The following is a 1,153,433-nucleotide window of genomic DNA, read 5'->3' on the forward strand; positions in this document are numbered from 1 at the left end:
AGATTTTGACGCCTCTGAACCATTTATCAGAGTGCCTGGCAGAGAGGAATGATTGATTCTATTATTGTTATTATATCATTTAAAAAGAAAATAACATTGAGACAGAATCCTAGGTTGTAGATTAGTATTTGGCAAAGGCTAAACTCAATATTAAGAGCTCTGAGGCAAAAAGTGGGTGTCCCAGTATGAACAGGCTACAGTGGGCAGTGACAGCCTATGACTGTGGAATGTAAGCCAGCCAGGGCCAGAACTGTACACCAGTCAAGGTCAGCACTGGGTCCTTACAGAACTTAAACGAAAACTTCATCCAGCAGAGTGTCTCCAGTACATTACATGCACTCAACAAATACCTGCTGAATAAGTGAACTACCCTGAAATCTACTGAGTATTCATAATTCATTTTGTGTGTTGTACACATATTAATCCTTATTCGGGGTATGTGTTTTAAAATGTCCTGTGGATTTATTTTAATCAGAAACAGTAGGACATGACACAAAAATGACTGTCGTGAAGGAAGCAATTTTTATGTCACAGATACCTAGACACAGGAGTCACACCACACCATGCAGGGCCACATGGCAAAGGAGTGGGGTCAGTCAGTGGCAGAAAGATTGAAGGGAAAGCATGAGTGACAATCTTTATTATGGGTGCCAAAAAAAAATAGAATGAATAAGACACACTAGTTGGTCACACAACAGAGTGACTATAGTCAATAAGAACTTCATTAAACATTTTAAAATAACAAACTGTGGCTGGGTGCGGTTGGTCATACCTGTAATTCCAGCACTTTGGGAGGCCGAAGTAGGTGGATCACTTGAGCCCAGGGATTCAAGACCAGCCTGGGCAACATGGCAAAATCCTATCTCTACAAAAAATACAAAATGTAGCCAGGTGTGGTGGTGAGCACCTGTAGTCCCAGCTACTCGGGAGTCCGAGGTGGGAGGATAACTTGAGCCCAGGAGGCCGAGGCTGCAGTGAGCCATGATCACACCACTGCATTACAGATTGGGTGACAGAGCAACACCCTTTCTCAAAAATAAAGTAAAATAAAAAATAAAATATAATAAAACAACTAAGAGTGTGACTGGATTGTTTGTAACACAAAGGACGAATGCTTGAGGGCTTGGATACCCTATTCTCCTGATGTGATTATTTCACATTTCACACCTGTATCAAAACCTCTCACGTACCCACAGACATATACAGCTTCTATGCAACCACAACATTTTTTAAAAGTAAGAATGAATAAACAATAAGATTTTTTAAAACAGCCTTTATTGTGGTTATTGCAGAAAGAAAAGGGGCAAGAAAGGGTAAGCATGCTTAAGATTGGCTGTTTCGAGTAATTTCAGCAGGCTCTGAGGTGTAAGGGCTGTTCTGAGTTGTCTCCTGTCTCTAGGAATTAGCTGACCTTGGGAGGGACAATCTCTGCCCAATCGGTAAGACCCCAGATGCCAGAGCATTACAAATACAGAAAATTTAAAAATATAGTTAATACAGTGTGGGTTCAGGTATTCTCATACTTCTTTTACTTCTTTTCCCTCTCCTCTTCTTTCTTCAGCTAGGGTGGACCTTACCAATCAAGATTCAGAAGTCGGCCGGGAGCAGTGGCTCATACATGCCATACCAGCACTTTGGGAGGCCGAAGTGGGCAGATAGCTTGCACCCAGGAGTTGAGACCAGCCTGGCAATATGGCAAAACCCCGTCCCTACAAAAAATACAAAAATTAGCTGGGTGTGGTGGTGCATGCCTGCAGTCCTAGCTACTCAGGAGGCTGAGCGAGGGGATTGCAGCGAGAGGATTGCCTGAGACCAGGAGATCGAGGCCTGCAGTGAGGTGAGATCGTGCCACTGCACTCCAGCCTGAGTGACAGAGTGGGGCCCTGTTTCAAAAAAAAAAAAAAAGAGCATTCAGAAGCCCAAAGAGGCAACACTTAAGTAGTTTTTGAGTCATTGAGTCATTTCTATCTGGGTAGGCTAGACAGTACACTTGTGCAATTCAAGTTCTAAGTTTATCTTTGGGTTTAGGTTTTATTTTCAGCCATTTTATTCATTGCCATAGCATGGTAAGGTTGGTAGTTACTGAATAAGGTAACTTTTTTAAGTTTGCATGGATAAGATGGATTATTAAAAAGAGTGTTGAATATTTGCCTGAATTCCACAATTTAATTTATATATAAACACAGAACTGTGTGTGTTTGTGAAATACACAGCATAGATCCTATAAGGCAAAACAAGAACTATGATTAGAAGTCTGCCAGTTCAATTTTTAATCCTAGCTACAACCCTTGGTAGCTGTGTGACTTTGGACTGGCTATTCGGTTTCTCCAAGTCCTTGTGTTCTCGCCTATGAGATGGAGTTGACAATAATAGTACTCATCAAACAATTCATTGTAAGAGATAAATGTAATGTTGAAAAAATGCTTAGAAAGTGCCTGGCATATAAAATGATCAATAGATGAAGCTATTGTTATACTTTAGTGATTCTTATAAAGCGTATATATGGATTGACTGTGAGATCAGTTTTGCTGTAAAGGCAAAAGTTGCTCATGGAATTGATTCTGTTGGATGTATATTGTGTGTGTAAACTAAAAATAAAATTCTAAGTCCCTACCTACTAAACAGACCTGCTCTTAACCAAGGGGACCCCAGAGTAACCTTGAAAACTGAGTTGTCACTCATTGTGGGGTGAGAGGTCAGACATGCCTCCTCATATCCTCTTCCTCACTTACCAGGATCAGGCTTTCTTCCCTAAGGCCTAAACAGAAACCAGCCTTTTCAAAAGACTCCACCACTGACATCAACCAACGGCCTGACCCTGCCCCTCCTTTTTTGCCTAATAAGAGACCACCAAGCATGGAGTGGTTCTGGTCAGTCTGTGGAGGAGGTACAGTAAAAGTTTTTGTGTACTCTGCTTTACCTTTTTTTTTCCCCCCTGAGACAAAGAGTTTCACTCTGTTGCCCAGGCTAGAGTGCAGTGGCATGGTCATAGCTCATTGCAACCTCAAGCTCCTGGGCTCAAGCAATCCTCCCACCTCATCCTCCAGAGTAGCTGGGATGACAGGCTCAGGCTGCCATGCCCAACTAACTTTTTCTTATTTTTCATAGAGACAGAGTCTCACTATGTTGCCCAGGCTGGTCTCAAAATCTTGGCCCAAGTGATCCTCCTGCTTTGACCTCCCAATGTGTGCTGGAATTACAGGCATGAGCCACCACATCTGGCCTCTGCTTCATTTTTTGCCATCAGAGGGCTGAAAACTGCATTCTGGGATCATGCTAATACCGCCATTTTTTGTACCTGGGACCCATGAAGGGGCATGAAGCTCAAATGATCATGCACATGTTTCTCCTTTCATAAGTGTGCATGAGTCCTCCTCTGGCTTATTAAATATGTACTCTATATTTGCCATCCTGCCCAGCATAAATTCCTATTCCCTTTGCCCCTTCCTCGAAATGTCTGTTTCTGGCTTGTGGCCTGAGGCTATATTTCCCAGCCTGTCATAATGGCCATCCTGCAGGCTGGAACTCTTTATGAGAAATAAAGCTCTCTTTTCCAAATTTAAGAACCTTGTCATTCTTCAGTTGACAATTGTATTTGCCACAGCAATTGCAGGGGAGTATGAGATCATCAGCAAAATATATAATTTTTAAAAGAGAAAATTGAGAGGGGGACATGGATTGCATTCTTCTGACTTATTAAACTTTTTTTTCATTTAAAAGTTTTGAAATGTCTGATTTTTCATCATCAGCAACCTCTTCTTAAAGAAAAGTCTGGGTAATTCCATGAATAATTTCTGAAATAGCAGAGTTCTAACCTCTAACTTTTCAAATGTACAATAAGAGAGCTTATTGTTTCTCTCTGTGTATCACACCCACTGGGTTAGTCACAAATAGCTATATTAAGGATGTTTTTCACATTTTTTAAACACTAGCAATTTGGACCCACCCAGTTCAGCTTTTTAAATGCAACCTGACTTTAAAAAAATTTTTTTAATCCCACATAAGAAAAATAAGAAACCCGTATCACTTGGAAGATGTGCAAAATAATATATTTTATCCTGCTTTTAAGAGCAGCAAAGTGCACAGAGAGTATAAAGTGGAATTGAAGTCTATTATTATATAGGCAAGCTCTTTTACTGTGATTCAGTGTAATGCCTAATTCCATTAGTGCTCTACAAAGAACAACATGCACAAATCTTCTCTTTTAGCTGCAGATAACAAATGAAGTTTTAAAGTGGCCTAATGAGTTAAAGTGACCTCAATATTATACTAATTGAGTCAATTAGTCAATTTCTTTAGTCTCCTGTGAGTGGCCCTCAGAGTAAAGTAAGATGAGGATGAACTTGTGTAAGTCTGGGTGGAGAAGCCAACTTGGGTGGATTTGGAGTAAAAAGTGTTTCCCCCACTGGATTTCTCTGTTCTGCTTCTATATCTCAGCACTGTGAGCCAGCCTAAAGGCTCCTTCCAGAACACACAACTTTATTGCTGCCATTTACCCATTTTTTTTCAAAATGTCTGGGAAAGTCTTGTAGAGAGATACAAGCACTGAAAGCTGGCAACCTCTAGTTCCAACTAGGCAATTCATTAACTCAATAAGTATTTCAAAAGTGGCCAGAATGGGCATGTCCACCTTTGCTGGGAGCTGGGATATAGCAATGAATAAGAAGACAAGGTTCTGCCTTCATGGTGTTAAACAACTAAAATCATACAATTGATTATTTCATAGTTATTTCATGGATCTCTCCTTGAACTGTGGGGTACAGTTCAGAGCAGTAGAGAAGAAGTGGAGGCTGTTCACAGAAGTGATAGAATGTGAATGAGGGACACCCATTACTGGGAGACAGTCTGCATTCAGCCAAGGGAGAGGGAGAAGGAGGAGGAGGCAGAGAGAAGGAAGAGGGAGAGGGGGAGAAGAGAGAGGGAAAGAGGAAAAGAAAGAAAGAAGATAAAAAGAGCCGGGTGCAGTGGCTCATACCTATAATCCCAACACTTTGGGAGGCTGAGGCAGGCAGATCACGAGGTCAAGAGATAGAGACCATCCTGGCCAACATGGTGAAATCCTGTCTCTATTAAAAATACAAAAATTAGCTGGGTGTGGTGGTATGCACCTGTAGTCCCAGCTACTTGGGAGGCTAAGGCAGGAGAATTGCCTGAACCTGGGAGGCAGAGGTTGCAGTGAGCCGAGATCACGCCATTGCACTACAGCCTGGTGACAGAGTGAGACTCTGTTTAAAAAAAAAAAGAAAGAAAGAAAGAAGGAAGGAAGGAAGGAGAAAGGGAACATAAAAGAGAAGAAAAAAGAAGGTAGAAAGAAGGGGAAGAGGAAGGAAGTAGGGAGGGCACCTCCCAAACCTCCCTTGAATTTCTGATCTGTAAAATCAACCCCATCCTTGCATTTCCAATTTAAGACAGTAAATTCCTCTCATGTATAGATAGATAGTAGTTGGTACTGGTTTCTGTTACTTGCAGCTGAAAGAGTCCTGGCTAACTAATATAGCTTTTAAAGTATTGATATATATTTGAATATCTTCATCAAAAGATTAAAAAAAATTGCAATGTTTCAGAAGGGGAACAGGTAATGGCTAAATGAGATTTAATCATGGGCTTGTTGAACGTAAGAGTTGGAAGGGATTTACTTGAACAAATCTTCCAATAAAACAGAAATAACCCACTGATCACTTCCAACAGTGGTAAAGTAGTCTCTAAATCAGTGGTTCTTAATAGCAGTGGCGCTGGCCCCGGGAGACATTTTCGTAAGTATGGGAGCACTTTCGGCTTGTCTTGGCTTGTGGGGGCTTCTGCCATGAGGGAGAGCCATGGCTGCTGGGCATGCTGCAATATCTGGGAGTCTCACACAATAACTAATCATCCTTCATCCTGCAAGACTTTGGAATGTTCAACAGGATGGGTTAAAAGGCTGTTTATCTGGACCCACAGACTAAGTCTATGTTTCATGTTAAGCACGAAATATTTTTGCAAGCTTTCTTTATACAGTTAGTTTCGCAAGTACTACAGCTACCATGTACATTAAGGGAAAGTTGTACTTTGTTTTACTCAGAATTTCATCAAGAGTTAGTTCCTGGCTGAGCGCAGTGGCTTGTGCCTATAACCCCAGCACTCTGGGAGGCCCAGGTGGGCAGATCACATGAGGTTGGGAGTTCAAGACCAACCTGGCCAACATGCTGAAAGTTGGTCTCTACTAAAACAAAAATTAGCCTAGTGTGGTGGTGCACACCTGTAGTCCCAGGTATGCAGGAGGTTGAGGCAGGAGAATCACTTGAACAGGGGAGGCAGAAGTTGCAGTGAGCCGAGCTCACGCCACTGCACTCCAGTCCGGGCGACAAAGTGAGACTCTGTCTCAAAAAGAAAAAATGTTTCCACATAGGAAAGTCACATCACTCACAGTAAAAGCAGCCATGGTATTTGAGTCCCTGGTTCAACACATCCATATCAGTGTGCATTTGCAGCTGCTATATTCCTGTGACTTGATGGGCTCTGTCTTTTATAATCATGCTCTAGCATTTACATACTGACTTTCATGACCTTTACCCTTTGGAAGGTGCAGATCAGTTCTTTTGGTTGAATGTTCTTCAATTTATGTTTGTCTCACACATTGTCATAACTAGATCCAGCAATACCACAAACGTGATGCCATGTTCTTTTTAGTATATCGTAGCAGGTGGCACATGATGTCAATTTGTCCCATTTCTGGTGATGTTGATTTTTACAACTTAGATAAAATGATACTGGACAGGTTTCTCCACTGTAAACTTATTTACCACGTTTTTGTACTTCCTCCCATTAGTACGAGCATCCATTCATGATTTTTGTCTGAAACAATTATTCTTATCTACCTTACAATTTTTCTTAAACTGTGATTCTTACCAAATGATGATTTCTATGTCCATTATTCCTTCTACATTTACTAGTTGACATTACTTATTTGTTTATATCAATATTGGCTCGTGGATTCCTATTTTATTCAGTTAGTTTTAATCCATTATAATCATTACTAAAATTTAGTTGTTCAAATTTCCACATTTGGCCAATAGGAGCTCCTTCAGGCTGGTTCTTGTATTCATTCAATAGTTTTCATTGAACACTTCTTGCTTTCTGATGCAAGTGTTCTAGGCTCATCTAGAATGTTTCCCTCCGGTGGCCTTGAATCATTCCGATTTCCAAGGAGATGATTTCTTTAGAGGAAAATGGTATTTAGAACCAAAATCTGGGTACCAAATATGTTCATAGATACTGGGATATCGTTGCTTCTAGTCCCTTTCAGCAGATAGGGCATTGAAATATATATATATATATATGTATATCTACATACACCTCCAATTCCAGTACAACTGCACAGGGTTAATTCTAACTTTCTCCACTTCAATATTTGTACCTACTTTCTACAACAGTGAGAAATCTGCCTTCCATTGTCCCCACCATATTCACATAATCTCCCAATATGTAACCAATTTCCAGTCACATGGATCATCTCTTCTTCCTGGCTCACTCCACACCTGCTGGTCAAGTAGGTCTAGTCGGCTTGCTCCGGTCATACTGACGCAACACCATCCTTAACCCTGGGTCATGCCCAGATCCCAGGTAGCTATGATGCTGAACTTGATAGATCTCTTTTAATAGTCTTTATTTTAGCTATTTTAAGTAATTATTTTGAATTTTGATTATGTTATCCACTGCATTCACTGCCCCTTCTAGCTCTGGGCTATCAGAACATTTAATATATTTTTATTCAAGTTGTTGATCAAATCTTGAACACAACTGGAATTAATTCCTGATGGAATTAATACATTAATACACACTTTTTGTATGTCATTGTTCGACTGGCTCCAAACTTATATTTAATGATTACTTGATCTGGCATTTATTCATTGTGACCATAAGAATATCTGGAGATGTGCTTTCTAATACTGTGCCAAAATTCAATTACATTCTGGCTATGCATAGTAACCTTATAAAAAAATATGATGTCGATTTGGCCTACGATGTTATGAATGAATCTATGCTGGCTTCTACTACTCATTGCTTTCTTATGAGAGGGATTAAGTAACTTGTTCATAGTGCAGTTAGTAAGTGAAATCTGAACCTAGGCTGATATATTGCTAAAACCTTGCCCTTTCCACAATGCCTCCATCCGTTTTCATTGGGATAGGAAAAGGTCCTCCTTTTTCTGTTTTTATTTCTTGCCAATTTAATGAGATATTGTCAGAGTGCAGTTCTTGGCCCGTAGGCATGCTCAAGGGCACTGCTTCAGTTCCCTGGGGGTATACAGGCAGCCATTGTTTTTCTGTTCTTTTTCTATTTATTTATTTATTTTTTTAATTTAATGAGACAGTGTCTTGCTTTGTCACCCAGGCTGGAGTGCAGTGGTGCAATCATGGCTCATTGTAATCTAGAACTCCTGGGCGCAAATGACCCTCCCCAAGCAACTATTCTTAACAGCTTCTTGAACTCTGTACCAAGATGTTCTGCTGCTGAATTACCCATTTGATGTACAGATTGAAACCTAAACTAGAAAGGCAGCTGTGAAGTCTCTTTATGAGCAAAGCATTTCTAAAAGACGATTAGGACAGTAAATTATCTGTCCATGTGAAATATTTACTTAACATTCTTTTACCTCTCACAATATCAATATTTCAAATATTAAGGAGTTCAGCACAATTTTTTAGTTTGAAGGAGAGTTCAACATTTGTCTTTGTTTTCTCCTTTTTAAACACCTTTAATCTAAGGCATATTAAAGCTTAGAAATGCCAAAAAGTCACTTAAGACACACCCATGTACTTGATAAAGGTGTCTATGCTAGATTTAAACAAGAGAAGAGAAAAACAACAATCTCCTTAAGTAGAAGTGTTGTCTACTGAGGCTGTTTTGCTGGATTTCATAGAACGTTGTAAGTGCAAAATCACATTCTTGAGGTTGTGGTCGTGTTGAAGGGCTAAGTCCAGAGGAAGAGGAAAGATTCTGAACAAAGGAAGACTGAAGCTGACAAGCAGGGAGAAAAATCCCCACAGAGGAGTCTGTACATTCAAGAGAAGTGGTGGGTGTCCTCACTGGAATACTTAGAGACGCACTGCACAAAATAACAGAGGCGCTTCTGTGGGGACCATCACAAACTGGCAGCCACTCAGAAAAGTTCGCCCACCAGACTCAGCTGCTTAGGGCTGTCTGGCTCTCTGAGCTCCCGGGGTCAGGGCTAGCTGGCTGCTGTCTCTCAGGAAAATGGCCGGTGGGTCCCTAAGTCCTCGTGGTGCACAGGATCCTACCGATGTGATGCATCTGAGGCTGAGCACGCATGAGAGCCCTTGAAAAGAACCCTGCCAGGCCATTCATTTCATTTCATTCATACAAATAAATTGTTTCTCCACTAAATCTTCATGCGAAACTAACAGTCCCATCCCGGTGTCCTCCAATCAATCTAGGTATTTTCTACTGGTTTTATTTAGTGTTCAGAAAACAATGTTGCCAAGATTGCTGGTTGCTCCCTCCCCCGATCTATTCTCCATTCCTTCTGTAGAAATTGCAGCGCGATGCTGAACTGGACACAAAGCTGCCTGGAATAAAGCCTGCATTGTCCAGCTTTTCTCTCCGCTGTGAACAGCAATGGCAATAAGTTCTGGCCAGTGACTTATAAGTAGAAGTGTTATTGGACAGCTTCCAGGAAAACATCCTCAGGACACCATGTGAGTGCCCATTGCCTGTTCCTGGGAACATGGATATGATGGCTGATGCTTCAACCATCACATTGCACCATGAGGATGGAGGCCACAGGCTGGGGCGGTTGGAAGACAAGAGAGCTAGAAAGAACTTCTTCCTGAGGCCTTGTTAAAGCAAAACAACCATCCCAACCCTGGATTATCAACCTTCAGACGCCCTTGAAGGCAGAAGTGAACTGTAATTTGGTGAAGGCTTCTTTTACCTGCAGCCAATGTTAATCCTACCTGATATTAATACAAATCAATATAAATATTAGTATGAGTATTAAAAATATAAGAAAGAAGTCACTAACCATCCTCTGCATACTATTGCTTTAGCATTTTCTATGTATTACACATCCTATCAATTCTGCTACGAAATGATGGCCTACAGTTTCGGGAAATTGTCGGATTCCTAACCTGTCTACCTGAATATCAATTATTAGTCTGTTCCTGCACTGCTATAAAGAATTACCTGAGACTGGGTAATTTATAAAGAAAAGAGGTTTCATTGGCTTACGGTTCCACAGGCTGTACAGGAAGCATGACTGGGGAGGCCTCGGGAAACTTTCAATTGTGGTGGAAGGCCAAGGGAAGCAGGCACATCTGACATGGCTGGGGCAGGAGAGAAGAGCGAGGTGGGGAGGTGCTACAAACTTTTAAACAACCAGATCACGTGATAATGCACTCATTATCATGAGAACAGCGCCAAAATGGACGCACGCCCCCATGATCCATTCACTTCCCACCAGGCCCAACCTCCAACATTGGGGATTACTAGACATGAGATTTGGGTGAGGACACAGACCTAAACCATATCAATTGACTTAGAAGAAAATGTGTCTAATTGAAAATACAGCCAATAATATGAACATTACGATGCCAAGCAGAGCAGACAACAGCTTGTATGTATATTTATTTTAAAGTTTCTTTAGAATGTTGAAGGAGCAAAAAAGTTTCTAAAACTGAAGGCTCTGGATCCCTCATTCTCTGCTTCTCCAAAGATCCTCAAATGTATGAGATTAAAACTCAAGAGAGTGATAAGATGGGAGTCATCAATATATAGGTGGCAATGGAAGCAAAGGCCTGAATACAGTTATGCAAGAAGAGGGGATGGTGAGAAGAGGAACTTGAGAGTACTGCAGAAAGTGCACTTTTTTTTTTTTTTTTTTTTTTTTTTTGAGATGGAGTCTCACTCTGTTGCTCAGACTGGAGTGCAGTGGTGTGATCTCAGCTCACTGCAACCTCCACCTCCCAGGTTCAAGTGATTCTTGTGCCTCAGCCTCCCAAGTAGCTGGGATTACAGGCATGTGCCACTATGCCCTGCTAATTTTTATATTTTTAGTAGAGACAGGGTTTCACCATGTTGGACAGGCTGGTCTTGAACTCCTGATCTCAAGTGATCCGCCCACCTCTGCCTCCCAAAGTGCTGGGATTACAGGCATAAGCCACCATGCCAAGCCAAAAAAGTTCACATTTAGGTGATATTAGATATATCATTGGATATATCTCTGCACGCAAACTAATTTGGCTGGTTTTTGTTTGCATTCTGTGGCAAAGTCAGTTGTAAAGTCAGTTTTTGATTAGACTTTCCAAGTCCTTTGAAGTAAATTAATACTTGTGTGCAAGCCCAATCTATGTTAGAGAAAAGCAAAACCAGGAAAGCAGCATTTTTTGGAAGGGAAAACCTTCTTTATATCAGGCACTACAGTCCTGCCAAAGTCTTTCTTTAGAGGCATCTGGGAAAAGGAAGGGAATCACTAACTCCAATCTTAACCCTGACTTGAATCTTCACATTGGGCTTGACCCGGGAAGGTATTATCATCTAAGCCATGTTTTTCATTTTATCTAGAATTGGTCACTTACACATGAAGACAGGCTGGAAAATGGGAGGGAATAAAGTTCCTGAGAAACTGACCTGCCTTTTTGGAGTTGGAATCAGAATGGAAATTTGGAACTTGGAAGACTTCCTGTTTTTTTTTTTTTTTTTTTTCATCTGTTTATATTTTCTGTAATTATTTCCTTTTTGTGAATACATGGTATTTTGTAAAGTTCTCTATTCGTGTAAAGACAGTTTTTGCTTTTTATTTCTGTTCCTCAATGCCTTGCATTATTGCTTGCTAAATATATTTCACCATTTTATTTACTCCAGGCTGAAGCATTGACAGCATTATGTGGCTTCCCCACATCCAACTCCAAGCTGCACATTTCACAGATAAATCACTGTAATTATTCACGCTCTTGAAAACGAACAGGAGGTGTAAGACCAAACTAATGTGCACCTTTAGCCCACACCAATGACACTTTGGAAACTGACTGCTGGAACCCTTAACTTTGGCTCTGTATTTCCAGACCCTCCAGCAGTATGAGATAATTGAGGTTGTGGAATGAGCTGGGAAATTTTATTTTTCAAAAGCAACCAACCATACCTGTATATTTGTAAGGATTTTTATTGAGTCCTGCAGTGTCAATCTTCAGGGTTGGCTAGTTCATCAACAAACTCAGAAACAAACAGAAAACGAGAGGTTGGAATTCAGGGAGAACTTTCAAAGCTAGGGCTAGACATGTTTGCATTAGGTTGCTTTGTTTTATTTTTAGAAGGCAAATGTTTTCTCATGAGCAATTTTCTTAGGTAGCTTAAAATGCAATTATAGCCACAAATTTGAATCTTCTTTCCTTGCAAAAATGCGGAAAAAAGAAAAGGAAGATTGCTAAAAATGATTTCCTATTCTAGTATGAGGTAGAAAGAGCTTTCTAATATTTTTTTCCTCAGGTAAATGAACAAAAAATGACCCACATAAGTACCTTGAATTGACTTTGTAAGGATAAAGGTAATCACTGTTTATGCTTAGGAAATGTATCACATTGGGACTTTAATGTTGAGTACAACCTCTTACCCCACCATAGTTGCCAAGTTTTACTAAATTTTTTTTTCTGCTGGAAAAGTTTATTGTTTCATTGCCGGGGAGCACCTCCCAGTCCCTTGGGAAAAGGCCTTGGTTCTCACAAGTGGTTCATATTTTAATCCTCTTTATTCCTGCCCTTTCTATTTTAAATGTTTTCAAAATGAAATCTCCAAATTGCATTCTATTTGGAAAATACTAGGGTATAACTCATTCTCACAAAAGCAATTGTTTTAGATAATTTTAAAAAATCTTTCTTTCTCACAAGAAGAAGCTGAGAAAATAATTTCAAGAATTCCCACTCACTGAAAGCCGGTTTTCTGAAAGCTAATTTATCAAATAATCTGACATGTCAAATTTACATGAATTTACAAAGTTTACTAATAGTGAATTTAATAAGAATGTTAAATTCACTATGGGCTTTCACAAAATGTTCAACTTTTCAAAATTTCAGCATCTACTATGGGAGTCCTTCAGTCCATACTTTCTTCTTAATATACAAAGTCATTTTAGCTAAATTCTGATTTACTTTTAGATGGTTTTAAACTTAAAATTTAAAACTGATAGAACTATGAAAATATTCCTGATAGGGCTAATAAACATGTAAGTAAAATTGATAAACCTGATAAGTTGGTCATTTGGCAAATTTGCTTGGTGTAAATTTGATGGGTGGTGACTGAACAAGACTTTGCCCCATTATACAGTGTAATGTGTACACTGCATAAATCCGGGGGTGCCATTTATACAGAGTATAATATGAATTGGGCTCCCTGGAGTTGTGCAACACAGAGGCCCTAGACTTAACTTGGATCATAAGATGTCTGGCCCGAGCCAAGTGGCATGTTTTGAGCTCTGTTAACTAAACTAACAAGTCCAGTCTAATTTGGAGGAGCACACAGATCCTAGGAGTTCATAGTAAGAGGATGAAGGAGGGTCAGCAGCACAGCTTATAGGGTATGTGCTGCAGACTGAATGTGTATGTACCCACCCTAATTCATATGTTAAATCCTAATACTCAATGTAATATTTGGAGATGAGGCCTTTGGGAGGTGATTAGGTCATGAGGGTATAGTCCTCATAAATGGGATTAATACCTTTATAAAAGAAGTCCCAGAGAGCTTCCTTGCCTTTTCTACCATTTAAAGACCCAGCAAGAAGACAGCTATCTATGGATTAAGAAGTAGGTCCTCACCAGACACAAAATCTGCTGGTGACTGTATCTTGAGTTTCCCAGCCTCCGGAACTGTGAGAAATAAATTTCTGCTGTTTATAAGTCACACAATTTACAGTATTTTTAAATAGCAGCCTGAATGGAACTAAACAGTATGTTAGAATCATCTGGGGGTTTTAAAGATCTTCATATTCAGGTTGTTCCCCAGACCAATTAAATGAGACTCTTTTGGTGGGGTCCGGGCATGAACATTTTTAAAAACCTTCTTAAGTGACTGCAACATGCAACTGTTCTGTAAGAAAGGATTTGGCTGGCATTGTCTACAGTTCCAGAGAGGGAGATTTCAAATTCTTAGAATTCCCTTCAGTGATGGTAGTGTCTTTGTTATTCATGGTGGGCCCTTGGATCACACCTGAATTTACACTAAGGCAATGACTCAGAATGGGAACTAGGCATGCTGGGAAGACCAGCCATGTGATTAGAAGGTTGCGTCTTTGAACAACAGTGATATTAGTCCAACTTCCAGTGTGGGGAAAGTGGCTGGAGACTCAGTTCAATCATGTGGCCAATGATTCAATCAATCATGTCTATGTAATGAGACCTCAATTAAAACTCTGGGCACTAAGGCTTGGGGGAGCTTCCTGTGCAGGGATACTGACGTATCCTGACTCCTTGGGGAGATGGCATGGAAGTTCTGCATCTGGGACCCTCCTAGATCCCACCCTATGTGTATTGTCATTTGGCTGGTCCCAGTTTGTGTCGCTTGAAATAAAACTGTAATCATAACAATAGTACTTTCTTGAATTCTCTAAGTCATTCTGGCAAATCATTGAACCTGAAAAGATAGTAGGAACTCCCAAATTTGTAGCCAGCTGGTCAGAAGTGCAGGTGACCTGGGGACTCCTGAACTTGCAGCTGGCATCGGAAATGAGGGCAGTCTTATTGAGGACTTCCTGTAAACCTATGGATTCTGATGCTAACTCTGGGTGATCAGCATTAGAACTGAATTGCTGCATCACAGAAACCGAGTGTGAGAACCACTATTCTACGAAAAGGTGGTTCAGAGCATCCAACAAGCGCTGCAATCAAAAGATTCATCCAGGATCAGAGCAGGGATTTCACTGGGGTACAGCTAGAATGGGGGTTTATGAAAGGAGGTAGAGGGCAGACAGAATGAGGCACAGTGTCTTGGCCTCAAAGTCTCATATGGGAATAAGAATAGAAATTATGAACCAGAACAAAAGGTCAGTGCCTATATATTGCAGGACACTATAGCTCACACTCAGATATGCTCCATTGTCCCCAGAAGCAGAGGACTTAGGTACAGAGCCAAAGGCTCTTTCTAGCATCTACGCCACCAACAGTCATTAGAAGGAAGCTCTCTATTTAACCAGGATGGGTCTTATGACTAGAGTGAAACTGAACCAGCTAGTGCTAGAATTTTCATTCATATAGCTGGATGGTCTGGGGCCAATTAGTACAAGATTTAAAGAATTTAAATTCTTCCAGTGAGTGAGTTCTTAAATAAAATATGCTGAACATATAATACTTTTAATATGTTTTGGTGTCTTGGATGTCTTTATAATGAAGATTGAATGAAACGTTCTTTTCAAAATTGGATTGTCACCAAGAAAGGTAAGCTGACCCAAGGCCCAAGAGATCCCTCACCCCTTCCATTGCGAGAAGACAGAGAGAAATTGTCCATGACCTAGAAAGCAGATGTATGGCCTTGATCTTGGACTTCCCAACCTCCGGACCTGTGGGAATTTCTCTTGTTTATAAGGCACTCAGTTTATGGTGTTTTTGTTACAGCAGAAGAAATAGACTAAGACACACAGTTAGAATGCCTAATGTTCTAAAGTTCTGTGAGATGTATGGTGTCCATCTCCACCATGGGGTTATACATGCCGGCTCTGTGACCAGCCCTCACCTTGCTGCATGGGATTGGTTAAGCCCTGCAATGCTTGCCTCTGCAACTGTCTGTTTTCTTTGCTTTCTTTATTGATGAATGTTCTCTGCTGATTGATTCTTCTTTCTTTCTCCCTTTCTTTCTCTCTCTCTTTATCGCTTCCTTCCTTTCTTTCTCTCCCTTTTCTCTTTTGAGGCAGGGTCTCACTCTTGTCACTCAGGCTGGAGTGCAGTGGCACAATCACAGCTCACTGTAGCCTCAACTTCCAGGACTCAGGTGATACTCTCACCTCAGCCTCGTAAGTAGCTGGAACTACAGGCATGTGCCACCATGCCAGGCTAATTTTTTGTATTTTTAATAGAGATGGGGTTTTGCTATATTGCCCAAGCTGGTCTGAAACTCCTGAGTTCAAGCGATTCTTCTACTTTGGCTTCCTTAAGTGCTGGGATTACAGGTGTAAACTACGGCAACCAGCCTGATTCTTCATTCTTTACACGTCATTAACTTTAATCAGGTTACTGCCACATAAGGCCTGAGAGTAATTCTGTCTCTTTATCAAGGTGACTTTACACAGCTCTCCTCTGGTTTGTTATTAGTGAGTTTATGTTTGCCTCTCAGAGGATAATTTTTTAAATTATCATTGTTGTTTCTTCAGGTATGAAAAATATTTTTACTTGTAAAATACAGAAAAACATAAAGTATAAAAATCATTCATAATTTCACCACCTAGTTGGAACTTAATTATGTTTTCTTGGGCCAGGTGTGGTAGATCATGCCTGTAATCCCAGCATTTTGGGAAGCCAAGAAGAAGAATCACTGGAGGCCAGGAATTCAAGACCAGCCTGAGAAATATAGCAAGATCTCATCTATACAAAAAATTTAAAAGTTAGCTGGGCGTAGTGGCTTGCACCTGTAGATCTAGCTACTCAGGAGGCTGAGGCAGGAGGATTGCTTGAGCCCAGGAGTCTGAGGCTGCACTGAGCTATGATCATGACACTGCACTCTAGCCTGGGCAACAGGGAGAGACTCTGCCTCAAAAAAAAAAAAAAAATTATTTTCTTTACTTACAACGTTTGTTTCTAGGTGGCTATGAGTATTCTGCTTTTAAAAACAACTTTAATGAGATACTATTTACATAGCATACAATTTACCTAGTTTAAGTATACAATTCAGGCCAGGTGCAGTGGCTGATGCCTGTAATCCCAGCACTCTGGGAGGCCGAGGCAGTCGGGTCACTTGAGGCCAGGAGTTTGAGACCACCCCGGTCAACATGGTGAAACCCCATCTGTACTAAAAATACAAAAATTAGCTAGGTGTAGTGCTGCATGCCTGTAATCCCAGCTATTTGGGAGATTGAGGCAGGAGAATTGCTTGAATCCAGGAGGCAGAGGTTGCAGTGAGCTGAGATCACGTCACTGCACTCCAGCCTAGGCAACAGAGTGAGATTCTACCTCAAAAAAAAAAAAAAAAAACCAAAAACAAAAAACACAAAAAACACTCACTAAATTGTGTGTGTGTGTGTGTGTGTGTGTGTGTGTATATATATATATATTTTTTTTGAGACTGCAGTCTCACTCTGTCAGCCACTGGATTGCAGTGGCACGATCTTGGCTCACTGCAACCTCCACCTCCCGAGTTGAAGCAATTTTCCTGGCTCAGCCTCCTGAGTAGTTGGGATTACAGTTGTGCACTATCACACCTGGCTAATTTTTATATTTTTTTATTTTTTTGTTGTCAGGTTTTTGTTTTTTTTTTTTTTGAGATGGAATTTGACTCTTGTTGCCCAGGCTGGAGTGCAATGCAGTGATCTCGACTCACTGCAACCTCCACCTTCACTATTATAAATAATGTTGCTGTGAACATTTATGTGCAAGTCTTTGTGTGGGTCTATATCATCATTTCTCTGGGTCAATATCCAGAAGTGGAATTGCTGTATTGTATGGTAAAATTATGTTATTGTTTTTCGAGATAGGGTCTCACTCTGTTGCCCAGGCTGGGGTGCAATGGCAAGATCATAGCCTACTGTAGTCTTGAACTCTTGGGCTCAAGCAATCCTCCCTCCTCATTCTCCCGAAGTGCTGGGATTACAAGCATGAGCTACGATACCAGGCAGTTAAATTGATGTTTAATTTTTAAAGAAAACTGCCAGACTCTTTTGAAAAGTAGCCCTATCATTTAAAATTCCCATTAGCAGTGTAGAGTATTCCATTTTCTTCACATTATTGCCCACACTTGGTATTGTCTGACTTTTTGATTATAGTCATTCTAGTGGGTAGCTCATTGTGGTTTTAATTTCCATTTTCCTAATAATTAATGATGTTGATCATCTTTTCATGTGCATGTTAGTTACTTGCATATTTTCTTTGCTGGTATGTCCATCCATTCTTTTGTCTTAAAAATTGAGTTTTTAAAATTGTTGATTTGAAGAAGTTCTTTATATATTCTAGATACTAGTCATTTGTTAAATATATGACTTGAAAATATTTTCCCCCATTCTGTGGCTTATCTTTTCATTTTCTTTTAAAAAAATTTAAAAATTTATTTTATTTTTTAGAGGTGAGGTGTCACTCTGTTGCTCAGGCTGGAGTACAGTGGCATCTTTTTAGCTTGCTGTATCCTTGAAGTCCTGGGCTAAAGTGATCCTCCTGCCTCAGCCTCCCAAGCAGTTGAGACTACAGGCACATGCCACTATGGCTGGTTAATTTTAAATTTTTTGTAGAGATATGTCCTCTCCATCTTGCCTAGGATGATCTTGAACTGCTGGCCTTAAGCATTCTCTCTCCTAGGCCTCCAAAAGTGCTGAGATTACAGGCATGAGCCAAGACAGCCTGGCCCTTTTCATTTCCTTAATGGTGTCTTTTGAAGTGCAAAAAGTTCTTCCTTTCTTCCTTTCTTCCTTTCTTTCTTTCGAGATGGAATCTCCGTCTGTTGCCCAGGTTGGAGTGCAGTGGCGCAATCTCGGCTCACTGCAACCTCTGCCTCCCAGGTTCAAGCGATTCTTCTGCTTCAGCCTCCCTAGTAGCTGGGACTACAGGCATGTGCCACCACACCTGGCTAGTTTTTGTATACCTAGTAGAGACGGGGTTTCACTGTATTGGCCAGGCTGGTCTCAAACTCCTGACCTTGTGATCCACCCGCCTTGGCCTCCCAAAGTGCTGGAATTACAGGCGTGAGCCACCGCACCTGGCCAAAATAATTTTTTACTTTTAATTTTTGTGGGTACATAGTAGGTATATATATTTATGGAGTACATGAGGGATTTTAATACAGGCATGTAATGCATAATAATCACATCAGGGTAAATGGGATATCCATCACCTCAAGCATTTATTCTTTGTGTTACAAACAAACCAGTTATACCCTTTGAGTTATTTTTAAATATACTATAAAGTTATTATTGATTATAATCACCCTGTTGCACTACCAAATACAAGACTTTATTCATTTTTTCTAAGTATTTTTTGTACCCATTAACAATCCCCATTTTCCCCCCATCCCTCCACTATCCTTCCCAGCCTCTGGTAACCATCCTTCCACCCTCTATATCCATGAGTTCAATTCTTTTTATTTTTAGCTCCCACGAATAAGTGAGAACATGCGAAGTTTGTCTTTCTGTGCCTGGCTTATTTTACTTAGTGACTTTCAGTTCCATCCATGTTGCTGCAAATGACAGGATCTGAATCATACTTCATTGTGTATATGTACCACATTTTCTTTATCCATTCATCTATTAATGAAAACTTGGGTTGCTTCCTGATACAGTTTGGCTCCATGTCCCCACCCAGGTCTTACTTTGAATTGTAATAATCCCCATGTGTCAAGGGCAGGACCAGGTGGAGATAATTGGATCATGGGGGCAGTTTCCCCCATGCCATTCTAGTGATAATGAGTGAGTCTCACGTGTTCCAATGGTTTTATAAGCATCTGACATTTCCCCTGGTTGCACTCACTCCATCCTGCCACCCTGTGAAGAAGGCGCCTGCTTCTCCTTTGCCTTGTGCCATGATTGTAAGTTTCCTGAGGCCTCCCCAGCCATGTGGAACTGTAAGTCAATTAAACCTCTTTCCTTTATAAATTACCCAGTCTCTGGTATTTCTTCATAGCAGTGTGAGGATGGACTAATACTCTTCCAAATCTTGGGTACTGTGAATAGTGCTGCAATAAATATGAAAGTGCAGATATATCTTTGATATACTGATTTCCTTTCTTTGGGGTATATGCTTAGCCGCAGGATTGCTGGATTGTGTGGTACCTATATTTTAAGTTTTTTGAGGAGTTTCGAAATTGTTCCCCATAGTGGTTTTACTAATTTACATTCCTACCAACAGTGTACAAGGTTTCCCTTTTCTCCACATCTTCAACAGCATTTTTTATTGCCCGTCTTTTGAATAAAAACCATTTTAACTGTGGTGAGATAATATTTCCTTGTAGTATTGATTTGCATTTCTCTGATGATCAATGATGTTGAGCACCTTTTCATAAACCTGTTTGCTATTTGTATGTCTTCTTTTAGTAATATCTATTCAGATCTTTTGCCCATTTTTGATTGAATTATTAGATTGTTTCCTGTAAAGTTGTTTGAGCTCATTATATATTCTTGTTATTAATTCCTTATCAGATGGGTAGTTTGCAAATGTTTTCTCTCATTCTGTGGGTTGCCTCTTCACTTTGTTGTTGTTTGTGTCTTTTGCTGTGCAGAAGTTCTTAACTTGATGTGATCCCATTTGTCCATTTTTGCTTTGGTTGCCTGTGCTTGTGGGGTATTACTCAAGAAATATTTGCCCACTGCCCAGTGTTTTCTTTTAGTAGTTTCATCATTTGAGGTCCTAGATTTAGGTCTAGATTTAAGAGTTTTCTCAATGTTTTCTTTTAGTAGTTTCATGGTTTGAGGTCCTAGATTTAGGTCTTTAATCCATCTTGATTTTTGTATATGGCTAGAGATACGGGTCTATTTTCATTCTTCCACATATGGATATTCCATTTTCCCAGCTCTATTTATTGAATATTGTCTTTTCATCAATGTTCTTGGCATCTTTGTTGAAAATGAGTTCACTGGAGATGTATGAATTTGTTTCTGGGCTCTCCATCTTGTTCCATTGGTCTATGTGTCTGTTTTCATTCCAGTATTAACACTGTTTTGGTTACTATAGCTCTGTGGTATAATTTGAAGTCAGGTAATGTGATTCTTCCAGTTTTCTTCTTTTTGCTCAGGATAGCTTTGGCTAATCTAGGTCTTTTGTGTTCCATATAAATTTTAGGATTCATTTTTCCATTTCTGTGAAGAATGTAATTGGTGTTTTTATAGGGATGGCATTGAATCAGTAGATTGCTTTGGGTAGTACGGACATTTTAACAATATTGATTCTTCCAATCCATGAACATGGAATATCTTTCTATTATTTTGTGTCCTCTTTAGTTTCTTTCATCAGTGTTTCATAGTTTTCATTGAGAGATCTTTCATTTCTTTGGTTAAATTAATTCCTAGATAATTAATTTTATGTGCATCTATTGTAAATGGGATTACTTTCTTGATTTCTTTTTCAGATTGTTCACTGTTGGCAAATAGAAATGCTACTGATTTCTGTATGTTGATTTGGTATCCTGCAACTTTACTGAATTTGTTTGTCAATTCTAATAATTTTCTGGAGGAGTCCTTAGGCTTTTTCAAATATAAGATCATATCATCTGCAAGCAAGGATAATTCGATTTCTTCCTTTCCAATTTGGATGCCCTTTATTTCTTTTTCTTGTCCGACTGCTCTAGCTAGGACTTTCAGTATTATGCTGAATAACAGTGGTGACAGCGGGCATCCTTGTCATGTTCCAGATATTAGAGGAAAGTTTTTCAGTTTTTCCTCATTCAGTGTGATACTAGTCATGGGTCTGTCATAGACGTCCTTTATTATGTTGAGATATGTTCCTTCTATCCCCAGTTTTTTAAAGATTTTTGTCATGAACAGATATTGAACTTTATCATATGCTTTTTCAGCATCAATTGAAACGTTCATATGATTTTTGTCCTTTATTCTGTTGATATGATATATCACATTGGTTGATTTGTGTGTGTTAAACCATCCTTGAATCTCTGGGATAAATCCTATCTATCATGATGAATGATCTTTTTAATGTGTTGTTGAATTCGGTTTGCTAGTATTTTGTTGAGGATTTTTGCATCAATATTCTTCAGGGATGTTGGCCTGTGGTTTTCTTTCTTTACTTTTCTGTCTTTTTGTTTTGTTTTGTTTTGATGTTTCTTTGTCTGGTTTTGGCATCAGGGTCATACTGGCACCATAGAATGAATTAGAAAGTATTCCCTCCTCTGTTTTTCAGAATAGTTTGAGTAGGATTGGTATTAGTTCCTCTTTAAATGTTTGGTAGAATTCAGCAGGGAAGCGAAGCCATTGAATCCTAGACTTTTGCTTGCTAACAGACTTTGTATTATGGTTTCAATCTCATTACCTGTTATTGTTCTATTCAGGTTTTGGATTGAAGAACTTCCTTTAGCATTTCTTGAAGGACAAGTCTGGTGTTGATGAAATCCCTCAGCTTTTGTTTGTTTGGAAAAGTCTTTTTTTTTTTTTTTTTTTTTTTGAGATGGAGTCTCGCTCTGTTGCCCAGGTTGGAGTGCAGTGGCACGATCTTGGCTCCCTGCAACCTCTACCTCCCAGGTTGAAGCGATTCTCCTTCCTCAGCCTCCCAAGTAGCAGGGATTACGGGCGCCCACCACCATGCCCAGCTAATTTTTGTATTTTTAGTAGAGACAGGGTTCTGCCATGTTGGCCAGGCTGGTCTTGAACTCCTGACCTCAGGTGATCCACCCACCTCAGCCTCCCAAAGTGCTGGGATTACAAGCGTGAGCCACTGCACCTGGCCAGAAAAGTCTTTATTTGTCCTTCATGTTCGAAGGATATTTTTTGCTAGATATACTACTCTAGGGTAAAAGTTTTCTTCTCTCAGCCACTCTTTCCTGGCCTGTAAAGTTTCCACTAAGAAGTCTGCTGCCAGACGTATAGGAGCTCCCTTATATGTTATTTCCTTTATCTTGCTGCTTTTGGGATGCTTTTTTTATCCTTGACCTTTGGGAGTTGAGTATTAAATGCCTTGAGATAGTCTTCTTTGGGTTAAATCTGCTTGGTGTTCTATAATCTTCTTTTACTTGAATGTTGATATCTTTCCATAGGTTTGGGGAGTTCTCTGTTATCATCCCTTTGAATAAACTTTCTACCCTTATATCTTTATCTCTTCCTCTACCTTCTCTTTAAGACCAATAACTCTTAGATTTGCCCTTCTGAAACTGTTTTCTACATCTTGTAGGTGTGGTTCATTCTTTTTCTTTTTCTTTTTTTTTTTTTTTGTCTCCTCTGACTGTATATTTTCAAATAACCTGTCTTCAAACTCATCAATTCTTTCTTCTGCTTGATCAAGTTTGCTATTAAGAGATTTAGATGCATTCTTCAGTATGTTAATTGCATTTTTTCAACTCTAGGATTTCTGCTTGATTCTTTTAAATTATTTCAATCTGTTAAATTTATGATAGAATCCCAAATTTCCTCTCTGTGTTATCTTGAATTTCTTTGAGTTTTCTCAAAACAGCTATTTTGAATTCTCTGTCTGAAAGGTCACATACCTGTTTCTCCAGGATTTGTCTTGGTGCTTGTGGATGTTCATTGGAGTCTGGGCATTGAAAAGTTCAGTACTTATTGTAGTCTTTGTAGTCTGGACTTGTTTGTGTCCACAAACAAGCCACTTGTTTGTGGCTTCCCAGGTATTTGAAGGGACTTGGTCCCCAAGCCAAATAATCCTGTGGTTCTTGCAGACTCATAGAGGTACTAACTTGGTGGTGTTGGATAAGATCAAGTATTCTCTGGATTACCAGGCAAGAAACTCTTGTTCTCTTCCCTTACTTTCTCTCCGACAGAGTCTGTCCCTCTCTCTTTCTCTTGCTCTCTCTCTCTGTCTCTGCTGAACTGCCTGGGTTGAGAGTGGGGAGACACAAGCACCCCTGTGGCCACCACCACTGGGACTGTGCTTGGTCAGATCTGAAGCCAGCACAGCACTGGGTCTCACCCAAGGCCAGGTTTAACCCCTACCTGGCTACTGCCTGTGTCTGTTCAAGGCCCTGGGGCTCTATGATCAGCAGTTGGTGAAACCAGCCAGGCTTGGGTCCTACTCTTCAGGGTGGCAAATTCTCTCAGGCCCCAGGCAGGTCCAGAGATGGCATCCAGCAGCCAGGAACTGGAGTCATTAGAAATCTACCTGGTACTCTATTCTATTGAGGCTAAGCTGGCACAAAAAACCATGAAACAAGGTCCTTCTCACTATTGCCTCCCCTTTCCACAGGCAGGTGGCACTCTCCCTGTGGCCACCACCACCACAGTCCCACCGGGTACTGCCAAGTTACCACCAATGTTCACTTAACGCCCAAGGCATTCAATCAGCTTTTGATGAATGCTGCCAGGCCTAGGACTCACCCTTCAGGGCAGTGGGTTTCCCTCTGGTCTGGGGCAGGTCCAGAAATGCTGCCCAAGAGCCAAGTCTTGGAATTGGGGACCCCAAGAGCCCGCCTGGTGCTCTAGTCCACTGTAGTTGAGCTGATACCTGAAGACTCTTCGAGACTCACCCAAGGCTCATGGCTTACTAGCTGGGTATTGCTGCTGGTTTTTGATAGCCCAAGGGCTCCTTAGTCAGCAAATGATAAATCTTGCCAGGACTGGGTCCTTCCCTTCAAGGCAGCAGGTTCCCTTCTGGCCCAGGGTGTGACTAGACACATTGTCTGGGAGCTAGGACCTGGAATGGTGGCCTTATGACTCTCCCTGCTGCCCTATCCTTTAATGGCTGAGCTACTATCCAAGATACAAGACAAAGTCCTCTTTTCTCTTTGCTCTCTTCTGCTTAAGCAGAAAAAAAGAGTCACTTTTGTTGCTGCAAGCTGTGCTGTCTGGGGTTACGGGAGGGGTGGAACAAGCACTTCCTTAGCCACTCTGACTGGTGTTCTAGGTCCACTGGCTCTGTGTCCAGCACAGCACTAGTGCTTGCTTAGGAATTGTAGCTCTTGTGGCCTAGATGCATTTCAAGTTTATTTAGGACCTCAGAGCATTTTAGCCCTTGATGCTTGCCAAGGTCAAGTTCTGACTCCTCGGATGGGCGATTTCCCTCTGGCTAGGGCTGGTCTAGACTCTCCCTTCATAGGCAGGCATCAACAGAGTTTAACCTGGTTTTGCTTTGACAGGGCAGCACTAAGTTCACAGCAGGGTCCCACAATCGCTGTGCTCTCCTCCTTCAAGCACACAGATTCTCTCTCCATGCTACGCAGCCCTGCCAGGGGACAGGGGAGGGGTGGTGTCAGCAATTCAAGACTGTGCTTCCTCCCCTCTTCAGTGCCTCTTTCAGCAATTTAAAGTTGAAACCAGGTTCTGTGGTTTCCACCTGATTTTTGCGTGGAGAGAGTTGTTAAATGGGTGCTTTTTGTGTGTAGGTAGTTGTTAAATTGGTGTTCCTGTTGGGTGGACAAAAGCTTCTATTTGGCCATGTGGTTCAGTCCTCTTCCTTGATTACTGCAGTTATATGAAGTTATATGAAGTTTTGAAGTCGGAAACTTTGTCTTTTTGCTTTTTAAATTATAACCACCACATGGTATGGCTTTTCTATTTCCTTTCTTGCTGTGAGCTCCCATACCTGGTTGCTATCAGTGTAAGCAATTATATAACTATCTCTTCTTTTAAAACCAGCTCATCTTCATTATATGCTTTGGTCTGGAAACCAAGAAACAATGTTTTACGTTGATGTAATGTCCCCACCATGCACAGGCTACCAGCACAGAGAGAAGATAGAAATAACAGCTCCTGATAGTTTTCAAATGGAGAATACTCTATCTCACTTACTCCCATGTTGACATATAAAGTTCATAACAAAGGAAGCGATTGTCTTGCTTTATTCTCTGGTCATACCTCACCCAGTATACTGAGTTTTTATCTGGACATCATTATATGAATTTTTCTAGTAAACACAACTTGCTTTTCCTCTGGGACATGAATTCTATCCCCATGTAAAGCCCTGTACTGCTGATAAAGTTGTCTTTACTCCTTGCTTCTGACCAATCAGGATATTGCACTCCTTTGCTGAGAGTAATTGGTCCAGGAGAAAGCATCTGACACGTTCAGAGCTCCTGAGATGCAGTGAGACTTTTTCTGGGATTTCTGAGAGATTCCCATCCTTCTGTACTAGACTTGAGGTTGTAAGAAGGTAAGTCTGGACCTCTTTAACCATCTTGCTATGCTGAATGAAATGCCTGCCTAGATGTAGGCCCTTCTTAGGAGAAAACAGAGCTAGGAGAGAAGAGAGACAGTGAATATTGATTCTTGGGTCTTCTGTGAGCCCCTGTATCAAATCATGCCTTCAGTGAATCTTACTCTGGAGATTTAAACTATGCAAGCTAGCTTAAACTAGGTTTTCTGCCACATGCAACCAAAATAGTTTTAATTGATTCACACGGTTTAAGAGAGACACTGATAAATTAGAACAAGCCCAGAAAAGAATGGCCAGGGGGTGAGTATGATCAGAATTGTGTCAGAGGGGGAAAATTGAAGGCTGTTTGGCTTGATGAAAGGAGGTCTAGTGTGTATGTGTCCCAAGAGACAAAGAATGATAATGGTGTGGGGGTGGATACTAAACATAGAGTCATTTTCCAATATGTAAGAGGGTTTCAGTGTAGAGAGTGATTAGATTTGTTCCACTGGGCTCCAGGGAGATAAATTGGAATTAATAATAGGAAGATCCTGAAAACAGATTTCAACTAAAAGTGTTAAAATTTTAACAGTTTAACCTTTCCTAAAATGGAATAAATTGCACTAATAATATGTCTGCTGTGTCTAGAAGGGTTTTAAGTGACTTATCAGAGATATTGCAGAGTGGATTCAAGCAACTTAATGGATGATGCTTTTGGAACTTCAGTTATTTGAATATGAGCTTCACAATTTTTGCCATATGGTAAAGACATAAGTTGTACCACTTTTTGTGGAATATTTTCTTTGCATCAGCCCCCTTTTATGTCTAAATAAGTTTATTTTAAGATGAAACTTTAAATCACTACTATAAATGAAAAACAAGTACCAATGACCAAAAATAAATAAAATAAAACAATGGGCCAAGCGCGGTGGCTCACGCCTCTAATCCCAGCACTTTGAGAGGCTGAGGCAGGCAGATCACAAGATCAGGAGATCAAGACCATCCTGGCTAACGCAGGGAAACCCTGTCTCTACTAACAATACAAAAATTAGCTGGACATGGTAGCATGTGCCTATAGTCCCAGCTACTCAGGAGGCTGAGGCAGGAGAATTGCTTGAACCCGGGAGGTGGAGGTTGCAGTGAGCCGAGATTGTGCCACTGCACTCCAGCCTGGGCCCAGAGCGAGACTCGGCCTCAAAAAAAAAAAAAAAGTTATTCAGATCTAAATAGCAAAAATATACCTGTGATCTAGTTTCTCTTTGTTAAATGAGACATTAATACTTGAAGCTATGATAACACGCTGATCATTTCTCTTTCTGTGTTCCAATGAATTGAAAGACAATTGAATGGGAAATCATCTCACTAAGCAATTTTACATTTATAATATGCCTATGTGCCACCTAAAATCATCAATCTATTTACACATTCTCAAAGCCCACAGTATGGATGTGATTCACACTAGTGCTTCCTAATCTTTTCACAACTTGTCACACACACAGAACTATATTTGTTGGCACACTGGGGTAAACTAAGGCAGCTGCTCATCATGTGAGTTAACTGGCCTAAGGGAGCTAACTCCAGCCCAGGCAGCACCCCCACCCCACCTGCAGCAGATAAGATGGATATATTGTCACACTGGTAAATGTCCCAATTAATGTTCCATTGAGAGTTCTTTCTATGAGTCTATAGTTCTATACTATTAACTCTTTTAAGTATCTGCTTCAAACACTCCTTGAAGTAATTTCTTTTTTAGCATATGTCTGAGAGCTCACAGGCTGACTAAAGACCATCTCTACACCTTCTGGAAAATTCTCTCGTGAGATATTTTGTATCTCCCTTTACACATATAACAGAGGAGTGGCACTGAAATCAAGTTGCTACGCTACAACAGGAAAGCAAATCCCCCTTGCTCCCTGACCACCAAATGAAACCAAAGACAGCTTCTTGGATTTATGCTACCCTTTTCTCTAAATGATACACTGGAAAATTTGACTCAGTAAATAAGTGTGTGTGTGTTTAAAGAAGCCTTCTTCATGATCTTCTAATCTTATATGTAGAAATGCACTTTAATTCTGAAAACAATTGGTTCATTCCAAACCAAACAGACAATCAGGTAGAGCACAATTGTGTTTAAGAGCAGTAGCTGGGGCTGCCTTATTTGGAAGAATTTGGAGTGTTGTTTGGGCTCTCTGCAGCGCTTTGACTGGAGAACATCTGATACCAATTTACAGATTCCATGATTCATTAAAGGATTTTGGTTTGTTCCTATTCCTTTAGTCCTCTGTAGTTATCCTAAAGATTTCCCCACAAACAGATTTCAGTATTTTCCTGAATGGAGATATTATTTCTCTGAGTTTATTTGTGTGCGTATGTGTTCTGTGTAGTCTTTTTTTTTTTTTTCCTAGTTGTGGTGATTTATGTTACTGGTATGAGTCTTTCAAGTTCCTTTCTTGGGTGGGAGATCATTTTTGGCTTCAAACTAGAATGTCCCAGAATAACTGCTGGTTAAAAGACTTTTTGTGTATTGCAGTTTTAAGGAAGTCTCATGGTTGAAGTTGAGATCTATCTATAGACACCAAATAGAGTAGGAATATTTATATCCCTGATTTCTACTCAAGGATTCCCATTATTTCAAAAACACATTTAGCCCAATTCTCCACTCAAGCCTGGAAGAAGCAAAGCGGTGGGTGGCATCTAACGACATTATAGTAAGAGGCAGGATCATAATTCTCAGTACATTTCAATCACGTTTCAATCTCCTGGGGACCTTGTTAAAATGCAGATCCTGATTCAGAAGGTTGAGAATTGGGCCTGAGAAGTTTTTTTTTCAAATGAATTCCCGGCTGATGCTGGTACTGCTGGGTCTATATAGTATTTCCCAAATTTGCCTGAATCTGACTCACCTGGGGTGGTTGTTGTACATGCAGACTACCAAATCATTCCCTTAGGAATTCTGATTCAGAAGCCTGAGCTGAGATTTTTAATAACCCTGCCTTCCAAGAGCCCCTCCATCCTCTGGTTCCAAGCTAGTACTTCAACGGATTTGATGGCACTCCTCTACTACTCCGGGCAGTTTCCTCCTTTCTCCCCCTACCTCCCACTCCTCTCCTTTTCTTCCTTCCTTTTTTCCTTGCTCAATATTTGTTGGGCATCTCCTGTGTTAAATGCTGGGACAGTTCTGAATAAAAGTGCTAGTCCCTGCCCTTGTCTAGTAGGGGAAACAGACAATAGTTAAGTAAACAGGCAGATAAACAGGAGAATTACAGTTTGTGACATCACTGGTAATTAGCGACTATTTGGGGCTGGAGGTATGGCAGTACGAAGAATTTACCAAGACAGTTGTAGGTAAAGAAAAGCAGATTTATTAGAGAAAGCATGAAAATATGTTGCAAGGGTGCAATGGGCAGGTCAGCAAAAAGGAACTGACTGCAAAGAGACAAAAGCTTGCCGGGGATTTTATAGAATGGTGTTTGTGCTGTGTGCTGAAGAGGGCTTTGTGTAGTATTGATAATGCCAAGGTTGCAGTGAGCTAACTTGACTTTTTCTATCAGCCAAGGGTCGCTAGGTGTAAGAAGATCATGAGTTATTTGCACAGGAGGGCTATGTGTCCTGCGCCATGAAGAAAGGCAGGCTTATACATTACCTGCCTTCTTTTGCCTTCCCTAGGTCCTGCCAGCCCAACTCCCCCTCCCTAATTAGGACTCCACATGTGATATATATTAAGAAGGAAATAAATACAGCAATGTGCTGGAGATGGATGGGGAGGAGGTGTGCAACTAAACCAGCGTCATCAAGAGAGCTCTTCGAGGAAGATAGTTAAGCTGAAATTTATATCCAATACTCCAGCCTAAGCCACACTACTTGTTGAATGTGCTCTGTATTTGGGAGACCTACTGCCTTCATTCATGCTGTTTCTTTCACCATGAGTGCCTTCTCACTGACTCAATTTGCAATTATTTAAAGACCAACCTAAATGCCATCACTTTCACCCAGGTTTCCAGGCATATGTGAAATCTCTCCCCACTGAGATCCCAAAGCACCTGCTATACTTCCGTTCCTGTCTAGATCATTCTGCCTTAAACTGCAGTTGCCTTGTGATATGGGTGCATTTTGTGAGCACACACTATTTACCCACATTATCTCAAACTATTCAATAACACTGGTAAGTGATATTATTATCTCCATATTATAGATAAACAAGCTGAAATTTGGGAAAGCTAAGTAACTTGCCTAGAACTACAGAATAAAGTGACAGAGCCTAGATTTAAGCCATGACCTCCCAGTTGATCTGTTTTATCTCTCATAGTAGGCCTTAAGCAACATGGGGGAAGTATTACATCTTTGTATCCTTAAGTTAAAAAAAAAAAGTCGAGTTACAGAAGAGCGCTTGCATTTGTGTATCATAATGGAGAAAAGAACAAAAGAAGAAAACAGAATTCGCCTCCCATCTTGCGTAAGTTCCCCAGGACTGCTGTAACAAAGTACTCCCAACTGAGTGGCTTAAACACCAGAAGTGTATTGTCTTGCAGTTCTGGAGGCTTCAAGTGTGAAATCAAGATGCCAGCTGCTCCGTACTCCCTCTGAGGACACGGGAGAGGTCTCTGTTCCAGGTGTCTCTCCTGGTTTCTTGTAGTTCCTTGGTTTGTGGCGGTATAACTCGTCTTCATGTGGCAATTTCTATGTGTGAATCTCTGTGTTCATATTTTCCCTTTTTATAAATACATCAGCCATATTGGGTTAGGGGCCCACCCTACTGACTTTATCTTAACTAATCACATATACAACAACCCCACTTCCAAATAAGGTCACATTCTGAGGAGCTGGGCGTTAGGACTTCCGCATATGGATTTTGAGAAAATACAATTCAATCTCTAACACTCTACTGTGTAGCTTCTATCACAATGCTGATCCCTAAACCAGGGAATCTGATGTAGTTTTCCTATTTGCCTTTTCCTAAAGGCAACACTGCAGAGGGGTGAAATGATCAATTTAGACAAGTTCAGGAGCTCAGTTCAAAATAATGGCCTCCAAAATTTCTGTTTAACAAAAGTGAATAAACTAATTGTGTACATCCATACAAGGAAATATTACAAAGTGAGTATACTTTTACATATAATTTATTGAGGTTTTATTACGTACCAAGAATTGTGCCAAATGCTTTAAATATGTAATCACAACAACTCAGTGAGATAGGAATAACTAGCCTTATGATACAGGTTTTGGAGTTCAGTAACACACACAGGGTTACCAAAATTGAAGCTGGTTTTGCTTCTGTCTTCAGTAGATTCAGTCAATCATGAAAACAAAAGAGGTCACTTGCACAACATGAAAAGCTTGGTTTGCTTTAAGCTGTCACAACCTGTAATTCTGTCTGTCCCTCACTAAAGAGTCAGGCCATTACTGTGTATAACATTACAATACCTACATATTAATTTGATAATACTTAAAAGACTTTACAAAAATTATTTCAAAATGGGATAAGCTTGGAAAGTTTCAGTAAGTTTTTACAGTAAAAAAAATGAAATATTATTATCAACAAATATTGCTCTCAAGGAGGAAAGGCTGATAATTTAAGAAGGCCTAAATGATAATAGGCCCAGACACAATATTTCATAATGCAAAATACGTTAGAATGTTGCAAAGTCAAAAATTTAAATATAAAGTTCAACCAACCACAAGGCACAGGTCACATGAATGTTAAGAGTATTGAATTAACTGAGCATGGCTTTTGCTTAATAGATTGCAAAATTCCTGGAGACAGGGATTCTCCCATCTGAGATTCTCCTATCTGACTCATCTTTGTATCCCCAACAATGTCCAGGACATTGCATATAACAGGCTTTAACACATTAAATTAAATACATTTTTTAAAGAGTGGCTTATCTTTCTTGACAGAGACAAGAAGCATTTAAAGTTAAATGCAAGAAGTTAGAAAGATGGGTAAAGTTTTATCATGTGCCAGAAACTGTTAGAAGTTCAATCAGAGAATGAGACAGATTCTATTATCTCCATTTTAGAGATAACAGAACAGAAAGATTAAATAGCTCACACAACTGGAAAGTGGTAGCAGTGGGAATCCACACCTGGGCTGTTGACGTTTACAGTTCACATTCTAAACCATTGCACTATAGTGGCAGATAACACGACCAGCGAACAGCCAGAGCTTTGTTTGCTGAGAAATTCATCAACAGAGATGTTTACTATCATCAACCTATCATCAAGAGTGTATAGGATGTTTACTATCATCAGGAGCATATAGCTCCTGTTTGAATTCAAGAAATACAGTGTAGGGATTGAACACTCTTATTTTTGCCATTACTCTAGACCTAAGTTTAAACTCTGATTTTGACACAGCTTGGCTGTGTAACCTTGTATATGTTACTAAACTTCTACAAAACTCAGCCTCACCACCTGCGTAATAAGGCTAGTTATTCCTACCTCACTGAGTTGTTGTGATTACATGTTTAAAGCATTTGGCAGAGTGCTTGGTACATAATAAAAACTCAATAAATTATATGTAAAAAGTGTACTTACTTTGTGAGTAATATTCCATTGTATGGATATACACAATTTCTTTATTCACTTTTGTTAAACGAAAATTGCGGAGGCCATTAATTTGTACTGAGCTCCTGAACAAGACTCCAACAGATCAGATCAAACCAAAATGGAGTCACTCATGCTAAATGCTACATAATCAAGTTGAAACTTTAAGGAAGCAGATAGATCCCAAAACAAATCAGTTTTCCTGAAAACAGGAGATTCCAGTCTAGCTGAACCAGCATAATAAGGAAGTCCCCTCTGCTTTAATCCTTACCAAAAAAACGATTAGTTTACTTATTTTTTCTTTTCTGTTTTCTTGCTCTCACCTTGCAACCCCCACTGTTGCTCAGTGGAGCTCTCATTCTATTTTGTAGAATGAAGTTTACCCTGATAATTTATTCAAGTCATGAATAAAAGTCATGAATAAAAGCCAATTATAACTAAATGTGTATAATGTTGTCTTTAGACACTGTTGATGTATGCTTGGATTGTTTCTAGATTTGACTATTACTCATAAAGCGACAATGAACATCCTTGTTCAAGTCTGTACAGACGTATGCCTTACTTTTTCTTGGATAAATACCTAGTGTGGTGTGGGAGATATATGTTTAGTCTTTAAGAAACTGCCAAAGTGTTTTCCCAAAGTGGATGGACATTCCCACTGGCAATGTATGAGGTTGCAGTTCTTCTATATCCATGTCAACACTTGGTGTGGTCAGTTTTATTTATTTATTTATTTATTTACTCATTTACAGAAATTTTTATTGTGAATTAAAACATTCCTAAAATTTATTATCTTAACCATTTCTAAGGGTACTGTCAGATAGTGTTAAATATATTCATGTTGTTGTGAAACCTATCTCTAGAACTTCCTCATCTTGCAAATCTGAACCTCTCTATATATTAAATAACAGCTTCCACTTTGTTCTGTCTCCCCAGCCCCTGGCAACCATCATTCTTTCTGTCTGTAAGAATTTGAATACTTTATTTATTTATTTTTGAGAAGGAGTCTTGCTCTGTCACCCAGGCTGGAGTGCGCTGGTATGATCTTGGCTCACTGCAACCTCTGCCTCCCAGGTGCAAGCTATTGTCCCGCCTCACCCTCCTGAGTAGCTGGGATTACAGGTGTCTGCCACCATGCCCGACTAATTTTTGTATCTTTAGCGGAGAGGGATTTTGCCATGTTGGCCAGGCTGGTCTCAAACTCCTGACCTCAGGTGATTCACCTGCCTCAGCCTCCCAAAATGCTGAGATTACAGGTGTGAGCCACCGACCTGGCCTGAATTTGAATACTTCAGATACCTCATGTAAGTGGAATCATGCAGTATCTGTTCTTTTGTGACTGGCTTATTTCACTTAGCATATATCCTCAAGGTTCATCTATGTTGCAGCATCTATCAGAATTTCCTTATTTATTAAGGTGGCATTGTATTCCATTGTATGTGTATTCCACATTTTGTTTATTCATTCAAGTGTCAATGGACATTTGGGTCCTTTAACCTTTTGGCTTGAAGAATCTGATGTAATGGTCATACTCATTATTGAGTATGATGAATAAGGATGCTATGAACCTGGGTGTGTAAATGTCTTTGAGATTCTGCTTTCAATTCTTTTGGATATATACACAGAAGTGGGTTTGCTGCATCATACAATGGTTCTAATTTTACTTGTTTTAGTAACAACTAAAACTGTTTTCCAAAGCACCATTTTACAACCATACTAACAATGCACAAGGGTTTCACCTCAACATCCCTGCCAACACCTGTTATTTTCTGTTTTTTTTATAGTAGCCGTCCTAAAGAGTATGAGGTGATATCGCATTGTGTTTTAATTTGCATTTCTCTGACAATTATTGATACTAACCATCTTTTCATAAGCTTTTGGCCCCATTTGTATATGATCTTTGAAGAAATGTTACCCATTTGTTAATTGGGTTATTTGATTTTTTATCATCGTTAAATTGTATATTATATATTCTGGATATTAACACCTTATCAGACATACACGTTTTGCAAATATTTTCTCACATTCCGTAGGTTGCCTTTTCCTTCTGTTAATTGTATGTTTCTTTTTTTGTTTTGTTCTGTTTTGTTTGTTTTTTTACCAGGTTCTCACTCTGTTTCCCAGACTGAAGTGCAGTGGCATAATCATGGCTCACTGCAACCTCAAACTTCTGGGCTCATGAGTTCCTCTTGCCTCTCAGCACACCAAAATTCTGAGATTACAGGAATGAGCCACTGTATCCAGCCTTGATTGTGTCTTTTAATGAACAAAAATCTTTAAGTCTGATGTATCGCTATTTGTTTTCCTTTTGTTGCTTGTGCTTTGGGTGTCAAAACGATTTCATATCAAAGAAATCATTACCAACTCCAATGTCATAAAACATTTTCCTTGTGTTTTCTCCTAGGAGCTTTATAGGTTTAGGTATTAATTTAGGTCTTTAATCCATTTTGAGTTAATTTTTATATATGGTATAAGGTAAGTCTGACTTTTTTTTTTTTTTTTGAGACAGGGTCTTACTCTGTTGCCCAGGCTGGAGTGTAGTGGCATGATCATACCTCACTGGGGCCTTGAACTCCTGAGCTCAAGGAATCCTCCCATCTCAGTCTCCCAAGTAGCTGGGACTATGGGTATGAGCCACCAAGCCCCGTCTCTTATTACTTATTTATTTTATTTTATTTTTCTTCCCTAATGACTGGCTAAAACTTCCAATACTACATTGAATGGAAGCAGCAGGAATAAGTATCCTTGTCTTGTTCCTGATCTTAGAGGAAAACTTTTCAGTCTTTCACCTTGAGTAGGATATTAATGATGAAATTTTCATATCTGGTCTTTGTTATATTGAGGTAGTTTCCTTTATTCCTAGTTTGATGAGTGTTTTTATCATGAAAGGGTGTCGATCTTGCCAAATAGGTTTTTTTGGTTTTGCATCAATTGAGATAGTCATGTGCTTTTATCCTTTATTCCGTTAATGAGTTGTATTACATTTATTGGTTATCATATATTGAACTATAGTGTATTCTAGAAATAAATACATCCTTTGGTCATGGTACATTATCCTTTTAAAATTCTATTGAATTAAGTTTGCTAGTTTTTTTTTAAGGATTATTGCATTAATATTCATCAGGGATGTTGGTCTTTAGTTTTCTTTTCGTATGGTGTCTTTATCTGTCTTTGGAATCAGGTTAATTATATTGGCCTCACAAAATGAGCTGGGATGTGTTCCTTTTCTTTAAATTTTTAAAGAAAAATTTGGAGGAGGATTGTTGTTGACTATTTTTCAAATGTTTGATAGAATTATTCAGTGAAGTCATCTGATCCTGGGCTTTTCCTTATTGGGAGTAGTGTGGGTTTTTTGGTTTTCGTTTTTGTTTCTGAGAGAGTCTCACTGTGTCACCCAGGCTGGAGTGCAGTGGCACAATCTCAACTCACTGCAACCTCTGCCTCCTGGGTTCAAGTGATTCTCAAGCCTCAGCCTCCCAAGTAGCTGGGATTACAGGTGCTCACCACCATGATCAGCTAATTTTTGCATTTTTAGTAGAGATGGGGTTTCACCATGTCAGCCAGGTTGGTCTCAAACTCCTAGACTCAAGTGATCTGCCCACCTTGGCCTCCCAAAATACTGGGATTACAGGCATGAACCACTGTGCCCAACCCTGGTTTTTTTTTTTTTTTTTTTTTTTTTCAAAATAAGAACATTTTAAGTCTTGTCCTTAGAAACTATAAAGATTGTACATGATTTGGAATTGAGACTGTACCAAACAATGGTCAAAGAAGAATTACCCACTCTATGCCTTCTCTTTTGTCTGGTCCCTCAGAAATATAATGTTATCAGCTGTGATTGTTGCCTCATGTTATTTGTATCCAAGTATTCATCATAGTTTACCTCCCTTCCGCATAACTTCTAGACCTCTTTTTCATATACTGATATGCCACATCTCTCAGTCTGGGTAGGAATACTGATGCTCTGTGCCGTGTTGACTTTTGACTGGCATATCCATTTCAGCTAGGATTTCAAGACACTACGTCACCTATTATAGAAAAACTCATTTCCTTTCATGATCATACCCTAATAATCATCTTCCTAATTAGCTCTTTAGTACTGTACATTATTTCTCTAATATTAACAACTAAATTAACCCATCTAAGCACCCATTTGCTATACCTCATTTTCCCTTGATTGCTATATCTCATTTGTGGGTAAATAAAATATTGTGACTAGATTTTTTTCCCCCCAACTATTAAATCACAGGGTCTTGGCCCACTTGCCCAAGTAACTGCACATGATTCAGAGATCTTTCAAAAACCAAACTGCTAGATATTTTGGACTCATGTCTTACAAACTGATGAAGCATCTGCAATACAGGTCTTCAAAACATGGCTTCCGCTTTCTTTTCTTACAATCCAATCTTTTGTCTTTTTCTGATGCTCTAGCCTGGACAGCCTCAAGCCAGAGGATCTGTTGGGAGGTTTTTAATTACTGATTCAACCTCCTCACTAGTTATTGGTCTGTTCAGATTTTCTTTTTCTTCATGATTCAGTCTTGGCAGCTTGTGTGTTTCTAGCAATATTTCCATTTCTTCTAGGTTATCCAATGTATTGGCATACAGTTGTTCATAGTATTCATTTTGTCTTAGTCTGTCTTTGTGGCTATAATAGAACACTTAAGGCTGGGTCATTTATAAAGAAAAAAAGTTTCTTTGGCTTATGGCTTTGGAAGCAGGGAAGTCCAAGATGGTGGCCACATCTGGTGAGGGCCTTGAGCTGCAACATAGCATAGCAGGTAAGGGGAAGGGGAAGAAAGCCATGTGAACAGAGACAAGTACAAAGGCCTGGGCTGGCTTTATATCTACTTGCTTTTGAGGTAACTAACCAAGTTCCTAGAGAACAGCATTAGTCCATTCGTGAGGGCTCCACACCTGCAACCCAAAAACCTCTTACTAGGCCTCACCTCCTAACACTACTGTGCATTAAGGAATTAAGGTCTCAACACATGAACTGCTGGGGGACATAGTCAAACCACAGCACTCTTACAACCCTTTTCATTTCTGTGGCATCAGTTGTAATATCTCCTATTTCACTTCTGATTTTAGTTATTTGAATCTTCTGTCTTTTTTTCCTTAGTTAATCTAGGTAAGGGTTTCTCAATTTTATTAATCTTTTCAGCTCTTAGCTTTGTTGATCTTAGCTTCATTGATTTTTAAAATAATTTTTCTCTTCTCAATTTTACTTATCTCTGCTCTAGTCTTCATTGTTATTTCCCTAAGATGGTAAATTTTATGCTATATTCCTTTTTTTTTTTTTTCCTGCCACAGTATCTTACTCTGTCACCCAGGCTGGAGTGTAGTGGTGTGTGGTGTGATCATGGCTCACTGCAGCCTCAATCTCCCTGTCTCAAGTGATCCTCCCGCCTCAGCCTCCTAAGTGGCTGAGACTATAGGTGCACACCATCATGTCTGGAGAATTTTTAAAAATATATTGTAGAGACAGGGTTTCTCTGTGTTGCCCAGGCTGGCCTCAAATTTCTAGGCCCAAGTGATCCTCCTGCTGCGACCTCCCAAAGTGCTTGGATTACAGGCTTGAGCCACAATGTCTGGTCCTCAATGATCTTTTAATTCTAAGGTAGTCTTTCAAAATTCTTTAAGAATTCACTTTGGGTACATTTGTCTCCTTTACTTTACATGTTCATAGCTCTCAAATGTTGGCACTGATCTGCTGTTGGAATTCTGAGTCAATTATTCTCACTTTTCTCTAGGAGAAGCAGCACTATCAAGGGACTGAAGTTTGATGAAGAGATATGCTCTCAACTATTTTTCAACTTGACTTTTTCATCATCACATTTTCAGATATTCATCCCACCAAAAAAAGGTGGTTGTATGAAATGATATTGTTCTCTTAATTTTTAAAAAAGTGGCATTTATAACATTATCGTAGATACTCATATGTTTAACTTTGGAGATTTATTTTTCAAGAGCTTTATTTATCAACAATAAAACCAGCAATGATGTACACTACCTCAGATGGCTTTAGGATGCTGATTGTGTTGTTGAAATTATACAGTCTAAACCACGGATGTGACTACTTTTACACTAGTACTTTAAAAAAGCTAAAACCCCTCTTTGTTAAAACAAATGAAACCTAAAACACCACTATGTACTGTATAATAGATAGCAAAAATGTTTCAAGACAATTAGACTTAGGTGCAATTTGAAATACGTTTTTCTCTTTGATTCTTAATGATTACCAGTGTCAGGTTCTTCTCTGTTTTTGCCTTCAAAACCAGAAATTCCCTTTCTTTCATCTAATTATTCGCATTATAAACTATATCACTTTGAACACATCCAGTAACTCCAACTCCACACAGTGGCTTCATCTGCAATTTAAATCTCCATATCTCCCATTATTCCTGTTGAAGGCATTGCTTCAATGTAATTTATTCAACGTTTTTATTCAAAAGATATTATTAATTGCACATCAAACTATGTGCCAAGGCTCTGTACCAGAGACAGAATAGTGAATGGGAAAAATGTAGTCACTCTCGTGGAATTTATAGTCTAACTGGGAAGATAGATAATTGAAAAAGCAATTGTAAGGTTGATGAGTATTATAATAAAAGGGATTCAGAATGTTTGTTATGGGAACATTTCTTTTCCCTCTGGGCTTCAGGAGAATAAACCACTGGGTTAAAAACTATGACGATATTTCCTCTCTAATTTCCTACTCCTGGCAACCCCAAAAGAAAGATTTCACATAGGGAGTATCTGTATTAAGAAATAGAAACAAGTCCCTATGAATATTTTTTTCTTCCTTTTTAAGAAAATAGAAACATCCCTTTTAGCATTAGGCATATTTCTAGCTTACAGCTGCTCACTACTAAGATTAGGTATTTGTAACAATTCTGTTAGTTTTCTCTTGGTGGCTATAGCTGTTCTTCACATTTTATAAACTATTACTGTTTGGGAGATACTTAGAAACAAACTCAAAAAATGATTGCATTCTTAGTTTTTAAACAATAGTTAAGGCAGTTGTTAGGTCATATCTACAAATGGGTTTCATGGGATACATGAAGAGATTTTGTTGGTCTTAGATTTCTTGAAATGCCTGGGAGGTCTTAGAGAAAAGACCCTGTTGACTCTAAGGCCACGTTTACAAGTCAACAGTACAGAAGCATTTTTGCTATGAAAGTCATTTGGCGGATCTACAAGCACAGTTCAGCCTGACAGGGAATAAGTAAATGAATGGCTTGATATCTTCCAAAGAATCAATGGGCCAACCTCAACCCCAGTGTTAACAGCAGCCTGAAAAACAAAAAAGTGGGTCACATCTGGTTAAAAACACCAAAGGGAGATACTACTATTCAAAAGGGTATACTACTTTTCAAAAGGATAACCTAGCATTATCTTTTAACCAGGACTAGGCCAAAAATAAGATAAGTTACAGGTTTTCATGGAGAATCCTAATAGTAATTATGACAGGCTCGGAGATCAGCTCATTTATGTGAGTTCCTTTTTTTCTGTCACCCTCATTCACAGAAGAGGGGAGAGGGTTTTGGCACTCAAGTCTTCTCCCAAACGCAGCCTCCTAACATCCCTGCTGTAAAGGGAAGAATCTGTGAGACGAAGTTAGCATTTCTATTGACTTCATATATTTTTTGACTGACAAGGAAAAAAGACAATAGACCTGGAGTAATCAGGCTGTACATTTGAGTGGATGTCAACTCCTTACGGTAGAAAGAGCCCCGAACTGGCCAGGCATGGTTAGCTCATGCCTGTAATCCCAGCACTTTGGGAAGCCAAAACTGGCAGATTGCATGAGTCCAGGAATTCCAGACTAGCATGGGCAACATGGCAAAACTCCTTTTCTACAAAAATATTTAAAAATTATCCAGGTTTTGTGGCACGTGCCTGTGTCTCAGCTATTCAGGAGGCTGCGGCAGGAGGATCACCTGAACCTGAGAAGGTAGAGGCTATGAGCCATGATCACACCACTGCACTCCAGCCTAAGTGACAGAGTGAGACCCTGTCTCAAAATTAAAAAAAAAAAAAAAAATAGAAACAACAACAAAAAAAGCCCGGAACCCTGGGAAATGAGAAAATCTCTTAATTTCTCTCTCTCTTCTTGTTTTTTGTTTGTTTGTTTGTTTTTTGGTTTTTTTAGTGGACTGAATTAGAAGGCATGGTAGTTCATACCTGTAATCGCAGTACTTTGGGAGGCTGAGGCTAGGAGTTTGAGACCAACCTGGGCAACACAGCAAGACCCTGTCTCTACAAAAAATGTAAAAATCAACCAGGCATTGGCCAACATGGTGAAACCCCATCTCTACTGAAAATGCAAAAATTGGTCAAGCATGGTGGCATGCAACTTTAGTCTCAGCTACTTGGGAGGCTGAGGCAGAATAATTGCTTGAACCTAGGAGGCAGAGGTTTCAGTGAGCCAAGATTGCATCACTGCACTCCAGGCTAGGCAACAGAGCAACTGTCTCAAAAAAAAAAAAAAAAAAAAAAAACAACTTAGCCAGGCATGGTGGCTTGTGCCTGTAGTCCCAAAAACTTGGGAGGCTGAGGAGGGAGGATCCATTGAGCCAGAAAGGTTGAAGTACAGGGACCCATGATCGTGCCACTGCACTTTAGCCTGGGTGAGACAGCATGACCCTCTCTCAAAAAAAGAAAAAAAAAAAAAAGATTTAACATCTGACATTTGAATAATTTGAGATACTTTAAAAATTCAGCTTCTGATTAGTGGTCTGGGAGGGGAATGGGGTGGAGGTAGGTGGTCCTGGGGTTAGGGATAGGAGTGTGGGTTGAGATGTGTTTTCTAAAAGCTCCACTCATGATTCTGCTGGGGGACGAGTCATGTTCTACTCTAAAGTGCTCAGGGATGATTTTAGGAAACACAGTTAATAGCCACAAGTAATACATTTGTACTACCTGTACAAGTATTGCACTACATGAAGTTTTACAAACTGTGCTGAAAATATAATATTTGTTGCTCTTTCCTCCTATCTCCTGAAAGCTAATCTGGTTTGACCCCAGGGTTATATATAGTAATCACAATGATAAAGTTAATAATACTATAATTTACCATATGCCAAACACTGATTTCAAAATTTCATGTCTTCATGTAAGACTGTTTACAGTTCTGTGGGATATAGTATGACTATTAGCCCCATTTTACAGATGAAGAAATCAAGGCAAAGAGAAGCCAAGTAACTTACGTATGACAACAGTATCACGCATAGCAGAATGTACCAGGTAGATTCAGGCTGTCTGGAGAAACCCAACTTGCTTCCCTCTAACATTGGGTGGCAGCGTGGTTTTATGCAAAAAGGCTAGGCATTGGCATGAGACACTTACTCAAGATCTGGCGCAATCACTCAGTAGCTATGTCATCTCAGGTGACCTTCCTTCACCTTGCTAGGTGTCTTTGTCAGCTCAGACTGCCATAGCAAAATACCATAGGCTGGGTGATTTAACATCAGAAATTTATTTCTCATAGATCTGGAGGTTAGGAAGTTCAAGACCAAAGTGCCGGCCAATTTGGTACCTGTGAAGGGCTTCTTTCTGGTTTAAAGACAAACGCCTTCTTGCTATATCCTCACATATCGGGGAGAGAAAGGGCTCTGGTCTCTGGTCTCTCCCTCTTTAATAAGGGCACTAATTCCATCATGAGGCCTCCATCCATATTGAGGCAGGAAAATAGGGTCTGGAGGCAGGGAACATAAGGCCGATTCACACTTCAGCTATGACAGGAAACATCCTCTCCATAGGGCGTTCGCTGAGCAAACGACTTTGTAACTTTATTTCATCCTGTCCATTTACATAATGTGTACACCAAGTAACCAATGGAATCCTCTAGAGGGTATTTAAACTCCCACAAATTCTGTAATGGTGCCCTAGAGCCCCTATACTCGGGCCTGCTCCTACACTGTGGAGTGCAGTTTAATTTTCCATAAATTTCTTCATTCTTTCCTTGCTTTGGTGATGCGTTTTGTCCAATTCTTTGTGCAAGGTGCCAAGAACCTGGGCACCCTTCTCCAGTAACATTATGACTTCATTTAAACCTGACACTTCCCAAAGGGTCCCATCTCCAAATACCATCCCGTTGAGGATTAGGGCCTCAATATTGAATTTGGAGAGACACAAACATTCAATCCATTGCACTAAGATTCAGTTTCTTTATCTGCAAAATATGTATCACACCTATTTACAAGGTTTGAGAATGAAATAAGATGTTCATAGGCGTTAGCCCAGTCTCGTAATAAAACCAAAGGAAAACATTCAAAATAGGTATTGACTATGTATCAGGTACTTTTGAATAAAATGTAAAGAATGAAAATCGCTTATTGAATACTATGTCTTCAGAGTTATGCTAAATGGGTTTATGTATTATATTCATTTAATCTTCCATCACCCTTATGAAGTAGGTATGATGAAAACTGAGGGGTTGAATATTTTCCTGACGTCACAACTGCCAAATGGGAGTGGAGCCTACAGCCAGGGCATGCGCTCTGAGGTGGTCTGTTGTCTCTTTTTAGACAGAAATATGCAAACAATTATTTAAATGTTCACAAAATAAATTTAAATGGATTTTTACTTAAAATAGTAGGAGAGAAATCCGTTTTTCACCTTTATGGTCACCTTCTCTGCTGAGTAAAAATTGGGATACGTGCTCTTACAATGGGACAAGGTGGCCCAAAAAGAACCCAGAAGTGGAATTCTCTTTCTTGCCTCTCTCTTCCTTCCACCCTCCCTCTTTGATGTCAACCTTCCACTATTGATGCCTGTTCCTCCATGTTTACCCAAGGCCAACTTTGAGGGAAGAAATGTAGCTGTGAAAACACTGGCCCTAGGGCAACATTCTTTTCCAGTGCTAGAATTCTTTAGTGTATGAGCTGTCGCCCAGTCCCTGGTTTTCCATCTCTGATTAGTCATAGGGTGTAGAAACATTTATACTCTCTCCTCCAGAAGAATTCTTCGGCAAGTTTTCCCACCTACATCCCAGCTTACACGCTGAAGGAACATCATGCTTAAACAGAGAAAAGCTTAGTTTTAGGGGAAACTGATAAACAAGCTGGGATTGAGTTCCCTTTTTAGGAATATTTTCTAGATTGAAGAAAATCAGTTCTACTCTTAATGTGTTAAAAATGTGTCATGTGTTGGTTATGGAATTTGTGCGAAAAACATAAGATGGTATTGAAGTGTTCTAAAAAAACTGCAGCATCATCAGGAAACTATGCAAGTGATATTAGAAACAAAAGCTCTGACAGAAAAACCTCATTTCCACAGAACCAGAAAAATGAATGCAACCCCTGGATCTCTGGCAGGATCCAAACAGTTGGCTTCTCAAGGTACCACTGAGAGGCTGGAGGTCAAGTTCAGGAAGGTAGCACGTAGAAACCACACTATTCATACAGCCAAGTGGAGACAGTTAATTGATCACAAAGAAAAATGAAAATTGCAACTTCTAGAATTTAAAGGGGTTAGTCCCTGGAATCTTGGCTCTGTTAATGGCATCGAACTCTCAGGTTAATATTAAACAAACCACACTCTGGTATTCACTACCTTATCATGAGCCAAAGGAAGATAAGCAAAATATGCAGGGCTTTGACACAGCTGGAGTGGGCCACGTAACAGAATAGCTCTTGAAGAGCCTTTTACTACTAGTACCATCCTGGTAACAAATAATGTTTAGTGATGATTAAGTGAATATTCTCACCAAAGAAATATGCAAAAATGTCCTCATATATTTTCGTGTCTTAATCTCTTTTCTTTCCAATCTATAATTTTTCTTTACCACAGGTTTCCTCATTCACTTAGTTTCAATGTTATTTAATCTTTATATAAATAGCCTTAAATCCCATAGAGAAATCAGCAGGTCACTAAATACTTAAATACTTATTAAGAAAACGACAGAAGAAATTTTTTCTATCTCCCTCTTTCTCTTCTCTTTTTAAACGAAGGTTGGTTGACAGTGGGTGATCTCAGGCCTAAAGTATTTGGCTTTCCCCATTGTTCAGGACTCTGGGTAAGCCTTGGTAGGCGAGTGATCTACAATGAAGATGACGATCCCCACCCCCCTTCTTTGCATTTAGAAGTTGGGCCTGTGGGATTTTACAATGTGCTAGCACTGTTAAAGACTATTCATATTACTGCCTTTTTGGTTGATAAATTAGTATATCAGGGTAGTTATTATAACTACCCTGAGCTAAAAAATGAACTAGAGATTTTTGCAAATACGCAAAAACTGCTCTTCAGAAAAAAGCAAAAAAAAAAAAAAAAAAAAAATCCCCCCAACAATCTCAGCTTTCGTAATTAATTTCAAAGGACAACCATCAGAATAGTATTCTTTCCCCAAAGTGGGAAAATTGAAAAAAATATATACTTTAAAAGATTTTGGAACTGCAAAACAGACAAATGTCCCAACTTTTAAAATATGAAGTTAATAAACAGTTTAAAAATCTTGCTGAGCTAATTAATGAGACCTGTTCCCCAAACACTCGCTGTTGTCTTGAAGTTGAAGGAAGAAAAGGCTCTTTTTCCCACCCCTCCCCCATCCAGCAGGAGGAGCTGGAAATAGAGACTTGGTAAGTGGGCCCCGAAAGAGTTATCCCTTTCCAGTAAGCCTGGGTACAGTTAGTGCTACTAGGACAGGATGCTGGCTGAGTACAAGCCCGGCCGGAATTCCCAAAACAGAGGCACAGCTGGGGTGGGGCAGAAGCAGAGTCCTCCAAATTCACAGCTGCTACCAGTTTCAAAACTGTTTTTAGAAGCCGCAGGGCTGGGAGGGGAACAGGTTCTCTTCACTTAGTGTGGCTCAGTTTGCAATTCTGGGACAGGAGCCAGATAGAGGATATTCTCCCATAATTCTTAAAGACGATGTGTGCTCTCCGGAGAGATATAATGTTACAGACTATTAGAACTCGGTGGGCCTTGGGAGGTCATCTAGTGGATCCATCCACTCATCCTACAAGCCAGGCAGTGGAGGCTCACACCTGTAATCCCGGCTCATTTGGGAAGCCGAGACAGGCAGCTCACGATGTCAGGAGTTCAAGACCAGCCTGGCCAACATGGTGAAACTCCATTTCTACTAAAAATGCAAAAATTAGCTGGGCTTGGTAGCGGGTGCCTGTAATCCCAGCTACTCGGGAGGCTGAGGCAAGATAATCTTTTGAACCTGGGAGGCGCAGGTTGCAGTGAGCCGAGATCATGCCATTGCACTCCATCCTGGGTGACATGAGCAAAACTCCATCTCAAAAAAAAAAAAAAAAAGTCTTTCCCCTTATCAGTCAGTTATTTAATGGACACATACCATGTGACCCTACATGGTGGGATCAGACAGCCTCTGGGCCCTCAAAGCTTATCATTTTTTCAGGAGACTTATATATAAACAGAATATAACTATACAAGGCAGTATCTGATATGTTTTAAATGATGGTGTTCACAGTAAGTGTGAAGAATCCAAAGGACACAATCATTATGAGATGAGTACTCAGAAAAAGCTTCAACAAGAAGGTAGACTTGAGCTACATTAATATGAGTAGGCACTCCAGATGAAAGAACAGAGTGACCATGGGGGTGAGCTGTAAAAGACATTCAGCAAAAAGTGACTAGAAAAGTCTCAGAGTATCCAGCATGGGTTGGTATTATACTACAGATAAATGGCCATTACACATTGATATTATCAGATATTAGACAAATGGCCAGTTTTATCTTGTAAGCAATTGGGAGCCATTGAAGACTTTCGGATAACACGATTACCATGTTAACAAGTTGATTTGATGGCAAAGTGTAGGATGAATTGAAGGAGGAAGAGTTGTTTGAATGAGGCTAGTTAAGACGCCAGTACAAAAGTTCAAGTACAAAGGCAAGTTCAAGTTTGGTGGTAGGATTGGACCACCAATCTTGATAATGTAGATATGTTAAAAAAAATATAATGAACAACCAATGGAAATTTTTTTTTTTTTTTTTGAGACAGAGTCTCGCTCTGTCGCCCAGGCTGGAGTGCCTAATAGAACTTTTTAATTGCCGGGTGCGGTGGCTCACGCCTGTAATCCCAGCACTTTGGGAGGCCGAGGTGGGCAGATCACGAGGTAAGGAGATGGAGACCATCCTGGCTAACACGGTGAAACCCCGTCTCTACTGAAAAAATAGAAAAAATTAGCCGGGCGTGGTGGCGTGCGCCTGTAGTCCCAGCTACTCGGGGGGCTGAGACAGGAGAATCGCTTGGACCCGGGAGGCGGAGGTTGCAGTGAACCGAGATTGCACCACTGCACTCCAGTCTGGGCAACAAAGTGATACTCCGTCTCAAAAAAAAAAAAAAGGAAAAAGAAGTTTTTAATCAATTAGATTTTGAGTGTGAGGAAGAGAGGCAGGAATACTAGGTTCAAGCTGGAGTGACCAGAAATATGGTTCCAGTTGAATGGATTGGGTAAGTGAAGAGATGGAAATGATATTGAAGGGAATTTCAGTTTTAGATATGCCAATATGGAAAAAATAGACATCCAAGCAGAAAAGAGAAAGTCCTTTAAAAAATATAGAGAGCTGTACAACTGCAAGGCATTAATATTCAAAACATTTTTCAACAAATGCTTTTGGTTTCTATCTGCATCTTTGGGCATAGTTTCAACAGTATTGGTCTCACCAACTTAACCAGCTGAGATGGGAAGGATTAAGTTGATCACAATGTATGACATACTCTTCATACAGAAGTTGAAGGCTTGTAACTCAAAGGTTACAAAATGTCACTTTTACTTTATAATAATGGAGAAATAATTGGAGACATAAAAGCTTTGAGTAATCTATTCAATTGAGAATATTCCTGTGGAAAATGAAAAACGCAGTCAATGAATTTATGATTGTTTTTTGTTAAGCTACTGGGTTTAAACATTTCAACCTGATGTTTTTCTTATGAAATAAAATTTAAAAATATTGTGTAAGATGGTTGTGTACTAATAGGGTTGGGATCAGATCAAATGAAGCTTCATTGTTTATAAAGTCACTTAATTTGCCACTATTGTGACCTAGAAATGTTGAGCCACAAAGCAAAGGGAGCTTTGTTAACTACGAAGTAAACAGGATTCTGTAGTTTTCCTCCTTTCTTTCTCTAACCAGGAAGGACTTATCCACTGGCACAGAAGGCATAATGCCTAGGGATCATGAAACTTTTAAGAGGCCTATGAAATTCTACTAAATTTTACCTGAGAAGGAAAAAAATTGAAATACTTAAAGTTATATAAAAAATAATTTTAATACTGATATTATAGTGTGAGGGGCCCACATAGTCAAAGTGCCTAGGCCTCATGACAGTCATAATGCAGCCCTGCCTCCTGTATTTAAATCTTAGTCATCAATTCTAACCATAAAACCATGGCTTTTTGCATTGTTCTGCATATATTTATACACTTTGTGATCCTGTTTTTTCAATTTTTATTAAAATATATATAAACCTTTTTTTTTTTTTTTTTTTTTTTGAGACGGAGTTTCACTCTTGTTGCCCAGGCTAGAGTGCAATGGTGTTAGCTTGGCTCACCGCAACCTCCACCACCCAGGTTCAAGTGATTCTCTTGCCTCAGCCTCCCAAGTAGCTGGGATTACAGGGATGCACCACCATACCTGGCTAATTTTGTAATTTTAGTAGAGATGGGGTTTCTTCATTTTGGTCAGGCTGGTCTTGAACTCCCGCCCTCAGGTGATCCTCCCGCCCCCTGCCCCGCCTCGCATCCCAAAGTGCTGGGATTACAGGCGTGAGCCACCGTGCCAGGCCCATAAACATAATTTTAATTATCACCAAGTTCCACAAAGTTTGCAAAGACAAATAGTCTCCCAACCCCTTATTTTCCATATCCCTTTTCCCAGAGGTATCTATTTTTAACTTTTAAAGATGCTTCATCCGTTATGTAACTCCATTTCTCTAAGTAATGTACTTGTAATGTTACTTCTGTTTTTTGTTTGTTTGTTTTTTTGTTTTAGACATTATTGACTTCCCTTCATGAACATGAGGATTTACGTATCTTTTGTCCTTCACCCTTACCAAATAAAGTGATAGATACTTCTAAGCTACTCATTCTCCTTATTTAGATTTATCTTATTTCTGAATAACTCAATGTTCAGGGTTAACATTGCTGTGACTCTGTAGGCTATTCAGTGTCGAGCCATATGGGCAACGATGATGACTTTTTCTTGACTGTACAACTTGTAGTTTTTCCTCAGTTAAGAATTGTCATCTTTCCTCACTTGCCCAATTTCCTTGTACACATTTATCCCTAATCCATATTCCCCACCAGATGGTTAAATCTTTTCTTTTCTTTTCTTTTTGAGACAGAGTCTCCCTCCGTCGCCCAGGCTGGAGTGCAGTGGCGCAATCTCGGCTCGCTGCAAACTCCGCCTCCCAGGTTCACGCCATTCTCCTTCTTCAGCCTCCCCAGTAGCTGGGACTACAGAGGCCCACCACCGTGCCCAGCTAAGTTTTTGTATTTTTTAGTAGAGACAGGGTTTCACCATGTTAGCCAGGATAGTCTCGATTTCCTGACCTCCTTATCCGCCTGCCTGGGCCTCCCAAAGTGCTGGGATTACAGGCGTGAGCCACCGCGCCTGGCCAAATCTTTTCTTGATACATTCATTCATGTTGAGTATTACCTCAGTTTTATTGTCTTAAGTTTCTTATGGAGCACTTGGGCCTAATAGTGTCCAGATGAGTTGCCCCCATGCTTGGTACATCATCCTGAGTAAGTGTGGGAATTCCTTTTGCATTTCTCCTATGTTATATCTCTTTTACCCTGTAACTCTTGTGTTTATTTTTCAAGACTTACTCCATTATTTTGGTGGTGCACATCCTGCAGTAACTCCTTCAGAAAAATATGTGTATAGGAGAGAGGTAAAGCTTTTGAGTAAAAGATATGCACCCTCACACTTAGTTCGGAAATTGGCTAGATATTTAAGACAATCCTAAGCAAAAAAAACAAAGCTGGAAGCATCCTACTACCTGACTTCAAACTATACTGCAAGGCTACAGTAACCAAAACAGCATGGTACTGGTACAAGAATAGATATTTAGACCTGTGGAACTGAACAGAGAACTCAGAAATAAGACCACACACCTACAACCACCAGATCTTTGACAAATCTGACAAAAACAAGCAATGGGGAAAGGATTCCCTATTTAATAAATGGTGTTGGGAGAACTGGCTAGCCATATGCAGAAAATTGACACTGGACCCCTTCCTTACACTTTATACAAAAGTTAACTCAAGATGGATTAAAGACTTAAATGTAGGCTGGGCGCGGTGGGTCATGCCTGTAATCCCAGCAGTTTGGGAGGCTGAGGTGGGCAGATAACCTGAAGTCAGGAGTTGGAGACCAGCCTGACCAAAATGGCAAAACTCCATTTCTACTAAAAATACAAAATTAGCCAGGTGTAGTGGTGCGCGCCTATAATCCCAGCTACTCAAGAGGCTGAGGCAGGAGAATCGCCTAAACCTGGGAGGTGACCCAAATACCCATCGATGATAGACTGGATAAAGAAAATGTGGTATATACATACCCATGGAATACTATGCAGCCATAAATAACAATGAGATCATGTCCTTTGCAGGGACATGGATGGAGTTGAAAGCCATTATCCTCAACAAACCAACACCAGAACAGAACACCAAACACTGCATGTTTTCACTTATAAGTGGGAGCTGAATGATGAGAACATATGGATGCATGGCAGGGAAACAACACATACTGGGGCCTGTCAGGGTGGGGTGGGTGTGGGTAGAGGAAAGGCATCAGGAAGAATAGCTAATGGATGCTGGGCTTAGTACCTAGGTGATGGGATGATTTGTGCAGCAAACCACCATGGCACATCTTTACCTGTGTAACAAACCTGCACATCCTGCACATGTACCCCTGAACTTAAAATAAAAGTTAAAGGAAAAAAAAAAAAAGAAATTGACTAGATAGTTAATACTATCTGGAAATTGGCCCGGCGCGGTGACTCACGCCTGTAATCCCAGCACTTTGGGAGGCCAAGGCAGGTGGATCACCTGAGGTCAGGAGTTCAAGACCAGCCTGACCAACATGGAGAAACCCTGTCTCTACTGAAACAAACAAACAAACAAACAAACAAAAAACAAAAAAACTATTTGGAAACTATTTCCCTTCGGAATTTTGAATGCCTTACCCCATTTTCTTGTAAATTCCTGTGTTGCTGCTGAGAAGTTCAGAGCCCTTTTGATTTCTGATACTTTGTACGCAATCTTCCTTCTCCCATCCCACTGGAAACTTTAAAATCTTCTCATTGACCCCATTGTCTTAGTCAGTTTGGGTTGCTGGAACAAAGTACCATAGACTGGCGTATATACAACACAAATTCTTATCTCACAGCTCTGGAGGCTGGAAGTCCAAGATCAGAGAGCCAGCATAGTCAGGTTCTGGTGAGGGCCTTCTTCTAGATTGCAGATGGCCTTCTTCTGGTTGTATCCTGACTCGGCAGAAAGGTGGAAAAGCGAGCTCTGTGGGGTCTCCTTTTATAAGGACACTTATCCCACTCAAGAAGTTCCACCCTTAAGACCTAATTACTTCTCGAAGGACCCACCTCCTAATACTATCACATTGGGGGTTAAGATTTCAACATATAAACTGGGGGCAGGGGAGACATAAACATTCTGTCCCTAAGTCCTGTGTTCTGAAATAGCTCTGTGATGTGTCTTGGTGTGGATATATTTTCATTGCTGGATACTCAGCGAACTGTTTCACACTGCAGACATGTATCCTTCAATTTTCAGAAATCTTAAATTATTTCATTGATGAAATAATTGCTTTTTCTAATCTATCTTTGAGGAATTTCTTCAGGACTGGCCTTTTACTTTGCCTATGTTTTACCTGTTATTTTATATGCTGTTTTCTTTCTTTCTGGGAGACGTCTTCAACCTTCTCTTCCAATCCATCTATTGAGTTTTCATTTTTACAACGTTTAAATTTATTTTTTGTTCTCTTTAAGTTTATTTTGTTTCATTAATTTTTGTTTCATTAATTTTTGTTTCATTAATTAAAAATCTTCGAATACCTCTCTCTATATATTATTATTATTATTGAAAGACGGGTGGGAACAGCCAGGCACAGTGGCTCTTGCCTGTAATCCCAGCACTTTGGGAGGCTGAGGTGAGTGGATTGTTTGAGCTCAGGAGTTCAAGACCAGTCCGGGCTACATGACGAAACCATGTCTCTACAAAAAAAAAAATGCAAAAAAATGCTAGTCATGGTGATACACACCTGTAGTTTCAGCTACTTGGGAGGCCGAAGTGGGAGGATTGCTTGAGCCCAGGAGGTGGAGTTGCAGTGAGCTGAGATTGCACCACTGCATTCCAGCCTGGGCAACACAGCAAGATCCTGTCTCAAAAAAAAAAAAAAAAAAAGTGGAGGTCGGGCACAGTGGCTCATGCCTGTAATCCCAGCACTTTGGGAGGCCGAGGTGGTCAGATCACCTGAGGTGAGGAGTTGGAGACCGGCCTGGCCAACAAACATGGTGAAACTCCATCGTTACTAAAAATACAAACAAATTAGCCAGGCATGGTGGTGGGCACCTGAGATCCCAGTTACTAGGGAGGCTGAGGCAGGATAATTGCTTGAACCAGGAGGTGGAGGTTGCAATGAACCAAGATCGCACCACTGCACTTCAGCCTGGGTGACTCAGTGAGACTCCGTCTCACAAAAAATAAATAAATAAATAAATAAATAAATAAATAAATAAATAAAAAGATGAGAGGTTGTATTCATTCATTTTCGCACTGCTAATAAAGACATACCCAAAACTGGGAACGAAAAGAGGTTCAATTTGACTTAGAATTCCACATGGCTGGGGAGGCCTCTGAATGATGGCGGAAGGTGAAAGGTACTTCTTACATGGCAGCAACAAGAGAAAATGAGAGAAACAGTAAAAGCGTAAACTCCTGATAAACCCATTAGATCTCGTGAGACCTATCTACTATCACGAGAATAGCACAGGAACATCCCTCCCACAACATGTGGGAATTCTGGGGATAACAATTCAAGTTGAGATCTGAATTGGGACACAGCCAAACCATATTGGGGTCTTGCTATGGTGTCCAGGCTGGCCTTTGACTCCTGGGCTCAAGTGATCCTTCTGCATAGCTGGGAATATAGGCATGTACTACCTTGCTGGACTCCTCTCTATAGATATTAATACTAATTTAAAAAGAAGTTTTACATTTTTTTTTCCTGAAAGCCTAGTCTTTGTTTCCTTCAAGTTGCCTTTTGCTGTTTATGTATTTTATTTCAACATTTGTGCAGGAGGCTATCCTCAGATGTCTGATAATTCTTAATTGTCTGCTAATGATTAAGGGTATCACAATAAAAAGCCAAGCAGAAGCTCTCCGTACATGGGTGGCTTTCATTTCTTCACTGACATGGGTCAGCTATTTTGGTTTGGAACCTCCACTGTCTATTACGGTGTTTCCTCTTGGGCTGTTTGGATTCCCCACAGAAGGCACCTTCAGTCTCCTGTATGAATGGGGAAGGCCTGGCTCCCTGTATTCTGGTTGTCGTACTGGGAGAGGAGGGAGGTGGTGTCAATCCCCCTTGTGTTTGATACACTTCCCCTACCTTGACTTGGTTCCCTGGTTTAGAGATCCTCTGATTTCTCTGTTCGAAGAACACAGTTCTAATCTTCTTCTGGGGTTGCAGCTGCCTAGTTGTGTAGGGTGGGCCAAGGAATTGAGGAATCTAACTATTTCTTTCAACCAATCCTTTTGATCCTGTCCTCACCACCCTCCACTTCCAGGGTACTTGGTGCCTTCAATTCCTGGGCTTTTGCCTGACATTTCAGTGGATATTATATATGTATTTTTCTTAGCTGCCCTTGCTGCTAACTTAGGGTTAGGCTTTTTCAGACCTGCAAAGTCAATTTCCATTTGGCCATGTTCTTTCCTCCTTCAAAGGTGTTGTTGTCATTATCTCCCTCTCCTTGGTGTTTTATGCCTTAAAATAAGTCCTTTTGGTGTAGTTTCAGTAGGGTTTGGGAAGAAGCAAAGAGAGTTCAATCTCTATCTTTACCGGAAGTCACTGCAATTGAGTTTTTGATTATTAAAAGTTTGAACAGCCTCTTATTGCCAGGGTAACATGGCGAAACCCAGCCTCTACAAAAAAATAAAAAAATTAGCCAGGCGTGGTGGGGGGTAGTCCCAGCTACTCCAGAGGCTGAAACATTAGGATCACTCGAACCCAGGAGGTGGAGGTTGCAGTGAGGTGACATCATGCCACTGCACATCAACCTGGGTGACAGAGGGAAACCCTGTCTCAAAGAAAAAAAAAGATTTGAAGGCCGGGAGAGGTGGCTCATGCCCGTAATCCCAGAACTTTGGGTGAACAAAGTGAACAAAGTGAAACCCCGTCTCTACAAACAATACAAAAATTAGCCAGGTGTGGTGACCCACGCCTCTAGTCCCAGCTACTTGGGAGACTGAGGTGGGAGGATCACTTGAGCCTAGGAGGTGGAGGCTGCAGTGAGCAGTGATCGCGACACTGCACTCCAGCCTGGGCTCCAGAGACCCTGTCTCAAAAAAAAAAAAAAAAAGTATTTAGTATTTACTTTTTTGTATAAATACAATAATTTATGGGGCTTTTGAAATTTTGGATAACATTTTATAAGCATCTATGATCATCTGGCCAGTCTTAACACAGTGTTTTTTGTCCTCTTGTGTTGCTATAAAGGAGTCCCAAAGCTGGGTAATTCGTAAAGAAAAAAGTCTATTTGGCTTGCAGTTCTGCAGGCTGTACAGGAAGCACCAGCATCTGCTTCTGCTGAGGGACTCTGGCTGCTTCCACTCATGATAGAAGGGGAAAGGCAGCCAGAGCAGGCAGATTACCCGGCCAAAGAGGAGAAGAGAGAAGGGGAGGGAGATACCAGGCTCTTTTTTTTTTGAGATGGAGTTTTGCTCTTGTTGCCCAGGCTGGAGTGCAATGGCACAATCTTGGCTCACTGCAATCTCCACATCCCAGGTTCAAGCGATTCTCCTGCCTCTGCCTCCTGAGCAGCTGGGATTACAGGTGTGCGCCTCCATGACTGGCTAATGTTGTATTTTCAGTTGAGATGGGGTTTCTCCATGTTGGTCAGGGTGGTCTTGAACTCTCGACCTCAGGTGATCTGCCTGCCTCGGCCTCCCAAAATGCTGGGATTACAGGCTCTTTTTAACAAGCAGTTTTTAAGGGAACTAATTGAGTGAAAACTCGCTTATTACCTCAAGGACTGTACCAAGTGCGTCATGAGGGATCCTCCCCCATGAACTCAAACACCTCCCATTAGACCCCACCTCCAACATTGGGGATCAAATTTTAACATGATATTCGGAGGGAACAAATATCCAAACTATATCACACAGCTATTGCATTAACCTAGTGTTTTGCAAACTTGAGTAATGTTCTAACCCTACTTAAGGAAAAATGAAATCTATAGATTCCTGGTGCCGAATTACATTATTTTAATTACAACATTATTTATATGTGTACAAACAAGCATCCACTATTTATACTTACAGCTCTTGTCTAGTTATATAAGCAAAAACAAAAAAACCAATTCAACAAAAGCATGTATTTAATTCAAATTAACAACATAAATTTAATGTGATAGATTATTTTAATGGAGCAGCCTTGCTGCTCTAAATATGAATATGGTGCTTATTGCTGTGTCCTGGGTTCTTTCAAGTTCTTCATCCATCTGCTACAATGTGTTGCATGAGAGACAAATTCATCCATCTCTCCCTGAATTTGAAACACAGACAAATCATTTTTCAGATAGCAAGATTTGTTGCCATACAAGCATGACTTAGCAAGAATGCATCTTTTACCTTCTGAGCCTGCATCTGTTCTTATTATATTAGTCTCTAACAAATATGACACAACTTCATGATGCCAAGGGGATCATAAATGTGAAAAAGCATTTTGCTCTTCTTTTAATTTAAATGTATTTTCTGAGGAATGTTTGTGCTGCCCACATGAGTTGACTGGTGACACTAGTTGGTCCTTAGCTCTCTGGGAAGCTTTCCTGGAGAAGGTGACCTTTTTATCAAAGCAGGAAAATAGTATGTACTTATGTAGAATTACAGAAATGAAAAGCACCTTTTCCTGGATTTTCTTCACAAAGTAAGAGCAAATACTAGGCGAATAGAGCTGCCTATTGGGAGAAGGGCACATTTGATGTGGCAATACCATTTCATTCTCGGGCAGACGGCCACCAGTTTGAGGTCTGTGGTAATTTGAACTATACTAAAAAGCAATGGGATCTGATTTTGTAAATCAAAATAGTTGACTTTGTTAAAATAATCAATATCTTAAAATTGTCTGCATAACTCCAATATTTTCCTCTTTTCCTGAAATGGACTCCTTGGGATTTCCCCTACACTCACATAGCTAGAAATGCCCAGCAATCACTGGGAGGTATTACTTATCAGTGCATCAGATCCCCCTGCTAGTTCCCTGGAGAAGAAATCCACATAGTGTCTGGTCCTGCCCTCCAGGCCCTCAGTGTAAGATGGGAAACTCATGTAGCAGTATTTATTTATTTGAGACAGGGTCTCACCCTGTCACCGAGGCCAGAGTGCAGTGGCACCGTCACTGCTCACTGCAATCTCGAACTCCCAGTCTCAAACGATCTTCCCATCTCAGCCTCCCAAGTAGCTGGGTCTACAGGTGTGTGCCACCGCACCTGGCTAATTTGTATTGTTTTATTTTTTATTTTTTGGTAGAGACAGAGTCTCAATATGTTGCCCAGGCTGGTCTCTAACTACTGGGCTCAAGTGATCCTCCCTGCCTCAGCCTCCCAAAGTGCTGGGATTAGAGGCATGAGTCCCTGCACCTGGCCACGTCTTTGAAAAGCAGAGTAAGAACACAGAAGAATTTGGCTTCCATCTAAAAACTATGAGAGTTTTCTAGAAGGAAATAATGCTTGCTAAGGCAGGGCCAGTTGATTAATACCATAACTTGATCAAGCGCAGGTGTAAGTCTTGTTGGCCATCTCTCCTCAATACAGAGAGGCGGTGCCCAGAGGGAGGAGTCCTGGAAGCAGGGAGGGAGGTGGGGCGACGGGCCCTGGAGACACCAGATTCATTACAAATCAGCTGACAGTTTAGAGTCGGCTTTCCAGAGGGGCATCAAAAACATTGAACTGACCTCATCCAGCCTTCCTGTCTGATGAGTTGCACTGGAGCAGGAGGAGGTACAATCCAGGCTAGAGCGGTGTATCTTCTTGCAAGTGAATTGCAAGGGTGTGTCCAGGAACCTGAAACTTGCCTCTGGGAAAGGAAGCTGCAGAGCTACACTGAAGGTTAGGGCTCTTGCCAAATAGACTGATTTAGGGCACATTCTAGTTCCAATAGCCAGCTGGAGTCTGGCAGGAGAACCAGTGCAAAACCAGACATAGAAGATGTCTGACCATGGCCTGGAAATCTAGATGGTGATCCCCCACCCCCTGCTTACCAGGCTAAGGCTGCAAATGTGTTTGGGTTAGCATGTGTTAGGGAGCTAGGGAGACCATGCAGGACTCCAACAAAAGGAAATGTTCCTCCTGCCTCTTGCCACTGTTCATACATATTCCATGTCTTCCTTTGCCTGAAGCCCTCTCATAGGACTGCTCTTTTCCTGGTCAATTTTTATATTGAACTGGGCTCATTCAGTTGCAAGTGACAGAATTCCAATACACATGAACATTCAGGATAAAGGGAGTGATAGGGCACTACCGATGGGCATGGAAGCCAGCGACTCTTGCATCTTCAACTTTCTCTGTATATTTTTAGCTCCCAGTGCAATAGTTTATTTTTCTCCTTCTATAGAAGTGGAACTCCAGCCAGTAGTAGGAGCAGGAGAGGGGAATGGAGGGATTATGTCTCAATTTTATGTCACTCCAGTTTACTAATTCCAAAGGAAAAAAGAAAAGGTATCTTTCCCTTTCAGTGTTACCATGAAAAAGCCTAGCAAGGACTATGATGGGCTTAACTTGAATCTCTGGTCCCTTCTTAGACTAATTACTGTGGTTGGGGAAGGGGCCCCATGATTGGAGCCCACCCTCAGGCTAAGTGATTGACAGTCCCACAAAATGATTGACAGCCACATAAAATCTAATTGGAGCAGAAAAGGAAATCTCCAAAGGAAGGGATAATATTCCTTCAATAAGAGAAGAAAGATGCTGGGCACAGGCAAGACAACAGGTACCTTTTAGAATTCCTACTCAACCGCTAAGGCTCAGTTCAGGTGTCACTTCTTGGTACTGCCCATTCCTGTCCTTTCTATTGGGTTATGTGTCTCTCTTTTGGCTCATGTTACATTTTGGCTGTGCTGGTGTACCCTATTAATTTATAATTGTCTATCTATGTATTGGTCTTTCTGTGAGACAGTGAGCTCTTTGAGGATAAGCACTGTGGGCTATACCATTTGCATATCCTGCTTTGCAGCAGATAATGGAAGTTCCAGGAATGTTTTCAATAAAGAATGAATGAAGACAATCACAAAATGGCAGCCAGTCCTCTTGAGTTAAGAGAAAGGGGAAAGGAACATAATAAAAGTAAAAAGTACCAGATTTGGTGTAAATGCTTTATATTAACTAACTCATTTGATTCTCACAACACTTGCAGGAGGTATTATTCTTTCTACTTTACAGGTAGGAAGCTAAAGGTTAAGTTCCACAAACTTACATGGCTGATAGCCTTCAATATCATAATGAGCACTTAGGTAACTTAAATCTAGACCAGTTCTCTTTCAGCTACGCTTGCTTTCTTCCCCCGCCTCCTCCCCTCTTCTTCTGGTTAACAATGAACTCATGTAACATAGGGATCTTCTTTTCACTTCTTAATAATTCCGACATTTTCCCCCAATAGATGGTTTTATTTTACCTAAAGGTATTCCCTGATCTGCTTTGTGTCTTTCATTTGCTTCTTTGTAAAATCAGAGGGTTGATGGAAAGACTCTGTAAAATCTTTTTCAGCAACAACATTATAAAATTATACAAATTAAATTAAGCCAAGAAAAATTTACAAGTAGGATAAACTCAGTGTAGACCGTGCTTTGTTCAAGTTTACCCCAAAGGTGGTGCTCTGGGTTTCTCACCCTCCACTTTCTCCGCATCTCTTGGGTTTCCCACCCTCCACCCTCTCTGCATCTCTTCCTTCTCTTTTTGGGGCTTCCTTTATTCTCCCATTTAGATCAATCAGTTGCTCTTCTCTGCCCAACAACTTAGTGCTTTTATTTTGCCCTTCTTTGGATTTCACATTTCAGCTCCCGTATTCTCAATATTTCTGTCCTCTTTGTCCTCTCGTCATTAGACTTTCTCTTCAGAGCCTTATTTCCTCAGAACTGGGCCATGCTTCCTACCACCTGTGCAGGTTAAATTGCCAGGAATAGTCCTAGGGTGTTAACAATTGTAGGTAACCTCCAGGGTGGTCTGAATAGAATGAAACACTTGAATTCAAAGAGATAAAGATAATCATGGGTATTTCACAATTATGATTGATCCAGTATGGATTTCTTTTTTTTGGCAGGGTAATTTCTCGACCCCTCCAATCATCCAAAGTGACCTATTTGAGGCGAGTCCCCCAGAGCACAGGGGCTCAAAGTGTGGCTCCTCGGCTATCCTGATCTAAACCTAAGCAGTTGCCTGTCAAACCTGCAACTTCCTGGTCCCCACCAGACCTACTCAATCAGAATTTTTCTGGGGAATGGCGGTCAATCTGAATTTAAAATATATTCTCTGGGTAATTCATGAGTGCACTAAGTTGTAAGGAACTCAGCCTTTGTGCTACTTATTTTCTAAAAGTTTCATGTGCTATTATTTTTTGTTTCTTTAATTCTATTACAAAAATTTATTTATATGATAAAATTTTATCAACTTGCGCAAATACTAGATGTTTGACTGAAGAATTTACCAACAAAACTCAGCAAAAATCCACTATCTATTACACACAAGCTCCAGATTTATACTTTTTTCACCTGAAAAATATAAGAAAGGCTAAATTCTCTAACCTTTCCTCCTCTCTTAAATGCTTATATGTGGGGCTTTAATCATAGTCAATACTAAAGGTAAAGCTAAGGAAGTGTCTTGATTTTTTTATACATTGTGTATTTTCCCATGTCTACTGTTTAAAGAGAAACTGCATTTATACAGTCTTGCACAAAGTTTAGTGGCAAATGTTTTCTTTTTGGTTCTTATATTAGGATGCAGGTCCCTGTATATGAACAATATTTATGTGAATCATGTCTATATACACTATACACACATATACATATATCTTTATATATGAATCTATATATACACTACTCATATCATAATTTTCTCCTTTGTCACAGGCTTTCTCTCCTCCAGTGAACTAACTCTGTTTTCCTTAATTTTCACCATTCTATGGTGACTGCAGGGCAATTCTGACTTTGGGTTAACAGTAGACCCAGGGTCACATTCCTATCATTCTTTCCAGATGTTCTACAGTGAGCTGATCTTTGGGATGAGCAGACAAAACCCCACTGGGCATCCTCCTTGCAGGCCCATTACTTCAGAGGCCTGTCTCCACCGCGCCTCACCTAGATTCTCTGGATATAAAGGAAGATCCCACTGTGCTGTATGGAAATAAAGCCCTCTGTGGTCAAGATCGCCCACCAAATGTGGTTTCCCTACCAAATAAAGAAAGTGTTGGAGGACAGGACCAGCACAGGACCAGCTTGAGATCTCTTGATCGTTCCATCAATAAGAATTCCTCCCTCTCACCCTCCCTCCCTCCCTCCCTCCCTCCTTCCCTTCCTCTTCCTTCCCTCCCTCCCTCCTTTTATTTCTCTCTTTCTCTCTTTCTTTCTTTCTGACAGAGTCTTGCTCTGTCACCCAGGCTGGAGTGTAGTGGTGCCATCTTGGCTCACTGCAACCTCCACCCCGGGGTTTAAGCAATTCTCATGCCTCAGCCTCCTGAGTAGCTGGGATTACAGGCAGGCACCACCATGCCCAGCTAATTTTTGTATTTTTAGAGAGACAGAGTTTCTCCATGTTGGCCAGGCTGATCTTGAACTCCCGACCTCAGATGATCCACCTGCCTCGACCTCCCAAAGTGCTGGGATCACAGGCGTGAGCCACTGCACCCAGTCAACAAGAATTTCTTTAGCCTCTTTTGCTCATTATCTACAAAGAGCATCAGTCTCTGCCTGGAGAGAAGGAAGGGCTAGAAACAGGGCACAGGTCCCCAGGTAAAACTGGCTGTAAGCCACCATGGCTGATATGCCGGGCGGGTCACTCCTGCACAGAAGGTGGCTGTTGGCCTCATGTTCCATCTCTTACAGGAGTTGAGGAAGCTCGACTAAACATCTCCTCAGAGCTTACAATACCAGAAATCATAGGACCCTAAACGTGTTTCTCAAAATTTTTGAGCTAAAATGATGTATTAAAGTACTTTGTAAATTGTGAAGTGCGTCACAAATTTTAAGTGACAACACCCTCAAACACTTCAATGTGCCCTTATTATCTATTTTGAAGGAGAAAGTCTGAGTTTCATCAACTCAACCAGGATACAGTGAGTGAGAAGCAACTTTTGGTGTCTGCAAAATGATCAGTTAAAAAAACCTGGGGGCCTGGCGGTGGCTCACGCCTGTAATCCCAGCACTTTGGGAGGCCGAGGCGGGCGGATCACGAGGTCTGGAGATTGAGACCATCCTGGCTAACATGGCGAAATCCCGTCTCTACTAAAAATACAAAAAATTAGACGGGCGTGGTGGTGGGCGCCTGTAGTCCCAGCTACTAGAGAGGCTGAGGCAGGAGAATGGCGTGAACCCGGGAGGCGGAGCTTGCAGTGGGCGAGATCGCGCTACTGCACTGCAGCTTGGTCAACAGAGAGAGACTGTCAAAAAATTAAAAACAAACAAACAAACAAAAAACAAATCCTGGCGTCCCTCTATGTGACCATACTCAGCTAGCACTTGATCTGTTCTTTTCTTATGCCATTTATCTCCCGGATCTTGTATATATTTACTTCTTTACATGCCTTATCTCACCTACTACATTCCAAGTTCTTTAAGGGTAAGATCACTATCAGATTTATCTTTGCATTATCCATAGAACCAGCAGACCTGACAGCCATAAACTGATGCTTGTTAAATGAATGAATGAAGTGAATGAGTAAAATCATACCCATTTCAAGTTAATCCTTTGGATTTCATTTGGCTTATACGTAGAAAGTCATCAAAAGGAAGGAAGCTGTCCTAGAAACCTTATAAGGAAGAGTCTCTTTTGGGAATCTCCTACCTGCCCCCTCCCTGGAGCACTTAGGGATGGATGGGGGAACCTTTCACTAAAACAAAAGACGAGTAAACTCTGAAAATTCCTTTAAGGCCCCTAGTGGTTTAATCTTTACTGCCGTGTAAATTAACTCAAATATTAAGCCAGCAATAAGCCGACGCTCGAGTATCAACCATGCTTTTCTCTGTTAATACGAACTAGGAACTCAAGTTGTTGTTTTCTTTCCCCTCCCACGTGTGCTGATCGTGTAAAACAATCACAGGAACACACGAGCAATGAAATGTGTAAATAAGAAAAATGCACACACATCACGAGCTCATTTCTTCCCAGATAGTTTTTGGTCAATCTCTCAAGCTTCCCCATGTGCGTTTGTGTGTGCATATTGGAAAACAGAAAAATAAGGTCAGCACAAACACTACTTGTAATACAAACTAATGTAAGAGAAAACTTCTTTTTTAATATTAAAAACGACACTAGAGAAATAATGTAAAATAAATGTACGGTTGGAACTAGGGTTAAAAAAATCAGCAACGTCAGCAAACTGAGATGGGGTGAGTTGGAAGGCAGACTGGAATTTATCTCTTAAAAAAAAAATCGCCCTAACTAGAGACCTGTTTTGCCTAGGGGGACGTGACTCACATTTTCAGATAATCTGAATAAGGGGAATTGTGTCTGCTCGAGGCATCCATTCGGGCTTAGGTCTCCGGACTCCCGGCTCCCGGCACGCACGGTTCACACTGGAGCGCGCGCCCCAGGCCAGCCAAGCGCCGAGCCCGGCTGCTGCGGGCTGGGAGGGTGCGCAGGGCCTGCGCTGATTGACGGGGCGCGCGGTCAGGTGACTTGGGGCGCCAAGTTCCCGACACGGTGACCGCGGTCACTGCCGAGGCCCGGCGGACGCTGACCCTGGAGCGTAGTGGGGCTGATCTCCTGGAACAAAGTTGCTGGGCCGGCGGCGGCCGGGCGAGAGAGCCAAAGGGGAGCCGGAGCGCTGCAAAGGCGCGGGCCGGAGGGCTGGCGCTGATCTGCTCCCTTCTCCTGGGGAGAGCGGACCCCCGGCTGCCCGGAGGCGAGCCTGTTCCCGGGGAGTTGGGGCGGCAACGAGCGATCCAGCGGTCCTGCGCCCCACCCTCCCTCCTCCTCCGCCTGCGCTGGGCTGCAACAAAGGGGCAGGCCCGCAGCGGGGAGGAGGAGGAGGAGGAGCCGGAGGAGCGAGGCGCTCTCGCGCACAAAGTTGTGGAGTCGTTTTTCCTCGGAGGAGGGAAGCGGGCAGCAGCAGCCGGCCGCGGGCTTTCTCCCGCCGAGGGGCGAGGAGGAGCCTCTGGCTCCAGAAGCCGATTGGGGGATCACGGGGAGCGGCGCCCCCCTTCTTTTGGGTCATTTCTGCAGACGGAAAACTCTGTGGCGTTTGGCAAACTTGGTGCCTGCGCGCCCGTTCCAGGTTTGCGCTTTGACTGTTTTGTTTTTGGCGGAACTACCAGGCAGGAAGATTGCACAAGTAAGGGGCGTTTTCAGTCGGGTGTCAATTTCTTTTTCTTTCTTTCTTTCTTTTTTTTTTTCTTTAATTTCGGATCTTGTCTGCTTCTCCAAGTTTTATTTTTTAAAAAAATACATCGCACCACTAAACTCACACTCGCACACACCCCCGCGATTACTCCGTCTCAAACTCCTAGAGGAGCCCTTGGCCAGCTCGGGGTGCGGCGGTGGCGGCCGGCAGGCGAGGCGGCCCGCGGGCACCAGGTAAGCCCATGCATTATTGAAGCCTAGGGCTGGTAATGTGACTACAGCCCCCGAGGGAATGGGGCGGGGACCGGGAGGAGGATGGCTTTCTGCGGTTCTTCCGCGTGGGATCGGCGTCCCGAGCTCCTTCCCAAGTCCCAGAGTCGAAGATGGGAGTAACTTTTGCGTGCCCTTTCCTCGGGGCCTCAGTTTAGCTTCCCGCGGTGCGAGAGAGAATGCCGGAGGCGTGGAGAGCTGGGGATCCGTACTAGTTGTGAACGATTCAAACTTCTCTGACCGGCTCTGTACTGCCTCCCTGCTCCCCAATCCTCCTCCCCGCCGGGGTGACAGGGTCGCCCTCCGTGCATCGCGTGGTGCAGGGCGCTGGGCCAGTCATTTGCAAGAGGGGACGTGGCCTCCTAGGAGAGTCTGTCACAGACACCCGGGCCCGGGGAAGGCGGGGCCCCGGCGGTGTCCACAGGAGAGGGTGGGCAGAGGGTGACTGTGTGGTCGGCGGCCAGCAAAGCGCTTCCCAGCTAGCCGCCCGGCGGGGAGCATGCTTGACCTCTGGGTGGTTGCTGCTCCCAAGGGTGGGACTCCGGAGAGTGTGGCGCGATCGCCAAGCTCCCTGCCAGCGGCCGTGGAGAGGCTGAGGGGACAGGAGGAGGGGGGCGCCCCATTGGTGTGTAGTCCGGCGCAGTCGCCGGCTGTCCTTTTCCGGACTCTGGGGATCTCTTGCTGCAACTGACAAGGTAATCCATGCCCCTCTTCGGCCCGGGGTCCGAGGTTCTGGTTGCTCAAGGCCACTTAAAAACCAACAAAGCACCAGCTGAAGGCTGTGCAACTTTTAGATCGCAGGTTGTTCAAGGGGATTTTTTTTCTCCAAGCCTCAGATTACGAAAGGGACTCATTCCAGTGCGTTTTTCAAGGAGGAGGGAGAAAACGTTGCCCGACCTCCCAGAGAGCCGTGGGACCAGCACTTTGTTTTACAATGAACTGCAGAGCCCGGGTTCTAACTCCACGACCCCGCTCTCTGAGGTGTCCAGGACAGGGCCTCCTCTTTCCCAGCCTTCAGATCACCTGGATCACCAGGGCCTTGCGGGCCAGTTCCCCATGCCGCGGTTGGGAGGGTCAGTGCAGCGGTCGCGGCGGCCAGAGCGCACGGAGCGCTGGGGAGGCCGGATTCCCTAGGTCTGATCCGGAGCTCCCGGCCTCCCTCCCGGGCGGCAGCGGCAGCATCCATTCCTTTGTAAATTGCACCGGCCTCAGGAAGTCGATCTGGGTCCTCCCGGTTCGTTGGCTGTGGGCATGGGAAGACGCAGCCTGCAGATAGCTCAGGGTCAGGGGAGAGCTGGAGGAATGCAAAGCTTGTGGGTACTTCTGCGGTGACGGCCAGGGTTAACGTGGAACCATTCCCCGCCCCTTTTATCAGCCTTTATGGGACCGATGAGACAACACTTTAACTCTCCTTTGGGTGTTTACCTAAAATTTATTGGCCCTGTAAACAGTATTAATCACAGTAGTATTAACCTTCCCTGGAGCACCTTTTTTTTTTTTTTTGTAAATGGTAGTTCTTGGCACTCACGGTTTTCTTTTACTGTGTTTCAAGCAGAGCAGGAAACTCTTGTGCGCTTGGCTTCCTATTCTACTGTCTTGAGCATTCCTAGGTTTTGGTTCCTAGAGTACATTAATGAATAGTGTTTCAATTTACACAGCATTTCCATCAAAATGCACACTGTTGGATATATATGTGCTATATACGTAAAATATAGTACAAAATAAAAATTATATACATATATTCACGTGTAATTCCTAAATCTTAAAAAATTAAAACATTAGTTTTGTCTTTAAGGCCATCACCTTATGTTTATTTTTTAAACACCTTATGTTTATTTCATACATTCTTGCCTTGTGGTCTATATGACAGCCGGAAGCATTCTGAAGGGAGAGTTAGTGAATATCGATTTGACTGGATCGGTTTCAGTAAGAACATCTGGCTAAATTTTACAGAATATCATTTTGAGGGAAGGGAAATCTAGGGCAGAGGTAACAATAAATTGCATTTATATAGGGCTTAAAGCTTCTAAAGCAACATCTCATTCATTGATTCTCAGTTTCTCACCTAGCCTTCTGTGAAGATGGTGTTCCCTCCGTTTTATAGGTGTGGAAGAGGGAGAGTCACACTGGGATACATTGTTCGTGGTGAAACTTTGATTCTGTCTCCTGAAAACCAAAGATGCTGCATTTGGCAATTAGAAGGAGTCATCGTCTGCCTTAAGTTTACTCAAATTCCTCTGGCCATTAATGGCAACAAGTAACCTCAGTGGCTATCAGTACTTAAATAGCCTTCTGTTATTCTTCTTTCTCCCCATTTTCCCCTGTACTCTGATCACCTTTTCTGCTGTATCTTTGGCAACTTGTAAGGGCTTTTCATTATCAAGAAGAGAAAATTTGAAAAATCACCTTGAGGAGAGTGTCAAGTGAAACATTATAGTGAAGAAATATTACTGATAGTGTGCAAATGGAATATAGTAGTGTGTAAAAAGTTTACTTTTCTCTTTTATGGGTGAATAAAGGCTTTGGGAAGCATAGAAGTGGAGATCTTGGCTAAGACCAATTGTGAAGAAAAGCATTAGACTTACCACTCCAAAGTGATACACTGTAGATCTTTCCAGGAAAGAGAATTTTTCCTTGGGCAAACTTAATTTTCCATAATAAACTTTTATAGACATTCTTCTGAACAAAGTTTTTGGTTCTTGAATATAATAAAATACACTTAAGAATTTAGCAAATCCTTTATAGTTATGTAGTTGAATGAAAGAACGTAATCACATAATAATCCATAAATTTTTAGCAGTAGTAGAGCGTATAAAAAATGAAAAAAGTTTCTTAGACTGTCATAAAATCTGTCAAATTGATGATCCAATTCTTTATATCCAATTCTCTCTCTCTTTTTTTTTGAGATGAAGTCTTACCCACTCGTTCGTCAAGACTGGAGTGCAGTGGCAGCGATCTCGACTCACTGCAACCTCCACCTCCTGAATTCAACCAATTTCCCTGCCTCAGCCTCCTGAGTAGCTGGGATTGCAGATGTTTGCCACCATGCCTGGCTAATTTTTATATTTTTAGTAGAGACAGGGTTTCGCCATGTTAGCCAGACTGGTCTCAAACTCCTGATCTCAAGTGTTAGCTGGGTTGGTCTTGAACTCTGGACCTCAAGTGATCTGCCTGCCTCAGTCTTCCAAAGAGCTGGGATTACAGGCATGAGCCACCATGCTGAGCCCAACTATCTTTTTGTCATCTCTGCTTATATAACTCAGAGGCACCTCAAGCTCTGTGAGTCCAAACCACATTGATGATTCCTTTCTCCCAGCCCACTATCCTCAGTGTTCCCCAGCTCAATGACTCACACTTCACCTAACTGCTGAAGCCAAAACTGGGGAGTTGTTTTGTACATTTTGCACATTGGATATGAATCCCTCATATCCAATCAGTTCCCAAATCCTATTGACTTTCTTTGATATCTAAATATCCCACATATTCACCCATTTCTTTCCATCTATTCTTGTTTAGACCACAATTGTTTCCTGCCTATAATATTACAATAGAAAGACTAGCACAATAAACACCCAGATGTCCTTTTTATTTTATTCTTTTAAATTTTTATTTACGTGGAGTAGAGACAAGGTCTCACCATGTTGCCTAGGCTGGTCTCAAACTTCTGGGCTCAAGTAATCCTCTTGCTTCAGCTTCCCAAATTAGTGTGATTACAGGTGTGAGCTACCTCGCCTAGCCCCAGATGCCCTTAAACTAGTTTTCCCACTTACTTTTTTTTTTTTTTTTTGAGATGGAGTTTCGCTCTTGTCACCCAGGCTGGAGTGTAATAGCGCAATTTTGGCTCACTATAGCCTCTGCCTCCTGGATTCAAGTGATTCTCCTGCCTCAGTCTCCCAAGTAGCTGGGATTACAGGCACCCACCACCACACCCAGCTAATTTTTGTATTTTTTTTTAGTGGAGACGGGGTTTCACCATGTTGGCCAGGCTGGTCTCGAACTCCTGAAGTCAGGTGATCCACCTGCCTTGGCCTCCCTAAGTGCTGGGATTAGAGGCATGAGCCACCATGCCCGGCCTAGTTTTCCCACTTATTTTACAATATTTGCTGCATCTTTCTGCTTGTCTGTGTGTATATGCATATATACATCTACATACATATATCAAACTAAATATGTATGTATCAATATAGACAGATATATGCTATTCTGTTTGAACTTAAGTTAAAGATGCCATCACACTTCATTGCTAAATATTTCACCATATGTCTTACAAAGACATTCTCCTGCTACAATACCATTAACTAATGTTAAAGAAATTTAACATTGATACAATAATATTGTCTATTACATAGTCCAAATTCAGATTTTTCAAATGATCCTCAAAATGTTTTATTTTAAAATTCTGAATTCAATCAAAGATTACATTTAGTTGTTATGTTTGTTTAGTCTCCTTTAATTCACAAAGTTCCCCCTCTCCCAGGTAATTTTGGTTTTCAAGACACTGACAGTTTTGAAGAGACCAGGTCATTTGTTTTGAAAACTAGCCACAGTCTAGATTTGTCTGCTTATGAGAAGATTCATGTTCAACATCTTGGCAAGGATATTGTGTAGATGATGTGGTAATTTTCCATTGAATTGCATGATGCCCCATGATTGGTTATGTTAATTTTGATCACTTGGTTAAGGTTAGGAATTTTTCCCCAACATATTACTATGAAAACATTCTCAGACATACAGAAGAGTTGCAAGAAATTTTCATTCAACATTCATATACCCATGGCCTAGGTTCCTTAATTAGCATTTTGCTATATTCTGCCATAGTCTTCACTGGTTCCCCACATATTACCATGGTCTGCCTACAAGCCATGATTTTTCTTTTCTTTTCTTTTCTTTTCTTTTTTTTTTGAGACAGAGTCTCACTCTTGTTGCCCAGGGCGGAGTGCAGTGGCATGATCTCAGCTCACTGCAACTTCCACCTCTCAGGTTCAAGCAGTTCTCCTGCATTAGCCTCCTGAGTAGCTGGGATTACAGGTGCACACCACCATGCCTGGCTAAGTTTTTTTGGTATTTTTAGTAGAGACGGAGTTTCACCATGCTGGCCAGGCTGGTCTCGAACTCCTGACCTCGTGATCCACCCGCCTCGGTCTCCCAAAGTGCTGGGATTACAAGCGTGAGCCACCGCGCCCGGCCCTTGATGATCTTTTAAAAAGGCCAATTTGACAATGTTGGTTCCCTCTTTCAAACCATCTACTGGCTCCCCATTGCTCTTCAGATAAAGACACAAACCCTTGACCTGTTCTCCATGGTCCTGTCCCTGGTCCTGCCCAGCTTCCTCACCTGGTTCAACAGGTACACTTGTCTCTTGGCTGTCTTCCTTCCAGAAACACTGGCTTGTGCTCCACTCTTTGACTGCTCCATGATTCCTTCTGCCACTTTGCATGGGAAGCTCTTACCTTTTCTCTTTGTGTTTCCCTTTTTGGCTAATTAAATTCTTATCATATTTAAAGGCTTGGCTCAAATGTCTCTTTAAGAAAGCCTTCTCTAATTGCCCAGGACAGGTCAGATTCCTCTGCTGTATGCTCTTTGTACTTAGTAGAATATGCTTCTCCTTTGCTTCTTCTATACTTCTCCTTTGTATGATTTGTAGTCTATCAGTATTGTAATGAAATAATTCATTGTATAATTAATTGCTTAGTGTGTGTAAGCTCCATAATGGCAGAGGTTATGTCTCTTGTTGATAGTCATAACCCCATTCCCTGGCTCAGTGCTTTACACATGATAGGCACTCAATATTTGGTGAATGAATAGTTACTATGCATAATTGTATATAAAAGATATAAATATGTTTTTTCAAGTCAGTACTTTCCCTTTTCCTTTTAGGTATTGATGTCAAGCTGAACCATCGTAGGAAGTTGAAAGTCTTAGAAAGAGGACTGGGTAAAGTTTTTGGATTATCTTGAAACTCAGGCAAGATGGCCAAGTATGGAGAACATGAAGCCAGTCCTGACAATGGGCAGAACGAATTCAGTGATATCATTAAGTCCAGATCTGGTAGGTAAAGGAAGCTCAAGACAGTTATGGATTTTTATGTATTTAGAAAACCTATATTTCTTATATTGATTTGCATTGTTCTTGCAAGCACTTCTTGGAGGTGAAGTTCTTTTGAGAAACTGAATTCTGACAAATGACTATAATTTTGTAAAAGGTATATGTAAAAGGTATAATGTCTCTGAGTGTCCTATCCTTTCTTAACAGAATTTTGTCTCACTGTATGTTGACTGGCATTGCTTAGTGAAACTGCTGCTTATAGCTAAAGGTTGTTCATTTGGAAGACTACTCCATTAAAACAAAATATAACTGAGCATTTTTCTTTCTATTTTTTGGAAAATGAAGGGATTATATGCTTAATGTAGGAAGTGCCACAGTTTCTGGCAGGAAGGATCCTTTCACAGTTTGATTTCATTACCATATATCCTCACCCCCATCCCTGTTGGTAGCCATTGATAGGCCAACAGGTGTCCTACCTTGAAACATCTTATGAACCTTCTCAAGGTAAAATTTTCACCTAGGTAATCTAATAAACCAGACTCAGATTCATGGTTTTCATGTGAACAGTTAAATCGGGGTCCTCAGGATACCACCCCCTCCTCCAATCTTTTTATATAACTGAGTGCTTTTTGACTCTGGCTGTACAGATGAATCAACTGGGGAGTTTTAAAAAACGCAGATGCATTGGCTCCATTCCAGACCCATTGAAGAAAAATTTCTGTATTTTTAAAAAGCTTCAAATATGATTCTGAGACAAACTCAAAGGGGAGATATTTTTGAACAGGCAGAACACTTCTCAGCTTTGAAAATTACACAGAACTCCACCCTGAGTGTGAACACTATACTTAAGTAACTTTGAAAAGTTACTTTGAGGTATAAAATTACATCCAGTGTCACTTTAAAGACAAAAAAGGAACCCAAAGCCTGTATTTGCTGTGTGAACCATCTTTATGTTATGTTAGGAGCTTACTTCTTATTATGTGAAACTGTAGAAATACATAGTGAAAAGAAGATCTAAATTAACTATCTTAGAATACACATTTTCCTCCATGATACCTGTGTTGATTGATTGATAAAGATTTTAGTTATTATAGATTTGGCTGTAAATATGTAGCAACTATTGAGTAGCTTGATGGGTCTTTTGAAGGTATAGCTTAATATCTTGTTTTAAAATATGCTTTGAGGATGTTCTCTTCCTGTAAAGTTCTTTTTGTTTTAAATGTTTTAGTGGTATAAAAATGTAAGGGATTATTAATATCTTCTTAGGAGTATGGAATACATATTCAGACATATGTAAATATAACAGAGGAAAATGGAAGAGAGACGATTTAATGTCTCCATACTTGCCATTTTCCTTAATTTGTGAGGAAGTATATTCCTAAATAGTTTTCTGAGTCAACCTTCATTCTAGTAAGACCTTTGATATTTATAACTTGTACTTTAACCATGTCCTTAAAAGAGTAATTATCTAATTTCAGAATTACTGTGTATATATATTGGACATATAAATTCCCAAACTATTTAAATTTAAAATTATCTTTTAAAAAGGCTGACAAACCTCAAATATTGCTGGAGAACAGTTTGGCAAAAATGATAACATATTTTTAACACATGCATACTAATTAACTGAGTAATTCTATTTCTAGAGTTTTTCCCTAGGCAATACATAAAAAGGTATACTTAAGAAATTGATCACAGTATCATTTATAATAGAAAACATTGTAAACACCGTGAAAATCTAATATTAGGAATTGGTTAGATCGTTATTTCCCAAAGTATTTTGAAAAGATCAAAAGTTCTAGGATTGTAAATGTGTAATTCACAAAAGGATGTTATAGTCAAATAGCTTTGGGAAATAGTTGTTTAAACCTATTCTGTTTCTTTACTCTAGCACATCTGAACAGATCATACATGATCCCAGTAGAGCTCACTAAATTAGGTTATATCCATAAAGTGGAAGATTAAGCATTCATAAAAAGTGATACAGTTGTGTGTGTGTGTTTGTGCGTGTGTGTGTGTAGGAACATAGAAATGTGTTCTTGATATAGTAAGTAAAGTATGTATTATATGAAGTCGTTTTTGTGAAAAATATTTTTTAAAAAATTAGTGAAGTATACAATAAATGTTAATAGTGGTCATCTTGGTGTTTGAGATTATTACTATTTTTTTGATGATTTATATTTTCTAAAGTTCTTCAATGAACCCACATTACTAAGTTCTTATATTTTTAAAGATTATCAAATTGCTTAGGATGTTTAGATGCCAAGGTTATGACTATTACTTTTTTTGTGGTGGCGTCTACTTCAAAACACATTGAAAATGTGTTGTTACATAGCTCAGATATGAATCACATTCTTTTGGCTGAATTATGTTGCAAAAGCCAGTAGATAAATTTGGATTTGAATGAGCCCATTAGCCCCAATCTGGCTTCCTCTCAGGGACTTTTTTTGACTCTTTTAATGCAGATGCTTAGTATACAGAGGTAGTATTTCATGGTACTCCAAAATTTACATATTTTAAGGGATTTTTAGTTTAGATTAAGTCATAGGAATTGTCTACATATAATATATGTATTTTAAAGATCCTCTGTCTACATACTCTATGCCAAATTTGTTGTTTTTCCATTTTTTAAAAGGGAACACTTTCCTATAGGAAAATTTTGATCCTCATCTGCTCTTCCAGGTTTCTTTTTTGGGGGGAAAGTGGATGAGAGTGGGGAGATGGAGAGTGTGATTTCCGCTGTCCAGATCCTTGAGTTTGGACAATCCAAAAGCCTGGCATAATAAAATTGCCATAATAAAAATATATATGCATTTTATGTTAAATTATTGTGATTTTTTTATTGCCCTCACTTAGTATTACTTTGTTTCATGCCATTTGTGAATATTATAATTTTTTTAATTTTATAATTTTAAAGCCATTCCCACCATCTAAACAAATAGGAAGTTATCAAGGGTAGGTAATGAAGTAGTTTCAAAATACAAAGCCATGTATTTATTTATGGTTGTAGTATACTTGCCTTGGGTTTGGGTGAGTTTTAGAAAGGAACTGGAAAGAATTCGATCTATAATGATCAAGGATTTGGTGTTGGGTAAAAGTAGACTTGCCTTTCTCTAACTTAAAGGCCCATATGCCAAGTTCATCATCAAGGACTGTATTATTAACAGCCTTAATTAGTAGGCTTCAGAAAGCTCAACAAGTTAGTAAATATTTTGAAACAATAGGCCAAGGGTAAGAATTTTTAAAAAGTGAAATTTATTACCTGTAGAGTATGTGATGCAGAAAGTTGTGCTTGGAACATATTAAACATGAAATAATAAAATGGTTTGGGATACATATGCAATCGAAGAATATCCTCACTGCTATTTCATTCAATAATTGCATACATTAAACCTAGTAACATAGAATAAGTCATCCTTTTCTGTTGCTGTCAGTGTTGTTGTGGTTTTAGTCCAGAGCGCCATAGAAAGAGTAGACCTCAGGGCTAAGGACAGTGTGTCAGCTGGCTCCATGTGGAGTTCTTGACAGTTGATTATAGACCCTCAGTTGGGAAAGAACTATTTGATGAATGAAATAGTTGGGCAAGCTTCACATTTTTGGATAATTCAATGTGTTCTTTAAGTGACCTTGGGCTGGAAACCTGCGTGTAATAATTTTATCATTTCTTCCTTTGCATTTTCTCTTATCTAATCCTAGGGTCTAATTGTTGAGGGAACCTTAGAGGCCCTATAACCCAGCCATGCCTGTGATGTGCTCACCCAGTCTCTGTTTGCACACCTCCAGTGATGGCGTCTCACTGGTGATGATGATGATGACGATTCTAGCAACTTATACTTATTGAACACATTCTGTGTGCAGATGTGGTGCTAACAGTTTAATCCTCACAACCACCATTTTGCAGTTGATAAATGTGAGCCATACTGAAGTGATTTGTGGCACTGGCCTTCTTTCCATTTCTCCAAAGGCCCAGTGTGTCTGCCTCAGGGCCTTCGCACATCTCTCTTCTTCCATCTTTGCCTGGCTGGTTCCTTCTTGTCATTTAGATGTAGGCCTAATGTCACCTCTTCTGAGATCTTCCTTGCTGACTTTAGAAAGTAGCTCTCACAGTCACTCTTGACTGCATCACTGTATTTACGTTCCCTGTGTTGTTCTTACCACTCTCCGGCACCTTTTCTTGTACTGTGTGTTCTTTAATAGACTTCCCACTAGAACAGGGGTCCCCAACCCCCAGGGCCTGGACTGGTACCAGTCCGTTGCCTGTTAGGAACCAGGTGGCACAGCAGGAGGTGAGTGGTGGCTGAGCAAGCACTACCACCTGAGCTCTGCCTCCTATCAGGTCAGCGGCAGCATTAGATTCTCATAGGAGCGAGACCCTGTGGTGAACTGCACATGGGATCTAGGTTGCACACTCCTTATGAGAATCTAATGCCTGATGATCTGAGGTGGAATAGTTTCATCCCAAAACCATTCCCCTCATCCCTTGGAAAAATTGTCTTCCATGAAACTGGTTCCTGGTGCCAAAAAGGTTGGGGACTGCTGCACTATAATTAACTCCCCGAGAGCAGGGACCAATACTTCCCTGGTACTGAGCCGAATGCCTGGCTCATAATAGGTGAGCAATAAATGTTTCTTCAATGATAAAGGCTATGGAGTCTGGAAGTGCCAGAGCTGGCATTTGAACTCAGATGATCTGACTCTAGAAACCCTGCATTTGACCTCTATGGAGTGCCCAATCTCCTAATTAACAAGGCATTTTATTCCATTGCTGCTGGGTGATTCTTTTTCATTTTGTGCCTAATTCTGTCCCTTACACATTTTGCACTGTATTAATTGTATTCATACAGCTCTTCTATCTCTTTTTTTGTAGTTTTCAGGGGTGGGACCCTGGGCTGTGAGGTAGAGCTCCTCTGGACCCCAGGTTAGCATCTCAGAGCCCTGTCAAGGGAAGGCTAATTGTAAGAGACACAGCCTACTGCTTCTGGCCAGTCGCAGCCTTTCTTGATTTTTGGCTCTAGTCTCTGTCATTCTCTGTGGAGTTAGCAAAGGGGAAAATACCAGAGGACAAATAGTCCTTTGGGTGGAAGATAGAGAAATGGATAATGTGTTTCTGACGTGAATTCCTTTTTCTCTTTTCTTCTGACTACTGCTCAAGGCTTTTAACTGGCTGAAGTTAAAAAAAAAAAAAAAGGTAGTGAATTTCAGAAGGACTGACATTTGGCACAGTGGAGGTCTTGGTCCGATGCCCAGATAGGTATCTGTGGTAATGAAAGGGTTGATTGAGGAGTGTGGGGGAAGGAAGCAAAGACACACCAGTGAAATAAAAATGAAACAAATTATTAAATATGAAATATTATACCTGGTTACATTTATAGCAAGCCTCCTGAAAATCTGCTATGTTTGGAAAGTAAAATTGATAACAAGATTCAGTTTTATGAAAATTCTGAGGAGGATTACCTTATTTGTTTATCTTTCTGAGACCTTTCTTGAGGAAAGACAGTGGTTAAGTTGTATTTAGGCAGTCATCCATCTATTTCTTTCTTTTCCATTTAAAGCAGTATCTGTGAGGGGATTTTTCTAAGCAGCTCAAGGGACTATGAAAAAATAGTTCATTTTTTGTTTCTCCTGAAGCTTTCCTTGGCTGGAATACTTGTGCTTTGAAGGGAGGTCTTTGAGCAGGTTTGTTTTTTTCCGTGAGCCCTGGGGATTTGTAGTGATAGACAGTAACCCTGATGGAAATTCAACTCTGGCAGAGGAGGGCAGCTATTCTTGTCCTGCTTGTAAAAATATTCTCCATGTTGTTACCTCATTATGCTGAAGTAGTGCAATCATGAGAAAGTTTTTTGTATTAATGTGATTCTCATGACCTGTTACTATGGTTGTGAAACTTTTAGAAGAGATCCATTCACGACTGGAAAATGTGAATTGCTGAGGATGATTCTAAGCAAAGGAAGTACATTAATTATATAGACAGAACAGAGAACTCAATTTTATTGAACCTTATTTGAACCCAGAAGTTTGAACTAGATGCTGATATGATGATTTTATGGGAACAAGTCAACATGCAAGACCATTTGAGCAGTTGTAAATATTAGTTAAAATTTAATCTAAAGCAATGGAGAAAGGCTACTCTGCTCAAGTGGTTTCAGATGCATTGGCTAGATTTTTTTTCTTCCCTTAAATTGTGTGGAGGCATAGACATTTACTATGTTATATTTTTATCTTTTTATATGCCTTAACTGTTTAATAATAAATAAACTTAATTCAATATTTGAAATATGAGGCAGTATGAGTTCTTAATATATATTTACTCTCGAGATGATGGCTTGTGGACTGAGAAATTGAAACCAGGTCCCAGTCCTTTCACTTTTACTTCCTGTAAAACTGACTAGATTTGCACATGTCAATTCCAGGAAGCAGGTGAAGTTTCCAGTATCCATGTGGTTCTCCAATCTTTGCGTTTGTGCCTTTAGACAACCAAATACCTGAGGTTTATTTATATCCCGTGGAACTCTTCTATCAGAAGCACATTCTCTTGGCCTGGCTAATCAGGGAAATGTCTGTATATGCGCATCTGGCAGCTAAGATTAAGGTTTATGGTGGTATAACCTCACCGTCACTTTTAAGAAATTAAGTGTAAAAAAAAATGCAGATCTGTCTTTCATAGCAGTGGAATTCAACAACACATAGAGCATGAGAGTCACATTTTTTGTGTGAACATTTTCATAAGAGCCTTTTTTGGTAGGTGGATGGGTGGCTACTTACATTCAGTTCAATCCTTTTAACATTTAATTGTGGAACAAAATCTTTTTTCAAAGTGTAGAAAAAAGCATATAAGGGCATTTCTGATGTAGCAGAGGAATCCAATAAAAAATATGACTTTGTGTCTCTAAAGTGATACTGCTTTGAAATTAACACATCTGTATAATTTCAAAAGTATGATCTCTTTAGATCTTTTTCTTTAATTTCATAGTCTTGATATTTGCAAATTTCTTCAACTCCATTCTCTAATTAAGATTTTGGTATACAACATTTATATTCAAAAGACTTTCGGTGCAGGAAATAGCATTTTTGATGTTGATACTAATTGATTTGTTCACTTGCCCCTCAAAGGCTATGTGTGAGTCATGTTATTTAACATTGATCCAGTCAATATGTAGATTTATGCACATGCTTTTATTTTGAAAACTAGGTTTTGAGCTTCTCACATATGGTGTTCCTAATTCAAGCTTTATGTCAGAACCACCCTTCTGGATCCAGACTCAGTTATATGGGGTGGGGTCCCAGCATCTGGAGTTTTAACGAGTTCTGTGGGCTATTCTCTTTAGTGCTCTTAATTTATAAACAAGGAAGGCAGGTTTACAAGTCATAGAACCAAAGTGAAAGTGATCTGCATTTTAGAGGAGCAAGGGAAGCTACAATGTTTATTATTTCTACTTATAAACACTTTCCTTTAAATAATTTGAAAAGATAATAGATTTCATGATGTTGGGCATTTTTTCTTTTACACTGTATTTTGAAGAGTTTGGGTTGTGTTGGGTGAAGTTAAAACTGAGGAAAGTGGGTCAGGAGAGTGATGAAACCTTGTGTTTCTTATTTTGGCCCATTGAACCAGAAGATGATACCAATATATCTAGTGCCGACATATTTCTCCACTGAAGTCCTTAGTCATTGCTGCAATGTGTATTTAAGATCTTCTTGCTGTGAGCCTAACATCACATCTTAAACTCTTTTCCTGGGTAATGCATCACCTTCAAGTCTGCTGATGCATTCACTATAAAAATGTATTGTGTATATTTTCTAATACATTATTTCAAAGATAGGTGTGTTTTTGAATCATGGTGGGAAAAAAATATCCTCACATTCATCCTCTATGCTAGTTTTCTTATCTTCTTTAGGATTAGAGAAATGTATTACACATGTATTAATATTTGTCTCCCTGTTTTTTAATTCTAAATCGGTGACATAGTTAATATAACTATGCTTGCTTTTGAAATAATTTGCCTACCATTCTTTAAAATGAGTGAATTTTAAAAGATGAATAGTGATTTTTATGTGAAGATGAATTAAAGAGTTAAGTGACTTATAGACCACCATAGCATTTTCCCTATGGATTTGTAAAAACAGCCCAGAAGTCTTGTGATTTTTTTTTTTTTTTTTTTTTTTTTTGAGCCGTAATCTTCCTCTTGCTCTGTTGCCCAGGCTGGAGTGCGGTGGCGCCATCTCAGCTCACTGCAACCTCCGCCTCCTAGGATCAAGTGAGTCTCCCACCTCAGTCTCACGAGTAGCTGGGACTACAGGCATGTGTCACCATGCCCGGCTCATTTTTGTTTTTTTAGTAGAGATGGGTTTCACCATGTTGGCCAGGCGGGTCTCGAACTTCTGACCTCAAGTGATCCACCCACCTCAACCTCTCGAAGTGTTGAATTACAGGCATGAACCATGGTTCCTGGCCTCTTGTGATATCCTTATATTCAGTTAACCAAACCAAATCAAGGCAAATAACAAACCCCACCCCTTTCATAGACCTTGGGTTATTTGTAGATCTTTGGGGTTATTTACCTGTCTTTTGAGCTTTAATTTTTTACCTCTTTGAAGATACAGGAAGGGATCTTTATTTCTTCATTGATAAAATAACCTTCAGAGTGACTTGAGATACATAATTGCTTCTTCATATATCATTGTGTGGTATTTGAGATCACGTCTCAAAATTCAATGAGACCTGCTCCTCAGGCAGTTTTAAGATTAAGGATCAAAAAGGGAGCCACTGGAAAGGTGTGAATGGGCTGGTAATCTATATTAGAACAGAGACTTTGGTGCAGAGGTTGGCCATGTTCAAGTGTGGAGTAGGTTTTCATGAAACAGGAGGAAGCCTTTTCAGATTTATTTGAAACTAAGAAACTGCAAAATAAAAGTAATAAAATCTACCCCCAAGCAAATAGACTTTAAAACAACATTTGGTCCTAAGTTGTATATGACCAGTTTCTTAAAGTGATTGTTATATTGCCAGTTTTGAAATTGTATTATCTTTTAAAATTTGAAATGTAAATATTATCTCAGAGGTGGGAGGATGAATCTCCATCTTATTTAGCGTTAAAGACTCCTGGCCTTACCCCAAAGCCCAGCTTTTGCGGGGGTTCATAAATAAAACTGTGTGTGCTCTAGTTTACTCTGTTACCTCATCTAGTTCCTTTAGGTGATTAGAAAATGACATACTACTGCATATAAAAAATGTTTATTTTTGTGTTTTTACATGTGATATCAATGGCCAGTTCTATAATGTTAACATATCAGACCCTTAATTATATATTAACTCCCATTTTGATAGTTTGTATAGAAAAATCAGAGTTGACTTGAATTATTTCAACTTGCATGTGCTTTTTCAAGATATGTAAGCTGTTGTAAATTAGAAGAGTGTTGGTGTTTTCGGAACACACACATAGGCTTGCTGTCTCAGGGCAGCCTTGTTGGGCATTTGGTGTCAGACATATCTTATTGTGAGGGCCTTGGCATCATGGCAGATTGCTCGAAGAGGGGGATTCTCTGCATATATGTCTAAGGGAGACATTTAGGGAAGTCTAATGCTATCCTATCTTTCTTTCTTCATTTTTTTTTTTTTTTTTTTTGAGACAGGGTCTTGCTCCATTGCCCAGGCTAGAGTGCAGTGGCTCAATTTCAGCCCACTGCGGCCTCCGCCTCTCGGGTTCAAATGATTCTCCTGCCTCAGCCTCCGAAGTAGCTGGAATTACAGGTGCCTGCCACCACACCTGGCTACTTTTTGTATTTTTAGTAGAAACGGGGTTTCACCATGTTGCTGAGGCTGGTCCTGAGCTCCTAACCTCAAGTGATCTGCCTGCCTCGGCCTTCCAAAATGTTGGATTACAGTCATGAGCCACTGCTCGCAGCCGCCATCCAACTTTCTAACAGCACTGCCCTCCCCTCCCCCTCGCCCCTAAAACCACCATGAAGGAGGCAGCGGGCACCAGGTGAAGACTGCCCATGGTCCTTTTCTTACCTCTGTGACTTTGCTTGTTTTGTGTTCTGGGCTTGATTGTTCTCCTTCTCCCTGCGCCCCTAGTTTTTCAACCTCCATCTTTAAAACATCAGCATCAGTGCCACTAAGTGTTCTACTCTCTCTGCTCCCTCCATGCCAGAATCAATCTTTCCCACGTGTTCACTCTTCATTTCTGTTTGTGGCCCTACTGGCTTGTGTATGTCTATATGTCTTTTTTCATCTGACTTTCTGATGCTAGCCTTTAGCTTAGTCCCCACACACACAGTAAGTGCTTAATAAAGACTTGTGGCCACGTGCAGTGACTCACGCCTGTAATCCTAGCACTTTGGGAGGCCAAAGTGGACGGATCATCTGAGGTCAGGAGTTCGAGACCAGCCTGGCCAACATGCTGAAACCTCGTCTCTACTAAAAATACAAAAATTAGCCAGGCATGGTGGCACTCGCCTGTAATCCCAGCTACTTGGGAGGCTGAGGCAGGAGAATCACTTGAACCGGGAGGCAGAGGTTGCAGTGAGACGAGATTGTGCCACTGCACTCTAGCCTGGGCAACAGAGACTCTGTCAAAAAAAAAAAAAAAAAAAAAAAAAGACTTGCTATACCTTTTAATGGTTTTTAAAAAAGTACACTTGCTTACATACATACCTCATTCATTCAGCAAGTGGTTATTTGTTATTCATTGTTAGATGCTGAGCTCAGAGATAAACAAAACCCACCTCTGTTCTTAAGATGCTCTCAGGCTAGCTGGGAAGAAAGACGTTAATAAACATCCCCACACAAACCAGGGAAACACGGAGGGAGGAAGGATAGGTTCTTGCTTTGGTTGGAATGAGGGTAGGTTTGAGTAAGAGAGCGTGAAAGAGGCAAGGAATTTGAGGTGTGTCTTGAAGGATGTGTAAGAGGCAGCCCTGTGGACAATGTGGGAAGAACAGTGCAGATTGATGGGAAAAGAGCAAGGCGTTTGAAGTCTGTCCCTGGTAACTGAGTGTAGCTGGGGTAATGCGGATGATGGGAGAAGCTGGGGTGAGATTTCAAAAGCCCTTTTGAAGCAGGGTTTATTTGATCTTTCCCTGTAAGAAGCCACTACAGGATTTTAGGTGAGTTAATGAATGGCTCAGAACTGTTTTTCAGAAAGATAATTTGGCTGGCAGTAGGAAAGATAAATTTGGAAGGTAGCAGAGTTAGGGGAAGGCAGGGAATAGGTAAGAGTTGTGAAAAAAATTGAGGTTAAGGAGTATAAGGACTTGGACACGGAGTAGGGGAAAGGATGTGAAAAGCGGTTAGCAGTTAGTAACGGTGTGTGCAAAGCCTCAATGTAAACTTTGCCTTTGTGGGATCTGTTAGTTAGTAACAGTATGTATAAAGCCTCTAGGTACATTTCACCTTTGTGGGACTTGTTAGTAGCAGTATCTGTAAAGCCTCAATGTAAACTTCACCTTGGGGGGATTTGCTTTATGTTTTCAATCAGGTACATAGTTTTTCCAATCCTACTGTAATTCAAATTTTCAACACTTTCAGTTATTAGCTTTACCTTTAGAATTACTTTTCTTAACTTGATCAATTTCTTAACCATTTACAGTTACTTCTACTTCTTACTGAAGTTGACTACTGTTGTTTTTCTCATAGTACCTCTTGGTCAGTTTATATAGGGAACTTCAAATTCAGTTCAGTTGCAGTAGGATCTGTATTTTTTTTTCTATATATATTCTGAAAGAAGGGTCACGCTTTAGGAAAAAGTTGATGAAAAGGAGAAAAGAGATGGTTTATTCATGTCTATGCAGTATACTATAATAGTTCTTTGAAAAAGTAGCAAAGAAATATAATATTAATCTCATCTTAAAGTGAAGGTAAAACTCTTACACAGCTAAGAGAAAATCTGTATACTAAAAGCGTTTGGAAAACTACTTCAGAGGAACTTTAATTGAAGGGTAGTCTAATGTGATGCTGTGAAGATAATGTCATCCTTTATTACTAATTTCAGCTTCAACAAATAGGATAGAATAAATGCAAATTAAAAATAAATTAGGAGCAGATGTTGAGAAATGTCTTACATTTAGGGAATAATTAAGTGGTAGAAAGGCCCTGGAGTTCAGTTAATAAAGCTGGGATGCTCAGAAATTATAATAATTCAGGTAACAGGTGCTTTTCTTAATGTGATGCTCTGCTGTGGAGGTTTTGGGAATAGAAGAAAGAAGAGGCTGTTATTGTCATTTGTTTGTAAGTTCATCTTTCTTTATAGTCAGTGGATAACTAAAATCTAGTATATGTGCTGGTATTTCAGAAATGGTGGTTCCTTTAACCCTCAAGAAAAAGCAAAAGTTCTCATTTGTGAACTCTTGCAAACATTCTTGGGTTGTCTCTTGGTGGTACCCAAGTTTTTGCTTTGGCCAGTAAGAGACTTTTGCATAGTACTTTGTTGCCTTGCTTCTACAACGTGTTAGGCTTATGGATTGGCACATGGTGACTAAGACACAGTTCCAGTTGTCAAGTGTCTGTCACCTAGAGAGGGCAGGTATACAGGAATTTAAGAAAACAGATTAAACAGGCAGTTACACAGTTGTAAAAGTAAAAACAGCACAGATTGCTGTGTGAGCTCTCAGGAGGGGTACCTGACATCCCAGGGCTTCAGGGAGGGCATTTTGGAAGAGTGAATATCTAAGCTGAGATCTGAAAGAATGAGTGGGGATGTGGGGAGGCTGTTAAGGCAGAGAGAGTTGATGGCAAGAGGTTTGGAGGTGAGACTTGCGAGTTTTTCAATATGGCTAAAGCAGGATGCTGGGGAATGAAGCTGAGACCAGTTAATGAAGAGTGTTATAAACCATCTTTAGGAGTTTGGATTGTATCCTAAGCATAATGATGAATCTTTGAAAGGGCTTTAAAATGTAAAAAAAAAATTATTTATACGTTTATCATTTTTAAAATCCTGAAGTATTCAATCTAAAAAAATGTACAATAAATGATATATCAGATATGCTGGTGCCCTCATTTGAAATTTGTCAGCTGTTAATATTTTGACTTTTTTTTTTTGGAACAGAGTTTTGCTCTTGTTGCCCAGGCTGGAGTGCAATGGCATGATCTTGGCTCACTACAACCTCTATCTTCTGGGTTCAAACGATTCTCGTGCCTCAGCCACCCGAGTAGCTGGGATTACAGGCATATACCATCATGCCCAGCTAATTTTTTTGTGTTTTTCATAGAGATATGGTTTCACCATGTTGGTCAGGCTGGTAATATTTTTACATACTTGATTTAGGTTGTATTTTAAAGAGCTAATTATGTCAGCATAGATAAATCTTAAAAACAATTTGACTACAAACGAAAATCAGACTGCACAAAGTATTGAATGGTATTGTATATAAAGCTCATATACCTGTGGAAATTATTCTGCAGTGTTTATGTGTTCATATTATAAATATATAGCAAAATATAAAAATTTTTATGGAAATTATAAACACTAGATTTCTTTAGAGATAGTGAGAGAGGAGGTTCTTCAGTTTTATCTATAATATTTAATTCCTCAATGAAAATAGAAATAGAATCTTAAACTAATATGAAATAATGCTGACTTGTGAACTAGGTGATGATTGTCTTAAGCCCAGTTCCTTGGAAGTAGAATTTGAGACAGAGATTTGTGTACACTTGAGAACAATTCCTGTTAATGAAAGAAATGAGGGAAGAAGGATTAGGCCAGGGAAGGGAAGAAGGATGGCCCTTCAGAGATTTCCCAACTTGAGGCAATGTTGTTGAGGCTTGGGACCTTTGCCTTGACGGGTAGGCTTTAGGCTGACCCTGGGAAGGAGGTGAGGTGAAAATTTGGGCAAGGCAACTTGGCCAAGGGCAGTTCCTGGAGGGATGCTCAGCTATGAGCCCTCAGCTGCTGGGGGAATGAATTTGTGCATTGCCCTGCCTGAAAGGCAGATCTGGATCAGGGATTCACTACAGTCATGGACCTTGTACCATTTTATTTTGCCTATTATTGTCTATTTGTATGTCTGAAAAACATGACATATTAAATTTAAAAAGCTTCCAATTTCTAGGAGCAATACTCACCAAACTACCCCCCCCCCCCCCCCGACACACACATACCCCACACCCTGCACACACTACATACCACAAACTGTAGCTGTAATATCAGGTTACATACTTTCTGTTTTATTTTCCCTTTTATCTGTGTTTTTGGTTACTTGAGATGGCCTCCTCTGTCTCACTCCTGGTTTAGGAAGGCCTTGCTGCCTCTGAAAGGTTGTGACACAGGGCTGATCTGATCAGATTTGCTTTTTTGAGTGGTGCTCTAGAAGCCACGTGGAGCATGGATAGTGTGGGGTGGGTGCTGGATGAGACAAGGCTGGGGTTCTGGAGGACCTTTGGGTGGCTGTCACAGTCAGAGGGTAAGAGGCATTGAAGCCAAAACTGATTGTGAGGTAGCTGGGAAGGAGGAGGGGGAAAGTTTGGAAGCTTTAGGTAGGAGGCAGAGCTGATAGGACATGGTGGTGGTCTTCCAATGATGGGTAGTAGATGGGATGGAGAGAGAAGCCTAGGTTTTGACTTTAACACTCGCAAACAAAGTCTTTCTTTCTAGGTTTTGTGGAGAGGGCAGTGCATAAGGGGTTAGTAAGTGAAGTCCTAGATTGAGTTTTGAGGTGCTTAGAGATATCTGGGAAAAATATGTAATATATATATTTCTCTTACATTTATGAGAGTGGCTTGGGCTGGGATCTGCCCTTGAAAACTGGCGGCTGGAGTCTTGAGTACTTTCCTCAGTCATTTTTTGAGCTCTTTGCAAGATAATGTTAAAAATTCAAGAGGCTGGATGTGGTGGCTCATGCCTGGAATCCCAGCACTTTGAAAGGTGGACACGGGTGGATCACCTGAGGTCAGGAGTTCAAGACCAGCCTGGCCAACATGGTGAAACCCTGTCTCTACTAAAAATACAAAAAAAAAATAATAATAAAAATTAGCTGGGCATGGGGTTGTGCACCTGTAGTCCCAGCTGCTCGGGAGACTGAGGCATGGGAATCATTTGAACCTGGGACGTGGAGGCTATGGTGAACCAATATCATGCCACTGTACTCCAGCCTGGGTAACAGAGCGTGACTCTGTTGCAAAAAGAAAAGAAAAGAAAAAAAATCAACAGCGGTTGCATATTTTATTTCTCTTTGTATTTTCTGAGATATTTGACCCTAGAATGAGCATCTGGATGGTAGATGATGGCAGTGGAAGATGAAGAATTAAGAACTGGTTTTTGATTTGTAATATTTTTTGGTAGATATTATTAGTTGATTCCACAGTTGTTGACTGTATTTATCTCCCACGGGCATAGGAAGCCCCCTTGCAGATATCACTCTAGCTAGCCTGATTGGATGTTTGGGGAGGGAGAGAAGAGGTTAACAATAAATCCTGCAATGCGTGCAGAAGTTTTTACACTTGTGCTTCTGCATATTTTCTTGGAAAAAGGGTCCACAGTTTTCATTATATTCTCAAAGGAGACCTATGACGTAATGAAAAGTTAAGTCTTGTTAGAGGAAGAGTGACATATTATTAGGGTTATGTCTTCATAATGTTTCTGTTTTTCTGAAATTAAATTGGCAGTCCAATACCCTGGCATGAGTTGAGGGTCTCACAGTTTTGCTGTAACTCAAATTCTGGTCCTTACTTTATTTCTACTGCCTCAAAGCCACCCAAACAAAAGACCGGATTGCTAGAATTAGAGTGAGAAGACACAAAGTTTGAAGGGCAAAATTTCTGATAATGTTTGATCCAGTTTTGCATATAATGAATTTTTATTTGTTGATGAATCTTTCTCTTTTGTTGCTAAAAGTGGCAAATAATCAGACATAGATTACTAATTAACAGTCTGCCTCAAGCTTTTTTTTTTTTTTAATTAATGAAACTTGGGCTTCATCAAGCTCAGGTGGAATGGGTATCACAGTGCTTTATTTTTTCTGACATGAAAAGAAATTTCTTTGTCAAAGTGTAGATATGTTTGTTGTGACTGCCTTTTGTGTGCGTTCTTTTCTCCCAGCCCTCTCCTACTACAGGAGAGAGAGATAGTGGCCCTTTGCTCCTCATTCCACATTCAGACCAGATTCCCTAGCTGCAATCTCTTGCCATTGGATTGCATCACCAACTCAACCTCATTGGTGAGATGTCACTCCCTCCCTCCACCACTCTCTCATTTCTCAGTGAGTTTAGCTCTGTCACTGTCTCTAAAAGTTACTCTTGTTTTAGTGATTTGGGCGTAAACATTGATGATCCTTCTAATACTCTGTCCTCTTAATTTCTCCAAGTTCTCTTTCTAGTGATCTTGTCTCCCACTATAGTGGGTATATTCTGGCTGGACCACGTCATTGTTTATGGTGGCAGCCCCTCTGTCATCCGACTTTAAGTGTCCCATTTTCTTGGTACTGCAACCTCTGCTTCCTGGGCTCAAGCAGTCCCCCCCACCCCAGAGTAGCTGGGACTAAAGGCATGTGCCACCATGCCCAGCTAATTTTTGTATTTTTTTGTAGATAAGGGGTTTCACCATGTTGCGCAAGCTGGTCTCAAACTCCTGGGCTCAAGCAGTCCACCTACCTCAGCCTCCCAAAGTGTTGGGATTACAGGTGTGAGCCACCATGTCGGGCTGACTTTGCCTACTCTTGTCCTAAGAAAATGGAAGCAAACCAAAGAGGAATCCAGAAACTCCAATACCACATTATCCTCAACCAGAACCCGCCTAAGGCCACCCTAACCGTGGACATGGTACCCATCCTCCTTTACTTACTCAAGGGCACCTCCCTTTTCTCTTCTGCATCCCTACGATTTCCCCTCTAGTGGATCTGCTTACAGACACGCTATGGTTTTTCTTCTAGCAAATCTTCACTTTGATGCCACCTGTATCTGTAGCTACCACCCCATTCCTCTGCTCTCCTTTATGAAAGAGCTCCTCAAAGATTGTATATACCAACAGTTGCTGTTCCTTTCCTTTCATTTCCTCTTAAGACCACTCAAATCAGACAGACCCCCTACCAGTCCAGTAAAACTGTTCTTGTCAAAGTTGCTAGGGACCTCTTTGTTGCTAAATCCAGCAGTCAGTCCTCAGTCCTTACCTTACTCCACCTCTCAATAGCATTAACACCATTGATCACTCCCTCCTCCATGACGCTTTCTTCACTTGGCTTCTAGGACACCCCACACACCCCTGGTTTCCCAACCATTCTCTTTCGCTGATTCTTCCTCTTAACATTGGAGGGCCTAGGACGCAGTCCTTGGACCTCCTTTCTGTCCCCACTGATACTCTTTGTCATCTCACCAGTCTCCTGGTTTAAATACTATCTGAATGCTGTCTCAAATTTCTATCTCTAGCCCAGACCTCTTCCTCTGAACTGCACACTTGCATTTCCAGTTGTTTACTTCATATCTTCTATGTTGAAATCTGAAAATCTGAACTCCTGATCTCCCCTAAACCCCAAAGCTGATCCCACAGCCTTGCTTGTCTCAGATAAAGGCAATGTGATTCTTCCAATTGCCCACACCCCCCGTTTTGGAGTCATCTTTGTAGTCCTTTCTTTCTCTTATACCCACATCCAATGCAGCAGATCCTGCTGGTTCTATTTTCCTAATACTGAATTTATAAGAATCTGGTCATATTTTAGTATCTCCACCACTACTACCCTGGTCTAGGGGACCATTGCTTTTTCCAGAATTGTCTCCTTACTCATCTCTCTGTGTCCTCCCTTGGCCCATGGAGGCTGGTCTGAACCCCGCAGTAGAGGGATCCTTTTCAAATCAGAAGTGGATATGTAGCTTTATCTTTCCAAGTTTGCAGTGACTCCCCATTCCAGTTGTAATAAATGTGAAAGACCTTACAGTGATCTATAGGACCCTGGTTATCCTACTTGGCTTCATCTCCCCTTACTTGTTTGTGCTCACTATATGAGGCAGGCATCAGCCCTCTTCTAGTAGATAACCTTGTGGCTAACTCCCTCCTCTCAGAGAGCTACTGTGCCAATTAAAATAGCAAATCCTTCCCGCATTAGCACTCTCCACCCACTTTATCCTGTTTTATTTTTTCTCATAGCATTTATTGGATTATATTGATTGTCTCTTTCCACGAGAATGCAGGTGTTTTGTCTGAGTTGAATCACTAGTCTCTAGAACAGTGCCTGGCACGTAGTATGTGCTCGATAAATACATGTCGCGTGCAGAAGCAAATCACGTTTTTCATTGCTTTCCACAAGTGTGAGCCTGGGTAACATGGTGAAACCCCATCTCTACAAAAGATATAAAAATTGGCTGGGCCTGCTGGTGCATGCCTGTGGTCCCAGCTACCTGGGAGGCTGAGGTGGACGGTGGGGATCACTGGGTGTGGTGGGCGCCTGTAATCCCAGCTACTGGGGAGGCTGAGGCACGAGAATCGCTTGAACCCAGGGGGCAGAGGTTGCACTGAGTTGAGATCGTGCTACTGCACTCCAGCCTGGATGACAGAGCAAGATGCTTTCTCAAACACAAACAAACAAACACACAAAAAACAGACAAGTATGCAATCCCTGAGCAAAATATCAGCTCAATCTTTGTTGTATCTTCACTGTCCTGATTGACTAGCTGCATGTTAGCGTTTAACTGTGTTTCCCAGATGCTCACGACAGATCACTTGATGTTGTTTTCAACAGGCAATCATGAAATGAGCAGACCGAGGTCAGTGTAGTATAGATATTTGTCAGAGTGGTTGCCAACTGCCTTTCCTCTTCTAAGATTGCCCTTTATTGTGTGATTATATTACATTTTTATTTGGCATGAAAATGCCCATTTAGTGAAATGATGGGAGTCGTCTTCCTATGAGATGAATTCTGGCGTAAGAAGCTTTTTTCAGATGACTAAGTGCTCCAAAAGGCCCCAGGTTATGGGGCTCTGGAAAGTAATGATGCGAATACTTCACTTTGTTATGTGATTTTTATTTTTGCCTTAGAAGTCTTTCCGCAAACAAGTCTTTGGTGGAGGCTCATTTTAGTAATGTGATGATGCATTGCTGATAGGTAGGACGTGGCTTTCTATACAGCAGGGTTTGGGGGGTGGGAATGGCAGGTGAGTAGCTCACTCCAGGCTTCTGAGGGTCCTTCATGTCTTTTGGAACACAATTTAAAAGTCACTGCTTCAATTGCTAAATTCTAGCAAACCTGGATGCCCTATTTAAAAAAAAGAGCTTACCTTAGTGTCAAAGAGGAACTAGGTTCTAGTTTTAGCTCTGCAGATCACCAGCTGTGTGACCTTGAATATGTCACTCAATCTGTCTGCACAATTAATTGATTTGTTTGTAAGGTAAGGACTGTGGACTAGATGACCTCACACTGATCACTTTCTAAGCTCCAGAGAACCTAATTGTTAATGCTTAATTGTGAGAGCTGTGCTTGGAAAGGGCTGTGTTCTAGTACCTTTTTCCTCATCACTGTCATTTCAATATTATCTACACTGATCTTCACAAATATTCTGCACATTTGGATTCTTACCTGAAATATTGCTGTTGGGGTTATAGAAATATAGATTATGTGATGGTATTTAGGATAAGCATTTTTATCTCTAAAATGAATTAGATAACAGGGACGGCACAGTATTAGTTTACACAATATTTGAAAAGAGTAATAAGAAAAATCCTGCAGGATTTAAAAATCTTATTAGTACTCTTCTGTAGAAATACTTTAGGGAGTGGTTCAGGCAGTATCAGGTGCTGTGGGTGTAAGCGTGGCCACTTGCTAGCTCTGTGAACCTGGACAAATGGCTTAGCTGCTCTGTGCCTGAATAAAGTAGGGATAGGAATAGCACCAACCTCCTTGTGTTGTAAAACGTAAGTGAATTAACATAGATAAAGCAATTTGGAACATAGAAACACTCAATAAATGTAAGCCTTACCTCCATACGAATAATTATTGTAATGTGAGTTTATTTCTTTCCAGTCTTTTAAAATAAGCATTTAAAAATAGTTTTAATCATATTGCTCTAGGATAATTTGTTTTTATTCTTAAATATACAGAATTTCCCCTTTTCCGCTTCTTTATATTTAATAACAAGACATTCTAGGATAGACTAAGTCTTTTCATGGCTAATTGTCCTGTGGAATTCTTTTAGTTTTTCTCCTCCATGTTTATATATTTGAATGATTTTCTGGTAGAATTCTTAAAAAAATAACTGTATCACACAGTAGCTCTCCTCTTCCATTTTATTTTATTTTACTTGCTGAGGCTGGATACTATATTCTTTTGGCTGAAATCACCATAGTGGGTTCACACAACTAATTTCCAGCCAATTTATGTAGATCATTTGCAAATGTATTAGTTACAGAGAGGCTCCATGGGCGTACCAAAGAAACCTCAAAATACAGAGGCTCAAATAAAATCAAACTTTATTTCTTTCTCTCCTTACAGTTCAGAGTTGGGGGCTGATGGAGGGTAGGAAGGTGGCTCTGCTTCATATTGTCTCTTGGGGATCCTGGTTCCTTCTCTCTTGTTCTGCCTTTCCAAAGTGTTGTTTCATCTTCTTGGTGAGGCTTGCCCCTCAACACGACGTCCAAGTTCTAGTCCGAGGAAAGAAAAAAGAGAAGTCAAAAATAAGCAATTTTTTAAAAAGTGCATGGCCCTCAGGTTGCATTCCTGATTTCTTTTACATCCCACTGGCTGCTGCTTAGCCATGTGGACTCATCTTGCTGCAAGGGAGGTTGAGAAATGGGGCTTCCACTGAGCTAGAATTGTGGGGATGGAGGAGAAGAGCAGGTTTCTGATATTGAAAAAAAAAAAACAAAAGAAAAGAAAATAGAAAGGAAGAATGGATAATAATAAATATACATATACGTTTACAACAATTTCATGGGCCAGGTTTGAATTTGGAATTCTCCAGGTCCTCATATTCTGTAACAGAACATGGTGGTGGAGAGAGCTGACCTCTGGCTCCAGTTTGCAGACTTTCCCCTTTGTCTGCCCATGCCAGCTCCATTTGGCACTGGGAAGGGCTTTGCATTCAAGTTTGTGGTCAGTTGGCCAAGCACCCATGGTCTCCCACTCTCCGCTACTTGCAAGCAGTAGTGTAGTCTACCCTTGGAAAATGAGCCCAGTGCTCATTTGAGCAGGGAGTACCGGGATCCTGTGCCTCTAGACCGTTCTGTAGGACTTGCATATCCCCTTGGTCCTCTGATTTCTCTATTTCTGGGGGAGAGATGGGGATAGAAGAGACTAGAGTAAGGCCCTCTAAAAGGCAGGATTTAAGGCAAGGTCCTCGCTTGTCTAGGTCTACAGGTGATGCTACAAAGAGAACGTTACATTGATTCAATTCTTAAAATTTTCCCTTTTCCTCATGCTTTTGCTTCATTAATATTCACATTTACGTTTTATAATATACATGTTATATCTTTAATGCACTAGGAGTAGAATATTTGGAAGGAAATGGAATGCTGTTTTAATGGATGAGAAAAGTAGGGAGGGACTCAGGGAGGTAGGCTGGAGAATATTCACTTATTTAGCTTAATGTTTTCAACAGCTTAAAAAAAAGAAAAAACAACCTTTGAGTGGCCCTTGTGATTAAATGGCAGCTTGCCCAGACTAGAGGGAGCCAGTGTTGGGAATAAAAACTAAGATTCACTTTGAAAATCTAGGAAAAAAAATGACTACACAAGTCGTAAGAATGTGCTTGATGGCTTGGGTTGTCTGAGAGCAAGTGAAGTACGGCGCGGGCCTGATTTCCGCATTCCCTCTCTGCTCAGCCTTTTAGCTCCTAACCCTGTCCCCTCCCTAGAGCTGGCCAGCCCAGACCCAGGACCTGGATGCTGACCTCTTCAGGGCTGAGCTGTTGCTGTGCTCAGACGTCATGACAACTTGCTGCTGGGAAATGGAGCTGAGAGTCTAGCACAAAAAGCTGCTCTTGGTTGGCCAGCAAACTTCTTTCATGGCAAAACTCTCCATCCCTTATCCAAATCCTTGGGACCAGATAAGCTTCAGAATTTATGATTTTTCTTTTTCCCATTTCAGAAACGCTATGGCCCGTATGCCCATGTTACATAAAGCCTCCAGAGGAGTTTGGGATAGCACCCTATCATCCAATATCTTAATAATTCTGCAGCAAAATAGATGAATATTTACACTAAGTAGAACACAAACAGGGTTATAAATAGCCTCAGGTCAGTTCAGGTCACATTTTGCTGCCAAATGGGTTATGAAAAAGCCTTTGGTTTCCAGAGCTTTTCAGATCCCGGCATTGTGGATAAGGGATTGTGTACCTGGTATGGTGACTGCTTTCTCAGTGTCTATTTGGTGCCACTTTACGTGTATTGCATTTTAAGTCTTCACAACAAATATACCTAGGAAGAAAATACACATATATATATTTTTCCTTTTTTTTTTTTAACAGCTAAGGAAACAGGTTTCGTGAGCTTGAATGGCTTACACAAGATCAAGAGGAGATGATGTTCTTTGCATACAGAGGCCAGGACCCAGGGCCTGGGCACTTAGTGGGCTGTAAGAGTTTCTAATTTGCTTGTTTGAAACGTTGAAACATAAGCCAGCCTGCAGAATCCTGTTTCACATTTAATGGTAGCTGAAAGACAATACCTCAGTAAAAGTGCCATAGGTTGTAATTATCCTAACATTGTTTCTTAAGAAAAGGCATCTTAAGTTCAACCAGCGGGGTCAGGAAGTGGAGTCCTTGGCCTGACCAGTGGCTTATCTTCCTTCCTGGAGGGCTGACAGGGGCAATAGGTCAGTCAGGGCACTGTTCCAGGAGCCAGTGGCAGTGTGGGCAGCACTGTGGTGAGATGGGAAGAGAGGAAGGAAGGTTCGGGTGCTTGATGTGCATCGAAGAGGTCAGGGAAGGGGGACTTAGCTACTGGCTGAGGTTCTGACACTAGTTGGACAGGGCCCGATGCCAAACTCTTGTTCCTATTCTCACCTAGAAATTGCCATTAGCTAGTGCTGCTGCTGGGCATTATTTTAACTGAGACCAAGGCAGCTCTTTTGGGTGGGCAATTAGACAAAGGCCGCCACTCTGGAGAGACAGTCTGAAGGACACAGTACTTCGTGGGCTGTGCCTTTGTGCAAAGCAAAAGGTATTCTTTCCTCCGTGCTGCTGTACTGGCTGGATTTCGGCCTCTTTTGCCACCTTGGCCTCATGCCTTTATGCAGTGGACAGATTTCAGGCAGCTTGGCATTAGTAGGAATCTACCTGAAAAGCACTTTATATGTGTTTGAATCTTTGGCATGATTTGGTGATGATCTGGCAGAATAGGTATTACCATGATTTGACAGATGAGAATGTCATGGTGCTATGAGCTGCTGACAGTTGCCTCAGGGCTCCATTGCTATCTGGACAGGACTGTTCCCTGTGCACTCCCTCCTTTGAAATGGAAGAGGCAGCCAGGGGATTTCAGGATATATTTCTCTCAATTATTTCATTCTGCACTGCCTTCTCATCTTTCATGGTTGTATTAAAAAGTGGGGCCTGGCACAGTGGCTCACGTCTGTAACCTCACACTCTGGGAGACCGAGGCAGGAGGATTACTTGAGGCCAGGAGTTTGAGACTAGCCTGGGAAACATAGTGAAACCCTGTCTCTGCAAGAAAACAAAAAAGTCTCTAAAAAACAAAACAATGGATGGACCGATATTGGTTCCTATTTGAATATATGTGGCAATTGGTGGCTCTTACTGACCCCATAGCTCTCATTCTGGTGGTTTGTGCGATAGTGGGCACAATGTTGGTGCCATTTGAGTTGAGAAACGCTGTCATGTTGAAAGAAAGCATCGGAAATGAGAGGGTCTGGGGAAATACATTAGTAGTATAGCAGTTGCTTTGTTTGCAGTCTCTTCGCTTACATTGCTTTCATTTAAAATTAACCATAATCTGTTAAACTTTTACTTCCAATAATGTATGGGTTCAGGAGTCTTAGCCAAGTCAATGTTTTTCACAGGAAGTATCTGGATATACATTAACTTTTAAAATTGTATCCAGTTAGTTTCACTATAAAAGTTAGCAAAGTGTGAATGAATTGATCGCTTGCTAATCTGGAGCACATAAGGGCAATTAATTTTAGATGGAGAAAATATTTCCTAAAATAACAGAGGGAGGCAGAGAGCTGGGTGTATGTGTTGGGCCTTTCAAATATATTATTTAATTTACTCCCTACAATAATTTTATGGGGAAGATATAATTGTCAGTGTTTCATAGATGAGGATATGCTTGTTAGGAGTTAGAGTACGTTTTTTGTCATATTTAAAAAAATGCCCCATCTAATTCTGAATTCTTACAGAGCGCCGCATAGGAAGTAGGATTTTGAAAAAACAAAAATCAACAACAATGCAGAGAGGAAGAAATGAGTGGATTGGTAAGATAAGGCCATGGGTAATTCACAGAAACTGCTTGCTTTCTCTAACGTGCTCGCACGCCTTGTTAAACTTTGGATGTAAATTTGTCTCAAAGTGTCATATTAGACAAAGCAATAAGAAAATGGTTAGTTTTAAGATTGACATAATTCATAAATTCTCATAAATACATTTGATAAAATGAGGCAGTTTTTGTTTCTCTTGGTTCTGAGGCCCCCCAAAACTCAGAACCTCATAAATAGGACAGTGAATGATATGGAGGAAGCTATTTTTTCAGCTACATGTGATAATCTAGATTAATACAACTCTCATTTGTGGCATCCCATACCGTAAACCAGTTACAATACAGAAAATCATTTTAAGAAAAGAGAGATTTCAGGAAGTTTGCCAACGATTTGCCTTAATCCTGGAGCCAATTTAAGCATTGCAATCTGATATCTTTTTTTTTTTTTTGAGATGGAGTCTTGCTCTTATCGGAGTGCGGTGGGGCCATCTTGGCTCACTGCAACCTCTGTCTCTCGGGTTCAAGCACTTCTCCTGCCTCCACCTCGTAAGTAGCTGGGATTACAGGCACCCACCACCATGCCTAGCTTATTTCTATATTTTTAGTAGAGTTGGGGTTTCACTGTGTTGGCCAGGTTGGTCTCCAACTCCTGACCTCAAGTGATCCACCCACCTCGGCCTCCCAAAGTTCTAGGATTACAGTCATAAGTTACTGTGCCCAGCCCCAATCTGGTGTCTTGATAAATTATCAAATTGTTATAATAGAGATTAGTACCTTCTCTTACCTTTCTTTTTATAAATTAATTTTTAAAAATAGTCCTCACACTTTCCTGTTAAGGAACCCTTTGATAGTTGATCATATTGCATGGTACTGTTTCCATTGCTTTATATAAATTTCTGCTCTCACAGTCAGTAAATCTGAACATAAGCATTTCTTTCTGGGCTTTGTTCTGTCCTTTCCTTTCCTGCAATAGCTTCCAGATGGGATTGTTTTCTTTTGACAAACCTCACAACTGTATGTTTCACCATTTTTTGACCTATTATCTCCTTTTGAATTTCATTTTTTGGCTTAGGTACTCTGCTTGTACCTGATTTTGTTTTAACACCCTGTGATATATACTGAAAATATTTCTCACTGTTAAGAGCCTGTACAATAATACTGTTAATGATGAAGTGCTGTGGACTTCTCTGTAACTCCCAATTCTCAGGGGAAAATTTTCCTTCAGTGTATTCCGTCTTTCTTACTTCTTCGAGTTTATTTAGGGAATACCAAGAAATAAAGTCTTGCTTAGTTTAATTCCTTTATAATGTCTTTATTTTTATTTATTTATTCATTTCTTTTCTGAGATGGAGTCTCATTCTATTGCCCAGGCTGGAGTGCAGTGGTGGGATCTCAGCTCACTGCAACCTCTACCTCCTGGGCTGAAGTGATTCTTGTGCCTCAGTCTCCTGAGTAGCTGGGATTACAGGTACCTACCACTACACCTAGCTAATTTTATTTTATTTTGTTATTTTTTTTTTGGGAACGAGTTTCGCTCTATCTCCCAGGCTGGAGTGCAATGGTGTGATCTCGGCTTACTGGACCCTCTGCCTCCCAGGTTCAGGTGATCCTCATGCCTCAGCCTCCTGAGTAGCTGGGATTATAGGCACCTGCCACCACGCCTGGCTAGTTTTTGTATTTTTAATAGAGACGGGGTTTCATCATGTTGGCCAGGATGGTCTCGAACTCCTGACCTCAAGTGATCTGCCTGCCTCGGGCTCCCAGAGTGCTGGGATTACAGGCGTGAGCCACTGTGCCTGGCCTATGATGTTTATTGAAAATAAATCTAGCTGGGCATGGTGGCTCATACCTGTAATCCCAGCACTTTGGCAGGTGTAGGTAGGCAGATTGTTTGAGCCTTAGCAACATGGTGAAACCCTGTCTCTACAAAAAATACAAAAATTAGCTGGATGTGATGCCCGCACCTGTGGTCCCAGCTACTTGTGAGGCTGAGGTGGAAGGATCACTTGAGCCTTGGAGGTCGAGGCTGCAGTGAGCTATGGTGTTGCCACTGCACTCCAGCCTGGGTGACAGAGTGAGACACTGTCTCAAAACAAAACAAACAAAAATAAATTTGCTTAACTTTTTTTTTGAATTAGAGGTAATTTTTATAATATTTAGTTAGGTTTTTTTTTCCCCCTCATTATTATTTCACATTTTCCAAGTTAAGGTACTTGAATTTTACTCTTTTCATGTTGTGGCCCAGGGTAGTCTGTCTGCCAATCAGGCTGTTAAGTTGTGGGTCTGACATTTTCCTTGGAAATGCTGTTTTTGGGTATGTTAGACTTTCTGTACTTGTGTGTTGTCTTTTGGCAGAGACCTCGACACTTAAGGATTTGTTGGTAAAATGGCAAATTGTTTCATGAGGCATTTGCTTGGTAGTAGACATTTAGATGATTGTTTCTCAGAATAACTTGGTTGACTAACATCTTTCTGCTTCCTGTCGTCATGATCACTTCTGCAAAGGAGGAAGCCTAGTACATTTTCTGGTAGAATTTTATATACTATAAGATTTAGTTGAAACATTATATGTTTCTACCTTCAGTTTTTGGTCCCAAGTTATTTTAAGTAATTTTTTTTTTCTTTTGAGACAGGGTCTCACTCTGTTGCCCAGGCTGGAGTGAGTGGCGCCATCTCGGCTCACTGCAACCTTGGTCTCCTGGGCTCAAATGATCTTCCCATCTCAGCCTTCAGAGTAGCTGGGACCACAGGCACATGCCACCATGTCCAGCTAATTTTTGTACTCTTCGTAGAGACAGGCTGGTCTCAAACTCCTGAGCTCCAGTGATTCGCCTGCCTCACCCTCCCAAAGAGCTGGGATTTTTTTTTTTTTTTTTTTTTTGAGACGGAGTCTCGCTCTGTCACCCAGGCTGGAGTGCAGTGGCCGGATCTCAGCTCACTGCAAGCTCCGCCTCCCGGGTTTATGCCATTCTCCTGCCTCAGCCTCCCAAGTAGCTGGAACTACAGGCGCCTGCCACCTCGCCCGGCTAAGTTTTTGTACTTTTAGTAGAGACGGGGTTTCACTGTGTTAGCCAGAATGGTCTCGATCTCCTGACCTCGTGATCTGCCCGTCTCGGCCTCCCAAAGTGCTGGGATTACAGGCTTGAGCCACCGCGCCCGGCCAAGAGCTGGGATTATAGGCATGGGTCACTGTGCCCAGCCTTAAGTCATTTTTTTTTTTTTTTTTTTGAGACAGAGTCTTGCTGTGTCACCCAAGCTGGAGTGCAATGGTGCAATCATGGCTCACTACAATCTCCACCTCCCAGGTTCAAGTAATTCTCCTGCCTCAGCCTCCTGAGTAGTTGGGAATACAGGCACGCACCACCATGCCTCACTAATTTTTGTATTTTTGGTAGAGACGGGCTTTCACCATGTTGGCCAGGCTGGTCTCGAACTCCTGACCTCGTGATCCGCTTGCCTCCGCCTCTCAAAGTGCTGGGATTACAGGTGTGAGCCACCATGCCTGGCCTTTAAGTAAATTTTTAAAGGTGTAAATTCTGTGGACTCAGATAAAAATAATTATTCTATTATGTTTTAACAGATCGTTAGAATTGTGAAGATTAAATGAGTTCAAAGTATTTGGCTAATATTGTTAGAGGCTGTTGCTTTTGTTGTTGTTATTATTACTATTACTATTACGTCCTGGCTTCATTCCTGTCCCTCTTTCCCTCTTTGTATCGTTGCCTCTGACTGTCTCCAGGCTGCTGATAGTGAGAGGGGATGTCTCCCAATCCAGGTTGCCAGGTCTGAATGAACGGACTCTGACCCACGTTTCTGGCCACTGGAATTTTGCCTTTGTGAATGTTATAAATAGTAATACATATACAAAGAATGATTATGAAATAATAAATTATAAATTGGTTGGAATGTGTCTGATGCTCAGACGTATACACACAATTTGACATTCTGGTTAGATTTCTCTGTGCAGGAAGCAAGGGAACAACAGAGCAGTGAGAAATCAAAGGAGAGAAGGGTATTCTGGGGCAAAGGACAGTTTCCATAGGTAGAATTACAGAGGTAGAACCATTAATCAAAAAAAACTAGTGCACCACTCACTCGATTTTCCACCCCTTCCTTTCAGGCATGGTCTGAGCTTTCGCATTCAGGCTGATGATGAACTACCATGTGCCTCATTTAATACTGGGAACTTTTATTTACCCGAGTCTGCTTTTTGAAGTCTGTTAACTGTTGAGATTCTATTTGCACCTTATTCACCAGATTCACTTATTGTCTTTCGCTGCCAATGGGGAGGGAGTGGGGAGAGGTGCTTGTGGCAGGCACTCAGACAAGCTCGCTGTGCAGCAGTGGCTGTGAGGGCACAGCTGTTTGGAATCAGCTGATAATTTTCAAGCATCTCTAGCTCATCGTATTAAACACAGTTTCACACGTTTAGTGGTTGCTTAATTTTAACCTGAAACACTGTATGAAATAATTTGATGTATAAGAAGTATTGTAGTAATAAGAAGAGTAGCTTAATGGTTTTTCACGTTTTCTATGCCAGCCACTATTTAACAGTTTTACTATTATTTACACACACGCACCCCCCCACACCCATATACACCCATATCTGGGTATATGTGTTTGTCTATATACACACAGACATGTGCATGTACACACACATATGAATTCATTTGATCCTCACAATAACCTTATAAAAGAGGCACTTCTATTATTGCCTTTTTACAGCCAGGAAGCCAAGTCAGAGAGTGGGTAAGTAGCTTGCCCAACACAGGTAATGAGGAACAGAGGTGGAATTTAAACCCAAGTGGCTGTGCCATACCTTTTTTTTTTTTTTGAGACGGAGTCTCGCTTTGTCAACCATGCTGGAGTGCAGTGGCATGATCTCGGTTCACTGAAACCTCTCCCTCCCGGGTTCAAGCGATTCTCCTGCCTCAGCCTCCTGAGTAGCTGAGATTACAGGTGTGCACCACCATGCCTGGCTAATTTTTGTGTTTTTAGTAGAGACGAGGGTTTCATCTGCCCACCTCGGCCTCCCAAAGTGCTATGATTACGGGCATGAGCCACTGCGCCCAGCCTTTTTTTTTTTTTTTTTTTGAGATGGAGTTTTGCTCTGTTGCCCAGGCTGGAGTGTAGTGGCGTGATCTCCGCTTACTGCAACCTCCACCTCAGGGGTTGAAGTGATTCTCCTGCCTCGGCCTCCCGGGTAGCTGAGATTATAGGTGCCTACCATCACGCCTGGCTAATTTTTGCATTTTTAGTAGAGATGGGGGTTTCCCCATGTTGGTCAGCCTGGTCTCGAATTCCTGACTTCAAGTGATCCACCTGCCTCAGCCTCCCACAGTGCTGGGATTACAGGCATGAGCACCCGGCTGCCTATACTCTTAATCACTACCCTGGAGTACTTCTCAGTGCTGAGTCTGTAACTCCAAGCAAATGATAATTAAATAATTACCACAATATGCCGAAAGTTATTTTATTAAAAACAAATTTATGAAATGATACAGTTTTTTCACATGGAAACTGGTTTCTTTTGTTTACCTTGGATGGATGTTTGTTTGGGAGCTGACTGTTTTCATTTGTTAAATAAATATTTTAGTTGGGTGTTTATGTAGCAAGTGATCTTGGTGGCTCTCTGCAGTGTGTCCTGCGCTAGTGAGCACCTAGTGAGCATTCGTTGAGTGTGTCCGATGGATTTACTACACTCATCTGTGAACTTATAGCTCAGCTAATCCCCCTAAATCTGTGAGTGGCCCTTCCCAGCTTCCCTGCAGGGGACTTTGTGGAGCAGGAATTTATTTTGACCACCAAACTACCCTTGTGACTCATCACCAAGAGCTTTTATCATTCTCTAGTAGGATTTGGAAATTCAAGACACTTTAACTCAGAAATATGCTCCACACAGGGACTCATTAAATGAAATTAACATCCTGGTGGGCAAAATGTAGGAGAAGAAAAGTGGATTTCATGGGCCATTGTAAGTCACTGTCTTGAGCAGTGCTTTGTACATGGGGACTCTTCTGTGTATAAAGGATTAGCGAGCAGGATACACACAGGGAAATGTGTATGGAGTGTGTGATTCTGATCTTTTTAGAGGCAAATCCAGTTTAAATGTGGAGAGTGGCACTATTTTGGCTTCCTAGCAATTCAAGGTCTAATGCTTACGTTTAAGTAACAAAGATGTTTGCATTGATGAAGCATAACCTTGGCAATTCTTAGATTTGGGGATTGGATTGACTATATGTCCTTCAGTAAGCTATTAAATCATCATGACCACTAGGTAAATGGTGGATTAACTACTATAAAGATTATTTATGAGTATTCCAACATCATTCACCTCCATCCCCTTATCAAGACTAATAGACAAATTATTATCATTTGAATGAGAGCCAGAAGAGCCCGCCCTCCCTCCAATTAATGATGGGCTGGAAAAGAGCAAGGAGATCACTTTTTGTGATAATCTGTTTTGAATGTTAGGGAATTTTAAATATTCTTGTATCAGAATCCATGAAGCACATCATTAATATTTATTTTGCTTAAAAGTTTGCAGTCATTTAGTAGCAATTACTTTTATCTTTTTCTTAAGCTTTCTCAGAAACATTAAGGTTTAATGAAAATAAAAGAAAGAACACTTTATTAAAATTTCTCTCTCCATTGCTTGTTTTTTTTTTTTGGTCATATATTAAACATATATCACAATGTGGGCAAAATATTTTTTACAAGCTTCCTTGATTGCCAGGGGATTAATCAAACTGGCTGTATGTGCCCTTTTAAACCAAGTACTTTGGGCGAAAGCTTGCAATTTTATGAATTCGTTGGAAAATCTTACTTATTAGCTTGGGAAGTTTTCCCCATCCTTAGGTAGCCAAAGACAATTTTACTGGGTTTTGTGGGGAACATTGGTATCAGATGTTAAGTTCTTTCTGGTCTACAAGGTGGTCTTGAGAAATTATTTCTGTATTTCACCATATTACTATCAACAACATTTGTGTTCCTTTCAGCCAGGATGAGAATTGCTATCTGTTTTCAGAACTTAGAGGCAGACTTTTATGGGTCGGAGAAAGCTGAGCATTTGGGTTCTAGAAACCTTTACGCTGGGTGTATTTTTCTTTCATTGTTAATATCTTGATACAGTTATAGATTTGCTTTAATACACATAGGTGAACTTTGAGTTTCTGTATTTATTTTAGCACACATTTTTAGCGATAAAATTTATTTAAATTTTTAATAAAACATTAATGCAATTTAGGATTTTCAGCACATAAAGTAAAAGTAAGTCTGCATCGAGGTCCCAAAATAGCAGCTGCAATTTGGCTCTATTGATTTACCAAGTCTAAAGTAAAATTTCACATTTGAAAATAAAGGAAAGGAAAAGTAATTTTATGCTATGACTATAAAATTTCTCTCTCTGGGAAATCATTGCATATTTCAAATTGGACTTAATCATAAAGAGAATAATTAACTGACAGTTACAGCTGATGTTATTAATATTACTGCACAAAGTCTGGGTTTGACCATAAAATATTTAGCAAGACTATCTTTTGGAATTCAAGACTATGAGACCCATATCTTGCTTGCACACTGCTGCCATTTGAAACTCAGTGCCAGTCTCATGGAAATGGGACCATTTTAGGAGTCTTCCTGTGTATAAATTAAAGAGAGCAGAACTTACAGTTAAAAGTGGTAGAGCAATTTGTGTTTATCATTGCTTGCTGTCATGTTGCTCCTATAATTACAATAAAAGAACAAAAAGGAATAAACTCCTGTGGTCAAAGGGAAGTGGAAATGAAATAGTCATTGCTGGGGAAGAAAGATGATGGTGGAGTGGCTTTCTCATGCATCTCACAGATTTTGCAAGCCCTCTGATTGAAAGTTGCCAGTACTGTTTGAGGTTGGGTCAGGGGAAAGTGGGAGAAGTTTGAAACTGAAAACTGAGAGTTTGGTTGAGAATCTGTAAACGGCGCACTTTGACTCTCAGAGCTTTCCCCTTCTTCCTCACCTGCACAGGAGAACAGAGATTTGTGTATTTTTCTGGAAAAACTGAACTCTGACTTGGGACCCTTAGCCCAGAGAGCATGGTAAGGCTCTGAATAGACATCAGGAAGATTAACTGACACCAGGAGCTCCCCTAGTTCCTGTCTGCCATGGCTTGAAGTGTCCCCCAAAGCTCATGTGTTGGAAAGTTAATCCCCAGTGCAACAGTGTTTGGAGGTGGGGCCTAAAAGAGGTGATTAGGTCATGAGAGCTCTGCTCTCGTTCTTGAATGGATTAATGTTGTTATTGCAGGAGTGGGTTAGTTATCTTGAGAATGTCATTGTTATAAAAGTGAGTTTGACTCTCTCTTGCTTACTTGCTGTCAGTACATTCTGCCCTTTCACCTTTCTCCATGGGATGATATAGCAAGAAAGCCCTCAGTAGATGCCAGTGCCATGCTTTTGGACTTCCCAGCCTCCAGATCCTTGAGCCAAATAAATTTCTGTTCATTATAAATTACCCAGTCTGTGGCATTCTGTTATAGTAGCATCGAATGGACTAAGACAGCCTCCCATCGCCGATGAGCCCCCAATTAAAGAGTGCTTTTACTGGGAGTGCAGTATAGTTACAGCACGTAAATTGATTACCTTACTTTGAGCCTGCCAGTTGGTAGATGACACCCAAGCCTATGCACTGTTGAGCCTCATTTTGAAATGGGAAGGGCTGCTAGGAGTCAGCAGATGTTTGAAAGCCTCCACCAACAGAACCTACATTAACACAAACAAAAGGAAGGAGCCACTTAGGGGAAACAGGAATTTGGCGTGTATCCTCAGAGAAGTAGGAAAATAATTGTCTTTGAAACAAGAACAGAATGTGATTAAAAAAAAATCAGAGAATAAGAAAGAGATATTGTAGATTAAAAGTGTGATGTCAGAAACAAGATCTCAAGTAGAGATTGGAAGAGTGGATATAAAAGTGGTAAGTAAAAAATATCTTATAAATAATGTCTGACTTGCAATCAGGAAGGAGCTTTAGAAGCATAGTATTTAGAAATGCATAAACCGTTGTCAGAAGAAACAGATAACAGAGGAAAGGGGATTCCCCAAGCCTGCTGCATTGTGTTATCATCTTATTTTATTGAAAACAAACTTATGTGCATTTATTACTTGGATAAAAATTGAGAAATATATAATGAGATTGACTGTACAAGTCATTTTATTAAAACATTTTATTGATAGTACAGAAAACGCTGCACTGTTACTTATTTTGGCAGTTTCATAAACCTCTGTGAATAACATGGTCCCTTAGTTTTTTTTTTAGTAGCTCTCTTTTGTCAGCACCAAATTCTTGCTGTTGTCAGGCACAGTGATCCTAATATTTTTTATACTTTCTGCCAGGCCTGAGAAGCTTCATGGCTTTAGAAATCATCTAAATCATCACATTGTGTGTGTGGTTGTAAATATCCAAATTATTTCGAGGCAAGTTTCTCCTCCGATGTGACGGCCACGTATTTTCCATATTGCTGGTGATGGTGGGAGTGTTTTCTGTGAGACATTTTATACTCGTGGTATATTTAACTCGCTAGTAGTGAAATACAAATGCAAGGAACTTGGAATCCTGAATGAGAACTAAGAGCGAGCCGACTTTCAAGCTGAAATGGTCTCTTTCCAACATTTTCTGGCCGATACACCACTTTTAATAGTAAGTGGCTTCCTTCTGCTCTTCCCCTTCACTCGTAACCTTGCATGGCTGTTGTAACACAGACCCTCACAGAATCTTAGATCTGGAAGATGCTTTAAGGGGCCAACCAGTCCAGTTTTTTTCCCCTATGCCTGAGGAATCCCACTCAAGGAGGGAGAAAATGATTTTCTCAAGATGAAACTGTTCCTATGAGATGACTAGGGGTCCGAACTTGGCATTCTTTCTGCTTTTCTAGGCCACCTGGACCTGAAGGAGAGTTCTGACTTTCCTTCAAATCTCATGCCATTGTTGATGCTCGTCTGGTGGATTTGTACCTGAGAAGGGATGTTTCGGGAGGGATTTTAGGCTTCTGTTTGCTGTGTGAAGTCGAGGGGATTTTGTGAGTATTCTCTAAGAGATGTGACGCCTGTGGATGAAAGCAGACAGATCAGGTCTACCTTGGGCTTGGAGTCTAAGTTTTAGAGACAGAAAACAGGGAGGGGGTGAAGGAGAGGGGAAGTGGGAGGAGGAGAAGGAGGAGGGGTGCCAAGATCCTTTCTTTTCCTGTTACGCATTTTCCTTTTGGCGGGAGAGAGTGAGAAAGCTCCTGAATGTAACTGGAGCTGCTGAACTGAACTGGTCAGAACCTGTCTTAATTTGTGTAAAAGAAATGCTGTGGTATTTATTCTTCCAGAGAAGCCCGCATAATGCAACCAGGGCCCTCTGGCTGCCCTTGAGGTTCTGTAGAGCTTGGTTTTGGTGTCTTCTCTGAGCCCGTTTTCTGCTGAGGCAGCCTCCGGGTGTTGCCCACTGGCCTAACTCCCTTCAGGTTCGGCCTTTCCCCTCTCATCAAAGCTCTTTTTTCCCTGGATTTTAATGGTTGGCTGATGAAAGCAGTTCATAGTAAGGTGTTAATTATAACTCTTTCGGGTGGTTATGTGTGTATATTCACAGAGTTGTTACAGAAGTAAGATGGGGCCGCGCTGTGTGTGGTGGCTCATGCCTGTAATCCCAGCACTTTGGGAGGCCGAGCGGGTGGATCTCCTGAGGTCAGGAGTTCGAGACCAGCAAGCAAAACCCTGTCTCTACTAAAAATAACAAAATTTAGCTGGGCGTGGTGGCAGGTGCCTGTAATTCCAGTGACTCGGGAGTCTGAGGCAAGAAAATCACTTGAACCTGGGAGGAAGAGGTTGCAGTGAGCCAAGATCACACCATTACACTCCAGCCTGGGCAACAAGGGCAAAAGTCTGTCTCAAAACACAAAACAAAACAAAAAAACAACAGAAGTTAGATGGGGCGGAATCCCCAACTGCTAGGCGAGAACTAGAACAACACTGTGGTGGAAATCGGAGTGTAATACATTCCGCAACCCCACCTGTCTGCTAGCCTCCCTTTGCAAGCTCAGGGCCTTAATGGTTCAAGGATGAGTCTTTCTGGAAAAAAGGGGGAGAAGTTTCTTTCCTTTTTTTTTTTTAAAACAAAAGAAAAACAAATATGTTTATTAAGATATGCGTAGTGCATACACATGGGAGTACCCAGACATGTGGAGTACTCCCATACACATGGGAGTACCCAAATATGATTATTAAGATATGCGTAGTGCATACACATGGGAGTACCCAGACATGAGTATTCAAAGGGTTGGTGAGAACTGGGCTTATCTAGCATCTTAACAAAGGAATAATAAATTTTTAGAGAGGTGATGGAACAAAGGAAAAGCTTCCAGGTGTTACCACAAGTTTCATCAAATCAAGAATATTCTTAGGAGTGCCAGGGGTGTCTCATAGTTGAACTGTTAAGTAACCCTTAAACTTGTTAATGTCTCTTGGGAATTTCTTCTTTTATAGTTGTTTTGTATTAAAACCAAGGAAATAAATATCTTTTTGTTTTAAAAATAGTATCTTAATTAATTTTATTTTGCACTGTCTTTTTAAGGAAATATTATTTCCTTTTACAATGAGTAAAAATACATCCATTCAGAACAAAATATAATTATTTCTTGGTGCATCAGATGTTTATGTCTCAAGATAGTGATCTATTAATAGATTAGGGTTTTTATTCTTTATCTTCATCCCCCCTTCATCGCCCCCATAGACTCCTTTGGCAGTTTAGTGAAGCCAGACAAATTTTTTTTTGAGACAAAGTTTCGCTCTGTTGCCCAGCCTGGAGTACAGTGGCGCTATCTCGGCTCCTTGCAACCTCCACCTCCCAGGTTCAAGCAATTTTCCTGCTTCAGTCTCCCGAGTAGCTGGGATTACAGGTGCGAGCCACTGTACCCGGCTATTTTTTTGTATTTTTAGTAGAGACGGAGTTACACCATGTTGGCCCGGATGGTCTTGAAGTCCTGACCTCAGGTAATCCATCCGCCTCAGCTCCAAAAGTGCTAGGATTACAGGCGTGAGCCACCGCACCCAGCCTTTTTTTTTTTTTTTTTTTTTTTTCTGAGATGGAGTCTCACTCTGTCACCAGGCTGGAGTGTAGGGGGCTGATCTTGGCTCACTGCAACTTACACCCCCGGGTTCAAGTGATTCTCTTGCCTCAGCCTCTCGAGTAGCTGGGACTACAGGTGTGTGTCAGCATGCCCAGCTAATTTTTGTATTTTTAGGAAAGACAAGATTTCACCATGTTGGCCAGGATGGTCTTGATCTCTTGACCTTGTGATCCGCCTGCCTTGGCCTCCCAAAGTGCTGGGATTACAGGTGTGAGGCACCGCGCCTGTCCTGACAAATATTTTTAAATGCATAAAATAGAGTACGTGGCATTCCATGCATACAGTTACCAAAATACTGAAAAAGTCTGTGAGAGAGTAATATTTACTGTTTGATTAGTGTGTTCAGTAAGAAATTCTAGCATATCTAAGCTCTGTACCCTTCTGAAATAACAATGAGCCAAATGGTATTTTCAAGGTACCTGCTAGAGTTATAAAGTGATATGAAAATGGTTGTGATTTTTGTTGGTGACGCTGTCAAAGCTACCACTAATAATGTGTTTTGTGATCTGCCATCACAATGGAAGGAAATGCAAATTTCTGTTAGAGGTCAGTGAAAATATCTAATTGCTTTACCTGTCCCAAGTTCATGGACCCCCTGCCTAGTAATAACTCCTGATAAAGATGATGGCTTAAAAAGAGTATTTGTTTCCTTAGACCTCAGCAATGGCAGCAGTGTGCCACAGAGTGTTTTAAAAGAGAAAACAATTTTAAATGGAAAGTAGTCTTGGGTGAGTGCCCCATATGCCAGGCACTGCCCTGGGTGTGGTTGACAAAATCGATGAGCTCTATTATGGCATCTGGCCTCTTGAGTGTATAGACTAGTACAAGAACCAGACATCAAACTGCAGAGCATACAGATAGTTATTTAACTGCTTCGGGGGTAGACATTCTGCAATGCTGTGATGGCAAATCACTTGGGAACTTCACAGGGACCTGGAATGAGTGGTAGTCTGAGTGGTCAGGGAAGGCCTTCTTGAGAAAGCTATTCAAATCCATAGTTCAAGGTGGTGGAGGGCGCTGGCTGAAGGCAGAGCTGTGTGCAGGCTCTAAGTTGGCAGAACTTGGCCCAGAGAACGCCTGAGTGAGGACAGTGATTGGGAATGAAGTGAGCAGAAGGCTGTGCATTGAGATTGGCAGAAAGATGCAGTTTGCGTTTCACTCAGTAGTATTTCTTATCCTGATTGAAGGGGCATGGTTTACCTCTTAGTTTGAGGGCATGTATTATTTAGTGCATTAATGGATGGATCCCTAAAAGGATTAGGAATTAGTTTGGAGTATGTAGGTTGAAAAATAGGTTATAAAATTGATGAGAACAAACTCTTGCAAGAGTTAGAAACATAAAAAAGAAATTTTTCTAATGCTAAATTTCTTAACATTTTTCCTCACTCAGATTTCTATTTGGCTTGAATCTAAGAAAAACCTGAGGAGAAGAGAGGAAGGGCTTGGCTTCTCTGTATACCGAGCAATTTCAGCAGTTGTGTTTGTAGAAATGCATACCTTGCTGTTCCTAGGCAGATAAGTGTTGTCACACGTCTTCAGATTTTAAGGCGACAGGCTTCACACCTGGCAGAGGCTCAGACAGAGCAGACCAGGATTGGGCTCTTCACAGAGGCAGGAATGTGGCCATTCTGGTCCGGGCAGTTGGGGAAGGAGAACACATCTATCCACGGTTCCCATACTGTTTGACCCTGTTTTTCAATTTGACTCCATCAAAGCACATTCTCCAGCCGAGGGGTACACATCCCTTTGTGACTTCAGAAATCATGGACTGTTGGTTTGGGAGTCTTAGCTACATTTGGAGGACATGCTGAGCCGACGAGAAATGGAAGTGAGATCTGAATCCACGAACGGAGACGGCAGACAGTCACAGGCAGGTAAAGAAGACTCATTGAGAATGTGGTTACTTAAATTTTGTCCACCTGTTCATTGAAAGGAAGCCTGGGCATGACTTTCTGACAAGAATTAGTGTGAAAATTACTGAGTTAACAGATTCTAAATTATTTTGTTCTCTGGGTGACCTAGGAAGTTTTTAAAAAACGTTTTTTTCTTAATAATGTTATGAAATAAGATAGTTACATGTAAAGAATCTAACAAGGTCAGTCATTAAAAACATTTTCTGAATATGATTTATTCTGCTTACTGGCCTCATAAATCATCTAGGATAGGACCACTGTCAGCCTCAGAGCCTAGCACAGAACCTGGCACTTAATGCGTGTTTGTTGAATATGAATGGATTGGGTCCAGTGTCTAATGATACACTGTGAAAGTTATTCCATCACTTCTCTGTGATGGAAAAAGATTTGCCCAAAAGTGTGTGTGATATGAAAGTCGTATGGGGTAGAAATTAAACTGTAAATGAGTTAAGGAGCTGTAACCTTGACACTATTCCAAATCTCCAACAATTGAGTAGTTATTTAGTGCCCCTGCATCCATTTAATTTGTCCATGTATCTCTTGGTTCGTTCACTGTCATTTATTTCTCTCAGCTGGTGCCAAGTTACGTGATAGGCTGCTGGGAGGCAGACAAGCAAGATCGCTGCTTGCAGGCTTTCAAACACAGCGAGTCAGCAGCGTGGTAAGACGTGTGCTCATGATACATACTATGTGCTGTGGGACCACAGGTTAGGAAGGATAAACTCCTGGAGTTTTTACTCTTCCTCGGAGGATCAAGGAATGTTTCCCAGAGAAGTGACTTGCAAGTTGGCAGAGAGGAATGTGGAAGGGAGAAATTCTAGACCGAGGAGAAAGTGTTTGGAAAGGCAAATATTCAGTGAGTCATATGGTGAGATGCCATTTTCAAATGTGTAATGCACCTCCTTGCTCACTGTCCATCATTGCTCCATCCAGCCGCACTGGTCAGCCTTCAGCTCTGGGAACAACCTCTGTTTACAGGGTCTTTCCTCTACCTGGAATACCGGTCCCCAGCTCTTGGCTATCTCCTTCTCCTCCTTCTGGAATTGGGCATTGGATGAAATTGCACCTGCTCAGAGAAGCCTGTCCTGACACTCACCTGAAGTAGACTTTCTACTATTGTTCCCATGATCCACACTTGTCACCATTGTTCATTGCTTTTGTTCACTTGTTCATTTACTTTAGTGTTGATAGGTCCCCAAGACTGTGCTCTCCATGTGGGCAAGGACCAAGGTTGTCTTGTTCATGATTGTGTCCATAGTGCCTTGTACAGTGTTTGTTCTGTAGGGGTGATAGATCCTTGTGAATGAATGAATTAATGAATGAGTGAATGAATGAATGAAAAGGCGGAGTCACTTAAAAGAACAAAAGCACTTGTAATGCACTTCCTATTCCTGTTTATCCTTTGAAATTTGGAGTAATTCTTAACTAGCCACTTAGGATCTTCATTAAGAACCGTAGTCAAGACCTTTGGGTATTACCTCAAAGTAAAACAAAGTGGGAGTATTTTGGATCTTTGGAAGTTAACTTGAAAAAAATATAAGGACTCTTTAAATTGAATATATAGGGAAGAGATAACTCCTACTCAGAATACTTAAGTTACAAACACAAGAAAAATTCATAGATTAAAATAATTGAACAAAGAGTATCATTAAGTCAAACCGTTTTTAATAGTAATTTTGTAAAGTTATTTATGACACTGCTTTTTATGTGTATTCGCAATTCTCTAAAATCTTGATAATTTTGGTGATTTATTCTTATCTGTGCTCTGAATACTTTATTCTTATAATTAATATCATTATTTTTAACTTAGTGAAACCTTTCAACTTATGTAATCAGTAATGTTCTGACGCTGATATTAAACTTTTATTTATTTATTTATTTATTTATTTATTTGAGATGGAGTCTCATTCTGTCACTCAGACTGGAGTGCAGTGGTGTGATCTTGGCTCACTGCAACCTCCACTTCTGGGTTCCAGCGAGTCTCCTGCCCTAGTCTCCCAAGTAGCTGGGATTACAGGCTCCCGCCATCACACCTGGCTAATTTTCGTATTTGTATGTTTAGTAGAGATGGGGTTTGTCATGTTGGCCAGGCTGGTCTCGAACTCCTGACCTCAGGTGATCCACCCACCTCTGCCTCCCAAAGTGCTGGGATTACAGGTGTGAGCCACTGAGCTCAGCCTGGTATTAACCTTTTAATTCAATACAGTATTCCTGTAACAGACCTTCTCCCATTGATGGGCTCATTTTTATTGCTCTTTGTTCTCTCCTGCTTCTGCCAGTTTTGAGAGCCTATAAAATGGCTTCCTTTCTACAACATCTTATCCCACATTCAGATTTTTCATATAGCATGTCACACACAGCTTAAGACATTTTCCATAACATATTATGAGTTGATGATTTCTATCACTTTGAGGAAGATTTATCTTGTAAATTCTCTTATAATGGCGGGTAAAAAAATGTTATGTGAAATGGCACATTGAAAGAAAGGAAAGTCTAAAGGTGGATTGCTTAAAGGATCGTGATTTTTTTTTCCCATTGGATCTTCTGCAGTTGAGGATTCCCTGCATAAATCCCTCAAGGGGTAGCAGATCAGGCTTCTCAGTTTCAGCCAGGGATGGATGGTTTGCACCTCCTGATGTGTTCATCAGCAACATGATGAAGCCAGTGTCCTTGGCTACTGATTCCAACCTTTTGTTCTCTTCTTGGAGAAATGGAGAAAAAGATACACTTATATACTACAAGTGTAGATTTTGGTTATCTTTATTTGTGAAGAAATTTTTTGTTTACCTCTCATTTTATTCATTCATTCAGTAAATATTCATCTACCTACCTACTATGTGCTAGGCACTGTGATAGTCACTAGGCATTAAAAAAGTATATTGATGATCAGTGCTAAAATTATTTTCAAACTGTTTTTTTTTTTTTTTTTTTTTTTGTTGAGACAGAGTCTCGCTTTGTCGCCCAGACTGGAGTGCAGTGGCCGGATCTCAGCTCACTGCAAGCTCCGCCTCCCGGGTTCACGCCATTCTCCTGCCTCAGCCTCCCGAGTAGCTGGGACTACAGACGCCCGCCACCTCGCCTGGCTAGGTTTTTGTATTTTTTAGTAGAGACGGGGTTTCACTGTGTTAGCCAGGATGGTCTCGATCTCCTGACCTTGTGATCCGCCCGTCTCGGCCTCCCAAAGTGCTGGGATTACAGGCTTGAGCCACCGCGCCCGGCCTCAAACTGTTTTAAGAGAGCACTCCTAAATTAAAAGAAATTATGTATCAACAGAGAAATGTCCTCCCCCCACCCCAACTTTTTTTTCCTACGAAATTGCTACTGGCTAGAGAATGATGATGATTTGCACTTCTGACATCATTACCTAATGTTGGGTTTCTGTGCCTGCGCTCTTTATGCTGTGGAGGCAAATGGTGTTTTGAGTGTCTTAATTTCACTGGAACGCTGCACCTGTTGCTGGCTATTCTTGCATATGAAATCCAGGCCCTAGAGTCACTTGCTTTCATTTCCTTTTCCTGCTCCCTCTTTCCGGTCTGTGTGTGTGTTGGGGTGGGGGTGGGGGGTTGGGGGGGCGGCAGATTAGTAGCTCCTGTGAAGAGTCACCACCTTCCTGTTCCTTCAAGGCTATGATTTTAGCGCCCCCAGGAGTCGTAGTGTTGCGTCACTCTGTCATCTGTCGCCGAAAGACTCATAATCCGGCAGCCTCAAGAGTTTGAGACATGGGTTTATACCTGAGTTTGGGGTTCTGGGGGAGGGGTGAAGTGGAACAGGCTTTCAGCAGCTGCTGCTGCCACCCGATACCTGGAACCTTACTGCTGTTGAGGAACATGTATTTCCTCTTGGCTTCATCTGCTGTTTGGCTATGACTGAGGAAGACAGGAGGTATTGCATAGTATCATTTACTTTCATAGAAACAACTCTGACACCTCTAGGCTTCATGTTGGTTCAGGCGAGGCTCTCGAAAGCCAGGGAGTTGCTTTGCCAGATGCGTGCTATGGCTGAAGGAACGGCTCAAGAGCTGGGACCTGGCCCTGAGGTTAAATCCACTCACAGCACGAATTTGATGTTTTACTTTGTGTCCTGAAACCTCAGTAACCTTATTTTTCAAGTGAGAGTTGAAATATTGACACAGCTTAACTTGTAAGAATTTTGCAGGCATCAGTGAAAATAAATTGAATGCACTTTGAAGTTCAGAGATTTCCAAAAGTTAATACAGACCAAATTATATCCTGATGATCAAGTAGGAACATCCATAGTTCCAGTACTGTAGTGCATTGACAACCTCCAGGAAGTTACGGTAGCCTGATATTCCTAATTTTAAACCAACTTTGTCATGTTTAATTTATTCAGACTTTTATAGATAGACAGATTTACTACTGGACATTCTCTGGTGGAGAAAAATTTCATGGAAAAAGTTTAATGTGAAATGGCACATAAGTGGTGCCGACTTGCAAGTTCAGGAACGGCTTGTTCACCACTGAAGACTGCCCTGGAATAAGAGAGACCAGCTTTGTTCTTGTCTTATTTCTGGATCACCCTTTCTCCTTTGTACCTTCTGACATTGTTTCTGTGTTCCCTCCTCCCATCTGCCACCTGCTCCTTTGCAACTCTGTAGAGTATTTTAATAATAGGTTGTTTGTGCCTGTCTTGCCTCTGCAGTGCTCACTTTCACCTGTTTCCTCAGCCTCTGCCTTCTCCTTTCCCCCTTTTGTCATGCTCTGGCCTGCCTCCATAGTTGAACCTGATCCCTGAGGCAATGATATGGCAGATGCCTCAACTCTCCATCTATAGCACTTGTCTTGCCTGGCCTGGGAACCGGCTCTTTTACTGCTGTACTACATGGAACACAGTAGGCGCTTCTTAGACCTATCAGGGGCCTGGCTCTCCCAAATGCTCTTTCCAGGAACTCTGGCCCTGTGAACCCACTGCTGAATGTCATAGCTCATAAATAAACTCTCAAGTGATAACTGTCATTTGAGTTCTCTAGTTCTCACCTGACTCCCTCTTAATATCATCCTGGAACTGTCTTGGAAACCCTGGAACTGATTTGAAATACCTCTGGTCAGTTCCTCAGCATCAGTTCTGTCTAATGAACACCTAGATTCTTCATTGTCTCTTCACTTTCGGCTCTACGTTGTCACAAGTAGATGATTATGTCTCATTCCCAAGTAGAGATAGGACACATGAGAGTGGGTGGGTGTGCCCATGGTTAGACAGGACTATCTTTGTGTAGTACCGGCTGCGGCAGGATCTACAGTGACTCACACATCTTCTGAGTGGCCAACATCCTCAGATTTGCATGTGGGCATTTGCAAGAGGAAGCACACAGATCCTGTGATCAGGGCTGAGATGCATACAGGTGTGTCTGCTGGACTGGGGCAGGTGGCGCTCGGTGGAAGAAAGGTTGTAGGCAGGGAAAGTGTTGCCTCATGGAGGGTGATCCTGATATGGTGGGAACTTCAGTCCAGACTCCGACATCATCATGGGCAAGCCAAACGCCAGTAAACAACCTTCAGGGCTTGGGGACATCGGCACACTCACCTGCAGAGAGCCAGACGGAAGACAGGCAGTAGCACAAGTTTTCTGAGGTAGAGATTGTGACTGTAGGTGACCAAGGAACAAAATATTATGAAGACCACATTGGGGTTCATAGGCTGGTGGCCCTGTAGGACACTTGGTCACTTTTCCCACTGTGTGTGTGTTTTTTTTTTTTTCTCCTGCCAACACCAAAGAGTAATCTCTAGGTGTCTCTTCTTCACTCCTCCCCATGAAGCTTGAAAGTTCTAAAGCTCACCAGAAACTAGAAAAATTTTCCTCACTGTGACAGCAAGTGTGCTTCCAGAAAACTCACTTGCTGACCTTTGTTCCACAGTCCAGCAGGTTGCCACCTGATTTATAAAAACAGATTATGAAGAGAGTCCAGAAAAATTACTCCCTCTTTCTTTTTTTTTTCAAGTAGCATTTTAAAATTCCTTTCTTTTTAAAGTAGTTGGGTTGTTTTATTAATTTCGTTCACTGTTGCCTTAAATGACAATTCTTGTCTCCCTGAAGAACTCTTGGCCTTCTTTCCTGCCACTAGAGTGAGAAGTTCTAAGCTAGAAGGGCCATCCCAGGGATGACTGCTTTAAGCAGCCAGTCATGTAGGGTTGCGCCTGTGGCCCTGGCAGATTGAATCCACTTTCTACCAAGTTGGTGGCATCACTTGGCTTCCATGTAGTGTTTTTCTGTTCTCCTGAAGATCACTGTTGGCCACTGGAGGCCTCACTCACTGAGTTCCAGACAGCTGCCACTTCGTTTAGAAGCAACACTGCCAGTGAGAAACCCTGCCACACACAACACACACACAGACACACATACAGAGACATACACACAGAGACACACACACACAGAGACACACACACACACCACACACACACACACACACACACACGTGAGAGGAGGGCCACCCTGGGATGAAACCCTGAGTTCCCCCGTCTCAGCCCACTCCTTCTATCTCCTGGTGGAGGAAGAAGCTGCGTGCCCCTATTACTACCTCTCTTTACCTCCTCATTAAGGGCTTCGGTGCGATTATTGTCTCCCTTTTAATCTCACTACTTGCAGGCAGCTTTCTTGAGAAAGGTTATAATTTAATCCTGAAATACAACTTCTAGGAGTTTTCTTTTAAATTCATCATTCCAAGTAGGCGTCTTTGTCTGTTTGCACATTAGAAAATGAAACTAATACCTAAATGTGATTTTCCTGCTTTTATTGGTGTGCTATTTAAGGTCTGCATCTGACATCTGACTCCGTGTGGTTTGGAATACTTTATTATTATTATTATTATTTTGAGATGGAGTCTTGCTCTGTCTCCCAGGCTATACTGCAGTGGTGCGATCTCGGCTCACTGCAACCTCTGCCTCCTTGGTTCAAGTGATTCCCATGCCTCACCCTCCCAAATAGCTGGGATTACAGGCGCACACCTCCACACCTGGCTAATTTTTGTATTTTTAGTAGAGATGGAGTCTTACCATGTTGGCCAGGCTGGTCTCAAACTCCTGACCTCAGGTGATCCGCCAGCCTCAGCTTCCTAAAGTGCTGAGATTATAGGTATGAGCCACTGAGCCCAGCCTGGAATATTTTCTAAGCTCTTTGATGATGGCGGCTTAGATTTAACTCTCTCTGACTTAATTTTGTTGATTATATTGTCATTCAATTCCATTTGTATACTCACATGGAAACAAAGGCATGATTTCAGATTTCATTTATATCTTCATGCTTTGGAAAAACAAAGCATGATTTGGAGAAATCACTCAGCCCATTAAATACCATCCTTGACATTACTTTTTTGGGTTTGCTTGTTTTTAAAACAGTTTTTATTGGCTTTTGCTTTTTATAATTTTTTGAACCGTATCAATAGTAGCATAATGAGTATCTTTAGATGTGCTGTTAAAATCATGTGAAAATTCTTTTTGTGTCAACACGAAGAGTTTTGTTTACAATCATTACTATGATCAAGAACTAGGGTGGAATTTCCTAGCTAGACACAAATGAGTTTAAAAAAAAACCTGACATACTCTTCCATTATTGGTTAAGTTGTATTCTAAACAGTATGAGTCTGATGAAGATATTAAGGGGAGTTAATTAGACTGTAAGACTCTTGAGGACAGTTGATGCCTTTTTCATTTTTGCATTCTTCTTGGGCACCGTGTAGTTGATCAGTATAGTCATGGGATTTAGTTTTGATTGTAGGGAGCTGTGTGAACTGCATGAAGCAGATGAGACTCCATCCTCGCATGGGAAACCTTTAAGGATTTTGAAGTTGGGCAGGTACAGGTTATTAGAAAGATCACTCTAGGCTCTGTGGGAGAGTGATTCAGAGGGAAGAGCCCCTAGAGGCCCATGGAGCATTGCAGGTGGCTCTGCCAGGAGACCAGGTAGAAGATGTGGTGAGGGTGGGTGGGAGATGGATGAAGCTGTGGATTTCATAGGTAAAGATTCATCATCCTTCATCTGCAGCTACACTATTGAAGAAGACCTCTGAAAACCAGAAGGCGTTTTATTTGTAGTTCATTTGGCAGGAAAACTTGAGTTTGACCTGAACTCATTCGGTGTTGAAGCCTGACTTGAACAGCTGGGACACTTTTAAAGTCCTTACGTATGTCAGGCATCCTTCATAAAACATATGTATTTGCTGCAGGGCTATTCATGTGTTTGATTAGGGGAAATTGCCCTGGATCTTGCTGTTTTTTGTTTTCACTGTAATATATGACTTGTGCTATATAACTTTTCTCAAATGGGAAGAGTTCTGGTTCAGCAGCACCCCTGGCCCTAGGGTTTTGGAAAAGAGGTTGTGAAACTATTTGACGTGTGTTTACAGGATAAGGTTGATGAAACTGACTGATAAGAAATGAAGGCAAGATCTATGGAAGAAAAGAACATTTCTGGGAAGACTCAAAAGTTAATGATGACACCGCCTCATTAACATTGAAGGGAAGTAGAACTTTAGAAGGGGTCAGAAATATTCATTATATAGGCATGATTTATTGAAAAGGATGCATCTTGAATTTTTGAAGTGTTGCTTGTATGTGATCTTGGACTGAATCGTAGGCCAGAAAAAGGGGGCAATTGCAGAAATTTGAAAAAGACCTATAGATTAGTTCACAGTTTTGCTTCTATGTGAATTCTCTGGTTTTCATCATTGTACTCTGGTTATGTAAGATGGTAATATTTGGGGAAGTTGGACGAAGGGAATATGAGAACTCTGTGTACTCTTTTCTTTTTTTTCTTTACCACTTCTTTTATAAGTCTAAAATTATTTCAAGATAAACATTTGAAAAATGACAAAAAAAAAGAGCTGTTTGTCATATCAGGGAATGGCATCATCCATGATGCTTTTAAGTAGAGAGTATCTATGAGCAGAAGTCTAGTTTTCTTGGAGAATTCGAAGTCTAAAAGTGCAAATCGGGTAAAATTTCAGTCAGGTCTTCACCCCCTCCCAATTTTTGCTTTTTAAAAAAGCTGACCTGGTTTCTATTGTAAGATTAACTTTTTATATTCTGATCTGAGAAAAATGCTTGACTGTAGTTTAAGTGTACAAAGAAGAGTACTAGGCCAGGCGTGGTGGCTCATGTCTATAATCCCAGCACTTGGGGAGACCAAGGTGGGCAGATTGCTTGAGGTCAGGAGTTTGAGACCAGGCTGACCAACATGGTGAAACCCATCTTTACTAGAAATATAAAAATTAGCTGGGCGTGGTGGCATGCGCCTGTAATCCCAGCTACTCGGGAGGCTGAGGCAGGTGAATTTCTGGAACCTGGGAGGCGGAGGTTGCAGTGAGCTGACATCACGTCACTGTACTCCAGCCTGAGCGACACAAGACTGCGTCTCAAGAAAAAAAAAAAGAAGAGTTATAAAATGGAGAGCTCATGGGAAGTGCCATAACTTGTCCCTTGCATTTAGTCTCTCTGGTGTTGGAGGGTGTGGTTTGGCTCTAGTTCTTGTTTGTAGCTCTGCAAGGTGAGGTGTAGGTTTATTAGTTAGGACTGACAGTTATAATATGATGTTCAAAGCCAAGAGGGTTTACAGATAACAGGGAAGAATGAAGAAGATGTGTACCTTTCATGGCCAAGGTCAGCTCGCCTGGATTTTGTGGTGCTGATGCTGCTGGGTGTATATTTTCTCCATGGAGAGAGGATTGGTTTCTGAATTCTTTTGCTTCCCTCTCTCACTTCGACACTACCTCCTGTAGTTTCAGCTAATTTGTTCTGTAATTCTCTCTCCACTCCAATTCTTTCTTTCTTTTTTGATGAGAGTAGACCTAGGCTGGCAGCCAGTTGCTATTGAGCTATAATAGAGCTAGTGGTATGAACAAAATTTGATTACTGCTGTCAACACCAGATTGAATAAGAAAGTGCATACCCTAGACAGATACTTGCAACATAAATGGTCTATTGATTTCACAAGAACTAGAAAATGAGGCCACTGTGTAATCTAGCAGAACAACAGATCTGTGAATAGAGTGGGCCCTGACATTGCACAACGGTTTTCAAAAGTGCCCTCCTATCGATCTTTTTAGAAGAACCTTCAGATAAACTGATTTTAGCTTCTGATTTTCCTCACCATCAAGTATTTACAGAAACTCCAAGGAAGCCTTTGCACTTGTGTGTGTGCAATGGTTTGCTTTTCCTCCATAGCATCTAGTTTGGAAGTTATATTGGCTATTACAGACCTTATTTGCTCCTGAGTTATCATGGCATTTCTACTTAGCTTAATACGAATGTTTTAGGAGTTTCCCACCATGGAAAGTTCTGTTTGACATATGAAAGTTCAATGGTCAGTTTCATAGTCAGCTCTAGGGCAAGAAATAAATAAAACAATGGATTACAGAGTATAGCCTTGCGACACGGGAAATTTTTTAGTAGATGGATGAGTCATATTATTAATATATGCTGCAAGGCCCGAGGTCTTACATCAAAAAATAAGGAAAAAAGTTTTTAATTTTTTAAAGTTAATAGCCTTCTGATATTTTCTTTGTTATATTTTGTATAGTTTTTGTTCTGTTTAGTTTTGGGGGGATCAAAAAAATAAATACTAAAATAGAATGTTTTAGGAAAAAGGTAATTAACATCATTGTACATGAATTTGCTCTAACACAGTAAGGTCTGAAAAAAAAAAAAAGATTTTCCCTTTGATGTAGACTTGTTTCAATAATTACTATTCTCCCAGTACTGCACTTTTGAGAGGGAAGGAGAAATTGTTGCTAGTGTCTAGATCTTGACTTGTCTTCCTTGGCTACCTTCAAAATTTGAGATCCTGAATCTTAAATCACATCTGGTCTAAAAATTCTTCCTATAAACAGTTATGACTATTTACTGACAAAAGGCTGCTTTTATTGTGCCTGTTTCTATTTCAGAGGAAGACACATAGAGACAGGTGGAAAGAACTGATTTGTAAAGATTGAAATGTCATATTTACATTCAGAATTTCATTTCCTTACCAGTTTTCAGAAGAACCCTTTGGTAGAGGAAACAGGGCCAACTTCTTTCACAGCCTCTTACTGTAGATAGAAATATGAAGTCCAGCAATATTTAGCTGGTGTGAACCCAGACAGCTGTACCAGGAACAATGTTGAAAATCTTTGATTCCTATTGGAAAATAGCCACTGTTAAAGATGCACACCTTCAGGACCTCACTTCAGGATTGTAGCCAGTATCCGTTCTGACTAGGTGGTGCCCACGCCTCCCTGGCTGTTTTGTGTTTTGAATATTTAGTCCTGATTCTAGAAATGAAGACATTTTTGGCCTATGGATAAAAGACGGGTTTCGATAGCCATTAAGGAAATGCAAATCAAACCACAATGAAATGTCACTTCATACCCAGTAGGATGGCGATAATAAAAAAGACAAATAATAACAAATATTGGTGAGGATGTGGAGAAATGGGTATCCACATACACTGCTAGTGGGAATGTGAAAGGATGGAGCCACTTTGGAAAGCTGTCTGGCAGTTCTTCCAAAGGTTAAGCATAGGGTTGCCATATGACTCAGCAGTTCTACTTCTGGGTACACACACACACACACACACACACTCACCTCACACCCAAGAGACATGAAAATATATGCCCACATCAAAAACTTGTACACAAATGCTCATAGCAGAATTAACTGGTATTAGCTAAAAGATAAAAACAACCCAAATGTTCATGAACTGATAAACACATAATAAAATGTGGTCTATCGATACAATGGAATATTTTAAAAAGAAATGAAATACCCATACATCCTACAACACGCATGGACTTCAAAAACATTATGCTAAGTGAAATAAGCTAGTCACAAAAAACCATATACTGTACGATTTCTTTTATATGAAATGTACAGAATAGGTAACTCTACAGACTGGAAGTAGATTTCAGTGGTTGCATTGGGCTAAGGGATGGGGATCGATTGTGGTGATGGTTGTAGAATTCTTTGAAAATACTAAAAATCATTAAGTTATACAGTGTAAATGAGCTAATTGTATAATATATAAATTATATATCAATAAAGTTTGATGCAAAAAGAGATTATTGGGTATTGACTATGTGACATCATCTGTATCATTGCGCTTTTCCTGGTCTCTCTGCCTGTGACAGTCCTAGAAGACAGGTGAAGTCAGCTTGTCCATTTTACAGATTTGGAGACTGAGGCTGAGAGAGAGAGAGACAGAGAAAGAGAGAGAGAGAGAGAGAGTATTTTGCCAGAGTTATACAGCTGCTAGTCTAAGGAAAATGTAGAGATGAAGAGGAGGAGCGAAGGGGAAGTACTGTCAGTTTCTCTTTTCTGTACCACAGTACAGTAGCAGGATGAGAGATGCCTTTGAATTCAAACCTGTGTGTATCCTGACAAAGATACATATTCTATGAAAAGTCTTTGATAATAAGTAGAAAATTTCTATTTCACAACAAGCAAGAAAAAGAATGAGAAAAGGACTAGAAAGTAGATAATGATCATATGAATAATGATTTTCCTTGCTTTTTGCATGTATGTGGAGGACACATGCAGAAGTGACAGCAGGAGTTCGAGACCAGCCTGACCAACATGGTGAGACAATGTCTCTACTAAAAATACAAAAAAAAAAAAAAAAAAAAAAAAAAAGCGCCAGGGGTAGTGATAGATGCCTGTAATCCCAGCTACTTGGGAGGCTGAGGCAGGAGAATCACCTGAACCCAGGAGACGGAGGTTGCAGTGAGCCGAGATCATGCCATTGCACTCCAGCCTGGGTGACAAGAGTGGAAAAAAAAACTATGATAATAAAGAGAGCAAAGCGACCATAAAAGAGAATAGGCTGGAAAAAATAGTCTAAATGGTGGTCTCTTATCTTATAGCTGCATGTGGTTAGGTTTATTTTTTCCATAATAGCAATTTCTAAGGGATGAAGAAGAAATCCTTTTGAGTTTTACTTCCCCAAGGTATATATAGCTACTACAGTGAAATAATAAGCCCAATTTATTCTTTGAAGTATAGTTAATATGTAACAAAACTCCTAAGGCCAGTTGTATACCCAGGGCAATCACCTTCTAACACCTTTATTTATGTACACAGTGGGTAGGAAGGTGGGTGGAGTGCCCCTTCCCAGCTGACACTGTCAAAACAGGAAGCAAAGTTATAATCTCTGTCATAGGAACATGAATAGAGGCCCTTAGTTGTGACTATTAAAAAAACAAAAAACCTACCTAAGGAGTTTTCACTGACTGCAAAGTGTAACTTCCTGTCTGGTGTTTAGAGGAGGTGGGGTTAGTTAGGTTTAGTCAGATCCTCTCATGAGAAAAATAAAAGCCACAAAAAAAAAAAAAAAAAAAGACATCCCAGTGTGCAGTTCGAAGGCTGCTTTTGTTGTCCACTTCCTCCACATCTTTTTCCTTGTCATCTAAGCAGATGTAGGTGATGAGCAGCCCAGCAGCCACCACGTTTCACTGGAAAAAGTGCAGATTGGATTTGCCAGGGCATGTAGCTGTCCAGGCTTGCAAGAGATTACCAGGTAAGTTTGTCAACTTGTGCTACTCCCAGCCAGTGAGGTTTTCATAGGAAGCGCCTCTGGAGACAGGGCTCTCTCGTTCACTTTTGTTAAGTACCAAAGCTTAGGACCAGGCTGGTGACGGGAACAGACAGCCTGTCCTTCCTGCTGCCACATCTGTTGTGGACCCTGAAGAGTAGAGACTAACGCTGTCTGCTTTGCACTTCTCTTCAGGAGGTGATAATTCACTAGAGTTATTAGCTTCTTTGAAAGAAGATTTCCAGGATCCCTACATTTGTGGTAGCAAATGTGCTTCACTTTACCTCCCTGTAGATTTTCAAAATAGCTTACTCTGTGCTGACCGTTTACTGCCGTATAGAGAAGAAGCCTCCTGTGTGGTGTTGAGTATTGGTCGACCTCATCCCATATTGTATTTGATTTACTCTGTTGGCTAAAAAGGCATTTTACTTCTTGAAATATTTAGTTTCAACCTGAGAAAGGGGAGAATAAAACGTTTGTACTTTGGGGGATTGTATAAGCGCTGGGGTTTCTGTTTCAGTGCAGGCTTCTCTATGAGACGTGTATATGCCTAACTTTGTGTAGGGAAAGTGTCATGCACTTTTCTCTCACTGAAGTTTACTTCCGGGGTGACTTAGTTTTTCTGATCAGTTTAGATGTTCATATCTTGTTTAATGTATACATGTGTGTACTGGTTGTATGAACTTTTGGAGAGAAAAATAACCCCAAGTGATGTGTTTTATTTGATTATACACATCATGCATGAATGTTGTCACTATGAAAAACTTTGAGGCTGGTTGGTTTTCTTTTTTAATGTTTTTCTTTTTTGTGGAATTACTCTTTCCCTCTTAATGTTTTCCTTCTTAGCTTCAGCGAATGAGGTGGTAAGGGGTTGTAAGTGTTGTCTCTGTGGAGCAAATTCAAACCAAAATGATTGGAGCAGCTCATATTTTCTTAGTGAATTGGGTGTCTTGAACAAGTGGCATAGAAGATTGGTGTACTACAATTCTCATCATTAGCTGTTACTTCTTTCTTAAATAACCATGTGATCCCAACACAAAATCAAAATACCTCTCAGGGACCTAAATTAAAACTCCATGCGGGCCGGGCATGATGGCTTATACCTGTAATCCAAGCACTTTGGGAGGCTGAGACAGGGGGATCACTTGAGGCCTGGAGTTTGAGACCACCCTGGGCAACATAGGGAGATTCCATCTCTACAAAAAATTAAAAAATCAGTCAGTCATGGTGGCATGTGCCTGTGGTCCCAGCTATTTAGGAGACTGAGGTGGGAGGATAGCTTGAACATAGGAGTTTGAGACTGTGGTGAGCCATGATCATGCCACTGCATTCCAGTCTGGACAACAGGGGGATATCTTGTCTCAAAAGCCTGCATAGGAGCATCTATTGCAGACTTGTGACCTTTCGAAGATTTCCTTTGATTGTGACTAAATCCTCTCTCTTTCCCTGACATTGAGAGTCTCTGTAGTCAGCTAGTCTTCATCAAAGGGTCTTGCTACAAAGGGTCTGGGGTAACCATAGTGTTTGAAATCAGAAGACAACTAGAAGAAAAGTACAAACAAACCTTTAAATAATAAGCAGGCTTTGGCTGGGGGTGGTGGCTCATGCCTGTAATCCCAGCACTTTGGGAGGCCAAGGCGGGCGGATCACCTGAGGTCAGGAGTTTTATACCAGCCTGGCCAACATGGTGAAACCTGGTCTCTACTAAAAATACAAAAATTAGTCGGGCGTGGTGGCGGGTGCCTGTAATCCCAGCTACTTGGGAGGCTGAGATGGGAGAATCACTTGAACCTGGGAGGCAGAAGTCGCAGTGAGCAGCGATCGCACCATTGCACTCCAGCCTGGGGTGACAGAGTGAAACTCTGTCAAAAAAAAAAAAAAAAAAAAAAAAAAAAAAAAAAAAAAAAAAGCAGGCTTTTAAATGAGTAGCTACAGTGTTAAATATATTTAATTGCTGTGCTGGTTGAGTTCTGGTTCATTTAGATAACATTCTTTCCTGCTCTAAGACCAATCAAAAGGCTTTTTAGGAAAATACCATTTTAAAAAATAAAATGTATTTCAGTGCATGTTATTTTAATAAAAATAGAAAACCAACGTGTACATGATTTCGAATTTCACAAGGGCCTAGATTGTCATCAGTTATTACTGAACTGAATTTTTTTTGTGTGTCCATAGTATAGACTCTTTAGTGATCTTCTTAGAAATAAGGACATTAAATTTAATGTTAAAAATAGTATTTTCAGCCAGGCACAATGGCTCATGCTTGTAATCCCAGCACTTTGGGAGGCTGAGGAGGGCAGATCACCTGAGGTCAGGAGTTCAGGCCAGGAGCCTGACCAATGTAGTGAAACATCGTCTCAACTAAAAATACAAAAATTAACTGGGCGTGGTGCTGGGTGCCTGAAATCCCAGCTACTTGGGAGGCTGAGGCAGGAGAATCGCCGGGACCTGGGAGGCAGAGGTTGCAGTGAGCTGAGATTGAGCCACTGCACTTCAGCCCGGGCAACAGGATGAGACTCTGTTTAAAGAAAAAAAAAGATCTCTATCTCTATCACTATCTCTATCACTCTCTCTAGCTTATCTGTCTGTCTGTCTATCTATCTATCTATCTATCTATCTATCTATCTATCTATCTATCTATCATCTATCTATCTCATCTCTATCTCTATCTCTATCATCTAGCTCTATCATTATTTTCACTACATGTTAACAATAATATCACTGAGATAAACCAAAGTTTTAAGAAAAGCTTGAAAATGTGAAATGAATAATTTGGAGGCATGATTGGACATTTAGGCATCTATGAAGGCCCAGATGACTCATGTCTGGAAATTGCTGCTGCTCAGGAAGCCACTCCTGGGAGCCCTGCTCGTCTTGCCATCCTTCCTGCTTTCTTGCCGGCCGACAGGACTCTGTGTCAGCTGTTTCCTTTTTAGATGGAAGGGTTAAAAGATTTACTACTTGGGTTCCCCATTAGAATGATCAACATGCTGGTGCCCCACAGTCAGAGACCGAGGCCCTGCTCTGCAGCTTGTCAAAAGCCAGCCAAGGGTGTCCAGTGTGGAGGGTACAGGGTAATGTATTCGTTCCCCACTAGACTGAAAGCTCCATGGGAGGGACTAGAGGCAGCTTCGTTACTGCTGCCCCCTAGCACCTGAATGTATGCCTGATGTGCAGGAGAGGCTCAGTAGCTGCTTGTGGAATGAATGAATGAATGAGTTCCTTTGAGTAACAGGAAGTTGGAAGAAGATTGGACAGAGGCTTAGTTATGGTCTTTGCTGATGTAAGAGAGTGTGCTATGTTATGCTGAACAGTGGTTGTCATCTTGGAAGACACTCTAGGAAATAGTCACAGGGGAACAGGTGGCTGATCTGGGGGAGTGCTGAACAGACCTCTCAGAAGAGACAAGGCTGCAGAGCAGCGGTGTCCTTATGAGGCAAGGCAGGTTGAGAACTTTGGGAAAGAGAATTTCATCAGGGGCTGGGGATGTGTGTGTGTGAATGTGGATGTGAGGCCAGGTGGGGACACTCCTGGGAGAATCTCCTGAACTGTGGCTCATTCTTTTTTTTGAGACAAAGTCTCTCTCTGTTGCGCAGCCTGCAGTGCAGTGACACAGTCTTAGCTCATTGCAGCCTTGACCTCGCAGGCTCAAGCGATCCTTCCGCCTCAGTCTCCCAAGTAACTGGGACTACAGGTATGTGCTCCCATACCTGGCTAATTTTTAGTATTTTTTTTTTTTGTAGAGATGGGATCTCGCCATGTTGCCCAGGCTGGTCTTGAACTCCTGAGCTCAAGCGATCCTCCCCGCTCGGCCTCCCAAAATGCTGGAATTACAGGCCTGAGCCACCATGCCCAGCTGTGACTCACTCTTAAAGGAACTCCAGTCTTTTGTGTTGGAACTCCAGGAAGTTGACGACCACACTCATCTATTCAGTCAGCATTTGCTAGGTGCCTGGCATATGCCCAGCTCTGTGGAGGTATGGGGATATAAAAATGAAGGTGATTTGGTTCTTCCTCTGTGAAGGTTAGAACCTGGAAGGGATGGTGTGTGAAAGTGAATGCTAGGTTTGCTGGGGGCTGAAAGGAAGGAATGTGGTCATCTTTGTCATATGTTAGGGATTGCCTGACCCACCAGTTGACTGTATCCAAATAAAGGAACATAGAATTTGTAGTGATCACAGGGCAGTGATATTTGTCTGGGAAGATATCTTAGGACTTGTAAATTTTTTGCAGATCTTAATAATTACAGAGAAAATGAGTAGGTGGTTAGGAAGGCCAGGTAACTATAACGTACAGAGGTGAGAGAATGAGAATTGTTAAGTTGGGAGAAAAAGAGTAGAAAGAGTGACATGGTACTGAGCAGTTTTTTGTTTGTTTGTTTGTTTGTTTTTGAGACAGTCTCACTCTGTTGCCCAGGCTGGAGTGCAGTGGTGCGATCTCTGCTCACTGGAACTTCCACCTCCTGGGTTCATGCCATTCTCCTGCCTCAGCCTCCCGAGTAGCTGGGACTACAGGCACCTGTCATCACCTTCGGCCAATTTTTGGTATTTTTTCATAGAGATGGAGTTTCACCATGTTAGCCAGGATGGTCTCGATCTCCTGATCTCGTGATCCGCCCGCCTTGGCCTCCCAAAGTGCTGGGATTACAGGCGTGAGCCATCTTGCCCAGCCCTGAGCAGTTCTTTAAGGGATGGGACTTGGCCCTCAAGATCTGGGTTTCCTTTACCACTGCCATCGGCAGGGTAAGTCACTGAACCCCTGAGAAGGGGACTCCCAACCAGGAGGATCACAGGATCTCCCAACCAGGGAGGATGCCCCAGGAGGATGTGGTCAGGGTTCATGATGTTACACATGTTAAAGTTCTTTGCAAGCTATAGTAATAGTTCCAGGTAAATAAATGGAGTAATAAATTATGTAAAAATTATAAAAACCTAGTCTGTTGATAATGGGCTCTTTTAGGTAGATTCTAGGGTAGGAAATCAAACATTATATTCATCATGGTACTTGAAATATATTTAAGCTGAAGCTGTATACTCTATCATGTTTTTGGTATATTTTTCCTTGACATTACTTGAAAGGCATGCTTATGAAACTGGATTTGGATCTGTTTCATATTTTCACTTGGGTTCTCTGACCCCTACTTAGAGGGCACCAGGTGCTTCCTATTCTAATTGTTTGCAAATTCAAGACTTGGTTGGAGGGCCATTGAGGGGACTGGTGTGGGATTAGATAGGATCTGGACACAGCGACTCCCTTGCTCCTGCTCCAGTATTTTGACCTTCATTTGAACAGTTCAATGAACTGGCAACTCAAGTCGTTTTTTCCCACTGAACTAGAACGTTCATTGTTTTGCAGAGGAAGATGACTCATAGCCGAGTTCCACCATTGTGCTAAAGTGAAATTTTAGTCTAGGACCAAAGGAACACAGGCCAAACTTTCTGTCTGAGATGCAGAGTACTGAAACTTGGATTGTGAGCTGGGCAGGAATTCCTGTGGCCCTCTGTGTGGAGTTGCTCTCAAGGAAAAGGAGCGTTTAAATACATTTTTGACTTCAAATTTAATTTTTAGTAATATAGTTCAAATATCTTTTAAAATATCTTAAGTAATGAGACAGTTTTCTAAAAAAAAAGTAACGCAAAATGAAAATTCTACAAAGTAGAAAATTGTCATTTCCTTCCTCGCTCCAAAACCATTGTTAATAGTTTTGTTTCTTCTGCTACACTTGTTTTCTATGAATGCAAAAATATATGCCTCTATGGGTAAGCATGGCTTTTCTTTTTTGAACTAAAATTGAAACCATCCTGATTTGGTGGCATCCCACTTAAAAAATTATTAAAACCGCCTGTGTACATGGTATCTTAGCTTACTTGGGCAATCGCTGGGGCAAATATGCTTTTACTGTCAAATCATCATCTACAACAGATGACATGTAGAGAGATGAGATGTAGTCTATAGTCGTTTGAACTTGCATTTCTTTTTTGTGGAATTGAACTTCTTTGCATATGTTTATTGGCTCTTTGTATGAATTCTTCAGTGATTTGACTTTTCATACATATATTGCTCATTTTCTTCTGTTGCTTGGATCTCTGACTTTTATACTCTTAATGATTCCAAAGGAAATTCCTACAAAATGGCAGATTTGGGATGACTTATTTGAATTTCTTTTGAATTCTAAAATGGTTAACTGCAACCTTAAAAGATAGATATTATTTTTAGATCTCTAGGACAGAGGTTTGAGTCTTTGGACTTAGATTCTGTCGTATTTTCTCTTTCTTTTTTTGGCTAATATGGGAGACGTCATCATCCCAAACTGTACTGAGACTAGTAATTATTTAGATACACTATTTTATTACATTTTCATATACTGATAAATTATTTCCATATGGATGGTAAGTCCTAGATTTATTTATGAAAAAAAAACATTTTTTTGTATATTTTATGGAACATGGAGTTAGCAGAAAGATGCTGTTGAGTTAGGCTTAAAATTAAGTCCTAACGATTCTACCTCCTGTTGTGGAGCTGTTGTCAGTCTTTAAAGGTGCATCTTTCTAAAATTTTTTGCACATAACTTGACAGATTGCAAGGAGGATTATAATAATTGGTGGCTGTTTGTGTCAGAGCCTTTCAAGTCAATACAGGAAAAAATACATTTAGATGCTAAGTGAAGATAAGACATTAGTTTAAATGAGCCCCGTATGTACCATCATATTGAAAATTTACCAGTTTGTCCTCGTCCTTCAATTAAGATTTGTTAGTGATTTTTCACATCAAAGCATTGAGGCTGTAATTCTATGCTGGGTTCATTTAACCACAGATCCAGGAAATGGCAGGAAATAGAGAGCTATACAGGACAGCAAATGGCCTGCAGTTGCATGGAGGATATCTTTGTGGCAAGGTGCCCAAAATGTTTTGCTGGTTTCAAAGTTTGTATCATTTGTTCAGAAGGGTTTTTATTGCTTGCAAGCAAGCAGGAAAGCAAAGGAAAAGGGCACGCAGCCGCCTCCCCTATGATTCTGTGCTGTATGACCTATTTGCCTTTGGTTCCTTATATAAAAAGCTTTATTTAGTCTGCAGAGAGGTTATTTCTCCAAATAGAGGTGAACTGTCATAGTAGTCTGGAAACGTGATAGATTTCAGTTGAATGCCGCTGATCCAAATACTTGGAGAGGCTGGGCTGTGTGACACTTGTAAGATAGGCACCTTGCACAGATTCTTCCAGGTCACTTGCACTTAATCATCAGTAGAAATACCTCATCAGATAGCGATCCACTTGGCGCTCTGAGAAGCAACTCCTCCTATCACACCGACACTGCTACTTTTGTTCTGGCTCAGCCAGTCTCTTGCTGGGAACCTGCTGCCAGAGTTAGTCTCTTGGCTTCTGCCCTGGCCTATTTTCTTGTTGACTTCTGGATTCTGTGCCTTTAGCTTCTCCTTGGACTCATTGGCCATGACTCTCTTTCTGGTATTAGTAGCTCCTGTATTGTGTTTGAGAGAAGAAATTTATTCCCCTAGCAGATTCACTTTCTACTGAGCTAACTCTAACCCACCCATGCAATCTAGCATCTGCCAATACTCTGAGACCTGCTGATTGTTAATCAGTACTTATTATCTAACTCTGAGTAATGAGTGTTATAGCAGGAAAAGTAGAATCTTTTTGTGTGTGTATGAATGTGGTTTAAGGCACTTTTGGGGACAGAGGAGAAATAAACATCTTGAAATGAATTATTGTATTTTATCTTTGCCCATGTGAATTCTTTAAAATAATTATTAAATTCTCACTTTGCTTATATGCATTAAAAATTTCATAGTGATGGTATTTAAAAGAGGGAGTTAACGGATATTTTGCAAGTGGGTTGAGGAAATGGTTCTTATTTTCCTTTTCACGTCCCATGGGACCCTTTGTATCTGTCTGCCTCCCTCCTATGCATTTCTCCTACTGTTGCAAGGAGGATCTTATGTTTTATGATGAGAATTTATTTGGTGACTAAGTGAAGTGTGCACTAGTTTTTTAAAAAGTCCTTGAGATTGCATTCTGTATATTTGCTGAATTTGTTACTAGGCCTTATGCTGCAAAATTTCTGAGGTTGTTCAAGGTAAATCTATGTCTTGATTACTGAAATAAAGTATTGACATTTATTTCCCATAATTTGGAAGTCATTCAGTAAATAAAATTTGCCTGGTGTTTTATAATGAATCATTTTTATCATATTGGGTTTGTGTTAGGAAGACTGTCAGCATTGATTTTCCAGTAGTTTTCTAAATTTTCTCATTTATTTATGTTTCTTCTTCTTCTTCTTTTTTTCTTTGAGACAGGGTCTTGCTCTGTCACCCAAGCTAGAGTGTAATGGCATGATCTAGGCTCACTGCAGCCTCGACCTCCGGGGGTCAAGCAATCCTCCCACCTCAGCCTCCTGAGTAGCTGGAATTACAGGCATGTGCCACCACACCCAGCTAATTTCTCTGATTTTTTTTTTTTTTTTAAACTGAGATGGTGTCTCGCTCTGTCACCGAGGCTGGAGTGCAGTGGTGTGATCTCAGCTTACTGCAACCTCCCCCTCCCAGGTTCAAGTGATTCCCTTGCCTCAGCCTCCTGAGTAGCTGCAGGTGCATGCTACCACGCCTGGTTAACTTTTTGTATTTTTAGTAGAGATGGGGTTTCACCATGTTAGCCAGGAAGGTCTTGATCTCCTGAGTTTGTGATCCACCCACCTCTGCCTCCCAAACTGCTGGGATTACAGGCGTGAGTCACCGCACCCAGCCCTTCTGAATTTTTTTTGTTTTTTTTTTAATAGAAACAAGGTCTCACTATTGCCAGGTTAGGGTCTTGAACTTCTGGGCCCAAGTGATCCTTCTACCTTGGGCTCCCAAAGTGCTGAGATAACAGGCGTGAGCCACTGTGCCTGGCTATATATGTTTCCTAATTACTGCAGCACTCATTTTTCTGTCAACTTCAGCTATGCCACACATGACTAGGAATTAGAAATAAGAAAACAGTAACCAGCCTGGCCAACATGGCGAAACCCTGTCTCTATTAAAAATACAAAAATTAACTGGGTGTGGTGGCGAGCGCCTGTAATCTCAGCTACTTGGGAGGCTGAGGGACGAGAATCACTTGAACCTGGGAGGTGGAGGTTGCAGTGAGCTGAGATATTGCCTTTAAACTCCAGCCTGGGCAACAGAGCGAGACTAAAACAAACAAACAAAAACAAAAACAAAAACACCCCAAGGAGCCAAAAATAAATGACTCAGTGAACATTTATTGAGCACCTGTGGTTTACTGGGTGCTGTGGTAGTTGTTGAAGGTGCTGGGATGTTTTAAAGTTGGTTTTAAACTTAAGGAGTCTACTTACTGGCAGCCTAGAACCACTGCATATGCCTTGCAGAGATGATGGACACTTGTCTCCTGACCTGTGCAGTGCAGGCACATCGGTGAAGTGCCTTAGATTCTAATTTTGCAACTGTTTTCACACTTTGGTATCAGTTTCTAGATCTAAAGCAGTAAATGAGAAAGGTAGTGGGTGTGAGTACTGCTATAAACTGACACCCTGACAATAATGATATGCTTGTTGACAGGCTGATTGCAGAGGAGATGAAAAAATAAAGGGCAGGACAAAAATGTCTCAAAGCTCTGCCCCCTGGGTCAATAGGAAGCTATATTTTGCTACTCAAGTAGGCTAACATTGGAGAAATAATTAGCATGTGAAAAAGTTCTTCCACCGAAAGGACCATGCAAGTTAAGGCAGGTAGTTTGGTTTTCTGTGCTGCAGCATCCCACCAGGCTCTAGAATCCTGTTTTCATATTTTGTTGGACCCAACTAGATTCAAACAAAGCGCCTTTCTCTGGCTGGGTAGTAGCCTGAGTTAGGTGGTTTCCAGTGCTCTGATTGGTACTTTGGAGCAGGTGTCCAGTGAATTTCAGAAGCAGGGTAAATGTTCTTGGTATTGAGCAGTTCTCTGTTGGATGCCGGGCCTGTCCTCATGGTTCATGCTGCCCTTAGGTCATCAGCCATTCACTCCTATGGCCGGTTAAGGACACCTTCTCTATGAATTCTCTGCTGACCTCCAAGTGTGGGTTGGGTGCCCCTCTTCTCTGCTTTCTCCCTCCCTGCTTGGATTAAATTCAGAGATTCTAAGATGTCTTCGTCTGTCACAGCGTTCATGACGGATGTTACCGATGAGTGTTTTTGAAAATGAGGTCTATCTCTGCACGGTGCTGTGAGATAGGTGGAAACCTATCTTTTAATAATATCTTCAGGTGGCCATTGTGGATGTTTGAGAACCTCTCCTTTAGACCATGAGCTTGAAGAAGGTCCTGTTCTTGTCTTTGAATCTTTAAACTTTCCCTAGCTCCTGGCACATTTTTCAGTTGCTCAAATTTTTTTTGTTGTAGCTCAGTGAATGACACAGAATTCCTGTAATTTTTTTGTTGTTGTTCAGTGAATGAGATAGAATTCCTGTTACTGCCTGTGGAATCCAAATCCAGCAATGTGATCAAATGTCGCTTGAAGGATTTTCGACCATTTTTCATTTCTCTCTCTTTTTTTTTGAGACAGAGTTTCTGTCACCTAGGCTGGAGTGCAGTGGTCTAATCTCGGCTCGCTGCAACCTGGGCTCAAGGGATCCTCCTACCTCAGCCTCTAGAGTAGCCAGGACTAAAGGCATACACCACCATGTCCCACTAGTTTTTGTATTTTTGGTAGAGATGGGGACTCCCTATGTTTCTCAGGCTGGTCTTAAACTCTTGGGCTCAAGTGATACACCTGCCTCTGCTTCCCAAAGTGCTGGGACTATAGGCATGAGTCACATGCCCGGCCCATTTTTCCATGTTGTTTTGTAAATCAACATTATGTGAAACCTAAAATTTAATGTGGATATACAAAAATAGCTTTTCTTATTTTCTGGCCCAAGAAAATAATACTGTATCTTTATGATTAATATTTTCACCTGTTTTGAAATAAACTTTTAATTTTAGAATAGTTTTACATTTATGGAAAAGTTGCAAAGATGGTATGTAAAGTTCCCCAGTTACCAGTTTTCCCCACTGTTACCCAGTTTTCCCCACTGTTAACATCTTACATTACTATGTTACATTGATCACAATTAATGAACTGATATCAATAGTATTATTATTAAGGGCTTTAAGAGTTATTGTTGAAGATTTTTAAGTTTATAGATGAAATAATATTTAGAACACACCAGCTTTGAATTAGAAATATTTTAAAATTTAAATTCTTTGATTTTAAGGATTAAAACTTTTGAATTCTCATATGTAGTCATAGTTGGGACTATATCCACAAAGCAAATAGACCAATTCTTGTGAGAATGATTCTAAAACAGGTTTTTCAGGTGTCATTCACCTTCTGGAACCTTGAAAGGGGGGAGGTTACTTTCAAAGGCCAACATTCATTTAATCTATCTGTAGTACTCCATATGAATGGCAATCACTACTTATCGACGTCTCAGATTTTGTTAGATATGATATTTGTTTTAATTATTTATAGTATATTCAGGCAGAGGTGCTATTCAAAATATTTAACAGGTTGGCATAGGCCTCAACCAATCAGATTGCTGTTCACATAATCAGAAGGGATGTGGCTGGTGAATGTGTTGGTCCTATTAATGTCTAAAGTGTCCTAAAAATGTCTCCAGACATTGCCAGATGTCTCGTAGGTGGCAAAATCACTTCTGGTTCAGAACTCCTGATACAAAGTAGTTAGAACAATCTGGCACTGCTCTAGTAACTGCTTTCTAAATATTCACTATTATTATTGTTGTTGGTATCTTTCATTTGTTATTTCTGATAACTTTTAAACATATACTACTTAGCCCCAGCACTTTGGGACGTTGAGGAGGGTGGATCACTTGAAGTCAGGAGTTCGAGACTAGCCTGGCCAACATGGTGAAACCCCGTTTGTACTAAAATTACAAAAATTAGTTGAGTGTGGTGGTGAATGCCCGTAATCCCAGCTACTTGGGAGGCTGAGGCAAGAGAATCACTTGAATCTGGGAGGTGGAGGCAGAGGCGGAGGCTGCAATGAGCCGAGATCGCACCACTGCATTCCCTCCTGGGCGACAGAGCAAGACTCCATCTAAAATATAAATATAAATATATATATATATGTGCGTGTGTGTGTGTATATATATGTGTGTGTGTATATGTGTGTATATGTGTGTATATATAGATATGTGTGTATATATACACACATACATATACTGCTTAGCAAGACATATTAGGATTTCTTTACATAGTTAAATCACCACATGCATAAAAAATAAAGTCACATTTTTTGTAAGATTTATTCAGAATTTGTCAGAAACCCATAGGCTGTTGTAGGAAGAAATGTAAGTTCTATTCTTTAGGGAGATTTTCAACTTTTTTTACTCGTCCTCACCTGCCATGTTCCTGACACTGCAGCCTCGAGAAAGGTTTGAGGCTGTTGGAGCACATGAGTGTGGAATTTGTAGACCACTTGTTCTTCCAGACTTCCTCACATCTACCCATAACCTGCTTTTAGTTGATAGTGGCTCAGCAAAGATAGGAGCCTGTACTTCGGCTTATACCAAATTCCCCTCATTTCCGCACGGTGATATGTTATTAGTATCCTGATCCCTGTTATTTGTTAAGTTAAGCTGTGCTTCAGGAATCTCGGAAGATCATAGCATTTTGTTTACAGTGGCTTCATTTCATAATATATGCTCTGAGCAGGTGAGACTAGACTTAGAGACATTGAAGCCCAACAATTTAATATCCACAAAGAGTGTTTTATTTGTAGTCCTCCTATTCTTTCCTCTTCAGTGTTCTAGAAACAGATGCTTACATTGTGTAAACACTCCTTCTATTACTGATTCTACAGTATCCAATTTCCTATTAACAGGATGAAGATTTTGTTTTTTAATCCTCAAGTCTACGAGAACGGAGTAGTCAGTGGGATATGAGGATCAGATAAAAATCTCCCCATGTTAGAATCATTGATCTCAGTACTTTCTACAGAAACTGACAGCCTTATTTTTTTTCCTCCTTTGAATCCACTTAGGTATTTTTGGGAAACATTCATTTGCTGACATTGGTTGATAATAATAATTATTATTTCAAATGAGATGCTGCTGGTAAAATTATTGTTAAGTCTACTCAACTTAGTAAACTTGTATCAAAACCCAGGTTTTACATTTGGTAGAACAGAGACAGTCAGTTCCTTGCTGTAGGGAGAGGAAGGGTAGGAGCCTATGGCTGCCTCACCACCATCTTGTCCCCAACCATTCTTATACACTCTTTTGATTCAAGCACTTGGGCTTTGGAGCCAGACTGCCTGAATTTGGATTCAGCTACTTTTAACTGGGCAAATTGCTTAACTTTAAATGTCTGTGCTCTTTGCTGAAAAATGTGGACAACAAAAGCATCTATCTTATATGGATATTGTGAGTATTAGACTATATGGTAGTCCACTTAAGAAACATTCAGTAAATGTTGTTCATAGTAACATCAGTAATGTTACTACTACTAATATGGCTGCTACTTTTGATAAATTTAGAATAACAGTTTAAATTACCATATATATTAAAACTATGTAACAGTATAAATTATCTTAGTTGAAATACCATAACAGTGTGTGTACACACACACACACACACACACACACACACACACACACTTTTTATAATGGAGCTGCTAAAATGAATCAGGTTTAGCTGAATAGAAATTTGATTATTTTTGCCTCTTTACTGTAGGTGATAGTGAGCCATGAAATAAGTAAAATACAGAAGGATGTAGATATAACATGTAGATTTTTTAGCCTTACATGAAAGAGTTATGGCTTCAAATTTAAAGCACCAATATTTGGTGGGGTCCTATGGAAATTCTTATTCATAATTTCTTAATATTAACCATCTTCTTCTTATTCTATTAACTCTTGTGTTGTTTAAAAATATTCCAGTTTTCTTTCTTTCTTTCTTTCTTTCTTTCTTTCTTTCTTTCTTTCTTTCTTTCTTTCTTTCTTTCTTTCTTTCTTTCTTTCTTTTCTTTCCTTTTCTTTCTTTCTTTCTTTCTTTCTTTCTTTCTTTCTTTCTTTCTTTCTTTCTTTCTTTCTTTCTTTCTTTCTTTCTTTCTTTCTTTCTTTCTTTCTTTCTTTCTTTCTTTCTTTCTTTCTTTCTTTCTTTCTTTCTTTCTTTCTTTCTTTCTTTCTTTCTTTCTTTCTTTCTTTCTTTCTTTCTTTCTTTCTTTCTTTCTTTCTTTCTTTCTTTCTTTCTTTCTTTCTTTCTTTCTTCAGTTTTTTGAGATGGGGAGTCTCACTATGTTGCCCAGGAAGGCCTTGAACTCCTGGGCTCAAGTAATCCTCCGACTTCAGCCTCCTTAGTAGAATATTCCAGTATTCATATCTTCATTGTTGAGTGCTTTTTCTTTTAAAAATTGTAATAACATTTTAAAAATTAGAAAAGAAAGAAGCATCCATTTCTATTTCTACCATGTTAATACAATAGTAACTTTCATTTGTTATTATCCCATCTAGTCTTTATACTCATAAAAATAATTGGAATTATGTAATATTTCTAATTTTTAGTTCTGGTGGTTTAGTTTGACATTACTTTATAAACATTTTCCATTTTTTTCTGTTAGGTAGTTATACCATCATTTATTTAACGATTTTCCTGTTTTCGTTTTTAGTTTACTTCTAGTTTCAACATTATGGATAATAGTACAGTGAAAATTATCTTTATTGATCTGTCGAATGGAGATAATACTAGTACCCTGGGGTTGTTGTAAGGATTGTATGAGGGGATAGATATGAGGCAGGTTGGTCCACCGTGATACAGTTCCATTTTGCTGTGGGAGCTGTCCTGTGCTTTGGGGATGCTGGACAGCATCCCTGGCCTCCACTCCCCAGTGGTGACAAACAGAAATATCTCCAGACATCGCCAGGTGTCTCGCAGGGGCAAAACCTTCCCGGTTGAGAACCGCTGCTATAAAGTCAGCGGAACAGCCTGGCACTGCCCTGATGAGTGCAGTGTAGATATTTGCTACTATTATTGTTGTTGTTGGTACCATCCTTCATTTCAGGTATTCATTTAGGTAAATTCCTAGAAACAGAATTTATGGGATGAGAGGTTAGTTTTAGGGTTTCTGATATGCCCTTCAGAGGACTGTAACACGTTTAACATCATCAGTTTATATAAATATGTCAGTATCTCTGAGGCCCAGCCAGTATTGAATTGTGAGTACCCAAAATACTGTTTTGTCTTCAATTTCTGTAGTTACTAGTCATCATGAGCATTTATGATATTTTTTTATTTGCATTGCCACATTTGAAGATTCTGGTGACAACCTTTGTCTACTCACCTTTTTTTTTTTTTTCCCCTTCTGTTTTTTTTTTTTTTTTTGGTTGCTCTGCCATTCAACAGTTAAAGTTGAATGAAATTCATCCCTCAGTAGCCAAGCCTGTATTACATTTCATTGCTTGATGTTTAACAGCCTCTGAGTAGAACATTGATTCAGATCCTTTTGGATTATTGTGTTTTTCCCAGTGATGCTGCATAATATGAAACCTTCCAAAATTTAAATATAAGGATAATTTTGTGGAAAAGAATTCAACTCTGTATTCAGTGATATGTATCCTATAACAGAAATGATTGCCTCTGGTTTCAGTACACTTTTATTTCCCTCTCCTCTCCTCTCCTCTCCTCTCCTCTCCTCTCCTCTCCTCTCCTCTCCTCTCCTCTCCTCTCTTCTCCTCTCCTCTCCTCTCCCTCCCTCCCTTCCTTCCCTCCTTCCTCCCTTCCTCCTTTCCTCTCTTTTCTCTTTCTTCTCTCTTTCCCTCTTTCTTTTCTTTCCTTCTTCCTTTCTTCTTTTCTTCATGTCTCACTTGGTCACCCAGGCTGGAGTGCAGTGGCATGATCTTGTCTCACTGCAGCCTCCACCTCACGGGTTCAAGGGATTCTCCTGCCTCAGCCTTCCGAGTAGCTGGGACTATAGGTACCTGCCACCATGCCTGCCTAATTTTTGTATTTTTAGTAGAAACGGGGTTTCACCATGTTGTCAGACAGGTCTCGAACTCCTCACCTCAAGTGATCCATCCACCTTAGCCTCTCAAGGTGCTGGGATTACAGGCATGAGCCACTGTACCAGACCTTGTTTAAGTACCGTTTTAGAGATAACCCCAATCCTAGCTGTAGCAGAGGCTGCTGGTGACCCCACTGTCTGCCATCAGTACTTCTGGTGGACTGGGACTTCCAGCTGCCCACACCTGCATGACTTTGCCTGAGGGCATTCTCTGGGTGGAAAGTTCACACTCAGGGCTGGCAGGAAGTGTCAGTGGCCAGCAACCCATAGCCAGTGACTGCTGCTATAGTATAAATTCTCCAGCTCTCTTGCATCTCAGGTCAGCTGCTTTTGAGATGAACGTTTTATACTGCATCTCCAAGTTCCCAGTTGGGCTGTGATCCAATGGTAACTTGCTGGATAATGACCCTTTTCTTATTGGCCGCCTTTCCTTCTTTGTCTCCTTTCTTTACTCCCTACCAGTGTTTCCTGGGATCACTTCTGAAATAAACTACTTAAACTTGAATCCTTGTCTTAGGGTCTGCTTCTGGGGGAAGAACCAAACTAAGATATTAGCCAACTTTTCTTTTGACCTTGATTGATGAAAGAAGAGGAAAGATCAGACCAGGAGAATAGTTGTAAATGGTTGGTTTGTTATTAAAAATATCAACTCATTGGAGCTGATTTATATAAAGTTAAATCTTGCTAGAATTGCTGGATTCCTTCATACATGGGTAGAGTGGGAATGCTGAGATCTTGGTGTGAGCATTCCATGCCAGGGTAGAAATTTCCTGCTTAGGCACTTAGTGAAGGAGCCAACTGAGGGAGGGTAGGTGATGTGACCGCCCATCTGGGGGCACCCAGCGACCTGTGCACACCACCATGTATCTGCCCAGGACCCAGCCGTGTTGTTCGTTGTACCCTTTTCAGACTGCTGACTTCCAGGAGCACTTGTCTTAAAGTCACATAGCTGTATTTTTCCTCTCCAGGAAAATGTTGAATGTATTTTCTAAATAGCTGAGGTCATTGCATGGTCTTTAGTGAACTTAGCACCAAGTGAGTGTGACCTGGAGTGACCCAGAGTCAGTGCTGGCCAGCATAGGTTTCACATTTTCCGTGTGAAAGTTCTTCTTTTGTTGTTTGTGATTAATAACTGGATAGGATATAAAGCCAAATGATTTCATTGTTGAACACAGACTTGAAGGTCATGAGAAACTGCCTGTTCAAATTACACTTTGCCAAGATGTGGAAAAAGGTCTGTATCAACACCTGAATAGTTTTAGAAATACAGCAGAGAAGGGAAAAAAAGGACATGCCATTTTTTATGTGATGTGAAAGTTGATTTCCACTCGATGCACTATCTTGGGTCCTTACAACATCTGACCTGTGAGGCTAAGGAGTTTGCACTGAGTCAGGACTTTAAAACAAAGGTGTAATGAGGACTTACTGTGTGCCAGGTCATTTAGAATGAGTTTTCTATGCCAAGTAATGTGTTCTATTTATGCTTATTTTGTTAAGTTCTCAGTTTTTCTTAGGTTTTGTATTATATGGGTTTGCTATTTTTAAAAAATATATTTTTAATTTTTTGGGTATTGTTTGTTATTTGAAATATGATTTTTGAATAAGTTTTTCAGTACTTAGCACTTTTAATTTTATGTTTTCAAAAGATTTTTTAATGATTGTACATAATAACTGATAGACACACAGTTATTTTTTCTCTAAAAATAGAGAAACCATGGCACGCAAAACACAGTATCTTACAGAACTTTTTTTACAGTATTTTTATATAATATATATTACAGTATATGCAAAATATATATATATAAAATAAATATATATATATATTACAGTATATACAAAAAATATCTTACAGTATTTTTTGCTTGTTTTCTATGTGTTTTCTAGGCCTTTGAGTCAGATGTTAGGAAAGAGTCTATCCATCTTTAATTTTCCCACTTGGAGAAGCACTGAAATATTTCTATACAGATGTCCATTTGTATAGTGACCTGGTAGCTACAACTTTAAAATCATTTTGAAATTGACACACAGAGAGCTTGGTTTTCCAGAACTGGTGAGGTGTAAAATGGTTGAGGACCGACTTGGCCTGGTCGGTCCTGTTTCTTTGTAGCATTATTACTATTGGTTTATTTTCTACATGGGTCTTACATCTCAAGATAGTGTCTAGGTCCCAACTCAGTTGGTAGGAATTTGTGTAGTAGCAAAAACTGCAGATGGGCAGGGATACAGACTCCTCAGTCAGCTCCCATTACAGTCATTCCGTGTCTAAAACAAATAAAAGAAAACAAAACAAAAAAGGGAGAGGAGATCATATGGGCGTGTATATATACAATATTTTGTTATATATAAGGAATAAAGTACCATATGAATTCAAAAGGTGAGGGTGGGATGGGTTTAGAGCTGGGAGAGAAACCATCTAAAGGCTTCATGAAAGGGGGTACCATTTGCTGCAGATGCTGATGGCAGCATTAGGACTGAAGCAAAATGTTCCAGGTAGAGGGCACAGAATTAATAGGGGGTGGCTATAGAAAGCATGCTGAATGCCATGCTAGGTAGGCATTTAGCCCTGTAGCATATAGATATATCTGAATTTAAAGGCAGCAGGTGATATTCGGAGGTTTGGAGTGTAAGATATTTTGTGATCAGAAGAAGGTGAATCTGTCAGAGGTGTTTAAGATGCGAAAAAGGATAGAGAGTATGGGAGGTTATTGTGGTACCTTGAGAGAATGCTACTGAGGGCCTGGATGTTGAGGTTGGTAGCCTGGGAATATCTGGGCTCTGTTGATGAATTAAATTGAGTTATGACAAAGCTCTCCTCATGGATTTTAATATTTGAGATTCCACTTCTGAAAGCTGAGCTCACTCTTCTTTTCAGTGTAACTGTAATGGAAGGAACTTGGCGTGTGAGAGTCTCCCTCCTGTTAGGTCTGTGCTATTATTGGTTTGTTGATTAGGAACTCAATTGGTAGCTGCAGAAATTGCTTCTGATTGGGACCTCCTTCTCCCCACTGTTTCCCTTATGTTTCCGTTGAAAGGTAAAAGGAGTGATTTGGGTCAAATGTCTTTGTTTTGGGTCGGTTTGTGTGGGATGACTCCTGGTATAGATTTTGTGTGTGGGTGCTAATGTACTTATAGCTAGCTGGGGCTACAAGCTCAGGCACCTATGGCTTTGCTGTCCTTGCTTCATGTTTTTACTTCTGATCTTCTGTTTTCCAGTTTGTGATTCACAAGCAGGGATGAATGACTGAGAAGTGTTGCAGAAGAGTGGGTGTATTTGTTTCATTTTGTGGTTGTTTCGAATTAGCACAAATTTGGTGGCTTAAAAAAACACAACCTAGCATCTTACATTTCTGGAGGTTAGAAGTCTGACATGGTTCTTACTGAGCTAAAATGAAGGTGTTGACAGGGTCATGTTCCTTCTGGAAGCTCCAGAGGAGACTCTTTTCCCTGGTCTTTCCAGCCTCCACAGGCTGCCCATGTTTCATTGGCTCATGACGCTCTTTAGTCTTCAAAACCAGCAATGGTGGGTTGACTCCTTCTCATGTGGCTCGTTGCTCGCTCTGCTATTCACCTGTCTCTTCCTTTTCCACTTAGAAGACCCCTTGTGATTGCAGTGGGCTCACCAGGCTAACCCAAGATAACCTTCTATCCTAAAGTCAGTTGATCAGCAAACAAAAACTTTCATCTGCAACCTCAATTTACCCCTTGCTGTGTAACCTAAGGTACTCACAGGACATGGGCCTCTTTTGCAAGTGGAGAGGAAGAGGATGTATTATTCTGCTTGCCACATTGCATAGCTCTTGATTTTCACTTCTTTTAAAAAAGAGCATCTGCAGAAAGAATTGAGAGTGGTGGATAATTCTCCAGTCATTCCTGTTTTCTCCTGAAATAAATTTCATCACTTTCTTTTGGCAGTTGACTTAATCATTATTTAAAAAATAATGTTAGAAGAAGCTTTTCCTGTTCATGTGTGTGTCATGATGCATATGTCTGATGGTGGGAAAAAAGGGAAGGAATGACTCAAGTACTTTCAACTTTAGGGACAGCCTAGGATTGGAATTCTGGAGTAGATCATGAGGAGTAGATAGTCAACTTTCTTGTGACAAAAGCATGTACCTAAACCACTTAGGATTCTCCACTTTTCACACTTTATTCTGAAACTGCATGCTTCAGTTAATGTGATTTAATGGTTTTTTCTCAGTGTCATTGGCAGGATTGTTACCAAGCGACACACATTCACCACAGTGTTCAAATGTACTTGGAAAGAAAATGAGTAGCCAAACTGAAAGTGGGATTTAAATGACTCCTATTTTTTGAAAAGTGAAGAAGTTCAGAGATTACTTAAGGTATTTTTTGTGTGTGTGTGATCTGTGGATTCAATGATCATTTCATTCATGGAAGGAATTTTTTTTTTTTTTTTTTTTTTTTTTGGAGACAGAGTCTCGCTCTGTCACCCAGGCTGGAGTGCAGTGGCCGGATCTCAGCTCACTGCAAGCTCTGCCTCCTGGGTTCCCGCCATTCTCCTGTCTCAGCCTCCCGAGTAGCTGGGACTACAGGCGCCCGCCACCTCGCCCGGCTAGTTTTTTGTATTTTTAGTAGAGACGGGGTTTCGCCATGTTGGCCAGGCTAGTCTTGAACTCCTCACCTCAGGTGATCCACCCATCTCAGCCTCCCAAAGTGTTGGGATTACAGGCATGAGCCACTGCACCCAGTCTGGGAATTTATTTTCACTAACTTAAAATATTATGGCAGCTGATAGAGATTTATGTGCATCACATTCTATTTCTGACACAATAAACAGCATAATCACATGAAAATAAAAGTTGATGTGTTAAATCAGTACAGCTCATGTTTATTTACTTGAAAGCCTGGAGAGTATACTCATGGGAGATGTTGCTTTCAATAAATGTTTACCTCTATATATTTTAACTTTGATTTTAAGTTCTGGGGTACATGTGCAGGTTTGTTATAGAGGTAAACTTGTGTAATAGGGGTTTGTCGTACTGATTATTTCATCACCCGGGTACTAGGCCTAATAGCCATTGGTTATTTTTCCTGATCCTCTCCCTCCTCCCATCTTCCAGCCTCTGGTAGGTCCCGGTGTCTGTTGTTCCACTCTATGTGTCCATGTGTTTTCATCACGTAGCTACCACTTAGAAGTGAGATCATGCGGTATTTGGTTTTTCGTTCCTGCGTTAGCTTGCTAAGGATAATGGCCATCAGTTTCATCCATGTTTCTGCAAATAACATGATCTTGTTCTTTTTTATGGCTACACATATTCTGTGGTGTATGTGTAACAGATTTTCTTTATCCAGTCTACCACTGGTGGGCATTTAGGTTGACTCCATGTCTTTGCTGTTGTGAATAGTGCTGTAGTGAACATATACATGTATGTATCATCATGATGGAATGATTTATATTCCTTTGGGTTTACACCCAGTAATGGGATTTCCGGGTTGAGTGGAAGTTCTTGTTAGGTCTTTGAGGAATCGCCACACTGCTTTTCACAATGGTTGAACTGATTTACACTCCTACCAACAGTGTGTACGTGTTGCTTTTTCTCTGCAACTTCGCCAGTGCCTATTACTTTTTGACTTTTTGATAACAGCCATTCTGAGTGATGTGAGATGGTATCTCTACTTGCATTTTTTGTTTGTTTGTTTGTTTGTTTTTTGTTTAGATAGAGTCTCGCTCTGTCATCCAGGCTGGAGTACAGTGGCGCAATCTTGTCTCGCTGCACTCCAGTGAGTGTCTGCCTCCTGGGTTCAAGCTTTTTGCCTACCTTAGTGTCCGGAGTAGCTGGGACTACAGGCGTGTGCCATCGTGCCCAGCTAATTTTTTGTGTTTTTAGTAGAGACAGGGTTTCACCATGTTTCCCGGGATGGTCTTGAACTCCTGACCTCAAGCGATCTGCCTGCCTCGGCCTCCCAAAGTGCTGGGATTACAGGTGTGAGCCTCTGTGCCTGGCCCCTCTACCTGCGTTTTTAATAAAGGATTATACATGAGTCAGGATTTATTTAAAAAAAAAAAATCCTTCCAAGATAATTATAGATACGTTACTCAGACCTGTCACTTTTTTTGGTTAATTTTACAGATGTGAATTTTATTTTATAGATATGTTGTTTTTATGACTTTCCTCAATTCTTATATAGACAATGCAACTGTTGTTAAATAATATCTAAATTATTTAGAATAATATAATATTTTCTATTATGCATTTCTGAAAAATTCAAGTTACTGTTAGAATTAAGTAAGGATTTTGTAATAGACAAATAGATGTAGCGATAGCGTAGTAACCTACTAGGTTAGATACTGCCTGAATCTTTTGTTTTTATATGGATAAATTCTACTAGCTTTTATTTTTCAAGGAGAAATTTATCTTCAAGAAGACAGTTATTTGTTGGGTTGGGGCCAGGAGAAAAATCCTAAGAATGTGAAAACCCCTATATAAGGAGAAGTTTCTGTTTCTTTCTCTTTTTTTGAGATGGCGTTTTATTCTTTTGCCCAGGCTGGAGTGCAGTGGTGCGATCTCGGCTCACTCCAACCTCTGTGCTCTGGTTTCAGGCGATTCTGCTGCCTCAGCCTTCCCAGTAGCTGGGATTACAGGCACCCGACACCAAGCCTGGCTAATTTTTGTATTTTTAGCATAGATGGGGTTTCACCATGTTGGCCAGGCTGGTATCGAACTCCTGACCTCGTGATCCACCTGCCTTGGCCTTCCAAAGTGCTGGGATTACAGGCGTGAGCCACCGTGCCCCGCCTTCTGTTTCTTTCATTACTGATAATCCTTAGTGATCTAAAGACTGAGATCCTATAAGCTTGTTGCTACTTTCCCTTTTCATGTCCCATAAAAAGCCATGGTACAGGCTGTTGGGAATTATCACATGGACATTGAAGATAATCTAATTCTGGCCATTGATTTCTTCAGTTTCTTTATCCTGCAGTGTGTAGAAGAAAGAAAACTGTGACATATATCAAACCAGAAAGACATATGACATTAAAAGAACAGTGAGCCTGGCACAGAGTAGATGCTCAATAAATGTTTTTTAAAGCAATGAACCAAATAATTTGTCTGTATATGTTAGTTTGTTAATTTTTATATGCTGGATTACTTGTTTTTTGGCCTTAGGAAAGGAGTTCATGTTATATCTCAAGGAAAGAGAAACATATCTTTGCCATTAAGGAATATACATGATAAGCTTGGCTGGGTGGCTCATGCCTGTAATCCCAGCACTTTGGGAGGCCGAGGCGGGCAGATTGCCTGAGATTAGGAGTTTTGAATCAGCCTGACCAACATGGTGAAACCCCATCTCTACTAAAAATGCAAAAATTAGTTGGGTGTGGTGGTACACGCCTGCAGTCCCACTCAGGAGGCTGAGGCAGGAGAATCGCTTGAACTCGGACAGGGAGGTTGCAGTGAGCCAAAATTATGCCATTGCACTCCAGCCTGGGCAACTCTGTCTTAAAAAAAAAGGATTATAAGTGATAAGGTTTTTTAAAATTAGGGTCAGTTTAGTGGCAATTTGGAAATTACAGATCAGGATCTAAGAGAACCTAATGACAGTTCTTTTGTGACTTACAAGGTGTCTTTTTACTGTGTTTGACTTAAGGGATTTTGTTTTGTTTGTTTTGTCTTTTAATTTCTGTTTTGACCTTTCATAAAATGAGATCTTATAGAAGTCTCTAAAGATAGTGTTCATAAACTTTTTTTTGGATTGAGAGCTCTTTAAAAAAATTGGTGTGGAGGATATAGAATTTCTGAATGTGCTCAAATTCACATATGTGAGGACATGCATTATTTTTCTTATAACTTTAAGAAGTTTGGAAAGTCACTAATACTTACCCAGATCTGTTCATTTGTTCATTTTATTCATATTTGTTTATTCATTTCCATGGCTTGTAAGGTTTGTAGGACCATCTGACAGAGTGCTACCCTTAGTTGTTTTCTTTCTTTTTAAATACAATATTGTATAGTTGTATTTTAAAAGTCAAACATTTCATTGCATAAAAATTATACCTTGGACTGGGCGTGATGGCTCACGCCTGTAATCCCAGCACTTTGGGAGGCCGAAGCAGGCAGATCACGAGGTCAAGAGATCGAGACCATCCTGGCCAACATCTTTACTAAAAATACAAAAATTAGCTGGTCGTGGCGGCGCACACCTGTAGTCCCAGCTACTTGGAAGATTGAGGCAGGAGAATCGCTTGAACCTGGGAGGTGGAGGTTGCAGTGAGCCGAGATCACGCCACTGCACTCCAGCTTGGCGACAGAGTGAGACTCCATCTCAAAACAAAAAACAAAAAACAAAAAAAATTACACCGACAGGCGGAGCAAGATGGCCGAATAGGAGCAGCTCCAGTCTCCAACTCCCAGCGCGAGCGACACAGAAGACCGGTGATTTCTGCATTTTCAACTGAGGTACTGGGTTCATCTCACTGGGGAGTGCCGGACGATTGGTGCTGGTCAGCTGCTGCAGCCCGACCAGCGAGAGCTGAAGCAGGGCGAGGCATTGCCTCACCTGGGAAGCGCAAGGGGGAAGGGAATCCCTTTTCCTAGCCAGGGGAACTGAGACACACAACACCTGGAAAATCGGGTAACTCCCACCCCAATACTGCGCTTTAAGCAAACAGGCACACCAGGAGATCATATCCCACGCCTGGCCGGGAGGGTCCCACACCCACGGAGCCTCCCTCATTGCTAGCACAGCAGTCTGTGATCTACCGGCAAGGCAGCAGCGAAGCTGGGGGAGGGGCGCCCGCCATTGCCGAGGCTTAAGTAGGTAAACAAAGCTGCTGGGAAGCTCGAACTGGGTGGAGCTCACAGCAGCTCAAGGAAACCTGCCTGTCTCTGTAGACTCCACCTCTGGGGACAGGGCACAACTATACAACAACAAAAGCAGCAGAAAACTCTGCAGACGCAAACGACTCTGTCTGACAGCTTTGAAGAGAGCAGTGGATCTCCCAACACGGAGGTTGAGATCTGAGAAGGGACAGACTCCCTGCTCAAGTGGGTCCCTGACCCCTGAGCAGCCTAACTAGGAGACATCCCCCACTAGGGGCAGTCTGATACCCCACACCTCACAGGGTGGAGTACACCCCTGAGAGGAAGCTTCCAAAGCAAGAATCAGACAGGTACACTCGCTGTTCAGAAATATTCTATCTTCTGCAGCCTCTGCTGCTGATACCCAGGCAAACAGGGTCTGGAGTGGACCTCAAGCAATCTCCAACAGACCTACAGCTGAGGGTCCTGACTGTTAGAAGGAAAACTATCAAACAGGAAGGACACCTACACCAAAACCCCATCAGTACATCACCATCATCAAAGACCAGAGGCAGATAAAACCACAAAGATGGGGAAAAAGCAGGGCAGAAAAGCTGGAAATTCAAAAAATAAGAGCGCATCTCCCCCGGCAAAGGAGCGCAGCTCATCGCCAGCAACGGATCAAAGCTGGACGGAGAATGACTTTGACGAGATGAGAGAAGAAGGCTTCAGTCCATCAAACTTCTCAGAGCTAAAGGAGGAATTACGTACCCAGCGTAAAGAAACTAAAAATCTTGAAAAAAAAGTGGAAGAATTGATGGCTAGAGTAATTAATGCAGAGAAGGTCCTAAACGAAATGAAAGAGATGAAAACCATGACACGAGAAATACGTGACAAATGCACAAGCTTCAGTAACCGACTCGATCAACTGGAAGAAAGAGTATCAGCGATTGAGGATCAAATGAATGAAATGAAGCGAGAAGAGAAACCAAAAGAAAAAAGAAGAAAAAGAAATGAACAAAGCCTGCAAGAAGTATGGGATTATGTAAAAAGACCAAATCTACGTCTGATTGGGGTGCCTGAAAGTGAGGGGGAAAATGGAACCAAGTTGGAAAACACTCTTCAGGATATCATCCAGGAGAACTTCCCCAACCTAGTAGGGCAGGCCAACATTCAAATCCAGGAAATACAGAGAACGCCACAAAGATACTCCTCGAGAAGAGCAACTCCAAGACACATAATTGCCAGATTCACCAAAGTTGAAATGAAGGAAAAAATCTTAAGAGCAGCCAGAGAGAAAGGTCGGGTTACCCACAAAGGGAAGCCCATCAGACTAACAGCAGATCTCTCGGCAGAAACTCTCCAAGCCAGAAGAGAGTGGGGGCCAATATTCAACATTCTTAAAGAAAAGAATTTTCAACCCAGAATTTCATATCCAGCCAAACTAAGTTTCATAAGTGAAGGAGAAATACAATCCTTTACAGATAAGCAAATGCTTAGAGATTTTGTCACCACTAGGCCTGCCTTACAAGAGATCCTGAAGGAAGCACTCAACATGCATAGGAACAACCGGTACCAGCCATTGCAAAAACACGCCAAAATGTAAAGACCATCGAGGCTAGGAAGAAACTGCATCAACTAACGACCAAAATAACCAGTTAATATCATAATGGCAGGATCAAGTTCACACATAACAATCTTAACCTTAAATGTAAATGGACTAAATGCTCCAATTAAAAGACACAGACTGGCAAACTGGATAAAGAGTCAAGACCCATCAGTCTGCTGTATTCAGGAGACCCATCTCACACGCAGAGACATACATAGGCTCAAAATAAAGGGATGGAGGAAGATTTACCAAGCAAATGGAGAACAAAAAAAAGCGGGGGTTGCTATACTAGTCTCTGATAAAACAGACTTTAAACCATCAAAGATCAAAAGAGACAAAGAAGGCCATTACATAATGGTAAAGGGATCAATTCAACAGGAAGAGCTAACTATCCTAAATATATACGCACCCAATACAGGAGCACCCAGATTCATAAAGCAAGTCCTTAGAGACTTACAAAGAGACTTAGACTCCCATACAATAATAATGGGAGACTTCAACACTCCACTGTCAACATTAGACAGATCAACGAGACAGAAAGTTAACAAGGATATCCAGGAATTGAACTCATCTCTGCAGCAAGCAGACCTAATAGACATCTACAGAACTCTCCACCCCAAATCAACAGAATATACATTCTTCTCAGCACCACATCGTACTTACTCCAAAATTGACCACATAATTGGAAGTAAAGCACTCCTCAGCAAATGTACAAGAACAGAAATTATAACAAACTGTCTCTCAGACCACAGTGCAATCAAACTAGAACTCAGGACTAAGAAACTCAATCAAAACCGCTCAACTACATGGAAACTGAACAACCTGCTCCTGAATGACTACTGGGTACATAACGAAATGAAGGCAGAAATAAAGATGTTCTCTGAAACCAATGAGAACAAATATACAACATACCAGAATCTCTGGGACACATTTAAAGCAGTGTGTAGAGGGAAATTTATAGCACTAAATGCCCACAAGAGAAAGCAGGAAAGATCTAAAATTGACACTCTAACATCACAATTAAAAGAGCTAGAGAAGCAAGAGCAAACACATTCGAAAGCTAGCAGAAGGCAAGAAATAACTAAGATCAGAGCAGAACTGAAGGAGATAGAGACACAAAAAACTCTCCAAAAAATCAATGAATCTAGGAGTTGGTTTTTTGAAAAGATCAACAAAATTGACAGACCACTAGCCAGACTAATAAAGAAGAAAAGAGAGAAGAATCAAATCTACGCAATTAAAAATGATAAAGGGGATATCACCACCGACCCCACAGAAATACAAACTACCATCAGAGAATACTATAAACACCTCTACGCAAATAAACTGGAAAATCTAGAAGAAATGGATAATTTCCTGGACACTTACACTCTTCCAAGACTAAACCAGGAAGAAGTTGAATCCCTGAATAGACCAATAGTAGGCTCTGAAATTGAGGCAATAATTAATAGCCTACCAACCAAAAAAAGTCCAGGACCAGATGGATTCACAGCTGAATTCTACCAGAGGTACAAGGAGGAGTTGGTACCATTCCTTCTGAAACTATTCCAATCAATAGAAAAAGAGGGAATCCTCCCTAACTCATTTTATGAGGCCAACATCATTCTGATACCAAAGCCTGGCAGAGACACAACAAAAAAAGAGAATTTTAGACCAATATCCCTGATGAACATCGATGCAAAAATCCTCAATAAAATACTGGCAAACCGGGTTCAGCAACACATCAAAAAGCTTATCCACCATGATCAAGTGGGCTTCATCCCTGGGATGCAAGGCTGGTTCAACATTCGCAAATCAATAAACATAATCCAGCATATAAACAGAACCAAAGTCAAGAACCACATGATTATCTCAATAGATGCAGAAAAGGCTTTTGACAAAATTCAACAGCCCTTCATGCTAAAAACGCTCAATAAATTCGGTATTGATGGAACGTACCTCAAAATAATAAGAGCTATCTATGACAAACCCACAGCCAATATCATACTGAATGGGCAAAAACTGGAAGCATTCCCTTTGAAAACTGGCACAAGACAGGGATGCCCTCTCTCACCACTCCTATTCAACATAGTGTTGGAAGTTCTGGCTAGGGCAATTAGGCAAGAGAAAGAAATCAAGGGTATTCAGTTAGGAAAAGAAGAAGTCAAATTGTCCCTGTTTGCAGATGACATGATTGTATATTTAGAAAACCCCATTGTCTCAGCCCAAAATCTCCTTAAGCTGATAAGCAATTTCAGCAAAGTCTCAGGATACAAAATTAATGTGCAAAAATCACAAGCATTCTTATACACCAGTAACAGACAAACAGAGAGCCAAATCAGGAATGAACTTCCATTCACAATTGCTTCAAAGAGAATAAAATACCTAGGAATCCAACTTACAAGGGATGTAAAGGACCTCTTCAAGGAGAACTACAAACCACTGCTCAGTGAAATCAAAGAGGACACAAACAAATGGAAGAACATACCATGCTCATGGATAGGAAGAATCAATATCGTGAAAATGGCCATACTGCCCAAGGTAATTTATAGATTCAATGCCATCCCCATCAAGCTACCAACGAGTTTCTTCACAGAATTGGAAAAAACTGCTTTAAAGTTCATATGGAACCAAAAAAGAGCCCGCATCTCCAAGACAATCCTAAGTCAAAAGAACAAAGCTGGAGGCATCACGCTACCTGACTTCAAACTATACTACAAAGCTACAGTAACCAAAACAGCATGGTACTGGTACCAAAACAGAGATATAGACCAATGGAACAGAACAGAGTCCTCAGAAATAATACCACACATCTACAGCCATCTGATCTTTGACAAACCTGAGAGAAACAAGAAATGGGGAAAGGATTCCCTATTTAATAAATGGTGCTGGGAAAATTGGCTAGCTGTAAGTAGAAAGCTGAAACTGGATCCTTTCCTTACTCCTTATACGAAAATTAATTCAAGATGGATTAGAGACTTAAATGTTAGACCTAATACCATAAAAATCCTAGAGGAAAACCTAGGTAGTACCATTCAGGACATAGGCATGGGCAAAGACTTCATGTCTAAAACACCAAAAGCAACGGCAGCAAAAGCCAAAATTGACAAATGGGATCTCATTAAACTAAAGAGCTTCTGCACAGCAAAAGAAACTACCATCAGAGTGAACAGGCAACCTACAGAATGGGAGAAAATTTTTGCAATCTACTCATCTGACAAAGGGCTAATATCCAGAACCTACAAAGAACTCAAACAAATTTACAAGAAAAAAACAAACAACCCCATCAAAAAGTGGGCAAAGGATATGAACAGACATTTCTCAAAAGAAGACATTCATACAGCCAACAGACACATGAAAAAATGCTCATCATCACTGGCCATCAGAGAAATGCAAATCAAAACCACAATGAGATACCATCTCACACCAGTTAGAATGGCGATCATTAAAAAGTCAGGAAACAACAGGTGCTGGAGAGGATGTGGAGAAATAGGAACACTTTTACACTGTTGGTGGGATTGTAAACTAGTTCAACCATTATGGAAAACAGTATGGCGATTCCTCAAGGATCTAGAACTAGATGTACCATATGACCCAGCCATCCCATTACTGGGTATATACCCAAAAGATTATAAATTATGCTGCTATAAAGACACATGCACACGTATGTTTATTGCGGCACTATTCACAATAGCAAAGACTTGGAATCAACCCAAATGTCCATCAGTGACAGACTGGATTAAGAAAATGTGGCACATATACACCATGGAATACTATGCAGCCATCAAAAAGGATGAGTTTGTGTCCTTTGTAGGGACATGGATGCAGCTGGAAACCATCATTCTTAGCAAACTATCACAAGAACAGAAAACCAAACACCGCATGTTCTCACTCATAGGTGGGAACTGAACAATGAGACCACTCGGACTCAGGAAGGGGAACATCACACACCGGGGCCTATCATGGGGAGGGGGGAGGGGGGAAGGGGGAGAGGGGAGGGGGGAGGGATTGCATTGGGAGTTATACCTGATGTAAATGACGAGTTGATGGGTGCAGCACAGCAACAAGGCACAAGTATACATATGTAACAAACCTGCACGTTATGCACATGTACCCTACAACTTAAAGTATAATAATAATAAATAAATTTAAAAAAAAAAAAAAATTACACCCTACTCCTAGTGGGGAACCCTCTGATATGGTTTGGTTGTGTCCCCACACAAATCTCATCCTGAATTTTATCTCCCATAATTCCCGTGTGTTGTGGGAGGTACCTGGTGGGAGGTAATTGAATCATGAGGGCACGTTTTTCCCATGCTATTCTTGTGATATTCAATAAGTCTCATGAGATCTAATGGTTTTATAAAGGGCAGTTCCCCTGCACATGATCTCTTGCCTGCCGCCATGTAAGACATACCTTTGCCTTTCCTTCGCCTTCTGCCATGATTGCAAGGCCTCCCCAGCCATGTGGAACTATGAGTCCATTAAACCTCTTTTTCTTTATAAATTACCCAGTCTTGGGTATTTCTTCACAGCAGCATGCAAAGGGACTAATGCAAGAAATTTGTACTGGTAGAGTTGGGTTCTACTAATTAAGATACCTGAAAATGTGGAAGCGACTTTGTTTTTTTTTTTTTTCTGCCTCAGCCTCTCAAGTAGCTGGGACTACAAGCGCTGCCACCATGCCCGGCTAATTGTTTTATATTTTTAGTAGAGATGTGGTTTCACTGTGTTAGCCAGGATGGTCTCGATCTCCTGACCTTGTGCGTGATCTGCCTGCCTTGGCCTCCCAAACTGCTGGGATTACAGGCGTGAGGAAGCGACTTTGGAACTGGGTAACAGGCAGAGCTTTGAACAATTTGGAGGGCTTCCCGGAAAGATGTTAATCCCCAAGACAGTGGGGAAAATAGTTCCAGGGCATGTCAAAGGTTTTCATGGCAGCCCCTCCCATCCCAAGTCAGGAGGTCTAGGAGGGAAAAATGGTTTAGTGGGCCAGGCCCAGGACTCTGCTGCTTTATGCAGTCCTGGGACTTGGTGCTCTGTGTCCCAGCCATGGCTAAAAGGGGCCAACGTATAGCTTAGGCCGTTGATTCAAAGGGTGCAAGACCCAAGCCTGGGAGGCTTGTACATGGTGTTGGACCTGCAGGTGCACAGAAGTCAATAATTGAGGTTTGGGAACCTCCACTTAGATTTCAGAGGGGGTATGGAAATGCCTGGATGTCCAGGCAGAGGTGTGTTGCAGGGGCGGAGCGCTAATGGAATACCTCTGCTAGGGCAGCGTGGAAGGGACATGTGAGGTGGGAGCCCCCACACAAAGTCCCCTTTGGGGAACTGCCTAATGGAGCTGTGAGAAGAGGGCCACCATCCTCCAGATCCCAGAATGGTAGATCCACTGACAGTCGTGCACCTGGAAAAGCCACAGACAATGCCAGCCCGTGAAAGCAGCCAGGAGAGTCTGTACCCTGCAAAGCCATGGGAGTGGAACTGCCCAAGACCATGGGAACCCACCTCTTGCATCTGCATTTCCTGGATTTGAGACATGGAGTCAGAGGAGATCATTTTGGAGCTTTATGATTCGACTGCCCCTGCTCGATTTCAGACTTGTATCTATTCAGACTGTATTCATACTGAAAATTAAGATCAAGTAAGTTTTGCCCTTCTGCTCCATGGGATGTTTCTGTCCTCCCTTAGCTCACTTTAGGACACCTGCATTACTGTTTGACAGAGGTACTGCCCCAGTCAAACTCCCCACCTAGCACTGTCCTGACTCATCCCTGCAAGGGGGTCTCCTGACTCATCCCTGCAAGGGGGCCTCCCACTTATTCTACACCTCTCATGTCTCTTCACTGTGCCAGAATAGAGTCAAGTTCAATAGGGTCTTCTCTCCCCACTGATTTTTTTTTTGTTGTTTGTGTGCATCTACTAACGTGAGTATTAAAATATGAATTTATATTGCCTATTTTTAATAAATACAAGATGATATTATTCATATTGTTTATAGCTTTTGTTTTTCTTTAGCTAAATATACTGAATTCGTTTCCATGCCAGTATTAGTAGATCTAGCATGCTCTTTTAAATCCCCGTATTACCCGTTATTTACCATGAACATAATTCTACAGACATACTAAAGTTCTTTGCAGATTAACTTTTATATTTCACATAGCTGATGGCAGAAATAAGGGTAGAAGAAGGAGTGACAGATTGGAGTGATATCTTAGTTGCTAAAACTCTGCTTTGTTCATCGTCTCAGAGAGTGGGTGCATAGGGCTAGGGGAGGCATACATTTTGAAAAGAGGGGGTTGTTGACTAAGAAATAGGCCTCCACCTAACAGAACACCCACTGTGACTATTTACAATGTTTGCATCTCAGCAAAAATACCATTTGTATTCTGAATTCCTTTGTTTCAACTACATAACTCAATAAGAAAAAAAGCTTCCTACAATTGAAAAGAATAGACAGTGTTTAAAGGCCAAGTTTTGCCTTCCTTTTAAGGCTGAATGTGCTTTATTTTAAGCCACTCTTCCTTCTCAAGTTAAGAAGGGCCTTCTGGTATTTCTGTGCAAAGCATCAGTAATACTGTTTCTTTTTAAGTTTATCATTTTTAATCCTGCTTATTTTATTTAGTGCCTATTGCTATAGCATCTAACGACCTCAATGCTTCTGACAGTATATCCTACGGATGCTTGGGGGCAGATTGCCTGGGTTGGACTCTGCTCCAGTTCTTATTAGTTGTGTATGTCAGCTCTGTTTTCCCATCTGTTAAATGGGACAGTAAGAGCCACAATAATACCTCATGGCTCTTATGAGGATTAAAATAAGATAATGCAAGTAAAAGGCATTCCAGAGGATGGGAGGAAATATTTACAAATTAAGTATCTGATAAAGGTCTAGTATCCGCAATAGATAAAGAAGTCTTTTTTATTTTTGAGATGGAGTCTTGCTTTGTTGCCCAGACTGGAATGCAGTGGTGCGATCTCGGCTCACTGCAACCTCTGCCTCCCGTGTTTAAGCAATTCTCCTGCCTCAGTCTCCTAAGTAGCTGGTGCTATGGGCATGCACCACCATGCATGGCTAATTTTGGCTAATTTTTGTAAAGGCATGGTTTCACCATGTTGGCCCGGCTGGTCTTGAACTCCGGACCTCAGGTGATATGCTCACCTTAGCCTCCCAAAGTGCTGGGATTATAGGCGTGAGTCACCATGTCCATCCAAGAATTCTTATAACTCAACAATGTAAAGACAAGTAACCCAATTGAAAAATGAGCAAAGGAATAGATACTTCTCCAGAAAAGATAAACAAATGGCTAATAATTATTGCCCATGAAAAGATGGTCAACATCATTAGTCACTTAGGGAAATGCAAATCAATACCATAGCCAGATTTTTCTACTTTGCACCCACTGGTATGGATGTAATAAAAATGGAAAGAAATACGTGTTGGCAAGGATGTGGGAAAATTAGAACCTTATATTGCTTGTGAAAATGTAAAATAGTGTAGCAGTTTTGGAAAATATTTTGGCAGTTCTACAAAAAGTTAAGCATTGAGTTATCATATATCTCAGTAATTTCTCTCTAAGTTTTATGCCCAAGAAAACTGAAAACATATGTTCACACAAAAACTTGTACATGGATATTCATAACAGCATTATTCATAATAGGCAAAAAGTGGAAACAACCAAAATGCCCATCAGCCGACGAATGGATCAACAAAATATGGTCATTTCATATAATGGAGTATTATCCAGCCATACAGGAAATGCAGGACTGTTACAAGCTGCAACATGCATGGGCCTTGAAAACATAATGCTCAGTGAAAGATGTCTGGCACAAAAGGTGACATATCATATGATTCCATTTATATGAAATGTCTGCCATTGGAAAATCCATAAAGAGAGAAAGTAGACTAGTGGTTTATTAGGGCTGGGAGGCTGGCAGGGAATGAGGGAGTGACTGCTAATGGGTTTCTTTTTGGGGTGATGAAAGTGTCTGAAATTAAGATTGGATGATTGTTGCACAACTTTGTGCATTCACTAAAAAAACACAGAATCGTACATCCATTAAATCCGGATGGATTTTATAGCATGTGAATTATATCCCCGATGACAAAAAATAGGATAATAGTTGGGAGGTGGTACCATGCCGCTAGCATGGTAAGCACTCTAGGTTTTAGTTATTTTTGCTGCTGCTGTCATCATCTTTATTGTTACTACAAAATTAATTTCATTCATGATTCCTAAAAATATCAATTTCTTATGGTTATATTATTTCTAGTTCTTTTCTTCAAATTACACAAATATTAGGCACTCAGTGCTTGCAGAATATTTTCAAAGGTCTGCATTTGTGAACAGGTCCTGGGATGGAAAGCCTTTGAATTACTGTGGGTGTATGTGTTATCCATTTGCTTACACCGCATCTTCTTACTATAAAATAAAGTACTTCTTGGCAGAACATATGGCATTTATAGATTTTTCTTCTTACTTTCTTTTATTTGATTTATATAATTGGGTACTCTCAACTCACATGATGGAGTGAAAGCAAAGAAACCAAGAATAGGATAACGCTAAGGAAAGCCTCAATCTTCTTTTTGTTTTTTATTATTGGTTGAATAATTTGAGTTTATTTCATGGAATAAGGTAAATATTTTACATTTGTTAAAAGCTCTATACTTTGTTCCAGGTTCAGTGGATTACAAAAAGTACATATAACAAAACAACAAAATTTAAAAATTAATCAGTGGAGACAGAACAAAAAAGAGCATGGATATTAAAATATAACTAAAAGATGCTGGGCACTGTGGCTCACTCCTGTAATCCCAGCACTTTGGGAGGCCAAGGTGGGCAGATCACTTGAGGTCATGAGTTCAAGACCAGCCTGACCAATATGGGGAAACCCTGTCTCTACTAAAAACACAATTTTTTTTTTTTTTTTTTTTTTTAGATGGAGTCTCACTCTGTCACCAGGCTGGAGTGCAGTGGTGTGATCTTGGCTCACTGCAACCTCTGCCTCCCGATCTCAAGTGATTCTCCTGCCTCAGCCTCCCGAGTAGCTGGGACTACAGGCACGCACCACCACACCCAGCTAATTTTTGTATTTTTAGTAGAGATGGGGTTTCACCATGTTGGTCAGGATGGTCTCAATCTCCTGACTTTGGGATCTGCCTGCCTCGGCCTCCCAAAGTGTTGGGATTACAGGCGTGAGCCACCGCACCCAGCCTTAAAAATACAAAAATTAACTGGGTGTGGTGGCCCGCGCCTGTAATCCCAGGTACTTGGGTGACTGAGGCAGGAGAATCACTTGAACCTGGGAGGCGGAGGCTGCAGTGAGCTGAGATTGTGCCTTGCACTTCAGCCTGGGTGACAGAGTGAGACTCCGTCTCAAAAATAAAAGGTAACTAAAAGTAAATACTTAAAAAAAATTGGAATTCCTCAATCTTGATGAAATATCCTTTTCATGTTTTCTCCCATAGTTAAACAAGGAGTGTTTCCTTCTTTGGGGCAGTAGCTACATAGTATGAGACTTCTAGTAGTGCACTATGCTAATGTAATCACACTTGAATGTTTTTTGAAAACATTTTACATAAAATACACGTCCCAGATGGACTCTATTCTTTAGTTGGTTATCTAGACTTAACGTTTGGATTATGTTTGCTAAATGCGTCAGCCATATCCTAAGTGCTGTGATCCTTGATAACTATTAACCGATGCGACTGGGGGGCATTTTGTGGTTATAAGAGCTAAATGATATTTATGCAAGTGTGTAAACATTAATAACTCAGGGTTTATAGGCATGTTAGAATATTTGGTTATGGCTAGGGAAATGCACATTAGCTATCTAGCACAGATCTAAAAGTGATCTGGGCTACACCTTTCATTTCTGGATTTCTTTCCTCAAGCTTAAAGGGTGTTCTAATTTCATTGTTATCAATCTCAAGATCATTTCACAGTTTCCTGGTAGTTGGGCTTCATGGTGACTTTTTTTTTCCAGGCTCTTTGTTTGGATATGTGGCCTTGTTTGACTTGTCTTTGATTGCTATATATCTGTACCCCTGTTTGCTTTTGCCTGGCTACTGATTCTCAGTGTTTCACTTTGACCTTTGATAAAGCTGTGACTCTGATTCATTTTTAGGGGGATTCACCTGGTTGGAAGAATCTAGCCTTGCCCTGCCAGGCGGCTGCCTTGGTGTTGCTTGCTGGTTGGAATGTATCCATTGAAGGCCTTAGATGTTGGAGCCCTTGCTTCCTAGCTCCTCCTCTTTGTTTGAGGGTACCTCTCTTCTGGTCTAGTGCACAGCCTGGTCTATGTCAATTAGCACGTTCTGCCTGGCTTTTGATGGCATGTTTTTTCCCTCCCACATAGGGTAGCAGGCTTTTTGTATGTTGTAGTGGGTTTTTGATACCCACTGTCATTTTTCTTTTCTTTTTTTGAAACAAGGCTTCACTCTGTCACCCAGGTTGAATGCAGTGGCACGATCACAGCTCCCTGCAGTCTTGAACTCTGGGACTCAGGCAGTTCTCCCACCTCATCCTCCCGAGTAGCTGGGACTACAGGTGTGCACCACCATTCTCAGTTACCTTTTTAAAAAAGTTTTTTGGGTCGGGCCCGGTGGCTCACACCTGTAATCCCAGCACTTTGAGAGGCTGAGGTGGGTAGATCACAAGGTCAGGAGTTCGATACCAGCCTGGCCAACATGGTAAAACCTGCTCTCTATTAAAAATAAAAAAATTAGCTGGGCATGGTGGCGTGCGCCTGTAATCCCAGCTACTCAGGAGGCTGAGGCAGGAGAATCGCTTGAACTCGGGAGGTGTAGGTTGCAGTAAGCTGAGATCGTGCCACTGCACTCCAGCCTGGTGACAGAGCAAGACTCTGTCTCAAAATAAGAAAAAAAAAAAAGTTTTTTGTAGAGTCAGAGGCCTCACTATGTTGCCCAGGCTGATCTCGAACTCCCGGACTCAAGCACTCTGCCATCCTCGGCCTCCCAAAGTGCTGGGATTATTATAGGTGTGAGCTCCCATGCCCAGGCTTCCCAGTGTCATTCTAATTTGAATTTTTCTAGAATGATTTCTAGAATTTTTCTAGAATGATTATTGTATCCTAAATATTTATAGCATTATGTTCTTTACTTTTTATTGCTTAGAAAAAAATAGTTTAGTGACTACTGGTAATTTGCAAATTAAAGAATTATGTATAAAATTGCTATAGGTGCCTATGATTAAATTCTTTTACCAAGATTTCACTTCTAGAGAACTGAAGAATTTACCAAAGTAAAAATGGTCTAGCTTTATTACTTGGTTTACAGAAATAAATAAATCATAGTTAATAGTACAGTATGTTAACAATACTGTATACTCTAAACTACAGATTAGAAAAATATGCACCCTATTTGTCACAATAAATGAAGTGACCAAAGCTATAGTATTTCAAATCTATGACTATTATATATTTTTCTATACCGAATCACTTCTTTTTTTGTTTGTTTGTTTTTGGGAAAGAGTCTGGCTTTGTCGCCCAGGCTGGAGTGCAATGGTGTGATCTCAGCTCACTGCAACCTCCACCTCCTGGGTTCAAGTGATTCTCGTGCCTCAGCCTCCCCAGTAGCTGAGATTACAGGCATGCACCACCACACCCAGCTAATTTTTGTATTTCAGTAAAGAGTTTCATCATGTTGGCCAGGCTGGTCTTGACCTCCTGGCCTCAAGTGATCTACCTGCCTCAGCCTCCCAAAGTGCTGGGATTACAGGTGTGAGCCATGGTGCCCGGCCTGTACCAAGTAACATTTATTTCTGTGTGCAAGAATATACATGTGCTTGTTACAGAGTTGAGTTTATCATATTCTGTCACCATGTATTTCCCATAAATCTATTCAGTTAAAATCTGTGCCACTTATCAAAGTTTGGTGTGATTACATATATATATATAAAACCTATATGATCTTTGAATTCAGAGCCTTGGTGCTAGCCTGAGAGTCTGTGTGTATGAATGCGGATGGCAAAAGTGAGGCATGGATGATTGCTATTTTTTTTCTACCGGAGTGCCATTATTAACAGTTTCTTTTCTGGATAGTTGCTGTGAACACTGTTGTGGGGCTGCTCCCTGTGTATGGCTCTGCCTCAGGACCCACAGAGTCGGCTGGCTCCCAGACCTACTCTGTCTCTGGTTACAAGTCAGTGTCTTATTTACTGGAAGTTAAGAGACAGGGCACTGTTGATTTACGCTGTGCTTCAGCATGCCCTTATTAGTATTTCTTGGTTCTTCCATCAGTGAGTCTCTGATTTCTTCACCAAAAAATAATCTTGCACAGAGTCATGATCCTCCCTGTTTTTACAAAACACTGAGCTTTGGAAAGGGAAATGATTACTCATCACAACTCTAAACACTAGGATAAAATGTTCCTATTTAGATCAATCAGGGGCCAACTTAATTTTCTAATGAACTTTTAGAATTGCTTTTCTGGTCCGCCTTTAGGGACTATGATTATACCAGCTTTTCTTCTTTTTAATGTTTCTAGAAGTCACAATTTCATCTATGCCAAGAATTAAAGGATCCTTAAACATGTGAAAAAGATGAGAAAGACAGTGGATCATCTTGATGATGATGGTCCTGCAATTTTGCAGAAGGTTGAAAAGGCAATAGATATAACAGATGCATGTTCTTTTTATTGAAATGGACAAGTAAGAGGTCTACATTGAATACACACTGTGTTTAGACTTAATGAACACTTTAAATAAACTTATTCAAAAATTTTTTAATTGACAACCTGTATTGGGAGCTGCATATATTATAGAGATCAAAATTGACATTTCTTGCCCTCTTGGGCTTACACAAAACAATATGTAATCAAATTAAGATAAGTACTGGGTGCACAAGGAAGGAAGACAGGTTGTCTTTAGAGACTGGAGAGGTCGTCCAGAAGTCTGCTCTGAAGAGAAGATGTTGAAAATTAAACCTGCAGTGTTCATCTGAATTAAGCAGGTTGAGAACAGGGTGAAGGAGGCAGGCACAGCAGCATGAACCAATATCCTGAGGCAGGAAAGGGCTGGGTTTGTCAGAGTAACACAAAGGTCGGTGTGCTGGAGCAGACTGAGGAGGCTGAGTGTCTCAAGACAAGGCTTGGCATAGGAGTGGTCAGATGATTCAGGGCCTTATAAACCATGTTAATTTAGTTATTCCAAAGTTCAGAGAGTCGATTAGAAGGAATAAGAAGAGAATTTAGGAGACAGTGTCAGAAGCTTATTGGCTTTAGGTTGGAGGCAAGAGATAACAGTAGCTTGGACTGGGGGTTGACAGTGGAACTGAAGAGATGTGGATGGACTCAAGCTGTATTTAGGAATTAGAACCAACAAAAGTTGATAGAGGGGTTAGATTGTGGTATTAGAAGAAAGGATTCATTTCAGCATCCTGGCATGAACAAGTGAATGGATGAAAGTGCTTTCCCATAGTTGGGAAAGACTAGAGGCAGAATAGATTTGAGAGAGGAACAACAGTTCAGTTTTCTGATATGTTAAGGTTGAAATGAGTCTATGAGCTATCTCAGTGGAGATGTTAAGTAGGTGGTTAGATACATAGTATTTGTTTATCTCTTGCTGCATAGTAAATTATTATGAAACTTAGCAGGAAATCTATATTAGTTATCTATTGCTCTGTAACAAGTCACCCCAACATTTGGTGCTTTAAAACAACAAATATTTATTATCTCATGCAGTTTCCTTGGCCAGGAATTGGGGAGTGGCTTAGCTAGGTGATTCCAGTCCAAGGTCTGTCATGAGATTGCACTCAAGATGTTGGCCAGGGTTGCCATCATCTGAAGCTTGACCCAGGCTAGAGGATCTGATTCCAAGATGGCTTATGTACATGACTTTTGGCAGAAGGTCTCAGTTGCCTGCTGGCTCTTGGTGGAAGGCCACAGTTTCTCGCCACATGAACCTCTCTCTAGGGCTGCTTGAGTGTCTTCATGACATGGCAGTGAGCTTCTCCTAGAGTGAGAGATATGAAAGAATGCAAGGGGGAAGCTGTAATACCTTTAGTCTCAGAAGTTCCACATCATCACTTCTGCCATATTCTATTCCATAGAATTCCGTAGAAGTGAGTCACCAATTTCAGCCCATACTCAGTGGGTGGGGAATTAAGCCCCTCACTTAAATGGACAGCCACCAAACTGATTTGTGAATGTATTTTACCACCGCACATGATTTTGTAATTCAGAAGAAAGGTTTGGGCTGGAAATAAGACATCAGGAGTTTTGCGCATAGATGCTGTGGAGTGAGTAGATGAGTGACCACTTAGTAAAAGAGAGAAGAGGTCCAAGACTGATCCTTTAGGAAATCTGACTTATAGAGGATCTGCTGTGTAGGAGTGGAGGAGAAAGAAGAAATGGAATCTGGGAAGATGAGAAGAATTTTTCAGGCAGGGAGTGTTCTACTCAGTGGAAGCCTACTGGAATGTGTATTTGATTTTCATTTTTAAGAATTTATTCTCTAAATGAATGAAGAACGAATAAATAAATGTCATGTATATGTTCAAAATTTTAATTCTAAGTATGGTTATTATTGAAATGCTTATAAAATTAAGAGCAGAAATCAGCATTAGGAATGCATAATACCAGGCTGGGAGGTATTGTTAAAATTATTTAATGTCCAGACAATAAAATACCTATGAAGCTTTAAAATGACATTATTAAAGAATGTGCACTTAATAAAAACAGATTTATAATGTATTTTAAATAAATATAAAATACTATATAAGGAAGAAGCAGACAAAAATGTCTAGGAGGATATATATAAACCTGTTAATACTGGTTATCTCTGGGCAGAGGGAAAATGGGTGATTTAAATTTCTTTCATTTGGTTTGTCTAAATCTTCCCTAATAAATGGGAATTGCTTTTGTAATAAAATGTTTGAAAATATCCCCTCCCAAAATAAAGAAAAATAATGAAAATAATTATACTCGAAACTCAACTGAGCAGCCCAGCATGGTGGCTCACGCTTGCAACCCCAGTACCTTGAGAGTCTGAGGTGGGATGGTTGCTTGAGGTCAGGAGTTTGAGATCAGCCTGGGCAATATAGCAAGACTCCATCTCTAAAATAATTTTTTAAAAAATTATCTGGGCTTGGTGGCTTATGTCTGTAGTCTGAGCTACTCAGGAGGCTGAGGTGGGAGGATTGCTTGCGCCCAAGTCAAAGCTACAGTGAGCTATGATTGGGCCATTGCACTCTAGCCTGGAACCTCAAAAAAGAAAAAAAAAAAACTTGATTGAGAAAAATTAAAGTAGAAAATTTGGCTCTGAACTTCCTGGCAGCCAAGACAAAGTGATACAAAGAAGATCTCTGATCTTTGTCAAGACAGCCTTCATTATGCCTGGTCCCCAAAGTGAGCAGAAGTGAGGCAGGCACCTTGCCCTCTAAAGCAATTTCTTTCTTTCTTTTTTTTTTTTTCTGTGGAAGGATTTCTTTTTTAAACTTTTAAGTTGAGGGGTACATGTGCAGGTTTGTTACATAGGTCAATATATATCACAGGATGGGGGTTTCTTTACAGATTATTTCATCATCCGGGTATTAAGCCTAGTATCCATTAGTTATTTTTCCTGATTGTTTCCCTCCTCCCAACCTCCACACTCCAATAGACACCAGTGTATATTGTTCCCTGCTATATGTCCATGTGTTTTCATCATTTAGCTGCCACTTAAAAGTGAGAAATGTGGTATTTGGCTTTCTGTTCCTGTGTTAGTTTGCTAAGTATAATGGCCTCCAGCTCTATCCATGTCCCTATCCATGTCCCTGCAAACAACATGATCTCATTCCTTTTTATGGCTGCATAGTATTCCATAGTGTATATGTGCCACATTTTCTTTATCCAGTCTATCACTAATGGGCATTTAGGTTGATTCCAAGTCTTTGTAACTGTGAATAGTGCTGCAGTGTCTTTGTAACAGAACAATTTATATTCCTTTGGGTATATAGCTTGATATGGCTTGTCTGTGTCTCCACCCAAATCTCGTCTTGAATTCCCAGATGTTATAGGAGGGACCCAGTGGGAGTAATTGAATCATGGGGGCAAGTCTTTCCTGTGTGGTTCTTGTGATAGTGAGTAAGTCTCATGAGATCTGATGGTTTTATAAAGAGGCATTTCCCTGCACAAGCTCTCTCTTTGCCTACTGCCATTCATGTAAGATGTGATTTGCTCCTCCTTGCCTTCCACCATGATTACGAGGCTTCCCCAGCCACATGGAACTGTAAGTCCATTAAACCTCTTTCTTTTGTAAATTGCCCAGTCTTGGGGTATATCTTTATCAGCAGTGTGAAAACAGACTAATACATACCCAGTAATGGGATTGCTGAGTCAAATAGTATTTCTGTCTTTAGGTCTTTGAGGAATTGCTATGTTGTCTTCCACAATACTTGAACTAATTTACACTCCCACCAACAGTGTGTAAGCATTCCTTTTTTTCTTCAACTTTGTTAGCATCTGTTATTTTTTGCCTTTTTAATACTAGCCATTCTGACTGGTGTGAAATGGTATATCATTGTGTTTTTGGTTGGCATTTCTCTAATAATCAGTGATGTTGAGCTTTTTAAAATATGCTTGTTGGCCACATGTATGTCTTCTTTTATTTAAAGCAATTTCACATAAACTACAGAGACATTCTTAAATCTTGGGAAAAACAGAGGGCATACTTTTAAATGTAGGTTCTGTGAAGGCAGTTGTGTGGGCACAGGGTGGATTCCTATATGTGGCTTAGGTAAGCTTTGTGATGATGTGGTGTGACAAAGTGGTAAAGTTTTTAGTATCTTGAGAATACAGCAGTTGGTATTCCCTTAGACCAGATTCCTTCACATCTCTGGATGACTGGGCCCCATCTGATTCCTTAAGCCTGGCTGGAGTCAAGGAGTCTGTATTCTAAGACAGTTGTCCAGGGGATTCTGATGTTTTGCTTTATTGGGGAATTTGTGCAGTCTGCTATTCTTTTTGACCATGATGACAGTTGGGTTTTATTGAGAATTAACCATGTGGCTCTTGCCGCATGCTGATTATTATCTTTAATTCTCATAACAATTGTTTAAGGGTTGTAATTTTACCCCCTTTGTATATAGGAGAAAAATAAATTGTTCAAGACATAAAGCAGTCAAAAAGCAGTTCAATAAAGTAGTTGGGAGCTGGGTTTTACCTTATAAGGCTGTTGGGATTAAATGAGATAATGTGTACAAAGTAGTTAGCCCTGTGTCTGGCACATAGAAAGCATTTAATAAATGTCAGTTTTATTATGAGAAAACATGATTTATGGATGGATGCTCTGATAGCATCCTTAGTGCATGCATCTCACTATTCCAGTCATCTGTCCTTCAGTGTTACATCTTAGATCGGAGTTATAGGACATGTGACTGGGGACTGTTGCATTTCAGGCTTATTTTATCTTATTTTCTTTCATGACACAGGGTCTCACTCTGTCACCCAGGCTGAAGTGCAGTGATATGATCATGACTCACTGCAGCCTCGAACTCTTGGGTTTGAGCGATCCTCCCACCCCACCCTCCCAAGTAGCTGGGACCACAAGCATATGCCACAATGCCCAGCTAATTTTTGTACTTTTTGTAGAGACAGGGTTTCACTATTTTGCCCAGGCTGGTCTCGAACTTCTGGGCTCAAGCGATCCATTTGCCTCGGCCTCCCAAAATGTTGGGATTGCAGACATGAATCATTGCGCCCAGCCCATTTCAGCCTTATTAACATTCCTTTTACAGATCTGGAACATCCAACTCCAACTTGTAGACCAGAAATATTCCTGAATTTCTTTCCTCAGACTCATCTCAGTGGTGCCAGATTGAGTGAGGATTGAGTTTAGCTGCAAGTAAGAGAAACCCTTTTACTAAAGATTAATTAAGAAAGAACTCATTTTTCTCAAGTAAGCTTCAGTCTGTAGGTAGGCAACCCAGGGCTAGTTACCTGCTCAGGGAAACTGGAAGCTTCTGTCTTCCTGGAGGAAGCGGAAAGGCCCAGGGCAAGATGTTCATGCCAGCCAAGTCTGTTAATTTTTATCAGGGAACTAATAGTTCTCCTGGGTCTTCCACCCAATATACTTCTCCCCTCCTCTGGGCAGAATTGGGCCAAATGGTTATCTCTAGTTGCAAGGTGAGGCAAATATTTTAACTGGCCGCCTTGCTACAGGGGAAAAAAATGGGATTAATCTCGTAAGTGAGAAGGAGAGAAAGGACGCTTGAGTAGGCAACTAGGATTGTCTACCATAGTGAGTTTCAGCAAATAGTTCTCTCTTAAATACCACGTCTAGAGGCATGGTCATAGTGAAAACAATCTGATTCTAGAATTCAGGTTACCTGTAATTATATTCTGAAAGAATGATAGGTTGAAAATATGAGTTTTAAAAGACAAAATTGGAACCAAGTACAGTTTCTCCATTTGTCTTATTGGGGAATATATGAAAAGTTGAGATAAATTCATCTCTTTTCTTGAAAAAAAATCACACGTTAAATGGACATGAAAAATGTTTATTGCATATGTTTTTTTCTCTATGTTTTATTTCAGTAAAATATAGATAACATAAAATTTATTATTTTAGCCATTTTAAGTGTATGTACATCTTGTTATGTAACCATCACTACCATCCTTCTCCCAAATTCTTTTCTTATTGAACAACTGAAAATGTATACCCATTAAACCAGGGGTCCCCAAGCCCTGAGCCACAGATCGCTACCAGTCTGTGGCCTGTTAGGAGCCAAGCCACATAGCAGGAGGTGAGTGGTGGGTGATCGAGCATTACCTCCTGAGCTCTGCCTCCTATCAGATCAACAGCGGCATTAGATTCTCATAGGAACACGAACCCTATTGTGAACTGGGCATGTGAGGGATGTAGATTGTACATTCCTTATTAGAATCTAACTAATGCCCGATGATCTGTGGTAAAACAGTTTCATCCCGAAACCACTCCCCCACTGCCTCCCACACTGTCCGCTCGTGGAAAAATTGTCTTTCACAAAACTGGTCTCTTTTTGGTGCCAAAAAGGTTAGGGACTACTGCATTGAACAACAACTCCTCACTCCCCTCTCCTCCTAGCCCTTGGCAGCCACCATTTTACTTTCGCTATTCTAGGTACCTCATGTGAGTGGACTCATACTGTAGTTTTCTTTATGTGACTGGCTGTGTCACTTAGCATACTGTCCTCCATGTTCATCTATGTTGTAGCATGTGTCAGAATTTCCTTTCCTTCAAGGCTGGTTATTATTCCATTTTATGTAAATACCACATTTTGCTAATTAATTGATCTCTTGGTGGACACTGGGTTGCTTCCATCTTTTAGCTTTTGTGAATCGCGTTCCTATTAACATGATGTACAAATATCTCTGAGATTCTGCTTTCAGTGCTTTTGGTTATATCATTGCATATGCTTTCTCCTCAGATCCTGTTTCTCCTTGACAGAACCCTAGATAATGGTGGTTAGCTTATTCTTGTCTTGAGGGAAATGCTAAAGTTTTGAGGAAAGATCATTCATCCAAATTTTTGTTTGATTCATTCTTGCTAACCTCCAAGAAAAATTTGTGATCATTGGTTATATTCTATACAATCCATAGGCTCAGGGAAGGGAAGTAATTCTAGTGTTCCTAAAAGATGCCATTGTGGTGCTGCAATGCAGAAAAATGCTAGGTTTTGGGGTGTCATTAGGAAAGAAACAAGAAAGAAAACAGAGAACATTATCCTTCTTTTACAAAGCCATGTTGACTGTGCACATGGATTACGATCTGAGATTCTGGTCTCCTACTTAACTGATTTACCAGTGGAAGGTATTCCGGTGAAGGCAACCCAAGTCCAGAAGCGAATGCATTTGTTCCTTTTGTAAAACTGACTCAAGTGATCAGCACTCTTCACTCTAAAAAGATGAAAGTGGAAAGAAGACATACTTACCAGCTCTAAGCTTAATTATTTCAGAAAAGCAAACATAAACTTATTCTTCCAGCCTTCAACTGTTATCTGGACTTTCTCATGCTTAAAAGACCAGCACATGTTCAAGACAAATGAGAGGAAGAGCTATTTTACACTGAAGATATAATTAGCAAGTTTGCAGTACCCAGTGATAGTATAGACTAAATTTACAAATTTTTTCTTTTAAAGGCAAATAAATGTCAGACTCACAGTAGACTGTTAAATAAAGATAGTGCTGATTTGGGGCAAAATGCATTTTTTTTTTTTTGAGACAGTCTTGCTCTTTCAGCTCAGGCTTGAGTGCAGAGGTGTGATCTCGGCTCAGTGCAACCTCTGCCTCCTATGTTCAAGTGATTCTCCTGCCTCAGCCTCCTAAGTAGCTGGGATTACAAGCGCACACCATGACGCCCGGCTAATTTTTGTATTTTCAGTAGAAACAAGGTTTAACCATGTTGACCAGGCTGGTCTCGAACTTTTGACTTCAGGTGATCTGTCTGCCTCAGCCTCCCAAAGTGCTAGGATTACAGGCATGAGCCACTGCGCCCAGCCCAGAACCCTAATTTTTAACAGTTACAGGAAGTTAACATGATCATCAGGAAGGGGAGTGGCCTGTAAATGAAGTTTCTTGCACTTTTGCTCGGTAATGGATTTTATCTGACCCCCTTGTCCAACCCTACCTGAATAAGCTTTTTAATTAAAAAATGCATTAGTAAGGCTGGGAGCAGTGGCTCATGCTTGTAATCCCAGCACTTTGTGTGGTGTAGGCGGGCGGATTGCTCGAGCCCCGGAGTTTGAGACCAGCCAGGGCAAGATAACAAAACCTCGTGTCTACAGAAAAATACAAAAATTAGCCAGGCATGTTGGCGTATGCCCTCCAGGTACCTGGGAGGCAAAGGTAGGAAAATCACTTGAGCCTGGGAAGTGAAGGCTGCAGTGAGCCATGATCATACTACTGCACTCAAGCCTAAGTGACAGAGTGAGACTTTGTCTCAAACAAAAAGTATTAGTAGTTTATGTGAACTTTTTCATAGTTATGAAAATTAAAAATAAGAATATGCATTTTTCAATATGAGACTAACCTTTCAATTCTTGTATTTATTAACTTTCAATTTATACCCTTTGAGGCAAAGAGTTCTGTGCTTTATGGGCCAATTTTTAAACTGTGAAGTCCATGGGAACAAATTTTTAGCCCTGAGTTTTGAAGGGGAATGCAGTGTTCCTTTCTGACTTGTTTTTCCTGCTTATTATAAATATTTTTCTTGGACAAAGGATTGTATTTTAGCGGACATGCAATTTTACAAATTTAATTATTAAAATGACTCTTCTTCCTTTTTTTATGAATTCACATTTTGTTTTTAACTTGTCATGGTGGATATTAAAACCAAATAAAGACAAAATTTTGTCCAAATAAAGACAAAAAAACTCAATATAAAAAAACCCAAAAACCACTTCTGAAATACTCCATTTTTTCTTGTTTAAAAGAATGCTATTTATAGTAGCAGTTGGCATTTCATCAAAGTACATAAGCAAAGGACAGATACTCCTCATTTTTTCCCAAGTTTCTATTCTTTTTCTGAAAGTGAATAAAATATTAGACTTTGGAGAAAGTCTAGGTAGTTTGGTGTGATCTGTTGGTAGCATTTTGCTTTGCCTTAATCTTCTATTTTTTTCTTCCCATTTTATTTATTTATTTTTTCGAGATGGAGTCTCACTCACTTTGTCACCCAGGCTAGAGTGCAGTGGCGCGATCTCGGCTCACTGCAACCTCCGCCTCTTGGGTTCAAGCGATTCTCATGTCTCAGCCTCCTGCATAGTGGAAATTACAGGTACATGCCACCACGCCTGGCTAATTTTTGTATTTTTAGTAGAGATGGTGTTTCACCATATTGTCCAGGTCTTGAACTCCTGACCTTAAGTGATCACCCTGCCTTGGCCTCCCAAAGTGCTGAGATTACAGGCGTGAGCCACCGCGCCCGGGCTTCTTACCATGTTAATAACTAATTATTTTGTCTTAAAATACTTGAATTTATTGCAAAAAGGGTATTTTAAATGATTCAGTTCCCTCTTCCATGGTGTTTCTGTAGTGAATAGACTGGAAGCTGGGAAGAAAGTGACCTCCATAAACACAGTTATTTACATTAATTCTCTCTCTGAAGAGAGAATTAGTTCCAAGTGGAAAACCCACTGGACAGGCAGGTGCAAATAAAGCAGTGTAACCTGGCAAGTTTCAGTTTTAGAAATATGTGGGCTTTATCCAGTTTAGGAGATTAGCTCATGGTACATTTCTCTCTCCCATCCTTTGGGATTTGGGAGCTCTTTTTGTTTTTGGTTGAGTGTTGGCATCTGCAGTATCTTCCTTCCTCCTAGATCCTTCCTGTCTGCATGTAACTACAGATATGCAGAAGTGTCCCTTATTCTCACCATCCTCCACCAAAGCAGACAGACTCGCAGACAGACAGATCTTGTGTCAGCCCAGTTTATTTTTTAGCTGACAAATTCTCTTCCTTTCCTACTCGTCTTCATTAAAGTGGAGAAAAATACACCTTTTACAAGATGAGTGCATTAAAGAAAAAATGTTATAGAAGGTATTACGTATTTATTACAAACTTAGAAAATATGGCTAACAAATAATAGAATATAAGAGTCAGAATCTTCTAATTTACAGATAGAGTGTTAACATTTTGGCTCTTGGCTTTCTGTCATACGTACACATATGTATAAATGAAGCACTGTGTATATTCTTTAATGACCTGCTTTATTACCCCTTAATACATGGTGAAAATCCTTCCATGTCTTTACATATTCATTATATGTACCTTAATATCATTTTTTTAACCTTTTGTTTTTTCTTTTTAGAAACAGGGTCTTGCTCTCTTGCCCCACTGGAGTACAGTGGCACAACCATAGCTCACTCCAGCCTCAAACTCCTGGGTTCAAGCAATTGTCCCACCCTAGCCTCCAGAGTAGCTGAGACTACAGGTGTGGACCATCATGCCTGGCTAATATCATTTATTTATTTATTTATTTATTTATTTATTTATTTATTTATGACAGGATGTCACTTGCCCAAGCTGGAGTGCAGTGGTGCGATCACGGTTCACTGTAGCCTCCACCTCCCCAGATTCAGATGATCTTCCCACGTCAGCCACTTGAGTAGCTGGGACCATAGCGTGCGCTACCATGCCTGGCTACGTTTTGTATTATTTTGTAGAGATGAGGTTTTGCCATGTTGCCCAGGCTGGTGGCTCAAGCAATCCACCCACCTGGGCCTCCCAAAGTGCTAGGATTACATGCATGAGCCACCTTGCCCTGCCTGCTAGTATCCTTTTTAATGGTTGTCTTTATGCATGAAAATATACTTTTAAACAGTTCTCATGGATGGACACTGGGAAAGCTAGCCCGCTGTGAGAGTTTGAGCTCCTTAGTGTGAAGACGCTCTCTTGTCAGTTCTAACGTTGCATTTTCCTGGTATGAATCCTGAATATCTGACAGAGGTCTCAGTTAACTTAGAAAGTTTATTTTGCCAAGGTTGAGGGCGTGCACTTGTGACACAGCCTCAGGAGGTCCTGACAACGTGTTCCCAAGGTGGTCAGAGCACAGTGTGGTTTTATACATTTTGGGGAGACATGAGATATCAGTCAGCATATGTAAGATGAACATTGGCTTGGTCCGGAAAGGCGGGACAACTCAAAGTGAGGAGGGGGCTTCCAGGTCATAGGTTAATAAGAGACAAATGGTTGCATGCTTTTGAATATCTGATTAGCCTCTCCGAAGGAGGCAATCAGATATGCATTTATCTCAGTGAGCAGAGGGGTGACTGAATAGAATGGGAGGCAAGTTTGCCCTAAGCATTTCCCAGCTTGACTTTTCTCTTTAGCTTAGTGATTTTTGGGGCCCCAAGATTTATTTTCCTTTCACACTGGGCTTCCTTGATAAGTTCACCTGAGTATCCTGCTAATCTCTCACATTTTTTGGTGCAAAGAGGAATTTCTTTCCTTAATCAATTTCTTTCTGTGCTTAAAAGTTTTTTTCACACTTTTTATTTTTTAATGGAGAGACACCATCTTTTAAGTTACCAAAGTTTTAGAAGTTTTTGCACTTCCGTTTCCCCTTCATTACTCTTTTTTTTCTCCTGAGATGAGATCTGGCTCTGTCGCCCAGGCTGGAGTGCAGTGGCATGATCTCGGCTCGCTGCAACCTCTGTCTCCCAAGTTCAAGCGATTCTCCTGCCTCAGCCTCCTGAGTAGCTGGGATTGCAGGTGCTCGCCACTACGCTCAGGTAATTTTTGTATTTTTGGTAGAGACAGGGTTTTGCCATGTTGGCCAGGCTGGTCTTGAACTCCTGACCTCAGATGATCCACCCATCTCGGCCTCCCCAAGTGCTGGGACTACAGGCGTAAGCCACTGTGCCTGTTCTGTCCTTCATTACTCTTATAATAATTCAGTAGTCCAGTCCCAGCATGAGGGTGGGGGACTTGGAGTAATATTGGTCAAAGAATATAGTTTGACACGAGCAATAACTTCAAGAGATCTATGGTACAAGGTGATGATTATAGTTAATAACAATTTAGTGTATATTTGAAAATAGCATAGAGAGCAGATTTTAAGTGTTCTTATCACAAATAAATGGTAAATATGTGAGGCAAAAGCACTAATAAATAAAATTTTGCCTCTTAAGAGCCATAGAGTCTAATTGAGAATAGAATGGGAGGCAGGTTGTATAATAATGATCATGCCCACCCACCTCACCAAGTCCCAGCAGCAACCTTCTCTCTTCAGTTCAATACCCATTGTGTCCATCTCCCCCTTTCTTGTCTCATTACTCCTCTACTCTTTCAGGCTCTCTGATGTCTAGCACGGGCAATTCTAATAAGCCTCAAACTGGCTTACTTTCTTCCGGCCTCCCTCCCCACAAGTCCATTTTTCATGTTAATCTCACTAAAGCACCCTTCTGATCATGTCACGCTCTTGCTCAGGAAAAGCCAGTGGCCCACACTGCCTGCTCATTTAACCCCTTGCTGTGGCCTTCAAAGTCCTCTTCAATTTAAATGCAGCCTGTTTGAAAATTCAGTGGCATCACAGCTCTGATCAAAAACCATCTAGCCAAAGGAACCTCTTCACAGTTGTGTCTGCATCATGTTGTTAGGACTTTGCTGTAGCTGTTCTCTCTTCTACAAATGGCTTTCTAACAATTTTTACATGCCTCAAACATAGTAATTCAAGGCCTAGCTCAAATGCAACCTGTTTGTCAAATCTTTCCCTGATCCATTTCTCATCCCCATCAAGACATATTTTTCTATGAATTTATGAATGTATCTGTACCTGATATATTAGTTATAATTTTCTGTTGTCTTAGTCCCTTCCCCAACCACCCCAGGCCGCCGGACCACAGCTTCCTTGAAAGCAACATCTGGATCTCTTTTGGGACTGACACATATTAGATGCTCTGTAAATGTTATTATTTCTTTGTACAATGTTTTTCACAAAATGGTTGTACAACTAATTTTTATTAAATGACTAGAAAATATAAAACCTAAGACAACGAACATAACAAAGAGTTTGAAATAGTCCCAGTTCTTTTTTTTTTTTTTTTTTTTTTGACACAAGGTCTTACTCAGTCACCTAGGCTGGAATGCAGTGGTGCATTCACGATTCCCTGCAGCCTCAAACTCCTGGGCTCGAGCAATCCTTCCACCTCAGCCTCCTGAATAAGTGGTACTACAGGCATGTACCAACACACCTGGATACTTTTTTGATTTTTTGTAGAGACGGAGTCTCCCTGTGTTACCCAGGCTGATCTTGAACTCCTGAGCTCAAGGGATCCTCCCTGGATGGCCTCCCAAAGGGCTGAGATTACAGGCGTGAGTCACTTGCCTGGCCCCCAGTTCTTATTATGTCCGTTGATTTGACTAGAAGTATTACAAAATGACATCAGACAATTTGAAAAACAGTTCATACAGCCTGCATTATAAAGTTGGTAAGGTAAGCTGCAGCTCTGTGTCTTTTTTTTTTTTTTTTTTTTTTTTTTTTGAGATGGAGTCTTGCTCTGCCACCCAGGCTGGAGTACAGTGGCTCCATCTCGGCTCACTGCAAGCTCCGCCTCCCAGGTTCACACCATTCTCCTGCCTCAGCCTCCCGAGTAGCTGGGACTACAGGCATGCACCACCACATCCATCTAATTTTTGTATTTTTAGTAGAGACAGGGTTTCACCATGTTAGCCGGGATGGTCTCGATCTCCTGACCTTGTGATCCGCCCGCCTCGGCCTACCAAAGTGCTGGGATTACAGGCGTGAGCCCCTGCGCCCGGCAGCTCTGTGTCCTTTTGAAGGTCAGTTAAAGTAAATGCAGCAATATTCTAGAGCTGTATAATTTGGTGCATTGTGTGCTGAGTTCCTGAACTGTAGATCGTCTGAATTGAGATGATGCTGTAATTGTAATATACACCCAGGATTTCAAAGGCTTAGTAAGGAATAAAGACTATAAAATGTATTTTCAAGATGTTTTAAAATATTGAATATATGTTGAAATGATAATGTTTTGGAGATATTGGGTTAAATAGCGCATATTACTAAGAATTCATTTTACCTGTTTTTTAATGCAGCTTTTAAATTTATGTATGTGATTGCATTATATTTTTATTAGACAATATTGTCTTAGGGAGAAGATTTAGTCTTATAATCAGCAGCAGATAACTAAAATCCTCCAGCCAATGGCTGAACATAGGACCTTTAGGGATCTAGCCTCCCAGACTCACTAGATTTTCATATTCTGTTTAATCAATGGTGGGGCATGTCTAGAAAATATTTTGACCAATCCTTGTTCATTGAATAACACTAAAGTCACCAGTAGGAGGATACTTCTAACATTCTAATTATGCCAATTATTAAGCCACAGTAAAAGCACATTTCTCACATTCATTAGATTATTTAACAAAGTCTCTGGTGTTGATGAAAATAAAGATAACTGACGCCATTTCAGTGGCCCATTCTGGAGTTTAGCCTTTCTAATTAAATTATAGCTGAACTTCTCTGGAATGTTATACTGGGTTGGGACAAATGTGAGCCTCTAGTGTGGTTTGCACACTAGAATATGTGTGTCTTACTGTGACTGTGGCAAGCTTTTCTAGTGGTTAAGGCACTCAAGATAGCAACCTAGCTGTCTCCTTTCTTAGCTTTTCTTTCATAATTCTTCTTTTCCACTTTATAAAAGAAAGTCATACCTCTCACTCTCCCCAAACTTTACTGTGCTGCATTGCTGTGAGATATCATACAAGAGGACAATTTAAGAATGCAAAACAAGGAACACTCCTTAAAAATTTTTTTAAATGACTGGTGCCTTGTTGTATCCAGGGCAAGGCTTTGTGTCCAGCTGCCTGCCATCCATCCATCCATCCATCCATCCATCCATCCATCCATCCATTCCTCTATCTTAGAATGAGAATTCTGAAGTGAGATGTTATTTGGAAACACCTGTAACATGGTTTTTAAATCCAAAACCAAGTCAGACTCCTCTTGTCAGAAAATAAATCTGCTTTGGCTGATTAGTTTGACAGTGAGGACGACTTTTGCTAATTAGGTACCAGAGGAGGCATTTTCTATTAATTGAATGAGCTAAATTTGCAACTCCTTAACAACATGCTAGAAATTACATCTTTTTTGACGATTTAAATTTATGATAAATATCAATTGTCAACTTTAAAATGTGCACAGAAATTCTTTTAGAGGTTCATGAACAAGAGTGTTTGAAGCTTCTGACTTAAACTAGTTTAACACAAGCATATTACACTTTGTATGTTGAAAGCTTTTAAAGTATATTATAGACATTATATAGGAAGTTTTAAGAAGAGAAACAAAAGATGGAAAAAGACAATCCAGAAGAGAAATGGTAGAAAGAGACTGACCCATATGGTGCAAGGGGCCCAGACTGGTACAGTAGGCAGACTCTGTGGCTGAGAATTCCAAGATGGCGGCCTGTGTCACGACAGGTCCAGAGAAGGGTGTTGAAAAAGAATATTCAACGATGCATGACGGAGGGAGGTTTCAATGTTCGAAAAAGTAGAGCAGGCAGAAGGAGGTGGGTTCTGAAAATGAAGAGGAGAGAAAGAGGGGGAGAGTCTTTGCTTCAGTGATTCTCCAAATGATGGGGTGTAGTAAAGAAGGCTTGGCAGCTTTGTTTGAGGGGATGTTCATTGTGGCCCTTGAGGTTATCTAAAGTTTTGTAGATGTCTAATCCTGATGAACTGGAGACACTTTTCTTTGACCCATGAGTTTTTCCAGGTTGCGTTGTTCTTTGTTGCCACCTGGGGACTCTCCTGTCTGGCAGAATGGAAAGACCAGTGCCTTAACGTATGTGGATTGTTGTTGTCTGGGTCTTGCCTTTCTCAAGGTGTCATATGGGCTCTGACACACAGAGGACTAAATTGAAGTAAGGAAGCAAGCCAAACTATATTGCTGGTCCTTTTGATTCACTGGAGTTGTTGGCTTCAGAATGTTATCATTGGCTTTTACAGTGCTCATTCACTGCTTGATGCTTTTCCATTTATTATTGAATTATCATATATATTAATATATATGTGTATCAGTCTGTTTTTATGCTGCTAATAAAGACATGGTGGAGACTAGGTAATTTATAAGGAAAAAGAGTAGTGGACTCACAGTTCCACGTGGCTGGGGAGGCCTCACAATTACGGCAGAAGATGAAGGAAGAGCAAAACGGTCTTTATCATGGCAGCAGGCAAGAGAGAATGAGAGGCAAAGGAAAGGGGAAACCCTTTGTAAAACCATCAGATCTCATGAGACTTATTCACTACCACAAGAACAGTATGAGGGAAACCACTCCCATAATTCAGTTACCTCCTACCAGGTTCCTCCCATAACACATGGGAATTATGGGAGCTACAATTCAATGAGATTTGAGTGAGGACACAGACAAACCATATCAATATGTATTCTCTCACAATATAGTTTTTATTTGACTGTGATGACCCAGTGTCATGATCTTAGAAGACACATGGCATACAGTGAAAGATTTCCTACATTAGCTCTATAGAAAATCATAGCATTCCTACATATGCATACGGGCAGATATTTAGATATTTAAAGTGTTGTTCTCTTTTTCTTCGGATATTTTATACATTTCTTTTTGTTTGAAAATTGCTGTTTTTTGGATATTGTTTTATTCTATGAATATATGAGGAAGATCCCTCATAACATGAGGAAAATAATAAAGTAATTAAAGTGAGAAAAATATTATTTGAATAATTAGCAGTCTTGCAAGGACATATTTTTGCTGCTATTTTGACAAGTAGAACTTGTCATGAGAAAGTCTGAAGGTCAAATCACTGGAATGGTTTTTACATTCAAAATGTTTTCCTCATTTTTTTCGAGGCTCATACATCTAGAATTACATGTTCATGAAATAATTGCTTTTTCTTGAGATTTCTGTAGACAGTTTGTAGAACATAATAGATGTTTATTTGATAATAATGAAGAGACGAATTTGATTTCATAGAAATTTTCTATCGTAAGGTTAGCCTTTTGTCAATCAATAAAAAAATAGTTTCTGTTGGCTTTTCATGACGGTGACTCATATGACTAATTCACTGTCTCCTAAATAATCCCTCCTTGCTCTATGACATTGGTAGCAATTTTAATGAAAATCTTCACTCCAGGAAAAAAATTCAAAGTGAAGTATTTGTATGTAAGGTTTACAGTCTCTACCCCCATAAATGGAGTCTGTTTTTCCACATTTGCAACACATATAATATGGTTGATAGAAAAGGTTTTTTTTTTTTTTTTGGCAAAATATATTTCTAGAGGAAAGGTTTCAAACAGTAGCAGATGCCTGTAAATCTTAGAAACATTCTTTCAGTTTAAGTTTAGCAGCTCTAGAAAGCGAAAGTAGAAGAACATTATCTCCTATATTCCTATACATTGTTTAAAAAAACTTGTTTGTTGAAAAGAAAATAGGTTAAGAAGTAAATAAACTAAAATTAAAGATGGAATTAATGGTTACATTTAATTCTGAAAATAATTATTTTGAGAGTAAATCAATCATTTGGCAATATGGTATGGATTAAATGTGAAAAAGCAATTTCTGAACCCCAGCTTCTTCAGGTTAGCATGCTGTTAAACTTGAACTCATTCAGAAAGTCTTCAGGAGGTCTCTAAGTTTGGGGGTTTCGTTTGGTAGTTTCTGTTTTCAAAGCCAGTCTTACACTAGGATGGCTATACATTTTTTTTTTTTTTAAAGAAAATAACAAATGTTAGCAAGGATAGGAGAAATTGGAACTCTCATGCATTATAGTGAAAGTGTAAAACGATGCAGCCGCTATGGGAAATAGTTTGCTGGTTCTTCAAAAATCTAAACATAGAATTACCATATATTAACCTAGCAATTTCAACTCCTGCATCTATACCCAAATGAACTGAAATCAGGAACTCAGATACTTGTACACCAGTGTTCATTGTGGCATTGTTCAGAATAGCCAAAAAGTGGTCAACTAGTGCTCCTCTTTAGACGAACGGATAAAGAAACTGTAGTTTATACATACAATGCAACATTTTCCACCCTTAAAAAAGAATGAAGTTCTGATACAAGCTACAACATGGATGAAACCTTGAAAACATTATACTAAATGAAATAAGCCAGACCCAAAATGACAAATATTGTATGATTCCACTTACATGACATATCTTAAATAGGCAAATGCATAGAGATGGAAAGTAGATTAGCTATTACCAGGGGCTGGCAGGAGTGGGGACTTACTGCTTAATGACTGCAGAGTTTCTGTTCAGTGTGATGAAAAAGTTTTGGGAATAGATAGTGGTTATGGTTGTATAACATTGTAGTGTAACTAATGCCACTGAATTGTATGATTTAAAATGGCTGAAATCACAAATATTGTTATGTATCTTTTACCACAATTAAAAAATCTATTAATGGGCCCAAAACGATTGAATTGTAAACTTTAATTGGGTGAATTATATGGAAGGTGAATTTAAATGGGTAAACTGCATGGTTGGTGAGTTGTATGGTAGGTATGTGGGTGAATTGTATGGTAGGTGAATTTTATACCTTCATAAAACAGTTTTTTAAAAAGAGGCAGTCTTGTGAGTAGGAGGAGAGCTAGGTAAGGAGACATGGATCCTGATTTGATTTATGGCACCATTCAACTGTGTGTCATGAGGGGTAAGCCCCTGACCTCTCTGGTCACAGGACGGGATCCCATCAGGCACCCTCTTCCATACTTCCTACTTCTATCCTCTGTGGCTCCGTGATAGTAAGGCGGATAGTTTTGGTGGGTTAGGTTGGTTCTCAGCTGGAACAAACATGATCCTCTGGCCAGGTGCAGTGGCTCACGCCTGTACTCCCAGCACTTTGAGAGGCTGAGGCAGGTGGATCATGAGGTCAGGAGTTCGAGACCAGCCTGGCCAAGATGGTGAAACCCTGTCCCTACTAAAAATACAAAAATTAGCCAGGCGTGGTAGCATGCACCTGTAATCCCAGCTACTCGGGAGGCTGAGGCAGGAGAATCGCATCAACCTGGGAGGCGGAGATTGCAGTGAGCTGAGATCACGCCATTGCACTCGATCCTGGGCAACAAGAGCGAAATTCCATCTTAAAAAAAAAATTCCTCTGACCTCTGATGCTGAAAATGATGTAAATTCTAAATGCAGTCCAGATGTGGCTTGTAGACATTCTAGAACCCCAAGGCTCCATAATTGCCTTCAGTTTTAGGCAGAGTGGATGGGTCACTGGGTCATGCCAGCAGAGCATGTGCTTGCTTAAGGAGGTTGATTTTTTTTCCAAATAATCTCTATTTTATTACAAGAACATTTTTAAAGCATATATTTTAACTCCATACCCTTCTTCTTTTTTTTATAGGCATAAACAGTTTTCAGGATTGAAAACTTCCTGAAATTTGGATTATCTTAGCCTTATTTTGACATCATTATATGCTATAGCCCTCTGTGTTTTCTTGTAGATACCACGATTATATTAAACATGTTCTTTTTTGTGAGGTATTGAATCTGAGGCTGAAATGAAGAGGTATTGATAAGGTTTGTTTTGTCTAGAATGCCCTTCCCATGTTTGCATGAACTATACTTCGTCTATTATTCAAGATATGTTTTAAAGCTTTCTTTTTTTCATTAAACCCTCTTTAACCTCCTCCTACATGGAAGTGCATTGAACACAGACTCCACAGTCAGTTAGACCTAGTTCTGTTTGTGGTCCAGCATTTGCTGGGTGGGTGATGCTGGACAATTCACTTACTTCTGCCTCAGCCTTCTTCTTTGACAAGTGGAGTTGTTTTCTTTTTCCTTCTCACTTCCACCATTTCCACCTCTCCTTGCCTTAGGGCGGAGAGGAGTTACTAGCAAAAAGACTGGCAGGCAGCATTGCCTGCTCTTTCCTGCTCACCATTGCTGATGATTGGCATTTGTATTTTAATACGATGTCCACACTCTGGAAAGGAATAATCTGGAAAGAAGACTGGGAAGTAGATGGTTTGCCTGTGTCATCACCACATTTTCCCTGTTCCCTGGGGTGGTGTACCTGCTCTTGTAATCTTCTTTAATTTCTGGAAGAACCTGGCTTCGGAAGGTATTGTGCTGTAGGTTTTCCCAGGAGTTTTGTTTGCTTTAGAGGTTCTTAACAACCATCATTGCCTTGGAGCCTTTGTCAACATTTTAGGCTTCCTTGTACTAAACAGATTTGCTTGTCGGGCCACACTTGTGCTTTTTCACTTATTCTCACCAGGGACTTCCTTCACTGGGCATCTGGCTGGGATTCTTGTTGCATTAGTGCACACTCAAGGGCCTCTGAAGAGTATCATGGAAGCATGTGCAGGCATTTTTTTTCCCCTCCAATTATTGGTTATCCAGGACAATGATACTACTTCAATTGTTCAGGCCAGTCTGGATATCAGGATCATTATCTGTATGGCAGGTCAGGTTATTATGAAGAAGCACCCAGGAGCTATGATGTATACATAGCAGGACTGAGAGAAGAGGAACAGCTGGCTAGAGCATGAAGAGCCAGCCTCTGGGATCGAGGAAATACCAGGAATAGCTCACTGTCTTGCGGGCTTCTTCTCTCAGAAGAAATGAGACTATAACGGCTTCACAGGTTTGATAGCCAGTGAGGTGGCACAGCATCTTGGGAAGACATGGTCCACTTGTGTTATTATTACCCATCAGATTCATTCCCCACGCAACTAGTCCATTGTAAACTAAAGCAAAGTATGTTGTTAAAAAAAATCAACTTGTATTTAGCTTTTTAGAGTGAAGTGAAAGTCTGTTTTAAATGTGGGTTTTAGCTTTAATAACTTCAATGTTTAAATGTGGCAAACTCACAAAAATATCATTTGAAATGTTAATTATCTAAACTTCTTGTACACTTAGGTAGTTTTGACAATTCTGAAAACTACATTTTTAATTTTAGCTTTTTTTAGGTCCTCTGAGGATGTCAGATTTTGAAAGAAACTCAGGGAGGTTAAACATTCTGTTTGAGAGCAGTCTGTCTCCTGTTGGCTTTGTTTCTTTGTCTACATATTTATAATATTTTATAGATTATTATATAATATTTATTATTTTCATTTGATATTTTAATACATATTGTTTGAATAAATGAATTAGTGTTTGGATATGATTGGGTATGATGAAACAAGAGAGCATAATGGCATAACTAAGTGTGAGCAGCAGATTTATATTGGGGGTGATTCACATGTAGGGCCCACAAAAGGAAGAAATGAGAGTATGATCTGAAATACTTTTGTTGCTCCCAAAATAATCTTCTTTGCTAATGAGAAATTGGCTTTCTAGGGTGTGTTAAATTTTGTGTGTGTGAAAGAGGCCTTGATAAAATCAATCCAAGTTTAAAATCATCCAATAAGAGATTTCTTTCTTGGCTAAAGGTCTAGGTGCTTCTTTTTTAAATAGCTGCACTTTAGGGAACTCATGTTACGTTAGTGCCAGCCAACTGGACACTCTTAAATTGCTTCAAATGGTGTACTACAGGATAATGCTTTCTCTCTAATAACAGTGGAGTTTTAGAGGTGATTTGTGTGCTTTCATAGGGGAAACAACTCCTAATTTCTCTGCCACATTTCCAGTTTAGGATTTAAATTGAGATATGTTGCTACATTCTGCTAAAACAATTTTCAATACGCATTTGAGCTGGTGAAGTGAAAACATTTTCAAACCAGTTTCCTTGAAGATTTATCAAGCAGTTTTGTTGATGCATCTTGCTTTACTTCTTTTACCTATCACAGAAATAAAATTCCAGGCTAGGCAGCAGTGAAGGCCTTTGGATCTGTGTGAGCATGTCAAAAGCATTTTAAGAAGAGCAAAATATTTAGAGGAAGAATTTGGAAAAGCAGCCTTAAGGGATTTAACACATTTTTCTTCTTCTAATTCAGTCTCGTGTTCATCCCTCTAATGGAGAAAGGTCATTAATGGATAAGATTTGCTAAGCCAGCAAAGGCTTTCAGAAACAAAATGGTTTTCAAAAATCCAAGCCTAAGGAAAACACTGGTTTGAATTTGGAAGCTTGAAAATACATTTGGAGAAGGTTTATGTGCAGTAGAAATTATACTCATTCGCTTAATATTATACATATCTATTTATAATCAAATTATATGTAAGTTTGTTGTATTCTTACACATTTTTGTTTTGGAGAAGTTAAAATAACGAATTGGCTTGATAATGAGGATTGAAATAATTTGAGACTGTGGAAGTTCCATATAACTTTCTAGGCAGACAAAATGGCTGATCAGAATAGCATGACAGAAGTTTAGTTATCCCGTTACCCGTCTGCTATTTTTACGCCCCCCAGATCTAGGCCAAGATTGTTTACCTTAATTGTTGTGATGTGGAGGTTAGTAAGTGTGGCAAGTTTGTTATATTTAAATCTCATAATTGAAAAGCCACAGGCAAATTCTTGTTTTTTTACCGAATTCCTGTCTAGTAGAAAATAATAAGTATGTCTGTTTGTATGTGTGTGTGTCTGAAAAAAGGAAAATGCAAACTAGTCTTTGAAATATGTACACCCTTTCCCCCATTTTTAACTGTATCAAGAGAATGAATGCAGAAGTGTATTTATAAACTTTGAAGTATTTTTGAAACATTTGGATGTTAGAAAATGTATTGTTTACAGACGAATAATTTATTTGTTACTTGGACTTATATTCTGACATTGACTTGACCCATAAAATAAAGACTATTGTTGAAACATTATCTTATTCATTTTTACAAACATAAGAATGGGAATCCATAAATTTTATTTCATTGTATATGTGATAAAATGGAAAGATTATTGTCATTTGATAAGGTAAAAGTGCTCATTTCTTTGTCCACTTTATATCTGGGGAGAAACCTACATAGTATGAGATATTTTAATATGTTTTTGAAATAAGAAAGTTAAATGCTCTGGAAATAGGTTAAGAAAATGTAAAATGTAGTGAGATTTCTTATAATTTTTTCCTTTTTTATGGCTTCAAATTCTTAAGTTGTGTGAATGTTATCAAATTAAGATAATTTAATACTTATTTATGACCTTTCTATATTTTTTATTCATAGTATTAAATAAAACTGCATATAACCAGATTTATAAAAATACATCTTTTTAAGGTAGTGGGACAAATAATTGGATTTTTCAAATGCCCTAAACACTGATATTTAATATTAAATTCATTTTGGTGAGGCTGGTATAGCGCCTTCTTCAGGTTGATGTGTGGTGGTAGCCTTGTATTCTGAGTATAATCTCTGCTGTGTCCCTCTTTGATATGAAGATGGCAAAGGGTCATTCAGTGTGTAAGCACTTTCTCTTGGTTAATAAATGGCTTATATGGCCTTGATCGGATAATATAAAGCTTGAAATAGGGATTGTTGCTGTCTTTGCTGTCCTTTCTTGAAGGAAGGTCACCTCTGAGCACCATTAACATCAAGGAGTTTCTTAAACAGCAGTTTTGTTTTCTATACCACTTGCTCCCTTAGTGTCTTGGAGAAGGTCTCCAATTACCTTTATGGAGTTGTAAATGCGTTTTTTTTTTTTTTTTTTTTTTTTTTCTGAAGCTGCTGCTATATTTATTCTGGGAATGACCTTTTAATTACAAACTCTCCTTCCACAAAGGGGTGAGGATCAAAGACCACAGACTGGGTGAAGTGGTAGATGAACGTCTAATGATCCTAGTAGAGGTTTGTGAGCAGGTCTGTATTTAATGTGGAATCGATGCTGGAGGGCCAAGCACACCTGGGCCGCCTCCATTATTATTTTGCTGTTCCGATGTGGGAGGCAGCCCAGCAGTATAAAAGGTGGCAGAGGAGGCAGGACACACATATGGATGGAGCCTCACCTTTCTGCACTGTTGTAGATACTCCTTGGACAGCTTTCTGAACAACTGATAGAGATTGTCAAAATGCTGTTTTGTAGGCTTTAAGACAACAATGACTCTTTTACTGGCTTTAACAGAAAATCGAGTGGTGATGGAAGAGAGTATGATCTGAAGAGGTCCAATGGATATTTATCTGCCTTGCTTACACTTTTACTATAATCATTATAACAAGCTGGACACCAGCTCTTCGTCAAGTGATTGTCATTTATATTCACTAACCTTTACAGTGCTCTTGCAAACTAGATATTATTTATCCCTATTGTACAGATGAGAACCGTGAGGCTAGGCGATGTTATAATGACCCAAGGTCACACAATAAATGGATTGGGACACTGTCTACTTGGTTCTAGAGAAAATCCTTTTCTCTTTTTGTTAGCCACACGGCCTTCTTATATGTAACCAAATCCTTCTACCCATCTTTAAAAAGTTCAGGGTGGTCAGTCTTTTAAAGTAACTTTTCATTTTTTATGGCTTATAAAATTAATTTGTAATCAAAACCAAAATTGATAATGGTTTTAAATTCTTCTGATTTTTCTACCGGTAAAAGTTTGTATAGATCAAGATCATTAAAACCTCATGTCAATCTTACTACAGGAAAATGGGTTACAAGATTGACCATAAACCTTATGCTGTCATTCTAGAGGGTGTAGGACCAGTATGAAGAGGGAGGAAGTCACGAATTCCTGAGTTTTTATTGGATAACTTTAATTTTTGTTTTGAACATGAAGACATTTTGATTATGCTGAAATTTTACTTCAACAAAATGTAGCAGAAAGTGCTGTGGGTACTAGCTGGAAAGTAGGTCCCTGATTCGATCCCATAAACCTGGATTTGGTCTCTGATGGCAGGACTCCGGGGCTTAGGGTGAGACAGCCTGGTCCCTTGGGAAAGGTGCCCGAGCCTCCCTCTGTTGTAGGCAGTGTTGGGCTCCATAGGTGAACCGGGCAGTCATCACATTCTGCATCAGCTGCGCATCATTGTGCTCCAGGAGCTTGACTAATAGGACTATTTTAAACTCTTCGAGGATAGAGATAACCTTATTTGGTGCTTTACTAAAGGTACAGACTCTCATACTTTTTCCTTCTCTTTCTTTTTCCATTCCACAGATGAACACAATGATGTACAGAAGAAAACCTTTACCAAATGGATAAATGCTCGATTTTCAAAGGTAACCGACACTTTCAAAAACTTTGATGGTTCGGATGCGTCATTCTGATTGAAGGAGTTTGGTTGGAAGTGCAGTAAATTTTCCCCAGGAAATGTCACCTAGCAGAAGTCTTCTAAGTATGCAGATACATTTATTCTTCTTTTATTCTCTTCCAAAATATGTTTAAATGGAAATTCTCACATACATAGTTTATGGGACGCTATTGACTTTTACCTGGCCTTCTCCAGATATTTAAGGCAACAATTAGCTGCTTTCGATTCTGCAAATCCTGGGTACATCTGGGAAAGGATATATCATTGGGAAAATTTTTGTGTTCCCTTGGTTAAGAGGATTATGATTTCATTTTGCCTGGTTAAAACCAAATGTTATCATTCAGGAAGTCTTTCTACCCTGTCAAAAATATTTATGGATTTTTATTCTTGTAGATGTGGCTAATAATATTTATCTGCCTTGTGGTTTTTTTTTTCTCGTGTACTTCCTTAATTCCATCCCCCCTCCCCTGCAAAGATCTGCTCTTAGCATTTCTGACTATTTAGAATATAATCAATGCTTTGAGCAATAATTTTTCTTAGGGGCAGACCATGCTGAAGAGAGGAATTGTCAGTGCTATTTTCAAATCTGTTCTAATATGATTATCTCTTAGTTATTGGTGTTGGAATTTTGTGCCCTAAGCCTCAGGTGGGAAGAGAGTTTTCAGGGTAACAGATTGTGTTACTCTTCTATAGCAAGATGAAAAATAGAAGTTTCTCAGAGAAACACTGTTATGGTCTTTTAAACAGTATAAAAGCTATTTTAATGAAGACTTGCTTTTCAAAATTTTTGGTTGCTTTTCGAAAGTTGTAAAGGTCAGGGAGACAAACACTGGTATTTCCTGAGGAAAAAATGAGGATATCTTAAGGTTAGTTTGAGTAGCAGCATAGTTTAAAAAATGCCCCACATCCCAATATTTATAGTTGGTTATTTGATTTCACTGCTTCTTAGGCTTTACAAGTTTATCTTGAGGGATATTTTATCTTGCCTGTGAGTATGTAAGGAATGTGAAAATTAACTTTGACAGAGGTTTAAAAATATAGAGAATTAGAACATAAAGGTGCTTGCATAATTGGCAGTTATATGTGTAGGATTATTCCAAAGCACATGTAGGCATATTTTGGTAAATTTTAATCTGTTTTATTCCAGAGACACAGGTAACATATGTGCATCTCGGGCTTAACATGAATAAAACCTTTTGAAGTATTCATCTGCATGTGACCATTTTCCAGAGAATGTAGTTTTAGTAACTGGGAGTCTGATATGAGGGGCTTTATTCCAGTGGTTTCATGATTGCTCGTGTAAGTAAGATTATTCATCCTGGTTATTCAAGAGGATAACACGGGAATTGTTTAGATAGAACAAGTGAAGCAGTTTTTAGCAGCTTAATTTAGTCTTTGGGGAAGAATTGCCTTAGAACTAATTTTGAAGATTGTTTTGAAAGCATTAAACTTGGTAGAGCTAAGTTTAGAAAGCATTTGAAACTGGGTAAATTACTTTTTACCTATGTATGACAATGGAGAGCAATAGGTAGTACTATAGGACATGAAAAGGGTTTGCAGAGGAAGAGAGACGAGAACTGAGAAAGAATAATTGAAAAGAAAGTTCTCAATGTTTATGGCGGATCATTGACACCTTTAAAAAGACCTCACGTAAAACAAACTCTGGTAGTACCAGACTAGTTTATTAAACGAAACGAACTTGATATTTAAATTTGTACATTTATAATGTCTATTATTTTGCAATATAAATGGGGGCTTTAAGTCCCATTTAAATTGTTTGCCCTGGGATATTTGTATTTCTTACCAAACTACTAGAAAAGACTTGGTAATTTTTATCATTTTTAGTAAAAGTTATAGTTATGGAACACAGAACTTTTAGCTAAAAGCTTTTAGCTAAAAGTGTCTGTGTTAGTGTTTGGAGATGGTAGTTTCTGAGCTCAGTTTCTGTGTTAGTGTTTGGAGATGGTGTTTGGAGAAAAACTACCAAAAGTGGGATGACTCTGAAAACTTTTATTTTCATCTAGCAAGAAATCAAAACCTAGAAGGAATTTGTCTGAGAAATTATGAATATTTGGAGATGGGAGGCTCATGGCAGTGACACTAAACATTCACATTATTTTTTCTTTCCTCTGGCTGTCTTAAGACCATAAGCTGAACTGCTTCCAATTGGGGATAGTGAAAGAGAGAGTAACACATTTCTAGACCGGGAGATTTCCATAGACTCCCATGTGGCTTAACCCTTGCTGAGCTGGGGAAAGACTGTATTTGTGCCTGGTATTACTAGGTAATGCAGAGGCTAGAACAAGAAAAAAAAATCCCATTGAAGGGAATGAATTTTTTAAAATCCGTGTCCTTTGGCACATTGTGGTGAGCTTTACAATATAATTTTTCAGTGGGTCCACTACTCCCCTACAGTGTGGGTTCCTAAACAGAGCAACAGGGCCCCTGTGCTGATGGCACCTTCTGCCATTTAGGAATTCGTTTTAAAACAGGCATTTGTTTGGATATTTCCTTTGTGGCCTCCTTCCCATCAAAAGTCTCAATCAAACATCAAGTCTTGTTAATTCCAATATGTACATATATTCAAAATTGTCCACTTACTCTATGTAGAGTGACATGTCTCTTTTCTAAGTCATTGTTATTGGTGTTGGAAAAAATGGTGAGAGACTTTACAATGGGCAAGAAAGACTAGTGGGTGTCCTGTTAGGTCAGGCATCTGAATTATCTCTGCCTTTAATTATTTTTGAGCTACATTACAACTAGGTAAGTTGTGGAAAATAGGTATGCAAGTGATTCTTATCCATAAAAATGAAAATTATTTGGAAAGCAGTTAATTATTGCTCCTTGGATAGACCAGTTTTTGCATCTATTGCAAATCTACTTCAGTTTTCATCTTTCTTATATAAAACATGTGTTTTTAAAAATTTTCCCCTGAACTGGTTGTAACACCTTATTGGGTCCCTCATTAATTAATGAGTTAAATAAAGTCTTTAACACACATTATTATCACATTGGTTTGAGAGTGATAACCTTACCTTGTTTGAAAATTATCGTTGAATACATGGACCACTGTGAGAATCTGCTAATTGGTTCTTCATTCCATGCCCCACCTTCTCCATCTCCCTATCCTTTTTTTTTTCTTTTTTTCTTTTTTTTTTTTTTTTGAGACAGAGTCTTGCTCTGTCGCCCAGTCTGGAGTGCAGTGGTCCAATCTTGGCTCACTGCAGCCTCTGCCTCCCAGGTTGCAGCGATTCTCCTGCCTCAGCCTCCCTAGTAGCTGGGAGTATGGGCGCATGTCACCACGCTCAGCTAATTTTTGTATTTTTAGTAGAGATGGGGTTTCACCATGTTCGCTAGGCTGGTCTCGAACTCCTGACCTCAAGTGATCTGCCTGCCTCAACCTCCCAAAGTGCTGGGATTATAGGCGTGAATCACCGCACCCGGCCTCCCCTTCCATTTTCAAGAGAGTATCTATAGTGTTTCTAAAGGGTAAACCTGAATACGTTTTTCTCTTCTGTAAGCTCTTTCATTGGGTGCCCATTGTCCTTTTTAAAAAAAACAAAATTAGAAATTGAAATTGTACATATTTTTGATATATAGTGTGATGTTTTGGTCTTACTTGGTTCTTAACACTCTAAATAGCTACCTCCCAATTTACTCCTAATTTTATTGTACTTTCCTTTCGCTCCCTCTTTATGCTCCAGCCACGCTGTCTCTGCTTACCATCCCGGTGGCCTTCCTGGCCTTTGCACACAGTCCTTTCTCTATCTCTTCCTGGGCAGCTCCTACCCTTCCTTCTTGCCTGAACTTAAATGTTGCTTCCTCAAGGATCTCTTTTCTGAGCTTCCAGACTAGGGTAGAAAAGCTGTATACTATCAAAGTGTTATGATTTGAAGCACTTACCATACTGTAATTTAAATAGTTGCCAGTCTTTTTTCCTAGGTTAGGCATAAGCTCTGTGGGTGCAGGGACTGTCTATTTGCTCATTGGCATATCTTTTGGCATTTAGTAGGTATCCAGTAAAGTATTTGTAGGCTTAATAAATAAATGAATGACAATGACATAGACATACATTGAATATGCCTAATTCTATATGTTCACAAGCCACTTGGGGATGGTTGCATTGGAAAGAGACAAGAGTAGAGTTTAGGACTGAGTGCAACATGGCATGAATTGTGCTATGTCCTGGATATGAATATAATGCATCAGGGCTTTTGCTGCATTTTTCACAAAAATAAGCAAATCCAGCTATCCAAACTTTCCCTGTTTACCTGATTTCTTGGAGTTGTGCTGCAGTGATTGTTAAATGACCACTTGGACTTAATGTATATTATTGTTTTATTTACCCAGTACAGTTCTTCACATAGGATCTAACTACTACATTCACTGTGAAGAAAAATAAGACTAAAAACTTAAGGCTAGCACAATTCTTTTCTTGATAAGGGATTTGGTAAAGAACTTGACAATAACATTGGTCTAAAACCATCTTTTAATTTGTAACTGCATATGAATATACAGTAGCCAAGACAGCACTCACTCAAAATATGTATTCTTTTTGCCGCAAATCCTTGTTAACATATCATAGAGTATACGGTGCTTTGGAATTCAAGGATCCTGAGAAGTCATAGTGTACAGTAAATTATGGCTCTTGGATTTTTAAAACTTATGAAGAGCTAAAAAAAGTGATTATCTAAAAAAGAAAGCAAAAAGTTAGGAAATTAAACACTTATTTCTGGATATCCTGCTCATTTATTTATGACCTCAGGCAAATTATTAGTCAAATTTTTCAGGTCACCTGGTCTACATTTCTATAGCCATAAGACACAATTGGTCATTATTACCTGCCTTATATCATGAAGAAATATTGAGGCATTGCTGTGAAGTGTATAGGAGATGATAATTACTTAGGAATGCAAAATAAAAAACCTATCAGGTACCTTGAATTTGTGATATTCCTGATCTGTGGATATGTGCGACACATATAAACAGAAAAGAGAAAAAGCATTGGCTCATTAAGCTCACGTTCTTCCCTTGTATGGTGTATATGACTTTAGTTTTTTGCCCCTTCTAAATTTCAGAGCCTCTGGTTTGTTAGCCGGCCGGTCTCCCAAGGGAGGCAGCAAAGGCCTCATTGCTTTGCTGTTGGGAAATTTGCTCTGACTTTGAGCCTGCATTTTCTTTGGCTGACTTTCAGAGCTGCTCATCTGGCAGAGCTGAAAACATACAAATTGCATAAGTTATTTTATCAATTTGGTGAGACAGTTCTCTAAAGAGGCTTCACAAATAAAGGTTAGGTAGAAAATATGCAAACTTAGAAATGCTGAACTTAAGTTTGTGCAAATTTCTGCTTTTCTCTTTTCTAAGACACAGATGAGCCAAGTTTTCATGTAAGTTACAATTCCAAATTTGAAATTTAAATTGACAGAACCTAAGAGAGAAAAGCTATGAAGCATTTTTTTTTTATGGATTCCAATATGGAGAGCTATTAAGATGCTTTCCTTTAGGAGACAATGAGACATTGCTTTTAGATACTGTTTTTCTACTTTTTTCATGTTGGAAGTTAATGATCACTAAAATAGGGGTGGGAAAAGATGAGGAGAGAGATTTGTACAGGAGGTGCAATAAAAGGAGCCCAAACCCTTTTCCACCTCTAGGTGTTCAATCTTCTCTTTAGTACTATAAACAGGCTGACAGGCTTCCTATGTGATGATAAATACCATCTGTAGTAGAGGCTTGAGCTTGAAGAGCTACACACTGGGTCTGCCATTGGTTTATTTCATGAGTATGCATATGGCAACTCAACTGATTGTTTTAGGAGCCATTCACATTCAAGTGGTTCCTTAAAAAGAAGTGTGAATTAGTGTCTATTCACTAATACCTCTAAAAAGAAAACAATAAAATATACTCCATATTCTTAAACACCAGCTTCCAGATATACTTTGGCTGTACTTATGCAAGCTTTGTTGTTGTTGCTGTTTGTTTTGTTTTCATTCAGTTTGAATTTTTAAAATTTGATTTTTATCTCAAAATTGTTTATAAAATGAACTTCACCTTGGTTAAAACTAAAAACAAATGATTAAAATTAAAACTGTTAAGTATTATTTAATATGCTATGCTTTGATGAGTACTTAATAAAGGGTTTTGATTCGGCCTATTGGTATTCATAATTGTGAAGCAAATTTGGTAGTCTTTATAATTGATGATCAGTTTAGAAATTGATCAACTGGGAGGAAATGACTATTCACCCTTCACCTAGGAAGGAGTGAGCAGGACCACCTTCCTTGTGCTTTTCCATTCAGCCTTTTGTGGCCCCACCATCTCTACCTTCAGAGATGGGCTCTGGTGGTGCAGGGAAGGGTGGGCTTATGCCGGGGTGGGAAGTAAGGTATCAAGAGGGGATTGCTGAGAGGTAGTGGTTGAGGGGAGAGAAGCTCTACCTATTACACAGAGTAAGGAGACACTGGACCCATTACCAGCCGTATCTGGCCTGGGAAACTTTTAGCTGCAATTGCCACAGGTAACAATTCAGCAGCCATAAGGGGAGTCACACTTGGGGGGAAGCTGACATTTATTTTTGTTATTATTTGTTGGAGAAATAAAAAATCCTACCAACACTGGTACCTCTTGGTACCAACATAGAATACAGAGAAAATACAATTTACAATTAAGTGTGCATGTGTGGTTAAGTGCATGCAGGCAGTTGGTTAAAGACGACAAAGTCTAGACAGAATTTCACACAAATATTCAGTAAAGTAGGAGAAAGAACAACGAACACTTGTCTCTGTGAGAGACAACTAGATGTGCCATGTTGTGATGGTTTCTGTCCAACTTCTCAACAACTCCTGTGTTTAACTTAACTTGGAAAACGAGACTGGGTTTATCTATTTCCTGATCACAAAAATTGGGTCTATTTTGTTTTAAGGAGACACCCTAAGGGAAGGGAAGGAGCAGTGTAGCTGCCTCTCCTTTATATATATTGAACAAAGGAACTTTCATTTTATTTACCTTTACACTGTCAGAATCAGTGCATTACCAGTGCCTCACCCTAGTCCCATGGAAGCCTATCTTTTGAAGGACTGCGTTCTTCAAACATTTCTACTGTATTGCCAGTTGTGTATACATGGAATAAGCTGTATTGTTTCCTGAGTTTGCCTACAGACCTTGCCTGGTATGCATGTGCAGTCAGAGCTATTTATTTATTTATTTCATTTCCGTAGGTTTTTGGGGGAACAGATGGTGTTTGGTTACATGAGTAAGTTCTTTAGTGGTGATTCGGTGAGATTTTGCTGCACCCATCACCCGAGCAGTATACACTGTACCCAATTTGTAGAATTTTATCCCTCACCCCCACTTCCACCCACCCCCTCCCACCCCCAGTCCCCAAAGTCCATTGTGTCATTCTTATACCTTTGGATCCTCACAGCTTAACTCCCACTTATGAGTCAGAACATGCAATATTTGGTTGTCCATTCCTGAGTTACTTCACTTAGAATAATGGTCTCTAGTTTCATCCAGGTTGCTGTAAATACCATTATTTCATTTCTTGTTAATGGCTGAATAGTATTATTCATATACTATATATATACTATACTATTAGTATATATATAATATATATCTATATTATATATAAAAAAGATGCTTGCACACGCATGTTTATAGCAGCACAATTCACAATTGCAAAAATATGGAACAGCCCAAATGCCCATCAGAGGTGGGCATTTGGAAAAGGAGCCATTACACAAAAAAGATGCTTGCACACACATGTTTATAGCAGCACAATTTGCAACTGCAAAAATATTATATATTAATATATATTAATATATAATATATATAATAGTATATATACTATTTGTATAGTATTAATAGTATATACACACACACATATATATACACACATACTGCAATTTCTTTATTCACTCATTGTTCGATGGGCATTTGGACTGATTCCATATTTTTGCATTTGCGAATTGTGCTGCTATAAACATATGTGTGCAAGCATCTTTTTTGTATAATGGCTTCTTTTCCTCTGGGTAGATACCCAGTAATGGGATTGCTCGATCAAATGGTAGTTCTACTTTTAGTTCTTTAAGGAATCTCCACACTGTATTCCATAGTGGCTGTACTAGTTTACATTTCCAGCAGTATTCCCTTTTCACTGCATCTTTGCCAACCTCTATTGTTTTTTGATTTTTTCATTACGGCCATTCATGCAGGAGTGAAGTGGTATCGCATTGTGGTTTTGATTTGCATTTCCCTGATCGTTAGTGATGTTGAGCATTTTTTCATATTCTTGTTGGCCATTTGTATATCTTCTTTTGATAATTGTCTATTCATGTCCTTAGCCCATTTTTTTTTTTCTTGCTAATTTGGAGTCAGAGCTTATTCAGCCCCCAGACCTCACCTGATTGTCCATGGAGTATGCTAGCGGCCCCTGCCTCTGGCCACCAGGTATCTGAGCCCCACATTGGTTCCTTATCATTCCAGATTTTATCATCACTATACCAATAACTTACCAAAATCAAGGTAAACATTCTGTTACATGTCTGTGTGACTTGTGATTCCCTGAAAGATATTACTTGGTTTGGCATGTGTTTTACAGTATTTTGTAGTTCTGAAGGTAGGTGCACATTTACTGATTTGGACTGTTCTCTGCACATTTACAGTAAACACTGTAAATCATTGCTCTGTAGTTAATGTGGCATACTCTGTGATGATCTGCAACCGTCTGTTTCTCTTGTCTCTGTCTCTCTCTTCCTCTTCTCTCCCTCCCTCCTTCCAAGCAAGCTTCTAAAAGGAATCTTTTTCAATTCTTAACAACTTGTGCTGACCACCCAGAATTCTTAAAGAGGACGGCTGAGAGATCTGCACTCACTAATTGTTTAAGTGACTGGAGCACATTTTGCTGGTTTTCTGTTGTTGAGGTGTGGAAGGAACTCATTAGGCATTATTTCAGTGCCCTTATTTTGCTTTTAGTCTTCTCTGTGGAAAGCAATGCTGTGTTTATTCTTTTACCATGGAGTTGAATCATAAAAGTAAATACTAAATACCATACAGTCTTCATTTCATTGATTAAGGTACACATTTTATAATTGAGATGAACCTAATTTTATAATTTTGCTTAATCTTGACTAGAGCCAACATTCTTTTGAAGACTTCTATTATTTAATTTATGCAATAATACATAAACTTTGTAAAAATTAGATAAAAGAGTAAATCCAAAGAAAAATTTTCAAACTACTTTTAATTCCACCACCAAGAGAAAAAGTGTAGCATTTTGTTGTATAATGGCTTAAAAATGTATTATCATATAAATATATAATCATTAACTAAGATGATGTTGTACATAGTGCTTACTGATGCAATATTGATTATTTAAAAATTGAAGAATTACAAGAATGTAAAAGGGTGCTACATTTGTGTCAGTGTTGAGATTGGGGTTCATGAGTTAAAGATTCTAATTTGAAAAGATTGAGAAATATTGAATTAAGTTATTTCTATTGGAATTTTTAAATTAACCAACTTCTTGCAAAAAACAGATGAGGAGGGGGAGAGAGAGAGACCATAAAATTTACAATGTTATCAGATGCTGGGGCATCATTTTGAACTATCAGGGGCATCAGATTAATCTGAGGAGAGTATGAATATATTACGATATGTACACTATGTATGTTTGTGTGTATATATATACTGTATACCCACACACACACACATAGACACACAGTAAATGATGGGACTAGTAATTGAATTAAATAGAGTGTCTCAAATCCTGTTTTGAAAACGGTGTAAATAAATAATAGAATAATCAGTGTCAAAGGGCTCAAATTTGTTATTCGTTTGTAAGATGACACTCATCAGACATATTACTTTTGAAAGCATTTAAAATCTGTTATCTTCCAACTCTTTTTATTATATGCAGTTATAACTTGATTGCTTATAATGGGTTTAGGTAAGTCATAGGACAGATTCTGTCTCCCTGCTATATCTGTTTCTTTGTATAATTTTGGCAGTACCAAGCTAGATTTGCAAATTCACCTTAACATATTTGCCATATTATGTTAGTACTGTTTTTTGTTTATATCTACAGTCATGTGTTGCATAAGGATGTTTTGGACATTGATGGACCACATATATGGTGGTGGTCCCAGAAGATGATAATGAAGCTGAAAAATTCCCATAACTTAGTGATGCTGTAACTGTCATAAGGGCATAGCACAATGCCATTTACTCGAGTGTATTAGTCTGTTCTTATGCTGCTACTAAAGACATACTCGAGACTGGGTAAGTTATAAAGGAAAGTGGTTTAATTGACCCACAGTTCCGCATGGCTGGGGAGGCCATGGTGAGAAGCAAAAGAGGAGCAAAGTCACGTCTCTCATGGCAGCAAGCAAGAGAGAGAGAGCATGTGCAGGGAACTAACCATCAGATCTCATGAGACTTGTTCACTATCATGAGAACAGCACAGGAAAGATCCACCCCCATGATTCAGTTATCTCCCACTGGGTCCCTCCCATGACATGTGAGAATTATAGGAGCTACAATTCGAGATTTGGGTGGGGACACAGCCAAACCGTATCATCCGGTATTTGTGGTGATGCTGTTGTAAACAAACCTACCATGCTGCCAGTTGTAGAAATAGCTAGCACATACAATTATGTACAGTACATAATACTTGGTAGTGATAACCAACAACTATGTTACTGGTTTATGTGTTTATTATAATTTTATCATTATTTTATTTATTTATTTATTTTGAGATGGAGTCTTGCTCTGTTGCTCAGGCTGAAGTGCAGTGGTGCAATTATGGCTCACTGCAACCTGTACTTCCCCTGTTCAAGCGATTCTTCTGCCTCAGCTTCCTGAGTAGCTGGGATTACAGGCATGTGCCACCATGCCTGGCTAATTTTTGTATTTTTAGTAGAGATGGGATTTCACCATATTGGCAGGCTGGTCTCGAACTCCTGACTTCATGATCTGCCTGTCTTGGCCCCGCAAAGTGCTGGGATTGCAGGTGTGAGCCACTGTGTCCAGTCCATTATTTTAGAAGGTATTCCGTCTACTCATTTAAAAAAAAAAAGTTAACTATAAAACAGCCTCAGGCAGTTCCTTCCGGAGGTGTCCCAGAAGAAGGCATTGGTATCATAGGAGACGACAGCTCCATGCGTGTTATTGCCCCTGAAGACCTTCCAGTGGGACAAGATCTGGAGGTGGAACACAGTGATATTGCTGTTCCTGACCCTGTGTAGGCCTAGGCTAATGTGTATGTTTGTGTCTTAGTTTTTAATAAAAAAGTTTAAAAACTAAAAAAATACAGTTTTAAAAATTGAAAAAGGCTTATAGAATAAGGAAAAAATGAAACAATATTCTTGCACAGATGTGTGATGTGTTTGTGTTTTAAACTGTGTGATTATAAAAGAGTCAAAAAGTTAAAAAAATTGAAAAGCTTATAAAGTAAAAAAGTTACTGTAAGCTAATGTTTATTATTGAAGAAAGAAAAATATTTTTAAAATAAATTTAGCTAAGTGTACAGTGTTTATAAGGTCGACTGTAGTATACAGTAGTGTCCTAGGCCTTCACATTCATTTACCACTCACCCAGAGCAATTTCTAGTCCTGTAAACGCCATTCATGTTAAGTGTCCTATACAGGTGTACTATTTTTGTTTTGTTTTTGTTTTGTTTTTGAGATGGAGTCTCTCTCTGTTGCCCAGGCTGGAGGACAGTGGTGCGGTCTTGGTTCACTGCAACTTCTGCCTCCCAGGTTCAAGCAATTCTCCTGCCTCAGCCTCCTGTGCAGCTGGGATTACAGGTGTGCACCACCACAACCAGCTAATTTTTATGTTCTAGGAGAGATAGGGTTTCACCATGTTGGCCAGGCAGGTCTCCAACTCCCAACCTCAGGTGATCCACCCGCCTCGGCCTCCCAAAGTGCTGGGATTACAGGCGTGAGCCACTGTATCCAGCCTAAAATCTTTTATATCATATTTTTACTGTAACTTTTCTGTGTTTAGAAACATGAATACTTACCGTGTGTTACAGTTGCCTGCAGTATTCAGTACAGTAACATGTTCTATAGGTTTGTAGCCTAGCAGTGATATGCTATACCATCTAGCCTAGGTGTGTTGTAGGCTATTCCATCTCGGTTTGTGTAAATATACTTTATGGTGTTTGCACAATGATGGAATCACCTAAGGATGCATTTCTCTGACTGTATCCCTGTCCTTAAGTGACTCATGATTGTATTTGGAGTCTGAGTGCCGTGAAGTCAAGGGCTGCTTTTATCAGCCTTGGTTTTTGCATACTGTACGACAGAAAGTAGGCACTGATCTATCTCCCTACTGGAAAATCCAAGGCCCAATTCTGCTTCTGATTTGTTATTGATACAAAGAATTAGAATTTCACTCTTTTAAGAAATCCAAACTGTACTTTCTAAATCTTACTTCCTTATTCAATCTTTTATAGATTTTTTCCATTACTACTACTGTTGCTGAAAAACATGATCTGTGATAGAAATATTAATAATTGTGCTTTGGGAGTATTGAAGAAGGGTAAGAATAATACAGTATCAGATCAGAGAGAGGGTGGGACCAGATCTCACAAGATTTTTATTTGGAGTTTGGATTGGATTTGCCTATAATGGACTCCCATTAGGGTAAATCAGGGAAATGACACAATGTGGTCTGCACATTAAAACTGGAATTATTCTGGCTCTTACGTAGAAGCAAAGAGATCAGTTGGCTGGAGCTGGAGTTCAGGCAATAGATAATGGCGGTTTGGGCTAGAGTTGACACAATGACCGTGGTAAGAAGTGATCACGTTTGGGATGTGTTTTTGGAAGTGGAAGGACAGGGCTTGTGGGTGGGTTAGAGATGGAGAATAAGTGAAAGGAAATGAATCAGGAATGACTCCCTGTGTTTTTGGCCTGAGCAAGAGTGATTATTTCTTGATATATGATATATTGGCAATTATTCATATTCTATAGTCCATGGATGTGTGAGTGTGTGTGTGTGTATGTGCATATTTGTGTGTGGCCTTTCTCCAAAACTGACCAGTTCCTTAAGGCATTCCTCTTTGATTAATCCTATATTTCACCTATATGTAGTCATGCTGTATGCATGCTCATCAGTCACCCTATGACCTGGTGTGCCTGTAGACAAGATCTATTTGTTTAGCACAGTGTTTTAGGAAATTATAGTTATCAGGAGATTATACATATAAATACAGATTTCCACCTTCTTTTTAAAAATGAGAAATTCTGCCCACAGTGAACCTGAATTCCCATATGGCCACTCTAGACTAGAACTGAGCAGGAGCTGCCATTTGAGCCTGCAGAGCCAGCTGATTTTCCAGATGTGCCTGGGGCCCATCAGGTTTGCTTCCCTCAAATGTGTCATCACTGCAGTTGTTTGCAGCCCCTGCTCCCCACGAGACACCCTGGCTTCTCCCCGTGCATTGTGATGATCGTTTGCCTTTGTGCTCTAACATTTTAAAATCCAGCAGCAGTAGTGTCCCAGCTGCAAGTATGAATGCTGGTCTCACTTGTCCAAATGGTGATGGTAGGGGGAGTTGAGACTTGGGTACAGCCAAAGCTGGCCATGCCAGGGCTGTAGTATCTGTCATCTAGAGTCATGTAATGTGTTTGTTTAATTTTTTTAAAGTTAAATGTGACCCAAGGCTTATATACCTTTCAAGTTCAAGACTGTTCATTTATACCCTTTTGTATTTATTGGAAAACTATGGAAACTGTCTTGAGAATAAGGAGAATGACCTGAACTTGGCATTTCCACAGGGCCAAGCACAAAGGAGGTATTCACTAAATATTTGTCCAAATGCATTATTCAACTGTATTCTCTTTGTCAGAGAAGTCTCTGCAAATGAGTCTTTGCAAAGATTTCAAAATCGAAATAAGAGGTTAACTGTCAGGATGAATCAGTTTTTATTTTTATTCATAGATGACTTCTGACATTTCCAAGCTGTTTGCCAGAGTGGATCCCAAGTTTACAGCTTGTGATACCAAAGCACCAGACACACTTTAAAGTTGCGTACTAGGAAAAAATAGTCTGCATTTTGAATTCATCAAAATGTAGTATATATCTTGTTGCTCTCTTTGGGAGGCCACTAAATATATCCCACCCACCCCAGTGATTAAATATTTTTTTCGTTATATATCCCAGTCCAGTGATGAAATATTTTCTTCCCCATCTGTCCTCGTCCTGTGCCTTCATAATTTTAGTAGCACTATAGCACAGATGTTGAAAACATAGATTTGGAGTCAGATTTTGTGGTATCAGATCCTGGTTCTGCCTCTCATTTGTTAAGTCACCTCCACATCAGTTTCTTCCCCTGTAGAATGAAGAAGATGATGCTATTTTTCTTGAAATACTATCATAAGGAAATAAATAATACATCTAAATAATACAATTGAATCTTTATAAGTCTCTTAGAACATATCTGATACAGTGAATGCTTGCTATCATTATGTCTAAGAACATTTCATATTTCTACTGCCTGTTTCCGTATGGCCTATGAGCTAAGAATGGTTTTTACAGTTTTAGGTTGTTACAAAAAATCAAAAGAAGAGTAATATTTTGTGACATGTGGAAATTATGTGAAATTCAAATTTTAGTGTCCACAAATAAAGCTTTATTAGAAGATAGTCATTCCAATTGGTGTATTTGTTTATGTATTGTCTATGGCTGCTTTCATTTTACAACAAAAGGTAGTTAATTGTTTTTGAATGACGTACATTCCTGCAGATCATCATATGACACATTAATGAAACCTCAGACTTGTGAGATCTTTCTCCGTGAATTGACACTACCATGCTCTCATGTTCAGGGCCTGCTTTGCCCTCCTGCCTGAGATGAAGAAGTGCTTATTTGTTGTCTCAGTCCTTTTAGATATTGTTGATATTTTATTATACTTTTCTGCCAATAGAAAACACTAAAGTTATGCTTGTGATATAGTCACATCAACCATTTAATGAACATCTGTCATCTTAGTTTTTAACAGGTAAACAAATAGATGCAGAAAGGCCAAGTAACTTGCCCAAAATTCTATGGCCAACAAGAGGCCTCTTGTTTACAGATGAGGTCATTGATGGATATCCATAATTATTTATAATATGAATAAATATTTATATTTCCTTTATATAATGCTTTTTTTGTTGTTGTTTGTTTTTTTGAAATACAGTCTTGCTGTGTTGCCTAGGTTGTAGTGCAGTGGCATGATCTCAGCTCACTGCAGTCTCTGTCTCCTGGGTTCAAGCAATTTTCCTGCCTCAGCCTCTCAAGTAGCTGGGATTACAGGTGTGCACCACCACGCCCAGCCAGTTTTTGTATTTTTAGTAGAGATGGTGTTTTGCCATGTTGGCCAGGCTGGTCTCAAATTCCTGCTCAAGTGATCCTCTAGCCTCGGCCTCCCAAAGTGCTAGGATTACAGGCATGAGCCACTGCGCCCAACCACTTGTTTTGTATTATATTATTTTTTGGAAAGTGGAGAGTGGATTTGAGAAAGGTTACAGGATGCCCAGGTATTATATTAGTTGCCCTGCCATCATCAGTATTTTCTAAGATCCTTTCTATGCCTATATACCCCCATTTGTTTCTCCCATGTGCTTTACCTGTATGATATATTTTTGCTATGCCTAAGACCTGAAAGTGAATTTGGTTATTTGTTGGCTATTTTGCAGAACTGTTCTTCTAGTTGGGTGGGGGAGGGGGATTAGAGGTAGGCAGGTGATGAAGGCCACTTCTGCCCATTGCTTTTACTGACAGTGGGTAGCAAGTCCTCACGGGACTTTCCCCTCAGGGAGACATTACCCCTTGCCTGGCTTCCTGGAGTTCTGCCTCTGGAAAGTGGTTCCTGCATCTTGCACATCTCTGTGTTATTTTGATTGATGGAGAAAATCTCTTTGACCCTGAATCCATTGCTGTCTGCGAAAAAGGCAGCTGGGAATAGAAAAGCAGCTTTGTTTCAGATATGAATAAGTAACAGTGTATTCTTTACTGATTCTGTGGTGAAAACTTTACTGCACTTTGCCTCATCTGGAGTATATGAACAATGAAGAAGGCACATGCTAAAAATGATGAGTTGACAATACCTAATACTTATTTAAAAACAGATAAAGGGAGGGAGGGGAACAAGGGTTGAAAAACTACCTCCTGGGTACTATGTTCACTACTTGGGCAGTGGGATCATTCGAGACCCAAACCTCAGCATCACACAACATACCCATGTAACAAACCTGCATATGAACTTCCTGAATCTAAATTTTTTAAAAGATAAGTAAATTATGCCTTGTAAAAAACTAAATCAAGTCTAGTTCAAGGGTCAACTCCTGTCTGAAGCCTTTGCCCACTCCCTGGCTTGCAGTGCTCTTGGGGCCTCTCTCTCCTCTGTGCTCCTATAGCACTGGCACACTTCTCTATTCCAGACCTTACACATCGCACTGTAATTATTATTTTCTGAAACAGAGTATCTCTTCCACCGAATGGTAAGCTGTTGAGTGTGCAGAAATGTGGAATCTTTATTCATCTTTGCAATTCAGGTCTCTTCAGGCATGCATGCGCACACCACGCGTGCACACACACACACACACACACACACAAAATAAAAACAGATAAGGAATCACGAGGGGAGGAAGGAAGGAGTAATGCCAAATTTTAGGAAGCTTCAGAATGGCTCCTTCTTCCCCCTCCTCCATTTCAAACTCACGGTAAAGTTTTGCTTCATATAAATGATACATATTTATTTTTTAAAGTGAGAAATGAAGAAGATAAAAGAAGTATTCATTAAAAAATATCTATTATTGACAGGAAGTGGAACTGTTAATCTCTGTGGAGATTTTATTATACAAGGCAGTAATTTGATACAAGATAATACAACATTTATTAAATATTAAATTGTACTCTATAGTTTTCAGCGCATTTTCTTATAATGTTATATTATTTGATCTTTACAGTGACTTTCGATTTAAAAGTTTAGGTAGCTGAGCCAGGTTCACCAGGTAGTTAATGGTCAAACTGGACTTAAAGCCGAGGCTTCCTGATTTTCTATGTGGTGATCGCCCCATTGCACAATACCCCATTGTGTCACAGACAGGCAAGGATCTACCAAACTTACAGTGAATGGAGTGGACTTTTCTGGCATCAGACACTAGAGCAGGATTATCTGTGGGAGTTGAGGCTATTTATCAGGGACAAGAGTTTAGGAATTCTATAAGCTTCAACCGACAAAATCTTGGAGTGGTACTAGTTTTAAGCACAAAAAGTATTTAATTGTTAAGCCCAAAGTGCCTTAAGTGTTAAGAAATTAATAACCAGAAATACAGACTGAACAGCTCAGCCCTGAAATTGATGACCAAATCACGTGCTCCCATAATGGAAATGCGGAAGACATTGTCACACTGTGATGTGAAATGCAGTGATGAAGTGACAATCCTCATACTTTTTGTTGGCCTCTGCACCCGGATGTTGTAGGCTATTTACATTTTTAATGCATCTCCTTATCATTGCTTTCTCAGGAACATATATCATATTCAAGGTCTATTATTTTGTTGTCGTTCATTGTTCTTTCTAACACTTTACTGTATATTTGTGTGAAATTATGTCCAGACTTTGTAGATTTTTTTTTTTGAGATGGAGTCTTGCTATGTTGCCCAGGCTGGAGTGCAGTGGTGCGATCTTGGCTCACGGCAACCTTCACCTCCTGGGTTCAAGCAATTCTCCTGCCTCAGCCTCCCAAGTAGTTGGGATTACAGGTGCCTACCACCACTCCCAGCTAATTTTTATATTTTTGCTAGAGATGAGGTTTCACCATGTTGGCCAGGCTGGTCTTAAACTCCTGAGCTCGCCTCGGCCTCCCAAGTGCTGAAATTACAGGCATGAACCACGATGCCCGAAGGCCTATCAATGTTAACAGCAGCTTGATTTGCTTTCTTTATAAGGAAAAGTGTAATTTATTTCAGTTTAAAATATTCTTTATGGGATTTGAAAATTTCTGTATTTGTACTTGTTCTTTCTATGAAAGACAAATTTGGATAGTCTGCAGATCATCCACAACATTTTAATTGAGCAAAAAATGAAGCCACTCATTTATTTGCAGGTATATGTGGAGTTTCTGCTGTTGGCATACCCCATACTTTATTTGTGTTTTTCTTTTACAGAGTGGGAAACCACCAATCAATGATATGTTCACAGACCTCAAAGATGGAAGGAAGCTATTGGATCTTCTAGAAGGCCTCACAGGAACATCACTGGTGAGCAAGTCATCTTTGTAAACAATGGAGTCTCCAGTCATTACTGATACTTGATGACCCACTGTGGGTACCCATTAAAGTGAAAGTATCCATTTTACTTTACATTCAAATGTAAAGGCTGAAATTGGGAACATTTTTAATGAAGTGTTTTAATGAGTTCTTTGATGCAACAACATTTCGGTTCTTCTGAGGGCTCTGTTTTTATTGAAGATAAAATTACCTTAACTGTTTATTGCTCTGATACAGCCCAGGATGAGAGAAATTACAAAAAAGAATGGAGTTATAGAGAGGGCAGAATGTTTTGAACAGCAGAGTCTGGAGACAAACACATTGAAATTTTAAATATTTTTTAAAACAGTTGTTCAGGCTGGGCACAGTAGCTCACGCCTGTAATCCTAGCACTTTGGGAGGCCAAGGCGGGCGGATTGCCTGAGCTCAGCAGTTCGAGACCAGCCTGGGCAGCGCAGTGAAGCCCCGTCTCTACTAAAATACAAAAAATTAGCTGGGCGTGGCGGCATGCACCTGTAATTCCAGGTATTCGGGAGACTGAGGCCAGGAGAATTGCTTGAACCCGGGAGGCGGAGCTTGCAGTGAGCCGAGATTGCGTCACTGCATTCCAGCCTGGGCAACAGAGCGAGGCTCCGTCTCTAAAAAAACACAAAAAGTTGTCAAAAACAATGACATCCATTTTTTATTCAGATTTTCAGGATTGTATTTTGTTTATTTATTTTTTAAATACACCTCTATTATTTTATGTGTAGGATACTCCATAGTCATGCAGAAAAAACTGCCAATGAAGAGGATGCATTTATGGGTACAAATGTTAACTCTAGAGGTAGAAGTACTATCACAGGACAGACAGATGCACTCCTGAAGATGAATTTCTTTCTTGCAGAAGTGTGGGGTGTCATTCTCTCCCTTTGCCCTCCAGGTGGTGGGTAGATAACTGTTAGACAGGCTGATCCCTCTCTCAGATAAGGTTCCCTGGCCAGTGAAGTAGAAAGAAGCTGCATAGGTTATCTTTCCCCAGGTGGGGATTCCCTGCCTTCCAAGGGCTCTTGTAATGCTACCTGGAGCCTGGGGATGGCGCCTCTGAATCCTCCTTGCTCTGTTCACATCTGTGCAGAATAAAGAGGCCACAGCTTCTCTAAAATCCTTCTGCAGCCATACCAATTGAGAGACAGGAAGCTTTGTTCATAGAGCACTGTTTTCCAAACTTGTCTGCACATTAGAACTATAGGCAATCTTTTAAAAATCCCAAGTCCAGACCACACCCTAGACCCATTAAGCCACACTCTTTGGGGGTGGGGTTGGACTGAGGGATTGGTGTTTTTATGAAGCTGCCTAGGACATTTCAATGTGCTTGCAAGTTAGGGAACTGGTATCTTAAGATGTTGTTAGTTGAGGGATTTACATACTGTGAACACCAGCTTCCAGGGTGGTAACCTGAGACTTCAGCCAGAGCTCCTGCCTCTGAGGGGCCCTGCACGCTGAGCTGCTCTTCTGTGTATATCTCAATGTTAGTGTTTGTCAGACATATGGAGGGACAATCAGTTTTACTTGCTTTTGTGTTTTATTTTCCAGCCAAAGGAACGTGGTTCCACAAGGGTACATGCCTTAAATAACGTCAACAGAGTGCTGCAGGTTTTACATCAGAACAATGTAAGCTTGTAATGTGAGTTTTGGGGGTCTGTGCTGCCATCAGCATTATTTATTGTGAAACTCGCCAACTGCTTGATGCATTGGCATCCACTGATTCTTGCAAACATTTTTTATTATGAGAAATATTGAACTTTTTCTGTGAGTGAAGAAACAGTCATGTGCTTTTTCTGATGGCTATGTTGATCTGTGGTATAAATAATACATTTTTGAGATTTAGGTTCACCTGATTCTCTAAAATGAAATTTCTCTTATCTCTCACTTATACTGCTGTCCAAATGTGCTAAAATGAAAACCTGGAGTTCTGTGAATAAATTGTCTTAAAAGTGTTTTTTTGTTTTGTTTTGTTTTTTTGTTTTTTTTTCTTAATAGGTGGAATTAGTGAATATAGGGGGAACTGACATTGTGGATGGAAATCACAAACTGACTTTGGGCTTACTTTGGAGCATCATTTTGCACTGGCAGGTGGGGAAATTTCCAATCACTTTTTAATAGAGATGGAAAATGTATTGTTTGTCTTTTGGTTTCTTAGGGCTGCCATAACCAAGTACCACAAGCTGCTTGGTTTGAACAACAGAAATTTGTTGTCTCCCAGTTCTGGAGGCTGGAAGTCCAAAATCAAGGCATCAGCAGGGTTGGTTTTTCCTGAAGTCTCTGAGGGAGACTCTGATCCATGCCTTGCCCCCAAATTCTGGTGGTTTGTCTGCAATCTTTGCGGTTCCTTGACCTGTGATAAGATAGCTCCAGTGTTGCCGTGGTGTTCTCCCTGTGTGCATATCTGTGTCAAATTTCCTCTTTTTGTAAAGACATCAGTCATACTGGATTTAGGGCCCACCTTACTCCTGTGTGACCTCATTCTAACTAGTGACATCTGCAATTACCTTATTTCCAAATAGAGCCCCTCTCTGAAGTACTCAACATATTAATTTTAGAGAACATAATTCAACTCATAACAATTTTCAATGGAAGAGGCTGACAAAATGCCCTATTTTTGTGGTCTAGGAAAAAAAGTACGTACCTTTCTTATGTTAAATTTTAAAAATTGACATAATTTCATGTCCAGAAAAGTTGCAGGAATAGTTCAAAGAATTCCCAAGTACCTTTCACTCACATTTCCTAAATGTTACCAGTTGTCAATATTGCATTTGTACTCTCTCCCTATCTGCCTAAAATATTTACTGTGTATTTTCTAAAACCATGGCATTCTCCTAAAAACAAGAACTCTCATATGTAAACACAATAGCATACTGGTATAATAATATGAAATGTGAAATACTGATATTTAAAATGCCAATCATTGATTATTAAATATGAAAACTTAATATACAATTATTAAAATCAAGAAAATAACATTGAAATAATACAATTATGTAATCTACAGATCTTAGATTTTTGTCAGTTGTCCCAGTAATATCCTTAGTAGTGAAAGAAAATCTGAGATCATGCATTACGTTTATTTTTCATGTCTCTTTAGTCCTCCTTAATCTGGAAGTTTTTGAGTCTTTGTATTTCATGATATTGATATTTTTGAAGAGTGCTGGCCAGTTATTTTGTAGAATATCTCTCTAGGTGGGCTTGGGCTTGGCTGAGGTTTCCTTATGATTAAGTTCAGGTTGTTCACTTTTGGCAGGGACGTCACAAAAGTGACGTGAGTTCTTCTTAGTGCATCATATCGGGGATAGGGATGTCCGTCAGTTCTTTTTCTGGCAGTGTTAGCTTTGATTGTTTGACTAAGGTGGTATTTACCAAGTTTCTTCCTGTAATTTGACTACCCTTTGTTATTAAAAGTATCGGGTGGGGATATACTTTGAGACTGTATAAATATTTAGTTTTTATCGAAGTTTTATTCGTTAGTTTTAGCACCCATTCATACTTTTTGCCTGGACCAGCTATTATTATGATGCTTGATAGATCATGATTTTCTAATTTCATGATTCCTTCTACGTTAGTTGGCTTTCTACTTGTAAGGAAGAGCTTCCCCTTATTTCTTGTTTCTCTGTCTATCTTCTCTCTCTCTCCGTTCATTTAGTCATTTACATATCAGTATAGATTCATGGACATTTGCATAGGTTTATAATCTTTTACTAGGATTCATTTGAGTGTTCAAGTCATCCTAGATTTGGCCAGTGTGAGCCTCTTAAATTGGCTCCTGTGTCCCTTAGATAGATCTGTGTCATTCTTTGAGCACTTTCTTGAAACATGTTTACTAATTTAGAATAATAATTTAAAATGTTAGTTCTAGAGTATAATTGTGATTGCAATCAGGAAAGATACTTTATTTTTACGTACTCAAAAGTTTTTCCTTTCTAATTTTTGTAGAAAATAAACTTTTTTAAATTGAAAAGGTCTTTGTAAACACATAAACTATGACTTTCTATGACTATGAAAGTAGTGTTCATTGTAACCAAACATAGTATAAGTGTTGCTTAAGATATAGAAAACACAGTAATGTATAACAGTGAGGTAAAAATCACCTCAAATTTTGTCCCCCAAAATAATCACTGTTAAAATTTATTGCTCCAGTGTCTACAGAAAAATCTGAAGTAAAATGAATGCCAGTTACCTGATCCATAATGGTTAATTAGTGCAATATTGCTTTTTCAAAGACTTCATTGAATTAAATAGAAGTAAACGATTGAAGTATTAGTTATAGACAGGCCTGGTTTCTCTTACATAGGTGAAAGATGTCATGAAGGATGTCATGTCGGACCTGCAGCAGACCAACAGTGAAAAGATCCTGCTCAGCTGGGTGCGTCAGACCACCAGGCCCTACAGCCAAGTCAACGTCCTCAACTTCACCACCAGCTGGACAGATGGACTCGCCTTTAATGCTGTCCTCCACCGACATAAGTGAGACATTACTCTATCTAGAAGTGGGCTTTACAAATTCATGTTTCTTCTCTGCCCCTTTGCTGCCACCACTACTCCCTGAAGCCCCTTCTCCAGTCCCACTGCTCTCCTTTCTGCACATGTTCTACCAAAACCTTAAGAAAAGAAATATCATGGAAGAAAACTACCCATCAAGTCTTTATTTCCTTAGGAATTAAATGCCACAATACAAGGTCCATAGTTTCTCCTGCATATTTATGAATTTAAAAAATATGAAATAACTCACATAGTTCAACCCCAGTCATTCAGCACTAACTGATAATATATACAAAAAATTGTGTTAGCTTTTCTTCTCATACAGAAAGTAAAACTCTGTAAATTCAATGCATTCCCAATTAAAATTAAAAGTAGCCAAATTGTCTTTAATGAAACTTGTGAACAGATTCTAGTTATATAAAAGACGAGGCCCAAGAATAGCCAGTAGACTTCTGAAGAAGAACCAGGCTAAAATACTTTCCAAAAAGAAAGTATGAAGCTGTATTAATTAAGACTATGCAGTACTATCAATATACACACCAATGTAAGCTGAACCATATGAAATTGCCTACGTGACTGTTTTGCTGTATAAGAGTGGTGTTTTCATATGGTTCAACCTAATAAAATTAAGAACTCAGAAATGGCTCCATTACACAGGAAAATCTGATATATGCTTGAGCTGACATTGCAGATTAATAGATGGTTTGGACAATTGATTACCCATATATAAATAAATGCATTGGATCTTTACTTCACCACACTAAAAAAAAAATAATAATAATTTCTACATGAATCAGGGATTGAAATGCCAAAGGCAAAATTTGTTATGTTTTATTGTTGTTGTAAATGATTACTTTTCTCAAGTTTCATTTCCTCTATTGTTTTTGCTGGTATATAAAAGTGCAATAGACGTTTCTACATCTTATATCTGGAAACTTAATCAGTTCTTACACATTTTAGTAAGTTTGTCTCTGTAGATTGTAGGTTTTTTGGGAGAGGAGGGATTAGAATGTCCTAGAATTATGATCCTTTTATTTCTTCTGTTTTCTTTTTTGTTCTCTATTGTGCCTTGTCCTTCAATGCAGTGTTGATTTGAATTGGTGATAGTGGGTAGAATTTTTGTTGTTGATAACAAAAGGAGTGTTTTTAGTGTTTTACCATAAGAACAATGTTTTTTGTAGCTTTTTGGGTACACTTTTTATGAGGTTAAAGAATCCCTCCCTGCCAGTATTCATCCACTCCTCCTTTGTCAGTTTAAGAAGGTTGCCCTAGGTTTCTACTTGGTTAAGGGATTTTATCAAGGAAGTGTAGAGTTTTAGCCAATATGCCTTTCAATTTATTAATTAATTGATTCAACAAATATGCGTGGAGTGCCTTTTACGTGCTAGACACAGGGTATACGGCAGAGAACAAAACGGGCAAAAGTCTTAGTTCTCCTTGAGCTTATGTTCCAACAGAGGGAGGTAGACAATAATAAAGTTGTGTAGTATATAGAAATAGTACACACACTGAAGAAAAATACATCAGACAAGAGCAGAGGAGGCACCTGGGATAAGAGAGGCCAGTGGCTGCAGTGACCTGAGTTGGGGGAATAATGGGAGATGAATTCAGGGAGGGAAGTGGGGGAAGTACATCTCAGAAGGTGGGTGGATCTAACATGCAAGAACAGATACAGAATAAGGAAAATGATGAACTTTTGGGTAAGTCAAAGCAACAATAATGTCCAATTTGTGGTATTAAAAGAAAACCAAGATAGAAATGAAATGCAGTACTAGACAATATAGTAGCATGGAAGCGGGGCATTGGAGGGAAACTTTTCCAAGGCTTTTGTTTTAGGAATATCCTGAGAACAGATTAGAGCTGGATTTTGTGTTCTGCTAATCTTGATCTTTTAATTGAAGAATTTAGTCCATTAACATTGATTGTGATAATTTATATATTTAAGTTCATTTTTACAACATAGTGTGAGCTGCTCATTTGTCTTATCTTTTCTGTGTTTTTTTTATTTTTTATTTTTACTTTCTATCTCTTTTTGTATTGGTAGGTTCCCCCTTACCCCCTTTTCTTCTGCTCTTTGGGAAATATTACATACTACTTCTAGTCTTAATGGTTACCACAGAAAATAGCAGTCCTATTTAGCTAATACAAGATCCTTGGAAATTATTATCTGTTATTTTCATATTTGTGAATTAATTTCAAGTATGTATTTGACAAGTCTTTGGAATATAAAAATAAACACAAAAAATCCTCACAAATAAAAATAATCTAAAACTAAAATGTATTATAGTATAACAATGCCTACTTTGTTTCCACATATTTCATCTTCATTGCATTTTATTTGCATGGTTTTCAGACCTGATCTCTTCAGCTGGGATAAAGTTGTCAAAATGTCACCAATTGAGAGACTTGAACATGCCTTCAGCAAGGCTCAAACTTATTTGGGAATTGAAAAGCTGTTAGATCCTGAAGGTATTGTTCAGTGTTGAATTTCAACCTTGATTTTACTTTATAGTTTTGCATTCTTGAAAAGCAGTGTCTCTTTGTCCTTTTAAAAATGAATTATGAGACTTGAAGAACCTTTTCCTTTTTGGAGTATAGGTGCAAGTCATTTTATTACTGACAGTTATTAATACTTTTGTACTTAGCAATTTGTAGGATCCTTTAGGTAGAAATTTAACTACAGCACTGGACAATAGATAATCTAAATTAAGTAAGAATTAAAGTTTTAAGAAAATGTAATTATTAGATAAATTCAGTATCTGGTTAGTCCATTAAAAAGCATTTTTATGTGAGCTTCTTGCATGTGATGTAAAGACTTTAGTTATAAATGTTGCAGGATTGAATTCTAGACTTATTTTCATAGTATGAATAAAGTCTGTATCTTTATCTTAAATGGTAACATATGGTAGCTTATCTTTGACCATTTTGGGGAAGCTTTTAGGGAAGACTTTAAAAAATGATATACTGAACAAAAATAAGTAATCCCTTTTGCCTTTGTCTCATATATTTTGAAGTGGCAATTTACTGAGCTGTGGTATTGCAAAGATTATGTATTAGGTATTGTTTATGGGTACTAAGGAGAGTTATTTTATATCTAATATTGAGCAATTCACGTATTTTGGACACCTAATTTAAGCTGGTTCTTATATTCTTCCACTTTTAGATGTTGCCGTTCAGCTTCCTGACAAGAAATCCATAATTATGTATTTAACATCTTTGTTTGAGGTGCTACCTCAGCAAGTCACTATAGATGCCATCCGTGAGGTAGAGACACTCCCAAGGAAATATAAGAAAGAATGTGAGGAAGAAGCAATTAATATACAGGTACAGATAATATTTTATTAAAGTGTTTGGCTCGCCCTATTTGTTTTCTCCTAGGCAGTAGATAAAAACACCTTCAGAGGGTTTTTCTCTTGACTGAGAACATCTTGGTTTCTCAGCTTACATTTGCATAAGAAGTTCAGTTTAGCAGTTAGCATTCTGTCACATTCATGTGATAGAAAAACCATAACTCAATGGACTTTATTAAGAAGGAAAATACCTTATTTCACCCAGAAAAACTGGGCTGTTGATCATGCTGCTGCATGACATGCTGAGAATCTATGTTTTTACATCATCTGGTTGCCAGCTTTTATTTCTGTCATGTGCTAAGGATGGTTTTTCTCATATCAGCCTAGTTTTTGTTCTAAGTACTAATTGTCTTTCTTTTTTCGCCATTGAAAAAAAGATTTTTTTTTCCGTTATATGTCTCACAAGGGCTATCAAAATGTAAGCCTTATTTTCCCTTTCCTTTAGGACCAGTAATGTATGGTAAACTACTGGTGAGCTTTTCATGAAGGGATTATGATGATTTCATTCATCAGGATATAAATGAATTTTTAAAGAGAGAAATAAAATCATAATTTATTTTCTTACTTAGTTATACTGTTTGAATGAATCCATATTTAATCTCATTCTGTTTTAGTCCAACCAGTCCTTGTAATTCATAAGATGAGAGAGACGTAAGAGTTGGACCTTAGAAGTCACTTGGTTCAATATTCTGGTGACCAAGCAACCAAGACATACATGTAGATTTCAAAATTATAAGAAATACATTTCAGAGAGAAAGCAAGCTTGGGTTCCAGACCTTAAATTAATCCTGTTGCTACTTGTTTTGAGTTGTTACTTAAACTCTCAATCACAATTTTGTCTGCAAAATGTGGTTAAAACCACCTACTTCATAAAGATAATGAATTCAAAGTATCTAAAATGACATTGATAAGCACTCAACAAGCAACAGCTATCATTATTATCATTTTTCTTCTGGATTTGTTTTGGCATTCTCATTTAACAGATTTCTTTAAAAAATTATTTAATTCTCATATTATGATACTAGTCTTGAATTGACACAGCATCCTTTTCCTTCCTCTGAGATTCAGAGAATTTACTTATTATTTTAAATTTTATTTGGGTAGTGTGTACCAATCCTTTTATTTCCCCCATTTCAAAAATAGAGTGATTTATAGAAAAAGAAAAAACATTTATTGAAAAGAAAGGATTGAGAAATGAGGCCTAATTGTGAACCCACTCTTTTGAAGTGAATATCAAATGATGCTGACGAAAATTCCTAACTTACTGTAATTGAAAAAAGTGCTAGGAAGCATTTGCCTCTACAAGTGTAGTTATCATTCTACATTAATGATGCATGTTTTTAGTTGGCTCAGATGATCTTCTGGGTTTGTTTTGGGGTTTTAGATTTATTTCCTTATTGCATTTTGTTAGAAGGTGGAGATATTTAGCTCTTATAGTTAAGGACCTTCTCTCTTAAAAAGGAGGGAGACTTCATTTACTTTTCGTGATGTGCAGATAAAATAATCACTTATGTTTAAGGCTCAGGGTGGCATGATAAGAACTTCAGAAAACATTTGCTATCTGATTAGGTGCAAGTGTGTTAACACTAACGTCATCATTTGCAAGCTTTCATTAGTGCCTTAGAGGCTGAATTACACTAATTGAAAACTAAAATGTGATCAAGTTTTTTTTTTTTTTTTTTTTTTTTTTTTGAGACGGAGTCTCACTCTGTCGCCCAGGCTGTAGTGCAGTGGCGGATCTCAGCTCACTGCAAGCTCCACCTCCCGGGTTCACGCCATTCTCCTACCTCAGCCTCTCGAGTAGCTGGGACTACAGGCGTCCGCCACCTCGCCCAGCTAGTTTTATGTATTTTTTTTAGTGGAGTCGGGGTTTCACCGTGTTAGCCAGGATGGTCTCGATCTCCTGACCTCGTGATCCGCCCGTCTCGGCCTCCCAAAGTGCTGGGATTACAGGCTTGAGCCACCGTGCCCAGCCGTGATCAAGTTTTAATCATCTCTCTGACCTAGCTTGCCGTCCACTACTCTCCTAATAGCCAGACTTCTTCTGCCCTATTCTTTCTACAAACATACGCTGGTGGTCAGTGAATAATTCCTGCATTCAAATATTCACTCTTTAAATATCTGTCAGTTGAAAGTTTCCTCATGTGTTTGAATTAATACCATCTGAACATTTGTGTTTAGATAATGCCTTCCTTCTCGACCTCATGGATACTGGTGCCTATCTCAGTGACTTTTGGCTGGTCACTAACTTTCCTGGTTCTTAGATATTCTCATTTTAGTATAGAGGTTTGTAGCTAAATGATCTCCAGGGGTTATTTTAATTCTGCAGTTTTAGGATTTTTGGTCCATAACTTAACTCATTTTTATTTCTCTGTCTTTGGCACCATCTGTCTTTCAATTATCCATGGTTTCAACTCTGTGCTGATTGGCTCATTTCTTAACTCATATATTCAGTTTGCTGGATTCTTCAAGTCTTCCTCCAAAATGTCTTTTGTGTGTGTTTTCATTCTATTCCAGCCTTCATACTAATTAAAGACTTCATTTTCTCCTATAGTTTACAAGATGTGGCCTACCTCTGCCACTCTGCCCTGCAGTTAGAGTGGACTTTTTCCACTTTTTCCCCAAGATTCTTGTTCGTGCAGGTTCCCATCTGTTAAATGCTTCTCCACCCACCATTATATGGCAGGCTGCACATTTTTCCTCAGTTTAAATGGAGCCTTTTCAGAGAAGTCTTTTCTGATTAATCTATCAAAATACAACTCTCTGTCTGCCTCTCTCTTTCTGTCTCTCTATCTTGGTTTCTTGCTATCACAGTATTTTTGTAAACTGTGCTAAGAATTTTAAATTATATCTTAAGAGCATTGGGAAAGCCAGCGAAAGGTTTTCAGCAGGTACGTCTTATGATGGGATTACATTTTTGAAAGATCATTCTGGCTGCTGTGTGAGAAAAGGACTGTGGATTATGAAGGTGAGAGTGTTGGGTGGGGGAAAACAGTAAAGTAAAGGCAGTTGTTAGCAGGTATTCCGGTTCAGAAGATGGACGTAGGTGGTCGTGGAAAGGGAAAGGTCTGGATGGATTTGAGATAAGTTTTGAAGGAAGGTCAGAATTACTTACATATTAAATGTGGAAGGTGAAGGAGAGAAGCCGGACTGGCTCCCAGGTTTGTAGCTGGAGTACCTAGTTGTAGGGAGGAGCTTCTACTGAGATGGAGAAGCCTGAGGAGGAACAATTGGAATAAAGTGAAGGGTTTGAATATGAACATGGTTTAATATTCCTAGGAGGCATTGAAGTAGAGATATGAAGATTAGTGGGATATGAGAGTTTGGAATCCAGACTCCTAGGTGGTTCTAGATGGTTCTTTAAATCCAATAAGAGTAGTGAGATTACTCAGACTATAGAGAGGGGAGAAAAAAGAGCCCAGGACTTAATTTAGGGGAGACTCATTACTTATGAGTCAGCAGCTGCTGTTGAACCAGCAAGAAACCAGGGCAGTGTCGCAGAAGCAGGGAAAGAAGCTTCCGGAAGCTGAGGTTGCTCAGCCTTGAGGAATGCTACCGAGGGCTGAAGCAAGGAACGTGGGTGGCCAGCTCTCTGGGCTTTCTTGGGCAGTTCTGATTTAGATTTGTTGTTCGAGCATCGTTATTATCAAAAATTAGTTTGTTGGTTAATTATATGGTCACCGTGAAGATGATGTTGGAAAGGTCCATTTGGCAATGGGAAGGTTATTGGTGACATTGGCAAAAGCATTTTCAGTTGAGTCATGGGGCAAATAGCAAGTTGAAGTTAGAGGGAATGTTAACAAACCGTAGCTGTTAAATACCTGAGCATTTTTTGTGTTGTTCTCTATACATTTCTGTACGTTTGAAATATTCTACTTAAAAATTATGCGTGAGAGTTGATAAAGTAGAGACGGAATGTAGGCAAGTCTTAAAGAAGTCTTGCTCTGAAAGGGAATAAAAGAACTAGAGAGAGTCAATTTGGTTATAAGCTCTTAAAGTATATAAGGAAATACTCAGTTGTTTAGAAAGAAGTTGAAAGAAATTTATTCCATGAGCCCTAAAAGGCCATCAAATAAACCAGAGGGCAATTGCCTAAGAAAAATACAATCAGTACAACAGCCTGTGTGGCTGTCTTTTAGTGTCTAAAATGCAATGATAGAATGCAGTTCAGCAAAAACAATTTACCTAAGGGTCAAAGCAGAAGTCTCACTTTTCTTTTTCTTTAAATTACAGAAAAGGCCCAACATGCTGTAACTCCTCTATGAAACTTTCCTGACTGTTTTAGCCTTTGTTGAACTCAAATATCATGCCTTGTTGGGACCATGGCATTTACAACTTTTCTAATAGCTGTTTTTTAATTTCTGTTCAGAAGTGATTCATGTAGGTTCTCTGTCCCTGACTATATTAGAATCTCCTTGAGTACAGAATTCATGAGTGCATGCTGCTTTTATACTCTTTGCTACCCTAGTGCACTTACTCAATGCTTCAGACTCATTCACGGCTGTGCCCACCTGGCTCCTGAGAATTGGATTAGTGCCTAAGACAGAGTGGTGTCTACTTTGGGTTTGCCATACAGTGTGAGTTCGCTAAACACCTCTTGCTTTCATTGTAAGTGTGGGTTTTTCTTGGCTTTGTTTTTACAGAGTACAGCTCCCGAGGAGAAGCATGAGATTCCCCGAGCTGAGACCCCCAGCACTGTCACTGAGGTTGACGCGGATCTGGACAGCTATCAGATAGCATTGGAGGAAGTGCTGACCTGGTTGCTTTCTGCCGAGGACACTTTCCAGGAGCAGGATGATATTTCTGATGATGTTGAAGAAGTCAAAGACCAGTTTGCAACCCATGAAGTAAATATCTTAGTTTCTTAGCAGGGTGTGTCCCCCACGGTACCTGAGTCTTAATTAGGGACTCTACTCTCCTATTTGTTATCTACCGAATTCTGTTCTTTGGAAAGGTCAATGGTTTATTTCAGGAACTGTGATATTTAAATAGTGCTTTGTTACATAATTGGTATGGGTGATTAAACTGTGCCTCAGAATTAGATTTTAGATTTTAGTCTCCTTGTATGTTTTGGAGAGCCACTGATGAAAATCATTGCATAGTACTGCTCAGTTCTGAAGTGCATTGTTATATTTGAAAAGCGAAGGAGTGAACCAGTACACCAAATCTTTAAGATCTGAGTGTTCCCTAGGAAATGATTATTCTTTTTAATTGCATGATTAGACAAATGTCATACCCAGGGTTCCTGTATTTTTTTATATCTTAAAAGTTTCCTGTTCCTTTGAGGACATACTATATTGCAGCATAGTGAATTTCACTATATGGAGATTTCTTTTGGTTAAATTTTTCTTTTGTATAAGTATGTTAATTGACAGATCTTATTTGTTGTTTTGGATAGAAAATAATATAAGTGGTAACATCTCTTAAATAATTCCTCTTGGGTGAGTATGGTATTTTATTTTATATTTTATATATATATATATATATATATATATATATTTTATATATATATATATATATATATATATATATATATATATATATATATATTTTTTTTTTTTTTTTAAATAGAGTCTTACTCTGTCGCCCAGGCTGGAGTACAGCGGCGTGATCTCGGCTCACTGCAACTTCTACCTCCTGGCTTCAAGCGATTCTCTTGCCTCAGCCTCCCAAGTAGCTGGGACCATAAACATGTGCCACCACGCCCAGCTAATTTTTTGTATTTTTAGTGGAGATGGGGTTTCACCATGTTGTCCAGGCTGGTCTTGAACTCCTGGCCTAAGTGATCCACCCACCTCAGCCTTCCAAAGTGCTGGGATTACAGGTGTGAGCCACTATGCCCGGCCTTTTATTTATTGTATTTATTTAGAATTTCATGTCCATGGTCTATGAGTAGCGTAGTCAGCATTTACTTTAAAATAGCTGGTATTATCAGGTGCAACATTGCTTACTTTTAGCTATGTCTCTTTTAACTTATGGCAGGTGATTATTCCTATTTTCAGAGCTTAAAAAATGGGGTCAATGTCTGCACTGTTTGCACTCTACTAGGCTACCTTTTTTTGCATCACTGACATTTAGGTTAGGCATTAGCAATTTGTTCAGTTTTTTTTTTTTTTTTTTTTGCACCGAGTAACTCACAAATTATACCAAATGTCCCTTTCTAGGCTTTTATGATGGAACTGACTGCACACCAGAGCAGTGTGGGCAGCGTCCTGCAGGCAGGCAACCAACTGATAACACAAGGAACTCTATCAGACGAAGAGGAATTTGAGATTCAGGAACAGATGACCCTGCTGAATGCTAGATGGGAGGCTCTTAGGGTGGAGAGTATGGACAGACAGTCCCGGTGAGTGGAAAGCCAAGAAATGCACTTAATTCCACAGGCTGCTTTGCACAGTTGAGCTCTAGGAGATGTCTGCATGTCTGTGAAAGCAAGATGATTACAGAACTTGCCTCGGAAAAGTAAGACTCTTTTCTATGGGTAATATTGCTGGAATTTTGCATGATCTTTGTTTCCCCTTTGGTGTGCTAGCTGTACCAGAAGGTAAAAGTTGGAATACAGAACTTAACAAAAAGGGAAAAGAGGACAGGCCTGATGGCTCATGCCTGTAATCCCAGCACTTGGGAGGCCGACGCGGGTGGATCACTTGAGGCCAGGAGTTCGATACCAGCCTGGGCAACATGGTGAAACTCTGTCTCTATTAAAAATCCAAAAATTAGCTGGGCATGGTGGGCCACGCTTGTAATCCTAGCTATTTGGGAGGTTGAGGTTTGAGAATTCCTTGAACCAGGAGTTAGAGGTTGCAGTGAGCTGAGATTCAGCCACTGCACTCCAGCCTGGGCAACAAAGTGAGACTGTCTCCAAAAAAAGGAAAAGACATTTCATATGGGCAGTTACTTATTTGCAATATTAAAATCAGCTAAACATTAACTTGGTGTGAAGACAGGACTATGTAGTATTGATCTACTTTTCCATTTTGTAACTTTTATTTTAAAGCTTTCTCATGGTTTATTTTATTTCATGTATTGTATCTTCTGGAGCAAACTTCCACCTATTTAATAAGTAGGAATTCCTGACTGAAGAAATAATGATTCTGATATGAATACAGGGTGCTGTTATTTGCATTCTTTGTCTGCATTTAATGAACTCCATTTAGGAAAAAATAAAAGTTTACTTTCCTGGCTTCTATATTTAAAGACTAAATGCTACCTAGAATGTTTAGACAAGGGTGTTTTCCCTTGCCCTGTATCTCTGGTGCCCAGAATGTGTATTTGACTTTGCAAAGGGAAAAGGCTTGTAGGAATAATGCTGTGCTCCCCACGGGCAGGCTGCACGACATGCTGATGGAACTACAGAAGAAGCAACTGCAGCAGCTCTCCACCTGGTTAACACTCACAGAGGAGCGCATTCAGAAGATGGAAACTTGCCCCCTGGACGATGATGTACAATCCCTACAAAAGCTGCTAGAAGAACATAAAGTAAATCTGTCTCGTATTTCTTTGATACCTTATCAAATATGAAAGAGCAGCACTTAGCATCTCAGAGGCTGATGATGTCTATCATTAACATGAAGTTGCAACACTTCTTCAGGGTTCTCTTCATTTAGTAGCTCACGGTGGAATTGATGGGGATGAGACTTTTCTGAGCCAGGGATAAAAGGGCAGGGTAAAATTTTATATGTGATGTGCAGTTTTCTTATGAAAGTACATAGCTTTCATACAACTGGAGAAGGGTTCTTTTGACCCTGTAAGTGGTGAAGAACCCTACCATTGCTGGCGTTCACACGGTGTGTGGGTGAAGAGCAAATTCTGAGAGGTGTCTGTACCTAAACCTTTAAGGAGAGCTGTTTCTTTGTCTGTGATCCAGGAAAGCATCAGGCGTTACGGGAGGAACTGATATTAGTTGGGCTTTTAATTTGGTCACAAGCTTAGGAGATAAACTTTTCATAGTTAAGATAAGGAAAGGTAGAATAAAATATGCTCTCTGTAAACTGAAGACTTTTATTGATTAGTGAAACACTGAGGTAACTGATGCGTAAAATTTTAGGAATACATTAAACACACCTCTGAGAAGCTTGTGAGAACACTATTGATAGTGTTTAAATACATTTTCTTTCTTTTCTTTTTTTTCTTTTTCTTTTTTTTTTGAGATGGAGTCTTGCTCTATCACCCAGGCTGGAGTGCAATGGCAAAATCTCAGCTCCCCCCTGGGTTCAAGCGATTCTCCCACCTCAGCCTCCCAAGTAGCTAGGACTATAGGCGTGTGCCACCACGGCTAATTTTTTGTATTTTTAGTAAAGTTGGGGTTTCACCATGTTGGCCAGGCTGGTCTTGAACTCCTGACCTCAAGTGATCCACCTGCCTTGGCTTCCCAAAGTGCTGGGATTACAGATGTGAGCCACCATGCCCAGCCTATAAATTTTCTATACACATGTATCCAATGACTATGCTCTTCCCATGGAAAAGGTGAGAGAATCTAAGGTGTCCATACTTCCTTAGCCACTTTATTGGGTAGCTAATCAGAGTAACTTTTGACTATCATGTAGCATTCTACTTATCTCTTTATACCGTCCTACACTAGATAAAATGATTTCTGACTTGGTATATTTAAGCTCTGGACTTTTTTGCTTTATCACCTCTACATTTTTGTCTTAATTCTTAGTATGGACACTCAACTCCTTTATGCTATAAATTCTGAGGGAGGGTCAGAACTTGAATAAAAGTGGTGGTATCTCCACTTGCAGTCTGTTATAACATTGCATCCTCAAACTGCCTTTGTTGATAATGGAATGTAAAGATGTAAGATAGGATTAGTTTCATTAGTAGAACACTTGGGGTACTGACTGGAAATTTAAATACGATGCCTCATAACTGTCCTTAATTACTATTGACAACTGAGTGCATTTTAAATAGGTAAATGTGAAAGAGTAGAAATAATGGTTTATCTTAATTTTTTTCTCTAGAGTTTGCAAAGTGATCTTGAGGCTGAACAGGTGAAAGTAAATTCGCTAACTCACATGGTGGTCATTGTTGATGAAAACAGTGGTGAGAGTGCTACAGCTATCCTAGAAGACCAGTTACAGGTAAGGGCCCTGTAAAGTTGGATAATCCTGAGGGACCTGTGATCTGAGACCCAATTACATATTGCTCTTGTTCTTCATGTACTTTCTCATTCTTTATCCAGAAGGGTAGAAAAACCTACCTTTGGTTGTATTTCCCAGTTGGGATTCTACAGTGTGTGGGCTACAGGAGTACCCAGGTATTGATTCCTTTACTTAAGCTCTTGGGGTGAATGAATGAGACTGGTTGCAGTCCCCAGCTTCCTTGTGCATAATGACAAGATTTAGAAGCACAGTGTATTAGTCCGTTTTCACACTGCTGATAAAGACACACCTAAGGCTGGGAAGAAAAAGAGGTTTAATAGACTTACAGTTCCATGTGGCTGGGGAGACCTCACAATCATATCGGAAGGGAAGGAGGAGCAAGACATATTTTACATGGATGGTGGCAGGCAAAGAGAGAGAGCTTGTGTAGGGAAACTCCCTTTTTTAAAACCATCAGATCTCGTGAGACTTATTCACTGTCACAAGAACAGCAAGAAAAAGACCTGCCCCCATGAATCAATTACCTCCCACTGGGTTCCTCCCTTGAAACGTGGGAATTGTGGGAGTTACAATTCAAGATGAGACTTGGATGGGGACACAAGCAAACCATATCATTCTGCCCCTGGTCCCTCCCAAATCTTGCGTCCTCACATTTCACAACCAATCGTGCTTTCCCAACAGCACCCCCAAAGTCTTAACTCATTTCAGCATTAACTCAAAAGTCCACAGTCCAAAGTCTCATCTGAGACAAGGCAAATCCCTTGTGCCTATGAGCCTGCAAAGTCAAAAGCAAGTTAGTTACTTCCTAGATACAATGGGGATACAGGTAAAGAGTAAATAAATCTGTTCCAAATGGGAGAAATTGGCCAAAACAAAAGGGCTACAGTCCCCATTCAAGTATGAAATCCGGTGGGGCAGTCAAATCTTAAAGCTCCATAATGATCTCCTTTGACTTCATGTTTCACATCCAGGTCACACCTATGCAAGATGTAGGTTCCCATGGTCTTGGGCAGCTCTGCCCCTGTGGCTTTGCAGGAAATATCCCCCTCCTGACTGCTTTCATGGGCCAGTGTTAAGTGTCTGCGGCTTTTCCAGGTGCACGGTGCAAGCTATCAGTGGATCTACCACCCTGGGGTCTGGAGGACAGTGGCGCTCTTCTCACAGCTCCACTAGGTGGTGCCCCAGTAGGGACTCTGTTTGGGTCACATTTCCCTTCTGCACTGCCCTGGCAGAGGTTCTCCGTGAGAGCCCCACCCCTGCAGCAAACTTCTGCCTGGACGTCCAGGTGTTTCCATACATCCTCTGAAATCTAGGTGGATGTTCCCAAATCTCAATTCTTGACTTCTGTGTACCTGCAGGCTCAACACCACAAGCCAAGGCTTGTGGCTTGCACCTTCTGAAGCCATGGCCTGAGCTGTGCTTTTGCCCCTTTAGTCATTGCTGGAGCAGCTGGGATGCAGGGTGTCAAGTACCTAGGTACAGGGCATGGGGACCCTGAGCCCAACCCACGAAACCATTTTTCCCTCCTAGGCTTCTGGGCTTATGATAGGAGGGTCTGATGTGAAGCCCTCTGACATGCCATGGAGATGTTTTCCCCATTGTCTTTGTGATTAACTTTTGCCTCCTTGCTGCTTATGCAAATTTCTGCAGCCAGCTTGAATTTCTCCTTAGAAAATGAGATTTTCTTTTCAATTGCATTGTCAGGCTGCAAATTTCTCAAACTTTTATGCTCTGTTTCCCTTATAAAACTGAATGCCTTTAACAGCACCCAAGTCACCTCCTGAATGCTTTGCTGCTTAGAAATTTCTTCCACCAGATACCCTAAATCATCTCTCTCAAGTTCAGAGTTCCACAAATTTCTAGTATAGGGGCAAAATGCTGCCAGCCTTTTCACTAAAACATAACAAGAGTCACCTTTGCTCCAGTTCCCAGGAAGTTCCCCATCTCCATTTGAGACCACCTCAGCTTGTATTTTTTTGTTTATATTGCTATCAGCATTTTTTTGCAAAGCCATTCAACAAGCCTCTGGGAAGTTTCAAACTTTCCAACATTTGTCTCTCTTCTTCTGAGGCCTCCAAATGTTTCCAACCTCTGCCTGTTATGCAGTTCCAAAGTCACTTCCACATTTTGGGGTACCTTTTCAACAGCACCCCAGTCTACTGGTATCAATGTACTATATTAGTCCATTTTCACACTGCTGATAAAGACATACCTGAGACTGAGAAGAAAAAAAAGGTTTAATGGACTTAAGTTCCATGTGGCTGGGGAGGTCTCACAATCATGGCAGAAAGGAAGGAGGAGCAAGTCACATCTTACATGCATGGCGGCAGGCAAAGAGAGAGAGCTTGTGCAGGGAAACTCCCCTTAATAAAACCATCAGATCTTGTGAGACTTACTCACTATAATGAGAACAGCACAGGAAAGACCTGCCCCCATGCTTAAATTACCTCCCACCAAGTTCCTCTCAAAAAATGTGGGAATTGTGGTAGTTATAATGCAAGATGAGATTTGGATGGAGACACAGGCAAACGATATCACACAGGAACTGATCTTATTAAGTGGTCCACTGACTTCTTCTCAGAAGCACTTGAGGAGTTTGTTAAAATGTGGATTCCTAGGCTCTACCCAGAACCTAAATCTAAGTGAGGGAGGGGTGCAGTGAATTTGCAATGTAAGAAAAATTATGTGCATACTAAAATTTGAGAATTTCATCTAGTAGAATTCAATATCTCACTGTTTTCAGTAGATTAATATGTGAATTTCAACACATATTATTTCAACACATATATTCAACACATAGTTTTGGAAACCCCCCAAAATTGTTTCTTTTTGCACAAGGCAATAGTGGATCTTTATAAGTCTTTAACAAATAAATTTATTGGTATTTCATTTGAACAATACTTAGATTTCCTGATAAGACATTGCCAATTTATTTAAATGTGATGCCTCATTAAGTGAGGCAATCCAAAGTGTAATTTCATCACACGAGGTCCTTTTGCTTTTGTAATATTTAAAGTCAGCCAGTGTTTCCAAGACTTGTATGTGGTAGTTAGTTATTATAACCTGAGAGCTAAGTATTCATGCCTTAACTATTTAGCAGTAAGGAATCTGAGATACAGAGAGGTTAAGTAGTCCTCCTGAGATTTAAATAGACAATGAGTTATCATGCTGAGACTAGAAATCTATCTTCTGGTTCTTAAGTTTTCTACCCTTTGCACTATGAAAAGCTTATTCTCGTATTAAGTATCAAAATAGTATAATATGAATTAAATAATTCTTGTTCACATATATATAGTACAAAAATAAATTTTAATATTTGTTAATCATTTATAAAATTGTAATAAAATGATTTTGGCAGAAAAAATCATGAAGAGTGATTTTTTGTAATAAATAACATTTATCTATTTAGTATTGCTGATACTAATAAGATTCTGTTGCTAGTTTATGTAACTTATGGGGAATTTTTTTATGGATCACATAATGTAAACAGAACAAATCATTTGATGTTTTTATTGTCTCGTAAAAATTCTCTTATTCAAAACAGTTTTGTAAGTTAAACATTTTTCATAATTTTGGTACTACAGATGAAAATTTTCTTGTCATGTAAAAGAGAGTTAAGGAATATAACGGACATGCTGGATTTTTTAGGTAAAAATTGTAAAAATTGGAAAAATTTGAAGCACAAAAAGTAGATATGTTTGCTGTTTTTTTTAATAATATGTAAAAATGTCATATTGTCATAAAAACAATTCAGACAATAGTTCAGACAATAGTTCAGACAATAGTTCTAGTTATGCTAGTTTCTAGCTATGTGAAATCATTTGTTTAATTCTATGGAAATTAGTTTTTCTAATTCATACATTTATAGGCCTAGTCTGTGTTATTTTAAAGAAACTTTTATAAAAATACTTTTTATAAGTTTCTATGCTATAATAAAGAACAATGGAAATCATGAATTCCTTCAAGGATTGTGATAACTCTCTCTTAAGGCTGTGTTGACAAAGGATGGTTTCTCCTTTTCCTAGAAACTTGGTGAGCGCTGGACAGCAGTATGCCGTTGGACTGAAGAACGTTGGAATAGGTTACAAGAAATCAATATATTGTGGCAGGAATTATTGGAAGAACAGGTATGAAACTGTTTTCCATAAGGGGCAAAATAAATGGTGAAAAGTAACCCATCTTTTATTGTGACATTAGAATAAAGTTGCCTTGTTTACTTTTCTTTGAAAGGGAAATATATAAATAATTATTTTAAAGATCAAATTTCTATCCAGTTGGTAGCTGATCATGAAGCTTATTCATAGAGATTATGTCATTTGACTCTATTAATTTGACCTGTTTTCATTACTTGGAATGTTAGTACTTGGATATGCTATTTTCATGATTTGTTTGACATTATAGTTATTAGTGAATTTGTGTTGGGTGATGTGTTTGAATTTGTGTCGACACAAGGCCTAGCATATAATTTGTGCTCAATAAATAATGAATTATGAATCCACTCAATACACTATGAACTTTAATTCCCTAGATTTTTTCTTGATTTTTAACAAATATTGAAATTAATGAGAAAATATTATTTAGCAAAACCTTTGATTTAACACTGGGTTAATTGCATATTTTTTCCACTAAGTGTTACCCCAGCAAGTGAGTCTGTTGTACAAAGCTGCCACCTTAATTTTTCAATAGGAGTGGTGGCTCTTTGCCCGTTCTCTGGCCTTCTAGAAAAGCAACCATCGAAACAAAATACAAATAAGCAAAACTTTTCCCCCCAAATGCCAAACAGTTGTGGTTTAAAAAATAAGCAGATACTGGCAGGGCGAGATGACTCACACCTGTAATCCCAGCACTTTGGGAGGCCGAGGCGGGCGGATCACTTGAAGTCAGGAGTTCAAGACCAGCCTGGCCAAAGTAGTGAGACCTTGTCTCCACTAAAAATATAAAAATTAGCCAGGCGTGGCGGCAAGCACCTGTAATCCCAGATACTCAGGAGGCTGAGGCAAGAGAATCACTGGAACCTGGGAGGCGGAGGTTGCAGTGAGCCGAGATTGCGCCATTTTACTCCAGTCTGGGAGACGAGAGCAAGACTCCCTCTCAAAGGAAAAAAAAAAAAAAAGCAGATACTCTATTCCCACATCTCTCAGTGTCCATTTTGATTCTTTTAAATACTTTTTCATTTCCGTCTATAAGAAGCAACTATATTCTCTTCAGGGGAAAAAACCCAAGTGTATGATGTTTTGTGGCTTACTAAATATGGTGGCAGATAGTACATCTTAAAAAGTAGGTTGCAGAATTTGTCCAAATATAAATTGGTAATGACTACTTCCCCCTCCCTCAGTCTGTGGTCAGATTTATCTTGTTAGGAATCACAAAAGGGACCTGATTCTGATTTCTGAAATATTTACATTTCACTTTACAAACATTTACATTTCACTTTATAAATATTTACGTTTATTGTGAACCTTGTATTTAGGCTGAAGAGCCTCATAGAATAATTAAAATTTTACTTCAATAATGACAGTAGAAAGGCCGGGCGCAGTGGCTCACGCCTGTAATCCCAGCGCTTTGGGAGGCCGGGGCGGATGGATCACTTGAGGTCAGACCAACATGGTGAAACCCGTCTCTACTAAAAATACAAAAAATTAACCAGGTGTGTGGTGGGCACCTGTAATCCCAGCCACTTGGGAGGCCCTGGAGGCAGGAGAATTGCTTGAACCCAGGAGGCAGAGGTTGCAGTGATCCCAGATGGCACCACTGCACTCCAGTCTGGGTGACAGAGTGAGACTCTGTCTCAAAAAATAAAAATAATAGTAATAATAATAAGTGCAGTAGAAGACATTGATCACTAGAGAAAACCATTGTGTTACTCTTCTATCCAGTAAAACAATTGCAAATTTGGAAATAATTTTAATTTGATGATAAAAAATAGTTTAAAAGTAGAGTGGCTGACCTTTCAATCGTGTTATATAATGATCTGACATTTTAACTATGCATTTTGTGTGTGTATGTAGTATCTACATTTTCTGTCTTATGGCATCATTATTTATGTGCATATTTTACCAGCCTCACTAGACTGAGGACAGTATCCATATTTGTCTCTTATTTTCCCAATGTTCATTATTTTGGGGGGTGAAATATAGAGGCAAGGAATAGTTGTTAAATATTTAATTGATAAATAAAATCACTGAGAAAGAATTGATTCCATTGCAAATACAGAACCAGTTTTTTTCCCTCCCTACTAAATAGAAAAGGGTTTCTGCCCTAAATGCTACATTTTGGGAAAAATTATCAAAATGTAGCTAGAATTGTTTTCCATCCCTTCTTCAGGATTATCTCTCTACATAATTGAATATCCTCTGCTTAGAAAACACGCATTGTTGGCCAGTGAAGTTTAAAAATTTTACATGGGCTTTGGGCGATCTTCAAACTCCCTCCTTTAATCATAATCGCTGTTAAACCTTGAATGCTAGGGTGGATTTCCTACATGATGCCATGGAAAGACCATTGGTTTTGGGGTGCGGACCCTTGACCCAGCTCTGCTATTAACTAGCCAAGTGATCTGGGACATGTAACTTGACTTCTCTTTCCTCCCTCTCTAAAATGAGGGGCTGGGACAAGACAATCTCCCAGCTTTCTTCTGCCTCTAGAAAGTTATAATGTAACTCCTTTGGAGACTTGCATATTTGGATTTTCCCTTTTCCCTCCACTTATCTCCTTGAGAATTAGGTTTAATTCCCTAGGTATGAGGCTAATGTCAGATTGTTCTGTTACAAATCTGAGAAGGATAATATTTTAAAGAAAGGTGTCTTTCTGGGTCATTTGTGCCTCAGACTTAGGTGTTTGAAGGCCTTCTTATCCCCAGGTAAGGGTGAAGCCTCTAATAAAATAAAAGTTAGAAATCTGGATGCATGATTTAATTGAATTATCAAATGATTCTGCAGATAAAGTTCAATTTTTTTTGTTACTTGTAGTGCTTGTTGAAAGCTTGGTTAACCGAAAAGGAAGAGGCTTTAAATAAAGTCCAGACAAGCAACTTCAAAGACCAAAAGGAACTGAGTGTCAGTGTTCGACGTTTGGCTGTAAGTCATGGGGTTGTCAGCATCTGTGTTGTAAGCCTATAATATCTTAATGTTTTCTAGCTAATGGTTAATACAGTTTAGTGAATACAGATTACAGCTCATTACCTAGCATTAGACTGCTGCCCTGTAACAATCTGGAACTACAAGTCTTACCTTTTAGCATAGTGAGCTGCAAAGCATGTACATTTTACTATAAAATATACATGTTTAAAATTTTTGGCTGAGGAAGGGAAGATAAAGTCCTGTTAAAAAGAGTCATCTAATAAACTTTTGAAATACTAGATTTTGAAGGAAGACATGGAAATGAAGCGTCAAACATTGGATCAGCTGAGTGAGATTGGCCAGGATGTGAGACAATTACTTGATAATTCCAAGGCATCTAAGAAGATCAATAGTGACTCAGAGGAACTGACTCAAAGATGGGATTCTTTGGTTCAGAGACTAGAAGATTCCTCCAACCAGGTACTTTTTGATTTAGATGGTATGTTGTACCATGAAGTAAACATTTAAAATTTAAATGTTCAGGTTAGTTTTAATTTGTATGAAATAAAAGAGTAGTAGACAAACTAAAAAGTTGGTTCCTTATACCTGATGAAAAATTGACATGTGAAAATTGCCTTCAGTTTTCTAAAGTAAGTTTTAATAGATTCTCTTAATAACCTGTAATTTAATTCATAGTAACTGATTACACTTAGCCAATAAATAATTTAAACATCTTAAATCTTAAGTAATCTTATTAATCTTAAAAATATTTTAATGAATTAGTCAAACATAAAACATTGGTTTGTAGACAGATGTTCTTAGCAGCATTATTTATAATAGCCAAAAACTGGAACAACTCAAATATCCATACACAGATGAATGGATAAACAAAATGGGGTGTATACATACAATACAATATTTTCTGATAATACAAAATAATGAAGTATTTACACATGCTACAACATAGATGAACCTTGAAAACACTATGCTAAGTAGAAGAAGCCAATCACAAGATTATATGCACTATGATTCCATTCACAGAAAATGTCTACAAGGGGAAAATCCACAGAGACAGAAAGTAGATGTGTGGTTGCCACTGGTGGAAGTGGGGAATGGAGAGTGATGGTTTATGGGTATGGGATTTCTTTTTGGGAGTGACAAAATGTTCTGGAGACAGAGTGTGAGGATGATTATACAACTGTATAAATATACTAATAACCATTACATTATATATTTCAAAGAAAATTTTATAGCATGTGAATTATATCTCAATGAAGTTGCTATAAAAATTGAAATTTTGGATGGCTTTTATTTCAGGTGACTCAGGCTGTAGCAAAGCTGGGGATGTCTCAGATTCCTCAGAAGGACCTTTTGGAGACTGTTCGTGTAAGAGAACAAGCAACTACAAAAAAATCTAAGCAGGAACTGCCTCCTCCTCCTCCCCCAAAGAAGAGACAGATCCATGTGGATATTGAAGCTAAGAAAAAGTGAGAAGAGATAGAGTAATTGTTCAAACTCAATATTGTACATACTGTATTTTCTACTTGGTGCCTATTTCGTACTAATCATTAATCATAGGCAAGTCTAGACATAATAATTATCATTATTATGAAAAGTCAACTACTGAACCACCCACCGCCCCTGTCTTCTGAATATTCTACTTGGCACCAGCTAAGCATCTACTTGGATAATTTTATTTATCCTATGTTCAATTGGGAGAACTCTGTGATCAAACCTTTCTTTCTTCCTTTCCCGTCATTCTCCTTGGAAGGATATGATTGTCCATGACTGTCTTTTTATTCTTTCTTTCACTGTTCACGACTCGACAGTTTTGCTTTAGGTAGACATCTGTATTTTTGGTGAATCTCTTTCCTCCTCTCACCATTAAAAAAATCCTTAATTCAGGGAAATAATTCATTTCTAGTGTCCTTTTTTCTCCCCTTTCTTCCTTATTCTTTTTCATGTTTTGTTGTTTCCTTTATTAATTTGTCAGATTAATTAACATATTCTTTGTATTTGGCTTAAAGATCCATCTTTGGCATAAAATATTTCTTTTAGTCTTATTGATTCAAAAGAAAACTCAGGATCTCTTGAAGAAGAATAATCACAGCTGACATATATCGAGCTTTTACTGATGTCAGCTATTCTATTCAACTCTACTGTGTGCAGGTACTGTGCCTGACATGAACTACAGCAGGTAATCCTCAAAGCAGTCTTTGAGTAGTAGTGTTATTCTCTCCCTCTTACAGTAGAATCCTATGCTTGGGTAAATGGGCAATTATTTTGGGCCTGAATAAAAATTATACGTTTCTCCAACTTAGCTTTTGTTAAGAAAGCAGCATTCCAGTGTTACCAGATGGTTTTTATTTTGATAATAAGGCTATGTTTCTGCCTCCTAATAGCATCTCCTTGTAGGACAAGCGTACCTCTGAGTTGCAAGCAGCAGTTGTGGAACCTTTACTTTTGGAGCCAAGACAGCACAGGAAAAAGATGCTTCTAATGTTAATATTAGCATAGATCTCACATTTCCTCAGTGGATATTATCTGCCAGGTGTATCTGGCAGTGTATCTCTCCAATACTGACTTTGTGCATTTGGAAGCACAGAAGGTTGTCGAAGACTAGAGTACATAACTGTGAAATCTTAAACATGACTGTATTGTATAGGGTACTTTGTGCTGCAAGAAACAGAATACCGTGCCCAAAGTGTCTTAAACAATGAGATCATTGGTAATCCCATATTACAAAAGTTCTGGAGGTAGGGAAGTTCTGTTTTAATGGAAGGGTGTGGTTCAGCAACCCTTCATCTGCAGTCTCTTGTCATTCTTGTCATTCTAAGGCTTTTACCCTTACCCTTGTCTTCTTAGCAGACTTCTGCCCTGCTCTCCCTGATCCCCTGGTGCATGGGAAGTTGAAACTATCTGGCCTTTTGAGTCTCTGTAGTTGTGTTTTGGGGACTCCAACTGCAAGGAAGAATTATGGAGAGAGGGTGTCTGTCGTGTGGGCAACCAGCTGCGAGGATGCCAGTTATCAACTCCACCACTTGACTGATGCAAACATTCCTTCAGTGGATTCTTGGATGAATAGAGGCTTGAATACATCCATTCATTACAGTTAAATCTCATTATTATAGAAAGGTCATTTTCATGCTCAAATTCTGCCACCTCTAAGTCTACCTACATGTGCTAGCTCTTTTGGAATGATAGGGAGAGCCACATAGCCTTTTTCAATATGTGACCTCCTCAGCCTTTTATATCCCAGTTTTTATTGTCATAAAGTGCAGGAGATCCTTAACCATTACTATTAAAATGGTTTCCAGACCCTTTTATATCTTCTGTCTGCTCTGGAAATCACTGTTAGTTTGCCTTAAATTGGACTACCCCAATAATCGAGGGCCTTAAATGACTGCTTAATGCAGTGCCTAGTTTAAAATATATGCTTAAAAAATGGCGGCTCATTTCCACTTCTCTTTGCTTGGTGCTGCTGTGGTGGTGGTTTTTACCAGCTCAGGGTACAGTGGGACAGTCATTTCCTAGAATGTAGATACCTGTTCCTGTGACCTGCGATCACTGCGTCACTCTTGCCTGTATTCAAAGCAGTTGCTGACTGAGTCTCCAAGGTCATTGTAAATGTGTGATTTTTAGATGACCGTCTCTTCTCTGAAAGATTAAATAGAAAGCTGCTGTTAAGATGACAGGAGGAACGTATCCCTGTTTGAGCAGTACCTTGACCCCAGTTATTTATCTAGAGCATCACAAAATCCCTCACATATTACAGGGAAAATCTACCTTGATGAAAAGATAAAATATTCATAATTCACCGGAAACACTTTAAGCAAAGTTTCTCACAAGAATCAGCAGTAACGACTTGTGCTTAACGTACCGAGAAGCTCTGTGGGGAGGGTACTAGTTAAGAAGACAGAGAGTCTCGGTTTGAATCCCAGCCTCACCCTTTGTTAGCTTTGTGACATGGGACAGTTATTGAAAACCTCTGTGAGTACAGTGCCTTCATCTCTAAAGGGGGTAATAATAGTGTATACTTCATAGGGTGCTGGTGAGGATTCCTTGAGTTAATAATAGACATAAAACACTTCGATCACATCAGTGATCGTGGCTCCTCTTGTTCCTCCTTGCTGTGGTTTTGACCAACCTTCTCAACACCAGTCAAACCTGTCCCTTCGTCTTCCTTCCCACTGTTACTATCTTAATTGTGACTCCTGTTGCTTCACAGCCTGTTCTCGGCGCTTGTCTCTCTTTAATGCTTTCTCCTTGGTGAACAGTAAAGGATAAATAGAATCATGTCAGTTCCATGCATAGAACTCTTCCTAAGCTCTCAGCTGCCTTTAGGTTAAGTCCAAACTCCTTAATACATCCTGCAGGGCCTTCCTGTAGCTGGTCCATGTGATTCTTGGCCACATCGTCAATTGTCCCTCCCTTGCGAGTTCAGTACTCATTATTCCAGACACGCCTAAGTAATACTTGCAGTTTGCAAGATGTGATCTTCCCTTTGTTTGCTTTCCCTTGGCAAGGGAAATTCCTCAGTATAATGCTGTCGTTCTCCTCTAGGAAGCCATCTGTGCCCCGATTGGATTAGAAGCCACTCCTGTGAATTCCTGGAATTAGCACCCAGCAAATTCTTTTGTTATTGCCTGTTACTTTCCATTGCTTACTAGACTAGAAGCTCCTTGGGAGCCGAGATTTTTATCTGGTTCACTTTCATATCAAGAGTCCAACCCAATGCCTGACATTTAGTAAGGCTCAATCATTACATATTGAACAAAAGAAGATGTTAACCTTAGGAATGTCTGTACTTGTTCTTTGCTGACGATCTAACCAAATCTGGTTTTTATTATCTACAAGCATTTATAAAAATACAAGTGATTCTTTGTAAAGGTAAACATTGTTTTAATATATAAAGTTTTAAAAACTGTTATTTAAGGCCGGGCATGATGGGTCATGACTGTAATCACAGCACTTTGGGAGACCAAGGCAGGCGGATCATGAGGTCAACCTGGCCAACATGGTGAAACTCTGTCTCTACTAAAAATACAAAAATTAGCTGGGCATGGTGGCGGGCACCTGTTATCCTACCTACTCGGGAGGCTGAGGCAGAAGAATCGTTTGAACCCGGGAGGCGGAGGTTACAGTGAGCCGAGAAGCCATTGTACTCAAGCCTGGGTGAAAGGGCAAGACTCCATCTCGAAAAAACAACAACAGCAGCAGCAACAAATTATTTAATTATTTTCTTCAATTATTTATTAACCCTATAATATTATTACTTTTTCATACTTTTAATTGGAAATATATTATCTTATTTTGCATCATTACCCTATTTATGGGTTGCTGTTTTTGGGGGAGTGATAAAAATTATTCCTGATGATCATTTGGGTTGCTCTTTCTGGAGTCAAGTAAAACAATAGAAGAAAACATGACAAATGGTCACCTCTGAATCTTCAAACAGGTTTGATGCTGTAAGTGCCGAGCTGTTGAACTGGATTTTGAAATCAAAACCTGCCATTCAGACCACGGAGATAAAAGAGTATATGAAGATGCAAGACACTTCTGAAATGAAAAAGAAGTTGAAGGTAAAAAACATAAACCACATATATCCTACTGCAAAAATAGTTCATCATGCTGGATTTTCTGCTGGCATAAAGACATTATGGAATTCAAAAGCCTCCTGTAAAATAAATGTAGGCAGAAGGTAGCTTTTAGTACATTGTAGTGAATTTTGAATCCATTCATGCTAGCTGTCATCAGATCCCTATTTGGAGGAGGGTTTTATTTTCATCTTTATCAATCATGGAGATGTACAGTGAGGAACACTTCTTATGGTGATCCAGTTAGTGGTACTACTTTTTAGTTAGTTTAGATCACTCTTAATTTGGTATCTAATAATTTATGACTTTATATTAACGTTAGGCTGAAGATGTTTTGCTTTCAGAATACAACAGACTATTTTAAATCAAAAAGTGTTATCAATATATTTTCTTTAGAGTTGTAAAAAATAAATACAATTAAAAGCTGTGGGATCTTAGCCCTGCCGCTTTCCATGCTTATGTGTGTTTCTGAAGAGTGTGATGGGAGCTTGTAGAACTTTTTTGTCCTTGGTGCTCATACGTCTCCTACACATTACTGCAGTAACTATTTGGGCACCTGGTGTAAGTCTGCAATGGTTTTTGTATCAACAGTGGAGTTTCATTTTTAAAGAGTTTGGAGGATATTTTAAAAACAAGATGTGCATAAATATCTAAAGTTTAAGTTGGAAAGTGGTGGGTGAAATGGGAATTAAGATGAGGCTGGGATTGCGGGTGTCTCCCTGCAATCACAAAGTCCAGAGGGCGAGGTGGTCTGAGCTCGAACTTGCCAGAAGGCTTAGGGCACACCAAGCACAGGGAGCTGTTTTCTTTGTCCAGAATGACGCACCTTTCTGTGTGGTTGAAATGTCCCCACTGCAGGAGGCTTCCCTTAACCTCACTAGAAAGAGTTCAGTGATTAATCTTTTGACTTCATGTGGCTTTGGCCATGTCTCCATGAAAGCCCTTGCATTTATGCTGTTGTTTGTTTACATGTCTGCCTGTTTATATGTCTGCCTGTTTATATGTCTGCCTGTGAGGGCTTAGAAATTGAAGATAATTTTCCATTGCACCCTTTTTATTCAGCACTTAATAAAGCTCTTGTAGCTCATGGAAGCGGAGTGTGATGATTGTGGGTAGGCAGGGGGAATGGGGATGTTGGTTGTGCAGGGAGCAACTTTATCAGAGCCCTCTCTGAACAGAGAGTTGGGAAAGCCAGAAGTGGGGCCTGTGTTACATCATTTCATATGCTTCTCACAGTTCTGAAAGATGGATAGATGATTTTAATGATCACTGACCACCCAATTCTAAAAGATATTCAGGTGGCAGAAAATTTAGTAGTAACGGATCTTCATGGAACAAGTTCCACAAAATATTGATAAATTAAAGTCTATCCTGTGACCCAGGAAAATTTTACTGGCAGAAGTTGTTACTATATTTGGGGGGATAAAGTATGTAAGGCGTGATTGGCGTTCCTTTGTGTTTCATTTAATATTTATCTAGAAGTTCATTTATTTTGTTTCAGACGAGTAGTAACAGATGCCAAAGATTTGGAAAAAAATATATAAAACAAAGAAAATTTCAGCATTATTCTAATCCCCTATTTTTCTTGCAAACTAAGGAAAGATCAACTTATTTTTCTTCTTATTTTTATTATTTAGTGAAGGAGTATCTTGTTCCAACAGATGAATTACCTGGGTGGAGAGTCTGTAGTCTAGTCTCCTGCCATCTTAAGAGGAAGCAAAATATCTACTTGTAAAAAGGAGACAATTGCCTTTTTCTCGAGTTTGATTGTGACTTTTACATTGATCCTTAGTTAGACAAAAGTAAATGGTGTTTCTTAGAATCTCTTGCTAATATTCCTTGATCTTTGACTATAAGAAGGTTGTTCTACCAAGTCACAATAAACTTTGTGAAAATCAAAGTAGGATAGCTGAATTTATTTGATAGCACTTACATGTAAAGAATTTAGAATTGGGATTCTTCTCTGGATTGTCTGGTTGAAGTAATATGGGTTGCTCAGAAATTTTGATTTTGTTATGATGGATACTATTTGAATAGTTAATATATAAATATCAGTTGAGGATGGAGGAACAGGAGAAAATTCAAATACTGAGTTGTGTGCACATATACTTGTGTTTGTGCATGTATACCTGATTTTACTTGCTTCATTCTTACTAGTTCTGGAAAGAATTTTGTCTTGGGAATATCAAACTATAGAGATAAAAAAATGAAATTAAGAAGCATTTCTCAAATATAAAGAACAGAATGTGGGCTGGGCTTGCCATGGCTCACGCTTGTAATTCCAGCACAAGGAGGGAGGATTACTTGAGCCCAGGAGTTTGAGACCAGCCTGGGCAACATAGGGAGACCACCGTCTCTACAAAAAGTAAAAAAAAAAAAAAAAAAAAAAATTAGCGGGGCATGAGCTTGCACTTATAACTCCAACTACTCCGGAGGCTGAGGTGGGAGGATCCCTTGAGTCCAGGAGGTTGAGGCTGCAGTGATCCACGATTGTGCCACTGCACTCCAGCCTGGGTGACAGAGTGAGAAACTGCCTCAAAAGAAAAAAAAATGCTTTGGTTTGGGTTCTAAAGCATATTTTCTATTTTCATTATTTAAAAATTATGTATGAAATATGATTGTGTTTGAAGTTTACATTAAACCCTAGACTTAATATAATGCAAACAAATAATGCTGAGCCTCAAAATATTTCTATCCATTTTTCCTGTTTTCTTTCTTTTGAGATGGGAGTTTTTCTCTGTTGCCCAGGCTGGAGTGCAGTGGTGCGATCTTGGCTCACTGCAACCTCTGCCTCCTGGGTTCAAGCAATTCTCATGCCTAAGCCTCCCAAGCAGCTGGGATTATAGGCAAGCACCACCATGCTTTGCTAACTTTTGTATTTTTAGTAGAGATGGGGTTTCACCATGTTGGCCAGGCTGGTCTCAAACTCCTGACCTCCAGTGATCCACCCCGCTGAGCCTTCCAAAGTGTGGAATTACAAGTGTGAGCCACCATGCCCGCCTATTCTTTTGCTTGTTAGTTAATTTTTGTTCAGCAACCTCTGTCATAACACATTCAATTCTTTTGACTCAAATCATTATTTTTATGGCATGGCGAACTCAATGTATGTATGTAAATAGATATACTGGATCTAAAACATAATTTTAATTATTTCCTTCTGATAGGAGCTTATAATTATCATGTACATTTTTTTCTCATAAAAGAAACCAATGTCTTTTAGTTGCTATGATTACTGTTTGAATTTACCTTTTCAGATTTAAAAAGAATGTAGGAGGGACATTAAACCTAAACATTTAAAACAGCAATATTATATTGAGAAGAAAGTTTTCAATATTCTTATGTTGGGACTTCATTTGCAGGCATTAGAAAAAGAACAGAGAGAAAGAATCCCCAGAGCAGATGAATTAAATCAAACGGGACAAATCCTTGTGGAGCAAATGGGAAAAGGTAAAATCCTTGATTTTTTTTTCCCCATATTTTTCAGATGGTGGCATCGAATAATATTACAGTTTGCCCTATTAAATATTTTGCTTTAACATTCTAATCCCCTTTTGGCTAGATAAATGTTTTCAAAAATGTTTTTAGGCAGCAGAATCTTTTAAAAAATGAAATTTTATTCTGAAGCTGATTGTAAAAAAACAGATAAAAGCAAAGATTTTCTGATTTTATATGGGGTCGGGGCTGGACACCCTGATACCTTAGCAGAACAGTTAAAACCCACTAGCATAGTAGATTTTAAAACTGTATCCTTTGGGATGATATATTGGGAATTTGTTTTGCAGGGGGGTAGCAAAAGAAAACTTTATTTGGCAACATTTGGGAAATGAAGTTATATTAAATTCATCAAGAGTTTTTGATTTTTGGTAATGTTTAATGCATTATATTTACTATATTTATTTACTACAGTATTTTTATAGTTAAGTTTGATAAAGTGTTACTTGTATATGAAATTTTTAACTGTGTCCAAGACTTTGTTTTTTTTTTTTTTTTTTTTTGGCTGTAGCTCCCAGTGGCTTAGAATAAGCTAAAAATTAATATTCTTGCTGTGCAGTTTTGCATGTGAATCTCTCTTTGTTCTAGAGTAATGTTGAAAGACATTTCTTGCATTCCATGTACCTTGGTCTAATAATAGTTAGCACTTTGGAAGGCTGCTGCAGCTCTCCTTGACACTCGTACAGATATCTGTATAGAATTAGGAATATTAGTTTGACGAGAGTCTTCAAAGCAGTAGCATTTAATTTTTTATTGTTTGACTTTTTGTTATGGAAAATATAACTACATAAAAGCAAATAGAATACTATAATGAACTTCCTTGTATCAGTTACCTAGTTCAATAATTGACAATTCTGCCGTTCTTGAATTATCTATACCTTTACTCGTTCCTCAGCCTCTCAAGTATTACTGTTTTTACAGTTTTCTTGGAAATAAATTTACTTACATTGAAATACATGACTTAGCTGTGCTGTTTTGATAAATAGATATGCCTGTGTAACCTACACACACACATCACTATGTAGAAAATGTCCACCTTTCCAGAAAGTTCTCTTTCGGGTTAGTCACCTTCCTCCCTCCAGAAAACAACTGTTGATGTTGTTTTGACCTTAGATTATTTTGCTTCCAGCCTTTAACAAATATGTTTATTTATTTAGTAGGTATACTGGATGTATATATATACACACACACACAAACATATATACAAACACAAACATATATAGATACATACACATACACATAAAATATGGAATGTAAACCATGTGGACAGTGTATGTCCATTTATTTTGAAATTATGCAAATGTATTGTCAATCCATATATTATTAATAAAGGTTAATTTCTTCCTTAAATAAATTAAATAGAATAGTATTTAATACTTTCTTTCAAAATCCATTCTAGCAAACTGTCTTAGTTGTCCTGCCTGTGGGCATCCCACTTGGAGGTTTCTCTTTCCAGTATTTACTTAAAGAGATCCAGAGACACAAACAGATGATAACTTCCCTTGAGATGCTGGTTCATTCAATAATTTTAATGCATTGGATGTTGAATTTATTTCCTTTACAAGCATAAATTTTTTTTACTTCTACCTCAGCAAGTGACTCTGACTTTATCTGATGTGAATATGGGATAACTTCTTGAATCTGTGCACTGAATTTACTCCCATTTCTGTCAGGTTTTCAGCAGTGTGGCAGAATTATGAAGATGGGGGAGACTTGATGTAGATGAGAGGTTGGTGCAAGGTGATGTTACAGTGAGAATAACAGTGATTGGGGGAACGGACGAACTTGGATTGTCCTGTCCTTTTCTAGTTTCTTATCCTTGGGAAAGTCTTGGAACCCTTGCGTTTCTTTGCCTTGGTGTCTGGAAAGTGAGGGAGTTTATTAGCTGACTCTTAGCTATTAGTTTTTCCGCTGACTATTAGTTTATTAGCTGACTATAGGCTTTGGTCCATAAAATTTTACCATAAACGGGTCCTAAACAGACACATTCTGGACATTGAATTCACATGAAAGTGCTACTTGCAAAAGGCCAAAGGCAACACTGGAGAATAGATGACATGGGGCTTTTGTCACCTAATATATACTTGTACAATTTCACAGGAAACATTTTATATTTTGTATTATCAATTGTTTTTCAAGCATTGGTGGAATTAGAAATACATTCCTTAGAGGACCCTAATTCTTTTTTGTTTTAAAGATGCGTCTGTTTAAAAAAATTTTTTTAGGACAACAGTAGGAAGCTGAGAAATGGGGGAGCTGAACTGAATAAACTCTGTATGTTCCAGTTCAGTTAGGGAGGCATGTCAAATTCTTCAGTAGAACCCATGTTTGAATAATCATGTCACTGTTTTTCTGAAACCAGTTCCATCAAACAGCCCACCATAGCCAATTCTGATAGGTCTTTCCTGCCTAATGCATTTTAGGTAAGTTTTGAGATATGTCATCGAGCATAAAAATGTTTTTAGAAAATAAAATAGCATGAGGCTGGGCGCAGTGGCTCATGCCTGTAATCCCAGCACTTTGGGAGGCTGAGGTGGGTGGATCATGTGGTCAGGAGATCAACACCATCCTGGCCAACATGGTGAAACCCCATCTCTACTAAAAATACAAAAATTAGCTGGGCATGGTGGTGCGTGCCTGTGATCTCAGCTACTCAGGAGGCTGAGGCAGGAGAATCGCTTGAACCAGGGAGTTGGAGGTTGCAGTGAGCTGAGATCGCACCACTACACTCCATTCCGGTGACAGAGCAAGACTCTGTCTCAAAAATAAATAAATCAATCAATAAATAACAATAAATAAATAAATAAAAATAATTAAAATAAAATAATGTGTTTCATTTGACTTTCACAGCTGATATACTTGGTTTTCTTTGTTTAGCTTACCTTGTTCCTAGAGATCCTCATCTAATAAAATACAGTAGTTGGACATCTGGATAACATGGCTTTATAAGTTGATACCCATTGTGGTTGCCTAAGCATATAAGCCCATGAAGTTTGGTGAAGGTTCTATGTTTTGTAAACATTTCCCTTGATTCCAATAGTGATAGACTGAGAAGTGTAAAGTCAAGTGAGACTAAGTGGCAGGAATGTGTTCTATTTTCTCTCTTTTAGATAATTAATAAAGTGATATGCTGTTGATTTTGCCTTTTGACTAGTCATTGTCTAAGAACTCTGTGTTTTATAGAAAGAGAAAATTTTAAACTCTGGATCTCTGGGAGTAAAACAACTATTTTTAAAGACAATGGCAGTTTTCCTTTTATAAGATGTAAATTGTGTTTGAATCATTACTGGACATCACTGTAACCAGCAATATCTCAGGATTAGAGAAGGGGAGATTCAGATGTTTAAAATCAGTTTAAAGAGGCAAAATGAATGGCTTATAAGACATTGTCAGTGAAAAAATACCTGAAGTTGTTTTAACTGCCCTTGTTCTTGAAGTGAGCACCTCTTTCCAGTTTTCTAGATGAGTAGTGATAATTTTCCATCTCAGAAATTTTATTTACCTACTGAATTTTCTTCCTGAATTAGTATAAATTGTCCAACCTAAAGATGATGTGGCTGGTGTTACTATTCCTTTGCCTAACTAGGATAGAAATGACAGGGTAAAGGCACAGCCCATATCTCCATTGTTCAGATTGTTAGGAAAATGGTGATTTATTTTGTATACTGTCCCCATTAACAGGGATAATGCAGCATGGCTTGTGGTGTGAATGCTTTGTTTATGTCTCATATTCTCTTACCTGAGAGATGGTGGTAAACAGTGAGCTTCTGCAATTGACATTGGTGACACATTCAAATTACAGCATGATATGCCCTCATTTATAATTTTTAGTGGACACAGTGTATTATAAAATTTTCAAAGTTTCGTTGTCTGTGGATCATACATGACTTTTTGTTTTTATGCCTTTTTTTTTTTTTAGTTCAAGCTCTCATTATCCTGGGTTTTGATTATATATGTTTATAAAGCAGGATTGTTTATTGCCTTCCTACTCAGTAAAAATGTGAAGCCATCCTTTCAGTACGCATGTTCTCCTCTTAATAGAAAGATTCCTGTGAAGATTTCCCAGACTTTTTCATAGTCATTTTAGAGGATTTGAAGGTATTTTAGATTAAGGGAAGGACTATGATAAAGTCTATTATAATATATAACTTTATTATTTTTAGGAACATTCTCTAATTTTCAAAAATATCTGACAAATAAAATGATAAGATTTCAGTAATAAAAATGGTGGCATTGTTTTCCCTGATGTGTTTCTAAAGTAGATCATCTTATTGCTGCCTCAGTCTTTTGGTATTTGCTTATTTATGTGCAAGGTTTCCAATGGGCTTGTGATGCTTCTAGAGCCTGGCTGCTGGCTTAATATTCCTGCACTCACCAGGTTGCTTCCCAGCATAAGGCATTCTCGCCATTCATTTCTTAATTTATACGACACTATGCTTTGGTCACCAAGACTTGAACTGCCTCCTAGTTTTTCTAGCCAGCTGTTTTTTTTTTCTTAGGACAAAGGGTCTTCTTTCTGAAGTCAGGGGCCTAGACAGATCAAGGTAGTTGATCTTATTTCAGTGGCTCAGGTGATAAACTAGCAGAGTGGAAGCCTGGTATGGATGGAAACATATATTACCTAGAAAGGGCAGTGGCTGAAGTTCTACTGATGTGCCCTTTGCAATAGCCGCACTGCTCCTGAATCGTTATTTTAAAATGTCTTCCTTCTTTGGTCAAGGAATTGAAATAAGCGTAATTATTTTTAAGTGCATCATTATACATTTTTGTTGTTGTATTAAAAGGGACTTAAGAAAGTGATCATTATGTGTGACATTGCCTAACTATTCTGAATGTTAGAATGTTTAGAATAAATTCAAGACGCATTTTGTAATATATAGACTGTTTGCTTGTTTTTCATGACTGCATAGAAGGCCTTCCTACTGAAGAGATAAAAAATGTTCTGGAGAAGGTTTTATCAGAATGGAAGAATGTATCTCAACATTTGAAAGATCTGGAAAGAAAAATTCAGCTACAGGAAGATATAAATGCTTATTTCAAGCAGCTCGATGAGCTTGAAAAGGTCATCAAGACAAAGGAGGAGTGGGTAAAACACACTTCCGTTTCTGAATCTTCCTGGCAGTCCTTGCCAAGCTTGAAGGATTCCTGTCAGGTAAGGAGCCAACTGTCTGGAACATGGAGGAATTCTGTGTGCAGTCCCAGAGTTAAGGAGGGCTTCTTGTATCATGAACTTCAAGTTAATGCTGCCCTGATTAACTCCCTGTGAGGATGTTCATCTTCAGTGAGTTATGTGACCATATTTTCTCTTCCTTAGCGGGAATTGACAAATCTTCTTGGCCTCCACCCCAAAATTGAAATGGCGCGTGCAAGCTGCTCGGCCCTGAAGTCTCAGCCTTCTGCCCCAGATTTTGTCCAGCGGGGCTTCGATAGCTTTCTGGGCCGCTACCAAGCTGTACAACAGGCTTTAAAGGATCGTCAACAACAGCTAGAGAATGGTAAACCCAACAATTTTAATATCTCCTCTCTCAGTTTGCCTTAATTTAAACATGACTCCCGACATTTAGAACTTGAGTACACTTGCTTGCTTTGCACCAACCTTCTCCATTTTCCGTTGTGCCTGTATTGTTCAAAGTCTTAAAGTCTCCTGTATTCAGATTCTTTTCCAGATTCACACCTTTTTGTAAATATATAGATAAGTTTCATGTGCTCTAAAATTGTGTCAGTAGGATACACTCCGTCATCCAGGCTGGAGTACAGTGGTGCAATCATAGCTGCAGTCTTGACCTCCTGGGCTTCAGTGGTCCTTCCGCCTCAGCCTACTGAGTAGCTGGGACTACAGGCATGCACCACCATGCCTGGCTGGTTTTTTATTTTTAGTAGAGCCAGGGTCTAGCCATGTTGCTCATGCTAGTCTAGAACTCCTGGGCTCAAGTGATCTTCCCACCTCAGCCTCCCAAAATAACAGGTGTTAGCCATTATAACAGGTGTTATAACAGCCTCCCAAAATAACAGGTATTAGCCAAATTAACAGGTGTTAGTCTCCCAAAATAACAGGGATAACAGGTGTCAGTCAGCCATTGTACCTGACCTGGATGTAATGATTTGTAAATAGTTTTTTTTTTTTTTTTTTTTAAAGAAACAGGTGCAATTTCTTCCTTTGGCTGAGGAGGCCACTTAATATCATTGCTAGCAGGATTAAAATGAATGATCCCTTACTTCTGTTTCCTCAAAATAGTTAAAGTTTTAGCAGTCCCGTAGTCTCTTTTAAAAGAAATCGTATTCCACTATCAAATTCAGACAAATTTTAGAGTTCTTACTTTTGGAATACACTTGGTTTTGGAAGGTTCACTGTTAAAGGTTTTGAAAGCTCTTTCCTCTTACGTTACACTGTTTACTTCCTAGCTGCCATTTGAGTTAGGAACTGTGTTGCATTGTGCATTATTATTTTGGGTAGTGCACACTGAAAAGCTCCACATGTAACCCAGCCTAACTTCAGCAATTGTAGATTGTGTGATGACTGGAAGTACCTGTATGTGTACATGCTAGGCAAATGTGTTGTGCTGCCTTTCTTCCGAAAGTGCATCAGGACAGTGTGTCTTTGTTCCTTGAATTCAGTTATGTGAAGTAAATCTTTTGAGGGTACCTCTTTCTCCACTTATTGGTACAAACTATGCTTTCACTTTTGACAAGGATCAGTAGGCAGTTTAACTTTTGCTGCTAGTTGATTTCACCTCTTTGTGCTTCAAGAGAACTCACTTTCTTTCCACATAAGTGTTACTTCTACGAGATTTTTACGTTACTGACTCAGGTAGGCACTGTTCCAGCTGGCTGTTCAGTCATTATTTCTCAGGGTACCTGGGCAGCATGGTGGCAGTATTTCCATATAATCTCCTCCACTCCATAGATGGGTTTGTCTATATGGCGGAGCTTAACAGCAAGACTGGTTGACGGGATCTTTGCTTTCTTTTATTCTTTGTGTAGCTGCTAAGGAAGAGGAGATTATATGGGACAAAAGGGGCATTGTTGTTCCATCTTCAGAGAGACATTTCATCATAAAGAAATGAAGAAAAATTATAGTGGGTTAGTTAATATTTCAAATGTCAACATCCGCAGGAATGAAGTCACTGTCTGACTCTCAGAAATGCCAATGGAATGATCTATGTTATTAACAGAGGTCCTTTTACATTTTAATCATGGGGTCTCCTTTGCCATGTATTGGAATTCATTTAGGATAATGGTCTGTGTAATCATATTGGGTTCCTAACATGATTTTCTCAAATTAAATATTTTTAAATCAACAGAACTGAAGGGCCAACCTGGACATGCATATCTGGAAACATTGAAAACACTGAAATTTGTGCTAAATGATTCAGAAAATAAGGCCCAGGCATCTCTGAGTGTCCTTAATGATCCTGCCAAGGTGGAGAAGGCCCTGCAAGAAAAAAAGGTAACATATATTTTCCGTGTTAGAACTCTAGTGCTTCTTCTAATATCTCCTCTTACATATTTTGAAAAGTTTTATCAGAGATTAAAAACAATTGGTCAGTTTTGTTCATCACTGGTCCAAAAATTTATGTATGATTTGAGGGTTAGTTTGACCTCACATAAAAGAAAATACAGTTGTTAAATATTTTTTCATAGAAGAAAAGCATATTTTCTCCTTCTGCTGTGATTAGCTTAAAGTTCTCAACCTGTTCATAATCTGCTAAACTATCTTTAATGAAATGAGGACTATCAGTCAATGTGTTGATGTATACTTTTTTCTGCATCGAATAGGAGTATTGCCCTGGTCATTTAGTTGAGCAGCTTTATGGCTCTGCACTATTTTATCAGATGAAAAGGAGAGCAGCCACTGAGCACTGCACACTTGGCCCACACTTGCTGTGCCATTCCCTCGGTGTTTAGTGTTGAGAATACATTGTATTGCTCACACACAACTCATGAAGAAAAAGCTTTAATTTTTATGATTATGCCTATTTTTTTGTGAGTCGTTCATGTTTTGTTTTGTTTTTTGATTTCCAACTTTTATTTTAAGTTCAGGGGTACTCATGCAGGATGTGCAGGTTTGTTACATGGGTAAACGTGTTGTCACGGTAGTTTGCTGCACTCCGTATCAAGCCCAGGATCTATTAGCTCTTCTTCCTGATGCTCTCCCTCCTACCATACCCCACCCTCCAACAGACCCCAGTGTGTATTGTTCCCCACCATGTGTCCATGTGCACTCATCATTCAGCTCCCACTTATAAGTGAGAATATGCAGTATTTGTTTTTTTTGTTTGCTTGTTTCTGCATTAGTTTGCTGAGGATAATGGCTTCCAGCTCTTCCATATCCCTGCAAAAGACACGATCTTGTTCCTTTTTATGGCTACATAGTGTTCCATGGTGTATATGTACCATATTTTCTTTAACTAGTCTATCATTGATGGGCATTTGGGTTGATTCCTTGTCTTTGCTATTGTGAATTGTGCTGCAATGAACATAGTGTGCATGTATCTTTATAAGAGAATGATTTGTATTCCTTTGGATATATACCCAGTAAGATTGCTGGGTCATATGGTATTTCTGGTTTGGGTTCTAGGTCTTTGAGGAACCACCACACTGTCTTCCACAATGGTTGAACTAATTTACACTCCCACCCACTGTTCTTTTTAGATAAAAATTCTTTCTAATGCATTTTAAAGTGACTTTTGACTTTATATAGCCCATTTTACTATTATCTGTGCAGACACATTGTTGTGCATGTTTTTAATATTTTAAAACATTTTCTAGGCCCTTGATGAAATCCTTGAGAATCAGAAACCTACATTACATAAACTTGCAGAAGAAACAAAGGCTCTGGAGAAAAATGTTCATCCTGATGTAGAAAAATTATATAAACAAGAATTTGATGATGTGCAAGGAAAGTGGAACAAGCTAAAGGTCTTGGTTTCCAAAGATCTGCATTTGCTTGAAGAAATTACTCTCAAACTCAGAGCTTTTGAGGTAAATCCAGAGGCCACTGGGAGTTTAAGTTTATTACAGAGTAAATAGTAATTGTCTTGTAAGATTCACATATTTATTATTTGAATATTTTACATTCTTTCTAGACCCACATTTATTATGTATTTAAGTTGGGACTTATCAAAGATGTACTTTTAATGTGCTGGAGAGCACATTTATTTCCTTTTGCCTGGAAGCAAAGTCAAAAGTAGAGTAAACTGGACCTTGAAGATAAGAGAAAATAGCTTAAAAATGGTCAGAATAATGTTTCAGGCATGGAGGGTCTGTGTGAAATACAGACTGTTGATTAGATTATAGTGGTAACTTGGTTGGGGTGGTAGTAATAGCCCAAGTAGTAGTAAATTGCTGAGGACTTGAAACTACTTTTTGCAGGTTTTTGACATTTGAAGTCAAAAGTCAGAGAGAGTGGGAAGGCAAATAGTTCCAGGGACATGAAAATGCAGAAGCAGGATCCTTCACTACAACTGAAAATGTCGACAGATGCAGCAGTGATAAAGTTTAAGAGGAAGGGATAAATGTGAGGACATATAAGGAGAGAGTCAATGTCAATAGAAGTCAGTGTCAGATAGGACAGGTTGGATTTTAACATTCTGCCCATAAGAAAAATGGAGAAGCAGAGGTTCCAGGTCACCTGGTATTTTAATAGGAAAGTTCTGGGTGGAGAATGAACCAATCACACTCTCTCCCTGCAAGGCTTCCTATCCTCCCAGTGACTCCTTACCTTGGTCTTTTTTTCTTTTTTTTCCCCATCAGTCAGGGATCTTTGTCTTTTTGAAATTTCTTATTCACTGATGTATACCAAGATGTACTCTTAATGAGAGCAATGCCTGGCACAGAGAAGGCATCCAATCAATATTTTTCAATGAATGAAATGAAATTAGCAATAGGAGATTTAGATTTAGTTATATCTCTATATATCTATATACTGAGAGAGAGAGATTCCCTTGGAAGCTAAATCCAAATATGTGTAGCTATATCTCTCTATATATAGATCCAAATATAGAGCTATATCTCTCTCTCTGTATATAGATGTATATGTATGTATGTATATGTATATGTATGTATGTATATGTCTATATATAGACGTATATGTATGTGTGTATATATGTATATACGTCTATATATAGAATCTAAATCCAAATCTATATATATTTGGATCTACATGTAAATATATATAGATTTGGATTTAGATGCTAAGCAAATTTGCAGAAGGAATGTTGCCCCCAAAAAAGTGCAAAGATTGAAAGTGAAGACAAAATTAATGAAAATGTATGTTTTGAAAATCAAAGTCAGAGAACACGTGGTAGAAGAGGAGCTGGAAGACCTCACAGATTAGTGTGGAAGGGATCCAGCCAGATTCCCTGAGTGGTCACCACTGAATTTGGAGGAGCGTTCTTTGACTTAGGAACTAATGGGTAGTTCCAATGAATGATCAGCAGAAGACACAGATGGAGGGGTTGTGTGTATGTGTGGGTAGCTGTGTGTGATTGTAGTGACAGGAGGTAGTTTTTCTCTAGGTGTAACCTGCAGTTCTTGATGGAGATCTCATTCAAATAAACCAGTAATTAGGGAGAGAAATGTGTTTTGTGTGGCTTAGTATTTTTGACTCATTTACTTATTTATTTTTTTAAGATGGAATTTTACTCTGTTGCCCTACGTTTGAGTGCCATGGTGCGATCTTGGCTCACTACAACCTCAGCCTCCCGGGTTCAAGCAATTCTCCTGCCTCAGCCTCCCGAGTAACTGGGACTACAGGCACATGCCACTACACCTGGCTAAAGTTTTATTTTTAGTAGAGACGGGGTTTCACCATGTTGGCCAGGCTGGTCTCAAACTCCTGACCTCAGGTGATCTGCCCTCCTCAGCCTCTCAAAATGCTGGGATTACAGACATGAGCCACCGCGCCTGGCCTATTATGCTTTGTGATGGTCTCACTTCTCATCGTGTATTATCAGTTGTAATTGTTTCCAGCTTTCAAAATGAGCATTGACCTTTTCTATAATTCTAAAATTTTTGGTTATGGTCCCAGCATTGGATTATCAGTGATTCTCAGCTGGGGTGATTTTACCCTCCAGAGGATACTTGTAAATTTCTGGAGACATTTCTGCTGTCGGAACTCTGGGAAAAGGCTTCCAGTGGGTAGAGGCCAGGGATGCAGCTAAACATCCCACCATGCACAGGACAGCCTCCCACCAAAATAATCATCTGGTCCCAAATGTCAGTAGTGCCAACGTTTAGCAATGCCGCTTAAACATTTCCCATCTTTTCAAAAGATCATCCCTTTGTTTTCAGATTTAAGTCCCAAGTGTAAATGGAGATTAACCTCAGGGTTAGTCTTCTTCTGCCTCTTAAAAGTGTATCTTAGGGTTAGCTAAATGTATGCTAATATTTCAATATGGAGCTTAATGAGAATAAATATTCTCTCAAAACACAAAAGAGTCCTGTGGTTATAGTAATCCAGCTTTAGGCTTTGGTGGGTTGTTGCTATTAATGTAGCAAATCCAGGCATGAAAAGTGGTCACTTGGAGTGTGTGCTAAATATTTATTTCCATTAAAAATATCCAACATAAACTATATGCGTCTGGATATTTAAGTGTTTGTTGTTACAGTAGCAGATTTGTAATGTCCAGTTATTTTTTTATTTGCTTCTTGTGTACTAACTGCAAGATTATAGTTAAGGAATACAGTGTCTGTATTTCTTAATTGTACAACTCTTTCATTGAAATACATGTTTTATTTTAAATTCATAAGAAAACTCCTTTTTTTGCTTTACAGGAATTGCTGGTTACTTAACTACTCATGATTTACTTGGGAAAACTTTAAGCTCCAGCCCTCAAATTATTAGATAATTATAATAAATATTTACTTGCTGATTATCATTGTTTTCCCTTTTTCAATGACCTGATAGATAATTTTTTAGGCATTTAATTATTTTTGTCTTTAAGGCATGAAGCACAGTAGGTTTTAGATTCAATGCCAATTCATAATAATGTTTCATAGGAATAAAATAGTTGACTTGTTTATTTTTAAAATGCATTTTTCATATATGAGTAGCATTTGAAGCCTACACATTGGGAAGAAATTGAATAACACAGAAATACTTACAGCGAACATTTAGAGTTCCTATTCTTCCCCAATACCATTTTCTTTCCTGGGGGCAGCTAATATTAACAGTGGATCCTTGTACATTGAAATTGGACAAGAAAAATGGACAAATATTGCTAATTCTTATAATTTTTCCCCACACTATGGAAACAAATGATATTGGAACTCTGTGAGGTACATTTAAATCTATAGTCCAGATAGAGTTCGGAAGTGAATCCCACTACTTAATAACATCTTTCATTGATACAGCACATTTAAACTTTGAAGGTGTTTTCGTGGCTATGTGCTTGCTTTTTTCTGCTATCCTTCAATGTTTGTAAGTGGCTGTTAGTTGTGTGCAAATTTTAGTTTTCTGTTATTTGTTGGCATCATAGTGTTTTTCCTCTTTTGCCTGCATTTCCTTTGTCTCCATGGCTGGTTCCTTTTGTGCATGTAGCGATTGGACCTACATATTCTTACTCATTGTGTCATGCCCAAATACATTCTTAAATTATTTTTATTTGTGCCATGCCAAAGCAATAACCTCCATTCTGGTACTTACGAGGTAAAATATTCATTGTTACTTTTATAAACTACTGTACCCCTTCCAGGTGACAAAACATTTGAAAATACATGAAATGGGTATTTCTTTTTTCCATTATTGATTTTACTGACTGGATTTTCCTGTGAATCATAGGGATAAAATATTATAAAATCCTAAGAGGCTGCTTATAGATCTCTCCTCACCAGCAGTAATATCTTTGGAATTAGGGGCTGCAAGGTATTTCATATTATGTATTTCCTTTTCCTTATTCAAGAGCTTCTGCCGTGTGTATAACTGGGAAATCATGAAAGATGCCCCCAAGGCACACACCAAACTGTCTTCTATTTTCCAGCGCTCCTGTCTTTTCAGGCTCCTCCTCCAACCCCTTCCTTCTGGGTTCAGGCTCTCCTGCAATCTCTTGCCCTGACAATTTCATTACCCTTTAAATCTGACCCCCACTTCCTGTCTCTTCTCTCTAGAATTCATCTTTCACACCAATACAAGAGGTGTACTTCTGAAAGGATCTGGTTGTCTTCACTATTAATACAAGTTAATACAAAGTGCCATTAATACAAAATGTCCCTTTCTTGCCCTGAAGCCCTCCCTGCATCTCCACTGTGAGCTGAATCAGGTGGGGAGAATACAGTGGGTCACCAAAGACCACCCTAGACTATAGCCTTTCTCTGGAAATGTCGCATACTTGCTAGGAATTCACATCCTCCTCCTCCTCTCTGCTCATCTGTCTTCAGCCCAGCTCATCACTACACCCACAGCTAGATAATCATTCCCTCCTCTGTGATTCAACTGCGTGTCATTTACACCTTCACGACCCATCTCAGGCCGTCTTTTATTATGGTGAGAAGTGTGTGTCTCTCCTCCCACTAGGCATGAGCTCTTTGAGGGTTGGCTCCCCGTCAGGCGTAGAGCAAGTTAGCAGATGTGAATGTAATTGATGTGTCGGGCCTCTCTAGTGAGAGTGGATTGATACAGTCTAAATGCCTGGTTATCCTAAGTGGCAGGACACCTGTGTAGTCATGCCTCTTCCTTCGATTGTTGAACAGTCAAAGGCACACATGAATGGACTTGCTCTGACCTGGAATCTGGAAGCGGGGGTGCTGGAGCTCCAACAGGCAGAACCAGGTTTTAAAAGTACTTTGAAAAGCATTTTAGGGTAAAAATGCAATACTTTCTAAGAGTAATATTAGTACAGATGATTTAACCCTGTTTAGGTAATATATAATTGATTTCTCATAAGGGTTTTTTTTTTTTTTTCTTATTTGTGAACACATTTTACTTTACTGAAGGGAATATTCATATATTCCCTACCTTAGATTTAAGGACTTTATTAGTTTTTGATAAATAAGTGTAGTAGCAATGTCATTGTTTATCTTCCCTACTAAGTGAGAGAGCACATTTTCAAGGTTGTGATTTTGAGGTTATTGAATATTATAAAGTGAAACAAAATAGGAACCTTGCTACCTTAAATTACTGTTTTAATTCTGGCTTCACAGTATTTTTTTTTTTTTTTCTGGTCTATGTCTTAAAAAGCTGTGGACATTCCAACAGATGGGGGAGGAGCAAAAAAAATTCCAAGAATTTAGCTGTAATCAAGTCTCTGGAGGTAGTTGTGTACCTTGGAATCTTACTGTCTTAAATCCAGATTTACCAAGCTTTAAATTACCTCCATCCTTAGCTGACAGAATTGGGGGTGGGAGACGATGTGAGTCAGGATCAAAGGAATTGTTTTAATGACCTTGCAGTTCCTTTTCTGTGATCCCATAGCAGGGTGTTGCCCAGGTGAAATGCTTAGAAATCATTGCTTTTGAGCAGTGGTGGTCCGTGTAGACTTTGACCCTTCCAAACTAGAATATTTGATATTTTGATTTTCAAAAAATACTGTATTAGTAATTTTATATTTATTTGAATATTTGTGAGTAAAAACAGGAATGAGAAATGGCTGCCCCAGATTAGTACTTAGTTTATTTCTTTTTGCATGTGAAATAATGACATTTTGCTTTAGAAATTTACTAGCAGTTTTTATATTTTGTTTTGGTTTATAAGAACTGAAGTCCCTTAAAGAAGTGTGTGTGTTGGCCGGGCGCGGTGGCTCAAGCCTGTAATCCCAACACTTTGGGAGGCCGAGACGAGCGGATCACGAGGTCAGGAGATCGAGACCATCCTGGCTAACGCGGTGAAACCCCCCCGTCTCTACTAAGAAATACAAAAAAATTAGCCGGGCGTGGTGGCGGGCGCCTGTAGTCCCAGCTACTCGGGAGGCTGAGGCAGGAGAATGGCGTGAACTTGCAATGAGTTCACGCCAGGAGGCGGAGCTTGCAATGAGCCGAGATCGCGCCACTGCACTCCAGCCTGGACCACTGACTGAGTGAGACTCCGTTTCAAAAAAACAAAAGAAAAAAAAAAAAAATGTGTGTGTGTTCTGTAAGCAGATGGAGGTGAAGAAAAAAAATCATCATTATTGTAGATCAGAAGCCTTTAAGTGCATCAGCTGGGTAATTTTTAAATGGACAGAGAAACACTATTTTCATGTGAGCTGTTCCACGATCTTTGTAACCAACCTCTTTGCTGTGGAATTGTCTTAAAGATGAACTGCCTTTTGGTATGTTTGAAAAGCACAGGAAACATCTGCTACAGGTTGACTGTGACAATATTTTGCTTAGGCAAAGAGGAGATAGGATAGGGAGAATGGAAGGCAGAGCAGAGCTCCCTGTCTCCTGCCTTCACCCTCACAGCATTGATCTTCGGGACTTATAACCCTTCCCGTGCCGTGTCAAGCAGCTGCTAAGCACTTCTGAAGGGTGGGCCTTTCCTTCTGTACCGATTCCTTCCCATGAGCTGTATTTGGCCAGGTCTGGCCAGATATATAAGCAGTAGCGGTTTGAAACAGTTACAGGATAGAACAAGCATTAATGTTGGCAGCAATTAAAAAAGTGAAATCGATGCTTACTCAAACACGTGCTCATCTTGTCGGTTCATTCCTGTGGTTCCTCTAATGGGACATAAACACCAAAACTTGGATGTGGTAACTCTTATGGTCTTAATCTTGGTAATAATAAAGGAGTTAGTTTTGTAGATCTTAGTATAATAATCACTACCATTTAGTGCATTCTTCTATGTGGGAATCTCTGTTTTTCAGAACAACCAGACAAGATAGTTGTTATGATTCTAATTTTACAGATGAGTTACTAAGGCTCAAAGAAAAATTAGTTTCTCAAAGCCCCATGGCTAGGCAGGTGTTGAGCTTGGTAGTCAGACCTTAGAATTTCTTTATTTGGGCACACTGTCTCTTTTAGAACACAGCATGGTAAGAATTACATGCAGGATTTTTAGTAGTGAAAATATTACAGTGTGTACAGATTCCTTTCTATTCCTTTCCTCACTGTTGGGATGATCCATTGGCCTACATGGCTTGTCTGTCTGTTGCTTTTCTCTTTTTTCTCACGTCGAAGTTTAAGAGGGAGAATAGGAACAGATACATGTGAAATGTGTGTTCCCTCATGGGTCTGTGTGTGTCAGAGAGAGTGTGGGAAGGAGGGAGGAAGGAAGGCAGTCAAGTCCATAAAACTTCCTCATATGCCAGTGACTGGAGTAGTTAAGGCCATTTTGTCAAGTCAAAGCCAATTGTGGTTAAAACCTCCTTGAAATATAATGCTTCCATATGCACTTTGAAAATTTTTGGCTGAGGAGACCATCATTTTTCCTCATTCAAAGTACAGTTAATGAATTTCCCAGTTATATAGCAGTAATGCATTTTTAAATTTTATTTTATTTTTTATTTTTATTTTTGCGACAGAGTCTTGCTCTGTTGCCCAGGCTTGAGTGCAGTGGCGTGATCTCGGCTTACTGCAAGCTGCGCCTCCCAGGTTCACGCCATTCTCCTGCCTCAGCCTCCCAAGTAGCTGGGACTACAGGCGCCGCCACCATGCCTGGCTCATTTTTTTTGTATTTTTAGTCAAGATGGTGTTTCACCATGTTAGCCAGGATGGTCTCAATCTCCTGACCTCGTGATCTGCCTGCCTCAGCCTCCCAAAGTGCTGGGATTACAGGCATGAGCCACCACGCCTGGCCCCAGTAATGCATTCTTTAACAGTGCAGAATGGAGATTAGCAGTGCAGGAATCTGTGGTGACAAGTTAAGCGAGAATTTTTAAAGTCGTATTTTATGAACTCTATGAATGTCTTCACACTTTCTCTCTTTTTGCACTTCTGTCTTTTTTGGATGCCCCACTCTACCCGCTCTGAGCATGTCTTCCCAAGATGCCTTCTATGCTAAGATCTTGAAATGCTGGAGCAAACACAGAAATGACCTGTAACCAACTGAAAATATATAAGGGTAGCATGGACCTATGGAATCATGTCAGACAGACTGGAGAAGAGAGGAGGAAGCAGCTTGGGGAAAGTGTGCAATGGGACTGAAATGGCTTTCAAAACTGTGCCAAGAATAAACTAGATGCAGAGGTGCTTAAACAGGATGGTGTAATATTAATGGAGGACACACAGAGAAACCTAGCTAGATAAGCACTTTTTACTTGCCATCTTCATCAGAGAATGGCCTTCAAAACTAGAAAGTATAGAATAGTCATTACTGAGAGTGCTTTAGAGCCTGAACTAAGGACCACACGCAAAAACACTCAGAGTTCCTCCAGATGCATAAATCTGCATCCCAAGTGGGATTTTTACCCATGATCTCAGGGTCAGTCATGCCATAAACTTGTGAGAAATTACCAGAAAAATGGAGATGGAGAAATGTCCTAATTAAGAGGACACATTAGTTTTTAGAAGCTGAAGCTATAAAGTAAGTTTGATGTCAGTTCCTAGCCAAACTGTAAGATAAATAACCGACTAGAGATCTTTATATGTGCTTAGGAAAGAATGTGGTGGTCACCAGGAATCAACAGGGATACCACTAATAGGCCTTGTCCAGACTCATTTCCTTTAAGTACTACTTTTCTTTTTTTTTCTTTTTCTTTCTGAGGAGGAAGACTAGATTATTGGATGCATAGAGTGATAACATCTCACATTTGGAGATGCTCTCTCATTTAGTTCAAATAATGCTCACAAATGAACATTCTTGGCAAGTCTTGATTTCACCAAAGTGTTTGAGATAATCTCTCATAACCTTGTATAAACTAGTTAGATCTTTGTGATCAATTCAAACATTATAAGGATCAGAATAGGTGGTTCTGGGTGGCATATTTTAAGGACATTAAAAAACTGATGTAGATTCCAGAGCATGTTGATCAGAGTAGTGAGCAATACCTAGATGTCATGTCCTGCAGACATCATGGAAGGAATTGGGAACATGTCATCAGCAGAAGACTGGAGAAAAACATGGCAGTTGCCCACCTATGGAAAGAAATGACTTTGGTATTAGAGCTCAAAAGCTCAAATTATATCTACTTATTTGCATTCTCTTTTTATTTTTCTTTTTTTTGGGGTGGGGGGGGCAGAGTCTTGCTCTGTTGCCAGGCTAGAGTGCAGTGGTGTGATCTTGGCTCACTGCAACCTCTGCCTCCCAGGTTCAAGCAATTCTCCTGCCTCAGCCCCCTGAGTAGCTGGGATTACAGGCGCCCCACCATGCCCAGCTAATTTTTGTGTTTTTAGTAGAGATGGGATTTTACCTTGTTGTCCAGGATGGTCTCAATCTCTTGACCTCGTGATCCATGGCCTGGGTCTCCCAAAGTGTTAGGATTACAGGCGTAAGCTACTATGCCTGACCCTTATTTGCATTCTTTAAGGCCCAGTTCCAATGTTACCTTCTCTCTAAAGCCTCTTTCTCTTTGCAAAATGTTTGCTTTCACATTTGTCTTTGAACCCCTATCACCATACACAGTAACTAGATTATGTATACAGTAGCTGCTTAATAAATGTTGGATGAAAGAATAGAGCAGAGCAGTGACTGTCCTGAGTTCTCAGATAAAAAGGCATCCAACGGCAGGAATGAGAGCCGTCTATTGTATTCCCTCCACCGTGCTATTTGTTCATTCCTGCTCTGAGTTACTAACTTTAAAGAAAAATTTTCTAAATTATATCAGAGAAAAATATTTTATAGCTGATTAAACTTAGAAATGCATTTTTTCCCTGTAATTTGCATTTTAAATCATACCTATTGTTTGCATTTAAGCAAAAAGAGCTAGTGTTTGGAAATTTTTAGAATGGTTACTAGCCTGTCGTCTCTTGAGGATTTTAGTCAAGAATGAAGAAAGTAATCATTTTCAAAGTTGGAAGCCTTAAAAAAAGAAATAAACTAAGTGAAAATGATACCATCGGAGCTTTAAAAAGTTGCCTTTGTTCCAGTGGCGGTAGATCTTGAGATGTAGTAGACTGAATGTCATGGAGTAATATCCCCCTCCGTTATCGTGTTTGATTTAGGCTGATTCAACAGTCATTGAGAGGTGGATGGATGGCGTGAAAGACTTCTTAATGAAACAGCAGGCTGCCCGAGGAAACAACGCAGATCTACAGAGGCAGTTAGACCAGTGCTCTGTGAGTTTTGCTGATCTGGGGAATTTGTCATAAATAATGTTTTGTTCTTTTTATATGTTTTTCGCTGCTATTATTAAAATTGTGAGAATATAACATAGCATTAAATCTAGATAAAATATCTTTCATCATAAAGCTTTTATGACTTTATAGCTAATAAAAGAATGAAAGATTCTTCATGTTTTTACTTCTGGCCATGGTTATAGAATTTAGAGAGGTTATAGAATAGAGAACAAGAACAATTTTAGTTCATTAGAAGTCATTGTATATTGCATTTCTTGTGCCACATGGTGAGGATTTAAAAAAAAAATGTAACAAATGAATTTGAGAAGTATCTGTTCATCAAATTCATTTGTTAAGTATGTTTTTCTTAAATCTTCACCATGTGGCACAAGAAAAGCAATATACAATGACTCCACATTGTGCACATGTACCCTAGAACTTAAAGTATAAAGAAAAAACAACCCCTCCCAAAAAATGAATTTGCTAGTAATAGTGCATGCAGTTTATATTTGGTTAAATCATTAGGCTTCTCTACATTAATTAAAAGACTGTTCCCTGCTGAGAGTCAGGTATTTCTGATCTAATTTGTCAGATGGCTATATCAAGCACCCAGGTGAAATGAGTTTCTTATGGCACAATATTTCTTAAGTAGTTAGAACTAATGACTCTTAAGCAGTCTGCTTCTATAATATTTGCAGGGAGATAAGCAGACAAACTATAATTATGGCATCCACTTATATAGTAATGAACTCAACATGCATCTTTTATGTGTTTAGGCATTTGTTAATGAAATAGAAACAATTGAATCATCTCTGAAAAACATGAAGGAAATAGAGACTAATCTTCGAAGTGGTCCCATTGCTGGAATAAAAACTTGGGTGCAGACAAGACTAAGTGACTACCAAACCCAACTGGAGAAACTTAGCAAGGAGGTGAGTTTCTCAACGTTGCTATCTGTGGTTTTCAAGAGATGTAGACTGTAGCTGCTCTTAACTGACTAAATGTATTATGACCCATCCAGTTTGAAAAACAATGGTCTAAAATAACTCCAGCGTGGGTAGCAAGCTGGGGCAAAAAAAGGGCATCATTTTTTGAATTAAGAGAGGGTGCTGATTGTGCAGTTTGGCTCACGGCTTACCCTCTTGTCTTAAACCTGTCTTGAAACACATTTATGACACTTGCTTTACCCCTAAAACATTTGAGTGTGACCATTTATTTACTTAGCAAATATTTCTTAATCAGTTGCCAACTGTCAAGCATCATTCTAGGCACTGCAGGTACAGCATTGAACAAGGAAGAAGAAACTCCTCTTAAGGAGCTTACATTCTAGTGAGGCAGATGGATAACAAATAATATCATGGAGGAGTAGCAAGGAGTTAGGGCTAGGTGGGTTATTTCAAATAGGAGGGTCAGGGAAGGACTTTCTGAGATGGGGACGTTTGAATAAAGAACTGAGTAAAGTAAGAGATTAACCGTGTAAAGTTCAGATAACAACATTCAGGCATGGAGAATAGCAAGTTTTAAAACTCTGTGGTGGGAATGAACTTTGTCTGTTTAATAGAGAATGAAGGCAGTGTAGAGAGGAGTTAGTGAGTTGGAGAATGGGAATATTTGAGGTTAGAGGTAGGCAGAGGATGGATTAGCTATGGCCTTGGAGGAAAGGACTTGGGATTTATTTCAAGTATGATATTACACAGAAAGGAATTTGAAGGGTTTGAACAGGGAAGTGACATGTGATATAGATCTTTCAAGGTCACTCTGGCTTTTTGTTTTGTTTCCTTTTTTTAGCAACACTATCTTGCTCTGTCACCCAGGCTGGAGTGCAGTGGCAGGATCCTTGCTTACTGCAGGCTTGAACTCCTGGGCTCAAGCAATCCTCCTGCCTCCTGGGTAGCTGGGACTATAGGTGTTCACCACCATGCCTAGATAATTTTATAAATACTTTTGAGCCAGATGCAGTGTGCATGCTTGTAATCCCAGTACTTTGGGAGGCTGAGGTGGGTGGATTGCCTGAGCTCAAGAGTTTGAGACCAGCCTGGGCAACATGACAAAACCTTATCTCTATAAAAATTACAAAAATTAGCCGGACATGGTGGTATGTGCCTATAGTCCCAGCTACTTAGGAGGCTAAGGTGAGAGGGTGGCTTGAGCCCAGGGGATGGAGGTTGCAGTGAGCTGAGATCACACCACTGCACTCCAGCCTGGGCGAAAGAGCCAGACCCTGTCTAAAAAAAAAAAAAAAAATTGTACAGATGGGGTTCTGGCTCAATGCTTTGGGAGGCTGAGGCAAGAGGATGGCTTGAAGTCAGCAGTTTGAGACCAGATGCCAGTCTGGTCAGATGCTGCTGACTTCAAGCCATCCTCCTGCCTCAGCCTCCCAAAGCATGGAGATCACAGGCATGGGCCACTGCACTCAGCCTCTCTCTAGTTTTCATGTGAGTAGTTTGCTCGGGGAAGGCAAGAATGAAAATAGAAAGAATCCTTATAAGGTTACTGCAATCTTGGAGAGAGAGGATGGCCCCATGTACTAGAGAGGCTAGAGAAGTAGTGATGGAGGGCATGAGAAATACTAGGTTTGAAAATAAAGAAGAGACCTAAGGAAAGAATTGGATGTGTGATAGGAGAAAAAGTGAACGGTCAAGCATGACTCAGAATTTTTGCAAAGCTTCCACTTTGTGTGAATTGTGGTGTCATTTACTGCAATAACAAAGGAGAAGCTTTTGTGGTTGTAGGTGAAATGATGACTACCATTCTGGAAGGGTTAAATTTGATGCTAGAAGCTAAGGAGGAAAAATCAGTAACAGGGAATGTGGGGTCCCAGATGCTAGGTGGAGAAAACTTCACAGTGCCTAATGCTGAGGATTGCAGGGGCCAATCAAAACAGAAAATCAAGCTTTAAATTTGATAAGAAGGAGGCATTTAATAACCTTGAGTAAGTAGGGTCAGCGATCTGGTGGGAAAAATAATCATAGTGGAGAGTGTCAAGGAGGGTATGGGAACTGAGGAACTGGGACACCAAGCATAACCAACTTTGAGAAATTTCTCTTCAGGGGAGCAGATAAATGGGTGGGTACTGGTGATGGGAATCCAAAGAGGTGGTTTTGTTATTTTTTATAATGAGAGATATTAAATGAGAGATATTAATGAGAGGACCTCTCATTTAGAAAAACATGATGGTGCAGAAAGAGATTGAGATAGGAGTATTTCTCAAGTGAAGTCTGTGATTATGTAAGGGTGAGATCCACAATCTAAGTGAAGATGTTGCTAGAGATATGGTTTCTCCATGGTAATGGAAGGGAGGAAATGATATGGAACAGTAGAACTGGGAGGTATTCTGTCTCGATTGCTTTGATTTTTATTAGTGGAATAATAGTGAGGCTATATATAGCTGAAGTGAGTGACAAAGCAGTGAAAAATAGAAGTCAATGTGAAATATAGGCATACCCCACAGTCATGTGGATAGTACATATTTCTTAATAAAATGCTTTTGGCTAATGTTTGTATCAGAAAAATTTATATTTGCATAACTGAATATTTTGCTTTGTTTTTGTTGTTTTACCCAACTAACTTATTTTGAACACGTTCAAATGTAAGGAAAAGTTAAAAGAATGATAAAAGGAGCAGCTGTATATCCATCCATTCAGAGACTCGCTAATGTTTTATCACCTTTGCTTTCTCTCTCTCTGCGCTTCTCTTTACACACACACACACACACACACACACCCTTTTTTGGGGTACTTTTGAACAGGAAATTGAAAACATCATGACACTTCAGCCCTAAATACTCTAGCATGATTCTCCAAGCATGAAGGTATTCTTCTGCAAAATCACAATACCATGATCACACTTAAGAAACTAATAATGTTGTACTCTCACCTCTTACCCTAGCTAAATTCAAATTTTTCTCAATATGCTGTAATCTGATGGCATGTGCCTTAAGGAACTGGGGTTTTTGAGGAAATACATAGAGAATGGTTTGGAAGTGGCAGTGAGGATCAAGGAAGGTGATAATTAGAAGTTTGTATCTTTATCGATCTATCCATCCATCCATCCATCCATCCATCCATCCATCCATCCATCCATCCATCCACCCACAGAAATATGAAAACAAAGAATTCATTGTGAATTGCTGATTCAAAATACAGGAATAAATATATGGGAAATTTAAAGTGTCCTTAGGAAGGAGGTGTGAAAATTATCTAGAGCATTTCCAGACTATTGCATTGCATTGACTAGTACAAATGTTGAAGTAGTTTTGGACAAACACAATTTTGTCAAATTTTCATTTTGCGAAAAGAACAGGCATGTAAAACAAATCAACAACAAAGATAGTTTATTTTGTCTATTATATTCGTGATATCCTGTAAAACAGGAACATTTAAATGCCAAAAAATAGAAAGTATATATTCTCAGGATAATTAAAGATAATTTTGAGGGTGTTTTGTTGTTGTTGTGGTAGTGTCTTTATTTTCTTCATTTGTGTTTGGATCTGTGAAAATTATATTGCTGACTAGTGTTCAAAAAGTACACATACAGAGAATTTTCTGGAAGTGGGGCCCAAGAATCTTTCTCTCTCTCTCTTTCTCTTTCTGTGTGTGTGCATGTATTTTAATGAAAAGCTTACCAGGTTAACCTGATGATCAGCCAGGCTTGGGAATGGGATTGTGAGTGTTGCTGGCACCAGTTCCTTGGTTACCCTGTGGGGACAGTGGAAGAAAAGCTCTTGTTTGGTCCTGTCTATTTTTATGCCAGAGATCCTATTTGGAGAGAGGGACTGGAGCCTCTATCTCTTGCTTAACTTTATAACTTCCGTGAGAACCATCCAGTTCCTGTGCTGGCCTTTGGCTACTATCAGCCTAGCAGCCAAGCAGACCCTGGCAGTGTGGCCACTACTGCAGCATTTAATTTGAGCATAAGGCTGAACTTGTCACGTAGGGGTTGGACTGTGACTGCAGAACGATGCCTTCTCTCACAGTAGAAGTCAGTTTGTTGTTATGGGGAGGAGTGCTCTGAAAATATTTCTTGACTTCTCTGAAATTTTTAACTAAGTTACTGAATCAGAATCAGACAACTATTTATTTTTTACTGTAACTTTTTTGTGTCTGTGTGGCATATACAAATATTGTAGATATCAAAACCAAAATTTTACAGAGCAGTGTTTTATGACATCTTTAATAGCAGCCTATCCCTCGCTGCTTTTTAAAAGTGAAATCTTAATGGGAAATGCAGTTAAAAAGAAGAAAATGGACATTTTGGTTGCTTCTGGGCTTTTTTTTTTTTGAGATGGAGTTTTGCTGTGTTCCCCGGGTTGGAGTACAGTGGTGTGATCTCGGCTCACTGCAACCTCTGCCTCCCAGGTTCAGGCAATTCTCCTGCCTCCACTTCCTGGGACTACAGGCATGTGCCACCATGCCTGGTTAATTTTTGTATTTTTAGTAGAGATGGGGTTTTGCCATGTTGGCCATGCTGATCTCAAACTCCTAACCTCAGGTGATCCCCCTGCCTTGGCCTCCCAAAGTGCTGCAATGACAGGCGTGAGCCACCAAACCTGACCGGCTTCTAGGTTTTTTGTTTTTCCTTTTTTTTTTTTTTCATTATAAACAGTGCTACATTAAATTTACTTCATATATGTGCTTTTACTGTTATAGATTCCTACATCTGGGATTACAGTCAACAGTTATGCGTTTTCAAAATTATAATAGATATTTCGAGATAAGAGTATTATCCAAATGTGGTGTAGAATTCCAGTCATAAGATTATTTTCATTATTGCTTATATTCCACAGCATTAGCACGAAGTGTATGACATTTTATCTGAATTTTTAAAGCATGCAATTTGTTGTGGAAAGTTATCACGTGCCTTTAAATATGAAGAGCTAAAACTTGATATTGAACACATTAACATTTGTTTATTTGGGGGAATGGTTTTTCCTTTGTAGATCGCTACTCAAAAAAGTAGGTTGTCTGAAAGTCAAGAAAAAGCTGCGAACCTAAAGAAAGACTTGGCAGAGATGCAGGAATGGATGACCCAGGCTGAGGAAGAATACCTGGAGCGGGATTTTGAGTACAAGTCACCAGAAGAGCTTGAGAGTGCTGTGCAAGAGATGAAGGTGAGGCGGGGACAACCAGTGCCAACAGACTTCATGCCTCCCTCCTCCCTTTAAAACCAGCCCATCAATTGTCTCTCCAACTGTCAAGCACTGTGTGCACATAGCATCTTTCACAGTAGGTTTTTGAATTAAAAAAGTGTAACAGGGTAGCTGCTCTGATTTTAGCAGGGGAAGGAAGCCAGGAGTCCGCATGTATGGCTTGGCCCATGAGTTGAGTCCATGAGGGCCTGTGAGACAGGCTTTTAAGTTAGACCTCTGGGAGGCTACAGAGAATGATTTAAAACCCTATGGTAGTGGGCGTGAGGAAGAATGATCATTTTTTTAAATTGGGGTAAATATAACATTGGCCATTTTAATTTTTAAGTGCACAATCCAGTGGCATTAATTGCATTCATCACTATTTCCAAAAATTTTCACGAAGAATTATTCTTTGCAAGGGGAACAAAAGAGACCTCCCAAGTTGTCTGAGGTTTGTTATTATTTTCCTTGTACTGATCTTCCAGGTAATACTTACGGCACATATGAACACCGACGTTTCATTAGAGCAGGTAGGAGTAGCGGTAGGAATGCATCAAGGGAGTTCTTATTAGTTGGATTCACTGGATACATTTCCTGTAAATTTGTACTCCTATGTTGATAGTCTTGAACACTCTTTTTTTATATATAATAAAAGAACTGGGCATCATTCCCAAATTTCTAACACAGCTTCAACTGTCCTTGAGTGTTCAAGCCAAAGGAGATTGTGTTTTCAAAGCTTTTTTCCCCTATAAGCTTAAGCAACACAGTGACTGTTTTACCTCAAAGTTAACTTGCCTAGAAGTGTAACTAAAGCAAAAATCTCTGTGCAGAGTTTTTTTCAAAAAAGGGATTATGTGACATTCATACATTACTATACATGAATCAAAGTGAATATGACAGGAGACTTGTTGTAAGTGCAGCTCTTTTTGAAAGATTTAAAAATACTCAGTACATAGGTATTTTAAAATAGGCTACCATGTTAAGAATTGTCTCATTTATTATCTTTCTTTACACTATTGGCATTGTAGTTCTTTGGATTTTAAAAGTTGCTATAGATGAGATTTGAGAAAAATGATATTTAAATATTTGATTGGGCAACATTTTATTTATTTTTATTCTTTCAAACAGCCATTAAGACTTACAAAACCACTACACCTAATTACTTTCCCCCAAAGTAAGGAAGTTCAAAACCATTAAATAGTAGAGAAAAGTAAAGGGGAAAGTGAAAGGCTATTTTATTTTTATTTATTGCCATTAAAAATAATGGCATAAACCGCAATTACGTTTGCACCAACCTAATAGGTTGGTTTTCCTGAATGTCAGATTGTTTATCTTGAGCACTGAGAAACAGCTATTTCTGGATCAGATCATCTCAGTCTAACTTTATCATTGAAATGCTATTAATTAGCAGAAGGATACATGTACCTGTGTTCTAGAATTTTTAAAAAAGTTTAAATTATTTAGAGAACCTTTAAAGATACTTCTACCATAGTGTACCTCAATTTTTGTGAAAATGTATTTATCGCAGTGTAATCTGCTCAGCCCTCCAGTGATAATCAAAATTCACTCACTTAAATTCTGATCTTGGACCCAGACTTTGAAAATGCTTCATGTCAGTAAACATAATTGGGATAACTTATGTTAACACTGCTGTTATGAAATGAAAACATTTGTGGGGGCTGAGTACATTGGATGCATGAGTGAAATTTTAGAGTTAGCATTCTTATTTCAAAAACACTCACTAGGCTGGGTGCAGTGGCTCACGCCTGTAATCCCAGCACTTTGGGAGTCCGAGGTGGGTGGATCACCTGAGGTCAGGAGTTTGAGACCAGCCCGGCCAACATGGTGAAGCCTCGTCTCTACTAAAAATATGAAAATTAGGTAGGCGTAGTAGTGGGCGCCTGTAATCCCAGCTACTCGGGAGGCTGAAGCAGGAGAATTTCTTGAACTGGGAGGCGGAGGTTGCAGTGAGCAAGACTCCATCTCAAAAACAAAAGCAAAACCCCACAAAGAACCATTCACTGTTACCTATGTAATGTAGTGTTTTGATAGTTAGAATCATCCAGATGTTTTAACTTTGGTTTAATTCTTGAAAAAAAAAAAAAGAAAAGAAATTGGTTACTGAGAAAGGGAGACGTTTTTCAAGTTCATCCATCCTTTCTTGGAACAGAGGGCAAAAGAGGATGTGTTGCAGAAGGAGGTGAGAGTGAAGATTCTCAAGGACAACATCAAGTTATTAGCTGCCAAGGTGCCCTCTGGTGGCCAGGAGTTGACGTCTGAGCTGAATGTTGTGCTGGAGAATTACCAACTTCTTTGTAACAGAATTCGAGGAAAGTGCCACACACTAGAGGTACATTATTATTATTATTATTATCATTATTATTCAGTGATGTATTTCTGAGATCCAAACTCTGTAATGTTTTGGCCATTTTCAAATCTTGGAGAAAACTTCACTTTTCTTTCAAATTCTGGATCATAAAGGAAAAATAGTTCTTGGGAAGTAGTTTGATAAAAATGAAAGAGGGGTTAAAAATAGGAGACCAAAATCTGTCCCTAATTATCAGAAGGTTCTTGGACAAGTCATTTTATATCTTCAAACTTTACTTTATTTATATGTGCAATCCAGGTTTTCATGTAGCAGATGATCTGTAGAGCCTGTTCCAGTCCAAAAACTGCAGAGCACATTGCAAGCCTCTCTTTTGTTTTGTTTTGTCTTGTCTGGTTGAGTACACAGAGAGGAATTATTTTCTTTTGAGTGGTATTAAAGTTCGAGAGTTATCTGAAGGAAAAACAGTACTTAAATATGTGACTGTTTTACTGGGCCTTAGATAAAATACCTTTCTTTTTTCTTCCTGGCCATTACATGTAAAATGTAGATGATTCTATGAAATTTTTTTAAACTAACAGTAAGGTTTTGCTTGTTTGTTTTTATAGTAGTATGATTGTTATTGCTTGTTGGAAGATTTAAGAAGGCTTTCAATTTACAACAGTTTAATTTACATTCAATGTAATGTAAAACAAATATTTGTATTGTGGTAAATCCTGAAATGGTAAAAAATGGCAACTGCAATATTTAACCTAAGTTCATTCATTACTTTGATCATTCATTCATTTGTAAATTCATTCATTGCTTGTTCTAAACCAATTTTGTGCTAAAATAAATATGTATCATTGAGGCAAGTTAGTAAGAAAGCTACTTGTTTTGGGATCCATCTGCTTCTTGGGAGTGATCTTCTTTGAGTCATCTTTGCTTTCCCATTAGAAAAGAGGTCATGCTTGCAACTGAGCAGATTTTTGGTCTGCTTTTTGCTTGTAGAAATAGGGGAATAGAAACTCTTTTCTTTTATTCTAATTCAGTGGTTGGCGAATTATGGCTGAGGATTTTGTTTTGTTTTGTTTGAGACAAGGTCTTGCTCTGTCACCTGTGCTGGAGTGCAGTGGTGTGATCACAGCTCATTGTAACCTCAAGTGACTCTCCTGTCCCCGCTTCCTGAGTAGCTATGACTAACAGCTTTGCAATGCCACACCTGGCTAATTATTTTTTATTGTTTTCATAGAGATGGGGGTCTCGCTATGTTGCCCAAGCTGGTGTTGAACTCTTGGGTTCAAGCCATCCTCCTGCCTTGGCCTACCAAAGTGCTGGGATTACAGGCATGAGCCACTGCACCTGGACTGGCTGAGGGATTAAATCTAACTTGTAGGTTGGTTTTTGGATACCTGGTTAACTAAGAGTAGTGTATACATTTCTTAAGGGTTGTACAACACATAACCCCCTCCAAGAAGAATCTGTGATGGGAACCAAATGTGTCCCCCAAATCTAAAGTATTTACTGTCTGGCCCTTTGTAGAAAAATGTACTGCCCCCGATCTGGTAAGCATACTTCATATGGAGTGTGGACCAGCAGGTGCCTTCACTCATTTATGTAGACCAGCAGATGCCTTCACTCATTTAGTACATTCAAGACGACCAGCCCAGGAGGCATCCAGCTGAATTCTTTCTCTTAAACTTACCACTCAAATAAGTTCCTCTTATAAGGGATTATAAATTTATAAATGTATCCACCCACTACACAACCCCTGGGTCCCTGCTCTGGAAACCTTAGAGGGGAATGAGTGATCAAAACCAATATAGTAAGAACAGTATAACTCCAGTTTTGGTAAAATGTGGCTTTCTTCTTATATTGATATGGCCTCATGAACTTAGAAAAAAGTTGGGAAGGCTACATTGCAAACTTTTTCAGTTAGCTCTGAGTTGGAATCGGGTGGGGCCCAGGAGATTTCAATTTTCTATGAGATAATTTTTTTAAAATTTACAATTGTGAGTAATATTTTTCTTTTGTTCAAAAAAATTTTTTTTTTTTTTTTTTTTTTTGAGACAGAGTTTCACTCTTGTTGCCCAGGCTGGAGGGCAGTGGTGTGGCCTGGGCTCACTGTAACCTCCACCTCCCAGGTTCAAGCGATTCTCCTGCCTCAGCCTCCTGAATAGCTGGGATTACAGGTGCCTGCCACCACACCCGGCTTATTTTTGTATTTTTAGTAGAGATGGGGTTTCACCATGTTGGCCAGGCTAGTCTTGAACTCCTGACCTCAGGTGATCCACCTGCCTTGGCCTCCCAAAATGCTGGGATTACAGGTGTGAACTTGGCCTTTAAAAAACAAACTAAATAATGTTTCTCTCTTGTTTTTCCTACTAACTATATAGTTGTATTTTTGACATTTAAATCAGATCATGGAATTTATTTTAAAGAGTGAGGCAGCCTCTTGCCCACTCTTTGCTCCACACCCCTCACCAATTGGTCTAATATGATTTTTTTTGGATTATTTTATTTTATTTTTGAAGTTTCAACTCCATCAGTTTTTGAATTCCTAGATATACTCACATTCAGATGAAATTATTAGTGATTAAAGAGAATGTGTAGCACTAGATACACGATATATGAAATGGCTTTTTGTCTAATTTAAACTTTTTCATGCTTTAGGAGGTCTGGTCTTGTTGGATTGAACTGCTTCACTATTTGGATCTTGAAACCACCTGGTTAAACACTTTGGAAGAGCGGATGAAGAGCACAGAGGTCCTGCCTGAGAAGACGGATGCTGTCAACGAAGCCCTGGAGGTTGGAACCCACAGTCTCCATGGCATTTCTCTTTGTTGTGATGAGGCCACACGTGTTTACAATGAGGAATGTAATGCTTTACGCAGGCAAATGCATTTGCTTCCTCAGTCATTTTCAATGTCACTTGCATTTTCTTTCGTAGCCTGAAGTGTTTATACAATCATGTGTATTTAGATTATTGGTGACCCACTATATCAGCCTCAAGATGTGGTTAGCTGTTTCACAATTTGTAAATTTTAGACATGTTGAAGCACTCTAGTGGTTTTCCAGTTTATTTTACTAGGCCCTGGACAAAGCTCTGCCATATGTTATTAGGACAACTGCTCTCTTGTTTTGTCAACAAGTTATTTTTACTCACTAAACACAGCACTGACGGTTTACAGGGGCTTCCTGTCTCTTACCTTCAGATGTTAGAAGTTAAAAGACAGTGGTTGAGGCATGGGATCTTGTCGTAGGAGCTTATCTTCAAGCCTGGACTTTGAACTCATTGAGGACAGGAAATGTACCCGATACCTTGTTATTCCTCTGTTCCCACCACAGTGTGTAGCACACGCTAATTTAATAACCATTTCTTAAATGAAATACAATGCAAAGGGGGTGGGTCTGCTTAACAAAAAATAAAAGGGGAAGGGGTAGATATGCTTTTAAAAATGTCTTGGTACCATGTGGGAACTGAGTAGACAAATGGATTGAAGGTCAGAAATGAGTAAAATGTGGCACTTACATTCCAGGAGATGGATGCTCTGCTAGAGAAAAGATGTCACTTCTCAAATATAGCAGAGTGAGAGACAGAGTGAATGAAAAATATGAAAAGCTTAATTTTTTTTCCTAATGTAAGAGTGAATACGTGTACATGCTAGAAATATGGAAAATAAAGAAAAGTGTAAAGCAAAACTCTAAGATAAACATTTTAAAATGGTTTGTAGATTTCTTCCTAACTACTGTCTTTTATATATGCATACTAGACGGTAGTATATTGGATCAAAGGCTTTGGGATCTTTTATTTACTTATTTATTTTTTATTTGAGACAGAATCTCCCTATGTTGACCAGGCTAGAGTGCAATTGTGTGATTTCGGCTCACTGCAACCTCCGCCTCCTGAGTTCAAGCAATTCTCGTGCCTCAGCCTCCCGAGTAGCTGGGATCACAGGCGTGTGCCACCACCCCAGCTAATTTTGTATTTTTAGTAGAGATGGGGTTTTACCATGTTGGCCAAGCTGTTCTCAAACTCCTGACCTCAAGTGATCCACCCTCCTCGGCCTCCCAAAGTGCTAGGATTAGAGGTGTGAGCCATCGCGCTTGGCCAGGCTTTGGGGTCTTAAAGGCTTTAGAGCCATGTTGGTATCTTTCCTCTTCTTTTGACTGCATGTATGTAGGCAAGTTATTTAACCTTTCTGAGCTTCAGTTTTCCCATCTGTAAACTGGGAATGCTATTTAGCCCATATGGTTAATTAGATTTATGTATATAAAAAGTGTTTATATAAAACAATGCCTCTTATTCTGCGTATATTGTAGGAAAATGAGTACTTATTTTTAGTAACATAATTAATAAAAGTTGAGCTAATTTTGTTTGCATAGTACTGTCTCCACCTTTAAACTTTGTTTCAGATTGTAAACATTTCCTCGTATAATTAATAATTATTTTTAACTTTTTATTATTCACTTATTTATTGTTTAGAGACGTGGTCTCGCTCTGTTGCCGAGGCTGGATTCCAGTGGTATGATAGCTCACTGCAACCTTGAACTCCTGGGCTCAAGTGATCCTCCTGTCTTACCCTCCCATAATTAATAATAGTTGAAATTATTTTTGTGAAATTATATTATTATATATCACGTGTGCTAATTGCTCATTTTTATGCATTTTTTAATACTGGGATGGGTATTTTTTGTGAATTAGTAATTTTCTTAATTTTTGGTCCTGTTCCTTAGGTAGATTTTTAGAAAATAGAATTACTTGTTTAACAAATAGACATTTTGAGGATCCTTGATACCTTTTGCCTTAGTAAATGCATTATTATTTTTTTCCCCATCTCCATTCCAGTCTCTGGAATCTGTTCTGCGCCACCCGGCAGATAATCGCACTCAGATTCGAGAACTTGGCCAGACTCTGATCGATGGGGGGATCCTGGATGATATAATCAGTGAGAAACTGGAGGCTTTCAACAGCCGATATGAAGATCTAAGTCACCTGGTGAGAGCTGGGATGTGCATGGGTGTTGATTAGGTATTGATGAAGTGGAGTTGGCCCTAAGCTCTATATCACAGAGCTTTAATGTTGGGAAAATCTTTAATGTTGGTTAAAGTTGGTAACCAGTGCTCACAGGGGCATTGAGGGTATTGAAGTACTCACTAGGGAAGAATAGATCTAACACTCTAAGGCAGAATTTGATGATTAAAAAAATTATTTTTGAGATGATTTCCTACTTGAAAAATATTTAATTTTCATTAAGGATCATATGATAGCTGTATCTAAGAACAACAACTCATACTATCCTAGTAAATATTAGTGCCATGATATTTGACATAAGCTGCAAAGCCATAGTCTCTTAGTTCATATCTAGGTTGTAACATACATATTTGTATCACGAATTAGAGAAAGAGCACTTCTTTTATAGGAAGGTTGGGTATGAATATTAGGTACCTCCAAACACATATTAAATAATAACTGTTGATGTTCAGCCCATGAATAACATCAAGCTTAAACCAAAAGTGCAGTAAATAGTAGTTTGATATGTATATACACCTATAGAATTTGTTTTAGGCTTTGGAAAAAAAGAGACTCTGATGTTTATGTATTAATAGACATTTTTCTTATGTTTTATATTCTTATTGGCAGACATTGGCTGATTCCTAAAAATGCTTTAAAATTATAATAAATAGCAAATTTTTATCTTCTGTTTAATGCATCTTTTGGGAAACCTTTACATTTTTGTATTTCGACATTGTATATAGAAAGAAGTAATAATTAGTAATTCAGCTGTATGGTACATAAGATCCTAGTGGGACATTTTCACTGTTATCATTAGTAATTATTATTTATTTATAAAGAAGGCTAAAGTCTTGGAGGAAAGCTTTTCTAGTCTTTTCTTAATGGCCAGAATATATATATTCTGCTATTTATATTTGTGTTGGGCAACTAATGATTCAATTTCTCCTCTGTGCAGGCAGAGAGCAAGCAGATTTCTTTGGAAAAGCAACTCCAGGTCCTGCGGGAAACTGACCAGATGCTTCAAGTCTTGCAAGAGAGCTTGGGGGAGCTGGACAAACAGCTCACCACGTACCTGACTGACAGGATAGATGCTTTCCAAGTTCCACAGGAAGCTCAGGTATTGCCATGTATTTGAGGGCTTCTGAGCTGTAAAGAGAGCTTATGTAGTTGCCTCCTCAACCATAAGAAAACCCCTCCTGCCATCCAAAACCGAGAGTCAATGGGAAAGATTGACTTACTTACAGGGCAGCATTTGGGTTTTGGAGTTCTCTTGCTTTCTGTGTGAGACTCTGGCAAAAGTCCTATATATTTAATTAAATTAAATTTATTTATTTATTTATTTGAGACAGAGTCTCGCTATGTCACCCAGGCTGGAGTGCAGTGGCACGATCTTGGCTCCCTGCAACCTCTGCCTCCTGGGTTCAAGTGATTCTCCTGCCTCAGCCTCCCAAATAACTGGGACTACAAGTGTGCGCCACCAGGCCTGGCTAATTTTTTGTATTTTTAGTAGAGATGGGGTTTCGCCATATTGGCCAGGCTGGTCTTGAACTCCTGACCTCAAGTGATGTGCCTGCCTTGGCATCCCAATAATTTTTGTATTTTTAGTAGAGACAGGGTTTTGCCATATTGGCCAGGCTAGTCTCAAACTCCTGACCTCAGGTGATCCGCCTTCCTCGGCCTCCCAAAATACTGGGATTATAGGTGTGAGCCACTGTGCCTGGCTGAAAAGTCCTGTATATTTTAAATTGTAGTTTTCTTAGCTGTGAAGTTGGGACAATTCCTTCCTTATAAATAAGTTGTGAACATTAGAAACGACAAATGCAAAGACCTTAGCATGGGCGTCACGTACAATAGTCATACCATGCAGTGGGCCATATTATTATTATGCAAAAACTTATTATTATTATTATTTAGACGGATTCTCACTCTGTCACCCAGGCTGGAGTGCAGTGGCATGATCTCAGCTCACCGCAAACTCTGTCCCACGGGTTCAAGTGATTCTCCTGCCTCAGCCTCCTGAGGAGCTGGGATTACAGGCGCCTGCCACTGCACTTGGCTAATTTTTATATTTTTAGTAGAGATGGGGTTTCACCATCTTGGCCAGGCTGGTCTTGAACTCCTGACCTCGTGATCCACCCACCTTGGCCTCCCAAAGTGCTGGGATTACAGGCGTGAGCCACCGCTCCCGGACTACAAAAACTTATTAAAGCTTCTGTGGAGGTCAACATTATGTAAAATACAATATCATGTATAATACAACGATATAGAACTTTTGTATTGTCTCCTTTTATACTTAAGAAAACAAAAGGACATCCTCTCCCCTTTCCAATCTCTTTGTAGAAAATCCAAGCAGAGATCTCAGCCCATGAGCTAACCCTAGAGGAGTTGAGAAGAAATATGCGTTCTCAGCCCCCGACCTCCCCAGAGAGTAGGACTGCCAGAGGAGGAAGTCAGATGGATGTGCTACAGGTAAAGAGGGCCAGGAGCTTCCTTTTACTTTTCAACATGTTGGGAATTTTTTTTTTTTTTAAAGAGAAAGAATTGATTACTTGGGCACCGTTGATATTCTTTATGATGTAAACCATGGGATGGGAGTGATGTATTGAAGGTTGCATCCCAGGACAGCAGAAACAAATTGTTGCATGGATGGAAAAATATTAAATCTGATTTTGATAATTGAGTTGAGAAACGGGAGAGTGAGCCAGATTTAGAAGTTAGCTTTGTATAGACTTTTTCTTTAATGCAGAGCCTCTGTCAGTATTGTGTGGCTGATACTGTGGGCAGGCTGAGCATGAATTGGATGCATCATTTAGTTCTTTCATGGTCGATATGACATTGACTTTCACTCTGAATTTGTGATGAAGGGCATTTTGAGTTCTAGGTTCCTGAACAATCTTTTCGAACATGAAGTTTTAATTCCAGTGAGGCCAGCTTTATCTAAATTTCTTATCCAAATCCATTACTTCTGAAATTAAGACACTGAGTGTTGTAATTTTTGACGCTGGGCTGTGCAGTTCACTTAGGCGATAGGGTATCCTCACCAAGTTTCATTAGGATTTTTTTTTTTTGGTCATATTACTGAATTTTTTTTTTTTTTGGTACTTTATGGTACAAATTTTTAGTAGTATGTGTTATGCTCATGATGAGAAAGATAATCATCCTGATGGGAATTGCATATTTTCATTTCTGCAAACAGAGGAAACTCCGAGAGGTGTCCACAAAGTTTCAGCTTTTCCAGAAGCCTGCTAACTTCGAACAGCGCATGCTGGACTGCAAGCGTGTGCTGGATGGCGTGAAAGCAGAGCTTCATGTTCTGGATGTGAAGGACGTAGACCCTGATGTCATACAGACCCACCTGGACAAGTGTATGGTGAGGTCGTTGGGTGATTGGCACATGCAGTGGCTTTTTCAGCAGCTGTTATGGCTTGGTCTAGCAAGTACATGCCTATTGTGTCCAATGATCACTAGTCTAGAGTGTGCTAAACATAAGGACTGATGATGGAAAACATGTTAAAAAATAAGAAGTGTGGTCTTTCCCTCCAAAGACATTAGAAGAGATAAGAGAGATAGCAGAGGAAACTGCAATAGACATGTATATAACATGATGACAAACAAAAACCAAAGCAAAAGAAACACGTCTTAATCACCATGTGAAGTTAGGAAGGCTTCAGCAGAATGTGACTAATAAGCAAAGTTTTCAAGGATAAATTTGAGTTAGCTAGAAGAACCATACTTACAATGGATATCATAAAAATTTCATTTTCTAGGAAAATAGAAGTTCAAATAGAAATTTAAATCTTAAGATAGGAAAGAAGAAATGATATATAAGGCCTTATTACTTTTTTAGTCTTGAACTTTATAATTCAATTGAATGGAAATTTAAAAATAAAGTAGCTAAGGGGACACAATCTTAGAATTAGTGTTCTACTTGAGAATCACAAAACTTAAGATGAGACTCTTTAGGATAGGAGAGGTATAGGGTCAGTTCTTTGTGCTTTTCAAAACAAAGGATACCTTTTAATATATATGTGCATGTATATAAGTATTTATTTGATTATTGTGACATAATGGTAATTGGAGAAAGTGCTGTCCTTGACTTCATGGAACATAGTTCAGGGGTCTGTTACATGACAGCATCCTATGAGATGTTGAGATGATGATGTATGATGTCAAGAGAAGCTGTTTAGAATAAAGCTTTTTGGTTTCAGGTAACTAGGATGACGACAGCTCTGAATTTGACCTACAGAGCTCTGATTTCTTTTTTTTATATTTAAATTTATTTTAATTTTTAATTTTTGAAGACTTTTAAAGGTTCAGGAAGTACGTGTGCACATTTGATACATGGATATATTGTATGATGCTGAGGTTTGGGCTTCGACTGAACCCATCACCCAAATAATAAATGTAGTACCCAATGGGTAGTTTTTCAGCTCTTGCCCCTTTCCTCCTTCCCATCTTTTGGAGTCCCAGTGTCTTTGCTTTTCATCTTTATGTGCATGTGTACCCATCGTTTAACTCCCACTTATAAGTGAGAACATGTAGTATTTGGTTTTCTGTTCCTGCATTAATTTACTTAAGATAATGGCCTTGAGCTGCATCCATGCTGCTGCAAAGGACATGATTTCATTTTTTCTGGCTGTGTAGTATTCCGTGGTGTATTTGTACCACATTTTCTTTATCCATTCCCCCATTGATGGGCACATAGGTTGATGACATGTCTTGGCTATTGTAAGTAGTGGTGTGATAAACATGGGAGTGCATATGTCTTTTTGGTAGAACAATTATTCTCCTTTACATATATACCCAGTAATAGCATTTCTGGGTTGAATAATAATTCTGTGTTTAGTTCTTTGAGATATTTCCAAACTGCTTTCCCCAGGGGCTGAACTGATTTACAATCCTACCAACAGTGTATAGTGTTCCCTTTTCTCTCCTGCCTTGCCAGCATCTGTTGTTTTTGACTCTTTAATGATAGTCATTCTGACTGGTATGAGACAGTGTCTTATTGTGGTTTTGATTTACATCAGAAATCTGTTTACTTATAATCATATACATCTTGATATATCGAGTTTTGTATTTTTTATTATACAAATAATATATGCTAATTATGGTAGACTTAGTACCTCCGAGAAATAGGAATAAATGTTAACAATGCCAAATCCAACAGACAGCAGTAGCCGGTGTTGGCTTTTTTTAGTCATAACATGCAAGATTTTTTTAAATGTAATTTTAATTATGATAAACATTCTGTTTTTAGTCCTGATGTTTTCCCATTTTATGTAGCAAAAATATTTATATTATCAAGTACTTTCATAAACATTTAAGACATTTGTCTGAGATTTTAAAAGATTGAGCATCAACTCTATTAGTTTATTTTCTTGTCAGATTTGAAGAAGTTATTACAAGCTTGATTTCATTTGACTCGACCTTCAGACCAAATCTGAGAAAGATGATGGCCTCTGATCGCCATAGTTAGGTCTTGGCTGTCAGTCTGCGTAAGCTGTCTTCTGATATGATGCCAGTTGGCAAGTTGTCACCACAGTGTGTAATTTGTCTTTTTCTTTGTTTGTTTTAAAGAAACTGTATAAAACTTTGAGTGAAGTCAAACTTGAAGTGGAAACTGTAATTAAAACAGGAAGACATATTGTCCAGAAACAGCAAACGGACAACCCAAAAGGGATGGATGAGCAGCTGACTTCCCTGAAGGTCCTTTACAATGACCTGGGTGCACAGGTAAGGAGAGCAGTCCCACAGCTCATTCTTCTCTCTCTCTCTCTCTCTCACTCGCTGTCTCTCTCTCTCTCTTTCTCTCTCATGTATTTTTAAATTTCACTTTTTGGAAAATGCTTGTTTGAAAATTAGGAGATTCATATGTGTTTTCAATTTATTGTAGTAATTTTTGTTATATTTCTTTAAATGTACGTGCTAATATTACAGTGATTCATAGTTACACAGAAATTTATTTTTGGCTAGGCACAGTGGCTCACGCCTGTAATCCCAGCTCTTTGGGAGGCCAAGGTGGGTAATGGCTTGAGCCCAGGGGTTTGAGACTAGCCTGGGCAACATGAAGAAACCTTGTCTCTACAAAAAAATACAAACGAAAACCTCCAAAAACAAAATAAATTGAAAAAAAAAAAAAAAAAAAAGCAATGGTAGTGCATACCTATAGTCCTAGCTACCTGGGAGGCTGAGGTGGGATGGTTGCTTGAACCTGGCAGGCAGAGGTTGCAGTGAGCTGAGATCACGCCACTACACTCCAGCCTAGGCAGCAGAGTGAGATACTCTTTCAAATAATTTTATTTTTAATATTTAATTCAAGCTGATAGTTACACTTTCAATGGCTACTGATATTCCATAAGTTATTCTAAGGAAACTACAAGTAATATATGTTCATTGTGGTAGACTTAGTACTTCAACGAAATACAAGAGAAACAATCAATGTTAATAATTCCAAATTTCAATGGATAGCAGTAGCCAGTGTTGGCTTTTTTCTAGTCATAACATGTAAGGTTTTTCTAAGTGCAATTTTAATTGTGATAAACATTCTGTTTTTAGTCCTAATGTTTTCCCATTTCATGTAGGAAAAATGGGAAATAATAGTCCCTGTAAAAACTCAAGTTATTGTCCTTAGATTCCTAAATAGTCTACTGAGAAATGTTAAAACATCAGGGCTCTAGTAAATAACCAGTGGCAAGAAGTTCACATTAATCTACCAGGATTTGAAATCCTGCCAAGAAATATCTCTAATTTGGGCATTTTAGTAAATCCATGCAGGAGTTGTTGAGCATTTATTGTGAGTGACTGAATCTTTGTCCTGAAACCAGGAGAGTAAAGAATGTGTGGAAGTGTGAAACCTTAATAGGTAATATTGGAAAACCATGTTTGATCGTATTTTGGATCCTTCTTCAGTTAGGAAATATTTACTTCCAGTTGAGGTAATATTGAAGTTTCTACATAAGCCCAGAGAAAAACAGCTGAAATTTTGTTTTCAGTTGAAATCAGAATGACCGGTTTATGCTTTTTCTACGTGATTTTGATCTTACTTCCTCAAGTTTAAATTGTTGATGTGGTACATTTTGATGCATTACATGTCTGAAACGCATACCTTAGAGCTTCTTTTTGGAATTATACAGCTGGTTATTCATTAAATATTATTATATTTATTCACTGGGCATTTTATGAATGGAATGATATTGCTGGTTTTTGCACTACTTCTCCAATTGTGACTATAATTTTAGTATTAATTGATTTAATCATTTAAAGTTTCACTTAATTGAGACTTAACTCTGTGTCGGGAATTATACAGTGCGGAGAGTGTGAGGAAAAAGAGACAGTGAGGGAAAAGGAGACAGTGAGGAAAAAGATAAATTATCTCTTTGTCTAATGGAACTTAGGGTAGTGAAAGAGGAAAATATTGAGTAGTTACATGAAATGATGTTACATTATCAGTCTGAAGAGTTATGAAGAATGTACATGGTTCTTTAACAGTATAGGTAAAGAGGGATTTCACCCAGTCTTGGGTTAGGAAGGCTTCCCTGAGGAGGTGATGCGTAAGCTGAGATTCGAAGTCTGGGTAGGAGTAACCTGGGTGAAAATAGAGGAGATTTCAAGACTGATAAAACAGTATATATAAAGGCTCTAAGGCAGGAGGCAGTGTGGCACATTTATGTGGCTAGAGCAGAGAGAGCCAGTGTGGGGAACATGGTGCTAGGGAGACGGGATGAGACGAATTCTTGCCAATGTCATAGAGTTTGTGTTATAGATTTAAATCTGTGTCTTAAGCAGTTATTGCACAGTTTTTAGTAGGGAAATCACATACGCAGATATGTCTTTTAAAGGATTACTCACTGCAGTTTGGAAGAGGAATTGGAGAGAGGCTGGAGTGGATGTGAGGAGACCAGTTAGGAAATCATTGTTGTACTCTTGGTGAAAGATGGTCGTACCTTCAACTAGGATGGACAGTGGAGATGGAGTGAGGGAACTGATTTCAAACATATGTAGGAAGTGAAATCAACAGGACTTGGTGCAGAAGAAGAGAAGAAGGATGACTCCTTGGTTTCTGGCTTGATGATGTGGATAGTGTGGTCATTGAGATGGGTGCTGTAAGAAAAGATAGAGGGCCAGGAACAGTGGCTCACTTCTGTAATCCCAGCACTTTGGGAGGCTGAGGGGGCAGATCACCTGAGGTCAGGAGTTCGAGACCAGCCTGGCCAGCATGGTGGAACCCCGTCTCTACTGAAAATACAAAAATAAATAAATAAATAAAATAAAATAAAATAAAATAACTGGGTGTGGTGGCGTGTGCCTGTAACCCCAGATACTCGGGAGGCTGAGGCAAAAGAATTGCTTGAACCTAGGAGGAAGAATCGCTTGAACCTAGGAGGTAGAAGTTGCAGTGAGTCGAGATCACACCACTGCACTCCAGCCTGGGCAACAAGAGTGAAAATTCCATCAAAAAAAAAAAAAAAAAAAAGGAAGCATGCAGAAATCACAGGTATGTATTGGACATGTTGACTTTTTTTTTTTGGTATGTAGTCTTGCTCTATTGCCCGGGCTGGAGTGCAGTGGTGCAATCTCGGCTCACTGCAACCTCTACCTCCCAGGTTCAAGCAATTCTCCTGCCTCAGCCTCTGGAGTAGCTGGGACTACAGGTGCATGCCCCCATGCCTGGCTAAATTTTGTATTTAGTAGAGATGGGGTTTCACCGTGTTGCCCAGGCTGGTCGCGAACTCCTGAGCTAAGGCAGTCCGCCCGCCCAGCCTCCCAAAGTGCTGGGATTACAGGCATGAGCCACGGCACCTGGCTGGACATGTTGATATTTTAAGTACCTTTGAGAATGTTAATTGGAAATGTCGGGTACTCACATGATTATTCAGGTCTGGAGAATATATCTGGACCGAAGAGGTGGATTTTATGAGTCATCTGCATAGAGGTGGTAATTAAAGTAATCAGGGATGATAGATTGTCTAGGAACAGGATATAGTGAAAGAAGAGGGCCCTCGACCAGGTCTTAGGAATTGTATCACTTAGTAAGAAATCTGAGGAAGATGAGCTTGCAAAACAAACTAACATAAGTAGCAAGACGTGGTAGGCACACAGGCGAGTGCTAGGTCTGGGAAGCCAGGGGATCAGTTGCCACTGGGGTCAGTATTGAACTTAGCAAGGGCAATGTCTGAGGAGTGATGGAGGTAGGAGCCAGAATGGCATGGCTCAATCCAAAGATTGTACCACCCCGGCCTTGGCCTTAACCTGTTTTTTTTTTTTTTTTTTTTGAGATGGAATCTCACTCTGTTGCCAGACTGGAGTGCAGTGGCACAATCTCGGCTCACTGCAACCTCTGACTCCCTGGTTCAAGCAGTACTACTGCCTCAGCCTTCTGAGTACCTGCGATTTAGGCATGCGCTCCCACATTTGGATAATTTTTGTATTTTTAGTAGAGACAGGGTTTCACCATGTTGGTCTGGCTGGTCTCGAACTCCTGACATTGTGATCTGCTTGCCTTGGCCTCCCAAAATGCTGGAATTACAGGCATGATCTACTGCGCCTTGCCGGTCTTAACCTCGTTAAGTTTCGTTTTCGTTATCCATAAAGTAGAAAGAGGTTTTGTGATTTTTTATTGCATACATGTGTAAGATTCCTTAGCACAACACAGAAGCTGCGTTAAGAGCTTGGTGAATGTTAGTTAAGTTCATTTGCTTTCTGTCAACAACAGTAAGAGCGAAATATTAATAAGGTTTAGGATGCATAGTAATGTACTGTATTTTAAGTTTATTTGGTTAATTATAAAACATATAATTGTGAAAATGGTGCCATTTTCCCCTCAGATTGCTATAATACAGTATTTTTTAAACAAACTCCTTTGTGGAGAGGATTCTAAGATATCGTGTGTTCAAAATTATAATAGATACTATTTAGTGATTTTTAACTTTGTTTCAGCCCTTTTTATATGTGTTTTTCTCACTTAATATTCATAGCAGTCTTTCTTTTCTTTTCTTTTCTTTTTTGAGATGGGGTCTTGCTCTGTTGCCCAGGCTGGAGTGCAGTGGCAGGATCACGCCTCACTGCAGCCCCAGCCTCCAGGGCTCAAGTGATTCTCCCATCTCAGCCTCCTGAGTAGCTGGAACCACAGGCACATGCACCACCACACTAGATAATTTTTTGTATTTTTTATAGAGACAAGGTCTTGTCATGTTTCCCAGGCTAGTCTCAAACTCTTGGACTCAAGAGATTTGCCTGCCTTGGCCTCCCTAAGTGCTGGGATTATAGGCATGAGCCACTGCGCCCATCCTCATACCAATATTTTGAGGGCTACATCTCTACAAATGTCACTTAGGAAATTAATGATAGAGCTAAGATGAAAACCCAGGATTGCCTGGCCCTTAACTACTACAGTATATTGCCTCCTTGCAGAAATGCAAGCTTAGAGGATTCTAAGGTGCTACAGACAAAGGTTATGTATGTCTTGGGGGTTATATATGAATCAGTTTGCATCTTTAGTTAATATCCTGATTCATTCCCGTTTATGTTCGTTCTCATCTCACGCTCAGTCTCGCCCTGTCTCTCTCTCCGTCTCAGGTGACAGAAGGAAAACAGGATCTGGAAAGAGCATCACAGTTGGCCCGGAAAATGAAGAAAGAGGCTGCTTCTCTCTCTGAGTGGCTTTCTGCCACTGAAGCTGAATTGGTGCAGAAGTCCACTTCAGAAGGTCTGCTTGGTGACTTGGATACAGAAATTTCCTGGGCTAAAGTAAGTTGCAGTTCCGATGAAACACCAGCATGATGCCAGTGTAACATGACATTTGTTCTGGGCGATCTGGGTGGATGCCATGACCCTCCATTTCATATTAAGTCTAGCATTTTCTTTTTTTGCGTTGTTTATCCACTTCTCTGTCCTAAGAAAACATATTTTTAAAACAATGATTATATTTTATTTTGTTTATAATTTCTACTTTTAGATTAAGGGGTACATGTATAGGTCTGTTACATGGATATATTGTGTGATGCTGAGGTTTGGGGTATGAATGATCCCATCACCCAGGTAGTGAGCATAGTACCCACTAGGTAGTTTTTCAGCTGATGCCTCCCTCTGTTTCTCTCCCCTCTGCTAGTCCCCATTGTCTATCGTTCCCATCTTTATGGCCATGCATACCCAATGTTTAGCTCCCACTTGTAAGTGAGAACATGTGGCATTTGATTTTCCATTCCTGCATTAGGATACTTAGGATAATGGCCTCCAGCTGCATCCATGTTGCTGCAGAGGAAATTTCATTCTTTTTTATGGCTATATAGTATTCCATGGTGTATATGTACCACATTTTCTTTATTCAGTCTACCACTGATGGGCACCTAGTTTGATGACATGTCTTTGCTGTTGTGAATAGTGCTGATGAACATATGAGTGCATGTATCTTTTTGGTAGAACAATTATTTTCCTTTGCATATATACCCAGTAATCAGATTTCTGGGTCAGTAATCAGAACTCTGTTTGCAAAGTTTTTGGAGAAATTTCTAAACTGCTTTCCACAGAGGTTGAACTAATATATATTCCCGCCAGCATATAAAAGTGTTCCTTTTTCTCTGCAACCTTGCCAACATCTGTTATTTTTTGACTTTTTAATAATAGCCATTCTGAATGGTGTGAGATGGTATCTCATTATGGTTTCAATTTGCATTTCTCTAATGTTAGTGATGTTGCGCATTTTTTTCATGTGTTGTGGGCTGCTGGTATGTCTTTAGTGAAGTGTCTATTCATTTTCTTTGCCCATTTTTTAATGGAATTATTTGTAAAACAGCTCATTTAATAAGATATTTTTATCTTGATTCCAAAGGCATTACATTCATGGATCATCGAGGACTTTATAGGTATTATGTTAATATAGTACTTAAAAGCCTAATTCACCACCTTCAAAATCAATGACACATATTTACAGAGTATTTACAAAGAATTGTGCTGACTTTAATTCTTCTTCAATAACATTTTAAAACCAATAACTAACCTTTCTATTGCAAACTTACAGATGTAAAGAACATAGGAATAGAATTTTAAAAAATCAATACATGAGTTTTCTTTAGCTGTATACTTTGAAATCACAGAGATTAGAAAGTTGATTTGCTGGTTCTGGCTTCTGCAGTAGGCACATTATTTGCAGTAGACAAAGAATTGAATGGAACATGAGTGGCTCTTTTAACAAGGCATTCTGTTTTCCTAACTCTTTCCTGAGAAAGAAGCAAGTATACTAGTGGGAAGTGGTGATTATAAAGATCAATACTGTGATCATTTATAATCAATCAATACTGATGTTGATATAAAGCCACAAGTATCAGTTTCACATCCTCTACAGCTCTACACGTTTGCTGTGGGCCTTGAGGAGAAGGCGCTGAGAGGTTGTGGGATGACACAACTCCTACTTACTTTGAATGCTCTATGGAGATGACAGCTGGGAGAAAGTTAAGATAGTAGACACTGGAAAGACTATTCTCAGTTTAGAAAAAAGCTCATGAACAGCGTGATCATGCCATGAGCTGTGTGAGTGTGACGGAAGTGAAGAAAGGAATGTATGATGGAAATGAACATTGCAAGTCATCAGTGTGTTGTGGATGAATGCAAAACAAAAACACCAAACTTTATTTTTGTTAAATTCAAGTTTTTCAAGGAAATATTATCTTCCTCGTGCAGTACACTTTGAAAATCATTACGTTTTTATTAGTAACATAAGTAATAGAAGTTATTTGAATGAAATTTGCATAGTGTAATACAAAAAAAAGGAGCAAAAATCACCTATAATTAAATAATACTGTTATTTTTTTCATTTTTTGGGGCATATATCGATGTGCACATGCAAAAGCATGTATTTAAAAATAAATTTTGTTGTAACTAGCATTTATTGACCTTCTTTTAAAAACTTACATCTTTAACATTTTTCTTTACCTATACTTGTTTTTGTATAGCATATTAGAGATATGTGTAGTATTTCATTCTTAATGTTTTTATTCTCTCATTTCTCTATTTATGTCCATTTAAATTATTACCATTTTCTCTGTTATAGATACTGCTGTGATGAATATACTAAACCATAGCATGCATTCATAATTATTTCCTGAAGATAAATTCTTAACCCTAAAATTATTGGTCAAGGGACAGGAATATATCCATTTTTAAGTCTGATACAAATTATGCAATTGTCCTTCAGAAATCGTGCACCCACCACATGAGAATGAGAATTTCTACTTGACATCATGTCTTGGTTATTTAATTAGAACATTTTTTCACTAGTTTATAAGTCTTCTATAGCTCCTTTAAAAATACTGCTTTTTCCTCTAATTCTGACCATTTTTTAAAATCACCAAATTGGTCTTTTAATTTGAAACTTTTTATCTGTTCTGATTATCAATGCTTAGTGAGTTGTGTTTGACTGCAAAAAAATTGTTTTATTACTATAGCTTCCTTTTTTGTTTTTTTAAGCTTTTTTCTTTGGAAAAAAAGTAAGCCCTTCTGAATATTTTTTAATCAACAAAATCCATCTTTTTCTTCATTATTTCTGCCTTTAGTGCTTAGAAAGACCACCTCTACTCCAGGTGCATTTAATTATTTACTTATTTTTTTCCACTAGCTCTTTTTTTTTTTTTTTTTTAAATTGTTATACTTTAAGTTCTGGGATACATGTGCGGAACATGCAGGTTTGTTACACAGGTATACATGTGCCATGGTCGTTTGCTGCACTCATCAACCCGTCATCTACATTAGGTATTTCTCCTAATGCTATCCCTCCCCTAAGCCCCCACCCCCTGACAGGCCCCAGTGTGTGACGTTCACCTCCCTGTGTCCATGTGTTGTCATTGTTCAACTCCCACTTATGAGTGAGAACATGTGGTGTTTGGTTTTCTGTTCCTGGTTAGTTTGCTGAGAATGATGGTTTCCAACTTCATCCAGGTCCCTGCAAAGGACATGAACTCACATTTTTAATGGCTACATAATGGCTACATAGTATCCTGTGGTATATATGTGCCACATTTTCTTTATCCAGTCTAACATTGATGGGCATTTGTGTTGGTTCCAAGTCTTTGCTATTGTGAGTAGTGCTGCAATAAACATACGTGTGCATGTCCTTAGAGTAGAATGATTTATAATCCTTCGGGTATATACCCAGTAATGGGATTTCTGGGTCAAGTGGTATTTCTGGTTCTAGATCCTTGAGGGATCACCACACTGTCTCCCACAATGGTTGAACTAATTTACACTTCCACCAACAGTGTGAAAGCATTCCTATTTCTCCACATCCTCTCCAGCATCTGTTGTTTCCTGACTTTTTAATGATCACCATTCTACCTGGCATGAGATGGTATCTCATTGTGGTTTTGATTTGCACTTCTCTAATGACCAGTGATGATGAGCTTTTTTTCATATGTTTGTTGGCCACATAAATGTCTTCTTTTGAGAAGTGCCTGTTCATATCCTTCACCTACTTTTTGATGGGGTTGTTTGTTTTTTTCTTGTAAATTTGTTGAAGTTCCTCGTACATTCTGGATATTAGCCGTTTGTCAGATGGGTAGATTGCGAAAACGTTCTCCCATTCTCTAGGTTGCCTGTTAACTATGATGGTACTTTCTTTTGCTCTGCAAAAGCTCTTTAGTTTATAGATCTTATCTGTCAATTTTGGCTTTTGTTGCCTTTGCTTTTGGTGTTTTAATCATGAAGTCTTTGCCCATGCCAGTGTCCTGAATGGTGTTGCCATTTAAGTCTTTAATCCATCTTGAGTTAATTTTTGTATAAGGTGTAAGGAAGGGGTCCAGTTTCAGTTTTCTCCTTATGGCCAGCCTGTTTTCCCAACGCCCTTTATTAAGCAGGGAATCCTTTCCCCATTGCTTGTTTTTGTCAGGTTTGTCAAAGATCAGTGAGTTATAGATGTGTGGTGTTATTTCTGAGGCTTCTGTTCTGTTCCATTGGTCTATATATCTGTTTTGTTACCAGTACCATGCTGTTTTGGTTACTGTAGCCTGATAGTGTAGGTTGAAGTCAGGTAGCATGATGCCTCCAGCTTTGTTCTTTTTGCTTAGAATTGTCTTGGCTATATGGGCTCTTTTTAGTTCCATATGAAATTTAAAGTAGTTGGTTTCTAATTCTGTGAAGAAATTCGATGGTAGCTTGATGAGAATAGCATTGAATCTAAAAATTACTTTGGGCAGTATGGCCATTTTCACGATATTGATTCTTCCTATCCATTAGCATGGAATGTTTTTCCATTTGTTTGTGTCCTCTCTTATTTCTTTGAGCAGTGGTTTGTAGTTCTCCTTGAAGAGGTCCTTCACATCCCTTGTAAGTTGGATTCCTAGCTATATAATTCTCTTTGTATCAATTGTGAATGGGAGTTCACTCATGATTTGGCTTCCTGTTTATCTATTATTGGTATATAGGAATGCTTGTGATTTTTGCACATTGATTTTGTATCCTGAGACTTTGCTGAAATTGGTTATCAACTTAAGGAGTTTTTGGGCTGAGACAATGGGGTTTTCTAAATATACAATCATGTCATCTGCAAACCGAGACAATTTGACTTTTTCTCTTCCTGTTTGAATACGCTTTATTTCTTTCCCTTGCCTGATTGCCCTGGCCAGAACTTCCAATACTGTGTAAATAGGAGTGGTGAGAGAGGGCATCTTTGTCTTGTGCCGGTTTTCAAAAGGAATGCTTTCAGCTTTTGCCCATTCAATATGATATTGGCTGTGGGTTTGTCATAAATAGCTCTTATTATTTTGAGATATGTTCAATCAATACCTAGTTTACTGAGTGTTTTTTAGCATTAAGGGGTGTTGAATTTTATTGAAGGCCTTTTCTGCATCTATTGAGATAATCATGTGGTTTGTGTCATTGGTTCTGCTTATGTGATGGATTACATTTATTGATTTGCATGTGGATTACGTTTATTGATTTGCATTGAACTAGCCTTGCATACCAGAGATGAAGCCGAATTGATCGTGGTGGATATGCTTTTTGATATGCTGCTGGATTTGGTTTGCCAGTACGTTATTGAGGATTATCGCATTGATGTTCATCAGGGATACTGGCCTGAAATTTTCTGTTTTTCTGTGGTGTCTCTGCCAGGTTTTGGTATCAAGATGATGCTGGCCTCATAAAATGAGTCAGGGAGGAGTCCCTCTTTTTCTATTGTTTGGAATAGTTTCAGAAGGAATGGTACCAGCTCCTCTTAGTACCTCTGGTAGAATTCAGCTGTGAATCCATCTGATCCTGGGCTTTTGTTGGTTGGTAGGCTATTAGTTACTGCCTCAATTTCAGAACTTGTTGTTCGTCTATTCAAGGATTCAAATTCTTCCTGGTTTAGTCTTGTGAGGGTGTATGTGTCCAGGAATTTATCCATTTCTTCTACATTTTCTAGTTCATTTGTATAGAGGTGCTTATAGAATTCTGTGATGGTAGTTTTTATTTCTGTGGGATCATAGGTGATATCCCCTTTATCTTTTTTTGTGTGTGTGTCTATTTGATTCTTCTCTCTTTTCTTCTTTATTAGTTTGGTTAATGGCTTATCTATTTTGTTAATCTTTTCAAAAAACCAGCTCCTGGGTTCATTGATTTTTTTTTGAAGAGTTTTTTTGTGTCTCTATCTCCTTCAGTTCTGCCCTGCTCTTACTTATTTGTCTTCTGCTAGCTTTTGAATTTGTTTGCTCTTGCTTCTCTACTTCTTTTAATTGTGATATTAGGGTGTTGATTTTAGATCTTTCTAGCTTTCTCCTGTGGGCAGTTAGTGCTATAAATTTCCCTCTAAACACTGCTTTAGCTGTGTCCCAGAGATTCTGTTATGTTGTGTCTTTGTTCCCATTGGTTTCAAGGAACTTATTTATTTTTGCCTTAATCTTGTTATTTACCCAGAAGTTATTCAGGAGCAAGTTGTGCAGTTTCCATGCAGTTGTGCAGTTTTGAATGAGTTTCTTAATCCTGAGTTCTAATTTGATTGTGCTGTGGTCTGAGAGACTGTTTGTGATGATTTCTGTTCTTTTGCATTTGCTGAGGAGTGTTTTACTTCCAATTATGTGGTCAATTTTAGGATAAGTGTGATGTGGTTCTGAGAAGAATGTATATTCTGTTGATTTGGGGTGGAGAGTTCTGTAGATGTCTATTAGGTCCACTTGGTCCAGAGCTGAGTTCAAATCCTGAATATCCTTTTTAATTTCCTGTCTCACTGATCTATCTAATAGTGACAGTTGGGTGTTAAAGTCTCCCCCTATTATTGTGTGGAAGTCTAAGTCTCTTTGTAGGTCTCTAAGAACTTGCTTTATGAATCTGGGTGCTCCTGTATTGGGTGCATATATATTTAGGATAGCTCTTCTTGTTGCACTGATCCCTTTACCATTATGTACTGCCCTTCTTTGTCTTTTTTGATCTTTGTTGGTTTAAAGTCTGTTTTATTAGAGACTAGGATTGCAAGCCCTGCATTTTTTTTTTTTTTTTTTTTTTTGCTTTCCATTTGTTTGGTAAATATTCCTCCATCCCTTTATTTTGAGCCTATGTGTATCTTTGCACAAGAGATGGGTCTCCTGAATACAGCACACTGATGGGTCTTGGCTCTTTACCAGTTTGCCCCTCTGTGTCTTTTAATTGGGGCATTTAGCCCATTTACATTTAAGGTTAATATTGTTATGTATGAATTTGATCCTGTCATTATGATGTTAGCTGGTTATTTTGCCCATTAGTTGATGCAGTTTCTTCATAGTGTCCATGGTCTTTACATTTTGGTATGTTTTTGCAGTGGCTGGTACATGTTTTTCATTTCCGTATTTAGTGCTTCCTTCAGGAGTTCTTATGAGGCAGGCCTGGTGGTGACAAAATATTTCAGCATTTGCTTGTCTGTAAAGGATTTTATTTCTCCTTTGCTTATGAAGCTTAGTTCAGCTGGATATGAAATTCTGGGTTGAAAATTCTTTTCTTTAAGAATGTTGAATGTTGGCCCCCATTCTCTTCTGGCTTGTAGGTTTTCTGCAAAGACATCTGCTGCGATTTTGATGGGCTTCTCTTTGTGGGTAACCTGACCTTTCTCTCTGGCTGCCCTTAACATTTTTCCCTTCATTTCAACTTTGGTAAGTCTGATGATTGTGTGTCTTGGAGTTGCTCTTCTCAAGGAGTATCTTTGTGGTGTTCTCTGTATTTCCTGAGGTTGATTGTTGGCCTATCTTGCTAGGTTGGGGAAGTTCTCCTGGATAATATCTTGAAGTGTGTTTTCCAACTTGGTTCCATTCTCCTTGTCACTTTTGGGTACACCAATCAAATGTAGGTTTGGTCTTTTCACATAGTCTCATATTTTTTGGAGGCTTCGTTTGTTCATTTTCATTCTTTTTTCTCTAATCTTATCTTCACACTTCATTTTATTAAGTTGATCTTCAATCTCTGATGTCCTTTCTTCCCACTTGATTGATTCAGCTATTGATACTTGTGTATGCTTCACAAAGTTCTCATGCTGTGTTTTTCAGCTTCATCAGGTCATTTATATTCTTCTCTAAATTGGTTATTCTAGTTAACAGTTTCTGTAACCTTTTATAAAGGTTCTTAACTTTTTTGCATTGGGTTAGAACATGCTCCTTTAGCTTGGAGGAGTTTGTTATTACCTACTTTCTGAAGCCTACTTCTGTCAATTCATCAAACTCATTCTCCATCCAGTTTTGTTCCCTTGCTGGCAAGAAGTTCTGATTCTTTGCAGAAGGAGCGGCATCCTGGTTTTTGGAATTTTCAGCATTTTTGAGCTGGTTTTTCCTCATCTTTGTGGATTTATCTACCTTTGATCTTTGATGTTGGTGACCTTTGAATGGGGTTTTTGCATGGCCATTCTTTTTGTTGATGCTGATGTTGTTGATTTCTGTTTATTAGTTTTCCTTCTAACAGTCAGGTCCCTCCATTGCAGGTCTGCTGAACTTTGCTGGAGGTCCACTCCGGACCCTGTTTTCCTGTGTATCAGCTGTGGAAGCTGCAGAACAGCAAAGATTGCTCCCTGCTCCTTCATCTGGAAGCTTCATTCCAGAGGAGTACTGGCCAGATACCAGCTGGAGCTCTCCTGTATTAGGTGTCTGTCGACCCCTGCTGGGCAGTATCTCCCAGTCAGGAGGCACGGGAGTCAGGGACCCACTTGAGGAGGCAGTCTGTCCCTTAGCAGAGCTCAAGTGCTATGCTGGGAGATCTTCTGCTCTCTTCAGAGCCAGCAGGCAGGAACATTTAAGTCTGCTGAAGCTGTGCCCACAGCTGCCCTTTCCCCCAGGTGCTCTGTCCCAGGGAAATGGGAATTTTATCTATAAGCCCTGGCTGGTGCTGCTGCCCTTCTTTCAGAGATGCCCTGCCCAGAGAGTAGGAATCTAGGGAGACAGTCTGGCTACAGCAGCTTTTCTGAGCTGTGGTGAGTTCTGCCCAGTTTGAACTTTCTGGAGGCTTTGTTTACACTGTGAGGGGAAGACTGCCTACTCAAGCCTCAGTAATGGTGGATGTCCCTCTCCCCACCAAGCTCCAGCATTCCAAGTTGACTTCAGACTGCTGTGCTGGCAGCAAGAATTTCCAGCCATTGGATCTTAGCTTGCTGGGCTCCATGGAGGTGGGATCTGCTGAGCTAGACCACTTGGCTCCCTGGCTTCAGTCTCCTTTCCTGGGGCATGAATGGTTCTGTCTTGCTGGTGTTCCAGGCACCACTGGGGTATGAAAAAAAAACTCCTGCAGCTAGCTCAGTGTCTCCCCAATCGGCCACCCACTTTTGTGCTTGAAACCCAGGGCCCTGGTGGTGTAGACACCTGAGGGAATCTCTGGGTCTGTGGGTTGCAGAGACCTTGGGAAAAGTGTAATATCTTGGCTGGATAGCACTGTCCCTCACAGCACAGTCCCTCATGGCTTCCCTTGGCCAGGGGAGGGAGTTCTCCAACCCCTTGTGCTTCCCTGATGAAGTGACACCTTCCATGGGCTGAACCCACTGTCTAACCAGTTCCAGTGAGATGAACCAAGTACCTCAGTTGGAAATGCAGAAATCACCTGCGTTCTGTGGTGGTCTTGCTGGGGGCTGCAGACTGGAGCTGTTCCTATTTGGCTATCTTGCCAGCTACTTCCTCTACTAGCTCTTTCATAGTTTCATCTTTTTATCTTTAATGCATTAGTCTTTCTGGAATTTAGGGAATTCATGGTATATTTCATGAGGTAAGGCTCTAACCTTCTTTCCAAAAGGATAACCAATTATCTCAGCACTATTGGTTGCATAATTAACCTTGTCCCCACGGATTTGACATGCTAAGTTCATATATTCTTATTTTCCTGTTGCCTTTCATTGTTTTCTACTCCACTGATCTGACCCTGTGAAATGTAGCAGTGTTTAGAGTGTTTAGCCATGTTTTATAGTAAATTTTAACTGCAGTTAATGGATTCTCTCTCTTTATGCTTCATTTTTGGTAGGTATCTTATATGAACTTTAGAATTTTTATTGTTAAATTCTTAAATTCTACTGGAAATTTTGATTTGAAATGCCTTAAATTCATACACTTGTTTAGTGCAGAATTGCTATGTTTGTTATATTAATTCTATTTGGTAACATACATATCTCATTTTTCTCCCAAATTCTTTCACATTCCTACATAATGTTTTGATTTTTTTCTTTACAAATATTATTCATGTATGCACAGTTTATTCCTACATATCTATTTTTATTGCTATGTAAAAATATACTTTTCCTTTTTTTACCGAGTGCTTATTGTTGGTACATAGGTGATACTGATTTTATATACTTAATTTTTAAACATCCATGGTCCTGTACTTATAAATTCAATTCGTTTTCAGCTGATTCTCATAGCTTTTTTAGGTAAAGACTGAAAGCAATGAAAAATTTGTTTCTTTTGGAATAATATGCTTTTAAGTTTCCATTTAATCTTATTTCAGAGTTGAAATAATGATGATATATACAAGACATAAATTCACAGCACGTTCTCTTCATTAGAGTTAATCAAATGAAAAATCAGTATGTATTAATAACATAACCACCATCTTTTTATCATTGTCTTTTCAGATTTAAGGAACATGCAGATTTCACAGCATTTTGATGTATTTGCACTTAAAGATTATGTAAAATTATTTTCAATGCAAAACTTAAATAATATTTTCATTTCTGAATGAAATGGAAATAACTTATTCCATAACTTAAATATCACTATTTTCAATGTAATCTTTTTTACTATAAAAAAAGGATGTTTACTATTTAGATGTAATTACTTGTAGTTCATTTTTTTTTATAGTTCTTAAACGCTATTCTAGTCAATCAGTATATACCCACTGAAGAAATGAAAGGTTCTTATTAATAATTGCTGAGAGCATGGATATTGGGTATCCTTTATTCCCCCACCCCCTCGACTAGAGAAGAACTTTGGAAAGTAGTATTTTAGTTCCTTCATAAATATACCAGTAATTGACATGGCCAAGTGAATGTTTAAACCTGAACTCACTTGTGATTTTGTAATTGGTATGCTTTCCAAGGTGTGATTTAATGTATAAATATAAACTTGAGTTCCTTAAAATTATTGGTTTAAATGTTGATTTAAAAAATGATCATTAATAGTAGCAGTAGGGTAGATACATGCATATGCTTTTTGACTGAAAGAGCTTCGTAGTTTTAATTGTGGAACTCATGCTCTCTCTACAATTCTGTGACTATACACTTTGCCTGGTAAAACTTATGAATGTGCCAATCACTTTATCATCATACTATCCAGAGTATTATCTTTGCACTTATGACAGTTGTAAGACCAAAACTTAGACTTGCTGTTCTCTTGTGAATTACTTATATGAAATTTTTTTTGTAATGTTTATTTGAGATATTATATGTGAAATCAGCCAGCTATAAAATATTACCCTTGTAAGTACCTATAGTACACATCAATAGTTTCCTTTGGTAATCTAGGAGATAAATTCATTGTGAATTTTTTTAAGTTGTGAGTTCTAGGATCCTTCTGCTTTGCCAGCTTGTAGTTACTGAAAATGAAATTGCGCCTTTACATTTAGAGTGATGATGAAGGTAATTGGCATTCATATGTAATAAATGGATTTATATTTAAATAAATGAAATAATTGCTTTCCCACAGCTGAGTGTATTAACACTCATTGGTATTTGCTGAATTACACATTTTGTTTTTCATTTGGAACTTAAAAATTCTCACTATGTTAATAAGTTTAGGAATTTTGTAAACTTTGTCATTGTAAATTAGGGAGTCATGGACTACTTTGTATATGTGGCAGAAAAGTTTTTAATAATTTAAGGTTGTATACACTTTTATAATATTCTGAAGGATCAAGTATTTGATTTTTTTTTTATTTTCTAGAATGTTCTGAAGGATCTGGAAAAGAGAAAAGTTGATTTAAATACCATCACAGAGAGTAGTGCTGCCCTGCAAAACTTGATTGAGGGCAGCGAGCCTATTTTAGAAGAGAAGCTCTGCGTCCTTAACGCTGGGTGGAGCCGAGTTCGTACCTGGACTGAAGATTGGTGCAATACCTTGATGGTATGTCTCAGGAAAAAATTAATGATGAAATCTTCTCCTCTCTTCTAGTTATTATTTAAATGAGTACAACTTTGATTAAATTTCAAGTCCTATTTACTGTGTGTCACAGTAATATTTTGCTTGTGAATTAATTTCATTAAACTAGGTTTTGTTTTTTCTTTGAAAAGGTAATAACTAGAAATAATTTACAATGTTTCTAAAATATTCATGATCTACATGGAGTGAGGTACTTTCATATTTTAGTAAATGCACCTTATTTGTTTCATTTTAATGATTTCATATTGTATTTAATTTTCATACTATCAGAAGCTATTTTTATATATAATCTTTATAGTGTTTGAATAATGGCATGCTGGTTAAGAGCACAGGCTCTAGCATCTGATGGCCTATGTAAAATTTTTCACTACTAGCTCAGTAACATTGGTCAAGTTACTCAAACATTCTCTAAACCTCAATTGTTTAATTTGTAAAATGGACATTATTATATCTGTCTCAGACAGTTTTGCAATGATTAATTATAAGCCTTAAACATGTAGTGCTCTTAAATAACCAATTAAATAACCAAAACAACCAATTTTAGATTTTGCTATATTTATAATTATTAAATATTGTATATGTGTTAGTCTTTGGTTATGCCACTACTCTGTAAATTATCTCATGGAAATAGTTATCATTTAATTTTTATAGTGGTTTTACGTTCCTATGATACTAACTGTGAATATATGGCCACCCCACCCTCCCCTGCTGAGGAAGGCATTGTCATTTATATATAAATTTTTTAATTCTGAAATTCTAATAAAATATATATAATTAAAAATATATATTTTTAATTCTGAAATACCTGAGATAGGACTTTTATCAAATTTATAGAATTACTAGGTAATGGATAGAGACAACAAGCATACATTATTGTGTGTTTGAATATTTATTTAAATTCATCAGGATGTGTAGGGCAGTGAAGAGCCATGGACTTTGCTCTTGATCTCTAACAGATTTATATCCACAGTCCTTGACTTATTAGCTGTTTAACCTTAGCTAAGTTACTTAATGTTACTAAGCTGAAATTTCCATATATAGAGAATGAGAACAAAAGTATATACCTAACAGAGAATATAATAGTGAATATGAGATTCTTGGCTCATAGAATATGCTCATTAAATATTTTATATATTAATTTTTAATTACTAGCTTTATTTCACATTCTCATGGCCCTGATTTCTGTATTCTTCTGTCTATACCTTTCAAACTCTCCATTCAAGCAGTATCTTTCTAACGCTGTTAGAACATTTGATTTACCTGCTTGAAAGGGGTAAACAAGTCTGGTGCTCATCAGTTCTTCCTACTTAGGATCCAGATCACTGTTGATATTTTCTCATATCATTTATTAGTTCACATTCTTTTTTTTAATGTTTATTTTAAATTCAGGGGCACAAGTGCAAGTTTGTTTTCTTTTATTTTTATGTCTCTTATTTGTTCACTTTTTTTTTTTTTTTTTTTTTTTTTTGAGGCTGGCTGTCACTCTGTCACCCATGCTGGAGTGCAGTGGTATGATCACAGGTCACTGCAACCTCTACCTCCCCAGGCTCAGGTGATCCTTCCACCTCAGCCTTGCGAGTAGGTGGGACTACAGGCATGCGCCACCACACCTGGCTAATTTTTATATTTGTTTTTAGAGATGGGGTTTCACCATGTTGTCCAGGCTGGTCTTGAATTCCTGAGGTCAAGTGATCCTCCCATCGGGCCCTCCCAAAGTACTGGATTACAGGCGTGAGCCACCATACCCAGCCGACATTTTCTTTTTCAACTATTTTTCATATTATAGATTAATAATTTCTTTCTTTGTAAAAATTTTTACTGTCTAAGCATTTTCCAGTTTCTTTTATCCCACAACATATAATTGCTAAATGTTAATTTTATCATAAGCCTCCTTACCCTTTTCGGTCACACTCTAACTTCTTGCCTTAGTCCCAAGAAGGGACTGCTTTTCCCAGTCATAATCTGCTTAACTGTTGCTTCCGTTTTCAAATCTGTTCTGTCAAGCACGTTTCATGTCCTGCTTCAGGACATCTTGCTGTGGTCTATGCCAGATGTAATATTAAGGGCTGGTGATATAGAGGTAAGGAGACAAAGGCACTGTCCTTTAAGCAGAGCATACAGCATCTTTTTTTCAATTCATATTTTCATCATTTAAAAAAATTATTCAGTAAGTGAGTGTTTAAAAAATATGGGCCAGGTGCGGGTGCACACCTGTCATCCCAGCACTTTGGGAGGCTGAGGTGGGTGGATCACGAGGTCAAGAGATCAAGACTATCTTGGCCAACATAGTGAAACCCTGTCTCTACTAAAAATACTAAAAATTAGCAGGGGGTGGTGGTGCACACCTGCAGTCCTAGCTACTCAGGAGGCTGAGGCAGGAGAATCGCTTGAACCCGGGAGGCGGAGATTGCAATGAGTCGAGATTGCACAGATTGCACCACTGTACTGCAGCCTGGCAACAGAGCAAGATTCCATCTTAAAAAAAAAAAAAAAAAAAGATTGAGGAGGGCAAATCAGATCAGTTGTAATATAAGAATGAGTAATAAGAGATGAACTTGCATTGAAATTGAAAAAAAAAACTTTCAACTTTTATTCTACTTCAACTTTTTATTGTGCTGAGGTCTAAATCAGATAAATTTAAGAAGTGTTAAGCAGCATAGATGTGCATTTTTAGGAATGAGATTTATTCACTGAAGAAGAGCTCTGCAGGAAGGTGAAAGCTTTTCTTTAAATTCATGATACAGTTTGCTCTTTGAAGGTCTTTTAAATCTCTTTTAAGATTATCATCTTAAATATTTCATATGGTTATGTAAGCATTTTATTAATTCCTTTGTAGAACCATCAGAACCAGCTAGAAATATTTGATGGAAATGTGGCCCACATAAGTACCTGGCTGTATCAAGCTGAAGCTCTATTGGATGAAATTGAAAAGAAACCAGCAAGTAAACGGGAAGAAATTGTAAAGGTGGCAAACATAGAGACATCAGTAACACTTTTGGGGTGGAATGTTTTGTTGTCATGTTTTCTCTTGTGGAATGCTCTAAGTTACTTATGCTCTTATTCCTCCCAAGCGTTAGATTCATTAACATTTATTTTGATGGGAGAAACTGAGACAATAAGAGACAAACTCAATAAGAGACAAACTTGAATTGAAATCGAAAGACTAGTAAGAGACTTCAGCACAATCAACAAGAGTAAAAGCTATGCACATAAGATGCCAATGAGTCTTGCTTACTTCTGCATTCTCCACTGAGTGCTGCTTACTTCTGTATTCTCCAGTGACCCTTACTTACTTTTGTATTCTCCAATGAGTCTGTCTTACTTCTGTACTCTCCAATATGTCTTACATACTTCTATATTCTCCAGCGAGTCTTACCTCTGTATTCTCCAATGAGAGTTGCTTACCTCTGTGTTCTCCAATGAGCCCTATGTGAACAGCTCTTGCCTGGTTGATTATGCTGAAATCTCTTACTGGGGATCCCAGATATTTATTTAAACTACCTTTCATTCTGTAAAAGCATCACACTCATGTTTGGGTTTGATTTTTCCCATGAGATAATTTTGTGTTTTCTTATAATTAGCGTTTAGTATCTGAGCTGGATGATGCTAACCTCCAGGTTGAAAATGTCCGCGATCAAGCCCTTATTTTGATGAATGCCCGTGGAAGCTCAAGCAGGGAGCTTGTAGAACCAAAGTTAGCTGAGCTGAATAGGAACTTTGAAAAGGTGTCCCAACATATCAAAAGTGCCAAAGTGAGTAATTATGTTTTTAGGGTAAACCATTTTTCCTATGGGTATGTATCTAAATGATAGTCATACAGTATATACATAAACAATTTTTATTTTATTATTTTAATTTTATTGTTTTCTCGCTCTGTCACCCAGGCTGGAGTGCAGTGGCATGATCTCACTGTAACCCCCGCCTTCTAGGCACAAGCTATTCTCCTGCCTCAGCCTCCCACGTAGCTGGGATTACAGGCGCCTGCCACCAAGCCCAGCTAATTTTTGTATTTTTTTTTTTAGGAGAGATGGGGTTTCACCAACTTGGCCAGGCTGGTCTCGAGCTGCTGACCTCAAGTGATCTAGCTGCCTTGGCCTCCCAATATGCTGGGATTACAGGCGTGAGTCACTGCACCCGGCCAGCGATTTTTAAATTAAAATATTTTCGATCACTTTTTCTTTGAATGGAATTTGTCCTTATTTTTTTTGTGATTGTGCATATGAAGGAGAGGAAACAAGCAATTAGTATTGAAGAAAATAACCTATTTGAGAAAAGGTTTCAAAGACTCAATCAAAGGTTTGAATTGGTTAAGAAATGATTAAACTAATTCCCAAGCTAGGGATAAATATTTAAACCCTTTATTTTATGGTCATACTCTCTATATATGTTCACACTGCACACACCACAGAACTTATTTTTTTGTGTTTTACATGATGACAAATCTAAAAGTTGGATAATTTCACAATTTAAACCTAAGGTAGGAAAGTACTACCTGATTTTATAAATTTAAAAAAGAGCTTTATACATTTAATTAAGAGGGTAATAAATAGGAGCTTTATGAGAGTGCTAGTTTTCCCACACTTAGCCAACCTCAGAAGGTATTTATCTGCATTTACTTTTATTAAAAATGTTTTATTGAGTTTTAGTTAAATATAAAATTTTTCTATGTAGATGTTATCTGAAAAGATGACATTGAGAAATATGCACTTCTTTGACGTTTGTGTATGAAAATTCAAGGGGAATTCTACTGAGGAAACTTAACTGGGAGACATTCTGTGAGGTGACCCTGCCCTAGGGGGCTGGGTGGCTGTTCTTCCTTTCTGAAGCCATGGTAAAGATGGTTTCTGGATCATGGCCATAGTTTCCTACTATGCTCGCATGTGGTCTCCAGATCCACGCCACAACACTCTGGGCAGCCACAATGAATTGCAACACTACATCACATCCCTGGCGAGAGTTTGAAGAAAACGGGTAATTCAGAAAAGTCTAAACTGGTAAAATCGTTGCCATATAAATGAATGAAACCAATGTTATCTGAGTTGAATAGGAAAGTCAATTAAAAAAAATGCTAGTTTCTCTCTTGACACACCATCTCTCTGATTAGTGATGGAAAGTCAAATTAAAAATCTATTTTCAGAGAATTCTTTTCCTTCTACAGTTGCTAATTGCTCAGGAACCATTATCATACCGATGTTTGGTCACCACTGAAACATTTGAAACTGGTGTGCCTTTCTCTGACTTGGAAAAATTAGAAAATGACATAGAAAATATGTTAAAAGTTGTGGAAAAACACTTGGAATCCAGTGATGAAGATGAAAAGGTTGGTTCAAGGAGGTTTCAAAACCATGGTGTTCTCATTTTTCTTCTCTATTAATTTTATTTTTACATCAATGATGTTTACCCATATAATCTGTCAAACATGATGAAACAGATTCAAATGTGATTTTTTGATGTGTGTTGATGTAAGAGTCACATGATTCATGTACTTAAAAAGAAAATAGACACACTTTCTGAACTAAACATAATTCTTAGTATTATCTAATGTTTGCTAAACTCTCTTTGAGATATTTTATCTTCAAATATAAAATATCTTTAAACAATATAAATTTTTTGATCGTTCAGGTTAACAATCTTGACTTACACTATATGAAGTAGGTTGGTTTTCCTCCTTAGGAGCTGCTGGGAAGTGACCTTAAGCACTTTTCTTTTGAGTCATTTTTTTTTTTCCTTTTAAACATTTAGATGGATGAGGAGAGAGCCCAGATTGAGGAAGTTCTACAAAGAGGAGAAGAAATGTTACATCAACCTATGGAAGATAATAAAAAAGAAAAGATCCGTTTGCAGTTATTACTTTTGCATACAAGATACAACAAAATTAAGGTATTATGACTGGAGAGTCTCTGTTGCATTTAAATACCTTACTTAACTCTTGCCATTCAGATGTGTGATGCTGCATCACAGATGCTTTAAAACACACCAGCTGGAATATCATCTCCTCCTCTAGTGTGTGTTACTAGACGTGTTCATATTTTTGGATGGTGCAGAACTCAAAATAGAAATGTAAAACGTTATTATTGGCCATCTCTTTTGGATTTCTGATTGTGTATCAAACCTAAAAGAGATCTATCTATTTCAGAAGTGGCTTCCTCCAGTTCCTTCTTTTATTTGTGAAGGTCTTGGCTATGGCAAAAAAAAGTTTCTAGTTTAAAAATAACTAAATTTGTGAAACTGATGTAATCTGATTTATATTCTAGTAAAGATTCACTACCAGCTCCATTTTTATTTCTTTATATTTTCTTTTTTTAAAAGATGGGGTCTCACTATGTTGCCCGGACTGATCTTGAACTCCTAGGCTCAAGTGATCTTCCTGTGTCAGCCTCCCCAGTTGCTGGGACTACAGGTGTGGGCCACCATACCCAGCTCCAGCTCTTTTTAAAATGGCAATCTTTCTATCTGCATTTAAAGTGTGCTCTTGTTCCCTGGGGTCTGTTCTTTGGTAGTTCCTTCTTGAATGATTTTTGTTTGATGACTTTGGAAATTAAGTAGATCAATGATGGTACTGTAATTTTACTGTACCTTTTCTATGTTTAGATATGTTTAGATACATAAATACTTCCAATTGTGTTTCAAAAATTGCCTCTAGTATTCAGTACAATAACGTGCTGTAAAGTTTTAGACTAGGAACAATTGACTATACCACATAGCATAGGTGTGCAGGAGGCTGCACCATCTAGGTTTGTGTAAGCGCACTCTATGATGTTTGCATGAAAATGAAATGACCTAAAGATACATTTCTCAGAACATGTCCTTGCTGTTACTAAGCAATGCATGACTATACTTTAAAAACTAGCCATTCTCTCAAGGCTGAAGCCTCAACATCCTTGTTAACTGTTTCTTGTTCCTCACATACTTTCTCACATCACACTGAGTAGGCATTAAAACCGTTGGGTCTGCTTGAAGCAACATACAGGTTTGAACCTCAAGTTAGATATTACTCTACCAGCTGCTTGTTTTATGATCATGAGAAAGTGACTTAGCTTATTTTACTTCACTATCCTTTCCATAATTTAGACTTATGATTTTCTCCCATGATATTATATCCCATGGACATATTCTTATGTCTGTTTTTTTTCTCACTCTAGCACGTCCTTTGTATCTTCCTCAGAGTTATTCTCCCCCAAGTCATGGCTGATCATGTCATTCCTTCATCTAAGAAACTGTTTAGGAAAATATTGCAAAATACAGAAAAAGCTTTAAATGCAAGATTCGTCAATATAACAACATACAAAGTCTTCAGTCTAACCCGTGGCTCCTTATGTCTTTGATTTCCTGTCACTTGCCATGTAGGACAGCTACGCTGGTTTTCTTTACATTTTCCTAAACACATCATATGCACATCTGGGAACTTACTAATTTTATTCCCATTCCCTAGAGTGAGTTTTGTCTTTTTAGGTTAGCTGAAAAATGCATTATCTTTTAAGACTCAGCTGCATTTTTATTTCTAACTTCTGTCAGATTATATTATAGTTTTCTGCTTTATTGTGACTTTTTAAAGTATCTTTCTTCCCTAATGCTTCTCCAAGTTCAGGCCATATCTTTTTCATCTTTGGGTCTGAAATCAGAAATTATTACTGGCACAAAATAGAAATAAGTTTTAAGCTTTTAATACATAAATAAATTTGTTAAAAGTACTAATGTATATTATACAAGCTAATTTCATTCTGGCTTTACTAACATTGGTAGGCCAACTATGATACATACTTCAAATCTATAGTTTTCAAACTGATATGATTCTTAACTGTGAACATTAGAATTACTTTGGGGAGCTTTAAAAAAACTACGGTGCCAAAATCTAATTCCTGAACCGGTTAAATCAGAATCTCTCAGGTTGGACCTAGGTGTGGGCATTTACAAAAGCAAAACACAAAACATTTGTAGATTATTGTAATATACAATTCGGATTGAGAAGCACTAGTTTACAGGACTCATTGTCTTATTTGAAATATGTTAAGTGACCTTTTCCAATTTGTTTACTAGAGTATTACTGTTTTTAAATTATGTATGAGCACTTTTTAAAGATATTAACCACTTGCCATAGTTGCTATAACATATTACTTATTGATATTTATCTTCTAACTATTTTACCTTTAAGATGCAACCATTTAAAATTTTTGTTTAGCCACAGGTGACAATGTTTTTCTTTAGTGATTTTTTGGGGGTTCCTGTTTTGGGATCTAAAAAGTTTTTGTCCTCCAGAAAGTTGATGAATATTCAATTCTGTTTAGTTCCAGGTTTTTCCTATGGTTTGGTAAAAACAAAACTTAGAAATTTAATAAAACAGTCACTTAAAAATCTCTTTAATCTGGACTTTGCTATATGATGTGAGCTACATCATGTAACACTGTCTCATGTCAGTACTGACCTCTAGTATATTTGTGTTTCCGTGTCCTAGGAGAATTCTTTAAAAATAAAATTGTCCAGAAGTAACGTCTCGGTCAGATCTTGAGGACATTTTTTTAGTCCTAGGGCATTTTGATTGATCACTCTGTTGGGGGAAAAAAAAATCAATTTCAGGAATACAGAAAGCAAATGTTTAAATCTTGAACTGCCTTGCTGCTTCTGTTAAGAGTGTGAAGACTCAGAAAAATCTTGGATTGTCTTATAGTCTGAAAAGAAAAAGAGACTGTCTTAATGAATGTGAATTTTTTAAACTTGGAGCTCTATGATACCAACTGACCTCCCTAGCTTATTCTAAAGCTTCAGGTACATGTGGTCTTGCAGAATGACAATCCATTACGTAACTGAAGAAGCAGCACAGGACTTCCAGTCTTGTAGTAGTAGCTGAGGTATAAAAGTGGCTCTCAACATTTACCTATGTGACATGTATTATCTAGTGGTGCTAAATGAGGAAAGTACTACAAAGGTAAATGTCCTACAAGTATAATAAAGTAGTTGGATGTCTGGAGTTTTTTGGTCTTTTGGAAAACAGATGACCTTCCAGCAAAATTTTGGTTAATAGATGGGAAGCCAAGAAGGAAAATGGGTCCCAGTTTTCTCTTTTACTTTTTTGACATGATTACTCAACCTAGAAACACTTTCATTGGGCTATTTTCTTTTCCTTAAAGTTAAGAGGGAGAACAATTGAACCTAGTTTTCTGATCTTCCAAAATAAAAACATTGACTTATTTGAAATGAAAATCTGAAAGAATTATTTTTGATTTTTTCTTTTCTTAAAAAATACTAGCATCTTTTTATTCGTAGCTGGTTTCTGGGTAGATATGTTATTTATTTCAGCATTCTTTTATATTTGCTTAAAACACAGAATTTGCTTCCTTAGACATATGGGTAAACATCTAGAAATGCTTTCTGACTAAATTGTAAAAATGTGGCATTAGGAAAAAATTAATCTTGGTGACAAGTATAATTAGTTCTGTTGTTAAAGTCAAAAAATCTATAGACCTGCTTGTAACTTGGCTATCCAGAACTGCCCATCAATTGATGAAAACAGTTTACAAATTCTAGGAGGCAATAATGCAGTCCTCTAGGTTCAACACCATGTTATCCACTCAATGATTTTAGTCATGAGTCTTGGATTCATTTAGAGATTGCCTTGTAACCATTTTCAAGATCACTAACTAAATTAACATGCATTTGTGATCATTTTAACTATCATCTCAAATTTACAGATGATTATATTTTTTTTAGAAGTTCAACATAGGAGAAGTGAAAGTGTCAAGGAAGGTACCTTAATTCATGAGCAGCTGCACTTTGGCCCTTTGGAAGTGGTAATAGACAGCATTTATTAAATTGTGGCCATCTAGGAGTAGAGGATTTGAACTCCTGAAGGACTGATGGTCCATCCCAGAGAGCACTTTATTGTTTAGAAAGCTCTGAGAAGAGGGCTGGGTGCGGTGACTCATGCCTGTAATTCCAGCACTTTGGGAGGCTAAGGTCAGCTGATCACTTGAGGTTAAGAGTTTGAGACCAGCCTGGCCAACATGGTTAAACCCCATCTCTACTAAAAATATAGAAGTTAGCTGGGTGTGGTGGTGCATGCCTGTAATCCCAGCTACTCAGGAGGCTGAGGCAGGATAATCACTTGAACTTGGAGGTAGAGGTTACAGTGAGCCCAGATCACACCACTGCACTCCAGCCTGGGAGGCAGAGCAACACTCTGTTCCCACCCCACCAAAAAAATAAAAATGAAAAAGAAAGATCTGAGAAGAGGATCTAGAAAATCCATATTAGGGCAGATGAGTAGTCCATAGAGCCTCAAGTCTGTCTAAATATGGCACTTCGTGATCTAGTTTCTCATGTAGGATATTCCTGCTCTGTAATATTATTCTCAGAGGTTAAGATTACATACTGAATTACCTGGATATTATTTTAATCAAAACCCTTTGTGCATTCCATGTTGTGTTATGGAAACATGTTTAACTTGCTTATATTTTTAGCAGTGAGGTGCAATTTTAAAATTGTGATATTTCTAAAAGAGTGAAATAATAATGGTATCAACATGTTTTATTTCATACGAAACTTTATGATTGGCAGCATATTCTCATTCTTTCAACAACTCAAGAAAGGAATTGTTATGTTTTTTGTTTGCTGAGTTTAGATGACATAGACCTTAAAGCCTGTCAAATTATTAACATACTTATACTGTTTAATAGCATGCTGCAGATGAAAATTAGAATATAGATTGTTAAGGGTTTCTGTTGCAAGGTAGGTTTATAATATAAAACATTAAAACTAAGTTTTAAAAATTTGGTTCATGATATTTCATTCCTTCACACAATAGTCGTATATTTTCTTTATTTGTTATTATTCATTGTGGGGGCATTTCAATCCTTTTTTTTTTTTTTTTTTTTTTTTTTTTGCTGTTTTTGTAGGCATTCCCTATTCAACAGAGGAAAATGGGTCAACTTGCTTCTGGAATTAGATCATCACTTCTTCCTACAGATTATCTGGTTGAAATTAACAAAATTTTACTTTGCATGGATGATGTTGAATTATCGCTTAATATTCCAGAGCTCAACACTGCTATCTACGAAGATTTCTCTTTTCAGGAAGACTCTCTGAAGGTAGACCTCTGGGCATTGTGTTTGAATGGCCACAGTTAATGCAGAAGTAGAGGAAGAAATTTGTTCTCATGCCTACTTAGATGGTCTATATCTTTTACAGTTTTTGCCAGGGGATTAATAATATGTATGACTAGTAAAGCTTTCCTATATTGTCCAAGAAAACATAAAACATTTTGAATTTTTAAAAAGTGGGTATGGATTGTTAAGTGTGCACAGCTATAAATTATTTGCAACATCAGAGCCTTCGTTTAAAATTAAACAGAGACACAGACCACCTTCCTGTCTTGTAAACTAGATTGTCAGTTGATGTTAATTGTCGGCATTTATCAGGCAATCTATAATGGTTTAAAATTGGCCAGTTGTTGAGGTGTGGAATGGCATCTTGATTGTAAGTTAATCAAACTTTTAAATTCTAGCAAGGCATTTTCATGTAACTTGATTGCATTTATATTTAAAGTCACAATAAACTCACTGATAATATGGATTTGATAGTGCATTCCTCTCATTTAAACTAGCATTATTAGATATTTGAAAATATCAGTATTTCCAGCTTCAAATACCTCATTACCTATAGAGAATGTTACTGAAGCTTTTCATGTGTCATGTACAAATGCTACTATTGTGAGGATTTCTTTTCCTGCCATGAGTATATTATGTAGCATATTCCACACACTTTGGCCAAAACAGGGTATTATTTTTTTAAAAAGTTTCCAGTTGTGTGATTAACAATGATTATGTCTCATTATTATTTCAAATGAGTGTTCTACAATATAAATTTCTGGTCATCTGTGATTCCTTTTTTTTTGTTACTTTGCTGGATTTTGTTAATCTATGACAATATATTTTTAGAATATCAAAGACCAACTGGACAAACTTGGAGAGCAGATTGCAGTCATTCATGAAAAACAGCCAGATGTCATCCTTGAAGCCTCTGGACCTGAAGCCATTCAGATCAGAGATACGCTTACTCAGCTGAATGCAAAATGGGACAGAATTAATAGAATGTACAGTGATCGGAAAGGGTAGGTGTAAATGAAATTAATGTTTAAGTTAAAAAAATGCCTGCAAGTTCATGGGCCATGAAATGAGTCGTGTGGACATTGAGATTAATGAGAACATGTTTCATATCCTTGTAGGATGCCCTGTTTTTTTTTTTTTTTCTTTTGAGAAGGAGTCTCGCTCTGTCACCAGGCTGGTGTGCAATGGAGCGATCTCGGCTCACTGCAACTTCTGCCTCCCAGGTTCAAGAGATTCTCCTGCCTCAGCCTCCCAAGTAGCTGGGATTATAGGCGCACACCACCACACCTGGCTAATTTTTGTATTTTTAGTAGCGATGGGGTTTCACCATGTTGGCCTGGCTGGTATCGAACTCCTGACTTCAGGCAGTCTGCCTGCCTCGGCCTCCCAAAGTGCTGGGATTACAGGTGTGAGCCACTGCACCCGGCTGTATGCCCTGTTTAATAAATTGTGATAAGTATAGGTCCTTAAAGGAGAAATGTGATCATATATAGATGACCATTTATAACACAATATCTTAATAATATGGAAGCACTTCAAATTTTTAGTGTCTAAATAGTGTCCAGTCTCTTTAAAAAAATTAAATAAATTTTTCATTAATGTTCACTTTCTCAGCACGCTTGATAATTAATATGAGTGAAGAACAGAGGCAGCTACAGATAATTAGAATCCATATATAATACCAAACTCTTTTTAATAATCTTCTGTTTAAATGAATGCTTTTGAGCCTTCTTCTTACTAGATTTTGACCAGGCCTGTTAATAGGTAGAAATGAAAACAGTTGAGATTTTTGCCAGTAGCTGTGGATGTGATGGAAAGACAAATAAATTATGAAATAACCCAATGGAAAGTGCTGTATAAGAGGAAAGGGAGCACAGAATAATACTTTGGGTAATGAGAGACATACGCACAAAACTAGACATCATGTTCCTTGTCTTTTTTTATTTTAGCCCACATATTTCAATGTGACTAATCCTTGAAAAGATAGCTTTTAGTGGCCTTTGGTATATTCATTGGTTGGATTTTACAAATTTTCCCTTTGTACGTTTGGAGAACATTCTTTTATGTACATCTTTATCCGTACTTAAATTTCTTTAGGTTTGATCATTAGATACAGACAAATTTCTTTAAAAATAATGACATTTTAAACCTCTGTGTTATATCATGAAATTGGTTACTTTACCCCTGCCAACAGTATTTGTAAAAATGCCCTTCATTTTGAGCCCTTACTAACATTAACAGTTTTTTTATTGTTTAAAAAAATCTTTGCCAATGTAATAGTGATAGATTACACCTCAATTTTATTTTTATTTTTTAATTTTTAGTGCTACTAATTTGTGTACATTAATTTTGTATCCTGAAACTTTGCTGAATTTATTTACCAGTTCTAGGAGCTTTTTTGGATGAGTCTTTAGGGTTTTCTAGGTATATGATCATCTTATCAGCAAACAGTAACAGTTTGACTTCCTTTTAACCGATTCAGATGCCATTTCTTTCTTTCTCTTGTCTGATTGCTCTGTCTAGGACTTCCGGTACTATGTTGAATAGAAGTAGTGAAAGTGGGCATCTTTTTCTTGTTCCAGTTCTCAGGGGGAATGCTTTCAACTTTTCCTCCTTCACTATAATGTTGGCTATGGGCTAAAAGTCATAGATGACTTTTATTACCTGAAGGTATGTTCCCTCTATGCCAGTTTTGCTGAGGATTTTAATCATAAAGTGATGCTAGATTTTGTCAAATGCCTTGTCTCAGTCTATTGAGATGATTGTGTGATTTTTGTTTTAAGTCTCTTTATGTGGTGTATCACATTTATTGACTTGTGTATTTTAAACCATCCCTGCATCACCAGTATAAACCCACTTGAACATAGTTTATTCTCTTTTTCATATTCTGTTGGATTCAGTTAGCTAGTATTTTGTTGAGGATTTTTGCATCTATCTTCATCAGGGATTTAGTCTGTAGTTTTCTTTTCTGTTATGTCCTTTACTGGGTTTGGTATTACGGTAGTACTGGCTTCATGGAATAATTTAGGGAGGATTTCCTCTCTATCTTTGGGAATAGTGTCAGTTGGATTGGTACCAATTCTTCTTTGAATGTCTGATAGAATTCAGCTCTGAATCCATCAGGTCCTGGACTATTTTTTGCTGGTAATTTTTTAATCATGATTTTAATCTTGCTGCTTGTCATTGGTCTGTTTAGAGTTTCCGTTTCTTCCTGGTTTAATTTAGAAGGGATGTATATTTCCAGGAATTTATCCATCTCCTCTAGGTTTTCTAGTTTATGCATGTAAAAGTGTTCATAATGGCCTTGATCTTTTGTATTTCTGTGGCATCAGTTGTAAGATCACCCATTTTGTTGCTAATTGAACTAATTTGGATCCTTTCTCTTTTGTTAGTTAATCTCACCAATAGTCTATCAATTTTATTTATCTCTTCGGAGAACCAGCTTTTTGTTTCATTTATTTTTTTGTATTTTTTTTTTGTTTGTTTCACTTTCATTTAGTTTTGCTCTGATCTTGGTTATTTTTTTTTCCTTCTGCTGGATTTGGGTGTGGTTTGTTCTTGTTTCTCTAGTTTCTTAAGGTGTGACTTTGGATTGTCTATTTGTGCTCTTTTAGACTCTTTGATGTAGGTATTTAATGCTATGAACTTTCCTCTTAGCATTGCTTTTGCCATATCCTAAAAGTTTTGATAGGTTCTGTCGCTATTATCATTCAGTTCAAAAAATTTTTAAATTTCCATCTTGATTTCATTGTTGACCCAATAATCATTCATGAGCAGGTTATTTCATTTCCATATATTTGTATGGTTTTGAGGGTTCCTTTCAGGGTTGATTTCCAATTTTATTCCACTGTGGTCTGAGAGAGTACTTGATGTAATTTTAGTTTTCTTAAATTTGTTGAGATTTGTTTTGTGGCTTATCACATGGTTTATCTTGGAGAATGTTCTGTGTGCTCATGAATAGAAAATATATTCTGCAGTTGTTGGTTAGAATGTTCCATAAATATCTGTTAAGTCCATTTTTTCTAGGGTATAGTTTAATTCCATTGTTTCTTTGTTGACTTTCTGTCTTGATGACTTGTGTAGTGCTATCAGTGGAGTGTAGAAGTCTACCACTATTAATGTGTTGCTGTTTATTTCATTTTTTAGGTCTAGTAGTAATTGTTTTACAAATTTGGGAGCTCTCATGTTAGGTGCATATATATTTAGGATTGTGATAATTTCCTGTTGAACTAGTCCTTTTATCATTATACAATGTCCCTTTTTGTCTTTTTTAACTGCTGTTGCTTTAACATTTATTTTGTCTGATATAAGAATAGCTACTCCTGCTTGCTTGTGGTGTCCATTTGGATGGACTATCTTTTTCCACCCCTTTACCTTAAGTTTATGTGAGTTTTTATGTGTCAGGTGAGTCTCTTGAAGACAGCAGATACTTGGTTCGTGAATTTTTATCCATTCTTCTATTCTGTATCTTTTAAATGGAGCATTTAGGCCATTTACATTCAATGTTAGTATTGAGATGTGAGGTACTATTCTATTTATCATGATATTTGTTGCCGCAATACCTTGTTTTTTTTTTTTTTTTTATTTTGTTATAGTTAACAGGTTCTTTTATGCTTTTATTATTTTTTGAGACAGTCTTGCTCTGTCACCCAGGCTGGAGTGCTGTGGCATGATCTCGGCTCACTGCAACCTCTGCCACTCAGGTTCAAGCAACTCTCTGTCTCAGCCTCCTGAGTAGCTGGGGCTACAGGTGCCTACCACCATGCCTGGCTAATTTTTTTTGTACTTTTTAGTAGAGATGGGGTTTCACCATGTTGGCCAGGCTAGTCTCAAACTCCTGACGTCAGGTAATCTGCCTGCCTTGGCCTCCCAAAGTGCTGGGATTACAGATGTGAGCCACCACACCTGGCTGAGATTTATGCTTCAAGGAGATTCTATTTTGTTCTATTTCTAGGATTTGTTTCACGACTTAGAGCTGCTTCTGTCTTGCTGGCTTGGTAGCAGCAAATTCTCTCAGTATTTATCTGAAAAAGACTATTTTTCCTTCATTGATGAAGCTTAGTTTCACTGGATACAAAATTCCTGGCTGATAATTTTTTTGTTTAAGGGGGCTGAAGATAGGACCCCAATCTCTTCTAGCTTGTAAGGTTTCTGCTGAGAAATCTGCTGTTAATCTGACAGGTTCTTCTTTATAGGTTACCTGATGCTTTTACCTCACAACTGTTAATATTCTTTCCTTCTTATTGACTTTAGGTAACCTGATGACCATGTGCCTAGGCAATGATATTTTTGAGCTTTTCGTATTTGGATATCTAGATCTCTAGCAAAGCCAGGAGGTTTTCCTCAATAATTCCCTAAAATATGTTTTCCATACTTTTAGATTTCTCTTTTTCCTTGGGAACACAAATTATTCTTTGTTCTTTTAACATAATCCCAAACTTCACGGAGGCTTTGTTCATTTTTTAAAATTCTTTTTTCTTTTTCTTTATCAGATTGTGTTAATTCAAAAACCTTGTCTTTGAGCTCTGAAGTTCTTTCTTCTACTTGTTTGATTCTCTTGCTGAGACTTTCCAGTGCATTTTGCATTTCTCGAAGTGTGTCCTTGATTTCCAGAAGCTGTGATTGTTTTTTATTTTGCTATTTATTTCACTGGAGATTTTTTCATTCATATACTGTGTCATTGTTTTGATTTCTTTAAGTTGGACTTCACCTTTCACTGGTGCCTCCTTGATTGGTTTAATAATTGACCTTCTGAATTCTTTTTCTGGCAATTCAGAGATTTTATCCTGGTTTGGATCCATTGCTGGTGAGCTAGTGTGATCTTTTTTTTTTTTTTTCTTCTTGAGATGGAGTCTCACTCTGTTGCCCAGGCTGGAGTGCAATGGCATGATCTCCCCACTGCAACCTCCGCCTCCCAGGTTTGAGTGATTCTCCTGCCTCAGCCTCCTGAGTAGCTGGGATTACAGGCATGCATCACCATACCCAGCTTATTTTTGTATTTTTGGTAGAGACAGGGTTTCCCCATGTTGGCCAGGCTGGTCTTGAACTGCTGACCTCAGGTTATCTGCCTGCCTCGGCATCCCAAAGTGCTGGGATTATAGGCATAAGCCACTGTGCCCAGCCTAGTATGATCTTTTTAGGTGTTTTAAAGAACCTTATTTTGTCATATTACCATAACTGGTTTTCGGGTTTCTTCTAATTTGGGTGGAACATGTCAGAGGGAAGGTCTGGGACTCAATGGCTGCTCTTCTGATTCTTTTGTCCCACAAAGAACTCCCTTGATTTGGTGCTCTCCTCCTTCCCCTAGGGATGGGGCTTCCTGAGAGCTGAACTGCAGTTATTGTTATTTCTCTTCTGAAGCTAGCCGTCCAGCAGAGCTACTGGGCACCGAGCTGGTACTGGGGAGTGTCTGCAGAGAGTCCCATGATGTGATGTGATCTGTCTTCAGGTGTCTCAGCTGTGGATACCAGCACTTGGTCGGGTGAAAGTAACGGGAGTGAAGTGGACTCTGTGAGAGTCCTTGGTTGTATTTTGGTTAAGTTCGCTGGTTTTCTATTCGTTGGCCCCCAGCCAGGAGATGGTGCTTACAAGAGAGCATCAGCTGCAGTAGTATAGACAGGATTAGGTGATCGGCAGGGCCATAGAGTTCCTAAGAGATTATGTTCTTTCTCTTTGGCTACTGGGGCGAGTTGAGAATGACCATCAGGTTGGGGCAGGGTTAGGTGTATCTGAATCAGACTCTCCTTGTGCATGGCTTGTTGTGGCTGCTGTAGGGATTAGGGGTGTGGTTCCCAGGCCAGTGGAGTTATGTTCCCAGGGGCATTATGGCTGTCTTTGCTGCATCACACAGGTCACCAGGGAAGTGGGGGAAAGCCTGCAGCGGCAGGCCTCACTCAGCTTCCACGCAGCCCACGGCCCAAAAGGCCAGTCTCACTCCTATCAGGACCTCCTTCTGCTACCATCCCCCAGCCCACCCAACAGCACTGGGTTTATTTCCAGGCAGCTGGTGAGCAGGGTTCAGAACTTGCCCCAGGTGACAAGTCTCCCAGCTGAGAGCACAAGCTGGTCTCCAGTTCCTCGGCTCTCCCATGCAGCATGCAGCAGCATTCCGCCTACTTCAAAGGGTCTGTAGATTCTCTCAGTTTTCCTGATATGTTTCTGCAGTAGTTCTTGGGACAAAAGTCCACTGTGTGTCTGCACATGCTGCTGTTTGTCTGAGTGGGAGCTGCAAGTTAGTCCTTCCTTCTATCCACCACCTTTTTTCTCTCTTTCACTGATGATACTTTCTAAGTTTAATGTTTATATTTTCAAAGTCTTTAGATCTTTGAAACAGTCTTATAGCATCCCGAATTTGGAAATTGTGATTGTTGTGTAGTTACTGTGAATTTTTGCAAGTGACAATGAGTGTCTTAATATCATCTCATAGTGCCCTTTTTTTAAAGTGCTTTTTTTTTTTTTTCATGCTTAATAGAAAATTGCTTTACTGTGGGCAGTGTTAGCAAAATTTTAAAAGTAATTTTCATGGAAAAAGATGATATACACATTATTTAGGAGTTATTGATATTAGGAGCCATTTTGTTTAAAAAAATATGTATCTTATTACATAAAATATAAATTTTATTAACATTGTTAAGATCTCAGCGATCATTTCTAAAACTCAGCTCCATTACTCTAAACAAAAAGATAGGAGAAAAAATTATTTAGGATCCTAGTCCAATAAAGCTTTTCCTTTTTATACTTGTTTCATGTATTCTGAATATGACAAGCACTCGGTTTTACTTTGCCATCTTTAGAAGAATTTGGTTTAAACAGAAATCTCAATAGCCCTCTGTCTCATTGCATAACTTGGGCTCTGCATGCAGTTTTATACTTTGCTGTATTTAGGTAAATGGGACCCTCAGGACCAGTGATTACCCGAAGTACGTTAATCTACTCAGGCAGCCATAATAAAATAACGTAGACTGGGTGGCTTAAACAACAGACATTTACTTTCCTACAGTTCTGGAGGGCTGGAAGTTCAAGATCAAGGTGCCAGTAGAGTTGATGTCTAGTGAGGACTCTCTTACTGGCTTGCAGATGGCCACCTTGCTGTGTCCTCATATGAGAGGGCTCTGTGGTGCCTCTTCCACTTACTATAAGGACACCAGTCCTTTCAGACTAGAGCCCCACACTTATGACCTCTTTTAACCTTATTTGTGTCCTGAAAAGCTCGATCTCTAAGTACAGTCACATTGTGGGGTTAGGGCTTTAACATAAGAATTTTGATTGGACACAATTCTGTATATAACATATAGATAATGGAGTATATGGGCATTTTGAAGTGTTTTGGCTTTTTGTGCTTTATTCTTGCCAGGAATTAAGTGTTCTGGTATTAAAACGACTATTTTTCCCCAAGAAAATAATGAATCATATTTTATATTTCATGGTATTTAAATGTTAAATGCATAAAGTTGGATGGGTTAACATGCCTAGGACTAATTGATCCTGATTTTTCAAGCCAGAAAAGGCTACGTCTTTTTAGTTGAAAAGCTGCTCGAATGTGTGCATGAGTGTGTTCATGAGTGTGTGTGTGTGTATGTGTATGTGAGTGTGCATGTGTGTATGTATGAGAGAGAGGATTTGGTAGCTGGTGGTGTGAGCAGATTGCTTTGCCCTTGGTGTGATGCCTATATCTCTAAGAGGAATTATTACCTGTATCCCACTACGAAAATTGGTTTTGTGGAACAATAGGCTGTGAATTCAGTTTTTTGAGGTCTTTCTGTTTAAATGAGATTTGATTTTCTTTTTTAGAAAAATTGCTCCTAGGCAGTCCTGGAAAGTTTAGAAACCTATTTTATTTTGTTTGTTTTCCTCTAGTTATTTTGATAGGGCTATGGAAGAATGGAGACAGTTCCATTGTGACCTTAATGACCTCACACAGTGGATAACAGAGGCTGAAGAATTACTGGTTGATACCTGTGCTCCAGGTGGCAGCCTGGACTTAGAGAAAGCCAGGATACATCAGCAGGTGAGTGTTTTCTGTTAGAGGAGGGGAATTACACATATGGTTAGTGTATGCCTGTTAAGACAGATTTCAGAAGTAGGGACAAAATATATTATTTTTTCAGAAGCCAATGGACAATTTGTAATTTTTGTTCCAGTTCTTGTTACCAGTTATAAAAGTTTAAGAAATTGGTCAATCACAATTTTCAATCAAGATTTCAAAGAGATGTAAATAAAAATACTCTTTAGTGGGTAATGTGAAATACAATTTTATTTAAACAATTTTATGTTTAGAATACGATTTGTAAAATGTTATGCCTAAGACTATATTAAGAACAGAAAAAATATTTGCATGCCTCACCTGTGTTTTTTGTACTTAAAACACTTAGGCATCTCATTTTTCTTTGTATCATTGATAATTATCATAAAGTAAATTATCCTGGAGCGACAGCAGGGCAGCTGCTCATGTAAGTCTAATTCAGTCTTGGGAAAATATAACACAAAGTTAGTTCTGCTGATGACAACAGCTCTTTAAAAATAACAATAGAAAGCACACACAATTTTAATTCTACCGTTGATAAAAATATTTTCTCTTTTATTAAATTTTTAAAATGTATTTTATTTAGAAGGACACGACAAGTTAAAGATAATTCATTTATTTTTCTTATAAATGTGTTAATGTGGCCGGGCGCGGTGCCTCACTCTTGTAATCCCAGCATTTTGGGAGGCCAAAGCGGGTGGATTACGAAGTCAGGAGATCAAGACCATCCTGGCTAACATAGTGAAACCCTGTCTCTACTAAAAATACAAAAAATTAGCCAGGTGTGGTGGCGGGCACCTGCAGTTCCAGGTACTTGGGCGGCTGAGGCAGGAGAATCACTTGAACCTGGGAGGTGGAGGTTGCAGTGAGCCAAGATTGTGCCACTGCACTCCAGCCTGGGTGACAGAGTGAGATTCTGTCTCAAAATAAATAAATAAATAAATAAATAAATAAATAAATAAATAATTGTGTTAAGGCATTTTTCTTATTTTTGGAGTTACAGATAAGTGTTTAAATTTGACTTGAAAATATCCATTTAATCTGTTACTTAAACACTTGTAGGCCAGTGTATTGGTCTGTTCTCATGCTGCTAATAAAGACATACCTGAGACTGGGTTATTTATAAAGGAAAGAGGTTTAATTGACTCATAGGTCAGCATCACTGGGGAGGCCACAGGAAATGTACAATCATGGTGGAAGGGGAAAGAAACATGTCCTTCTTCATATGGCGGCAGGAGACAGAAGTGCTGAGCAAAGTGGGGGAAAAGTCCCTTATAAAACCATCAGATCACTATCACTAGAACAGCATGAGGGTAACCACCCCCATGACTCAGTTACCTCCTACTGGGTCCCTCCCATGTCATGTGGGGATTATGGGAGGTACAATTCAAGATGAGATTTAGGTGGGGACACAACCAAACCATATCAACCAGTGAAGCAATATCTTAGTAAAATGCACATTTAGGTTTACTTGTATATGGTAGGACACAAGGATATAAGGATATATTGGGGTATATAATTTTTTTAAAGCAGTGCTTTCAGGTACTTGTTTGGAAGAAGGTGAGCAACTCATTTTCATCAAACATGATTGATTCTTATGCTTTAATGTAAACAGCTATTATTCATTTTAGTTATTAAGCTGTCCTATTTCCTTGTATTTTGCCTGATGACATTCATGAGGATGGGTTAGATTTCAAAATAGATTTCATTTAGCATGTTCATTGAAATGTAATTAAATTGTTTTAAAATGCCTTTTTTTTTTTTTTTAACATAAAATATCTTTCCAGGAATTTGTTTCTGTCACACTTAAATTGATACCACAATACTTGGGTGGACTCATTGCATCAGAATCATTTAATTATTGGTGAAATTAATCTTGAGTTGTGCTCTGTTACAGGAACTTGAGGAAGGCATCAGCAGCCACCGGCCCAGTTTTGCAGCACTAAACAGAACTGGGGATGGGATTGTGCAGAAACTCTCCCAGGCAGATGGAAGCTTCTTGAAAGACAAACTGGCAGGTTTAAACCAACGTTGGGATGCAATTATTGCAGAAGTGAAGGATAGGCAGCCAAGGTGATTTAGCTATGATTGTTTGCAGGCACAAGAGTGAACATATTTTGAATAGAATCTTTAAAGATGCAATCCAATGAGTTCTTTTATTGTTTGACATTATAATAGGAATTTTACTGACATTTAAGACCTCTGCTGCCCACTTTCCCCCTTCCTGTATTTTTAGGCTGTCCATAAAATCTCACTTTTCTACTCAAATATTACATATGTAAAAACCAAACACCTTTATTCCTTTTATTTACAACTGCTTATTATGATATGGTGATTACGGTGGGAATTTAAAGTAGTTGAAATAACTGAAACTCCAGATTTCAGGTTTGAAAGTCTGGGTTCAAGATCAGACCTTCCCTTTGCTTATTTCCTGACTGAACTTACCTTAGTAATCTGTCTCACTAAGTTGTTTTAGTGTCAAATGTTGTGTTCTATTCGTGCTTTGCAAATAATAAAGTTCTTCATCTATGTAATATACTAATATAATATAGTATTATTAATTTTTATGTCAAATTATGTTACAGTGACTCAGATTTTATTTGGGCATCTTCTGGTTGCAAATATGTTTGATTATCAAGGAATATAATGCTCAACACTATATACAATTTCCATATTTAAAATTATTTGACATTATTTTCTGAGACAGTCAAGATTTAATGAATGATTTCTACTTTGCTTCATGTATTTCGTCATTAATGATCTTTTTTGTTTGTTTCTTTTTCGTAGTTTAGGGTTAAAAATTCCACTATATTTTTTTTCTGTTAATTTTAACTCTGTTGATGAAGTATTATTTTAGTGATAAGCTATCATTTTGTGAAAGGCCAATCTAATACTTTATCAGATCCAGTATTATGCAACCTAAAATATTCAAGGATCATGTGACCTACAGTTGCTTTTCATTTTAAAAATCTATAATTTTGTGTGTTTTGTTAAGAGACAAATAATAATTTGTATGTTTTGGTTGAGAGAGTACCACATGGCAGAGAGAGTATTTGGCACCTTGCACACATTGCCTTGTTTAGGAGTCATGACTCACCTCTTAGGCAACTATTAGGCCTTGTACAGCTTTAGAAACTGAGGCTAAGAGGCAAGGTTAAGTAACTTGTCCAAGATGTCATAGAAAGTAAGTGATCGTGCTATCTTATGCTCTCAAATATTACGCTGTACAAATTTAGAAAGAACACAGAACTCTCTGGCCAAAGTGTCTTCCTCTGGAAATGAGAACTATGATATCACCACAGAGGATTGTCATGAGGATTAAATGCAATAGTGTTTGCAAAATGTACATGCCTTGACTATTCATAGTAAACACTTAAAGTATCTATTTCTGATGAAAGCAAGTTAGCTTAGAACTTATTCTCTAAGCATATTGCTGAATTTTGCCAATGATTGATTAATGACTTGATCAGTATTTATTGAGCTCTATGTTTAGCACTGAAGATACAAGTATGATTAAGGAACTCTAAGAATAAGAAAATGATGAAAGAAAACATCATTAAAGAGATAAGAGTGTCACAGAGGCAGATATGATGGGCTGTGGAATTTAAGTGTCATAGAGGAAGCATGCCAAAGCTGAGTTTTAAAGTATTTATAGCAATTTCCTATAAATTTCTAGGCAGAAGAAGTAAAACAGCAGAAGTGGGAGGTATTAATGGCATCCTCGTGTGAGAGATCTGCAAAGGATTGAAAGGAGAGGAGGGTTCAATGACCAGGGGAAGGATTGGAAAATGAGGTCCCATAAGATCTTATATGTCATGCTATTCAGTTTGCATGGAGGGTCTTAGCTTGAAATGATTTATCTCCTAGACCTTTATTGTTTTTTTGAGACAGAGTCTTGCTCTGTCACCCAGTCTGGAGTGCACTGGCATGATGTCAGCTCACTACAACCTCTGCCTCCTGAGCTCAGGCAATTCTCATGCCTCAGCCTCCTTAGTATCTGGGAAGACAGGTGCCTGCCACCATGCCTGGCTAATTTTCATATTTTTAGTAGAGATGGCATTTCACCATGTTGGCCAGGCTGGTCTAGAACTCCTGGCCTCAAGTTGATCCGCTGGCCTTGACCTCTCAAAATTCTGGGATTATAGGCATGAGCCACAGTGCCTGTCCTCTCCTAGACGTTTTTAAGGAAAAACATGTACCTGCTGGGAGGGTTTTAACCATAAATGCAGAAATTCTTCTAAAGATAGATCTCTGTGGAGTGTGGTAATTACAGCTGCTAAAACTCACAAGGTGAAGGTAATACATGTTTTTACTCATTTTGTGGAAGTGAAAAGAATAATGAATCTCTTCTCCAACAGCTTATATTTTGACTAAAACAATGTTTATCTTCATAAATTAATGCTAAACTTCATTTTAGGTTTGTAATCTATATTAAATTGGGACCATCTTGGGTAGATTGCATATATATTGTTAATAAAGTCATTGAAAATTATCACGCAGTTCAATTTGTTTTTGTACTGAGTGCCTGTAGTTAAGTATTTGCATAGTTCAGCAACCTGCGGAGTTATTTCTACCCTTTTTTGGAGACAAGGTCTTGTTCTGATACCCAGGCTGGAGTGGAATGGTGGAGTCATAGCTCACTGCATCCTTGAGCCGCTGGGCTCCAGCAATCCTTTCACCTTAGTCTTCTGAGTAGTTGGGGCTGCAAGTGTGTGCCACCACACCCAGCAGATTTTTAAACTGTTTGTAAAAATAAGGTCTCACCATGTTGTCCAGGCTGGTCTCGAACTCCTAGGCTCAAGTGATCCTCCTGCCTCAGTCTCTCAAAGTGCTGGGATTACAGCCATGAGCCACCATGCCCAGTGGGTTATTCGTTAGTGAGCAATTGTTATCTTCTGTTAGAACATGAATTTATAATTTGTTTTTACTCTTGGAGGTAACATTTAAAAGGTAGATTATATTTAGCTAATTTGCAGATGAAAATATTGGGTGACTCAAATATATCTTATTGAAATCATTTGATAATGCTAGTTTCCTTTATAGTTCTGTTTTCAAAGTACTAAATTAGTCATGATCATGAAACATTGGAAAGTGAAATTTCAACCGTTTTTTGGAAACAAAGGCCTATAATAATATTTTGGGTGTTTCCAAAGTCATTATTTAAGTTAAATACTTTTCACTATGGAGGGTAGATTACTTGGTTTAGTCTTAGTAATTAGTGCTATTGCTGTATTTATTTATTTTTTATCTCAAAGGAGCATTCTTTCTCGATGGATACTTAAAAATTATGATTTTGTAGTTATTTTCATTTTTTAAACATTATACATCAAATATTGACTGTTTATTAAATATGTGAGTATTATTTAGTATTTTATTACATGTATTGCAAGATTATGTTAGACCTTTTGTGAATAAAAATGAAAACTCCTAGCCGTTAAACCATAAATTCTTATTAGGGATGATATGATATAATTCATTTAAAAATTGCATTCAGTTTTTAAACCAGCAGTTAATCATAGCAGCTATAAAAATAAAGATACCACCAGGCTTTTAATAGCTTTCAAATCCTTTTAAAAAACACATAATCTTATTTGTCATATGAGTTCTAATCATATTCCTATCTTTTGACAGATGGTTTATATTCTTATAAATGTTATTCTTACAACACTATAAAGATCTAATTGAGGCAGTTCCTTTTTTATATTCATTTGACTGTTTTCCTTGCATCATTTAAAATTTCTGCTTTTTTTTCTACATCTTTTTGTAACTTAGTTCTATATTCAAATATAATGGTTATTTTAATAAACAAGCCAAATTCACATGTTTCTTGTCTTCCCTAATACTCGTAAGATTCTCCCATTCTTTGTGCCTTGCTTTTTTCTTATTCTTTCTGTCCTATGAATAACGTAGAGTAATAGTTACCACCTAATGTGATAACATGTCATATAATGATTCCTTTCAGTATTCGTGGAACACTCAAAGAGAATTATACTTTTTCCCTATTATTTTAGATAAAGACATTTTTCATGTTTTAAAAAATTTCCATTATGTTGCAGAGTGGTATCTAACTTTTAAAAAGTCTTTTGTATTGAATTTCTACATAATTTTTTATGATGAGAGAAGATAATAATCTTTAGTTTCAATGGTTTTGAATTTAATGAAGAAAAAAACTTATTGGTCTATTAAGCAGTCTTTAGCATTGTAGAATACATAGTTTCACTTAAAAATACATATTAAAATAATTATTAGAAATTATTTATTTTGGGAAATCTTTATTCAGGATATCCAAAGCAAATATATAACTTTCTGCTTAATTGGGCATTTTTTCCTCAATATTTTAAAATAATATATTCTTTTAGGCTGAAAGGAGAAAGCAAGCAGGTGATGGAGTACAGGCATCAGCTAGATGGGATTATCTGTTGGTTAACAAAGGCTGAGCATGCTATGCAAAAGAGATCAACCGCCGAATTGGGAGAAAACCTGCAAGAATTAAGAGTAAGTTGTTTATTTCTCTCTATATGCCTTTGGTGCCCAAACATTATACTTCAGAATCATATACTGCATGTCTGAAGAAGAAAAGGGAAAAGAAACTTGGTACTTTTTGGTAAATGTGGTGAACTTGAAAGAGGAATATCTTTTATTTTTTTAAAGAGCAGTTATAATTTTGGTCTTGCAGAGCTTAAACTTCACTTACATAAAAAGAACAAACTATTATGGTGTCAGTATTAGACCAAAGGTTTTTAGGATATTGTAAACTGACTTTATCATTTTAAAATACAATAGGGCTATGAAATACAGTTTTTTTGTTTTTAGATTTGGAAGACAATTACTGATTATTATCTATAAAGCTGAGTGCAGCTTTATAGATAATAATCAATAATTATCGGAGTGAATTGCTGAGAAACAAAATGCAGCTTGCAATGGGTTTAGCATCATGGTTGTATTAATCAGATTTTCTTTGTTGGTTTGCAACTAACAAGTATTATTTATGGTTGTATATGTATACAATCTATAAAAATTCATACATATATAGATGTATAAATATATTTAAATATCCATAAATTTTGTATTCATAAATATTTATTTTTTGTGTTAAAAATTAAAATACTTGTTGCAGAACACTCAGCATAATATGCTCACATTTTTATTTTAAAAAAGAAATTGTGGGCTGGGTGCTGTGGCTCATGCCTGTAATCCTAGCACTTTGGAAGGCCAAGGCGGGCAGATCACAGGGTCAGGAGATCAAGACAATCCTGGCTAACACGGTGAAACCCCATTTCTACTAAAAATACAAAAAAAAAAAAAAAAATTAGCTGGGCTTGGTGGTGGGTGCCTGTAGTCCCAGCTATTCGAGACGCTGAGGCAGGAGAATGGCGTGAACCCAGGAGGCAGAGATTGCAGTGAACCAAGATTGTGCCACTGCACTCCAGCTTGGGTGACAGAGCGGGACTCTGTCTGTCTCAAAAAAAAAAAAAAAAAAAAAAAAAGAAATTATGAGTGTGTATTCATACATGTACAAGCATAAAAGTGTATGTGAAAGGTTACTTACTAATTCAATCAGAAATTTTGTCTATAAAGGAGTATGATTGAAACATTTTGAGAAAGAAACATAGAATAATGATGAAAAATATTTTGTGAAACATATATTATGTTTTCTTTTTAAAATGTGACAATATCTAACAAACTTCCTTTTTTATCTAAAATTTTCAATAGTTTCTTTGGGAATGTCTCTTTTGTAAACAATTTGGGGAGAGTTAGAAAAGGTGGGACAGTATATTAGGATGGAATAGCAAGGAGGAGATAAGAACAGAATGTTAAATTAGTAATGTAAAAATAATATATGACCTGGTTAAGAGACAGTGAGTACCAGAGAGCGCATTTGTGCCCAGGATTTCAAAAATACACACAGAAGGCACGTGCTCACTCCCGTTAGTCATCATTTGTTAGCATGAGCTTAAGCTTCTTATAAGTTTATTTTTCACTTAACAAATTAGAAATTTACTTTTATATAATGTCAAAAAGGTTTCTAATACAGTTCTTGAACTTTCCTTTATCTGATTACCTTCTAACTACACCTGTCTTTTAACTTCTCCAGGACTTAACTCAAGAAATGGAAGTACACGCTGAAAAACTCAAATGGCTGAATAGAACTGAATTGGAGATACTTTCAGATAAAAGTCTGAGTTTACCTGAAAGGGATAAAATTTCAGAAAGCTTAAGGACTGTAAATATGACATGGAATAAGGTGTGTATAAAGTTACTATCACACATATCTCAAACTGATTGATTTTGTTGTCAGAGATGTGGGATCATGTAACTGCTTTACTTTCAAGTATATCCAAATGGGACAAATTTTACTAAAGCTTACTAATGTTTATATTTTTTATCGATCATAGACAGAGGCATATATTCTAGAAGAATACTTTTTATTTTATATGGAACTCTTTGGCCTAGGGAATTTATACATTATATACTACATTAAATAATGAATATATGTTGGAATTAGGTAAGAAGATTCCAGTGATTATATTCTGAAAATGAAGACCTTAAAATAGCATTCTGAGCCGGGTGCATTGGTTCACACCTGTAATCCCAACACTTTGGGAGGCCGAGATGGGCGGGATCCCATGAGTCCAGGAATTTGACACCAGCCTGGCCAACACTCTACTTTAGTAGAGTAGAGTGAAACCCCATCTCTACTAAAAATACAAAAATTTGCCAGGCATGGTGGCACATGCCTGTAATCGCAGCTACTTGGGAGGCTGAGGCACGAGAATTGCCTATACCTGGGAGGTGGAGGTTGCAGTGAGCTGCAGTCACTCCACTGGACCCCAGCCTGGGTGACAAACAAACAAACAGAAAATAGCATCCTGATTTTGCACATGACTTTTCACACATGTATGTTTATTTTCAATGATTTCATTCATTAAATATATATTTACTAGGTTCCAGTGAAATGTAATGGCATATGACTACAAATACAGCTAAGATATTTTTCCCTCCTACCATTATTATTATTTTTTTGCCATTGAACTGTTAAAAGTAGATAAAATCATAGATTTTTTTTTTTTTTTTTTTTTTTTTTTGTTAGACGTGGTACATACCATATCAGAGTATGAGGTCTATATAGGACATTAAATGGATATATCTCTGTCCTTGATTTGGATGGACTCCACATCAGTCATTTTCTCTCTCATCCTCTTTAAATGGTAGCCAGTATCCTATAGCTAATGATGCAGGTACTTTATTGATCTGGTCTCACTGCCTGTTGAGTCACTGTGATTCACACATGTGTATCTCTGGTCTGGACCTTTCTCCATACTCTAGACTTGCATATACAACTACCTGCTCATATACCTTGCATATACAACTACCTATCTCTCCTTAAATGTCTAGTAGGCACCTCAAACTAACATACACAATCGAGCTCTTGATATCCCTCTCCCTTCTGTGCCTTCATGTACATCTCCCACCTTAGTCAATGGAAGTTTCATCCTTATTATTACTTAGGTCAGAAACATTGGAGTCAATTCTATGGTATATGAATTCTATCACAAAAAGAAGCGAAGAAAACCCCCAAACCAAAAACTATACCTCAGTCACCATTATGAGCTTTTCCTTGAAAGTGCATATCTACTGGATGGATGGTTTATTGGCTAGCCAGATGGCTACATATGATAAGGCAAACGTAGCAGAAGTTTGACAGTTGTAGATGTCAGATGGCACATAGATGTTTCCACTACAATTCTTTCAACTCTTCTTAGGTCAAAAAATATCATACATTTGACTGCTTCTCACTACCCCCATTGCCACTAACTTGTTTCAAGCCTGCCATTATGTCTTCCCTTGATGACTACAAAGTCTGCCCCACCGATCTCCCCTGCTTCTTCCTTTGCCCTTTGTTATTCTGTGCTAGACAAAGCAGTCAATATGATTGGTTAAAACACAGTTCAGATCAAGTGACTTCTCTGAGCAAAGTCCACCAATGGTTTTCTCTTGCTCAGGGTCAAAGCCAAAATGCATTTTTGGCTTATAAGACTTCTCATGGCCTGGCATCATCTGATCTCTCCTACAATATCCACTGCTCTCTCTCCCCTACATTCCTTTCCAGACATATTAGGTCTTGTGTCCCTTGCCAGAAAGGCTGTCCATATTCAGTCAAAGCACACATATTTATTTAACACGAAGGGTATCCGTGGGTATTCTGCAGAAAAGAGCACAGTGCTTAATTTGGGTGCACTATGTCAGACAAAGCTAGAGCTTTTGTTATTGCAGGATTTCATGTAGATTTTAATATAATTCACTGTGGTGAATTATGAATGTCTGGGGCCAAGAATGCTCATTGTGCAGAAAATCTCAACAAACATACTTTGGTTAATTCTAACATGGGATATTTCATTCATTCATACACTCATTCATTCACTCAATAGGTTTTTATTGGAGTCTTACTTTCTGCCAGGTATCATTTTAAGAGATAGGAATGTATTAAAGAGCACGGCATTCCTTCTAACTCAAGGAGCTTATCATGGATAAGACCAGTAGACAAGCAATTCTAATATCCAGGTACTGATAGGCACATAAAGGTGGAGCACCTGCCTGGCTTTGAGGGGTAGCTGTGGAGGGTTTTGTTGAAAAGATCACATTCCAGTTAATTTATGAAGGATGAATAAGAATTGGTCGGGTGAAGAATGAGGGAAAGGGCAATGTAGAGAGAAGTGGCAAATGAAAGTGTCTAGAAGAGATAGAGAATGAACACAGTGTATATATAGGTCCAGGAAGTAGCTCAATGTAGAATGAAAGGCTGAGGGATGTTCTCAGAGATGACAGCCTGGAGGACTCACTGTGCATCACAAGGAATTTGAGCTCTATGTTGCAAACAGTCTACCACTTTGAGGGTAGTGGACAGCTATTGATGGGTTTTAAGCAGAGGAAAGTCATATTTTTGAAATATTGCTATAGCTTTACTACAGAGATAGATGGAGTGATCCTAAGAATTGATACAGAAAAATTAGAATCTTCGGAAGAGTTTATGAAATGGGTATCAGGGAAGACAGGGAAAAGGAATTCAGATTTGGACATGTCTGAATATCTAGTTCACAGAAAGGGCTGGACTGGACTGAAGATATGTTTTGGGCAGTCTTTAGCCTCTCAAAATAGCCTCTCAAAACTCCATTTGATTCCTGAAAACCTTTGGAAACCAGGACTCAGGGAGAGCCCAGGGTGAAGGGCTAGAAGAGCAACACACCTACCCTGGAGGATATTGGTATTTGATGGATGGGCAGAGGAAAAGGAGCTGGTGAAGGAAATTGAGGAGAGCCAGCCAGCCATAGAGGCAGGAGGACAGCTAGAATTGCAGAGTGATAACAAAATTCCAGGGAGGGGGAGTGGTCAGCATTAACTGGTACACATGGGTCAGGACAGCTAAGGACTGGTTGGTGTTTTTGTTAGCAATGTCAGCGGAGTTAGGGGCTCAAACAAGATTGCAGTGGAGAGTGAATGTAGAGCCAGAAGTTTAGGTGGTTAGGGGAAGAAGAGTGGCAGAGCTGCCATTCACAATAACACCTCCTCTTTTGAACTACAGTCATCTTTATTTATATAGTATTTTTCTCTTTCTGTTTGTCCTGATGTGGTAGATTTGCAGAGAAGTGCCTACCACCCTGAAGGAATGCATCCAGGAGCCCAGTTCTGTTTCACAGACAAGGATTGCTGGTAAGATATAGTTTATCTTTAACAAAATTTTTTAAAAAATCAATAAAGTAAAATTTTGTGATATGAGCCTCATATATGAATTAGAAAGACTTATTTAGTAACATTGTGCCATTTTCTTTATTTAATCTACTTTCAATGATTTGAAAAAAACATCTTCTTAAACCCAAGACACATTTGGCTGCCCAGTATGGGCAAGGCATTTGTTCTCACGGTAGATAAGGCTGGACTTTCTCTGGACTCCAGGGCTACCTGGGCATCCACAGGTCCTGCTGAAGGGAAGATGAGAGGCTAGGTGAAAAAACTGGGGACTAGTTTTCTGGGTCCATGCAGCTTTGCAGGAAATCAGCTATAACTTGCTGTGTTAATGTGAGCTTGGTTAGGATATGTAATTAGACCTTGATTGTGACTGAGAACAAAAGGCTTAGATATCCTGGGAAGCAGGTGGGAGATGGGGATTTAGAAGCATTCTCCATGCTAGGAGACAAATACTTCTCACTTGGATGAGGAGAAAGAAGAATGTTTTCCACTATTTCCTTCTCTCTTTATCCAGATTAGATCGCAGGCTGCTGCCCCATAGCCACTGTCGCCACTGCCTTGTAGATTTTTTGAACCATCATGCCCTGCTCTTCCTCTGTTGAGTCACGTGGCAAAACCCCAAATGTGACTGTCCACTCACACCCTGCCAGCTGCTTCTGCTGATTCTTTTTATTGCTCTTCTCTGCTTTTTTTCTTCTCCCTCCTCCTTCTCCTCCTCCTTGACTTCCATGTCCACCTTCTGCTTTCTACCTCTTCCCTCCACCTCTACCTCTTCCGCCTCTTTTTTTTTTTTTTTTTTTTTTCCGGTCCTGTTTATTTTTCTTATTCCTCTTATTTTTCTTTTCTTCTTCTCCTCCTCCTTCCCCTCAAGTTTTGGAAAAAGTGATGAGAGACAAGATTTTTTTTTTTTTCATTTTTTGAGATTGCAAGCTAATTGAGGGCCATGTTTGTGTTCTTTATTACTTGTCTTTCTGGAAGTTTGCACAAAAAATACCTGGGGGCCTGATCAAGTTTCTTGATTAATATTCAGAACACTTGAGTTGACATTTGGGTACTGCTGCTTTGCAAATACAAGCTCAACTCCATAATCATAGGGAACGGATTTGATGCATTTTATAAAATCGTCATGGGTTATCTTTCTTTTTAAAACTTCATTATGGTAAAAGAGCAGGGAAAATCTGAATACATATTTAGAAGTATAAAAAGCTAACAGCGAAGCTACAACTTCCATTAGGTGGATGGCTCATTTTTAACAAGTTATTTGTTCTTGGGACGGGCCTGAGACCTGAAGCTAATCTTAGTATGTCTCTCTCCTCCTGCACAATGTTTTAATGCAGTTCCTTCTTCTTTTTAACATTATATTTAGAAAATAAAATTAACCATTTTAAAGTGAACAATTTAGTGACATTTAATGCATTCAAAATGTTGTACAACCACTATTTCTATCTAGTTCCAAAATATTTCTATCACTCCAAAGTAAAACCTCTTACTCATTAAGCAGTTTCTTCTCATTCCCTCCTACTCCCGGCCCCTGGCAACTACCAATCTGCATTCTGTCTCCATGGATTTATCTATTCTGGATATTTCATATAAATGGAATCGTACGATGCTTCTTTCACTTAGCATAATGTTTTTGAGGTTCATCCTTGCCAACACCTTGCTGACTGTACTCATTTCAGAGCTATGACTGTCTATCTCAAATAAGCACTCAGCACTAAGAGACAGTCCTACCATACTTTCTTCTGAGTACTCCTTGGTACTCATTTCTCAACTAATGACCTCATCTCATTTTTAAAGGAAGAAAAAAAACTTTTTCTTTTTCCAGATAAAATCTTTTTCGTTTTCCCACCAGAGAATCCATCAAGCTACCTGATGCTGTACTCACACACTCTACATACTTCCTTCCTGTTCAGAGAAAGGGTTATTATCTCTTTTCCTTTCTAAGACAAACTCCTCCACTTATGCATAGGATCCCATCTTCTCTGGGCTGCTTACATATCCTCTTTATCTAATACTCTACTGGATCATCCTTATTGCCATACCTTTTGATGCATGTAGTTCTAGTGTACTCATTTAAACTGATGTACAATATTATGTAACATTGGATATACTACAGTCCTGTAAAGTCTCTTCTGTACCTATGCTTACCAGTCCCAGAACTGTAGACAATTTTTTTTTTTTTTTTTAAACTGTAGATGATTCACCCAGTCCTTAGGCCAATAAACTTGGAGTCAACCTCAACTCTTCTCTGGAATTAATATTCAAGCCATCAGCAAGTAGTATCATTTCCATGTTCCATTCTACCTACTTCCATGGTCTTGAACACCCTCATCTTTCTATCTAGATTATTGGAATATACCCCTAACTCATAATCCTGATTCTATTCTTGCCTCAGTGCTTCTCCATGACCTATTCCTCTGATAACAGATAGAGTGATGCTTTCTAAACATAAGTTTGATTGTGTTGCTTCTTTGATCACAGTCTTTTAATCACTTCCATCCACATAAATGAGTTCCAAAGTCTGGTCTTGGTCCAGAACACCATGCATATCTGCCTGTCTCTCTAATCACATTTCTTATTACTTTTCCCTCTGTTCATTCTGTTTCAAATACGCTGGTCTTCTTGCTGTTTCAAACATGCCAGGAACATATGCATTTCTGGTCTTTGTGCTTGCCATTCTTCTTGTCTTCCCCAAATGTTCTTCTCTCAGATATTTTCATGTTTCACGTACTCACTTCCTTTAGTTCTTCTTCAAATATCCCTTTCTAGGATAGCCCTTTTATACCCACAATATCTCAGATACACCCTGTCTCTCTTTGTCTTCTTGTATTGATTTTATTTCATAATACACATCCATTTTCGCTATAGAATGCAAACTCTGGCCAGGCATGGTGGCTTACGCCTGTAATCTAATCCCAGCGCTTTGGGAGGCTGAGGCGGGTGGATCACCTGAGGTCAGGAGTTTGAGACCAGCCTGGCCAATATGGTGAAAGTCTGTTTCTACTAAAAATACAAAAATTAGCCGGGCCTGGTGGCAGGTGCCTGTAATCCCAGCTACTTGGGAGGCTGAGGCTGGAGAATCGCTTGAACCCAGGAGGTGGAGGTTGCAGTGAGCCGAAATCGCACCATTGCACTTCAGCCCGAACTTTGTCTTGCACACTCCCATGCCCGCGGCATCTAGAATAGTACCTTACACATAATAGGTTCTTGATAGGTATTTGGTGAATTAAAACAATAAATTTTTTTAACTACAAAAAAAGTTAAAAGTGAAAATTGGGCAGAAGGATGTGTGAGGTATTCTGTAGGGTGTGTATCTATTGACGGAATCACTGGGTTATAGCGTATGGGTGCCTTCTACTTCAGTAGCTGCCATTAGGGTGCTGTCTAGATTACTTGACCCAGTTTACACTGACACTGGCTGTGTGTGATGGGTTCTTATTGTTCTACAACATTACCAGCACCTCAACACTTCGTTCTCAGGACCCCTTTACGCTTGTAAAAATTATTGAGGACTCTCAGAGAGCTTTTGTTTTTGTAAGTGATATCTATCGATATTTACCTAACTAGAAAACATTTCCATTAATTCATTTATTAAGTTCTTTAATAATAATAATAAAGGTTTTATATGTTAACAAAAATAGCATGTTTTGTAACATATTAGTATAAGATGCTGGGCACAGGGGATCATGTCTATAATCCCAGGAGTTTGGGAGGCTGAGGCAGGAGGATCACTTCAGCCCAGGAGTTTGAGACCAGCCTGGGTAACATAGGGAGACCCTGTTTCTACAAAAAATTAAAAAAAAAAAATTAGCCAGGCTTGGTGATGCAGGCCTATGGTTCCAACTACTCAGGAGGCAGCAGTGGGAGAATCACTTGAACCCAGGAGGTTGAGGCTGCAGTGAGCTGTTTTCATGCCTCTGCATCCCAGCCTGGGTGACAGAGTGAGCCCCTATCTCAAAGAAAAAACAAACAAACAAATAAAAACCCAACTATTTTCTAAAACAAAAACCTGGGAAAGCTACAGTTTTATATTTTTTGAAATCTCTTAAATGTCTAGCTTAATAGAACACACCTGTATTCTTATTTCTGCTTCTGCATTTGGTCTCTTGTGATATCACATGTTATGTAGACTTAGATAAAACACACTGTACACTTGGGAGAGAATGAGCCTAAAAAGGCAAATAATATGCTGATGGTAATAGTGTAGGGCATCTCGACCCTTGGAAGGGTCTCTAGAAACCTGGAGCTTCTCAGATGTCACTTTGCTGATGGTGGTCATTGGATATAGGGTATTTCCTTTTAATTTGTACTATCTCAGTTATAGATGAGGTCGGACATTTATTTCACATTTTTATGTTTATTGCCTTTTAAATTTCCTCTTTTGTGGATTGTCTTTAGACGATTTTTTAAGTTTTAGAAAAAGTATTTTGGTTATCAGTTCTTTGTGTGGAATGTGCATTGCAAATACCATCTCCTTTCTTGTTTCAAAGGCTTTTAAAATCTTTACTTATGGTGCTCTTTGGAATTCTTAACCATTAATGGTTTATTAATAGCTTCCCTTTTTTGTGTTTTGTTTGAGAGCTACTTCAGTACTCTGAAGTAATAAAAATATTCCATATTTTTAACTAACAAGTTTGTTTTTCATATTTGGGTCCTTAATCCACTAAGAATTAATTTTTCTATGGTGCATGTGAGGTTAACATCAGTCCCATCATTGCCCTGCTGCAGCCGTGAGTCACCACTTTATTGAACAGTAAATTCTTCTTCATTGATCTGTAATTCAGTCTCCGCCAAGGTCAGATTTCTCTGCCACCTACACACTGTGACTCTTCTCTTCTCTTGGTCTCTTTAAATGTCTCAGTCCATAATATACTGAGTTAATAATTATTAGCTAAATAATATAACTTAGTATCTGAGAGGGCATATTCCTCTACCAAAAAAAATAATAATAATAAAATTGACTCTTGTTTGTCGTTTTCTCTTTTATATTAATTTTATAACCAGAAATTTCAATTAATGATTTTGTTAAGTTACACTCAACACTGTTGGGATTTTTATTAGGATTGTGCTGAATTTACAGATTGGCTGTACATTTTAGAAAATTATTTAAGCCTCATCTAATATACCTGAAGTCAGTTACAGATGGTTTTAGTTACTAATTCAACTACTTATTGTATCAAAACCAATCAATGTGGCAATGGATATTAAATACATACTTTTTTTGTATTTCCTGACTCAGTAATTCTACTTGGGAAATTTATACTAAGATAGGGATCAGAAATGTGCAACATACTCTACACAAAAAGATATTCCTTCCAAGTTTTTTTAAAATTAAAATAAAATTTCAGGAGCAATCTAAATATCAAAGGGTTAAATAAAAGTGAACATGGGTATAGGTTATTACATAGATATTCACAATTGTATTTAATAAGAATAAAATATGCTCACATTATAAAGTTAAATGAAAAAAGAATAAAAATTTTGAATAAGTTGGCTTTATAATTAAAATCATCTTGCCAAAATAAAATAATACTTCCAATTCTCCCACATTTGTATTTTTAGTTTTTCTCAGTGTCAGTGTTGATTACGTTCTAGAATGTTGCAAAACTGTTTCGTTGGCTTGATAGCTACCAAAGACATACGGATATTACAGGTAATGCCATAGCCATTTCAGTATGAAAAAATAACCTCTTAGAGTTTTTTTACTTAAACTAAATTTTATTTAAATACACATACATATGCACCGTGGCACCACCATAATTAAAACATCCTGTTGATTGATTTCTCTTTTGCTACGTTTTTTATTTCAGCTCATCCTAGTGTCCAAAAGGTGGTGCTAGTATCATCTGCGTCAGATATTCCTGTTCAGTCTCATCGTACTTCAGAAATTTCAATTCCTGCTGATCTTGATAAAACTATAACAGAACTAGCCGACTGGCTGGTATTAATCGACCAGATGCTGAAGTCCAACATTGTCACTGTCGGGGATGTAGAAGAGATCAATAAGACCGTTTCCCGAATGAAAGTAGGTGCATAGGGTATAAAGCCTTGTCATGGAAACACCACAATCCAGAAGTAGACTAGATCTGTTTGAATCCCTTTTGTTTATCCTAAACTATGAGAGAATGAGGTTTGAAAAATTCTGTATCTGTCAAACAACCATCCAGGGCTAACTACAAAGCATAGAACCTTTCTTGCATTTATACTGTTGTGATATGACTTAAACTAAAGACCCAGTGCATTTTTAAAAACTAAAACTGATACCATAAAGCTAGGCACATTAGTATAAACATAAGCTGGTGTTAACATTTCATGCCTATTGTGTGATGTAGGATAATCTCCTAAAGTGCCTTTGCAACATATATTTCATAATGAGATTAATTTCTGATTTGAGAAGTGAGTATCTCCTATACTTTTATTACTATACATGTACCATCTAATATTAATTTGTAAAATTATTTTTCCCTATTTAGTGTGTGCTAAGTTCTGGGTTGCAAGTGGTACAAGGATACTGACAAGAATTAGGTAGAAATTGGGAATCGACAAAATAATAATAATAGCTATTGTTAACTTTTATTAAGTGCTTCATGTGTGCTGGTCATTTTTCTAAGTATTTTATACATGTTATCTCATTCAGTTACGTAATAATCTTGTGAGGTAGGTACTGTTTCTATCCCCACATTAAAAATAAGCCCACACCGAGGCAGAGGCACTGAGTACATATGAGTTGACAAATTACTGTGGCAAGGCAAGAGTCTAATAAAAGCCTCAGGACAAGTACAAGCAACCTGTTGGGGGAGCCGGGATGAGGAAGGGGATCCCTTCTCCAGTGATGGAAAGCAAACTGTGTGGGGTTTTGGTATCTAGGATAAAGTGATGACATTCCTGGTATAGGGAACAGAGTGAATAAAGTCATGTGGTACAGGAGGCACGAAGGACAGTAGGGCCAACATTTGTGCAATTAAGAAATATAGTGTGAAGCAAGGCAGGAAAAGCAGTTCAAGTTCCCTTTGTGAAGGAGCCTGCAGGCTGTGCAAAGCCCTTTGGATTTTTAGTCTGTAAGAAATTGGTAAGTATTTTCTTCCCATTTCTTTTTCTTTTTTAAAATTATGGCTAGAAACTCATGATAGCAATGCTCTGCTTTAGTAGAAGACTAGGATGGATTGGAGGCAAGAAATGCTTAAATCAAGGCAAAGAGCCCTTTCTGAAATGATTAAGATGATGCTGTTGCAATTAGTGGAAATAAGGAATAGAAGATATGGAGTGTGAATGAGAGTTTGAGTGATTTAGTTTCAGACATGTTGTGGTGAGGAGTCCTTATGCCATTTAGAAGGAAGTGATCAACATTCATGTGCCCTGGGATTTAGGATTGAAAGTTGTGAGCAATCATTTGACACCAGAGGAGTAGCTGAAATCTACAAAATTGGTGAATTTGTAAAGAGGAAGGACTGGGAAAAAGTCATTTGCTACTATTTGTATTTTTTGTAAATTGTTTTTTAGTCTCTATGACTGTTATTAGTTCTGTACTGAAAACACATGATTTTCCTGATGTTGTTGCCATTTCTCCCATATTTATCATCACTGCGAGACAAACCACCTACAGCAGCAGTTTTTCATGTCTAAGAGGATTTAATTTATAGTTATTCCTCTTAGCACTTTTATATGTCATCCCCAACCCTACGACATTAGTTTATGTTCATATCTGACACAGAACACATATGCAAGGCATCAGCAGCAGCACTAACTGCTAATGGTTTCAGGGCATTTTTCAGCTTTTGAAGGGATTTTCTTTATTTAATGTCCTCAGACTGGATGTACTTGAGGTGTCAGTATTTTATTATTTCTTTTATGTGAAAACAAAAACACAGAGAGGTAAAGGTCCTTGCCTGGTGACTCAGGTGCTAAATGGAAGAACTGAGATTTGAATGCAGGATCTTTGACTTTAAATCATGCACTCATTTTCTGCCATGTTGCTGATGCCTCACTGTGCGGAGAGAAGGAAAATAATGACAACTTTGATGTCAGCACATCTGTTTTGCTTATTATTCTTCTCATATGGCTTATTAACCTATCCGAATAATCATTTCTACTTAACAGATTACAAAGGCTGACTTAGAACAGCGCCATCCTCAGCTCGATTATGTTTTTACATTGGCACAGAATTTGAAAAATAAAGCTTCCAGTTCCGATGTGAGAACAGCAATTACAGAAAAATGTAAGTTTTTTTTTTTTAAAAAAGTTATGTATCATCATCCACTTTCCCTGCAAATTGTGACACACACACACATACACACACACAAAAAAAACCCCACCCATTTTCAAAGATTATTCAACTTAGAGTAATAGTGTTTAATATTTGTTACTCTTTATTTATACAGAAACGTAGCTTTTTCTTGTTTTTATCTTTTGTGAACATTGTTACAATGACCTTATGAAGCCCTTAATTATTACGATCATGACTCTTAAGTAATTACTTACACGTTGGGTTTTCTTCTCTTAATTTAGGCTTTCTTTTAGAGGAATAAAAAAAAGTCAGAGAAACAAACAAGAATGCAAATCCTTTCTCTCATTATACTGTATTCTCTAAAATCAGGTCTTAGTATGTATTTTAACTCAACCCAAAATTCAGTCCACAAATATTTATTGAACAACTACTATGTGCTTATGTGACTGACATTAATTTGGGGATACTTTAGTTAAAAATGAGAGAAAACAACAACAAAAAATAAACATACAAAACAATAGCAAACAAAGATTCTTGCTTGGGGTTTGCATTCTAGCTCAGAAGCATCTAGCTTCTACAAACCCTTCTTAGTGGAAATGTACTACCAATAGCAAACGAAGTCTAAATTCTCAAGAGTGACATCTAGGGATTGTCACAATCTGCTGCCACTACCCCTTCTCTCACTTCAGCCCTCAGTCCAGCCTGTAGTTATGCTGTTATTCCTTAAAATATCCTGACATTTCCTGGTCTTCTTACCTTTATTCACATTATTTTTTTTTTTCTCTTGGCCTTTTCTTCCCAGGTGAAATTCTACGCAGCAGCTAAAATGTCACCCCCTTTGTGATGTCTTTCCCTCCTCTTCTGGTCCCTGGTGAATGTTAATTTCTATTTTTAGTTCCTTCTATGGCCTTTCCCCCCATAGCTTTATTATAGATCTCACAACTACTTTAATTCTCTCTCCCTTCCATAGATTGTGAATATCCATCTTTCTGCCCTCGGGCCTTTCACAGTTCCCAATACAAATTAACTACCTAATAAATGCTTGTGGCAAAATATAAACTGGAAGGGTAAAGCCTAATCTTTCTCAAGGGAAGGAAGTCAGCTACTCTTCCTGTAAAAAGTATGTTTTGATTTCAAAAAAAATCATGGTAGCAACAAGGGTATTATAGGAGATACATTAGAAAAGAACTTTTAGTGTATGAAAGTGTTGGCTTATTTTTACTAAATACATTGTTTTCCTTCTTTTCTCTTTTTGTGAATGGATGGATTGTGCCTATTATGGAACTTTGGAGTGAGCCAGTTTCCCTCACATCACAGGGGAGCTCCTCTGCTCTAGTGATACTAAACTATCGACAAAACCATTTCCAGTTTGCTTTTTCTATCATCTTGATGTTTTTTTTTTTTTTTTTTTTTTCATCACCTCTCTTTTTGTCCAAAACTTCTTTCAGGTGTTTGTTTGTTTGTGTATTCGTTTTTACAAGACTTTCCTTCTCCTAAATATCTTCCCTTTCCTATTTAATGTACACACTTTATTTTCTCTCTATATATAAATATTTCTGTGTGTAGATGTTCTATAGCCTTCATCACTCCTCATTATATGAAAAACTCTTCTCAGCGGGAATGTCCTGCTACCAATAGTAACCTGGTTTTAGGGCTTAACACACAATGAATGGGACAATTTACTTATTTTTTATGACAAACCTGTGATATTTACTCTCGCTTGATGTCTTTGGTTTCATTTGTTTAATGTTAAAAGATTCTATTAGTAATAGAATTGGTCATAAGTACTTTATGTAACTTTTTAATTGATGGAACATTATGATAGTTTTGTCCTCTCTTAAGTTTAAAACTTAAGCAATTTATTTAAACAGCTACGACATCATAAAACAGATTGTCTCATTGAGCAAGTTTTAAAGAATGATGTCACGTAAGTATAACTTAAGGTCTTCTGAACAACCTTAAGTTGATAGCTTTTTTTTTTGCTTGTTTGTTTTTGAGATGGAGTTTCACTCTTGTTGCCCAGGCTGGAGTGCAATGGTGCAGTCTTGGCTTACTGCAACCTCTACCTCCCGGGTTCAAGCAGTTCTCCTGCCTCAGCCTCCCAAGTAGCTGGGATTACAGGCACCCGCTACCACGCCCAGCTAATTTTGAATGTTTGGTAGAAAGAGGGTTTCACCATGTTGGTCAGGCTAGTCTTGAACTTCTGACCTCAGGTGATCCACCTGCTTCGGCCTCCCAAAATGCTGGGATTAGGGGCGTGAGCCACTGCACCCAGCCAGTTGATAGCTTTCATGTTTTACTATAACCATATATTATCCCAAGAACTTTGCCAAAGTGTCCCATGATAACTCAGCTGGAATGTTTTGTTTTAGTTACATTCCTCCTGGGCCTGGTACTTAACTATAGCCTTTCTTTTTGTCTGATAATCAAAGCATCTTCCAGCAGTGTGGTTTTAACATTCTACTTACTTATTATCAGCAGGTTCTTGCAGATATTCTAAGTTATTGTTTATTAGTACCTCAGTTCAAGATTACAAACTAACTCTGAAGTGATTAATACAAAATTTAAGGCTGGGTGCAGCACTTACAAAAGATTTAAGGCCTCCCAGCACTTTGGGAGGCCGAGGCGGGCGGATCATGAGATCAGGAAATCGCAACCATCCTGGTTAACACGGCGAAACCCCGCCTCTACTAAAAATACAAAAAATTAGCCGGTCATGGTGGCAGATGCATGTAGTCCCAGCTACTCGGGAGGCTGAGGCAGGAGAATGACGTAAACCCGGGAAGTGGAGGCGGAGCTTGCACTAAGCCGAGATCGTGTTGCTGCACTCCAGACAGAGCGAGAATCCGTCTCAAAAACAATATATACAAATAAAAATAAAAAATAAAAATTTAAGTTTCCAACTGGGCGCAGTGGCTCATGCCTGTATTCCCAGCACTTTGGGAGGCCGAGGCAGACAGGTCAGGAGTTTGAGACCTGGCCAACGTGATGAAGCCCGGTCTCTACTAAAAATACAAAATTAGCCGGGTGTGATGGCACACAACTGTAATCCCAGCTACTTGGGAGGCTGAGGCAGGAGAAGCACTTGTACCCGGGGGCGGAGGATGCAGCAAGGCAAAAGCTGAGCTCGTGCCACTGCGCTCCAGCCTAGGCCAGGGATCGAGATTCTCGCTCAAAAAAAAAAAAAAAAAAGTTTCCTTACATCTCTCTGTCTTTAAAACCATGTTAAAAATAGAGAAAGGAGAAGAGAGGAAGCTACAAGAGAAATAGAGAAGGTGATAATGAGTAAAAGGACTAGAAATAAACAACAATAAAAGACGAGGGACAAGAACCAGTGTGGAATTTTTATGGTGAAGAGCTGCTGGGTGCATAGTACATGAGTCTCTTTTACTTTTAGTGTTTCTCTTGAACTTGAACATATAAAATTCCTTTTAGAAAATTTTCCTGCTACAGTAAAATAATGCAAAAATATTCTTACACAGTTCATTTTCTTCTAAAATCAAGACTGCCTGAGAAAAATCTCCTTTGAGGGTAACAAGTGACTGTCTTAAAGTCCTATCATGAAGTACTGTTAAACCCTACCTTCATCAAACCAGGTCTATAAATACAACTATAAATACAAAATTAAATAGAAAATTATTTTCTTTATAATGTTTTGGTAGTATCTGTTTATAATAGTAGATATTTTCTTGTGAGTTGTTTTAGAGCACTGAAAATAGAGTTCAAGATTTTTTTTCTCAAGCATGGTTTCAGAAATATATCAATTGTATAGGATGGCAGATGTGTATTAAAATTCCTTTAAAATGTGTTTATCAGCTCACCTTCTTTCTTTTTTCTGCTCATAGACTTATTTGTGATACATTTGATATCTGGTATTTTTTCTTTCTCCTGAGAGTTACATGTTGGGATTTTTTTTTTCTTTTATAATGCTACCCTCAGTGGAAAGGGTCAAGAACCAGTGGGATGGCACTCAGCATGGTGTTGAGCTAAGACAGCAGCAGCTTGAGGACATGATTATTGACAGTCTTCAGTGGGATGACCACAGGGAGGAGACTGAAGAACTGATGAGAAAACATGAGGCTCGACTCTATATTCTTCAGCAATCCCGACGGGATCCACTCACCAAACAAATTTCTGATAACCAAGTAAGACTCATCAGATATTTTTTGGCAGTATTATTTTGTTGGATACACTTTTTTTTTTCCTATTGTTCACTGTAATTCTTAACAATAGGACCCTGTCATGTTTTTTTCCTAAGTTCTTAGAGTATATATTGAAATTTATTGAAAAATTTGATCTGGAAGATTTTTCTGAAAAATTTCTGGAGGCGTAGCAAGTAAGAATGTGCATGACTTTTTGCAAGTGAAACACACCCTCAAATCAGCATCTAGAAAGAGAACATTTTCAAGATTCCAGGAAGGCTCTTTTGCTCCCTTCCGTTCTGTATTAGTCTGTTCTCACATTGCTATAAATAACTACCTGAGAGTGGGTAATTTATGAAGAAAGGAGATTTAATTGACTCACAGTTCATTTGAGGGATAATGTAGTGAAGCATGACTGGGAGGCACCAGGAAATTTAAAATAATGGTGGAAAGCAAAGAAGCAGCAGGCACCTTCTTTACAAGGCAGCAAGACAGAGAGAGAAAGATAGAAAGGAGAAGTGCCACAGATTTTATTTATTTATTGGAGACATTGTCTCACTTTGTTGCTGAGTCTGGAATGCAGTGGTAGGATCTCAGCTCATTGCAAGCTCCACCTCTGGGTTCAAGCGATTCTTGCCTCAGCCTCCCAAGTAGCTGGGATGACAGGCATGCACCACCACACCCAGCTAATTTTTGTATTTTTTGTAGAGATGGGGTTCTGCCATGTTGCCCAGGCTTATGTGCAACTCCTGAGCTCAAGTAGTCTACTCACCTCGGCCTCCCAAGTGTCACACACTTTTAAACCATCCGATCTTGTGAGAATTCACTATCACAAGAACAGCACGGGGGAAATTCATCCCCATGATCCAGTCACCTCCCACCAGGCTCCTCCTTCAATTGAACATGAGATTTGGGTGGGGACACAAATCCAAACCGTATTACTTACTTACCCTGAAGGTTATTTTTATTAATAAAATGTTCCAAGACTTTCTTTTGAGGGCTACTGTAGTGAACAAATCAGGTAAGTTTAGTTTCCTTTAATGTCTTTTTAACCAAACGGTTTTATTAATTTCATAATAGCAAGCATCTTTTTTGTCATCAGGTCAGTTATAGAGTTGATAATATTGAACAACTATGGTAGTTTTAAAAGTGCTTTTAAGATTCTCTGTATAAAATTATAAAATAGTCTTGAATTAGAGATTTTGGTTGTGAGGTTATAGTTTGGTATAACATTTATTTGCCTTTCAGCTAGCCTAAGATAGAAGTGTATATCTGTGAAGAATTTAAGAGAGTATACGTAGAAAACAATCAAAAATGTGGAAGTATGTTTTTATTCTCCACAAATGCAGACTTTACTTGGTTACAGTTTTAAAAGCAGGTGGCCAGTTATACGTGTTTCTGGATCATTCTCTGTGTTTGTGATACTGCTGATTGTTTCCACCAAGTGATTCCTAAGTCCTAGTGAAGCCCCTGACCCCTTAACTAGAGGAGTACAATTAAAATGATGTCAGTGTTTCAGTTATCATATTAGAAGATTATTTTCTAATCAGCAGTGTGGTTATTTTCTTCTGAAACCTTAGGCTGATTTAAAATCTTCCCAATTGCTACAAAAAGCATTATATTAAAAGTTTCAGTCGTCATTTAGATTTCATGGTGAGTACCTTCATCCAGAGACTCTCAGAGGCTGAAAAACTATATCAAAGAACCAATGCCAGTGGACAAATTCAGCATCAGTTTGGCTATTCAAGTAAACTCTCAGTAAACCTTGCTTGGCAGCTTGATCCATTCAAGTGGTTCTTTGTAAACACACCTTGTGATCCAGGGGCAAGTGATGGAAGATGTCCATGTTGTTGATCCTTCACGTTTCTCCAGGCATGTATGCAGGAACTCTCTCTGTATTCAGTCCTTTGTGACGCATGTCCCTGTAAGGATCAGAGGTACAACAGAAGGAATGAAAAAGACAAATGGTTTGAGGAAGGAAAATATCTCAAAAAGAAAAAGATAATAATCTTGTAATATTGTCATCTATGTACCTGATCACTTTCTTAGATAGTTTCTTTTCACTTCTCCTAATTTTGGTTTCTGCTTCATAGAAGAAAGGATTTGCCCCCAGTCTGTTTTCATCTCATGATATCTGTATCTAAAGCATGTCAAAATCTGCTGGGAGTACTATTGTTTTGATGATACTAATTACTGAGTGACCAAGTCTAACAAACAGACCTGCATTTGCACCTCAGATACTGCTTCAAGAACTGGGTCCTGGAGATGGTATCGTCATGGCATTCGATAACATCCTCCAGAAACTCCTGGAGGAATATGGGAATGATGACACAAGGAATGTGAAAGAAACCACAGAGTACTTAAAAACGTCATGGATCAATCTCAAACAAAGGTAACTCTAAGGCCCTGGCAGGTGAATGTATATTGTCAAGTTGAGAATTTGATTGCTTTGGCTTTCTCATGGAAACCTGGCCAAACATGTGGCTACTGCAAGTACATTTTATGTTTTTTTGTTTTTATATTGTGATGTGCTGAGTTAGTATTATCATACTTAGTTCAGAATGTATGTTTATACAATACGTATTTGAATTTTTACAATGGAGTTTTGTTTTTTTTGTTTTTTTTAATCAGCCTAAACCTTGCCAATGATTACGTGCTCTGATTATCTTATACTCTTGGTATTATTTGGAATACACTTTGTAGTACACTGAATGTAAGGAGTGCAGGTGTTTACAGATGCATCAGGGTAATAGTATCCCTAAAGGTAGTTGTAATAGTGTGCTATTTGGGTGGGGCATCCTAAGTTGAGGACCAGACACACATGGACCCAACACTAAACCCCTGAAATAATCTATGTGCATTTAGGGTTTTAGTTAATTTACTATCTTTTTTCCCATTACTTTGTCTAGTCAGAGTATTTGGAACAGCCCAAAATAGAATATGTGTTTACAAGAGAATTTTCTGTCACTTGAACACCTAGAATTTGAGAAACTATAAACAGTGATTAGCATCTCTTTAAGATTGCGTATTTATATTCATCACTAGTAAAAAAAGATATTTACATCATGAATATAGTACTGGGAATGCTTGTGTCTAAGTGAAATCACGTGCATCGTTATCTATTAAAATGCAAGTGTCTTAAAACCAGTTTGGTATCAAAACACATCTATTTTGCCATGAATACAATGGGTATTAGAGCACTTTATATTCCTGATATATTCCTGATAATAAACTATGACCAAGCATTTAATAACATTTTGACATGGAGAAGTTTTATACATTTCCAGAATGTTATTTTTAGTTACAATCTCTGAAGCTCTGAAAACTCGAAGAAGAGAGTTGTGAGGGCAGAATGTGAGGTTGAATGTGTTGTTAGATATACCTAGGATACTGGAGAAAATAAGATTGGGTTAGCAAAGACAAAACTTCGCAAGTGGTTAAAGCAGAGTGAGTATAATATTGGTCTTTCTAACATTTTACTACAACTTTTCTCTTTTATTATAATAGGTTATTTGGATATAGTAAAGATATCATAACTCACGCGGGGAAGAAGGTGAATTAAAAACAGCTTTAACCTTAAGAGATATAGTCCTTAAATATACTTTATCTTTGTGTTTCCAAAAGTTCCATGTACAAGAGTTAGGACTTGTTTTCCCTGTAACTTAACAAAAAATTGATCCCTTAGGAATGTGTGGCCTGGTTTATTTAGAACCTCCAATTCTTCTTTTTTTTTTTTTTTTTTTGCTTCTACTTTGTAAATATTTTAAGACGGCCTACAGCAGTAGTTGGATTAGATGGAAGAGGCAATTAAAAATGAATTATATTGCAAGGCGATTTTTCATTTATCATAGCTAAGACAATCACAATGTTCCAGTTGCTTTGGAGTTACAAGTGGTTGTCTTATTGTTTTTCTTTGCATTTGGTGGTGGGGGAAATAAGTAATTATATTAATATTTAGACATGATTTAGATATATTGTTATCTATAAAGCAGGGAAAACAGAGCAAAACTGGCTCATAGGATCCCTTCACGAATGACAACTAGGGCTTCTATATGTAAAGAGAATTTTCTCTTTTAAATACAGTGATATTTAAATTTTTAACTATTTTAGATGGACATCTTTGTAGAATATATAAATCTTTCTTTGCCTTCTTAAAGCTTGTGAATGTATATTTAAATTTTTTTTTTTTTAATTCTTGGTATTATTGTTGCAAAGATAGAATTAAAGAACTTTGATGGATATAAGTGACCTTAGAGTACTTCCGAACCAGTATTTCTCAACCTTTCCTTACATTATTGCTTCCCTAAGGAGCCTTTGTAGACTCATCTCCCCCATGAAATTTTAATACCATGATATACTGTGTACTGTATGGTTGTGCTTTATATATAAAAAGAGTACATTTTTTTCACCCTCCCCCTGAAAAGAAATAACCATTTATTACCTCTGCTGAGAATACATGGTCTAATCTAATGTTGTTAGACTCAGAGAAGTTAAATGACATGTTCAAAGTCATGCAACACAGTCAGGATGATATTTTTCTATGCTAAATGGTAATACTCTTCATGCTCTGAGTTCTGAAGAATTGGCAGTAAATTTATTCAGGCTGCTATACTTTGTGAGATTTGGGGCTTTGTTTTGTGCATATGAATTTTGAGTATCATCTCATTGGCAGGCACTGTACTAAGCTCTTCACACCCATCATTTCGTTTAATCTTCATAACAACCGCAGGAGAGAGGTAGCATTTTCATCAGTCCTGTGTTGATGAATAAACTGAAGTACAGAGAAGTTAAGGAATCACTCAAGACCACACAGCTTATAATGGCAGAGCTGGGATTGGAATTCAAGCTTGACTGGCAAGTCAGGCTCTTATCATCTCTAAAAACAGTTTCATTTTTCTTCTTTCAATCAGACTGTCAGCCTTTGCTGACATTCTTGGTGACTGCTTTGTGTACCCGCCTCTCAGTTCTGTCTATAATTCCGCTTACTGATTCTTATCTGTGTTGAGTTTAGAAGCCATATCAGATGAAAGATATGGACCTTTTTTATGCATAATGTAATGCACTCCAGTACGTGGCCATCACACCCTGTCTAATGGCTGCTGAGAGGCCTTTTTACCATGGCTGCCCTCTTATCTTCCAGCCTATTCTGTATATACATCATTGTCAGCCAAATTCTGGAGGGGTGAAGGGTTGTTATACTTGCACATGGAATACTGTGCAGCATAATGTGTGAAGTTCAATATCATCTTTCAAAGGAAATGTTTTGTATAAATTGCAGTTAGCCTAAATAATTTGGCTATTCACAATTTTAAGTCCACAGTCCCTTATCTACAATGCCAAAATCTAAAAACAGCTTTGATAACAGAAAGCTTTGAATTGCCATGCAGGTATTTATTAAAGTCTTTATTTATTCTGATTAGTGTGAATGGCCTTGTTCTTTGCTGCAGAAATATTAATGTGTTTGATTGCTTCCCCAGACCCTGTTCAGGAGTAGTAGTTAATATAGTTACTTTCATAATATTAGTATTCTAATGTTCAAAAAAATCTTAATTCTGAAACACAACTGAATCCTGATATTTTGGATTCTTTGTACAATAGGCCTGTCTCTAATGTTTCTAACTAATCTATATATCCTGACCACTACTTTTTTTACTTATAACTTTTTTTTTCCTTCCATCTCTTAATGCTAATTAACAAATTTTCTAGTGCCTGTTGAGATAGTGATTGTTGAAATGTGTTTATAGCACAGTCAGTGTTGATGCCTGATTTGGGTCTGAAATGCTATTTTAGCTGTATATATTTTGGTACTCCAGGGCCAAAATAACATTCTATAACACACACACACGTATTCACACATGTATAACTATGTGTGTATAGATGTGTTTGCACATGCATGTATATACAGGTATGTGTATATATATGCACACCCATGTATATGCACACACAGTTATCTACACTGAAGTATTGTAGAGGAAATGAGACAGCATAGCTGAGTGCTATAAACAATTTCTTAGAAATCACTAATTACTCTGTCTTTTTCTCCTTGTCCTTATCCCATGAAGTCACATTTTACCTTGCCTATGTTAAGGTATTTCTAGGTTGGTACAGGTAGAACAGAAAGCACAGAATGTAAGGAATATGGGGCAATCCTTGGTTAAAAGCCCATCTTATGCACTTGCCTTTTGTGCTAACTTGTAGGAAGTTATTTCAACTCACTGAATCTCCATTTCCTTGATTCTAAAGTGGAGAACATGTCTAATATGTAGGGTTATTGTGATATCAAAAGTTATGTGTAAAAGTTCTTAGTAGGTAGTCTATACTTAAGAAAAAGTTGCCCAAACTGTCATCATCTGCTCTTTCATATGCCTTTCTGATAAATCCACTGCTTTTAGCCACATGCACCATACTTTCTGTGGTTAAATTAGCAGAAGGTTGAGTCAGTTGTTTGTTCATAGTCATTTCAAACTCTTTCTACTTTAATTAATGATAAAATACTTGATTGTCTGCTTTTCTGAGTGCAGTATAGATATTCTAAAACTTTGTTAACACATAAAATTTCTTAAAAAATGTAGTTTCCTTGGTTTGCAGAATTATCACAGTTGCTGAATTTACCTTGCAATTAAGCATTTTCTGCCAAAGCAAAAATCAACCATCCTGGGAAGGAAAGGTACAGAATTTAAAAAGACACAATTTTTTTAAAATGATTTTATTTATTTTATTTTATTTTATTTTTTATGTTCCAGGATACATGTGCAGGACATGCAGGTTTATGACATAGGTAAATGTGTGCTGTGGTGGTTTGCTGCATCTATCAACCTATTACCTAGGTAGTAAGTCCAGCATTCATTAGCTATATATCCTGATGCTCTCCCTTCTCCTGCTCCCTCCCTACAGTCCCCTCCCTGGGTCCATGTGTTCTGATTGTTCAGCTCACATTTATAAGTGAGAACATGCGGTGTTTGGTTTTCCGTTCCTGCATTAGTTTGCTGAGGATAATGGCTTCCAGTTCCATCTATGTCCCAGCAAAGGACATGATCTCATTCCTTTTTATGGCTGTATAATATTCCATGGTATGTAGGTACCACATTTTCTTTATCCAGTCCATCATTGATAGGTATTTGGGTTGATTCCATGTCTTAGCTATTGTGAACAGTGCTGCAGTGAACACACACGTACATGTGCCTTTATAATAGAATGATTTATATTCCTATGGGTATATACCCAGTAATAGGATTGGTGGGTTGAATGGTAGTTCTATTGTTAGGTCTTTGAGGAATGCCACACTGTCTTCCACAACAGTTGGATTAATTAACATTCTCACCAACAGCATAAAAGCCTTCCTATTTCTCCACAGCTTCACGAATATCTGTTGTTTCTTGACTTTTTAATAATTACCATTTTTAATAATTACCATTCTGACTAGCATGAAATGGTATCCCATTGTGGTTTTGATTTGCATTTCTGTAATGCTCAGTGGTGTTGAGCTTTTTTTCATATGCTTGGTCACATAAATGTCCTCTTTTGAGAAGTGTCTGTTCATAAGACACAATTATTTAATGTGGGAGGCACAAATACAGATTTATCCAGTAAGATAACTTTATTTTCTTCTTTTGAAATGGTATTGTCTTTCTCATTAATGTTTATTAGTTAATAATGGCCAGCTAGACATGTGGAGCGTATATAGTTTTCAAAAGGTTATTTAAAAATTGTGTATACTAAAGATTGATTTTGTAACTATTCTGAAAACAGGTTAAGTTTCAAAAATTTAATTTTGATTGATTTTCCAATTAATTTTGTTGTATATTTGGAAGCTTCTATTATATGTTATTACTTTTTCAGTAATGATGTTTATTGTCCCTATAGATTAATAAAAATGAAGCTTTTTTCAGCAATTATTCTTTGTCCAATTTGGTCAGTTCTTTTTAACAGTCATCAATAGAAGATACTCATATTGGGATTGTTTCATAAGGCCTGATAACAGCCAGGCTCAACCTTCAAGCTCTTAAAACGAATGCTGTAGCAGCTGTTGTTCCCGAATGAATGGGCTTAGGTGAAAAGTACAGGTATCCTTATCCTCCTAGCATGTCCCAAACTATGAGGTTCGGAGATTTGGGTCAGTCAACTTGATTTATCCTCTCGGAAGCTTACTTCTTTCCCTGAAAATCACCTTTATTTTTCAACTTGTTTGTTTTCTCTGCTAGCATTTGATTTTTAGTTTTCCCTTCCAAGTTGGGAATAAAGCTGGCCAAAAAGAGAAGTATAAAAATTATAGTCTTCTATATTTTCCTCTTCTGTTATGTTGTTTTAATATCTCAAGTATCATTTTATTACTTTTTTTAAAAACAATCGCCAACAATGTCTTTGTGATAAATGCCTATGAATGTTAGTGTTTTCATTTTGTAAATATCAAACTCAAGCATGCAGATATTTTCTCAGCACATTTAGCTCCATATCAAACAAACTAAAGAGCCAATGCCCACAGAAACAATGACCACAGTCTTTGTTTTTGTTTTCATTTGTTTCTTTTTCCATTCATTGATTAATCAACTAGTTAAACAAGTATTTATTTAGCTTCCTATTTGCCAAGCTCTGTGACCAGCCCTAAAGATTCAACCATAAATACACCGTGTTCCTGCTCCCAGGAAGCTTACATTGCTTAGGAGGAGCCATGCAATGTACATAAGTGGTAAATAAGAACATAATACATAATTATAGGAGATTGTTTTGGAGGCGAGAGAAATTAAAGAGGTGCTATGTAAGAGAGGGGCTTAACTGAGGCAAATTTAGAAAGCATAACTTGGTGGCATTTGAACTGGTTCTGAAGGCTAAGAAGGAACCATCTGAAGAAAATGAGTGAACAGCAAATATAAAAGTCATGAGGCAGGAAAGAGCATAGCATGTGGTTGCAATATAATGAATATGATGGTAAGAGCTTGAGATGCAGTAGGAGAGGAAGGCAGAGGCCAGATCATGCTGAACTTTGTAAGACATGGTATATTAGTCCATTTTCATACTGTCATAAAGAACTGCCTGAGACTGGGTAATTTATAAAGGAAAGTGTTTTAATTGACTTACAGTTCGGCATGGCTGGGGAGACCTCAGGAAACTTACAATCATGGCAGAAGGTGAAGGGGAAGCAAGGCACTTTCTTCACAAGGCAGCAGGAAGAGAATTGCTGAGTGAAGGGGGAAGAGCCCCTTATAAAACGGTTAGATCTTGTGAAAACTTACTCATTATCACTAGAACAACATGGGGGAAACCATCCCCATGATCCAATTATGTCCACCTGGTCTCTTCCTTGACACATGGGATATAGAGGTTATAATTCAAGGTGAGATTTGGGTGTGTGTACAAAACCTAATCATATCACATGGGAAGGAGTTTGGATATTAAAAGTACAATAGAAACTTATTGGAATTGTTAAGGAAGGGAGTGACACTGTCTGATGTGTATATATTAAAATTTAATCTTTCTGGATCTTATATGGAGAATAGGTTGCTAGTGGGTATAGTAGAATAATTGGGAAGACCAGAAAGGAAGTGATGGCTGTGGTCCAGCTGGGACATGGTGGTCCGCGTGGCTATTGTATGCCAGTAATGATGTAAAGAAGATGGTAGATTTGCGATATGCTATGGAAGTAGAAAAGACATTTTGGTGGATTAGATATATGCCTTAAGGGCTTGGAAACAATCCAAGATGGAATTTTGTAAAAGGATGAGTGGTAGTACAATTCACTGAATTGGGAAAGGATGCAGGAGTTTTGGAAGAACAAAAATTGTAAGTTGGGTTATGGTAAGTTTGAGATGCCTGTTAGATATCTAAGTATATAAGTTAAATAGGCAATTATGTATATATATCTGGAACTCAGACGTTCTAGACCTCAGATATGAATTGAGAGTTCTCAGCATTCACATTGGAGGTTGAACATGTGGGACTGGATGAGATCACCAGGGAGGGAGTGAAGATGAAGATGAGAAGGGCATGCCTGACTGAGTCCGTAAGGCCTAGGGTTTGGTGATTGAGCAAAAAAGGAGAAAAGAGCAAAAGGGTCTCAGAAAAAATTTCCAATGAAGTGGAAAAAAAAATTGCAGATTTGTCACATTCAGAAATAGAGGGAGGAGAATATCTCTTAGAGGAAATGGAGATAGGGGAATGTGTCTAAGAAAGAATGTTCTACTGGGTTGAATTGGGCTGAATCATCAAATAAGATGACACAGTACACAATTTTGGGAATTCGACAGCTTGGACATTCCTGGTGATTTTGGAAAGAGCAATTTGGAGGAAGTAAAACGGCCAGAAGCTAGATAGTGAGATGAAGGTGAAGAAGTAGAAACAGTTTGTGGAAACAACTTTAGAGAAGTTTGTGTGAAGAGGGACAGAGAGATTTGGTAGTACTTAGTGTGGGGACTGTAGGGTAAAGAGAGTTGATTGACTTTTCTGTTAAAATGGATTATAGTAAATCATGTTTGTGTGCTTATGAGAATGACCCACTAGATGAGAGACTGGTGATCAAACATAGAGGGGACAAAGAAAGGAGGACAAGAAGGCTTTGAGAAGATAAGAAAGTGAGATTTAGAGAACTGGGTTTGGTAAGAACTGGAATGCACCTTTCATTATGACCAGAAAAGGCAACGAGAAGATGAGTTTAGATGTAGGTGAACTAGACCATTAGTGGTGGAAAACGAAAGGTTCTTCATGCAAGAACTGAGCTTTATGATCCATCAAGCACGTTGTCAGTGAGGTTGGAGGTGGGACTAAGAGAAGTTGGAAGAGAGAGGATTGGGTGTAAGATCAGATCTTTGTGAGTGGGATGGAGAGTTTCCTAGGGTAAATTTATAGTATTTCTGGGCAGTAATGAGTGCCTATTTGTGGTTTATATTATTAAATGTAAGGAAAGGTAGCCCTGTTGAACTGCTCTTTATAGGATTCATCTGCCCAATGAGGCAATGAAGAAGAATGCAGATGGAAGTGGGAGAAAGATGGAGCAGGGAAGAGTAAGATCTTTGGAAATGAGAGAACAGGATTGCCTCTGGTCCATAATGGTGTCTCATGTGTCCCTTTCTCTGGGTGGTGCCATCCCTCACTGGAGCTGTGGCTTGGCAAACAGATCTTGAATTGGATTTCAAACTTCACTTCCTCATTGAGGCAGTGGTCAACCTTTATAAATATATACAGTGCCCCTGAACCTGAAACTCAGTATAGGAACATAGGGGATACATGTGTTTTACTTTCCACAGCAGGATTTTGCCTGGAAGATGGGTAAACAATAACCTGGAGGTAGCAGTGGGGAGCAGGGACGACCCTTATGCCAGCTCCTCAGACTGAGGCATAAAGGATCTGAGAGAAAAAGGAAAAAACTTCATGAAAATTTTGCAGGGGACCCCATGCAGTGGCTGACGTCTGTAATCCAGCACTTTGGGAGTCCAAGGCAGGTGGATCACTTGAGTCCAGGAGTTCCAGACTAGCCTGGGCAATATGGCAAAACCTCATCTCTACAAAAAATACAAAAATTAGCTGGGCGTGGTGACACATGCCTGTAGTCCCAGCTACTAGGGAGGCTTAGGTGGTAGGTGGAGGTTGCAGTGACCTGTGATCACACCACTGCACTCCAGCCTTGGTGACAGAACCAGACTCTGGAAAAAACAAGAAGTTTGCAGGAGAAATAATGGCCCTAAGGAAACTGGTTTCAGTGAAGACAAAAAGGGATTGGTTCGAGGAGATGGAAGATACAGTAGAGTCTGCTGATCGTAGAAGAGGAGCTCTAGAGCATGGTGGAAGAAGGGTTGGGGGAGTGTATTGGCACAGACTGGGGAAGGTATTGGAGTTACGGTTCAATACTCGTTGACTAATAAAGACCAAATATCTGGTAGTGACTTAGCTAAAGAGGAAATAGGATGTGGTGAGGGAATTCCTCTCAAGGAAATGACTCTGTGGTCTTGACTGTTTATTTCCTGACAATCACAGCCCCAGGAGAGGTGCTCCTTTGGATTCGCAGGGCTGTGGGCAGGGATCATGGGGTAGCTGCAGGGCATTGTGGTGGGGCTGTCAATGGGGGTTAGCAGCTTAAGACGGGGTCTCCTTGAGTCCCATGCAGCGAATTTTCAAATATGATGACGATCTATCCTCTACGTAACCAGGATTGGTCACTAAAAGACCATAGATCTTTGGAAATACGTGCAGTGCCTGATTCTTCATTTCAACTGCATTTTTCCCATAGCATGCTTTAATGTTAATTTCTCAGGTGAGAATTATTTGAAAGAACAAAATTCCCTTGTGAAGGTGCTCATTGAAAAGTTTAAAGAATTGTTTCATATTAAGTTTTCTACCTGCCACTCAAACTACTGATGCTACTGTTTTTCATTCTAAAAGAGATAAATGTATTTAAATCTTATACTAATGTAAAGGTCACCTTTTGAGCACACCAAAATTTGGCAACACACATCGATGGTTTTCCTAAGATGATCTTTTCATTAAACTCCTTAAAAAGAGAGACATACCTACTCACGTTCAAATACTCTTTTGACCAATTATAAGTAAATGCATAATTGATTAAATAATATATCTTGTAGCTTAAAATATCAAGTATTATTTAACATCTTTAAAATAACATTTTAAAAAGGCAGGTATATCATGTTTTATTATGTTACAAAATGACTGTAGGCTATAGGGTATCATAGCTGCTTTTATTACAAAAATATCTTTAAAAAGCTAAGAGTTTACATTTTAAAAAATATCCTACTTCCCTTTAATGTAAACTATTATAAGTCTGTCACCCATGGATATCCTTAAATCTTTTATGGGAAGCTAATTATATTTTTAGTTGGTATCATTTCTTGCAGTAAAGACTTTTATAGTCTGTTACTTCTTCTGTTTGAAGTAAAAAAAAATATTTCTGCTAATGTTACCCTTCTAAACTTAAAGTGTTGTATCTTTAGGTTTTTTTACTTTGTGATTTGTATATTTAACAAAAGTTTTAAAAATTTTTCTTTACCTTTATCTTCTAGCCACAAATTCCTAAGCTTAAAACCATTTCTTTTCCTTTAACAGTATTCCTTCCCTTGTATTATCTCGTTACTTTTCTCAATACGTCCTCTAGCTGTGTTCTGATCTTTCTTGAGACGTAACAGTCAGAACTGCCAAATATGAAATCTACATCGAGAATCATAAACGAATGCAAGTTCAGTGCTGGATGTGATCTTAGAACTCTTCTGTGTTAATGCTTCCCAACCTTTTTTGCGATCGGCACACTACTCATCTATTCCTGTCAGTCACGTTTCATTTACATGCAGCGATTCTTAATGAAGCTGAATTTGAAACTAGGGATGGAGGTGAGAGTGGAGGAACATTTCTAGTAGGTTTTGTAATTCCTGTAATGGATTATGTAGTTTTAAAAGGATCTCTGGAGATTTTGAAATGGGTCATTTGCTGATCCAGTACAAGCCCCTTATTTTAAGGATGAAAAAGATAAATTGGAGATTTGAAATGATTTATCCCAAGCCATACAGCTAGTAAATGGTGGAGGTGATAGAATTAGGTCATTGTCTTCTGAGAGCAGTGTACAAATGGCATTAAAGGTAGTAGATTAGCCTGTGTAATAAAGTATGAATACATGTTCCTGAGACTCTAATTTCAGTGATTTTATTGACTTATGATATTATAATAAATCATGTGAAATTCCTTGAAAATAGATTAAAAATCTTGTAATATTGAGTATACTGTACTCTAGCCTAGGATCTAATTTTTAAAAGTAAGAAAAAATAAACTGGAGGTGGAGGAAACAACTGAGCTATAGTCTATTAGAAATTTTTATAAATTATATTAATTTCAAAAATCAGAATATAAAATAACATGTATAAACTATGATTTTAAATTTAAACATGTATATTCATCATAATAATATGAAGTCAATTTGAACTGCTGTAAGTAGGGCTTGACTTTTAGTATGGTCATTATGTTTATTAGTTGATTAAGTTTATGATAAAAATTTGATACCAACTATGTAGGCATTAAAAAAATTCCAGGACACTTATCATTAAATTTCACATTTGCATTCAATAAGCAAAAATAATTTCGTAGTATTTCGCCAAATTCATACATGAGGTTAGGGAAAATATTTATTGAGTATTCACTATATCTTGATACATTTATGTGTGTATACCTCATTTTCTCCTGAAAATATTGCCGCAATATGGAGATGTTATTCCTATGGCTGTATAAGTTTATTCAATAAATACTTGTTGAATTGCTACTGTAGGTAGGTCCTGGTCCTACATATGCCGGATGCATTGATGAACAACAGCTTTAAACAGGCAAGAAGATATTTGCTTACCGTCATGATCAGAGATACAATGAGGAAGGCAGAAAAGTGGCCCCCAAAGAGATTATTCTGAATTTTCTGGGTGAGCCCCATTTCATCCCAGGAGTCCTTGAAAGTGGAGGAGGCGGGCTGGACCTGGTGGCTCACGCCTGTAATCCCAGCACTTTGGGAGGCCTAGGTGGGCAGATCACGAGGTCAGGAGATCGAGACCATCCTGGCTAACACAGTGAAACCCCGTCTCTACTAAAATCACACACACACACACACACACAAAAAAATTAGCCGGGCATGGTGGCGGGTGCCTGTAGTCCCAGCTAATCAGGAGGCTGAGGCAGGAGAATGGCGGAGATTGCGCCACTGCATTCTAGCCTGGGCGACAGAGTGAAACTCTGTGTCAAAAAAAAAAAATGTGGAGGAGGCAGCAGAAGAGTGATTCAGAGAGATGTGATGTGAGGACTTCACCTGCTGTTGCTGGATTTGAAGGTGGAGGAAGTGGCTACGAGTCAAGGAATGTGGCAACCTCTAGAAGTTGGAAAAGAAGAGAAACCGGATTCATCCCTAGACCCTCCAAAAATAAATGCAGCCCTGCTGATAACTTGATTTTAGTCTAATGGAGACCCATGTTGATCACTAGCCTACAAAACTGTAAGACAATAAACTTGTATTGCTTTATACCACAAAGTTTGTGGTTATTTATGATAGCAGCGATGAAACACCAACAGCTATGGTAGGGGAAACTATGGGATGCCTTGGGGAAGGTACCATGGTTTTGGAAAGTGTTTGCATCCAGGTCTGGAGGGTCAGTAGAAGTTAACCAGGTGGGACGGGGAAAATTAGTGGAGGCTGGAGGAGAGGAGCAGGAGGATATTTAAGGTAAAAAAAGTAAAATGTAGAGTTCTGGATGTGACAGAGGCAGTGACCTCTCAGAGTACTAATAATTGGTTCATTTTTGTAGATAAATAACACATGAAGTGTGAAGTGGGGAGATGCCTGCTGGGGAGGTGAGCCAGAGTCAGATCATGGAAAACCTGTGTATCAGGCAGAGTTTAGGGATGATGAAGACAATCCTTGCCCAAGCGCTTGTGGCTAGTGAGCAATGGAGCTTTGTCTACCTTAATCCAAAATCCATATTTTTTAACCAACAAAGTAGACATCTTTTCCAGAACAACTAAAATTTGTTTTTCTGAAAGGAAAGTATCCTACAAAGTGAATATTTTTAAAGTAGTATCTCTTTTCCCACTGATGATCAGTAGATAATTTGTCAATAGGTGCTCTAGCTTCTGGATTGAGAATGTTCCACTGGTGACCAAAGTGTGCTGCTGGAATTACTCTACCCAGTGGAATACCGTCTGAGGCCAAGTGCTCATGGTCTTCTTAGCTCACTTTTCCTTTGAAGCATGACCTTAGGCTGCCCACCTCCCCTCCTAACCTGGTTCTTTATACTTGCTAGGTATCTAAGTATCTCTTACTCTTATATAAAGAGAATCCTTTGCCTTTACCCTTAGGGTTCTTAGACATTTACATCCTCTTCCCTAGTTTAGACATTCTCAGGGTTTAATATAATTATTCTGTAATGATGTCTTTTTACATTAGCTGTTGCCATATAACCTATTATGTGCATATGAATATTTTTAAATAATAAAACAGAATTCTGATTATGGGAAATGAAGGTGTTTGACCTTAGTAAATTTTTTTTAATGACTAAATGTTATATATTGAATGTTCTTAAAGGAGAATCACCTGTTCGTAGTGGATTGATTGCACATGTGCACTCCTCTAATCTTTGTTTTCTAGTGCCTTTTTCAGTACAGCCTTCATTTGGCTATTCTTAATGTTTTTTCTGTTGATGTTTTAAAAATAGAAAATATAGACAGGGTTTGGGGAACGATAAAACATCAGCCCCAACAACCACTGAAATTCTAGTGAGTAACTTCTAAATTTTAAAAATTAAAAAAGTATTCACCTATGATTACAAAACAAAAAACAAAAAAACAAAAAAACAAAAAAACAAAAAAACCCCAACAACAACCACTAAGCACTGAAAGGTTTATAACAGAATATAGTTCTTTTCCCTCGACTCACCGCAGTGCCCTTCCTAGAGGCAACTATTCTCTTTACCTTTTGCATTTCCATATTCTAAATAAGATGAGTATGCCATCATCTTTCAGTTCTTCAGTATTAGACATTGTCTGCTGACATCCTATTTTGGTAAATACATAAGAAGTTGCTTAGGGATGCCACTGTTCTTTTCCCAGCTTCATCATGGAATTTTAGATAAATAAATATAAAGTGTTGACGTTATTTTCTCTGTCTAAACATTATTACCAACTGAAAACTGAGGTTTACTATAATTTTGTTTCCTATGTGTTTGTTTTACCTGAAATTAATAATTGCCTTATTTTTATATGCCTAATTTTCTTTACACCTATTGCTAATGCTCCCACATTTTCCAGTGACCTGACAGTACAATTTTCCACAATGCCAATCGCATTAAGCAGGCTATCACTTCTAATATTGTTCCTTGGTGACGTCTCTTCTGGAGACATGCTTTCTAGGCCTGCTACACAGCCATCATGCTGGGTATTTGCTTTGCTCCTACTTTACAATCTCTGCTTCTTGGATCTCATGGATGTTTCGTGTTATTTGTTTGTTTTTGTCTTTTTGTTTTGTTTTTTGGTTTATTTGTTTTCTTCTTTGGGGCGATTTCCTGATTTTGTCTGAGTGTTCCTTTGTAAGTTTTGTCATGTTAAAACAGGAATACAGAGTGGTGGCAATGCTGAAGACAGCCCATACCTGCTCCAGTTTGGATTCACACCGTCTTTTCTGTGATCTCCTCTCACCATTAACAGGAGAGCCCCTTCTTATTGTTCAACTCCCACTTAGGAGTGAGAACATGCAGTGTTTAGTTTTCTGTTCCTGTGTTATTTTGCTGAGAATGATGGTTTCCAGCTTCATCCATGCCCCTGCAAAGGACATGAACTCATTCTTTTTTATGGCTGCATAGTATTCCATGGTGTATATGGGTCACATTTTCTTTATCCAGTCTGTCATTGATGGGCATTTGGGTTGTAAATAGTGCTACAGTAAACATACATGTGCATGTGTCTTTATAGTAGAATGATTTATATTATTTTGGGTATATACCCAGTAATGGGATCACTGGGTCAAATGGTATTTCTGGTTCTAGATCCTTGAGGAATCACCACACTGTCTTCCACAATGGTTGAACTAATTTACACTCCCACCGACAGTGTAAAAGCGTTCCTATTTCTCCACATCCTCTCCAGCATCTGTTATTTCGTGACTTTTTAATGATCACATTCTACCTGGTGTGAGATGGTATCTCATTGTGGTTTTGATTTGCATTTCTCTAATGACCAGCGATGATGAGCTTTTTTTCATATGTTTGTTGGTCACATAAATGTTTTCTTTTGAGAAATGTCTGTTCATATCCTTCAACCACTTTTTGATGTGGTAGTTTGATTTTTTTCTTGTAAATTTGTTTAAGTGTAGGAGCTAATTTTAAAGACATAGCATGGCTGGGCATGGTGGCTCAGCCTGTAATGCCGGTACTTTGGAAGGCTGAGGCAGACACATCACTTGAAGTCAGGAGTTCAAGACCAGCCTGGCCAACGTGGTGAAACCCTATCTCTACTAAAAAAAAAAATACAAAAATCTGTTGGGCATGGTGGTGCATGCCTTTAGTTCCAGAAGTTTGGGAGGCCAAGGCGGACCAATCGCCTGAGGTCAACAGTTTGAGACCAGGCTGGGCAGCATGGTGAAATCCTGTCTCTATTAAAAAAAATACAAAAATTAGCCAGGTGTGGTGGCAGGCACCAATAATCCCAGCTACCTGGGAGGCTGAGGCAGGAGAATTACTTGAACTGGGGAGGTAGAGGTTGCAGTGAGCTGAGATCGCACCACTGCACTCCAGCCTGGGTGACAGAGCAAGATTCTGTGTCAAAAATAAAATAAAATAAAATAATATTATAGAAAGATTATCATTCTGTAAATACTGGTATAACTAGGATTCAGGAATATGAAGGTATAAAAAGTTCTGCTGAAAGAGAGTTTATAGAATGGGTGGAAAAATACGAAAACTGTAATGTAGTTAAAATACAATTTAAGAATGAAACAAGATCATCATTCAAGGCCTTTTTCCAGGATCCGTGTGAATAATTGTTGTTCGAAGAGGATTATTGACCTTTTATGAACTCATGACAAGGAAACCTAACTGGGATGGAATGTTCTGGAAGAGGTAGTCCTTAACCTTTGAAGGAGTGGTAGGATTGTGGTAGGATTACGATAAATGGAGAGGGTCAGCAGGACATTTTTATATGGATATAACATTTTCGTGTGGACACAGTAGTAAGAATATTCTAGAGAAAAAGGAGCACACCACTATTACCTAAACAGAGTATTGAAGAAAACTAGGGGATAAAGTTGGAGAAGTAAACTGGGATCAATTATGGAGGAAATTAAATTCCAGGTGAGGCAATTTGAATTGATTCTGCAGGTTAAGAAGTAAGCGCTAGGATGAAGTTGATGACATTCAAGAATGTCATATAAACAGAATGTTAGTATGTAATCTTTTATGTCTGACTTCTTTGACTTAGCAGAATGCATGTGAGATTCCATGCCTATTGTTGCATGTATCAGTAGTTTGCTTATTTTTACTGTGGAATAGTATTCCATTGTATCCCTGTACCAAACTTTGTCTATCTGTATATAATACCAGTTGGCATTTGGGTTGTTTTCAGTTTTGGGCCATTACCAACAACGCTGCTATATTTGCTGGCATACAGATTTTATATAGACATATGGTGGGTTTTTTGTTTGTTTGTTTGTTTGTCTGTGAGACAGTCTTACTCTGTTGCCCAGACTGGAGTGCAGTGGCACAATCTTGGCTCACTGCAATCTCTGCCTCCTGAGTTCAAGCAATTCTTATTGCCTCAGCCTCCCGAGTAGCTGGGATTACAGGCATGCCCCACCACACCCACCTAATTTTTGTATTTTTAGTGGAGAAGAGATTTCACTATGTTGTCCAGGCTGGTCTTGAACTCCTGACCTCAAGTAATCTGCCTGCCTTGGCCTCCCAAAGTGCTGGGACTACAGGCATGAGCCACTGTGCCCCATCTAGACATGTGTTTTTGTTTCTTTGGATAAATACCTAGGGGTAAGATTGCTGAGTTGTATCACTAATGTGTGGTTAATTTTATAACAAACTGCCAGCTGTTTTTCAAAATGGCTGTACTTTTACCTGCGATGTATGAGAGTTGCAGTTACTCCACATTCCTGCCAATCCTTGGTATAGTCATTTTCTTAAAGCCGTTTTAATGTGAAACAATGTCTCATTGTGATTTGAATTTACATTTCTCTAATGATTAATGTGCTGAGCATATTTTCATTTGCTTATTTGTCATCAAAACATCTTGTATGGTCATGTATAGGTTTAAATCTTTTGTCCATTTTTTAAAATGATATGTTTAAAAAGATACTGCATCATTATAAAATTTAAAAAATGCCAAAAAGTACAAATAGGAAAGAAAACCAACTTAAATTCCAGCACCCAAAAATAATTGTTTGAATATTAAGTTAATATTCCAGACATTTCTCCCTCTATGTATATATACAGATAGAAGGACAGATGGATGGATGGATGAGTAGATGGACAGAGAGAAAAAAATACATGTAAATAAAGTCCATTAGATATGCTGATTTTTACTGTGATACAATTTGTATACAGTAGTTCCCTCTTATCTGTGGTTTTGCTTGCTGTGGTTTCAGTTACCTGTGGTGTATACAAAAACAAATCTTGAGAAAGAGGGAGATCACATTGACAGAAGTTTTACACAGTGTATTGTTATGATTGTTCTATTTTATTAGTTATTATCATCAGTGTTTTACTGTGCCTAATTTATAATGCAAAAATAGGTATGATGTATGGGAAAAAACATGGTCTATATAAGGTTTGGTACTATGTGTGATTTCAGACGTTCACTGGGGATCTTGAAATGTATCCCCTACAGATAAGGGGGCACTGCTGTATCACATACTTCATCAGTGATTTTTAGTATATTCACCATGTTGGGCAACAACCACTACTCTTAATTTCAGAAAATTTATCATCCTCCAAAGAAACTCCATACCGTTAGTAGTCAGCCTCCATTGTCCTCCACTGTGCCATCCTAGGCAACACCTAATTTACTTTCTCTCTATGAATTTACCTATTTTGGAAATTTTTTTTTTTTTTGAGACGGAGTCTCGCTCTGTCTCCCGGGCTGGAGTTGCAGTGGCCGGATCTCAGCTCACTGCAAGCTCCGCCTCCCGGGTTCACGCCATTCTCCTGCCTCAGCCTCCCGAGTAGCTGGGACTACAGGCGCCGCCACCTCGCCCGGCTAGTTTTTTGTATTTTTTAGTAGAGACGGGGTTTCACCATGTTCACCAGGATGGTCTCGATCTCCTGACCTCGTGATCCACCCGTCTCGGCCTCCCAAAGTGCTGGGATTACAGGCTTGAGCCACCGCACCCGGCCTGGAAATTTTATGTAAATGGAATTTCACCATATGTGGCCCTTTGTGTCTGGCTTCTTTCACTTAACATAGCGTTTTGAAGGTTCATCCATATGGTAGCATGTGTCAGTACTTCATTCCTTTTTATGGGTGAATAATATTCTATGTATAGATATAGTGTATTTTGTTTATTAATTTCTCTCTGAATTTAGGTTAATTCTACTAGTTGGCCATTATAGATAATGCTGCTATAGACATTTGTGTACAAGTTTTTCTGTGGAAATATGTTCCAGTTCTCTTGGAATTAAATACCTAGGAGTGAAATGATTAATACTAATTTTAAAAATTGAGTTATTTTCTTATTATAGAGCTCTGAAGAATATAAAGTTTTAAATGTTGAATTTACAGGTGTGTGTATCTCTTAGCTCATATAACTCCAAGATAGCTCTGTGTTCTAATTTTGAGGTAGATTTAATGAAGGGTTTATAGAAGCTCATTTGTCCAATGCATTCTAAATATTACTAAATAAGAAACCAACTTGTATTGATATGAATTGTTTAAAATATATAAAGTCAGCTGTTTCAATTATTTTTATTTTGTCTTAAATATTTCTTCAGATTTCATTTCTTCCTAGAATTCATTTAGCCACTGACTGTATGAATATTTGTTGATATTGTCTTTATGTAAGTCAACACAAAAGGCAATTGCATTGATAGTCACTGACTGTATGAATATTTAATACTTAAAGGAGTGGTAGGATTCAGTGACTGGATGAATACAGTTGCCTTTTGTATTGACCTACAACATATGGGGGAATAATTTAACTTAAAATTATGAGCTGTAAAATGTAGTTATAATTATTTTATGATATGGATGTGATTTTAATATATTTATGGCTCTCCCCGTTTCACTCTTCTCAGAATTCACATGACCCCTCCACTAAGGATTATTCAAGACACACATACAAATAAATCTCCCAAATACCTATGGTGACTTGAATAAAAGGTCCTTTGGGGGCTGCCTGCTAGTTTTTTATTTAGGGATGTGTGATATGGGATGTCACTACTGTAAGTAATGGAGCCGTGCTGTCATGTCGTTACTTTCAGTATTGCTGACAGACAGAATGCCTTGGAGGCTGAGTGGAGGACGGTGCAGGCCTCTCGCGGAGATCTGGAAAACTTCCTAAAGTGGATCCAAGAAGCAGAGACCACAGTGAATGTGCTTGCAGATGCCTCTCATCGGGAGAATGCTCTTCAGGATAGTATCTTGGCCAGGGAACTCAAACAGCAGATGCAGGTAAGTGCATGGGAAACCACACCTGTACTTGTGTCTGTCCTGTGCACTTTTGATCCCTCTGCATGCAAATGTATTACCCTGAAAAGGTGAGGTTGTCACTTTATTCTCTGACGAAATCTGTGCTCTCCTGTGAATAATTGGTTTCTGGAAATAAGCTCTATCAGATCTTTTTACTTAATATTAGAGGGAAAAAGCCCACCTTGTTTTATGGAAGTAATAAGTGTTTATTTAGAGTTAGAGGCTCACAGCTATTCTGCTTTTTGTCATTTTAAGCCCTATTACAGTTAGCTTTATTGAATCCTAAATTACAGGGGCATTTTCCCTTAATGTGAAGTTGTTTCTTTCTCCATTTATTGTACATACTTAATAAAAAGCTGCAAAAGCTCTATGGCTTAGTTTATAACTAAGAATATTAGGGTTGATGGTATTACTTTTATGTCATTAGCTTGATAACTGTGATTGTATATGTAGTCTGACGTTCAAATATTTCTTCTACACAAAATGTGCTAATATAAAACTTCATTTACTAACATTATGAGGAATCTTATGAAATATGTCTGAATCTTTTTCTGCCCTCAAGTAGTTCTGCTTCAGTGCTCTTGAACTTCCAGTTCAAAATCTGATACAGGCAGAGTGCGGTGCCTCACTCCTGTAATCCCAGCACTTTGGGAGGCCAAGGTGGATAGGTCACCTGAGGTCAGGAGTTCGAGACCAGCCTGGCCAACGTGGCGAAACCCCGTCTCTACTAAAAATACAAAAATTAGCTAGGTGTGGTGGCTTGCACCTGTAGTCCCAGCTACTTGGGAGGCTGAGGCATGCGAATTACTTGAGGTAATACTTGAGGCGAATACTTGAGGAGGTGGAGGTTGCAGTGAGCCAAGATTGCGCCACTGCACTTCAACCTGGGTGGCAGAACGAGACTCTGTCCACTCCCCAAAAAAACAAAACAAAAACCTATTTCAATGGGGAAGTCTCCTTGTCAACCATAGTATTACATCTGATTACTTTATACCATGCCATTCTCACATCAGTTTGACAATGATTATTTCTGACATACTTGTGAACACGTGTTCCATTGTCTTTTGTCTTTTGTTGTTGTTGTTGTTTCGCCCAGGCTGGAGTGTAGTGGTGCGATCTTAGCTTGCTACTACCTCTGCCTCCTGGGCTCAAGCGATTCTCATCCCTCAGCCACCTGAGTAGCTGGGATTACAGGTGTGCTCCACCATGCCCGGCTAGGTTTTGTATTTTTAGTAGAGATGGAGTTTCACCACATTGGCCACCCTGGTCTCAAACTCCTGACTTTAAGTGATCCACCTGCCTTGGTCTCCCAAAGTGCTGGGATTACAGGCCTGAGCTACCGCGCGTGACCTCCATTGTCTTTTGATGCATGTCTCCTCCTATCCCAGTTGATCACATGGTTCTTCAAGGGCAGAGATTATATTATCCATATTGTTGCCTACGCAGTGCCCTGTGTGCAAATCCTAGGTAAATATTGACTGCTGTCTTTGTACCTTGACTCACCGTTATGAAACTCAGCATTGATACCTTTTTAAAATCCGTTCTTAGGAACTCTTTTCTCTTAAAACATCAAAAAGACTGTTTTGTAGAATGTCAACAAATGTGTGGATCTGGATGAAGGATACAGAGTCTTTCTTTGAACTACTCTGGTTCTTACAATTTTTCTTTAAGTTTGAAATTATTTTCACTGAAAAGTTACACAATTTGAAAAACAGATCTTTTTGGAATGAGCTTATTTATAAATTGTCCCTGTGCATGAAAACTCATGATGTTTTGCTATTGAGTTCTTAAGATTCATTTGATGAAAATTTCTGTTTAAATGCATTGCTGCTCGTTTCTTATGCCTTGCACAATACATTTGTGACTTGGTAATGAGTGTGACCAGGCAAGTATCAAAATTAAATCTGTTCCTTTGTCTCACTCTTTCGAGCCTCATGAGGTCACTATAAATGTTAATTGATAAAATATTCAGTCATCATCTGTATTTTAGGAGGTCATAGAGGACTCTAAGTGTGGGTAGATGCTAGATTTTTTTTTTTTTAATGATTTAAACAAGAAAAAGCCTGCCCTATAAATGTTCAGTTAATTGATGCAATGGTTTTAATTTCAATAGCTGTCTAGGCTTGAGTAGGTAACAGTTTATACACAATGAGTAAAGGAGGCTTTAAATGAACCCTGGTAATGACCATCAGCAAAACACAGGCCTATTCTAGAGTTTAATGTCTTCTGACATGTTTTGTGTTAGGATATATTCTTACCATGGCTAAGACTCTTCTCAATAGTTAATGAATATTCAAACAGTGGAAGACAAATGTAAATAGAAATGTTTAAAATCTTTCAAAATAAAAATAAGCACAGGATTACTTATGGCAAACAGCATCAAGAAAGAAAGGTTGCTGATAAAAATATTAAAATACATTATAATGCTTTATAAAATATATTATAACATGTTATTACTTTAGTGTTGCTAAAAATAGTCTCTTTTGGCTGGTAGAAAGTAATAAAGAGGACATTTACTAAGAGTCTACTAAAATTCCTTTGTTTAAAGATAAATATGTACATTTATGTTTAAAATGTTTCATATTACAGTAATTTGCATGATTTTTTCCTCCCTTGCTTCACTATTAAATGCTCTTAAGGTGTTCTTTCCATTCTGTTTAAAAAATATTCTATGGTTTTATTTTCAGCACCATATAGATAGATGATTGTTAGAGATTCATTACCTTTTACTGAGTTTTTCTGAGGCAGTATAATTTTAATTTTTTATGGTGTTGTATATTAATGATTCTCCTTTTGTATGAGTGAACAGACATTTAAAATAGAAACTTGTTTGGAAATGGAGAGATGTTTGTTTGAGAAAATGACTGTAAAAAGCATGGCCAATCATAGCAGAGAAATTCTGGTGGCATGGTGGCGGCGATGGTGGTGGTGGCCGTGGTGGTGCACAGTCTCTGTGCACTAAGGAAGATGGAATGAGGAGCTCTGTGTATCTGTGCTGCATGCACAGGATGTGTATGTAGAACTGCTTAGCTGACACATTCACTGTTTATACTTGCTTCATGTCTTGTGACAACCAGATCCAAGGCCTTCGGAGTATTTCATGAAGATAAAGCAGTTTATTCTATGTTCGGTTTAAGGTGAATCTTGGGTGAATTTTGATAAGGATAGTTCTAAAGCACATGGAAGATGATTAACTTTTGGGAGTATGCTATGATACATGCCATTCTGTTAAGGATGGATGATGATTTGGATTTATGTATCTATGTTTCATCGTCCTGCTGCAAGGCTGTTAGGTTTTATTCCCCAGCAGAGGCCTTTTGGCAAGAGAAAAGCCGATTCTTTGGAGACCTGCAGGAGAGACAAGCTCCTTGAGAACTGAGCAGTCCAGCTTATAGAGGGTCTTAAATGCCATGCAAGTATTTATATTTTAACCCAGTGGCAATGAAGAGAAGTCATAAAGGATAGTAACACGAGTGATGCAATCGGATTTTTGCTTTATAGGAATTTAGCTGATGGTATGAGGAATGGATTTGAACTAGACAAGAGTGACAGAAGAGAGGCCTGTTAGGATACTCATGTAGCCCTCCAGGCTACAGGTGTTAATGACCAGAAAGGAGACAATGGCAGGGGTAGTAGATCTAATGACTCAATAGTATACCTAGACTGAGGAAGGGGAAAGGCAGATTGCCAAGTGGTGTTAGAGCCTAAGACTGGGAACATAGAAGAAAATGTCAGGGCAGGGTTGCAAGTTAGTGGGAAATGTGTGGGGATGGCAAATTTCATCCATTTTGGCTTTGTTGAAATGAAGCATTGGAGTAACATCCAGGAGGAGATGCCTAATATGCAGTTGTCACTGTGAATCTGTATTCAGATAAGAGTATTTGGCCAAAGATGCAGAAACTTTATTTTTTGCTTCTGTGTGAAAGCCCATTATTGACTTCCAACTAGTTTATTAGTTCAAATGCATTTATTCTTAATGTGCATGTTCATATTCTAAAAGATTGTTATTCTTTTAATTATATTTAAAAATTTTAGCTGTACGTTTGGCATTACCAATTAACTGAGATGCTCTGATTCTTTCCTGGGTAAAATCCTGAGTTCCTGCTTTCTGGAGTGGTGTTGTCGTGGGTGGCTGGTTTTGCTCTCTAACAATTTATATTTTATGATTATTACACTTTTATCTCCTATGTTTGCTTTTAGCCTCATTTTCATCCTCTTGTTTCGTATGTGCAGACTTTGATTATAGATTTTTTTAGATTTTTCTCCTGTGCCCAGCTCCATGCTTAGCACTGTGTTTGAGGGGTGAATGCCTATCTCATGGGGACTTCATCTGCTGGTTCTAGGACAAGAATTATAGCTTCATACTTATTTAATAACAACTTTCTTGGCATATAATTCACATACTATATGGTTCATTCATTTAAATTTTACAATTCATTTGTTGCTAGTCTGTTCACGGTTGTACAATCATCACCACAATCAAGTTAGAACATTTTCATTTCCTCAAAAAGAAACCCCTTCCCTTTACTATCAATTTCCCATTCCTCCCGGCCAATTCCCTCTCCCCTGAACAATCACTAATCTATTTCTATCTATTTGCCAAATACCTTAACATTTTGTATTCTATCCTTCGACTATGTTCTCTACTTTTGGCTTCACACAGATATGGTGACATTGTTAGCCTCACCAGAGGGAGGCAGTGTAGATTCTCAGTATGGACCTACAGGGAAAAAAGATACAGGCAGGCGTCCACAGAACACTGCATGATAAACACGGTTCTATAAGACCCAATAAAGTCGGCAAAACGCTGCTTGATAAACACCGTTCTGTAAGACACAATATAGGACTTTAAATCATTCTAACATGAAGGACTAAGAAAGACAAATGAAGTAAAGGAGGAAAAACAAATACTTGAAAATACTGCATTTCTTTTAAAGAATCATGACAACATTAGACAGAGGTGAAATTGCAGCATTAGCCCAGTTACCAGTTTGAGCAGGACACTGATAATGAGCAACATCTGGGTTCTATATCTGGCTGTGCTCTTTGGCCCAGTCATTTAATCATCCAGGGTTATTTTGCGCATCTCCTGATAGTACTTTACCCCAGTTGATGTTTGTAATGATATTCAGGCTGCAGTAGAGAATATGTCTCAAGTGTGTATATATACACATAAAACCACAAAATTCTGTACCGGGTTTTTATATGATATAATTATGGCCTCATATTTCCTATTCATAAAATTAAAACAGCTTTATGGCAAATAAAATGAGATCATGAAGATGCTGTCTAAGGGGAAATGTGGCAATTTGGAATGTTCAGTAGTCAATTACAGACTTTTAATTTTTTATTAACTTAGCTGTTTAATTAGATAAATCCTAACCTATTCCATTTTTAATGGCTTTCCTTCTAGGCAGGCAGATGCGAATCCACTGGATCCCTCTGCTTTTAGGGCATCTTAGTCACATAACCCCTACAAGTATTTTTTGTTTTGCTTTATTGTTGTTGTTGTTTTGTTTTAGGTGATCTTGGGCTGAGACCTGTCTGGCGGGTGATTTTTTTAGCACTTAATGTATGGGCTGTTGTTATTAGAGTCAGGTGTACCCTTCTGCTCTTCTCAAGATTTATAACAGGGTCTCCTGTTCACTAATTCACAGAGCACAGCTAGAGCTGCATTTCTTCCATAGTGAATGTATCCCTCTTTAGAGAGGGTGAATGCTCCACTCTCTTAATAGAAACCAGCTGCAAGGCATGCACCGTGGTGGTGGTGGTAATATGTTGAATCCCTGTTCCCAGGGGATGTCTGCTTTCTATCTGCAGCTTTAATGTTTCACTTAATATCTTCTTTGGCTACTGAGCGCACTCCTCTCCCGCAGCCGGCAGCGCTTGGCTGCTCGACAGCTTCCTTCATTTCTGGCCATGCCGGGCTGAGCAAGTGCTGGCTGTGAGCATCTGCTGGGGGGCTTTCTCTGTGGCGTTTGTCTGTGTTTTTTAAATTGAGAAATTGAAGGAATACCAGCCTCCTTTTTCCTAGAACCTAACCCCCTGTATCTTTCAAATGCTTTCTGGAAACGAGCATGCTCAGAGAACTGACAAATCATTGTCCAGTGACCGGGAGGAAATGATCGTTGCTCTTCATTTATAATGCAAATTCTGAGGTGTCTCCAGAAGTGTGGTAAACTTAAAATGATGGCTGTGGTGAGAACGTCTCTGCAGAAAGTTGTGGTTTTGTTGCATCGTTTACAAAGGATGGCAGTTTCTTCTCCTCGGTATCAGAAGCTCTGTAAGGTAACTGAGTGATTGAAAATAAGGATGCCGGGTGTCTGACAGTTGTACTGTTTCTCAGGCTCTAAAAACTAATCTTTCAGGTTCTTATCAAGGAAGATTCCCTTTCTTAGTAACTGATTTTGAAATCTGTTAAAGTGAATTGCATAATTACATTTTGTTTAGTACATAGTTTATTTTGCAATTGACATCATCTTGTCTTCCGAGATGGGCTAGTGAACTGTTTGGAGAAAATATGATAGCAAAACTACTACATTCATTAAGACCTGTTACCTCTGTGGTACTTTGCAGTATCTTAATTAATCTTATGTAAATTTTAGTAAAATTAAAAGAAGAGTGCCGAATAATCTTTCAGTCGATTTTTTAAAAATGTTCCATCTTCTTATAGCTAATTGCTTTTTCAATTAAAAAAATTAAAACACATTTAAAAAAAAGATCAGACTTAATTTCATCATAAAACATCCCCATATTCTTGAATCTCCATATACTATAGTTACACTGGAAGAATTTAATTTCATTTGGATAGGTGAATTAAGTAGACTTACAGGAGGCAACTTGTTTGACAGTTGCAAATTTCTAATACTATATCATCCTGAACATAAACCATTCAATCAGCTGCTGTATTTTTTTTAAGTCAGCTGTTATATGTTTGATCATAGTTTTATTCAAACTATGGTGATACTATGTCATTACTTGCGTCAAAATTAGAGTGTTTTGATATAAAAGGAGAGAATTATAATAGCAATTTTTATACTACCACAGTACTATATTCATCCTTCCTATCATATTTTTAGTACCGTTCTCAAGAATGTATCTTATTTGTGATCAAAACAACTGCCTCAAAGAAAATATTATTTTTCTGATGATATACAATATGGCATGTCCAGGCATCTAGATGATGCTTATGTGGCAGCAGATTGAGGTGGGAAGCAGTATTCCATTAACTTTATTATATCACAGTGTAATTTTTTTACAATTTGGCCAATTAGATGTATTGCTGTCTGGAGACTTTTTTTTTTTTTTTTTTTCCGGACGTTTTGGGAGACAGATTCAGGTAGTGGGGTATTCTTTTCAGAAATACTTAGAAGAGTTTTCTTTGCATAAGAAGTTAATTAAAACTTAACGGAACTTAATTAATTCAGTTACAAAGATTTGTAAACCTAAGTATTTCAATGTGTTGTGTTTTGCTCCACTTCAAAGGATAAGTTTATTCTGGTAAAACATTTATGTTTTTCATGAAAAGGCAATTTTGATAATAGATAAGAAAAGCTCATTCACTAATTAATGTTATTTATTTTTTTTAACCACCAATATGAATATATAAAGCATTCTTTTTTTAAAAGAGCAGGGTCATTTTCCTGATCCATTTGTGTGTGCACTTTCACAAAACCAAATATTTTTCTAAAGTCCAAGGTATTAAGTTAGTGCAAAGTATGAAACAGCAGAAGTCAAGTACTGGAGAAAGTTGCTAATTAGTTTCCTAATTCTACCTCAAATAGGCACAAGTTAAATCACTGAAGTCATTGGATAAATTACCATCAGAAGTGCTTTTTGGGAAGACTTCTTGATTTATAATTTCCTAAAGATATCACAAAAATTTAAATGTTTAGAATAAATGTTACTTATTTCATTTAGAAAATTAAAATTTACATTATTTGCTGTTGAAATACTATATTCCACGTAGTCTTTCACATATGCAAAATTAACAACTGCCTGGATAACGCAATGAGAAATGTACAATTCCAGTACCTTCCAGCAGGTGTCAGTATAATATGAGATTTTGCCTAAAGAACTGGCAATCCAGATTAGGAAGCGGCACAATTACTATGAAATAAATAAACTAGTAACAGATAAATTTTATTTGTGTGGTTATATTTTGAAAACTGATCTAAGTTTTTGGGCTATATTAATTTAATGAAATAAATAAAAATTTAGCTGTAGACTTAAATATTAACAGTTGCCATCTCTGATACTGATAGAGGTAGCTATACCAAGCAAAAATACTTAATTATATTTTAATTATCAATAGCCCATGTGTCATATCTAAAAGTTTAAATAGGTTTGACATTTATTTGCTTTAAAACACTGTAAGTTCTCTTCCCATTAAATTGTAAATGCTGTCTTGACTTTCTCTCTCCTTATTCCTCCCACATTCTCTAAATTTAGTTTCTTAGAAAAGAAATGCTTTAAGTTTGTGTTTCTCCATAAAAATATAGAAACAGTCTATTGTAAATACATTTAGAGACCAAAATGAATGAGAATAAAATGTGGCATCATCTGAGAGAAACTTGACTATTTAAAATTCATATTGGCATTTTGAAATTCAGTGTCTGAATATTTTTATCCCCTTTTAAATTCCTCTTTAGGATCATTCTTTTTAGGTATTATTTGTTTAGTCTTTTATTAGACTTTTCCCTCTGTGGCAGCTTGTCTTTTCTGTTTATTTTCATACATCTCTTGTTTGTCAGAAGATAGCGTGTGCGTTACACGAGTAGATATTTGTGTAGAATATTCTCATTTTGTGGGTTTTCTTATATGTTTCAAAGAGAAGGGAGGAATGAAAAAAGGCATGTCACAGCTCTCAGAGTTAAAATATACTCCCTTCCCACAATCTATTTACACATTCACGTGTATTTTTTGCCTTTAAAAATATTTCTTCCCGGTTATACATCCAATAAAATTTGAGCAGGAAGCAAAAACGTAAGTGCTACTTACTTGGACATATAATTAGCAGCATTGAAATTGCCCTGATGACCTAAAATCACCCTACACTGGATGCTAATTTTCTCAGATATGGTTTTGTTTGTTTAGTTTCTTTAAAATTTTCATGCCTATAATTTTTCTTTTAATAGAGCACAGTAGAAACAAAGCTAATATAAATGATTTGAAAAATAATATTGAATTTAATTTATTTTTATTATGTGATTACTTTGGGGTGTTTTATATCATTAAGTCTTTAGATTAGAAATGGGTTGTTTGTGTTAGTGTTAAATCGGTAGAGATTTTTATAAGTCCTCTTTATTTTTTTCTTAGTGCCAATTTCTGTAAAATATTTAACAATTGAGGGCATGGTAAAAAGCAGTTTCCTGTAAAGTAGATTGGAATATGAATATTATAGGAATAATAAGAAAAATTTAAAAATATTTAGTGCTGTAAATTGAGTTCTTCATGACTCAGGCATTTTAGAAAATGTTCATTTAAATGATGTAACTTCTATTTGCTTGAATGTGTGTGTAAATCATTTTAGCTTAAGTGGTTTTATTCACCCCCAAACTATTCTGATCATGTTTCTTCAGCAAAAATATTTTAAACATCTAGTTGTATATAGATGTGTATTCATTTAAAAGTTATACACATATGCCATGGTGAAATCTTATATTAAATATTAGTAGTGTATAATTCTGTTCTTACTTTCTACTGTTGCCTTTTTGTACCCCAGTTGATTCTTTTTCTCTATGTGGTATACACACGCGATTTCAGTAACTAGTCATTTACATACAGAGTGAAACTATGGCTATTCTTAGCCTGGCCTTCTGGGGGGCTTGAGCTTTCAGTGTGGTGCTGATCTCAAAGTCTTCCCCGGAAAACTGTGTCTTCTGTGGTATTAAAGCAGCTACTTCTGAATATTCTGTGAAAAATAGAAAGAGACCAGAAGATTCTACCTAACAAGTCACGATTGACCAGTGATGTCTACAAAAGGCTTGCTTTGTGGCTGTGTGTGTGTGTGTGTGTGTGTGTGTGTGTGTGTGTGTTTCATGTGTGGACAACACAGAACTATGTAGTTGCTTGTAGTGCTAATGAGTAATAGATAATGAACACGAAGGCACATTAATCTCTCAGCAGGTTTTCAGATTCACTGATGAAGTAAGGTCACACATTATTTTTCATCTACATGTATAGCTCCCTGTATTTAGAGGTAGTTAAGGTTGAGTATGTGGTTTTTTTAGAAGACACTGAATGGAATGGTGTATTTTCGACAGGTTGAATTTTGTATTTTTTATTCTCAAACATTTCCCTACCTTTTTTTCACATGGAGAACCCTGCTCTCCTTGAACAATTAAATCCTGAAGTGATCCAGGGCGATGGAGATTTACTTTACCATGATCTGATTGTTGAGATGTATGTATTTTAAGGTCAACTCTTGGATTCCCTCAGTTTCTCTCAATAATCAACTCAGACATAGATTGTTTGAACCACGGAGCTCAGAGTCATAACCCTCTAGTCTAGAAGTTAGAATTCCCACTTGACCATATGAGGAGTCGTCTCTTCTTGGTTCATGAGAAAGTCTTGGTTGGATTAGTTCAGAAAGTGTGTGAAGGTTGAGGTTTAATGGAGAAAAACGGCATATGTAGACGGGTTTGCCTCCATCTAACCCTCTCCATGGATGTCGTAAGTGCTTTCTGGGAACTGTAGGGATGCCCACACAGACTACTTTCTCTACTCTGCCTCTGTTTCTGCAGTTCCTAGTCAGGTCAAGATTACAGACCAAAGTGAGATGTGATCAAGGAGAAAGCACCCGCACCCCTGCCTGCCACTATCAGATATGATTCCTGTGGCTTCCAAGAACACAAGTGCCATTTTAGAAGGCTCTTGGACCTCTGTTTTGCTGTAGTTCCCCAAGTTGATGTGTGTTGTCAAAATTATGTTTTTAAAAAGTTATCCAATTAACTAACATTTTGTTAATCAGAAAAGTCATGCCATCAATGACTTGGATAAAGTCAATATAATTAACTGAAAGCAGTATAATTAGATCTGAGGCAATGCTTTGTCACTCAATTAAAAATAACTAATACTTTCTACAATGTACCATTTTAAAATTCTTTTATGGCCAAAATATCATTGTCATTGGTGTATGTCTAGAAGTGTAATACTAGTACAAATCCAGAACAAATAGAAAGTGCTTCTGAGAGGGAATTGAAGTAGTATTAATGATACAGATAAAAAGTCTTCTTTTATTTGTAGAGTATTATGTAATAATTGTAACTTAAAGGGTTGATGATTTGTGTTTTCCTAGAGGCAAAGTTTATTAAATTTCAAGTGGAAATTTCCTAGCTGTAGGTACTGCTAGATTTTAAATGTGCAGACACCGCTCCTTCCTCTTACTCTTAACTGTGATCACTACCAACTTCTCTTAGTATATTTGGTAGTTCGTTTTTAGTTCTCCAAAATAAGTAATTAGGAGAGTTCCTACCATAGAGATAAAAGAATGTAGAAAATGTTGTGCCATGGTAGCTTTCTTAGTTTCACAAAGCTTTTTCATTTCTGGGCGAGGTAAATGAGTCCAAATAATTGAAATTGGAAAGGATGTGAAGTGCATCAGAGGGTTGCTTTTCATTTTTCATCATCTAGTTTGTTCAGTTCTATGGAACTCTAAAAGATTAATTTATAACAAAGCTCACTTATAAAAGCAGACAGTGTCTTTTAATGCTTAATAAATAATAGGCTTATGTGAAACTGTGGCTTCATAAAGTTAAGCAAGAATTTTGGAAAAACATCAAATGGAAGACGATGTTGAACTGTCTTCACAATAGACAACTATTTTGTTTTTATTTTAACAGAATTAAGAGAAAAAATGATTGACTAGAGCAATAGAATAACTGTTAGCTGTCATGATGGGAAAATACCTTGATACTGCTAGTACAGTTTCCTTACATTTTTAGTATTTTAGAGTTTACAATGTGTTTTCTCATATATTACATCATTAATAAATATAATATTAACAATATTACGTTATTGTGTGTCCTAAGAGATAGGTAGAAAAGAAATTTGTTTTGCAAATCAGCAGGTGAAGGAACATGCCAGTAGTTGCTCAGCTAGTATGTGGTGCAAATTGTGTTCAACATAGGTTTTCTGCTTCAATAGCCAGTGTCCCTCTACATGTAATTTTAGATAGATCATTTTAGGAATTATGTTGGGATAAAATGGGTCATTCAGTATAGAAGATATAGAAAGAGAGATTACATTAACTAGAAAATAGATATTGTTTTGTTCTGAATTATCTCCGTATGCATTTCCTTGTCTAAAGAAATTTAGCCTCTACACTCTCCTTTAAAACATGAGCTGGAGCATGAGGAGAACATTCCATGTTCCTTTAAAACGTGGAATTCTGGAGAATGAGGAGATGTTGGAAATCATCTGATTCAACCATTTCATTTTGGACATAAGGAAACAGAGATGGTCTATAATGGATGTTTTATTGCTGACAGCTTTTTTTTTTTTTTTGAGACAGGGTCTCTGTCGCATAGGCTGGAGTGCAGTGGTGCCATCATGGCTCACTGCAGCCTTGACCTCCTGGGCTCAAGCTATCCTCCCGCCTCAGCCTCTCGAGTAGCTGGGATCACAGCTACTGTACATGCCACCACACCCAGCTAACTTTTTTGTATTTTTTGTGGAGACAGGGTCTCACTATGTTGCTCAGGCAGGTCTTGACCTCTGGAGCTCAAGCAATCTGCCTGCCTCGGCTTTCCAAAGTTGCTGACAGTTTTGAGCGGGTGGCTATGTACTTGTTTTCCTAGAAGTTTAAAAGTAAGGAAATATATTATTTTCAAAACTATTTTGATGTTCAATGTTAAAGTATTGGCTATATAATTTTAAGGAAATAAAGATTTTTAAAAATGAGTTCATTTTACACTTTGGTAAGAAATTTGGATTGTGTCATTTCCATCCATATTAATATAGTTGTTTCTGGTTTTTGATTTATAACTTAATTTGGTTTGATTCTTAATAATACAAACATTAAATTATGTGTTCATTGAACCCAGTTCTCCATACCCAAATGTAGTTTTTTATCATTATATTTAAAAGGATATAATAGCTCCCTAAGAAAGAAACTGAAAGGAGTCAACTAACTTAACAGACTGAGCTGTTTAAAATAAGAAATATATATATATATATATATTTAAAATTTTAATTCAAAAAACATGTATTGAATGGCTGTCATGCAGCAAAGATATGTGCTAAGCAGCATAAATGTAAAATGCAGTGTTGCATTTTCCATGGGGAACAAGGAAGTACAAATAAGTTGTTCTGAGGAATTTTAGTCGTTCGTACGAGTCTAGTGTGAGACTAGATTCAAACAATTCTGGCTTTGCCACTTACCAGTTATGTAACCTTGGCAAATCCTTCCACATCTCTGTGTTTCAGTTCCCTTTTCAGAAGATAGGATTGGAATTAGTCTGTCTCTCTTTCTCTACACACACACACGCACACGCGTGCACACACACACACACACACACGGTTGTTGTAGGAGTTAAATAAGTTAATATTGATAAAATGGTAAAAACAAATGCTGGCACATAACTGCTGTGTGGGTTGGCTACTGTTGTTACAGTTACCACTATTGGTAGGGTTATTCTCCCACCTCGATTCAGTGTGGATCAAATGAGATGATCCACCTGACATGCCCAGCACAGTCTCATGTCTCTTGGGTGTGGTGATGGTATCATCATCTTCATTATCTTTATCTCTGGAGTAACCCTTAAATCTTAACAAGGATGTTCACATTACAGTCAGCCAGAGAATTTTTCCAAAGGATTCATGCCCCCGCAGACTTTGACTCACTGGAGTTCACATGCACCCTGGTCACCTGCGAAGGTGCCATAAACTCCTGCTTTCATCAGGGAAGGAGAAAATAATTCTTTGTAATTTCCCCTGGGGTTGTTATTTTCTGAGTCTCAGCTTGAGGAAATGCAAGAAAAAACTTCCCTTGACCAGTGGGGCTTGTGATAGAAACTCCTGTAGGATGCTCCTCAATTTATGAAGCCTCTTCTGGATTACAGATTAGGCTCTGAGATGGCCCCTAAAAATCCAGTTAACCCACACAGAAACTGATATAATGCTGATGGACATAAAACTTCATATTAAAAAGAAGTCCTATTCCATTGCCAGAAACTAAACAAAGCAAAGGAAAGAAGCCGTCTTTACTGTGAGTGATACAGGAGGAGTGATACAGGAGCCTTAAAAAAAAAGCTCTTGATTCTTGGCTCAAAAATTTTATAAAATGAGTTTTCCTTTTTTTCAGGGTAAATGTTGCAAGAGTTAAAGAGGTAGAGAAAAAGGGGAACTTCTTTAGTTGAAAACATTATCTGATCATGTATTTACTCTGGCTTCAGAATTTTACAAGACTACAGTGTAGCTGCACCTCCCCTGGCATCCTGCAGGCCAGGGTGGTTGTGATATAGAAGTATGGGAGATGCTATTTGCTCTGTAGCTTTATTCTGGGATTTTTATAACCTTCCTTTTACACTTAACACATCATGAATGCTTTGTATATCATGAATGCTTTTTATGTCTTATATTGTGATTTTTTAAAAACAATGTAAATAAAATTCTGTTGAGTGGCTGCACCGTAATTTATTCAGGGAACCCACTATGGTTAGGTAACTAGGTCGTTACCAATGTTCTCATGATAAATAATTCCATGATGAACATCCTTATACATCATTAAGTGCATCCTGATTATGTCCAGGGTGTGTTATTAGAATGGCATAACTGGACCAAAAGAATCAGAACAATGAAAAGCTTTTTAAATTTTTAAATTTTTATTTTTTATTTTTTTAGACAGAGTCTTGCTGTTGCCAGGCTGGAGTAATCTCCAGTGCAGTGGAGTAATCTCAGCTCACTGCAACTTCTGCCTCCCAGGTTCGAGTGATTCTCCTGCCTCAGCCTCTCGAATAACTGGGACTACAGGCGTGCACCACCACACCCAGCTAATTTGTGTATTTTCAGTAGAGATGGGGTTTCACCATGTTGGCCATAATGGTCTTGATCTCTTGACCTCGTGATCCCCCCACCTCAGTTTCCTAAAGTGCTGGGATTACAGGCATAAACCACCCAGCCAATGGAAAGCTTTTGATATATATTGCCAGATTTCCATCTTGCAAGGTAGCACCTCTTTACATAACCACTACCTGCTTGAATGCCTAATTTCTTGTACTCTCACAGACAATAGGCAATACCAATTAAAAATATTTTATGAAGTTGTTAGATGAAAATCATAACCATGTTATAGAATATAAACTGAAAACCTAGTCAAGTTGAATTATTTACCTGTATGGGATCAAATATTCTATCCCAGAACTGTCTGAATTTCAGATACTGAGAACCCAATCACTATAGTTTCTACAATGGGATTTAACAAATACAGTATAATAAAACTAGAAGTTGTTTGAACATAGAAGAAGGGGCAGTAAAATCTGAATTTAAAATGTCAGAGAAGTATTTGGAGAAAATGTAGTACTAATATGGATCTTGAGGAGTAGACAGAATTTTAGTAGAGCAGAAAACTCTGGGAATAGACTGAATGAGTAAACATGTTACCAGATGCAAAGTCTTGACTGCAAGCTGTCCACGTTCTTGGTGCAATGAACAAAGAATTGAACAAAACACACAAACAAAGCAACAAAAGAATGAAGCAATGAAAGCACAGATTTTTTGAAAGAAAAGTACCCTCCACAGAGTGGGAATGGGCTTGAACAGGTGACCCAAAAGACCTGATTACAATTTTCTTTAGGGATTTTATTAAACTAAAAATATTTGGTGACACCCCTAGGTACCCTTAGAAGCCTCCAACTGGTTACAATACCCTGTGTGAAAGAAGGATTGGCCTGCGACCAATCAGAGGCTGAAGTGAAGCCTTGGCTTGTGACCAATCAGAGGCTGAAGTGAAGCCTTGGCTTGTGACCAATCAGAGGCTGAAGTGAAGCTTTGCCTGCGACCAGTCAGAGGCATTTCCCATTTGTGGGGTAGGGTAGAGGGGTTTTGTAAAGAGAGGAGCCTCTGGCCTCTTGTCACTTGGGAATGGAGAGATGGGGTTTTCCTTTTGGTCCAGTTCCAAGAACTCAGCCATGGCTTGGCCTTAGGCTCCCTGTCTCCAGACCCTCTTCTCCTGCCTCAGACATGGAGCACAAAAGTATGCTGATTCTTGTCCATCATACATGTCTGCAAAGTGCATTCATTTACATTTTTATATTAATAAAAAAAGTTGCCCTTTTGATTGCCAGCTATGTATGCCAGATCTTTCTGTTTCCAAAATTTAGTTCATTTTCAAAGGAAAAATATTTGTGAATATTGGAGATACTCAAACACAGACAGCATTTCCGAAAAGGAATTCTAAAAAAGAAATTGCGTAATATTTATATCTTTAAAATAAGGAATACTTCTTCAGAATGCCTCTTTTAAAGGAAACAGCCTTCTTTTGGATGTAAGTCAGTTTGGTATGGGAGTGACAAAATGTTATACTTTTATGTTATGACTTAGTTGATGAGGGAATTACACAGTATTTCACGTAAAAATGAAAAATAATTCACAGTAAAAGTCGGTCTGTCTAGAATTAAATTATAGATTTGCAGAACATTAGAGTTTATGGAAATTGTAGAAATGATTTGACCGGTTTCCTTATTTATAAATAGGGAAGCAGTGCCTTAACATCTATGTAGAGCTTTACATAAAGCACTCTTAAAGTGCTTTAATATATTTTTTTGTGCTGCCCAAGGTCATACAGCCCACTGGTAGTCCATATTTAAGCTCCCAGGAGATTACTCTAGTATGTTTCACTACATCTTACATGCATTTATTTTTGTAGAATTTGTATTTAAGTTTGCCTGGTACTATAATTAGCTATTTTATTTCTGTTTGAACTTCTGAATTGTAAACTCTTGAATTTGGGGCTATCCCTTGTTTTCGAGTTCTGTGAACAAAACAGTATTTGTAAATATTGAATAAATAGAACAAATTTCAATTTTTTCTTAGATTTAAAAATTAATACAGTAAAGCAGAAGTTCTATATGCTTTGACTCTAGTTTTTTTCTTTTTAAAATAGTTTTATTGTTATATAATTCAGTAAAATTCACTTTTAAAATGTACAGTTCAGTGTTTTTGGCATGTTCACAGGGTTGTGCAACCATCACTATAATCTAATTTTAGAACATTTTTGTCTCTTAGCAAAAAGAAATCCCTCATACTCATGAGCAGTCATTCCCTATTTCTTCCCACCTCACTGCCCCAGGCCTAGGCAACCCTGAGCACTTTTTCTTTTTAATATTAGATTGGCAGTAGATTTTGAAACCATGGGATTAGGTAAAAGTCATGGAAATATAATTCTAATTTATTGTGATAAATTTACTGCTTTATCTTGGAGAATTTGATAGTTTTGAGTTTTAATTCTTAGTACTATCTAGGGTAGCTTATGTTAAGTGATATGCAAATCATATCTATAAAATATGCACAGTGATGTACTTTTAATAGTAATTATTTAGAATACAATACAAGTAAAGTATAATGGGAAAAATGCTAAATTTGGAATCACAATATCTAGATTTGATTCCTTACTTGTTTGATCTTATGTAATGCACAAGTGACATAACAGTCCTCAGTTTTGTCTTCTAGACAGTGGGAATAATTTACATCCCAGATTTTAGAAAGCTGTTATAGGACCAGTGTATTAATGTTTATGAATTTGCTATGCAGAGCTAGAGTATTATGGAAATCGAAATATTAAATTTCCTATAAATAAAAACAACAAATAACAATCAATGACAATATTTACCTACATTTGATTTTCTCACCATTCACTGCTGAAATACTTTTTGAAAACAGTGACTGACTCAAACTTCTGTGTGTCTCAACTGAGGTGGAAGAATGTTGAATACTAACCACCTGAGGTCTTTCTGCAATGCAAGGTCAGTTCATTTTTCTTCTTTCCTAGGGCACACAGCCAGCTTCCATATTAAGGTACATTCTCTGCCAGTAAAATCATACTATTTCCAAACAACTTAGATTCAAACTGGGGCTACATAAAAGGGTCCATGTCTTCAGAGTGGGACTAATAGCCCCTGAGTCTGCAGCATCTAGACAAACGAAGTATTTTGAAGTCTTTATTCCATCCAAAATTAGGGTAGCCATAATTTTAAAAATCTATATGTTAGTAATCTTAGATGCTGGGAAGGCTTGAGGAAGGAAGATCTTTCTTGAATTTCAATAATAATTAAACATTCTGATAAATCTCAAATGGTTTTTGCATAATATGTTTTTTGAGAGTGTGATTTTGATAGGTAATGAATAACCTGAATTAATGACCATAATGACCGAGTGCTGTTTTGCATTAATTCTTGAAACAAAACCTAAATTGCTTCATTACACAGCCTGCCTTTGTGGAAGATCCTTATATGGTGTGGTGGTAAAGAAAGGGGAACATTTGCTCTGTTTTGAAGTAATTGCTTCTAATGGAAGCCTAATGACCTATTATGCTTTTTTCTAAAAGCTGAGCAGTAAGCTTGATAGGAAGGAAGCTAGTGAAAGATTGGAGAAATTATATCATGTAAACCAAAATTTCAGGAAGTTGCATGTGGTTGAGAATCAATACCTCATTAGACAACTTAATAATTCAATAGTTTATTTATGCCAAATGTCATCCTTACTTTAAAAGCTGGAGTGATTTCTAGAAATGTGTCCACATCCTTATGGGTTAGGGTACGGGGCAGCTTCTGGCCAGCTGTCGTTCAGGTGTCGCTTACGTTTTTTCCGAGTTTCATATGCAGATCAAACAGGGCAGTGAGAGTAGAGTTTTCCTGTGGGTATTGAAATGATAACGTTTAATAACTTATGGTGACTTTGGATATTTTCAAGTTTAGCTTCCTAATTTTTTCAAGATCAGGAGACAGAAGCTTAAAGGAGTTAAGTGATTTGTCCTATAGGATTAATTAATAGTGGCAGTGACCAAACTGCGATGATATGGATATATTCCATTTTTGGGTTTCATGGGACTGTACTACCAAAGTGTATTTTATATGTTTCTAATTTGGACTATTGATACCAAATGATCAAATAATTGGAGTAAATGATTTATTTGAAGGTGGTTCCAAAAATTAATTAATGAAATATATCACTTTAGATAAAACACATATGGTAACATCTTAACAGTTGTTGAGTCTGGTTGTCAGCATATGGGTATTTATTTTACTTTTTTTCAATTATTCTGTATGCTTGAATATTTTTATGATAAAATGTCTTATAGGTAACAATAACCCTCTTCTAATAAAACCTGGTCAGATTACTTGAACCCTTGCATACTTTACTGTTGAGCATCATAAAAGAATTTAAAATGCTTTTTTTTTTTTTTTTTGTATTCTTCATGTTTCAACTTCAGATGGTGACAAGTGCAAAATGGCTTAAAAGTGCCTTGGCCAGGTGCAGTGGCTCACATCTGTAATCCCAGTACTTTAGGAGGTCAAGGCGGGCGGATTATGAGGTCAGGAGATTGAGACTATCCTGGCTAACATAGTGAAACCTTGTCTCTACTAAAAATACAAAAAATTAGCCAGGTGTGATGACCCGCGCCTGTAGTCCCAGCTACTGGGGAGGCTGAGGCAGGAGAATAGCTTGAACCTGGGAGGCGGAGGTTGCAGTGAGCCGAGATTGCACCACTGCACTACAGTATGGACCACAGAGCGAGACTCTGTCTCATTAAAAAAAAAAAAAAAATGTCTTAAGTTACCTGGCAATAAACATTTACGAGTCTGCAGCTTTCATTCATTTTGCTCATTTACATTTAAGTGAAACACATTTAAAAATTCATTTTTTGTTTTACAAAAGCTGGGCATGCCTACTATAAAAGTTTGCAACTTTTCAAAGCATGAAATATGTAGGATTGATACCCTCATTTATTATATTTTACTAATTCCTGTAGAAATGAGCAACAAAATTGTCCTTTATGAAAGCTGTCATTCTCTAAAATTCAATGTAATAGGAAAGTTGGTGTGTAACCTTATTTAACAAGGCTTGAAACTGATAACTTTTGTTGAGATAGGCATGGGGGCCCTTCTTTTGGTGTTAACGTAGTATCTTTTTGTCTTTCATATTCATCAAGGTTAGTAGAAAGTTATCAAGTTTGTATTCTTAAGCTCTAGAACTATCCTTGTCTTTATGAAAGAAGCATAAACTTTGTCAAATGAATGATTTACTCATCATAAGTTATTCTAAAGCCCATTCATAACTATACCTTTTTGTTTTGCTTTTCTCATTTCTCTGAGTCGTTACTTAAAGCTAGTGCTTTATAATTTGAGTTAATCATGTATGGTGTGATTCTTTTAGTACACATACTGTTGTTTTTAAATCATTACATTTTAAACCTCTTTATATCTAGAATTTCTACATTGCCAGATAACCTGAATTTTCCCCTGCTTATCTGGTGAAAGAATGATAGGAATTACTGTGTTCAAAACATACCATTGTTCCTTATTTACTGAAAATTGTATGGAACAACATGTATCATTCTGGTTTCCAAGGATGAATCTGTCAACGAAGAGTCAAACTGTGTAATATTTGAAGAGATTTATTCCAAGCCAAATATGAGTGACCATGGCCCATGACACAGCCCCAGGAGATCCTGATAACGTGTGCCCAAGGTGTTCAGGCTATAGCATGGTTTTATACATTTTAGGAAGAAAATAGACATCCATCAATACATGTAAGATGTACATTGGTTTGGTCCAAAAAGGCGGGACAACTTCAAGTGGCTTCCATGTCTTAGGAGGATTCAAAGATTTTCTGATTGGCAGTTGGTTGAAAGAGTTCTTCTAAAGACCTGGAATCAATAGAAAGGAGTGGCTGGGTTAAGATAAGGCGTTGTGGAGAACAAGGTTCTTTTTATTGCAGGTGAAACCTCTAGGTAGCAGGCTTCAGAGAGAATAGATTGTAAATGTTTCTTATCAGACATAAAAATGTACCAGACTCTTAATGAATTCTCTCCTGGATAGGGAAAAAGACCTGGAAAGGGAAGGAGATTCTCTCTGGAATGTAGATTTTCCCCATAAGAGACAGCTTTGCAGGGGCATTTCAAAATATGTCTAAGAAATATATTTTAGGGTAAAATACTTACGTTTCTTACGGGACCTGCTATCTGTCATGTTGATATCTTGTTACTACAGAGAGTCTGTTTTGTCAATCATAAGGTCACTGTATTAATGTTAATGCTAGTATTAATGTTAATGCTAGTCAGCTGTGCCTGAATTCCAACGAGAGGAAGTTATAATGAGGCATGTCCAACCACCCATTCCCATCATGGCCTGAACTAGAGTTTCAAGTTTACTTTAGAATGCCCTCAATCCAGAGGAGGGATCCATTCAGTTGGTTGGGGGCCATAGAATTTTATTTTTGGTTTCCAAATCAGAATGAATATTGCTAGACTAGAAATAACTCAAAGGTTGTTGGAGAATTTTAAAATGTATTTATTTATTTATAACATCTAGTTTGTGCTCTTGATTAATTGCTCTTGGTTAACCTCCTTGGTCTTTAAATTAAATCAAAATTAGCAAATATTTATTGCAGTTTAGGAGAAATCTCATTTAAGGCACAAAGCACTGTGTAAAGCAGTAGAATATTTTCTTTACTAATAAAGGACAGCAATTGAAGACGAGGAATTAAGCATCCCATATATTTCCTGATACATACGTGATTTAATACAGGTGTATTTGGGGAAATGGGGTGGTTGGTTAGGGCTGGAAGAAAGTGAGAAAGAGTATTCAATTAAATAGTTCTCATGATATTATTTTGTATTGAAAAAAATCTTAGAGAAGTTAAACAAATAATTAAGGTACTTAACGAAGCAGTGAGGGGCACACTGGGTTGGAGGCGGGAGATTATCATTCTGGACATAGCTTTAACTGTGCGGAGTGAAATGGATATGTCAACTAACTGTGCTGAAACTTGTTTTTTTTTAACTCTCTAAGTTGGTTTTATGAGGTATAAAAAATGTTTTTTAGAAAAGCCTCTGAATGTCAAAGAAGTATAATGACAGCTTGAATATGCATGTACAGCAAATCACTTATAATTTTGTTTGGCAAATGAAAATAGATTTCATTAGCTTTAAAATAGCATTTATGTTTTTACTCTTGTATATATTAAAAAGAAAGTGCACATTTTATAAAATGTAGTAGAAAGAAAGGAAGAAGAAAATAAAACTTACCAGTTAACCATACTACTCAGAAGGGAATATTATTAATGTCTTAATTTCATTTCACTCTTCTTTTCTGTGTGTACACAGTCATACCCTCATCTTATCGCACATTGCTTTACTGAGCTTTCCAGCTGTAGCATTTTCAGAAATTGAAAGTTTGTGGCAACCCTTTGTGAAACAAGTCGATCAGTGTTGTTTTTCCACCAGCATATACTTTGTGTCTCTGTGTCACAGTTTGGTAATTCTTGCAATATTTCAAACTTTTTCATTATTATTATATGTTATTTTACCTAGTGATCAGTGACCTGTGATGTTACTATTGTAATTGTTTTGGGCACCACAAACCACACCCATATAAGATGCTGAACTTAATCCATAAACGTTGTGTGTGGTCCGACTGCTCCATCAACACGCCATTCATGCCTCACACTTTCCTTGGGCCTCCCTATTCACTAAGACATAACAATATTGAAATTAGACCAGTTGATATCCTTACATTGGCTTCCAAGTGTTTAAGTGAAAAGAAGAATTGCACAATGCTCACTTTAAATAAAAAGCTGGAAATGATTAAGCTTAGCAAGGAAGGACTGTCCAAAGCCAGGATAGGTCAAAAGCCAGGCCTCTTGCATTAAACAGTTGGCCAAGTTGTGAATGCAAAGGAAAAGTTCTTGAAGGACATTTAAAGTGCTACTCCGGTGAAAACACAAATAATAAGAAAACAAAATAGTCTTATTGCTGATAGAATGTTTTAGTGGTCTGGATAGAAGATCAAACCAGTCACAACATTTCCTTAAGCCAAAGCCTAATCCAGAGCAATGCCCTGACTGTCTTCAATTCTATGAAGGCTGAGAGAGGTAAGGAAGCTGCAGAAGAAAAGTTTGAACCTAGAAGAGGTTGGTTCATGAAGTTGAAGAACAGAAACCATCTTCATAACATGAAAGTAGAAATAATAAGCAGCAAATGCTGATGCTGAAGCTGCAGCAAGTTATCCAGAAGATGGAGCTAAGATAATTGATGAAAGTGGCTACACTAAACAACAGATTTTCAATGTAGATGAAACAGCAGCTTCCTATTAGAAGACATCATCTAGCACTTTCATAGCTATAGCAGAGAAGTCAGTGCTTGACTTCGAAGCTTCAAATGACAGACTTTGTTGTTAGGGGTTAATGCAGCTGGTGACTTTACATTGAAACCATTGCTCAACTGCCATTCCGAAAATCCTAGGGCCCTTAAGAATTATGTGAAATCTATTCTGTCTATACTCAATAAATGGAACAACAAAGCCTGGATGACAGCACACCTGTTTGTGCATGATTTAGTGAACATTTTAAGCTCAATGTTGAGACCTACTGCTCAGAAAAAAAGATTCTTTTCAAAATATTACTGCTATTGACAAGGTACTGGTCAACCAAAAGCTCTGATGGAGATTAATGCTGTTTTCATGCTACTAACTCAGTATCCATTCTTCAGCCCATGGATTGAGATGATATTTTGATTTTCAAGTCTCATTATTTAATAAATATGTTTCATAAAGCTATAGCTGCTATAGATAGTAATACCTTTGATGGATTTGGGCAAAGTAAATTGAAAAACTTCTGGAAATGGTTCACTGCTCTAGATGCTATTAAGAGCATTCTTGATTAATGGGAGGAGGTCAAAGTAGTGACATTTACAGGAGTTTGAAAGAAGTTGATTCCTACCCTCATGGATCATTTTGAGGGGGTCAAGAGTTCAGTGGAGGAAATAACTACAGCTGTGATGGAAATGGCAAGAGAAGTAGCATTAGAAGTGGAGTCTGAAGATGGGAATGAATTGCTGCAATCTCGTGATAAAACTTGAATCATTGGGAAGTTGCCTTTAATGGATGAGCAAAAAAAGTGGTTTCTTGAGATGGAATCTACTCCTGGTAAAGATGCTATGATTATTATGGAAATGATAATGACAGATTTAGAATACTACACAAATTTAGTAGATAAAGTAGTGGCTTTGAGAGGCTTGAGAGTAACAAATCCAGCTGTAAAACAAATTCTAATGTGGGTAAAATGCTACTGAGAAATCTTTCATGAAAGGAAGAATCAATAAATGGGGCAGACAGGAAGAATCAATGAATGAAGCAGACATCATTGCTGTCTTATTTTAAGAAAATGTCAGTCAACCCTTAACTGAGCAGCCATCAAATCAGGGCAAGACCCTCTACCAGCAAAAAGGTTATGATTTGCTGAAGGCCCTGATGGATGATCATTAGCATCTTTTTTGCAATAAAGTATTTTAAAATTAAGGTATGTACAGTAAGTCCTTCCTTAACACTGTCGATAGGTTCTTGGAAACTATGACTTTAAACAGAATGTCATATAACAAAACCAGTTTTATCATAAATCAGTTGATACAAAGAAGAGTTAAATTCCTACAGCATATTTTTTTTTTCTTTATTTTGAGACTAAGTTTCACTCTCTTGTCATCCAGGCTGGAGTGCAGGGGTACGATCTTGGCTTACTACAACCTCCACTTCCCAGGTTCAAGCAATTCTCCTGCCTCAGCCAGCTGAGTAGCTGGGACTGCAGGCATGCACCACCAGGCCCGGCTGATTTTTTTGTATTTTTAGTAGAGATGGGGTTTCACCATGTTGGCTAGGCTGGTCTTAAACTCCTGACCTCATGTGATCTGCCCGCCTTGGCCAACCAAAGTGCTGGAATTACAGGCATGAGCCATCGCACCTAGCCTCCTACAGCACATTTCTCATCACAAAAGATCACCAAACTTCTCAATAAAGACCAAAATACTTCTAAAACATTGAAGTTAAGTTATGCCTACATTTAAGAAAGATTAGTAAATAAAAGTGAGATAATTATTTACCCAGTTTTAGGTGAATCAATACCCAATTGAGTGATGTCTGTCATGGTGGGAGTAGATTAATAAAGGGGCAAATGTTTGCAAAGTGAAAATTCTCAATATCACCTCCTCCCATCATGCAATTCCAAAACATTCACAAACAAGCACTACTCACTGAACACTTTCAGACTACATGGTTTAGGGTATATGTTTTGTATGACAGTCGTAGATCTGATGAATTTTATTTGGCAATAATTTGTGTTGATTCATTCCTTAATTTTCCGACTTGCATATTCTGGTTCAGAGTTGTGGGTGGCCGGAGCCTGTCCCAGCAGCTTGGGTTGCCAGGAGGAAACCAGTCATGGCCTGCATGCTCTCCCATCACAGAGCGCACTCACACTCACGGTCATACTGACTCACATTGGAACCATGTAGACACAATAGTAAACCTAACATGCACGACTCTGGGACGTGAGAGGAAACTAGAGTAGACAGAGAAACCCGTGTAGACAAGGGTAGAACATGCAGACTCCATACAGACAGGGGCCCTGACTGGAAGCATTGTTTTTTCTCATCAATATTACAATGAAACAATGTTAAATTAAATGACCCTGAATGAAACAACATTATTCTAGGACCTGCTGTGTATTATTTTTCTTAGACGTAATGCTATTGCACACTTAATAGACTAGTTTAGTGTAAAACAGCTTTTTTATGCACTGGGAAACCAAAAAATTTGTGTGACTCATTTGCTTTGTTGTGGTGATCTGGAACCAAACCTGCAATGTCTTCAAGGTATGCTTGCATGCATGTAAAGCATCTTTGTACAAATTTAGAATTGTCTTTTATAGAATTCCTTTTGTTTTTATGGATATTGTTTTTTTGTTTGTTTGTTTCTCCCTATTAGTACTTTATAAGCATATTTGTGTTTCTTTAACTATTTTATGCCATATTTTTAGTGCACTGGTAAACATTCTGTTGCATTTTGTGTTCCACACAAATAACTTTCTGATTTTTATAAGGTTGCAATGAATTCTTTATGCATAAATTTTTTTTTTTTTTTTTTTTTTTTTTTTTTTTTTTTGAGACGGAGTCTCGCTCTGCCGCCCAGGCTGGAGTGCAGTGGCACGATCTAGGCTCACTGCATGCTCTGCCTCCCAGGTTCAGGCCATTCTCCTGCCTCAGCCTCCTGAGTAGCTGGGACTACAGGTGCCCACAACGCCCGGCTAATTTTTTGTATTTTTAGTAGAGACGGGGTTTCGTTTTTCTTTTCTTTTCTTTCTTTTTTTTTTTTTTTTGAGACAGAATCTCTCTCTGTCACCCTTGCTGGAGTGCAGTGGTGTGATCTCGGCTCACTGCAAGCTCCGTCTTCCGGGTTCATGCCATTCTCCTGCCTCAGCCTCCCGAGTAGCAGGGACTACAGGCGCCCACCACCGTGCCCGGCTATTTTTTTTGTATTTTTAGTAGAGACGGGGTTTCACCGTGTTAGCCAGGATGGTCTCGATCTCCTGACCTCCTGATCCACCCGCCTCAGCCTCCCAAAGTGCTGGGATTACAGACGTGAGCCACCGCGCCTGGCCATGCATAAATCTTTAACTGTAACAAATGATTGTGTTTTGTTAGGATAGGTTTCTGTAAGTGTAGGTGCTGGATCAAAGGTTATACATCACGAGGTGGCTTTCCAGAAAGGCTATCCCAATGTCTGCTCCTGTAATGTATGAGAACACTCATCTCGCCATACTCTGATTAGCCTTGAATTTTATAATTTTAAAATCTTTGTTGATTTGAGCATTTTATGCATCAATCAGTGATTACTTGTAAGAATTTTTTCTTATTTTTATTGACTCTGTCCATGACAAATTGTTTATTTCCCTTGAGGTGGTACACATGTGTTTGATGTTTCAACACATGTTAACACCTCGTTGATGTTAAGAAATGCAAATTCCTAGGAAGGAGTTCTGTCATGAAGTTATGAGGTGTATTGTTCTCTAAGTATTTGAGAACAGAATTTCAGTCTTTGTCATAAAAACTTTTGATATTTCATGAAAAAAGTAGACATTCCAATGATTTATTAAAAATACAAAGTCATTGATATATCCATTAGTTCCCAAAAAGAAAGCGGAAGGTACAAGAATGGCCCCAGCATTATTTAAATAGCTAGTATTTTTAAGGGAATTTACTTTTATATTTTAATTAATTCGGAAATGGTCTCATCAACTCTTGACACAGCAGTGGTGTGTCAATACTCAGAGCCTCATATGATTTCCATCAAATAAAATGTTTGAATTATAGGGGTGTGTTTGAAATATGATGCTTTCCAAAATGTGAATTCTACCTCTGCATCCCGTCTCCATTTTTCTGCTTCCTTGTAATTCCAGATCCATTGGTCTTTAAAATTAGATACTGTTTTACATTTGATTATGTTACTTTGGAGCTCTATGAGCCCTTTTCACATCTAGGCAGTAGAAACAGTAATTCATATCTCTGAGCTCATAAGGTAAACCATGCATGGCCAGGTCTTACCCAGCACGTTGCCTACACATGTATAAGGTATACCATATATGCTGTAGTTATACTCCCTTTGGCCTTCTGAAAGTCATATAGGATTATGAAAGAAAAAGAAGAGTGTGAAGTGGAGCACCTTCCACTCAATTATGCATGATGTTGCCTGAAGCAATCAATTAGCCAATTTTAAGGCTTTAAAGAATTAAAAACTGCATGTTGCTACCATACTTAATAAAATTCTAGGCTGATCTGCAAGATTATGAGACTGACTCTAGACAAATATTAATTTTTTTAAACTCAGGAGCTTTGTATAAATGAATTATTATTATTCAACTAATGGTGTGTTCTTTCTATCATGAAGAAGTTGTCTTTTTCTGTCATGTGTCTCCCCAGTACAGTATGTGGAGTATTTTGTAATTTTTTTCAATTTTGACTATTAAAGTTTGGTAGCATAAAAAGGCCAGGCGTGGTGACTCATGCCTGTAATCCCAGCACTTTGAGGGGTCAAGGCGGGTGGATCACCTGAGGTCAGGAGTTCGAGATCAGCCTGGCTAAAATGAAGAAAACTGGTCGCTACTAAAAAATACAAAAACTAGCCAGGCATGGTTGCAGGCGCCTATAATCCCAGCTACTGGGGAGGCTGAGGCAGGAGAATCACCTGAACGTGGGAGACAGAGGTTGCAGTGAGCCAAGTTTGCACCATTGCACTCCAGCCTGGGTGACAAGAGTGAAACTCCATCTCAAAATAAATAAATAAATGAAAGAAAAATAAAAGACAAAAAAATCACTAAAGTTTGCAAATATTTTATCTGATCCTAGTCTCATATAATATTTATGGAAGGATCCACTTGTCACAATATATCGTTGGCTTTCCTGCAGCTCTCTGGTGCTATTGAGTAAAACTCTATTGCCTTGAAAAAGTTCTTCCAATTACTAATGAACACAGGTCTGTCTTTGGAATGTCTTGAACATTACCCCTTGGATCTTAGGCTAATGGTATCACCTTTGTACCGGGTCATAGGACCTTCTCAGTTAATCCTGTTTTCCCTGATAGTTACATATCCAAAATGACATGGTACAAAATTTGTAACAAAATCAAATTGTTCCTGCATCAAAATTTTATAGCACATCAGCCAAAGGTTTGCTATACACAGAATCACAGCCCTGATATCCAGCATTGGCGTATAATAGGTATTCAAGAATACTTTATGAGATGAATTAGGATAGAATATAACTACCAGTTTGCTAGGCAGGGCATTGATAATAGAACTTCCTTTGCTATTTCATTATGAAACTCCAATTCCAGGTCTGTTTCCACTCTTACTTCATTGTGACTGAATAACTTTTCCAGTACCATTCAGTTTTGGCAAGCGATAACCTGTCAATTATTTGTATAAAATTACTAAGAAGTAAATCAATATTCTATTTATTGTGTCACCTCTATTTTAAAATGCTACATTCCTGTTTCTTGCAGGTAATCTCAGAATTTGTTAACTTCAGTGTGGGTGCCATTTTGTTGTTGTTGTTGTTATTCCATGTTTTATATCTAACAATTGAACTTAATACTTAAGTATAAAGTAAGAAATCTTAATTTCAGGTTTTGATAGTATAAATGCAGGCTAAGTTTCCTGATATCTAGGATTTTAAAAATTAAGCAGAGAAATTATTTTGAGGATTTTATCACAGCTTTTTACTCTTATTTTGAATTCTCCTTATATTTCTTTGTAAATGTTTGCATTTTTGAGTGACTAAAAATAATTTTCAAGTTGTGTATCTATCTTAGTGGCATTTATGTTCATACTGCAAAAACTCTTTCTTGGAAATTTAATATGGTATATGTTTTGTAATTTTTTTCATGTCTTAACATTTTAATTTGAGGTTATTTGCTTGTTATAACCAAATGGAAATATATTCTAATTGTACCTTGCCGACCTGAAATGTGACAATGCAATGATTGGTGATCATAGATGAACTTAGTTTTATTCAGTACTATTTGTAAAACAACGTTTGACATTGGGAAGTTAAACAACTGATCTCTTTGTTATTTTGATGTGATGACATCATCCTACACAAAACACGACTTCAAATTATATGCAGCTTTTCCATGCACAGACATAATTACCAATACAAACCAAAAGACAGAGCGAGAGAGAGTGAGCTAGAGGGTGTCTATGACCTATAATAATTAGCATTTCCAGTAACAACATCTGTTGTTGACAATATTGGCAGTAGCACAGGAAAAAGCAATCATTAAAATTAGCTAATGCTTAGTTTAAGTGCTATACATAATGTACTGACATTTTCAATATTTTCATCTGTTTTCAAGTTGCGTGAATGCCTTGTATTATATTAAAAATGTCTCTCAGACCTTTTCTCAAATTGGTCTGGGTCTTAAAGCAGTATTTCCAGTGGGTCAAAGTAGCATTTTTGCAAACTCATAGAAATACAGTATCCAATACTCTTGAATTGGATTCTGTAAGTTTGATCTTACATGATTTAGATACTGAGTTAGAAATTCTCTGTAACCTGCAACACACATTTTCCTAAAATCTCATTGTCTTAGCTTTCTTAAGTTTTTATCCTGGAATTTCTGTTTCAGGTTTAAGTACCAATATTAACTTTAAAAATTTAGTGAAGTGTAAGTCAATCAGAATAATTTTACAGGTGACCTGCGATTCCTCAGTCAGAGAGAGATCTGTTACCCAGGATGCTTCAGGTGAGCTTCTGTAAGGAGGAGGGAAGTGAGGGGCTGTGGCTGCACCACATGATGTCCTTGGCCTCATTGTACATCCTTTACCCATTTATTTGCTGGTCTGTAAATATGTTAAAGTGAAAGAAGAAAAGTAATTTTCTCTTTAAAGGTAAAACTCATTAGCGAATCAACATTTGAATCATTTACTAAGATACATAGACAAATTTGGAGTCTGCAAAATTGCTTATGAGAATCAATGTCGAGCCAGAAATTACGTTTCTGCAAATATTTTGATGAGCTGAAATATTTTCTATGTATGTCTTGTTAATCCTGTCTTTAACAAACTGGATCTCTGTTAAACCCTATTCTGGGAGACAGTGTGTATTGGGAAAGTGATTTCTGTGGCCCAATTTGGAAAATTCTGCAAATTATGCCTTCCTTTGGAGTCGCATGATGCACATTGTATTTTTAAGGCTACGAAAAGTTCTCCTATTTAACTTTGTTCATCTCAATATTTTCTAAACATCTTCTTTTCTCCTGAGCCAACTTTTACCATGGAAAATAAGTTTAGGAAATGTTGTTTCTGTTATACTAACATTTTACTGATAATCTTGTTTGAGAAAATTTGCAAAAAGGACCACAGGTTTCACTGGGTAAAGGCTAGTGCTCTGACTTTTTGGGCACTTTGTGACTTTGATGGTATTATCCTGATAGGCTTGGACGCTAGACTTTATCAGTACACTTAGAGAGATGGACACTCATCATCATGATCAAAATTCACCAAAAACTTCTGTATAAACTACAATACGTTTATTCATTTATTTTGGTAGTTTCTTGTCCAAAGACCATTGCACCCATGAATCTGTATAACTTAGAAGGTCGGAGATAAACTGGAAGAGATTGAAACAAGAACAAGGACTGATGAAATACCCTTACTTTAGAGTGGCTTCGTTTTGTTTTATTTGGGACTGTCTCAGCATTAGCATTGAAATCTTGCTCTGAGAAACCCTTCAGTTCCAGATAACGCAGGATGGTCAGTCACTCTACTGCCTTCTAACACAAATCCTTTGTTCCCCAGATTTCACTTTTATCTCTCCACATTAATGTTGTGATGGTTAGTTTTATGTGTCAACTTGATTAAGCCATGGTAGATGTTTTACGCAGTTATTTTATTTTATTTTATTATTTTGTTGTTAGTATTATACTTTAAGTTCTAGGGTACATGTATACAATGTGCAGGTTTGATAGGTATACATGTGCCATGTTGGTTTGCTGCACCCATCAACTCATCATTTACATTAGGTATTTCTCCAAATGCTATCCCTCCCCCAGCCCCCCACCCACAGAAAGGCCCCCGTGTGTGATGTTCCCCATCCTGTGTCCAAGTGATCTCATTGTTCAGTTCCCACCTATGAGTGAGAACATGCAGTGTTTGGTTTTCTGTCCTTGTGATAGTTTGCTGAGAATGATGGTTTCCGGCTTCATCCATGTCCCTGCAAAGGACATGAACTCATCCTTTTTTATGACTTTTATGCAATTATTTTTTAGAGATGAGATTAACATTTAAATCGGTCAACTTCTAGTAAAGCAGATTATCCTCCATAATGTGGATGGGTCTCATCCAATCAGTTGAAGGCCTTAATAGAAAAAGACTGACCTCCCCAGAAGAAAAGGGAATCCTACTAGCAGATGGCCTTTGGACTTGAAGAGCAGCTCTTCACTGGGTCTCCAGTCTGCTGGCTTATTCTGCAGATTTTGGATTTGTCAAGCTTTTCAGTCATGTGAGCAAATTTCCTAAAATAAATCTCATCAGCAAGGTAGTGGAATAGGAGTTTCTCTGGCCTCATTCTGTGTCCCCCACCACCCCCCTGGCCCGCCCCCGCCGCCAGAAATTCAGCTAACAACTATCATCAGGCAAGAATACCATTGTGAATATCCCAGAACTTAAGACATCCACTTGACCACAGAACTGAGAAAAGCTGTGACTGAACAATAAGCAGAACAGTTTTATTTGGCTGTACCACCCCTTCCCCAAGCTGCCACACACAGAGAATTTCCCTAGACCCATGGTTTCTACAGTGGGAAAAGTGAATTGGAGGAGGATATTCCATTTCCTCACCATTTTGGGACCCTTTGCCTGAGGGAGATGTGTGAAAGACATGAAAAAGTTATTGTGTGGCTATTTTAGAAAGTACTTGAGATAGGTTTTATGTCAGACATCCGCACACGACCTCTGCCTCTGTGCTTTGCCGGTTCCAGTTTGTTTGAGTCTGAGAAGAGTAATTTCATCTTGGTATCTGCAACTTTGATACTACAAAGCAAAAACCTAGAGTAGTTGCACAAAGTATAAAAAGAAAGGATTCAAAACATACAACCAAAGAAAACCAGAAAACCATAAAGGAAGACAGTAGAGAGGAAGAAGGAAACAAAGGATCTAAATTAGAAATCAAATTCCAAAATGGCAGTAGCAATTCTTACTATCAGTAACTGCCTTGAATGTAAATGGATTAAATTCTTCAATGAAATCACAAAGACTGGCTCAATGAATGGGGAAATAAAGAATAGATTAAATTCTCTAACATAAAAAAACATAGAGTAGCCAAATGGATTAAAGAAATAGTAAGATCTAACCACATGTTGCCTACTACAGACTTGCTTTCCTAATTAGGATGTACACAGAAAGTGAAGGGGTGAAAAAAGATATTTCGCACACATGGAAACCCAAAGAGAGCCAGGGGAGCTATACTTATATCAGACAAAATAGATATAAAGTCATAAACCATAAAAGATACAAAGGAGGGTATCACATAATGATAAACGTATTAATTCACAGACATAATTGTAAATGCATATGAATGTAACATCAGAGCACCTAAATATATAAAGCAATTATTAAATGATCTGAAGGGATATGTAGAGTGCAATGCTAATATAGCAAGGGAATACAATATCCCACTCTGAACAGTGGACAGATTATCTATACAGAAAATCAGTGCAGAAACTTTGGACTTGAATTGCATTATAGACCAAATAGACCTAACAGCACATTCCATTCTACAGCAACAGAATACATGTTTTTCTCAAGTGAACATAAAATAATCTCCAGAAAAGATCAGATGTTAGGTGACAAAATAAATCTAACAAATTTAAGAGTATTGAAATCATATCAAGTGTCCTTTCAGATCACAGTGGGATAAAACCAGAAATCAATAACACGAGAAATCTTGGAAAATACACGAATATGTGGCAATTAAACAATATGCTACTAAACAGCCATTGGGTCACAGAAAAAATTAGAATGAAATTTTAAAATGCCTTGAGACAAAGAAAAATGGAAGCACAACATACCAAAACTTATGGGATGCAGCAAAAGTAGCAGAAAGGGGGAAATTTATGGCAATAAATGCCTATATCAAGAAAGAAGAAATATTATGAATAGACAATCTAATGTTACACCTCAAGGAACAATAAAAAGAACAAACTAATCTGAAAGTGACCAGAAGGAAGGAAAGAACAAATATCAGAGCCAAAACAAATGGAGTAGAGACTGGAAAAATATAAGAAAAAATTCAACAAAATTAAAAGATTCTTTTTTGAAAAGATAAACAAAATCAACAGACCATTAGCTAGACTAAGTAAGAAAATAAAAAAGACCTAAAGAAGTAAATATCAGAAATGAAAAAGGAGACAGTACAATTGGTACTCCCAAAATACAAAGGATCATAAGAAACTGAACAATTATACAGCAACTAACTGAATAACATAGAAGAAATGAGTAAGTTTCTAGACACACACAACCTACCAAGATTAATCATGAAGTAGAAAACCTGAACAGACCAATAATAAGTAAGGAGATTGAATCAGTAATAAAAATTCTCCCACCAAAGAAAAGCCCAGAATTGGATGACTCCTCTGCTGAAATCTACCAAATATTAATGAAGAACTAATACTAATTCTTCTAAACTTTTCCAGAAAATCAAAGTAGAGGGAATACTTCCGAATTAATTTTACAAAGCTAGCAATACAAAAGCTAGACAAGGCCCAGCGCCATGGCTCACACCTGTAATCCCAGCACTTTGGGAGACTGTAATGAGAACAGCATAGTACTGCCATAAAATTGGCATACAATTCCACATTGATCAATGGAACAAGATAGAAAACCGACAAATAAATCCACACATTTGTGGTCAACTGATTTTTGACAAAGGTGCCAGGAACACACAGTGGGCAAAGGACAGTTTCTTCAATGCATAGTGTTGGGAAAACTGGATATCCACATGTAAAAGAATGAAAGTAGACCCTTATCTTTATCTTACACCATAGGCAAAAATCAACTTCAAATCGATTTAAGCATTTGCCTAGATATAAGACCTGACACTAAAATTCCTGGAAGAAAACGTAGGGAAAAAGCTTCCTGACATTGGGTAAGGCAATGAATTTTTAAATATGACTGCTCACAAGCAACAAAAGCAAAAATAGATAAATGAGATTGAATCAAACTAAAAAGTTTCTGCACAGCAAAGGAAGCAATCAAAGTGGAGAGACAACCTACAGAGGGGGAGAGAATATTTGCAAACCATACCTCTGATAAGGTATTAGTAGCCAACATATATAAGCACTCAACTCAGCAAGAAAATAAATAAACTGGTTTAAAAATTGACAAAGTATCTAAACAGATGTATCTAAGAAGATGTAGAAATGATCAACAGGTACATGAAAAAATGCGTAGCATCACGAATTATTTGGGAAATGCAAGTCAAAACTACAGTGAGATATTACCTCACCTCAGAATGGCTGTTGTCAAAAACGTGAAAGATAATTGGTGTTGGAGAAGATACAGAGAAAAGGAAAAGAACTCATATATTGTGAGTGGAAATGTAAATTAGTACAGCCATCATGTCAAATGGTATGAAGGTTCTTAGAAAAGTAAAAATAGAACTACATACAACCAAGTAATCCCACTTCTGGGTCTTTATATACAAAGAAACTGCAATCGGTGTTAAAGGGATACTTGCACCCTCATGTTCATTGTAGCATTATTCACAACAGCCAAGATATGGAAACAACAACAAAATGTCCATTAACAGATGAATGGATGAAGAAAATGTGGTATATCACCATAATAGTATACTATTTATCCTTTACAAATGGGGGAAATCCTGTCATTTGTGATAGCATGAATGAGCCTGACAGTCATTATGTAAAGAGATTGAAGTCATTTGTCAAGAATGATAAATACCGTCTGATTAAAAATGACCTGATCCTGATTGTGGTGGTGGTCCCACTACTGTATAGATTTGCCACAACTCATCAAATTGTGTACTTAAAATTTTATTTTAAATTAATTGTACTTCAGTAAAGCTGACAAGAACCCCCTCCCCAAAGAAAACTGAGGAAGGAACTTATAAAAAATAGTAATACGATTCTCTTGTATTTTGTAAAATTAAATAGGTATATACATGCTTTAAAACATATTCTAATGCATGTATGCAAACATATATATTTCCAACACTATTTTCTTTAATCTGACTTTTTCCATACTAAAAGTACTCATCACATTGTCATTGATTTCCTCTTTCCTCCTCTCACCTGTGACTGTAGGAAAGAATGATTCTCTCATTATGAGTCAGAGCCTTTTTATTCCTTTTCTGAATTTTTAGTAACGACTCAACACTGAAGTCTTCTCCGCAGCTGGGTTTACCTGTCATTAATTTTACCAATTGTTGCAGGGATAGCCTGAAAGAATAGGTATAATGCTGGTATGTAATGCTTTTTCCTGCTTCTAAAAGGTGCTGTGGGGAGGTGTTGAGTGAGATTCATGGTGGTAAACAAGAATATAAATTGAAATGTTATCTTAAAACAGAAACAGTAGAGCACAGAGAAAAAATCCAACTGATTCTAGAAAGAGCAAATGAAGGAGAAACATGAGTGAAAAGAGTGGCTACCAAATCATAGGAAAAAAATACAAGAGTTCCAGGACCTTCCCCCAGTGACAGATTCCTGGGAAGGTTTCCAGTGAATTTTCGAACCTAACCACTAGGTTAAATACATCCTTTTACTCTCAGCTCATCTTCCTAATTAAGTACAAATTCTAAAATAATTGTAATGTTTTCTCAGATATATGATGGATTACATGTCAGTTGCATATTCTTCAAGCAAAGTAAATGAATGAATGAACAATCGAATTGATAAACAAAAGGAGCTAGGTATTCCCTGAACTTTGCCAGCTTCCTTTGGCCTGTGGTGCTTCCATTACCAGCAGCACTTCAGTTAGAATGATCTCTATGAATTAGCTTGTAAATGAGAAAGTTAAATGTGCTTTTGCACAGTGGTGGTAAATATGTGGATGAATAAATTCTTTCTTGTACTCTGGGCTGTGGAGTCTGTGTAGGGTTGGAAGTATAGGCTTTTTCTAAGTTGTTCTCCTCTCAGGAAAGTTATTTACATGATAATTAAAGAAGTTCAGAAGCAATTTCTGACCTTAAACAAAAATAACTTCTAGCTTTCAATATATGAATCTTTAAGAAACCCTGAACATTTCAAAGACACAAATTAGAGTATAGTCTAAATAACAGACCCCCTCTTTCCCGATGTTCATTTATAAGGTATAAAATATTTGACAGAAAAGTTGAGATACAGAAAAGATACTAAATTTCATGAAACGTTTATTTAAAAGTTTGTTTGTAATTATTCAGAAATACTTACGTTGAAAGAATGTCCACAAAGCACTAGATCTATAGTTTTAGTGGAGAGTCAGTATTATATATTATAAAATCACACACTTCTCAATGGCGCAGCTTCCTAGAAGTCATTTCCTATATTACTTGGCATTAATCATTATTAATTCAGTTTCATACATGATTAGACATAATCTTTTAATTCTGAGCCTTCATAAATATGATTTCCTCTGTCTGTTTAGATTGTTCTCTTTAGGAGTCCACTCGTCTAACTTCAGTTGCCATCTCAGGCATTACTTCTCCTGGGAAGCCTATCTCACTGCCTTTCCCTTTAGACACCTGGACTAGGAGTTTCTCTGTGCTCATATGATACCCTTTCCTGTCCTGTCTTTTTCATTCAGTTAGTTTCTGAATCCTTTAGCTCAAACCAGAACATTGTAAGTCATGCTTGATTGCTCATTTTTTCACCTACCCTTTGTATTCCTATTTGGTGCACCTCAGCTAGCACATTGGTCTCTGCTTCCAAAGTATATTCTTAATCATCTGTCTCTCTTCATTTTCATGGTTTATCCATCAAAGCCATGCCATTTTATCCAGACAAATGGAGTAGCCATCTAAGTGTTCTTTTTGCTTCTAGGATTAATGTTCCTACAGCCTGCTCAGCAGCCCCAGTGATCTTTTAGAAACATAACCCATGCCATGTCAGTTCTCTGCTTAAAACAACCCAAAGGCTCTCATTACACTTACAATAATATCTAAACCCCTTACCCTGCCCTACCCGGTCCTGCATGATCAGGCAGGGCCATTTGTCTCTCTGACATTTTTTAAATTTTTAAACATCACTCCTGTCCCCTGGCCCACTGTATTTGGCTCTTTTCTCTTCCTTGTACATACCAAGCATTCCTACTACAGGATCTTTGTACTAGTGTCTCATTATCCTGAAACAGTTTTCACTGATTTCCATGTTGTAACTCCTTCTCGGCAGTAGCATTGGACCCTAAGAATGTACAATGTTTTATACTGTGTTTAATTCAGTTACTCTGAATCAGTGGGCCTTAACAGCCTAGAGGTGAAATCTTGAATAATTTAACAAGTATTGATTCTGAACTATTGTTAAATAATTCACACGGTTAACTGTAATTACCATTATTGCTTAAGAACTACTTAATAAAGCAGGGTTTGTAGCTGGAATTTAAAGACAATTTGTTGGATACCTTTAATTTATAGAAATGTATAATAAAGATGAGAGAAATAACTGTTAGCAAATCTTTTGGATTAAGCCACAAGCCATTATAATTTGCAGTAGCAAGCCTTGTAATGCTAATGACAAATATGAGCCAGTTTGTTTCCTATGTACTCATGGATCAGTGGTTGCTTCGGAAATTTGTGTTTTGTCTGATAGTTTTTTTTTTTTGTTTTTTTTTTCGGAAAAGTCCTTTTTTAAAAAAGATTTTAAAAATAAAGGTGAATTTCACACAATCTAAGATTAACCAAAGTGAACATCTTTGGTAGCCTTTTACTTTGATTTTTATCTATATTATTATAGTTATTTAATATCCTCTAAAAATACCCAGAATGGCTTACCACTTCCTTTTCAAGAAAAGAATTCTTTAGTCTCCCCAAATCCTATGCCCACAGGCTCATTGTACAGTCTCTCTGAAGTCTATGCCAGTTCCGCTCTTATAAATTGTGAGCCTGTGTTTCTCGTGCCAGGTTCTATTCCAGGCGCAGGTGGGCATCAGTGCAGCCAGCCCGCCATAGCGTTCTACCACCTGGTGTAGAAATCTGTTAGGAATACGGGAAGACTATTTGTGGCCTTTATTGACTATTCTTTTGCCTTTGAATCTGTGAGCAGAAATCTATTATTGAATAAAGTCCCATGAATTCAATTCAAACCCTGCATTATTGATTTTCAAGCAGAACTTGTGCCATAATACTGTTATACTGTAGTTGGTTACATTCAGGGTCAATAGAAATGATCTCTTGAGATATCAGTGGATAATTTTCACTGGGATCAGTCAGGAATGTGTTCTGTATTCCATCTGTCTACATATTGTGAGTTCTTCATGATTTGATGCCACTGTTGGCTGAATTATATCCACCATGCCATCACTCTGGTGAGCAAAAAGAGAAGCATTCTGTGTTATACAAATGATATGTCTAGAAACATAAACTAAGAATGTTTTTAATCACCCACTGGCCTACCCATCCAATCCCTGCTATCAATTAACTATTCTGAAACCATCATCATGATTTCACATGGTATTTCCTCTACTTAAAGTAGTATAACTGTAAGTCACCTCAATTTGGTATCCAGGTTTTCATTTGGCAATCAATTCCTCTTGGCAGCCTCAGCAAGTTATATTTCTTAATACTAGACCTGCTGTGGTTATGTTTATGGAGACCAGAACTATGAGTATTGATTTATATTTGCTTTGAACATCTTCCAGTCTAAAGTCATTGTGGCTGTGCTTTGTTGATGAACTGTAGGAGATTGCCCTTGGGTTTGCATTGAGTGAACTTGGTCCCTGTTCTTCTTCAGATCATTTCAGGAGAGCTGAGGTGGACTTCTCTTTAGGAAGGTGTTCTTTTTATTAAGCTCTTCGTAAATGTCCATCAGTCTTGCATAGCCAAGTTGTTGAAGCATGATCATCTTGCATTGAATAAACTGCACAGAGCTACTGTTCTACTGGGGAGTATCCTTGCAGGGGAGCATAATCTCAAATTTACTGCCACCCACTCAGTACCATGCAGAGCTTGCTTGGTAGTTCAGGCAGGATTGTTTGAAATATGCAGTTCAACTATTTTTCCAGATAATCAAAAAATCCATCCCTCAATTTAGCAGAACATTGAGAAATCCTTTACTTTGACTGTATCGTATTGTTTCTCTAAAAGCTTGTTTTGATTAAATTGCACCTGGGTGTTTAAAAAGAGAATACATGTGAGTGCTAATGCACTTACATTGTAATTCAGAAGATGGACCTTTTTTGCAAACTAAATTAAAAGGTACAGAGACCATTCAGAGAAGCCATCTGTCACTATTTGAAAGTTCTAATTAGGGTCATAATTTTTAATGTCATTGTCATAAATTGGAAAATGGAAGCTTCGGGATATCCACTGGGAGTAAATTTGGAAATTTATTCAGCTGAAATTTTTTCTTTCAATTTTAAAAATTATACTTACTTTTTATTGATGATATTACTAAGTACAGTGCTTCCTTGAGTGTATTCCTTAATAAATATTTCTTCAATTTGTATGAATACTTTGCCACAAACCAGTCTTTAGCTTGACATTTGAATTTAATCTTCCATGTATTAATTAGGCATGTACAAAACACATGCCTATTAATTAGACATGCACTAACTGTACTTTGGTTACAGACTAAAAGACTTTAGAGTTGGTTTTCAAAATCTATTTGCTTCAAAGAATCTTAGTAGTCAATAGTTAATCAAGAAACTTTAAAAAAAGAGCCCCATTTTAATTTTATTTATCCATCTAGCTATTCGTTTATTTGACAGGTATTTATTTTTTTGCCTACTATGTATTTGGCACAATGATAACCTTTTCCCAGGTCTTTTACTCTGTTACTATTGTTTAAAGTTTGGAAACTAAAATACTCTATATTATATGTTATATTACTTAAAGCTAAGCATGGTGCTGTATCATTCAACACAACAATAACAGCCAAATAAAGTTAGAACACACCAAATACATTTTATTTACATGCAAATATTTAAAATGATATATTTAGGTATAATATTTAACAACTTTTATGTTCCTTGCATCAGAATTTGTATTCTTTCAAGAAGAGCCTTTTTAAAGATAAGGATTAAGTTGACCACGCATAACTTTGATGTGATTAAACTATTTGATCTTTTCAATAGAATCATTTGTTTTTGTTGACACTTAGCAAATAACCCATTATGTTAGATATAATTTCTTTGTGATCATAGTAAGTTTAGAGTCATAGATGACTACCTCGAAGTCTTAGTAGCATATTATTAATTTGCTATCTATGTGATTAAATAAGCACAACAAAATTCATTTCAAATTGGTCGATAAACACATTTTAATATTGTGCCAATAGACTCGTCAGTTTTGGGGCTATCATTATTAATTTTTAAATCAATATGTGGTAGTATGACCATAATGTCATATTCATTATAAAGTACAGCTGTTTTTTATGTCATCAGGATTACTTGGCATTTAAGCAGTGCCTTCTACTTTAAATGATGCCATTATCCTTTGAGGACTCTGCCTATCAATTTGGTCAGTCTAGAAATGCAACTCATTATAGAATGAAGCAGAATAGCTACTTACTGAAGCAGAATACACCTTTACAACCTCTTAAACAAGAATATAGGAGAAGCCCAATTTACCTTTAAAACTTTTGGGTGTCTACATGGAAAAAGGTGTTAATGTGCCTTGTGAAATTTCTCAACGGTGAATACATTTTTTATTCTGTGTGATTTATTTCTGGAGATTTCCATTAATCTTTGTGAAGCTGCTGTGGAATTTGGTTGAGTTTGTCAAAATGTGCCAAAACTGTGAAGTATCCCAGTTCTACTAATTTTCTAACACAAAGTTAGATGGACAAAATTAGATGACAAAGGAGAAGACAAAGTTAGATTAGATGGACCCCATCGGAGAGAAGAGGACTTAAAAATGATGCCTTAATATTTGCCCCCATTTTGAAAGTGAAATTTTGTGAATTTCTATTGCAATTGAGTTAGAAAAAAGGAAGCATTTTAAAACCAGGTGGGTGACTCAACACTAGACCACCCAGGAAGGGCATTCCTTCTGTAATAGGAAAGGTCTTTAAACCTAGAGTACAGCATCCCATGTAATGTGTAAGTGTGGGTATTTCTGGACCTCTCTCCCAGATATCCAGTGTGTCTATGTGAATGTGTCTCTCTTTATCTTTTTTGTTAACTATGTAAATGGAGAGTTATGTATTGGGTTCCTCTTGCATCACTTTAGATGCCTTCTGCTTATATTGAGCCTGGCTTATTTGGAGTTAGCTTGTAAATTTAATGAGATCATTGTGATGGCCATGATTGCAGAATGGAAAATGTCACTACTATGTGCCAGTTTGTTTAAATCATTTTTAAGTACCCACCTGTGCTGCTAAACTCTCCATTTGCATTTTATTGGCTAATATGTTTTTGCTCCAGAGCCGGTTCCTTTAACTCTGATGCCTGGGTAAATTAATCGGGATGTACATGCCATTGCCATTTTAGCTTCTGCTCCTGTTCTAATAAAGGCTCCATCTGCTTAATTGGTAAACCTATGGGTCTTTCTTATTTCAAAAAATCACTTTGAAAAAAAGCATAGCTTCTCAAGGGAAAGAAGAACCAGAACTCTTGAAAAATGTATTATTTTGGAGATGTTAAATTTCTGCCATCACTGTGCTGAGATGTATGTAGTCAATGAGAAATAACATCCAAGATAATACTGGTTTTCTTACTACTTTTTTTCCATCTCTTGCCCATCTCTATGTCTGTATTTCATGAAAACCTACCTCCTCTAATAGAGGTGTGGTGAGCTGGGGACAAGACAGCTCTGGGGATTTACCTGTTATAGACAAACTCTTTACTTTTTTTCTTTTTGATCCTGCTGCCTTCTTGGTGATATTACTATGAGAATGAGGAGGGAATTAAGGATTATTGTAAAGCGAAATAACGACTTTGAGGTCTGAAACACTGAGGGAGAAGAAGGAAAAGAAGAGACATGGTAAGGATTCAAAGGAGGCATGAAATGGGTTTGATATCTGGGATTCCCATTCTTTTTGTCCACAGCATACTTAGGTTGGTCAGGTGTAAGTGAGGAGATGCTTGCATAGTAAGAGCAGCTCCAGTGAGGTATTAGTAGGGTTAATGATTGATTGTATGATTTCCAGCATTGGATCTAAGGGTATCATGAAGTCAGACCATAACCTTGGACAAACTAGTTAACCTCTTTGGGCCCCAGTCTCTCCATCTATAAAATGAGAGTAATTAATAGTGGTATTACCTCTTAAGGTTGTTTTGAGGATTAAATGAGCTATTACAGGTAAAGTGCTTAGAAAAATGCCTATTTGTAATATTCGTTTTTACTAATAACTATTATTAGGAGTTGGAATAGCAATTTCAGTGAGTTAGAAAACATTGATTACGAACCATTTTAGAGAACAATAGTTGTTTTATTACTAATGTGAACAAACCATACTCTGTATGAAACTTTTTATGGTTCTCCAGAGAAACCACATATTTTTTCTGACACTGTACCTATCCTTTTGCTTGGATGGCTTTCTTCTAGAAAGTTTTACTGATCCTTCAGGGCCCACATCAAATGTTATCTTATCAGTGAATTGTCTCTCAACCCTTTCAGAAAGAATGAGTTTACGCCCTATCTTGGGCTACCATAGCACTTAATGACTATTTTTAATCTAGCACTTATCTCACCATGATGCAATTCTCATCTCATGTTTGTGTATTCTCTCCTTGATGGGAATGCAGAGTCTTCTCATAGTTTTAATAATCAACATACGTAGCCTGTGTATGTGAAACAGTTGGATGTTGCTGATACTTGATTAGGAAAGGCATAGTGATTCTCGGATTCACAAGTCAGACTTTCCTTATACCTCAATCACTGCCATATCTTTTACCTTGAATATGAGACCCCCAGTGTAAGAGTGTAATAACTATCTGATTCATTTCCTAGTAATGCTCAAGGGAATTGTTAAGCTGATCTGGTTTATGGAAAAGATGTTTATTCTTCTTCCTATGCCTTCTCTTTTTATCTCCTTTGCCTCTTCCTTTTGTCCTTTTCCATCTCCTCTTCTTTTTTTTCCTCCTTTTTCTTCCTTCTCTCTCTACCTCTTCTCTTTTTTTTTGGTTATAGTTAGTTTATTTAAAGCTCTTGCTTATTTTTGCTCATCCTTAGTATAAATAGATCTTCATTGTATTCATGATATGTTTTATCACATTCTTCATGAAATTTTAATAAAGAGTTGAATATTTTCTATTACTTATACATATTTATAATATTACTTTTCTCATTACCATGAAATCAGTGTTTTATCTTACAATAGATGGTATTTTTTTTTTTTTTTTTTTTTTTTTTGGAGACAGAGTCTTGCTGTGTTGCCCAGGCTGGAGTGTACAATCTTGGCTCACTGCCATCTCCGCCTCCCAGGTTCATGCAATTCTCCTGCGTCAGCCACCCCAGTAGCTGGGATTACAGGCACATGCCACCACACCCAGCTAATTTTTGTATTTTCGTTAGAGATGGGGCTTTACCATGCTGGCCAGGCTGGTGTCTAACTCCTGACCTCAAGTGATCTGCCCGCCTCAGCCTCCCAAAGTGCTGGGATTACAGGTGTGAGCCACTGTGCCAGGCTGGATGGTATCTTATAATCAAGAAAAGATATAAGTATTATTATGCCATCAAAGTTAAGAATAATAGCCATTTATATATTTGTGGGATCATGTGATAAGAAAAATATACTAGTTTATATAATAATGTGTCTTTTCTGATATCATTACAGGTACATTAGAAATCATCTGTATTGTAATGTTGTTTTACCTTATCCAAGGGGAAATAAAGCATGAACATTTATAGACTTTTATTTATAAATGGATTTTTTTTTTTTTTTTTTTTTTTTTTGAGACGGAGTCTTGCTCTGTCACCCAGGCTGGAGTGCAGTGGCCGGATCTCAGCTCACTGCAAGCTCCGCCTCCCGGGTTTACGCCGTTCTCCTGCCTCAGCCTCCCGAGTAGCTGGGACTACAGGCGCCCGCCACCTCGCCCGGCTAGTTTTTTTTGTATTTTTTAGTAGAGACGGGGTTTCACCGTGTTAGCCGGGATCGTCTCTCGATCTCCTGGCCTCGTGATCCGCCCGTCTCGGCCTCCCAAAGTGCTGGGATTACAGGCTTGAGCCACCGCGCCCGGCCATAAATGGATTTTTAAAGTATGTTTTCTCACAGAGGAAATTTAGCTCTAGAAAACAGGAAAGGATTGTAGGAACTCCCATCTGCATTGGAAAGTGACTGTCACTCTCCTATTGGACAGTGATTGTTGTAGATGATACCTGTTTCATTCTGGATCACCTTTGTTTTTAAAATGAGAAAAAATTAATTAACAGAAAAGCAAGACTGTTGGCAACTCCATTGGTATTAGTATAGAGACAGTGCTAGTAACACGGCATTTTAAAGAAATACAGTGGCAGTTTTCCCAATCAGCCAGATTTCTTACAGAAAATTATAAAGGAATCTCTTAGATAACTTATTTTCCCACTGGTGTTACTTTATCAGCCTAAGTAGTAGCTCTGTAAATAGAGGACTGAACACTTGAGTTTGGGTCCTGATTTTGGAATTAGCTGTGTGAATTGGGTCAAGTCATTTAGATTCTCTTGGCCTCAATTTCTTCATCTGTAATATGAGAAAGGTTGCAATAATTGATTTAGCAATATATTTTATCAATCATAATAGAAATATTAGTGATGTCAGTGAAGCTTATGTATATAAATTCGTTTTTTCAGTCATTTAAGGAACTTAGATATAAAATACACCTTTAATTCACCTTTGGAAATTTTTTACAAAGTGTTTTATTTGCAAATGACAGTGATAGCAAGAGTTAATGTTTAAGGCTATTTTGTAAATGACTTTAAATGATTCTAAGTACTTGTTACTCTTAACTACGTTGTTTCATTCATACATTGAAATAGATCCCCTTTGGAATACTGGCAGAGATTGCCTTTAATTTCATTATGGCACACAGAATTTAGTGAAGAAAAGTGGTAGTCCTCTTTCAGATAGGTTACTAAGTCAGCTGTTTGGAAGTCTTGGTGTAAAAATGTCTTAGAGCTTTGTAAGTTACCGAGATAGAAAATGTATTTAATCTTAATATTTCTAATTCACTCTTTGCTTTGTTGGTGTTTAGATTTCAGTGCTTAAAAAATTATTTGTGGAATTTTTTCCCTTCATTCAACAACAGGTTCTATAGCCCAGCCTGGGAAAATTATCCTGCATTGGTAGGGGACTGAAAGATAGGAAGATGGAAAATACATGATAACCTTAATAATTTTTGAATTTTGAATTTTGGAATTTTGGAGAGCAGATAAAACTATATCTCTGGGGCAATAAAAGAAGACAAGTAGAATAAAGTAATCTTGGGGAGTCAGGAACAAAGTCTTACAATAATTCAGAACTGGGAGACTATTTCTATTTGGGAAAATTGTCCACCAGGTAAATGTTTTATGCTGGGTTCCTAAGGGTAGAAATGGTGGGAAAGAAAGAAAACAACATTGAGGGCAGAGGGGACAGCTTGATTAGTGGCTTGGGAATGGAATGAAGCCAGTGTTGCCAAGTAGTGTCTGTTAAAAGGAGCATATTGGGAAAATGAGGACAGAAAGGTAAAATTAGGTCAGATAATACAGGGTTTTGAATTCTTGTCAAAGAATGTGAACTTTAGTCTAGATTTGAGGATATTACTGAAGGTTTTTGAGCAAGGGAGGGCATTTCTGTGCTTTAAAAAGATTAATCTGACCACAAATTATAACGTAATACAGAAAAGTAATAGGTGGAAAGAAGAGGGAGACCAAGCATGATGACAGTAAGAGCTTAGACAAGAGTCAGCCAACAACCAAAGTGGAAATGTCACTAAAAATGGAAAAACAGTAGATATGGGCAGTTTGAATTGGTAGAAAATAGCCACCGATACCTGGTTATCATGGGTGTGTGAGAGGAGAGGGAACATTTGGAGATGCTTCCAAAATTTCAGTTCAGAAGATCAGAAGGGTGGCCAGGGACCATTACCAGGAAAAGTGAAGTGAGAGTAAGGTTGGCTGGGGCTAGGTAGAAGGGGCAATGTGGAGATGAGGAGTTTCTTTTTGGCTTCATTGACATCTTGGCTGCCAAGTCAGCTCTCCAGCTAGAAATGTGCAGCAGGCAGTAGTGATATAGTACTAAGATAGGATAGGAAGTCAGGTCTTTACAAGAGCATTTGAGTAAATAGCCCTAGGAACTTAGATTAAAAATCAATGCTTGATGAGGCAGTCAGTCTAGATCGTTTTTGACAGTGAAATCAAATACCATGAATACGCTGAGGGAGTGATGAGACTGAGAGATTTCTTTTTAGAAAAGAGAGCAGAATGTGTTTTCTCTCTGAGGGCAGAGTCAGAAGAGAGGACAAGATGAACAATATAAGAGAGGAAAATAATGCTTCTGAAATTCCATTTCACTTTCCACAGCAGTGGCTAAAATTGAAATTAAGGCACTCTAATGGCTACTAACATTGAATTATTGGATTGGCAATAAAGGCCCTAATGAAGTACTTTCATTAGGAAGAAAATATCCACATGTCTGGAAGAAATAGTGTGATGTCCCCTGGAAAGAAACCAGTGAATGTGATGTTTCAAGTGTACAGCAGCCACAGCAGGCTTCCATAATGCTAGGTCAGCAATGAATTAACAGAGTCAATTTATTGTTAAAATAACTGTCTTTTGCCTTCATCAAATATTTTGGATACCCTTACTGGCTACCAGTCTTATGGAAAGCTATGTAATTATACTATTTTGAGTTAGACTTTTATGGTTTATGCTTTCCAGGGAAATTTGATAGGATAATCTTTTTGTGAGGTATTTATCTGTATATTTGATTCCTTAGCTTACCTGCGACTTCTTGACTTTGTTGATTTTCAGAGAATTTTGTCTATTTTGGTTTATAAAGAATACTGGTTTAAAATCACAACCATTAGAATTCATTTAGATTTTTCAAAGGAAGTGGTTGAAAAGCCGGAGGACTGAGATAAGTTGGTGCTATATTCAGTGAGAAGCTGGCAAATTTATGAAGGAATGTACTAATGCAAATACTTATGAATTGATTTCTTCTACATATTTTCCCTGGGACCCCTTAGTCGTCTATTACTTATTAGAACCTTTACCTTCTGTGCCGTAGAAGTAAACGTAAAGCACAGCCTTACTAAGATTATTTTTGCTTTCGTGGGGCCAATTGAATATATTTCATCTTCCTTTATATGACAAAAATAATTGAGAAACATCAAATTACATTTAATTGTTTTGAAAACATAAAACTAGAGATTTTATAAAGCCTTGTTCTAAGCTTGAAGGAAAAAAAAATTTCTGACTTGAAAGTTTCTGTTGACACTGGACGGAGCAAACAATTTTCTTTCAGACAATATTTCTAAAGCTGTATCACAGAAATTAGGGCCTGACCAAGAGAAAGAAATCAAGGGTATTCAGTTAGGAAAAGAAGAAGTCAAACTGTCCCTGTTTGCAGATGACATGATTGTATATTTAGAAAACCCCATTGTCTCAGCCCAGAATCTCCTTAAGCTGATAAGCAACTTCAGCAAAGTCTCAGGATACAAAATTAATGTGCAAAAATCACAAGCATTCTTATACACCAGTAACAGACAAACAGAGAGCCAAATCAGGAATGAACTTCCATTCACAATTGCTTCAAAGAGAATCAAATACCTAGGAATCCAACTTACAAGGGATGTAAAGGACCTCTTCAAGGAGAACTACAAACCACTGCTCAGTGAAATCAAAGAGGACACAAACAGATGGAAGAACATACCATGCTCATGGATAGGAAGAATCAGTATCGTGAAAATGGCCATACTGCCCAAGGTAATTTATAGATTCAATGCCATCCCCATCAAGCTACCAATGAGTTTCTTCACAGAATTGGAAAAAACTGCTTTAAAGTTCATATGGAACCAAAAAAGAGCCCGCATCTCCAAGACAATCCTAAGTCAAAAGAACAAAGCTGGAGGCATCACGCTACCTGACTTCAAACTATACTACAAGGCTACAGTAACCAAAACAGCATGGTACTGGTACCAAAACAGAGATATAGACCAATGGAACAGAACAGAGTCCTCAGAAATAATACCACACATCTACAGCCATCTGATCTTTGACAAACCTGAGAGAAACAAGAAATGGGGAAAGGATTCCCTATTTAATAAATGGTGCTGGGAAAATTGGCTAGCCATAAGTAGAAAGCTGAAACTGGATCCTTTCCTTACTCCTTATACGAAAATTAATTCAGATGGATTAGAGACTTAAATGTTAGACCTAATACCATAAAAATCCTAGAGGAAAACCTAGGCAATACCATTCAGGACATAGGCATGGGCAAAGACTTCATGTCTAAAACACCAAAAGCAATGGCAGCAAAAGCCAAAATTGACAAATGGGATCTCATTAAACTAAAGAGCTTCTGCACAGCAAAAGAAACTACCATCAGAGTGAACAGGCAACCTACAGAATGGGAGAAAATTTTTGCAATCTACTCATCTGACAAAGGGCTAATATCCAGAACCTACAAAGAACTCAAACAAATTTACAAGAAAAAAACAAACAACCCCATCAAAAAGTGGGCAAAGGATATGAACAGACATTTCTCAAAAGAAGACATTCATACAGCCAACAGACACATGAAAAAATGCTCATCATCACTGGCCATCAGAGAAATGCAAATCAAAACCACAATGAGATACCATCTCACACCAGTTAGAATGGCGATCATTAAACAGTCAGGAAACAACAGGTGCTGGAGAGGATGTGGAGAAATAGGAACACTTTTACACTGTTGGTGGGATTGTAAACTAGTTCAACCATTCTGGAAAACAGTATGGCGATTCCTCAAGGATCTAGAACTAGATGTACCATATGACCCAGCCATCCCATTACTGGGTATATACCCAAAGGATTATAAATTATGCTGCTCTAAAGACACATGCACACGTATGTTTATTGCAGCACTATTCACAATAGCAAAGACTTGGAATCAACCCAAATGTCCATCAGTGACAGATTGGATTAAGAAAATGTGGCACATATACACCATGGAATACTATGCAGCCATCAAAAAGGATGAGTTTGTGTCCTTTGTAGGGACATGGATGCAGCTGGAAACCATCATTCTTAGCAAACTATCACAAGAACAGAAAACCAAACACCGCATGTTCTCACTCATAGGTGGGAACTGAACAATGAGATCACTTGGACTCAGGAAGGGCAACATCACACACAGGGGCCTATCATGGGGAGGGGGTAGGGGGGAGGGATTGCATTGGGAGTTATACCTGATGTAAATGACGAGATGATGGGTGCAGCACACCAACATGGCACAAGTATACATATGTAACAAACCTGCACGTTATGCACATGTACCCTACAACTTAACGTATAATAATAATAAATAAATTAAAAAAAAAAAAAAAAAAACCTAAAAAAAAAAAAAAAAAAAAAAAAAGAAATTAGGGCCTGACAGTGACCAGTAGTGTATTTTCATTGCCTCAAACTTTCAAAGAAAGCAAATGTGGACTTTTGTATAGTTATTAATTAAAAATATGTTAAGCAGTGGTGGGTGTTTATTTAAATAATTCATGCAAATCTTGATTTACATTTTTAAACTAGTCTATTATCTCTCACCTTTTCAGTTTGTTTACTATGGTACTGCAAAAATTATTTCAACAAATACCTGAAAAACTCTCCTTATCACAGGTTCAGTAATAAATAGGTTGTTATCCCAAGCATGGCTTTCAGAAACAGCTGCAGGTTTTCTGGGCACAAAGTATCACTCTCACCTCCTTTAAATCAGTTTCCCTCCTGCAGCTGGTCAAGGGCCAGACTAGAGAAGAACTCAAATGAAGTTCCTACCTCAAATGTGAATCTACTTTCCTCCTTGCCTTTCTGCACTTCTCCAATTCTACTCCACCTTCATGAGTTAAAAATAATTCCTCTTTTAAGACTGAAAAATCAGTAGATTTGGTGACAGTGGGTTTGCACATGGCCACAGCTGCCTACAGGCCACTACGTTCCCCCAGCACTGAGGTTGTTGCCTCTGTAGCAAGTTTGTGTTGTGGCTTTTGTTACACACAAATCACAGTCTGCATTTGTGTTACCTGCATGTCTCTTTTAGGCATTTCAGTTTGCAGCTCTGGTTTATATCTTATGTCTTTGTAATCATTGAGAAATAAGATTTGATCTATACAAATAAAACACTGACCTAGTTTTAGGCCCCATTCAGTAATCTTTTCCCCTACCTGTGTGTCTGTGTGTGCGTGCGTGTCGGCTGGTTGGAGGTTAGGAGGCTGGGGAGGAGCATGGCACAGGGGGAGGATGAATGGGATGGGGGGTGGGGTGGGGTAGGATTGGGGGGAGAGTTGTCTCCAAGAGGAAGATGTTGGGTACAGTTGTGCTTTGCACAAGGGCATTGCATCTAAATGGTGTCATTCCCATTGTAAAGGCCAAAGCATTGTCAAAGGGAGTAATAGCTGCTACAGTCATTTATCAGTTTACTTTGTTTCTTCAAATGATTTCAGATAAAAGGCATTTTGAATAATATTGATAACCCTTATCTTTCTGTCTTTGAATTCATTGCTCTATTTGGTTACTCTGACTATAAATATGATATTTTTAAAAACAGTGGTAAAATATACAAAATATGGCATTTTAACCATTTTAAGTGTATAAATCAGTGGCATTAGAAACATTTACAGTGGTGCAACTATCACCATTAGCCATCTCTGGAATTTTTTTTATTATCTGAAATAAAAACTCTGTTCCCATTAAACAGTAATTCCCCACTTCCTCCTTCCCTCTAGCCCCTGGTAATGGCCACTCTACTTTCTGTACCTATGAATTTGACTACTCTTAGTACCTCATACAAGTGGAATTATACAATATTTGTCTTTTTGTGACTGGCTTGTTTCACTTAGCATAATGTCCTGAAGATTCATCCAGGTTGTAGCACGTTTCCACATTTCTTTCCTTTTTTTTTTTTTTGAGATGGAGTCTGGCTCCAGGCTGGAGTGCAGTGGCGTGATCTCAGCTTACTGCAACCTCCATCTCCCAGGTTCAAGCGATTCTCCTGCCTCAGCCTCCTGAGTAGCTGGGATTATGGGTGCACACCACCACTCCCGGCTAATTTTTTGTATTTTTAGTAGAGACGGGGTTTCACCATGTTGGTCAGGCTGGTCTCGAACTCCTGACCTCGTGATCCGCCTACCTCGGCCTCCCAAAGTGCTGGGATTACAGACGAGTCACCTCACCTGGCCAATTTTCTTCCTTTTTAAGGCTAATTATTATGTATATATCGCATTTTGCTTATCTCTTTATCATCTATGGGACTTGGGTTGTTTAGACTTCTTGGCTATTGTGAATAATGCTGCTATGAACATTGGTATACAAGTATTCCTTTGAGTCTCTGCTTTCATTTCTTTGGGGTCTGTGTAAACATGACGTTTTAATCAGATATTTTATTTATCTCTCAAAGCTTTTGTTCCAGTGTTCACTTCCTTTGAAAAATCTGTTTGCATATAATATTCTTTTATTATTGTACTCCTGAGAGGAGGGTGTTAGCCCCCCTTTTTTTGAAATGTATGCAGAGCTCCGGTGCTTAAAACTTGCACCAGAAACCATTGGTTTCTGTCCTATAAGAATTCCACTGAAGTGCTTCTCTTTAGAAGCCCTTCTGAGCTGTTAAAACTGTGTTTCTTTAGAACTTCCAACATTTTCAGCTTTTCCTTGACTTTTTCTCTAATAGACATGCTTTAGTTAAAACTCTTTCATTCTGAGTTGTTCTCTGAACTGGATTTCGTGGCTTACTAACTCATATCCTAAATAGAATCATCCAAAAGAATACATAGAAACATTCTGTTGATTCCATTTTGGTTGGTCTGTGACTATTAAGGGTTCTTACAGTATGGTGAATCTCAGATTCCTCAGAGGGCTCCCTGAGGCTGAGGATCATAGATCTGATGATTCACAACTCTCATCTCTTTGGGATACAATCGTCATTGTTACAGAATTAAACTGCCTGGGGAGATAGGAGGTTCTGGAGTTGAGGACTGGTTTAACTGATCAGGGCATTTAACCCGTGTAGACATTGTACCTGTAAAATATGACAAATCTTTGGGCGGGAGGAATAAGGTTCTGCTACTGTTAAATTTGATTAATGATTACCATGTGTGTGGAAAATTGGTTATTACATTGGTAGCTCTCTTTATGAAATTTTCTTTTATTCTGAGCGTGGCCAATAGCAGTACTTATCCACATTCTTGAAAATCTTTCCCGTTGACCATGACGTACAAATCTTCATTGCTTACCTTGAATCTTAATATCATGCGTGAGCAAAGTGTTAGCATATTTGCCTATTTGCTCTTACTTATTTTTCAGAAGGTGCTACATATTCTTAGTTTAAAAAAAAGTAAAAAGGATGTGTGGTAAAAATCTAGTGTACTGCATCCTAAATGATGCATCATGACCATAGACTATCATTGCACTTGCAAGAGGCAGCCACTGATACCAGTTTCTTGTGTGTTCTTCCAGAGATACTTGCTGTATTGTCTTTTATTTTAAAGTGTGGCATACATACAGAACAGTATATAAAACATACATGGACAGCATGAAGAATCATAATTAAAACAATCAGTATTCCAAGTTATTGCTGATCCTTGGAAGCTGTCTGTGCCTCCTTGATCGGATCCCCCTTCTTCTCTCAAAAAGTAACCTCTATTCTGAGTCTTGTGATTCCATGTCCAGCAAGGAAGCAGGGATGTTGCATCCTATATGCCTAAGTGTTTAAGTCTAGAGACTAATTCCTTTAAGCATGGTTGGATTGTTCCTCGTGCTTTTAAACTCCAATATAGATGTTTTCATGTAATCACTGTGCTCCTCATCTGAGCTGAAACTTTGCTTCTGCTTTAGCCATGGCATGATTTAGATATGTGAAAGATAATTCCATACCTAAGACACCTTTGTAATTTAATTTATTTGTGTCATTTTAGGCATATTCTATACCTGCTAATACCTGCTAATGTAGAATAGAGATCTAGAATATGGAAAACAGTTTAAAAATTTTTAAAGCATTCAAAAGTGGCATTCTGGACAGGCGCCGTGGCTCATTCCTGTAATCCTGGCACTTTGGGAGGCTGAGGTGGATGGATCATGAGGTCAGGAGATCCAGACTCTCCTGGCTAACATGGTGAAACCCTGTCTCTACTAAAGATACCAAAAAAAAAAATTAGCCAGGCGTGGTGGCAGGTGCCTGTGGTCCCAGCTACTCAGCAGGCTGAGGCAGGAGAATGGTGTGACCCCAGGAGGTGGAGCTTGCAGTGAGCCAAGATCACACCACTGCACTCTAACCTGGGCGACAGAGCGAGACTCTGTCTCAAAAATAAATAAATAAATAAATAAAAAATAAAGTAGCATTCTGATTGGTAGTTACTAAACATATATATTATGGGAAGGATTAACATTCAAAAAGAGAGCTTTGTCTTGTTAATTTTCATGCTTTGCTGAGGGCCTGTGTATTAGCCTGTTCCCATCCTGCTAATAAGGATATACCTGACACTGGGTAATTTATAAAGGGAAGAGGTTTAATTGATTTACGGTTCCACTTGGCTGGGGAGGCCTCACAATCGTGGTGGAAGGCAAAGGAGGAGCAAAGTCACGTCTTGCATGGCGGCAGGCCAGAGAGTGTGTGAGGGGAACTCCCTTTCATAAAACCATCAGATCTCATGAGACTTATTCACTATTATGAGAACAGCATGGGAAAATCCTTCTCCCGTGATTCAGTTACCTCCCACAACACATGGGGATTATTGCAATTCGAGGTGAGATTTGGGTGGGGACAGAGAGTCAAACCATATCATCCTGATACAAAACAGGTCATTAATAAATATTTATTGACTAGGATTGAGCTGGAGAGTTTGTTATATGCATATTTAAGTTACTCTGCATATCATTAATATGTTTTCTCGGTTTGTAGGCCTGAAGATTAGGCTCGAGTTTAGTATTTATCTGCTTACTTGTCCTGTGCTGCAGCTGTCACCCTCCTTGTCCCTCATTCAGCCCTGATCTTTCGCAATAACCACCCCAAGAAGACTTTTCAGATTTTTTTTTCATCTGTATGTAGAAAAAAACCTAGAAGAAAGAAGATACTTTTATTATTTTGGTTTTGGTTCTTCTCTCTTCCCTGCTTTGCCTTTTCTTCCTATATGCAGTGGTATTAGTGGTCATGTCCCTTGACCTCGGTTGAGGCAAAGCAGAGTGTGTCATATCAGTTGCAGTGGAAAGACCCTTCTCTCTCCTTGTCTATAGCTGAACCTGCTAAGTCATATTCCCTTCTAGTATGAGGATGGAGGACAAGTTTTTTTTTTTTTTTTTTTTTTTTTTTCTGAGACAGAGCCTCGCTCTGTTGCCCAGGCTGGAGTGCTGTGGCACGATCTCCACTCACTGCAAGCTCCGTCCCCTGGGTTCATACCATTCTCCTGCCTCAGCCTGCCGAGCAGCTGGGACTGCAGGTGCCCACCACTAAGCCCAGCTAATTTTTTTGTATTTTTAGTAGAGACGGGGTTTCACAGTGTTCGCCAGGATGGTCTCAATCTCCTGACCTCGTGATCCACCCAAGTTTTTGAGATTGCATTGCTAAAGATAAAACCAAAAGAGAGAGAGAAAGATATATATATATATATATATATATAGAGAGAGAGAGAGAGAGAGAGAGAGCACGCGCGCGAGAGAGAGTGTGTGTGTGTGTGTGTGTGTGTATAACTATTCTTTTGAAGATGACATGGAACTATTCCTGAGTAACCTCCTGTTTGGCATTCATTTATTTCACCTGGCCAACTCCAGCAGTGCTGATCTTAGGATATCTTATTGTATAGCTTATATTCCAAATATTGGAGGAAAGAGAGGGAGTTTGGAAAGAAATTTTAGTTTAGAGAAGTTTTAAGATACTCTTGGCTCATCATTCTTTAAATTCCAAAAATGACTAATTTTTAGGGATACATAATTAAGGAAGAAAAGGTTTTGGGAGGGAAAGCAGTGGCAGGGAGTGCTGAGAGCTTGGCGTATGTATTGGAAAATCGTGGTAACTTAACAGGTAATCAAGGATGTTGAGAGACGTGCTTGTCATGATTTCAAAAGAGTGTAGAGTATTTTATTTCATATTGTCTACTGTGGATCAATTCTCCTCTAGTTTACTTCTTTTCACATTTCTTATTTGGGAGGGATTGGGCTCTATCTTCTATTTCCTTCTATTAAAAAAATGTTTTACAAGTTATTCCACTTGGCATTGGGAATACAATAATATCACACTTCACTGAGGCATACTAATGCTCTGGAAAGAAAGAAAAAGAAGGAAAATTAATTTAGAGGGAACGGAGGTTAAATTTTCCATGGTGAAGAAATTCTGACCTTTTCTGAGTAATCATAAAAGACTGACATTGCTACCCTTTAGATGTTAAGAAAGAGTCTTTCAGATACCTTGGCTTGTAAGGGACCTGGGAAGCGCCAGGGTCCATCAAAAATGTAAAGACATTTATTAGAATGTGCGTATCCGAAAGCTTTCTGAATTCTGTGGGGACCACATAGCTTTTAGATGATCTTAAGGGAACCAAAGTTGTACTGAGAAAACCCAGTTTCCTCCCAGTTTCCTCTTAATTCCATCCTATGTGAAAACAACTTGAGTCTCAACTGCACTAAGTTATGAAAATGGATCCTCTTTTTTTAAACATTTGGTTTTTGGTTATTCATATTGTCTATATTCTGTTCTATAATTGTATCCAAGTGTTAAACATATATTTATAAATATACTGACACTGAAAAAGAAATCAAAAGCTGAGAAACATTTGTGAATATGGCTGGAGAGTCTCAGTAAGATGGGGGACATCTTCTCAAATTGAAGATCTGGGAAGTAAGTAATAGAAATTTAAAGACAGATTGAGGTGCAGTTTTTTTCTACTTTTTTTTCTGAAAATTTCAGAAATATGAGAAGTGAAATAATAGCAAACATGACTCAGACCTTTATAAATGGTCTTTCTTGACAGCAGAGATGTACAGTTTTGTAAAATATTGTCCTCAGTCTTGAACTGCAAAAACTCCCTTCTCTGATACCTGTGGTCTTATTTAATTTTTACCCCATCTTAACAGCAAAAGCATATCCATGATTTATTTTCACAAATGTTAGAAATACTGTGTAAGAATAGACTTAATTTTATATTCTCAACTTTCACCTTTTTTTTTTTTTTTTTTGTCTGAGATTGAATTCTGCTCTTGTTGCCCAGGCTGGAGTGCAATAGTACGATCTCGGCTCACTGCAACCTCCCCGTCCCAGGTTCAAGTGATTCTCCTGCCTCAGCCTCCCAAGTAGCTGGGATTACAGGCATGCACCACCATGCCTGGCTAGTTTTGTATTTTTAGTAGTGACAGGGTTTCTCCATGTTGGTCAGGCTGGTCTGGAACTCTTGACTTCAGGTGACCCGCCTGCCTCAGCCTCCCGAAGTGCTGGGATTACAAGTGTGAGCCACCGTGCCTGGCCCAACTTTTACCTTTTTAAAGTATGTTTTTAAACAATCAATAGTATATGGCATAATTTAGTATCTTGCCAATGCTTCATTGTTTATGTGCAACGAGGCATTTAACAAAATAAATTGGACATATATATTTATAATTATTTTACCTATTCTATCAGATAGTACATTTCTTAAGGAATAAGGAAACTTGAAATATAACCCGCTGCTTGTCCATTTTGTTCACAAAATATTTTTTCCTTAGAAGTGTGACATTGAATGATCTATTGTTTTGTAGTGAGTACATTATCTCAGTGAACACACCATTTCTTTCAGATAGTCACCAGAGTAGTCATCAAAAGGAAAAGCCATGTAAGTAACATTTAATTGGCTGCACTACGCTAATATTCTATCTGATGAATGGACTGCATGTTTTTAGTTACCTGTTAGACTAGTTTTCATTCTTTTCTTTCCCTTTGGTATGATAAATTCTTTTAAAAGGTTTTATTCAATCCCGGGAAACTGAAAATACTTGAAAAAATATTATTTTGCATTTGTCAGAAAATATTTTCTCACTGCTTGACTGTCTGGTAATCTCAGGCATGGTTAGTATAGTGTTTCCTATGGCTAGAAACTTTTTAGGTTAGATGTGCAGGAATAGGCATTCTGCCTGCTTCTAAATGTCTAGCTGCACAGCTAAGGAAAAAAGCCCAACCTTGCAGTGAGAACAGGCTGCTCAGGGAAACTCCTATTGTTCAGCCCCATTCCAGCAAAATATAAGGTCATGCTATTGTAGCACAGTGTCCGAGCCGGTGCTGGTGCCTAGTGAGAACGTGGACAGTCCAGGCATGGGATGTGTGGATCTGCTGCCTTCACAGTGTTCAAGAATTCAGGATTTTAGAGCCCAGTAAATAGCTCATGAGAACTTGGGTTTAGAAAATCTGAACTGTTGGGCCACCCTGAAGTATCTTGAATTGAGTAGCTTGGGTGAAGAAGTCCTGGTATCAGTTCGGGGCCCTTCAGATGAGCTGCCACCTTGTGACTGTCCGTCAGGGACATCTTTTGGCCATCCCTAGTTAGAGGTGCCATGTGGGTGACAACTAGGAGACTTTACTTGAATATGCCCCGACAGATGCATGGCTGGGATGGCGTAGATTCTTTCTGTTTCTGTCAGCACTGGCGCAGAATTAGGACTTAGGAGGTTAAGATTAACGGCGACAATAGTAGAAAATCTGATAACACATTTTTTATTTTGTAAAAATCTTTATTGCAATATAATTCACATTCTAAATAGTGTACCCATGAAATCGTGCAGTTCAGTGGTATTTCGTGTATTTACAGAGCTGTGCAACCATCACCACCCTCTAGCTATTATCTCTGAATCCCCACTTTTCCCTAGCTGCTGGAAACCTCGGGTCTACTTTTTGTTTCTGTAGATTTACCATTCTGGGTATTTCATATAAATAGAATCCTACAGTTTATAGTGCTTTATGACTGGCTTTTTTAACTGAGGATCATGTTTTTAAGGTTCGTTCATGTTGCAGCTTTTGTGGTAGTTTCCTTTCTCTTTATTGGTGAACAATATTCCACCCTGTGGATAGGCTACATTTCGTTTGTCCACTCATCAATTGATGGGCATTTGAGTTGTTTCCATTTTTTGGCTATTCCGAATAATGCTGCTATGAACATATATGCACAAGTTTTTGTGTGATTTTATTCCTCTTGAGTAGAATTGCTGGGCCTGTTAATATGTTTTTAGTCTTTTGGATATATATGGGAATATTGTCACCTAGTATGAAATGGTTGTTAATCAACAATCTAAAATCTTCAGTTATTTGTGGTTTCCTTTTTTTTTTTTTTTTTTTTGAGACAGGGTCTTACTGTGTCACCCAGGCTGAAGTCCAGCAGCATTATCTGGGCTCACTGCAGCCTTGACCTCCTGGGCTTAAGCGATCCTTCCACCTCAGCCTCCTGAATAACTGGGACTATAGGTGTGCACCACCACACCTGGCTAATTTCTGTATTTTTTAGTAGAGATGACATTACACCATTTGGCCAGGCTGGTCTTGAATTCCTGACTTCAAGTGATCTGCCTGCCTCAGCCTCCCAAAGTTCTGGGATTACAGGCATGAGCCATCATGGTCAGCCTAGGCACCCTGCTGAGTTAAAAAAAAATTAATAATTCACATTATTAAAATATCTAAACCTAGTTATTCTTTTCTTTGGCTGTGACAGGTTAGAAAATTATTATTTTTTTAAATATATGAATGTGATGACTTTTGACACTGTATTCGGGCGTTTATAATTTGTATGTATGAATTTTAAGTACCCTAGAATTGAGTGTAATAGTGATAATATTTTTAAAACTGGAAATTTTTAAGATATAGTATGTTGTAAATTATTAATAAATGTTTCTATTCCATCGAACTATAAGCTGTCATAATTTGTTTCATACTTTCTTATGCTTGTAATTAGAGAAAATGTGGGACATATACACCATGGAGTACTACGCAGCCATCAAAAAGGATGAGTTCATGTCCTTCGAAGGGACATGGATGAAGCTGGAAACCATCATTCTCAGCAAACTAACACAGGAACAGAAAATCAAACACTGCATGTTCTCACTCATAAGTGAGAGTTGAACAATGAGAATACATGGACACAGGGAGGGGAACATCACACACCGGGGCCTATCAGAGTGTGGGGGGCTAGAGGAGGTAGAGCATTAGGAGAAATACCTAATGTAGATGATGGGTTGATAGGCACAGCAAACCACGATGGCACGTATATCCCTATGATACAAACCTGCACATTCTGCACATGTATCCTAGAATTTAAAGTATAATAAAAAAAATAGTTTTAAACTGGTTTATCTAAGAAAGTTTTTCTTTGATAATGAAGATAACAAAGAAAATAGATTTTAGCAGCAGAAGTATTCTTTTCTTCATATTTCCAGACATTTTAATACATATTTACAGACATTTTAATCTTTATAACTCACTCCAGTGCTATAAATTGAGATTATAGTTGCTTGCAGTATAGGATTTACATCCTCCTTATTTTTTCTTCATTCATTCTCTCTTTCTTGAGCTCTCATTCTCTCTCTCACTGGTCTTGTGAAAGAACATGATTGGATTTCTGCTTTGAGCTATCTTTAAGTTTGATTCCAAACTGTAACAGAGTAACCTTGAGGTTTTTTATTTTATTTTATTTTATTATTATTTTTTTTATGGTAACTATTTTGTAATGAAGTGGTTGAAGTCTTCCTTCCTTCCTTCCTTCCTTCCTTCCTTCCTTCCTTCCTTCCTTCCTTCCTTCCTTCCTTCCTTCCTTCCTCTTTCCTTCTTTTCTTTCTTCCTTTCCTTTCCTTTCCTTTCCCTTTCTCCTTTCCTTTCCCGGCTCACCTCCCCTCCCTTCCACTCCCCTCCCCTCCCCTCCGCTCCCCTCCCCTCTCCTCTCCTCTCCTTCTGACCGAGTCTTCCTTGACACCCAGCCTCAAGTACAGTGGTGTGATCTTGGCTCACTGCAACCTCTGCTGTATAGGCTCAGGCTATTCTCCTGCCTCAGCCTCCCAAGCAGCTGAGACCACAGGTGCATGCCACCACACCTGGCTAATTTCTTGTATTTTTGGTAGAGACAGGGTCTTGCCATGTGGCCAGGCTGCTCCCAAACTCCTGAGCTCAAGCCATCTAACTGCCTCATCCCTCCAAAGTGCTGAGATTACAGGCATGAGCCACTGCACCCAGTCAAGTGCTTCTTGATTTCTATCATATTGTGATGTTCAGAATCTAATGTAGTTATGTGGCCCTTAGATTACTCTGCCCTGTACTATCTTCTTTATTATTTTACATTCATTTATACTTCTAAATTATAAAATAAAATTATAGTTTAATATAAACTATATATAAATCTAATATAGACGTTTACACTATGAAATAATGCACGTTTCTTGAAAGAGCAACTGTAGTAGTATATAGATGTTATAACATGAAATATCTCCTGCCCTGTGGTTCTTCACTTCCTAAGTACCACACCCAGAATAACCACTGTTTCTTATACAGCTTTCCAGAACATTTTATGTATGTATATACAAGCACTTGTATTCACATGCACGTTGTTTAAAAAAAAAAAAAAGAAATGGTGTTTTTCTGTACATGGCATATGTTTCAATATCTTGCCTTTTCCCCTCCACCCTAATTGACATTGGCTAATGATGTAACTAATTTCTGCTTTTCTGTTTGCTTTGGCAGCCAGGGAGCTCCAGGCTCATTTATACTTGCTGGGATCCCTGTGCTCAATTATAGTTGCTACCATAGCCTCCGCTTTCTGATTTAATTTTCTTCTTTTTCTGAATTTTTAAAAAAATCTTTTAAAAAAGTTTTATTATGGCTTCTTTATGTGAGCCTTTTAAACAACTTGAGTGAATAGGAAGATTCAGGAATTACGGCTCATAGAAGAGATATATTTAACCTTATGCATCAGACATTGTTAGACACTACGCTGTATTTGTATAACTTTAGTGTCTGGAAGCTCTAGATAGCAAGATAATATTTAGGAAATATTCTTTTCCACCATGTTAGTTAATTCTGAAATACTCCAAATGGTTAATATAGTTTATAAACTCAGAAAAGCTTTTTATCTAATGAGAGCACTGTTTTAAAAAACCACTAATGATTTTCTAGTTGAAACATTTGAAACAATTTTGAAGTACAGGGGACTTTTCTTTAAAACAGTGCTCATTATACTGGGAAGACAAGCTCTTGCGCATCTGTCATCCTTGTTGATGTATTCACACTGTTTTTATTCTTTGAAATATATTTAAATAGAAAAAATAGTTCATGTTTTTTGTCATTCTTTCAGACCACAGTGTTTTGTTTTGAATGTGGTGAAACTGGTTTTGTTACTCTTGGGACTGCTTATCTCTAGGGCCTGGATGCTTCCTTTAAATAGGGATTCGGAGGTAGTAAATCACTAGAATTGTTATTTAACAGTCCGAAATTTTGTTTAACAGTCAAAAAATTTTGTTTAACACTCAAAAATTTTGTTTAACAGTCAAGAAGTCACTTAACGTAGGTCTGTCATAGGTCTGTCTTTGTCACTGTATGTAGAATTTCATAGTAGTACAACATCCGTTTTCTTAGCAAAGAGTTAGGTCTGGGATATATCTGTTTGGAAAATTGCATCAGAATTGATTTTCAATTAATCAAAGTTACTAAATGGTGCTCTGAGTCACCAGTGGTATTTAAAATTAATTTTGGAAGTTGCACATGTACTTTATGTGTGTTTTCTTTTTCTTGTATGATAGAATGGTATATATTAAGTTGTAGTTATTGCTTATGATCCTTTTAGAAGGCAATGGGGCTACTCAGGAGGCTGAGGTGGGAGGATCGCTTGAGGCCAGGAATTCAAGACCAGCATGAGCAACATAACGAGACCCCCATCTCTAAGACACTTTTTAAAAAAATTAGTCAGGCATGGCTCATGCCTGTAGTCCCAGCTACTCGGGTGGCCGAGGTGGGAGGATTGCCCAGGAATTCAAGGCTGCAGTGAGCTATGATCTTGCCACTGCACTCCAGCCTAAGGGACAGAATGAGACTTTGTTTCTAAAAAATAAAATAAAATAATAAAAATAAAAGAAAAGGAAGGCAATGATGTTCTGCATCAATGACAACAGCATGGGCATTGCCAAGATCATGGATGACCTTACTGCTTACCTCTCCCTAAATTTTACATAATTTCATCTTCCTGTCCATTGTACAATGACAATACTCTCCTTGAAGTGTCCTCTCCTCTGGATTTATCATATACTCTTAGTTTTGTTGCTACATTTGGCCATTTTTTTTCACTAAAAAGTGAAAAAAACAAAGAAAAAATTCTTTGTTCACTTTCCTTTGCTCCGTGCTTAACTGATTTTCCAGATTTCTGTCTTTAAATCTCTTTCATTTTCACTGGATGTACTATTCCCAGGCTTCTGTAATGATCTGTTTGCTAATGACTCCCAAATCTTTGTCTCCATCCCGTAACTGTCTCCTGAGCTCTAAACTATTATATGCAACTGCTCACAGGACATACAAGTTTGTGATTCAACCGACCCTTTAAAACTCAAATCTGTTTCCCTTAGTATATTCCCTTGTTTGTTAATCTTGCTCAGTTACTCAAGCCAGAAATTTAGGTATCATTCTCGAATACTTTGTTTCTATTCCTTTCCACACCCCATCAATCAATGAATGCACAGTCTTATTGCTTCTTACTTTTTTTTTTCTCATCTTATTGCCTTTATTTTCAGCATTTTTTTGAATCATGAAGCTGTATCAACAGACAAGGTGATCTGTGTTGTGTTAGGGCTGTCTGCACGGTGTTGCTGTGGGAGTTTCTATGTGGAAGAGGGGCATTAACAAAGCTTTGAGATGCTAAAGCAGGCTTTCCAGGGAAGGGCATCTGCAGATAATTCTGAAGAATGTATTGATAGTATCCTGGCCATAGGGCCATGAGGCATTATCAGGGGCAGGAGAGAGGGAGGCTATTCCCAGGAAAGGCTCCAGCATGTGCCAGAGATTATGCAGACAACATTAAGATTTCAAAAAATGGCTCAATGAACAAAGTGTTTTTGGTTTTGAGAGTGAGAGAGAGAGAGAGATTGAGAGAGAGAGAGAGAGAGTGAGAAAGACAGAGAGAAACCAAGGGATCATGATAGTTATAGTCAAATAGAGGAAGGATTATCTTTTGAAAATGTGTTAGTTCTGTGATATAAGAGGAAGCTAAGACGTATCATGGAAACATCTCCCCCTCCACCTTAATATCAATAAGAAGTTGTGGAATCTAATGTTAATGAGATATAGTTCCCCATTGTGTCAGATGCTCAAAGATAAATCAGAATATACTTATCAAGTATATTATAAATGGAATTGAATTATTGTAAAGAGTAGATTAGAGAGGACAACCAAAGTCCAATCCTAAACATGATACATTAAGTGTATCCCTTAGTATAATACCAAAGAACCCCAAAAGCTTTACAGTGTCTAAACTCTATTTTACATCTTCCTCAGCTGGTATCATACATTTAATTTATATATTTCTATACTAAGATCATGAACTTACACCTTATTGAGAAATTGCAAGAAAAAAATGTGTTAAGTTTTTATCCCTTAAAGAGTATCTTACAACTTACAGATCTGAGCAGGGAGGTATATAATCAGGAGTACAGTTTATATTTGTTTGTTCAAAGCTCTGGTCTCCTGAAAATTGCTATGTAAAAGCTTGTTTTAACAACTGTTATTATTAGGGGTTTGTATAAAAGTCTGCCAACTTGGTCCCAATATTTATGCTATAAATTAAAATGTTTTGAAAAGAACTACTTCTCAACTGTGATCATTGTTTTTGAAATCTATAATATACTAATTTTTAATTTTTGCAGTTGAAATAGATTTTAATGCCAGCTGTCTTTTGGTTATCGGTTTCATTGAAAGACCAGAAGTCCTTGAACAAAGAGTATTTATTTCAGATTAATAAGTAAATAGAGTGAAATAAAATGTTTTTTTTCCTTTGGAATTGAGGAAGATCAGTTATTAATAATACAAAGTGTGCACTAGATTGTATCTTAGGGTTCCTAAGTCATTCTCACCAATGATAATAACTCTGAACCCAAGAGTATCTGAGACAGTTCTCAATTAGTTTAGAAAGTTTATTTTGCCAAGGTTAAGGATGCACCCATGACACAGCCTCAGGAGGTCCTGAGGACATGTACCCAAGGTAGTTGGGTTACAGCTTGCTTTTATACATTTTAGGGAGACATAATACATCAGTCAATACATGTAAGATTTACATTGGTTCGATCTGGAAGGGTGGGACAACTCAAAATGGAGGGACGGGTGCTTCCAGGTCATAGGTAGATTTGAAAATTTTCTGATTGTCAATTGGTTGAAAGATTATTCAAAGTAGAAAAGAATGTCTGGGTTACAGTAAGGGGTTGTGAAGACTAAGGTTTTATCCTTCAGAGGAAGCCTCCAAGTAGCAGACTTCAGAGAGAACAGATTACGGATGTTTCATGTCAAACTTGAAGTCTGTGTTGATGTTAATGCTGGAGGGGTATAATGAGGCATGTTGACCCCCTCTTCCATCTTGGCTTGAGCTAGTTTTTCAGGTTAACTCTGGAATGCCCTTGGTCGAGAGGATTGGTCCATTCAGATGGTTGGCAGGGGCATGTAGAGTTTTATTTTGGGTTTACATAACCCATTATGGAAATGATTCCTTGGCCCTAAGGTAATTATAGATTCTGGATGCCATGCTTATATTAAGTAAGATAGCAAAATGCTACTTTTAGAGTTTGAGTTTATCTTATGCTTTCAAAATTCATTTGGGTAGAACTCAGTTATTAAGGAAAAAATACTCAAGACCCGAATAATATTGCCATGAATGAAGCAGTTGATTAGTGATTGGTTGACTTTATGTTTTTCGGTTCACAGAAATATTGCTGAGGAATCTTGACAAAGGCAATGCAAGTGTTTACATGAATATAAAATTAGCAACTATATTTAGCTATAATTAAAATCTAGTATGGTATGTAAAACCTGTTTGTCTTTGACTAGAACTTATTCCAAATTAATGAGATCTCAAACGGGGCATAGAGTGTATGTCCCTTTTTGAAAAGATGATGATATTTTCTTAATTACTGTCTGTGTTTGGACTGGCCAATTTTGACCCAGTTAAAAAGCTGCAAAAGTGTGGTCTGTACTTCTCTTTTTATTATGGCTAATTTTCCTTTAATTTAGACTACTTGTATAAATACCCAGTATTATGAGCCAGAAAAATTAACAGGTGTGGGTTTAATATGTAGTATGGGTCCACAGAAATTACGCTCATTGTATAAAGCCTAATTTTTTGTCTTAGTTGCCCTAGTCATATTTAGATCTTATTTCAAACCATTTCTTTTTCATTTTCTGCTGATCTGATTTCATTCTCACCTTAATATCTTTGTGTGTGTGTGTTTGCAATCTTTTGTTTTCCTAACTCTAATCCCAAGAGGCAAAAGTAATACATTTTGAGGAATTTTTGAGAAGTTTTCTGCTTGCCTTCTCCTTGTTCAGATAAGTTGTGCTGCAAATGGCTCCGTTCCTCCTGTTTTGTACTAGTGACAGGAGAGTTCGTCTAGAGATAAAATGTCACAAATCTGCGAACCTCCTCTACTCTCTCAGGGGACTATACAATGTCAGGTTTTCTTATCTATTTAATTTGAAATGCCTTCTTTATTTTGGGGAAATTACAAAACAGTGACACAATCTTCCGAACCCAAGGAGGAGATTTTCTTTTCCAGTAGGGTAGTTGTTTTATTTTGAATATATAATCTCCCCTAGAATTGAGGGAATAAATATTGGTATGGTTTTTTTAATATTGATTTCCCTGGGTAGATTATATTTATGTCTGTAAAATGTGTTATTGGATGTGCTTCTCAAATAGATTTTACATAATCAGAGAAATTTTGACCGTGAGCCTAATTTAATACTTTTTTGTTCCTTCTGAGTTTACATAAACTTTTTGCTTTTCCATGGAGTCTATCAGAATCCCAAATCCTCTTTTTCAGTCTTCCTTTCATCATGATCTTCAGGATATTTTTCCTGGAGTTATTATTATTATTTTATAGTATCTATATAGCTACTATTTTATAGTAGTATCTACTATTTTATAGTAGATTGTCCTGGAAAACGTATTGGTGCATGAGAGAAAAGTTCAAAGCTAAACTTAAAGGTTCTGGGTAGTCAACAGCTCATGTCTCTATCAGAAGATGATGGAGACTAGAAAGTAACATACGTGAATGGTTATTTTAAAACTAGAGAAAGAGTCATGGAAGTTGGTAAGGGCCACTTTAAAGGTGAAAGTTTAGATTTTGGTTTATCAGAGAGGAATGGAAACTAATGTATTTTAAGGAGACTATAAATATCCAAAGTGTAAGTTAAGGTTTAAAATATTGCATTTGAGTAAAACAAGAAGAAAAGAGTTTAACTTTTTCCAGTAAGAGAGTAGGTTGTATTGGATAGTTATGATGTTCAGATTTTTGTTTATTTTGTAAATAATTTTGTTTTGTTAAAAATTTGTGTTAATTGGGCTGGGTACGGTGGTTCATGCCTGTAATCCCAGCACTTTGGGAGGCCATGGCAGGTGGATCACCTGAGGTCAGGAGCTCAAGACCAGCCTGGCCAACATGATGAAACCCCATCTCTACTAAAAATACAAAAATTAGCCGGGTGTGGTGGCAGGCACCTGTAATCCCAGCTACTTGGGAGGCTGAGGCAGCAGAATCACATGAACCCAGGAGGTGGAGGTTACAATAAGCCCAGACCACGCCATTGCACTCCAGCCTGGGCAACAAGAATGAAACACCATCTGAAAAAAAAAAAAAAAAAAAAGTGTTAATTTTGCTGAGGTGGTCCTGAGACCGGATCAATAATTGCACCACTATATTCTTCTAGAAATATGCACATGTGTTTTTAAAAATTGTTTTACCTACACAATTGAGTTCATGATGTTTGTGTCATGTCACATTTGTAATGCAGTTAATTATTTTTGTCATCTTCCTGAAAAAGGCAAAACCAATGGGAAATTTTTCTTCTTAATGTTGAGTCATGTATGACTAATTTGTATTTACCTTTGCAAAGCAGGGAAATATGTGAATAAGAGGCATGGATCCACAATTGCTAAAGCAAATCAATACATGTGAAGGAAAAGTAAAACCCTATGTAGACCTATGTAGAAACCTTATACACAGAACTAAATGCTTGTTAAGTAAAAATTCTTAATCTTTCTCCCCTTATGCCATTTTAAATTAACTCTAAAATTAATATTGGAAAAGTCTCCCTGATTTGTTCAAATGGCTGATGCTTACATGTTATTTTGGATCCAGACATGCAAAATATAAGAGCTTCATACATAGGTTCAATACTTTTCTAAACTGAATTAGCATTTTTGAATAAAATACCAGGGTATTCAAAATGAATGCTTTTTATCTGACTCATTAAGTAGTAAAAATAAATACTTTATTACACATGTAATATGATTTAGTTTTACAAACTGTTAATATCATAATAATCTCAAGAAGTTCTAAAAATGGAGATAATTATGATAATCATAAAATATAAAGTATATGGAATTATATATTCGGCTATATATTAGTCGTACATTTTTAGGGCCTAATTTATATGCTTTCCCCTGGCAGTGTTTTAGTAACATTTTTCCAGTGTTTTTCTAAAAAATAAACGGTATCATTTTGTAATTCTTAGTTTGTCAGAGAAACCAATTTTATCTCAACTTCATTAAAGAGTAATAATAAATTTGAATATAGTTGATATAAGACTTACCAGTACCAAAATGGAGTGGTTTATGTCAAGCAGTAACAAAATGGAGCCAGGAGGCCATGAAGTAAGGGAGCTCACACATGTATGCCTACGATGGAACTTATCCCAAGAAATTCCTCAGAACCATAGTATTCCAGATAAGCTGCTTGCACAAGGAAATTTGCATAACAAGAACTGCTTTCACCAATGAGCTAATGTGGATTCCTGTAACAAGCTCCTGGAACCGGTGGTCTTTGTTTCAAAACAGTTCATGTGGACTTTTTTTCTTTCAAATCTTCCCCTTGCTTCAGCCTCTTTGCATGCACCTGTGGTCAGCCATAGCAAGCATAACCCAAATTGCAGTTTCTTGCTATTCTCAAGAAACTGTTTGTTGTGGTGAGTTGGTCCCTCTATTGTTTATTTTAGGCTGAGATTAGCATAGAGTTTTGTAAAGTCCTGGAGTTTTATCCATGCCGGGGATTAAATTGGATTCTATTCCCAAGTAATTTTTGTTCTTGAGGACACTCTGAGGAATTATTTGTGTCTGCCTTAATTGTCAAAAATAATTTTGTTTATTCAGTTCAATAGAATTGTACCTTTAAAAATAGTTATAGTCCTTAGATACTGTTTTGTTATAAAGTATTCTGTTTTGAAGATGTCTTTAAACTTACTGACTTCAAAGATAACTTCTGCATTATTCCTTGGGCTTTCCTCTTAGTTCAATTTAGAAGGAACAGAGAAACACAAACATTTAGGCAAATAATGGAAAAGGATTCACGTCATAAATTGATACTTTTCAAAATTAACAAGGTAGCAAATATATGGGTGATGTTAGTTTTTTGATTAATAACAAGAGACAGAATCTGAAGGGTTAAGAGGAAACGTATAAGAATCTGAAAAAATAAAAGGAGCTGGAGAAGACACCCTTAAAGGTGATGATCAAGAAATCTGTGTTGTATAACGGGGCTGTTGGGGCTCAAGGAGAACAAATTTTAAAAGGGGCCGGAGGTATGGAGAAAGCTGTGTTGGTGATGCGAGTATTATGGGCTCCTCAAAGCGTGGTTCTGACTGGCAAAAAGTGGGAGGTCAGAGCAGAGTTGGCTGCTTGTAATTGGAGTGGGGGAGAAAGCAACTCTTTAAAAAAATTTATGTCAAAATGGTATTCAGTGGTCCATCACATTGAATCAACACACCTTTATTGAAAACATATTATTTAGCACACACTCTCGGGGTTCATTTCTTTTATTCTCTGAACTTGAAATCCTTTTCTTGTTGATCTTTCATATGGGTCACTAAACCGATTCTATTTTACCTGATTAAATAAATGGTAACAAGGCCTAGGTCTACTCCTTCGATTTTACTGTATACTTACTTAACAGTTCACTTTGTCAGACTTCTACCCCCTCTACAAGATTAAGAAAATTAGTGGTTACAGTGTCATGCAGTTCTATTTGGCTGGAAAAGTTATTGAGGCATGTTTTTCCACCTTTTTAAACTTGATTTATTTATTAGAAGTATTCCCTTAAGTGTATGATGAGTCAACGTTGCTTTTGCCTGACTCCAGTAAAGTCAAAGCATTATTTAATTTAAAATGTGTGCATGTTAATTTCCTTTCTTAGCATTTAATTGGAGACTTTTTTCCACAGTTAGCTTACCAACATGTTACTAGGTTCCTCTGTGTGGCTGTCTGCTATTTGAACAGACAAGCAACTAATTAGAATAACAGAACAACATGACTGTCATTCCTCCATTCTTACAGGTTATTTTTAAAAAGAGATTTTGCTTAAAAAGAGAAAATACATATTATATTAAGGAAATATAAGATCCATACTCTCCTTGAGACATTTTTTTCACTTCACCATGCTAACATTCCTTTATTCCCTATCATAATACCCATCAAGAAATGGGAGGTTTTCCTAAGTAAGGAAAACCTCTCACACATAAAAATTCAAACTGGGAAAGCAAATGTATCAGGGGGTGGCTTTTAATTTGACAAAAGATCTCCTACATTACAGAAGAATTTTCTGAAGATTACTTTATGTAGACAACTCCCTCAGTGTACCGAAAATCAAAGAATGTTCTACATTTTAAATACCTTTTAAAATGGGCACACCTGTTCCTAATATTCTTATGTAAATGGACCTATTTACATGTGAGACCAAATGTGGTGGGTAAATGAAAACCAATGTGTGAGTTACTCAAGTTTTGTTAATGATGTTAGAGAAATAGTCAAAATAGCTCAGTCTGCTCTTGCTATACTATTTTGTCCAGCCAATCTCTCATCCTCCCTTCATCCTAATTCCAAAACAGAGGGTAGGAGTAAAAGCAAAATCTTATTCCAAAAAACACACACTGGAAAAAAAGAAAACTCTATTGGATAATACTCAGTTTGGGATTTGTTTTTTCCTGTCTAGTTCTTAGAACCCTTAGAATTGAGATAATTCACTGTTTGTCACTCAAGTAGGTTTTGAGTGAACTGATATATTTTATAGGATCCTTAAAGCCCATACGATTTATACTGGTCATTTCTGTCAATTGTGAATCTGCTCATACTTGTTCTTCATGAAACTATGGAATAATTGTTCATGTATTTTTGTGTGTTAACCTAAAAAGAAACTTAGGCTTTCCAGAGCAGAGGAGTTTATTTGAAAATAGCAGAGGATTGCAACCCAGAAAATGTGTGCTGTGCCCAATCACAGGCACGTCAAAAAGGTTGGGACCAAAGGGAGACTTTTAAAGACAAAGAGAAGAAGTCGTCATAAACTGTTTGTTAAACCAGAAAGATCATTGGTTACAAGGGCTTGCTCTAAGAGTTGACGACAAATCATTGTTAAAGACATCCTTACTAGACAGGTGTCCTTGTGCAAGCTGCTAATCTGGAGCTTTGCAGTCTAGGGGAATTTCCTTGCTATAAGTCCTGTTACAGGCAAATGTGCAGTAAATGCAGGAATGTCTACTATAAGGCCTTTACAGGCATTTGTGAGTGAGGGCTCCCCCTTCACGGCCTTCCAACTCCATGTGCTAGGGTTTGACATAATTTATTCCATTTTGGTATCTAAAACTTTCACACATGGATAGTTCAGAATGGAAGCTCCTGCAAAATAATACTTAATATATATATTTTTTTCATGGTATCTAGTACCTGTGCCACATAGTGAATGCCTGAATAAAGGACCACATATATTACAGTTGTTAGATTTTCTTAGGGACCCTATTGTTTAAATGACTTATAATAAGCACTTACTATGTGATGATAAACACTATGCTATTTATGTCACCTAAACTTCTCACTTAACATTAACACAACTCTACACAGTTTGGAATATTACTGAAATAATCACTTTATAGCTAAGAGAGTAGAGTACATATGGGTTAACCTCTTGCCCAAGGTCAGACAGTGAGTTGACTTGAGTCTTCCCATGTTGTCACTGATGCATCTTCTCCTTCACTAGCTCTCGTTCCCATTTATCCCTTCAGTAATATAAAGAAACTACAGCCTTTCATTCCCAATAGAGTGAATATATACCACTCATTCGTTATCTTTCAATTATAGTGCAAGGGCGAGCAGTTTACCCTAATATCCATTTCTCGTTTGGTTGGGAAATTCACCGACAGAGCAGAAAAGCACAGTGGGGAGAGACCTCAGGGGAAACATTTACAACTTTGAGAGAAACTCTATTTTTGTTTTAATGTTAAAATTTAACTTTTAATCCCTTTGTAGTGTGGGAAATGATAAATCTTCTACCTCATTTCACAAGAGGGCAGCACTTTCTTTTAAAATTTAAAGTATGACCCAAAAAATACAATCAAATTAATGTTTTCCATCATAAAGTTAAGCTTGAATGATTTACAGGAAGACGGGAGCCTCTCTGTCCTGGGGGAAATTTATGAGTTAAAATGAGTACAGATCTGCAGGGTAACTTGGGATCCTTAGAAAATGGAACGATGGATTAAAATCAAGCCCTAGAATTTTTGACTTGCAATTTGAATTGGAGATTATTATGGTAACTTTGTAAATGTGTAAAAGTCTGTCAAGATCATGTCTTTCTCTTCTATTATGGCAAAACATGCAGAGTGAATCATTTTAATATATTCACATTGTTTTACTCTTGTCAAATAAGTATTTATTGAGCAATGGTTTTATGTGTAGGATTCTATAGGTTATTTGAGGGACAAATAAATTTAACTTTTTTCTTAATTATTTAACTCTCAAAAAACTTAACTCCCTTAGGGTGACAAGGAAGGGAAAGCACATTGCCGAAACAACCTGTAAACAAGCCAAGGCAACATGTAAATAAGGTACAGGGTAACAGTACAGCATAATGGAGATGGCCGATTTGGATAGGAAATCGTTGAATTAGGATTATAATGCAGGGCTTTGAGTAGAAGGTAGAAATTGAATTGGACCTCAATGGATGGGTAAAATTTGAATAGATGAAAAAAAACCATGAGGAGGATATTATTTAAGAAAATAGAATCCTGTCAACAGAGAAAAAGTACAAAGTGCATCAGGGCATGCTAGGAAAGTCTGTTGTTTAGAACATTGTAGGAATGATGCCTGGTATGTAGGATAAGGCTGTATTGTGGCACCTTGAAAGTTAGGAATTAGGGCTGCATTCTCCAATACCATTGCCGCTAGTTGTACGTGACTATTTACATTTGAATGAATTAAAATTAAAATCAAATGTTATTTCCCCAGTCACATCATTAACCACATTTCAGATGTTTAATAGCCATCCTACTATTGAACAACACAAAGATGGAATATTTTCATTATCACAGAAAGTTCTGTTGGAAGCACTGGATCACAGTTTAGTTATTTTGGGGTTGGAATATGGAGAATCATTAAAGAAACAGGTAATGATATGATAATATAAAGAATGTTTGAATTTTACTTTGTTTTAATTTAAACAGGGAATGATATGATAATATAAAGAATGTTTGAATTTCATTTTATTTTATTTATTTATTTATTTTTTTTTTGAGATGGAGTCTTGCTCTGTCACCCAGGCTGGAGTGCAGTGGCACAATCTCGGCTCACTGCAAACTCTGCCTCCCAGGTTCATGCCATTCTCCTGCCTCAGCCTCCCGAGTAGCTGGGATTATAGGTGCCCACCACCACACCTGGCTAAATTTTTCTGTATTATTACTAGAGACGGGGTTTCACCATGTTAGCCAGAATGGTCTTGATCTACTGACCTCGTGATCTGCCCACCTCGGCCTCCCAAAGTGCTGTGATAACAGGTCTGAGCCACCGCACCCAGCCGAATGTTTGAATTTTAAATCTGTAAGCCAGGAACTTAAAGGGAACTTCTTTTTTTTTAAATCTTTTTTTAAATGTTAAGTGTTTTCTATGAAGCAAAAACAGAACTTGTCAGGTATAAACATTTTGTATAAGTGTTCTAAAAACTGTCATATTTAATTTTGATTTTAAATTAACTACTAGTATACTAACATTAATGAGGAAATAGAAGGTGAGCTAAAAGAAGTAACTTTTTCATTAGTTTTCGAGCTCAGATTTGTTGTGCAGCATACAGAACTTGAGAATACAGAGAGAATGGAGTCAGGAATTATGGCATGAAGAAATCCTATGAGGAGATGTATTAGCTCATTTTCATGCTGCTGATAAAGACAGACATACCCAAGACTGGGTAACTTATTTAAAAAAAAAAGGTTTAATGGACTCACAGTTCCACATGGCTGTGGAGGTCTCATAATAATGGCTGGAGGCAAAGGAGAAACAAAGGCACATCTTACATGGTGGCAGGCAAGAGAGCTTGTACAGAAGAACTTCCCTTTATAAAACCATCAGATCTCATCAGACTTATTCACTATCACGAGAACAGCATGGCAAGGACCCACCCTCACGATTTAATTACCTCCCACCAAGTCGCTCCCATAGCACGTGGGAATTATGGGAGCTACAATTCAAGTTGAGATTTGGGTGGGGACACAGTCAAACCATATCAGGAGGTGAAAGAGAAGTGAAGCAATAAATATGAAAAAATATTAAGATATTTTGATATTTAAGTAGTGTGTATATGTGGGTATATTAATTGGTGATTCCAAGTTGTTTTAAAGTTTAAAAGTTGTTTGAGATGTTATGTATAAGAAAATTTAGTAATTCAATAATGATTTTTCATTGTCTACTATATGTTACAGACTGTTATAATTTCTGGGGCTACATCAATGAATAAAATAGCATTGCTATTTAGCATTCATAATAAAAGTAGCATTGCTATTTTAGGAATGGCTTCACTGATGTGATGAATATTTTATTATTCAATGTGGCTTTTAATAATTACTGGTCATAGGCCAGGCGCGGTGGCTCACACCTGTAATCCCAGCACTTTAGGAGGCCAAGGTGGGCGGATTATGAGGTCAAGGGTTCGAGACCAGCCTGGCCAACATGGTGAAACCCCGTCTGTACTAAAAATACAAAAGTTAGCTGTGTATGGTGGCACAAGCCTGTAATCCCAGCTACTCAGGAGGCTGAGGCAGGAGAATTGCTTGAACCCAGGAGGCAGAGGTTGCAGTGAGCCCAGATCATACCACTGCACTCCAGCCTGGGTGACAGAGTCTCGCTCTGTCTCAAATAATAATAATAACAACAACAATAATAATAATTACTGGTCATTGATAAATTTTCATGTAATCTGTTTATATTTTATTTTAAATTTTTGTTAATAATAGTGTTAACTCTTAACAAGTTTTCATTGTAGTAAAAAATGAAGAAATATTTTAAAATATCATACACTCAGCTTCTCTCAAAATATTAGGTTTGTGCAAAAGTAATCATGTTTTTTGCTGTTAAACCAACATAAACAGTATACTATAATAATATATTTTTAGAGTTTTTATCAATTTTTTTTGAAATATATGAAAACTGGTGGAACCCTCACCTCTGAAAAAGTCAATGCCGGTATTCCTGGTATACATATAATAATAAGAAAGTCTTAATTGTCCTGTAACTAAAACTATCTAACTCTCAATAAATTTTTGTTGAAACAAATGCACAATTATGTAGTACTAGTCAATGTCTTTCTTGATAAGAGTGTTTGCTCAATTGTTAGAGGAACATTCTACACAGAAAAATCAAGGTTCAGACAAGAGTTCCAGGGTCAAGCAGCTAGATAAGTGTCATAAAGGAAATCATGACAAGGTCTTTTGATTTCAAGAGTGTTATTCTTTCTTATTTATCCCATGAAATATATATTATAGGGCCAGGATGAAATAATACAGATAAGTCATCTAGTTTACATGTAACATCAATGAATATTTTCTCATACGATTAAAAAGTTTTCTTTATTGCTTTTCAGACTATCATGGTAGTAGAATGATCTGACTCAATTTTTAGTGAGGAAGTTATGTTCTGATGACTTAAGTTCTTATCATCCTGAACTATATATAGTCTTTTCTATACCAATGTGTAGTGTTGTAAATTTGCGTGTTGCAAATATCTTCTTCCAGTTTTTGTCTTGCCTTTTTATTTTCTTTACAATATTTTATTTCAATAGGTTTTTGGGGGACAAGTGGTGTTTGGCTACATGAATAAGTTCTTTAGTGGGGATTTCTGAGATTCTGGTGCACCCATCATCCGAGCAGTGTACGCTGTATCTAGTGTGTAGTCTTTTATCCCTCACCTCCCTCCCACCCTTTTCCCTGAGTCCCCACGGTGTTGTACTTGTAAAGGCTCTATTACTTCCTAATTGTTCTGTATTCCGATTTTAAAGTTAAAACAATCTCCAGATCAAATTCTAGATGGAAATTGTACTTTAAATTCCTTGGTTTAGCAATTTCAAATGCAAAGCTTGAGATGACCAGACATTGCAAAGTCCCTCCTACTGTGGCTTAACTTATCCCTAAACAAGAACATGGCTGATGTCAGTCTCAGATGGTGCTTCACCTGTGGAGGTTCATTTCTTTTAGTATTTTGTTACAGTAACCTTCATGGCACATAAAGCCTTCTGTCTCTGAACCTGACAAGCAGGGTCCAGGGAATAAGACTTAATCACTATCACAAGAACATCACAGGAAAGACCTGCCCTCATGATTAAATTATAATTTTCTTTTTCACTTCTGCAATTTAGATCCATGAACGAAGGTGCTCTTCGTATTGCAGCATCTCTTTAGACACTAGTAGACTCTGGCGCTTTCACTCTGCCACAGTCTAGGTGGGATCACTTAAACCTACTTGAAAAATAAAGCGATGCTTCCATTGCCTGGACAAATCAGGCCAGACATTCATTTTCAAGTGTTAACAATGGATTTTTATAAACATTCCAAAAAACTTTAGACCCTAGTATCACAGTATTAGATGACAATAGGGATACTCGTTTCCTTGGGAAGAGAATAGCTTGAGTTATATAATACCTGTTTAGACACAAAGTTGTCCTTTAAGTAAGCAGGAGTTACTAGTTATAAAGTAACTTATGAGAACAAAAAGGCTTTGTTCTATGTGTCCCTTGAGAAAAGCTTACCATTGACCAGCCCACTGCTGCAGAAGGCTTGTTTCTATTGAGTGCTGGTTTAGTAGAGTGTTAGACCATCTGGCACGTCAAAACTTCTGAAACTTTTAGAGGCAAAAATAATTGTCTCCAGCAGCATTAGCTTTCAAATGTAATGATGCCATCCTTTTTGGAATAGGTATCTACCCAGGAAGATAAATGTGTTTTACTTGGGTATTTTCCATCTATTGATTTAATTTTGTGTGAAAATAGTAACACAGGCTGCGGTGAAATTTTCACACAGTATAAAAGATTTAACATTGAAATGTTCCATTCTAGACACTCAGCTCTCCAGTCCCTCCCTCGGAGGTCGTCACTATTGCTATATTATAGATCTTCACAGAAATATTATCTATACCTCATAGATTGTACCTGGACATAACTACATAACTATATCACTCCCACCCTTTTAGGCATATACATAGGATATGCATTTGCATACATAGTAGAGATTATTTGCTCTTAGAAATTGTCTCCCTCTTGGTTGGGTGCAGTGGCTCACACCTGCAATCCCAGCACTTTGGGACGCCGAGGCGGGCAAATCATGAGGTCAGGAGATCAAGACCATCCTGGATAACACAGTGAAACCCCGTCTCTACTAAAAAATAGAAAAAATTAGCGGGGCGTGGTGGTGGGCGCCTGTAGTCCCAGCTACTTGGGAGGCTGAGACAGGAGAATGCTGTGAACCCGGGAAGTGGAGCTTGCAGTGAGCAGAGGTCACGCCACCGCACTCCAGCCTGGGCGACAGAGCGAGACTCCGTCTCAAAAAAAAAGAAAAAAGAAATTATCTCCCTCTTTTCCATAGTTGCACAGCATTTCATTATGTGAGTCTGCCATAACTTATTTGCCCAGTTACCTTTTCATGGACATAAAGATTGTTTTCAGCTCAATAAGTCAAGTAGGACTTATTGAGCATCCTTGTACATATGTCTATACACATGTTTGCAAATTCCTAGTGATAGAATTTCTGAGTTAAAGGTTATATGCATTTTAATATTTGATGGGCATTGTTAAATTATCCCCTACCCTCAAATTTGGCAGATTCTAATAATCTCTAGGAAATGTAATGGCTTAACATAAAGGAAATCTTCATTTTGTAGTCAGCCTACTGATTTCCATGTAAGCTGCATAATACATTGTGTTACCTGTCTATGTAGAACTCATTGCACAGAGCAAACATCTGAAGGAAGAGAGATAAAGGTACAGAAAGTAAATATGACTAGAGGGGAATAAAAAGGATGATTGTGGTGTATGACTTTTTGTGAGAAACCATACTTGTAAGTGTGAGTGGTTCATGTGGTTAAGTATTGACTGGTTATTGGTGATATTAGTGAAGATGGATCATGATTAGGGAGTTGAAGTAGGTTTAGAGTGTGATTTTGCAGAGAATCCAGAATGGGTTCCTAAGTAAGAAGATGACAGGGACTTGGTTCAGAGTTGAAGCAGTAACTCCACAATGAATGGATTAGCTTCCAAGCATGAGAGAAATCCCACTGCTTAGTATTATACACAAAAATATAGCTGATTGCATGGGGTTAGTTTGAACTTCCTCTGTGTTTGCCCACTGTTCAGTTCCTTAAATATGTATTCAGATTATAGGAACAATGCCCTCCTGGGGAAAGTACCAGTTTTTTACCTGTGACTGAAAACAGCGCTTTCAATTTTGATTTGTTTTGACATTTTAGTTGCTGTTATTAAAATTTGTATTTTAATTTTCTAAATCTGCATAGCTGAAAAAAACTGGAGAAACCTTGATGAAACCTTTTGAAAACCTTTAAAAGCCTTCTTCCCAGAGCCCTGTGGATTTAGTTGCATATCCTACAGGCTTGTCAGTAGACATCTGGAATTTGAGACTTGGCCTCCTGAGATTGTTTCCCTCTTGTCTGATGCTGCAAATTTTTTAGGAAGTATATGGTTTGGAAGCATTAACTTGTCTTGGCATTATTTTTAGTCACCTAATAAAGTGCTGTCTGAATTATTAAATATTTAGAAGGTTGCTGAAGGCTGACTCCAGCATCTGGTTGGCTAATTCAGAAGCAAATCAGCTGGTATTTCTCCTCCTGAACCCGTACCCCACCCACCCATTCCCCTGAAGAAGAAAAAGCTCTTTGTGCCTCTTTAAATGTCTGTTGGAATCTTCTGGTTATGTGTTATAGAAAATATACTAAGTATTGAATCTTTTTCTTATGAATCCTAATTTTTATTTCTCTATGACAACCTGTAAAATTATCAAAGTAGATGGCATTATATTGAAGAGACAAACATTAAAAATAATTCTTTGTGTACAAAGCATAGTGCCTGAACTTCCTGGGATAAAAGGAGAGTTTTCCCTTTCATCAGGGGACTCAGGCCTCTATCCTTAGACTGAACTTTTTGCCCCTTAGGGCTGTATATTACCTTAAATAGCTACCAGCTGACACACTTCGCTGCTGGCTGGTGTTGATTTGAAAGCCGAAATGTATGGAGTGATCTCTCCCTAATGGAACTTCAGTGGTAGAAGACAATGAGTTGAAAACTCAGATCACAATTAGGGTCTTGAAGCTATTTTATTTTTGAGTTATAAATCCCAAGTTAGAAGGGTTATAAAAAGGATAATTGTGTATATTTCTTTCACAAGAAATAAGCTGGATCTTTTTTTAAGTCAGAATGGGCTTACAACAAATAAACTTTTCTCCCCATGCCAGAAGCTCCTCATTTTAGTAATGAATAAGCCATGATGTAGCAATTTATGTGTAATCACCTATTGACCTTCCATATGCTTCACTTTAGAGACTCCTAAGAAGCTTTTCTTTTCTTTTTGTCCTTTGTATTCACCAATATAAAGAGAAACCTGTTAGAATTTACATAGAAAACATATTTCATCTTTACAGTTTTAAAAATTGTGTTTAGTGGGAAGGGTGCCTTAAGATCCACTATAGGAGTAAGATGTAAAGTTCTTATTTCCCTGAACCATAAAGAATATTTTATTGCCTTAATAAAATTACTAAATAGGTCATCTTTTAACAAATTGTATGAAATATAGTTTTTAAGTACAAAAAGTTTGTAAATTGTCCTACCCTTTGAAAGTTATTGGCAAAGCCATACACATAGCTCTCTTCATTTTGGCATTGGAATGTGGTTTTTATTGAGCAATTTAGATATAGATTTTATTGAGTCCATTGTTGAATTTTCCTGTGCTTCTCTGTGGTTCTGGAACCTTTTTGCTTTCTCATGAAACTCTATGTCTATGTTTGAAACATGGTTTGTTTAGCTAGAGATTCCTGGGTTATTCAGTGTTGATCTGTTATAGGGATTGGTAGTGTCAAGCATATTCCACCTACTGAGGATTAGTGAATAATTTATTTGCACATTGGCTTAAATTGGGAAAATGTCAACTACTTCAAATGTCATCATCTAATTTATTAAGTCTCTCTGGTGATGTATTGCTTTCACTGGGCATCTATTTTTTGTTTTAATAATTACAAGATTACAGGTGATAGTGTATCAAAGAGTTGGTTGGTAAAAAAGGACTGTGGAAATGTAGGTATATTACCAAGATGATATTTTGTGTACTGACTTTAAACTAAGAAAGTACTCTTTTTTTTTTTTTTTTTTTTTTTTTGAGACAAGGTCTCACCACTCTGGTTGCCCCTGCTGGAGTGCAAAGTGGCATGATCTTGGCTAACTGCAGCTTTGACCTCTTGGGCTCAGGTGACTCTCCCACCTCAGACTCCCAAGTAGCTGGGATTATCGTCACAGGCCACTACATCTGGGTAATGGAAAGTACACTCTATCTTGTAGATATCAGCCACAAATTCGTGATGAAATGTGCTCACTTTTATTAAAGCAACTCACTTTTATTAAAGCAACTATCAGTTATCAAAGAGTGCAATATTTTTGAGTAGTATATTAAATATTTAGCTATTTGAATTTCACAGAATGACTTTGGATATTTACATGGATAATCTGTTTGCCTTTAATACTTAAAAAACATTTTTAGTTGCTTTCTTGTGTTTTCGTGAGAGTATAGTTACCCTGTAATTAAAACTAGTCAAGAATTAAAAAAAAAAAAATTCTTTCGAATGATCCCATGTTCTTTTGATGATCCATTTTTGAATATGGATCCACTGAGTTTTCTACTCTTTCTTGTAAAGAGGCTGCCATCAGCTGGGTGTAGTGGCTTATGCCTGTAATCCCAGCACTTTGGAAGGCCGAGCCGGGTGGATCACCTGAGGTTAGGAGTTCGAGACCAGCCTGACGAACATGCAGAAACCCTGTCTCTACTAAAAATACAAAATTGGCCGGGCGTGGTGGCGCATGCCTGTAATCCCAGCTACTCGGGTGGCTGAGGCAGGAGAACTGCTTGAACCCGGGGAGGTGGAGATTGCAGTGAGCTGAGGTCGTGCCATTGCACTCCAGCCTGGGCAACAAGAGTGAAACTCCATCTAAAAAAAAAAAAGAGGCTGCCATCGTAGCTAGATTTGTCAATATCTTAGTTTTTGTTGCTGTATAACTGTATATAAGGGAGTTTTCGTTAAGTGTCTTCGTTTCTACCTTAGCAGAGGATGTCAGTTCTAAGAAGGTAGCTGATACAGAGGCAACAACTTCTGGATATTCTACTCTCGAATTCCATGGGAGAACATACTCTTGTTCCCTTCTCCTGTCCAGGACCCAGGTGCTTACCAGGCTGATAAAAGTTCCCTTGCTCTTATCTTTTGGGAAGAAGGCCTAATACAAAGGATATTCTTTCTTTTCCCTCATCTTTATGCCTTGGGTTTAGCCTTGGGTGTGCATACAAGATATTTGGGGCTCTAATAATAACATATCATTCTTGTCTTGTTGTAAGAGCCCTTTAAACAGAAAAGGGTCTACTTTAGAGAAAGACTATGATATTCCCTGTTGTTCCACAGAGTTTTTGTTTAATTTACCCTTCTGATCTGTGCATGGGGGAATGGAATGGCGTGTTTGCACATGTCTCTGATCCCAGCCATCCAGCACCCTGGGTGGTAGCTGGAAGTTTGCCCAGCTGAGAAAGATTGTTCTTTTTCTCTCCCTCTTTTATTTATTTATTTGTGTGTGTGTGTGTGTGGTGGTGGTGGTGGTGATGGTGCTTCTGGTTTCTTTTGTCTTGTATTTATGTAAAAAGTTTATTTGCTGCTCTTGAAAGATCTCAGCATGTGGCCCTAGAGTCTTTACACACCAAGTTCCCTGTGGCCGCTTTCCCTGTAAGTTTCTTCACCACAGTTCTGATGGTTGGTCTTCATGCCGGTGTCCGTGCTGTTTTGATCCAAACTGTAGATTATTTTTACTTGTGAATTTCTGAATAACCATTAGATTAACACATTTGTTTTTGAAATCAAATGTGCGTTGAGGTGAAACATGTTCTGCTAGAAAGCTCATAAAGCCATTTTTCCCCTGGGGACATGCAGGTTTTTATGAAAAAATAATGAAAATATTTTAAAAGCTTGTTAAAATTTGTATAGATGGGCATATGTAAAACACATGCTATTTAAATACTGATGAAAATAAGTTAGGAATGAAATGGAAAGAAAAATGATTTGCAAATCCAAAAAATAATAACAATATTATATATTGTTCCCTGATTGGTTTTCAGTTTTTCTGGTGTTAAATGGAATCTCTTACTACCCATGATTAAATGAGTGCTAACAGTATTGATATTTAAGCAACTCATTAGCCCTTTAGGAGATGCATATTCCAATTTCAGCGTTTTCTCCCATTTTGGTCTATGCCCTGATGCAAAAAAGTAAACTTACTTGTATTAAAATTTACATTATTCTATTTGTGATAGTGTCACCATTATAAGCACTGCATCTTTATGATGGAATTCTGCATACAACTAGAGAAACGTGTTTCAAATGGACATTTCTGTTATACTTTATTGGTATACTGTACAGCTATGTAATGCAAAAGCAAAATCACATTTGCCTTGGAATGATATCCATAATATCACTACAAAGAATTTATAATTTGGATTGGAGTTTTTTTTTTTTAAAGTGATGACACTTAAAACTTTGTGGAAGATGGTATTTCTTTGAGTGTCAGTAGTAATTTAACATCAAAATGGAAGACAAATTCAATGTAGTTATTACTTATATTTTGAGTATAGTAGTTTCTCTCATTAAGTTTTATGTCAGAAACAAGTAAATTCCCTGTAAGAAAACAGTCTGTATGACTTTCAGTGGCATCAAAGAGATCAAAACACTTTAAAAGTATTTTCTTCGTCAGTTTCCTGCTAACACCTTTTTGAAAAGTAAAATTAATCAACACGTATTTCCTTTTGTGATTTGTGCTGTTTTGTACATTCACTCCCCTTTCTTTTCATGGGTTGGCTCCCAACTGGAACATGGAACCTGTGATCCATTCAAGATTGAGACAATGTAAGAGATAGAGAACTGACTTTTGGGGCAGGCAGGCCTCCAGGAAGTGGGAGTGAGCTTTCACTTCAAACTGTGTGAGGGGTGGTGGAAAGGGAGGATGCTGATTAAAATAATAAACAACTGCTGGAAAGAGAAGTTGATTACCACACTGCTGTCAGATCAGCCAGGGGAGCTGCCAGAGCCCACTGAGGCTACTCTCCCCTGCCACAAAGCCGGCAGAAGGGACTAGGAGATTTACTGCGAGAGCTTTTCTCTGGACAGACAGAACACCTTTTAAAACAACTTTAGTTCTGTTGCATTGACAGCATCCCTTAGGCCAGGCTGACCTAGGGAAATGGACTGAAACTAGCTTGGTGGTTACCATAGCAACCCAGGCTGCTGGTGTCTGGGAGAGTGAGAACCGGTGGCCTCTTGTCCTGTGTTTTGGTGTTTCTTCAGCTAAGAGTACACTCCTCCTTCGAACTCTACACAAGTCATGCTCTTTGAAAACTGGCTCTTTACCCAGGATTTTTTTTTTTTTTTTTTTCATTCTGAAATCAGTCTGAATGGAGGAAGTTGGTAATACTTGGCCTTTTTTTTTTTTTTTTTCTTCTCTCATGCAAGTTTCCAGGATATAGCTTCTTTTTTTGCTGTGTGTAATTGAGACCAAACTCTAAGCTTGGGGCCCAGGAGAGAACAGTTGTGGCCTGCAGGTCATTAGTGAGGTGAGCAGAAGGGAATCCTGGGCTTCCCAGAGAAAGAGGAGACCATGCCAGCCTCGTGGAGCACAGCTACCAGGAAATACAGAAGCAGGTCTATTCCTTGCGAACTCCGAAGTCCATGAAAAAACGGACCCACAGTGGGGTGGCTAAAATGTCCCAGCGCAAGCTGCTGCCGCTGCTGATGGACCATAGCTCAAGGGCAAGGCTTGTAAAGGATTTTACAAAGGATTTTAAAGTATAGCCAGAAAAGATACGGTGTTTAGAAGTTAAACGCTGTTGTCTGAAGGAAGTTTGCCAGAAAGATGTAGGCTTCAAGGGCTACTGGACAATGATTGGTCTGAACTTCAACTTACGGGAACTGCTGACAAAATTTGAAAAGGTATGCAGAAAGCAAACTTCATGAATGTACTTTTTTCCTTTCTTTCTTGCCTTTTATTTTTCACTACACATTTAGATAACAGCTATTCTGTTGACTCTTTGGTGGTTTAGTGTAATTTATAAAGAATATTTGATTTTGCTCTCTCCTTTAAATATGCTTTTCAAGTAAAGGGCTAATTAGCAATTATTTCCTTTCGTCAGGAGGGCTTCTCATGATGCCTGTCACTTTTAGAATTCCACATCAGAAGAAACTCTTTGTACTCAAGTCAGCTGGTAATTTAACTGAAACTTCTTTGGAGGAAAAAAAATAAAATAAAATGAGAATAAAATAAAAAACCAGCAACAAACACTGGGTATTGGTGCCAAAGTCTGACTTCGTAGGCATGGGTTCTGTTCTCCATACCCCTCAGGTTTATCTGTCCAGCCCCTGCCTGCCGTGCACTGCCCTGCACAGCCCTCTGCCTGGAGACTCAGCTCTGGGTGGCAGAAGTCGCTTCACAGTGACAGTGGCACATCTGACCTCAGGCTTTTTATCTGAGCGTGTCTGTTTTAAACATAGAGTGCTTGCATGCACTGTGAAGCTTTAATGCTTGGATTATTAAATGTGCATGTAGCTCTTTTTTCCATAGGAAGGCTCCTGGCACACTCTAGATGGAGTCTAGCCTGCCAAATACTACCTTACATTTATAGTTAAAACAGAAAACCTCCACATGCATGTGTGCACTCCTGCTCTCTTTAGCCTTTGGATGCCAAGCACCAATCTTCTTCCAATTTCCAGTCTTTAAAGAAAAGGAAAGGCAGAAAGGGGTGAAGTCCTCCCTCCGTTGGTATGTAAGTCAATGATTAATATTTAAAAAGCTGTGCTCAGTGGCTTTTACCGTGAATGCCCCGTGGTTCATTGCAAGTACAAATACTGCAGAAGCAAGAATGGATTGAGTCATTAAAAGAATAATGGGCTTTTTCTTACAAACCACAATTGCCAGAGGGAAAAGATGCAGTATTATGCCATCTGAAAAGTTTGGAAGCTTTTCCAAAACAATTGCAGTCATTGCTTGCCTTTTGATGACAGGAACGTTTTGGTGTGATGAGTGTGGAGAGAGAAGAATGTAACTCCTCCTTGGTGGGTGCTCCCTCCTGGCAGTAGTTGTTTCTCCCAATCTCTGCCTGCACCTCTACTGTAATGGAAGGATTGTAACACAGGGTGGACTTCAACCTCTCACTTTAATATGTCGTTAAGCATCTGAATTCCTGAGAGTAAAAGAGGTTCTCCCTCAGCTTGTTCTCCACTTAGAAGGGGCGAAGAAAGCCAGGAATATCTTCCTTATGGCAGCTGGTAACAGCAGGTGACAAACTTTATGACCATAAAGAGGTCTGTTAGCTTGTTTTGTGTAGATTTGTCTGTTTCTTCCTGAAAAGGTATAGCGCATATGTTACATGAATGATTCATTACTTAGACCCCCTGAGAGGCAGTAATTGTGGCAATAGCTGGACTTTTGTATTGTAATTGCTGCTATTAGTCTTAAAAGCCTAGGTCAGATACCAGGGGTTCCTGACCTGCCTCCACCTTCAAGCCATTTTACTGGCAGAGTTAGAAGTTCTGGTTATATTAGCATGTTTCCCCTTTTAACTCCCAAGCCTTAATATTTAAATATTTCTTATTTCTATTTTAGTAGTTGAGTTGACAATAAAAGATATCTACTGGCTTCTTCCTGTCAAAGGCTTGATTTGGGATTTTTTTTTTATTTTTTATTTTTTTTATTTTGAGACAAAGGCAAACTCAAAGAAACAGTCCTGTTGTAATTCTCAGTCTGAAGTTCTCCATATATATTTTTGTGTTAGTCACTTTTATACAAACCTATGTGAAAGTTGATCTCTTTGCCATATTTTACTTATAGGAAATTGTCATACATGGATGTGTTCTTTCCCAAGTGTTAAAATCCTTTCCGTATTCTTACAAAATCTGTCTCATATATTGAGACGTTGCTTCATTGGTTTATTGGCAGGAAAACTGGAGTTACGGAAAAGTATCAGTACCTCACACCTCTCAAATACAACTAACCACCTTCCCCGAACAAAACAATAATGCCATTTCTAGGGAAAGACCAAGGCCTACTGCTATAATGCAGAAGCCACAGGATCCCTTCAGAAGCTGAGTAACAGTCATTCTATATGCAAAGGCAGAGTCCCTTTACTCTCAATTCTCAGTCCTGTCTCTTTCTCAGTATTAGTAACCTGTTTCTAGAGAGAATACTAGCCTTAACAATTTACCACTTTTCATATCAGCAGTTGTCATTGTTCAGTCTGAAGTTTAGGTGACCACAGTGGAAAGGGGATTTTGCTGTATTCCTGAAGCAATTTCAGCCTTTAAGAAAACGAGAGTCCGCTGCTGGACTAGTAGACTCAAATCCTGATACACTCAGTAGTTGAGGCCAACAGCTGAGCAGCAGGCCTGCTGATGGTGGCTAATCTGGAAAGTTATAGACTGGTCAGATCATTAAAATTCCCAGGTGAAAGCAGACCTTCAGCATAACGTTAAGGCAGCAGTTTGTTTTTGAAGGTAAATTGAAAGGGATATTTTAGTTGATATCTTTGAATTTTGGAGACATCCAGTGGTTTTGTGATTTTTATTGGATATCCACTCATATAAGAATGTTTGGCATGTGGTTGAGCACCTGGTCTCAGCATGTGTGATGCTGGGCACAGGCGGGGTGGGCAGTTTCTAACCTTGGGTACTCATTTCTAGTCTTCTGGAACCAGAAAGGGCAAGGCTGGGAGTCTCTTGCAGGCAGGAAGTATTCTGTTCCTACAAGATGGCAGCTCATTACAGATTAGGAAGTCCCAATTGGAGGGAACCATGCCAACTCCAGAGTGGTACCTAAGGAGGAAGAACTTCTTACCAGGGGGAGGATGACCCCGTAGCAAGATGTGCCTGCCAGCAAGCAGGTCCTAATCATCTAGCGAATTGATGAGGGATAAGAAGTTGTGACCACGGGCTCAAGGTGACTATGGGAAGAGTTCGCTCTCAAAGTTGACTGGTCCAACACACCACTCTGAGATCCAGCCAGTAGGTAGTTTTATTGCCAACCTGATTTTAATTAATTTTTTTTTTCCTGAAAGTACTTCCCAAAGGAAGTATCTCTCATGACTTTAAGGACTATTAACATACTGTCATACTTAAGCCATTTGCATTGTGTACTGTATTTCTTTTGTTTATTAGTCACAGAGTGTAATGGCCAATTTTAGCTCAGTGACATTTTGAGTGACTGTTGCCTTTTATTAATTTATTCAGACCTGCTACTGGATGATTAATGATAATGGTAGTTCTCTAAGGAATTTTTTTTTTAATGTGTGTGTCTGCTGTGTGTCTGAGTGCCATTCTCTTAGTACCATTCTCTTGGTGACTCCTTGGGCAAAGATGCTTCCCATCATAACAACACAGAGAGAAACCACTCAATGCTGAATTTCTTTATGGCATTTGCCTCCTTTTGCATGACTCTAATTTTTAAAATTACAATTTGAAGCTATACTGTATTGCTCAGTTTGCAGTATCTCATTTTAAAACAAATGTGTCCTCAATAAGATATAGTAAACACTTTTCAAAGTCTACTCATTTATTCCCTACTTAGCAAATATTTATGAAATATGTACCAGGTGCTGGTCTAAGTGTATAGATGGAGAAGACATTGATCTTATGGCCAAGTGGGAGGATACAGACAAGGATGTTTTCAGTGAGAACTGCATAATTAAGCAAAGGCAGATGAAATTATAAGAGTAATAGTAGCCCTAATCTCAGTACTTGTGAAGTCTCTCCTGGAGAAATTACATTTAAACTGAGACTTAACAGATGAGTTTAAGTTGAAGGAAGCAAATAAGATTATATACCAATGTGTGTGCATGTGTGTGGCCCGTGGGTGGACCTGTGTCATGGGAAGAAATTGGGAGCTTTCGGGGTCACAGGGATTGCTTTGACATGGGTCAGAAGCTGAGGAGCTGTGTGCCCCAGGCTTGTAGTTTTAAACATTTGAAATGCAATAATTTTTCTCTGGGTTTTCTAACCTGTTCAGTTTTGATTACATGATCTGATTTGTTTGTTCAGTTTTCATTACATTATCTGTTTGTTCCACTTAGTAATTTGACTGTTTTCTACTCTGTTTTCTTACTTTTTTTTTTTTTTTTTTTTTTTGGAGACGTGGATTTGCTGTTTAGCTCAGGCTGGCCTTGAACTCCTGGGATGAAGCTATCCACCCACCTCAAGTCTTACCTATATTTATCATCACAGATAACAGGAAAAGAACATTATTAGCATCAATTTCTTAATTTAGAAATGTTGCTGTAGACCTGATGATACCACCTCTATTGTCAGTCAAAAATGTGATTCAGTAGAGTGATTAAAATCTGTGAGATTAGTTGTTGGAAGAAAATTTATAGAATAATAATTAAAATCAATAAATTAATTGAATAATTAATGGCAATTACTCACTATCCCAGAAATCTCACAAACTGTTTCAAAACATATTTACATGTGACATAACCTTTGAAGCTGATATTATTTGCTTATTCTATTATTATTTAAGTAATATATATGTATTTTTTTTAAAAATCATGATTCCTCATTTTCAAAACCTAAAGCTGTGGCAGTAATCCTGCTGAGCTCCTGATAATCAATTCTGAAATCCAGTCCAACTTTTGAAAGGAATGGTGGATTTGTTTTCCCCTAATGATTAACTTTGTTTAGTTAGTCTGAGCTTTGGGACATGATAGCGAAGTTGTTCTAACCTCGTTTCTTCTTCACCTTCAGGAAAGGGGTCAGAACTCCTTCAGAAAAAGTATCACTGTTGCCACATAAGGTTAAGTAGATAGGCGGTGCAAAAATAATCCAAAATTATTTTAACAAGACCAAAAAGGATGAATCTAGTCTAGTACCCATTTAGTTGTTGAAGACTTCCTGGTAGTACTGTTCTAAATCTCTGTGTCCTGTCAGAGATTTCAGACAGTTCTGTTTATTATAATGTGAGGAAATATTTTTGCTTACATATTTAAGCAAAATATGTTTTATTTTCATGATGTTTTATTAATTTGTTTTATAATGTATATCATAATTTGTTTATAATGTTTTATAATCAAGCTACTACTTGTAGCTTTATAATCAAGTAGTAGCTTGACTATGAAACATTATAAACAAGTTATGTGATATACATTATAGTGTTTACAGTTATATCTCTATGGGTTGTATCATTAGAGAAATGCCCAGTTAAGGGCAAAACTTGTATTAAAATACTAATTATTAAATAAGTAAAAAGTAAATAAATAAATGTTTCCCCATATTTGTGAAGTTTATCTTGATCTGAATAGTGGGTGTTAGTTACAGAAAGACTAACCATTTGTCAGGGAACCTCCGTGAGCTTTTGTAGCCATCTTCTGGAGGGCTGTTCTGAGAGTTTGCATCTTATACTTTGGATGGTGTTTTATTTAGAGAAAAGTGTGTAGTCCTATTCTTCTAACTCCTGGCTTTTCTTAACCTTCTACATTATACTTACATTATTTTAAAATACCTTTCAAGTGAATCCTTAAGACATTGCTTCTGCCCTGTTTTCAAATGTTAGTTCAACTGCTTGAATATTTTGCTGTGGCCCCTCTGTGCACATGAGCGGTTTATGTTAAATGCTTGGAAGAGCATTGCTTTGTGTTTCAAGATGGATTACATTCCCATAACTCATTATCAGTAACCATTTTGTGCTGTTTAAAGTTCAGAAGGGCTTGCAGGTGACAGAGGTAAGCATTAGTAGGGCCAAGTCTCCCAAATGTGCAGCGAGAGTCAGCCGTCTTTCATGGAACTTAATTTATTGTAGCATTTGACGCCACATCAGGGTCATGATCTGACAGCCTCCCATGCTGACATCCTGAGTTTCAAATCAGTGCATCATTACATATTGATCTACGAAGAAACATGATTCATTAACTGCACTTATTTCTAATTTTTCAGTGCGAGCTTAGCCAGGACTTTGCAGTGCAGGCTTCTAAATTATTTTAAGTTCTCCCATTAAACTTTTTAAGTGAAGAAATTGAACAAAATGATTATTACATTTCCTTCCAATTTTTCAATTGTTTGGTTTTCTCCTAGCATTATAGTGGCCAATTTGCTAGTCAATCAAGATAAACCTATTAATCCATTCATACATTGATAATGTGTATCTATGTGTCATCTATCTACTCTGTTTACATTAGGCGCCTTCTATGTAACAGAGACTGCGAGGATACAGAAGAAATATTAAGATGATTTTCTGTTTTGAGGAGCTCCAGGTATGTTTGGCAAAGTTAATATGCCACCAAATGTCAAATAAAACAAAATAATGTATGGGATTTCATTTTCTTTGATCACTTGTGGTGGTTGATTTTCTTCCCAACTTTTGATGATAATCATGTGTGGAAGGGTTTTCCACATTCTGAAAATTATATTCTAACATGAACATACGACCACTGGTAGCACAGTTAAGGAAACCTTTGTGGAACTGCTTATCATCCTTGGTTGGGCCAGCTATGTAGTCTTGTTTCATTCCCATTCTTCATGGTGGCTGGGTTGGAAAACACGTCGCCTGATCTGATGTGAGAAGGCAAATTTGCTTTATGTTCTTGCCACCCAAATGTCCTGATGTTGCGTATGCTCTTGTGAAACTTAGAAAACTATGCATCTTAATGCATTTCTTCTTCTTCTTCTTCTTCTTCTTCTTCTTCTTCTTCTTCTTCTTCTTCTTCTTCTTCTTCTTCTTCTTCTTCTTCTTCTTCTTCTCCTTCTTCCTTCTTCCTTCTTCCTTCTTTTTTTTTTTTTTTTTTAGAAGAAATCCCCCTCTGTCACCCAGGCTGGAGTGCAGTGGCATGATCTCAGCTCACTGCAACCTGTGCCTCCAGGGCTTAAGTGATTCCCTGCCTCAGGCTCCCGAGTAGCTGGGATTACAGATGTGCACCGCCACACCCAGCTATTTTTTTTCTATTTTTATTAGAGATGGGGTTTTCATCCTGTTGGCTAGGCTGATCTGGAACTCCTGACCTCAGGTGACCCGCCTGCCTCAGCCTCCCAAAGTTCTGGTATTCCAGGCATGAGCCACTGCCCTGGCCTTTACTTTTTTCTTCTCTTCAATATGAAAGGAATCAAATAGGTCAGACTACATCAGGATGTTGTCGTTTGAAGTTGTCTTGTGATTTTAGGTGTAGTTCATCGATAATGATGTATAGGAACTTAAACAGGAAATTTGAAGCCAGGTTCTCCTTGGCAATAGAGAGCAAAGAGGTGCCTTGCTCGTTGTATCATTGAGCTTCTTGAGAAAGATGGCTACCATACAGATATATACCAGATGCATAAAACCATTGCAAAACACTATCTGCAAACCTTTAAATATGTCTCTTTAGATGTCTTAAAATGCACTTCAGGACACAGAAATAGAACAGTTGTATCAGGAGATGACACCAAAGAACTTTTCAGCAGAACTTCCCTTTTCCTTTTTTTCACTGAGAATTTCTATTTGGCACATCTCAAACTATGATTATAATGAGACTGCAATTTTCTATACATAGTGTTGCACTCCTGAGAACCTTGAATCATTATCTGGCTCTGTTTCCCGGCTGCCCTATTCACTTCTGTTCTGCACTGCTGTGGGATAGAACTGCCTGTGAAATGCAAAAGATTCAACAATCTCCGAGTTTTTGTTCAGTGGTTAGGCCTAATTCTGCAAACTACAAACCACACTTTGCATTGGACCAGATTTGGGTTTGTCATTTGGGTCAGATAACCTCAGAGATCAATGGGTTTGCAAATTTGGACCATAAATCTTGCAGGAGCTGTCTATTAAACTTTGTGTTCATCTCACCAAGTCTCCAAATGTAACCCTATTAGTGTCATGTTAGACATCTCAGATCCCGTCAGGAGTAATACTAGGTCAGTGCTGCCCATTCACCTTATGTAAGTGATGTCTTCCTAACATGCTGATTGGGAGTAGTGAGGTGCAAAAGGCCCTTCCATGGGTGTTTCTGGTTACTGGAGGTCTATGGGTGATTGAAAAATAATCACTTAGATACTGGTGCCTAAGCCTGGATTCTTGGTAGAATGCATGAGTGTGCTTACTAGGAGTGAGTTTTATTTTATTTTATTATTATTTTTTCTCTTTCTTCACCTTTTTTTTATTATTATATTTTAAGTTCTAGGGTACATGTGCACAATGTGCAGGTTTGTTACATATGTATACATGTGCTATGTTGGTGTGCTACACCCATCAACTCGTCAGCACCCATCAACTCGTCATTTACATCAGATATAACTCCCAATGCCATCCCTCACCCCTACCCTCTCCCTGGTAATGGGATGGCTGAGTCATGTGGTATTTCTAGTTCTAGATCCTTGAGGAATCACCATACTGTTTTCCACAATGGTTGAACTAGTTTACAATCCCACCAACAGTGTAAAAGTGTTCCTATTTCTCCACATCCTCTCCAGCACCTGTTGTTTCCTGACTTTTTAATGATTGCCATTCTAACTGGTGTGAGATGGTATCTCATTGTGGTTTTGATTTGCATTTCTCTGATGGCTAGTGATCATGAGCATTTTTTTCATGTGTCTGTTGGCTGTATGAATGTCTTCTTCTGAGAAACATCTGTTCATATCCTTTGCCCACTTTGATGGGGTTGTGTGTTTTTTCTTGTAAATTTGTTTGAGTTCTTTGTAGGTTCTGAATATTAGCCCTTTTGTCAGATGAGTAGATTGCAAAAATTTTCTGCCATTCTGTAGGTTGCCTGTTCACTCTGATGATAGTTTCTTTTGCTGTGCAGAAGTTCTTTAGTTTAATTAGATCCCATTTGTCACTTTTGGCTTTTGTTGCCGTTGCTTTTGATGTTTTAGACATGAAGTCCTTGCCCATGCCTATAGCCTGAATGGTATTACCTAGGTTTTTTTCTAGGGTTTTTATGGTATTAGGTCTAACATTTAAGTCTCTAATCCATCTGAATTAATTTTCGTATAAGGAGTAAGGAAATGATCCAGTTTCAGCTTTCTACTTATGGCTGGCCAATTTTCCCAGCATCATTTATTAAATAGGGAATCCTTTCCCCATTTTTTGTTTTTGTCAGGTTTGTCAAAGATCAGATGGCTGTAGATGTGTGGTATTATTTCTGAGGACTCTGTTCTGTTCCATTGGTCTATATCTCTGTTTTGGTACCAGTACCATGCTGTTTTAGTTACTGTAGCCTTGTAGTATAGTTTGAAGGTGTGATGCCTCCAGCTTTGTTCTTTTGACTTAGGATTGTCTTGGCAATGTGGGCTCTTTTTTGGTTCCATATGAACTTTAAAGCAGTTTTTTCCAATTCTGTGAAGAAAGTCTTTGGTAGCTTGATGGGGAGGGCATTGAAATTATAAATTACCTTGAGCAGTATGGCCATTTTCACAATATTGATTCTTCCTATCCATGAGCATGGTATGTTCTTCCATTTGTTTGTGTCCTCTTTTATTTCACTGAGCAGTGGTTTGTAGTTCTCCCTGAGGAGGTCCTTCACATCTCTTTTAAGCTGGATTCCTAGGTACTTTTTTCTCTTTGAATCTATTGTGAATGGGAGTTCATTCATGATTTGGTTCTCTGTTTCTATTGATTGGAAGAGTTTCAGAAGGAGTGGTACCAGCTCGTCCTGAGAATTCGGCTATGAATCTGTCTGGTCCTGGACTTTTTTTGGTTGGTAGGCTATTAATTATTGCCTCAATTTCAGAGCCTGCTATTGGTCTATTCAGGGATTCAACTTCTTCCTGGTTTAGTCTTGGGAGAGTGTAAGTGTCCAGGAAATTATCCATTTCTTCTAGGTTTTCAAGTTTATTTGTGTAGAGGTGTTTATTATATTCTCTGATGGTAGCTTGTATTTCTGTGGGGTCGGTGGTGATATCCTCATTATCATTTTTTATTGCATGTATTTGATTCTTCTCTCTTTTCTTCTTTATTAGTCTTGCTAGCGGTCTATCAATTTTGTTGATCATTTCAAAAAACCAGCTCCTGGATTCATTGATTTTTTGGACGCTTTTTTGTGTCTCTTTCTCCTTCAGTTCTGTTCTGATTTTAGTTATTTCTTGCCTTCTGCTAGCTTTTGAATGTGTTTGCTCTTGCTTCTCTAGTTCTTTTAATGGTGATGTTAGGGTGTCAGTTTTGGATCTTTCCAGCTTTCTCTTGTGGGCATTTAGTGCTATAAATTTCCCTCTACACACTGCTTTGAATGTGTCCCAGAGATTCTGGTATGTTGTGTATTTGTTCTCATTGGTTTCAAAGAACATCTTTATTTCTGCCTTCATTTCATTATATACCCAGTAGTCATTCAGGAGCAGGTTGTTCAGTTTCCATGTAGTTGAGCAGTTTTGTTTGAGTGTCTTAATCTTGAGTTCTAGTTTGATTGCACTGTGGTCTGAGAGACAGTTTGTTATAATTTCTGTCCTTTTACATTTGCTGAGGAGTGCTTTACTTCCAACTATGTGGTCAATTTTGGAATAAGTGCGATGTGGTGCTGAGAAGAATGTATATTCTGTTGATTTGGGGTGGAGAGTCTGTAGATGTCTATTAGGTCCTCTTGGTGCAGAGTTGAGTTCAATTCCTGGATATCTTTTTTAATTTTCTGTCTCGCTGATCTGTCTAATGTTGACAATGGAAGTCTCCCATTATTATTGTATGGGAGTCTAAGTCTCTTTGTAAGTCTCTACGGACTTGCTTTATGAATCTTGGTGCTCCTATATTGGGTGCATATATATTTAGGATAGTTAGCTCTTCCTGTTGAATTGATCCCTTTACCATTATGTAATGATCTTCTTTGTCTCTTTTGATCTTTGATGGCTTAAAGTCTGTTTTATCAGAGACTAGATTGCAACCCCTGCTTTTTTTTGTTTTCCATTTGCTGGGTAGATCTTCCTCCATCCCTTTGTTTTGAGCCTATGTGTGTCTCTGCATGTGAGATGGGTCTCCTGAATACAGCACATTGATGGGTCTTGACTCTTTATCCAATTTGCCAGTCTGTATCTTTTAATTGGACCATTTCGTCCATTTACATTTAAGGTTAATTTCGTTATGTGTGAACTTGATCCTGTCATTGTGATATTAGCTGGTTACTTTCCTCGTTAGTTGATGCAATTTCTTCCTAGCCTCGACGGTCTTTACATTTTGGCATGTTTTTGCAACAGCTGGTACCAATTGTTCCTTTCCATGTTTAGTGCTTTCTTCAGGGTCTGTTGTAGGGCAGGCCTGGTGGTGACAAAATCTCTAAGCATTTGCTTGTCTGTAAAGGATTTTATTTCTCCTTCACTGATGAAACTTACTTTGGCTGGATATGAAATTCTGGGTTGAAAATTCTTTTCTTTAAGAATGTTGAATATTGGCCCCCACTCTCTTCTGCTTGTAGAGTTTCTGCCGAGAGATCTGCTGTTAGTCTGATGGGCTTCCCTTTGTGGGTAACCCGACCTTTCTCTCTGGCTGCCCTTAACATTTTTTCCTTCATTTCAACTTTGGTGAATCTGACAATTATGTGCCTTGGAGTTGCTCTTCTTGAGGAGTATCTTTGTGGCGTTCTCTGTATTTCCTGAATTAGAATGTTAGCCTGCCTCACTAGGTTGGGGAAGTTCTTCTGGGTGATATCCTGAAGAGTGTTTTCCAACTTGTTTCCATTTTCCCCCTCACTTTCAGTCACAGCAATCGGACGTAGATTTGGTCTTTTCACATAATCCCATATTTCTTGGAGGCTTTGTTCATTTCTTTTTCCTCTTTTTTCTCTAGACTTCTCTTCTCACTTCATTTCATTCATTTGATCTTCAGTCATTGATACTCTTTCTTCCAGTTGATTGAATCGGTTACTGAAGCTTGTGCATTTGTCACGTAATTCTCATGTCATGGTTTTTATCTCTATCAGTTCGTTTATGGCCTTCTCTGCATTGATTATTCTAGTTATCCATTCTTCCATTCTTTTTTCAAGATTTTTAGTTTCTTTGTGCTGGGTACGTAGTTCCTCCTTTAGCTCTGAGAAGTTTGATCGACCTAAGCCTTCTTCTCTCAACTCATCAAAGTCATACTCCGTCCAACTTTGATCCATTGTTGGCGATGAGCTGCATTCCTTTGGAGGGGGAGATGCACTCTGATTTTTTGAATTTCCAGCTTTTCTGCCCTGCTTTTTCCCCATCTTTGTGGTTTTATCTGCCTTTGGTCTTTGATGTTGGTGACATACTGATGGGGTTTTGGTGTGGGTGTCCTTTCTGTTTGTTAGTTGTCCTTCTAACAGTCAGGACCCTCAGCTGCAGGTCTGTTGGAGTTTGCTTGAGGTCCACTCCAGACCCTGTTTGCCTGGGTATCAGCAGCAGAGGCTGCAGAAGATAGAATATTGCTGAACAGCGAGCGTTGCTGTGTGATTCTTGCTCTGGAAACTTTGTTTCAGAGGTGTACCCAGCCATGTCAGGTGTGAGGTGTGGTATGTCTCCCAGTTAGGTTACTCAAGGGTCAGGGACCCACTTGAGCAGGCAGTGTGTCCATTCTCAGATCTCAACCTCCATGCTGGGAAACCCACTGCTCTCTTCAAAGCTGTCAGACAGGGTCATTTACATCTGTAGAGGTTTCTACTGCTTTTTGTTTAGCTATGCCCTGTCTCCAGAGGTGGAGTCTACAGAGGCAGACAGGCCTCCTTGAGCTGTGGTGGGCTCCACCCAGTTCGAGCTTCCCAGCGGCTATGTTTACCTACTTAAGCCTCGGCAATGGCGGGCACCCCTCCCCCAGCCTCGCTGCTGCCTTGCAGTTAGATCTCAGACTGCTGTGCTAGCAATGAGGGAGGCTCCATGGGCGAGGGATCCTCCAGGCCAGGTGTGGGATATAATATCCTGGTGTGCCGTTTGCTAAGACCCTTGGTAAAGTGCAGTATTAGGGTGGGAGTTACCCGATTTTCCAGGTGTTGCGTGTCTCAGTTTCCCTTGGCTAGGAAAAGGAATTCCCTTCCCCCTTGCACTTCCCACGTGAGGCGATGCCTCGCCTGCTTCAGCTGTCACTGGTTGGGCTGCACCAACTGACCAGCATCGATTGTCTGGCACTCCCCAGTGAGATGAACTCAGTACCTCAGTTGAAAATGCAGAAATCACCTGCCTTCTCTGTCGCTCGTGCTGGGAGCTGGAGGCTGGAGCTGTTCCTATTCAGCCATCTTGCTCAGGATCTCAGGAGTGAGTTTTAAATGAAGAAAAACACTCTGAGTATTTAAAGTATTACTATGTAAATTTTCACCCTGTTTATTTATTTATAACAAGAGAAACTTATGATGAGTGAAGCCGTCTTAATCAGTTTGGGCTGCTATAACAAAATGCCATAGACTGAGTAGTTTGAAAACCACAGAAATGTATTTCTCTTGGATCTGGGGACTGGGAAGTCCAAGATCAAGGCAGATTCGATATTCTAGTGAGGGTCTGCTTTCTGGTTCATAGGTATCACCTTCTAGGTGGGTCTTCACATGATGGCAAGGGCAGGGCAGCTCTCTGGGGCTTCCTTTATAGGGGTAGTAATCTCATTCATGAGAGCATGACTTTATCACTTCCCAAAGGCCCCACCTCCTAATAACATCATTGTCAGGGTTAGGGTTTCAAAAAACAATTTTGGGAAGACACAAATACTCAGACTATAGCAGAGTCATATGAAGAAAAGCTTGAAAGTAGAAGGACAATAGAACTACAGTGTTTAGGAGTTTGCTCACCTTTACTAGTTCAGATTCATTGCCTGAATGAAAGTTTTTTACTTCTCCAGTGAGCTGTTTTACTGTTCATTACCACTGAAAGCCATGGAAACTCACCACATCTTCATAGCTACCTCTGGTGCCTATTTTTCTGTTTGTAGATTCACACTTACTTATGGTACATTAATGGCTGTCACACCAGAGTTAGCTACAACTAGGTTGCTTCCATTAAATTCAGGAGGAAAAGATAATTGGTAAACTAATATAGATAGTTGCTGACAATTTTATAAGGGAAGAGTAGTAAGAAAATTGAATAGGCACTCCATATCTTAAATTTGTTAGATTTATCTAATTATAAAAAGAAACTTTGTGTAGAACTTTTTGAAAACTCAGAGAAGTATAGAGAAGAAAACTAAACTTACGTGTAATCCTCTTCTATAGAGATTACACTATTTTTGTTTTATAGTCCTATTGTGTATGTGTACAATTATACACAAATGCATATGCCAGTTAAAGTACATACTTTTAAAAATGAAATTATTATGATATATAGTTTTATATCCTGTTTTTAAAAATATGATATCACCACTAATATATTATGAAAGCTTCCACTCTTTTTCTCTAAAAACAATCAGTGTGTTAAAACATTTTTAGACATAAATCTTCTTAAGTTAGATAATTTCAACATTTTTATGACTTTTTAAAATTGCAGTAGTTTTGTGGGGAGCAGGTGATGTTTGGTTACATGCGTAAATTCTTTAGTGATGATTTCTGAGATTTTGGTGCACCCATCACCCAAGCAGTGTACACTGAACCTAATGTATAGTCTTTTATCCCTCATCCTACCTCCCACCCTCCTGCTGGAGCTCTCAGAGTCCATTATACCATTCTTATGACTTTCTGTCTTCATAGCTTAGCTCCCACTTATAAGTGAGAATATATGACGTTTGATTTTCCATTCCTGACTGACTTCTCTTAGAATAATGGTCTCCAACTCCATCCAGATTTCTGTGAATGCCATTATTTCATTCCTTTTTATGCCTGAGTGGAATTCCATGGGGTGTGTGTGTGTGTGTGTGTGTGTGTGTGTATAATCACATTTTCTTTACCCACTTGTTGACTGATAGGCATTTGTGCTGGTTGCATATTTTTGCAATCACAAATGGTGCTGCTATAAACATTCCTGTGCAAATGTCTTTTTCATATAATGACTTCTTTTCCTCTGGGAAGATACCCAAGTGTGGAATTGATGGATCAAATGGTAATTCCGCTTTTAGTTCTTTAAGGACCCTCCATGCTGTTTTTCATAATGGTTGTACTAGTTTATACTCCCATGAGCAGTGTAAAACTTCCCTTTTTAACACATCCACACCAACATCTATTTTTTTTAATTTTTAAATTATGGCCATTCTTGCAGAAGTAAGGGGTATCACACTGTGGTTTTGATTTGCATTTCCCTGATAATTAGTGATGTACAGCATTTTTTCATGTGTTTATTGGCCATTTGTATATCTTCTTTTGTTCTATTCATGTCCTTAACCCAGTTTTTGATGGGATTATTATTTTTTTTTCCTTGCTGATTTGTTCGAGTTCCTTGTAGATTCCAGATATTAGTCCTTTGCTGGATGCATAGTTTGTGAATATTTTCTCCCACTCTGTGACTCCATGGGCTGTCCATTTCCTCTGCTCATTGTTTATTTTGCTGTGCAGAATCTTTTTTGTTTAATTAAGTTCCATCTATTTATAATTGTTTTTGTTGCATTTGCTTTTGGGTTCTTGGTCATGAAGTCTTTGCCTAAGCCAATGTCTAGAAGAGTTTTTCTGATGTTATCTCCTAGAATTTTTATGGTTTCAGATACTTGTGTATGTTAAACCATCCCTGCATCCCTGGTGTGAAACCCATTGGATCGTGGTGGATTATCTTTTTGATATGCTGTTTACTTCAGTTAGCTAGTATGTTTTTGAGGATTTTTGCATCTGTGTTTATCAGTGATATTGGTCTGTAGTTTTCTTTTTTGTTATGTCTGGTTTTGGTATCAGGTTGATACTGGCTTCGTGGAACGATTTAGAGAGGATTCCCTCTTTCTCTGTCTTGTGGAATAGTGTCAATAGAATTGGTACCAGTTCTTCTTTGAATGTCTGGTAGAATTCGGCTGTGAATCCATCTGGTCCTGGACTGTTTTTTTTTTTTTTTTTTTGGTAGCTTTTTAACTATCATTTCAATCTTGCTGCTTGTTACTGGTCTATTCTGAGTGTCTCTTTCTTCCTTGTTTAATTTAGAAAGGTTGTATATTTCCAGGAATTTATCCATCTCCTCTATGTTTTCCAGCTTATGTGTGTAAAGGCGTTAACATTGTTCATGGTAGCCTTGCATCATCTTTTATATTTCTGTAGTATCAGTTGTAGTATCACTCATTTCGTTTCTAACTGAGCTCATTTATATCCTCTCTCTTCTTTTCTTGGTTAATCATGTTAATGGTCTATCAGTTTTATTTATCATTTCAAAGAACCAGCTCTTTGTTTCACTTACTTTTTGTGTTTTTTGTTTGTTTGTTTCACTTTCATTTGGTTCTGCTCTGATCTTTGTTATTTCTTTTCTTCTGCTGGGTTTGGGTTTGGCTTGTTCTTGTCTCTAGTTCCTTGAGTTGTGACCTTAGATTGTCTGTTTGTGCTCGTTCAGACTTTTTGGTGTAGACATTTAATGCTACGTACTTTCCTCTTAGCACTGCTTTTGTTATATCCCAGAGGTTTTGATAGGTTGTGTCACTATTATTGTTCAGTTCAAAGAATTTTTTAATTTCCATCTTGATATCTTTGGTAACTGAAAGATCATTCAGGAGCAGATTATTTAACTTCCGTGTATTTGTATACTTTTGAAGGCTCCTTTTGGAATTAATTTGCAATTTTATTCCACTGTGGTCTTCTGAGAGAGTACTTGATATAGTTTTGATTTTCTTAAATTTATTGAGGATTGTTTTATGGCTTATCATATGGTCTATCTTGAAGAATGTTCCATGTGCTGATGAATAGAATATATATTCTGCAGTTGTTGGGTAGACTGTTCTGTAAACATCTGTTAAGTCCATTTGTTCTAGGATATAGTTTAAGTTCATCGTTTCTTTGTTGACTTTCTGTCTTGATGACTCCTCTAGTACTGTCGGTGGAGTATTGAAGTCCCATCTAATTATTGTGTTGCCATCTGTCCCATTTCTTAGGTCTAGTAGTAATTATTTTATAAATTTGGGAGCTCCTATGTTAGGTGCATGGACTAATCCTTTTATCATTATATAATATCCTTTATTATCTTTTTAGTTTTTGCTTTAAAGTCTGTTTTGTCTGATATAAGAATAGCTACTCCTGCTTGCTTTTGGTTTCCATTTGCATGGAATATCTTTTCTAATCCTTTACTCAGTCTCCCAAGTAGCTGGGACCACAGGTGCATTCCACCATTTCCAGCTAATTTTTTTTTGTATTTTGGGTAGAGACGGGGTTTCGCCATGTTGCCCAGGCAGGTCTCAAACTCCTGAGTTCAAGTGACCCTCCTGCCTCAGCCTCTCAGAGTACTGGGATTACAGGCATGAGCCACCACACTTAGCCATGTTTGAAATTTCTTTAAGTTCATTTTTACCTTTCTCTGGTGCCTCCTTGAGTAGCTTAATAATCAACCTTCTGAATTATTTATCTGGTAATTCAGATATTTCTTGTTGGTTTGGACTGGATCCATTGCTGGAAAGGTAATGTGATCTTTTGGAGGTTTATTTTGTCATATTACCAGAACTGCTTTTTTAGTTCCTTCTCATTTGAATAGACTGTTTCATCGGAAGGATCTGGAACTCACGGGCTGCTATTTGGATTCTTTTGCCCTGTAAGATGATCACTTGATGTAGTGGTCTCCCTCTTCCCCTAGGGATGGGACTTCCTGAGAATCAGACTGCAGTGATTGTTGTGCTTTTCTGCGTCTAGATACCCAGCAGGGCTACGGGGCTCAAATCTGGTCCTAGGGAATGTCTGCAAAGAGTCCTGTGATGTGATCTGTCCTCAGGTCTCCCAGCCATGGATAGCAGCACCTGCTCCAGTGGAGGCTGCAGGGGAGTGAAGTGGGCTCTGTGGTAATCCTTGGTTGTAGTTTTGTTTAGTGCTCTGGTTTCCTCGAATGCCAGTTATGCTAGCAGTGAAGTTGTCATGTGAACAGACTCAGAACTTATGGTTAAGCTGCTGTTTGGTAAGCAGTGGAATTAACTGTTGTTTTCTCCTTCTTTGGAGCAGGGTTGTTCTGTTATGAGTGGCTGTCATGACTTGAGTTGGTTGGCCTCTAGCCAGGAGGTGGTGCTTTCAGGACAGCGCCAGCTGCACTAGTAGTAGGATGGTATAATATTGCCCTATGTTGGCCAGGATGAGTACTCAGGTCATCTCAGGTGATGGGTGAGGCTGCAAAACTCCCAAGAGCTTATGCTGTCTTGTGGCAGTTGCAGTGGCAACTTCCTTCTTTAAAAGGGTCTGTGAATTCTTTTGATTTTCTTGGTGTGTTCCTGCAGTGGTTCTTGGAGCAAAAGTTCACAACGTGAGTCTCCAGATGCTGTTCTGTCCATCTAAGCAGGAGCAGTGCATTAGACCTGTCTCCTATCTGCCATTTTCCTCAAAAGAATTTTAAGTCTGTGGCTTTTGATATAGATTACCAAATGTTTCCCCAAAATCTGAACCAATTTAAAAAAATTTTATAATCTAATTTTACTTAAACTGCCTCCAAATTTATTTTATAAAGATAAACTCTTTTTTGGCTTTTTAATTTAATATTAGATATAAATAAATTATTGAAATCCCCAGATAATGCATGCAATTGTTTTGGATAAATCAGTGGGATAATATTTTCTTTTATATTTAGTTATCAAAATAGATTAAGGGCAAGTAAATTTAGGGAGACTGACTTTCTTTGTATTTTGTTTATACTTAGCCAGAAATTTTTCTGTTACAGAAGAATTAGATTGTTATTTACATGCCAAATATATGTTTTTGTGTTTATTCCCAAGAATGATCTTTCATATCAATAATAAAATAATTAGGTTGATAAATTTAAGAATCGTTTTAAATCAAATAACATCACTTCAATACGTGCATAAAGGCTAGATCTTGTCAAAATCTTCCTCTCCCCTCTTTCTCTGTTCCTGTGTGTGCATAAGCCTAACTATATCAGTTATTCTATGCTTTTGGAAGTATTTTTGCTCACAAGTTAAAAATTGTTGTTGTTTTTTTTAATTTCACTTTAAGTTCAGGGATACATGTGCAGAACGTGCAAGTTTGTTACATAAGTATACATGTGCCATGGTGGTTTGCTGCACCCATCAACCCATCATCTACATTAGGTATTTCTCCTAATGCTATCCCTCCCCTAGCCCCCCACCCCACGACAGGCCTTGGTATGTGATGGTCCCCACCCTGTGTCCAAGTGATCTTATTGTTCAATTCCCACCTATGAGTGAGAACATGCAGTGTTTGGTTTTCTGTCCTTGTGATAGTTTGCTGAGAATGATGGTTTCCAGCTTCATTCATGTCCCTGCAAAGGACATGAACTCATCCTTTATTATGGCTGCATAGTGTTCCATGGTATATATGTGCCACATTTTCTTTATCCAGTCTATCATTGATGGACATTTGGGTTGGTTTCAAGTCTTTGTTATTGTAAATAGTGCTGCAATAAACATACATGTGCATTTGTCTTTATAGTAGAATGATTTATAATCCTTTGGATATATACCCAGTGATGGGATTCTGGATCAAATGGTATTTTTGGTTCTATATCTTTGAGGAATTGCCACACTGTCTTCCACAATGGTTGCACTAATTTATAGTCCCACCAACAGTGTAAAAGCGTTCCTATTTCTCTACATCCTCGCCAGCACCTGTTGTTTCCAGGGTTTTTAATGTTTGTCATTCTAACTGGCAGGAAATGTTATCTCATTGTGGTTTTGATTTGCATATCTCTAATGACCAGTGATGATGAGCTCTTTTTCATATGTTTCTTGGCCACATAAATGTCTTCTTTTGAGAAGTCTCTCTTCGAACCCTTTGCCCGCTTTTTGGTAGGGTTGTTTGTGTTTTTCTTGTAAATGTGTTTAAGTTCCTTGTAGATTCTTGATATTAGCCATTCATCAGATAGATACATTGCAGAAATTTTCTCCCATTCTGTAGGTTGCCTGTTCACTCTGATGATAGTTTCTTTTGCTGCTCAGAGCAATTGATAGATTCAGTGCTGTTCCCATCAAGCTACCATTGACTTCCTTCACAGAACTGGAGAAAACGACTTTAAATTTCATATGGAACCAAAAAAGAGCCTGTATAGCCAAGACAATCCTAAGCAAAAAGAACAAAGCTGGAAGTACTGAAGATTTAAAGACTATTATTTTCAGAATAATAAGAATTTTGGAAGCACTTGAATTTCTTATAATTTAAGGTGAAATGAACTGTTTTGCTTGAGAGAAACTCTTCCGTTAATATAAAGCTATAAAGTTCTATGCAGAAATTTCAATACCTATTACTGATTCCTAATATTTGCATTATCTATTTGCTTTTTTTCTGTTTAGGACATCCAGGCAGAAATTGATGCCCACAATGACATATTTAAAAGTATTGACGGAAACAGGCAGAAGATGGTAAAAGCTTTGGGAAATTCTGAAGAGGCTACTATGCTTCAACATCGACTGGATGATATGAACCAAAGATGGAATGACTTAAAAGCAAAATCTGCTAGCATCAGGTCAGAATAATCAATATCAAAATAAAAATAATGGGGTGGAGGGGGCAGATACTTGTGATTTTTGTATATCAGAAAGAGAAAGGGCAGCCTTACCACCACTGCTACTTTATCAGAAGCAGTTTAAGATTTAAATGCAAAGCCTGTTTCCTTGAGTTATATAGTTCAAACTCTATTTGTGTCCAATACTGTCTACTAACTGTTCCAGACTATTCATAAATGTTCATATATTGTAAACCTAACAATACTAGCAATAATACTGTTAGCAACATCTGCTAATTACTGAGTGTTTACCTTGACTATGTACTTGTTAGGATCTTTACAAATGTTACTTTATTTCATAATAAAAAAATTCCTAGAAAGGTGGGTAGTAACATTATTCCTTCTATGAGGAAACAGAGGTTTAATGAATATAAGCAACTTGCCAAGTTTTGAGGCTAAGAAGTGCCAAGCCAGAATTTGAATCTAGATCTTTTTGACTCTTGGCAGTGAACATGTTTTGCTTAATCATGCTGTTTATATGCCTCATTCAAGATGTATTTATAGAAATTAAATATCTCTTATGGACACTAAAATGGAAAATTGATGATTCATGTCTGCATTTGGAGAGAGTAAAATTAAATGAGGATGAACCTTAGGACCAGAATTCTGACTAGGAAAAGACCTTGAAAATTACCCAGAGAGACAGAATGATTAGTGTTGTTGGGGTCAAGAATATTTTAAGATCATATTTAATAGATAGTGGACAGGTCCTAATTAAATATAAATGTAGTGAATACTGGCTGAAAAATATGTTATTGTGCAAAAATCTAAAAGCAGAACATTGACAGGAAGTCCTAGATCTGTTTTGTTTTGTTTTGTTTTTTGCAGCGTACCATGTGTACAACCTTTAAACCAAATGGTCTTGAATTTGACTCAGACTTTACTATTTACTCTCTGATCTTGAACAAACTACTCAGCCTCTTTGAGCCTTAAATTTATTTACAAAATCAGAATAGAAATATTTAACACTCACGATTGCTATGAAGATTGAATGGAATGATTTGATAGTTCCCTAATCTATGTAAATCCTGCCTAAGAAAGCATCTAGTGAAATATTTTTATACATAAAGGGGCTCAGTGGGTCTGCCTCCGCTGGTTTCAAGATTTAATGGAGAACAGAATCTTCAATGATTACCTATCATGAATGAATTAAAAAAATTTTTTTCTAAGATGTATTCAAAGGTTTTTATTCTTCTGGAGCTCAGAGAGTAGAATTTGCAGTTCCTTTACATGTGAGGAAGGGAGCAATGTAGCATGGACATGGATGCTCTGTATAAAGTTCCCATTGGAAAATATAATAGATCAGCATTGGCCAACTACTTTTTCTTAATAAGAGAAGAAAATTTGGGAGGCCGAGACGGGCCGATCACGAGGTCAGGAGATCGAGACCATCCTGGCTAACACGGTGAAACCCCGTCTCTTCTAAAAAGTACAAAAAACTAGCCGGGCGAGGTGGGGGGCGCCTGTAGTCCCAGCTACTGGAGAGGCTGAGGCAGGAGAATGGCGTAAACCCGGGAGGCGGAGCTTGCAGTGAGCTGAGATCCGGCCACTGCACTCCAGCCTGGGCGACAGAGCGAGATTCCGTCTCACAAAAAAAAAAAAAAAAAAAAAAAAAGAGAAGAAAATTAGGGAGTACTATGTAGTGAGGGATTATTCTTGTTTAAGACTTGAATTTTCAACTGCCTAGATCCCATCAGGTTGCAACTTTCCATTCCTTATAAATATGAGCAAAAATATTTAAAATGTTAATAGTGAAAAGCATTCACTGAGCATCCAACAAAGTCATCTCTGCCAACAACCTAAGAATTCCAGAGCTGGTCCTAGTGAAGTGTACATGGTGCTGGGAATTTCAGAGGTTAGAGAATGACTTATTTAGGAAGAATAATTTAATGAAGACCTATAACATAAACAGATAAGTAAAAAGTTATAGACAAAAAATTTTTGGTCTTTCTTGGGAGTTATTGCCTAAGCCTATCATGACAAATTTTTGTTTTTTAAACTGGAAAGAAAGAACTTATAAACTACAGCTGGAATATTATGTAATAAGTAAGTTAATGTTATTTTTAGAAGACGGGGGAATATGCCTGTGCCAGTGGACTTTTGCATTAAGGTAGATCAGATATTCCAGTAAAATGTGATAATAAATTAATGTGATGATGAATTAAAATAACTTTTACTTTGATTAGTCACCTCAAGAGATTCAAGCACTTATTCAAGCATGTAATACAAACTTATTTCTATGCTTGAGGCATTGCTATTAATAAGATACAGTCCCTACCACTAGAGGCTCACAAATCTGTTCAGATTAAGGTAGGGTCCAAAGCAGAGAGTGGTTACTCTCACTTCAGATGATCGAAGAAGGCTTCATAAAAGAGTTCATTCCTTAGCTGAGCCTTGAAACATACATAGTTATTCCCCAGATGGTCTAGGTGATGACTGGGGAAGGGTAACTAAGCTGGGGTCTTGAAATAACACTGTGTTTATATGAAAATCAATACATTAAGTCTGACTGAGAATACAGTTTGCTGCTGGTGTCGTGGGGAAAAGACTATGGCTAACCAAAAGAGAGAGGGGTAAGAGACAAATCATGCATACCTATGTGTAACCAAGCTCCCTTCCACTGTGGATGGAATTGGGAGCCTTTTGAGTAACATGATTAAATTTGGGCTTTGGAGGAATCCCTCACACAACTATGGAGGATGCCTTGGATGAGCCCGTTCTGAAGAGGGGAGACCTGGTAAGAGACACTTTCAGCATCTAGGAAAGGGAAGAGAGATTGAGTAGATAATTAGTTCACATTGTTAAGGCACTGGAGAGACATCCAGGAGAAGATAGCCAAAGCCATTAGATGGAGATCTGCTCTTCAAAAGAGTGCAGTAGGTGAAAAAGACAGATGGGAGGGGGTGTCCAGAGACAGGTGGCAGGCAACCATTGTGAGTTAGTTATTAGAGAGGGTGAAACATTAGAAGAGGGCAAAGCAAAGAAGTCCAAGAAACTCTAATACATAAGGAATGGGCAAAGGAGAGGGAAGCAGCAAGGAAACTGAGAAGTCCCTATCCTGAAGAGGGACGAGATCCAGGAGAGAATATTGTCAAGAGCCAAGGAAAGAGGGGTTTCTAAAAGAAGTGCATAAGTAATGGTGTCAGCTGCTTAAAGAAGTGGAGCAAGATCAGGTCTGCAGAGTCCAGGAGCAATTAGAAGGGCTTTGGTGGCCTTTTGCCAGGGCCCTTTTTTTTTTTTTTTTCGGTTGAGGGAGAAATCTTATTGCAGAGGACTAAAGAGATAGAAGGGGAGGTGAGGATGCGGCAATAGAACTGAGTCTACTCAGTCTCATTATCTCAAGGAACTCATCTGTGAAGGGAAGAGGAGGGAAGAATGCATTTGCTGTATTATTATAGTTGATACTATTGCAAGTTTATAACAGCTGGTGGCTGTATCTATATCTATATAGACCTGTCTGTGCTTTTACAGAGATTCAGTATGGCATTGTAAAAATTTTTTAAATTTTATTTTTAATGTTTGTGGGCATATAGTAGGTGTATATATTTATGGAGTACATGAGATATTTTGGTATAGGCACGCATGCAATGCATAATAATCACATCATGGCAAAGGTGGTATGCATCCCCTCAAGCGTTTATCCTTTGTGTTACAAACAATCCAATTATACTTTTTTAGTTATGTAAAAATGTACAATTAAGTTATTATTGACCATAATCACCCCGTTTTGCTATCAAATACTGGATCTTATTCATTCTTTCTATTTTTTATACCTATTAATCATCACCATTTCCTCCCCATCACCCCCCTGCCCCACCAACTACCCTTCCCAGCCTCTGGTAACCATCCTTCTACTCTATCTCCATGAGTTCAATTGTTTTGTTTTTTAGATCCCCAAAATAACTGAGAACATTCAATGTTTGTCTTTCTGCGCCTGGTTTATTTCACTTAACATAATGATCTCCACTTCCATCCATGTTGCTGCAAGTGGCAGAATGGTAGAATAGTACCCCATTGTGTATAAATACATTTTCTTTATCCATTTATCTGTTGATGGACACTTAGGCTGCTTCCAAATCTTGGCTATTGTAAACAGTGCTGCCACAAACATGGGAGTGCAGATATCTCTGTGATATACTGATTTCCTTTCTTTTGGGTATATAGCCAGCAGTGGGATTGCTGGATCATATGGTAGCCCTATTTTTAGGTTTTTGAGGAACCTCCAAACTGTTCTCCATAATGTTTATAACTTACATTCCCACCAACAGTTCACAAGGGTTCCTTTTTCTCCACATGCTAGACAGCATTTGTTATTGCCTGACTTTTGGATAAAAGCCATTTTTGACTGGATTAGGTATGTTTAGCTAAAGGCGTAAATGATCTCTTCTTCATTTTTATATTTAAAAAATGAATGAGATAAAATTAAAATAGCGTATTTGTTATTACTTGCATATTTATAAAAGATAAAATGGTTTGTTATTTAATTTAGCCTCTACGTTTGCCAAAAATAGTGGCATATGGTATGTGCTCAGTAATCGTTAGCTATTATTATTCTCATTGATTACCTCTTTGTTTGGCACTAATTGAAAAGACATAGAAATTCTCTCTACCCTATGTTTTTCCCTCTTGGTTGGTAATGTTGGGGATTTCTAAGAAGGTCTTCCAAAACAGCTTCCCCCTTTGCTGGCTGGATTCTGAGCAAGTATGAAACAAAGTGTGCTCAAGGGCATTCATCGTGCGGCCAATAGAGAATTCAAATGCCATGTTAATTACTGATAGAGGCCAGATTGGAGGTGGTAACTTAGAGTGAAGGTGAGTAGGGCTGTCAACCAAACCCCAGAATGAGGCAGAATCACCAGCAGTCACTGGGCAAGGTGGCTTACCAAGTGAGAAACCATACATGGAAGAGTAGAAAAGAATTCAGTATGTGCATGGCCTGTTGTCAGGTGGTCCGTATGGACTGAGCTAAACAAGCATGCCCAATTATTCTCCCTGAATTTACAGATCAGATTCATCACTCCACCTCTGCAGGGACTCGGTGAGTTTCAGGGGTGGAGAAGAGACCGGAGTGTGCTTAGTGAGATAAATCCCTCCCCAAGGAGTGGGAGGAGTGTTCTCATAACAAATCTGTAGAGGCAGTCCACCTCCCAGGCTCCTGACTCCTTCATTGCCTACTGAAAGTGATCACTGTGGAGCACACTGTTCAGCCCTACTTCTCTGTTCTTTCCTCTCATTCCTTTAATGTACAATCTGCCCCTTATACTACCTTCTGTTGTGACACATTGTCCTATGTCTTAAGTATTTCTTGAAACTCTTCCGTAACTTTTCTCTCTAAATAAATGTTGGGTTTCCCCTTAATTGCCTACTTTACTTGAAACTCTTCAACCGAGGTTAATTTCCTCATTTTCCTCACCTAGCAGCCAATGAGAATATTCTGAATCTTTACCAACTACTATGTACATCAAACGGTCTGAATACCAGCCATAAACATCAAATGTGGTGCCAGAAAACACTGGCTGAAAAGGGAGCCCTGTCACACAGGGATAAGAGGGACAATTGCCAGCCTCATTGTGACTTGTTAAGCATTACTTCTCCATCTCTCAGCAACATCTCCTTAGAAGTGAATGCATCCATTATTCTATCCTTCATCATCTTATTTCTGCTTCTTCCTGATCTATATGTAGGGCATGCTTTCTACATTCCTCATTCATTCAAATGTCCCTTTACCTTTTTATTTTATTTTATTTTATTCTGAGACAGGGTCTTGCTCTGTTGCCCAGGCTGGAGTGCAGTGGCACAATCTCAGCTCACTGCAACTTCTGCCTCCTGGGTTCAAGTGATTCTCCTGCCTCAGCCTCCCGAATAGCTGGGATTATAGGCAGCTGCCACCACACCCAGCTTATTTTTATATTTTTAGTGGAGATGGGGTTTCATCATATTGTCCAGGCTGATCTCAAACTCCTGACCTCAGGTGACCCACCAGCCTTGGCCTCCCAAAGTGCTGAGATTACAGACGTGAGCCACCTTGCTCAGCCCCATTTACCTTTCATTCTCTATCCTTTTCTCAGCTACAGTTGTTGGTGGCAATATCCATATTCAGAACTTTTTATATTTTGATTTCCAAGTTTCTTTTTGCTTTACCTGTAAATGCCTTTATCCCTGTTCTAAGTCCCATAGACCTGGTCACACTGGAAGTCAGTTAACATTTCCTGTCATCTTGGCATCCCTGAGATAATCAATCTCCAGGAGATCAAGGGCAGACTGTTTTCCAGAGTACACATTTTATTTTATTACATTCGACCTGGCCATGTGCATCCGAATGCAATTTGTTTTGCCCTATTAGTTAGTAAAGAGCCCTCTGTTGTATCAAATCAAATAAGAATTGTTTATAACCTCATCAGTAAAACAGCTCTCCTTCACATTGAAGTTATGACTCTTATCCAGGGGGGTGCCTTCTTCATTAGCTTATTATATACTGGACCTATCTATCTACTATTATGTAACTTTATAGTTTTATCCGGTTCATTTTTATTTTTTACTTATTTATTTTTTAAAAGTTTTACAATTTCAATAGCTTTAAGGGTACAAGTGGTTTTAGTTACATGAATGAATTGTATAGTGATGAAGTCTGAGATTTTAGTGCACTAGTCACTCGAGTAGTGTACATTGTACCCATTTTGTAGGGTTTTTTGTTTGTTTGTTTTGTTTTGTTTTTAATCTCTCACTGCCCTGGTAACCTCCTCCGCCTCTGAGTCTCATATGTCCGTTGTATCACTCTGTATGCCTTTGCATACCCGTAGCTTATCTCTCGCTTATAAATGAGATCATGTGGTGTTTGGTTTTCCATTCCTGAGTTTCTTTACTTAGAATAATGGCCTCCGGCTCCATTCAAGTTGCTGCAAAAGACATTATTTTATTCTTTTCTATGGCTGAGTGGTATTTCATGGTATACACATACCACATTTTCCTTATCCACTCATTGATTGATGGACACTTAGGTTGGTTCCAAATCTTTGCAATTGTGAATTTTGCTGTGATAAACGTATGAGTGCCATTGTCTTTTTGACATAATGACTTCTTTTCCTTTTGGTAGATACCTAGCAGTGGCATTGCTAGATCAAATGGTAGATGTACTTTTAGTTCTTTGAGAAATCTGCTTAGGGATTGTACTAATTTACATTCTCACCAGTGTATAAGCATTCCCATTTCACCACATCCTCATCGACATCTTTAGTTTTTTGACTTTTTAATTACGGCCATTCTGGCCAGGGTAAGGTGGTATCTCATTGTGGTTTTACCAGCGTTTGCCTGAGGATTAGTGATGTTGAGTGTTTTTTCATATGTTTGTTGCCCAGTTGTATATCTTCCTTTGAGAAATGTCTAATCATGTCATTTGCCCACTAAAGGATTATTTGTGTTTTTTCTCACTAATTTGAGTTCCTTGTAGATTCTGGATATCAGTCCTTTGTTGGGTGCATCATTTACAAATATTTTCTCCCATTCTGTGGGTTATTTTTTTTACTCTGTTGATTATTTCTTTTGCTGTGCAGAAGCATTTTAGTTGAAGTAGGCCCCATTTATTTATTTTTGTTCTTGCTAGATTTCCATTTGCTATTGGGGTCTTAGTCATAAATTCTTTGTCTAGGCCAATTTCCAGACGAGTTTTTCCTAGGATTTCTTCTAAAATTGTTATTATTTCAGGTCTTAGATTTAAGTCTTTAATCCATGTTGAGTTGATTTTCATATGTGGTGAGAAATAGAGATTCAGTGTCACTCTTCTACATGTGACTTTCCAGTTTCTCTAGCATCATATATTGAATAGCGTGTCCTTTTTCCAATTCATGTTTTTGCATGCTTTGTCAAAATCAGTTGGTTGCATTTGGCTGTATTTCTAGGTTCTCTATTTTGTTTCATTGGTCTATGAAGATGCTTTATATAATTTTGATTTTTAAACATTAATTGAGACTTGTTTTGTGGCCTTTGTATTCTGGAGAATGTTCCATGTGCTGATGAGAGGAGTGTATATTCTTCAGTTCTTGAGTAGAATGTTCTGTAAATATCAGTTCGATGCATTTGTTCTAGAGTGCAGTTGAGTCCAGTGTTTCTTTGTTGACTTTCTGCCTCAATGATGTGCCTAGTGCTGTCAGTATAGCGTTGAAGTCCCCACTCTTAATGTGCTACAGTCTATCTCTTTTCTTAGGTCTAGTAGTAATTGTTTTATGAATTTGGTAGCTCCAGAGCTAGATGCATATATATTTAGGACTGTAATATCTTCTTGTTGGAATGATCATTTTATCATTATATAATGACCTTCTTTGTCCCTTCTTTGTCTTTTTTTTTTTTTTTTTTTTTTTTTTTTTGAGATGGAGTCTCGCACTGTCAACTGGATTGGAGTGCAGTGGCACGATCTTGGCTCATTGCAACCTCTGCCTCCCAGGTTCAAGTGATTCTCGTGCCTCAGCCTCTCAAGTAGCTGCGATTACAGATGCCCGCCACCACGTTGGGCTAATTTTTTGTATTTTTAGTAGAGACAGGGTTTCACTATATTGGCCAGGCTGGTCTCAAACTCCTGACCTCATGATCTGCCTGCCTCAGCCTCCCAAAGTGCTGGGATTACAGGCATGAGCCACTGCACCCGGCTCTTTGTCTTTCTTTAAAACTGTTGTTGCGTTTAAAATCTGTTTTATCTAATATTAGAATAGCTACTACTGGCTGGGCATGGTGGCTGATGCCCATAATCCCAGCACTACGGGAGGCTGAGGCAGGCGGATCACGAGGTCAGGAGTTTGAGACCAGCCTGACCAACATAGTGAAACCCTGTCTCTACTAAAAATACAAAAAATTAGCCGGGCATGGTGGCAGGCCATGTAGTCCCAGCTACTTGGGAGGCTAAGGCAGGAGAATTGCTTGAACTCGGGAGGCAGAAGTTGCAGGGAGCCGAAGTCACGCCGCTGCACTCCAGCCTGGGTGACAGAGTGAGACTCCATCTCAAAAAAAAGGAAAACAGAATAGCTACTACTGTTCACTTTTGGTTTCCATTTGCATGTAATATTTTCTTACACTACTTTACCTTGAATCTGTAAGAATCCTTATGTGTTAGGTGAGTGTCTTGAAGAGACACTTTAGTTTGTTTTTGTCTATTCTGCCATTATGTGTCTTTTAGATGGGAAATTTAGACCATTTGCGTTCAATGTTAATATTAAGATGTGAGGTACTGTTTCAGTTATGTTTACTGTCACCTAGATACTTCATTTTCATTATTGTATTATTATTTTATAGGCCCTGTGAATTTTATGCTTTTAAAAGGTTCTTTTCTGGGGCACATCGACCTTTTGTTTCAAGACCGAGAACTCCTTTTAGCACTTCTTGTATGCCTGGTCTTCTATTGACTTGCATATGTTGAACTATCCCTGGGTCTCTGGGATGAAACCTACTTGATTGTGGTGAATTATCTTTTTGATGTGCTGTTGGATTTGGTTTACTAGTATTTTGTTGAGGATTTTTGCATCTATGTTCATCAGAGATATTGGTCTGTAATTTTTTTTGGTATGTTGTTGCCTGATGTTGGTATCAGGTTGATAATGGCTTCATAGAATGAGTTAGGGAAGATTTTCTCTTTCTCACCCAACACATAAGGATTCTTATAGACTTAAGGTCAAGAGGTGGAAAAATATATTCTATACAATTGAAAATCGAAAGTGAGGAGGAGTAGCTATTCTTATATTAGATAAAACAGACTTTAAAGCAAAAACAATAAAAAAAACAAAGAACGTTATTATATAATAATGAAATAGTCAAACAAGAAGATATTACAATCCTAAATATATATGCATATGACAAATTCCTTCAGCATTTGCTTGTGTGAAATGCTTCTCCTTCATTTATGAAACTTAGTTTTGCTGAATACAAAATTCTTGGCTGACAATTTTTTCTGTTTAAGGAGGCTACAGGTAGGATCCCACTTCCTGTTGGCTTATAAGGTTTCTACTGAGTCTGACTTAGCAGTCTGCTAAGACTGCTGTTAGTTCAGTAAGTTTTTCTTTATAGGTCGCTTGATGCTTTTGTCTCAGTGTTCCTAGAAATGTTTCCTGCACGTTGACCTGGGATAGCCTGATGACTATATGCTTTGGTGATGTACTCTTTGTAGTGAATCTCCCAGGACTGCTTTGTGTTTCTTGCATTTAGATGTCTAAATCTCTAGCAAGGCTAGAGAAGTTTTCCTCAGTTATTTCCTCAAGTAGGTTTTTGAAACTATTTGGTTTTTCTTCTCTCTCAGGAACACCAGTGATTCTTAGAGTTGGCCCTTTTTCATAATCGCATATTTCTTGAAAACTGTTTTCATTTATTTTCATTCTTTTTTCTTTAGTTTTGTTTGATTGGGTTAATTTAAAAGCCTTGTCTTTCAACAGGCTTTCGACAGACTTTTGATAAGGCTCTGAAATTTATTTCTTCTACTTAGTGTAGTCTATTATTAAAACTTTCCATTGCATTTTGTAATTCCTTAAATATGTATTCTATTTCCAGTAGTTCTGATTTTTTAAATCTATCTCATTAGAAAAATTTTCCTTCATATCCTGAATTGTTTTTAAAATTTCTTTATGTTGTTTTTCACACTTCTCTTGTATCTCCTTGGGTAACTTAATAGTCATCTTTTTGTATTCTTTATCTGGTATTTCCAAAGATTTCGTCTTGGTTTAGATCTATTGTTGGAGAGCTAGTGTGATCATTTGGCGGTGCTATAGAACCCTGCTTTTTCATATTCCCTGAATTATTTTTCTGGCTCCTTCTCACTGCAGAAGACTATTTATTCTAATTATTTTTGAATTTATTTTAGATTTGACTATGTGTTCTTTTAAATTTCTTTTTCTCTCCTTGAGGATGTGACTTTAATGTTTCTAGTTTATTGTAACCTAATTCAGCTCTGCATGCTTTCCGGGGTGAAGACTCTGCATGAGTTCCTTGGTTATGGAGCCTTTGTATGATGGCTTTCTCAGATCCTCATTGTAGTAGTAATGTGCTTGGTGTGTCACTCTCCTGACCCAGTTTCCTGGCTATTCAGATGACACAGGTACCTCTTTCCATCTGTAGGAATGCTGATGTTACACATAGAGAGGGACTGTGACTCCACCCCTCATGAAAGCCTGAACCTGGAGGGCACTCCCCTTGTGGGGATACAGTCACCCCACTGTTCTAGAAAGGCTGTCTACAAGTGTACCCATGCTAGGCTCCTGTGGGAGAAGCCTCCAGCTGTATCTGTTATGGTGGGTGAAGGAGAGAATAAGTCCCCTTCTCCAAGACCCTTCACGAGCACCAGGGCTGCCTGACTGTTGGGGCAGAGCTACAGACTTTCTCCACTGAGCCCAGCATTACACCCATGCCTCTGCTGAAAGAAACTTCCCACAGGTGGAAATGTCTGGGACTCAAGGCCTGCCATCTTCATTCTTTTGTCATTCTTTTGTCCCACAGGTTGCTCCCTTGATTTGGAGCACTCCCTCTTTCCCGTAGGAGTAGGAATCCCTGAGGGCCAGACTACTGTGAATGCTGCTGCTCCACTGGGTCTAGCAACCCATTTGGACTGCCACAGTCCAAGCTGGTATGGGGGAATGTCTGCAAGGGATCCAGTGATGTGACCTGTCCCGAAGTCTCACAGCAGTGAGTCCCAGCACCAGCTCTGAGGGGGGCTGCAGAGGAGTGATGTAGACTCTGTGATATTCCTTGGTTATAAATAGGCTTAGTGTGTTGGCTTTCTCACATGCCATGTGTAACAGTAATGAACAGGTCACGTGGGCAGACTCAGGGCCTCCTGATTAGCCAGGGTGATGCAGGTGATGGTGACAGCCGAGGTCACACAAGTTTTCCCCTTCCTGGTGCAGTGTGATTGTCCTTGCAGATGCTATCATGGACTGTGTCAGTTGGCCTCCAGCTAGGAGGTGGCACTTGGAAAAGAGCACTGGCTGTGGTGGTAGTGGCGGGATTTATGCTTGCCTTATGTTACCCCGGGGAGGTACTCTGGTGTCCCAAGCAATGGGAGGGGCCGTAGAGCTCCCAAAAGATTCTGGGTTTTTTTTGTGTGTGTGTGTTAAGCTACCAGGAGGAGTGAAGGGGCAAAACCAGTAGGGAGGTGGGTCAAGCAAGGCTCTCTACAGGCGGACGCAAGCAGCAGCTCTCGTGGGGATTGGAGGACATTTTGTTGGCTGCTGGGGTAGTGTTACAAGGAGGAGCACAGTTGCCTCTGCTGCACAAAAGAGTGCAAATGAGGAATGGGGAGTAGCCAGCAGCAGTAAGCCCCACCTAGCTCCCCTGCATTTGGCAAGGCGGGTCTCACATCTGCAGCATTCCACTAGCAGCAACAGCTAGCAAAGTTCCAGTCAGTCTGCACTCAAACTCAAAACTGCCTTAGATCATAAGCCTTCCCAGTGGAGATGGAAACTGCAGGGCTTTCAGGCCATGCCCATCCTCATCTGCCCATGAAGCAAGGGCACCCAGCTTCTGTGCCCACTCAAGTTTATATCATGAATCTCAGTTAGGAGCTTCTCTCAACCTGTGACCCCTGCCTGAGTTAACTGGCTGACCTCCATGAGGTCTCCTATGAGTTAGAATCAGGAATGACTTCCCTTCATCCCTCTGGAGACTGGGAGTGCACACACAGCACATCCCAATGTGGTTCCTTCTCATCTACTCCCCATTGCTCACTACATCAGCTCCAGAGCTGGGTAGGGTTAAGGCCTTTTCCCTAACCTGGATTGCCAGGTTCCCCAGTGGGTGTGTATGTCCTGTAGGCAGTTTCTCCCTTTCTCACACTCTGGGGACTTACAATTTTTGGCCTGGCTCGTGATGTATGCTGCAGCCTGCTGCTTCTTTCAAACGGTCTGTGGTGTCTGTCAGTTTTCCTTGTTAAGTTCCTGTGTTGCTTCTTGGAAATAAATTCACAGTATGAATCTCTACATACTATTTTGTCTTTCCAAGTGGAAGAGGCATGCTAACAATGCTTCCAATCCACCATCTAGGGGAAAAAAAAGTTTTATTCACTTTATATGCTAGATCTACAATATTTCAACTTGATTTTTGTGTATTTATTTATTTACTTATTTTTGAAACAGAGTCTTGCTCTGTCACCTCGGCCGGAGTGCAATGGTGCAGTCTTAGCTCACTGCAACCTCCATCCCCCAGGTTCAAGTGATGCTCAAGCCTCAGCCTCCCATGTAGCTGGGAATACAGGCACGTGCCACCATGCCAAACTAATTTTTGTATTTTTAGTAGAGACGAGGTTTCGCCATATTGTCTGGGCTGGTCTCGAACTCCTGGCCTCAAGTGATCCACCCTCCTCGTCCTCCCAAAGTGCTAGGATTACAGGCCTGAGCTACTGCGCCCAGCCCCAGCTTGATTATATTAAAATGCATATCCTCTGGTATTTTCAACTGTCAGATTCTCCAGCTTTTAAACATTTATTCCTTTTTTTCCTGAATTTTCACATCTTTCTTCTAATCTTTAGTTGATCAAACCCTTTCTCTTTTCAGACTCCATTAATCCCCTCTACCTAGTTTGGAGCCCATCATAAGATACTTCAACAGTGTCAGGACCTTGAATTTCCTTTCCCCTTTTAACTTCTTCTGTTTCCCAGTCTCTGACATTCCAATGTCCACACCCTCTCTATCCCTTGCCTTTAATCTTGGACTCTGCCTAGTGTTACACTAGAAAGTGAAAAATGGTAACATTGGTCCTGCTATAATTTGATACTTTCTACTTACAATTGGTATTGTTATTTTCAATGATTTTCTATTATATTCACCACCTTGTCTATTTTATTTTTTAATTATTTATCATTTAGATTTCATGTTTATTTTATTTAACTTTTAATTTCAGTTCAGGGTACATGTACTGGTTTGTTATATAGGTAAACTAGTGTTATGGGGGCTTGTTGCACAGATTATTTCATCACCCAGGTATTAAGTCTAGTACCCTATAGTTATTTTTCCTGATCCTCTCCCTCCTCCCATGTTCCACCTTCTGATAGGCCCCAGTATTTGTTGGTCTCCTCTATATATCCATGTGTTCTCATCATGTAGCTCCCACTTATAAGTGAAGACATGATATTTGGTTTTATGTTCCTGCATTAGTTTGCTCAGGGTAATGGCCTCCAGCTCTATCCTTATTCCTGCAAAGAACATGGTCTTGTTCTTTTTCATGGCTGCATAGTATTCTATGGTGTATATGTACCACATTTTTTCAATCCAGTCTTATCATTGATGGGCATTTAGGTTGATTCCATGTCTTTGCTATTGTGCATAGTACTACAGTGAACATACAGTGAACAGTGAACACATGTGCATGTATCTTTATAACAGAATGGTTTATATTCCTTTGGGTATATACCCAGTAATGGGATTGCTAAGTCAAATGGCATTTATGTTTTTAGTTCTTTGAGGAATTGCCACACTGTCTTCCTTAATCGATGAACTAATTTACACTCCAACCAACAGTGTAAAAGTGTTCCTTTTTCTCCTCAACCTCATCAGCATCTATTATATTTTGAGTTTTTACTAATAGCCATTCTGACTGGTGTGAGATGGTATGTCATTGTGGTTTTGATTTGCATTTCTCTAATTATCAGTGCTATTGAGCTTTTTTTTTAACATGCTTGTTGGCTGCATATATGTCTTCTTTTGAAAAGTGACTGCTCATGTCCTTTGCCCACTTTTTATGTTATTGTTTGTTTTTTCCTTGTAAATTTTTTTAAGTTCCTTATAGATGCTCAATATCAGACCTTTGTCAGATGCATAGTTTGCAACAGTTTTTCTCATTCTGTATGTTTACTCTGTTGATAGTTTCTTTTGCTGTGCAGAAGCTCTTTAGCTTAATTAGATCTCATTTATCAAATGTTTGCCTTTGTTGCAGTTGCTTTCGGTGTCTTCGTCATGAAATTTTTGCCCATTCCTATGTGTAGAATGGTATTGCCTCAGTTGTCTTTTGGATTTTTTTTTTATAGTTTTGGGTTTTACATTTAAGCATTTAATCAATTTTGAGTTTATTTTTGTATATGGTGTAAGGAAGAAGTCCAGTTTCAGTGTTTTGCATATGGCTAGGCAGTTACCCAGCACCATTTATTGAATAGGGAATCATTTTCCCATTGCTTATTTTTGTCAGCTTTGTCAAAGATCATCGTTGTAGGCATACAGCCATATTTCTGAGTTCTCTGTTCTGTTCCATTGGTCTACGTGTATATTTTTGTACCAGTACTGTGCTGTTTTGGTTACTATAGACCTGTAGTATAGTTTCAAGTCAGATATCATGATGCCTCCAGCTTTATTCTTTTTGCTTAGGATTGCCTTGGCTATCGTGCTCTTTTTTTGTTGTTTCATATACATTTAAAAATAGTTTTTTCTAGTTCTGTGAAGAACATTATTGGTAGTTTTATAGGAATAGCATTAAATTTATAAGTTGCTTTGGGCAGTATGGTCATTTTAATGATGTTGATTCCTCCTAACCACGAGCATGGAATGTTTTTCTATTGGTTTATGTTGTCTCTGATTTTTTTGAGCAGTGTTTTGTAGTTCTCCTTGTAGAGATCTTTCCCTTCCCTGATTAGCTATATTCATAAGTATTTTATTTTTTTGTGGCAGTTGTGAATGGGATTGTGTTCCTGATTTGGCTCTTCTCTTGACTGTTCTTGATGTGTAGGAATGCTAGTGAATTTTGCACATTGATTTTTTATCCTGAGATGCTGCTGAAGTTGTTTATTAGCTTAAGGAGCTTTTGGGCTGAGACTGTGAAGTTTTCTGGATATAGAATCTTGTCACCTGCAAACAGATATAGTTTTACTTCCCCTCTTTCTATTTGGTAGCCCTCTATGTCTTTCTCTTTCCTGATTGCCCTGGCCAGGACTTCTGATATTGTGTTGAAGGAGTGGTGAGAGAGGGCATCCTTGTCTTGTGCCAGTTTTTAAGGGGAATGCTTCCAGCTTTTACTCATTCAGTATGATGTTGGCTGTGGGTTTGTTGTAGATGGTTCTTAGTATTTAGAGGTATGTTCCTTCAATATCTAGTTTGTTGAGAATTTTTAACCTAAAGGGTGTTGAATTTTCTTGAAAGCCTTTTCTGCATGGATTGAGATAATCATGTGTTTTTTGTCTTATTTTGTTAATGTGATGAATCATATTTATTGATTTGTATATGTTGAACCAACCTTGCATCCTAGGGATGAAGCCTACTTGATCGTGGTAGATTAGCTTTTTCATGTGCTGCTGGATTTGGCGTGCCAGTGTTTTGTTGAGGATTTTTGAATCTATGTTCATGAAGGATATTGGCCCTGAAGTTTTTTTTGGTTGTTGTTGTGTTTCTGGCAGGTTTTGGTATCAGGATGATGCTGGTCTCATATAATGAGTTAGGAAGGAGTTCTTCCTCCTCAATTTTGTGGAACAGTTTCATTAGAAATGATATCAACTCTTCTTTATACATCTGGTAGAATTCAGCTGTGAATCCATCTGGTCCTGAGCTTTTTTTGGGTTGTAAGCTATTTATTACTGACTCAATTTCAGAGCTCATTATTTGGCTGTTCAGGGATTCATTTTTTTCTTGGTTCAGTCCTGGGAGAATATATGTGTCCAGGAATTATCCATTTCTTCTAGATTTTCTAGTTTATGTGCATAAAGGTGTTCATAATATTCTCTGATGGTTGTATTTTTGTGGGGTCAGTGGTGATATCCCTCTTGTCATTTCTGATTGTGTTTATTTGAGTTTTCTCTCTTCTTTATCAGTCTTGCTAGCAGTCTATTTATTTTATTAATTTTTTTTTTTCAAAAAACCAGCTCCTGGATAAGGTGATCTTTCAAATGTTTTTTTGTGTGTGTGTCTTAGTCTCCTACAGTTCCGCTCTGATATCACCATGCCTATTTTAAAAGATTTTGATCCTTTTTAGTCCCCAAATTCTCTCTCTGCAGGTGGCCTTCATTTTTTTTGTTTGTTTGTTTTGAGAATGAGGCCATCGATTGATACTCTTTATACTACTTGGAGCATTTAATATGAATTGGTTCTGTATTCCACATTATGCTTTTATTGTGCTAAAGTTGATATTAAACTTTTTATAGCATAAAATGTCATGGCAGGGAACATTTGCTCTGATTTATCATAATTTTTTAAAAAGAAAATGTCTGCTAAGATCATAATAACAGCTAATACTTATTGAATATTTATATGCTAGATCTACCCTAAGTGTTTCACAGTTATTACCTTCTTTGACCATGTTGTGGCCACTGGAACAATGTAATAATATGTGGCTCCAATACCATGAGTTAATATCTTAAAATATTATTTTTCAGTCTTTTTGGATAGCCGTGATTAAACTTTTTAAATGCTAAAATCCAACATGCTACATCTTCTTTAGCATCTAGAACAATACATACAATGATAAATTTCACTTCAATCTGTATAAGAGAAGAATGCTATTGACTTGAAACGTCAGCTAGAAGACAGGCTGTCAGGAACTTTGATTATATTTTTTTACTCGCTGAAAAAATGTAAATTGGAATCACACTAATACGTTCTGTGCTGTGGATGACATAGGTTTAAATTTTCATGTTAAACTTATTTAATTTGAGATTATGTTAATTAAATATCCATTTATCAGCATAACGATGTTTAATATAGACCTTTATTAACATATGGTTTCAAAGGCCAGCAAAATTGTCAAATCTAATGAAAACAGAGTTCAAAGATAAAATTCTATCTTCCCTTTCTTTTATGAGTCTCTTAAAAATTCAGGGCACCTTTTTAAAAGCCCCTAGAGAAGATTAACCTTTAACATCATCATTTAAATCTAATGTTACCACATTTTACAATGTCATTGACACTATGTTTAGCCTTAGATAGTTGGTTTTCCTAACCATATTATAAAACTACTAATTTTTTTTTTCCCCAAATCTAATAGAGGAAGATCCAACTGCTGTCTCTTTTTTTTTCTGGTTTATCTAGTGTAGCACATTCCAATAGAACTTTCTCCAATGATAGACATTATCTATATCTACACTGGTTAATATAATAGCCATTAGCCATATGTGGCCTACTGAGCACCTGAAATGTGACCCGTGCAACTGATAACCTGAATTTCAAAATTTACTCATTGTATTTATCCTAAATTAAAATTTAAATAGCCACATGCTACTGGTGTCTACCATATTGGAATCACGGCTTTGGTGTTCTTTTCAGCACAGTCAGACTGAATTCTGAAGACTTGACTCTTTTCTCCTAATATGTCTTAATTCGTTTCCTGGGAGCAGCAATAATCTTTTAAAGTTGCCTGTTATTCTTGGACTAATTAAGGCATTTTCTTTCATTATAACCCAATTTATAGTTTGGAGATTTTACCATAAACCAAAAAATATGTGTATGTACGTACTTTTGTAGTAAGAATGCCAAATTGGACATTTGACTCTGGGTAGTCATTATACAACAGAGGATGGGATATCTCTACCAGAGTGGGTGCTCCATAAATGTTTGCTTGTACTGAGTAAATGAAAAACTGTATTTTATTTTAACCAGTGCTCCTTCTCACACTCACTCACACTATTTCCTTTTATATCGGTACACTGGGAGAAGGAATAATAACTTGCTTGAAGATGCAGTTTTTTTGAAAGGCAGAGAGGCTTTTGCTGATTTCAAACAGATATTGGTTTGTAGTTACTTCCATAATTCCTTTCTACTATTCTTAAATGATGAAGTACCATTTTTATGGGTCTTTACCTTCTAACACGTTTTTGCCTTACATTTTTTAAGAATAACTGGTCACTTAAAAATGCTTATAGAGTTGTAAAACCTGATTCACTTTTAAAAGGGGTAACTTGTGTAAAAGATATTCTGTAGTCGACATCATCCTAGGTTGATAATACAGTCAATAAAAGTGTTTATTGCTTTGTACATATCAAAGTACTAAAGGAGTGAACTGAAGCAGCCGAGATGTTAGAATAAGTCAATTGTCTAAAAATATGAATGTCCACGGATATGTTTGATAAAAAAATGTTTTAAGTGAAGATTTTGAAACTCTGGATGATCACTGGTTATCAATAGTCTTAGAGAAATTTAAGTTTTAAAATGTTTATAGGATAATTGAGAAAGTACCACTAAGCTGAACACAAATTTAAAGTTTCTTCCTACAAAGCATTCGACCTGTTGCCCAAGAAAAGGCTTTCATCTTTCAAGATGAAAGAATTCAAATGAAACTAGAACACTGAAGGCTACTACAGAAGCATGCATTTATTTGGGCATATGGTAGTAATCCACTAAACACGTAGTTATAATCTATTTGAGAATAACCAGAACAGATATGCCAGACAAAGATTCTGCCAGATCAACTTGCTTTTTACTATGGGAAATCAAAGATGTAGAGAAGCACACAAATACCAACGTTTTCTTTTTTATTTCGAAGCCACTTCAGCATTTCTTTTAAAAAGTATTGTCTTCATCCTTATAATTAATAGATAGTTCTTCAGATTCTAAATTCTGTAAGTTTCAGTGATCAGTTTCATTATTTCTGTGCAGTCAAAAAAGACTGCATTGAAAAATACATTTGTGGGCATTTCAATACAATAAGTGTTTGGAACTCAATTTCAAATGAATATAATGTGTGATTTAGTTATTGATTAATGAGTGAAACTACAGACATTGAAGATGCAGGATCAAATCATCTGAAATAAAAGGCAGGGAACACGTATAAATATTTTGCACACGGAGACACTCAAGTGCTTCTTGATTGAGGACATCTGATTTCTAGCTGGCTTTTGCAATTAAAAATATTGGAAATAAATTGCAGTAGCTCAGTCAAATTTATTTGCTGCAAAATGGCTTATAACTACAGAGAGAATTTTTAGTTAATATAGTTGAAATTATTTAGTTCTGCTCTGTGACAAATGAAATTATTGTTTATCAGAGAAAGGGAATTACGTATTTGGCCTAAAGTTAATCAATATGAACACAGAAAAGCTGGAGCTCAAGTAGAATCAGGACCTTGTTAAAACACAGTTTTGTAAAATGAGTTCAGTTGTAGCACCTGTGGATTAAATAGAACTGATAGTAAATACAAGAAAATAAATTTTCTAATCATACCGTTCTCAGAGATTTACAAAATGCTTTGAACTTCGTTCTGAATTTAAACTTTTTTTTTATTGTTTCACACTTAACTTTTTAAAAATCAGCATATGCTGATTAAAGGCAGACATGTGCCTTGTTACACCTCTAAACCTCAAAGATCGTGGAGAGTCACAGTAATTCCATTTCCCCAAGTTAAGGCATAAGTCCATATTCACAATCTGCCCTCTGGGGTGATGCAGGATTGAGTCAAGTCCAGTTCGATTCCTTGAGTCACTGGAATTGTTTCTGACTGATTCATATTTTCAAATCCAGCCCACGGTGGGCCTGAGGCTGGATAAGTGGGCTTTCACCAGGGCCCTAACAAGAGCAAAAAAGGAACATGTGCGCAGATTTACACTCCTATTCTCAAGGGCCTTTGCTCTTATTGGAAACTTAACCACATAAAAATGTATTTCCTAAACATTTCCCTGATTATGGAGTTCATAATCTAAGAACCTGAAGGTACATTTCTGTGTTAAATACAGAAATTATTATTGAAACAAAGACCTCACCTTTAAATGAGAGTATAAAGTACTTCAGTGATTTTGCCCAACTGTTAAAACTTGGTTTATAATTTTACATTCTATCATGGACATCCTTCTTGAAAGCCTTCGTTCCCAGCACTTGGGGAGGCCGAGACGGGCGGATCATGAGGTCAGGAGATCGAGACCATCCTGGATAACCCAGTGAAACCCCGTCTCTACTAAAAAATACAAAAAAAAAATTAGCCGGGCGAGGTGGCGGGCGCCTGTAGTCCCAGCTACGCGGGAGGCTGAGGCAGGAGAATGGCGTGAACCCGGGAGGCGGAGCTTGCAGTGAGCTGAGATCCGGCCACTGTACTCCAGCCTGGGCGACAGAGCCAGACTCCGTCTCAAAAAAAAAAAAAAAAAAAAAGAAAGCCTTCGTGGTGTATAGGTCTGTGTTTTAAATTTTGATAGTTATTACCAATAAATCCTCTGAATATTATAGCCTATTCAAAATAGCTGTTTCTTACAGGAAATGGATGTATGTGTGTATACATATGTGTAAATACATATATATATATATATATATGTATTTGCAAGGAGTCACTCTCTTTTGTGGAAGTAAACATTACTTGGTCAGATGAGATTATTATGCTAAAGGAAAGTAGATAATTTTGTGAATGTAATTTGCATTTCTTAAGTGTGGTGGTGGTTATTATTATTATTATTATTATTATTATTTCTCAACAGGGCCCATTTGGAGGCCAGTGCTGAGAAGTGGAACAGATTGCTGATGTCTTTAGAAGAACTGATCAAATGGCTGAATATGAAAGATGAAGAGCTTAAGAAACAAATGCCTATTGGAGGAGATGTTCCAGCCTTACAGCTCCAGTATGACCATTGTAAGGTAAGTGGATAACCTATAGTGAGTCGCTTAATTCAAATTCTAGTGAGGTAGATATTTGAAATAAAATTATAGGTACGTATCAGAGTTGAACCAATTATCGCAGGATTCCCCCCACCACCACTGTCTGCTTTTAATTGTCAGTAGACATTTAAAGTGCATACATTGTTTCCATTTGTATTAAATTAAGTTTTATCTTCACATTTAACTAAATTTTTTTTTTCAAACACTACCAGTATCTAAAGTATAATATTGCTTTTAGCTTATTAGGAAGTTTATCTAAATTTCTAATAGGTTTTATAATCAAATTTTTTAAAATTTTATTTTTATTTTTGAGACCAAGTTTCACTCTTGTTGCCCAGGCTGGAGTACTGCAGCCTCCACCTCTTGGGTTCAAGTGATTCTCCTGCCTCAGCCTCCCAAGTAGCTGGGACTACAGGTGCCTGCCATCACAACCGACAAACTTTTTTTTTTTTTTTAAGACGGAGTCTTGCTCTGTCACCCAGGTTGGAGTGCAGTGGCATGATCACGGCTCACTGCAACCTCTGCCTCCCAAGTTCAAGTAATTCTCCTGCCTCTGCCTCCCAAGTAGCTGGGACTACAGGTGCCTGCCACCATGCCCAGCTAATTTTGTATTTTGTATTTTTTTTTTTTTTTAGATGGAGTCTCGCTCTGTTGCCCAGACTGGAGCATGATCTTGGCTCACTGCAACCTTCACCTCCTGGGTTTGAGCGATTCTCCTGCCTCAGCTTCCCAAGTAACTGGGACTACAGGTGCATGCCACCACTCCTGGCTGATTTTTGTATTTTTACTAGGGACAGATTTCACCATGTTGTTCAGGCTGGTCTCGAACTCTTGACCTCAGGTGATCTGTCTGCCTCGGCCTCCCAGAGTGCTGGGATTACAGGCGTGAGCCACCTCAACTGACCTGAGAAAGTTTTTAAACTACAAATTAACTTAATCTTAAATTCAAGTCATCGAATCATAAGAAATTACAAACTATCTTGTTTATGTTTAATAAAAGTGAAAAATAAGGACTTGTAGTAAAAAAAAAAAAAGTAATGCAGATGAAGCCCATACTATTTAAGATCATTTTATGTGTTTTACTTTTCTGAGCCAAGCCCTTTCTTTGAATTATAATTCTGCTCAAATTTCTATTCCTATGCAAATCTATACTTTTACTCTGATTAGCCAAAAGATATGCTGAAATGTTATCAACTGACACATTAATTCTTAGATCCTTGTGTGATTAAATTTGTGCCTTGTTCACTTTCCATTGATTTCTTTATGCCCATTTTCTCGTACATACATATCATCTTGTTTTATTGTACTTTTTACTCCTCCCATGTAATGAAAGTTCTCATTCTAAATCTGGTCATTTTAAGGTGACATTATGATTCTATTTCCATTTAAAAAATGACAAACACAAATGCACACATCTACTAAAGGAAAATCTATGTAATAAGTTGCTTTAATACAAAATGATAAGACCCTGAAATTTATTTATTGGATTTTTGAACCCTTGTGACTAGATTATTAAAATTACCATTTAGGTGTATTTTTTTCTTTCTACTTGAAGCAGGAATATGATAAAGAAATAGCTCCAAGATAAGAAAAAGGAAAACACTGTTGATGTATGATACGCAAGATAATAATAGAAGATTTAAAATGACCAATTTAAGGAAATCACATTCTCTCCTAACTTTTTCTAACCTTTGCTTCTGTTAGTTATTCATATAGTATTCCCTTTTTGTGGGTTACACTATTAGGGATGAAATAGAATAACACAAAGCTCTTCTAATAGATGTGCTCTGTAAGGAATACAAGCTGCTTGTGGCCATATGCTAATAGTATTTACTGAAATCCAAATGTTGAAGTATGAAATGATTTTCCTCTTCTGGCCTTAGCACATAAAATACATATCCGCCTCTCAGTGTGCCCTGGCTGTATTTTGGCCTCCCTCCCAACAAGGTAACCTGGATTTACGTTGTGTTTTGCTCCATTTTAGAGCACTGCAGGCAGTTGCTCTGCTTCAGTCCTTGAGACCTAAGCCTTTAGGTAATGAAGGTAATACTGATAATGATGGTAATACAATTGGTTCATTTATTCAGCAAGTGTTTATTGAGTGCCTAATATGAACCAGCATATTCTGGTCACTGGTGACTCAATAATGGACAAAACCAGGTTCTTACCTGATAGTGAGAGATGGACACTCGACAAATAGGCAATAAATATATATGTCCCACAGTAATAACAAAAATAAAGCAAGGTCAAGAAGATAGAGGAGGATGTGGGATTATAAGCCAAGGTGCTATTTTATATGGAGAAGATCAGGAAAGTGTCACAAATCGGGTGATTTTTGAACAGAGACCTGGAGTGATGTAGTAAGCACTTAGCAACCCCTCTTAGAAGTAGAACATTTAGGGAAAGGAGGCAGAAAGCAAAAAGGCCACAGAGCTTGCAATGTTTGGGGCATATTTGAAGAATAGCTTGGAGACCAATATGGTTGAAAATGTTTAACCAAATATGGTAGATAGGAGATGAAGCTGGGGTGGTGGGTGGGAGAAAGGGATTCCGATCATTTAGGTCCTTGAATATTCTTTCTTAAGGACTTTGGCTTTTTTACTCAATGAGAGAGGAAGCCATGGAAGATGTAGGTGTCTATAGTGCTGTGATCTAATACTGTATGAAGAGTAGAATATAGAGGAGTTCAGCACTATTGCAGTAATCCAAGTGGTGGTGAATTGGAAAAGGGTATAGCAGGAGAGATGATGAAGAGTAACTACTTTCTGCAGACATTTGGAAAGAATCAACAAAATTTGCTGATGGATTGAATGTGTGGAATGTGAGAAGAAGAACCAAAGATGTCAGAAGTCAGAGATTTTTAGACAAAGCAAATGGAAAATGGAAGTACCATTTAGAGAGAGAAGAAAACTGCTGGAGGAGTGGTCTGGGAAGGAAATGTAAGATCTCAATGTTTGACATGTTAAGCTTATAGATGTTTAAGCTGTTGGATATATGAATCTGAAGTTAGAAGAAAGATCAAGATTAGAGATCAAAATTGTCAGCCTGTGTATTAGCCCTGGGATTGGATGAGATCACCTATAGGGAGAGATTTTACCAAGGGAAAAAAAAAAAAAATCCCAAGAGATGAGCCCTGAGAAGTCACAATTTTGGAGGCTGAGAAGATGAGGAGACTGAGAAGGAAGAGCCAGAAGGCTAGAAGAACCACGAGAGAACAGAGTCCAGGATGCCAAAGAAAGAAAATGTGTTTTGAAGGAGGGCATGATCACGAAGATCAAACATTGCTGAGCGGTTGAATAAGATGAGGACAGAAAATTAATCATCTCGAGACCATCTTGTTGACCTTGGACAAGAGGTGTTACAGTGGCATGATGGAGTTGGAAGCATGATTGGAGTAGATTCAAGAGAGAATATGAACCAAAGTACAGAAAACCATTTTAAGGACTTTTACAACAAAGGTAACAGAAAAATCAGATAGTAGCTGAAGAAAGAATGTAGAGTCAAGTAGTGGTTTTATAACTCATTGCTGAGTAGTGAATTATGAAATAATATATAAATATGATTTCATTATTCAGCATGTTCTATGCTGCTAAGAATGATTCTGTGAAGTGGGAAGAATCAGTGACGCAGGAGAGAGGATACCAGCTCAAACAGTGAGAGGATGGGATCCATTGCACGAGTGGAGCAGTGGGTCTTAGGTCTGTCTGACTCCAAATATATTCATCATCCATTTAAAACCTACTTTACCAAATGACGTTTATATCCCAACACCATTCTAAGCACTGGGGATATATCCTCACGTTTTTGTTTTTGTTTTTACTTGAATCTGTTCCCTCTTTTTGCTCCATTACGTCAATTTCCTGGCTTAGTTTATGGAAGAATTTGAGGTCACCTTTTCACCCTATCTTTTTCTTTAGCGGCCTTCTGAAAATGGACAATAAAGAAATGAATATTAACATATTATTCTCAAGAACGAATATTTTAGTGTATAGTGCTAGCTTTCTGCTAAATTAGTACTCAGTATAGATTAGTTGAATAAATTGATTCACAGAGTTTATAGAAAAAACCCTCCTCCTCGTCCTCCTCCTCCTCCTCCTCCTTCTTCTCCTCTATCTGCTTCCTCTAGATCATGATACAGTACAGAAAAGTGTGCTGGGTTTGGGGTAAGCATTCTTTGTAGGTCATAGCTGAAGTCGCAGGGCTGGAGAATTCCGTGATTCCTTCCAGGGTAGTCATCATGTATTAATAAGTATGTTAATTTTCATCATGTTTGATATTACGCCTACAGAAAAGAAAAACTTAAAAGCTTAAAACATGAATTTTCTGGCCGGGCACGGTGGCTCACACCTGTAATCCTAGCACTTTGGGAGGCCGAGGTGGGCGGATCATGGGGTCAAGAGATTGAGACCTTCCCGGACAACATGGTGAAACCCTGCCACTACTAAAAATTCAGCAATTAGCTGGACGTGGTGGCAAATGCACCTGTAGTCCTAGCTATTCAGGAGGCTGAAGCAGGAGAATCGCTTGAACCCAGGAGACAGAGGTTGCAGTGAGCCAAGATCACACCACTACACTCTAGCCTGGCAACACAGTGAGACTCCATCTCAAAAAAACAAAAAATAAACAAACCCCAAAACATGAATTTTTCATATTTTCTTTATAGGTTGTGACATTTGCTGTTGCTTTGTGAGTAAAGGTTTGAAAGTCCAGTGTAATATATATATATATATATATATATATATATATATATATATATATATTTTTTTTTTTTTTTTTCTCCCCAGGATAGAGTCTCGCTCTGTCGCCCAGACTAGAGTGCAGTGGCGCAAACGCGGCTCACTGCAAGCTCCGCCTCTCGGGTTCACTCCATTCTCCTGCCTCAGCCTCCCGAGTAGCTGGGACTACAGGTGCCTGCCACCACGTCCGGCTAATTTTTGTATTTTTAGTAGAGATGGGGTTTCACCGTGTTAGCCAGGATGGTCTCGATCTCCTGACCTTGTGATCCACCAGCCTCAGCCTCCCCAGTGTCACATTTTTAAATGTGAGACACAAGATCTATAATGTAGATAATCTACTGTGAATTGTGTGTGGCCATGGATTTTAGGGTGCACTAGAGGCAGGTAAGGAGGGTTGTTGGTTCCTCATAGGTGTGATAATTTGGGTTAGAGGTGTTAGTGAGGTACTGCTAGTAGAAAAGGTACTGAGCTAGAGTAAGAATACTTTTATTTAATGGCTCGCTCTGTCTCTGATGACCTGGGTGACCCTGAAAAAGTCATTTGACTTACCCAAGCTTCAGTGTATGGAAATAAGTAGTGTCTTAGTTCCTTTGGGCTGCAATAAAAAAAATATTATAAACTCGGTGACTTATAAACAACAGAAATTTATTTCTCACAGTTCTAAAGGTGGAGAAGTTCAAGATCAGTGCACTAGTAGATTTGGTGTCTGCTAAGGACCCGCTATCTGGTTCATGGATGATGTCTACTCACTGTGTCCTCCCATAGTGGAAGGTAGTCTTTTATATGATACTGAACCCACTGATGACAGCTCTTCACTCATGCCCTAATCGCCTCCTAATACCATCACTATGGGAGTTAGGATTTTACTTTTTTTTCTTGTGGCAACCCCTGATTTATTTATTTTATTTTATTTCTTATTATTATACTTTAAGTTCTAGGGTACATGTGCACAACGTGCAGGTTTGTTACATATGTATACTTGTGCCATGTTGGTGTGCTGCACCCATCAAATCATCAGCACCCATCAACTCGTCATTTACATCAGGTATAACTCCCAATGCAATCCCTCCCCCCTTCCCCCTCCCAATAATAGGCCCCAGTGTGTGATGTTCCCTTTCCAGAGTCTAAGTGATCTCATTGATCAATTCCCACCTATGAGTGAGAACATGCAGTGTTTGGTTTTCTGTTCTTGCGATAGTTTGCTGAGAATGATGGTTTCCAGCTGCATCCATGTCCCTACAAAGGACACAAACTCATCTTTTTTTATGGCTGCATAGTATTCCATGGTGTATATGTGCCACATTTTCTTAATCCAGTCTGTCACTGATGGACATTTGGGTTGATTCCAAGTCTTTGCTATTGTGAATAGTGCCGCAATAAACATACATGTGCATGTGTCTTTATAGCAGCATGATTTATAATCCTTTGGGTATAAACCCAGTAATGGGATGGCTGGGTCATATGGTATTTCTAGTTCTAGATCCTTGAGGAATCACCATACTCTTTTCCACAATGGTTGAACCAGTTTACAATCCCACCAACAGTGTAAAAGTGTTCCTATTTCTCCACATCCTCTCCAGCACCTGTTTTTTACTGACTTTTTAGTGGTTGCCATTCTAACTGGTGTGAGATGGTATCTCATTGTGGTTTTGATTTGCATTTCTCTGATGGCCAGTGATGATGAGCATTTTTTCATGTATCTGTTGGCTGTATGCATGTCTTCTTTTGAGAAATGTCTGTTCATATCCTTTGCCCATTTTTTGATGGGGTTGTTTGTTTTTTTCTCGTAAATTTGTTTGAGTTCTTTGTAGGTTCTGGATATTAGCCCTTTGTCAGATGAGTAGATTACAAAAATTTTCTCCCATTCTGTAGGTTGCCTGTTCACTCTGATGGTAGTATCTTTTGCTGTGCAGAAGTTTTTTAGTTTAATTAGATCTCATTTGTCAATTTTGGCTTTTGTTGCTGTTGCTTTTGGTGTTTTAGACATGAAGTTCTTGCCCATGCCCATGTCCTGAATGGTATTACCTAGGTTTTTTTCTAGGGTTTTTATGGTATTAGGTCTAACATTTAAGTCTCTAATCCATCTTGAATTAATTTTCGTATAAGGAGTAAGGAAAGGATCCAGTTTCAGCTTTCTACTTATGGCTAGCCAATTTTCCCAGCACCAATTATTAAATAGGGAATCCTTTCCCCATTTCTTGTTTTTCTCAGGTTTGTCAGAGATCAGATGGCTATAGATATGTGGTATTATTTCTGAGGGCTCTGTTCTGTTCCATTGGTCTATATCTCTGTTTTGGTACCAGTACCATGCTGTTTTGGTTACCGTAGTCTTGTAGTATAGTTTGAGGTCAGGTAGTGTGATGCCTCCAGCTTTGTTCTTTTGACTTAGGATTGTCTTGGCAATGCGGGCTCTTTTTTGGTTCCATATGAACTTTAAAACAGTTTCTTCCAATTCTGTGAAGAAAGTTATTGGTAGCTTGATGGGAATGACATTGAATCTATAAATTACCTTGGGCACAATGGCCATTTTCACGATATTGATTCTTCCTATCCATGAGCATGGTATGTTCTTCCAGTTGTTTGTGTCCTCTTTTATTTCACTGAGCAGTGGTTTGTAGTTCTCCCTGAAGAGGTCCTTTACATCCCTTGTAAGTTGGATTCCTAGGTATTTTATTCTCTTTTAAGTAATTGTGAATGGAAGTTCATTCATGATTTGGCTCTGTTTGTCTGTTATTGGTGTATAAGAATGCTTGTGATTTTTGCACATTAATTTTGTATCCTGAGACTTTGCTGAAATTGCTTATCAGCTTAAGGAGATTTGGGGCTGAGACAATGGGGTTTTCTAAATATACAATCATGTCATCTGCAAACAGGGACAATTTGACTACTTCTTTTCCTAACTGAATACCCTTGATTTCTTTCTCTTGCCTGATTTCCCTAGCCAGAACTTCCAACACTATGTTGAATAGGAGTGGTGAGAGAGGGCATCCCTGTCTTGTGCCAGTTTTCAAAGGGAATCCTTCCAGTTTTTTGCCCATTCAGTATGATATTGGCTGTGCGTTTGTCATAAATAGCTCTTATTATTTGGAGATGCGTTCCATCAATACCAAATTTATTGAGTGTTTTTAGCATGAAGGGCTGTTGAATTTTGTCAAAGGCCTTTTCTGCATCTATTGAGATAATTATGTGGTTTTAGTCTTTGGTTCCATTTATATGCTGGATTACGTTTATTGATTTGCGTATGTTGAACCAGCCTTACATCCCAGGGATGAAACCCACTTGATCATGGTGGATAAGCTTTTTGATGTGCTGCTGGATCCGGTTTGCCAGTATTTTATTGAGGATTTTTGCATTGATGTTCATCAGGGATATTGGTCTAAAATTCTCTTTTTTTTGTTATGTCTCTGCCAGGCTTTGGTATCAGGATGATGTTGGCCTCATAAAATGAGTTAGGGAGGATTCCCTCTTTTTCTATTGATTGGAATAGTTTCAGAAGGAATGGTACCAGCTCCTCCTTGTATACCTCCAGTAGAATTCAGCTGTGAATCCATCTGGTCCTGGACATTTTTTGGTTGGTAGGCTATGAATTATTGCCTCAATTTCAGAGCCTGCTATAGGTCTATTCAGGGATTCAACTTCTTCCTGGTTTAGTCTTGGGAGAGTTTAAGTGTCCAGGAAATTATCCATTTCTTCTAGATTTTCTAGTTTATTTGCATAGAGGTGTTTATAGTATTCTCTGATGGTAGTTTGTATTTCTGTGGGGTCAGTAGTGATATCCCCTTTATCATTTTTTATTGCATGTATTCGATTCTTCTCTCTTTTCTTCTTTATTAGTGTTGCTAGCGGTCTATCAATTTTGTTGATCTTTTCAAAAAACCAGCTCCTGGATTCATTGATTTTTTTGGAGAGTTTTTTGTGTCTCTATCTCCTTCAGTTCTTCTCTGATCCTAGTTATTTCTTGCCTTCTGCTAGCTTTTGAATGTGTTTGCTCTTGCTTCTCTAGTTCTTTTAATTATGATGTTAGGGTGTCAATTTTAGATCTTTCATGCTTTCTCTTGTGGGCATTTAGTGCTATAAATTTCCCTCTACACACTGCTTTGAATGTGTCCCAGAGGTTCTGGTATGTTGTGTATTTGTTCTCATTGGTTTCAAAGAACATCTTTATGTCTGCCTTCATTTCGTTATGTACCCAGTAGTCATTCAGGAGCAGGTTCTTCAATTTCCATGTAGTTGAGCGGTTTTGTTTGAGTTTCTTAGTCCTGAGTTCTAGTTTGATTGCATTGTGGTCTGAGAGACAGTTTGTTATAATTTCTGTCCTTTTACATTTGGTGAGGAGTGCTTTACTTCCAACTATGTGGTCAGTTTTGGAATAAGTGCGATGTGGTGCTGAGAAGAATATATATTCTGTTGATTTGGGGTGGAGAGTTCTGTAGATGTCTATTAGGTCCTCTTGGTGTGGAGTTGAGTTCAATTCCTGGATATCCTTGTTAACATTCTGTCTTGTTGATCTGTCCAATGTTGACAGTGGGGAGTTGAAGTCTCCCATTATTATTGTATGAGAGTCTAAGTCTCTTTGTAAGTCTCTAAGGACTTCCTTTATGAATCTGGGTGCTCCTGTATTGGGTGCATATATATTTAGGATAGTTAGCTCTTCCTGTTGAATTGATCCCTTTACCATTATTTAATGGCCTTCTTTGTCTCTTTTGATCTTTGATGGTTTAAAGTCTGTTTTATCAGTGACTAGGATTGCAACCCCTGCTTTTTTTGGTTCTCCATTTGCTTGGTAGATCTTCCTCCATCCCTTTATTTTGAGCCTATGTATGTCTCTGCATGTGAGATGGGTCTTCTTTATACAGGAAACTGATGGGTGTTGACTCTTTATGCAATTTGCCAGTCTGTGTCTTTTAATTGGAGCATTTAGTCCATTTACATTTAAAGTTAATATTGTTATGTGTGAACTTGATCCTGTCATTGTGATATTAGCTGGTTATTTTGCATGTTAGTTGATGTAGTTTCTTCCTAGCATCGATGGTCTTTACATTTTGGCATGTTTTTGCAACAGCTGGTACCAGTTGTTCCTTTCCATGTTTAGTGCTTCCTTCAGGGTCTCTTGTAGGGCAGGCCTGGTGGTGACAAAATCTCTAAGCATTTGCTTGTCTGTAAAGGATTTTATTTCTCCTTCACTTATGAAACTTAGTTTGGCTAGATATGAAATTCTGGGTTGAAAATTCTTTTCTTTAAAAATGCTGAATATTGGCCCCCACTCTCTTCTGCTTGTAGAGTTTCTGCCGAGAGATCTGCTGTTAGTCTGATGGGCTTCCCTTTGTGGGTAACCCGACCTTTCTCTCTGGCTGCCCTTAACATTTTTTCCTTTATTTCAACTTTGGCGAATCTGACAATTATGTGCCTTGGAGTTGCTCTTCTCGAGGAATATCTTTGTAGCATTCTTTGTATTCCCTGAATTTGAATATTGGCCTGCCTTACTAGGTTGGGGAAGTTCTTGTGGTGATATCCTGAAGAGTGTTTTCCAACTTGGTTCCATTTTCCCCCTCATTTTCAGGCACAGCAATCAGATGTAGATTTGGTCGTTTCACATAATCCCATATTTCTTGGAGGCTTTGTTCATTTTTTTTTCCTTTTTTTCTCTAAACTTCTCTTCTCACTTCATTTCATTCATTTGATCTTCAATCACTGATACTTTTTCTTCCAGTAGATCTAGTTGGTTACTGAAGCTTGTGCATTTGTCACGTATTTCTCCTATCATGGTTTTTATCTCTATCAGTTTGTTTATGGCCTTCTCTGCATTGATTATTCTAGTTATCCATTCTTCCATTCTTTTTTCAAGATTTTTTAGTTTCTTTGTGCTGGGTACATAGTTACTCCTTTAGCTCTGAGAAGTTTGATGGACTGAAGCCTTCTTCTCTCAACTCGTCAAAGTCATTCTCCGTCCAGCTTTGATCCGTTGCTGGCGATGAGCTGCGTTCCTTTGGAGGGGGATATGTGCTCTGATTTTTTGAATTTCCAGCTTTTCTGCCCTGCTTTTTCCCCATCTTTGTGGTTTTATCTGCCTTTGGTCTTTGATGATGGTGACGTACTGATGGGGTTTTAGTGTTGGTGTCCTTTCTGTTTGTTAGTTTTCCTTCTAACAGTCAGGACCCTGAACTGTAGGTCTGTTGGAGATTGCTTGAGGTCCACTCCAGACCCTGTTTACCTGGGCATCAGCATCAGAGGCTGCAGAAGATAGAATATTGCTGAACGGCAAGTGCTGATGTCTGATTCTTGCTCTGGAAGCTTTGTCTCAGGGGTGTACCCTGCTTTGTTAGGTGTCAGGTATCGGTCTGCACCTAGTAGGGGATGTCTCCCAGTTAGGCTACTCAGGGGTCAGGGACCCACTTGAGCAGGCAGTCTGTCTGTTCTCAGATCTCATCCTCCATGCTGGGAAATCCAGTACTCTCTTCAAAGCTGTCAGACAGCTGTCAGACTCCACCAAGAGGCAGAGTCTACAGAGACAGGCAGGCCTCCTTGAGCTGCAGTGGGCTCCACCCAGTTCGAGCTTCCTGGAGGCTTTGTTTATCTACTTAAGCCTCAGCAATGGCGAGCACCCCTCCCCCAGCCTCGCTGCCGCCTTGCAGTTAGATCTCAGACTGCTGTGCTAGCAATGAGGGAGGCTCCGTGGGCATGGGACCCTCTGGGCCAGGTGTGGGATATAATCTCCTGGTGTGCCGTTTGCTAAGACCCTTGGTAAAGTGCAGTATTAGAGTGGGAGTTACCCGATTTTCCAGGTGTTGTGTGTCTCAGTTTCCCTTGGCTAGGAAAGGGATTTCCTTCCCCCTTTTGCTTCCCAGGTGAGGGGATGCCTCGCCCTGCTTCAGCTCTCGCTGGTCGGGCTGCACCAGCTGACCAGCACCAATTGTCCGTCACTCCCCAGTGAGATGAACCCGGTACCTCAGGTGAAAATGCAGAAATCACCTGTCTTCTGTGTCGCTAGTGCTGGGAGCTGGAGGCTGGAGCTGTTCCTATTCAGCCATCTTTTTCCTGACCTCTGGGAGTTAGGATTTCAACCTGTAAATTTTGGTAACACATAGACATTCAAACTATAGCAAGTAGTTTCATTTCTACACAGAATTGTTCTGAAAATCAAATGAAATATTGGAAATGGAAGTAATTTAGGAATAGTAAAGTGCTGAAGGGCAATATATAATTTTATTCAATTATGTATATTCTGTCAAAAGCAACCTTGTTTACCAATTACCAAGAGTAATGTTTTAAAATTATATTACATTAATTCATACTTATATAAATCTATATTATTACAATTAGGGCTAATGATTATATATTTGTAGATTCAGAGCAATATTTGAAGAAATGTGATACCTACCTGTAATTATTTATCTTACTGAACATCATCAGTCATAATTATTGAACAGTCTAAGCATAGTTTCACCCTAGCCTTGCATCCAACAATTCCCTTCCTAAGAGTTTATTTAATAGTTTTTGGCCAGTGTTCTAACATAAACATAAGTCTCTAACTTATCCTGAGTCTTTTCTTAAAATCAAAATCTCTTACGGTTGTGTAAGAGATTACTCTATATTTCAGGGCAGGTTTTTTTTTTTCTTTAGGTCCTTGAAAATGTCCTTTTTCTCTGCTGTCATATTCTATTGATCAAGAAGAGTCTTTATTTAGTGTATATGCATGTATAATTTAGAATTGTCAATTACTGGACTGAAAGGACCCTAAGAAGTAAGTTAGTCCAGTCCACTTATTTATGGTAGAGGAACATGAGATCCACAGTATAGTTTAAGGAAACCTGAGTTTTCATCCCTCCTTTCCTCTCTTACTTTCATTTACTTACTATATGCCTGGCAGTTTATTTTACTTTTTAAGGAAAAATAGGTTTATTTTTAAAAGAAATTAATTCCCTATTTAAAGCATACACAAGACAACATCTTTCATTTAGTCCTAAACTTGATTATGTATTCTCATTATAATATTCCAGTGATGTTCTGGAAATACATTTCAAGGATGTCATCATAAACTTATTGGTAAATATCAAACAAAGCTACTGACTTTGAGGGAAATTTTTCAGTAATTTTTTTTATCTACCCAGAGATACTCATCCCACTGTATATCTGGGATTTTTCTGAACATTCTCAAATTTTAACAAATTATTTTTTTTCCATTGCATGCATCAATATGCTAAATTCTCCACTATAATCCAAGTAAAATAATGATAGTGTGTGAAAACCAGTGTATTTTCTAATACTGCCCATGATAGAGTGAAATTACAGCATAAAGAGTAGCCAGGAACCTATAGTATAAACATTATCTGGCTCCAAGTATCTTGCAACAAATAGCTACTAATAGGACTATACATAGCACATAGAACACAGCAATCCTGAATTGTAGTATATGTGTAAAACCATTTAAAGCATTTTTTCTCAACCTTTTTTTATCATTAACCTCCTTTTCAATTATAAAAATTAAATTCAAATTAAATTAAATAGCTTTAACTATATATTTCTTCCTAATGAGAAAAATTAATACTAAAAGATTTTGTTGGGTAGGATGATTTTGGAAGGTCATAATCCATATCTAAGATTTTTTTTTCACCCCAAGAATCAATTTTTGTCTCCAGTTGAGAATGTAAGGGTTAAAGTTGAAATAAATTAAATAGCCTTTAACTTTATTAAAGAGAAAAAAACCTAATGAGTAAGAGTGGAGGTTGAGATAATTGACTTCTAGACCATCTCTGTCCCATACTTGCTGTGCCATCAGGGAAGAAATCATGTCTCTTTATTTTCTTGTTTGGGAGAATACAGTAATAGCATAAAACCTAATAGCTTGGAAAAATCACTTAATCTCACTGGACTGAGTGAGGCTATTAATTGAAAGAATTGGTATACATCAGTTGTTTTCAATTCTGGCTGCACTTTCCTAGGGCATATAAAAGATATCAATGCTCAGTTATATTTACCGAGACCAATTAAGCCAGTCTCTGGAGGATATGGTCTCAACCTATAGTGTAAATCAGAATCACCTGATGGGCTTGTTAAGCCACAGATTGGTAGGCCCCACTTTCAGAGCTGCTGATTCAGCAAGTTTTGGGTGGGGCCTGCAAATGTGAATTATCAAGTTCTCCGGTAATGTTATGCTATTAGTCTATTGACCACACTTTGAGAACTGCTGGACTAGGCATTTTTGTAAGATTGAATGTGTGTGTGTGTGCATGTGTGTGTGTCCCCAGGTGAATTCTTATCTCAAAAGTATTCGTATACAAAATTTCAATAAGGTTCTTTTAAGTTCTAGGATACTGAGATTTTAATATAATAAGAGCTGTTAAACATCAAGATGGCCTATAGAAAGGAGACCTATGGACAAATATCAACTTCTTGGTCAGTTTTCATTAAAAACTTGTTTCTTAAAGCCTTTTACAGTATTTTGTTGAAAATTAACTTTTTTTAGCTGCATATGTAGGTCTTCACTTCATTTTTCAGTAAAGATAACTTATTTGGTTATCAGTGTCTCATCATTTGACAAGAGCAATGGAAGGTTTGGATAGTAACCAGCTGTTTTTGAATTGCTTGAAGAGAATCTTGTAAATTTGTAGTCTAGAGGTAATTCTGTGATTGCTTCGATACTTGGAATTGCAGCAGTGCTATAGGTACTGATTCTTTTACAAGATCATGTATAAACCAAGAAGTCTTCTGTATTTTCCAGTCCCGAAACTGAATCAATAAAAAAGAGTGCCATTTTTTAGATAAAGTATTTAGAGGCTTTGCCTTTGGCCTTTCATATTTTCCTTTCTTCTCTAGAGGCTCTGACTTCTTAGGCCTCTGACTCCTCACGCCTTCATCCCCTCTGAGTTCTTCTAGGACCTAAGACACAAGAGAGGTCCTGGTATAGAAAAAAAACACAGCCCCCATTTACGTGAAATTTACATTCAAGGGAGATCCTGTGCTTATCCTTAAACTTAGAGTTCTTGTTCTCTGTGTTTTGAGAAATCATTTCCCAAGAGGTTATGGCTGAGCTGTGAACTGCACATTGTTATCCCAAAGCTCTGGTTGTCTTTGCCCAGTCATCCACTTCTATAACCCCCAATTTTTCTCCTTGGTGTTTTAGTCTGTCTTTTGGTGCTATAACAGAATGCCAGGGACTGAGTCATGTATAAAGAACAGATTTATTTGACTCACACTTCTGGAGGCTGGGCTCACAGTTCCAGGGGCAGGGAAGTTCAAATCAAGGGGCTAGTAGCTGATGAGGGTCTTCAGGCTGTGTCACCTCATGGTGGAAAGCACAAAGGCAAGAGAGTGTTCGTGACAGAGAGGAGATGGAAGCTGAACTTATCCTTTGAGCCCACTCCCTCTGTAACTAACCCACTCCCACTGTGATAATGACATTAGTCCATTCATGAAGGTCCAGCCCTCATGACCTGATCACCTCTTAAAGGCGGCTCCTCTTAATGTCAGCACAGTGTCACTTCAATTTCATCATGAGTTTTGGAGGGGACATTCAAACCACAGCACTTTGTTATGATTCAGGCAAGCTTTCAGTTCATGTACCCATTTATTTCTAATCTCTTCTTTAAGGGAATATAGAACTCTTTTCAATTATAACATTACGATGTAGCTTTAAACGAAACATGAAATAACTTTTAAAACCAATTTTTTCAGGTATGTTTTAGCTTACTGGAATAAAGTTGCTTCTCTTTTCATTTAGTCTTGTATATTATTATAAATTCTGTTAGTATTTTTTTCTGATCTCTTACTTTTTAGGTCTTTTCCTTTTTGTAATAAAATCAAAAATCTTCTTAGCTACAAAAATCTCTTGTCTTACAGCTCAAAAGTACGTAATTAGAATCAGTCAAGATCAACTCTCAGATGGCTTGATACTAATATTAGCCAAGGTTTTTTATTCCCTAAAATTTCCCATAGAAAGTAGGGGACCTTGTACTTGATTTCTAATTCATTCTCTAATCTTAAGGTAATAGTTTGAATTACTTTATTTCAAGCAACACAGTACTGATTAATTTGACATAAACTCTCACTGCTAATTTAAGATGTCTAAAGAATATCAGATGGAATTTTGTGAAGAGACAAAGAACTTAACACTAACTTAATTATTCCAAAATATATGATCTCATAAATGCAAGTTTTGAATGCCACTGTATACAACCTTTAGGGGTTGATTTATAGAAACTCATATATTCTAAGTCTTCCCATTCCTAACTATCTTTATATATTCTAGTCCTTTATATGTACGTAAATGATTTAATGACTCCTTTTCATAGGGGTAGTCTGTGATAATGGTAGTGCCAATCATTTCATTCCCCATCCGTCCATACATTCATCCATCCATCCATCCACCTATCCACACTATTCACCAAATGCCTTAATGTTAAAGTTGATGCTTATGTACGAAGAGCAATAAGGTACAGCCTCTGCACCTCAGTGATATATTTTAATAATTCCTATTACCAAAAGCCCTGTGCTTGTAGTTTGTTGGCTGTATCCAGAGAGAATACTTTACATTTAAATGTTTAGGTGATGGCTCTGAGATTTCCCTTTAGAATGCTACTATAAAGCAATGCTTTAACGCATCTCCTATGTTCAAACACCTAGCAGTTATAGATCAGATATAAAAAACAGAAAACCAAACATGGCATTGTGGGCTCTAAAACATGACAGTCATTCTACAGGCCAGAAACAAAGCAGAAAAGCAAACTAGCTTTTCTGCTTGTTGAAGCGAACTAGCTTTTCTGCTTGTTAGCTTTTCTGATGTTGATGCTGCTGGAAAAATGTAGCAGACCCTGGTGATGGGCAGGCAGGAAGCCCCATAGCAAAGACTGGGTTCAAAACCCTTCTCTTACACACGGAAATGAGTGATTCACAGATTGGCTTCCTTTCCTTCTGTAGTGTAAATGCCCCAGGAACTGCTATTATGAAACATCAGTGTATTGTTGACCCTTAATTAAATGTGTGTACTTTCTTGGGTGTTTTAACCAGTGTCTCAGAATGTTGATATATTTTCAGCAACATCAATAATAAATACTTTGTTCAGTGCTTCAACAATACATGAACATTTGAGACCTGGGGCCTAGCACATAGTAAACACTCAGTAAAAGGTGGCTGATATCTTTTCCCATAATTGGTGGGAGTCTTTTCTGATAGTTTTGATCATTTTTATTTTGTTTAAAACTATATAGGCTACATGAGCAGTTTTAACTCAGTAAAACTGTATTAATACTTGTTATTTACCACCTAGTATAACCCAACAGAAATAACTTTCAATTACTGTCTAGATTAACCTGTCAAATTAGACAAGGGTCATCTTCCAGTCTTTGCAAGTAAAGTTTGGTAAACAGCACAATCATATTATTTTTTTCATGTAAGTACATATTTGATTCCCCCAAATGTTAAAATAAATTGCTACTTAAAAAACATGTAGTGTTTTAAGGACTGTTTTAAAATAAATGGATAGGCCAGACACTGTGGCTTACACCTGTAATCCCAGCACTTTGGGAAGCCGAAGCGGGTGGATCACTTGAGGCCAGGAGTTCGAGATTAGGCTGGCCAACATGGTGAAACCCCATCTCTACTAAAAATATAAAAATTAATCAGGCGTGGTGGTGGGTGCCTATAATCTCAGCTACTTGGGGGGTTGAGGCAGGAGAATCACTTGAACCCAGGGGACAGTGGTTGCAATGAGCCAAGATCACACCACTGCACTCCAGCCTGGGTAACAGATTGAGACTCCCATCTCAAAAAAAAAACAAAAAAGCTAACTTACTAATTAAATAATAAAATAAATGGATAAAGTTGAATCTTCCCATCTAATGACTTAAATCAAATTTTTAGTATCATTTTTGAAGCTTTGAAGAAGCTGAGGTCACGTATGTGCAACTTCCCTTTCAAGAATGTGAGCTTATCGTTCAGTCAACAATTACTTATAATGCACCTACAATGTATATAGCATTTGTAATGTTATGGATTTACTCTAGTCAAATACTCTTGAGTGGATAAAATTGCAGATGCAGATTTTACTGTTCAATTTGCACTTCATTTTCATAACAATGTAAATATTAAGTTATATAGGGGCAATTATCAGAGCTCTAATACCCTTTCTCCAATAGAACGCATATTTGATGTTAGAAAAGCAAATCTAGAATAATTGAAAGTGCATGATTCAGGTGTAATTTCTTGTTTGTGTGTTCTTTCCCTCAGGGCTACTCTGGCTTTTGCTTAACCCGCTTGATGCCTATATTCAAGCTTTATTATATAAGACTCAGAACATATCTGGCCTTAAGCTGAATTACCAAGAAACATTAGCAAACTTACTCATTAAAATAACAAATTCTAACATTGTCTTTAAAACAACAACACCCTACCATTACATTTAGGCTGTCTGTGTGTGTGTGTGTGTGCGCGTGCAAATGTAGGTGTGGTAGAATTTTTTTTTTCCCTGCTAAAGTAATCGGAGACTCTGCCTGCAGTTCTGTAATTTTGAGGTCTTGCTGTGTTAGAAGGTTGCCTACAGTGGGAAACTGGTCTTTTTCTGAAATTAAAAACAAATTAATTTCCAAGTTCCTCTCCAACCTTTGCCAATCTATGTTGACTTCCTCCTTATTAAACGCTCAGCTCCCTAAAGCCTGTTAGTTAAGCTGTTACTTGTGCGCAGGCCTGAAGCAGCGGTTCTCTCAGTGAGCCTGCACCTACCTGCCACACCCCAGTTGTCTGCACGTGGACTTGTCTCCTAATCGTAATATGTAATATTGCAACCTTACCCCAAAGGGCCATAGAATATCCATGTTTAGAGGGAAAGGTGAGACAGCCTAATAGGTGTCACTCTCTGGTGGTAAAATTAAGAGTGGATCACAAATGTAGGCAAGAAACAGAGGCCTGTAAAACCAATGAACCCCTTTACAAAACAATCATTTTACTGCCTCTGTACATATTTAGCCCAGAGACAATTTATTTTATCTAGCAGTTCACGTATTCATTCAGGTTTAAACTTCTATATTGGACCTGATGTTTGCCACATACTTTCCTAGGTGCCAAGCATGCATGAGTTTGTAAGACTATTTTTGCCATCGTGGAGCTCACTTCACTGTCTAGCAGTGATGCAGGCATGAAAACAAGTAACTACAGTAGATATGAAAAGTGCTGTAATATAGGCATGGACACACAGCCAAGGAGACACGAATCACGATTATTTGTGCTTGGGAAGATTGGGAAAGGCTCCATAGAGTAAGATGCTTTTGAGCTGAAAGACACCTTGGAATAAGTAAGAAATCACTAAAGGTTGTTGCCAAAATGCTTTAGGGAGAAAATCCTCCAAATTAGCCATGGCATGTTTTGGAGTACACAATAGAGTAAGGGGTGCTGCTTACTTCCTTTTGTGATGATACATGGAATAAGGCTGAAAGAAGAAAATACAAGTTCAGCACCTAATCCAGTGCCACATTAGAATAAGTACTAATTGAGGATCCCTTAGCTGAAATATTTGGGACCAAAAGTATTTAGATTTGGATTTTTTCATATTTTGGAATATTTGCATTACACTTCCCAGGTGACCATCCCTAATCAGAAAATCTGAAATCCAAAATGTGCCTATGAGCATTTCCTTTGAGTACCATATTGACACTCAGAAATGTTTGGATTTGGTATATTTTAGATTTTGGATTAGAGATACTCAACCTGTATTGCATGTATTAGCTGGATGAAGGAATACATTTATGTGTGCATGTATTTTAAAGAGTACAGGGGACCGGAAGTGGTGGCTCATGCCTGTAATCCCAGCACTTTGGGAGACTGATGCAAGAGAATAGCTTGAACCCGGGAGGCGGAGGTTGCCATGAGCCGAGATTGCGACATTGCACTCCAGCCTGGGAAACAAGAGTGAAACTCCGTCTCAAAAAAAAAATACAAGGAAGGATACTATTTTATTACTATGAAAAGCAAAAGAATTTCTGTCTTATTTTTAACATTGATATTTAGTATTCTGATTCAGGCATTATTTTTGATGTCCGTGAGGTGGAACTAAAATGAATTTTGTGTATTAACTGCTCATTGAGGGATGTTAACTAAAACTTTCAAAGCACTATGTAGGAGATTTTTTTTTTAAAATTTATTTTGTCTGTATACCAATGGAAAGTAAGCCTGTTTTCTTTCTCTTTTTTCACGTAGTTTTATTAGTGCTATCAAATTTAATGAGTGCTCTGCCCTTTTCTGCTGTCATTCTCTAATGACTTCAGATCCATATATGCTGATTTAACTTTGAAAGCAAGTTGGGAAAAAAGTAAATTACATTCTAGCAGATTTGTCTCATGTTTGCATCATTTATTTTTTTCTGCTTATATTCTCCAGTAAGCAGTTAACTGCTTTTTTGAAACCAAAAGCTAAAGAAGCCTGCTGTACCAACAATACCTCTATTTGTTATAGTTCAGCTGCCCTGCATTTAGGGCCAGCTTCTCGGGTGTCCCGTGCAGTCACACAGGGCTCTGCTCTTACAAGGTTTCTGCACTTGGCTTAATGTTCTTCTGCTGCCATCTTGAGATTCTTAGTAATATTTGGACAAGGGACCCTGTCACGCTGAGGTCTGCAATCACATAGCCAGACCTGCTTACATTGCGAAGAACATTAATGTATACGTCCTGACACACGTAAAATGTAACACAACACTGAATGCCTCTTAAAACTTGCTTCAAGCATCTTTCTATCTCCTTCCAGGTAAGGAAGCCATCCTGAGCCCCACTCTGAGTTCCATGCCGCTTATAATTTGCGATGTCTCTGTTTGTTAGTGTTGGCTGAGCTTTGTCTAGGGGTGGTGCATTCCGAGACCTCACCTTTCCTGTTGACTGATTCATTGTTCCTTGCACTCTACTTGACTTCTAGAACACTGCACTCTTCTGATGTTTTTCTTACCACACTGGTAGCTCCTTCTCAGTTTCCCTTCCTGGTTCTTCCTTCTCTCCCCTGTCTCCTAAAATTGGAATGTGTCACTTGTCAGGCCATGTCACCTTCTCTATATTCACTCCTTCTTGGGTTTAAAAGTGCCATCTATATGCCAAGCACTCCCAAATATATATCAGTTTACATGTCATCTCTACTTGAGTGTGTAATAAACACCTCACACTTAATATGACCAAACTGACTTCCTGAATTGACCCCTATAACATGTTCTACCCAGTGTTCTGCATTTCAGTTGGTAGGAATCTTATTTCAGTTGCTTAGGTAACAAATAATGATCACCTTCAGTCCTGTCTTTCTCTCATTTTCAGTCTCTTAGGAAATCCTGTTGGTTCTCTGTTCAAAATATAGAACCTGAATCTACCACCTGTCACTCCTCTGTCTCTGGAAGTATCAGTCCAGCAACCAGAGTGTTCCTACTAAAATAAATCAAACTCTGCAGGGGCTTCCTAACTTATTCAGAGGAAAAGCCACAGTTCTTGGAATGGTCTGCAAGGCCCTACCCAATCTGACCTACCCCCTACTCACACCTTGCTCATTTCCTCTCTTGCTGTTTTTTCTCTTACACACTGGTTTCAGCCTCACTGGTCCCTTGCTGAGCTTTCAGTTACAGTGCCAGGCTATCTGCTCTGCCACGAATGCCCCTCCTTTTTTTCTTTTTTTTTTTGAGACGGAGTCTTGCTCTGTCGCCCAGGCTGGAGTGCAGTGGCGCCATCTCGGCTCACTGCAAGCTCCGCCTCCTGGGTTCACGCCGTTCTCCTGCCTCAGCCTCCCTAGCAGCTGAGACTACAGGTGCCCGCCACCGCACCCGACTAATTTTTATTTTATTTTATTTTTTAAATTTTTAGTAGAGATGGGGTTTCATCATGTTAGCCGGGATGATCTCAATCTCCTGACCTTGTGATTCGCCCCCCTCAGCTTCCCAAAGTGCTGGGATTACAGGCATGAGCCACCGTGCCTGATGCAGAGAATGCCCGTTTTTTTAACTCAGCTTCTCTAGTTGAACTACCGCTCCCTCTGAGCACTCCTTCTCTCTCACTCTCTCTTTGTCTCCCTCTTTCTCGCTCTCTCTCTCCCTCCCTCCCCCCGACCCTTTTCTACTTCTTTCTGTTTCTATAGCATTTATCAGAATATAACACAGTGACTTATTTTCTATGTCTTTTTTTTATGCCTAGTACTCTGGATGCTCGATAGAAGTTGAATGTTGACTGAGAGAACTATATCCAAAGGGAACATGTCTTTTGGTGTGAATGTTCCTTTTGTCTCTTTATTTCTCAGTAATTCTTTTGTATTCATTTGCGTTCTAAAGAATATTAGATTTTGAAAATATTCCTACTTTAAATAGGAATCTTTAATAAAGGTTATAGCTGACATAGAAGTGTAAGCAATAATCTTTTCTCAAGAGCTAGAAATCATTTCAGTTACATATTTGAAATGTAAACAAATTAAATAACACAATTGTACTTTATGCCTCGATATTGTAGTCAGTTCAGAGGTTATCTTTTCTCTATCTTAATACTGCCTGAATCGTTCAACTCAAGAATGGGAAAGATTTTTATGTAAGGGAAAATGAATTGGCATACCTTTAATTGTTTAGATAGTTTTAAAAATATAGCTTATTTTTTTTAGCTGTATGTGCTGAATATTGCCAGATTCTTCCATGTTTGTGCTTCTCTCTGTTGTAGAAATTTAATACCTTTGAAAGCTAGATGAGTTGAGATTTTTAACAAACACAGGGAGTAGCTTAAACATATGGAGTCTCTCATTCAGTGACTATGTGGTCGTGCATTATATGTTATAAATAAATCTAGCCTGAGGTCACTGAAACAAAATATAAAGGGAAAGTTTTATGATTGTTACAAATATAAAAAATAGGCTTCTAAAACACATTTGTAATTCTTAATAATACTGTTCTTTGAAAGTAGTAATTTATTCAATGCTAAATGAGCTCAATTCTAGTGGGCATTCCTTTTTTAAAAGTATAATTTTAATTATGAAAATAATAACATTTTGCAGAGTTTATAAAATAAGGAATAAAAACATGGCCATAATTTCATCACCATAACAACCCTTTTCTTTTTGCATATTTACCTTTTGCATAGTTTCAGCTGGGTGCAGAGTTTTTATGTTGTCTTTTTCACTTGGATACATGTCATGCCTATTTCTTCACATTGCTATGTAGTCATTATCACAATAATTTTTCAGGGTTGCATAATGATCTCTAGTGTGGCCATATCATAGAACCTAAATATATTCCAGGTGTTGGAGATTTAAGTTTCTTTCAATTTTTTAAAAATCATAAATAATATTAAAATGAACACTTTTGTGTTTATAGCTTTTTTGGATCATTTTCTTAGGATATATTCCCAAAGGCGAAATTCCTGTTTCACGCAATATGAACATAATAATGACTCTTGATATATTACCAGCCTACTTTCTCAAATAATCAAACCAATTTTTTGCCTCCAGCAATGTGTGAAAGTGAAGCTTTACTGTACCCTGGTCTGTGATTTCTCATTTTTGTTCTATTTTTAGTGATCCTTGTATTGTTAGCATTAAAATACTAGTACCTCATAAATGTGTAGAAATTTAGAAAACAATTTTGGAATATCAGACACCTGAGTCAAGGTTCTCTCCAAAAGAGGAAGAAGAGAACTGGTTCGATGTTTAGGTTAGTCATGCCTAGAAGGATAGGAGAAAAGCTGTCCATGGTTTGTTAAACACATTAGTTGAAAAAATTTATGTTTATCCCAAATTAGTGTGTGTGATGTCATCTAGCTGACCATTTATACCTCCTTAGAGCACTGCTTTGCCCTTTTATTCTGTAACAAATTGATTCACAAAAAAACCACTACATTTATTTCTTTGCTCTCTAAGAATCTAAACTAATATAAGAGTCTTGCAACACAGTTTTCTGCTTATGAAACATTTTGGCTTCATCTTGGAGAATCACATAATTCCCTTCTCTTCTCCCCTCCTTTCCCCTCCCCTCCCCTCCCTTCTCCTCTCCTTTCCTCTCCTCTCCTTTTTTCAGAGTCTCGCTCTGTTGCCCAGGCTGGAGTACAATGGTTCGATCTCGGCTCACTGCAAACTCTGCCTCCCGGGTTCAAACGACTCTCCTGCCTCAGCCTTCCGAGTAGCTGGGATTGCAGGTGCCTGCCACCACACCCAGCTAATTTTTGTATTTTTAGTAGAGACAGGGGTTTCACCATGTTGGCCAGGCTGGTCTCGAACTCCTGACCTCGTGATTTGCCTGCCTCAGCCTCCCAAAGTGCTGGGATTATAGGCATGAGCAACTGCGCCCAGCCTGAACCACCACAGCCAGCCCATTTTTTTCATAATTAAATAATTTAGCCCTTAGAAGAGTTAAGTCATCTACTTTCAGATGTTCCTGCAAATGGAGGGCTTTGTTCTGGCGTTGGTCAACTAAAGCTCTAAGTAAAATGGCTAGAACCTTCCTCTACAAGTAAGAGTGAACAGAGGCTTTGGAAAGAAATTCAGTCTGAGAGAAGAGCTGAGAAACATGGTAGAATTTTAGATTAGCATCATTTTAATAGTAATGGGCTGGGTGTGACTCTTCCTCCTAAAGCACTGTAATCCCAGTGCTTTAGGAGGAAGAGTCAGGAGCATTACTTGAGGCCAGGAGTTCAAGACTGGCCTGGTTGACATAGCAAGACCCTGTCCCTACAAAACAAACAAACAAACAAAAAGCCTGGTATTGTGGCATGCAAGTAGTTTAGCTACTTAAGAGGCTGAGGCAGAAGGATCGCTTGAGCCTGGGAGTTCAAGGCTGCAGTGAGCTTTGATGACGTACCAGCCTGGGCAACAGAGTGAGACTCTGTCTCTTAAAAAAAGTAATTTTGTATTCTACAGCACTGAATAGTTTCAAAATATCTTTTCATTCACTGTCTCACCAGTGAAGTTAGTAAAATGAGAGATATGATTAACATGCAGAGAATTTAAGAGACAAACCCAAGTAAGGGCTCGTGGGCACAGGATGGGTAAGGATGTGCCTGTGTGGTGTGGACTGGACTGTACCTAAGGCTTTGGCTGCAAATCTTTATCTGGTTTTACTTTACTGCAGAACGGCATTTTTAACATCTCCTCATTCATTCATACAAAAATTTATTGCCTTTCCACTATACCTGCTCTGGCACAAATTTCAGCCTTTCATGAGGGCTCAGTCTGGCACCAGAGTCAGGTTAGCAAAAAGGTGAGGGAATGTGGTGAATGCTGGATCACTGGGAGGGAAGGCTGTGGTTCATGCTGCTGGTGCAGGTGGCATTGGAGCCGGATCCCTAAAGGGTCAAAAGGGGTGACTCCTGTGGATTTCTTTGACTTTCACCAGTGAGGGTCAATGAGATTGTTAAGAAAGCAAAACAACACAGATGTTGTCTTGAGACAATAATCTCTTCTCTGGGGGCTGGAAGGGGAAGACTGCTTCGCTCTCCTGCTGCGGAGTTGCTCCATGCTGCTTTCTTCCACAGACCTACTTTGTATGAAATGCTCCCGTTTTGCAGGAGTTTTCCTTCCTTGATCCTCTTCTAACAATGGCCTCCTGAGGTTCCACATTTTCTTTTATGCCAGTTTATTCTTTTTTTATTCATTAATCCAAAGGATATACTGAGTGCTGAAATCTAATGAGAAGGAGCACAGCTATTGAAAATTTGAAACAAGGCCGGGTGCAGTGGCTCATGCCTGTGATCACAGCACTTTCGGAGGCTGAGGCAGGTGGATCACCTGAGGTCGGGAGTTCGAGACCAGCCTGACCATGGAGAAACTCCGTCTCTACTGAAAATGCAAAAAATTACCTGGGCATGGTGGTACCTGCCTGTAATCCCAGCTACTCGGGAGGCTGAGGCGGGAGAATCGCTTGAACCCAGGAGGCGAAGGTTGCGGTGAGCCAAGATGGCACTGTTGCACTCAAGCCTGGGCAACAAGAACAAAACTCCATCTCAAAAAAAAAAAAAAAAGAAAGAAAGAAAATTTGAAGCAAAAGCCTTCTGAATTGCAAAGACCATGAGGAAGAAATAACTTGGCATGTTCTAGGAACAGAAATAAGGACTTTGAAGCTAGAGATGAGGGTGTATTAGGAGATGACATCAGAGAGTGGGGAGGGTCCAGACCTTGGGAGGAAGTTTAGAATTTATTCTAAGTGCAACAGGAAGCCATGGGAGGATTTTAAACAGAAGACAGGATCTGATTTATCTATCATTTTAATTTTGTAATTTAGAAAATTTTAAGAAAAGTGTGTGCTAGCAAAGTTTGATGTTTGATATACGGACGATTTGGATAATGGCTTTAGATTGAAGAAAGCATAGGAAAGAGTTGCTATTTAAAGAAGGGGGTTGACCCCAGGATTTACTTCACACCCACATGTTTGCATTTTGTCTGTTCTTAGCTCAGTCCATATGACCAACTGCTAGTTTAGGACAGAAGGGGTTAGCAGGGATTCCCCTCTTCCCTCCTATTCTCTTAGACCCTATTTTCTTATTAAAAGATTTGCAGGATTCGGTCTCAGTCAGTGATGTAAGCAACCCAGCCATTATGGTGAACTGATGGCATGCTTATGAAGAAAATGAAGAGCAGCTGATTGACTTCTGAGTATTTCTACCCTAAGCCATGCTAGTCACTTCTTTATACCTTATCTTTTAATCGCTTGTCCTTCCCACTAAGTTATAGCAAGTGGGGAGAAATGTTCCCAGACCATTAAAGGAGGATAATTGGGAATCTCTCTATAGATATTTAAAGTTGAATAAGCAGCAATACTCGGCTGCCTGGCACTCAGAGGCACACCTGTAGCATCCAAAGAGCACGCTGAGTTCGAAGGAGTCAGAGAGTGGGACAGGAGGAAAGGTGTCTTCAATAAAGTGAATTCGGGCTCTTAGAAATTCCGTTGAGAATGGAAACTGTGATTTTTAGTAGCTACATTCTGATATTTACAATCAGGTCTTCATTAATCTGCCATTTCAAGAGCTTCATTTATTTTAAGTAAGTATTTGGAAGGTACACAATTGGAAAAGCCATGAGAGACTACATTACCTTAAATGTATTTATTCTATTTGTTTTCTTGAGTTGCTTTCCACCTTATTACCTTTAAGCTAGTTACAATTGTTTTTTTCAACACACAGTTCGTGTGTATTTGAGAAGTTGAACTCCCTCCCTCCTCTATGTACTTATTCATAATGAGGCTCCTTGGTACCCCATGCGTACCTCTTTCAAAGATTTGTGGCACTTAACCACGTTCTGGGCTAGTATTCTCTCTTCCCCTTTAGACTATAAGTTTCTTAAAGAATGGGTTTATAGCTGATTGTTGCCTTCTCTTATGCCTAGCATGTTTTTTATATATTGTATATATTTGTACTTAAAAATTTTTTTTTGGTGGAAATATTTGTTGGAAAATCTATTATATAATTTAATGCTGCCTAAGGATGGGAGAAAATGTGAATGGTTTTTTTTTGGACTCAAGATAATCATTGTGCTCTCCAGTTGTTATTTTTGACTCTTGAGGTATTTGGCATGATATCTTCTTCTACTAAACACCTCAGAGCATGCAGCTTCTAAAATACTATTTCAGTATTCCCTTTGTTGTTGTTGTTTTCAGACAGGGTCTTGCTCCGTTGCCTAGGCTGGAATGCAGTGGCGCCATCATAGCCCACTGTAGCCTCAAACTCCTGGAGCCAAGCAATCCTGCCTCAGCCTCCTGAGTAGTTGAGACTAGTGAAGTCTCAGCTAATTTTTGTTGTTGTTACTGAGATGAGGTCTAGCTATGTTGCTCAGGCTGGTATCAAATTTCTGGCCTCAAACAATGCTCCTGCCTTGGCCTCCCAAAGTGCTGGGATTACAGATATGAGCCACCACAGCCAGCCTCGGTTTTCCTTTTTGAGATTATTTTGTATCTTCCCACTTGTTCTAACTGATGCTGGTCTACTGCTTGGAGACCAAAACTTCACTTTATACAGTTTGTCTGAGAGGGGAATTGAAGGTCTTTTCACATACCTACTATGGACTGAGCATCCTTTGTGTAAAATGCTTGGGATCAGAAGTGTTTCAAAATTCAGAGTTTTTGGAATTTTGGAATATTTGTGTATCCATAATGAGATATCTTGTGAATGAGACCCCAGGGTAAACATGAAATTCATTTGTTTCAGATATACCTTGTACACCTAGCCTGAAGGTAATTTGATACAATACTTAAATAATTTCATGCACTAACATTTGTATACATTTGAACCATCAGAAAGCAAGAGTATCAGGTGTGGAATCATTTCAGCACTCAAGTTTCAGATTTTGGAGCATTTCAGATTTGGGATTTTCAGATTAGGGATGGTCAACCTGTGGAATGCAAAATGCATAAGCTTTGTGACAGGTTGTCATGTAAGAGCACTTTTAGCTCAATGGCCAAGCCTCGAGTCAGCAAGTAGCCAAATGTCTGCTGCACAGAGAAGTATGTGGTTGCTAGGTGCCTCTCCCATCAACCACAGGGACTCTTTCCCTAATTTCCTTGATAGAAAATATTTTTACAGAAGCAGTCACCCTCATTCTTCACTCACTCAGCTGTGACAGCACCAGTCTCTAAGCAAGGCATGCACTTGCCTCAGAGCCTTTGACTTTCCTTTCTCTGCCTAGATTACTCTTTTGCCAGATCATGGCTTGCTCCCTCACTTCCTCCCAGTCTTTTTAAAAATATCACTATCTTTTGGATGCCTTCCCTGACCACTTACACAAAATATTACCAACCCTCATCTTCAGCCCAGCCATCTCTCTCCTGCTTATCCTGTGTGGTACATTTTTATAATAATGAATCATGACTCCCTGTGTGCACACTCCTATGCAGAGGGAAATGTTTGCTCTTGTGACCAAAAGATGATGTGCATTTTCCCATTCTCTTGAATCTGCTCTGGCTTCATGACATGCTTCAAACAATAGAATGTGACACAGTGATGTGCAAACTCTAAAGCTTTGCTGTCTCACATAAGAACACTTAGGCACATGTAACCATTTGTATTTAAATCACAATTAGATATAAAATTTAAAATTCAGTTCCTCAGTTGTACTAGTCGTATTTCAGATACTAAATAACCGAGTGTGAATAGCAGGTACCATATTGGAGAGCAATTAGAGACCACAGAGAGGGAAACTGAGGTACTCCCGACAATAGACAGTGATGATTTCCAGACATGTGAGTGGGGCTGTTTTGTCCCGCCCCACCCATCCAAGCTACAGGATGACTGTAGCCTCACCAGTAATCCCAGGTGGTACCAGCCAAAGAATAGGTCAAATTGCCAACCCACAGAATCATGAAAAATAATTGTCATTGTTTTAAGCTATAAGCTTTATATAGGTTTGATATACAATCATGATAATGGAAACACTCTTCAATTCTAATGACTGACAGTAATTTTGAAACCATGCCCTAAGGAGTTACCTCATGGGTGAGGATGTGACAAAATGAGGAAGACAGAGTGAATCCATACCATCCATGACAGTGAGATCAGTTCCTTATTTATCTAAAAAGAGAAAAGGATTTTTGCTATTACTAAAATAAAAACCAAAAGCAGACTGAAATACTTATTCATAGCACAGACTTAGTTTTACATCAAAAAATTATTACCAGTAATTTGCAAAATAGATAGTTAAAAAATACAGACCTAACTGGAATCCATTAATTATTTCAATTTAAGATGAACAGATTGGGTGACTTTGTTATATCTTGCTCTGACATATTTTGTAATATTAAATACATAGTATTTAATTCTGAAAGCGTTTATTCCTTAATTTATTATGCTCAAGCATTTATTGAGTGTTTTCTATATATGTCTAGGTGGGTACAATAGAGGATTTTAAATGATTAAGACCTGACTGTTACCATGGAAGAACTCACAATTTAATGGAGGGAACAGATGCATGGTCAAAGTATATGCATATTAACACAGTATAAGCTGTGTTAGAGGAATAGGAAGTGCTCTGAGGTGGGAGCAGCCACCTTATTATTGCCTGTACTGAACATACAGAATGAGCTCTTAGTTTGCAGATGCACTGGGGATAAAGACTAGAAAAGAAACAAATTAGGCCAGGTGCAGTGGCTCACGTCTGTAATCCCAGCACTTTGGGAGGCCAAGTTGGGTGGATTGCCTGAGCTCAGGAGTTCAAAACCACCCTGGGCAACATGGTGAAACCCTGTCTCTACTGAAATACAAAAAAAATTGGCCAGGCATGGTGGCACACACATGTAATCCAAGCTACTTGGGAGGCTGAGGCCACAGAATTGCTTGAGCCTGGGAGGCAGAGGTTGCAGTGAGCCAAGATCATGCCACTGCATTCCAGCTTGTGTGACAGAGTGAGACTCCATCTCAAAAAAAAGGAAAAAAAAAGAAAAAAGAAGCACATTACCTAGAGAATTGTTTTGGGTAAAAAACAGAATTATTGTTTTATTTTAACAATAACGTTATTGAGATAGTATTTCAATATCATAATATTTACCCATTTAAAGTGTGCAATTCAGGAGCTTTTAGTATTTTCAGAGAATTGTGCACCATCATTGGTATCTAGATTCATAACTTTTTTTTTTTTTTTTTTTGAGACGGAGTCTCGTTCTGTCGCCCAGGCTGCAGTGTAGTAGCACAATCTCAGCTCACTGCAACCTCCGTCTCTTGGGTTCAAGCAATTCTTCTGCCTCAGCCTCCCGAGTAGCTGGGACTACAGGCTCCCGCAACCACACCCGGCTAATTTTATAGTTTTAGTAGAGATGGGGTTTCACCATATTGGCCAGGCTGGTCTCGAACTCCTGACCATGTGATCCTCCTGCCTCAGCCTCCCAAAGTGCTGGGATTGCAGGCGTGAGCCACTGCACCTGGCCTATAGCTTGTTTATATTCCAAAAAGAACATCCATACCAATAAGTAGTCATTCCTATCCCTCCCCTCACTCTCCAAGTTCTCTAGTCTTAAGCAACCGGCAGTCTACTTTCTGCCTCTATAGACTTGCCTGTTTGGGGCATTGCATGGTAATGGAATCTTACACTATGCCCTTTCATGTTTAGCTTCTTTCACTGAGCATGTTTTTAAAATTCTTCCATGTTATAGCATATATCAGTATTTCATTCATTTTTATTAATGAATAAGATGTCATTCATTGTGTTATGGATATATCACATTTTGTTTATTCATTCAACAGTTGATGGATATTTGGGTTGTCTCCATCTTTTGGCTGTTATGAATAAGGCTACTATAAACATTCATGTAAGAGTGTTTATGTGGACATGTGTTTTACTTTTTCTTCAGTATATACCTATGTGTAGAATTTCTGGGTCATGTTGACAATTCTGTGTTTAACATTTTGAGGACATGCCAAACTGATTTCCAGAGTGGTTGTGATATGGGTTGTCTCTGTGTCCCCACCCAAATCTCACCTTGAATAGTAATAATCTCCGCGTGTCATGGGAGGGACCCAGTGGGAGGTAATTAAATCATGGGGGCAGGTTTTTCCCGTGCTGTTTTTGTGATAGGGAATAAGTCTCAGGAGATCTGATGGTTTTGTAAAGGAGAGTTCCCCAGCACATGCTCTCTTGCCTCCCGCCATGTAAGACGTCCCTTTGCTCTTCCTTCATCTTCTGCCATGATTGTGAGGACTCCCCAGCCATGTGGAACTATGAGTCCGTTAAACCTCCTTCCTTTATAAATTACCCAGTCTCAGGTATGTTTTTATTAACAGCATCAGAATGGACTAATACTGGCTGCAATTTTACCATTCCACCAACAAGCATCAAGGTTCCTGTTTCTTCACATCCTCACCAAAAGTTGTTATTATCTGAAGCAGAACTGTTTTGAATGAAAATATAAACTCATTAAAACAGAAAAATTCTAATTAGATTATGTTATATGTATTTAAGGTGGCGCATATATCAGTCACGTGATATTGGAACTTAAAGCTGAATGCCACTTTGTAGCTCTGTGTACAAAACACCTCGCTGGAGTCTAATGATCTTATCATTAGTGTTCACCAGGTGGTTGGGAAATGCAGGTTTTCTTTTATGTCTAATTGAGAGAGGTAAAGGGTGAAATGATTATATGTGTAAAGCTGTTGAAAGTTAAATCTATGTCTGACATACAATTAAATATAATTGAAGTAGGACAAATTGAATAACAAAATTAAATTTACAAAATAGGATATGAATGAAAATTATTACATGTATGCTGCTTGGTAGGATATTTGGGTGGTGCATTAGCATGAGGGCCAGAACCCCGTATTTGTACTTACTTGACATGGTTCCCACCTGCCCAGGCTTGCCTCCTGTACTTCCCTACATTGGTATATCAAAGGAGTCCACGAGACATTCTCCAGCCAGCACCCTGCACAGAGAGGATTTCTTTCTTTTTTCTTTTTTTTTTCCTGAAGCACATGAGTTTAGTGTGGTTAGGAAGGAAAATAGAATCTGACTCAGACTTGCTTTTAATGAATCCAGGAGACCTGACAATGATATAAAAAACAAAAATAAAAATTGGCCCGGCGCGGTGGCTCAAGCCTGTAATCCCAGCACTTTGGGAGGCCGAGACAGGCGGATCACGAGGTCAGGAGATCGAGACCATCCTGGCTAACACGGTGAAACCCCGTCTCTACTAAAAAATACAAAAAACTAGCCGGGCGAGGTGGCGGGTGCCTGTAGTCCCAGCTACTCGGGAGACTGAGGCAGGAGAATGGCGGGAACCCGGGAGGCGGAGCTTGCAGTGAGCTGAGATCCGGCCACTGCACTCCAGCCTGGGCGACAGAGCGAGACTCCGTCTCAAAAAAAAAAAAAAAAAAAAAAAAAAAAAAAAATCTGACAGTACCCCCCAACTTGTCAGTGGCTTTCCATAGCCCATGATTGGGATGAGTGAGTCTCAGTGCATAAGTCTCTGTGCATTGCAGTGGTCTCTGTGGCTTGACCTCCGCCCACACCTTCAGCTTGAGCTGCTGCCACTCTCTGAGTACTGAAATGTTTGTAGTTCCCTGAGGGCACATACTGTGACACTCCTGCATTCTCTGCTAGTGTTTAGTTTCCTTTGCTGGGAGTACCTTCCTCTCTCTGCAAGACTCAATTTAGGCACCACCTCCCCCAGGAAGCATTACAGATCCCCCAAGGCTCTACTAGGTCCCAGACATGGCATTAATCTGGGTGTGTTGTTTACCATGCTGAACAAAAATGGAAAAAGTCTCTAGTCTAGTGGAGATTATATTTTACCTAAGAGAGAAACTGAACAAGAAATATAGAAATGTCACCTACCTTGCATAGTAGAAGGTAACAGGTCTAGGAAATACAAAGATAGTTAAGCAGAATAATGAGAATGGAAAATGTAGGGGATGGGAAAGGTGGAATGCTATATTCAATAAGGCAGGTGGATGGGCCTCACCTTCTAGACAGCCTTAAAAAGGGTGAGGGAATCTGTGATGTGGCTAAATCTCGGAAAAGAGCTTTCCAGGCAGAGCAAACAGCCAGCCAAAGAGATTACTCTATTGTCAGAGTCTCCATGTTAAACTAATAAAATTCCATCCATAAAGGAAGTTGATAGGTTGGTTTTCCAAAGTATCCTTTCTATATATAGACCAATATATACATATTTCCATTTCAATTTTTGAAATCTAAAATGAAGTTCAAAGACAAATCTCTCCATTGCCGTCTTCCCTCCCCACACTCCTACACAATGCACATTTTGTGGACTATTAATAGTCTAGAATTCCTAGTCAGAAATTACCGTACACCTAAGTTGCATGGATCATATTGTCTTCTTTCTCCAACACAAGATCTGGATTTGCCTGTGAAATATATGCCCATAGTAGTTTTATATTTCCTGAGGGCCAGTTCTGCCTCTGCTCTTCCTTCTCTGAGTCATTTACCTTTATGTCCTGTCTTCTCTCATTTTTAATTTCTTTCCACATAATTGCCTATTGCTGTTTTCTGGTTGATCTTTTGTACTAAATTCTAATTGCCATTGTGTGAATTCTTCCTCCTATTTGATAAAACAGAGTGAAGAGGTGTTCTAAGGTCTTCACCTTCTCTTCAGTGGCTTGCATTAAATCCGTACATTTCTGAGACTTCCCCTTCCCCAGGAAGAAATCTAGCATAGCGCTTGCACAGCGTTTAAAGAATCTTTACTACTCCTGGGCCGGGCTCAGTGGCTCTTGCCTGTAATCCCAGCACTTGGGAGGCCGAGGCAGGCAGATCATGAGGTCAGGAGATCGAGACCATCCTGGCGAACATGGTGAAATGCAATCTCTACTAAAAATACAAAAAATTAGCCAGGCATGGTGGTGGGCGCCTGTAGTCCCAGCTACTCGGGAGGCTGAGGCAGGAGAATGGCATGAACCCGGAAGGTGGAGGCAGAGATTGCAGTGAGCCGAGATTGCACCACTGCGCTCCAGCCTGGGCGACAGAGCAAGACTCTGCCTCAAACAAACAAAAAAAAACAAAACCTACTCCTAGATGGGTGTGGTGACTTACACCTGTAATCCCAGCACTTGGGAGGCCAAGGCAGGTGGATCACCTGAGGTTGGAAGTTTGAGACCAACCTGGCCAACCATGGCCAACATGGTGTAAAACCCCATCTCTATTAAAAATACAAAAATTAGCTGGGTGCAGGGGTGGGCACCTGTAATCCCAGCTACTTGGGAGGCTGAAGCAGGAGAATCACTTGAACCTGAGGTTGCAAATGAGCAGAGATTGCACCACTGCACTCCAGCCTGGGTGACAGAGTGAGACTCCATTTCAAAAAAAAAAAAAAAGGAATGTTTACTGCTCCCATATTTACTGATTAGATTTGGGTTTGGGAGATATCTTGACCACTAAAATTTAAAAAAATAATTTTGCTATATTACCTACTATTTTTCACAATTTTTAAGTAGCATGATTTTTCATGTCATTATTATATATTTTTAGGTGATTTTGGAAGTAAATGCTAGGAATATTTTTATTCCTCTAGAGCTTCGTGCTCTAATAACATAATAATCTAAGTTAAAGAACTGGCTCAAGACTTGTAAATGTGTATTTTTTTGGATTAAAAATATTTTTTTCCATTTCTCTTGTGTCTCTTTTTATTTCCATATATTAAAGTTTTAAGTGCCAGATGTATATAATCTTTTTTTTTTTTTTTTTTTTAATTTCCTGAATGTCACATCCTGCAACTTCTTCACAAGCTGCGTTTGTTAAACAGGAGATGGTGGAAGGTTTGCTATCCCCGCCCGCCCCCGCCCCCCACCCCACCAACCAACATAGTCATTTAATGCTCATCAGTGATAATTGCTCTGCGAATTTAGTTGATTTACCTTGCTGTCAGTGTTCGGTTTTACGGAATCTAGGAAAGATATATAAATGTACCTTTGCATTTTAGAGAAAGTTTTATTTTATCCTATATCCTGTGTTACATCACTATATTTTAATTGTGGATTTTTTGGTTCACTTTTCTCCTTTATTTTAAATTTTTTATCGAAGTAATAATTGCGTAGTTTAAAAGTCAAATTATATTGACAATACTTACGCACAAAAAATAGTATTTATGTCACTCTATCTCTCACTAGTTCTTGTCAGCTCTTCTCATCCCTCCCCACCTGTGATGGTTAAGCTACACTTTGGTTAGTCCAAACGCACTTTCCAGTATGCTTACCATGTTATGACTTATCTCCTCTCTACGTGCATAGGAAAATTATCAGTAATAGTGGTTTCTAGAGTAGTTCTTGAGGAGGGTGACAGGCAGCATGTGCATGCTTCATGACCTTACTCAATCAAGCACTCTACTCTTGATTTACTGCTAAATCCTCCTTGAATCTTTCGATTTCCTAAAGGCTATCATGAGATTTTCTGGATATAGAAAATGTAACCCATTAGTTTCTGTCAACTTCATTACCATTGGTTTGTGTGTGTGTGTGTGTTGCTTAGATCCATATTTTACATAAGATGATTATTCTGGTATTTCTAGATTTTTTCATTCTTACTTTTTATTGACAATGGAAGAAAAGGATCTAGCCTGCAAATACTGTAACACCTCAACATAGTGATGTCAAATACTACTAAAAATTTAGTTGTCTTCCAAAGGAAATATTTTATTCATTCTAAAATATAATGAAAGTTCAGTATTTTAGAAAATAAAAGTCTGACTTTTCATAATAGGTTGCCAGGAAACTACACTGAAAGCAAAATATTAGAGCCAGTAGGTGGTTATGTGTTTAATTTTAAGAGGATAACAATATTAACAAATTCCATTTGGCAACAGCATTAAAATTGCACCTGAGAAAATCTTCATTTACTCTTATCTTGCAGCAGTCGCTGAAGGAGTTTTGCTGTTTTTATAGGTGCAGGGGTGAAAGTTTAGCTACACTTAAAAGAGCAAAGGTGCTAAAGAGAAACTATTCTGAGAATCATAGATTTGCATGAAAAACCTCACAAAAGAAAAATAGTAATTGCCTCAGCATGAGAGATGGAACATATTTTAAGATAATTGCAGATTGTTTTGTATGTGCTCTCATTGGTTTAGTTTTGATTTCATGTATGTACTTTGTTTCTATCTCATTTGTTTTTTTTCTTAATGGATTCTAAATAACGTAAAACCCTTCAGAGGCTCTTATTGCTACTTGTGAAATTACCTTTCTCTGTATCATTGGATGTAATTTTTTTGTCAGTCAGTCTTACAAGAAAAAAGTATCTTAGCAAAGGCTATTATATTTTATCAATCTGACATTTGTGAAAAGCCTAAAAGTACATTTTGCGCAAATTCAAATACACTGTAACAATTTCCCTTAGGTAAAAATTTTAAAGCTGTTTCTTTTTTTGTACAGTTAAGTTTTACAGAAATTATCTTTTTTCCTTTGTATTTTTCTTCATATCTATAAAATTTACATTTTGGCTTCTAACTTAGCTGCAATGCTTGCTATTAGTCATTTTCTTGCTAAGTGTGGTCAGAAGTGGTATAGTTGACGATGTCCGTTAATTTGGTGAACACGTGAGGTTACAAACTCAACTTTTGCTTCTCTTTTGAAAGGCCCTGAGACGGGAGTTAAAGGAGAAAGAATATTCCGTCCTGAATGCTGTCGACCAGGCCCGAGTTTTCTTGGCTGATCAGCCGATTGAGGCCCCTGAAGAACCAAGAAGAAACCTACAATCAAAAACAGGTGAGACTGATTTCTCCGCTACATCATAAAAACACATGCTAGGAGAACAAAAGACCCAAAATCAAGTAGGAAATTTCCTTATAGCATTTTAGTATCTAATATTTAAATCTTTTCTTCTAAGTGTTACTTTATTCAAATATGTCATTAATTAACAGATATCTAGATTCTTGAGAAAATAAAATTTTTGTATACCTCAATATCAATTTTAAAGGAAATTAACTGCAGAAAAAATGGATTGATCTAAAAAGTGTACTGTAACTATAAAAATAATTTCTGTAAGAAATAAAAATTTATATTTCTTATAAACCAGTTACATGATAAATAATTGCAAGTAGTAGTAGGAAGTTATTAAAATATAAAAGTAAATATATAAAATATTTCAAGGTCTATAAGTAAGATTACTCTTGATAATGACACACCAAAGTCCTTTCTTTTACAAGCAGACATTTCTTTAATTTTAAAATAACACAGTGTAGTGTTTATTTACTTTGACTTAAAATTTAAATGATAACTACCTTACTAGCAACTTTACTAGCAAAAAAAAAATTTCTTATATTTAAACATGTTATGTAATAATAATTGCAAGTAGAAGAAATTTATTAAAATATAATAGTAACTATATAAAATATTTAAATATCTATATGTAAGGTTACTTTTAAAAATGAGACACCTAAATACTTTTCTTTTACAAGCAGACAACAGCATTTGTTTAATTTAAAAATAACCTGCGGGCCGGGCGCGGTGGCTCAAGCCTGTAATCCCAGCACTTTGGGAGGCCGAGGCGGGTGGATCACGAGGTCAGGAGATCGAGACTATCCTGGCTAACATGGTGAAACCCCGTCTCTACTAAAAATACAAAAAACTAGCCGGGCGTGGTGGCGGGCGCCTGTAGTCTCAGCTACTTGGGAGGCTGAGGGGGGAGAATGGCGTGAACCCGGGAGGCGGAGCTTGCAGTGAGCCGAGATCACGCCACTGCACTCCAGCCTGGGAGACACAGCAAGACTCCGTCTCAAAAAAAAAAAAAAAAAAAAAAAAAAAAAAAAAAAAATAACCTGCCACTGCACTCCAGCCTGGGCGACAGAACAAGACTCCGTCTCCAAAAAAAAATAAAAATAAAAATAAAAATAAAATAAAAATAACCTGTAACATTTATGTACTTTAGCTTAAAATTGAAACAGTAACTACTCTACTAACAAATAGCAATACATCATATAATAAACTTAAGAGAAAATGTGTAATGAATTCTGGGTCCATTGTATATCTGTATTGTGGTTTTTCACTGCTGACAATAAAATCATTCTGATACATTTTTTAAAATAAACATGCCATTCAAAATCATTTTTCATCATTCACTTCGCATAGTAACAGCAAACCTGAAAGATTGCCTCTTACTGTGTAAATCATAAACATTTATTACTTGTAAGGGAAGCATAGTTGGAAAATGCTTTCTTTGACTATAAGTGGAACTGGATCGGACATATGGACAGGTAGCCATTTTCCTACTGAATCGTACGCAAGGAGCCTTCTTCAGTCTGAATAAATTTCCCATCAAGACCATAATCTTTTTGACTCTCTGAAACTAATTCTATATATGTGTGTGTATGTACACACACACGCACACACACACAGAGCACACTTAACTTGTCTGGCATTTCTTTTTATTTTCTGCTGGTGGTATCACCATCTTTCCAGTTAGCCTCCTAGAAAGCTAAGTCATTGTTGAGTCTTCCACTTTTCACCAAATCCGGTGGTCTACAAATCACTCATAATTATTATTTCTTTTCTTTTTCTTTTTTTTTTTTTTGAGATAGAGTCTCACTCTGTCACCTAGGCTGGAGTGTAGTGGTGCGATCTCGGCTCACTGCAACCTCTGCCTCCTAGGTTTAAGCGATTCTCATACCTCAGTGCCCCACATAGCTGGGACTACAGGCATCTGCCACCACGCCCAGCTAGTGTTCGTATTTTTAGTAGAGATGAGTTTCTCCATGTTGGCAAGGCTGGTCTCGAACTCCTGGCCTCAAGTGATCTGCCTGCCTCAGCCTCCCAAAGTGCTGGGATTACAGACGTAAGCCACTGCACTCAGCCTTACATTTGCTATTTCTGTCTTTGAAGAATTATTCCTTCTGAGTACTGTGTTTTTATATATATATATATATATAATGTATACACACACACGTACATATACACACAATATACTCATGTGCACACACATACTGCCATTAATTCCATAATTCCACATTCTCAGGCTTCTGTGTGTAGACTTGGAATAGTTTTCGGCAGAATCTGTTGCTACTTTTGGTAGCATCGGTCCCCTTGCATTGTTCTATCATCTGTGTGCAGCACATAGTATTTGCCCATATATTCTCCCTTGTCCACTTAGTCTACTACTGATAAGTAAATCTTATCATATAATCATATTCATGTTTCTCCCCTGATTATACATCTTTCTTGACTTTCCATTACATACTGAAAAAAAAATCTTGGCCTCCAGCATGACATATTTTATTTTATTTTATTTTCATTTTATTTAATTTTATGTATTATTTTGAGACAGGTTTTGCTCTGTTGTCCAGGCTGGAGTGTAGTGGTGAAATCATGGCCAACTGCACGTCAGTGTCCCAGGATCAAGTGATTCTCCCACTTCAGCTTACTGAGTAGCTAAGATTATAGGCTATGTTTTTAAAACGTTTTCGTAGAGATGGAATCTCATTGTATTGTCTACGTTGGTCATGAACTTCTGGGCTCAAGCCATCTTCCCATTTTGGTCTCCAAAAGGGCTGAGATTACAGCCATGAGCCACCATGCCCAGCCTAGCATATTTATTTTAAAAATCTTTGTAGACCGGGCACGATGGCTCATACCTTTAATCACAGCACTTTGGGAGGCCGAGGCTGGTGGATCACTAGGTCAGGGGATGGAGACCAGCCTGGCCAACATGGTGAAACCCTGTCTCTACTAAAATACAAAAAATTAGCCAAGCTTGGTGGTTCATGCCTGTAGTCCCAGCCACTCAGGAGGCTGAGGCAGGGGAATCGCTTGAACCTGGGAGGCAGAGATTGCAGTGAGCCGAGATAACACCCCAGCCTGGTGACACAGCCAAACTCTGTCTCAAAAAAAAAAAAAAAAAAAAAAAAACTTTGTAATTGAAGCCCTCCTGATTTTTCAACAAATTTTTTACTACCATTTTTATAGTTCCATAACCAATCTATACTATCTACTTCCTTGAATGATTTTGGAACTGTCTTGTCATGGATGTGCTACCTTCTCTTCTTTCATCTTTTGAAGTTTTTTCAAAAGAACATTTTAAGGCTTGCTTATGTCCTTCATATACAATATTAGAATGGTTAAGAGCCTTAGAGATGAACTAGTCCAAGGCTACTCACTTAATAGATGAGAAAACTGAGGTCCATCAAGGAAAAATGAACTGCTCAGGTCTCAGCCCAGTCCTGTTGGATATCTAACATATGCAGCTTTTATTTGTATTGATTTTCAGATGTTAACATTTTCTTACTTACCCTAAATTCAGGAATCCAGTTTTGATCATTTTACAACCTATGCAATGCCTGTGTATATCAGGTACTCAATAAAAGTTTCATGAAGGGTACATGACTGCCTGAGTAAGTAAGAGGTATAAAGAAATTCATTTATTTATTATTCTGACTTTATATACAACCTGTTACAAGAATGTTTTTATGAGCTAGATGTTTAACAATGATTCCTTTCTACCCCACTCTTCCCACTACCATCACCATATTTAACAACAAGGAAAATGAGCCCAGATATCTCATGTACCCCATAAATATATGTATACTTATTGTGTACCCACAAAAAATTTACAAAAAGGAAACAAGCCCAAACTGTAGAGAATTCTTTGAAAGAGTTGAACTCATCAGTACTTACTTTTCCTCACAATCTTGAGTCTATAAAGAATAACTGTAGATGGGAGAAACTGATATTATCAGCAGTAGAGTAATTGGATTATTGGTTTTTAAGACAAAATGGAAATAAACCCCAACTTTTCTAGAATAAGCGCTCAACATTTACGAAATTCCTTTCCTATATCTATCAAGAAACGCCTGCCCCCTCCTGCCACCCTGAGTCCATTCTTCCTGCAGTCTTTGCATCTTACCTCATGCCCCTCCATCTTCTGGGTTGCTCAGGCTAAAATCCATTGGTCACTATTGGCTCCTTTGTCCTTTTGTCACCCAAATCCATTTTATCAGCAAGTCTTGTCATCACTACATTCAAAATGTACCTAGAATATGATCCTTTATCACCACATCTACTATGTTCTCCTGGTCTAAGCCACTACTACCTTGGATGATTGCAGGTTCCTTCAACTCATCTCCCTGCTCTGACTTTGCTCCCTTATTAGAGATTTCCAACACAACAGCCATAAGGAACATTTGAATATATAAGTCATATCATGTGACTCAGAGAAGTCAAATTCTTATAATGGCTCACAGACTCTATGCCAGGGGATGCCATGTTACGTTTCTGACCTGGTCTCTTATTATGGTCCCTTTCATTCCACTTCCTGCAGGTGTAAGCTCCATGAAGACAGGGGGTTATTTTTTCTTTCCACTGCTGTGTTTTGTAATATTTAGAATATTATCTGGAACATGGTAGGTGCTTATTACATAGTGTTTGAATGAATACATACATAAGCTGAGTACTGTCCAAGGTGGATAAAGAAGTATAAGACATGTTCCTGAGGTTTCAATTTAGTGGGAGATCAAAACTAGCACAGAGGGTGAGAAGGCAAGCCATGTAAAAGTGTCCATACTCATGCACTCAGTTGTGTCCTGAGGATTCTAAGTGATGTGGGCATTCCAGGAGAGAAGGACTCTGAGGGTCAGAGTGGAGAGGTTGATTTCTGAGCTAGTCTTAGGCGTATGGACAGGTAGGAAGTGATTAAGTTCGAGAAAGATGGATGGCCATACTGGGGGACAGAATCCTTAGCAGAACAGCTCAGCCATAAGGAAAATGCAGCTGTATTTTGGGGAGTTAGTAGACAGCCTGGCCTGGTTGCCTGTATGGCAGATGGGGATGAGATGCTTGTATGTGCTGAACAGTTCAGACTACAGAGGACCTGGAAAGTCAGGCAGAACACTGTAACTTCATACAACAAGAAAGAAGGTGCTACTACAGTTTTGTTTTTTTAAGCTTGGGGAAAAAAATAAGAAGTTCACTTGTCTCATCTTATCCAATTTAAAATCTACCTTCAGTCGGCTTTTCTTGTCTCCTTGCTTCTCGAGTACTTTGCAAAGTTTATAAAAAGCTACTTTAAAGCAGTACAAACTGTTACATCACTAAAACTCCACATTATTCTCGACTCTCCTCAGTGGTCAGTCATTTAAGGGTTAAAACGATATTGTATAATTTTTAAAAAGTTTCATGAACATTCTAGTTATGGATCATAGTGTTGGTGAGGAAGTCTGTACATTTGGGCATTCATGTTTCAAATCCCTAATAAAATGTCTAGAAAGATACACAGAAAAAAAAAAAAAAAAAAAGATACTGGCTTTTGAGTTCTTATTTTACTGCGACATTCAGGATGTTTTAAGCCTCATGTTTTTAATACTACATTTGGGGGGCAAGAAAAAAAGTCATGTCAATTTAACTTTATGTTAGTTTTTTTGTTTATTTGTTTATTATTAGCAATGTTCATACTGCCTCCTTTCCTGACATTATTTTCTATAACACTGGCTGATTTTACCTGTTGTTAAAAATAAGTCAAAGAAAACTATCCATAATAGCTTTTATAGTTTCGTTGTTTACTATGACTTATGCACATCTGCTATTAGAAGCAGCAAGCATTTGAACGTTAGTTATCCTGTTTGATGCCGAAGTACTCAATGTTGGAGAGATTAGATCTGGAAGAAATCAAGTGATTTTTTTTGGTTCTATTCAATAAGCATTTTGTGAGTATGTGATGTGTACCATGCTATAAAGACATACCAAGATGGAGTCACCTCTTTTCTTTTAAGTAACTATTCTAGAAAACACTTTCCTCCATGATTTTTATCTCCAACGCCTTTTTTCCTTCCAACTCCTTTAAAATTTTTTTCTATTATTAATTATCTTATAGTGTTGTATGTATTTTTAAGTATTTAAAAATCACTATTAATTGACCTTTCCACATTAGTTTCCTCCATGCCAATCTTATGCCAGGCCTATTTCAATATATTCTTAATTGGCATTTCTCCACTAACATAAATCCTAAAATGATAAACCTAAAGCACAAACCTGTCATGAGGTTTCCTGGGGACAAAAACTGTCCGTAGTGCATGCCATGGGGTCTGAGCTCCTCCACCTGGCACAGAAGACTGCACAGCATTTTGGCCTCAGCTTTTCCATCCAGCCCCACCTCGTGCCTCTCTTCACTCCACTCTTGAGGTTCATTGGAAGCCAGGCTCCTCACGACGTTCTGCAGGTAGTGGTCTTCCTTGCCTTTGCCCCATTGCCCATCCCGGTCTTCTGCCTGTAGGTCCTCTGACCTGATTTCCAACGCTTGCCTCATTGGCCCGCGCAGCTGCTAGTCATCCTGCCGGCTCTGCTGGGGCTTTGTGTCTTCCTGGACGCTTTCCCTTCCCGAGCTCTCTGCCATGATTCCCTGGCACCCTGTTGTCTCTCTCACTGTGTTTTCCAATGTCTGTGTCTGAAGCTCAGCCCTTTCCTCTTTTTTTAGTGACTACCCTCATTGATGCAGAATCTGAAAGAGTATAAAAAAATGATCTGAGCAGCCAGGATAGAGATTGTGTGGAAAACATAGTGCAGATCCTTTTCTTAGATCATGGGAAAGAAGCCACTGAAGTACTTCTCAGAGGTATTAACTTCTACTGTAGACACTGGTATGAACTTGATGTCCGGTGAGTGATAGGTAAGTAGCAAAATGAAGTGACAGGACAGGGACAAAGATTAATGGTGAGAAATGACTCTAGCAGTCTGACAGCAATAAGGAGAAAGAAATGATAAAAAGATATGCAAGAATCCTAAAATGAAACAAAACCAGGTAGTCTTTGGAACTTTCAACAGTAAAAGAAAACTGAAGCTGTGGATTATGGTGTGCGTATTTCTGAAGACAGAATATAAATCAGTTAAGAGAAGGCATAGGAACTTATATTATATTTTAGTAAATTTTCTTCCAAAATGGTAACCATAGAAAAATAGGGCTAAATGAGTAAAATGTAGCTCTTTGGAAAACTCAACTACTCAAATTTCTGCTTGCAAATGGCTACTAAGTAAATATGATTTTTAGCCGAACTAAAATTATCTGAATCCGTGTAGAAATTTTGCCAAGTTCACAACTTTGTCAGTAGTCCCTGACTTTTGTTTGAGCAATATGGAAATACTTAATTTCATTTAATTTGTATCATGTCAATGTATACTTTTTCCTTTTAATGCAATTGAACTGTTTTTCATTTGAGTTTAATCCCTAGTTTGCATGTGTTAGAAAGTATCACAGTACAACAGTCTCTCATCCTTTGCATTGTTCTTTGTACTTTTCAAGCCACTTTTATATTCATTCTCCTGTCTATCCCAATGAATTGAGCTGATCATACAGTATGATTTAAAAAAATAAATAAAAACACAAAGGTCAAGAAGGTATTATGGTGCTGACCAAAGTCATCCAGCTAATGAAAGGTAGATTCAAGAATAGATCCCTAAGCATCTATGACAATGACTTCCTTAACCTCTGGATTTTGGCTGGCTTTTGACTCATCCCTTCAATTCTATCTCCTCTGTCTGTGTTCACTGACAGCCATCTAGCCCCTAACTTCCTAACTTCTCCTTGATCTCAATGTCTAGAGCCTCTTAACCTTGCATCCATGTTTTCTGGTCTCTCCCTTGTGCTGCCAACCTCCCCTGGCTGTTCTCAGTCCCAGATCAGAATTCCTGTGTGAACCACACTGCTGCACAATGAAGCTGTGCAAGACAACAGCCTTCACCCACCCCTACCCCCAGACCTCCAGAGGGAATCAGGGAATACTTGTGTCTTCTCTTCTGTTCATTACCTTCAGTTCAGTTTAAAAGTCAGATATGCACAGGGGAGTTGGTGCCTTCTGTCGGTCTTCCTCTCTCTGTACCACATACAGATGCAGGCAGGCAGGCATGCATATGCACAGGCACCCACGACCAAACGTATTTTATGATTTAAAGCTATCAATCACTAAATAAAACTGCTAACAATTTTATAGGCTATTTCACCTCTAAATGTGTTTAGAAAATTACGCAATTCATTGTATGCATATGTATGGAGAAAACACCTGTCCTCTGCTTTTGATATTTTTAGATTAAAAAAGAGATTGCATTATTTTGTTCATCAGTTTCCTCAGGAATCGTCTTTAAAATTATTACAGTTAAAACATTACTGTCACTACAACTACTATTTTATTTAAGCTGCCATTTCCATTTCAGTCTGGAGCAATCAGTTTTGCTTAATTTAAATATTTTATTAATAATCATAGAAAAACCCAGTTATTACTTAATTTAGTATACTTGTGCATGTATAGTTGAGTATAGTGGGTATAGTTGTGTATGTGTGTATATGCATATGCATATACAACTTTATATAGTTGTGTATGAATGTATATGTGATGAATAGTTAATAATAATTTTTCAGATAAAAAGTACATACGGGTTAAAGTTTTCCTCTTTGGTCCTTTGACAGATGGCTATGTATATTTAGTAGTATTTAATATTTAACTCAGGGTATACTGTTTAATTTTTAAGTATTTTCTGATATTTTAGAAAACCAAGTATTAAGAGTATTTTTCTTCTCTGTAAAATCTCACATATTTTGTGATCTAACAAAGAATTGATAAGTGACATATTCAGTCTATTATGTCAGTCCACTTTATGCCAGTATTAGCAAACTTAGGCAAATACAATTTCATAGTTATTAAATGAGTGAAGATTTGAAATTTATATAGTTTAGTAGAAGTTACTTTTATATTCTCCATATAACTTAAGATTATAACATTATTTTCTTGTATGTAATAAAATGAGTACAAATTACACATTAGTTAATACAAGTAATTGGGCTAGTAAAACTAATGGGTGTTTTCTCCCGGGGCTTTTGTTTTCCTTATAACAACTTTATTAATTGGAGCCTCACTCATTGTAAATGACAGGCACACAGTTTCCCTAAGTGTAGGCATGAAGGGGAAGGCATCGGCCTCCATAACCGAACCACGGCAGAGACGTAGCTGACCACAGGGACTGGAATACCACCCAGAAGGCTTTTCTCCATGTCTTCCTTTCTGCTTCTCTGTACAGGTTTTGATTTTCTTAGCTTTCCTATAACCGTATAGCTCACAACCTCATACCAGGAAGGGCTCACCCTTCTTTAGATCCAGAATATTCCAGGAGAGGGCTCTGGTTGACTTGGCTTGAGTAACATGGGACTCAGGGTCTGCTAGGATTGGCAGACCCTGTTCATAATATCATGCTAAATGGAGGAAGTATCCAATCCCATAAAAGAAGGGGAAAGTGAAAAATGGTGGTAAATGCAGACATTCCCAACAAGCCAGCATTTCACAGGTGCTGACCATGTGCCACACACTGTGCCAGGAAACTTACCTGCCTTGTTTAATTGCATTCTCATAATAACTTCTTGAGGGTGAATACTTACCACCCATTCTACAGATGAGGAAACTGAGAGTCTGAGAGGCTTAGAGGCATACTGTCTTCTATGTGACAGAGCCAAAATATGAACTAAGGCTTATGTCACAAAACTTGATGCTCTTAAAACTGCCATAGTGTACTATCTTAAACTACTTCAATAATAGTTAATATTTGTAGATATTCAGTAGAAACAACATTTTATTTTCTATATTCTTCGATTTTAAAATAATTCACACAGTAATTGAACATGTTTATAACTCTTTGCTTTTTTCTTTACTGTTTCTCTTTCTTCACTGAAATACCACACTGCATAATGGAATCATAAACAGTTCACTGATTTCCTAACACCGAGGGAGAAGGTGTCTAGGCAATATTAGACTTTGTCTTTTTAATTTTCTTATAAAAACTTGAAGTGTAAGTAATTGCTTTCAGGCCTATAGACGACGACAATAATTTCGTTAGCTTCTGAAGTCCAATTTAGATTCATAAAGTTGTAATGCATGAAAAAGCACAGAAAAATATAATGTTACTTTCTTTTCCAGTGTTCTTAACTACAGAGGAGTAATGTGATTTTTCAAAAATTAAAGTTCTATAATATCTGTATGAATATAATGTGTCTAGTCTTCAACTTTTCTAAAACATAACGAGCCAGCTGAGTAAGCCCATCGATTGGGTAAAAATTTGGAAAATGTTTTTCATGCTAACTCCTACCGTAGTAATAAAATCTCATTTAAATAAACAACAGTCCTCATGAAGAATTATATGATAAAGGTAGCAATAAAATCTCATTTAAATAAACAACAGTTTTCATGAAGAATTATATGATAAAGGTTTGTTTGGTGGACATAGCATTTTCAATTAATTGTTTACCATCTGTTATGTTCTCTAATCAGTGTTACAGCCATTCATAAATCACATTTGCCTCATAAAAAGATGGCAATAGTTTACACGTGTGTATTTTATTATAATCAGCATCTGGGACATTACTTTCTGATTTAAACATAAAGGACAGGAGGATACAAGGCTCTTTTAGTGTGGTATAATATACTTATTTTTTGTGATTGTTGTTGTTCTTAGTAGAAAGCTGGAATCTTCCAAGAATTGGAGGTTTTGTCATTTTTTAAGAAGTATAATCCTAGCAAAGGCATCAACTCTCCTCTTCAATTAAGCTCATCACTTATTTTGGCAGTACATAAACATAAGCCATATTTAACTTATTAGAATGGCAGAGCGTGGATAGAAAGCTCCAGACTTCTTTGTAGCTCGATCAATCACTAGGGGCTGTGTTTAGCTGGCAAGCAGCCTTGGGAGAGATGGGCAGTTGTGTGGCAAGAAATAAAAGACTTTGAATCTAAATCTCCTGTCCTTTGATTCTTGAAGGAGAAAGGGGAGAATTTTCTTTTTTATTTTCTTTTTCTAGTTAAAGATATTGTACAGAGATTGATTTGTGCATTTAACAAGTACGTTTTGAGTGCCTACCATTTGCAAGGGAGTGTTCTAGATACTCGGGATACAGTAGTGGGCAAAACAGATGTTTTTTTCCTTCTGAAACATTCTCAGCTTTTCCTTTTTCCTTTTGTTGCCACCCGCCTGCCCCCAGTGACCCATCTGTTGATGTCCAGCCCAAATGAATTAATTTGAATAAATCGCAAAACTGCCACTACTTGGAGAAAATTCAGGGATTATTCCTGAATGAAGAAAATGGAAAGATCTCAGGTTGCTTAGTGAGGCTGTGATTGTCTGTTCCAGGGACTCTTTGATCTTCCTGCTTCTTTCCTTGGAGTTGTGTCTGTCTAGTGGTTGGGCCCTGTTTCTTCCTCCACTCAATGCTGGGCTTACTTACTTTGGCCATTTCACAGGGAGAGTAAACCTTGAATATATTTAGACTCCAATTCTGCCTCTGTTGACTTCAGGTCAGTGGTGCCATGTAGCTCCCTCCACAGTGTGTTTTGTATTCTGAGTTCCCCTCCATTTGTGTCCTCTCTCTTAATAACTTGCATTTAATATTTGTGGAAGGTAGTCCCTAAGTCTATTTACTTTTGAGGTCTTGATGTTCTCTAAATATATCTATGTTCTTTTTTCTTTAAAAAAAAGAATTTGAGAAGTCCACTGGCAGCATGGATGACTCCATGCCGTCTTTATCATATCCATATTGAAAGATTTAGGCTGCATATTAACAGGTGAATCTGCTCTGAGTAGCCTCTTGTTATTCTCATCCTTATAATTTATTAGATTGACATAATTAGAAGCACTAATCAGCCATGGCACTTGATGATGTACTTGTAATCTGGCTCATAATGAGTGGCTGTCATCAGTTATTGTACAGAGTAGGAAATGGTCAGGGCCCTCTCAAACACTGATTGAACATTTCAGAGTTACTAAATGGATCTTAATCACTTAATCAGAAAATTAGGAAATAATGTATTTCCCAATATTTTCATCAGAAACATCTTTTGGTCATGAGAAAAGAGAGAGAGAAATAGGAGGGGGGTAAAGAGAGAGAGAGATTGAGAGAGAGCAAGTCAAGTCTTTCCCCTTGAGTTCTTATTGGCTAATCAACCTGGTTTGCTTACATGAAAATCTCTACAGATATCTAAACCTCCCAGAGCTAGTTATAAAATATTAAAAAGGAATGGAAGAGTAACCTTCCTCAAGTGCCTACTGTGTGCCACACATGTGCCAGTACTTTTCTATGTATTAATTGAGGTTGAAAGAGACAAGGAATATATCTAGGATTATGTAACTAGTTAGTATTAGAACTGGCATACAATCTCCTAATCTTTTCTTCTATCAAATTGTCCAGCAGTAAAAATGCCAGTTGTGAATTGTTTTCTTTGCTTGATTGTTTTAATATTTCCTTTTCATCTTTTGGTAGAATAAAACAATATGATTTTAGATACATGCAAAAAAGCAAATAGTATAAATAAGGTATTTGGAATTACCATACTTGAAATGACTTTGTAAGGTTGATCCTTCTATTTCATGATAGTTTTTTATAAGTGTTTTACACAGATGTGAGAAAGAGGAAGAAAAATGACGTGAAAATATGTCCACTTAAAAGTGTAAAATTGAATGTTCTCAATAAAAAGGAGCGCTAAAAATTCTATTCAGTCCAACTCAATTAAGCAATTATATACTGAGGACACACCAGTCTCTAGACTGGCTACTGTAAAATCAATATGAAAAGAAAGAAAACATTCATGACATTGGGCTTTAAAACCTAAGAGTAGAAAAGCCACAATGGAGATTATAAATGTTGATATCATAATTGAGAAAAAAAATACAATACATATGGGAAATGTTTATTAAACAATAACATGGGCTAATTCTAATAAATTTCTATCATTATTTCATGGGAGAAACATAGTTTCATTTTTAAAATTTAAAAGATAGCTTTACATGAGCACTCAAAGGAAGGTTTTTTTTTCCCCTCTACTATTAAGATTTCTTTGAGATGTACAGAGGCTACAGCTTCTTAAATAATTGAATTGAGGTAAAATAGACTCTTGAAATATTTTTCTAGCATGAGAAAATAGGGTTTGCACTTGATAAAACTGGGCTGGGCAGGTCAAGTAACTGGCCTAGGAGCAATGGGCAAAATGGGAGCAGGACTGATTCCAAATCCTAGTCTCTGTTCATGGTCCAGCTTTGGTTTTTCACCTGCATTCTACTGACGTATATTATAGTCTTTTTCCTCATGGTATAAAGGAGAGTGTGGCATAAATGCTGTGCCACTAATTTGCATATTTGAAGAAGTAAAGGTAGTTGGATGACAGAAAACATCAGGATTAATCTTTCCTTTTTCCTCTCTTCCTTTGTCTTCTTCCTGTTTCTTCTTTCTAAAAGATAATTATCTATGCTCCCTTAAATAGATTTGTAATGCAATAAATAAATTGACGTTTAAAATTATAAAATATGAATATAAAATAACTATAATGTTCATATTGTATAAATATATAATAAATATAAAAGTTTAAGTAAGAGGCCAGGTGCAGTGGCTTATGCCTGTAATCGTAGACCTTTTTGGAGACTGAGGTGGGAGGATCACATGAGGCCAGAAGTTTGAGACCAGCCTGGGTAACATAGTGAGACCTCATCCCTAAAAAAAAAAAAAATTAGCTGGCCACTGTGGCACGTAACTGTGATCCCAGCTACTCAGAAAGCTGAGGTGGGAAGATCACTTGATCCAAGGAGTTTGATGCTGTGAGCCATGCTCATGCTACTGCACTTCAACTGGGGCAACAGAGCAAGACCCTGACTAAAGAAAAATGGTGTGTGTGTGTGTATATATATATATATATAATTATATATAATATATACATAATTTTACTTATGTATATTATACATAAATATATATATTTTCTTCTACGTAGCTGAGGGTATATGTATGTAATAAAAATTAAAATATAATTCTACCCTCAAATTTTGGCCAGTTCAATGGGAAGACCTGAAGGGAGGAGAATGGAGAGTGACAGGGTACACACACACACACACACACACTTTAGAGAGTAGGAAAGTGACATAGGAAAAAAAAGTCTTCTGGTCTCAGAATTGCTAGCAAATTTATTTGGTTTTCTCCTGCTGTTTCCTCTGTCTCTAGCATTAGCCTCTATTACACCTTTCTCAATGCAAATTAGATTACCCTCTTATCACTGAGCTTCATTTGCTCTCTGGCCTCCAGTATTTAGGGACTGTGCTCTGTGTGGGGTTGACCCAGGAACCCAATGGAGTGAAAATGTCCGATGAGCTTCAGCTACATGGTCCAGAGAAATCAATTTACGTGCCAATAGGCTAGCTGCATTCCATCCTGATAACCTGTTAGAACCACCTGGGGAGCTTTGGTATCTATCCATGGCAGACCTTACGCTGACCAAATCATTATCTTTTGGGGGAGGGCCCCTGGATTATTAGCCTTAAAAACTCACTCAATCCCTCACTGTGAGGGTCGTTTCTAATATGACACCAGGGTTCTTCACTGGTGGAGAAGATTCTCTACTCGTGTAGGTGGGCTTTAGCATTTACCACAGAATACTTATTCAGAAATTCTCAAGTAGCATTTGTCCTATGATTTTCAAATGAGAGGACTTTATTTTTTTAAGAATGCAATCATTTCCTTTTTTTTTTTTTTTCATTTTTTTTCTGCTTTTTGGATGTTTGAATTTATTTATTTATTTATTTATTTATTTATTTATTTATTTATTTTACCCTAAATAGTCATACCTTCATATTTCACATGTTGCTTCTTCTTATGTGTCTCACAGACTTCTAGAACGTTTTTGTTTTGTTTTTTACTTTGCTCTGTGCTTGGCTTAAAGTATGCATTCAGCTGAGATTGTTGCTGCATTGGGAATCTCTTATTTTGACTCAAAAGTGATTCGTTAATGTTTCCTTTCTGGCAGACAGATGGTGATTGAACATAGAACTTTTCTTTTCTTCTGAGTAGCTACTTGAGTGGGGATTATGTAAGAAATACTGCACAAGGACTGCTCAATCAATAGATTTTTACATTAAGGAAAGACAAAAATGTCAGAGACAGTAGATGATGTTTTCTCACAAGACAAAGAACCCATGGGCCTCCCTGTGCCAGGTTATTTAATGTCTGACAGAATGAGTTTTTACTTTATCTGAGGAAAATTACTATAATTAAGTTGTCCGTTCTGAAATGAGTATTTTTTTTTTACAGTAGTCCATGCTTAAGATATATTTTTGAAAAAGCCCAAGTAACTTATTAACAAACACAGGTGTTTAATCATAAAAGTTACCACCTCATGAGACTAAGAATGATTTTTTTCATCTTAGGTATAGCATTTTATATTTATATAAAATGTATGCAATGTAAGTATTATATATCATTTTTTAGATATCTTTTTTTTTTTTTCTGAGATGGAGTTTTGCTCTTGTTGCCCAGGCTGGAGTACAGTGGCACAATATCAGCTCATTGCAACCTCTGCCTCCCAGGGTCAAGCGATTCTCCTGCCTCAGCCTCCTGAGTAGCTGGGACTACAGGCGTGCGCCACCATACCCAGCTAATTTATTTTTATTTTTAATAGAGACGGGGTTTCCATCATGTTGGCCAGGCTGGTCTCAAACTCCTGACCTCAGGTAATCCACCCGCCTTGACCTCCTGCCAAAGTTCAGGGATTACAGGTGTGAGCCACTGTGCTTGGCCTAGATATCTTGCAGGTATAAAGATTTAAATAAAGTTTGCCTTTCTAATGATACACCGGCCTTCAGAGAGTTTCCTTCTCAGAAGCCTTTGCAATCCTGACATGTTGCATGTTTTAGGGCTTTTCTCTGGGCTCCTTGATGGTTACTTGAACCTGTTTCTCTAATTCACTTATTTTTTTATTTTTTATTTTTTTTATTTTTTTTGAGACAGAGTCTCAACTCTGTCACCCAGGCTGGAGTGCAATGGCACTGTGTCCACTCACTGCAACCTCCATCTCCTGGATTCAAGCAATTCTCCTGGCCCAGCCTCCTGAGTAGCTGGGATTACAGGCACCCACCACCACGCCTGGCTAATTTTTATATTTTTAGTAGAGACGGGATTTCGTCATGTTGGCCAGGCTGGTCAACTCCTGGCCTCAGGTGATCCACCAACCTCAGCCTCCCAAAGTGCTGGGATTACAGGCATGAGTCGCCACACCTGGCTTCTAATTCACTTATTTTCTTTATTTGTCTTGTACTGGTATGTTCAGCCTATCTATCGATTGTGATGTTTTCTCTTCTTTCCTTCAATTCAGCTGCCAAGAGATTTTTGAAGTTTCCCTGTAGACTTCCACCACTTAAGCGGCACAACTCGTGGTTCTGTGGTTGCTAAATATCAATGTCTAGACTTTTTTGGAAATTTAGAGAGACAAACATATGTGTTCCACCACCCTTGACTTGGCTTTTATGTAATATTTAAATAAAGTCAGGCAGAACAATTTACACTGAGGATGAAAGTTACGGTTTAGGAGAGCTCGCTTCTGTGCATTTTATGATGAAGTTCATCTTATGATCATTTTCCAAGTGATTTGGAACATTTTGAGGTGAAGTGGAAATTGCTAATGTGCTGTGTACTGAAAGATGAGATGTTATCACAAAGAAGAATGTGTTTTCTGTCTCAAATTAATGTACAGTTTATGTCGATTGCACTGCCTCTTTATTTGCAGCGGACGGTTAGATACCACCATCAGACCAGCTAGATAGGAAAGGAGGTATTTTAAGGTGTAGAAGATAGTGAAGTCCCAGGAGTGTGGAACTGTGCTGGAGACCTTTCTAAGCTGTCTTGAGAATTTCCCCTCAGTGTTGACCGCGTTTCTCTGCCCTTGCTTTACCAGCTCCCCATCTCTTATATTTCTGACCCTTGGCTTTGAACTTGACTTTGATTTCTGTCTGTATCCTTTGCTTCTCCTCTGGACGGTTCCAGCCCACATCCTGTGGCCTGTCCATGTGTTATGCCTGCTATTTTTATCTGAAAAAAGTTTATTTCAGGCATTGTGAAAGCCCCCTTGTTCTGTTACATACTTAGGGTGGTCCTTGAAATCTTGCTATCTTCCTGCTAAAATGTTTGTGGGCTGCAGATGATGCCCTTTATTAAAAAGAAACTGCCAAGCAGCCTTAGAGATGACCACTATCTAAGGTACGTTATTTGTCTTCAGTTATTTATTTTTAGAAACAAAATAAATTAATCTTATTTTCTGAGAGTTTTTGCTTATAATTTATAGTCATTCTTCATTAATTATACTTACCATTTATCTTGAGAATACTAAAATGAAAAAGTGTCTTTGGATTTTGTGTAACTGAATTTATGATAAAGAAAAATTGGTTTATTTCTTGTGTTATCTTCTTAGATTTCAGTGGCTTTACAAATACGTTAAAATTCAAAAATCAGGTCAATTTACTAATCTCAGTAACTATTTTATTCTCCTTTTGAGTGTATGATTAGGTGTAGTAGAGAATTCATGGATGAAGTATGGAGAATTTTTTTCTTAACCTGGACAATTTTTATCCTAGATTAATTTTTTCTTACTTTTTCTCTGTATACCTCAGTAGCTATGGTAACACTCACGCTTGGCTATTAAGAATATACAATCAGACATCCAAATTATTCTTTTTCTTTTTTTTAATCACAGAATTGACTCCTGAGGAGAAAGCCCAAAAGATTGCCAAAGCCATGCGCAAACAGTCTTCTGAAGTCAAAGAAAAATGGGAAAGTCTAAATGCTGTAACTAGCAATTGGCAAAAGCAAGTGGACAAGGCATTGGAGAAACTCAGAGACCTGCAGGGAGCTATGGACGACCTGGACGCTGACATGAAGGAGGCAGAGTCCGTGCGCAATGGCTGGAAGCCCGTGGGAGACTTACTCATTGACTCGCTGCAGGATCACATTGAAAAAATCATGGTCAGCATCATTGTCTTTGAAAGATTTTTAAGAAATGTTTTCTTGTTAAATATAACATAAATGAAGAGAGCCGCACATATAAATTGTTATAAGGGATTGTTACAAAGCCAACACTGCTGCAGCCTCACCCATCAGGAGTCAGGACAGATGCCTTCCATATGACCCTCACCATTGGAACCTCCTGCCCCGAAATAACAACTAATACAACTTTTATGATAATTTACATTTATTTTTATTTTTTATCCAACTCTGCATCTCTAGAAAATATAGATTAGGTTTCCCTATTTTTAAAAAATATTTTTAATCTCCAGATTTCCCCTCTCTTCCTTTTTTCTTTTCTTTTCAGTTTATTTGTTAAAGACACTGCATTGTTTGTTTTGTATTGATTCCCAGAGCCTGGATTTTGCAGAGTTGTGTCCATATGGTATAGTCTCCAGGTTCCTCTCTACTCTATATCTCTTGTAAATTGGTGGTTGGAGATAGAAATTTAATCAAAAGCACACTCTTTTACTGGGAACTCTCATCTATAAATTGCATCTTTTTGTATATTAATGAAGAATTAATTTAGCTATAAATTCTGTTTGTAGTCAGGAATTGACCAAAGCTATGGATGTTAGACCTATGGTTACCTCCCCTTTGGTCTCCATATTCTAGAACAGCTTCAGAAAAAAAGTTAATAAAATTTAGATAATAAGAGATATAAGAGATGATTTAAAGTGTACACCAAATCTCATTGACAGTGTAGTCAGATAAAAATAAGTACTGAATTTTGCTAAATATTATTAAATATGTCAAAGCAACTGGAAAACAAAATCCTTGGGGATAATCAGATTATGTCAACTCCCTGAAATTATCGTTAATCATTCTTACTTACAGAGTACACACCTTCTGGCAGGAGAAGGGCTTAGGAGTCACACCTGCCAACAGACTGCCAGTTAGCACCTTTGATACTAGCAGATGTTCTGTTTTTATGGCAAGGAAGGCCACATAGTCTCTTATTCTGTTATAGGAAAGTGCAGTCATAACATGATAAATTGGTTCTTTATACTAGAACACACAGCAGTTCTGAAACCATTTTAAAACTTGCTTTATCTCAAGCCCCTTAATTTGGAAGCTCTTCAAAAACAAAAGATAAACTTTCTTGATACAAAGACTCCTCATTGCCATATAACACCTGACCATAAAATGAAAAACGAAAACCAAAGACCTTGTTTGTCAAAGCTTTTAAAATGTTTTAACCTGTGGCTTATATAGAGAAACATTATTTTTGGAGAGGAAAAATTTAAATTTCTTTTTTGTTCCAAAAGATTTTTAAAGCCTGTCTTGAAGTTATATTCTATTGTTTTAAAGTTTACTATCTTTTGAAATAAAATAGGCTATTATTTGAAATTATATGCATCTCAAAACATTTTCTAGCATTTCATTTTTAATCTTTAATAGATAAAAAATAAAAAGATGTTGATTTTAAAAGCTAATTACAGTTCTTGAGTCCTCCAAGTTACCTACCCATGGAGAGAATATTAATGCATACAGTTAAAATCATGACTGAAGAAACCTTGAAGGATTTGAATTCTGTAATTGTTCTCAAATTGAAGCTGAGGGACCCCGGCCTTTTCAAAGTCCAGAGTGAAACATTCCCTTTGCCCACCCTAACCCACACCTCCTCCTTCCCTGTGCTTCTATATTAATTGTGATTTTTTTACACTTATAATGTCTCTGTTACCATACAACTGCTCTTCTTATTTAATTGTATTTGTGTGTTGGCTTGTGTGTGCACATTCTGTCATCTATTAAAATGCCAAATCTACAGCAATGGAGAAAAACTACCTCAGCTCTTCTTCTCCTTCCATATTGCAGCAATTCCCATGAATTTGTATGCTTCCCTTCTTCTACCCTGTCTTTGAAATGTTGGTACACATGTTGACTTCAAAGTTCCAACATTCATAGTTCTTACGCTGACTCTAGTCTCTTAAAGAGCCTCCCTACTTAAAGAGTGGACAATGTAGAAATGATGAAACCTGAGGGCCAAAGCTAATGGGATGTTTACAACACCTACTACTTTTTTTATATATACTTTAAGTTCTAGGGTACATGTGCACAATGTGCCGGTTTGTTACATATGTATACATGTGCCATGTTGGTGTGCTGCACCCATTAACTCGTCATTTACATTAGGTATATCTCCTAATGCTATCCCACCCCCTACCCCCATCCCTACTACTTCTAATTTAAGTTTGGAACATTATTAACTATAATTTTGCGGCCAATTTAAACTTAAACTGTTTTCCTTTAGTATCCCAGTTCTGTTCTCCATTCTGTTTTAGCTTAAGTATTGCTCAAATATAATTTTGTGGGCCTTTGTCAATAGAAATTAATTCTGTCTCTTTTGGATTGCATGTCCTGTACTGAATAGTGAGCGTCTGTTCCCAAGCAGCTTCCATTCTTCATTGGGGACATCAAGAATATGGATGCTCATAATTACAATTTCTGAGTGTTCTTAGTGAGTTGTTTTGATGATTCTAGACCTTGCTCAGAGGTGGCATTTGTCAATTCTAAGACTCATTTACCTTTTTTCCTGTAGACTCCACTCTTCCTGCCCAAGGCCTAACCACAGAATGATTATAAATGATTTGGACAGGGATAGATCTTACCTCTTGAGTCTGTAATAGGCATTGGTTTCATGGTTAGGAATGTTGTTTCTGCTGGCCACTTTCTAACTTAATTTTAAGTGGAAACATGTTAAAATCAAGTTGTTGGATTTGGTGAAAAAATATTAAGGTAGCTATGTTAAAACAGAATAAAAAGAAAATATGAATACAAACTAAAGATAGAATCAACATTAGATATCAGTAAAGTAGAAAATAATGGCAAACATTTTCCAGAGTAAACTGCATATAATAAAAAGCATGAAAGGAAATACATAATCATTTAAATAAGTTTGAATTATTTTTCTCTTCACACACTTATTTACATTCTTTGGGTAATAAACAGTGACTTTTTGGTTCTTCATCCAAGTTACCGAAGACCTGAATTAAGTCAGCTGTTGTTGAGTGGGCAACTGTAGTTGATTTCCTCTGAGATGGCCTTGCCATTTATTTGGAAGTAGAGTTCCAGGACCCCACATATACCAAAATTCATGCATACTTCAAGTCCCACATTTCCCCATGGAACCTGCATGTACAAAAAGTCAGCTCTCCATATATACGTGAGTCTCACATCCTGCAAATACTGTATTTTCCATATGTTTGATTGAAAATCTCTGTGCATAAGTGGACCCAGGCAGTTTGGTTGAGAAAAATCTGTGCATACGTGGACCCATGCAGTTCAGATCTAAGTTATTCAAGGATCAGCTGTACCAGCTTTTGTTATATTCTTTTCCAATAATATATTTTTGGTTCTTTTCTTCTAGGCATTTAGAGAAGAAATTGCGCCAATCAACTTAAAAGTTAAAACAGTGAATGATTTATCCAGTCAGCTGTCTCCACTTGACCTGCATCCCTCTCTAAAGATGTCTCGCCAGCTAGATGACCTTAATATGCGATGGAAACTGTTACAGGTGTCAGCTTATTCCCTTTCGTAATGCAGGCTTACACCTTGGGTGGCCTTTAAACCCTACCTCACTATTCTACTACTCACCGTTTTCTCTTTCTTTATTGATGGTATTTGATAATGAATTTAGCATGTGATGACATCAGGTATTTGTCTTTCAATATCTTGAACCTAAAGGCCTCTTTATTTATAGAGTTTAATTCAATTTTTTGGTGTACTATTCATATGATATTTGTGGAAAATTGCAAAAGGTTAAATAAATCACAGTAATTGAAACCTGTGTTAGGTCACAGAAACATTTTTCACATAATGGCTCATAAAGGAGTCATTTTTCTTACTTTCGTCATGTATTTTTTTGTTTCATTTTGAAAAATTAGGAAAGTCTCTATTGTTTTTCTTCTAACTGGTTGCTATTTAAATATCTCTCTTATTTTTTTCAAGATAGCATATTTATACCAGTGGTGTTTACCTTTAGTTCTCAGATTTCAGCGAATGCAGTTGGTTTAATGACTCCAGACCTTATTTAAATATGCAGTTTTGATATAGCGCATACAAACATTTGAGAGAGATAATATTTTATCATATAATAGATTTGCTGAATTAATTCAAATATCCAAGCACTCAATCGTTCATATTTTCTTAATGAAATTGAAGAAGAAATTAGTGTATAATATTTTACAATCTCAGTCTTTGAAAAGAGTGTTAATAACCTAGGATTAGTAAAGCAAAATCTGTTAAATGTATACATGTTTTTCTAGTGGGTGGAACACAGAAATATTTGCTCTTTATTCTTTTTTTTCTTCTGCTTTGTTTCTCTAATTCATTATCTTCATGTGATGATTCTTATGATCCATCTTGACTTACCATTCTATTTCTGTTATCACCATTCCAATTAGAAGTCAGGGAATATGTTATACTTGAAAGAAGATATGTATTCTGTCATCCTTATCTATGATCCTGGTAACCTCTAGCGCTCAGATGTTAGTTGCTGGTTGGATAAGAAGAGAAAAATCTATGCTGATGGGCAACACTGTTGAATTACAGGAGTAATATTTTCTTTACTCATAAAGTGTGGCATTTGAATGCTTTTAGGCCTTAATGAACAAAGTGCATACTAATGCAATTTAAATAGCTAACCAGGAGGAACTAGTGCTGTCCAGGGAACCAGACATACACAGTTTCATTTAAGGACAGCTGCAAATGAGGTTGTCCTTTTAAGTGGAACAATAACTAGCATTACATGACCAAGGCTAGGAAAAGGAAATGGAAATGTCAGTAGGCTGTGTGCAGTTGTTATTGATTTGCATTTAGTTTCTCAGTTTAGTAACCCTTTACATTTTCATAATGCAGATAACTAACTATAGAATGTGTATTTTACAAAGGCTGGGCATGGTGGCTCATGCCTGTCATCCCAACATTTTGTGAGGCTGAGGTGAGAGGGTCGCTTGAGGTCAGAAGTTTGAGACCAGCCTGTGCAACGCAGGAAAAGCCTGTCTCTACAAAATAAAAATTGAAAAAATTAGCTGGGTGTGGTAGTGTGCGCCTGTAGTCTTAACTGCTTGAGAGACTGAAGTGGGAGGCCCACTTGAGGCTAGGAGTTCAAGGTTACAGGGAGCTATGTTTGTGCCACTGCACTCCAGCCTGAGCAACAGAGTGAGACCGTGTCTCTAAAAATAAAACAAAAAGAAAGATGTGGATAAAAGATGTAGAGTATCCAACCTGGGCAGCATAGTGAGACCTTGTCTCTACCAAAAAAAAAAAAAACTTAACCCAGTGTGATTGCACATGCGTGTAGTCCCAGCTACCTGGGAGGCTAAGGTGGGAGGATTGCTTGAGCCCACGAACTCGAGGCTACAGTGAGCCATAATCATGCCACTGAACTCCAGCCTGGGCAACATAGTGAGACTCTGTCTTTACAAACAAAACAAAACCAAACCCAAAAATGTATATGAAAAAATATGGAGAGTACATTAATATGCCTGTACAAACTTAAATATATGTCTCAACCCCAAGTAGAGATGATCAGATATAAATTTGGAGGAAAATAAGATGTTGCATACTCACATGTCTTTTCATTTTCTGTTTATCTTCTACCACCTCACTCTATCCTTCTAACTATCCACTATCTATGTACTGTCTATTTCTCTCTCTCTCTCTCACCATATATATATATATCTATTATCTAACTATCTAGTTTTCCTAGGCTTTTTGTTCATTTGCTCCCTATAACACTTTGTACCATCTTCCTTACAAAAGAGAGATGAGTAGTCACTAATTCCATGACCACATTTTGACTTTAGAGGCTTTAGAGATAATGTACTGCCTTAGAGGCAATGCAGAGTAACAGTTAGGGCACAGATTCTGGCACTGTATGACCAAAATACAAACAGGAGTGTTGCCACTCACTAGCTTTATGTCCTTGGGTACCTCTTTGTGTTTTAGTTTCTTAATCTGTAAGACGATGATAAAAATAACTTTTACAGTTATTATGAAGACTAAAGCGTTAATTTCTATAAATTGCTTAGAAGAGTGCCTGACTCTGTTTACTCTTATTTGAGGCCAGGAGTCTTTTTTTTTTTTTTTTTTTTTTTTACCATTACTCTGATACCAGAGACAGAGAAGGAGCCTATATAAACAATCATATCCTGGGCAATAGCATCATTTATTATAGTCTTTAAAGCAAAGATATTATTAAAGTTATTGTTTCAGAATTAAATTATTTCCTCTGTCTCACATGTGCATGTGTACAGGTTTCTGTGGATGATCGCCTTAAACAGCTTCAGGAAGCCCACAGAGATTTTGGACCATCCTCTCAGCATTTTCTCTCTAGTAAGTACTAATAAACTGGACTGATCGCATTAATTGAATGAATTAGCATTTTTTTTCACTTTAATTGAAGAAGCTGTATTCCTTGCTATCAATATGTTTATTTAGATAGATGCATGTAAGGAGGTACTAACATCAATGAAAATATTGCTTAATGGTTATTATTTGTATTAATGTAATGACAACTGAGAAGTCTTCAAGGTGGAACAGAAATGAATTCATCTTTAGCTATGGGTTTTCATTGGAATGTCTGTTATGATAACTAACATAGTATCATATCATCATTGCTGTGTCATAGGCAAAGATTATGAACTTTTTCATAATAAAGAAATCAGTTTTGTATTTTAAGATTTTAAATTAATTTTTCTGCTTAAAAAGTGCTTATTTAAAATACACCTTCAACTTTTAAAGTAAAAAAATCACTCCCCATAAATCTTTAAGTGGGAAGATTTTGATTTATTAGGCTCAATGCAATTATATTTAGTTTTTCTTCTATTCAAGTATTGCATATGTAGCCAAACCACCTATGTAGAATTTTATGTAATATTTTTCAACTGGAATTTTTAAATTTATAGACTATTCTTGAGATCTTGAATAAACAATTTGAGCTTCTACTTTATTTATCATTCACTGCTGAGGATACTAAAGAATGTAGGATTTATAGTCAAACAGATTTAGTTTAAACATTCATTCTGCCGCTTACCAGACCTGTGAATTTCTGAAGGTTGATTTCTGTGTCTTAAAATACCATATTACCTATTTCTTCTGATTGTTTTGAGAACTCAGTGACAAGGCATATCCAATTACACAAAGCACCTAGCACAGTTCTTGACACAAATGCTTTCAGTAAATATTAATTCCTTTCCTTTCATTTCCTCTGGCAAATATATGTAAGAAAGCAATTTGTTTCATTTAATTCAGTTTAAGTAAACTTTAAAACTTAGGACAAAGCTTGTTTCTCAATCATGACAGTTTTTTGCAACTATAACCATAGAAATAGCTAAAAAATACTATATCTTCTAACTAAAGTGATTACATTATATTTCCTCTTAATCTTTTTGTCACTATTAATAAACTGCCTTACCTCAGTTAAAGGTTGGGCTTTTCTTTTACAATTTCAAGAATCTTAATCAGTCATTTCCTGCCCCTTCCTGCCCTGTACCTCTCTACCTCTCACTGTCCTCCCTGCCCCCACCCCTACCTCAACACCATATAGTTTTTCTGTTTCACAAACCTTAGACCTTAGCTAGTTAATCTTTGAGTGGTATAGGCCTTGCTGGAATATACTGTGTATCTAGATGCCAGGACACATTTTTAAAGTCCGGATACCATCAACGTTGATGAAGTAAATAGGTTTGCTGTATACTTATTAGATATTAAGTATTCCAGATTTCTAAAGCTCAGTTTCTCAAAATGTAAAACTATGTACCAAGATCAAATGAAAGAGGAGTTTACAAAATAATTGAGACTGTATTTGCAGTTCTAAGTATCAGTTATCTTTAATATTGATGAAATGCTACACTTTCACCTAGCAATCACTGTCATAGTAGAAATCAAGCACATATTCTTTTGGAAGTGAAATATTGTGAAATTTACACACATTTCGTGCAAGTCAAATACATGGCCTTGTATTATCTAACACTGAGAGTCCAAGGAGGTGGAAGTTATTCAAATCAAAACAATTATTAAAATGAGTGGAGAAGTATAAACAAAGTCCCAATTAATAAATTTAATAATTGTTATCCTTTTCTGCTTGGAATCTTTGGCTTTATTATATTTCTTGGACTTTAGCCATGGTTATAAAAGAAGCCTGTTTAGTTAGGCACAAAATAAAAACTGTCCTGTTAGCCTGGTGCCGACATTGAAATGAGGTTGGCTCTAATGAGAAATATAATGTACCTACTTCCTCATTTTCATCCCTTTTTTATACTTTGGTGGGCATAGATTGAGAAAAGAATATTTGCCTTTTATAAAGAGAGGAAGAATTGTTGAGTAGAAAAATTGCTCAACTGATATTCAGAAATTGAGATCACATCTGAGCTCGACCATTTATTTACTGGCTATCACTCTTTGCGCAAGTTATTTTATCTCTACGCATTTAGTTCCTCATCTATCAAATGGAACTTTAACGTGTATCTTGCTGGCTTCCTTACCAAAAAGATATATTTGAAAATGCTTGACAAAGTTTAGAATGCTGAATAGTTGTAAGATATTAATGTGACATGAAATTGAGAAAAAAAGTATTGGTGACAACTGGCTACATGAGGATCTGATGATATTTGCAAAGTATGAAAATTCAAAGTATTATCTGAATGTTGGTATTTGTTCATTTAGCAAAATTCTTTTATGGCACTAAATTCACATGTACTATTCTTCTTAAATAAGTCTTAAAATAACTGGTTAATGTAGGAATAAAGTATTTTTTATATGTAAGAAGTAACTAGAATTGAAAAAAAAAAAAAGTACCTCAATTAAAAACCCCCATAAAATCTCAATCATAGTAAGGTCTAGTGCAAAAGTAGGAGACTGGGCTCTCTATGTGTTTCAGATGAAAGTAAGAAATTGGGATTTTTCTGCCTAGACGATTGCCTTAGTTCTTCACAACTTTTTGCCTATTTTTAAATTTCCTCTTTTTAAATTTTGTAGAATTGAATATATTTAAATGCCATCTGTACTCAATAGCTCCTCCTGTGACTATGATGCAAAGTAAAGAATGTTATTAGTCATCTGGAAAATTCAGTCTTCAAAAATCTCATTTTTAATCTGGATATACCAGGTAAATTTAATTTTGGTTTTATCAAAAATATATATGGAGTACAGTTTCCAGATGGCACTAAGGTTTAAACTGTAGTATTTATAAACAACACCATTTGAAAATTTAAACGTATTTTTATCAACAGGTTAAATTAGTTGGCATTAGACCTTGAACCTGTATTGTTTCTTGTTTTATTCAAATGAATACTTAAAGCCATTTTTTGTTTGGCCCAGTGGATCTCATAATTATAGGAATCCAGCTCAGAAACCAGAGCAGTTCATTGAATTTGCTATAAAATGTTCAGTTGTTTTGCATTAAGGTGTAAGGCTTTTTGGTTTCCAGAGTTTCCAATAATCTCCCTTTGTTTCCTCAGCATCAGTCCAGCTGCCGTGGCAAAGATCCATTTCACATAATAAAGTGCCCTATTACATCAAGTAAGTTGATTTTAATTCTCCCTTATAATACCAAGAAAATCATGTTTTATTGATAACTTAAGAGGCTTCTCCCCCCGTAACTTTTAAAAATGGAATTCAGTCCTGTTATCTGAAGGAAACTATGATATATTTAATGTTAAAAAGAAACTAGTTTTAACATGATAATTATATTTTTCATTTATTAGGTTAGGGATATAGGTGTGTTTAGCTGATATATTTTAAAGTAGAGATTAAAATATTTGGAGACAAACAATAAGCTATGATGGCTCTACTGTACTCCAGCCTGGGCAACAGAGTAAGATCCAGTCTCTAAAAAATTTAAAAAAAAAAAATTGGAGAAAATGACAGAATTTCAAAATACTCTTGACACAATGATATTTGCCAAACTGTGCAAATTCTAAGCCATTTTTCCTCCTCCAAGAAAATCCATATAAAAATGTCTTATACTCTTCTTATTTTATTCCACCAGTAGGAAATAATGATTTATCATGAAAAAGTTAAATATTGTCAAGTTTTTCTTTGTCTTATAGAAGTTATCTGCATTATTAGCATAGGCTCATCATACTTTGATTTTGTTGTCCAGTTAGTTTCTCCTTCTTGCACACAGTTTCTTCTTCTTATATGACATTTTATAAGTTTTGTATAATTTACACAGGCTCTTAGTAGGCCTTGATCCTTGGCTTAGGGCTATGTATTGTCATGGAACAGAATGATAAAATACTACTTCTGCAGTCCCTTGTAGTGTAACTTAGTAAAGATATTAATTTACGGTGTGCTCTAGTGATGAGTCATAGTTCACCCTATTTTATGTGTCAAATGAACAACATCATAATCATGACAACACTTACTTATTGTCAGGAGACAGCTCTGTCTCAGGTTAGCTGTGTGACCTCAGGTAAGTCAGATGAAGATCTCTGGGCCAAGTTTCCTTTATATCATTTCTAACATGGAGTGTGGTATCTCCAAAATCTATGCAAATGCTAATAATCTGCTCTTCCAATATACTTCCTGAAAACGTTGTGTGAAGTCCATGTTAGTGAAATAGTCTTTTCTTAATAATTTTTTATTTCAGTCTGAGATGTAAGCTCAGAGTAAAAAACAGGTTTGCCTAATATATAATAAATATAATAAGCAATATATATTATATTATCTTATGGGAGTTTAATATTTTTATCAGTGTATAACCTACAATGCACTGAGTTGTGAACTGAGTTGAGAACAAGGTATTGAAGCAATTGATTGGTGTCAAATTTGCCCACGTAAGAATGGGAAGAGGTCAGACGCTGGATAAGTTGGCATGTCTCTAGTGAAAGAAGATGTGATTGTCTAACTGAAAACATTTAAAACTGTTTACATTTTTATTGTACATTATAACAATAATAATAGTAATAGTATTAGAGAACTTTAATTCGCTTGGGTGAATATTGACTTGAATTTAGTATTACAAATTTAGATATAAATCTGATGTACTGTGGTAGGCAAAATAATAACTGCTCCCAACCCCCGAAAGATGCCTGCATCCTAATCCCTGGTACCTATGAAAATATTTGGTTACATAGCAAGGGAGAATTAAGGTCGTAAATGGAATTAAGGTTGCAAATCAACTGACCTTTAATTAGGGAGATTATTGTGGATTATCCTGATGGGTTTAATGTAATCCCAGTGGCCTTTAAGAGTGGCAGAGGAGACAAAGAGAGATTTGAGGATGCTAGCTACTAGCTTGGAAGGTAAAGGAAGCGGACATGATCCTTAAATGCAGGCAACTTCTAGAATCTGGAAAAGGCAAAGAAATGGGATTCTCTCTTAGAACCTCCAGAGAAGGAATACAGCCCTATCAACTTTGATTTTATCCCAGGGAGACTTTTTTGTAGCAGCAATAGAAAATTAATGCATGTACTATACAAAACTCAAGAAGGTCATGCAAATTAATTGAAATTAATTACTTATTGAATTGACTTAGAATCCTTTATCATCTGATTTTTTAAAAATGCAAACTGGATCTAGTATATGGATTTTACTAGATAAAGAAAATATTAAATCTCTTGCTTTATGTTTCTATCATGATTATCTGTGTGGTTTGGCACTTTTAAAGTCCATCCTTAATTTTAGCTCTTTTTTAAAAATGAATTTCCGTATGTTCAGGTTAATTATATACGACTGAGAATTAAATTGTCTAAATCAGAATTTCTCTAGTTCAAAATGTTTATAATTTTGGAAGGATCTAATAGGATTGTGTTCTTGTTCTTATGGGGCAGAGTTCTTATGGGGCAGATTGGCAGAGTAAAAGTTAGCTTTACCTGGCTTCCCATTGGCTAGAGCACTATTACCAGCTCTGGAAAATAGATATAATATAATGATGGCCAGTATTTTAAATAATAACGTTTAGGACTGTAGCAGTCTAAAAAATCTTCTCCATCACCAGTAAAAGATTGGATTGTTTAAAATATATGTAGTTTTAGTGTTAAATGTCTTTTAAGTCTTTCAAATTTTTAGAAATGTGCCCATTTGTATATAGCAATTTCCCATTTTCACAAAACTTGTTTAACCAGGATCTTTCATTGTGTAATTTAACAGTTTATTTCCTCATGAAGAAGGAACATCAAATTCTGAAGTTAGAGTTATAAAAGCCAGTATTTATGTGTGAAGAATTGTTATGAAAACAAAGTTTAATTCCCAAATTAATAACCAAGCAAACGGTGAATGAAAAAGCTTTTAATATACACTTCCCTTTGCATGACTTCAAAAGTAGAAGAAAAATGTTTAAAACAAATTTCACATGATTGCCATGCAAGGAGAATTCCCTGGGGCAAATTTAGAATGTTTATGGCCAACAAAAAATAATATTCAGGTAGAAATATTCAATGTTTTCGATGTTTAAGTATATCATCTATGTATTCACTGTTAAAATATGGCCAGAAAGTTGAAAGGAGACTAGGAAGGACAAATTATTTTTATGTCATATTTTAATTTTATAGATCACTTAAAACCCACTTTGCTGGCTTCCCACTGCATTTCTGTCTCTCTAGGTAATTCCTTATTAATATTTTGAAGTGCACTACAGTGGCTCCATGACTCATGTGTGTAGAAAATGATAGAATATAAATCTGAACTGAAAGAGTCTATATAGTGTAAATCCCTCTATTCATTAATATCTTAAGTTAAAACTAGTCTATATAATATAAATCCCTCAATTTATTAATATCTTAAGTTAAAAACTAGTCTATATAGTATAAATCCCTCTATTTGTTAATATCCTGAGTTAATACTAACATTCGAAAATTTTATTTGCTGCCCCTAAGGTAGACTTTCTGAAACCGATCTAGTGATTTCTTTTCTCCTAGTATAGTGCAATGAGAGCTCATTGTATTCAGGGTTTAAGAACATTTAAAATGGGGCTGGGTGCAGTGGCGCATGCTTATAATCCTAATGCTTGGGAGGCCGAAGCAGGTGGATTGCTTGCCTCCAGGAGTTCGAGACCAGCCTGAGCAACATGACAAAACCCTATCTCTACAAAAAATTAGCGGAGCATGGTAACATGCACCTATAGTCCCAGCTACTCAGGAGGCTGAGGTGGGCGGATCACTTGAGCCCAGGAAGTCAAGACTGCAGTGAGTCATGATCACACCACTGCACTACAGTATGGGCGACAGAGTGAAACTCTGTCTCCTTTAAAAAAAAAAAAAGACAGAGGAAAAGAAAATTTAAAATGGTTCTTGCTGCCTTCACAATATACGATAATCTGCCGTAAAAGCCAGATCTCTCTCATTGTAAATTTTTGGTTATGTATTTTGCACAAGTTGTTCATTTCCTCAGCTAAAAGTTAACTTCCAGGGAGTATGAGGGATAAGAGGAATGAAAGCTTTGGGTTCGGCTGAACTTTCTTAATGCATCACATTAATCATGTAAAATTCACCACTTCTCAGTTTGCCACAGAAATAATGTAACATATAATAATAATAAATATTTGCTGTGGGAAATAATAATGATCATTGTAATAAATTACATTTTTGAACAGTCATTTGCCAGGTGCTGTGCTGAATCTTGTGCATAGATGATCACTTTTAATTCTCTCATTAGCCAAGTGAAGTATAGGTACTATAATTACCCGCATTTACGGATAAGGCTTAATGAATTATCAATAACTGCATTAAAAGTAGTTAATAAGCACACTTACAGCTTGCTTGAGATTACATAGCCGGTAAGTAGAAGAGCTAGTGTTCAAACCCAGGGATTGTCTACAGCTCCTGAACTCCTGATCACTATGCGGTGCTGTGTCCTGGCCCCAATATTAGTTGAGTCAGAGGATGGAAGTTTTTAGTCCCATGGAAACTTTGAACAGGATGAAGCATTATATTTAGGAAGGAGGATAGTAGTGGAGAAAGTATGAGCAAACATCTTTTCTTTCATACTGTAGACTGGTTACCATTTACTATGCACCTCCTATGTGCCAGCAACTGCGCCCAGCCGTCCAAGGACAAAGCCCATGCTTTTTCCAGTACTCCACCCTGCCCTTGTGTAGGCTTTTCCATAGGCTAATTTCTATAGGAGGATCTATTTTCTAAATGTTTAAAGCAGTTTCACACTGTGGTCTGGTAATGGAGAAAGGTGCTTTTTCATAGATAGGAAGATGTCATTCCCACAGTCCTTGCCAGTTGGACATTGAGAGGAGCTCTGAGGTGGGGAAACATATTCTTTGGCCTTCCTCTATCTTTCCCCATTCACATGGTCCGAAGATTTCTGTCAATGGGTAGATTTAAGTATCTGTGGGTAAGATGGCCAACAAAGCTGGCTTGTGAGTCCTAAGGGACTTGAAACACAGATGGTTCTCTATACATCTGGCCTGTTGGTAAGTCGCAGTATTTAACAGAATTTAGTAAGGTATAGTTAGGAAATAAGGTTTTCCTTTTTCCTTATGACATCTTCTCTAAAGCCTGAGTTGTTGACTTTTCAGTAAGCCTTTAGTTTTGCTAAGGTTGACTATTCTGTTCTTGTGACAAGGTGTCACCATCACAATTTAACAATTCTATAGCTCGGTTTTTCCCACTGGAGTCTGAAGTGCGCACGTTAATTCTTCATAGAACCCTAAATACAATGTACAATATCACACAACACACAGCTTTCATTATGAACATATTAGTAACCTCTGGTTATATATACACCATGCATGTCACATTTTCTAAAACTGACATTCCTCAATATTGCAAAATATAACCAGCATAAGCTTGTCTATATCTATAAAATTCGCAGTCTTAACATTTCTTTCCCTTGTTCTAACTCCCTCTTTGAGAGGATTCAAATGAAGATTATCCTCAATTTATTACATCTCTCTTTTTACTTTTATTTTCTATTCTTGTGTCCATTATTGATAATCCTGCAAAGCTCTTTTAGACCCCCTCTCATTTCCCAAGGCCACCCTCTACCTCCCCTAATCCTTCAGTAACTGAAAGGAAATGAAGTTTGTAATAGTTGTAAAATCTTGGGGAGCGAGTAGTTGATCTTTATCTCAGTCATACAGTTCATTTGTGTAGATTACATAAACTTGTCTTGGCTGAACTACACATACCGTCTAGAGGAGAGAATTCATGCATATTTCTTTAGAAGAAGTGTGTACCAGCTTAGGCAATACAGGAGAAATAGTCCTTCCCTAAAGAAGGGCAGAGAGGAGTTATCAGCAAGGCAATCTCCAAATACTCAACCTAACAGGAAAATGAAAGCTAACAAAGTATGTGTAACAGCAACTGCAAAGAATTAACATAAAGCATTTTATCATTAAAGGTTATAGAAAACTTATCCCAGAACAGAATAAACCCATAACAAAGGTATAATTAACAATGAAAAAATAAAGATAGCTCTCTCCAAAAGGGCCCCTACAGCAGTCTTTATTTCTGCCTTCCCTCTTCCGTGAAGATGAGGGATGGTATCTTTTCGGTTCCAGTTTTTTAAGTGAAGAACTGTTGGGCCACACTTTGAATCTCTTTCCAGAAGTGGAGCTTGTGGTTTTGATTTTAATGATAAAGAAATAAATGAAATAGAAGCATAAGAAAAATGTACCGGAGAGTCTGTTTTTCTAATAGTCTGTGACTCTGTTTTTATTGAAAATAAATATTTAAAACTCACTGGGCCAACTCTGCTGATGGAGAGGTAAGAACAAAATTGATCTATGAAAGAATGTAAGTACCTTAGGATCACTAAAGTCCTGGGCTTGGAGGGGCTTCAGATAAATGAGCATAAGCATACCTTGGCTAACTAAAAATCCAAACAGCAGAAAGCCTGCCCTGCAGCAGCCAGCAAACCATCACTGAGAAGAAATCTTATGTATTACTGGTGTCCTAGTTAATTGAGGTAATTTAGGTGGAATTGACATTGTCTTTGAGAGACCTTAGGTAGTTCAGGACTTAAAATATCACCTTCACTGCCATTAATCTACATATTGTTGGGCCATGGAGTAGTATTTTGGCTTGGAATCTTCTAGATTACCCAACTCTATTGCATTATAATGGCACCATCAGCCTTACTGGGCAATTTGAATTTTAGGGTAAGGGATACAGTTAGTATTCTACCATACAATCTAGGTAGGATCACTGTGGGGCCATTCAGAGAGGGAAAAAAATACCTATACTCTATAAAGATTAAATTTTTAAAACTGCCATTGCAATTAGCAAAAGTACAGAAGTAATAATGTTTAAAATTGTAAAATAAATAGAAATATGCTGATTATAAAGTAAAATAATACAGTAAAAGATTTCGTATAACCATATAGAAAAAATTAGAAGTAATTAATCCCTGCTTTTAAAAATACATAAAAGAAAGAGATAAAGTAGTAATTTATCTTAAAATAAAAAGCTAAAAGCTACAAATCCAGCTTTTAAAAGCAAACTTAAGGGATACAGTGATCCCCTCAACTGTTGTGGGAACATAGTCCTGGTGTTAACACCTTCAGATAGGGGCATGCAAGGCTCCCCAGGGCCAGTGCAACAACCAGTGACCTACAGGAATTTGGCTGATGGTCTGAATCTCCCCAGTTTGAGAGTCAGGGAGATGAGGGTAGGGTTGGGTGGGAGGTGGGGTTCCCTATGAATTCTGGGCTCATGTAGAAATATTATCAAGCTAGAGGCTCCCCTGGGTTTACTGAGTATTTGCATGTTTGTATTTCTAGACAATCTAGTACCCTCAAGACAATTATCACCTATCCCTCCCCTCGCACATAGGCACATCAGTTTTGATCATTAATTCTACTACTTTATTTAAAAACAAACACAAATAAACTTTGCCTTATTGTTTTGTAACAATGGTTCTATTAGTCAAAAATGCAATATTGACATCTTGTATTTTGGGGTGTATGATATGGTAGCTTATTTTTATATAGTCCTTTCCATGTTTGTATCTTTAAATCTACTCCTGAGTGTGAAATTATTTTAAGTGTTACTTGTTTAAGAGACAGGGTCTCACTCTGTTGCCCAGGCCAGAGTGCAGTGGTGCAACCATGGCTTATTGGAGTTTTGTACTCCTGGCCTCAAGTAATCCTCCTGCCTCAGCCTCCTGAGTAGCTGGGACTACAGGTACATGCCACCAGGCCCAGCTAATTGGATGTTTTTTTAGAGATGGAGTCTTGCTATGTTGCCCAGGCTGGTCTCAAACTCCTGACCTGAAACAGTCCTCCTGCCTTGGCCTCCCCAAATGCTGGAATTACAGTCATAAGCCACTGTGCCCAGCCTAAATGCCTTTTATAGTCAAATCCTACAGAATTATTCATTATTTACAATGTTGTCTTCCTGCCTCCTGTCTTCATTATCATGAGATACTAATGGCATTTTTAAGGAAGACTCTAAACTTTTACAGTACCTATTATCAAGTGGGATCATATATCTTATTTGAATTTTGACAGAATGGTTTTTTTTTTTTTTTCTTGAAGTCCTGACCTCTACACTTCTTAACTTTTCTCTTAATTTTTTTTTTTTCTAAAAGTATATGGATTTCCTGCCTTTAAAAGCTTAGAGGACTGTAGACAGTGTTTGTGAGTGGATGAGGAAGTTGAGTATAACCTGAGGAATATATAAGTTACTCCTGCAGCTTTCTCACCCATTACCTCCATCCTCTCCCCAGGGGCTTTTCCACACAGGCACACATACCCACACCCAAACCCACACCCACACAGAAGCACATGCACAGAGTAAGAATCGATGTTATTGATGAGGGTACTCCACATTCTTCCTATGTTCTAGTCTTGGGTGAAACAAGGACTGAAAAGATTATAAATTCCAAAGTAAGTATATCACCTCTCAGATCTTTAAGAAGGTGTTACTCAAATAAATGATGTCATATCAGATTGCCAACATTTGTTTTCACTCTTCATACTTTAGGCAGCCGAATGCAAAATTGATTAGTTGGGAGCTCATGCCTGATTGCTGTATATATCTAACTTCTATAAGTGTACATAAAGTAGATGTTAACAGAACCTGTATTTTGCTTGTGTCAACTTCCTTTTCTGGAGACTTCTGGTTTTCTCATAGCACCTCCCACCTTCTAATACACTATATGACTTATTTACAGTGTTTCTCGTCTCTTATTTTTCCCCATCCTGAGGCATGGCCACTCCACTTGGCACCATGGAGTTCATAGCTAATATTTGTAGGACCAGTTTGAATGCAGGAGAAAAGATAGAAGCCAAACAGAAGTGGCTTGAGTGGTGAATGGGACACGAGGAAGTAGATGTGGTACACTACTCATCGGTGAATTTTGTCTGTGAAGGAGAGAAAAAAGGTGATAACTAGCAGAAAATGTAGATTTGAGGTAGGTGTGTGTGTGCGTGTGTGTGTTTGTGTGTTTAAGGATGGCACGTTGTAAACATTTATATTCTACAAAGGATAGTCTTCTTGAAAGAGGGGTTGACAGTGCAGCATAAGAAATTTTAAAGAAATCGTTGGGAAGAATTGGCCTTTAGTAAGAAGGGGGATAATTTCTCAGTTAAAGGGGGGAGAGGATGACAAACTGGCAGATGGAGGGAGGTTTCCTGAGTTGGTGGAGAGAGAAAAGAGTCCTCATCTAGTGGTATTTCGGTTTTCAATGAAGCGTGAGATAAAGTGAAATGATACTAAGGCAGAGAAAGAAACCAGTTTGGGGAGAGAGATAGCAGTAGTGAATTTCTGTTTTGGAGTTTGGGAAGGCAAGTTTATTAGGGAATGTAGTGCAGTTGCCAGGAGTTGGACATTTGAGGTTTGAAATCACATATTTAAAGTAAAACAAGTCTGTCTGTTGAGTGATTTTCTCCAGTTTTTATCCACAGCTGCTCAGGTCCAGAGTAGGCAAGTAATTGAGCTGATCCAGGCTTGGCAAGGGGTGAGAGAGAAGCAAGGGAGATGAAGTTATTTGTAATGATTCTAATGATAGACCATGGACTCAAATTTGGACAGATTCATCAAGAAATATTTTAAAACCTTAATTATGCAAATATACTTCCATATCAAGAGTCTAGGCTTAAAATGAGACTATCTCTTTAAATCTTGTTTCTATTACTTACTATAGGACCTCAAGCAAGTTATCTAAGCACTCTCTGCCCTAGTTTTTTTCATCTGTGAGATGGAGACAGTATTGTCACCCAAATCACAGAATTGTAATCCAAATTGAATTTACACATAGAAAAAGTTTATCCAAAAAAGTTTACTTGGTACAAATTGAGCACTCAAGTAGCATGTTATTACTGTGATTAATATAATACATCCTGACCTAGTATGTTATATTTTACTTTGCACAGCAAAGAAGAAATACTTTTCTTTCTGTGATTGTCTTATCTCAGGGCAATATACATAGTTCTTGTCCCCACATTTGTATTTTTACTTAACTCATCTTTAGTTTTGTTATGTTATATGCCTTTATAATTATAATTGGAATGGAATGATATATAGCAAACCTCACAAAATCCAGTTGTAAGCATAAAATTGGATAGCTAGTAACAAGTATATTTGTTAAGTGTCAGTTTTTGGACAAGCAGGATGCCTTCTGATCATCCTTTAAGATTTCATGGAAAAATATCAGACCACTCTAATGAGGACAAATGGGTTTAAGAAGTATCTTCCCCAGAGCAGTCCTTTGCCCAGAAATCAATATTTTACCAGTCTATCAAAAGTGCATGTCCTTTGCTGTTGGTTCATTGTGTTACATATTAGGCAGTATTGCAGCACAACTTTTTTTGTTTTATTTGTTGGTGCTACAATCTTATATTATTTGTATTTTACTTTCTGTGACTTATCAGTACACATTGTTATGAATAATAATAGGTGGAGGGATATACTACTTCTTAACCTTATGGGCTTAATATTTTGATAAAGTCCATAAAATGCAGAGATTATATGTTATCCCAGCTGGGGCACTTCAGAGTAAGGGAGCACTTTTAATAATTATACCAGGATGCTGATGTACAATTCCTGTATACAATCTAGTATAAAGCAGGATTTATGCTGCTTGAAGTATAGTTTTCAAAATAGGCAAAAAAATCTTGACTCTTTTATGAATACAAAAAGAGCATGTTTCATTTAACTCATAATAAGGGAACCAGTAAGAAGTTATAATAGGTTCCAAAGAGAATACAAAGTGTCACCTATTTATAGTCAGATTAGGGATGCTAAAATGAGTTTACCTCTGGACGCAAAGCTGACAAACTGGTCAATATCCACAGGACAGTAATCAATTGCATTCCCCTGGGCACAATTTGCATTTATATGGACAGAAATCATTTGCATTACTATCTGTTTTCTTCAGTTTGCAGAGCTTAAAATAGCTCAGAGAGAATTTAAGCTTTACAGGATACCCACTGATTTTTTGCCCACAGCAAAGACCTTCACAATTTTTCCCTCCACAGGCAAAACTGGATGGCTGGCCAGCCTAGTTACATGTCACATGTTCTCACTATTGTTTGCTTCATGTGATTTTGTACTTAACTGTTAATTGCTACTTTGTTGGGTTTTTATTTTTTATTTTTTTAATTTTATTCTTGGATAGATTCCCATGGCTGTTGCCTTTTAAAAAGAGGATTTTTAGTAATAAAATCATAATTTTATTTTAGAGCTTATCAAGCTGCACAATATGAAGTCCCACTCCCTGTTCATATTTGAGATTAATTAGAACCCAAGCTGTTGTTATTTTGGGGTAAAATGCTACTATTCTGTTTTGGTTGCCTACTCTGGGAGAACTTCAGGCATTTTGGCAAGAGGAGCTGAGCTATCCAGCTGTTCAAATACTTTAAGCCTTTGGGTTCATTGTGGATTTTGCTTTAACCTTCTCCCCTGACTTTAAAAAAAAAAAAAACAACAACAAACCAGCAGCCAACTGCATCTCCTGTTTTTTATTTCTGTTGTTTGGTAAGCGGCAGTTATACTTTTGTAACCAGAGGCTGTATTTATTTTCTGTGTTGGCAGTTCTGCCTAATGAATCAACTGGTATTGAATTCACAAAGGGAGATGCCCGTTCCCTCCCTCCATCTGTTTGCCAAATGTGTGTGTTCCCCTCAGCTCTCAATAGTGGTTTCACTAAAAAGAGCCATTAGCAAGTGGTGTTCACCTTGAATTCTCAGTTCTCAGCCTGACTGAGAAATAGTGGTATTTTCCTCTTGTGATTATATAGAGGCTGTGTGAGGTGAAGACCCACACCTGTAATTCCAGAGAAAGCATATTTGTTGTTTAAGTGTAACGTCTGGCTCTACATGACCGATGGCTTTAGTTTGGTTCTTGAGCCTTGGTTTGCTCCTTCATGATGGGATGTCTGTCTCTGGACAATACTGTTGTCATGGGGATTGAAATTCCCTGGTTCTTGAGCCTTGGTTTGCTCCTTCATGATGGGATGTCTGTCTCTGGACAATACTGTTGTCATGGGGATTGAAATTCCCTGAAAGAGAAGACAAGAGATCAATGAATCCTAGTAAGTTCTCTCAGACCGGGAGCCCATGATGCCTTACTGGAATTGCATTACCTCCTCAGCAAATCCTTCCATACTTGTTGGTGATAGGGAGGAAATTTTTCTGAGACTCTGCATTTCTGTAAAGCTCTGAGCCTAATGATGAATACCAAGAATTTAGGTCAAACAACTTCAGTACCCACTCCATGGGCTTTGGAGCAATTTGGATAGTATGACTACCATCAAACCAAAAGGGTGGAATGGTTTTGTTGGTGTTCGGTAGTGGACTATGAAGTAGAAGTATTTGTCTCTGCATTGAAGTCAAGAATCTGGGTAGAGGAGCCAGACAACTTTCCACCTTTTTCTAAGACAGATCTTCACATTGTAGTTATATTATTTTGTTTGAGAGCTTGGAATTTCCAGGATACATACCCAGTTGCTAATATTTCCAGGATACATACCAAATTGCAAATACACACTTTAAATATTTATCAAAGGTAAGTTTGAGTTATTTGGGGTTTTTGTTACCTGTGTGTATGTAACAGTGATGATGTTCTTTTCCCAGTTGACATGCCCCAGTTTTTGATATATTACATAGGCTTAAAAACTAATTTCTCTTGAATTTGATTTTATGAATGTTGTAATATCACTGTCTTAGGTACTATGCTGGTTCATTTAACTTACTAAATAATTTTATAAGAACTAGGTGTCATTTAAGAAGTCTTTGGAGCACTATTATGTTATTAATATACCCTGACCTAGATAAGGGGCAGTTAACTCTTTTTAAATGTAAGGCCACTGACCCACCAAGGTCATGAACTGTTTACCTAAGAAACTTAATTGAAGCATTCCATTTATGTTTTAATCTCAGTTTATTACCCCAAAAGTTCCATCTAACGTATGAATTAGTTTGGAAATTTACAGAAACAGAGAAAGTATACAACTTGCTTTTAAAGTGAAGAACATGAGGAAAATAGTTTAATACATATAGAAAATAATAATACTGGTTAATGGGAGGAAGCTGAGAAGAGGAACACCGAGTCAAAGTGGCAAGAGACACTTGCCTGAGGGGAGCGGGGAATCCAGATACACATGAAGAGAAGAAAGGGTAGATTTGCACAGAGGATGGTTCGACTCAAGGTAGAAGAGGAGGGAGGCTCCATAGATTGTGGGATGATGTCATTCAGATTAAACTTGTTTCTGCAGCCTTTGAAAATCTGATGAGACTTCTAAAGGGTAGTGACTCTCACAGCACTACTTCTGCTGTTGGAGGATTTGTTCTGAATGATATCTACATCTGCTTAACAGATATGGTTGTATTCTGGAGCCTGCATTGATCTGGCCACATCAAGTCAAGGCCCAAGGGTTCGTGACAGTCACATTTTATATCTAGGTTTTAATTTTTAGTTTCAATTCTGTTTGAAATGGGCAAAGCAAAAAATTTCATTTGTCTTTTCACAATGTAGTTGCTCAAATGAAATTTATTATTAAAAAATTTTATAAAAAACTTTTGTATAGAGAGATGTGGTCTCGCTATGTTGCCCAGCTGGTGTCAAACTCCTGGGCTCCCATCTCAGGCTCCCAAAGTGTTGGGATTATAGATGTGAGGCACCACACCTAGCTAAAATTTATTATTAATTTTTTTTTTTGAGATAGTATCTTACTCTGTCACCCAGGCTAGAGTGCAGTGAAAGGATCTTGGCTCACTGCAACCTCCACCTCCCAAAACTCACCTCCTCCACCTCGCCCTCCTGAGTAGCTGGGACTACAGGCAACCGCCACCGCACCTGGCTACTTCTTGTATTTTTAGTAGAGACAGGGTTTCATCAAGTTGGCCAGGCTTGTCTCAAACTCCTGACCTCAAGTGAGCCACCTGCCTTGGCCTCTCAAAGTACTGGGATTACAGGAAGAGCCACTGTCCCTGGCCGATGTTTCAAATATTAAGTAATAATTGGACATTGGGTTTCTGAATGGTTCATAATGAGGGTAATTTTGCATGTATTTTTAAAAATTTGAAAAAAAAATCATTTCCACTTGGGTATTTCCTTTTTGGCGTATATGATGTTTTTTGATCTTTTGTTTATTTTTACAATTTTACCTTTTTTTTCCAGCCATCAAACACAGACCACCTGTTGGGACCATCCTAAAATGACCGAACTCTTTCAATCCCTTGGTAAGTGTTATTAATAGTAATTCATTAACCTAAACAACTGAGAACTGTGTATTCTTTTTCTTTTTTTCTTTTTCTTTTTTTTTTTTTTTTTTTGAGACAGAGTCTCACTCTGTTGCCCAGGCTGGAGTGCAGTGGTGTGATCTCGGCTCACTGCAACCTCTGCCTCCCGGATTCAAGCAATTCTCCTTTCTCAGCCTCCTGAGTAGCTGGGACCAGAGGCGCCTGCTGCCACACCTGGCTAATTTTTTGTATTTTAGTAGAGACACGATTTTACCATGTTGCCCATGCTGGTCTCGAACTCCTGAGTTCAGGCAGTCCACCCGCCTCGGCCTCCCAAAGTGCTAGGATTACAGGCATGAACCACTGTGCCCGGCCGAGAACTGTATATTCTTAAATAGGAGCTAATCACCAGCTTTTCTTAGATGGCATGTTAATGTTAAAAGAATCATGTCATTGACATTTAAAAGCAGTTAAACTTCTAAGGGCAATGCAATAAACAAGTATTGCCTTTCTTAGGAGAATTGTGTGGTTTGAAATCATGTGAGCCAAAAGGACTTGATTTACAGGGAGGAATGTAATTGTAGGTTTTACCTCCTTCGTATTGAGTCATCTTAACCTTCAGCTTTGCACGCAAAAATATATACATAAATATACAGTTACAATATAGCCAACTTCAATTCACTGCCTTAAATTTGCTTTTGGCTCACTTTTTATTTAGTACATGTCATCAACTTAGCTCACCTTGTTTAAATTTGTCTAAATTGTTAAAAGCTAAATTCATTTTTATACAAAAATGCAAGAAAACACAGATGAGAATTCCGATTTTGTTTTAATTTCTAGGGCAATGTGGCTTTCAACTTATTGTTTAACCTACTTCCTCTGTTTGGTTCCGTGGGTTTTTTTAAAGTTTTCTCTTTGGGTAACTAAGGAGATGCTGGAGAGAAGAGCAGCACCTGAAGCCTCTCTCTCCTGTTTCAATAAAAGGGATGCCCCCTTTTTAATCTCTTCAACTATTGGGCTTCTGTGTGAGTTTTTATTTTGGTGGGTGAAGGGTCCTGCAAAAGTTGGACAAACAAAAGACATATCACTGGTTTGCTTAGCTTGTAAAACAAGGGGCAAATTTTGATGATATCTGAGTTTTCTTTTAACTCTACTAATCTCTGATACTCTGTCTTTAGGGGACAAAGAAAGAAATTGCAATATCTGTTGTTTCCAAAGAGTTGAATATTGATTATAGGATCATTTTAACGAGATCTGCAAAAGGACAGAAAAACAAATCGATCAGGATGGGAGGAACATAGAATTAAGATGAGCTTCATGGATAGTGAGCTGGACAGTGTGGCTGGAAGAAAATGAAGTGTCCTTGGGGCAGATGCCCCTGGAGGAAAATCTCCTTTATTGGGAAAAAAAGGAAGGGCCCTCTGCCTACTGTGCAGTGCATTTAATAAGCTGTGCTTTCTCTTCATTACCTTCCTCTTTTTCCTACCAATGAACTGAAAGGGGTGGTACCTTTTCTCACCCATCATAAGGGTCATAGTGACACTCCTATAACAAAAGACAGGTCAACCAGAAAAGCACAAGAAATTTACTTAATCAAAGTTTTACCTGACATGAGAGCCTTCAGAAGACTCAAAGACAACAGGGAAAAGTATCTATTTTTACACTTAGATTGAGTGAGGAATGGATGACTGCATTGAATTGTGATTGGATGAAAGGGTATAATTTAATGATAATAGACTGAGAAGGGAATTCCAGCAAGGCCTATCTGTTCAGATTCTTCTTGGCTTCTCCCTGTCACATATTCCTGTAGGGACAGGATATCTGTTGCAGGAGAATCTTCAGGAGAGAAGGGTGAAGGTCACAGTGAACTTGCTAGATTTTATGGCTTGCTTTGGGCAAGAGGAGTTCTAGTTTTTATGACCCATGTTGGGGAAGAGGAATTCTGATTTCTGTTTATCACTTTGGGAGGAGAAAGAGGGGCAGGAGACAAGAGACCCAGAGGTCAGAGAGACCTTACTTCTGAGGCCTTTCAGTCTCCTTCATTTCAAAGTACTCAACCCACCATGTTCTGAGCCCAGACACCTGTTTGAAAATACTTTCTTAGAATTTTCTGTGTAGCACTGCTTTGAGATGTATCTCAACATGGTCCTTAAGATCATTTAATTTTTTTCTTGGATACATGTTGGGGAATTTGGGAGAAGACTTTTTATTTCAGGCAGACATAATATTTTTTCATCATCCAAAGTAACCAAATACATTCTTGGCATTCAATATATATTCAATAATAAGCCTATCTTCGAATTGTTCCTTTTTCTATTTCAGCTGACCTGAATAATGTACGTTTTTCTGCCTACCGTACAGCAATCAAAATCCGAAGACTACAAAAAGCGCTATGTTGTAAGTTATTCTACCAAAGTTAATCAATCTGTTACTTGAATTGCCTTTTTTAAAAAAAAAAAAAAAAAAAAAGAGAGAGAGAGAAAGATAAATGAAGAGGATGGAGTGTTTGCCGAGTTAATCTGGTTTTCAGTGTTCCTCACTCAAGGAGTTGGTTTTGTTTCTATAAATATTTTATTACTTGCCCCATCAGTGTGCAGTACTGAACACATGCCATTCTTACTTGGAGAACAAAATTAACCAAAACACAGGAGTAATGTAAAAAGCTTTTTCAAAAATTGTGCTGCCACCCAGTTTAAGAGGATTAAATCAAAGAAAGTATTAAGTCATGTGTTTTCAGTACCTTTTGCCCATTTGGAAGTGTAGAGTTCCATTTTGTCTCAATTTGTATGAGACAAATGTATATAAAGAAACACTAAAAAATCACATTCCTGATCTAAATTTGAACTGGCACCTTAACAAGTTAGATAAAAGGCTCTGTTTTCTTTTAAATATATCTTGACACATTTAGTATTATCAATGCATTTTTCCTGTGGAGGATGTGTTCAGAGTGGAATTCTGTGACAGTCCTTTCATCAAAAGGATATTTTCCCCCCAAAATAACCTAAATTAAGTAGCAATGTGAATACTTAGCATATAGATTTATGCTACCTGGATTCTATTTGTGGTTGTAGTTCTAATGAGTGAGTCTACCCTAGGCCTTGTCAGATAGTTGATATGGAAAGTGGTATTTACCTATTCTTTTAAGATAGGGTAAATTGAAAAGTTCCAAATATTCTTGTTTGCTACCTTTTGTTAACTGTTAATATATGTCTAGGCAGTTCAGTGATGCTTTGAAAATTATGCTTTGAAAAATGATATGTTAGGGTTGAAAAATCTGCTCCTTGAAAGTCAACAGAAATTAGCAATAAATTTTAAGCTGGCTACATGAAGAGAGTTGAGGAAAGAGAGGTATAATGTCATTCAGAGAAAACAGCAATGCAAAGCTTGAAAATAAGAAAAGCTTAAGCTATATATGGAAGAGAGGTCTAAAGGGCTGAAAGACACCTCCAGATAAGTCTATGCAAGGAAGAATGAGATGACCTTGACTCTTGCATAATCCACAGAACCTCAAAGATAATTAGCAGGTTGTAGTAGTTGCAGCAAGTGTTGCAGAATTACCAGGACAAATGAAAGAAAGCCACCACCCTCTGGCTACTGATCAGTATGTTGAGTGAAAAGGGAATAGGAAGTAAATTATGAACACACAAAAGGGATGTTTGGTCTGCGCAGGAGTCCGTGGTGACAGCAGTTTTGAAAGAGGCTCAGCTGCACCTCCAGGATTCAGCTGATGGGTCTGGAAGTTCTTCTCAGGCCTGATGAGCTGTAAAATGGGGACAGATGACTCAGCCACAAAATTTCCATTGACAGAAGACTGCTTTGTGTCGTTATGAACATGGTCCCAGTTTTCAACAACACTTCTGGGTGGATAAACATATTAACACATTTAGTGTTTTCTTCTCTTGGTTCTTTAGGTTCCTAAAGAAAAAAACCCCCTCCTCAGCTCTTCCCCTCAAACCTGAGATGAACAGAAGGGACTCCTCCAACTTCTAAACTAAATTGGTAGTGACAAACAACTAAATGACAGTTAGAAAAGGGCTAGATTGTATTGGATTTCAAGTATATGAGGTGCTTTTTTCAGAGCCAACTGGCCTTCACTTTTCCCACTGCCTTCTCCCACTGCCCTCCAGCCAAGGCCTGTGGGCCACTCCTGGAGCTCACCAGTTTATTATTAATCTGCTTCTTCCTCTCCCTTCCTTTCCATTTACTAGAAATACCCTGACCCTTTCTCTGCAATGGCCTATAACCCTTTATTCCTCCCAAATACTGTTAAAGATTTACCTCTTTTGGAAACATTTATAAGCTAATCCTACCTGTCTCCATGGTTTTCCCAGTAGTTTATGATTGCCTGTAATAGCAGGTTCTCTCACCTTAGTGACAAGTGCTTGCCTTTGTGTGCTCGAATAATGTTAGGTGGATTGCCCTGTCTCCACTGTGAACTACTTTCAGTCATGGCTGTCTCTCATTATGTGCAAATCCCCACCCAGCATAAGGCAGAGGGCAGTGTCATTGTTCATTCATTTGTTGGGCCCCAAGATTGTGCAGGAAATAAAATATTATAAAGGGACTTGATTCTCACAATCAAGGAACTCATATTTGGAGAACGTTGCACAGGGACCCAATGCCCTGCTTACAAAAGATTCCTGGTGCCCTCAGAACAGAATGGTCTTTGCCTGGCTCACCTCTCTGTCCACCTCCTTCCCTCTGCTCCACCGGGGTATCACCATTTCATCATCCACTTAGTGATAGAAATGGCAAACTCTGTATTCCATTCCTCCTGCCTAAAAAGCACTTGTCCTAGCTCTTTGTATAGGTTGGTGCAAAAATAATTGCAGTTTTTGCCATTAAAAGTAAGTTAGGGTATTTCATTAAAAGTAATGGCGAAAACCTCAATTACTTTTGGACCAACTTAATACTTCTGTTCTTCCCTTGGCTGGTACACTCATCCCTGTAGGTCTCAATGTTGTAGATCACCTCTCTTTTAATGAGGTTTTCTATGGCTCCTCATAGAACTGTTCTTTTCCTTAGATGACACTTCTGGTGCTTGATTTAGGCACTAAGGCAAAGTGTCAGTCATAATTTTTAATAATCTGTTTATTAGTTATTGTTTGCTTCTCCATCATGGGAGGGATAAGTCTGTGTTCTTCTCTACTTAGGATCTCAGACAATTTCTGGCACAGAGCAGGGGTTGCTTAGGACACACTGAGTGAATGATTTGAGTTTGAAGGTTATATAGCAGTACGCCAGAAGACGTGTCCAAGGAGATTTATAGCAGCATTTTTTAATAGTAAACTTATTCAGATTTGGCATATTTATAAATATAATACAGCAACAAAAATCAATGAGCTAGTAATCAGCATCAACATGATTTAATCTTAGAACTATAAAATTAAATGAAAAAATTAAATAGCAGAAAAAAATTTCTACCACTTTGTTCCATTTATATGTAGTTCAACCCATGCAAAGCTAACTGCTTTATTATTTAGGGACACATAGACACTTTTAAAAACTGAAAATGAAATACAAAGGTTAGTGGTTAGCCCCGTAATTGTAAGAGGATGTAATTAGGCAGGATTTCCAAAGGGCTTCCAAGATAGTGGTAACATTCTATTTTTTTTTAGCTGTGTGATGGACTAATGGGTATTTGTTCTATTATTTTCTTTTAGATTACATGTATGTATTTTCTGTATTCCTTTGTATTTTGATTTTGAAACTTTATGTGATAGGTAATAGCAGAGAAGCAAAAGAGAAGTATATTCTGAGGAGGAAGAGAGTCCCCTCATTATGAAGAAGGCAGGTTTCCTTGATTAGTGGGCATATGAGCCAGGCTATAAAAGGCACCTGGGATTTAGGCATGAGGCAGTTAATTGGGGATAAGAAGGGAAGGAGTTATCTGTGTGAGAATTAAGGTGTGGATGGTGTTCAGGGAACATCAACTTATAGAGTCTGAATGGAATAGCTTAGCTATTTGTCCAATATCCAGAAATTTCCTTAAAGTTAGTTTAGGTCAATTTGAAGGTCATTTCTTTCCTGAAATTCCTTTCTATTTTGTTCCTCAAGTTCTTACTGTGTTGTATTTCATGTTTGGATATTTTTCATTGTAGAATGGGAAGCCATGAGGCATTTTCTTTATTGTGGGAGTTTACAGATAGGGCCAGAGGTGGAAGTATGCTTTAGGGAATAGCTAAGCAAGACCAAAGGGCAGAGAACAGAGAATGGGGAAATAGTTCAGGCAAAGGATGATCCAGGCTGAGCTGACTGGGAGTTGTAGGAAGGGAGATGAGGGTCTGGGTTTTTAAGGCTGCCTGAGGGAGAACTGATGACTGGGGGAACTGGGTAGTTGGTAAATTGTGGAGGGTAGAAGAAGGAAGGATGTTAGGATATTTCATGGTTTGCAGATTGGATTTCATCATGACAAGAAGGCTAGGCCTTTATGGGTAGAGGTTCCTGAAAGAGAATTATGTAGCTCTTGTAGGGATCAGAGCAATGGTACGCAGGTCAAGTGTTGAGGCAGGAGATCAACAGGAGAAAAGAGAATCTGGAACCATCCAAAGAGAAGCAATAACAGAAATAAGGGGAGTGAGTGAGTGCCTCAGGCTCACAGAGTGAAAGGCCAGTTGTGAAACCTTGAGCTCTGCCTATATTTCTGGGGAAGAGGAGATAGGGGAAATGCTAAAATAATAATAACAAAATAATTAAAAAAATAAAGAATGGCTACATAGCTTGACACCTGGAGAAGTGTCAGAGAAGCCCAACATTGGGTGCTAAACAGTGTTCATTGCTTTGCAGAGCAGGAGAATGATGATGCATTTCTATTCCATCCACTGTGCCTTATATGTGGGGTTAAAGAAAAAGTCAGAAAGTTGGATAGAAAATGATTCTGCTGTTTGTTTCATTTACCACATGACTGAGCTGTCATTTGTCTCCCTTTTAAACGAGAAAATCTTAATCATAATTTTCTATGATTTAAATGCAGTCAGTTATTTAAAGGTACGTAAATGTGACACACTTCAGGAAGATTTGTGCTTGACTTAGGCACTAAGACAAAGTGTCAGAGTAAATCACTAAAAATTGAAGACATGATAGTCTGTGGGATGTGGCAAATCAGTGTCACAGCTACAGAGTGTATCACCAGGGAGACTTCAGAAAGAAATACAGGAACAGCTTGATGCAGGAAATGGACTTTTTGGAATTTGGTCTGTTGTCACCTGATGCCATGTGGCGATCCAATAGCAGCGCTGTGTTACTGGCATAATTGATGTTGGAATTCAGAAAACTTTGAGCCTTTTGGCCATATTTGAATATGTTCCTTGGTGTCTGTGGGGAGCTGTAGTTCCCTAGCTACTGCCCTTTATTAAACACTTTCCTTTGTCAGGCTCTTTGCTTCTGCCCTCTAGAAGTTTACAATTGAAAACTGTACAGTTGACCCTTGACACCCAAAACTTAACATTAACAGTCAAAACATATTTGATATGCTATGTATTGTATACTCTTACTCTACAACAAAGTAAGCTAGAGAAAAGAAAATATCAAGAAAATAATAAAAGAAAATATATTTAATATTCACTAAGTGGAAGTGCTCATCATAAAGGGTCTTCATCTTTGTCAACTTCATGTTGAATAAGCTGAGGAGGAGGAAGAAGAGGTTGGTATTGCTGTCTCAGGGGTAACAGAGGCAGAAAGGGTAGAGGAGGTGGCAGAGGAGGCAGGAGAGGCAGGCACTCTCAGTGGTTAACTTTAATTGGAAAAACTCCACGTGTAGGTGGACCCTCACAGTTCAAACTTGCGCTGTTCAAGAGTCAAGTGTACAGGGCAAAGAAACGAGGTAAGAATGACAGTGAAAATTCCAAATAGTTCTTAGTTTTTTTCTGACACCATCTCTAACTCATATGAGGATTATTTGACTTATTTTTTTGCTATTAGCTTAAGTTTACCAATGATACATTTGACATCTGAAGGAAATGAATTGTTTCGTTATCCAGACTTGTATGTTTTATGTTTATCTTTTTAAAAAAAAAAAAAAGAAAAAGAAAAAGAAAAAAAAAAGTCTTCCCTGTTGAGTTGTTTTTGAAATCATTTAATCTGTACGGGTTTAAAGCAGTTCTTTTAATTTGTAGATAACTTGAAAAAATAAATAATTCTATGTTAGTCAGAGAGCTAGCATGGACACATTTCATATTTGTCTTTAAAAATTCAAAATTAGTAGTTATTGAATGGTTACAAATGGGTAAATACAAAAGAAGCTATTTGTTCATTTTAGTTAACTGTCAGAATATGTCATTTTTTTTGAGAGAACAGTTTTTGCATCAGACGAAGAGAAGTTGGTTTTATATGTATATAACCTTATTTTTTCTCTTTGCCTCTTATTTTTAATGCTAAAAATTTAAATATATGACATATATGTATATAACCAAATATTTTCTCTTTGCCTCTTATTTTTTAATGCTAAAAAGTTAAAAAATAAGAAAAAATAAGATTAGAGTTCTTCTAGTCTAATTTTCTTATGCCAAAAGCTTAAATACAGAGACAGAGAAAGAATTTTATAAAAACTGATTTCTATGAGCAGACCTTGAGTTAATGTGGGCTCTAATTTTCCTTACTCAGATGTTTAGATTTGGAAGAGTCATCTCTACAATCAATAAATGTATAGATACATGGTAGTTTGGTAATCTGCTTTGTCTGTCTGTTTTCAGTTAGTGAATGAATGACTCAAAATTGATTAAATAAAGAAAGCTTTTGTCATTTTCATCTAAACTCCTCCTTCAGGCCTTTGCAGGCCTCCCCTTGGGCAGTGTGTGCCTGGCCCATGCATTTCTCCTGTTTCACTGTAGGCAAACACCACTCATGAGTAAGCCACACATCACCCACACCGCAGTCCACCATTCCTTAGAGCCTCTGGACTTGATTGAATTCTTGCCTTTTCTCAAGCACTTCTCTAAACCTGGAATTCTTTTCTTACTTCATGTGGATCTCTTGTATTTTATCCATTTCTCAAGGCCCATTTCAAATCACACCCCTCCAAGGAGCCTTTTCCAGTTGTCCTTCCTCTCCTAGAAGTAGTAGCTCTAGCAGAAATTTGCATATTCTTCTTATAGGGCATGTTTACTCTTCCTTTTAGTAAAGCCATCAGTATGTCTTTGAGAGCAGGGGCTCTGCGTTTGCCTCCTGTGCACACCCTCCTGGCTCTATCACCAGCCATGCCTACCATAGATATGGTGCACATGAAGAGTAAGAATGGGAACAAATTTATGAAGACTAATGGATGTGGGGACTGTCCTGGGAAGCCCCAGTACTTCTTCTTAGCTACAGGTCACCTCTGTGTCAGAGCATCATCGGAAGTAAATCAGGTTATGGCCAGATTGTGACAATCTTATAGATCGGGCTTGATTCAGCAGGCAGTGGAGAGCTGTTATTTTTCTACAAAACCTGTTTTTCAGTAAACTTTGTGTGTAATGATGTACATGATAAAAAACTGCTTAAGAACAATTAGTTTGGCTATGATACAAAGAATGAAGAGAGCAGTGCACAGGCTGTTTGCAGGAGTTAAGATGAGGAGAGCAGTGTAATATTTGATATGTGTTGCCATTTGAAGTAGATTGAGAGATTTATGCCTTGCTACATTTAAAAGCAAAAAGAGCCTGGCAAAGGGAAAACCGGAAAAAGAAAGTAGGAAAAATTAATATTCCAAAGAGCAAAAAATGGGATAAGATTGGGTAGCGACAGAGTCCAGATTCAAAAGTATGAAAGTGTGGTAAAATGTAAGAATAGAAATGTGTTTGTTTCTTTAAAAGCTGAAATTTAGCTAAAAAGGAAAGATTCTTAAATTGAAGAATCAAACTAAGTACTTGAGACTAGAAATGCCTTTGTTTTTATGTTGTTATGTAATGTAATGACTGTACACATTCCTTCTTCTCCCCTGGTTAGTGGATCTCTTAGAGTTGAGTACAACAAATGAAATTTTCAAACAGCACAAGCTGAACCAAAATGACCAGCTCCTCAGTGTTCCAGATGTCATCAACTGTCTGACAACAACTTATGATGGACTTGAGCAAATGCATAAGGACCTGGTCAATGTTCCACTCTGTGTGGATATGTGTCTCAATTGGTTGCTCAATGTCTATGACACGTAAGTTTATATTTTTTCTCATTAAAATATAATAATTGAATGAAATATGTTAATGGAAAATGTCTGATTTTTAAGTGTATTTTTTAATAAGTGCTTTCAAATTACTTTCCCAGTGGAAATATTTATGTTTGTTGTTGAAAATGAATGATTTTACAAATCATTGAACTCTTAACAAACGATAGAACAAAAAAGAATGTGTATCTTTCATTTTAAAATTTTGCTTCAATTTACAAAGACTGTCAAATTTATAGTATTCTTTGCCAAGAAGCTAGGGAAACAATATAGCTAAGTCCTACTTCCTTCTTGTTTCATAATGTCTCACAGTATTTCTTTTTTCAAAATAAAAAATCTTCTATTTATTGTTATGAATTAGAATAATTTATTAGCTCATAATAATCTGCTCTACAATCTTTGTAATCCAACTGAAGAGTGATTTGAATGGCAATGAACGAGATAGTCTTTTAATATTCGCTTTATTTGCATAGTGGTTATGTGTGCGTGTGTATATATATATATGGTGTTTTAAATAATTTATGCTACAGGACACTTTAATATCTGTCATTTAATTAGGTACTCACTGTTACATAAAGCACACTCACAACTCCCAGCATAACTCATTTGCCATTACTTTGGCCCTTTTGAAAACGACAGTGCATTTGTGAAGTAGTCAGTTCTAGAAAGACCTACTGTGGGCTGACATTTCTGAAACATTAGGAATTACTCATTGTTCTGGTAGGGGGTTGAAGTATGCAAAGATGAAATAAGAAAACTAGAACTGGGCCGGGCACGGTGGCTCATGCCTGTAATCCTTGGGAAGCCGAGGGGGGCGGGGGTGGATCACCTGAGGTTAGGAGTTCGAGACCAGCCTGACCAACATGGTGAAACCCCCTCTCTACTAAAAATACAAAAATTAGCCAGACATGGTGGCGGGCACCTGTAATCTCAGCTACTTGGGAGGCTGAGGCAGGAGAATCTCTTGAACCCAAGAGGCAAAATTGTAGTGAACTGAGATCGCACCACTCCACTCCAGTCTGGGTGACAGAGCCAGACTCTGTCTCAAAAAAAGAAAAGAAAACTAGAACTGTTGTTCTGAAATATTTATTACTTCTTTATGTTGGAAACATTCAGAATCCTCTCTTCTATCTTTTGAACCTGTGAGATAAATTATTGTTTCCTATATTCACCCTACAGTGCTATACAACACTAGAACTTATTCCCCCACCTATATGTAATTTTATATCAATTAATGAAACTTTCCCTATCCTCCTCTCTCTATTTTTTTAATTAGAAAAATATTTTATCTTTCAGTGTTCACAAATATCTTAATAAAGTCTTTCTAAATAATCAGCCATTGTGTGCTTGAGGGCTCTTAAGAAACTCACTGAAGCACGAGTCTCAGCTACCATAATGAATATGGGATTTACAGTATCCCTGTCCGATATTTTTTAGTACATTTCATTTTAATGCACATTTTAAGTTCTCCTAGGGTAAAATATTACCATTAGCCTTAATCCACCATTAAGTTGTTCTTTAATAATTTAAATCCTCAAAAGATACTTTTTCATAGTAAATTCACCAAAATAGTTGGACAAAGGTGTTTTAACTACAAAGCCTATAACTTAACTTTTACATCCCAGGAAAATTGCTAAATTCATAGAATACTTCGGAACTCCATTCAGTCCTACAGAATATGGTAGAGGTATACATCTTGAACTACCTTTTAAGGAAGAACTGGGGAAGAGGTTCAGTTGCCTTCTATTGTCCATGGCTCTGACATACTGTTTTGGTTTTCTGGGTCTGCCATAAGAAAGAATGATAGACTGAATGGCTTCAACAAGATAAATTTATTTCCTAACAGTTCTAGACACTAAGAGTGTGAGATCCAGGTGCTGGCCAGGTTGAGTCTTTATGGAAGCCACTCTTTCTGGTCTGCAGATGGTCGTTTTCTCCCTGTGTCTTCACAAGATTTTTCCTTGTCTGCTGCATGCTCATCTCCTTTTCCTCTAAGGACACCAGTCATATCAAATTAAGACACACTCTAATGACCCCATTTTAACTTAATTACATCTTTAAAGACCCTATCTCCAAATGCAGTCACATTCTGAGGTACTAGGAGTTAGGACCTTAACCTATAAATTTTAGGGGACACAGTTCAGGGCATAATGCACACATATGCTCTTTTCACCGGACAGCCTAAAGGGAATAGTGCCACTTGGTTGGGAGGAAGCAGTGTGTGAAATGGCATGATTCATACTGAGGGAGTTAAATGTTGGCACAGTTCCACTTCCCACCATCAAATGGGAATGTGGAAACTGCTACACTTTGCCACTATTTCTCATTTAGAAAGACAGTATCTCAAAATTTCTCATTTTTCATTTCAAAGGAAAAAAAAAATCTTTCAGGACTAATCTCCCTTCTATGCAAAAGAAAGATGGCAAAGACCAAGCTGGATCAGAATGGTGCACATTCAATGTAGCTTTCTATCTTGGAGAAGAGTATTGGGGATTAATCTATGGAAAAAACAGTTACTCTTATGACAGTAGTGTCAGATGGCCAGAGCTGGTTGCCCAGGTTTCTCTAACAACCGTGATTTATTTTTTAATCTAAGTAATAGTTATTAACTCTTTTCAACCAATAATTTTGAGAATCAGATAGAAATTACTATCTGCCCTCCAATTAGGACATTACAGACTCATACATCTGTGAATCTGAGGAATGGTACCTTGTTCTAACATTTCTATTCATTCAGCCATCCTGACATTCACTCACTAATCATATATCCGTGGCTGCCTTCCTTCCTGTCATGTGATATAGCCAGAACTGGTGTTTTCAGCTTCAGCCAGCTCTTGATAATGAGTGATGCACACGCAGATCACAGAATTCTCAAAGTAGAAGGATTTGGGGATCTTTAATTCTGCCCTTTTCTCTTTACTAATTGAAAACCTTACCCAGTGAGACAGGAGAATTTATCTACCTATTACATATTAGTCATAATTAAAGAACTAATATTCAGAATCTTTTGATAATCACTTGATTATTCTTATTATATTGCCATATCTAGGAAACATAGTACTTTAAGTACACAGTTTTTTTTTTCCAATTTTAACATGTACCCACCTCCTGATATTCTGAACTTTGTAAAAAAAATTTCTTTTCATCTGTCGTGGATAACAATAATTCAGATTTTTGGTTCTGGTTGCTGTGTGGGTTGGCAGCTACTTAACATTGGCATCTTAATTTTTCATCTGAAAAATTGAAATTGAAATAAAAATATCCACTCTGCTTACCACACAAAAGGTGATTATGAAGGGCAAATGAACTAATATATTTTAAAAGTACTTTATAAAGATAAAATTGATTTCATTTATGAATTTGCAGCCTCAGTCATCTTCCCAGATTAAAAGGTCTTAATTTCACAATCTTCCTTCTGGCTTTAATGGACATCAAAAGTGTTTAAATCATGGTATAAAGCAATAGTCTGGAGTACTTGGTTTAAATATGGTTTTTTCCTACCAAAAATATTAACCTCATTTGCTGCAGTGTCATTTTTTCCACTGTTCCAAAGATGATATAATTTTATAAAGTAAATGTCTTTACAGTTAAACCAACTTAAAGAGTTGCCTATGAAAACTATCAGGAGACTAAATATTTCAACACTGGACTATGTCACTCACTAATATATTTTACTGTGTCCCTCTTGTCTCTCACATCCAGGTAGCTCATTTACGTCAATGTCCTTTATTGTCTGGTCCCACGTAAGCTGTACAGTTTGGTCAACCAGTTAACCTTGATGCAAGTCTCTGTCCCACCTGAGTACATCTTATTTGTTTGTTTTGGTTTTGGTTTTTTTTCAGACAGTCTCACTCTGTCACCAGGCTGGAGTGCAGTGGCGCGATCTCAGCTCACTACAACCTCCGACTCCCTGGTTCAAGCGATTTTCCTGCCTCAGCCTCTCGAGTAGCTGGGATTACAGGCACGCACCACCACGCCCAGCTAATTTTTGTATTTTTAGTAGAGATGGGATTTCACCATGTTGGCCAGGATGGTCTCGATCTCCTGACCTCTTGATCTGCCCACCTCGGCCTCTCAAAGTGCTGAGATTACAGTCATGAGCCACCACGCCCGGCCTGAACGTGTCTTATCTCTGATGCTCACACCCCTGCCTCTATGCCTTTGCTCAGGCTTTCTCTGTGATACTTCACTTTCTCCTACTTGGGACAGTCATGCCACGATATACCTTCTATGTCTGATTTTAGGTTTATCTTCTCTGTCACATGTTGAAAAACTAATGACTACGTATTAGTATAGACTACATAGTCAAACTACGTAATGACTACGTATCACATGACTACGTATTACTAATGATAGACAGCCACAATCATCTTGTACTTGATTTTTGATTTCCATACATAAAGGATTGTCTCATGTTTTCTAGTTGTGTTCTTATCTTACCTTCCTCAGCTAGTGTGTGAGTTCATCTGGGGTAGGAATTATGTCTTCTACTTTTCTCTTGGTCCCAACAGTACACAGAGCAATGCCGGTATCACAGTAAGCCTTCGTAACTGGTGATGGTGTGATGACTGGGTGATTGACAGTGTCAGTTGTCTTCCTGATGATATTCCTTTCTTTCTTTTTTTTTTTTTATCTTTTTTTTTTTTTTAATACTTTAAGTTGTAGGGTACATGTGCATAATGTGCAGGTTTGTTACATATGTATACTTGTGCCATGTTGGTGTGCTGCACCCATCAACTTGTCAGCACCCATCAACTCATCATTTACATCAGGTATAACTCCCAATGCAATCCCTCCCCCCTCCCCGCTCCCCGTGATAGGCTCCGGTGTGTGATATTCCCCTTCCTGAGTCCAAATGATCTCATTGTTCAGTTCCCATCTATGAGTGAGAACATGCAGTGTTTGGTTTTCTGTTCTTGCGATAGTTTGCTGAGAATGATGGTTTCCAGCTGCATCCATGTCCCTACAAAGGACGCAAACTCATCCTTTTTTATGGCTGCGTAGTATTCCATGGTATATATGTGCCACATTTTCTTAATCCAGTCTGTCACTGATGGACATTTGGGTTGGTTCCAAGTCTTTGCTATTGTGAATAGTGCCGCAATAAACATACATGTGCATGTGTCTTCATAGCAGCATGATTTATAATCCTTTGGGTATATACCCGGTAATGAGATGGCTGGGTCATATGGTACTTCTAGTTCTAGATCCTTGAGGAATCACCATACTGTTTTCCATAATGGTTGAACTAGTTTACAATCCCACCAACAGTGTAAAAGTGTTCCTATTTCTCCACATCCTCTCCAGCACCTATTGTTTCCTGACTTTTTAATGATCGCCATTCTAACTGGTGTGAGATGGTATCTCATTGTGGTTTTGATTTGCATTTCTCTGATGGCCAGTGATGATGAGCATTTTTTCATGGAACTGTTGGCTGTATGAATGTCCTCTTTTGAGAAATGTCTGTTCTATCTCTTTCCCACTTTTTGATGGGGTTGTTTGTTTTTTTTTCTTGTATTTGTTTGAGTTCTTTGTAGGTTCTGGATATTAGCCCTTTGTCTGATGAGTAGATTGCAAAAATTTTCTCCCATTCTATAGGTTGCCTGTTCACTCTGATGGTAGTTTCTTTTGCTGTGCAGAAGCTCTTTAGTTTAATGAGATCCCATTAGTCAATTTTGGCTTTTGTTGCCATTGCTTTTGCTGTTTTAGACATGAAGTCCTTGCCCATGCCTATGTCCTGAATGGTATTACCTAGGTTTTCTTCTAGGGTTTTTATGGTATTAGGTCTAACATTTAAGTCTCTAATCCATCTTGAATTAATTTTCGTATAAGGAGTAAAGAAAGGATCCAGTTTCAGCTTTCTACTTATGGCTAGCCAATTTTCCCAGCACCATTTATTAAATAGGGAATCCTTTCCCCATTTCTTTTTTTTCTCAGATTTATCAAAGATCAGATGGCTGTAGATGTGTGGTATTATTTCTGAGGACTCTGTTCTGTTCCATTGGTCTATATCTCTGTTTTGGTACCAGTACCATGCTGTTTTGGTTACTGTAGCCTTGTAGTATAGTTTGAAGTCAGGTAGCGTGATGCCTCCAGCTTTGTTCTTTTGACTTAGGATTGTCTTGGAGATGCGGGCTCTTTTTTGGTTCCATATGAACTTTAAAGCAGTTTTTTCCAATTCTGTGAAGAAACTCATTGGTAGCTTGCTGGGGATGGCATTGAATCTATAAATTACCTTGGGCAGTATGGCTATTTTCACGATATTGATTCTTCCTATCCATGAGCATGGTATGTTCTTCCATTTGTTTGTGTCCTCTTTGATTTCACTGAGCAGAGGTTTGTAGTTCTCCTTGAAGAGGTCCTTTACATCCCTTGTAAGATGGATTCCTAGGTATTTTATTCTCTTTGAAGCAATTGTGAATGGAAGTTCATTCCTGATTTGGCTCTCTGTTTGTCTATTACTGGTGTATAAGAATGCTTGTGATTTTTGCACATTAATTTTTTATCCTGAGACTTTGCTGAAGTTGCTTATCAGCTTAAGTAGATTTTGGGCTGAGACAATGGGGTTTTCTAAATATACAATCATGTCATCTGCAAAGAGGGACAATTTGACTTCTTCTTTTCCTAACTGAATACCCTTGATTTCTTTCTCTTGCCTGATTGCCCTAGCCAGAACTTCCAACACTATGTTGAATAGGAGTGGTGAGAGAGGGCATCCCTGTCTTGTGCCAGTTTTCAAAGGGAATTTTTCCAGTTTTTGCCCATTCAGTATGATATTGGCTGTGGGTTTGTCATAAATAGCTCTTATTATTTTGAGATATGTTCCATCAATACCGAATTTATTGAGCGTTTTTAGCATGAAGGGCTGTTGAATTTTGTCAAAGGCCTTTTCTGCATCTATTGAGATAATCATGTGGTTTTTGTCTTTGGTTCTGTTTATATGCTGGATTACGTTTATTGATTTGCATATGTTGAACCAGCCTTGCCTCCCAGGGATGAAGCCAACTTGATCATGGTGGATAAGCTTTTTGATGTGCTGCTGGATCCGGTTTGCCAGTATTTTATTGAGGATTTTTGCATCGATGCTCATCAGGGATATTGGTCTAAAATTCTCTTTTTTTGTTATGTCTCTGCCAGGCTTTGGTATCAGGATGATGTTGGCCTCATAAAATGAGTTAGGGAGGATTCCCTCTTTTTCTATTGATTGGAATAGTTTCAGAAGGAATGGTACCAGCTCCTCTTTGTACCTCTGGTAGAATTCGGCTGTGAATCCATCTGGTCCTGGACTTTTATTGGTTGGTAGGCTATTAATTATTGCCTCAATTTCAGAGCCTGCTATTGGTCTATTCAGGGATTCAGCTTCTTCCTGGTTTAGTCTTGGGACAGTGTAAGTGTCCAGGAATTTATCCATTTCTTCTAGATTTTCTAGTTTATTTGCGTAGAGGTGTTTATAGTATTCTCTGATGGTAGTTTGTATTTCTGTGGGGTCGGTGGTGATATCCCCTTTATCATTTTTTATTGCATCTATTTGATTCTTCTCTCTTTTCTTCTTTATTAGTCTTGCTAGCGGTCTGTCAATTTTGTTGATCTTTTCAAAAAACCAACTCCTGGATTCATTGATTTTTTGGAGGGTTTTTTGTGTCTCTATCTCCTTCAGTTCTGCTCTGATCGTAGTTATTTCTTGCCTGCTGCTAGCTTTTGAATGTGTTTGCTCTTGCTTCTCTAGTTCTTTTAATTGTGATGTTAGAGTGTTAATTTTAGATCTTTCAATCTTTCTCTTGTGGGCATTTAGTGCTATAAATTTCCCTCTACACACTGCTTTAAATGTGTCCCAGAGATTCTGGTATGTTGTATCTTTGTTCTCATTGGTTTCAAAGAACATCTTTATTTCTGCCTTCATTTCATTGTGTACCCAGTAGTCATTCAGGAGCTGGTTATTCAATTTCCATGTAGTTGAGCGGTTTTGAGTTTCTTAGTCCTGAGTTCTAGTTTGATTGCACTGTGGTCTGAGAGATCGTTTGTTATAATTTCTGTTCATGTACATTTGCTGAGGAGTGCTTTACTTCCAATTATGTGGTCAATTTTGGAATAAGTGTGATGTGGTGCTGAGAAGAATGTATATTCTGTTGATTTGGGGTGGAGAGTTCTGTAGATGTCTATTAGGTCTGCTTGCTGTAGAGATGAGTTCAATTCCTGGATATCCTTGTTAACTTTCTGTCTCGTTGATCTGTGTAATGTTGACAGTGGAGTGTTGAAGTCTCCCATTATTATTCTATGGGAGTCTAAGTCTCTTTGTAAGTCTCTAAGGACTTGCTTTATGAATCTAGGTGCTCCTGTATTGGGTGCATATATATTTAGGATAGTTAGCTCTTCCTGTTGAATTGATCCCTTTACCATTATGTAATGGCCTTCTTTGTCTCTTTTTATCTTTGATGGTTTAAAGTCTGTTTTATCAGAGACTAGTATTGCAACCCCAGCTTTTTTTTTCGTTCTCCATTTGCTTGGTAGATCTTCCTCCATCCCTCTATTTTGAGCCTATGTATGTCTCTGCATGTGAGATGGGTCTCCTGAATACAGCAGACTGATGGGTCTTGACTCTTTATCCAGTTTGCCAGTCTGTGTCTTTTAATTGGAGCATTTAGTCTATTTACATTTAAGGTTAATATTGTTATGTGTGAACTTGATCCTGTCATTATGATATTAACTGGTTATTTTGCTCATTAGTTGATGCAGTTTCTTCCTAGCCTCGATGATCTTTACATTTTGGCATGTTTTTGCAATGGCTGGTACCATTTGTTCCTTTCCATGTTTAGTGCTTCCTTCAGGGTCTCTTGTAAGGCAGGCCTAGTGGTGACAAAATCTCTAAGCATTTGGTATCTGTAAAGGATTTTATTTCTCCTTCACTTATGAAACTTAGTTTGGCTGGATATGAAATTCTGGGTTTAAAATTCTTTTCTTTAAGAATGTTGAATATTGGCCCCCACTCTCTTCTGACTTGTAGAGTTTCTGCCGAGAGATCTGCTGTTAGTCTGATGGGCTTCCCTTTGTGGGTAACCCGACCTTTCTCTCTGGCTGCCCTTAAGATTTTTTCCTTCATTTGAACTTTGGTGAACCTGGCAATTATGTGTCTTGGAGTTGCTCTTCTCGAGGAGTATCTTTGTGGCGTTCTCTGTATTTCCTGGATTTGAATGTTGGCCTGCCCTACTAGGTTGGGGAATTTCTCCTGTATGATATCCTGAAGAGTGTTTTCCAACTTGGTTCCATTTTCCCCCTCACTTTCAGGCACCCCAATCAGACGTAGATTTGGTGTTTTTACATAATCCCATACTTCTTGCAGGCTTTGTTCATTTCTTTTTTTTTTTTTTTTTTTTTTTTTTGAGACAGAGTCTCGCTCTGTCGCCCAGGCTGGAGTGCAATGGCCGGATCCCAGCTCACTGCAAGCTCCGCCTCCCGGGTTTATGCCATTCTCCTGCCTCAGCCTCCCGAGTAGCTGGGACTACAGGCGCCCGCCACCGCGCCCGGCTAGTTTTGTGTATTTTTTAGTAGAGACGGGGTTTCATCGTGTTAGCCAGGATGGTCTCGATCTCCTGACCTCGTGATCCACCCGTCTCGGCCTCCCAAAGTGCTGGGATTACAGGCTTGAGCCACCGCACCCAGCCTGTTCATTTCTTTTTCTTCTTTTTTCTTTAGATTTCTCTTCTCGCTTCATTTCATTCATTTGATCCTCAATCACTGATACTCTTTCTTCCAGTTGATCAAGTCGCTTACTGAAGCTTGTGCATTTGTCACGTATTTCTCATGTCATGGTTTTCATCTCTTTCATTTCGTTTATGGCCTTCTCTGCATTAATTATTCTGGTTGTCAATTCTTCCACTCTTTTTTCAAGATTTTTAGTTTCTTCGCGCTGGGTACGTAATTCCTCCTTTAGCTCTGAGATGTTTGATGGACTGAAGCCTTCTTCTCTCAACTCGTCAAAGTCATTCTCCATCCAGCTTTGATCCGTTGCTGACGATGAGCTGCGATCCTTTGGAGGGGGAGATGCGCTCTTATTTTTTGAATTTCCAGGTTTTCTGCCCTGCTTTTTCCCCATCTTTGTGGTTTTATCTGCCTCTGGTCTTTGATGATGGTGACGTACTGATGGGGTTTTGGTGTGGGTGTCCTTCCTGTTTTGTTAGTTTTCCTTCTAACAGTCTGGACCCTCAGCTGTAGGTCAGTTGGAGATTGCTTGAGGTCCACTGCAGACCCTGTTTGCCTGGGTGTCAGCAGCAGAGGCTGCAGAAGATAGAATACTGCTGAATAGTGAGTGTACTTGTCTGATTCTTGCTTTGGAAGCTTCCTCTCAGGGGTGTACCCCACTGTGTGAGGTGTGGGGTGTTGGTCTGCCCCTGGTGGAGGATGTCTCCCAGTTAGGCTACTCAGGGGTCAGGGACCCACTTGAGCAGGCAGTCTGTCTGTTCTCAGATCTCAACCGTCGTGTTGGGAGATCCACCGCTCTATTCAAAGCTGTCAGACAGAGTCGCTTGCGTCTGCAGAGGTTTCTGCTGCTTTGTTGTTGTTGTTGTTGTTGTTGTTGTTTAGCTGTGCCCTGTCCCCAGAGGTGGAGTCTACAGAGACTGGCAGGCCTCCTTGAACTGCTGTGAGCTCCACCCAGTTCGATCTTCCCAGGGCTTTGTTTACCTACTTAAGCCTCAGCAATGGCGGGTGCCCCTCCCCCAGCCTCGCTGCTGCCTTGCAGTTAGATCGCAGACTGCTGTGCTAGCAATGAGGAAGGCTCCATGGGCATGGGACCCTCCCGGCCAGGTGTGGGATATAATCTCCTGGTGTGCCCGTTTGCTTAAAGCGCAGTATTGGGGTGGGAGTTACCCGATTTTCTAGGTGTTGTGTGTCTCAGTTCCCCAGGCTAGGAAAAGGGATTCCCTTCTCCCTTGCGCTTCCCAGGTGAGGCGATGCCTCGCCCTGCTTCAGCTCTCGCTGGTCGGGCTGCAACAGCTGACCAGCACCGATCGTCCGGCACTCCCCAGTGAGATGAACCCAGTACCTCAGTTGATAATGCAGAAATCACCTGTTTTTTGTGTGGCTCACGCTGGGAGCTGAAGACTGGAGCTGTTCGTATTCGGCCATCTTCGATATTCCTTTCTTGTATTGTGACAGTAGAGTGGGGGTCATGCTGTAATGCATATTATTTTGACCATTTTTTCCCGTAGGAATCAGTTTGTCCTTAGCCACATTCGTGTACTTGTCTCAGCCCATTCACAAAGCCTTCTGTTATCCTTTGCAAGTCTATTGTCTGACTGGGTCCAGAGAGTAAACATTTCCTTCTTTTGAAAAGAAGCAAATATTGTGTTTCATGTGATAATTAGGAAACTTCTAAAAGATATAAAGTAGAAACACAGTTTGTAGCATGACTCTCTGTAGGGTTAATGTGAAACTAGTATTTCTGTAATTGTGAGAAATGAATGATTATATTAATTTAGAAAGTCTGCTTAGAAGGACTATGCTTATTTTAATATTAAGTATGAATCATTTCAGAGGTTAATTCTGAATGTCGTATACCTACATACTAAGGGTTCAGTGAGTTTATTAGATATGATTTAATATAAATTACCAACTCTAGCCTATTGAGGGAGTACTTTGAAAATACATTGCACCAATCCCTAAGCACGTTTTCCTTTCTTATTTATTGCATACTTTATGTGTTGTAATATGCATACAGAAAATTCCTTTAGTACATATAATTGACAGTGGAGGAATATCAATTAGTATTACTAGTAAAAATATCAATAAAATCAGTGATTAAATATAGTTTGGCAAGAAGACTGCATAAAATTAAAGTTACATGATTCAAATATTTATGTTTTTAAAATAGCACAAATTGTTAACTTTTATACATCCATATATTTATGTAAACTTTCAGTTACAGGTTTTAAGTGTGCTTTACTTGTGCGTTAAAAACAAATAAGAAAATTGACAATAAAAACCTAAAATGAAAACGGATCCTAAATCTGCAATAATAAAGATAGCAATAAAGGCTTTTTTCTGGGCTATGTGTTATTTCATAGCAAGGATAATATCTTATTAATTTTTGTAATTATCTTCCAATTCCTAGGAGTGGGACTACTGTGACTAACATTTGGTAGATTACTCAGTAATTCTTTGATAAGCAATGAAATTAAGAAAACTCTGTGCTTTTAAAGTTAAAAAAACATGTTTCATCTGGTCGACTTATAAGTGAAATAGAAATGATCTCTCCTTAGTGTTGTGTAAAACCATGTTCTAGTGTTGATTTTTTAATACATTCTTGTTTTAATTATAATTTGATACTTCCCCAAATAGGGATTTCACATCTGTCTAAGATCACTGACTATTAAAATTGCAATAGTAATTAATAAAAACAGCATTGACAGAAAATTAACTACATACTGAGGGCTTATAATTTGCTGAATACTTAAATACCAATATTTATACTTAATTAATACTTAATTACCAATAAGTATTCAGCAAGTTGTAAGCTCTTAGTATATAATTTTCTTGTTTGTGTTCTTGTTTTTACATATATGATTAGATTTTTCTTGCTGTATGAAGTCACATGTATAAAGTGTGCAGCTCTAGCTATTTTGAATCTTGCATCTACAATTATTAACAGATAGGTTTAATTCATAGTATTTTTAAAGGTGAAATCTTTTCAGCTTTATAATTATCATTGTCATTTTGCTTTAATTTGTCCTTCTTAGTTCATGTGTTATGTGCAAAGTGACTTCAAGCTGTGTATTCTTCTAGACTTGGCCAAACACCCTGTTAATATATGTCATGAAATTACAGTATAGGTTTAATACTAGTTGTTAAAAGTTAATAGAAAAGTTGCATCTTTAAGATATAATTATTTTTAATGGTTTAGCCCCAAGAAAGTAGATATTCAGAAGCAATTAACATGCTGCATATGGTTTTAAATGCATCTAATACATTAACATTCTTATAATTTTAGGGGTCGAACTGGAAAAATTAGAGTGCAGAGTCTGAAGATTGGATTGATGTCTCTCTCCAAAGGTCTCTTGGAAGAAAAGTACAGATGTATGTAAGAGCTTTCATATACCAACAGTGTTTTTAGTAATAATAATGATTATAACAATTTACTGGAAACTTACATTATATAATTTGTTAGTAGTAATAGTTCTCTCTCTCTTTTTTTAAACCTTACTGTGCCTATACTAAGTTGGACAAAAGGTGGCAGTGCACAGACTTGGGGCTTTATGTGAAATGAAAAACTGATTATAACTAAGAGATGAGGTGCCTGGATGGAGTGAGACCTAACTACAAATTATATTTCATTTAATTCTTAGAATAATCCCTCCATAATGTAAGCATTGGGATTTCCATTTTTCTGGCTGAGAAAATTAATGCTGAGATAGGCTAAGAATCTAGTCTAAGACTGCAGAGCCAATAAGGGATGGGGCTAGAATTAGATACTAGGTTTTTCTGACTCCAAAGCCCAAACTTTTTTATTTCTTTATACTTCCAATGCTTAAAAGAAAAAGATGAACTAGAACCTTTATGGACATAGATGATAATCCTAAATAAACATATTTTACCATTGTGACAAAATAAAACATGATTTTTAAATTTTTGTTATATTTAGATTTACCAAATAAATCAACAGTGTTCCTTTATCTGTCAGTTGATGAAAGATATCTTGGCTTTGGAAAAGGCTTGTGCTCAGGAGCCAAGGGGGCCTGTCTTCAAATTTCTGCCACTTAGTAGCTGAGTGTCTTTGGGCAGGTTATGTGATTTCATTGAATATTGCCAACTAAGAGTATTCCCATTTTACAGTTCAGGAAGCTGAAATTTAGCAAATTTTCTTCAACTGAAACCTGAAGCTAATAATTCCTGCTTGGAAAAGAATTAGGAGTAATGTTTAAGGTACCTAGAAATAGCAGTTCTTGAATAATTGGTAGCAATTGCCGCTGAGTCCCCAAACTCTTAACTACTATCACATATATTTTGATTTATTTTTGTCGATAAAATGTGAATTTGATCCCATCATGCTTATTCCCAGATGATTCTTTACAGAGAAATCTATACATTTGTGGGAGAGGATTAGGGATATTCTGTGAATAGAGAGATACTAAAAAACAGTAGGATATTTGATTATAGGCCCTGTAAACTTAGTTCAGTTTTGTATCTTATGTGAACATGAGTACATTTTAATAGCTTTTCATTTCTGGGATTGCTGTGAGGTTATTTGATTTTGAATTTCAGGTCTAGACCGTGATGGCCTGTTTTTCCTACATAGTTTGACAGGAATGTCAGTGAAGAGATGTAGATTTATATGAAATGAAAAGCTGATTGTAAGATTACAAGATGGGGTGCTATGACGGAGTGAGAGCCTAGTTACCCATGCAGAAGGAGGCTTTGCACAGAGCTTTTGCTTTGTGGCATTTTATCCAGAATTTAAGTAGTTTTCAGAATCATAATCATGAAAAGATGTAATTTCCAAAGCTGAAGAAGTTATCATTTTTTTTTTTTTTTTTTTTTTTTTGAGACGGAGTCTCGCTCTGTCGCCCAGGCTGGAATGCAGTGGCTGGATCTCAGCTCACTGCAAGCTCTGCCTCCCGGGTTTACGCCATTCTCCTGCCTCAGCCTCCCGAGTAGCTGGGATTACAGGCGCCCGCCACCTCACCCGGCTAGTTTTTTTTTTTTGTATTTTTTAGTAGAGACGGGGTTTCACCGGGTTAGCCAGGATGGTCTCGATCTCCTGACCTCGTGATCCGCCCGTCTCGGCCTCCCAAAGTGCTGGGATTACAGGCTTGAGCCACCGCGCCTGGCCCAGTTATCATTTTTATAATGATCAGGAAAGACAAATGTTAATGAAAATATCAATGTTACAAAATTAGAAATGGATTTTTTATCATCTCTGATTTGGGGTTTCTTGTGCTTCTGAAATAATTAGGGTTCTCTGAAAGTAACAGTTATAGTGTAGAGCTTACTCTGAAATATATGCAAATTCAACCTCAAAGCTTTCATTGTCTATAATTCAACATTAACTTTCAGATTTTGGCAGGGGAAGCAGAAGCCTCTGCAGTGAAATTTCTCATATTTAATTGAATCCACAAAGTATGCCATTTTAGGACTAATTAAATAAGAAATCTCTTGGGTTTTAATCTTTAATCTAAATCTTTACTGAGATATCCAGACTTTGGAATGTCCTGGGGTTTTGTTTTGCTTTTTACTTTGAGGACCTTCACCACACTGATTCCAGTTTTTATTTCCCCCTTGATATCAGAAACTTCCTCATTATTATTTCCTTTATTAGAATTGATATTCCAGACAGTTTGCTCTTCAAATGCAACGGCAAGGCCGCCATTCAAGATCATCGGTATCTGTCTGAACATTGATTTTATTAATACAATGCCCAATGTCAGTGTCTTAACCCCATAACACTTTTTTCTCTTGGTCCTTTCCTAAGAATATCCCTTGTTTAGGTTCTAACAGTGCCCTGGTCTTTATGCTTATAGCTGGCTAGCTTCCTTGCCTCATCAAAAACACATTTACAGACCAGGCACAGTGGCTTATGCCTATAGTCCTAGCTACTTGGGAGGGTAAGATGGGAGGATTACTTGAGCCCTGGGAGTCAGAGGCTGCAGTGAGCCATAGTCAGACCACCACACTTCCAGCCTGGATGACGAAGCGAGACCTTAAAAAAAAAAAAAAAAAAAGTACACATTTTCAAACCATCCTTTTAAATTATCATTAGCATCTCTTCTGTGCTGATTTATTAGAATTTGAGTTTTTAGATTATGACTTTCTTATTACCCATTCCTTTACCCTGACACTGCTTTTTGTATCTGACTATAATGTTGAGAATGTGAACTTTTGTAGGAACTTTTATAAGGATTTATAGAAATATGTCAAAATGTCTAAGGACACTTTTGTCCTTATGTTTTGTGAGTAGTTTTACCTTAATAGTGGCATAGTGGTATAGCCCTATGCCTCAAAAGAGGAAAGTTGGGCATAGTTGATCTTGCTGAAAACATATACTTTTATGTAAAGATTATTATACATATTCATCAACTTTTATTTACTTAACAGACCTCTTCCCAGGGACTGGTTTAAAATAAACATCATATTAAGACTACTGGATAAATATTTTTGTCTATGATAGCCTTATTTTTTTTTAATGGAAAGAAACAAGTAGAGCTCTAACCAAATCCAAGTGAAAAAATTATAATAAAAATGAAATTTATCTTCATTGAATTTGCTTTCCCTATGTATGCTTATAATTAAAGCCATACTTCATTATAATTACTGTGTCAGTATCACTGAGCTTGGTTCAGTTTGAAATTTCACCATTGACGGCATTAGATTTAGCATTATATTCCTTATAAAAAGAGAGAATGGGCCAGGCACAGTGGCTCACGCCTGTAATCCCCAGCACTTTGGGAGGCTGATGTGGGTCAGATCACCTATGGTCGGGAGCTCGAGACTAGTCGGACCAACATGCAGAAACCCTGTCTCTGTAAAAATACAAAACTAGCCAGGTGTGGTGTTACATGCCTGTAATCCTAGCTACTCGGGAGGCTGAGGTGGGAGAATTGATTGAACCCGGGAGGCGGAGGTTGCAGTGATCCGAGATCGTGCCGTTGCACTCCAGCCTGGGCAACAAGAGTGACGCTCCATCTCAAAAAGAAAAAAAAAAAAGAGAGAGAAAATGATACATTGTGATCTGATATCAGGTACTGTTTGAAAATATTTTTAGAATCCAATTAATATTTACTCCACTTTCTTCTATTCTTGGAAAATTTCACATGAAGAACATTTAGATTTTAAGTGCTTTTGAATTTTCAGAATTTATTTCCAAAAAGTATTAATTTCTATAATGAAATGGATTGTTTGTATTTGAAATTTCTTCCTCTTCCAAAAGTAACTTATCTTAGGATATTAGCTTTATTGTTGAAAATTATATAATAATTTTGATCTTCAAAGTATTGTATATGGTGAATAAAAGGAAAACCAAGAGTGGACAAAATAGAAGAGTTTTAATTTTATTGAATTAAGAGAATTATAAAACAGATCAGCTTTTTAATGAATGGAAAAACCTAAAAACTTTGTGAAAATATGCACACATTTTAAAATTTGATTAAATGTATTTCGTTACATAAAGTAAAACAAAAACAGTGTTTATAGCTAATAAGGAATGGGAGACTGGCCCGAAAGAGAAAAAGCACACCTTCTTGTACTTTTTAGTGCTTCTTATATAAAATAGATGTGAATGTAAAAGTCTTTAAAATAAGTTATAATATACGTACATTTAGTAGAATATTGAATTTAGGAGTGAACACAAAAAGTTGGTAAACAAATCTGTTAAAATTTGAAGGTTTGTTATTTAAGTTACGTTTATTCTTTTATTTTTTGTTTTTAATTTTTTTTGAGTTGGGGTCTTGCTGTGTTGCGCAAACTGATCTCACTCCTGGCTCAAGTGATCCTCCTGCCCTAGTATCTCCAGTAGATGAGATTACAGGCATGCACCACAGCACCCAACCACGTCTATTCCTTTGATGAGTCATGAAGGAAGCTTTATTTTGGCTCATTCTTTCTCAGTAAGAAGGGAATTTCTTATGAAGGTCATAAAATTAATTCATATGGGCTTATTGTATCATTTTAAAAAGGAAATTTGTGTTTACTGATTTATACTATATATGCATGATTTATGTTTATATGTATATATAACCCATTCTTGCAGGAACGGGTTAACTACATGCTTCTTAAAATAATCTAATATCATACGTAATGCAGAATATTAAGATCAGAATATTAAGGTCATTGGAATTCAGGAGGCAACTAATCAGATTCATGTCCTTCTGAAATTTTTTTAATCTACATGTTTCAGTCCACATTACCAAAGATATATTTTAAGTAAAAGAACACTGTAGGCAGATGGAAGTTAACCTCTTGCCTCTCTTTGCAGATCTCTTCAAGGAAGTGGCGGGGCCCACGGAAATGTGTGACCAGAGGCAGCTGGGCCTGTTACTTCATGATGCCATCCAGATACCCCGGCAGCTAGGTGAAGTGGCAGCTTTTGGAGGCAGTAATATTGAGCCTAGTGTTCGCAGCTGCTTCCAACAGGTAAGCATGAAGGATCACTGGTACGCAGGATGTGTTGGGGAAGGGTTTTGAGGATGTTCTGAGACATGGGATAGGGAACTCGGGCTGGAGCCAAATGCTGAAAGACTTTGGGTACCATCTAACAAGTGGTATATTTTATCTCCTAAGGCTCATTTGCTTCAAAAAATAGCAACCCTTGCAAAGAGACTTGCTGTTTTTCTTTAATAAAAGCTACAGTGTTTAACCTGTGCCATTAAATGCTGTTCGTTCTGCCCTTTTCCTGGCCTCCTCTCCTACCACTCTTCTCCTTGCTCTCCACTTTCCAGCTGCACTATTTTATTTCCTTGTTTCCTGCCTCAGCAGTGCCTTTAGACCTGTGTCTGCTGTTTAGACATTCTTCCTTCCCCATTGCCCACTAACTCACTTCTCATACCTAATCCTTATTTGATCTTTAGATTTTAGCTTTAACTCTCACATCCTCTGAAAATCTTTCTCTGACCTCTTCAGATAATGCTATATTTTCCTATTATATTCACCTTAATATCTTCCACCTCTTCCTTCTCATACTCAGCACAATTATAATTACACACTGAATTATATAATTCATGGCTTAGTGTTTGTTTCTTCCGTAAGAACCTGAGCTCCATGAAGACAAGGACTGTGGCTATCATTTTACTGTTGTATCCTGTCTTAGTTCGTTCAAGCTGCTCTAACAAAATACCATAAACTGGGTGGATTTTAAACAACAGAAATTTATTTTCTACTGTTCTGGAGGCTGTCCATGATCAAGGTGCTAGCAGATTCAGTGTCTGCTGAGGGCCCACCTTCTAGTTCATTGCAACCTTTCTTGCTGTTTCCTCATATGATGGAAAGCTGCCTCTGGTCACACATTTCCGTGGGCCCCGCCACTTCCTTAAAGAGATCTGCAAAGAGAGGCAAGAGGTTATCTTGCATCTGCCTACAGTGTTCTTTTACTTAAAATATATCTTTGGTAATGTGGACTGAAACATGTAGATTAAATGATCTGTCTTGGGCCTCTTTTTTTGTTTGTTTGTTTTATACTTTAAGTTCTGGCGTACGTGTGCAGAATGTGCAGGTTTGTTGCATAGGTATACACGTGCCATGGTTGTTTGCTGCACCCATCAACCCATCATCTACATTAGATATTTCCCCTAATGCTGTCCCCTAGCCCCCCAACCCCTGACAGGCCCCAGTGTGTGATATTCCCCTCCCTGTGTCCGTGTGTTCTCATTGTTCAACTCCCACTTATAAGTGAGAACATGTGGTGGTTGGTTTTCTGTTCTTGTGTTAGTTTGCTGAGAATGATGGTTTCCAGCTTCATCCATGTCCCTTCAAAGGACATGAACTCATCCTTTTTTTATGGCTACATAGTATTCCATGGTGTTTATGTGCCACATTTTCTTTATCCAGTCTATCATTGATGGGCTTTTGGTTCCAACTCTTTGCTATTGTGGATAGTGCTGCAGTAAACATATGTGTGCATGTGTCTTTATAGTAGAATGATTTATAATCCTGTGGGTATATACCTAGTAATGGGATTTCTGGGTCAAATGGTATTTCTGGTTCTAGATCCTTGAGGAATTGCCACACTGTCTTCCCCAATGGCTGAACTAATTTACATTCCCACCAACAGTGTAAAAGTGTTCCTGTTTCTCCACATCCTATCCAGTGTGTGTTGTTTCCTGACTTTTTAATGATTGCCATTCTAACTGGCATGAGATGGTGTCTCATTGTGGTTTTGATTTGCATTTCTCTGATGGCCAGTTGACCAGTGATGATGAGCTTTTTTTCATATGTTTGTTGGTTGCGTAAATGTCTTCTTTTGAGAAGTGTCTGTTCATATCCTTCACCCACTTTTTTGATGGCGTTGTTTGTTTTTTCTTGTAAATTTGTTGAAGTTCTTTGTGGATTCTGGATATTAGCTCTTTGTCAGATGGATAGATTTTGAAAATTTTCTCCCATTTTGTAGGTTGCCTGTTCACTCTGATGACAGTTTGGTTTGTTTGTTTGTTTTGCTGTGCCTTTTGTTGCCATTGCTTTTGGTGTTTTAGTCATGAAGTCTTTGCCCATGACTATGTCCTGAATGGTATTGCCTAGATTTTCATCTAGGGTTTTTATGGTTTTAGGTATTACATTTAAGCCTTTAATCCATCTTGAGTTAATTTTTGTATAAGGTGTAAGGAAGAGGTCCAGTTTCAGTTTTCTGCATATGGCTGGCCAGTTTTCACAACATCATTTATTAAATAGGGAATTATTTCCCCATTGTTTTTCTCAGGTTTGTCAAAGATCAGATGGTTGTAGATATGTGGTGTTATTTCTGAGGTCTTGGGCCTCTTGTATAAGGGCACTAACCCCATTCAAGAGAGCTCCACCCTCAAGACCTAATCATTTCCTAAAGGCTCTACCTCCTTGTACCATCTCCTAAGTGGTTAGGTTTTTAACATATGAGTTTTGGGGGGACAAAAACATTCAGACTATTAGATTTCCTGCACTTTGAACATCATACCTACTTTAATAAGTATCTGCTAGATAACTGAATTAAAATGTCCTGAGTTCTTTTTAAGACAAGATTTTAAATATATATATACATTAAAGATGTTTAATTAAAGTATCAGTTTTTTTCTTTGAAACTATGCATACAAAAGAAAGATACACAAAGTTTTATACTGATCTAAGTTACTAATTTTAAACTGAGAAAGCACTTTAGTTTCTTTTTAATGTTTACTGCATATAAAGACATTTTAGAAATGTTACTACTGATGTTATACATATGCATAAAGTACAAGTCTACAGATATTTTGGCAAAGCATAGCCAGTGATTTATCATTGCTAGGGGAAAAAAAGGCTCACACCATATCTTTGAGGAGAATTGATGTCATGGGTTATTACATTTTATAATGGCCCTTTTTCTTGTTTTAGAAATACAAAAAATATCAAATGCAAATTCTAAATATGATTTATAGTTATACATGTAGGTTCACAGAATAACCTCAACAGCAACAGGAGGATGAAATTGTTAGAAATTTTAGCTTTGCACATAGGAAAATTGCTTAGTTTTGGGACTTATAGAGGGATTGGGGAGTTTTATGTAATTTATCCTGATAAATTTGAAAATCCTGCAAAGTACATCCATAGCAATATGGTTCCCATGTGATGATATAATGGGACTGGAGCAAGCAGGACACACAAAAATGACAGCTTTTATTTAGCATTTATAATGGCCTTCAAGTTTGTAAAATTATCAATGAGTCTTTCACAAGTTTTTACTGTCTTAGATGAATTTTTTTTTTTTTTTGAGATAGAGTCTTGCTCTGTCACCCAGGCTGGAGTGCAGTGGCATGATCTCGGCTCACTGCAACCTCCACCTCCCAGATTCAAGCAGTTTCTCCTGCCTCAGCCTCCCGAGTAGCCGGGACTACAGGTGCATGCCACCACGCCCAGCTAATTTTGTGTGTGTGTGTTTTAGTAGAGACGGGGTTTCACCGTGTTGCCTAGGCTGGTCTCAAACTCCTGAGCTCAGGCAATCTGCCCACCTTGGCCTCCCAAAGTGCTAGGATTACAGGCTTAAGCCACCACGGCTGGCCGAACTAGTTTTATAGAATTATTTATGTAAAAAGATTACTTTGAATTGGGTGGTTTTGGTTTTTGCTTTTGTTTCTTTCAAAAGCTGAGTATATTGAAGTCTTGGTATTTTTTTACTTCTTCCTATGTGACAATTTCTGCTTTTTCTACTCATAAGTTCTAGAATTTTCTTGACTTGAAGAACCTTAAAGCATTGTGACTTAACTGACATGGAAAGAGTTACATAGTTTCCTCTTCTGCACAAATTTTCAGAAGATTATGAAGCAACAGCACTTGCTACCATTTAAATGAAGACATTTCTTCACTTTTAATATATATCTTTTTTCACCAGAATAACAATAAACCAGAAATAAGTGTGAAAGAGTTTATAGATTGGATGCGTTTGGAACCACAGTCCATGGTTTGGCTGCCAGTTTTACATCGAGTGGCAGCAGCAGAGACTGCAAAACATCAGGCCAAATGCAACATCTGCAAAGAATGTCCAATTGTCGGGTTCAGGTAAGGCGTGCCAGTGCTGGAGGAGGCTATTTTCTGTTCCCTTTGCGTAATCTCAGTGGTACGTCTATCCTCCATTCCCATTTGGAGGTTTGCCTTCTAAATAAATGGTGTGTTCAGCATGTCTCATCTATCAAAAAGTAGCATTTCTTCTTATAACTACTACATGAAGCATATTTTATTATTGTTGCTATTATTATTTTCATTTACACTACTTTGGTCAGAACCAGAGATTTCTATGAATGTCCATTTACTTAGGTCACAAAAATGATTCATGCATGAAAATTGTATGGCTGATTATAAATAGATAACCCTGATGGAATTTGGTGAATATTCTGAGGTCTTTGGGGTCAAACTTAGCAAACAGGAAACAATGTTTAATTACCAGCTGAGAAGTAACCAAATTACTTTGTGTTACTTCTGCCAAGTTTGATATGAAGTACATTAACCCGACTTCTTCCCATGAGGAGCACTGCTGAATGCCATACTTTAATGTAATCAGTGTTTCAGACTCTTCAGTTTGTGACCCCAAAGCTGACAGTGCAGAGTCTATGCTTTGTCCTAAGGTGGAGATTTTTGGACATCCTGATCCACTCCTCTTAACATAGGTATGCATTTGACCTCTTGAATATATTATTTTTCTCTTCTGGGGGGAATCTGGAAAATAGCCCCAGTTTAATTTGGAAATCTTTTATGAAACAACATAAGCCTACTCAGTAGGGAAATTCAAGATTTTATGTGTCTCTGTTTTTGTTTTGTTCTTTTTCTGACCAAGTCTTTCTCTGCCACCCAAGCTGGTATGCATTGGCACGATCTTGGCTCACTTCAACCTCTGCCTCCCGAGTTCACACGATTCCCCTGCCTCAGCCTTCCGAGTAGCTGGGACTACAGGCGCATGCCACCACACCCAGCTAATTTTTGTATTTTTAGTAGATACTGGGTTCCACTATGTTGGCCAGGCTGGTCTTGAACTCCCGACCATGTGATCTGTCCTCCTTGGCCTCCCAAAGTGCTGGGATTTCAGGCGTGAGCCACCATGCGTGGCCTTATGTGTATCTTTTATTCGTACCTGAAGACAAAGTGCCAAGATGGTGATTCTCTGAGGGAGAGTCAAATCAGGAGGACTGGGATTGGTTGTTGTTATATATAATATCAGTATTAGTAGCTTGAATTAAACAGAATTGCTTTCATTTGACTGACTTTATCAGCATAATACTTTGTATGAAGCATATCATTGCATTCTTTGTGGATGGCTAACATAAGAAATGGAAATTCAAAAGTTCTCTCACGCATTATGGTGTAGTTGGGAAGACTAAAGTGTTGTGAGGTCAGAGGGCCTTGCTGCTATGCATTCTAAGAGGATGAAAAGACAGGTAGGTAGTGTGAAGTAGAGCGAGCATTAGCCTGGCAGACAGCCAGGGTAATAGATGCCCCAGTGGAAGTCAAAGCACAAATCTTGGAAGAGAAAAATGGTAAAGTCACAGTTTAAATGCAGCTGGGTTCTTGGAATGGCTGCATTTGGAGTATCTGGTAGACATAGGTGTACGGGAGAGGGAATAGCTGGAATGTGGCAAGGTCGGTCTACTACTCGGAAGATAATTCAAATGAGAGTCATCAAAGCTAATAGTCACTGCTATTTATTGTTTACTTTATGCCAGACAATGTGCTAAGAGGTGTTGTATTTGTTATTTTAGTCAGTTTTCATAAAAACTCTGTAAGATTGGGAGTATTACCTCTACCTAAAGGAACTAAGACTCCAAGATTAGTCAACTTGCCAAGGCCAGGCAGCCGACTGTGCAGAGACAAAGTTAGGATTCAAATCCAGATCGCTTTGGTTCTCCAGTTTGTGTTCTTAATCAAGATGGTTTTAAAAAGCAGATTAGATTTTTAGGAGAGGAGAGATTTAATATTAAGAAGTAATGAAATGGTATTGAAAGAGCAATTGATTTAAGTAAGGCATTAATTATTAGATCAAAAATATTACTCTGGATATAAACTGTAATGTGAAGATGGGAAATATCCACATTAATTGACTTGGGAAGAGACTGCCATCCATATATATATATATGTATGTATGTGTATATGTATGTATGTATGTATGTATATGTATAATCTGCCATATATGGTCATTGGTATAACCTAGAGATGCCGTGAGGGACCATATTTCTCAGCATCTGATGGATGTGAAAAGTGAAGGACAGGATAAAATACTCTAAAAACATTAAATATTTGAATGACCTTTAAAGTTTCATTTCTTAAATTAAAAAGGCCCGAAGCAACTATGCAGAATATTAAGATTTAACTGAGTTGTGGGTACATGGATGTTTATTATATTCTCCCTACTTTTCAATTAACTTGAAATATTTCAAAAGAAAAATATGTAAGAGCAATTATAAAGAGTGAACAACCTGACGTGTTAAATTTCAAGGGTTTAAGTTTCTGCTAGTACTATCAAATTGACCTGTAGATGTCTCTATGACAGAGATGTGAAGTTGACAAGCAGATCAGAGATTAAGGTTATGGGAGGATGTTCAGGAGATAGTGTATTGAGAAGTAGCTCTGGAGTCAGGCTACTTGGACTTGAATCCTGGATCTATTGTTTGGCACTGAGACTTTGAATAAGATACTTGGCCTTCTTGAACCTGAGTTTCTTCAACTTCAGATTCTATGAGTGTTTCCTTATAGTAGTAGTTAATACATGAAAGTGTCTAGGGCAGTACCTATCACAGAGTAGACATTCAGTAAATGTTGGCTTTTTTTTGTTACTACCAATAACATCATTAGTGTGATAGTAGGAAAACCTATGAATGTATTGTTGAACATTTCCATTAAGTGGAAATGCCGGAAAAACCTGGACAATGCTGTTACTCAGTAAAAGGCAGGATTAGAGAGAGGTATAGTAAGAGAGAGAACAGGATTCTTCAGAGAAGTAGAGAAGCATAGTGTTGTGGAAATCAAAAGAGAAGGCTTTAGCAAGATGGTAGAGGTGTTAGGTGCATCAGAAAGATTCTTTGAATCAGAAGTCATTGGGAATCTTAGAGAGGATTCTATCCATGTCATTATAAAGATGGCTCAGGAAAATACATAGGCTAGTATGTGCAAACAACTTGTTTAAAAAATCTAACTATAACTTAAAGAAAATATGTCAGGATATTGAAAATTGGAAGATGGTAAGTGATATATTGTCTTCCTTTTACTTGCATGTATATTTTTCCTGTTTTCTACATTGAGAATGTAGTACATCTAACATTTTTAATTTTTGAATAAAAGAGAAATATGTCCAGAGTTGATGCCTGGTTTAGGCACAAGGCCGAGCAAAGGTTTCTTCAAGCTAATGGTAACTTAATTATTGCACAAAGATTACCTATGAAGGGAATGAATAAAAGAACAATTCCAATAGTAAAATGGGGTCCAATTGGAATAGGTCTGATTAGCTTAGTTGTAAAAAGACGCATCTTTCTCTGTGTCTTCAGAGAATGAATGGAAAGGCAAATACAGAAATAAAGATAGAGAAATATGTCTATTATAGAATAATCTTATATAATCTTAACTTCATTCAGACTGTCTCTCTATCAAGCTTCTACCATATATTTATATGTATTTAAAATATTCATTTTCCCTGAACTTTTATAAATACTGCTAGAGGTTTTCACTAATTACCTCCAAATTAAATGTTAATGAAATCTTAGATTTACAGAGTGTTTTGTAAGCTGGGAATTTTTTCAGTTAGAATCATACACAGTTGCTTAATAGTGGTCACATAAATAAATTAGAGCTTTAGTTCTCTTTCTTGTAAACAAAGTGAAGGTAGGTAATCCAAGACTGTTTTTTGTGCCCACCTGGGCCCTTAGCTCTGTTTTCATGCACTGTCATCCCTAACATGTGGCTTCCATCTTCAAAGTCACTTCATGCTAACAAAGTGACTCTTCGGGATGTCAGATTCATTTTTCCAGTGGGGAGGAAGAGGGAGCATGCCTCTTGCCAACTGAGTCAGTCTCTTGAAATTCCAATTAGAATCCCCACCTAATAACTTTGGTTTCTATTGCACTGGTCACCACCATCAGCAAGAGAGGCTAAGAAACAGCAATTTTCTCAAGGCTCATTGCTAAAATGTGCTAACAGCACAAGGATATGTTACCAATGAAAAAGGAAGAATGGCTATCTGCCAAGGGAGTATTCAGCAGAAGATAAAATTCCATTTAGAAAGAAGATGTCAATCATACCTGTCAAGCCATGCTGATAGACCAAGAGATGTTGTTAGTGTATGTGATTGATTCAAACCAGTAGCTTCCCTGGCAAAAGTAAACTGGCTGTAGTATATGCAGAATGATTTCCTTAAGATTGATTTGCAAGTGATTTTTCAGGTCATTCTAGAAGCTACTCAGCACTTAGTAGTTTATAGCCACACAACCTTTAAATTTTGCTTCCATTTTCATTCTGTTGGTTGTATCATTTAATTTTTTTCTGTAGATGTGGGTATAATTTATGTTCTTAGTTCTACCAGCAATGCTGACAGAATATATTTGGGAGAAGATGTTTTCCACTCAGACTGATAGAAACTGGTCATCTAAGGTTTTGCTTTTGTAAGTAAGATTCTACAAGTAGAAGTCAATGTGCAGTGTCATTCTTATGCCAGAGATTTTAAAACACCATTTCCATTCAAGGATGCATTGTGATAAAGGCTCTATTTTGTTTTTCCTTTGTTACACAGTATTTCTTGATTTCTTTTTTTTCTAGTGACTAATTTAAACCAAATATAAAAGTGCTCATTGTTAAAAACTGTATCTTTGTGAGGGAATTTTAAAATTCATTTCTTATTGATGGTGTAATTGATATTTTAAAATTTGATGTTTCAACTTAATAGATATAATTATTTTCTTGTCCATCATTTTCCATTCATATTCAAACATTAAAAGAAATCTTCTGACATGCGTATTTGTCTCCCTTGAGACTTGAACTCCAAAATTTGATTTTTTTTTTTTTTTTTTTTGGTAATTTGGATGAATGAAGTTTCTTACCGCAAATTTGGACTAAATAATAGTAATGCAAGCCAATAAATTTTCTTTTCTTTCCTCTAGGTATAGAAGCCTTAAGCATTTTAACTACGATGTCTGCCAGAGTTGTTTCTTTTCGGGTCGAACAGCAAAAGGTCACAAATTACATTACCCAATGGTGGAATATTGTATACCTGTGAGTACTAACCCACTGTTTTGTTTTTAATACATTGCCATTGAATTAACTAATATCTAAAATGTTATTGTTTATTTAGACTTAATCTTTTTTGAAAAAATATCACTTTGAAGATTATATTTTTTGTTTTAAGTAAACTCGTTTATGTTGAATTAATTAGTGCAGAAAAAAATACTTTTTTTAACATCTATGTTTTGATTTTAAACTTTTTTGGTAGCAAATTCTTTTAAGAGCTGATACTGACCTGCATTGAAAATGATACTATGTAATGAAAAATCATGTTTCTTTTAGACATATTTATGCTTTCATAGTTAAATACTATATTCATATTAGCAAAAATACAGAAAATGGAGATATTAAAAATATAATTCCTAATTATAGCTCCTATATAAACTACCCTCTAATTTTTCCATGTCTCTGGTTTTAAGATTCTATTCATATTTATATTTATATTTATATATTTTGTTCCTGATATTTTTTACTCGACATTCCATTTTGTCACACAGTATAATTTTTTTTTAGTCACAAAATTTTTAATTGAGTGAATTACTACATTTTACCTAACCATTCCCTTAAATTTGGACATTTCGTTTATTTTCAATTTTGTGATGTTATAAATAACACTTTTACAAGTATCTTTGTGAAGGTAGCTCATTCCAGATATTATATAAATTACATTGCAATAGAATAAAGCACTATAAGTAGGTTATTTGAGTCAATGAATATGAGTATTTTTTATGGTCAAAATACTTGATGTCAAGGTTTTTTTTCAAAAGAGGTTTATCCCACTTTACATTATTATCACACTTTGTTAAAGTTTCAATTTTACTATAGCCCCACCAGCATTGGATATAAGTTCTTGTTTTTCCTTTGATTTACAGCTATTTTTTCTTGAAGTTATCCTCATGTTCTATTAATAGCTATTCTTTTACTTCCTTCCAAATAGTGCCCAAATGTATTCATCAAGCTGTCTATTTTCTTTGGTTTAGGGAATTGAGTTACTTGTTTGGATCATAAATTGACAGCAGGGCTGCAATACTTATAAAAGATATACATATAAATCTCACACTCATAAGTATCTTATCTCAAATAAATAAGTGCCCTATGTATGGAGAAGAAATCTCTAGAAAATATTGCTGAAATATAATGGAGGAAGTGCCCATACCACGTAATAGCTTTAACCAGGAAAAAGAAAGCTCCCCAAGAAAATTTGTGAGACAACATTTATTACTATTATTAACTTATTTATTCACCCAACAAATTAATATTGAACATTTTGTAGGTGTCAGGCCCTCTTGTCAAAGATAAACAAAACCAGACACTAGTTAAAATGGTAAGGACAGATTTTAATCAATAATACACTGATTATGCACATATACTTCTATTTGTACAGAGGTGACTGGGTGTTTTCAGGAGGGAATAGGCTGGGGAAACAAAAGACGGACTTGAGCAGAGGCAAGAAGGTGAAAACTGACCCAGCATTGGTCAGCATCAGTTCCATCAGACCAGCTGTGTCTGTGAGCTGGCAATTGTCAAGAGTTAGGATTCTACCATTCCAGAAAGACTGGGAGACAGGGGCCCTATCCTTTCTGATGATTACACTCAGAGAAATGACTTTCGGGTCCTTGAGAAAGACACCCCTGAGTTGTTGGAGATACATACACATCTCAAAGGGACAGAGGAAGGATTCCCCATTGTAAGCCCTTTTTAGTAAATGTCCTAAGAAAGAGTGAGCAGGGACCTGTCTTCAGGTGTTGACTAGAGCGAACAGTAAATTCTTTTGGCAGCTTGGAGTTTGTTTTTCAGGCCGACGCTTTAAGAGGGCAGATGCCTTAATGATCCCCTTTTTTAGGGTAATCTAGGGATGTGGCCTTGAACTGTTAGGAATTATGTTCATGTTTGTTCAAGTTTTTTAATGGAGAAGTGGGTGGAAGGGGATGGACAAAATGATTTGTGCTGAAAATTTGCAGTTTTTATAGGTCAAGGTTTCAGTAAAAAACAGAGCTTACTGGAGGCCAACACAAATTTGGTCAAGGAGAGAATCCTTGTCAGTCATTTCAGCTCTGATAATGTATCATAGTATACCCAGAAAGACAAGATTGTGGACTTTCCTGCTACTCTCCCTTTAGGAGGAAGAATATGTGAGAATGAACAAGGAAACAAATAAATGAGGTTATTATAGATTGCAGTAAGTGCCTTTAAGGAAATGAGTATATAATGAGATAGAATGATTAGAAGAGACACTTTAGATAAAGAAATCAGTAAGGTTTGTCTGAGCTGACATTTGAGTTGAGATCCAAGTTTGAGGGAAATTCAGGCCTGTAAAGAACTAGTAGAAGCATATTTCAGAAAGAAGAAACAGAACATACAGTGGTGTGAGATGGGAAAAAGGTTAGCGTGATTGGGCTACAGAAAGTGGAGCCTGTTCCCCAAGGGGCACGTGGAAAGGAGCACTGGCTACACAACTGGAAGTGCCCAGTGCATAATGAAACTGGGGGAGGGGCCCTTGTTTAACAATTATTAAGACTTCCAAAGTGGCAACATCAGAGCAGTAAATCAAGTTCAAGGCCCTTCTGATTGTAGGGCCCTGTGCAACTGCATAGGTCCAATATCTTTGAAGCCCACCCTGAGACTGGGAAAGAGGTGGGTGTAACCAGGGAACAGAAAGAAACCGGGACAAATTTGATGAAAGAGAAACAATAGTAGGAGATGGAATTAAAAAGAAAGGCAACTATCAGATTGTATAGAACCCCGGGGATCATTGTAAGGAATTTGGATTGGGGAAAAACATCATAGTAATATTTACATGAGTAGCTATTATAGAAATTTAGAAAGCTGATTATAAAATGCTAGTATCAAAATATCATCAAGTAAATATATGTTGTTATAGTAAAGATATATAAAATTACTCTTTTTCTTGGTCTTAAATGTATAATAATTCTTAATGGCTTTACAAAATACCCAAACAATTTGAAACCCACATATCTTCATCAGTTGTCATTCAGTGGGTGCATGCTTAAGAATCACTGATACACGTTTGAATTCCACTCTCCAACTACCAATTTTAAATGAAATCTGTAAGTTACCCAAAACTGTTCTTGTTGCATAGTCTTTCAAAAGTCACTGTTACCATTTCCAAGATTGCAGCTTATCCTGCATTATACAAGGATAGCTTCATTTTTCAAGATATCCTTTGCCCATTTCTGAGGCTTTGTAGTGATCTTATCAACAGCCTACTTATAAATCATCTGTATGACAAGTCACTTTCTGCATTTGACCCTACAACTTTTTGTAAAATAACTAGAAGTATATATTAATTGAATCTTTAAAAAGATGCTTGCATTTAATAGCAATGAATGACCTGATTTAACTGCTTTCTGAAATTTCTTTCTTTTCGCCCACATTCTTTACATTTGCTCTACTGTTTTATTTATGGTTCATCCATCTTTTACTCAACATTTCCTAAAGTCATTTCATGTCTGCCTTAGAAAATGAACTCAAGTGTGGATTTGTTCAGTACAGTGGTAATAAGCACCACTTGAGTGTTAAATGGATCAGACTTTTCCATATGGACCTTGATGTTTACATTCCTCAGAGTGTGTCTCCCTTTTTGGTTAAGAAGATGCTCCAGTCACCTTACTGACTTCATCTCTTTCCTTTTCAAAGTCCTTTACAGCTGACTCTGAATGTTTCTATTTTTAAGAGCTTTCTGCAATTTGGAAACCTTATTTTAAATCCACAATGCACCCTAAATATTTTGCCAATATATCTGCTTATGATTTATGGTAATGTTTGCCTTTAGCTGTAAGAAGACTAATGGTATATAAATGAAATATCATGACTCATGAAAGTGTTTTATGATATTGATAATTTATATGTATATAAATTATCTGAAGAAATGTAGCAGAATTTTTATTTCTCTAGGAAATGACTTTTTGTCTTATTTCCCCCTACTATTCTATAATCCAAATTTGTACATTTAAGAATTATTTCATTAGGCTTAATAAGAGTTGATCTTCAAGAGACAGCATGACACAGATGATATTTAATGCCTGTCATCATTCTGTCTCCATATGTCCAAATCCTACTTTCTCACAAAAACAGCTCACCTCCCACTTTGTGTGTGAAATCTCCCCCAGCTCCTCCAGTTTTACCCTCATCAAAGCACTTAGTTCAGCGGCCTCTGCCAATAGCCTCTACTTTACCAATTAACTTTTGATTCTATGTTCCCTTGTATCATTTTCTAACTATGCGATGTTTTTGTCTTCTCAATTATCTTTTTACCTCCTTGAGGACTGGGATGACTTTTATACTTTTCTCCCTGTGTTAGTTAAATTTGCCTCATAAAAGCCAAATGAGCTCATATCTGAATTTATAAACACTAATTATAGAATATTAAATCTGGAATTAAAGCTCTAAGAGATCATCTAACTTATCTTTATTTTGAAGAAAAAACTAAGTCTTAGAGAAGTGGTTTGTGCAAAGTGGATGGCATGGATTTAGTGACTTAACTCCATTAGGGAAACACACACACACACACACACACACACACACACACGCAGTTGGAAAATAGGAGTTTATATATATATCCTAGCTGGAATATTATGTTTGTTGAATACCCTTTTACATACCAGGCATTTTGCTAGGAGTTGGAAATACAGAGAAAATTTCATGAAGGAGAAAAAATACCTCTATGTGGAGAAATTCAAGACTGTAATTTTTTTTAGAATGATTAAAAATCAAGACAGTAGTCAATTTTTTTTTCATATTATCCATGCACCACATCTTTGAATTCAGGGATTATTGTTTGTAAATAAATAGTTACGTCTTATATTAAGATGTTCAGATTTAAATTTTTTTATTTATGATGATTTAATTTTGTTGTGAAAATTACCCTACTCAGATCTTTAAAATCATCTTTGTTGTAAGTAACCGAAATTTAATTCAAATGAGAAACATTTTTATATGTTAGGATATATAAAAGATAGTGTGTGGTTTTGTTTTTTGAGATGAGATCTACTCTGTTAGTGAATTTCAAGTGTATTATCTGTAGCCACATGCTGTACAGTAGGTCTCCAGAATTTATTTATCATATAACTGAAAGTTTATACCCTTTGACCAGTCTCTTCTCTTTTCCTCCACCTCCTGGCCCCTAGTAACCACCATTCTACTCTCTGCTACTATGAGCTTGACTTTTTTTTTTTTTTTTTTTTTAAGATTCCACATATAAGTGAGATCATGCAGTATTTGTCTTTCTGTATCTGGGTTATTTCACTTAGTATAAGTCCTCCATACTCATCTAAGTCATTGCAAATAACAGGATTCCCTTTTTTTTTTTTATGACTGGATATATTTCACTGTATTTTCTTTATCCATTTATCTGTTATAGGATACTTAGGTTGATTCTGTATCTTGGCTATTGTGAATAATGCTGCAGTGCACATAGGAGTATAAATATCTTTTGGAGATAATGATTTTATTTTCTTTGGATATGTATCCAGAAGTGGGATTACTGGATGATGCGATAGTTCTATTTTTAATTTTTAAAAGAACCTTTAGACTGTTTTTCATAATGACTGAACCAAAGATAGTTCTTCTTTAAATTGGAGAGTTCTTCTTTAAATTTCACATGATTTATAAAAGTTCATACAATTGCCAACAGTGAGAGAGAACTGGATAGGGTTAAATACTAAGAAAAATGGAAAATGTTTAGAATAGCTACTAGGGTCAATCATGAGTCACACAGAGATGAGTAAACTGATTGCTACCTTGCCACAGGAGTGCAGCTGAGGTTAATTGGCAAGGATTTGTAGTTTGTGACTCCATCATTGCTCAGCAGCTTTGGAATTAAAAGATGAAAAGTATATTTGAAGGCCAAGGGAGTGAAAAATTCAAAGGTGTTAATGATACTGTGGTTGATTTGAGGTATTCTCATGCTGAAGAAATCTCATGGTGGGATAAAGGGCTAGAGATCAAGATGATGGGGAAAGAAGAGGTTTATTTGTAATATAAGAAGTGAGAAGAAGAGTCAGAAGATTCCAGTCAGTGAGAGATTTTTTCAAGTTAGAGATTTTGGACTAAAAGCTGTTTTAAGTTATGATGAGGCCTGGGGTATGGCCACACCCCAATGTGTGACTGAAGTAGGACACAGAAGGTTCTAGAAATGAGACGGCTTTTAGAAAGTCATCACTGCATCTCTAGAATTGAAGTGACAGACAGGTGATAGCCCTGTCTGGCATTGTACCATCAAAGGAGAGGGGAAGGGCACATTGGCTTTAGTAGATGAAGCTTAGGGGGAAAGGGTGTTTAGGAGAGAAAAAAAAAATATTTTCTTCCCATCTTAGTTTCATAGTTGAGGCTCCTGTAACAAAAGATAGATTAACAAGAGAAGTGCATACAAATTGATGTAATATAAATTTTACATTACATGGAAGCCTTCATCAGGAAGAGAAGACCCAAAGAAACATGGAAGCCTGTGTATTTTTATGCTTAGGTTTGATGAAGAGTGGACAGTTGTGTAAAAGTATGATTGAATAAGAAGATATGACCTAATGCTAATGAACTAGGGGAACTTAGCAAGGCCTGTTTGTTCGGATTCTTCTCTGTGTCCTCCTGTCTTCAGTGATAAAGATGTTTCTTCCTTCCAGGAATAAGGAGGGCACCTCTCGATTAAGGGTCTTATGACCCTTTAGGTAAGAAGCGTGGGAGAAGGTCAGAGAGATCTTGCTACATCTGCTGTTCTCCTAATGTGCCATATTTGGAGGTAGTGTGTCCTGAACTCTTACCAAGTGTAAACATCCTTTTCTCTTAGTTTTTATGAAAGAGAGATTATACAGCCACTAATGAAAAAGATTATATGGGAGATGGCATTATCCCGGGAGCATCAGGATTGATTCAAGGAGGTAGGTTGAAATAGTAATTATGAACAAGATGTAAGGGAATGTGTTAAAGAACACAAAATCCATTGTAATGGAGAAAGAAAGGTAGATAGGCTGTGTGCATATGGTGAGGTACAGTAACCCCATCCATGGGGAGAAAATGTGAAATAGAGCAAGGTAATGGAAGAAATAGTAAAAGGAAAGGAGGAGGAAATAGGCAAGGAAAGGTTAGCCAGGATAGAAAGGTGGTTTGAGAGACATGTTTGCTCAGGGAGAAGAGACGGGATATTTGCAGAATTTTGTAGTTTGAAAGGTCAACAGCATCAGCTACTTCCAGCATTTCAATTGCAAGGGTAGATTCATTGTCAGTGTCATAGTTCAATTGCTGAGCTTTACATAGGACTAGTTTGTACTGGTAACTTTGATGAGTTTAGTGAGAAGAGGCGACGACAAGAAAAAAATACCTCGATGAGAAGCAGCTTATTAAATTAATACCACTCAAAAGAGATTTATATTGCAGGTTTTAAGCAAATACAGTTGTTTTTAAAGCAAGAGGTTCAAACGCATTCTTGTTAATATTGATTAACATATAGGGAAATACGCCAAAATTACATGTTTTCCATGAGAAGAATCATATTTTCAGTGAGAAGAATTACAATTTTGTAGTAAAAAAATCGAATTTCTTTTTTAAGTTAAAAGATAAATTATGCCTTTTTTAAATGAACTATATGCCATTGGCAAAAATAAAACTCACAGACAAAAACAAAAAACAAAAAGAACAAAGAAAAAAAATCTAGAAGCAGTTGTTTTGACCAATCCTGTCCACCCCTGCCAGCATCAATGTACTTCGTAAGACTATAAAAATCAAATATTTTAAAAATGCTGATTCATTCTTTGGAAAGCTCTACCTTGAATTAGGGAAGTTTGGTTTTTGGCAGTCTTGTCTCTTCAGATGTGATGTGGGGTGTTTGCCAATATACTGAAAACGCAGCATCACGGCTGTTTCTTTGACCTCAGCATCCTGAAGTGGTGTTTCAGCTTCTGCTCACCTTATGTTGTTTTCCCAGTAGGTCCAGTGCGTTTAGATTTGTCATTAGCTTTTCAGGTGAGGTTTGGGCAAAATCCATTTTACTTTGGATGACTTATCATCCTACTGATTCTTGACTCCTTGGTGATTCTGCTAATGCTAATTTTTTTAGCTTCATATTTTTTCATTAGGACTTGAAAGTCTCTGAGCTTTTCTTACTGATTGCATCCTATCCATGGAATTCAAATGTGTCTGAATTTCAACTTGTTGAAATCATTGAAACTTAAATAAAAACTGAGAGATTGTTTTATAGTTTAAAAAAAAAAACCTGTTAAGAATGTCTTTAAAATAAGGCTTGTGATAATGAAATGTACCGCTTAGCAGTATGCGTACACCAGTTGGGACTACTGATTTCTATATTTAAGAAGTAACTCTTGCTAATGAGGGTGCTGTTCAACAATGATTTTAGCACTTGTGCATGATCCAAATGATAATGTTTAATTATTCTGCTTCTGTGCCAAATGACTGTGTTTTTTTTTTTAATATATAACCTTGATTTACCTCTTTGTAAGTCCTTGGTTTCCTCTGTATGTAACTTATTCGTATTTGTAATTAACAGTTTAAATCCACTGTTCGGAGCATTAAGGAATTAGTTAATACTGATATCTCAAGTTAAGAAGTGGCCCCCCAAAAAAATTGTTGGGAGAATTAAAACAAATATTTTTTGTTTTGTTTTGTTTCTTTTTTTGTGGTTCTTTATCTTGTTTTGTTTAAATTGTTTGGTAATTAGAAGTTATGTGTTACAGGATTTAGCTTATTTGGTAGCATTGTAAATAGTTTCCTTTTGTGTGCTGCTTTATGGGTCTTCAGGGATAATAGTAAGAGTCCTTTGAGCTGACCTAGTAAAGCTGTTTATTCAAGGATCACTTGATTATGAATACTGGGGGGGTTAGCTTTTCTACATTCTAGATTCTTCTATACCTTATCCTTGCTGCTCCTTGTGATACATATTAGTGAAAAGGGAACTTTCAGCCATATATTAATGCTTTTGAAGTTCAGTAGTGCATAGACTTCAGCATAAAGTAAGATTATACACTTTGCAACATGAACAGGGACATATAGAAGGATACACATGCATTCATATAGAGATACACAAACTCAAGGAAAAGATATAGTAACTCTAAATTACATCCCATGTGAAGTATCTATATTTCTTCTCTATCAAGGATAAAATGTCAAGAAAATTTAAAATTTCCTAACTGTATTTTGGTTGGTAAAATACAATCTCAAAAGTAAAAAATTATTTGATTTTGCCTTACAAGTGATTTTCTTTAGGGTTTTTCTTTAGGGTTTTGCTACAAATAGATGTATCATAGGGTACATTTCATAGTTCAGTGATACTTTCCATATTTTATTCATTTATATTAGTTGGTGGGGAACAAATAAAAAATTGATTAATTCTTATTATACAGGTAAATGTTCATTGTCTTACGGCTACTTAATAGCAATACAGTGGAGTAAAGTACATTTTCAGAATTCACATGCCCACTTGTCTGTGTAGGTTCAGTTCTAAAATATTTTTCACAGTGAGTCACCATCATTAGCTTTCCAAAAATGACAGTTTGAAGGACAACCCTAATTTGTATATGTGAATTTTTATGTGCTTGTTGAAAATCAGTCCAGAGGCATCTGGGGAAGATGGTGGTAGCATGGCTTCAGAGTTTTTTCATATCTTTTGCCTTTGCCATTTTCCTTCCATTTCTAAAGTAGTTACATTTATAAAGAGACATTTGTAAAGAGAATGGCTAGACAGCAAAACTAAAATGTACAATGTTTGCAACCAAACTAGATGACAAGAGAGATCCAAAATAAATCCAGGTGGCGACAAGCCACCACCAGCCACAAAACGTACAAGACATCACTGCCTGTATGAGAGGAAAGAGAAGGAAGTGAGGGTGCCTAAGAACTGGATAGCCCCCAAAATAGGCAACAGATATTTAATGGAAAGCTGGCTTTAGAGCAGCGCTAAACCTGGAAGGGTTTTGCCACGCACAGAGACTAGGGTAAAAAGGTGTGACATTTCTAGAATGCTCTTGCCTGCTGTGAGCTCTCAGGCTGGACCTATCAGGGATTCCTGCTAGAAAGAAGGTCTCACGCTGAGCAAAACTTCTGGGAACAGAATCAACATGGAGCATTTCAAGACAACAGAAATGAAAGGAGAAGGCCTAGTCCAAAATGTGCATGTGTGCTGGTAGAGGGTATGGGGGAACAGGACCAGGAAATCCCAAACTCAAGTACTGCTATGAATGGAATGTATATATCTCCCAAAAATTCATGGGTTGAAATCTAATCCCTAGCGTGATAGTGTTAGGAGATGGGGCCTTGGAAGCATTAGGTCATGAGGATGGAGCTGTCATGAATGAAATTAGTGCATTCATAAAAGTGACCCCAGGGAGCTCTCTCTTCCCTTCCACCATGGGAGGACACAGTGAGAAGACGGCTGTATATGACCCAGGAAGCAGACTCACTGGACAACAAATCTGCCAATCCTTTGATCTTGGACTTGGCAGCCTCCAGAACTGTGAAAGATAAATTCCTACTATTTAATTTAAGCCACTCAGTCTATAGTATTCTGTGATAGCAGACTGAATAGATTAAGACACATACTGTAATTGTAAATACCACACAAAAGCAAAAAAAGAGGAATCTCTGTAAAGTTTAGAAAAGCTTTCCTCAATCTCACTTCATTATAAAAGTTTAGGAAAATTAATTATACAACCAAAAAGAAAAATGAGGCACAAAAGTATTAAGACCAAATCTCATATAAAGCAATTTTAAGAAAAAGAGATAAGGAACAAAATTATATCGTGACAAATAAAGCATGCCAGTGTAACTACTTTATGAATGGGGGGAAAATAGAAAAGTGAATCTATATTTTAATGTTTTCACTAATCATATGAGTGGTAGTATTGGTATTAGTGTTCTAAGACTATTATGTACGTAATACGAAGAAAGCAAATGAATAATTATGGGATTGTCTAGGTCCTTCATCTCTTGTGTCCTTGAGAACCAGATTTTTGGTTTTGAAAAAATGAGTTAGGTTAAATCAGAAATTTGAATTTGAATCATCAATGTAACTTCAAGAGAAATTTCACCTTCAAATGCATATTTCCCAGCTCTGTGCAATGAAAAAGCCTATTAACACTGAAAAGGCCTAAAAGGTGTGCTTGGAACATCTTGTAATAGTAGCTAATAAGGAAGCTGTTGAAGACTGTTAGAGTCACATTAAAAGTTGCCAACTGAACTTGACGTTCAATAATGAGAATTGCAATAGATTGAAGTCCATCAAATACATTATAAGTATTTGAGTTCCTCATGATATTTAAAATGAACAAAAGCATTGATCGTCTTTGGAAAATGATAAAAAACCATTTCGAGATATTGAAAATTAGTCAACACAGTCAAACATTTATCCTGACTTTTCTAAATGAGCTGTACCACAGAGTACCTAAATGTTAGACGTGGTGGTGTTTCTTTATAAAAGTATGTATTAGGCAGGGTTCTCTAGAGGGTCAGAACTAATAGGATAGATGTATATATGAACGGGAATTTAGTAAGGAGTACTGACTCACATGATCACAAGGTAAAGTCCCACAGTAGGCTGTCTGCAAGCTGAAGAGCAAGGAAGACAGTTTGAGTCCCCAAACCTAAAAAGTAGGGAAGCTGACAGTGCAGCCTTCAGTCTGTGGCCAAAGGCCCCAGAGCCCCTGGCAAACTACTGGTCTAAGAGTCCAAAAGTTGAAGAACCTAGAGTTTATGTTCAAGGGCAGGAAGCATCCAGCATGGAAAAAGATGAAGGCTAGAAGACTCAGCAAGTCTGCTCTTCCATCTTCTCCTGCCTACTTTATTCTAGCCATACTGGCATCTGATTAGATGGTGCCCACTGATTAGATGGTACCCACCCAGTTTGAGGGTGTATCTTCCTCTCCCAGTCCACTGACTCAACTGTTAATCTCCTTTGGCAACACCCTCACAGACACACCCAGGAATAGTACTTTGCATCCCTCAATCCAATCAAGTTGACACTCAATATTAACAATCACAAAGTATTCCAAGTAATACATGAAAAATGAATGATAGGATGATACCATTTTGCAATTCCCAATGAATGGATATGGACACTTAGCATGAACAGCTGCTAAGATCACATAAGAGAGATGACAGCTATTATGTGCCTCCTATAACACTGCCAAATACCACTAATTGTCTTGACAAAAGTCTGATGCATTATCTGGATCAAGTTGCAGATTTGCAGGAGGTTATCAAGAGGACAGACGAAAGTGCTGAACTGTACCAAAAATAGACATTCTGTAAAATCCAGACTCTGGAAAACTCTGCAGGTCAAATTGAGTTTTCCAACAGACAAACTGTAGCGAAATGGCAGGTGTGGAGGAGGGATCTGTAAATTAAAAGTGATTTAAAATATATCAGATTTTTTTTAAATGAGCAAAACCAGGTAAGGATAGACATTGGAGTGATAAAACTATTTTTAAAACACAATTCAAGTTATGAACTACTTCAGAAAATGAAGTTGATGGTAATAATGGAGAGAGGAAGATAATTGTCCCTGAAAGGGGTTCTTGAATGTGCAGCAGTGTTCTGTTTTCCAACTGAGGTGGTATATTGATAATATTTCATTAAGCCATACATTTTTGTGTAAATATTTTGTTTCACTTTAAGATAAAAAGAATTATAAAAATAAATCAGTCTAGCCACCAAAACTTTATGAATGGCTATCTCTGGATGGTCAGATAGCTGGCAATTTTTTATTTTTATTCCTTCATGTATATTTTATTTTTCTTTCTAGTTGTACTGACACCAAATATGTGTTACATATGCCATATAAATATTGTTTAAGTAGCTGGGACTGCAGGCACATGCTATCATGCCTAGCATTTTTTCTTTAATTTTTTTTTTTTTTTTTTTTTTTAGAGAGACGGGGTTTTGCCATGTTGCTCAGGCTGGTCTCGAACTCCTGAGGTCAAGCAATCTACCCTCCTTGGCCTCGCAAAGTGCTGGGATTACAGGTGTGAGCCACTGCATCCAGCCTATTTATAAAATGACATTTTAATACAATTTTTTAAAAAACCAACCACATGTCATCTAAGCAGTACTTTATTTAATATGAAGGAAAAATTTAGGATGCAATATTAGATATTTTAGTGAATGGCGATGGATTCTTTCTCTTTCAAAACTTAAAACAGTTCCATTTTTCTAAAGACTCAGGTTTTCAAAAACATTTTTTTCCTTACTGAACTTGGCTGGAGTCCATCAAAGGCTTAGTGTGAGTTTACTTAGGCTTCAAAAACCTGATGATAATCTCCTGAGAGGCCATGATGGTTAAATAAGATTGAAGGAAAACAATTTATAAGGTACAAGGTCCTATGCTAACATGTTACCCTTGTGTTTGATCTAATGGGATATGCAAAATCTGTTCTCCTTTTCTTACAGGAATAAACAGAAACCGAATCTTCCAAGAAATGCATTTAAAATGTTGGGTAATTTGTGTAGTAATGAGTGTTCCTTTCAATTTTATCTTTCTATTGTAATATCAAAAGTTATTTGCTTAAAAATTAGAAAACTGTATCGTACCTAGTGTAAAGATAGAGTTGAGTTTGGTTATATTTATTATGGCAAGTGGGTGGTTCTCTTTTTTTCTTTGTTTCTTTCTTTTTCTTTTTTTTCTAAACAAACCATTACTTTAGCATTTTAAAATAGAAAAATGTTAGGTACTACCATTATATAATAAAAATCAGACCAAGTATATATAAATGTTTTAACATTTTCGGTGTAAAAATGGGTTAAATTCATTTTATTGGCTCTACCCCAACTGAAGAATTACATTCTGATAACCTGAATATAATCTCTAATTCCTTGGGATGAATTGCTTTTCACTTTTTCTTTTAATATTGCATAAAGTTTGTGGCACTAGTGAGTTAATGCTCTTAGATTACAACTCTTCATGCTAGCTTTTCCCCAAGGAAATAAGCTATTTCTGAGTGAATGTGTACTATTTTAAAAAAACATATAAATATGAGTATTATTAGCAACTCTAATTTCAGTAACTGCTATAACTTTTTGGGACAGCAAGTAGTTGTTGGTTATTTTGTGCATGGGATAGAGAGGGGTTGTTTTTGTTTATTGGTTGGTTTTGCTTTGGTCTTTCATGTCTTGAAAATATTTAGCTAAAGAATGTATGCTGTGGAATTGAACTTGCACTTCTGAATAATTTGTCATTTTTTCACAAACCAGATTTCATGTTGGAACTCAGATATACATAAACTAGAAGAACTGATGCTAAGTAAAAGAAGCAAGTCATAAAAGACCATGTATTATATTAATTTGTTTATATGAAATGTCCAGAATAAGCAGATTCATAGAGAAAGTAGATTAATGCTTGCCACGAGTTGTGGGAGGAGAAGGGTCATGAGTACAGAGTTTCTCTTTGGGGTGATGAAAATGATCTGTAATTGGATAGTGATGATGGTTTTTTTAACCATCAGTGGTACTGAAAACCACTGAAGTGTAAACTGTACCATACCCTTTCTGAGGTACACTGGGTAAGGGGCCTGATGCCTTGCCCACCTGGCCTTTTCTCCCACCCACTCACTCCACTCAGGGCTGTGAGTTGAAGACCTGAATATGGCTTGAAAGCCACTGGCCTAAGAGATCAAAACTTTTGCATTGCTAGGTATGGAGTTTACTCCCAAGTAAAAGCTGGAGTCCATTGCTCATTAAGTATTTCTGTCTATATTAACAGTGTACTAAGAGCAGACAAAGAAATAAATTGGATCATACATACTTATCCTTACACACAGGTCTTCTTTATATATTTCTATTATGGAAACTTCTTTTTTTTTTCCTTCCTTACCAAAACATTTAGGGTAAGCATATCTCTAAACTAAATTATCTGCAGTTGTGATAACCATTGCAAAAGATGTGAAAATCATTTATAGTAGATGATATATCCTTTTGGCTTTTTTCTGAAACCCAGATACTCCTTCTCTAAAAGTTTCCTTATTTGCTCCCAACTACAATCGGGTTTTGTTGTTGTTTGTTTGTTTGTTTGTTTGTTTGTTTGTTTGTTTTTCCTTTTCTGCCTGGTAAGAGCTGAATACCTTCAAATGGTCAGATCTTATAACAACCCTTTTTCCTCCACAGGGTTTCCTTGAATTATTTTTCTTTTCATGAATAGCTTTTTCTTCTGCACTTTTGCTTTGCATTTGGGAAGGCCTATATCCATATAACTGCAGATCATTATGTAGTTAATATTCAGTTATTCAGGAAAAGATTGGTCATTGTGAATCTGATGGCAAAGCCTGGTGATAGCATGGGGCTGGCACCTTGTTGCAGGTTTTTGTTTTGTCAGTGTAAAAACTGATGAATTTTAAATGATAAGTAGCTGCAGCTTAATCATGCCTCATCTCTGCTTTGCAAGCCGAGAGAATCAAAAGTTCCCTTAATTATTTACTAGAAGCAGACATGTTTTGATAGAATGGGAACGGATAGAAAGTGGCAAAACTATATAGGGGTTGACTCAGAACTTAGTTGTTTTCAAAAATTGTTTGTTTGTTTGTTTTGCTTTGTTTTGCTTTTTAATTTTTGCCTGGGTGTAGCTCACACCTGTAATCCCAGCACTTTGGGAATCCGAGGCAGGTGAATCACTTGAGATCAGGAGTTCCAGACCAGCCTGGCCAACATGGTGAAACCCCATCTACTAAAAATACAAAAATTAACTGGGTGTGGTGGTGCACACCTGTAGTCCCAGCTACTCAGGAGGGTGAGACATGAGAATCGCCTGAACTTGGGATTAGAGGTTGTAGTGAACTGAGATCACGCCATTGCATTCCAGCTTGGGTGACAGAGCGAGACTCTGTCTCAAAAAAATAAAAAAAGTTTCTGTCCACAAAACAAGTTTCTGTGAGTCCTGGGCATGCATGTTGTGAAGGAAAAGCTGAAGGGCGGGGACAGGGAGCAGGCAGCAGGTAAGCAAATATACTTGTCACTCAGTTTCTGTGATTACAAGAAAGTTTCTCACTCCTCCTCCTCCTCCTCCTCCTCCTCCTCCCTCTCTCTTTCTGTCTCTAAGAGGAGGTAGTGAGGTATAATGAGTGGTAGGTTGAGCAGTCAAGTTGGAACCAGAGGATCATGGGCTTAAGTTCTATGCAGATAACGTAAATATTTTAAATACATCTTCAGAAGGATCACAGTTGATATCTGTATTGCAAAGAGAAACTAGAATTGTGATGTACAGTAGAAAACTGGGGCTTGGAGAACAATAGTTCATGGGATAGGATGATGGGGTAGGTGGGGTTGGGGTAGTGTCCATATCACCCTAAATGATTATCAAACTAATCATTTAGAAATACCTAAGGGAACAGTAACATTTTATACCATTATTACAAATATAGTTCAGGTAAAATAATTATATGTCTACCTAGTTAGGAAAGGACAAAGAAATCGACAGTATTCCTTCTCAAACAGAGCACCAATGTGGCCTTGCTCTTTCTCACTTGTTTATTGTCTTTTCTTTTTCCCCACTAGAATATATGCTGGCTTGCGTGTAGCCAGCATCAGCTATATGGCTAATTTCCATTAACTCAGCTTAGTTAAAACCACATAATAGCCACAATACTCTGTCATCACTAAAGTAATAGCAAATTTAAAATTTTTTAGTGATAAGCACCAGCCAGTAGTTTAGAAAAATTAGTTTGGAAAAATTTCTAAAACTAATTTTACTTTTTGGCCCAAGTTTTAAAGTATTGGGGAAATGAACTAGTTATGGTTTATTTTCAACAGAGAATGAAAAATTATAAACTTATCACTGTATATATTTAGTGATGAGTTCTTATTGCCAAGTGTTTTCATGAGACTGTGCTTTATTTCAAAAATGCATAAAACTACCAAAACTGTTGACATTTAATTGCATCAGTTTACATCTGCTCAGATTTTTTTATAGATAGCTATTGCCTTCCATTTTACTGAGAGAAGTGTAATTGTTTTCAACCTTATAGACAACGTCTGGGGAAGATGTACGAGACTTCACAAAGGTGCTTAAGAACAAGTTCAGGTCAAAGAAGTACTTTGCCAAACACCCTCGACTTGGTTACCTGCCTGTCCAGACAGTTCTTGAAGGTGACAACTTAGAGACGTGAGTTTGATTTTAATATTAAATCTAGTGTTAACATTTATATATGATGTTGTCTTTTTCATGTTAATAACACGAGAAATTGTTTAATACCAATTGCATTTTAGAGGAGGTGGATTAAACTTGGAATCAGTCTTCACAACATGAATTTTTACTATTCATTTTTGACAGTGTCACAGCCAAAATTCCAATTTTAACCTTGCACATGTCCTTAACCTTTAAAAATATGTATTAATATGTCAACTTTAATACACACTGGTCATCTCTTTTGTTGGTCATCTCTTTTTCTTTTTAAAAAATACCTAAATTGTGGCATTATGTAGTCTTTCATTCTTTTATTTTCCTTTTTTTCCCCTTATGGGGTGTGTTTTACTATTTCTCGTAGTATGTTTTATACTCCTTTTGCATCTCTTTAATATCAATTTATTAATAATACTTAATCTGTTTATTCAGATATTTATGCTAAAATTCTAAAATATCACATTATGTTTCTAATCTATTTTTTATTGAAAATGAAGACAGCAAACTGAGATAGCTTCATATATTACATAAAATAGAAAAAAAATTTCAATTTTAACCTTGCACATGTCCTTAAGCTTTAAAAATATATATTAATATGTCAAACTTAATACACACTGGTGTCATCTTTTTTGTTGGTCATCTCTTTCTAAAAATACTTAAATTGTGGCATTATATAGTCTTTCATTCTTTTATTTATTTTCCTTTTTTTCCCCTTATGGTGGGTATTTTACTATTTTTCATAGTATGTTTTATACTCTTTTTGCATGTCTTTAATATAAATTTATTAATAATAATCTGTTGATTCAGATATTTATGCTAAAATTTTAAAATATCACATTATGTTTCTAATCTATTTTTTATTGAAAATGAAGACAGCAAACTGAGATAGCTTCATATATTACATAAAATAGAAAAAATGTCTTCCAAGTGTGTAATTTGAGTTGGTTAGCATAGATGAAAGCTTCAAGATGGTGAAATTACTATGGGATTATAAAGCAAAGGGAATAAGAATTTATGGCCTGAAATGAAAAGAAAAAAACGTTTTTCAATAACCCAGAAAAAAATGCAAAGAAGTATTTTTAAGGCACTAAACAATTATGTGTTAGGATCAAAATAGATTTTAAATCTTTGAATTGCTTTTTCATACGTCAGCATAAATATTCCTGCTAAGGCCATTTTCTTGTGGTTGAATCTTGGGGAAAATGAGCTTTTATTACTAATCATCAACAGAGTGCCTAGTTGTACAGCATAATGAAGTTCCAGTCAGAGAAAGACAGGGTCTCAGATGACTAGAGAAGAGAAACTCAAAAGTGTGAAGTTTTCTACTTTACAAAAAATAGAGAAAATTGTAGTAAGAAGTATACAAAATGTAAAGTGTAGTTTTTGTGAAATGAAACTTTAACCTTCAAATTCATAGTTCATTTTATTTTGTACATGAGAGAAAATCAGGGAATAGTAATATTTTAGTGCATTGTGATAGTCAATGTCTCAAACATGTCAAAATAGAAGAATACACTATTTGGTCTGCAGACCAAAATCGATTTTTAAAAAATCCCTGTAGACCTCAAACTTTGGTAAACTTATGTGCCGGTTTATCTCTTTTATTTGTGGAATGGCTAAGAAATGGAAGAAAGACCACAGCCAAAGCATAGGAGATACCTTTTTTTCTCTATAGGTAATATCATGTGTGTGATACAGAAAGAAATACAATGCAAATGCATATTTAGATAGGTCCATGTATAACACATACACATACAGAATGTAAGAAAAAATTTCAACTTTATGATTACTCTGCTTGGTAACAAACTATGTACACTTAAGATATATTCTTTCCACTTGATATCAAACTGTGTACAATTAAGATCTATGTCTTTCTAAACATTCCTTTGCATAGTATAATTTAGAAAAGTTTTTTGTTTTTTGTTTTTTTTTTTTGAGGCGGAGTCTCTCTTTGTCGCCCAGGCTGGAGTACAGTGGCGCAATCTCGGCTCACTGCAAGCTCTGCCTCCCGGGTTCACGCCATTCTCCTGCCTTAGCCTCCCGAGAAGCTGGGACTACAGGCGCCCGCCACCAGGCCCGGCTAATTTTTTGTTTTTTTAATAGAGACGGAGTTTCACCGTGTTAGCCAAGATGGTCTCGATTTCCTGACCTCGTGATCCGCCGGTCTTGGCCTCCCAAAGTGCTGGGATTACAGGCGTGAGGCACCATGCCCGGCCCCTAGAAAAGATTTTAATAAAGCAATTTCAATTTAAAGAGAGCTATTCGAATACATTCAGGAACAGTAGACTTTTGGTCCTCTTTTTGGTTTGTGGGTATGCTTTTATCCTTTCCTTCAAAAGCCTGTGTGTTAATAGATTCTTATTTGTCTTAGTAGCTAATATATGTTTTAACTGTGCTGACGCCTTAGGATATAAAGACAAAATTGTACCTTTTTTGTCTCCCATCCAATTAACCTTTGGAATGGATAATTCTGAGGCACAAAATTATTACTTGGTGCTTTAATTTATGGGATAATTTGATAGGTTTGAACTAAGTGATGTGCCTTTTAATCTTTTGCTAAACCGTTGACATTTTGCATCCCAAATACCTACACCCTTCACAGGAATCATGCAGATAGATGTGTATTTTATACTCCTTTAAAACATTTTTAATTTGCCTTTCAATGTCAAAATAATCACTGGCATCAGTCATCCTATTCTGAGTGACTCTATTAGGTAAAAGTTAACAGAAAAGCATGCCAAATAATTTTGTACTGTGATTTTGGGGTATAATTCTGAAAATGACTCACCTCAATTCATTCAACTGAAAATGAATTTATAAGCATTTTTAGTGAGAGGAAACAAGAGGAAAAAGGAAGGAGTGTGAGCTTGCATCAGATGCCCCAAGATCCTTATTGGAAAGATTTATGAACTACTGGATGTAGTGGGCAGGTTTTCTTTTTTTAATCTTAGACCGAGCTCTCGGGATTTGATATAGTTCACTTTTCGGCTGAGCCCTTTCTAGTACAGGACCGCTTAATCTTCTGGTGTCACAATTTATGTGAGTGGGTAATAAAAAAGTTTGATTTTGTTTATTCTCCTGTTTGTGGGAGGAGAACATTGGAGAAAAACCAGCAAAGTGGCAAATGTGTTAAAGTTATTTATGAAGCTAATTAGAATTTTCTTTCACTTCTTTCTTTTTCATCCTTGCAAAATATAACGTTTTATCCTCTGCCCAGTAATTGCCCATGCATGCATGGAGGAGGGGATTTATGGGGAAAATGAGTTATTACTAAAAGGGCGTAAACAAATCCATGCTAAGGTTTATTCAATTAATTTTATAATTATGCAAAATTTTTCAGAAAACAAATCAATAAATGAGTAGAGTTTGATTAAAGAATACTCCATTGAAAATAAACCTGAGGAACAAACTAAAATAGTAACAAAAGTAATTCAAGAGTTGTGAGAATTATTATTAGCTAAAGAGATAGATTGATTTCCCTAAAGATTAAAAAAAGTAAAATAGACACCTCTCCCTGGTATTGGTTAAAGGGGAGTAAATGAGTTTAAAGATTTTTTTTTAAGCCTTTGCTGTAGCAAGAACCAAATACAATGTAAGTTTCACTATGATTGTAGTTAACGCCCGACTGGGAGGAAGTATGACAGCTAAGTTGAGACCTGAAAGATTAATAGGGCTAAGGGTTGCGTGTTTGGTGTGGGAGGTGGAGAGGGACAGTTTCTGGTCTAAGGAAGCATTTTCAAAAGCTTGGAGGCAAGGTAATTTCAGAAACGGGGGTGGAAAACTAGCAACAGTGGCAAGAAATGGCAGTGGAGAGAGAAAATGGAACTATATAATGAAGAGCCTTCTAAGCCATGCCAAGGTGTTTGGAGTTTATTCTAAGAGCAATGGGGAGTCACTGGGGGTCTTTAAGTAAAAGCAGCAGGGATCCCACTTACCCTGCTCTGGGGCAAATGGATTGAAGAAGACAGAAGACAAAGAACAAGGAAGAGTCTACTGACAATTTAAGGCACTAAAAGGGTCACTAAGTTCTTCAAAGTCTGGGTTTTATATATAAAACTATTATATATGTATATAGACACACACACGTACGTACACATGTTTATATATATATACAAATGTATATATGTGTGTATATATATTAATATAATAGTGTGTGTGTGTATATATATATTTTTGTTTGTTTGTTTGTTTTGTTTTGTTTGAAACGGGGTCCAGTTTTGTTTCCCAGTGGCACAATCACAGCTTACTATCTCATTGCAGCCTCAACCTCCCAGGCTCAAGCGTTCCTCCCTGGGAATTCCTAGGCAGTGTGTGAAGGTGTGGGGGTGTCCCCCCAGCATTAAGATTGGGAATTCCTAGGCAGTGTGTGAAGTTGTGGGGGTGTCCCCCCAGCATTAAGGTTGACACTGAATGATCTGTCTCCAGACACAAGGCTGTGAGTCAAGCAGAACAAGTTTTCTCGTATCAGTTTGTAGATTAAACTTCTGGATAAAATTTTCATCCTCCCGAGAAGCTGGGACTATAGGCATCATGACACCACGCACAGCTAATGTGTTTATTTTTTGTGGAGATGGGGTCTCATTATGTTACCAAGGCTGGCCTCAGACACCTGGGCTCAAGCGATCCTCCCACCTCAGCCTCCCAAAGTGCTGAGATTATAGGTATAAGCCACCGAGCCTGGCCTGGGTTGCATTTTACGTGATACTAAGTGATCCTCTTGCCTCAGCTTCCCAAAGTGCTAGGATTACAGGCACAAGCCACCAAGCCTGGCCTGCATTACATTTCATATAATATCTAAATATTTGTAGTAGAGTCTGATTTCTGGAATATCAGTGTGTGATTGACAAAAATCACCTGTTCAGCCTCCATGCTGGAGAGCAGAGATAGGCTGCATTCTGAAGCCTGGGCTAACACACGCATTGGTCTTATTTCCAAGCCCTTTTAATGATAGGTTCTATCTATGCAGTTTCTTATTTTCCCCTTTCAAAATCAAATGAAAAAGCTTATCATTTAATCTTTTTTTCTACAAATCAAAATTCTCTGAAGTCAATGAAGCCCAAGGGGTTTTTTTTTTTTTTTTGAGACGGAGTCTCGCTCTGTCGCCCAGGCTGGAGTGCAGTGGCGCGATCTCGGCTCACTGCAAGCTCCGCCTCCCGGGTTCACGCCATTCTCCTGCCTCAGCCTCCCGAGTAGCTGGGACTACAGGCGCCCACAACCGCGCCCGGCTAATTTTTTGTATTTTTAGTAGAGACGGGGTTTCACCGTGGTCTCGATCTCCTGACCTTGTGATCCGCCCGCCTCGGCCTCCCAAAGTGCTGGGATTACAGGCGTGAGCCACCGCGCCCGGCCCCAAGGGGTTTTTTTTAATCTTTATTTCTTGTTTTAGAAAATTTTCAACTATATAACAAAACTTGAGAAACCCTTTAGTTCGGCTCTCTACCCTGGCTATTCTCATCTTAGGTCATGGATCACTTTTGTGCTAACTGGATTAAGTTCACAAGAACCAGTCAAATAATTTGACAGAGCTTTTCCAAGGTTGATTAAGATGAAAAATATATACACTTTTCTTCTATTTGAAGTTCATGGCATATGTTTTGCTACATTTGAATTTTAGAAATAATCTCTTTAGCAGTTACTGTTTTTAGAAAGTCTATAGCATATCATTCACCTGACATTTAACATATTTCAGGGTTAATGAAGAGCAGTGACGTGGAAGCAGTATTGACTAATACTGTGTTGTTTTATTGTTATTGTATCTATTTTGCACATCTATAAATTAAGTTTACTGACAGTATAGATATTCTGGCAAATCGTGTGGATAAATGCCTGGTTCTGAAAATAGATCTCAAGAGTCTTAGTTTTTCATCCCAATAAGATAACGTTCACAAGTCTTTGCTGTGCAGACATCAACCTGCACTTCACTATAGGAGATGAAGAGAAAAGTAGGCATTATACATACCTACTTTCTTTTCCTAAGTAGGTGTGTATAATGGAAATAGGAGAATCAAGAAGTTTTGGAATAATTTTGTTTCAATCACTATTAGCTTTTGCAGACTTTATTTAATTAAATAGATAATTTCCATTGTACTTTACATTTTCTGCATTCATTTACTCTCCTTCCTCCTCAGAACGCTAGGGTTGGAACTAGCTTTTGATTAGGATCACTTGTATTTGAAAGTATTTCATGGAGACTTGGGAATTCCTAGGCAGTATGCGACATCCCCAGCATTAAGAGTGACACCGAATGATCTGGCTCCAGACACAAGCCCCTGAATCAAGCAGAACAAATTTTCTTGTATCAATTCATAGTTTAAACTTCTAAAAAACATTGTTTTGAAGAAAATGTATCATGATCTCAGGAAGTTGCCTTCAGTGTTATTTATGATGTGACATTTTTGGTGGGGTCTAGGGGTGGTATCTAGGTTGCCTGTTTGTTCAAGGGATCTGTGAGTTGAGGTACTTTGGATACATCTGGGTTTGAATGTTTACATTTAAAATTAGATGAAGAACAGAAAAATCTAATTTTATTGTACCTCTGCCATCAACATATAATGTAGTGTTTCATTTTTAACTTCATGTTTCTAACCAAGTTTCTTCTCTAGGAAAAACAAAAATATGATTGCATCCCCCCTTGGTATAATATAGAATATTATCTTTACAATTATTCTATAATTTTGAGTTATTTTCGAGCATTCTGGTTTTTTCCCCAGTATGACTGTTTAAAGATGTATTTGCTATCCTGTAACAAATATCCTGTAATATCTGTGAAAAGGCCCCTGCAGACTCTTGAATACACAGTGACTCCTCTAGAATACACTGTTACTTCTGTTACTTTTGATTTCCCCATAGTGGCTCTCAGGGCAACCACATATATGAGCGGAAGATAATTGAGAATCTCCCCACACCCCCAGTGCTTTTGTCTTAAATTGCTCTAAAGTGTTTGTTCTGTGACTTTTGTCTCCCTCTCCCCTCTTTGCAGTCCTATCACACTCATCAGTATGTGGCCAGAGCACTATGAGTGAGTATTCAGAGTCCATGTGCAGGAGAGGTGTTCTGATCAGTGGTATTAGCATGGGGGTCTTACTCAACTCTTGGTCTAAAATAATACTTCTGTGTTCCGGGTAACAATCCTAGTGGTTTGTTTGCATGACAAATTCATTACTTCAGTAACCTAACATTTCTAATCGTAACATCTATCAATACTTGGGCATAAAATTGTTGCTTTGTTTTTTTCCTTTAAAGCCCCTCACAATCTCCTCAACTGTTTCATGATGATACCCATTCAAGAATAGAACAATATGCTACACGGTAAGAAACTTTGATCAGAGCCCTCCACTGCACTGCCACCCAGAATGTATCTATTTCTAATTAATCTAATATCATTAATATACCTTGATTTAAGGAATGCAGTTTTGCCGGAGTTATGATTCCAGTATATTTGGAATTTGGGCTCTTGTATTTTCGTGATGCAATTTGTACTTCACCAAACACCTGCTATGTATCCTATGAAAAGTAAACCTAAATAGGATGTGATTCTCCAGCTAAAGAGAATCCAAACACTGTACAAACAGAATTTAGATACTGTAACCTAGTTTCAGTGAATGAAAGTGGGATTGCAGGTATTCTCAGGAGATGGTTCACATATGAATTATAATATATAATTAAATTTATGGTAATGCTTTAGGATGCGGTTTATTTTAGAGTCTCTAAATAATATAATATGTAGGCTGGTCTTGATGGTGTGCACAAACTTTCAGAAAAGTGGTATATACTAGGTGTCTGTGGTTCTAGTAACTAGCTATGCCTAGAAAGGTTAATTCAAGCATCATAAAATTGGTAACAGTTGAACTGGGTCTAGAACAACTAGAATTTCTAGGGGAAAGTCTTGGGCTGATGGAATAATATACTCAAAAGCATTGAGCTGGGAAAGAGCATGGTTTGTTTACTGAACTGCAGATGGGGGAAAGGGAAATAGGTGAGAAAGTGGAGAGACAAAGTTGAGGTCTGATAATGAAAAACTCAGCCACTAAGGAGTTGGATCATGTCCTTAGTTAAAAGGAAGTCATGGAGAGTGTTTATTATGAGAAGAACATCATTTTATTTGTTTGAGAATGTCACCCTCACTTCGATGTAGACCAACTAGAGGGTTAAGGAGAGCCTAGGTCTGGGAGCTCAATTAGAAGATTAGGTCAGTTTGGAGACTTTACATCATAGCATAAGATAAAGGCCTACAGGCATTAAGGCAGTGGTTATAGAAAGGTAGCTCAACATGAAATGTTTTAGTTTTACAATTGTGTTAGGAGATTTGGATCTTTCTATGTTTTGTCAGAATTTTCACAATTTAAAAATGATTAAGGATGTACATCCAATTGACCGTGTCCTATATGGCCACGTTGTCTAATCTCCTTATTTTTATTTTTCAGACTGGCACAGATGGAAAGGACTAATGGGTCTTTTCTCACTGATAGCAGCTCCACCACAGGAAGTGTGTAAGTAAATCATGAAATCAGTGCTGCCTGGGAAGGCTAGTTCTTGTACTATGGCTGTCAGAAACAATCTTCACTGACATGGCTCTGAATCTTGACCCCAATCAAAATTATTAAGTGTGGTTCCAACAATTTCTGCGTAGATTTTATGCTTTCAAGCCATGGTAGTGTAAACTCAATATGTTTATTTACTTTGTTTCATATAAGTTAATGAAAAAATCTTACATTTGTCAACTCATATACCCCAGGAAAATCAGATTGTTTTATTTAGAATAATAGGTATATATATTCATTCCATTTGTCTTATATTTCTTATGAATTTAGCAAAGGTGATTTGACAGAATGATTGCCCTTTCTGTGAAATCCTCTTCCTTCCACTAGCTAACATTTTTTTTCCATAATATCTGCATTTAGCAACTCTGACCCACACGTGCTTAGATGTATACTCCTACCCTTCATTGAAAACTGTTAACTCCTTTGCCAATGTTTTATTTTATTAGCAACTGAGAAAAGCCTCATTGACTGTAGAATACTAAAAAGGTATTATATACTAAAAAGCTTTCTAGCCAATTATTTTATTTCTGATTTCCCCACATGTGTATATTCCACTTGGTTGTGGAACTTTCTCAGCAAATATTTTATCACTGATTATCCTACTATTGTGTGTCATCTTACTTTGGAACTTTTCGTTTTTTGTGTGTGCCCTGGAATTCACATTTTTAATTCTGAATAATATCTAAAAGACTTAATACTGTCAAGCTTATGTGACTTACAAAGCTTTATTGTGGTTTAGATCTGATGGGAAGGTTTAAAATAGACAGAAAAGTTGTCAAACATAGTAGTTGGGTGTTTTCACTAAAAAAAAAAAACTATGGAGAGTGCTAGGTTAAAATACTTTAAGTGCTCAAATATAGAATGTTCTCTTTCCATATTTTCTAAACGTTGTTTTATTTATTATTATGCATATAAATAAAAGTTATCAGGAGGTTTTTCAATTTCAAATTTCAAAGATCACATCTTAATATTTGACCGTAATGTGGTAGAGATTTATACATTATCATTCGAGTGTGGAACAATTCCCAAATCAAAATAATAGTGTATTCATAAGGTTTGTTTCATATTTAACCTACTAGTGTACATTTCATGTAAAGTAGTTAAGTGTCTTGAATCTCTCCTAAATCAACAAATTTCCTCAAGGCTGACCATAGCCAAAGCATTAAAGGAAATAAAAGATAATAATTCAGAACAAAATCTTACTTCTTTAAAATGTTTTGTCACGCCCTGTGAACACAGTAAAGGTAATGCTCAAATACTATTTTTAAATTTAGCACTGTTTCAGAAAAGATTAACTTTTTTAAAAAAGAAAAGAAAAAAGTCAGAAGATTAACAGTCAAATACATTTTAATATACTGTCATTAGATATATTAACTCATTCACCCATCCAGCACATAGTTGTTATTAATATATACCTACCATGTAATGGTATGCTGGAGCCAATCGTGAGAGCTGATTCTTTTTTTTTTTTTTTTTTTTTTTTGAGACAGAGTCTCGCTCTGTCGCCCGGGCTGGAGTGCAGTGGCCGGATCTCAGTTCACTGCAAGCTCCGCCTCCCGGGTTCACGCCTTTCTCCTGCCTCAGCCTCCCAAGTAGCTGGGACTACAGGCGCCCACCACCGCGCCCGGCTAATTTTTTGTATTTTTTAGTAGAGACGGGGTTTCACCGTGTTAACCAGGATGGTCTCGATCTCCTGACCTCGTGATCCGCCCGTCTCGGCCTCCCAAAGTGCTGGGATTACAGGCTTGAGCCACCGCGCCCGGCCGAGAGCTGATTCTTACATTTTCAGGATGTTTGTAAGCTGTTTGTTAAACAGAGCCTTTTTAAAAATAACTTATGTACATATATATATATAGTTACAATTACATAAATTAGATTAAAACAAAAACAAAAGTAACTCTCAAAACTCAGCACACTCTAATGATTTTACTTCATTTCACTAATATCTATGCCCTTGGGATTATTTATTATAAACTTGTCCATCCCACAACCCAGAGGCCACATGTGGCCCAGGACGGCTTTGAATGCAGCCCAACACAAATTTGTAAACTTTCTGAAAACATTATAAGATTGTTTTGTGATTTTCTTTTTGTTTTTTGTTTTTAGCTCATTGGCTGTCATTAGTGTTAGTGTATATAATATGTGGCCCAAGACAATTCTTCCTCTTCCAATGTGGTCCATGGAAGCCAAAAGATTGAATACTCCTGATTCATTATCTCTATCAGGTGGTGTGCAAATATGTATATTTTCCCAGTTCCACATTCAGTGAAGTCATGAACTTGAAATTGGCCATGATAAAAGTATTTAAATCACAGAAGTTGCAAATGCCACAAATCAAGGCCTTTTTCTCTTGGAGAGCCTGTTAAACATTTACCAACTCACGACCGCCATGCACCCAATACTGCAATAGGTCTGTAGATACAGATATTGTCTCCATGAATCTTATAGGCTAAAAAGGAAATAGATAAGAAGTCCTATCAGAAGAACATGATGAGGACATTTGTGGTAAACGGAATGATGGCCCCCACCAAAGATGTCCACATCCTAATCCTTGAAGCCTATGAATATATTACTTGACATGGCAAAAGGGACCTTGCCACAGGTTTTTAATTAAGGACCTTGAAATAGGGAAATTATCCTGGATAATCCAGGTGGCCCCAATGTAATCCTGAGGGTCCTCATAAAGGGTAGGAAGGAGAGCCAGAGTCAGAGAAGGAGACGTGGCAATGGAGGCGGAGGTCAGAGAGAGATCCCCAGGTGCCGCAGTGTTGACTTTGAAAATGGGGAATGCAGGTGACCTCAAGGTGCTAGATGATGTGAGGAGACAAATAATCTCCTATGAACCCTTGGATGGGCATTATTATGAGTCCTATTTTATAAACAAGGAATATGACATCTAGAAAGATAAATAACAATCCATGATCACTCATATATCTATTACAATTAGATATATGGCATGTCCATGATCACCCATATATCTATTACAATTAGATATATGAGTATGTTCGATTGACTCTGCACAATTTAAAAGGAAATTGATGTTAAGAATACCACATATTTTTGAAGGAAAAATTGAGCAATGACATCTCAGGACAGGATAGGACTCATGACGATTCTGGGGAATCTCAGAAGCGGGAACTCAAGGACGACAATCCCTTGGGCCATAACTATCAGGATGTCTTGCTTCATCTGCCATCTGCCATCTGCCCTTGGGTGACACTGGAAAGATAGAATGGGGAGGTGGGCTGTGGTTTACACAGGCATTGCAGTTTGCAGATCTGAAACCTAGAACAGAACAATCCTTAAAAGAAAGAAAATTATTATTTTTGTTTATGTCTTGTCTACTTTCAAAAGCTCATTGAATGAATCACGGGTTTTTGTCATCTGATATGTACTAATTTTGTAATCTAGATTGTGTGTACTATGTGTGACTTAACTGTAGTATAATTATATTCTATCTAATGGTATTTCGTTGGTGCAAACCTATTATTTTTGCAACATTTTCTATTTTAGCACAAGACATACGATTGATGTTTAATATCCCTGATCTGGTACCTCATGTTCTATCTGCATTTAAAGAGTTTGTTTTTGGTTTTTACTATATGTAATTAAGAACTAGAATGTGTCTATTTTTATATTCAACTTTTACACCTAATAATCTGTGAAAAACAAGACTAAAATTGTATGTTTTATATAAATGATTGTTAAATTCTTATTTTTGTGAAAACTGCCTTAACTCTCTTCCAGATACCATAACGAAAGAATGCAAAGATAGTGGGGATGATAATTATAATAATACGTTAAATTTTATCACCTTCCCCAGAGAAGTGAATCTATATGAATGTAGACAACAAAAATACATCTCAAATCTAATTTTGGCTGGTTTCACTATGGATAGTCAGTCTCCATATCTTTAAAACAAAAATTTACTTGGTATTAATAGTAAGCACTGAAGTTAATCCATGAGGTCAGGTGCTGTAGTAAATGTTCGGAGGGCATAATGGTGGCTTGTGATCTTGGAGGAACTCTATGCCAGGATCTGTGGTCAAATCATGGCCACAAGATCAGCCAGGTAGCTTAGGGGACCCAAGTTTTCTTTTAATTCTTGTTGTCCTTATATTAGTTCTTATTTTAAATGTTTTCTTTCCATTTTTATTATTTTCTTTTAGGTGTGTTATTGATAGATATCATAGAACTAATTTTTTGTTTGTTTGTTTTGTTTTGTTTTGTTTTGTTTTGTTTTTGTTTTTGAGACAGAGTCTCACTCTGTTGCCCAGGCTGGAGTACAGTGGCGCAATCTCAGCTTACTGCAACCTCAGCCTCCCTGGTTGAAGAGATTCTCCTGCCTTAGCCTCCCGAGTAGCTGGGATTATAGGCGCCCGCCACCAAGCCCAGCTAATTTTTGTATTTTTAGTAGAGATGGGGTTTCACCATGTTGGCCAGGCTGGTCTGGAACTCCTGACCTCAAGTGATCTGCCCACCTTGGCCTCTCAAAGTGCTGGGATTACAGGCGTGAGCCACTGTGCACAGCCAACTAATTTCTTTTTTTTTTTTTTTTTTTTTTTTTTTTACCTAATATTAGAATTAGTTTACCTCTTTTTTATCGTAATGCCTGAGATTACCATCTACTTTAGTTCCATTTTGAATTATCCTTGCTCATTCTTTCTTTCATTTACCATGTGTACAAAGTGCTTTGCCTGTACACATGAATGACCTGCCGGGTCATATGAGTGGGTAGGTTAGGACCGTAGATATTGCTCCATCGTCTTTGGACATTTAATATTATGGAAAATAGGAGGCTAAACATTTTTCCACCTTTGAACATGATTTACTGTTTTATTTTGATTTCTGGCAGATTGCTTGTGATACTTTGTCTTTAAAATACAGACATTTTCCAGGGATACATGTGAAGGTGCTTCTTTTGTCATTATTATTTTGGGGTACTCTGTCTTTTTAGTTTCTATACTCGGATAATTTTCATCCTGAGAACTGAGAAATATTTACAAGATGTTCTACTGAACTCTTATTTTGCTGTTTTATTTTATATCTACTATATCTTTACGCTTTGTCCATTTGTCCTATCCATATGTTAGAGCTGTTCTTTTGTCATCTTTTATCACCTCTCTCTTCACATGAACTCGGTGAGGTGCCTCCAGGCATCACTGACTTTGCGTTATATAATTCATCGCAGCTCACTGGTGTCCCAGTGGTGTTGAGCCATTAGTCTCACAGCTTGCTTCTGCCCCGGATAACACAGCTAGGTTTAGGGTGTTGGCCATTAACTTCCTATGGGGAAAGTATACACATACACAGACCCATATCTCCCTGCCAGATTTCCGTTTGATTTAGATACATGAGCAACTGAAGAACTTTTGGATTGCTTTCAAATGCTGCTCTCTGCAGTGGTGCAGTACCCATACTCTCTCCTTCTCATCCTTCTAAACCCAGGAACAAGCATGGGGTTCTTCTAGAGGTTCCTTCATTCGTTTCCCAGGGACGCTGCGTTTTCCCAGGAAAGGGAATCAAAGGATGATGCCGCAGCTTGCTTCAATCCTTAATCCACTGGTGTTCCTTATTTCCAGTTTCTAATTGTGCTGTAAGGGTCCCACCCCATCCTCTTTTAAAATTTATTTGATAAAAGCAAGAAGGTCGGGTTAGGTACTTCTTATTATATTGTGGTCTTAACCAAAGTATATGACCTTTATTTAAATATATATGTATTCACATACATCTATATCTATATCTATATTTATATATTCCTAGAGGGAGGGAAAAAGAGAGAGGGTTTATTGATGAAGAAAGCAAAATAAATCAACAAGTGACACATCTGAACTTTTGCTCTGGCTGTTTGACAAGCATAATACCAAAATATTCAATTTTCTCATTTGCTTCATCTGTCTCTCTGATCTCAATGCTTAGGACAAATCTTTTCTAGGAATTCACCAACTTTCTGATACAATTTCAAGTCCTTCTTTGTTAGAGTAAACTGCAGTAACACCAGATGAATTTTCAAATCAGAATTACGAGTACCAGAGGTCTTCCCCAGCATCAGGTGTTACTCATCAGCTCAAGGTAATCTCAAGGCTCTGGTGAAGATGAGAGAGGCCCGGGAATGCTAGCACCACACCAGGTTCTTTCTGGCTGCATTGGGATGCTGTCTGACTCCAGAGTAACAGAAGAATCTCTAAGGGACGTTTGCAGCCCCCCATGGCTTACACAGGAAGGGGCTGCTTCAGTCGTGAGATAGCTCCATTTGATACTCTGATACCTAGGTAACTGACATGAGGTTTTCCTGCTGCCCTATTCTGTAAAGCCATCGATTCCAGGACTTGTTTACCAAAAGTCATCAAAACAGACCAGGTGTCATCTGCCCTGGTAGCATTAGCCAGGAGATCTGGTATTTGCACATTTATAAGATCTCACTGGATCTCTCTTGTTAAAAGAAGAGAAGAAATTCCGAGTCTGCTAGAAAGCATTTTCTTGCCATAAATATATCAACTCTGTTAGACGTTCACTTATGTCAATTACTAATTCAACCACGATACTGCTGTGTCTAGTTCATTAGATAATTAGTTAGATAAGTGGGACAACCTTCATGTATTAAATGTAGTTTCTTGTTCTAATACAGAGTGATCAACCCTAAAAATGACCTGCTAATAATATAAAGTATCTGTAGAGATGTTATAAATATCTACAATTATGATTTGTGCTGAGCTATTTAAATAAAAGAACATAAGGATTATAAACCCCATCATATGGGTTACAAATCATTTCAAAATTACTTTCAACTAAATTCTGAAGACAGTGAAGTCAGATGATTCTTAATTCAGTAGTCTTTTAATCAACTCTTTAGGCATGGAGTAATTGATTTTGTCTACAGTATCTTTTACACTAAATGTTGTTCCTTATTTTTGTTTTTTATGCTAAGATATCCCTTCTGAAGTTTGTGAGATAGAGCTTTTAGATGAAAGAAAAGCCTGAAATGTTGGCTCGTATAATATACATGCTCTGCTAGATGAACTTCTTCCTAGAGTTTTAAAAGGGAGGTCATGGAGACACTGAGCTCTAAGACAAACTTGTCCCAGCCACTATCCTGTCCATCATTATTTCTACTTCCTTTATGTCCAAAAACATCACCATCCAGATGTGAGCCTCTGGTTCTGTTTCCTTTGTCTTGCTAGGGAAGACGAGCACGCCCTCATCCAGCAGTATTGCCAGACACTCGGAGGAGAGTCCCCGGTGAGCCAGCCACAAAGCCCAGCTCAGATCCTGAAGTCGGTAGAGAGGGAAGAACGTGGAGAACTGGAGAGGATCATTGCTGACCTAGAGGAAGAACAAAGGTGTGCTAGGCCTGGGAGAAGGAAATATGTCATCCTTTCTTTCATATGAATTTCACTGTAACCCCTATTTATTCTCTTTCCAAGACTATTGTCTAAGAAATTTCAGTGGAGTGAAAATTTGAGAGGACATTAACAAACTGGGATGCTGGCTGCAATACAGCAGCATTTGGGGGTTCAGTGATGATGTCTGCTGGGATACTTGCTTAAAACTACAATTTTAAGGCCGGCGCGGTGGCTCAAGCCTGTAATCCCTGCACTTTGGGAGGCTGAGACGGGCGGATCACAAGGTCAGGAGATCGAGACCATCCTGGCTAACATGGTGAAACCCCGTCTCTACTAAAAAATACAAAAAAACAAGCCGGGCGTGGTGGCGGGCGCCTGTAGTCCCAGCTACTCAGGAGGCTGAGGCAGGAGAATGGTGTGAACCCGGGAGGCGGAGCTTGCAGTGAGCCGAGATCACGCCACTGCACTCCAGCCTGGGCGACACAGCGAGACTCCGTCTCAAAAAAAAAATAAAAAATAAAAAACTACAATTTTATTCATGCATGCTCATCCTACTATTAATACACGGTTTTATATAAGAGGAACTAGCATGAGCTAAATTTGAACTTCGCAGATAATTTTGGAGAGAAGATAATGCTCATAGTGGTAATTCTGTTTCTCCCTCTTTCTGTATTAGAAATCTACAGGTGGAGTATGAGCAGCTGAAGGACCAGCACCTCCGAAGGGGGTTCCCTGTTGGTTCACCGCCAGAGTCGATTGTATCTCCCCATCACACGTCTGAGGATTCAGAACTTATAGCAGAAGCAAAACTCCTCAGGCAGCACAAAGGTAGACTGGAAGCTAGGATGCAGATTTTAGAAGATCACAATAAACAGCTGGAGTCTCAGCTCCACCGCCTCCGACAGCTGCTGGAGCAGGTAGGTGTGTAGAATTCAGTGTCACACCTCCCCAGGCCAACTGTGCACTGCTGGGACATGGTCCAGGTGTCAGGAGAGGCAGACAAGTCCACTTTCAATTTCTTACGTCTGTAGTTAATTTAGACTGGCTTAGAATTTTCCTTTTACGTGTAAGCATATACATCCTCACTAGCACACAAAAATGTGTTTGCCAAGCTTACAATGGAATTTCCCAGTCTTGTTTAACAATGAAGTCTGCCTCAGCTCTGAACTGTTTGAGAGAAAATATCCTACAACATATATCTTCCTAAATTATACCTGGGAAGCCTCTGTATTAAGGAGCAGCAAGAGACCTGAAATCAGCATTAAAGCTTTCTTCCAGTGAGACATCTTGCTGACTCCAAGAATCGTTGTTTTCTATTTTCAAGAAATTGAGTAAAAGATGGTTATTAATTTGCTACTATTATTTCCTAACACTGGACCATGTTTTATGGGAGTTGCTTGCAAGCTTTCTGAACAATAAGAAATACAATTTACATTATGATGAATACATACATGTATGCAGAATACAAAATAATACTTGCCTTTATAGAGAAATGCCAGCTCTTATTTTCTGTTTTCCGTTTCTTCCTTCCTCCCTTTCTTCCTTCTATTTTTCTTTCTTAATGCTGGTCAGAACCTACTAAATTGATTCTATAACTCATCAATGGGTTATTGCATTCAGTTTTGAAAAACACTGTTCTTTGGAATATAAAAGAAGCATCAATACAGTTTCTGCCTTTCTGGTGCCTGCCATCTAGTTAGAGATCACGGCAAGATACTTTCATATATAAAGACACAGCACACTGCAGGGATTTAAGTGCTTGATGGCACATAGTAGTTAGGAATAGGAGTGATGTCTCAGAACTAGTGATGGAGAGACCTTTGCAGCAGGTGCAGAGACTGTAGAGTCCCAGCACAGGGGCCAAGAGCTCCTCTCTCTTGAAGAATCCCTGACATCAACATGCATGTCATCTTTTGTCTTTCTCTCTAGCCTGTGCTGTGTGGAGCTCCTAGGCGGTATCATAGGAGTGCCTTTCTCCAGGAATGATTTATTGTCTCAAAGCAGGAACAACTTTCTCTCCAGTGATTCTCTCAAATTTTAGAAAACTACCTTTTCACAGTTGTTCTCAGTCTTTTTAACTTATCAGGATAATTCAAAACAGTGTCATTTCTGCCTTACCTACACATGGATCACTCATTATAATCTGACCATACACTTTTCTCTATGTCTCTCAGTGTTTCAGAATTTGGGTGAGGCCGTTCAGTGGAAGGCTTATTTCGGGGCCTCCCAATCTCACATATTTGGAAAGTAAGAGTTTCCCAAGAGTGACCCAAGATGTGGGTTTCTTGAAGCCCTCCGGAATGTTTGAGTCTTACTTAGTGCCAGCCACATACATTGAAAAAGTTACATTTTTCATTCCATGAAATTGAAGTATCCGAATGGTGCTATGTAAGGGATGGATTTTCTCTTGCAATCTCTTGTTTAGAATATGAAGTGTTAGTGTTAACAGCTTAGTGCATAGATGGAATCGCTGCAGAAGGAAGCTGTGCTCAAAACCTTTATTTGCCATGGCTGGTTAATGCTCACAGGAGAGCAAAAGGCTTTTCTGTTCACTCTTGCCTTCCCCTACTCCCTCCCTCCCTCCCTACCATTAGACAGTGCTGCCTAATGGCTCATGTGCATTGAGAATCGCACAGTAATGCTTTTAGAGATAACTGATATCCAAATGGCTCTCTATATCCAGGACTGCAGAGCTCTTATCTCTTCTAAACAATTTAGCATGATGAATGCCAGAAGTAGACGGAAAAATTCAACTCTGATAGTAAAAACTGACAGAACTACCAGGCTTCAACTAATATAGATTTAATGGAAAAATCTGCATGAAAAAATTGTAACATCTGCATTCCCTATATGGTGGCTCGCACTTTCTAATTTGACCACATACTTGTCAGCATATCCATCACGGTATCAAAGATTTGTGTGAGTGCCTTTACGAAGTATTTACTAGGTGTCAGGCTGTTCTAACCATTTAAGAAATAGTCATTCTTCACTCCCCTCACAAAACCCTATAACACAGCACTATTATTACCCTCACCATTTTACAAGTAAAGAACTTAAGGTATAGTTTTCCCAGAATTACACAGCTTCTGAGTGGCAGAGTGGGAATTAGAATCCAGGCAATCTGAATCCATAATCATGCTTCTGACCACTCTTCAATATTGCCTTGAAATATAAGCTGATTTTGAAATTGGATAAATTTACTGTATTAGAAACCCAGTTCTGATGTTTAAAATATGAGTGAAATATGCTTATGAATTCACTTAACATTAAAACAATAGAAAACTGAGGGACAAAAATGATGTTGATAAATGAATCTTGCAGCATAACCAGGTGGATTCTTCAAGGTGTCCAAGCAGAAAGAGAAGGACCAAAGCCCCCACCACGCTGATGCTAAAATGTATTGAAAACATCTGAAGGCAAAGACCTCTATATGATTTAATTATCCATGGTGAGGGAGGGAAAGTTAAAAAGGAAATGTTTTTCCTTATGATTATTTGAATCTTTTCTCTGCTTTAACCCCTGAATGTGGTTCCAGCCTGAATCTGATACCCGAATCAATGGTGTTTCACCGTGGGCTTCTCCTCAGCATTCTGCACTGAGCTACTCGCTTGATCTGGATGCCTCTGGCGCACAGTTCCACCAGGCAGGTCGGTATCCCCAACACACAGCTCCTCTGCTGAGTCTGCTTTCTGCTTGGCCATTTGTTTGTGTTTCCTGTTAAGTAACATTCTTACACACTGGTGCCTTAGGAAGTAAAAGAGTTTTGTATTCGATCTTAAATAAGTGCAAATCCATTTCAACAATATCAAAAAGCAAACATTCTCAAATAAGCTATAATACACTTGTTTATATAATCTATAGTAGTGGACTGAATTTTGGTGAAAGATGAAAAAACCTCCTCTTCCCTTTTATAATGAACAAGAAATTAAATTATTTGCTTTGTGAATGATTTTTTTAGTACACTTTCTGTCTCCAACATTTTATATTGGTACATATTCAGAACTAATAATATTATAGCAAACATTATTGTTTTCTCTGCCAAGGTCTGGAAACTCATTTATTCACTTTTCTTCATCCTAGTCCACATAGACATTATCCTGCCTGTCCCATTAGAGGCAGAGGACCCATGCAGCCTATCCTTGGTCACCATGGGGACCTGTCACTGATGCTAGGAAGGACTCAGTAAACTAGGTGTTCACCAATGACATTTTGTTATCAATTAAATTAAAATTCTAGAATTTTATTGAGAACTATATATTGTAACCAAGTTAATTTGTTGGTTGGATATCTTTTGGTACATTAACCAGAAAAAATTTAAAATATTGGCCAGGTATGGTGGCTCCCGCCTGTAATCCCAGCACTTTGGGAGGCCATGGTGAAACCCCATCTCTACTAAAAATACAAAAATTAGCTGGGTGTGGTGGCACACACCTGTAGTCCCAGCTACTCATGAGACTGAGGCAGGAGAATCACCTAAACCCAGGAGGCGGAGGTTGCAGTGAGCCGAGATCGCACCACTGCACTCCATCCTGGTGACAGAGGGAGGCTCCGTCTCAAAAAATATATATATTAAAATATTAAGATTATTTTCATATTTTTTAAATAAGAGAATTATTTCGACTATTGATTATAGAAAAGAAAATACATCCTAGTGAAAAGTATCTTACATAAGATGCCTTTACTTTTGTGGCAGGATAAACTGGCCTAAGCTGAAGTCTCCAAAAAGAAAGGAGGACAGAAAAAGAAATTGGTGGATTTTTTTTTTTTTTTGTATGAAAAAATACCTGTGGTGCAAAAATAATAGATTTCTCATTCAAACACTGAAATAGTAAGACTATATTACTTGTTTTTCAGTCTCGTATTTTTCAGTCCCCTGGTGTGTGGATTCTTTCTACACAAACAAGCATCTAGTACATGTTCATTATATAAAATTATTTTACCAACACTCAAGCAAAAGTGTTTTGGGTATATTCCCCTAAAATTGTCCTTTGCAACGGGAACTCTTTTCACATTGATATTTAGAGGCTGGTGGGAGCATTTCCTCCTGAATTTGGGTTTTAGTGGAAGGCTAGACATTAACTTGAGAAGCTTTGTTGTTCTCTGTATTTGCTGTCACAGCGGGAGAGGACTTGCTGGCCCCACCGCATGACACCAGCACGGATCTCACGGAGGTCATGGAGCAGATCCACAGCACATTTCCATCTTGCTGCCGTGAGTAGGAAAGATCACAACACCACAGCTGTGCGTGTTCCTTCCCTTTCTCTTTTTCTGCATGCGGCCCTTCGCCTTCTTCCTTAAGACAGCAAAAACCTTATTACAAACAGGACTGAATATTGTTTGAAAATAAGGCAAACATTATATAAGGAAATGAAGCTCAACCTAGATACTATCAAGTCACGGGAGTACAGTTGCAACATAGTTCTGCTCTTTGAGATTTTTCAGTATGCCCGACGGGTGATAAAATGAAGACAAAAAAATTAAGTCTGTTTTTAAGAAGAAATCATCCTCTTCGATGCAAGCTATCATAAGGAACACATCTTAGTTCAAAGAAAAGCTTCCAGTGGCATGCCAAACAAGGCATGAAAATAGCCTTTCTAGTGTAATTCCCTCTGTTTTCTTCAAACATTGTTCTCCAGTGTCATCAGACTCTAGTGCAGAAAGGGATTATTTTCAGATTTTCCCTTTTTATTCCTGCTGGTTTCTTTTCTCGTGGAATAAAATAGTCATTGTATAAAGTCCAAACAATTTAAGGCATCATAGATTAGGACCCTGTGAAATTTCCATCTGAACAACAAAGAGCCAGAAAATAACCAAATTCCGGGGGAAATTATATAATAATTCTTACTTATTCATTTTTTCCAAATGTTTTGTCTTCAGCTTCTTGCCACCTTGCAATTTTGGCTGAGCTCTCACCTAAAACACTTCTGGTGTTTCTAACAGAATATATACATACAAGTAAACTGTTTATATAAATAAATATATATATACACATACAAATATATAAATATATATAAATTACTCTGTCCTACAATTATATTTTAAATAATCTTTCAAAGGATACGAAGACATGATTTGTAATTTTAGAGAGATTTACTCTTAAACTGATTTTAAATCCAAGGCAGTCACTAAAATAAGAATTCATGTAAAGCATAGCCTCTTATTTTACCCTTTTCTGTCATCTCCTTAGAACATGCCATCCCAGGCTGGGCGCGGTGGCTCACACCTGTAATCTCAGCACTTTGAGAGGCCGAGGCTGGTGGATCACAAGGTCAGGAGTTTGAGACCAGCCTGACCAATATGGTGAAACCCCGTCACTGCTAAAAATACAAAAGTTAGATGGGCATGGTGGCATGTGCCCATAATCCCAGCTACTCAGGAGGCTGAGGCAGGAGAATCACTTGAACCTGGGAGGCGGATGTTGCAATGAACTGAGATCATGCCACTGCACTCCAGCCTGGGAGACAGAGCGAGACTATCTCTCAAAAAAAAAAAAAAAGCCATCCGAAATGAGGAAAAAGAGATTATAAATTATCAGAAGTGTAGATGAATAGTATATATTTACTTCATTTAAAAATTATTTATTTTATAAGACTTTGTAATTTTTAAAATGCCATCATTAGCAGAATGTGAAAACAGCTATTTAAAATATATTTCTGGACCAGATGTGGTGGCTCATGCGTGTAATCCCAGCACTTTGGGAGGCCGAGGCAGGTGGATCACTTGAGGTCAGGAGTTCGAGACCAGCCTGATTAACATGGTGAAACCCCATCTCTGCTAAAAATACAAAAAAAAAAAAAAAAAATCAGCCAGGCATGCTGGCACATACCTGTAGTTGTAGTCCCACCTACTTGGGAGGCTGAGGCATGAGAATCGCTTGAACCTGGTAGGCTGAAGTTGCAGTGAGCTGAGATCCTGCCACCGCACTCCAGTCTGGATAACAGAGTGAGACTCTGTCTCAAAACAACAGCAGCAACAACAACAACGACAAAAATAAATAAAAAATATATTTCTTTCTGAATTTTCAGGAATATTTGCCTAAAGATATATTATGGTTTCCACCAGCACATGAATATATCTATTTGTATTTTGCCAGTGTTTTGTTTCCCAGGTTTTTATTTGTAGATTTACTCTGATGCTTCTCAAAGTTTGCAGAATCACATTTACACTATTTCAGTCTCCACACCCACATCCCTATGCCACAAAGCACATGCATGCATGTGCACACACATGTGCACACATATAGACACACTTTCGACTCTGTAGAGTCTCGCAAAAGCTTAAGAGGGTCAGTGAATGCACACATGCTACCAGATTGTTGCTTATTTTCTAGGCTCTGTAACCACCGTAATAGACAAACTGATAAAAACTTGTTTATTAATTATAATTCAAGGTCAAATTTATTTAGAGGTTTTGATTTTCAGTTGTATGTTACTTAGTAAGTAGATAAAACCTCATCATAGTCTTTCTGAGCCAGAATTAAATTCTTAAAGGAAATTACTTCTTAGTTCAACTTGTACCTAAATAACCTTAATAATTAGTTGAAAACAAATTCTGTACATCAAAGCATGTTTAGAAGTTTTTATTTAAATATCATGGTGTAAAAGTCAGTTGGCAGTGACAGCCCGGGTGGGAAATGTGTTTCAATATACACCTTGTAATAAATATAAAATATATAATTTCCATATTAAAATTTTTACTCTAAAAATGTAGAATATTTTACAAGTTCCATTTCCTAAAGAATTTACTCTTAAATTTTTCTCAAAGTATATTCTGACATCTAGATTTTACAAAAGATTGACCCATGTGGCTTTAAAACAGAACATTATTAAAAATAAATAATCATAATTTAGAGCAAAAATGAATTGTAAGAGGTAAATGTATGTATCTGTTTTATGGCCTCCCTTTAAAGGCAAGTATAAAATTCCTATTTGTTGGGCATCTTGTTAGCTATTCATTGATATTGGTTCCTGAGAGGAGTATACACAGTACCTTCAATGGGATCCACATCACAGAGATTCATCCTCTCTCCTGCATTGGTCCCATCTTCACCAATGTCATTCTCAGTGTTCAGAGAGTGGTTTATGGAGTTCTAAGATTCCTTAATGTTTATTAAGCTTGAATCACATTCGTCAAAAACTCAAAACCTACTGAAATGCAATGATTTCCTTTTAAATATGTTTGTATGTAAAATACCCATAGCCGTCTATTTGATAAAAAGCTGTTGGTTTAAAAGTATTGGTATGGAGCAGCTGGCTTCGTGTTCTCATAGTCTTAACTATGCACATTCACAAATATTTATAATAGTCATAGTTTTCTGAATGAACATTACTAGTCATGTCTTCTTTTCAAGAATTCAAGCACATTCATGTATGAAATGATGAAAAGTGTATTTTAGAATCCTTTGAAATCTCCATGTTTTAAGTCTTGGCTTCTGAAAGTTCTGCTATTCATATTTTCTCTCTGGTATTATAAACATATACAAGATAGGGACAGCTTTCCATAAAAATAAAAGCTGAATTGACTTATTTATAAAATTGATACATATTTTCATATTCTGCCTATAATTATTAAAACTTTTAAAAATTGATGCAGAATAGAAATCATCATGGGAGGTAGACTTGGTGCCCAGTGCATGTTTCTTTCTCTCTTTTTTTTTTTTTTTTTTTGAGACAGAGTCTCACTCTGTTGCCCAGGCTGGAGTTCAATGGCACGATCTCGGGTCTCTGTAACCTCCATTTCCCAGGCTCAAGCAATTCTCATGCTTCCCCAAGTGGCTGGGACTACAGGCACATGCCACCATGCCCAACTAATTTTTGTATTTTTAGTAGAAATGGGGTTTCACCACGTTGGCCTGGCTGGCCTCAAACTCCTGGCCTCAAGTGAACCACCCACCCCAGCCTCCCAAACTGCTGGGATTACAAGCATGAGCCACCACACCTGGCCCCAGTACATGTTTCTGACTTGAGTGAATGATTACATTTTCTTGCTGGGAAGGTTTCCTTGAAGCATTCCTAGATAGTACTCAGAAGGTTTTGTAGGATTCATTTGTTCTTTTGTCCCTTTGAAGTTGCTCAGCCAGCAAATATTTTAATAAGCTTTTGTGATTCCCAAAGCTTACCAACCACCTTTGGAGAATTTATCTAAACAAATTGGACTGGCACCCTCCCAATGCCAAACCAATCCCTTGAGCCCCTGTAACTAATGAGAACTTTAAAAATGCTTGTCGCCAGCATACAATGAATTGATCTGCATGTTAATCTTGACTTTTATCCTTTTTGGATTAAAAATTAACATGGCCCCAAATGAATTTCCACTCTTGGCAATCTTGGAATTAAAATGAAACTCTGTATTCATAAATCCTAACTGTGTGAATTGCCTACTTTAATATAACCGTTTTTTAACTGTGTCTACACATTGTTGCACATAACACTTTAGAACTCCTTTGTCTGAATTAATATCCCAGTTGGTCCTGATCACATCCTTGAATTATGGCCTTTTGAAGTCTTTTTTAAATTATTTATGTTGAGTCTTAGAGCAGAGAAGCAAGCATTTCCATCACTTCCTGGCAAGGAAATAATGAAGGGGGTTTAACTGTACTGCCAATTAACAAATATGCATACTGACTGCAGTAACTATTTTTATTTTTTGGTATAAAATTTTTTTGTCCATTTTTTACTTATGTCCTTTAAATGTATAGAATACTGGCAGTAAGCCAACTAATTTTTGCTGATAGACCACCAAATGCTTTCAAAATTATTTTTGACCCACAGGCATATTTTTACTATGAATTGCCTATGTTTATTAAGCTTGAATGGCACTCATCAAAAACCAAAAACCCACTGCAATGCAGTGATTTCCTTTTTAAAATATTTTTGTGTGATTTGTTCAGGCGAATACCCATAGCCTTTTATTTGATAAAAGGCTGTAAGGTTAAAAGTATTGGTTTGGAGCAAAATGGATTAGACTTCTGTCCAGGGTTTGGCTATTTGTTATATTTGTTACTTGCAAGAGACACATAACTCTGTCTGTTTTAAAAAGAGTGTGTAAACCTATGGTGTACTTAATAATAATTCAACTCAGCTATCCCCTGGACACTGTGGAGCTCCACTCTTTTCTCCTGGATGTAACTTACAGATCTGGTAGAACTAGGCTCCTTTTAGCCTGATATCTCCCCCAAATACTGGGGCTCACACTTTCCCTCCAGACGTTATAGGAAGGGTACTCTTCATGCCTGCTCTTTTTTTCTCACATAGCTCCCGGCACACAGCACATGGTCACTGATGTCCTTTCTCCCACTCAGCATAGAACAGTGAGAGATGGAAGGAGTGTAGCATGCTAGATGCTAGATGATTAGGGACAACTCTTATTTGACCAAGAACAGATGTTGCCATTATTGGGGGACAGATCTCCTCTTTTTTCTCCCAGCATTGAGAATGAGATGATCATGCAGCAAAAGAGGGGATGAAAAGCAGATGTGTTAGAGAAGAGATGTTAGTGGCTGCCCTTGCAATGCCCGCCAGATCGTCTTCACTGCCATGGGCTCTGGAACCAAAAAAGAATTGAGCTATCTGTGTGGAAAGGAGAATTAGATGCCATATTCTAACTTCTCCAGTGTTCCTAACTGGGCCCATCCCAGGCACTATTACTATCCCAAGTGTCCAGAAGGACACAGAGGATTAGGCCAGTGCTTTCCTTGATACAAGTACTTTGCCACCATTTTCCTGGGCCTTAGGGTCCAGGGTGTGTCAAGGGTGGGTCAAGGGAGGCAGAAACCAAAGACTTATGCCTCCAGTGGTCCCTTGGTCAGAATTAGTGCTGAGTAAAGTAAGTAGAACATGTTCTGTTCTGATACAAAAACCAAATACACAGTGTGTTTTAAATAGGAAATGAGATTTTTTGCAAGACTAAATGCTCAGTAAATGCTTTAGCGTATGCACTAAATCTTAAATCACATGGGATATGAGAAACTAACCAGGAAAACTAGCCCTCATTGAAGCATTAAGCTGGGAAAAAAAAAATGTGGGGTTTTCCTATTAGCATCCATTTAACAGCTGGGCTATTATTACCCTATGTAGACTGATACTTTCCATGCGTTTGCGTGCCTGAAAGTTGGAACCAACAAAGTAAGGGGACTGCCATTAAGTGACTTCTTTTGTTTTCTCTTTCAGCAAATGTTCCCAGCAGGCCACAGGTAAGAGTTAATGGGTTGGTTGGCTCTATGCTACTGATCCCAACCTAGAGTAAGCAGATTATCCACCACTGATTTTACTCCTACTTTATTCTCCATGTAAATAAGTAAACTTACTTGACATTTAAATGTTAGTTGATTCTGTACAGCAGTTTGTCAGTCTGGGGGTGGGGGGTGGCTCCCAAGCCACAGATACCGAAAATACCATGTGTTTGATCCTTTGTGTTCTAACAGCTTTTTAATGGCATCTTATGTGCTACATAAAGTCATTCTAGATAGATTTGGCCACCACTGCTCTCTCAAATGTGTACTTAAGGTGGCTATCACAGAACACTGACCTAAAAAAAAAATGACTGGTACCACAGAGATGGTTTTGTTACTTTGAGGGGGAAAATATTTCAAGTTTTTACTTAAAAATTTGCTGAGAACTGTTGGCAGCTATAGCCTTATGCCTTTTAGTATTTTCTATAAACCAAAAAGTGTATAGACAGGTCTCAATCAATTTAGAAGTTTACTTTGCCAAGGTTGAGGACACACCCAGGAAAAAGAGACATAAGTTTCATTAGGATTTGTAGCCTGTGTGTGGTTTTTTTGTTGCTGTTGGTTTTTTGTTTTTGTTTTTGTTTTTTGTTTGTTTGTTTTTGTTTTTGTTTCCCCCCCCCCCCCAAAAAAAAAAAGATTTTGAGGACTTCACAAAAAGGAAAGAGCAGGCAGGAGGGGGTGGAGGAACAGTCAATTATGCATTTGTCTCACGCTCAGTAAATCTGCATTTTATGTAAGATAAAGTATGCCCAGAGTAGAAGAAGCAGTCAAATACGCATTTTTCTCAGGGTGGGCGGAGAGATGAGTTCTAGTCCTGCCTTTGTCCTGTAAAGATAAGCTGTTAATTCACATTGTCTGGGTGAAATTCAACAAAACTCTTTTGGGTAAAGATTTGGGGGCCCTTAGAAATTTCCTTGTGAGCAATTTGTGAGGGAGGTCACTGGCCTTCTATCTTTGCAACTATCTGTGTAGGAAGGTAGTTTTTGTGTGACTCAGTTCCCACATTTAATTTTTCCCTTTAGCATAGTGAGTTAGGGATCCTGAGATTTTGTTTTCCATTCACATTTTCTATCACATACTTTTAGTAATAATGTGCCACAAAGCCACAGCAGCTTTGGAGAACATTTTCTTTCATAAACTTGTTTGCTAATCTTTTTGAAACAATAAACCTGCTGAATGATTGTCTTATTGGCAAGAGAGGCTAGGATCTTAACTAAAAGACAAGAGTATGTGAAGTAGACTAGGGGTGTGGTGAGCTGTGGGTGTTCTCTCCTGCTTGCTTCTGTTGTCTGAGTGAATTGGAAGCTAGGACTTCAGCAGGGAGTGAGGTTGGGGAGGAGGTGTCAGAGGTGCGAGGAGAGACTGGAGGATGTGTGATAGCTTCTTGGAGAATAGAAGAGCAGATGGCCTGGGAAATAGAGTGTGACTACAAGCAGCATTAAAGATGCCACTCATGAATTTAACATGAGGCCATTCTGCAGGGTTTTAAGTTGCCCTCTAGGCATATTCATGTTCATGAGCAGAGGCACCAGAGTGAGCTGAGTATTGCATTTAAAAAGTTGAAGTTGGGGTTTGACAAAGTGAGCACAGTGATTCAAGGGAAGAGGCAAAGAAGTGATTATAATGATTGAACCAGATGCTTCAGCTCAGTAGCAAAAGGAATGAGGAAATGTCCAGTGTGGGAGACAGAAATAAAGACGGGAGGATCAATGGATCCTATTATCAAAGGATGGATAAATTTGCAGTTGTAGGGGAAGTATGCTGTAGAGGTAGAGGTGGTTGTCAGAAGCTGGATTGAATGATATTGAAATTAGAGGGGTTGCCAAGTATTGGAAATGGTCCATATTTGGACCTTTGTGTGAATGGCTAAGAAGGGTGGAAGACAGGACCATTGGAGGAAAAGAGCCTAAAGATCCGAGAAGCCAGAGTGCTGGAGAATCATCTCCATGGGTGTTGAAATCACTGACATTTAAAAACAGCTTTAGAGTGGGTGACATTGAGCCATTTTTTACTTCAAGAAGTGAAGGAACATGACCCACGGCGTCAGTAGATGACTGCATAATGGATTGGTGTAGTCTGATGACTTAAGATTCAAAGCTGGCTGTTTTTAGGGAGAAGAGAAAGAAGATACCCCAAAGGCCTCAATGAGGACCCAGGAAGACTTATGCAGTGTATAAGGAATGGGGGAGGGGAGGGAGGGGAAGTGCTATGTGAGAGGGTTATGAGGGAAACTGTGTCTTCAGGTAGATGCAGATATTCATTAGAGCAAGTAGATGCAGGCAGCATTCAGAGAAGGGTTTGGGAACCTGGATTTTGCGGATCACAGGCCACATGACATATAGGACGGGTTTCAAGAGCTAGGAAGGGCAAGGCATCGGGACACAAAAAGGGGTATGCAAATATCTATATGACTAGAATACAGGTGATGGAAAGGCGACCAGGAGTCTAGAGCTTTTTAGGGTGGCCCATTAAATTAAGGATAAAGGGTAAAATGAGGTTAGTCCTGATGGTCCCCAGGTGGAATGAGGCTGTGAATGACAAAGGCAAGGAGGGAAGAGAGAGTCTTTTAAAATCCTCCAATACTTATTATAATACAAGTGCTCGGAATTTAAAGCAGAAAATGATCTTAGGAGGCCTTCTCCTCCTACTCTGTTTCTAGATTTTAGAAATTGAGTTTACAAAGAGCTAAATTGTTCCTGGTTGTACAGCAACTTAGTGGCTGAAGCAAACATCTAACTCAATACAAGAGGCCCCTTTCCCATTTTCTTCCTTCCCTCTCCATTTGTTTTTTTGTTCTTTGCTTTACCCTTCAGCATTTTCCTTCTCTTCCCTCTTCTTCATTTATCATGTCTTGGGTCAAATGGAAACTCATGAAAATTATATATTTTCACATGGAGGATTGAGCTAATGCTTACATAGCCTGAACTTAAATTTTTAGAATTCTGACACCTAAAAGGAGAAATATTGTATGTCCGAGTAATAGACACATCTAATTCTCAAGGATAATGGAGTATATAGACAGAATGCAAAACTCCTCTTGGCTTTATATTCAACATGAATCTGTGCCAGAGTTTCAGTTATCAATATTAGTATGTAACAAAATGTTCCTTTCTCATACAGAGTTAATCTCTCCCCTTCTGTGTCCTCAAACCACTTTGAATTTACTAGGTCTGGCACTTACCCCATATTAGAATTGAATGAGGCTGCCTGGCTGAGATATCTTCCACACTTGCTTCACAGGAGGGCCTCACCTCAGTACAATGCCTGGAACCCATCAATGTTTGCTGAATTTTTGCTCCCTCTAACATGACAATCAAATGTTCACAATGGAGAAGCAAGTATCTGAAGAATCCAAGTTTGTATAGTCATGGAGAATAGGCTCTAGGCCAGAGTCAAATGAGTTTGCCGCTTTCAGCATACCTGGGAAAAGGTGGGGCTCCGTGGGCAGCTTTTCCAGGAACAATGAGGAACATGCTTCCAGGGAGCAGGACTTTATGCTAAAGTCCCCCATAAAATAAGGTGTAAAGCAGTTGAGTATCTTTCCTGAGAGTCCAGAATGGCGTTTTATGGTTTTTGAGGCATGGTCCAATTTGGATGATTTCATTTTATAATTTTCCTTATTTTTTTCTAATTTCAAAATCCTTTTAGAAGACCAAAAGTTTGACCCTCCCTCCAAAAGGTTGATACCACTTCTGTGAGTGTGGCCTGGGACATTATATTGTCTCTGACCTGGGACATTCAACTTTAACTGGCACCACTGCACACACTTGGGTTATGATTCCTGCCTTCTCTTCCTCTTCTCTGGACTCCAGCTTGAGATCAAGATGGGTTGGCATTGTTAGGGTACCCCCTCTACAGATGACCTCCCACAGTCCCCCAGGAAGACATGGGATATTTTCACCAGCCTCATTCACTCACCAGCCTCATTCACTCACCTCCAGCAGAAAGAAGTGAAGTCCTCTCCATTTTAACTTAGCTTTCAGCCTGGTCAAGAGAAAAGACTTTCAGACCTCCCTCTAAATCAGCTGCAGTGATAGAAAGCAGACTAGGTAACTTCATCATGAGAGGGAAGGACCTCATTGCAGGAAACAAAAGTCACATGGGAGTTAAGTAAGACTCCTGAAAGAAGCACTTTTATTTTCTTCAAGAATTGACAAATCTCTGCTTCCTGTGATGTTTCATGCAAATGTTCTGACAGTGCTATTTTCCCTTCCCACAGGCAATGTGATTCGGCCAGCCAATGTTTCCTGAGATACAGTGTTGCCCTTTTCAGCAAATGCCAATTCCAAGTTCCATTTAATCAGAAGCTCCATGGCTCCTTGGCCCACAGTGTTGAGTGCTGACTGTGTGTTCTACTGAAAGAGTAAAACACTGCCTATCCAAAGAGAAATGGATATTTTGTTTTTATAATAACCATATATTATTGTTTTCTTCTTCCCTTTCTATGCAAGTGTAAATTAATGAACAGAGAGGTATTTGGAAATGGTAATACATTTGTCACGGATTTGTATAATGTATACAGCATTGGGAAAGTGGGTGGGGGCTTTCTAATATGATACCATCTTTTTAATAACTATGACAAAGCTTACATAAGAATTAGAAGACCACTTTACATTTTTACATTCCTTCTGCTGTTCTTATTAACGTTGCACAGTAACTTCATTATTTCTTTGACTCTTTCACCACAATGTTTTGGTTATTTATAATTTATCAGCCATATAACCAAATAGATCCCATGTATTTGTTTCCGTGATTTGGCCATATTAATAAATTCATAAATTTCAATCAAATATCTTATATATATACACATATGGTTTAAGCTACAGCCCTGTGTATGCCTTTTAACTTTATTTGACATTGCCCATTTACTTCTTTGCTGTCCACTTGGATAACCGTAATAAAAATCCTATGGGCCTAAATGGCATTTCTTTTGGGATATTTTTTCCTGCATTTTATTCCCTTTTTATGTAAGTAGGAATTAATTATTTATTTAATGTCTTAATCTATTTGATAAAGAAGACTACATTATGATAATCTCAAAGATCATATTACCAAAGGTTGCCCACTTAAGCATGTTTTCATTTTGACACAGAAACAAACTTTAGTACAATCTTTCCTAGTTCCCATGTCTTAATTTTCATCATTATATGCACAGCACACCTTTACCTATGGTGATACCAGAACACATCATTGCCTTTAGTTCCCTTCAAAGATAATTTTATTGTTGTTTTGTATTTTCAAGTCCTTAATAGTTCTTGAATCTCCTAGTTGTTTTCTTACTGAAAGCGGACACACATTTAGTGCACAGCTTGTTTTACCTTTTGGGTGAAAGATCAGATGTTTTTATACCCTTCACTTGATCAATATATTTGGAAAGAATGTTTATCAAAAATCTATGTCACTGCTTCTACAGAAGAATGAAATTAATGCTTACGTGATGGTACCTCCACCTACATCTTTGAGTGCATTCAATTAAGTATTTTGGTTTAGCTTCTGATTTAACGTTTAATTGATTCAGTTTAAACATGTTACTTAATTACCAAATGTAGAGGAACCAAAAAAAAAAAGTGAAAATAATATGTTTTGATTCAAACATATTTGCTTTTAAAACATAAAGACATTTTAACTTTGGGTTCTCTTTAGCTGGGATCTGGCCAGAAGGAGGCTTAAAGTTAGAAATTGCTATTATTTTAGAATAGGTTGGGTGGGTTGGGGGGCAAGGGTGTCTATTTGCAGCAGAGATATTTTGAAAAGCAGAAAATTGTTTTATATAAAAGGAAAGCCATGACCACCTTTCTACCTCAGATCCATCTTCATCCATTGCATTGGAAACTGCTTTATGCTGCTGCAGTCTGCAAAGTCTAGAGCTTTTATCAGGCCATGTCATACCCAAGAAAGCACCTATTTAAAGAAAAAACAATTCCCTGAACTCTCAACTCCAAGTTGTAGATTTGGTGTCTTCCTTGTTCTTACTTTAAAAAGTCATGTATTAATTTTCTTTCTGCCTGCATTTGTATGCAAAATGTCCTCTATCTGCTATTAAGGAAAAGCTACGTAAAACACTACATTGTAACCTTCTAAGTAATAATAAATATAAAGAAATATATTGTAGTAACAACAATGGGAAGTAAGTATGTAGTTCTTTTGAAATATATGGTAAAGAACTAATCACAGACTATCATCATCTGGTTACATATTGTATTTTTCATCCTGAATAAAAGTGATTTTAACACAAGATGACTTTGATATTCTTCAGCTGGGTTCACTGATAGAATCTGAGTTTTGAATGCACATTTATGAAATAAAGATATAGAGAGAGCCTGTATCTTGATATATCTACATATTTTCCTGCAGTTTCTCTCATACACACTAATACAGTCTCCTGTTGCTCTCATTCTCTCTCTGTCCCCCATCTCTTACACATACATATACTTACATGATTCTCAATTTATTTTATAGATAGAAGGCTGTTTGATAAAAGTAATATTGGATGTAAAGGTGTGTACATAAACCCTATTGAGTGTTTTAATAACTAGATGCTGTTGACATGAAGTTCCTTTCAAATCTACTTTTAGTTTCATGCTCTCAAATACTGTGTGATTTTTATCCAAACTAGTAGGTTTAATCAATTTCTGAAGCCATTCAGTGGGAAACAATGTTGAGAATCATGTTGCTTGATTCTAAAATTAAAAGCTGTCTATGAACTAGAAAAATCATCTAAAATATAATTTGTTAAAATAAAGAAGACTGATACATTCTGATGAACAAACATTTTAAAAATCCTGCGTACCATTAAGTACTGCTGACATTAAGCATTCCTGAGAAAACACTTGATTTCTAGCAACTTGTTGACTAGGTAGCTGAAAATAGAAGTGAGAACAAACCAGTTTTGCTTTCATACTGCTGTGGTTTGAATGTGTCACCCACAGTTCATGTGTTGAAAATTTAATCCCCAATTCCATAGTGTTGAGGGGTGTGACCTTTAAGAAGTGATTGGATCATGAAGTTAGAGGTCATGAATGGATTAATGTCATCACAGAAGTGTGTTTGCTATCTCAAGTGGGTTTATTATGAAAGCATGTTGGGTTCTCTCACTTTCTCTTGCATGCTGTCTGCCTTGTCATATTCCACCACAGGATGACACAGCAAGACAGGCCTTACCATATGCTGGCACCTTGATATTGGACTTCCCAGCCTCCAGAACTCTGAGAAATAAATTTCTTTTCTTTCTAAATTACCCAATCTGTGGTATTCTGTTATAGCAACACAAAATAGACTACAGACATATACTGTGCCTTCAGGTTGTTATATATCACAAATATATATATATATGTTACAATCAAGGCACAGTATACTATATATACTGTGAAGACATAGAGATAGATGATAGATTAGATTAGATAGATAGATAGATAGATAGATAGATAGATAGATAGATAGATAATAGACAGGTAGATAATCTTTGTAGTTTGCTCTTGGGTAGCTTTTCTCCCACCCACATTCGCTGTTTCAGTATGCCAGCTTTTTCAGAGGCCTTTCTAAATTCATTAGTGGAGAATTTAATGATAATACAGTAAACCACCACTAACACTACTACTTAAACCTATGAGTAGGGTCCAAGAGCTTCACTGACATATAACGTCAGCTTATGTTTTTGTGAGGTTAATTAAGTGACCAGAATGAGGCTGCTACAGAGAGCAGGAGGTAATCACAATTACATTGCATCCACTGCCTGTGGTATCAGTTATCTATTGCCACAGTCATGCTGCATGGGAGCCATAAAACCCATGCATTATAATAAACATTTATTTAGCTTATGGTATATGGGGTTCAGCTACTCCAGGCAGACTCTTCTGATCTCAATTAGACTTGCTCACACATTTGTGGCCAGCTTTGGATCACTTGAGGGCTCTGCTGATCTTGGCTGGGCTGCACTCAGGTCTGAGAGCTGACTGGCTGTTGACCAATGTGGCATGGTTAACCTAGGATGACTGGGAACACTTGGATGAGTTCCTTGATCCACTAGCAGACTAACCTAGGGATATCCTCATGCAATGGCAGAAGGGTGGGCATGCAGAAGGAGGCCTTTGCTGAAAAGTGGCACATCTTTACTTCAGCCAAATTCTGTTGGTCAAAGCAAATTACAAGTCTTGGTATGGGGAATACATTTCATGTCTGTACTGAGAGAAACTGTAAAAGTCAAGGACAAAGGATAGGTATAGCTACAGAAAGCATAATGAATTGGTGGCCATTAGGTTTCACCATGTAAACCTTAAGATAGGCTAAGCGGAGAACTTGGAGCCAGAACATAAAGTATCCATTTCCTTAGGCTTCATGTCCACTGCTCCAGTGGACGGAAACAGCAGTAGCTTCTTTACAGGGGCATCTTTTAAAACAAAGGTCAAGAAGATCAGCCCTTTCACTCCAAGCTAACAAAGCAATTTCAAAAAAGAAAAAACAAGTAGGAAAATTATCATGCTTGTGCCTAAAGTCCTAAGAGAAGAAGACCTCAAAACTTACAGCAAAATTAGGAAAAATAAAAATAGGAAAGAAAATAAAACTGTGAGAAATGGAATAAAGATGCTACAATAAACTGCTCAGATGAACCTTTGTTCAGTTTTAATTGTTAAAAAATTTTAGTTGGAAGAACACACAACATGTAGGAGGCTCCTCACTTTGACCAAATCAGTAGGGCACATGTGATACAGTGCCCCTCCCAAGGGGCATGTTTAGAAACATGCAATTTATTTGCACTTTGCATAAACTAACAAACTTAGCTCTAATCTCTCATTTTGGAGGCCTTCAAATTGTGGCATATTTTAGGGTATTTGCAGTTGACACATATGCTTAAATTCAGATATTCTTTTAAAGACAGCTGCTTTTTTGGTAGTTTTGAATTTTGTGGGTAATTAGGAGAAATGAACTGAAAATTTGCCTTCAGCTTAGCTCTGTCCTCATATATCTGTCCTCAGAAATCACAAATTTTGAATTTGTAATTGTATTAGAGTTCTCCAGAGAAACAGAACCAATAGGATAGATATAGATATGTAGAAAGAGATTGATTATGAAATATTGGCTGACATGAATGTGGAGGCTAAGAAGTCCCACCATCTGTTGTCTGCAAGCTGGAAGCCCAGGAAAGCTGCTGGGTAAGTTCAGTCCAAACCCCAAAACCTGAGAACTAGGGGGAAAAATGGTGCAAGTCCTAATCTCAGCCTAAAGGCCTGAGAACCTGGAGTGCTGATGTCTCAAGGCAAGAGAAGATGGCCTTCCAGTCTTACACAGGAAGACCAAATCTGCCCTTCCTCCCACCTTTTTGTTCTATTCCAGCCCTCAGTGGACTGGATGATGCTTTCACATTGGTTAGGGCAATCTTCTTTACTCAGTGTACCAATTCAAATGCTAATCTCTTCCACAAACATCCTCACAGACATACCCAGAAATAACATTTTGCCAGCTAGCTGGTCATCCCTTACCCCAGTCAAGTTGACACATAAAGATAACCATCATAATAATTAAATGAGAGGAGTTTCCAGGTTGCCATGGGATGTAATTACATTTAGTCCTTGATATTATTTTTTCTAGGGCCATTTTTCAAAAATACTAAAATATTGATTTTTAAATGTTTTGTTTGTTTCTTTGCCTAATTACGAATAGGAATTTCCCGGCTTCTCCTGTAACTGACTAAAACATCCAAGGCCAAGCATGGTGGCTCATGCCTGTAATCTCAGCACTTTGAGAGGCTGAGGCAGGAGGACCGCTTGAGGCTGGGAGTTCTAGACCAGCCTGTGCAACATAGTGAAGCCCCTGTCTCTATTAAAAAAAAAAAAAATTGTTTTAGTTAGGCAGGTATGGTGGTACTTGCCTATAGTCCTAGCTACTCAGGAGGCTGAGGTGGGAGGATTACTTGAGTCCAGTAGTTTGAGGTTACAGTGAACTGTGATCACACCACTGCACTCTAGCCTGGGTCACAGAGCAAAATCCTATCTCTAAAAAATGATAAAATATTATCCAGTTTGGAATGTGACTGCCATGTAATAAATAGAACTATAAGAACCATTTATTTTCTCTCCTCCAACTGCTCTATTTTGAAGGTCTGGCTCCTTTGCATGCAGGTAAAAGCTTACCCACATTTCTCTTCAGATATTTTATTCTTTTTTTAAGAAGAACAGTGCCATAGATTGATTGTCACAGCCTATTTGAAGTATTTTATAACTCTATTCCTTTAGTGTTTTGAGAAAGCATGTACTAATTCTTAAATTTATTTCTCATAATATTGATAACAAAAGGAATTCTATATAGCAATTATTGGAAATGTGCCCTGTGAATAGGAACTAATTCTCTTGAGATTAGTCATTAAGTATCAGTTCTCTTTAGTTTTATCACCACCCATAGATAAATTAAATGGAGTTCCTGAATCAGAACAGCTTAGGACCAAACCCACACGTACAAGGACACCAGAGTACATGTCACTGTATTTGTCCTAGCCTCAGAGACAAATTGTTTAGTTATTTTAACCTTACCTGGTTCTGCAAGTTTAAACACAGCTGTGTATTAGAGCAGTAAATTGTGGTCCTCATAGCACCCTCCTCAGAATCATCTGGAGTCTGGGTAGACTCTCCCCCAAAATACTGAATATGAACCTCCGCAGACCGTGCTCAGGAATCTGTGTTATATATGTCTGCTGGTTCCAGATAAATGCCACCAAAATAAGCTATTGATAGTACAAAGCTGTGCTATTTTTAAAAGCCATAAGAGAACAGTCCTTGACAGTTTTTGTGGCATCTCAGAGGGGAAACAGCTTGATTGGGTTTGCATAAGGAGAATGCTGTAATAGTTGTAGATTGGAAGACATGGCAAGGCAAGGGTTTTCAAGCAAAGAGTTTGAAGAATCTTGGGGAAAAGAGCTGTTAATAATAGTTTGAATAATAGTTTGAATAATAGTTTGATGTTCATACAAGTGAAGTTTTAGAAAATTTTTGGAACAGATAATCAAGTTATTATAGTCATGATGTTGAAGACAGAGGAATATCAAAGCTATGTTACTGAAGATAATGAACTCATAACGTCATGTCAATGTAGGGAAAGCTGCATGGGTGTAAGATGCTTTTGGTTCTCAGCTTCTTCAGCCTGAGTTAAAGAATAAATCATTAACATCTGGAGGCAGGGTCAAGCCACACCTTCACCGCAATTTGCAGTGTCATGATTGTGTATTATATTCCTAGGATGGTCTTTTCAACCACTGTAAGTGTCAAGTTTTCCTGTTCTTTTTGTTGGATGATCATTTGTTGGACCGTTATATGGGACAATGGCTGCACAGAGTATGCAAAATGCTGGGGATCACAAATCCAAATTCTGCAACCCAGAAAAAGAGCTGCTATAAAAATGAGCTGCTGATTAAAGCTGCTCTGTTCTCAACCACCACTTGCTCAATTTCCTGAACCTCACAGGCCAGGGCTTCTATAGCCTTGGTGGTATTGCCTAACTCCCCTGCTAGTGTATGAAGTATAGTATGTATGATTCTCTTAACTTTTTGGACATCTCTCTTGAAAGAGAAGAAAGTAATCCAGAACACTCCTTGAACAGTTATGGCTCCAAATCAAGTTGAAATTTTTAGCCTTCTTGAAATGTTATCAAACTATCTCTTTGTCCAAGAAAAAAACTGATTGGCCAAAATATATTCTGAGTGATGTCAGAGATTATTCAGAAAGTGGACATCCGTTTAACAACACAAGGAGCCTCTAATCCAGACAGTAGCCAAAAATCCAATACTTATCACTGGGGGACCATCCAATAATCTTTTTTTTTTTTTTTTTAGCCAAAATATCCTTATGAAACACTGTTGAACCCTTGCCAAGCAATTTTGAACAATTTTTATACAATTCATCAAAAGTGGCATGACACCAGACAAGGAAATTTGTAGTACTGATATCATTAGATAAAGAGAAGGGAAAGTGTGCCTTTTAAGAGCTGCAAAAGTTTAAGATAGCCACCAAGTATATACCCTCTGTTTCCAAATTCTATTTCTGTGAAAGTTCAGTGACAAAGACTAGCTTTCATGAAAGTTCCCTGAATATAGTCTTGGTGGGGGTAGGAACCAACTTTTCTAGGTATGATATTGATATGTTTTGGCTCTGTGTCCCCACCCAAATCTCACCTTGAATTGTAATAATCTCCACATGTCAAGGGCAGGACCAGGTGGAGATAGTTGACTCATGAAGATGGTTTCCCTCACACTGTTCTCATGATAATGAATAAGTCTCATGAGATCTGATGGTTTTTACAAAAGGAAGTTCCCCTGCACAAGCTCTCTTGCCTACCACCATGTAAGACGTGAGTTTGCTTCTCATTTATCTTCTCCCACGATTGTGAGACCTCCCTCAGCCATGTGGAACTATGAGTCCATTAAACCTCTTTGCTTTATAAATTACCCAGTTTCAGGTATGTCTTTATTAGCAGCATAAAGAACAGGCTAATACAGTAAATTGGTACCGTGAGTGGTTCCAGAGGAGCACAATTCTAAGAATGAATTTATTTAGTTGGTTTTGGCGTTTCTGGAGGTGGCTGCTTAATATTATTAGACCCCAAAATGCTAAGGACTTGACTTCTAATAGTGTGGAGAACACTCATAGTTCTTGGCATGAACTGTTTCGAGGGTTATGCAAAACAAATGCATTCAGTACTCTTAATTCACTGCTTGTGAGAGGCAAGGAATTTAGTGACTCATTACACAATACTTTTGATTATTTGTGGAGAACCAAGGAATATAATTAAGTTGGTTGGTTGCTACTAAGTTCGCTAGGCGAAATGATGAAGGAAAACAATGAACTCAGGGATTCTAACTCCCTGTTCCAGAAGCATATACTGAGCCTCAAATCTGCTAAGATTGCCTGGAGTTAGAGTCTTATCTCCTGTAGAGAAAGAGCTGAAATTTTGGAAAATCAGACACAAGCTCTTATCATGTGAGTGACTGACCTGCAAAGAAAGGGGTGCACACAGCCTCGCCAGATGTCTACTGTTAAAGTGAGTGTCAACTGGATCGGACTGAATTATGCAAAGTATTTTTCCTGGGTGTGTCTGTGAGGGTGTGGCCAAAGAAGACTAACATTTGAGTCAGTGGACTGGGAGAGGCAGACCCACCCTCATTCTAGGTGGGCACCATGTAATCAGCTGCCAGCATAAAAGCAGGAATGGAAAGGGTAGACTGGCTAAGTCTTCGGGCCTCCATCTTTCTCCTGTGCTGGATGCTTTCTGCCCTTGAAAACAGACTCCAAGTTCTTCACCTTTTGGATTCTTGGACTTAACCAGTGATTTGCCAGGGGCTCTTGGGCCCTTGACCACAGACTGAAAGCTGCATTATCAAATTCCCTACCTTTGAGGTTTGGGGACTTGGACTGGCTCCCCGGCTCCCCAGGTTTCAGATGGCCTGTTGTGGGACTTCACCTTGTGATCATGTGAGTCAATTCTCCTAACAAACTCCCTTTCATACATATGTCTATCCTATTAGTTCTGTCACTCTAGAGAACCCTGACTAATACGAATGTGATAAGGGTTTTAGATTTCCAGTGATCAGTCCTGTTGTGGTGTTTGCATCTAAAAAGTTATCTTATTGTTGAATCCTGGTACCTAAGAAGTCAACCAACTCATTACAAATAAATGGTAGGAATAGAAGCAGAATATTTCACAAAGGGATCGTGCACAAATGAAACTGTACATTTGGTTGTATGGCAGTTCTCAAGGAAATTCTAGCTAGATATTGAATTGAGACCTGGCAGTGACTAAGAATGCAAAAAAAAAAAAAATTAGAAAGAGTTGCTTTGTAGATAACATAGCTAAAGGCAAACTGAAACAAGCAAAAGTGGAAACAAAATACTAGGAAAATAGCAAAATAATTCATTTTAAAGCTGATAATCTGTGGCCTTGTTCCATGAATCCAAGGTGTGAATTCAGAAGTCTTGGTGGAAGCTATTTCCTCCCAAAGTCTGTTTATAGAGGTCAACTTGAGGTCTTCACAGGGGACTTCATCTTCCATTTCTAGGACAGTTTATGTTTCACTGAAAGACATGGCTCCAGAATAAACCACTTGGATTTTCACTGTCCTGCTAATTGTTAACAGTACCTCAAGGGGTCCTGTGGATCAGGGTTTTATGGCTGTCTTTGTTTGATATTACTTCTAGAAGACCCATTGTTTAGGTTTTAGTTCATGTAAAGATAACTTAAGAGGCAGAAAGACAGCTCCCACCTGTTCATGGTAGGAATAAGTGTGTTGCATGAATCCCCAGCATTCTTTGCCATGGCTGCTTGCAATCGTGTAGAGGTATTCCTAAATCCATATGGACTCATACACTCCTGAGTAAGTGGCAGAGCTTTTCAAAGCTCTTGCTAAGCCCCAGTAAAATGGGTTTTCCATCACTAAAGTGATAAATAGTTCCCACATTTGGGAACACAAAATCAAAAAAAATTATTTTTGGCTACTGTTAGAGCTGTTAATATCTGATGAAAGGCTTCAATCCAACTACAAATTAACAAATATTTATCAGGACATATTCAAAAGTCATCACAGAATGCATAGATATGAAATCAACTTGGAAGGGTTCTGAAGGTTGGCGGTTGTCCATGTCCCATCTTTATAGCTTTTACTACGATTGTGCTGTTGACATATGAGATGTGTATCAGAGACCCTTGATCATTTTGGTAAAGTTTTACTGCTGATGTTGACTGAGTGTAGAGGCAAATATGTCCTTGCTAGGGTGGGTAATTCCATGTAAAATTCTGCAAATTTCCTTTGCTACTGAGGGCCATCCGTAGAGTGCCTGAAATCATCCCTGGGAAGTTTGCAACTAGATATTTCCCAGTATCCTTTCTTTATGCTGGAGTCAAATCCTAGAATTCTGAAATAGCTTCTTTGAACACACCCAGATATTTGGTTTCCTAGTGTAGGATCCTGGTGAAGGTTGCCTGAACTCCTTTGTACCAATTCCTACCTTATTATAGCTACTGCTTTAAGAAGCTTTAGCACACTCAAAATTCCTTTAATTTGCTGAGCATTTTTGTTTGAGATTTCTACAAAAGTCAAGAATCCTTGTTTGTTTGCAAAGCCTTCCAAAATTGTGAACTACTCCTAAAGCATTTCTACTCTCAGTGTGTATTTTAGCTCATTTATCTTTAACTAACTGTCAAGCTCTGATGAGGGCAATAAGTTTTACCACCTGGTAGATTTTGCTTCTACAAGGAGTCATATTTTAGGAACAATGTGAGATCTGTTACAGTAGGTTTTACCTAATATTATATTTTTCTGTTTAGTCTTATGGTCCATCAACAAACAAAACTAAATCTTGATTTTCTAATGTAGTTTCTAGCATATCTATTCAGGGAATAGAGAGTTTGAAAAGAGAGGTTAGAGAATCATAGGCGTCCATCTTTTAAAGAAAATGATGGAAGAGTTGCAGAATTCAGTAATTTATAGAGATATGCAAAGAAAGAGAGAGAGAAACAGAACTTCTAGGAGGTAAGCTTACTTACTGAGTGTTATTGTTTATTTTCAGTGAGAGACAAGGACCAGATAATGGGAGGGACCATCAAGTTTAAAGAAAATTCTAAAAATCAAGTGAACAGAGCCTCCCTAGTTTAGCTGCTGTGGCTATTGCCCCTGGGCAAGGTGAGTAGACTTTTGCCACTGGGGTAAGAGAGAAACTGTAGTGAGCTTTTGGTCTCTGATTATTCAGAAGAAGTTGAATTAGAACACGCAGGGCTTATTCAAATCTCTCACATTATATATAAATAGATAAGCTTATGATAATTAGGTTGGCATAGAATGGGATGTTATTGAAGAGTTAATTTTAACTTTTGAAAGGAGAGTTTGTGTTGGGGTTCTCAGAGAAGAGCTTTGGTTACCAAGGGATATAGTTTGGCTCTGTGTCCCCACCCAAATCTCATCTTAAATTGTAATCCCCATATGTGGAGGGAGGGACCTGGCTGGAGGTGATGGATCATGGAGAAGATTTCCCCCATGCTGTTCTCATTATAGTGAGTAAGTTCTCATGAAATGTGATGGCTTAAAAGTGTTTGGCACTTCCTCCCTGTCTCTCCTGCTGCCTTGTAAGACGTGCCTTGCTTCCCCTTCACCTTCACCCATGATTGTAAGTTTTCTGAGGGCTCCCCAGCCATGCAGACCTGTGAGTCCATTAAACCTCTTTCCTTTATAAACTACAAAGTCTCAGGATTTTTTTTTATAGCAGTATGAAAACAAACTAATACAGGAAATTGTTATCAGCAGAGTGGGTCACTCTTATAAAGATAACTGAAAATGTGGAAGTGACTTTGGAACTGGGTAACAGGCAGAGGCTGAAACAGTTTGGAAGGCTCAGAGAAAGACAGGAAGATGAAGAAAGGTTTGAAACTTCCTAGAGACTTGTTGAATGGTTGTAACCAAAATGCTGATAGTGATACAGACAATGAAGTCCAGGCTGAAGCAGTCTCATATGGAGATGAGGAACTTATTGGGAACTGGAGCAAACCTCACTCTTGCTATGCTTTAGGAAAGACCGTGATGGCATTTTGTCCCTCCCCTAGAGATCTGTAGAATTTGAATTTCCTAATTTGAATTTGAATTGAGAAAGATGGCTTAGGGTATCTGGCAGAATAAATTTCTAAGCAGCAAAGCATTCAAGAGATGACCTGGGTTTTTCTGAAGTGTACGATTATATGTGTTCACAAAGAGATAATCTGAAATTGAAACTTATGTTTAAAAGGGATGTAGAACATAAAAGTTCCAAAAATTTTCAGCCTGACCATGTGGTAGAAAAGAAGAACCCATTTTCTGGGGAGAATTTCAAACCACTGCAGAAATTTGCTTAAGTAACAACGAGCTGAATGTTAGTCGCCAATATAATGGGGAAAATGTCTCCAGGGCATGTCAGAGATCTTCACAGCAGCTCCTCCTATCACAGGTCCAGAGGCATAGGAAGGAAAAATGGTTTCATGGGCCAGGCCTAGGGCCTCACTGCTCTGTGCAGCCTTGGGACATGGTGTCCTGTGTCCCAGGTGCTCTAGCTATGGCTCCAGCCACAACTAAAAGGGACCAAGGTACAACTCAGACCATTGCTTCAGAGGGTTCAAGCCCAAAGCTTTGGTGGCTTCCATGTAGTGTTGGGCCTGTGGGTGTGCAGAAGCTAAGAGTTGATGTTTGAGAACCTCCACCTAGATTTCAGAGGATATGGGGAAATGCCTGGGTGTCCAGACAGAAGTCTGCTGTGGGGTAGAGCCCTAATGGAGAACCTCTACTAGGGTAGTGTGGAGGGGAAATATGGAGTTGGAGTCCCCATGCAGAGTCCCCACTGAGGCACTGCATAGTGGAGCTGTGAGAAGAGGGCCACCATTCTCCAGACCCCAGAATGGTAGATCAACTGACAGTTTGCACTGTGTGCTTGGACAAGCTGCAGGTACCCAATACCAGCCCATGAAGGCAGTTGTGGGGTCTGTTCCCTGCAGAGCCATAAAGCAGAGCTGTCCAAGGCCTTGGGAGACCACCCCTTGCATCATCATGCCCTGAATGTGAGACATAGAGTCAAAGAAGATCATTTTGGAGCTTTAAGATTTAATGACTTCCCTGCTGGATTTCAGACTTGCATGGAGCTTGTAGCCCCTTCATTTTGGCCAACTTTTCCTAATTGAAATAGAAACACTTACCCAATGCCTATACCCACATTGTATCTTGAAAATAACTAACTTGCTTTTGATCTTACAGGCACATAGGTAGAAGGGACTTGCCTTGTCTCAGATGAGACTTTGGACTTGGACTTTTGTGTTAATGCTGGAATGAGTTTAGACTTTGGGGGACTGTTGGGAAGGCATGATTGTGTCTTGAAATGTGAGGATATGAGATTTGGGTAGGGCCCAGCATAAAATGTCACTGTTTGACTCTGTGTTCCCACTCAAATATCATCTAAAATTGTAAGCTTAATGTGTTGAGGGAGGAACCTGGTGGGAGGTGATTGGATCATGGGGATGGTTTCCCCATGCTGTTCTCATGATAGTAAGTGAGTTCTTATGAGATTCGATGGTTTAAAACTGTTTGGCAGTTCACCTCTCTCTTTCTCTCTCCTCTGCTGCCATGTGAGACATGCCTCACTTCTCCTTTGCCTTCCACCATATTTGTAAGTTTCCTGAAGTCTCCACAGCCATGGGGAACTGTGAGTCAATTAGACCTCTTTCCTTTATAAATTACCCAGTCCCAGGTAGTTCTTTATAGCACTGTAAAAACAGACTAATATATCAAGAATTTGGTTAAACCATACAGTGAAGTGGAGATTTTAAGAAAACTGGTAACTCCTGTATGCAGTGAGATCCAGGAATCTTCTGTTTCTTAGTTATTCATCTGGAAAAGTTTTGAAAGGCCAAGTCTGTTAAGAGAGGATTTGAGAAAAGTCATATTAAAGGCAATGAACTTTACTTTGACAAAATTGTGACTTCTCTTTGGAAACCTTATGCCATCTCTGAAAACAGAAAGCAGATAGATGGAATCAATCTTAGAGCTCACCTCATCCTTAGAACAAAACAAAAGGTCAACCACATGTTTGAAACCACCTTTGCAAAATTATAACAGTAAGAGAAATCTAACATCATCGGCTCCATCCTGGTTCTGACCTTCAAGCTGTTCTTAGTCATTCCTGGGTGTAGGCCAAGCTAACTTTGGGAGGAATTCAGTTTGTAGTTTAACCTTAAAGCAGGGATGATAACAACTCTTACCAAAACTAAACTGCCATTGTAAAAATTAATGAAAGGCCACAATGTTAGGATTATGAGAGGGGCCTGAATTCTGATAAGATGTAGGTGTAGCTTCTATAATCCCTTACTGATTAGGAATCGTATGTCCAAAGGCTACAAGATTTGTGACTTTCTCAATTGCTCCTGTAGATAACATCAGAAAACCAGAGATTGATTTTCCTGAGATCTTTCTCAGACTGACCCCACTGGACTCATGACTTATGACTCAGCTGGTCCTGTGACCCTTCTCAGAGGTGCACCTAGTGCATGAGGACTGTTTGCCACATCCCTATTTCATCCCAAACCTACCAGCAGCAGCCATTGTCTAGTCCCCTGCCCACCCTTGGATGTATATATACACATAGGTATGTTTCTGTGTGTGTGTGTGTGTCCTTGATGGGCTCAGCCCCAATAATGATATCTACAAATGCTAGAACATTTGTTGATAGAAGGCTGATACCTTCCTCAGATCTGCAATGTGGGCTTGATTGAGATACACAGACATTGGTAAATCGATATTCAAATTAGCTATGCAATTATTATGAATAGGAGGACCCTTGGGGATTTCAGGAAAAGAACTACTAAGAGAATATTTAATTTGGCAATTAAATTTGCACAACAAACCACATCCTATGAAGTTAGCAGATGTGTGTTCTCATTAAGGAGGAAAACATACATCTTGGTTAAAGATTCGAGGGTGACAGTTATGGACTGGAACACAAGGAATGTATGACAATTGTTAGAGACACCTACCACATGAGTAGTTTGTTCACATCAAAAGTGAGGTTGCATAACAGAGACAGGGTTTCAGTTTAATAGCACCATCTCTATCAATGCAACAAATCGCAAGCTTTCCCTTTAATGTTTAGAGAAATTTCTCCTTGTGAGTTTCAGGGTAAAACAGGAAACTGAGTATTTGATTCCTCCCTGGAGTACCCTCATTGATCATCCACTTTATTTTTCTCCTATAGTTTCCTAGCAAATACAAAACAATTATTTTTCCAATGTCTTTCTGCTTACAGTAACTACCCATGACTTCATCAGAAGCTCCCTTCTCCCATATACAATGATGGGTATGGGAGTATCTAGATGTATTTTTTTTTTCCTGTAAAGTCATAAATTTATCCTGAGTATTATTCTGTTTTTGGAGTAAGCCTTTTCCAAAATGTTCAATGAGGGATTGAAGGCCTGATAAAAAGACTATTTCCCAGTCTCACTTTTGCTTTCAGATTAAATCCCCCATTTCTAGTCTTGATGAAAAGAGTCAAACTCTGTAAAATATTTGTAGAGATTTATTCTGACCCAAATAAGTGTCACCCAAATATATGTGACACAGCCTGTGGAGATCCTGAAAACATGTGCTCAAGGTGGTCAGCCAACAGATTGGTTTAATACATTTTAGGGAGTCATAAGACATCAATCAATACATGTAAGATGTACATTGGTTCATTCCAGAAAGGTAGCACAACTGGAGGCAAGGCCTTCCAGGTCATAGGTGGATTCAAAGATTTTCTGATGGGCAGTAGGTTGAAGAGTTTTATTTAAAGACCTAGAATCAATGGAAGGGATTGTTGGGGTTAAGATAAGTGGTTATAGAGACCATGGTTCTTATTACGCAGATGAAGTCTCCAGAGAGAATAGATGGTAAAAATTTCTTATCAGACTTAAAATTTGCCAGACTCTCAGTTAATTCTCACCTGGATCAGGAAAAAAACTTGGAAAGGGAAAGGAATTCTCTACAGCACGTAAAATTTCCCTGCAAGAGACAGCTTTGCAGGGCAATTTCAAAATATGTCAAAGAAATATATTTTGGGTTAAAATACTTTGATTTCTATCAGGGCTTGCTATCTGTCACATTGGTATTTTATTGCTACAAAGAGTCTGTTTTGCCGGTCTTAAGGTCTCTTGTAATGTTAATGCTAATCAGTTGTGCCTGAGTTCCAAAAGGAGAAGGATGTAATGAGACATGTCTGATGCTCTCTTTCCCATCATGGCCTGAAGTAGTGTTCAGGTTTACTTTAGGATGCCCTTGGCTGAGAGGAGGGGTCCATTCAGTTGGTTGGGAGGCTTAGAATTTTATTTTTGATTTACTCTAGTTTAAGACTATTGACAAAACATGGGGAGTGTAGGGGAGGGAAAATCTTTCCTTCTACATTTTTCAGGTCTCAGCTGGGCATTTTGTTACAAAAGATAGATTAACAAGAGAAAAACCAAGCAAGGTTTGTTTACATGTGTATTTCATACATACATTGGACAAAGTCTGGGAAGAGTAACTCTAAGAGGTGTTTAGAACTTGGGCTTTAATATCATCTTTAGCTAAAACAAAGAAAGATGGGTTTGGGGGACGTGAGTTTTGGGTAGATGACTAGAAAAGGCATGGTAAACAAGACTAAGGTTTGTTATGCAGATTTAAGTCCCAGGCTTCTCCATTGGTGAGAGTCTCTTGTGATGTAGGTTATACTTCTTTTCCTGGTACAGAGAGGGGAACACCCTTAGATATGGAGATTTTACTTATATATGTAAATCTTCCTTTCAAAGGGTAACTGATAATTCCATTTTCAGAGCTTCTTCTGTGTCTAACTTTTCTAAAAATAATCAGCTCAAACTAACCCTTATGGTCAAGAGGCATACAGATGATCTTTGATTTACAATACGGTTTCATCTTGTTAAACTTATTGTAAGTTGAAAATGTCCTAAGTCAAAGGCATTTAATATACCTCACCTACTGAACATCATAGATTAGCCTGGCCTACCTAAACATGCTCATAACACTTACATTAGCATAGAGTTGTGTGAAATTATCTAACACAAAGCCTATTTTATAATACAATACCTCATGTAACTTATTGAATACTGTACTGAAAGGGAAAAACAGAATGGCTATATGGGTACTAGAAGTACAGTATCTATTGAATGTATATCACTTCTGTACAATTGTAAAGTGCAAAAATCATAAGTAGAACCAATGTAAGTCAGGGACTGTCTGCATTGGGGGTGGTATATTCTAAGATCCTACAGTCATACTTCAGGGTGGCATTTTCTGGCCACCCACGGTCGCAAAGCTGATGGATGTCTACCTTGGGATATACCTCTGCATTCTGTCTAAAGGTGGTAAAGAACCTGCCCTTTAAGTATGCAATAAACTCATCCTTTCTTGCCTACAAGACTATCAGAGTCCAGCCTATTTTCACAAGAAAGTGTTTGGGGATAGCCTCCAAAAGACTGTGTTCCACACCTCTAGCTTTTTAAAAAAACCCTCTAGATTCCTATGCAATTGGGGCTGTTTGGGGGTTACCCTTGAGATCTTCCTGTTCTGCCTATTCTTTTAATTTTCTGCATCTGAATTTCCACTAATGACTTAGTTAATTGGTACAGAACTGGACACACTGGTTTGTTTCTAAAACCATTCTACATTCCTCCACAAATTTCTGGACTTTAAAAACTTTCTGAAAATGGCTGTCAGCTCAGAGAACAGAACTCAAAATCAGCCATCAGAAGTGAAGGAAACCAAAGTATTTCACCCCAAAATGTGGCTTCCTGGTATAGTGAGTATTTGGATTAAAGGTCCTTCAAAGCCAAGAGTAGTGGCTCATGTCTGTAATCCCAACAATTTGGGAGGCCCAGGTAGGCAGATCATTTGAGGTCAGGAGTTTGAGACCAGCCTGACCAACATGTTGAAACCTCATCTCTACTAAAAATACGAAAAAATTAGCTAGGCGTGGTGGCACATGCCTGTAGTTCCAATTACTCAGGAGGCTGAGGCAGGAGAATCACTTGAACCCAGGTGGCAGAGGTTGTAGTGAACTGAGATCATGCCACTGCACTCCAGCCTGGGTGACAGAGTGAACTTCATCTCAAAGATAAATAAATAAAGACCCTTCAAGATCAACAGATGCTAGAAGAACCTTCTGCCCATCTACATAAACACCAGAGGGTCAAACCAAGGAGGACAATTATTTTTCTTCCCCTCCTTGTTATTTTATCTAATTACTTCCTGCAGAAAAGGAGATTGAAGAATGTAACCACACCTGGACAGACTCTTTTACAAGATAATGTCTGTCTCTCAGGTTCATTCAATTTTCAAAGAGAACCATTTATAAATTAACCTCTGTTCCCCAGCCTGTTCATTCTCCCTAGCAACCATTCATTGACCTTCATCAACATTACTTTTATTCCCTTTCTCCTCCCTGCCCTCTAGTAAAAGGCTATATAAGTATCTGGGTCCCATTGGGATATGTCGTTGGTAATCACTCTGTGGTCCTCCCTCATGCATGTTAACATATTTACATGCCTTTTCTCCTTTTAATCTGCCTTTTGTCAGTTGATTTTTGGCAAGCATTCAGAGGGTGAAGAAGAAGTTTTCCCTTGGCCCCTACAGAAGCTTTCCTTTTTCTGTGGAAAAATTTAATAGTTGAGCTTTGGGGGTTTCTGGCCACCTAGGATGGAAGGGCAGTGTTTCAGAGGGAGAGATAGGAGCAGAGGGAAATGGGGATGTGTAGTGTGGTGGAAAAGCAATGGCATGATAAAGACATCAGATTCATCATGTGATTTGAGAGTATCAAAAAGGGAGATTGTTTTATGTTTTTCACGTTTTCTTATGTTTTGGCCAAGAGTGTTCTTAAGCAAACAATTTTGAAATTGGAATGCCTTTTAAATGCTTCCTTATACCAATCAAAAATTACAGACAATTGGATGTTTGAAATTTTTGGTTCCCATTAATTCTAAGGTGACTTGCAAATGAACAATTATGATTATATCAAACTTCTCCCAAAATGACCATTGTACAGTCTGCCCCAAATATCCACATGTTTCAAGACTGTTGGTTCCACATCTGTGGATCTAGCCAAATGCAGGTAGAAAATATTCAAAAAATATAGCATTAAACAATACAATAAAAATAATATAGTCCAGGCATGGTGGCTCACACTTGTAATATCAACACTTTGGGAGACTGAGGTGGGAGGATCGCTTGAGCTGAGGAGTTTGACACCAGACTGGGTAACATGGTGAAATCCTGTTTCTACAAAAAGTTCAAAAATTGGCTGGGCATGGTGGTGTGCATCTGTAGTCTCAGCTACTGTGGAAGCTGAGGTTGGGGGATCACTTGAACCTGGGAGGTGGGTAGTATAACAACTATTTACATAGCATTCACATTGTATTAGGTATTATAAGTAGTTTAAAGATTAAAATTATACAGGAGGATGTGTATTGGTTGTATGAAATAGTACACCCTTTTAAATAAGTTATATGAGCATCTATGGATTTTTATATCTGCAGGGTACCTGGAATCAACCCCCACAGACCAAGGAACAAATATAATGATAAATTATCTTTGGGTAATTATGACATTTTGAAAATTAAACTCATGATTTGAATTTGGAGTGTAAGAAAATTGATGCAGATTTCTTTTTTTTAATCTTTTGTCTTTTAAAAATTAATTTATTATTATTATTATACTTTAAGTTCTAGGGTACATGTGCATAACGTGCAGGTTTGTTACATATGTATACTTGTGCCATGTTGGTGTGCTGCACCCATTAACTCGTCAGCACCCATCAACTCGTCATTTACATCAGGTATAACTCCCAATGCAATCCCTCCCCTCTCCCCCCTCCCCATCATAGGCCCCGGTGCATGATGTCCCCCTTCCCGAGTCCAAGTGATCTCATTGTTCAGTTCCCACCTATGAGTGAGAACATGCGGTGTTTGGTTTTCTGTTCTTGTGATAGTTTGCTAAGAATGATGGTTTCCAGCTGCATCCATGTCCCTACAAACTCATCCTTTTTTATGGCTGCATAGTATTCCATGGTGTATATGTGCCACATTTTCTTAATCCAGTCTGTCACTGATGGACATTTGGGTTGATTCCAAGTCTTTGCTATTGTGAATAGTGCTGCAATGAACATACATGTGCATGTGTCTTTATAGCAGCATAATTTATAATCCTTTGGGTATATACCCAGTAATGGGATGGCTGGGTCATATGGTACATCTAGTTCTAGATCCTTGAGGAATCGCCATACTATTTTCCATAATGGTTGAACTAGTTTACAATCCCACCAACAGTGTAAAAGTGTTCCTATTTCTCCACATCCTCTCCAGCACCTGTTGTTTCCTGACTTTTTAATGATTGCCATTCTAACTGGTATGAGATGGTATCTCATTGTGGTTTTGATTTGCATTTCTCTGATGGCCAGTGATGATGAGCATTTTTTCATGTGTCTGTTGGCTGTATGAATGTCTTCTTTTGAGAAATATCTGTTCATATCCTTTGCCCACTTTTTAATGGGGTTGTTTGTTTTTTTCTTGTAAATTTGTTTGAGTTCTTTGTAGGTTCTGGATATTAGTCCTTTGTCAGATGAGTAGATTGCAAAAATTTTCTCCCATTCTGTAGCTTGACTGTTCACTCTGATGGTAGTTTCTTTTGCTGTGCAGAAGCTCTTTAGTTTAATGAGATCCCATTTGTCAATTTTGGCTTTTGCTGCCGTTGCTTTTGGTGTTTTAGACATGAAGTCTTTGCCCATGCCTATGTCCTGAATGGTACTACCTAGGTTTTCCTCTAGGGTTTTTATGGTATTAGGTCTAACATTTAAGTCTCTAATCCATCTTGAATTAATTTTCGTATCAGGAGTAAGGAAAGGATCCAGTTTCAGCTTTCTACTTATGGCTAGCCAATTTTCCCAGCACCAATTATTAAATAGGGAATCTCTTCCCCATTTCTTGTTTCTCTCAGGTTTGTCAAAGATCAGATGGCTGTGGATGTGTGGTATTATTTCTGAGGACTCAGTTCTGTTCCATTGGTCTATATCTCTGTTTTGGTACCAGTACCATGCTGTTTTGGTTACTGTAGCCTTGTAGTATAGTTTGAAGTCAGGTAGCGTGATGCCTCCAGCTTTGTTCTTTTGACTTAGGATTGTCTTGGCGATGCGGGCTCTTTTTTGGTTCCATATGAACTTTAAAGCAGTTTTTTCCAATTCTGTGAAGAAAGTCATTGGTAGCTTGCTGGGGATGGCATTGAATCTATAAATTACCTTGGGCAGTATGGCCATTTTCACAATATTGATTCTTCCTATCCATGAGCATGGTATGTTCTTCCATTTGTTTGTGTCCTCTTTTATTTCACTGAGCAGTGGTTTGTAGTTCTCCTTGAAGAGGTCCTTTACATCCCTTGTAAGTTGGATTCCTAGGTATTTTATTCTCTTTGAAGCAATTGTGAATGGAAGTTCATTCCTGATTTGGCTCTCTGTTTGTCTGTTACTGGTGTATAAGAATTCTTGTTGTTTTTGCACATTAATTTTGTATCCTGAGACTTTGCTGAAGTTTCTTATCAGCTTAAGGAGATTTTGGGCTGAGTCAATGGGGTTTTCTAAATATACAATCATATCATCTGCAAACAGGGACAATTTGACTTCTTCTTTTCCTAACTGAATACCCTTGATTTCTTTCTCTTGCCTGATTGCCCTAGCCAGAACTTCCAACACTATGTTGAATAGGAGTGGTGAGAGAGGGCATCCCTGTCTTGTGCCAGTTTTCAAAGGGAATTTTTCCAGTTTTTGCCCATTCAGTATGATATTGGCTGTGGGTTTGTCATAAATAGCTCTTATTATTTTGAGGTACGTTCCATCAATACCGAATTTATTGAGTGTTTTTAGCATTAAGGGCTGTTGAATTTTGTCAAAAGCCTTATCTGCATCTATTGAGATAATTATGTGGTTCTTGTCTATGGTTCTGTTTATATGCTGGATTATGTTTATTGATTTGCGAATGTTGAACCAGCCTTGCATCCCAGGGATGAAGCCCACTTGATCATGGTGGATAAACGTTTTGATGTGCTGCTGAATCCGGTTTGCCAGTATTTTATGGAGGATTTTTGCATCGATGTTCATCAGGGATATTGGTCTAAAATTCTCTTTTTTTGTTGTGTCTCTGCCAGGCTTTGGTATCAGGATGATGTTGACCTCATAAAATGAGTTAGGGAGGATTCCCTCTTTTTCTATTGATTGGAATAGTTTCAGAAGGAATGGTACCAGCTCCTCCTTGTACCTCTGGTAGAATTCAGCTGTGAATCCATCTGGTCCTGGACTTTTTTTGGTTGGTAGGCTATGAATTATTGCCTCAATTTCAGAGCCTGCTATAGGTCTATTCAGGGATTCAACTTCTTCCTGGTTTAGTCTTGGAAGAGTGTAAGTGTCCAGGAAATTATCCATTTCTTCTAGATTTTCTAGTTTATTTGCGTAGAGGTGTTTATAGTATTCTCTGATGGTAGTTTGTATTTCTGTGGGGTCGGTGGTGATATCCCCTTTATCATTTTTAATTGCGTCGATTTGATTCTTCTCTCTTTTCTTCTTTATTAGTCTTGCTAGCGGTCTGTCAATTTTGTTGATCTTTTCAAAAAACCAACTCCTGGATTCATTGATTTTTTGGAGGGTTTTTTGTGTCTCTATCTCCTTCAGTTCTGCTCTGATCTTAGTTATTTCTTGCCTGCTGCTAGCTTTTGAATGTGTTTGCTCTTGCTTCTCTAGTTCTTTTAATTGTGATGTTAGAGTGCTAATTTTAGATCTTTCCTGCTTTCTCTTGTGGGCATTTAGTGCTATAAATTTCCCTCTACACACTGCTTTAAATGTGTCCCAGAGATTGTGGTATGTTGTATCTTTGTTCTCATTGGTTTCAAAGAACATTTTTATTTCTGCCTTCATTTCGTTATGTACCCAGTAGTCATTCAGGAGCAGGTTGTTCAGTTTCCATGTAGTTGAGTGGTTTTGATTGAGTTTGTTAGTCCTGAGTTCTAGTTTGATTGCACTGTGGTCTGAGAGACAGTTTGTTATAATTTCTGTTCTTGTACATTTGCTGAGGAGTGGTTTACTTCCAATTATGTGGTCAATTTTGGAATAAGTGCGATGTGGTGCTGAGAAGAATGTGTATTCTGTTGATTTAGGGTGGAGAGTTCTATAGATGTCTATTAGGTCTGCTTGCTGCAGAGATGAGTTCAATTCCTGGATATCCTTTTTAACTTTCTGTCTCGTTGATCTGTCTAATGTTGACAGTGGAGTGTTGAAGTCTCCCATTATTATTGTATGGGAGTCTAAGTCTCTTTGTAAGTCTCTAAGGACTTGCTTTATGAATCTGGGTGCTCCTGTATTGGGTGCATATATATTTAGGATAGTTAGCTCTTCCTGTTGAATTGATCCCTTTACCATTATGCAATGGCCTTCTTTGTCTCTTTTGATCTTTTATGGTTTAAAGTCTATTTTATCAGAGACTAGTATTGCACCCCTGCTTTTTTTCGTTCTCCATTTGCTTGGTAAATCTTCCTCCATCCCTTTATTTTGAGCCTATGTATGTCTCTGCATGTGAGATGCGTCTCCTGAATACAGCAGACTGATGGGTCTTGACTCTTTATCCAGTTTGCCAGTCTGTGTCTTTTAATTGGAGCATTTAGTCCATTTACATTTAAGGTTAATATTGTTATGTGTGAACTTGATCCTGTCATTATGATATTAACTGGTTATTTTGCTCGTTAGTTGATGCAGTTTCTTCCTAGCCTCGATGGTCTTTACATTTTGGCATGTTTTTGCAATGGCTGGTACCGGTTATTCCTTTCCATGTTTATTGCTTCCTTCAGGGTCTCTTGTAAGGCAGGCCTAGTGGTGTCAAAATCTCTAAGCATTTGCTTATCTGTAAAGGATTTTATTTCTCCTTCACTTATGAAACTTAGTTTGGCTCGATATGAAATTCTGGGTTTAAAATTCTTTTCTTTAAGAATGTTGAATATTGGCCCCCACTCTCTTCTGACTTGTAGAGTTTCTGCCGAGAGATCTGCTGTTAGTCTGATGGGCTTCCCTTTGTGGGTAACCCGACCTTTCTCTCTGGCTGCCCTTAAGATTTTTTCCTTCATTTCAACTTTGGTGAATCTGGCAATTATGTGTCTTGGAGTTGCTCTTCTCGAGGAATATCTTTGTGGCATTCTCTGTATTTCCTGGATTTGAATGTTGGCCTGCCCTACTAGGTTGGGGAAGTTCTCCTGTATGATATCCTGAAGAGTGTTTTCCAACTTGGTTTCGTTTTCCTCCTCACTTTCAGGCACCCCAATCAGACGTAGATTTGGTCTTTTTACATAATCCCATACTTCTTGCAGGCTTTGTTCATTTCTTTTTCTTCTTTTTTCTTTTGGTTTCTCTTCTCGCTTCACTTCATTCTTTTGATCCTCAATCGCTGATACTCTTTCTTCCAGTTGATCGAGTTGGTTACTGAAGCTTGTGCATTTGTCATGTTTTTCTTGTGTCATGGTTTTCATCTCTTTCATTTTGTTTATGACCTTCTCTGCATTAATTACTCTAGCTATCAATTCTTCCACTTTTTTTTCAAGATTTTTAGTTTCTTCATGCTGGGTACGTAATTCCTCCTTTAGCTCTGAGAAGTTTGATGGACTGAAGCCTTCTTCTCCCATCTCATCAAAGTCATTCTCCGTCCAGCTTTGATCCATTGCTGGCGATGAGCTGCGCTCCTTTGCCAGGGGAGATGCGCTCTTATTTTTGGAATATTCAGCTTTTCTGCCCTGCTTTTTCCCCATCTTTGTGGTTTTATCTGCCTCTGGTCTTTGATGATGGTGACGTACTGATGGAGTTTTGGTGTAGGTGTCCTTCCTGTTTGATAGTTTTCCTTCTAACAGTCAGGGCCCTCAGCTGTAGTCTGTTGGAGTTTGCTTGAGGTCCACTCCAGATCCTATGTGCCTGGGTGTCAGCAGCAGAGGCTGCAGAAGATAGAATATTGCTGAACAGTGAGTGTACCTGTCTGATTCTTGCTTTGGAAGCTTCCTCTCAGGGGTGTACTCCACCCTGTGAGGTGTGGGGTGTCAGACTGCCCCTAGTGGGAGATGTCTCCCAGTCGGGCTACTCAGGGGTCTGGGACCCACTTGAGCAGGCAGTCTGTCCCTTTTCAGATCTCAACCTCCGTGTTGGGAGATCCACTGCTCTCTTCAAAGCTGTCAGACAGAGTCATTTGCGTATGCAGAGGTTTCTACTGCTTTTGTTGTTTAGCTGTGCCCTGTCCCCAGAGGTGGAGTCTACAGAGACAGGAAGGTTTCCTTGAGCTTCTGTGAGCTCCACCCAGTTCGAGCTTCCCAGAGGCTTTGTTTACCTACTTAAGCCTCAGCAGTGGCGGGCGCCCCTCCCCTGCCTCGCTGCTGCCTTTCGGTTAGATCGCAGACTGCTGTGGTAGCAATGAGAGAGGCTCCGTTGGCGTGGGACCCTCCCGGCCAGGTGTGGGATACAATCTCCTGGTGTGCCCGTTTGCTTAAAGCGCAGTATTGGGGTGGGAGTTACCCGATTTTCCAGGTGTTGTGTGTCTCAGTTCCCCTGGCTAGGAAAAGGGATTCCCTTCCCCCTTGCGCTTCCCAGGTGAGGCAATGCCTCGCCCTGCTTCAGCTCTCACTGGTCGGGCTGCAGCAGCTGACCAGCACCGATTGTCTGGCACTCCCTAGTGAGATGAACCCAGTACCTCAGTTCAAAATGCAGAAATCACCGGTCTCTGTGTTGCTCGTGCTGGGAGTTGGAGACTGGAGCTGTTCCTATTCGACCATCTTGCTCCACCTTTTGATGCAGATTTCTTACACTCAAACTACAGAATTGGTCCAGATGTTACCAGAAAGGGTCCCAATCCAGAACTCAAGAGAAGGCTCTTGAACCTTGTGCAAGAAAGAATTTGGAGACAGGCTATAGAGTAAAATGAATAAAAGAATAGCTACTCCATAGGCAGAGCAGCAGCATGGTCTTCTCAACTGAGTATACTTACAGTTATTTCTTGATGATATGCTAAACAAGGGGTGGATTATTCATGAGTTTTCTGGGAAAGAGGTAGGCAATTCCCAGAACTGAGGGTTCCTCCTCCTTTTAGATCATACAGGGTAACTCCTGGATGTTGCCATGGCATTTGTAAACTGTCATGGCACTGGGGGGAGTGTCTTTCAGCACGCTAATGTATTCTAATTAGCATATAATCAGCAGTGAGAATGACCAGAGGTCACTTTCATCACCATCTTGGTTTTGGTTGGCTTCTTTACCATGTCCTGTCAGCAGGGTCTTTGTGACTTGCAAATTGTGCTGACCTCCTATCTCATCTTGCGACTAAGAATCCCTTTCCTAGGCCAGGCACAGTGGCTCACGTCTGCAATCCCAGCTCTTCAGGAGGCTGAGGCAGGCAGATCACTTGAGGTCAGGAGTTCAAGATCGTCCTGGCCAACATGGCGAAAACTGTCTCTACTAAAAATACAAAAGTTAGCCAAACGTGATGATGCACACCTGTAGTTCCAGCTACTTGGGAGGCCAAGGCATGAGAATCATTTGAACCTGGGATGCAAAGGCTGCAGTGAGCCAAAATCTCAGCACTGCACTCCAGCCTGAGTGACAGAGTGAGATTCTGCCAAAAAAAAAAAAATCCTTAATCTCCTGGGAATGCAGCCCAGTAGGTCTCAACCTTATTTTACACAGCTCCTTTTCAAAATGCAGTTGCTCTGGTTTGCATGCCTCTGACACAGATGAGATGCAGATAGAGAGATATGTGACTGAGACAAACCCTGGAAATCTTGGAACTGTTGATCAAAGTGTGGTTTGTGTATCTCATGGCTCAAGCCTCCCAGCCTAAAGGCCAGACTGTCTTGACTGCAAACCCAACTAATTAGGGAATATAGAAATGCTTGGGAAAAAGATCATTTCCAGAATTAGACTTCTGTGAACAAAACAAGATGAGACTATGGAAAGTTCTCATAACGTTTGCGTAGTGATCTGGGACAAGGTTTGTTCAAACAACAAAATTGAAACCACCTTTGCAAAGATGATGACAGTGAGAGAAGTCTAGCATGGCTGACTCCACCTTGTTTCCAGCCTCATAGACTGGCTGTCCTTGTTCATCCCTGAGCATAGGCCAAGCTAACCATGGGAGGAATTTAGTTTCTAGTTTAACTTACAGCAGGGATGATCATAGTCCTTCCCTAAAACTGATCCCTTCCTTGTTCAGGGACTGAAATTCCCTTCATAAAACTAATGAAAGGCCACAAGATTAGGGGTATGGAAGGGGCCTGAATTCTGTTAAAATGTAGGTGTAGTTAAAAAATAACTAACCTTTATCTCCTAACTTGCTTTTCTACAATCCCTTACTGCTCAGAGTCATATGGCCAGAGGTCACAAGATTTGTGACTTTGCCAATTGATCCTATGTATAACATCATGATTGTAAAACCTAATATTGGTATTTTGAGATGTATTTCAGACTTTTGCATTCTCGCAACTGACTGACCCCACTGGGACTTGTGACTCATGACTCAATGGTTCCTGTCCCCACCCACCACCCAGAGTTGAACTCAGAGTGCAAGGACATTTTCCACACCCTTATGATTCATCCCCAACCTATCAGCAGTGCCCATTCTCTAGCCCCCTGCCTACCAAATTATCCATAAAAGCTCTGGTCTCTGAGTACTTGGGGAGACTGATTTGAGTAATAACTCCAGTCCTTTGGCTTGCCCAGTCTTATGTTTGTTAAATTCCTTCTTTACTGCAATAATGCTGTTTTCGAGAATTGGATTTATCAGTGCAGCAGGCAAGAAAAACCCCTTGGGTGTTTACAAATTCTGAGAAGAAACCTTTCGACCTTTCCAATCCATAGAGTCAGTTTGTGAAGGAATGTGGGACCTCTGCTTGTCCTCTTTCCTGTTATAAATACACAACAAAAAGTGACAAGGACAGACAGAAACAAGTGGTTGTGTTGTTAATACTAAGGCAGTTTGCACCATGAATAAAAGTTTTCCAAATCTGATCAGAGAACAAATAATTCCTAAAATGTATTCTTCATTTCTAAGAGTTAAACTTAGCATGTAGAAAACTCACCACTGGTTTCTGAGACAGTGGTGGAGAGGAGTTAAGAATTTGCGTTTCTTTCTTTTGTTAATATTTCATTTTATTATATTTTAAGTTCTGGGATACATGTGCAGGACATGCAGGTTTGTTACATAGGGAAATGTGTGCCATGGTGCTTTGCTGTATGTATCAACCCGTCACCTAGGTATTAAGCCCAAAATGCATTAGCTATTTATCCTGATGCTCTTCCCCACCCTACCCCCGTTCCAAGAATTTGCATTTCTAACAAGTTCTCCCAGGGCTCAAGAAGCCACCAAGTATCTATTATTAAGTCAAGGATCTTGAGCAGGAATCCTAGTGGGAGCTCTAAGCGTGTCAAATACTGATTTCCTGAAAACAAAACAAAACACCAAAGTAACCTATTGATAAGACGCAGCTGGTAATAAAGTACTATTTGACAGTCTTGAATGAGGAGTGCAAAGACAGGATGTATACGTATAAGGGTTTGGATTGTGGTTTAAGACGGGTCTTTCAATACAGGATCTTTCAATTTTTGGAGTGGGTAAGGGTCTTACTATAATAGTTTAGAATTTATAGGCATAGCAAGGCAAGAATTCCGAGGCAAAATCTTAAGACTCTGAGGAGTGAACAGATGGGTGATGCTATCTACGGTAAAATCGAACAATTTGATGTTCCTTTAAATTGGGTTTTGGGAAGTTCCTGGAATAAACAATGAAGTTACTTGCAACTTTTTTCTTCCTAGGCAAGAGATTATCAGATAGTAAAATCATGTAGACAAAGACAGTAAAATGCTAAAGTAATGTTAGTAAAATCATGTTAACATTGACAGCTGTGTACAGGTAGATTTTTTATATATACTTATATATTTTATCTCCTTTGGAGCATTGCATATACACAAAATGTAATTATCCCAATATTGCATATGCAATTGTCATATTATTGATGAAAATAGACTGCACATTTAGAGATGTCAATATTAAAATCTACTAGCAAACATGCAATTACTATGATTTAAATAATATTTATCGTCATTATAACTTCGTCTCGTACATCACAAATTTTCATTGAAAATTACATTGTGATATTTATGAGTCTAAGGAAGCCTCATGTCATGGATAATTTATTTAGCAAGGGCCGGGGGTATTGTATTATGCTAGCAACTGAAACTGAAAATGCAGTGCACACATTTGTTTGAGTTCATTTTGGATAAAAGGAATTTTGGTGAAGGGGGTGAGAGGGGTGTTCTAATATATTTTTTAAAAATCCTAATAATCATTAATCGACTGAGAAAATGGTTGTCAAATTTTATGAGATAAGAGAGCTAATATCAGTAAAGTGGAATCTTCACACCAAGATCTGATAATCCTGCTCAGCAATATAGTCAGTAAGTTTTGCTTACTTTCAGATATTGATTATCCAAGTGTGTTTTGGGGACCATTGGCATTAGCATCACCTGAAAACTTGTTGATCTACAAATTCTTGGGCCCCACTTCAGAGCTACTGACTCAAAAACTCTTGGATTGGGCCCAATGACCTTGATTTAACAGCCCTGGTGTCATGCGCGTCCATGTGAAGAGACCACCAAACAGGCTTTGTGTGAGCAATAAAGCTTTTTAATCACCTGGGTGCAGGCGGGCTGAGTTCGAAAAGAGAGTCAGAGAAGGGAGATAAGGGTGGGGCCGTTTTATAGGATTTGGGTAGGTAAAGGAAAATTTCAGTCACGGGGGGTTGTTCTCTGGCGGGCAGGAGTCGGGGTCCCAAGGTGCTCAGTGGGGAAGCTTTTTGAGCCACGAAGAGCCAGGAAAAGGAATTTCACAAGGTAATGTCATTGCTTAAGGCAAGGACCAGCCATTTTCACTTCTTTTGTGGTGGAATGTCAACAGCTAAGGTGGGGCAGGGCATTTGCACTTCTTTTGTGATTCTTCAGTTACTTCAGGCCATCTGGGCTTATACGTGCAAGTCACAGGGGATGCGATGGCTTGGCTTGGGCTCAGAGGACTGACACCTGGTATAGGGTCCAGTTTGAGAATCTCCTAATGTTAGGGCAGAATCCAATTGCTCTGATACAAAGATAGCAAGCTTCTTTTGAATATTCTTTTGAATATTTTGGGCCCCAAAGATTACAGGAACTGAAGAAACCAATTAGAAAGTCAATGGAGGCTGAGAGAGTTTGTGCTATTTTATCAATTTAACTATACAAATATTTTTAACTATACAAATATTTTTAATTGAGACCCCATACTCTTGAGAAAACCAATGTGATAAGAATAGTTTTTAAAAGGTAAAATCATGACTCATCTACAAATATAAATGAACGTTTAAAGATTTATTCCTTAAAGTACCAGTAAGATGTTAAAAACCATATAGTTGTGTTTGTATACTGGAGCAAAAATAACAAGGTCAAGATGAGATTTACAATTGTTAAACATTCGGACACATGAACTTTCTGAAGGCAAAAGCATAGACACAAAAGAATAGATGAGTATCCAATCCTTTTATGGAAACTGTAGGCCAAGAGAAAGCATAAAAATTGATTAGGAAATCATTAGAAACTTACAAAAGTATTGGAAAAGAATTTCAAATTCATTGTGGTAAAATCCATATTGCAAAATGTATCATTTTAACTATTCTAAGTGTACAATTAGTAGTATTAAGTACATTCACATTCATGTCCAAAACATTTTCATCATCCCAAACTGAAACTATGAAACTTGGTACCCTTTAAACACTAACTCCTTGTCCTGCATTCCCCCATGACCCTGGAAACCACTAATTCCACTAGTCTACAAATTTGCTTATTCCAGGTATTTCATATAAGTGGGATCATAAATATTTGCCCTTTTGTGTCTGGTTTATTTCACTTTGTCTTCAAAGTTCATCCATATTGTAACATGTATTAACATCCTTATTAAGGCTGAATTATACGACATCATAGGTTTATGATACATTTTGCGTATCCATTCATACTTCTATAGATATTTAGGTGATTTCCATCTTTTAACTATTGTGAAAGTGCATTTTTTAGTAGAGTACTGGGAGTGATGCAGATCACAAGAGACTAAGTGAATAAAGAGGTTAGTTAGCATTATCTGTATCAATTCATGAGAAGTATAATTGTGAGAGAGAAAGGAAATGTGGTACAAGCCATGGAGGCATGCAATATCCCTTTCAATGGAGTGGTCCATATCACAGAAGTTTCTGGCCTGAAGAGTGAAAGTGCCAAGATAAGGGAGAAGAAGTGAACCTAAGAGCAAGAAAGACTGCATTTGGAATCTTAGTATTCTCTTTCCATTAATCCTTATGATACCCAAGAAGAACATAGAATTTAAGAAAGTTCAGTATCTGCTTACTTGGCAGTTAACAAAGGGGGAAGCAGCTGTGAAACTTCACTTTGAAAACTCAAAGTTTCTCTTCAGATAGTTGACCTATATCCGGTCCACCAGTAATAGTCTTTTCTTGTTTCTGCCTCAGTTTTGGTCTCTCTTGGTCTCTCTCTCTCTGTCTCTCTCTCTCTCTCTCTTCTCTTTCTCTCTGTCTCCCTCTCACACACTCACACACTCAAAACTCAAGGACAAAGAGAGATGGATCTAATTGTCTAATTGACCAAACATTTTTTAAAGCCACATAAAAATTACAACACGTATTTGCCTGCAACCAAACCAACTTGGTCATTATTTAACACTGAGCTTCATGCAAAACAGGAGGGAAAATTGATGATTTTTAATGCTGAGAAAGTAATTTTGTTTTAAACATAGGAAGGAATTTTTCCATTCCTAACAAGGAACACCCTGTGATCCTATGAACCAGAAACTTTCCTATTATCCATTTTTAAAACATCTAGTAAAATACCACCACGCAGTACAGGACTACAATATTTCACTGTTGCCTGGCCTAGGGTCACCATTCTCTCTGTGATTAGCAAGAACTAGGTGTTTTCTTCAGGGAATCATGCGATAATTCATTTAACATCATAATTTCTGAAAAAGTTTAAAAATGTACACATACCTATTACTATTGAATTCTTACAAATACATTTAATTATAGCCAATATTTAATAACTACAGAATTTCATTCTTTCATACTTTCATATATGACTTCCCAAGGTAAAATCTGTCCTTAAATCTGGTCATTTATTAATTGCCTGGTGGCTGTCTAAACACTGAGGAGATGCATTTGATCACTTCCAGATTCCCCAATGTGTTCTTCCCTGGCACTTTACTAGAAATAAAAGTAATAAACCTCGCCTTTATTCAACACTTGCCATGTTCTTAGACACTTGTTCTAGACCCATTACATACCTTACTCCACTTCTCATAAAATCCTGCAGGATGGCTATTACGGCCCCATTTTGCAGATGAGAGAACCTGCTCTGCAAGGTTACTTCCTGAGCAGGTAACAGGCAAACCTGGGCTTTAAACCCAAATATATCTCACTCCAAAGTTGTGTTCTCACCTCAAAAACCAGCCTCTCAAAGAAGCAAGTATGCCACAGATAGTTTAACTAACATCAATCAAGTTAAAACTCCAATGAGGCAAGGACATCACAAAGTACATTTTGGGAATAAGTGTTTTAAGAGAGCTCCATGCTTCCTTCATACTTGTTACAAGATGGTGGTTTAGATTTAGATAAACCAGGATGAGTATTTCTATCACTGTCCTCAACTCTCTCACATCAGGGACGTTCTGGGCATCGAGCTGTGACTTTTCTGTGTTCCACAGGTGTGGAGGGCTGAGTTAATCATAGCCTCTGGTTCATGTCACATGGTTTCCCAGCTTGGCCCCAGACCCCTCTCCTGTTTTTATCTGAGAATTCTCTCTTTTTTTTTATTTTTTGCCATTATCCACTTTCCTTCTCCTCCCCCTACCACTAAGGCAAACACTTAATGTGTCTGCTGTCAGCCTTTTACTTTATGTGTTTCTGAAAATGCTTACTGTGGTTTCTGTGCAAGTGTGAGGACGCTGAGGGCTCACCATGAGGCATAAACCCTGCACTGGAACCCCTTTGGGGTCAGGAACGGGGACTCCAGTTGTGGCTCTGCACCTCCCCAGCCAAGACATTTTAAAGCAAACTACTCTCAGTGAGCCTATCCCTTCATCCAAAAATAAGGATAACACTACCTTCTTTCTGCTCATAAAATAGTGAAAGCTATAAAGCCCACATGTGTGGTTTTATCTCAGGAATCATCTGTGCTATAAAAAGCGATGGCTGTTTTGATGGCCACGTTTTGAAGATGTTCTATGTAGAAGTCTGATTTCAGGCTGCCATGGACCGAGCTCAGTCCCCTAAAAATTAATATGTTGAAGCTTTAACCCACAATGGGACTGCATTTAAAGATGGGGCCTATAAGGAGGTAATACATGCTAAATGAGATCATAGAGTTCTAATCTGAAATGATTGACATTCTTATAAGAAAACAAAGCGACACAAGAGCTCACTCTCTCCATGTGCTCACAGGGAAGAAGCCATGTAAGGACACAGTAATAAGGAAGCTGTCTGCAAGCCAGGAAGAGAGCCCTCACCAGAAACCAACCCTGAGGGCACCTTCATCTTAGACTTTTGGCCTTCAGAACTATGAGAAAATATGCCAGTCAGGCTGTGCTATTTTGTTATGGCAGCCCAAGCAGATGAATGTACAGACCCTCTTCTGCAATGTATCATTTGTACCAAAAATAAACACCTTTAAAAGTATGATTCCTAATCCTGGAATGTTCTGGAGTGATAAGACATTCTCACTATGAAATTAATTTGCATTTTACTTAGTGTGTGCTAGATGGCACTTTTGGAAGAGAGCCACAAATCAGGACTGCCGGTTCTGCTCCACGTGACAGGCAGAGGGGTGAAGCATCAGAGAGGAGCTCTCACCAGACCCAATGAGTTAACACTTGTTCCTCCTAGGATGTGCTCCACAGCAACGAAATTCTGGAAAACCTATTTGTTGTTCTTTCTAGCACCTAGAACAGGAAACCATAAGAACTTAGAAAGGTTTGCTTGGGTGGCAGGCAGTGAATTCACTAAGGTCCTTGTTCCCCCTAGTTCCTCCTTTAGCATGAGTGGACACAAATATCATTTCTGGAGCTGCCAATATAATTGATAAAAAGTATCCAATGTTACTAGATGAGCATCTGACACCAGAATTCCCCTTAAGAAGAGAACTGGTTTTGTGTTCGGAAAAATACCCCATCGGGGTTTGTCAATAACCAGTGACATGTCATGAGCTCCTAGGAGTACAGCCATTCAATGGGAGACAAGGAGACAAATATATCCTTTATTCTGGAAAGGGTGTGGGAAGGGAGGTGACAGATAGAAGAGACAAAGACAAAGAAGACGGATGAGAGAGGTTTTGCCGATGCCTGCATGTGGTGTGATAGGACCCTTCCCTAAGACTCCTCGTATCTCCAGGAAAGTTAACTTCCCCACATGTATGGTGTGAGTGCATCTGTTATGAACTCGGGTGGAAGGTGAGGCTTGTGCCTGGGCAGTGATTGAGGCAGCTCATGTTGTCATGGTGGTGGAGACAGAAGGTGCCCGAGGCAAGTTAGCCATCAAAAATCAGGAGAATTCATGGTGAGGATTCCAGGTTGCCACAGGTCTTCAAAAATTTAGTACTTACATCAAATTGCCTTGCAAGGACTTTTGCTGACATTCAAACCACAGGAATAGAAGAGGTCCAGGTAGTCCCACATTTTTCAAACATCTGAATGAAGTGTGGAGGAATGTCCCCACTAAAATATTTTCAACTGAATCCCATCTCTCACCCTGAGCTTTATACACCTACCTGGTTGTTTTTCCCTGGAAATTTGAGTCTGTTAGAGGCAAAGTGAGGGATGAGAACCATGTTAGGCTGGAGAAAGGGACACTGAGAAAGCCACAGAGATGCAGGAAATAATGACACAGGAAGACTGCCATGTAGTAGGCAGCCATAAAGTTGGCAGGGGTGACCATCATTTGTCAGCTAAAATACTCTCAAAGCTCCAACTGACTTCTGGATGCAGATCTAAGGAATCACTCATCTGGGCTGGGCACAGTGACTCACGCCCCTAATTCCAGCACTTTGGGAGGCTGAGGTGGGTGGATCACCTGAGGTCAGGAGTTCGAGACCAGCCTGGACAACATGGCGAAACCCCATCTCTACTAAAAATCCAAAAATTAGCAGGGTGTGATGATGTGCACCTGTAATCCCAGCTACTCGGGAGGCTGAGGTAGGAGAATCGCTTGAACCCAGGAGGCAGAGGTTATAGTGAGCCGAGATGGCGCCATTGCACTCTAGCCTGGGCAATAAGAGTGAAACTCCATCTCAAAAAAAAAAAAAAAAAGAAAGAAAGAAAGAAAAAGAAATCCTTCATCTGCCCTGTAGCCACAGCACGTACAAAATCATCCACAATATTCAGACATATTGGAGCCAACTGGCTATTGGTCTGAGATGATGCATCACTTTCCTAGATCTTTTCATCTTCCCTTCACTCTTTGCTGCCAGCAATTTTCTGAGGCTTCAGTGCAGCTTCTTCCTATGTATAATATGGCATGATTTTTAAATGGTGGTATCATTCTAAACTTTGGAAAAATAGAATTAGGAAGGATTGAAATGGTGTAGGGCTGGTAGTCTTGCACTGAGCTACCAATAAGGACAGAGACAATCTTTCTGATTCCTGACATTTATTTTTTGTGCCTCTCCTGGTGGATGGTCCTGACCAGCTTTTAATCCAATACAGGAGTACAGAGAGGCAAGCAGTGTCTCTGTTTAGATGCTGCTCTTTCACCTCTCATCTCTGCAGACCTCTCTGCAAGCAAAAAAGTTTGACTTCTTTCTTTCCAAGAGTAATTACAGCTCCTATCAATTTTTCATAAGAAGATAGATGTGAAAAAAAAAAGTGAAAACTTGATGGAGCAAGACTTGGGGTTCAATACAAATGTCACTTCCTCTCCTCTGTTTCACATTTCTCTTAGCTATTATGAACACATTCCCTTGGAGGAAGAAACCCAAGGCTAGCTGTGACAGCAATGGATATCAAGCAATTCAGGTTCATTGGCACACAAACGTTATGATTCCATTTCAGTAGACAAGAGGTACTCAGGGAGTCTTCTCGTTTTGTTATAGTCTCATCTCCACCCTTCACTAAGTTTACTTAATTGGAAATTAGAATTGAAATTATGAGGATAAGGAATTTTCTCTCCCCTTTAGGGCCATCACCTAGTACATATTTATTACAGTGTCCACTTACAGAAAGATGGATGGGGCTAGGGGAGAGATAATGCTTCCCTGGAGGCAAATGAATACATTAGGGCTTTATCTTTCCCACAGACACAGGCACTGGGAGTATATGCAGAAACCTCCGGAGGCATTAATATGGAGCTAGGCAGACAGAAACTTTCCGGCAACTGGCTTCTTTCTATTGAAGTTGTGGTCATGTTGAAAGCCTGGTTTCGTAGTGAAATTGGTCACCAGCTATCAAACATCTCATGATGGAAAAGAAGCGAGACTATGGCTGAGGGTTATATGTGGTTCACAGGCACAATGTCAGAGGGACCCAAAGACCGGAGGAAGCCCACAAATGGTTTCCCTTCCCTTGACCTCGGATGATCTTGAAGATCTCTCCTCTACTCCACGACTGGAGACTGATAGGACCACGATTTCTGGACTGAGTAAAAACCAGCCATGCTGGGAAGTAAACACTTTATTGGAAATATGAAAGGGAAAATAAAACATAGCAAATATAATATGGATAAAATAAAATCAAATGTTCAGAAGTAGAAAAATAATCCATAGAAACATAGTACTCTTCCTTCACTGGTTTTGTACATGACCAATAACCAGTTTTGTCTGATACAGATGGCATGAGACAGCACCAGGAGTATCATCGTGATGGATGGTGACAGCTTTTGGAAATATTTACTGTGGTTTGCCAACAAGAAACACCCCACTGTTTTCCTAAAACTCATGGAGTTCAAGGTCAGCCTGTTGTGCTTGAAAGAATGCTTGGTAGAAATCCCTGCTTGTTAGCTGACACAAAAGACAGACATTTTCAAACGAGAAAGAGACATGCATTTGGGCATTGCTCATCTACTTTGATAGACATTCAGGAAAACAACATTGCCCACCATGTGGAAATAAAGCCTGCTTGACTTTTACCATTGGAGTCCTCAGCGTTTGACATTTTTAAAGGAGTTCAGCATCCCAGCCAGGTCAGAGGATAAGCCCATGGGCACAGAAATCCAGAAAGCCTTGCTGGTGGCTATTTTTAAAAATCATGAGTTTATTTATTTACTTTTTGCAGAGATGAGGATCTTGCTACATTGCTCACACTGGTCTCAAAATCCTGGCCTTAAGTGTTCCTCCTGCCTTGGCCTCCCAAAGTGCTGGGATTATAGGCATGAGCCGCCACACCTGGGCTAAAAATCATGAGTTAAAAATAATTCAGGTAGTTCTGAGAAATGGGCTGACTGCTGGCAGGAAGGACTGAGAGCGAAGGAAGTGTTGCTCAAAGCAGCCAATGGAGGCTGGGCTGCCAACATCAAGAACATCCACACATGACATCTGTTGAAGGGTTCAAGTCATGAATGTGGTTGCCTGGACCGGCAAGTGCCCAGGAAGAGCCACAGCCTGACCTTCAGGTGAATCAGGAAGGTGGGGTGTGCTGTGAACAAGGTAAGCAGTGAGGAAAGCAGAGCCCACCAGGGGCCAGGGCCTTCCTTAGAGGGGCCCTCTGGACCTCACCTACGAAACATGTAATTTCCAACATGCTGTCGCCCTGTGCCCAGGAAAAGACAGTTTTCACTGGTGCCGCATCCCCCTCCTTCTCTGTTAGAGGCTGAATTATGTCTTCCCAGAATTCAAGTGCTGGAGCCCTGACCCCTAGGACCTCAGGATGTGATTGTATTTGAGACAGGGCCTTTATAGAGAGGATTAAGTTAAAATTAGGTCATTCGAATGGGCTCCAGTGCAACCTGACAGGTGGCCTAAGAGGAGGAAATTGGGCTGATAGAGAGCCACTAGGATTGTGTGTGCACACAGGGATGGCCATGTGCAGAGACGGCCCAAGGGCAGCCACCTGCAAGCCAAGGAGAGAGGCCTCAGGGGACACCAGCCCTGCTGGCACCTTGATCTTGGCCTTCCAGCCTCCTGAACTGTGAGAAAACAAATTTCTGTTGTCTAAATCACCAGTCTGTGATACTTTCCATGGCAGCCCTGGCAAACTAACACATTCTCTTTTTAAGAGCCTTTATTTCCTCCTCTTTCTCCCTTCTGTTTATTCCATATGAGGACACAATTTAAATAAAATATCTCAAATTTGCTTATACTAAATTATAAATCATCTTGAAATGTTCCCTTTCCCTGAGCTGTGCTGCTTGAATTAACACAATGCCTGCTATGATGCTCAGGAGTGAAGAAGACGTAAGCGAGTGGCCAGGCACCAAGAAATATGCAGTGGATGCTGCTCCTTACTAAACAGACCCTAAACATCAACTCTCTGCCTCGGGTTTGCCCTGGAGCCTTAGGTCAAAGTATGGACTGGGAAACTGACCTGTGTTTCCTGGCACACTATGAATGAAGTACCAGGCCTGGATGTGGGATGACAGAGCCCCTATTTAAAATCTTCCCCTGTTGTAGGAAAACTCCAGTGGCCCCCCATCTCTCCCCTCATCTTCATTACAAGAAATCTTCAGCAGAAAATAAAGGAAACGATGCACATCAACTAGAGGTTTCACAAGGTCCTAGGAACCTTGAGTCAAACAGTTTGAAATATAAGAGACATTTAAAAATGTGAATAATGGCAAGTCCAGGAGTAGAGGAAGCTTCAGGTTGATTTCATGACTCAGGCTGTTCTCCCTCTCTTTCGCTTTCTTCAGCATCAACTTCATTCTAGCAGCAACCAGAAGAAAAGGAGAATGTGACTTCCTGTAGCTTTTTCTTAGGAACAAGAAAACTTCTTAGAAGCTTCTTGGAGGATTTTCAACTGCATCCCAGTTTCTGTTAATAAAGAAGGCTGCAGGAGGAAACAGATGCTAGGTAGTGACCAATAATACACACTACTTTGTCCTCTACTTCTCAGTTATTACCATATTTGAGAATCAAGCAGAACAATAAAGGATAATAGGAAATGGTGTATTGGGTTAGGCCATTTGGTGGTCAAGAGCTTATAACTGCTTCCAGCAGTGGAGTTACCATGAGACCAATGGCATAAAGAGAGATTGAACTACCAGAAAAACACAAGACTTGTACTTGAAGACCCAAGGCAGGTCCATGATCCAGCTAGTCTAATTTATTCCACCTTAGTGACTACGCTTCTTTCTGTTTCCTGCTTGTCTTTGTGTATTTTATTTTTATTTCTCTCACTACCCACCCAGAACTAGAATACTAGTTAATTTTCTTTTACTTCCCCATGCAAGTTCTATGTAGAAACAGTCTGTGTGACCTGCCTAAGCAGCACCTTTTGCTCTTTATCTCTGAACTGCTGCTGCCTACCCTATGGCCAGGTTGCCCTTAGGTCAAGGGTTCACTCTGACCCCATCAACCTTCACCTCTCCCTCTTCAGAAGAGGTCTGAGGGCAGAGCAGGAATATTGGCATATTTAGTATAGTTATTATACATCTCCCTTATGCTAAGAGCAAGTCTGTATTTAAATTCTCTTAAATGCGATTAACACCAAAAAAGGAAAGGGTGTTGTAGTCCAAATAAAAATTAAATACAAGTCTAACATCATTGTCTTAAGTAATGTGGCATGTTCATTTCAGTGTGTAAGAAGGGAGAAATGTCCAAGGGCAGGGACTATAATTATTTATGTTTATATTTTATCTATTAGACTTTCATCAGATTTTCAGGTACTGTGCTCCTAAAGCATATTGGTGTATTTAAGGACATTAACTAAGTCTCCAAGCCCTTCATGTTCACTATTATCTAAGTGCTGTTCTTTCAAACATCATCATGAAGTTCAGAAAAAGGGAATAATGATGCAATAATGTAAAAAATCCTGATCCATATATTGTTCCTGCAGAATACTCAGCCACCATCCAGGTGAGTTTACCATGAATGAACTTTAGCTTCTCTCTCTTCCTCTCTCTCTCCCTCATACTCTATGACCCCAAGAAAAATCCAAAGAGAAAAATGGGAACTAAGGATGCAACTCTATCATTATAGTACATCGAATCCTTCTCAAGACATTTACTGAGAGTTTGTTACTGTGCAGAGCCACCAAAGTGCTTACTTTGACAAGATTTCACATCTTGCCTAACTGGACAGAATAAGTGCAAGATGAGGAAGACACCAGCAGAAAAATCCACAAATACAAGAACGGAGCAGGAGGAGAAAAATCATCTGTTGAAATTCAGGAGCAGGTGTCAGTAGAGGTGGCAGAGGAAAATTTTCAAAGGGGAAAATTATGTTAAACTCAGCATAGACAGAGACAGGTCTTACACATGTTTACTCACAGCAGAGAAGAGGAATATTCTGGATATGGAGCAGACAATCAAGAAATCCTAAACTAAGAGAGGAATAGGTGTGAGCCACCATGAGTCGAGTTACAAGGGCTACTGCTGTAATTAAAAGTTCAATGGCAATGATTAAGAGTGATTTTTTTCGTAATAATAAACTAAAACTTCAGTTGACATTTAGGGGATCAGTCAGAAAATGATTAGAATGAAGGCTAGGAAAGTCTGAAGCTGAATGAGCAAAAGAGAAGTGTGAACTTGAGTGGACAGAGTTCGTCAAAGTTTAAGATAAAGAAAAGCTCAGTGGGAGAATGAGAGTCATATCATGATGCAGCAGAAATGAAGCTGGACCAGTGAAGAGGGCCTGGTGTGGTCTGATAAGCATAGTCTATTGAGACCACTTGTGCTAAAGACAGTCCGAAGCAAAAAATGTTAGAGATAAGGAGACACAATACATGAAAATCATGTGGAGCAGTGCCTTGCATCTAGGGAGAACGTAATAATGTTAGTTATTGTCAATACTGCACTAAATTGTCAGTATCTCAGTAATTACCAGACTTTTAGACTTTATTTATTTATTTTTTTTGTGAACATGTACTCATGTACTTAGGTAGCTATTTCTTTTCCTGTTGGCTACTATGCATATCTATGTTATCCTGAAATAGGTACATGACTTTCTCTATGGTGCAAATATGCCTATTACAGCTATGATGATTGCCTAGGGAAGTCTTATGTAATAAAAAATGTTTTCTTTTCTCTGTGTTAATGCAGTGAAAGCGCTTACATATACATTTCTATTTTTCAGCAGGTAGAGAAAAAACACATACAGTTGAAACATTAAAGTCTTCCTGCCATTATTCCGTCATGTCCACTTTTCCATGTTGACTATCAAACGCTTTCTTGTCCCTGCTTGCTCACTAGCAATTAATTGCTTAGTCCAGTTGATGCCTTGCTTTTTAACACATTCCTGCTCACTTGTGAATACATTAGATATACAGAAAAGTTGGTGAAAAATCCTTGAAATTTTGTATTAAAAAGTCAATAAAAAGAGACTTCCTTAGGTAGCACATCAAATCCAGCTGAAGTGGCCATCTGCTTCTCCCTGGTGACAGATGGCCACTCAGAATGAATTGTGAGCCTAAGTAGATATTCAAGAAATTTATTTGGATATTGGATGCTGCTTCTAATTGTAATTTTCCTTAGCTTTTGTCTTTTACATCTTCCACATAAATAGTATTATTTTAAGAAACTTTTAAAGAAACTTCCAAAACAAACAAACAAACAAACAAACAAACAAACAAAAAAACCCAAAAAAACAAACAAAAAAAATCATGAGAGTAACACATTTGCAATTAGAGGATCAAGTCTTACCTAACCAAGTAATCTTTATCTTGACATCTGCTTTAAGATCGAGCACAGGGTTGTATAGTTTCCCTTGAAAGACTCCATTAAAATATTAGTAAAGGGATTTTAAAGAGCTATAAACTCACAAGGTAAAAAGAATGGAAAGAAAGCTACCAGCTGATGAAATATTTCAACAAATGTATGGTTTATTAACCAGGATTCTCCAGAGTAACACAACCAACAGGATACCTATGTATATGTTACGAGATTTATTTTAAGGAATTGGCTTATGTAATTGAGAGAGAATGGCAGGTCTGAAATCCATGGGGCAGGCCAGCAGCCTGGAAACTCAGGTAGAAATTGATGCTGCAGTCTTGAGGCAGAATTTGTTTTTCTTTCGGAAACCTCAGTTTTTGCTCTTAACGCCTTCAACAGGTTGAATGAAGTTGACCCACTTTGTCAAGGGTAATCTCCTTTATTTAAAGTGGTCAGGGGCAGTGGCTCACACCTGTAATCACAGCACTTTGGGAGGCCAAGGCAGGCAGATCACCAGAGGTCAGGAGTTCAAGACCAGCCTGACCATATGGTGAAACCCTATCTTTACTAAAAATACAAGCTGGGAGTGGTGGTGGGTGCCTGTAATCCCAGCTACTCAGGAAGCTGAGGCAAGAGAATGGCTTGAACCTAAGAGGCGGAGGTTACAGTGAGCCGAGATTGGACCACTGCAGTTCCAGACTGGGTGACAGAGTGAGACTCTGTCTCAAAAAATATATATAAATAAAATAAAATAAAGTTAACTGATTGCACATGTTAACCACATTATGAAATTCTTTCATAGCAACACCTAGACTGTAGCAATAAATGGGTTAAATAAATGGGTTCTGTAGCCTAGTCAGCTTGACACATAAAACTAATCATCACATATAATGACTGATGAAGCAGGGAAATGAAAATTGTAAATGGCAGTGACTGCAGCTCAAAAAGGGCTGATTGCTCTCTCTCTGCCAACAAAAAGTCACACACACGCGCGCACACACACACACACACACAAACACACCTATTCCTATTCCTAAGCACAGAACACTTGGAAGCTGGAATATTGCTACCCTATGTCAGAATTTGTGGTGGACAGACAGTAAGTGATTTCCAATGATCACTTTCTAGTATTCACATCCTTGTATAATCCCTCCCCTTGCATGTGACAGGACCTGTGACTTGTTTCTAACTACATGGTTATGGCAAAGGTTGTAGGATATCACTTCTGTGGTTCTATTACCTTAACACTTTGTTTTTTAAGAAAACTGTATGCAGAGATTCTCCTTGTGGACATAATGAAATAAGCAGACGTGCCAAGGAAGACCACATAGCAAGGAATTGCAGGTGACTTCTTAGAGATAAGAATGAGCTCTAAGTGAATTCTACCAACAGTCTGAATGAGTTGGAAAGCAAATTCTTCCCCAGTTGAATCTCCAGATGATAACTGATTTTTAAAAATTTCACCAATGGCATGATCCTCTATGAAGAATATATAAAACCTGCAAAAAGCAGCTAGAAATAAAAAGTGATCCTTGCTAGGTTGTAGAGTACAAGATCAACATACAAAGATTAACTGTAAACAAGTAACAAACAATTGAAAACAATTTTAAAACAAATCTGAAAAAATTTATAAGCAATATCATTTTACATTGCATAATGAATAGAAAATGCCTGGGTATCAAGGTGACAAAAGTTGTGCAAGAAACCGTGTACAGAATGAGACATTGCTGAGAGAAACTACAGAAGACTTAAACAATTTAAGAGATATACCATGTTCATAAATCAGAAGACAATTTTCTTTTGATGTCCATTGTCCTCAAGTTAATTTGAAGATTAAATACAATCCCAGTCAAAATACCAGCACAATTTTTCTGTAGAAATTGATAAGCTGATTCTAATATTAATGTGGAAACGCAATGCCAAGTATACAGAATAGTCTTTGAAAAGGACGAACAAAGTTGGAGGACTTCTACCTGATTTCAAATCTTAAAATAAAATGTATAATAATGAAGAGAGTGTGTATTGGCATAATGTTAGCTCAATAGATTGATGGAACTGGATCCAGTCAAGAAATAGACTGAAACATATGAGGGCAATTGACTTTTTTTTTTTTTTTTTTGAGATGGAGTTTCACTCTTGTTGCCCAGGCTGGAGTGCAATGGGCCCATCTCAGCTCACTGCAACCTCTGCCTCCTGGATTCAAGTGGTTCTCCTGCCTCAGCCTCCTGAGTAGCAGAGATTACAGGCATAAGTCACTACGCCCAGCTAATTTTATATTTTTAGTAGAGACAGGGTTTCACCATGTTGGTCAGGCTGGTCTCGAACTCTTGACTTCAAGTGACTCACATGCCTCGGCCTCCTAAAGTGCTGGGATTATAGGCGTGAGCCACTGTGCCAAGCTGGCAATTGACTTTTGACAAAATTACAAGGACAATCTAATGGAGAAAGGATAGTCTTTCCAAGAACTGATGATGGGACAATTGGATATGAAGATGCAACAAAAATGAACACTGTATATAAAAATGAACACAAAATAAATTATAATTCTGAATGTAAAACCATAAGCTAGAAACTTCTATAAAAAAGCATGCAAGAAATATCTGTAACCTTGGGTTAGGCAATTCGTGTTTTAGATATGACACTAATAACAACCAAAAAAAGAAAAAAATTGATAATATAATCTTTATCAAAATTATCACCTCTGCTCTTATAAACATATTGTTAAGAGGATGAAAACATTAGTGACAAATTTTTAAATCACCTATTTGATTAAAAAAAAAACTTGTGTCCAGAATACATAAAGAATCCTGGCCTGGCATAGGTAAACTGATTCTCATATTAGTTAAACAATTAGTTGGCTGAGCATGGTGGCTCATGCCTGTAATCCCAGTACTTTGGGAGGCCAAGATGGACAGATCACTTGAGGCCAGAAGTTTGAGACCAGGTCAGTAACCATGGTGAAACCCCATCTGTACTAAAAATACAAAAATTAGCTCAGCATGGTGGTGCATGCCTGTAATCCCAGCTACTCGGCAGGCTGAGGCATGAGAACCGCTTGAACTCGGGAGATGGAGATTGCAGTGAGCCGAGGTGGTGCCACTGCACTTCAGCCTGGGTGACAGAGCAAGACCTTGTCTCAAAAAAACAAAAAACAAAAAACAAACAAAAAAAAACAAACAAAGAAAACAAAAGCATCCCAGGAACACAGTAATAGGAACAAACAAAACAAAACCCAATAAAGAAGTGCAAAAGATGTGAAACAGCACTTTACCAAAATAGGTATATGGATGACAAACAAGGCTGTAAAAAGAAGCTTAACATCATTAGTCGTTAGAACAATATAAATTGAAACTATAATAAGATACCATGACAAATCTATTCATATGGTGAAAATTAAAAAGAGTGACCTCACCAAGCGTTGCTGGGACTATGGAGCAAACTTTTCTGGCGGAAAAGAATATGTTCATTATTTTGATTGTGGTGATGGTTTTCTGGCACATATATTTGTCAGTATATATGGTTGTTAATAGTTTCTCTGCTTCTAAATGCTTCCTTTTGGTAAAGTTTCTCCTTCCCATTTCATAGGATTCTAATAAGCCTGACAATCAAAGGGGCACCTCAACCTTTCTGCCAAGTGGGTTCACTAGAGACTTTTTTTTTTTTTTTTTGAGACTGAGTCTCGCTCTGTCGCCCAGGCTGGAGTGCAGTGGCACGATCTCGACTCACTGAAAGCTCCGCCTCCCGGGTTCACGTCATTCTCCTGCCTCAGCGACCCGAGTAGCTGGGACTACAGGCGCCCGCCACCACGCCCCGCTAATTTTTTGTATTTTTAGTAGAGGCGGGGTTTCACCCTGTTAGCCAGATGGTCTCGATCTCTTGACATCGTGATCAGCCCTTCTCCACCTCCCAAAGTGCTGGGATTACAGGCGTGAGCCACCGCACCGATAACTAGAGACGTTTTTGTAGAATGATTCAGATGTTGGAAGGAAGAGAGCTCAGCTCTTGATTGCCTAGTGCTGTTGAGGCATTGAGGGTCCTCTTTGCCACGGAGAGAGAGAGAGTGTTGGTTTAAAGAAAACCCATGGAAAAAAGCAGGGGGAAACGGAGGGCAAAGGGAAAATAAATCCCAGTGACATTGTTTGAATCCCCAGATTCAGTCATTCCTGAAGCCCGTCATTACCTTGAATTTCCCAAATAAATGAACTCCAAAATTCCCCTTTTAGGCTTAAGATAGTCTGAATCAAGCTTCTGTCACCACAACTGAAAAAAAGACTCATAAGATGCTGAATCCGAATTTGTGTCACTACAGGACGGAAGCTCATAATCACGGTGCCACACTGTCTTACTGAAAGTCCTAGTATGCAAACGACAGTCCAGGGAAAGTGTAGCTTTGGAAGGTAATATGCAATAATTAAACTAAGAGCAATGCAGACACACAGGGAATTACACCAATGTGTTTTTTAAATGTATAATACAGGGAACAGAGATGTCAGATAATTTAAGAATAATTCAGAAGCCTGCCTGAAGAATGGCATTGTAATGTCCTTTGGAGACAACAGAAGAACCCAGAGTAGAATTGTCAAGAGTGGGTCCTGTCAGACTGACCTAGCTTCCATTTCTGAATAAAATGCCTGCCAGGTAGATTAATGGGGAGTGTTTACCATAACTGAACATTCCAGACAGTTCAGCTTCACTGTTTGACCTTGGCAGAGGTGCATGTTCCCTTGGGCCCTCAACTTCCTCATCTGTGAAATGAGGCAATTTCAACATTTGTGTTCTTCAATTCCATAACTTAAAAAAAGGGGAGGATGGGGAAGAAAGATGTCTGGCTGATGGGCTGGAGGGGGTGGGATAAAGAATCCCCCCCACCACCCCCACTGGAGAGACCTACCAGGGTCCTTGAAGGCTGAATCATCCTCCAGGTAGTGGTCCCTTGACCTTGGCACTATGACATTTTGAGCTGGATAATTCTTTGCTGTCAGGGCTGCCTTGGGCATTGTAGGATGTTTGCTAGCATCTCTGGTCTCTACCTACTCTATACTAGTAACAATTCTCCCATCCCCAGTTTTGTAACAGCCCAAAATATTTCCAGACAAAGCCAATGTCCCCTGGGAGGAAAATCACTCCCACTTGAGAACTTCTAGAGGCTTAGTGATGGAAAGGAGTGCTCAGCATGGGGACGCTGTCAAGGAAGTAATGAGGCAGGTGGTAGTGGCATCTTAAAAAACAGGATCACAAAGGATCTTGGGGACTTAGGGAGAGTGGTCAGAAGCAAACAGTCTGATGTTCAATAAGGTCCAGCCAAAGATAGGGCACTTAGGAAAACCAAAGGGCGCATTCCCTCAGAATGGGGAACATACACCTGAGTGTGACGGAGCAGGGTAAGAGCATGACTTATCAGAAGAGAACAGATTCAACTCCAAAAAACCAGCAGCAAAGAGGCAATCATGGATGCAGAAAAGGTCTTTGACAAAATTCAACAGCCCTTCATGCTAAAAACGCTCAATAAATTCGGTATTGATGGAACGTATCTCAAAATAATAAGAGCTATTTATGACAAACCCACAGCCAATATCATACTGAATGGGCAAAAACTGGAAAAATTCCCTTTGAAAACTGGCACAAGACAGGGATGCCCTCTCTCACCACTCCTATTCAACATAGTGTTGGAAGTTCTGGCTAGGGCAATCAGGCAAGAGAAAGAAATCAAGGGTATTCAGTTAGGAAAAGAAGAAGTCAAATTGTCCCTGTTTGCAGATGATATGATTGTATATTTAGAAAACCCCATTGTCTCAGCCCAAAATCTCCTTAAGCTAATAAGAAACTTCAGCAAAGTCTCAGGATACAAATTTAATGTGCAAAAATCACAAGCATTCTTATACACCAGTAACAGACAAACAGAGAGCCAAATCAGGAATGAACTTCCATTCACAATTGCTTCAAAGAGAATAAAATACCTAGGAATCCAACTTACAAGGGATGTAAAGGACCTCTTCAAGGAGAACTACAAACCACTGCTCAGTGAAATAAAAGAGGACACAAACAAATGGAAGAACATACCATGCTCATGGATAGGAAGAATCAATATTGTGAAAATGGCCATACTGCCCAAGGTAATTTATAGATTCAATGCCATCCCCAGCAAGCTACCAATGACTTTCTTCACAGAATTGGAAAAAACTGCTTTAAAGTTCATATGGAACCAAAAAAGAGCCTGCATCTCCAAGACAATACTAAGTCAAAAGAACAAAGCAGGAGGCATCACGCTACCTGACTTCAAACTATACTACAAGGCTACAGTAACCAAAACAGCATGGTACTGGTACCAAAACAGAGATATAGACCAATGGAACAGAACCGAGTCCTCAGAAATAATACCACACATCTACGGCCATCTGATCTTTGACAAACTTGAGAAAAACAAGAAATGGGGAAGAGATTCCCTATTTAATAAATGGTGCTGGGAAAATTGGCTAGCCATAAGTAGAAAGCTGAAACTGGATCCTTTCCTTACTCCTTATACGAAAATTAATTCAAGATGGATTAGAGACTTAAATGTTAGACCTAATACCATAAAAACCCTAGAAGAAAACCTAGGTAATACCATTCAGGACATAGGCATGGACAAGGACTTCATGTCTAAAACACCAAAAACAACGGCAACAAAAGCCAAAATTGACAAATGGGAACTAATTAAACTAAAGAGCTTCTGCACAGCAAAAGAAACTATCATCAGAGTGAACAGGCAACCTACAGAATGGGAGAAAATTGTTGCAATCTACTCATCTGACAAAGGGCTAATATCCAGAACCTACAAAGAACTCAAACAAATTTACAAGAAAAAAACAAACAACCCCATCAAAAAGTGGGCAAAGGATATGAACAGACATTTCTCAAAAGAAGACATTTATACAGCCAACAGACACATGAAAAAATGCTCATCATCACTGGCCATCAGAGAAATGCAAATCAAAACCACAATGAGATACCATCTCACACCAGTTAGAATGGCAATCATTAAACAGTCAGGAAACAACAGGTGCTGGAGAGGATGTGGAGAAATAGGAACACTTTTACACTGTTGGTGGGATTGTAAACTAGTTCAACCATTATGGAAAACAGTATGGCGATTCCTCAAGGATCTAGAACTAGAAATACCATATGACCCGGCCATCCCATTACTGGGTATATACCCAAAGGATTATAAATTATGCTGCTATAAAGACACATGCACACGTATGTTCATTGTGGCACTATTCACAATAGCAAAGACTTGGAATCAACCCAAATGTCCATCAGTGACAGACTGGATTAAGAAAATGTGGCACATATACACCATGGAATACTATGCAGCCATAAAAAAGGATGAGTTTGTGTCCTTTGTAGGGACATGGACGCAGGTGGAAACCATCATTCTCAGCAAAGTATCGCAAGAACAGAAAACCAAACACCGCATGTTCTCACTTATAGGTGGGAACTGAACACAGATCACCTGGACTTGGAAAGGGGAACATCACACACTGGGGCCTATTATGGGGAGGGGGGAGGGGGGAGGGATTGCATTGGGAGTTATACCTGATGTAAATGACGAGTTGATGGGTGCTGACGAGTTGATGGGTGCAGCACACCAACGTGGCACAAGTATACATATGTAACAAACCTGCACATTATGCACATGTACCCTAGAACTTAATGTATAATAATAATAATAATAATAATAATAATAAAAGAAAAGGGATAAAATATATTTAAAATTTCCAAAATTCCAAAAAAAAAAAAAAAAAAAAGGCAATCATGATTTGGGGTGTGGAAGAGGTCATTTTTAATGACAAATTGGGAGGTTCTCTGTGGGTCTAAATGCCTGTGCTGAACAGGCGTCTGCTATCCCAGCCCTAGAGACCTAGGAGAAGTGATTGAAATATTGTCACACAGGAGCTAATAAGGTAGGCTCCTCAGGCTAGAGAAGAGGGGACTGAAATCACCTGATTTGGATGGATCGCTAAATTCAGCCCGGAGAAAACAGGGCCCACAGGCTGCGAGGGTTTCTGGTCTCTCCTCCTCCCATCCCACCTCCCAGGGGCGGGAAGTTGTTCTTTTTCTTCCATTTGTCATTATTATTTGTACGTTGAAAATTCACTTTGGCCCATTTCATCTTTGTTCCTTTCTCCTGATCATTTTGCTCACATTAAAGGGCTGACTTACTCCTGTTAAGTCTATGTAGAGGGCATTGAATTGGATCTTTATGTTTAATTTGCTCACCTCTTTGTCTGGAGTCCTGTCTTGTTCTTGTTGAATGGCATGAGCAATTTAGTTAAAGGTTACTTGGGATGTTGAGTAAGAACTATGTCTTTGAGTACACACAAATATTACAAAAACAACAACAACAACAACAACAACAAAACCAAAGGAAACAATTGTTGAATCTGCTTTCTCTCTCTCTCTTTATAGACATTATGAATCCTTATCTCAACAAGGAGGACCGTTGAGATAAATAACTAAATATAAGAGCATGTCAGGACTATGGGAAATCAAGAATCACAAAATAGTTTGCTTCTGAGAGACAAAAGATTTGGTGTGTCAACAAAGAGGGGCATGGAGTCTGAAGTTCCAGACATGGCTGTGGGGGTGGCACATAAGGGGTGGTTGCAAATTTCTTTGCCTTAAGCTGAGACTTCAGGGAAAATGTAATTTTTATTCTCCCTGCGTTAGTGATCATTTTTAGACCCCTTGCTCACTAAATAGCAGGAGGGATAAGATATGTGTGTGTAAGGGGGGAGAATTGATTTAATCCAATCCAGCAGTCTTAGTATGCTAAACATAGCATATTTCTCTGATTATATAAATAATTCAGGCTCATGGTAGAAAATCCAAATGATACATAAGAGTAAAGAAGAAAGTAAAAATCTCTTGAAATTCTGCCATTTTTCAGCAGCCACCAAGCGCGTATTGCTGACCATCCTTTTGCTGATTCAGTAATTTGAACAGTCTCTCTGGGTTGAATGCTTGCATTCAGATCTTGTTGCCTTTGCTTCTCTTCACAGCAGTGCTGTCTGGCTGCACAAACAGGCTTCCTGGGACTTCCTCCCAGCAGACGGAAGGGAGCCTCAGAGCTGCCTCCTCTGGTCTCTGCAGCATGGTTTCTCACCCCTAGTCCCTGCTACTATTCATAGCTGAAGTTGGAGGCTTGTGTAATTCATGGTTACATCTTCCCTGCCTTGGCCAGAGTCCTCGTTTAATTGGGCTCCCCTCAGCTCCTGACCATTCTGAGTCTCTGGCACATTCTTTCTTTGGCTCTCTTACCTCAAGATAGGCTGAATGCAGGCCCTGCAATACTACTTGAGCTATTTTCCCATGACACCAGAGAGCAGGAAGAAGTTCTGCTACCTGTCCATGAACAGAGGACAGCTTCTAGATGATCTGTTTCAGAATCTAAATAGGATTTGAATTCCTGTTCAAAAGTCCACTGCTCAAGTCATTCCCCTCAACGTTGTCTGTACCACCTTCTATGCTTTTGCCCAAAACCTGGAACAGTGACACTGACTCTGTGGCATCACTGTCTCTCATACATCGCCGCTGCTGCTTCTTTCTTGTCTTTACTGTTCTGTTCCGCAGGGCTGGGATGGGTGAGCCTCTCACTGTCTCACCTTCAACACCACCCCCTCTCCTTTCCCACAAGCTATTATGCAGGATGGGGTGAAAAGAGAGATGCACTGGCTTACCCATCAGGGAAATATCATGCTTGTTGTGAGGTGCTAATAAGAGGATGGTTTTGAGTCTTAGGATGGCCCCAGTGAAGAAAGAATGAAAGGAAACTTCCCCAGAGGATTAGGTTTTCTATAGTATTCATGAAGATTATACGATTTCTCCCTCTCCAGAAGTTTTAAAATGAGATGTCTCAGATTTCATAAATCTGCCTCATTCCCTTTCCTATCAGGGAAGATGCTCCTGCTTTGTCCCTAAGATGCTATGGTCATCAGATAAGTCGGCGGTTTCTCAGGCACCACTTGGGGAGTAGCTGGAATTATTCACACTCTAACCCCTTGCACGTGACTCAGTGCCTGGCACACAGTTCGCTCTCTGCAAACACTGTTTCAGAAGATTGAAAAAGAAAATGATGGATAAGTTCTGTTTTACATAGCTAAAGTTTATTTTGTTTGAAGACTGAAGAACAAAGGACACCCCTCCAAGGTCATGGATGAGTCTGTGAGTCTGTGTACACATTCCCATGGCTGGACAGCATTATATTAAAATCTGTCAATGTTTCCACACTGTCCACCAAGCCGGCTACTGTGCTAGGTACTGACATCTGTAAACATGTAATTTGTATTCTTCTGTCACCTGCAATACACTGAAGGAACATCCCTCAGGTTCACAGAAATTAGTTATCCCATAGGCTGGATGGATGATGGATAGGTGGCTTTTTCACCAGCCTAGCTAGGTTTGGAAAATGCCAGATGCCTTCACTATTCTAACGACGTGTTGGTACACATGATTAAAAAGCCAGAGGCAAGCTCAGAGCAGGAGTACAAAAACCAGACGTTTCTCCCCCAAGGGAGCTGTCTCCAGCCACCCAAGACTGCCATCACACTGGGATCTGTGATGTCCTTTCTGCTCCCCACCCTCCTGGAGAGAAACCTGGCAGAGCTGCAACCTTGGACCAAAGAGGCTTCCAGTCTGTTATTTTCACTTTTCTCAGCGGGGTTTTTCTCTGCCTAATAGCCCTGTTTACTCTTCCTGTTCTCTTTTAAAAGTCTGGCATTCAAAGCAGAAGTAATTCTGTTTTAAGAGGTTGCCGGGAAGCAACACGAAATCTACCTGCTTTTGAGTTTCATAGTCCATTTTATTTCTTTCTCTAAGTAAAAGCAGGGCATTTGTCAGTTTGCGTTCCTCTGATACCTCCCTCTATTTTCTTGATTCTTCAGGCAGAACTCCCTATGTTCACTGTTCTGTCAATGAGGGTGGAAAGAACACTTAAGCTTCTTCTGCTCTATTGCTGGTCTAAAGCCATCCAGCAGCTGTCTTTGGGCCACTAGAAAAATCTGGTCACAGCTCTGGGCCTATAAGTGCACTGGAACATAGGCAATTAGTTCAGGGTTACCCTGACCACTTCTAGAGAGTTCTAGGACATCATGAGCATATTGTGAAAAAATATCTGGATCTCATTCTCCATTCTTGTCTTTTGCAACTCAGTCTACTTCCAGAAAGGTTAACTTTAGGGTATTACTTGTAAACACTCTAAGGAATATGATATTTTACATGTCTTTTAGCACATTATTGATAGGAACATCAGTTAATGTTCCTTCATTTGTTTGTTGTTACAGAATCCACAAAGCCAATTAGAAAGTTGCTTTTCTGGTGCCTCCCATTTCTTACAAATACATACTCCTCACTGCCTGAATATGTAGCTTAACTGTAATTAATCAATTTCAACTAATTAAATTGAAATTGAACACTGTATTAGTTTTGGTAGGGCTCTGATAACAAGCTACCACAGACTGGGTGGCTTACACAAGAGAAATTTATTTTTCATAGTTCCAGGGGCTGAAAGTCCCAGGTCAAGTTGTTGCAGGTTTGGTTTCTTCTGAGGCTTCTCTCTTTGACTTGCAGACAGCCTCCTTCTCATTATATCCTCATGCGGTCTTTTCTCTATGTGTGTGCATCCCTAGCGTCTCTATGTGTCCAAATTTCTTCTTCTTATAAGGACCCTGGTCATTTTGGGTTAGGGTTTACCCTAATGGCTTTACTTTAACTTAGTCATCTCTTTAAAAGCTGTATCTCCAAATACAGTCACAATCTAAGTTATTAGAGGGATTAGCACTTTTAACATACGAATTTTGGGAGGACATAATTCAGCCCATTACCTATACCAAAGTTTATTTTTGAATACTCTTTGTATAGAGTATTTTGAATACTCTTTGTATTGAATACTCTGTGCCAGCCACTGCAATAGGCACCTATGCTCTTCTTTAATCCTCACCATGATCCTGAATGGTACTATTGATTTTCTACCCAGTCGGATACTTTAAGCCAGACCAAACCATCAATAGATTCACCCACAGGAATGTCAATAAAAATTTTCTGGGAATTAACTTCATTTCTGAGCTACAGTACCTCTCACTTCACCCCCTGTATTAGTCAGGGTTCTCTAGAGGGACAGAACTAATAGGACAGATATATATCTATATCTACATCTTTATCGATATGAGAGTTTATTAAGTAGTATTAATGCATATGATCACAAAGTCCCACAGTAAGCCGTCTGCAAACTGAGGAGCAAGGAGAGCCAGTCAGAGTCCCAAAGCTGAAGAACATGGAGTCTGATGTTTGAGTGTGGGAAATATCCAGCACAGGAGAAAGATGAGGGCTGGGAGGCTAAGCCAGTCTAGACTTTTCACGTTTTTCTGCCTGCTTTATATTCTAGCCGTGCTGGTAGCTGATTAGATGGTGCCCACCCAGATTAAGGGTGGGTCGGCCTTTCCCAATGTTAATCTCCATTAGCAACACCCTCACAGGCACACCCATGATCACTACTTTGCATCCTTCAATCCAATCAAGTTGACACTCAGTATTAACTATCACACCCCTCCAGTGCTACAGCTTAATGTTTTGTTACCAAAACACCAAGGATTTTGTCTAGGTTCTTTGCCATGCAGAAAGGTAATCACTGAGACAATGAGTATTGCTAGGGAAGAAGGCTTTGTTTTGGTGCTGCAGCCAAGGAGAACAGAAAGTCAGTCTGAAATCCATCTCCCCACCAACTGAATTGGGAGATTTATACAGTGGGGAAGGAAAGTAAAACAGGAACTAAGGAAGGGTAAGGAAGCACTTATGAGGAAAGAAGGGTCTGGCATCTCATTGAATGCAGGGATCTGATGAGTTTCAGTCCCTTGCCTGAGGGGGATCTCAGATGAGACAAATGTAAACTACAAGTTTTAAGACCAGAAGGGCCAATGTCTATGTTTATTCGAAAATTCGTAAACATAATTTCTATGGGGCGATTGGGCTGGTTTTGCCTTCACCCATGAACTTGACTTTCAAAGCTGAACCTCCTGCATGATGGGCCTCCTGTGGCCAGCAGAGCTCCAATTCCTTCTTCATAGAGCCCAGCCCAGGAAGATTTGCTTTGCAGATGAGAAAAATGAAACAACTGAGATCAAGTGATTTTCCCAAGCTCACACTCCAGCAAGTGACAGAGCCATGAATTGCGCCTCTTACTCAACCCTGCCTTCTTTTCTTTACCTCACGTAGCCCACAGTCAACTATAGAATCAATTGGAATCAATAACACTTCTGCTTAGCATCCCGAAGGCTCACATCAGACCTTTAAAAATACCCTTATCGGTCCTAAGTGTATTAAATCAACTGATTTGTCAATTGGAGATAGAATAATTTCTTCTTTTTCTAGTGACATAAATTTCTCACCTCCTTTAGGAAGAAGCATAGAGGAGGAATTATGTATGTTCATCCTGATACCGTTATGATTCCATTGATCAAATGGTGTGTTTCAAAGCTCTTAGGGATCAGTCATGAAATTTCTGAGGCTCTGTGAAGGTCAAAGCCCTTTGTGGTCAGCACCTCTTATTTCCATGGGTGATTCAGAGGTTTTCTTCATGAATTGCCATAGCCTCACCTTTGATTTAAAATATTCAAAAAAGATGCTCTTAGTGTCTCTGATTTTAAAATCTATGATTCAGGGCCCTGTGCACTACTTCTCGTCATAGCCAAAACAGATTTTCTGAGGTTTTCTTTCATGATGAATTAGAAATTGCTCTTGGATCTGACTTTGATCTCTGCTTTTGGTAGTTTCCTGAAAGTTTCTTCTAATTGATGAGTTAACTGGGAATCAGCCGATATGTGGCTTTTATGACAAGGAAAGTTTCCCTGCCTTTCTACTCCTATTTGTCTGCCAGAAGGAAATGTGCCTTGAGTTCTCTGAAAAGCGAAAGATTCAGCATGGACAAACAAGTTTTCTTTCTATATATTTGTTAAATACACATTCTTGAGAGCCCTATGCCATAAATAACATTAATTAAGTATCTGCTTATGCATTTATTTTTTAAAGCAATTTTATGGAGGTATAATTAACATAAGATACAATGCGTAATTTTAAGGAGAAAGTTTAATGAGTTTTGTCAAATGTAGAGATGTAAACATCACAGCAGTCAAGGTAGAAAGTCTGACCATTATTCCCTAAATTTCCTTCTCATGCTTTGCAATTAAAGACCACACCCAACCTCAGCTTTAGGCAAGAATGAATCTGCTTTCTGCAATTATAGTTCTGCCTGTTTAGAACTTTATGTAAATGAAATAAACAGGAGTTCTGGATTCTTTGGGGTCTGGATTCTTTTGCTCAGCATTTAAAAATTTTATTTGGTGATTCATCCATGCGAATCATGTGTAACAGACGTTTATTCCTTTTTATCACTGAGTAATATTACATTGTACAAAGGTAACACCATCTGTTTATGTATTTACATGTCTATTAATTTTTTGCAAAATAATTACTTGGTATGTAATACTGGTAATTACTTGGTATGTAATTTATCCTATTTTCTTGAGTTAATATTTAGGAGTGAAATTACTGGGTTGTGTGGCCAGTGTAATTTAACTTATAGAAAACCATCAAACTGTTTCACAAAGTGGTTGTGCCATTTTACATTCCCATCAATAGTATATGAGAGTTCCAGTTGGTCTGTATTCTCACTGACACTTGATATTGTCCATCTTTTCAATTCCAGTCATTGTTGTGGGTTTATATTATTATCTCATTGCAGTTGTAATTTTGATTTTCTTGATGACTAATGATGTTGGGTATATTTTCATGTGCTTTTTAGCCATTTTTAAATGTTTGTTTCAACATTTTCCCCATGTATATAAGGTTACTTTTCTTCTAATTGCATTTACAACATTTAAAAAATAAATTCTAGGTGTAAGTTATTTGTTAGATATATGTATTGTGAAACTTTTCTGCTAGTGTGTAGCTTACCTTATTTTTTTAATGTCATATTTCAAAGAACAGAGGTTTTTAATTTTAATGAAGTCCAATTTATCAATTTTTCTTTTATCCTTTGTGCTTCCTATGTTCTATCTAAGACGTTTTTGCCTATCATGGTTACAATGATATTTTCCTACATTATTTTCTAACAGTTTAGTTTTTCTTTTACAGTATTATCATTTAGTTTTTTTTTTTAATTTATTTATTATTATTATACTTTAAGTTGTAGGGTACATGTGCATAACGTGCAGGTTTGTTACATATGTATACTTGTGCCATGTTGGTGTGCTGCACCCATCAACTCATCATTTACATCAGGTATAACTCCCAATGCAATCCCTCCCCACTACCCCCTCCCCATGATAGGCCCCGGTGTGTGATGTTCCCCTTCCTGAGTCCAAGTGATCTCATTGTTCAGTTCCCACCTATGAGTGAGAACATGCGGTGTTTGGTTTTCTGTTCTTGTGATAGTTTGCTAAGAATGATGGTTTCCAGCTGCATCCATGTTCCTACAAAGGACACAAACTCATCCTTTTTGATGGCTGCATAGTATTCCATGGTGTATATGTGCCACATTTTCTTAATCCAATCTGTCACTGATGGACATTTGGGTTGATTCCAAGTCTTTGCTATTGTGAATAGTGCTGCAATAAACATACGTGTGCATGTGTCTTTGTAGCAGCATAATTTATAATCCTTTGGGTATATACCCAGTAATGGGATGGCTGGGTCATATGGTACATCTAGTTCTAGATCCTTGAGGAATCGCCATACTGTTTTCCATAATGGTTGAACTAGTTTACAATCCCACCAACAGTGTAAAAGTGTTCCTATTTCTCCACATCCTCTCCAGCACCTGTTGTTTCCTGACTTTTTAATGATCGCCATTCTAACTGGTGTGAGATGGTATCTCATTGTGGTTTTGATTTGCATTTCTCTGATGGCCAGTGATGATGAGCATTTTTTCATGTGTCTGTTGGCTGTATAAATGTCTTCTTTTGAGAAATGTCTGTTCATATCCTTTGCCCACTTTTTGCTGGGGTTGTTTGTTTTTTTCTTGTAAATTTGTTTGAGTTCTTTGTAGGTTCTGGATATTAGTCCTTTGTCAGATGAGTAGATTGCAAAAATTTTCTCCCATTCTGTAGGTTGCCTGTTCACTCTGATGGTAGTTTCTTTTGCTGTGCAGAAGCTCTTTAGTTTAATGAGATCCCATTTGTCAATTTTGGCTTTTGCTGCCGTTGCTTTTGGTGTTTTAGACATGAAGTCCTTGCCCATGCCTATGTCCTGAATGGTACTACCTAGTTTTCCTCTAGGATTTTTATGGTATTAGGTCTAACATTTAAGTCTCTAATCCATCTTGAATTAATTTTCGTCTAAGGAGTAAGGAAAGGATCCAGTTTCAGCTTTCTACTTATGGCTAGCCAATTTTCCCAGCACCATTTATTAAATAGGGAATCCTTTCCCCATTTCTTGTTTCTCTCAGGTTTGTCAAAGATCAGATGGCTGTAGATGTGTGGTATTAAGATGGAGTTTTGCTCTGTCGCCCAGGCTGGAGTGTGATGGCATGATCTCAGCTCACTGAAACCTCTGGCTCCTGTATTCAAGCAATTCTCCTGCCTCAGCCTCCTGAGTAGCTGGGATTTCAGGTGCCCACCACCACACCCAGCTAATTTTTGTATTTTTATTAGAGACAGGGTTTCACCATATTGGCCAGGCTGGTCTCGAACTCTGACCTCAGGTGATCCACCTGCCTTGGCCTCCCAAAGTGCTGGGATTACAGGTGTGAGCCACTGTGCCTAGCCTATAATTGAGTTTTTATGCTTAGGTTAACACTTCAAATTAATTTTGTGTGTAATATGAAGTAGGGGTGAAGTTCTTTGTTTGACATTAAAAAAAATTGTCAATTTTGCAAACAATGTTTTTTGAAAGCTCTTTTCTTTCCCAGTTGGTACTTTTTCAAAAATCAGTTGACTGTGTATGTGTATATGCCTATTTTTGGACTCTATTCTATTACTCTGACCTATATTTGTATCTTTACTACAATAATATGTTGTTGATGATTTTTTTATTATGTGTCTTCAAAACCAAGTAGGATAAATCCTACAACTTTGTTCTTTTATTTTATTTTTATTCTAAGCCTTTGTATTTCTATAAAAAATTAAGAATACCATTACTAATTTCTATGATAAAAGAGCCTGCTGAGGTTTGGAATGAAGTTGTGATGAATCTACAGATTAATTTGAGGAGAATGAATAGCTTAGCAATATTGAGTCTTCTGGTTTGTAAACATGGTATATTTCTCCATTTATGTTATTAGTCATTTTTTCAGTAATGTTTTGATATTTTTATTATATGGGTTTTGCACATATTTAGTTAAATTTATCCACAGGTAGGTCATGTTATTGATACTTTTCTGGAATAAACTTTCATATTTTTAAAAATTTCACTTTTCAATTGTTTTTCTATAGTATTTATAAATAAAATTGATTTTCTGTATATTTTCTTATATCCTGGGATCTTACTAAATTCACTTATTAGTTCTTTGTAACTTGTGATTTCTAAAGGATTTTCTATGCCTGTGATTATGTCATCTGAAGATAATTTTATTTTTTCTTTTCAATTCATATGCTTTTTATTTCTTTTCTTGCCTCATTGCATTGACTACGCTGTTTAGTGCTATGTTGAATAGGAAGTAGTGAGAATAGAATACTTGCTTCATTCCTGATTTTAGGTGAAAAGAATTTAGCCTTTTTTAAGTATGAAGCTAACTGTAAGTTTCTTTGATGAACACACACACACACACACACACACACACACACACACACACACAGAGGTTTGGTCTTTCTTAGGTTAGTTTTTATAATTCTTTCAGATTCGATTTGCTAAAATGTCTATTTTGCCTTCATTTTCTTTGGCAATTGAGTAAAATCAAATTTATTTGTTTATATGTTTATATTGGGGTGAAATTCATGTAACATAAAATTAACCATTTTAAAGTATACAATTTAGTGAGACAGTACATTCACAATGTCATTCAACCATCACCTCTATCTAATTCCAAAATATTTTCATCACTCCCAAACGAGACCCTGTACGTGTTAAGCGGTAACTCGCAATTCTCTCACTCCCCTAGTCCCTGGCAACCACTAATGGGACTTAACTATTCTACATAATTCATGTAAGTAGAATATACAATATATGACTTTCCATGTCTGGCTTCTCTAACTTAGTATAATATTTTTGAGGTTGATTCACTTTGTGGCATATATCAGTACTTCATTCTTTTTTATGGCTAAATAACATTCCATTGTATGGATATACCACAATTTATTTATTCATTCATTTATCCATTGATGGGCATTTGGGTTGTTTCCACCTTTTGGCTGTTGTAAATACTGCTGCTATGAATATTTGTGTACATCTGTTTGAATATCTGTTTTCAATTATTTTAGAAGTGTATTGCTGGGCCATATGGTATTTCTATGTTTAACTTTTTGAACAACCACCAAACTGTCTTCCACAGTGGCTGCACAATTTTACATTTTTACCAGGAATGTATGAGGGTTCCAATATTTCCATATTCTTTTAAATCCCAAAAATGTTGGCACTTGAATTCCAAATTGGCAGTGTTTTCTTACACTCTTGGCACTTGTTGGGATTTAAAAATTATTTTTATTATACCCATCCTAGGGGGTGCTAAGTGGTATATCCTGTTGTGTTTGATTTACATTTCCTTAATGATTGAAAAGGGCTATTGGCATTATGATAGGGATTGCATTCAATCTGTAGTTTGCTTTGGGGAATATTGCCATCTTGACAACTAAGTACTTCAACTCATGAACATAGATGTTTTTTCTTTTTTAGGTGTTCTTTAATTTCTTTCAGGAGCAATATTTTATAGTTTTCAGTGTACATGTCTTGTACCTCCTTTATTAAATTTATTCTTAATTATCGTATTCTTTTTGATGCTGTTCTCAACAGACTTTTTTCCTTTCCAGTGAATGTCTTTCATTTATTTTACTTGCTTAGTTGCTCAGGCTAGAACTCCCAATCTAATACTGAATACAAATGCAAAAGTAGGCATCCTTATCTTTTTCTTGATCTTAGGAACAAAGCTTTCAGTCTTTTACCATTGAGTATGATATTAGCTATGGGTTTTTCATAGATGTCCTTTATCATGTTGAGGAAGTTCTCTTTCATTTCAAGTTTGTTAAGTGGTTTTATCATGTGTCAAATGCTTTTGTGTATCAATTAAGATAATCTTGCTCATTTATTTTCCTTCATTCCTTTAATACAGTATATTACATGGATAGATTTTTGTATGTTGAACCATCCTTGCTTTCCTGAGATTAATTCTACATGGTTTACCTTTACTTTTGAAGGATATTTTTGCTAGCTGTAGAATTCCAAGTTGACAGTATTTTCTTGCATAAATTGAAAATATTATACCATTGTTTTCAAATGTGCTTTTATTCCCCCATATAAAGTCTATAGTCATTCTTTTTTCCCCTGTCTGCTTTGTAATTTTCTCATTTTCAGCAGGTTTATTATGATGTGTCTTGGTGTGATTTTTGTTTGTTTCTTCTACTTGTGGTTTGTTCATTTTCTTGGATTTGTAGACTTATAGTTTCCATTACATTTGGAAAGTTTTTGTTCATAATTTATTCAAATAGTTTCTTACACCCATTCCCTTCCTGTGGGACTTTAATTGCATGTGTATCAGACTATGATATTGTTCCAGAGTCACTAAGGAACTGTTTTTTTAAAAAATTATTTTTTCTTTTTTCTCTGTGTGCTTTAGTTTGCAGTTTCTCTTGCCATGTTTTCAAGTCACTGATTTTGTTTTTTTCTAAGCTCTTCATCTTCTCAATGTAACAAGGCTGTTGTTTTCTTTGTTTTCTCTCCCTGTGTTTCAATACAGGAAGTGCCTCCAAGCACTTCTTATGCCATAGCTCATGAGCAATGACTTAGAGGAGCAGCACGGAGACTCCTCCTAGAGAAACAGTGGGGATTCCAGCTTTAGCATAACAAGTCTATATATATTTTATATCTCACTACACTCAAATTTTAAAATAATCAGGTCAATAATCATACTCACTAACATTATAACTAATGTCAAAATTGTGCCTTTTGTTAATATAATAATTAAATAAAGACTTTAAAAACCTATGTCCATATAGCTATTCTAAGGGTTAACATAATCTTGTAATTTCCCTTTGCCTATAACTTGGAATACGATGTGAGAAGAGTAAGGTGTAGTTACAAAACACTTTCAATTGTCTGGATTGAAAGAAAGCATTCCAGGTACAGAAAACAAATTGAGTCTGTCCGCAAATCACTTGCAGTATGAGATTTGAAGATCCTATTCAAAAAATGTTTTTTTCTCCCTATTTTTCTAGTTGACGGTCATATTAGCTCCTATCTTTTGTCAATGGTTCATCTCCAGTTATCTTAGAAATATACCTGAAAAAAAGAGAAGTTATTTTTCTTCCTAAGAAAAAGGCACACTGAGTTATTCCTAGCAGTCTCTAAATGGCAACGTTGCTTCATTTTCATAATTTACCTGTGATTTTCTGGGACTAATAAGTTATATTTTGGCCATAGACAATAAATAAAATTTGAAAGTTACAAACATTAATACTTCCAGTAATAATGTAAAGATAGAGAAAGTAATAATGGTTTCTTTGCTATTTCTTTTGCTTATTAATTGTGTCTTTGTCAGGCATTTAATTTAAATTATAATTGTAGAATGAGAGTTATCTGTCTGCTGCTTTCATCTCCCTACCATATTTTAAGCTCCTTGAGGCAGGGCCATGACCATAGTTACCTTTGTCTTGCATGTCTGACGAACGGTAGACACTTGTACTATATATTTAAATAAATGAAAGTTCAAAAATATTTCATTTCCTAAAAGTTTCACAAAGAAACATTGTCAGCTTCACTGTGGGAGAGTTACATGAGAGTTTATTGATGGTTCTCCACCATATATAAATTTTGCTAAATTTAAAAGTTTTTAAAGAGTAAAAAAATACAACAAATACTTACATTACTGCCACCCAGCATTAGCAATGGTTACTATTTTATTGTATTCGTGTCCTTTAGATAGAATTTTAAAAATCACAGTTATAGAGAAGGCCTTTTTTAACGGCCCCTGCTGTGGGTTTATGTTCTTTTTTTGTTGGAGTACATCCTCAAGTGAGGTCTGTTAAAGAAAGTTTTTTAGATTATGTCTATCTGAAAAGTTTTTACTCTATCTTCATTCTTTGCTAGTTAGTACATGATCTTAGATACACAGTTTTCTTTCAGTGATTTGAAGATATTATTCATTCTTCTCTACTTTAATTTTGACATTGATGTATATGTGGTTAGTCTTATTCCCTCCATGTTAGCAAACAGCATTTTTTGTCTATTTTCTTTTAAGATTTTCAGGATTCCAAATGCTAATTATGTTAGCTGTGGATCTATTTTATCTACCTTGTCTTGGATTAATAAATTCAAATATTCCTTATTCTGGCAGTTCATATCTTTCATCGATTTTGAAAAATTCTCAGTTGTATCTTAAAATAGTATCTCTTCCCAATGTCTCTATTCTTTCCTACTGAAACAATGTTTAAAAATGAAAAAGATGCATGTTGCATCTTCTCATAGCCTTTCTCTCTCATTATTTCCCTTTCATATTTTCTACTTATTCAATTCTTTTGATGAATTGGGCTACATTCTTGAGCTTGATTATGCTTTTATTACTTATCTCTTTAGCTGCACCTAATTACTCTTTGACTTATCAACTTAGATTTTAATTTTATAGATGAATTTACATTTCTTCCATAAGTATTTAATAATTTTAACTTTTGAACCTATATTTGCTAATTTTATTCTCTCAGGTTCTTAGGGCTTTAAGTCTACTTTTGATTGTTCTGTTAGGTTTGACTTGTAAATAATTATTTCCTGTGTGTCTTTTATTTCAGAATTGGGAGCTCATGTTTTGTTGTGCATGATTTGTGAGACCTTGTTTACTTTATTCTTCCAGAGAATATATCCATCTCTTTATGTATGAATTATCACCATCTTGGAACTATTTGTATGCTGATTTCTCTCCCTCTGAGTTCTCAGATGATATTAGTAGTGTAAGTTCAAACTCTAAACTGTATGAATACAGGCATGAGCTCTTAGGGGAAAATTTTTTTCTTCACCAAAATACTGGCTTTAGGCAAAGAAGAGATCTTGTCATATCTCTGGACTGATGGATAAGGTTTTTCTAATCCACTCTTTTATGGGAGCTAGAGCCCATCAAGAGTCGTGGCTTCATGAGAAGGTCTTTGGTTCTAATCCTTTGCCTTACATGAGCTCAAGGCCTTAATTCCTATTCCTGTGTGGCTGTTGGAGCCCAAGCCCTCTGATAACCAGACAATGCACCTTCACGCCATGCAGCCATGGCATCAGCTTCTGCTTGCTGCTTGCTTTTAAGTATCTTCTTTGTTCTAGCCCATGGGAAATTACTGTTCTTGGGATAAATTTATTATGTTTTCCAAAATTTCTAGTTTTTTTTTTAAGGGAAGAGAGTATTTCCAGTTATTGGTAGCATACTGCATTGCCAGAAATGAATGAGTCTATTAAGTTTTCTATGTAGATAATCTTATTTTCTGCATCGAACGACACTTTTATTTCTTCCTTTCAAGGATATCCGTATTTTTTCTCCTTGATTAATTTGCCAGAATCTCCAGTCTTGAAATTAATGGTAATTTCATCATTCAGAATAAGGTTGGTTATAGATTTTGGGTAAATTTCTTTATTCAAATGAAGAAAGTTCTCTTCTAAACTCAATTTCCTAAAAAATGTTTTTAAATCATAAATGGGTTTGAATTTATTATGTGATTTTCTTGTATGTGTTAAAATCACTACTTTTTTCTCCATTAAACTTTGGATTTTCTAAAGTTAAGAGTTTTTCTAAACCATCAAAATATTGATAGTTTTTCTAAAGCTGAATGATATGTTGATTTTTGGGATGAACCCAAATTGACTATGGCATAATTTTCCCTCCAAGGTTTTACTTTAAAAAATTCAAACCTATAGAAAAGTTAAAATCAGTAGCACAGTGAGCATCCATCTACCTTTGATGAAGATTTGTGAACTTTTTGCCACATTTGATGTCTTTCTCTCTCTGCATAAACACACTCACGTGCAAACATCTATCAAATCTATCTATCTATCTATCTATCTATCTATCTATCTATCTATCTATCTTTGGAACAGTGGTTTGCTATGTTGCCCAGGCTGCAGTGCAGTGACACAATCACGGCTCCTCAACCTCTTGGGCTCAAGCGACCTTCCCATCTATCTCAGCCTTCTGAGTAGTTGGGACTACAGGCACATACCACCACGCCTGGCTGTATCTTTTCTCAACCATTTGAAAGTAATTTATAACCACGTTACAATTCTATATATTTTAGCATGTCTCTCCTAAAGACATTTTCCAAAATTGCTACAGTACTATTACTCAGGAAATTTTATTATATGCCATCCTTAATAAAGGACATTAAATACATTCCCTAATTTCTATTTCTATATTCAAACATAAAATATTTATGAAACACTGTTGCTATATCAAGCCCACAACCGGCCACAGAATAGAATAAAATGCAAAAGCAAAAATGTATTGTTTGATAGTAGAGAGGAATATATTGATAATGAAGGATAAAAAAGGTTAATTGTACAAGTGAAATTTTTGAGAAAGGAAGAGTGCATGAAGTAAGCGGAGCGAGAGCCTGAGCTAGAGAAGGGAGGTTCTCTCATTGGAACAGAAAAGCAGTCAAAGGATGGGCCATGCACAGAGACCTTCGTGCAGGGAGGAGGTTGTCTTAGGCCAGATACCGGCAAATGTTTTCTCTAAGGGGTTAGACAGTAAATATTTTAGACTTTGTGGGCCAAGCTGCCTTTGTTGCAACTATTCAACTGCCATTGGTGAATGAAAGCAGTCACAGACAGGACATAGACAAATGTAGCTGTGTTCCAAAACTAGACATTGAAATTTGAATTTTCATGTGTTCAAAAGAATTTTTCCCCAATTGTTAAAACTATAATTTACAGACCCTGTTCTACATTGATGGCTACTATTTTTTCCATTATGTGTGAACCGGAGCCATTGTCACCTGAAAGAATGGAGTGGGGATAAGATGTTAAAATTGGAGGATGTTACAGAAAATCAGAGCCAGATAAAGTGGTAAAAGATTTTATTAGGCTTGGTGCTTTGGCTCACACCTGTAATCCCAATACTTTGGGAGTCTGAGATGGGCAAATTGCTTGAGTCCAGGAGTTCAAGACCAGCCTGGGAAAAATGGTGAAACCCTATCTCTAAAAAAAAAAAAAAAAAAAAAAATTAGCTCGGCGTGGTGGCATGCGCCTGTGGTCCCAGCTACTCAGGAGGCTGAGGTGGAAGGATCACTTGAACCCAGGAGGCACAAGTTGCAATGAACCAATATCACACCATTGTAGTCCAACATGGGTGACAGAGTGAGACCCTGTTTCAGAAATAAAAAAAGAAAGAAAGAAAGAAGGAAAGAAAGAAAGAAAGAAAGAAAGAAAGAAAGAAAGAAAGAAAGAAAGAAAGAAAGAAAGAAAGAAAGAAAGACGATTTTGTGTAGGAAATATTGTAATAGGAGAAAACAGACCTCAAGGTTGATCTGGACTCAATTCCAAATACAAGTGGGAATTTATAGCCAAGCAGCATGTTGGGGTGGCAGCTAGGCAAGGTTGGTGGATGGAAAATTACTAAGAGGAGACATCAGCAAGGTGCAGTGGCTCATGCCTGTAATCCTAGCACTTTGGGAAGCCGAGGCAGGTGGATCATGAGGCCAGGAGTTCAAGACCAGCCTGGCCAACATGGTGAAACACTGTCTTTGCTAAAAATACAAAAATTAGCCAGGCGTGGTAGCGTGCATCTGTAATCCCAGCCACTCGGGAGACTGAGGCAGGAGGATCGCTTGATCCTGGGAAGCCGAAGTTGCAGTGAGCTGAGACTGTGCCACTGCACTCCAGCCTGGGTGACAGAGCAAGACTTGGTCTCAGGGAAAACAAACAAACAAACAAACAAACAAACAAAAAACCCTCAAGGGTTGGAAGAGTAGGAGGAATTCTTGCTAAACTGATCTAATGGGATCCTTGCTGAAGACAGGCCAAGGTGATCAGGTATCACTTGGGTGATAGCAGGGAAATGAGGACTTGATGAGACACCAAAGGTAACAGATATTAAGAGTGAATGATTCTTACTCAACTGACTTTGCTTTATTCTTGCTGAAACTGGGCTATGCAGGCCTGAAGCAAAGCCCAAGCACAAGGCCTAGTTGAGAAAAGGGCTTAGTGGCGACTCACTAAACTTTGGTCAGAGAGGCTTTGTCAAGGGAGAGGAGAAGCTATTGAATAGTCATTTTGAAGAGAGGGAGATAAAATTTATTAAGGGTGTATAGCAGCACTATTTTGCTAAATTAATTGTCAGTGAGTTGCATGGCTGAGGCGGGGCAGAGAGAAGAATAATTGGGGCTGAGAAACATCAAGAACCTGAAAAAATGTTGAAAATGGATGTTGCACAAGAAATTATGCCAAGATGAATGGTAGAGAGTTAGGCAGCAAAGCAATTGCTGAAGCAAGGGGGAAAGATCAGGAGACCACGTGTGAGGCAAATAGGAGTGATCAGGGGTTTTGAAGTCAGCCAACATGCAGTTCAAAGAGGGAGGGGAAATAATTTTTGTTTTGTTTTGTTTGTTTCCAAAAAGGAAAAAGGACCTCCTGCCTTACAACATCTAGGCACATATTTATTGTTTGTTCTGGTTGGATGTTTCCATGAACTAAATATTCTAAATGAAATGCTTCTCTCTGGGTCTGTTTAGAACTTTTATACTGTCTTCTCATTCATTGTAATTCCTTTAAGGCCATAGTTCTTTTTGACTGTGTCATACAAATGAGAGACCACAAAAGTAGTTAGATCTCCCTATTCTTTATAAAATCCAAAGTAAAATTCAAAGTAAAGTATGTAAAGAAGAGCTTGGCTGCACATCTGCATTTTACTGGTAAGGTGTATGACTTTCTGTTTGTCCTGCCTCACAAGAATCAATAAGCAACTGCAAATACAACACACAGAAGTGGGAAAAAATAATTTTCTTTTTGTGCTAAAGCCACACTGATTCTTTTGGTAGTAGAAGACTAGAAATCACCCCAAAGAAGCTCTCTTGCTACAGTTACAAATCACAGCACGATTGTTGAGTTACACAGTATTCATTGACAGGCTTAGAAGGAATCAATGTGTCATACCACCCTTAGAAGGCAGTGAGCCCATGCTAGTTAATGATGGGCCTAGGCAAAAAGAGAATTGAAATGGTTAATTGTTGCAGTTCAACATCTGCTAAGCACTTGGGAGCAAAATGTTAAGACAAGGGCCAGATTCTTCATGGGCCAGATCCTTCATCTAGAAATTGAAAACTTTTTTGAAACGAACTTTTTGTAAGGAAAATAATAGAGTAGCATAATTGAGTTGAAAAGAACAAATAGAAAACCTGCAGAGACCAATGACCATCAGAGAAATCAAATGCTAACAAAAATTTCTTCCTCACCTACTCACCCACTCAAAAAATACAGTAGGCTGTTTATAGGCGAAGTTTTGCAAATTTTCAAAGAATGGTTAAACTACATCTTTTTAAAAAAGTTCCTAAAAATATAAAAAGAGCTAAAGCTATCTGACACATTTTTATTACCCTGTTATAAAAACTGGAAAAAGTATAAGAAAATAAAATTGTGGGCCAGGAAATTGAATATAACAATGTATTACAAATAATCATCATAACCAAGTTGATCTATTGCTGAATGAAATGATAGTTCAACTTTAGAATAGCTGTCAATATAATGTTGCATATTACATGGAGATTAACAAAGAAGAGTCATACGCAGGAAGAAGCATTTGATAAAATTCAACACCAATTTATGATGAATATGTTAGTAATAAAAACTTTTAGCAAACTAAGAGCAGGGTGAAACTTCCTTAATTTGCTAAAGGATATATCAAGAATCAAAAACAAATGTGGTGCTTAATGGTAAATGCTTAGAATGTATTTCCATTAAATTTAGGAATAAGACAAGATGTCTGCTATTCCTATTTATATGTCCTAGTCTTTTCAATAAGAAAAGGAAATAAAATGAAATGTATGAAGATTGGAAAGAAAGAGGTAAAACTGTCATTGCTTGAAAATGCTGTTGTCTCTTAAGCAACAAACTAAGAGAATAAACGGGAAAATTCTTTGGGCTAAAAGAGAGCTCAACAATATGCAAACTTTAATAACATTTCTTTATACCATTAATAGGTAAAAAATATAATGAAAAAACAATACTATATAAAATAGATGAGTCATTCTCAGGAGCTAGTCTAAACTGTGGCAAGGCTGAAGGTTTAAAAAGATTAACTTTACCACAAGGGGAAAAGTGAAACCAGAAGAGAGAGTCAAACACTGGAATGTTTCCAATTACTTTGTCTATGATTGGTTTGCATTTAGACTCCTTGTCCTGAAGCAGGAGTTTCTTCATGTGAATTCTAATAACTCACACCAGCAGATCCTTCTGATTGGAATGCCCTCCCTAGTATCTGCTTAGTTATCTCCCACAAAGACAGCTCTTCCAGGTTTTGGAAGCTCTTGCTGTGTCTCATTGATCTGTGTAGCTTTAGTGTCTAACACAGCACAATGTTGGGCACATAGGAGAAAGCTTGTAATATCTTTCTTTGTTGACTGTCTGATGCTCAGAAGAGGAAGTCTTTTTGTGTACATATTTTTATGTTTGTGTATTTGGTCACTTTGCTCAATATACTGAAAGTGTTTTGTGGCCAGGCACAGTAGCTCATATCTGTAATCCCAGCACTCTGGGAGGCCTAGGCATGTGGGTCACCTGAGGCCAGGAGTTCAAGACCAGCTTGGCCAACATGGCAAAACCCTGTCTCCACTAAAAATACAAAAATTAGGCAGGTATGGTGGCGCATGCCTATATTTCCAACTACTCGGGCGGCTGAGGTGGGAGAATTGCTTGAATCCGGAAGGTGGAGGTGCAGTGAGCCAAGTTTGCACCACTGCACCCTCCAGCCTGGGTGACAGAGTGAGACTCTGTCTCAGGAAAAAAAAAAAAAGAAAAAAAAAAGTGTTTTTTTGTGGTGCTATATATATGTGGAGAGTCACACGGTGGGATTTTGTCTCTAAAAATAAGATAACTTATAATACTCAGGAGACTACTTCTCTGCAGAACCTTTAAGCCAAGTATTGTGGGTTTGTGTTTGTGATGAAACGTACTTTTCTCTGGAAAAGGTTGAGTAGATGGGTACTTCAAAATAACATCAGGCCTACAGGCTACTGAAAATGTACCTATTCAAGGATTCTGTGTAGGCCTTCAATGCTTCGAATGTGAACTGCCTACTTAGTCATTCATTTGGAACCGTCTCTCAAGCTTTTGTTCTGAAGTCATCAAACTGAGATTGAGTTTCCTAATGCTGTTTTCTTCCTTAAATGATCCCTTTCAGTTGCTTCTAATAGAAGATTGCCTTTTTCAAAATGACTTACTCTCAAAAAGGGATACTTCAAGGGAGTTGAGTTTTGCTACACTACTTGTCCTATAGTTTTGCTGGCACCTTAACGTATTTCCTTTTTCTTTTATGTTTTTTTAAATCCTAATAAAGATAGTAACAGTAATATATTATATTTATACATTGTTTTATAGTTTATAATTTACCATATATTTGAAAATTTTAAAAATCACTTTTTTCTTTTTTGCCTTCAAATCAAATCTTGCTTGGAAGTTGATATGGTTTGACTGTGTTCCCACCCAAATCTCATTTTGATTTGTAGCTCCCATAATTCCCATGTGTTGTGGAAGGGAGCCGGTGGGAGATAATTGAGTCATGGGGTAGTTTCCTCCATAATGTTCTCAGTAGATGAGATCTGAAGGTTTTATAAGGGGAAACCCTTTTTGCTTGGCTTTTATTCTCTCTTGTCTGCTACCATGTAAGATGTGACTTTCGCCTTCTGCCAGGATTGTGAGGCCTCCCTGTCACGTGGAACTGTGAGTCCATTAAAACTCTTTTTCTTTATAAATTACCCAGTCTCAGGTATTTCTTTTTCAGTAGTGTGAAAATGAACTAATACAGAAGCTTAAAATGAATGAATGGATTAAAGAACTGAGATGCTCAGATGAAAGAGCTGAGATATTCAGGTTAACATGTGCGTATGGTAGATTGTGGGAATGAAATTATGTCTCAGTGGACTAAGGGCTCTACCACTTTGAGCTGCATACATCAAACTTCAAAACCACTGACATATACTATTACCACTACACTTCAAACTACATAGGGAAGGCATTTTTAATTCAAGTTTTTCAGACAACTGAATTTAAGCAATTTGTTTAAACTCTTACACGTGATAAGTACCAGAGCCAAGATGGGGGCTGACACGTCATCAAACAAACTCAATACTCTTTCACAAAAATGACAGATAATTATAGCCTGGACAGAAGTGAATCTTACATATGACATGAGTAATATATATACATTTTAGTTGAAGTTATTATATTTGTAAATATTTTTCTTCAATTAAAAATTTGTACAACTTTTTAAGTAAATTGTGGCACATACATTTAATGGGCAGTTTTGTAATCATTAAATAGAATTAAGCACTCTATATATACCGATATAAAATAATTTCAAAGATCTACTATTCAGTTTTAAAAAGCAAATCAGAATAGTGCTATTATTTGTGTAAAATGTATGTATGTGTGTATGCATGAATGCATATGATTGTGTCTAGAGTATGATGGAATAAATAAACCAAAAACTGTTGGACACTAATTTCTTCCAGGAGGGGAACAGGATGACTGGGGATTAGAAGTTAGAGGGAAAATTTTTTTTCACTGTATATCATTTGGTGCCGTTGAAATTTTGTACCATCTGCATTTAACCACAAGAAAGTAATTATTTTATAGAAAAATTTTGTCTATGACAATGTTTTGCTAAGGACTATTTTCTGACCATCAACCATACCAGGTTCCCCATATGTTCTCATGTCATTATATGTCGTATCTTTATTCATTAATTTTCAATTAGTTATTGAACTATTTTTGTGATTTTAAAAATTTTTGTTTTTTCATTATATAGTGATAAAAGGATCAATTCAACAAGAGGATATAACAATCCTAAATGTATATAGACCAAACTTCAGACCTCCTAGGTTTATAAAATAATTACAACTACAGCTAGGAAAAGATGTAGACAGCAAGACAATAATAGTTTGGGAATTCAACACTCTACTCAGTGATCAGCACTAGACAGATCATTGAGGCAGAAAGTCAACAAAGAAACACTGGATTAAACTGCACTCTAGAACAAATTAGCCTAACAAATACAGAACATTCTACCCAAGAACTGAAGAATATACATTGTTCTCATTAGCACATAACATGTTTTTCAAGATAGTTCATATAATAGGCCACAAAACGAGTCTCAGTAAACTTTAAGAAACTGAAATCAAATCAAGTATCTTCTCAGAAAAAATATTCTCAGCAGAATAAAGCTAGAAATCAATTCCCGAAGGAACCTTCAAAACTACACAAATGCACGAAAATTAAACAATCTTCCCCTAAATGATTTTTGGGTTAACAATGAAATCAGGATGGATATTAAAACAGTTTTTTGAAATGAATAATAACAGAGATACAAGTTATCAAAATCTCTGGGGTTCAGCAAAAGAGGTGCTAAGAGGAAAGTTTATGGCACTAAACACTTTCATCAAAAAGTCAGAAAGATCGCAAATTTACAACCTAATGTCACACCTCAAGGAACTGGAGAAACAAGAACAAATCAAACCCTAAACTCACAGAACAAGAGAAATAACAAAAATCAGAACATAAATTGAAATAAACAAGAAATGCAAAATATCAATGATATGAAAAGTTAGCTTTTTGAAAGGATAAACAAAATTGATAGACCACTAGCTAGATTAATGAAGAAACAAAGACAGAAGATTCAAATGAGTGCATTTAGATTGAAAATGGTGATATACAGAAATACAAAAGATTATTCCAGACTACTATGAGCACCTGTATACACATAAACTAGAAAATCTAGAGGAAATGGAAAATCTCCTGGAAAGGTACAATCCTCCCAGTCTGAATCTGGAAGAAACAGAAATATTAAACAGACTAATAATAAACAGTGAATTGAATCAGTACTAAAAAATCTGCCAATCAAAACAAGTCCAGGGCCAGATGGATTCATAGCTGAATTCTACTAGACATTCAAAGAAGAATCGATACCAATCTTATTGAAACTATTTCAAAAGATTGAGAAAGAGAGAATATTACACAACTCATTCTATGAAGCCGGTATCACCCTGATACCAAAGCCAGAAAAGGACATAACAAAAAAAGAAAAGTACAGATCAATGTCCCTGATGAACATAGATGCAAAAATCCTCAACAAAACAGTAGGAAACTGAATCCAACAGCACATCAAAAAACTAATTTACCATCATCAAATGGGCTTCATCAGGGATGTAGGGATGGTTCAACATATACACGTCAATAAATGTGATTCATCACATAAACAGAATTAAAAGCCAGAACCATATGATCATCTCAATATATGCAGAAAAAGCATTTGACAAAATCCAGTCTCTCTTTATGAAAAAAAACTTCAACAAAGTAGGCATAGAAGGAATATACTTCAAAATAATAAAATCCACATATGGACAAGCCCACAGACAACATCATACTGAATGGGGAAAAGTTGAAAGCATTTCCCCTAAGAACTGGAACAAGACAGGGTTGCCCACTTTCACCACTTCTGTTCAACTTAGTACTAGAAATCTTAGAGCAATCAGGGAAGAGAAAAAAACAAAAAGACATCCAAATTTTAGCAGAAGAAGTCAGCCTATTGGAGAAGAAGTCAACCTATCTCTCTTTGCCAATGATATGACCTTATGCTTAGAAATCCCTAAAGACTCTTCCAAAAGACTCCTAGATTTGATGAATGGATTCAGTAAGGTCGCAGGTTACAAAATCAATATACAAAAATTGGTAGCACTGCTATACAGCAATGACCAAGCTAAGAATCAAATCAAGAATGCAGTCCCTTTTACAATAGTTATTTTTAAACAACCCTAGGAAATACTTGACCAAGGGAGTGAAAGATCTCCACAAGGTGAACTACAAAATATTCCTTAAAAATTCATAGATGACACAAACAAATGGAAATACATCTCACGCTTATGGATTGGAAGAATCAATATTGTGAAAATGACCATACTGTCCAAAGCAACCCACAGATTCAATGCTATTCCTGTCAAAACACCAATGTCATTTTTTCACATAATTAGAAAAAAATCTTAAAATTCATGTGGAACCAAAAAGAGCCCAACTAGCCAAAGCAATCCTAAGCAAAAAGAACAAATCTGAAGACATCATTTTATCTGACTTAAAGTTACATTACAAGGCTATAGTAAACAGAATAGCATGACATTATTGTATATGGGGATATGTACGTACACTATGTAATAGTATATATATATTATATATACTTTATATATATATACTATTACATAGTGAATACATTATATACTATTCTGCCATAAAAAAAAAAGAAATAATGTCTTTTGCGGTACTTGAATGGAACTAGAGGCCATTAACCTAAGTGAAGTAGCTTCTGGAATAGAAAACCAAACACTGTCTCACTTATAAGTGGGAGCTAAGTTATAAGTATGCGAAGGCATGCAGAATAGTATAATAAACATTGGAGACTCAGAACAGGGAAATAAAAAAATAAAAAATAAAAACATATTCTTATGATTACTTGATTAATATCAATCTCTTTCACAAGACTGTAAGATCCAAAAATTCAGGACCACATGTATTTTGCTCTTTTTATCCTACCAGAAAAAAATTGTACAAGCCTTGAAAATAGGCAAAAGATGTCTGGGTATCCTTTCATTGGAGTACTGGGCACTGTCTAGTGCAGAGGTCCCAAAGCCCCAGGCCAAGGGCCAGTGCTGGTCATGACCTGTTAGGAACTGGGCCACACAGCAGGCAGTGAGCAGCAGGCACGTTGCTGAAGCTTCATCTGTATTTATAGCTGCTCCCCATCACTCGCATTACCACCTGAGTTCTGCCTCCTGTCAGATCAGTGGTGGCTTTAGATTCCCATAGGAGCACAAACCCTACTGTGAACTGTGCATGCAAGGAATCTAGTTTGCATGCTCCTTAAGAGAATCTAATGCCTGATGATCTGTCACTGTCTCCCATTATCCCCACATGGGACCATCTAGTTGCATGAAAACAAGTTCAGGGCTCCCACTGATTCTTTACTGCTGGCTGGCACAAGATGTGTCATAGCTGGAGCTAATCTCATGAAAAGAAATGAAGAAATACAGGATAAAATTTGGAAAATGAGATACATTTGTTTTTAGAATAAAGTAGCTCAGTTAATAAGGCTGAGTTGTATAATTATGATAATAATGGTGAGTTGTATAATTATTTCATTATGTATTACAATGAAATGATAATAGAAATAAAGTGCATAAAAAATGTAAGGCACTTGAATCATCCTGAAACTATCTCCTTCCTCCCTGTCTGTGGAAAAATGGCCTTGCATGAAACCTGTCCCTAGTGCCAAAAAGGTTAGGGACCACTGGTCTAGTGGACCCTTACAGCTCCACTCTCTAAGTATCTATCTTAGCATTATCAATGTTCTAAGAGTCTGCATCTTTGATCATTTTTCTACTGACTGAGCTATCTTATAGTTTTATATGCATAGAAGTTACAAAAAACAGATAGCCATGCATGAGAATGCAAAGACAAGGTCTTATCTTATAGCTTATGTTTTATCAAAGAGATAATGGTCAAAACATTACATTTTATTGCCATAAAGGATATTAACCAGCTTTATATTTATTAACCAAATTATTTCAGCATTTCTGATTTTGTATGTGGGTGTGTGTTTGTGTATCTGTTCTTCAAATTCTCCTTTGAATCAGTTTTTAATATTTTACTACTTCCCAAGTCAGAAAGTGTGAAGGACCTGAGATGTTACCTTACTTGCAGAAACACCAGATTCTAGGCAGGATATCAGACCTTTGCTATTCACAGCAATAACAGTGTAGCACTGGTTTTTCATGTCCAGCATCATATTGGATGGTGCCATGAGAGCCAGATGGTTATACCTCTAAGTACAGGGGGTTGTACAACAGGAGAGAAACTGCAAAATTATGAAGCAGCTTGGAGCTTATACAGAAGCTGGAACATCTACTCCCTCTTCCCCTCTAGAGAAAGACAGAGATACTAGTTTTTACTTGGTTTTCTATTACTCAGAATGTAAACAAGTCTTGTCATGGAAGAGGGGAAGGTCTTTTCCCTGGAAAATAAATATTTGGTTCTGGGAGAGATGCAAAATATTTTATTCATCTTGGAATCGGAGCAAGTGTCTTCATCACAAAGAAGACAAACAACTCCATTTTCCCTTAATATGTGAAAAGCAAATGCTTGGGGGAGGGAAAAAAGGAGGCCTTCTCTGTCATTAGAGCATATCAATTGCTATACTAAGGAGACACATACTGTGCAAGAATACTAAGTAATAGAGAGAGGATTACCTTCCGACAGTTATCTTATTAATAAGTTGAATAGAATCTTTAGTATGTATTCATTTTGTAATTACGCAGAAGTCAGAATTTCAGACTTCAGAAATTAATTTTTTAAAGAAATCCTAATATTCTTAGTACCCAGCACATAAAAGTGTTCAATAAATATTTACTGAATAAATAAAAAAGTGAATAAAAAGGTAAGAATTCATTTTTTTGTATTGTCAAAAAAGATTATGGAACTTTTTAAAATATTTATTTATTTTTTTATTATTATTATACTTTAAGTTCTAGGGTACATGTGCATAACGTGCAGGTTTGTTACATATGTATACTTGTGCCATGTTGCTGTGCTGCACCCATCAACTCGTCAGCACCCATCAACTCGTCATTTACATCAGGAATAACTCCCAATGCAATCCCTCCCCCCTTCTCCCCTCCCCCCTCCCCATGATAGGCCCCAGTGTGTGATGTTCCCCTTCCCGAGTCCAAGTGATCTCATTGTTCAGTTCCCACCTATGAGTGAGAACATGCAGTGTTTGGTTTTCTGTTCTTGTGATAGTTTGCTAAGAATGGTTTCCAGCTGCATCCATGTCCCTACAAAGGACCCAAACTCATCCTTTTTTATGGCTGCATAGTATTCCATGGTGTATATGTGCCACATTTTCTTTTTTTTTTTTTTTTTTTTTGAGACGGAGTCTGGCTCTGTCGCCCAGGCTGGAGTGCAGTGGCCGGATCTCAGCTCACTGCAAGCCCCGCCCCCCGGGTTCATGCCATTCTCCTGCCTCAGCCTCCCGAGTAGCTGGGAGTACAGGCGCCCGCCACCTCGCCCAGCTAATTTTTTTTTTTTTTTTGTATTTTAGTAGAGACGGGGTTTCACCGTGTTAGCCAGGATGGTCTCGACTCGATCTTCTGACCTCGTGATCAGCCCGTCTCGGCCTCCCAAAGTGCTGGGATTACAGGCTTGAGCCACCGCGCCCGTGCTACATTTTCTTAATCCAGTCTGTCACTGATGGACATTTGGGTTGATTCCAAGTCTTTGCTATTGTGAATAGTGCTGCAATAATAACATCTCACACCAGTTAGAATGGCAATTATTAAAAAGTCAGCAAACAACAGGTGCTGGAGAGGATGTGGAGAAATAGGAACACTTTTACACTGTTGGTGGGATTGTAAACTAGTTCAACCATTATGGAAAACAGTATGGCGATTCCTCAAGGATCAAGATTATGGAACCTTAATGATTTAAATAATATTACATAAAACACCACCTATTTTTTTTCTATTTTTATTGGTAGAACTTGGGAAGTAAGCATTATTAATTGAGCTACTTTATTCTAAAAACAAGTGTGACCCACTTTCCACATTTTGTCCTGTGTTTCTTCATTTCTTTTCATGAGATTAGCTTCAGCTATGACATATCTTCTGCCAGCCAGCAGTAAAGAAGGGCTTGATGATCACATGTGACACTTTGAGAAAGAAAAAGGGTCTAAAAAGGCAACTTCCAAATTCCCTTGATTGTAGTTTATATTGATTAGGACTCTTTTGCTTGCAAATAAAAAAACTCAATTCAAACTACTCTAAGCAAAAAAAAAAAAAAAAAAAAAAAAAAGAAAGAAAATTTATTGGACAGATTTGAGGGTAATGAAGCAACTAGACCTTAGGAACCAAAGTAAAGATTGCAATGCTGCAAGGAAGCCAGAGCCCTTCTCCATCTCTCATTTCTGCCTCTTTTGTACATCTCTTTCACGACTCTCACTGCTTTCTTACAGGTTCTATGGCCTTGTATAAAATGGCTGGTACCTCGTGCTTCCAGGTAGTGGTTACTTATCACAGACTAGTGGCCTGGTGGGAAGCAGCTTTCTTACTCTCTCAATCTAAAGAATTGCTTTCCCAATTGCCAGGACAGGAACTGATTGCTGTCTCAGGCATTGAATGAATGAGACCACAGTGTTTGAGGGTGGGGTTACACACTGTAGAAATGTGTCAGCTTCTGGGGTAACCTTGTGGGTAGCAGAAAAGGAAGTCATTTCTAGAAAAGTAGCATTAGACAATTTAATAAGTGTTCATTAGAGTAACTTTTAAAAACTATTTGTGAAGAAAAGAGACCATCAACTCAGCAAACTAGAAAAGCATAAAACAGGGCACAGGCAGAGTCTGGTAATGAAGAAGGAGAATGAGGAATATAAAGTTGTGGAAAAACAGAATAAATGAGACTCAGAGGGAAAATGGAGAAGGTAGAGCTTTTCCAGTGGGTTGATAATGGTGCTTGTGTTTTCTTAGAGGTGTTTGAAAGCCTAATGAACAAAGTTTTAAAAGCATTTTGCCCTCTCATGCACTGTCTAATATGACTTCCTGCAAAGCCAGAAAGATTCTATATCTGCGCTATCCAATTTAAGAGTGCATTAGCCACATGTGGCTACTGAATGCTTGGAATGTGACTAATTTGACTGCGGGAATGAGTTTTTAATTAAATTTAATTTTAATTAATTCACATTTAAATAGCCACATGTGGCTAGTGGTTACTAGATTGGATAGTGCAGCTTCACACCTGATGGACTGAATATCCAGACCATGGCCACGCTATAGATAAAAACAGAACGCTGACTCATTACAGAGAGTGATCTGCCCAGGAAAAAGCCAAGTCAGGTTTGCATGAAGTCAGACCTCTAAGAAAAATCCAAGAAGCCAATCACCCCTGTAACATTTAGCAGAAAAAAACCAGGACTTCAATAATACTTGACAGCTCCCCTCTTTTTTGTCACCACTTCTCATTTAGGACCAACCAGAGAAAGCCAAATATACACCCCTAGCTAACCATATGATGTGCTCCATGATGGGTTAGGCTGCTCCAGGCCTGCAGTCTCTGATCAGGGCACATTTGAAACCTCCTTTCTCTATTCCAAGCTTTTCCACCCCTTCGTCTGCCTCTGAGTCTCTGCCAAAAACATGAGCGACGGTGGCTGACTCCTTTGGTTGTTTTCTATTTGGTTAATATTTACTTTCCACATAGCATTGATTTAGTTAGTGAATTCTATTTATGCTTGTATATGTTACTTAATTGTTTTGGCACATGCCCGTCAGTGCTGTATTTTTATGGTATCTGAATGGGAAACCACTATGTCATAGGGATTTATATATTTTTAAAAATTCACAAAAACACAAGTTATCCTTAATGAATATTTGGGGATATGTACCTTCAGTAGTCCCCTTGTATTTATTACATGTGCCCATTTATAAGTGTATAAATTAGGGTTGCTGCATTTAGCAAATAAAAATACAGGAGACTCAGTTAAATTTGAATTTCAGATAAACAACACGTTAATTTTTGGTGTACATATATCTCATGAATTATTTGTCCTATTATTCTACAATCAATTCATTGTGTATCTAAAATTCAAATTTAACTTGGCATCCTGTCTTTTCTCTGGCTGCCCTGGTAATAGATGCTCCTCCCAAAGTGTGACTGTGTCTCCAGTAGCAGCTGTGGCTGAGAGTATGCCCAATGTCTGCTTTTCATGCACCCTCACTCTGGCCAGCTTTTATGTAGGGCACACACCTCAGGAGAAAGAGCTGACAGAACCAGAAATGTTCCCATACATGTTGCTTCACCACCATTCCTCTCTTTCCTTCAGCAAACAGGAGAGGTAGGAGAGGAAGGCAGAGCAGAGCACTGGTAAGTTCTGCATTTGCTCCAAGGAGGCAGGGGTGCTGGAACACACAGAATCCCCTGGACACAGCCCTGTGGGCCCCATGGCATCTGTGCTCTGGTGGTGCAGTGCTGTTGTGCAGGACTCGGAGGGATATTCTACAGCCTCTCTAATCCTTCCAGGGACCCAGAAATGCAGTTGATCTTGATGAATGTGGATAGGCTTCTATTTCTGCCTTGTCTCCTTGATCCCAGCTCAGCACAACTGCAGAGCTCACTCTTTTAAATTTAAGTTTAATGAGATTTTACTGTGTGCCAGGCATTGCTCTAGTTGCTAGGAATTTTGCTGAGAATAAGATAGATGAGATCCCTGACACTGAAGATCTTATATTCTAGTCTGAGAGAAAGATAATAAATGAAAAACAAGTAAATGATTATATAGGTACCTGCTGATAATAAATAATATGAATAAAACATAAGCAGGGGAAGTGGAAAATGAATAAACTCAAATGCCAATTCCTCCTCCAAATCATTAAAATGACCTGCTGATAAAGCAAAACTGAGTTTATCACTACTGCAGAAAGATGACTACTACCTTGACAAAATCTTAGGAGGGTCTTGGAGGGGAAGAGAAAAGGTAGGATATTACCGAGTTCTTAAAATCTGGTTTAAGACAGGTCTTTTAAATGTCAGGCCTGATTGAGAATGGACACAGAGAGGCTTGGGTTTGGAAGAGTGAACTGTGTTTGATGAGCCCAGATGAGCAATCTATTGATCTGAGAAAAGGAGGTTTACTTGAATGAAAACTAGTGTTGTTTGGATAAATGGACATTGGGAAGTTCCTGAAAGAAACAATCACATGATCTGCAACTTCATTTTCCTGAGCCAGGGTTTTCTGGAAGAGTGATGTCCTGTTGCTGCAGACAGTGAGCTGTGTGGTTGAGATAGTTTGAGTGCTGGGGGCTATTTCAGCTGGTGTGGTCAGGGAAGGCCTTGTAGTTGACGAAACCTTAGTAGAGGCCTGACTGTTGTGAATGGTGACCTGTGGGCAGTTCTAGGAAATTCAGCATTCTAGCCAGAGAGAAGAGCCAGGGCGAATCTCCTGGCATGGGAAAGATTTTGAGTGTTAGAGGGCCAGCAAGAGAAGCAGGATGGCTGGGGAAACCATTGAGCAAGGGGGAGGTTATTTGGAGATTAGTCAAGACCTTCCCAATACTAGGAAGAGTTTGGATTGAATTCTAAGGGATATGGGAAGTCATTGATGGTTTTAGAAAGAGGAGTTATCTGATTTACAGGGTTAAAGGACCACTTTGGCAGGAAGACCAGTAGGAGACTTTTGTAGTAGTCCAGGGGAGGGCAGGTGGCTTGGTCTTTGGTCATAGCAGTGGAGGTGATGAGAAGTCACTGGTGTACTAGGAGTTATCCTTGACTCCTCTTTTCCCTAACATCTCATATTCAAGCTATCTACCTTCAAAATGTAACTCCTGGTATTTTGACCTGAATAATTGGCTGAAAAGCTTTTCCATGTTGTTATGGACTGTGTGTGTTCTCCCAAAATTTATATATTGAAGCCTATATCCCAGTGTGACTGACTGTATTTGGATACAAGTCCTCCAGAAAGGTAAAATTAAGGATATATGGGGTCATAGGATAGGTCAGCAGGACTGGTGTCCTTATAAGAAGAAAGAACACCAGAGATCTCTTTCTTTCTATTCACAGACTAAGGAAAGGCTATATGAGGATACAGCAAGAGGGCAGCCAACTACATTCCTGGAAGACAGCCCTGAAACCAACCCTAATGGCACCTAGATCTTAACTTCTGGCATCTGGAACTGTGAAAAAATAAATTTCCATTGTTTAAGCCATGCAGTCTGTGGTAATGTGTTAGGGCATCTCTAGCAAATTAATATGCCATGTAATAGTATATAGAAAACTCTGGAAAGAGTAGATTTGGGCATGGTGGGAGCATGGAGTAAAAATAAACAGTTCTCCCTGTGGAAATGGTTGTAGGTTATATGAGTTTTAAAATCAGAGTAAAGGATGCTGAGATATAAAAGAGAGAGTCAGTAATGTGTGGCTTTGAGACTTGGATTTTTCTTTTCTTTCCTAAACATCTGACTGTACCACCACTAGCCTCCTCCATTTCTGCCTTCTGGAAACACTATTTCTGTTATGCCATTTCTCTTCTTCCTATTGAACACTACTTTCTGTGAAGGATTTGCTGTGATGTGGTATAAAACTCTTTGGACTTAGGCCAGGAAGGGTGGCTCAATCCTGTAATCCCAACACTTTGGGAGGCTGAGGCAGGCAGATCACGAGGTCAGGAGATTGAGACCATCTTGGCTAACATGGAGAAACCCCGTCTCTACTAAAAATACAAAAAAAAAAAAAAAAATAGCCGGGTGTGATGGCGGGCACCTGTAGTCCCAGCTACTCGGGAGGCTGAGGCAGGAGAATGGTGTGAACCCAGGAGGTGGAGCTTGCAGTGAATTAACTCACCACACTAAAATGTCATTGAATAATATCAATAAACACATACATTTTTACTGTATGTGGATCACGCCACTGCACTCCAGCCTGGGTGACAGAGCGAGACTCCATCTCAAAAACAAAAAAAATCCAAACTCTTTGTACTCTGGGTTCAGGTCCCATCTCTAACCCTTACTATCTCTATAGCCAGGGTGTCTTGAGCGACTAATTCACTTAACCTCACTGGCATCAACCTGTTCACCTGAAATATGAATAAAGATATTTACTTTACAGGCTTATTATGAAATAACAACTGTGCATGAGAAAAAAATGAATGTAAAAGCATTTTATAAACTGAATATAGCAATAAAAATGTAAGTGTTTATTGATATTATTCAATGACATTTTAGTGTGGTGAGTTAATTTCCTAGGAATGATTCCATATAAACTGTAGAGAAAATACTTGACCCATGAAAGACACTTCTATTGTTAACGATGCAAGGGAACTTCTGTCTATTCTACTTCACCAAATCTCTTCATATAAATGAGTGACCAATCTACCTACCAGTGAAATCAGTTTCATCCTAAATTTTCTATGGAGTGAATCTGTTGTCAGGACAGATGGATTCCAAAACTGAGTGTTAATCTGGGATGGTCCTTGGGTTTATGCAGGAAAGAATTTAAGAGCAAGCTGGTGGTGTTAGACAGTAATCTTTTGTTGAACAGTACTGCTCCTTGCAGAGAAGTTCTAATCATAAGCAGTGCACCCAGATTTATCAATGTATGGGCTCTTGGCAAGTGTATTTGTACTCACTTAAACCCACTTTCAGTTACATGTAAATTTAGAGGCAGGTCAGTACAAATTGAGGGGCAGGTTATTTGGAACTGTCTAAGACAGAGACAGTAACTTTGGAGTTGTTGGAATGAAAAGAGGGAGTAACTTCCAGGTTACTGTCATGGCATTTGTAAATAGTCGTGGCACTAGAGATTGCTTTCATTGCCATCTGCTGGTTCCTGTTGGTTTCTTCACTTTATCCGTCTGGACCAGATCCTGATTTGGTTTGCAGGGTTGTGTCCAGAAAACCAGTCCTGCTGGTCTCCTACCTCAGTTCTATTTCTGTTTATGAACTAGACTGACTTGCTCCTGAAGATATAATACAGACTATAATATAGAGTTCGAGATTTCTAAGATGTTAAAGAATCCTTAGATATATTGTCTAGAGATGGCAAAATTGCAAATTAAATTACCTATCCTTTGGCTATGAAAGACATTAGTTATTTACCAGAGCACATTTGTCCATTAAGCCCTCAATAGCCTCAAAATCATTTTCTTTATAGTATATCGTCTCTACCATTTGGTTTCAGCAGGAAAATTTTATTTGCCATCTGTGATTCCTTTCATTATACAGATAGAGAAACTGAGACCTTAAGAGGTAATTTGTCTAACAGCATGCTTAATGCTTTCAGTGATGCCAAAAATACCTAAGCAGGAAACTGTATTTCTATATATGGAAAACGAATGTACTTATTATAAATGTGCATACCCCTTCACACCTCACCACACATATATACATGATTGTTCATTTGAAATCTTTTTTTCTGATTGAAGATACCCCTAAGAAGGCTGGAGACACCAAAAAATCTTTCTTAACTAACATTGGCAGTATTGAAGCGCTGCCTTCTGAGAGAGATGATGTTTGTCTTCTACTTAATTGATTATTAAGTGAATAAAATAAAAGTAAAAACAGAAATCACTAGATACCTGCAGGTTGTTTGCTTACTGTATTACAGCCAAGCTCTGACATTCTTAAATCTCTTTTAACTCTTAAAAAGGCAGGCAGAGAGGTTTCTTCTCCTTTGATCTTCTCTAGGGCACTGATACATTAAAGGATGCTATGATGTCTCAGACTGCCAAAATATAACACTAATAACACTGTGTACTCTCCAAACACAACATTCTTCCTATAATATCTTCCCTTGACAGACATAATTACTTGAATCATCCACAGGGGCCTCTTAATGAAACTTTCTGTTTGTGGCAACTTTTGTTTCATTTAATTAGCTGTCTGCATGAGCAGTGCATGAAGGCAGTTGTTTTCTTACACAGGAAAGGAAAATGTCAATTCATTTCTAAGGGCGAACTAAATTGAAGGAACCTATATTAGAAGAATCATTTTCTATTTGGATTAAGCAAGCTGTCAATATTGAAGCTCCTATGTTACAACACTTTTGTTGCCATCTAACTTCAACCTATGTATGTACAAATATTTCATTAGGTTACTCCTATAACAGGACATTAAAATAGGACTCATCCTATCTTTCAATTGAGGCCAAAGACACTAGATGTCACCTTCTAAAATGTAAGTCAGGTCACTGATGGAATGACTCTCAAGCCATACGATTTTTTTTTAGATCTTTTTAATGATATAAAAGGTGGCTGGTATTGGGTATCGTAAGTAGAATTTGGAGAGGACTTCTTTGCAGTGATCTATCTTGTTGAGTTCAACCTATGAAAGGAGAGAGTGTGTATAAAGGGAGCAATTGCCTGCTAACCCCAAGTCTAGTGTGAAAAACTACAATGGGATCACATTGAGAACTTGATATGGAATCTCCGTAGGCTTTGAATCAGATTAGTGGGGCTTGACTCATGCTTGAGAAGCCTGCAGTAGCTTGTGGGTTAGGAGTGAACTGTCTGTGAAAGCACTGCCTTCATTCCAACTGCAGACCAGAGGGCATGATTCCTAAGGACCAGATATGGGAACCACACTAGTAATGTCAGCCTTAACTCATTTTAAAAGTGACTGTGTTGGAGGGATTTTCAGTTACAGTAGCATAAAAACATTGGCGAATCCTTTTAGCCAAACTGAACAAAATTGTCAAGAGAATAAAATATTTCCAGGCACTGGACCATAGAGCCCAGAGTGTGTAAACCACTATTTGACAATCACATATTCTTAAAAATCTGGAGTGCTTTGGGAAGGAAACGCAGACATCTATGCCCTTTGGCTTGGGCTGCTCCCATCCTCCCTCCTGCCCCAGCACAGTGGACAAGAAGTGTAGTTTTACCAGTGTGGGGCTGTCTACAAAACCCAGCAACTTTATTGCCAGAGGGGAAAGAATCAATTTGAGGAAAAAGACAAAACCCCATAGCTATGTCGGCTAAAAGTAAAGAACTTGGTAGAATATAAATAGGGAGGACCTGTAGCTTTGCTTGTCTAGATTTGTGGTCCTGGTTAGGGTGAGCAGTGAACTAGTAAAAATTTAACAAGATGGCTGGGCATGGTGGCTCACACCTGTAATCCCAGCACTTTGGGAGGCTGAGGCAGGTGGATCACGAGGTCAGGAGACCGAGACCATCCTGGCTAACATGGTGAAACCCCGTGTCTACTAAAAATAACAAAATATTAGCCAGGTATGGTGGCGGACGCCTGTAGTCCCAGCTACTTGGGAGACTGAGGCAGGAGAATGGTGTGAACCCAGGAGGCAGAGTTTGCAGTGAGCCAAGATCGTGCCACTGCACTCCAGCCTCTGTGACAGAGCAAGACTCCGTCTCATAAAAAAAGAAAAACAAAAAAATTAACAAGAAGGTCTTGAAGAGAAAGAGCTATGAAAGTCCTAAGATATACTTTTCATATATCCTTTGCTTACTGGGAAACTACATTTATCCTAGCTTTTTCCTAGCATAAAGTATAAGTTAAGGGAAACTTGAAAACTTGCTGTAACTTGGAATGTACTTCCCAGCCCATGTACAGATCAATGAACAGAAGGAGGAAAACTTATGGGCTTGAGGGGTTTGAACACAACCTACTCTACATTATTGGCTGACTACTAAACTGCAGTTATAGGAGTAACACCTAGGAAGCCAGGGTAAAATAGAAAAATAAAAAGAAAAGAATACAGAATGGAGACATCAGTAGGTACATATTGTTGGGGAGACAGATGGTGGAGTTTATGTCCAAGCAAATTATTAAAAAAGCAACACTTGGAAAAATAAAACAGAATCTACAGTTGTTACAATTATGAGACACACACAGAAACAGAGAAGTGTGATTCATACTAAAATAAAACCCAAAACACAGTTTATAAAGACAGACTCAGAATAGGTCTAAGTGTAAGCTTTAGCAGAAAAATGCTTCAAGGCATCTCTCATAGATATGCTCAAAGAAGTAAAGAAAAATATTGTGATAATGACTCAATAAAAAGGAACCTCATGAGAGAAATAGAGGCTCTAAAAAGTCCAATAAAAATTCTAGAGTTGAAAAGATCAATAACTGAAACAAGATATTCACTAGATGGACTCAAGAGCACATTTGAGATGGCAAAAGAAACAATAGCAAACTTGAAGCTGGATAAATCTGAAGAACAGAGGGAAAAAAGAGAGAAGACAAATTAACAGAGTATTAGAGTCCTGAGGGGCAACATCAAGTGTATCTATACAATAATAGGTCTTATAGAAAGAGAGGAAATAAAGAAAAAATGTTTTCAGAAATAATGGTAGCCAAGCACACTGGCTCATGCCTGTAATCTCAGCATTTTGGAAGATTGAGGTGGGTGGATTACCTGACACCACGAGTTTGAGACCAGCTTGGGCAACATGATGAAACCCTGTCTCTACCAAAAAAACCAAAAACAAACAAACAAAAAAACCAAAAAAAGCCCTGAAAAAATTAGCCAGCCATAGTGGCATGTGCCTATAGTCCCAGCTACTCAGGAAGCTGAGGTGGGAGGATTGCTTGAGCCCCATACATGGAGGTTGTAGTGAGCCAAGATTGTGCCATTGCACTCCAGCCTGGGAAGCAGTCAGACCCTGTCAAAAAAAAAAAAAAAAAAAAAAAAAAAAAAAAAAAAGGAAAGAAAAAGAAAAAGTAAATGGCTGGAAACTTCTCAAATTTAATGAAAAAATTTACAAATCCAAGAAGCTGAACAAATACCAAGTAAAATAAACAAAAAAGACCCACTTCTAGACATCATAGTGAAATTGATGAATGTTAAAAATAAAGTTAAAATACTGAAAACAGCAAGAAAAAGTGACTCATTATATACAAGGGAATGACAAACAATGAATGATTGACTTCTCCTTCAAAACAATGGGGTACAGACGGCAGTGGAATGATGTATTCAAACTGCCAAATGTAGCAAAACTATTCACCAAAGATCCTATACCCAATGATGTATTCAATGATGTATTTTCTCCCTGTTCATTCTTTTTTAAAAATTGAAGGTGAAACAAAGACATTCCAAGATAAACAAAAACTGAGGGAATTAGTTACTGGCAGATCGTCCTACTTGAAGTACTTAAGAAACTCTTTCAGGCTGAAAGAACTGATACTGGACAGTGACTGAAATCCAAAGGAAGAAATTAAATATGCAAGTGTATATGTATAAAACAGATATACATATACATTTTTTACATATAAACACACACATATGTGGGTGAGTGTGTATGCATGTGTATATATACACGTACACACACACATTTTTTCTCTCTTTTCTTCTCTAAAGATGGCTCTGACCTGCCAGATAAGGGGCCAAGCAACAAAAAGCAAGGACAGAAACTGAGTGAATCAGGGATGGTTAGCTAGAGAAGCTGACTCTGTGAATCAAGATAATTGCAGTCAGGAGGTCCCTAAAGGAGAGTCTCTAACAAAGGCACGAAATAGCCCTTGGAGATAAGAATCAGCTTTAAATATTTGCTAGATTCAGAGAGAATGAAGGCAAGTTAAAGTAGCAGTAGTGAAGAACTTTCGAGTCCCCCTTACCTCTCCTCCCACCCTCTGCTTCCATTCTGGCAAAGTCTGAAATATTAGTTCAGTGGGGAGAAGAAACCATCCTCCTCCCCAAGTGGCAGGCAGCCTACCTATGCCTGGCCCTAACCTAAGGTGAGCAGGGGATAGGGTGATAGGGCTTATCTTCCAAGCTGGATTGAATGGTGGGTTAATGTTGAATCAGATAATTTTTATTACTGAATTGTTTGTGAAGTAAAAGATCTGAAGAACTTTTTGCTACCTGAAAAGGGCCAGAGCGGGAGTTGAGAACCTGATCATTCAGAAACAGAAGACATTCTACCCTCTGCCCCTACCCAGTAAGGTTAAAGGGCAAGTGTGAACCAAAAGTAAAGTTCCTTTTATGAACTCATCCCATTCCTCCTGCATGTTACATGTCCGTACACTTCCCTGTTCTTCACCATCACTAAGATTTCTAGTTCCTCAATCCTTTCTTTTTTTCTCCTTGTTTGTTCTTTTTATGATTTAACATTCTTCCCTCTTCAGAGCAGACTTCAAAATTTGTTACTTCAATCAGTTCTTCCCTATGTTTTCAATGGTTTCCTCCATTTTTCTACCACACAAATCTTGTAGTCAATCTAATCTAACTGGTTTTCTTTCTCCTTCTACAGATGAATTAATGAATCGTAGAGAAAATAACACATCTGGATCCTTGGTACCAGGATCGTTTTTAATGGTCTTTGGCTTCAGATGAGCCATTTAAACTGCTGAACAAGAACTTTGTCTGCCTCTGGTCAGTTTCCTTTGCCATTCACCCCAGAAGTATCATGGATTTTAACTGCTGTGATCAAGTTCCTCATTCCACCCTTGCACTTTCTTCTCATAGCTGTGAGGCTGTTGTCCACGTCCCAAAGATAACTGAAGTTGAAGCGGGATGAACTCCAGGCTCACTCACATCTTCACTTCTTCCTCTGTAGCCTTAGAGAAAGAAGCTTCAATTTACAGCTGATCTCAAGCTCATTCATCCTCTCCCATCACTTCTATATTTACTACTCTTTGGTATTTTTAAACTTTTTCCTCTTCACTGACTTCTCAACACCTTGTGAACATGAGAAAGCTGCTCTCATTGTAAATGAACTCCTCTGCTAGGCCTCTATATTTCTTCAGTCAAAGCCCTATATCAAGGTACCCCATTGCAACCAAGAATATTGAAAAAGTAGTCTGCACTTTCTGCTTTCATTTATTCAGAGCCCATCAACTCCTCACATTCCTAGAAATGTATGTTCACACTTTCCAATTGACAGACACATTGCTGTTTTCTCATCTGCTCTGTGAGATTTGATAATGTTGAGGGCCCCTTCCCTCTGTAGATCCTTTTCTCCTTTGGCTTCTAGGATACCCTCTGTATTAGTCCATTTTCATGCTGCTGTTAAAGACATACCCAAGACTGGGCAATTTAGAAAAGAAAGAGGTTTAATGGACGTACAGTTCCGTGTGGCTGGGGAGGCCTCACAACCATGGTAGAAGGCAAGGAGGAGGAAGTCACATCTTACATGGATGGCAGCAGGCAAAGAGAGAGAGTGCTTGCTTAGGGGAACTCCTCTTTATAAAACCATCAGATCTCATGAGATTTATTCACTACCACGAGAACAGCACAAGAAAGACCTGCCCCCTGATTCAATTACCTTTCCATGACACATGGGAATTGTGGGAGTTATAATTAAAGATGAGATCTGGGTGGAGACACAGCCAAGCCATATCACCCTTCTCCCCTGGATATCTTTCTTCTTTTTTGATACTTTGTTTATGTTTATTTCTGAGCATTTTGTCTTTGGACTTTGATCCTTTTACTCTATATTTTCTCCCTAAATGATATCACCTAATCTTAAAGTTTTAACTGCAGACCCATAATAACCTGGGCCTCTGTGTGTTCAAGACCTTGGACATCTTCACTCAGATTTCCATTCCACTGGCACCATACACACGATGTATCTAATGCTCATTATCTCATCCCAGCACACATGCGTATAAGCCAATAAACAAATGTCTTGTTTAGCTTGGTGACTGGCCCTATCTATCACTTTGCTATCCAAGCCAGGCACCTGGCATGAACTCTCACCTATCTAATTTACTTCTCCTCCATCTACCCATATTCAAATGATTTCCAAATCATGTAAATTTTAACATCTTGATGTCTAGCCCACACTTTTCAATCCCTTCTATTACAGTCTCAGTCTTGGCCCCCAAAACCTGCCTGTACAATTACTACACTCTGTTTCCACAACTCTGCCAGGCCAAATGTTTTTGTATGCCCTTTGCTGACGAAATATCTTTAATTCCTATGGCTTTCATATTAAAACTTATGTTTCTTACCAGGCTGGTAAGTCTTTCATCATATCATCTCTGTTCCCCTCCTCAAAGTTACCTCTTCAGACACTGCTTTGTGTCCTTTCTCCTCAATACTGCCCAGATCTTTTTATTGTCATGGAATTATTTGTTTTTCCTCAAATCTACGGTGTGTTTCATGCTGCCAACCCTTTGTACATGCTGTCCCCAATGCTTCTCTGTCTTTTTCCTACTCACTGCTCACCTTTCAAGTCTCAGGATGTTCTCTTCTCTAGCAGAACTCTTTTTTTTTTTTTTGAGACAGAGTTTCACTCTTACACCCAGGCTGGAGTAAAGTGGCGTGATCTTGGCTTACCGCAACCTCCAGTCCCTGGGTTCAAGTGATTCTCCTACCTCAGCCTCCAGAGTAGCTGGGATTACAAGCACCTGCCACCATGCCCAATTACTTTTTGTATTTTTAGTAGAAACAGGGTTTCGCCATGCTAGCTAGGTGGTCTCAAGCTCCTGACCTCAGGCAATCCACCTGCCTAGCCTCCCAAAGTGCTAGAATTACAGGTGTGAGCCACCATGCCCAGCCAGCAGAACTCTTTTCTTCCTCCTTTTGCCCTCATTCTATTCTGTTGACATCATTGTGTCAGTTTGGGATTCAGCCAACTTTTCTGTAAGCTTCCTGGGGACAAAACCTCATCTTGTTCATAACTGTATACATAGCACAGAGCACAGTACCTGCCACTTAGGAGGCACTCAATCAGCATTTCTTTAGTATAATTGAATTAATGGTCATAAATGTCTCTGTGTCTAGGTAGCAAATGTCCTTCTCTTCTCATCAGCCATTTTCACTCAGGTTTTGTGTAGGGGTCAGGACTGACAGCCTGTCTTTCAACAGGCCCCAAATTTTATCTCTTGGGGAAACTGGGAAAAGAGTCAGGGTGCAGGTGGGCTTCTAGATCTTTCTCTGGGTCTCTGTGCTAAGACCCTTCAGTGAGTACAGAGGCATCAGTTCAAGTGGGAAAGGTGACACCCTGTGATTGCTTTCTCTAGTTATTCATATATTTTAAAAACAAATAATCAAGAATTTTGGAATGCATGGCCTTCAATTCCAGTCACTATTCTTATGCAGTGCAGGTCATCTGAGGTTCTTAAACTAATTGGGAAATGAAACAGAATGTCCAGTACTGTGTCTTCATTTTCTTTAGAACCAAAACAAATGAGATTAAATGACTTGCCAAAGGAGATCTCTTAGCTGTTGGTGAAATAAAAAGAAATGTTTATTCCTCTTCTATCCAATCCTGGACCCCATCCCCATATCTTTTTAAAAAATGGGAAAATGAAATTGGGTATTATGGAAAGGCTCTTTTCAAAGTGCTAGTGTTTTAGAGTTATTATAATTTTTTTTTTACTTTATTCACTCTCTTATCATCCAAAGGATATTGGTTGACCAGACTTTGCAGAAGACACACTGCTACATTTGGGACTTGAACTCGTCTAGAGCTAGCCTTAAGTCTGATCCTGGTTCTTAGTGGCTGTGTAAACTTAGACCAATCACTTAACTCTGCTAACTCTCAGTTTCTCATCAGTTGAACTCATTTGGAGGGAGTATAAAAAGATATGATTGACTTTGACCCCAAATGTTTGTTCTTTAACCAGACACATGTGCATAATAATCTCCAGACTAACAGTACCACAGCATAAAGAAATTGTCTCCAAACTCTAGTTCCATGTTAGAAGCATGTTTCAGTGCAGGAGAAGGGGATGAGTCAGAACAGTGAGCAAAGCATTGAAAGTTCAATTGAAACCTAAAACATTGCAACTTTTGATTAGGGAACCATTAATTTTATTTTAACAGATTCAAATTGTCTTTTTGGTTCAGCAATGGTAGAAGAAATTGCCCTCTTTAACTAAATCTCTTCCCATCCTTACCTGTTTTTCTCCATTGCCTCTCTCTGTGGTGGCTGTCCTCCTGCAGCCTAAGCCCTTTGTTGGGTGTTTATTTTTCACAAACTATTAACCTGTCATGCCAGCTTATTTTCTACCAGCTACTTCTATAGAACCTGGAAAGCTTGTTGGTCTAGTTGATAAAGTTACAGCCCAAAACTCCATAATTCTAGAGATCTAATTCTGGGACAGAAAATCCCTGGCTGGCTGACTTAAGGAAAAAAAATCATTTGTTATTATTTTGTTCCATCTCACTCTCTTTGTAGATTTGACATAAGTATACCCTAAAGAAGGGCTGACGAATACTCTCAGTATTGATAATTCAAAATAGTTTATATATTTAATGCATATTAATAAAACTGTATCCTTCTTTTTTCATTTATTTCTTGCTTGTCCCGCCACGCCTGTAAAGACTGTCAAACACACATTCTGGAATCACAGCACAGACGGTGCTGGTGAGGAAAGACTGCTGAGCAAAGTACCTGAGCCTCCCTGGCACAGTCTATTCTCTCTCTGGCCCTGGCACCCATCCCAGACACCAAGGACCAAATCAAAAAGATTTAGTTCAGGAAGCAAATGTTTACTTTTATTTGAGGCAGAGTACACCAAAGGCCTGTACTGTTTTGTTTTAGCACTGGAAATCAGGTAAGCTGGAAGGGATTACCTGGAGTGGTAACCCCTCTGTCAGCCCAGGCTGAGTCAAGCAGAAGCCTGACAAATGGCAGCCGATGGCACTGTTACTTTCATTGTAGCGTTGCTTTTTGAGAGGTATGGAATTCAAAACAAGTAAAGGAAGGGTCTTTCTAATTGCTGCTGTCTTCCAGCATTAGAAATACACAGGCTAGAATCTTGAGGTCATTCTTGGAAGAAAGTGCTGAAATTAAGCTGTCAACCTTAATGCCAAATGATTATTTTGCCTTCTGGATTATGACTAACAAAAATTTATGGAAACCCAGTGGATCATGATTTTCAGGAATTTCTCTTCAGTTGCCTAACATCTCCTTCTGGGCTTGGTTCATTGACCTTAGAATTGAAGATAAAGTTTAAAATGAGTTGATGGGTGCAGCACACCAACATGGCACATGTATACATATGTAACAAACCTGCAGGTTGTGCACATATACCCTAGAATTTAAAGTATAATAAAAAAATAATAAAAATATTTTTAGGAACTATTTTGTAAAAGTCTTTAATGATGGCCAATTATGACATGTTAATCTTAGGTAAAAGCTTTGGAATGATGTACCATACAATTCGGGAACACAGAAATATTAAAGCAGAAATCATGCGATTTAGGGAAACAATGGTGAAGGGATGATCTACTAAGAAGTAAACTGTTTGAAATGGGAGAAAAATCTTCAAGAACTCAGGGTCCCTGACAGGGCCAAAGACAACTAAAATAGGAAATATTGATTAAAGTAGTTGCTGGTTAGCCCTGGGATATTTTTCAAGTACATTTACTTCTGTGATCCAATGCCATCAGAAATACGAAGGACACTGAGATATGTCTGTGAATCATTCATGAGATGACTTTAAAATGATCTCTTTAATGAGTGATGACAACTGGCTGACTAGTGTAGGGCCTCAGTGGACTGGATTAGATTAGGTCTGCCAGGGAGAGTATTCAGTGACCCAACACATGGAAGAAAGTTCTCCCGTCTCATAAGAGCTGCAGGGCATGAAAACTCTCTGTCTGAGATAGCTGAAAAACACCCTTTTGACTTTGAGAAGAGACATTTTAAAAGTGGGGATGATTGAAACAATGTGTTTCAGGAGAAAAAGATGTAAAAGAAATGGATTCCACACAGAGCAAAGACTTTCATCGCATTAAAGAGACAGAAATGAAAAACGATGTGCGTGGCTGTCCCAGAAGGCCAGATAATGCAGTTTTCTAGGGAGTGGAATAAGGTACTGTGTTTTCCACACCCTACATTTTCTCCCAAGATCCCAGGCTCCAAGCCCAAACTGACAGTATCTATGTGATACCTGAAGCCTTTGACCTGTCTCTAAATTGCACACACAACAATCACCTCAAAATGGCCCAGGAGAGGGCTTGATTATCTGAAAGCATAATCAAACTTTGGAGAGAGAATGGCCCCACAGACACTTGCACAGCAGTCTCACAACTTCCACATTCTCTGTCTATCTCTCTGGTGCCTTCTGTGGCCAAACCCAAACTCCTAAAACTCTTACCTCACCCACACAGGACTGTCAGAGGTTCTGGCAGGTGGTCATAATATTGAGTTTGGAAACCTTGGCCATTCCTTGGGTTAGCCTACTACTATGTTATCTAGCAGTTGTATATCATAATCTGGGCCTATTAGCAACATTTTAATTATGTATTTGTTTATTAACTAATTTTGTTATTTGCTAATGTGAAGTGAGAGCACAGATGGCAAATACAGAATGCCTGAAAAATATTTAACTACTTCTCACTATCTTTATGCTCATCACTCAAGACCAGCTGACCATCAATTCTTACCTGGGTTATTTTGATTGTCTCTAATTGGGCCTTGCCTCTGCCTTTGCCCCCTTTCAGTCTATTCTCCACAGTTGGCAGATCTTGTGAAGACATAATCCCGATAATGTCGCTCCTCTGCTCAAGAGCTTGCAATGGCTCCTTATTTCAAAGCCAAAGTCCTTTCAATGACCTCTGAGGGCTGGGATAGCCTGGCACCTCACTAACTTTCTCTGCATCCCCTACTGCTCTTCTCTGTGTTGTCTGTGCTTCAGCCATAATGGCCTTCCCACTGTTGTTCAGACATGCCCAGCCTTTGCACTTGCTGGAATTCCTGCCTGGAATGGTCTCTCTCTGAGATCGTTTCCTACAGGTCGTTTCCCATTCCCAAAGCCACTTTTTAAAGGACTTCCTGTTATTCTAGCTAAAATTTCACCCTATCCCCAACACTTCATCTTCTTTTCCTGCTTTATTTTTCTCTTTACCATTTGTCACTATCATCTGTTGTCTTGTCTCTTTTATTGTCTGTTTCACCCACTAGAGTGTAAGTTCCATGAATGTGAGGGTTTTGTATGATATCAGCAACACTTAGCCTATTATTTAGTATAGAGTAAGAGCTTATTAAATTAATAAATGCTTTGTTCATATTCTTCTAACTCGTAAGGAACAATTTTCTCCCTTTTCTCTGTATTTTTGAGGACGTTACCATTGTCTCTATATACCCACTTATACTTTCCTTTTCAATACTTAAGTATGAAATCCTTGAAGGTACAGAGCCCTGGGAAAACTGTTGTATTGTAACATTACTAGTTGATGTAAGTAAACATATTGGCACACCCTAGGGGCTCATGTACACATATTCAGTTAGATTTTGCTGCAGTAAGTGTCTTGAGCATCTTAACCGAACTTACCTTGAACTGACAGTGTGTGAAATTAAATTTGATATAGGTCCTTCTTGAGGACAGTGTGTTCTTCTATGTCTTCTCTGTGAAAAACACTCCTAAGAAAAGTTAAGTGACAAATTGGAGAAAATATTTGCAAAGCACTTTCTGATAAAAGACCGATATCCAAATATGCAAATAATCCTTAAAATTCGGCAACAGGAAAACAAAAATCCCATTAAAAATGGGCAAAAGATATGAACAGACACCTCACCAAAGAAGATATACAGATAACAAGTAAGTATATCAAAAGATGCTTTGCATCATATGTCATTAGAGAATTCCAAATTAAAACAACAAGGAAACATCACTACCCACCTATTAAAATGCCAAAAATCCCAAACACTGACAATATCAAACACTGGCCGGCATATGGAGCAGCAGGAGCTTTCATTCATTGCTGGTAAGAAGGCAAAATGTTACATTCATTTTGGAAGATGGGTTGGCAGTTTCTTACAAAGCAAGGCATGTTCTTACCATATGATTCAGAATTTGTGATCCTAAGTATTCACCCAAATGAGTTGAAAACATAGGTCCATACAGAAACCCACACACCAATGTTTGTAATTGCCAAACTTGGAAGCAACCAAAATGTCCTCCAATAGGTGAATGGATATACAAACCATGGTACATTCATAGAATGGAATACCATGCAACAATAAAACAGGAAATGAGCTATCAAGCGACAAAACGACATGGAGAGACCTTAGATGTCTATTACTCAGTGAACAAAACCAATCTGAAGAGGCTTCATAGGGTATGATTCAAACTGTATGACATTCTGGAAAGGAGAAAACTATGGAAACAGTAAAGAGATTAGTGGTTGCTAAGTCTCAGAGGGAGGGATGGAGGGAAGGATTGATGAAGCACAGAGGAGATTTAGAGCAGTGAAAGTATTTCATATCATAGTATAATGGTAGATACATGGCATTATGCATTTGCCAAAACCCGTAGAACTCTACTACACAGAGTAAATCCTAATGTAATCTATGAATTTTAATTAATAATAATGTATCAATATTATTTCCTGAAAGTAATAAATGAATCGTACTAATGCAAGATGTTAACAATAGGGGAAATTGGTGAAGGCCGGTTGCTCAAGAGAATATGGGAACTCTCTGGTGGTTTCTTTTTTCAATTTTCCTGTAAATCTAAAATTACTCTTTAAGAAAGTATATATTTTTTAAAAAACAGAGGTCTTTCACAAAGGCAGTGCATTCTTTTAATGTAAGGTCATGGATGGATAAAAGGAGGAAAAAAGAGTGGAATGAAGATGTGAATTTAGAAGTGACTGCAAAGTGTCATTTCAACCTTCATTTGTTAAATGGCCTTGGTTCTCATCCTCCTGGGGAGAAGCCTATTCTTGAGTTGATTTTTCATTTATCCGGCATAGCAGATTCCTGTGAAGATCATTTTGGAAAGTCCTGATATCACTCAGAGTTCTTCTCTCTGATCTGATAACATAAAAATATCTAAGGTGGGAGGCTGGCCAGGTGAAAATGGAGTCCCAGAGCCAAAAAAGACTTTAAATTTGATCTGTCTTTGTCATGATCCCTGACTGTGAAGAGGCATGTTCCATGAAGGAAGGACTCAGCCATCCTCTGCCTCATCCTGACCTTGGGCCCCAAGAGAACATGTAGAACTCAAGCTTGGTGAACACCTTCCTAGAACATGTATACCTTGGAAGACAAAACACAGACCTTTTTCTTAGGTGTTCTGAAAGGCGGGCTAGTGAGTTCTAGATGGACTCAAGCAGGTTTGAATCTGGGAAATGCAGATTGAGGCCACATGTTAGAGACTATTGGCTGAGTTTTGGGATTATTACTGAATCAGGAATAGCCCGAGGCTCTTTGGTATCCTGCTGAATCCAGGAGTAGGCACTGGGGCTTAATGGAAAAAAAAAGAATATCACCTCTTCCCTCAGACAGTATATTAAACAGAGTGCAGCATAAAGTTCCCAAACATGCTCTCTAATTAATGCCACAACCAAACATTAGCCTCTGGGCTTGGAGGAAATCAGCACCCCTCAAATACTGAAGGAAAGGAAAACATTCTTTTTGATGATATATTGGTGCTTGCTTTTTGACAAAGTTATTAGCAAGATGGGCTATGACCTGAGCTATATAACAGACCATTAAAACCTCTGAGGAGAATTTTATTATATCCACACTGCCAGTCAATGTCAATGAAGGTCAAGTAAGATATCTGTTCTTGTGAGACATTGAGCAATGCCCAGCCATGACTCTGTGGGCAGTTACAAGAGCGTATGTTTAGAAGTTGCTTTCCTAATAGCTAGGAAAGGCTGCCCTGTCATGAGCACCCATATGTACCCAACCTCTCCTATGGAGGCTGGCGTGAGCCTGCATTTCATGCTTTTTGTTTTCTGTAAGCATTAAAGACAAATTTCAGATTGCACACTGATGTGGTTTGGCTGTATCCCCACCCAAATCTCATCTTGATTTGTAGCTCCCATAATTCCCACGTATTGTGGGAGGGACCTGGTGGGAGATAGTTGAATCATGGAGATGGATTCCCCTGTACTGTTCTCATGGTAGTGAATAAGTCTCACAAGATCTGACGGTTTTATAAGAGGAAACCCCTTTTGCTTGGTTCTCATTCTGTCTTGTCTGCCACCAAGTAAGACATGCCTTTTGGCTTCTACCATGATTGTGAGGCATCCGCAGACACGTGGAACTGTGAGTCCATTAAATATCTTTTTCTTTATAAATTACCCAGTCTCAGGTATGTCTTTATCAGCAGTGTGAAAATGGACTAACGCACTCACAAAGCAATCTTTCAAACTTTTAAAACCTGCCATTTAATTCTCCTGCTTAAAACCCTTGAAGCCTCCCAGCACTCTTACAGTGATGTTCAGAAACTTCCATGGGCCTCTGGAGTCCTACGGGACCTGACTGCTGCCCTTCTTACAGTGTTCAAGTCACAAAAGACATTCTCTTTGGTGCTTGAAAGGCACTAACTGCTGATCCCTCTGTTGGGAGCCTCTTTCCCTGGCACACTCCTTCCGCCATTCTCCTAAGGCCAAGATTAATTTCTGCTCATTCTTCACCTATCAGGTTAATTGGCACTTTGAGAAGAAACTCCTTTCCTGACATCCCTGAAAGTCAGGTGCTTGAGGTTTTGTAATTATTACACCCTGTGCATTTTCAACCCCCTCATCTTAGTTGTAGTCATTCTGCCAGATCCTCCTAGATGAGCCTATAGACTCCATGAGGGGAGGAGCTGTTTCTATCCTAGGCTCTTCTGTTTAGGAAGAGTCTGCTTCTGTTCCTAGCACAGGCTCTGGCACAAAGTAGGTGGTTAAGAAGTACTTTCTGAAGATTGAATTATTTGTAACCTTGACCTTAGTCATTTTAGTTTCCTATGTGAATGGTACATCAAACATGGTATATTAAAATTCTCTGAGGGTATTTTAAGCTTAACAAAGGGACTTTACTATTTTTTTTTTAATGTAAACAGGCAATAGTAAAACTCTAGCGAAATAAAATTGTAAGGAGAATTCGGTTCTCATTCTTCGGAGAGTAAGCAACTCACCATTTCAGAGTAGGCTGAAAGATGTTTTCCTCTTGCCTCATACATCAGTGTATTACAATTGGCAGACTTTATGAATTCACTTCTCTTCTGCCAAAGGATCTTAGATGTGGTCTAGTATACTGCTAAGTGACACCATAAAGAAGGGCGCACCATCATATTCCAAAAGTGGGGCTGCTCTGTGTTCACAATTTAGTATGAAGGGTAGATATCCATACTGTGCCACCTCTGAAAAGCTAATACTTTTAGGTTCATATCCTAGTATTTTGGTTGCTAAACCTCTTGGAGTTCTGAGGAGAAGAGTTTGTGTTCCTACATTTGATAAAGGTAGAACTCTTCCATCTGCTGAAGGAGGCAAACATCAGAGATGCTTCCTCATCCCACCACTTGGAGACTCAAGTCTGTTTTTGTGAGGAGGAAGAAAAGGCCCTACCATCTTAGAATTCAGGATCTCAGTGCCATGAACTGAATGATTGTGTCACCTGTTGATATCCTCACTCCCAATGCTATGGTATGAGAGGTGGAGCCTTTGGGAGGTAATTAGGTCATGAGAGTGAAGCTCTCAGAATGGGCTTAGTGTTCTCAGAAGAAGAGATGTGAGAAACAGATGATCTTTCTCTTTGCTATGTGGAGATACAGTGAGAAAGTGATCATCTGCAAACCTGGAAGAGGGCCCTCACCAGAATCCGACCATGATGGGTCAAGATCATTAGAACACCCTGATCTTGAATTTCCATCCTCCACAACAGTGAGAAATACATTTCTGTTGTTTAAGTCACCCAGTCTATGGTAATCATAATAGCAGCCAAACTGACTAAGACCTTTAGTAATATCTGTGATTAGCTCTTCTGAGACTCACGAAGAGACGTGATACAGATTATGATATTTTATATGCTTATAAATATATAATATACTAGTGTTTATTAATGTATCAACATTAGAGAGCTTTCTGATATCAGCATGTATATACTTCTTATTTAGTAAATTCAATACTATGAAGATAATTTATTTTTCCTTGAACATTGGAAATTTTTCCATGCCTCCATATGAGTATTAGTTTTGATTTTCTAGAATTATAATTGCAAAAACAAAAACCACAAAAGACTGGAATAAATATTAAAGACCCAAAGGCATAATCTGAAAGTTTAGTTTTGCCCCTTTAATGATTAATCTGAGCTTATTTTCTCCTAATTTATTTCTTCCCTCTAAAATTAAAAGCCAGAAAATTCCAACTGAGTAAGTCATCCATTTGAGAAGGTCTATTTTTTTGAGGTAGGAAATTTTGTCAAAAATTTAACAGATACAATAACTAACTCTTCAACTATGCTTCCTACTGTATTCTATCAAGTTGAGTTTTCTTTAGTTAAACATAGATGCAGGATAACAAAACTTCCAAAACCAAATTCACCTAGTATTTTGATGTTTAGGATGGAAAAATTTTTATAGAGTTTGAGAAGCAGGTTTGTAAACAGATTTTGTTTTTGGGTATGCATGTGATTCTTTCATCTCAAACAACTCCTTATGAAGAATAGCTTTCATTTTATTAATAATTAATAAAGGCTCTCTGTACTTGTAGTTCTCTCTGCCCAGAATACTGTCTCCACAAATATGCACATCTCATTTTCTTACCAACTTCAGGTAGGTCTTTACACAAGTATAATATTATCTAAGTAGGTTCTTCCCTGATAGCCTTATGAAGATTTGCAATCATTCTCGCTCAAGTTTTCCTATCCTCCTTCCCTGCTTTATTCTCTTCATAGCACTCATCTCATCTAACATTTCATATATTTTACTTACTTATTTTATTATTCTCTGTGTCCTGTAAGTAGAATGTAAACTCCACAGGGGTGGAGATTTTGTACTTCTCTGCTTTATTCTCAGAACCAGAATATTGCTTATCATAAAGTAGACACTCAGTAAATATTTATCAAACACATTTTATCAAATCTTTCTCAGCAATCCCAAGATTAAAAGTTTCGTTTACTGGTTGTTTGAGGAGCGGGTTGGCAATTCATATAGAGAAAACCAAGCTCATTGGCAAGGGGCCCTTAGTGACTGTCGAAGTGAGTGGTCTCATGGACTGTCAAGTACACAGATCACCTGTGTGTCACCCAGAAAGCACAGTAAACTTGCCATTTGCAGAACTCTGAGATTTCAAAATTACTGAATAGTTCTGGCAGTTAGATAAAAATTTTGTTTTCTTTTACCAAGGGTGGCTTTAGTAGATGTAGATTTTTCTTTTAAAAATGGGTAGTGTTTTTCCTTCCATATATTCTTTCAGAAAGTAAAAATTCCATTATTTAGCTTAGAAAATAGAAATTCAATAATAGTCCATACCATAAGGGAGAAGAATGAATACTCCACCTTGTTCGCATATGTGTGCATGTAAAGTTGAACTCAGTTGAATTTTCGTGTTGTACTGAAATATTTCAACAGGAAGAGAGCACAAGTTTGCTCTCTTGGCTCTCTTAATTGATGTTTCATTCTATGATAAATGGATTGGTTGTCCTGGGGCAGCCTCCATGGGTTTAAACTAAAGGTATTCTTTCTTTCATTTTACATTTAGGCATGATACAGGAATTCAATTGTGCATAAAATATGTTACTTTACATACATAAAAAAAATCTAGACATTTTCAGATGATTTGACTTTTGCCTTGCTTCTCCATTGCTTTCTGCCGTGATTGTAAGTTTCCTGAGGCCTCCTAGCCATCCTTCTTGTTAAGCCAGCAGAACTGTGAGTCAATTAAACCTCTTTTCTTCATAAATTACTCTGTCTCAGGTAGTTCGTTATAGCAGTGTGAAACCAGACCAATATGTAGGTGATAGTAGCAGAAATTAAGTGCCACACAGAGAGGAAGAAGCATGAACCCACAGAAACTGGAAAGTCAGCAGCAGTGAAGTCAAGAAAGAAGCCATAGACCCAGCATCTGGGAGAAGAGCTGAGGCACAGTAGTGGCAAAGACTGGGTGAAAGCAAACAGATCTATAGCTGAGGAAGGGTTAGCCTGTGGAAGGGAGGCCTGGAAACAAAAAACAGCATTAGCACTATTCTGATTCTCAATGACTTATCAGTTCATGATATTGCAAACTTCATGAGGCCTGCCTGTTTGAAATTGATTTTCTTCCCAATAATTCTTGCCATTTAACTTTCCCTGGAGCTGAAAAATATAACACTGAAAATGGATTTACTGAGCCCTCACTTTTTGCCAGAGTTGTTTTAAGAGTTTTTCAAGGATATTCTTTTTCATTCTTGAAACTATTCTTTGAAGTAGGTACTTTTATTAATCTCAGTTTACAAATGAGAAAATGGAAGCAAGAAATGTTAAATTAGCTTGCTGGAGATCACATAGTGATTAGGGAGGAGAGCTTGGAATTCAAATGTGGTAGAAAGATTTACAGCCCAGGCACTAATTGACCATGGATACTACTTCTATATGGTTGAGATGTGTCCTCTGCATTTCCATGTTTATTATTCTACTGCTCACACCCCACAGCCCACCATATTCTTGTTTATATTCTTGGCAACCCAGAGTTCACAACAAATCTAGAGATCTGCCAGTGTGAATCACTAGGCAATCAATTTAAACTCCCTTTTTGTAGGCATATTGTAAAAGGTATTATGCTAACCCCACTGTTAATGTACCAGGCCAACTCCTTAGAATATAATGCTTCTCTTTGATTTGTCTCTAAGAAGAGTGAGGCTCCTATCATAGCACATCCTGTCCTAAATTCCAGTGAATTGTTGTCTAGCTCTTTCCCTAGATTTAGATCTCCTTAGAGTACAAATTGTTTTTTTTTGTTTCTTCTCTTTGATACCTCCCACACTGCCTAAGACAAAGTAGATGTTCCAAAACGGTTCAGTGAATTACTTCAATGCCTTCTTATTTGTACTCCAGGCTACAGATGTGTATTCACACTCTGTTCCAGCCTACCTTGGGAATAAGCCAAGTGGTAAATAGAGTCAATGGAGAGGTTATACTGGATTCAAGGTGGCTTTTAACCCAGAATGCTAATATGTAGGCACTGAAAAAATTACTTTGATATTAGAGACAGAAGGACAGACCAAACACTTTGGGTCAAGATCTATGTAATTGAGTTAATAGTACATACTTAAAAAATAATACTTTTATTTGTATAGTGCTTTAGAGATAGAAAAGTATTTTCATTTAAATTGTCGAATTGGATACTCACAGTGTACTTTTGAAGATTTATTGTTCCCAGTCTTAAAGACTGTTCCTTACTCAATTAAGGCAGACAGCCATGTGGGCCAGTGAAGTCTCTCTGCTGTTGCAGGCCTGTGTATCTCCCCACTCCGCGGGTCACTGGCAGCTCTACCTAGAAATCCCCAGGACTGGGGTGAGGTAAGTGTAGAGATGGAGGAGGTCCTTCTTCATTCCATTGTAACCTCCCAATGGGTTCACCTTGCCCACTGCTTAGACATAGTTGATTTCTCAAGACAGGGGAATTGCAATAGAGAAAGAGTAATTCATGCAGAGCCAGCTATGTGGGAGACTGGAGTTTTATTATTTCTCAAATCAGTCTCCGTGAGCATTTGGGGAGCAGAGTTTTTAAGGACAACTTGGTGGGTGGGGGAAAGCCAGTGAGCCAAGAATGCTGATTGGTCAGAGATTAAATCATAGGGAGCTGAAGCTATCTTCTTGAGCTGAGTCACTTCCTGGGTGGGGACCACAAGATCAGATGAGCCAGTTTATCTATCTGAGTGGTGCCAGCTGATCCATCAAGTGCAGGGTCTGCAAAATATCTCAAGCACTGATCTTAGGAGCAGTTTATGGAGGGTGAGAATCTTGTAGCCTCCAGCCGCATGACTCCTAAACCACAATTTCTAATCTTGTGGCTGATGTTAGTCCTACAAAGGCAATCTAGTCCCCAGGCAAGAAGGAGGTCTGTTTTGGGAAAGGGCTGTTATTGTCTTTGTTTTAAACTATACAGTATAAACTAAATTTCTCCCAAAGTGAGTTCAGCCTACACCTAGGAATGGACAAGGACACTTGGAGGTTAGAAGCAAGATGGAGTCCATTAAATTAGATCTCTTTCACTGTCTCAGTCATAATTTTGCAAAGGTGGTTTCACTATCTGTGATCAAACCTCTGGAATAAAAGTGACAGGTGATTGTCTTTCCCCTGGGCACCACCTCCTCTTTCCATTCCTTCTGAGTGTTCTCCAACCCAACACATACTCAATCAGGATGGAGTTGGAAACAAATTTTGCTAAAGGTTCAGACTTCAGAGGAGATTGTAGCTTTACCTAAAACTTGGCCTTCCAGAGTAGGGTGACCCACATGAGACACCCACTCTTGCACACTTTCGTCTCAGTCCCCTCTCCTTTCTAGGCTGCCTCCCCCTTCAACAACTTTTCTAGCAACCCCACACCTTTCCTTGAGAATCTCCATTAGTCTCCAGGTGGAGATGCTTCTACTACCATTTCTCCCTCTTGAAACTTTAGCACGACACTAATTTTGGAGATTCGTCTCTGCTCAGCCATTAGTTTTTGAGGAGGGAGACTACAAGCTATAGTCTTGCAAGTGATGATGGACATGGGAATTTCAAATCCTCTTTAGTCTCCCCACTAGAGATAGGCAGGGAAATTTCCTCACAAGTTTTCCTGAGATGCCAGAACACATTGTCACAGTTAAAATTACTTTCTCCTGGATAATACCATCATCCCTCAGTATCCACAGCTCATGGATATAAAAGTCCTTATATGCTCAAGTTCCTGATATTAAATGGCACAGTATTTGTATACATAAATAAAAAATAAAATTGTAAGCTCCTAATCAACTGAATGGACTCTTCCACCCCCTAGGCAACAGAATCCTAAAGAAAATCTGAAAAACTAATTCAGGCCATGACAGGAAGACAGGGTTGGACTTGCCTGTTATACCCTCTTCCCTTTGGAGGTTAGGCACAACTGACCAGGACTAACATTAAAATAAAGATCATAAGAAAAACAGACTCTTTGTAGCAATAAGATAACCAGCTCCAGCCTGACTCCGGTACAGCATCATGTGAAAGATAGCAGGTTCTGGAGGAAATTATTTTACCCTAAAATATATTTTCTCTAATGTCTTTTGAAATGCCCCTGTAAAGCCATCTCTTGTAGGGAAAATTTGCATTCTGTAGAGAATCTCCTTCCCTTTCTAGGTCTTTTCCTGATCCAGGAGGTTTAACTGTCTGACACATTTTAAGTTTCAAAAAGAGACATTTACCATCTATTATATCTATTCTCTCTGAAGCCTGCTACCTACAAGCTTCATCTACATAACAAGAAACTTGGCTTCTACAGCTCCCCTTATCTTAACTCACGCATTTCTTTAAGCTGACTTCAACTCTCTAGGCAAAGTTTAACTTTCACCAATTGCAAATCAGAAAGTCTTTGAACTCACCTACGACCTAGAAACCTTCATCTCCCACACCACTTTGACATGTCACACCCTTCCAGGCCAATGTGTACTTTACGTGTATGGATTTATGTCTTTGCTTCTAACTTTTGTCTTCCTAAAATGTATAAAACCAATCTGTAACTCAACCACTTGGGTCACATGTTCTAAGGATCTCCTGAAGCTGTGTCCTGGGCCATGATCACTCATATTTGGCACAGAATACGTCTCTTCAAATATTTTACAGAGTCTGGCTTTTTTGGTCAACTTATATAACCTACGCACATCCTCCTGCATACTTTAAGTCATCTCTAGATGACTTATCATACCTAATGCAACATAAATACTACATAATAATTGTTATATTGTATTTTTTGTTTGTATTCTTTTAAATTATTATATTGTCTTCCTTCCTTCCTTCCTTCCTCCCTCCCTTCCTCCCTCCCTCCCTCCCCCTTTACTTTCTTTTCCTTTATTTTCCTTTCCTTTATTTCCTTTCCTTTCCTTTCCTTTCCTTTCCTTTCCTTTCCTTTCCTTTCCTTTCCTTTCCTTTCCTTTCCTTTCCTTTCCTTTCCTTCTTTGTTTCTCTGTCTCTCTCTTTCTTGAGAATCTCTCTCTCTCTTTCTATCTGTGGTTGGTTGAATCTGTGGATGTGGAACCCGTGGATATGGCAATTGACTGTACAGCCAAATATCATACAGAGAAAGAATAGTCACCATGACCTTGAAGAATAATAAACTCTATCATTATTGCAAGAGGCTTTGACTTTTTCCTGAGCTTGGATCAAGTTACAAGAACCTCTACTAGGTGCAAACTGGTTTATCTTTGCCATCCAGGAAGGATGACCCAATCCAGATTATTTTTAAAAATTTCAAGTCTTTACTTTTTTTTACACAAAATCCCAACCCCCTCACTCAAGGGAGTGGGGTAGATTGATTCTATCATAGTGCTAAGAAAATGGAACCATAAAGAAATTAAGTGAATTACCAACCAATGGTAGATGTAAGACCTACATATCTCCCTCATAAATATTAATTGTGTACTTTGCAAGGGATTTTCTGGCAGCTCTGAGGAAACTTCTGATGGTAAATTATTGAATCTATTTATTGATCTCATTTCTACATTTCCTTTCCAGCTCCTTTTAAAAAAAAAGTGTTAAATATATTCAAAAGCTCTTGATTTAGAATGATCAGAAGGTAAAGTTGCAAGCTGGAAATTTTTCTTAAATAGGAAACTGGAAATTTCTGAAGACAATAAGGCAAATATTAAATATTCTTAATATAATAGCTTTTTTACAAGTTCTCCATAGCTGATGTTTATAGCATTTGTATTTTGCTTAATTATCTCCTCCACTGATACTGTGCCTTGCACGTGGTAGGAACTCAACTGGAGAATTCAATACATGATTTCATTGAGAATGTTTGAGTAAAATCATCCCAGATGTCAGACCCTTACCTATAGTATTCAGGCTAGGTCAGTTCACCATCAACCAATTCTGCTCTGCCTTTGAAATTATTTAAAAAAAAATCAAATTACGTGAAAGTAAATGTATTTATTATAATCAACAAGATTTAAAACATTTCCCACTTTACTTTTGGTGAGTTCCATTTCTGGCCGAAAAAATTCTGGCTCATTATTTTCAAAGTATTGCCTTGCCTAAGCAGGTGTGCACACAACTTCCTTCCTCACTCAGCTTTTCTGATCAAGTCTAAGGATAGTTGTGTTTTTTTAAAAAAGTCCTCACTTTGCCTCCCTCCAAAAATCTCATTTTGCCATTGCCCAGTCTCTTTCCTCCCCCACTGTATATGTCTCTCTCCCTTCCTCTTGTATTTATTATACATCTATGGAAAGTAGAATTTCCCTTGGCGAATACTTGATAAGTTTGTTTTACCCACCATTTTATGTTTTGGGAATTGGTCTTTTCACCTCTGCCAGCAGCCTCAGCATTGCTGGGGCATATTTCCAGATTTTTAAGGAAAGTGGCTCTGTTTTCGAGCTAAGGGTAGTGGACACTCCCCCACATTTTTTTTTTAATCAGATTGGTAAGTGTGCCACAGGCCGGCTATGACCTGTGGTGCCTTTCTAGCAGCCATGAAAGAATGTGGCTGGCATTCAAAAACATTGCTTTCAACCTCAGGTCATTGGAGATGAAGGTGAGACTCGTGATGAGAATGCAGACTCTGAGCAGATCCTCTGGAGGGATAGACAATGGAAGGTGGGCCTGAATCGAGCAAACCTTTGTAACAGGATGGCAAATGAGACTATTCTTGCTGGTTTGCTTGTGGTTGAGGCCTCAGAACTAAGAACAATAAGTGGTAAATACCCCACGTTCTAAAGAGGGTGCTTGATGTATCCAGAAGATGAGGATTTCCTTGAGATAAGTGACTGGCTGGCTGTATTGCCCTCACTGGGAGAGGATGGTATTGGATTGCTTGCTAGCCCACCAGGAGGGGAGCTGAGGGCCTACAAGGATGCTCTTTAAGTTGGGAGGGATGTCTTCCCGGGAAGAGACTGCCATCTCAGTCTTCTTCTCATGCCCTGTACATTAGGATGCAAAACTTGGGGGCCCCATGCCATTCGGGGATGACCCTAGGATCAAAGCAAAGAATGGAGAGAAGGTTCTTGGAGAGCTATTCGGGGATGACCCTAGGATCAGAGCAAAGAAAGGAGAGAAGGTTCTTGGAGAACTTGAGCTATGCCTCCTAAGCTGGAGTTTCAGAGATTGTGTCTGGTTCTTACCTGGAAAGGGCAAAGGCGAGAAGCTGGCTGACATTGCCCCTGATGGCAACATGAAAGGACAGGGCCACCTGCATTTTCTCATTTGGCAGACAAAGGGGCTGGGTATTTTCCTGAGAGCCAGAAGAAGAACAAAGCAAGGGTCAGGCTTGAAACGGGTCCCACTCCAATGGGCTGTCTGATCCCAGGAAGGACCCCAGCAGAGAGAGCTTACCTGGGGCAAACACTGACAGCAAGAATGAGGGGTTTGGCTAGGGGTCCAGCCAGAGACTACATAGGTCACAGAGACTATCTGTGAGAGGTCTCTGTAAAGATGGGGCCAAAGGGTTTTTGGAATTGACCCAGGAAAGAAAGAACCAACAGTGGAACAGAGGACTTTGTGGGGATAGTTTGTTATGATACTAGTTAAGGGAGCCATTTCCCTCCTTCCTTCTTTTTCTTCTTTTTCTCTTTATTTTTTTTCAGACAAAGTCTCACCCTTTGCCCAGACTGGAGTGTAATGGCGCGATCTCAGCTCACTGCAAACTCTGCCTCCTGGGTTCAAGTGATTCTTGTGCCTCAGCCTTCCGAGTAGCTGGGATTATAGGTGCACACCACCAAGTCTGGCTAATTTTAAAAATATTTTTGGTAGAGACGGAGTTTCACCACATTGGCCAGGCTGGTCTCGAACTCCTGACCTCAAATGGTCCACCCTCCTTGGCCTCCCAAAGTGTTGGGATTACAGGCATGAGCCACCGCATCTGGCCCTCCTTCCTTCTTTCTTCTTCTGTTTCCCCTCCTCCCAAACACCAGAGGTAGCACAGTGAGATGGAAGGAGGAAGGAAGGAGGACGGTGAAGAAATTGTTCTGAGGTGAGGCAGGGCCTGTCCCTTCCTTTCTGCAGGCTCAGGTCAGGAGGCAGAAAACTTTAAATTGGTTAAGAGTGAAGTTTGATGTTAGACAGAACTAGTCTGTTTATCTTAAAAGATGATACTGTTTATTATTATGTGAAAGGCACCAGAGAAACTATGAAATCTGCCCAAGAAAGAGAAGGAAAGGCAAACATGAGAAACAGTAAAGATTCCTTTTTTTTTTTTTTTTTTTTTGCTCTGTACCCTCAACTGTGCCTGTTGTATTCAATAAGTATTGTTACATGTTCTTCCAAAAAGTTTTTGAAAAGAACTTTACATCAATTTATTTTATTGCTGTTGAGAAGCCCTCATGACCAGACTTCCTTCAACATGTTACACCTTAAATAAATAAAAGGTGTTCTGAATAGATGGGAAGGGATTGTTGCTGCTTTAAATAATGATGATTTGAATACTCACTACAAACTTTTCTAGCATTTGCCTTAGATGCTTACCAGTTCCTTTTGGTTAGGCGGTATGGCATCTCAAGTAAAAATGCTCTCTGAGACTGCAAATATAGCTTGGTGGAATTCAGACAATGACTCATGGCCTTGGTCCTCGCTAGAATTTCACTTTACATTGTTCACTACACATTGTTAGGAGTTGTGAAGAAGTTCATTATCTTCCTGTGAATAGGAATACAGGGGAACTACTTATTTCAAGTTTTATCTTAGGTCGCTTTCAGTGATCTCTTAATCTATTAGATTGGTGCAAAAGGAATTGCGTTTTTGTCATTGAAATTAATGGCAAAATCTTCAATTATTGCAATTACTTTTGCACTAACCTAATAGTTCAACTTTGGCTTGGCCATGTGCCATGTGCCATGTGCCTGCATGTAGGTAACGCCTGTGGGCTTAAAGAAAATTTAACTGTGGTGAGTTGAATAATTTATTGGGAGTTGATATTCCACATTTTACAATTAAAAGAGAATTTTGACATTCACTGTTTGGAGACTGGTTCTGAGGTTGTATAAAGCTCTAACTTACAGTGACACAACTAATATTAGGCTCACATGAAATAAATTAAGTCCCTAAGCAACTAAACTTTAGGACTTCTGTGAAACATGGAAATGTCTGAAGTGAAGGCTTTGTAAATGGTCCTCAGTACACACACTGAGACTGTTAGGCCTACCCCATGCAATTGTCAAGATGATGTCTGTCTATCATCTATCTATCCATCTGTCTATCATCTATCTATCCATCTGTCTATCATCTATCTATCCATCTATCTATATGGAGACTTATCATGAGGAATTGGCTCACATCATTATGGAGGCTGAGAAATCTCATGATCTGCCATCTGCGAGCTGGAGATCCAGGCAAGCTGCTGGTGTAATTCAGTCTGAGTTCCAAGGCCTGAGAACTTGGGAAACTAATCATGGGAAATCACAGTTGAAAGGCAGGAGAAGAAGAGATGTTTCAGCTCAAGCAGGCAGGTAGGAAAAAAGGAGCAAATTCCTCACCCTCTACCATTTGCTGTATTCAGGCCCTCAGTGAACTGGACAATGCCCACCCACATTTGGGAGGATGATCTATAGTCATGCATTGCTTAACCATGAGGATACTATCTGAGAAATGCATTGTTAGACAATTTCATCATTGCACAAACATTATAGAGTGTACTTACCCAAACTTAGATGGTATAGCCTACTACACACCTAGGCTATATGGGATAGCCTATTGTTCCTAGGCTGCAAACCTGTATAACATGTCACTGTACTGAATGTTGTAGGCAATTGTGGCACAAGTGTAAGTATTCATGTATCTAAACATATATAAATATAGAAAAGATACAGGAAAAAAAAGTTATAAAGGATAAAAATAGTATACCTTATAGAACACTTACAATAAATGGAGTTTGCAAGACTGAAAGTTGCTTTGAGTGAGTCCGTGAGTGAGAAGGCCTAGGACATTACTGTACACTACTGTGGACTTTATAAACACAGTACACTTAAACTATACTGCATTTCTAAAAAAAGTTTTCTTTATTCAATAATAAATTAACCTTAGCTTACTGTAACATTTTTACTTTTCAAATTTTGTTAACTTTCTTACTCTTTTGTAATAACACTTAGTTTAAAATATGAACACATTGTACAGCTGTTTGTATTTTCTTTCTTTATATCCTATTCTCTTTTTTCTATTTTTCATTCTTATTTTTTCTTTTTCTTTTTCTTTTCTTTTTCTTTTTCTTTTTTTTTTTTTGAGATGGATTCTCACTCTGTCGCCAAGGCTGGAGTACAGTGGTGCGATCTTGGCTCACTGCAAGCTCCGCTCCCAGGGTTCACGCCATTCTCCTACCTCAGCCTCCTGCCTAGCTGGGACTACAGGGGCCCGCCACCATGCCCGGCTAATTTTTTGTATTTTTTAGTAAAGACGGGGTTTCACTGTATTAGCCAATGAAACACTGTATTAGCCAGTGAACCTCTTGATCTCCTGACCTTGTGATCTGACCATCTCGGCCTCCCAAAGTGCTGGGATTACAGGTGTGAGCCACCGCACCTGGCCTTATTTTTTTCTATTTTTAAGTTAAATTTTTTTTTTTTTTTTTACTTTAAAATTGTTTTGTTAAAAACTAAAACACAAACACATACGTTTGCCTAGGCATGCACAGATTCAGAATCATTGATATCATTGTCTTCCACCTCCACATCTTACCCCACTGGAAGGTTTTCAAGGGCAGTAACAGACATGGAGCTATCATCTCCTATAACAAAGCCTTTTTCTGGAATTCCTCCTGAAGGACCTGCCTGAGGCTGTTTCACATTCAACTTTATTTTTAGTAAGTTTTTAGAAAAGCAATTGTGCTACGACCTTATGATGGCTACAATGTCACCAGGCAATAGGAAATTTTCAGCTGCATTTTAATCTTATGGGACCATCATTGTATATGTTATCCATCCTTGACTGAAATGTCATTGTGAAAGTACTTTACTGAGTGTACCCATTCAAATGCTGGTCTCATCCAGAAACACTCTCACAGGCACACCCAAAAACAACACCCCTCTTACTCAAGTTGACACATGAAATTAACCATCACACTATTCCTCTTCAGAAAAGACAGATTGGTGAAGTTCAAATACAGGAAGACATGTTAAGCAAAGAATAAATAATTTTTCTTTTCATAGCTCATGTGGATAAAGCCAAATAATTAAGTATAAAACATGCTATCTAAGATTTAGACAAAATAAGAACACATTTAAATAAGGATTGCTAAGAAAGAGTGTCAATTCTCTCATGCCAGGACTGGTTGTATAGCAAAGGCAGCATTCTGGTTTTGATGGTGGGGTTTAAGTCACAAAGGGCAAATGAATGGGCTCTGGAAGTTCATCTGACAAGCTCCACTACATCCACTACAGCAGGGAAGGTACTGATATTCCGCAAACATTCCAGTTTGTGGTATAGAAAGGTCTGTGAAGTGCCAGCCTGCTTCTCCAACGCCTTCTATTTGTGTATGTTGAGAGAATTAAACAAATTTCTCATTTTAGCTGAAACTAGAACCTGGGTTTAAATGTTTTCAATCTGAACCATTTTACCTAAAGAAATTCATGATAACTTTCACATTCAAAATTAAAATCAAGAGGCTAATTTGTAACAAATTGTTTACAAATCATTAAATGTTTTACTCGTTTCCATTTGGGAACAAGGTGCCTATTTGCAAGTCTTAGAAATAGGTATAACCTTTCAGAGAGTCTTCTGGAACACACAATTTTAGAAATTGTAAATGTACATGCTGTTAAATATGGTGTTCCTTTTAAGATATGTAGTTACTGAGTAAAAATCTAATATCCTATAACCCAAACAATCATAATGAAATCCAGTCTGTACTCCCAGTTAGGTGATTCAATGAAATCATATACGATGAGCTTGTCATCATGAGAAATAGGAAACGGGAAATGCGGATTTCTATTGTGCAAACAATGTCCTTAGGAAAAATATGATCATAGACCAATGAGCCTATGAAATAAAGTTAGAGTTTTAATATTAGCTTACATATTTATATAACTTATTGGCATAGAATCATATTAAAACTTTTCCTGTAAAAGCATCATTCATTTTGAAAGTTCCACATTATAATTTTCCTAGGGTTATGTAATCCTTTAACCCATTATTTAATATTCATTAAAAAAGACTCTTAACCTATTTACCTTAGAAGACAGTTTATGAATTACTTATCCCTAAAGTATTTTCCATAATCAAAAGCAAAGGTTTTCTTTCTTTGCATCAGATGCTATCTCTATTTTTTCCCACTAACCCATGCTACCAACAATTCTCTTTTTGTATTTTTATTGGCACCTTGAAAGAATGTATAGACCCATGTCCTTCTGGGTCTCCTCTTTTTGATTACATAAATTTAGCTTTCCCGGGCTTTTTGTTTGCCATCTCATTTGACTGCTGGATCATTCTGGGCTGTCCTTTGCATCTCCAGGGGTTGTTATTACTCACGTTGGCCAGGTTACTGAGGAGATCAGATGCACCTGAGAACCTTTGTCCACTCACTTGTAGCCCTGTTCTTCTTGTACCTTGGGCTTACATCAGACACGATCTCAGATCAGATGGAACTTAATAGATTCTTTGCGTCCTCATATTGGGAGCAAGAACAGCTGCTTGTGTCACTGGGTCTGGCCTAATGAGTTATTGGGAGACAGAAGATCCAGCACCTTCTTTCCCTAGGACATCCTGCAGAGAATCTTTGCTGCTTTTTCCTAATGCTTCACCAAAAAGAAGGCAGAAAGGCAGATGCTGAGAAACTGGTGCCTCCTGGAGCTTTGATTGTATCCTGAAACCAGGGCTTCTTCCTTATGGTAAGCAAGAGCTGTAGGCTGTTGTTATCAAATCAGCTTCATTACATCATAGTCATGCTATAAAGCAAAGAGGCCATCACAAGTATTTGAAGAAGTTAAGATCAATACCTTGGGAATTCTGGAATCCTCTACACATTCTCTAAGCTTTGTCTGACTCTTCCATAAGGAACTAGTAGAAAATGTCATTGCATCAGTGGTGTCTAGTAAATGTTTCACAACAGGCTTTCTGAAAACAAAGAAACAAACAAAGTATACATACATATATGTACAAAAGTTTATCACAAATTTTATTTATTTATATGTATATTATATTTATTCGTGTGTATAGCATACAACTGACAAAAATAATAAAATACACATATTCTTTATTGTAAATTGATTTTCATAGAATGCTGTAGCTGATATTTGCTGAAATTGTTATCCTTATGTAGCCAACCTGTGGTTGCAATTGATAAATGAAGGTAGTTCTGATATGAATGTTGTTTGATATTTTTACAGGCATTAATGAGTAAGACACAAGTGAAATGAAAAAATAAATATGTGTGCCAGAATTTTTAGTGTGTTAATGATGTGAGCAACTCGTTTGCTTCAAATACTGGGAGAATAGTCCTCAATATTTTTGTGCTCTTCACATTGTAATGGTACCAGACATATAAGTTTAATCTGCATTATTAACATGTTTGTCATCACATTCTCATGTCTAGACTATCAGAAAAAGCATAAATCAAGCTCTGATTGGTAGCCACCATGGCCAATTTAAAGCTACCAACATAACATCACTGATTGCAGAGTTGTGAAGAGATACACAATAGCACATCAGCATATATTATTCCTTCCATACAGATATACTAGACATAAGGAACCTCAAAGGCATAGACAATAGGAAAATGTAGTTAAATAATTAGGATATGAGGAATTTGGGGGTATTTGTTATCTTTGCTTTTTAATTTTTTATTTTAAATTATTGTGGATACGTAATAGTTGTACATTGTTATATTTTTAATAATTCATTTGATTATAAGTATATATAATTTAACCTTCAATAATGGCTTTATTTAATGACTGACTCATGAAAATCCTGAAAAGTTAGTAACTGGCTCTTGTAAACCTGTGCAACTGGGCTCCAGTGCACCACTGGCCATAGCTCATGAGTATTAAAAATGTTATCATCATGGGCAATTCGAGCTGGCATGGCTTTGAGGGATCATCTTGTTCATTACTTGTCCTTGATATGTGTGGACTCTGATGTGTTGCTGTTTGAATAGGAGACTGTATCAGCAGAGTAAGTTCTGATCTGATTCCCAGGTGTCCGTGGTGTGAATCACTGGGAAAGCATCTCTACCATACATGGGCCCTTTTGAGGGGAATGCTGGCAGGGGAGTGGTAGCTCTTGATGAGGGCTGTTAGGAGGGTAAGCTTTAAAATGCCAGGCCAACATCTCTTCTCATGTGCCACACTCCATGTTATGTGTATGTAGGGAGTGGATTTTGGGTGGAGAAGAAAGGAGATGTTGAGAAGTTACATCCTGCAACTCAGGACTCTAAGACTCTAAGGCAATTGTGAGCTTTGAGAATGTCTGAGTAACCCTCAGAGAAAAATACTCTCTGTAAATTCAGAGGCAATCAGAGATGAAGCAATGAAATGATATGGCTCTAGGGGAGAAATAAAGTTTCAAACTTGTGATTATGTATAATGGGAGAGGGAAAAGTTAAAATCATCAGTTCCAGCTGGGACTGGAGTCATAGTAGCTAAGAACAGTTAATATGTACTGACTTCCTGCATATTTATAATATGCTAAGCACTTTACATGTATAATTTCACTTAAACTACACAACCACCATTTAAAATACTTTTCTCACTAATTTTCAGAAAGGAAAACAATAGAGAAACAGGTTGAGATAGGAAAACTGTTGTACAAGATAATAAGCAAAGCAAAGGCCAGAGCTGGAATTCATAGAAATCATAAACTTTTGAATCATGAATATACATAGTTATGATTCCTTCCATTAGCTCTCCATGTATATGGACCAAGAACAGCATTGAGTTTTCCTGGTTAGAGGAGGGTAGCAAAGCAAAGGAAGTGGGGTGGGCGAGAGAGTGGTCCTTAGTTCTCTGGAATATTTATCTATAACCACCATGAAAAAGGGGACCCACCACTTCTACCACCATTAAAACACTGGGCTAAATACCACCATCACCACTCTTATGGATTGAACATTTGTGTTCCCTCAAAATATATGCTGAAACCCTAATCCCCAATGTGATGGTATCTGGAGGTGATTAGGTTTGATTCAATCATGAAGGGGGGGCCTCATGATGCAATTTGTGCCCTCATGAAAGAGGAGTGTCTCTCTGTTTTCCACCATGGGAGGATACAAGAAGATGTCCTCTCCAAACAAGAAGAGTGTCCTTACCAGACACCCTACAGTGCTTGATCTTGGACTTCCCAGCCTTTAGAAATGTGGGAAATAAATGTTTGCTATTTAAGCCACCCAACCAAACACTTATTAAGTCTATGGCAATTTGTTATAGCAACCTACTCTGACTAAGACAACCACTGCCTCAAGCAATAACAAAGTACTATGAAGTACGAAAGGGTTATCAACTCCAGGGGCCCAGACAGCAAGACTGAAGAAGACTCTAATCACAGTTCCCTCAATCCAGTCTCCTGGAATCATGTAACTATCTATCTTCATAGAACACATTTTTACCCAAAGACTAGTATGAGAGAAACAGAGACAAATGACTGCTGACTGTTAGACTAAAGATAGGGTTTAGGTGAGAAGCTGAGGAGTGTCTGTAGCAGCTCAGGCTCTGACCACCTGAACCTTCACTGTTACCAGAGTGGACAAGAAAAAGAGTACAAACCTGTCCAGCAATGGCCTATGCTGTGTCCTGCATGGGTTTGCCTTGACTGTTGTCCTGAGTAAGTAATTTGAATTTAGTATTTTCTCCACTCCTTGTTTGCCCTCTCAGACCCATTACCACATTCAAAGTGGCAAAACTACCCGGCAACAATATTATTTTTATTTTACAAATTATCTTTTAACTTGTTTCATATTTTAAAAATATAGCTCATTATAGCTGTTACTGTTGTGGTTTTGATAGTTAGCCCCCAAATGCAATTCTGATGAAAAGGGCGAAGGAAAAAGGGCCGCTTGCTACTATCGTACATGACAGTTTAAACATGGCCTAAAAATTCTTCGCCACTCCTCCTGCTAGCAGATGGGGTCCACATCCCTTCCCTGTGGATCTGGTTGGATTTGTAATTTCTCTGACCCCTAGTGCCATGGGTCAGGTGGTGGTCCCTGAGGCTAGGTCAGAAAAGGCTGTGTGGCTTTTTCCTGTCCTCTTGGAGCTCTCTTTTTTGTATGCTGCCACTCAAAACCTAGCCTCTGCGCCACAAGAAACTCAAACTACATGGAGGAATGACTTGTTGGTGTTCTGTCCACAGTCCCAGTCAAGCCAGCCTTCAACTCACCCTAGCCCATGCACCAGCCATGCAAATGAAGAGGCCACTTTGGAAGCGGCTCCCCTCACCCTCGCTGCTCCAGTTCTCAGCCTCGGAAGTCTTTCTGGCTGACGATCCAGACAATGTAGGGCAGAAAAAAAGCTGTCCTTACTATGCACTTTCCTAAGTCCTTGCCTACAAAATCTGTGAGCATAATAAAACTGTCATAGTTGTATGTTACTAAATTAACAAAGGTTTAACACATACGTAACTGGAATACATACCAAAGAAGTATCTCTGCAAATATAAACATTTGAGTGCCTTTGGTATACGCAAAATCACTATCACATGCTTGCTCTGTATATTCAGAGGGAAGAATTGCTTGGGTTATTGGCTTCTGGAGAAGTGGTAGATCCATGAGTGAGAGTCCCTCACGTCAACCTCTTAGAAAACCAGCAATGGCCTAACATTTCTAGTTACAGTTGCTACAAGAAACATCAGCACAACGAATGAAGATGGCCCCTGTTATTACTATAATCCTTATAATAAAGGTCCTGGGCCCCTATTTTTACTGTTGTGTTGATTTGGGCTTATTTCTCTATCTTGTTATTCTGCAAATACTTGAGTCTGAGTGTTTTGGGGTTATTTCTGTATCTTCTTATCCTATCTGCATTTGAGTCTCTGCATGTCTGGGGTACGTAATCGTGGCAGACATTCAGAGCAGCATTTGTGTGTACATAATGGCAACACGAAGCACAGGCAATGATAACACCTGACCCAGATCACATACGGAGTCAAAAGGCTCGCCTCTCTGATTGCTCCCCAGATAACACTAGAAATGTGATTAGTGAGACCCAAATGATCTTTGTTCCTCTTCCTGGGATGATCAGACCCAGGAAATTGTGTTGGAGCAACTGTGGTTGAAAATCATTCTGCGGGTAGGGGATTTCTATTTTCAGGCTTCCAGGATGATCTAACCAAAGTGAACTATGTAGGCTGCGCACAGTAGCTTATGCCTGTAATCCCAGCACTTTGGGAGGCCGAGGTGGGTGGATCACTTGAGACCAGGAGTTCGAGAAGAACCTGGCCAACATGGTGAAACCCAGTCCCTACTAAAAAGACAAAAATTAGCTTGGGCGGGAGGCAGAGGTTGCAGTGACCCAAGATTGCGCCACTGCATTCCAGCCTGGGCGACAGAGCGAGACTCCATCTCAAAACAAAACAAACAAAAAAACAAAGCGAACAATGTATTGAGAAAAATGTACAATGGATGCCCGGTTTCTACAGTTGTAACAGTATCAAAGTTAATTGTGTCTTCTACAAGCAGTTCTCTGCTGATATTTTATTGAGTGGCTTTTGAATAAAATTTCACTTTTTTTTTTTTTTTTTTTTTTAAGGAACTGAAAGACTAGGAAAGGAGGTACTGATTTGGGCTTGGTTATATGCAAGGTTGTTTGGATTAACCTCTGGGATAAATAGGCCTACTGGTTTAATATAACAACTGGTCATTTCCCTCAGTAGTTGGTTACTTATTTCTAAAGAATTATTCAGCACTATTATTGAATGAAGACGCCAGTTTTATGTAACATTGTTATAGTATAGGGCAGATCTATTATTAATAATACAAATAAGCAAACATTTACCAATAAATAAATTAAACATTTGCATTATTTACAATAAAAAACATTTCCAGGAATTCTGATTGCTTTGGAGTCCTTCATACGATTATAGAAATCAGAGAAGTTTCTGGATACCATGTTAATTTAAGGAAAATAAATTAGTGCATCTTCTGGGAAAACCCTCATTAACTGAAACTTTCTTCTAAACATAAAGGTGGACCGGTGAAGTAGACATGACTCCTGGTTTTTGCCTATGCACAATTTGCCATGGCTAGATAAGAAAGAGAATCTCCTTCTCCTGTTGTAGGCAATGATCACACATCTCAGTTTGCTTGAGGTGGCGGTACACATTTATACTTGCTTTCCTGAAATACCTGTAAGTCGAATCTCCTTTCACTCTCAAAAGTGTTTTGGTTTGGATGATAAATTACATGGTCCCTCTTATTCACAAGTCCAGGGGAAAAGCTCTCTGCATCACACATATCCCCTTGGTGGCAGATTCCCTTTGTTCGCATGAATCACAGATCACAGCACGGAGTCCTACGCCTAATTTCATTTCTCCTGTGCAAAACAGAATTGATTGAATCTGTATTCCCCTTGGTTTTCACTATAAAACTAAATTACCTGTAGTTAAAGCCCAGTTTATCTTACTTGTATGGATTAAATGCCTCTGACTTTTATTAAACATTTTCTGAGATTTGTTAAAATTTTGCAAACATATTATTTGCAATCATTAAAGGCTTATTTTAAATATAGTACTCTAGGATGAACTAAGAACTGTTTTCCACATGAATTTCTTAGCTTCAAGTGGACTGAAAGACCAGATCCAGTATAGTTGGAAGAACATCAAATTTGTGAACTAGAGTTCCATGCTTCAGTTCATACTGTGTCCCACATACTGCTGGAAAATAGATCCCAGAGTGCCCAGGATTGGCCCAATTTATACCTGCTCTCCATTGTAGTTATTAAGACTGCTCCCTTTCATTCTCAAAAATATACTGGTTTAGAAGATAAATAATGTGGTCACCCTAATTATCAGCCATATAGAATCAGGCAAATCACTAAGTATTTGTGTTTCCATCCCTCATTTGCAAAAAAATCACTCATCTCAGAAAGCTATTTTCAGGGGTGAATGAGAAGGAAAACACAAGCGCTTTAAAACATACTAGGAAGTGCAAACCATTAGACAAGCTTCCTATTTTTCATCCTCCTGCTCTGTGTCTGAAAGACACAATGATTTGTGGACTTCTTGAAGCTGATCCTGATTCTCGCTCTCAGCAGCAGATATTGCACTTTCTATTAAAGGTTCAGCCAAAAAAATGGGCAAGACATTTTGTTCTTTTCCTCTGGCTAAGCTCTCCACTACCTTTCATCCACACCACACTCATTCCTGCTTCCAAATCTTTCTGCATGTTCTACCCCCCTTGTGGAATATCTAGCTTCTCATTATCACTCTCACTTTCTGTATTCTTAGCTAAAGTCCCATCTCAAACCACATCTTTTGAAAGAAGACTTCTGTGAGTATGATCAGGGGCTTGGAGGTGCCATCTATAACTCCTCCCTACCAAGATTCTGGCCAATTAAGTTTAGGTACCAAAAAAAAAGAAAAAAGAAAGAAAGAAAGAAAAAAGCCCACAAAAAAACAATAAATAGGAGAGGAAGCATCGCTTTATTCATTTGGGAAAGCACATGTCACCATCCAGAGCTCTGGTAGTGGCTGGATTAGCACTAGACTGGAGTGGAGAATTCTAATTCCTAGTCCAGATCTAGATCTTGAAACTTACCTGCTTAGGTGTGCCATATGTGAGAGAGAAAGAGTAAAAAGGAGAGAGAAATGAAGAGAGATGGCCTTCAGAGCTGACTGAGCCCGCTGCTTAGAAGGTGACCTCAAGCCTTCCCACATTGGAAATGATGCAGATAATTTCTTTCACCCTACACTAATCATTCTGTCTTCAAACCAAATTTTAACTTAGAGGTAAAATTGCACAGTTTAACTAATTGTTTCGTGGTTGTTTCACGTAAGTCAGTTTTTAAATTGTGGCCTTATTGCCAGTTCCTGAACATCACTGATTAATTCTTCATGTCTTCAGCATCTTTGAGAGAATCTAGGATAAACATGGCTCCTACTAGAAAATTAATACTTATTGGTTGAATGATTGAGTTGCAGGTTTAAATCTTATGTTTGGAGGGAAAATAAGACCCTTTCTGATTTGATAAGATCACATAGCGGGGCTGTCCTGCTAACGCTGATAATACCCTTGTTGCTATTTTCCTGTAAAAAAAACCTGATGGCTTCCACTCCTTAAAAAGAGGGAGAGAATGCTGAAATGATATCAGCAAACACTTCACCAAGCACTTCATGCTCCTGAAAACACAGGAGACAAAGCATGGAGAATCATTTTAAATGCCGGTGGAATAGATCAGCTCACTGATCAACAGACTCATCTCCTTTCCTCCTATTCCTGTAACTGAACCCTATTTCTCAGATTCCTTTGCATGTAGGCATGGCCATGCAACTGGGTTCTGGCCAATGGAGCGTTGGTAAATGTCCTGTGGACCACTTGTGGCCTGGCCCACAGATACTTCCTGTATAGGACCTTCCACATGATTTTCCTTCTGCCTGGACAAAGGAAAAGACCCACAGAGAAACTCTGACAGTCCTGATTGGAGGGTATTCCTTGAGAACCTAGTCCCTGAATTAGTACTTGAGGGAGAGATACTCAAAAAGGAACACTAGCTTTGGGCTGCGAGAGAAATAGACTTATTACTTTGAGTTGCCGAAATGAGGTTTACCTGTTAACAGCAATCGGTGTGCAAAGGCTTGCTTCTTGTTGTTAGAATAACCAAGGTATTTTTTCCCTCATAAAACTATGACACAAATAACAGTGACTACAGAATTCACTGATTATAAATTGTACCTAGATTTCAGAGAGGTTACAAAGTGGGAAAAAAAAAAGTGCATCTTAAGAGTTGATAAATAGGATAATTCAGTATTTCGGTGTTTGCTTTTTTTTTTTTTTTTTTTTTTTTTTTTTTAATACCACCATCTGAGTCCCATAGCCAGCTCCATGAAGAATAGAAAAACTACTGTTTCTGATAATCAGAATGTAAGCTCCTAGAGGATTTAAAATTTACCTATCTTATTCACTCTCATATTTCCAACATCTAGAACATCAGTTAACACATTGTAGGCATTCAGGAAAACTTGTCAATTGAGGGAAGGATGTCCAAGTTACTGGCAGCATGTGGGCCTGCATGGGGAATGGATTCTTTGTAGTTAAGCTCCTGGGAAAGTGAATGACAATGAGGGTCACAGATTCAGAATCCAGAGTGATTTGGTGAGTTGCATGTTTAATGTCATCATGGTGCAATGCACGTCTGCAGTGCTTCTGAAATAGTGCTCGGACGCAGGACCCAGCCTTACAATGAAGACTCTTGAGGAAATGCCTCAAGACTTCAAAAGGTGTGTTTATTTATTGATGTGAAGTATGATCTTTCTGGTCTTCAGTGTTTAAAAATCAATAAAGCAGTTTGATCTATTTGGCTCTGAATAATTTCAAGTGTGTGGTTTGTTTCTGATGATTGCCTTTTAGGTCTCCTTGAGGAAGTCGTTATGTCTGAGCGAGGCACACACCATGTCAAGAGTTTGTCCTGCTCAGACATGCCTTGAGTTGGCCTTTTGGGGCAGGGCAGTAAGCAAGGACTGTGGCTTGCCCATTGCTATATCCCCAGTGCCCATTTTAGCACCTCGCACAGAGTTGGTGCTCAATGCATATTCAATGAATATGCTGTGACTATTATTTAGAATGACTGAATGGATGACTCAAAACTGAAAACTGAATCGACTTCTATCTGGAGTTTGAACATAATATTAGCCCGATTTTGTTTGAATGTTTATTATGAGTCAGGCACTTTACAGATATTATCTTGCCTAACGTCAGAAGAAAGTACTGGCATTATCTCTATAGGACGGAGGAAGAAGTAGAGACTCAAGAGAACAAGTCATTTTTACAAAATCACAAGGAGATAGAACTCAGGTTGAGCTCAGGCTAAGCCATTCTTAATCACTTTGCCTAGTTCTTGAGAAATGGTGCACTTTGAGCACTGGAATAGCATTATAACTTCAAGATGACCCAGCTCCAACTATGCAAATTCATACCTTCTTGGTGGAGGAGCTTGACCTCAAGTTAATGAGCCTGAAAGAGAAGTGAGTAACATTCTTTTTTTGAGAAAAATTGGTCCAGTTGTGCTCCACTTTTTCAGCCCGAGGCATCTGTGATAGCAGGTGAGGGTGAGCAGAGTGATCCACCCCATGCTATCTCTTACCTCAGTTGCTGGGCATCGATAGTTAATTCTAGGCCCCTGTTTATGCAGCATAATATTACAGGCTCAGAGTAACTAAAACATTTATAAGAACCCAGACTTCTTAGAGCTGCTAGAGGCAGGTCTCCCTGGGAGATGAAAAGATTACATTGTCATCATCCTTTAAATGATAACAGGGCACTCATGATTTTCTTTTAACCTGAAGGGAAAATCAACACATTTTATACCCTGTGGCACAATAGAACTGGGACTTACATTTCAAAATGATCATTGCTGACATCCTGTTCCACGTGCCACCAATTTTTGTTCAGGCACCTAGAATTTGTTTTTCCTCCAGGAAGTTGGAGTGACGTGTATACATCATTCTCTCACCCAATGTTACACTAATTCATAGTGTCAAACTAGTGGCAGATCGAAATTATTCCACAAGTGCTGCAAAAACGTAAAGTATTTTGTGTTTCAGATTGGTCAGGAAACACAGAATCTCTCTTTTATTTAGTGCCAGGAGATAAACTCATGAGATCCCTGATTATTTGTCAGGCAGCAGTTTCTGTAACAGTAGTTTCCAGTGTTCTTTGCAAAAGCTGTGAGTGCAATGTTCACTGTTCTCTGAGTGCTTGTCGGAGACCCAGGGAGTATTTTAAACATGATGATTCTATCCAGAAATTTTGGTGGAGGTACAAGACTAACTATGGGTTTCTGATTACGGGGCAGGAGGAAGCATTAAAGAAACCCAAGTGCAAGACAGAACACTATTCTTTTCCATTAAAGTATTTCCACTCTGATATTTGGCCTTAACACTGATGAAAACAAAATGTAACTACTTAACTAGAAGCAAGTCACTCTTTATAGTGTTATGAAAAGGAGACTATGCATACATATATTGAAGGGTGTCATGGACTATCCTTTGAAAGTATTCTCAATGGGCCGGGCACGGTGGCTCATGCGTGTAATCCTAGCACTTTGGGAGGCTGAGGCGGGTGGATCACCTGAGGTCAGGAATTCGAGATCAGCCTGGCCAGTATGGTGAAAAGCTATTTCTACTAAAAAATACAAAAATTAGCTGGTTGTGGTGGCAGGTACCTATAATCCCAGCTACCTAGGAGGCTGAGGCAGGAGAGTCACTTGAACACAGGAGGTGGAGGTTGCAGTGAGCTGAGATCATGCCACTCCATGGCAGTCTGGGTGAAAGCGTGAAACTCTGTCTCAAAACAAAAAGATATTCTCAGTGAAAATAATGTCCTTAATACTCTTCCTTAGCTAGTGTCATGCCTTTGTCTATAATGATATATATTTGTTATTACCCTCTCTGCTTATTGGGGTGGCATTTAGAAATAACAAGTATTTCATATGGAATACTGATATTATAATGGGCATGAATTTGCAGTCATAAACCCAAATCTGGGCATGCAAGACATGTTACATTTCTTTGTTGTCAAATAGTCTACTCTGAATCCACCTCTTGTCAGGCTAATGAGAGAGAAGCTGGTCATTCCAGGGGACTAGGAAGTTCCCAGTTAATTAGAAAACAGTAGCAATAGCAATAGTAAGGACAAAAGACTAACTTCAAGGTGCTCCCTCCAGTTTTCTGTAGGATCACAACTGTTGAAGTTTTTGAAGTCCTGAGAAGTCAGCGTCTATGTGGCTTCCATGTTTCACGTGGGTGAGGAAATATTTTGATGCCAAGATATCAGCTTCCTTAGGCACAACTATTAGTACTTTTTTTCTAAGTCATCTGTTGGGCAGGGTCTGTTCCTTGTATTTTCTGATCCTGTTGATTTTACATTCATTGGATGCGAGGTGAATCTATTATAAAGCTAATAAAACTAGATTCAAGACCCCTCGCTTGCAAAAGACATTCTCAGGTCATTGGATGGGGCCCAGCAATATATTCACATGATTAGTTTTACAAAATTTTCAGAAGTGAAATTTTTTGATTACAAAAGACCACTATGTCTACCCTGATTTCTTTTTATTTTTTTTTTAACTTGTATTTTAAGTTCATGGGTACATGAGCAGGTTTGTTACATAGGTAAACTTGTGTCATGAGAGTTTATTATATGAATTACTTTATCAACCAGGTATTAAGACTAGTACCCGTTAGTTATTTTTCTGGATCCTCTCCCTCCTCCCAACCTCAACCCTCCAATAGACCCCAGTGTGTGCTTTTCCACTCTATGTGTCCATGTGTTCTCATCATTTATCTCCCACTTATAAGTGAGGACACGGGGTATTTGGTTTTCTGTTCCTGGATTAATTTGCTAAGGATAATGGTCTCCAGCTCCATCCATGTCCCTACAAAGGACATGTTCTCATTCTTTAGTTTTGACTGCAGAGTATTTCATGGGCTCTACCACATTTTCTTTATCCAGTCTGCCATTGATGGGCATTTACGTTGATTCCATGTCTTTGCTATTGTGTATGGTGCTGCACAGGCAAACATTTCATCAGATGAAGACAACAAAAGCAATGGCAATGAAAGCAAATTTACAAATAGGATCTAATTAAATTAAAGAACTTCTGCATAGCAAAAGAAACTATCAGCAGAGTAAACAGACAATCTACAGAATGAGAGAAAACTTTTGCAAACTATGCATCTGACAAAGGTCTAATATCCAGCATCCATAAGGAACTTTAAATTTACAAGAAAAAACAAAAAGTGGGCAAAAGACAAAAACAGACATTTCTTTTTATATATATTATTATTATACTTTAAGTTCTAGGGTACATGTGCACAACGTGCAGGCTTGTTACATAAGTATACATGTGCCATGTTGGTTTGCTGCACCCATCAACCTGTCATTTACATTAGGTATTTCTCCTAATGATATACCTCCCCCAGACCCCCACTCCCTGACATGTTCCCTGCCCTATGTCCATGTGTTCTCATTGTTCAACACCTATGAGTGAGAACATATGGTGTTTCCTTTTCTGTCCTTGTGATAGTTTGCTTAGAATGATGGTTTCCAGCTTCCCTGCAAAGGACATGAACTCATCCTTTTTTATGGCTGCATAGTATTCTACGGTGTATATGTGTCACATTTTCTTAATCCAGTCTATCATTGATGGACATTTGGGTTGGTTCCAAGTCTTTGCTATTGTGAATAGTGCCACAATAAATATACATGTGCATGTGTCTTTATAGTAGCATGATTTATAATCTTTTGGGTATATACCTAGTAATTGGATTGCTGGGTCAAATGGTATTTCTAGTTCTAGATCCTAGAGGAGTCATCACACTGTCTTCCACAATGGTTGAACTAATTTACACTCCCATCAACAGTGTAAAAGTGTTCTTATTTCTCCACATCCTCTCCAGCATCTGTTGTTTCCTGACTTTTTAATGATCATCATTCTAACTGGCATGAGATGGTATCTCATTGTGGTTTTTATTTGTATTTCTCTGATGACCAGTGATAATGAGTGTTTTCTCACATGTCTATTGGCTGCATAAATGTCTTCTTTTGAGGAGTGTCTGTTCATATCCTTTGCCCACTTTTTGATTTTTTTTTTTTTTTTTCTTGTAAATTTGTTTAAGTTCTTTGTAGATTCTGGATATTAGCCCTTTGTCAGATGGGTAGATTGTGAAGATTTTCTCCCATTCTGTAGGTTGCCTGTTCACTCTGAAGATAGTTTCTTTTGCTGTGCAGGAGCTCTTTAGTTTAATTAGATTCCATTTGTCAATTTTGGCTTTTGTTGCCAATGCTTTTTGTATTTTAGTCATGAAGTCTTTGCCCATACCTATGTCCTGAAAGGTATTGCCTAGGTTTTCTTCTAGGGTTTTTATGGTGGTGTTAGGTCTTACATTTAAGTCTTTAATGCATCTTGAGTTAATTTTTGTATATGGTGTAAGGAAGGGATTCAGTTTCAGCTTTCTACACATGGCTAGCCAGTTTTCCCAGCACCATTTGTTAAATAGAGAATTCTTTCCCCATTGCTTATTTTTGTCAGGTTTGTCAATGATCAGATGGTTGTGGATGTTTGGTGTTATTTCTGAGCCCTATGTTTTGTTCCATTAATCTATATATTTGTTTTGGTACCAGTACCATGCTGTTTTGGTTACTGTAGCCTTGTAGTATAGTTTGAAATCAGGATAGTGTGATGCCTCCAGCTTTGTACTTTTTGCTTAGGATTGTCTTGGCTATGCAGGCTTTTTTTTGGTTCCTTATGAACTTTAAAGTAGTTTTTTCCATTTCTGTAAAGAAAGTCAGTGGTAGCTTGATAGGGATAGCATTGAATCTATAAATTACCTGGGGCAGTATGGCCATTTTCACGATATTCATTCTTCCTATCCATGAGCATGGAATGTTCTTCCATTTGTGTCTTCTTTTATTTCGTTGAGCAGTGGTTTGCGGTTCTCCTTGAAGAGATCCTTCACATCCCTTGTAAGTTGGATTCCTAGGTATTTTATTCTCTTTGTAGTAATCGTGAATGGGAGTTCACTCATGATTTGTCTGTTTGTCTATTATTGGTATATAGGAATGCTTGTGATTTTTGCACATTGATTTTGAATCCTGAGACTTTGCTGAAGTTGCTTATCAGCTTAAGGGGATTTTGGGCTGAGATGATAGGTTTTTCTAAATATACAATCATGTCATCTGCAAACAGAGACAATTTGACTTCTTCTTTTCCTAATCCAATATGCTTCATTTCTTTCTCTTGCCTGATTACCCTAGCCAGAACTTCCAACACTGTGTTGAATAGGAGAGGTGAGAGAGGGCATCCTTGTCTTGTGCTGGTTTACGAAAGGAATACTTCCAGTTTTTGTCCATTCAGTATGATGTTGGCTGTAGGTTTATTATGAATAGCTCTTATTATTTTGAGATACGTTCCATCAGTACCTAATTTATTGAGAGTTTTTAGCATGAAGGGCTGTTGAATTTTGTTAAAGCCCTGTTGCCTTTTGTCAAAGGTCTTTTCTGCATCTATTGAGATAATCATGTGGTTTTTGTCATTGCTTCTATCTGTGTGATGGATTATGTTTATTGAGTTGCGTATGTTGAACCAGACTTGCATCCCAGGTATGAAGCCGACTTGACCGTGGTGGATAAGTTTTTGATGTGCTACTGGATTTGGTTTGCCAGTATTTTATTGAGGATTTTTGTGTCAATATTCATCAGGGATATTGGCCTAAAATTCAATTACTTTTTATTTTTATTTATTTTTGTTTTAGTGTGTCTCTACTTGGCTTTGGTATCAGGATGATGCTAGACTCATAAAATGAGTTAGGGAGGATTTCCTCTTTCCCTATTGATTGGAATAGTTTCAGAAGGAATGGTACCAGCTCCTCTTTGTAACTTTGGTAGAATTCGGTTGTGAATCCATCTGGTCCTGGACTTTTTTTGGTTGGTAGGCTATTAGTTATTGCCTCAATTTCAGAACCTATTATCGGTCTATTCAGATATTCAACTTCTTCCTGGTTTAGTCTTGGGAGGATGTATGTGTCCAGGAATTTATCCATTTCTTCTAGATTTTCTAGTTTATTTGCATAGAGGTGTTTATAGTATTCTCTGATAGTAGTTTTGTATTTTTGTGGAATCTGTGGTGTTATCTCCTTTGTCATTTTTTATTGCATCTATTTGATTCTTTTCTCTTTTCTTCCTTATTAGTCTTGCTAGCGGTCTATCTATTTTGTTGATCTTTTCAAAAAAACTGCTCCTGGATTCATTGATATTTTGCAGGGTTTTTTGTGTCTCTATCACCTTCATTTCTGCTCTGATCTTAGTTATGTCTTGCCTTCTGCTAGCTTTTGAATTTGTTTGCTCTTGCTTCTCTAGTTCTTTTAATTGTGATGTTAGGGTGTCAATTTTAGATCTCTCTTGCTTTCTTTTGTGGGCATTTATTACTATAAATTTCCCTCTACACATTGCTTTAAATGTGTTCCAGAGATTCTGGTACATTGTGTCTTTGTTCTCATTGGTTTCAAAGCACATCTTTATTTCTGCCTTCATTTCGTTATTTACCCTGTATTCATTCAGAAGCAGGTTGTTCAGTTTCCATGTAGTTGAGTGGTTTTGAGTGAGTTTCTTAATCTTGAGTTCTAATTTGATTGCAGTGTGGTGTGAGAGACAGTTTGTTGTGATTTCTGTTCTTGTACATTTGCTGAGGAGTGTTTTACTACCAAATATGTGGTCAATTTTAGAGTAAATGTGATGTGGTGCTGCGAAGAACGTATATTCTGTTGATTTGGGATGTAGAGCTCTGTAGATGTCTATTAGGTTTGCTTGGTCCAGAGCTGAGCTCAAGTCCTGAATATCCTTGTTAACCTTCTGTCTCGTTGATCTGTCTAATATTAATAGTGGGGTGTTAAAGTCTCTCATTATTACTGTGTGGGAGTCTAAGTCTCTTTGTATGTCTTAAGAACTTGCTTTATACATCTGGATGCTCTTGTATTGGATGCATATATACTTAGGACAGTTAGCTCTTCTTGTTGCATTGATTCCTTTACCATTATGTAGTGGCCTTCTTTGTCTCTTTTGATCTTTATTGGTTTAAAGTCTGTTTTATCAGAGACTAGGATTGCAACCCCTGCTTTTTTTTTTTTTGCTTTCCATTTGCTTGGTAGATCTTCCTCCATCCCTTTATTTTGAGCCTATATGTGTCTTTGCATGTGAGATGGGTCTTCTGAATGCAGTACACTGATGGATCTTGGCTCTTTATCCAATTTGCCAGTCTGTGTCTTTTAATTGGGGCATTTAACCTGTTCACTTTTAAAGTTAATATTGTTATGTTTGAATTTGATCCTGTCATTTGATGTTAGTTGGTTATTTTGCCTGTTAACTGATGCAGTTTCTTCATAGCATCAATGGTCTTTACAATTCGGCATGTTTTTGCAGTGACTGGTACTGGTTGTTCCTTTCTATGTTTAGTGCTTCCTTCAGGAGCTCTTGTAAGTCAGGCCTGGTGGTGACAAAATCTCTCAGCATTTACTTGTCTGTAAAGGATTTTATTTCTCCTTCACTTATGAAGCTTAGTTTGACTAGATATGAGATTCTTGGTTGAAAACTCTTTCCTTTAAGAATGTTGTATGTTACCCCCCGCTCTCTTCTGGCTTGTAGAGTTTCTGCCAAGAGCTCTGCTGTTAGTCTGATGGCCTTCCCTTTGTGGGCAACTCTACCTTTCTCTCTGGCTGCCCTTAACACTTTTTCCTTCATTTCAACCTTGGTGAATCTGACAAATATGTGCCTTGGGGTTGCTCTTCTTGAGGAGTATCTTTGTGGTGTTCTCTGTATTTCCTGAATTTGAATGTTGGCCTACCTTGCTAGGTTAGGGAAATTCTCCTGGATAGTATCCTGCAGAGTGTTTTCTTACTTGATTCCATTCTCCCCGTTACTTTCTGGTGCACCAATCAAATGTATATTTGGTCTTTTCACATAGTCCCATATTTCTTGGAGGCTTTGTTCATTTCTTTTCACTGTAATCTTGTCTTCTTGCTTTATTTCATTAATTTGATCTTTAATCACTGATATCCTTTCTTTCACTTGATCGAATCAGCTATTGAAGCTTGTGCATGTGTCATGAAGTTCTTGTGCCATGGTTCTCAGCTCTGTTAAGTCATTTAAGGTCTTCTCTACAGTGTTTATTCCAGTTAGCCATTCATCTAACTTTTTCAAGGTTTTTAGCTGCCTTGCAATGGGTTAGAACATGCTCCTTTAGCTTGGAGAAGTTTGTTATTACCAACCTTCTGAAACCTACTTCTGTCAACTCATCAAACTAATTCTCCAGCCAGTTTTGTTCCCTTGCTGTCGAGGAGCTGCGATCCTTTGGAGGATAAGCGGCGCTCTGTTTTTTGGAATTTCCAGCTTTTCTGCTCTGGTTTCTCCCCATCTTTGTGGTTTTATCCACCTTTGGTGTTTGATGTTGGTGACCTACAGATGGGAGTTTTGGTGTAGATATCTTTTTTGTTGATGTTGATGCTATTCCTTTCTGTTTATTAGTTTTCCTTCTAACAGTCAGACACCTCAGCTGCAGGTCTGTTGGAGTTTGCTGGAGGTCCACTCTAGACCCTGTTTGCCTGGGTTTGACCAGTGGAGGCTGCAAAACAGCAAATATTGCTGCCTGATCCTTCCTTGGGAAGCTTCATCTCAGAGGAGCACCTGCCTGTTTGAAGTGTCTGTTGGCCCCTACTGGGAGGTGTTTCCCAGTCAGGCTACATGGGGGTCAGGGACTCACTTGAGGAGGCAGTCTCGACCACCATGCTGAGAGAACCACCACTCTCTTCAGAGCTGTTAGGCAGGGACATTTAAGTTTGCAGAAGCTGTCTGCTGCCTTTTGTTCTACTATGCCCTGCCCCCAGAGGTGAAATATATAGAAGTAGTAGGCCTTGCTGAGCTGCAGTGGACTCCACCCTGTTTGTGCTTCCTGGCCTCTTTGTTTACACTGTGAGTACTCAAGCCTCAGCAATGGTGGACTCCCCTCTCCGCATCAAGCTGCAGCATCACAGGTTGATCTCAGACTGCTATGTTAGCAGTGAGCAAGGCTCCGTGGGTGTAGGACCTCCTGAGCCAGGCACGGGAGGGTATCTCCTGGTCTGCCAGTTGCTAAGACTGTGGGAAAAGTACAGTATTTGGTCAGGAGTGTACTGTTTCTCCAGGTGCAGTCTGTCATGGCTTCCCTTGGCAAGGAAAGGGAAATCCCCCACCCCTTGTGCTTCCCAGGTGAGGCAACATCCCATCCTGCTTCAACTCACCCTCCGTGGACTGCACCCACTGTCCAACCAGTTCTAATGAGATGAACCAGGTACCTCAGTTGGAAATGCAGAAATCACCTTTTTTCTGTGTCAGTCTCGCTGGGAGCTGCAGACTGGAGCTGTTCCTATTTGGCCATCTTGGCAGACATTTCTTAAAAGAAAACATATATGCAGCCAATAAGCATGTGGAAAAAAGCTCAATATCATTGACCATTACAGAAACGCAAATCAAAACCACAATGAGATACCATCTTACACCATTCAGAATGGCTATTAATAAAAAGTAAAAAATTAAGAGATGCTGGCAAGGTTGTGGAGAAAAAGAAATGCTTATACACTATTGGTGAGGGTGTAAATTAGTTCAACCATTGTGGAAGACAGTGTGGTGATTCTTCAAAAACCTGAAGACAGAAATACCATTCAACCCAGCAATCCCATTACTAGGTATATAACCAGAGAAATAGAAATCACTCTATTATAAAGACACATGCATGTGTACACTGATTTCTTTTCATGTTAGATGGCTTTAGAGTGCTTCCTGGCATTATGGAAATCGTACTAAATGGAAGTTGAATCAAGGAAATATTTAGTTTGCTGAGGTCATGCTGAGTGCCTTCTGTGTGTGATTATATTATTGCTCTTCATATGAGTATAGGAATGGTTTCCAGAAATGCTCCCATGACTGGCTCAGTGTTGAAAACAGTGGTGCAGGACCAGAGGTTGATTGTGACATAAACAGATCCTAAGGCACTGGAAGTATGTGGGTAATGAAGAAAAAATGAGGTTTGAAAAGTTTGGAGCCAGAAGCTATTCTATGGGAAATTCCTCCAGTTATCAGATGTTTAGCATTGAAGCAATTCTTGCTGATAATTAGTCAAAAAATTCTCTAAAGGGAATAAACTTGTTAATCCATTATATGCAATTATTTAAATATCACATACATTTTTATTTTTAAGCTAAAAGCATGAAAATATTATTACTCAGAATATTCGTATTTGTAGCGCAATAATACTTTCCACATAGCAGTGCCATAAATATTAAATTCTTCTAAGTGCGAAATCACGTTTTATGCCTCCCAACAAATGAGCTCATATCTTAGTATATCCGAGGCATATTGTCCTGAAGTAATTTGGAGATCCCAGATGAACTGACATTCAAAATTACCACCAACATTTCAAAACACCCTGAAAAAATAAGTGGTCCAATGATGTGCTATACATATTTGTCATTATGTTAATATACTTAATATTAGAAAATTATTATTACACAACTGTAGAGCTCATGACAATATGGCAGTAGGCTAAAAATAAGTTTGAACTGTTTTTTTACATACCTTAAATTCAAATTAATTTTGCACATTGCTATCCAGAATTATTAACTACAAAAAAAGCCAGATACTATGGGAAGAGAATATTCTAATGGAAGCCAGAAAATATAATAAAAAGACAATCTTGGCAAAAGATAATTTGGCACAAAAGACAAAATTTGGTAACATGTCAAAAACTCTTTTATTGTAACTGAAACTAAGAATTCTGATGGTCAAAATCATAAAAAAAATCATGATAGACAAACAAAAACATGAACAGATAATAAGGATGACAACAGAAGAGGTAAAGAAATGAATAGACTCCCATGCTGTGAACAAAAAGTAGAAGGAAAATGAAAGTAATAGCAAAGAAAAACATAATTTTTATAGTTACCAGTGCATGATGGAATTTCAATAACAGCTTTATGGAGAAATTAATTGACTTTGATAAGTGGTATGTTTGTCCTGATAAATGTACCCCAGCATTGTTTCATAAAAGAAATTTGTTTCCCTCTTCAAATTATGATGCCAATAATAATTAGAGAGTTTAACAAATATACAAGGGACAATAGAAATATCTTTAAAGTTGGTATTATGAACAACACCAAAAGAAAAATGTTCAAACTGTTTTGAGATCCCAGCTAGTGAGTCTAAGATAAGATGTTGTATATATTGTGTAATTGATAACGTGTTTTAATAGGCATACATAACTTCCTGAAAGTCAGGAAGACTCCACAAACAAGCAGGTACTGGAATTACATATCAATAAAAAACAAATGCACTAGACACTACCTTGAAGAACAGAGAAGAGTCAGTTTTATTATTAATGTTTAGTATTGTTCTTAAACATTTAGAAGAGTGGTTATGCCTATTTTTTTAACTGTAATTGGCAATTTATAATTGTATCAATGTTATAAGGTACAAAGGGATGTTATGATTTATGAACATAATGTGGAATAATTAGATCAAGCCAGTTAACACATGCATAACACTTATTTGTGGTGAGGACATTTGGAATTTATTATCTTAGCATTTTGAAAAGTACAATACTCTAGTATTAACTATATCTACCATGGTGTGAAATAGAACTATAAAAAATTTCCTCCTGTCTGAGATTTTGTACCCTTTGATCATCATCTCCCTATTTTATGCACCCAACAGCCTCTGTAGCCACCATCCTACTCTTTACTTCTATAAATTTGATCATTTTAGATTCCACATGCAAGTGAGATCATCTGGTATTCATCTTTCTGTGCCTCGTTTATTTTACTCATCATAATATTCTCCAATTCTATCCATGTTGTCACAGATGACAGAATTTGCTTCTTTTTTAAGGCTGAATAGTATTCCATTGTGTATATATGCCACATTTTCTTTATTCTTTCATCTGTCTATGGCCACTTAGGTTGATTCCATAACTTGAATCAAGTGTTGCAATTAACATGGAGAGCAAACATATCTTCAACAAACTGATTTCAAATATTTTGTGCAAATACCCAGAAGTGGAATTGCTGGACCACAGGGTAATTCTATTTTTAGTTTATTGAGAGACCTCCATATAGTTGGCAAGGAGGTAGAGAAAGAGCAACCTTGTACCGTGTTGGGGGGTATGTCAATTAGCATAGGCATTATACAAAACTGTATGGCGGTCCCTCGTAAAATGTCTGTTCAGGTCCCTTGTAGCAATCTTGTCATTGATTTTTTTTTCTTGCTATTGAGTTGTTGGAGCTCCTTATATATTTTGAATATTAACTCCCTATCAAAGTTATGGCTTGAAAATATTTTCTCTCATTCCATAGGCTATCTCTGCATACTGATAATTGTTTCCATTACTATGCAGAAGTTTTCAGTGTGATGAAATCCCATTTATCTATTTGTTGCTTCTATTGCTGGTGCTTTTGGGGTCAAACTCAAAAAAGTCATCACACAGATCTATGTCATGTAGTTTTTCCTCTCTATTTTCTCCTAGTAGGTTGATAGTTTCTTGCTTTATATTTATGTCTTTAATCCATTTTTAGTTGAATTTTGTAAATGGAGTGAGATAATGGTTCAATTTCTTTCTTCTTCACATGGATATCCAGCTTTCTCATCACCATTTATTAAAGAGACTATAATTTTGCTGTTGCATATTCTTGGCACCTTTGTCAAAAACCAATTGTTCAAAAATGGATGGGTTCATTTCTGGGCCCTATATTCTGTTCCATTTGTCAATGTGTCTATTTTTTTTTTTTTTTTTTTTGCCAGTAATGCAGCTTTAATTACCATAGCCTGTAGTATGGTTTGAAATCAGGTAGAGTGATACCTCTGGCTTTGTTTATTTTTTCTCATGATTGCCTTGGCTATCTGTATTTTAGTTTTATTTAATTAATTTTTTTTTGGCTCCATATAAATGTTAGGATTTTTTTTTCTATTTCTATGAAAAATGACATTGAAATTTTGATAGGTGTTGCATTGAATTTGTAGATCTGCTTTGTAGTATAAACGTTTTAGAAATATTAATTCTTCCAATCCATGAACGTGAAATATCTTCCCATGTATTTGTGCCTTTAATTTCTGTATTAGTCCATTAGTCCATGCTGCTAATAAAGACATACAAACGACTGGGTAATTTATAAAGGAAAGGTGTTTAATTGACTCACAATTCCACATGGCTGGGGAGGCCTCACAATCATGGTGGAAGTCAGAGAAGGAACAGAGGCATGCCAACGTGCATTTGAGAAGAATACATGTTCTGATGCTATTGAGTAGAATGTTCTTTATATGTCTTTTAGGTCTGTTTGGTCTAAACGATAAATTCCAATCTTTCCTTATTAATGTCTTTGTTGGAGTGAACAGTCTTTTGCTTAAAGTGGGGTATTAAAATTTTCCACTATTAAAGTATTGCAATTTATAACTGCTTTCAGATCCTTTAATGTTTGCTTTACATATTTGCGTGCTTCAGTGTTAAGTGTATATATTTAAAATTGTTATATCTTCTTGATGAATTGACCGTTTTATCATTATATAATTTTCTCCTTTGTTTCTTTTTACAGTTTTTGACTTAAAGTCTATTTTATCTGATACAAGTATAGCTCTCACTGTTCTATTTGGTTTCCATTTGTGTGGGATGTCTTTTTCTACCCCTTCACTTTCAGTCTATGTGTATCCATGAAACTTAGGTGAGTTTTCCTGAAGGCAGCATATAGTTGGATTTTACTTTTTTATTCATTAAATCACTCTATATCTTTATATTGAGAATTTAATCAATTTACATTTAAGTAATTATTGATAGGTAAGAACTTATTACTTTTTGAAAATTACTTTCTAATTTTTTGCTGATTCTTTCTTCCTGTCATGTCATCTTCCCTTATTGTTTGATGACTTTCTTTAGTGGTATGCTTTGAATCCTTTTTATTTTTGTTCTGTATTTCCACAGAATATTTTTGTTTTGTGGTTACCATGAGGTGTGCATAGACCATGTTGTACTCATATCAGCTTATTTAAAGCTTATAACAACTAATTTGCCTGCATACAACTCTACACCCCTCCATTTTATGTTTTTATGTCATAATTTACACCTTTTTGCAATGTGCATACTTTGATAATTTATTTTAGATGCGTTGGTTATTAATAGTTTTGTTTTGTAACCATTGTACTAGAGACACAATTGCCTTACATGCTATCTTTAAAGTTCTAGAGTACTCTGAATATGGCTCTGTTTTACTTATATTATTGAATTTTGTGCTTTCATGTTTCACATTATCAATTAGCAGCTTTTTGTTTTAGTTTGAATAACTCCTTTTAGTAATTCCTGTTAGGCAGGTTTAAGGTGATAAACTCTCTTAGCTTTTGTTTGTCTGGGAAAATTTTTATTTCTCCCTATTTTCTGAGAGACAGAGTTGAGGGATAAAGTATTCTTTGTTGGTAGGATTTGTTTTCACCACTTTGAATATGTCATTTCACTGTTTATTGGTATGCAGAGTTTTGCTGAGAAATCTGCTGGTAGTCATATTCAAATTCCTTTGTATGTGTATGTGATGTGTTTCTTATTTACTAATTTCTGACTTTTTTTCTTTTTCTTTTTTTTGAGATGGAGTCTCACTCTGTCGCCCAGGTTGGAGTGCGGCAGCATGATCTCAGCTCACGGCAAACTCTGCCTCCCAGATTCAAGTAATTCTCCTACCTCAGCCTCCTGAGTAGCTGGGATTACAGGCATGCAACACCACTCCTGGCTAATTTTTGTATTTTTAGTAGAGATGGGGTTTCACCATGTTGCTCAGACTGGTCTTGAACTCCTGACCTTGTGATCCACCTTCTTCGGCCTCCCAAAGTGCTGGGATTACAGGCATGAGCCACCACGCCCAGCCTGTCTTTGATTTTTGATAGTTTGATTATTATGTGTTGTGGTGTACTCCTCTTTGGGTTGCAATTGGTTAGAGACCTTTACACTTCCTGTGCCTGGGTGTTGGCATCTATCCCCAGATTAGGAAAGTTTTTGGCTATTATTTCTTTTGATATTTTTTTTGCCCCCTTTCTCTTTCTTCTTCTTCGTGATTTTTAGTATGTGGCGGTTTGGTCTCCTGATGGTGTCTCATAATTCTCACAGGCTTTCTCCATTCTCTTTCATTCTTTTGTCTTTTTGTTCCTCTGACTAGGTAATTTCAAGTGTCTGTCTTCCAGCTCACTGACTCTTACTTCTGCTTGATCAAGTCTTCATTGAAGCTTTCAACTAAAGGCTTCAGTTTAGCCTCTGTATTTTTCATTGCCAGGGTTTCTATCTGGCTCTTTTTTTAATTGTTTCTAGCTCTTTATCAAACTTCTAACTTTTTTTCTTCTATTGCCTTCAAATTTCATTTAAATTTTCTATCTGCATATTCTTGAGGTTCACTGAACTCTTTATGAATACTATTTATAGCTCCCCATTTTTTGGAGTCTGTTATTGGATCTTAATTAGTTTCTTTTGGAGATTTCAAGATTCCCTGAATTTTGTGATCCTTATGTCCTTGTGTTGCTGTCTGTACACGTGAAGAGACTGCCTCCTTTTCCAGCCTTTACAGGGGTTCTATGGTGAGGATATACTTTCATTATTTAGTTCAGATTGTGATTCTGGAAGGGTCAGCTTGTAATGACACCAGGCGGGGAGAGCTTGTTGTGAATTCTCCAGTTGACTGGCCCACTGCCTTTGTTCTGATGGTTGGGCTACTGACTGTGCTCCACTGTTTGTTGAGGTTACTGGCTAGGTATTGCTATCAAGTGGAGCTGCTGGCTGGGAATTGTGAGGGATTCTTATCAGATTGGTCACAAGATATATTTCTGGGCAGGGTAATTCTGCTCTTTGGGATCTACAGTTGTGCAGGTCTGCAGGCTAGACTTTGAGGATAGGTAGAATTGTTGCTCAGGATAGGTAGTATCAGAGGCTATGATCCTTAGAAATGCATGATTGAGGATTATCTCACTGCTAGGGTGGAGATGTGTGTGGTGAGCTTTTGGCTGAGTTCACTGGCTGTTTGACCTACTGGGTCAAGCAGGTTTAACCCTTCTGCTTCTCTAAGATCAGTGAGGTGAAAGTCTTTTTGCCTGGAAAGAGTATTGGGAGTGCTTCTTGGCTGCGTGGAGCTACTGCCTGACTTCCTGAGTCAAACAGACCTAGCCCCTCTGCTTTCCTGAAATCCATAAAAGTGGGAGTCTCTCTGCCTGGGCAGAGTGATTGCCAGGCTTTTTGGCTGGGTGGAGCCACTGCTCGACTGCTAAAGTAAGGCTGGTCTCTCTGATACACTTACATGAGATGTGGGAAGGTACATGTCTCCCTGCCTGGGTGTGGTCATCAGGAAGGGCTCTGAGACTACGCAGGAAGACTAGTAGTATAGGAACTCAAGCTAGGTTGTACTTCCCACCATGCTTCTGAAGGGGATCAGCTCGGTTTTGTAGGTGGGCTATGAGGTTTTCAGATATCTCTGATTGGCAAGAATAGCTGACAGGAACACAGAGGTACTACCAAGATCTGTGCACTGGTCACTATGCCTTCTTTCTTTGTTTCTACGTAACTCCACCTGGTCTACTCATGCCATTTTTCCTAGTGTTTCCCATGAAATGAGACTAGAGTGAGCTGCCCAGAAAGCATCTTCGAATGCAAGGAAAACTGGATGATTTCCTCAGCTTCTCTTTTCCCCTTGTAGAAATTGCAGGCCCAAGAAATTCCTCTCAATCTGGCACCATGTAGACTTGGAAGAGGGATGAGGCAGCATAATCAATATGAGACTGTTTTCCTCATCCTTCCAGTGAAAATTTCAACCAGTTCCATGGAAAACGTAGGTGTCTCAGGCTTGTTGCCAAATGTTGGGGTTTTCAAAGGATCTTCCAGTCTATAGATACTTGCTAGATAAACTTTGTGTAAAGGGTGTGGAACTAGAGACATCTTATTTTGCCATTTTTCTGATGTAATTCTTCCTATCAAATTTTTAAGTGAAGGGCTTTCCCCTTCAGATAACACAATGAAAAATAGTGTTCTTTAAGTAATGAAAATTATTGAAATAATGCGTATTACTAAGTAAATGCTACATTTGATTTGCTTTTGTATGAACGCTTGGAAAAAATTTCAAAGTGAATGACCAAATGTGCCTTAATTATCCCAATTTATTCATTAGAATTAAATAATGGGAAAACTTATAAAGTATTAAATCAGGTAAGCCAGATACCAAAAATTACTATATTATTATAGCATCTACAACAAATGTGATCAACTGGTTATTATCGTGTGCTACTGTTTTCACTAAAACCTCATGAATGACTTTTAAATATTTACTTAAATATTCCAAAAATTCTCTGTATGTAAAAGGGATAAGTGAAATTCCTGAATATGCTCCTGGATTATTTAATAATCCAATTAATGAAGAGAAGTGAACACATTAGAAAAATATTTAAATTTCTTACCACTTTAAGATGAAATAGTGACTTTAATGATCATATTATAAATGCATAATACAATACTACAATGATGACATCAATGGCAAACTGGTCAATGAGTATTATTAATTGAAATGGTATTTAAGATTGATCGCAGTCAAAGAAAACTTGAAATGACCTGATATCTTACAACTCACATAAAAAAGAAACTTGAGAGAAGTTTTCCTGAATTTGACAATTCAAAAAATTAACATGATATTACCAAAATAATTTGTAAAGCTGAAAGAAAATTTTTTGAAGTTTAAATAACAACTAAAGACAATAATGCATCAAAATTCAATGAGCTCTGCTAGAAGAAAGACTACATTTTCTACCTTTTCTATAGAAAATTAACAATTGTCACATGAAAAAGCTATCAAAGACTATGCAGCTAATAAACATAAGCAAAAATAGTATCATATAGGTGGGTAGGGCAGTTCATAAATAAAATATTTATAATTTATTTATGTATTTATGTTGCTTTCTATTTTTAAATGCCTTTAAAATATATAATTTGTTGTGTTTTTTTCTCCTTCTCAATTAATTTTCTTCCTTAATTTTGTATTCACAACTTTGTATTTTTTAAAAAAAGATTCCGTAAATGGTATGCGACTTAGACCTGTGAAACCTTTGGTCTGTCCCTGCTCTAATCTTAGGCTTCCTTTTGGTTTGGGAAGGTATCTTCATTTTTCCTCTTTGAACCTTTTCCTTCTTGCCTGGAGCCATAGACAGAAAGCCAGAAGGCAACTTCTGTTCTAGGGGTAATGATATTTTTGTCCCCTGGAGCACTGGAGATCAAAAGATTGGGGGGAATGCAAGGAAGGGAGTAGAAAATATTGTGAGAATATTTACGAAGGGAAAATATACTTCCATCTAGCATTGTGCCACACTTGGATGCCTGCCCTTTGCTCTACCAGCTCCCTGATCTGCTATTCATTCGCCATGACGTTCAGAGTAATCTCTAAAGCAAAAATTAAAGAACTAAATGAATGCCTTACTTAATCATGTGACTTGTTGATTTATTTATTGGGTCCCTGCTCTGCCTGCACAACACTGGGCAGTCCACAAGTGTAGATTTCAAAGGTCTTGGCTTTAAAGATGAACCTTAGGCTAAGTGTGGAGGTTGGAGGTGGGGGCTCAGGTGGTCCCTGGAAAAGCTATGTCTTTTTCTACTTTGTATGCTAGACTTTGATATGATATAAGATTGTCTGAAAGAAGCTGCTAGTGTTAAGGATTTGGAAAATCATTAATCTTAAAGACATTTTAAACCTGTGACTTCCAAGGCTTCTTGAGATCTAGTCCAACTTCTGTCCCAGGCTCACTGTTGCCAGCCTACAATACGAATCCTCTATTCCAGCCACCGAAAACTGTTCCTCTGTTGTCAAACATGCCACACTCTCTCCCTTCTGCCTTGCACATGCTCTTCCTTCTCTACGAGTGCGTTTTCTTCCTTTGTTGGAGAGAAAAACTCCCTTCACCCTAAGTCTCAGCTTAAACGCTGCCTCTGCCCAGTGCCCCATTCCCATTTCCTCTTTCCCTCTGGCAAGTCCATGCAATGATTTATTTATTTGAATCAATTTTGGCACAGGACTCCGACATTGTCTCATAGTTGTTCATCCAGTTTCCTAATTATGAGTTTTTCATCAGCTCTTGTCCTGTTAATCTTGTATCTTTGGGACCTAGCTCGGGATTTAGTATACAGCAGGGGCTCACAAGAATTAAATGAATGAAGAAAAGATAAAAAATAGGTGAAGCTAAACTAAACATATTTTTCAAGTTTAAGTCATACTTCCCTGAAAAGGCATTTCCTGAGTTACAAACCCCTAAGTTGTGTTCGTACTAAACAGATGAATTGTGAGCTGTGTTTTGCCTTTATTCTCTTCTGCCCCTACCTGATTCAGACAGCCTTTACCTATCCACATGATATTCCCTTCTGCTCAGTTCTGGGAATTGTATGATGCAATAGTTCTTTGCTAGCAATTCCTTCTATCCTTTGAAATGAGAGCATGCAGAGGATGTATTTGCCCATTTCTTTTTAATGATTTTTCACCAACACTTATTTTGCTGTGGAAAATCTAACCTTCCTTCTTTTCAGGTGTCTTAGATCAGTCCCCTTTCTCTTCCTTTGTTGTGTTTCTGAGATGATATCCTCAAAATACTGCATGGCTTAAGAGTAATGTAAAGGCTACACTTTTGTCAAGAAAAGAGAAGGTTGGTTTGAAAATACTTTTATGCAACAAATATTTAGTACACACAGTGGTAGGTAATGGGGTCATAGAGGTGACAGGGACAGAGAGCACCCTGACATCATGAAGCCTATAGTCTAGTTGGGGAGATAGGAATAAAGAGCTATCCAGACAAGTGACCCTACTATGACCAAGAATTAGGATTGAAGTAAATGCATGAATGCCCAGGGCACTATGTTACTCAAAGAGGACAGCCCTCTGGTCTGAAGTTGTGAAGATGAATAAGGGTCCTGGGTAATGTGAAGAAACTGGGTGTAGGAGGGGGAGATTTAGAGACTGATGAAGCAGCATTTCCAGAAACCTTGAGCTCAGAAAAGCCTGGAAAGGTTGAAGAAAACAAGAAGTATGTGAGGCAGAAGCAGAGCGGGGTAGAGAAAGTGGCAGGAGACACATTTCCTTAACAGAGCAAAGCAACCAAACCATCCTGTCAGCCTTGAAGCCCTTAACACTCTCCAGAGGTTCTTCTTCAGATTAACTTTCTTTTCTGTTTTGTTTTTTTGTTAATTATGAATACAGTGATTGTATGTTATCTATCCCCCTCCTTAAATATAATGCATTTTTGCTATCCTATGGGCTATTTAGGCATCTGTGGGCTAATGTGGAACTCTGACATCATTTCTGTGTTTGCTTCTAGGGGATAATTCTTCCTGAAATCCAAACAGTGTCCATACTCTTCTGGTAGACCTGTTTTTACATTGGTGAGTGCCTGCATTACTAGACAGGTGTCTTATCTGTGATGACTGCTGAGGGGTAAACATTAAACTCATTCTGAATAGAAAATGATAAGCTCCTTCTGCCTGCCAGAGAAATTGTGGTTTTCATAATTTTATTGGTGAAGACATAGTTGTCATGGCAATAATTTGTATGACTTTGAACAGCCATTGGGTATGTACTGTGAATGGTAAGCTTTCAATGCACCAAGAAAGCACTGCCTGATGAGGATTCTGCTCAATGCTTTGTTGGAGGTGGTATATTTCCCTGGTTTTTGTGACATAATTGATTGAGTCTTCACAACTTCAGGTGATTTCTATATGTATTTATTTAAAGCCCTCAGGATCATCCTTATGTCAGAAATTGTTCATTTGCTACTTTGTGCTTTAAGCTGGTGCTCAATGCCTTCGGTCGTATGGCTTGGTAATTTGCACCTGTGAGATTCACATCTTAGCACTTCTGAAATAATTTTACTGAATCCAACTGTACTACTTCATACTCGCATTGCTATAAAGAACTGCCTGAGGCTAGATAATTTACAAGGAAAAGAAGTGTAACTAGCTCTCGGGTCTGCAGGCTGTACAGGAAGCAGAGTGGCATCTGCTTCTGAGGAGGCCTCAGGAACTCACAGTCACGGTAAAAGGTGAAGCAGGAACAGGCACATCATATGAGGAATGCAGGAGCTAGAGAAAGAGTGTGAAGGAGGAAGTGCCGCACATTTTTTCCTTTTTTTTCGTTTTTTTTCTTTTCTTGAGACGGAGTCTCGCTTTGTCTCCAGGCTGGAGTGCAGTGGTGTGATCTTGGCTCACTGCAACCTCCACCTACTGGGTTCAAGCAATTTTCCTGCCTCAGCCTCCCGAGTAGGTGGGACTACAGGCACGCGCCATCACACCCAGCTAATTTTTTGTATTTTTAGTAGAGATGGAGTTTTACCATGTTGACCAGGCTGGTCTTGATCTCCTGATCTCATAATCCACCCTCCTCAGCCTCCCACAGTGCTGGGATTACAGGCGTGAGCCACCGTGCCAGGCCCACACACTTTTAAATGACCAGATTCCACAGTAACTCACGATCCCTGTAATTCAAACACTGCCAACCAGGCCCCACCTGCAGCATTGGGGATTATAATTCGACATGAGGATTTGGGTGGGGACAGATAGCCAAACTATATCACCAACAAATATTTTTGAGTGCCTACTATGAGCATGACACAATTCTAGGCCCTGCAGAAGATAGAATGGACGTGAAGACACGTGCCTAAAACGATAGCAGCTTAAATTTTTAAACCAGATATAGGCATTACTTGATGTTATGATTAATATGGAGTAGCCTTACTATGAATTAGAATTTGTAGCACATGCTACATGAGAGTAAGGTTGGTGTGTGTGGACTGGAAGTCACAGGTGAATTTTCTATATTCCTTTCTGGTTCATTTTCTTACCACTCTCCTTATAAACAAGAGGCAGCATAATGTTGTCACTAAGAGTAGAATCTGGGATGCCTCCATTTAAGCACTTTTTAAATCTTCTTTGTGACCCAGTTTCCCCCTGTAAAATGATGTTATAAAACTATTTTCTTTAGGGATTCATTTTGGGGTCTAAATGAGTTGGCAAATACAAAATTCTTAGAGCTGTGATAGTACACACTAATATTACCAATAAAGGATGGTGGCACATTCGGGCACATTTGACATATCTTGGTTTCCTGATTTAGTACAACTGTGGCTCTTTCTAATCAGTAAATGGTCTCAGAGAGATGGACATATTCACTTATTCATCCATCCATCCATCCATCCATCCATCCATCCATCCATCCATCCATCCAGTAGTTATTTATTCAGTAATCATAAATTGGGAGCCATAGGTTTAGGTGCTGGACATATAGTAATGGATAGACAGATTGAGTGAAGGAAGGAGCAAAATCAGTGGTTGTAGCCTTTGAGGAATTCATGGAGAGTAAAATTGCAAAAATAAATGTGAGGATTGATATCAGACCGCCAACATTTTATTTTTCCAAGTAAGGATGTTAAAAAGAACCAATTATCATTTGGTATCTCCATATTTTAACCCAAAACAGCAAGAAAAACATAATACCAGAATAAATGAGTCTGAAAAGTGAAGTAAATTTATGTTGGGAACATGGGTTGACTCTGTTTACCTGGCACATGATAGTGCTCCATAATAATCTGTTGAATGAACATGCCATTTCCTCATTTTCCCCAGGATTTTGCAGACCAAAGAAGCTTATGTGCAGACCAATATTTAGGAGGATGGGAGAAAATGGGCTTCCAGTTGTATGTTTGGATTAGAATTTGCAGACATCTTTTATTTCACGCATCTTCAAGGAAAAAAACTGGATGGAAAGGTGTAAGTTTATCTGATTAACAGATGGTGGTGATTAATGGCCAAATAAAAAGGGTTATTGGAGATAAGGCTTAGAGTGTTCTTTTACAAGTTATGGGAATTAATTTTATTTCATAAATCAAAATTTTTATGAGCGTTCTGATCTTTATATGCTTTGTAGTTGAGGGTTATATTCCTGAGACTTTAAACAGAAGCTTTGTGGTAAACAGTTAAAAATCTCAGAAAGCACACTGCTTGCTCTCAGTAAGGATAACAAGACAGAACTGTACATGTAAAAATTGAGAGACATTTTATTCACCAGGATAATCTTTCATCATTGCCTTTTGTTCACTGTGATCCTATTTTCAAGGAATGTTCCTATTTTCTCATCTTTCATTCTTTATCTTTCCAGAACCCAGTTATAATAGATTTATGTCAGCAGGATGCTTCCTTCCAAGGCTTATTAGATACTACCAGGTGCTACATTTTTTCTTAATTTTAACCAAGGCTGAGTAATTTTTTTTCTAAATAATTTGATTTCCACTGGAACCACTGACCAGAAAATGGTTGTAATCCAACTGATTTCTTAAGGTTGAAAGTAACGACATTTCTTTACATGTGTTTATGTATACTGAGGGTGACTTTTTGCTTTTGAAAAGTACCAAAACTTGAAGAACAGCAAATTAGTGTGGGATCAGCAAAGTAAAAGGGTGTACCTCTCTACCTATGACTGTCCTTATAAACTTGGACATTCTGGAACTAAGAGAGGCTGACTTATGAATAGCATAGAATCTGTGAGGTCAAGTTGCAGACTGCAGGAATGGGGAGTCGGATTTCCTCCGAGTAAGAGAGTTTCTTCTTAAAGTCTGTCTTAAGTGAGCAGTGACTGATCCAGATGACCATACTACCGAAGTCCACTAGTTTGATAACCTCAGCTTCTTTGAGACACAGAAATCAAATTGTCTTCAATCAAATGGCATTACAATTATTTAAACTTTCTACTTTTTTTCCAACTTTCCTATTACGAAAATACTTTTATGATTTCTGAAATGTCACTAACACAAAGAAATAGTAAATGCTTGAGGTTATGAATAGCCTAATTACCTTGTTTGATCATTATGCATTGAGTTCCTGAATCGAACTATCACATGTACTTCATGAAAATGTACAACTATTATGTATCCATAATAATTAAAAAATTTTTTAAATGGAAGAAAAAATTGCGTCCTTTTTATAATTAAAAGGTCAAGATCAGGAATTTGTGTCAAAGACCTAGTTCAGCTGGGGACAGTGGCTCACTCCTGTAATCCTAATCCCAGCATTTTGGGAGAACAAGGAGGGTGGATCACTTGAGGTCAGGAGTTTGAGACCAGCCTGACCAACATAGTGAAACCCCGTCTCTACTAAGAAAAAGAAAAAGAAAAAGAAAATACAAAATTTGCTGGGTGTGGTGGTGCATGCCTGTAATCCCAGCTACTTGGGAGGCTGAGGCAGGAGAATTGCTTGAACCTAGAGGCAGAGGTTGCAGTGAGCTGAGATCACACCATTGCACTCCAGCATGGGCAACAAGTGGGAAACTCCATCTCAGGAAAAAAGCAAACAACAAAAAAAAGCTAGTTCTTAAAAAGCAGTACGCATTTTCACTCAAAATCTACTTACCTTTACTCTAGACACCATTTTAATGCATTGAATTGAATTGTTTTGTTAGCACATGTCACTAAAAAAGGAGTAGGCAGTAGAGGGTAAAGAATGTGCAGTTGTAAAAGAAAAGGCTCCATTTATAACTTAAGAAAAAAATGGAGCCTGATGAAAGAAAGTGGCAAAATATTCTAAATTGCAAACATTATACAATAATCTCATTCATTCTCATAAGTATAGGGGCATAAACCTTACTATTGTTTGATTATCTTCTCCATAAATGCAACATTATATCTAGCACCTTTTGATTAAGAAGACAAGATGTGTGTAACATGTCAATTTTTTTTTTCTTTTAAACATGTTTAAAAAGAAATTTAAGAAGAAACTGTCATTATATGGGTAGTCTTTGCTTCTGCTGGGGAGTTTTGTTAAGTGAAATATGTTTGTAAGAGACATAGGATTATAGATAAATTTATCACAGCTCTCTCCCCAAAATCTTCTCCTTTTCTCTTCTATAATCACGCCTCTACTTAGGAGTCAAGGAGAAGCAGCCAAAGAAAAAGTTACCAGACTGAAGCTGCAGGGCTATTTTATATTTTCCAAGGAAGAAAATGTAGAATATTCATTCTTCTTTCCATGGTGACATCCTTTAGAATCTAAAAGAAAGGCAGGATTTATGTTCCATGGGTAGTGATCAAAGCAGACACTACCATTTATTTTCTCAATTGCACTATGCATGAGCTACCCCAATATGTTTTCTCAGGCGTTTTCCTGGTTTATAATATTTCCACATCTTGATGGCTTTGTACTACCTTTTTACGGTTTCTCAAATCAGGTCATCTTAGCTACAACATAAGGAGGCTTGGGTGTAAGGGACCAACTCAAAGCCTCTTTTTCCATGACTTGGTTATTTCACTCATAATGATGTCTGCATTTTTTATCTTCTGGAATACTTGTAATTTATGCTACAGAACTTAATCAATTGTTAGCCACTGGATTCCACTGTAGCTTTTCCATTCTCCTATTCATAGCACTGAGATTGGTTCAGATTATAACCAACACAAGGGTAACTCACAATACTTCTGAATCACCCACAAAGACAAACTTAGATTTGTGCATACAGTTACTGTTCAGTAAATGTATGATCACCAGTTAATGTATTACAATGTAAGTTTAAGAGGGAACCAAATAAGAAAATGTATGGAGAACTAAAGACATATGATATGCACATTATCATATTTTGAATAAATTTACATATTATACCATACCTTGAATAAAAAATAACTTAATATAGTTAAATATGGTTAAATATATCAATTTATTTTGTATCTAAACTGCTTACTTGAAATTTCCCTGATTATCAACACAGATGTCAAGAACTACATTGGTGCTCACACTAACCTGGGTAAAACATTGTGAAGTTTAAAAAGGGTTCTATAAAGTCTCTATAGATCTGTATACTTTCAAACACTAGGCAAAGATGATTCACTTTATATATTCTTTACTGCACATCTGTGTCCTGTGATAATTATACTAGTTATAATCTCTTCTTATCTCCACCCTGATAATAGGTTTTTCTTTTTTTGAGATGCAGTTTTGCTCTTGTTGCCCAGGCTGGAGTGCAATGGCACAATATTGGCTCACTGCAACCTCCACCTCCCAGGCTCAAGTGATTCTCCACTTACAATTCAAAAAGCAGCAACAACTGCAGAGGTATATTTATGCTTAATCTTGGCCTAAGGTTTAGGAAATTGTCCATGGTACAGGAATTAGTACTGTCTTTTCTTTTTAAATTGTTGTGGATCTGCACTACTTTTGTAAAATACAGTAAAAATGAACTTGAATGTTGTCATAATGTGAAATTTCTTTTTAAAAGATTTTATTGTAAGTTGACAATTTATATTTGCATATGTTTATGGGATACAAAGTGATGTTATGATCTATGAATATAATATGAAATAATTAAACCAAGCTAATTTACATATTCATCACCTCAAATAGTTATCACTTATTTTTCTTTCTCTTTTTTTTCTCCACAGCCCTCACTTGGCCTCTCTTACTTATCATTTTTTTGTGATGTGAGCATACGAAATGTACTCCTAGCAGTTTTGAAATGTACAATACACTATTGTTGTATAAGTCACCATGCCGTGCAATGACGTTCAATAAAAAGTTTTTCCTTCCAATTGAGATTTTGTACCCTTTCAATTTTTGTGCTTATTTCATTGCACATCAGTAACAAACAGTTTGCAAAGTGGTATAAGTCTAAAGATCAGATGAAATAGCACTGGTTTAAAAGACATTATGCTTAAAGGCTTTGCCTGCAATCACCCTATTAAACTACTGAATGTCTCCAGGAATCATGTAGGCTGTGGAAATCTCCAGGTCATGGAGAACAGCCTTTGTCATTAGACAGAACTGGCATACTAGTTTTTTTCCCTTTGGTAGCTCCCTGTCCACAGGTGTCTTATTTACCTCATTAGCCCCAGCTTCCTTATCTCTAAAATGGGGATACTAACTATATTAGCCAGTTAGGGTCTACCTAGGAGACAGAAGCTATGCAGAAGTTTTAGAGGAGAAGTTTAGTATAAAATTATAAACTATAACAGGGGATCGATGTAATGAGGGATTGGCTAATAGGATATGAAGAGAACTCTGTAGAACCCAGGAATAATAGATGTGAAGAGCAGCCACTACCCCTAGGGTTGAGATAGAGAGCCCAAATAAATGACCTCTACAAGGCTGAGCTTCAGACATCATTGAAAAGGAGCCCTCTAGGGCTGTGGCTCACTGGATAGCAAAGAGCTCATTGTGGTGCCAAGCTTGCAGAACTTGCTGGAATCCACTGTCTGAGGTTCCAGGGGAATTTTCTATAAAGCTGCCTGAAAGGGTATCAGGGGAAGCTTCTGGGTACTCAAACATGGCGTGTCTCTAATTCTGCTTCCTAGTTCCCCTCCCAAATGTCCCCGATTCTAACTACACTTTGGTAAGAAGCAGGTCAAGTCCCCGGGTAGAGTGTGACAAATTCTCAAGTCCCTTGAAGATTTTTTTAGAATCTGGGGGAAGTGAGGAAAGAGTGAGGGAGGTAATATAGCTACTAAAAATGTTGAGGCTGTTCTCCAAGAGGATTTAGGGTTCATTTTCAGCAACATGCTGAAAATATGATTAACTTGTTGGTTTCTAAGCTACATCCCAAAGGAAATATTAATTTGATTTCTTCGGGTTGCAGGAAACATAAACCAACCCTTCTGAGCTTAAAGGAAAAAAGAATTCATTGGAAAGATACTACTGAAGTTTGTTAAATTACAGGGAGAATTTGGAGTTCCTTCCCAATTCCAGGTGGAAGAAAAGGTCCTTGTACTACTCTGGGGTTTCAGCAGCAGAAATTAATGTCTCCTGTAGTCAAACTCATGAACTCAACTCAGTTCGAGTAAAAATCAGTCCCCAGACCTCACAATAAGGTATAGGAGAGCCGATCTGACTGATCCAGCTTGGGCAAGATGGATACCTTGCCTGGATTGTCCAATGATGGCCCAGGACACAGGGTCACATAGTATCGTCTTGACCAGCAGAGGGTTGAACAGAGTAGCAAGGCTAGAACTGGAAATGCTGACATCATTTTGAGCCAGGCAGTCAGCGAAGAGAGGGCTGCAGAAAGAAGTTTTACTTGTAGCCCAGTGTTGCTAATAAAACATTGAGAAACTATCTGAGGGCAGCCAGACCTGTTCCCACAAGTGATAGCTAGTTTTCATTTGGAGATCTTCACTTGGTGACAAGCCAGATTTCCATTTCCATCAAATGAAGTCTGGCAATAATGAACATCTTCCTGATAACTCTCGTCATGCTTTCCCAAGGAGCTGAAAATGGTAATTAATGCAAAAGTTGTGTTTATTGGTTCGTGAAATTGAGTGCGTGCCATCCTTTGATACTGTGTCTCATTGAAAGTGAACGTTTGGGAGGGGGCGGGAAACACACTGCACATTAAAGACTTAATTTATTTGACAAGATGCTGCAACAAGGACAACCTCATGTATATGAAAATCCTGGCTCTTCCCTGCTTTGCCAAAGTAGAGTTGACAGAGGAAGGAATAAGTGTCTTCCCCATTCCCTTCCCTCCAGAGTTCCAACCCCCTCCTTCACATTGCTCTTAATAAGGTAGCCACAGGTTTGGGATGACATTTTCTATTTCACTCTAGGACACAGTTCAGAATTCATCCCCCCAACTCCACTTACTCAGAGTTCTTAGTAGGAGGCTGAGGTGAGCAATTTTGTCTGATCAATTCCTCAAGGCCCTCAAGGGGGCACCAAGGCATGGAGGGCTAGAAGAAAATAAGAAACTGTATTTAAGAGGAATTCTAGGACTAGGAGCCTCATAGTTGGAAACTCCAAGTCTCCTCTTCCTTTCAGCATTTTAAGTTACGAGTTTTGGTTGTTGCCAAATCTGTATTTCATAGGGTTTATGATCAAATATTAGTCGTAATGGGAGTGAAACAGATGCTGATGTGAGGCTCTAAGGAATCTTACACACATGCACACAAATACATATACACCTACTATGCACATGCACATCTCACACACACTATCAGTACATAGAGCCATACCACATATACACAAACCACTCACAAAACACAAATGCATGCATTCACACAGGTGCAAACACCCTTAGGCTAAACAATATTACAAATACACACATTACCCATGTGCACAAACACAAGGCACATCGCAAACATATGGAGTCACAACTATGCACATTCCTATAAAATACACTCAAATACTCTACAAATATACACATTACATAATATTAGGCACACATATCGCAAGCCCAAACATACATCCATGCCCCACATATTATACACACACAAAGATACTCACTCTACCATGTGCCACAATGTGGTTATCTCCTACACATTCCCCCTAATACATATTCCATAATACACCTCCCAACATACCATATCATACTTAACACTTACACAACCACCCATAGCCTTGTGTCAGATGTGGTTCATGATCCACTACCCTAATAGTAGTAGGGTGAATAAAGGCCCTCAAGATGTCAGGTCCAGCCGGGAGCAGTGGCTCAGGCCTATAATCCCAGCACTTTGGGAGGCTGAGGTGGGTGGATCACTTGAGCCTAGGAGTTCCAGACCAGCCTGGCCAACACGGAAAAACCCCATCTGTACTAAAAATACAAAAAATTAGCCAGGTGTGGTGGCAGACGCCTGTAATTCCAGCTACTTGGGAGGCTGAGGCAGGAGAATGACTTGAATCCAGGAGGCGGAGGTCATGTGATCAGTACTCACCAATAAAATGTGAAAGAAAGTGATGTGTATCATTTCCGGTTTAAGAAGTGAACATGCCTTCTCTGCTGTCTATTTCTCCTTCTGCCTGGAGGCAGTAAACTCTCATATCTGAGGAAATACAGAGCCAGGAGATGGCAGGAGTGAGAGTCCCTGAATTACTGCACAAGGGGCAAACTTCCACCAATCAGAAACGCTCACAGTGGGCTGTGACACAAGAGAAAGAAACATCTTTTTTGTTAAGCTACTATATTGTAGGATTTATTTATTATAGCATTAGTATATTAGTATTAGTATATTATAGCATTAGTATCACACTAATGCATATATCATATGCACATACCACCTATACACACACACGTACACACCACATACTACTCACAGTCACATATGCATACATAAAACACACATATTTTCTTATGCCTCATTGGGAGCCTCAGGGACTTCTATGCTGTGCCAATACATGCACCAGGAGATCCTTATATCCATGATACACTGGATCATTGAGCGGATAGTTATACTTGAGAGAACAAGTTATTGATTAACAGACTGATATTGCAGTTTGGGATTTATCCAAAATACTTTGCTCTCTTGAATCTTCTTTCTTTGTAAAGGTCAACAGCCCTCTTGCTATACATGAATATGGGTGGATGAGGAGTTGAAATAGAAGGAGATTGTACTAGTTCATTTCCACATGGCTATAAAAACATCCTGAGACTGGGTAATTTATACAAAAAAGAGGTTTTATTGACTCGCAGTTCTGCATGGCTGGGGAGGCCTCGGGAATTGTACAATTATGGTGGAAGGAAAAGCAGACGTGTTTTACATGGTGGCAGGTGAGAGAGAGTACAGGGGAAACCACCACTTATAAAATCATCAGATCTCGTGAGAACTCGCTTACTATCATGAGAACAGCATGAGGGAAGTCACCCCCATGATTGATTCACCTCCCACGGGTCCCTTCCTTGACGTGTGGGGATTACAGTTCGAGATGAGATTTGGGTGGGGGCACAAAACCAAACTATATTAGAGGTGAACTGGGATATTAGAACTGGGAATTTACTCTAGGATTTACTCTCGCAATCTCTCCCCTCACTCCCTTTCTCTGTCACACACACACACACAGTCAACACTGACCTCTTTCCTCAAACATAAACCCATACCTCCAACTGTCTTCTGATTTTTTTTTTTTTTTTTTTTTGAGACAGAGTTTTACTCTTGTCACCCAGGCTGGAGTGCAATGGTTCAATCTCGCCTGACTGCAACCTCCACCTCCCAGGTTCAAGAGATTCTTCTACCCCAGCCTCCTGAGCAGCTGGGATTACAGGTGCCCACCACCATACCCAACTAATTTTTTTTTGTATTTTTAGTAGAGATGGGGTTTCACCATGTTGGCCAGGCAGGTCTCTAACTCCTGGTCTCAGGTGATCCGCTTGCCTTGATCTTCCAAAGGCTGGGATTACAGACATGAGCCACTGTGCCCAGCTTGCCTCCTGAATAATTTAATGTTATCTTAGAATGGTAAGCACAGTATGTTCAAAATTTAACTCATTTCTTCCTCTTCAAATATTCCTCTACTTAGTTCCTTATCAGCTGCACAAGCCACAATGATTTTTCCTCTTCTATCCTCTCTATACAATTAGAAGTACTAAACACTATTGTTTCTAAACTAACTTTCTCTAACCTTCTTACTCTCTTCTCCATCCCCACTGCCAGAGCCTCAATTCAAGCCCTCATACTTTCCCACCTGTAGAACTGCAATGGGGATTCTTCACGAATCTCCTTCTATCCTCCATAATTTTCTTCCAACATTCAGCTGGCCAGCATATCCTGTCACTGGAGTAGACTAATTTTTCTAAAACATAAACCTGAGAGTAATGTTACTTAACAATTTTTTAACAGCTTCCTATTGTGTTCAGAATGAAATCTGATGACTTTAGCATGGCACAAGAAGGTTCAATGGCTTGGTTCTTGCTTGCTTGCTTGCCTCCCAGTCTTGTCTCCTGTGAATTCCTCAGGAGCACCTGGAAATTCAGAGATACCAGTCTGTAGTCCTTGAAAGACAATACTTGGTTCTTTACACAGATCATTGCTATGGTCTGAATGTTTGTGCCTGCCTCCATTCATATGTTAAAATTCTAACTCCCATCCCCACAAGGTGATGAATTAGGAGCTGGGGCCTTAGGGACATGATGAGATCAGGAGGGTAGAGCCCTCATGAATGGAATTAGTCCCTTTATAAAAGAAGTCCAAGGGAGCTTACTTACTTCTTCCACCATGTGAGGATGCCATGAGAAGATGGCCATCTTTGAACTAGCAAGAGGACCTTCCCAGACTCCCAGTCTATCATCACCTTGATCTTGAACTTCCCTGCCTCCAGAACTGTGAGAAATAAATTTCTGTTGTGACCCAGTTCGTTGTACTTTGTTAAAGCAGCCTCAGTAGATGAAGACAATCTTGTGCTATCCCTTCTGCATGGGATGCCCTTTTCTTGTCCTTTTCATCTGCACACACCGTTTTTTGTTTTGTTTTGCTTTGTTTCTACAAGGCAGAGTATGTTCTACTTCTAATCATTGTGCAAGATCCCAGTCTGAAGTAAATTCTTTTCAAAAGTTTTCTTGACACTCCTGAAATTCCTTTCTCTGTCCTGACTTCCTTCTCTAGTTTCCACATAACATTCTGTATTCACCTTTAAATTTTGGGTGGATTATCACACTGTAAGGTCACTATGTATTAACCATGAATTGCTTGAAGGAAAATACTTGGTATCCCCAGCACCTAGAGTAGTACCTTGAACAAACTGGGCATTCATAATTACTTGTGAACTGAATGACCAGGCTCAGTGCTCCTATCACATTTTATACATAATTTCCTCACTGCCTTGTGATTATTTTCTTTTTATGTCTTTCTCTACTACATTATAAAACATTCCCAACCATTTATGCAATTCCACACACAAAATAAGCACTATAAAAATGTTACCTGATGCTGTCAAATGTAAAATTTTTGGTATATTTCAAAATAGTTTTCAAGGTAAGGATTCATTTTAGAGTGTAACATAAAGGATACATGACCTGTTGCTATTTTCATGGTGACCATAAGATTTAGAGAGGGAAAAAAACTTCATACTAATTTTATAAGAATGTCCTCTTCCACAGTTATTTTAATTTTCTTAACTTTTCAAGATTGTTCCTAACATATATAAGAAGTTGTACCAATGTCTTCCTAAGGGAAATGAAAGAAGCAAGAGAATATAAGAAAAAAAAGGAAAGGATGAGAAAAGAATAAAGGAAGGGAAGAGAGGAGAGGAAAAAGAAAAGTATAAACAATAGGTACAGGTGTTCCAGTTCATAGGAAACTCTTAAAGGTATCCTTACACATATTTAAAAACATATGTAAATGTTTATACATTTGAAAGAATTGATTACAGGTGCACTAGATGTAACGCCGACCTTACCTTGCAAATGTAATATTTATTAGAGGAAATGAATGTGTTTTATTCCCCCATTAGTTAATATCACGCTTTGTTATATACGACAGTGAATGGGCACTATTTTAATACTGGAATAAAAGAAACATCAGCATTTCCAGCACATCTTAAATGCATATTCACAGTAGATGAGAATAACAAGTGATTTCTGATTTTTTTTTTTCTAATCTGTTCCATTTTTGCATTTTAATGAACACTTTAAATTTTCTGTTTAAGTCTGTTCTGGCAGTTTTGAATTATTTTCTCTGGGAAAATGATTAAGAAAGAAAATCTTTGTTAGGAGAAGAGCATGCAGTAATATGAATTAATCAAACACAAAGAAAAAGGATTAAATTTGATGAAGGAGCTACATTTCTAAATATTTTTTCTATCTCTTCAATCAAGACAAGGGTCTTTTTCTTAAGAGCTTACAATCTAATTGGAGACAGAGAGCACATACATAACAAGATGAATGGCTCTAGGGGGAATCCAGATGAATTGTCCAGACAGTAAATGCTACAGATTTCAGAATCTGGAGAAGAGCTCAAAAGCCTAGGTGGCTAAGTCTTGAACTGATCTTCAAAGAAATGAGACGAGGGATCTTCAACAATGGAATGTGACTATTAGTGAGCATAGGGTTTGTTTTGGGGGTGATGAACATCTTCTAAAACTATGGCAATAGCCGTACAACTCTGACTATAATAAAAGCCATTGAATTACATATTTTGAATTGATGTATTAAGCAGTATACGAATTACATCTCAGAAAAGTTCTTATATTAAAAAAATATTAGCTATGGTCTTGGCATCAGTTACAGAAATGGGGACTGAGGCTGCTAAGGACATTATGTTTTCCTCTTTTTCTTTCCTCTACTTTTTAATAAAAGGGATGGTGGCAGTGCTTAACTTTATAACTGAGTTTCATAGTCACTAGTCCAACAAGAAATTACATCTGAAATATATGTAGATAACTGCATATCATGAGGAGTCCCTGAATTATTGAGATAGACAGGGATAGACACAGAGGTTTGTATCTCCTTTCTTTAGGGCACACGAGAACAACTTTCTAAAAAGAATAGTTACAACATATTAGGTGGAAGCTTGGTGGTATTGCATAGGAATAGATGGCTGAATAGTAAAAATGGATACAGAATAATCCATTTTTGGCCTATTTTACTGTCACATTCAGTCTTCACTCTCCTCTGACTCTGGTCTGTATAGCAGGTTTCGGGAGGGAGGGAGGGAGGGAGGGATGACTTCTGTACATTGCATTTCCCAGGTTATCATCACCACTGGCTTCCAGATTGGTTTGGCCAGTAGGAGGCGCTAGGGGAGACTGGTGGACAAGAAGAAGTGAGAATCTAGGGTACTTCTCATCCTCTCTTCCTGACCTGAACAGCTTCCCTGGGAACAGCTGCATCTTTTCTGTTGCTATAGCTTCTGGCATAGTTCTAGTTTCTTCTGAGTGAACTTAAATTTTGAGCTTTCTACAAAACTTCCTCTCCTCATCCTTCCAGCTAAGATTAGCAGTTGCTGTGTTGCCTCACCATCCCTTGTGCTATGATCTAAATGTCCCCCCAAAATTCACATATTGGAGCTTGATCCCCACTGTGGTGGTCATAGAGATGGGACCTTTTGGGACGTGATAAAGTCATGAGGACTCTGCTCTGAGCAAGGGATTAGTGCCTTATAAAAGGGCTGGAGGGAACTAGCTTAGGCCCCCTTTGACCTTCTATCTTCCACCTTCCACCATATAGGGACACTGTGTTTTTCACCTCTGGAGGACAAAGTGGTAAGATACCATCTTGGAAACAGAGACCCAACCCTCACCAGACACTGAACTTGCCTTGATCTTAGATTTCCCAGCCTTCAGAAAAGTGGAAAATAAATTTCTATTATTTACAAATTACCCATTCTGCTGAATTTCGTTATAGCAGCAGAAATAGACTGAGACATCCTGTCTTGCTTTTCGTGTCTTCCATCACCTGTGAACCAATTTCCTGTAGAAAGTTCTTTCTGCTTAAAGTATTTTTAGTGGTTTTTAGTTTTCTGTTTGGATCCTTAAACTGACACAGCATGAGCAATGAGCAGAGTAAATGTGGAATGAACACACTTAGTATATGGAGAACTGGAAAAAATGAAAACCAAAAGAAATGCAGGAGGTAGAGGCATTTAGGTGAAGATAATGAGATTTATTTTAAAGTGTAGAATTTGGGAAAATATGGTGGTAATGAATAATTACCTCAAGTATAGGAAGAGGGTTGGGCATTGGAACTGGAAATACAAAATATGAGATCCATTTCTAAGAAATGAGCACTTAAGTAAAGGCAATAGCAACAGAAAAACATTAATAAGGGGCTGGGCGCGATGGCTCTTGCCTGTAATCCCAGCACTTTGGGAGGCTGAGGCTGGTGGATCGCCTGAGGTCAGGAGTTCGAGACCAGCCTGGCCAACATAGTGAAACCCTGTCTCTACTAAAGATACAAAAAATTATCTGGGCATGGTGGCATGCACCTGTAATCCCAGCTACTCAGGAGGCTGAGGCAGGAGAACCCCTTGAGCCTGGGAGGCACAGGTTGCAGTGAGCTGAGATCATGCCACTGGACTCTAGCCTGGTGACATACAGCGACTCTGTCTCAATAATGATGATGATGATGATGATGATGATGATAATAATAATAATAAACAAGGAAAAACGTATTGAAGGTGAAGTAAAATAAAAGGACATGGAGAGAAGCCTGAGGAGCTGTGGAGGTAGACTACTGAGGAGCCAATAAGGGGCTAAAAAAATTTGTCACAAAGTTAAGGAGCGAATCTGCTTAGCAGTAAATGTAATCTCATGGAAACCAGGCAAGAGAGATAATGAAGAGAAAAGAGTTAAATGTTAGATAATGCAGGGTAGTCAGGGAAAAGGAAGACTGAAAGGGGTTACTGAGTTTGGTAATGAGGAGGTTACTGATGACCTTGAAAGTGTGATTTTATTAGTAGTGCAATGACTGATCATGCATTGCCAAATCATTAAGTAGGTAGAGAAGAAATCAGGATTAAAAGTATACAGAAATAATTTGATTATAGACATTTTCCAAGAAATGGAAGATAGAGCTAGTATAGCAGCTAGAAGAGGTAAGATAGGCATTTCTAAATTTATTTTTAAGAAAATTTTATAACTAGATATACTTGTAGATGAGAAAAAAAATGCCAATCGATGTTATGTGAACAGAAATGAAGGAACTATGGAGGATGCATGAGGAAATAAGTTGCCAGGGAAAATGAATAAAACTGGGTTTAGGACACTGGGAAATGGATATACTGGGCAAAATGTAAAACACGTGTTTGGAAATAAAAAGTAATATATATAAATATAACAACATACATTGGAGAAGGAGCGTATGCAAGCTTAGAGAGCTTGTAATATGTAGCCTGGATCTTGACTGTGGAGATGAAGGTGTCGGGCTATGGGAGGATGTGAGCAACAGCTGTGGTGAGGATTTAAACAATTCAACTACAGATAAATAAAATGTTGATGAGCAGTACTGACAGCCTGGTTCAGGTTAAAGGGCAAAAAATCCATGAACCGTGGTGTCATCAGAGACACAGGTGGGTAAGGTTAAAGGAATATTGGTGGATAAGGGCAGGTTTGTGAAATAGTGGGCATGGTAAGGGCCAACAGCACTTGATTACCATTTGAACCAGTCAACACGGAAAGTGTTAAGTGAAGGCTGACACCTAGTCTATTGCACTGATAAATGTCTCTGTGGGTGGGGTAGGTGAAGGATGATGAGCTTGGCTTATGACTTCTTAAGTTTAAGTAAAATTGTCTAGCACTAGGCAGTTGGAGGTGTTGGACTAAATCTCAGAGTAGCAGATGACAATAGTGAAGCTAAGAATTTGTATGAGAGTTTTGTGATAAAAAAATATAGAACAAGAAAGTTAGAATGCCAAGGACTAAACGTATGACCACATCTGAGGGGTGGAGAGGAAATGAAGTCTGAGAATATGTAGATACAAAGAATTAAAACATTTTGCTCAAATGGAAAGTAGCAGTGCTTTCTCTCTAAGTTAAATTTCCCAAACTCAATGTTTTACAAGTGAGACTACTATTTTTGTCCATATCTACACATTTGCATCCCTAATAGACATCTTGCAGTGGACGCTGAATGACCCTAATGTTTTTCCACATTTAAAAAGATGAGCCCATTCACAGGGAAGCACACTAACTGAAAGACAAATTTCTACAAATTTCTTGTAATAGGCACATTCATGGGTGACAAAGCACACTGAAGGTTGCTAGAGTTGTATGTGTAAGAGCTGAATGGAGGTTGAAAGAGCAAACATGGTGTTGCCACATTCAACTCTTCAAATTCTTTCTTGAAAATTAGAAAGATGACTTTTCTGTTCCAAGTGCTTTGAAATAGATTATGGCACTGTCATATTTTCTCAGAAATTCATTGTAGCCTAAGACTACACCACAGTGGCTAAGTTTTTTCTAAGACATCTCATGCATAGATGAGTCGCAATTTTATTCTATTCATCTAGCATAAGCTCTTTACAACATAAAAAGCTCTGATTGCTCAGAGTTTACAGGTTTTTGAAGCTGTAGGTAACATTATGGTAATACTCATCTCCCATCCCTAATGGAGTCAAGGCAAAGTGCTTATATCAGGGGCCAATAACAAGGGTGGAAGTAGGAGTAAAGGTTATGTCAATTTCACATAGGAAACTTTTTGAAATACATGTGTTCTGGGATCTCTCTCACTTCCCCACTGTCCTCTTCCGAAAACAGAAACAACTTATATTTATCTTAGGATACCTCTTTGTACTTGTTTAAAAGAACCTATACGTCAACAATCAATTAAACTTTCTGCTATAAGGAAAAGGTCCTGGCCCAAAGATCTAGAAGCATCCAAATATCACTGTGACAGCCATCCAGCAATTTCTATAAACTGATAGGTTATTTTCTGATTTCAGAAGGAAATTTTAGCTACGTAAGATGATGCTTCTATTTGATAGGGCTCAGATCTGCCTTCTTCTCTCTTATCTTCCCTCCATGTGTGGCTCAAACCACCACCATCTCGAGTCTGATTATCAAACTTATCTCTTAACTCGATCCTTACTTCTAGTAATGTTCATGCAAATTCATTTTTTTTCATATTGCTATCAAAAATAGCTTTTTAAAACACAAATTGTTAATATCATCTTCATTTATTCAAAAAGATTTGTTGAGCATCATTATATGCCAGAAATACAATAATGATAAAAAGACAGTTCAATGAGAAAGACACACAGTCAAGTACTAATAATTACACTGAAGAATATGTAAATACATAACAAAAGTACCTGATCTTCTGGGGATGTCAGAAAAAGTTAGCCTGAGGAAGTGACAATGGAGGAGAGAAGTGGAAACTATGGAGGGAAGATAGTTTAATCTAGACAGAGAAGGCAGCAAGTGCAACAGCGTTGGGGTGGGGGCCCAGTATATGTATGAGGAGCTGAGACAAGACCAGCATGGCTGTAGCCCAGGGAGTGAGGGAAGAAGAGTTGGGAAATCCAGCAAGGGCCAAGTTATGCAAATTATAACTGGCACTTTTTAAGGTCCTTAGTTTTCATCATAAGAGCATTGCAAAGTAACAGGTTTTAAATACAGTAAAGATGGAATTAGATTTGTACTTTTTATCAGCTTTTGCTTCAATATGAATATCAGATTGGAGGAAAACCAGAGATTTGGGAACACCAGGTAATACTTTATCACTATAATGTAGATGAGAAGTACTAGAAACTTGCACTGGTGTGGTGACCATTGAAAAGGAGGTAAACTGAGGGACTGGAGAGACATTTAGTAGTGATCTGTTGACAGAGTGAGTATGGGGATTAAGGTGATTTCATATAAAAAAATGCTACATATATTTCTGGTTTATGAAACAGCACAGATGATAGCAACAGTCACCAGAACATGCAGCACCAGGTGAGAGCTAGGTTTGGAGGGAAACTAGATGTACTGGGTTTGGATATATTGAGTTAGAAGTGACTTTGACATTTGTAAGCTTAAAAATGTTTACTGGCTTCCCATTGCTCAAAGAGTTAAATCGTATCTCTTCAAAGTGAATTTATAAAACTTATGTGATCCACATTCCATGCTCACCTTCTGTCATACTCATATATTCCATATTCCAACCATTCTGAGTTAGTGGAAATGTGGTGAAGGCCCTAAGTATTTCACAGATTCATGGCTTTGCAAATACTATTACTTGGACTCAGTAGCTCTTTCCCTGTGTTCCCTTCTGGAATGCTGACTTACCTCTTGTTTGTTTTTCAAGACTCAAACATCATCTCCCCTGAAAAGAGTTATTTTTAGTTTTTCTCTAACATTATGTGTGTGTGTAGATGTATATGTGTGCAATTATTTATGATTGTCAATTTATGAGTCTTTCCCACTAGATTGTGAATGCTTTGAGTTTGGGACTGTGTTTCATTCATTTTTATAAACTCTGTGTGTAGTAGCTAATAAATACGTTCAATGCTGGAATGAATAAAAAAAGGAATTTTGAATTCTTTTTCTTATTTCCTGGAAAATATTTTAAAATATAGACTACTTTTTGTTAACACAACTAGGAACTGCTGACATGACTAAAAAATTTGAATTTATGTACCTATGAGTGATTTACATTAACAATACTGAACTAAAGAATGATTTTTTTTTCTTGCCAAATCAAAAGTAAAAACTCCAGTAAAAAACTCATAATATGTTTCTTGAAATTTGTAGACTATCATTTTCACAAGTCCTTGAACTAAAAGCCAAAACCAATATTAAAAGGCAGCATTTTTTAAAAGTTTTTTTCTCATTATAAAAATGATATATGCCCCCTGGGAAAAATACAGAAAAGTATAAAACATATGAAATGTAAATATAACCCCAAGACCAGAAGAGAGTCACTTCAAATATTTTATTTGTAAATCTTTCCTGTCCTTTTCCTGTGCAAGCACATGCATTTTGCCAGCTTTCCTAATGGAGAAAAATATTAGGCCCAAAGTGGGTATTCCAAGCCACTTTTAAAACTGGCTATCAGAGTTGTTATGTGTTTAAAAATGCATGGAGGTTTTCTAGTTCTCTCCAGGGCCTGTCTCTCCTGCTTTCTCTCTTTAAGCTGTCACAGGTTAGAGGACTAGTCAGGGCCAGGCTGGCTCACCTTGGGCAGGTTAGCCATTATCTTTCTCTTTGCAGAAATAAATGCCCTTGGTAAACTCTAAGAGTCAGGTTTAGAGGGAGGTAGTGAATGACCACATTTTGTCTTCAGGGTCTAAGCTGTGTGCTCAGCACAGTTGTTAACAGCCAGCCTTGCTGTGTGGGGGACAAGTACTGGGAGTTACTGACTCAAATATGGGAATGACTGAGTCATAATTTGAGTCAGGTTTAGTTTCTTATATAGACTTCCCTAAAGAGGCATGTCAGGAGGGCAGGTTACTTTTAAGAATTCACTTGTTCATTTCTGGGTTTCCAGGACATATTACTATCCAAATGCACTTGAAACATTACATCTGCATTCCAACTGTGGATCTCATAGTATTCAGGGACAAAATGGTGACCACAACATGTGGTACAGGTGAAGGCAAAAGAAGGCACAAATCATATGTAATTTTAGCCACATAGAATGCCACAACAGTGTCTGAAGGATCATTAAATTATACAAACATACACACACATATATACACACATATATTATATATAATTATACATATAAAATATATAAATATGCACATATATACACACATTCACACAACCAAAAAAGTAGCTCTGGACCTAGGATATTTGTCAGAATTATTTCTGTCTATTTTAGAGCAACTTAAAAAAATCCCAAATGTTACCCAAATGTCAGGGATTTGGTTTAGGGCCCATTGCTTGCCTCACAAAAAGCCAATCACTGAGACAATAAGTATTGCCAGGAAAGAAGATTTTAACCAGGTGCTGCAGCTGAGCAGAACAAATCAGTCTCAAATCCATCACCCCAACCAACTAAAATTGGGGAGTTTATATAGTGAGGAAGGAATGTAAAATAAGAATTAAGGAGGGGTAAGGAAGCAATCATAAGGAATGAGGTTTGGTGTATCATTGTCTGGATGTGGTGATCTGGTGAGGTTTAGTCCCTGGCCTGAGGATCAGTTTCCTGAGGGAAGAACTCAGATGTGACACACACAGATTTCAAGTTTTGAGACCAGGAGGGTCAATCACTATGTTTATTCAAAAATCTAAATATAATTTCTATGGGACAATTGGGCTTGTTTCACAAATATGTTTGTTTTACTTTTGTTAGATTTTATAAAATGAGAGCATTTAAATCAGTTAGTATAGTTTAATTATAATATGTCTGAGTGGTTTGCTAATTACTAGACATCATTTTCAAAAAGCATTCATTCATTCTTTGATTATTCACTTGGTTACTTGGCTGAGGAGAAATGTAACAGAAATTAGCTGTGAATACCTTAGGTTAGTTTTCAAGGCAACATAAACACAGTCAATATTCTCCTTTCCCTTCTGTGTCTGTGCCTCAACCAAGCATCTGCTCATGCATGGCTTTAGCAGTCTGCAGATACTTTATTTATGACCCCGTGTCCCTATTTGCTTTCCTACCCTGTGAGTTACAATGAATTTTGTGGAAAGCTAAAAAAGAAGAGAGCAAGGACAAAACACCAAACCCACCACAGTGCTTCAGCCTCTCCTGGTCACATCCTAGTCAGAGCCATCCTTACATGCATCACATCTCTGCCTCATTTTCCCAAGCCCTCCTTATCCAGAAGGCTGTTGAAGATTTAGAGATGACAGTTGTGTTACAAAACCCCATTCTGGGGAGATGGCAGTCTGTTTAACTGAGTCAAGACATTATCAGGTTTCTTTTATTTAGAGGATCTGAGAGGGCTCCTTCCTGTAAAGTGTGAGCCAAGCAAATGAGTCTAAAAAAGTATTTATCAACATAGTTGCTGCAACCTCAGACCATGGCTCAGAAGCACTTGCTCTGTCAGGAGAGCCATTGAGCAAAAGGGCCCAAATGGTCTCCTTAGAGTTTTCTTAGCTTAAAGTCATCTGGTTTTCTTATTAAATTTCCTCCTCTATTGTTTTTTTTTTTTTTTTTTAATGTTTGTCTTCGTTTTCCTTGAAATGGTAACTTTAAAATTACTCAGAGTTATGTTATTTTTATGATTATCCCTCCTTTCACTCCAAAAGATGAGTCTTGTTCCATCATTGGTTCTATAGGGCAGCAGAAATGCCATCCCAAAATATGCAAAGAAGAATTTTGAGTATTGATAAGAAGTATTTTGAGTTAAAGGCATTAAAAAATAATAGCAGATTCAAAAAGGGCATTCTGACTTTCCATTTTCTTCCTGAAAGCAGGAGATAAAACTCCCCTGTGAAAGGTGTGTCCCCCTGTGCCAGGAAGAAGGAAGGTATTATCATCAGTGATGGGAGGTCAAGATGAGATAAATCGGCACAAACAACTCTTGTTAAACCAACCCTTGTCTTCCTAGTTATTTTTCCACAACTAACTACCACAGCCTAAACCCTTTTCTAGTCTGTGTTTTCACAATTTACTGCCCTTTGTCCACCTGGTACGTAAGCTTTTGACTCTAACTGCTTCTTTGGGTCTTCATTTCTCTTGTGAGGGCTCCCATGTATATGTGAAAATTACTAAATAGTGTTTGCTTTTCTTCTGTTTATCTGTATTTTGGTAGTCAGAGTTACAGAGCCCTGGCCTGAACCTAAGATGGGTCGGAAAAAGGTATTGCCTCCCCTACGGTCCTTCTTTAAATAATGTTATAGTCTTATGTGTAGAGAACTTAGGCCATAACATAAATGCAGGTATAATTTTATGCTAATGATTCTTAATATATATTAATCACCTTAAATTTTTTCTAATTAAATAAAAGAGTATCACCTCAGCTTTTGAAATATTGCTAGATATCTATTTTACTGTTCAGTTTTAATTTATTTATTTTAATCAACAGATAAAAATTGTATATATTTATTGTATACAGCATGTTGTTTTAAAATATGTATACATTGTAAAATGGCTAAATCAAGTCAATTAACATATGCATTACCTCACATAGTCACCTACTTTTTTTTTGGTAAGAACACTTAAAGTCTACTCTTAGCAATTATCAAGAACACAGTGAATTGTTATTAATAAAGTTGTCATTTTGTACAATAAATCTCTTGAATTTATTCCTTCTGTCTAACTAAAATTTTCTGTTTTGACCAACATCTCTCTACTCTCCAACCCACTATTATTAGATACAGAATAATGTAAAGAACGTTTGTATCTGTTCGGACTGTGTGTGTCAAATTAATGACACCTAAAAGTGTTTGTACTGAAAAACAAAGCACAGTAAGTACCCTGGACATAAAGATTATATTATCCAAAGGAAGATATTTGTAGTAGGTTCTGTGATGGGTTGCCCTGATACCTTCTTGAGGATTGAGGCAATTATTTGTAAACTTTTTATTTTATTTTTATTTTTAATATTTATGTATGTATGTATTTATTTTTTGAGGCAGAGTCTCACCCTGTCACCTGGCTGGAGTGTAGTGGTGCTATCTCGGCTCACTGCAACCTTGGCCTCCGGGGTTCAAGTGATTTTACTGCCTCAGCCTCCCTAGTAGCTGGAACTACAGGCGCGCACCACCATGCTCAGCTAATTTTTGTATTTTTAGTAGAGACGGGATTTCACCATGTTGGCCAGGATATTCTCATCTCTTGATCTCGTGATCCTGCTGCCTTGGCTTCCCGAAGTGCTGGGATTACAGGGGTGAGGTACTGCACCTGGCCAGGTAAATATTTTATTCATGGAACAAATAGTTTTTAAATGTCTAATATATGGCAGGATAGGGAATAGGACAGACGTGGTCTTTGGCCTCATTTACCATAGACAAAGTAGATGCCTGTGGAACAGGAGATAGACTTAATGACTAGTATGAGAGAAAACTGCAGGATAATGTAAGGAACTTATATTGATGATAATGTCCCACGTTTTATTTCTAGAATGGTAGAATAAGAAGGCAATTTCTTGAATTTAAGAAGTTTCTTTCATTATTGTGTGGAAAACAAAAATAGTATTCCAAGGGCACACAGTTTTAGTTGGTTTGTTATGAGTCTTTGATACTAGCTTTCTCAAGGTTGACATCACTTGATTCTTCATGGCTAGGCCCCAATTCAGGTCTTTTCTGACCATGTTTTTTCACTCTTCATTTTCATCATAGCACTTGCTACTATTAGTAATTGTAGTATTTATTTCTTGTCTGATTTCCCTTCCTCCCCAAATGGTTGGATGCATATATGTTCTATTTATTTACATATTATCCAGCAACTATTACTATATGGGTCATATAAATTGTTCTGAATAAATACTTTATGAATGAACAGATAAGCAGAACCCATGAGACAATGAAATAAAGTTGATTGTTCTGATTGGTCTACAGAATTTGAATGATGATCTCACCTGCTGGATCACTGTCTATTAAATTATGATGAATGAAGTTCCAAGAGATTTTATTACTTGATTCAGTAAGGGTCCAATGGTCAGATAAGTTTAGCAATCATTGAATTAAACAAATGTAACTGGATTCCCTTATTGCTGGATTCCTCAGAACTTTTAATATCATAATATACATGTGACTCTCTACAAGGGAGACGCTGTTTTCAGAATCCTGAAAATTATTTTGATGTAGAAATTTTTCTTTCAGGAAACACTTGAAACTCCACGGGATATAGTTTGGAAAATGCTTGCGTACTCTGTTATCAGGTGAAACCTATAAAGTGAGAGATCAGAGAGCTTTGCAATCTAATTTAGCAGTCAGCAAGAGTTAGTTTGCCTGGATCTGATTCAAAGATGGTCTCAGGAAAGCCCTGAAGGATAAAATTACCAGGACAGTTTGTAGGTTGTATTCCCAGTCTTTTGGGATTCATAGACTTTTGTGTAAAGTTGCTTTCAGTTTCAGCAAAGGCCTCTCCATTCTGGGCATGAATAGAGAAATAATTAATCAATGCCCTGCCCTGTTCCTTGCTGGTCTGACTTGTTGCCTATACTGCACCCCAGAGGTTTCCTGTGTTCTTCAAGGTTCATCCTGGTAAGATTGCTGTCTGCTGGAAAATCTTTGCACATACTTGTAAGTTTTTTCGCACACATAGCTTGCTGGTTTTATTCCTCCCCGTAGGAATCACATATCAATACACTGCATAGCAAGAGGTTCTTTGAGATCAAGAGAAAGATGTTCTCCCAGTCTCTGAAATTTGTGCTCAGAGTCTATCTCCCTGCCCGGTGGGTCCTTAGGCATTGGATCCTGCACAGTGGATATTCTCCCTTTCTGAGTCTAACATAAGATTCTCTGAGTGACAGGCACAGACTGTGGTGCAGTTCCACCCGGTCCTCCACTTTCTGCAGATGCTCTAATGGGCTACTTGTAGAGAAGCTTCCTCTACGGAGAGCTCCTATGGCCTTAATGTGGCCACCATCTGAGAATTCTCCTCTCTCCTGCTGACACTGGTCTTGAGGTTACCTCACGGACTCACGTCTTTCCAGAGCTACACTCATCTGGAATGGCAGAGGAAGGTGTATAGAAGGTGGCCTTCCAGACACCAGCTGCTTCCATTCAGCCTGCACAATACCACTGTCATCTCCCAAGGCTTGTTGACAGCACTCTTACCCACTTCTCCAGAGTACCCTATATCCATGCATTACTTATGTAAGTAAAATTTAGTCTGACATCAGCAGCAATCTTCAAATTCTCCATTTGCTTTTATCCTGATTCTAGCCTATCCAGATCAAATCCAACCCTACAACTATGGAAATGAAGTCCCCTAGCATGGTGAGGAGTGCCACCTGTCACAAGGAGGGGTTACAGTACAGGTCACTGCTTCCTCTTTTTCAGAAAGTACCCCTTAGCTGCTGGGAGTTACTAGTGATACAGTCTGCTTTAAGGACATGTTGATATTCTATTGAGGGAGGCCATTTTTGCTTGGAGTAGCCAATACTTGAGCTTTAAACAGGGAACATAGCATCATTCTGTCACGAAGCTGACTCTTTATTTCATTTTTACTTTTAAATCCAACAAAAAAGTATTGGAGATGTAAATAATCATTTTTTTTCAAAGTGTTTCAACCTTATGAAGATTTAAGATATTTTCTTCTTAAAACAAGGTTATTGTGAGAAATACTATAATAAAATATTTAATGTGCCTTGCACATTCCTTCATACATATTCACATATTAGATAACCAGTGAATTTTAACTCTTTTCTCTTTCTTTCTCATATATCTAATGCAAAGAAAATAAAAATATTTGCCCCCAGTATCCAGATTGCTGTACCAGAACTCAGACTCCTAGGTCAGAATTCTAGCAGTTGTAAACTGTAAATTCCAATTCTTCCATAGGGTACACCGGTGATAAGAAGAAAGTTGAGTGCTTCTCTTTTGAGCCCTAATTTTATATCACTGAATAAAAATGGAAGAGTCAAACTGCACAGACTGATTATTCACTTCCCTGTGTCTCATTGACATGCAGCAGAGTTAATACCTTCTCATTCCTAGCCCTTCCATTTCAGTGGCCTATAATCTTTTCTTTCTGTAAGGGAGGCAAATAGTATTCTTGATCCTGATTACCTGGATTAAAACTGAAAAACCTCTTCAGGCTGATGTCCTAGAGAAATTGAAGAAGTTCCCTGTCTATTTGAAATGACTTAAACTGTGAGGCTGGAACAAAGGAGTCATCTCTTCGATAATCATCTCCCCTTCTTGTCACTCAGAGTCCAATTAAATAAATGATGACCTGATCTTTTGTCAATTGTCAGCAGATCTGGATTTCATTTTTAATCAGGCTGCACATCATGTGACCTTTTAAATTGTCTCTTCACCCTTTGCTTTGTCCATAAATATGATGAGAGTGGGAGTTGAAAAGAGTAGGTTTAAGAATAAGATAAATATGCAGATTTCTATAAGCATTCTTCATATTCTTTTGAAATCACGACTTCTCTTTCCTCTGCAAGAATAATTATGCCAGTGATTTAACTTGTCAGGACCACTGAATGGCGTCTGAATGCTGTGGGAGCCTTCCATTCAGGAAGATGTTTTAAGGACTGATTTTTCTCGTTTTCACTTCTATTCCTATCTTTAACACACATAACTTCCATTTAGCCACCACCAACAAAAACCCCAAAAACCCCATAAGTTTTAACTGGAAATTGATCGCAGTGGTGGGCGGGGGAAGGGGGGAGGAGGGGAAGGTGAGGAAATAAATGCTTGAAAACAAGGATGCATTGTCTTTTTTTTTTTTTTTTTTTTGAAAGATTTAGGAGTCTCTTCATTTGTGGGTGTCGCCTCGTAATGGGTATTTCTATGCTACTAGGATTAGATGAGTTATGATTCTTTTTCTCAAGAAGAAAGTCCTTGACTCAGAGGGGGATCTAAGTCAAGGGGACATCAGCAAAGCAGACTGCAATGTGAAAAGAGACAGGAAGTAAAATTCAGTAACCTTCACCCAGACTGATAGGCAGCATTCTTTTACACTTAAGAAGAAATTACACTTCAGTCATACCCTCCAGCACAGGCATCAGCACCTTTTTGAAGGAAGTTTCTGGAAGCTGAAGTATTTTCTGGCAGGGCTGCAGATGTCCCAGCACCCTGGGAAGAGGAGAGTTTATCTGTCATCTTTTCTTACTTTCAACTCGGATGGAAATGGCAGTTTTTAATTATGTGTGCCAGGATCAAGAGCAAAATAATAAAGGAAAGCTAAAAATAGCTTGTAAGACTTTTATTTTTAGTAATATGACCTACCAGGTATTCCACTACCCTCCCTTCCAAAAAAAAGAAAAAGTCACTAGGCAAAATTTAACAAGACACTTTGATTGCATAGCTGAGTTTCAAAGACAGAAAGGGAAAATTTGTACAACTAGGAAGCTGAAAGTCATAGCTGAGTTCTCTTAGGGGCATTAGCTAGATTTAGTGACCAGGTTTTAATTGCCCTTGGGGGAGACAAAAACCTGGACTCCATAAAATGGGAAATCAACTAACTGCATAGAAAACCAAAATCACAACACATAGTGAAAAGATGAACTGAGAAAAAAAAACCATATATATATATATATACACACACACAACCATAGACATATATATGGTTACCAGCAAAGGTAAAACTATCTGTCATGGCCTTGATGGTGGATGGAAGAAAAAAGTCACCTCCGAGAATTTCTAACTATAGTCCTGGCCTCATTTCATTAAGTGTTTTGAAAAGATAATGTTTACCTATTGAGAAAACTTGAGGTGATAATGTCCATTAGCGTTGTCCCCCGGAGGCAGTAAGCAGAAACAAATGGAAATTTTTTCAGCAGGGCCACGCTCTCTACACAGGCCATGAATAAGTGTCATTGGAAGTTGCAAAATACGAATTTACATTTCCCCAGAACTTCAAATAATAGATTCCTGAGATTCACATTATTTTCTTTAGAGACATAATAGTGACAAATAAAAGATGAAATAAAAATATGATCAAGATATTATGGAATGAAGCAGATAGATTTGGAAAATAATAAAAATATAATTTCAGAAGATGAAAAATATAATTGCTGTAATTAAACACTTTACAGATTAAAGAACAGATTAGACACAGTAAAGAAACTGTGAACTAGAAGCTACAAACAATGAAATCTAACACAATACAGCAGAAAGAGATAAAAATAATAAAACACATGACAGAAAGATTAAATGATAGAAAACTGAATAAGAAGCTCTCAGCTGGGCATGGTGGCTCACGCCTGTAATCCCAGCGCTTTGGGAGGCTGAGATGGGTGGATCACCTGAGGTCTGGAGTTCGAGACCAGCCTTGCCAACATGGTGAAACCCTGTCTCTATAAAAATACAAAAAATTAGTTGGGTATGATGGTGGGTGCCTATAATTCCAGTTACTCAGGTGGCTGAAGCAGGAGAATCGCTTGAAACTGGGAGGCGGAGGTTGCAGTGAGCTGAGATAGTGCCATTGCACTTGAGCCTGGGTGACAGAGTGAGACTCTGTCTCAAAAACAAAACAAAATAAAAACAAACAAACAAACAACAACAACAAAAAAAAACAAAAAAAAGCTCTCACAAACATTTAACATGTATTCAGAAATAGAAAAATAGAGAAAATGAAAGGTAATATTTAAAGAGATAAGTGAGAATTTTCCAGAATTGAAAACAGATCTATGAAACAAGAAAGAGATCTACAAAGCAAGATCTACAAAACAGGAAAGTCCTAAGCAATATACATTTTTCAAAAAGAAATCCTCCTATAAATACATTGTCACACATGGTTAGTAGACTAAAACTATCACAAAAATGTTCTTTACAGAGGAATTTCATGTGATTTTTTTTTCTTTTTCAGTTCAATAGTAAGAATTGGTATTTTGCTACCAATTAGGCCATGTTCATTCATTAAACAAACATTTGCTGAGTGCCTACTATGGTCCAGGTATTGTTTAATGTACTGGAAATAGAGAAGTGAACAAAAGTGGCCAAGTCTGTTGTCATGGAGCTTACATTCATTCAAAAAGTCATTCACTAACTGGCTGTCTTGTGCAAGATATTTCTTAAAAGAGACCTGCACTTTCAAAAAAAATTATTATTGAGTCAATAATAATTTCTTGATTTTTCTTTAAGAAATTTCTTATTTTTACTTGTTCATTTAAGAAGACTCCATAAAGAAAGCTAAGAAAATGTTATAAGATTAGAACAATACTTTCACAATATCATCACATTTGATAGCAATTTTGCTGCTAAATTAATGATATCTGAAAAATTTCTGCCAAAACATTCTACTGAGAGTTGACGAATATGAGATAATTAAATTTAATTTAATAACAAAATCTGTTGGGTAATCATATCTTAATGGTTAAAGAAATAAATAAGAAATTGAGGTATTGAATCTCTAGAGTCTACTTCAAATTGGTGATAAAAGTATCTGAAAGCTCAAGGGTAGAGACTGTGTTTGTTTTCCTTTAGTGTTCTATTCCCTGCATGTAGCACAATCCCTGGCATGAAATAAGTGCTCTGGAAATATTGATTGAATACTGTGTTGTGAATGAATCACCATTGCAAGTCAACTAAACCAAATTGTACCGTACAAGGCCAGTCAGAAAAATGAAAATCAAAATAAAATGTATTTTTTTTCTTATTACATTTTAGGAGACTATAGAAAATAAAGCAGAACACAGGAAAATACTTTGGATTCTTTAAATGAAAATTCCATGCGAATTGAACTGTGATGATGATTATTACAGTTTCAAATTTTATGATCTGAATGAGTTATTCACTCGTTTGTATTAAGTATAAGCATAAGGATACAAAATCTAGTGCCTGACCATTCTCGTCAAGAAGAATCGCCTATTGGCAAATCGTCTGTATTTGGGATTAAATGGTGAAGGCAGTGCGTATAATGTAAAAGAAAATTAAATATAATGGTTAAATAGAATGGCTAACTCTGATAAAAAATATCCTTAACATTTGCTGAGCGCTTCAATTTTTTGGTAAGAAGATGAGGCTCTGGATCAGCATAAAACAAAATAAATTTAAGGCATATTTGTGCCAGAAACTTCTGTCTGCATTTTTCAGTCAGGAATAATCATATTGTAATCCTGCTTGAGATCAAATTAATCTCAGAAAGAAAGTTCCCAGGGGACAAAAAAGACATTTTTTTAGCTTCTTGTGGACAGCATCTGGCATTGTGGGCACCATGTGCAGGTCTAGTTCACTGTCTCCGTTGCCACTGATACTGGCGAATTAGAATTCAGGCAAGAGGGTAGCTAAAGTAATCTCAACACAAACTGCTAAAGCAATTATGTAGTCCAAGTCAAAACAAACAAACAAAAACAAACAAACAAACAAAATAAAACTTGCCATGTAGGCCAGTTACCCAGAAGGAGTATAACCCCAAGTAGGAGAAAGCATACATATCTGAGTAAACTCTTACTTACTAACTTTAAAGAGTGAGTATTATCAAAGACATTGGGGTCACAGGTATGTGGAGCAAGTGCCAGGGAGTTAGTTGTTGGGGGGTGGGCGGTTATTTGAACTAGCCTGGGGATTCTCTGGATGCAATTTCTATGTTGAGGTATCATCATTGGAAAACACAGAAACGATATCTTAACTTTTCCAGAAGACCCAGAATAATCATAGGCACTATTAACTAATTCATCAGGAAGAAAGGGAGTTTTTTTCTTTCCCCAAATAAGGACGGCAAACAGAATTCAAACACTTTTCACAACCTTTCATCATTGTGCTGTTATAATGACTGAAGACACATTGGGTTTTTAATTATTAGCAATCTGGCTAGCACTGCATAACAAAGTTTACTTGCTAATTGAGATGAAATGTGTTTTGTCATCAGCAAATTGAAACAATATTGTGTATGCGTGCTACAATATTTATGTCTCTCTTTTTCTATCCTACTATGAAAACATCATTAGTTTAGCACCATTTGGTCATCATAATCTCTCTCTGTTTCATAGCAATTCCAAAGGCATCAAATATTCTGGTGCAGTGCACTCAATATGTTGAGCTGTACTCATTAATTTTGGAAAATAAATGGTTATGCTTATTAATGTGAGCTTTCACCACTCTTTAAGCTTTCAAAACTGAACGAAAAAAATGGCATTACATGAATCTACATTTGGAAAATGTGAATATCGTCAGTGTTCTTTTTTGTGGGGAGGCGGGATTCTTCAAGGGCAAACTAAATTGTTTCTGTTCTATATGCATAGGTTGGAGAGACGCAGCTTATCAAAAAGACAGGAAATAAAAGAGCAGGGTAACTCCTATAGAACTTCAATTTAGAATGTTTGAATTTTTGTGCCCAGCGTATGTATCTCTTTTGTGGTACATCTGAAAGTCACAGAGATCAAATAGGAGAGGGTTTTAGGAGGCACACAGCCTGACGGTCCAATGTGTTGCTTATGTCCAGTTCCTTAAGGCCTAAGTTCTCAGGGTTGGAAAAGAGACCAGACAATATATATTTTTGGATTTCAATGTATTTTAGGTTGGAATATCTTTTTTAAAGGACATGGGAATGACTAGATAATTGGTCTCAGTGTCACCTCTTGACCACAGTAAATGTGTTTTCTCTTTAAATAAGTGAATCTAGAAGAAACGACAAAGGAGTGCCCTCCATTTTGTCTCAGGATCCATGTACTCTGACACAGAATGGAGGAGGAATGTGCTAGGACGGATGAGAACAAGCCATTGGTAAAAAAGTTTCAGGTGAATTGTGAACTCTTTTTTACTCTCTGTATATATTCTTTTTTGGCAAAATCTATAGCATTGATGGTCATGCTTTTTAAGTTTCTGGCACTTCCTATAAAGAAAGTTTATTGGCTTTACCTGGAGAAAGAATTATGCTGACAGGCAGTATCCAGTAGTGACCTGAACAATTTTGTCCCCCATACTATCTGTCATCTTTGTTTTCATTTGTCTCTTTCTATTCCTTGAAGAAATGTGACTGCCATATTCTGGTGGCCTTCAGTGTAGTTAGGCGACTCTCATTAATACAGCCATTGTCTTTGCTAAAAGATGTTACCCTTTTGCTGTTTATATCATTAAAACATGCTTGTCTTAGGCTTAGGAAATAAAAACTCAGATTTGGCCCAGAAAAAGGAGAACTTATCGTGTGTCGACATTTTTACCATTTTCTTCTTTTAATGTTCATAACCACTCACCTGTGTTATAGTTTTTACAGTGGTTTAAAAAATTATTTTACAATACATTTCCAGACATTTCAGAACTATCTGTGAAAAATTATTAGAATTGCTCATAAGGAATAATAAATATGGTTTTGTATGCAGAATCATACATAGTACAGAACTATAAATATCACCAGTACATGATGCATGCAGATGAGTATATAATAATATAGTGTATAGATGTAAAATAAAATTTACAGTGTTTTCTAATTATATAAAAGGCAACCATATGGCCAAACATGTAATGTTAAATGTAATATAATATCTCTACTTTACAAAAGAGATTATTAAAACTCAGATGGGTGCCCCAAGTCATATAAGAAGCAAAATTAAAATGTGTAATAATACATTCTGAATCCAAAGCTGGTGTCAATTTCTGCCTAGTTATTAGCCTTTAAAGGCTTGTAGAAAAGACAAAAAGCAGGGAAATGCAATAACTTTTCATAAGATAAATGTATCTGACTTATATTTTTCAGTATGGAAAATTTTTCTGTTTTGTTCACTAGTGATTTTCTATTTTGTTTACTAGTGATTCCAAAATATTTCTTTCTTGTACCTGCTGCTTCTCATAACATTATTTTTTTGAACAGCTACCGTGTCTCAGCCAATTTCCTCTCTCTTTTACCACGGATAATTTAGATAACACATAATTTGTGTTGGGAAAAAACTTCTCTAGTTGTTGCACTATCTGTCTATATTTCTACTACCTTTTTCCAGAAAGGATTTGAATTGTCCAATCTACATCCTGAAGACATGTTGGCTCCTTAAATATTCTGTGAAATCAGATATTAACAATAAGCATAGCATTTAATACAACATTACCTGGAAATTATGTTCATCATCTTTTGTTAAGGTAATTAATCCTGTGACCACTAGCCAAGCAAGACCAGGAACACAGGTGTATCAAAGTTAAATTCATTAGTGTAACTAATACATATCAAGGCTACTGTACCATGTTTCAGAAAAGAGGGAGTTAGGCAACAGTATTACTTGTAGGCTGGAGCTAATCACAGGCAGGTCTTCTGGAGTTCTGGTCAGAATTTGTAAACTCGGGTGTTTTTGAACAGTCAGAAGGCTTATGAATCCAGGAAAATTTAGATCGGTTTATCTGTGGTTTTATCTTGGAACATATGGGTCTGAATGGGATGAAAAATGTGATCTTAGATAATTTGCTTCCATTTAATGATTTGGGATACTTTACCTGTTTTGTGAGTCAGAGGACAGTTTTGCAAGTTAATTCTATATCCGTTCTCAATAGCAGAATAATTTTAGTGTTGGCAGTTTTATTTTGCAGATATAAAATATGAGATTCTTCCTTCTTAAACAGTTGTTTATTCAATTCATTCTTCAAATATTTATAAACTGTCAATATGTGACAGATACTGTGCTATTGCTGCATTGCATTTGTAATCTAGCTAGCAGTGATTTAATTATATGATTAAAGCAACCATCATTTAGCTTTTCCAGCTGTGTCTTCGTTTTTAAAAAAGATTATCTTTAATTGAATCACCAGCTAATTCATATGAGAAGATACTTGGAGTTTACCTACTGTGGCAGAGACTGCCAACCGACTTAGCCATATAGGTCTTGACTTGTAGAGGAACACGTGGCTACCTGAAATTACAACTTCATTTCTCTACTTTTTGTAGTGAGATGTGGCCACTTGATGAAGTTATGGCAACAAGATGTAAGTGAAAATGGTATTTATATTCCAGGAAGCATGTACAATGCAAAGGAAGGATGGATACTCTCCTCAAAACTACCTCCATCCTGCTACCCCAATGTCTGGAATGCGGAAGTGATGCCTGGAGTTTGATCAGTCGTGTTAGCTAATGAGGTAGAATCTATGTGATAAGGATGGCAGAGAAACAACACAGAAGAAAACAGTGTCTTTAAGGATCATTTAATCCCATGGTCACTTCCCTCTAGAATTCATTTACTTATGCAAGAAATATGTGTTTATCCTGTTTGAACCATTTCTACTTTGGGCTTTCCATCACTACTTTAAGTTGGTTCTGCTCAAGAGTAAAATAAGCAAGAATTAAAATTATCACACATAAACCCTTCCACCCGACTCCTGGAAGGGACTACAGCTGAATATTTAAAGCTTTAGAAATTTTCAATTATGAGATTGTACAAAGCTTCTGAAATAGCACCTCTTATATTTTAGAAAACCCTGCAGATTTGAACTTATTTGATCCTTATGGCAAATTCATAAGGGAGACAGAAAAAGTACTAATGATCTCATTTTAGAGACAAGGGAACTATGACTCAGAAGAATTATCACATATCCAAATTCATTGAGTGTATTAGTAACACTTCCAGAGCTAAAATCCAGGCCATCCATGGCCCAGAGATTTTTCTACTGCAATTGTTGAACTCACCTTTTTCTCTAGCACTCAATAATTGTGAGAGGTAAACAAAGACACTACATTTTGGTAATAGCTACTTAAATTTGAATTTAACCCACAACTGAAATAGGAAGTTTTATCTTTTTGGAGGCATCCAACTAGAAAAGGTTAAATCTGGGAGTCCTGGGTTCTAACTCTGAGACTACATACAAACTTGACTTCTTGTTTGTTACATGAAAGGGATAAAAGTGATTATCTCTAAGGAATACATTCTCTCTAGGGTCTCATCCAGCATAGATACTCTCTGATCAGCTAACCCATATACATCTGTCTGCTTCCTATTTTTGGGAGAAACCTTAAAATAATCTAAGAATGTTTATTGGTTTAAAAAAACGACAATGCTTCCATTAGATATTTGGGGCCACTCTATTGCACGAATCCGTATCTGAGAATAAATATCACTAAAACTTTGTATGAATTGGGAATAATTCAATTTCTGTTAGTTTTCATGGAAATAGGGTTGCCATATTTAGCAAATAAAAATACAAGATACTCAGCTAAGTCTGAATTTCAAGTATACAATGAATAGTTTTTTAGTATAAGTATGTCCCTTACAATATTTGGGAAATACTTATACTAAGAATTATTTGTTGTTAACCTGAAATTCAAATTTGAGTGGGTGTCTCTGGTTTTATCTGGCAATCCTACATGGCAGGTACTACAGACTGGCTCATTCACTATTTAATTCAGCCTCCTTCTGGTGTATTCCTATGACATGGAAATGTATAAGGCATTTTGCATATGATTTAAGTACTGTCAGTCTGATGTGCTTGTTCAAAACTTAAATTCAGAACTGAGTTATATAGAAAAAGAGGACAGGAAACCCCATCTTACTGAGTAAGTGCAGACCTCACAAAGGCAATGTTCTTCTGAAGATAACACATTGTAAGCAGAACTTTCTTGTTTTATAAGCTGCTTCCTGGTCATGGCAGGAGAAACAATTATTTCAGTGGTCCAAATATATGTGGTACATCCTTGAGGATCATCCCTACAAACTCAACTAAGAGTCTATTTTTTTTGGTCTTGATTCTATAATAAATTGTCTTGATCCTGTAATAAATTCTGTTCTGCTTAAGGTATTTGGAAAAATTTTATCTGCTCTCTGACTAGACTATGACTGATATCATCGCTAAATTAATTTAAATAGTAAAGAAGAGAAAAAATGAGATGTTCTTTATTTTTAATCTTATAAATATACCATAAAAATGAACATTTCCTAAAGAAAAATATATAGCATTCATCAGACCGCTGTAAATAATTTTATATTTTGACTTATCCAACAAATCATTTTTGTGATTCTTTCAGTCCTAGTTCATATGCAGATGTCATTTTTCATATGGTAATCACAAAGCAGATAAAATTTTACATTCTACTTTTCTCTCTTAACATGATGCCATAAACACTTTCTGTGTTTACATAGTTTTCATAATTTTTAAAATGACTGTATAACAGCTCTTGTGGTTGATGTATCATAGTTCATTGAATTATTCCCTTATTTTTGGATGTCAAGAGTTTTAGCCACTATAAATAATTTTGTAGTTAATAAGAATTTTTATTCTTCTGCATAATTTCTTTCTCAATTATTTTCTTAAGATAAATTCCCAACAATGACATAATTGGGTCAAAGACTGTTGAACATTCTGTTGTCTTAAAATATTTTTCCAAATTGCTTTCCACAAGGGATGTGACAATTTTAAATGGGTGGCAAATTTTATTGATGCCTGAATTAAGGGAAGTCAGTGAAAGCTTAACATCATTCAGAACATATGCGACCTAGCAGTATATGACCCCCCCACACAGAGGAAAAATGCATGGAACTTGTGGCAGTGACTATGAACAAATAACAAACAATAAGAGAAAGCTGTCTTTTTAACAGAACACCATTCTCTCTGATTCTTTAGAGGAAATATATTTTATTTATTTCAGTTTTAAAAAATGTCTTTCATGAGGAACCAGGAGTAGCCTTTCTGGCCTAACATCTCATGGTCTCCTTTTTCCATCCTTTGTTTCTTATTCCATAAATGGAACAAACCATCAAGAATAGATTACTTTGATTAATATTAACACTAAGTACTTACTGTTTGGTTTCAGATTTGGCTCAGAAATATTGCTGTTAATATCCAAAATATATAAGCAACTCCTACAACCCTATAGCAAAAAGTCAGAAATATCCAGATTAAAGAATTGGCAAAGGAACTGAATAGACATTTCTCTGAAGAAGACACATAAATAGCCAGCAGGTATGTGAAAAGGTGCTGAACATCAACAGTCATCAGAAAAATGAGGTAACAATGAGAAATCACCTCACACCTGTTACGATGGCTATTATTAAAAAAAATGAAGTGTTGGAGAAGATGTGGAGAAAAGGCAACCCTGTACACTGTTGGTGGGAATATACATTGGTACAGCCACTATGGAAAACAGGATGGAAGTTCCTAAAAATAATTAGAAATGGAATTACCATTTGATGCAGCAATCCTGCTTCTGTGTATATATCCAAAGGAAATAAAATTAGTATCTTAAGACTATATCTGCATTCCCATGTTCATTGCAGCATTACTCACAATAGTCAAGAAATGAAAACAACCTAAGTGCTCATCAACAGACAAATGGATAAAGAAAATGTGAGGAATATATATAATGGAATGTTATTCAGCCTTTAAAAAGGGAAGGAAATTCTGTTACTTGGGAAAACACAAATGTGCCTGGAGGGCATTACATTAAGTGGAAGAAGCCAGACACAGAAGGACAAATACTACATGATCCTAATTTTTTGAGAAACCTACAAGTCAAACTTATAGAAACAGAGAGTAAAATGATAGTTGCCCAGGGCTAGGGGGAGGAGGAATTTGGGAGGTATTGGCCAAAAAGTATAAAGTTTCAGTTACACAAGATAATTAAATCCTAGAGATATCATCTACAGCATGGTGACTATAGGTAAAAATGTGGCATTGTATACTTAAAAATTTGATAAGACAGTAAATCTTACAAGGGTGCTTTTACCACAAAAACATAAATAAAGAGGGCAGGAGGAAAAAAATATTGCTGTTGACTCTACTGCAATACACAGCTTCCTTCTAGTGTGGTAAAAAGAGACAGGAACTTTATTTTTTTTTTTCAACTAAACTGTTGTTTCGATTTAGGTATAAAAATTTTCAAATCTGGAGTTTTGTCTCAGTTATTAAATTTAATCAAGGCTTAGACTAAGTTTCCGTTTTCTTATTTTCCTACCAAAATTATCCCAAGGTAGTTTTTTAAGGTGTTCAACTCTGATTAACAGAAGGACTTTTTTAGGAGATGATTCTTAATGTAGAACTTCCAATGGTTAATTCCCATTGGAAGATAGTAATTTTGAACCATCAAAATTTTGAACCATCAAAACAGAAAAGAGTTTCAAGCATCAGATCTTATGGCATGCTGCCATGTAGATGGAAAATTTTTTGGGCAGAACTGATTACTTAATTATGATGTTAGCAACTTTCCTTAGCGTGGTCTGACTCCATTAGGCAGAGGTCAGCAGTTGGTTTTCTGTAAGGGCCCATAGAGGAAACATTTTCAACTTGGTTGGCCATACATTCTCTGTCATGACTATTTAATCTGCCTTTGCAGTGTGAAAGCAGCCACAGAAAATATGTAAATGCAGGAATATGGATATGTTCCAATAAAAGTTTATTTACAAAAACAGGCAGCTGACCCATTTAGGCTGCCGGTCATAGTTTGCTGACACCTCACTTAAGGAATGTGGCTTTAGGTGACCTCCAGTAGTAATCCCACTTCGTTTCAGAAATCTGTCAACCCTAATAAGATTATCAACTTTACAGTGAAAAAAAATTCAGTAAAAAGTAAAACTTGGTGTATTAGTGTGTTCTCATGCTACTAATAAAGACATACCCAAGACTGGGTGGTTTATACAGGAAAGAGGTTTAATGGATGCACAGTTCCACATGGCTGGGGAGCCCTCACAATCATGGCGGAAGGCAAAGGCAAAGCAAAGTCATGTCTTGCATGGTGGCAGGCAAGAGAGAGAGCTTGTGCAGGAAATTCCCCTTTATAACACCACCAGAGCTCATGAGACTTACTCACTATCACAAGAATAGCACGGGAAAGACCCACCCCCCATGATTCAATTACCTCCTGCAGGGTCCCTCCCACGAGACATGGGAATTGTGGGAGCTACAATTCAAGATGAGATTTGGGTGGGGACACAGCCAAACCATATCATTTGGTTTAAAAATGAACTCTGATGATAAACTAAAAAGAAAAAAAGATTGAGTATAAGATCATTTTGAAACAATAAGAAAGGACATTGATGCCTAGAAATAAACTTGGAAAAGTTATCAAGAATTTGAAAGGTTTTCAGAAATGGATTCCCTCAAAGTAGGTGAATGGCAACTATTGGTCTTCGGAATAACACTCATGTCCTCACTTTGCCGTCATATTTCCTCTCAGTGTCAATCAATCTACCAACAGTTAGTTGTTAACAAAAGTGAGTGCCCTTTGGGCAGCGCTTTTCACTGTCTAAAGTAAACCAACATGCCTTGACCTCATGAGGCAGATAGCCAACATTGCACATGGCACACACTCACTTCCATGTGCAAGCCCTGTGGGACTCTGAGAGGTTGAGTCTCTGGAGTGGGTTGGAACGAGTGGAAGTAGAAAAGTCCAGAGTTCAGAGAGCTGTCTTGAGTAACACACCTAAATGGATAGTACACACATTAATTGTTTTAATTCTACGATTCTCAAACATGACGTTATTCTGCCTCCTTCAGGTTAGGTAGGAAACAAGGTCTTTTTTCCTTTTTGTCCTATTCATATAAGCAAGCAAGAAAAAGTAAAAACTAGAATACTTTCTGTTACTATTCAATGTGACCAGATATACCAAAGATGTGCTAATACAACTTTGCTGAATTTTAAATTTTGCCAAGTAAGGACAATTTAAAAAAACCAAAAAAACAAAAAAAACCCTAAACAACCAAAACAAATAATAACTGTTACAATAAGTATCATTTTATAAAAGAAAGCATTTTTAACACCTCAAGTAGGCCATACTCTCAGAAGAAACAGTGCCTTAAATTGAATTTACTTTATTTTACAAAAAACTCACGCATTGTCCTTATATTTTTCACTTTGCCTCTGACAGCTTATAACGTAATTCTGAATTGGCCCATGTCCAGTGCCTGGTGTTTGGGAAGCACTGGTGTAATGGAAAGAATATTATCTCTGGAGTCAGACAGATCTGGCTTCAAATCCTGGCTCCTACACTTGACATTGAGTGAGTCAGAGGACAGGTCTGAGGCTTCCCCAAGGGAGGGAGTGGCCCAGGTGCTGTGCATAAGGGTGACAGAGTGTGTCCCTCATTCCTGTCTTCTCTGTCTTCCCTTTGTCCTTTATGTATAATTTATCACCAACAGCAAGAAATAAGCAACTTCACCATGAAAGTTATTTTTAAGTATTTTGTTTTTTTTTTATTGATATAATCATATTGGTTATTTGAAGTGCAGCCTTTCTATACATTTAAAAATACCAATTAGTAAAAATGACTTGAGTGATTTAAATATCAGGCTCTATAATGTTTTAAACAGTTGGCGAATAAACCAAACAAAAACAAAATAAGGGCCAGGTGTGGTGGCTCATGCCTGTAATTCCAGCACATTGGGAGGCCAAAGCAGGCACATCACTTGAGGTCAGGAGTTTGAGACCAGGCTGGCCGACATAGTGAACCCCATCTCTATTAAAAAACTATAAAAATGCCTGTAATCCCAGCACTTTGGGAGGCCGAGGTGGGTGGATCACGAGGTCAAGAGATCGAGATCATCCTGGCCAACACAGTGAAACCCCATCTCTACTACAAATACAAAAATTAGCAGGGCATGGTGGCGGGCGCCTGTAGTCCCAGCTACTCGGGAGGCTGAGGCAGGAGAATGGCACAAACCCGGGAGACGGAGCTTGCAGTGAGCCGAGATCACGCCACTGCACTCCAGCCTGGGCGACAGAGCAAGACTCCGTCTCAAAAAAAAAAAAAAAAAAAATACAAAAATTAGCTGAGTGTGGGGGTGCCTGCCTGTAACCCTTGCTAAAGGCAGAATAATTGTTTGAACCCAGGAGGTAGAGGTTGCAGTGAGCCGAGATCGTGCCACTGCACTCCAGCCTGGGTGACAGAGTGAGAGTCCGTCTTAAAAACAAACAAACAAACACCAAAGCAAAAACCACGGAGTCAATGCAGTCGATTCCTCAGATGCTGAGTGTATCAACTGATTCGGGATCCTCTGAGCTCTCTTCTTGAGAGCTTCATCCCTGGCCTGCTGTCCTTGGCCTTCTAGCCAAGTTCGGTAAGAATCCTGCCAAGCCAGTTTAGCAGAAGTCCCGTCACCCCCAACCACTGATATCTAACCAAATTCCTTTACTAATGTTTCATTCACTAGGCCCTTACCCTTCCCATTGGCTACAAATCCCCAGCTGCTTCGGTTGTACCCAGAATTGTGTTCCCTCTGGGAACAGACTTGACCCCTATTGTAATCGTCTTAAATAAAGTCTTCCTTGTTTGTTTAACAAGAAAAGAAAATGCAGTTTTTCTTTGCCATAGCCCAAACCCACACCATATTGGAAAGAGGTCTTTCTGGGAGAATGTGAAAGGCCGTGTGAAGAATTAACCTCAGGAATCATCAGTTCCAGAGTTTATAAATTTTTATTTTTTTTTTTAGTTTCAGGGATCAATATCAGGTGGAATTGTTCTAATCCGATTACCTGGGGGAAGAGAGAAGTCAATTTCTATCACTAGGGGATAAACTATTATTTTGGAAGGGGATTTTCAGAAGAAGAATCATCCTTTTTTCATTCATGAAATGTTTATTAGATCATTTACATTACCATAATTATTTTTCTGGTGCTCAGAAGACTAGCAAGGAGCCTTCCTTGAGTGCCTTCACTGATGACAGGTTTGTTATGGGTAGAAATGCTAGAGGTTGGAGGTTTCCTCCAGCACTTTTCAGCATTGATATTGCTATTAGTCATTAACTCCCCCCAACCTTTTACTTTCTTGCTACTTCAAATTTGGCCTTCTTTATTACTGAAGAGAAAGGAATGGGCATTAGGTAGGAAAAGTGGTTCAGAAAGTTCACTTTTCTAGAGCTGCATTGTACCTTTCTGTCATAAGGTTGCATGTATTTTTCTGCCATGGTTTACAGGTCTTTTCAAAATATTGCTTGCCACATACAGCTTGAATCCTCTTGTCTCATTCTGTGGCTTAGATTGCTAACATGACAGGGTTATTTAAAGGAAGAAAAAAAAGTATTTTTCAAAGTCATTGGAAGCTTTGTAACCATGAGAACATTTGGGGATGAGGCAGTTCAATCAATCCAGTGTGCTCATGAGAGCAGAGGCCTCCCAGGCTGCTCATTGTGCAGATTGCTCAGACTTTAGAGGGCTTTCTGCTTTGTTTGCAGGACGATTTTCCAGTAATACTGGAAAAGAATAACCTGAAAGACTTCTTTAAAGATTCTCCAACTCTTAGGTAGAGTGAAGTCTGAGAACTGGGGAAGTAGAGGTAAATAAGTCAGATGTATGAAAAACAGAAACATTGCAAGTGATATCACTATGATTTGTACTGGGGCTTACTTTTGCAGTTGGCAGCACTGTGCCTGCATTTGGGTAAACTGGCCTCAGATGAATCTCAGCGGAGCCTGGGCTCTAATTCTGTGGTCTGAACAATGAACTCCTTTCTTGGCTGTCCTCTCCCTTTCATGTTGGGGGCTAAATCTGAGTGTTTTATTGTTGAAGAAGATCTGGTGAATGGTTTTTCATATAAAAGCCCCAATATTTAATAAAACACACTTTTCATGTTAGTGGAAATGCTAGTTATCAGCCATGCACAGTGGTTCACGCCTGTAATCCCAGCAGTTTGGGAGGCTGAGGCGGGCGGATCATGAGGTCAGGAGATCGAGACCATCCTGGCAAACATGGTGAAACCCCGTCTCTACTAAAAATACAAAAATTAGCCAGGCGTGGTGGCGGGCGCCTGTAGTCCCAGCTACTTGAGAGGTTGAGGCAGGAGAATGGCATGAACTCGGGAGGCAGAGCTTGCAGTGAGCAGAGATCGTGCCACTGCACTCCAGCCTGGGTGACAGAGCAAGACTCTGTATCAAAAAAAAAAAAAAAAAAAAAAAAAAAAACAACAAAAAACAAAGCAAAACAAAACAAAACAAAATGCTAGTTATCAATACCAGTGGAAAAAGAGAGTTCTTAAAAATATAGTTTGAATGAGATTCCTGTCTTGGTTCTGTCTTTATATATGTTAAGGATGTTTAGATACGGGAATGTTTCTATCAGTGTATTCATTTCGTGGAACAGCCGTAACAAAGCACCACAAATGGAGTCAAACAACAGAAATGTGTTTTCTTACTCTTCTAGGGACTAGAAGTCCAAAATCAAGGTCCAGGAGGGCCATGCTCGCTCTTCCTAACTTCTGGTGGTTGCCAGTGTTCACTGGCATCCCCTGGCTTGTAGCTGCATAATTCTAATCTCTACCAATGTCATCACATGGCTGTGCACCTCTGCATGTCTGTATTCACATGGAGCTTTCCTCTCTGTTTATGTCTGTCTTTGTTTTCCTTCTTCTCTTCTAATAAAAAAAAACCTGTTATATTGGTTTAAGAGCCCACCCTACACCAATATGACCTCATCTTAATTATATCTGCAAAGACCCTATTTCCAAAAAAATTCAAGAAATATTTGAGGGGGGGGTCGCAAATTCAACCCATAACAGAAAGTACACCTCATCTTTTTTAACACTTGCATAATATTTCATAGTAGGAATGTACAGTCATGTGCTGCATAAGGACACTTCAGGCAATAACAGACCACATATACAATGGTGGTCTTGAAACATTATAAGACCCTATAACTGTACCTTTTCTATGTTTAAATCTGCTTAGATACACAAATATCTACCATTGTGTTCCAACTGCCTACAGTATTTAGTAGAGTAACATGCTGCACGGGTTTGTAGCCTAGGAACAATAGGCTGTACCATAGCCTAGGTATGTGGTAGGCTTGATCATCTAGGTTTGTGCGAATACACGTTATGATGTTCACACAACCACAAAATTAACTAATGGGGCATTCTCAGAATGTATTTCTGTCATTAACCAACGCCTGACTCTGCATGGTTTATACAATTATTCTTCTAATACTATTCAGGTTGGTTCACCAGTACAAATAATGCTTCGATTTTATCTTTCAGCCCTTCATTGATTTAAATATTTGTCTATTGATTTGTTGTTTTCTCATCTTCCTATTGGAATATAAGTGCTCTGATGTCAGATTTTGTGTTTTTCTTTTTCATCGTTGTCATTCCAGCTTCTAGCATAATGAAAGGCATGTGGCCAATGAATAAAACATTGTTGTCCACTTATGTAAGTAGTATAAACTTCGGAAGTTAAAAATTTTGAAGATGCTGCCAAGTTGTTCTCAAAATCAGCTGTACCATTTTACATTCCTGTCATCGCCCATTTCTCTATGTGCTTACCACACTGTATATTACAATATTTAAAACTTTCACCAATTTGATGGTTAAAAAAGGCTATTTCATTATCATAAAATAATTGTATTTTTAACTTGTTTTGCAAACCTACCTGATTCTAAGCTCCTCAAAAGCAGAATGGGTTCATAGATATCCTTATATTTTCTGCAACTGCAGTCTGGGGCATAGCAAGTACACAATAAATAGCTACTGAGGTTATTAGGCATCCATTTTTGAACTTTTCATGTAATTTTTTTCCTCAGTCCTGCAATAGTTTCCTATGGTTGCTATAACAAATTACCACAAACTGGGTGACTTAAAGCATCAGAAATTTACTTTCTCCCATTTGTAAAGGTTTAGAGGTCTAAAATCAAGGTTTTGGCAGGGCCATGCTCCCTCACCTCTTGCTAGCTTCTTGCTGACCACTCTTGCCTCACCCCAGTCTCTGCCTTTGTCTTCACATGGCCTTCTCCCTTGTGTCTGTCATCTTCCTATAAGGATACCAGTCATTTGGTTAGGACCCACCCAAAACTCATGTGTATTAGTCTATTCTCATGCTGCTAATAAAGCATGCCCGAGTTGGAGTAAACTGTAAAGGAAAGAGGTTTAATTGACTCATAGTTCCACGTGGCTGGGAGGTCTCACAATCATGGCAGAAGGCGAATGAGAAGCAGAGTCATGTCTTATACGGCAGCAGGTAAGAGAGCTTGTGTAGGGGAACTCCCATTTATAAAACTATCAGATCTCATGAAACTTATTCACTACCATGAGAACAGTATGGAGGAAACTGCCCCTGTGATTCAATTATCTCCACCTGACCCTACCCTGGACACAAGGGGATTATTACAATTCAAGGTGAGATTTGGGTGGGGACACAGCCAAACCATATCATCATGTCTACCTAAGATCTATGGATGTGGCCTTATTTGTAAATAGGGCCTCTGCAGATGTACTCAAGTTAAGATGAAGTCATACTGGTTTGGGTGAGCCCTGATTGAATTGTTATCGGGAAGTTCTTAGTCTTACTTGGGAGAAAGAGTTCTACCAAGAGATAATTTAGCCTCCATGAAAGAGAATTTATTGGAGGAAAATAGAGAGCAGAGAGTTTATTTAGAGAGAGACAGCATACTTTGAAAGATGAGGCACAGCAGGCTGCTGATAAAGAGTATGAGCCCACAGCTGCCCAACAGTTCTGCTTTGGGTATTTATGATGTCAGATGTTTTTCTTGAAGTTCCCACCTCTGTCTTAAGTCTCTGCCTTTTTTCTTTGTCTAGTTTTCCTTCTTCTGCCTTAAGTCCCTGCCTTTTTTCCTGCCTAGTTCCCACCCTAAGCTTGTGGGACCCCACTTACTATTAGTTGGTGCATACACGTTGGCCCGGTGTTGGATCTGAATTCTACCTAATGGCTGCATTGCTCACTACTGCCACGCCAGGAAGGTTGTACAGTGGTCAGATCTATACTTATTGCACCTGAGTATCTCTTAGGAATTTCCCCTTTGCCCTAACCTGTACTTATGGTGCCAGCATATTTCTCAGGAATTTTCCCTTCTGCTGTCTTTCCTTTCTTATTAGCATGTACCTAACAACGTTCTGACATTTTAACTGCAGAGTGAATGATTATTGGTGCATTTGAAAAAGCATTTCCTTCTGCATAGGTACTTCCCCTCATCTCAGCTCATTTCTAACATGCATGTTTCTGGTGATCTCTGGGGTGTGACATTTTCCTCACTTTTCTCAGGGGCTCCCTGCCCCTGCTTATGTCTAGCTATCTGCCTGCTCTAAAAGAATGATTGGTATCTTTATAAGAATAGGAAATTACTTAACCCAGTACAAGACCTACAGAATTTCTCACTCCATATCTTTCTAGATTTTCGTGGTTATCTCCATAGCTCCAGTGCCCTGAAGACAGCTCTTGACATCAGGTATCAAAACTTCCATAATTTTCTTTTGGCTCTGAATTATGACCTCAAGTCTTTAATGCCCTTGACCATTGCCTGCTCTGCAGTGCCTCCCTGCTCCTCAGTTTCACACCAAAGGAAATGGCTTTTCGCTCCATGCAACTCAGCTAAAAACAGCAGAGATGACAATGATCCCAAGTACCCAACTCCCTAATGTGAATCTCTCAAGACTGTTTTTTTTCCAATGAGGACTAATAATTTTCCTACACAGACTTCTACCTTTTCCTCAGATCCTTGTCCTTTGAAGCCTGAAACTGGTGTAAATGCTAATTTGAAATTAACATACAATTTATGTCTTTGCTCACCTCCCTTGGCTTATTTCTCACTTCTTAAGTAGGGCTCTCACAAATATCTCAGGCACCCATTTGCTTCCTTTTTAAAGAACCTATCACTCTTTCCTTCAGATCACATTGAACGTATTTACATTCTCTCTGGCTTTTATGTGTGTGGGGGGTAGTGGTGGTGTGCATGTGTGCAGGTGCATATAAAAAGCAAAGGAATTGGACAAACATATCTGCAATGTCCTCTTTAGCTTAAGTGCTTGTAAAAGCAATAGAAAGTACTCATCCAGAAGCAGTCTAAACAGAAGATAGTCTCTCTGTCTTTCATTGAATTTCAGAAGTTTCTAACAGGGCTCACTCTTCAGGGAAAGTTGGTTTAAAAGACACTGGAGCACTTGGTCCCACAGGGGACTACCTCAAAGATTATTCCTTTTGCCGGCAGGGGACAATATTGTCGGCCAGTCATTGTGACTCTTTTCATTTGCATGTGGCTGCCAGGTAACTTTGCTCTGATTAAGTGACCTCCTTTTAGGTTGCTGCACATCACATCCATAAGTGGTCTGCTTGTGTTTCTGATCAAGCCATAGCTAAGCAAAGCAACACCACCTGAAGGAGTGCTTCCTGAGATCTTGTGGAGGAACTCTTTTCTTTTTTGAGACATGGTCTTGCTCTGTTGCCCAGGCTGGAGTGCAGTGTTATGATCATGGCTCACTGCAGCCTCGACCTCCTAGGCTCAAGCCATCCTCCCATTCAGCCTGCTGAATAGCCGGGACCTCAGCCTCCTGAGTAGCTGCCACCATGTCCAGCTATCTTTTGCATTTTTTTTGTAGAGACAGGGTTTTACCATGTTGCCCAGACAGGTCTCAAATTCCTAAGCTCAAGTGATCTGCCAGCCTCAGCCTCCCCAAGTGCTGGGATTACAGGCGTGAGCCACTGCACTTGGCTTTCTGGAGGAACTTCATTACATTTCTTACATGAACACTTCTCTTACCAGCTCCCAATACCTAATCAGGGTTCACTGCTATTTGAACCCTTTAATTCCTTCCTTGTCTTTCTTCTTCCTCAAATACTTATTAAACTTCTATTCTTTATCAGTCTTGGGGCTAGAAACAAGTGAGAAAGATTAAAACAAGATGTAGGATTTTCCCCAAGAGACTGAATGTACGAATGAGTAATGGTGAGAGCATATACAGGACACTGACTCACGACCTCTGTAGCAAACAGCACAGGAAGCCAGACAGTAACCTCTGCAGCAATCAGCCCGGAATGGTCAGAGCATTGCTTATGACTGCCAACTTTCCTAGTTTTTGGCTCTGCTTTTAACTCAAGACCAAACAGAAAACCAGATATGCTCCCCAGACCGCTATCACATAAGAGGCACCACTTCTATTTAGCTCACCCCTAGCTTCCGCATGCTAATAACTGCTAATCAGAGCAGACCTGACACTTTCTATTTTGGGAACTATAAAGCTTTTCCACTCCCTTGCCTACTTTTGTGTCTCTGCTAAATGCAAGTGGTGGTGGCTGACTCCCTTGCTGCAATACGCTCTGAATAAGCAACTCATGCTTATTCTCATTCGAGTGGTGGTCTTTGTTTTTTTCCATAGTCCCTCAAGGAACTGTTAGAAGATAAACTTAGGCATGTTAAAATTTTTAAGATTTTATTTTAGCATTTAACAATGCATGAATCGAGAAGCACAGGACTGCACATGGTTTAGCATTTCACTGTAGAGGTGAGGGTTGGTGTGAGAGTGAAGAGAGACACTTTTATAAGATGTTCGTGGAAGAAAGACAAAGAAAACATATTTAATTAGAGTAGAAAGTCCTTAGTTAGAGATTACTTGGCAGTTTCTGATTGATAAATTCTCTAATTTCATCTTACCATTTATAGTGGGCTTCAGTTTGCTTATGTAGGAACTTACACCACTTGACTGCCCCAGTCTAATGGCCTTCTAGTTAAAAAAAATATTTTTAACAATTTCCTCCTTTTATCTGCCACTCACTGATGAGAGATTGGGCAAAACTGGAGCATTAGCACATATCTGTCACAATCATGTCTGCTTTGTCTTGGTCTCAGCATGGAACTCATAACTCGCGACATCAGACTCATTGGTAGAAATATTCCTTTTGTTCATCTTGTTTCTTGTCGCTAACCACAGGGAGACCATCTGTTGTACCGTTGATGGCTGCAAACATGCATTTAAAACCCTTGAGAGAACACAGTGCACCTGGGAGATTAAATGAGGGCTATCAGGAAGATAAATCCAAGAGACTGAAGTATGCTGCTTAGCCAAGGTTTTCAGAAACCAAACAAGCTAACATTTCTGTGGAAACAAAACAACAACAACAACAACAACAACAAAAACAAGTTAATGAATATAACTCAGTCTCTGTGTTGAGAAGGCAGTTAGTCAAGAGAATGTTTAGATTTCAGCTCAAAGCATATTTTCCTAGTTTGCAGTCTGAATGTCACTAGTTATGGCATCAGGCATCTTGGTGAACTCCCTGAGAGGGCCATACAATATCAGGCCCAAAAGTTGTCCTGTGAAATTTATGTTGAATAGTCTTGCTCCTGCTTGTAGGGTTTTGTGAAAAGTTAAGTTCATATATAAAAAAATTTCAAGAACAATGAACAGGATAAATCTGGTATCTATGAGGGTGTAGCATAGTTTTTACTGAAACATTATTTTTCTCTCTACCGTTGTCCCTGTATTTAACAAAGAAAAATCACAGTAAGACAAATTTGTTTGTGAAATAAGTCATGAAACGTGGACTGATTATTTACATAAGTGCAGCAAGTCTAGTGGTTGACCATATAGGCTCCTTATCAGGGTGCTTTGCCAGAACTTTTAATAAAGACTTTCAGATTCGAATTTTAGAAGCCTCTTCAGACTAGCAAGCCATGTCAAGAACTTGTCATCAAACTTTGCCAGCAATACATATAGATTTAGGTAAATTCCTCTCTTGAGATCTTTAAAATATTTTTTATATTTTTGGGCCTTACTTTCATAAACTAGGGAATCCTTAAAGCCAAATAGTAGGCCAATTTATTCCAAGAACTTTTTTGCCTCCATAAAGTCAATCTCAGTTTTTTAAAACTATCTGGTCATATCTAAAACTATGCGTATTCTTAAATATGACATTCTAGTCAAAGCTTTGGTAATATAATGAATATTTCCAATTACATCCTGTTACAAAGCAACTAATTCTTATTGAACTTATGCAAATAACTATATTGCCATGAAAATAAGAATATTTTATAATTTCTGAGTTCTGGAGGGTTGAGGTAGGGAGAAAAATGTATGTTTCAATTTTGCTCACAAAGGTATACTTTACCAAATTGCTGTAAGCTATTGGTAACTTAAGAAAAAAGAAAAAGATTTTCTTAAATCTTGAAAAATTAAAGAACTAGCAATATTTCAAACAAAAAGGCCATGAAAACCCATTTTTTTCATCTGTTCATGCACTCCCATGTAATTAATTCTTGTTCTGCTTGATGTGAGCAGTTTCATGAACCAATCAGTTTCTTCACTAGAATTCTGGAAATTCTTACTCATTCCAATGGCAAAATCCTTAAAATTAGAAGTTTGTACTTGTCGGAGTCCTTTTCATATATCTCCTTGAATACAAAACACTTTAAAATTATAATTGCTTACAAAAGCTTTCAGTAAAATAGCAGAATAAAACAATAACTGTCTATGAATGACAAGATTTAAAATGACCATGGTAAAAGATCTGATAAGAGTTGATTACAATGTAATTGATAAGAAAATTTTATCATTTCTGTGACATACAATATTTTAAGATAATAACTAGAATTATGACTGAAAGTTATATCAAGACTATCAGATTTTCAGGAATTTCATACAATTTCTGGAACACATTAATAACTCATCCATGTAAATATAACTCAAAGAAAGATAAATATCACTTATTTTTTTGTCAATACTTCCCATGCAATTTAACACATCAATAACTCAAATTAGTTTAACATCTCTCCTTTTATAAGAAAAGAGAATAAAGTATTTTGAAATATTCTGGGTCCCCTCTAGAAGCTCCTAAAGTTAATTCAAAGTCAAAAAGACTTAATTTAGAATTTGATTTTGGCTCAAACAAAATCAAAATGTTTAAATACTTTATTAAACAAGATCATAGTCTACTAGGAAACTAGAGTCATTCATTTAACCAGAGTGATAATTAAAATACCTTAAAAGCAAATAGAGAAAGTTACCTAGTTGTAGAAAATCTTAGCTCTCTCAGTAGAGAGGACTCAGTATTTATTTTGAAGTAATCAAAGACTAGAAAAAGACAAAAATTATTAACTATTTTAATAAGACACAAAAGTCACTTCCCTTAATTCTATTTTTAATTATCATATTAATTAGAATTCTTACCTTCTCGTAGCTTTAATTTCTAGTAAAAATTGGGAAGAAATTGTCAACTTTCTGTCACATTAGCATTCAGTAGATTAGCATCATTTTTATAATTTTGAGAAGTGTCAGCTTCCTCATAGTACAATTTTCATTGTGGCACAAGAAATGTTTACTAACTGACTCAAATGTTTTTAGTTCTTCTATAATAAGCCAAATGTGAATAAGGTTAAACTTATTTTCAGTAATTAATAGGATTCAGTAATTTACCTTATTTGGAAATGATCTAGATTATTTAATAAATATTCATAATTTAACTTAGCAAAACTCTAAGGGTATAAGGTATGAAAGAGATTTGGAAAATTATTTTAACAGACATAATAAAAACATAATTATTGTTGAAAGGTTTATTTATAAATGTTTACTTCTCTTATAGTTATTTAATTCACTTCTATTTAACAATTATCTTGGATTACTCTTAACATTTATGAGACAAAAGCTAGCCATTAGACAAAGCTGGCTATTATCTCAAGTTTTTTCCCTGATAGCTATTTTTACATCGTGCACATGTTAGGCAGTAGTTATCATGAAAGCAAGAATCCTAAAAAAGTTAAATATATATTTTTTTGTTTTTTGTAATGCTGTGCTAGATATATATGAAGTAATAAACATTGCATCCATTTTCACAATTGTTCTTAGATAGAAGTTATTTATAGTTCTAGCATCTTCAACATCTAGTACAGATAACATAAATGCATTTGATTAATAAATCCATGTAAAACAAAAGTTGTGTATTTGCATTATATATAATGCCAACACTCTGAAGACATTCTTACATTTAATTAAACCAATATACTTTAGGTTTTATTTACTGAAGGTTATATCAGATCATGTAAATTTAAAATATTTTGGTTTAGTTCTTATTTTTCTAAGAGGCTAAAGAATACAACATACAAGTGCTTAGTTTTTCTTTTAAGTCAATTAAATAGAACTTTTTAATAAATTAATTTTGACATTAGCATACAGAGGTAGAAAAATATATCACATATGTGTAACATACATAGACATACATGAACATATGAACAGAAGCAAATCTTATAGCTTTCATTCTGAAATTTTAGTTATGATCCAGGTACAGTCATACAAAACTTACTAGTTTGTAAATAAATATCTGGATGTGAATTCTGTTTCTGGCAGATGGAACAAAATTACCTGTCCTAATATCTAAAACTTTTGACTAACATTTGTAAAGCAGATCTTTAACATTTCTTATTTTCACTTTGTAAGGAGTCTTTAGGAGGCAACTTTTTATTTCATCTTTTAGAAACCTATGCATGATAATCAAAAATACATCTCATTGTTTCTGAGGCATTTGGGATCCCTCTTTTCCTTTGGTGAACTCCACAGATGAGCAATTTTGATTAGGTTAAAACTTCCCCACTGTGGCCACCAAAATTCTAAATTATTTTTGGCAAAGTTTACCTATTTTTCTAGAAAATAATAGGTTCCAAGATGGAGTAATCCAGACTCTCTGGATTTGGATAAACCCGTTATTTAAATCTACTTAGTTATTTCACAGATTCTTCCTAGATATCTTTCCATGATCTTTCCTGCCTGAGGCCTCTTACTGGACCCAGTTCAGGTTTCGTTAGACCCAATCTGATGTTGAACCCAATATGACTTTCAAATCTAGTCTGGATTAAAAGTGATCAGATAAACTACGGGTGCTTGACCCAAGTTGTGGAACTTGTATTTGAGAGTGGGTGCTTACTGACTGACCTTTGGTGCAGAAAGAAAAACAGTAAGCACAGTGGTCTTCCTAGGTACCTATGCTTGTTTGTTCATTACTCTGAGGGTCTCCATCAGCACCCTGGTCCTCATTTATGACACCAGAACTGTTAAAAGATAAACTCAGGTATATTAAAATTTTAAAGAGTTTATTTGAACATTTAGTGATTCATGAATTGTGCTGTACCAGACTGCAAGCAGGTTAGCATTCCACTGTGCAGGGATGAGGTGATAGAGAAATGTTTATATGATATTTGCAGAGCAAGACAAAGAAAATATATTTGATTGGTTACAGTGGAAATTCTTAGATGTCACTTGACAGTTTCTGATTGGTAAAGTCTGTGGTTTCATTTTACTGTTCATGTTGGGCTTTGGGTTGCTTACATAGAAACTTAAGGTGCAGCAGTCTAATGGCCTCCCAATTATAACCTTTTCAACAGATCTACAGTCTAGTGGAGAGAAACACTATTAAACATAGAATTTTCGTATACTAAGATAAAGCAATAGAGTTATATAGTAAAAGGTATAGGGGAGGCAGCAAAAAAGGGAGTAATACATGTTTCCTTTTTTATTGATTATTTGATTGTATTACTTTACTTCATTTTTGTTGAAGAATGTTGGAGTGAACTTTAGGGTTCTAATACATTTCTCAGGAGAGCTATGTTAATTTGGTGCTGAAGAAGCCAAGGACTGTGGAGAGCATTGAAGCCTCATTAGATAGAGTGACTGCCTCTTGAGTACATCCTTTGACACTGCTCAACTTACATCTGAAAAGCAATAAAGGATGCAATAAAGATATCACCAAGATATCTATGGCCTTTCCTTCTTCTTCCTTTCCCTCCATTTCCAAGAGAAAGACTTGCTACTTCTGGATATACCACCTCCAGTTCATGGGAGTGGCATGACAGATTCCTAAATGAGTTGTAAAGGTAAAACGTTGTATTAATATGCATATTTGTATTAGTCCATTCTCATACTGCTCTGAAGAAACACCTGAGAATGGGTAATTTATAAAGGAAAGAAGTTTAATTGACTCACAATTCCACAGGGCTGGGGAGGCCTCAGGAAACTTACAATCATGGTGGAAGGGGAGGCAAACACGTCCTTCTTCACATGGCAGCAGCAAGAAGAAGAATGAGTGCCCAGTGAAGGGGGAGGCCCCTTATAAAACCATCAGATCTTATGAGAACTCACTCACTATCACAAGAACAGAATGGGGAAAACTGCCCCCATGACTCGACTGTCTCCACCTAGTCCCTCCCACGATGCATGGGGATTATGGGAACTATAATTCAGGATGATATTTGGGTGGGGACACAGCCAAACCATATATCAATATATTTATATATTCATTCAATGGTTTTAAGAATAGTTTCTCTTTGAGTTGATTGTTCTCTTTTAATAGAGATTTCCCTGATGAAAAGAAAAATTAACTATTGTCAGCTTTAAATAGGAGAATCATAGACAGGGCTGTGATGGAAGGAGAGCCTTCTGAGGAAGAGCTGTTTCTGCAGACTTACTGTTTCTGGGGACAGTCCAGTGGTGAGCACATGGTCTTCCTACAGTAGGGTTTTTGTAAGGGTTGGGTATTGTTAAAGAAATTCTGGCTTCCTCAGAAAAGAATGATACAGATTTTGGCTTGTCATTCCTCCTAGAAATTGAAGCTTTCTGGAATAAGCCCATCCATTAGTCCGTGCAAAGCAAATGGCCTTGTCCTGCCGTATGGGCCTCATGATAGCTATTGCTTCTCCTATCTAGGTGCCAAGAACAAACTGAGTGTAAAAATTGAGAGTCTAAAAAAATTCAGTGGCTGGGGAATTTCCATCAAATGTTTTGACTGCCGTGCAAAAAGGGCATGATGATGCAATAATCCCTTTGTGGGGAGGAGGGAGTGCAAGGAGCCCTGGTAATAGAATTTTAATAGCCTAGTGTTCATTTTTGTAAAGATGTTTGATGATTGCAAGCTAAGGTGATCTAATGCATCTATCTTACTTTTTGCATATTCCTCTCACTAGACCTGGGCAGGCAGTTCCTAGGCTGGACACAATTTTCTAGGCGCAAGGTTAGCCTGAATATGCCAGTGTTGCTGCTGAAGCCCTGATTCTCTCCTGCCATGACGAAGCGCCTTTAAAATGGCACATTATTCCTCTTTAAATATTTTTTTTATATTTCGATTGTAGTTAAAATTTGTGGGCCTAAGTATGTCTTTTCAAGAGGAATTTACTTTATTCTTTTCTAATCTTTAAGCCCTGATTTTTAAGTTTAACTCTCAGGGAAGAAATTTATTTCAAGTTTGGAGAGATGCCTCCCTACAGCCCACAAGAAGTGCTAAGAACTCTTATTTTTTAAAATAATCTATTTTCTTATTCACTGATTAACCTGTTTCTTGAGTGTCAGTTCTTATAATTATTCCTTGGTGTAAAAGATCAGAGCCGTAAAATTTCACTCACATCGTCTAGAGGGGAAGTTTGATGTTATGCTCTTATTATTGGATCTCTTATTCTCTTATTTATCATATAAAGATCCTCAGTGGTAGAGGGGAAAGCATTCTTAACATGAAGTCCGATTACAGTGTTTTATTATCATTTTATAGTTATATAAATATCAAATGTGCAAATGTCAATCATCAAGTGAGTGACAGTTTTGCTACTATGAGGAATTAAACTCCCTGAGACTTGGTTTTTAAAAAATCTGTATATTAAAGATAATAGTGTCCAAACCTAATAGCCTCACAGGGTTTTTGGGAGGAAAAATATAATTAGTCAAAATACTTCATGATTAGTAATGTGTCCCACAGTCATATTATTTCGATAATAATTTTTATAATCATGATTTTTAGAATACTTACATTTTCGTGGGTACATAGTAGGTATATATATTTACGTGGTACATGAGATGTTTTGCTACAAACATATAATAGGAAATAAGTACATCCTGGAGAATGGGGCATCCATCCCCTCAAGCATTTATACTTTGAGTTATAAACAATCCAGTTACATTCTTTAAGTTGTTTAAAAATATACAATTAAGTTATTACTGACTATAGTCATCCTATTGTGCTATCAAATAGTAGGTCTTATTCTTTCTATTTTTTTGTATCCATAATTCTTAGAATACTTAATTTTTATTTCATAGACATGTTTTATGGTGCTGCCCAGATTCCTCCTGCAGGATTAGAGTGCTTATTTATAGCTGCTGGAAGGACTGACACAAGATGACACTCAGCTGTCACTCTTACTTGGAAGTTGTCTCAGTTAACGTCATACCCCACTCAAAGTCATACCTCTTTTCAGGGACAGTCCACATCGATGACTAATTAACCCAGTAATATAAAAGCTTGATCCCTAGCCTCTACCTGGGACACCACTAAACGGCCAGACAAATTCTAGAACTTCACTGGAGGTCAGCTAAAACATTCACTGGAACTTCATCACAGCTCACTTTCTTCCTCTGCGAATCTTCCTTTCTTCTGTTCCTTTGCACAGATGTTGGCTCCAAGACACCTTAGTTAACATTGTACACATTCATCTTTCTACCAAAGTCTATATGCCAGAGGACTCAAATACAAAACTGAGTACCAGATTCATGAAAGTGGAGGTTGAGAAGGGATTTTAGAGTTGGATGGCCTACTGTCCATTTGGAACATGGAACTATTGGTGTGTGGAACACAGATAGCTCATGGCACTAACAGTGAAATTATTTAAATGTTTACTGGTGATGAAATGGGATGCTATACTGATGAAAGTTAATTGTACCATTAGTTGGTGCCATGTGTCAGGAATTTGGGAACTATACGGATGGTTGAATCAGGCAGCTATTGATAATATTGCACTCTGAAAAAAGATAATTCTAAAGCTAAGAGTGATTAATTGTTGAAAAAAAGCCAAATTTGAAAGCCAGAGGGCCTCCTTAGCAGCCTATAAAGAGGTTTTCATTTCCTTCAGTGGAACAGCAGAGAAAGCAGAAGGCCACCCCTGCCTTCTCATAAAGTTCAAAGAAGGTTGAACTCTAAAACAAGCGGGGTCTGGGCCGGGTGCGGTAGCTCACACCTGTGATCCCAGTACTTTGGAAAGCTGAGGTGGGCGGATCACAAGGTCAGGAGTTCGAGACCAGCCTGACCAACATGATGAAACCCCATCTCTACTAAAAAAATACAAAAATTAGCCAGATGTGGTGGCGCACGCCTGTAATCCCAGCTACTCAGGAAGCTGAGGCAGGGAATCGCTTGAACCTGGGAGGTGGATGTTGCAGTGAGCCGAGATCACACCACTACACTCCAGCCTGGTGACAGAGCAAGACTTCATCTCAAAAAAAAACAGAGGGGATCTGGCCAGGCGTGGTGGCTCACACCCGTAATCCCAGCACTTTGGGAGGCTGAGGTGGGCAGATCACCTGAGGGCAGGGATTTGAGACTAGCCTGACCAACATGGCGAAAACCCATCTCTACTAAAAATAAATTAAAATGGATAAATCTCTACTAAAAAGAAAATTAGCCAGGTGTGGAGGCAGATGCCTGTAATCCCAGCTACTCAGGAGGCTGAGGCAGGAGAATCTCTTGAACCCAGTAGGCGGAGGTTGCAGTGAGGCGAGATCATGCTACTGCACTCCAGTCTGGGGGACAGAGTAAGACTCTGTCTCAAAAAAAAAAAAAAAAAAAAAAGACTGGTCTGCTATGTCGAAGTAAAAGCCCTGATCAGAAGAGAATAGGACCCTGCATTTAGGATGGAAACTTATGTGTTGAATGTGCATGTAAATCTTATATCCCTAAGTTCCTCTGAGCCTACAGAGGTAAAAGACTGGGACTCCTTTCTTGTTTGAAGAGCATTTGGAGGCCTCTCTTTTGGAAGACATCATCTGCTCCCTCAGGATCTTCCCTTTCTGGCTACTAGAGCAATAACTAGGTCAAAGGCAGGGCTATGCAGGGTCTTCCGGTGGAGGAAAGGGAGTAATCACTGAAGAATATGGGATTCCTGGACAATATGTACTAGCAGGAGCTAGAAGAGCACATGTGCAACTGTATGCTGAGGGTGATAGCCCAAGAGGTGGTATAACAGAAATTTAGATAAAAGAGAACTTATCATTAGAGAGTGCTCTCTCAGGATACAGAATTTAGCACCTTGAAAGCATCTGGAGATGCCATGAATGTTCTTCTCAGATGGCTCTCAGAAGTATAGAAAATGCTGTGGTCTGCACCAACAGATGGAAATGCCAGAATTCCTACAGCAGACAATGAAAGAAGGAATTGAAGGTTCAGAAAAATAGACTTGCTAGAGAAGATATAATATGTAGTTCTGGGAATTCCACTTGATGCCTATATTCTGTGGATGTGCCTGCGGGACATGCCATTGGCCATACCCGTGAGGAATGCACTGGTGAGAATGGAGGCAGTATCACCAAGAAGCTCAGGGCTGACATCATTACAGGTCGTGTCTTCCATCTGTAATGCGAGATTCCATTACAGATTCGGGCTCAGAAATGGCAATGGCAATCACAGGATCCTGAAAAAAAAAAAAAAAAAGAATCCAGATAGCAGCATGTCACCCTCTCAAGCCAAGTGGACCCAATTATCATAATTAGTGGCAGCAAAGGGGCTTGACTTAAAGAGAGTTATCAAGATGGTTAAACACACCTACAGGCAAAATAGATGGCAGCCAACAAGTGTACTTGAACTTGTACAGTCAATGGAAATCAAATTGGGTAATCAGGAAGCTATGAGCAGCTAATTCAATAAAATGTCACAATTCCTTAACCGATTTCTGGACCTGAAACAGTTTTCGAACCCAGAATTTATTGACTGAAAGAAAGGCTAGGTCCCCTGAGAGACAGACCATGCAATACTGGCCAAATGTACCTAGTCATGATCTTCCCAATCCTCCCCCGATGGTACTTCTGCCATTTGTGGGAGTAATTATATACTGAGGAAAGAGCAACACCCAAACATTTTGAGGTCTGATGGACAAGGATCTGAGTTACTTCCTGGAGACTTGAAACCTGTTAGAGTAGGAGCATTATGTGTATCTGGTCCAGCTTATGATAGGTTCAATGGGTCCTTAGATGAACCTATCATTTACTTTCCTGGGACCCAAAAGTACACACACTAGGTAATTGTCATAATCCTCCACTCAACCCAACTTCGTCTTTGGCCTATGAGGTAAAACTATTATAGTAGGAATGGTCAGGTGAAAATCCCTAAAATGTTCTGCTACCCTCCTTAGCAATAATAAATACTGTGGAAAAAAAAATCTTATCTTGGGGTATAGGGCAGAAATGAGTGCCTTTTTTAAAGTCCTAAAGTTGTCTTGATCCCACTGTATCTCCATTTAACTTACCAGTTTGGCTCCTTCAAGTACCAGACTGGCCCTAGAGGATGATGACAGATTATTGCAAATTCAACTCAGTAACTGATCGGTCACATATACTGTGCTTGAAGACATATCTTTGCAAGATTAGACTAACACAGCTTCAAGTACATGATATCTGACCACTGATCAGTCACATGTATTCTTATTATTTTCATCTCTATCCAAAAAGAGGAACAGAAAGGGTTTGTGTTTAAATGGAGGTTAGCATTTGCCATTTTGTTCCAATGTTATGTCACTTCCTCCTCCAGCTGTCAAATACTGACCAGAGGACCATACTGTAGAACATTACACTGGTCTCTGTAATGATAATATCATGCTAAAGAGAATGGATAAGCAAGAAATTGCTATCATGGAGAACTCTGTAAGGACTCATTCTCCAGAGAATGAGCAATCAAGCCTGCAAATATTTAGCAAGCCTACACATTCTCCGCACCAGCACATCTCCTGAAAATGAAGGACAAATTATTCATTTTGCAACTTCTACCATAAAGAAGAAAGGCCAGCATGTGGCAGGCCTGTTTGGACTCTAGCTGCAGCATATTCCACACTTGGGAACACTGCTCTGACATGTCTATATAGTGGGTGACACAAAAGGCTGCCAAATTTGAGTTAGGTTCAGGGCAAGAAAGGATTCACTAACAATCACCAAACAGGCTTCTGTCTGAAAACACCATTAAATGCAGAAAATGCAAAGCTTTGACAGCAAAAAGTAGGTGAGGCTGCTCTGCAATATGGGCTAGGTGAGTGGGCAGGCCTTGTGGTGTGAGAGATACTGGTGGAGGGGACATACCACAGGGAGTTTATGGTAAGCCCCTGCTGGGGAAATTGTGGTGCATGTGTGCAGGGCTTTAGGGCAACAAAGAAGAAGAGAACACAATTTTTGAAAAACACTTCATCATATCTCTGGGCCTTAGTAGAACAGAACACCTGACCATGGGCACCAAGTGCTCATGTGGACAGAAGTATCCATTATCAGCTAGGTTTGTTCAGACCCAGTAAGTCCAGGTCAGGCACATTCAGAAGCTAACTTTTCATAGGATAGGCGATGTTCATCTAGGATGACTCAAGAGACATAACCAGGAGCATGAGCAAGCTAGATGAGCATGTGCGTTGGACACCCATTTTCCCACCACTACTGGCTCAGTGCCTCCCTCTCAGTCTGCATTGGTGGTAACATGGGAAAACCTTTATACAAGCTGATGGAAGAGGAAAAAGCCCAAGCAAAGTTCACAGAAGGCTTAGCTGAAAATGGACAGTGGCTGCACTACAGTAAAATTCAGGTATGTTCTTGGGTAGAGCTTCAGGCAGTGCATCTGGTATTCCTTGTGGCTAAAGGATGAAACATATCCAAACACATGAGTGGAGGTTCATGCCTCGGTTGACTGGCCTGGGTCCTAAAAAGAGACAGATTAGAAGACCAGGAACCAAGAGAACTGGGAGGAGAGGCATGTGGGTGGACCTTCGATTAAACACCAATTGTGAAAATTGTTATATTGCCTATTAATACCCGTCAAAGGGTATACGCCCTGGAGGAGGCACAGGACAACCAAATAGAGAATTGAAATCAGTCAGCTTCTGTTCTATTTAATCCAGCGCTGTCACACAGATGCATGAAATGAATAGTCATGACTGCAGTTGTGGAAGTTCTGCATGGGCCCAACAGCGCAAGAAGGCTGATTGAGCTGACAATACATTCTCAAAATGCCAGTGGCAGAGATCAATGTTGAGCTACCAATACAGTTGAGATACCAATAGCATCCCTTGGGAAGACCAATATCTACTTGTGGCATGTCAATTACATTTGAATCCTTCCACCCTGGAAGGAACAGTGATTCCTTTTTATAGAAATAGACACATATTCCACATATGGATGGTTTGCCTTTCTTGCCTGCAGGGCTCCCACCAGCATCACCAGCAGGGGCCAAGAGAGTGTTTGATTCCCAAGCAAAAATCCCACTGCATCAGACTAGTGGACACACTTTCCAGCAAAGGAGGTACAGATGGGAATCCATGACTGTAGAATTCACTGTTGGTATGTTACAGTACCCAGTAGTGCCAGACAATAGAACAGAAGAACAGTTTATTGAAGACACAGTTGAAAGACTAATTCAAAGGTAATACTTTACCAGGATGGGGACCCATTTTCTGGAATGAAAATTATTTTATTTTATTTATTTATTTTGAGACGGAGTCTTGCTCTGTCGCCCAGGCTGGAAACAGAACTAGGACAGAATTAACATTTGCATTATTTTTCTTTCATTAAATGTCTTTAGAGCAAGAAGTACATGAGAATAAAAAAGATGCTTCATTTTCCCTACTGAGCCATTTTACAAAGAGGCAAGATGGAGAGTTAGGGGCAGAGAGGGAACAAGAATGAATGAAATCATACTAATGGCATTTAATATGAAATAATGTACAGTTAGAATTCTGATAAATTTGTCACTTCCAATTTCAAAAATTAGTCTTCATAGAAAAAATGTTAGTGATATTTGAGGAAGGGTATTGCATCATTTCAAAAATAAATAAGGGAAGTTACTTCAGATGTTGTGTCACCATTTAAGAGTCCATTCTTGCCGACAGGGAGCAGTGGCATGCTGCATGATTCAGTGTGCCCAGAAACTGCCACATGGGTGGGATGACAGGAAGGAAGGAGTTTATCGATGGACCAGTGGTTTTGAAAGTGAAGCCCCTAGAGCAGCAACAATGGCAACATCTGACGACTTGTTAGAAATGCCCCACTGCCCCACCTGTACCTGGCCTACATGACCCAAACCCTAACCTACCAAAAATACTATCCTATGAATCCCATTGACTTTGGCTGTCAGCTTCTAAAGTTTCTTGTTTTTCTTTTTCCAGATTGTTGTAGTGTTGTGAGAAGAACTATTGCCTCAGATCTTGTGAATATAGCTTATATGTGTTCAGTGCCTGTGGAGTCCAGAAAACTGGAGTCTCTTTGCCTCAGTTACAGTTAGTTTGTAGTTCACGGTATCAGTTGAGGTTTACACTGCTGGGTTTCTACCCAGGGGCCAGACGGTAGAAGATAGGAAAGGAGATGTGGGGTTGGAAATGCAAGTTAGGATATTGCTTTAAATGATTGCACCTTGTTGTCCATGCATCCTCTTGAAACTTAGTGAATTTTTTGTGATAAGAACGATAAAAAAACCTTTCTGGGACAAGTATTTTAATCACATTTAATCAAATGTAGTCAAAATTTTGGTCTTTTAACAGAACTTTTTTAATAGACATGTTTCTATTGGAAATTAACTAGAATATATACCTGGTACAAGGAGTCTGCAGATATCTCCTGACTTACTGAGTGGTCTAAATCTAATTAGACCAGCTGCATACAATCTGGATCAAAAATTATGCAAATGTATTTAAATTCTGAAAGGAAATAGAGCAGGGCACAGAAAATGTATCTGCTTCTTCTCCCATTTTCTTTGTCTTCATAAATATTTTGAAGCTTAGAAAAAATTCTCTATCCAGAGCCATTTCTAGTCATTACTCATTTGTTAGGTAATGTGCCATTGTGTGAGAAATACAGGCATTAAAACCCATGCACCTGTCACATAAAATAATAATATTGTAAAGGTGAAAAGTATTATGTCTTCATTGAGTCTCAAAGTACTAACACACTAATAGTAAGATAGCATGTTAATTAATCACCAACATTAATTGAATAATTAATAAAACCTATGTCATTATAACCTTTTATTCCCAAAACCACTTAGCATCACTTAAGAAGAGAAAAATGGCTAATGGAATACAATTAAATATATACTATTAAATCCTTTAGGTTTTTCCCACTTTTCTTTAAAGTTGTGTTCATTCTAGTGAGCAAGTAGGTATGAGGTTGATTTTAATCTAAATATGATTTCTTAGTTCCTAAAATTTGATTAGCAGTTGATTCTCTGTATAGAGCTGACCACTAGAGTACACGTTATTTTGACCAGGAAAATGAGTAAGAAATGAGGTTCTAGGTCAATGTCATCATAATCAGCATATTTCATTCAGCTCCATCTCAGTCAGGTGTCCATGCAGCTAGCAGTCAATTTCTACCCAGTCCTTGAAACTTTTCATGATCACCCAACCCGACATGATCCCCTGCTTTCTCTGTACACTTGTGTGTACTGTTTACTTGATGCTGATTATATACTGCCTTGAATTTAGTATCTATTATGTCTTGTCTGAAAGCTGAATTGCAGGTCCCCTGAAGAAGGAAAACTGTCTTCTAACCTGTGCATATTAGTGTTATCCCTTGCATGGGGGCGCCAATAAGGCTAATAGTTGATTTCTCAACAGAATCCTCACAGACCAGGAGAGAATGAAATGACAGAGTCTAAGTTCTAAGTGATAAAAACAAAAACAAAAACAAAAAAACAAAAACAAAACAAACAAACAAAAAAACTATCAACGAAGAATACTTTACAAAGGCATCCTTCAGAAAGGAGGGTGAAATAGAGACTGTCCCAGACAAACAAGAGCTGAGGGAGTTCACTGTCACTAGACCTACTTTACAGAAAATGCTAAAGGTAGTTCTTCAAGCTGGAAAGAAAGGCTACTAATTATTAGGTTGGTGCAAAAGTAATTGCAATTCTTGCCATTAGCTTTAATGGCAAAACTGCAATTACTTTTGCACCAACCTAATATAACATGAAAACATGTGAAAGTATAAAATTCACTGATAAATGTAAATATATAATCAAATTCATAATACTCTAATACTAACCGACCCATTAGAACCATAGCATCTTGTATAACATAACAAAAATGTACAGCTTCCTACTCACTTAAACATTTATTGTTTTAATGTATTATACTCATAACTTCCCTCAAAGATTTCCTCATAGCAAGAACAACAAAATGTTTTCCCAAGACTCAGAAGTCGTGCAATTCAGCAGTCTTCTAGAGAATGTTGTTCTCTAAGGCATGCTTGAAATGAAAGCTATAAAAAGAGAAAAGAGACTATTACAGAATTAAGCAGAAGTAAATAGTGCCACATCTCCAAAGACTGTATACATAAGTAAAGCAAGCCAGATGGTCCTCTTCATTAAAAAGATACGAAATTTGATACCAACATGCGGAAAAAAATTTGTTTGTCAGCTTTTCTTCAATTCTAAACTTCACCTTATATTTCAGGTTAAATTGATTCTCCTGGAAAATTCTTCAAACTTTTAAATGATTCTATAGGGTTTATTTTTAGGGGATCAAGCTACCGTTGTCCTTGTGTGTGTCATGCCTTCCTGACTTTGGAATATTCCAAGCCCTTTCTTTTTGAAAGTTTCTATTTTTTAAGTTTATATAAATCTGTATTTAAAATCTTCTTTCATGTCTTATTTCTGTATTTTTCTCAGTATCTAAAGATAGAGTTCCATGCTTCTCTGTTTCTGCTTCTTTTTTCTCCTTCTGGACTCACTGCGCTGTCTTTCCTTATTGTTTGTGTGTATTCTTGCTGATAATGACTTAAGATATTATTTAATATATTATTGACTTTATTGCTTAATGTCAATATCATACAAAATTATTGTTAAAATTTTGCTATTGGGGTTAAGTATCATGTTCTTCTTATAAGGTGAGAATTAGTGTTAAAGTAAAAAAGTTCTATCAAGACCTTATCTACACTGGCTGCTTAATGTATGATACTCAAAACTCTCACATTGAGAATTAAATTGTGTAAGCATTCCCAGAGGCAATGTACTTGTGGAGGAGGTAGTAACTAAATACTCATGGGCCCCTAGGCAAGCAGTGCATGGGCTTCAGGGAACCCAGAAACCCTCTAAAACACAGATTTTCAGTGTCTGAAATACGACAAATGTTTGTAATTCCTGAGAATTGCAGTGATGTAAAGTATATGGAAGCTGTCTGCTCATAAGGCAATAGACTTTATCTAAATTTATTCTCAATTATTTGGACATGCATCCTTTTGCAGTTCTGTCACTCGATCTTTGTGATACTATATGCGACTCTTAAAAGTCTGGTTACTGGCATTTTGGGCTATTTCATTCAATTCTCTAAGGGAATGTCATTTCTTCATTTCAAAATTTACACCAAGGCAAGTGATTGAAGTTATTAAAATGAGTTAGAGCTGCTAATTTTAGAAGCTCAGCTGCAGAGATCTTTATGGTATAAGTCCAGAAGTAGTTCAATTGTGTAGGAGTTTGTAACTCCATGTCAATGTGCCCCTAATGTATGGCCTTCATGGGGACCAGGAACCCTCTGAAATGTTGAGTATTTGTGCATCTGTTCATTTTTTTCTAGATAGCAAGTTGATTATTTTGTCATATTCACTATAAGATTAAGAATCATAACCTTGAAGGGAGGCAGCATAGGAAACCTGCATGGAGACTTTAGTGTGAAAACTTGTGTTAATTCATTGACAAAAGCCTAGCCAATAGTGACTCAGAGGAATCTGGGTGCCAGTGCCATTTACCTTAGGAAACACAGTATTTCCAAATGTATAAGGTGAGGGTGTGATGGTGTAGACAATTCTACATCCTATCATTCCCCATTTTGTGGCAACCTATCAGAACCCAAATGTGACATTGCTTTTAAAATTGACTCAGTCATCTACAGAACCACAGTCAAGGGAGGCACAGAGGAAAGAAATAATTGCTATCTTTCCTTCCAAGCCAACAAAGCCAGTTAAGAGAGAACGTGCTGGACTTAGGAAAGATTTCTTGAAAGAGGCTGCTGATGCTTTTGCTATCCCTTGTATCAAGTTTGTGGGAAGATTCCCTAAGTGGGTTGAAGATGTTTTGGAAAATTACAGAATCCAATCTTCAGGCAGTGGGAAGCAGTGAAAGTTTTGTCTGGATATTAATTGGTTCTGCATCCAATAGGAAATAAAGGCCCAGTGAAACCCTTTTGGCTGTCTCATGGTACTCTGGATTTTTCCAGCTCAGTGCAATAAATAAAAGTCAAAACACCATCTTGCCTGGAGAAGAAAATCATAATATTTATAGGCTTTAGAACACAGGTTTTTAAGGCTGAATAAAGTACTCTCATGTTGTCTGCTGTGTTTTTCTCCTCATTCCTATCTTTATTTTTTCCTGATTCTCCTCTTTCTACCCCTCTTTTTTTTTTTTTGAAATGGAGATAACTGATGAGGACCCTGAATTTTGCCAGTAAAGTTACAAGATGGTTACTCAAACAAGTTATCTTGTTCAAACTCCTACCACTGTGTGAATTTATTCTGAAACATTTTAAGACATGATTGTTTTAAGATTTGCTTGAGCACCACCAAATGGACTGATATGTTACTTCAGCTTAGCAGGGTTTTCGGGGTTTGGAGGTAGCTCTTAGCTCCTCTGTGCAGGGGAATGAGGAGGAGTTTGGGGCATCAGATTCAAAATCTCCTAGGCTGATTAGATGAGTACAGACTGGTACACTCCTTTACTTGGAGTTGGCAACTGCCCTTCAGATGACCATGGACCAAAGAGCTATTACCTTTCCCATCTTCTTCCAATAAGTACACACTAGTCTCCAAAGGAAGCATAAGTTGTCCTTTCACTGATTTCTTTCTAAGTGTTCTGAACAAGAGCAGAGTTTGAATATCTGGAATTAAGTCCTGGTAAAACATAGGTTCTCCTGTGGTGAGTCTTTCTTCAGAGGATGACTCAGGTGGATACCCCTGCCTTCCATGATGCTAGCCTTCTCCTGACAATCCTTCTCATAGTCCCTCCCGTGCAATCCTCTTTAATCCTTCACTGTTCAGTGTTTACACCATCTCTCTCTAGACTAACCCAACTCACCAGAGTCTTTGCTCAGTCCCATGTGTAGTTCCAGTCTAGTCTTCGGGTAGCTTGAGTAGATGTCAGCAGAGCTTTGTCTGCTCTAACAGGTACTGTCTCCTTATGGCTGAAGGGGACTTCTGGTTGTAAGGAAGACGGGTTTGAGATAACAGAAGGTTCTCTTGTTCAAACTTGGCCCAATAACAGAGCTGTGGTCTCATTTTTTTTCTAGAAATTTTTGACACAAATAGTATGGTGACCTTGATAACTGATATTTTCTTTCAAAAGTTTCCCAAGTTTAGTCTACATAAGAAATGCTTACTCTCAGTGTTTATGCCCCTCTTTACTCCTATTGTTAAAAAACTAATCTTCGTGATTTTTTATGAAAGTGAAAAATTTGGCTGTATTATGTACAAAAGCATGATTCCCCTTTTTTTCATGCACCCCTTCACCTCCTATCTCGATGAGGCATGCATTAACTGACAATGCTTTTGCATTTCTGACAAATGGCATCTTGTTTCCAAATTTCTCATTAGTCCTCAAGCTTCACCCTTTTAGCACAGAAAGGGATTTTAGTGCTTCTTGCCAAATTAGAGATTATGAGACACAGATTCCTTAGACAGTATGAACAAGGATGTTGTCAAGTCCTTGATGCATTGGAGTTTTCTAATATCCTTGTCATATGGGGATAGAGTAGGGATATACCCATCTGAAGTCTTGGTTATCAGTTTCTACCTTGTCTAAGGTAGATTTATGATTTGGGGATTCAAAATCATGACCAAGTTATGAATTAAGTTCAGGGCTTGGAGGGAAGCTGTCATGATGCTTAGTGTGATCCAGACATTAGCCAGAATTGTTCTCATGGTACAAATTCCCTCAAAGTAGAATTTGATGTATTTCACTGGACATATACAGTGCATGGTAATACATTCACATGAACAGGTGAATGCTCTCAGAACCCTTTAAAAATGCTAAAAACCTACCTTACCTTACAAATCTCAAAAGGTATATGTAATGATGATCATTTAGGAAGTTAGAAAAAAAGACAGACTAACAGGAAAGAATAAGTCAAAGTATATAGATCATCTTGGGAAAGATGACAAAGGAGCTGGCCACACAGTCAGTGAGTGAAAAAAAAATATGACATTGAGTGTATATATTATAAAATGGGTTTTGTTTGTAACTGTGTACAAAGCCACGGAACATTTGCATAATTTTGTTTCCCATTTTGGTTGATGTTTTAAAATCGATCTTTTAAACAAAAAGTAAGGTAAATAATTTTGCATTTTTTCTAATTTTCCCAACTGACTATGTATGATGATCGTGTTGTGAAAGCATCTCTGGTATTAAAATTTCATTCTTGTTTCCTAAGAAATCTTAATCAAAATAATAGTAACATATTCTCACAAAGGATAGTCTATAAACTGATGAATTACATTATTCATATGCCACAATATAATAATCACAAGACCATTACACTTCATAGAATACTATGTCCAGTTACAATACCTGTGATGATGAGATAATAGCAGCCATGAGCACTCCAGGTAGGAAGGAGGATGAATCATTGAACAGGCATTATTATCATTAATAATAAACTCTATGAATAAGGTAACATGGTTTTCATCACTACTGCTATTGCAGATTGTAGATTTGTTTTCAAAGTTTAAATTGGTGACTACATAAAACTAAGAACAGTGCCAACAGAAGTAATAAAATGTTTGTAAGTTAATCCATTACAAAAGCCTGGAAAACCAGTCTTTGCCAATTGCTCTAATGCATGGCCTGGATATTGACATTTAGTGGGTAACTGCTGAAATGAAATAACAATATTTTCCAAACAGTGATTTGGAGCCTGAATGATTCCTGCACACCCACTTGGCGATGCATTTGGCCATGGGTAGCAGATGGGTGAAGATGGTGGTTGCCTTCCACCTTCAATATCCTATTCAAATCTTAACTTCCTTTGAGTTATATTTCAAGACTTTCCTCCTCCAGGAAGCTTTCCTTGGCTCCTAGACACTATGTGCTCAGTTCCCACAGTGCTTATTATTTGGACCATTCCTTTCAACACTTAGGTACATACTGCCTGATATTGATGGCCCTTTTCACAAAGATTATGTTTCTTGAAGTCAGAGGCTATGCATTATGGTAATTTTTTATTTTTCAGTGTACACAGCATTATACACACTCAAAAATTAGGCGAATTGTATGCAGATGATATAATTACAGCATTTTCAACCTTATGATACTACTTAATTCAAGTCCTAGTTTTCCAGATGAGAAAAATGAAGCCAACAGAAGTTCTTGCTCAAGATCTTATGACTAATATATAATTTAAAAATAATCCAAGCACATCATTTGCTTAGGAAATAGGTGTTTCATTCATGTTCTTATTTAAACAATTTGTTTAGTAAATAAACTTCCCTTTTCACCAGCATTGCAGAATTGTTTCTCATCCCTACTACTGCTGGGATCAGTGAGGATGTGATATATTTGCTGTTGTCTTTAGAACACTGATGCTGTCATTAATATGTATCAATACATGTGCAAATGCTTATACACTTTCTTTTTCTAACTTGATGGTTTTAAGCTTCATTGTGAAGTCTCCATCCTTGTTGCAATTGGAATGATTGCATCTCTGCTCACATAGAGCTTTGTTTCTGCCTGGACTTTATTGCTTACCACAATTAGACCTGCATTGTGATTTGGTGAATAGACATTTGTCTCCCCTACTATTCTGGGGCTGTTTGAAGGTGGGGAATCACATAATGATCATCTTGGTTTCTCTATAGCAGCTAGCCCAGTTCTTTGAATACAGTAGAAACTTCATAAATGCTGAATAAATTGTTTTGTTCAGTCTAATGTAATGAAATGATAATTACAAGACTGTGTTTCTGAAATCAGGCATTTTGCATGAAAATGCTAACCAGAACCTCTTGCCCACTATTTGAAGAGGAGAAAGAATATAATATATGGAAACACAAAACAACCCACCAATTTCCTAAAAGATAACTAAACCCAGCAAAATGTGTAGGTAGAAGTAACTACCATGTTAGGAGTAAAAAGCTTAAACATCACTTTCTGATCACTAATTAATTAGGATGTTAGTAATAACTATGTATACAGTAACATGTACAGTTTTTATACCACATCATAAATATTTTGTTTATGATAAGGCATAGAAATAAACACACATCAATAAATAAAGTTGTTAGGGAAAAAACAAAAAGTTACAATAAAAAGTTCATTTCTTGTAATAAATTCTTCGTCATCTGCAGCTTGAAAAAAGTTGAGAATTTAACTGGGGAGAAGGATTGAAGCAGTGGTTTGTCAAGGGTTATGGAAAGAGGTGGTATGAGGAGTTGCTGTGCCTGGGTGACTGTGTTGGTCCCCTTGGGCTGTGGTAACAGAATACCATTGACTGGGTGGCTTATACACAATAAGAATTTATTGCTCACAGTTCTGGAGACTGACAAGTCCAGATTCAGTGTCTGGTGAAGGCCAGCTTCCTGGTTCCTAGATATTGCCTCTCACTGCGTCCTCACATGGTGGAAGTGGGGAGGGCACTCTCTCGGACCTCTTTTATAAGAATACTAATCCTATTCATGAGATTTCCATCTGTATGGCCAAATCACCTCCCAAGATTCCATCTCCTACACCATCACCTTGGGAGTTAGTATTTCAACATGTGAATTTTGGGAGGACACAAATATTCAGACCACAGCAGTGACAAGACAATTTTAGGCAAACTCTCAGAATCAGAGGAACCGATAAAGAGGCACCATGTTCCTGAGGCTATTTGAAAGGCTCCAGAACAGGAGGTTGTGATCAATCTCCCGGGGAGCTGGTTGAGGCTTTAGGATGAAAAAATGCTAAAAGCAAACAACTTTACTTATTTCAAAGAAAAAGTTTTAAACAGAAATATTGTCATATCACCAATATGTTTCAGCATAATGTTTGTCACTGCCTCTGCATGACTCATTGTGGTTTGATCCTTTCTTAGGGTCTACTCTCAGCACCACTAACAGCTGAGACACTCACAGCCCCTTTACACTCTTGGTGATGCTGTACTTTGAGTGTAACTTAAGACTTCTTTCTGCACATGATGTTGTTAATGATATTGTAATGAGTTTTGGTGACATTCATATAAAAATTTTCCTTATCATTGTTAACAGAAAAACACTGTTTTGTGTGTGTGTGTTGAAATCTAAAAGGGAGTTTACTGAGACATTGCTCATATGAGAGATATATGTGAAATAAGAGTGTATTATATATGCAGTCTCAGCTTGCCTTGTTCCATTTCAAGGGGTATATAATTCTTCCAAAGGAATAAAATTCTCACAGCAAAATGATTTTGAATTAATCAAGTCATTAAAATATTTATTGAGGACATAGAATGTTTATAGCAGCGTCAAAAGGATTGTGGAGTGAATCAGGCAAGGATTTTGAGATAAGACCTGTCCAGAATCAGCTCCATCACCTCGTGGGAAATGATCATTTCTAAAAGCAAGTTGTGGGGTCCACATAGGAGTGGGGGCTTGTATCACAGAGAGAATAGCTGCATCTGGATGGAACTGGTGGCGTCTTCTGGGGTAGTGGCAGAATTCAAGCATGAGTATGATCAAGCCTGCACTCTTGTTTAAAAGCAAATTCCCTATTTAGGACTAAAGATATTCTTAGAGGAGTAGGGGAGAGGGTGGTTATTTATGTCTGTGAGTTTGGAATTCAGTAGTAAGTGATGACTTTACACTGAATTATTTGTCCTCTGCCTCCCAGGCTCTTTGAGGCCTGCAGCAATCCAGGGATAGTGTTTTAGCCTGAGACTTTAAGATAGAGGAAATCTACAGGCTTCATAGTTATGAAGTTGTCTATATTCAGCTCCCCAAAAGAGGGGAGACAGGAGTTGAAAACTATAAACACACCATAATATTTTGACTGGTTAGTTTGAAATCACAGTGACTATGAATTCATGCTGGTTGAACACAAATTTGGAGACTTTAATCCTTATAAGGGACTCTGCCTTAACACCGTGTGAACTGGGTAGGTACAGATTTTCAGAACACATGAATTAAACAAAACCATAGGTAGCACCTACCATCAGTGGTGAGTATGTGCAGTTTGCTTCTTAGCATCCATTCCCCCTCCCACATTGTCTTTGGCCACCATTCCTCATTCTCAGTCACTGGGTTCATGGCTTTGACCTCACTGCTCTCTCAAAGGATAAGTCTGGACTGTCCATCAGTGGGTCTCTTTCCCTCAGTCAGAGTGACTGGATCAGGGATATCATGTCACCCCAGTGGACTGAATTAGATGTTAGAAGAAATCTGTTGGGGCAGCCCTGAAGAGGAAGTTCCCTCTTTCTTCTATAAGGAAGAAAGAAAGTCCTCTTTTCCTCTTCTTTGAAAAATGTAAGGAAGCAAGGGCCAGAACTAATACGGCATCTTTTATTGTTACTATTTTTATTTTGTATTGATTGGTTCTTCTTTTGGCTTCCACAGAAGGAAACTTGGAGCTTCTAAAGGATGGAGTGGGTGTATTGGTTTGGGGGCAGAGCAGGCTGGGGTGAAGCAGACGCTATGGCAAAGTACAAAGAGAGACCAGGCCCTTGGTGATATTGAGGGGCTACTAAACTAAGCTTTACGTAAAGCTGGATCCTATGTCTGCATTTTTATGTTCAATGAGCCATTATATATATATATTTTTTTGTTTAAAACAGGATGAGTTGGACTTTCCATTTCTTGCAACCAGAAGAATATTGATATTGCACCTGATGTTAAGAAAACAAAATTAGCTCCATCCTGCTAACTCCTAGAGCTGATGCGGCAGGGATTACAAACTGCTTGGGAATGAGTAACACATGAGAATGAGTGAGCTATGTTGTTTAATTGCTTCATGACTCATTTCAAACATTTTAACGTTTACAATTTTAAGAATACTAAATAACATCATGACTTTCTCTTCATTTTTATTTGTCTTTATGACTGGTGACAGAAATAATGGCATCTAAGTACTTTGAAACAGCCTGTGCTTAGAATACTGGAGATAACTGGTCATAGTTTATTCAGGCTATAGAATTGTGTAAAGCAGACAACCTTAACGCCATGTCACTATTGTTGGTTTCATTTATCATGGACCATTTATAATTGGTCTCATACCTTTTAAATGGAATAATCCCTTTTCCTACGTTAACTACATCATCTAGAAGAATTCTGAACTGGTCATGGCGGAGGATGAAGGATAGTCCTGACTTTGTCATGTTGTAAATGTCTTGGGCCTTGGTTTTTCATGACTGTGTGTGTACATGCATACATGTGTTCAATATGAGTGTGGGAACAAGGAGGACCAACTAAATTTAAAGTAAAATATAAAAATTAGCAGAAAATGACTGCAAACAGAGTGAAGAAATACATCTTATACTGGTAGAATGACTTATCTTCTGTGTCAATGCATCTGAAAATGTCTTGGAAAATCCAAATGAATCCATTGAAGAACTTTAAATTAATGAGAGTTCAAAAAGCACGTGAATCAAGAGAAATGCACAAAAATCGATACTTCTTTATACCAGTGACAGCTGTTAAGCAATTGTAATGGAAAAAATTTCCATCTGCTGTAACACATCCAAACCATTAACTAGTTATGAACCAACATAAAAAAAGATGTGTAGGTTCTTTTTTTTTTTTTTTTTGAGACGGAGTCTCGCTCTGTCACCCAGGCTGGAGTGCTGTGGCCGGATCTCAGCTCACTGCAAGCTCCGCCTCCCGGGTTCACGCCATTCTCCTGCCTCAGCCTCCTGAGTAGCTGGGACTACAGGCGCCCGCCACCTCACCCGGCTAGTTTTTTTGTATTTTTTAGTAGAGACAGGGTTTCACCGTGTTAGCCAGGATGGTCTCGATCTCCTGACCTTGTGATCCGCCCGTCTCGGCCTCCCAAAGTGCTGGGATTACAGGCTTGAGCCACCGCGCCCGGCCAGAGATGTGTAGGTTCTATATGAAGAAAAGGACAAAAGCTTAAGAAAGATATAAAAGAAGATTGGGGTATTTTTTAGCTAGATGGAAGAAATCACTATTTAAAGGTATAAATTCTTCTTAAATTAACCTAACATTAGTATAATTTAAATTCATATAACTTCTTTTCATAGTTGTTTTAAGAAGGGTTACTTTTGTCTAAATACCAAAGAGTTCTTCTCCTTGCCAAGCCCTAAATTAAATAATAGGAGAGAGGAAGGAAGGGAGGAAAGAAGGGAGGAAGAAAGGAAAAAAGGAAGGAAAGAAGGGAGGAAAGAAAGAAGGAAAGAAGAGAGGAAGGAAAGAAGGAAAGAAGGGAGGGAGGAAGGAAGGGAGGAAGGGAAGAAGAAAGGAAGAGAGAGGGAGGAAGGAATAGAGGTAGGAAGGAAGAGAGGAAGGGATTAGGGAAGAGCAGGAGGAAGGAAGAGGGGAAAGCGGGGGGGGAGGAAGAGGAAAAGGAAAGAAGGAAGAGAGGGAAGAAAGAATGGAGGAAAGAAGGGAGGGAGGAAGGAAGGGAGGGAGGAAAGAAGGGGGAAGGAAGGAAGGAAGAAAAGGAAGAAGGAAGGGAGGAAGGAAGAAAAGGAGGGAAGGAGGGAGGAAGGGATGGGAGAAGGGAGGAAGGAAGAGAGAATAGGAGGGAGGGAGGGAGGGAGGAAGGGAAGGAGGAAGGGAAGAAGGGAGAATATTCTAGGCTTTCTTTCTCCTTGTTTCCTCATCTGCTTCTGGAGCCTGGGGTTCGGGATTTATATGGGTACAGGATAGGGGGGTGTGGTGGGCCAAAAGGCAGCTTTTTGGGCATGAAAACAGAAAAGTTTGTTACCACTTAGGGCTGTAGGTCTCCAGGCTTGAGGGTGGAGACTTTGCCAGGGAACCACCCTCTTCTACCCAGTATTCCCTTGTCTCCTATCTGTATCATTTCAGTTATTTTTTCCCTAGTATGTTCAATTCAATTTTTAAAAACATTAATGAAGGTCAGGAAGCATAAATCATACAACTTTATACACAACTACAGAGGAACTTCCTATTTGTAGTACTTCTACAAAGTTGGTCTTAGAAATACAGGAATTCTGATAAATTCTAATTTTACAATTTCTATCAGAAAAGGAAAAAAGTGTGATACATTTATAGTTACACATACTGCATAATTAAGGATTTTCCTGGTAAAAGAGAACTTTCATTGAGACAAGACATCAACAAAAACCAACCCTACACTTAAAATTTTGATAATTGAAGACTCTTCTGTAGACTACCTGATGGCTTTATACATGTCTTTCTTTTTTTTTTTTTTTTTTGCAGATAGTAAAATGCACATATTGTTTATTTTGATGGGTTTTGGCCAATGTATACACCCCTGTACACCATTATTAAAAATAAGATATAGAACATTTGCATCACTCAAAAAACTTTCCTTATGCCACTTTCTAGTCAATAATTCCTATAGAAGCAACAATTCCTTTGATTTTTATCTCTCCAGATTAACTCTTACTGTTCTATAACTTATAAAAGGGATCACACATTGTGGGATTTGTGTCAGGCTTCTTCTGCTTTTGAGATTCATCCATGTCTTTTGTGTGTATCAGAAGTTTTATTTCTTTTTATTGTTGAGTAATTTTCCATTGTGTAAATATGCCATAATTTATTTTTTCATTCTTCTTTTGATGGCCATTTTGATTTTTCCAGTTTTGGGCTATTATGAATAAAGCATCTGTATGTATTTTGTACAAGTACTTTTCTTGATAGAAATTTTCATTTTACTTAATTAAATTCCTGGGAGTGTTATTGGTAAAGCATAAGGTGGCTGTATTTTTAAATTTACTAGAACTTGCCAAATAGTTCTCCAATGTGGTTGTGCTATTTTCCACTCTCAGTAGAAATGTATCCGATCCAGTTGTTCAACTGGATGTATTTTTACATTTTAGTCATTCCAGTGGGTGTGCTGTCTCCACACATTTCAAAACTTGTTTTTCCTCCACTACCCAAATATATCTGATGCTAGGTGTCTACAGAACATGTTATCTGTGGTCTTACCTTTTTATGTAATGACTCGGCAAGTCAGCACTCAGGACATTAGGAGTATTCCTGGAAGTCACTGCTAAATGAAGCTGGCTAGCAATACTTTAACTGTATCTGCAAATAACTTCAAATGACAAAAATGTATCCAACTAAACATTAAATTTCTTTCAGTACTAACTCCGTTTTGACAAGGTCATCCTAATGACCCTTGGTCACTACAACTGTATTCAACAGAAGAGAAGGTATGACAGATGAGAAGGAGAAGTGGAAAGTGATAGGTTTATGAAACAACCACAGGTAAAATATATTACTCTACACATTTTATAAAAACAGATGACAAGTTGGATATATGTCACACAGGCTCTTTAAATGGGCCTGCAAAAGGAAAGGATACTGAAACTTAAGATTCTTTAGTGTCACAGTTAGGTTGCCAGTGGAAAATTGAATAGGACGTTTCGAAGAGTGGTTAATCCTGGAGGAAAAACTCATGAGTTAACTTGGTATTTAAAACATTGGGACTGTGTATGGTCATTTAGGCAATGTTGAAAGCAAAACTTCAGACAAATTAAATTTAACAGAATTTAATTGAGCAAATAATAATTCATGAACAGGTAGTCCCCAGAACCAGAATGGGTTCAGAGTGACTCTGGGACTGCCATGTGGTCAGAAAGACATTAAAAATGCTCAGCATGTTTGTACTGGTGATTTCACTTCCAAGAATGTCTCCCATGGAAAAAGGTATGTACCCAAAGATGTTCCACCACTTACTTTTTTCATATTAAAGTGGCAAATGGGAAAATAAACACTAACCACTTAGTAAGGAATAAATAATAAATATAGGGCAATGATGAAGTGACATCCAGCCCTTACAAATTAATCATATTTTTTCTGCACATCTTCTATAATTTTTAAATTGAGTTATAGCATACATCAAGTTCACAAATCTTAAATACAATATTCACTGTATTAAGTGAATATACAATGTTGTGGGAAGTCAAGGACCCTGAACAGAGGGACTGGCTGAAGCCAGCAGCAGAAGAACAAAAATTGTGAAGATTTCATGGACATTTATTAGTTCCCCAAATTAATGCTTTTATAATTTCTTATGCCTGTCTTTGCTGCAATCTCTGAACATAAATTGTGAAGATTTCGTGGACACTTATCACTTCTCCAATCAATACCCTTGTGATTTCCTATGCCTGTCTTTACTTTAATCTCTTAATCCCATCACCTTTGTAAGCTGAGGAGGATATATGTTGCCTCAGGACCCTGTGATGATTGTGTTAACTGCACAAATTGTTTGTAGAGCATGTGTGTTTGAACAATGAAATCTGGGCACCTTGAAAAAAGAACAGGGTAACAGCAATCTTCAGGGAACAAGGGAGAAAAGACTTGGAACCTGATTGCCTCGGTGAGCCAGGCAGAACAGAGCCATACTTCTCTTCTTTCAAAAGTAAATAGGAGAAATATCACTGAATTCTTTTTCTCAGCAAGGAACATCCCTGAGAAAGAGAATGTGCCCTGAGGACAGGTCTATAGACGGCCCCCTTAAGGAGATCACCTTTTATGGTCGAAGCCAAAGGGATGAAATAAGCCCTGGTCTCCCGTAGCGCTCCCAGGCTTATTAGGACGAGGAAATTCCCGCCTAATAAATTTTGGTCAGACAGGTTGTCTGTTCTCAAACCCTGTCTCCTGATAAGATGTTATCAATGACAATGCGTGCCTGAAACTTCATTAGCAATTTTAATTTCACCCCATCCTGTGGTCCTGTGATCTTGCCCTGCCTCCACTTCCTTTGTGATATTTTATTACCTTGTGAAGTATGTGATCTCTGTGACCCACACCCTATTTGTGCACTCCCTCCTCTTTTGAAAACTGCTAATGAAAACTTGCTGGTTTTAGGGCTTGGGGAGCATCACGGGACCTGCTGACATGTGATGTCTCCCCTGGACACCCAGCTTTAAATTTCTCTTTACTCTTTCCCTTTATTTCTCAACCCAGTCGAGACGCCTAGGAAATAGAAAAGAACCCACTATAAATATCGGGGGTGGGGTTCCTCCAATAATACAATATTCACTGTATTAAGTGAATATACAATATTCGCTTATATTTAATACACAATATTCACTTACACTTAATACAGTGAATATTATATTTAATTACATATTTTTAAAATTATTTATTGATTTATTTGTTATTATTTTTGAGATGTAGTCTTGCTCTGTCACCCAGACTGGAGTGCAGCAGCATAATCTTGGCTCATGGCAATCTCCACCTCCTGGGTTCAATTGATTCTCATACCTCAGTCTACCAAATAGCTGGGATTACAGGTGTGCACCACCACACCCAGCTGATTTTTTTGTATTTTTAGTAGAGACAGGGTTTTGCCATGTTGGCCAGGCTGCTCTTGAACTCCTGGCCTCAAGTGATCCACCTGCCTTGACCTTCCAAAGTGCTGGGATTACAAGCATGAGCCATCATGCCCAGCTGAATTTCATATGTTTTACACAGATACACCCATGTAGTGAACACCCTGATAGGACATTTTTAGTATATCAGAAGACTCCTCATATCCCCTCCCAGTGAATACCTCTCCCCAAAGGTAGCTGCTATTCTAATTTTTATCACCATTGATTAGTTGTGCCTGTCTTTTAACTTTATGTAAATGAAATTGCACACTACATACTCTTTGTGTCTGTCATGTATGTTGGTGCATGTGATTATAGTCAATTCATTTTCATTGATGCACGGTAATCCATTTTATGAATACATCAAAATGTATTAATTCATCCCATTGATGGCTATTTGGATTGTTTCCAGTGTGGAGCTATTGTAAATAAAGATATATATAGTCGCATTTTTGAAGAATAATAATATCTTTAAAATGTTAATGATAAAATGTTATTTCTAAAAACCAGGAAACACAAATCTGATGAAATGTGGTAAAATTTTTAAAAATTACTTGTACAGAAAAAAAGATAAGAAAGAAATACATGAAATAATTGACTGTGGTTTATTCAGATGGTAGGGCTATAGACAAGATTGTGTGTGAAATGATATTAACGCTGAATTCTATTTCAACTTTGATAAAATGACCCTAAATTCTGGGTATTATATGTGGATTCAGGTGGTAAATGTTCTCTTCACATTTTGGCTACAAAAGGACTGATGATGAAGTGCCTTAGGAGGTTGGAAATAAGCAAGATAATTTATCTGGAAAGAGGTACATTGTGCTGCAGTGGGTTGAGGAGGGATTTCCCCCAACCTCAAGCTTCATGAAAGAAGATTGATAAAGAACATTGGACAGCTTTATATGTGTTACAGTGGTCCAGTATCTGACACAAGGAAGCAAGGACATCATTGGAGTTCTCCTGTGGTGTGATTTGGTGCTACTCCTGTCTCATATCCTCCATGCCTTGGTCTTTCAAAGATTCTGTAAACTAGAATAATAAATAAATAGCTTTTAATAATAAATAAATAACTTTTATAAATTTTCCTGCTTAAGGTAAAATATTTGCACTAAGAAGAAAGTGTGCTTCAAAGCCCCTTCCCTCTTCTTCCCATAGAAATGGATGTATTGAGTTACCTGAGCCTGGTGCCATTGACACATTTAATGAACAACCCATTGCTCAAGAAGCAATCTCATGACGATCACTGGGTTTACAGGGAGGAAATACACAGAAAATGCTGGTGTGTTCTGGACATTGAAAGAGTTATACTTCCTATTTTTAATCCATAAATTATACATCCAATTTGTGCACAAGTCTTTTGTGAGTTTGCTTTATTATGAATTAATCCTAAGAGATAGACGTATTTGCTATGTGCTGACAAAATCAAGTTGCTTAACTTAAAAGTTACCATCACAAACTGGGCCATGTCACATTTTTTTGAGATAGTTGGTCCCTTGTAAAGATACAGCCTGGCCCACTTTTTGGTGGCACTTTGATATTGCCATGAGATTTTCCTTTCAATATTTACAGTTATTAATATACGTTCAAGAAATATTACCCATGTGACCATTTTGGACATGTTGAGTAGATTAATGAAATGTACTTTCTAAAAAAGATAAACTAGTTCACCTTTAACAATTTTTTTTTTCTATATAATGCTTTAAAGTTTTAATTTGATCCAGGTAATTGCTTTCCCTTTGTGAGCCCATCCAACCTAAATAAAAAATAAAAAGAATCAGCCTCTTTCAAAGTCAAATTCAGGTTTATAACTTTACTTGTAAGGTGAAGAAGAGAGGCAATGGAAATGACAAGATAGATTTGGACATGGACTAGATAATCCCTCTCAGATAGTAGAACAGATCTTTAATTTGCAGAATTCTTTTTACTGGAATGATTCCCCTTTAATATTTAAATAATCCTATTGAGTGTGATGAGACTCTGTGAACCTGAGTTACATACTCTTATTTGGGCAGTTCATTACAATTTCTTCTGTATTCTTTCAAGTAATTGAATCAACTTAAAAATTTGCCTTGGTGACAAAGTAAATAAGAAACTGCTTGTTAAGAAAGAGTGATTTAGATTTGATGACTGTGAGTCAGTCTCAAAAGGCACTTCTATATCTCAAAAGGCACTTCTATAAAAAGCGTAAAGTGAAAGCGTTCAAGTATACTGCAGAGAATTAACAGCAAAATTGAAAATGGCTTAAGAGGGAATAGAAAGTGCCAGAACCTAGAAAAAGCCCTTAACAGTCATGTAGGAAGCATTAGAAGTAACGTTAGCGGTCAGAGTGAATGGTACCTTATGGAAGATTTGTTCTACAATAATCCCTAAAACCAGACATTTCAGTCAATTGGTCTTAATTTAAATTTTATGGAACAATGTCAGTTGATTTAGGAATTTACAAATAGACGTGAAGAACATAGCAATTGCATTTGGAAAATGATATGACAGTATCTATTAAAACTAAGTACATACATAACCTATGACCCAGCATTTCTTTTTTTTTTGAGATGGAGTCTTGCTCTGTCATCAGGCTGGAGTGCAAGGGTATGATCTCTGCTCACTGCAACCTCCACCCCCCGGGTTCAAGCGATTCTCCTGCCTCAGCCTCCCAAGTAGCTGGGACTACAGGTGCCCGCCACCACCCCTAGCTAATTTTTGTATTTTTAGTAGAGATAGGGTTTCACCATGTTGACCAGGATGGTCTCGATGTCTTGACCTATGACCCAGCACTTCTACTCCTAGATATATGCCCCAGAGAAATGAGTTCATACACCCGCAAAAATCTATGTGTAACAATGTTCATAGTATATTTATTCACAACAGCCCCAACTGGAAACAACCCAAATCTCCATCAGTTGGAATGGAAAAATAAATTTTGAAATATTCTTATAATGGAACAAGGAAAAAACAAGAAGAAGAAAAACTGCAGCTACTCATAACAAAATGGATCAATTTCATAGATATAATGTGACAGTGAAAGAATCCAGAAACAAAAGAGTACAAATTGTATGCTTATATTTTCATAAAGTTCAACAGTAGGCAAAGATAAGTCATCACAGTAATCACCCGTGAGTGAGGTATTGACTGGAAAGGGACATGAGGTAACTTCCTGGGGTTCTCTATCTTGACAGCATAGTGGTTGGTCAGGCATACACGCATGAAAAGTTCACTGAGATGTGCACTTAGAACTAGTGTATTTTATTGTATGGTATACTTCAATAAAACCCATTTTTATTTTATTTTTATTTTTATTTTTAATTTATTTATTATTGTTATACTTTAAGTTGTAGGGTACATGTGCATAACGTGCAGGTTTGTTACATATGTATACTTGTGCCATGTTGGTGTGCTGCACCCATCAACTCGTCATTTACATCAGGTATAACTCCCAATGCAATCCCTCCCCCCTTCCCCCTCCCCATGATAGGCCCCGGTGTGTGATGTTCCCCTTCCTGAGTCCAAGTGATCTCATTGTTCAGTTCCCACCTATGAGTGAGAACATGCGGTGTTTGGTTTTCTGTTCTTGTGATAGTTTACTAAGAATGATGGTTTCCAGCTGCATCCATGTCCCTACAGGGGACGCAAACTCATCCTTTTTGATGGCTGCATAGTATTCCATGGTGTATATGTGCCACATTTTCTTAATCCAATCTGTCACTGATGGACATTTGGGTTGATTCCAAGTCTTTGCTATTGTGAATAGTGCTGCAATAAACATACGTGTGCATGTGTCTTCATAGCAGCATAATTTATAATCCTTTGGGTATATACCCAGTAATGGGATGGCTGGGTCATATGGTACATCTAGTTCTAGATCCTTGAGGAATCGCCATACTGTTTTCCATAATGGTTGAACTAGTTTACAATCCCACCAACAGTGTAAAAGTGTTCCTATTTCTCCACATCCTCTCCAGCACCTGTTGTTTCCTGACTTTTTAATGATCGCCATTCTAACTGGTGTGAGATAGTATCTCATTGTGGTTTTGATTTGCATTTCTCTGATGGCCAGTGATGATGAGCATTTTTTCATGTGTCTGTTGGCTGTATGAATGTCTTCTTTTGAGAAATGTCTGTTCATATCCTTTGCCCACTTTTTGATGGGGTTGTTTGTTTTTTTCTTGTAAATTTGTTTGAGTTCTTTGTAGGTTCTGGATATTAGCCCTTTGTCAGATGAGTAGATTGCAACAATTTTCTCCCATTCTGTAGGTTGCCTGTTCACTCTGATGGTAGTTTCTTTTGCTGTGCAGAAGCTCTTTAGTTTAATGAGATCCCATTTGTCAATTTTGGCTTTTGCTGCCGTTGCTTTTGGTGTTTTAGACATGAAGTCTTTGCCCATGCCTATGTCCTGAATGGTACTACCTAGGTTTTCCTCTAGGATTTCTATGGTACTAGGTCTAACATTTAAGTCTCTAATCCATCTTGAATTAATTTTCGTGTAAGGAGTAAGGAAAGGATCCAGTTTCAGCTTTCTACTTATGGCTAGCCAATTTTCCCAGCACCATTTATTAAATAGGGAATCCTTTCCCCATTTCTTGTTTCTCTCAGGTTTGTCAAAGATCAGATGGCTGTAGATGTGTGGTATTATTTCTGAGGACTCTGTTCTGTTCCATTGGTCTATATCTCTGTTTTGGTACCAGTACCATGCTGTTTTGGTTACTGTAGCCTTGTAGTATAGTTTGAAGTCAGGTAGCGTGATGCCTCCAGCTTTGTTCTTTTGACTTAGGATTGTCTTGGAGATGCGGGCTCTTTTTTGGTTCTATATGAACTTTAAAGCAGTTTTTTCCAATTCTGTGAAGAAACTCATTGGTAGCTTGATGGGGATGGTATTGAATCTATAAATAACCTTGGGCAGTATGGCCATTTTTATGATATTGATTCTTCCTATCCATGAGCATGGTATGTTCTTCCATTTGTTTGTGTCCTCTTTTATTTCACTGAGCAGTGGTTTGTAGTTCTCCTTGAAGAGGTCCTTTACATCCCTTGTAAGTTGGATTCCTAGGTATTTGATTCTCTTTGAAGCAATTGTGAATGGAAGTTCATTCCTGATTTGGCTCTCTGTTTGTCTGTTACTGGTGTATAAGAATGCTTGTGATTTTTGCACATTAATTTTGTATCCTGAGACTTTGCTGAAGTTGCTTATCAGCTTAAGGAGATTTTGGGCTGAGACAATGGGGTTTTCTAAATATACAATCATGTCATCTGCAAACAGGGACAATTTGACTTCTTCTTTTCCTAACAGAATACCCTTGATTTGTTTCTCTTGCCTAATTGCCCTAGCCAGAACTTCCAACACTATGTTGAATAGGAGTGGTGAGAGAGGGCATCGCTGTCTTGTGCCAGTTTTCAAAGGGAATTTTTCCAGTTTTTGCCCATTCAGTATGATATTGGCTGTGGGTCTGTCATAAATAGCTCTTATTATTTTGAGGTACGTTCCATCAATACCGAATTTATTGAGCGTTTTTAGCATGAAAGGCTGTTGAATTTTGTCAAAAGCCTTTTCTGCATCTATTGCGATAATCATGTGGTTCTTGTCTTTGGTTCTGTTTATATGCTGGATTATGTTTATTGATTTGCGAATGTTGACCCAGCCTTGCATCCCAGGGATGAAGCCCACTTGATCATGGTGGATAAGCTTTTTGATGTGTTGCTGAATCTGGTTTGCCAGTATTTTATTGAGGATTTTTGCATCGATGTTCATCAGGGATATTGGTCTAAAATTCTCTTTTTTTGTTGTGTCTCTGCCAGGCTTTGGTAGCAGGATGATGTTGGCCTCATAAAATGAGTTAGGGAGGATTCCCTCTTTTTCTATTGATTGGAATAGTTTCAGGAGGAATGGTACCAACTCCTCCTTGTACCTCTGGTAGAATTCAGCTGTGAATCCATCTGGTCCTGGACTTTTTTTGGTTGGTAGGCTATTAATTATTGCCTCAATTTCAGAGCCTGCTATTGGTCTATTCAGGGATTCAACTTCTTCCTGGTTTAGTCTTGGAAGAGTGTAAGTGTCCAGGAAATTATCCATTTCTTCTAGATTTTCCAGTTTATTGACGTAGAGGTGTTTATAGTATTCTCTGATGGTAGTTTGTATTTCTGTGGGGTCGGTGGTGATATCCCCTTTATCATTTTTAATTGTGTCGATTTGATTATTCTCTCTTTTCTTCTTTATTAGTCTTGCTAGTGGTCTGTCAATTTTGTTGATCTTTTCAAAAAACCAACTCCTGGATTCATTGATTTTTTGGAGAGTTTTTTTGTGTCTGTATCTCCTTCAGTTCTGCTCTGATCTTAGTTATTTCTTGCCTTCTGCTAGCTTTCGAATGTGTTTGCTCTTGCTTCTCTAGTTCTTTTAATTGCGATGTTAGAGTGTCAATTTTAGATCTTTCCTGCTTTCTCTTGTGGGCATTTAGTGCTATACATTTCCCTGTACACACTGCTTTAAATGTGTCCCAGAGATTCTGGTATGTTGTATCTTTGTTCTCATTGGTTTCAAAGAACATCTTTATTTCTGCCTTCATTTCGTTATGTACCCAGTAGTCATTCAGGAGCAGGTTGTTCAGTTTCCATGTAGTTGAGCGGTTTTGATTGAGTTTCTTAGTCCTGAGTTTTAGTTTGATTGCACTGTGGTCTGAGAGACAGTTTGTTTTAATTTCTGTTCTTGTACATTTGCTGAGGAGTGCTTTACTTCCAATTACGTGGTCGATTTTGGAGTAAGTACGATGTGGTGCTGAGAAGAATGTATATTCTGTTGATTTGGGGTGGAGAGTTCTATAGATGTCCATTAGGTCTGCTTGCTGCAGAGATGAGTTCAATTCCTGGATATCCTTGTTAACTTTCTGTCTCGTTGATCTGTCTAATGTTGACAGTGGAGTGTTGAAGTCTCCCATTATTATTGTATGGGAGTCTAAGTCTCTTTGTAAGTCTCTAAGGACTTGTTTATGAATCTGGGTGCTCCTGTATTGGGTGCATATATATTTAGGATAGTTAGCTCTTCCTGTTGAATTGATCCCTTTACCATTATGTAATGGCCTTCTTTGTCTCTTTTGATCTTTGATGGTTTAAAGTCTGTTTTATCAGAGACTAGTATTGCAACCCCCGCTTTTTTTTGTTCTCCATTTGCTTGGTAAATCTTCCTCCATCCCTTTATTTTGAGCCTATGTATGTCTCTGCATCTGAGATGGGTCTCCTGAATACAGCAGACTGATGGGTCTTGACTCTTTATCCAGTTTGCCAGTCTGTGTCTTTTAATTGGAGCATTTAGTCCATTTACATTTAAGGTTATGATTGTTATGTGTGAACTTGATCCTCTCATTATGATATTAACTGGTTATTTTGCTCGTTAGTTGATGCAGTTTCTTCCTAGCCTCGATGGTCTTTACATTTTGGCATGTTTTTGCAGTGGCTGGTACTGGTTGTTCCTTTCCATGTTGAGTGCTTCCTTCAGGGTCTCTTGTAAGGCAGGCCTAGTGGTGACAAAATCTCTAAGCATTTGCTTATCTGTAAAGGATTTTATTTCTCCTTCACTTATGAATCTTAGTTTGGCTGGATATGAAATTCTGGGTTTAAAATTCTTTTCTTTAAGAATGTTGAATATTGGCCCCCACTCTCTTCTGGCTTGGAGAGTTTCTGCCGAGAGATCTGCTGTTAGTCTGATGGGCTTCCCTTTGTGGGTAACCCGACCTTTCTCTCTGGCTGCCCTTAAGATTTTTTCCTTCATTTCAACTTTGGTGAATCTGGCAATTATGTGTCTTGGAGTTGCTCTTCTCGAGGAGTATCTTTGTGGCGTTCTCTGTATTTCCTGGATTTGAATGTTGGCCTGCCTTACTAGGTTGGGGAAGTTCTCCTGGATGATATCCTGAAGAGTGTTTTCCAACTTGGTTCCATTTTCCCCCTCACTTTCAGGCACCCCAATCAGATGTAGATTTGGTCTTTTTACATAATCCCATACTTCTTGCAGGCTTTGTTCATTTCTTTTTCTTCTTTTTTCTTTTGGTTTCTCTTCTCGCTTCATTTCATTCATTTGATCCTCAATCGCAGATACTCTTTCTTCCAGTTGATCGAGTCGGTTACTGAAGCTTGTGCATTTGTCACGTATTTCTAGTGTCATGGTTTTCATCTCTTTCATTTCGTTTATGACCTTCTCTGCATTAATTACTCTAGCCATCAATTCTTCCACTTTTTTTTCAAGATTTTTAGTTTCTTTGCGCTCGGTACGTAATTCCTCCTTTAGCTCTGAGAAATTTGATGGACTGAAGCCTTCTTCTCTCATCTCGTCAAAGTCATTCTCTGTCCAGCTTTGATCCGTTGCTGGCGATGAGCTGCGCTCCTTTGCCGGGGGAGATGCGCTCTTATTTTTTGAATTTCCAGCTTTTCTGCCCTGCTTTTTCCCCATCTTTGTGGTTTTATCTGCCTCTGGTCTTTGATGATGGTGATGTACTGATGGGGTTTTGGTGTAGGTGTCCTTCCTGTTTGATAGTTTTCCTTCTAACAGTCAGGACTCTCAGCTGTAGGTCTGTTGGAGATTGCTTGAGGTCCACTCCAGACCCTGTTTGCCTGGGTATCAGCAGCAGAGGCTGCAGAAGATAGAATATTGCTGAACAGCGAGTGTACCTGTCTGATTCTTGCTTTGGAAGCTTCCTCTCAGGGGGGTACTCCACCCTGTGAGGTGTGGGGTGTCAGACTGCCCCTAGTGGGGGATGTCTCCCAGTTAGGCTACTCAGGGGTCAGGGACCCACTTGAGCAGGGAGTCTGTCCCTTCTCAGATCTCAACCTCCGTGTTGGGAGATCCACTGCTCTCTTCAAAGCTGTCAGACAGAGTCATTTGCGTCTGCAGAGGTTTCGGCTGGGTTTGTTATTGTTTACTGTGCCCTGTCCCCAGAGGTGGAGTCTACAGAGACAGGCAGGTTTCCTTGAGCTGCTGTGAGCTCCACCCAGTTCGAGCTTCCCAGCAGCTTTGTTTACCTACTTAAGCCTCAGCAATGGCGGGCGCCCCTCCCCAGCCTCGCTGCTGCCTTGCCTGTAGATCACAGACTGCTGTGCTAGCAATGAGGGAGGCTCTGTGGGTGTGGGACCCTCCCGGCCAGGTGTGGGATATGATCTCCTGGTGTGCCTGTTTGCTTAAAGCGCAGTATTGGGGTGGGAGTTACCCGATTTTCCAGGTGTTGTGTGTCTCAGTTCCCCTGGCTAGGAAAAGGGATTCCCTTCCCCCTTGAGCTTCCCAGGTGAGGCGATGCCTCGCCCTGCTTCAGCTCTCGCTGGTCGGGCTGCAGCAGCTGACTGGCACCGATCGTCCGGCACTCCCCAGTGAGATGAACCCAGTACCTCAGTTGAAAATGCAGAAATCACCGGTCTTCTGTGTCGCTCGTGCTGGGAGTTGGAGACTGGAGCTGTTCCTATTCGGCCATCTTGCTCCGCCCCCAAAACCCATTTTTAAAACTAATAACAAAGTCAGTATTCAGAGAGAATAATCTAGTCATGCAACCCATTACAATGTTTTGGTCAACAATGGACCACGTGTATAATAGTCCCATAAGATGTCAATAGAGCTGAAAAAGTTATATCACTTAGTGATAGAGTAGTGCAATTATTTTAAAAATAAGTTCAGTGTAACCTAAGTGTACAGTGTTTATAATGTCTACAGTAGTAACACTAATGTCCTACACCTTCACATTCACTCACAACTTACTCATTGACTCACCAGAGAAATTCCAGTCCTGCAATATTTATTCCCAGTAAGTGCTCCATATAGGTGTATACATTTTTTTCTTTTATATTGTATTTTTCTGTACCTTTTTTATATTTAGACATGTTTAGATACACATATACCATTGCACTCCAAATGCCTGCAATATTAAGTTCAGTAACATGTTATATAGATTTGCAGCTTAGAAGTAATAAGTTGTACCATCTAGCCTAGGTGTGTATTAGGCTATACCATCTAGGTTTGTATAGATACACCATATGATGATTGCACAATGATGAAATTACCTAACAATGTATTTCTCAGAATGTATCCTCATTGTTAAGTAAAACATGAATATGTTTGATTTCATGCCTCTTTCTTTCCCACTTCTCAGCTAGATAATTTCTACTTAGTAAAGAAATAACTATATTATCAAATGAACATTATTAAATAGAACCAAAGGCTAATTGGCTATGTGGCTACAACTCAGCTGATGGATTATTGCTTGTCATTGGTAGGGAAATCTCTTGTAAACACTATATTTCTTATCTCTTAAAGCTGGTGTTGTCTATAGCCTTTCATATTATATCATCTGCCTCTTCCAGAATGGTATTTATCAGACTCAAAAACAATAGAAACCCTTTTCTGAAAGAAATCTTCCCATTAGTTTGACTAGCTATCCTCCTGGTTTCATGAGAGTATCACTCAGGTGTAAGTTCTATGACTTTGTTCATTCAAGCAAATTCTTATCTCTACTTAGAACTGCTGTGCATTTAATTGATATAATTTAAAACTATTTCCAGTTGTATTAAACATTAAACAGCATAAAGACTCTCACTAAATGCTGGCACCCTGCTCTTGGGCTTCCCAGCCTCCAGAACCATGAGCCAAATACATTTATTTTCCTTATTAAAAAAAACAAAAACAAAAACAAAAAACTATGTATTTGCTCTGAAGAATAAGTTAAGGGAGAAACAAAAACCAAGCATAGAAAAGCAAAAGATAAAAAATACCCTTCCAAACTAAATACAAAAGAAGTAGTAGCCCAGGTGTGGTGGTTCATACTTATAATCCCAGTGCTTTGGGAGACTGAGGCAGGAGGATTGCTTGAGGCCAGGAGTTCCAAATATTGACCAGGCTAGTCAGCATAGTGAGACCATGTCTTTTCAAATAAAAAATAATTAGCTGAGTGTGGTGGTGCATGCCTGTAGTCCTAGATACTCAGGAGTCTGAAGTGGGAGGATTGCTGGAGCCCAGGAGTTCAAAGCTACAGTAAACTATGATCATGCCACTTCACCCTAGCCTGGGAAACAGAGTGAAACACTATCTCCTTTAAAAACCCTGAGAATAAACAAACAAATTTTAAAAAGTAGTAGTACAGTACTTGGAAAGTACTAATTAATTGAAATAGGCACTTGCCTGACACGTTGTTTTCATCACAGGTAAGTCTGGACTATGATGCTGAGAGATTTCCATCAACTAATTCAGGAACACATTGAAATAAAAAATAAAGCTAAGATTTTGTTATCATTTCTCAAGGTTCATAAGCCTTTTGTATTGATGATTTCAAGTGGGGTATTATAATTTGTTAACCTCGGGCACATTTCTGCAAGAAAGATTTAAACTTGCATATTATCCTTAGAAATAAAAAATATGAAATCTGTAACTGGAATGTGATCCCAAATGACTATGGATGTGGCCCTTATTCTGAATGAAATAGAGTATCAGTCTCTGGGATCTACTTGACCAGTTGCTATCTTTATAACTTTGGAAAAATCACTTTTTATATCAGATAAAAGAAGGGGAAACAGAATTTATAACTAAATATTCCAGAAGATTAAACTCATGCCTTCATTAACTTCTAAACCCTCTGAGCCCCTCAATATAAATAGGAGATTGATTCCAGGACCCCCTTGGATACTAGAATTTGAGGATGCTCAATTCCCTTATGAATAATGGTGTAGTAGTTCCAGATAACCTATGCACATCCTCCTGTGTACTTAAATCACCCCTAGGTTACTTATGATACCTAATACAGTGCCTACACATTGCTTCATTCAAGTGGGTTCAACAAAGTACTCAGAGTGTGACAAATTCAAATTTTGCTTGTGAAACTTTGTGGATTTTCTTCCAAATATTTTTCATCCATAGTTGGTTGAATCCACTGATGTGAAATCCTTGGGTACAGAGGGCCAACTGTACATATAAATAAATAAATAAATAAATAAATAAATAAAGCATAAGCCCACAAGAACAAAGAAAATGGAAGAAGTACAACAGGATTGATATGCAAGCAAATATCTAGAGAAAGAAAAGCATGTGAATGTGCAGTCTCTAATTTAGCAGTGTCGAATCAGCTGAAACCCAAACAAATGTGGATGGGGCACCAACGGGATGCAGGTACATGCTCATCCCACTGGAACTGGAATGATCCATTCCTGGAAGGTGAAGGTAAGTGGAGGTGCTAAGAACAGGAGAATCAGTCCCAAGTTGTATAAAGAGCAGGCAAATCTTTTCAACTCCATCCCATATGCCATGTAGTCAGTTAGCTACTGCTCTTCCACCTGGAAGAAGAGGAGCAGCTTCTCCTCTGGAGAAATGTAACTGGAGGAACTGTATTCTTGGAGCACCAAAAACATTAAGGGGCAGCAGCAAATTGCTAAAAACCAAAAGATTATGTAAAAGTCTAAAAAAGTCATTACGTTTCTTACCTCATCTTCCATCTCTGTGCCCAAATGCTAGCTACCAAGTTTATAACTTTCAGTTTGTCTTCATTGGCCAAGGAGAAAAGACCAACAGATGTCGTCATTCAGATTGTTTACTTGAAACAGCCTGATTTCTCCTTAATCACCATATAGAGAAGCAATAAACTATTAGTGCCGAATTATTAAACATGAATGAAACACTAAGCATCCTGGATATGTGAAGAAAGCTTTCAATACGAAATAAACAAAATAAACAGAAAGAAAAAAGTAAGAAAAACAACTGAAATCATTTAAAACCCATTCACAATATTATTTTGGAAAGTATTATATCCATTAATTGAGAAGAGAATACTATTAATTGGTACTAAAAATAGAAAGAACTTTTAGAAAATTAAAAACAGAACATGATAGCATAAATTTCAAAGAGATGTTCCCCTTCCCAAGTCCAACTGATCTCATTGTTCAGTTCCCACCTATGAGTGAGAACATGCGGTGTTTGGTTTTCTGTTCTTGTGATAGTTTGCTAAGAATGATGGTTTCCAGCTGCAACCATGTCCCTACAAAGGACACAAACTCATCCTTTTTGATGGCTGCATAGTATTCCATGGTATATATGTGCCACATTTTCTTAATCCAATCTGTCACTGATGGACATTTGGGTTGATTCCAAGTCTTTGCTATTGTGAATAGTGCCGCAATAAATATATGTGTGCATGTATCTTTATAGTAGCATGATTTATAATCTTTGGGTATATACCCAGTAATGGGATGGCTGGGTCATATGGTACATCTAGTTCTAGATCCTTGAGGAATCGCCATACTGTTTTCCATAATGGTTGAACTAGTTTACAATCCCACCAACAGTGTAAAAGTGTTCCTATTTCTCCACATCCTCTCCAGTACCTGTTGTTTCCTGACTTTTTAATGATTGCCATTCTAACTGGTGTGAGATGGTATCTCATTGTGGTTTTGATTTGCATTTCCCTGATGGCCAGCGATGATGAGCATTTTTTCACACCAGGGCCTATCTTGGGGAGGGGGGAGGGGGGAGGGATTGCACTGGGAGTTATACCTGATGTAAATGACGAGTTGATGGGTGCTGACGAGTTGATGGGTGCAGCACACCAACATGGCACAAGTATACATATGTAACAAACCTGCACGTTATGCACATGTACCCTAGAACTTAAAGTATAATAATAAAAAAAGAAATAAAAAAAAAGAAAAAAAATTTCAAAGAGATAAATAGAAAAATAAAACACAGAATATGATAAAATCTCCTGGAAACTAGGGGTAAAGTACAAAGAGGTGGAAAGCACGAGAGGGAAAAAATTAGAAGAACAAGAAAGAAGGCACAATATCTGAAGAGCAGAATTTTAAAAAATAAACAATAAATAAAATGATGGTGATTGGAGGTGGTGATCAAAGAGATAATATCAAGTATGTCTTCATATCAAAAGGCCCCACTGCATGTCCAGCACAATGAGGAAGAACTTCCATCATCATATAATTTTCACATAGAACTAAGGAAAGGAAGGGAATCACAAATGATTGTGTGATCAGATTGTGGATGAGATTAGCTCTAGACTTTTCAACAATGCATTGAAACTAGAAAATAATGAAATAATGTCTTCAAAATGTGGAGGAAAAGTTCTTTCCAACCTGGGATTCTATATCTAGATAAATGAGTGTAAATGTGGAATAAATTCATTTTCATATAGGTAAGGTCTTCAAAATTTTTATCTCATCTTCTCATATTTTTTTCTCATCAAGCTGACAGAATCATTGTTCGATAAATAAATTAATAAAAAGGAAAAAAATAAAATCCATCAAACAGAGGATTCAACACAGAGAAAGAAAAAAGCTAATGACTAAAGGAAGTTATTCTAAAGACACCTGGTTATAAGGGAGACAGAGTAGCTGGCTTACATGGCACATACTGGCAGGAGGACAAAGCCTTCAGGAAGAATTTCTAGAAAGAAAAAAAGTGGATGTGTTAGTGTTTCAGTCCATTTGTGTTGCTATAATGGAGTATCTGAGGCTCAGTAAATTATAAAGAAAATAAGCTTATTTCGGTTATGGTTCTGCAGGCTGTACAAGAAGCATGCTACCATTGCTTCTGATTCTAGTGAAGAACTCAGGTTGATTCTACTCATAGAGGAAAGAAAAGGGGAGCCAGTGTGTACAGAGATCACATGGCAAGAGAGGAAGCAAGAAAGAGAGGAGGAGGTGCCAGACTCTTTTCAGCAACCAACTCCCTAGGGAACTGAGAGTGAGAACTCAGTCACTCCCATAAGGATGGCACTGAGCCATTTGTGAGAGATTCACGCCGATGATCCAAACACCTCCCACCAGTCCCCACCTCCAACAATGTGCATCAAATTTCAACATGAGAATTGGCAGGGCCAAATAAATCATATCCAAAACATAGTAGTTAGATTTCCTGATGTGGTGATTTTGACAGTTCTGTTGAATATTTGGGAAAGAATTAGTGATAGAAACACACAGAAATCAAGCAAAAAATAAAATAAAACACACAGAGAGAGAAGGTACAATCCCTAACTTCCAGAAAAATAAAACTATGTAAAAGAAAAGTGATGTTGTTATTGCATATTATGTGGCTCAGCATAATATACAATATGTAAAATATTTATAAGGCAATAAGGATGTAAACACTGAATATTGAGAAGAGGCAGAAAGGGAAGTATGGATGTACAGGTTGAACAAAGAGTGCCATGGTAGATTGTATTTTCCAAAGGTGGCCCTATCATTGCTTCCCATCCATACACTCTTTTCTAATGTGACCTTGTCAATCTCCTATCAAGAGATGGAGTCCAATTTTACTTCTGGTGAATCTAGACTAAACTTCTGACCTAGTTGTTGCTGACAGAATGCAGTGGAAGTGACACTAAGTGACTATTGAGGCTAGGCTAGCGAAGGCCTTGCAACTTATGTCTGTTTCTACTGGAACTCCTGCTATCAGAGTCTCATCTGTCATATAAGAGATTTGCTTGCCCTGAGACCACAGGGCTGGACATACCACGCAGAGAGAGATGACATATATGACCACAGGTTTCAGCTGTTTCAGCACTTAGTCATCTGAGTCATCACAGTCCAGACAGTAGATGTGTGAGTGCAGAAGTCTTGAAGAAGATTTCAGACTTAGCCACTGCCTGACCGCTGCCACACGAAGAACCCTGAGACAGCTGGACATGTCTAGCTGCACGTAGTTGAACCACACAACTGTGAGAAGTGGTAATAATTGATTGTTGTTTTGAGCGTTTATGTTTTGGGGCTGATTTTTATAAAGCAATAGGGGAGCCAAACAACTGCTAAATCCTATTTTTCATAATTTAAAGTCCAAAAACAGCAAATAAAGTCATCAAGAAATAGTAGCATAAGCATATTAGTTCAGAAACGTAGCTGGAAATAATACAAAACATAAGAAAAAAAACTTCAAGCACATAAAAGTGGTTGTTCCTAGAGAATAAGATTTCTAGGGTAAGTACAGGTGAAACAGAGGATCACTGATTTTAGCTGTAAGTCTTATAGCACTATTTAACTTTCAAAGTTAAAAACTCATATTTATTTGATAAAAATTAAATTTTAAAAAATGGGGTATCTACCCTGCCTAGGAATCAGACATCACAAGTGCAAGATTTCCCAGAGTTTATGAGCATGAAAGCACTTTGAAAACTCGAAAATACTATCAATATGTGGCATTTTACCTATCATTATTTTTAATTTCCCATTCTGTCTTCAAACTTATTAAACAAAAGCTTGAGAAAAATTCAGTTTAATTTATAATGAAAATGTGGGTTCTAGTACCAGTTTTAAACTAAAATGTTCAATCCAAGCCTCAGTTTTCTGACTTATTAATAAAGAATTGAGTAGGAGTGGACATGACATTGAAAAAGGCACTTTCAAAATGTTACAATATTTAGCATCTCTGGAACTCTACCTTAGAGCTCATCATAGCTAGGCTCTATACTAGATTTAAAATAGTCTAAGACAAGAATTCTCCAAGTTTGGTTCCAGGAGCCCTGTGCACTCCATAAGTCACTGGGGACCCCAAATAGCTATTGTTTATGTGAGTTACAGCCTTTGATAATTACTTATTAGAAATTAAAAATGGAAAATTTAAAATATTTAATTTCTTTTAAAATGGCAATAATAAGCCCATTACATGTTGGAATATTTTTAATAAAGAATAATTGCTTTTCTAAATAAAACAATTTAATGAGAAGAGTGGGATTGTCTTATATTATTGCAAGTTAATGTTGGCTTAACAGACAAGGGCTATATGATATTTGCTTCTTCATTTAATCCACTGCAATTTACACATTAAGTAACCTCTGAAAACTCCACTGCACACTTGTGACAGAATGAGAGTGAAAGGGGCAAATAATGTCTTACTATTACCATAAAATTGATTTATTCTCAGGGATCCCATGAAAGGGCTTTAAGAGGATCTCCAGGTGTAAGACATTAGAACCCCCAGTTTGCAACAATGAAATGCACTGACTTCAAAGAAATTTAAAGAGTGAGCTTCTAAAAAGTCAATCGGTCTTTAGAAAGTCAGTAGATATACATCAGAGATGAATCATTTTTCTTTGTTTTAAAAGTATAGGTCTGAACAGAATGTATCAATGAACTTAGGGGAGCAGCAGCATGTGATGGTTAAGAGCCCTGTCTCTGGAACCAGACATCAGGGGTTCAAATCCTGGCCCTATTATTTATCAGCTGTGGCAACTTGGGCAAGTTAATTAGTTCCTCTGTGCCTCCAGGGTTAGTATCAATGTTAAATGAGTCAATATCTTTAAATATTTAGAATATTGAATAGTACATAATCAATGCTAACATATATTTGTGAAATAATATAAATTTCTTCCAGGAAGAAAAGTCAAATTCAGCTTATTATGTAAATACTGACCATAGACACAGGTCCTGGGTTCTCTCCCAGCTTTACCACCTGTGCATCACATGGCCATGGGAATTATTCAAACATCTGGCCCCCAGTTTCTCTGAGGGTCCATCCTTTACACGACAGATGTGAGTCTCAACTGAGATGACAGTTATGAAAGCTTTTGGGGAAATGTTGAGTCCTATGCTGCTCTACAAGTGTAAAGGGTTATTATTTTTCATATTCTCACCTGTATGATGATCAGCTTTCTGTGAATGTATTATGATTTTTGTTAACTTCAAGTATTCCTGGTCCTCTTGGATTTCCTTTGGCTTTGGATATCAGGGCAATGATTGGAATATTGTTTTCTCTGCCTCTTGGCATTTTGATTTCTGCTTTCTGGGTAGTGTTCCCTTCCAAAATAACCTCATTGGGGAGCTTTTGGATGTGTGATTTAGTTTTCACATCATGTAACATTTTCTGAGTTTATCAGTCCCCTGAGGTCTCCACAGGACAGAAGAGGAGAGAGACAAAGCTCTTAGAAATACCATTATTATTGTAATTATTCACTAAGGCAGAAGGTGGTTTTATCTTAGATTCAAAGCTTTGCTGGGAGGAGGGAAGAGAGAGGAGCACAGAGCCAGCAAGACTGTGAGCACATTGGCTGGAGATGTTCTAACCATATTGGAAGGACAGGAGGTCACAGAAAGTCTGGTCCCATTCCATCAGCTTAGATCTGAGGGAGATGAAGTGGACAAGACAACTGAGCATTCAATCTAATGGAGCCAATGTCAAGCCCTTAAACCAGGCTAGCCATGTATTTAGCTTGAGCTGCAACCAGGAGCTTAGATTCTTTCAGAACTCAGAGGCCTATAAAATACAGTACAAAACTTTTTACATAACAAAATCTCCCACACTTCCTACACCTCTATTCCCATCATGGAACTATGTGGAGTTTCCAGAATCTGCTGTGCTCTTTGCGCACTTTTCCTTTTTCATGCTAGGGCTTCTGCATGATGTGTCAGCTTTTAGGCCTGGCAAACACTTATTTTTCTTTCAAGACTCAGGTCAGTTGCTAGCTCCTTTGGGACTCCCTAAGAAAAATTAGGTACTTCTTCTTGGTCTACTAATAGCATCTCAACTTAACTTAAAGGCCCTAGGGCATTTATTTATAAATGTTTGACTGACATATCTATTTCCAAAATATATATTGAAATGGGAGAGTTCCCTGACCCCCTCGTGAGATGTGCAACAGGGGTGTGGCTCATTTATTTGGGCTCCATGTGCTCAAACCTCTTATGGAAGAGGAGCATGCAGGTGGGCAGGTGCGGGAGCCAAGGAGCCATGGAATCTGACCCCATGGCAGTGTCTAGGGGTGTTACAATGCTTTTTTAGCCCTGCTGTCTGGGGACAACTTAAGTGTTAAATAGCTCAGTGAAGAGTCACTGTGACAGCCTTTTTGGGTTCCTGCACCCTGTGTCCCCTGAATTCTTGTCTGGCATCCAGGAAGAATCAGGTCACACAGACTTGAAGGATGGTGAATGTGGGGATTTTACTGAGTGGGATGGGGAGCTGGAGAGGGGATAGAGTGGGGAGGTGATCAACCATCAACCTGGAGTTCAACCATCCTACAGCTGATCTCCTCTCTGACCATTCCCAGTTGAACTCCTCTCAAAGTTCAGACGTATCTTCTCTTCTCTCCTTCTCTGCCATACCAGTCTGCTGCTCTGCTGCTTTGCTGCTCTTCTGCTTATGGAGCCTGGGATTTGGGGTTTATACAGGCACACGACTGTGAGCCGTGGTGGACCAAAAGGCGACATTCAGGCATGAAAACAGGAATGCCTGTTCTCTTTTAAGGCCATGGGTTTCCAGGCTCGAGGGTGGGGCCTTTGCTGGGGAACTGCTCTCTTCTACTCAGTATTTCCCTGCCTCCTATCCATATCAATATTAAGATTTTTGTGGATAAGGGCTCTCATTGAAGTATGCACATATCTAAAAACTTAAGAGCATTCATAGTTCATGTTGGAATACTAATAAATGTTTGCAGAATGAATGCATAACAAATGCCAAGAATGCTATATGTCTGAAGTTTTGCTGTAGGGCAAAAATGCTGAATTACTGATGCAAGCTTCCCTTCTTGGATCCTGGTAATCAAGCTGCAGTGTGGCTACTAGCAGGAACACAGGCACGGCGATAGTGGCCATGTGGGAGCTGTGTTGGTGAGGGTGAAGTTCAGTTCCTACGAAGACTATGGCATAAGAATGGCAGTGGTGCAAAGGGGCTAGGCAGAGAAATTGCGATTCAAAGGCTCCACCTACCCAGCATGGTTTAGATTATTATTGTTAAAATATACCCCAGCTGACAGACCAAATGAACACCCTGTGGCTAAAAGGAGACACACCAGAAATGGAATCAAATGTCCATAGCAGGGAGAAGGGTTGATCAGGTACCCCTATATTATCAGCTGCCATAAGGTCTTCTTTCCTGTAACTAAACAAAAACTAGCTCTTAAAAACTGTCAAAACAGCTACAACTGGGAGTTTCCCAACTGATCTGGGTGTACAACCCAACTGCAGCCAACTGAACTGCCCCCACCCCTCCTTGTGACCCCACTAGCAACTCTAACTGGATAGGAGACTGACCTTGCAAACATTCTTGCCTGATAAACAGCCACAGACTTCAACTCCGTTTCAGCCAGCTCATGGAGAATGTGCAAACATCTTTCTGCTCTTTAGTTCACCTTTTGACATAAAATTTCACCTTACTTTAATGTTAAAACTCCACCCAAAAATAAGCACAATATTTTTGTTATGTATGTTTGCCTACTGCCACAGGGCTTGACTTCCCTCATAAATATTCATAGACTTCCCCCACACCTGCTAAATACACATCTAACATAGCCCCCGAAAGACGTAAATGCCAGTTCTTCCTCTCCCCTCTTCAGAGTGCACTTTCATTTTACACCAAAGACTGTGTCTTCCTTATTTTTAGATTTTGTTTTGTTTTGTTTTAAGAAAATAAAGCTCTTCCTTTTTCCTTCACAGATCTCGTGGTCTTTTGTTAACATTATAAACATGTTGATTTCAGTCAGAATCCAAGAGGTAAGAAGGTGCTGTGGATGGAACTTGGGCTTTGGGTGTCAAAGCCCACAGCTAAATAGATGCCCAGTTTTGGACGAGTTATGTAAGTACATCTAATCTCAGTTTTCTAGCTTTAAAACAGATTTAAAGTTAGTGAGGAATTTTAAAAATTAAAGAGGACAGATTTTGCAGTGCCCCATGTACAAATTTCAGCTCAGGCACTGACTGAAGTCCTAGGACTGCATCAGTTTTCCCCTCTTTAAACAGAAATAAAAATAGTTTCTGGGTGGTTGTAAGCATTAAATGAGTGAAAGCACAGAAAATGCTTTCCATAATGCCTGACATAAGACCTTAAAAAGGGTAAACTAATATTTTTATTAAAAACTATGTAAAGGATCAGCACACAACAAAAACATATTAACTCCTTCACCCTTCAATATGGTGGACTTTGACCTAGTGGTCAATTAATCTGATAAAGGTTGGATAAATGCAGTGTATAGAAATGTGAGCTTCCTTCCTCCTTTTCTCCCTCTTTTCCTCCCTCCTTCCCTCCCTTCCTTCTTCGCTGATTGAGAGCATTTGAAACTGCACAGGATTTTGCCCTACTAGAACACCTGTTGGGCTTTGCACAATCCAGGCAAATCATCTTCCTATGGTGGTAGATTTCCTGTGGAGTCTGAGGATAAAAAAGGCGAGGGGAAGGCCTCTTTCCTCTATGTTAAATGAATATGCGTTTTCTTCCCAGAAAAACAAATTGAAATACTGCGATGAAGACAGTGTGCTTCAGAAACTCATGTTCCTGCTCTCCTGTGACTCTGATGGTAAATCACAAGCACCTCCACACTGATGTCTTGGAGAAAACCACATTGGAGCTAACAAAATGCAGTTTAACTAAAAATAGAATCACAAACTTTTAATCTATATTTTTAAAGTGTGTGGTGGGAATGGTAGGGTCCTGGAGGTGGGAAGGAAGGAGAAGAGGCAATATTAGCAGCTCAGGTAGAGCTTCTGCTCCTTTTCCAAGGAGCACTTAAATGCTGAGCTGATGACTGAGCCCTTGGCTGAGGACAGCCTGCTGTGGTGTTCAGGCTCACGTGGATCCCCAGCCTTTCTAAACCTAAATGAACTCTTTTTTCCCCCTGGAGCCTGCTGGAAGCCAGAAAAGGACCTCTCTTCTATAGTATGGGAGAGCTGCAGGGTTCAGGGGATTAGCAAGTGGAGCACAGCAGCTTCAGCTTCAGTGGGTTGGATCCAGGCAAGATAGTTAGAAATATCCCAGGGATGCCTGTCAGCTGTTCAGTGGCTTATGAGAATTGAGTGTGGGTAGCGGCTAAGTTCCTTTGAACACATTTTTTATAAGTCTACAAAAGTCTACTTTTGGTTCTTGACTATGCTATAGTTTCATATGTGTTTACTCCAAAGTCCTAAAAACGTTGATGGGGGATAATTGTCCAAATGTAAACTATTATTGATATATTAAGATATGAATTTATAAACACATTTTTATTTTGATAGGCTTATCCAATTTATCAGAAATGGTACCATTGTAAATATTAAGATAGCCTCTGATACTGATAAACAAGAATAAAGTAAGCAAAGGCACAGATCTTTGCTCAGATGGAAACCAGTTGTGTGGTTTTACTAATTCATTAATCCTTGACTGCCATCAAAGGCATAGTTGCATTATCTGATGATAGAATTTATCGTAGTAAGAAAAGACCTCTGCATTCAGGTAGAGTCATAAGTGTTTGTGCAGATAAATATATGCTTCTAACAGGGTGTTCCACCAATGCTTTGGAGAGTAAATACCCATAACTAGAGCAAATTGAGGATAAAGTGCAATGCTGGCTTATCCAGTGAGCAGAAGCTCTTCAGTGGGACTTTTATTATTATTATTATTATTATTATTATTTGCAGAATAACTTTTAAATAATTTGTTTTATAGTTTGTTCAGAACAACTCTCCTTATCTAAAATACTTTTAAAATCATGGTCTGAGTCATAAAATTCCACTTTAACAATTTTAGATTCCCCTGGGTTCTACAATCAGTTCTATTGCTACCGGTGTAATCTGGTGCAGTCTCTTCCTTTCTTTGCATTTAATTTCTTGAGTGTGAAAATAGGATTCGATCAGGACTGAACTAAATGTTTAATCAATTGTCCTTCAGCTCTAAAAGTTAAAGAATAAATTCTTTGTAAACAAGTTCAGGTCACACTGAAGAGAATTTACCTCTCCACCTAAATAATTCATAGACACCAGGAAAAAGTGATCCACTCATTCGATTAAAGTATCCTATGTATTCTCAAACTATTTTTGATTGAAGTAGAAGATAGGGTGTTTTGTTGGATGTTTATGAACCAGAATCACAGTCTCAGTGGGAAATAGCTGGCACATTCAAATGGACACATTTAGGAGAACTTAGGTGGAATAACTATTTACATAGACATAGGTAGGATTAAAGAATGTCAATTAAGTATGGTAGACATCCAAATAAACAATATTAGGAACTGTCACTTACACTGGGACTGAAGGGTAAGAGGACAGAGTGGATACCAGGACACAGAGGGAGACCTATAACACTAGAATAAGAAAGGACCACTGGACAGGTGCCATAGCCTTCAGAAGGAGGGACGCAGTCATTGCTAACCCATGGCCTCACAAGAAAGGATCATCTCCTTCCTCTCTCTGAGCTCCTTTCTGCACCTTCTATTGATCAAATCTAAAGCCAGAGAAAAGAGAGCCTATGAATATGACCTGTATTATTCAGGATTCTTTAGAGAAACTGAGCCAATGGTGTGTGTGTGTGTGTGTGTGTGTGTGTGGGTGTGTGTGTGTAGAGAGAGAGAGAGGGTGAGATTTCAAGGAATTGGCTAATGTGATTGTGGGGACTGGCAAGTCTGAAGTCTGCAGTCTGTCAATCTGGAAATCCAAGGAATAGTTGATGTTGCAGTCTTGAGTCTAAACGTAATCGTAAGGCAGAATTCCTTCCTTCTTGGAGTATTCTGGTCTTTTCCCTTAGGCCTTCACCTGATTGGATGAAGCCACTCACACTATCAAAGGTAATCTGTTTTGCTCAAAGTCTGCTATTTGAAATGTTAATCACATCTAAAAATCTACCTTCACCAATCACAACATCCAGATGGTATTTGACCAAACAACTGGCAACCATTCTTATCTAAGTTGATGCGTAAAATTAACCATGGCAATATCCACATAGGTCAGCATTCAGGAGTAGGGAGGGTTGGAAAAGGTAGAGAGAGGATTAAGGGGAGGGGACACAAACAGAATATTCAGCAACCTCTGTATAGCAATTCCATCAGACTTCCCATTCTTTTTTTCTGTACTTCCTGAGGGTAGTAAGTAGGAGTATTTTGCTTACTGCTGGCTTCCAAGTGGCTAGTCCAATACCCGGCACATAATATAGTAGTTTCCTCTGGAGTATGGGTTGAATTGACTTGAATACTTTAGAAGCAAGTTCTGAGAAATGTGTGTTTAGTGAATTTTCTCCAGAGAGTAGCAATATCTCAAGAGCAATTTGCAAAGCAGGTAAATGCCATCACAATTTTCTATCAGCTTTTGAGCATAGGACAATGCACCACATCAGGTTAATCAGATGTGATCATATCTGCTAAGGCTCAAGATCAGATGACATTTCCAAGCTTCACTCTTTGCCTTATTAATAGAATAAATTTAGTCGTTGAACTGGGTGATCTCCCATGCTGGCAAAGACTTTAAATTGCTTCCTTTGTAACCATGCAATTATATAAAGGACTGGCTATATTGCTAGGGGATGATGGAAGTCATTTATCAGGTAAATAATCTTGAAAACAATCTATTCTTAATGGCCCACACCTGCTAGGAATGTGACACCAGATTTACTCCCAACAAAGAAATGGGCTTGGAATCAAAATGCCTCTTATATGCCTTGTGACAGTGAAGAAAGAATGAAACCAGATAGAGTTTAAAAGACTTCAATAAAGTGTGCCCTAGATTATTTGACACATTATTTTTGAGCTCTCTGAATGGTTGTTCAAGAAAGTTACTGAAATATTATCCATTGAGAAGTTTTTTTTTATAGTGGGGGTGGGGGCAGCTTAGTTTGATCGTCCTGAAACCAGGAGTAGTGAAAGGCGAAAAGGAGCAAAGACAGTCATAGGTCATCTGATGAAGGAAGAAGGGTATCTCCAAGTCCGTTGTGTCACTGAGGAGAATGGTAGCTATCAATCAAAATGCCAGTTTGGCTTTGTGCGTCAGTTGGTTCTGATAAGCATCTGTTTCTTATTTCTGTTGCTTTCCTGGTTTGCTCTCCAAATAAGCAGGTCCTTTAACTGGAAAATTAGCAATTGGCCCTCTGAGAATGAAGTGAAAAGAAGTATGTAAATTCTTCATGCAGACACATGAGGCTTGGGTGGTACTGCTTCTCCTATGTTATCGAAAGAAATTGTCTTACAGGGACAGCCTGAGGCTAAATGTGTGAAGTGGCTAAAGGTTGTCACATTCTCTTTTTGCACCTGCCTCTGTTCCTCTTCTAAAGTCCTTGTCATCTCCCCAACATCCTCCCAACACGTGCACATGCATCACCCCCACCCCTCAACTCCTGCAGCTGTCCTGAGTCTTATTCCTACAGAGCCTAGTGAAGCTATTTCTCCACTAAGCTGGGGCTGTTGAATTTCTCTCTGTGTCCCCAGGGCTTAGCCCAACACCTGGAATCATGAAAGTGCTCAATAAATTTTTCATGAGTGATGGAAGCTTCAATAAGATGTTAGATAAAAGAGGCTCAGTCACTTCTGGAGGGAGAGGTGTTTACAATTCAATAAGACATTCTTAAAGCTAGAGCCTCTAATAACAGAATTTCTGGCAATAGGATGGGTGGTGCATCACATCAGGAACAGGAGCAGCTAGCTTTGCCTGGCAATGAAGAAGTCATGTCGTATACTGCCTGTTGTTTGTAAGCAGAAGGCAGTTCCTGCATTTCTAGGACTCTGGGTTCTATCTCAATCCAGGGCATCCACTCACAGAAAGCTGCCACAGCTGGCACCAGCTCTCCTCTGCTCCAGGGTAAACCAGGGGCAGAAAAATGATGCCCCTCTATCCAGTCCTATGAGGAAAGCATGTGCTAAGATACTCAGCAGCAATCTGGCCCCTTGCTGATACCACCACATGTGTTTAATCACCCTTCTTCTCCAGAGTAATTGTAATGGTGAAAAGGAAGCTTAGCATGACTAACTCCATCTTGTTCCTACCCCCCAACCCTCTGTAGTGATCTCTTCTGGTTAGCTACTTTTGCTTATTTCTGAAAGTAGGCTAAGCTAACTATGGGAGGAATTTAGTTTATAGTTTACAGTGAGGATAATAATAGTCCCTTCCCCAAACTAGCTCCCAAGGAGATAAGGAAGATGTACACACAAATAACAATGTTACATTAAATATCTATAGGAGTAATGTGACCTGACCAAAGGCAAAGAAGTTTCTCAACCTCCCTAGATCCTCACTGCTGCCCAGATGTCTTTGGTCATTGGTCACCTGTTAACTTCAACTCCCTCCCTTCTCCTGCTTACCCTAACCTAGAAGGAGCCTAAAATTTGTGTTAACTTAAGACAGTTCTTTAGGACACTCATCTGCCATCTTCTTGGTTTGCTGGCTATTGGGGGAACCCATCCCCAATATTTCAACATAGGTTCTTTCTATTATACATAAATGTTAGCCAGCTGAGAAATAAAGAGAAAGAGTACAAAGAGAGGAATTATACAGCCAGGCCACTGGGGGTGACATCACATATCAGTAGGACCATGATGCCCACCTGAGGCTCAAACCAGCAAGTTTTTATTAAGGGTTTCAAAAGGGGAGGGGGTGTAAAACAGGGAGTAGGTACAAAGATCACATACTTCAAAGGGCAAAAAGCAGAACAAAGATCACATGCTTCTGACGGAACAGGACAAAGGCAAAGCAGAACTACTGATAAGGGTCTATGTTCAGCTGTACACTTATTGTCTTGATAAACATCTTACACAAGAGAAAATAGGGTTCAAGAAGAGAGAACCAGTCTGACCACAAATTTACCAGGGCAGAGTTTTTCCCCACCCTAATAAGTCTGAGGGTACTGCAGGAGACCAGGGTATATCTTAGTTCTTATCTCAACCACATAAGACAGACCCTCCCAGAGTGGCCATTTATAGACCTCCCCCAAGGAATGCATTCCTTTCCCAGGGTATTAATATTAATATTTCTTGCTAGGAAAAGAATTTAGTGATATCTTCCCTATTTGCACCTCCATTTATAGACTCTCTGCAAGAAGAAAAATATGGCTCTTTTTGCCCTACCCCGCAGGCAGTCAGACCTTATGGTTGTCTTCCCTTGTTCCCTAAAAATCGCTGTTATTCTGTTGTTTTTCAAGGTGCACTGATTTCATATTGTTCAAACACACGTTTTACAATCAATTTGTACAGTTAACACAATTATCACAGGGTTCTGAGGTGACGTACATCCTCAGCTTACAAAGATAACAGGATTAAGAGATTAAAATAAGACGGGCATAAGAAATTATAAAAGTATTATTTGGGAACTGATAAATGTTCATATTAAAATGAAATCTTCATAATTTGTGTTCCTCTGCTGTGGCTCCAGCCGGTCCTTCCATTTGGGGTCCCTGACTTCCTGCAACAGCTGGCTCTTGAATAAAGTCACTTGCTTAGCCTCAACACCCTGTCTCTTGACTTACTGGCTGTGGTGTGGTGAGTGGTATGAGCTTGGACTCAGCTACACAATCTGCTCTACCAAGTTGACTCCAGATCCATGATTAGACCTATGTCTTTATTTCGTATCAGAACCTAGCAGAGTATCTTCCAGATAAAAGTTGTTAAATAAAAGATTTTTTTTTTTTTTGCCTGATTGATGTCAATTTGCTGCTTAGAACTATACATTTTTAACCTCTGGTTTCCCTAAGGAAGTTACTTTTGCATTTTCCAGTGCTTTTTTAAATTTCTGGTTAAAACATTACATATGTAAATTATTGATTAAAATATTCTCCAGTGACTTCTTATTTTATCAGAGAGTTCTTTGCCAACCAATGTGCTAAAGATGGATGCCAGCATACTGAAATGCTGACCCTCATCCCAGCCCAAGGCCCTACAGATTGGGCTCTAGGTAGCTCAGGTCCTTGGTCTGAAACAGAATCTCTGTTTCACTCAACTTCCTGTTCAGATGTTTTCATTTTCTTCATATGCCATGATGTGGGGGAAAACAGTTGGAAAATATTGCTCTTCAGCAGGGGCTGGCATTTTATTTTTCTTTAAAGAGCCAGATAGGAAAGATTTAGGCATTGTGGGCCATATGGTCTCTGTGTTAACTAACTTCTGCCATTGTAGCATGAAAGTAGAAATAGACAATACTGAACTAATGGGCATGGCTGTGTTCCAATAAAACTATTTACAAAGATAGGTGGCAGAATACAGATTTGGCCTGAGGGCCTTAGTTTGCCGACCTCTGCTCCACAGGGTGAAGTTCATTTCCTTGATACAGTTGATCTTCCCATGCTCTTGTTCTGGTCTCCACTTCAGCCTCATCTTTTCTACAGGTTCAAAGGTTCCATGCCCTGGGAAGCAGTCTCCCTTGTCTCCAGGTGTGTGTCCAGTGTCTCTGCACCCATAGCACCATGTTCACACATTTTCTCACTTTCATGTAACAACATGTTGGAGTTTCTGTCATCCCCATCAGACTGCAATATCCTGGATAGTTGGGGGACTGTATATATCTGTATCTATTAGATATAGCACAGTATCTGTCATATCACTGTTTATTGCATGAAGTTCTCACTGTTTATTGCATGAAGAACATGGCAGCAAGGATAGATAGAAGGAAGGAAGAGGGAAGGAAAAGAGGAGCAGAGGAAGGAAATAAGGGAGCATTCTCTTTCTGGTTGAACATTGGAAGTTTCATTGTCTCCAAGGAATATGCATGTCAGAGAAAGGTGTTGGTGACAAAGAAAGGCAAGTAGGAGTGGTAAAGAAAATGAGCAGGTGGTAGATTTAGGGAGAAGGTGGGGCCAATGGCAGAAAGAAGTTGTCTGAATTCTACAAAGTTCAATGGGTGCTATTGAGCCTGCATTATATCAGAATCACTTGATATTATCCAAGATAAACCAGCATCATAAAATATATGCCTTAAGTGGTGAAATAAAAGGTTACTGTGGCAAGATGCTATTCAGCAATGCATTTCTAGTACCTCTGGGGCTCTAGAATTTATGACAAGCAAATGAACCAGAAATAAATGAACCAAATCTGTAACAAGGGATGACTACAAACTACAATTCAGTTAATAAGATACCTCAATTATGAAGCAAATCTAGAAGCCTTATGAATTAATTTCTTCTTCTTTTTTTTTCTCTCGCCCTCCTTTCCCACTTTCTTTCTCAAGTTATTTCCACATTTCCCTTGTAGTATAAATAATCATATAATGGTATTTTCTGTATACCACAATCTGGAGTGAAAACTTTCTCATCTTAAAGAAAAGTGCAAAGTTTCATGAGCTAACCATAAGTGTATCACGCTAAGTCATATTTCTTTAATCACTAGGGCTTACCCCCGTGTATTTTTAGTCATGAGTAATACATGGTGAAATTTAAGGCATAGAATGTATAAAATGCCAAAAATTTGAATGTTATACCTCTATTCAAGCCATAATTTGTACCTTGTAAATAATGTACTTCCACATACATCATTTCAATTTTTTCTTAAGATCTGAATATTATATAGATACTGTGAGCCCAGCAAATGGGTCATATCTATTTAGCAGTAATATCTACTGTCATATTACTATAATAATGTATTTTTTCTTTCTGTTATGCCTGAGACTTTGAGAAAATCTTACTCAATTGTCTCAGCTTTGTATCAGTTATATCATTAGGTACACAAGGACAGGTCTGAAGAGATGCTTCTGCTAAACATTTGAAAAAGTGGCAGGGTCTTTGAGACCAGTGTGAAGGCAGCAGTGGGAAATAATGAGAGCTTTCTAAGGGTAGATGGGGCTTAGGACACAGTTGGGTTTCCCTAGTCCAGTGACTAACATCCATGCACAGATTGTTCTTTAGGTTCCAAACTTGATTCATTATAAAAAGAGCAATTGCTGCTTGGTCCAGGAGTAAACGTTCCAAAATCATATATATCCATTCCACGGGCTCCACATAGGATTGAAGCAATTTTTACCAAATCTACACAGAGGTTGAAACTACATATTGGTCTATAACATAGCTTCTAGTCAATTTCAACTTACAATAATAGTGCTTCTAATAATAGTGAGCATATAATTTGACAATACATAGGGGCAGTAGTTTAAATTGTATCATCAGCAGATTATTCTCTGCTTTGCTTGATTCCTCTACTATTTATTGTTATTCAAAAACAAGCCAGTGCACAATACATTTTATAAGTCCTAAATGTATACTGTATTGATGGAAGTGAAGCTGATTTAGTACACAAATACAAAAAGGTCTCCGCAGTTGTTCTAAATCAGTTAACCCAGGACACTTCCATCACTGCCAAAGAAGAAACTATTTCTGGCTGCCACTCATGCTTGACTACACCTTGTCAAACCCACAATAAAACTTTTCCTCTCATATTTCCCCAAAATTGGGAGATTATTTAAATTATTCATTGCCAGGTAAAGCACACATTAAGCTCAGCTTCTGCCAGAATGTTTGTTTGTTTCTGCTGTCGGTTATGCCCCTAGGATACATTGGCTTTGAGCAGAGGCATCATTTGAGGGCACTTGGGTAGTAAATCTTCCTGGAGTTCTTGGAGAAAGCAGTATATCACTGGCCAAGTGAGATTTGCCTTTTATTTAACCAGCAACACAATGAAAGCAAAAGTTTTCAGCATCAGCATTTCCCTTGGCCTAATACATGTTTTAATGCTCTATAAACTTAAATGATTTTAATGGCCTTATGTTCAGTAAACAAGCACATAAACAAGATGTCGAGGAAATTTTCCTTCAGTGTTTTTCTTTTCAATGCCATGTTTGGGGAGAAAAAAATATAATTTCTATATCTTGAAGAAAATATTCAAGCCCCTCAAGTTATTCCTGGAAGACATCAAGGGATATTCATTATCTATTATTAGTATCTAAGAGTTAATATTTATTTAACCTTTACTACGTGACAACATTTGTTTAAAATGTTTTGAATGTTTAAAATGTTCTGAATTCTTAGTAAAAAGGCTCTACAAAGGAGAAGCTTTTATTATTATTATCTCCATTATATAGATGAAGAAATGGAGGGAAAAAGAGGTTAAATAATTGTTCAAGGCTCTACTATCGTTAAGTAACGGAGGAAGCTCAAACTTGGACTTGTTCCAGAACCTGTCCTCTTAGCCACTATGCGACCTTGCATTCTATCAAGGTAATGACTGGTGGCAGAATAGGCCACCCCAAATATGCCACTTCCAGATACTGATTATTTTGAGCTAAAGATAAGTGAGAAGAAGCAAATACAAGAAAAGCTCTCTGTCCTCCTTCATTTGCCTAAGAGCAGGACATACATTTGTAAAGATGTCCCCACTTCCCTCTCTATCAAGAAGGACAGAAGTGAATCACCAGAGACAAACTCTCAACCCTTAACAGCTCAGCAGAATTTACTTAAAAGACTTCACTAATCAGCTTTACTAATCTTCCATTGGTTACTCCTATGTATTTACCTTTCCATAATTTGCTGCCCTAAACACTCAAAGTCCTTTTCTTTTGTCTTGTCACTTCTCTAAAATTTATTGTCCTTTTGCCAAGAAGCTATAAAAGCCCAAGTTCTAATGACCCCTTCGAGTTTTTCATCACTGAGATCTCTCACGCATATGTGCAATGCACATGCTACAAACTTCCGTTTGTTTTTCTCCTATTAATCTGTCTTTTGTCAATAATTGCATAGGGCCCCAGTTAATGACCTAAGATGGGTAGAGAATAAAAGGATATTTTTCCTCCCCCACTGTACCATGTGCAGATGGCTTGTATGCAATTTTGCTAATATCTATCATGGCAATGAAGTAGGCTTTATCACCTTCCATGTTATAGATGAGGATTGTGAGACTTATCATGACCAGAGGGCTTGCCAGAAGTCACATAGCTCATAAGTAGTAGATTTAGATTTAGGACATTAATTCTGTTTTTTTTTTTTTTTTTTTTTTTTCTTACACTGTAACCTCCACCTCCCAGGTTCAAGTGATTCTCCTGCCTCAGCCTCCCAAGTAGCTGGGACTACAGGCATGCACCACCATGCATGGCTAATTTTTGTAGTTTTAGTAGAGACAGGGTTTCACCATGTTGACCAGGATGGTCTTGATCTCTTGACCTCGTGACCCACCCGCCTAGGCCTCCCAAAGTGCTGGAATTACAGGCGTGAGCCACGGAGCCCGGCCATTAATTCTGTTTTTATGATATTATAAGCATCATTCTTTCCAAGATCACAAACTTTGACTCAGTTTAGTGCTACTAAGATGTTTAGTTTTCACTGTGCATCCTAGGATCTATTGTAGAAGGAGGAACAATTTAAGGCTAATTCTAGAGCTTCCAAAGAAACTTTCCAAAGGGCTTTGCATTTCACAGCAGAAATTACTAATTAAATTTAGGACTACATTCCCAGGGTGCCTGTAATTGTAAATTGTAGCTCAGAGACAAGCCCTGAGCTGTGGTCATCCTGGACTGGACTGGTTTTCCAAAAAGGCCTTTGGGAATGTAAAAAAGGGTAGTGAAGCATTAGGAAAGTACCTAGAATCAGGATGCAGAGCCTATGGAGGTCCTGTAACAGTTTCACAAAATCAGCTGAAAATGGGTCAAAACCCATAAATGCAACTAGATAAAACTTGTCCAAGTTTTAAAAATCAACTGCATTTGATTTTTTGGGTTGGGCTTTAGGATGGTGAGTTATAAAAGACAACTAGTTTGTTCCAATATTTTCATTTACAACTGCCATACAAATAAAGTGTGTTATGTTACTCTTGAAACATCCTAAAATAATCTCTTTTCTAGAACCAGCAGAACCAAACTTCTAAACTACCTTGGGCAACATGGTGACAGTATGAGTGAAAATCAGGGGTTGTTGCATAAAAGCTGACAGTTATTCTATTCAGTGGTTTATAATTTATTCAGATATTTTTACAGTGTTTTTCTGTATTAAGGCACAAATAAAAGGGATAAAAAGACAAATATTTTAAATGTCTAGTAGTAATGCTAAAAATAGCAGGAAAAAAACCTCACAATTAGACAATTGAAGTTTAAAAAATAGCTGAAACTCCCTATCCTAGTAGGGCACCTCAGTTGATAATGACATTGCCCTCTGAATGGCAGAAAGGGAGCTGGGCTAAAAGAGACTGGCAGAATGTTAAAAGCCTCTGTAGGTTCAGGCTTTCTATTTACTACAGAGACTCACCTTTGGTTCTGCAGAGTGGCAGAAATCCTCCAACTTGAAGGACAGGGCTAGCCTTAGGCAAAATTGGGTAGTAGGTGAAGCTGATGTTGGTTGTTCACCTTCTATTTTCCACATTTCCCTCTCTCTCTAGGAGGCTCCTCCCAGACATCCGTTTCCTTATAGAGTTAGCCCTCTAATAAGATCCTTCAATCAACAGAGACTTGAGTGTAATTCACCCCAGAATCTTTTTGAAAAGGCAGGATTGAGGGTAGAGGTGTGAATGGCAGAAGAAAGGATGACAAAACAGAGCCCATCGCTATAGTTTTTGAAGTGCTGATCACAATTCATTAGTGGGCAAAGTATTGTTTTACAAAGCTTTTACTTTAGTTGTTGTTGTTGTTGTGTGTGTATACACTAAGTGGCAATGAGAACTGTATCTCAAACTGTAGGTAAAGAACATTTGCAGTTTAAGGCTGTGTGGTTAACAATTTAAATTTGTGAGCCAGCATGCAATAGTTGCAACCCAGCTATGCAACTACATTTTGTGACTTTGGGCAAGGTTTTTTAAAACCCATTTGTGACTTAATCTCCTAGTCTCGAATAGATATAATTCAGGGCCTTTCTTATTCCATTTCAGATGCTATAACAAAATACCATAGACTGGGAGGTTTATAAACAACATAAATTTATTTCTCACAGTTCTGGAGGCTGGGAAATCCAAAATCAAGGCACCAACAGATTCAATGTCTGATGGGGGCCTGCTTTGTGGTAACAGAAAGACTCTCCTCCCAGGAATCTCTAGATCTGGCAGAACCAAGACATTCCTATCCTCTCCAGGTGAAAAGGGTAAGAACCTGGGCTCAGAAATGCCTGTAGCTATGCCCCTCTACTCCCATTTGGAAAAACTACTCTGAGAGAACAAGTTGGCTGCAGAAAGACATAAACGGAAGAGACTGGAAAACAGTCCTGAAACCAGTATCACTCCTGTTCTTTTCAGTTTGGTTTCATACTTTTTTCTTTTTTTAAACTTGTTAGTTTGACTTAGTTTTCTGCCCCTTGCAAACAAGAAGCCTTGTTAATAGGATATTTGTTTTAGACATGTAAAAAGTAAAGTAGAGGTTCCTCTTCAAAGACTTTCCTCCCCATCTAATCAGCAATAAATAGTAGCTTCTCATAGAAGAAAAATTTATTCAAAGACCTGTGCTAACATTCTTAAATATCTGCTAGCCATAATAAAGAAATCAATGTACTTTATGTTCTTAGCTCCCACAATTTAGCCTAAATATTGCCCTGGCATGCTTATACTGTTCCAAGCAGTATGGTCCTCTTCCTTATTTGAAGGTGTTTTTACCTTTCTCAACATTCGACAAGTTACTTCCTCCTTCTTTTGTTCTCCTCTGCCTTTGCCTCTTTTAAAAAGTTCTAAGTTGCTAGCCAGTCAGGATAAATACAGAATGTGAGGTCCCGTTCCAGCCAGTGGAAACCGGACACAGCAGTAAGGTGGACATATCTAATTATAAAAGACCGTGACTCCTTTGCTTGGTGTACTCTTGAGCAAAACTGCTGGCAAGTGAACCCCTTCTGCAGAAAGTAAAACAATGGCCTTGCTGAAGAAATTAAAGTTATGTTCAAGTGCTATTTCTTTATGGCACCGAAGAACAAGCATTTCTGACAGACATCTTAGAATGGATGATTTTGCTGACCCTCCTCTTTCTTTCAAATGCAATCCATTGGCAAATTCTGTTGGCTCTTTCTTCAGTGAGTATCCAGGATTCTGCCATTTCTTACTAATTCCAGAATGACCACCATATTTCTAGTTACTATCACTTTCCCCTGGATTTTTGCCTCCTACCCAATCTCCCTTCTCTCACCTCTGCCCTGCTGTACTCTTCTGCCAACAGCTAGAACTCCCAACAGTTCTAGAAACTGAAAGATCTAGAAAAGCTAGATCCTTTTACAACAGTCCCTTCTCCAATGGAAACACTCCAATGACTTTTTGTCTCTCTCAGAATAAAATTCAAAGTCCCTATCATGGACTTGAAGGCCCTTCATGATCTGACCCCTCTTGATCCCTCTGATCTAATCTCCATTACTCTGTCCCTTTCCCTCTGCGTTTTATCCATACTGGCCTCTTGTATGTGCCTGGAACACACCACAAACCCACACATCTTAGCACCTGAGCTTCCTTTGCAGGGAAGACTCTTCTCCCAATCAGTTGCATTCCACCCCCTACCTTCTTCAATCAGGTCTCTGCTCAAACACCACCTTATCAGAGATGCCTGTGCTGCCCAAACTAAAACAGCTCTTGCTCCCATTTCAGTCTCCATTCTCCTTACTCTGTCTCATTTTCTGGTAACACTGACCAACATCTGTCATATTTAAAATGTACTTGTTTATTGTCTTTCTCCCATTAAGAAATCCTTAAGGGCAGGAATCTCAGCCATTGTGCTATATCATCAGCAGCTGAAACAGCTCCTGGCACCTAGGAGGACTCTGAATATTCTCAGCATAATGCATGTATGTGTGGGTGAGCAAATCCTTGACCTCACTCCAGAGAGAAATCAAGTTAAATGTACCTGGCTATGAAAGCAAGCAGGTGCAAACAGACATTCATCAGTTATTGCACATAGTACCTCAGATAAGCATTGGGAAACCCAGCCATTTGTGAACTGCATAAGTGTTGCTGGTCTCAGGAAACAGTTTCTCAGTCTCTCCTATGAAGACAGTGGGAAGGACATCAGCCAGACAATCCAAGTGGTGCTAATAACAGTGGTAACAATGATCATAAGTTCACATCCTTCTGTAAGCACCTACTCTACAGTCAGACACTTTTCTAAGTGCTTTGCATTTGTTATCTGGTTTAATGACCACAGCAGCCCCATGAGAAAGGTTCTACTAGAGATGGAATATTTGTATCCCTTCAAAATCTTTATGCTGAAACATAATCTCCAATGTGGTGGTATTAGGAGATGGAACTTTGGGGAGGTGATTAGATCAAGAGGGTGGAGACCTCATGAATAGAATTTGTGCCCTTATAAAAGAGGCCCCGGAGACCTCTCTCATCCATTCTGCCATATGAGGTTACAGCAAAAAGACAGCCACCTTATGAACAAGGAAGCAGGCTCCCCTCAGACTTTGAATCTGCTGGTGTCTTGATCTTGGACTTCCCAGCCTCCAGAATTGTGAGAAATAAGTTTCTGTCGTTTATAAACCTCCAAGCTTATGGCATTTCGTGATAGCATCGCAAATGAAATAAGAAAGGCTCTGAATTAAGATTAGGACATTAAGTCACATATGGGCTTTTTAAAAAAACCTTTTCCAAAGTCACACAACTTAGTTGCATACTTGGGTTTTAATATTACATGCTGGATCTTACTGAGGGCATTCTAAGGTAGCCGACCTTTGTCCATGGCCTCACTTTAGCCCTTCAAGAAAGAACACAGACCAATTAAGAAGCTACAGACTTGCTGCCTGACACTGTGTGAATTTGGGGGAATTTCCGCTATTTGGATTGGTTAAGAAAGCAAAGGATGGGCAGCAGTCGGCACTAGCTTTCCTTTTCAGGGCTGTAAACAGTCTAGGACAGGAAAAGAAATGGGCGTTTGCATTGAGAAGACTTGAGAATCAGCAAATGAGGTTTCACAGCTGAAACTCACCCCACTGAGATTGGTAAGGACTGTTCTTGTTTTTGAAATGCTTTCACAGTTTACTTGCTGTCTACAATAGTCCCTGAAAACACGTAAGGCAGGAAACTAGCTGCCACCCACCTCGTCTCCCCTTATCAGTCCTAAATGTTTGAAGTGAAGGAAAAGAAGATTCAGAGAGAATAAGTTATCAATCAAAGTCAGACATATATAAGACGTGAGAGCTTCAGGCTTGAGTTCCTCAATCTTCTTACCTGGACGCAGTGCTCTTCTAAATTGCGTACAAAACCATATTTGATTATCTGTATATTCTCTAAAGTAAAATGTTGATAATTCAGTTATTTTTCTTAAGCAGCTTACCAGAATGTGGGATTGCTTTCTTTGACAAAAAGAAAACAAAACAAACCACCAGGCAAAGAAAAAGACACTAGACAACTCATAGGCTGAGAAATGCAAATTGCTGCAAAAAAGTATTGTAGGAACTATTTTAATATACTTTGGACAAAAACATCAGCACCATAATTAATAATAAGGTTACTAAAAGAACAAAAGCTCTGTAAAAAACCAGACCAACCAACCAACCAACCAACCAAACAAACAAACAACCAAACAATTACAATAACAACAGCAACACCCCAAACAAAAAATTCTGTAGCAAATGGAAAGGACAGACATTCATTCTCAGATCTGAGCAGCCCCCTTTATAGAGCATGATGCCCACGGCATTGCCTTTGGATGTCAAGGGCAGTGATCTGACCTGGTGAGACAGGTTAGTCATACAAACCAAATTTTTCATGAATGTTTGTGAAAATTCTCATTCAATTTTGCTCAAGGCAATTTCTGAACTGACAGCAATGATAGACACCACTTTCGGAGCTTTGTTTTTCTGAAGTCTAGACAAAATATATGTATTTAAAAAAATATCATGCACAATCAATCTTCCTGTTGCAAATGGCTATACAGTTCACAGATTGATAATCTGGTTCTTTATGAGTAAAGAAGCTCTGAAATTTGTTAATGTGAGCGATTCTCCTCATGCCATCATATTTCCTATCAGCTTGGCATTTGTTTCTTAATTCATTCACACTTTCACTCCTCTCTAACTTTAATTCACTAAACCATTTCATGAGTGCCTACTATGTACAAGGCTTAGGCTAGATTGGACAGGATTTCTGCCTTTGGGAACTTTATAGTCTCATGGAGTATGAATGCTGTGGGTGGGTGAATTCTTTGGCTAATTCATGTAGCAAGCCACTAAAATAAAATCTCTGCTGTTGGCTTGGGTTGTAAACAACATATAGAATATTTTGTAAAGCAAGTCAGTGTCAGCCAACCCCTAAAATCCAGTCTTCTCGTTTTTGTAGTTTTCTTTTTTCAGTAGTTCTCATTTCCTCTCCAAGTATTAGAACAATTAGCTTGAAATAGATATTTATCTATTGAAAGCAATTCCAAATAGATTTTGGTTTGATCTTTCATCTGCTACTGACAAACTCTGCCATTCAGGTATAGATGCTTTTGATGTAGATTTTACAGTTTCATATTTCATATTTATTTCTTTGAGTGAGGTAATAATTGTTCCAAAAGATTCATTTTAGAAAAATAAGGGCTTCATTTATATCTTGCCTCTTTTGCTTTCCCAAGACTTTCAGACAAATTTTCTAATCTCATTGCTTGTTCTTAAAACCCATAAAACAATATTCACCATTTGGAAGCTCTTTTTCAAAAAGAGACAGGGTAGGGGTAATGGAAATTTTTTTATCTTAGATATTATGACTGGAAAAGTAAGCAAGAAAACTTAGGTTATGATAGTCTATGATTCTCTCCTAATTAGTGTCCATCTGACTTACTGAGGTTTTTTTTTTTTTTTTTTTTTTTTTTAATTTTAAAAGAGCAGTTAGTACTCAACTACTGTGGCATCTATGTGGACTTCAGAAAAGCCACATAATTTTTTGGCTTATTTGAATTAACTCTGAGCCCCAAACCAACAGTGTTTTATTCTTCCTGCAATGTAACTGATGCATGTGCTAAATTTTTGAAGTTTACATGGCCTCTTTTATAATTATCCTGACTGATTATCTACGTCCATATCATCAGCATTTAGATCTTACCTACCTAATTTAGGACGTATAAAAAATATTCACAAACTTCATATTTAAGATCAAGGATTGATCCTTTTGTCTTAAAAATAAGTAAATTGCCTGGAATTGCTATCATTATTTTGACCCAGAAAGGATACTCCTTGCTGAATACTTCATCAAAATGGTGTTTATCATTAGGATTATTGCTCATTTCATATTTGGAACATGAATGATAACTGAGAAGTATCATGTCTTTGAGGTTCTATATTGTTGTGGTAGTTAGATGTTATGACTCTGTGGCCCCATTTACCCATGTTGCAGTCATAACACAGGACAGGACGGAGTTTGTCTTTCTGATATACTGGCTCACTTGACATATTCAAGCAACCACTCAATTTCAGCCTTATTAGACAAGCACAGTATTTTTGTTACACACTCAATTCCACTTTAAACCCCTTCTGCCATTGTTCCCTTCCCCTCCCCAGTAACAATTTGTCTTCACCTCCTCTGTAAATGGTGCTGTGTGACCCTGCTCCAACTGTGAACTCTAAGGAAAAGTGGTGTCTACTGAAAAGCCCTGGGGTTAAAAAAAAAAAAGAAAAAAGAAAAAAAAAGAAACTAGAACTAGCACATAGAGGGATCCACTCTGTAAGTCAGTCAAGTAAAATGCCTTCACACAAGATAAATGAATTCAAATTTAGAACCCAGATAGAGATGCCTGGCTTTCCATACCAGATGTGGATATGGGACCAGATACCCTATATTATTTTACTTGGTAACAAGGTAAGTGGAGTCTGAGTCACCTAGGAACTGGCCTTGTCCTCTCACAGACGAATGGCATCCATGAAGCTGCTGAAACACATTCGTCGTATGTTGGTGGGCACATCAACATTTAGGAATTGCTTTGAAGAACTTAGGGAAAAGGCCTCTTCTTTTTCTCAGAGCTGTAGGCTCTCAAATACACTTCAAGATTCATATCTAAATGCCACATGGAATATATGTTAACAGTTACCAACAACATATATTATGATGCCAGGCGAAGCTGCATGTCCCTTGGTAATTCTCTACTGTCATCCGTGACTACATCAATCTCGCAAGGTTATATGGCGCCATATTTCCGAGAAGCAATGAGGGATATGTGTTTGAGATCCCTTTGAACCTCTTTTATCTTCCATTTTGTATCATACAAGGTGACAAATTCTGCAAAATATTTTGAAACTGAGATTTGTTTTTTGGAGGAAATGTTTATTTGAAGCATATGGTTATAACACATTTTAGGTATACTCTTGTGTAATATGTATAATGTTTTCCTAGGGAAAATATTCAACACAATTTTTTCTTATGGGCGGAAAATCAAATGAAGAGTTTTAGGGATGCAGAGAGGTCTGAGATAAAACCTCATAAAGAGAGAGGGAAATATAATTGTGTAGGAATATCTAGATAAATTAGCTGCTGACGAGTTTAGCTTCTCAGTTAAAAAAAAAAGAGTTTTCTTTGTTTTATCTCTTCCATCTTTTCCCCAAATGCAGGGGAAAAATCTTTCAATATCTATGCTTTAAAATGTTCCTCTTACAGTCTAGTTTGAAAAAAAAAGTCAAACTTACAGAAAATTTGAGAAAATAGTATAATCAACACCCGTATGTCGTTTACTTAGACTTACCAATTATTAACATTTTGCCACATTTACTTTCTCTCTGTCTCTCTGATGACTTGATTATACCTTTTAATGTTAGTTGCAGATAATCATGAAACTTTAGCCCTTGATATTTCAATAAATATCCTCTAAGAACAGTAACTTTCTCTTACAAAACTATAAGACAATGATCGAGTTGATATATTTAACATGATCAATATTACTTAATTTATATCTCATATTAACATTTACACATCAATCTCAATAATATTCTGTACAGTTTCTTTTTAATCCAAGATCCTATTAAAAATCATACATTGCATTTAGTTGTCCTGTTAAATATACTAGCTAAGGCATTAGAAGACATATCCTTTGGAAATACTTCTATTTGACAGTGCCTTTAAAAAAACCCTGCAAAGGAACCTCAATCCTTCCTAATAAAATTGACCACGAGGTTTGCTTGCTCTCCACGTGAACAGTGCTCCTTGCTGTGCTGCTTGTTCTATCTAGACCTTTCTGGTAGCTCTCTATCTCATCATCAACCTAATTAATCTTGCCATTAAGGAAAGGTACTTATCTTGTGTTTTATGTGTATAGGACTATTATTTCCTCTGAGATGAGAAAGATCATATATAAATCTAGGCCAAAGGCTGGCAAACATTTTCTGTAAAGAACTATTTTAGATTTTGTGAGCTTAAAATTTTCTCTGCCACAACTACTCAACTCTGCTCTTGTAGCTGGAAGATAGCCATGAACAATATGTAAGTGAATGGGAATGGTTGTTTGCCAATAAAACTTTATATACAAAAGTAGTCATTGGGCCAGGGCATGATGGCTCACCCCTGTAATCACAGTACTTTGGGAGGCCAAGGAGGGCGGGTTATTTGAGGCCTGGAGTTCAAGAGCAGCCTGGTGAACAAGGCGAAACCCTGTCTCTACAAAAAATAGAAAAATTAGCCGGGCACAGTGATGCACATCTGTAATCCCAGTTACTTGGGAGGCTGAGGTGGAGAAGTGCTTGAACGGAGTTTGCAGTGAACTGAGATCGCACCACACTGTACTCCAGCTGGGGTGGCAGAGCAAGAACTCTATCTCAAAAGAAAAAAAAAAAGCAGGCATTGGTTAGGATTTGGTCCCTGGACCATAATTTGCTCACCCCTCCTCTTGGCTCACCTAAGCGAGTAATAAGTGGTAATAATTAAGGAATTATCCTTCTTGGACAACTTAATTTTATGTTTTTATGTTAGCTGCAGCATTCTGGAGATAGTCATTTTATAGGTAAAATGTTTTGCCTGAACCTTGGAAAATATGTAGCTGGACTTCAATATATTCACAAACACAAGTTTAAGAAATTATTAAGAAAGTCTCTGCAAAAGAGAAACAGTCTTTATAATGGCAGACTATTCAAAGATTTTTATCCACATACAAGAAACAACAAAATTAGAAAATTCGGTTGGAAACGTCAGACTCACATTTTAAGACTGCTATTTTAACCTACCGGTATGTATTTCAGGGATTGTAGCAGGTTAGTGGGAAGTAGGCTTTACCAGGGTGGGCGGGGGGTTTTCAGGAACCTCTAATGGTGTCAAAATATGGCCACATACTCTGTCTACACTGGAGACTGGTCTAGCTGGCCTGCCTAGCTGCTCTCTCTCCACTTGCTCAAATACGCAATGGCATAAAATGTGCAGACGAGGCTGGCAGGTAACCCACGGTTATGTTCTGATAAAGAAGAGCTATTTCAGTGCTTTCAGTAGCTGAATGCCATTCTGCTTCTCTCATCCTTCTGTCCCAAATTTCTGCATTTGCTTGTGTATACTACTAAACAGAAAAATAGTATCACTTTATTTTTAAGTATAATTCTTTAAACTTAAAATTTAGCATCCATATAGAAAATCAGCACAAATCATAAGTTGCACTTAGCTCAGTTAATTCTTCCCAAGTAAATATACCTATGTAAGCACTACTCAGATCAATAAAGCATTACAAACACCCAGTAGCTTAACTCATCATCCATCCCAGTCATCCCCTCCACCAAAGGAGACCACTATTGTGACTTCTTTTTCATAGATTACTTCTGGCTATTTTTGAACTTATACAGTTGGATTTATGTAGTGTGTATTTTTTGGTATCTGGCCTCTTTTGCTCGTGAGATTAAACCATTATGTAGCAGTAATTTATTCATCAATGCATAGAATATTCTATTATATGCATATTTCACATTTCACTTACTTATTCTCTGTTGATGGAAATGGAGTTATTTCTAGATGTTGGCTTACACAGTTAATGCTGCTATGAAGTGTTCATTCATGTCTGTTGGTCTTTTGGAACACAGTACACAGACATGGAATTGCTGAGTTGAGGGTTCTCTGTATACTCAGCTTTGACAGGTTCTACCAGTTTTCCACAGTAATTGCACCAATTTATGCCCCCACCAGGTGCATGAGAGTTGCAGTTGTCCTTTTGAAATTAGACTATTTTTCTCTTATTGGCCTCTAGAAAACCTTATATATTTTAGACACAAAAGTTTTTTCAGGGGTATATATTGCAAATACTTTCTCCTGTTCTATGACTTGCCATTTCAGTCTCCAAATTGCATCTTTTGATGAATAGATGACCTTGATTTTAATAGCATTTAATTTATCAGTCTTTTTCTTTGTAGTTAGTGTTTCTTGCACTTTGTTAAGAAAACTTTGCTTATTTCAAAATAAAGAAGATATTCCTCTATGTTTGCTTTGGAATTTTTATAGTTTTACCTTTCATATTTCATTCTTCAGTCTACTTGGAAATAATATTTTTGTGTGAAAATAATATTTTTGTGAAGTAGAGGTCAAGATTCTGATATTACAATATGGATATCCAATGGACTAACAGAAATAAATTTACTATTTATTGAAAAGACCATTCTATCCTTATTACACTTCTCTGTCAACTTTCTTATAAATAAATGATCATATGTGGTTCTCTATTCTGTTAAACTTTTTTATGTGTCTATATTTGAGCAGTTATCACACTGTTTTAACTAATAAAGTTTTGTTATAAAAGTCTTAATGTCTGTTATGTAATTCCAACTTTCCAACTTCAAAATTGTCTTGCCTTTTCTTGGCAATATACATGACTATTTAGCTTTTAAACATTTTTTCAATAATGTTTTATAATTTTTGTGTAAAGTATTTGGATATCTTCCATTAGGTTTATGCATAACTATTTTATTTTAGAAAGTTCTCTTATCAGTGATATCATTTAAAAATTTTTGGTTTTGATCGGGTGCAGTGGCTCACACCTGTAATCCCAGCACTTTGGGAGGCCGAGGCAGGCAGATCATGAGATCAGGAGATTGAGACCATCCTGGCAAACACGGTGAAACCCTGTCTCTACTAAAAATACAAAAAATTAGCTGGGCAAGGTGGTGGGTGCCTGTAGTCCCAGCTACTTGGGAGGCTGAGGCAGGAGAATGGTGTGAACCCGGGAGGCAGAGCTTGCAGTGAGCTGAAATCGCGCCACTGCACTCCAGCCTGGGCGACAGAGCAAGACTCCGTCTCAAAAAAAAAAAAAAAAAAAAAAAAAATTGGAGTTTGTTTTCTGCTAGAATGTAGAAATTCTAACCATGTATCTCGTATCCTTTCTTATTAAATCTAGTAGCTTTACTTATTATTCTAATAGCTTACCCCCACAAAGTGTAACTACTATTCTGAATTCTATCACCATAGATTGGTTTTGCCTAATACATTAACTTACCACTTTAATTTTTTTTAATTGTCATAGGTTATTGGGGAACAGGTGGTGTTTGGTGACATGAGTAACTTACTATTTTTATCATTAGATTTCCTTGAATTTTTTTACATATAGAATCATGTGTTCTGCAAATGGTGACCACTTAGTTTCTTTCTTTTCAGTCTTTACATTTAAAAAATTTTAAATACTGCCTTACTACTTTGGTTAGGATTTCTATTACAACGTTTAAAGGAAATGGAGATCTTTGTCTCATTTCTGATCACTCAGGTACAAAGATTTTAATATTTCATCATTAACCATGATGTTTGGTGAGAATTTTTGTAAATGACCTTTATTGGAATAAAACAAAATTTCTTTTATTTCTAGTCTACTGAGAGTTATTTTATTTAAAAAATATGATCAATGTTAAATTTAAAAAGTTTATTTTAATAATGTTTTTTTGCTTACATGGATAAATTATATAGTGAATTCTTAGATTTTAGGACACTGGTCACCTGAATAGTGTACTTTGTACCTGAACTGTAGGTTTTTTTTTTATCCCTAGGCCCCTGTCATACCCTGCTTCTGAGTCTCTATAATCCATTACAGCATTTTGTATACCTTTGCATACTTATAACTTAGCTCTCACTTATAAGTGAGAACATACAGTTTTGGTTTTACACTCCTGCATAAGTAACTTCACTTAGAATAACTTATTAAATGTTTTTCCTGAAAGTATTGAGATGATCGTATGGTCTTTCTGCTTTATTCAAATAAACTAAGGGGTTGAGTTAATTGATTTTTAAATGTTGAAGCAACCTTGTATTCTTCTAAAAACATGAATTTGATCATAATTTTTACGTATTTCATGTATCACTGTATCCAATTTGCTAATATTACATTTAGAAATTTTGCATCTATATTAATGAGAGAGACTGGCTTTACATTTTTATTTCTTGTAATGTCTTTACCAGGTTTTTGTATCAAGGTTATGCTGTCCTCAAAATTAGCTTTGAAGTATTTTCTCTTTTGTTCTACTATGCAAGAATTTCTTCTGTAAGATGGTGTGACTTCTCTCTTAAATGTCATAAATTACTTCTGATGTCATCTGAGTCTTGAATATTTTGTTGAAAGGTTTTAAATTAAGAATTTTATATGCATATCATATACATATGTATGTAAGTATATATTTCTTTTGTCAGTTTTAATATTTGTAGTCTTTAAGAAATTTTGTCTACATTTTCAAATGTATTGCCATAATATTAATAGTACAATCTCCTTATGTTTTTAATGTCCATAAGTTTTGTAATTATGTACCATTTCTAATACTAGTATTTATAATTTGTTCCTACTCTCTTATTTTTTTCTTTATCTATCCTATTAAGATTTACCAATTTTATTATTCTTTTCAGAGACTAACTTTAGGTTTTGTTAATTGTTTTCTATTATACATTTGTTTCTATTTCAGTTATTTCTACTCTTATCATCATTATTTTCTTCTACATTCTTCAGATTTAAGTTACCATTCTTTTTTAATTGCTTGAGATAGATCTTTATATAATTTTTGGATTTTTTGCTTTTATAATACATACATTTAAGGTTATACATTTTCCTCTAAATATGGCTTTAGCTACATCACATGAACTATGTTGTGTTATGTTTTTCTTTATCATTTAGGTAAAATATTATCTAATTTCCATTGTTACCACCTGCAGCTCCAAAATAAGATAATGTCTTGAGGGAAAATGTGGTGCAGAATGTAGGCTTACTTCTTTGAGGTTACATATTCTCTCTCTCTCTTTTTTTTTTTCTTTGAGATTAAGTCTCACTCTGTCACCCAGGCTGGAGTGCAGTGGTGCGATCTTGGCTCACTGCAACATCCACCTCCCGAGTTCAAGTGATTCTCCTGCTTCTGCCTTCCAAGTAGCTGGGATTATGGGCACACACCACCATGCCCGGCTAATTTCTGTATTTTTAGTAGAGATGGGGGTTTCACCATGTTGGCCAGGTTGGTCTCGAACTCCTGACCTCAGGTGTTTCTTCCACCTCCGACTCCCAAAGTGCTGGGATTACAGGTGTGAGCCACCGTGCCTGGCCTGACATTACATTTTCTTAAGGATCTTGGCCGCTCAAGTACTCAATGCTTTTGTATACTTAAACTTTTAACTTCCAAAAGCTAAAACCACGGGTTTCTGCTCTGCTTCTGACTATTGCACTACATATGAATCAACAAATACCCAGAAAGAAAAAATGGTGGAGCAAATGAAGCAACTCAGTGTGCCTCCCTTCTTTCCAGGATCTCACTCTCAAATGTTGGCTACCTTCGTTGCTCTTCCATCTTTTAGAAACTGCTATTTTTAACATATTTTATTTAGTGTTTACAGATGCTCTCATCGGGAAAGCTGATTTGACTCAGATATTCTATCACACTAGAAGCACAAGTCGCCTCCTCAAATAACTTCTGAGCTGGGGAGAATATTAGCGATTAAGTAGAAATCTCATCATTGGTCAAATGCTACAAATACTTAGTGACAGAGAACTAGAATCTGTAATTCTTGATTCCTTATAAAATAAAACATGTGTGGGAACGTGGTCCCAGGGTCATAGACATGGCAGCTGGGACTACTTATTCTTCTCCATAGTCTTGGCCTTAGGGGCAATCATTTTCTTTTTTCTTTTCTTTTTTTTTTTTTTTTTTCCTGAGACGGAGTCTGGCTCTGTCGCCCAGGCTGGGGTGCAGTGGCGGGATCTCAGCTCACTGCAAGCTCCGCCTCCTGGGTTTACGCCATTCTCCTGCCTCAGCCTCACGAGTAGCTGGGACTACAGGCGCCCGCCACCTCGCCCGGCTAGTTTTTTTCTATTTTTTTGTAGAGACGGGGTTTCACCGTGTTAGCCAGGATGGTGTCGATCTCCTGACCTCGTGATCCGCCCGTCTCGACCTCCCAAAGTGCTGGGATTACAGGCTTGAGCCACCGCGCCCGGCCGGGGCAATCATTTTCTAATACTGTAACATCCCCCAAATGCTCCCACTCTGTGAATCTAAATTATAATAGAAGAAAAAATACACCCTCCAACTGTACTCCTAAACTGTCAACCTACGGATATTTTATGAAGCATATGCCACATATTAGGAATTGTGCTAGTACTGCAGTGACAAAGATGAAAAGCGCAGATTTTTTTCTCATGCAGCTAACAGTAAAGAATGGGAAAGAGATAAGCAAACAAACAACAAGAAAATAACTTCCATGGGGATATAGAAAACATTCAATGAGTGCACTGCTGAAGGAGCAGTGGAATCCTGGGGAGTTGAGGAAGACTTTCCTAAAAGGTTGGAGTGAAATAAGATTCCATGGGAAACAAATAGGAGAATGGAATTCCAGGAAAAGGAAGCAGTATGTGCAAAGGAATAGAAATAAGAACGAGTGTGATATGTTTTGGGAAATCTATAAGGCTTTTTTCTTCTCCTTTTGCTGAACTTTAAAGTGCAAGGTTAGATAAAGAGGCTAGTAGGTAGGTGGAGGTAAGATCATCAACAAATGGGTCAACTGATAGGAGACAAGTTGGAGAATGGGTCTCAGACCTGGCAGGGGGAGAGTTTGGTTGACTGTGTCAAATTCTCCTTTGGGGTCCAATGAGATAACAACTATCATGAGTTCTACTAGAAAGTTATTAATATCTTTAGCAAAGGAAATTGAGAAGAATTAGTTAACGCAAAAATCAAGTCTGAAGCCAGATTGCAATGGATTGAGACATAGATAGAAGGAGAAGATATAGAGATATTCGATACAGTACTTTTTTTTACTTGGCTGTTAAAAAAGGAGTTGCTTTTAAATAAAAATACAACTAAGAAGGTCAATGTAAAACTAATTTAAATTCCATAAATAATATGCATTCACATTCTACCCTGGATTTTCAAAATTTAATATTATGTGGAAATTGAAATAGGGCTAATGATCTCTAAAATAGCAAAATTAACTTGCGAGAAATGGTTTCCATATAAGGTAGGCTCCCTGAATGAGCCTTGCTCTCTCACCTCTTCATGTACTCCACATACACATTCATGAACAAGGAGGCTCTCTCTTCATTTCTTCAACATGATACAAGCATATGTTGAAGGTCAAGCCTGATGCCTGGTGCTGGGGATACAAAGGGGGAAAAATAGACCCAGATCATGTTCTCCTCCTATTTCTTTCACAGAATCACAAACAATAGAATTCTAAGGGCTGTGAGGAAAAGGTGCAGAGTGCTATGGAGATAACAGGGAGATGCAAATTTGTCTGAGGGTTGGGGAGAGTGTGTAGGAAAGACATTCCCAAGGATATATAGAGTGTGACAATGATATGGTTTGGCTCTGTGTCTCCACCCAAATCTTATCTTGTAGCTCCCATGATTCTCACCTGTTGTGGGAGGGATCCAGCAGGAGATGGTTGAATCATGGGGTTAGGTCTTTCCTGTGTTGTTCTCATGATAGTTAATTGGTCTCACAAGATCTGATGGTTTTAAAAATGGGAGTTGCCCTGCACAAGTTCTCTTTGCCTGCCACCATCCACATAGGATGTGACTTACCCCTCTTTGCCTTCCACCATGATTGTGAGGCCTTCCCAGCCATGTGGAATTGTAAATCCAATAAACCTCCTTCTTTTGTAAATTGCTCAGTCTTGGGTATGTCTTTATCAGCAGCATGAAAACAGACTAATACAGTAAATTGATACCAGGAGTGGAGTGTTGCTGAAAAGACACCCGAAAATGTGGTAATAACTTAGGAACTGGGTAACAGGCAGAGATTGGAATAGTTTGGAGGGCTCAGAAGAAGACAGGAAAATATGGGAAAATTTGAAACTTCCTAGAGACTTGTTGAATGGCTTTGACAAAAAAATGCTGATAATAATACGAACAATAAGGTCCAGGCTGAGGTGGTCTGAGATGGAGATGAGGAACTAGTTGGGAATTGGAGCAAAGGTGACTCTTGTTATGTTTTAGCAAAGAGACTGGCAGCATTTTGCCCCTGTCCTAGAGATTCATGGAACTTTGAACTTGAGAGAGATGATTTAGGGTATCTGGTGGAAGAAATTTCTAAGCAGCAAAACATTCAAGAAGTGACTTGGGTGTGGTTAAAGGCATTGAGTTTTAAAAGCGAAGCAGAGCATAAAAGTTCTAAATATTTACAGTCTGACTATGCAATAGAAAAGAAAATTCCATTTTCTGAGGAGAAATTCAAGCTGGCTGCAGAAATTTGCATGATTAATGAGGAGCTGAATGTTAATCCCCAAGACAATGGGGAAAATGTCTCCAGGGTATGTCAGAAGTCTTTATGGCAGCCCCTCCCATTACAGGCTGGGAGGCCTAGGAGGAAAAGATGGTTTCGTGGACCAGGCCCAGGGCACCCCTGCTCTGTGCAGCCTAGGGACTTGGTAACCTGCATTCCAGTCACTCTAGCCATGGCTGAAAGGGGCCAAGGTACAGCTTGGGCTGTTGCTTCAGAAGATGGAAGCCACAAACCTTGGCAGCGTCCACATGGTATTGAGCCTGCAAGGGCATGGAAGTCAAAAATTGAAGTTTGGGAACCTCTGCCTAGATTTCAGAACATGTATGGAAATGCCTGGATGTCTAGGCCGAAGTTTACTACAGGGGCAGGGCCCTCATAGAGAATCTCTGCTATGGCAGTGCAGAAGGGAAATGTGGGGTCAGAGCCTTCACAAAGAGTCCCTACTGGGGCACCACCTAGTGGAGCTGTGAGAAGAGGGCCACCATCTTCCAGATTCCAGAATGGTAGATCCACCAACAGCTTGCGCCATGCGCCTGGAAAAGCTGCAGACACTCAATGCCAGTCTAAGAAAGCAGCTGCGAGGGAAGCTATACCCTGCAAAGCCACAGGGGCAGAGCTGCCCAAGACCATGGGAACCCACCTCTTATATCAGTGTGACCTGGATGTGAGACATGGAGTCAAAGGAAATAATTTTGGAGCTTTAAGATTTGACTGCCCTGCTGGATTTTAGACTTGCATGGGGCCTGTAGCCCCTTTGTTTTGGCCAATTTCTCCCATTTGGAATGGTTGTATTTAATCAACGCCTACACTCCCATTGTAGCTAGGAAGTAAATAACTTGCTTTTGATTTTACAGACTCATAGGCAGAAGGGACTTGCCTTGTCTTAGATGAGACTTTGGACTGTGGACTTTTAAGTTAATGTGGAAATGAGTTGAGACTTTGGAGGACTGTTGGGAGGGATGATTGGTTTTGAAATGTGAAGCTATGAGATTTGGGAGAGGCCACAGGCAGAATGATCTGGTTTGTTTCTGTGTCCCCACCCAAATCTGTCCCCACCCAAATTTGTTTCTGTGTCCCCACCCAAAGATTGAGCATCTAACGCACCAGGCACTGGGTTATGCCCTAGAGATACGTTTTATAACTCCCATAATTCTCATGTTATGGGAGGGATCTAGTGGGAGATGATTGAATTATGGGGGCGGGTCTTTCCTCTGCTGTTCTCATGATAGTGAATGGATCTTACGAGATCTGATGGTTTTAAATATGGGAATTGGCCTGCACAAGCTCTTTTTGCTTTTTGCCATCCATGTAAGATATGATTTGCTACTCCTTGCCTCTTTCTTTCCCACATTATTGTGAGGCCTCCCCAGCCATTTGGAACTATAAGTCCAATAAATCTCTTTCTTTTGTAAATTGCCCAGTCTTGGTTATGTCTTTATTGGTAGTGTGAAAACAGACTAATACAGACAAATTCAAGAAATCCAAAGGAAGAGTAGGAGTTAAGAAGGCAAAAGGGGAAAGTGTATTTGGGGTTGGAGGGGAAAGCATTTTAGCATAGGTGGTGATCTGTGGTATGAGTATTGAAGTTGATGAGTGAGTGACCTAGGCAGTAGTGAGAGCAAGAGTCTTGTGGCTTCTTTTCATGGTTTTGAAAAACCATAGAAAGGGTTTCAGCAGGGGAATGACATAATCAGATTTTAACTTTAAAATATTCTTGCTGAAAGAAGAAGAGATTGGAGGTGTGTGGTAGTGATAGTGGAAGAAGGAAACAGTAAAGAAAATCTTAAAAATTGAGTGAAATCAACAGGCTTTTGGTAGATTAGTGAGTAAAAGGTGTTAAGGATTGTGGCATATAATAAGCATAGAAGTCAAGAATGTTAGAAACATTCATGAGAAACATCAAAATGAGCCACCAAGGATATATTTACTAAATTTATAGAATTCTGTTTCCATCTATTCATATGTCATAAGATGATGATGTTAAATCTAGCATAGTTACCTGATTGGGTATTTGGCTCAAAGGTAACCCCACAAAGGTACTTGTGCAGGATTTGGGTAGCAAAGGGTGAGGTCACCTCTAGAAAACAACACTCTTTGTTCTCAGCAGAATGGCTGGCCAGAATCAACAGGAGATGCTTCTTTTATGTCTTTCCCGCAAGTGAGCTGGGTGTTGCTTGCAGCTGAATTAGAGTAATATATTTAAGTGGCCCGAGAATGTTAGGGCAGACAGATTTTTCCCCCATCCCTGATTGTAAGTATTCATTCTCTAAGACTTTATTTGTAGACCAAATTGGGAATTTTTCTCCCTTATCATTTTAGATACATATTTCAAACAAATGATCTGTTTCACTCGGTTGAATTGGATACTATAGAGAAATCTATACCTGCAATGGCAAGATGTGTTAATTCTTATAGGCTGGTGTAGCACCAATTATCACATGTGAGTAGTTATTGGTCAATTCAGTTCCATTCAATCAACATTGATTGAGCATCTAACGCACCAGGCACTGGGTTATGCCCTAGAGATACGTAAAGGTCCGTAAGAAATAGTCATTGTCTTTGAGGAATTAATAGCATAGCAAGGAAAGAAATATAAATAGATAATTTTGTTGAAGTCACTTCTCTTTATAGAGGACCTGCTATATCTGCTGCTCTTATTACTATGATGGTACTCAATAAGCCACTGAATTATGAGCTTAGTCACACTAGAATGTGCATCTTCCTTTAGGACGCTTAAACAAAATACAGATATGAGAATTGAGTTGATACCATGCAATTTTCTAATCAGGCCTATGATGACAAAAGTTCCATATAGAGTTATCTTGGCTGCCACTGAAAACAAAGCCTTTTATTTTTAGACCTCACCTCCAGTTTTTCCTCTATCTTTAACTTCTTTTATTTTTATAATATTTTTTTAAATATAAAATATACAGTAGGAGTATATTTTATGAAATACATGAGACATTCTGGTACAGGCATGCAATAATACATCATGGAAAATGGAGTATTCATCCCTTAAGATATTTATTCTGTGTGTTACAATCTAATTATACTCTTAGTTATTTAAAATTGTATGGATTTCTCTTCACTATACTGATTTCCTTTCTTTTGGGTATATACCCAGTGTGAAATTGCTAGATGGTATGATAGTTGTAGTTTTAGTTTTTTGAGGAACCTCCAAGCTGTTCTCCATAGTTGTACTAATTTACATCCACACCAACAGTATACAAGGCATCCCTTCTCTCCACATTCTTGCTAGCATTTGTTATTGCTGTCTTTTGGATATAAGCCATTTTAACTGGGATGAGATGATGTCTCACTGTGGTTTTGATTTGCAATTCTCTAATGATCAATGATGCTGAGTACCTTTTCATATGTTTCTTTGCCATTTTTATGTCTTCTTTTGAGAAATGTCCATTCAAATCCTTTGCCCACTTTTAAGTCAGCTTATCAGATTTTTTTCCTATAGAGTTGTCTGAACTCCTTATATATTCTGGTCTTTAATCCCTTGTTATATGAATAGATTGCAGATATTTCTTTCCATTCTGTTGGTTTTCTCTTCATTTTATTGATTGTTTCCTTTGCTGTTCAGAAACTTTTTAATTTGATGTGATCCCATTTGTCACTTTTTACTTTGGTTGCCTATTCTTGTGGTGTATTACTCAAGAAATCTTTCCCCAAACCTACGTCCTGCAGAGTTTCCCCAATGTTTTCTTGCAGTAGTTTCATAGTTTGGTGTCTCAGATTTAATTCTTTAAACCATTTGATTTGATTTTTGTATATGCTGAGAGATATGTGTCTAGTTTCATTCTTCTGCATATGGATATCCAGTTTTTCAACCACAATTTATTGAAGAGACTGTCTATTCCCAAGTGTTTGTTCTTGGCAACTTCATTCAAAATAAGTTCACTGTAGATGTATGGATTTGCTCCTAGGTTCTCTGTTCTGTTCCATTGGTCTATGTGCCCGATTTTATGCCAGCACCATGCTGTTTTGGTTAATATATCTCGGAAGTATAATTTGAAGTCAGGTAATATGATTCCTCCAGTTTATTTTTTTTCTTTAGTTAGAATAGCTTTGGCTATTCTGGATCTTTGGTGGTTTCATACAGATTTTAGAATAGTTCTTTTCTATTTCTGTGAAGAATGTCATTGATATTTTGATAGGGGTTACACTGAATCTGTAGATTGCTTTGGGTGGTATAGACATTTTAACAATTTTGATACTTCCAATCCATAAACATGGAATATCTTTCCCTGTTTTTGTTGTCCTCTTTAATTTCCTTCATCAGCGTTTTATAGTTTTTAATATAGAAATCTTTCATTTATTTGGTTAATTCCTAGGTATTTAATTTTATTTGTGACTATTGTAAATGGGATTAATTTTTGATTTCTTTTTCAGATTGTTCACTCTTGGCATATAGAAGTGTTACTGATTTTTGTATGATCATTTTGTATCCTACAACTTTATTGCACTGGTTTATCAGTTGTAATAGTTATTTTTGTGAAATGTTTAGGCTTTTCCAAATATAAGATCATATTATCTGCAAACAAGGATAATTTGAGTTCTTCCATTCCAATTTGGATGCCCTTTATTTCTTTCTCTTGACCAATTGCTCTAGCTAAAACTTCCAGTTGTGTTGAATAACAGCAGTGAAAGTGAGCATCCTTCTCATGTTCCAGATTTTAGGGGAAAGGATTACAGATTTTCCCTGTTCGGTATGATACTCGCTGTGGGTCTGTCACATATGTGTTGAAGTATATTCTTTTTATAACAGTTTTTCTTTCTTTTTTTTTTTTTTTGAGATAGAGTCTCACTCTGTCCCCCAGGCTGGAGTGCAGTGGTGCGATCTTGGCTCACTGCAAGCTCTGCCTCCTGGGTTCATTCCATTCTCCTGCCTCAGCCTCCCAAGTAGCTGGGACCACAGGCGCCCACCACCATGTCCGGCTAATTTTTTGTATTTTTAGTGGAGACAGGGTTTCACTCTGTTAGCCAGGATGGTCTCAATCTCCTGACCTTGTGATCCGCCCGCCTCGGCCTTCCAGCGTGCTGGGATTACAGGCTTGAGCCACTGCGCTTGGCCTATAACCAGTTTTTTGAGGGTTTTTATCATGAAGGGATGTTGAACTTTATCAAATGCTTTTTCAGCATCAATCGAAATGATTTTTGTCCTTCATTCTTTTGATATGATGTATCCTACCAATTTTTTTGTGTATGTTAAACCATCCTTGCATCCCAGAGATAAATCCCACTTGATTATAATGAATGATCTTTTTAATGTATTGTTGAATTCTGTTTGCTAATATTTTGTTGAGGATTTTTGCATTAATATTCATCAGGGGTATTGGCTTGTAGTTTTCTTTTTTGGATGTGTCTTTGTCTGGTTTTGGTATCAGGGTAATACTGGCCTCATAGAATGAGTTTGGAAGTATTCCCTTTTTGTCTATTTCTTGAAATTGTTTGAGTAGGATTTGGTATTAATTCTTCTTTAAATATTTGGTGGAATTCAGCAGTGAAGCCCTCAAGTCCCAGGCTTTGCTTTACAGGAAGACTTTTGATTATAGCTTCAATTTTGTTATTTGTTATTGATATGTTCAGGTTTTGGGTTTCTTCCTGGTTCAATCTTGGTAGGTTGTATATGTCTATGAATTTGTACATTTCTTCTAGATTTTCAAATTTGTTGGCATATAACTGCTCATAGTAGCCACTAATGATCCTCTGAATTTTTGTATTATCAGTTGTAATAGCTCCTTTTTCATCTCTGATTTTATATATTTGAATCTTTTGTGGTTTTTTTCTTAGTCTGACTGAGGGTTTGTTCTCTTTGTTTAACTTTTAAAATAACCAGCTTTTTGTTTCATTGGTCTTTTTATTGTTTTCTTTATTTTAATTTCATTTATTTCTGCTCTTTATTTTTTTTTTTCTTCTACTAATTTTGAATTTGGTTGGTTCTTGCTTTCTTATTCCTTTAGATGCATTGTTAGGTTGTTTATTTGAAAGTTTTCTTTTTCCTTTTTTTTTTTTTTTTTTGATGTAGGCACTTCACTCTGTCCCATAAGCTTTTGATATGTGTTTTTATTATCATTTGTTTCAAAAAAATTTTAAATTTTCTTCTTAATTTCTTCATTGGCTGACTAGTCATTCCATAGCATATTGTTTAATTTCCATATATTTGTATAGTTTCAAAAATGTCTCATTATTGATTTCTGATTTTATTCCATTGTGGTCAGAGAAGATGTATCATATTATTTAAATTTTTTGAGTGGTTTAAGAGTTGTTTTGTGACCTAACATGTGGTGTATTCTTGAGAATGATCCATGTGCTTAGAAAAAGAATGAGTATTCTGCAGCCATTGGATGAAATGTTCTGTAAATATTTATTAGATTCATTTGTTCTATAATGCAGATTAAGTCTGATATTTCTTTGTTGATTTACTGTATAGAAGATCTGTCCAATGCTGAAAGTGGGATGTTGAAATCTCCAGCTATTATTGTTTTGAAGTCTATCTCTCCTTTTAGCTTTAATAATATTTGTTTCATATATCTGAGTCCTCCAGTATTGTGTGCATATATATTTAAAATTGTTATATCCTCTTGCTGAATTGACTCCTTTATCATTATATAGTGACCTTCTTTGTCTCTTCTTATGGTTCTTGTCTGGAAATCTATTTTGTCTGATATGAGTATATCTGCTCCTGCTTTTCTTTGGTTTGCGTTGGTGTGGAATATCTTTTTCTATCCTTTTATTTTCAGTCTGTATGTGTCTTTATAGGTGAAGTGTGTTTCTTGCAAGCAATAGATCAATACTTTCTTTTTTTTTCTTTTTTTTTTTTTTTGAGATGGAGTCTCGATCTGTTGCCCAGGCTGGAGTGCAGTGACACGATCTCAACTCACTGCAACCTCCACTTCCCAGGTTCAAGCAATTCTCTGCTTCAGCCTTCTGAGTAGCTGGGATTATAGGTGTCTGCCACCATGCCTGGCTAATTTTTGTATTTTTAATAGAGACAGGGTTTCACCACGTTGGCCAGGCTGGCCTTGAACTCCTGACCTCAAGTGATCTGCCCACCTTGGCCTCCCAAAATGCTGGAATTACAGGTGTGATCCACTGTGCCAGGCCCACTCTACATCTGTTGATTGAAGAGTTTAGTCCTTTGAAATTCAACGTTATTATTGACAACTAAGGAATTACTCCTGCCATTTTGTTTATTTTTGTTATTTTTTTTTTTCTGGTTGTTTTATGGTTTTATCTTCCTTCTTTCTTTCGTTCCTGTCTTCCTTTCAGTGAAGGTGATTTTCTCTGGAGATATGATTGTTTCCTCCTTTGTGTGTGTGTGTGTGTGTATCTATCTCATGTTTTTTGGTTTGAGGTTACCATCAGGATTGTAAATACTATCTTGTAACCTTTTATTTTAAGCTGATAACAACTTAAAACTGTTGGCACAAGCAAACAAACAAGCAAAAAGAAAACTAATAAAGATTCTATACCTTCACTTCATCCTCCTGCTTCTTAACTCTTCGTTGTTACTATTTATATCTTATTGTGCTGTCTATGTCTTGAAAAGTTGTTGTAGTTATTATTTTTGATTGGTTCATTGTTTAGTCTTTCTACTTAAGAGTAGTTTATACTCTGCCATTACAGCATTATAATATTCTGTGTTTTTCTGTGTACTTACTATTACCAGTGAGTTCTGTACCTTCAGGTGATTATTTATTGCTCATTAACATCCTTTTCTTTCTGATTGCAGTACTTCCTTTGGCATTTCTTATAGGCAGGTCTGGTATTGATGAAATCCCTCAGCTTTTGATTGTCTGGGATAATCTTTATTTCTCCTTCATGTTTGAATGATAGTTTCACCGGGTATACTATTTTAGGGTAAAAGTGTTTTTTTCCTTCAGCACTTTAAATAACCACTTCTTTCTTTGCCTGTAAGGTTTCCACTGAAATTCTGCTGCCAAACATATTAGAGATCCATTGTATGTTATTTGTTCCTTTTCTCTTGCTGCTTTTAGAATCCTTTATTTATCTTTCACCTTTGGGAGTTTGATTATTAAATGCCTTGAGATAGTTTTTTGCAGGTTAAGTTGGCTTGGTGTTCTATAACCTTCTTGTACTTAGATGTTAATGTATTTCTCAGGTTTGAAAAGTTCTTTGTTATTTTGTTATTTTCCCTTTGAATAAACTGTCTACCCCAATCTGTTTCTCCACCTCCTCTTAAAGTTCAATAACTCTTAGATTTTCCCTTTTGAGGCTATTTTCCAGATCCTTTAGGTGTGCTCCATTGTTTCTGATCCTTTTTCTTTTATCTTCTCTGACTGTGTATTTTTAAATAGCCTTTCTTTAAGCTCATTAATTCTTTCTTCTCCTTAATCAATTCTGCTATTAAAGAGTCTAATCCATTCTTCAGCATGTCAATTGCACTTTCATCTCTAGAATTTCTGTTTGATTTTTAAAAATTATTTCAATATCTTCGTTAAATTTATCTAATAAAATTCTGATTTCGTTCTCTGTGTTATCTTGAATTTCTTTGTGTTTCCTCAAAACATCTATTTTGAATTCTCTATCTGAAAGATCACATATCTGTTTCTCCAGGATTGGTCCATTGTGCCTTACATAGTTCATTTGGCGAGGTAATGTTTTCTTGGATCATCTTGACACTTGGAGTCATTCATCTGTGTATGGGTATCAAAGAGTTAGGTATTTATTGTAGTCTTCACAGTCTGGGCTTGTTTGTACCCATCCTTCTTCAGAAGAGTTTCCTGATATTTGAAAGGACTTGGGTCTTGTGATCTAAGCTGCATCTGCTTTAGTGGGACCCCAAGTCCATTAGCACTGTGGTTCTTACAGACTCATAGAGGTACCACTTTGATGACCTTGGATAAGATCCAGAAGAATCTCTGGATTACCAGGCAGAGACACTTGTCCTTTTCCTTTCCTTTTTCCCAAACAAATGGAGTCTCTCTCTCTCTGTTCTGAGTCACCTGGAACTGTGGGTGGAGTAACACATGCAGCCCTGTGGCCACCACTCTAGGGGTCAGACCTGAGGCCAGCACAGCATTGAGGTTTATTTGGAGCCCCAGAGCATTTAGCCTATGGTGGTGAGACTTGTGGGAAACCAAATTCTCGCTAGGATTGGAAATTTTCTTCTGGTTAGGGCTTGTTTAAATACTCACTCTGTGGGTGGGCATCAGTTGAATTTGGTTTGGTTTTTCTTTCTGCTATAACAGGTCAGCATTGAGCTCAATGCTTCATAATTGCTGTGCTCTCCCTCTCCCCACATGGAGAATTGCTCTCTGCACCATGACGCTGCTGCCGGTTGTTGGGGGAGGAGTGGCATTAGTGATTCAAGTCTGTTTTTCTTACTTCTTCAGTGCCTCTCTCAGAGATATGAAGTTAAAACCAGGTACCATGAGTGCTCACCTGATTTTTGGTTCTCACGAAGTTGCTTATTTTTTGTGTAGATAGTTGTTAAGTCTGTGTCCTTGTAGTGGGGGACAGTTGGTAAAGCTTTCTATTCTGCCATCTTGCTTCACCCCTCTCCTGAATCTATCTTTTACATGAAAAGTTTGGTCTACTCTATTTAAGTTTGGCAACAGGAAAAATACCTACAACCTCATTCTTTCTCATGGGATAGGTAAGAAAGGACTAGACTCACAGAGGAACATCATAAACAAGGACATATGGGAAAGATAGTACTTAAGTTTCTGCCATTCCAATGACAAATGAAGGGAGGGTCTTGCTTATGTTCATTGATACTTGCTTGCTTTGATACCCATGTGCTCAAGACATCATTTGGGTATGAGTCTTGGGTAGGTATAAGAGATTCCAGCACTCTGAATCTATCATGACACTTGCTGCTGCTCTCACACGCAAATACTTCTTCTGTTAGATTTTTCTGTAGCTTTTCAGATACTCTTAGAAATGTGTGCTAGCTGAGAGATGCCACAATGTACTCATTTCTCATTAACATGGGATGTTTCCTTAAAAAATGGCAGCTAGTCGTGTGTTTTGTATGCTTTTAAACTGCTGCTGGTTCATGATGATAAATTCCAAAATAATTTAGTCATTAATTATCTAGCTCTTGTTAACCTCACCAACCTCACCTTCTACCTTCAAGTTCCTGAAACTTTCTGAATTTTGAATCTCTGAACACATCAGGCCATGTCATATCTTTGTGCCTTTACACAGGTTTCTTTGTCTGCTGAAAGTACTTTTTCCCCAATTATTATTCTGACTATTTAAAATGTGATCTCCTTTAGAAAGTGATTATGCTTCTTACCAATATTTTTGATTCTTTTGCCTTTACAGGTAAATAAAAGACTATACTTCTCTATTCCCTTAAACTTAGGTACGGCCATGTGACTTGGCCAATACAGTGTGAGAAGTTTACTGTTCTCTTCTGCTTGGAAACGTGTAAGAGCCCATGCCTGATTCTTTTTTCCCTTGCAGAATCAACTGAAGAGGCCATGTGTTCAAGATGATGAAGCTACTGAGTGGCAAATCTTCCTTCAGCCGTGGACCAGTGTGTTACCATATAGAGAAGAGTTACCCAGGTGGGTGATCAGACCACAATACAGTAGAATTTGTATAAGTGAGAAGTAAATCTCAGCCCTGTTAAGGCCAAAAGAGTTTGGACTCATTTGTTACCATTGCACAATCTGCCCCATCTTGACTGATAACACATACCTAACTCATCCAGGAAGATTTACCTGCTAACTCCGTATTCACACAGCATTTTACTAAATAACCATAAGCATAAACATCTGTTTTGTGAATTCCACATTATAATTAAATTGTTTATATATCAGTTTTCATCAGTAGACTGTGACTTCCTCAACAATGAGGGCCATGTCTTATTAATTTCCATGTCCCCCAAACTAAGCACAGTTTCTGGAATATAGATGCTGCATACATATTCAATGGGACTGAAGTTCTAACCCTGGCTCTATTCAGAAACTCATTTGATATTTATATGCTTTTAGCTCTCTCTTTTGAAAATGTAGATGAGAATGACCAGACTGCCCCCTCAAGGTCAAATAAGTTAATAAGAGTGAGAATACTTTGAAAAGTAAAAGGGTAGAAAACAATACATTATTATTATGAGCTAGGGCCAGAATTGCTTGGGAAGGCAGCAAAACTGGGAGTTGTCTGCAGGACATATTGGGAGAATGCTTTTGCATTTCTCTTATTTACATGCAATTGTCAATGTTTTTCTTTCTTTTTTGGGACACACTTTTTATAATCACTGTAGAAGATGGAGGACAAGAGGGCTACAATTTTGCAGTCCCCCTGATCCTTTGATGGACTTCCTACTCTTCCTTTCCTGTACTATCCAATCAGTGGCCTGCAGAAAATGATTCCTCAACCAGGAGTTGGACCCAGCATATTGTGGAGATGCTACTGATGCCCAGCCCATCTCTCCCTAGTGTTCATGTTTCTATGCACATGCACAGCTTCTTACTGTGGCACCTCTAACTTTCTGCTTTCTGTTACAGGAGTGTACTCAGTCTGTATGAAATTCAGGTCTCAATTTCCTTGGTTGGTGCTAACATCCCTGGAAGCATCCCTCTACCAATAATAACACAGATGTTGGTGGGTAAGTACCCCAACTTCCTTGACTTTTAGATAGAAGAACTCTAAGCCATGTTTTCCAAAGTGTCTCGGAGGATTCCTTGGAGTTAGAGCCCTGGCTGCCCATAGTGGTACCTGCTCATTAACCCATTCATATTGGTTTCTTCCCTAACCCAGTTTTCTTTCCTGACTCCTTTGCCAGTGATCCCTAGAATCACCCTGCAAATAAACTATTTCCACTCAAATCCTTGTCTCTGGCTTTGCCTATGGAGAACCCAATGTAAAATAGTCCACTTTCCCCATAGTATTTCTTATATTTTAATATAAAAATATATTAACACACTTTGGGAGGCCAAGACAGGAGGATTTCTTAAGGCCAGGAGTTCAAGACCAGCCTGGCCAATACAGCAATATCTTTTCTCTATTAAAAAAATACATAATAAATAAACGTAGTATTTATTAATAGCCATACAATAAATATAATAAACATATAATTCAAAACATATTAAACATAAAACAAATAAAATTAAATAATATAAAATTAAAAGTTACTACTGATTGCTGCACGAATGGACATTCCTTGGATTTATAAAGATTATTTAGTGCAATGTTTTATCAAAAGCACCAATGCATTAAAAACTCTGTTCCAAGTACTATTCACCACAGGAATTTTTTTTTCAAAAGCATTCTTTCCCTGCAGTCATTAGGGACTGAGGCCCTGCAGTCATTAGGGAAATCCTTGAGAGGGTGTGGGATGGTGGAGGCTCTGGCTCTGATCTTCAAGAGGGTGCCAATTCTTCACACTTAAGCATGAGATTTATCACAAATGACACAGGTACCTTCATCCGGAGCACTGAAGCCTCAGTCTGTCTCTTTGTTAGAATTTCCTTTCAATCACTGGGAAAACAAAGTAAAGGACCAGCCCCTTGTCTTCTTCCTTCTTCTGACTTTAAAAGGGCTGATTATGAAGAAGAGTCTGCCTTTTATCAGCATTCTGACAGCCGTGGCAGAATTGTTCTTCAAACCTTATTACCTTTTGATTTCTAGCTTCTTCCTCAATATTGTTTTCTACATTTCAGAGAATAAATTAGATGCAATTTTCACTGTGGCTTGAATATACACTGTGGATGTCAGAGTTAAAGCTTGCCTGCTTATGAGTAAAGGAGGCCCAAGAGAAATAAGCCATCACAGAAATAATTTAGCCCGAGAGCCATGGCAAGGAGAGGAAAAAAATGTCATGAAGAATATATTAGAAATTCAAAAAACGCACTTATTTTAGCAAGTGTAATAAATTCTTTCACATGAAATCTTTCAGATTATAATGAAGGCTAATTATTAATAACAAAGAAGCTTTGAGAGGCACGTTGAGAGGGAAAATATATGCAAACTTGGGCAGAGCACATGCATGCCTGTGTCCCGGCCATTTCAGCCACTTTCCCAATCAGCACTGATGGCAGAGAGTAACTCACATTGATTGCTAAACAGCTGAAGTGATTGAGTCTCCTGCTGTGCAGCAGTCGAGGCATTTGGGGTGAGAGTGTGCACTTGCTGTGTACAATGAACGTTGGCAGCCTTTCAGAAACTCTAGCTAAATTTGAAAATGGGTTTGGGAACAATATCAATTTATCCCAAGTCAATTCAATAATTGGTGGAAAAACTAGAAGGGAGCCTGTTTGGGAAATAGAACGTTTCCAAATTAGAGGGTTGACTTTCTCATATCATCCTCATTCTGGGGTTCTTCTCCATTTGTGAATTATTTATCTTAATGGATGATGCTGCACAATTAGTATAGTATTGGTAAACTGTTACCCAGGCATTTCACATTTCACGTGTCCATTCATTCATTCTGTAACTATTTATTAAGGACTAACTATGTTTAAAGGTACTATCTAAAATTTACCCAAATAAAATTGTTGAGGACATGGACTGTCTCATACATAAGATTATGATAAGCAATGGGCTGAACTGAATAAGCCTGGCAGGATCTGTGAAGCTGGGCGTATACCACATGTGCTTGTATGCTATCTCTCTCCTTCATATACAAATACACATAAACATACATACACACACACTTTCAGGATCTTGAGTGTCCAAGGTCAATGTGAAAGTAGCAAAACTATAACAATAGAAAAATACCTCCATGATTTCTGTAAGTTAGGAGACCTAGGGGGGTTAAGCCTGATTCTGCCAGTGACATCAATCTGACCTTCAGCAAATAAATTCACCTCTCTCCACCTCAATTTCCTAGGAAGGCAAGGGCTTTCTCTGTTAGTTTTACTACTGTATCCTCAGCTCCTAGAACACAGCCCAGCACTGGTAGAGCTCAATAAATATCTCTTGAAAGAACAAATAAAATAGTTTGATCTCAAACGGCTAGGGTCTGGGCCAGGCCATAAGTGAAGGGCAAAGATGCGCTGATGGCCTTGGCCTCTGGCATACACTAAAAATAACTTAGTAACATCCTTGGCCCTTCACCTTAGGCCCTAAAGTTAAGCGGAGAGTTAAGCCTCTAGTCACTCCATGATGAGGACTGGTGAGCCCAAGGAAAAGAAGAGGCAGGAGGAGAATCTACCCTGATGCTTAGCACAGCATTGTATGTAGGGTACAGGAAGGGTGAAGTGGGGTGGGTACAGCAAAATAATTTTGGTGGTGGCAAGGATTAAACAAATATGAGTCCAAGTTGTTTGTCAGGGTGACACAGAAAAAAAAAAAAAGAGGTACTGAATCAAAAATCCAATAATATCTTTTCTAATTACTTTGGGCAATCTGAAGCATTAATTTCTCTGTTATTTCATTGCCTCTCATATGCACCTCTTTTATTTCCAATGGTGTAGTTTATTGTCAGTATTTGCTCGCATATTCCTCACAAGGTTATATGTTCATGGGGACTCAGATGTTCAGCAAACAGCAGATGGTCAATAAACGTTTGTTTCAAGGATACACTGCCTCTCCTGGGCACAAGCATTCACAAATGCTAAGTTCTTGCTTCACTTCATGAACATTTGAAAAGTTTAGTTTTGTATTTAATAACGTTTCTTACCTGTCAGGAAATATTTTAATGCAAACTTACTCTACAAAGTGCTGGGAGGGAAGATACTTTCTCATAGCCCTCCTCTGAGGCATGTCTCAATTTCACTCCTTCCACAGAAATAATTAATCACTTCTCCTCTACCTTCTAACAATTGATTCTTTAGGTCATCCACAAAATGCACACCATGACCTTTTGAAAACCTTGATGTAAACTTGCCACAAGGACTCTTTTTTCCTCTTCCCAAAGGGAAATTGGATAGTGTTCTTTTCCATTGTGACAATATGCCATTTACAGTAAATAAAATCAGGAGAAGGAAAGAAAACATTTTCTTCATTACAGAGACCAATTCTGACATAGTCAGGAAGTAATTATGATAATGGTTCATCAGAAAGTGTTATTGAACAAAATTTTTATGGGCAAGGAAACAAATCTGTAAAGCACTGTTACAACTGTCCATCTGCCAGTCATCACAGAAATAACCTTTTTGTACAGTCCTGAAATTCATTCTAGAATGAACTTTATTTAAATACATTTAAATATGCTATTCGGCATTGTAAGTAGGGAAGGGATCCCCAAGAACAGTCTGTTTGGTAATTTATTTTGCAGTGCATACTGTTGCTAGGTGATAATCCGCTCTAGTGTTACTGGAATATTTGATGCATTAGGTAAAAATTTGTTTTTTTTTTTTTTTTTTTTTTTTTATACAGGGATTCTATTTAGTAGGGAAGCTTGGACCTAGGTGAAAGGGGGCTCTTTGCTTCCTTGCCAAAAGGATAGGTCTCCCAATTCTGCCTGGTTTATTTCAGCTCACTGAAGATTCTCTAAATTAATTTTTTACCTAAGTTCTCTGGACTAGTTCAGTTGGGAAGTGCTGACTCCCCCAGTTTCACTGTTGGCATCACCAAGGGCAGCTCAGTAGGAATGCTGTCTTTAGTGGGCAGTTACCTCTGCTGACAGAATACAGAGAGTCTTGAATCTTAGGACTTTGAAGTTGACTAAAATAACAATAAATGAATTTTCTTTCAGGCTGGACATGGCCAGGTGACCATTCCTTTACTTTGATTAAGTGGAATACTTTAGACCAAGCATGAATATCTTGTTTCACCTCTTTATAAGAATGGGATTAATCAATTTAGTGTAAGCAGCCAAGTGTAGAATTAATTAGCTTAAATATTTAGAAATCTGATGAGAGGCAGAAGTGAGTTTTCTTCTTCTTCTTTTTTTTTTTTTAGTAAGGGATAGTAATTAAAATGTTGGTAAAACATTGGATTTTTTTTCAACAAATGTGTATTGAAAGCCTAATATGAACTAGATTCTGTTCTGGGTTCTTTAAATGCAAAGACTCTGCCCTGGGAGAACTCACTATCTGTTGGAGGAAACATCAGCTGAAAAAAAAAAATACAGTACAGAGTAAGAATTCCTTTAGTAGAGTAGCGTGGGAGCATGACAAGGGACCACTTCACTGTTACCTGAGTTCCTAATCTGTGTCATGCTTTCTTGGATAGTAACATATATCATCTCATTGCTGAAAGACCCTAACATAACCAAGAAATCATTGAGGATAACAATAACTATTTTTAAAATAATTAACGCCTAATAAAGACATTTTCTTGCACCTAGAAGAAATATGCATAAATAATTTAGTAATGGGTGACTCAAATAAGAATATAGACTTGTTTTTTATCCAAATGGATAAAGAATAACCAAACGAGATGGTGAGTAGAGCGATACAGAAAACTAGAGGCAAAGAACTCGAGAAAGGAGATACTAAAAAAACAGATTAATGTAAGAGTAGCAGCATTTCTGTTTATTCATTTGTTCACAGGTCATGCATGTGTGGAACCCCCATATAATACAATTAGAAAGAGACTAAGCCAAGAAGAGACTAAGCCAAGAAGAGATTGGTTAAGAATTGTTTATTTTAGGTAACGATTTTGGAAGTTAGAATGAAGGAACTAGGTGAATTTGGGAAAACAAACTGTTTCAATGTTTACTGCCACAATCTATCATTTATCGGGCACCATGTCTATGAGAGACACTACAGTTAGATGTGTCGAGTACATTAACTTGATTCCACACCACCCCTCCCAGCCAGGCACTGTTAATTCTTCTTACAAATAAGGGTGCTGGGCCTCCCAGCATTAAATTATTTGTATAGATTGACCTTTGGTGGCAGAGCTGGAATATAAACCCAGGTCTGTCTGATTCCTCTAGCTGTATGTTCCCCCTAATTTAGCACTTGACAGTGGGTATAAAATAATTTTCTAAAGCCAAGATTATATGGGGCTAACACTTAAAGATGCCCTGGAACAAATGAGAACAAAAACATACTCAACTGCATAAGGGTAGAGCTGGATAGTCATGCCCAAGTTGCTGATTTCTGTCGGTTTGCTTTTGCCTGCTCATTTCTGGGTACAGTCAATGGTGGGTTCTGCATCTGTAGATTCAAGAAACTATAGATGGGAAATATTTGAAAAAATTGCTTTGGCACTGAACATATGCAGACTTTTTTCTTCTTATTATTCCCCAAACAATACAGTATAACAACTACTTCACAGGCTTTATATCGTGTTAGTTATTATTAGTAATATAAAGATGAATTAAAGTATATGGGAGAATGGGTGCAGGTTATACGCAAAAACTATGCATGTATACATATATATATTTACATCAGAGACTTGAGCATCTGTGGATTGTGGTATCCACAGGAGGTCTTAAAGTCCCCCAGAGATACCAAGGGATGACTATATATATCTGATAATATAAAAACTGTTCGTACTGTAATATAGAGTTAATGAGAATGAAATTGCAAAGTCTATAAAAAATTAGAAAGGTTTCATTTAAAAATAGCATGTGAAAATACATAAGAGATAAAACAGAGTGGCAGATGTTTTAAACTAAGTTTTTTACAATAAGCAAAAGAGATGTATTTAATGTTCTATTGAAAATAGCCAATGTGTCCTTTATGAATAATTGTGTATATTTTTAAAAACACCATTTTTTCCTTCCCTTTTTCATCTTACATTGATTTTATAATCTCTTGAATTGCTAGTTTGTCTAATTGGCTGGTGAAATAATTAGTAAACTTAGGCACACAGTGAAACTCTTTAAAATTAGGAACTCTTGTCTCTTAGCAATGATGCCATGCAGTTCAGTCTTACAAATTTCTCAAAATTGTTGACATAGTAAGGTTTGTTTTGTAATCTTTGTCAATAAAAGAGTTATTGGCTACCCTTTTTTTTTTTTTTTTTTGAAATATCTGATGTCCTTCAAGACTTCTCTAAGACCAATTATTTGCTCAGTGGGTTATTTTTGAGATCCCTGTATGATGTATGATTTTTGCTTTATGTTGTGTATTCTTTCATTTTTCCATTTGAAATGTAATTTTCTTACAGACAATCAAAAGTCTTGATCTTCAAGACTGTAATATGACTTAAAGGTATAGTCTGACTAACTGTGATGATGCCATTTCTGAAGAGAAAAACCTAAGAATAGAAATTTAGCTTCCTGTTTCAGGACTTTTCAAACCTCAAGATAATCATTTTACTAGTTTGCTAGAATAGATGACTGGGCATATTTTTCAGTTATCCTTGCCTTCAGATAATATGAATTATAAAAAGACTTCTTGGATGGGGTCTTGCTGCCTAAATCAAACCTCTTTCTCCCTTTCTGATTGGATTTATTTCAAAATGTCTTTCTCTCAGGATTCACTTTGCTAGGTGCATGCCATTGAGAGATTGCTTGGCATTCAGCTTAAATTGGGATAGACCTTGTCCTATGACTACTTTCTGGAAGGCTTAGAAAATAATGTCAATGGCCATTTAATAAATAATATGGGGAGACGGAGGGAAAGCAAGGCTTTCTTTCAACCTCTGAACAAAGTGGGTAGAGAGGTTGGGGAATGGAACGCCCAACATCACCCTACTCCTGGGAAAAAGGACACTGGTTCTGAAGTGGCAGTTGAGATACAGTGAATGTCTGACCTCACCTACAGCCAGAAGAGCATTGCAACCCCTACAGGGCCTTGTGATGTGGGCAAATAGTTGGCATACCCTGCGGTGAACTGCAAGGCCACAGAGGTGGTTGAATAGTGAATATTTGGGGCATCTTTCTGACATGAGCATTTCTTGAGCCATTAACTTATTGCAAGAGCATCAGGAGCATCAGATGCCACCTTTATGTTCAGGTAGATATTTTGTCTCCGAGAAGCACTCTGTGACAATAGCTCATAGAACCGTACTTCTGTGTAAACTTCCAGGGACTCCAGTGGAGGTGGTCATGGCAGCCATGGCCACAGCTGTGAAGGAAACACCCAGGATGCATAGATCCTCTATTCAAGGATGGAAAGGTAATTCATTCAGGAATTTGGAATTCTGTGGAAATTCAGAATTTTTATATGTATTAGGGATGAATTGAGACAGAGATTCACTCTTGAGATATTGGAACCTTTAAAAAAATTTCTAACCACTTGCTTTTAAAATATAAAACATAGGAGCTCAGTAAAAAATAGTAGAGGATATGTCCCCGAAGCACCCAGCCTAAGACCAGTATCAAGAAGAGCAGTACATGCTAATGGAGGCCACACTTAGCTCTGATTCCTCTGAGAATCAGGGTACAGAGAAACTGTGGATGTCATAACTCTATGTCAACCACAGGAGTAGCGACAATATGAAAGGAAGCATAACAGTTTATTAAACACAAGGATTTTTCCAACACTTTAAAACACTTAATTCTGCAGTTGCATAGTAACATAAGCACCTTTAATTTTCATGAATGGCCTTACAAGACATGAAAAAAATAATTTTTGAGATGCTCAAATTGGTGGAAACAGAGGGATTAAGAGTCATCTTGTTGAAACCTGGGGACAGGTGATATGTCCTTTATCTAATTTCTAGTCACTTGATTTTGCAATACTGATGATCAAAAACAACCAATGTATGTTTAATGGCATAGTGATAAAATGAATTGTATTAATTAATCAAGTAGTATGTCAATTATAAATTTTATATTTAACAAATCAGAGCTCATAATTGCTATATGAATATTTATCAATGAATCACATGGACTATACCAACACAAACTTTATTTTATATATTTGGAAAATAGGTGTGTGTGTGTGTGTGTGTGTTTCAATGTATGTGTCTTTATTGATAATGAATCTGGACAGATGAATAAATGGGTTTTTCAAAAGGCAGGGAGGAATAGATTTTAAAAAAAAAAAGAAGTGATTGAATGGCATAGCACTGAGAACCAGCCTACTTTAACTTCTGATGCTAGTAAATAAAATATATTTGAAATATCTGGGAAACTTGCCAGATGAGAAACATTGAATATATTTTCAAGTTTTTTTGAAAGTTAGATTGAGGCATATAACAAAACATCCTGATAGAATGGGAAAAATCACTCAATCATACGTATGTGGTACTTTCAGGATGCAAAGCATCTAGCTATGATTGAATGACTAATTTTCACACTTCCTCTCATCCTAAACATTTTACCCAATATTTAGAATCATGCAGATAGAGTTGAACTAATAAGCTTTGTAGGATTTAAACATAGATAAAAGAAGAGATAATGTCTATGAAAACGTTTTGTAAATTGCAAATGACCACATAAAATATTATTTCTAATTAATGACTCTGTTAACACCATTAATTATTAAGTCATAGGATAGAAGACAAACGGCAGTTTTCTTGGGAACTTTCTAATAGATTAGATTCCTTTGTTCTGTTCTTACGTGCTAGGCCCATGCAAGTAGGGATGAGAAAGGATGCTGAAAACAGGATTCTGAAGCCATTTCTTCAATTGTATTTCTTCAATTGTATTTTTGAATTTCTTCAACTGTATTTTTGGCTAGAATATTTCCTTTGTGATAAGTTTATTGAATAAATTTGAACATAATGATTAAGAGCGTAAATCAAGAGAACAAAATTTGTCAGAAGTGAGACCTTGGGCAAGCTGTGTGATCCCTCTAAGCCTTATTTCCTCACCTGTAAAATGTGGGATAACAGTAATTGTTATTATTTATTTTCTGTATCGTGTATGCCAGTGTTTTCTTACACTAATGCTTATTCTTCAGGATTTACTTTAAGCAGTATTCTTAGCATCTCATCAACACATAGACTCCCTTTATCCACATAATAATGATTGCATTAAAAATTAGAATCAATAATTCTATTCAGTACATTTGCTGTTCCTTAAAATATAGCAAGTCATGCAACATATAATCAATATACTCTTGTTCTACTTTCACACTCATCTCTCCAATCTGTCAGATTGAACCACAGTATAGTAGAAGTATGAAGTAAAGTGAGCAAAATCCATATGTCTAGTCCCTGAAGAGTGCCCACATGCAAGACAGCAAGACCTCAGTGTCTGGGAACTCTCTATATCTGTCATTCTGACCACATGTCACCTCTGCTGGCTGTCCTTTCATTCTCCAATGCTCAGCCTCTTCACTTACACTGTTTCCATCCCATCTGCTTTCTCACCTCCTGCAGACTAGCTGCAGCTTGAAAATCCCATCTCCCTCAACTACGCTTATTCTCTCTCTAAGAGGCCTTACATGACATCAGAAATACTTAATGATACAGTTTGAGTTGTACACATTTGGATTACTGTACCCTCATTTTAGCTTCCCCAACAGTACTAAGTGAATATTCTTTTCATAATTATAAGACTACGAGTGATTCTGGGCCCCTTCTAAAGAAAGAAGTCACACTCTAAGATAACTTGCCATCATGAATCTGCATCTAAGCTTTGCCAACACTTTTAATGCAAGTGTTTCAAGAAGGATGACAGGTAGATAAGTAGGCAGACAGAGAGACAGCTACAGACCTAGATCTAGACCTGTGCAGGGGTAGATATATGGTATAGATCCTAATTATAGTCATAGTTAAAGACAGAGCTCTAGAGTATCTCCTGTCTCATTAGTCCCTGGCTAACTGGGGTGATGAAGGCTGCTGAATGAACCCAGAAAGGGCTGTGGGGGTGTTCCCTTTAACATGGCCCAGCAGTAGTAGTCTTCTGAACGTGGGCACAAACTTATTTCCATCAGCTTAGACAGTTCTTCAGGCTCACAAAGAACTGAGTTTATTGTTAAGAATGCCAACTTATTACTCTAATTGTAGCTAAACCTAGGAATGAAGACAGACCAGCCATGTGCAGTGGGCATATGAGTGATCATATACAAGTTCATGATAAGGAAAACACCCAGAGGATATTTGCCATAAAAATACTGGCACCATATCAATATAGCCTGGGGTAATTTCCTTTTGTACTTTAAGGATGTTTATATCTCAAGGGCATTTTGGTTCAACATGGGGCAACTCTGATGGGTCATTGTAGCTGCAGGGCACCCAGTGTGGTCAGACAAGGCTGTCATTACACCTGCATCACAGCTCAAGATTGTCTTCTGCTCCACCTGGCTCTCATGTGAACAAGAGCTGGCCCTTGTGTATTACATTTGCATTTCCTGTATACCTATCCTGGCTGCTCTATTCACTACCTATTTATACCTATCCATTCTTTTTCTCTTTTTTTTCTTAAGTTTTGTTCACTTTGAAGACTGTTGCTATTAAAACAAGGAGTATCCAGATTCATCACTTAAAAATCAATCTTTCTACAGGTTTCACCACGGAAGTTTTGAATCTATTCTGATTGCACTAGTTATCCTTTAGTGAAACTATTTTTATTTCACAGACTTAGAGTCTCTCGAACTTGGTATGCAAATCAGGGCAAAAGCATTTGAATGTGTGTTTTTCATTTTGATTAAGAATTGAGAGCACTTTGAAGATACATCCATGATCCTGGCTACCCATAAAGAAAATAAAGTAAATGTCAATGGAACAGACAGAGAATCAGAGAACAGAAGAAAGTCAAGAGATTTACCCAAGGTCAGTGAGCACATTTGTGGGAGAGCTGAGAATAGATGTCACCTTCCTCTTTGGCCAGTGTCCTGTACAATAGATCCCTCTGGTCAATATTTCTTATCGTGCCATGAAGGGCAGTAGACAAACCTCTTTAGTATAACAAATGTGAGTCCTGGTGCCTTGGCTTTTTACTTGAATTTACTTCTATCCTTAAAATCTTCTTTTCAAAGCATTCTCAGGAATACTGCAGTTTTAAGTGGTTTTTTTTTTTTTCTATTTAAACATATATGGTTAAGTACTACATATATAAATATATAGTTTAAGAAAATTGAGACAGATATCATTTTACAGATTAGTTACATGTATTAATATGAAAATTCATGCAGTTTCCTATCTTCAACTACAGTTCAAATACTGAACAATTTTTGCTATTCTTCCTCCAACATACCAACATTAATTATTCTGTCTCCTACAATCCCATATTTATTATTATATTTATTTTAATTACCTGTGCCTTTATCTGGTTTCTTTAAATGCAGATAATTTTTCTTATCCCTATTTGAATCCCTCATCCTTAGTAGTTTTTGGCATGTAGTATGAATTTAATAAATTCTAAGAGAAAATATATTTATATACACATTCAATGATTTTTTTCCCCCTAGTTTCCATTGTACTTTCAAGAAGCATCATAGTAGATATGAGACCCAACAATGTAACCCATAATAAATACCACACTTAGGGCTTTTCCAGTGTTCAATTTATACAGCATTTTGCTCTTGTAACTGCAGCAGGGAAAGAAAAATCTCCTGACTCTGCTAGTGGAAGGGTAGTGAGGCAGGGAGCAGGCAGAGTGGAAGGGAGAAGCCTCTATGCCTTGACAATTTCTTTGTAACACATAGGTAGAATCATTGATTCATTTGCACTCCATTATTTCTGCTAGGAATGCAAGAAATCTGGTAGGGTTCAGAAAACAATATGGGAATGAGCGGAGTAGAAAGGGTTCAGGTGATTATGTAAATTTCAGAATTGACATTTTCTAGAAGGAACAGAATGTGTTTAGGTTACTTCCAAGATTTGCAAGGTAAATTCGAGCAATGAGAACACCACCGAGGGGTTCCTGGTGCTGCTTCTGTAGATCTGAAAGCGCTGCTATCTGAAGATAAACTGTGGCTCATGTCTGACGAGGGAGCTGATCAGTGGTCAATGATTAGAATCTGATGTGAGGGGTGAGTGCAGGACTGAGAAAAGAAACAAATCGAGAGGTCAAAACCAGGTTGACAGCCCTGCTCATATAGAGGAGAATAATTTAGAACACAAGAGTATGAATGTGAACAGAGTTAGCTGCATAATGTGTGTTGATGTGTGCATCTGTGTGGGTGGGGGTGGCACTTCATCAGGCTTAACATACAAATGAGTCAATATGTTAGGAAGTTAACTACTGCAGGATTAGAAATTTGCACTCTGAAGCAAGGTGTTTTATGCGTTTTGTGTTTTCTTTGTACATTTAATTTATCTGGGGCTCCTTTACTTTTTAAAATAAAATTCCTCTGGAAAAATTCTTCTCTCAATTATGCTAAGGAGAACAAGGACATAAAATTTTGATTTGGTGACTTTCGAGCCGGTGTTATTGATTGATTGATCATTTGACATGTTGCTAGGCCCCACAACTTTAAAAAGGGAAACAGCAAAGTCTCGTTAAAAATAAAAAGTCACTGTTGAGCTACTGAGAGGTGAGGTTGCAGAGGATTACATGTCTTCCTAAAGTAAGGAGATTTTTTTCCAGTTTGACCAGTCTTCAGATTCCCTACCTTTTACTGAAAACATAGGCCAGTCCCCTTGTAGGGATGATATGTCAGTTTCATCGGTCTACTCTGTTCTGATTTCTTAAAAGGTTTTTGGAAAATTTTCAGGGTCATGGATCACAGCACATCTTCAGGGTGCTTGAATCCATCAGCCAACTATTGTCTAGCCTGTGTGTCCTGACAACTGACTAAGTCAAGTCATCCTGAATCCCTAGTGCAGCACAGAGTCCGTGCTCTGAGTCCTCCTCTTTTCTCCCACTCTCACTCACAGTCCCCCACCTCAGGACACCCTCTCAGGATTTCATCCTTCTGGGGATATCAGTCTCAGTTGATGAGATACCCTTTCCTGCTCAGGGCTTCTTTCATATCTTTGGAAACTTCCCATTTGAAAAGAGGGTAGGATAGCTAGGAGCAGGGTTTTAAAGGAGGGTGGTGGGCTCTCCTAGGTCCTGGCTTGAGGGTGGAAGAGGAAATATCAGAGAAACCCCTAGGGAGACTCACTAGGAGCTTGCCCCTTTGCCTGAGATGTTCCTCCTATACATCTTCTTCACTCGAAATTTAAAAGGTATTCTGTTCGTTTGTTTGCTTGCTTTAACATGGAATACTTTCCCCTCATAGAAGTCTATTTTATAGAAATTAAAAGGTACCCTACATTAAAAACAATAACCTTGGACTTCATGCTTTCATTAAAATTCACAGACATTTAGCCATGTCTGGCTTGAAAATGATGATGAAGTTGGAATTTTCCCCTTCTTTCTTGGAAATCACACAAATACTATCAGGAGGATATGAAACAAAAGCACAAATTCCAAATGAAACCCTGAACTACAAATTAAGTAAAGGGACTGCCAAAACAAGTAGAAATTGAGTAGGGAATGTGTGGGGAGGGAATCAGAGAGGACTCCTACATTCAAAAGTGCTGGCTCTTTACATCTCTCTGAGGGAAAGAATACAGAGCAAATCCCAGCTCTGCAACAGCAGGAACAGAGAGCCTGTGGTGGGAGTTCCCCTAAGGAGAAGAGGTATTTGCATGAAGCAGAAGCCCTGTACCTGTGCAGGAGAAGAGAGATGGAAACACAGTCGTCCCACAGCAGGGTATTTTCATTAATTTCTGAACAAGTTTACCTACAAACCCTGGGTCTTGAAGGGATCTCCACAGTTGCTACTTGACTTGATCCAGACCACTCCCTTCCGTGCATCTCCTATTGATCCTTGCCTCCCAAATTGATCACATAGTTTTTTTATTTCTTTTAGAGGCTCTTCTTACTTTTATTGTTTTTAAATTTTTAAGCAGTGATGGTGTCTAGCCTCCCTTTTTTTTCTTTTCTTCTCCTGTAGTCTCTTCTTTCAAAATTGTTCAATTGCTCTGAGGCTACCCACTGGTTTTGCTGTTACCTGTTGCCACTTACCTTAATCTAATTTGACTTTAATCTTTGTTCAACCATAGTAGTTTCTGGCTTTAAAAATCAGTCTTGCCAGGTGCAGTGGCTCAGGCCTGTAATCCCAGCACTTTGTTTGGCTGAAGTGGGCAGATCGCTTGAGTCTAGGAGTTTGAGACCAGCCTGAGCCACATGAGAAAACTCCGTCTCTACAAAAACTACAAAAATTGTCTGCGTGTGGTGCTGCATACCTGTAGTCCCAGCTACTTGGGAGGCTGAGGTGGGAGGATTGATTGAGCCTAAAAGGGTCAAGGATGCAGTAAGCTATGACGGTGCCACTGCACTCCAGCCTGGGTGACAGAGTGAGATCCTGTCTCAAAAAAAAAAAAAAAAAAAAAAAATTAGTCTTACATCTAAACCAAAAACAGATCAATTCCTTAAAAAACAATTCTCCAAAGAACAATTTGCTGAAGCATCATCCACTAGTTGAATGACAATTGTTTGAATATACAAAAATGACCTTATAAAATGGTTTAAAAGAGAATAATTTTCTTAAATGTATGCAATGGATAGGAATATATTCTTATGAATGTGTTAATGAATGCATTTTTCTTGAATATATTCAATGAAAATATTATAGAAATACATTATAGTTAGCAAAATTTTAAGAAATTTTTAATTTGTTAAAAGTTAAGGGTAGTTTAGCCTTATTATGTATATATTCTTCCTTTAAATATATTCATGAAACTATTTTTGTTTAATACGTTAAACATATTATTCTTAAGGAAACATCTCAACTTTCAGCTTGGGATGTCAAACATGGGATCCCAAGTCAAACATTTCAAATTTTGTTTTGAAGTTTTCAGTTTCAATTTCTTCTTTTTCACAATTGTTTTGAAATCACTTTTTGTCTTGTATTTTGACATTTTTAGGGTTCAGGTTTTGCTGTGTGTGTAATGACCAAATAATTTATCAAATTGATAGAAAATAATACTTTTAACTGTTTAGAAAGTTTGTAACAATTAGTATGACACGCAGTATTTGTAACATTTTTCACGGATTTCAGTATTTTTATTGCATATTGAGGTATAACATGAACACAGCAAAATGCAAAAATGCTAAGGTTATACTCAATGGATTTTAACATTTATATATATGCCTGTTGAACCAGATCAAGGTCTAGAATATTTTCAGCATCCGAAGACCCTCTCCCTTTCCAGTCCTTAACCATCTCAGACCTGGATCTGACCTCTATCTCTGTAGATTAGTTTGGTCTGCTCATAACAACTTTTAAAAGAATGTTTGATTTACATCTGTTCAGACTCCCTGCTGCCTCAGTTATTGGAAGCTGGGCAAAGCCAAGAAACTTCCCACTGGTGAAAAGATGGAGGCTGCCAGTCGCAGGAAAGGAGGAGCCTTAGGGTAGAGTAGGACTGAGACAGAGAGACAGTGTGAAGGCTCCAAAACGCTGCAGTCATTGCTTCCCACAATTCTCCTAGACCCTGTCAGTCTAGTTGATATTAAATATTATAAGCAGTATAAAGAATTAAAATGGCCGGACACAGTGGCTCACGCCTGTAATCCCAGCACTTTCAGAGGCCGAGGCAGGTGGATCACTTGAGGTCAGGAGTTCCAGACCAGCCTGGCCAACATGATGAAACTCCGTCTCTACTAAAACTGCAAAAAATTAGCCAGGCGTGGTGGGGGATGCCTGTAATCCCAACTACTCAGGAGGCTGAGCCAGGAGAATCGCTTGAACACGGGAGGCAGAGGTTGCAGTGAGCCAAGATTGCACCACTGCACTCTAGCCTGAGCAACAAGAGCAAAACTCTGTCTCAAATATATATATATATATATATATATATATATATATATATATATATATATATATTCCAAAATGTGGAAAATTGATTTTTTGAAGAACTGATCTTTGAGTGCATTGCCTCAGATTTGGGGTGAGACACTGTAGCCTCTCTTTCTTAAAACAACCAAATTATTATGCTGACTAAAGGCCAGTACTGGGAAGGAAGGAATGAGTTAAATGGAGGCTTGGAGGACTACACATCAGTAGAGTTCTTAGTTGAATTTCTTCATCCCGCCAGAGAGAATGGTAGCAGAAACAGACTCAGGGGCTTCATGGAGAGAGGAACATATTAACTCCTGACCTACAAGAAAGTTGGGCAGGACTTTCCTGACAGACCTGGTACTAAACAGCTGTCCCAAGACACTGAAGTGAGGATGGCCTCGCATAACTCCAGGTAAAAAGTTACAGTTTGGTATCAGAACCCAGTTGTCACAATGATCCTAATTGTCATCTTAGACCCTGTGTAGAATTGACCAGACCTAATCATAGATTGCTTCTGTGTGACTGAGGGTGGGAGGGTGGGAACCAAGGTGAGATGGAGAATGAGGACAACACAGAGTTTTCAGGCTCCATCGACTGGGTGCAAGATAGTGTCATTTGCTAATTGGGAAAAGTAAAGATTTGTGGGAAAAATGGAAACCTCAGTTTTTATGAAGTCACATTTGATTTTCTTACAATGTGGCAAACAGGCAGTTGGATTTACAAGCCTGTAGCTAAGAGGAGAGATAAATTTAGGAATCCTCAGCCTATAGACGTTGTTTAAAGTCACGAGAAAAACACTGTTTTTAGAACTGTGAGTCACAATCCATTAGTGATGTTACATCATTTTTGTGAGTTAAGACTAAAATTTTTAAAAACTGGGTAGAAGTGAATATAGTATAGTGGAATAGAAAATATCAAAAAGAATTATAAAGACTCATAAACGATTACTGTGAGAAGCTGCTAATCTCACTATATGTGTATACTGAAATTCACATATTCAGTGTGAAATTAACATATTCAGTATAAACACATATACTGAAATTAGCAGCTTCACACAATAATAGTTTGTGAGTCTATATAATTCTTTTTGATATTTTCTATTCCACTGTATGTATGTATATATAATTTTGGTATATGTGTACGTGAAATATACACATATATTTTATATATTTCATGTACACATATAACAAAATTATATATATATATATCTAATCATACATATATATGTAAATCATATATATGTGTATACATGTAGTGAAATTTCATTATATAGATAATGTAAACTATGTGTGTCCAAGTATGTATATGTGTTTGTATGTATTCACATGTATACATATACATATACATCTGTCATATACACATTGTTAGGGAGAGAGTGAATAAGAGAAGAGGGCCCAGGATGATAAAAGGAAAATAAAAACTTGGGATGCCAATTCATTATGCCAGAAGAAAAAAAATTAAGCTGGAAGCTGAGTCATGCAAGAAGCTGCTTTCCTTTTGTTCCTAAGCAGATAGCTACAGATAAAAGGTGAAATATCTCCACAGGTACCTGTTCTATGTTCACCTTATCTTATGTAAAGTGCTGATTTACTGAGCATAAGATGAATACATAATTGTCTATTCCCCTACCTGCCCCTTTTCTCTTGAAACATGTGGATTACCATTCCCTCCCTGTTTCCCCTCCAACCTGCTTTTCTCCATTAAACAATGAATCCCTCATAATCATTTTTGGAGAAAGGCATCTACTACAGACTGTTTCTGTGACTCTGCATTTATTACTTCTGGGTAGGTCCTTAACTTTGGCAAAATAAACTTTTAAAGTGATTGAGGTCTGTCTCAGATACTTTTTGGTTTACAGGACTAAGCCCTGAGTGACACTAACGCCCACAAATGAGGAACTGTTAACTGAGATGGAGTAGCTGGAGTGGTGTGATGACTAAATCTATGTGTCAACTTAACTGGGCCACAGGGTACCAAGATAGTTGGTTCAACATTATTTTGGGTGTGTCTGTGTGGGTGTTTCTGGATGAGATTAAATTTAAACCAGTATACTTAATAACACAGATTGCCATTCTCCAGCGTAGGTGGGCCTCATCCAGTTTGTTGGAGCCCTGAATAGAACAAAAGACTGAGCAAGAGACAAGTCATTCTCCCTGGCAGTCTTCAAGCTAACACATTTGTCTTCTCCTGCCTTTGAACTCAGACTGGAATTTACACCACTCTTTCCCCTGATTCTCAGGCTTTCAGAAGCAGACAAGAATTATACCGTGGGCTCTCCTGGGTTTCCTGCTTGCAGATCTTGAGACTTCTCAGCCTCCACAATCATGTGAATTAATTTCTAATAATGAATCCCTGTGACTCTCAATTTATGTATATAAATCCTACTTGTTCTCTTTGTCTGTAGAACTCTGACTAATACACCTAATATAAGGGAAACTGGAAACAGATGTGTCATAGAAATCAAAAGAAACTGTTTCAAGTAGCAGAGAATGGTCAACTGTGTCTAGTGAAGCAGGAAGGTAGGAGAGATAAGGCCAGAACTCTGTCTATTGGGTTTGAGTCCCTGGAGATTATTGGTGGACCTTACCAAAAATCCACTGAGTGGTTTAGTGGAGAAGAAGCTAGATTGGTGTGGGTTGATAAGAGAATGGGAGGGGACAAAGTGAATACAGGGTGTATGTATGTGATTCTTACAGGAAGCTTGACTCTGGAGGGACTAAAACTGAAGGGGGCAAGATAGTGCAAGTTGGTTATATTTTAAATAGAATAATAATTTAAATAAAATTATTTTTATGAATGAGAGAATGTGGAATATATTTGTGCCTCTACTGCATCACTTGTAGCTCTGATGTTGGTTTCTTGGCTTGGATCAAGGAGGGCAGCCTAGGTTGACAGATTGACTGCCTGGATAGCTGTGCTGAGAAGTATCATAAGGCTGTTTGGCAGCAACACTGCTATCCTTACCTTAGATGGAGGCATTGGAAAACAGGTAAATGAAATAGTGATTTTAAAATGATATAATAGTGTTTAGTGGTTAGATTTCACCGAATTGACTTTAAAAAGGAAAGTCTCATTCACAGAACAAAAATATCTTTAATAAATATATGTCTGGGAGAATAGTAGGTACTGTAACAAGCAAAATAAAAGATAATGTTATGTTGGGCCAAGTGCAGTGGCTCACGCCTGTAACCCCAGCACTTTGGGAGGCTGAGGCGGGTGGATCACAATGTCAGGAGATTGAGACCATCCTGGCTAACACGGTGAAACCCCGTCTCTACTAAAAATATAAAAAATTAGCCTAGCGTTGTGGCACTCACTTGTAGTCCCAGCTACTCGAGAGGCTGAGACAGAAGAATTGCTTGAACCTGGAGGTGGAGGTTGCAGTGAGCCAAGATCGCACCACTGTACTCCAGCCTGGGCAGCAGAGTGAGACTCCATCTCAAAGAAAAAAAAAAAGATGATATTATATTATCAAGAACTTATAATGAAGTTAGGGAGTTAAAGCATATATGCACAACCAAATTATAATTTAATGCCTAAATAACTGGCATAGGATTGCTACACACTGAATATTTATGTCCCCCTCCAAATTCATTTGCCCAATATGATGGTGTTCAGAGGTGAGGCCATTGGGAAGTGATTAGGTCAGGAGGGTAGACCTCTCATGAATGGAATTAGTGACTTTATAAAAGAAGCCCAAGGGGGCTTACTCACTCCTTCCACCTTGTGAGGATACAGTGAGAAGATGGCCATCTATGAACCATGAAGAGGGCTAACCCCACACCCAAAATCTACTATCACCTTGATCTTGGACTTCCCAGCCTCCAGAACAACAAGAAATAAATTTCTGTTGTTTTTAAACTACCCAGTCTACAGTGTTCCATTATAAAAGTCCAAGTGGACTAAGATAAAGCAAATATGGAACATTGATCATCATAGAAAGTATACTGGACAGATCTTTCTGTCCAGAAAGATCTGGAGTAATGCTTCCTTGTGGGGAAGTTTCTTTTGAGATACTAGCTAAGCATGCATGCCCTTCATACTCAGAGGTATTTTTAACTTTAAGTTTGATAAAAATTATATTATGTTCACTAGAAAAGCCCATCTAATGTCAAATCATTCTCTCATCAGCCTATTACATTCCTACAATTAGTTTTCATTGCTTAGGCTTAAGCCCCTTATATAGCTAAATAAATTCCAGATACTCTAAAAGAGGAATGAGGAAACCATCCTATAGGTGTTTTAAAAGTTACTTTTTTAAACATGTAAAAAATAAAGAAAGAGTATGACTGTTTTTAGAGAAGTCTCTGATATGATTAGGCTGTGTCCCCACCCAAATCTCATCTTGAATTATCGTTCCCATAGTCCCCATGTCTCATGGGAGGGACCTGGCGGGAGGTAATTGAATCATCGGGGTGGTTACCTCTATGCCATTCTTGTGATAGTGAGTGAGTTCTCACGAGATTTGGTGTTTTCATAAGGGGCTTTTCCCTCTTTTGCCCATTGTTCTCCTTGCTGCTGCCATGTGAAGAAGGACATGTTTGTTTCCCCTCTCACCATGATTGTAAGATTCCTATGGCCTCCCCAGTCATGCTGAACTGTGAAACAATTAAACATCTCTCCTTTATAAATTACCAGTCTCAGGTATGTCTTTATTAGCAGCATGAGAACAAACTAACACAATAAATTGGTACCAGGAGTGGGGTGCTGCTGTAAAGATACCCAAAAATGTGGAGGTGACTTTAGAACTGGGTAACAGGCAGAAGTTAAAACAATTTAGAGGGATCAGAAGAAGACAGGAAAATGTGGGAAAACTTGGAAATTCCTAGAGACTTGTTGAATGGCTTTGACAAAAATGCTCATAGTGATATGGACAATAAAGTCCAGGCTGAGGTGGTCTCAGATGGAGATGAGGAACCTGTTGGGAACTGGAGTAAAGGTCACTCTTGCTATGCAAAGAGACTGGAACCATTTTGGCCCTGCCCTAGAGGCAGGGAAGTTTGAACTTGAAATAAATGATTTAGGGTATCTGGCAGAAAAAATTTCTAAGTGGCAAAGCATTCAAGAGGTGACAGAGCATAAAAGTTTGGAAAATTTGCAGCTTGACAATGCAGTAGAAAAGAAATATCCATTTTCTGAGAAAAATAATCAAGCTGGCTGCAGAAATTTTCATAAGTAATGAGCAGCCAAGTGTTAATCTCCAAGGGAATGGGAAAAATTTCTCCAGGGCATATTAGAGACCTTCATAGCAGCTCCTCCCATGACAGGCCCAGAGGCCTAGGATGGAAAAATGGTTTCATGGTTCAGTTCCAGGGTCCCCCCTGCTGTGTGCAGCCTCAGGAGCTGATGCCCTGCATCTGAACCACTCCAGCCATGGCTAAAAGGGGCCGAGGTATAGCTAGGGACGTGGCTTCAAAGTGTGCAAGCTACGAGCCTTGGTAGCTTCCATGTGATTTTGGTTTTGCAGGTGCACAGAAGACAAGAATTAAGGTTTGGGAACCTCTGCCTAGATTTCAGAGGATGTATGAAAATGACTGGATGTCCAGGCATAGGTGTGCTGCAGGGACAGAGCCCTCATGGAGAACTTCTTGTAGGGAAGTGTTGAAGGGAAATGTGAAGTCAAAGTTCCCACTGGGGAACTGCTTAGTGGAGCTGTGAGAAGATGGCATTGTTCTCCAGACCCCAGAATGGTAGCTCCACTGACAGCTTGCACCGTGCTCCTGAAAAAGCTACATACATGCAATGCCAGCCAATGAAGGCAGCCAGGAGCAGGGCTGCACCCTGCAAAGCCACAGTGGCAGAGCTGCCTAAGGCCATATGAGCTCATCTATTGCATCAGCATGACCTGGATGTGAGACACGGAATCAAAGTAGATCATTTTGGAGCTTTAAGGTTTGACTGCCTTGCTGGATTTCAGACATGCGTGGGGCCTGTAGTCCCTTTGTTTTGGACAATTTATCCCATTTGAAACTAGTGTATTTACCTAATGGCTATACCCCCGTTGTATCTAGGAAGTAACCTAATGATCACCTAATGACTTTACAACCTCTTAGGCAGAAGCGACTTGCCTTGTATCGGATGAGACTTTGGACTTGGACTTTTCTGTTAATGCTGGAATGAGTTAAGACGTTAGCAGACTGTTGGGAAGGCATGATTGTGTTTTTAAATGTGAGAACATGAAATTTGGGAGGACCCGGGAGCTGAATGATATGATTTGGCTGTTTCCCCACCTAAATGTCTTCTTGAATTATAGTTCCCATAATCCTCACAAGTCATGGAAGGGACCTGGTGGGAGGTAATTGAATCATGGGGCCAGTTACCTCCAGGCTGTTCTCATGACAGTGAGTGGGTTTTCATGAGATCCGATGGTTTTATAAGGGGCTTTTCCCCATTTTGTTCATTCTTCTTGCTGCCACCATGTGAAGAAGGATGTGTTTGCTTCCCCTTCCACCATGACTGTAAGTTTCCCGAGGCCTCCCCAGCCATGCTGAACTATGAGTCAATTAAACCTCTTTCCCTTATAAATTACCCAGTCTTGAGTATGTCTTTATTAGCAGTGTAAGAACAGACTAATACAATCTTCTAAGAACTAACTTTTAAGCATCTGTCGGAAGTAGGTAGAGTTAACAAAATATGAAATGTAATTAAACAAAATTATTTTCAAGTTAATTAGCAATTCTGTAGAAAGAAAATGGGATGACAAAAGAGTCAACATCTTGGAAGGAAAATGAATGGCCCCAAAGCCTAAATTTCTGGTCAACAACTGGTTTAGAATAGAGGAAAGTGTTTATATACATTCACTCATTTCATTCTGTGAGGTATTTTGTTCATTTTACAGCAGAGGAAAGGACATATGAAGAGGTTCACTGTAACTTGTTCAACATCATGTAGCTACATCTTTTGACTAATTGCAGTGTTCTTCTCATGTGCTTTACCCACCTCTCTATGGAAACACAAGCATCTTAGGCATTTACTGGTTGAGTGATGGAATGGATCAATTAATTGAATTTTGATTCATAAGCTATTATGGTTTAAGGGTATTCCCTTTTTACCATGGTTTGAAGGTGGATGGCACTCAAATTTTGGTGTATGATCAACACTTGAGCAAACTGGTAAAATTCAAGCATTTTACCCTATATTACCAAATTAGTCCTATCTAAAATCTACTCTGGAACAGTAATCAGATTGATTTGGTTATTAACATCTAATGAGATATATTTTTTGTTTAGGAATTCCCCCCATATTTGCAGCCTGACCTATTCCTACCCCACGAAATACCTTCAATCTTAAACCACCAAACATACTTCAAAATATATAAAAACGACATCTTTGGGGCCCCAGAAGCTTGGGCCTGTTGGTGGTATATTAAAACACCCTCACACCATAGGGAATATGAGCAAATCTGAGAACTACTGAAGCTGACCTGTATGCTAGATTTTGGAAAAACTTTTTTTTTTTTTAAGTTTTCAGGCAACATGATTTAGGATTCTTAACGAGTTAGGTTGCTTCCAGAAAAATATTTGGCTTCATTTTATAGGGGAATACACTTCAGTTCATATATAGATGATGTCATCTCACATGAGAGTTCTCTAATTATTAATACATATGTTCTCCCCATTTGTAAGCACTAATGATGTGATAGTAAAAATCCTGCCAAAATGTTATTATGGCCAGAGTAACTTGCCTTCCCAGATGTATTATACATGGCAATATGTTGGGAATTAATATTTCTGGTAAGTTTCAGCAATAAGAAGGCCTGGATTTCATTCCTGGGAGATTGGGTAAAGAACATTGTACAACTCAATGTGTTAGGGGAAATGCTGCCTGGCTGTAAAAGAAACTGGATGAAACAAGGAGGATAAATTTTTTTTCCTTTAAAAAAACGTTTCCACAACTCTGTATCTCTAATACTTATACCCAAATATTCCACTAATTGGAAAAAAGACATTGAATTTTTTATGTGGTTATACTTAGAATTAGGGAGCATAAGTGGTATTAGTTGTAGATTTCACAGTAGAGTATAATGTGAAATGGTGTTTTCTCAGCGCAGGATATTATATTCTCGTCGAGATATTTTTAAACCATCAACCATTCCTCTTCTGGCAGATTTTGTAGTTTGTGTGTCTGCTTACCAGAGATAAAAACTCCATTAAAGGGATTTCTGTCAATGATATGGCTTTTCTTGTCATGTCAAATGAAACTAGTTTCTTCTCAATTTTTATGCCCATGCTTCAGTGTCCAGGAAGCTGCTCGTTTATTGGTTCCAGGCAGAGAAAAAAATAAAAAATGTTTTTGATGACTTAGAAGAATTCTTCCCTGGGACCACCAGTCTCAGGATATGCTTTTGATTCCTATTGTCTGAGAGATTTGAGATTCTCTAACTTGAGCTTCTTTTTTTCCCATTCTAGTCACTTTGAAATGCCCAGTTTTAACAGTGACAACCATTCTTTCTTTCCTCCTTCTGAAGTTAGGCTTGTTTCCTTTTCTCTAAGGGTCTGTAATACACCTTCCTCCTGGCTAGGTCTCTCTCACTCCCTACTTTCTCTAGGTCATTGTCTTCTAACAGACCTTAATGCAGTATTTCCCTGCAACTTTTTCTTTGACTCTCTTCTCTCTTTTCTCGCCCTCTTTAAGGATCTCTTATCTCGTGGTTTATCTCTTTACCTCACTTATATGAAGGTGGCTTCCATGGGTATTGTGTTTATTCAAGATATTCCCCTACATTTCCTTAAATAAAACCTGCTTAATAGAAATTTTCATTTGCATATAAAGAATAATACCATGAATCTCCACATTCCTATCACCTAGCTTGTCAATATTTTGCCAGTTTCGTTTTACATATACCAGATCCAAGTTCAATTACATTAGGAAAGAATATACCATACGCAGAGAGTGCTGTGTATTTTCTAATGAGTCACATAATTAGGCACATAATAACTTGTTATCTTATGTTATTCATGCTAATGTTGATCGTTGGGTTCTGTTTACATAATTCTGATCTATTCATTGTCAAGTTCAACATCAACCTAATGATTTTGGCACTCTTTGATAACCCTTATTTAAATCCACTATTTCATTAAGGGTTAAAAATCCTTATTATATTATTTTGTCTTTGTTTACTTGGAATTTTATAAGAATCTTCCTTGATCAACTGTTTAGTACCATGAAATACAGTTCATTCAAGAAAGACAGTATACATATTTGATTTGTTTCCTTTATTTATGAATTTTCAGAATAACTAGTTGATGCCTTGGCAAACTTCAATACTGAAGAAAGAAATTTTTAATTTTGTTTTATTTTCTGAAGGGGTCCATGTCATTACATTCTCATAATTCTTAAAAAATATCTGATATCATTCATTTCTTTGCAGTCATTCTTTTTTTTTTTTTCTTTTGACAGGGTCTTACTGTTGCCCAGGCTGGAGTACAGTGGCATGATCACCGCGCACTGCAGCCTCTATCGCCTGAGCTCAAGCGTTCTTCCCACATCAGTCTCCTGAGTAGCTGGGACTACAGGCATGCACCACTATGCCTGGGTGATTTTTGTATTTTTTGCAGAGAAGGAGTTTTTCCATGTTGCCCAGGCTGGTGTCGAACTCTTGATATCAAGGGATCCACTCACCTCACTTCCCAAAGTATTGAGATTACAGTTGTGAGTCACTGTGACCAGCCTTGCAGTCATTAATCTTTATGCTGCTCATATTGTTGAAGATTAGGCTGTGAGATCCTCTCTTAAAATGGGCTTTTGTGCCCCTTAGACATGATACCATCTGTTTTTGCTAGCTTTCTAGCATCACGGTATATGATGAACAAATCCTGTATATTTCCTGATCATACCTGGAAGCAATGTTTATCAAGGAGTCCTGGTTTCCTTGAAAGAGAATTGGTATTTAAAGACCACAATGTGAGCTGTAGTAGTGTTTCTTTCTACCGAGTCATTACTACTGCTTTTTCGATGGAAAGAACTAGAAAATACCCTCCTTCTTTTAAAGAGAATAAAATATTAGTTATACTGATATTTCCAATTTAAATATAAGATTACATGATTGCTACTCAAATTCTTGGATTTTATACTTGAATCTCTTCTCTTTTTCTAAAAATCTTGAATTCTAATAAAATCAATATAATTAATTATTTTCTTTGTCATGGAAAGCATCTATAATGATTTGAAAATAATTTTAAAATTTTGTTAACAAGTCTACAAAATCTTTCAAGTTTTGCTGCAGTTATTTTGGTTCTGGAATGTATTCCATTAGAGATTTGCTCTTAAGGTACTATATTTTAACTTCATGAAGTAATTTATTTCCCTGTTTGATTGTGCTGTTAAGGTCATATGCAGCAGGTTCATTTTCTTTAGTTTGGTTTTGATTTTTAAAGATCACTTTTAAATTATTATTTAAATTACATAAATTAAAATGTATATGGCTCCAGTCCAAATTATGTATATAAATTCAGAAAAGTTTGCTTTCAGTCTTATCTTATCCTCCTTTATGAGAAGTATGGATTTTTTTGCTAATTGATCAGGGGAAAGTAGTTTCTTAGCAAATCAACATCTATATCTGTCTTATCATGAGTGAGGCTAAATATTGTTTCCTATGTTTAAAGGCCAGTTGAATCAATTTTGCTGTAAACTGTCCATTTATATTTTAAATCATGCCTCTCGTATTGCTTTTTTAAAAGAAGTTCTCATTTTTTAAAAGTTCTGCATGTATTAAATGATACTAGTCTTATCTATAAGTTGCCAAAGTACTATATTCAATCTTCCATTTATCGTGAGACATTGTTTATGGTGTCTCTTGTCATTCAAAGGCTTCATGGTTAGATTGTCAGATTTATTAATATTTTAAGTTGCTCCTGGATTTTTAATTAACTGTATTACTTACCACTATTGGTTTCATTTTGTTTTACATGGAGATCACTGATTCGTTTCATTTCTGCATTTCCAATTCAAAATCAATATGCCAAAAAAAAATTTTTCTTCTCTTCCTCTTCTCTCTAGACTCACTTTCTTCTATTTACTTCCTTATTTCTATTAATAGTTCCACCTGGGTCAGGCGCGGTGGCTCACTTCTATAATCCCAGCACTTTGGGAGGCCGAGGTGGGCAGATCACGAGATCAGGAAATCCAGACCATCCAGGCTAACACGGTGAAAACCCGTCTCCACTAAATAAAATACAAAAAATTAGCTGGGTATGGTGGCGGGCACCTGTAGTTCCAGCTACTCAGGAGGCTGAGGCAGGAGAATGGCGTGAACCCAGGAGGCGGAGCTTGCAGTGAGCGGAGATGGCGCCACTGCACTGCGGCCTGGGCGACAGAGCGAGACTCCGCCTCAAAAAAAAAAAAAAAAAGTTCCACCTGATCTTGTCACTTGGGTCTAAAATCTCCAAGTCATTCTATGTTTCTTGCATGCCCTTTTCATTCTCAAATAGATTTCTTAAAAATCTGTTTGTGATCTCATCAGGTAGAGGAGAATTCCATTCAACACTGTTAAGATTATAGAAAAAAAGCCATAAAATGCAGACAGAATTGATATTAGATATTAAGCCTATTTTGGCTTAAAAGTACAATAAATCAAATATAGTAATTACTGGTCATTGATACCAGTAATATATCCTGGAAGAATATTTTGATTTTTCTTAAGTTTTATAAATTAATTGAACCAATAATTATTACACTTCATTCTCTGAGTGAGCCTTAGAAAAAAATAAATCAATGAGAAATAACTCTCTTTTTAAAGAAAGAGCTTTAGGTAAGATGGACAACCCATGACTTGTCTGCTTCCAATGAGCAGTTAACTCAGAATGGGGCAACTGAGTAGTTCTAGCTTCTTTGTGCTAACGTCAAACATCCCTTAGAAAAATGGCTCAACAGTCACCAAATCATAGTTCAGAGAAGTTATCAGCACCAGACTGCTTAATAGATACATTATTTTTCAGAAGAACACCAAAGGAACAAGATACCTTACACCAAGAATAAGTTAACAGAGGTTTGTTGATTGGTGCTGCTTCTGTATTTTTCTCTTTTTCTTATAGTGTCACTCAATAAATAGGCTTACTTTAAAAAAGTGTTTGATATTTTGAAGTTAAGTGTGGAAGGCCTATGGCCAATTCATATATGCTATTGCTTAGTTTCTAAAATAAATCCAGGTATTCAATGTCATTTGGTAACTAATTTTCAAGGCAAAATAAAGCTTGCAGAGAGCAGATATTAGAATGTTGTTAGTGGTTCATGTAGATGATAAAAATTTGTTGTCAACAAGACCAGAATTTCACTTTCATGAGTTTTCAAGGTAGTTCACACAGTTCTAGGGTTACTGATGCACTAAAAATTATTAGCAGACTTATCAATGGGTTATCAAGGGAGTGTTAATTTTTTTTTTTTTTCATTTTAAAAGAGCAACTGAAACAGAGTTTTAAATTTTAGTTTAGCATCTTTACATTTAAAAGAAAACTTTTAACAGTTGTCAGCAGTTGCTGAAAGTGAAGTTGGGTTTAAAGAATGGAAAAAAAGAGAATAGTACTGATAAGACTAGATAACAAACTGCTTAATCACCGATGTTTAGGTATAAAGTTAAAAAATTTTAGACTAAAAAGTTTATAATTTAAAGTGGCCATTGATTCAGAAAACTTATAAAAAGTTTATTTGTGTAATTTCATAAATAATGTTAAAAAAATAAATACCCAAAAGTACAAGGACATAATGTTAATCAAATTATATAGGCACACTATTGATAGTTAGCATTGCTAACTATAGCACTGCCTAGCATTGCCTGACTCTCAATTTCTGTTCATTATTCTACTCCAAATAATTTTGTGCCAGGCAATGCTGTAGTAATTTGCACATAATTTGGGGTTGACAAACAACTGATATGCATAGTATCAGTGTTAGTTCTGGCACTACACTGTGATTGATGAGGAATCGGTGACGTAGTTTTTCCAATTGGCGAGGCTAGATACAGGGCTTCTTTTAGTTGACTGTGTTTTTCACTTTGTTTGTGTGTTATTGTATATCAGACATCAGTTTATACACATTAGTAATACAAATAAAACCAGAGTAGGACATTCATGAGTTATATTATTCGAACTTGCATAACAGAGCTTGGGAAACTTCCCCTATGAAGCAAAAACAGAGTAAAAATGGAACTAAAGCACTTTTGCTCCCAGAAATTTCTTTTTCCATCAATATAGCAAATTAGATACCTTGATGACTCTCCTGACTAAAACAGGTACAATTCTGGATAAAATATGTTTTGAAAAGCTTCTTAAGTACACTGATGAAAAGGAAGAAAGATGGAGAGGCAAAAACGAAGTTAAACAAAAATTCTGGGGTCTAAGCAAATGTTAATGCTGGCATTTACTCTGGGGTTATCTGCACTGAGGCCTTGAACTTTCCTTTTGAAGGCTGCACAAGCAAAGGGGATGGATATGAAGACTCAAGAGTATATATGATGGGGAATCTAACAGGAGACTTATTTGAAGCTGAGACTCCAGATAATTACAGTCTTTACCTTCTTAGTAGTGGAAAGCAAGAAGACTTAACTATTTTTACTCTGATGTGAGCTGGAGGAAAAAATAATCTCACCTGAGAATTTGTAACGAAATTTAGCCTTAGTGAAGATACATCATCTTGATTCAATCTATCTATGTGGTCTAAAAAACTTCAAGCAGCAAATTAGTTTGGTCCATGTTTGCAAGTGACCCCTAGGTTGTGACACAAGCGGATATAAAACCTCTCTGGAGAAGCTTAACTTCAACCCAGGCCTCAAAGTATTCTCACAGAAAGAATTCCAAGGAAAATGAACAGGCTCACGGTAGAAAATCCCAAAGCACACGAGGTCCTGTGAGAACAAGTGAGGTGAGACATTAAAACAGACCCGCAAGTACTTCTGGTATTATCAGAAATTGAATTGTAAATGAAATATGAAATATGGAACTATGGAATATGCCTAAATAAGCTGAAAATCAACTTGCCCATTGGACAAACAAGAGATTACAAAAAATATCCTAACACCTTGGAAAAATAATCAAATAGAACTTCTAGAAATCAAAAATGTACAAACAAAATTTAAAATTTTATGGATGAATTAAATAGCAGATTGGATACACTGAAAAGGAACTCAGTGAACTGGAATATAGGTCTGAAAAAATTTGGTATACTGATCCAAAAAAACAAGATGAAAGAAATGAAGGCAGATTAACTCCTATGCTTATGAAGGATAGAAGTGACTCATATATTCTGTATATAAATATATGTAAAAATCTATAAATCTATATCTGTTATCTATCTATCTATCTATCTATCTATCTATCTATCTATCTATCTATCTATCTTCCAGAGGTAATTAAAAGAAATAAAATGGAGGAGGCTATGTGTAAGAGATAGTGGAGGATATTTTACCAAAATTGTTGAAAAGTACAAAGGCACAATTCTTCAGATATAGGGAACACAATGAATTACTTATAGAAACAAAAAATCAACACACAGACACACCGTCATGAAATAGCTGAATATCAACAAAAAATATATCTTTAAAGCAGACAGAGAAAACTACAGACCTCCTACAAAGGAACAAAAATTACACTGATTTCTGACTTCTCAAAGGCAACAATGGAAGCCAGAAGAAAGCAGAATAACATCTTCAACATTGCAGGAGAAAATCACTGCCAATTTAGTATTATATCCCCAGGAAAGCTTTCTTTCATTAATGAGGATGAAATAAAGACTTTTCAGAGCTGAACAAAAGCTGGTGAATTTATCATCAGAGGATGCTAGAGGATTCTAAAGGACAACTTCAACAAGAAGGAAGGTATGTCTAGGTTTAGTATTTAAAATAAATTTATGAAAGATGAATAAATATATTAATGCATATAGGAGTAAGTATAAACAAACACAAAATGTATAATAGTAATGACAATAGTGACATTTAATATGTAAAATACTGGACCCTAATAACATAAGTTCTTTATGTATCTAAAATTATTTCAAATAAAAAGCTTATTTAAAAACATAATTAGGAGAGGTATAGCAAGGTGACTAAATAGAACCCTCTGGAGATCATCCCGCACCCACAGGAACACCAAATTTAACAACTATCCACAAAAGAAAGGATCTTCATAAGAATCAAAAATCAGGAGAGCAATCACAGTACCTGGTTTTACCCTGGTATCAAGGAAAGAGGCACTGAAGAGGGTAGGAAACACAGTATTGAATTGCCGACAACACCTCTCCCCCATCACCTGGCAATGCTATGTGGCATAGAGAGAGAATCTGTGTGCTTGGGGAAGGGAAAGCAAAGTTACCATGGGACTTTGCAGCAGAACTCAGTGCTGCTCTGTCACAGTGCAAAGCAACACAGGGTAAGCAACAATTTGACTGGTGCCCATGGAGGGAGCATTTAGACCAGCCTTAACCAGAGGGGAATCATCCCTCCCAGTGGTTGGAACCTAAATTCTGGCTAGCCTCATCACTATGGACTAAAGCATTCTGAGGTCCTAAATAAACGCAATGGCAGTCTACGCCACAGGACTGCAATTCCCAAAAAGTCCTGGTGCTGTGATGTATTCAGAGCCAGTGGAGTTGGGGTACATGCAACCCAGTGAGATACTAGCTGGGGTGGCCAAGGGAGTACTTGTGACACGTCACCCCTTCCCGCTCCAGACAGCACAGCTCTGGGAGAAGGAAGGGTGAAAACGGACTTTGTCTTGCAACTTGGATACCTGCTCAGCCACCATAAAATAAAGTACCAGGCAGAGTGTTGATGCCCCCATTCCAGGTCAGAACCCCCAGATGACATTTCTAGATCCACCATGGGCCAGATAGGAACCCACAGCACTGAAGGGAAGGACCTAGTCCTGTCAGAATTCACCAACTGCTGACTAAAGAGCACTTGGACCTTGAATAAACATCAGCAAGACCCAGGCAGCAGCTGCCATGGGCAACTGTGTAAGACCCAGTAGCATGCTGGCTTCAGGTGTGACCCCAGCACATTCCCAGCTGTGATGGCCATGGGGAGATATGCCTTCTGCTTGAAAAAAGGAGAGGAAAGAGAACTTTGTCTTGCAACCTGGATATCATCTTAGCCCCAAATAAAGCACCAGGTAGATTCCTAAAGCCCCTAGTTCCAGGCCCTAGCTCCTGGATGTCATTTCTAGACACACCCTGTACCAGAAGGGAACCTGCTGCACTGAAGGGAAAGACCCAGTCCTAGCACAATTCATCATCTGCTGACTAAGGAGCCTTTGGGCCTTGAATTAACATCAGCAATAGCCAGGAAATAGTTGCCACAGGCCTTGGAGGAGAACCAATACTGTGCTGGCTTCAGATGTGACCCAATACATTCCAGTAGTGGTGCCATGGGAGTGCTTCTGTAACTCTCCACCAACTCCAGGCAGCTCAGCACAGAAAGAGAGATTCCAGCCGGGCGCAGTGGCTCACGTCTGTAATCCCAGCACTTTGGGAGGCTGAGGTGGGCGGATCACCTGAGTTTGGGAATTCGAGACCAGCCTGACCAACATGAAGAAACCCTTTCTCTACTAAAAATACAAAAATCAGCCTGGCATGGTTGTAGGCACCTGAAATCCCAGCTACTCAGAAGGCTGAGGCAGGAGAATCACTTGAACCTGGGAGGTGGAGGTTGTGGTGAGCTGAGATCACGCCATTGCACTCCAGCCTGGGCAGCAAGAGCGAAACTCCATGTCAAAAGATAACAAAATAAAAAAAAAAAGAAAAGAAAAAAAAAAGAAAGAAAGAGAGATTCCATTTGATTGGGGGAATGTTAAGAAAGAGAACAGAGACTCTGCCTGATAATCCAGGGAATTCCCCCAGATCTTATCCAAGACCACCAAGGCAGTATACTTCTATGAATGTGCAAGAGCCACAGTGTTACTCGGCTTGGGGTGACCCTTAATACAGATAAGGCTGCAGTGACCAAAAGCTTAGGTCACAACACCCAATTCCTTTTGAATACTTGGAAAGTCTTCTCAAGACAGGTGGGTACAAACAAACCCAGGCTGCAAAGATTAGAATAAATAACTCTTTAATGCCCAGACATAGATGAGCATCCACATCCATCAGTATCATCCAAGAAAACATGACCTCAAAGCACAAACTGAATAAGGCATCATGACCATCTCTGGAGTGACTGAGCTGTGTGACTTTTCAGACAAAGAATTCAAGATAGCTGTTTTGGGGAAATGCAACAAAATCCAAGATAACACAGAGAAGGACTTCAGAATCCTATGAGATAAATTTAACAAAGAGAATGAAATAATTTTTAAAAATCAAGAAGAAATTTGGGAGCCAAAAAATTTGATTGACAAAGTGAAGAATGAATGCAACAGAATATCTCAACAGCAGAACTGATCAAGCAGGAGAAGAACTAATGAGCTTCAAGACAGGCTATTTAAAAATATACAGTCTGAAGAGTCAAAAGAAAAAAGACTAAAAGAATAAAGAATGAAAAATAATGAATCATGCCTACAGGATCCAGAAACAGCCTCAAAAGGGTAAATCTAAGAGTTATTGGTCTTAAAGAGGAGGTAGAGAAAGAGATAGGGGTAGAAAGTTTATTCAAAGGGATAATAACAGAGAACTTTCCAAATGTAGAGGAAAATATCAACATTTAAGTACAAAAAGGTTATAGAACACCAAGCAGATTTAACCCAATTAAGAATACCTCCAGACATGTATTTCCCAAACTCCTAAAGGTGGAGGATAAAGAAAGGATCCTAAAAGCAGCAAGAGAAAACACATAACATACAATGAAGCTTCAACACAACTGGCAGTGGACTTCTCAGTGGAAACCTTACATGTCAAGGGAGAGTGACTTGACATATTTAAAGTGCCGAAGGGAAAAACCTTTTACCCTAGAAGAGCATATCTGGTGAAAATATCTTTCAAACATGAAGGAGAAATAAAGACTTCCCAGACAAACAAAAGCTGAGTGTTGTCACCAACACCGGACTTGACCTATGAGAAATACTAAAGGGAGTCCTTCAGTCTAAAACAAAAAAGAATCCCAATGAGTAATAAGAAATTATCTGAAGGTACAAAATTCACTGGTATCAGTAAATACACAGACAAATACAGATGTAATAACACTGTAATTGTGGTGTGTAAACTACTCATATCTTGACTAGGAAGACTAAAAGACTAACCTATCAGAAATAACAACTGCAACAGCTTTTTAAGACATGGACAGTATAATAAGACATAAATAGAAACAACAAAAAGCTTAAAAGCAGGAGTGGAGATGATGTCACATTGTGGAGTTTTTATTAGCTTTGTCTTTCCTTATTTGTTTTGCAAGCAGAATTAAGTAAGTTGTCATCAGTTTAAAAAATGAGTTATAAGATGTTATTTGCAAGCTTCATGATATACTCTAATTAAAAAAACTATAACAGATACACACAAAAAATAAAGCAATAAGCTAAAACATACCACCAGAGAAAATAACTTTCAGAAAAAGGAAGACAGGAAGGCAGAAAGAAAGAAAGAAAGGGAAGTCCACAAAACCACCAGAGAAAATAGATAACAAAATGGCAGGTGTTAAGTCCTTACTTATCAATAACAACATGGAATACAAGTGAATTAAACTTTCTAATCAAAAGACAGTGACTGAATGGATTTAAGAAACTGGACTCAATTATCTGATGCCTACAAAAAACACACTTCACTTATAAAAACACACATAGAATGAAAAATGAAGGGATGGAAAAAGACATTTTATGCAAATGGAAATAAAAAATGAGCAGTAGTAGCAATACATATATCAGATAGAACAAACTTTAAGACAAAAATAATAAAATGAGACAAAGAATATCATTGCATAATGATGAAGTGATCAACTTAGCAAGATGTTGTAACAATTTTAAATATATATGCACCAAACACTGGAGTTCCCAGGCATATAGAGCAAATATTATTAGCACTAAAGAAAGAGATAACACCCCAAAACAATTACACTTGGAGATGTCAGCACCCCATTTTCAGCACCAGACAGATTATCCAGACGGAAAACCAAAAGAAATATTGGACCTAATATGTATTGTAGATGAAATAGACGTCATAAATATTTACAGAACATTTCATCCAGTGGCTGGGAATACACATTCTTCTCTTCAACAGAAGAATAATGGATAATTCTCAAGGACAGACTACACATTAGGTCTTAAAAAAGATACTATAAAGCTCAAAACAATTGAAATAATATTAGATATCTTCTCTGACCACAATGGAATAAAATTAGAAATCAATAGCAAGAAGAATTTTGAAAACTATACAAACACATGGAAATTAAAAAATATGCTCCCGAATGACCAGTGGGCCAATGAATATATTAAAAAGGAAATTTAAAAATGTATTGAAATAAATGAAAATACAACATGCCCAAACCTATGGGATTCAGCACAAACAGTTATAAGAAGAAAGTTTATACCAATAAGTGCCTACCTCAAAAACATAGAAAATGTCACCTAATGATACATTTTAAAGAACTAGAAAAATACCAGTGGGTCAATGAAGAAATGAAGAAGGAAACTGAAAAATTTCTTGAAACAAATGATAATGCAAACACAACATACCAAAACCTGTAGGATGCAGCAAAAGTAGTACTAAAAATTTCATAGCTATAAGCATCTACATCAAAAAAAAGAGAAAAAACTTTAAATAAACAATCCAAAGATAATTTTTTTTTTTCCCCCCTGAGAGACAGGGGTTCGCTCTTGTTGCCCAGGCTGGAGTGAAATGTTGCAATCTTGGCTCACAGCAACCTCCACCTCCCGGGTTCAAGTGATTTTCCTGCCTCAGCCTCCCGAGTAGCTGGGATGACAGGCATGTATCACCACACCCAGCTAGTTTTGTATTTTTAGTAGAGATGGAATTTCTCCATGTTGGTCAGGCTGGTCTTGAACTCCCAACCTAAGGTGATCTGCCCACCTCAGCCTCCCAAAGTGCTGGGATTACAGGCGTGAACACTGTGCCCGGCAAGATGCTTCTTAAAAAACTAGAAGAGAGCAAACCAAATCCAACATTAGTAGAAGAAAATAAATAATAAAGATCACAGCAGACATAAATGAATTTGAGATAAAGAAAAATAATACAAAAGATAAATGAAACAGAACATTGGTTTTTTAAAAAGGCTAAACAAATTTGACAAACCTTCAGCTGGACTAAGAAAAAAAGAGAAAAGATCCAAATAGATACAATCAGAAATGAAAAATGAAACATTACAATTGATATTGCAGAAATTCAAAGGTTCATTAGTGGCTACTACAAGCAGCTACATACCAATAAATTGGCCTGGAATAAATTGACAATTTCTAAGATACATATAACCTCCGAAGATTGAATCAGGAAGAAATCCAAACCCTGAACAGACCTGTAACAAGTAATGAGATCAAAACTTCAAAAAGGCTCCCAGTAAAGAAAAGGCCAGGACCCAATGGCTTTACTGTTGAATTCCACCAAACATTTAAAGAATTAATACCAATCCTAGTCAAACTATTACATAAAAACAGAGAAGGAAAGAATATTTTGAAACTTACTCTATGAGGCCAATATTACCCTGATACCAAAACCAGACAAATACACTTCAAACAAAGAAAATTATAGACCAGTATCTCTGATGAATATGGATGCAAAAATTCTCAACAAGCCAGGCGCGGTGGCTCACGCCTGTAATCCCAGCATTTTAGGAGGCCGAGGCAGGCGGATCATGAAGTCAGGAGATCAAGACCATCCTGGCTAACATGGTGAAACCCTGTTTCTACTAAAACCACATAAAGATTAGCCGGGCATGGTGGCGGGCACCTGTAGTCCCAACTGCTAGAGAGGCTGAGGCAGGAGAATGGGGTGAACCCACGAGGCGGAGCTTGCAGTGAGCCGAGATCTGGCCACTGCACTCCAGCCTGGGCGACAGAGGGAGACTCTGTCTCCAAAAAAAAAAAAAAAAAAAAAGTCTGAACAAAACACTAGCAAAACAAATTTAGCAATACATTTAAAAGATCATTAATCATGACCAAGTAGAATTTATCCCTGGAATGCAAGGATGCTTCAACATATGCAAATCAATCTATGTAATACATTATATCAAGAGAAGGAAGGGCAAAAAAAACCATACGATCATTTCAATTGATGCTGAAAAATCATTTGATAAAATTCAAAATCCCTTCACAATAAAAACCCCAAAAAACTGAGTATAGAAAGAATATGCCTCAATACAGTAAAAGCTATATATGAGACCCACAGCTAGTATCATACTGAACAGGGAAAAAACTGAAATTCTTCCCCCTGAGATCTGGAACACTACAAGAATGCTGGCTTTCAACACTGTTACTCAACATAGTACTGGATGTCCTAGCTAGAATAACCAGATAAGAGAAAAAAATAAAGGGCATTCAAAGTGGAGAATAAGAAATCAAATTATTCTTGTTTTCAGATGATATAATCTTCTATTTGGGAAAACCTAAAGACTCTACAAAAAAAGCTATTATAACTGATAAACAAATTTAGTAAAGGTGCAGGATACAAAATGAACATACAAAAATCAGTAGCATTTCTATATGCCAACAGTGAGCAATCTGAGAAAGACGCTTAAAAATAATTCCATTTGCAATAGCCACACATAAAATTAAATTCCTAGGAATTAACCAAAGAAGTGAAAGATTTCTATAATAAACATGATAAAACACAGATGAAAAACATTGAAGAAGACACAAAAAACATGAAAAAAAATACTCCATGTTCACAGATTGGAACAATCAATATTGTTATAATGTCTGTTCTGCCTAGAGCAATCTACAGATTTAATGAGAGGCCCTATAAAAATACCAATGACATTCTTCACAGAAATAGAAAAAACAATCCTAAAATTTATATGGAACCACAAAAGACAAAGAATATCCAGAGTTATCCTGAGGAAAAAGAACTAAACTGTAGGAATCACATTATCTGACCTCAAATTATACTACAGAGCTATAGTAAACAAAACAGTTGTGGTATTGGCACAAAAACAGACACATAGACCAATGGAACAGAATAAAGAACCCAGAAACAAATTCACACACTTACAGTGAACTCCTTTTCGATGAAAGTGCCAAGGACATACACTGAGGAAAAAAATGATCTCTTCAATAAATGTTGCTGGGAAAATTGGATACCCACATACAGAAGAATGAAAATAGACCCCTATCTCTCATCATATACAAAAATCAAATTAAAATGGGTTAAAGACTTAAATCTAAGACCCTAAACTATAAAACTACTACAAGAAAACTTTGGGAAAATTCTCTAGGATATTGCCCTGGGCAAAATTTTTTTGAGTGATACCCCACAAGCACACACAATCAAAGCAAAAACAGACAAATGGGATTACATCAAGTTAAAAAGCTTCTGAACATCAAAGGAAACAACTAACAAAGTGAAGAGACAACCCATGGAATGGGAGAAAATATTGCAAACTACCCCTCTGACAAGGGATTAACAATCAGAATATGTAAAGAGCTGAAATAACTAAAGGAAAAAACTAATAATCCAATCAAAAAACGTCCAAAAAATTTGAACAGGCATTTCTCAAAAGAAGACATACAAGTGACAAACAGTTGTGTAAAAAGTGCTTCACATCTTTGATAATCAAAGAAATGTGAATCAAAGCTACAATGAAATATCATCTCACTCCAGTTAAAATGGCTCATATCCAAAGGCAGGCAAATGCTGACAAGGATATGGAGAAAAGGGAACCCTCGTACACTGTTGGTGGGAATGTAAGTTAGTAAAACCTCTACAGAGAACAGTTTGGAAGTTCCTCAAAAAACTAAAACTAGAGCTACCATAAGATCCAGCAATTTCACTGATGGGCATATACCCCAAAGAGTGAAAATCAGTATATCAAAAATGTATCTGCATTCCTATGTTTGTTGCATCATTGTTTACCATCATTAAGATTTGGAAGCACCCTAAGTGACCATCAACAGATGAATGGATAAAGAAAATGTGGTACATATATACAATGTACCATTATTCAGCCATGAAAAAGAATGAAATTCTGTCATTTGCAAAAACATGGATAGAACTAGAGATCATCATGCTAAGTGAAATAAGCCAGGCACAGAAAAGCAGACATCACATATTCTCACTTATTTATGGGATCTAAAAATCCAAACAAGTGAACTCATGGACATAGAGAGCAGAAGGATGGAAACCAGAAGCTGAGTAGGGTAGTAGGGGTAGAGGGAGGTGGGGATAATTAATGAATATGAAAAGTTAGTTAGAGAGGGGTGACTAGCAAGATGGCTGAACAGGAACAGCTCTGGTCTGCAGCTCCCAGCGAGATCAACGCACAAGGCAGGTGATTTCTGCATTTCCAACTGAGTTACCTGGTTCGTCTCTTTTGGGACTGGTTAGACAGTGGGTGCAGCCCACGGAGGATGAGCTGAAGCAGGGTGGGGCATTGCCTTACCTGGGAAGCACAAGGGGTCAGGGAAATACCTGCCCTAGGCAAGGGAAGCTGTGAGGGACTGTGCCTTGAAGAACAGTGCATTCCAGCCCAGATACTATGCTTTTCCCATAGTCTTCACAACCTGCAGACCAGAAGATGCCCTTGGGTGCCTACACCACCAGGGCCCTGGGTTTCAAGCACAAAACTGAGTGGCCATTTGGGCAGACAATGAGCTAGCTGCAGGAGTTTTTGTTGTTGTTATTGTCACTGTTTTTTTTTTTTCTTCATACCCCAGTGGCACCTGGAATGCCAGTGAGACAGAACCCTTCACTCCCCTGGAAAAGGGGCTGAAGCCAGGGAACCAAGTGGTCTAGTTCAGTGGATCCCACCCCCATGGATCCCAGCAAGCTAAGATTGACAGGCTTAAAATTCTCTATGCCAGCACAGCAGTCTGAAGTCAACCTGGGACACTTGAGCTTAGTGGGGGGAGGGGCATCTGCCATTACTGAGGCTTTTGTAGGTGGTTTTCCCCTCACGACATGAAGAAAATTGCCAGGAAGTTCAAACTGGGTGGAACCCACTGCATCTCCACAAAGCTGCTGTAGCCAGATTGCCTCTCTAGATTCCTCCTCTCTGGGCAGGGTATCTCTGAAAGAAAGGCAGCAGCACCAGTCAGGGGCCTATAGATAAAACTGCCATCTCCCTGGGACAGAGGACCTGAGGAAAGGGGCGGCTGTGGGCACAGCTTCAGCAGACTTAAACATTCCTGCCTGCCTGCTCTGAAGGGAGCAATGGATCTCCCAGCATGGCGCTCGAGATCTGCTAAGGGACAGACTACCTCCTCAAGTGGGTCCCTGACTCCCATGCCTCCTGAATGGGAGACACCTCCCAGCAGGGGTCAAGAGACACCTCATACAGAAGAGCTCTGGCTAGGGTCTGGTGGGTGCCCCTCTGAGATGAAGCTTCCAAAGGAAGGAACAGGCAGCAATTGTTACTGTTCTGCAGCCTCTGCTGGTGACACCCAGGCAAACAGTGTCTGGAGTGGACCTCCAGCAAACTCCAGCAGACCTGCAACAGGGGGGCCTGACTGTTAGAAGAAAAACTAACAAACAGAAAGGAATAGCATCAACATCAATAAAAAGGATGTCCACACAGAAACCCCATCCAAAGTTCACCAACATCAAAGACCAAAGGTAGATAAATCCATGAAGGTGAGGGAAAAACTAGTGCAAAAAGGCTGAAAATTCTAAAAACTAGAAGGCCTCTTCTTCTCCAAAGGATCACAACTCCTTACCAGCAAGGGAACAAAATTGGATGAAGAATGAATTTGATGAATTGACAGAAGTAGGCTTTTGAATGTGGTAACAAACTCCTCTGAGCTAAAGGAGCATGTCCTAACCAAATGCAAGGAAGCGAAGAAACTTGAAGAAAGGTTAGAGGGATTTCTAACTAGAATAACCAGTTTAGAGTAGAATATAAATGACCTGATGGAACTGAAAAGCACAGCATGAGAACTTTGTGAAGCACACACAAGTATCAATAGCTGAATCAAGCAACCAGAAGAAAGGATATCAGACATTGACGATCAACTTAATGAAATAAAGCATGTAGACAATATTAGAGAAAAAAGAATGAAAGGAGTGAACAAGGCTCCAAAAAACATGGGACTATGTGAAAAGACCAAACCTATGTTTGATTGGTGTACCTGAAAGTGACGGGGAGAATGAAACCAAGTTGGAAAACACTCCTCAGGATATTATCCAGGAGAACTTCCCTAAACTAGCAAGGCAGGCCAACATTCAAATTCAGGAAACAGAGAACACCACAGAGATACTCCTTAAGAAGAGCAACCCCAAGACACATAATAGTCAGATTCACCAAGGTTCAAATGTAGGAAAAAATGTTAAGGGCAGCCAGAGAGAAAGGTCAGGTTTCCCACAAAGAGGAGCACATCAGACTAACAGTGGATCTCTCTGCAGAAACCCTACAAGCCAGAAGAGAGTGGAGGCCAATATTCAACATTCTTAAAGAAAAGAATTTTAAACCTAGAATTTTATATCCAGCCAAACTAAGCTTCAGAAGCAAAAGACAAATAAAATCCTTTACAAACAAGCAAATGCTGAGATACTGTGTCATCACCAGGCCTGCCTTACAAGAACTCATGAAGGAAGCTCAAAATATGGAAAGGAAACACCGGTATTAACCACTGGAAAAACATGCCAAATTGTAGAGACCGTAGACACTATGAAGAAACTGCATTAAATAAAATTTCAGGCTAATACTCCTGATGAACACTGATGTGAAAATCCTCAAGAAAATACTGGCAAACTGAATCCAGCAGCACATCTAAAAGCTTATCCACCACAATGAATTCAGCTTTATCCCTGGGATGCAAGGTTGGTTCAACATACACAAATTGATAAACATAATCCATCACATAAACAGAACCAATAACAAAAACCACATGATTATCTCAATAGACACAGAAAAGGTCTTCAATAAATTCAACACCCCTTCATGCTAAAATCTCTCAATAAGCCAAGTATTGATGGACTGTATCTCAAAATAATAAGAGCTATTTATGACAAACCCACAGCTAATATACTAAATGGGCAAAAGCTGGAAGCATTCCCTTTGAAAACTGGCACAAGACAAGGATGTCCTCTCTCACCACTCCTATTCAACATAGTATTGGAAGTTCTGGTCAGGGCAATCAGGCAAGAGAAAGAAATAAAGAGTATTCAAATAGGAAGAGAGGAACTCACACTGTCTTTGTTTGCAGATGACATGATTATATATTTAGAAAACCCCATCATCTCAGCCCCAAATCTCCTTAAGCTGATAAGCAACTTCAGCAAAGTCTCAAGATACAAAATCAATGTGCAAAAATCACAAGCATTCCTATACACCAACAGTAGACAAACAAAGAGCCAAAACATGAGTTAACTCCCATTCATAATTGCTACAAAGAGAATAAAATATCTAGAAATACAGCTTACAAGGGATGTGAAGGACCTCTTCAAGGAGAACTACAAACCACTGCTCAAGGAAATAAGAGGACACAAACAAGTGGAAAAACATTCCATGCTAATGGATAGGAAGAATCAATATTGTGACAGTGGCCATACTGTCCAAAGTAATTTATATATTCAATGCTATTCCCATCAAGCTACCATTGACTTTCTTCACAGAATCAGAAAACAACTACTTTAAATTTCATATGGAACCAAAAAAGAGCTCATATAGCCAAGATAATCCTAAGCAAAAAGAACAAAACTGGAGGCATCACATTACCTGACTTCAAACTATACTATAAGGCTATATTAACCAAAACAGCAAGGTACTGGTAGCAAAATAGATATATAGCCAATGGAATAGAACAGAAGTCTCAGAAATAATACCACACATCTATCTGATCTTTGACAAATCTGACAAAAACAAGCAGTGGGAAAAGGATTCCCTATTTAATAAATGGTATTGGGAAAACTGGCTAGCCATATGGAGAAAACTGAAACTGGACCCTTTCCTTACACCTTATACAAAAATTAACTTGAGATGGATTAAAGACTTAAATGTAAGGCCTAGGATCATAAAAATCCTAGAAGAAAACCTAGGCAATATCATTCAGAATGTAAGCATGGGCAAAATCTTCATGACTAAAACACCAAAAGCAATGACAACAAAAGCCAAAATTGACAAATAAGATCTAATTAAACTAAGGAACTTGTGCACAGCAAAAGAAACTATCATGAGAGTGAACAGGCAATCTACAGAATGGGAGAAAATTTTTGCAAAATATCCATCTGACAAAAGGCTAATATCCAGAATCTACAAGGAACTGAAATAAATTTGCAATAAAAAACAAACAAACGAACCCATCAAAAAGTGGGCAAAGGATATGAACAGACACTTCTCAAAAGAAGACATTTATGCAGCCAACAAACATATGAAAAAAAGCTCATCATCACTGGTCATTAGAGAAATGCAAATCAAAAACACAGTGAGATACCATCTCACACCAGTTAGAATGGTGATGGCTAAAAAGTCAGGGAACAGCAGATTCTGGAGAGGATGTGGAGAAATAGGAACACTTTTACACTGTTGGTGGGAGTGTAAATTAATTCAACCATTGTGGAAGACAGTGTGGTGATTCCTCAAGGATCTGGAACCAGAAATACCATTCGACTCAGCAATCCCATTACTGGTATATGCCCTAGGGATTACAAATCATTCTAGTATAAAGACACATGCACACGTATGTTTATTGCAGTACTATTCACAATAGCAAAGACTTGGAACCAACCCAAATGCCCATCAGTGATAGACTGGATAAAGAAAATGTGGCATATATACACCATGGAATACTGTGCAGCCATAAAAAGGATGAGCTAATGTCCTTTGCTGGGACATGGATGAAGCTGGGAACCATCATTCTCAGCAAACTGACACAGGAATAGAAAACCAAACTCCACATGTTCTCACTCATAAGTGGGAGTTGAACAATGAGACACATTGACACAGGGAGGGGAACATCACACACTGGGTCCCAGGTGGGTAGATCACAAGGTCAAGAGATTGAGACCATCCTGGCTAACACGGTGAAACCCCATTCTGGGGCTAGTGGAGAGATAGCATTCGGAGAAATATCTAATGTAGATGATGATTTGACGGGTGCAGCAAACCACCATGGCACGTGTATACCAATGTAACAAACCTGCACTTTCTGCACATGTATCCCAAAACTTAAAGTATAATAATAAAAAAAGAAAAGAAAAAGTAGTTGGAAAGAATGAATAAGACCTACTATTTGATAGTACAACAGTGTGACTCTAGTCAATAATAACTTGATTGTATATTATAAAATAACTAAAAGAGTGTAATTAGATTGTTTGTAACATGAAGCATAAATGCTTAACAGGATGGATACTTCATTCTCCATGATGTGATTATTTCACATAGCATGCTTGTATTAAAACATTTTGGGTTGGTCCCATGGTGCAACGGTTAGCACTCTGGACTTTGAATCCAGCAATCTGAGTTTGAATCTCAGTGAGACCTTTCAAAGGAGTACATTTTGGCCAGGTGCGGTGGCTCATACCAGTAATCCAAGCACTTTGGGAGGCTGAGGCAGGCAGATCACCTAAGGTCAGGAGTTTGAGACCAGCCTGACCAACATGGAGAAACTTTGTCTCCACTAAAAATGCAAAACTAGCCAGGTGTGGCAGCTCATGCTTGTAATCCCAGCTAGTCGGAAGGCTGAGTTAAGAGAATCTCTTGAACCCAGGAGGTGGAGGTTGCAGTGAGCCGAGATCCTGTGAAACTCCATCTCAAAAAAACAAAAAACAAAAAACAAAAAACAGCAAAAAAATATTTCGGACCCAGTGCAGTGGCTCACACCTGTAATCCCAGCCCTGTGGGAGGCCAAGGCAGGTGGATCACGAGGTCAAGAGATCGAGACCATCCTGGCCAACATGGCAAAACCCTGTCTCTATTAAAAATACAAAAATTAGCCTGGCGTGGCGGTGGGCACCTGTAATCCCAGTTACTCGGGAGGCTGAGGTAGGAGAATCGCTTGAACCCAGGAATTGGAAGTTGCAGTGAGTTGAGATTGTGCCACTGTACTCCAGCCTGGTGACAGAGCAAGACTCCATCTCAAAAAAATAAAACAATAAAAAAATTTCATGAACTCCATAAATATATACAACTACTACATGCCCATAAAAATAAAAATAAACTGGAAAAGTAAAACTGAACACAAATTTAGTAGAAGAAAAGAAGTAATAAAGACCAGAGCATACATACATGAAATTGAAATGAAAAAATAATTAAAATATCAACAAAACAGAAGTTGACTTTTTGAAAAGATAAACAAAATCCACAAAACTTTAGCCAGCCTGATTAAGAAAAAAGAAAGACATCCCAAGTAAATAAAAATCACAGATGAAAAAGGAAACATAACAACTGATATCACAGAAATGCAAGGAATCATTAGAGACTAACATGAGCAATATGCCAACAAATCGAAACACTTAAAAGAAATGGATATATCCTAGACACATACAACCTACAAAGATTGAACTATGGGAAAATCCAAAATCTGAATAGAACAATGACCAATAATGAAATTGAAGCTGTAACAAAAATGCTTCCAGCAAACAAAAGCCTAAGACTCAATGACTTTACTGTTGAATTCTTTCAAACATTTAAAGAAGAACTAATACCAATCCAACTCAAACTACTCCAAAAAAATAAAGGAGGGAATACTTCCAAACTCATTCTACAAGGCCAGTATTACCCTTATATTAAAACCAGACAAAGACACATAAAAAACAAACAAACAAAAAGAAAAAAAACTACAGGTCAAACATTGATGCAAAAACATTCAACAAAATACTAGCAAACTGAATTTAACTACACATTCAATAGATCATTCATCATGACCAAATGGGATTCATCCCATATATGCAAAGGATAGTTCAACAAACACTAATCAATCCATGTGACACATCATATTAAGAGAATTTAGGAGAAAAATCATATGATCATTTCAACTAATGCTGAAAATGCATTTGGTAAAATCTGACATCCCTTCATGAAAAAACCTTAAAAAATGCGTACAGATGAAACATATCTCAACTGAATAAAAACTATATTTGCCAGACAGATAGCTAGTATCATACTAAACAAGGAAAAACTGAAAGCCTTTGTTTTAAGATGTAGAATAGGACAAGGATGCCCATCTTTACCACTGTTGTTCAACATAGTAGTGGAAATCCTAGCTAGAGCAACCAGACAAGTGAAATATATAAAAGGCATCCAAATTGGAAAGGATTAAGTCCAATTATTCCTGTTTGCAGATGATATAATCTTATATTTAGAGAAACTTAAAGACTTCACCAAAAAATTATTTGAACTGATAAAGCAATTCAGTAAAATTGAAAGATATAAAATAAATATACAAAATAAGTAGCATTTCTATATGCCAACAAAAAACAATCTGAAAAAGAAACTAAAAAGTAATTCGATTTACAATAGCTACAAATAAAATTAAGTACCTAGGCAATAACTCAATTAAAGAAGTGAAAGATCTCTACAATTAAAGTTATGAATCATTGATGAAAGATATTGCAGAGGATACAAAAAATGAAAAGATATTCCACATTCATGGACTGGAAATCAATATTGTTAAAATCTCTATTCTATCCAAAGCAATCTAAAGATTCAATGTAATTCCTATGAAAATACCAATGATGTTATTCACATAAATAGAAAAAATTAATCTAAAATTTATATGGAACCACAAAAGAACAAGAATATCCAAAACCACCCTGAGCAAAAACTGGAGCAATCACATTACTGGATTTCAAATTATACTACAGAGTTATAGTAATCAAAACAATATGGTGTTAGCATTAAAAACAGACACACAAAACAATGGAACAAAATAGAGAATCCACACATAAATTTATGCATCTACTGTGAACTCATTTTTGACAAAAGTATCAAGAACATGCATTGGGGGAAATGTCTCTTCAATGAATGGTGCTAGGAAAACTGGATATCCATATGCATAAAAACAAAACTAGACCTCCATCTCTCATTATGTATAAAAATAAAATGAAAATAGATGAAAGACTTAAATCTAAGATCCCAAAGTATGAAAATACTAAAAGAAAACCCTGGGAAAACTCTACAGGGCATTGGCCTGGTTGGATATTTCTGGAGTAACACCCCAACAGCACAGACAATCAAAGCAAAAATGGACAAATGGGATCACCTCAAATTAAAAAGCTTCCAGATAGCAGAGGAAGCAATCAATAAAGTGAAGAGACAGCCCAGAATAGGAGAAAATATTTGCAACCTATTCATCTCAGAAAAGATTAATAACCATAATACATAAGGAGCTTAAACAAGTCTATATGAAATAATCCAATAATTTCATTAAAAAATGGGCAAAACATTTGAACAGACATTTCTAAAAGAAGATATACAAATGGAAAATGGGCATATGAAAAGGTACTCAACCTCATTGATCATCAGAGAAACGCAAATCAAAACTACCATAAGATATCATCTTACCCCAGTTAAAATGTTTTTTATCCAAAAGCCAGGTAATAGAGAATGCTGGCAAAGATGTGGAGAAAGGGGAATACTCAAACGATGTTGGTAAAAATGTAAATTAGCACAGCAACTATGGACAAGAGTATGGAGGTTCCTGGAAAACAAAACAAAACAAAACAAAACAAAACAAAACAAAACAAAACAAAAAAAACTAAAAATGGAACTGCCATATGATCCAGGAAGCTCCTTATTGGGAATATACCCAAGGGAAAGGAAATCAGTATATCAAATAAATATCTGCACTCTCATATTTATTGAAGCACTATTCACAAAAGCCAAGATTTGGAAGCAACCTAAACGTCCATCAACAGATAAATGGATTAAAAAAAACAGTATTCCATTGTGCTACCTACACACAATAGAATACTGTTCAGCCCTTAAAGAATAAGATCTTGTCATTTGCAACAACATAGATGGAACTGGAGGACATTAGGTTAAGTGAAATAAGTCAGGCACAGAAAGACAGACTTTGCATGTTTCCACTTATTTGTGGAGCTAAAAATTAAAACAATTGAACTCATGGAAATTGAAAGCAGAATGATGGTTACCAGAGCCTTGGAGGGGTAGTTGCAGGGGAGGATATGGGAAATGGGGATGGTTAATGCATACAAAAATATAGTTAGATACAAAGAATAAGATCTAATATTTGATAGCACAACAAGTTGACTACAGTTAGCAGTAATTTGTTGTACATTTTGGAATAACTGAAGTAGTCAAATTGTAATATTTATAGCGCTAAGAAATAATAAATTCTTGAGGTGACTGAAACCCCATTTACCCTGATATGATTATTATACATTGTATATCTATTGTATATCTATATAAAAATCTCATATATCCTATAAATACATACACATACTGTGTGTTCATAAAATTAATAATTATTTTTTAACTAAAAAATTTTAAAAACTAAAGAATAACAAACAGCATAGCACATTCAAACAAATGGGAGAAAAGTAGAATCAGAAACAGTAAAATAATCCATTGATCCAGAAGAAGGCACAAAATACACACACACACACACACATACATGCATGCACATACACGTGGGGGAAAAAAAGTATTACCACAGAATTAAGTTCTAGAAATAAACCCAAATATACTATAATCACAATAAGTATAAATGGCCCTAATTGCCTAAAGTGACAAAGAATACCAACTGGATATAAAAAATATACTCAATGGCATGAATTTAAAATATATTCATCTAATGCATTACAACACAGGAGGCTTGAGAATAAATGTTTATAGAAAGATATATTAAGCAGATATTAATCAAAACAAGGTAGTACATCTGTATTAATATCAGACAAAATAGTCTTCAAGGCAAAAGTATTATAAAAGATAATCTGAGGAGGCATGCCCAAGATGGCCGAATAGGAACAGCTCCAGCCTCCAGCTCCCAGCCTGAGTGACACAGAAGACACATGATTTCTGCATTTTCAACTGAGGTACCGGGTTCATCTCACTGGGGAGTGCCAGACAATCAGTGATGGTCAGCCGGTGCAGCCCGACAAGCGAGAGCTGAAGCAGGGCGAGGCATCGCCTCACCTGGGAAGTGCAACGGGGAAGGGAATCCTTTTTCCTAGCCAAGGGAACCTGAGACACACAACACCTGGAAAATTGGGTAACTCCCACCCTAATACTGTGCTTTACCAAGGGTCTTAGCAAACGGAACACCAGGAATTATATCCCACACCTGGCCCGGAGGGTCCCACGCCCATGGAGCCTCCTTCATTGCTAGCACAGCAGTCTGAGATCTAACTGCAGGGCGGCAGCCAGGCTGAGGGAGGGGTGCCCGCATTGCTGAGGCTTAAGTAGGTAAACAAAGCTGCAAGGAAGCTCGAATTGGGTGGAGTCCACCACAGCTCAAGGAGGCCAGACTGCCTCTGTAGACTCCTCCTCTGGGGACAGGGCATAGCTAAACAAAAAGCAGCAGAAACCTTGGCAAAAGTAAATGCCCCTGTCTGATAGCTTTGAAGAGAGCAATAGATCTCCCAGCACGGAGGTTGAGATCTAAGAATGGACAGACTGCCTTCTCAAGTGAGTCCCTGACCCCTGAGTAGCCTAACTGGGAGACATCCCCCACTAGGGGCAGTCTGACACCTCACACCTCACATGCGAGGGTACACCCATAAGACAAAGCTTCCAGAGCAAGAATCAGACAGCAACACTCACTGTGCAGCAATATTCTATCTTCTGCAGTCTCCACAGCTGATACCAGGCAAACAGGGTCTGGAGTAGACCTCAAGCAAACTCCAACAGACCTACAGCTGAGGGTCCTGACTGTTAGAAGGAAAACTGACAAACAGAAAGGACACCCACAACAAAACCCCATCAGTATGTCACCATCATCAAAGACCAAAGGCAGATAAAACCACAAGATGGGAAAAAGCAGGGCAGAAAAGCTGGAAATTCAAAAAATCAGAGCACATCTCCCCCTCCAAAGGAACACAGCTCATTGCCAGCAATGGATCAAAGCTGGATGGAGAATGACTTTGACGAGTTGAGAGAAGAAGGCTTCAGTTGATCAAACTTCTCAGAGCTAAAGGAGGAACTACGTACCCAGCACAAAGAAACTAAAAATCTTGAAAAAAGAATGGAAGAATGGATAACTAGAATAATCAATGCAGAGAAGGCCATAAACGAACTGATAGAGATGAAAACCATGACACGAGAATTACATGACAATATGTGGAATACTATGCAGCCATAAAAAAGGATGAGTTCATGTCCTTTGTAGGGACATGGATGAAGCTGGAAACCATCATTCTCAGCAAACTATCACAAGAACAGAAAACCAAATACCACATGTTCTAACTCATAGGTGGGAATTGAACAATGAGATCACTTGGACACTGGAAGGGGAGCATCACACACCGGGGCCTATGGTGGGGATGGGGGAGGGGAGAGGGATAGCATTAGGAGATATATCTAATGTACATGACGAGTTAATGGGTGCAGCACACCAACATGGCACATGTATACATATATAACAAACCTGCACGTTGTGCACATGTACCCTAGAACTTGAAGTATAATAAAAAGATAATCCAAAAATCTGAAAAGATTCAATATAGTACATAAAAATAATTTTTTTATGGAAGAATATACGAATTCTATATTTTTTGTGGCTATCCTAGAAGCTGAGAAAGGTAAGAAAATTGATTTTCCCAGAGAGCCTTCAAAAGGAATACCAGCCATGCTGACATCTTTATTCAAGCCTGTATTAATAGAAAAAGGCAGAAAGGCAAACGTTTTTCTCCAACTACACTCTCAATAGAGGATGCTTCTGGTCATCAAAATCTGTGAGGTTTTCCATATCAAGCAATTCTTCAGCACCAACTGGGTGTCCTATAATTTAATTCAGTTCTGTCACTAACTGTAGTGCAAACCCTACAGGTTAAGGGCTGAGTCCCTGAAGACTGCCTCCTTTCCAACTTCGAATGCCAACCAATATCCTAGATTGTTTTAACCTGTGCTTCTGATTGACTGACTATAAATTAGAGGTACCATGACCCCGTCTCAGGTTCAGTTATTTGCCAGAATTGCTCAGAGAAGTCTGGGAAATACTTTACTTACATTTACCAGTGTGTTATAAAAGCATATAAAAACATATAAATAAACAGCCAGATGAAAGATGCAAGAGCAAGATAGGGAGGAAGGAGCCTGGAGCTTCCATGATGCCTCAGGGTGCTCCACCTTCCCAGCATCTTCAGGAGTTCAGCAACCTGGAAACTCCCGGAACCCTGTCCTTTATGGTTCTGTACAGAAGTTTTATTATGTAAGCATGATTGACTACATCCGTGGCTATTGGTGATTAATTCATCTTCCAGCTTCTCTTCCTTCCCCATAGGTTGAAAATTGCAAATCTTTCTTCACTAGGTTGGTTCCCCTGACAAGTCCTCACCAGGAGGCTATCCAGGATACCCCAGCTAGTCCCCCAGGATCTAATCAGCATACAAAAAGGCACTAATCACTTTAAGATTCTCAGGGTTTTAGGGACTATGTATATAAAAAAAGGAGGAGTGTGTAGAGATCAAATATATTTTTCTTATTATATTTTATAATATCACATTTTTATTATATATTATAATATCACAAAGTTCCATAAGGCTCATTTCAAACTTTTAGCCTCAAGAATTATAAGATAACAAATGTATGTTTTGAGCTATTGCATTTGTGATAATTAGAGCTACAATAGGGAACTAAAATAAGCAGGTATTTTATTTAAGAAGAAATACAGCTGATTAACATAACGTGATGCTCAAGCTTATTAAGAGAAATTAAACTAAAATTATTATAATATTTCATTACCATCAGATTAGGCAAAAATGAAAATTTAATAATGTCAGATTTATGGAGAGGATATTGATTAATTAGAATTCCACTCACTTTAGGTGGTGTAAATTTTAGGAAAATAGGGGCCGTGGGCAGTGGCTCATGTCTGCAATCCCAGCACTTTGGGAGGCCAAGGCAGGTGGATCACCTGAGGTCAGGAGTTCTAGACTAGCCTGACCAACATGGTGAAACCCCATATCTACTAAACACAAAAAATTAGCTGGACGTGGTAGTACATGCCTGTAATCCCAGCTACTTGGAAGGCTGAGGCAGGAGAATCACTTGAACCTGGGAGGCAGAGGTTACAGTGAGCCAAGATTGTGCCATTGCACTCTGGCCTGGGCAACAAGAGTGAAACTCCATCTCAATAAATAAATAAATTAATTAATTAATTTTAGGAAAATAGGCATTAACTAATATATGAGTACATACATAACCTATAACCTAACTACCCCTAGGGATCTAGCTAAAAGAAAACACCATTTCTCTACACATATAACACTTCTGATAGCAAATGTGCTTTTTTTTCACATGAAGCAGTTTTATATCTCTCTGGATATCAGCTGTGTGTCTCACAATGTAATCCAATTCTGATACTATTTACCTAGAGTTAGCATCAGGTCACACAAGTTAAATGCTTTGGTGTCACATGACTAACACCATTTTTGATGCTAATTGCAAATCTGGGTCTCATGTACTTTGACTGACTGGCTATAAATCAGAGGCTTCTACCACCCTCTCCTCGGATTTGATAATTTGCTAGAACAGCTCGCAGAACTTGGGAAAACACTTTATTTACATTCCATAGTTTGTTGTAAAAGACACAACTCAAGAACAGTAATATAGGTAATATGTTTCATAATAAAAAATTTTAAAAATGATTTTATTTCAGTGAAGAATAAATATGAAAAAAGTTGTTTTCTGGTCAAACTTTAAAATATTAATGTTTTAGTACTTTTAGTCAAAATATATTTTGTGGTTCTTAAATTTGCAATTTGGAAAATTATTAATCTTTAAAAAAATAAAAAATTTCTCATTCATTTATTCTTTAAATGGATATTTATTGATGCCTGTCCATGAAGTACTATAATTTTTCTATTTAGATTATTTGACTAAAAGATAAAGTATTTGCTTTAGCTATCCAAGATGCAATATTTTAAAAAGATTATATGAATATGCATCTCCACAGATGCCTACATTTCTACCACAGATAATCAGAGAAAGACCAATTTGTTTGCAAAACAGATCTAGTCTCATTAAACTTGACTTGATTATTTACACAAGTGTAGCAAGAACAGTGATCAACCATATAGGCCCTTTTAAGTCTGCTTTTAAAAAGGAATCTCTGATTAGACTTTTAAAAGTGTTCTCCCTGCTAGTAAGCCAAAGACTTGCCATAAGAATTTTCCTGTAATACCTACAAATGTAGGGCAATCCTTCTGTTTTTAAGAATCGCGAAATATTTTTGAGGTTCTAGGGCCTTCTTTCACGAGGCTTGGGAAACTTTAAAGCCAGATGTCAGGCCAGTTATTTACAAGGGCCTTTACTGGCTACATAAAGTCAACCTTAGTTTTTTAAAACTGTCTGATCATATCTGATTCTATGCACATTCTCAAATGTAATGTCCCATTTAAAGCCTTAATGATACTGTATAACCAAAGTTTCCAGTTGTCTCCTGTTACAAGGCAAGCAGATTCCTATTGAACTTATGCAAATAATGATATTGTCATAAAGTAAGAATACTCACAGATAGCTTTTGAATTCTAGAGGGATCAGGTAAAAAGAAAAAGTAATTATTTCATCTTTTTTCACAGAGGTATACTTTATCAAATTGCTGTAAGTTATAGATAGCTTAAGGGAAAAGAAAACGGTTTCCTTAAATCTGAAAAAGTAAAACATTAAAGAGCCAGCAATGTTTCAAACAAAAAGGCCATAAAATTAATAATCTATTTGTTCAGTCCCATGTAATTAATTCTTGTTCTGCCTGTTGTCGGGTTAGCAGTTTTACGAGCCAATCAGTTTCTTCATTAGAGTCCTGGAAATTCTTTACCTAGTTCAATGGTGTGATCTTAAAGTTAGAAACCTGTATTTGTTAGAGTCTTTTTCATGAATCTTCTTGATGATGAAACATTTTAGGACTACAGATGCTTGCAAAAGCTTTCCGAATATCAGAGTAAAACAAGTAACCATCTACGGACATCAATGCTTAAAATGGACATAGTTAAAGATCTGATGAGAGAGTTCATTATAATAATGATGAAATTGACAAGGAAATTTGGATATTTCTATGGCATACAATATTTTAACACAATACCAAAATTATGCCTGATAAAAGTGTCAGGACACACCAAATTTTTAGAAATTTCATGTAATTTCTGTGACGCTCATAACATATCCATATAAATATAATTCAAAGAAGGTTAAACAACATTTTTTATTTGACAATGCTTCCCATACAAATTTAACATATCAAATAAGTCTAATTAGTGTGATACCGTTCCTTTTATAAAGAGCGAGAAATAATTTTTATATATTCCAGAAATCCCTAGAAATTCTCAAAGTTAGTTCAAGGTCAAAAATACTTAATTTAGAACTTAATTTTGGAAAGTTTGTAAAAAAAATATCAAAGTTTTAAAACATATCAAAGGTTTAAAAGACAATCACAGGTCACTTTGAAACAATAGTCACTTATTTAACCAGAGTGATAGTTAAAAGACTTCAAAGGCAAATGCAGAAAGTTACATAGTTTTAGGGAAAATTATCCTTTCACTATTTGAATAAAGAGGAGTCAGTTTTCTTAAGTATTTGAAGACCTAATAACATGAAGCACAGAAAATTATTTTAATAAAACACAGAATTTTTCTCCTAAGTGAGTTACTTAAAGGTAAAGAAAAAACTTTCACAACTAGTTTAAAAGAGAAGATCAAATTCTGGTTGTAGTTCAGTGGACTTTTGATATTAAGGCAGATTATTTTTTAAAATAACTTATAAACAAATCCATTCAAATCTTAGCCATCTTAACCACAGATACAATTCCTTTCCTAACATTATTTGATTATTTTTCCACAAACATACAACTTTACTTTTTATTTTTATTTATTTATTTATTTTGAGACTGACCCTGGCTCTGTCACCAGGCTGGAGTGCAGTGGTACGATCTCAGCTCACTGCAACTTCCAGCTCCCAAGTTCAATCAATTCTCCTGCCTCAGCCTCCTGAGTAGCTGAGACTATAGGCATGCACCACCACACCTGGGTAATTTTTGTATTTTTAGTAGAGACAGGGTTTCATCATGTTGGCCAGGATGATATTGATCTCTTGACCTCGTGATCTGCCCATCTCGGCCTCCCAAAGTGCTGGGATTACAGGCATGAGCCACCGCACCCGGCCACCTTTCTTGTATCTATTCAGTTTTGCCTATTCTCTTTCAATATGGCACAGTTCATGTTTACTAACAGACCCAAATATCTTTTTTTCTTCTGTAATAAAAAGCCAAGTGTAGAAAAACTTACGTTCCACAATTATTGTTTCAGTATTTATCTGATTTGGAAAGTGATTTAGATATTCAATAAATATTCATTATTTAATTTAACTGAGTAAAAGTGCAAGGGAATAAGTTACCAAAGAGATCTGAAAAACTGTTTTCAAGTAGACATAACATCAAACAAAGCTAACCATCATCAAGTTATTTCCCTATAGGTATTTTCACTGCATGCACATGTTAGATAGCCATCATTAAAGCAAGAATCCTAAAAAGTTAACTATACTGGTTTTTTTTTGTTTGTGCTTGAAATATATTAGTAATGCACACTGCACGTCACATATTTTCTTTATGATATTAAATATCTAGTAGAGATAAATGTATCTGCCTAGTAAATCCAGGTAAAATAAACATATTTAGCTCATATTATACCTAAAAATGAAAACTCAGAAGATGCAGTTTTTTTTTTTTTTGAACCAGAGTCTCACTCTGTTGCCCAGGCTGGAGTGCAGTGGCGCAATCTCAGCTCACTGCAACCTCCGCCTCCCTCCGTGGTTTGAGTGATTCTCCTGCCTCAGCCTCCCGAGTAGCTGGGATTACAGGAACGCATCACTACACCGGGCTAATTTTTGCATATTTAGTAGAGACAGGGTTTCACCATGTTGGCCAGGCTGGTCTCAAACTCCTGACCTCAGGCGATCAGCTTCCCTTGGCCTCCCAAAGTGCTGTGATTACAGGCGTGAGCCACCACGCCTGGCCACAGCTATTTTTAATAAATGAACAATATTAAACTAATCTTATTTACCAAAGATTTACCAATCATGAGAACTTGAAACACATTTTGAGTTAGTTTCTGTAATTCCAAGAGTTTAAGAAAAGTACTGATGTGCTGCAAAATGACATTTCAGTAAGTGAAGGACTGTGTATAAAAAGAGGTCTCATAAGGTTATAACGAAGTTGAAAAAGCCCTGTTACTTAATGGCTTTGTAGTGTAATGCATTACTCACATGCTTATATGATACTACATGTCTATGTGTTTTTGTAAACAAACCAACTGAACTGCCAGTCATGTAAATTATAGCACAAACGATTATGTATAGTACATAATGCATGACACTGGTCATAAATGGAAACGGACCCAATAGTTCCATAGATAGTTTTTTTTTTTTTTTTTTTTTTAAATAAACGTAGAAATCCACCCTTCTGGTCTTAAAGTTTAAAACTTATATTTGTTTTATCTGAATTCCTTCCTCAGGAAACATCCTTTAGGCCTCTCAAAAAAAGTATCGAATATCTGAAACTCACCAGATCACCACATTCAATGAGTTGGATTTCTTCCTTGCCCCTCCCTAGTTCCTGCCTTCTTACACATTGTTACATTACTTCACTGCTATACTGAACTGTACTTTTTATCATTATTTTAGACTGTACTTCTTGTACTTATTTTTAAAAATTGCTGTAAAACAGCCTCAGGTAGGTCTTGCAAGAGGTATTCCAGAAGAAGCCTTATCATCATAGGAGACAGCAGCTTCATACATGTTATTGACCATGAAAAACCTCCAGTGGGACAAGATGTGGAGGTGGAAGATAGTGATCTTGATGATCCTTGCCCCGTGTAGGCCTAGGCTAACATATGTACTTTGTCTTAGTTTTTAACAAAAATTTAAAAAGTTAAAAAACATTTGAAAATAGAAAAAAGCTATAGGATTTTTAAAATAAATATTTTTGTACCATTGTACAACGTGTTTGTGTTTTAAGCTGTTACTATAAAAGTCTGAAAGTTAAAAAAATTAAAAAAGATTATAAAGTAAAAAAGTTAGAGTAAGCTAAAGTTAATTTATTATTAAAGAAAGTTTTTATATAAATTTAGGGTAACCTAAGTGTACAGTGTTTATAAAGTCTACAGTAGTGCCCAATGATGTCTTGTTTTTCGCCTTCACTTACCACTCACTCATTGACTCACTCAGAGCAATTTCCAATCCTGCAAGGTCCATTTATGATAAGTACTCTATGCAAATGCACCATTTAAAAAATCTTTTATAGCATATCTTTTTCTATATACTTTTGTGTTACAAATGCTTACAGCATCCAGTACAATAACCTCCTATATAGGCTTGTGGCTAGGAGCAAATGGCTACACTAGGTAGCCTAGGTATATAACAGACCATGCTGGCTAGTTTTGTGTAAATACACTCTATAATGTTTGTGTAACCAAACTCACGTTTGGCTGCTTGCTGCTCAGAAAGCCAGACACTGGAAGTGAGGTTTGGTGGAAGGAAAGCAGGTTTATTCAAGTGGTAACTGCTTGGGAGACAGCCATATTCTGGTCTCAAAAAGCCATGGCAAACTTTCAGGCTAACTAAAGGGGCTTTAAGGGGAAAGGTGGCATGGAAACTATGTGCATGAGTGGTGTGGGGTATAGATCTGCTTGTCATCCAGTGGTTATCTTGAGTAATGGACTATCCAGAGGCCTGGCTGGTATCAGGTTATGGATCAACTGTGCAACTGCCATCTCTACTTCATGCCAGGATTGTGTTTTTTGTTTATTTGTTTGTTTGAGATGGAGTCTGGCTCTGTCACCCAGGCTGGAGTCAGTGGCGCAGTCTCAGCTCACTGCAAGCTCCGCCTCTCGGGTTCACGCCATTCTCCTATCTCAGCCTTCCGAGTAGTGGGACTACAGGCGCCCGCCACCACGCCGGCTAATCTTTTGTATTTTTAGTATACATGGGGTTTCACCGTGTTAGCCAGGATGGTCTCCATCTCCTGACCTTATGATCCGCTCGCCTCAGCCTCCCAAAGTGCTGAGATTACAGGCTTGAGCCACTGCACCCGCCCATGCCTGGTTTGTTTTAAGATTAGCCTTTGGAGTTCTCCAGTGAACAGGTAGTTAGATATATGTGTAGCAAGAAACGAAGGGAGGGAAGGGTTACTTTTAGAGAAACCTAGCAAACTGACTACACTGGTTACATTTGCATGGTGACAAAATCCTCTAATGGCTCATTTCTCAGAACGTATGGTATCCTCATTGTTAAGCAACACATGACTGTACTTAATTTATATAAGCTCTTAGTTTTCCTTAAGCCAATTAAATAAAGCTCTTTTAAAAGTTAATTTTGTCAATACCATCTGTAGATAGAAGAATATCACATATAGATTGCATACATACATAGATGTGCATAAGCACATAGACAGAAGGAAATACAGATCATATAGCTTCTGTATTAGTCTGTTCTCACATTGTTATATAAGAACTATCTAAAACTAAGTAATTTATAAAGAAAAGAGGTTTGACCCGATGTGGTGTCTCATGTCTGTAATCCAACACTTTGGGAAGCCAAGGCTGGTGGATCACTCGAGCTTGGGAGTTCAAGACCAGCCTGGCCAACAAGGTGAAACCCCATCTCTACTAAAAATACAAAAATTAGCCCGGCATGATGGTGGATGCCTCTAATCCCAGCTACTAGGGAGCCTGAGGCAGAAGAATCGCTTGAACGCAGGAGGCAGAGGTTGCAGTGAGCGGATGGATTGTACCACTGCAATCCAGCCTGGGCAACAGAGTAAGACTCCATCTGGAAAAAAAAAAAAAGAGGTTTAATTGACTCACAGTGCTGCAGGCTGTCCAGGAAGCATGGCTGCAGAGGTCTCAGGAAACCTATAATCATGGTGGAAGGCAAAGGGGAAACAGGTACTTTCCACATGCCTGGAGCAGGAGAAAGAGAACAGAGCAGGAGGTGCTACACGGTTTTAAGCAATCAGATCTCATGAGAACTCACTCACTATCACAAGAACATCAAGCAGGAAATCTGCCCCCATGATCCAATTACCTCCCTCAGGCCCCTCCTCCAACATTGGGGATTATAGTTACGTGAGATTTGGGTAGGGAAACAAATTCAAATGATATCAGCTTCTGTTTGCAAATTTATGTCATGTACTATGTACAATAATAAAAAACTCACTAGTAGTTTATAAAATAATATTAATCAGAAGGTCGATGAAATAAAATTTTCTTCATTGATAGTTAACACTTTCTACTACTATTTGTGAAAAGAAGTTTTAAGATTTTTTATTTGCCAGTTTCTAAATAAAGTTGACCCTTGAACAACACAGGTTTGAAAGGTGGAGGTCCACATATACACCAATATTTTTTCAGCCAAATGCAAATAGAAAATACAGTATTCCTGGGTTGCAAAACCCATGCCTATGGAGGGCTGACTTTTTGTACATGTGGGTTCCAGGAATGGCTCTTAGGTAAGACAAGGCAAAAAAATTACATCTCAAATGCACAGAGTTTAAACCTGTGCTTTAATACCATCATTTTCAGAAAGAATGGTGTAGGTAAAGGCCCAGTTAAAATAAGATGGCCAAAAAAAGCAACGTAAACAAAGGTAAGATTTGTTCTATAGATTTAAGCTGAGACCTCTCCAGTGTAAGAGTTTCTAGTGATTTAGCCTTTTTTTTTTTTTGCTTTCTTGTGCAGAGAGAGATCCACACTTTCACATGGAGATATTCTTTATATATGGATTTCTTTTTCCTAACAAAAGGGTCTCACAATAACTGGCTGAAATAGTCCTTGTGCCAGAAAGGTGTATTTTGGAGACTAATTCAGCTACACAGGCTGCTTTTCAACCCAATTTGTGTTTCTTTAACTAGATTACTGAGTTCAGTGTGGAGCTCATTAATAGGTAGGGCAAACAGAGCATTTTCATGGACTCAGCATGGATAGACTAGAATCTTTTATAAATAATACTTCTAACCTTTACTTATAGTCAGAAACAGGTTCTTTTTTTGTTTGTTTGTTTTTTGAGACAGTCTCGCTTTGTTGTCCAGGCTGGAGTGCAGTGGCACAGTCTGGGCTCACTGCAAGTTCTGCCTCTCAGGTTCATGCCAGTCTCCTGCCTCAGCCTCCCGAGGAGCTGGGACTACAGGCGCCCACCAACACGCCTGGCTAATTTTTGTATTTTTAGTAGAGACAGGGTTTCACCATGTTCAGGTGGTCTCGATCTCCTGACCTCGTGATCCACCCACCTCAGCCTCCCAAAGTGGTGGGATTACAGGCACGAGCCACCTTGCCTGGCCCATCCTTTTTCTTTTCACAGGATTGAATGATCAGTTAGGGTTTGTTTAGTTTTTTAGGAAGTACTTTGGGTTTTAAGAGGTTATTTTCTTAACCCTTTTCTTTGTCTATCTTGGAAGATTAAGTAATCAAATCTTTGATGTATTTCTCAGTACCTCCCGTTTGGCTTTAGCCATCTATTTTCAGGGTTTACCAGGTCCCAGTATCATGTAAATGTAAAGTTGCCAAAGGTCATAGTCTTGGATCATTTACTCCAGTGAGTATTCTAAACTTCTTGGCAATTTTATGGAAGTTTCCTTTGGGACAGGAAAACATTTCACTTTTTCTCTGTGCTCGAGATTTTGATCAAAATGAACAGGTGGTTAAAGAAGCACATCTGATTGTTCTGAAGGCCTAATTTTGTAAGGCACTTGTTTAATTTTGTTTTTATTTTTAGGGTGAGAAGGTAACTAAGCTAAAATGTTAGTAGATTCAGAGCAGGCAGAGAAGAATAGAAAGAGAGAAAGTGTAGTTGGAGAGAGTCAATATACTGTTATTTCTAATCAATTAATTGCTTACACTTTTCTTTTGCCTTTTGTAAGGATTTTAGAGAATGCATATATTCTCATCTAGTCTTTTAGAAGCTCTGCATGCCAAACATACATTCTCCATTGTTTCTGTGGCATTTGTAATCTTTTTTTTACTCTATCGCACCTTGAAAGTGAACAATTTTATATAGTTTAAGACTTTCATGCTCTAGTGAATATGTCTCTGAGTTACCTTTGGTAAGTTTCACCAATTTCTCTAGAAAAGCACATATTCTTGGTCTATAGTTCTTATAGATGAAATTGGCTGGAGTTCCACATGGAGGAGTTCTAGACTTCTTGGATCCAGATGAATCCATGACCCTTGTCTTCTTGTAATCTTACCTACTGGAGACCTCCCTACTGCACCCAGCCAGTTTCTGTCTGACACAGTATAACATCCCAAATAAAAAAATAAATAAATAAACTTCAAAACATAGGTTTTAACTGACATTTTTCCCTGAGAGTCCTGGTTGGTGGGAAGTGAGGAAGAAAGATACTGAGTTAAAACTCAATATGTTTTTATTAGCAATTCTCCATTGCATGGGAATATATTTTCTTTTAATTTGTTCATCTATTGTCTGGATAGAAAAGACAGAATGGAAACTAAAAGCAAACTGAAGCTCATAAAAGGAAATAACTAAACGCATAACAAAACAAGATCAGAGTATTTTGAGGTTAGATTTTCTACTTCTGCCATTTGGAGAAACCAGGGTATTGCAGAAATTAATAAGGCAGCATTTTATGGATTGACTTGTTCTGGTAAGAAGAGACCCCCAACTCTTTCATTACAGAGAAGCAATGTAAACTAAGCACCAAACTCCGTATCACTACAAATAGCTATTCTAATCTGCATGTCAGAATAAAATTTACACATTCATAGTATGTGGATATTTAAAAGAACCTTTAAAAGACATGTTTTTAGGCACTTTCTCTGAATAAGGAAGAACTCCTATGCTTCAGCTGCCTTCTCTATACAACTGAACTCATCTGTTAACAGGATTAATTTTAATAAGCAATTTCTAAGCTCTAACAAAAATTAGTCACTGTTTTTCACACTAAACTCAGTAGGAAAAGAATGTTCCCCCAATTTTATAGACAGAAAACTGTACAGTGAGGAATAACGTGTCCATCAATATTATCATAGATGAAGTTGGTAAGGTAAGATGCATAATCAGTTTGTCAGCTCTTGGTATCTTTATAGCAGTTTGGATTCATTCTTGGTGTTTCTTCTGCCCACGTGGAATTCACCTAAATTTTAGAGGGTTGCAGGCCATGGAGGGGCGGATTCAAGAGAAGCTCTTGAAGAAGACAGGACTATCCACAGGCAGGTGGTCCCTGAGGAAATGAATTGGCTTCTAGGATCCACTCCTCTTTACCAACTAGTAGAAACCATCCTTGAATATGGTGAATAGGTATGTGACTTCTTCTAGGAAGTTACTTGCACTTGATTTTTTTTTTTTTTCCTAACAAAAGGGTCTTATAATAACTGGCTGAAAATAGTCCTCATGCCAGAGAGGCATATTTTGGAGACTAATTCAGCTACACAACCTGCTTCTCAACCCAGTCTGTGTGGAGAACACTAGGTTTGTGTGTGTGTAGATGACTAACTTAAGTCAGAATTAGCCCTTGGATACAGAGAAACTTAAGGTATATAGAGGATGTGTTCACACTTGTTTCCACAGCAACAGGATTTCCCCCCTGAGCTTAATCCCTAAATGTCAATTTGATGTTTTCACTCTAAATTTTAAAATCACATCTTAGCTAAATCTAATACCATTTGTAACATTTCAGAATTCTAACAGATATGGATAACCTCAGACCTCACTGTAGTGAGAAAATAAATAATTAGCACTTCTTAGTTCATTTTGGAAGATGTAATAAATGATAAAAATAGAGTTAAAAGACATTTTATTGTTGTTTTTCCTTTTAAATTTGCTTTATTTTTTCTCAGAGGTATAACAGGGCATTTAAATAAAAGTATGATAGGTTAGTATCATGCCTGAAACAGTACAATAATGAAGACATTTCTTGTGCGTTAGTAATTTACTAGTTCTTGATGACTTTGGATCCAGTCACACGCTTTCTTCGATGTGTGATTTCTAGTAAAATCCCAACTCTAATTCTGTACTGTGTCAAAAACTCCCTAAAAATACAAATGTTAAAATAATCCCCCTAATTTAAAATTCAAACTTTATACATTTTAAAATATTGAATTTGGCCACACACTGTGCAGATAACAGTTTTTTATCATTTTCAGGGAATTTTACTGTCATCTATACTTGATATTCACAACTTAAAAAGTTTCTTTTAAATTCTACAAGGTAATGGTTATAAGGTGACACTATCTTTTACACTAATCTCCTCTTCAGTCTCCGGAGAAGAGCTGTAAGAATCTTGAAAAGCAAAACAAAAAAATATGCTACCCTTAATTGTACAAATATAGTCATTAACGGCGTAATGACATTTTGGGCAGTGATGGAACACATATACATCAGTGACTTCCTAAGTTATCATATTGTATTTGTACTGTGCCTGTTTTAGGTTTAAATAGGTTTTGATGGACAAATCTTTACCATGGTGTTTCAATTGCCTACACTATTCAGTATACAACATATTGCACAGATTTGTAGTTGAGCAGTAATAGGCTAGGCCATATAGCCTAGGTGTGTAGAAGGCTATGCCATCTAGGTTTGTGTAAGTTCACTCTGAAGTACATTCTTCAAGTACACTTTATAATGTTTACACAATGATGGAATCACCTAATGATGCATTTCTCAGGATGCAACCCTGTCATTAAGCAACACATGACTGTACCAAACTGTCAAGGATGAGGCCATATACAGTCTATAACCCTCCATAGGAACTTTTGTAAACACTGGAAATGCTTGACTATTGAGGCCTGGAGCAACGCAAACACCATGTAGCTAATGGTTCTATTCAAAAAAATTGTCACTTCTCTATTGTCCTTTTCATTAGTCACTGCCAATTTTCTGTTTTGCCAGTTTCATTTTTCCTCCAGACAAACATCCTGTAAGGCATTAAAAAGAAGGGTGGGAGACTAATTAGTGTGTCAAGGGGAACTAGAGGTATGGTGAGAAATTCAGAATCTCATTTTCCTTTCCCCCCTTAGAATTGATTTTGCTGTCAGCATTTAAAAAATAACAAATGGATGTGCTTCTATTATTTGATGGAGATAAAGTACTTTTTCCTCTCCAAGTATAATTTCCTGCAAATTCTATTAACCAAAAATATATTTCAGAATCAAAATTATTAAAAATTTTGAATGTCTTAATCTAATTGTGACTATAAAATGGATTGATTTGTATTTGTTTATAAATGTAATTAGGATAAATCCAAATAGAAGTGAAATAAAAGATATATAATTAGATTAGAGTACTTGCCAGAAAAGTAATGATTTTTTTAAAAAACTATGCAGCATGGGGAAAATTTTGCAATCTGTTATTATAAGTATTATACTTATATAGTTTGTTTAGTTGCAGATTAAATGAGAGGTAAGATTTTGTTGTTGCATTTTTCTTTTAAACCACCTCTAGACTTGTTTGCTTCTAAGTAGAAAGTCCTGTTTTGTAGTATGGTTTGTAAATGTTGGCAGGAAGGTATCACAGGTTAACTCTTATTAATGCTTTTTTTTAAAGAAAGGAGTGGGCAGGCACCAGTTCTGTCTATAAACTCTTTTTATTTCATACTGAGAATAGGTGAGATTTGATAGTTTCACATTGTTATCTTGTTTTGATTGATAGTCACATCCTTCCCATTTGGGCATTAGTGATACGGAAAAGTTAGACTCTTTTGCCAGGGGTGTCATTAATCTGAGTTGTTAGGTATTGATGACCTGAATGTTAACCCTACATTGCAGTTCCACTAATTTGTAAGCTTTTCTGGTTTCTGCTCTTTCCTCTTGTCCTGTTTCCCAAGTGATCAATTTCTGTCAGGCTTGTTTGTTTCCAACTGGATTGCTTTTTTATAGTTTGATTCAAAGATATTGATTTAGTCCACCTGTCCTTCCTCTGGAATGGTACCCAGATCTTATTTTATTTTATTATTTTATATTTATTTATTTGGTGGCAAAGAATTCATTTCTTCTGTGTTCCCCACCACCCCTCACTTTCCTGTTTTTAGTGATCAATTGTTTGTGCAAGTTATTTTAGTGATAATGCACTGTGGTTGGTTAACAACAAACTTGCAGGATACATGAAAGCAGATGTTTTAGTTTTCTTTGCATGGGGAAGGTAGCCCCTCCCTCCCTTCTTTTCCTTCCTTCCTTCTTCTCTCCCTTCCTTCCTTCCTCCCCACTCCTTCCGTTTCTACTTTTCTCTCTTCCTTCCTTTTCCCTTCCCTCCCTCCCTCCCTCCCTCCCTCCCTCCCTCCCTTCCCTCCCTCCCTCCTTCCCTTCCCTCCCCTCCCTCCCTCCCTGCCTCCCTCCCTCCCTCCCTCCCTCCCTCCCTCCCTCCTTCCTTCCTTCCTTCCTTCCTTCCTTCCTTCCTTCCTTCCTTCCTTCCTTCCTTCCTTCCTTCCTTCCTTCCTTCCTTCCTCTTTATTCTTTCCCAGCTTTGCTACAGGAAGGCATATTTCAGTTCTTATAGTGGGGCTAGAGAAGATACCAGAAGGTGGAAGAGCATTGGGTTAGGACTCAGGGTGAATCCTCACACCCATATACTTCAAAACAAACAGACAGGAATAAAGAAACTCAAGAAATTGTCCTTTAAGGAATGGATATAATTTTCTCTGACTCCTTTCAAGGTCTTGTTTTCGTCATCATCTGTGGAAAGCTGGACAAATGAGTCATGTTCTTCTCACTTGGCTTTCAACAACTTGGTTAGAAACTAATGAACTTCTATCAATTAAAAAATAATCGCTTTCTCCTAGTGGAGAAGTTAAGGGCAGTTGTTAGGAGTTAGAAGGAAGATTGTGGAAGTACCAAGTGACGAACGAGGGCAGACCGAGGAGGAGAATCCATGTGGCTGAGTCCTGGTGGAGAAGCTCAGGGCTCTGCCCCCGGGTCAGCTTCATCTGTTGCCTCATCCTCTCTGCACTACTCGCAGCACATTTCCCACCCTTTCTGACCCCTAGTTTCTTCATTTGTGAATGAAAAAATTATATCTATTTCCCAGAGTTATGGTGAGGATTAAAGAAGATAATATTATCTCTGAACTGTGTCTTCTTGAGGGCTGGGATTTTGTCATTTGCACCTAGCTATGCCACAGAGTCTAATACAGTGCCTGGCACACAGGAGGTGCTCAGTAAACATCTAGTTGAAGGAAAGAGAGCAAGGAATCTAACAGAGCGGGATATTAAAGAAGTAGCTCAGAAAAATAAGCAGGAAAACAGAAAGAAAAATAGAAAGATGAAGCATGGAGAGCTATTTAGACCTCTAGGTTAAAACTGATGCAGCCTGGAGCCATGGCCTCCCTTCTCATGTCTCCCAGGAAGAGCTCTCTTACTGTCTTTTTCTAAAGCCATCAAAATGTAAATTGGAAATATAGGATAAAAGTAGGTAGTGATAGCACACTGAGGGAAAGATTTCTTTTTAAATATGTTTATAAGCCAGACCCCACTTCCTCAACTTGTCTAATGCTGATGGTAATTTGTTCAAGTATTCCCATTTCAACCCATAGATTCCTGAGACCTGCAAGGTCACTGCCACTACTCACGCTGACCCACTTGTGGCAACCTCTAAAATTGTCCAATGTATCGTTGTTTTATTTAGGCTAGCAAACACGGAGGAGTAGTTGTTAGTCTTGTTCCCTATTTTCTCAGTGATTTTTATTAATCTTCATTTGACACTCTGAGAAATGCATGTGGGTTGTAGACAGCCAGTTCAGAAAGGTCATCTAATGTCAGCCCAGCTCGTGGTGCATTGCAAATGAATCCTGACTACAGTGCAGTGGCATTTTGGTGCTTTATTTATCACAAGTTTTGAATAGTTATCTCACACTTCACCCCTGAAAATTATATCATGTCATTGTGAATTTTGGAGATCACTCCTCTCTATTTACATCAAGATCAGAACTTGATGTTATCATGAAATTTTCTATGAAAAAATATATTTTTGATGTTCATTAGTGCCTCGAAACTCAAAATAATAAACCAGGTATACTGACAAGAAAAAGAAGGCATGGAGATGGTCATTTCATTAAATCATCAATATAAGAGATGGCACCTAATGAAAACACAACTAAACAACAAAACAGCAAAATTTCCCAAACAAAATCCAGGTACAGGTTGGGCATGGTGGCTTATGCCTGTTGTCTGTTCTCCCAGCACTTTAGGAGGCCAAGGAAGGAGGATCGATTGAGCCTAAGAGTTTGAGACCAGCCTGGGCAACATAGCAAGGCCTCATCTCTACAAATTAAAAAAAAAAAAAAAAAAAAAAAAATTGGCAGGGCATGGTAGTGCACATCTGTGGTCTGTTACTTGGAAAGCTGAGGTGGGAGAATTGCTTGAGCCCCTGCTGTGAAAAGCTGCAGTGAACCGTGATCATGCCACTCCACTCCAGCTTAGGCAACAGAGTGAGACCATGTCTGAAAATAAAAATAATAATCAAAGTGTATATATTTTTAAAGCCAATGTTTTGACCTAACTGAAAGACCCATGCATTTGTTGAGAAGAGCATAGTTAACCAAGAAAAAGAAGCTTTACATCTCACCCAGAGGCACTTGCTACTTCTATTTTGGGATCATGATGACAGCAGATTCCCAGTCCTCACAGAGTGCTGGATGGTCAGGAACTGTGACCTCAGAGCTTTGAGAAGTGAGGGGAGCTGCACTGTTTTCCCGGTTGTTCTTTCAAATCCATAGAGTAGCTCTTCCACATAAGGTGGAAGCTTCAGAGTGATGAAGTGCTCCAGTTTGCAGCTCTTCTTTCCATAAGACAGGTCATTTCTAGGCTCAAATCTGTTAACTTCATGCCCTTTATGCATATTATATTCTCAGCTTTCTATCATGTACATTTTTTTTTAAATGAGAAGCAAAAGTTGATCCTTCAGAATGGTTACTCAACACAAAAAAGAAGGCTAATAAGAGTGAAAGAAGACAGGTTTAGTATCAGTGAGTTTTAATTGAACACCTACTGTGTTCCAGCACTGTTCTGGGCATTTCAAAACAGAACAGAGAAATAGTAGCTACAGAGGGTTGACACATAGCTCTGTATCCTGGTTATTGTCAAGGGGAGGGTGAATTAGTCTTACAGTAAATTATGTTGACGTGGCACCTCAGACATGGGGCCTTTCTAACTTGTTTTCTGTCTTGTGCATTTTGTAGCCTACTGGAAATGTCAGTGTGATGTTCTGTCTTGCAGAATAATTCACTTAATCTATTAGAGTGATAAGTGATAGGCCTCTGCTAAAGCAGAGAGAGCACATGGTGCCATTGAAAATAAAATGTCCTTGGCTTCTCTCACTACTCATATACTTGTGACACTGTGTTTCTTTTTCTTTATAAAATGGGCTTTCCTCATGCTATTGTTAGGGCAGAAAGGTCACATAGCCTTTGGCTTATTGTTTAGAGCTCTCAGAGAAGAACTTATTATTTTTTAATTGCATTTCCTCTCCACTACATTAGAAGCATATCAAATTGGAAAAATCAGGCTAGGATGGACTAAGGGCTTCCTTTACCTGTGATGGGCACCACATTTTTTAAACTAAAAATCTTGCAAAACTTGGTCTTTTACACTTCAAAGTAAAAAATTTACTCGAAGGACACTGTGTTCTCAAATATCCTCCTATTTGTCTTCACAACAGCCCTGAGAGGTAGAAGAATGGAATAAATATTACTGTCATCATCATATAAATGTGGCAACTGAGGCTCAAAAAGAGTACATGCCTTGTTTAAGGTAATTTAAGGATATACTTGATAAGTCTGTAAATATTTGTTAGTCATAGGGTAATTGACAGAGGCGAAAATACAACTTGAATTTTTAGCTCCATGTCTTCCCACTACGTTAGTTTTCCACTAACATAAACAACCAGATTCAACATGTTAATTTATTACAATAATGATTGTGTGAGATCTCAAACACAAAAATGTGTAAAGCGGAAGAGAATTGTCCCTGATTCAGAAGTTATCTTTCTAGACATTGAAAGCCTAAGACAAGTAAGAGGTGGTTCCTTGCTTTGGAAATTCGCTTCAATAAATTTTTGCAATGAAAGCTATTACTTCTCACATACGGAAATTGACAATAAAATGATAATGTATAACTGGATTATTTACAAACAACCTCTGTCTTACAACAATGGGTTTTTGTTTTTTTCCATTATTCTAGGTATTTATTTCATCAATCTTAGAGAGATTTTCCTCTCAAGCTTTGTAGATGTCAGCTCGTTACTTGTGACAGTGAATGACTGGCTGGCTAATCTCAACCTTGGTTCAGCAGCAAAGCGAACTTTCTCACCAAGGATGGCCATTCTTGAAAAGACATATCTGGGTCAGTGAGTGCAGGTAGATGTGCTGTGTTCAATTAATGCAATGGCAGTGTACCAAACTGAGATCCTTCTCCTCCTCTCGTCTCCGATGCAAGCACCTGTTCCTTAAATCTGTTCATTTCCCCTTGCTTTTGGAAGTTAGCACAAGGGATTGGTAGTAGAACTGTATATGCATTTCAAGAACACTTCTGTTAGTGACCGTGTGTAAAAATGTTGTTTGCTTTAAGGTTTCAATCATCTTGCTCTAGAGAGGACAGTATTTTAGTAACTATGATCCTTTTGGAACCCCAATAGATGCTTCTATCCTACGTGGACTGAGGAAGAGAGTAAAGGGAAAGGGAATTGTCCAGGAGGGAAGGAAGTAAAAGAAATTCAAACACAGGAGACTTCAAGCCCTCAATAAATATTTCTGTCATCTTTTCAAATAAATAGAAACTCATATTTGCATCGTTTACAAAAGAAATTCTCATTTAAGAAGGATATTATTATTCTAATATGATTCCCTTTTTATTGATGGGATAACTGAGACTCGTCAATAAGTAAATTGTCCTAATTCACTCAGCAGGTAAGTAGTGAATAAAGCCTCCACCTGGTTCTCTTTTCACAACCACACTTTCCTCTACTCTCCTTACCCTTTCAATTACCATTGGAGGTCCTTCAGGGCAAGGGCAGCATCTTCAATATTGCGACTTTCCCTCCCGGCATATTTGACAGTCTGTGCACACAGTGGTAAATCAGTAAGTGCTGTCATCTGTCTGCTGGGTAATAGTCTTTTGTGAATTAGTGAAATGGTGTTTTTCCTTCTCAATGTAGCGTAGCTGAGTGACCTCATCTGCTATCTGCACGGCTTGCTGTCATCACAGCAGTAGCCCCTGGCTACCGGGCCAGTTTGTGTTCAGAGAGCCATCTTTCAGTCTCCCAGGTACATGTGGTTCTCAACAGAATTGCTGACTTTCAAGCATTTTAGAGGAAGACAAGATTTCATGTCTACAAAAACAAGACAGCAAGAGCTCTGGCAAGCAGACGTCGTAATCTTGCTAAGTTTAGCCTTTATGATGAATCATCTAGAGGCTGTTATTTGCTCTGGGTCTTTGGCTGTTTTATTTTTAGAAAAATCTGAATTTCAGTTAAATCCATTTACTGGTACATAATCAGAGTGGATCCAGTCCAAACGAGGTAATTATGGGTCAGCTGGAGGTGATTATCTCCATCCACGAGATAGCCCCAAGCTAGGAAGCTCTATGCAGGACTTGTAAAGCAACATTTTCTTCCTCGTGACCAATTTTGTAGTTATGAAGCTTTTTAGGGGCTTTTCTTGTGTCATCTTAACTTGGTTTGTTAGTCTTTCTGCCTTTTCTTGGAAAAAATAAATCTTCTCACCAAAATTCTGTCTGAAACAGTGAGAAAGAAAGAATGTGATTGTGCTGAATTGATACTCATAGGCATGTCTGCTGCATTCAGGCCATCTTCATTTTGGGTGTCCTTTTCCGAGATTATTTTACAAAGTTTTCCAGGGCAACTTCAACCCAGCCTCCATGATCAGAGAAGAGATTTCACAGGGATAGTCTTTCTCTTTAAATTTGGCATCTCTTAAAGTTCCAAAGAAAGATTGGCAATGCACTTTGCTTTATATCTATTAACAGGAGAAAGCAAATGAAATCATTTTAAATGGGTTGCTTCTGCTGGGCTGGTTTTTGTCTCTAATGGGTGGGAGGATGCTTGGTGTGGCAATTAGGATTTCTTAGCTCCCAGCATGTGCTTTTCCCTGTGTGTCAGTTGTTTTTCTATTGTTGAACAGTCGGCACCTCCCTCATCTTATCTCTTAATTAGGCTTCTGCTTCCCCTTTATCTTGCCTCACTGCCTTGTGATGGACTCCAAGAGGTACTAATAAATGTATCACTAACATCACATGCTTAGATCTTGTAGTTTTCACCACTCGGGGTCTTGGCAGGAAAAAGCAGAAATGTCTATTATTTCGACTGTGTTAGAAATAAGTCCAACTTTTCCCAGTAGGGATTGTATGCTATTTCAGAAAAAAAAAAAAAAAATTTGAAAACCCTTTTGATGACCAGTTTAAGTTCATCACTTTCCTCCCCTACTCACTGACTGCAAACAATTTCTGGCTCCACGTAACCTGGAAATACAACTTCCATGTCCCTTTCTTCTGTCTTTCACTCTTGCATCCAAATTTCAATAAATGTTATATGTTTGTTCCACTGAAAAGCATCATGCTATTGTGAAAGAAGATGAATTTGTTAGGTTAGAAGAATATGGTTCAACAAATAGAAGAGTTGTCCATTGATTGAGTAATCTGGGCATTTTAATTTAATCTCTCTGAGTCTCACTTTCTTCATTTAGGTAATGGGATAATAATATGTACTCCACAGGATCATGGAAATCATCAGATATGGCTTATAAACCAAGAAATATTCTCAAGTTAATAACTGTTAGTCTACTATCAGTTTATGCATCCATATGGTCTATATATATGCAGCAAAATTTGGCGTTTTATATCGGTATATGTCTTAAAGTTCCTAGGGTCTGTGAGCACAACATGTGTGACCATTTCCAATATTAGCAGAGTAAAAGCAGATAGCAATTTGATATATACCATCTAAGCATGGAATAGATGAACTAATAACTGAGAAAAAGAAAACTAAATTAAAGAAAAGCAAACCCATGTATTTCTAGAGTCATATATCTGGAAAGAACCCTCGAGATGATGTAATGTTTATTGATTTGTGAAAAAGTAAGATCCAAGAACAATATAGATACAGATAGATAGAAAACATTTTGGTATCTGCTCAATCTCCCAGGCTATTTAGTTACAGACCTGGGCCTGGTCCCAAGCACCTGACCCCTCAGCCTGCACATTGCCATTATAACATGCTATTCTTAAGTTCTACATGTAAGCATATGGTACAAATATGAAAAGTTTCCAACTGGAAGAGAGGAATAACCTAGAATCCAAGGTATTTTTTGCCATATGAACAATATATAACAATGGAATTTATACTTCCTGTCATTTCTGTCCTGCCCCTATCTCCCAGCAGTGAGAGAGGCTGGTTTTGCTCATGTTGCTTCTCTAATCTCTGCCTCTGTCTTTCTGAGATTTCAGATACATTCTTGATTCTGTGAAATGGAAATAAATATTGTTTATTTTTCCCATTCTGATGGGAAATGTATAACATCCAGATTTATATTTCTGATATTTATTCTAAAAATCTTGAACTCTGGTTTAAAGAATATACCCACACCTGACTTAATAAGCTAGAGTGAACAGTCCGGTAAAGAGAGGGCCAAATCACCTTCAAGACTGAAGTCAAATGGTTGACTTACTTGGTAATAAGGATGAAGTCTATTCTGCTGTAACCAAATCTACTCTCCTTTAGAGAGACAGAACATTCCCAAGGTCTAATCCAATCCCCAAAACTTATTTTGGAGAGAAAAACAGGTGCTGGCAAGTAAACAAATAGCAGTCTTTTGAGGCCTCAATTTCTTCAGAAAAACAGGGACAATAATCTATGAGCAGTACTAAAGGGAGGAGTCAATGAAGTCATGTATTTAATATACATAGCACAGTGCCTGACACATGGGAAATACTTTTAAAAAACTGTTCTTTTTGTTTTTAAAACTGGCAGAATTTGAAGATGGGGAAAAAAATCTCACTTTGTAGTAAGACAAAGAGGGGCAATCTTTGAAGGTTATATTTGATAGGGTGCAGGCATGAATGTATTAACTATTTTGATCAGAGGACACAGAGAATGGGCAGGGTTCAGCTCACCCATCCATCTCAAACTTTGCAGGATATTAACTCTAGATGTCTGAGCTGTTCCAAACAGGAGGCAAGCTGCTCATGTAGATCGTGTTTCATAGGTGGTGAATATTATTAAAAACATTTTTGATTCATTCAGTTTTTACTTCAAGTAATTCCTAAACTGATATTTAAATTCAGTTAATAGAGTCTGAATCCAAATGCCTCTACCTCCTGTTCCTTGAGTAGCTAAGCTTCTTGTTTCTGAATTATTAGTACCTCATTTCTGGGATGGTCTAGCTCAATGAGGTATTGGCATCGGACAATGGCAAAAAGAACAAATATAGAAAGTCTAGATAAATACTCCATTCCGTTTATTAACGTGTGTCCTAATCTTGTTCCAATTTTGACAGATAAGATATAGTGCTCTATAAACAACTAATTATGTAGAATGGACATTTGAAAAGAACAAGTTGGAAATGATACACAGTTTCATTATTTGTCAAATTTTTATAAACTGACTTTTCCAAATTCATTATTTTATTCACATCCATTTTATTTCACTTATTTTAAATTGGTAGGCTTATTATTTAAAAAGAAAAACCCAGACTCAAGGTATCTGAATTCATAGTTCTCTGAAAATAGTATGGAAATGAAAATATAATTTTAGTGTAAAAAGAGTTAAGACTTATAGTACCTCAAAAGATGTCCGTTCTTTTAAGGTTATTTTAATTTACTAGAGCTGGAAGAGATGTGATAACTTTGAACTTTTTAAATAGCTTGAAAAAATTAAGAAATTGAAATCTCTCTTCTTCCATACTTTGGCTCCTTTTTGTCTCGTGCAAGATCTCATTTTGCTGAAAATGCTCGTTTCATGTTTTAAAATATTTCCCTTCAGTTTCAGTTCTATTAATAAACAGTTGAATTTTTCTCTTGGCTAATCATCTTGCCCAAGTATTTTATTCCTCATTTAAATTATAAATAATAGATAATCATCCATCTATTTACTCAAAAAATGTATCGAGTTCTTGCTGTTTCCCTATATTCTGAAGATATAAACTGGAGTGAGACTTACGTCTGCACTCAAGGAGCTCATTTACCTCTAATCATTCATTCTCTTCCAAGTCATTCGACACATTCCCAGCACATTCTGAGTGTCCCAACAATCACAGTTTACAGCTTTGATAACTGTTGATATTCTTTTGTCTTCATCACTAGGATCCTTGACTCTTACTGGTGACATTTTGTTGCCTTCTTTCTATTTGCTTGGCTCAACATTAAATACTAAGTAGGCCAGAGGGTTTTTTTTTCTATGCATTTATTTATTTAATTTTTATTACACTTTAAGTTCTAGGGTACATGTGCACAACATACAGGTTTGTTACATATGTATACATGTGCCATGTTGGTGTGCTGCACCGATTAACTCGTCATTTACATTAGGTATATCTCCTAATGCTATCCCTCCCCACTCCCCCCACCTCACGACAGGCCCCAGTGTGTGATGTTCCCCGCTCTGTGTCCAAGTGTTCTCATTGTTCAGTTCCCACCTGAGTGAGAACATGCGGTGTTTAGTTTTCTGTTCTTGGATTGTTTGCTGAGAATGATGGTTTCCAGCTTCATCCCTGTCCTTAAAAAGGACGTGAACTCATCCTTTTTTTATGGCTGCATATTATTCCATGGAGTATATGTGCCACATTTTCTTAATCCAGTCTATCATTGATGGACATTTGGGTTGATTCCAAGTCTTTGCATTTGTGAATAGTACCACAATAAACATACGTGTGCATGTGTCTTTATAGCAGCATGATTTATAATCCTTTGGGTATATACCAAATAATGGGATGATAAGCCAGAGTTTTTAAAAACAAAGATTAGACCCACTCACTAAGAATATAACAGGCATTATTTATCCAGAGATAAGGCTCTGGACACCTAACATTTTCTCCTTGTTCTGCTATTAATTCTTTGTATAACCCCATCAATTTATCCCACTGCAAGATTCTACTTATAAGTCTGTCGAGAGCTGTTTGTCAAAACTAAGATCAGCCACAAAATTTTCAGCTTTAGAATACAGTAGCACAACTAGGTTTATTACAGTGGAGTGACTTCATTTCCTTCAAATCACTGATACAAAAACCTGATTTTGCAAAAATCGAATCAATCACTCATTCATTAGCAAATAAAATGCAAACATACCTACTTTTTACATTATGGACTATCCTGATTTTTATGTATATATCTCTAGTTGCAAATCATTTATTTTCATGGTCATACACAGAGAATATGCTCCTAGAAGGATAGACACAATATGGCAATGTTCCATCAACACATGAAATATGATGTGTTAATAAGCATTTAATTTTATTTGCTTTAAAAATAGACAATTTAAATGTTTTATCTTTTTTCAAGTACAAACGGTGTTCATATAATTCTCCTATGATATCTTTTCAGTCAGGTAGTCAAATGGCTAAACGACTGAAGTAAAATTTGCAGACTCATTCAGCACGGGGCATATGATAAATGGAATGCAGAATTCCCTCATCCTGGGGAGCCCTCGCTGACTCTCTCTGAATATTTAAGCAGTCAATCTGGTTATGCCATTGCTTCATTGACTAGACAACACTAATTATATTAAAGCCACTGGAGATGTGATTTAATCAGTTCGCCCATAGCAAATGTTCTATAAAGAACGTGCAGTTTCTTTAAAAATGACACAACTTCTAGGATTAGATTATTTAGCTCAACCCTCTGCAAGAATCCTTTTCAAGTTAACTTCAAAAGATGGTCATACAGCTACTGCTTGAGTATGTCAAGGAATGGGTGACCACTACTAGTTTGTGGAGCTTTCCATTCCAATGTTGGGTAGTGAAGTCTCTTACAAGCCTGCTTTCTCTTTCTCAAGGCTGCCATTTAATATTTAAAGACAGCTATAGGGGTGGAACCAAGCTCCTGGTCTCTTACTATCTTTCTCTAGCCTTTCCAATATTTGGACCAGTGGTTCAGAAATGCCAGCTAAGAAAGCTTAAATAACTTGGAGGTTTCCAGTCCAGTTTACAATGAGTTAAGGGCAAGGTGGAAGGCAAGAACTGTTGTAGTGGATCTGGCTGGTCATTTTGAAAGCAGGTAACTGGTCAAGGGTAGAAAGGCACATGCCTAATAGAAGACTGAATTCGGGAAGCAATAAATTAACACAGCAGAGCCAGAAAGCCCTGGCAGTAGTTGCTTCCACAGGCCCCTGAATGTCTTCAGTCTAGACTAAGAACTGCTGTGGATTTCACAGGTGCTATAAGAGAAAAGAAGTTAGTGGTGAGCTATGTTGGTGCTTTCATCTAGATGTTTATGTCCCTCCAAATTTATATGTTGAAATCCTCATCCTCAAGTTGATGTTATTAGGCGATGCAGCCTTTGGGAGGTGATTAAGTCATGGTCAGAGATTTCATGAATGGGATTAGTGTCCCTATATAAAAGAAGCCTGAGAGAGACCCCTCGTCTCTTATATTAAGTGAGGTTAGAGTGAGAAAATGGCTATATATGAGAAAGCAAGCCCTCACCACTAGACATCAAATCCTCTGGTGCCTTGATCTTAAACTTCCCAGCCTCCAGTACTGTAAGAAATGAATTTACGTTGTTTATAAGCCATCTATTCTATAGTATTTTGTTGTAACAGCTTGATCAACTCAGACAGTTGGGGAAATCCTGGGCTAAGTAAAACAAAACTAGTTTCTTAATGGCGGGACCTGTCAGTCTATAACGTACTGTGGTGGACTGTCATTCTCCAATAGAAGGGTGCAGTATGCAGTGTTTCAAAACGTCTTTAAACTTGAAATCCTTTTTGCAAGAAAAAAAAAAAAAAAAAAAAGAAAGAAAGAGCAAAAGAATAGACCCAAAACTTAGGTCTATTGGTTAATCTTCATTCTGAATGGCCAACTTCTCTGGGCTTAAGGGTTTTCAATAATTTCTCAAATAATTAAAATCGTCTCTGATTGAAAGGAGAATTAGAGTTATTCTACACCAATTCCTTATTGGAAGCGTGAATTTGTATTGTCTATGATAGTTGTTATCCAAACTAGCTGCATATCAGAATCACCAAGGGTATCCTTCAATAAAATAGCTGGACCTCAACCCAGAATCAGAATCTCCAAAATGGAGACCTGGAATCTGTATATTTACATGACTTCTATTTAGCCATGCGATCACTATTGCTTACTACCGCTGTGTGGCCTTGGCTAATCATTTTCAACTTTTCTAAACTTTAACTTCCTCATATACATAATGATCATTTTAATAATACTTTCCTCACGGTGTTTTTCTGAGGATCCATTTGTTTTTTAATTTTATTTATTTATTTTTTTTATTATTGAGACAAGAGTCTCGCTTTGTCGCCCAGGAGTGCAGTGGCCCCATCTCCGCTCACTGCAAGCTCCGCCTCCCGGGTTCACGCCATTCTCCTGCCTCAGCCTCCGGAGTAGCTGGGACTACAGGTGCCCGCCACCAAGCCTGGCTAATTTTTTGTATTTTTAGTAGAGATGGGGTTTCCCTATGTTAGCCAGGATGATCTCGATCTCCTGACCTCGTGATTCACCTGCCTTGGCCCCCAAAGTGCTGGGATTACAGGTGTGAGCCACCATGCCCGGCCTTTTTTTCTTTTCTTTTCTTTTCCTTTCTTTTCTTTTCTTTTCTTTTCTTTTCTTTTCTTTTCTTTTTCTTTTTCTTCTTTTTTTTTTTTTTTTTGAGATGGAGTTTCACTCTTGTTGCCCAAGTTAGATTGCAATGGCGTGATCTTGGCTCACTGCAACCTCTGCCTCCCTAGTTCAAGGAATTCTCCTGCCTCAGCCCCCCGAGTACCTGAGATTATTATAGGCGCATACCACCATGCCTGGCTAATTTTTGAATTTTTAGTAGAGATGGGGTTTCAACATGTTGGACACGCTGGTCTCGAATTCCTGATCTCCAGTGATCCACCCATCTCGGTCTCCCAAAGTGCTGGGATTACAGGCATGAGCCACCATGCCTGGCGGAGGTTACAATTTTTAATGCCAAGGCTGGTGGATCACAAGGTCAGCCTCCAGACCAGTCTGGCCAACATGGTGAAACACCATCTCTACTAAAAAATACAAAAATTGGCCAGGCGTGGTGACATGCACTTGTAGTCCCAGCTACTCAGGAGGCTGAGGCAGGAGAATTGCTTGAACCCAGGAGGTGGAGGTTGCAGTGAGCTGATATTGCACCACTGCACTGCAGCAGCCTGGGCGACAGAGTGAGACTCAGTCTCAAACAAAACAAACAAACAAACAAACAAACAAAAAAGCTATTTAAAGTGCTCTTGGTACATACTAAGCTCTCACTGGATACCTGAGAGCTGTTGTTGTTAGTATTTTTACAACTATGGAATAATTAATTAGATGAAGCTGAAGATAATAAGTTGCTTAACATAACTTCAAAGTGCCTTTAGTTAAAAGCAAAGTAGGCCGGGCACGGTGGCTCAGATCTGTAATCCCGGCACTTTTGGGAGGCCGAGGCGGGCGGATCACGAGGTCAGAAGATCGAGATCATCCTGGCTAACACGGTGAAACCACGTCTCTACTAAAAATACAAAAAATTAGCCGGGCGTGGTGGCGGGAGCTTGTAGTCCCAGCTACTCAGGAGGCTGAGGCAGGAGAATGGCGTGAACCCGGGAGGCGGAGCTTGCAGTGAGCCGAGATGCCCCACTGCACTCCAGCCTGGACTACAGAGTGAGACTCCGTCTTAAAAAAAACAAAAAAACAAAAAACAAACAAACAAACAAAAAATAAAACCAAAGTAGGCCTGAAAGCCAGGTTCCTCCTTTTACAAAGGGTAACATGTGCAGCTCAAAAGAGGATACAGTAAAAATTTTCCAGACCATTGAGTCCTGGCTTTGTTTCCTTTTCTTCAGAAGTTAAGCTTTGACTCTGGCAGTGTCACAGGTTTAACACAATTTGAAAAAGTTCTGTATATTATGGGATGTGTCATTTGACAAAAACTAAAAAGTGTATTTATGAATGTGTTTCAAGGATCCCATCTAAAGGCTCTCTTTGCCAGATTCTGATTAGAGTTTTAAGACTCTGCCCAAGTAATTGTTCACTTGATTTCTTTCCATGGTACAAGTGGTTACAAGCTCACCAACTCATGCGTTGCATGATGCAAATGGCAGTAAATACCACTGCTGGGAAATACCAACTGAGAGAAAAGTCAATCTTTCATTGGGAAGTCTGGGAAGTTGGGGCTCTAGAGGAGTTTTCTTCCACTGGAGCAGAGACAAACTTCTCTCTGAATTGATGGTCTGAGTTCTCTCTAGCCACATTTTAACTGAGGATGTAGCTTTTCCAAGGGTCTGCTTTATGCAAGGAGTCCTGTTCAAACTCCCTGGCTCTTTGGAGCCCAAGATCTTAAATGTCATGATCAAGTCAATGTTAAAGCCATTGGCTATCAGGGCAAATTTCTGGGTCCAAACTTCTATTCTCCAGCTTATCTCAACTGCACCTGAAGGTTGCATTATTTTCTTTTTCATTTCTGTCCCATGGAGATTTTTCTTTCTTCTTACAGGCCCATTTATATTTACTTTGTTTTTCAGTTATGTTTTATGTCAATTTTCTAGTTGTTTATAGCAGGAGGAGTGACTTCCTATCTCAGTTCCCAATGTAAGAACTGAGAGTGAAAGAACATCTGTTTTGTATTGAACTAACATGGGCCTCTCAGTATAATTTCTCCTTGCTGGTCTTTCTGCTATATTCTGACATCACCCAAAAGGTCCAGTAGAGATGGAGTGTGGTTGCCATTCTTTAGATGTTTTTCAGTTTTTCAATTACCTTAAAGTCATAGGCCCAAAGCCTAACATCCCAGGGTATTTTAACCAATGTAAACAAAAGAACTAAACGATCCCCTCTTTTGCTCTGAATCCTATTCTAATAATGCAATCTGTGATTGCACAGGCACATTTTGACAGCTTTAGAAGCTATTGACCCAGAATAAGTTTAGTCAAATAAATTTCAATGTGCTGCTGTATTAACAAGGTAGAACTGAAGTTTAATTTTGTTGACTGGTTTCAGTACGTTCAAGTAGATTGAAGATGTGCATTAATTTTAATGGTTTTTGTTATCTATTTGATGTGTTCTGGTTGGACTATGGAAAAGAAATCTTTGAAACTAATTCAAAGACAACATAATACTAAGTAAAGAAAGGCAAAACTTTACTAAAACATATTCAACATATGGCTGACTTGGCCTTTTTACTTTTATTGGCTCAATTTATAGATTTTTTACAAAGGTCAGTGTTTTGTATTCTCTATTTCAGTTCTTCTTTTGATTTTTTCTTCATCATTTGTCTTATGACTATACCCTTAATTTAACACAGAAAATATCCAACCTACATTTTTTTCTGCAAATTTTTTCTTACACCAGTGAAAATTTAACCCTATGAAATACTTTGTGATAAATTTGATATAATTCAGCAGGTTGTTGCCATTTTTTAAAAAATAGGTGGTGCATTTACTGCCACCTGGTGGAATGTTTGAGAGGAGTGAGAAATAGAAACTAGATTAGTAAAAAAACAAAACAAAACAAAACAAAACAAAAACAAAAACAAAAAACCCAAAAGAACCATTAAAAATACCTAAGGAGGTAAAATTTCTCCACTGAGTCAGTATGCTAGTTTACCTGGAGCCATGTATGTACAATTAATCTGGGCCCATATGTAACTTAAATTAATCTGAACCAAAGTAAGACTTTGGGCTTCAATTGTATTTTCTTTGTCTAGTTATTAATTTATTGTCCCAATGTAGTAGGCAATGCTAATCTGATTTTAATTCAAATGCGATTGTTTAGACATGGAAGCAAATGTCAGAAAAACCTAAAAAAATAGAAAGTTTTTTGCTTACATTTTCTTTATCTTTGATTCTCTGTATTCATGTTGTTTGTATCCCTTAGTGAATCAGCCTGATTGTGGCTTGATTCTTTCTCTCATCTATGTTCTACAGTTTGGTCTATCTAACATCTCAATAAACCAAGACAAACCAGGTAAAATTTCCTTGCCGTTCCTCACCTCAGCTTCCCTTTCTCCCACAATATTCTTCATTAGTTTCCTTTTTTATTTGTGAACAAATTGTGAAGAATCTGGTCTCAATTTTGTGATCTTCCTGCTAAACATCTGGGTCAAGCAACTTTACTTTTCATTCTCATATTACACATCTGTATAATGTCAAGGATTAACTTATTTATGTTCAGTGTTCTCTTATAATTCTGAGACTCTATGAAGTCATGAATAAATTAATTTAAATTTAAATGAATGTGACCAGTTAAAACCTTCTACAACTGTTAATACTGCATTCAGGGCACTAAAAGCTGATAGAATTTCCCAGACTTAATATTAGATTGAACAATTAGCCTTTCCTTCAATGATGCCATATGGACAACTGCCTGGTTTATTACTTATAATTTATATCACACTTATTATTTATTTTATTCATCACCATTTACTGAGTCTTTGTTAGCTCCTGGGGTTATAGTCATAAACAATAGATCAGCAAACAACATTAGGAAGATAGAAATAAACAAATGATTATGGCATACCTTAGTGGTACCTCAACTTGAATGTTTATAGAAATCACTGGCAATATTTGATAAATTTGTAGATTCCTGGGCTCTAATAGAGCCTGATTACTTGAAACAATTATATTACTTCTGATCCAATAAGTCTGAAAGTAAAGCCTTGAACCTGTATTTTTCAGAAGTATTTTAAGTAATCCCCGATGCAAGTGGTAGGACATACAACACACAAGAAAACTTGACACAAAAAATGGATGTTATAAAACTAGGTAAGCACAAGGTATAAGGGAACATAAGGAAAGTGTGTTTAATTCAATTAGGAGTCAGAGAAGCTGATAAGGAGTAAACCATGAGAAGGAATGAATTCAAAAAGGAGTCTACAATTTCAAGCGAAAGAATAAGAATTGCATGTGGGAGAGCTTGGCACTTTTAGGAGATGGCAACTAGCTCTGTATTTCTGAAAGATACAATTTGAGGATGAAATTGACCATATATTCAGGTAAAAAGCAAGTGTCAATAAATTTAAAAGAAGTAGTATAATTTGAACAAAATGTCCTGATCACTATGCAATTAATTTAGAAATCGCTAATTTATTTTACTACTCTATATGAATGAAAATGTGAAATACACCAGACGTTTAAATAATCTATAGGTCAAAGAAGAAATCATAAGAAAAATATAAAAGGGACAAAACTTTAGTGAAAATGTTACACATTGGGAGAAATAGGACAAAGTTTTGAATAGTATTTAGAGGAAATATTAGAGCCTTAAAACATATAGTGAAAAAGTAGAAACTTTGGAAATTAAAGAAAGTGGAAGAAAATTAAAATATAAGCTACTGAAAGTAAAATCCAAATACAGCAGAACAAAATAGGATTATTGTATCAATTTACAATGTTATTAGTAATTAAAATACATGCACACATGTGTGTATGTATGTTGACTAATCTATTTAGTTGAGAATTTTTAATAATTTGAGCTTCGACTTGAACTTATGAACGGTTTAAACTTGCAGGTTTTAAATTTCCATACATATGAAGTTTAAAAATAAGGTTTGTAGTTGTTGTTATTGATATCTAAGTCAATATCTAGGTTGGTACACCACTGTAATCCACCAGAATGTGATTTCAGTTGTATCCAAGAATATATATATTCTTTTTCTAAATGAATTTTCATGGGATAAATTATCATATAAATTAGCACATCATTAGTTAAGCTACAGATCTCAGTGTGCTGCATAAGATGACTCCTTACAATTTTCCCATCTTCAATCAGTAAGAGAGAGATATGTATTACTATCAGGGCTATGGATAAAGATCTGATCCCATAATAAATATACATATCACATAAGTATCATTCTTCATTGTATGTCAATAAGGTAAAGAAAAAAGTAGTTGATATTTACAAGTAAATAAATGAAGGTGTTATTTTGCCTAAATATTTAACCTCAGGTGATTAGCATAATACCATTTTTATTTCTTTTAATTCTTTATTTCCATAGGTTTTTGGGGGAACAGGTGCTATTTGATTACAAGAGTAATTTATTCAGTGGTGATTTGATAGATTTTGGTACACTTATCATCTGAGCAGTAAACATTTTTATTACTAGTAGCAATTATAAAAATAAACGTGTTCTGATAGTTAATACAACTGAGATAGAAAGAGACTGTCTAGCCAAAATATTATTCTTGAATATCAATTATGATCTTATCTTATTTCAGTAGGCCTTATCTAAAAAAACCTTGCCCCTAACACAGTAATGCATTATACAATATATCTGCAGCAATTTATGGTTCATAAATACATTGTATTCATCTGGAATTATAATAAAAAAATAGTGCAAATAATCCTGGACACTATACCTTTTCTCCCCTTTCATTGCCTTCTATTAGAAAGCCTGTTGGCATTGAAACCATTGGAAGTTTTGGAGAATTTTAAGCTAGGCAGGAAGCCTTGAAAAGTTGATTTAAAAGCTTGAAGAGGGTGACTATGCGAGAAAAGAATTAACATAGTAGACCTGATACTCCTTTTCTTGGAAAGGCCTGCCTGAAAGATTGAGCATTGTCTGGTATCAGGGAACTTGACTGGCACACAGCATTCTACCCTAATAAAACTTCCTTAAATGAAACAAGTGGCTAACTGTGCTTACTCCTTAAGTTATTTATACAAACAATACAATTTATTCTGAACACCTGCTTTCCTTAAGGAAATCTGAAATTTTGGTACATGCTAGGCAGAGAATGCCTTTATTACCAGATTGCAATAAAAGCCTTGGACACTGAATCTTCAATGGGCTGCCTAGTACATTTGTGTTGTCCCATTTCAAAGATGGGGAAATTAAGTGTGTCTTGTGTGACTCCGGTCTTGGAAGCTTGTACTTGGTTTCATCTGGATTTTTCCAAGTGCCTTTTTGCTTTGCTGATTTTGTTTTGTATAATCTCACTATAAGTCATAGCCATGAGCATGACTATATGCTGTGTCCTGTTAGCCGCTCTAGCAAATCATCAAGCTAGATTGTGGGCTTGGGGACTACACTCAACACAGGAAAAATTGACCTGCCATGTAATGTTCCCTATCCATGCTGTTTGAAAGTAGAATAATACAAAGGAAAAAGAGTTACATATTTGACAAATCTAGAGTTTATCTGGACTAATAAACACCCTCTAAAACTATAAAAGTGTCTTTTGAAAGTGCTAAGAGGTTCATCAGTTACATACTGAGTAATAATAATAACACCTAATATCATTACAGCATTTCTTACACTAGTCACAGTCCCAAATTCTTTAATCAGATGATGTTATTTAATCCCTATAGTGCCTTCTAACAGTACCTATAATTATTCCTACTTTACAAGTAGAGAGAATGAGGTTCAGAGTAACTAAGTGACTTGCCCTGGTCACACATCTAGTGAGAAGCAGAGGCGAGATGTGAACACAGCGAGTCTGATTCCAGAGCCCACCCTCTTAACCATTGCCCTCCTGTATTTGGTCCAGATTTTTTTATAATCTATCATAGAAGGAAGAGGAATTTGGGTTGGAGGGATAGGAATAGATAATTTTGAAATACAGAAACTTGATTCCTGGAAAGCTTAGATTGTTACTTCCCTATACTCCATCATACTGTGATTATGGCTACATATATATTTTTTAAATCATACACTGAGGACATAAGGGGGAAATACTGGAACTGTGTTGGTCTGAAGGCCTGAAAAGAAGAGGCTGGAAATGTAAGGGGAATTGGAAAATAAATTAGGAAAGTGACAAATATAAAATTAACATATTTTAACAAATATGTCTAGAGCCCAGTGATCTTACTGAAGGAAGAAGAAAGATTTTGGTGTTTGGAAATCCAAGGAAGCTAGCATTGCGAGGCAGAGGAACAGAGAGACAGACACTTCATATATCTCTATCTCTATTATCTCTTTCTCTTTCTATCCCTATCTCTATATTTAGATACATGATATATAATATTGTTCTAGATCCATCCATCTATCTATCTATCTATCTATCTATCTATCTATCTATCTATCTATCTATCTTCTATCTATCCTTCTGTCATCTGTCTACCTACCTATTTGAAATTGAGGTAGGTATCTTCAGAGGTTACAAAGTGATCCTCTAAAGTCTTTGGTGAAATAGTGATGTAGGCTTGCAGGTAAGAAAACTACCTGACTCAAGGGAAAGCATCATAGAATCACGGAAAGGAGCAGGCAGAACAATCGTAAATGCTCATTAATGGATCAGAAGTAATTATTATTTCCAGAGGTCACAGGGGAGATATATTTTTATATACAAGGCATTGGGTAGAGTTCTTAGGAAGCTATTGTCTCAGTATTGCAGCTAAATTTCTCCCAAATTACCCAAAGCAGAAAAAAAAACGAAAAAACGAAAAAACCACCACGAGGAACATTATTGTAATATTGCTGATATCAGTGATGAAGAGAAAATGTTAAAACCACCCAGAGGATAGAAGACAAGTCAAGTACAGAGGAATGGCAACAGATGTGACATCAGGAACCACCCAAGCAAGAAGAAATGATGAAATATCTTTAAAGTGCTGAAAAGAAAAAGAAAACTAAATCTATATCCAGACAATATATTTTTCAAAAATAAAATCAAAATAAAGACTTTTTCAGATAAATAAAAGCTAAGAGAATGTATTACCATCAGACCTTTACTACAAAAAAGATTAAAGTAAATATTTCATGAAAAAGGAAAATACTACCAGAAATTTGAATTTACTACACAAAGAAATAAAAAGCATCAGAAAGAGGAAACATATGGGTAAATTTAAAAGCTTATGAAAATATTTTTGAGAAATTTAATAGATAATAGACTTTTATAAGCAAAGAATAATATATTTTGGCATTTCCGATATATGTAAAAGTAACACTGTGACAAAATAGCACCAAGGCCAGAGCAGAGAAATGGAAATACAACAAGCATACTGTTGTAAAGTTCTCATACTATAAATAAAGTTGTGCAATATTACTTGAATGTACAAGTTAACAATATAGATGGTAAACTTTAAAGCTACTATAAAAAAATCTACAAAGAGACTAGGCTAATAAACCAACAACGGATGTAAAATGAAATATTAAAAAACACTCAATTAGTACCAAAATGTCAGGAAAAAGGGGGACAAACCCTCAAAATTAGATGGGACAAATAAAAAATAACCAGATGTTAATATAAGTCCTCCTTTATGAATAATCCTATTAAGATAAGGGGTTAACAGTATAACTAAAAGGCAGAGGTTGTCAGACTGATATAAAAGCAAGATCCAATTATATGGTGATATGGTTTGGCTCTGCGTCACCACCCCAAATCTCATGTTAAATTGTAATCCTCAGTGTTGGGGGAGGGACCTAGTGGGAGGCAACTGGATTGTGAGGGGGTAGATTTCTCCCTTGTTATTCTTATGATAGAGTTCTTACAAGATCTAGTTGTTTGAAGGTGTGTAGCACTTCACCTGTGCCTCTCTCTCTTTCTCCTGCCAACATGTGAAGATGTGCTTGCTTCCCCTTCACCATTCCACCATGATTGTAAGTTTCCTGAGGCCTCCCCATCCATGACTCCTGTACATCCTGTAGAACTGTGAGTCAATTAAACCTCTTTTCTTTATAAATTACACAGTCTCAGATAGTTCTTTTCTTTTTCTTCTTCTTCTTCTTCTTTTTTCTTTTTTTTTTTTTTAGATGGAGTTTCACTTTTGTTGCCCAAGGCTGGAGTGCAATGGTGTGATGTCGGCTCACTGCAACCTCAACCTCCCAGGTTCAAGTGATTCTCCTGCTTCAGCCTCTCAAGTAGCTGGGATTACAGGTGCCTGCCACCATGCCTGGCTAATTTTTGTATTTTTAGTAGAGATGGGGTTTCACCATGTTGGTCAGGATGGTCTTGAACTCCTGACCTCAAGTGATCCACCTGCCTCGGCCTCCCAAAGTGCTGGGATTATAGGTGTGAGCCACCCCACCTGGCCTGGTAGTTATTTATAGCAGTGTGAGAGTGAACTAATACATATGGCCTTAAAAAAAATGTTTTTTAAACCCCACCAAAAAGTGGGCAAAGGACATGAAGAGACATTTTTCCAAAGAAGATATACCTGTGGCCAAAAAGCATATTAACAAAATGCTCAACATCACTAATCAATAGAGAAATGCAAATGAAAACCACAATGAGGTATATCTCACATCAGTTAGAATGGCCATTATTAAGAAGTCAAAAAAGAACTCATGCTGGTAAGATTGTAGAGAAAAGGGAACATTTATACACTGCTGGTAGGCATGTAAGTTAGTTCAGCCATTGTGGAAAGCAGGATGATGATTTCTCAAAGAACTTAAAACAGAATTACCATTCAACCCAGCAATCTCATTTTTGGGTATATATCCAAAGGAATATAGTTTATTTTACCATAAAAACACATGCATATGTATGTTTATTGAAACACTATTTGCAATAGCAAAGATGTGAAATCAACCTTAATACCCATCAACAGTAGACTGGAAAAAGAAAATATGGTACATATATGTCACAGAATACTATACAGCCATAAAAAAGAAGGAGATCATGTTTTTTGCAGCAACATGGATGGAGCTGAAGACCACTATCCTAAGCAAACTAATGCAGGAACAGAAAACCAAATAGCGCATGTTCTCACTTATAGGTGGGAGCTAAACAACAAGAACACATGGGCACAGAGAGGGCAACACTGGACACCAGGGCTTACTTGAGGGTGGAGGTGGGGAGGAGGGAGAGGATTTTAAAAATACTGTTGGGTACTATGCTTATTACCTGGGTGACGAAATAATCTGTACACCAAACCTCCATGACATACAGTTTACCTATGTAACAATGTTGCACATGTACCCTTAAATATAAAAATAAAAGTGAAAAAAACACAGTTTAAATATAAGAAACTGGTAGTTTAATACAAAAAAAGATGAAAAATTATGTACCATAAAATTTTAATCAATAGAAAACTATATCAAATTAAATACATTTCAAAGCAAGGAATATTACCAGGGATAATAAGTGGCATTTCTTATTTAAAAGGTGTTAAATTATCAAGATATAACAATCTCAAACGAGTATTCACTTAAAAAGAGAGCTTCAAAGTACTTGAAGTAAAAACAGACAGAACAAAAAAAAGGAGACAAATACACAATTATGTCTGGAAATTTTAACACGCCATTTCAATAACATTAAATAGAAGAGGAAGACACACATACACACAAAACCCAGTAAGAATGCATTAGACTTGAACAACACAATCAACCTATTTAATCTAATTGACATTTATGGAATACTTCACCCAAACAACAGAATGCACATTTTCGGGGGACCCAAAACAAGATGGAAGAAGTTTGAAAGGATTGAAATCTCAAGAAGTATGTTCTCTCATCACAACAAAATTAAATGGAAAATAGACATGAGAAACATATCTGGAAAATCTCCAGATATTTGCTAATTAAATAAAACATTTTTAAATAAAGCATGGGTCAAAGAAAAAATTTACATAGTAAAATGAAAACACTACATAACAAAATTTGTGACATGCAGCTGAAGCCATGGTTAGAGGAAGATTTATAGCAATAAATAATTTATTAATAAAGTCTTAATTCAATAGTATAAGTGTCTACCTTAAGAAAAGAAGAACGAATTAATCCCCAAAACCAAAAGAAAGAATTAATAAATATGAGGAATAATCAATGATGTAGAAAACAAAAAGAATATAGAATATCAATAAAACCCAAAATTAGTTATTTGGAAGTTCAATAAAACTTATAAAGCTATAGGAAGACTGATGGAGATAAAAGAGATTTAGGCTACCAATAACAGGACTGATTAAAAGGACATCACAACAGATTATGCAAACATTAGAAGGATGATACATATTTGTTACTTATCTGAAATAGACAAATTTCTTGTAAAATACAAATTACAAAAGCTTGCTCCAGGCCACGAAAAGGTCACTAGTTATTTCTAACAAACATTTAAGGGAGAAATAATATTAATTCTGTACTAACCCCTCCTGAAAATAGAAGACTCCAAATCACTCCATGAGACCAGTATTACTCTGATACCAAAACTGAAGACAATACAAAAAGAGAGAGAAATACTTATCAATATTTCTCATAAAGATAGATACAAAAATTTTACAAAATTTTCACATATCGAATACAACTATATATTAAAAGAAGGATAAATCAGAACCATGTGAAATTTACCAGCAATAAGGGTTGATTTAACACTGGAAAAATCAATCAATGCTATTTGCCATGTTAGCAGCCTAAAATATAAAGCATTTCAATAGATGCAGTAAAATAGTTGCTGACTTAATCAGTTCTATTGCTGGATCTGATGTAAGTAAACAATTCTTATTTTAATTTGGGTTGTGGACATTTCCAGGGTAGGCATGATCAATATAGGAATCTCTGTGCTGCTGATAAATTAAGATTTCTATTCCTGTCATAAAATGACTTCATCAGGAAGAAGCCATGTTATTTTTCATATTCCTCTCCACAGGATACACAAAGTTCCCATTCAAGAGAAAAATAATTCAGTTCAATGCATAAAACAGAAAATGCAATTTATTGTGATGTATCCAGCTAGAGCCTTTAAAGTTGTTTTTATTTTTGTTTGTCTTCTAGAATAACTAATGCATGAGATAGAAAGTTGAGAACTGGTAAAGTGGCACCTTGATGTTCCAGAGTGCCTGGCTTTTTCTATCTTTCCACTCAGCTTGTGATTAGATTGTTCATAATCATACCTCCTCAAGGTTGAAAAATGGCTGCTCCATCTCTAGCATCACATCAGTGTTCCATGCAAGAGTAACGGAAAGAACAAAGGGCCAAAGGCATTTGTCACTCTGCTTTCAAATAACTTTCTGAGAAGTCACACTTCATGGCTTCCACTTACATATCTTTAGCTAGAAGGATGTCACTGTCTATGCCCACCTGCAAGGTGGGCTGAGATTTTGGTTTTTAATCTGGAAACATTGATATTACAGCAACAATAGGAGTTCCTATTGTAAGGAATAAAGGGAAATGGGTATTTAGTAGGCAAGAGAGTGTCTGCCACATGCTTTCCTCCCTATAATCAGTGGAGTGCTTTTGTTGATGGGCTGACTCATATTGAAGACATCAGATCTGCATATAAAGCTTTAACCTAGTTCGGTTTTGGAACTTCACAGACCTTGAGAATAATCCTATAATTTCTACAGCAATCTCTGCTTTTTGTTGGTGTAAACTTTGAAGAAAGAGTGAAGCAGTGGTTGTCTGTGATGGAGTAACTGAGGCCTCTCTAGTGTGCAGACTGTATTTGTCCAGACTCACCTAATTTTGCCCTATGAAATATTAAAGAAGAGGGTTTCCTCGTTTTTGAGAAACATGTGGATTACCCCTACTAAGGCTTTAAAATGCGAGTCTGAATTATGTCTGGTTAAAACGCTACTTCATCAAAAACTGCACAAACACCAATGATCTAATATTACATTTTTTTTTTTTTAACAAGCGTGTGGGTAAGGAATGTTCCCAACATCCCAAGCATCCTGGAATATCCATCAATGAGGAAATTTTAGTCTAACATGATTGCCCGCTTTGTCTGATAAAAAAGAATAAATTCAATTTGTTAATTATGAAGCAATCTATTGACTTTAAAGATGATAAACATTTTCCAAAGCCACTGTGATTTTTGAGAGAAAACTATAGATATACTTAGAAACAATTAGGAATACAGAAGCATTGCTGCTGAATTAATGAAGTCATGAAAAAAGAGGCCCAGCAGTTCTGGATCTTGTTCATTATTCATCTACATTGATTTTCTAAGACTTGCAGAATTTTACTTTGATTGACTCTACATGGTGTCAAAAACATCCAGATGCAAGTTTAAGAGGTTTTGATATGTTTTAGACATAGCTTTTATCCTTGTACTTCAATTTTCTCTACACCAAAGGAAGGAATGACTGTTTCGTACTCACTAGAGAAAGATATCCTTCGAGACTAGCCTGATCAATATGGTGAAACCCCGTCACTACTAAAAATACAAAAATTAGCCAGGCATGGTGCTGTGCAACTGTAGTCCCAGCTACTTGGGAGGCTGAGACAGGAAAATTGCTTGAACCCAAGAGGTGGAGGTATTAGTGAGCTGAGCCAAGCCGAGATGACACCACTGCACTCCAGCCTGCGCATCAGAGCAAGACTCCATCTAAAAAATATAATAATTTACAATCATTAGCCAACTTGGTTCCATTGCATGAACAGTACATAACTTCACCATGGGAAAAAACACTTTATCACCATCATTTTAGATCCCCTGCAACAAACTTCCCAACTGAAATAAGTTTGGAGGCATTGTAATTAGTAGAGGTTTAGCTTGGAATAGGTGAAAAGAAAAAAAAAAAATACTTACAGTGGATGCTAGTGATATGCTGGGCCTTTTCATGTGTCTCACGTGGGTTATGCTGTGTTAGGAGTTAGAAGACCTGGTTTCCAGATCTAGTTTTGTCATTAAACAGGTTTGAGATGTTGGACAAAATACACACATTAATGCTTTCGCCTCACATTTTTCAGTTACAAAATGAGTTGCTTTCCGTTACAATTGATACTTAAATTGTAAGACATAGGATCAGTTCATCTTTTATTAAGTCCTGTTTTCTCAAAAGGAAATGTGGATATGGCACTGAGTCAAAGCAATTCCCTTCGTGGTTTATTACATTTATGAAAGGAATTCATATTCCTCTGGAAGAATCTGACTGGGCTTCTCAAAGCAAGGTACCATTTTGGGTTGGATACACAGGCATAGCTGAATTGAATTACTTGACTGAAACATGGCATCTAAATCGTAGGAAAATTCTACGGACTTCCTGAGCAGTTTAACAGGCTTAAGTAAGGACTAGAGCCAATACTTTTGCCAGTTGACTAAATAATGATAACATTTGCCATTTACTTAGCATACACCTTTTGCTAGGCACTGAAATTCATTTATATTATTTAGAATCTGCAGAACAAAACCTCAAAAGTGGGTATTAATGATCCTATTAGAGCAGATTAATTCTCATAGACATTCACTAATTGTCCATGGCCAAATAATTATTAAATACTAGAGATAAGATTCAAACCCAGGTTGGCTGAATCTTGAAGCCTGCGCTCTTTCTTTCACACATCCAAGCCTAAGTCCTAAGGTTGGAAGGGTGTTGGATTCCTAATAGATCATCCTCCCAGCATCATTTTCTTTAGTGCATATAAATTTTCTGGCATTTCCAAAGTGGTATGGAATGTTTGGAGAGTTCTAGGACTAGTAAAATATACAAGAATATAAAGTTATTCCAAAACACACATACACACACACAAACACATACACACAGAGTTCCCTCAAATAGGAATTTACAGGCAAAGATTTATAAACAAGTTTACATTTGACCTGAGCTTGGAAGAAAAGCAGGGTTTTGACTGATAGGATGAGAAATGTAACTGGGAAATGCTGGTTGCGTTCAGGAAACACTGAAATGTCCTTACACACAGGAGTGTAGAGGGAGTTATTGCTGAGTTGGGCAATAATGTTCAAGGAAAGGAAGGCAAAGTGAGACTTAATGAGTGCCAATTATGTTTCAAACCCTCTTCTGGACTCTTTATAGTTAATGTCTCAAGTAGGGGTAGGGTGGGGGTGTCAAGACAAAGAGTGTGTGTTTAAATTATTTGACAATGATGATTCATTGATGTCTTTTAAACGGTGTGCAACCAGATTAGTGCTCAGTTTTAGAGAGATTACTCTGTCAGTTGCCTGCTAAATATATTATTCATATAGAGAAAAAGTTGAAGACAGACCTCTTAAAACTAAATGGAACCCTAATCCATGAACTCATATAAATATCTTAGATACACAAATGATTTTCTCTACTCTACCTTCCAAGGAGTAATTCACATTTTCTCACTTTTTATGTAATGAATGGCAATAATTTTAATAAAAATATTATTTTCTGAACACTTAATTATGTGTAAGAGTGTATTCTAAGTGCCTTTATATACATTTTGTTAATCATCACAGGGTCGAATAAGGCTGAGTTTAGAATGAATTAAGGAATTAGGTGTAGACAGATTAAGGAATTTGCCCAAGACCACACAATTGGTAAATGCTGGTGCTGGCTTTTTCACTCAGTTGTAAATCCAGAGATCCCAACCACTGTGGCACTAAAGAACAGGCTGAGTAAAGAAACTCTTTGCCATTATGGAAAAAATATCCCTTCTTTTTAGTGAAATTGACATACTGACTTGGGATGCTAAATCAGCTAAAGCATATAGTGTTAGGAGCTAGGCTGCCAAAGACCATTCTCAGGGTAGAAAACCAAAATGGGTCCACCAAAAAGGAAGAACATTTCAAAATTTTCTTTAATGATGACCCAGCAATAATCACTTTGAAAATAGGAAACTGGGCCAAATGTGTCTGTCAAGCACATAAAATACCCATTGGGCTTCCAAAAATCAAGATCCAGCCAAAAAAGTCTGAGGAGAATTATGGCAGTATCTCAGTGCTAGCAGCTGGGTAGCATTGCAATATGGCAGGTTAAGATGAGAATGTGTTGGGAGGACTGACTCGTTCAACTCATCCCAGTGCAACTATTCTGAGCTTAAACATAAGGTTTAATCGTTAAACTCAATTTGCTGTTAAGGTGACTTGTCGAGAGCTGAGGATAATTGCAACTGGATCTCAAGTCTCAGTGCTAAACAGTCTTATCAGAGGCATCACCCCCAGTATCTGTGGTGATGCCCGTGGAGGCCCAGCTGTTTCCTCGGTAGTTCCTATACTTGGGAAAGACTACAGGATTGTTTCAGGTAGCCTTATGGAGGGGGCTGGCATTTTGGTGAATTCACCATTGGTCTAGTTTCTGGATCTGTAATACTGAAGACCAGCTTCTCACGAGGATAAATCTCAGTGGAATTTATTTATGTTATCCAACTGCACAGGAGGATTACTTATAATTTATAATTCAGTTGTTAATTTTTAAAGCCTCAAATTCTTTGTGGAATAGTTCAGAATATAAATAATGGAAGGCTGGGTGGCAACACAGAGAGAACATATGGTCTAGATTTAGACAAAAGAGTTTCTGAGAACTTCATTTAGCTAGATGACCTTGAGAAACTTCTTAACAGCTCTAAACTGCAGTTTCCCCTGAGAAATGAAGATAATATTATGTCATCAGGTTAGTTTGACTCTGGAATACTCAGCTCAAGGGTGAGGGATACTGGCTGGGGAAAACATCACAGGCTGCTAAGGCTGGCTTCAACAATTATAGCTGCATGCCCCAGGAAGCAGGGCCCCAGAGAAGTAGCTGTCTAGGTACTCATCAGGCTAGGGCATTACCAGGGGTCTCAATTTGGTGGTTGGATCATTAAAGTATCAGAAGGACTCTCATTGTAGAAAAATCCTAGAATGTAGTTTCCTTTACCTCACAAAATGGAACTCTCAAGACATCAAACCATGGCTGTGATAAAATGGCATTGGGTTCAGAGTCTGGTTCCAGTGAGAGAGGAGAAGTGGCAACATGGAACGGAGGAGCCAGGGTACTTTCAGAAGGAGCTCTGTGCACTGAGCCATCCCTTATTAGGGAAGGGTAGTCCCTGGTGCTTCTGTTCCAAGCTCTGACAGTGAATTCTAATTCCCACTGCGTGATGGAAACAAAGCTGTTACCCATCCTACTCATCAATATGGCTAACTTTGGGCAACTGTCAAAGATGAAGGCAGGGAGGCAAGGCAGGGTCTGTCAGCATCACGGCAAGAGACATTGAATAATAATAATGAGATTCTAGAAAAGTTTAGGAAAGTAACTGAACCTCACAAGGAGCATCTCTTCCTAAGGCCAATGAGGTATCTGCTGGGGCCACCTGTATTTTGAGATCTAAATAACATTGGCCCAGCACTCTGTCACAGTTTCTCAGCCTATGGAAGTCACACCCCAAGATTTCTCTAAATTCCTTTCTCTCCTTTCCTCTTTCTCCTTTTTCTCCTCTCCTTTATTTTCCTTCTCCTTTTTAAATTTCCCTTTCCCTTTTCCCTTTTCCCTCTTCTCTCCCCTCCTCCCCTCCCCTCTCCCACCCCTCCCCTTTGCCTTCTTCTCCCTTCCTTTTACCTCCTCCCTCCTCTCAATTGCACTTTCAAGTAACTTGACCAAATAAATTCCTCTTGTAAGCAACATTCATAGCACAGGGTATGACTACTGTTATGTAAAGGCTGTCCTTGGTATCAAAGCAGAAGGTTAAAGAGCCATTCTCAGAAACTGAACCTAACAACAGCCAGATAAAATGAATGCTGGTCTCCTGTGGAGTTCCTTCTAGAAGGAATCTTAATCTAATAGATACTTTATTTTCAACGTATTCCTTTCCTTTTCTGTTTCCCTCCTTCCCCTCTCCCTCCTTCCATTTCTCCCTCCTTCCCTCTCTCCCTCCTTCCTTCTTTCTTTTCTTCCTCTTTCTTTCTTGTTCACATTGGCAATCTCGATTATGAACCACAATGACGAAGGTATGGAATACATCCCCTTCAAGTTTAGCACCCACCTTCCCAAAAACACACTCTCAAACAAAGTGTTCATGCCTTGTAGACTTTATTAATGATTTTTGGAAATGAGTGAGAGAAGAAGGTCACATAATAGCACTGGGAAAAACAAGTGTAATGGAGATCTAGACCATCCCATCCCTGGAGATTTCATTACTCCTCTCTTCATCCTCCCTTTCTCACTCCTCTTTACTTATCTTTCCCATTTGCTTTTGGGCACAAATCCCACACATTACACTTCTTTTCTCAGGCAAATCAATTACAACGTCTATTGCTGATGTTCATGCCCTCTGTTAATGTCTCATTTCTCTTAAGGGAACATGAGGTGGTTGTTTTGAGGACCATTTCTTCCTAAGAGATATTCTTATGTTATCAGACAAGATAGTAAAAAAGACACTAGTGATTAGAATACTGGTGCTTCAACAATTCAGAATTTTTTTTGGATGATGCTCAGTAAATACTTACCAGTATTCACTTAGCCAACTCACTTCTTTTCAACATTCTAGCAAAAGAACCTATTACTCCAACTTTCTAATGACAATCATGTATCAAATAGTTAAGCTTAGCTTTCTTTATATTCATTGTATAAAAGTCTTAGCATATGGATTTTAGAAGACACCCTATTCTCATCAGCAATACTTTTAAAAGAAAATATATATTAGAATAGGATCCTTTCTAGAAAGAGTTCCATAGGAAACCAGCATCCATTTTATCTTGCTGTTTTTTAGGTTCAGTTTCTGAGGATGACTCTTTAACCTTCTACTTTGATACTAAGGTCAGCCTTTACATAACAGTAGTCATATCCTGTGCTCTGAACATTGCTTACAAGAACTATGGGGTCAAGTTACTTGGAAGTGCAATTGAGAGGGATTCAGAAATATCACTTCTGATTTTGTTGTGCAGAAAATAGTGATTAATTTAACCAGAACTTCTGCCAGAAATATTCTGTCATTGTGTAACAGGAAAGTTCACCCTATTATGATGATGGCCAGATGTATTTTTTTTTTTTAAGAAAAAGTTACCTTATTTGACCACATTAGCAACAAAAATATTTTATACCTGAAATAGTATCCAGATATTGAAACCTAGGAAAAAGAAGGTGAAGAATAAATAAAATAGCCAGTAGTCTAGAATAAATGTAAAATAGAATGCATTGGATAGGCAGCTGAAATTTTGTAGAAGCTTTATAGAAGAATTTTGTAGAAGATTTTTGAATTTTAGTAGAGATATTTTTGGAGGTTTCAATTGTCTCAAGTAATCTCCATGTAGTTTTACATTACTGTACTCTGGAATTGGGAGGCTTGTGTAGAGCAAGTTGATGTAACATCACAATAGGAAAGATGAATATTTTTGTATTCTAAAAACTACTCAAGCATATGAGTGGCACATGAGATATCAAATATCATCTGTCAGTATCCCAATAATATTTCCAGGGCAAAAGCAATTCTTGATGTCACTTTAGTTTGAATGAGTAATTTTCTGGCCAAAAACATTGCAGATTTTTTTTAAACTTCTCTGTGCATTAAATAAAAGAAACAGCTATTTGGAGGTACATGATTTCATTGGTGGCTTTGCATGCTTTAATCATGCACACTTTTCTGCAACTCCTAAAACAATAGAGAAATATCAGCAGTAATAAAATACCTTCAAAAGACATAGTTTAATTTAAACAACAATTTCCACATATAGAATAGATCCTTGTCATTTATACTAATGGTAGACCCCCGTGCTGGGCTGTATTATGGGAGAATCTTTAGGGAAGAAATAAGCAAAACAGGACCAGACTGTGAGCTGAGGCAGAATGTTGGGTGGCGGGGTATGGACCTGATTAAATCAGAAAAGTTGTTTGCTTCCTTCCTCACTCATGGGAAGGGACCAGGAGACCAAGTCTATGAATGTGTGGCAACCTGAAATTCCTACTCAGGTGTCACAGCCCTGGGAGTGAGGGTGTTGCATAGCTTCCACTCCCTTTGTGAAGAGTTCTTTTCAGGGTCAGTAGAGCCTACCTTTATATGTATTTTATATACACATATAATAATATATATAAAATATATTATGTTACATATAATAATATATATAAAATATATTATGTTATATATAAATGTATCTGTGTATGTATATGTATGTGTGTGTATATTCTCATTACAATAAACAATTGAGAGAGCTAGGGTTTTTTTTCAGGTACAAATTAGAATATTGAACACTGCAACTCATGATTAGAAGAGTCTGTGAGGACAGGGTGGGAACAAACTAGAAGAGAGTTCAAGTGGGAGGGTCCAGAAGGGCCATCTTTTCACAGATATTGGAATTTTTTTTTTTTTATTATACTTAGTCTATTCTCAGCTTGGCATGACCATGACCCTTTGATCCAAGGAGCAGCTGACCTAGAAATTCTAGTGTCTATTTCAAAGGAAGATGGGGTCTGCTGACATGGTCTGGAAAGTACAACTTGCCCTCATTTGTCAGTAACCACTACTCTCTGACATTGAGCTCCAACTGTTATCTGTGAATCCTTCTGTGCTCTTTTGCCAGCAGCTGCATTTTGCCTTTAACTTCCCTTGTGATCTGCATCCAACCCTAACGCCTCTGACTTGTTCCATGGTTTCAGCTACAGAAAAAGACCACTGATCACCTGATTTCCTGCATCTTCCAGATCAACAGCCTGATTCAACTGGTCCTTCTTTGCATGACATCGTTCTATGTCTGCTCATGTAGCCTGATAAGCTCCTCAGTGGACACTGAATTAAACTCTCAAGTTGGATACTAGTCTAGCTATATGGTTGCAAGAGCATGCCTTTTTTCTAAAGGAGGTGAAAAGTTAAAAAATACATTGAGGCCAAGTATGGCGCTGACATCTGTAATCCCAGCACTTTGGGAGGCAGATAGGTGGTTTGTTTGAGCTTAAGAGTTTGAGACCAGCTGGACAACATGGTGAAACCATGCCGCTAAAAAAAAAAAAAATACAAAAATTAGCTGAGCATGGCAGTGTATGCCTGTAGTCCCAGCTACTTGGGAGGCGGAGGTGGGAGGATCTCTTGAGCCCTGGAGGCAGAGGTTGTAGTGAGCCAAGATAGCACCACTGTACTCCAGCCTGGCTGTCAGAGTGAGATCCTGTCCCAAAAAACAAAAACAAAAACAAAAAAACCTACAACCATGGAAAATAATCTTAGCCCAGTTAAGACACCAATTAATTTCCTAATTTCTTTAACCATTTAGTGCAGCACTGTCCAATGTAACTTTTTTCAAAAATGTGGATGTTCTATTTCTGTACTTGCCAATTCAAAAGCAACTAGCCGCATGTGGTTACTGAGCACTTGAAATGTAGCAAGTGTGGCTGAGGAGCTGAATTTTTAACTTAATTTAACTTTAATTAGTACATATTCGAATTTAAATAGCAACATGTGCCTGTGGCTACTGGTTCAGAAGCACGGATTTACCCTATTCCTTTATATTCTGTGACAGAACAACAACTGATTTACGAGAGGCAAATGATCAAACTTAATTCATGTGTTATGATAAGATCTTTGTAAAATCTTGAGAAGAAAAAAAAAAGGAAATTAACTTTGAAATGGGGGTCTAACCATACAGCTCCAGGGCAATGAGTTAAGCTTACCATCATTTATGTGTCCTTGGAAAATAACATTTCTATCTTTCTAGCTCCAAGCACACCTCAAGAACTATGGGAAATCTGACAAAAGGTGAGAATGTTTGCAACGTATTCAGTCAGGTTTCCCAGAAGCCGGGTGAGATGCTGGACAGGGTTGAGGACCTAACCTTTTCTGATAAATACCTTGTCCCTTGAAAACATTGTTTGGCTCTCATTTTAAACTATTGCAGCAGTTAAGAGATAAAGGAATTATCTTGGCATTTTGAAATTGTTTCTTTTAATTTCTCGGAGTTCAATTTAGCGTTTTCTTTAAAAAAATGCTTCATTAGCATTCATGTGCAAAATGTTATTCAAACTTTAAAAATAGAAGATGTTAAAGTTAAGGTAATGTATCTGATTGGGAAATTGAGGAGTAAGCTCTGATTTTTCTCTTTTTTTTTTTTTTTTTGAGATGGAGTCTCGCTGTCGCCCAGGCTGGAGTGCAGTGGTGAGATCTCGGCTCACCTCAAGCTCCGCCTCCCGGGTTCACGCCATTCTCCTGCCTCAGCCTCTCTAGCAGCTGGGACTACAGGTGCCTGCCACCACGCCCGGCTAATTTTTGTATTTTCAGTACAGATGGGGTTTCACCGTGTTAGCCAGGATGGTCTCGATCTCCTGACCTCGTGATCCACCAGCCTCAGCCTCCCAAAGTGCTGGGATTACAGGCGTGAGTCACTGTGCCCAGCCACTCTGAATTTTTTTTTAACCTTACCCAAATTCCTACCTAAGAGGTCTAGGGAGTCATGCCCTACAAACTATAAATTCTCATCCGATGGGTTTTATTTGGCCCTGTATATTGTGGCTTACCTTTCAATCTGACTCTGGCATAACATTATGAGACAAGGAAAAACAATATTTAACCCCAAAATATATTTCCTTGCCATACTTTAAAATTGCCCTGCAACCCACATTCTGTAGAGAATCCCCTTCCCCCTTTGTTTTCCTTCCTTGCTTCCCAGATCCAGGAGATAATCAGCTAAAAGCCAGGCACCCTTTTAAGTCCAATAAAAAACAATTTACAACCTGCTCTCTCTAAAGTCTATTACCTAAGAGCTTCCTCTGTACAATAAAACTTGGTCTCCACAATCCTTTATCTTTAACCTGAATATTTCTTTCTATAGATCCCAGGTCTTCAGACAACCTCAACCAATTGTCAACCACAAAATGTTTAAATTTACCAATAGCTTGGAAACCCCTGCTTTGAGTTTTCCTGCCTTTCTAAACCAAACTAACATAATTATTAAATGTATTTGACTGATGTCTCATGCCTTCCTAAAATACATAAAACCAAGCTGTACCCCAACTACCATGGACACATGTTCTCACGACCCCCTGAGAGCTGTGTCAGGAGCCATGGGCACTCATATTTGGCTCAGAATAAATCTCTTCAAGAATTTTACAGAGTTTGACTCTTTGTCAACAGATTATTTTATTACTGAACTGGAAATCCAAAGAAACAAAGAAAAAGGGCAGTTAAACAGAGAGACATACTATTGACTGCAGGGAGCACTTCCATTGTAAGGCCCGGGAGAAAATATTTCTTATAGTACCAAGATGAGAAACTTCGTAGAGAATCAGTTTAAGGTGATATAGGCACAAAACCCCCAGTCTTCCACCTTTCCAGATTCTCCTTCAAGGGGCCCAAAAATCTACAGCTTGTGTGGTTTTGAATGTCCATATAATGACTTTCCAGTTATTCCTCAGACAGTTTTTTCAGGATATCCTTGTAATATCCTCATTTTTGTTGGAGAGAAATCAGCTCCACTGAAACATAAATTTTGGGCAACTTGCTTTGTTTAACAGAATACTGAGTCTGTGTGTCTGTGCAAAGGTGACAGGGTTCCTTCCTTCCTTCCTTCCTTCCTTCCTTTCCTCCCTCCCTCCCTCCCTCCCTCCCTCCCTTCCTTCCTTCCTTCCTTCCTTCCTTCCTTCCTTCCTTCCTTCCTTCCTTCCTTCCTTCCTTCCTTCCTTTCCTCCCTCCCTCCCTCCCTCCCTCCCTCCCTCCCTCCCTCCCTCCCTCCCTCCCTCCCTTCCTTCCTTCCTTCCTTCCTTCCTTCCTTCCTTCCTTCCTTCCTTCCTTCCTTCCTTCCTTCCTTCCTTTCTCCCTCCCTCCCTCGTCTCTCCCTTCTTTGTTCTTTCCCTCCCCTCCTCCCTCCTTCCCTCCTTCCTTCCCTATCTCCCTCCGTCTTTCCTGTTGCATTGCTTGCCTGATATGGGTGAGAATTATAAGATTGACTCAGCAAAAATAATATTTTAATATTCTGGCTTTCAAAATATTTGTGAAACCCATTGTCTGTAAGCCAGGCTTGAATAGGAGCGTTGGTCAATTTCCATAGTGAGCCAGGAATCACACAGTTATGAAACCCTCCTCCTCTGTTACCCATCCTCAACTGCATCTCTAAGAGACATAAAAGAATGTTTGTCTTTTTATTTTCAAATACTTCTTTTATTTGTCTTATTAAGTCTTGTATTTTTGCATAGAAATGAGGAGATGTTTTACTGTTTATATCACTGCCACTTGTCAGGTAATTGATCTATGTGACACTAGAAAAAATAAAACACTATTTTATATTCATGAATTCTCATTTATGCTTTCTAAACAGATATAATACAATCTGTCTAACCTCTCCAAGAAGTTCTAGAGCCCTGTCATCTTGTGACATTTTCTCTGCAATATAAGTAAAAGGAAAACAGTATGTGAAAGGTAAAAATATTATAAATAAAATTGAATATCTTCCAGATAAACAAAAATTAGAAGGAATTACTAAGTCATTCGTTACTTTCTAAACTTAATTTTATAATACTTCAGACGATGGAACAGAAAACTTTGGCCTGAAACTTGAGGATTACCACAATATGTCTCGCATGTATATATGAATATCTATATTGGCAAACAAGCAAATAAAAATCCAAAAGCAGTCATCAGTAATAACTGCACACATTTAGCTACAGTAATTGGTATAAGCAGCCTCACCTGTCAATTTACAACATGCCAAATTTCTCTTTTTTCTCAGATAGTTTGTAAATTTTTTTTATCATATCACATATCTCGACCAAACCAAACCAAACCAAATCAAAATAGCTAATATTTATCTTTTAAAGGTTTTGTTCTTTTAGTTAATATCATTAACATTCAACATGTCCTTGTGGAGACAAATAGGGTGAAATAATTTCAAGTCTCAGTTAAAGATTACTTTCGTAGAACGACCTTCCCCAGCTTCCCAGGTTTGTCTAGGTTCCCCTTTTACGTACTCTTTTTTTTTTCTTTTTTTTAAATTTTACTTTAAGTTCTGGGATACATGTACAGAATGTGCAGGTTTGTTACATTGGCATACATATGCCATGGTGGCTTGCTAGACCTATCAACCTGTCATCTAGATTTTAAGCCCCACATGCATTAGGTATTTGTCCTGATGCTCTCCCTCCCCTCGCTCCCTACCTTCCAACCCCGGTTTGTGATGTTCCCCTCCCTGTGTCCATGTGTTCTCATTGTTCAACTCCCACTTATGAGTGAGAACATGGGGCATTTTGTTTTCTGTTCCTGTGTTAGTTTGCTGAGAATGGTGGTTTCCAGCTGCATCCATGTCCCTGCAAAGGACATGAACTCATTCTTTTTTATGGCTGCATCATATTCCATGGTGTATATATGCTACATTTCTTTATCCCTTCTATCATTGTTGGTCATTTAGGTTAGTTCCAAGTCTTTGCTATTGTGAATAGCACTGCAATAAACATACGTGTGCATGTGTCTTTACAGTTAACTGATTTATAATCCTTTGGGTATATACCCAGCAATGGGATTGCTGGGTCATATAGTATTTCTGGTTCTAAATCTTTGAGGAATCCCCACATTGTCTTCCACAATGTGTCCTGTGACATACTCTTGCAGTCCTCTGTATTCCCCCTCCACAGAACTTTATACAATTGCAATGTAGGCAATTATTTTTACAATGCTTGCTTCATGGCTGCTTATCATAAGACTGAGCTCTATGGTGAAGACACTATGTTAAGCTTATTCCTCACTGTTCCCCAAGGCTGAACCCAAGACCTCTCTGGGATCTATATGGTACTTGTTCAAAAACACACTGGATTAATGAGCCATGATTTTTACAAGAAACTTTAAAATAAAATATTTAAAGCATTTAACATTTGCATAAGAACTGCTGTGGGTTGGATTGCTCTTTCTTTGGAGGGATTTGTCTGTGGGATAAACCTGCTAAGCTGGACATGTGCATTGCAACACTGGATTCTGCCAAGGGTCCAGAGATGAGTGTTCCTTTGTATTTGTGATTTACATTCTGGAAATGAAAACAGTGAGTAATGTGTGGCTGAAGTATATGTGGGATGAGGCCAAAATTAGGTTTACTCTGTGACTAAGTGACTTTTTTCAGTAGAAGTTAAAGCTGAGGAAAATAAAAATGCTATCTAAAATGGAAATGAGAGCCATCATGGACCAGAAACGTGGGCAGGCGTAGGAAGCTTCAGAGTTGGAATCCAATTCGAAACAACTTCCCATCACGGCAGGAAAGAACCAAATTGAAATAGAGGAAGAAGCTTTGGTGAAATTGAGCTTGGAAAACAGCTTGTTGGTAAAAATATTAACTAAGTCATTGATAGTTCTGGTGTGTTGGAGTGTTAATGCTGGTTCCCTGAATAATACCATTAAAATACCTGATGATAAGACAAACCCAAGCTTATTGCTCATAAAGTCAAGGAGAAGAGAACAAAAAGTCAGAATATTTATGAGATTTGGTTGTATGTGTAAGGGTTAATATTAAGCGAAAATCATACTAATTTAAAATGGGCGGGTAGGATTTCCAAGAGTCTCAGAGAGTTAACAGTCATTTGATGCTATTTATTGAAAAGCTGGGCAGTCTGATAATAAATTAAGTGGAATTTTGGAGAAGTCTCTGAAATAAACAATGAAGTTTTCTGCAACTTTTATCTTTGTGGGCAGGAGTTTCCTGGAATAGTAAAGCCCTGTTGATGAAGTCAAGGGAATAGTAAAGTCTTGCTAAAAGTCGACAGTAACTTGTATGGGTGTGCATGGTTTCAAATCTTCTTCCTCTGCAACATTTTTCTATTTTAGCATAAGATCACTTGGAGGAGCATTGGAGGAAATAATGGCTACCTTGTAAAAATCACCATGGGAAAAAAGCATGATATCTTTCAATCCACCTGTTCTATCATGAGCAAGACATGTCTTTGTGTGGCTACTGGAGCTCATGAGTTTAAATCTTTTCACTCCCAGATTGCTAGTTAAATAACTATACAGCAATAAACAAGGCCCTGGACCCAGAGAAGAAGGGAAAATAGCAGATGCCACATTTACCTGTTTAATTCATTTGCTTAGATATTTCCAGAAATATTTGTTCAGGGGAGATTATTTGTAGTAGGGACAGATAGTATAAATTTATAAGGTTAGTTTTTCATGCATTATACATAGTACAATAACAGTATAAGGCATATAATATTTCTGATAGGTATGTGGGGACAGGCTTTTAAGTGGACCAGCTATAATTTGTTTTGCCTGATTACATGCTTGGTTAAAAATGACCACTCTCATAATCGAATGAATACCAAATCGAGGAAATGTTGTGATGCAATTTTAAAACATGAGAAATGTCTGTAATAAAAGGCTTACTTAATTTTTTTGGAAAAATATCACAGTGTAACCAAATGCATTAAAATGTTTGTCAAGAACTCTCAATGGACTGGAAAGCTAGCAAATCCTCCTGACCTAGATGAGGAGACAAGAAAAGCACATTAAAACTCAAATGGTTACCAAACTGCGTGAACATACACCTGACCAACAGGGAGCAGCAACAGTAGCACCAGCAGCTTCGTTGTTTTAAGTGAGTTAGCCAGAACTGTGGAGTGACTGGGATACCGGTGCTGTAGTCCCTTCTCTTGTTCCTTAGGGAATTCCAGTTCTTCTCTAAATGCTTCCCTCTGAGGCTATGTGGTAGTGGATCCATGTAAAGCAAAAATCACAAAATCAAATACCTATAGAGAACAGCAATGTATCATAAACTGGGGGAGATTATGCGAAGCATTAGGGGATGATGGCAACTGTGGTGAATTAAAAAAAGCAGCAACTTGTCAGATCTAGTTTATTGTTACCATGTAGGAATAGATGATCAATGTGGCCAGAGGTTTCATTCTTTCAAGAAATTCTGGCAATTCGGATTTTTGTGTAGTGTTAACAGTTTTTTGTTTATAATGTTTTAATGGTAAAAAAAAAAAAAAAAAAGGCCGGGCGCGGTGGCTCAAGCCTGTAATCCCAGCACTTTGGGAGGCCGAGACGGGCGGATCACGAGGTCAGGAGATTGAGACCATCTGGCTAACACGGTGAAACCCCGTCTGTACTAAAAAATACAAAAAACTAGCCGGGCGAGGTGGCGGGCGCCTGTAGTCCCAGCTACTCGGGAGTCTGAGGCAGGAGAATGGCGGGAACCCGGGAGGCGGAGCTTGCAGTGAGCTGAGATCCGGCCACAGCACTCCAGCCTGGGCGACAGAGCGAGACTCCGTCTCAAAAAAAAAAAAAAAAAAAAAAAAAAAAAAAAATCCCACATATATGCAGGCTGAATTTTCCCTGTGGCTTTCAAGTTTTTTAATAGCCAAATTCTAAAAACATAATAGTCAATATGTAATCCGCTTTTTTCCTTTCCCCTTTCATTTTGCTGAATAGGAAACCATCGATGCTGTTTAATTTGAAGGGGAGACCCTCACCCCAGTCTAGAATCACCCTGTGCTGCCTGTGGCAGGACTTGAATTTCCATCATTAGTGATTATCTTGGTTTTAGGACAGAGGGTCCTTTAGTTATATGTCAAATATTAAAATATCCCTGGTTGTCACTTTAAGGTAATAAAATAAATCTAATCAATTATAAACTTTTGTTGAAACTAATCGACTAATAGCTGATGGAAAGAAAGCAAAGCACCCAGGAAAATGATTCAATTGTGTAAAAGAACCGTTTGTTCAAAATGCAGATTCCCTGGCTATAATCCTAGAGATACAAATTCTCAGAATCTAGGGGAGAGACCAAACTGTGTGTTCAGGGAGCGCTCCTGGGTGGATCTCATGCAGTTAGTTATTTGGGAACAGAAAAACAAAAAGAAAAACAAAAGTCCAAGCAGTTGTTCTCAAACTTTAATGTGCCTCAGAATCACACGGAGGGCTTATTATAAAATAAGTTACTGGCCCACCTTCAGAGTTTCTGGTTCAGTAGATCTGCAGGGGGGCTGAGAATTTACATTTCTAGCAAGATCCAAGATGACGTCAGTACTGGTCATGGGACTATACTTTGGGAACCACTACAAATAATTTCCCCCAACAAATATTTCTGGAATTCTCTAAGCAAATGAATTAAACAAGTAAATGCAGCATCCGCCATTTTCCCTTCTTATCTGGGTTCAGAACCTTGTTTATTACTCTAAAAGAATGAAATACAGGTTAGCTGTATCCCGAGTGAACCATGCAGGCCCTGGGAAGTGTATGCAGGAGCTGAAAGTGAGGACGGGAGAGTCTGGAATAGTGCCAACCATTTCATAATGTTGCCTTGGGTCTGCTCCTGGAGCCCAACACTTAATTGCATTGTAGACTTTGCTCTTGGTTCATTCACTCATCAACTATTTATTGACACTAACCATATGTCAGGCATTGTGCTAGGCTTAGGCCCATAAATTAATTAGCTTATTAAATCACCTATAATTAATTTGACAAATATTTATTAAGCATCTACCATTTTTCAAGTCATGGACTTAGTTGGTAGTAAAAGACAAATCTCAGCTGCCATGAATCAGAAGCCCTGACTCTTGGTTTCCCTGCTGTTATTCATATTCAGAAGCAGGCTTGAAGAAAATCTTGGTTCTTTCTGTGTAAGCTAAACAGAGCACAACAGAGCTGGTTGGTTGTGTTATCCCAGGGGAATGATGCTCTGCACAGATCCCTGAAGCTCTAAAGGAAGAAGCATTTCTCTCTGAACTGTGCTGACAGCTGTGGACCTGCGTGCCAATGGGAACAGTGAGCACTTTCCTGTTATGAGCGAGCAGGCTTCCCATGGTCACCGCTGTGCTTGGGAGCAGACCCCAGATACACTCTTTCTAGAAATGGTGCATTTCCAGTAAAGAAAAGAAATGCATGTAAGGCAGGCTGTGAGAACCTGTGCCAATGCAGCCCTCCTGCAATGTTTCATAGAAAATATTCTTTATGCTCCACAGGAGACCTGCCTTTTCTCTGTGTCTGCAGACAGTGGGTAATAGAGGGTATGGGGTCAGAAGCACAGGTTTTTCCCCAGTTATACAGGCTGCTCCAGATGACACCTGATGGCAAATAATTCATTTTTTCAAATGCAAAAGCAAGGGCTGGAGGAAAACTGGGAGTCTCCTAGTATCTCCACATTGCTTTCTTGAATTCAGACCTCTTTTTACAAATATGATACAACAATACTGAAGACAGAAAGCAAATATTTGTGCAGTCTGGCTTTTGTTCCCTTGGCTCCCTGAGTCATTCAATTTTTAGAAAGAAAGCCTAAAACATAAATTATCTAGGAAACAAATATCAACAATTTTGAACGTGTTTCAATGGAATGGTTAATTTGGCTCTAATGCAGAGACCACTTCCTTGAGATATAATTGTAGCTTTTAAAATATTATATTAATTTTTAAAATCAGAATTACTTAGCTTGGGATTCTTAAACTGAAAACTCCTTTAGACCTAGAGCTGACTCTTTCAGCTCTATATCTCTCTAAGACTTGCATATGGTGAACATTCAATGTATGTTTGTTGAATCCTTGTGAGGTAGGAGTGGGGATTTGGACACCCAGTGGTGGAGTTCAGCCATTGGACCAATTGAGGACTAGTTAAAACAGGGACAGGGTGGAAGCAGCTTTTTATTAAACAAGCCCACCAGTGTGCCATATCAATTTACCATTGCCATGGCAGCACCTGGAAGTTACCACCCCTTTCCATGGCAACCCCCCGAATACCTGGAAGTGACCACCCCTTTTCTAGAAATGTCTGCATAATCGGCCCCTTAATTTGCATATAATTAAAAGTGGGTATGAATATGACTGTAGAACTGCCTCTGAGCTGCTACTCTGGGCCCAAGTCCTATGGGGTAGCCCTGCTCCCAAGGACCAGTACCTCTGCTCTTGCTATACACTGCTGCGTCAATAAAGTTGCTGTCTAGATCGGGCGCTGTGGCTCCCGCCTGTAATCCCAGCACTTTCGGAGGCCGAGGTGGGCAGATCACGAGGTCAGGAGACTGAGACCATCCTGGCTAACACGGTGAAACCCCGTCTCTACTAAAAATACAAAACATTAGCGGGCTTGGTGGCGGGCGCCTGTAGTCCCAGCTACTTGGGAGGCTGAGGCAGGAGAATGGCGTGACCCAGGGGGGACGAGTTTGCAGTGAGTCGAGATGGCACCACTGCACTCCAGCCTGGGCAACAGAGCGAGACTCTGTCTCAAAAAAAAAAAAAAAAAAAAAAGCTGCTGTCTGACACCACCGGCTGGCCCTTGAATTCTTTCCTTGGCAAAGCCAAGAATTCTCCTGGACTAAGCCCCAGTTTTGGGGCTCGAGTGCCCTGTATCACTTACATGACTAATTAGGAAGTGAATGAACATTAGAATGTCTCATTCACCACCTTCATTTCTGGATGAGGAAATAGTCTCCAAAGATTGTAGTGATGTCTTCAAGGTATCCTTGCTTGGAGGACATATAATCCACCTCGTGCCTTCCAGGGCCACCTTCACCCCACTGCATCTGCCGGATCCCTGCTGACTCTTACCCTGATGTGTATAGTTGAGACTGGGAGTCCAAGAAAAAGTGAGCCAAATTCAGAGGAGTAAATATTTTAGTATATAAAATTGAAATTAAAAATAACTTTATCAGAATGTAGGGTTTTTTTTTTTTTTTTCTTTTATGGGACAAATATCAGAGGGAAAGTTGGTGAAAATTTCCATTTATAATCCTAGACCCAGGTAAAGATCTCCATAAAACTGCAAAAGCTATTAAAACAGTTTCGAGAAAACATATGCACACCTTTTACTACAGTTATTTTAAATTGCGTTTACCAGTAGGTGGTAAAATCTCTGTTGGACTGGAAGGAAGAATATTTAATTTCCATGTCTTCCCCAGAAATGACTTAAACTTATATTTCCTATCCTTGCTGCTGGATAGTAAGGATTGACACAAATGAATATAAAAACTTATTGAGTTCTAATAATTCTCTATTTATCTCCTCCATGCTGCCTCTCAGTGAATAGAACACTCATATGTCAACCCCTTATGGCCTAATCTAGTTCCACCATTTATGCCTCTGAAATACTTCCAACCTGGCCCTCTTTTCCATTTCCTTTGAACAAATGTAGGCGTTCACCCTCTCCTTTCTTTCACAATGTGGTCAGTTATTATTTTGAAACGTAAGACAGATGATGTCATTTCCTAAAACCCTTACAACAGCTCTCCACTGCCGAGAGAATGAAGTCCTATTGAGCAAGTTACTGTGAGTTTCAATGTCCTCATCTTGTTAACTCCCTCATGGGGTTAACAAGAGTTGAACTGGATACATCTATAATGTGCTTGGAGCAAAGAATCCCACCAAGTGTTGACAGCAAGTTAGTCATCATCACCATTTATGCTGTTGCTCATGATCCCTTCCTGACCCCCAGGGTGATCACACGTGGCAGGGAGTTGCTTACTTCCCACTTTGGAAACCAATAAAGTATTTTTCTGGATTAATGCAGTATTTTGTCCTTATTTGGTTGTGCCTTGAGTTGTTATTAGGGGTTATACATGTTCATATCCCCCTCAAGGTGATGAAAGCCTTGAGACTGGGAACCTTGTCTGACTCTTCTATCTGCATTGCCATGCAGTGCTTACTTAGCACCTGGCAAGTGCTCAATAAACATTTGGTGAAACAGAAGAGATTTATCTGTGAGTCATTCAAAGCACTTTATGTTTAAATGCACACATCTTAGAAAATAAATGTGATTTGAGATTACTATTCATTTACCCCTATGTAAAAGCTAATTCCACGCATTCCACAAATAGTATTGAGTATATATTATTGTCAGTCACTGTTCTAGGCACTGAGGATCCAACAACAACAACAACAACAAAAACCCAGATACATTTCCTGCCCTCAAGGAGCTTCTATTCCAGAGAATGGAAACAATTAACGGAGAAGATTAAGAACATGATAAGTGTTATGGGTAAAAAGGAAGTAAGGAAAAAGATTTGATTAAGGAGTACTATTTTATATGTGGGTTGCCCAGGCAGACTTCTTTGAGGGGGTAACATTTGAGCAAAAACCCAACGGAAACTTGCAGCTACCCACAAAGAGTTCCCCAAGCAGAGGGAATGACCAGTGCCAAAGCTATGAGGTAGACTTCTCCAGGGAGTAAGAGGACCTTATTGCGTGGCTCTAGCACTGTGACCCCGAGAGAGTGGTAGGAGTTAGGTCAGAGGTAATGAAACCTGGATCTTATGGAACCTGTGGGGATCATGTCATTTGACTGTACAACTTCTCCCTCATCCTTGCCCCATCACATGCCAGCCTCAGGATCACCCCTTACTCTCCATCAAAGAAAACTTTGCGTCCTGGTTCATAGACTTTCCCTTTCTACCTTTTGCCAGTAGTTCTAGATGTTTGCAACATTCATGAAAACAAAGTGTCCAGCTGGGCTTGGTGGCTCACGCCAGTAATCCCAGCACTTTGGGAGGCCGAGGAGGGCGAATCATGAGGTCAGGAGATTGAAACTATCCTAGTCCACATGATGAAACCCCATCTGTACTAAAAATGAAAAAAAAAAAAAAAATTAGCTGGGCGTGGTGGCACGTGCCTATAGTCCTAGCTACTTGGGGGGTTGAGGCAGGAGAATCGCTTGAACCTGGGAGGTGGCGATTGCAGTGAGCCGAGATCGCACCACTGCACTCCAGCCTGGCAATAGATCAAGACTAACACATCAAGACTCCGTCTCAAAAACAAAAAAAACAAAGTGTCAACTGATGCAGTGTTTTTATGAATTTTGCAAACATCTAGAACACAACTCCTGATCTCCTTGCTCAGATGACCTTTATCTCTTCTGCAATCAGCCACCCTCAACCCACACCAGGTCATCACTTGGAAACTGCTTTATCAGACACTTTTCACTGTCCAATATGTACCCTACCACCCTCATTCCCCACTGTAACTGGTTTTGGTAGCTTAGAGACCTGCAAGCTATTGATACTGCAGTTTTGTCACATTTTATCAGTTCCTCTAGGGTGTCTTTCTGGTTTGCTCAGGCCAGACCCCAAAGTTGATTATCTGGGCTGATCTCATATCTTGATTCTCAACTTAAACAACATCAAAATTCTGAAGGTAAAAAGAGGTGTAATGAAAAGTGAGTCTCCCTCTGGATCTCTCCCTTTAATAGACAGTTTTCAGTTTAGAAGATAATCATTGTTTTAAACTTCTTGTCTAACCACCTAGAAATATGCTATAAAATGTGAGCACATAGATTTGTGTATATGTGTCTATAAACAGTTTTTAAGCATGTATATGTGTGTGTATACACCAATTGATAGTATATTAGAGATATTGCCTGGCATCCTACTTTGCACACTGTAATTAGAAGATTGTTCTGCATCAGTGGATAGGGATATGTTTCATTATTTTTGATGGCTGTATAATATTTCCTTGTCTGCTTACATCAACCTTTAACTTATCACTCCCAAGCTGATGGGCTATTGGCTGTCACAGACAGTTCTTTCATGAGAAAATTTTCATATGTGTCATTTCTCATGAATACTAGTTGCCCACAGGATATTCCTAGAAACTGAATTGTTGATTTGAAGTGTAGGAACATTTTAAATTTATTTGGATAAATATTACCAAATAACTTTCCACAAAGGTGTGTCAATTTTTATACTCCTCCTAGTAGTGAGGTGCTTCTTTATCTACTAAGTGAAAAATGGCATCTCACTCATGTTATTTGTATTTCTCTGATTATGAGTAAGGTTAACTATCTTTCCATATGTTTATGAGCTATTTGTATTTATTTTTCTATGACCAATCTGTTCACATTAAAGACTATTTTTGACTCTGCTTAATTGTCAAATATTTGGAGTCAAAACTGTTCTAGTTAATATTTCTTCCCCATTATTTTCTCTGAGTAAACAATGTTACACTTCTGTCATCCTACTGGTTGTCTACCAAACAGCTCTGTCTAAATATTTTGCCTAAATTTTTCCCTAGCGAATATTGGTGCTTGGCAGATGTGAGCTGGGGAGAGTGGGGATGGATGGCAGTGTTGTCCCAGGACAGGTGGTTAGACTGAGCTCAGATCTTCACTTCCATAGCATGTGAAAGTCTACAGCTTAGCCCTCTCCTTCCAGTTCTCACTATACCCGCGAGCTGGGGGGAATCCTACACTCATCTCACTTTCTGTCTCCTGGATGTTTGTGTGACATATTTGGTTTCTACACATCCTCTGCATACAGGCAACAAACTCACATTCCTTACGTCTCTCTCAAGTACTTCCACGGAACTGGAATATTTTTGAATTTAATTGAATTTACCAAAGCTGTGAAGGTTATGAGACATCACACCTTTAAACACTTTTTTTTTTTTTTTTTTGGACTCTCTTTTGTCTTCTACATCTCTCCCCTGAACTCCTTCCCCCACTTATTTCTCAAACATTAGTTCCTCTTTTTATGTATGTTGTCTTTTGGCAAGCACATTTTTTGAATTCTGTGTGACCTTTCCTATGTACGAAATAGTATACACAAGTATTTCTTCAAAACAATGCAGTGCCCTTACTAAGATGAATTCTGGTTAACAAAATTTCTTCCATACATGTATATCTGGAAATCTCTGTCATTTTCATATGCATCTCACCTGCTAATACTGGACAAAGGGATAGACTCAAGGGCTATGATGTTGACTTAAATGTCACATAATGCTGGTAGTTCATGAGAAAGAATTTACAAGGTTCCTCCAACGAAAAACATTTTGAGTCAAGTGCAAAGGTCTCATTGATAAGGTGTAGGAAGGTGTTCTTCTTTTTCTTATCTAAATTTATTTGTAATGGTCGTTTTTATGTATTCATGCCCAACTTCCATACTGAAGATTTCTGACATTGATAAAACATTCTGCATTGTAGACCAACCCTCAGCTTCTAAAAATGTTTGTTCAAAGGTCAGTGCTTTTTAGAAAAGGTGTCCTGGCACTAACAACCACCCTCTGTTTTTTTTTGTTGTTGTTGTTGCTGTTGACTTTTTAAAGATTTCTCACTGGACTATTATTCCCTGATCTGTTTATGAGCCTTATATTATACGATTTTTCTGCCCCATTCACGACATAGAAGTCGTCGGGCATAATGATTATTATTCAACTTTCCGTCTCCATTCACAAATTTATCTACACACACCCAGTCTTCCCTTATTTCCAACAGTCTTAGTGGATGGGCACTTCTTTTCCTTCCCAAGGTCAACCTGTCCCTTTCTGCCCTTGACTCCATAAACCTTCTCAGATCTAGCTGATATCTCCCTCCCTTACTAAAAAACACAAATATCTCTTCTAAACTCTTAACTTTGAATTCTATCTAGCAATTCCATTCTTTCTCCTTTACTTCTTATCAAAATTTTAGAAAGTGCCTCCATCTATCTGTTTTCATTTCTTTCCTCTCCATTCACTCATCTAACAACTACAACTCGCCTTCTGTCCCTACCAATTTACTGATTTCACCCAGTCACCAATGATCGCCTAATTCTCAAATGAATTAAGTTTTCAATTTTACCTAATTGGGCCATGTGTCTGCCTCTGTTGCTATTGATCTCTCCCCAGTTCTTGAAAAATCTTTCTTCTTCTCTTCCATAGTACCACTCTGTTTTGATTCTCTGTATGCTTTTACGACGGACCCTTACCTGTGTATTTTTAGTGTGCTCCTCTTCTTTGACACATTCTTAAAATGCCTCTTTCCAAAGGCTCTGTCATTGCCCATTGCCCACTGAATTCTTCTGCTTCTACCTCCAAAATTCCTGTATTTTGTGTGCAAGATTCTATCTTTTTCACTCTCCTTGAGTTATCTCGCCAAATTCCTTGGTGAGGTATCTACTACTAATATACTAAAGATCATGAAAGATCTACACCCAGCTCAAAGCTGTCTATAAACTCCAAATATTGAAGGACAGCCACACATTGATTATTTCATTCCATTGTTCCACAGTCTGAAACTGAGTTCATTTCTGCCCTGCTTGGTTAGCTTCTATTACTGCTTTCTCTATCTCTACAGGGGACCAAGTGTGCCAACATTTATTTCCCCAATGTTTTAAGCTAACACTCATTTATTTTTTATTTATTTCTGTACCTTTTTTTTGTTATAAATCAAATTTGCAAATTTAATTTCCTAAATATTTCTCAACTCTTCCCCTTTCACTGTGTCTCTGCCATACTACCCTTATTAAGGCTCTTTTTTTTTCTATTGCTTATCAAATTTCAGCAACTTCCCAACAAACCTTCTAGCCTCTTTTGTGTTGTCTATCTCAAATTATTCAGTATATTCTAAAGTCATATCTCTATAATGTAAACATGACATTTCATTCATCTTTAAATCCTTGCTGTCTCTCCATCTCATTTCTTATCACTACCTTCCTCATGACACCATTGCTCTTATCTGTCATGATGTTTCCTGTCCCAGGCTTGTGTTCAGACCCTACTATATTAAATGTTCTCACATTCATCATCTTCCAATTAGCAAGCTATTTTGTAAAGGCCCATAACTTTAGATTTGTCTGTTTATACAACTGTCTCTCCCACTGATTTGAATTCCCGAGGACAGAATAATACCAAGGGCAGTGCCTGTCACATAATATATGCTTAATGGTATCATCAAATAGATGTATCAGGGAATGATTTAGATAAAAATCATGGATCGGATATCTCAAGGTCCAACTGAACACTGGGCCAATATAATCATTTCACTTCTCTTGATTTTATTCTTTTTATTGCAAAATGAGTTAATAATAACTCATTATATATATATATATGAGTTATATAATAATGATATATATATAATGATATATATATATCATTAATAATATAATGAGATTAATCACTTTACAGGATTTTTACAAAGATTAAACAAGATAGTACTATGCAAAGCATTTGGCATGGTGCCTGATGTAGTAATTGCTCACTGAATATGACAATATAATACCAACAATGAACTTTTCTGCTTCTACTGGTAATACTGTTGGTCAGCATTATCAGGAGGGTAATTCATGAGTCTATTCTTTTCATTCATCATCACTATTATTAGCTTTAACAGTGAGGAAATTGGCCTTATGGAGGCTCATTTTCTCAATAAGTGAGCTCAAGGATCATGCTGGCTTTATTACTATTTTTTAATTATAAAGCTATTTTACTTTATTTTCCCAATTGGAAAACAGTGAATGGAAGGAGCATCCAAAAACTGCTCGTAGGCCCACCATCCAATTGCAACCACTGTAGCCATACAGATTTTTCTCTTGAGGGCTCTTTTTCTACACACACATTGCACACATTGAGGGTGGTTGTAGCTGTTAGTGCTGGTGACCCCGATGTTAATTCTGCTACTTAGTGCAAGGATCATAGACACTGGGAAAGCATAGATTTAAAGAATCTGTAGGGAAAGGAGATAGGTTTAATCTGAGTCCAGAGCTGAACAAGAACCCAAAATTGAAGATCAGTTAGACCCTCTGTTAGCATCAGATCCTTCAGAGGGCACAGAAACAAACATTTGCTTGTTTCAGAACTCCAGCATTAGAGTTGTTAATGTCTATACATATTAGTAACAATGGTAACTTACTACTTGCTCAGCTAATTAGGATTTCAGCCACATTTAACTTTCGAAACACCATGTTTTCTTACATTACGATTTCTCAATGTGTCACAGTTATTGTTTTAATCAACAGCCATATATTCTCATCCTCTGGGAGTGAGCACCTGACATTTTTAAATATATCTGTCACAAATTCAACATTTATTTAGCAACAGATATTAAACAGTAGGAATGGACATTCTTTTCAATGTATTAAATTGTGCTAAACTAAAACTGGAAAAAAGGAATCATTCATTTATTATTACTTTAATTAATTCAATGATTATCTATTGCCTAACTTCTGTTTGATAGCCATAGCCCTGGGCTCTGGTTAAACTGTGATTAACTTACATGTTTAATGCCTTCAAGGTACTCCCGTTAGCCAGGAAATCGTCATAAACAAGATAGTCAAATAAATGTAAAGTTTCGGATTGTGATCAGTACATTGAAAAAAAGAACATGCATCATTACAATAAAATGATAAAGTTGGAAGGTATGGGATGGGGGGACCTGCCTTTCCATAATTAGGGAAGATGCCTTTGAGGAGGCAATATTTCAGCTGAGATCTAATAGAATATAAAGGTCAGCCAGGCATCAGCTTGATAGGAGAGCATTTTGGCTTGGTGGCCAGAAGGAGTTTGCTTCCTGGGGGTACTGAAAGAAGCCCAGCATGGCTGGAGTTTGGAGGTGAGCAAAGGAGTGAGCAGCTATGATGAGGACAGACAGGCCAGGCCTGATCACATGGGGCCTTGTAGGCCATGTTAAATAATTTGGGTGTCTCCAAATGTACTGTTTGCAAACTCATGGTCTCCCCTTTGAAGCTCTATTCTAGGTGATCACTACTATTGTTGGGGTCCGTGTGTTTCCTAAACAAAGGAATGAACACACAAGACTACACAAGACAAGACAAACATGGCGGCCACCTTGAATGGCATGCTCTGCTTTATTTTATACAGTCATTTGTGGAATGTTGCCAAGTCACAAGACACATTGTTGTTTTTCTGACCTTTCCCTGACTTTCTGGATTTTCAAGATATTTACACATAAACAAGACCCCAAGGTCTGCTGTTTGCAGCTGGCTCCTTTGTCCTCCCTGTTTACAGGGAAGGAATGCCCTGCTTCGTTTGCAGGAGCAGGACTTATCGGGAATGCCCTGCTTCACTTGCAAGAACAGGACTTATCGGAAACGTCTCGTTTGCAAGCATGTAGTCCTCTACATTTCCCCTTTCCTTATTTACAAGTTTGAATTTCTTTTAAAACCATCATTACATGTTGGGCTCACTGGGATTTGGTGTTTGCCCTTTGGCACCGTCCCCAGCAGACTGTGAAAATGACAAAGGCAAGAATAACAATCAATACATTACTAGAAACAGAGGTCAGCAAAGTTTTTACAGGGCTCATAGGGTTCAAAGACGTCAAACTTTGTGCAATACCAGTCATCAAATCTGCACCAGTCAGCAATGGTAACTGATTGTGAAATGTTTCAGAAATGTTCTGTGTTAATTCTTGTATTTCTAGGGAAAGATTATTATGACCAATTAAAAGTCTCTTTATCTCAGTCCAATCATTTACGGTGCTGTTAAAAGGAACAGGAGTAATACAAAATTGGGTAGTGTTCCAATCACATTTCAACAAAGTTCGGGTATTCAACACTGTTAGCTGATCTCCCAACCAAGAAACCACTTGCTCCAGATTATCCACTCGTTCAGTCAAATGAGCATCTACGTCTCGTTGCTGCTGCCACAACAAATGTGATTTTTCATGCCATTGTTGCACAAATTCTGCATTTTGTATACTCTGGTGTAGAGCTAATCCGGCAACAGTGGTGGCAGAAGCAATTGCTACAAGTCCTATCACCGTGGTCACAATGATTCCAACCATCCTCCCACTGTGGTGGACAAGATCTTGCATAACCTTGTAAATTTGAGTAACCTCAGCAGATTCACTCCAAGTATGTATTAAGTTTACAGGTAGCCAGGTTTCTTTTCTGGCTCTTAGTATATATAAATCGGAATGAGACTCATTCCAATTATTATTCCACCAAGTAGTATTTATACAACTTAAGAATGTACAATTGTTTGTACAGTTAACTACCCCTGTATTATTGTCCCATTTAAAAATTCCTGTCAACAACAAGTAGGGCTTTCTTACACATGCAATAACATATCTAGAACTATTTTGATGCAAAAATATATGGAAAGGGTTAGCAATATTAGTAAGATTTAAGGGCATGTTTCCCATGAAAGTGAACATTGGTTTACCAGCAGCTAGCAACTTCCAAATATGACCTGTATTTGTGAGGTATTAGCCAAATGTGGCATAGGGGGTGATAGACCACCATCATGCTAAATAATAGTTTCATTGCCATCTGCGGAAATGCTGTGATTACCTTTATGCCAACGCAGGTTGACATGGCTGAATTTAGTCTGAAAATCTCCATGTACACTCCAACCTGTAACAAGGTATTTATGACTCTTCCCTTTTACTTCTAACAACAATCGTGGCCCACTACTTCTATATCTAGTCCACTCTAGTTGGGAAACACTTCCAGACACATCAGGGATAGGGCATAAAGATAATGTACTTGGCAGAGTTTCATTAAGTACAGCAGTATGATTATACTTAAAACTTTGAGCCACAATAATCATAGTAAAGGCAGAGATATAACTATAATTATAGCAAACAGCCCAAACCTCATGAGAAAGATGCAGACAATGTGGACTACCCCCAAGACATATAGGTAACCCTTCAACCCCAAATTGATATGAACTATTAACTGTGCCAGTGTTTAACTCAGGATCCTGGTTTAAAAAAGGCGATGGCATCCAAGCAGTATCATTAGTAAATACTGGGACTTCTCTGTCTCCCCAGGCCACACCTTGATATAAGGGTGGAAAAGGAATATAAGCCCAGTATGTAAATTCTCCAGCTGTTACCTGACAATTTACTATGGCCAGCATAGCCAGGAATAAAGTCAGTGGGGTTTTGGGCTGCCCAGCTTGTTGAACAACACCTTCAGCTTCTTAACTTTTTCAGTTGTCCCCATGTCGGGGGCTCTGCACGTCGAGTTCCGAAGGTGAATGTTCTCTGAGCACTCAGATTTAGCTCCTGGAATTCCTTCAGGAACTCTTCAGATCGGCTCCTCTTCGCCATGGCACTGTTTCAACCCTCGAGATGGAAACCACTCGTCTCTGGCACCTGTACGGACAAGAGCATAGCCTCGGCCCCATTGTGAAACTTTTCCTTTTAAATATTTCTCTTGTAATGAAGGAAAATACACCCACAGATTACTGTTTTGCAGCTTTTTTAAAGGCTGTTGAAAATGTTTCACTGCTGCAGACTGCTGTAATTGGCGCCAATGGTTGAGAAAATTTAAAGTAAAAAAGTCTTTCAGAATTTGATGTTTTGGGGAATCTCGCCCATCTCACCCTTTTAGTTTTAAAAGTTGTAATTTTAAGGTAGCATTGGCTCTTTCAATAATTGCTTGACCTTCACTGTTAAATGGAATACCAGTGGAATGATGAATATGGTATAAAGAGAGGAAGGCAGCCAATTTGCAAGAGCAATAAACAGGGGCATCATCAGTTTTTAATTCAGTAGGGACTCCCATAACTGCAAAGCAAGTAAGTAAATGAGTAATAACAGAGTCAGCCTTTTCAGAGGGTAATGGCATAGCCCACTGGAAATGTGACCACATATCAATAGTATGATGAACGTATTTTAAACGACCAAAGGAAGGAACATAGTTACATCCATTCGCCAAATGTGATTTTGTTGAATGCCTTGAGGATTAATACTTGGACTTAAAAAAGGTGCAATAATAGGAGCACAAGTTAGGCAGGCTCCGACAATAGCTTGGGCTTGTCGGCGTGTTATAGAATATCACCGTTGTAATCCTAAACTATTAGTATGATGTAGTTGGTACTCATCCTGAGCCCGTTGGACACTGCGAATAAGTAAAGAATCAATCTGACTATTGCCAAAAATAAAGGTCCTGGCAAAGCTGAATGAGAACGAATATGAGTGATAAAAAAGGGGGGCAGTGGGGGAAGTAAGAGTTACAAATAAAAAAGAAAATAATTTTTGTAAAGGAGTTTGAGGAAATAATGGTAAAAAAGTCTGAGAAATATATTTAGTTACATATAGGCCAGGCTTGTAGAATCATAAGAATGGCAAAAAGTTCTCCTTGTTGTACTGATTCAAATGAATAGTGAGAAATTTTTGAATTGTCTGAAGTCCAGTATCCATCCTTTCCATTGCTTGAAGCATCAGTAAAAAAGAGTGTAAGAAATAGGATTATATGGCAGTAAAGAATATTGTTGCAGAAAAGCAAATAATTTATTTTGAGAAAAAGAACCAGTATACTCAGTGCAAGCCACTTGTCAACCCGTACGAATTTCCAACAGAGATTCAATGTATTGATTAGATAATCGAGTAATAATTTTTATAGGGTCAGCACCAAGCAACTGATGAGCTCGATGTCATCCCTTAATAATTAATTTAGCCAATTTATCAATATATGGGTGAATTTTTTTTTAATGGCTTTATTAGCCAAAAACAGCCACTCCAGAATATTATTATCTTGGTGTAAAATGGCTGTTGGTGAATGGGAAGTATGAAAAAGACACAACAAAAGTGGAAGATTGGGTTCAATATAATCAAGGTGAGCTTCACTAATTTTATTTTCTATAAATGATAATTTTTCTTTTGCTACAGGGGATAAAGTCTCCATAAGTGGAATACAAGTATTTACAGATTTACAGTTCTAAGATCAGTTAATAAGTGCCATTTTCCTTTTTTTTTTTTTTTTTTTTTTTTTTTTACGAGACAAACACAGGGGAATTCCATGCAGAAGTACTTCATTCAGTATGCCCCTCTTTCCTTAACTAAATTCTTTAAAGCCTTAAGTTTTTCTTTAGATAATGGCCACTGTTCCACCCAAACAGGAGTTGTAGGTTTCCACTTTAATTGTAAAGCTTGAGGCTTGTGGACAGTGGCTAAGAGTTTAAAGGATTGTAGCCCATTTTGAACATCATATTTTTGGCAGCTGAAGAAATATGAGGAATGCTTAACAAGGCACCAAATTGTTGTAAAAGATTATGGCCCCAAAGGTTAATATTAATGGGAACAATATAAAAGAACACTTTTCCTTGTTGTCCTTCAGGTCCTACACAGCTCAGGGGCTTGATACTTTGGTAGACTATAGAAGCAGTACCTAGGCCAGATAGAGTAACTGATACTTGTTTCTTTTTCCAATGATCAGGCCATTGAGCCAAACATATAATAGATACATCCACTCCTGTGTCGACTAATCCCTCAAAAAGTATCCCATTAATTTGGAATGAACATAAAGGTTTTTGATCAGAAACTAAAGTTTCCCAGAAAACAGTTTTCCCAGTACTACCGAAACCTCCTTGACAAGACACATCTCTAGATAAGAAAGGAAAAAAAAAAGGCAATAAAAGCAATTGTTCAATACATTCTCCTGCCTCTAGGCACATAAATTGTGAGACTTATACCATAATAAGGATTTCATCAGTAAAATCAGGATGAATAATTCCTGGGACCACCATTAACCCCCGCATAGCGCTGCTGCTTCAACCTAGTAAAAGTCCTACACGTCCCTTTGGCAAAGGACCACACACTCTGGTAGCCAACTTATATATTCCTCCATTAGGAGATAAAGTATAAGGTTGGACAATAGCTAGGTCAGCAGCGGCACTCTGCTTAGTGGCAGCATAAAGCTGGGAAACTGGAGTAGGGTAAGATGTCTTTAAGGAGGACTCAAGGTCATTCCTTGATGTTGTAAGCCACTGCTCACTGGGTACTGGGGTAGGCCTGCATTGTAGTTGTTGGGGCCCCAAGCCTGCAGGCTCCGGCTCCCATTTCCCGAGAGGGGTGACAATACATTCTCACTTTTATCAGTTTTTTAACGGCATTCATTGGTCCAATGTCGACCCTTGCCACATCGTTTACACATATTAGATGGTAACCTTTTTTCTTTTAGAGCAGAAGAGCCTAATTTTTTCAGCATTCCTTTTTAAAATGACCCAGTTTCCCACATTGATAGCATATACCTTGTTTACAATTGCCTTTTACTGAAAAACAAAACAAACAAACAAACAAACAAAAAAGAATTGCGTTTTAAAGCCTTAGAAAGTGCCCCAGCAAACAATTGATCATTGTAAATAGCTCCTCCAACACCTGCACAAGCCCAAATGTATTCAGCTAAATCAGCTCCACTAGCTTTTAGAGGATGCAGCAATTTTTGGCACTCGGGATTAGCACTCTCAAAAGCCAGAGTATCCAAAAGAATTTTAGCAGCAGGGCCTGAACCTACAGTCTTTAATACAGCATCTTGAAGATGGGCTACAAAATCTAGATACAGCTCAGTGGCTCCTTGTAGGATCTTTACAAAAGATAAAGAAGTTTTACCCGCTATTTCAACTTTAGTCCACGCTTTTATAAACAAGGCTTTAATCTGAGTAAGAGCAATATCATCTAGGCCTGCCTGAGCATTAAGAATGGCGTATTGTCCTGAACCCATAAGCTGCTCTTCAGTAGGTCCTGGGGGATTTCGGGTAGCATTTTTTCTAGCTTGTACTCTTGCTTCCTCCCACCACCAACTTTTTAATTGAAGCCATTGCGAACAATCAAGGACAGCCTGTCCCAACGTTTCCCAGTCAATAGGAATCATCATATGTTCTGAAGAGAAGGAATTGAGAAGGCCAAGAACAAACGGTGACTGAGGTCCTTAATTAGAAATTGTAGCTTTCATTTCTTTCAAAAATTTAAATTGTAGGGCTGTAAAAGTCACATTCTGGCCACCGTTTGGGACCTGAGCATTGGGGCCAAAAGCAACCCGTGTTATTGGGAATAAATCTAATTCCTCTAAATCATCCTTTTCCTTCGATTCCTTCTTTTCTACTACAGGAGGAAGAGGCACAGAGAAAACCTGACCTGACATAGGCAAAGAGGTTGGAGGTGGAGGCAAAGGGAAATCCTTTTCCAAAGGAGCAGAAGGGAAGGTAACAGGGAAGGCTCATGGTGGAGAGCTAGGAGAAACAGGAGCAGCGGTACCTTGCAATTTTAACAACTGTTGTAACATCGCTAAAATGCGCTGCAAATCAGAATTTCCTTCAGATGAAGGAGGCATTAGCTCTTTTTCCAATTCCTTGTCCTCAACAACCGGGGCATAAATATGTTCCTCTCTAGGATCATTCCTCTCTAAAGCTTCAGATACCTCACCTCCTGTGGCAGTATCGCCATGCTCTGAGTCAGTTTCAAGTAACTCTAATGCCTGAGTAATGGAACTACACAAAGTCCACAAAGTCAGAGGCATTGTTTGCCCTCACTGATGAGCTCAACGCAGGACTTTAACCACTTGTAACCATTCCTTTCGATTTAACTGCACTTTGGTTTGATATTGAAACCAATAACAATGTTGTTCAACATGGGCAAACAATCACTTCAAAGTCTTATATTCCTTAACTAACTTCTACTCCTATAGACATCAACAGTCCCTGGAGTAACCGCAAATATTCAGAGGCCAGAGAGGTGGAATTCCCCATAATTTTCCCGTGGGTCTCCCTTTCTGTATTTACCTGCCCAGGGTGTTCCACCTCCAGTTCCTTGCTCTCGTGGAGCCACAGATCCTGCTCACTGTGCCAGATGTTGGGGTCCACATGTTTCCTAAACAAAAGAATGAACACACAAGACTACACAAGACAAGACAAACATGGCAGCTGCCTCGAATGGCACGCTCTGCTTTATTTTATACAGTCATTTGTGGAATGTTGCCAAGTCACAAGACACATTGTTGTTTTTCTGACCTTTCCCTGACTTTCTGGATTTTCAAGATGTTTACACATAAACAAGCCCCCAGAGTCTGCTGTTTGCAGCTGGCTCCTTTGTCCTCCTTGTTTACAGGGAAGGAACGCGCTGCTTCGTTAGCAAGAGCAGGACTTATCGGGAACGTCTCGTTTGCAAGCACGTAGTCCTCTACAGCTATCATTATCTGTCAAACACGCTTGTGCATTATGTTAGCTTGGTACTTCAGTGCACATTCATACTCCTTCTGGCTGGAATGGAAATAGTATTAACTTGAATTAGAATGTGTGCTGAGAGACTTGCCAGCAATATAGTCCTGGGTAAGCTTTGAAGCCCTACTGGGCCTCGTATCTTGTGAAATTATGAAGAGATGAAGCAGGATATTTCCGTGACATTTTTGCAGGTAAGAACTGGAGTGCATGGATGCCAGCAGGGGGAATTCCGTGCATTCCACCCCTTGTGGGAAGGGAAGTGCAGGTGAGCAGGTGCAAGAGCTGGGGTAAGCACCTTTAGGTACCAGCAAGAGCAAACTCCATGCTGTCCCCACGGCAGCATCTAGGGAAGGGTGCCTATGATCCCAGAAGCCCCAGAGGAAGTGTTACAGTGCCCTATTAGCTTTGCTGTCTGTGGATGGCTTAAGTGTTAACAGCTCATTGAAGGGTCAGTGTCAGCCTTTTGCACCCACACTCATGGCACCCGAGTTCTCGTCTGGCATCCAGGAAGAATGAGGTTGCTTGAATAAATTGAAGATGGTAAACACAGGAGATTTTAATGCTGGTGAAAGTGGCTCTCAGCAGGAAGCAGAGCTGAAAAGGGCACCGTGTGGGAAGGTATCTTCCCCTGGAGTCCGGCCAGGGGTAGACTCTTCTCTGAAGCTATTCCATCAAGGTGTCCATCTGAAGTCAAGCATCTTCTCTCCAACATCCAACCATAGTCCCAGACGTCCAGCTCCTTCTCCTCTCTCTGCCAGCTGAACCTTGGGTTTTTATGGGCATAGGATGGGGGCAGGGCAGGCCATGGGTGGTTTTGGAAAAGGCAACATAGGAGCAGGAAAACAGAGATGTAGGTTCTCACTTTGGGTTGTGGTCCCAGGCTTTTCGGCTTAAGGATGGGGCCCTCACTGAGGACCTGCCCTCTTCTGCCCAGAATTTCCCTGCCTGCTGTCCCTATCAGAGATACATCTCAACATTTTGAGATGAGAAATAAATAAAATAATACATGTTAACTCTCCAGCACGGGGCCTGATAAAAACCAGTTGTTACTAAATACTAGTTTCCCTGTATCTCTCCACTTATGGAGTTTTTACCTATTCCATTCCATTGTCCTTTTCTAAGCCACCAAAAATTTTTTGGTTGTATACCACCTATTTACCCTTGTCCAATAATTTACTGTAGTTTTATTATTTATCTGTCTTACTTATCTTAGTAGATTAGGGTGGAGATCATGCCCACACCTCACAGTGATGAATAGCAGTGAGCACAGAGGCGATGTTAAGTAAATCTGTTGTGTTTGCATTTTATAATCCACTAAAGCAAAGGAAATCTTGACTGGCAAACTGTGCAGGATACATGTAACAAAATGGAAAAGGAAAAAGGATTCCACAGTTCCAGGGAAGTTAAGGAGAACCTGCTTAGGGAGCATGGGATGGAGAAGAGAGAATGCTATTTCAGGAGGGAGAAAGGGCACTTGATACACGATGCCCAGTTTAGACATACCTGTGGCTATGCCTGTGATCCCAAACTACATGATGAATTAAAACAACTGATTATTTGCACTCCCCTTTAGTTCATTAATTCAACATTTATTTAATATTTTCCATTGATAATGTTATATCTTTAGCTATATCTTGGTCAAATATCTGAACTGAGTAATTTAATTTGGACAGACTAAATATTATGTGAATAATTTTAAAGCAGTGAGTTGTGGCATAGGTTTCTTACATTGTATTTTTCTATATGAAATATTATAGGGTTTATATTAACATAAGTTATCAAATTTTTTTTCTTGTACACTACATCAAGCAGTACAATTTTTAATTATAAAACATGATGAGATGATTTTATAAATAGAAAAACAACATTTTCAAATTTTTTATTTGAATATTACTTTTGTAGGTGTAATTGCTGAGAATCTCGGTGAATTTTATCTATCAAGTACAAATAGTTTGTTTCCATGTCCCTATGTAGAACAGAGATCAGCAGAGTTTGTGGGCCACATTATAGTTTTTATTTTATGATCCTACTTTTAAGATAATTTTTAAAGCATGTCTATCTTAATTATTCAGAGATTTTTTTCTATCCTTATGTTTAACTTTTCTTTCAAGTTGCTTCAAGATAAGCACTTTAAAAGCAGAGTGGTTTATACAATGAAATAATCCCTTGAATGTTTTTATTGTCTTTGTCCCTTTAGTATCCCAGATTGCTATGTCCTTTTAATTTTCAACAAGCAAATTTCTCAGAAGCATAATCATTTGATTTAGAGATTTTACATGAATACATTTATCCCTCTTAATAGAATAAAGACCTTTATTATATTAGACTGAGTATTTCTCCCAGGTATTAAATTTATCTTCAACCCAGTGGTCCAGGTTCCAAGGGATGCCTATAATTAGATGTAATTACATGTCATATTCATCAACCAGTAGTGTTTCAGGTCATGATTCTGCTACTCTCCTCCCTAGATCTTTCCCACATTCTCTTCCCAGCTCCCTTTTTAGAGCCTCCCTTATGATCCCTACCAAGGAAATGTCTCTAAATTACATCCTACTTCTAAAACTGTCTGAGAGCTAGTTCCCATGAGAGCCTATAATCAAGTGTGATAACAGAGGACACGGCATTGTTTTAATGTCCGATTTTCCCTGAGGAACATATCTTTAATTTCCAACTTTAAATCTCTGTCTAAAACCACCTCTATAAAGGTAGCTGCAGTAGGCCTGGCAGTCTTGCTCTAAAGTAGCTTCCTCTGCTTTTGGACTTGAGTTGTGTCTCAGTGTGCATGATGTGATTCTTATGATTTATTTTTTCTTGCAGTACCTTGGAGTGTAGCAGCCAAAATAGGAGAATGAGTTTTCCACAGATGTCCAAGACACACTTGCTGGCCTCTTTTGCTTTTTTCAGGATTTTCTAAAAAATAAAAAGTACATGCTTTGGGCCCAGGCCAACTCTGGGGGGAGTGTGAGGTCCAGGCAGGAATCTATTGGAGATTCGTTTCCATTCTGCACTCAAGGTCCTAGAACTCTTCAGAGGCCTCCTGCCAAGAAAGTAGGTGGGGGCAAGGACACTAGACAGCCTAGTTTTCATTTTCTTCCTCCTTTTCTTCCACAGATTTTGCTTTTCATTTCTGTTTTCCAACGTTGCAGATCTTCCCTTGTGGATTGTTTTGATCTCCTCAAATGAACCAGTAAATAAATAGTAGAGATAGTGGTTTGTTTGTTTGTTAATGCAGTTAGCATCAGATTTACAATCATCTTGCATTTCCCCCCAAGTTTTCCTTGGCGTTACTAGGCAGACCCAATTTGGTGACTTCCCAGTATTGCACTGAAGGATGGGCAGATAGACTGTTGCCATGGAAACAAGGTAATTGCTCAGAGGATTCATTCTGCATGGGTAATATTGAACTAACTACTGTACAGTTTCCCATTTATTACAAAACATTTACAAGGAAAATGGGATATGTTTCATGATGCTAAAGTGTTTGCCTCTTTTCAAGAAGCTAAGCAAATTGTGGGGCGTGGTGGCTCACACCTGTAATCCCAGCACTTTGGGAAGTTGAGAGAGGTGGATCACCTGAGGTCAAGAGTTCGAGACTAGCTTGGTCAACAACAGTGAAACCCCATCTCTACGAAAAATACAAAACCATTAGCCAAGCATGGTGGTGCACATCTGTAATCCCAGCTACTGGAGAGGCTGAGCCATGAGAATCGCTTGAACCCAGGAGGCAGAGGTTGGAGTGAGCCAAGATCATGCCACTGCACTCCAGCCTGGGTGACCAACTGAGATATTGTCTCAATAAATAAATAAATAAATAAATAAATAAATAAATAAGCTAAGTAAAAATTACTAAGAGGTAATCGATACCAAAAAATCCACTGGTAGGCCACAGGCCTTGACTGGGTAGAGGATTTCAGTGCTTCTCTCCTTCTGTCTCAAGTGTTTATTTCTGTTGAGTTTTGCAGCGATCATCATCTGACTTGCCTTGCATGGCAGTACATTAGGAAATATGTGTTCTTTTTTGTGCTGTTTGAACATCATTTGGTATTCCTTCCTTTTTGACTTCTTCCATTGCACAGAATGACCTGATTATCTTTTTCCATCATAACTTGCTTTTTCTTTGTCTGATTGTTCATATACTCACCCATAATAACTTCCTTTAAAACAGAAGGCAAATTTTCCTCTCACTGTCGTTGGATAGAATGGATTTAACTACGTGTTTTAATTCCAATCTGTAAAATGCCTTCATGCATGTGGTAGGAGCTCAATAAAGGTTCAGTGAAAATGCCTTCTGAAAAGACATTTCTTATTCTTTGGCTCCAGTCTTCCAGTCTTCCTATCTGTAAAACCAAAGCCTAGGTCAGTGTTTCTCAGCTTCTTGACCTCAGCTCACAAGTGGCGTCCTAGAGAGCATGTCTTCTGGTTAGGAATAATTTTCTTCCCTGGCTCTAGTGCAATGTTATCCCTTTCTGTAGGTTGAGAAAGCCCATAAAATACATTCTGAAAGTATGTATATGACCTCACACAGTTCTCACTCCCACCTCGTTTGACAGCGAGACTCATGATACGAGATCTAGATGACCTTCAAATTCCCATTCGGTTTCGATACTCTACAATTTGGTGGTACTATTCTCCAGTCACTTCCTTGAGGAAATCAGGTCTGAGCATACTGGCTTGGCATATCTTTTCTCCCAAATAGCACATGCTTACTGTTATTGTTACCGTTACCACATTTGACTGATTTTATTCATCTGTCCTCCTCCAGTAGACTTGAACTCTTTTAGGATCGGTCTGTTTCTAATGTAAAGTTGTTTGCATGTGGCCTAGCATGGGATAACAGCAAATCTTCAATAAACGTTTGGCAAACACAACAGTTGATTATGTTGATGTAACATGCTGTCCAGATTATAGCTTTATTAGTGCATTAAAAGCCGATGCATGTAGGGAGCCCTTATGAACTCTTTACAAATGCACCTGTTATATCTCCTAAAATATATTTAAGTTTCATGAAGACCAAGAAGGGTGAAGAGACCAACTGGGGTGTTGAGAGTGGGTATGCTTGAATAACCTGATTTGGGAATTTGTTTGTGTTCTTATTTGTGTAACATCCTCTCCATGCCAAGTATGATAGCCTTGCTTAGATGATGTAATATTAACATCATTGCTTTACAAATGTTAAACCAATTGTTTATTCATGGTACTGTTAATGGGATGGCTACTTTATCCCTTTCTTTTAAAGGCCACAGCATGGAGCCAAATTCTGACACCTCTATTTCCTCCTATGGTGTTACAAAGCCTGATTTCAGTTCCACAAAAATAAATAAAAATAAGATGTATGCACTAATATGAAATGTCAGCTAAAATCAATAGTAATCTATTTTCTCTTATAGTGTGAGTGGGACCCAAATAGTCAATTAGCAGTAAGCTTGTCCAAATGCGTGGCGCGGAGGTTGCTAGGTGCTTCATCAGAATTTTATTTGCCCAGAGCATCTGAATAAATGAAGTGAAATGTTTCCACAGGTCTCTTAATCTTTGATAGATAATTTTTGGACCTCCTGCTGAAATACTCTTGGCTAATTTTCTCCAGTAAATTTTTTTCAGTGATTGTCACAACCTGTAGTAATAAATGACATTTTCTCCGATATGTTACTATGCCTCAGTGCAGAGAGATGACACACAGGCTATGTGCATGTCTATAAGAACGCAGCTGTGTGTGCATTTTTTATGAAGAAAAATAGCTTCCTCTGGAGATTTTGCTGAAAATCCCATTCCTCCTCTCAAATAACAGGCACTTAATAAATATTCATTGGGTTGCATTCTATTTTATGCTATCTCTTGGTATTCCCTGCCTCTGCAGGATTGGGGGAACAGAGTGGAAGCGTTGATGAATATAGGAAGAAATGCATATGCATTGCACCAATGTAGTCAAAGAGGTCTGAACTGGCAATCAGACTCACAAGATGCAAGTAAGCTTTACTGTTATGTTTCCTTAGCTTTATAGAAGGATACAGGGCAGGAACCTCAGCAGGCACATCATCATCCCCTGGGGCTCAGCAGATACTTAAGTATACAGCTCTTTTTGTCCCCTTCCCCACTGAGAGTATCTGCAGTGTCCCCAGACAGTAGCCAAGCTTCCCACATCTTTTATGTTGTTCTTGTCCCATAGGTCCAAGGCCTGCCAACCTTCAGCTCCCACAGCCCAAGTGTAGTTCTACAGAGATGATATTCCAAGTTTATGCTGCAGCTTCCAAGGAAGCAGGACTATGGAAAGGCACACATTCTCCCACGTCAACCCAAGCAAGGCTGATGAAAACCCTCATATAGGTATGAATTTTTTTATTATTTGAATTGCAAAATACACACCAAAGTGATTTTTAGAAATAAAATTTTATCTTCCACTGACTTTCATTGTCCAATGGGTGAAGTGCTCATGGGGGAAATCTCTCCATAAGAGTGAAATGAAAACTTCAAGCATTAACGGCTTAAGATGCCTACTGGTCCCATAGAATGACTGGTTTGTGCGCCTAACACCCAACCCTGTCGGATTGTTGAATTTAAGCCCAAGGAGATCCTTCTTTGTAGTGTCTTTCAACTCTTCCTTTGGTTCTGGCCACCCCAGTAACTCTCTCAGTTAGATAAATTTCTCTCCTGTCTAGGAACCCTTATTCTAAATTTCTGTCTTTCATAAATTTTTACTTCTACCTTGAAAGAGAATCTAAAAACCTTGTCTCTGGGCACCAACCTACAACTGGGTTGAAAATCTTAGTGCAAGGCTTCATTCAAGAACTGTATTCTACTGAACTGCTTAGATAAGATCAAAATTCCTAATTCAATTTACCTAAGTTGAATGTGATTTGTTTTTTTTTTTTTTTTGGAAGAAAAGCTATTCTACAAATAAAATAACAATAATCCAAGTTCTACCTACAAATAAATAATGAATTAAAAATATAATAATTAAGCTTACAAATTATTCAGGACTAAAAGTGGCTTAGAATTTTAAGCCATTCACATCTTGATAATCAGAGTAAATATTAATTCCAAAGATGAGTCTGAGCCATGCTTTGCCTCAACACAGGACAAAATTGTATATAATACCTTTATATGTAGATATCTTCTTGAGATTTTAAAACATAAGTTTGTTCTCACTTGACTTCTTATTTCTCTTATTGTTTATTACCTCAAATAGAGACTAATACAAATACAGCTATTTTTATGAAAAAAAATCACTATTGGAAAATGTGTGAATCAAGCATAGTTTATGAGAAGTAAGAAAACAAATGTAATGTCCATATACATCAAAGTTTTAGGCACAAAGAAGACCGATAAAAATGTTTAAAACATATCTCAGCATTATGCCCAAATTTATATTGTTTAAAAGCATATCTCAGCATTATGCCCAAATTTATATTTTTTACAGCTTTATATACTTTATATACAAAAGTCCCCAGTGGAATTCTACAATTGGTATGATTATCTTTCAGTGGAAAGCTTTATTTGGGTACATTACTGACATAGGTCAAATTATTTGAAGTTGTGTACTCAGGTAAAAATCATTAAAATATTATGGATAGCTGAAACATGAAATAAGGAGCATCAGTTTGTGTGACGTTACTATGTTTTTCTTACAGTGCAAAACTTAGCATGATTTCTTAAAAATCCATGGTTAAATACACATATAAAGTTAGATTATCATAATTTATATTTGTCTACTTTTGCTTTATATATGTATAATGCCATTTATAGTACCTCTTTATCTAATGCTTTAGTTCCCTATCATTCTATTTTTAAAAGTTTAATAATACCCCTATCATTTCTTCAAATTTCTCCATATAGAGACATTATGTAATTCATATCTAACCAATATAAACACAGGATCCTGAATTATCCATTTAAAAAATAGCTTTTCTTTCAATTGAATTATTCACTAAATATGGTTTGGCATCATTTTGTGTGTTTGTTTGTTTTATAATGAATTGAATGTTTAGTTTGGAATGTATGACCACATAAACCAGTTGTTATGACATTATCGATAAGTTCTTAAATTACCCAAACTTGCTGTAAGTGACAAAATTCCAGTGCATTTCTAGGGTTTCAGGACGATAACAAGAAGATCATGTCTTCAAACAGGATTATCTAGTCAAATTCTTGCCAAATCCCCCTGATAAATTACCTCAATGGAGTTCCTTTCTAATGGAGACAAATGGACTCTTCTTCCAAGTAGTTTCTGACCAATGTGCCTCAATAACATACTTGATAACCCAAGATGCACTTTCTGCTTTAATACCCTGTCATCACTAGCAGGATATGAATCAAGAAGTTCCCAATTAGTTCCAATTTTGGTTGACTTATAAGGGAGAGATACATGCCAGTTATTACCTCCCCATTTTTGACAGGAGAGATAGGTGTAAATGAAAAATGTATCTCTCAAAATCCACTGGTTTCAAGCATACGTTGTACATTCATAAGTGTTCCTTCCTTAATCAGCAAATTATAATTTATTATTAGTTCATATCTCCTGACTGACCTTTATCAGTTGAAGGGCTCTGACTCAGCAAGCTTTGAAGAGGAGAAATACAACTTTAAGGTGCCAAGTGCTGTTGCAGCTAATTTGTTAATATTTATGGCCTCAATCCACAAGATGAGTTATGTGAGCACACTGCAATTTTCAGTAGACATTTATGAGAGTGTGAGATTTGGAGTAGGAAAAGATAGCTTTGGGGAAAAAAACAGAAATCACAGATAACAAAATTTTAAGATAACTTTAAATGACCTTAAAGTAATATGGTCTTTTTTTGCATAACAAATAAAAATTGGAAACACGCAAACACATTAATTTAACTTAGACACTCATAAATATTTATTACCCTTTCAGATTGCTTTACTGTGACACACTAAATTTCGGGAAACCTAATAACCATGGCTTGATTCTACTTTTGTAATTAGAACACTAAAAAGAAAATAAAATGGCTTATTTCTATCCAATGTGCTCTTTAACTTGGTTTGCATAGCATCCAGGAAAATTGCTGTTGTTGTTTAATATGGATAGTCTGTACATCTCTAGCCATTACAGCATTATGGGCTTCCCCTGAGAGGTTGAGATAATATCAAAGTGTGATAATACATATATGAAATACAAGCAGTGTTTATATATGCATTTATAGTAAAACCATTAGAAATCACCTTCTGGGAGTACAGTTTGGGGAATATTGTGAGTTAAATCATATTTTGTTATGATGAATAGTTTTATGTTGCTAAATAAAACATGAAAAATGTAGAAAATGAGTGTAATCCTTACTCTGTGGCACTATTTTATAATAGCATATATGTCTATGGATAATTTGCTACACAGTTTCACATTTGGTCAAAGTTTAATAAAGGTAAATTTATTGATTTTTAAAACTCTTATGTTGTCAAAAAAACCCAGAAAACGAGATCTGTCATTGACTCTATGCCCTTTAAGTCAGAGGACACTAGTATGCATATCAAGGTTATGACATTACCCATTATAAAATAAGGAACAAACCAAATATCAACATTGTGGTATGCAGACACAGTACCAAGGGTTGAGAAGAGCTTGTCCTAAAAATAAATTTCTAACAATTTCAGTATAAACAAAAATGATTAAAGAGAAAAAAAAAACATTTTTTTCTTAGAACAAACATATAAAATATATTTCAAATCATCATTAAATGAATAGTAGAAATAGTAGAAATCCATCTCCAAGACAATTTTGCATGAAAATAAATTATATGCATTAACATTTTTCTTTGAGTCAATATAAATTTAAGATTGCATAGAGAAAATGTCTACTGTTCCCCTCATTTCATTGTCCTTGGAAGAGGCAATACTACAGTCATCAACATTGCAAATGTTATGATTTTATAATCCACATTTAATGTTTTGGTCCTCTGCAGACTACGTCACTGGGAATGCCAGATCCCCACAGGATGCAGGAAGGATCAATTTTCATCATATGCACATAATTATTATATGGATTCCCCTCTGCCTTAATCAGATTAATGAATGTGATAGTCATGCATATCTAATCACAAATAGTTCTTTCCATCTAATTTTGTTGACAAATTTGGAAAGATGATCACCAGATGTAGAAGAAAAGCTGCAGAACATTCATAATGCTTTGATGGCACTGAGCCTGACCTTGCAGAGAGAGGAGGTTGATGTGTGGAGCCGATTGAGAGCTGATTTCCTGTGCCCATGGATAAGTCTGGCTAGCCTCCTAGACTGTTTGTAGCAGGGAATTGCGGTGCAACTTCTGGTCTCTCTATCCAGTAAATTTGCATGCATCCGCTGGATGAATTTTCACATTTCACTGAATTTCCATGAAAAATGTATTTAGAGCAGAATTTCATACCTGAAATACTTTTACATTTAGAATCATTGAATTTTAGATCAGAAAGCTAAGAGAACATTTACTCCCATCCATCATTTAACAGATGATAGCAATGAAATTCAAAAGGTTAAGTGGCTTTTCTGAAACCATGAGATTTTTTTTTGTGTGTGTGACAAAGCCTAGACATTCTCAATGTTGGTTCAGGGCTCTTTTATTTCCACTCTCAGATGATTCTTTATTAAATAGCTTATAGTATTAAAATCTGTTAAAAGGCTGGTATACCTAGATTTTAAAAAAAGTTTTAGCCTTGAAGAGTTTTTTTTTTTATTATTTCATTTACGCAAATTATGCAGTCAAAGGTACAATACAGATAAGTTGAAAAGAGCTTCAAATTGATTAATGTATTTGACATTTCAAAGCTTGAGTGTTAGTAATTGATTATGTGCCACAAAAGAAAACACCTGTTAATATATCTGAGAGGTTGTAAGCTCAAAGAAAGCAGGAACTATGTCTAATGAATTTCCATGTTCCTTTTGCATAACAACTTATCTAGTGCGTAGTGAACACTTGACATATTTGTTGAATGCCCAAGGAAAACATTATGCAGGAAGAATTAGAAGGAATTAAAAGCATGCTCTTAATGTATGTTTAAAATACTTTTGTGACAAAACTGCAATGATAGATTCCTGGAAGTCCACGTACCTTAGGGACATGTTATCAAAGGACCATTCAGGAAGGTGACAAAGCTGACAACTGGATCAAGAAAAGGGTTTATCATTTAGGAAAACCAGGAAGCTTTAGGTGTCATTGCAACCCAGAGGACTTGGGGAAAGAACCAGATAATCCAAAGTAGGAAAAAAAAAAAAAAAAAAAAAAAGGAAAAGGGTTAAAGAAAAAAGGTAAGGAGGACTGGACACTCCCTAAGTGGAGATATGATGTTGGAGACACTTGGCTGCACCTTAGTGAACTCTGGAAGACAGTCTATCATTTTGTTTTGCTTCCAAAGCTGAGCATCTATAAAGAACAGAAATCGTGGACTCTTAGGAGAAATTTAAAACCAGTAATTGTGATCAGTTTTTCTACATGAAGGCTTCTGTTGTGCAAAATTTTTATTTTAACTTTATTTCTTACGAAACAAAGCAAAATAGTTCTTCTTTTCAATCACTTATAAAAGCATATATTCTGGAAAATGTAACTGCACCCAACATTAAATAAAGAGTAGTAAAGTGAAAAGTGAAAAAGAACAATCTCGTTTTGAAGAAGTTTCATGCTAGAAATGAGATTAACTGTCCACCTGAAGTGTAAGCATGGTACTTTTTAAAATTTTGAAATTAAAACTATATTATGTAGATATGCATATTATAGTAAGGCAAGGGGGTATAACAAATATAAATAGTTTGGTGCTCTTGCAGCATGAAGAATGAAAGAGCATGTGGTGAGGGATGTCAGACCCTCACTCTTGATGAACACTGACTACTTGGAGGATAAACGGATTTCCAATGCCCTTACCATTGCTAGACTTAGTGTTAACAGAAGAAATAAATAAAAGTGAGTGGGAAAAGCTGCATTAGAATCCCACAAGAGTATGATGAAACATGTTGGAGGTTTTGTGTCGTGTGCCTTGGGAAGCTCATCTCTGGAGCTCCGACTAAAACATGCAGCGCCTTCAAAGGCAGTGAGCCTCATTTGTACAGTCAATGATTTAAGAGAGATTAAGGATTTTCTCACTTATTGTATGCACTAAGATGGCTTCTAGAGATTAGATATACCTTACATTTTGCCTCAAGATATTTTCCTTGTCCAGGTAAGTGCTAATGTGCAAAACTTTCTGAAGAAGCATGAAGTCCGAGAGAAATATGCTAAGACTATCCGGAGTCTATGAAGCCAACACTTTTTATTATATTTAGGTATGGAGTGAAAAAACTAAACTAAGTGGTTGAGGTATTCGTGAAATGTAACCTCAGAAAGCTTTGAAATGTTCCAGAAGTGTTTGAGACGAAGCATGAGATAAAATGCTAACAATATATTGGAACTAAATTAAAAGGAAGGTCAGAACACAGCCGTGTCTGAATGGGAGATATAAAACACAGTGAACACAAATTGATAATGCTGAGGCAAGACATCATTTATTGCTCTTCCATTTTTCTTTTAGGGAACAAGTAACAAAATTGAAATGAATGAGCCAATTTTAAACCTAATTTTCATACAGCATCATTTCTCCTGAAGGTCCAGCAAAGATAGAAACCAAAGAGAAAAATAAAGAGAAAAACAACTTACTTCACCTTCAACTCATCTCATCAAAGGGAGAGGGGCTTGATATCTTGCCTGAGAAATACTTTTTTAAAAATAGAAATTCTGAACTACAAATGGATTTTTATTATTATGTGCATACATTCTGAACGTGCATAATAGTGCACAGTTCAGTCTCCACACATACACATGAATACACACACATGCACATATACACTCACACCTTCAAATATGCACTTTATTCTCTCTCTGTTACTCTGTCATCTATCCACAAACCCATCTATTTATCTTCATTTCTAAGTCATCTAAAATACGGTTTTTGTTCTGCGTGTGATAGTGTTTTTATCCCCTTGTGCTTGTATCTGTTTTTCTCATTGACAATATGTCTGTTTTAATTATTATCTAGTAGATAAAAAGTTGTTGCTTTGAAGAGTTTATCAAGAGATTCTGCATGATTCTTTTTTTGGAAATTGTCAAGATTTTGTCAAGAACCGTGCAAGGTCTGAAATTTTACCCTGTGTGCAAGCTAAAAGGGTAGCCTACCACAGCTTCGTGGATGCCAGCTGAAGAAATGAGACTCTTGGATCAGAGACAAAGGACTTTGTTATTCACAGCACAACAGGCCTTTTAGGCTTCATGTTCCCATTGGTTCCCCTTCCCCCTAGTCCCAGGCGGGGCAGGACACAGCAGCCCAGACTGCTGCATACACAGCAGGTCTGTAGCCCTGATGAACCTGAGCTGAGGAAACCCATTCATTTACAAAGACTGTGAGCAAACATGCTCAAACTTTGCCCCAGAGAGACATTATCTTTGTTATCCCGGACAGCAGGGGGAAAAAAAAAAAAAAAAATCTGCCCTCTGCTCCAGAGAGAGACACTCTCTCTATCTTCCAAAAATCTGTTTGCTCTGTAAACATCCTTGAAAAGACAGTCCAGAACAAAATATTGTCAGTGCATTTCAGCAGAAACATGAGAGCCTTGTCTCCCACTATGGACTTGCTTCTGTAGTTCTGAGCACATACGGTCCTAAAATGTTCATTTTTAACAGCCAAAGGGTAAATATTTAGTTTGCCTGTCCGTTTCCACAAAGTTCTCTTGTCAGACAATAAGCACTGTTTTCTTTTCTTTTCTTTTTTCTTTCTTTCTTTCTTTTTTAATTTAAATAATCAATCCTGGTACAGAGGCACCAATCTCTCGCTTCTGTGTTTTGACCTTAACAACCTCAATAGTTTTTCAAACATGTGCCGTATTTGGGCCATCTCATTTCTTCCATCTTTCCTTCTTCCTTAGACTGCAGTCCCATGCTATCTGGGTGAACATTCTAGCTCTAGTGTTTATGTGTTGCCAACGTCTGCTGCAACTAATGAATCGGGTTGTCTGTGTGTTTGATAAGATCTCAGTAGGTGAGGATTCCCGCACCATTTGATTGTTTCATTCTTGGATTTTTACAGATTACGTAATGCTCCTCTCTTCTCCTTCAAAATTCCTCTGAGAACATCTATTCCTTCATTTCATATCAGTTTCACACTGGCAAAGGATCATACCACAGCAAAGCAGTGTTCCAAGTACTTCTGTAAAAACACAGTTTCATGTCCAGTTTCCTAAATCTGAGAAAGAAGAGGATTTTTATTTTTCTTTAATTGTATGCTATAAATACTAAATGCTATTCTTAATGTAACGAAAATGATCACAAACATACCCTCACTTTTGCATTCAGAGAAGTTTGGACCCCTTCAAAATAAACTTCTTGGAAGTCATTGACTTATTTTTCTTGTTTGCTTTTACACAAAATGTGTTTGGCATTGTCTTCAGAATCTAACATAAATTTTTTAAATTTTCTTCCCAAAGTAGCCAATCTTAATCCTTTCATACTGAGTTCTACTTTTGGAAATCCTTAAAAGTTATTTAGAGTCCAATACAAGAAGTAGATAAACAAATGGGTTTAAAAATATGTGAATACATGTAATGAAACAGATACCCTTGTGTGGTTGATAAAGACAGTTCTGGCCAAAAAGTTCCAAATGTTTCAGGTTTTCACAGCTTTGGAGGAAATTAAAAGTAGCTTGTCTTCTTCAGAGGATGGGGGGATTCCTTTACTGAAAGTATAACTGATGAAAGCTTGTTTAAAGTGTACTCCTTTTTATGATTTTATTCATAAAAACAGGAATCATTTTAAAGATAAAGCGATTATATCAAAACAGAGGAATTTTGTCCATAGACATCATCTGTGCATTGCCAGATCCTATGAAATCACTTGAAGAGTTGCCTACATTGCCAGCAAGATGACTGTTAATTTCTCCTTTTATAAACTCTTGTGCTCCTTTGTTTTATCTTGTTTTTGGAAGATATTGTGTTTGGTCAGAAACAATGGATATTTGTGAATAAATCCTATAATTTACATGACATTGAGTTAAATTTAGGCAAAAAACCAGTCAGCTTAAGTTTTACTTATATATAAAAATTGGGAATTTTTTTTTTTTTTATTTTCGAGACAAAGTCTCGCTCTGTTGCCCAGGCTGGAGTGCAGTGGTGCAGTCTTGGCTCAATGCAACCTCCGCCTCCCAGGTTCAAGCGATTCTCCTGCCTCAGCCTCCCGAGTAGCTGGGATGACAGGCACATGCCACCACGCCTGGCTAATTTTTTGTATTTTTTTAGTAGAGATGGGGTTTCACTGTGTTAGCCTGGTGGTCTCAATCTCCTGAACTCGTGATCCGCCTGCCTTGGCCTCCCAAAATGCTGGGGGGGAATACAGGCACGAGCCACCGCACCTGGAATATTAATACCTGGCCTACAGGATGATTTTTAGATTAACGAGATAGTATATTTGAAGGTAATGGCAAAATTGAAAAAGAATTGATGCTCAACAATTCTCTTTTCACCCTCCCTTTATCTTCCTGCTTGCCTTGCTCAGGATTGTATTTTACATGTCAATTTAATATTTCCTTTGGAACAGAGGAAATGGATCAAAATCTTTAAGTTTATGGTGGCTAAGCTGCCAGCTTGAAATTTATTCTCAAAGTGCATGCCTACTCATGACAAAGAGGCAGGAGAGATAAGAGGCCTCTTCCTACTAGCACCTTCCCTGTGTGGGATGCAGATGGATCTGTGTAACAAGATGGGAATAGAAATAGAATCCACCCCAAACTACTGAGGTAGGCTTCAACCCTATGATGTTAGCCAAGAAACTGTTTAAATACTATTTCCTCCAATATGCAACCCTTTCAGTGGGGGGAACCATCAAGAAAAACATAAGACCTGTGTTCAATGGGGTTAGAGGAGGTCAGCATAGCAGTGGAGTCATCTACAGAAGGATAAAAGAACTAAGTTCTCCTTCTCCAAATGCTTACTCAAGCTTCTCTACTAGGTGACAACTGGAACCTTGTATCTGAGGGGAAGAGGGTCCTCTGCTCAGGAGAATGTTTGGAACTAGGAGGGTGTGGAATGTGGGTGGGAGTATAGTCCTGGGGAAAAGAGAGTTTTGAAGTTTTGAAGATTTTACTTTTCTGTTAATAAAATACTTGCAATTTTGTGGAGTAGCATTAGCATTGCACAAACAGAGTCCTTTTGCCTGAGGTTTTCCCTGAATCCTATCTCCTGGGAACCTAGGAGACACTGTGGGAAAGATGAGTCCTCAGAGGCAAGAGAAATGGCATCCTAACAATTTAAAATCCCACAGATAGTCTTTCCTTGGTGATTCTTAGTTTCTACTCTTGAACTTCCCTGAGTTATTTCCAGTTATAGGGTGAGGAGGGGGAATTTAAATTCCTCTTTCTATATTGTTTTCTATTAAATCTCAAAATTGTCAGGAAAGGAAAGATAAATTGGATGCTGTTTTGGTTGGTCTCTGCCACTGTTTTTTTGTCCATGCATTGGTATTCTAAGATTGGTCAGCAGTGCAGCTCTAGCCCTGTGGGAGAAACTGTAAAAGTCTAAAGGGAAAAGAAAACAGCTGCATGCTAAATTGGGAAGGGGGAAAAGAAAAAGGAAATCCCTGTAGATCAAGGAGGGGCCAGCAACCTACATCTAGTCCCCACTATCAAATTTACCTTTTTTTTTTTTTTTTTCCAAAAAGTCTAGTATTCTTGGACATCACATTTTAAAAGAAAGCCAAAAATGAAAATCTCCATTCATTGAAATAATAAATAACCCTTTCTACTGGCAGAAGTGAGTACAAGAAATGGGTCCTAGTACAATTCTACTGATAAGGTTCCTGGGAGCTGCTGAACTGTCAAAATGAGGACACGTAACTACTGAAACTCAATGGGGGGGGGAGGGGGAAGGTCAAGTGGATGCTACAAGAGAGCCTTAGTTTTTAAAAAGATTTAAGGCAACAATGACAATAAAAAATTAGCAGGAGAGGCTGGAGTAAAGTTGAACAATTAGTCTGTAATTATTGTTATCATAAATTTTTACAATTGTGAATATAGGTACACTTTCCAAGAAAATTACCTTTGCCTGTGAAAATTGGTCAGTATTGAACTAATCAATTTGATAGTACATGTGGCCTTCTATCTTCTACATAGCAGAAATGTCACTCTCAGGTAGGAGTGCATGGGTAGCATACAATTTTTGAGCCCCAATATTTTCTGTCCAGGGTCTCCTGGTGCCTTTTTATACTGGCCTCACGGTTAGACCTATGGTGTTTTGCATTCTGATTGCAGGGGGGCTGCTGGTTTATGCCCTCTGTGTGCTCCTGATGTTTATAATGAAGGATCGCTCCAGTGGGAGAGCTTAAAGAGTTCTTTACATGTTATTCCCTTAGCCACCACGGGCTGTAAATCATCTTTTCAGGTGTTGGCTTTCCTTGGCTTTCTGCCGTGCCTGGCTGATGGTATGAGGGGACAAAGTATAGAGAGGATACAACTGTTTTGCAGCAAGTTTCTGAAACTCAGCACATCCTGGAGGCTTTCTTCCACCTTTACCATCTTAAAAGTAGCATTTTAAGGTGACTAGGATGTCATGAATAGCTCTTGATGTGTATTACTAAATATGTGAAAAATCAATATCCATTTCAAGGAACTGCTTTATTTCACAAGGCTTTCTTGTGGTGCTCACAGTTCTGGCACAGATTTTATTTTCCCTAAGGCTCAGAAAGACCAATAATACTTTGTTGCCATTTTTATTTTTATCAATAAAATTCCTTTGGCTGTCAAATCTTCTCTTAAGCAATGTTTAAGAGTTTGAGCAGCAAAAATGTTTGAGGTTATTCTTGAATTAGAGATTCAATTTTATTCCACCCAATGCAAATACTACTCATTGACATGTACCATGTGTTAAGTACCCAGTCACAGAGGTGCACAAGACAGAAACCTAGAGAGATAGACACTCGCCTACATTAAATCCACCCCCAGCTCTGTAAGTCAGTTCTTCGTATCCATATCAATCTGGATTTTCCAGAGAACATATATATCCTATTGGTTCTCTTTTTTGGAGGGAGAACGAGAGAGAGAGACTGAGATTTATTTTAAGGTATTGACTCACATGACTGTGGAGGCTGGCCAGTCTAAAATCCATAGGGTAGATTAGGAGGCTAGAAATTTAGGCAGGATTTATATGGTACAGTCTTGAGGCAGAATTCTTTTTTCTCTAGGAAACCTCCGATTTCTGCTCTTAAGACCTTCTACTGACCACGTGAGCCCAATCTACATTATGCAGAGTAATCTGCCTGACTTCAAGTTAACTGATTATAGATGTAAATTACACATCCACAAATACCTTCACAATAATACCTGGACAAGTATTTGACCAAACAAATGAGCATGATAGCCTAGCCAAGTTGACACATAAAATTAATCATCACAACATGCAAACTATCTCAGGTCTCTCTACTCTTCTTTATCTTTACTGCTGCTATTCTTGTTTAAACAACCAGTTTCTTTTACCTGGACAAATGCAACAGTATTCTACCTGCTCTGTTATCAGTCAGCATACTTCGGCTTATGCTATGGTAACAAGCAAACCCTACATCTCAGTGCCTTATGTTGGTAAGGTTTTGTTGCTTGTACACTTTACATGTTGTCTCTGGCTGTATTAATGTTACATCTTTACTGAAGGACTTGGGCTGAAGGAGCAGCTCCTGTTTGAGTTGTGCTGCTCTCATGGCCAAGGGAGAAAGAATAATGGCAAGACACCATGATGGCTCTTTGCACTGCCACTCCAATGTGGCATCAGTTATTCTGCTTATACTTTATTGGCCAAGGTAGATCAGAGGGCTGCGATTGATGCCAATAGGTAGGAGGTGTATCTTTTTACAAAAAAGGCCAAGGAGTATTTAAAAATAGTAATATACTTACCACAACCCCTCTCTGTCGCCTATTCTCCACAATGTAATCAGAAATGTGCTTAAAATAAAATTGAATTATGTCACTTCTCTCCTTTAAAAAACCTTCAAAAGTTCAATGCTGTATTGGTCAGAGTTCTCCAGAGAAACAGAATCATGGGGTTCTGCTTGTGTATAAAGATAGATGATAGATAGATAAATAGATAGATAGATAGATTTCTTATAAGGAGTCGGCTCCCACAGTTATGGAAGCTGTCAAGCCCTAAGATCTGCAGAGTGAATGAGAAGACTGGAGATCCAAGAGAGCCAATAGTTTAGTTATGAAGGTCTGAGAATCAGGACAGCTGGTTGTGTAGTTCTGTTAATAGTTTGAAGCTGAGCAGGCTCAAGACCCATGAAGAGCCAAGGACTTGAACAGTTACACTGTTCAAGTCTGAAAGCGGGAAAATGTTCCAATTTAAATACCATCAGGAAGAAAGAATCCTCTTTTACTTGGGAAAGGGTCAGGCTTTTCACTCTATTCAGGGCTTCAACTGATTAGATGAGGCCCACCCACATTGGGGAGAGCAATCTGCTTAATTAGTCTACCAACTAAACGTCAATCTCATTCAAAAACACCCTCATAGAAGCACTCCAAATAATGTTTTACCAGATAGCTGGGCATCCTGTGGCCCAGTCGATTGACACATAAAATTAACCATTATAAATCCATTTTTATATGGATCACACACTTGATTGTAAATTCAAACTCCTACCCATGATCCATAAGGTCATATTCCTCCAAGCCTCACCTCAGGCCATATTCCCACATGCTTGTTCTATGGTAACCACAGCACTGGTCTGACTGCTCCTGAAACTCATCAAAATCTTGGCCGCTGCAGTATTTTTATATTCACTGACCTCCTAGGCTCTTTCTCTGCCCGCCCCCCCCCCCCCCCTCCCCGGTGTTTCACATGTCATGACTGGATCTTTCCCACTTTTCTAGCCTCAATTTAAATGCCTTCTCCTTGGAGATACCTCCCTTGAGTACCAATGCTTCTTTCATTTCTACTTTCTTTCATTAACCCATTGTCTCTGGTCAAGTACCTTGGTTATGTTTCAATAGCCATTCTTAATTATCTAAAATTACTTATTGTCTCTTTCCTCTACTCAATGTAAGTGCCAAGACAGTTATACTTATGTCTGTTTTTCTCACTAATGCCTATCTAGCCCCAATATAGCTCATGATACATCATAAGCATTCCATAAACATGTAGTAAATAAATGAAAAATTGAATGGGCTGTGAGAACTCAGAAATGAGTAAGGCAAATCCATTGGGTCTAAGTATGATTGCAGCTCAATCTAAATGAAAGATTTTTCCAAATAGAAAATAATTAAATACCTTTATAGTTCTCCATAAAAACACTTTTAAAAACATCTAGTTGATGCCAAAAGTTCTTGAGGTTTATGTGACTATTTATTCTTTAGTTATAATGCAAGGCCAGAAAGGTTGAATGACTATCCTGTAATATAATCCAAAGGTTTCTTTAATTCTGACTGATTATGTTTGTACAAGTAAAAATACTGACTTCATTTTGATAGAGGGCCCTAAATTCTGGATTTCCTATTTGATGGTTTATTTTGCCTAGTGTTGGATTGGGTTAGAAATATTGTAAGACTCCTCTGAGTTTTATTCATCCAAAAGGCCATTATCATACACAAAGATTGATCTCCAAACCTCAGCTTCCTCAGATATAAGATAGCAATGACAATATCTCCTTTCCAATGTGTCTAGCACAGGTCTTAGCCCACATAAAATCTCAGTGGGCTGCAACTGTTCTTAGTGTATAGGTAGTAAGATGAGAAGTCTTGGTAGGTCAGCCCAGAAATGAAGAATAATTAGTTGGGACTCGACTAAAAAACCTGGGATGCTCTGGTCATGGGACAGACAGAATTCAAGACAGGCTGACCACACGTTTGCAGGAACAAAGCTTTAAAGCCCATCAGGACTGGAGAGAGCAAGATAGAGCAAATATTCAGAAGAAACTATATTAGTGTTTAAAATACAAGGACAGGGACTCAAGAAAGAGAAGAAACATCCAGTACTCAGATAGCTAAGGATCCAGGGCACAAGATAATCCATAAGTCTCATGCAAAGTTCCTGAAACCTTGTCTGATAAGCATCAGCTGGCCCAGACCAAGGGACCTCAGTGATAGAAATTGAGGTTTCAGTGGCAAGGACATCCGAAGTAATCAGAGTCATAGGGGAGGGCTCAAGTATTATGAGACTCTCTGCATGTTGAAATAAGAGGTCGTCATGGAGGTGATAATACCTTGGCTTTATAGCACTAACATAATGTCCTATTATCTAAGCAATAATATTTTGACCCATGAAGGATGTAGTATGTATATGGAGTAACTTGATGTATGTGATAACTAAAGCCAAGAATAGTTTAATCACATAATTCACCCATGAAGCTGGAGTGGGAGCATTGCATATGCCTTTTTATGTCCAGCCCAGAATTTTACCTTTCATAGTAGGGAGTCACAATCAATAAATATCAAAAGTACACAATGGATACTTGAAAACTCCACCTTCCTAGAAAGATCTGTGTCAATTTTGGTTGGATGCCTAGTGTAGCCTTAGGGAATCTAGTCAGGAAAGGACTAGCCATGATTCTGGACTGGACACCAATAATAAAACATATTTTTGTAAATAAAATGAGTGCATAGTTCTTTTCCTTTTATACAGTGAATATAAACTATGTTGGCTGTTCAGTTTTTATTCTTATTCCCACTTGTGAATTGATTCTGTGTTCCCTTTTATGACTGATTTTATAATGATCTCCAAGTGACATACGTTATTCTTACGTACAAGTGGAATAGGTAGCTGCCCACCAAGTACAATTTGAAAATCCGATAATCCAGATCTCCCACTATCTCACCCCGTCACCTCCACTGATTAGTCTAGACACCAAAGTGAGGTGCTGCTGAGGCTTCTGTGTGATTACAGATGTCACCTGGGAAGGAAATGTGTGGAGTCCTCATTAGTCATTAACACCATCTCAGATAACCATCAGGGTGAAAAAATGACAGTGTGATGGCTTTTTGTATCTATTTTTTTGTTTTTATTTTTATTTTTTCTAACTCTGAGCATTTGCTTCTTAAAGAATAGCTATGAATAAAGAAGTTTCTATTCGAAAAAGCTCATTCTACAAACTTTAGATTGTGGTTCTCAACTATGGTGGCACTTTAAAATAATCTGGGAAGATTTTTAAATCCTTGCACCAAATCTGTACCCCAACAGTATGTGTGAATCGCTGGAAGCAGTACCTTGGAGCCAGCGCTTTTTATAAAGCTCCCCAGGTGATTCCATTGGGAAGCCAAGGTTGACAACCACTTCTCTGGATGTCCTCCAGCATGAATAGGATACTAACATGAAGCATTTGTAAAGGGTATTTACCTTCATAGTAGAATTAAAAGATTGAGTAAACCATTTAAAACATAGATTAAAATACATCATAATTTTTAATTCGGGATACATGGAGACTGGGGATTAGGGGTAAGGGGCAATCTTTTACCTCTGTGTGGTCATAATACTTATCTTTAGTAAACTTGTTAATTGTGAAAAGAGAAAAAGGACCAAAAGGAGTAGAAAAATACATATAGTGGTGTTGATAAGAAGAAATAGTTTTGAGCAATAAGATCTTATATCGAATCTTATTTTTCTCATATGACTAAAATACAAAATTGACAATGGAATAATGATTGCATTTGCATTGTATTACTTCCTACTTTTTGAAATTAAAATATAATGTACATACTGCAAAATGGACTCTTTTCGGTGTCTAGTTCTGCAAGTTTTGACAAACACAGTTTTGTAACTACTATATAGTAGTTACCCCCTTAAAAATTACCACCTTCCTATTTGTAATCAACCTCTCTCCTCTACCCTTAGGCCCTGCCAATCATTGATTTCTTTTTTTTTTTTTTTTTCTTTTTTAGAGACGGGGTCTTGCTGTGTTGCTTAGCCTGGCCTTGAACTCCTGGACCCATAAAGTCTTCCTGTCTCAGCCTCCAGAGTAGCTGGGACTATTAGGTGCACACCACTGTACTCTGACCTCTTTTCTATTCTTCTGGTTTTGCCTTTTCTGAATGTATTGTAAACAAAGTCATGCAGTTTTGTTGTCGTTTTAATAGTTATATTTTAATACGGCATAATTAATGTGTAGATTTTCTGCAATATGTTCTGAAATGATTAGATATTCTTGCCTGAAAGAGAAACCTGTAATCCTTAACCAGGAAGAATTTACTTTGAGAGCTACCTGCACTGTAAACAAACATGCAGACCTGGGGGAGGTGAACTGCTTGGGAGGACAGAATTTACCAATTAAAAACAAGTTCAGTGATAGAAACATTGAGATTGATTCAGAAAAACACCAGTCACATAATTAAGCCTAAGGAAATAAAACACAAGACAGAGAAAAATTTTTTTAGCTAACAAAAAATAAATGCTCAATTTTCTTGCTAGAAAAGCAATATATAGTAAAAAAAAAAAAAAAAAAAAAAGTAGAAGCAAAGGCAAGTAAGTAGAAGGACCTGTCCTCTCACCACCAATTAAAAATTATAGATTTTATGCACAATTTAAACATATTTCACACATAGTAATACGCTCACATTTATGTAAATATATAGAAAAAACATATTTTTTCTTACAAAATGGATATTTTGCATGCTGTTTCATAAAATATATTTCTCTCAAAGCTTTTTACTAAATTATGAATTATGAATAGCTTCTGCCAACAGTACGTGGTAATGGTTGAAAGTACAGGAGTTAAGAACATGGACTTTGAACCAGACAGACCTGACTATTATCCCAGGTCCTCTACTTACCAGATCTGTGACCTGGAGCAAAATATTAAAATTCTGCAAGCTTCATTTGTCTCACTTGCAAAATAAAGACAATTATACCTAATTTGTAAGTGTGTTGTGAGTATTAAGATAAAACAATACAGGTAAATGATTTAGTATACTGCCTGGAAAATAATAGTTATTCTACCGAGTTAGTGAACAGGAAAAGCTCAGGAAATACTGGAAATCAATGGTTTTTTTTTTTTTTGGAGAAGGAGTTCTCCCATATTCATTGCATATAATGTATTCATTCTAAGCCCGCAGTTGAAATTTTCACAGACCCCTGAATTTTCTGTTCATTTTGAGGTAATTGAGTACTCCCTAAATCACTTTAAGTTGTAAACATACTCTCATTCAGAAATTAGGTAGCCTATTCCCAGATAATAACCAAAATTCTCAATGTGATATAATGTCAGGTCTTCTCCCAGCCTCTGCTTGGGGTAGAAGACTTCAATGAAAAATGTAGTTGTGATAACTTTTCTACTTCTGCATGGCAGTCTTCTTCCATTCCCTGGCTGACTACCCAATTTCTAACACTTTACTTGTTGCAGTTGGAGAGGGAGGAGTGATAATTATGCAGGGAAGGTCTTTCTGGAACTAGTGTTATACATAGGCCTGTGCTGTTGGGGCCAGTGGGCAGGTGACTGTCTTGGGGGCACTTTATTTGGCTTTTCAGAGGACTCTGCTGGGCCCTCTGTCCTGCAGCTCTCTTGACCCAAGTGAAAGCATCTCTATTTCTGAGAGGCCCTCAGGACTCTTTCTTTACCCCAGGAATTTGGCACTCACCTCTGGGTTCTGGCTGCTTTTGTTTCTCTGCTCACTATGCAGTCACTTGGAATAGGCTCATGATGAATTCCTCTAATATGGAAAAGCCTTTCTCTCTCTCCCGTCCATGAGAACCCTGGAGAATCCCTTGCCCCAACATAGTGGAATTGCAGGTCACCTCAACATGGAAACATTCTTCTGACGCCATGACTAAAGCTGTTAGGAATGAAGAAATAAAATTTGTGTTATCCTAGTAGTGGGAAAATTAATCCCAGGTTGTTACTTGTTCATGACCCAAACAAGTAAAGAGCCAAATAAAATTTGTTGAATTTTCAACAAAACTGATCTGATTTCAAAAACCTTTCCATCATACTTTTCCTGTAAATGCATAGTCAGTGCTCAGTAGATAAATGCTGAATTTGCATCTATGGCCAGGAATATAGGAGCCCTGAGAAAAATAGGCAGGATCTATACAATTGAGTAGCAAATGATTTTACTCAAATATTTGAGAGAACAACTTACTGTTCAGCCAAATTGTAATTGCAATCACGTCTTTTGAAAATTAACTTAGATTAGTCATGATAATTTTTCTCTTCTTTTTTTCTGTATCAAACACTGAGCACTCATTAGCTATTATGGAGTAAATATTCACACTAAATGAAACACCAGTATTACCTGACTCCTGATAATAAAGCACCATCCCTATCTTGAGAACATCCCTATCTTGAGAATATAACACTGTTATGTTAACAGTGTTAAATAAAACACAGCCTGCACTGATGCCACAGTGTTGGCTCAGATTCAATTTTGAACTACTCACTGTACCATGTTACATTTAATCACTGCTTATTTGAGTGATAGCAATTTTATTCTATGTCAAGCATTTTATTCTTGACTTGCTATTTGACAGAACATTTGGTCAGTGGTGGACTGCTTTAGAGGTCTTACTTTTTTCTGTTTTCTCACTAAAGCACTCTCTCAGAAAGGCATTTGAGAAAAAGATTTGGAGGTGGGCAGGGCCTTTCATTTGTCTTACAGTTTTATTACTCTGCCTTTCTTAGGCCTGGCTCACATCCAGTGTCTCAGAGCCTCTGTCTGCCAAGAAGCCAACCTCCTGGTTGGAAAGATAACCAAATCAGGAGACATTCGACTAAGGAGCTGGAAATAAAGAGATCAACAATAAACACGGTGCATTAAGTATTCTATTTCGTGACCCTAAGTAACAAACATGAAAAAAAACTATATGCCTCACAAGGCTATAAAGGACTCAACTCAATGATGGCCTGGTAAAATCAGATTATTCTTTCTCACATTTCCCTTTAGAGGGTTGATTCTCAGAGATTCATCTAGCTGGTAAAGTGTTTGACAAATGCTTCAGCAAAACTTTTTAAAAAGTGCTTTCCAAATCTACTTATCAAATATCATGAATCTAGAAATCCTTTCTAAATATAATGGCATCTTTCTACAAACCAGGTAGGATTCTTTTGTTGCAAGAAATAGAAGCACAATAGGGACCAGATGAAGCAAAAAGAGAAAGGACATCAGAAAGATATCCCAAAATGTATATAAACACCAAAGCATGTAATAGAATCCAGATATACAGTCCACTGGGCTTCAGAAATGGGCCACAAAAATGGAGCCCTGTGGAAACTTGGGAAACCTTCCTTCTATATCTTCTGTTTGGGCTTTTCCTGTGAATGTAAATGTACTTTTATCTTACATTGTGCTGCCCCCAAATCCACATAGTGGAGTATAACTTTTAAAAAGAATCCATATATTATATGTCATCATTGAGGAACCCAGGAAGAGTCCCAGTCCTCAAATTCTCAACGCAGGGATCGCATGGCTCAGTGCAAATCATGCACCCATCCCAGGAATAATCTGTGGCTCTAGTGACTGAGTCATGCTACAAAAGTGCTGCTATAGTTTAAGATCTATGGATTGAGATCATGGGGCAATTCCCAGAAAATTTGAGATATTTTCCTTGAAACGCTTTGTGAGGTAGGGGAGTTTGGGGATAAATGAAATATTGGCATCCTGTGTTTTCAACTTTTCAGATAGTGAATGCTAACATGTTAAAGTTTTAAACAGAGCTATGAAGATAAAAGAGTATATGAATGGATAAATGAGATAAATATGTATAGCATTGCACTACATTAAAATGCTGGCTGAACTTATTTGGAAAAGAGACAACACAACAAAAAAGTTAAATGTTGACTCTGGAAATTTTTTGCCTAAATTTGAAATTTGGTTCCACTATTTACAAGCAATGGGTCTGCTGTGTGCCCAAATTTCTTCATCCATATAAAGAGAATAATAGAATTGCCCCTCTCTATGGGTTATTTTGTGATTAAAATTAATTAATATACATGTAAAGTGTTTTGAACAATAACTGGTGCATAGGAACACTTTATTGTTAATTGCTGTCACTTTATTTTTTTGGATATTCAATATGAGAAATCAGTTCAACTTTTATCTCACCCCACTGAGTTACTGTGAGATAATATAAAACCTGATTATTGCTGCATTAGTTTGGACTCAGTTTCTCACATGGGTAATACTGACTTTGGTGGCCTTTAGTGGGGACTTATCAGACCACTCAAAGCCATTAAATTCTTTAGTAAAGCAAATAGTGCAAAACTGAGTAATGTCCAATAGTCAAATAAGGTCTTGTATTCACTTTTAACTTCATGATTCTAGATGAATCTGCATGACATTGGGGTCCTTCTCTTTCACCCATCAAATATTGCCTCTCAAAATTATAGTCATTTTATGCACACATGAAATGAAGAGGCCTATAGGTTAGCAAATAATAATATACCATTGTTTTGAGCTTCATAAATATGCAGTTCAAATTTCATAGGTTCATGAATAAATGCAGGGAAATGGATTTAGCACATATTTCTTATTTAGTGTTTATGTGCTTGTCCATCTGTTGTTTGATCATTGCATTATAGAAGAGCATTTATACAGCTAAAAGAAAGACCAATTTTACTTCCAAATCTGTTTTCACAAAACAATAGATCCATTTTCAAAGGCTCGTATATTATCATGGAAGGTTGTTGTGGGACAGGTAACCTACAAGAAACAAATTCACTTTCTTTTTCTTCCTTCACTTTTTATTTCATTCATATACCCCCCTATAGACACACACACATACACACAACTTACACACTTCACACATGGGCAATAAGAAGGTCCATGCTGGGGGGCGGAGCAAGATGGCCAAATAGGAACAGCTCCAGTCTCCAACTCCCAGCGCGAGCGACACAGAAGACCGGTGATTTCTGCATTTTCAACTGAGGTACTGGGTTCATCTCACTGGCGAGTGCCGGACGATCGGTGCTGGTCAGCTGCTGCAGCCCGACCAGTGAGAGCTGAAGCAGGGCGAGGCATTGCCTCACCTGGGAAGCGCAAGGGGGAAGGGAATCCCTTTTCCTAGCCAGGGGAACTGAGACACACAACACCTGGAAAATCGGGTAACTCCCACCCCAATACTGCGCTTTAAGCAAACAGGCACACCAGGAGATCATATCCCACACCTGGCCGGGAGGGTCCCACACCCACGGAGCCTCCCTCATTGCTAGCACAGCAGTCTGTGATCTACCGGCAAGGCAGCAGCGAGGCTGGGGGAGGGGCGCCCGCCATTGCTGAGGCTTAAGTAGGTAAACAAAGCTGCTGGGAAGCTCGAACTGGGTGGAGCTCACAGCAGCTCAAGGAAACCTGCCTGTCTCTGGAGACTCCACCTCTGGGGACAGGGCAATAACAAACACAGCCGAAACCTCTGCAGATGGAAACGACTCTGTCTGACAGCTTTGAAGAGAGCAGTGGATCTCCCAACACGGAGGTTGAGATCTGAGAAGGGACAGACTCCCTGCTCAAGTGGGTCCCTGACCCCTGAGTAGCCTAACTGGGAGACATCCCCCACTAGGGGCAGTCTGACACCCCACACCTCACAGGGTGGAGTACAACCCTGAGAGGAAGCTTCCAAAGCAAGAATCAGACAGGTACACTCGCTGTTCAGAAATATTCTATCTTCTGCAGCCTCTGCTGCTGATACCCAGGCAAACAGGGTCTGGAGTGGACCTCAAGCAATCTCCAACAGACCTACAGCTGAGGGTCCTGACTGTTAGAAGGAAAACTATCAAACAGGAAGGACACCTACACCAAAACCCCATCAGTACATCACCATCATCAAGACCAGAGGCAGATAAAACCACAAAGATGGGGAAAAAGCAGGGCAGAAAAGCTGGAAATTCAAAAAATAAGAGCACATCTCCCCCGGCAAAGGAGCGCAGCTCATCACCAGCAACGGATCAAAGCTGGACAGAAAATGACTTTGACGAGATGAGAGAAGAAGGCTTCAGTCCATCAAATTTCTCAGAGCTAAAGGAGGAATTATGTACCCAGTGCAAAGAAACTAAAAATCTTGAAAAAAAAGTGGAAGAACTGATGGCTAGAGTAATTAATGCAGAGAAGGTCATAAACGAAATGAAAGAGATGAAAACCATGACACGAGAAATACGTGACAAATGCACAAGCTTCAGTAACCGACTGGATCAACTGGAAGAAAGAGTATCTGCGATTGAAGATCAAATGAATGAAATGAAGCGAGAAGAGAAACCAAAAGAAAAAAGAAGAAAAAGAAATGAACAAAGCCTGCAAGAAGTATGGGATTATGTAAAAAGACCAAATCTACGTCTGATTGGGGTGCCCGAAAGTGAGGGGGAGAATGGAACCAAGTTGGAAAACACTCTTCAGGATATCATCCAGGAGAACTTCCCCAACCTAGTAGGGCAGGCCAACATTGAAATCCAGGAAATACAGAGAACGCCACAAAGATACTCCTCGAGAAGAGCAACTCCAAGACACATAATTGCCAGATTCACCAAAGTTGAAATGAAGGAAAAAATCTTAAGGGCAGCCAGAGAGAAAGGTCGGGTTACCCACAAAGGGAAGCCCATCAGACTAACAGCAGATCTCTCGGCAGAAACTCTACAAGCCAGAAGAGAGTGGGGGCCAATATTCAACATTCTTAAAGAAAAGAATTTTAAACCCAGAATTTCATATCCAGCCAAACTAAGTTTCATAAGTGAAGGAGAAATAAAATCCTTTACAGATAAGCAAATGCTTAGAGATTTTGTCACCACTAGGCCTGCCTTACAAGAGACCCTGAAGGAAGCACTAAACATGGAAAGGAACAACCGGTACCAGCCATTGCAAAAACATGCCAAAATGTAAAGACCATCGAGGCTAGGAAGAAACTGCATCAACTAACGAGCAAAATAATCAGTTAATATCATAATGGAAGGATCAAGTTCACACATAACAATATTAACCTTAAATATAAATGGACTAAATGCTCCAATTAAAAGACACAGACTGGCAAACTGGATAAAGAGTCAAGACCCATCAGTCTGCTGTATTCAGGAGACCCATCTCACACGCAGAGACATACATAGGCTCAAAATAAAGGGATGGAGGAAGATTTACCAAGCAAATGGAGAACAAAAAAAAGCGGAGGTTGCAATACTAGTCTCTGATAAAACAGACTTTAAACCATCAAAGATCAAAAGAGACAAAGAAGGCCATTACATAATGGTAAAGGGATCAATTCAACAGGAAGAGCTAACTATCCTAAATATATATTCACCCAATACAGGAGGACCCAGATTCATAAAGCAAGTCCTTAGAGACGTACAAAGAGACTTAGACTCCCATACAATAATAATGGGAGACTTCAACACTCCACTGTCAATATTAGACAGATCAACGAGACAGAAAGTTAACAAGGATATCCAGGAATTGAACTCATCTCTGCAGCAAGCAGACCTAATAGACATCTATAGAACTCTCCACCCCAAATCAACAGAATATACATTCTTCTCAGCACCACATCGTACTTACTCCAAAATTGACCACGTAATTGGAAGTAAAGCACTCCTCAGCAAATGTACAAGAACAGAAATTATAACAAACTGTCTCTGAGACCACAGTGCAATCAAACTAGAACTCAGGACTAAGAAACTCAATCAAAACCACTCAACTACATGGAAACTGAACAACCTGCTCCTGAATGACTACTGGGTACATAACGAAATGAAGGCAGAAATAAAGATGTTCTTTGAAACCAATGAGAACAAAGATACAACATACCAGAATCTCTGGGACACATTTAAAGCAGTGTGTAGAGGGAAATTTATAGCACTAAATGCCCACAAGAGAAAGCAGGAAAGATCTAAAATTGACACTCTAACATCGCAATTGAAAGAACTATAGAAGCAAGAGCAAACCCATTCGAAAGCTAGCAGAAGGCAAGAAATAACTAAGTTCAGAGCAGAACTGAAGGAGATAGAGACACAAAAAACTCTCCAAAAAATCAATGAATCCAGGAGTTGGTTTTTTGAAAAGATCAACAAAATTGACAGACCACTAGCAAGACTAATAAAGAAGAAAAGAGAGAAGAATCAAATCGACGCAATTAAAAATAATAAAGGGGATATCACCACCGACCCCACAGAAATACAAACTACCATCAGAGAATACTGTAAACACCTCTACGCAAATAAACTGGAAAATCTAGAAGAAATGGATAATTTCCTGGACACTTACACTCTTCCAAGACTAAACCAGGAAGAAGTTGAATCCCTGAATAGACCAATAGCAGGCTCTGAAATTGAGGCAATAATTAATAGCCTACCAACCAATAAAAGTCCAGGACCAGATGGATTCACAGCTGAACTCTACCAGAGGTACAAGGAGGAGTTGGTACCATTCCTTCGGAAACTATTCCAATCAATAGAAAAAGAGGGAATCCTCCCTAACTCATTTTATGAGGCCAACATCATCCTGATACCAAAGCCTGGCAGAGACACAACAAAAAAAGAGAATTTTAGACCAATATCCCTGATGAACATCGATGCAAAAATCCTCAATAAAATACTGGCAAACCGGATTCAGCAACACATCAAAAAGCTTATCCACCATGATCAAGTGGGCTTCATCCCTGGGATGCAAGGCTGGTTCAACATTTGCAAATCAATAAACATAATCCAGCATATAAACAGAACCAAAGACAAGAACCACATGATTATCTCAATAGATGCAGAAAAGGCTTTTGACAAAATTCAACAGCCCTTCATGCTAAAAACGCTCAATAAATTCGGTATTGATGGAACGTACCTCAAAATAATAAGAGCTATTTATGACAAACCCACAGCCAATATCATACTGAATGGGCAAAAACTGGAAAAATTCCCTTTGAAAACTGGCACAAGACAGGGATGCCCTCTCTCACCACTTCTATTCAACATAGTGCTGGAAGTTCTGGCTAGGGCAATGAGGCAAGAGAAAGAAATCAAGGGTATTCAGTTAGGAAAAGAAGAAGTCAAACTGTCCCTGTTTGCAGATGACATGATTGTATATTTAGAAAACCCCATTGTCTCAGCCCAGAATCTCCTTAAGCTGATAAGCAACTTCAGCAAAGTCTCAGGATACAAAATTAATGTGCAAAAATCACAAGCATTCTTATACACCAGTAACAGACAAACAGAGAGCCAAATCAGGAATGAACTTCCATTCACAATTGCTTCAAAGAGAATAAAATACCTAGGAATCCAACTTACAAGGGATGTAAAGGACCTCTTCAAGGAGAACTACAAACCACTGCTCAGTGAAATAAAAGAGGACACAAACAAATGGAAGAACATACCATGCTCATGGATAGGAAGAATCAATATCGTGAAAATGGCCATACTGCCCAAGGTAATTTATAGATTCAATGCCATCCCCAGCAAGCTACCAATGACTTTCTTCACAGAATTGGAAAAAACTGCTTTAAAGTTCATATGGAACCAAAAAAGAGCCTGCATCTCCAAGACAATCCTAAGTCAAAAGAACAAAGCTGGAGGCATCACGCTACCTGACTTCAAACTATACTACAAGGCTACAGTAACCAAAACAGCATGGTACTGGTACCAAAACAGAGATATAGACCAATGGAAAAGAACAGAGTCCTCAGAAATAATACCACACATCTACAGCCATCTGATCTTTGACAAACCTGAGAGAAACAAGAAATGGGGAAAGGATTCCCTATTTAATAAATGGTGCTGGGAAAATTAGCTAGCCATAAGTAGAAAGCTGAAACTGGATCCTTTCCTTACTTCCTATATGAAAATTAATTCAAGATGGATTAGAGACTTAAATGTTAGACCTAATACCATAAAAATCCTAGAGGAAAACCTAGGTAGTACCATTCAGGACATAGGCATGGGCAAAGACTGCATGTCTAAAACACCAAAAGCAACGGCAGCAAAAGCCAAAATTGACAAATGGGATCTCATTAAACTAAAGAGCTTCTGCACAGCAAAAGTAACTACCATCAGAGTGAACAGGCAACCTACAGAATGGGAGAAAATTTTTGCAATCTACTCATCTGACAAAGGGCTAATATCCAGAACCTACAAAGAACTCAAACAAATTTACAAGAAAAAAACAAACAACCCCATCAAAAAGTGGGCAAAGGATATGAACAGACATTTCTCATAAGAAGACATTCATACAGCCAACAGACACATGAAAAAATGCTCATCATCACTGGCCATCAGAGAAATGCAAATCAAAAGCACAATGAGATACCATCTCACACCAGTTAGAATGGCGATCATTAAAAAGTCAGGAAACAACAGGTGCTGGAGAGGATGTGGAGAAATAGGAACACTTTTACACTGTTGGTGGGATTGTAAACTAGTTCAACCATTCTGGAAAACAGTATGGCGATTCCTCAAGGATCTAGAACTAGATTTACCATATGACCCAGCCATCCCATTACTGGGTATATACCCAAAGGATTATAAATTATGCTGCTATAAAGACACATGCACACGTATGTTTATTGCAGCACTATTCACAATAGCAAAGACTAGGAATCAACCCAAATGTCCATCAGTGACAGATTGGATTAAGAAAATGTGGCACATATACACCATGCAATACTATGCAGCCATCAAAAAGGATGAGTTTGTGTCCTTTGTAGGGACATGGATGCAGCTGGAAACCATCATTCTTAGCAAACTATCACAAGAACAGAAAACCAAACACCGTATGTTCTCACTCATAGGTGGGAACTGAACAATGAGATCACTTGGACTCAGGAAGGGGAACATCACACACAGGGGCCTATCATGGGGAGGGGGGAGGGGGGAGGCATTGCATTGGGAGTTATACCTGATGTAAATGACGAGTTGATGGGTGCAGCACACCAACATGGCACAAGTATACATATGTAACAAACCTGCACGTTATGCACATGTACCCTACAACTTAAAGTATAATAATAATAAATAAATAAATAAATAAATAAAAGAAACTGTGAGTCAATTAAAACTCTTTTCTTTATAAATTAAAAAAAAAATAAATTAAAAAAAAAAAAAAAGAAGGTCCATGCTATTCTAGCTATCACTTAAAATTGAAGCAAAAAGCCACCTGCAGGTTGAAATGGTTATTAGGTTTAGCTGTGCCAACAAAACTTACATAGTTATAAGAGTGTCCTGAATTCATTCCAACAATCTTGGATCCATATTCTAAAAAAGGACATTAACAAGACAGACTTTGGCCAAAGAGGGAGAGCATTGCTGTTAAAGGCTCTGAAAATTACATATTTGAGAAATAATGAAAAGAACCAGAAACACCTTAGGCTCTTGTGACTCAATACTTCTCAATGGTAAAACCTCCTAATGCTTTTAAAAGTTACAAACCACTAGTCAAAGATTGCACATATATGCTGTAAAAATTAATTGTATTTAAATAGCATATAATTGTTTAAGTTCTATAAAAATAGATATTCAATTAAACAGACGTTTATTCCATTATTTCACAAAGGATTATATTAGGTGCTGGGTGTTGTGAGTGAAGAGGATGGGCTTAGCTTTGGATGTGAAACATTTGAAGGGTTGTCAGGATAGTCATGTATAGCAGGCAATTAGACACATTCTGGTCTGAGTCTGCATAGAGTAAGCAGGACTAAATGTGAATAGGTGTTAATATAATCTGTATAGAAATGATGATTAATGTAATCAGCACAGTGAAATGAAAGGGCCCAGGAATAGAATCGTGCTATTGTGGTTGCCTACATTTTAAGGGAATCTGAACCTCCATGTCCTGCCCACCCTGCTTACTCCACTAACTTAGCCTGCCACTTGGTGGCTCTAGTCAATTTCAGTTGCAGGTGAGAGTAGGTAGTTGCCATTCTCCCATGGGCAGCTTTAGAGACATGTGTGTGTTTCTGTGTGTTTTTTTGTGTGTGTGTACAAGAAGGTGGAAGAGCAATGTTTTTCTGTTAAAAATTGTCAGGAAAGTAGAAGTTCCAGTAAGAACCAGAAAAGTAGAGGATCATGATGGACACCAAGAAGGAAGAACATTTCAAAAGCAGAGAATGATCAGCACCATTAGATGATATGGAGAGAAGGATAACAATGTAAAATGCAATTGACTTGGATAATTGTTATTGAAGTCATTCTAAGAAAAAGATAAAGTAGGGTGCTAAGTGAAGATCTCATTTTCAAAGCATTGGAAAGTAAACTGAAGTAGAGGGTAATGGCTGTTATGAAGTAAAGTCTTTGAGCATAGCCTATTATTTTAGGAAGTCTCTTATTAAAGGGGAGAAGAAGATGAGATAGTAGCTTAATGCAGAGGCAGGATCAAGAAAGTAATTTGTTTTAAGATAGGGAATATATAAACGTGTTTATAATCAGAAGAGAAGAAACAAGAGGAAAGTGATGGATTGAGGATGAGGAAACAGGGATGACTGATGGAGCAAAGTTCCAGAGGACAGAAGGATGAAAGGCATTGAGATAACAAGTGGAATAATTATTTTACATAAAGACAAAGTAATTTGTCCTCTGAGACAGGATGAACAGTGGAAAGTATCGGTACCAGTCAGAGGAAATCCAAGGTGAAGAGGAGGATAATTAAAGTAGCTGATTCTGGCCGGGCGCGGTGGCTCAAGCCTGTAATCCCAGCACTTTGGGAGGCCGAGACGGGCGGATCACGAGGTCAGGAGATCGAGACCATCCTGGCTAACACGGTGAAACCCCGTCTCTACTAAAAAAATACAAAAAACTAGCCGGGCGAGGTGGCGGGCGCCTGTAGTCCCAGCTACTCGGGAGGCTGAGGCAGGAGAATGGCGCAAACCCGGGAGGCGGAGCTTGCAGTGAGCTGAGATCCGGCCACTGCACTCCAGCCTGGGCTACAGAGCGAGACTCCATCTCAAAAAAAAAAAAAAAAAAAAAAAAAAAGTAGCTGATTCTAAGAGTCTCATGGAAATGCACCCAGCGTTGGGTGCAGTGTTTACCCTTCAGCCTAGACAGGGGATATCAGCCTGATCAGAGACTCAGAGAACTGTGGGTTTGATGAGAATTATATCTGAGCCATATCAGCATCAAGCAGAACGTATATGGCTATGTAAGTCAATACTTTTGTTACCCAGAAAGACTTCAAGACCAGGTCAAGATCTGAGCCTTGTAAGTATCATTGGTCCAATGCTGGCCAATCTTCCTTCTCCTGAATCTGCACTGCAGGGCCCAACATTTCTCCCATCATGGCTGCTCTCCATTGACTTTCCACAAGCAGTTCTGACCAAGGTCTGCTGAGGTGGCTTCTACTCTTTAAAGACAGCAATGCTTCCAACTCTTTTCAGAGGCTCTTGAGAGGAGTGACCACAGTCTGAGAAGACAACTGGGGATGCAAAGTGAAGATAAACGACAACTGGAACAAGCTGAGTTTGAAATTAATTTATACTTCAGTGATAAAGTGAAGAAGGTAAAGCTATTATATACATTTGGTAAAGACTGGGTAATTATAAACAAATTAGAAGTTCCTGTTGGTATCATGAGTCAGAAAAGATTGTCAAACCAAATTATGAGAACCCCATGATAATGAATTAATCAATATTTAGATTTGCTTCTAAATTTTTACCTTTTTATGTTATGCAACACCTCATCATCTAGATAGTCTAAATTTTATCCTAGAGTTAAGTCAGGTCCCTTGCAAGTTGCATCCTATTGCCAAGAATCACTTTTACTGGACTGTGCTTTGGTATTTTGCATTGAGATACTATAAAGAGATTTATGAAATACTCTCTTTTATCTCTTGTAGGAATATTGTTGAAGGTATTACTCACCACAGCAGGCTGCCTCTTTTGTGCAGGCCTATGAGAGCACTTTCTCTTTGTCCTCAGACATGAACTTGAATTTCTTCTGAACAACTGGAACATTTTGATTCTATAGGCATTGGCGATATTTTAATTGATTGCAATTCCTTTTTTTGCTTTGGTCGTGTATCTACTGAGAATGGTTTTAGCTACAATTACTTACAATAACCAAGGTAAGCGAGTTTTTAATTTTTTTTGTAGCAAGAAAGTCTAAAAGTAACTGACTGCTGGGGTTAGTTCAACATCTCATATGAGGACAAACGTCTCTGAATTTCTCTCAGACACAGGATGGCTGCTGCAGCTTCAGGTATAATTCTCAAACTTCAGTGTGCAACAGAAACACCTGGGGAGTGGAGGAAGTGCCCAGAGGCCCAAGCTCCTTGAAAGAGAATAGGGCCTGTGCTTCTTATATGTTTACCGGGTTCCTAGATGATTCCACTATTGACCCAAGCTTGAGAACCACTGCTCTAGTGCCTGCCACTGAAGACAAGAAGGGGAAAACAAAGCATATCTCTTCCTTCTGCACTGTCTGTCTTCTTGGCTAGAAAGAAAAATATTTAGAGTCACTCCAGCCAAATTCCTCTTGCTTCTGCCCTAAAGAAGGCTGAGGAAGGATTAAAGAACTCTGCCTCCAAACCCAAAATTTTGCATTAAAGAAGAAGCAGAGGAATGGGTGTCGGATGGGTAAAGATGGGTGTGTAAAGATCAGTGGTTTGGGGGCAAATTGCCTCTAGTTATATACAAATGTATTTTATATTTTTAGTGGTAACTTTATCCTGAATTAATTTTGCTTTCCTATGTTTCTCTGATTTTTCTATTAAAATATTAGTTGTTATATATTAATTTATATAACCTACCCTCAACTGTTTACAAATGCTGAATGTATGGTGACTGTGATGAAATTCTTAGACACCCACTTGCCTCATTATCAATGGCAGAATCCAGGGATGGTGAGATTCCACTCCAAGCTGCCCTGGGGCCACAGTGAGGAAAATGCATGCATGCTTCATTTCCCACATGTTCATGTTCTGGGTTGAAAGCAGGCTGACCGGGTGATTCATAGCATCAAAGTAAAGCAGAGATGTCTCCTTAATTAGACACAACTTGGGATTTGCCTCTTTTGGCAATTCTCTTTCAGCCTAAGTATGAATGCTAGTTATTTTGTGACACTTTGTGGCTCTAGCTCATTAGATCAGAATCCTGATTATGCACCAGAAAAAGTACTGATGCTCTGGCCTATCTCCATTGGAGCTGTTGCTTAGGTATCCATATTTTTATTTAAAAGCTTCCCAGGTGATTCTAATGGACAGCCAAGGTTAAGGGATGACTGCTGTGACTGGTAGACTCTCTCACCTAAACTCTCTGTTTTGTGCTCTGACTTTGGCTTGATTCATCTGATTCTATTCCTAATTTCAATTTCTGTCTGCAGTTCTCACTCCAGGATCTCTGTTTTTCTGTTCCCAGATGTTAACCTGATTTTCACTTGTGAGAGCTCTTTGAGTTCAGGATTGGTTTTCTTGACCCTGGGCTGTAGGTTTTAATTAACCCTGCTCTAACATTCCAGTGGCAAGAGGTGACCTCCTTTTTCTGATTTGCAGTAGTACACCACCTCATCCCTCTGACAGCCAAAAAGTGTGGGAAAATCTCCGGGCTTACAAACTGTGTTTAAGGAGGCAATGATTGACTCTTCAGAGTTGCAGTGTTCAATATTCAGGAAGCTTTCTTTATTCCATCCCAATTCACCTGAATGTCAACTACACTCTCATTTGGTCCCCATCTGTTTCTAGGTAAATCTCCCAAATAGCCTCTTGACACTGAGAGCTGCTTGCTTTCTCCTCCCAGTTTCTAAACCCAGGAATCTTCACAACTCTGTTCTCCCCTACAGATCTCCAAAAGATCATCTCTGTACTGATGTACTGAATTTTTGCTAGTTTAATCTTTACCCTCCTAGGTTTCTTTTCTTTCTTTTTTTTTTTTTTTTTTTGAGTTTTAAATTTCTTTCCTCATCAACTTCCTTCAGGTTCTCGTGCTTTAGGTATAGCCTCTATACCCAAGCTACCTGCAAACAACAAATATGCCTCAAATTGAGGTAATAAAATCAATGGTTAAACATCCAGGCTTTGTAGTCAAGCAGCCTGGCTTCAAATCCTAAATCTGTGACTTCCAAATTGGTTTTCTCACTTGCAATGTGGGGTGATAATAAGACCTAATCTGTAGGATTGTTAGTAGAAAGAAGTAAGATGATCTTGGAGGATTTTCTGACACACAGTAAGTGATGCAGACATGTTAGGTATTTGCCACAGATACTGAGATGGAATTTGCCTCACATGTATTCATTTATTGAGGATCAACACCTGTGAAAGTTAGCAGGGAAGAAGTTCAACTGAGATGTTGGCCATGCTGTGTTTTAAAGTAAACATTACCTTTTTTTCCCTCTCTCTCTCTCTCTTTTTTTTTTTTTTTTTTTTTTTGAGACAGAGTCTGGTTCAGTCACCCAGGCTGGAGTGCAGTGGTGCAATCTCTGCTCACTGCAACCTCCACCTCCCAGGTTCAAGGGATTCTCCTGCTTCCGCCTCCTGAGTAGCTGGGATTACAGGTGCCCGCCATCATGCCCCGCTAATTTATGTATTTTTAGTACAGACTGGGTTTCACCATATTGGCCAGGCTGGTCTCGAACTCCTGACCTCAAGTGATACCTTACTCAGCCTCCCAAAGTGCTGGGATTAAGACGTGAGCCACCGCTCCCGACCGTAAACATTTCCTTCGAATGTCACTCTGTGCTGGGTGGAAATGGGCAGCCTCTAGACGCTCTCCTTACCAGCCACCACATGCTGCTCAGAGGAGCTTGTGGCCCTGGGTGAGGACGCTCCCTGCAGGTGAAGGAAACCCTGAAGAGTCTGACAGCTGTTGGCAGTCACGCTTCCTGGGCTCTCAGCGGGTCTTCTTTGAAGGAGCAGGCGGTGCCTCTCAGTGTCTACCACAGTGTCTCCCTCATTCCTCTGGTTTGCAGGAGAAAAGTGCACCTGTCTGATGTGCCTTAGCCGTGGTGTGTAGTGGGGAGGGGAGTGGCGGCGGTAGTTTTTCCTCAGGTAGCCTATGTTTAGAAATAATATGCTCACGGAAAGCCCCTATTCTTTTAGTTACAAACTACCATGAACCGGTGGCTTACAAACTACGGAAGCTTATTTCTCACAATTCTGGGAGCTGGAAAGTTTGTGCTCAAGTTACTGGCAGATTTGGTGTCAGGTGAGCCCTCCTGGTTCATATATGGTTGGCTTCCTGCTGTATCCTCACAGGGTGGAAGAGGCAAGCAGCTCTCTGGAGTCATAAGGGTGGTGCTAATCCCATTTCTGAGGGTGGAGCCTACCAAAGGCCCCGCCTCCTCACAACACCACTTTGAGGGTTAGAATTTCAACAGTTAACATTTGGAGGGGTACGAACATTCAGAACACAGCACCTATCAATACAAACAGGACATTTCAGAAGCCTGAGGATGCACCTAATTTCACGTTTTTAGATTCCTGGGCTAGAGTTCAGGTTTTTATTATCACAAATAAGAGAGAGCAGAAGGAAGTAAACGTACAATGGGAACAGGGTGATTTTAAATGAGTTTTGGTCCTCAGACCTTGGTCTGAGGTAGTTTCTGGAGATTCTGCTAACACAGCCTGTCAGCAAACAACAGCATTTGTGCACAGAGCTCCCAGGATTCCACTTTACAAAATCACTTTGAGCTACCACTTCATAATTTATATAAAGGCATTGTTTCAATAGCCTGCAAGAAATTTTGGAAGACAAATCTAATAACTGATTTTTTTTACAGGTTATTTTCCAGGGTAACTAAAAATCAAAACTGATTTACTTAAAATGGTCATCCCAGTTTTAATAAATGTTTAATTTCTCAGATGCTATGATCTTTGTCTTCATTCTTTACTCAGCAGGAACTGGATTAATTCCTGAAGAAAGATAAACAAATATTTTTTGTTACAGACTTGGTCAAATGTTTTCTCAATCCTTTTGGCCTGGGATAATTGTAAATACACAGCATGTTTAACCAGACCTCTGTGGGGTCTCATGGACAGGGGATGAAAGACCATTAGATTTTAGACAGTCTATACAACAACTATCATCCTTGAGGTTGTCCATGGTAGCCTTCTTTCTGTTCTTTTTTTTTTTTTTTTTTTTTGAGACAGAGTCTCACTCTGCTGCCCAGGCTGGAGTGCAGTGCAATGGTGCAATCTCGGCTCACGGCAACCTCCACCTCCCAGGTTAAAGCGATCCTCCTGCCTCAGCTTCCTGAGTAGTTGGGACTACAGGCATGCACCACCATGCCCAGCTAATTTTTGTATTTTTAGTAAAGATGGGGTTTCACCATGTTGGCCAGGCTGGTCTGGAACTCCTGACCTCAAGTAATTCACCTCCTTAGCCTCCCAAAGTGCTGGGATTACAGGCGTGAGCCACCGTGTCCGGTCCCTTAGCGCATTCTTAAATCATACTCATCAAGTGGGAAATGTAGCTTTGTGGATATATTCTAGCTACAATCAGAATTAGGTCCTTATCATCTACTCACAGATTGCATCATTTAGCAGTGACGAACACAAGTTTTGGAGTAATAGACAGCTGGATTTGAGTCTCGCCACTGAAAGAATGTCTGTGGGGCTTTAGACAAATGACCTTGCTTCTTTAGGCCCTAGTTTTCATATCTGAAAAATGAAGATAACAATTGCTGACTGTGGGGCTTCAATGTCACTGTCATACTTAGCACACTAAATATTCAACAAATAAGTAGCATCAACATTATCCTCATCATCATGTCTCTTTTCTTTCACCCTAACAATGTTCAAGAGAAGAATCAATTTTTCTCTTAAATGAACTTCATGTTTTGAGTCTTGTGAGGTTTAATTCTTTTTCCTTTTAATTTTTCTTTCATGTAAGTCATATATTTGTCACTTCCAGTGTAATTTGTGGACCCCTGGTTTCCAAAGATAAGGAGTAATGTTGTATGCAGTAGCTCCCAGGGTTGGGGTGAGGAGCTTGGTCTGTGCTGGTTTTTAGTGACTTTCAAACAAGAACATCACTGTCAGTAATTCATTTAGTAGACTATTGCACCAAATTATATGTCTTGGGGATTACTGGGAATAGCTTTGGTTTCTGCACAATTGACCAGGTGTTCTTTAAGTCCCCTATGGCCATTAGGTGAAGCCCTCCAAATTATGGAAACTTAGTGTGCCTTGAGAGGTTAACTCCACCTTAGATGGAACCAGAAGGACTTCTCAGTGGGACCCAGGGATCTATACTACAGAAAATTTAAATCTTTCATCCAGTGGTGAAGCAGTTTTTAGCCTAAATGTGGGTTGAGAACAACATCAATTCATATTATTACCTCTCCTAGCATTTTATCTGTATGTTTACAGTTCTTCTCCAATCTCCCTATCTGTGACTACTGTTCTTGCTTCATGCACTTTGGGGTTAAAGCAGGATAGACATGTTAATGACAGTGGGGTTAAGACTTGTGGCACATGTGACAGGAAATGAGTCAAACAAACATGTCACATCTAGACATCGGCTTCAAGGACTGTACTGTGATCCTAACACTTCAGTCATCACACTTTAGGCTCTCATGCCTGAATGAACTAGCACCTCTGTATTCACTGTCCCCTCCTCTTTGATTCTCTGTTAATCTTATCCCAGTTTAGAATAGCTTTAAGATGACACATTCTAGAATCAGACCGTCTGGGTTCAAATCCTGGTTTTGCTACTTTCATCTCTAAACTCAGGGCAATTATAATACCTATCTCAGGGGATTACTATAAAGATCTACTGCAATAATACTTAGGATAATGACTGACATGATAAATATTGGCTGATAATATCTTATTATTATAATTAGTCACATGCAACACCCTGAGCTCATAATAGGAATCCTAGCCAGGTTCCACTGAGATCTGGTTTGTTTTGGGTCAACAGCTTATGGAACAATCCTCTAGTTGAAGCAAGGAGAGTTTTTACCAAAAGAAAAATGACGCAGCTTAAAGTTACCTGCATAGCGTTATGAAACATGTACAAATAAAACCTCTGGATAAATACAAGCCTGGTGAAAACCACCTTACCAAACCCTGCGGCTTTGTAACCTGATGCAGAACTCCCATTCCTTCCCTCATCCCCTCTATAAGTAGATCTTAATGCAATGCTTGCCTAAGGGACTGAACTCACATTAGAGGGCATAAGAAAAGGCTAGTTAAAGAGAATCAGCAAGATGTAAAAAAGTTTGCTTTTCAGTGACTACATTTGAACTGTGCTTAAGTCATTATTGACTTGCTACACTGGCAAATGAACAAAACAGATGTTCTAGCAGAACATTCTGAGGTGGCCTTCTTTGGCATAAAGACCTCTATAAGTTAAAGAAGCTTTGGTGAGAATAAATATATAGAAATATAAATTAATCGAAAGAAAAACTACTAACAGTCTGGGCGCAGGGGCTCACACCTGTAATCCCAGTACTTTAGGAAGCAGAGTGGGGTGGATCATTTGAGCTGAGGGGTTCGAGACCAGCATGGGCAACATGGTGAAACCCTGTCTCTACCAAAAATACAACCGTACCCCACCAACGAAATAACAAATTAGCCAGGGATGGTGGTGCGCGTCTGTAGTCCCGGTTACTAGGGAGGCTGAGGTGGGAGGATCACTTGAGCCTGTGAGGCAAAGTTTGCAGTGAGCAAAGATTATGCCACTGCACTACAGTCTGGGTGATAGAGTAGGACTCTGTCACACACACAAAAAAAATAAAATAAAAAAATAAAAGGAAAGCTACTAACAATAATGATTCATTAACTCGACACTTGACCAGTTAGCCAGTTCTTCACACCTCAGTCTATATTAAAGCAAAAAGGTTGTAAGAGGAAAGTGAGTCAAAATGGCTACAAAATATGCAGGGGCTGCAATACTAATCTCTGATAAAACAGACTTTAAACCAACAAAGATCAAAACGGACAAAGAAGGGCATTACATAATGGTAAAGGGATCAATGCAGCAAGAAGAGCTAACTATCCTAAATATATATGCACCCAATACAAGAGCACCCCGATTCATAAAGCAAGTTCTTAGAGACCTACAAAGAGACTTAGACTCCCACACAATAATAGTGAGAGACTTTAACACCCCACTGTCAATAGTAGACAGATCAATGAGACAGAAAATTAACAAGGATATTCAGGACTTGAACTCAACTCTGGACCATATGGACCAAACAGAAATCTATAGAACTCTCCACCCCCAAACAACAGAATATACATTCTTCTCAGCACCTCATCGCACTTATTCCAAAATTGACCACATAATTAGAAGTAAAACACTCCTCAGCAAATGCAAAAGAATGACAATCATAACAAACAGTCTCACAGATCATGGTGCAATCAAATTAGAACTCAGGATTAAGAAACTCACTTAAAAACACATAACTACATGGAAACTGAACAACCTGCTCCTGAATGAGCAGGGTTTTCACTACTGGGTAAATAATGAAATGAAGGCAGAAGTAAAGATCTTCTTTGAAACCAATGAGATTGAAGACACAATGTAACCAGAATCTCCGGGACACATTTAAAGCAGTGTTTAGAGGGAAATTTATAGCACTAAATGCCCACAGCAGAAAGCAGGAAAGATCTAAAATTGATACCCTAACATCAAAATTAAAAGAACTAGAGAAGCAACAGCAAACAAATTCAAAAACTAGCAGAAGACACGAAATAACTAAGAAGAGAGCAGTACTGAAGGAGATAGAGACACAAAAAACCCTTCAAAAAATCAATGAATCCAGGAGCTGGTTTTTTGAAGATATCAACAAAATAGACCACTAGCCAGATCACAAAGAAGAAAAGAGAGAAAAATCAAATAGACGCAATGAAAAATGATATACGGGATATTACCACTGATCCCACAGAAATACAAACTACCATCAGAGAATACTAGAAACACCTCTATGCAAATAAACTAGAAAATCCAGAAGAAATGAATAAATTCCTGGACACATACACCCTCCTAAGTTTAAGCCAGGAAGAAGTCGAATCCTTGAATAAACCAATAACAAGTTCTGAAATTGAGGCAGTAAGTAATAGCCTACCAAACAAAAAAGTCTACGACCAGACGGATTCACAGCCGAATTCTACCAGATGTACAAAGAGAAGGTGGTACCATTCCTTCTGAAACCTTTCCAAACAATAGAAAAAGAGGGAATCCTCCCTTATGAGGCCAGCATCATCCTGATACTGAAACCTGGCAGAGACACAACCAAAAAGAAAATTTCAGGCCAATATCCTTGATGAACATTGATGCAAAACTCCTCAATAAAATACTGGCAAAGCAATCTAGCAGCACATCAAAAAGCTTATGTGCCATGAACAAGTTTACTTCATCCCTGGGATGCAAGGCTGGTCCAACTTATGCAAATCAATAAACATAATCCATCATGTACACAGAACCAATCACAAAAACCATATGATTATCTCAATAGATGCAGAAAAGGCCTTCAATAAAATTCAACACCTTTTCATGCTAAAACTCTCAGTAAACTAGGTATCAATGGAATGTACCTCAAAATAGTAACAGCTATTTATGACAAATCCACAGCCAATAACATACTGAATGGGCAAAAGCTGGAAGCATTCCCTTTGAAAACCAGCACAAGACAAGGATGCCCTCTCTCACCACTCCTATTCAACATAGTATTGGACGTTCTGGCCAGGGCAATCAGTCAAGAGAAAGCAATAAAGGGTATTCAAATAGGAAGAGAGGAAGTCAAATTGTCTCTGTTTGCAGATGACATGATTGTATATTTAGAAAACTTCATCATCTCAGCCCCAAATCTCCTTAAGCTGATAAGCATCTTCAGCAAAGTCTCAGGATACAAAATCAATGTGCAAAAGTCACAAGCATTCCTATATACCAATAATAGACAAACAGACAGCCAAATCATGAGTCAACTCCCATTCACAATTGCTACTAAGAGAATAAAATACTTAGGAATCCAACTTACAAGGGATGTGAAGGACCTCTTCAAGGAGAACTACAAACCAATGCTCAGGGAAATAAGACAGGACACAAACAAGTGGAAAAACATTCCATCCTCGTGGATGGGATGAATCAATATCGTGAAAATGGCCATACTGCCCAAAGTAATTTATTGATTCAATGCTATCCCCATCAAGCTCCCAATAACTTTCTTTACAGAATTAGAAAAAACTACTATAAACTTCATATGGAACCAAAAAAGAGCCCACATAGCCAAGACAATTCTGGTCAAGAAGAACAAAGGAGAAGGCATTATGTTACCTGACTTCAAACTATACTACAAGGCTACAGTAACCAAAACAGCATGGTACTGGTACCAAAGCAGATATATAGACCAATGAAACAGAACAGAGGCCTTAGAAATACCACCACACATCTACAACCATCTGATCTTTGACAAACCTGACAAAAACAAGCAATGCGGAAAAGATTCCCTATTTAATAAAAGATGTTGGGAAAACTGGCTAGCCATATGCAGAAAACTGAAACTGGGCTCCTTCCTTACACCTTACACAAAAATCAACTCAAGATGGATCAAAAACTTAAATGTAAGACCTAGGACTATAAAAATCCTAGAAGAAAACCTAGGCAATACCATTCAGGACATAGGCATGAGCAAAGACTTCATGTCTAAAACACCAAAAGCAATGGCAACAATAGCCAAAATTGACAAATGGGATCTAATTAAACTAAAGAGCTTCTGTACAGCAAAAGAAATTATCATTAGAGTGAACAGGCAACCTATAGAATGGGAGAAAATTTTTGCAATCTATCCATCTAACAAAGGGCTAATATCCAGAATCTACAAAGAACTCAAACAAATTTACAAGGAAAAAAAAAATCAAAAAATGGGCAAAGGATATGAACAGACACTTCTCAAAAGAAGACATTTATGCAGCCAACAGACATAAGAAAAAATGCTCACCATCACTGGCCATTAGAGAAATGCAAATCAAAACCACAATGAGATACCACCTCACTCCAGTTAGAATGGTAATCTTTAAAAAGTCAGGAAACAACAGATGCTGGAGAGGTTGTAGAAAAATAGGAATGCTTTTACACTGTGGGTGGGGGTGTAAATTAGTTCAACCACTGTGGGAGACAGTGTGATGATTCCTCAAGGATCTAGAACTAGAAATACCATTTGACCCAGCAATCCCATTGCTGGGCACATACCCAAAGGATTATAAATCATTCTACAATAAAGACACTTGCACACGTATGTTTATTGTGGCACTATTCACAATAGGAAAGACTTGGAACCAACCCAAATGTCCACAATGATAGACTGGATAAAGAAAGTGTGGCACTTATACACTATGGAATACTATGCAGCCTTAAAAAAGGATGAGTCCATGTCCTTTGCAGGGACATGGGTGAAGTTGCAAACCATCATTCTCGGCAAATTATCACAAGATCAGAAAACCAAACACTGTATGTTCTCACTCATAAATGGGAGTTGAACAATGAGAACACGTGGACACAGGGAGGGGAACATCACACATCAGGGACTGTCAGGGGATGGTGGGGGGCTAGGGGAGGGATAACATTAGGAGAAATACCTAATGTAGATGATGGGTTGATGGGTGCAGCAAACCACCATGGCACATGTATACCCAAACAAAACTGCACATTTTGCACATGTAACCCAGAACTTAAAGTATAATAAAATATATATATATGAGATACACATTTTGCCACAAGTGCCAAGATATTTAGGAGTAAATGAATTGTGATATGAATTAAGTACAATACATGACATTTGATGATTTTTAAAGATTACTGTCTGTTGCAATTTTTAGGCATTCCATTTTAGCCTAGGTTATTACTGTCTTTTTTTACCTGTCATGGCAATACCTGAAGCCACATCATTGTTTCTATTATTAATCAGATTCCCTAAATTTTCCTTTTTCAAATTTATAATAATTCATATGTGCCCCATCCCTTAATTTAAATGTTCTTTTTTTTTTTTTTTTTTTTTGAGATAGAGTCTCACTCTGTTATGCTGGAGTTCAGTGGCACCATCTCGGCTCTCTGCAACCTCTGCCTCCTGGGTTCAAGCAATTCTCCTGCCTCAGCCTCCAGAGTAGCTGGGATTACAGGTGCCCACCACCATGCCCAGCTAATTTTTGTATTTTTAATAGAGACAGGTTCACCATGTTGGCCAGGCTGGTCTCGAACTCCTGACCTCAGGTGGTTCTTCTGCCTCCACCTCCCAAAGTGCTGGGATTACAGGCATGAGCCACCACACCCGGCCATTTGAAATGTTCTTAATTGATCTCTTAGATGTCTGCAAGGAAACATGTGAAAATGTAAGATAAAATATAATCTTCTTACTGTATGAAGGCAAGATGACCATTGATGTTGAAGGCATGCATCATTCAGACATCACCATGCGGTATACAGTACACATTTGCATTAAGTCAACAAATCCTTTGGAAGTGTGATGCATGTCTTCTGGACAAAAGAAAGAGGATTCTATTTCAATTAGACCTAAAAATATTATGGAATAATAGTTACATATATGGACCTTATAATAATAACTGGCTTTCCCAATAAAATATGATGAATCTACAATGGTTTCACACCCTGGTATTTTAATAATGGCATTTGAGAGAAAGGTTTCTATATGTTACTGTTTGTCAATAAACAAATGATCTTGAAATGCACTATTCTATGGGTTACAAGAACAAAACCTAAAGCATCTTGGTGGAATAAACTTCAATGATAAAATGTGAAAACTCTATAAATACAAACACATTTCTTGAAGGCAGGAATATTTTCTCCCTCATTCATTTTCGCTTTTCCAGATAACAATTCAGCTCTGATTTTGTATCATGCCATATATTTCATTCCAGCTAACAATTAACTTATTTCTGGGTAACAAATAACTTAGTTCTGTGAAATGACAGCATGGAGCTGCAAACAATACCTCAGGAAGACATGGTAATGATTTATCTCTGGTGTTTGTCTAAAGAAAAAAGAATGTGGCAGAGAGGAAGTAAATCTGATGAGCATTAAATGGCAGTGTTGCTTTTTGAAAGAAATCACATGAATAATGCATCAAATGCATCTGCGAATATATTTAGCTGTGCGCTGTGGAGGTGAGTGAGTGTATCACCGGAGCTCACAGCCACCAGCATCCGATCACTTTCCAGGAGCTATTTTAAAACAGGTGTGGCATTTTTTTTTCTACCACAGAAACTAAGAAATATTTAAAAGGTTTTGTTGCCTGAATTTACTGAGGCTCTATTCAAGGACAGGGGTGGGGAATATTCTTCAATAAAGGCATAGCCATACAGAAGGCATTTTGCATTCTTAAACACTATTTGCTGTATGATGGATTGAATCGTGCTGTGGAATAACTTCCTTTGTGCTCTGCACTTCTCTAGTGTCCCCTTTCAACAACTTGTTTCTGGCCTCTCTAGAGGTTCATTTGTTCCAGAAAGGACAATAACAGTAAGGACCGAAAAGTACACTCCAACAACAGTAAGGACCGAAAAAAAGTACATGATTGCAAAAGCAATCATGCCATTGCTATAACATCTGGGATACTGTTTTTTCACTCTAAGCATGTGCTCCTAAATACCATAGCTATCTGTTATGGGCTAAAGTGTGTACCCCAAAAAGATATGCTGAAGTCCCTAACCCCAGGTACCTATGAATGTGACCCGCTTTGCAAGTACACTTTGCAAATATACACAAGTTAAGATAAGGTCATTAGGGTGGGACCTAATTCAGTATGACTAATGCCCTCATAAGAAGAGGAGAAAAGGCCAAGGCGTGGTGGCTCATGCCTGTAATCCTAGAAATTTGGGAGACTGAGGTGGGCAGATCACCTGAGGTCGTGAGTTTGGGACTAGCCTGGCCAACATGGTGAAACCCCATCTCTACTAAATATACAAAAATTAGCCGGGCATGGTGGTGGGCACTTGTAATCCCAGCTACTTGGGAGGCTGAAGCAGGAGAATCAGTTGAACCCAGGAGGCAGAGGTTGCAGTGAGCCGCCATTGCACTCCAGCCTGGGCAACAAGAGTGAAACTCAATCTCAAAAATAAATAAATAAACAGCCGGGCGCGGTGGCTCAAGCCTGTAATCCCAGCACTTTGGGAGGCCGAGACGGGCGGATCACGAGGTCAGCAGATCGAGACCATCCTGGCTAACCCGGTGAAACCCCGTCTCTACTAAAAAATACAAAAAACTAGCCGGGCGAGGTGGCGGGCGCCTGTAGTCCCAGCTACTCGGGAGGCTGAGGCAGGAGAATGGCATAAACCCGGGAGGCCGAGCTTGCAGTGAACTGAGATCAGGCCACTGCACTCCAGCCTGGGCGACATAGCGAGACTCTGTCTCAAAAAATAAATAAATAAATAAATAAATAAATAAATAAATAAACAAACAAACAAACATACAAACAAACAAATACATAAAAAATAAGAGGAAGAAAGAGGCAGACATGGTCACTCAAGGAGAATACCACATGACAATAGAGGCAGAGATTGGCATGATGCTCTCTTAGCCAGGAATACCAAGGATTTCCAGAAATACCAGAAACTAAGAGAAAGGCATGGAACAAGTTCTCCCCTAGAGCCTTCAGGGAGAGAATGGCTCTGCTAATATCTCGATTTCAGACATCTGGCCTCCAGAACTGGGAAAGAATACATTACTGCTGTTTAAAGCCACTGAATTTGTATAATAGTATTTTATTACAGCATCTCTAGGAAACTAATATACTATCTAAATTTTAATCTCTGGAATGAGGGGTAAGAAGCTAGTGAGCATATAGAGACAAACTAGTAATGCACGATGTGGGTATTTGACCAATGGTGTCGAACGTCTCCACACATTGGTTAATGAAAGGGTATATTGCAATGATCGCTAAATATGTGAGAGGTACAGATTGACAAGGTTTGTCTCAGTTCGTCCAGGGAGTGCTGGTTTCCACTTACTTTCTGGGCATAATAACTACTAGGACCCTTTCACTTTCACAGTATCTCAGTTTGGATAATAAGTTATGACCATTCTCCCTCTATGTGCACTATTAAGCATTTAGTGAAAGAATACAGTTTCATCACTAATCTTCTGTATTTTCCATTTAAAAATTTCTAGTGTCACAGGCAAAATCCCTCTAACACTGCAGTGAATTGAAGATTTAAGATTCCCAGAGCCTGGGTCACTTTCAGGCTTAATTCATTCTGGGACCCACAAAATCACACCTCTAATACTTGGGTCCTCAGGAAATAATGTTTTGCTTTGTTTAAACAAGTTGGAATAAACACAACTAGTCATACATGGGGTGGGGGAGAATGGGGGCAATAACAACTAAATTTAAGTGCAACACAAGTACTCTGAACTACACAATGCCTTTCAGTTACTGTCCAGTGATCGAGATTAGCAATGTGGATCCTGAAAAAGAGTCGGAGACATGGCCCCTGTTTCTTGCTTTGTCATAAATTCTTCCTGACCTTGAATAAATGTATCGTTTCCCTCGGTTTTCCCACTTGAGAAGTGAAGGTTATAATAATTGGCTTTTTATTTTCTTGCTATATGTTGCTTAATTAGAGAATGCTGGTGAAACGCCTTCAACAATTTGAGAAAAACAATTTGTATGTCCCATGCCTTGATGATGGACCTATACAGAATTTACTCATCAGAGTTAGAAGGACAGATCAGTTCTCATTTCTTGTCAGTGACATGCTTGCTGTAATACCATGGCGTAGTCCTGGTGAAGTGTGTATGAAAAATGACTTTACGCAGTGTCTACCAATCTTTGTTCACTCTTTGTTTTCCTCTCCTATATGTTATGTTATATTTAAAATAAAACGATTGACATTGTTTTCTCCTGGTGACTGCTTTTAGCCTCAACTCTGGCTTCTGAAGCTAAAATGAGGCCCCTGTTTCTTTCTACACTTATGACTGTCAATCTAACACATTAGGAAGGCAGTAGGGGATGTTGCTGAGAGCAAAAAGCTGACTTGGAAGTTGGTAGTGGGACAGCAGGATGTTTCCCAGGTATTTGTAAATGTAGATGTGGGCAGAGCAGTCTAGTGTAATTGTTAACATCAATATCCTGCACTGCTCCTCCTCAGACAGTGTTCATACAATGTCCTTTGAATAGCAGTACCATTGCAATGACAGTATTATATTATACTTTTCAGTTTATAGGTTTGTTAATTCCAATAGTGCATTGCTAAAGATTGAAGCTATATTTATTCACATTTTTATTTTTATTTGTAGTACTTTCCTAAATGCTAGAAAATAAGTAGAATTGAATGCACATTTAATAAATGAGTAGTAACCTTTTAAAGAACAAAAATTGGCTGGTTATTTAATCAGTGAACTAGTATGGAGGCTTTGTAATGTGCCAACTTGGCAAGACTGACTTATGTTTACAGGGTTTCCTTTTTTCTGAAATTTTTCTTTTAGGGTGATCCATGAGAAATATTCTGTGTAAGCTTCAGAGGGCAGAAAGGAAGCAGCAGACACATTGCTTTTAAGCACTCAAAAGTTTGAGGCAAGGTCATCAGATGCTTTTGTCGCTCACCAACATTGTTGCTTATCTGCTGTTGCACCTCCTTGACATGAATGGCAACCAGGACAGAAACTGCTTCACCTATCCCCAGATCCCCTTTGAATTTCTCCAGTTTGTATGTCACCTCTACCTTCAGCTCCATGATGAAGGGTGCTGGTGTGCCCTGTGGAATACTCATATCTGCAAGTTTAGAAGCATTGAGAACTGAGGCTGGCTCCAGTGTGTCCTCGTGGGTCCCAGCATCTGCTTGTGAGCTCTAGCTTGCCCCAGTTTTCCCTCATTCTATAGCCATCTTGCCTCTGACAGCCTGTGCAGCAGACTTCAAACTCCAGCATCAGATGCAAAGACAATAGCCTTACCAACAGTGCTTAACTTTCACAACTGCGCAAGATCAAATTCCTGTAAGAAATCTTTTACACGCACACACACCCCCTATGTATGCATGTGAATATGTATGTATATATACCTCCTACTGGTTCTGCTTCTCCAGTTGAATCCTGCTTGATACAGCTGGTCTAACAGACCCTGGAGATAAATTGCTGAAGAGTGCTCTCTCTCTCTCTCAATCTCTCTCTCTCTCTCTCTCTCACTGTGCGTGTGTGTGTGTGTGTGTGTGTGTGTATCATTGAGACAAAGGCACTATAAGAGTAATGCTAGCTGTTGGAACAAATATCTTTAAAACAAACCTCGGTAATTTAACACAATAAATTTTTGTTGCTCCATAGAAGTCTAATGCATTTCTCTTTGTTGTGGGAGAGGATACATTTTTTTTTTCTGTACTTATTTAGAAACCTAGCCTCAGGAGACTTCTCTTTCTCCAAGAAAGGACTACTGAGGTCTCCCTGGGCAAAAGCATTCAGACAGAAGATGGGATAAGACACACAGGAGAATATATCTAACTATATCCTAGCCACTTCAGGTTAGAAGTGGCACCCGCCATTCTGCTTATATTGCATTGGTGAGAACTAGTTCCATGACATCACTTTAAACAACTGGTAGAGCTAGGTAGTCCCTTCCTAGCTACAATGGCATCATGGAAGGGGAACACAAATGTTTGGGGGAAGAGCTAGATATCATTTCCACACAGAATCTTATGTAAAAAATGTTGATTAAAAAAAAAAACAAAAAACTTTGGTCATCTTTGTTCTTGCATTTTAGCTTGGTGCCAGACTTGCCTAGGAAAAAGAAAATACAGTGAAATTCAATCTATAAGGAGAGCCGGAAAACAAGATCTGGCCAGCTTCAAGATGGCATATTCCATTGTACCCTGAAGTGAATGGCAGGCAGCACAGCTTGCAGCCACCTTAGAAGAAGATCTGGCCCTTGGAGATCAAGCTGAAATAGAAATAATCATTTAAAAATTTTGTGCTGACTACCAAAACCATTAACATCCAAGTTCTATATGAATGTGTCTTGAAGTAGCTGGCCAACTCCTGAAGGCAGCCATTCCACCTAGTTTTATCCCTTTGTTGCTTGCAGTTGGCTAGCTGCAAGTACAGACATCAGTGGCCTGGAATAAGCAGTTATGTACCCAGTTTTGGTACATCTTTTGGAATTAGTTGGCTGGCTGAGTTTATAAGTGTTTCTCCTTCTTTCCCTCCCAATTTTGCAGCTTTTGTGCAAAAGTTGAAGTCAACTTCTGCTTAAATTCCATTCTGTTTTCTTTAAGTATCCTTTATTATTTTCAGTTTTCTATTTAAATAAATCATCATAGATGTGCAACTTAGAAAAAAGTCAACATCTAATTAGAGCTCACATACGTTTATGTTTTTCCTCCATTTACTCATTTGTATGCAAAATTGTTTTTCATTTTATTTCTTTTTTCCTGATTTGATTTTCTATTTTGGCATTTTCCCCTGTTTGTCTCATGAGCTGATATTTTGTGATTTAATAAAAATCAAGCAACTATTAAAGAGGTAAGTTGTACTAAGGATTGTGTTTAATCCAACAAGCTGTATATTTGCTGAAAATCTCTCTCTGCTCAAAGAAGTCTGTCTGATAAATTGTTGATTTACTTTATTGACAGTTTTCTTTCTTTTCAAAAGATAAAACAATGTGAGCTATTCTTTTATACTTAATTCTAATCAACAAAGATGTTTGGTGCTATCTAGATAAGGCCAGATTCAGAAAGAAGAACCATTTTCATCTTAGAGTTTTTGGTTCCAAAGAAGGGAATGCTGAGCCTGGACAGACAGGTGAACTAAAGCTTAGACAGGCATATATCTATATACTCAGGAAAAAATAATCCAATGGCCAGGCTTGGAGAGGAAAGTAGCCCAAGACTGTTAAAATCTTTCAAAAAGAAAACTTGCAATCTAATTTAAAAAATGATCCACAGAGGAAAAAAGGAGGCATCTAATAATTCATAGCCATTATAAAAAAATTATATTTTTAAAGGACACGTAAATAATAGAAGAGAGTAATGTAACCAGCAATGATTATACAAGAAGGGCATAGAGCATAATAACAGTATTAGAAAAAGCTAAAAACCCAGAATCAACAGAACCTTCAAAAAATTCAGTAGATCTACCACATAAAAGGCACTATCCATTAGGTATAAGGGGATTTGAGACTTGTTAGTCATGATCTTTCATCTGAATAAATTTTCAATGAGTTGCCAAGGGAATTAAAATGTGGCTTTAAACTGTTTTTTAAAAAAACGATAAAAAAGATGGAAGATTTATGGTTTTCTCAAGAAATTTAATATAAATATGAAATAATAAACATAACTTTTAAATTATTATTTTGGTTCATTTTTCTTTACTATAAAGAAGAATGATTTAAATTAATAATATATAATTTCAATATACAATTCTACATAAAGAAATATACTACACTAGTAAAAACACTGCTCAGTAGTTGCTCATTAAAAAAATATCTAGTTTTACATGCTGGTGATTCAATGTAAGAAGGCAGAGTAGAAGCTTTCAAACTAACTAATATAAATTTAGATTTTACTAATAGAAGGATAGAATTCCTGTCATTGTAAATGAAGGTTATATTGCGGTTTGAACTGGTAACATCTAAAGTCTTAGATTTATAAATGAGGACATTGAGTTGCCTGCCTGTTTTAATTGGCGTAGCTTATTACAGATTAATCCTTTCAAAGAGAATAATTTACAAATGGACAGAACCACATCACACACACACACACACACACACACACACACACACACACACACACCTGTTTGAAAACATTGGAATGCTCTTTAAGCAGTCATGATTTGAGTTACCAAGATTCAAGAAATAAACTAAATGAATTGTTATAGACCGGGAGTTCTGTGAAATCCTTCCCCTTGAGCCATTTTAACAAAAGTCTATAAAACTGAGAATCTGTGAAGATAGGGGGCTGAGATCTTGAGCAAAGCTTTCAAAACTCTCACCTAACACTCTAAAGCAGGGCTACTAAGGCAATCAAGACTTAAGAAATGAAGATCTTAGAAAAAGGAAACACATATTGATGTGAGCCAATAATCTGAACTGTTTTTCCCCTTGAGGTATTTTCCAATTCCTAAACTGCAGAACAAAAGGCTACAAGGCAGAGCAGAAATGTTTGGCTAAGAAGCTGGGAAACAAATGAGTTTCTAATAGTCTCAAAAAGGTGATGGTACTAACTTGGAACCAAAGCCTGTCAGGGGAGGAGGGCCACCCTTTCAGTTAGAACTCCTGAATATCTGTACTCTGGGATTAAGTTTTACAAAGAAATTAACTTGTATATACAAAAGATTAAAACCTATCTTTAATCTAGCTATAGCCCAATCTGGATTAAGGTGGCATGCCCCTATTCTGAATGTCCACAAGAAAACAAAATTACATTCTATCTGGAAAAACATAACATTAGATATAGCCTTCAGTTATCTCCACATCTTTTTGTACATAATATTGGCCTACCATGAAGACTAGAAAACAGAAACAAATGACTGAAAACCAAGGAGAAAAAAAGAAAATAAAAATAGAACCACAGACCACTCAGATAGTGTTAATAGAAATGGACTTTAATGTAACCATGACCAATAAGTTAAAGAAAAGAGATGATTAGTTGGAGCACTTTACCAGAGAATTGGAACCTACAAAAACATTAAACAGAAAATATACCAACAGGCCAGTGACTCACACCTGTAATCCCAGCACTTTGGGAGGCCGAGATCACTTGAGGTCAGGAGTTTGAGGCTAGCCTGGCTAAAATGATGCAACGCTGTCTCTACTAAAAATACAAAAAATTAGCTGCATGTGGTGGCACATGCCTGTAATCCCAGCTACTCAGGAGGCTGAGGCAGGAGAATCGCTTGAACCCAGGACATGGAGGTTGCAGTGAGCCAAGATTGTACCATTGCACTCCAGCAATTCAATTTTTGAGATTCCATCTCAAAAAAAAAAAAAAAAAGAAAAGAAAAAAAAGAAAAAAGAAAATGTAGCAACAGCAACAACAAAAAAAATACTTGAAATTAAGTACACAATAAATTGTTTTACTGAAGATTAGATACACAGAAGAGAAGATTAGTGAAATAGAAAACAACTCAATAGAACATATTAAGACCCAACAAAGAGAAACATAAAAGCAAAAATATATAAGGAAATGCAAGAAACATATGTGGCACAAATAAAGATATAAGTAGTTGATTCCAGAACAAAAATAGACAAACCATACTCTATAAATTGGCTGCCTATTTTTGTAAATACAATTTATTGAAAAATGGTCATTTCTACTCATTTACATATTATTTAGGAAGTTTTCTGGGTTACAATAGTGGAGTTGGCTAGTTGTACTACAAACTGAATGAACTGCAAGTGTAAAATGTTAATTATCTTCCTTTTTAAGAAAAAGTGTGTCAAATCCTCCCTTGAAGACATAACTGACTTCCTCCAGTCAATATAGTTTTTGAATATCCATACTTTCCCATAATTTTTTTTATTTATTCTCATAGAAGAAGTAGAAAACAAAGAGCAAGATGGTAGGCTTAAATTAAAAAATATTAGTAATCCAACTGAATGTAATACTCAGATTGAATAAGAATTAAATATGCTAAGTATGTGGTGTTTACAAGAGACATACCTAAATATAATGGCACAGAAAGATTAAAAAGTCACAGAATAAAAAAGATATATACCATACAAATCTAAGTAAAATACATATGCACATACATATGCACATGCACATACATACATATGCCAAAATGAATGCTTCACTGTTACTATCAATCAAAGTAGAATTTAAGGCAAGAAATATAATTAGCGACAAGAAGTGATGTTTCATTATAATAAAATGGTCAATCCACCAGGAAGATATATTAACTCTAAATTGACTGCAAATAATAATATGGACTCAAAATACATAAAACAAAAATGGATGGAACTAGTAAGAAAAAAAATTCAAATTTCACAATTATTTTAAGTCACTTATACGCATTTTTCTCAGTAACTGATGGAACAGACAAAATCACTAAATATTAGAAATATTTGAAAATACAATTAAGAAACTTGACCTAATCAGTATATATAAATAAGGCACACAAGTTCAAGAAATGCTTCCTTTAAAATTGCTTATAGAACATTTACTAAAGTTGGCTTTTCATGCAGTCAGTTTCAACATATTCTAACTAGAATTATTCAGCGTAGTTCTCTAACAACATGGAATTAAGATGCACAGAAAAAAAAGGGAGGGTTTCCTAAGTGCTTAAGACTATGTTTGTCGAGGGTCTCCAGGGCAATTTCCAGGTTCAATGATCTGTTATGAGGACTCACAGGACTCATCATATTGTCATACTCATGGCTATGATTTGTTACAAATGAAAGGCAAAATCAGCAAAGGGAAAAACTGATGGGGTAAAGTCTAGGGGAAAATACAGTGGCAAATTTCCAGAATCTTCTCCCAAAGAGGGTCATACATTGTATTAGGATTCTCCAGAGAAACAGAACTAATAGAATACATGTAGACATATATAAGAAGAAACTTATCAGAATTGGCTCACATGATTATGGCCTAGAAGTCTCACATTATGCCATCTGCAAGGTAGAGGACGAGGAATGCCGATGGTGTAGTCCAGTACCAGTCCAAAGGCCTACAAATCAGGGGAGCCACTGGTGGTGTAACTCCCACTCCAAGGCTGAAGACTTGAGAACTGGGGAGCAGGAAGACACTGGAGTAAACCCAGGAGTCCAAAGGCTCAATGACCAGGAACTCTGATGTCCAAGTACAGGAGAAGCTGGATGCCCCCACCAAAGAGAAGAGAGAATTCACTCTTCCTCCACCTTTTTATTCCATTCTAGCCTTCTACAGCTTGGATGATGCCTGCTTATATTGGTGAGATGGGATCTTCTTTACTCAGTCTACTGATTCAAATGCTAACCTCTTCTGGAAACTCTCACAAACACACCCAGAAATAGTATTTTACCAGCGATCTGAACATTACTTAGCCCAGTCAAGTTGACACATAAAATTACCCATCACACACAGGATGCACTTATTTCTTTCAACAAGTTGTGACAACACATGTGAAATGTTGCCAACCAGGAAAACTCATTAAAGACTCAGTGCCCAGGGTTTATATTGGAGGTTGGTCATATAGTCAGGCTCTGCCTAGCATGTGCCAAAATTTCAGACTCCTAGAAGGAAAGCAAGTATTCAGCATACATCATATTCTTTGTACAGTTTAAGCATAGTGAGCCACTCTTATCAGTTGTGGGAATGGGGGGATCCTTCCCTAAATCCAAGTTCTAGTAAATCTTCCAAGGCCAACCTTATATTTAGGATTTCAAAAGATAGCATTCAAGCTTGCTATGTTAACTCTTTTCTGCACACCCTCGGTCAAAGAAAAAATTACAATGAGAATTAGAAAATATGTTTAATTAAATGATAATGAAAATATGATATATCAACATCTGTGATGCCACAACAGCCATGCTTAGAAATATCTATCTCTAAATGCATATGTTAGAAAAAAAAAGACTAAAAATCAAATCTTGAAGCACTCATATAAATAGATCAGAAGAGTCATAGCAAACTCAATCCAAAATAATAAAAGCAGAAACCATGCAATAGAGAAAACCTAACTAAGCCAAAAATTGCGTCTTTGAAAAGTTTAATGATAACGAAAAACTCCTGGGAAGATAGATCAAGGAAAAAAAAGGAACATGACATAAATTACAAATATCAAAAATAAAAAAGAGTCATTATAGGTATTTTATATATTAAAAGAATAAAAATGTACGTTATTTCTGACTTTACGCTAGTCAATTAAATATGTAAGTGAAATGAAAAATTTCCTTGAAGAAAACACAGCTTATTAACAATGACAAAAAGTATAAAATCTTAAGAATAGACCTTAATCAAAAGAAATATGTAATTAAAAACCATTCAACAAAGTTCTCAGGTGGCTTTAGCAATGAATTCTACAAATTTTTCAGTAAGAAATAATATCAAATATATATAACTTTTCTAGAGAATAGTAGAAGAAATATTTTTTAACTCTATTTTTGAGTGCAGCATACTAAACTTTCAGAGTCATTACAAGAAAGGAAAATTACAAATGCAAAAATCCTAAACAAAATATTAGCAAATCAAATTTAGGAATATGTAAAAAGGGTAATATATCATTAAAAAGTTGGGTTTATTCCCAGATACAAGTTTGGCATAACATTCAAAACTCAGTTGACATAATTTAGCACAGTTATGAAATAAAAGAGGGAATCATATCATAAGCTCATTACACTTGAAAAAGTATTTGGTAAAATTTAAACACATTTTCTTTACGCACTATTACATATCAGTGTAATCATAGTTTGGAAGATATTAAGACTGGCTAAAGAGAGTGGTGCTGTTGTAGAGAGGGGATGATATAAGACATACTCTGTCATGAAATTATCCACAGCAAATATTATTAGCTTTAGTGACATGTCTATCCTATGTCACTGGAACAATTAATTAATCAGGTGGTATGGTGCTTCACTCTTCTCGGCCTCTCATCAGACAAGAAGCCTGATGTTTGCCTCCTTAGCAGTGCTCTTTGTGAGGTTTTTGTTTTTTGTTTGTTTGTTTGTTTGTTTCCCAGAAAACTACAAATTTCCCTGCATGTGTGCTACTTACTATAGGCATGAAGCAACAGGTTCACTATTCCACTGGTGCATGTTAGTTTATCTAACTGAATAGACAAAGCTCTAGAAGCAGAAAATGGACTGTGAGAGAATGAGCCACAGGACAGGTATACATTTGCTGTGACTGAATGTTCATATCTTTCCAAAATGTACACATTTAAGCCTTAATCCCAGATATGATGGTATTGGGAACCCGAGGGAGGTGGAGAGAGGGGCAGCCATCATGAATGGATTCATGTCCTTATAAGATGGGAGATGGGAGAGATCATCTCTCTGCCTCATGAGGACGCAGTAAGAAGATGGCCATCTGCAAACCAGGAAATGAGCCCCCATCAGAACCGGACCACACTGGTACTCTGATCCCAGACTACTTAGCTTCTGAAACTGTGAGAAATAAATTTCTGTGGCTTAAACCATCCAGTTGGCTGGGGACGGTGGTTCATGCCTGTAATCCTAACACTTCGGGCAGCTGAAGTGGGGGGGGATCACTTGAGGTCAGGAGTTCAAAACCAGCCTGGCCAACATGGTGAAAACCCGTCTCTACTAAAAATACAAAAGATTAGCCGGGCATGACGGCGGGTGCCTGTAATCCCAGCTACTTAGGAGGCTGAGGCAGGAGAATCCGGGAAGCAGAGGTTGCAGTGAGCTGAGATCACGCCACTGCACTCCAGCCTGGGCGACAAGAGTGAGCCAGTCTCAAAAAATAAAATAAAATAAGGCCACGTGCAGTGGCTCATGCCTGTTAATTCCAGCACTTTGGGTGGCTGAGGTGGGAGGATCACCTAAGGTCAGGCATTCGAGACCAGCCTGGTTAACATGGTGAAACCCCATATCTACTAAAAATAGAAAAAAATAGCCAGGCTTAATGGTGGGTGCCTGTAATCCCAGTTAGTCAGGAGACTGATGCAGAAGAATTGCTTGGACTCAGGAGGCAGAGGTTGCAGTGAGCCGAGATTGTGTCATTGCACTCCAGCTTGGGCAAAAAGAGCAAAACTCCATCTCAAAATAAATAAATAAATAAATAAATACACACACACATATATACATACATCCATAAAATTAAACAAACCACTGAGTCTATGGTTTCTGTTATAGTAGCCTGAACAAACTAAGACAACACTGAAGCAGAGCAAGAAGAGGTTCAGGAAGATTCAGAGTCCAGAGACTGGGCCTTTGTTTGGAGACGTCAAACTCATCAGGGTCACCAGTTGGGGTTCATGGGCAGAAACTGAGGAAACTTATTTTGCTAGGGAGGAAGAGTAATGCACAAATAGTGAAAGCGAATCTGAAAAGAGAAATAAAGCTCACTTGGAAGAGAGAGACCTTGGAGAACATATTCACCTACCATGGGAAAATCAAAGACCTTAGGGTTGAGCTGGCCTGATGAACGTCACAGTTGCAAATGGAAAATAAAACTCCAGTGCTTTGATGTCTGGCAGCATGCTCTCCCCACATTAAAACAAAATTATTACAGCTTTCTATACTGATGTTTTTCACACTAATTTGACAACTGTTCATCCAGCCTGCAGATACAGATAAGAATATAATTTCTAACGTAAAAAGAAAATGAAGAACTCAAAATGGTGTTTATATGCTTTTTGTTACTTTTGTTAAAAATGAAAAAAAAAAAACCAATAGTTTGGGGAGACAGATACAAGAAATGGTAAACGAGTAGACATTTTGCAACATGTCTTTATCTTCCCTCTTTGACATCTTGCTCCTTGAGGAAAACATTTTGGCTGATTTACTTTTATTTCTATTTCATCGTATTGCAGTGTTGGATGCATATAGTAGTTCTGTAATACACCTTATTAAATGAATAAAAGAAAAATATTTGCTTTAGAAGCCCCTAAAACTATTTGTATTAGTCAAGGCTTTCCAGAAAAACAAAACCAACAGGATGCGTGTGTGTGTGTGTGTGTGTACAGATATATATATATATATATATATATATATATATATATAGAGAGAGAGAGAGAGAGAGAGAGAGAGAGAGAGAGAGAGAGAGAGAGAGAGATTTATTTTAAGGAATTGGCTTATGTGATTACGGAGGCTTAGTAAATACAAAATTTGCAGCATAGCCTAGCAAGCTGGAGACCAAGGGAAAAGTTGCAGTTCAAGCCCACAGGCAGTTTGCTGGCTAAGTTCATTTTTGCTTGGGAGAGGTCAGTCTTTGCTCTAGTCAGGCCTTCACTGATTGCATGAATTCTCCACACATTACGGAGGGTAATCTGCTTTCCTCAAAATCCAACGATTTAAATGCTAATCTCATTCAAAAACACCTTCACAGAAACATTTAGTATAAGGTTTGACCACAAATCTGGGCACTGTGGCCTAGCTAAATTGGCACATAAAATTAACCATTACACCTCTGTTACCACCACTGTCAGAATTCTCTCTTTCTGTTTTCACCCAATAATAGAAGAGTGAAAAATCCAGGCCAAGCAATACTTTTGACATAAATTTGACATCACATAGATATCCTCTCCTCTTCTTCCTCCCACAGAGACTCTTAACAGTCACCAAATGCCATGTGCCCCTATGTTGCAAGTGGGGAAGGAAGTCCTGTTGGAATCTTTACAGATCACTCCAACATAGTCACAGAAATCACACTGGGAGAGGCATATAATATTTAAAAATATCATGTGTTTATTATACTCACAGGACCCAGAGAAAGGAGGCACGGCAAGGCTTGCCACACAGGGAGCCAGTCATATGGGAGGAACTCCTGGTGAGCGAGCTCAAGCAAGCAGGTGCAGAGGGGAGACAGAGAGAGAGATTTGAGGACCAGATTTGAGGCCTTTGAGAGGTGACAACGTGCTAGCAGCCCTCGCTCCTTCGGTGCCTCCTCAGCCTCAGAATCCACTCAGGCCATGCTTGAGGAGCCCTTCAGCCCACCGCTGCACTGTGGGAGCCCCTCTCTGGGCTGGCAGAGGCTGGAGCAGGCTCCCTCTGCCTATGGCGAAGTGTGGAGGAAGAGGTGCGGGTGGGAACTGACGCTGTGCTCGGGGCTCACAGGCCAGCTCGAGTTCTGTGTGGGCGTGGGCTCAGTGGGCCCGGCACTCAGAGCCACCGGCTGGAGCTGCCGGCCGGGGCAGTGAAGCGCTTAGCACCTGGGCCAGCAGTTGCGGAGGGTGTGCAGGGTTCCCCAGCACATCCGGCTCCTGCGCACGCAGCACTCGGATTCTCACTGGGCCTCAGCCACCTCCCTGCCTGGCAGGGCTGGGGACCTGCAGCCCACCAAGCCCGAGGCCCCCCACCCCCCACCACTGGTGGACTCCCACTCGGCCAGAGCCACCCCCTGCTTGCAGCACCTGGTCCTGGTCCCATCAACTGCCCAAGGGTTGAAGAGTGCTGGCACCCAGCCAGGACTGGCAGGCAGCTCTGCGGCAGCCCAGCATGGGGTCCACTAGGGGAAGACAGCAGGGCACCTGAGTTGGGTGGGGACTTGTAGAACTTTTATGTCTAGCTGGAGGACTGTATATGTACCAATCAGCACTCTGTCTCTAGCTCAGGGTTTGTGGATGCACCAATCAGCACTCTGTATCTAGCTAATCTGGTGGGGACTTGGAGAACTTTTGTGTCTAGCTAAAGGATTGTAAAGGCACCAATCAGGGCTCTGTGTCTAATCTAGTGGGGATTTGGAGAACTTTTTGTCTAGCTAAAGGATTGTAAATGCACCAATCAGCACTCTGTGTCTAGCTCAGGGATTGTAAACGCACCAATCAGTACTCTGTCAAAATGGACCAATCAGCTCTCTGTAAAATGGACCAATCAGCAGGATGTGGGTGGGGTCAGATAAAGGAATAAAAGCAGGCTGCCCTAGTCAACAGGGGCAACCCACTTAGGTGCCTTTCTGTGCTGTGGAAGCATCCTTCTTTTCCTCTTTGCAATAAATCTTGCTGCTGCTCACTCTTTGGGTCCGTGCTACCTTTATAATCTGTAACACTCACCACCAAAGTCTGCAGCTTCACTCCTGAGGCCAGTGAGACCACGAACCCAACAGGAGGGATGAACAACTCTGGAGGGGAGGAAAGAACAACTCCAGATGCACCACCTTTATGAGCTGTAACGCTCACTGTGAAGGTCTGCAGCTTCACTCCTGAAGCCAGCAAGACCACGAACCCACCAGAAAGAAGAAACTCGGAATATGTCTGAACATGAGAAGGAACAAACGCTGGACATACCATCTTTAAGAACTGTAACATTCACCACAAGGGTCCACGGCTTCATTCTTGAAGTCAGCGAGACCAAGAACCCACCAATTCTGGACATAACTTTACTGGAGATCATGGTGGAGGACCCAAGCAAAAGGTCTGAGAGGATTTCACTGGTGTGGTTTAATGTCATTAGGTCACAGTCGGGGAGGGCAAGAACGGGTCAGCCTTACAACACTGTGTCAGGGACCAGCCTTATCACACTGCTGCACCTGGTTACCTGGTTGGGGTGCTCACTGACTATTGATGGGGAATGTTGAGGAATTGGGAAAATACAGAGTTTTAGTAATTTACAGTACAGCTCTTCTTCTAGATTTCTGAGCCTCTTTATAGTTGGTTGGGCCTCATGATTGAGTTATGACCAGTGGAAAATGAACAAAGTGATGGCAGTCCTCTAAAATATCTTCTAGTTCCTCCAGTCCAGTTGGTCATGTCCTGGTGGCCTTGGAGGTCATGTGGCCTGGGTAGCATAGCCTCATGATGAAGTGGGATATGAAACCTGTATTAGGTTTTGACTTATGGGGAAAAAAATTTCCTTATTGTGTTATGGCTTTGTAATTGCAGTTTGCCTGTTACATCAGCTAGTTTTAATGACTTATACCTGCCTTTCCCCTCAAATACTACAACGTTCCCTTAAAACTCTTTTGTGTTGAGTGACTTGAAAATTATATTCAGTAAGTGGCTTGTCCAAACCACATTTTCTTGGAATTTTCTTATAGAAGGGCACCAGAACCAGTGCTGTGTATTAAGAGACTGCATACTCATTCTTAACAGTTTTACCTGATGGAATTGAAAATTTCTGTTCCTTACCTGTATATATGCTGCAATCTAATTCCTAGGCTTTTATTGCTAAATAGTGGATGATGACACTCACTTATTGATTAATGTTGTAAAGTGGCATAGAAATATTTGTTTACGTTCAATGTTTTGGATATTTACAACAGATACCAAGTGAACTCCTACCCTATATGTGAGGAGCTGACTGGGCAGTGATGGAGAGTTAAAGAAAATCCAAGGCTGCCTTCTTGCTCTCAAGAAATCTACCAGTTTGCCAGACCAATGGGACATGCCATTTTAAAGGAGTTGATCTGCAACACTTGCTCATTTTTTACGAGAGAGTGCACATTTTGCAAGTATCAAAACTGCCTTTGCTATGTGTTATTCCATCTTAAAGTGTTTAACATTCTAGTTTGCCATCCAGTTAACTGTTGTAGGTTCTCAGCATTGTTTCAGGAGTGATAAAATATTAATATAAGGTATACTGTGGTGAGTTAAGGATGCATGCATTTATCTCTAGGGTGCCAAAACCAGGAAAATACAAGAATGTATAGCAAAAGGATAAAAAAAATAATAAAATGGAATAGGAATGATAAAGAATACCAAAAGAAGACAGGAAGAGGGGAGCAAAGGAACATAAAACAGGGACAACAAGTAGAAAATAAACTAATGTCATTGGTCTAAATCCAAATATATCAATAATTAAATTACATGTAAATACATTAATAACCCAAGGTTGGGGCAATTCCAGTGGTTGGGGGTGAAATCGGAAGTTTCAGAAAAGCAGCTCTTTGCAACAAGTTAAGAATGTATTAGCCCAGATCTACCAGTTTATGCCGGGTGAATATCAGGCCTGCTTGGATACCATGCAGATAAGAAAATAAAGGTCATTGCTGTTACCTTTCAAGTTCCTTATCTTTCTCAAATCTTATCCCTTCTTTCTTCCCTAATTAGTAATGACTAATCTGAATTTTGTGTTTACCATTTCCTTGCTTTACTTTATAGACTAATCAAATATGTCTATGCTTAGTTTCATTGTTCCTGCTTTCAAACTTCACATAAATTGAATCATACTATATGTGTATCATCTTCAACTTTGCTTTTTTATTCAATATTATGTCACTAATATTTATCTATGTTTTTACAGGTATCCGAAATGAATTCATTTCCCCAATATAAAGTAATCCATCATATGAGTATTTCATATTTTTCCATTCTACTGTGGATAGATATTGGTATGTGTCTAAGTGTATCTCTAGGGTATACATTCAGGACTGAAATGGTTGAGTTGCATTCAGTGCACAAAAATCAACTTTATCTGATAAATTGTTTTCTGAAGTGATTACACAGTACCAGACAGTTTTTAAGTGTACTATTTGCTCCATAACCTTGACAACATCTAATTTTTGCACATAAAGTAGGAAGAAAATGGGATGTAGTTAATTTGCATGCAGTTCTTTGCTTACTAATGAGATTGAACATCTTTTCTCATGTTTATTTCTATACTATAGAGACTTTTTCAATGCAATGCTTCTATAAGACTTTTGCCAATATTTTCCTGTCACTTTTTAATTAATTTTTAAGAGTTCTTAGAGTTATTTTTAAATACTTCATTTTTAAAATGTGATATAAATTCTACCCTTTTAATTAAATTGTATTTTTGAACAGTCTTTGCTTACGTGTTGAGTAGATTTTTTAAAGAATTTTTTTGCATCCAGTAAACTTGTTAAATTTTAATTATATTTAATATTTTATGTGTACAGATTTTATTATATCATTTGTTGATAAAATGCTTTTTGCATAATCCTTGCAACTTTCACTTATTATTATTATTTCACATTTCATTGTGCTTACTAAGGCCTTCAGCATAATGAATAGTAATAAGAGACAGCACACTTGTCTTGCTCCAGATCTTAAAGGGAAGGCTTTTCCACATTTCAAAAAAAAGTATCATTTTGCTGTAGAACTTTTTTAGACCTTTAATATGTTAAGAAAATTTCCTTTTGCTCTTAGTTTAAGAATTTTAATTGGAGCTACATAATTAATTTTGTTGGAAAACATTCTGTATCTCTTTAGATGATCATTTTTCCCCCTTTTACACTTTCAGTGTCATTATTGTGTTAATCAAATTATGCCACCCTTGACATTCTGTGGTTAAACAAACATTTTAAGAATCAATGGCTTATCTTAGTCTGTTTGATCTACTGTAACCAAATACCATATACTTAGTAGGTTATAAACAACAGAAATTTATTTCTCACAGTTCTGGAGCCTGGGAAGTCCAAGATCAAGGCACCAGCATATTCATTCTGGTGAGTGCCCACTTTCTGGTTCATAGATAATGCCTTTTCACTGCATCCTCATGTGATAGAAGGAACAATGGGTCTCTCTCAAGTCTCTTTTATGAATACTAATTCCATTCGTGAGGGCTCCACTCTCATGACTCAATCACTTCTCAAAGTCTCCACCTCCTGATATTTTCACCTTGGGATTAGGATTTCAACATATGAGTTTTGGTGGCAACACAAACATTTAGAAAAATTTAGACCACAGCATGGCTTGATTCATTCTGCCATGGATTTATGTTTTTATCTCTAACATCATTTGATGTGCACAATCAGGATTTCGAGGATGAAGAAGTAAAACCTAAAGATATTTGGAAGCTTTTATAATCTGTAGAGTAATCTGCCAACAATGAAGATTCTTAGTTAACCTCGACTACTATTTAAGTATGTCACCTCTACCCATGTTGTCATTGTACTGTCCATTTCCCTTGTTTCTCTTAGCTAAGGCCCAGAACTTGACCAGCTTCTTTAACTAAGACATATATACTTTTCTGCTATATACTTTTATCAGACACTATATTTGTCCTTTATCATATTTATTGTAAATTTAATTAATTAACTTTATGTAGTTATTTGTAGATCATCTTTCTCGCCTTATAGACTATAAGCTCCATAAAAGCAGAGACCTTTTAATGTCCAGTTTTTGCTATATTTCTAGTCTTTAGCATAGTATCTTGCATATAATGTGCTCTCAACCAATCTTTGTTGAATGACCATTGGTAGATAATGGCCAGGATGTATCCTTACTAATAACTAGAAAGCATTCATTCAAATAATTCTAATCACATTATCTATCTATCTATTTGTCTATCTGTCTAATCTCCACACACACACACACACACACACACACACACACACAGAGAGAGAGAGAGAGAGAGAGAGAGAGAGAGAGAGAGAGAGAGAAAGGAAAGGATAACCCTTTTCCATAGCTTTAGGAGTATACATTTGTATTAGAGTTCTCAGAGAGACAGAACAGGATGTATATGTATATACATATACATAGGTATACATACATATATAGGAGTTGTTTATTAACTTACACAACCACAAAGTCCCACAATAGGCTATCTGCAAGCTAAGGAACAAGGAGAGCCAGTCCAAGTCCCAAAACTGAAGAACATGGAGTCCGATGTTCTAGGGCAGGAAGCGTACAGCACAGAGAAAGATGTAGGCTGGGAGGGTAGGCCTGTCTCTCCTTTTCATGTTTTTCTGCATGCTTTATATTTGTTGGCAACTGATTAGATTGTGCCCACCAGATTAAAGGTGGATCTGCCTTCCCCAGCCCACTGACTCAAATGTTAATCTCTTTGGTCAACACCCTCACAGAAACACCCAGGATCAATACTTTGTATCCTTCGATCCAATCAAGTTGACAGTATTAACTTTCATAACATTGATGTAATCACTTTGGAAATCTGTTTGGTAATATCTACACAAGCTGAATATACATGTACCTTATGACCTAGCAATTATAAAACAGAAATGAAAACAGATATTCACAAAAAGAGAGACACTGAAATGTTAACAGCAGTCCTATTCATACAGCCCCAAAGTAGAAGTCATCTGATGTTCATCAAGAAGAGTGGCTAAAAAGTAAGATACATTTTTCCAACGTAACAATATATAATAGTGAGAATGAACAAACTGCAGCTATATGGATAAATGTCATAAACATGATATAGGGTGAAAAGAGCCAGATGTCAAAGTGTACATAATGTATGATCCCATTGATATAATGTATTAAATTAAGGAACACTAATCTATGCTCTTAGAAGTTAGGATAGTGTGTGTACTTTGGGTGGAGATGGTGTAGTACTGGAGGAGAGACTGAAAGGGCCTTCAGGGGTGCTGGGAATGTGATGATGTTGAGTCTGGTTGGTGATGACATGGATTTGTTCAATTTGAATAAATTCATCTAGGTATACAGTATGATATTTGCAGTTTTCTCTGTGTATATTATTCTTCAACAACATGTATTCTTTAAATGAGAGAAGCGTCATGGACTAGGAAGTAGAAGCCATTTATTTTAGCCCAAATTTTGTGGTTTAAAAGTTATATAACCTGTTTAATTAATAAGGCCTTTCTGGGTCTTATTTTATTTATCTATAAAATAAGACAGTAATTATACCTACTACGTGGGTTGACAATGAGTAGTGAAAGCCTATGTGCCCCAGACATTTCCCCTAGAGCGTTAAATTATAAATCAATGTGTAATGGACCAGGGAGAAACATAAAGGCTATCTTTAGAAGCTAGGATGAGTTCAGAGCTGCTAAGATCAACAGGAATTTGACTGGAAAATAATGTGTTCAGGAAAACAAGAGTCTGGTCAGCAAAGCCAGCAGAAAGTGGAGAGTTGCAGGACTCAACGTGGAAAAGGCAAGGGGTCATCTCAGACACAGGCAGATCAGATGCCACAACCCTCGTGACCAAAGGAGTGAAGGTGCTGCAACATGACAGTGACATTTTCAAATGTAAAACTATGAAACTGACAAGATAGTTTTAGGTTTCAGAATCTCGTGACACTTTTAACAAGATGAAGCATCTCCAAAGTGAATGTGTGCATTCATTCATTATTTATTAAACACTTATTGACACTGAGGAGGCCACCTAAAGCATGCCACCCTGGCATATTGATTACTTCAAGCTGAAAGACACTGAGAACCAGCCAACACAGGAAAAGCTCTTCACCTCCCACTCAACTGTCTAAAATAAAGTATGAAACCCCTTTTGTACAGAGAAACATATACTTATAAAGGAAATTTTCGTTAGTAAAGGTATCAGGACCAGGAAGAGAGCTACTCTGAGAGAACTTTTATCAACTGAAAGGCTTATTTTTATTTATTTATTTATTTTTAAAGACAGGGTCTCACTCTGTCACCCAAGCTGGAGTATAGTGGTACCATCATAGCTTGCTGCAGCCTCAAACTGTTGGTCTCAGGTGAGCCTCCCACCTCAACCTTTCCAGTAGCTGGGACTACAAGCGCTTGCCACTGCACTCGGCCTACCTGAGAGACTTGAGACTTTTATCTGCATAACAAGGCAATCTTAACTTATGATATATTTCCTCTACTCACACTCCCCTAACTTCACTTAGGGCCTGCAGGCCCCCTCGGAAAAGAAGAAAAGTTTTTAGTTCCTTAAAGGAAGATTCCAGGCACCTACTTAGCCCTGAGAAGTAAATAAATGACTTGATAAGCAAGAAGGTAATAGTATCTTAAAACAATAGCCAAGTAAGTTAGAATCACAGGATGTTCCCCTACAGAAACTGAAGATGATATCTTAACATATGTATTTAAGTTGCTTTTCAGAAACCTGGACGTCCACCAGATGTATCTGTGGCACGTAGACCTCTGAAAAGGGGAAACTGAGGATTGAACTCTGACCACTGTTCTTTGTTCTAAGTTTTTTCCTGAGGGACCTGGAAAAGGTCACACCCACGGGCCAGAGCCAACGTTCTTTTCTGCTGACCCCAAATTTTTAGACAAAGCTTCACCTTCTTAACCAATTGCAAATCAGAAACGTTTGAATCTACTTATGACCTGCAAGCCACCTGCTTCAAGATATCCTGCCCTTTTAGGTCACACCAATGTGTAATCCCTATATATTGATTTATGGTTTTGCTTGTAACTTCTGCTTTCCTGAAATTTACTCCTGCTTTTAAAAACCCTTACATGCAAGCCATCAGGGAGTTTGGGATTTAAGCTAGAGCTGCCCGATGCTCCTTCTTTGGCACCCTGCAAATAAATGCCTCCTTTCTTCTGCTGCAAACCTCAGTGTGGATGTTTTGGCCTCACTGTGGCTGGCGAGCAGATCCCAGTTCAGTTTCATAACAAAGGGTGGCTTACAGGGCTTTAATGAGCCCTAGTGCAAAATATGCGCAGCATCTCTAAACCACCAAAATGAACACCCAATTTAGATAAGTTAGGTAAGTCCACATGTTTGCCAAACAACTACAACCTAAAGGTAATTATCCTAGTTCCAAATACCCACTTCAAGCAAACTGTCTGCCAGATGCCTCCTCTGCCTCCATCACAGGGTGATAGGTGCAACGATAGAGTTTAAAAGAGGGAAAGGAGTCTCAGAAAGAACCCAGTTGGGAGTTATGTCTGAATTTGATTTTGAGGGTCCAAGGATGGAAGTGCATACTAGGTAGAAAGAACAGTATAAAACAGAGATAGGAAGAGCCTTTGGTAGCAATGAGACTAGGAAACAGTCATCAACCAGAGTCAGAAAAATAAAAATAATAAGGGTATCAGATAGAATGCTAAAAAGCTTGAACTTCATCTGTACACAGGAGGAAAATATGCAGGAGTTTTAATTGACTCAAATCTAAGAAAGACATTTTGGTTATTTGGAGACTGTACTGGCAGGAAGGTATTAGAGGAAGGGGGACTAATTAAGTCAAGCAAGTAAGAGACATGTTTACTTTGCTCATATTGAGTTCCTTAGTTCTCTAATTACCTTAAAACCTTCAAGGTATATCAAAAGCTAAGGCACATAATACAGACCATTTCACCTAGCCAGGTTCTTCTCATACTAGTTAGCTTAGTACTGTTTGTGTCTCAGCAAAAGTAGTTGTTGTTGGTGCTTCATCTTAAAGCTATTTTGCAGAAATCCTAAAAGTTTTTAGTCATCATCAATTTGGCATAAACAAGTTTTGAGCCCATCTTGCTGGATTTGTTTTTAAATCAGTATGGTTTTCATAACAGGAAGTAATTCTTGTGCTTTTTTAATGATGCATCACAAAAACAACTACTCATTTAATAAGATAATGCAACAACAGTCTTGCATGCTTCATTGGGTAATGAATATCAAAGGATTCTTTCCAAATCAGCAACCTGAGCAAGAGACAAACAGCAGTGTTTAAACAGTGAAGAACTTGAATAAGGAATTAATGGGGAGGAGAATTGCTCCTTTTAAGCTGAAGGGATCCCATAACCACCCCTGCAATCAAACAATTTCTATTCAGAATGATTTTTCTGATTGAAGGAAGTGATACACACTTGCATATAACTAGACTATCCAAATTTAACTAAATGTACCCCCTGTACACACACACATACACATACACACACACAGGAGCCTCACAGAAGCCAATTTCCAGAGAATTAAGATATAGTGTACTTTCTGGAATTATTGACCACAGTGAAACACCTCAAGCAATTTCTTGCATTTAACATTCATTTTTCAAGCATTGGCCATAGACATAAAGCAATATTTCCTCCTTATGCAGTTTATTTCGTTCAAAACGTTGAAGAATGATGTAAACAAGCCCCCTAGCCCTGTGGTTTTTACTAAGTTGGAGCATTAAACATTTCATCACTGATTGTTCTCAGTAAAGTAAACATGTGTACATTGGAGACTTTTGTTTCCTAATTGTCCATAATTATAGCCCTTTCACACATTCTAAGAGCTCAAAAGACGAAGTGAAAAGACAGCAGTAGTTTAAACCTAGACTGTGTATAAATCAAATACAAGAAAATAAAATAAATGGTATAACTTCTTAAAAACAGGTGTATGGAAGTTTTAGTTATTTAAACAACTCATGCTCGCCTCCCCTCCAGAGGTATCTTTTACTTCCAAATCACTTAACGGCACATAGTTCCCAAAACATAAGGTTTCATGTCACCTGACTCAATATTTAATTTGTTCAATTCAGTAATGCTTCTCCTAACACTACAGATTCTTTTCTTAACATTTTCAACAAATTATCTTAATAATTTAATTACCAGCTATCTGGTCATATTTCAGAAAAGTGTTTTCATATATCAAAGTTGGATATTGCTTCTCAAATTATCCACATCTTTCTCTCATCCATACTCTTTACCTATGAAGATAAGTTCATACATTAGAGAGTTAATATTACCACATGCAAGTGTCCATCAACACCTGTGGTCATGTGATTATACACTGTGCAACTCTGGGTACCATTCATATAGAAGACAATGTGCCCAGTACTCCCTGAAGCTTTCAGTAATACAGAATAATGAAAGAATTGTCCTCAGCTATGTGAATGCCACTTGGTTGAAACTCAGTATATGTGTGAGAGGTGTCAGTAATGGAAATCCACTGACCCCATGAACAGGAGGGAGGCAGAAAGGAAGGTTAAGAACTGATGATGCTGAGTGGCCATGTTTGAGCCTAATTAATTCCCTAAATAATAGTATATTTGTCTCAAGTTTAGAATGTTCTTATAAACATTTTTGAAACTTTTTTTTTCTTTTAACTGTCTTTCATGGTTGTTTGGAAAACATTTTGTGAACCCAGCGTGCTCTCCAATGGCCAATGATTTGGTTAAATTAAACGGATGCTTATTAATTGCTGAGTGAATACAAATGGAATTTACTTGGCAATAAAGTACTTTGTATTAAGTTTCAAATATACAGCTCATTTTTCATGGTGGTGCAGAGAAGAGAACATAGGGAAGGTTTGCAGAAACTAAGCTAGGGCCCCACAAGATGAAACCTATCTTGGAGGCATTGATCACATTCCAGAGCTGGTCCTCAATTTTGCAAGACCAGAAACCTTGATTTTTGTGAGTTCTTCTCTCTCAAGGATGTATTCACATTAACAAATATATACCATAATGCTTATTTATAATGACAACTGTGACTGACTGTCAGGTAGACAGGCATACTCACGTTGACAGAGCCATACATCCCGGCCCAGTAGGCTGACAATACCAAGTGGCTTTATGTGAAGCCTGCTGGGCCTGCATGGGCTCAGAACAAGGAGGGTTAATATATGGGTTTGATGAAAATACCACATCTCTGCAATAAATGTACTTTTCAGATGGACTGACACCTGAGCTTCCCTATCTGGGCATGCTCTTTACTGGGCAGAATGAATAGACACCCACCGTTATTAGGGATTTCCTCTTTCACACTCTAGGAATCCCTGTATTCACACAGCACAATACAATTTACCAGCTTCCAATTTCTCAGTTAGAATTCTGTCCTGATTTCCTAATGTACTGGATCAGCTATGGAAGGAGATCCTCTAGTTATCATCAGAGAGCCTGCTGCACTCTTCTGAGATGCTCCTTACACATAGTGAATCATTTTTGTACCACACATTCCTGCTACATTGGCTACAGCTAATTAAAACAAGAATTAATGGGCCTGTAACCCAAAGGCGGAGATTTCTGTGCTGGTCAGTGACATATGAGGTAGCTTGATATGCGACTCCTGTACAAGATGATGCTGGGCACCAGCGACTTTGCTAACCTGTTTAGATCATCTCACGTGACGCATTTGAAGGAGACACACAGAGAAGGAGTCTGGCAGTTGGGTCAATGGCAGCGAAAAGGAGGCATTAGAAGGAACGGTGAGGAGCAGAAGTTGTGAGGCAGCAAAGCCTTAAATAAGAAGAAACTACCAGATAAACAGGAGAGTAAACTGAGTCTGTAGGGCTGCGAGTAAAAGAAGCAGGAAGAGAAAATTATAGATTCATTTCAGTAGCAATGCTTGGAGGATAGAGCCAAGGGTTTCCAATTCCAGAGAAGGAGATTCTGTTGGGTCACATCTCAGACAAAAGCCCCTGTTGAATCCCGAGCAGCTTTCTGGGCTCTCTAATCCCTGGTTTTGAGGCTCCTGGGATTGTTTCCTGACTTCCTTCCCTGTGATTTCTTATGATAACTGTTCACTGTTGGAGATAACCTGAGTAGGTCTTTGCTTCTTACCATCTTGAAAGAGTCTGACTAATAATTCTGAAATTAGCACCAGATCACATTTTATTGAAGTGTCACAGTCACCTACTTTGTAATCTCTTAGTGTTTGCTCCAACAGTTAATCAATACCACAAGTGGATTTAACTTGTCAAATGATTGAAGGCAAATTTATTTCCATACTCTCAGGTAGGATCTAACTGCTGCTGTGGTGTATTGACTCGTGGAGACAGAAGTCATGTAGATTCTTTTTAACTCTTCATTTTGCCTCCAAGCTGGGTTGCCAAATCTCAGAGTATTTCTGCCATCACCCTAATTAGTAGGACTGCAATCTTACTCTTTAAAATACAGTGGGAAAGCAGTTTTCTATTATTAGAAACCATAACTTTAAGAAGTGACCTGCACTTGGAGTAATAAAACTTTGCTGTCACCATTAATCATTTGCAGTCAAATTAAGTAGAGACTAATTATGGCTTTAGTCTTCTACCCAAGAGCTAGCAGGTTGTTTATCTTTTAGGTGCAGGGCCTCATTGGCTGATGATTCATGGATACAATTTTATGACAACAAAATAGCACATGAGAATTATTCAACTCTTAACCATGTGGTTGGTATGAGAAAGTACCTGCGACCTGTCCTTTTCACACAATGTAATGGTCAAATCCCAGAATGGAATACAAAATTGGTAATGATGGAGAATATAAGAGAACTATCAAACACTGTGTAATCAGATGGATAAATTAAAAAGAAAAGTCATAATTTTCGTTGGTCTAATATTTCATCATAAAGAAAATAGAACCAAGATGGATTATGACCATCATCTCTTCATAGTAGCTACCACTAGCACACACCCCTCCTTTTCTGAGTCAAATTTGCAATCAATCCACATATTGCCTACACCATGGCAGCAGTTAGATGCCACCTGAGAATATGGAAATAAATTTACCTCCAATAGTCTCACAAGTAAAACCCACTTGTGGTATTGATTAACTCCCATAAATGTTGAAACCTAGCAAGGTTTCAAGTTGAAACCATGACCCAAGACTCAAGGGCTGCAATGATGCTAGTCAATGGAAATGCTTAAAATTTCAGCAGAAAGGGAACAATTGTCCCAAGGGTGAAGGACAGAAAGATTTGAAGGTTTTAGGTAGAATTTAGACGGAAGAGTATTTGACTGTAATAACTTGGAGCTGTAGAATATCTTTCTCAGGATTGCCTTTCTGGCCACAAATCTGGAATATTCTTCCCGTTGTTCTGGATTACTTGGCATATGGAGGAAGTATGGTTTCTCCACTGGTGGCAACCTTGAAGATTCCCAGGCTACAGGGCTCTGTCCAGGTAAGGGCTCCTTCTTCTCCCTTACATCAGAGGAGGTAGCTCTGATGTGCATCATCACATGCCTGGCATAGTGTTGTGGCTACATTGAAGAAAAGGAAGAGGCGATCATCTGCCCAGTCATTCACCATAATTAGCTAAAGTTTAGAGAACACAGGTGTATTAGTCTGTTTTCACACTGCTGATAAAGACATACCCAAGACTGGGGAGAAAAAGAGGTTTAACTGGACTTACGGTTCCATATGGCTGAGGAGGTCTCATAATCATGCAGAGAGCGAAAGGAACTTCTTACATGGCAGCAGCAAGAGAGAATGAGGAAGAAGCAAAAGCAGAAACCCCTGATAAACCCATCAGATCTAGTGAGACTTACTCATTATCACAAGAATAGCATGGGAAAGGCTGGCCCCCTGATTTAATTATCTCTCCCTGGGTCCCTCCCACCCCATGTGGGAATTCTAGGAGATACAATTCAAGTCGAGATTTTGGTGGGGATGCAGCCAAACCACATCAACAGGGGATAGTTCCCTTGTGATATCTTATTAAACAAAACACAGTTCTGTGTAAGCAGATTAATATATTTATTTATTTATTTATTTATTAATAAGTGATTCAATGAATTAATGATTCCATTAAGAAAGAAAGATTTGGTGATTTAGAAATACAGGAAAATGAAATCAGTTTTTGAAAATATATATATATATATATGATAAATTTGATGTTAACCTCCTAATGTAAGCAATATTCACAAACAAAAATAGAATCTAGCTGGGATGATTTGACTTCCATGAGTGGGAGAATACAGCTGAAAACGTGATATAAGGAGAGCATTGAAAGACTTTCAGAGCATATCCTTTTTTGCTGCCTTTGTTCTTCTTGCTGTCATATATAATAATAAAATATCTAAGAAAGATTTTTTATTTGTTATGTATTTCAGAACAGTCTCTGTCCTGTAGGGAATTCTGCTTCTGTTTAGGTATCTGAATGACAGTTAACATTTATTGTTGCAAAAAAATTTTTTTGTAGAATTTTAAATCAAGTTTCTTGGCTTCTTTCTCCTCATACTCCAAACCTCTCTGGCAAGGGGATCAGAGTTCTTGCCAGTGATTATTTCCCATCACTACCATCATTGTAGAAACAAATGATAATGCCAGCAATTCGAGGACTCTGACAAACATCCCAACAAATCTCAGCAGAGGGGATCTATGTTACTTAATTACACTGAAGCTCAAGGTTCCCTCTGGGGTGTGTGTGTGTGTGTGTGTGTGTGTGTGTGTGTGTGTGTGTGTGTTTAAATTATGAGGTTTGTGAGCCACAAACTGTGACAACCAAAAATATGTGAACAGGATTTCATATTGAGATGAAAGAAAATTCGTAACAAAGACAATCTGACACTTTAATGATCTATGCATGAACTGTGTAGTATTATACTTTATGTAAAAATAAGCTAGTCCTATCAATGATAATATGTCTTTTATGAATAGTTAAACTAAGCAATTCTGAGATAAACAAAAAGAAAGAAGTTAGGGGCAGGAGAGATGTGGATTACAGAGTCAGCCAAATTGTGAAAGGGGTTTGAGTGAACCCTCCTCTCATCCCTGCCAGAGGGAATTGCCTTTGCTTCACTTCCTTCTCCTCGCAGGGCCCACAACATGGAGGTGCTGGATAAACCAGCCCAGTGCCCACAGTGGCTGCCCAGTGCATGTATCTTATATATATATGAGCAAAACTGTTTATTAGGAGCTCCCAGAACACAGGCTATTGGTACCCCCATTATATTCTTCTGAAAGGAAAAAAAAAAAACAAAAAACAGATGCCAGTTTTATGACTCATTAGGAGCTTAGATAGCGGGTGATGCCTCTCTATAGTAAATGAATCAGTAGAAGAAAAGCCTGTCTGCGGGAGGATTTTAATCTCCTTAATTTATTTTATGTGTCTGCTAAATGGTGGTACTGGGAGCCATCTGAAGCAGCAAGGCACCATCATGGCTCAGGTTTCAGCACCAAGTCATAATATTTGTTAAGTCCATTGAAACTGGGACCCAGGTGGTCCTATCTCAGAGCCCGAGAACCATGATATTTATATAAGTTCATAGAACTTCTTCCTAAAAGTACTGACTTTTCTCCTGTTGACTTTTTTACACACATTCCAGCGAGTTTTTCCACCAATCTCTTTCTTTTTTTGCATTTTCTTGTTTTAACTTTTTTTTAAATGTGCAAGTTTGTTATACAGGTAAACACGTGTCACAGGAATTTGCCGTACAGATTATTTAGTCATCCAGGTAATAAGCCTAATACCCATTAGTTATTTTTCTTGATGCTCTCCCTCCTCCCAGCCTCCACTTTCTGGTAGACCTCAGTGTGTGTTGTTCCCCTCTATGTGTCCATGTGTTCTCATTTAGTTCCCACCTACAAGTGAGAACATACAGTATTTGCTTTTCTGTTCCTGCATTAATTCCCTGAGGATAATGGCCTCCATTCCATTCATTTTCCTGCAAAGAATATAATCTCATTCTTTTTTATGGCCGTATAGTATTCCAAGGTGTATGATGTGGTTTTGCTGTATCGCCACCCAAATCTGGAATTGTAGCTCCCGTAATTCAACATGTTATGGGAGGGAACTGGTGGGAGGTAACCAAATCATGGGAGCAGGTATTTTCTTTGCTGTTCCTGTGATAATAAGTCTCACATGATCTGACATTTTATAAAGGGAAGTTCCCCTGCACACACTATCTTGCCTGCCACCATGTAAGACATGACTTTGCTTCTCATTTGCCTTTTGCCATGATTGTGAGGCCTCTCCAACCATGTGGAACTGTGAGTCCATTAAATCTCTTTGCTTTATCAATTATCCAGTCTCAGGTGTGTCTTTATTAGCAACATGAGAGCAGACTAATACCGTGTATAAGTACTACATTTTCCTTATCCAGTCTACCATTGATGGGCATGTAGGTTGATTCCATGTCTTTGCTATTGAGACTAGTGCTACAATGAACATAGGCATGTATCTATCTTTATAATAGAATGATTTATATTCCTTTGGGTATATAACCAGTAACGGGATTCCTGGGTCAAATAGTAGTTCTGTTTTTAGTTATTTGATGAATCACCACACTGTTTTCCACAATGGCTGAACTAATTTACATTATCACTAACAGAGTATAAGTATTCCTTTTCCTCTACAACCTTGCCAACAACTGTTATTTTTTAACTTTTTAATAACAGCCATTCTGACCAGTGTGAGATGGTATCTTATTGTGGTTTTGATTTGCATTTCTCTAATGATCTGTGATATTGAGCTTTTTCAATATGCTTGTGGTCACATCTTTGTCTTCTTTTGAAAGGTGTCTGTTCATGTCCTTTGCCCACTTTTTAATGGGATTGTTTGTTTTGGCTTGTAAATTTAAGTTCCTTGTAGATTGCAGATATTTGACCTTTGTTGAATGCATAGTTTACAAATTTTTTCTCTCATTCTGTAGGTTATGTGGTTACTCTGTTGCTATAGTTTCTTTCATTTTGCAGAAACTCTTAAGTTTAATTAGATCCCATTTGTCAATTTTTGCTTTTGTTGTCTTCATTATGAAATCTTTGCCCATACCTATGTCCAGAATGCTTCCAGGATTTTTATAGTTTTGAATTTTACATTCAAGTCTTTAGTTCATCTTGAGTTGGTTTTTGTATATGATGTAAGGAAGGGGTCCAATTTACATTTTCTGCATATGGCTAGCCTGTTATTCCAGCATCATTTATTGAATAATGAGTCCTTTCCTAATTGCTTATTTTTTTGTCAGTTTTGTCAAAGGTCAAATGGCTGTAGGTGTGTGGCCTTATTTCTGGTCTCTCTGTTTTGTTCCATTGGTCTATGTGTCTGGTTTTGTACCAGTACCATGCTGTTTCAGTTACTGTAGCTCTGTAGCATAGTTTGAAGTCTTGTAGCATGATGCCTCCAGCTTTGTTCTTTTTGCTAAGATTGCCTTGGTTATTTGGGCTTTTTTTTTTGGTTCCATATGAATTTTAATATAGTTTTTTCTAGTTCTGTGAAGAACATTGATGGTAGTTTAATAGAAACAGTATTAAATCTATAAATTGCTTTGGGCAGTGTGGTCATTTTAATGATATTGATTCTTCCTATCCATGAGCACGGAATGTTTTTCCATGTTTGTCTCCTCTGTGATTTCTTTGAGCAGTGTTTTGTAGTTCTCCTTGTAGAGATCTTTCACCTTGCTGGTTAGTTGTATTCTTAGGTATTATATTTTATTTGTGTTGCAATTGTGAATGGGAGTTCACTCCTGATTTGGCTCTTGGCTTGACTGTTGTTGGTTTATCAGAATGTTGGTGATTTCTGCACATGGATTTTGTATCCTGAGACTTTGCTGAAGTAGTTTGTTAGCTTAAGGAGCTTTTGGATTGAGACGAAGGAGTTTTCTAGATACAGGATCAAGTTGTCTGCAAATACGAATAGTTTGGCTTTCTCTCTCTCTCTCTCTTTTTTTTTTTTTTTTTTTTTTTTTTTTGGATGGCTTTTATTTCTTTCTCTTGCTTGATTGCACTAGCCAGGATTTCTAATACTGTGTTCCATAGAAGTGCCCCAGACACATTCAAAAAACCTGAACTCCTCTCTACAGCTTCCTTCCCTGTTTAGCTTGCTACTGTCCCCCTCCTTGTCTCCTGATGTTGCATCAGGAAAGCCTAAATTTAAACCCTGGGGAAAGAGTCCTTCATGGATTAGGAGGGCCAAGGAGAGACTGAGTAAGGAAGGTCCTTGGTTGTCATAGGTAAGAAAGTCCAAGAGTAATCATATATTATTTCTTGCCCCCTAACATATTTTGCAATTATGTTGTTTTACTAACACCAGCACTATTGAAATATAATTTTCCTGGGGAGCAGGAAAGGGAAAGAAGAGGTAATTTTAGAAACATGTACAATATACTGCGAAGTAATGGACTCATATGATCATACATCCTCATGGATTCACAATTCAAAAAATACAAAAATGAATACTACAAAAAAACTCCTCTGTCTCCAGCCACTCTCTTCCTCTGTCTGGAGGCAACCGATATTATCAGCTTCCAGTATTTCCCTGTAGAGATATGCTATGCAGGTACATGCCAACATATGCTCTCTCCCCTCTTTCCACCTACTGGTAGCCTTCTTCACATGCTGTTCTGCACCTTGCTCTTTTCTCCCAGTGATTAAACTTGCAGATGATCTCCTATTTGTACCAGGAGAGGTATTTCTTATTTTTGTGGGTAAATAGGATTCAAATGTGCATATTGGTATAAGAGAGGCAAAGTAAATGGTGCTGATGCTTTTCCCACCTGTGTTTTGCATTAACTGAGAGATTAGATTAAGTGCAAAGAAGATGAAAATAAAAATCTTTGTATTACTGTTAAAGCCTATACTGGAGAATGCAGCCCAGGTGCACAACGCAATGATTTCCTAACACTAAGCCCTCAAATTGGGCATATTTACAAACCCAGATATAGAGCTCAAATAGCCACAGACCTCCCTCCACGATACCCTCCCTAAAGGGCTCATGACCTGGTGGAGCAGATCTAAATGCACTGCAGGCAGATTCCAAGCGAAAGTTGGATGAGAGGGCTCAGTTGTACTGGACCTAGTTTCTCACTAAACTCATGAACTAGGCAACTCAGTTTAGTAAACAGTGGGCAAGAATATAAGAATGTTTAGGAAAAACCCTTCCTGATGGCAACAAAAGAGAGTGGCAATTGCATCCCCCATAACCTCAACATTATAAATGTACCATAATTTGGTTAGATCGTCACTTATTGATAGACATTTAAGGTGCTTCCAATCTTTTACTATTGCAAAAATGTCACAAACATGAATATTCAAAAATGAATAACTTTGTACATACAAAATTTCATGAATATGAAATAATAAAATCCTGGGGGTGAAATTGCTGGGTGAAAGAGTATGTGCATTTAAAATCTTGCTTGATATTGCCAAATTGCCCTATACGGAAGTTACATCAGTCTCCTAAGAAATTTGTGAAAAGGCCAATTTCTCCACACACTTTTCAATGTGATGTATTAATAAGGTATTAACAAGACCTTTCATCATTGCCAGTCGAATACACAGAATCTGGTATCATTATGATCTCATAATTTGTTTTCTGTTATTATGAGTAAGGCTAAATATTTTTCTTAAATTTAAGATAAGTATTTTCATTTTTTAAAAATGTGAAATGCCCTTTCATACCTACTGTCCTTTTTTCTATTGAATTGCTGTGGAGAATTTTTATATTAATTTCTAGATATTTTTATATTTTAGAAACATTTTAATTATCATATAAATACCAAATCTTTTTTTCTGATTGGTTGTATTCTTTTCATATTGCTTATGTTGGTTTTGCCATGTTGAATTTATTTTTTAAATAATCTAATTTATAATACTTTTCTATTATGTCTTCAGAATTTTGTGTCATTCTTAGAAAGGCCTTTTTTGCTCTCAATTATTCAATATTTTTCCCATATCTCTTTTAAGTATTTTTATGGTTTCATTTTTATTTATATTAAAATCTTCAAACAATTTGATTCGAATAAGTAAGAATTTGACTGACTGTTTTCCCTCCTGGATGACTATCCAATATCATTTATTAACAAATACATGATAACTTTTTCATTATTTTGAAATTCTAAGTTATTGATCCCAGGTTAATCGGGTCAGGTAAGTGAATGCGCTTGAAACTTGCAGATAAAACCTTTCAAACTGGACATCATCTATCTGAAAATATTGTCAATATAGAATTTTTCTTTAACACTTTTAAACATAAAGAAATTTACCTGGATTCAAATTCTTACTCATCTTCTTATAGGTTGTACAACGCTAGGCAAGTAAATTTTTCTGGGAATATGGCTTTGGATTTGTTGTGAGGGTTGTATGAGAGAATATGCAAAATTTGGGAGAATATAGCAGTCATTTGTATTAATTTATTAATATTGTAAAGATCTGCTTTAGCTCATCCTGTTGCCCTCCCCCTGCAATGACCTCTGATCATGGATAACAGTGCTATCATTTGTATTGCACTTAGCAAACCCTAAAGAAGGGACCAAAATCTTGCAGAAATCTTTTCCATGGGCATACTGAAGCAGAGATAAGTCTGCTCCAAATTTTGGGGGAGCATGCTTACATAGGTCAAATGACTGAGCTTAGATACAGCTTAGTAGAAACTATGTTTAATGTTCTTATTTAAGACACAGACTCAGCAGCAGAGCCTTAACTTTTGTAGAAGTAAATAGTTAGAAAGGTGTTTTTGATTACCTTTTAAATATATCAAGATAGTTTGAAGGTAGGAAGTAGTGAAGTGATACTGGAAAATATAAAACAGAACTTGTGAAAAATATTGGTGTTCCCCCCCAAACCCCCACCCCCCGTTTCACAGAAAAAACAAGAAAGAAACATTAGGCACCACAAATGTATCTCCCATATTCTGAAATGCATCTAGAACAATAGGTTTGCCAGTTTTTCTTAGTATCAGATTCTAGAGAGGAACGATAACGAAAACTCCTTTGGTAATCACAACCTTGCTTCCTGTTTAGATTTGTTTTCTCTCCTTTGTGTAAATGAAAAATAGTTGATCATAATCTGTGGCTTCATATTCTGGAAAATAATTACTAAGTGTATCTCAGTCTTTTCTTATGAAAATAACAGTTTTTTTGATGTTCCCTTCAAATGTTTGTTGAAGATTATTCTGCTAGGGAAGAATGAGGGAATTAGAACAAATTATCATAATGAGACACAAGGTGAGTTAATCACAGCAAAACAAAAATTAATCATCATTAGTGTTTTATGAGTGTACTTTGTAATGAATTCAATATTCAGAATTTTAAATTACTCCTCGACAGTGATTCTTGACAAAATATAGCATTTGTGGATAATACCAGTAGATGTTGCATTAATTATGTGATATAATTTGGTGAACTAAAGATTCAAAAGCTTTGAGATATATATTAACGATGAAACGCAGAATGAATATTTTGCTATTTTGATGCTTAATATGTTTTCTGTTAAAAGAAATTCAGTGTTAATGGAGGAATGACTGAGGTAGAATTACAAAATCATAGAATTTCAACACTAGATTAAACTTAATACATCATCCTGTTCTACCTGCTTAGCTTTACCCATCAGGAAGTCAAAACTCAGATTCAAAGAGGAATTTGCTCAGGTCATCCAGTGTGTTAATGGTCATGTTTAAAGTAGTATCTAGTCCTGAGTCCTAGTCTAGTGCTTATTTCATATCATGTTGTGTACTTTTTAAAGCAAATGCTTATTTGAATGACAGTGGCATAGTATATATTTTGCACTAATTTTTTGTCATCACTCCTTTACTTATGAAAACAGGTTTCAATAGCATTTTCTGACACACAGTGTGGATGTGGAAAGACCATATCATGCAGTTCTTAAAAAACATTTTATTATTTATTTATTTATTTATTTATTTATTTATTTATTTATTATACTTTAAGTTCTAGGGTACATGTGCACACTGTGCAGGTTTGTTACATGTGCCATGTTGGTGTACTGCACGCATTAACTAGTCATTTACATTAAGTATTTCTACTAATGCTATCCCTCCCTTCCTCCCCCACCCCACAACAGGCCCTGGTGTGTGATGTTCCTCACCCTGTGTCCAAGTGTTCTCATTGTTCAGTTCCCACCTATGAGTGAGAACATGCAGTGTTTGGTTTTCTGTCTTTGCGATAGTTTGCTGAGAATGATGGTTTCCAGCTTCATCCATATCCCTACAAAGGACATGAACTCATCCTTTTTTATGGCTGCATAGTATTCCATGGCATATATGTGCCACATTTTCTTAATCCAGTCTATCACTGATGGGCATTTGGGTTGGTTCCAAGTCTTTGCTCTTGTGAATAGTGCCACAATAAACATGCGTGTTCATGTGTCTTTATAGTAGAATGATTTATAATCCTTTGGGTATATGCCCAGTAATGGGATCACTGGGTCAAATGGTATTTCTAGTTCTAGATCCTGCACAATGGTTGAACTAGTTTGCAGTCCCACCAACAGTGCAAAAGTGTTCCTATTTCTCCACATCCTCTCCAGCACCTGTTGTTTCCTGACTTAGGCAATGCCATTCAGGACCTAGGCATGGGCAAGGACTTCGTGACTAAAACACCAGAAGCAATGGCACCAAAGCCAAAATAGACAAATGGGATCTAATTAAACTAAAGAGCTTCTGCACAGCAAAAGAAACTATCATCAGAGTGAACAGGCAACCTACAGAATGGGAGAAAATTTTTGCAATGTACCCATCCGACAAAGGGCTAATATCCAGAATCTACAAAGAACTTAAACAAATTTACAAGAAAAAAATCAAACAACCCTGTCAAAAAGTGGGCGAAGGATATGAACAGACACTTCTCAAAAGAAGACATTTATGCAGCCAACAGACGCATGAAAAAATGCTCATCATCACTGGCCATCAGAGAAATGCAAATCAAAACCACAATGAGATACCATCTCACACCAGTTAGAATGGCAATCATGCAGGTTTTTTCAAGACAGTTCGATTTTGAAATCCTCTGTTTTACTCAAGAGTAAAGTTTGGATACAAATTTCATTTTTACACTATTTTACATAGAGTAGACAATCCATAAACATCTCTTGACTGATGCAACCAACTTTCCCCACAGTATGCCAATCACAGTAGTAACCCAGACACATGTTCAGTCTGGCTTTTCTATAAATAACCAGACGCCCTATTTGGGAAATGTGCTGTATAAATAGCAAACCTTTTCTAAAAGGGTACTGGGAATCTTGATTCCTGAAACAGGTCATTGAAACTCATCCCTCAAGCCAAGTGGGGATTAACTTTTGACACTGGTTCCAGGTTATTATTCCAGAAAGGAGCTTTTGCTGAGAGCAGGGATGAGGTGATCAGTGGGAAGCAATTTTGTGCACTGAAGCAATAGAGACAAACCGGGTGCTTCTCCTCCCAGGGTTTCAGCAGAGCCTCATCATTCTACTTGTTTGAAGACTTCATTCGGTCTTTGCAGGCTTGATATGTGAGTGGAAGATATCAAAGAAAATAATATATATATATTTGGCAAATAGGGTGGGAATCATCTGGTAGATTGGAGTGGCAAGTGTTGGTACTAATTAACGACTTGTTCAGAGCAGTTATCTCGTACCTGCTCCTGTCCCTTCTCAGAAAGATACTTAGACTTTCTTTAAAGCAATTTTAGTGATCTCACCAGAAGGAATCAGCAGAGGAGGGTTATTTCTGCTGTCTCCCAGTCCACAAACCACTGTCCTCGATGCCCAATGACTTCAGTAGTTTGGTTATGAAGGTTGTATGCTCTGTGGTGCTCCAAACTGGAAATGGCTTATCAGAAATATGTTCATCTCTATCATCTGCCTCAAAGGCAGGCTTGTGAGCTAGGGACCTGAGAGTCAGGAAGGGGCTGGCTTCCCCTCACCCTCATTCAAATTATGTTTGGTTTGAGAAACTTGCCTTCTGTTGAGTACATATGTACTCGAAAAAATGTCATAATGCAAGCCACTATAACACTGCAACATAGAAAAAAAATAGGTATAATTTATATTCCATTACAGAGGATTTGATTTGAGTCTGTGATTACAAAGTACCTGGCTCTATGACCTGTCTGCCCTTGTCTTGATGGTCCTGTTACTGTGAAAAGGACCCTGAGAGTCCTGTTCCTGCATTTCATGGTCAGACTGTGATTGCTAAAGACACAGAAGGTATATTTTTGTCCCCAGAATGCAAATAAGAGACTTATCCTTTCACCCTTATTTTTATTTCCCTTGTATTTTTTTAGCATATGCACACACAGATAAGAAGGCAATATATAATTTTACTGTTCTTGCCTAGTACATAAAACAATAGATATAAGTTTTCTTACTTTAATATAATTAATTTGTATAACATTTTATGCCTATAGATTCAAATTATATTTTTACAAATATTGTACATACATCTTTTCCAGAAAACTTGATCCTATGATATGGAATAATGATTTTTATGAATGTGTATAATCTGGAATTTGTAAGGTATCCAAGTCAGTATCTTTGAGAATCCAGGCAGCTTCTCATCTGTAAGAAGAAATTTCATTTTTCTCTATGTCCTTCCCTTTATCTACCCTAATGGGAGGAACTCAAGCTGTTCAGGTAGGTAATATTTTTGTGGTTGAATCATAGGATTTTGTGTAGCATGTAAAAAAAGAATTAACCTCCATTAACTTCACCTGAATGCCCCTTGGAGACTTGCTTTGAGATTGATCTATTTATAAAATGCAAGGAAAGGGAGAAAATAAAAGAGAATTTTCTTCTGAAAAGAGAGAAAAGACTCAAACTTCAGCTTTGATAATTAATGTTATATAAATAATTTTTTAAAAAATTCCCAATGTACAGGCTGGCATGGGTATGGTGGCTAGAGGAACACTCCTTTCATCAATGAGCAGCAAGATCAATCTACCTTCCCCAAGTCTGGGTGGCTTAGGTATGAATTAAAAGCTAGCATCAGTAAATGCCCCAAATGGTTTATCCAAGAAATGGGTAAAGTCCATCTTTTTGAGTGCAAACACTCCTTATTACAGGATGCCTCTGAATGGCCGGAAATGTGCAAATGATCTTTTAAGAAAGTGGTTGTTGTGTGATAAGTAGAAAGGTATTGCCAGAAGTTTAATTGAGTAAAGAATGGCTGGAACATCCAGCTTCAGATAGTCTACCTGACTGCAGGATGGAATTATGCACAGCCCAGTAGGAAAGATGACCTTCCTCTTCCACGATGCCATACACCAGTGTTTAAAACCCAGCGGGCTGTTGCAGGTATACATTGTGTGAGGTATTATTGGTAAATGTATTCTGGCCAGTGTGCACACCCTTGCAAATGCCTCATGATCATACACAAATAGATACAACCCATGTTGCAGCTGTAGCAGAAATATATTTAGATATATCATCCGAACACTGTGGGTTTTAGTTTTATAAACTAAATACTCATGCTTCTTCCTATGTACCCTTTCTCAATCAAGAAGATGAAACACAAATGGAAAAGGTCTCTCTCCTGAGGCAAATAAGGAGCCTAGACATGAGGCAAGAAGCAACAGAACTTTCCTTCCTTCCTGAGTGCTCATTATTTATCTCCCAACAACCCTCGTCTTCAATCTTCCTTACTGACTCCTGGGTCATCACCTGCACTGATAGATGCAGGTGACATCTAGTTTTAAATTTCTGCTTTCAACTTCAGTGTCTTTATTGGCATGACAAGGTGTCCGAGTGTTGCAAAAATTAATACATCATGACTATGTCATAGTACAAGTAGTGTTGGTGTCTGTTTCATATGATTTATTATTTTTGTGACAGTGACAATATTGACTTCTTGTAAGGCTGTCCTAGTCTTTATTCTTTTAGTAAAGAATTGTGCAGATCTACAGTTATCACTTACTAACCTAAGTCAATGTACTAGTTTTGATAGTTGGTGGGAAAAGTAATCTGAAACTTTTGTGTGGTCAGGGCAGATGAGGAGACCTGATTCCAGAAGCCAACAGTGCTGTGGCCAAGAACACCGTCCTCCAGCATTCAAGTCCAGGCTCCACTGCTTCTTAGTAGGCAAGTTGCTTAACCTCTCTGAATCTCTGTTTTCCTGTCTGTGTACCTTTCATATCTTATTTTTATTTTTTTTATCCTTTTTTGAGGCAGAATTTCACTCTGTCACCCAGGCTGCAGCCCAGTGACACGATCTTGGCTCACTGCAACCTCCACTGCCCAGGTTCAAGCAATTGTCCTGCCTCAGCCTCCCAAGTAGCTGGGATTACAGGCATGAACCACCAATCCGGTTAATTTATTTTGTATTTTTAGTAGAGACAGGATTTCACCATGTTGACCAGGCTGGTCTTGAACTCCTGACCTCAAGTGATCTGTCCACCTCAGCTTCCCAAAGTGCTGGGATTATAGGTGTGAGCCACTCCTTCCAGCCCCATACTTTTAAAATGTTATAAAGTGAGCATATTTTACTTATTCAGAAAGAAATAGAAATATTTTTAAAAACAAATAAACCAAGCAGGTGTGATATGCAGGATGCACCCGAAAAGGAAACCTGGAGGAGTTGTTTGGATGATATCATAGTAATCAGGTCTGAGATGAAGAGATCCTGCCCTGGGGATTGATTGATAGTAGACAGGATGGATCAGCAAACACAGCCCTGGCTTTGAGGACTGAACAAGGGCAGGAATGCGATTGGGCCATGCTGTGGCAGCTGGCAGGGAACCCTTTCAGGAAGAGGGTCCTCCCATCAGGGCTTTTTCCTCCCAGACTCTTTGGCTCTCACTATTTTTTTCCTACCCCCATTTTCCTCCTCCTTTCTTTCTGCCTTCATTGCTGTCTCAGTGAATTCCAAATCGGAACTCCTCCCCTATCTTCCTGATTTTTACAGTTTCCACTCATTAGAGACTTTTTAATTTCTGTATAAGATTCCCAATACATTTTAAAGATTTGTCTACCATAATTCCTCTCTTCTATTTTAGTGGAGCCCAGCCCTCTGTCAGTTCTAGCTTCAGGAATGTGGCAGATTATTTACACAGAATGTGGTAATAACACCTCTCATCTCTGCCTGTATTCCCCTATGACTTGCTGCTTCTCCCATCGAGAGTTGGAACTTATTTCCCCACCCTTTGAGTCTGGACTGGTCTTGTGACTGGCTTTGGCCAACAGAATGTGGCAGAAGTGACACTGTAAGAATTTGGAAGCTTCTGTTCTCACCCTCTTGGAACGCTGCTTTGAGAAAAGCATGTCAAGGTACACTGTATGGCCATGTGGTGGGGAAGCCAGCTTCCCTGACTGCATCCTATGCAAATCTCCAGAGATGCGAGAGGGGCCATAGTTGAACTTCCAGGTGACTACAATGGCATGAATGACTTGGCAATTGTTAAACCACAGAAGTACAAGAAAATCAACTGCAGTTATGTTAAGCAACTAAGTTCTGGATGGTGTGTTTTGCAGCAATGGAGAACTGAACCAAGGATTCAGATTAAATGTGGTTTTAGATCATTCCTTCTTGTTTTTCGTTAGATATAGCTGTGAATTCACAAACTGGCCAGGTGGCAGTCACAGTTAAGGCAGAAAATAGCAGCTAAGCAGGTAGAAACCCTGGACCTGTCGCTCCTAAAGCACTTCTTTCTCATAATTAGCAGCATAATTGGCACCAGCAGTTTTCCTGTAGAATATATAATTATTTTCACTTACTGTGCAAATATATACAGCAGAGGTCACAATTTCATTTCTATCTTTTATTGGTAGTTACTATCAAGACCAGTGTACATGCCCCTTCCAATGCTAGATTATTTTCAGTGAAACTTCAGGAATATAGGCATTGACAAGATTTTCTTGTCTGCAAATAAATGCCTTTTTGAATTAGAAGTGGAGGTGGCTGAGTTGCTGTTGTAGTTTCTAGAAGCAAATGATGTACAAAAGAGAAAGGAGACAGAGTAGGAGCAGATCCACGCTGACCCTGTGTCCCATCAAATGACCCTTAAGTCTAGAACTAAATACAGTTCCCAGGAATTTGATTTGGGGTATGATAGTGCAGGGCACAGAAACTTAAACATCCACAGGGGTAAGAGTAGCCACATTAAAAGAGGCACTCATTTGAGTGAACAATAAGTGGTGGAGATTGCTGCACAAAGAGCGTATGGAGTGTCCAAAGGGGTCAATTGCTGCTCTGCTCTATTGATTTTTTGGAATGAAAGTCCAATGTAGTCAGGATCTCCAATTTTTCAAGAGAAGTTAAAATGAGATGAATTCATGGAAATTCTAAATGCTACCTGATAATTCTGGAATGTAAAACCCTGAGAATGCCTCACAATCATGCCTGAAGGATATTTGTTTGTGATGTCTGATACAGTCAGAAATGGTATTCACTATATATAAGAGCTGGTAGATTCACGATGTGTAGCGACTGGTATGCCAACTATAGCCATAGTGCTGGGCCCTGCTTGACCAGGGCTTAAACTTTAGTTGCTGGATAATGAGGAGCTATGGAAGATATGGGGACAGGGGCTGGAGAGCTGCGGCCATGGAGTGGCACTCAGGTGAGTCTGAGAGACAATGATTATTTCCCAACCAGTGCGGAATCATTTCAATATCTTAACAAGTGGTAGGATCTACTTGTATGTACCAGATGCTTATGAGCCCTGTAGCAAAGAGAGTGAGTTCACAGTATCCAATAGATTAAAAAAAAAAAAAAAAGACTAAGACTATTTTCATTTCCACTATTGAAAGCAAAAAGATTAATGTAAAATTCTGCTGTTGACTATTATAGCTGTTCTTGCTATTGTTCCCAAATGGCTCCTCTATTGCCCAGCAATTGTCTCCACGGCAACTACTTATGTTTTTGTAAATCTCAGATTGTAATGAAATGGGGAGGAAGCAAGAGTAAAGGCAAAATCTTTATAAGCCAAGCTTTTATTTTAAACACAGAAAATGTTTCTAATTAAAGTGCAAATCCTTTGCTTCTCAATTTATAGCCATAGCTTGAGTGTCTGAGTACTGATTATAACCTAGACAAATGAAATGTCAGCTCATTCAATCAAATATTTATTAAACATCCACTGTGTGTCCAACTCTCTTTGCTTGGTGATTCAGGAATACTAAAGAAAAACCAAGCTCTAAAAGACATCACAATTTGTTGGGAAAACAAAAGAGAAATACCTGAATCAAAGTACAAAAAGAGAGTGGATTGGTCTGAGTGGATGTTCATGTTGAAGAATGATGACAGGTGAGCTGAGGAAAGCAGAAAAAATTTGGATTGTGAGCTGACAAAGCTTACCTTCTGGACCTAAGTACTCTGAGGTTTAACTTAAACCAGTCTCTTCTCTTTCCATAAGACATTGCCACAGCTATTCTCATCATGTCCTATAGTGATTGTTAGAAGCCCACATTTCCCAGGTAATTCTCCATATCCCAGTACAGGCTGAACATCCCGAATTCAAAAATCTGAAATCTGAAATACTCACAAATTTGAAACCTTTTGAGAACTGAGATGATGCTCAAAGGAAATGCTCATTGGAGCACTCCAAATTTCAGATTTTCAGATTAGAGATGCTGAACTGGTAAGCATAATGCAAATATTCTAAAATCAAAAAAGCAAAAAAACCCAAGTCGAAGCACTTCTGATCCCAAGCATTTCAGATAAGGGATACTCAACCTGTATATATATTGTTGAGCATATCACCTAACTTGACTTGATCTATCTCCCTCCCATACCATTTTCCCACACCCTTGGATTGTGCTCTCTGTAGAACATAGTAAGTCAATGATAACTGCCTCTAACACACCTCAACCTCTCTTCTGAACATTACCTTCATTCATCATCTAGCTATAACCGAATTTGGCTGCCCCCCAGAGACATTGCTTTGCTTGAAATACTACCAAATAAAGCCTCTTCCAACTACCTTCACCTCTGAACCCATGTATCAGGTTCAGCAGGTGAATTTATGACCCCTTTGCTCTTGGTTTACTTTTTAAAATCTTTTATCTTCCTTATGTATTAGAACAAAACAAAACAAAAAGAAGAAAGAAAGAAACCAGGCCTTTTGAAAATCAGACTGCCATATTGCCCCTCCTCGTTGCTATCAGTGGAGATTTCCAGGATATAGTCATTATACATTGACACTGGACCACTGTTGTCTTCTCCATTGTTATTTTTGCTATAACTCTGGGCAATTTCAAATTCTAGGTAGGTAATTTATTTAACACATTGACCCATTAGTTTTGTGGCCTCTTCGACAGCAATGATCTTTTACTCCATATGAAACTATGTACTCCATGGATACATTACCACTTTCATTACTGCCTTAAATTTTGCATTTCTGAAACTCAATTTCAGGTATCCAACTTCTAACTTCCATCTCTTGCTGGTACCCCCACTACTGACATGTGCACAAAGCCTGAGAGTGACCGATTCTAACCCCTAGCTTCATTATAATACTAAAAATCACATCCAGGGATAGAGATTTAACATGCCAATTAGGCATGCAACACACAAAGAAGCATGTTATCCAAGTGCACAGGCGCTGATATTTCCTGTCTCTGCATGCTAAAACATCTCTCCTTTCCTGCTATAGCCCCTTTAATACTGTCCTTCCAGCTCCCTTTGGGAAGCCAACCAGATAATTTTTCCTCTTACGCTGACTCCCTTGTGCTCAATCATAAGCCCCAATAAAACCTTGTCTGGGACACTTTTTGGCTTCATGTCAGTTCAATATCTATGGCTTGAGAGCCTAACAGACCATGGTCGATAACATTTTTAGCTTCCTTTTTCTACTATTGCTAGCCCAACAAACTTTCAAACATTTTGGGACATACAGCCTCTCAACTCTATCAAATTTCCTTCCCTTTACTCCCCTCTTTGTTACCTCTCCTCACCCATAAAAAATGTTTAGAGTAATAATATTTCAAACATAAAAGATGAAAAAAGATTAATGTGCTGAAAATCCACTTTTCCATTATCTGAAATAAAATATGAAACTCCTTTTTGATCTCATTTCTACCTCCATTGCCTCCAAAGTAACCACGATACTGAATATTTTTTTCATTTTTAAATTATCTTTTTAAAATCATTTTCAAGTATACATTTCTACTTTTAATACATATGTATGTTTCCCTAAAGATATATAAGATTGTTTAGCATGTTTTTAGATTTTATAAGAATTGTTTTATATTGTATATATTCTACAAAGTGTCTTTTTTGATCTAAGTTATGTTTATGAAATTTACTCCTGTTAGTATGTGGACCTATTTCCAACCATTTCACCATTCTCATTTGTTGTACATTATTCCATGGAATAAATACGCCACATTTGATTCATTCATTCTTCTATTAACGGACCTTAGGTTGTTGTTATTGTGGAGGTTGTTTTTTTCTATTACAAACAATTTTGATCGTATGAATTCTCTCCTTTATTATCGTGTCATACTATTTAATCTAATGTTTGCCTGTTGAGGAAAGAAAAATACCTCACAGCAGTCTGAGCTTTGTGAGGTATGCAAAATGTATCAGTCCCAGAGAAACATCAGTATGGGACTTCAATCATTCCCTCCCTGACACACCCCTTCCTGGGGCCAGTCATTTAACGGCATTTTGTTCCTCACTAGCCGCCTCCTGCATTGGATTTAAGTCCTGGAATTTGTGATACAAAGAACGATGTATAGCCAATTGATAGCTTATGATATTTTAATGCAAATTCTTGGTAAAAAACTTACAAACTGCCCTTTCTTTTCCTTTATAAATCCACTTACAACTGATGCTAATCAGAGTGTATATTCAGGGCAATTTAGATCTGTGTTCTCGGTTTGCAGTCCTCAAGCTTGGGCCAAATCAACTTTCTATTTATATTAAGTTTGCCTCAGGTGTTTTTTTGTAGGTCAATACTATTGGACACTCAGAATAAACCCAATTAGGCTATATTGAATTTATTTTTAAAAATATTGTATATTTAGTTTGATAAAATCTTTTCATCTATGTTCATAAATGTGATGACATGTTAATTCCTTTCCTGTGTGTGTTCTCTTTAGGGAAGCTTGTATTAGAAAATCAGACTCACCAACTTCATATGAGTTACAGATTGTTCCCTCTCTTTCTATTCCCTGGAAGGGTTTGAATAGATTAAAATTATATATAACTTGAATGTTCAGCAGGTATCATCAATAAAAGGCTTAGCATTGTGTGTTTTTATGGGTAGATTTTACATTGCTTATTCAAAATCTTTAATGATTGTAAGCGTTTTTTAATTTTTCATTTTTTTTTGAAATTAGCTTTAGTAAGTTACAGTTTTCTAGAAAATAATTTACTTCCTCTTAGTTTTCACAACCATTATCCTGAACTTCTTTTAGCATTCTTTATTATCTTTCCGGTTTCTCTCTCATCTGTAGTTACAGACCTCCTCATTTCAGATACGTTATTTCTTGCTTTTCCTTTTTCAGCCAAGTCAAAGATTTAGTAAATTTCAACCTTTTCAGAAAAATTGCTTTGGTTTTTGTTGGTCCATTCTATGTATATTTGTTTTCAAATTCATTTATTTTACTTTATTGCTTTGTTCATTCTATTTTCTTAGTGATCAGTCAGCTTTTCTTCCTTGTAATAGCTTATAAATTTTCAGTCTGCTAAATATTGTATCTATTATTTTAAAAAGTTGCTAGATTGCATTTTTGTTTCTGAGGAGTTCTAAGTATTTTTACATTTCTCTTATGATTTTTTTTTGACCCATGAATTATTTAGAAGAATGTTTTTAATTTCCAGATAGATACTTTGTTTCAGTAATTTTGTAGTAGATGTCTACCTTAGTTGTATTGTGATTAAAGTTAATGGATTCTGTGATATTAATTTTATAAAGTCTGTTTTATGGTGTACTCCATAATCTTTTTTTTTTCTAAAATATCTTTCCACTTTGGAGTCAGAAGCACCACATTTTCCTGTTTTTCTTTCTATCCCAGTAGATTTCCCTTTTCAGTCTGTTTTTGCAAACACTTCTTTTTCTGTCAAACTTCTAAATTTGTGGCTGTCATAGGGGCTGGTTCTTAACCCTCCCTTCCATCCCATCTTAAGTGATTACACTTGTGCTATTTCTTTATCTGTCATCTATATACCACACCTGAACTCATGTATGTAGTTCCTGTTCTCTTCTTTTAAGTTCAAATGCACATATTCAGTTCAATAATTCCCCCTGGATATTGAGGTACAGTGGAAAATGCCTCCTCCCACTCTCACCTTCTAGAAAAGGATATCCAAGAATCTGTGGACGTTGCTTTATCTGGAAAAAAGAGTCTGCAAAAATGACTAAATTAATGATCTTGATAAAAAGAAATTATCCTGGATTATCCAGGTGGGTCCTAAATACAATCATATATGTCCCGGTAAGAGAGAGGCTGACAAAATTTCTCATAGACAGAAGAGAAGATACAAAGAAGAGAAGAAGGGAATGTGACCATGGAGCCAAAGAGAACTAACAGCCACCAGAAGACAGAATTGGCAAGAAATGAATTCTGCTGGAGCTTCCAAAGGAAGTCAGTCTCTGCTAACACCTTGCA

General features: G+C 38.2%; 1 protein-coding gene, 1 long non-coding RNA gene, 1 other non-coding gene and 2 pseudogenes across 15 annotated transcripts; 3 read left to right on the forward strand and 2 right to left on the reverse strand.

Annotated features, from left to right (window-relative positions):
- Window positions 1–36,241: 36,241 nt before the first annotated feature.
- LOC135970403 (single-stranded DNA-binding protein, mitochondrial-like) lies at window positions 36,242–36,832 on the reverse strand (annotated as a pseudogene).
- A 32,556-nt stretch (window positions 36,833–69,388) lies between these two features.
- On the forward strand, window positions 69,389–651,268 carry UTRN (utrophin). 13 transcript variants are annotated; one of them, XM_005552038.5, is made up of 74 exons: window positions 69,389–69,530; window positions 185,268–185,329; window positions 203,523–203,615; window positions 205,200–205,277; window positions 205,647–205,739; window positions 207,952–208,124; window positions 210,493–210,608; window positions 211,303–211,463; window positions 216,133–216,336; window positions 217,654–217,835; window positions 218,818–218,968; window positions 220,453–220,572; window positions 224,619–224,720; window positions 227,562–227,669; window positions 227,952–228,131; window positions 228,969–229,138; window positions 233,110–233,233; window positions 236,608–236,695; window positions 241,651–241,892; window positions 242,055–242,235; window positions 244,042–244,187; window positions 245,510–245,722; window positions 255,758–255,871; window positions 256,648–256,803; window positions 261,810–261,980; window positions 264,169–264,348; window positions 266,977–267,111; window positions 269,153–269,302; window positions 270,276–270,437; window positions 271,661–271,789; window positions 272,517–272,690; window positions 274,898–275,053; window positions 279,896–280,066; window positions 291,658–291,837; window positions 294,710–294,838; window positions 295,455–295,625; window positions 297,032–297,193; window positions 297,616–297,753; window positions 302,763–302,954; window positions 303,804–303,976; window positions 311,829–311,979; window positions 313,892–314,067; window positions 318,354–318,489; window positions 320,090–320,239; window positions 323,628–323,703; window positions 329,550–329,764; window positions 331,837–331,954; window positions 335,903–336,108; window positions 338,343–338,497; window positions 358,041–358,230; window positions 463,070–463,242; window positions 484,613–484,769; window positions 521,499–521,628; window positions 539,376–539,644; window positions 543,054–543,200; window positions 545,944–546,022; window positions 549,148–549,208; window positions 563,206–563,267; window positions 565,590–565,664; window positions 573,189–573,390; window positions 586,385–586,470; window positions 591,362–591,519; window positions 595,433–595,599; window positions 600,675–600,786; window positions 617,766–617,902; window positions 624,900–624,938; window positions 625,163–625,228; window positions 626,344–626,409; window positions 633,642–633,800; window positions 634,480–634,720; window positions 637,339–637,450; window positions 638,922–639,014; window positions 644,972–644,994; window positions 649,253–651,268. In XM_005552038.5, exons 1-74 carry the CDS (start codon window positions 69,452–69,454, stop codon window positions 649,259–649,261), a joined length of 10,305 nt encoding a protein of 3,434 aa, XP_005552095.3. In that variant the 5' UTR covers window positions 69,389–69,451; the 3' UTR covers window positions 649,262–651,268. The 13 variants fall into 13 exon arrangements, 11 of the variants coding, with proteins under 11 accessions (XP_005552095.3, XP_005552098.3, XP_073893296.1 ...); XM_005552041.4 differs by lacking the exon at window positions 69,389–69,530 and adding an exon at window positions 107,707–107,890; XM_074037195.1 differs by lacking the exon at window positions 69,389–69,530 and adding an exon at window positions 107,707–107,890 and having other exon boundaries at window positions 241,654–241,892.
- LOC135970369 (rhomboid-related protein 4 pseudogene) lies at window positions 173,690–180,882 on the forward strand (annotated as a pseudogene).
- On the reverse strand, window positions 521,160–522,813 carry LOC141410066 (uncharacterized). Its single transcript, XR_012433512.1, has 2 exons — window positions 522,681–522,813; window positions 521,160–522,353 (listed from the first exon to the last, which is right to left on the reverse strand). It is a non-coding gene; the product is annotated as an uncharacterized lncRNA (long non-coding RNA).
- Window positions 651,269–976,642: 325,374 nt separating the features above from the next.
- On the forward strand, window positions 976,643–976,714 carry TRNAQ-UUG (transfer RNA glutamine (anticodon UUG)). The gene has a single exon. It is a non-coding gene; the product is annotated as a tRNA-Gln (tRNA).
- The last annotated feature ends 176,719 nt before the right edge of the window (window positions 976,715–1,153,433 follow it).

The sequence above is a fragment of the Macaca fascicularis genome, chromosome 4 (genome assembly GCF_037993035.2).
Source record: "Macaca fascicularis isolate 582-1 chromosome 4, T2T-MFA8v1.1".
NCBI lineage: Eukaryota > Metazoa > Chordata > Mammalia > Primates > Cercopithecidae > Macaca > Macaca fascicularis.

What these genes read in the sequence shown, in the direction of transcription:
- UTRN (XM_005552036.4), top strand. Translation starts at nt 121,333, where the DNA reads ATGAGCAGCCCAGCAGCCACCACGTTTCACTGGAAAAAGTGCAGATTG. An exon ending in TCAGTGTTCGACGTTTGGCT is followed by an intron (nt 227,670 to 227,951) that starts GTAAGTCATGGG and finishes TTGAAATACTAG; the next exon opens with ATTTTGAAGGAAGACATGGA. An exon ending in ACAATGACCTGGGTGCACAG is followed by an intron (nt 275,054 to 279,895) that starts GTAAGGAGAGCA and finishes TCTCCGTCTCAG; the next exon opens with GTGACAGAAGGAAAACAGGA.